General features: G+C 43.8%; 2 protein-coding genes and 1 pseudogene across 14 annotated transcripts; 2 read left to right on the top strand and 1 right to left on the bottom strand.

Annotated features, from left to right (window-relative positions):
- The first annotated feature begins 97380 nt into the window (after positions 1-97380).
- RFLNA (refilin A) lies at positions 97381-146142 on the top strand. Its single transcript, XM_033956303.1, has 4 exons — positions 97381-97567; positions 98428-98790; positions 139048-139157; positions 144923-146142. The coding sequence occupies exons 2-4, from the start codon at positions 98572-98574 to the stop codon at positions 145254-145256; spliced, it is 663 nt and encodes a 220-aa protein (XP_033812194.1). The 5' UTR covers positions 97381-97567; positions 98428-98571; the 3' UTR covers positions 145257-146142.
- Positions 146143-187432: 41290 nt separating this feature from the next.
- Positions 187433-1031616, bottom strand: NCOR2 (nuclear receptor corepressor 2). 13 transcript variants are annotated; one of them, XM_033955736.1, is made up of 47 exons: positions 1031326-1031616; positions 881253-881463; positions 857959-858086; positions 772063-772246; positions 710860-711039; positions 678643-678756; positions 651064-651120; positions 642092-642144; positions 627114-627180; positions 604880-605052; positions 597732-597825; positions 587521-587699; positions 554367-554421; positions 535097-535195; positions 497548-497672; positions 485899-486071; positions 459277-459339; positions 437640-437782; positions 363436-363583; positions 344547-345036; positions 318420-318525; positions 311374-311590; positions 308688-308852; positions 308137-308276; positions 307858-307963; positions 301515-301619; positions 296242-296345; positions 289115-289265; positions 269490-269642; positions 268779-268865; positions 264620-264903; positions 260519-260885; positions 258816-259043; positions 253206-253454; positions 243931-244077; positions 236548-236682; positions 233170-233332; positions 232283-232815; positions 230308-230454; positions 227274-227419; positions 223680-223873; positions 220442-220585; positions 220103-220248; positions 212866-212919; positions 207119-207346; positions 198061-198240; positions 187433-195939 (listed from the first exon to the last, which is right to left on the bottom strand). In XM_033955736.1, the coding sequence occupies exons 2-47, from the start codon at positions 881355-881357 to the stop codon at positions 195764-195766; spliced, it is 7485 nt and encodes a 2494-aa protein (XP_033811627.1). In that variant the 5' UTR covers positions 881358-881463; positions 1031326-1031616; the 3' UTR covers positions 187433-195763. The 13 variants fall into 13 exon arrangements, with proteins under 13 accessions (XP_033811627.1, XP_033811636.1, XP_033811633.1 ...); XM_033955745.1 differs by having other exon boundaries at positions 207260-207346; XM_033955742.1 differs by having other exon boundaries at positions 220199-220248.
- Positions 895816-896357, top strand: LOC117365371 (annotated as a pseudogene).
- Positions 1031617-1153433: the final 121817 nt, after the last annotated feature.

Below are 1153433 nucleotides of genomic sequence, written 5' to 3'. Positions count from 1 at the left end.
ATCTGGTCCTAAGGGCCTGATTCCGTAAATGGCATCCCGTAAAATGGCGTCTGCCACATTGTCAATCAAATCTAGGCAAGTACGAACAGGAGCAGAGAAGATCAGACCTTCAAACTGAGATCTAATACTTTAATGACAACCATGTAGAATGCAACCTGAAACCGGACCCGACACAGATCGTGTTTCGGCTACAAAGCCTGTCTCGGGAGTCCTTAAAAGAATCCACTTAACAGATGGCCAAAGAATAATTAGTTACAAGACAGAGTTTACGTGACGTCTTGGCAACTGAAGCAAAACTGACGTGAGAAGCAGAGATTGTTGCTTCTCTATGTATGTGAATCAAATCTAGGCACCATTTATAGAATCACGCCAACCGGTGCCTAAATGCAGTTTGGCACCGGAAGGCGTAGGTACTGCAGGTGCCTGCAGTGGAAGTGTGGGTTTCATCACCTGCATTGTAGGCACCTAGTGGCACCTAACCCTTTCCACATCTACACTTTGCCCCTAACCAGGCTTATTTAGGCTCTACTAGGCGCCTACTGGCATCTACATGTAGGTGTAGGTAGGTGTCCTGTTGGGTTCTGTTTGGAATTCAAATTAATTTTATTTATAAGTTTTTGAGCTTTTAATTGCCTGACCCAATACTAACGCCAATTAAGCTCATGTTTGTTTGTCCTAAGCTGTCAAGGAGCCCCATATCCCTTGCCAGTTTCACATTCAGGTTGGGTTACTAGACATCAGGGAAAACCCGGACATGCCCTCTTTTTTCGATGAGTGTCCGGGTGCCTGGAAGAATTTCCAGATTTTGGAAGTCCCCGAGCTCGGGGGCCATGTCTGGAGGCCCTCTGAGCAGGCATGGATGCTGGCGCGATGACATCATACGCTTGTGCGAATGCGCGTGACATCATTTCATCGAAGTCCATGCATGCGCAGAGGCCCTCCAGACATCGGGTAAGGAGACAGGAGGTTCATGTGGGGGTTGGGGGTTGAAGGGGGTGGAGCCAGGTGTCCTCATTTTTTAACGAGGAAATTTGGCAACCCTACATTCAGGAGAGACATCAACCACTAGGGGATTAAAAGAGCAATTTCCCCTAATCTCTCCAGTCAAGCCCTACTCAGTTGGAGCACTTTTCTGAAATGAAGATGTCTTGGGTAAATCCTGATGTTGATCCTTTCAGACATATATGCACATTTTTGTTCTGAAATGAGAAACACATGTTTTGGTTTTGGCTCACCTAAACCACACCCATTTTTCAGTTTTAAGCATCTACTGTATATACTGGCTTGTAAAATCAGGATTTAGACCTTTATGCAATATACATGTCTAAATGTCAGTTTACTTAGACAACTAACACATTTTCTTTCTTCAAATATTATGAAGTGAAGCAAATCCACAGATCAGTCAATCTTTATACAGATCTCCACTTTCACACTATTCAAGCCATTATAGTACATTATTCAATTGTCCTTTTCTCTCAGAGATCTCTTTAATTCAAAAAAGGTTTTTTTAGAAAGAGTTTTATACCTATTTTATGTAATCATTTATCCGAAGAAAGACCTCAGTGGCTACACCCATACAAACATATTTCATTCAAGTTCAGGTTATATGCAGCTAGCCTCCTCATCGGTCAACCATATCAATTTTAATTCTGTTTTATATATAATTTTATAACTATTTCAAAATGAGCACTTATCTTGTAGTTAAAGCTGCTCAGTTCTCTGACATGAAATCATGTTTTGCCGTTTCGAGGACCAAATCCCTGCAAAGTATCAGCAGTAGAAAATGTCAGAGAGGATAACTTCAAAATACTAAAATCTCTATCTGTCTTAAATATTATACTCGGTTTATACACAGACTCGCCATTCAATAAGACCCGCCGTCAGCTCTAAAATTTTCCAAAGGTGGCGTCGCCGTCATAATACCTCATTTAAATATTATCATACTATGTGATTAAGACAACCATTCAGAATAGACTACTCTGAAAGCCAAGGGAAAATTTAAATCAAAGTCATCCATTCAAGTTCTGCATTAAGCCCTTTAGGGCTCACAGTATCCAAATCATAGATCCACTTCTGTTACGATAATTCAGTCATCTATCTATGTCACCTCCCTCCCACTCAACTTCTATCATATCAATTTGCGATGTAAAAATGGCCATGGCATGCAAGAATGACCCAGGTAAAGGCGCCCGAAGGCCACTTTTTTTTTTTTTTTTTTACCACAGCTTATTAACGGGATCCCTACATAAATTAGAAGCATTGTGACAGAATAACGCTTAGGTGTAGTGGCTTAATGAGGGTCAGAGGTGCCCAAAGTGGTGGCTGTAGGGATGGAGTTCTGATAAGTTCTGATCCAGGGCATCAGAACACAGGCAAGGTCAGCACACAGGCAGTTCTGAACCAGGCCAGGTCAGCACACTGCTCTAGGCCCTGTGTACGGATCTAGGCCCTGTGTGCGTATCTAGGCCCTGTGTAGAAGTAAGAATTCTTTCTCTTTCCCTCTTGTAAAAACAAGGAAAAAGGTTTGCACCTTGAGACAGAATGCTGAGGCATTCCCCCCTTCCCTTTGGTCACAAGACTCTTGCCACATATTAACCTGACACAGGTTTACCCTTATCCCTTATATGGGCAACAATCATACTTTGCCTACGTGCAGGCCCTGAGCTTAAGGCTAATCAAGAGAAGCATGCATTATAACATTTGGACTGTCACATGCTTATCTTATTTGAGCTATCCTTATTTGGAAAGGACATCAGCTGACAGGCATTGCACAGGCTTGGCATATGTGCAAATACTCAGGCTCTGTCCACGTGTTAATCAGGACCTTGTCTAAGTGCTGAATTGGAGGATGATCATGAGATAAAAGCACGAGGTAAAGGGAGGGTGATCACGATGTATAAGCATGTATCTTTCTTTATATCCACCAATGTAAAAGCATGTACCTTTGTACCCTCCAATCATGAGATGTGTAAACGAGGGAGTTACTATGATGTCATTAACTTAGAAGCATAATATAAAGGGACTCGGAGCTAGCCCCTGGCAGCGCCTCCATCCCGATTCTAAGACTGCGTGTGTGTGTTTTGTTTGTGGTATTCCTACAGGTGGCCCACACACTCCTTCCTTTTCACCTCCTGGCTCCATCCGTGCCACCTTGCCACACTCGCACCCTCTCTTCTCCCCCATCCCTCTTTAAATCTTCGTCAGCACGAGTAGCTTCTCCGGCCTGCTGCTCATACTAAACTAAACCTTAAGTTTGTATACCGCATCATCTCCACAGAAGTAGAGCTCGGCACGGTTTACAGGAATTGATATAGAAAGGAACTCCAAAGAAAAGTAGAAGAACTTGGTACAGAGAAGTTTAGAGAGACTTAGTATACCAGCATTGGCTATCCCTTTGACGTCACTTCCTGGCCCCCGTGACCCGGAAGTGGTTTCGGAGGAAGCCAGGTCGGCAGCAGATCAGAGTAGCTGCTCATACTAGTGAAGACTTAAAGGGATACGGGGGAGGGTGGGGAAGGGAGGACACAAGTGTGCCGGCACACCTACCAAGATAGCATCCTGGACGGTCTGCCATGCCTCCCCTTACTACACCACTGCTTGGGTGCCCTGCTGGTTCCAGTGCTAGCATTCTAGACATTTACACAGGCCAGAGTCATGAAAATGTCAGTGCCTAGATTGTGGAATCACTCTCCACAGCTACGCACAGTGGCAGAGCCAGGGTGAAAGGCACCTGGGGTGAAGGCACCCCTCCCCCGCCCTCATCTCTACCCCCTCCCCCGCTCCTGCCTGCTTTGCATGCCTAGTTGAAGTTGTTGCTCGCGGTGGTTTACAACATGCTCCTCGCAACCCCGTCGTTTCTCCCTCTGACGTCACTTCCTATGCGCAGCACTTTTAAGTGACATCAGAGGGAGAGCCTACAGGGCCACAAAGAGCACATTGTTGACCGCTGTGAACAACAACTTCAACTAGAGGTATGGGGGAAGAGAAAGGGGGGAGGGGTGCACATATGGAAGGGAGGAATGGGAAGAGGTGGGGGAGGCAGAGAGGAGGAGGGATATTAGCTTCCCCACTCACATGGCACCCAGGGCAGACAGCCCCCCTTCACTACTTCACCGGCTGCACAGTTCTTCAATAGGTGCCTATCGAGCAGCAGCACACACTGTTAACGATGTAAAAGAAACAATCGTTCGGGATTTTCCTTTCAGTTTGGGTTTCAAACAATATAAATGACATGGGAAATATTTCACATGAATACACACATCTAGAAATTCACAGTATTTCTAGACATGGCATTTTTTCCCCAAGTCTATCCCTGCACCATTGAGCCAATAAGGCCAAAACCCTGCCCTATTTTCTGTTTCTATTTTTGTTATAACCCCCAAAGAAAAGACGACCGTGCTCTATACTCTAGAGCAGTGTATCCCAAACTGTGTGCCTCCTGAGATTTCAAGTGTGCCGCGGCATACTGAGGAGGAAGAGAGGCGCCTGTCAGCTAACTTCCCTAGGCAATACAGCGCCAGCGCTGCCTGATTCGCCGAAGGCCTGCATGTTTCCCCCTTTTCTAGCGTCCTCCAGCTTTCCCCCCGGCCTTCCAGTCTTACCTTTTAAAGCTAATTACAGCAGCCTGCAGAGGATTGCTGGTAGGAAAAATGATTTTATTTTCAATATAGTGATTGAAATGTGTCGGTTTTGAGAATTTATATCTGATGTGTATATTGTGTATATGAAAAATGAATGGGGAAAAATTGCATTACAATTAGTAAAGAGGATGGGATCTGGGGGAGAGCTTGGGTGGGCTTAGGGAGATCTGTGGTTGGGGTACTCAGTTGATATTTGTTAGACTTAGGGGGTACTTAGCTTGAAGTAGTTGAGAAACACTGCTGTAGGCAATCAGCTGGCGCCAGTGCCTCTCCTTCTCTCCAGCCCTCTTCTCTGCTGGCACCCCCTACTGGCCTCTCAGGGCCCATCTGGAGGGCCTCTGCACATGCGTGGACATCGGCGTGATGATGTTGCGCATATGCGTGATGTCATCACGGCGACGTCTGCGCACTTCTGGGTGCCTCAAGCCGTGGCCACTACCTTTAGTGTGCCGCAGCTCAAGAAAGTTTGAGAGACACTGGGCTAGATGTTTGCTATATAACCAATGCTCGAACTCAAGGCTTCTATTAATAGGACTACAGCTTGCCATGGGCGTTGCCCATTTATTATGGCTCCTCTTCCCGTCAGTAAGGTTTTTATTTTCACATTTGGCAAGCGCAACAAAGAAAAAAAAAAAAATAGGCCTTCTACAGATTATATCTGTGGGTGTTCTCTTTTAAAGCCTTTGGGAATGAGATGGAACAGTCCTGAAACTTCCTATTATGTTAGGAAAACTGCTGCAAGGGGCTGCTTCTGCCGCCGGCCCATTTTTTACACGTGTAACTTAATATTTCTTCTGAGCAGCAGGGCTAAGCTTTAGCAGGTTTCAGCAAGCTTTGAGCCATCTTCATTCCCTCCATACTCTCAAAGTGAATGCTACTTTCAGACCATATGAGGGTCTAATAATGTTTAGGGCTGTAAAACAACCCACAGCTAGGCACAGTAGATGGTTTACAAACACAGTAAAACCTTGGATTGCGATTAACTGGATGTGCGAGTTTTTCAAGACGAACAAAATATTTCATTAAATTTTAACATGTCTTGCAATATGAGCACGTATGCGCGCGGCATGTCATCACAACTGAGCCAAAGACGCTGCAAGGTCTTGCAATACAAGCACATGTTGTACGCTCGCATCACAATTGAGCCGGTGGTTCTTCTCTGACACGGCGAAGCCTTGCAATACAAGTACGTGCTGTACGCATGCGTTGCAACTGAGCCGGTGGTTCTTCTTTCTCTGGCACAGCGAGGCCTTGCAATGCAAGTACGCGCTGTACGCCCTCATCACAACTGAGCCGGTGGGTCTTTTCACTCTGACGTAGCGAGGTCTTGATCTACAAGTACCCGCTGTACACGTGCATCACAATTGAGCCCGTGGTTCTTCTCTCTCTGACGTAGCGAGGTCTTGAACTACAAGTACAAGCTGTACACGCGCGTCTCAACTGAACCTGTGGTGCTTATCTCTCTGATGTAGCGAGGTCTTGAAATACAAGTACGCGCTGTACACGTGCGTCTCAACTGAGCCTGTGGTTCTTCTCTCTCTGACGTAGCGAGGTCTTGAACTACAAGTACGCGCTGTACACGCGCGTCTCAACTGAGCCTGTGGTTCTCTCTCTGACGCGAGGAGGCCTTGCAAGACAAGTGTGCGTTGTACGCACGCACCACAACTGAGCCGGTGGTTCTCTCTCTCATGCGAGAGTGTAGTGACTGTTTTAAACACACTACAGTACAGTATTTTCTATTAAAGTTTTTGGGTTGTGGAATAAATCGTCTGAGTTTTCATTATTTCTTATGGGGAAATTTGCGTTGATATACAAGTGTTTTGGATTACAAGCATGTTTCCAGAATGAATTATGCTCGCAAACCAAGGTTTTACTGTAGTTCATTTCAGCAGGTAGACCTGTTTTATTTAATCAAGGATCGAAGTGGTATACATAAAATAAACAAATTACGAAAGAGGAAAGCAACGCCAAAAATAACATGAAAGAGACTTCATATACCAGAAATCATAATACTAAACTAACATGAAATTAAGAAAAAATACAGCTGACCCAACCACTCGCCTCACTCCGCAGCACCGAACAAAGAGAGAGAAAAGAAGTCTTATGTAGATGAGTATGAAAATTTCCCTTGAGCTGTGCGTGTTTTCACATCTAGAATTTTCCTGGCATTAGCTCATATTTTGTTTTTTTCATGTGCAGAATAAAAATGAAAAGGGAGAGAAGCCAGCAACAAAAGCAAAACAATCAAAGTCATTTTGGATATAAATTATAATCGGTAGCAATTAATATAATTTCATACAGTGGCAGGCATGTCCAAAATAAGAGTCTCTGAAATTCAGACAGGATTGGAATGCCTAGCGTGTAATCACACCAAGTATATAAAAGCTGTTTCATAACGCTATTTATTTTTATGGGCTCTTGTAAAACATGTCAGTGTGGGAGAGGGTCAAAGCACAAACCATACCAGAAAACAAAAAAACCCCACAGAGACCATCCAAATTTGGGAATGGACGTGAAGTTCATTTTGGGTCCCGACACGAGCTGTGTTTTGGTGTAAGGCCACCTGCCTCAGGGGTCTGTTAAACTTGAAAGGCAATACAGGTTGTAATAAATGATAGAAGCCTTGGAAAATCCAAAATATCTTTGTGGAGATTGATTAATGCGTTCTAAAACTGCGCAGGTGCAGACCAGAGCACAATCCCCCCCCCCCCCCCGAATATGAAACAAAATATATATATATTTAGCACGCGCTAAATATTAGCTTGCGCTAAATGCTAACGCGTCCGTTATATTCTATGGACGCGTTAGCATTTAGTGCACGTGCTAAATTGGTTAATGCGCCTTAGTAGTTTCAAGTTTCCAGTTTATTAAAAGATTTTTTAAACCGCTTAATCAGGTTTCTAAGTGGTGTACAATATAAAATTTACATAAAAACATATTAAAACTGGGGATACTGGATAAAATCCAAGTGTCATAATAAAGCACTGATAAGACGTATAGACCTACTTCAAACAATGGGAAAGTGGGGGAAGAACTACAATTGTTAAAGAAAAGTGCAACAAAAAAAGGGAAAATACAATAGGTTAGAGTAAAAAGTAATAATTTTGATTTAATTTTTGTCCTTAAGAGGACAGTTGTTGTCCAAAAGCATCCTGGAACAAGAAAGTGGCTTGCAGATTAATCTGCAGGCTTATAACACTGGATGAGCCAGCGAAGATTGTTTTGGGGGGAAAGAGTTAATTAAATAGTAGTAGGTAGGTAAGAGGATGAGTAGTGGGTTGTTAGGCAGGTTAGGTAAGGGGAGGAGTGGCAGTAAGAAGGTAAAGATAGGTGTAGGTGAAACTGTGCAAGGATTGGCTAGAAAAAGGGGCTTAAAGATTGGTGGAGTTTTCTGAGGAGATTTGGCGGGCAGTGGAGAATTAGGGGTTTGGAGGGAGTGGGGAAGGTTAGGGTTGGAGGAGTAAATTGTCCCACCCTCCCCTTCCCTATTTTGGGGGCTCTCTCTTTGGTGGGTTTTTGTTTTGGGGGTGGGGTGGGTGGGTAGGGTTGGTCGCAGTTTGGTTGTGGAAAAAATTATATGTTGGGGAAACAATTTTGGATCAGTGTGGCTATGCAACAGATTTGGTGACTAAATTTTGTAACTGCTCATGTGCGATACCGCCATGGGTGGCGGCTGGACTCTGCGGCACCGCGTGTCTTGCTGTAAGGGAATTGGGGAATGGGGGAGAATTTTGGAAGAGGAGCTAGTTCGACACCGAGTAGCTCCAGAATTTTGAGTATAAGCTACACTGTTTTTTGAAAATGTTGATAAGTTGATTTGATTAAGATTTGTTCTTAATGAAAATAAAGCTGCGGCCCATTTTTTTGCCACTATATCTAAGTTGGTGTATTTTATTGTGAACAATCTGAGTGTGGTGCGAATTCCAGTGTTATGTTTTTAGTTTTGCTTTAAATTGTTTTATATCGAATTCACTACGCAAATGGTTAGGCAGCGAATTCCAGAGAGTAGGGGCAGAGATGGCAAAATTATTGGAGTGCAACGTATTGATCAATTATAAAGAAGGTATGATGAGAAGATTCTGAGACATTGAACGAAGAGATTTTAAAGTATTATAAGCAATTAAGTTTGTTAATGAACTCTGGTTGATTGTTTAATTTTGTTGTAAATGTTAAAAGTAGGATTTTATAACTGATTCTATGTTCGACTGGTAACCAATGTGAAGAGGTGAAATGTTATCGTATTTCTTTGCGCCACAAATGATCTTAATAGCTGTGTTTTGTACAATCTGAAGCCGTCTAATTTCCTTTTTTGTAATGCCTTTGTACAGGGCATTACAGTAGTCTATACAAGAAATTACTAGGGAGTAGATCAATGTGTTCAAGGAGGCTGGTTCAAGTAACTTTGCAAGGGAACGTATCATCCTGAGTCAATGGAAGCATTTCTGAAAGACCGTGCTAATGTGAAAATGATAAGAAAATTTACTGTCAAAAGTAACTCCTAATAGTTTTAGAGTAGAGACAATTTTGATGGGGAGCGATTCAAGCTTCAGGGGGGCCTGAAGCGTTGTTCCTTCTTTAAAAGGAAAAATCATGAGTTTTGATTTGTTGATGTTAAGAGACAGTTTATTTGAGTCTAACCATGATTTAATTTTTCCTAATTTATGGTTAATGGATGCTACATCTTCTGTATTGTTGAGATCAATGGGATGGATTAATTGCACATTGTCGTCGTAAGCAAACGTGGTAAAGCCAATAGATTGGCCCACCGTCAGAAGGGGCGACATAAAGATATTGAAGAGCAATGGTGACAAAATGGAACCCTGTGGTATTACATGTTTGGTGGAAAAAGGTTCAGACGATGTGCCTTTAAAAATTACCTTAGATGACCTATCAGTAAAGTAGGAAACAAATTAGTCCATGACTTGGTCAGATAAACCGATTTCATGAAGTCGTGTTAATAGCAGGCTGTGATCTATAGTATCGAAGGCAGAGGAGAGATCTAAGGAAATAAACAGTACTGATTGATGATCAAGATGGTATAGTATTTTAGCAGTAAGTCCTAGCAAAGAAAGTTCTGTAGTTGCTGATTATTTTACGAAAGGCTCACTGAATGCTATCTTATTTATCTTCCATCCTTAGTGTAAAACAATTTTTATTGATGACAAACTTAGCAAACAACCAGATCAGAATACAAATCAATACAGATCAGGAAACAACAAATCAATGCAGATCAGAAAACAACACAGGAGAAAATGATCAAACCAGAAGCCATCAAATTTTCACCCAGCCCACCCCCAACCATCCTAAACAAACAGGAACTCGTCCTCGGATAAGGAAAAAGAAGCCATAATTTGGATGTGTTACACTGCAATTCATCCAAATAGCAAGGGGGCATGTTGGAAGTGTGTTCTGGGTAGGTCTAGGGAGGCCCAAAATTAAAATCTCTTATAGTGATAATGGAATGGAAAGAAACGTCCACAGCAAAAAAAAAAAAGGACGTTTTTATCTAGACTTGTTTCAGGCACAACCAGAGTATAAAAAAGGTGCCCTGATTGATCAAGAACATAAGAAGTGCCATCTCCGGATCAGACCCTCGGTCCATCAAGTCCGGCGATTCGCACACGCGGAGGCCCCGCCAGGTGTACACCTGGCGTAATTTTTAGTCACCCATGTCCTTCTATGCCTCTTGTAGGAGATGTGCATCTAGTTTGCTTTTGAAACCTAGCACGGTCGATTCCGCAATAACCTCCTCTGGGAGAGCATTCCAGGTGTCATCCACTCTCTGCGTGAAGCAGAACTTCCTGATATTTGTCCTAAACTGTCCCCCCTTAGCTTCATTCCAGGTCCTCTTGTCCGTGTCGAATTGGACAATGTAAATAATTTTTTCTGCTCTATTTTGTCGATTCCTTTCAGTATTTTGAAGGTCTCGATCATATCCCCTTGCTGTCTCCTTTTCTCAAGGGAGAACAATCCCAGTTTCTTAAGTCGATCCTCGTATTCCAGTTTCTCCATACCTTTTACTAGCTTCGTTGCTTGTCTCTGCACCCTCTTCAGCAGCTGACCACTGGAAGCTGGGGGGGGGGGGGGGTGACTATGGTGTGGGGGGAAGCCGGCGATGTTTGGGGTGGGGGTTCCAGCAGGAGGGACTGGGCATTCCTCCTGCCGGTAGTCTTCATGGGTGGGGGGGGGAGACAGATTTCTGCTAAAGTTATCGTGGCAGGGAGATCCCTTGCCGCGATCAGCTCAGCGGCAACTCTATTCTCTAACCGGCACCTGCAACATGGACGCCGATTAGAGAATTGTTGTATTAGGTGGGCTTAGATGTCTGTCCATGAGGACATTCTCGATTCTATATAGGACACCTGTGTGCGATTCCCAAAAGCCGCGTAGGTGGCTTCTGAGACTGGGCGTCCTATACAGAATCTGGCCCCAAATGTCCAAATATTTCATAAAATATACACTGATTATTTAATTCATAGATATCTTTTTAATCTTCAAACATTTGTTACATTTCTCATGTACTCCATACATTTACAGAAGATGAGGACTATAGTTGTTGGTTGAAGAAACCCTTATTTCATTTACCCACCTTCTGATAAAAATAGAAACTATTGATTTGAGAACCATTTTGATTTATTGTTCTCTAAACTAAATCTATATTGACCACATTATTGGGTACGTTCATACTAAAGCAGGTGCTGGTCAAGGTTTGATTCATAGAAAGACTGAATGATTTAAAAAGCTCCCCTTTTTCTCAGCCACTTTCACAGAGACCCCAACAGGGAGAAACAGAATTATGACTGCTGTCTTTATCGGCCACATCCTAATGTTTCATGTCCACTAAATTGTGATTATAATCTGGAACAAGAACTTGCAATTATTTTTATTTATTTATAAGTTTTCAAATATACAATTCAAGATTAAACTTGTACAGAAAGCGATGTAAAGCGAAGAAAAGAAATGATTAAATCATTTCAAAAAGTAAATATTAACTTAAATCCGCTCAAGTCCACAATAAGATCCATGATGTAATATAAACGGAATAATTGAAGAAAACTAACACAAGAAGCGTGTTGCAAAATTAACTGAAATACAGGCGTCTAATATATTCTATAGCCCTCATTTCTTTTCCTTCTCCAGACGGGATAGAGAGAGAAAGGCCGTCAGGTGGAAAAGCTCAAAGAAAATATTTTTGAGAGCTATACTGAATTATACACTTGCAAGGGTGACGAAGATAAAAAGTCACCCCAAGAGCTATAGCTCCAGGTTTTAATAGAAGAAATTATTTTCTACGTCTTTGTGTATTTTTTGCCAAGTCGGGAAACATTTGTACCTTGAAGCCCAAGAATTTGTTTTCTTTATTCTTGAAGAAAAGTCTCCAAAAGCCAGTTTTTATCCAGTGTAAGGGCTAAAGTCACTACCAACGTTGCAGAAATAGCAGTTTCCTTATCTGATAACTCAAGTAAAGCTGATATATTTATTGGTCCTTGACTTTTTTCCTGTTGCTGGTTCTGGTTTTTATTTGTCAAATAATAAACCTGTGTAAATAGAGGAAATGAATCCTCGGACACTTCCAATATTTTCAACAGATAACATTTTAGCATTTCTCGGAGTTGCTGTTACAATTCTAGGAAAATTAATCAGTCTAAGGTTATTACTCCTTGAGAAATTTTCAAATGTCTCTATTTTCCTTCTTAAATTAACATTATCTTTCATTAGTGTGTCTTGTATTTGTTTAGAAGATTTTAATTCATTTTTAATACCCTGCAGAGTCACCAATATCCTGCTTTATTTGAATAATTTCTTTTTCTTGCTCTTATTTTCCCTTCCATCTGGATATGCTGGGTGTTCACAGTTTACTAAATTGGCAACCAGCTCCCACAAAGCATCCAAAGTAACTTCTTGAGGTTTTACAATAGTAGAACATTGCAAGTCTGTTTGTGTAAAGTTCTGCTCACCAGCCGGTAGCTCTTCTCCTTGTCCACTCTCCTGGGCAGGTCAAAACCCCGATGTTGCAGTATCCTCCTTCATACTCGGGCTCCCTTGGAAAACCTGGGAGCCTGAATCAGCAATCGCCATATCATTCCCGGTAGCCTCCGGGGGAGACTGTCCCGACTTCCAGTGGCTTCGTAACCCCCGGGGAACTGGTGGCTCAAGGTTGTGGGAGAGGTACTCTTACATCGGGACTCAAAGTAGTCTCAAAGCCCCGTAGAGATGCCTCCATTCCATTCCTCTGGAGTGTCTCAAGCGGGGGTATCACCGGTGACACTGGGATGCCCTGCATTCGCCTCAGCAATTCGATATTGCCGAGGGTTGCTGTTCCGGAGTGCCGTGAGGCTCCAGCGGCACTCTTGCTCCTCCTCTTCGGCATATCGAGGTATTATTCCTAAGAAATAGCGCCTAAAAAGGAGCATTGGAGGAAAAACTTCATGGGCGATTGCTCAGTTAGACACATCAGTGGCCATCTTGGATCCCCTGGTCAGGAGTCGAACTTGCAGTTTAGTAATGAAACAATTTCTGACAACTGTTCTCTTGCTTAAAAAAAACAGTAGTTGTGGTGCTTTCGCTTATAAAAATTTGCAGAGTCAGTACAAATGGGTGAGACATACAATCAAATGGTCTCATCTCGTACAATAGGCTGTAAATTTCTGCTGCGGACTGCTGGAAGAAGGGTCGGTAATGTGTAATTCTGGAGTTCGCCCTGGATAAGCTGTCTTAGATTTCCAATGTTTAGATAATTCTGTTCTTGCTTCTGGTGAATGTCCATAAATACCTGTTGGGTATCTGTTCAGAACAAAATAATACAAACATCTTTATGCAATGTTTCCACGTGGAAAAAGAAACAATCCAGCTCACAAAATAATTTCAGTGGCTCTCCATGTGAAGTTATTTTAGCCTTGCAGCTTGCACAGGATGCTTTTTTAGACATTTGCAGGGTATGAGAAAATGCTACTGCTTATATTCACAATGTGGTTCAAAACTCAAATATCTTCTAGATGGAATGACCTTGGGAGAGGACTGCCAAACCTAAGATCCAGAGATAGCAACGAGTACTGGCTGGAAGCGTCTGGGGTTTTATACTTCTCAAGGTAGCTCCATGTGACTTGGGAGACGAGGCCAGTATGTCTTAGAGGATCTCCTGTTCTCAAGGTTGGCTTCCCATTAAGTGCAAAAGACGCTTACCTAGGAACGCATGCTAGGACTTATTTTCGGGGAAACACGGTATCTATGGGGGACATTTGGGTGGAGTTGAATTGAGTGTTATGAACAGTTTCAGGGGCTTCCTTGAGGGTCCCCCTTCACTAAAATCCTGTTTTTTTGACATTTATGTCTGTTTTTATAGCTTTCTGGGTCGTTTTTTTTGGCACCAAAATTGCTGCTGTAGTGGCCATCTTGGACTTCCCGATTTTATTTTAAAAGCCTCAAATCACCTCGTTTGGGTCTAGAATCAGTCAGGATGGACCCCATAGGTGGTTTAACTACAGTATCATGCCAGTTTTGTGGTGGATAGGTGCCTGAGAAGCGACCGTGCGCTGCATGCCTTGGCAAATGAGGGGGGACAGGAGTGGTGGGCTTATCGCCGTGGGACTCTCCAGAGGCTATGAGGCACAAAAAGCTCAAGAAGTGGGACGTAAATCCCTCCTAGAGCTCTGTACTGGAGATTCAGCACCACCAGTGAAGCAAAAGTACATGTATGCCACTATTACAGGAAGGGGGACTCAGATCAGATTTTTGACTCTGATTTTGTGGCCCTCATATATGAGGCCTATGTAAAGTACAAACAGTCCCCAGGCCCAGTGGAGGCAGTGCCGGTTTGCACACAGGAGGCTTCATCCCTACAGAATTTGGCTCCTTTGCAAGAAAAGGGTCAAGGGAACCTGAAGTCCAGTCAGAGAAGGACTGGGACAATTGGGGATCCAAATCTATGCCTCTTCTCTCCAGAAGTGCCTCCTCTGTAGAAGATATAGGTTCTTATAGGGGAGAGGATAGCCAGGAGGCTTTAGACCAGGGAGAGGATCCAAAATTGTGCAGGTTCATGAAGCTGACCAACTTAAATAAGATCATTACACTATCTCTACGGGAACTAGATTTAGAGGTTCCGCAAACTGCCTCGACACAGCACTCACTGCTGAGCAGCTCCAAGACCCAGTTCACATTTTTCCTTGCATTTTAAGATAACTATGAGGCTAACTGAGTACTGGGAAACTCAAATGATTACCTCTCTGCATGGCTGGGGAGGGCATGACAAAGACCTCTGGCCCAGGGACACTGGGAGCCCTCACAGAGAACATGGTCCATCAACAGATTGGAACTGAGAGCCATTCAAATGGTGCTGTCTTCCAGAAGACCCTGAAAGGGAAAACGGTCAGAGTTTTCTTAGACAATGCCACAGCAGTGACTTATATCAACAAGTAAGGTAGCACCAAGAGTGTGCCATTAAAACTGGAAGCCCAACTGGATTCAGGGGAGTGGTCCTTGTCTCAGGTAGCATACGACAGGATTGTTCAGCACTGGGGGTAGCCATCCACAATCACAAGACTGCAAAATACTTCAGTCAAAGGAGCAAGCGGGGAAGCGTCAGTATATACACTCTAGTACAACCTTGGCCCACTGGTGATCTCTTGTATGTGTTTCCACCTTGGCGGAGTCATTTGAAGAATAGTGATGTATTGAGGGTTGGTGACCCTCATGGCTCCAGATTGGCTGCATCGCCCATGGTATGCAAATCTAGTCTAGCTACAAAGTGACCAGAGTCTGAAACTCCCTCTCCATCTAATACTGCTTTCTCAGGGTCCAATCAGCCTAGAGAGTCTGGAATGCTTTGGACTTACTGCATGGCTCTTGAGCGTGTGGCCTTAGTATAAAAAGGGTACTTGGAGGTGGTCATAGTCACATTCCTTCGCTCCCAATAAATAGTGACAGTTGCAACTTATTTGAAAGCCTGGAAAGTATTTCAACACTGGTAAGGGCCCCAATAGCAGTGATTCTCTCATTCCTTCAGGAAGGTCTGGAGAAGGGCTTAGCAGCAGGGCAGGATAAACCAGTAGGCCAAGTAGGCACGTGCCTAGGGCCCGAAAAGGTCAGGGGGGCCCGATGAAGGAGGGCATCAACATTGTTTTTTCCAAACGGTGATGGGCCCCTCCAGCATCGATCAGCAACACCGGCCCCACCATGATCGGCAACGCGGCCCCCCTCCACCCATCGACGGAAAGTAAGACAAGCAAACAACGCAGGTAAGAAAGGCAACGGGAACTGTAATTGTGCAAGCAGTGCTGCTTGCTCAAAGCTTCCCTCTGACGCAGCTTCCTGTTTCCGCCTGGGTGCATGGTGGAGTGGGGCGGGGCAGGGGGGCCCAGTGTACTTGTGTGCCTAGGGGCCCTCAACGAATTAATCCTGCCCTGCTTAGCAGTTAATTCCTTAAAGGTCCAGGTGGCCAGTCTCTCATGTTTTCGAGTTCATTTGGAGAGAGGTCATTTGGCCTCTCACCCAGATATTTCCAGGTTTTTGAAGGGAGCAGTGCAGTGCAGTCCTTCCTAAAACCTTAACCTTTTGTTGAGAGCCCTAAGTAAAGCCCCATACAAGCTCTTACAGGAGGTTATGCTGTGAGATCTCACTGTAAAGAAAGGTTTTTCTAGTGACCATAGTTTCAGTGTGAAGGATATGGAACTCCCTTATCTTGCAGGAAGCCATTCCTGAGAATCACGGACGTGAGTGTTCCTACATACAGTTCCTTCCTTCTGAAGGTTGGCATTCCATGTGAATCAGCAAGTCCGACCGCTAACATTTCAGGCCATAGGCATGAAGAAGCAGGACAAAATACTAGCACGGTTAGATGTCAGAAGGGTTCTCATTCGTTACCTGGAAGTGACAAATGACTTCTGACTTTCAGACCATCTCTTTGTCCTAATGGGTCCAAATCGAAGAGGGAGGTCTCTAAGGCCTCGATTTCCAGATGGATACGGGCGGCTATGTCTTCTACTTACATCAGATGTGGTAAACATTCTTCCATTTCCTTAATAGCACATTCTGCCAGAAGTGGGCATCTTTATGGGCGGAGTGCAAGACGGTACCACCTAAAGAGATTTGTAGGGCAGCTAGTGGTCCACTTTACAGTATATATCTTTACTAAATTATACAGAGTGAATGTGGGAGCCTGATTCTCTTAAAGCAAATATGAGGCTGGCCCAATAGTGTTTGAATTATGTTACATGTGTATGTCTTGGTTCTATCAACATACAGGGATTTTCTCTCCTCAGAGATTCAGTGCAATTACATTTACGCTACGATTAATCCCATCTTCTCAAAAAATCCATTCAAGAGATGAAAATTAATGCTGTCTACAGAGAATGTAGCTTTCAGTTAAGTCAGCATGGTGTGGAATGCCAGGATTTAGACAGCTCTGTATGCACTTATTTCCTTCAGTATAATACGAAAACCAATTCTATTATCAAAGTGCACATTAGTACTTTCCTAAGAGAAAATGAGCATTGTATCTCAGGAGGAAAAACACTGGCCATGGTTGAGTAGACTTCTGATGAAAGATAAGCAGCTAATCTCCTTCTTTGTTTGTAATATAAAATGTAAATAATATAACAATACAAGACCGAAAAAGACTAAAAAGGAGGTTGTTCTCAAAGGAGGTTGTTTTTTTAATGCGTTTATGAGAATTCTGAGGCTTTTTTTCCTCCTGAGATACAATGCTCAGTTTGTCTTGAGCATAATAACATGCAATTTGATAATGGTGTTATTTTTGTATTATATTAAAGCTTATTTCCTCCATGCCTCATCAGTTTTATATTGCAGTTATGTCCTTTCCATTTGTGACTTCCCGGTATTTTATTCCTACCTACAGCATTTGTAGAATAGAGAAGAATAAGCCTCCACCATTCTAGAATTAACATAAGATTCTTAAGGAATGTTACTCAGACCCATCTAGATTTTTTTTTGTCAGCAGACAATGTAGCTGAATTATTCATGAGCCTCCATTGCAGAATCTAATGCAATAGTTTACTTGTAACCTATTCCATGTGTCAGTAACTCTTGATGTGACGACCCTCTTCCTTCCTGCTAATCTAAACCAAATCCTCAGTTTCAGGTTAGGCCCTCCTGTTTAACTAGTTCCAGTATAAACACTCTATGGTGGTATTATTGACCCTGGTGCTAGTCCCTCCTCTTCCAAGGCAATTTTTAAGTCAATAACACAGCTTTTTCTAGCTCTTCTAAAACTGGATGAAGTTTATAATTAATCTAAGCCCGTTTACTTCTCTTTCCATGATTTTGTGGATAAAGTATCATTACTCAACCATAGGCTAACGCCCCCAGTCCCCTGCAATTCTTTGGCCACTGCAGAGGTTGCAGAAGCCAGAACTTGCAGGATACCAGGGCCTTTCTCAAGGGTCCGGTTGTTAAATAATACGCTAGTATTGTGGAATTGGTTCCAAATCGCAAATACCGATGTGGAGAACGAAGCAAGGCTGACCGCTGGTGCACAGAAAACTGGGAACTGTCCCAGAGCATAAACTTTGTGAAATCATGTAGGAAGGGAGTGGGTCTAACTGGGACGTGGTAAGATGAATACTTGAAATTGTCTTTGTTAAACCAGTAATGGATGTTACGTTGAAAGTAGCCTAGACAGATGAAATATTCTTTATAAAGGCTTGTAGCACAAGAAATAGAACTAGAAAATCACCAAGGTTTGCACACAAGGCCCAGGAAGCATTACGCACTAGTTCTGTCTTGCTTAGTTTTTCTTGAATTTCTCCTTTTTTTAGAAGTGACTCAATGGTAAAACCTGAACATAAGAATAGCCACACTGGGTCAGACCAATGGTCCATCAAGCCCAGTATCCTGTTTCCAACAGTGGCCCATCCAGGTCACAAGTACCTTGCAGAAACCCAAATAGTGGCAACATTCCAGAATCCCAAAGAGTAACAAGATTCTGGAATCCTAAAGAGTAGCAACATTCCATATTACCAATCCCAGGGCAAGCAGTGGCTTCCCCTATGTCTCAAGGTCTATGGACCTTTCTTCCAGGAAATTGTCCAAACCTTTCTTAAAACCAGTCTCAAAGTTGAAACTTGATGGAGCAAGATATCTGAGGTCTCTTTTCTCTACTATTTGAAAATTGTGTATCTCTGTTGATATAATTGCTAATGTGCTTAGCCTGTTTCCTGATTATACGCTATGGGGCTTATAATCGAAACTTAAACACGTCTAAAAACCAGCCCAAGTCAGCACTTGGGACGACCTAAAAGACAGGCTGTCCAAGTGCCGATAATCAAACCTATTTTTGGACGTATCCAGGGATTTTTTAAGCCTCTAAATTTCACTGTGCGCCAGAGCTAAAAGGGGCGTATCTGGAGGAGTGGTTAGGGCAGAATGTGGGTGGGATGTGGGCCAATCTAGACTTAGTCATCCTGCAGGGATAATCAAAGGTTTTACGAGACTTAGCCGATGTAAAAACAGGTATAAGTGCCCAAAAGGTATCCAAAGTAACCAGATAACCACTGCAGAGATCCGGACATCTGGTAACCCTACCTGTAAGGTGCCTCACTACTCTGTTGCCACCCAGACATGGCAACAGAGAAGTGAGGCACCTTACAGGTAGGGTTACCAAATGTTCGGATTTCTCCAGACATGTCCTCACAATGCTGGCCCCTCATGTCCAAATGGTCTTGTTCTGGGTGTTTGGGACATGGACGAAACTGTGGTCGAGAATGTGGTACAGTATAATCTTGTTATAACGGACTCACTTATAACGGAATATCATCTATAGCGAACGAGGTCCGCTGGTCCCGGCCATGTGCCTTTACAAACATGCAGAAAAGCACCGCATATAGCAGCCTCGCATATAACAGAATTTTGCATATAATGGACAATTTGGTCCCCAGAGCCGCTTTTAACTGTAGTTTTGTTTGTCTATAACGGACATACAGGCTCCGCCTTCAAGATGCGTGGCGTGCCAGTGATACAGTATCAAAATGCAGCCCAGAAGAAAATGACAGATTATTTTTCTTTCCAGTATGGTACGACATAATGCTTTAGAACAGTGGTTCCCAAACCTGTCCTGGAGGACCCCCAGGCCAGTCGGGTTTTCAAGATAGCCCTAATGAATATGCATGGAGCAGATCTGCATTCCTGGCATCTCCATTATATGCAAATCTCTGTCATGCATATTCATTAGGGCTATCTTGAAAACCCGACTGGCCTGGGGGTCCTCCAGGACAGGTTTGGGAACCACTGCTTTAGAACATCTTTTAGTGTTCTGGTTTTGCAGTCATGTCGTGCCATACCAATGTTTTGCTGAGTTTTGTTCTTGATGTTGCTGATATGCTTGTGCAGTGACTGTTGTTCATCGATTGTACGTTGTTTCAAGTTGACCTAAATAAAGTTTTTTAAAAATTGCAACTCTGGATATAACGGACTGTTTTGCAGGTCCCTTGAAGTCCGTTATAATGAGATTATACTGTATAAAGATAGATGTACTGGCGGTCTGAACAAACAATAGCCTGGATGTCCAGATAGACAATTAAAAAAAAATATATATATATATATATTTTAGACGTATTTTTCAAGAATGGGCATTTTCCCACTGCCAACTTTGGGTGTCTAGCGCTGTATGTCCCAATTAGACTTAGACGTGTGCTTTGATTATGCCCCTCTCTCTATATTTTAGGTTTTGCTAGTAAGATTATATAGTTTATTCCTCTTTATAACTTTAGGTTGAAATAAGGTGTACTATGTTATTTCAGAAAACATGCTTTCTTTGAGAGCTGAGGCACCTTGATTCATTTTCTCACGGGAGCCACAAGTTTTAATTTGCTCCAAGAAATGTAATCTTTAATTGATGGGCTTTCCACTCCCTCACGGTGCATTCTCTGGAAAATCTGCAGAGTGCCCATAAAGGCTGAATAATAAACTCCAGAACGAATCAGACCATTACAGTTCTAAATGAGAAACACCTCTGAGTTTCTTAAGGAAACAAAAGACCATTTGAAACATTAGAGTCAGTCAAAACAAACAACCCAGTGCTTGAATTAACCAAAGGCATTTTTCAGCATTCCATGCGGTATCATCGCCCTACTAGCCCTGTCTCTACACTCTATCCTGTGTCTTGTGTGAGTGCAGTGGCGTAGCAAGAGTAAGTAGCGCCTGGGTCGATGGCGCCCCTTCCCCGTTCCCTGATCCTTCCCAACCCCCCTGCCACGAGCGCGCCCCTTCCCTTCCCCGTACCTTTTAAATTTTCCAGGCGAGAGCAACAGTGCAAACTTGCTGCCCGCGTCATGCCGGCTTTCACCCCTGAAGTGACGTCGGAGAGAGGCGATACCGATGCAGGCAGCAAGTTCGTAATGCTGCTCGCACAGGTAAAAATGAAAGAGGTACGAGGGGAGGGGAGGGAAGGGGCGCACGTACACGGCGGGAGAGGGGAGGAGAGGTGGACGGGTGCCTGTGTCCTTTACAAAGACAGCCTGGAGCGGACTGCCCCCCTCCCCTGCACCCCTCTTACTATGCTAATGTGTGAGTTGATATGTTTCTTTCCCCTCTACATGATGCCATTCTTTGTACTGTGTGAATGAAACGCTTCTTTCCTGTTCTCACAATGGCGCTCCTCTTTTTACAAACATTTAGATTGTAAACTGTTTAGCTCTGGCCTGTACGGTTGCGGAGTAAATCTACATAAATAATAAATGAGAAATCTATGGTCAACCAAGCTAGGGAAAATAATAGATAGTCCTCATATTGTGGACTTTTCATGAAGGAATTGTTGGGGTGCTAGGTCCCATAGGTCTAATTATATAACAACTACAGCAGACCCTCAATATTCGCGGGGCTTAGGGGCAGAGCCGGCCCACGAATATTGAAATATCACGGATAACTTTCAGGGTCGGCTCTGACCCACCCCCGTCTCCCTCCTGCGTCCCGGACCTTCCCCAGACCTTACCTGGTGGTCTTGCGGCGATGCAGGGCAGGATCAATCGAGACTACAACGGGAACTCATGGCAGCCATTTTGATGACAGCTGTACATGGGGCAGGAGCGTAGGACGATCGATCCTGCCCCGTGTCGCTGCTAGACCATCAGGTAAGGTCTGGGGAAGGTCTAGGATGCAGCGTTTTCTTTTTTTTAAAAAGTTGCGAATAATCAAATCCACATGTACTGAAACCGCGGATTCGGAGGGGGTACTGTACTTTGATGGGACCTCTGGGTTAGGTTTATGAGGTAAATCTGAACTAAATTAAAGGAAGTCTAGAGAAGGACACGGGGACAGTTTGTCTCTGACTCCCGCGGTTAACAACGGAAAACCATGCCCGCATCCTTCTTTAAGGAGAGAAGGAAGAATCAGAGTATGAATGGGCACAGCCACTGACCTTCAAGCCTTGCATTGAATAGTGCTGATGTAGAAGGACTGAAGTTGAGATAGACACTAAAGAATGACATAGGATGGTTTCCCGTGGGAATGAGGACGGGATAAAGTCAGTTTCTTCTTCATAGTAACATAGCAAATGATGGCAGGTAAACACTAGCATGGCCCATCCAGTCTGCCCAGAAAGGCGGCCAGTGTTGTATAAGCCACTCCACACAAATAATCTCCTTCTCCCATGCCCGTTTTGCCTTTAGGGTTATCCCTAGTGCAGTCTACTCCTCTCTGCCTCTTTTTAAAAATACTCGATAGTGAGAAATATATTTCACACTTTCAAGTAGAGAGGAAGTTCTCTATAATTTTATTTCATCTTCATGACAGATAGGCAACCTCTGGGGGTAACATTCAGTCCACGGTGGTCGGTGGATTTTAAACCACTTTCAACCGTGGGTTGAACTAAACTGGGATATTCAATGCCAGGCCAGCAGTCACCCAGTCACTAACTAAATCTGCTTACTCAGCCGGATAGCAGACTGTTTATTACCAGTAACCAGTTAAGTTCTGGCTCTGTCTAAGCTCTGTATGTATCATATAATCCACTCTATTGGGAGAGTCTGCAATAAATGCTAATTTAGTGTGTTTATCAATATTTCTAATTCAGGAAAAAGGTCTCGGAGTTTTGGAGCTCTACGCTAAGTCTTATCATCGACTAGCACTGTCAGCGTAGTTGGAATCCATAGTTTTATCAACTGATTGAAAGTCATAAAATAAAAAATACAAAACAAACAAAAAAATAGTAAATATAGAGAATCAGGTTTTTTGGCCAATGATTGAATTATGGAGTAATCATATGGATTCCAACTACGCTGACAGTGCTAGATAAGACTTAGCGTAGAGCTCCAAAACTCTGAGGCCTTTTTCCTGAATTAGAAATATTGATAAACACACTAAATTAGCGTTTATTGCAGACTCTCCCAATAGAGTGGATTATATGATATTGGAGTTATATTGGTTATTTGTACTACTCGGTTAGGTATATCTTGATATATTCTGTTTAAGCTCTGCCCTGGACTACCCCGGCACTGACTGGACAGTTATACTCTTTTGAATATTAACCCTTCTGTGTTTATCCCGTGGCTTCTTGAATTCTGTCACTGTTTTCAACTCTGGAGCAAGGAACAACAAAATCCACCGCAGGAAGGCAGGTACAAAGGAAACAACTGTGGAACCGATGATCTTGATCCAAACTTTATCCAGAAGATTTTGGTATACAAGTTGCAGTTCAAAAATCCACAGTAGATCAGTTGTGGTATAGAGTCGACATGGTTCATGTTTCGGTCATGATTGACCTTCTTCCGGGGTCCTATGTGGGTGTATGAACATAAGTAATATGTTTGAGAAAAGGAAGCAGAGATGGATATAGATCAGTGGTCTCAAACTCAAACCCTTTGCAGTTAATGTCTTATTAAAGAAATGACAATTTTGCATGAGGTAAAACTCTCTATAGTTTATAATCTTTCCTGCATGCTTCTCCTCTGGTCCTCCTTCCCTCCCCCAACCAACATCTCTCTCTCTCTCTCCCTCCATGAGTCCAACTTTTCACTCTCTGCCCTCTCCCCCTTCCCCAGTGTAACATTTCTCCTTCCCTCCTTTCTGTCCTCCCCATCCAGCTCGCCCTCTCCATGAGTCCAACACTTTCTGCCTCCTGCACGCTTTCTCTCTCTGTCCTTGCCTCTTCCGTCAAGTGGCATCCCTCCTTCTCAGCCCAACATGCTCTCTCCCCATGCACCATCTCACTCTCCCCCTCCAGTGTGTAGTACATTTCCTTTTTCCTCCCTTTCTGCAAGGTCCAGCAGCACCTTTTCTCCCTTCCTTTTACCTCCCTCCTGTCCAGCAGTACCCCTTCTCCCTTCCCTCCCTCCATATACCACCAGGCCCCCCTCCCTCGAAGGACTGCATGTTCCCCCCTTCTTTGCAGCATCCTCCAGCTTCCCCCCTGGCCTCCCGGTCTTAGTATCAGCTAATTACTGCAGCCTGCAGAGAGGATTGCCAGTGCTGTAGAGATCCTTGTAGGCTGCCATCGGCCTCTGCAGCACATTCCCTCTGCCGCAGTCCCGCCCCCTCCTCTGACGTCAGGGGCAGAATTGCAGCAAAGGGAACATGCTGTGGAGGATGACGGCAGCCTGCATGGATCAATAGCGATCCCAGCACATGCAGCAGAAAGAGTCACACTTCCTGCCTTCTCTTTCTTTCCCTATTGGTTAGAATCGGCTCCAAAGCAGAGCAGGGACAGGAGCCGCACAATTCCCCCAGTGCCTGAAACTTCTTCTTACACAGCAAGATCGGGGCAGAGAGCAGGGCAATGGAGCAGGAGAGTTGGCAGAGACCTGTGCGACTGGTCCCAAGCAGTCGCTTCTATTCTTGATCGGTCAGCCCAATCAGTGTCCCAAATTTGTGTTGTGAATCGCGTCCCTGCCTACTTTGCATGCGTTTCTCCTCATATACATGCACGGATTCAAAGCAGATCGCTGGAGAGGTTAGTGAATGGGGCCCGAGGGAAATCTGGTCGCAAAGGGGTCACAGACCAATCGGTACACGATTGGTTTGCTTTGTGAATCTAGCCCTTAGTTTCCTGTCTCAGGGCCTAAGGGAGGGTATTCCACAATGTGGGTGCAACTACTGAGTAGATAGTCTTACATGTTGTATTGTAGAACAACTGTTGAACAGAAGGGACCATTAGAAGATGTTGTGAAGAACGGAGTGATCGTAGAGATTCATAAGGGATCAATAGTCTGTCTATGAATGAGAGGGTGTGATTAAATTGAACTTTGAAGGCGAGGAAAAGAATTTTGAATGTGACTCTATGGGTAATAGGTAACCAATGAGCTTTTTTCAAGAGTGGAGTAACATGGTCAAACTTCTTTGCATTAAAGATCATTTTAATTGCAGTGTTTTGGATAAATTACAATCTCCTAATTTCCTTTTGAGTAATACCCTAATAAAGATAATTACAATAGTCTAGAGTGGAAATTACCAATGAATGAATAAGGATGCTAAGTGAACTTGAGTCTAGTAGTGAAGAGAGATCTTGGAGAATCCGGCTCTCAGTTCCCTAGTTTCACAGACATTGCTTTCTCTGGAAACTGGGCGTATGCATAATAAGGAAAAGGAATGCACTCTTATCTAATCTGTCTGAAGTCCCACACATTTTCAGGATAAAAGGATAGAACCAGTCCAAATTCATCTCTCCTTATCTTCTTTCTGTCTCTTCCTGAAGGTGTGAAAGTTCACCTATCCTGTGATTCACTCAGGAGTGCTGGCCACACCTGATTACAAAGACTAATCTCCCTGTTAACGATGTGGGAGAACGTAATGAGCAAGGAAAACCATTATGCCAGGTGCAAAAGTGCCTCTTGTGAAGGTATGTTTACCTTTTATGAAACCGGTCAAGACAGACAACCAAAGGCCAGTCGTTAGGGAGGTTTTCTTGAGGCTCTGAACCAATTTCCTAGCATACAGCAATTGTAAAAGATCAGGCTCATGCCTGGTGACTATTTCTCAAGGCTTAATTTCTGTTGGATTGATGCTCAGAACCCATTATCTCTTCTTCTCTTTAAGAGATCCCATGTGCCTATCCCAGGCTTTCTTGAATTCATACACAGTTTCATGATATGTGCCCTGTGGAATGCTTGCTCTGTCTCCAGAAAACTTACCTTCATCCATGACATTTTTCTCTCTCGAACTCTCCATCTGCTGCACTGAGACCTGGATCTGCCCTGAAGATTCTGTTTCAGGTGCCGCCCTGTGTCATGGAGGTTGTCTTTTCTCAGACACCTCACCCAATTTATATCTGCTGTCTATATCTGCATTCAGTGCAGCTCCCTGCGCTAAAAACCACTATCGCGGTTTAGTAAAAGGGGAGGGGGTATATTTGTCTATTTTTGTATAGCTGTTACTGAGGTGACATTGCATATTTTAAAGTCATCTGCCTTGACCTCTAAACAAACCCCCGAATCCAAATAATTAACATTTTCTCTGTGTACAGTGTGCTTTGTGGGGGTTTGTTTTTTTTTTTTATTTTATTGTTGGTAGATCAGTTTGACTTGGTCATTTTAAAAGTAGCTTGCAAACCAAAAAAAGTGTGGGCACCCCTGATCTAGCCCCTAGACTGTGACCTGCCGTAACTCCTCTTCACTGATCCAGATTCTAGTAAATATTTTCATAACAATGCGAGCTGTCAGAAATGAGTGCTGCAAGTCACCTCAAATATCGTTCATTTATTTTTTGTATTGCTGACCCAAAGTTGCAGAATCCCATGCCCTCAGAACTGTGACAAGTACAATCTGTAGGAGACTTTAAGAAAGCACTGAAGTCTCATTTCTTCCAACAATATTATGGGACCAGCTGAAAAAGTGATGGCTAATTGGGACAGATTTAAGTGCTTTAATGTAAGTTATGAGTAGCTACGCTGTTATATTTAGATATTGATTTTATGGTGTTTGTTTTAGGGTATGTTTTTTAAAACATTATTTGTCTTTATCTATACTGTATATTAATTATGGGAGTGTTATTGTACTCTCCTTAGAATGCTAAGATATGTGGAATATTTATAGCTTAATAAATAAGGGGCTCATAATCAAAACTTTAAAACATTCAAAAACCACGGCCCTTGGATATCCTACTAGCAGGGACATCCAAGTGCCGATAATCAAAACCAACTTTCCGGACGTGCTGCAGGATCTCTAAGCTACTGTACATCCAGAGAACAAAGGGTATATTGGGAGGTGTGTTATGAGCAGGAAGCGGGCAGGCTTCAACCTGGACCTACCCCAGTCATAATCAAAGTTTTCCTAGAGGGAACTTAGACGCCAACAGTTAGACCAGTTTGAGTTGCATCTAAGTTCCACAAAGGTACCCAAACTGACAAGAAGACTACTGGAGGATTTAAGGCATGACCCTCTTCCCTTACTCCCCCAGTGGTCACAACCCCCTCCACCACCCAAAGAGCTAAAAAAAAAAAACCAACCACTCCCAAACTCATAGGCTTCCCATCATCTGATCATGGCAGAGGAATCCACATAAGCTGAGCAAGTTTTGGGGATTCTTGGTGGCTCCCCTACTAGGATCAGCTGAGCCACCGAGCCCTACACCCCTCACCTGACTTCCCCAACATCCCCCTAACATCCCATGCCTCACCATTTTGAGCCAATCAGGGCCTTTGGACCCTCCCACTGCATTCCAAGATGCAGTGGGAGGGTGAAGCCCTGTCTTTTGCAGCACATGGCCCGATAGGCAGGAGGGAGTGAGCTTCCCTCCTGCCATTTGCTCTTCTGAAGGTACAGGGGGAGGTGTTCCAGGGATGGGGGAGGGGGGCCAGGAATGTTGGGGGGAAGTGGGGGGAGCAGAGATGTCAGGTGAGGTACAGGATGTCAAGGAGCTGTCAGGGGAAGAGGTGTAGGGCTCCGCGGCTCAGTTGCTCCTGGCAGGGGGAATCTCCATCAGCTGAGCTACCAGGAATCCCTGAGACCGGCTCAGCTGATGGGGATTCCTTCTGCCACAATCAGACAAGGTAGTTGGTGGGTATGTCTTCAAAAGTTGCTTATGTACGTTTTTCACATGGGCGGTTTTATTTTTTGGAAATGGGCAAAAAAGGTAGACGTCCTAAGGATCAAAACTTATACGTAGCTCATTTTCAAAAATAGGACAGAGGTTTGACAGCTTTGAAAATAGACATTTTTTCCTGCTGGGTTTTCCTACTGGACAAAATGTCCAACCTCAGACTTAGGCACACTTTTGATTATGCCCCTCCACATGTCTTTATTGCATATTCTGGGTTCTTGTTGTTTCTGATATTCCAAGCCTGCACTACTTTATCACTTGATATGAAACCTCAGCGCAATGAACTAGGGATGTGACCTGTTCAGACCTGTTACTTGGCACATCCTTCCTAGGAGCTCACAGCCTTCTCTATAATAATTTGTCAGCTGTTTTTCATTAGCACACTGTTCTAATGAGAACAAGCAGGAACGTGATCATAATTGCTTTACTCTTTATAAGGGAGGATGCCTCTTGGCAAGATGAATCAATTGGACAGTTTGCTTATCAGTAGTAGATTTTATTGATGGAATCCAATAAATATACAATAATATAATACAATAAAATAGTCATTACATTTATATTCACAAAATTAATTTTCAAACATATGTCTATCATTCCTTCAAAATAAATTTCCAAACTACCCATTACATACCTCTATACACTCCCCCCTGTTTCCTACCCCCTTCCCTTTCCTCCTCCTCCCCTATTGTTTTAATTTTAATTATAACATTGTAATGAATGAATTACAATTCAAGTAATTCCACACATATTACTATCATCCCTCCTATTCTCACCCCTACCTCAGAATGAAAGGTGACACCAAATACCAGGTATTAAAATGCAAAGAATGTTTCTAAAGCTTCAATGTAAAGCATTAAGAATCATACTTCTTGCTCTAGAGCAGGGGTGTCAAAGTCCCTCCTCGAGGGCTGCAATCCCGTTGGGTTTTCAGGATTTCCCCAATGAATATGCATGAGATCTACTTGCATGCACTGCTTTCATTGTATTCTAATAGATTTAATGCATATTCATTGGGGAAACCCTGAAAACCCGACTGGAGTCGGCCGTCAAGGAGGGACTTTGGGGACCCCTGCTCTAGAGGATAAATTTTGTAGATTTTAAAATGACAGGAATTTCAAGTGTGGGAATAATCACCAAAAACTAAATGGACAAAAACTAAATGGAAGCCATTAATGACTGGCTCAGAACTGAAGGTAGCTTATTGGCCAGTCGATTAAAGACACTCCTCTGGTTGAAAACCAACAAACAAACATTAGGGAGCTTGTTTACCTTGCTGGAGGCTCTTAGTGGTGGATGAGAGAGTATATGTTTGGCCATTTGGGAAATGGGGACATACTGAGATCACTAATGGTTTTATTGTTACTGGCGCAAAATCGATACCCCCTGGCAGTAGAAAATAGGGTTACCATATGGTTCCAGAAAAAGGAGGACGGATTGAGACATCCGGATTTTACTTCCATTGAAAGCAATGAAAGTTAAAACCCAGATGTCTCAATCCGTCCTCCTTTTTCTGGAGCCAGATGGCAACCCTAGTGGAAAAGCATTGTCAAGCCAAGAAAATTTAGCTTCATTTGAGAATAAAACTACTTGCCCCAAAGGGGGGTTGAGGAGGGAGGTTATAATAATGAGGATGGACATATCTCCTCCCCCCGGTATGTTGACTATTTCTCCGCCAGTATGTTGACGCTATATATCTCCCCGGTATGTTTGATACTATGTATGTTAATTTGTAACCCATTCTTAACTTTTTGGGAGGACGGGATATAAAACCACCTAACTAAATAAATTAATGGAAAGGGAAGTATTTTGTAGACTTCAATCATATCTCCCCTCAGCCGTCTCTTTTCCAAGCTGAAGAGCCCTAACCTCTGTAGTCTTTCCTCATACGAGAGAAGTTCCATCCCCTTTATCATCTTGGCTGCACTTCTCTGAACCTTTCCAAATTCCGCTACATCTTTTGCGAGATAAGGAGACCAGAACTGAACGCAATACTCAAGGTGAGGTCGCGCCATTGAGCGAGAGGCATTATAACATTCGTAGTCTTGTTTACTATCCCTTTTCTAATCATTTCTAGCATCTTGTTTGCTTTCGTGGCCGCCACTGCACATTGGGCGGAAGGTTTCAACGTATTGTCCACGATATCACCCAGGTATTTTTATTGAGCGCTGACCCTCCAAGGGGGACCCTAGCATCCGGTAACTATGATTTGGATTATTCTTCCCAATGTGCATCACTTTGCATTTGTCCACATTAAATTTCATCTGCCATTTGGACACCCAGTCTTCCAGTTTCCTGAGGTCTTCCTGTAGTTTTTCACAGTCCGCATGCGTTTTAACAACTTTGAACAGTTTAGTCTCATCTGCATATTTAGATTACAAATGGTATAACAAACTGAAAATAACATTCAACGTGATATTCATGATGCCAGCACAGCAATAAAAAAATCACCTTAATAGGCATGCATTATAACATTCAAATAACAGATATGATGCTCATAATATAAGTACAATACAATGAAACCTTGTTAACTGGTGGAGGAAGATTGTCAACCTGGAGTATTGCTAATGAACCTAGGACCTTTAAGGATGAAAACTAGGGAGCAGGATGTCCAGTATGAGTGTTGCCTAAGGATTGGGGGCATCCTTTTTAGAAATTTATTTATTTTCTACCCTCTTCTCCCCCAAAGAGCTCAGAACAGATTACAGGTTAACATACTTAACTTCTATTGTAATTATGACAAATCGTAACCTGTTAATTGTAGATTATTTCAATACAAGTTTTTATCCGAACTTGACACATACTAGTGATCTAATACCAATATACATAATATACAGTTTACAGGTTAAATTTGCCATAGTTACAGTGAAAGATTTATCAATACAAGTTTATATCCTAACAACACATACCGAGGATCTAGTACCAATATACATTTCTTTGTAATCCATCAGCCATAGACATGGGAGTTAGGTGAAGAGGCACGTTTTTATTGCTTTCCTAAAGTTGAGGAGACCTTCAAGGGATCTGATCGGTGGGGGCAGTTGATTCCAGTAGCTTAGTATGAAGTGGAAGTAGGAACATTGTTTGGCGATTTGAAGTTGAAGGGCATGACCAGGGGGCGTTTTGAGGCATTTTTCATCCTGGGATTGGAGGGACCTGTTCAACATGTACAGAGGAAGCTTGGTTGTCATGAAGCATGTTGCCATGTCATGCAAGGATTTGGACGCAAGCATCAGGCCTTTGAAGACACAACAGTTTGGCTATAGACAGCCAGTGAGACAGGGTTGGGGGCATGGAGGATTTTTAGAAGTCTGATTGCCGCATTTTGTACACGCTGGAGATGTATGTTCTTCGCTGTGAGACTGTTGAGTCGCGTGTTGCAGTAGTCCATGCAGGAAAGAATAAGGCATAGAATAGTTGTGTGAAATCAGACTCTGAAATTTTTCAGAGTTGTCACAAGTAGTGAAATGAGAAAGATACCGCCTGAGAGATATGGTTGGAAAGTGATAGGTTGGAGTCAAGGAGTATTCCTAGGCTGTGTGCTTGGTCCTTCGCAGTTATGGAAGCTGTGTCCCAGTGTAGTGGGGAACGGGCGTGGTTGCAGTGTTTTTTGCGGATCCAAAGGAGTTCCATTTCGGAGGCGTTTAGTTGTAATTTGTTGATGGATATCCAGGAATTCCTTCAGGAAGTTGTCCAGAAGGATCCTCCTGGGGTCCGAGAATCCTTATGTGTAAAATGCTTCAGAGAACAGAAAATTGAGAATGTCACCCAACTGAACAGCAGGAGAAATACTTTGAAGAGTCTTTGGAAGGTGAGTCTTGAACAGGAAAAGCTCTTGAAGGCAGCAACTCTGCCACTTTAAATTAAAGTGAACACAAATGAGCTTTCAACAACAGCAGCCCGGGGTGGGGGTGGTGGGTGGGGTTATTTCAAAATTCTAGCACAAACATGCCTTTTCCCACTGAAGAACTGTGAGAAGACAGCACACTAAAGCCATTTTCTCATTTGCTGACTAGATTCACACGTACAAATTATTTCCAGTACATTAATTGAAATTAAGCATCTAAGGGTGTGGATTCCAATATGCAATCTCTTCACCACTGCCAAGATTCATATCAGAGCATCTTTTAACAGATGTATCTCTACTACAGTTCATAATATGAAAGAGAAGTCCATTAGCAGTACATTACATTAGAGATTTCTATTCAGCCATTGCCTTGCGGTTCAAGGCGGATTACAAAAGAATTACAAAAAACGTATTACAAGAAGAAATCTGGCAATTTCTAGAGGAGATAAAGAGTGAATGAGTTTGCTTTGGGGAATTGGGAAGGCATTGGGAAGTGGTATTTGGGAGTGGGAAGGAGCTAGTGGTATTAAGTCGTTTGCAGGAATTTCTTGAAAAGTAGGGTCTTTATTTCTGAATGTTTTGTGGATTGGAGATTTGATTGTTGAGTTTTGCTGCTTGTGTGGCTAGGAGGCCATTATATAGTTTTTTTCCGTTTGACTTCTTTGATTGGAGGGTACGTGAATGGAGTGTGGGTTTTCCTATGTCTAGTTGATGTAGTTTGGATAAGGCAATTGTTCAGGTAGGTTGGACTGTCGCCATTTATAGTTTTAAATAGTAGGCAGTAGAATTTGAATAGTATTCTTGCCGGAATTGGAAGCCAGTGTGATGGAAGCAGTTGATGGCAATTAGACTCTTTTTCAGGTACCTAGTTAGAAGGAGATTAAAGTATCTGAAAAAAGATTTGGGGTAAGGCAAATGAGAAAAGCAGATAATTTTGAGTGGCTAGGCAAGATGGGTTGCATAAAAAGTCAATTTTATAAGAAGGTAGAAAGCATTATGGGGCCATATGACACCTTTATTACAGCAGGAACATTGGCTGCCAATATCAACAAGAATCCCCTTCAAAATTGTAACTATAATACACAAGAGACCAGTGGGGTAGTAAGGTGGGGGGGTGGGGGGCAGACTGCCCTGGCCACCGTCTTGGTGAGGGTGATAGCACCTCTCCATCCCCCCACTCCACGCTCGCACCCTCCCTTCCCCACCCTCTATTCCTCTTTAAAATCTTCACCAGCATAAACAACTACTCTAGCCTGTTGATCGCGCTGGCCTGGCTCCCTTTGAAATCACTTCCAGGTCACAGGGCCAGGAAGCGACATCAGAGGGAAAGCCAGCATGAGCAGTAGGCCAGAGAAGAGGCTTGCGCTGGTGAAAATTTAAAGAGGTACAGGGTAGGAAGGTGAATGTGGTGTGGGGGTGCGGAGGGAGCGGGAAGGGGGTTGGCGTGGAAGGCGCGGGGGGGATTGGTGCAGAAGGAGCGGGGGGGGGGCAGAGAGGATGGGGCAGGGGCAGGGCACCACTGCCCTGGGCACCTCCTGCCCTCACTAAGCCACTGCAAGAGACCCCTCTTATTCTCACATTTAATCCCCTATGACATTCATTTTCAAAGCATATGCACATTTGAAAAGAGAGACAGGTCTAAATAAGGGCATCCTTCTTTAAAGACATGAACATTTCTTCCCCTATTGGATGTCAAGATTTAAGGCCCTCACTCATCCTGCCCAAAACCTACACAGAACATTCCCCCTTGCTATTCTGCCTTTGCAAAATCAGGATTTGGAAGTTTCAAGCACATGAACGTCCATTTTGGCCTTTTGAGATGTCCATATGAATCAAAAATTAGCACCAGAGCACACATTTGAAACGGAGCATATAAGTGGGATGAGTATGAGCGGGATATGGGCGTGTCACCCATCAATGTGTGCACCTGAAAGAATACTATCTAATATGCTCACTGATTGATGGATTTACTTGGCATAGGCGGATGTGCCTTCTTTTCGGTGCATTACATTTGTTGAGGAGATTGAAACCTCTGTTAGGGAAGAGTGATTTTCAGAATGTCTTACAGAGTATGATACTTTGTAAAATTGATTATTATATTTGGGAATGGCAAGATGTAAATCACAGCTCAGTACAATTACATGCACTACAAGTAATACAAAATGTAGTAGTGAAAGTGCTGACAGGAGCGAGTCGGTATGATTCTCTGAGTCCAGGACTAAAACAGTTACACTGGTTGCCAGTTGAATGGAGCATGCAGTACAAAGTGTTGGGCAGTGGCATAGTAAGGTTGGGGGGATCACCCAGGACGCCGTCTCAATGGGGGTGCTGGCACGTCTCCGCCCAGCCCTGCCACACCATGCCCCGCTTGTACCATCCCTCCACCCCGTACCTCTGTAGATCTTTGCAAGCATGAGCAACTTCTTCTGCTTGTTGCTCATGCTGGCCTGTTTCCCCTCTGAATAACTTCCGGGTCATGGGCCAGGAAGTGACATCAGAGAGAAACCCAATGCTGGCACGAGCAGCATACTGGAGAAGCTACTTGCGCTGGTGAAGATTTACTGAGGTATGTGGAGGGGAGGGAAAGTGGGAGTGTAGAGTGGGGGGCACAGGAGCAGTGTGGGGAGAGGAGGACACAGGGGGTACCACCATCCATTGCTATGCCACTGGTGTTGGTGATGGCACATTGGGTTTTATATACTTACCCAGAGATATGACTTCTACTCTCAGAAAGAGAATGTCCTCTTCCTCCCTTTTCTCCTCTCAAAGAATAATCACATATCTTACATTGTCAGTTATCAACCTCATGGCTGTCTCAGATCTTAACTTCCTACAAGGCACATATATGGATAACACTTGTTTCCCTTCTATAGACAGTTTAGATCTTAACAGAGCAAACTTTACTTAGCTAGTCTCCATAGAATAATAGCCTTTTATAGTTCTATAGTTTTCTAAGCTTGAACTTTCTGCCATAGATAGTCTCTGGCAGGCAGAGCAGGGTCTGGCTTAGTCTGAATATCCACCCCTTCTTTATTGAATTTCTTTATACCACCTTGGATTAAATAGAGTGGAAGCCGTGTCTGTCCACTTTTTAAAGTAATAAATGGAAATACAACAAACAAAAAAAGAGACCTGATGATTCCTCTTTTTTATTGGATTAATGTAATCTATTTTCTAACTAGCATTCAGGGCAAAAGATGGCATATTGGAATATATAAGTGAACATTTTATTTATTTATTCAATTTTCTATACCGTTCTCCAAACATGAAAGTATTCTAATGACAATCTCATGGGAAAAGGTATGAGGGGTGGGAAAACAGGGAGAGATGGATGGGTGAGCAGAGGGTGACAATCAGTATAATTTTATGGTTTATACAAGCATGATAAGAAGCCTAGATCTTTAAGTCCTGTCTGGTGGGTGTCAAAATATTTCAACATTTTTACTTTAAAGGTCTTACATTCCTGGATCATCTTAAAATGTCCTTTTAGTATTCTCAAGAGAAGAAGTAGAGATGTACCGAAAGACTTCCAGCAGCCAGGTGTGAATAAATCAAAAGTTTATCTCCAAAGCACTCAAAATGAAAAAGGCCCAACACAGGGCCATGTTTTGGCAGTGAGCTGCCTGCTTCAGGGGCGAAGGTGCTCTGTAAAATTGTAAAGGGAAGTGTTGAGGAAACATAACAGTTCCAGTAATGAAAGGCTACAATGGAATACTAGAAAATGCAATTGCTCTGTCAGTTGCAGCTACTAGAGTGAATGGATACAGAAACTCACAGACAGAAACAATAACACCAAAGCTTTATGATCTTAGAAGTGGCCAAGAGGAGATGTGCCAGGAACAGGTTTGAATGTTACTGAAGTTCTCATGACAACCAGTCATAAAAGAGCAATGCTTTGGGCCTGGTATAAGGCTCCAAAACAGTAGCCAGGTTTTCCCCTGGCAAACAGTCTGTGCTGTTTAATAATCTCAAAATCCAAGTCGGAGTCATTACACTGGACTGTGCTACATCCACAAAGCATTTAGGAGTCTTACTTCATAGGTTTTGCGATTCAGAAAGTCCACTAATCATGTGAATCAAGATGTTCCTTCCAGGGCACTGTCTTAATACTGCTATGAAATGTGTTTCTGAAGTCCTTCATTCTGTGAAAGGTGAATGGGGGCCCTCCAGCAGAAGATCCAGGTCAAGCAATTTTCCAAGAACGTACTATGATTTATGACAATTCCTCATTCCATTCCTACAAAATGTTTTCTCCATATTAGAAGAAAATTCTTATGCTGTAGCCATGTGTATTGTGCAAGGCTGGTATGGCATAAGAGAGGTCTTTCTCAATAAAATAAAATGAAAACCAACAAATAAAATAAAAAAAACCCAAATAAAATAAAAACACTTTGGTGGAAACGATCACAAGAGCTGTGATCTTATAAAGAGTACCTTTAGTTCTGATATCAGTTAAAACAAGCAAGTCATTTTCAGCAGTGTCAGCCTATGCATTCATTTATATGCTAATGCCAGCATTTAACGAAAGTCCCATTATGCATTTATATACATTAAAGGAAGCCTCAGCCCCACCACTCCACCGCTGTGTTAATTCTTAAACTGCAGGAAAAATTACGTGGCACCTCATCATTGGCTGCCAGTATGCATTTTTTTACCAACTTTTTTAGTGTTATTTATGTTCTCCGTGGTTTTTATCTTATCCAATAAATAATTTTATTCTTTATTTTTAAAAAATTGGCTTTTGTACTTAGCTTTTATTCCATCAGCCAATGTCTGGGAGTCTAACCCGACATGACATGTTTCGCACTACAACAGTGCTGTATCAAGGGTCTCCCTAGGACAATAAGAGAAGAGGACCGTTAAAGTATTCACAACCGCCCCCCTCCCTAACTCATACAATAAATCTTATCCCAACTCACAGCATACTACTCACTCACCGAGAACGCTCGTGCCATCCGACTCCACAATGTTTACAAGAGAAAGATGGCCGCAGCGTCTAAACTCGGGATTTAAATATCCTTCCCTTCATACTAGAAAAGTTTCCTCCCCCTGCCTCTCATTGGCCCAACCCTATCCAATGAGTGAAGTCCACTCAATTTCAATTATTGGCACATTGTGTGAGTAGACTTAGGTGAAAGAAACATTGAGAATATATGCCATTGATTTTTTAAAGCATTTAACGAAATACATATTTATACAATCTTTCTTTCTTTACAATAGTCATTACTGGCTTCAATGCTATGGGCGGCTTGGCATTTAGTGCGTGCTGTTTGGCAGCACACCTTTTTTTATAAAAGCCCTTGATAGAGAGTAGAGAATGACACGGGGACAAATCTTACCCCGTCCCTGTGGGAACTCAATTTCTCGTCCTGTCGAGTTCTTTTCCTGCCCCTGCCCCATTCATGCAAGCGCCATCCACATCTGCACAAGCCTCAAACACTTTAAAATCATAAGTGTTCAAGGCTTGTGCGGTTAAGGTATCGCTTACAGGAATGGGGCAGGGACAGAGACAGCGACAAAACTCGTGGGAACAGGATGGGGAAATAGAGTTTCTGCGGGGATGGGGAAAAATTTGTCCCTGTGTCATTCTCTAATAGAGAGCTAAAGAAAAAGGAAGAAATTAGAGGGGGGGAAGTAGGAAGAACTATATAATCCATCCTGCTGAGTTTTCAGAAATGTTAGAGCACAGGTCTCAAAGTCCCTCCTCGAGGGCCGCAATCCAGTCGGGTTTTCAGGATTTCCCCAATGAATATGCATGAGATCTATTTGCATGCACTGCTTTCATTGTATGCTAATAGATCTCATGCATATTCATTGGGGAAATCCTGAAAACCCAACTGGATTGTGGCCCTCGAGGAGGGACTTTGACACCCCTGTGTTAGACAGACACAAACGGAACAAAGGTTTCCTTGAAACGATATGGGGAAAAAAATTGGGGGGAGGGGTTTGACCGGGGAAAAGATATTGAACCTCCTGCTTCTGAGGAAGCTCTGCTATGTGAAACGGGGAAGCTCCGTTGAGCGGCAACGTTCAGTACAGCCTGTTTGATGCTGAAGAGAAATACAGAACTACTAGTCCAAAGCTAAGCTGAAAATTTGTTTATTGGAAATGTATTTATTGCTGGACATTTCTATAGTAACTCAAAGTGCAGTCAAACTAAAGGGAGTTTTTTCTGGCTTGTGATAGCTCAGATATTGGTAGCAGGGTAAGAATGTTCTAAAGCCCTGCTTCCTTGAGCACTTGAAGGTTTTTTTTCTCCCTTGACTGCATTTTAGGACGGTCAGCAAAGTATAGTTCTACAGACAGCCAACATTATTGTGGTACTATTAGGTCTGTGTAGACATTTTTGGGTCCTTTTATCAAGCTGCAATAGGGGTGTAACACGTGTAATACCATACATTAAACCGCCTGCCGCACTAGCCGCTAATGCCTGCCTTGAGCAGGCATTAGTTTTTTAGTTGGCCGCAGAGGTTAGCGCATGATGAAATGTCCGATGCTCTAATCCCACTAGCGCAGCTTGATAAAAGGACCCCTTTAGTTTTGGTGTTTATATTTGCACAAGTATGCCATTCACACGTAACCGTTCCACAATTTACATGAAATTTGACCATGCAAGGTTTCCAGAATGACCCTAGTAGGCGGTGGTATTGGATATATGTGTGACCACTGCTGATACATCTTTGAATGAGCTGGAAGAGATGGCTTAAACTAAACAGTTGCAGGTCTTTATTTGTGCAGTGTAAAAATGCATACCAAAAAATCCTCTTGAGACAGAAAATGAGATTAAATACAAGCCATGAAACCCAAAATGAGTATCACAAAAAAAAAAAGGAAAACAAAACATTTAGGGGGGGGGGGAAATTCCATAAATAGTGCCTCTTATAGAATTTCCCCTTAATTCCCACGCCACAATCTTTCAAATTAGGAGTGGAAAAAATTACACTAGGAGCATTAAAAAGGAAAATAAAAACCCAATAAAAAGAAATATGAAGACACCTTAGGTCTTCAGCTCAGCCTACTCAACAACATCGTCACTCTGGATAAAAAACAAAAGACTAATCAAGCGTAGAGGCCTCAGTCAGAGTTTTATCACTATTATGATATTGTGTATTTGGGGGCTTCCTGGAACTCTTTGGGCCTCATTTAGGGGTCCTTTTAGTAAGGCGTGCTATCCATTTTAGAGCGCGCTAAATATTAGTGTGCGTTAAATACTAATGCGTTCTTAGACTATAATGGACGCATTAGCGTTTAGCGCACACTAAAATGACTAGCACATTTTAGTAAAAGGATCCCTTAATTTTAAGGATTCCTGCCTTAAGACTTCTTAGTTTCAGAATGCAAATAATAAACCCTGGTAACTGTCAGCATAGCGATTGCTAGCAATCAGCATTTTCAGTTGGCATAGCTAATGTCAGCAAAGGCCTATGGGAAATTATATCAATCTGACTCTGGGATGTGGATGCAGATAGACCCTGAGTGCTCATGCACAGACAAAAAGCATCCAGGCAGCCCTAATTAAATCATGCTTAAAAGGTAACAAACCAACTTGCAGCTAAGAGGGACGAAGAGGTGCTAAGAAGATGTGTTAATGTCTGATGCTTAGGATGGACAGCTTAGGATATACAATGGGTTCAGGTGCACAGATAACTAAGATTAATCAGAAACTATTGTCAGAGGCATACTAGAAATTACCTTTGACTTCAGCCTATTCTTCTCCTGTCTAGCACAAGTTTACTAAGGATGGGGATGCTTAACTTCTATTGAAGCTCAATAGATTCTATATTTAGAATAAGTTTCCAAACTATAAAAGCCACCTCGCAACATCACACCCCCCCCCCCCCTCATCTTGCTCCTCCTGCTCTCATGCTTCTCTCTGGCCTATCTCTGGAACTTCACACTTCTCTCAGTAATTGTAATGTTTATGAATCTTACTTTTCTGTAAGCCTATTTCTATAATATATTCTTTATGCCATCAATTCTGGCTGTGCTTCTTATTTGAGTCTGCTTCCTGGTGAATCTTCTATGAAGGTATTGAACTCGGGACCTGGCGTTTTGTAAGGGCATCTCACATAATCCCTACAAACCTCACATTGTGGGGCCACTACAAACCTTACAGTAACCAGGGCTGCCATTGATTCTAGAATCCTTAAACTTCCTTCAGTTACTTCTTAAAGGTTTTCTTAGATCAGTGTTCTTCAACCTTTTGACACCTATAGACTGGCAGAAATAAAATAATTATTTTGTGGACTGGCACTGGTCCGCAGACTGGCAGTTGAAGAACACCGGGCTGAGTCGTGGGCCAGACCTCGCCCATCTCCGTCCCAGATCCCACCCCATAATAGTACTAATTGTAACACTATTTTTTCCATTCATTTTTCATATATACACACACAATATAATCTTATTAACAACACATAATGGTTAACCACAAAATTAAACTACACAAAGCAACACTGTATGCTTCTCAACATTCATTCCTACCAGAACACAGATAACCCCTATGCAAATACGGGACCAAAAACTAAAAGTACTAATATATACAAACAAACTCTAAGATTCAAGACTGCATGCAGTACAATCCCAGAGAAAAAGTGCACAATACACTGCACTGAACAGTGCACAAAACAGACAGCAGATGTAAATTCTCAAAATTGACATAATTCAATCATTAAATTCAAAAATTAAATAATTCCCCCATACCTTTGTTGTCTTCCTCCCTCCATGCTGTGCCTTACCTTCTGGCCTGCTCCCGCCTGGCTGTTTTAGGCCGTCCCTGGTGTTATCTTCGGGCTGGCTCCCTCTTCCTCACTGCCACAGTGCATACAGCCGCGGGAGCGGCTCCTCGCGCATCCCGCGCCTGAACTGGAAGCCTTTCTTCTGATGTTGTGACGTCAAGAGAAGGCTTCTGGTTCAGGTGCAAGACACGTGTAGGAGCCGCTGCCCACGGCTTTGAGCACAGTGGCAGTGAGGAAGAGGGAGTCGGCCCGAAGATAATGTCGCATCGATCACACCGCAGACTGGCGGTTGATGAACACTATCTCAGGCCCAATGAAAATGCCGGCCCTGTGGACCTGCAGGAAATTTCTGCGGACCGGCACCGGTCCATGGACCGGCAGTTGAAGAAAACTGCCTTAGAAGACGTATCTTTTTTTAGGAAAATTAATTAAGCACGTCTTATTTCACAGGATGAAGTTTTCCATATTCACAGATTGGGGAGAAAATTGTCAGTAGCGCCCAAATTTGGGTACCAAACAAAAACCACGTTCAGTGCTATTCTATAGAAGGAACACTGAGTTGGACTCCCTTATAGAATAGCGTGTATCTCCAGGATCCACACCCAACTTTTAGGCATGAGCATTTGTACCAACTAAAAGTTGGTGTAAATCCTGACTTGTAAATTAGGCGCACATCCCCCAAATTCCACTAATACTGCTTGCACACATCTCTACTGAACGCTCTAACCCACCCATCGCCCTCTATTGGCCACACCCCCTTTTCAGCTTTGTGCTAAAGAATTTACACATGCATCTTTACAGAATAGCACTTAGCAAGATGTGTGTAGAAATCCAAATTTTTGCCAATAAATGCCAATAATTGCTTCTTAGTACCCAATTATTAGTGCTAATTGATTCAACCAATTAAATTGTGTTCACATTGGGCGTGCAACCAAATTTGTGTGTGCAGTTTTAGAATATAGATGACCCATTATCCTGACTCATTATCCTTATTCAAGGCAGAGTTAGGTTGAACCGTAGACTCTGCCTTGGTTTCTACAACTACAACTCAATTAGTTCTTTAAAATTCTGCTCTTGTACTTTCAAATTCAAACTAAGGCTTTTGACTCTGTACATGAAATGCAGTTACATTTAATTCCCGCCTGGCGTACCATTCAAAGAAAAGATTTGGACTGATAGGTAAATAGAGTGTTTGTGAATAGCATTAAGATGATTAAATATCATTTCAAAGTTGTTCTGGCTTTGTTCTTGTAACTTTTGTCCTCATAATGCCTCTGATAATCATCCTGACACTATGTAAAGGCTTAATATTGCCATTTGTCTGTTTAATTACAGTTTAGATTTGCGGCAGGCTCTGCTATACTAGGAAGCATTACACATCTGGAAGATTATGTCAGCTGCACCTTTCAGTGGTACTAAGCTCTGTGAGCCAGGTGTGACATGCACATCACCGAGGCTATATATTAGAGAATGACATGGGGCTGAGCCAGAAGCCTTCCTTCTGATGTGGGAGGAGCTTCCTCCAACGTCAGACAGAAGGCTTCCGGCTCAGCCGCGGGACACGCATAGGAGCCACTGCCCGTGGCTTTGTGCAGAGAAACCACTGCAGCTGGAAGGAGGAGGGAGCCAGCCAGAAGATAAACACCCACCGGAGGGAGGCACGCACTTGGGGCACAGAATGAAGGGAGAGAGAGAGAGAGAAGGGTGCGTTGGGATGAAGGGAGGGAGCACAAACTTCAGACAAAGGATGGAAGGAAGGAGGGAGGGGACATGAACTTGGGACACAGAATGGAGGGAGGGGAGCTTGAGCATGAGCCATAGAATGGATGGATTGACGGCTAGAAATGTTGAGGTGGGAGAGGGAATAGAAAGGAAGAATTGTGTGTCTGAGTGAAGGGGAAAGAGAGATGGTGCACATGGGGAGATGAAGAAAGAGGAGAATTTGGCATAGGGAGGGAGAGAGAATTATTGGACGTGGTGGTGGGAGAGGAGTGAGATAGAGTTGTATGGGGAAGAAAGAGATGAGAGGGAGTAATGTTGGATGTGGTGGTGGAAAGGGAACAGTGGGGACTAGGGACACTCAATGAAATTGCAGGGAAATACTTTCAAAACCAATAGGAGGAAATATTTTTTCACACAGAGAATAGTTAAGCTCTGGAACGCATTGCCAGAGTTTGTGGTAAAAGCAGATAGTTTAGCTGGTTTTAAGAAAGGTTTGGACAAAATCTTGGGAGGAAAAGTCCATAGTCTGTTATTAAGACATGGGAGAAGCCTCTGCTTGCCCTGGATCGGTAGCATGGAAATTTGCTATACTTTGGGTTTTGGCCAGGTACTAATAATAATAATTAATAATAATAATTTATTTTTTTGTATACCGCCATACCCAGGGAGTTCTAGGCGGTTCACAACAAATAGATGAATTACATACAGTGCGATTGAACAAGGAAGAACATAGCAAGGCAATCGAAAGGTCAAAACTTGTTTACATTGACAATTTAGGTGAGGTGAAGGGCTAATGCAGAGCATATACAGTATGTACTGTAAGAGAATACAATTGGATTTAAGAAGGGGGAACAAAGCATATTAGATGAGAGGGGGGGAGCAACAATCTTGGAAGGGTGGGGAGAAAGTAAAGGAGAAGGTGAGAAGCGTTGAGGAGGGGGAGGGGGGGTTAAGGATTTGATCTGTTGCAAAGAAGGGATTTTGATCTGTTTTCTAATGTGGAGAAGGGGAATGATTAAGGCGGAAGTGGGGAGCATTAAGGACCTAGTGATTGGCTACCTAGTGGATTGGCTACTGTGAGAACGGGCAACTGGGCTTGATGGACCATAGGTCTGACCCAGTAAGGCTATTCTTATGTTCTTAAAGAGGCCTGAAGGAGGTGGAGAAAGTGGGAAGAATACTAGGATCCGAGTTATTTACAAATTAAACTTAAGAACGGTTTAAAAAACAGGACACGTTCTTAAACTCTGGGACTGCCTGAATTAACATTATATGTACACTAAGGGGCTCATAATTGAAAAATGAAAACATTCAAAAACTGTCATAAGTTGGATGTCCTAATCACCAGAATATCCAAGTGCCAATTTTCAAAGCTGTTTATATAGACGTCTAGTGAAGCATTTTCCCTGCTGTGTATCCAGAGTTCCAGGGGCATGTTGGGACGAATGTTATGTGTACGCTTTAGGCATACATAACTTGGATGTCTTGCAGCAAAAATCAAACCTTTTCCAAGATGTCCTGGATGTTTGGAGCTAAACCTGTTTTAAGTTTCAAGTTTATTTAATTTTAATATACCGACCATCGACGTGCACCTGGCCGGTTTACAATGCTAAAAATGAAAGCTTAAAATAAATTATTTTAGGGGAAGGGGAAATGTGAACATTAAATGGACAAATTACAGATACAAACATGAGCTTGAGGGTGAAGAGGGAGGGGAAAGTTAATAATTACATCATTAAAAACAAATTTTAAAAAAGGGGGAGAGGGGGAGAATATAACATCAGGAAAGGGGATCGCTTCTTGAAAGCGGTTCATATTTATTTTGCTAGCTGTTGGAGAGGAAATATTTAAATGCTATGGTGTGTGTCTTGGAATAAAAACGTTTTTAGTATAATCTTGAATTTGTCGAGTGAATTTTCAAGGCAGAGTTGAGGTGGCATGGCGTTCCATAAAGTTGGAGCTACAACGGAAAAGTTAGTTTTTCTAGTGTAGTAGAATTCTTTGATGGAAGGTATGATCAGTAAGTTCTGATCAGCCGATCTAAGGGTCCGGGAAGGGCAAAAAGAGATGATGAGTTTATCAAGAAAAGATGGGAGACGTGAAGTTTGATTTTGAAGACCAGCATTAAAGTTTTATAGGTGATACGGTGGATGATGGGTAGCCAATGGCAGGGCAGGATTAATTCTTTGAGGGCCCCTAGGCACACAAATACACTGGGCCCCTAGCTCTGCCCCGCCCACACCCCACACCCATGCCCCGCCCACATCCCGCTCCCATTTATTTACCTATTTTATTATTTACTTCTTTATTTCCACTCGTATTTATTTTTTTCTTTTATTATAAAATTCAAAACAAACAACGAAGATTACCATACCAGTGCCAGTGTACAGTTTTAGTTCTATGCAAGCCCCAAACATCTCTGAACAAATCCCCCATCCTTCCCTTCCCACCTAATTGCCCAGGATTTTAACTCTGAACCCTTTCCATACGTATATAAAAGTGTCAAATGCATTGTAAAGCAGTAATACTATCCAAAATATAAATCTATATTAATAACCAAGTTTGCAACTCGTCTCAACTGCCTCACTCTGTCATCCAACTTTAACTCGTATGTATGTATAAACAACCAAATCTGTAACTCCTCTGGTACATTCCACTCTATGTATGCTAATTTGTAACAAAACAACAAGGCAAGCGGTCCACCAAAGAATCCAACGTGGAACAAAAGAAGAACATCAGACAATAAGGAGAATCAAATCACTTTACAAATAAACAAATAAAAACAAAGGAAAATAAGATATCATTTTATTGGACTAATACATTTTTTAATTAGGTTTCAGAGGTCAAACCCTATTTCCATAGGTCAATAAAATAGACTGCTGTTACGGTATTCTGTCCTGACCTAAGGAAGGAGAATTTGGCCTCTAAAAGTTAGTCAAAAATGTATTAAAATTAGTCCAATAAAACGATCACTATATTTCCATTTTCTATTTATAAACATTTATCAACCCAGCTGCAACAGTACTTTATCCTATAACAAAAAAAATTAAAAAATAGAATTTTTTTTCTACCTTTGTTGTCTTGATTTTCATATAGGCTCTCTATCAACTGAATTTGGGTATTCCCATTTGCATAAAGTTCTCCATAGTTTATTGTAATCCACACAGTCAATAGCTTTGCTGTAGTCGATGAGGGTTTTGGTGTTCTTTGCTCTTCTACGATATTCATCTAACATTGGACTAGGACTCAAGCACGAGTTGATGGGACCTAACAACCTTTATCTCCCAGTTTCTGCTTTCCTCATGTTGTCATTTTCTTCCTTCCATCCACTGTCTGCCCCTTCCAGAAACTGTCTGCCAACCCCCTTCTATCTTTCCATTTCTCCTCCTGCTCTCCCCCCCCCCCCTTGGTCTGGCATCCATCTTCTTCCCTCTGTTCCCCTCATGGTCTGGCATCTCTCTCCTTCCATTTCCCTCTCTCTTCTCATTTCCTCCACTCAGATCTGATATTTCTGTCTCCTTCCCCTTTCCCCCCCCTGCTCTGGCATCTCTCTCTTCTCTATTTTCTTCTTCTGTCTAAATTAAATTCTCTCTTACTATTCAGTCCTCAGTTTCCTTCTTTTCACTGTGCCTACCCACAGATTGCCACCACTTTCCTTCACCCCTCCAATATCTCACTAACTCTATTCTTCCCCCATCCAGCATATGTCTTTTTCTTTCTCCCCTCCTTCTATCCAGTATGTATTCTCTTTCTCCACTTCCATTCAGCATCTGCTCTCCCCTCTCAACTGACATCCGTCTGCCCTTTTCTCTCTCTCCCTTCTCCCACTTCCATCATCTGCCCAAATGCCCCTTTCTTTCTCTCTCCCACTCCGAGCCTCCACCCCAGGCCCATCTCCCTCCCTTCCCCTCACCTTTGCGCGGGTCACCACTTACATTATAAATTATTCTTTGGAGGGTTTGCGGCCTGTAACCCTCCCCACCATCACCTTCTCTTGTTCCTTCTGACCTCTGCTCTTCCACTTCTCCCCCTCAGCTCCTCCGGGTGCTTGCAGCCCGCACACCTCTCCAGCTTCTTCTTCCCCACTGCGCCCAACACCTGCAGCAAACATCCCCCCCCCAGGGAACTTCCTCTTCACACATCCAGGAGCCACTTTTATCCCATAGACGAAGAACGCTTGTATACTAGCGGGTAGCAAGATCAGCCCCAGCACCTGCAAGTGGTGCTCAGCCCAACGCTTCCCTCTGACGCGAACTGTCCAGGCGGAAACAGGAAGCTGCGTCAGAAGGGAACTTTGGGCTGAGCACCGTTTGCAGGTGCTGGGGCTGATCTTGCTGTCGATGCCGTGGTGGGGCCTGATCTTGCTGTCATCGGAGGGGGGCCTGATCTTGCTGTCATGGCCGTTAAAAAAAAAAAAATTGGATAGGTGATGGTGAATGGGCCCCCCTCACAATTTCGGGCCCTAGGCATGTGCCTCTTAGGCCTCTCTGTTAATCTGGCCCTGGCCAGTGGGCTTCTCGCAAAAGACGAGTAACATGATCATATTTCCCAGCCTTATAGATAAGTTTAATTGCCGTATTTTGAATGAGCTGCAGATGACATAGTTCTTTTTGGGTAGTTCAGTTATAGAAGCATCTAAGTGCCATAAAGGTACCCAAAATGACCAGATGACTACTGGATACGTGAAGGTATGACCCCCCCAACTCTCCCCCAGTGTTCACTGACCCCTCCCAAATAAAAATAAATACATCTGAAAAACTGCATACTTGTCACTAGAACAGCAGCACTTGGTATGGGTAAGTCTAGTAGAGCATCACACAGGTGTCTTAAGTAACCCGGTGGATGGGGTAGTGAACCATAGAGAGGAGGACCTAGGCACATAAGCCACTCTAACCATTACATTTATGGCGGAAAGTGTAAGCCCAACAAAAACTTACAATATTGCTATATAGGTGCTACCTGCAGCCATAAGGACTATTAGGGTGGTGGACAGGTGGATAAAGTAGGTTTGGGGGGAGTTTTGGAGGGCTTACCATAAATTGTAAGGTGGCTATGGTGAGATGTACTTCTGGCACCTTTATGTGTCTATGTGGCTAGTCCATCACAATGATGGCCACTCCCATAGCCATATGTTCTGGATTTGGATGTTTTCACCTTGAACGTTTCTGTGGTTGAAAATGTTGTCTTAAGGGTTGGACGTTTTGTCAGCCTAGATATCCAAGTAGGCGATTTAAAAAAAAAAAAAAAAAAAAATTGGAGGGGGAGGGGGGAGATGTCTACATAAGAATAGCCTTACTGGGTCAGACCAATGGCCCATCAAGCCCGGTAGCCCGTTCTCATGGTGGCCAATCCAGGTCACTAGTACCTTGCCGAAACCTAAGGTAGCAATATTTCATGCTACCAATACAGGGTAGTGGTTTGGATTTTGAATGTAAATGTTTCTGTTCTGATTTTGGACTTTTAGTGGGAAACATCCAAGTCTGACTTAGACATCCTTTTTGAAAATAGCCTCCATGTATTTTAGGTTTGCTGTTTCTTTGTAAACCGCTTTGATGCCTTTTAGGCCACCAGGTGGTATATCAAATGTGAATAAAGATAAAGATACTGAATAGCATATGGGTCTCACACCTGTAAAGATTGCAAATAGTTTGACCATGTTATAGGAGGAGCACTGGTTGGCCATTAATTAAAGAATAACATTTAACATTCTTACCATATTCCATAAAGCCAACAAAGAAGCCAATTTATCACCATAAAGTTAGGAGCATAGATCCATTGACTATCGGGCCCAACATGCACATTTACAAATGAAATATACATATGCATATTCTCTCAATAATCCATAAAGGCCTCTCGGGAATGCATATTTTAAATGAAGTTTCCAACCCAGGGATATATTTTTGTGATTGGACCCATGGATCCCTATTCAAAACTGACTTCTATGATTGAAGGGTGCAATTTAAGTTCCAGTGGGAAAACCTATGGCAAAGAAATGCCAAAAGCTTGCAAGACAGGATACACAGTTCTGAAACAGTGCATCTTTTCAACAAGGGATTTTTAATATTCTGTAAATCCAGGAAGGTAAGAAATTCCAGAGATAAACTTGGACAAGCACACATTGTCTAAAATATCACCACAGGACTTTTTCCAAAGCCCCATGATGCATTCCACATCACTCACTGCATGCCCAAATCTTTTATCTGAATGTCTTGCAGCTATAATCAAACCTTTCTCAGGACATCCTAGACGGAACTTAGACGGAACTAGACCGGTTTGAGAAGCATCTAAGTGCCAAAAGGGTACCCAAACTGACCAGATGACCACTGGAGGGATTAAGTAATGAGCCACACACACTCCCCCAGTGGTCACTGACTCCTTCCCAGCCCCCCAAAATATAAATGAAGCAGTACATACCTGACTCAAGAACAGAAGTACTTGGTATGGGAAAGCCTAGTAGAGCTCCTTCCCAATGTGACTATGTCGGGAAGCTTTTCAAAACCCAGACAAAGTGGCAGGTTTTGAAAAGCCGTCCGGACCCCTGGACATGTCCTCAAAAGGAGGACATGTCTAGGAAAATCCAGAAGTCCAGTAACCATAGTGAGGATGGGCCTACCCAGGGCAGCCAGGCTGTAGGTGCTTTGCTCTAGACCCCTCAGTTATTCTTTCTTCACCTACAAACAATAACTGCATCATTGCTTTAAACCCCCATTCCTTCTAAAATTAGCATCACTATCCCAGGGTTCTCACCATTATCCACAAGTCCTGACAGACCAATTTACATATAAAAAAAATATGCTTATTCTTATGATTTGCCTTAAATGTTACTGACTGCCAAGAAAATAATCTGCCTTGATATGCTGTTTACTCTCTCCCCCCCTTGATGGAATTTTTAATTTTGAGAAAGTAAAATCTGTTTGTTTAACATAATTCTTTTATTGACTGGTTAATAAGTCTTTTAATGAACCTTTCCAGTACAAAGTTGGCATGAGACACTCTGTAGAGGGGCCTGGGGGTACATTTACTAAGAATTAGTCAAGGTGATGTTTTCAGCCTTAAGTGGAATCTTCTTTAAGAGAAGAGGCTCTGGAAAATGTTTGTCTTTTAAGCATGCCATTAAACTCCCCCCCTCCCCCCACCTTCAGAACTCAAAACACTGGAAGAAGAGGGTGTACAGGGCAAATTACAGCAATTGGAATTCAGCTATTATGGATTTTGGAACACTTGAAAATAATACCTAAAGGTATATTGCAACACGTGTCATGAAACTGACTCGTAGAGACTGGCCTAAATGGGTAGAAGATGATTTATGCAGAAAGATGAATGGTTTGATGCCTTAAATGCAGACTTTCAATGATCACAGGAATGTGGACTGTCAGATTCAAAATTAAGTGTTAACAGAAGTGGAGGAAACACTTAGCATCTGGACAAAGTACAGCTCAGCTTTCAGACACCGTTTCAGGGCATTAATCATTACTGGCTCATAGAGTGCCTCGCTTAGGGATGGAGGCTGTAGAGGAGCACCTTTCCCTCTTCTTGCCTTATCAGTGGTAGCAAGCCTCACCACCACCATGCCATTAATGCTACCATCTCCTCTCTCCCCTTTCAGTTTGCCACTAGTACATTTGTCTCCCTTTCTCTTTCTTCCCTTGCTAGTACCTCCATTTACCAGGTCTCTGTAGCCTTCTCTATCCCTCTTCTCTCACTCCCTATACTCCTTCTTCCTCTTGCTTCCTGTGACTTTCTTTGGTACCTATTCTAAGGTTGCCAACTGAATATAGATTTGCCGAACAGGCTTGATCCAGCCCTGGATTTACCCCCAAAGCCTTAGGGAATACAATGGGGAAGTCAGAACTACAAATCCCTGCATGCAATGGGATATATCCAGGACTGGATCAACCCTGTCAGATGAATCTGGATCCAGTTGGCAACTGTACTGTATTCCTCTCTGTTATTGTCTTGTTCCGTCCCCCTGTACCTCTAGATTCTTCTGCCCTGGAACTCTCTCTTTTTTCATTATGCCCTAATCCAATAGGTTCCAGCCCTGTCCTGAAGGACCACCAGCCAGTCGGGTTTTTGGGATAACTCTAATGAATATGCATGAGAGAGATTTACATATTATGGAGGTGACAAGCATGCAAATCTACTCCATGCATATTCATTAGGGCTATCCTAAAAACCTGACTGGCTGGTGGTCCTCCAGGACATGGTTGGGAGCCACTGCCCTAATCTCCTTTCCTGTTCCATTCAGTTCTTCATTTTCTCTTGTTTTTCTTTTTCTCTTTCCCTTCCCTGCGTCCCTTTTGTCCTTCTCTTCCTCTATAAAATAAGAATATGATGTTTATACTAATGCTTTTTGGTCACTACCAGTATTACAACCTCTCAGTCATCCATTATATTGACACTTCGTTATCACAGCTGTTACTACAACCTCTCACATTGAGCATTATTATAATAATTATATATGAGAGGCCACTGAGAAGTTCTCAGTTTGTTTCAATGATATGAAATGAAATGAAAAGTATCAAGAAAAGTATGAAATAACTTGTAAGTTTCATGGCTCCACATCATTCTCTTCTTGGTTGGGTTGAGAACTTTTCAGAGCCCCTCGTTTTGTGATGTCATAATGCCTCATTCCATCAATGCCTAAGAGCCAACCTCATCAGCGATATCACAATGGCTTGGTTTCCGTATACTTGTGCCCATTTAGTAGATGCATTTGCCTCATTGAAACGAAAAGTATCAAAAGAAGTGGGGAATAGCTTGTAAATTTCATGGCTCTACATCATTCTCTTCTTGGTTGGGCGGAGAACTTTTCAGCAACCCCTCATACTTTAAACAAGCTTGCTACTCTGTTTAGAAGCACAACACTCTATGGACATGTATGGAATCTAAAAAATCCATGGAGGGTCCTAGGCCTAGATTCACTAAACTCACCGATCTGGATCGTTGTTGGGTGATTTGTGGCCCAGTTTTGCCAAGCGACCGATTCGCTACAGATTCAGCATGCAAATGATCTGATCGGATGCACGCCCACAAATGATCCCACGGATCGCTGTACAGCAATTAAGACGCATGCGCAGATTATCCTTGTTGATTGTAGATGCCATTTGTGCATACGCTTGCTCTTCGCACAAGCAAGCCCATAATAAAGGGGGAAGGGTGGCTGCAGTTTACTTGCTGGCCCTACGAGTGGACATTTTAAAAGGAATGATTTTTGTGCAGCCAGATTATGGAACAGAACACGCTTTAAACCCCCGGGTTAAAACCACAGGCTAGCACTGTGCTTTTTGCAGAATATAAGGGAGTTCGTAGGCATATGTATAGATATTTTACAGTTTTACAGTTTTATATTTTTTATTTTGATGGTTGGGGTCGTAACCTCGATACTGGGATTTCAGGGTGGCAGAGAGCAGGAGAGTCGGCAAGGAGAGTAAGTGGCTGGTCCTCAGCAGTTGCTTCATTTCGGATTGGCAAACCAAATTGGTGTTTCTTCTTCTGCTTAGTGAATCGATGGCTTCCTACTTATGCATGCCATTTCCCCTCATTTGCATAGGCAGATCGGATTAGGTGGGAGATTGATCGGGCAGAAGGTTAGTGAATCGGATTGAGGTCGGGGAATAATCGCAAACTGATTGGGATACGATCGGTGAGTTTAGTGAATCTTGGCCCAAAACCCTAAAATCAGAGCCATATAAAACTAAACAATTGCAATAAAACTCATGTAATCAAAATCTTTCTCATTAATACTAAATCCTTTAATCAAAAATAACATGAAACCTTATTGATTTTTAAAGTGTTCAGAAATCCCTCACTTTCCCTAAACCATATACATGAATTGTTGGTTTGGCACAAGCTGGAGCATGTTTTGCACTGAATGACTGTAAATGTTTTCAACTAGCCTTTCATTGAAGTCTGCTTTTATGAGGATTTAGTGGATTTTTAATAGTATTTAGGGTTTTATATTAGAACTTTTTTTTTTCACCTGGGTGAATATCAGGCAAGATACTTGAGTATAATTTTATAGCTTGTGGGGAGGTCAATACAGGGACAAGCTTACACTGGGAAGCTATTAGTAAGTAAAATCCACTGTCAGTACTCTTTTGACACACAATAACTCAGTCCAGTCTGAATCTGACTTCACCCATCTACTCTATGCCTTAGTCTTCTCCCGCATCGACTACTGCAACGCGCTATTCAACGGTTTCACAGCAAAGAACATACAACATCTCCAGCATGTACAAAACGCAACAATCGGACTTCTAAAGAACCTCCATCCCCGTGACCCGGTCTCTCAGGCTCTATTGTCAGCTCACTGGCTGCCCGTTACCAAACACTGTATCTTCAAGGGCCTGATTCTAGCATTCAAATCCTTGCACGGCATGGCACAGGGCTACATAACGGCCAAGCTTCTTCTGTACGTGACAAAACAAGTCCCACCGCTCCCAGGATGAAATACACCTCAAAACACTCCCTGGTCATACCCTTGAACTGCAAACCGCCAGGGCAGGATTAACCAATAGGCCCAGTAGGCAAGTGCCTAGGGCCCCAAAATGGTCAGGGGGGCCCGATGAAGGAGGGCATCAACATTATTTTTTCCAAACGGCGATAAGCCTCTCCAGCATCGATCGGCAATGCGGGGCCCCCCCTGATTGGCAATGCGCCCCCCCCCCCATCGACGGAAAATAAGACAAGCAAGCAACGCGGGTAAGAAAGGCAACAGGAACTGTAATTTTGCAAGCGGTGCTGCTTGCTCAAAGCTTCCCTCTGACGCAGCTTCCTGTTTCCTCCTGTGCGCGTGGTGGGGTGGGGCAGGGTAGGGGGCCCAGTGTACTTGTGTGCCTAGGGGCCCTCGACGAATTAATCCTGCCCTGCAAACCGCCAAATGATGTTCCTACTCTCACTTCATACCGACCCACTGGCATCGACTGCCCCCCACAGATAAGATCCCTTGAAGGACTCCTCAACTTTAGGAAAGCAATAAAAACATAACTAACTCCCATGACCAACAGATTACAAAGAAATGTACCGTATATTGATGCAAGATTCTTGGTATGTGTCCTGTTATGACAAAAACTTGCAAAATGTTGTGCTGCGACTGTGACAAATTTAACCTGTAAACTGTATAGGCTCCTTATACTAAGCCGCGTTAGGGCTTTAAAGCGTGGAATACTGCTCGCTAAACTGCCGCCTGCCCTAGACCTTAATGTCAGCATTGAGCTGGCGTTAGATCTAGCCACATAGCTCGGGTTTAGTGTGCGCTAACGCAGCTTTTTAAAAGGAGCCCTATATTACTGATATTGGTGCTAGATCCCTAGTATGTGTTAAGAACATAAGAACATAAGAAGTTGCCTCCACTGGGTCAGACCAGAGGTCCATCCCGCCCAGCGGTCCGCTCCCGCGGTGGCCCACCAGGTCCTTTGACCTGTGAAGTGATCAGACCATTTTTATATCCTACCTCTGCTTCTATCTGTACCCCTCAATCCCTTTATCCTTTAGGAATCTATCCAAACCTTCCTTGAACCCCTGTACTGTGGTCTGGCCTATCACAACCTCTGGAAGAGCGTTCCATGCGTCTACCACCCTCTGGGTAAAAAAGAACTTCCTAGCATTTGTTCTGAACCTGTCCCCTTTCAATTTCTCCGAGTGACCCCTAGTGCTTGTGGTTCCCCACAGTTTGAAGAATCTGTCCTTGTCCACTTTCTCTATGCCCTTCAGGATTTTGAAGGTTTCTATCATGTCCCCTCTAAGTCTCCTCTTCTCCAGGGAGAACAGCCCCAGCATTTTTAACCTGTCAGCGTATGTTGAGTTAGGATAAAAGTGTTGAGTTAGGATAAAAATTTGTACTAGGAAAAAAAAACCCTTGTACTACAACCTGAGAACTTTATATTATGTATGTTAACCTGTAACCCATCCTGAGCTCTTTGGGATAGAAAACTAAATAAATATCTGAACCAAAAGATTTGCTTCAACTTGGATCTGTTCTTTCAGGCAGAGAAAATGCGTGCGTGTTAGTTAAAAAAAAATATTATTTTTCTTATATTTTTTTTTTAAATTTTTGTTTTGTAATTTAAAAACCCTCTTCTTATACACTGATAATTTTCTGTCTTGTGGCTCTCTACGGACCCCTTTTATCAATTTGTGGTAAAGGGTTTTAGCGCGGGCCAGCGAGGTAAATGCTCCGATGCTCATTGAATTCCTATACTGGAATGGTAGTTGGAACATGGAAGCAGAGTTCTGAGTAAAGGGTAAGGGATATAGGGGAGAAAGCCTGTTGGATCTTGAGGCTTGCAAGATCATGCTTTAAGAGGCCAGCTATAATGCCACTTTTCATATGGAGACCAAACTTAATTAGCATAAGACCTGGTTTAAATCACTCTGATGAAGGAACAAGATTGTGAGTGTGTATTCATTGTGCCCCCCCCCCCCCCCACACACACACACACTTCTTTCACTTCATCTGCTATATCCAACGCTCCTCAGAGGCTAAAATAAACAAGGCAAATTTCCCTAGGAATGGCCAAGGACATGTGCAGAATAAATCAACAGAGAAGTTGTCACTTCTCTTCCCTACGTCCAATTTTGCCATAATTCTCAAAGTTAGGAGCACAAATCCTTTGACTATCGGGCCCGCAACAAACCAACAAACACAAGAAAATCTGAAAAGCCAGCAGAGTTGAAAGCAGGTGGGAAAAGTTCTCAGTTTGGGTACAGGGGCAAAACATTTATGCATCCTCAAATGCAACTTCAGCTGCTGGAGGAGAGGGTGGTGCAGTGGTTAGAGTTATAGCCTCAGAACCCTGAGGTTGTAGGTTCAAACCCCACACTGCTCCCTGTGACCCTGGGCAAGTTACTTAATCCTCCACTGCCCCAGATACATTAGACAGATTGTGAGCCCACCAGGACAGATAGGTAAAATGGTTAAAGTACCTGTTTGTAAACCACTTTGAGTGTGATTATAAAACTACAAAAAGGCAGTGTGCAAATTTTTCCTCCCCCCCCCCCCCCATGTGAAAAGTTAGTTATCTGTAAAGGCAGACACTGAAATCTTCTATTAAAAGAACCTGAAAAGACCTCCTCTTAGGGAAGTTTTTTATAAAAATATATCATTCCATCTCTTGTTAAGTGTTTTAAGGCACAGGAGAGATTCTGCCATTGATATCTCTACTAAATATATCTGCTGTGTGAACCTTAGGATATATAAAGCCGGCTCAGTGAGCATTGTTCTTGTAAAATATGGTTTAACTAGACTCATTAAACCAGTGGTTCCCAACCCTGTCCCGAAGGACCACCATGCCAGTTGGGTTTTCAGGATAGCCCCAATGAATATGCATTGAGCAGATTTGCATGTCTGGCACCTTCATTATATGTTGATCTCTCTCATGCATATTCATTAGGGCTATCCTGAAAACCCGACTGGCCTGGTGGTCCTCCAGGACAGGGTTGGGAACTACTGCATTAGACAATGAGTCTGTTATTGAGAAAGACATGGGGGAAGCCACTGCTTGCCCTGGATTGGTAGCATGGAATGTTGCTAATCCTTGGGTTTTGGCCAGGTACTAGGGACCTGGATTGGCCACCATGAGAACGGTCTGACCCAGTAAGGCAGGGCTGCCCAAGTCCAGTCCTCAAGATCTACTGGCAGGCCAGGTTTTCAAGATATCCACAATGAACATGCATGAGAGAGATTTGCATACCAAGAAGGCAGTGCAGGAAAATCTCTCTCATGCATATTCATTGTGGATATCCTGAAATCCTGGCCTGCCAGTAGATCTCGAGGACTGGACTTGGGCAGCCCTGCAGTAAGGCTATTCTTATGTCATATTCTTATATAATAAAGACATCTGGTAAAGAACTTAAGTTGGCACTTGGATGTCCTACTCGCCAAGATGTCCAAGTGCCGATAATCAAAACCGTTTTCCTGGACGTCTAGCAAGACATGGGCATCAGAACAAGGGAGACCACAAGGGTCACGGCCTCCCCAAAGATTGGCAGTCACCAGTCGGTTATGGCTCTACTCCTCCACCCACCTCCTTCTGGCACTGTACTTTTAAATTTTCAGGCAGCCGCCACACAGCATCAATGAGCAGGCCTACCTGGAACCCTTCACTCTACTTCCGGGGGCAGGCCTGCTCATTGATGCTGCGTGGCAGCAGTCCAAAAGTACAGCTTCTGGTGGAGGTGGGTGGGGGAGTCGGGAACTGGTGAGAGGTCATGCCGCAGGATTCTGCTGGGGCCTAGGGCAGAGTCCCCCCCAAACAAAACAGCGTTCCACTGCCTATATAGCAAGACGTTATGTCCATTGTGCATCCAGAGTTCAAAGGGGCATGTTGGGAGGTGAGTTATGTGTGTACTTTGGATGTGCTTAAACTTGGATATCTTGCAGCTATAATCAAACCTTTCAGGGGACGTCCTAGATCAGGGATCTCAAAGTCCCTCCTTGAGGGCCGCAATCCAGTCGGGTTTTCAGGATTTCCATAATGAATATGCATTGAAAGCAGTGCATGCACATAGATCTCATGCATATTCATTGGGGAAATCCTGAAAACCTGACTGGATTGCGGCCCTCAAGGAGGGACTTTGAGACCCTTGTCCTAGATGGAACTTAGATAGGGTTACCAGATGTCCAGATTTCCCTGGTATGGATGCCATCTAGGGGTGGGGCTGGGGGAAGAACGGGGCATGACACAGGTGGAACAGGGTGGAACTGAACGGACCTGAGGGTGTGGCCATGGGTCTGGATTTTCCTTTGAGAAAATCTGGTAACCCTAAACCTAGATGACCAGAGCAAGACCTGTTTTGGAAGTGTCAAATACCACAAAGGTACCCAAACCAACCAGATGGCCATTGGATGCATGAAAGTATGACCCGCACACACTTATCCCCTCCCCCCAAAGATCTGAATAAAATAGTACATGTCTCTAGAACAGCAGCGTCTGGTACAGGGAAGCCCAGTAGAGCAACAAGCTGATGTGGAGTTACTTGGTGGGTGGTGTAGGGAACCCCAGAGAGGGGGAGCCAGGCCTATATCCTAATCTGTCCACATATATGGTGGAATATGTGAGCCCACCAAAATCCACCAAAACCCTACTATATTGCCATATACGTGCCACCTGAAGGAATAAAGGCTATTGGGGTGATAGAGAGGTGGGCATAGTGGGTTAGTGGGAGGTTCGGAGGGCTCACTCTATACCAGAAGGAGGTTATGGTGAGATGAACATCTGGCACTCTTTATGTGACATTCACAACAGTGCCTCTAAGGTGCCCTACTGCTCTTTAGGCATGTCTGTGTGGCTAACCCATTACAGTGCTGTACCCCTCCCATCATTTATCGTTTATTAAACTTGATATACCATGTTAGTTGCAGCACAATTGAAAGTGGTTTACAATAAAATACATCAATAAAATGAAAATAGAACATTCATACAAAAGAAACATAAAATCATTCAAAGTCCAGCACTGGAAAAATGTGCTCTCCATTAGTTTTCACAATTAAGCAAAAGCCCGTTCAAAGAGGTAAGTTTTCAGAAATGCACAAAACCAAGTATATGAAGATTCCACATGTCCAAACGCAAGCCTTGCCTAATGGCTTGAGTTTGGACGTTTTGAAGTTGGATATTTTTCACATTAGACATTCTGGAATAGGTCGCCTCGCAAAGACATCTAACTTGGAGACTATCAAAAACTTTGGACATCTAGCAGTTCATGTTTCTATTGTTTAATTGAAAGGGGTATCTGCTTGCATTACCTTTCACATGTGATGTCATATGCTGTCACAGTACTCATAGCTGTCTGTATTCTTGGAAACAGTTGTATATCGCCTGATAACTGTCATCTTGATGTACCATTTCACTGCTGTTAAAATAACATGTTTTGAACAACATAACCTTGTCATGTTTGCATTGATAATCATTCTTAACATGTCCTTTGTCACATTTCCTTCCTTGTTACATGTATCGGGGAAACAGCTGTTTGTGCATTTTCCAAGGCCCCACACATGATTCTGCTGGCTGCATGGCCATGGTTAGGGTTACTATATGGCTCCAGATAAAGAAGGCCGCATTGAGATATCCGGGTTTTACTTTCATTGCTTTTTAATAAAAGTAAAACATGGATGTCTTAATCTGTCCTCCTCACTTCCATTGCTTTTAATGAAAGTAATACCCAGTTGTCTCAATCCGTCCTCCTTTTTCTGGAGCCAAAGAGTAACCCTAGCCATGGGCCCTAATGGCTACTTCTCTTCCTCTGTGGCTACTGTGCTGTTTCAGTGACCTGCTGTGTAGTCTCAGGTCCAAGTCATAGAAATGACATGAGTGGAGAAGAATGGATATAGGAGTCCTTCTCTCTGTCAAGAATTTTGAAACTCTACATTTTTATTGATAATAGTAATTTTTATTTTACTCTTTTCATTTTGGGGAAATACAAATTAATACAGATGTGCTAGAATACTTAACAAAAAGTAATACATCATTAAAAAAGAATTGCTTTTTAAAGCTAAAATGATATCAAATCAATACAGGTCTGCCCAATTAAAGCAACATGTTTAACAGTGTTCTGCCTGTTCAAAGAAGAATTTCCTTTCTGTCTAACGATCCTCGCCTGCATTATAAGTGTGCGGGTGCGGCTAGTGCACTAGCAGGTGCGGCTAGTGACAGGAGCCGCGGCAGCACCTTTAAACTGAAAAAATAACTCTGGTAAGGGAGCCGGCCAACTGGCAGTTCAATTGGGAGCTTCGGTCTGGTCTTGCCTTGCCGTATTTTTTTTTTAGTTGTAAGACGCGGCGGTGGCTCATCTCATGATCCCCACCTGCGTCGGAAGTCCGACGCAGGCGGGGATCGTGAGAGGAGCCACCGCTGCGTCTTTCAACTAAAAAATACAATATGGCAAGGAGCAGCAGGTAGCAGGCCAGACGAAAAAACGGAACCCTAAGCAGCGCATGCGCACTCCTATCTGCGGGTCACTACAGCTCACGGAAAACGGACGCACGCGATGGGAGTGCGCATGCGCGGCCTAGCGTTTTATCATATTAGATGTTCAAAGCACAGCAGGCAAAAATGATTATTTAACCCTATTTAAACCTAATCTTATCATATTGGTGCATTCGACCCTTTACTGGCAATAAAAGTTTCTAAATGTACTGGAGCCCAAAAAACATAAGACTCTGTGCCCCATGTCACCAGACATTTACAAGGAAATTTTACGAAGCAAGAGATCCTGGATGTCTTTTTGATTATGGCCTGATATTTTGGACTTCCAGCTCTGGATGTTTTGAATCGGGCTTTGATATCCTACTGAAAAATGCCCTACCACATATACAAGTTATGATCATTTTTTTCTCTTATTTTCTGTTTATTTTATTGCTGCCAAGAAGGTCAGTGTTATACCTCCAGCTGTGATTCTTGATGGGGGGGGGGGAGGTAGGAAAGTTGCAAGCCAGCCTCTGCAGTGCCAGAGATGTATAAAATGGGACCTATGGGATCCTGTGCCCCTCCCCCCGCACAGTTTCTTCTCCCGTACATGCTGAATGGAAGCCACTGTTCCATTCTTCTGTGTCCATATGGAGGCTTAGCACAGCTGTTGCTGGTTCTTAGGGAACCATTGCGGTGCATCTGGAATCCTTCTGGTATTTGGTGCCGAATGCACTGTCAGCACCGCTCTGCTTTCAAGCATGTGCACTGTGCAGCAGTAAAATATTTCATTGAATTATAAAGTATCATTTTCCCCCGTGACAAGAAAGAGCCAGTCCATATGTAAGGCCTATAACACTACACTTATATCTTCCTTTTCTAATGGGATCAAAGTTAGTATTGTCCCATAGCTCTGAATGTGCTTGCACGTGGTTCATTATTTATTCTTTTACTTATAGTGATAGATATGCAGCCCTGATCCTGCTCACACAGTAATGGATGCCTAATAAGCACTTTAGGTTGGGTACCTGGACCAGAAATTGCAAAACAGGACAGGTTGGTTGAGCTGGGTGCAGGTTGGGGCTGGAGAAATCTCCAGTAGGCTGAAGGATATCTGCCCTCCCCCCAAGTATCACAAGAAAATCTGCCCCATGAACAATGACAAGCGGGCAAAGCTGGTAAACTTTGGAACTTTCTTTTACTGTAGCAACCCAAACAGATCTAATATTTAAAGTTCAGATATACCAACACAAGGGACTCCGCCAATAAAGCCTCCAATCGCACTGAAAAAAATATACTCCTGGATAACCTCCAACTAATTATAAAAAAAGTTTTAATTGCACTTCGGTTTATCAACGGCACAGTGTACAAAATATATTTAAAAAACAAGAAAAGTAAGGAACGTCATGTAAAGGAACTACCAAAACCAAGGACCTCTAGTTTCACACAGTCTGCACCTATGACTGTAACCCTACCCTCTGATGTAACACATGTCAAAAGGGCCTTCAAAGTGCTTGGAATCCTGCTCGACTCTACACTTTCCTACTAACCCCAAACACCCAATCTCTGGAAATAAAAAAACACTTTCTACAGCTTAAAACAGGGGTGTCCAATGTCGGTCCTCGAGGGCCGCAGTCCAGTCGGGTTTTCAGGATTTCCCCAATGAATATGCATGAGATCTATTTGCATGCACTGCTTTCAATGCATATTCATTGGGGAAATCCTGAAAACCCGACTGGACTGCGGCCCTCGAGGACCGACATTGGACACCCCTGGCTTAAAACAACTGAGGCTGATCAAGATGTATTTCTACAGCATCCACTTTGCAATTTTGGTTCAGATGCTAGTCCTAATTCAACTAGACTATTGTAATTCTCTCTACGCAGGCCCTATCCTTCGCCCTAATGTACAAACTCCAACTGATCTAAAACACTGCTATCAGGCTGATATTTGGCTTAAAACAGACATGGCAAACTCTGGCTCGCGGTGTAATAAAATTTGGCCCGCCAGACAATTACCAATTTGGACTTAAGCTGGCCCGCTGGCAGACTTTTTTTTTACCCAATCAGGTACAAGCGCCGCATCAGTTGTAGGTTCACGCGGCTTCCAGGTCTTACATTACAGCAGCCTGCAGAGGATTGCTGGTCAGCTGTAGTGATCCTAGCAGGCTGCCGTAGCCTCAGCAGCATGTTTCCTCTGCCGCGGTCCTGTACATCAGAGGTGGGACTACAGCAGAGGGAACGTGCTGCGAAGGCCGAATGCAGCCTGCTAGGATCGCTACAGCTGCCCGGTGATCCTCTGCAGGCTGCTTTAATGTGAGACCGGGAATCCGGGATGGAGAGCGGGAAGGAACAGAGGGCCAAATCTCGGGCCAAAAGGAAAGATGCCAGACCTCCGGGGGAGGGAAGGGAAATAGAAGGGAAGAAGAAAGAAGGAGACCCTGGCAAGCGAGTTATCAGAAGACAACCAGAGCCTGGGACCGTAACATGATTTGAATAATGACCAGACAACAAAAGGTAGGCAGAATAATTTTATTTTCTGTTTTGTGATTACAATATGTCAGATTTGAAATGTGTATCCTGCCAGAGCTGGTGTTAGACATCAGGCATGAACTAGGACCTAAAAGAGAGAGGAAAAATCTTTTTTATTTATTTTGTTTACATCACAGAGCCGGCATGGTGTTGGAGAAGTTGTAACCCTATGCTTTACTAAGACAAAGGGGTCCTTTTATTAAGGTGCGCATTTAGCAGAAAAAAAATCGGTTAGCGTACCTTAATAAAAGGATCCCTAAGTATCTTAATTAAAAGTTTCACCCACGACTTAGCCTATGTTTTAGATTTCAGCCCCTTATGTGATTGAGTTAGACACCCCTGGCATGACCATGTCTCTGCCTACTACAGGACACTTCACTGGCTACCTATAAAGGCCCGAATAATGTTTAAACTGTCTTGCATGGTTCACCATGCACGGGACACCAACGTACCAGAGCGCATAATCCACCAGTTCTCCTCCTCTTTCTGTGCCTCAACCAGGATAAACATGGGTGCATCACTGACCTGGAGAGCAAAAGACAAAGCATGATGAAGTAAAGGAAGCGGTGCTCACCTGGCTTCGGGAGCAGCCGAAAAACGTCTCTGTAGGAACGCAAAAGCTAATTGAATGATACAACAAATGCGTCATCTTGCACGGGAACTATGTGGAAAAGTAATATTTTCAATTGCTCATGGTTACTCCTGTTAAAGCCATTACATGTATTTTGCCTTTATTTTTTGATTTCTCCTTGAATAATAAATGAAGGTAAACTGTTGGCACTAAACCATTAACCCCTTCGTCTACAAAACCGCACTGAATGGCCCGCGCTGCTCCTGACGCTTATCGAGTTCCTATGAGGGTCAGGAGCAGCGCGGGCCATTCAGCACAGCTTCCTGCGCTAAAAACTGCTAGCGTGGTTTTATAGAAAAGGGGGTAAATAATGAAGAGTGGGGATCCCTGAGGAACCCCACATATAGCTTTCCAACCATCTGATGTTGCATTCCCCATCTTTACTCTATATGACCTTCATTTCCAAACTGTTTATATTAACCAGAAAGCAAAGTACATCCGAGACATTTCCCTGCTCAACTCCCCTATAATCTGGCTAAGAGAGTAATTGGCAGCATTTTGAGACAGTCTAGAGGTGACTGAGGGCAGCAAACAGGCAAGTGTAAACACAGAGAATCCTGGCTGTCCTTCTGTACCCATGCCAGTCTTCTTCGGATATCTTGTGGAAATTAAAATCGGAGAGTATTCAAGCTGAAAGAGGAAATACATGCAATCAGCGGGGTAGGGATAAAACGCGGACCTCACGGACCTCGTGGATCTAAAACCACATGTCCTTAAAAATCTGAGGTCTGTGCATTGACAAATCCACCTTTTAGCTTATTCCACCGCTTTCCCTGCACACTAAGTTCAGGCCCTCCGGCTCTGCCTGCCCTAATGGCTAAGGAGGCGCACCATGGCTTTTGCTAATTAGCCCAATCATCCCTTCCTCCAGATCTCTCCTTCTGATCTGATTCCGAGAGCCTCCGCAATATGGCACTGGATGGCAAATAGCTGAGTTTGGGGGGGGGGGGGGAGGTAAAACCTCATGGACCTCACAGATCTGAACTGCACATCCTTAAAAATCTGAGGTCCGCGCCACTTTTAATCTCTGGCTCTGACTATGCCATTTTAGTTGCTGACGGATCCTAATGCTTTTCCCTCCCTATGCTGAGACTAAATGTGGCACAGACCTCAGGGCAAAAGTTTTGCCGCTAGTCCCAACATAGGGAGGGAAAAGCATTAGGATCCGTCCGAGCTAAACTGTCATAGAACGGACCTCAGATTTTTAAGGACGTGCGGTTATAGATCCGCGAGGTCCATAGGATCCGTAAGGTCCACGTTTTACCCCTTCCCCAATCAGCGCTGTGTACACCTTTAAGCATTATATAAGTGATAAATAGTAGTAGGAATAGTAGCAATCTGTATGATTCCCTTTTGGCATGAGCTTTGACTGGTTAGGTGCCCAGTTCTTACCTGATCAGAGACATTCCATTCAAATATGGCTAGCCGCTGTCGTTCAATCAATGAAAAATGGAATGCCAGTGAATTGTAAAGAAATTTTTCCAGGTTCTGTAGTTAAAGCACTGTGCAGTGCTCTTCTCCCAAAGAGCAAAATTGATGGAAAGCCACTTTGGACTGAAGTATGTATAATAGTTATATACACTGTAGAATGAGGCAAAAAAAATTCTAAATTAAATTTCACCACAGTTTAAATGAAGCTGCCAAGCATGGAAAGTTGTTACAGTAAGAGGCATGAAAGACTTGTGCAACAGACAAATTGTTTCCATGTTTTCTCCCTCCCCTCTTCCCCTGTCCCCCATCTCCTCTCCCCCTCCCCTCCCCTCCCCCCCCCCTTGTTGTCTGTGCCATTGCCTTTGTTTCATTTTGTGTATACACTTTTGTAGAAATTTGGCAATTTAGAAATGAATGGCAACGGTCAATAAACTTGTCCTCCCCCACAACAAACCCAAAACCTGCTATTACTATTAATTATTTCTAGAGTGCTAATTGATGTACACAGCACTGTACATAGTCACGAAGGAGACAGTCCCTGTTCGAATGAGCCCACAAGCTAATTGATCAAGACAGAAAAACAGGGTGCCAGGGCAGGGGCTGCAGTTAGTGGGGCATGGTTAAACTGCTGGCAAGGGTGATGAACAGAGGGAGAGGGCTAAGTGTTGAAGGCAATCTCGAAAAGGTTGGACTTTCAGTCTATTTTTGAACCAGGGAGGGGTGTGACGCGCGGCCTCAGTTAGTCTATTTCAGGCATACGCAGGGTTACCAGACGTCCGGATTTCCCCATCTGGATTTTGAAAAGCTATGTCGGGTAGGGAGGAAGTCCATGCATGCACCAGGGGGCGGGGCTAGGGCAGGCTTGGGGGCGGAATTAGGGTGGGGGTGGGTGTAACTAGGTGGGCCTATGGCAGGGCTAGGGGGGGGGTCTGGATTTTCTGAATGGAAAATCTGGCAACCCCGGGCATATGGGGTAGCGAGGTGAAGGGAACGAAGTCTGGAAATGGCAATGAGGAGAAGGGTTCAAATAAAAGTAATGTATCTGAGGAAAGAAATTCTCGGGGAGGCATATATGGAGAGACAACTGTCTACCACCCCTATAGCCCTTATGCCTGCAGGCAACACCTACAGTATGTGTCAGTACAGTAGGGTCACACTTTCCACCACAAGTGTAGTGGTTAGGGCTGGGTATGGGCCTGGGTCCCCTTCTCTGCAGTCCACTGCACTACCCACCAGGCTACTCTAGAGACCTGCATGCTGCTCTAATAGACTGGCCATTGCATGTGATGCTGTCATTGACGCAGATAGGTGCTGTTACATTCACATGAGGATTGAGAACCAGTGCGTTAAATGGTGTTGTCTCTTTCCAAAGCTCCTCCTCTTCCCTACACATGCCATCTTCTAAATTAAAGTTTGGATCTGGCTTGCATTCTGGTTGCCCAATTCATATAAACAATGTGGAAATGCCTGTGACTTCATTAATAAGACTGTTTTCTTCTCAGAAAAGATAGTTCATAGTTTATGGATTTATAGCCCGCTTTATACAAAGTGGGTTCCAAAACGTGCATACATAATATTATCACATCACATACAATTAACAAATCTAACAAACAAAACGTTTCAGCGACCAGCGCCTACAAATATATTAAAGCTTCAATTTCCATATTTCATCTTACAAAACAAATATTTTTTTCAGTCATTTCTTAAAATTGCATAAATTTCCCTGCTCCCGGATGTATAGAGGGATCTCATTCCATGCCTGTGGGCCTTCACACGAAAACATACCTGCCCTCGACACCTGCAAACGCAAGTGTTCAACAGGCGGCACAAATTACCACATGCCACAGAACGAAGGTTTGGAAGGGGAACATATGGCAGTAAAGTCAGGTCTTTTTTAGACAGGATGCTTGCATTTCAAGCAAGTAAACAACAGTCCTGATTGGGTAACTATATTAGCGGAGCCATGTTGTCTTACAGCACCTTCCGAAAAGAAATTAAGACAGTATTATTTGATAAATTTATTTCTTAATTCGATGCTTTTATTCTTAATATAATAATTTTACCGCTTTTTTTAAAATTTGTATTGTCTTTTTAATTAATACGCTGTATTCTCATTTTAATATTGTACTTCGCTGATTGTCCAGTTTTTCTCTCTTGTGTAAACCGCCTAGAATTACATTACATTACATTACATTACGGATTTCTATTCCGCCTATACCTTGCAGAATTCTTATGATTGTGGTGGTAACCACCTGTTGCTAAATCTGTACTTTGTTTGTTCACTCAATCTGTAACTTTGTTTATTCACTCAATCTGTAACATTTCTAATCATTGTAAACCGCATAGAACTTCACGGTCCTGCGGTATATAAACTGTTATTATTATTATTATTATTATACAGAAATAAAGTTATGTTATGTAGAATATTGATTAATTGTGCCAAGATTTTTAAGATCCATGATTCTGAGCCTATGCAATCTTTTGCCGTTGGTTCAGAAAAGCAAAAACATTGTAATCCTAGCCTTTGGAAAATACACTTCTCCCTCCGTATTCGCAGTGGATGCGGGTGGACTGTAGTCGCGAATATGGAAAAACCGCAAATAACTTTTTTAATGTTGTTCGTAGTTTTTAGAAAAAGCCTTCTTTTATTATTGAAACCGCAAACAACTTTTCTACTGTTATTCGCAATTTCTGGGCTTGGATTAGGCAAGCATGCTGGGAAGAAGCCTTTCTCTCTATGGATTTAGCACAAGGCATCATGCCAAACGATTGGAAACACTCAATTATTCACCCCATCTTAAAAATTCAAAAAATCAGTGCTGGAGATTGTACAAATTATAGACCCATAGCTAATATTCCATTTTTAGCTAAATTGACTGAGAAGGTTGTATTCAATCAGATATCTGACTTTATTGAAAAAACTAATGTTCTTCATCCTAATCAGACAGGCTTTAGACAATATCATTCTACGGAGCATTCCTTAATTGGTATGACCACTTCCATTCACTACTTTTTGGACCACCATCAGTCAGTTCTTTTAGCTTCCTTAGACCTCTCGGCGGCCTTTGATACAATTGACCATGAATTATTAATAGACAGACTTCAATCAATAGGCATCTCAGATCAAGTGTTAGCCTGGTTCCAATCTTATTTCACAAATCGTACTTCTGTGGTCTCCTTCAATAATTCAACTTCTGACTCCTTCTCTTCTCAGCATGGTGTACCTCAAGGTTCCATATTATCTCCACTTTTATTTAATATATTTCTGGCACCTTTGTTGACTTTATGTCAATCCATCGGCTTCACTACATTCGCTTACGCCAACGACATACAACTTTTACATCCAATCGACCCTAATAACTTTTCTGATATAACTCTAATTAATACTAAACTCGAAAAAGTACACCACTGGTTAAACATGAATCGTCTAGCACTAAATATCACTAAATCAAATATACTGCTCTTTCCTTGGAAAGATAATCCAACATTTATTTCACCAATTTCTATACTTGGACTTCCTTTACAAGTGGTACAAAAAACTAAAATTCTCGGAGTTATTCTGGATAACAAACTTTCCTTCCATGACCACATCAATAGCGTCATTAAATCTTCATTTTTCAGACTTAGACAAATACGATCAATCTCTAAATTATTCAATACTGATTCTTTAAAGATACTCATTCATTCTCTCATTATATCCAAATTAGATTATTGCAATGCCCTGTTTAAAGGTATTGCCCAAAAGGAGATCAAGCGTTTGCAGATCATACAAAATACAGCTATCAGACTTACCACAAAAGCAAAAAAATTTGATCATATTACTCCTCTCCTCAAGGAGGCCCATTGGCTACCTGTGGCCCACAGAATAATCTACAAGCTCTGCTTACTTACATTTAAATCCCTACTATTTAAATCTCCGGCATTCATTTATAAATTACTAATTCCTTATTCTTCTAACAGAACTTTAAGATCAGATAAACAGCGCTTATTAGCAATTCCCTCATTAAAAATAATTAATACACGTCGACAATATATCTTTTCAGTTACAGCGCCCCAAACCTGGAATTCTCTCCCCATCCATTTACGTGAAGAATCTAATTTGGACAAATTCAAAAGTAATCTTAAAACTTTTTTATTTAACGATGCTTTTATTATTTAATTTTATTCAGTTTTTTCTTTTATATCTTTACAAATTTCAGAATCGATTCATTTTATCGCTAGAATAATTTTCAATCTTTTCCCCTCTTATCCCACCCATATGTGTTTTCCCTTATTTGTTTTTTTTTTTTACTCTGCTCAAATATATTGTAATTTCTCCCCCTACTTACCCTAATGTTTCCAATTAGTCCTGCAATTAAATTGTTTTGTCGTGTTTGTTTGTTCTTTGTACGTTTTAAATATTGTAATTTTAAACATGTGTTAATCGCTTTGAAATTGATAAAGCGATCAATCAAATATATATTAAACTTGGAAACTTGGAAACTTGGATTCTGGGAAGCAGCGTTTTTCTCAGTGCACACTGGGAAGCATGGAAGCAGTGAATTTGTGGGAGAAAGCATGGAAGCAGCGATTTTCAGAGTGAATGGTAAGCGATAAACTTTTTTAACGGTACAGTAAAAGGAAAAAAAACTTTAGTGATGATATAATTTGGGGGGAGGGGGGGCTGAGTCAGCATCCAAAAAATCATGAATAAGCGAATCCGCAGATACAGAAACCATGAATACGAAGGGAGAAGTGTACTTGCTTTGCTTGATTCATTAATTTACATTTTAATAGGTTAATCATCTTTTTGCATTTTGTACAGCTAGATTAGTATCATATATCGTTAAACTCATTTTACTACTTTAATAAAACATCTCGATCTCATGGTTAAGACGGTATACAAAAACTATTATTATTATTTAGCCAGATGATCCATCGAAACCTAAGAGAGCCTGTGTTTCAGGATGCACGTGTTCTCCCTTTCCCCCCACTGTCCTGAAGATTTTGGGCTCCTTTTACAAAGCCACGCTAGGGCCTTAACGCGCGGAATAGCGCACGCTAAATTGCTCCGCGCGCTAGCCGCTACCGCCTCCTTTTGAGCAGGCGGTAGATTTTCGGTTAGCACACGCTAAAACCGCTAACGCAGCTTTTTAAAATGACCCCTTTACGTGGATAATGCACCAAACTAAAAATTATTAGGGGAACACACACAAACGCGCATAACAATCCCATAAGCACTATATTATTTCAGAAAGTAGGATAACAGAAGAAAATTACTCTTTTACTAAGGTGTGCTAAGCATTTTAGTGCGCGCTAAATCAATGCATGCGCTAACCGCTAATGCGTCCATAGGATAACATACATGCATTAGCGTTTAACGTGTGTTTAGCGCGCGCTAAAAAGCATAGCACACCTTAGTAAAAAAGGGGGTTAGGATTTTAAAAAAAATTTTAAGGGGTCCTTATACTAAAGTGCGCTAACCAATTTAGCATGCGCTAAATGCTCACACACCTGTTATATTCTATGGGCGCGTTAGGATTTAGCGCGTGCTAATCTTTAGCATGCGCTAAAACAGTTAGCGTGACGTAGTAAAAGGACTCGGAAAATTTTAAAATATTCATCAAGGCTTTTTACTTTGTTCCCAACAGGTACTAAATTTTCTCAAAAGAGGAGTTAAAATGTCCAGAGCAGGGCTGGCTTTAGCACTGGCGGAACCCTGTGCCAGCCAATGGGAACTGTGCTTTTTTATGACCCTTTGAAACCTGTGCCCTAAGTAGTGACACACTTAAAAACTGCCCTGCTAGAGAGTATTTCTCCGTTTGAAGCCAGACACTGCATGAGGTGCTGTCATCGGCCTGCAGAAGCTCAGTAAACATACATTGAGTTCCAGGTGGTTCTTTTATTTTTCGTTTGCTTTGTCTAGCACAGGAAACGAGTTGGCAGGTCTCCATTCAATCAACGTACCTGGATTAATGAATGGAAAGACAGCAGCATGGCATGCCATGTCACTGAGGCTCAGGAGATAATCTCGCTAATCTATTGTGACCACAAAGCTCAGTCGGGCAGGGTGGGCATTGGCTTTACAATCCTTGTGTAAAGTAGGCAGAAGTCGGAGCAGATTATCCTAAAGCAACATAACCCATATTCCAAGAACTCAGTGCAGGTGAACGTCACACAGCCAGATAACAGACAAATTTGATAATCGTTCTGATTTTCTATTGATTGTTTTCAAAACTCCTGATGAAATAAAATCATTTGTCTTTACAAATTTTTTCATGCTAGGAAAAATATTTTCTGTACTCTTAAGTAGAAACACCATTTGGATGTATTTACTCAGTGAAGCTAATCTTTCAGGGTTTTCATTCCAGACTATGCAGATATTTTTTGTTTCTACTGAAGTAAATATTTTTAATTCACAAAACCACAATACTTATATGTATTAATATTCTGACCTGGGCAGATGTCAAGGAAGGTGTAACTACTATTTGTTCTAAAAACTGAAAATGTCAAAGATCAATCACCATTTCAGCAAACATTTACCCTCTTGCAGAAGATGCACTTAAGGAAGTATCATCCTGTGAGGTTGTATTAGGGCAGCTACAGTACCTCTTAGATCAGGGGCAACGTTCAGTCCTTGAGGGCCACAATCCAGTTGCGTTTTCAGGATTTCCCTAATGAATATGCATGAAATCTATTATTTGCACGCAATGAAGGCAGTGCATGCAAATAGATCCCATGCATATTCATTGGGGAAATCCTGAAAACTTGACTGCGATGTGGCCCACCCCAGCTTTAGGGAAAAAAAAAAAGATGCTGCATTTGGAAATGAGTGAAGCTCTATTTCTGGACTAGCTCTCATCCCTTATCTCATATTCCATCTATATGTAGCACCCAATAAGGTAAAGGTAGGGCCGGATTAATGGATAGGCCCAGTAGGCACTTGCCTATGGCCCGAAGTTGTCAGGGGGGGCCCGCTGAAGTAAGAGGACTCAAGTGTTTATTGTTTTTTTTCCCTTTGACAACGCGGGCCCCCTGGGAAAGATCAGCAGCGCTAGTCCCTCCCCCCCCCCCCACGGGAGATTGACAACACCACCCTCCCCCCAGCATCAACAGCAACAAACCGGAATGTGAAGTCGGAGGGAGCAGACCGGCCGATGCAAGAAGTAGCTACAAGGTCCAACCCCTCCGACATCAATCTATTTGGAGTCAAATTAACAATTTACTTGAAAATCCAGTAGCGCTTTCATATGACACGATATTATTTGGTACATCAATGAGGAAAAAGAGTCAAATATCCTCTAAAAACAATAAATTATTACTTATAATGACAGGAGTTGCCATTCAACAAATTATTAAAAACTGGAAAAATTATGCTAGATTAAGTTATCATTGCTGGTGGAATTCATTGTGCCATATTTTTAAAATGGAGAAAATAGCTATTCAACAGGGATGTTATAAAAAATTTATTGAAGTTTGGGAGCCATTAACAAACTATTGTAGAGATTGATTATAGTTAATAATTTATAGCTTCCCCTTTTATTAATTGAAGTATAGGGTAAGGGAGAGGAAGGGTTTAATTTCAAATTATCTGAAACTATACTGTTATATGGGAGGGAGGGAGGGATAAATTATATTATGATTTAACATATGTACGATTAAAAAGTGATATTAAAGTGTATATGATTGTATTATAATTTGCTTGTTGAAAGTTTAAAAATGAATAAAGAATTAAAAAAAAAGAAAAAAACAGAAAGTGGAAACAAAGAAGTAAGTAAATAATGGGGGTGGGGCAGGGGCGGGGCATGGTGGGGTGGGGCGGGGCAGGGGGCCCATTGTACTTGTGTGCCTAGGAGCCCTCGACAAATTAATCCTGCCCTGGGTAAAGGAAAATATTTATCACCAAGGGAGGGCGCTAGCTAGCAGAAAACTAACTAAAAATGCCCCTAGCTCACTAGACCAGGTGGAGACTTGGTAAAAGAAAAGGGTTCTTGTTTGTATTGAATTAGATCAGGGTGTCAAAATCCCTCCTCGAGGGCCGCAATCCAGTGGGGTTTTCAGGATTTCCCCAATGAATATGCATGAGATCTATTTGCATGCACTGCTTTCACTGTATGCTAATAGATCTCATGCATATTTACATAGTAGATGATGGCAGATAAAGACCCGAATGGTCCATCCAGTCTGCCCAACCTGATTCGATTTAAATTTTTTAATTTTTTTTCTTCTTAGCTATTTCTGGGCAAGAATCCAAAGCTTTACCCGGTACTGTGCTTGGGTTCCAACTGCCGAAATCTCTGTTAAGACTTACTCCAGCCCATTTACACCCTCCAAGCCACTGAAGCCCTCCCCAGCCCATCCCCCACCAAACGGCCATACACAGACACAAACCGTGCAAGTCTGCCCAGTACTGGCCTTAGTTCAATATTTAATATTATTTTCTGATTCTAGATCCTCTGTGTTCATCCCACACTTCTTTGAACTCAGTCACAGTTTTACTCTCCACCACCTTTCTTGGGAGCGCATTCCAGGAATCCACCACCCTCTCCACCACCTTTCTTGGGAGCGCATTCCAGGAATCCACCACCCTCTCCATAAAGTAGAATTGCCTAACATTGCCTTTGAATCTACCACCCCTCAACCTCAAATTATGTCCTCTGGTTTTACCAGTTTCCTTTCTCTGGAAAAGATTTTGTTCTACGTTAATACCCTTCAAGTATTTGAACGTCTGAATCATATCTCCCCTGTCTCTCCTTTCCTCTAGGGTATACATATTCAGGGCTTCCAGTCTCTCCTCATACGTCTTTTGGCGCAAGCCTCCTATCATTTTCGTCGCCCTCCTCTGGACCGCCTCAAGTCTTCTTACGTCCTTCACCAGATACGGTCTCCAAAACTGAACACAATACTCCAAGTGGGGCCTTACCAATGACCTGTACAGGGGCATCAACACCTTCTTCCTTCTACTGACTACGCCTCTCTTTATACAGCCCAGCATCCTTCTGGCAGCAGCCACTGCCTTGTCACACTGTTTTTTCACCTTTAGATCTTCGGATACTATCACCCCAAGGTCCCTCTCCCCTTCTGTGCATATCAGCTTCTCTCCTCCCAGCATATATGGTTCCTTCCAATTATTAATACCCAAATGCATTACTCTGCATTTCTTTGCATTTAATTTTGGTTGCCAGGCATTAGACCATTCCTCTAACTTTTGCAGATCCTTTTTCATCTTTTCCACTCCCTCCACGGTGTCTGCTCTGTTACAAATCTTAGTATCATTTGCAAAAAGGCACACTTTTCCTTCTAACCCTTCAGCAATGTCACTCACAAACATATTGAACAGGATTGGCCCCAGCACTGATCCCTGAGTGACTCCACTACTCTCACCTTTCCTTCCTTCGAGCGACTTCCATTAACCACCACCCTCTAGCGTCTGTCCGACAGCCAGTTTCTGACCCAGTTCACCACTTTGGGTCCTAACTTCAGCCCTTCAAGTTTGTTCAACAGCCTCCTATGAGGAACTGTGCCAAAGGCTTTGCTGAAATCCAAGTAAATTTATTGGAGAAATCCTGAAAACCCCACTGGATTGCAGTCCTCGAGGAGGGACTCTGACACCCCTGAATTAGATAGTATCCAAATTTTCTACCCGAAGCGCCAGTTTTCCCGCAGTTTGTGGCTGCTCTGAGTAGAACTCAGAAATCCTAAAAAAAGGCAAATGGCGTCTTTATTAAAAAAAAAAGAATACCAAGGGGCTGGTTCTATAGACGGCACATTTGGGCGCCATTTATTCAATCGCAGCTAGTGGTGCCTAGGTCAAAACAGGTGAGGGTTTTAAAGGCCTACATTTCAGGCGCCTAAGGGCTCCTTTTACAAAGGCGCACTAGCGTTTTTAGCGCACGCACAAGATTAGCACCTGCTATAGCGTGCGCTAGCCCAAAAATTACCGCCTGCTTAAAAGGAGGCGGTAGCGGCTAGCGTGCGTGGCATTTTAGCGTGCGCTAAAACCGCTAACACACCTTTGTAAAAGGAGCCCTAAGTTTTGGGGAGAATCGTGCTTAGTGTCGCCTAAGTCATGCTCCGCCCACAGAAATGCCTACTTAGGCATTAGGCACCGCTAAGTGCCTTGCAATAGGTGCCTATCTTTTATAGAATCGGACAAGTGCCTATCGGCCAATTATTTTTTTAATAGCAATTATTAAGCCTATTAAGGCTATTTTGCCAATTAACTCCCCCTTTTACAAAATTGCGCAAGAGGTTTTAAGCGCTGGCCGGTGCACTGAATGCTCTGTGCTGCTCCAACGCTCATAGGAACTCTATGACCGTCGGCGCAGCGCAGAGCATTCAGCATGCCAGCCGGCGCTAAAAACCTCTTGCGCAGTTCTGTAAAAGTGGAGGGTAATTTAGATGCCTAACAGCCCCCAAATGTTTCTACAGGCATCACTCATGAATTATGTATCAAATCAATAAAGTAGCCAAATAAATACAGACAGGAAATTAAGTTAATGTCTATAAATGATATAAGCAACATCAAATGTCGCACTTTCAGAGGTTTTTCTCATCAGAGTAGTGTGGTGTGTGTCCTGCAGGCCTTACACTCTGCTCTGATGGGTGTATTTCAAAGCACTCCTGCACACATAAGGGAACCTCACCATTTAGAATGACTCTCACTAGTGCTCAGAACCTTGAATAAAGTAAAAGAACCACAAAACTGGGGCGAGCCCCTATATGCGGCCTCCTTAATCTTTCATAGCACTGCTGCAAGTCTTTGAAAGGTGATAATTTGATGTGAGGAAAAAAACGTGATAATCAAATACTGTAAAATCCAATAGTGTTATAAATGTTACTTATCTTCAATGATTTTCAAAAAGCACCACACTTGCCAGTGAGAGAAGATGTAGAACTTAAGTTCTAGGCTGACAAGCATGGTGCTTTATGATTTAGGATCCTCAATTGACCAATGCCGTGATTAAGTTTCAAGTTTCAAGTTTTATTTAAATTTGATAAATCGCTTATTACATACTAAGCGAGTAACAGTAAAATATAAAATAGGCTAAGAATTTAATGTACAGCATTAAAATGGGTTAAAACGGACTGACTAACAGACGGACAGACTTGGATACATAAGGAAAAAAAAGAAAGGGAGCTAATTACAAAATTAATATTTTTCATAATTAAAAAGAAAGAAAGAAGCCAAATAAGGAGGGAACATGAGGAGCAGTGTTAGGGTATGTTAGAAATAGATCATTTAAAGATTAAATGCGTCTCTAAAAAGAAAAGTTTTCAAATTATTTTTAAATCTGTTGAGATCTTTGTCTTCTCTTACATATAGAGGTAGGGCGTTCCAGGTTGCTTACATCGATGAGGGCATTAGGAATTTGCTCTTTCAGTTGTGGAACTGAAGACAAACTGGTGGGTGATTTCTCTTGGTTTCTACAAAGAAAAAAAGGAAAATACTGTAGGGACGCTTGATTCCAAGTCTTTATTGTAATGTTCTTGATTCCAAGTCTTTTATATAATCAATAAACAATATTCTAAGGGTATTGTCCACCTTTGTGTAAAAGGAACAAGGACCCGACACGGCCTGTGTTTCGATCAACAATAAAAATGATTACTAAAAAGAAAAAAATTGATCATGTGACTCCACTCCTAAAGGAAAAGCATTGGCTACCTGTACATCATAGAATTACGTATAAAATAGCATTACTTACATACAAAATTTTAATGAACAAAGCTCCTGCATTTTTAAAAAGGCTCTTAATCCCTTACATTCCAACAAAATCTTTAAGATCTGAAGAAAAATCTCTCCTCTTAGTCCCTTCACTAAGACACATCTATTCAAGGAGGGACACGATTTTTTCTGTCACAGCCCTTCAAACTTGGAATTCGCTCCCAATTAATTTAAGGGAAGAAAAATCGCTTAGTAAGTTCAAAGGTCTCCTGGAAAGCTGGTTTTTTAAGGACGCCTTTAACTGAGTTATTTGAACTCTATATAATCAGGATACTCTTTAGTGGACTAATGGTGCCATAAGTGAAAATTGTAGATCATAAAGATAATCTCCCCTGCCCCAAAAATATAACAGAATGAGAGGGAGAGACAGCTCAAAACAATACAGCGCTAATGAAACCAAAAGTTATAATAAAGAATCCCCCTAACCCACGGGACTCCCACGGTGACCCCCCTCTGGCCCACGGGACTCCCATGGGGACCCCCCTCTAGCCAACGGGACTCCCAAGGGGATGGAAGGCTTTGGAAGCAGGGTTCGTCCATGTAATATAATGGACACGTCAGCCTTAGTAAAAGAGGGGGTTTATAAGTTAATTACCTGAACAGAAAACAAAAAAAGGGTTCCACCAAAGAGATTCCACAAGGAAAACAGCAGCGCAAACACAAAAGAAACTGTGGAATTGATGATCCTGTCAGAAATAATTGCTGCTTTTTATGGGGACGGGCGGGGATGGAGGTAATTCCTTGCGGGGATGGATGGGGACGGAGAGGATCCTGGCGGGGATGGGTGGGGATGGAGAGGATCCTGGCGGGGACGGGCGGGGATGGGTGGGATTTCTGTCCCCGCGCAACTCTCTAGCGTGAGTGCAGGCTTATTGCAAATTTATTCAGGATAATATAACCCAAATTTTATTAAAATTGCCTGACAGAGTTATGCAGAAAGCGCATTTTGTATAGTTTGGGGGGGGGGGGGTTTGAAGCACAGTGTAGATATTTCTTTTTGCAGGAAGAAATATGCTGAACAGAACAGTATTGAGATCGTAAGTGGGCAGAAAACTGACATGTACCTTTTCTGCCTATAACTGGCCAGACCAGCCAAATACTGGCTGATTGGCAACCAGTGGCATAGCGAGGGTGAGAGGTGCCCGGGGCTGGGGTGCCCCTCCCCTGCCCTCATCCATGCACCCCCTACTCCTTCCCCAGTCCCCCCCTGCTGCACACTAGCCCCCCTTCCCTTTCCCCATACCTCTGGTCGTTCACCGCCACAAGCAACAAGAGCTTCAGCGTGATCTTCACGACCCCATCATCTCTCCCGCTGACATAATGAATTATGCGCGGCATCCAGAAGTGATGTTCGCGGGAGAGACGATGCAGTCGCGAGGATCACATTAAAATTGTTGCTCGGGGCGGTGAGCAACTAGAGCTATGGGGGAAGGGAAGGTGTGTGTGCGTGTGACGAGGGGAGGAGGAGGAAAAGGTGGGGGCGGAAAGGAGGAGGGGTGCCAGCACCCCCACCAACTTGGTGCCCAGGGCAGAGCCCTCCCCTCCCACTCACCCCACTTATTACGCCACTGTTGTCAACCTGAGAAGGTAATGGTTGCGGAGACCTCCTTTGGAAGGAAATTGGAACTGCTCTAAAACATCAAACCCAACGATTATCTAGTCCAGTGTCTCAAACTTTATAAAGGCAGTGGCACGGCTTGAAGCACCCAGAAGTGCGTGGACATTGCGGTGATGACATCATGCGTATGCATGACATCATCATGTCAACATCCGTGCATGTGCAGAGGCCCTCCAGATGGGCCCTGAAATGCCAGTAGGGGGTGCCAGCAGGGAAGAGGGCCTGAGAGAAGGCGAGGCACTGGCGCCAGCTGATTGCCTACAGCAGTGTTTCTCAACTACTTCAAGCTAAGTACCCCCTAAGTCTAACAAATATCAACTGAGTACCCCAACCACAGACCTCCCTAGGCCCACCCAAGCTCTGCCCCAGATCCCATCTCCCTAGGCCCACCCAAGCTCTGCCCCAGATCCCATCTCCCTAGGCCCACCCAAGCTCTGCCCCAGATCCCATGCAATTTTTTCCATTCATTTTTCATATACACAGCAGATATAAATTCTCAAAACTGACACATCTCAATCACTATATTGAAAATAAAATAATTTTACCTACCAGCAATCCTCTGCAGGCTGCTGTAATTAGCTTTAAAGTTGAGACCGGGAAGCCAGAGAACGCTAGAGAGAAGGGGGAGACATGCAGGCCTATGGCGACTTGGGCAGCGCTGGCGCTGTACCACATAGGGAAGTCAGCTGGCAGGCACCTCTCTGCCTCCTCGGTGTGGCACGGCACACTTGGAATCTCAGGAGGCACACTAGTGTGCCCTGGCAACACAGTTTGAGATACACTGATCTAGATCTTTGGCTAGCTAATCCACGGTACCATTAAAGTGCATATTTGGAGCTGTCTCAATTAGTATCCCAGAAGAGGAAATATTGTATGGGATAAGCTAGTGCACCACTGCTGAGAGAGGAGTGAAGGAATGAGAGAAAGAAAGCACCTCTGGTAGATAAAGAAGCCCAGAAAGCCCCTCATACTGGAAAAAGAGAAGATACAGAGAATGTCCCCTGAATCAGTGTTAAGGAGTGCCAGAAGCTGTCACAGTACTGAACCCATGACCACATCTGAGTTCAGTCCATCTTTACAAGGTATTTTAGGGTAGGAAGAGAGGAGTGGTCCTCCATCTGAAAGAAAGAGTCCAAGCACATCCTGAGTGACTATATTTGTTTGATTTTTCTCAACCACCCCTTAAGATTATCAATATATCCTTGGTTCAGAGAGCAATATCTGGCCTGGACTGAGTTGTTGGGAAGGGGAAGGTGTAGAAATACTGTATTTTTCACTCCATAAGATGCACCTGACCATAAGATGCACCCTAGATTTAGAGGAGGAAAACAAGAAAAAAAGCATTCTGAACCAAATTCTCCCTGCCAGGCTCTGTACCCAACCCCATACTCCTTGTCAGGCTCTGCACCCTGTCCCCCCTCCCTGCCAGGCTCTGTACCCTGTCTCCCCTCTGGTGGTCTAGTGGTAGGCTGGGACAGGCCACAGGGTGGGCAGGGACAGGGCACAGGGCAGGCAGGCATAGTGGCCTATTGACAGGCAGACAGGCCCCCATAACCCCACGTACTCTAAATCATCCCCCCATCCCCCAGTACCTTTTTTAATCATACCCCCGTACCTTTAAAAATCCCTCCCTCCCTAGATGGCTGTCTTCTCCTATTTCCCAGCCAGTGGTGTGGAGGTCATGAGCAAAGCTTTCTGAGCTCCCGCTTGGGCCCGTGCTGCTTTCTGAATGGCTGCGATCAGTTCTCACAGGACAGCTAGCGAGGGAGGGATCATGCTGGACCATCAAAGCTCACTCCAGCCCATCTAAACCATCCCAGATTCCCAGCCCATCCTCAACTGAATGGCCATATCGGGACACAGACCGTGCAAGTCTACCCAGTACTGGCCTTAGTTCTTCAATATATACCATTATTTTCTGATTAGAGATCCTCTGTGTTCATCCCACGCATTTTTTAACTCTGTCACCGTTTTCCTCTCTGCCACCTCTCTCGGGAGCGCATTACAGGGATCAACTACCCTCTTCATAAAGAAGAATTTCCTAACATTACTCTTCAACCTCAAATTATGCCCTCTGGTTTTACCATTTTCCTTTCTCTGGAAAAGATTTTGTTCTATGTTAATACCTTTCAAGTATTTGAACGTCTGAATCATATCTCTCCTGTCCCTCCTTTCCTAGTCTAGGGTATACATGTTCAGGGGAGTGTGTGGCACAGTGGTTGAAGCTACAGCCTCAGCACCCTGGGGTTGTGGGTTCAAACCCCTGCGCTGCTCCTTGTGATCCTGGGCAAGTCACTTAATCCTCCATAGCCCCAGGTATGTTAGATAGATTGTAAGCCCACCGGGACAGATAAGGAAAATGCTTGAGTACCTGATTGTAAAACCGCTTAGATAACCTTGATAGGTGGTATATAAAATCCTAATAAAACTTGAAACTTAAACTTCAGGGCTTCCAGTCTCTCCTCATACATCTTTTGGTGCAAACTTCCTACGATTTTCATTGCCTTTCTCTGGACCGCTTCAAGTCTTCTTATATCCTTTGCCTGATACGCTCTTCAAAACTGAACACAATACTCCAAGTGAGGCTTCACCAACGAGCAGTACAGGGGCATCAACCCTTTCTTTCTTCTACTGGTTATGCCTCTCTCTATATAGCCTAGCATCTTTCTGGCAACAGCCACTGCCTTGCCACACTGTTTCTCTGCCTTTAGATCTTCGGACTCTATCACCCCAAGGTCCCTCTCCCCTTCCATGCATATCAACCTCTCACCTCCCAAGACATACAGCTCCTTCCGATTTCTAATCCCCAAATGCATTATTTTGCACTTCTTTGCATTGAATTTTAGTTGCCAGATATTAGACCATTCCTCTAACTTTGGCAGATCCTTTTTCATGTTTGTTCATGCTGCTGTTGTCTTGATATTGATGGGATTTTTTTAACAATTGCTTTTCATTTTTGATTTGTCCTCGTATCTAATGTGGAACTGGATACCAGAAGCCTTATTGCAGTTAAATTACACGATAACCAGAACAGAGCTAATGAAACGCGAAGAACAATATGCAATAATGCGCTTTCTATGGGCAGAGGGAGTGAAACCTGTGGAATTTCACGAAGGATATTGACTCAGTATGGACATAGCACCATAAATCAACAAAATGTTTGTGAGTGGGTAAAAAGGTTTAAAGTGGGAAGAACAGGTGTAACTGATGAAGGTCATTCTGGTCACCTATCAACATTGCACACACAAGAGCACATTGACAGAACAGATGCCTTGATTAGAAAAGACTGACGGATAATGGTGTCTCATTGGCTGCAAATTTGGATATCAGCTATGGATCTGCATTTGCATAATGCATGATCACTTGGGATGCAGGAAAGTCTGTTCCCAAACAGCTAACTGATTTAACACAAGCAACAGCGTGTGAAGGTTGTGACTCAGTCCCTAAGATCCGAGTAGTCTGGAGAGAATTGTCACTGGCGACGAGACATGGATGCATTACTGCGACCCGGAGAGCAAAAGACAAAACTTGATGAAGTAAAGGAAGCAGTGCTCACCTGGTTTCGGGTGAAGCCAAAAAACTTCTCTGCAGGAATGCAGAAGCCAGTTGAACGATACAACAAATGCGTCATCTTGCATGGGGACTATGTGGAAAAGTGATATGTTCAATTGCTCACAGTTACTTCTATCAAAGCTGTTAAATGTATTTTGCCTTTGCTTTTTGATTTACCCTCGTAGATTCCCAATCTTGAGGCAGAACGACACCTGCCTATCTCGTAACTCTGCTGTTCTTGCAATTAGATGGATAGATGGACATTAAAGAGAGATGAAGGATCATCAGCTCAGGCATTAAAATTAAGTCTTTCCTCTTCATCAAATATTTAAATCCATGGATTTCACTGAAGTTGATGGTTAACATATTAACGGCAGCATCTGAATAATAATAGCTTTATTCAAGAATGAGCTGCAGTTCATGGCAAAAGGTGAGGGTGACTGATGTCCATTTGAAACAATAACATTTTGACCCTCTGCAGATTTTATGCTGCATTTCAGTGAGAACCTTAAGCTCTTGCAGGAACTAAAAAAAAGTTTTATTTCTAGCAAAGATGAGCCCTGAGAACAATTTTCTTACCTGGTATCTAAGGGCTTCTTTTATGAAGGTGCACTAGCAGTGTTAGCACGCGTGCTAGACACTAATGCCTCCATAGAGCTGGCGTTAGTATTTTCCGTGTAGCGTGGGGTTAGCGCGCGTTAAAAACACTAGCGCACCTTCGTAAAAGGAGCCCTAAATGTTTGTGGATTGTGCAGCTGGAAAGGCTCAAATGAAACACCCCAGCCATTGGTGCAGGTCAGATACAAGTATACATTTTCTTCCAGCAGCAGCTGTGCAAACTCCTACTGCCTGGGTTTAACAAGACTTATGAAAAAAAAAAAAAAATAAGAAAAAAAAAACCACCCCTCACAGACAGTGCCCCTTTTGTGAGATCCTGGCTCCACCAATCCCTCACAACTTCAGAGCAAGTTTCAAAAAGGAACTGACCTAAAATGGGTCTCCCACCACAAACAGATGTATTTCAGCTTGTCTAAGGCAGCATTCACTGCACCATAAAAAGGAAAACATTATACAGTAATTTAGGGTCACCCATCTCTTCACTGTCAGATAGGATTCCAGACATTTTTGCAACTCAGATTGTTAACAAAGCAGCTCACTGGCACACCTTAAGATAAAGGTCTAGAATTAAATAACACATGTTTTGGGAGGACAATTTTGAAAGTCTTTTATCCAGGTAAGAAGAAGTGATTTACCAGGCAAATTAGTATTTTGAAAGCTGCCCTCCTCAAGCCGGCAAAAGCATACACAGGATTCCACAGTGCACATGCTTTTAGGTGAGTTGAGGGGATGCTTCCCCGTGGCTATATTTAGGGCAGACTTGGAAAACAACACACAGAGACTGGCGTTTCAAACTTATGCACACTTCTTTCCAGTAAAAATCTGCCATTGAAAAACAAGGTACAAAGCTGTACCAAGCTGTAATAATAATAATAATTTTATTTTTCTATACCGCCATAATCAAACGACTTTTAGGCGGTTCACATTGAAAGAAGGCTGGACAATCAGCAAATTACAGAATGCATTAAGAGGAAATGCGGGCAAGTGTCAAAAGGAAAGATGCACATACTTTCCCTTTAAAAATTAGGCATAAGGTCCACTGTATAATTTACAAAGTATTTGTAGACTTTGCATCTGAATTGGTTGTATGAAAATTGCTTCCTACGGGTTTGTTCTACCCCCGGCAGCCTTGCACTAGTTTAAAATGTGTTTAAAGTATTCCCTCTCTCCTTGGGACTTTATGCTGCACTCAGTATGTGAGCAAGGCATTATGTGCAATGTAGTTTCTTACTTACTGCAGCCACCCCTGCTTACTGTACAAGCTGTGTCTCTAGGTCTTTCTCCTAATATCCCCTCCCCTTGCCTCTCTTCTAAGCTTGGGGCTTTGTCTCATTAAAGTACATCCTAGTCATTTTTACAACCTTTGCTCAGATGGGTCTGCAAATGTATGACCTCTTTCTGTTAACTGATGCCAAGCTTTGTTCCTGTTGGTCTCCTTCCTTCCCTCACCTGCTTTCTGGGTAAACCCTGAGCTTTTTTTTTTGTCTAAAGACCTCAGTCACAGTTATGCCTCTATCTTGAGCACATGGCTGTATCCACAGGAAAGCAGCATTATTTCATCTTAAGCTGTCCAACTCAGCATTTCAACTCTAAAACTTGGAGCACCTTTCTGCCTAACCTTTTTTCTCATCTCTGCCCATCCTCCATTCTTCAAATCTACATCTTCTCCACCTTCAACATCTAAGAGACTTATCACTTGTGAGTACATCTAGCTCATTTACTCAATAAAATATATTTCAGAAAATTATAAGGAGTTGCCTGTGTGTATGTTGGGTATGCTATGGTTTGACTTTCTGTTGAATATGCCACATGTCTGTGAGAGTGTCCTCAACTGAAGCAGCGCAGGCTATATGGCGACAGAACAGGGTTACCTAAAACCTAAAATAGCTGAGGCCTTAATATTTAAAAATGATTATGCAGTAAGTACCGATCTCAAGTTATTGTTGGTTTTTTTTCATTTTATTTAAAAATGTGTCTCCTTTCTATGCACAGGCCATCATGCACAGAACTTATGAGCGGACTGGAAGCTGAGTTTGGGATATACCAAGTGCTACATTGTTGGTCCAAGTTACACCACATTTTCAGGACATCAAGGGTCCAAGGGAGTCTATCCTGGGCCATGAGCCTGAATTATCATTTTTCTTGAATGACAAACTGAACTTGAAGTGCCCAAATTCAGGAAATTCAGGATATTGTTGTTTCATGATGCTTTTCAGGATGATTGATTGATGTCTTCTATGTAGGATTCAGTCTGTGTTATTATACATCTAGATGGTAAGCTAAACTTTGTGTTATGTATCTACGGTAATTATTTCAAATGTGTTTCCATTTAAAGAATTATAAAATAGGATAGTTATCATTTGGGAGGCGCGAGATGCCGGAGGGGCTAGGAAGTGCAAGATGTTGTTCTTGAATATCTGGGAGCCATATCTGCAAGCCTTGCATCCAAAGGGCCGCAATGCAGTCTTAAGATGAGTGTCCTAATCTGGGCGCTCAGTTAGTCGGGATGGGAGAGTAATGGTGAATACTGGTGGGGCGGGTTGGGAGTATCATTGGGGGGGGGAGTGAAGGGGGGATTAGGGAGGGGAGATGGGGGGTATTGAAAGGTTCTGGCACTTAGTCATGGATAGGATAAGTGGGATTGGTGGGGGGAGGGGGTGGTGTGGCATCCTCAGGGCTCATAAGAGTCCAGGGCCTCGGAGTGCCTTTCCGCCCTCATTAATCTCGCTCGCCCTATGTAGAGTAGGATGGGGAGGGGGGAGTTTGGTTGCTGTTACTCTTATTCTATACATGCTTGTTATATTATTGTATATGATGCATCATTGTATATACTGTGCACCCTTGGGGTGCCCTGGCGTTGTCTTTGCTGTTGTTTGCATCAATAAAAATTGTTTGAACCTAAAATAGGATAGTTATATATGCAATGGTGAAATGTAGCTGCTCTGTATATAGCTTCAACACATAAGTTTCTACTCTGCCTAGGCCAGGTTATATAGATTGGGAAGATTGTAAGCATTTGAAATAATGTAATATATACAAGTTAAAATGTCCTTAAATGGCCGAATATCTTGATTGTAATTTGAAACCCAATCCTTGCTGAGGGTAATTTTTTAAGATCACCTAGGTGGGGAGATCAAGTAGGCACCTGGTACAAGCTTATTTTATAAAGACATATGAATGCTTATGAGGCTCATTTTCAAAACAGAAAAACTTCCAATAAAAATAGCTAATGGACGTTATTTTTGCAAAAAAAAATCCAAATCATTATTTTCAAAACTCATTCTTAAGATGTTTTTCTCAGCACTGATCTAAGGAGGCGCGTTGAAGGCTTGCTTTTGGGTGGAACTAGGGCTGGCTCACTATTTGGACATTTTTCTGGGATAATGAAATTTGTAAAAATTTTCAGGGCCACAAAAGGACATTTTTGGGTGGACCTGTTTCAACAATGACCAAGGCCCGGATTCCGAAAATGGCGCCTGAAAAAATGGCACCGGTCGCTTGTCACTCAGATTACGGTGCTGTTTCCAGAATCGTGGACTGGTATCAAATGTAGTTTCCAGAGACCTAGGCCAGGATTTTACAGGCTTACATTTCCGATGTAGAATCACACTTAGTGGTGCCAAATGTCAACCCCACCCATAACCATGTCTCTTTTGACGTTCAGCGCTGATAAGCCTCTGTGTAGACGTGATTCCAGTTCCGTGTTTTGGAGGCATCTGGTTTTTAATGGCACATTCAATTACTATGCCACTAATAGCCAATTCAACCACTTAACTTAGGCACCGGTAGAGCACCTTCCGGCACCTTCCTAATGGTGCCACTTTTAGAATCTGGGGCCTAAGTGTCAAAAAGATACCCAAACTGACCATATGATCACTGGAGGGATAAAGTCATGACCTCTCCCCCTTAATCCCCAGTGGTTACTCCCTAATAGGTGAAAGTGATAGTAAAGACCAGGCTCTATAAAGCTTCAGAGCAGCAAGCAGGTCTCTGGAGTAGCCTAGTGATCACTGCAGTGGACTGTAGAGAAAGGAACCCAGTCCTATATCCTACTACTACTAATCACTTACATAGTGCTAAAAGGCATACACAGCGCTGTTCATTTTGACACTTATAGACGATCCCAGCTCGGAAGAGCTTACAACCTAACTTGTGACCTTTAGGGTTGGAGATGCAGAACCCAAGGTGATAGGAGTTAGGAGTCAAAATCACTCTCAAAGAGGTGGACTTTTAACTGGGCCTTGTACACTGCCAGAGAAGGAGTCTGCCACAGAGATTCGGGCAGCTTGTACCAACCATACAGTGCAGCAAGGTAGAAGGGACAGAGCCTGAAGTTGGCAGTTGAAGAGAAGGGCACAGATAGGAAGGGCTTACCAGCTGATTGGTACAATAGTGGCAGAAACTGTGAGCACCCCTCCCCCCCAAAACCACAAAATACTTACTGAACTCACATATAGGTGTCACCTGCTGGTATAAAGGCTATTGGTGTGGTATACAGTTGGGTACAGTGCAGTTTTTGCTGTTCCTAGAGGGCTCACCATACAATATGAGCATTTTATGTGAAATTCACTGTATTGCCCCCAGGCTGCTGGGATGTCTGTGTGGTCAGTTTAGTAAGACTGCTGTCCCCCAGACATCCCAATGGCTTGTTTTTTTGTGTTTTTCCCTTGAATCTGAGCTCTAGAATGTTGCTACTTATGATTTTAAAGTGTTTGAGGCTTGTGCAGATGAGGACGCAGCTTGCAGGAATGGGGCAAGGACAAGAAAAGAACTCTCTGGGACGGGATGGGAAAATGAGTTCCCGCAGGGACGTGGAAAAATTTGTCCCCGTGTCATTTTCTATCTTGCAACACCAATAGCATTAAATCGTATCCCTTGGGTCCATTGTGCTATATTCCTGTTGTACCTATATTAAAGTTATGACTTCAGGGCAGGAGACAGACTTAAATGGCAACAAATGGGTTACCTTAAACCAGGGGTAGGGAACTCCGGTCCTCGAGAGACGTATTCTAGTCGGGTTTTCAGGATTTCCCCAATGAATATGCATTGAAAGCAGTGCAAGCACATAGATCTCATGCATATTCATTGAGGAAATCCTGAAAACCCGACCGGAATACGGCTCTCGAGGACCGGAGTTCCCTACCCCTGCCTTAAACCCATATTCTAAAGAGCCTATAATTGGCCAACTTCTTCCATACTTTGCCCTTCCCATTAGCCATAGAAAACAAATCTGGCCCAAATTTGGTTTTGGGGGGGATCACAGAACAAGCTTTCATTTTAAATTCTGATTCAGCTGTAGTCCTGGATTTGCCCTGTCTTAATTTTTTTTTCTTTTTTTTTAAGTTCAATACATCTTTAATTTTAAGTTAACATGTATACAGAACATCAAACAGACATGATGAAATGCAATCTAAGCCAAATATGCCAGATGGTATCGACTAGGGAACTATTCTAGTTATTTAACACAGTGGTTCCCAACCCTGTCCTGGAGGACCACCAGGCCAATCGGGTTTTCAGGCTAGCCCTAATGAATATGCATGGAGCAGATTTGCATGCCTCTCACTTCTATTATACGCAAATCTCTCTCATGTATATTCATTAGGGCTAGCCTGAAAACCCGATTGGCCTGGTGGTCCTCCAGGACAGGGTTGGGAACCACTGATTTAACATATATGAATAGCCATGTTGATATGGTGGGAATGAAAGTTTAACACAATATATCTGTTTATAGAGAATAATAAGGTAAATAGCAATAGATTAACTGGATTCCAAAAACACTTCAGTGGGATTTGCCCTCTCTTATAAAAAATCAGGGCCTTAGGGCAAAAGATGTCTTGAAAATAGCATTATAGGGAGAATGACTTACAGTATGATACAATTTAATATTTGATTTGTAGGGTAACATAAAAAAAAGAATTAGCATTCCCTTTCCCTCAGCATTTCAGGTACGTACACTGGAAATGTTTCACAGAAGCAACAGAACTGGCTTGGAAACCACAGAAACCTGGTTCTTGTACATGAACCTCAACTCACTATGTTTAGCTCCGTATTTATTAAGGTGTGGTAAGAGTTTGCAGGCATCACATGGTAATTGCCAAAAATAACATGTGGTAACTGCAAATATATTAAAAGTTGTGAGTCTTCCTGCTGCCATGGATTTAATCCAGAGAAAACGTAACTCCCCTGCATTAACTGCACAGCAGATAATGCGTGATCCAGTTTAGGTGCGTCTGCTGAGGTGACATTAACTGTAAGGAGCAGTCCCCACCCATTCCCCAAATGTCATTTTCTGCATTTGTTGTTGTTGGGTTTGGGTTTTTTTTTTTAAAATTGCAGATTACCGCCCAATAACAATTAACATACCACATGGACCTCGGAAAAGGAGAAGACCTTACGGTGCCTGGCCCCACCCAAATTTCCGTGCTGGCTGCTCCCTTATCTGCAGAGTGATGGGAGCTTGTCTTTTGTCTGCTGGTGCTTTGCCTACCCTTGGTTGACTGCTGGCATGGTGCGGTGGTTAAAATCAGATGGCAACACCTTCCTGTTTCTCATAAGCCAGATGCTTCAGAATGCCATTTCTCTTGGTTCTTAACTCATGGTCTCTTTAGTTCCTAAACACAGGCTACCTGCTTTTCATTGCTCTTTTTAAAAAATTATTATTATTTTGTTAAGCATTCCAAACAATACAAGTAGAAACAAATAGCCCCTTCCCCATTTCCCCAAAAGTCCAATGTACAACACAACAAAGTAACTTTGGGCTCCTTTTAAGCAGGCGGTAATTTTTCAGCTCGCTTGCGCTAAAAACGCTAACACGCCTTTGTAAAAGGAGCCCTTTGGCTCTTATGGTCTCCTACCAAACTACCCTCCCCACCACCACCAACCCGGCTTTTGCGTTCCAACTCCATCTTCGCCTACCCCTCCCTGCTAGGAAAACCTGAAAAAAACCTATGTGACAAAATTACTATCATATTAAGCAGCTCACTACAGCCGGGAATTACTCCCCATCATAGGGTCGTCCTCGTCATACATACTCGTCAGGTGAGGATTCAAAACATATTTGTTCAACAAATTCCTAGTAGAACACTAAACCCTGTGCCCTCTTCGCGTGTCTCTCATTCTCCTCAAGACGAAGGAAAGCTCTAGGTACGGACTCGTTCCTTCCTTACTGTACTGTGCTGAGATCCAAACGCTGTTTATTTCTCGAGTTCTCCTTATATCACCTCACCTCTGTTGTATTCGACTCAGACCACACTCTGAGGGATTTCAAACAATATCCAATATATTCTCACTAACAAAAAAATCCCTATCTAAATAAATGCGAAACAAAATTCTAAGTGAATAATAGTGCTCAGTCACATTAACACTGGCAACAGTGAGGGAGAAGAACTGTTTTGACATTAGGAATTCTGAACTGTGTACTGTTTAGATTTTGCGTGGTTGACGTTGGAATTCTGAACTGTGTACTGTTTGGATTTTGCGTGGTTGACGTTGGGAATTCTGAACTGTGTACTGTTTAGATTTTGCGTGGTTGACGTTGGAATTCTGAACTGTGTACTGTTTGGATTTTGCGTGGTTGACGTTGGGAATTCTGAACTGTGTACTGTTTAGATTTTGCGTGGTTGACGTTGGAATTCTGAACTGTGTACTGTTTGGATTTTGCGTGGTTGAGTTTGGACACTGATTTTCACTTTGGGGTTGTTTTCGGCAACTGAACCTACTGCTCATGACGTCTGCGCTACCCTTATTTATTTATTTCAATTTCTGTCCTGTTGTTACATGGGTTACAAGTTAAACATTCATAGTATATAGTTAACAGGTTACAATTTACACTAGGGGCTCCTTTTACTAAGCTGCGTTAGGGCATTAACGCGCAGAATAGTGCACACTACAATGCCCCCCCGCGCTAGACGCTAACTCCAGCATTGAGCTGGCATTAGTTCTAGCCGCGTAGCGCAGGGTTAGCGTGCGCTAATCTGCTGCGTGTGCTAAAAACGCTAGCGCACCTTAGTAAAAGGAGCTCTAGATGCGCCATAATTTCAGTACCTGTTTCCAATACAAGTTTTTTTCTAACTAGACACATTTTTAGGGTCTAATACTAATATACAGTTTACTGGTTATAATTTGCTCTGGTTATTCTCTATTAAGACTCTATGTAAAGTAACCAGATTTAATTTTCCATTGATATGTAATTTACTATGTTAAGTATTTTCCTATATAATGTAATTCTCTATGTAATGTAACTTAAAATAATTTCCTATGTATTGTATCTCTGGTTTTATCTATTCTATCTTTATAATCTAATAATTTATTTTTTTTTTTTCTTAAGTACTTTAGCTAGATTGTGAGCCTTCGGGACAGTAAAGGAACTTCCAAGTACTTTTCTTCATTTATTTTATTTTATTGCATCTTTTTTGTATCTTTACTGTAAACCGCTCTGAACCTCACGGTATAGCGGTATATAAGAAATAAATTATTATTATTATTCTACAGTTTTATCCTAATTGACAAACAGACAGTTTATAGGTTGGATTTTCCATAGTTATAATACCAGATTTTACCTTATAAGCTTTCCTTAGGTGACACATGATGCCTGCACTCTTACTGGATTACAGAGAGACGATCATACAAAGATAAGTGCTTTTTCTTTTGTCTTTTGAGCTTTCAACTGATATGTTTAGAGCATTTTGGGAGGTAGGAAGGGAGAGTTATGATGCACTTAATAAAACCACTTTTGATTCACTGTTGTTAAGTGGCATTAATTTTAAAAAATTTTATTGAAGAAATCAGTAAATATACAATATTATAATACAATAAAATAGTCATTACATTAAAATTTGTCATATTAATTTCCATCAAATATCTTTCATTTCTTCAAAATATATTTCCCCAAATACCCATTACATCTCTCAATACCCTCCCCCTAATTCCAACCCCCCTTCCCTTTTCCTATTGACCTCTCCCCCCTATCCTCCCCCAAAATTTAGTTTATAACTTTTTTATTGAAAGAATCATACTAAACCCCCCCAAACCCAATGAAAATTGACAAAAATAAAGAATAATAAAAGTAAAGAACTGTAATTTTAGATAAATAATCATAGCTTCAATGTAAATCATGAAGAATTAAACTTCTTGCTTTAATTGAAAGATTCTGAATATACGGATCCCAAATTTCCATAAACATACGAATTTTCCTAGCCGAACGCCTAACTTCCAAAGTCTCAAATAACAATAGACGATGAAATTGATTCCTCCAATGCCAAAAACTAGGAGCTTCTTTTGATAACCAAAATTGCATAATACATTTATGTCCTATTATACACGCCTTTTGAAATAAGAGACACTTCTTTTTACCAAAAACCCCACAAGACGCAGTTTTTCCAAAAATTACTCCCCTTGATGAATCTACAACAGAACAACCCCATAATGAGCCTAAAAATAACAGGATGGCAGACCAGAATGACCTAATTAAAGGGCCTGATTATTCACTTAGAATTTTGTTTTGCATTTATTTAGAAAGGGATTTTTTTTTAGTGAGAATTTATTTGACTCAGACCTGCCACTCCTACGTTACTTGTCATTGTACCCTCTCCTCTTATGTACAATCTTCTACGTAACCCCTGTTAACCGCATTAAACTTTATGGTGTATTGCGGTATACAAATAAAATTTTGTGTTATCACCCATCCCCCCCATCGCACAACAGTACTCCAATCAATGTGAGCTTCCCTGGTCGAGTACATAATATACAAAAACATATGCAAACTCTCGTCGTTGTCAAGAACATAAGAAGTTGCCTCCGCTGAGTCAGACCAGAGGTCCATCCTGCCCAGCGGTCCGCTCTCGCGGCGGCCCATCAGGCCTAATTGCCTGAACAGTGTCCCTGACTAATTTTGTAACTGCCTCTAATCCTCTAATCCTATCCCTATTACCTACCTCTACTCCTATCTGTACCCCTCAATCCCTTTGTCCTCCAGGTACCTGTCCAGACCCTCTTTGAAGCCCTGTAGCGTGCTCCTGCTTATCACATCCTCCGGTAGCGCGTTCCATGTATCCACTACCCTCTGAGTGAAAAAGAACTTCCTGGCGTTTGTTCTAAACCTTTCCCCTTTCGAACAAACGCCAGGAAGTTCTTTTTCACTCAACTAAGTGTGGGTTGAGCCTCTTGCATTGACCTGGCTCTTGGGTCTCAGTATATGCCACTTCTTTTGCTCCATATGGCTGTTTAAAATTACATCTCGTCCGCCTGCCTTGTTGTTTGGAAGATTATCTTCAGGAGTTTATTTCTCAGTGGTTCATCCGCTTGCAAGTATCAACCTGCATGAGGCTTTGATAAGGATCAGTGGAGCAGGGCTGTGGTTTGTTTAGATTCTCAGTGGAGGGAACATCTAAGTGGGAGCTTAGAGAACTTTAAAAGCTAATATTTCTTCAGGAATGTAATCAATTGGCTAGATCTAGATGAGTCTGTCTGCACAAATTGCTGGTCGAGCCCTGTTAAGATCATCTTGTTTGCCTAGAATGCTCTCTTTCAGGGGCAGCGGGGATTGGGACGTGTATACCACCTTTTTGTCGTTTTATAAGCACACTCAAAGCAGTTTACAGACAAGTACTTCAAGCATGTTCCCTATCTGGACTGATGGTCTCACAATCTTAATCTAATGTACCTGGGGCAGTGGAGGATTATGTGACTTGCTCAGGGTAGCAGCATGGGGTTTGAACCCACAATTTCAGGGTGCTGGGGCTATCGCTCTAACCACGACATCACACTCTCCTGTGAATCTAAGTTGTCAAAACCTTACATTGTATATTTTAGCAGGCGCACATCAAATTTTGTGCGTTATCTGTTATATCCCTTGTTCACACGCACACTACAATATTTTCAGAAGAAGCTTTAATGCACAGGTCCCATACGATTCACTTGGTCATACTGCATTCCTAATAATGTAATGTGTCAGCCTAAAGAAGGGATCTCAAAGTCCCTCCTTGAAGGCTGCAATCCAGTCGGGTTTTCAGGATTTCTCCAATGAATATGCATTGAAAGCAGTGCATGCACATAGATCTCATGCATATTCATTGGGGAAATCCTGAAAACCTGACTGGATTGCGGCCCTCAACGAGGGACTTTGAGACCCCCTGGCCTAAAGCTTCATAGTAGGATAAAGTTGGTCTTAATGCAAACAGTATTTAGTGCTGTCTTGAGGTAAGTGGGCATTGCACACCCTCCATATGCCAATTCACAGTTTGCAAGCTGTACATGTGACACGGCATGCTCTCATTTATGGGAATTGTAACCTTTAAGCCGTCTCTAGAATTCTCAGATAGATGCAGCCCAAGAAGAAAATGAAAGATCCTACTGTAATCAGCTTTAAATCGCTGGACCAGATGATTTGCTAGTTTCAAGGAATAGGGTCAAATATACTTATTAACAGAGGTTGCTGTGTCGGTAGCTATTTTGACATTTGTGAGTCAGCGCTTTGTTTCCCTCTGCCTATAAATCCTGTGTAAGTAAGGGCTTTGCTTAGGCCCAGGGTGGGTGTGAGCCTCCATGCCCTGCAATGTGACCTGCACTCCCGCTCAGTTTCACAGCAAGTTAGTTTAGCACTGCACAAATAAACTGACTCTCCTGCCTGAGAGGTATGTGGAGCATGGCCATTCATTCACCAAGATGCCATTAAGTTAATAAGTTACAGTCACCAAGGCACTGGACTAAAACTAGCATCTCTTGGCACACAAAACAAGTAGGCCCGCAGTCTGCTAGACCAGGGGTGGGCAACTCCGGTCCTCGAGGGCCAGAATCCAGTCGGGTTTTCAGGATTTCCCCGATGAATACGCTAGAAAAAAGAAGATGGTAGCCACTAGCTCTTACTACCGCTGGCCCTGTCTAACCCCCGCTAATCGATTAGCACATGCTAAATGCTAACATGTCCATAGACTAATATGGACGCATTAGTGTTTAGCGTGGACTAAATCGACTAGCACACGCTAATCGGTTAGCGCACCTTAGTAAAAGAGGGCCTTAGTAAAAGGACCCCATAGTGTTGAAGGGTTTTTCTTTTTTTTTTTCCAGAATCTTGATTTTCTTTTTTGGGGCATAAGATTAGAGTTTTCACTGATTTATCTTCTGATACTCAGGCTGCAAGGAAGACATTCCTTCAATTAAGGCAGCAGGTGATTCCCTTAGGGGCTTTTTCCATTTTCATTTATTTAGCTATTTATCTATTTTGTGACATTACCTGGTAGAAGTACAGTGCAGTAATAGGGGGAAACTTATACAGTAGACTCTATTAACCGGAACTCAAGCAACCAGATAAAAAATCTAAGAAATACTGTAATACTTTACATTAAAATGAAAATAAAATCAATTTCTGGCAAAAGTTTAAGTGTAAATTGGGCACGCCACACCTGAGTATGCCCACGCTGTACCTACTACATTCTGGTAGAGTGTCTGGAACAGTTTATGATATGGCATAGTATGGAGTATAGTCTTAGTTAGGCCTATTTTTAATAGTAACTCTCAAGCAACCAGAAACTACATTTATCCGGCATCTATTAATCACCATGGGTGCCGGTTAACTGCACCCATATCTGCTATTGTTTTCAAGGTGTTTCTATGTGCCTGTCCTTCGCTTTCTTGAATTCAGACACAGTCTTTTGTCTCTACCACCTCTACCAAGAGACTGTTCCACACATCTACCATCCTTTCTGTAAAAAATAAGTATTTCCTTGGATTACTCCGGAGCCTATCACCTCTTAACTTCATCCTATGCCCTCTCATTCCAGAGCTTCCTTTCAAATGAGACTCGACTCGTGCACATTTACGCCACATAGGTATTTAAACGTCTCTATCATATCTCCCCTCTCCCGCCTTTCCTCTAAAGTAAGCATATTGAGATCTTTAAGTCTGTCCCCATATGCCTTGTGATGAAGACCAGACACCATTTTAGTAGCCTTCCTCTGGACCGATTCCATCCTTTTTATATCTTTTTGAAGGCATACACAAAATGCACTGTAAGGGCACTTTTAGTCCTCCCAGTCTAGGGTTGTTGTTTTTTTAATTTACCATATGGCTTCAGAAAAAAAGAGGATTGATTGAGACATCTGGGTTTTATTTCCATTGCTTTCAATAAAAGTAAAACCCGAATGTCTCAATCCTTCTTCCTTTTCCTGGAGCTATATGGTAACCCCAACCTAGTCTGCTCTGTAATCTTCCTATACCCACTGTGCTACACACTCCCTTCTTGCTCTCCCTTGCCTTCCCACAACTCCCTCTGTGTCTCCCATAGTTAGGGTTCAGATCTCTTCCTGGTCTTTGGCATGAGGTGCCATCACACTCTTTCTCTGTTCTGCCCAGTGTGACTGAGTTAGCCTGGGAGCAGGGCTGGATTAATCACTAGGCAAAGTAGGCACATGCCTAGGGCCCAAAACTGTGAGGAGGGCCCGCTGAAGGAGGGCGACTCACCTTGCTATTTTTCAACGGCAACGGATCCCCCACCCCCCGCAGTAACGGCAACGGTCCCCCCCATGCAGTAACGGCCCGCCCGCCCGCAGCAACAGCAATGTGACCGGATGTGTTACTGGAAGGTCCTGCGATGACTGCTTCTGCTGGTCCACCCCCCTCCGACGTCACTTACTTGCTCTGTAACACATTTGGCCGCTTTGGTGTTGGTGTTGGTGTTGCTGCGGGTGGGGGGGGGCCCGTTGCCATTGCTAGGGGGGCGTTGATGTTGCTGCGGGGGAAAGGCTTTGCCGTGGGGGAGAGAGAAAGGAGGATGGAAAGGTGCTGGAGGGAGAGAAAGGGAGCAGGGTGGTATGGAAGGGTTGTGAGAAGGATGGTATGGAAGGGTGGTGGAGGAAGAGAAAGGGGGCAGGGTGGTATGGAAGGGTGGTGGAAGGAGAGAAAGGGGATAATAGAATTGGTGTGCAGGGGAAGGGGAGAGATATAAGGGGAAGGATACTGGATGGAATTGGGTTGAAAGGCGAGAAAGGGGGCAGATGCTGATGGAAGTGGGAGGAAGGGAGAGAAGAGAGTGAAATGCCCGACCATGGGGATGTGGGAGAGGGAAGGAGAGGAGAGAGTTTTGTAAAAGGGGGAGAGGTTAGTTTGTGATTACATATTCCATACTAGGCAAAGGTGTTTTCTGTGTTCTATTTGTATGAAAGACATGGTTTTTTTGTTAGCGTTGACCAGCCTTTTTTGGCAAAATGCATCAGGCATGGTTCTTGGGAGCACTTTGAATTAACCTAATTTGAATCTCCTTATTTTTCTGCTAATCTTCTTTTGTTTCATTTTGGATTCTTTGGTGGACTGCTTGCCTTGTTGTTTCATTGCAAGTTAACATACCTGGAGTGGAATGTGCTAGAGGAGTTACAGATTTGGTTGTTTATACATAGTAACATAGTAGATGACAGCAGATAAAGATCCGAATGGTCCATCCAGTCTGCCCAACCTGATTCAATTTAAATTTTTTTACATTTTTCCTTTTTAGATATTTCTGGGCAAGAATCCAAAGCTCTACCTGGTATTGTGCTTAGGTTCCAACTGCCGAAATCTCCGTCAAAATCTACTGCAGCCCATCTACACCCTCCCAGCCATTGAAGCCCTCTCCAGCCCATCCTCCCCCAAACTGCCATATACAGATCATGTAAGTCTGCCCAGTACTGGCCTTAGTTCAATATTTAATATTATTTTCTGATTCTAGATCCTCTGTGTTCATCCCACGCTTCTTTGAACATATGTGTTACAGTTGGTTGATGTAGAGTGAGGCAGTTGAGAGGCGTTGTAAACTTGGTTATTAATATAGACATATTTCAGATAGTATTACTGCTTTAAAAAAATATTTGAACACTTTTATATATGCATAGAAAGGGTTCAGAGTTAAAGTCCTGGGTAAGTAGGTAGGAAGGGGGATTTGTTCAGAGATGTTTGGGGGTTGCATAGAAGAAACACTGCACTGGTATGCTAATCTTTGTTTGTTTTGAATTAAAATAAAATAAAATAAATGCAAGTGGAAATAAAGAAGTAAATAAGAAAACAGATAAATGGGGGCGGGACAGGGGCAGGGCATGGGCAGAGATTGGGGGCGGGGCAGCGTACTTGGGTGCCTAGGGGCCCTCGAAGAATTAATTCTGCCCTGCCTGGGATCGCTCATCTTCATGAACAGCAATAATAAGAAATGTGCCTCATTCTGATTCAGATTTTTACTTTCTCTAGGCCAGGAGTAGGGAACTCCGGTCCTCGAGAGCCATATTCCAGTTGGGTTTTCAGGATTTCCCTAATGAATATGCATGAGATCTATTTGCATGCACTGCTTTCAATGCATTTTCATTGGGGAAAACCTGACTGGAATATGGCTCTCGAGGACCGGAGTTCCCTACCCCTGGGTCTTGTCTTGTTGTCTTTTCTGTTCTGGTGTTTCTAATGGTTATTTGTGGTGGGATGTTCTCACAAGCTGGCACTTTTGGAGCCACTGGTTCGCACACAGTCGAGTTTGTCAGTTCAAAAATCCCATTAGCTCAGTGGTTGCTTGCACTATTTGACTCATAAGAGTCACCAAATACTATCCCAATAATTAAGGCTTTGTTCCGACAGAAGGAGCTGAAGGCTGAAGGCACAAGTCCACAAAGTGTGTTGTGTGGCTGACTATCCTGCTGTCCTCGGAGAACCTATGTTACAGGTAAGTAACTACACTTTTTTTGCAGTCCTAAGAAAGCAAAGGGGGAGGTAAACTGAACAGAGTGGCAGTTATGGCTCTAAAGAGGGCAATCCACACACAGCAGCAGTTACAACCCTATGGAAGAGGAAGGCAGAGGTGACCCGCATAGAGTGGCAATTACAACCCGAAAGGAAGAGGCAGAGGGAGGTAACCTGCACTCGGTGGCCTCTGGAAGGGAGGCTCGTTGGCTGTCCCTGGTTTTAAATAGATCCCAAAGCAGTCTGGGATTTGTAGTCCCTGATTTTTGAAATCAGCTGCAGCAGTTCCCATAATGCAACAGGATGAGGTTGGTAGAAACCCAGGACTGACCTTAAATCTCCCTCCTGGAACTGAATAACCTGGAAGCTGTGGAATGTCAATAACAAGTCGCTTAAACTGAGCAGACTGGATGAACTACACTGGTCTTTTATCTGCCATCTTGTAGGATGTTATTATGCATTTATATAAATTGTGCAAAACCAGGTCATAATGATTTGAGACTATGGGACAATTATTGCAGCGATTTTATTCAAGTTTTGCACCTGAAAACAATGAGATTTTCTCTTCATCGATAAAGCTAGTGAATTTTTTTTTTTTTTTTTTTTAAAGTCCGAATTAAACAGTTGCAAACCTTTAATAAAGGATCTGGCAGTTCTTTTTCGGTTGTAGGCTTTTCCACCAGCTAGCTCTGTCCCTCTTCCCCCCCCACCCCTTTTCACTTTGGTTCCTCTTTGCAGCTGTGAATGAAAACAGGAGCTCTCCCTCCCTCCCTCTCTGCTGGCTGGGGCTGGAGGAGTGCCAGCTCCCACTGGGTTCTGGCTCGGCTCCAGGCGGAGCAGGGGAGGGAAGGAAAGGAGAGCCTTAGCCAGCAGCGGCTTGATTCATAGCGAGGTGCTTGGGCTGAGCGCGCGCAGAGCGGCAGGACCCACTCGCACTAATACTCTCTTCTAGCCTCCGTCCCGGCAAAGCGTAAGTGAAACGTTTCTGGAATTTCATCCCTTTTTCCACTAGATTCCGCCCCAAAAAAGCGGCAATATTTCCTTTTTTTATTTATAGTCTGAATGAAAAATACAGTATATATATATTGGTTTTACCCTGGAATTTTCTGGGTCCTTCCTTAAGGCAGAGGCTTCTCAGATCTCGGCTCAACCTACCCACAAAACAGTTCCTGTTGGGGGATTTTGTAGTTTGCAGAAATGTGTGTTTAGTGCATTCTTTTGTAAAATTACCCTAAACCTCTTTGGTGAACTAGAGAGGTGGCATATGAGCCCAGAAATAGAATGAAAAACTTGGGCTGTTTAGTCCTGGACCAGAAGAGCCAGGATAGATTATTCCTCTCTCCCAGCTTTTTCTCGCACCCATTGCTAGGTGCATTTTGTCGAGCACTGGTTTCCACTCTCCTTTTCTCTCCAGCTCGGATTGAAATTGGTGAATAGTTTTGAAGGAGTTACTAGTTTGCAAGTTTGGGGGGTTTTTTCCCCAAAATTGTGTGCTTCCCTCCCCCCCCACCCCCACTATTGGAGGAGTGTGTGGCGCGGTGGTTGAAGCTACAGCCTTAGCACCCTGGGGTTGTGGGTTCAAACCCGGTGCTGCTCCTTGTGACCCTGTGTAAGTCACTTAATCTTCCAGAGCCCCAGGTATGTTAAATAGATTGTGAGCCCACCGGGACAGATAGGGACTGATTGTAAAACCGCTTAGATAACCTTGATAGGCGGTATATAAAATTCTAATAAACTTGAAACTTTATTCTTCAGATTTTTATTTGATGAGGGGGTTCTATTGAGTGGACTTAGCCATAGATTTAATTTCTTGCATTTTTCTCTCTCCAGGAACAGGGAGGCCTTCGGGAAGACTCATCTCTGGAAATCACTTGGGGGCTGCTGACAGGGCAGGGGGGGCTCTAAAACCTTCTTTTGCCAGGGACCGGAAGCCCCAGGTGGATTTTCTTGAACTGTGTCCTACTGGCGCTAGCAATGGTAGGTCACCTGCACTTACAAGCGATGGAAGACAGCTTGAAAGAGAAGAACCGGGAAGGCTTGTTGGATAGCCCGGACTCCGGACTCCCTCCCAGCCCCAGCCCGCCTTTCTACTCCATTTCTCCAGGTCTCCTGGAGGGCAGAGCTGGAGGCAGCATCACTGTCCTTCATTACTCAGGGCATGGCTATAGGAAAGAAGCAAAAGAGGGGAAAGTGGTAAGAACCTTTGCGTCGTCTTCCTGAAATTGTTTAGAAAATCTGCTAGCCCTTCCTCAAGGAGGGAGAGGTCTTTGGTATGCCCACATGATGAATGTGGTAAATTGGACCATCGAGCAACCTGGGTAAGATGAAATGCACCTACCCAATAAATATGTTTCTGTGTGTATTTGGGGGTTGTAGTGCAGGGTTTCCCAAATCTGTCCTGGGGATCCCACAGTCAAGATTTCAGGGTATCTCCACAATGAAGCTGCACAACAGAAATCTTTGTGCACTGCCCTTCTTGTATGCAAATTGATCTCATGCATATATGTTATAGATATAGTAAAAGCTTGACTGGCTTTGCGGCTCTCCAGACAGGTTTGGGAAGTCCTGATATAGTGGTACCATTTCAATACATTTGTCAGATTCTTGTAAATACAGGGGTTTGGAGAGAGTTTTGTGAGTTCTGGGTTTGGAGCCGTAAACAGGGGCCAACAGGTGTGTATTATGCAGTTTTAGGTCCAAATGGGGAATTAAACATTGGCCAATAAGTGCTGAAACAGAGGCTATTGTAGATTGTGTTTGAATTTCCGAGGGCCAGTAGGATTTGTTCTGTACATAAGAACATAAGAAGCGTCGTCTCCGGATCAGACCTTCGGTCCATCAAGTCCGGCGATTTGCACACGCGGAAGCCCTACCTGGCGTAATTTTTAGTCACCCATATCCTTCTATGCCTCTCTTAAGGAGATGTGCATCTAGTTTGCTTTTCAATCCTAGGACGGTCGATTCCGCAATAACCTCCTCTGGGAGAGCATTCCAGGTGTCAACCACTCTCTGAGTGAAGCAGAACTTCCTGATATTAGTCCTGAACTTGTCCCCCCTTAGCTTCATTCCGTGTCCTCTTGTCCGTGTCAAATTGGACAATGTAAATAGTTTTTTCTGCTCTATTTTGTCTTGGATGGTGATCCTCATCCAGTAAGTAATGATTTGGGGTTCTAGGCACTGACCTTTGAGAAGGAATATTGTGACTTGACTGTTCTGGTGAGTTCTTTTCCTGCCCCCGCCTCAAACATTTTAAAATCATGTGTTCGAGGCTTGTGCGGTGAAGGCAGAGCTTACAGGAATGGGACAGCGACAGCGACAAAACTCACGGGTACAGGATGGGGAAACTGAGTTCCTGCGGGGATAGGGAAAAATTTGTCCCCGTGTCATTCTCCTAAGGTGGACCTTTCACATGTAGAGTCTGATTTATCCAAGGGGTTGTTGCATCCTATATCTGAGAGCAAAATACTGTGTGATTGCCGTTTTAGTCCACTCTAACTTACAGGAATGAGTGAACAAACAAGCTGAAGATCGGACCTTTCTATTGAACAAACATCTGTGAATAGCTTCAGTGATGTGCTTAAAAGAACCTTTAGCTAAGTCAGGTCTTTGCTTTGAAACCTGCTCACCCTCAAGCAGCATCTTCTCTAATTACACTGTGGTTCTTCCAAAATTTGCAGTGCACTGCTGGCAGTCTTCTTGAACAGAGAGAAAGAAGCGAAAACCTGCTTGGTGCACTTAAAATCCCATTGTCATTGTTTACTTTAGTTGGTGGGAAAAACAGGAGATGAACAGGAGGCGGCCATATTGGTCTGTTATCTGCTCTAGGGCTAAGAACATGATTCCCATTGTTGGAGTTGGCCTGTCACAGGTATGCAATATGTGTACTTGGTGGGATTCTGCTGTGAACAGAGAAGGTTGCAACTGTTAGCAGGTTAGTGTGAATAGGAGCCAGCTCTGTGGGTGCTTGAGCACCCCCAGTATTGAGCAAACTCCTTAACTGTGATTTAAGAAGGCATAATTTAGCACCCCCCAATAATTTTGGAAAAGTTGACTGCTATGGTGGTGTGTAATGAACCTAGATCAAACATGGGCAAGTCCGATCCTCGAGGGCCGGAATCCAATTGGGTTTTCAGGATTTCCCCAATGAATATGCATTGAAAGCAGTGCATGCAAATAGATCTCATGCATATTCACTGGGGAAATCCTGAAAACCCGGAATCCAATTGGGTTTTCAGGATTTCCCCAATGAATATGCATTGAAAGCAGTGCATGCAAATAGATCTCGTGCATATTCACTGGGGAAATCCTGAAAACCCGGAATCCAATTGGGTTTTCAGGATTTCCCCAATGAATATGCATTGAAAGCAGTGCATGCAAATAGATCTCGTGCATATTCACTGGGGAAATCCTGAAAACCCGGAATCCAATTGGGTTTTCAGGATTTCCCCAATGAATATGCATTGAAAGCAGTGCATGCAAATAGATCTCGTGCATATTCACTGGGGAAATCCTGAAAACCCAATTGGATTCCGGCCCTCGTGGACCGGAGTTGCCCATGTCTGACCTAGATCCAACATTATGGTATTTTTATGCTTAGTTATTTGTTTAGCACAGTGTATCACAGATTCCAGGTGTGCTGCGAGAGGCATGTTGTGTAGCCGAGTCAGACGGCACCTCTCCTGCTCCTCCGCGCCTCCCCACCAGCATACTCATTTCAGGGTTAACAAGCTCAGGGCCCCGTCTAGAGGGCCTCCTTGCACTCACGGACATCAATGCGACCCTCCACGTTAACATCTGCGGCGACCCTCCAGCTGCGGCCCCGAGTTTAGTGTGCCACGGCTTGAAAAAGTAGGCAAGACACTGGTATAGCAGATGACTGTCCGGTTTCCCCCAATTTAACAGAACGAATCGGCACTGTTTGTTTTGCAATGTTAGCAGCACTCTTGACAGAAACAAGGATTTGGAGCAATGGTGTGCGAGCTCTGGGTTCTGGGTAGCAATCAAATGGGCAATGTATGGGTACTATGCGCTGGCTAGGATGAAAAGCAGAGAGGCAGAGCAATGGAGTAGAGAGTTGCACAGGGACAGAAATCCCACCCATCCCCGCCAGGATCCTCTCCGTCCCCACCCGTCCCCATCAAGGTCCTCTCCGTCCCCACCCATCCTCGCAAGGAATTACTTCCATCCCCGCCCGTCCCCATAAAAAGCAGCAATTACTTCCGACAGGATTATCAATTCCACAGTTTCTTTTGTGTTTGCGCTGCTGTTTTCCTTGTCTCTTTGATGGAACCCTTTTTTTGTTTTCTGTTCAGGTAATTAACTTATAAACCCCCTCTGACGTGTCCATTATATTATATGGATGAACCCTGCTTTCAAAGCCTTCTATCCCCATGGGAGTCCCGTGGGCCAGAGGGGGGTCCCCGTGGGTTAGGGGGGTTAGGGGGGTTAGGGGTGACCAATTGGTCACCATCTCTCGTTCTCTACCATATGAAGATGAAATCAAAGCAAACCTTAAATCACCTTTACACTTTAAATAGGGAATAGAAGGGTGTAATTTACAGAGAGCAGCAGCTGGATGGATCTAATCGAATCGAATCTAAACCTTAAGTTTATATACCGCATCATCTCCATGAGAATGGAGCTCGACACGGTTTACAAGAACTTAAAATAGTGGGTAGAGAAGAAGAAAAAGGATGGGCCGTTCTACCTGCTAAAACCAAAAAAAATCAAAACTCTGTGGAGTGACGAAGTTCCTAATTGGACTTTATTTAAAAGTGTCAAAGTTCCAAAGGTACACTGAAATCATCCACATAAAATAATTTTATACCCAAAAAAACTCTGTGGAGTGACAATGTTCCTAAATGGACTTTGTCGGGCAGGCTGGATGGGCCGTTCTACCTGCTGACATTTACTGTGTTGCCTGCCTGCGCTCAGATTTGGTCTACAGACCTTTGGAGTTCAGGATATTGTCATCCTGGGACGCATCTTGTGCGCTGCATGCTCTTGTCAGTGTAAATTAATGAATATGCAAAAGCTTAGCGAATGTTTTTATTTCAAATATATTTTATTGATCAAACAGAACAGTAAGGTAAATTGTTTGAACACAGTATATATGAAACCCAGACTGCCCCACCCCAGCGAATGGTTTTAATAGGATTTGTGACTTGGATTCACTCTCCTGCCAGAGACCAAGCAATACGTTTCAAAAGAATGTCTTTTTTTTTTTTTTTAACTAAAGTGAGTCAACATGCAATATAATAAATGTTAAATAATTCAAGCCCCATTATTATCGTAGGGACTATTGCTAACTCATTAGGGACTATTTACTAACTCTTCGCTTAGCACAAATCGATGCACATTACTCTGCATTAACACGTGGCCATAGATGAGGTCCGTAGTTTGGAGTGGTTGCATTTATTAAGGTGTCTGCAGGGCTGGGGTTAAGGGGTGCAAACAGGTTAATTGAAAAGATGAGTTTCAAAACCTGTTAAATATGAAAAGCTGTTCTTTGGATAAATGCAAATTTTTATTGTCATGAATTCCAGCCAACCTAAGAGAATTATTTTCCACTGAATATCATTTAGCTTATGAATAAATGCCTTCTAATGCAAATTTTTTACACATCCTATGGCTGCCTGTAAAGGCTGTCTATTTCCATTATGAACTCATTTTTCCCACCAAAATGTACTTAACAGGCTTAAGGACTTACCTCTTCAATTGTCTTAGGCTCCCATGTCAGATGGGGGGTCTCACACTTGCAGCTGAAGGAAATACAGCCTGATGGTGGTCACTGGGGCATCTCCCAAATTTCTGGGATTCGGCATGTGTCTGAACATACAAGTGAAATTAGTGAATGTACAACACTTCTTGTTATGCTTTATTTCATTAACGCAAAACTGTGTTTTGGGTTTTTATTGCTCAGCAGTTTCTTTTTACTGCTTTGGGTACCCATCTCAATCAGAACCAGCCTCTGTTGAGAAATAGTGGCATGAGCTTTCATCCACAAATATCCAGAAGTTCCCTCGTCCCCCCTCCCCCCCCTTAGATATATCCATGCCTTTGTTCATCATAAACTACAGCTCCTTTCAGAAGTGAGATAATGTGGCCACTAGATGTCATCAATGAGCAATGACAGAGATTCGCTGTCCCCTCCCTCTAGGCTATGAAGGTAGCCTCTGCAATAGAAGTTATCCCTATTTTTGTAAAAACACATCTTGAATCTTTTATATTAGCAATGCCTTAGGAAAAAAAAAATAGCTTTCAAGATGAAAACTCAGCATTCTGCAACAGCCACATCTACTTTACATTAAATTTAATAGGACCCAGCGCTGTGGCACAGTGGCAAGCTCTGTGCACTGCCTTGAGCAGGATCTGGGATCAGTTCCCAGCTCAGGTCCTCTTCCAGGCTGATCAAGGCTGAGGATGTTATAAAGGCATCATCCCAAGTCTCTGCTGAGGGGGAGGGGTGTGCAAAGGGAGACTCAACGAGGCAATATGCTCCAATAGAATCCAGTACCATGAAGCCGAAACCACCCCCACCTCCCTAACGTTTAATCTGGTAACATGCAAAATAAGACTGGAACAGTATTGGAAACATAGAAACATAATGGCAGATAAAGACCAAATGGCCCGTCTATTCTGCCCATCCGCAGTAACCATTATCTCTTTCTCTCTCCAAGAGATCCTACATGCCTATCCCAGGCCCTCTTGAATTCAGACACAGTCTCTGTCTCCACCACCTTTCCAGGAGACTGTTCCACGCATTTCACTGAGCAAACTGAAAAAAAAAAGAGATTATTATTGGCAATACTCTTAAGTTTTTAATTTAGGCCCCTTTTCACTAAGCGGAGATAGCGAAGCCCATAGGGATTTAAAGGACTTTGGTGCAGATACCGCGTCAGCCCACGTTAATTGCCTTAGTAAAAGGGGGCCTTAGTTTATTACAATATTCCCTTGACTGTCTGAGGGCAGTTTACAATAAAATGAATTAAAAAAAATAATAAGTCAAATATAAAATAAAATATGAAACACTAGAAGAAAAGAAGAAACAGCTATAATAAATGTCTTGATGAAATCACTTCATTGCTATATTAACTTTATTCAGATGATGTGTTGACTTGTGGAGAAAAGGTTGACACATTATGATGTTAGATAATCTAAAACGTTGAGATTCATGGGCAGTAGAGGGTTTTGCTACGTGAAAATACTCTTGTGTTTGTCTATCAATACTGAAACAAATATTCTGAAAAAGATGAGCTCCTACATTTGTTGTATCTTTCAATTTCCCTTTTTCAGCTGAACTTAGGATACAAAAGAGGGCTTTTTAGAAGGGCTGTATGACGTTTACATTCCACATGTAAATGGTGTTTTAAGAAAGCCACTGTTTATACATTAGGATACACAGCGTGCACAGTTTGGAAGGGGGTATGTTGTGTTTATGGTTTGGGTGGGATGGAAAAGTTTACGTGTTATTTTTGATTTTGGAATGGCAAAACACTCATACCTAAAACACCTTAGATGTCGGCGTTTATACCTTCTAGAAGGCGGCTAACTGCTTGTTTGGACTAGGGGTTTGCATCGGTCATTGAGGGAGCAATTGTGATGATCTCTCTGGTGTTTTTTCCCTCTTGATTCCTTAATTGGCTTTTCCTGGATGTCCAATTTTATACAAAATCAGGCTCATAATAAAAAAAACACACAAACAGACAAAAGCATCCTAAATCAGCACTTGTACATCCTAATCACCAGGACATCCAAGTGCCGATAATCAAAACTGTCTTTCTGTACATCTAGCGAGGTGTTCCAGCCTCTGTACGTTCAGAGCATGAGATGGGCATAGTGGAGGCGTGTTATGGGTGGGCTTTGAGTGGTCTCGAGGGCGGGTTAGACACAGATATCTTGCAAAATGTTTGATTATCGCTGCAAGACATCCTGGACAGAACTTATGCGTTTGGACTTAGACCTCTTTTAAAAGGGTCAAAGTGCCACAGAGGTGCCCAAACAGACCAGATGACCTCTGCACTCATCAAGGTAAGACAACCCCACACTCCCCCCCAGTGCTCACTGACTCCCTCACACCCCCAAAGATCAAAATACAAACGTACATACCTGTCTCCAGAACATCAGCACCTGGTATAGGAAAGCCTAGTAGAGCTACACACAGCCTGGTGGGTGGACTAGTGAACCATAGAAAGGAGTTGCAAATCCCATAAGCCACTCTAACCACTACATTTATGGTGTAAATGTGAGCCCCCCAAAACCCTACTCTACTGCCATATAGGTGCCACCTGCAGCCATAAGGTCTATTGGGTTTGTGGACAGGTGGGCATAGTGAGTTTTGGGTTCATAGTCAGTGGCGCGCAAGACACCAGCACGCTGATAATTCAGCGCAAGACAGAAGCGCGCCACCAAAAAACTTACTTTTTAAGAACTCTGACGGGGGGCGTGGGGGGAAACCCCCCCCACACACACACTTTAATGCATAGAGTTTGCGCTGCTGTTGGGGTGTGTGGGGGGGTGCAACCCCCCACATTATAGAGAAAACGGAACAGTTTCTGATATTTTTTCAGGAAAAGTTCCTTTTGTCTATAATGTGGGGGGTTGCACCCCCAATAGCAGCGTGAACACTGCATTAAAGTGGGGGGGGGGTTCCCCCCCCCACACACCCCGTCGGAACTCTTAAAAAATAAGTTTTTCGGCAGCTTTTGGTGGCGCACTTATATATTGCGTTGGATTGTTGGCGCGCTGGTGTCTCACACGCGATTATCCCGTCACCGAGTTTTGGGGGGCTCACCATAACCTATATGGGAGTTCTGGTGAGATGCCTGCTAAGGTGCCCCACTGCTCTGATGCCATGTCCGAGTGGCCACTCCATTACACGACAGGCCTCTACCACATCCAAATGATCTTGTTCTGCACGTTTGGGACTTGGATGGAATTTTGGTCGAGGATGGGATATAAAGATAGATGTCCTGGCTATCTGGGCTTCCCAATGGCCTGGATGTCCAGATAGAGGAATTAAAAAATAAACAAAACAATTATTTCTAGACGTATGATGGTTTGCCTTTCGAAAATAGGCATTTTCTTACTTCCGACTTTGGACGTCTAGTACCACACGTCCAAATCGGACTTAGACATATGTTTTGAAAATACCCCTCAATGTGTATTTCTGAAAGTACAAATAATTTACAGTGTATCCTTTCTAACCTGGCTGTTCCAGCGGTACCATCTGCAATATACATGTGCGTTTCCTACATCCTTAAACATATTCTGTAAAAGGTCTCTGCCTTTTATATAATTCATGGGAGACTGTGCTTGTCCCAATTGCTACCTGGATGCCCTATGTAAATTCAGGTTTTAGGTTTCAGCTGATAATTCTCCTAAATTTATGCTTCTCAAAGTCATGCTCTTAAATTTAGCCCATTATTCATGATGCCTAGATGTAAGAATCTAATTTGGTTGTCTGGTGCTGCAAATCAATGCTAAGCTCTAAATTTTTTTTTCTTTCAAGCTTAATCCAATTTTATTGCTATTTAGGAGCCTAGTGCAAGTAGAAGCATACATTTAAGCCCTCCCCCCTCCCCTAGCACTAATAAATTATCAAATAAGCCAATTCGGGAGCCTAGCTCTCAAAAGTTGGAAGCCTAAACCCTTTAGGCCAGTGGTCTCAAACTCGCGGCCTGCCAGGTACTATTGTGCGGCCCGCGGTTTGTACTAGTGCTGTCTGTACTAGTGCTGCCTGCTCTTTACGCCATTCTTCGGCTTCCCCCCTAGCCTCAAGTTCAAGTTTATTATTATTTGATGAATCGCCTATACAAACATTCTAAGCGATGAATAATTTTTAAAAAACAACTTTTTAGAGGACAAACAATTTTAAGACATAAGTAAAAAGTTAAAATACTTATAACACATTATAAATTTCTTCATACATGTAGCTTAAAGACAGACATGATATAGAAGGAAAAGGGGGGTAAATTTACAATTCTCTCAGGTAGAAAAACATAAAGAGGAAAGAACACGGGGAAGGGAAAAAAATTTTACGTTCTGCATTTAATTAATAAAAGGTCTCGTAGTTTATTTGATAAAAGCATCGTTACCTTCAGATAATTACCACAACCTGCAGAGAGGATCGCTGGTGCTGTAGCGATTCTTGCAGGCTGCCATTGTCCTCAGCAGCATGTTCCATCTGCTGCGATCCTGCCCCTGACGTCAGAGGAAGGTGCGGGAACGCGGCAGAGGGAACATGCTGCGGAGGCCGATAGCAGCCTGCAAGGAACGCTACAGCACTGTGATCCTCTCTGCAGGCTGCGGTAATTAGCTGAAACTAAGACTGGGAGGCCAGGGGAGAAGCTGGAGGATGCTGCAAAGAAGGGGGGAACATGCAGTCCTTCGGGGGGGTGGGAGGGGGGGGGAGATTTATAAACTATAAAGAGTTTTACCTCATGTAAAATTGTCATTTCTTTAATAAGACTAACTATTTTTTCTGCAGCCCCCAAGTACCTACAAATCCAAAATGTGGCCCCGCAAAGGATTTGAATTTGAGACCACTGCTTTAGGCCCAATATTGAGCCCAAGGTGGTAAGTGACTGGCAAGCCACTTCCAGCCACCAGCTGGGCTAACTAGATGCCAGAGCATGCATGACTCCACACACTGAATATGCAGGTTGACTGCAAACCTGGAAGTTGACAGAGAACTGGCCTAGGGTTACCATTTTTTGGGCCACAAAAATCTGGACACGTGGTCCCGCCCTGTTCTGCCTCAGCCCTACTGAATTCTGCCTTTGGCTCCGCCCCAGCCCTTCCCAGTCCAGCCTCCAGCCCCACCCCCACAAACCTCCTCTATTCTTCCCTGACAAGCTCCGGCTGTGTCTGGAGGGCCTGAAACATGCGTAGATGTGTGTGATGTCATCCGCGCATGCTTAGATGCCCTCCAGATGCGGCTGGAGCTCATCAAGACTTTCCAAAACCCAGACAAACTGCTAGGTTTTGGAAAGTCTGTCTGGGACCCCGGACAGTCCTCCAAAAAGAGGACATGTCTGGGTTTTCCAGGACATCTGGCAACCCTACACTGGCGATATTCAGATTGGTGCTTGGATACCCCAGGGAGGAGGGTTCGTATTGTTTAAGGGGGTAGGCTTGAGGGAGGGAGGGATCTGGCGTGGGCAGACGTGTTGGGCCGCCGACCCGTTTCTGCCGTCATACTCTGTTTTCTATGTTTCTGACTGCTAGGAGGATGAGTCTGCTCAGGAGTGGACTCAAGAAAGGATTATTCGGCTGGGTGGGGCCCGTGGATTCCCGCCAGGCAAAGTATTTATTTTACTATTTCAGTGGGGTCGGGCGGGGCAGGTCAGAATAGAAATGCATGGGCCAAAAACTGAGGTCCAGCTCTGCAATAACTAGTTGGTTTCAACATAGGGAATGGCGTTTTTATATACCGCTTGGATAAGGTCTATTAAGCAACAGTTAGTGTGTGGGGGTGGGGGGGGGGGTTATATCCAGCACCTGCAGCCAATTAAGAGCCACTGAATATGCCAAGATAGCCCTGAATGTGTTGATTTAAAATTTTATAAATCACTTTGAATATCAATCCTTTTACGTATGGGTGTCATAGATTTTAATTACGCAATGTAAAAGAATGTAGAGTAGGATTTTGTATGTTTAAAATGGAAATTGCTCACAAGCTCTCGGGGAATCTTAAGCAAAACTTGCCCATCGTACACATTCACTGATGGCCATTGTCTGGGCATGAAGCAGTGCTGACCACATCTACGAACTGTCTGCGGTGGTTGGAAACGGAGACAGGCTTTGCTACAACTTCGCTTCAATAGCTTCTCTGTTCAGGTCTCCATGGGCTGGGGAAGATGGTCACTAGTCAGAGACGTGAAATTTAATCCTAAGGGTTTAATTAGGGAAAGAAAAACACTGCTAATATTTGCAGTTGGAAAGGGAGGACAATCCCCACTGCAGAAAGATGCTTATGGTTGTGCAAGTTCTGCCTTCAGTCCCCAAACGCAAGATTACTAGTTGATCTGAGATTTGTCTTGAAAGGCCAACCTGAATTCTCCTCAACATTACTCGTTTTATGGCCAACCTCAAATAATCTAGCAGTTGACAGCTTTACCTATTTGTTTATTTACCCCCCTTTTATAAAACTGTTACTGCACCAGCCGTGGCAGTAACAGCTTCGACCTTAACTACCGTGGCCATGGTACGGTTTTGTAAAAGGGGCTATTTGCATACACCTTATCAAGAAGTATCTCACTGGTCCCCTGAGGAAGGCTTGTGCCGAAACGGGGATCCTAGTTGGGACTATAACAGATGAGAGCGTTTCTCTTTGTTGGACCAATAAACGTGTCTCATTTCATTGTTTTTAGACGTCTCACTTGCCTCTTTTTTTTTTTTTTTTTTTTAATGTTTTGCTTAGAATATATTCTATTCAGTTCCATCTAAAAGGCTTAGAGCAGGGCTTCCTAAATCCATTCTAGATGAACACAAGGCCAGTCAGGTTTTCAGAATATCCACAATGAATATACATGAGATAAATGTGATGTATTTCTATCTCGTACATATTCGTGATGATATATCCTGAAGACTCAGCTGACTGGGTGGTCACCAGAGCAAGTCTGTGAAGATCTCACCTCTCCCATATCTGTGGTGCTCTTTTAGCTGAAACTAAGAACAGGGAATTGGTTTCTAAAAAGATTGCATTCGCTGTGACACACTTTTATCTCATTTAAGAACATAAGAATAGCCTTACTGGATCAGACCAATGGTCCATCTAGCTCAGCATCCCGTCTTCACGGAGGCCAATCCAAGTCACAGGTACCTGGCAAAACCCCAAATAGTAGCAGCAGTCCATGCCACCAATCCAGGGCAAGCAGTGGCTTCTCCCATGTCTGTCTCAACAGCAGTTTATGGACTTTTCCTCCAGGAACTTGTCCAAACCCTTTTTAAAAACCAGCTACATTAACTGCTCTTACCACATCTTCTGGCAACACATTCCAGAGCTTAACTATTCTCTGAGTGAAAAAATATTTCCTGCTATTGGTTTTAAAAGTATTACTCTGTAACTTTATTGAGTGTCCCCCTAGTCTTTGTAAATCTTGATGCAGTAAAAAAATTGATCCACTTGTACCCATTCTACACCACTCAGAATTTTGTAGACTTTGATCATATCTCCCCTCAGATGTCTCTCTTTTCCAAGCTAAAGAGCCCTAGCCTCTTTAGTCTTTCCTGAAAAAGCAGTGGATTCGTGACGCTCCCCTGCAGTTCACTTTCCCTTTTTAAAATTGCCAACATTATTTAAACCAGTGGTCTCAAACTCAAACCCTTTGCAGGGCCACATTTTGGATTTGTAGGTACTTGGAGGGCCTCAGAAAAAAATAGTTAATGTCTTATTAAAGAAATGACAATTTTACATGAGGTAAAACTCTTCATAGTTTATAAATCTTTCCCTTTAGCTAAGTCTTAATAATAATATTGTCATTTATAGCTAAAGAGACATATGATGAAGAAACTGTTTTATTTTACTTTTCTGATTATGATAAACATACCGAAGGCCTCAAAATAGTACCTGGCGGACCATACGTGGTCCCCGGGCTGCGAGTTTGAAACCACTGATTTAAACCCAGCAAATACAAAAATAACCCCCCCCCTTTAAAAAAAACAGTGTTTTATTCAACCTCCAAAGGAACACACTTTTTTAAATTATTTTTTTTCTTATTATTGTTCTTCTTCCAACATTATCATTCCTTATAAAACACCTTAAAAATGAAAAAGAATTGGTGTGAACGGAGGAAGCCCTCTGGCTAAATTTGCACCAACAAACTGCCCACCGAATTAGTGGATCCGTTCCAGGGGAGAACGGCGATTTCTTTCATTGGGCCATGTACGAGTAGACGTGTTGAACTCGATGTGCTGATGCTCCATTTTGGGAAAGCTTTGACCAGCACAAGAAGTCAGAGTGCAACATTCTTTTAATAGGAGGAATTTCCTGAGGGCTTGCTTTCACCCGAATCCTGGAAACAGTTTCTTCGTGAAACCCATGGCACTGGGAAGATGTATGAGAGAGAAGGTGGAGTTTTGAATCGCTCTATTGAGCAACAGTGACTATTCTTGAAACTCAGCCAGTAAGTCCTAATGGCCCAAAGCAGTGCTACCTTGATGTGGATGCTGTTTCGATATTTCAGAGAAGTGCATATATTTTTTTTGATTTTGACAAAGTTGATGTGTCTAGGGCAGTGGTTCCCAACCCTGTCCTGGAGGAACACCAGGCCAATCGGGTTTTCAGGCTAGCCCTAATGAATATGCATGAAGCAAATTTGCATGCCTATCACTTCCATCATATGCAAATCTCTCTCATGCATATTCATTAGGGCTAGCCTGAAAACCCGATTGGCCTGGTGTTCCTCCAGGACAGGGTTGGGAATCACTGGTCTAGGGGAACGTGTTTATTTAATATACGGACAGTTTATATTGGAGCACGTTAAATTGACACACTGAGTTAGCCAGATGAAAGAAATCACTGCTGCCACCTGTTATTGATCCTGGACAGCTTGTTGGTGAAGATTTGATCTGAGGGCTTTCTCCATTCACACCAATTTATTTTTAAGATGTATGGCAGCATGGCTGGCGGTCAGACTGGAAGCCTCACAGACACAGTCAGGTTGCAGATGGGATACTGACTTGGATTGGCCCGCGTGAAGATGGGATCCAGGGCTAGATGGACCATTGGTCTGATCCAGTAAGGCTATTCTTAATCTTATCATTATGGAATGGCACCACTTGAATTCTCCAACCAATAGTGCGTCTGTGTCTTCCTCTTGCTGGAATGGAGCGCTACCACAAGGGAATTTTCAAGCTTGCAGAATGATGGGGGAAAATGTGTGCAGAGAAATGGAGACCATGTTGAAAAGTAATGAAAAGTCTGTATATTAAGATGATTTTCTTCAGAGACAAGATGGCGGCGTAGTGAGGACGCTGTGCTAATTTCTCCTGCTGCTGATATTATTCTTACCTGTTTCGGCGGCTTCAATTTTGACTTAATATGCCTGAAAGGAGAGGAAGAATCGCTGCTTCAGCCCGGCAGGGTGAACCTACCTTGATGCGACAGGAGGTTATCACGGGCTCCTTTGCTTCCTCACCAAGGGGCGAACTGGCTCCACCGGAGCGGAGAGAGGCTTTGGTGCTCGGGAGCGAACTCTCGCTTAGTCCCGTGGGATCTCCGCCTCCCCGGCAGCCGCGAGATTGGGAAATGGGAGCTGAGCAGGAACGGAACTTAGCGTTGCCTGTGGAGCTCGTGGGTCTGATGACGCCTCAACCAGATTCGACTGGGACATCAATTACAGAGAAGGCAGTAGAATCAACAGCATGAGAGGAGCAGACTCTGCCGGTCCTGCTGTAATAACTTTGGATGCAATTTGGACAGCATTGGATTCCCTCCATAAACTTTGTGCCGGAACTCTCCCCCTGGTTAAAATTCAAGCTCAGAAAATTGATAAATTGGAAGGGGAAGTCAAAACTCAGGATGAAAAACTGATTTACTTGGACCAGCAGGTCCAAGGTTTACAAACATCTCAACGATCTATAATATAGGATAAATTGCTCTTTTCTAGGAAAGTAGAAAACTTTGAGAATTATACTAAGTTTCTGAATCTTAGGATATTGAACTTTCCTAGAATGTTGATAATCTCACCAAAGGACTCATTCTATAAATTTCTGAAAGAAATATTCAAGTATCCTGAGAATGGACTTCCTGAAATATATTTTTTGCCATTATTGAAAAAACAATCCTCTGCTCAGGGGGCTCTACCCGAGACTTCAGAAGCTATCAATATTACAGATATTTTGGAATCTTCAGAGGTTACTAGTCGGGCGACTCTTCTGGTGACATTTGTCTTTCTTCAAGATAAAGAGGCCCTCCTAAGACTATTTTTTAGAATTAGAGAGGTGTCTTTTTTAGGAAGTAAGATCTCTATGTTTCCAGACGTCTCGAAAACAACTCAGACCAGGAGAAAGAAGTTCCTGGAGCTAAAACAACCTGTGATATCTCTGGGAGCAAAGTTTCAACTTAGATATCCTTGCAAATGTATGATCCTTTTGAATCAGAATTCCTACGTATTTTTTGAACCCTCCCAGTTGCAGTTTTTTCTTGAAGGGAAAGGGATACCAATGCATAGTGCCTCGGTGTGAGGCAATCCTAATTGACTCCAAAGTATAAGGTCCAGTTAATAGTTAATAATCTGAGGAAGTATCACTACAATTGGGTTTTCTTGATTTCTGACTTGTATTCTCTCTAAGATGTGAATTGCCTCTCCCTCTTATGTGGACTGTTATAAGAGTTTTGAGTATGATAATCCTTTATGGTCTAAGGACCGGTGATTTTTTTTTTTCCTTTGTTTAATTTGAGGGTTAACCCTTTCAGGACCAAGGGACATATTTGTCCCATAACTTTAAAATCCTATAAATTTTGATTGGGATAGTCTACAGTTCTAAATTTGATATGTACGGATTCCATATGATACTGCCTTTATGTAAACAAACTGGTTCCGACATTCATTCATTAGCGTCGTTGCCAGATTGACGAGAAGATTCACTTGCCACACTGTCCATAAGCCAGAAGTTTGATTTTTTTTAAAAAAAATAATGATATTTCACAAAAAAAATCAATTTTTTGGCATCTGCAAGCCCTTTTTACCATAAAAATGTCGTCAAAACCACAAAAAGTGGCCTACGATCCTTATGGTCCTGAAAGTGTTAAACTCTTTTACAAAATGTTTCATTTATGTATATAAATCATTAAATAAATAAAAATTTTTAAAAATTTTCTTCTTTTTCCTACATTTAATAATTTCTGATTTGTAAAAAATTGTTGGTCATTAATTTCATATTCTCATATTTCTAATCAAGTACTCAGTTGGCTTTTAACTCCCTTAATGCCTTGTATTTAAAAAAACAAACAAAAACAAACACAAAACCAAGCTGAAACGAACACTTAAAAAATCTGGTTGTGCCTTTTAGCTGGTGTAAAACTTAATGGACAAATTTTTTCACATAAATGTCTATTTCCTTTGTAAATATGGACTACATGTGTAGATTTTTGGCCCACTCAAACCCCTGCCACACCCTCATGAAATCTGTAATGTGGATATTCAGGTGTAAAATTGGCTTTCTGAAATCACATGAATGAAATTCACATGTGTAGTGCCATCATTTGCACCTGGAGACCCTTCTACAATAACCTCTATATGGTCAAAGTTAACTACAGTATTTAAAATTAGGAAGGGATGTGACATATCATGGAGACAGAGCTAAACTTTATAAGCATTGCCTCAACCGGGTCAGACCAGGGGTCTATCGTGCCCTGCAGTCCGCTCCCGCGGTGGTCCCCCAGGAGTCTTAACACGGGGCTGCCTTTAGTTTAAATGATAAATTTTCTGTTTAAAGTTATACTCAGATTTACATTGTTTAAACTTGAATGCATAGCTTTATTGAAAATTCACATGACTTGAAAAAAAGCAAGGATATTTGGCACCCTAGGTGAACCTTCTTGCACTCTTTAATCTGCTTTCAGAGTCCTAAGGCCTTCCCTGTGATTTTCATAATGAAACTCAATGACCAGGATCACTAATCCCTCCAAAAGATCCTGTAAAAACAGCAGTAGTCAGGTTTTTCACAACTGCAACAATCATTCGTTCTTACAAAGTCTCAAGCATATAAGTGGTTGCAGTTGAAGCAGGCCATTCAGAAGGGGTTCCCTGAGTGGCGTAATTTAAATAATCAGTATAGCTTGCCGGGCCTATGCTTCCAGACAGATTTGCTAGGGCATCAGGCAGCCAAGTGGTATAAATTCATATCTGACTATATGAATAAAAACCCCAAAACAAGCTTAAGAGACATTTGGAGCATTGAGATTAAGCAGCATATTTCTGCTACTCAATGGCTACGGATTTGGACTTGGAGGATGAGATGTACAGCGTCTGCATCTATGAGACAAACATGGTTTTATTTGTTACATAGAAGTTTTTTGACCCCCTGTTCATTTACAAAAGTTGGACTGTTCCAAGTCTAATAGATGCTGGCACTGTCATCTTGACGTAGGGACACTGGATCATTTATTATTCTATTGTCCTTTGATACTCAGCGTTTGGAGATCTATTTGGGGGCAAATCAACTTGATATTGGAATCCTCAATTCCATTGACCTATGAGATGGTAATATGTGGGACATTAGATAGGCATAAGAGTAGGCTCTTTATGATTATGAATGGGATAGCCATGCAAATGAAAACTAAAAACTGGAAAAATTGGGGCAGACTCCATTTTACCTTTTGGTGGGAATTTTTATGCGTAAATTATAAATATGAGAGAATTAATTCGGAAACATCGTACCATAATAAGCAGTTTAAATTAACATGGGGTCCATTGACAAATTTTGTTTATTCTGATTAAATTGAATTATACCTTTATTTTCCCTTTTAGATTCCATATCCATGATGGGTGGGAGGGAGGGGGATTATATACTTAACAAATGTCTGGGATTAAAATTTCATGTATAATTTAATGCTTTTCTTTTTGTTCTCAAACTAGTGTGGTTGGGAGGGTGGGGATAATTATTTTGTATGAATATCTGATTGATTCTAGGTGCTATCTCTGATGATAATCTATAATAATAAAATGATAAGCACGCATGCGCACTCTAAAGCCGTGTTCCCTGTTCCGTCGGGATGTGGCCACAAGAGTGCGCATGCGCGCTTACTATGTCACCAGCCGCCGATCACCTCCAGAAGCCGGGACCTCAGCCAGCCACCGATCTCTGTTCCTCCAGCAGGGGGGGGGGGTCTCGGAGGAGAGGGATCGCGGCCGCTCAGCACCCCCACCGAGGAGCCCAGCAACTTTCCGCCCCGGCTCTTAAACTGACCCTGCCGCCCGGGACCCGAGTCCTTTGCCGCCCCCCCTTCCCTTCTCGCGGGCCCGACTACGAACCTGGCGATTCCAGCGTGTGCAGCAGTCTTCACACGCTGCTTCGGGCCCTTCTACTGCCCTGATTTGCTCTGCCACGTCTCTGATGATGTCATCAGGGACTTGCCAGAGTAAATCAGGGCAGTAGAAGGACCTGAAGCAGCGTGTGCAGCAGTCTCCACACGCTGCTTCAGGTCCTTCTACTGCCCTGATTTACTCTGGCAAGTCCCTGATGACATCATCAGAGACGTGGCAGAGCAAATCAGGGCAGTAGAAGGGCCCGAAGCAGCGTGTGAAGACTGCTGCACACGCTGGAATCACCAGGTTTGTAGTCGGGACCGCGGGAAGGGAAAGGGGGGTAGAGGAAACGCTAATGGTGCTGCACAGGGAACTGTTGTGGGGGGAGGGAAATGCTGCTTTGGACAGACAGACAGACAGAGGGAGGAAGGGAGGCAGAAAGAAAAGAAGAAAGACACAGGGGCAGGGAGATACACAGAAAGACAGACAAAGGGGGCCAGGGACAGAGACAGACAGAAAGAAAGACAGCGGAAGTTGCGTCAGGAGGGGTGCGGGATGCGGCAGAGGGAACTTTTCCAATGGGTGCAACTGGGCGGCTGTCAGCAACCTCTGATCGGGCAGAGCAAGGTAAGTGTATCATAGGGATAAGAAGGAGGAGGGGGGAGAAAAAGGAAGGGATGCCTACTGCTGGACAGGGGGAGAAAGAAAGAGGTGCTGATGGACAGGGGGGGTGAAGAAAAAGGAACGGAGGCCTAATGTTGGACAGGGGGAGAAGGAAAGAAGTGCTGCTGGACAGGGGGGAGGTAAAACAAAGGGAGAAGGGCTGCTGCTGCATAAGGAGAGCAGTGGTGGACACAGGGGAGGTAAAAGGAAGGGAGAATGGACAGGGGGAGCAGGCAAGGGGTGGTGATGGACAGCCAAGGAAAAAGAAAGACAGAAAGAAAGAAAGCGGCTAAGGAGAGAGAGGGAAAGAAATAAAGACAGACACACACACATATATTCTAGCACCCGTTAATGTAACGGGCTATAAGACTAGTTGTATATATAATTTGTAAGCACTGTTCTAGATTTGAAAATCAAGTTTCAAGTTTATTAAAAGTTTGTTGTACACGCAATATCAAATACTTAAATGCGCACGACAAAAAAATTGGGAAACAAAATAAAACAATAAAGTTAAAAAATAAAATAAAGTAAACATTTACCATCATTGGCTAAATTAGCCACAGATGTTTGATACAGGACCATGTTCAGGCACTGGCATTAAATATCTGGAACCCTCTATGTCAGTGGTCTCAAACTCAAACCCTTTGCAGGGCCACATTTTGGATTTGTAGGTACTTGGAGAGCCTCAGAAAAAATAGTTAATGTCTTATTAAAGAAATGACAATTTTGCATGAGGTAAAATTCTTTATAGTTTATAAATCTTTCCTTTTGGCTAAGTCTTAATAATAATATTGTAATTTATAGCTAAAGAGAAATATGATCAAGAAACTTTTATTTTACTTTTGTGATTATGATAAACATACTGAGTATCTGGGCATGTGGTCCCCAGGCTGCGAGTTTGAGACCACTGTTCTATGTGGATGACTGACCTCTAGTGGTAGTATCATTAAACTACTGCTACAATATGACCACCTTTTTAAAGTAGCAGTCAATAGGGGTAGGATCAAGTGAGGTTTGCTCCTGCCCCAATGACCCACTCAACCACCAGAGATCTAAAGTTAGGTGTGAGGGGACCTACTTACAATGGTGGGGAGTCAGAATCAACAGGAGGGGAAGGAATTGCTGTTATGCTGTCAGAGCCCTGTAGGGAATCGGAATTGGGGAGGGAGGATTTGTAATGGTGGCAGGGGGGGGGGTCTGGTCATGGATGTGTTGGCTGATTTTCAGTGCCGGCACCCGCATAGCTAAGCGTCCAAGTTAGGACTGCATTTTATGAAGCCCTATTTGGTCACTTAAGTGAGTGCTGGCACTGAATAATGCTAGCACCTACACAGCTCCTGGCTTCTTCCTGCCCTCACTTACTACTACTACTACTACTACTACTACTAAACATTTCTGTAACATTGATAGGCATACACAGCGCTGCACAATGACATATTTAAGAGATGGTTCCTGCTTAGTAGAGCTTACAATCTATATAAATTAACAGACAAGTAGGAGCTTAGGGAGTTTCTCTGGGTGCTTAGGGTGAGGGGTATATGAGTTAAATGCATTCTTGAAGAGGTGGGCTTTTACTCTGGATTTGAATAGTTCCAAGGACGGCGCTTGACGTACTGACTCAGGCAGTTTGTTTCAGGCGTACAGTGCAGCGAGAGAGAAAGGACACAGTCCGGAGTTGGCAATAGAAGAGAAGTGTACAGGTAAGAGAGATTTGCCTGATGAATGGCGCTCCCAGGAGGAATGTAGGGAGAGACGCCACACTCGCACCCTCCCTTCCTGCACCCGTATCTCTTTAAATCTTCGCCAGCACGAGCAGCTTCTCCGGCCTGCTGCTCACGCCAGCATAGGCTTTCCCTCTGATGTTACTTCCTGTCCCTGTGACCTGGAAGTGATTTCAGAGGGAGCCAGGCTGGCGCAAGCAGCAGGCTAGAGTAGTTTGCTCACGCTGGCGAAGATTTAAAGAGGTACATGGGAGCGGGGAAGGGAGGGCGTGAGCATGGATTGGGAGGGCAGAGAGGTGCTGGTCTGGCATGGTCTGTTCCCCCCTTCCCCGCCCCTTCCCCTATTACGCCACTCGACAAAACTATGAGCATCTACTTATAGAACTGTCCTTTAGAGTTGTAATCTCTTCAGCGATAGGAAAATATTTTCTATACCTGAGATAACTTTCCTTGAACTATTACTGAATAAGGTATGAACTAAGTCCAAAATACCTAATATTCCTCCTTTCCAGCTGGTCTTGAGCCTCCATTTCAACAGTGTTCTTGCACATGTTGCCGTGTAGGTTATGCACCAACAAACAGGCTTCCCCTTTGACACATCTGTGTTTCTGAGCTCCTCTAAAACGTACTGAGAAACTCCTGGATGGAAATGGCATGCAAATATGAAAGAGAATAAATTGAGACACGATGGTATGAACATAGCTAGATGCAGTCATTAAGGCGCCTTCTGTAGGATTTAAGCATTCACGTGCTATAGTCCAAATAGAAACAGAACCATTCTTATTCCACCCCCTCTTGTTAGAAAGGATTCTGAGTTTTGCTAAGTTTGCTGGGCTCTGGTACTGCTTAATCTATAGACCGTATGGTAGACGTTTCCCCTGTCCAGGTCTAAACTCCAGTTACAGACGAGGATAACAGGATCCTGTTTGTAGATTATTCAGATTGACCTACTTGCCAATGCAGGAATGTATTGAGAAATGTGTTTTACCCTTGGCAGTTTCATGCCATCCTTGTCTGAAATACACATTCCAGGAAGGGCGGGATCATAATGAATACCCACAAACTGTACCTGCAACAAAGCTGCAGGGCATCTTCTTTGATGGCATTTATCCAGTTGTGTTTCTTACGGTGATGCCAAGTTACCCAGTTTCAGGCTGGAGACTTTTTGGCCTGTCCGGGGTTTTTTTTTAACATCCTAAAGAAATGTGAGATTAGTAGTACCTGATCCTGTTCGTTGAAATTGGTGCTGCAAGTCCCATAATACACTGGGGGAGATCAGAAATCCAAGACTGTCCCAAATCTCCAGCCTGGAACTGGGTAACTTAGCATCACTGTTCTTAGTTTTATATAGCAGGATAGGTTATTATTTATCCAAGAAATTAGAATACAGGGAGACCCAGGTCTGTTTCATTTAAGAGGATAGCATATGTCAGGGGTCTCAAAGTCCCTCCTTGAGGGCTGCAATCCGGTCGGGTTTTCAGAATTTCCCCAATGAATATGCATGAGATCTATTTGCATGCACTGCTTTCAATGCATATTCATTGGGGAAATCCTGAGAACCCGACTGGATTGCGGCCCTCAAGGAGGGACTTTGAGATCCCTGGCATATGGTTACCCGCTTTCCTTTTTTTTTTTTTAATTATTTTTTAATTATATTTTGAAATACAAAGCAAGCAAAATCACTTGTTTAGGTAAAACGAAAGGAAGCAAAATATAAAGAAATACATTTTTTACAAATTAAACATCAATAACTTCTTCTTAGACCCCCAACAACAATTCTACGGGGAAGTGACCCCAAACAAAAGTGACTTATTGCTAAATAGGAAAATCATTTATAACTACTGCTTTCCTTTTTTTTAATAAGAGAACACCTGGCCCTGCCCCACTCCACCTCCTAGTCCCGCCTCCTCACAAACCACGTGTCTTCTTCCTGGAGCTCAAGGCCATGCCTAGATGTACAGACGTTGACACAATGACATCACATGCATGCATCACATTGATGTCACTTCCAGGCCCCGTGCCTAGGAAGTGATGTAAGTGGGATAGCCAACACGACGTGGGCAGCAGGTTTATGATGTTGCTCCTGCCTGGAAAATTAAGAAGGTACGGGGAAGGGAAAAGGGCATGTAGGTGGATGGGTTTGGGGGCAGAGAAGAGGGCAGGGAGGGACACCACCGTCTTTGGTGCAACTCACCCTTGCTATGCCACTGGTGGCACCCATTTGAAACCGCTTATGGCCCTAGAGCAGAGGTTCTTAAGCCAGTCCTGAAGACACATCTAACCAGTCAGATTTTAAAGCTATCTGCAATGAATATGCATGAGATAGATTTGCATGCGCTGCCTCCCCTTAATGAAAATGTATCTCATGCATATTCATTGTGGGCATCCTGAAAACATGTCCGGCTGGATGTGTCCCTAGGAGTGGGTTGAGACCCCCCTGCCCTACAGTAAGCAGGAGCAGGCTTCTTGGGCATTTGGGAGGAAATTCTGTATAAGGCATCTAATACCACTTAGATGCCTATTACAGAATCACGCTTAGTTTAAAACTTAGGAATCTGTAATGTAGGCCAGGGTTTGAAGTCCTACATTATAGGCACCTAAGTCCTATAGAGAATCACGCCTAATGGCACTTAAGTCCTTCGCCACCTCTCAGCACACTTATTTTGCAGTTAGTTTTTTTAAGTTTAAGTTTTTAAGTTTTAAGTTTTATTAGGATTTTATATACCGCCTATCAAGGTTATCTAAACGGTTTTTACAATCAGGTACTCAAGCATCTTCCCTCTCTGTCCCGGTGGGCTCACAATCTATCTAACGTACCTGGAGCTACGGAGGATTAAGTGACTTGCCCAGGGTCACAAGGAGCAGCGCGGGGTTTGAACCCACAACCCCAGGGTGCTGAGGCTGTAGATCCAACCACTGCGCCACACACTCCGCCACGTTAGGCACTGCTAGGCCTCATGCCATAGGCACCATAGGATTGCGCCTAAGTAAATTGTGCCTATCTCCCAATTTACTAATTAACCTCTCCCCCCCCCCCCTTTTTTTTTATGAAACCGCATTAGGCTTTTTTATTGCTGGCCACAGTGGTATAAGCTCTGATGTTCGTAGAATTCCTGTGAGCGTCGGAGCTAATACCACCGCAGTCGGCGATAAAAAAACCTTAACATGGCTTCATAAAAGGGGGCCTAAATTAATCACCTAAATCTGGGTGCCTCTTATAGAATTTCCCCTTTGGTGTGTTCTTTTTTTTTTCGGTAAGTCTTTATTGATTTTTAAACTTTAATAGTGCAATACAAACGGTAAATCATACAAACTGCATAAAAACACACTATTAACTATACAGTTATTATATTAAACAATCATTTTCTCCCCTTCTTATCTTAATTATTAAAACAATAATACATATGTTATGATTTCAATATTATAATGAAATAATTTGACTCCTCAAAATATGTTTCCCTCCCCCACCCCTCCACCCTCCCTGGATGTGCAAGGACTCTAATGGAAAAAGAAAGAAAGAAACATAACCCTAATTATAATGCAATAAAATTAATTAATGGACTCCATACATCATTAAAGGACTTATTGGTCCCCAAATGTTCCGCCATCATCCTTTCATACTTATACGTAGTACACACAGTTACCCACCAAAAAGTAAAATTAATCCTATCATGGTTTTTCCAATTATGAGAAATCAGTTGAACCCCTATTCCTGTCAAAATTATGAAAAGGTGACTTTTATATTTCTCTAAAGTAGGTTTAACATGAAGTAATGTACCACATATTATCGTCTCATATGACAAATGGATAAATGATTCAAGAATGAGATTAATTTGTCCCCAAATTGACTTCCAGAAACCAATATAACAGATGATCCAAAGTCCCTATATTAATATGACAATGTCAGCATCTATCAGATTTAGAATTGTCTATTTTATGTAAACGAACTGCAGTCCAAAAAATCCTATGCAATAAAAATAACCATGTTTGTCTCATAGATGCTGACGCTGTATATTTCAACCTCCCAAGTCCAAATTCGTGGCCAATGAGATACAGAAATATACTGTTTTATCTCGATGCTCCAAATATCTCTAAGACTATTTTTTGGCTTCTTATTTAAAAATTCAGAAATCAATTTGTACCACTGGGCGGCCTGATGCCCTACTAGACCTGTCTGGTAGCAGAGGATCTGCAAGCTGAAATAAGTTTTTAAATTTTTCCACTTCAGGGAACCCACTCTGAACAGCCTGCTTCAACTGCAACCACCTACCTATATTGTTGAGACTTTAAAATGCCAAATGATTGTTGCAGCTGTGAAAAATCAAGCAGTTTTCCATTAGACATAACATCATTTAATGTCCGAATACCTGCCTGCATCCAATTCTTCCAGGCAATCCCAGCACCGCCTATTTGAATCTTGGAGTTTAGCCATAAGGACTGCAAAGTAAATTTCATTATAGGAACATCTGTAAGTTTGTCAATAAATTTAATTGTTTTCCATGTATCCAATAAACATGTGTTGTCCTTAGCATATCTAGGTAATCTGATACTTAGTACATGAGATAGTCACATAGGGGGACATAATTTTCCATTCAAGATATAACCAATCCGACTGATGCTCCATGAGCTCAGGAAGGATCCAATACATCCCTTGACGCATTATATAGGCTTGATGATACCTATAAAAATTTTGAAAATTTCAAAATTTGGCACCCTAGGCAGTTTCCTAAACAGGACTTCACCATGAGGCTTGGCAGTTCACAGCTCTCGTCCAAGCCCTATACCCAAGTACATTAGCAGCGTGTGTTACTCTTAATACGGCCACAGTGTATATCAAGATTAAAATGGCATAACATAACAGGAAGTTGTTATTCCATAAGTAGGGTTACCAGATTTTACTATTGTAAAATCCGGACCCATGGCCCGCCCCCAGGCCCACCCAGTTCTGCTTCACCCCCCTCAACCCGTTCTCGTGCTCGGAGCCGTGTCTGAAGTGCATTTGCATATGCGCAGGTGTGATGTGATGATGTCGCATGCATGCATGTGACATCACCATGTTGCATGCGCAGATGCCCTCCCGAAAGCGGTCCCGAGCTGGAAGCTTTTCAAAACCTGGACAAAGTGTCGGGTTTTGAAAAGCCATCCGGACGCCTGGACATGTCCTCTACAAAGAGGACATGTCCAGGTAAATCTGGTAACCCTTTGTATATCGTACATAGTTTATTTTTATATACCGCCAAACCATCAGTTCATAATATCCAATAATAAACAACTTATGAAATCCATATGCTAATGATATAAACATAGTAATTCAATAAAATGATTGCATTCCATCATATCAAAAACCTACATTCCAGGCCACAACTGCCAAGTACATAGTTTTACTATTGATCATACATGGAACTCAACATACAGTGTTAAAATGGTTCACCGACTTTCTACAGAACAGAGAATACATTGTCAAAAAGGAAGACCTTCTGTGGAATTACGCAGGGCTCCCCACTCTCCCCCATTCTATTTAACTTATTCATGAGTTCACTCGGAAATATCCAACTCGAAGATGAAAGCATAATGTCCTATGCAGATGACATTCTTCTCCTCATTCCAACAACCAGTCAGACACTACCAACAAAATCTCAGTCAACATTGAAATAATCCAAAATTGGGCAACAATCAACAAATTAAAGCTAAATGCCACCAAAACCAAAGTTCTATACTTCCACACTGCCCAGTAGACTGCATTGACAAGCATTACTCTTCAATCGGACAAAACCCTCTCTTAGTTTAGACAAAACCTCTAAAACCCTAGACTGCACACTTTGGAACCACAAATCTCCCATCTCCAGAAGAAGTCCCTCGTCACCATGAGACAATTAAGACTCATCAGACCATACTTTAATCAACATCATTTTGCCCTGATTGTGCAGATGATGATTCTACCACAACTGGATTATTGTAACTCCGCCTACAATGGAATCAATGCTACTCTTATCCATAAAATGCAACTCATTCAAAACACAGCTGTAAGACTAATTTTCAACCTGAAAAAATACGACTTGGTCACAACCTTCATCAAACAACTGCACTGGTTGCTCATCCCATCACGAATAAAATTCAAAACATCATGCATCATTCATCACATACTCCATGGAAATTCAGCAGCTCCTCTAATCCATCTCTTCTCAATGGCATGGTCTGCCTCTCATAGAACCCTGAACAGAATACAACCAAATCTCTCAACCACAAAAAAAATCTCAAGTATAGGTGTATAATTCACTCCATGTTATCCTTCCTGGGAGCGAAAACTTGAAATGACCTGGCAGAAACAATCGGAACAGAGCCTAGCTACACCTTGTTCCGGAAGAAACTGAAAGCCCTTCTCTTTGACACTCTCTGAACTTTAAATGAATCTCTATTTATACCCTTCCTGCTAGTTAGACACTTTCCCTTCCTCCTCCTGTTTCAAGTTTATTTAAAACTAGTTTTTTAGCCTGTTACATTAACGGTTGCTAGAATTACCTCCCCCCCCCCCACCATCCAGCAGCACCCCTTACCTGATCCCCCTGTCTAGTAGTACCCCTTCTCCCTGCCGGGACAGACTTGAAAGAGGAACTCCGCCCCCTTCCAGCAGTCTTGCTGAAGATTTTGATGCAGTCACATGGTGGTCTGTTGGCGGGCCGGGCTGCTGTGTTCCATGCCGAGGAACCTTTCCTGCGGGGACAGCAGGCGCCTCGTCTCTGGCCAGCGAGCTCATCATGCACATCTTCTTCTCCCAGACTGGCTGCGGGCCTCAGCCACCTGTTTGCGCCGGAGCGAGCTCCTCTTCTACCCAGCGCGAGCGCTTCTTCCACTCTGGGAAGCGCATGTTGAGCTGGGGCTCAACATGCGCGTGTTGTCTGCACCTCGATTTCCTCACGCAAAAGGGTGAGCCTGAGGGCTGAGTTCACTGCCGAGAACTACCTAAGCGCGAGGAGGTGGCCGTGGTGACAGGAGGTGACGCGGAGCCCAAGGCGGATGCTGGTAGCCCCTCCTCACGCTGGCTGGATGACCTGCGCGCTTCCCCGGTGAAGTGTAAGGGATCCGGAGCCGGCAAGGCCACACATCTCCTTGGGGTCTGCAAGAGAGAGATGTGTTGTAAGCGCGCATGCGCACTCCTGCTGACCACGGAATTACAGATCAGGGTTCAGGGAACACAGCGGTAAGAGTGCGCATGCGCGCTTAGCATTTTATGATAGTAGATATTTGATATAATCGCAGTATCCAAATCCAATGCGAATTACAAAATTAAAAATAGAAAAAATAAAAAATTTCCATCAAACAGGACATTAAAAACAATTATGACGTAAAAACACTGATGAAGGGGGGGGAATGGATTAAATACAATTCGAAAATAAATAAAAAGGATGGGTAAGGAAACAAAAGGTTGGGGAACGGTACCCACTTAATTTCTACTTAACAGTGTTCCTTGTCCAGATAAATTCCAGGGAATGAGATAATGTGATTATGAAAAGGGTCAGTTAAAGGCGTCCTTAAACAGCCAGCTTTTTAGTAGGCCTTTAAATTTAGTAGGTAATTTTTCTTCTCTTATATTGAGAGGAAGAGAGTTCCAAATTTGGGGAGCTGTAACAGAAAAGATCAAATCCCTCCTTGAACAAATAATTTTTAGTGAGGGAGTTACCAGCAGGGATTTTTCTTCTGATCTAAGAGATCTTACAGGAGTGTATGGAATTAAAAAATCTTTCTAAAAATGCTGGGGATTGGTTTACTAATATCTTATGTGTCAGTAAGGCAATTTTATAAGTGATTCTGTGGTTTACCAGTAACCAGTGATTTTCCTTTAACAATGGGGTTACATCAGTGGTTCCCAAACCTGCCCTGGGGAACCCCCAGCCAGTCAGGTTTTCAAGATATCCCTAATGAATATGCATGAGAGAGATTTGCATACCTGTCACTTCCATTATATGCAAATCTCTCTCATGCATATTCATTAGGGATATCTTGAAAACCTGACTGGCTGGGGGTCCCCCAGGACAGGTTTGGGAACCACTGGGCTACATGATCAAATTTTTTTCTATTCATGATAATTCTTATTTCGGTGTTTCTCCTTCCTCCCTATCCCTACTCCCTATCCCTTTTCCCCTTCCTCCCTATCCCTACTCTGCTCTCTTTCTACCTTCTTCTCTCTGTAAGTTGCCTTGAGCCTGCATATCTATGCGTGACACACAAATTGAAGATTAGGTTAGATTCATGCAATTGTGCAAGTGTTTTAAAATTATACAAGTGCAAATACAGTATTCACACAAGCATTAATAAATGGTAAACAGGGTTTCAGCAGAGTTTATAAATAGATTCTCACATTCCAGAAAAACACAACCACCGGACTGTACTGGTAGGCTGCTATGCAAAGTCTACCTTAATAACGAGAAGAGTCCCCCAGACCTTTGGGATCTTAGGCCGGCCCTGGGCCCAGTAGGCCTAAGTGGGCATCCATCCCTGCCCTTTCACTTCCGGAAACCCAAGTTGCAAGGGATATTGTGCTCTGTTACAGCCTCAGGAAAATATTTATATGGTTTATATTGCTTTACTTCTATTTGTAATTGTATAGTTCTAATGTACCCAGAAAAACTCTTGGGAATATATGTGTAAACACAGGGTAGATACAAATGCTGTACAACACCCCAAAATAATTAGAGATTACCCACTAAAGGGGTTATATAATTTATCAGAACCTTAGGATAGAAAGACTGCAAATGGGGACTAGCCCCTAAATGCAGTGATTGACCAATGGGCCCGCACTTGGGGGCTAGACCCCATTTGCGGTCTATTTTAGTGTATACATATGAAGGGAACTTTTTTAAATAAAGTAAAATTCAGGAGTTTCTCATGGCACACCTGAAATCTCTTCAGGGCACACCTGTGTTCAGTGTCACACAATTTGAGAGACACCGCATTAACCCTACAGCTATTTATGCTTGACGAGGGAGAGCATTAATTGTGCAAAAAAATTCTGTTAGGAGGTTTGCTCACCTGATCAGAGAAGTTCTTCTTCCCGGATGGGCGGATCACATCCCAGGTCTTTACATGCCTAAAAGAGATGAAAGATGAATGCCATCAAACAAGAAGGACTCAGCTAATAAAATTCAAGCTGTATCCCTTAGGTTTCTCTATATCATTTTTTCACCGGTACTGACACCACCACAGACTCAATAAGTTTTCATAGTCCCTGGCTTTATGCGTCAACTCTTAAGAACATAAGCATTGCCTCTGCTGGGTCAGACCAGAGGTCCATCACACCCAGCAGTCTGCTCACGCGGCGGCCCATCAGGTCCAGGCCTGTATAGTAATCCTCTATCTATACCCTTCAATCCCCTTTTCCTTCAGGAAATCATCTAATTCCTTCTTGAAACCCAAGACCGTACTCTGTCCTATCACACCCTCTGGAAGCGCATTCCAGGTGTCCACCCCCCTTTGGGTGAAGAAGAACTTCCTAGCATTGGTTCTGAATCTGTCACCTCTTAATTTTTCCGAATGCCCTCTCGTTCTCGTGAAAGTTTGAAGAATCTGTCCCTCTCCACTTTCTCTATGCCCTTCATGATCTTGTAAGTCTCTATCATGTCCCTCTAAGCCTCCACTTTTACAGGGAAAAGAGCCCTGTTTCTCTAATCTTTCAGCATATGAAAGGTTTTCCATACCTTTTATCAATCTCATTGCTCTTTTCTGTACCCTCTTGAGTATCGCCATATCCTTTTTAAGGTACGGGGACCAATATTACATTACATTACATTAGGGATTTCTATTCCGCCATTACCTTGTGGTTCAAGGCGGCTTACAAAAGATTTATAAACAGGGTTACAATGGGATAACAATAGAATTGCTAGAGTGGTAGAGAGTAGATCTTTTGACATTTCTTTGGTAGTTAAGAACAGGGAGGCTTAACAGAAGATTTATAAACTACAATTGTCCTTGCTATGATAGTAAAGGGTAGATCCTTTGTCTATTATTAGTGTTGTTGAGAGAACGTGAGGTTAGGGCTGTTTCAGGAATTTCTTGAAAAGTATGGTTTTAAGTTCTTTTCTGAATGTCCTGTAGTCTGGGGTAGACACCAGAAGGTTGGAGATCTGGCCGTCCAGTCTTGCTGCTTGAGTGGCCAGGAGGCCGTCGTGTAGTTTTGATCGTTTTACTTCTTTGATCGGGGGGGGGGGGGTGGGAATGAATGGGGAGTGTGTTTTTCTGTGTCTGGTTGTGGATGCTGGGATGAGGCGGTTGTTCAGGTAGGAAGGGCTGTCTCCGTTAAGAGTTTTAAATAACATGCAGTAGAATTTGAATTGTATTCTTTCTTGGATTGGTAGCCAATGTGAGTTGATGTAGGCTTCTGTGATATGGTCATGTTTTCTCAATGAGTAGATGAGTCTTAAAGCTGTATTTTGGATTATTTGTAGTTGTTTGGTCATAAAGGGTGGTAGAGGATGTTGCAATAGTCCAGTAGTCCTAGGATTAGGGATTGTACTATAAGCTGGAATTGTGTTCTTTCAAAGAATTTCCGAATTTGTCTGAGGTTTCTCATGATAGCGAAAGATTTCTGTATTGTGTTGTTTATTTGCGGTTGCATGGTACAGCATCTGTCTATGGTTATTCCTAGTAGTTTTATGGTGGTGTGGATGGGGTAGTTGATTGAGTTGAGTTCTAGGTTGGCTATGGTTTGGATTTTGTCATTTTCAAAGAGAATGAATTTGGTTTTATCTGGATTGAGTTTAAGTTTGTGATCTTTCATCCAGGTCGTAATGGAGTCTAGTATTCGTTGTAGTGTTTTGGTCAGGGAGGACGTTGATTGGTCATATGGTAAGAGAATGGTAATGTCATCCGCGTAACTGTAGGTGGTTATGCCTAGATTGTCTAGATGTGTTCCGAGAGAGGCAGTGTATAGGTTGAAGAGGGTAGGGGATAGTGGGGATCCCTGAGGTACTCCGCAGGGGTTTGACCAAGGTTTTGATTTTTCTTTGTTCAATTTTACACTGTAGGTTCTGGATTTTAGGAAACCTTCGAACCAAGAGTATACTTTGTCTGAGATACCTATTGTATCTAATATTTGCAGAAGGATATTGTGGTCTACTAGATCGAATGCTGCAGTTAGGTCCAGTTGTATGAGAAGTATTTTTTTTCCTGTGCTTAGTTGTTGTCTGATTGTATCCATGAGGGAGCCGAGTAGTGTCTCTGTGCTGTAGTTTGTTCTGAAGCTGGATTGCATAGGGTGGAGTAGGTTATGGTCATCCAGATAGTTGGTGAGGAGTTTGGCTACTAGGCCTTCTGTGAGTTTGACGTATAGTGGTATTGAGGCAATAGGTCTGAAGTTGGATGGTTGATCTGGTGGACCTTTTGGGTCTTTTTGGATTGGGGTGATGATGATTTCACTGAGGACCGAGGGGAAAATGCCGTCTTTGAGCATGGATTGAATCCATTGTAGAAGTAGAGTACGGAATTTTACACTGGAGGTAGTAAGGAGATATGTAGGGCAGTGGTTGAGGTCAGAGGAGGCGTGGCTGTATTTTTTGTAGAGATAGTTGAGTTCGGACCATTGTATATTGGGGAAATGTGACCAAGTTTTGTCTGCTGCAGTTGAATCTTTGTCTGTGGGATGAGTTGTGATTATGTTTAGGAGGGATGGGGTAGCATTGAGGGTGGCTCTGGCGTTTGTGATTTTGTTCTTGAAGTGTTCTGCCAGGAGGGTAGCTGAGGGGGGAGGGGTATTATTAGTGGTTGTGTAGGATTTGGTATCTGTGAGGTCTTTTAAGATTTGAAATAGTTTTTTGGAGTCTTGGGTTTCTGTGCCTATAAGATTTGTGTAATGAGTTTTTCTCTTGTCCTTTAGTAGAAGTTTGTATTGTTTGTTGATTTTTTTCCAAGCGATTTTAGTTTGATCTAGGTTTGTTTTTCTCCATTTTCTTTCTAGTCTTCTACATTGTCTTTTGAGTTGGAGCAGTTCATTGTCGAACCATTGGTCTGATCTCCTGCTGGTTCTGGTTTTGGTTTATAGTGGGGCTAGTTCATCAAGGATGTTGGTTGATAGATTTTTCCAATGAGAGATGAAGTCTGTTGGGTCGCAGTCTTGGATTGTTTCATCTACTTTTGACCAGAAAGTGGTTGGCTCGATATGTTTGCGTGAGGTGTATGTTATTTTTTTGGATTGAGGTGTAGTCTTGGTCTTGGTCCAGTTGAGTTTGAAGTTGTATGTGTAGTGGTCTGACCAGAGGGAGGGGGACCAGGTTCCGTTGGGAGTTAGGATTGCTGGGGTGGATGTTTGGTGGGTCATGAATGCTGCGATGTCCAGTTGATGGCCTTTTTCATGTGTGGTTTGTGGGTTTAGGATTTGGAAGGATAGGGCATTGAGAAAAGATAGACAGTTTTTTGCTGGTGTGGAGGCTGGGTCTTCTAGGTGAAGATTTAAGTCTCCAAGGATGAGGTTATATTCTGCTGTTAGAGAGTTTTGGTAGATGAAGTTTTCGAATTCGGTCTCACTGGACGCAGTACTCCAGATGCGGGCGCACCATCGCCTGATACAATGGCAGGATAACTTCCTTTGTTCTGGTTATAATACCCTTCTTGATAATGCCTAGCATTTTGTTCTCCTTCTTAGAGGCCGCTGCGCACTGTGCCGACAGCTTCATTGTTTGTCTACCAGTACCCCTAAGTCCTTCTCTAGGCTACTTTCACCCATTACCAGCCCTCCCTGTATAGCTGTACATCGGGTTTCTGTTTCCTACATGCAAGACTTTACATTTCTCTACATTAAAGCTCATCTGCCATTTATTTGCCCACTGTCCCAGTTTGTTCAGGTCCTTTTGTAAATCTTCACAGTCCTCTTTAGTCTAACCCCACTAAAAAGTTTTATGTCATCTGCGAATTTTATAACTTCGCACATCATCCCTGTTTCTAGGTCATTAATAAATACATTGAACAGCAGCAGTCCGAGTACCGACCCCTGCAGAACACCAATCGTGACCCTTCTCCAGTCCGAGTAGTGGCCCTTCACTCCTACCCTTTGCTTCTTACCCGCCAACCAATTTTTGATCCATCTATGCACCTCTCCTTCCACCCCATGCTTCTTCAGTTTCCATAGTAGGTGTTCATGGGGTACCTTGTCGAAAGCTTTTTGGAAATCCAAGTATACGATGTCTAGAGGGTCCCCTTTGTCCATTTGTTTGTTAATTCCTTCGAAGAAGTGCAATAAGTTCATTAAGCATGATCTTCCCTTGCAGAAGCCATGTTGGCTTGTTTTCATCAGTTTATTCCTTTCTAGATGCTCATCGATGCTGTCTTTTATCAGTGCTTCCGCCATCTTCCCCGGGACCAAAATCAGACTTACCGGTCTGTAGTTCCCTGGGTCACCGCTCGATCCTTTTTTAAAGATGGGAGTAACATTTGCTATCTTCCAATCCTCCGGGATCACCCCTGTTTTCAGGGATAGATTACAAACCTTCTGTAGTAATTCCGCTATTTCCTTTTTTAGTTCTTTCAGTACCCTAGGGTGGATTTCGTCTGGGTCCGGAGATTTATCAGTGTTTAATCTATCTATCCGCTTGAGTACATCTTCGAGGCTTACCTCCATGGATGTTAATTTTTCTGCTTGATCTCCTTTGAGTTGCGGTCAAATAGTTATGGCTGTAAGCAGTAAGGGATTATTGCCTTGAAGAAACCGTAAAGTTAAAACATGTTGGCCTAATATCCCTGAAACAGACCACCAAGCTAAGTACTTTTCACTATTTATAAGTAAACTAATAAAATGAATAAATTTTAGTAGGTCCGATGAAGAGTTGACGCATAAAGCCAGGGACTATGAAAACTTATTGAGTCCGTGGTGGTGCCACTGAGGACCGGTGAAAAAAACGATATAGAGAAACCTAAGGGATACAGCTTGAATTTTATTAACTGAGTCCCATGGATTTGATTTCTAACAAGTTTCTCAAAAAGTTTTGATTTGAGATTGATTTGCCTGGTATACAATCAAACAAGAAACAGCATCTTTCATGCTTCCCCCCCCCCCCCCAAAGGAGGGAAGAGAAAATGATACTCTAACCGGTTACTGTCACATAAAAGTTATGGATGTGTAACCTTTCACTAGGTATAAAATGTAACTGTATCTTCACAGACTGGGTAGTTGATACTTGGAACACCTTCTGGAACAGGTGCTGGAGATTCAAGCTGTAGCGGAGTTTAAGAAAGTATAGGATAACCTCCTCGTGTATGTGAATTTATGCAGCAAACTACTAGCACTCATGTGAATTAATATACACTTAACTGCAAAAGTGTCAGCCGGGCGCCTAATTTCAGTTCTGTAATGGCACATGTAATTTACCCAGCGAGAAATGCAAGGGGCATGCACAGGGATGGAACGTGAACAGAGATCTCATTTACAGAATACAGTAAATTACAACCGTGCTGCATTTTCATTCCTGCAATTAAACTAGGGGCTCCTTTTACAAAGCCACGCTAGGGCCTTAACACGTGGAATAGCGCACCCTAGATTGCCGCACGCACTAGCTGCTACCGCCTCCTTTTGAGCAGGCGGTGGATTTCCGGCTAGCGCGCGCTAATCCGATGCATGCGATAAAACCGCTAGTGCGGCTTTGTAAAAGGACCCCTAGGTCTATGGCTGATGCCAGCTCTAATCTCAAAATGGCTACCGTGACCTCTAGTGGCAGTCTCCCATAACTGCAGCTAGAAATCACAGCAGCCATATTTGGAGAGGACATGGGCAAGAACGACTACCAACTACCCAGGGATGGATGATATGCCCAGGGAAAGGGGGCTTGTTTTCTGCATGGGGGAGGGAGGGAAGGAGGGGGATAGTTCTGTGCACAGAGAAGGGGGAGAGAGTGGTGGCTCATTCCATGTAGGGAGTGGGCCAAAGCTGAGGGATTTTGACCAAAGCCGAGTGGCACATTTTGGTTGCAGATTAGGGTGACCAGGTGACCCATTCCAGAAGAGAGAATTTTTGGCCAGTCCTGGGTTTCTGCGAACCTCATCCTGGTGCATTATGGAACCTGCAGCACTGATTTCAATGGACAAAATCATGCACTACAAATACAGCACTGCTTTGGAATTAATGTTAAAATCAGGACTGGCCAAAAAGTCTCCCTTCTGGAATGGGTCACCTGGTCACCGTACTGCAGATTCAAATTTGTCTGAAACCAAAGAAACCAGTTTAGGTTACTCTCTTAACTGGGGTGCTTAAAAGGAGACGCCCATTTAAGAATTGCCCCCATATTGTGTGTTCTAGGCACTACTTTTTCTGAGCATCTACAATACTGTTCCACATGCTGGAGTGGCTTATAAATTACTCCTCACCCCCAGATCTCAAGGTGTTCCCAGGAATTTTAGCCCCCTTCACTTCTAGGTTCTTATGTCCTATAATTGTTCTTGGCCCCCAAAGAAGGAATGAAGGTCTGGTGGAGATCTTTTATTTATTACAAAGACATTCATCAGTGGAAGAGAATATTCAGCAGGGTTCTTCCACTATGAACTCTTTCAGCCGGTAAAGAGGCACATGAGCCAGATCTCTTTCCTACACTACCCTCTACAATTCCTTGCGCTCATATTTTGGAACATTATGTGGCAAGCTTTGCACAATTCTAAATGATATATTTCATTACTGGGACAGCTCATTTCCACTTCCTCAGGGCTGTTGCTTTGCTCTGGCTGCAGTTTCCATAGCCTGCAAAGCTGTTTTCAATTTCACAATCGTGGAACGCAGTAGAACATCCCAGAGAAGAAAAAAATGTCAGTTCCTCTGCAAGTGAAAAGAAAGGCAAGAGGACTGTATGCCAGTATCCACATTTGTTCTGCAACTAGAGCGGGCGTGTGAATAATCCTGCATTATGTATTTATTGTGGTATAAGGAGGTGCTGAAAAGGTTCTCATCCCAACCAAGAAGAGAATTACACGAATATGGTTCAATCAATGATCTGAAACAGTGTCAAAACATAGAATGTCATTTCTGCAAATTGGCTCTTAACAAAATAAGGTAACACTCTTTTCAGCTACAGTGGCAAAATAATGTTCAGAATTTAGGAAGTTGGTTGGTTGGGCTGAGAACTTTTCAGCACCCCCACATATGTAATAAAAGTGAGCCAAGTATAGAACAATAAAGCCATTTTGACATCACTGATGAGGCTGGCTCTTATTGGTAGAATGAGGCATTATGACATCACAGTATGAGCTCTGGTTACCAGAGACAAACTCTTCACACTAAGGGGGTCCTGAAAAGTTCTCAGCCTGACCATAATTCAGTCAATGATCTGAAATAAGGTCAAAACATAGAATTCTGTTTCTGCACATTGGCACTTAACGAAATAAGATAACACTCTTTTCAGCTACAGTGGCAAATAACGCTCAGAATTTAGGAAGTTGGTTGGTTGGGCTGAGAACTTTTCAGCACCCCCTCATAATTTTGGGCCTCTGAAGACTGTTTTCTTCTATGGTTACATTAGAGCCAAGCCTCTCACAGTGGGCTTGATTCAGCCTGTACAGTGTTCCTTAAATTTATGAGAGGGCTTTTCACCTAGTGAGAAGCCATTAAAATGTGTCTAGAGGCGATCGTATTTCTCCCAACAGGGACACAACATGCTTGATAGAGCCATAAATTAAACAAAGGTGGAATTTGCTACTAGGACTGGAATGTGCATTCCCAGCTCTCCAGGCCAGAGTTGCAAGAAAAAATGCAGCAGCAGCAACAGCTTGGTTAACTGGTAGCAGCCCATTGTTGCCAGCGGTATCTATTTATTTAAAAATTTATATACTGCATAAATACTATGCGGTTTACAAAATTACATGCATACATATTAAAAATACTAAAACATGTTTCGACAGAACAAACACAGTAAAACAGTAACAGTCGCGTTACTAAAACCTTTTTTTCAAATTCATCCAAGATCGAAAGACAGTAAAAAGACAGTAAAAACATTTACAGGAAGGTAATTTTCTTAAAAAAACAACAACAACGCACCTAGTTGGGGCAATGGTGGGGAATGTGAAGGAAATTCCAACACATTCCCAGTTGATGACCTCTCACGATCTGGTTCAACTTTGCCACATGCTTTCTAGTATGGTGACCTAACTTCAGGCCTTCTCTATCCTGCATCAATAGAAATGCTAACGGTGCTCCAAAAGATAGACAAACGGCTGAAGACAGGAAGACATATGGAGAATAACGAGTGCATCATTTTGTAATGTTCTCTGCCGTCAGGCAAACGACCTGGGATGGTCAAAGGCTTTGAAATCCAGCTTCAAGCCAGTTTTAACCTGCAAAGAATTTCAATGTATTCCCAATGAGGTTGAAACTAGGTTAGAATAGCTGAAGAGCTCGCCACACTTTCTGAGTATATTTTGGGGAGGGAATATGAGGGCGGACTAGCAGTTTCCTCCTGCTTCCATATGGCTCCAGAAAAAGGAGGATGGATTAAAACATCTGGGTTTTACTTCCATTGCTTTCAGTCGTCGGAGGCCTGGAGCAGGAGGGACTGAGCACCCCTCCTGCTTCCAACTTTAAAGATACAGGAAGGGGAGTGGGTCCAGCAGGGGGCATCCTTTGGGTGGCAGGAGGGCGTCAGCAACCCTCCTGCCATTTGTTTTTGGGGATGGAGGAGTAGTAGATATGGCAGGAGGGAGTGGGAACCCTCCTGCCATAATTTTAAGAGCCGCGGTTTAAGGCACGGGCCCGGCCGGGCCGATGGCAGTTTTGTGATGGCAGGATAGAGTTGGAATCACTCCTGCCATAATTTTAAAAGGGGCATCATATTTTTGGGTTCAGGGAGGGAGGAGGAGGGGGGTTTAATTTTTTTTTAATTGGGCTGATATTTTGCATGTGTAAAACACGCAAAATATCTGCCCGATTATAAAAAAATTTAAAAAGCTAGCAGAAGCCCCGACAGCAGTAACAGGAGGCTGCTTTTCCTGTCACTACTGTCAGGACTCTAGCGATCCATTCAGTCGGTTGGGGGCGTGTTCTTAATGCGATCTTCTAAATAGCTCTCTGGGATTTATTTTTGCTTTATTAAGCTCAAAATACATTTAATAAGGCACCACATAAACGGGGCACATCAAAACAGATATATTGCATGCAAAACCTTCTATATTTGTGGACAAACAGCAATGCTATTTGCTAATTAGAGGAAAAGATCCATTAACTGAAGCACAGCACAAACATAGCTTTAGGTTTCTTGCTAAAAAGCTACCCTTTTTTCTGACTAAACAGTGCTCCAATCAGCTCATTCTTGAAAGCAAGGAATGCACATGACAAAAATATATAGATTGCATACATAGTAACATAGTAGATGACGGCAGATAAAGACCCGAATGATCCATCCAGTCTGCCCAACCTGATTCAATTTAAATTTTTAAATTTTTTCTTCTTAGCTATTTCTGGGCAAGAATCCAAAGCTTTACCCTGTACTGTGCTTGGGTTCCAACTGCCGAAATCTCTGTTAAGACTTACTCCAGCCCATCTACACCCTCCCAGCCATTGAAGCCCTCTCCAGCCCATCCTCCACCAAACGGCCATATACAGACACAAACCGTGCAAGTCTGCCCAGTACTGGCCTTAGTTCAATATTTAATCTTATTTTCTGATTCTAGACCCTTTGTGTTCATCCCATGCTTCTTTGAACTCAGTCACAGTTTTACTCTCCACCACCTCTCTCACTAGCGCATTCCAGGCATCCACCACCCTCTTCGTAAAGTAGAATTTCCTAACATTGCTCTTGAATCTACCACTCCTCAACCTCAAATTATGTCCTTTGGTTTTACCATTTTCCTTTCTCTGAAAAAGATTTTGTTCTACGTTAATACCCTTCAAGTATTTGAACATCTGAATCATATCTCCCCTGTCTCTCCTTTTCTCTAGGGTATACATATTCAGGGCTTCCAGTCTCTCCTCATACATCTTCTGGTGCAAGCCTCCTATCATTTTCGTCGCCCTCCTCTGGACCACCTCAAGTCTTCTTACATCCTTCGCCAGATATGGTCTCCAAAATTGAACACAAAACTCCAAGTGGGGCCTTACCAATGACCTGTACAGGGGCATCAACACCTTCTTCCTTCTACTGACTACGCCTCTCTTTATACAGCCCAGCATCCTTCTGGCAGCAGCCACTGCCTTGTCACACTGTTTTTTCGCCTTTAGATCTTCGGACATTATCACCCCAAGGTCCCTCTCCCCGTCCGTGCATATCAGCTTCTCTCCTCCCAGCATATACAGTTCCTTCCTATTATTAATCCCCAAATGCATTACTCTGCATTTCTTTGCATTGAATTTTAGTTGCCAGGCATTAGACCATTCCTCTAACTTTTGCAGATCCTTTTTCATCTTTTCCACTCCCTCTTCGGTGTCTACTCTGTTACAAATCTTGGTATCATCTGCAAAAAGGCACACTTTTCCTTCTATCCCTTCAGCAATGTCACTCACAAACATATTGAACAGGATTGTCCCCAGCACTGATCCCTGAGGGACTCCACTATTCACCTTTCTTTCCTTCGAGCGACTTCCATTAACCACCACCCTCTGGCGTCTGTCCGACAGCCAGTTTCTGACCCAGTTCACCACTTTGGGTCCTAACTTCAGCCCTTCAGGTTTGTTCAACAGCCTCCTATGAGGAACTGTATCAAAGGCTTTGCTGAAATCCAAGTAAATTACATCTAGCATAACTTAATTTGCAAAAGGTTAAAAACAGATACAGACCTTAGCATGGCTTCTACTTCATTGCAAATGGAGGTTTGCAACTGCACAATGGTGACCTCATTGTGAGATCATCAAGGTGCACCTGCAAGGTAGAATGCCACAATTAAAATATATTATGGGGAACTAGTTGTGATTTGAAACCATGACTTCTGGAAGATGAGCACAGGGCTTTTACTTATTAAGCTATAGCAGCTTCCAGGCAGGTGTCTCTGACTACCTTGTGATATAATAGCTTAGGGCAGAAAACTGGTAAGTCTATAAGTTGCCACCTGCCTCTGTCAAAACTACACTATACTGTATTATTCAATTGTTTTTTGTATCCCATGTGCCCCAAACTCAGTATTTAATTGTTTTCCTGTAGATTCCTTACCTTCTTCTCAATTCCTCTGGACCTGAGATAAGACCTAGAATGCACCCAGTGTTTTTTGGTGAAAGCATTGAAGTTAACCCTGAGCCTAAGCAAGAAATTAGGTACGTATGCTATTTATGCTCTTTTCCCCCCGAAAGAGTTCAATATATTTTAACTAGGCCTGTGCAGAGCCACAAACAAAAATGGCTGCTGTGAGCTCCTGTGGTCTCACCAGGCTTTAAAAGTAAGGTGTGGAGAGGTTCGGGAGGCAGAGTGGCTCAGGGTGTAGAAACTTGTGTGAATAACCAAAGTCATGAGTCCTAAACCCGCGAAAATGGAGGGAGGGGGGCCTTTAGTGTGCAATAGAGAATGATGTGGGGGGAAAAAATTTGTCCCTGTCCCTACGAACTCCATCTCAATCCCTGCCATATCCCCATTCCGCGAAGAACTGATGGTTTGGCGGTATATAAAAATAAACTATTATTAAAAATAAACTATTATTCTGGCAAAACCAGAGAGACTCAGCCAGAGGAAGGTTGCCGTGGCTTACCATGGGAAACAGTCGCTGCATCATTCTCTAGTGTGCAACTCAAAAAGGAGCATGGCCATGGGAGGAGCATGGGCAGGTCATGAGTGTTCGCTAAAGAAGCTCACAGTATTACCAAATACCTGTGATCCGCACCTAACTTATGCACCAGGATTTACAACAGGTTTCAGTTGCTGTAAATCTTCGCGTCCAAAATTTGGCTTGGAAATCAACTCTAAGCGTAATTCTATAAATGGCGTGCAACTCGGAACACTGTTTATAGAACAGCGTGGATTTTTTGTGGCACCCAAATTTGAGTGCCATGCACTGAATCTAGTCCTAAATGTAGATCTTTTTTGATAATACTCCTTTTTGATAATTCTCCAGAAGTCTAGAAGGAAATACAGTGGCGTAGCGAGGGTGACCAGCGCCCGGGGTGGTGGCACCCCTCTCCCGCCCCCTCCCCTGTCACGCATGCCCACACCCCTTCCCTGTACCTTTTTAATTTCGCTGCGAAGAACGTTCTGCTTATGGGAGGAAGTGAGGTCAGAGAGGGCTCCGAAGCCAACCCAGGTAGTAAGTTCTTTGCTGCTCACGCCAAAGTTAAAAAGGTATGGGGAAGAGGGGTGGAGAGGAGGAGGGGTGCTGGTACCCCAAGGAAGACCGTATTTGGGACGGACCGCCCCCTTCGCACCCGCCTTACTATGCCACTGAGGAAATATTCTACCTGACCGAGCCTCAGTACTCATACCCGTCTGGCATGGTGATTTCCAACTCAACTTGAGTTACTCAACTCAACTTGAATCACTCAACTCGAGTTACAGATAATGTTCTCTTGCAGACAGAAAAGGCTCATCTTTTGTGAATATTTGAAAGCCTTTCTTTTTCAAACACTTTTTTTAGAATGACTCTTAATATTGTGCTATTACTTTATATCGGTAATCCTTTTTGTGAACTTCCTCGAACCCTAACATTGGTTTGAGGATGATATGATATAACAAGACAAAAGATTAGATTAGATCTGATAACTCTCCTTTCAAAATCCAAGCTCAGGGTGATTTGTGTGTAGGTTCAGAAGATATTTTTCTGCCCCCAGTTTATAATCTAAGGGCTACATTTAGTAATCAGCATTACAATGAACATTATTGATGATCTGGCTCCATTGCTAATAATGGAAATTGCATTAAAGGTGCTTAAGTTCAAAGTGCTGCACTAGTGTACTAAGGGGAGTAGGTAGTGGAGGCAACTTGTCAGGGACACCGGCATCTCTCCCCCCCCCAATGTGTGGGTCTCTTAAAAAGTGCATTCCACCTCCCCCCCCATGCCCCCTGAATCTCTTGCAGTTGTTACTGGCAGCAAGCAGGATCTCATCCCAGTCCTCCCTCTGATGTCACTTCCTGTTCACAAGCCCAGAAAATAATATTAGAAGGCAGGCTTATCTGGCGTGAGTAGGGTGTAGGAGACCCTGCTAACTGCCTGTAACAACTACAAGAGGTACTGGAGGGTTTGAGAGGGGGGGGGGGGATGCCAGGTGCCACCACTCATTGCTATGCCACTGAAGTGCTGTTGCAAGTTTGGATGTGCATAAAACACATGCACTTGTTTAGATTTCAGAAAGATCTTAATCTTGATTTTATAAAACTGAGGAGACATAAATATTTGAAACTGAAAAACGTGCATTTGGAAAATGGTGAGTGGTTTGGGCAGAACTAGAGCAGGCCTAAAAAATAATAATAATCAGTTTATATACCGCAAGGCCGTAAAGTTCTATGCAATTTATAATAGTTAAAAAAAACAATAAAAGGTGTATTCCTTTTTTTTAAAAAATGTATTGATTTTTTAAACTTCAAAAGTACAATACACAAATCTATATCATATAATTAGTTAACAAAAGCACATTCAACTTACAAATATGCATAACCAACCATTTCCCCCCCCCCCCCACAATGATTATTCAATAAAACATAGAAACATAGACTATCCCAATAACCTTACCCTATTCAGATTAAAAATATCCTCCCATCCCAGGTGGACATACTCAAAAGTCAAATTAGGACAGAAATAGCCCCTCCCCCACCCACCCTTTCCTGGATGTGTACAAAAATAAACCAAAACTGAAGGTGTATTCCTCATTTCAGAAGGATGCTATGAAATCCACTGCTTGCACTCATATAGTTAAGTGACCAAAGTTAGGGCAACTTTTTCATGTACCGTATTTTCTCGTCTATATCCCACAGGTACTACACGATTTCACATTTTGAAGGGGCTTGCCTCGGGTTATACATGAGTGCAGGCAATACAAGCTTTTACACGCAGAATGATGATTTTAAACAATAAAAATCCTCCTTAACACATATTTTTGAATGTTTCAAGTTGTTCTATTTCTGCATTTACAACAATTTGACAATATCAAAAATACACTGGAAAGGAAACGAAATGTATTTGTCCTCATGACGCAGGCCAACACATTTCTAAATCTTCAAAGCACTGGAAAGGTGTGGCCTATCCAATTAAACCAAAAGCGTGCTTACCCGTGGGTTTTACATGGACACGTGTTATATACAGGTGCGGGGTATATATGAGAAAACACGGTAGTCCTATTTAGCTATGCGAGCATCGGCATTGAATATTGCCAGCACCCACATAACTCCCAGAATGCACCTCTCCTGCCTTGATTTGAGATGACTATTTAGTGTCAATATTCAGCATCACAACCTGAATATAGAGGGCCAACTCTGCCCAACTAAACTTTTTGTGGCTGTGACCACTGTTCCCTCTTAAGATAAGTGAGGGCTCCTCCACATAGAGCCCTGCCAGTGGGAGGTGCTGTTTCGGTATTTCATTTTCATTAGTGAGGGATAGGCAAGTTCTGCAAGGCTCTAGGGATTCTGCCTGTCTCTAGAAAATACAGTATTGAAACTAGGGTTACCAGATTTTCCAATTGGAAGATCCAGACTCCCTAGACCCGCCCCCAGACCTTCCCAGTTCCCGCTGCCTGGGCATCTATGCATGTACGGATGCCCTCCTGCCTGACGATGATTTGTTGGAAGCTTTTCAAAACCCGGACAAAGTGCTGGATTTTGAAAAGCCGTCTGGACCCCCAGACGTGTCCGGGAAAATCCAGATGTCTGGTAACCCTAATTGAAACAGCAATGCAGTTCAAGTTCAAGTTTCAAGTTTAATGGTTCTTTTGATTAATCGCTTAATCATATTTCTAAGCGATGAACAGTTTAAAATACATTTAGTGGGAAACAATATAATACAAACTTAAATAATAACATTGGGTTTAAGATTAACTCATCATACTCATAACACAAGGAAAAAAAAGGGATGCGAAATACAAATCAATATAGAAAAGCAGAACAAAAAGGGAAAAGTACAAGAGGGAAACAAATAAAAAGCATAATATAATACAGCAAAAATCGCTGGCCTATGGATTATTAAATTAAGTACCAAAGGCGTCTTTAAAAAGAAATGTTTTTAAATTACTTTTGAATTTTCCCAGATCCTGTTCTTTTCGTAAATAAATTGGAAGGGCGTTCCAAGTCTGTGGGGCAGTAACCGAAAAAATAAATTGCCGTCTTATATTAATGATCTTAAGCGAAGGAATAGTTAGTAAATTTTGTTCAGTTGGAGGACTCCAGCTCAGATTAGAGGGACCACTGTCAAATATAATAATGTGACCCTTCCTAGAGATGCAAAATAATGACATGACCTGGGCAGGCTCTCCATAGATGTGATCCCACATGGGGGTTTTGTGACACCATTTAGGGTCCTGATCCAGAGTGTTGCTATAAGTAGGGTTACCAGATTTCCTCTTTTAAAAAAGAGGATATATGGCCCCAGCCTGTTCTGGCCCCAGCCCCGCCCCATTCCTGCCCCATCCCCCCTCCCCCCTACATGAACCTCATGTTTCCTTCCTCGAGCTCCAAGCTGCGTCTGGAGGGCCTCTGCCCATGCATGGCCGTTGATGCGATGATGTCACATGCATGCGTACATGTGCGTGGCATCATCACGTAGATGTCCAGAGCCTTCCAAAACCTGGATAAGCTGCCATGTTTTGGAAATACCTCCGGGCACACAGAGAGTCCTCTAAAAAGAGGACATGTCCGGGTTTTCATGGACATCTGGTAACCATAAAAGGTAAACTATCCAACACCCTTCTAACAAAATAAAACACTCCTTAGATGAGGAAATAAACCAGAGTCTTAATATATCAATCTCTGACACTGCACAAGCTGAAAAGACACATTAAATACCCAGAACGAAGGAAAAGGCCTCAGAATCCCACCCACACCACCTTGGAATGAAATAAAGTGTGGGAAATAAACCGGCCGGTTTAATGGTTTTTGTGGTTTATTTCCTCATCTAAGGAGTGTGTTATTTTGTTAGAAGGGTGTTGGATAGTTTAGTATTTACCAACCTTCCTAAACTTGTGTTTGTTGGTCTAACCCAGGGGTAGGCAATTCAGGTTTTCAGGATATCCACAGTAAATATGCACGAGATAGATTTGCATCTCAAGGAGGCAGTGCATGCAAATCCATCTCATACATATTCATTGTGGATATCCCGAAAACCTGACCTGGCTCTGGCTCTCGAGGACCGGAATTGCCTATCCCTGGTCTAACCCTAAAAGGTAAAACAGACAATAAGTTCTGTTCATGTAACTCTGTTTAATACACACAAAACTCAAGCTACACACATAGCTAAGAATATTGACCCCCCTAATATAGAAAGCTTGTGTACTTGAGGGTAGCACCATGGCTATATAGCAGGGGTCTCAAAGTCCCTCCTTGAGAGCCGCAATCCAGTCGGGTTTTCAGGATTTCCCCAATGAATATGCATGAGATCTATTTGCATGCACTGCTTTCATGGTATGCTAATAGATCTCATGCATATTCATTGGGGAAATCCTGAAAACCCGACTGGATTGCGGCCCTCAAGGAGGGACTTTGAGATCCCTGCTATATAGATTGTCTTCAGTATAAAGGCGTAGGACAGGGGTAGGCAATTCCGGTCCTCGAGAGCCGGAGCCAGGTCGGGTTTTCAGGATATCCACAATGAATATGTATGAGATGGATCTGCATGCACTGCCTCCTTGAGACGCAAATCTATCTCATGCATATTTATTGTGGATATCCTGAAAACCTGACCTGGCTCCGGCTCTTGAGGATTGGAATTGCCTACTATTGGCGTAGGACAAAAGAAAAATGCTAAGAAAGAAAGTGTATCCTTAATAAAGGTCTGTCTGAAAAACACAGTGCTGACTAAACGACCCCTGTCCCTCAGTACTTGTCCTGTTTTATTTTCCCATAGTTGCTAATGTTATGTGTATTATCTTTTATTGTTTTGCTCCTACAGATGCAACTCGGAGATTAAATACTATTCCGAAAAGCGCTACAGAAATCACATCTTCTTTGTACCCTTCCCTACAGTCACCTCCTACAGTGAAACGGTCATCGCCACCCCTAATTGCACATGGCGGAATTACAAGTCCCAGCTGGTTTTCGAACCTCGACAGAAGCCCCTGAGGTTTCAGACCACCACCATTATCTTTCCCAAACGTGCAAAGAACATTTTTAGGACAACCTTGAACTACAACTTGGGATGTTCCAAACGATGGTTTGCGTCGAGTGTGCAGCTGGCGTTGTGCGAGGAAAGCAGCCCATGTGCTATCTACACGGAGAGTCTTTAATTTCTTTCTGGGACCACTGGCATCCACCTGTATTGACATCTGAGTGGGGTGAAGGGAGGAGGGGCTACACCGGAGACAAAGATTTGACTGACAGCCTCCTGGCAAGGTGAAACCTACTTGGACTGAGGAAGCTGCATTTGAGCAAAAAAGCATAGACGTTTTGCCAAGTGCATTCATCTCGCGCTGGTTTCAAGCAAAAATAGTTAAAATATTTTTCTGGATGCCTGATTTTTTTTGTGCAAAAACAAACAAACCAAATTACATATATGAACTGTATCAATATTTTGGTACCTTTTGTAAATTGTTTCAGATACTCAACTTTTTATTCACAGAATATTGTATATTTTTACTGCTTCCTAAGCTTGTAGCTTAGCATGTCACGTTATTACCATAGATGTAAATGGCTCTTTAGCACACACAGTCGGTTGAATGTTGAAACACCAGACTTCTGCACAGTGCTCTGTAGGAGAAATGTTTGGACCCTTCAGTGTACAGAAATATCAGCCAAGCTGAACTGAATACAACAAGCAACAATGCCTGGTTACAAATACAAATGTTTCTTACAAAACAAATGTTCTCTAAGATTTTCTCTAAAAGAGAGGAAAAGATCTGAGATGCTTTTATGCTGGCAACACTTTGTTTCAAAACAACAGTGTTGTCTTTCATTAGTCTGAAAATCTCCCAGTATTTGTAGAAAGAATGCAGCCGCACAAGACAGAAGTCACCAGTGGTGCATGAATTAAATGATGCTGGTGGAGGTAGCAGATCTTTGCAATAGCACACAAAAGAATTCATGCCACCACCCCCTCCTACATAGAATCCAAGCAACCCATCTACATCCCCACCCGCACCCTCCGCTCAGAATCGGAGACACGCCTATGCATTCCCCCCCCCACCCCCCCGGAAGGTCCCTCCTCTCAGAAACCACCCGCAAACGCTCCTACAGCCACTTCATTCCCCAACTCTGGAACCAACTCCCCCCTCAACTCAGACTACAGAACTCACTAATGACATTCCGGAAAATGGTAAAGACCCTCCTCTTCAACTAAAGGTCACCCTCAGTCTACACCCAACCCCCTTAAACCCCACCTCTACCCTTCTTTCTCCATTCTAATCTTCTGCCTAAATTTCTGTACAGTCCACTCTCAGCCTATACTCAAATAACTTGTATCTAAACTAAACTGCTTATATTTAACTTACTGTTCTTAATTTAGTCCCTATATCTAAACTGCTGCACAGTCTCGTATGTCCAAGTATTTAAATCTACTGTATAATCTTGTATGTCCAAATCACTCCATTGTGAATGTTTACTTGTAAACCGTTCTGAGCTACTGGGAGGACGGGATAAAAATCTAAATAAATAAATGAAGCCCATGGGTGAAACAAAGGCCCCATTGGGGGGTATTTTTTTAAAATCAAGATAAATGCTATTTTTGTCATATATATCACTGTTTGTTTTCTAATGAAGATAAGTGTACTTTGTCATAATTATTACTTTTTTGTACACATTTTGGGGGGAAAACACACGCAAGAAAAAAAATTGTTTCAAAATATCAGGAAGGTTTTCTACCAATGAAAGATACATCTTTGACCTGGTTGGAAACAGTGTTGCCAGCATAAAGGCATCTGAGGTCATTTCCTCCCTTTAGCAGGGGTGTCAAAGTCCCTCCTCGAGGTCCGCAATCCAGTCGGGTTTTGAGGATTTCCCCAAAGAATATGCGTGAGATCTATTTGCATGCGCTGCTTTCATTGTATGCTAATAGACTTCATGCATATTCATTGGGGAAATCCTCAAAACCCGACTGGATTGTGGCCCTCGAGGAGGGACTTTGACACCCCTGCTTTAGAGTGAATCTTAGAATATGCTTGTTTTGTAAAATGTTGAACCCCCCCACTGTCACCTCGGTTCTATAAATTTCTGAATTGCATTAATTGCCATCTCTCTGGAGATACTGAGCTTGCAGAGCTTTTTAAAAGAAAATATGTTGATGCTTTCAGTCTGTTCTGTTCATCCATCTGTGACACGACATCACAGGTGGCAGCTGGGCAATCTATAACATGAACCAGGTGAGACAGGCACCATCTGCTGCTCCACTGCCCTTTCAGTCCTCCCCACATGAGCTCAGGCCTCCTTTGCTGCTTCACCATCCTTCTAGGACAAGCAGGATGAGCCAGCCACATATGGGTGATATATAGTGTGACCATATGGCTCCAGAAAAAAGGGGACGGATTGAGACATCCAGGTTTTACTTCCATTGAAAGCAATGGAAGTAAGAGGAACAGATTGAGACATATTGGTTGCTTTCAATGGAAGTAAAACCCGGATGTCTCAATCTCTCCCCTTTTTTCTGGAGCCATATGGTCACACTAGTGATGTACCAACAGCTCCCATTCGCCAGATAAGCTCCCCAATAGTGCAGAGATTTTTTTTCTCTCTCTCTCTGACCATGTGTGGTGCTGAGGCCCCACCAGGCATGCTCGGGCACTACCCATTCCCCCCAATTCCCTCAGTCTTTAGTCTCTGCCCATTCCCAACGGTCAGTTTTTCTACAGCTCTCCACTCCAACCTTCTAACTTACTATCCTGAAGATGCCTGAATCATCGAAGAAGTGTCCTGGATGCAGGAAACGGATGAGTATGCTGGATTCTTATGATTTGTGCATCCGCTGCCTGGGTCCGGCGCACGAGGACAAACCTTGCTTGCATTGTGCCCACTATTTGGCTTTTATCTGCCATTATGTTTCTATGTCCTCGCGAGGACGTAAGCTGAGCAGATGGGCCCTGAGAGACTTCCTCAGGAGAAGTGAAGCCCTAGGAGCATCCAGCACCTGTCAGCCTGACCACGAGTCATCGGCAGTAGCTGCAAAGACAGCGCGGGTAAGGAGCCCCCGGGATGCCCAGAGCCCCTTTAGCAACACCTGGGAACCTGATCCCTTTCCTGCGGCAGTGATCTGCCCTGCTGAGTCAACCCCATCCAAGACCCACTCGGGATCCACCCCAGGAGGGGCACCATCTGCTGCTCCACTGCCCTTTCAAACCTCCCCACATGAGCTCAGGCCTCCTGTGCTGCTTCACCAACCATCCTGGGTAGAGTGACATTTAATGCCATGTTTATACCACAAAACTGTTTCAGTGTGCCAGAGGGAGCCAATATTGTATTACTTGACAATATGGATATGTAGGGGGGAAAAATAATTTTTGTTTGTTTTTTCAGTCATTTTCAGATTTTTTTTTACTGGATTTTCTGACTTTTTAAAATTAATAACAAATGTTTTCATGTGCATTGATTTGGCACACACTAATTTTCCTAAGGCACACCAATAAATGCACATCCTTGAGTGATCCTCCTCTTGCTAGCCAAAATAGATAATGTATTGGAAGGGAAGACCTGAAGTGGGGTTTAACGGTGAAAAGAGGTGAAGGTGTAGTTGGAAGGTACGACCAGCCACTCTCCTCATCTAAATGTTTTCAGGATTTTTTCATTTTATAGGGGAGAAGAGTGTGGGAGCTGTATGAGATAACATGGGGGAATGGGTTTGGAGTGTAGAGGGTATGAGACAGAAAGAACAAGTGAGTGAGAGAGACCTCGTAGGGAATATAAAAGAAGTGCCTAAGAGGTGGGTTGGTGCAGGAGGAAAAAATTGAGAGGAGGGGAGATGATACTGTGAGAGAGAGAGACCTAGGAAGACTATACAGGAGATGCATGTGGGGGGGGGAGGGGATGAGAGAAGTGAGGGTTATGCATGGTATATGAGTGGAGAGGGGGGAATGAAAGGAGTAATAGGGAGGGGGACTAGAGAGAATAGGAGTGCAATATTTATTAATAAATTAACTTCCTGTATGTTGCCACCTATGTAGACTTGTGTTTTCTCGCACTAACAAAAAAAGGCCCTTGTTGGTCACGAGGTTAAGTAGCTCTGCCCTGTGGAAATTTAAACCTTCCCAGCTTCCCATTTCATAGGGTGGAGAGTGAGGTTTCACAGTGGAAGAGCAAAATTACCGTGCTCCGCAGAGTGGGCCTAGGATGAAATGTTCAAGCTGCCACGCGATCAGAGACATAAGGCCAGCACATTTTGCCAAAAAGCAGAACTTTCACCAATGTATTCTCCACTTTCAGCTGACAATGTTGGCTGCTTTGTTTTTTTTCAAATCTGAACCCAAGGTTACAGGCAGCCATACAATAGATTTTCCTGTCTAAGTGGGTTTATCATTTAAGTTCTACAGAAGGCATTAGAGGAGGGATCTCAAAGTCCCTCCTTGAGGGCCGCAATCCAGTCGGGTTTTCAGGATTTCCCCAACGAATATGCATCAGATCTATGCGCATGCACTGCTTTCAATGCATATTCATTGGGGAAATCCTGAAAACCCGACTGGATTGCGGCCCTGAAGGAGGGACTTTGAGATCCCTGCACTAGAGTCAAAAGTAACTAGCAAGGAATGTCAGTGGGATTTGAAGCCTCACTTCCTGGTTCTTAGCCCGCTGCTCTGACCAATAGGCTACTCTAGAAACATTGTGCATTTTTTGGCCACGGGAACCCAAAATGGCCAATTTGTACCCCCAATTTGCCACTGATTAAAGGTAGGGTTACCAGATATTCTGTAACGAAAATCCGGACCTATGGCCCTGCCCCAGGCCCACCCAGTTCCATCCTGCCCCCACCCTATTCTGCCTGAGTCGCACCCCGTTCTGCCCAGTGGTTAGAGCTACAGCCTTGGCCCCCTGAGGTTGTGGGTTCAAATCTCGCACTGCTCGTGACCCTGGGCAAGTCACTTAATCCCTATTGCCCCAGGTACATTAGTTAGAGTGGGAGCACGCCGGGACAATTAGGGAAAAATGCTTGAGGACCCAAATAATTTGTAATCCGCAAAAAATTGTAGGATTATGTGAAATATAAACTATTAAAAAAAATTTTTTTTTTAAACCTGCTCATTTGTCGGGAGGGCATCTGTGCATACGCTGGTGCGACGCGATGACATCACATGCATGCGCGTATGCGCAGATGCCGTCCCGACATCGCTGCTAGCTGGAAGCTTTGCAAAACCTGGACAAAGTGCCGGGTTTTGAAAAGCCGTCCGGACGCCTGGCCGTGTCCTCGAAAAGGAGGACCATGTCTAGGGAAATATGGACGTCTTGCAACCCTAATTAAAGGAAACAGCATCTAAAAACAAACAAACAAATTCTGTCTCCTCTGACAGCTGCAGTGGCACTACAGTAAAAAAAAAAAAAAAAAAATCCTTGATAGGTCTCTTTCCTCCCAGCCTTGTGAAAGGCTTCCAGGGAACCCCAAAATCTCCAGAGGCTAGGAATTAGTCTGTCCCATAAGGGGGTGCTCTTACACTAGAGAGTTGCGCAGGGACAGAAATCCCACCCATCCCTGCCCGTCCCCACTAGGATCCTCTCCGTCCCTGTCAGGATCCTCTCCGTACCCCCCTGTCCCCGTCAGGATCCTCTCCGTCCACACCCATCCCCGTCAGGATCCTCTTCGTCCCCATCAGGATCCTCTCCGTCCCCACCTGTCCCCTTCAGGATCCTCTCCGTCCCCACCCATCCCCGTCAGGATCCTCTCTGTCCCCACCAGTCCCCGTCAGGATCCTCTCCGTCCCCCCCTGTCCCCGTCAGGATCCTCTCTGTCCCCACCCATCCCCGTCAGGATCCTCTCCGTCCCCATCAGGATCCTCTCCGTCCCCACCTGTCCCCTTCAGGATCCTCTCCATCCCCACCCGTCCCCGTCAGGATCCTCTCCGTCCCCACCCATCCCCGTCAGGATCCTCTCTGTCCCCACCAGTCCCCGTCAGGATCCTCTCCGTCCCCCCCTGTCCCCGTCAGGATCCTCTCTGTCCCCACCCATCCCCATCAGGATCCTCTCCGTCCCCACCTGTCCCCTTCAGGATCCTCTCTATCCCCACCCGTCCCCGTCAGGATCCTCTCCGTCCCCACCCATCCCCGTCAGGATCCTCTCTGTCCCCACCAGTCCCCGTCAGGATCCTCTCCGTCCCCACCTGTCCCCGTCAGGATCCTCTCTGTCCCCACCCATCCCCGTCAGGATCCTCTCTGTCCCCACCTGTCCCCTTCAGGATCCTCTCCATCCCCACCCGTCCCCGTCAGGATCCTCTCCGTCCCCACCCATCCCCGTCAGGATCCTCTCTGTCCCCACCCGTACCTGTCAGGATCCTCTCTGTCCCCGTCAGGATCCTCTCCGTCCCCACCTGTCCCCGTCAGGATCCTCTCTGTCCCCACCCATTCCCGTCAGGATCCTCTCTGTCCCCGTCAGGATCCTCTCCGTCCCCACCTGTCCCCTTCAGGATCCTCTCCATCCCCACCCGTCCCCGTCAGGATCCTCTCCGTCCCCACCCATCCCCGTCAGGATCCTCTCTGTCCCCACCAGTCCCCGTCAGGATCCTCTCCGTCCCCACCTATCCCCGTCAGGATCCTCTCTGTCCCCACCCATCCCCGCCCATCCCCATAAAAAGCAGCAATTACTTCTGATGGGATCATCAATTCCACAGTTTCTTTTGTGTTTGCGCTGCTGTTTTCCTTGTGGAATCTCTTTGATGGAACCTTTTTTTGTTTTTTGTTCAGGTAATTAACTTATAAACCCCCTCTTTTACTAAGGCTGACATGTCCATTATATTATATGGACAAATCCTGCTTCCAAAGCCTTCCATCCCCATGGGAGTCCCATTGGCTAGGGGGGGGGGGGGTCCCCGTGGGAGTCCCATGGGCCAGAAGGGGGTCCCCGTGGGAGTCCTGTGGGTTAGGGGGGGATTCCTGTGGGACCCGCGGGATTCCCGCGATCCCTGTTCCTGTGCAGACCTCTATCTTACACCCTCAAAATGCTAATGTTATATCAAATTTTACAAAAATCTTGCATCTTCCTTTCCTCCAGTCGGTAAAAAGCAGCCAGGCAGGTGTATTAGAAGGTCAGAGCTTTTATACAGCACACAAAGTTCATGTTTGCTACAAAGCTGAGCATGCTGCTAGGTGAATCTTAAATGATCCTGGATGGTGATCACGAAATGTTGGTTTACAGGTTTTGAAGAAAATACAGAGAGCCATAGGGCAGTCTCAAAACAATTTATTAAGATCAATAAATGTAAGTATAAAAAGGTGGTTCAAGGTGTATATATGTCAAGACTTTAAATATGGTCATTCAACCAGCCCAAAGTGCAGAACAGGAGAATCAACTCCACGAGTTAAATGCAACCAACGAAACAGTGGAGATGTCCAATCAAAACAGGTGAGCCAGTGTGTTTCACGACTCTCTTTTATTCATTCAATGGCTTGACATGTACATGTTTCGGCCACACCAGCCTGCGTCAGGAATCTTATGCGTTGCAGAAGCAACGCTAAAATAAGTCAACTCAGGGACTTGGACCACTATATTCAGCTAATGCGGTGCTTCTTGTGAGGTGCTCCGAAGGTCTGGGCCTTTAGTCTTTGTATCATGAATTCTCTGCTGCTCTGCTCGAGGTGTTCGGGATCCTTAGAATCTCCTGTCTAGAGAATTCACGATACAAAGATAAAGTCCAGACCTTCGAGGTCACCACTTCTCAAAATATCTCATTGGCTGTCAGTGGTACACCGAATTACTTACAAGAAATGTCTACTCACCCTTACATCGATACTTTATAAATCGGTTCAACGGACGACCACCAGGATGATCTCGGGGCTCAAGGGTCTCTCGTACGAAGAGAGACTGAACAAATTGCAGCTCTACACTCTTGAGGAACGTAGGGAGAGGGGAGACATGATCGAAACATTTAAGTACCTCATGGGACGTGTCGAAGTGGAAGATGATATTTTCTTTCTCAAGGGATCCTCGGCCACAAGAGGTCACCCGCTCAAACTCAGGGACGGAAAATTTCATGGCGACACCAGAAAGTATTTCTTCACAGAGAGAGTGGTTGATCATTGGAACAAGCTTCCAGTGCAGGTGATCGAGGCAGACAGCGTGCCAGACTTTAAGAATAAATGGGATACCCATGTGGGATCCCTACGAGGGTCAAGATAAGGAAATTGGGTCATTAGGGCATAGACAGGGGGTGGGTAAGCAGAGTGGGCAGACTTGATGGGCTGTAGCCCTTTTCTGCCGTCATCTTCTATGTTTCTATATGTTTCTATGTTTATTGACAGTCTTGATACCCTGTGCCCCCACCCGATCAATTAGATCCAATGATCAACATTTGCTTGTCTTCCCCTATCTTAAATGCAGTAACCCACAGAGACAATATATTTTTCAGTTGTCGCTCCACAATTGTGGAACTCCCTTCCAATACACATAAGGGAAGAACGTCTCATCGATAGGTTTAAAAGCAAGTTAAAATGCTTTCTTTTAAAAGATGCTTTTGACTGCTAGATTTTTATAATTAGGTCACGCCTTTTAACTTCCACTTTTGATCTTTTGTTTTTATTATCCCTTCCTATTGTTAAATCTTTTATCCATCTTATTTTCTATCATACATTGTATTTCTTCTCCCTCTTACCTTTTGGCCCTGTGTATGTTAAGTCTTATGTCTATGTTACCTGGATTGTAGCCTTGTATTTGTATTTGTTGATGTACTATTTATAGATTTTTTCATCGCTTTGTATTATGATTAAGCGATTCATCAAATTTTGATTTATTTTAGCACAAGACTCCTGATGCAGGCCGGTGTGGCCGAAACATGTAATGTACATCTCGAATCATTGAGTGAATTAAAGAGAGTTGTGAAATACACTAGCTCACTTGTTTTTTGATTGAACATCTCCACTGTTTGTTTAGTTGCATGCAGCCAGCCCAACATGTTTTGGGGTCACCGCAGCTGCACTAAGGACAATTTCAATTTTTTTTGCAAGTTAGACTCTCACATACAGTACATATCCACTTATCAGTTGTACCGCCTCAAAACAAAAAGTGGTATACTGTATACAGTAAAACCTTGATTGGTAATACAGAGCAATGGGCAAAATCGATTCTATTTATGTTTCAGAAGGGTAATTGCTTTTTAAATAGAATAATATCAGGTTTTAAGAAGACTGTCAAGAAACAAAGTTGAACTTGGTAACTAAGGGGTCCTTTTACTAAGCTGTCTAAAAAGTGGCCTGAGCAATTATTAGTATGTGGTTTCCCCCTGAGCCGAGGCCTCTTATAGTGTGACTGTAAAATGGCCACATGCTAATTTAAGAACATTAGAGTTGCCATAGGGTCCTTAGACTAAGGCGTGCTAACTGATTTAGCACACACAAATCAATTTAGCACACGCTAAACATTAGCATGTGCTAAATGCTAAGGTGCCCATTATATTCTATGGGCGCCTTAGAATTTAGCGCACGCTAAATCGGTTAGCGCGCCTTAGTAAAAGGACCCCTAATTTTTGGGTTAAGATAATTTCTTTCATATTGTAGGGTGAAAAAAAGAAGTGTAAATTGGCAAAATAAGCCACGTATTCTCATATATCATAAGCATCTATGAATAAAAAGGTTTTGAGGTTAGATTTAAACCTATCAGGGAGGATTCGTGACAAAGGCGGGAAGGCACGGCGTCCCATAATGTAGGAGCAGTTCCTGAAGTAATGGAACCATAAGAAGATTTTCACGACTGGAGCGCGATGTTCTTGAGATATCATATGGGACAAGTAATCTGTCAATAAAAGCCAGAGAATGTTCCTGTCTTGATTTAAAAGTAAGAAGCAGAATTTTATATATCAATCAATGACTAATAGGTAGCCAATGAGCATTGATAAGGAGCCGAGTGGAATGGAATAACACCTGGCCAGTAGGCGTGATATAGTTTGTGACCTTCTATTGACTTGGGGTGAATCGGATTCAGTAAGCATGAAGGTATTTGGGATGTTTGTCCTCAGTGTGGGCAACTGTTTTTACAAATAAATAGCCTTTGCAGTAACGTATATCTCTTATAATTACTTCTGAAGTTTGGACATGCGTAGAAACAGAGAAACACGATGACAGATACAGGCCAAATGGCCCATCCAGTCGGCCCATCCGCAGCATCAACTATCTCCTTCTCTCCCTAGGAGATTCCGCGTGCCTGTCCCAAGCTTTCTTGAATTCAGACAGTATTTGTCTCCACCGCCTCTACTGGGAAAATGCTTGAGTACCTGATTGTAAAAACCACTTAGATAACCTTGATAGGCGGTATATAAAATCCTAATTAAAAAAAAAAAAAAATTCCACGCATCTACCACCCTTTATGTAAAAAAGTTTGGAACTATGTATTTAAAATGTCCACAAAGCTGAAATTTTCATTTAATAGCTGCAAAGGTGAATAAACAACTCTTTGCTTGCAATAGTTTCTATAGGATTAATTTAAGGGGCACTGCCATTAATTGGCAGCACAATTTGGGCACCACATAAAGCCATACTCAGTGCTAAGTTTATAAGGACACTCACAGTGGCCTAGCGAGGGTGGGAGATGCCCAGGTGGTGGTGCCCCCTTCCCTCTTCTCTGCCTCCCTGCCACATGCATGCACCCCTTCCCCTGTACCTCTTTAATTTCACCAGCACAAGCAGCATTGCCAACCCACTGCCCGTGCCGGCCTTAGCTCTCCTTCTGAACTTTTCATCAGCCCCTCGTATTGTGATGTCATAATGCCTCATTCCACCAATGCCTAAGAGCCAACCTCATCGGTGATGTCACAATGGCTTGGTTTGCCTATACTTGTGCCCATTTACTAGATGCATTTGCCTCATTGAAACAAAAAGTGTCAAGAGAAGTGTGGAATAACTTGTAAGTTTCATGGCTTCACATCAAGTTTCAAGTTTATTTAAATTTTTTATACCGCCCAATCAACCTTCTAGGCGGTGTACAAAATCATAAAAACATACTTTAGCTAAAATACAAATTTAAGCTGACAAAGCATCGCCAAACAGTAACAATAACTTACGAAGACTTTTAAAAACAAAGACAAGCAGGAACAAAAGATAAAAAGGCAAGAACTACAATAGTCAAAGTAATAGAGAACAATTAGGGAAAAAGCAATAGGAATGTTGAACATCATTCTCTTCTTAGAGGGCTGAGAAGTTTTCATTGCCACCCCCCCCCCCCCCCCTTGAATATTAGGTCAGGTTTTATTTGGCCTAATTTATTCAGCATCTTACTTGGATACCAGCAATGTCTAAGTCAACCTATTCTCCGCCTCTAATGATGCATATTTTTCAGGTAGGCATTGTTAGGCATCAGAGCACACCTTGACGGCGGTTGAAGAGCACTGGTCTAGGCCACCCATGCAGCAAAGAGCAAGATGTGCATGTAAATTCAAATGGGTACAGATTAGCACCCAATTATTCACACTAATTGGCTCATTAGACAATTAGTTGGGCGCACATCTAGATCTGTGCCCAAATTTTGGTACCCAATTTTGATTGCCATATATAGAACCCGAAGTTTAGTGTGCTTTAAGTGTAATGCGCTAGCTGGTTAACACTTCCCTGCCCACTCTCTGCCCATGACATGTCCCCTCCCAAAAATATTTTCTAAAAATTGATAACTTGTAGGTTATCATGCACAAACAAGCAATATACCACAAGATGCTTTCCTGTGATAGTCGGTTTGCATATGATAACATCGTATTATCCTTCAAATATTCTGTCAATGACACTTCACCCTTCAAACTATGGCAAATATGGGAAGTATACTCCTCCTTTTTTTCTTTTTTCTTAATTCTTCATTTTTGTAAAATTTTTCATTTAGGGAAAGATAATCTCAAGTGCCCACGGTTTTTGATTTTAGAACTAGTCTTTTCAACACAACCTCTTCATGAGCTATCATTGGTCTCTTACATAAATGTTTAATTATTTAAAACAATTCCTAATAAATAAATTTTTATTTTTTCATTGATAGTAAGCCCAATCGTTCCACATACTATATGGTATTAATTGTACTTAGCTTTATTCCAAATGTACAGCTAGTTATTTCCATTCCCATCTTTATTAATAATAATAATAATTTTATTCTTATATACCGCCAAAGCCATAGAAGTTCGAGGCGGTTTACAGCAAGAAGCGCTGGACAATCAGCGAAGAGGTTACAACCAAAGACAATAATACAATCTTACATAATGAAGGAATATGAAAGCTATATGGTTTATTAGGGTTACTGGTTGAGTAAGCAGAGCTGAGTAGATTCTTAGTTAACAAATCGATTGAACAAGCTCATTTTTACCAGTTTTCTAAAATTGAAGTAGGATGATGAGAGCATGAAAATGTTACTAAGCCAATCGTTCCATCTGCCTGCCCGGAAGGCAAGAGTTCTGTCCAAGAATCATTTGTAGTGGCAGGCTTTTATTGTCGGATAGGAGGACAGATGTATTCTTTGTGTGGGCCTAAGATAACTTGGCAGATTGAAGTGGGAACCAGGTAAGTGGGGGCTAGGCCAAATATTGATTTGTAACACAGACAGAAGAACTTAAACAGGATTCGCGCCTCTAGGGGCAGCCAATGGAGTTTTTGATAGTAGGGGCTTATGTGTTCCCATTTCTTCAGCCTAAAGATCAGCAGAACTGCTGAGTTTTGAATGACTCTGAGTCTTAGGATATTTTTTTTTGTAGGATCCCAAGTAAATAATGTTGCAATAATCGAGCAGGCTCAGGATGGAAGATTGAACCAGTAAGCGGAAGGATGGAGCATCAAAGTATTTTCTGATGGTTCTGAGTTTCCATAGTACCGAAAAGCATTTTTTAACTAATAAATCTCTGTGAGCATTTAGAGTGAGGTGGCAGTCCAGGGTGACTCCCAGGATTTTAATAGAGTGGTCAATAGGGAAGTCCTGACCATTCAAGGAGATCGATGGGTCTCTGATTTTGTCATTGGGGCTTGCAAGGAAAAATTTAGTTTTGTCGGTGTTGAGCTTCAATTTGAAGTCGGTCATCCATAGTTCGATTTCCTTTAGAATGGATGATAGATGAATCTTAGTTTTGGAGGTCAGAGTAGTAAGGGGAATAACAATGGTGATATCGTCCGCATAGATATAGAATTTAACCTTTAGGTTTTGTAGTAAGTTCCCAAATGAGGCAAGGTAGATGTTGAACAGACTGGGGGAAAGGGGAGAGCCTTGCCGGACTCCGCAAGTTAACCCAACTAAAGGATTTTTTATTGTCACTGTAGACTTGATATGACCGTTTGCTCAAAAACCCCCAAAACCATTTTAATACGTTACCTGAAAGACCAATTGACTCCAGACAGTCAATCAGAATAGCATGGTCAACTAGATCGAAGGCACTACTTAGGTCTAGTTGCAGAATAAGAGCACTGGTACCCTGACTGAATAAGGTGTGGAGGAAGTCCAGTAGTGATGCCATGACAGTTTCGGTGCTGAATCCAGAGCGGAAACCAGACTGATTGTCGTGCAGTATGCTAAATTTGTCCAGATACATTACTAGTTCCTGGTTGACCAGTACTTCCATTAACTTGACGAAAAAGGAAGTGCTCAATGGTCCACTGGTTTTATCAGATGGTGAAACTGCTCAACGGAGCGTCCCCTTTTCACTCTATTAAGAGCTTCCTCAGGAGATGTTCAATAACCACTATTGATTCTACCAACTGGCATTAAACTTCTGTAATGCCTCCTTCATTGAAAAATAGACTATGGGACCTTGATTCTCTTCCCATGCAGGTGTCTAGTTTAGTAGGCCAGTAGGCGTGATATAGTTTGTGACCTTCATTAGACTATGGGCGAATCGGATTCAGTAAGCATGATAACATATGATAACAGCCAGTGTGCCTTATGTGTATTTTGTCTCAAGGTTCTGTTGTACAGTTCAGAAAACTGGTCTATGACTGAGGGCCGGATGCTCTAAAACTGCCATTAAAATCCTGTGGGTTGCTGTGGTGCTGGTAAATTGTCTGATTTGAAAATGGCTGTCGACGTTGAAACAATTTCACATGCAAATGAGATTTGAAGAGGTCCGCTGTAACCCCAACTGATCAGTCATTGGAGAAAGCGACTGGCACATGGGCAGAGTCAGCAGGGGAAGCCCGAACAACTGAGCAGCTTCTCGGGGTAGGAAGAGCACTGTAATTGTTTTTTTTTTTTTTTTAATGGGCACAGATGTGCGTGTGTTACACACGCACATAATCTGTGCCCATTTAAAAAAAAGTTGTGCTGGGTCCTCCCCCGACAATAGCCTCACCCAAACTTTAAAAAAGAACTGAAGGAGGGATGCCTACTACCTCCTGCTTCAGCCACCCGGACCCCCACCCCATGAAGATCGGCAGGAGGTATGCCCACAGCCTCCTGCCTCGGCTACCCAGTACCACTTTCTTTTTGCACTCTATAATTAAAATTGCAGCTGTGGCAGAAGAAAAATATATATAACACAGCCCGTTGTCTTTCAGATTAAAGAAATGTCTGTCTGACACTGGTAAAAATGCAAAAGTCCTATGTTATTGATGTGGTTAACCTTAAAATGAAAAACATCAGTTGAGTTTTTCCCATAAACTAAATAATTACTTTGTTTCCTTTGATGGTACCTATAAAAAGCCTGAAGAATCCCAAAGCTGCACCGTGTTTTGCTCCCATCCCCCGTGCATCCATGTGGAACATTTTTGTGAAGACTTGTTGATTTTTCTCCATGGCAGTTGGGCTTTTGTCTTCCAGTTTATTTTGCTGCTTTAGCAGGACAAGTGGCTGGAATTTGGGGAAAAGACTTGACCACAACTCAGGGATCTGCTCTCTCAGAATTGTCTTGGTCTTCCAAATTTAAGATCAGCAGCCGACTGCAGCTTTTCAGAACATGAACCACTATGGCTAGGGTTACCAGATTTTACGTTAGTAAAATCCGGACCCTCTAGCCGCGACCCCCAGGTCTGCCTAGTTCCACCAATCCCTGTCCTGTTATGCCCCAGTCCCGTACCCAATCTCGCCCTAGCCCCGCCCCCTTATGCCTGCCCTCCTGCCCGACGCAATTTTGAGGAAGCTTTTCAAAACCTGGACAAAATGTCAGGTTTTGAAAAGCAGTCTGGATCCCCAGACATGTCCTCGAAAAGGAGGACATGTCCGGGAATATCCAGACATGTGGTAACCCTAACTATGGCAGGGGTGGGCCACCTCGATCTTTGAGGACAACCCAGTCAGGTTTTCAGGATTTCCACAATGAATATGCATAGCAAACCACACAATTATTATGGGACCCGGTTATTGACAATATAGCCCCAATTGACTCATAGAAACATAGAAACAAGATGGCAGATAAAGGCCAAATGGCCCATCCAGTCTGCCCATCCCTATTATCCACTATCTCCTCCTCTCCCTATTGGCTAAGGCTCTTAACATTTGCATCTCCTCTTCCTATAGGCTAAGGCTCTTTACAGCATTACCTGCATTGTGAGGTCATAGATGGCAGATAAAGGCCAAATGGCCCATCCAGTCTGTCCATCCGCAGTAACCATTATCTCTTTCTTTCTCCGAGACATCCCACATGCCTATCCCAGGTCCTTTTTACTCAATGCCTCTTATATTATGATGAGGCTATTAACACATCATAAACATTTTGAAAAAGCTATCATTTATTATAACAAATTGTCCGTCTATTTAACAAGATCATGAAGGGCATAGAGAGAGTAGAGAGGGACAGATTCTTCGAACTTTCGAAAAATAAGAGAACAAGAGGGCATTCGGAAAAGTTGAAAGGGGACAGATTCAAAACAAATGCTAGGAAGTTCTTCTTTACCCAACGTGTGGTGGACACCTGGAATGCGCTTCCAGAGGACGTTATAGGGCAGAGTACGGTACTGGGGTTCAAGAAAGGATTGGACAAATTTCTACTGGAAATGGGGATAGAGGGGTATAGATAGAAGATTACTGCACAGGTCCTGGACCTGTTGGGCCGCCGCGTGAGCGGACTGCTGGGCACGATGGACCTCGGGTCTGACCCAGCGGAGGCATTTCTTATGTTCTTATGTTCTTATGTACCAACTAATATAAAACCACACAATTTTTCACATTCAATAAAGAACCCCTCCCCACAACACAAAACCCCCACATCAATACTGTCCAATATAAAACCCTGTTGACAAGTATCAGCCACCAATCCAAGTTATCTTCCTTGGTTCAAAATTCCTCCATTGCAAAATATTTGCGGTCTTTCCTCTTCAAATATTACTTTGCATAGTTCTTAATAGTTGATACAGTCCAGCCCGACACAGAACTGTGTTTCGCTATCGAGCGTCTTCAGGAGCTGCGACTGGAATGGGCTCCCCTATGCTTCTAAACATCAAAAATATAATGTTTATGTTTATTAAAAACTTTATATACCACATAACAGCAAAAAAAAAGGATCCAAGCGATTTACAATACATATTTCAAAACAGTTTTGAAAAGAACTCCATTCAAAAATAGAAAAGGAAAGCAAGAAAAAAATAAGTTATTTTTTCAAATAAAATTCTGACAATCAAATATCAATAATAAAAATTAACTAATTAATACAAATTAAAAATATTTTTTATAAATCCATAACTACATAAATACAGATTGCAATTCCAAATTCATTTCTTCAATTTGAAAAAGCCAATTGAAAAAAGTGTACTTTTAGATGTCTTTTAAAATTTATATATGATTCCCCTTTTCTCAAGTCTAAAGGCAAATTATTCGATAACCGTGGAACTACATAAAAAAATGCACAATCTCTAGTTGAGGCAAGATGGGCCTTCGAGATATGGGGAACGGCTACGCTATTATCATTCAAAGATTGTAATATATCCCTCGGTACATAGAATAACACCTAGGCCCTCTTTTACGTAGGTGCGCTAACCGATAAAGCGCGCGCTAATTGATTTAGCGTGCGCTAAACGCTAACACATGCATGTTAGCGCACCTTAGTAAAAGAGGAGGCAAGTTAGAGAGATATGATGATTGTAGCTGAAATAGTAAACAAGCAGAATATATCACCTTATATAAACCTATCTTATATCACATTCTCAGCACAGCTTACCCTTCATAACAAACTTCTTTTATCTACTATTAAGAACTATGCAAAGCGATATTTGAAGAGGAAAGACCGCAAATATTTTGCAATGGAGGAATTTTGAACCAAGGACGGTAACTTGGATTAGCGACTGATGCTCGTCAACAGTATTGATGTGTGGGTTTTGTGTTGTGGGGAGGGGTTCTTTATTGAATGTGAAAAATTGTGTGGTTTTATACTGGTTGGTATATGTTAGAGATAGAAAATTCGTTATAATAAATTATAGCTTTTTTCAAAATATTTATGAGGTGTTAATAGCCTGTTCATAAAATAAGAGGCAATGAATATGCATGAGATCTGTTTGCGTTCAGGCCCGGAATCTCTAAACGGCGCCAGTGTTTTAGGTGCTGGTAGGCGCCTAAGCTTAGTGAAAAACGCCATTTAAACAATGGCCCTCTTTTACAAAGGCGCACTAAGCATTTTAGCGCGGATTTAGCATGCGCTAAATCAATGCGTGCGCTAACCGCTAATGCGTCCATAGGATAACATGCACATGTTAGCATTTAGCGTGCGCTAATGTTTAGCGCGTGCTAAAAAGCTTAGCGCGCCTTTGTAAAAGAGGGGGGGAATGTTTCAAACTGAGTTTCAAGGTACCTAAAAAATTGGCACCGGAATTGTGCCTCTTTGGGCACTTTATGCCGCCCCTCTAGTAATAATAATACAAAGCCCGAGAGCTAGTCTCGACGGGCGACATTAACGCGGAGCTGGGAGGCCCGCAGGGTCGCCCGTCGATTAGGTGAGGGGGGGATTAGTTAGGAAGGGCAGTGAGATAGGCAGTGGGGGAGGTCTTTCCCACCGTGGGATTGACTTCTGATTGGGCAGGTCGTGGCCAGAGGGAAGGGCGGGTAGGAGGATAAAAGGGGAGGGGCTCTCGGTCCTCCGAGGCGGCTTTCCCACCCTCCTGCCCATTAGGTTACGGGATGGGTGATTGAGGCTAGGGTGGCGGTATTCCGAGCTACTGGGTTCATCAAGGGATGAGCGGTGGGCCGGCGGGAAGCCGTGCCTGGTGGGTCGGATGATCCGGGACAATGGGGCATGTGGGGACATGCCACCCCTCGGACCCTTGCTTAGACGGCGGGGTCGGGGGCCTTTTACATCTATGACGCTAGCTTGGGATCAGAGGCACAATGGTGATACCACTGTGTTTGGGTAATTGGATAATGTGTTATTTGATGCTGTTTGTAAGATGTTTATTTAAGATATGTTAATATGTGATTTGAATATGTTTATTTTCAATAAACAGGGCTGTGGCCAGGTTTCACCACACAGGTTTCAGTGTCTCCTTGGGTTTGGTTGGTGATATGAGGGGTGGGGGTGGAAGTACTTGCTTTGGGGAAGTGGGCCGCTCCAGGTTCCCCTATTAAAACAATTTATTTATATACCGTAAAACCGTGAAGTTCTATGCGGTTTACATCATTTAAAATACAATAAAAGTTGGAGAAGATTAGAGAGTTAAAAACTAATGGCTAAAACCCCTAAAAGTCTGACAATTACATAATATAAACATTTTTACAAAATTAACTACCTAGATACTTAAAAAATAGATGTTTTCTAAATTCCCCATACATTTCAGTATGAAGGAGCAGTTGATCTATTCTAAGGGCTTCTTTTACTAAGCTGCGCTAACGGTTTTAGAGCGTGCTTAGCGCGTGCTGCATTGCCGCATGCGCTAGACGCTAGCGCCAGCATTGAGCTGGCGTTAGTTCTTGGCGCATAGCGCGGGGTTAGTGTGCACGGCAATGCAGCGCGTGCTAAAAACACTAGCGCGCCTTAGTAAAAGGAGCCCTAAGTCTTTGCCCCATGCTGCTGCTTGATACGAGAGAAGATGCTGGTGATGTTTTTCTTAAGTTTGCATCCTTTAACAGGTGGAAAAGCAAAAGTCAAATGTGAGCTTCTCTTATGTCTCAAAACCGCGGAAGACAAAGGCGCGCGCCGACAACTGAGCGCAAGATGGAGGCGCGCGCTGAAGAAAATGACAGTTTTTAGGGGCTCCGACAGGGGGTTTTGTTGGGGAGCCCCCCCACTTTACTTAATACAGATCGCGGCGGCGTTGTAACCCCCCTCATTATACTGTAAAGTTAACTTTTTCCCTGTTTTTAGGGAAAAAGTGAAGTTTTCAGTAAAATGTGGAGGGTTACAACCCCCCACAACGTCCCCACAACGTGGCGCGATCTGTATAAAGTAAAGTGGGGGGGGTTCCCCCCCACACACCCCCGTCGGAGCCCCTAAAACCAGTTATTTTCTTCGGTGCGTGCCTCCGCGCTGTGCTCAGCTGTCGGCACGCGCCTCTGTCTTCCGCGGTTTTGACCTGACACCGAGAAAAGTTCATTTGTATATTTAGGAGTCAAACCAAATAGAACCTTAAAACAAAAGCAACCAAATTTAAATTTCACGCGCGCCTCCGCTGGCAACCAGTGCAACACTCGGTAAAAGGGTGTCACATGGTCATATTTCTTTAACCCAAAAATTAACCTGACATCTGTAGGTATGGCTAACGCGGAAAGCGGTGTTAGGTGCCACGTCACAAACAATCCAGCCTAACACAGTCTCCGAATTATACAACTAACAAAAATGCAGTTGCAAAAAAGATGGGTCTTCAAAAGCTTTTTAAAATTCCATCTATTAGCACACAACCGCAAATGGCCAGAAAAGTTTGCTTCTGTAATAGCAATAGTAGGTGCTCCAGTGTCAGCACAGTGAACTTTTGACATCCTAGCCTACAACAGCATAGCACGCTCAGATTGTAATGATCTACTCGGACAATTCACAGTCAAAGATTGTTTAAAACGCACCAAACCAGTCATTATAACACACCACATCTCTACGGAGAATGCTTTCAAGTAGCAGAAAACATATGGAATGAAGTCAAGGTCTTACATTGTGCAGTTAACACACATCATTGCAAGAAATTAACGTGTTAAACTGAAATCTAACATGACATTTTTTTTATTTTAAAAAATTATATTCTGTATCATCAAATATTTCCAGGTGGATTACATTTAAAAAACATTCATAAAATATATAAACGTCACATAAAATAAAACAATTCATCTGTATCTCCTAATAAAATCAAAATCCTCAAAACTTATTAAAATAAAACAATGAAAAAAAAAAAACCAATAAAAATTAAGGCAGCAAAAACCCCCAATTCAGACATTTTGGGCCAGATTCTGAATAGGACACCCAGTTTCAGAAGCCGCCTAAGCGACTTTTGAAAATCGCACACGGGCGTCCTATGGAGAATCGTGTCTGTCCTCACGGCCCACCTAATAACCCGATTCTCTAACTGGCATCCATGTCACAGGCACCGGTTAGAGAATCGGGTTGCCGCTGAGCTTATCGCAGCAAGGGATGTCCCTGCCGCAATACGTTTAGAGGCAACCCGTATCCCCCCCCTCCCGCGAAGACCACCGGCAGGAGGGATGCTCAGCATTTTGCTGGCCTACATTGTAGGCATCTACCGTGGGCCTAGGATGGTGCATAGGGCTGCCTAGGCCCGCCTAAAGCTACTTCTGGGCCAAGGCACACCCATATCTAGACTTAGGCAAGCTTAGGTGGGCCTATGTGCTTCCCTAGGCTCCTGGAGGCACCTACAATGTACGCAGCCAGCCTCAGAAGGTTTTTTAAAAAACAAAAACAAAACAAAAACATGCATACCGATTGACTGGATTGGCAGCAGTTGGCTGCCTACGATCGGGACGCCGTTTATAGAATTTGGCCCTTTGTGTGTACACAGCATTTTACCTGCAGGTCCCACATTAAGGCCCCCTTTTTATCAAGCCGCATTAGGGTTGCTGGCTGCGGCAAAAGCTCAGATGGTCAGCAGCGGCCAGTGATAAAAAACCAACCCTAACACGGCTTAATAAAAGGGGGGCCTAAAACGTTCATTAGCATACAGTACTGAGGTAGCAGTTAACAAAGAACTACCTAACACCTCCTTTTAGGATGCAGTAAGTAGGCCTTTGCTAATGTCACATTAATAACCCCTCCCCCCCCCTTTTACAAAACCGTAGCACAGTTTATAGCGCCGGCCACAGCGGTAACAGCTCCTTTTTTTTTTTTATAAATTCTTTATTCATTTTCAAAATTACATTAAGTGTTAAATATATTCATTCACATTAATAATAAATACATCACTTACAAACAATCCTTGATACATTTCATAAAATCTTTTCCCTTCCCCTTTCCCATCCCCCCACCCTACACCTTAAGTTAATAAATATAAGGGAAACAATTTCAAATTAATCTTTACAATACTTTGTCAATGGTTTCCACACATCCTGAAACTTCTTAAAATATCCCCGTTGTAATGCAATAAACCTTTCCATTTTATAGATATGGCATAAAGAATTCCACCAGAAGTTGTAATTTAATCTCCTCCAATCCTTCCAATTATAAGTAATTTGCTGAATGGCAACACCGGTCATTATAAGTAGTAATTTATTGTTATTCGCAGAAATCTGACTTTTTGCTCTCATTTTCATTCCAAATATCACAGTATCATAGAATTCCTATGAGCGTCGGGGTTGTTACCGCTGCGACCGGCGCTAAAAACCGCGCTACGGTTTTGTAAGTTAACATGGAGCAAGTGCAGCGCATTAAGCACCAAACCCTCTCTACATTTACTCTCCAATTCCACCCCTTCAAAATAAATGGCCCTAATTCTCGATTTACCTGCACTCACCTTAGAAATGCTGCGTAAACTTATAAGGTGTTTGTGCATTAGCTCGTCTTACAGTCCATCACTGCTTCTGTTTGTTCCAAAGACAACCTCCTTCTGGCATGCGTGGGCTTTAATACTAGTTTAATCGTATATGCAGGTAACAGATCAAGGTTTGTTTACAGGTTCTGTTTAACTTCTACCAGGGAAGGGGTAAAACGCGGACCTGACGGACCTAGCGGATCTAAAACCGCACGTCCTTAAAAATCTGAGGTCCGTGCCACTTGTAGTTAGTTTCTGGCTCTGACAGACCTCGATGGCAATTTAGCGCTGACGGATCCGTCTCAGCATAGAGAGGGAAAAGTATTAGGATCCGTCAGCGCTAAAATGTCATTGAGGTCTGTCAGAGCCAGAGACTTGAGCTGGAGCGGCTCTGAAATGAATCCTTTAAACAGGTTTCCTGCAGCCCCAGTAAATTAAAAAATCTGAGGTCCGCGACTCGGACAGACCTCAATGACATTTTTGCGCTGACGGATCCTAATACTTTTCCCTCCCTATGCTGAGACGGATCCGTCAGCGCTAAATTGTCATCGAGGTCTGTCAGAGCCAGAAACTAACTGCAAGTGGCACGGACCTCAGATTTTTAAGGACGTGCGGTTTTAGATCCTCTAGGTCCGTCAGTTCCGTGTTTTACCCCTTCCCCTTCTACCATCTTTCTGCCATTTTCTTGGTTTCTGATTGCATCTCTTGGCACTCGATGAGAGTTCACTGGGAGCTTATATTTTTTGTGATTGAATCACTAGCTTTCCACAGTCAAATAATTTCTAGGCTCGCTTGTTTTGTGATACGTCTGTAAGGTAGCTGCTTCACGTTATTACCCCCGACTCTTCTCTCTCCCTCCTACGTGGAAGAAGTCCCAGACACCGCTGCCTTTTCTTCCCATGAAAGAGACTTACTTGCTCAGCCCGTGGGATTTGCAGGCCAATGACTTTACTCACGCAGCTGCAATGAAACTGCAATACCCCATCTTCTTCAGATGCTAAAAATGTCAGCAGAAAAATTAGTCATTTCTATGTAGTGCTGAAACCTGCCCGTTTCCTATAAAAATACTTTCCCAAGAAATAATAAACAGTGATGTGTTCTTTAAATTGTTCCTAAGGCTTTTTTTTTCCCCCTCGGTCTATAAGAGTTCTGTAAAATAGTTCCATACCTTAAAAAAAAAAAAAAAAACCACCCAAACAAGCCAACAACTTTTGTTCTGTGCAAGTTAAAGCACTAGGATTGCTCTTGAGAGGGGAAGGTGCAGAAAATGTAATGCTTCAGTGCTTCTCCATGAATTTTTGTGGCCAACAGATGGTTCTTTGTGTTCTCTGGTTAGTTTTGCTAGACGTTAACATCTGAAAAACATACTGTAGAAATGTTTTTTATTGACATGGCACACCACGTGTTCAGATTTTGGAGAGGGGGGGCATTGCTTTCCATCATTGCTAAATTCACTTAATGCTTCGGTGAGTCAGACCCATACTTGTCTCAATGGCACCCATTATGTGTTTCTGACATCGCCAACCCCTCCAGAGTTGCACAGCGAACAGTCAGTCTGCAGGCACATTCAAGCACTGTTCTTTCCAGACAGGGGCATGTAAGAGCCCTAGATTCCTACCAATTGTCCTAAATTTAGGAAGGGCACCTGGACACCATCTGGGAGCTGAGGAAACTTGAAGCAAAATATATTGCCGAGGGCCTTTTACATCTCAGTTATGTCCCTGTTCACAAAGGCAAGAAGATAGAGAAAAACTTGAAAGAACAAGACATTTCCAAGGAGTTTAAAGAGATCTCAAGGAAGGGCCATCCAATTTGAAAATCAATCAAAAATAATGTAGTGAATATATAGAGGGGCATAATCAAAAAAAGCGTCTAAGTCCCCTTTTGGCCTAAGTCCCTAAACGTTCAACCCAGAAGCAGGGAAAGTGTCCATAACCAAAACAAATGTCCATGTTTTGATTATGGCCTTCCTCTGACTAACCACCCAATCTCCACTACATCTAAAAGTACCCCCACAGCATGTCTACACTTTTTAGCCATAATGAAACAAAAAAACGCCTAAGCCAAAAACATCCAACAGAAGGGCTTTTAGGCAAAGGAGGAGCCAGTCCTTCGCCTAAAAGCTGGATTCTATAACCGGTGTCTGTCAAAAACAATACTGGTTACAGAATCCCCCCCCCCCACAACGAGCCAGGCAGGAGGGTGTCCAAGCCCTCCTGCCAGGTCAAACAGCGACCCCCCCCCTCCCGACAACATCGGGGCAAAAGGGAGCCCAAGCCCTCTTACCCCGCCGACTCCCCGACTCCATCGGGGCAATCAGGATTGCATTGCTTGTAATCATTACCGTTGCTGATAGGCTGCAATCCTGTCAGTTTTTCGGGATTTCCCCAATGAATATGCATGAGCTCTGTTAGCATACAATGAAAGCAGTGCATGCAAATAGATCTCATGCATATTCATTGGGAAAATCCTGAAAACCCGACTGGATTGTGGCCCTCGAGGAGAGACTATGACACCCCTGTTGTAAAGCATTTATATTTTTCAATTTATCTGTTTAATAGCACATAGCATATAGTACGAGTGCAGTGAGAGAGGAGGATTTTTTGGCCAATAATAGAAGTTGCAGGGGAGCTAGTCTATTTGCAGCTCTTCCCTGCAGCTTCTGAGGCCCTTTTTCCTCCTTAGTATAATCCAGGGCTGCTCAATTCCGGTCCTTGAGATCTACAGGCAGGCCAGGTTTTCAGGATATCCACAATGAATATGCATGAGAGAGATTTGCCTACACTGCCTTCTTGGTATGCAAATTTCTCTCATTCATGTTCATTGTGGATATCCTGAAAACCTGGCCTGCCTGTAGATCTCAAGGACCAGAATTGAGCAGCCCTGGTGTAATCAATGGTGATAATATAGCGCAATAACAATTTTCAGTATTAATAACTGGAGGTTATTTGTGTAGTAGTTTATAGTGTTTTTATTTACTCCAGTTCCTCCATTGTTTGTAAGTTGTGACTCCATTTTATATAAATAAAGCTTTTTCTTGATCTAGGTTGTTGGTTGGTTGGTTGTTTTTTTTAACTCCTACAATTTTAGCAGCCTTAATAGTTCTTCTGAACAGGAATCACTCTGAGTTGTGAGTTCAAGAGGTATCAGCAACCAAGACTGGGGAACATTTCTGAAGGGAAGACTGAAATGGACTGAGAAAGGAAACAAATGATTGGAACAATATCCACCATATATAGCAGCAATGTGAGGGTCAATTTTATAACGAGGCACTTTACTGCAATATCCAAAATAGTGCCTATTTTATAAAGAGGACACATATATATATAAATGAGGGCTGATTGAAAAGTGATAAGACTGCCTCTAGGTTGTTTTTTTTCCAAGAAGTAGATGTGGCAACACTGTGCTGGTTCTTGTGAAGCTCATACAGCGACATTTTGGCCGTAGTCTTCATTGTTGGGTCACAGCACGAGAAAGAATTTTATGCGTTTCACTATAGCAGATGAGAAAGATGGGTCTTTGAGAGTACACCAGAGGTGTGTGGCTGATAAAGACCCGAATGGTCCATCTAGTCTGCCCAACCTGATTCAATCTAAAAATTTTTGGGGTTTTGGGTTTTTTTTTTTTCCTTCTTCTTAGCTATTTCTCGTCAAGAATCCAAACTATGCCCGGTAATGTTCTCAGGTTCCAGCTACTGAAGTCTCCATCAAAGCTCACTCCAGGCAATCTACACCCTACCAGCCATTGAAGCCCTCCCTAGCCCATCTCAACCAAAGGCCATATACAGACACAAACCATACAAGTCTGCCCAGAAACTGGCCTAGTTCAATATTTAATATTATTTTCTGATTCTAAATCTTCTGTGTTCATCCCACGCTTTTTTGAACTCCGTCACCGTTTTCCTCTCCAGCACCTCTCTCGGGAGCGCATTCCAGGCATCCACCACCCTCTCTGTAAAGAAGAATTTCCATACATTGCTCTTGAGTCTACCACCTGTCAACCTCAAATTATGTCCTCTGGTTTTACCATTCTCCTTTCTCTGGAAAAGATTTTGGTCTACGTTAATACCTTTCATGAATCTGAATGTCTGAATCATATCTCCCCTGTCCCTCCTTTCCTCTAGGGTATACATATTCAGGGCTTCCAGTCTCTCCTCATATGTCTTTTGGTGCAAACCTCCTATCATTTTTGTCATCCTCCTCTGGACCACTTCAAGCCTTTTTGTGTCCTTAGCCAGATACGGTCTCCAAAACTGAACACAATACTCCAAGTGGGGTCTCACCAACGAGCTGTACAGGTTACGCCTCTCTTTCTCCACTTGTGTGCTATTTTTAAGAATGCACCAATTTTTGATGATGCCTGCTTGGCCACTGGGCATTCACATGGGTAGAATTTGGGCAATGCATTTGCAGAGCACACATTTTTGCACGTACTGTATATTACTGTATAAAATATTATAATGTACTTGTGTTCTTTAGCAATCTAAGTCCAAACATTTGCACCTCTATGGCTGGTGTAAGCGCCTGCACCCAGTGGTGTAGCAAGGGTGAGAGGCACCCCTCTCCCGCCCTCTTCCCTGCCCCCCTGCCACATGCCCCTTCTTATTCATCATACCTTTTAACTTTTCTGACACGAGCAGCATGCTCGCGTCAATGTTGAATCACCCTGACAACCCAGAAGTGACATCAGAGAGAGCACCGATGCCGATGTGGGCAGCAATGTTGCTCACACCGGAGAAGTAAAAAAGGTTATGGGAAAGGCAAGGGTGCATGTGTGCAGTAGGGGAAGGAGCGGGGGTGGAGAGGAGGAGGGTTGCCGGCACCTCTAGCAAGATAGTGCCCAGGGCAGACTACCCACCCATTTCCCCTTACTACACCACTACCTGCACCTAAAAAAATTGGTTTATTTTTGACCTGTTATGCCTCTATTATCTAAAAGAAAAGTAGGCACTTAATTTTCCTTATAGAATCGTCTCGAACTAAACAATTTCTTGACACCTAATAATGGTGCTTCTTTATGGAATTGCTCTTTGCATTAAAAAAAAAAAAAAATTGACCCCCATAGAGTGCCTCTATTATGGGATCTTCAGTAAAAGCCCTGATTCTCACTTCAAATTGTAGAGTTATCTCCGATGGTGCAATAGAAGCTTGCAGTTCCCTGTTTTTGAAGCTAGAGCTCCCAGGCCTCTCTGTTGAGGTCATTGATGGATCTAAAAGAGTCTTGATGGTTTGAAGCACAGCTGAGAACGAGGAGGAAAAGTCCTAGAACACCAATCTCCCCCAGATCACACAATCATTTTTCTCCGCAAGGAGTGCATTTTGTTAAAACATTTATTTAAGGCATGGTGCTAGAATACTAGAATAACATCGGTGGCCTGTGTCAGCTCTGTGACTTAGCTCCAGTCCTATAGTAAAGAAAAGACTGATTTGAGGGCCCTGTCTCTTGGGGTTGTGGAAATTGGATCTACGGCAGCAGGGATGGCTGAAGCCTGGGAGAAAGGGGAAGATTTATTATGGGAAGGATGTCAGGGCTGTATGATGATGATAGAACATAAGAACATAAGAAGTTGCCTCCGCTGAGGCAGACCAGAGGTCCATCTCGCCCAGTGGTCCGCTCCCGCGGCGGCCCATCAGGCCCATTGCCTGAGCAGTGGTCCCAGACTATCCCTATAACCTACCTCTACTTCTATCTGTACCCCTCAATTCCTTTATCCTCTAGGAACCTATCCAAACCTTCTTTGAAGCCTTGTAACGTGTTCCGGCCTATCACAGCCTCCGGAAGCGCGTTCCATGTATCCACCAGTCCTGGAGAAGACTTCCATTACAGGTCTTGGTCAGCTAGAGATAAATATTTTTTATTTTTTTTTGCTTCCTGAGCAGTCATTCTGGAGAAAAGACAGAATTGTGAGGGAATCTGTTTTGACAGCTCTTGAACTGAACTCCCAACAAAAGAAATGTTGTGAAACACCGTTTTAATTCAAATCAATCCACAGCAGGCAAACCAGAAGAAAAAACATGCTCCATTTAATAAACTGAATTTGCTTTCACCCTTCTTCCTCCACAAAGTTAATTAGCAGGAAGGGATAACGTGAGTTTGTGCACATCGGTACCAGCCCATCACGAGAGATGCATGATAAAGCTGTGGCTAAGGATTAAAGCTGCTCTTTCCTCCATGCATAACAGCCAAGTTCTCCTTTCAGTAGGGCATTGTGCCGACTCAGTTCCACAGCCGTCCTCCTGGCAATCGACCAAGACAGCACAAGAGAACGCAAAGAGAGGGCCTGGAACAACTGTAGCTCCCTATTCACAGAAACAGAAAGCACATTTAGGGGAAAGGGTAAGGGCGCGAGGAGTGCCAACTTCACCATCCCATACACTGCGTTATTTCAGATTTAAGGATTAAGCAGCAAAACACTGTCGCAGTCCCGAAAGGGTTAGTCATTTCTGTTCCTCACTGGAGCAAATAGCTCGCAAAAATAGCGTTTTGACTTGATATAAGGAAATCCCCAAACTGAAACACAGGCTGAATGAAGTCTTTTGATGATCACTTTCTCCTAAAATGATTCTTTCTAGAGAATGACACGGTGACAAAATTCATCACCGTCCCCGTCCCCGCGGATAACCGCGGGAAATAATCCCATCTCATTTTCTAGTGTCTATTTCAACCTCGGTCCTTCTACACCAGCATTCTTCAAAGCAAAGCTTGCGGTTCAGTGGTTGTGGCCATTCATACTCTGATTCTTATGTGAGCCAAGGATAATGAAGCCATTGTGACATCACTGATGTGATTGGCTCTTAGGCACTGGTGGAATGAGGCATTATGACATCACAATAGCTGCTCTGGATACCAGAGACTGTCATTCTGTAGTGTCTGTTTCAACCTCAATCCTTCTGCACCAGCATTCTTCAAAGCAAAGCTTGCTGGTCAGTGGTTGTGCCCAATTATACTCTGATTCTTTCCTCTCTCCTTAAAGAATGACATGAAGATGGTTTCATGCGGTTATCCGCGGGGACGGGAACGGTGATGAATTTTGTCACCGTGTCATTCTCTAATTCTTTCATCCATTCTTTTGTCTGACATGCCAAGGAGAGTCTTCATGAGGGACATGTCATTAACTGTTTGCACGATCTTTTCGTGTGGGCATAGATACTTAGCCAGGTTTAGAGTGATCCCCGCCTACCAGGGCTCTGGTACTGGATCAGCCTTACTTTTCCCAGCTATCAAAGTACTCATTAAGCTTCCAGATGTTGAATGCACTAGTGAATCATGCCATCGTGGTGGTGGTGGGTGTTCTTCAGCCTTTTTGAGAGGAGTGTTTTCAGAAATCTCTCGGCGTACAAGGCTAATGCTGCTGCCTCCACACCCTCAGGTTGTGAGTTTGATTCTAACCGCAGCTCCTTGTGACTCTGGGCAAGTCACTTAACACCCCATTACCCCAGGCACAAACTAAGTACCTGTCTAAAATATTAAAACACAGAAAAAGCAGCATATCGAGTCCCATCCCCATTGGAGGCTTGCGTGCTGTTTGTTTGTTAGTAGCCTCTTAACTACTTGGATTTTTTTGTGACTTTTATGTTTTTATATTTAAGACAGCCAAGGACCCTATAAGACGCCTGAGGAAGGCATTTTTAATTTTGCCGAAACATGGCCCGTGTTGGGCCATTTGTATTTTATATTATTATATGGTTTTTATCTTGTGGGTCACTTTGGGCTCCTTTTACTAAGCTGCGTTAGGGCTTTAATGCGCGGAATTGCGCACGCTACAATGCCGCATGCGCTAGACGCTATGCCAGCATTGAGCTGGCATTAATTCTAGCCGCATAGCGTGGGGTTAGTACGCGCTAATCTGCTGCGTGCGCTAAAAACGCTAGTGCACTTTAGTAAAAGGAGCCTTTTGTGTATTTTTTTAAGTTATTTGGATGCCTATTAAAGTACAAACTAATGCATCTGATCTTTTTGTTGTTTTACTGCTTCATTTCCTTGGTGGAACCTTTTGGTGCTATTTGGATTTTGTCATTTTGGCATATGTCTAGTGCCCAGAGCTGCATGCAGGAACTGGCACTAATACTACTCCTTATATGCACCCTTTATAGCAGGGGTCTCAAAGTCCCTCCTCGAGGGCCGCAATCCAGTCGGGTTTTCAGAATTTCCCCAATGAATATGCATGAGATCTATGTGCATGCACTGCTTTCAATGCATATTCATTGGGGAAATCCTGAAAACCCGACTGGATTGCGGCCCTCAAGTAGGGACTTTGAGAGCCCTGCTTTATAGCATACTACTAATCTATTACGGTGCCCATTTTTTTGTGTGCTTTATGGACTTTTCCCCTAACCGTTTTACTTTAGTAAAAGGGCCTCTAGCTGTCTAAGCTGGCATAGCACCAGTCACTAGTTCTCTGTCCATGGTACTGACTGTGTCACCAAAGAAAAACAAAACAAAAGTGTCAACCTGTGGAGCTCAATCCTTTTATTCATTCAAGACCCGACATGTACGTGTTTCGGCCATATGGCCTACCTCAGAGGTCTTATCCTCAATATGAAGCACTTTATTTACAATTGTGCTCTTATGCTTTGGAAACTTAGACTGATTAGATGATATTTTGATGACAAATCGTTTAGACCATTAGTTCAGTCTTTTGTCCTGAGTACTCTGGACTACTGCAATATTGTGCATCTGCCAGTCAACCAAAAAAAACCTGACTCAACTTCAATTAATACAGAATACAGCAATTCATCTGATTTTTAAATTTAAAAATTCAGACTAGTTTTAAGAAAGGATTGGACAATATCCTGGAGGGAAAGTCTATGGTCTGTTATTGAGAAAGACATGGGGGAAGCCACTGCTTGCCCTGGTTTGGTCGCATGGAATGTTATTTCTCATTGGGTTTTTGTCAGATACATTGTGGGATGCACCAGGGAGGGGCCTAGGGCCTGATTGGCCCAGCTGCCTAAGGCCCCACCCATAGGAGAGGCTTTAGGCACCAGGGCCAACCAGAATTGGCCCAGTTGCCTAACTCCCCCTGCTATGGCACAGGTGGGGGGTTGTGTCCGGCAGGAGGGATTGGGCACCCTCCTGCCGGGGAGGTTTGGGGGATCGCAGCAGGAGAGATTGGGCATCTCTCCTGCTGGGAAAAGTTTGGGGGGATCACGGCAGGAGAGATTAAGCATCTCTCCTACCACAATCATTACCGGTGCGGGGGGGGGGGGGGCGGATTGCCCGGGCCCCTGAGCTGATCGCAACAGCCGCGATCAGCTCAGCGGCCCGATTCAAAACTTATACCTGTTTTGACTTGGTCTAAATCAAAACGTACAAGTTCTGTCAAAGTTTTTTGGTTATGGCCGCCAGATGACTAAGTCTAGATCGGCCCACCTCCCGCCCTATGCACTCCTCCAAAAACACCCCTTTTCACTCTGAGCGTACGGAGGCAGTGAAAAGGCCTAAGCTGGTTTTAGAATATGTCTAAAACCAGTTTTGATTATCGGTACTTGGACGATCTGTCTTTTTGATCGTCCAAGTACCGACTTAGGTCGCTTTTTGGGCAATTTTTTTATGAGCCCCTTAGGCTGCTAACTGAAGTGATAGAAGAACCGCTATAAATTATTGGTCTGGTTATGTGGAGTTGGGTTTTTTTTTAAGATCCATGAAGCTGAACTGAGATCTTTTTTTGCCACATTTATGTGTGTCCATTTTTAGTAGCAGTGTGTTTGGGTTCAGTAGTAAGTTGCAGCATTCGTTTTAATAAGCCTCCCCAAACTGGTGCTAACATAGCCCTTTATTTATATATTTGATATTATAAGTGTGCTACTTCGACAGTGAGAGTGGTAAGATCTGCACCAACCCCATCACAATGCACCCCATTATTGCCTGCACCTGGGGCAGACTGTTCTCTTCGCCCAGCCACTGCTAAAGTGTCCCATTGTAGTGGAGAGCATTTCTTCACAACCATGGGGCAACAGCAAAGTTGTAGAAATAGAAGGAATAATTTTGTAGCTGTCGATTCCTCTTTGCCGGTTTCAGAATGTGTTTTCCCACGGCACTGTGGCTGTCATCAAATATATATATCTATATATCAGCCATTCCCATTTTACTCCCCTTTCAATAAACAAATGGAGACAGAAAATAGAACCTGTGTCAAATGCTGATGTTTCTGCAAGAAAATACAAAATAGTTATTTTCCTGAATGTTCTTCTTTAGGCATGTGCTGCCATCTAAAGGGCCAAATGAGAAACGTTTGAGTGCACCGTGACCTTGAATAGTAACATGCAGTGAGCATTTTAGAAAGGATGTCCTATACCGAATAAGGACCTCCAAGATAATAATAATAATAATTTTATTCTTATATACCGCCAAAGCCATAATAGTTTGAGGCGATTTACAACAAAAAGTGCTGGACAATCAGGGAATAAAACACAATATAAAATCATCAGTACGTACATACACTGTGAAAGTAAAAAAAACAGTAAAACATCAACTTACAAATCGATTAAATCATTTTGTTTTTACTAATTTTCTAAAACTGAAGTAGGATGAGGAATGCATAATGATATTACCCAACCATTCATTCAACTTACCCGCCTGGAAAGCAAGAGTTCTAACTAAGAATCTTTTATATCGACAGGCCTTTAGTGTAGGATAAGTGAACATGTGAATTCCACGAGTAGGCCTGTTCAGTCTAAAATGAGAGTCCAGATACGTAGGGGCCAACCCAAATATTGATTTAAAACAAAGATAAGAGAATTTGAACAGAACTCTTGCTTCCAGGGGCAAACCAGTGCAATTTTTGATAATAGGAACTTATATGTTCACATTTTTTCAAACCAAAGATCAATCTAACAGCCGAGTTTTGAATAACTCGAACTCGTTGAAGAGTTTTCTTAAAAGTTCCCAAGCAAATAATATTACAGTAGTCAAGCATACTTAGAATGGAAGATTGAACCAATAAATGGAATGATACAGCATCAAAATATTTTCTGATAGATCTTAGTTTCCACAATACTGAGAAGCATTTTCCAACCAATGCATCCATATGTTCATCTAAAGTCAGGGATCGATCCAATGTCACTCCCAAAATTTTTATGGAATAGTCAATTGGGAAGACCTGATCATTCAAAGAAATCGATAAATCTTTAATTTTGTCATTCGGGCTTGCCAGAAAGAATTTGGTGTTGTCAGAATTGAGTTTCAATTTAAATGCAGTCATCCACAATTCAATTTGCTTTAAAATAAAAGACAGATGATTCTTTATCTCAGAAGTCAGGTTAGTAAAAGGAATATGTTACTGGTGGTGCTAGCATTGTAAGAACAGGATTTGCTGACCTACAGCCTGTTCTGAAATACATGAGAAATGGTCAACCATGTTCTGTCTATGACCAGCATGCGTGTCCATTTTATCAACTGAAGCATTCAAACTATGAATGGGGCAAAACAAATGAAATGGGCATCATTGCGGCAGCATGGGAATTTCCATGTTACAAAATGGCCCCATAAATGTGGAATAGCCTAACGGTTAGATCAGTGAACTGAGACCCCAGTTTAAATCCCACTGCAGTAGCTCCTTTTGACCCTGGAAAAATCAACCCTCCTTTACCTCAGACACAAACTTAGATTGTAAGCCCTCCAGGGACAGAAAAATACCTACTGTACCTGAATGTACACTGTTTTGATAGCTTGCATATGGAGTAAAGAAATTAATTAAAATAAGTTTTAAATACCATAAAAGTCCCTAGTTCCCAAAGCTGTCACAGAGCCCATTATCCCTTGCCAGTTTTACATTAGTGTGGGGTGGGGGCAACAGCCCCATGAGGTTTAAGGAGGTATCTTTCATTTATCCCTCCAGTGGAGAGCTACTCAATTTGAGCGTACTTCTGTAACCTGGAGGTGCTGGGTACCACAACATTCTCAGTGCAATCAACTTCCTAAATTCTGAGACATTGTAGATGAAGATAGTGTTACGATTTTATTTTGCAAAGTGCCATTTTGCAGAATTGTAATGCTATGTTTTGACATTTTCAGATCATTGATTTAACCATGTCAATTAAAAAAAAGTGTGGAATTGCAAGCCATCATGAAGTTCCTATTCCTGCAGAAGAAAACTCCAAAGGAAATCCATGAATGCATGATGCAAATATTGAGTGGCAAATGCCCATCGTACTCCACAGTGAAATAGTGGTGTATAAACTTTCAGCATGGAGATTTAGGTTCTGAAAATGCAGCAAGGTCTGGGAGGTCTCAAATGGTGTCAACTTCTGAAATTGTTGACCATGTCAATCATCTGATTTTGGCAGATTGGTGAATATCAGCTAAAACAATTGCCGACACTACAGATATCCAGGGAACATATTGGGTGTAGAATGCACAAGCAGCGGGGTATGAAGAAGCTGTCAGCCATGTGGGTGCCAAATATATTTGAATACTGATGAGAAACGATGTTTTGTGGATACTTCCAAATTAATTTGGCAGCATTTTCAGTGAGCTGGTGCCAACTTTTAGTTTCTATTGATGAATCATGGCTGCATGACGATGATTATGAGACAAAACAGTCCATGCAATGGCAACACTCAGGTTCTCCAAGGCCAAGGAAATTCAAGATCCAAGTCAGCAGGAAAGGCATGGCTACGGTGTTTTGGAATTGGGAAGGTATTGTAATCAAGTTTCAAGTTTAATAATTGTTTTGATTAATCGCTTCATCATATTTCTAAGCGATGAACAAAATTAAAATTACAATTAATGGGAGACAATACATTACAAAACAATACATAATGACATTCGGGATTAAAAATTTAACTTAACAAATTTATATACACAAGGAAAGGGGGGAGATGAAATACAAAATCAATATAGAAAAGTAGAACAAAAAGGGAAAAATACAAAATGGGCAACAGATAGAAAATATAATATGATACAGTAAAAATAATCTGACCTACGGAGTATTTAGTTAATTACCAAAAGCATCTTTAAAGAGAAATGTTTTTAAATTACTTTTGAATTTCTCAAGATTCTGCTCTTCCCTTAAATAAATTGAAAGGGCATTCCACGTCTGAGGTGTGGTAACAGAGAAAATGAATTGCTGTCTTGTATTAATAACCTTAAGAGATGGAATAGTTAGTAAGTTCTGTTCGTTGGATCTCAGAGTTCTATTTAGAGAATATGGAATTAATAATATCTTCCAAGGGGACAAACAATTAATGCAGAATTCTACTGTAATTTGCTGTACCAATTAAAGGAGACATTGAAATTAAAAAAAAAGGAAAGGGAAGCTGCAGAAAGTTCTCTTTTTGCAAGACAATGCACCTGGTCACAAGGCTGGCAAAATGATGGATGTTTGGAGGCAGTTGGGGTTTCAGTGCACAGACCATCCACCCTACTCACCAGATCTTGCTCCATCTATTTTCTGTTTCCAAACCTTAAAAAAAGAGTTTGAAAGGTTGACAATTTTTGACTGATTTGGAGGTGATTGCAGCAGCGAAAGTCTGACCAGACATCAGAGTATTTTTGGAAGAGTTACAGAAACTTCAGACATGATGTGCCAAGTGTGTTGAACTTAGGGATGAATGTGTGGAATAACTTGTAAGTTTCATGGCTCCATGCCATTCCCTTCTTGGTTGGGCTAACTTTTCAGCACCCCTTCATAGTTCTCTATACCAACATACACCCCTTCTGAAATCAGAATTGGACATCTGTAATACTATAGGTCCTTGCCATGAAGACATAATGCTATTTTCAATATTCATATCCCAGCTATTTAAAATCAGAATTTGAACATCCATGGATAAAAACTGGTTTTCAGGAAGGCCACAGTAACAGTAAATGATGGCAGATAAAGACCTGTATGGTCCATCCAGACAGACTATTTACTGCAAAGCAACTCATCCACAGGAGAGAGATGGGCGACTCATTGTGGTTTTTGAATCAAAGAACACAAATTTGTTCTAGAAAAAATTTTTACAGATAAGAGGGTAATTCATTCCAAAAATGTCTTGTTTCATGAATTTAAGGGCTTCCGTTTGTTTCTTTGGAACATCACTGGATTATGTCTACATCTCAGTTTTATTTGGCCAGTGTATGTCATTCATGTGCTTATTCCCATGGACAGATGTCTACAAGCCAAATATAAATCACCACAAAATTTGAATTCAAGTTTACAAGCAATATTATAAAAGTCATCTATTTTTGATCCTAACAGTATAGCCATTCAATTAATTACAAATAATTGGAAGAACCATGATAGAATAAATTATACTTTTTGGTTGGTGAATGTCTGCACTTCATATAGATATGAACGAATTAACGCAGAGTGCAGGGGACTTAGTGAGGAATTCAATAACATTTGGAGCCCATTGACTAAATTTGTAAAAACATAATAATGTATTTTCATCATCATATCTTTCTTTTCATTTATTTATCTTTACACATCCAGGGAGGGTGGGGGGTTGGAGGTAGGGGAGTAAATATTGATAGTGATATTTGGGAAACTTTATTCTTCTTTTGTATTATATATTAGGTAATATTCTGATATTATTAGATGCAAGAATCTGAAATTAATGAATGATATTTAATGTTACCTGAACATGAATTAGTGTAATATATGTAATACCTACTGTTCTTCTATTTGTATGACACTGTTTTTGATTAAAATTCAATAAAGAATTTTAAATATATATATATAAAACAAGGTATACGATGCCAGATAAAGGAATCATGAAGCCAACTACTCAACTCAGTTTCATTCTTGCTGCAATGTCACATACTGAAGATGATTTTAGAATTTTCCTTCAATTCTTTAATCATCTTTTATCTACACTATGAACTTAACAAGGTTGAATTCTAATTGTGACTGGCTTAGAAATTAAGAGTGTAACGTTTCTCAGTTTTAGAAATTCATGTTGGCCAGTTCCTTCTTTGCTCATGGTTGAAACTGTGGGGTCCTTTTATTAAGGCGTGCCAACTGATTTAGCGCAAGCTAAATGCTAACACGTCCATAGAATATAATAGGTGCGTTAGCATTTAGAGCGCGCTAATTGATTAGCATGCACTAAATCAGTTAGTGCACATTAAATTGGCTAACGTGCCTTAGCAAAAGAGGGTGTGTGCTCCGGTTGGGCTGGATAACAAAGTGTTAATTCCTACAATAAATGTTCTCAGCCTCAGCCAAAAGGCCTAGACACCCCCCTAGTTGAAAAGCCAGATCTTATGCTTGGATCTTAGCCAAAACATCAAGGGTCATCTCCAGCTGATAGCCTTGACTGTAAGGTTGAGCAATGATATGATCCAATGTTATAGAAAAATAGTAAGACCATCAATTACTATGTTCAAGTTCACCATGGGTGTGCCCCAGAGCTTGGTACTTGGGCCATCTTATTTAATATTTTCATCAATGACCTAGAAGAAGGAACATCCAGTGAGATCATCAAATTTGCAGATGACACAAAGCTATGCCGGACAATCAGATCGCAGAAGGATAGCGAGGAACTCCAGAGTAACATATACATAGTAACATAGTAGATGACGGCAGATAAAGACCCGAATGGTCCATCCAGTCTGCCCAACCTGATTCAATTTAAATTTTTTCTTCTTAGCTATTTCTGGGCAAGAATCCAAAGTACTGTGCTTGGGTTCCTATTGCCGAAATCTCCGTTAAAACCTACTCCAGCCCATCTACACCCTCCCAGCCATTGAAGCCCTCCCCAGCCCATCCTCCACCAAATGGCCATATACAGACACAGAACATGCAAGTCTGCCCAGTACTGGCCTTAGTTCAATATTTAATCCTATTTTCTGATTCTAGATCCTTTGTGTTCATCCCACGTTTCTTTGAACTCAGTCACAGTTTTACTCTCCACCACCTCTCTTGGGAGCTCATTCCAGGCATCCACCACCCTCTCCATAAAGTAGAATTTCCTAACATTGCCTTTGAATCTACCACCCCTCAACCTCAAATTATGTCCTATGGTTTTACCATTTTCCTTTCTCTGGAAAAGATTATGTTCTACGTTAATACCCTTCAAGTATTTGAACGTCTGAATCATATCTTCCCTGACTCTCCTTTCCTCTAGGGTATACATATTCAGGGCTTCCAGTCTCTCCTCATACATCTTCTGGTGCAAGCCTCCTATCATTTTCGTCGCCCTCCTCTGGACCGCTTCAAGTCTTCTTACGTCCTTTGCCAGATACAGTCTCCAAAACTGAACACAGTACTCCAAGTGGGACCTTACCAATGACCTGTACAGGGGGCATCAACACATTCTTCCTTCTACTGGCTACGCCTCTCTTTATACAGCCCAGCATCCTTCTGGCAGCAGCCACTGCCTTGTCACACTGTTTTTTCGCCTTTAGATCTTTGGACACTATCACCCCAAGGTCCTTCTCCCCGTCCGTGCATATCAGCTTCTCTCCTCCTAGCATATAAGGTTCATAAGAACATAAGAAATGCCTCCGCTGGGTCAGACCTGAGGTCCTCGCGCCCAGGAGTCTGCTCACGTGGCGGCCCAACAGGTCCAGGACCTGTGCAGTAAACCTCTATCTATATCCCTCTATCCCCTTTTCCAGCAGGAATTTGTCCAATCCTTTCTTAAACCCCAGTACCGTACTCTGCCCTATAACGTACTCTGGAAGTGCATTCCAGGTGTCCACCACACGTTGTGTAAAGAAAAACTTCCTAGCATTCGTTTTGAATCTGTCTCCTTTCAACTTTTCAGAATGCCCTCTTTTTTTTTATTTTCTGAAAGTTTGAAGAATCGGTCTCTCTCTACTCTCTCCATGCCCTTCATGATCTTGTAAGTCTCTATCATATCCCCTCTAAGTCTTCTCTTCTCCAGGGAAAAGAGTCCCAGTTTTTCCAATCTCTCAGCGTATGAAAGGCTTTCCATCCCCTTAATCAGTCGTGTCGCTCTCCTCTGAACTCTCTCGAATAACACCATATCCTTCTTAAGGTACGGCGACCAATACTAGATGCAGTGCTCAAGATGCGGACGCACCATTGCCCGGTACAGCGGCAGGATAACTTCTTTCGTTCTGGTTGTAATACCCTTCTTGATTATACCTAGCATTCTATTTGCTCTCTTAGCGGCCACTGCGCACTGTGCCATCGGCTTCATTGTCATGTCCACCATTACCCCCAAGTCCCTTTCTTGGGTACTCTCAGTCAATAACATCCCTCCCAGTGTATAATTGTACCTCGGGTTTCTGCTTCCCACATGCAATACTTTACACTTCTCAACATTGAACTTCATCTGCCATCTCTCTGCCCATTCCCCTAGTTCCTTCCAATTATTAATCCCCAATTGTATTACTCTGCATTTCTTTGCATTAAATTTTAGTTGCCAGGCATTAGACCATTCCTCTAACTTTTGTAGATCCTTTTTCATATTTTCCACTCCCTCTTTGGTGTCTACTCTGTTATAAAGCTTGATATCATCTGCAAAAAGGCACAATTTTCCTTCTAACCCTTCAGCAATGTCACTCCCAAACATATTAACAGGATTGGCCTCAGCACTGAATCCTGAGGGACTCCACTCAGTTAGAGAAATGGGCGGAGAAATGGCAGATGAAGTTTAATGTGGAAAAGTACAAAGTAATGCATTTAAGTTAGATTGTGAGCCTTCGGGACAGTAAGGGAATTTTTCAAGTACCTTTCTTATTTCTAATCTTAATGTATATTTTCTGTAAACCGCTTAGAACCTAACGGATGTAGCGGTATATAAGAAATAAATTACATTACATTACATTAAGCAGAAAGAACAAGGAACACAAGTATAGCATGTCAGGTGCAACTCTGAGTAAGAGCGAACAAGAAAAGGACTTGGGTGTACTGATAGATAGGATCCTGAAACCGTTGGCACAATGTGCGGCAGTGGCAAAGAAAGCAAATAGAATGTTAGGCTTGATAAAGAAAGGAATCACGAGTAGATCGGAGAAAATTATAATGCCGCTTTATAGGGCAATGGTCAGACCACACTTGGAATACTGTGTCCAACATTGGTTTCCCAACCTAAAGAAGGATATAAAACTGCTGGAGAGGGTGCAGAGACGAGCAACGAAGCTAATAAAAGGTATGGAGAACTTGGAATACGAGGAACGACTTAAGAGACTGGGATTGTTCTCCCTTGAGAAAAGGAGACTGCGAGGGGATATGATCGAGACTTTCAAAATACTGAAAGAAATCGACAAAATAGAGCAGGAAAAAAATTATTTACGATGTCCAATGTGACACGGACAAGAGGACATGTACTGAAGATAAGGGGGGGGGGGAATAAGTACAGGACAAATATCAGGAAGTTCTGCTTCACGCAACGAGTGGTGGACACATGGAATGCTCTCCCAGAGGAGGTTATTGCGGAATCCACCGTTCTAGGATTTAAAAGCAAACTAGATGCACATCTCCTTACGAGAGGCATAGAGGGATACGGGTGACTAAAATTACACCAGGTGTGCGGATCGCCGGACTTGATGGACCGAAGGTCTGATCCGGAGATGGCAGTTCTTATGTTCTTAATCTTTCATACCCAACATGAGTAGCACTAATTTACTATAATTTCTATAGAATACCTGTTGATCCTACAATGCATACAACTTATATACAGTCATTAGTTTTGTGGAAGTCTGAAAATGTGTTTGCAACACAAGAAATATTCAGGTGTTCAAAACACACAATGGACCAGATTCTGTACATGGCTTCAAGTTGGGTGCTATTAATAGAACAGCACCTTTTAGACATGAGGAATTACACCAACAAAAACCTAGGCCCTCTGTTACAAAGGCGCGCTAAATCAACGCATGCTCTAACCGCTAACGTGTCCATAGGATAACATGCACACCTTAGCGTTTAGCGCATTTTTAGCATGCGCTAATATTTAGAGCACGCTAAAAAGTTTAGCGCACCTTTGTAAAAGAGGGGCCAAGTGTAAAGCTCTGTGTTTAAATACAGATTTGCCACATTCTGCAACACTGCATGCGAATTCTTGGAACGCTCACGTTCCACCCATGACCCTCCCCCCCTTATGGATTAATGCACAAGAATTTATACGCGCATCTTCACACAACAGCATGTGTCATTTGAATTGTTGACAATTAGCACCATTAATTGATTATCAATGCCCAATTATCATGGCTAATTGGCACATTACTCAGTTGTGACTGTGAAGTGGACATGGTCCCAAATTTGCATGCGGAATTGTGTGCCACAAATAGAATCCAGGAGGACGTGGAACACCCTTAATTATACCGTGGATTCTTCTCCTAAATATAAGACACACACACACATATTTTAATGCGGATTTGAAATGCCATCCTTGCTGAATCGCATGAACTGTGGACAAATAAAAAAGGCACATGCATGCATTTTGTCAGCAAATAAGCATTTATTATTATTTAAACAACACAGCAGTGTCTTTACTCTGCTGCCCACAATACTTTGCTTTTGAGCAAGTTGTGTTAAAATAACAGTGAAGAAAACCTTCACCTTCAGTAGAAGATATCCAAACTTTCAGCAAGCTCCATAAATATTTACATCTCATCTATTTTATATACAGCCCGTTCTGTCATACAGCTCAGGTCAAGACAGCTATGCACAATTCAATTGTATAAAAGATAGAGTCTTTTCCTTGTACAGATCAAACAATACATTGTCTTTTTTTGTGTTGTTGTTTGCTAGTTTGTACAAATTACAAAATTGGTTTAACACTAACTTCAATTATTTTTGTTAATATATATATGTGTACATATATATATATATATATAGTTTAATTTACCCTTATGACTGCACATTGAATAAAATTATAGCAGGTAGCCACTAGAAACTGACACACAGCATATGCACACCTTAAGAAAGTCTTTCTTGTACAAGAAGAGAAACAAGGAGGTGAAGGAAAGCATGACCTCCAAAGAGAACTTTTAAACTGAATACTGGTGAACCTGACGCACTATATTTCAGGGCTTTACATACACACGCTTTCTGTGTTTTCTTTATAAAGAGGAAGGTAAAAGCAGTGGGTGCCCAGTCAGAACTAAATAATCCAATCACTTCTTTAGCATTATTTAGGCACATGTGCGACCAGAGGTGCACGTATATTTTGAATACATGCACATGAATACGGATATTAAGATGTAGGCACGAGGAAATGTCACACTTTCTAGAAAAAAATGACATTTCAGAGTATTACATGGAATGTGCATCAGTTTCCTATTCACCAGCAGAGAAAGACATGTAAACCGTGCACATTCAGAAGGTGGCTGAGACAAAAAGATTTAAAAAATTTTTTTTTTTACATATTTTAAAATTTTTATTTCTAATTTATTAATTACCCTGTATCGTTTGCTTGATTATCTTGCATATGCTTTCTGAAGGTTTCATTTCTCAGCGCTCTGCCTGGACTTGTTTGGCAAAGCCCAATATAAATAAATAAACATTGGACAGTGCTAAAAATCTGTATGCTATTTACAGTTCAAGAGACCTCTTCCACATTGTACCACTTCAGCATGATACTGCCAGCTAACAAACATGAGCACACAGGTGCTGTTTATTCAACTCAGATCATGTGCAAAGTACTGTATTCTCCCATTATGAAAAATCTTTTTTTTTTTTTTTACAACAACAAAATACTTTAAAGAGTTTATTTTGCAAAGAATATGGGAAGCTGGAATTAAAACCCAGCAGTGTAAAATCCTCTAGTCCCATTACAAGATGGCGTGAAACCATCTGTTTCTCCCAACACGCACACAAATACACACATAGATCATTGGTTTGTTTTTAAATCAACCAATTTATGCTATACAATTACCTGACACTAAGGATTATAACACTGTAAAATAGATTTATGGACCCTTCCTCGATCCCCTTGCCATGAGTATAAGATGGTTGCAAAGAGCGACAAACTGCACCAAATAATACCATTTGTTTCACCAACTCCTTTTTCAAGGTTATTGCCCTTTGATAACAGATTTTTGCATGTCCATTTGGTATCCAATTGTGCCATTGTGACAATTCTGTAGTGCAATATTGTTAGTAACTGGCTAGTAACCCCACTGGCATACATAAATTATTTTTAACCATTACTCGCTTAAGTAACATGCAAAAAAAAAAAAAAAAAAGACAAGACTGAACTATGAACGCCAGCACTTTTAAAGAATGGGCCAATATGATGTGTTCTACTAGACACATAACAGATGTGCTTCAGTCCATGGAAACAATGATGTGTGTTGTCCTTTAAATGTCTAGGTTGACCACACGCGGGGCGGCGGTGACTCTGAACGCTGGCCAGACCCTTCCCTTGGATCACCCCAGCTGCGGTGGGTGCCTCTACCCGCACCTCATCTCCTCACCCCCCGACCTCTCTCGCTCTCTTTCCTCTCGCCCCGCGGAGCAGGAGTGTGAGTGTGGGGGCAAGGGTGGCGTCCCGTCTCAGCTGGCACCTAGCAGCTGACTTAGGACTGGTGCGGCCCGGGGGAATCTGACTTTTTAATTAGGTTTAGAAAAGTCATGTCTTTGTACAGCTTGAGTTTTAGCTCATAACCACACACCCCAAAGGGGGCCCAAATCTGAGAAAAAAAATATCTATTTTATTTATATGCTGCTTTGGTCTGCAATGCAGTTAATGGTGAGTATATCAAGAATAAATAACTTAACCTAACATGCCTTCAATGAGCCCATACCAGAAGAAATGGTTAATAGAAATTCTGTATGTATTGTATCTATAAAGACAGGTAGAAGGCAGCCACGCAGTACACACATGCTGTTCTCTGCTCTAGAGATGTTTTCCCACTTCTATAAGTTCCGTCCATAAGAAACAAATGCATACTGTCTTGATTTTACTCTACAGACTGCAAAGACTCAAGAAAGGCAGGTCTATTTTAGACAAATGCCAACTGATTCCACCTAGTGGCAGGATCAAGTATAGCCACAAAGAGTTCTTTAAGCTGGGAACTAAGGATAGATCTGGTTCAACGAAAAGTTGAACAAAATCCAGTGAAAATTTTGATTTTGGAAAGCTCCTGTTTATATGTGGAGATCGCCGGGATGTAGAGATTTCAAGGTGGCGTGGCTTGGGCGAGCCAAAAATCCAGACAATATCTACCATAATTAGATTGTAAACAATTTCAAGCAGGGATCATCTCTTGCGTGTTTAATGTACAGCGCTGCGTGCGTCTGGTAGCGCCTTAGAAATAATAAATAGTAGTAGTAGTAATGTTTAGGCCCAGTCTTAAATAGGAAATACACATCTGTGTTAAGAAAAATGCACCTGTTGGTTTCTTCACCAGCTAAGGGTGATTTTTTTTTTTTTTTTAAGTACCCATTTTGTCCAAAGCTTTAAAAATAAAAGAGCAATTAAAAGAGCAATTCTCCTTACGCTCCACTGTTTATTTTTGCCTCCAATTACATCTATATCAATATTTCCATGAATAGCAACTTCATGATTTAATTGGCAGCAACTTAAGACAAATATGTTTGTAAAATGGGATCAAATGTTGACATAGAAAAACAGAAGTTGCAAAATTTCTGCTTCCACACGTACATGCCAATGCTTACACATGGAACACGTCAAAGTAATACTACTCTTTTTTTGTGCACGTGTAAATTTGTAAAATGGCTGCTCCTGCTGTACATACCAGCACATTACATGCACTCCTGCACTTCCTTATATGAACTTTACAAAAGGCTCCGCATTCAGCAAAGCCTTCTGTATAATACCATCAGAACTGAACATGTCTTTTACCTGGTCATCTGAATTCCTATCTCAACATTCTGTATAAAATGAGCCATCAGGTCAGCTGTTTTTTCCCTAAAGTCTATAAGGAGCACCTTCAAGTTTCTAATAATTGTGCGTTAAAGAACATGCAATAAACCCAACACCAACACATTAAACTGCACACAAAACTGAATTTTATATTACCTGCCATTTGTGCAGAACTAGAACAAAGAAATTAAAAACTAAGAAACAAAAGTTGCTGGTAGTGTGATCATGTGACCTCTTTTTGTACACACGTAGCCATGTAGAAACTTCCCCTTTCTGAAGGGTCCTTTTACTAAGCTATGATAAATATGGCCTTAGCGCAGCCTTACACAGGCTATTTCCCAGGCTCTTAAGCCTCTTTTTGTATTTTTTGGAATATTACTGCATGTGCACTAACCGCCACCCATTTTGTAGGCAGTAAGGCCAGATTCTCAAAATGGCACCCAAGCTCTGAAACCCCCCCCCCCCCCCCACTGTTTAAACGACACTTTAAGACACCTAATGCCACTATGGTTGTGGCTAACACCGGAAGTGGCGTTAGGTGGCCCAAAGCGCTTACGGAGGCACAATTCATAATCAAAGGTAGGCGTCAGAAAGGTAGGCCTAGAAAATACTGGCCTATGTTTCCGGCACCTACCTTTGCTGGAGGTATGATTCTGTAAATGGCACCATCACGTAACTGATCTGCAATCGGCAGCCGCCGACATCGCCACCGGTTAGAGAAATTCTGGGTCTAAGGGCTCATGTGCTATCCATGCGCTAACAGTAACATAGCTGTGCTGATTAGCACACCAACGCCACTCTCCACCCCTCTGAAACATTCCCTCAAAAATGTATACGTATAATTTTTTAGCACATGGTTAGCCTATGCACATTTAGCAGATAATGGATGCCTGAGGATGTCCCAAGGTATGCTATTTTAAGCTACACAAGGCACCAAAGCAGCTTAGTAAAAGGGACCCTAAGAGATAAATAGACACATTTGGGAAAGTTATCATCCTGGTGTTTTGCCTATGAAGCAGGAAGCTGCCGTGACTGAACAGCTGTCATTGTTTCATGACCAATTTTAACTGATATGCTACTTGCTACTAACAAAAGGAAAAATTACATGACTGTTGTGTCCTCTACATAAAAATATTCTGAATGACCTTGATGTTTTTTTTTTTATATATGTATTTTTGAATAACAATTACAAAAAAAACAAACAAACCCAAAAATAGCTGAAAACTTTTTCTTCCTAAAAAACTTCCGGTCGAATAAAAAGATTCTATTTAAATAATACATTTTTTTTTGCTATTGATTTTTTAAATACAAATAATACACACAACAGTAAAAATGAGGGTATCCTGTCACCGCCGATTCATTTTTCCGTAAAAATAATCAGCCTTTCCCGCCATGGTTTTTTTTTTTGTGCTGCAGATTTCACAAAACAACCTACTAACGTTAGGCCGTATTGTTATGCAGACTCTTGATAAAATGAAACATCACGGGGCAGTATTACATTAACTCTGGGGTGTCAAATATCGGTCCTCGAGGGCCGCAATCCAGTGGGTTTTCAGGATTTCCCCAATATGCATGAGATCTATTTGCATGCACTGCTTTCATTGTATGCTAACAGATCTCATGCATATTCATTGGTGAAATCCTGAAAACCCAACTGGATTGTGGCCCTCGAGGACCAACATTCACCATAATGAGATATTGAAATATATCCTGTAAAACAGGGGTTGGCAACCACGGTCCTCAAAGGCCAAAATCCAGCCAAAAAGTGGGGACTGAACAGTTTGAAACAATAGGAGTGCAAAACAAGCGTCCAAACACAATCAAATAAAGCAATTCCCTTATGGATTTCACCACTTGTTTGTTAATGATGAATATGAAATAGATTCATAAATCCTTCAAACTTGCAACATAATATGCTCAGAGACCTGGAGACCATACCTGGGGAAAACTCACCATATACAGCCTCTCCATCCAATCATTGCATATTCTCTGCATTAGTTACCATATTCTCTATCTATCTTAAGTGCTAAAGGTATTAGACTTATATTGTCACACTTATTTTGAAAAGAGTAATGCACTTATCTAAACTAAAACTAAACTAAACCTTATGTTTATAGACCAGGTCATCTCCATGGAAAATGGAGCTCGACTAGGTTAACAATCATGAACTATTAATAACAACAATAATGTTAAAGATTAAATAAACCAAGAAGAAAATAAACTGAAAGACACAGAAAAAAACCCCCCAATAAAGAAAGTTAAGAGGAGTGAGATGTTAGATACTTAGAGAATGATGTTTTCAATATTCTACGGAATGTTTGAAAAGTTTTTAAGTATCTTATTAAAGTGGAATTGCATTACAAATCTCTGTAAGTTTGAACATATAGGAATTTGCCAGTTTTCCTTTAGATCTAATTCTCTTAAAAGAAGAGAAAGAGAATTTTAATCTTTGCGTATTTTGCAAGAACACAAATCTTTGGGCATTCCAAGTTAACGGAACTAGAGGTATAATACCGAACAGGAGTTTAAAGACAATACATGCACATTTAAATTGAATCCTGAAACAAACAGGAAGCCAATGAAGTTTTTCAAGCAAAGGGGATGCCTTCTAAATGAGGTAAGTCCATTACTCTTTTCAAAATAAGTGTGACCTTAGGCACTTAGATAAAGAATATGGTAACTAATACAGAGAATGTGCAATGATTGAATGGAGAGGCTGTATATGGTGAGTTTTCCCTGGGTATGGTCTCCAGATCTCTGAGCATATTATGTTGCGAGTTTGAAGGATTGAAAGATTAGGTTACTTATCTCTGCTAATATTCTTTCTTGTAAATGTCCTCTGGAATCTACACACCCGCCCAGACTTGTCTGTCCGATTCGCAGGTCACCTGTCCAGTAACTGGTAAGCTGGATTTCTGACTTTGACCAGCCGCACTAAAAATTCCATTCTTGTTCCCTTATGTAAAGGTTTTAGGGGTTCCCGGGTGGTTGCCCCCTTCTGAACCTCAGGCCGTGTCTCTTTTAACCAAATTTATGCTGTTTTCAATTCAAATAGTTGACATGCAAAGCTTGGCCTATTTGTTTGCATTTGTTGTTCATGAGCAGATCTGATATGGAGTGGGGGGAGTACCCCGCACCCCCTCTCTCTCTTTGCTTTTGTTTCCTGTTTTGTGTTATAGATCTACCTGGCTTGTGCACTGACTGGATATCCAGGGGTAAGTAACAGGAGATGATCACAGAGGGAGGGGCTAGAAATTTGTTTTAAGTTCTAGGCTGGAAGAGGTAAATGACCCTATGGTGTAGATTCCAGAAGTTTTTTGTACAAGAATTATGAATCTATTTATTATTCATCATTAATGAACAAGTGGAGAAATCCATAAGGGAGTTGCTTTATTTGATTGCGTTTCCACAATGAATAAGCATGAGATCGATTTGCATATACTGCTTCCATCGTATGCAAAGTGATCCCATGCATATTTAGCTTGGAAATCTTGAAAACCTTACTGGATTGTGGCCCCCGAGGATCATGGTTGCCCACCTGTGCTGTAAACCAACACATAATTCAGCCTTTTCTTTCCTTCTTCTTCTTTTTTTTTTTTTTTTTTTGCGACTAGGTGATACAATGTGTAAAGTCTCTCACTTACAATTTACAAATTTGGCTATATAAGGGATATTCAACATAAAAATTGAATTCAGTTTCCTAGTTCCACACCAGGTGAAGTGGCATCAGCCAGACAGACCTGCTTCATCTTGCATTTCAAGATTCCATTTCCATTCCCTGAGGGATCAATGGGACAAAGGGCCAATGATTTACATTTTTGGGCTTCTATTTTTCCACCTCTGATATAATTACTGATTGAATTAACATCGGTAAATCAGGCACTGAGAAATGGTCTCTACATGTATCCTTTAAAACTCAGAACTCTTCGAACTCTGTGGTTCATATATTTTAAAAAAAAATATCTTTTGCACAGATATCAGATCTCTCTTGACAATACATTTTTAATATGCCAGGCCATGCTAGGCATCTCTGCTTCTTGCCTACTCAAACGTTTCCTTGGGAATGATGATTGTTGAACTTTACAGCGCTATCCATGGTTTGTTGGACATTTTTAAAAGCATATCTTTTAAACTGTCAAACATCTGAGGGGCTGATTTATTTTCTCTTATGGTGATGAAGGAGGGGGCATATTTGTATTAAAAACAATGATTGGGGCTATTGGACAGGTTTTATTTTTAAACCCATTTCAAGTACTGGATACCAGTCAATGTACAGTAACTGCATGTATCTGTAAACATGCAGACAGTATTCAGCTATATACAACATATGGGGTTGAATCCTAAACTGAAGCATTGTAGGGAAATATCCAAGAATAATGTGCTGTGTAAATTATCTATGCAACCTACAGTACATATATATATAGCATACAATGTAACCTATAAGATAGATTTGCATACCACTGAGGTCGTACCTGTGTAAATCTCTCTCATGCGTACTCTTTAGGGATATCCTAAAAAAATAACCCACACTTGTTTAAGACTACGAGATACGGTCTAATGACTTTCCCACTAACATGGGACCCTCTGATCTCCAGCTAACTTCCTGCCACTCCTGCATCTCTCTCTTGGTCTGACAGTGTCGAGCCCTAAAGCCTACTGAGAGGTTCCAGCTGTGAGAGAGCTGAAGCTTCACCAGGGTGTTAGCTACTCGAGATCCTTCTGCAACTTTGTAGGAATCAGCAATGGACGGGGGAGTGAGTGGCTGACTGTAGTGAGGGAATAAAAAATATTAAGCGGCCCCCTAGTGCAATTTAACGATTACTGCAAAGAGCCAGGACATTAATGGCACTTCTGTTTCACTGTCACATTGAAATGCTGAAATTACCACACTGCTACTGCTGCCGCCGCCGCCACTGTGTAGACATGCAACGTGTTTAGGAGACACAGAGGGTGCTTGTTGTTAATATGCCTTTGAAAGCACTGGAACAATATTCTTGTAATTCAAATATTCTCCAAACAGGAACTCTTTTCTTAGTAGGAATACAGGCTTAAGATTTTCTAACACATAGGAGGCTCTTGCGGAAAACTCTTATTAGAAATCCACTGTACATACTTTAATATACATCAGTACCAGTGATCTTGTAATAATATTATCATGATATCCTGTATTTAGCAATATGAACCTGCAGCTGAACAGTGAAAATCAAACTACCAACAGCTAACAGCATTCTGTGGGAATCTCTGGGTGGCTCCATGAAAACCAGTGTTTTTCAGTGGGCATCCTCACATGTCCATGGATTGCCCCATCTCAACCCTTCCTTCACCTCCCAATTTCTCCCACCAAGTGTCTGCAGCTCTTAATGTCTTCTTAGGACACTGAATACATTTATAACACCAACATGCAATCTTGGTCTGCAAACCTGCAGCTATTTCAGCTGATTCACTGCAATCGTCAACCTTGCATGGGTGGGGGCAGGGGAGGAACTGGGGCATTACTGCCGCAGCACAGCAGGTAAGGCAGCATGTCGGCCGATTCCAGATGACGACAGCAAGTAATTACTCCGCTTAGCAGGCTTTTGTGCAAACTGACAGAACGCTCAAAGTGATATGGTAGACAGAGGGGGAAAACTTGAATTTCAGACAAAAAGTGAACCCTCCGAGAAGGTGCATGTGTCCAAAATGACATAAGGATGTTGCATACAGAGACGTGTATAACTGCTCACACATCCATTATCCCACAGGGATTTCGGCTTTCTTAACACACTGAAGGAGCAGCAGGTGGATATGGCCCCTGAGTAAATAAACTGAAATTCAAAGACCAGTTGTATCAAAGCTCTGAACCCTTCCAAATCAATCTTCTGCCCGAGGCTGTATCCAGTGATCCTGATGCTAGAAATGGGGAATTAGGTTGGGTTTCATTTTAAGGCTTTGCTGCTTTTTTTTTTTTTTTTTTTCCTCAAGTTTCAAGATCCTCTGGACTTCCAGTGAAGAGAATCAAGTTAGGTCTTAATGCTGCTCCTGGCTCAGCTATAGAACCAGTTCGCTGGGTTCCGTGGGCTGAGACACGTGCAGTCGAAGTTACCCTGCTAGCCACACTGCACTGTTTTCCATCTACTTTATTCACTGTCTGAGAGCGTTTCATACTGTGAGCAGAGCAGAGGCTTTGGCTCCTCTTCCCAGCCCCGGTGCTGACTGCTAGAGTTACCTTGTGGAATGGATGCTGGAGACTGGGCCGTAACTAGTCCTGTTGCAAGCCTCATTGTTAATGGATTGCATGGAAAAGGTGTTGAACCTAAAAGGAAAAGTGAAAAGGAAAAGGTCACTAGAAAAACCTGCTTTGGTATTGGTATTCTACAAAGCTGCAGATAATCCAGGCAGAGAGAAATCTTTGCTTTGAGTTCCTGTAGACATCACTTTAGGGCAGTGTCTCGCAAACTTTACAAGCCACGGCACACTAAATTGGTGGCCGCGGCTCTAGGGCACCTGGAAGTGCGTGAACATCGCCATGATGACGTCATGTATCATGTCGAAGTCCGCGCATGCGCAAATGCCCTCCAGACAGGGCGCAAAGAGGAGCAGAGGCGCTGGTGGCAGGGGAGAGTGTGGTGCAGTGGTTACAGCTACAGCCTCAGCACCCTGAGGTTGTGGGTTCAAACCCACACTGCTCCTGGGCAAGTCACTTAATCCCCCCATTGCCTCAGGTACATTAGATAGATTGTGAGCCTGCAGGGACAGGCAGGGAAAAATGCTTGAGTACCTGAATAAATTAATGTAAACCATTCTGAGCTCCCCTGGAAAATTGAATGAATAAATAAATAAATGAAGTGCCTACAGGATGTTCCTCTCGCCATGAGAGGCATGCCCTGTAGGCAGTCAGCTGGCACTGGCACCTCTCCTCCTCCTCCCTGGACTCTCACGGCACATCTGAAATCTCATTTTTAAATCTTTCAGTGATATCAAATTTCTATGCGCAAAGATGGAGGTATAGCCTTTTTTAAAAAAGCTTTGGATGGAAACACAACATAAAAATATCTGTCCTTAATTCATCTTTTGGGCTTAATGAATCCCAGACAGTCATTTTGCAAATTTCATAATAATGTATGATAATAAAAGCTGACACAGCCAACAAGACAAAAAAAAAAAAAAAATAGATGATATCTTTTAATTGGCTTACAATACATTTCTGGCACAATGAAGGTATTTATAATAGGGCATTAATGATCGTGACTAGATTATTCACATATGTACAGATTATTGTATTTTATAATATATAAGCAAGCTTGAAAACTTTGCCCATGCTCTACCCTGGCTGTTCCCAATCCAGTCCTCGGGGCATACCTAATCCCATCATGTTTTCCACAATAAATATTATGAGTTAGATCTGCATGCAACTGAGGCATATTCAGTGTGGATATCCTGAAAACTTGATGGGACTAGGTGTGCCCCAAGCAGTGGCATAGCGAGGGTATGAGGCATTGAGGGCGATGGTGCCCTCCGCCACCCCCACACTCCTTCAGGTTCCCCACGCCACATTCGTGCCCTCCCTTCCCACCCCTGTACCTCTTTAAATCTTCACCAGCACGAGCAGCTTCTCTGGCCTGCAGCTCATGCTGGCATTGGCTTTCTCTCTGACATCACTTCCTGGCCCCATGATTTCACTTCCTGGAAGTGATTTCACAGGGAGCCAGGCCAGCGCGAGCAACAGGCTAGAGTAGTTGCCTGTGCTGGTGAAGATTTTAAAGATGTACCGGGGGGGGGGGGGGAGGGCAGGGAAGGGAGGGAGTGAGTGAGCGTGGTATGGGGGTGCAGAGAGGTGCCAATGCCCGGGGCGGTCCGCCCCCCCTTACTATGCCACTGGCCCCAAGGACTGGGTTGGGAATGGCTGCTCAACCCAAACCTCACCCCTGTACATACCTACTGGGCACCATCATATCATCATGTATACTTTTACACCAGTAATTATAAGAGGTCTTTTTGTGACCACATTATGAGTGAAAATGACTTTATAAAAATTATTCCCAACTTGTTCAGAAATGTATTTAGACCAACAGAAAAAGTATCATATTATTCATTTTTTAAATTGACTTTGTTGCTCTGTATTCACCTGGATTTTGGTTTGCTTTTATTTTCATGCACTGAGAAGTAGACCAACATGTACACCACACTACTTTATACTTAATGTGGAGACATTCTATGGCTCCCAAGGGTGATGTCACCGACATTTGCAGAAGTGACTCGGGGGGAGGACAGAAAGTGATGGAACCATCTCTCTCACGCTTTTGAGTGACTCAGGATATACAAGACCAATGAAGTGATGCAGGCTATGTTACTTAAGACACTGTAAAATTCAAGCTAAGTTACTTTCAGACACTGTAGTAGTCCTGGGGGGGTCCTATCTGAGGCACTGTTTTACCTGTGGAGGAAGGCCTGTCCTCCCAAACACGACTGGTCAAAGGAGTCTTCCTGTTACAGTCTCCCTCAGAATGGACTGAAGAAACAGACGGGGGTCTCTCTCCAGAGGACAGGCCCATTGCTGGAGACTTAGCCTTTCTGCCGTTCGGCTTTGCAGTAAGTTTTGGTTTTCCTCCACCCCCTAAGAACAGAAATCATTTCTACGTATCAAAATGGGTATTGACTGCATAGAATATTCATTGTAGTAGTAAGATGGCAAGCTGTTATTTGTCCATGCATTACGGATCCTTTCCAGTAAGCAAAGAATGAAACATTTTGTTAAAATGAAAACTTCATACACCTGGCTGCAGTTATTTTATTAGGCTCTTGAAGCAAATATGCAAAGAGAAGGGCCAACAAGCTTCAAGCACAGGTCCAACAGGGCTGCTAATGGAATTGCACATTACCAGGGACTGTTGGCCTTATTTTGTTCTTTGATGGGTTGACAATCTTAGGGCTAAATTTACTGAAAGGTGTACCATATTACCACACACTAATATGCATCAATGTACATTATATACCCATATTAGCGCATTAACGCCAGTAACTCATTTCAATAACTTTAACCCTAAGCTTACCACATGCAATATTTGCAAGAGGCTTGCTCTCAGCAAGTCTGCACGCCAGTTTGCATTTCTGGACAAACTGCAACAGTATAGGAGTTTAAAAAAATAAAATAATAAAAAAGACACAACATCTAATAACCATAAGCTCAGGTCAATTATAAAATCCCAATTTCACCTACATTTGAAGAGAAAAGTTGCAGAGGAATATCCTACAGATCTTTAAAAATAAACCCACAGAAAAGAAGCAAAGGATCAAAATTCTAATATTTTAAAGTTATTTGGAACATTTTTTTTAAAAACTTGCTTTCTGTTATCCTTTTGTTCAGCCTCTTTACCTCAAGGCTGAACAATTGCTGCTTTGTGATGAGGCAAGCTGTTGCACACCGGAGCAAAGATGCATTTGCTTATTAATCCGAACACCTCGGTGTCTTGCAGGATGCTGCTATTCCTGGGGCAAAGCACTGGGCTGGGGGAAAGGGGGTAGAGGTTCCAGAGCTAGCAATGGCATCTTGCCATAATCAAAATTAAATTTTGCTTTCACAGTTGTGCAAGGAGAGGAAGATGCTTGTACAATATTTTTTGAGCAAGGAGTACAGGCTAGCCTACAAATCTGGAAAATGATCATCCAAGGGGTAATTCTATAGAGCGTGCCATATGTTAAGTGCCAACTAGGCACCATAATGGCACATATGATAGTTAAGCACAAAATGGAAAGGTGCTAACTGGGCATATAAGTGGTTTTTCAGATTTATTAACTGCCTTTTCATGAAGAAATTCACCCAAAGCAGTTTACAATTCACTGAATAGTAATCAGGCACTCTTAAGTATGTTCCCTATCTATCCTGGCAGGCTCGCAGTCTAAGTGCAGTACAACGGAGGCTTAGGTGACTTGCCCAAGGACACATGGAGCAGGCTGGGATTGAACTCCCAACCTCAGGGTGCTGGGGCAGCAGCTCTAACCACTAGGCCACCTCCTCCACGCGTTCTCATGTGTAACTGCAAAAAGGGCAGGCAATGGGCAGGTCTCACTCTTCTTCTGTGCACTTTATGGAATTCTTGCATTCACACTTGTAAGCTGCTGCACTTAGGTGTGATCATTTTCGGCAGCCCTAGATATGGCATAAGCGGTCATGCCGAAGTAGGCTAGTATTCTATAACAGATTTGGTGCGCAAGTGTGCCATTATAAATTACTAGTCTAGCGTCCAAATTTTTGGCACCTATGTATTAATGCCCTTTATTGAACTGATCCTTTGTGTTTACTAGAGGTAGGCTAATAGTGCAGTGGGCTGAGAACCTAGGGAACTAGAGTTCAATTCCCATTACAGTTCTTTGTGATTCTGGACAAGTCACGTGATAAAAGGGTTTTTTAAAATCTACTTTGTCTACTTGCAAAGGGTGTAAACCACTTGCACAGCAGAAAATTGTTTTCTTCTCCGTGACCCTTCTTCCATGACCTTAGGTCATGTCTGCCTAATTTTCTGGATGCAATCCTCTTTTTGAGGCAATGATGTGGCTGTTTCACATATGATGCTCCATTGCCTCAGGTAACAACCCCCCCCAAAAAAAAAACCCGACAACTTAGATCAGCGGTTCCATAATCTGTCCTGGAGGACCCCCCAGGCCAGTCAGGTTTTCAGGATAGTCCTAATGAATATGCATGAGAGAGATGTGCATATAATGGAGGTGCCAGGCATGCAAATCTGCTCCATGCATATTCATTAGGGCTAACCTGAAAACCCGACCAGCCTGGGGGTCCTCCAGGACAGGTTTTGGGAACCACTGACTTAGATTGTGAACCCACTAGGAATGGAGAAAGTACTTGCATGTAATATGTATCACAGGAAGGTGATATATCAACTCCATGACCCTTTACAATCTAGATATAGAAAGGGGTTCAGAACATTTTGCTTAGTTGTTTACGATTGAGGAATGCCATTTCTACCAGGCAGACATGCACACATTGAAAGAGTTTGGACCGGTTAATAAAACTGTGAACTACCAGCCACCAAGATTTCTAAGGCTAGTGAATTAAGATCCTGCCCTGCCACAGGACTCTGGCAAGTGGCTTTCTTGCCCAATACCTCAGATGTGCTTAGCTGTCATAACAGCCAGGGGAGCAAAGTCTGGGCTCAGACATCAATCCAAGGTCACCCATAAGGCAATACCCAGCACTACCACCAAGTCACATCAAGATGGTTTTTATATTTGTTTTTCTAATGGAAAGGAACCCTCTGCTCTGGGTCAGCTTTTCTGTCTCTGTGATCTATTTACTAGTTGATGTCAATGCAGTTTTGCATGGGCATGTCTTCCATGCAACCTGTTCCTCTGCAAAAATTTTGCATCTCTTGGTTCCGTTTTGCTATCAAAGCAACTCCGGAAGCCAGCTGACTGAAAAGCCAGACAAATGGAAAGACTCCTGGAGGGTGTACCGTATTTTCTCGCATATAACGCGCGCGTTAAACGTGTTTTTACATACTGCGCATACCCTTGCGTTATACGCGTGAGCGCGTTGTACAAAATTTTTTTTACATAGTTCCCCCCCCCCCCCGACGTCCGATTCACCCCCCGCAGGACTGCTCGCACCCCCACCCCGAAGGACCGCTTGCACGCACCCGCATCCCACCCCGAAGGACCACTCGCACGCACTCCCACCCGCATCCCACCCCGAAGGACCACTCGCACGCACTCCCACCCGCACCCCCACCCTGAAGGACCGCTCGCACCCCCATAGCCTCCCGACCCCCCCCCCATCATGTAGAAGCTCCTACCGGTGTCCTGCTGCTTCCTCTTGGCGGTCCCGACACCCGACACGATCGGGGCAAGAGGGAGCTCAAGCCCTCTTGCCCCAGCCAACCGCGGCACCCCCGACACGATCGGGGCAAGAGGGAGCTCAAGCCCTCTTGCCCTCCCGACTCCCCGACACGATCGGGGCAAAAGGGAGCCCAAGCCCTCTTGCCCCGCCGACTCCCCAACTCCCCGACAATATCGGGCCAGGAGGGAGCCCAACCCGACCATGTGCCCAAGGCCCCGCCCCCAGGAGGGACCTAAGGCTCCCGGGCCTATTCTGATTGGCCCAGGCGCCTTAGGCCCCACCAGTAGGCGGAGCTTTGGGACGGATGGGCCAATCCGGCCTCATTCCGTCGTTGGCTGCGTGCCGGACAGGCGGGTTTGGCTCCCGTCTGTCCGGCCAACTGCACAAAGGTACGGGGAAGGGGGGTGGGGGTGTCGTGGGGGTCGGCCATGGGGGTCGCGGGTCGGCTGGGGGGGTGGTCGGAGGCTCTTGGGGGGGGCGGTCGTTGGGGGGAGGGGGGGTTGCGTCGAGGGCAGGAGGGCCTGGGATCCCTCCTGCCCGTAATGTAGTGCGGGATGGGGGTAGGGGGTTGCCGTGGCCAGGAGGGTTTGGGCTCCCTCCTGGCCCGAACAACTAGCAGGGGGGGGGGTCACCAGGGCCAGGAGGGCTTGGGCTCCCTCCTGGCCCGAACAACTAGGGGGGGTCGCCAGGGCCAGGAGGACTTGGGCTCCCTCCTGGCCCGATATTGTCGGGGAGTTGGGGAGTCGGCGGGGCAAGAGGGCTTGGGCTTCCTTTTGCCTCGATCGTGTCGGGGAGTCAGGGGGGCAAGAGGGCTTGAGCTCCCTCTTGCCCTGATCGTGTCGGGGAGTCGGGACCACCAAGAGGAAGCAGCAGGACACCAGTAGGAGCTTCTACATGATGGGGGGGGTCAGGAGGCTGTGGGGGTGCGAGCGGTCCTTCAGGGTGGGGGTGCGGGTGGGAGTGCATGCGAGCGGTCCTTCGGGGTGGGGGTGCGAGCGGTCCTGCGGGGGGGGGAGGTGAATCGGCCGTCAGGGGGGCATCAGGCTTTCAGGGTGGGGACAGGACTTCAAGGGGGAGAGGAGAGTCGGGGCGGGCGAAAGGAGAGTCGGGGTGGCCAGAGGAGAGTCGGGCAGCGACGGGAGAGTCGGGCAGCATGTGCGGTATACGGGTGTGCGCGGTATATAAAAATTTCTGTACATAAATTTGTGTTTTTCGCGCGCTATACCTGTGTGCGCGTTTTACACGGGTGCGCGTTATCTACATGAAAATACGGTACATATCACTGAAATAAAGCAGAACAAAATCCTTTGGAGCGGAAAAACAGCCATGAATAAAAAGGACAGTATTTCCTCTAATTCTCACACTTCACATGCACTATAAACTCTCTGTTCCTTCCCTAGTGAAATACTCATGCTAGACCTCACATGAACACTCCTTTAGAAGCTCTCTGAGGGTAGCAGGTAGTAAAAAAAAAAAAATCCTTAAAAAAAGCTCTTAAAAACACTGCAAAGTCAATTTCCATAAAGCCGGTGGGTGAGAAAATAACTAGATAATTTTACATGGGTTATCGTCATGTGAATTTTCAGCTGTACCTAACTGGGTATGTTTGTGGCAATAAAAGGGTAATTTTATAACCAGCTGCCAAGGTGAGAAGTCCAAGTAAATGCCTATTCTGTAGCTACTTTAAAAAGACAAATAGAAGCCTATGTATTTATAAAAATACCCTCACAAAACCTGCACAATTGTGGCTAAATGTACCCTTGCACATTTACACCTATTATCATCCAAAAGAAATTCAGCGCTAAAAGAAATGGGGCCAAGGACAAATGCCTTCTTCCTCCATCTAAAAGTTTTCACCCCTCCCCTCTCAGATGTTCCCATCAAAATTCAGATTTCCACCAGAATTAAAATCTGTAACCCACAAACATTCCCACCACATTTCAAATTTGTGACCAAACTTTTCTGCCAAAATTCAAATTCATGACCAACAATCCTCTCTGTTCTCAATCAGGTCAGCCATTATATATAAAGACAAACTGCAGACCTCACAGTATACCCTGAAGAAAGCCACAGTATGATGGCTGAAATGTCGGTTCTACCTACCCAGACGTGGCGAGACCCAGAAAACAGCAACAATCATACTTCATGACTCCATCCATGCTTTGAAATATGCCTATATGTACTGCATGTATTTATATGCATGTAACCCCTGCCTTTTAAGCTTGCATGTAAGGGTAGTTTTTAGGGATTGTTTATATAGGACTGTTTTTATTTTCAAGCATATTGATCTGCTTTGTTTTATGTACTAATTGCAATTTAATGCTGCAAATCTTTCAATGCGGCCAAGAGTGGGGGGTGTCCTCACCTCCTTACTGGTGGAATATGTTTCCTAAATACATATATATATAGAAATAATTGTCTTTTTCTTCCTCCCCCACCTTCATCAAGCCGCACTGACCAGCAGCGCAAGTTAAATGCCGAGCCACCCATTCTAATCCTATGGGCGCCTCGGCATTTGGCTCGCACTGCTTGGTAGCAGGTCTTGCTAAAAGGGTTTTAGCTACTTGCACAGAAGAAAACTGCCTTCATCTCTGTGATCCTTCTTCCATGAGCTTAGGTAATATCTGCCCAGTTTTCTGGTTACAATCCTCTTTTTGAGCTGATGATGTGGCTGTTTCATACAGCAATATGCTATGATACTTAGGATGAGTTCTCTTTGTTGCCAACCATTATCAAACCATTAGCTACGTAGGGGATAATTTGATAAGCTGTTTCCTGCATGCGAACCCCGTTTTCTGAAATGGTCATGTATTTTGATTCCAAGAACCAAATACTGAGGGGGAAGTTGTACCATTAACCAGAATACGTAACCTTTCCCAGCATTCTCTCAAGCAAATTTGGGTCTTAAGTTACAAAACTGTGTTCTTTTGGCATTATAGAGGGGGTTTACTTTCAAACAGTCCACAGTGGGATAAAAAAAAAAAAAAGGTCAGTGTGTGGGGATGAAGTATCTACAGACATTTGCACCTGCTTTTTTTTTTTCTGTGGGTACATTTTTATTTTCATGAAAAATAATGAAAGCAAGCTTGAAAATGGAGTCTATATACAGCATGTACTTTTCATCCCCCAAAATAAACATGACCCCTGGGAATGACATCACTCCAAGTGGCTGAAATGTGCACGTGCTGTGGAATATGTCCACTTTCAGGTGCACTGTCAGGACCACCAATTAATATAGATAACACACTTTTTATTCAGGCAAATTACTTTAAAAATTGCTCACTTACGGCTTTCTTTTTACAAAGCTGCGTTAGCGATGCCAGCACAGCAAATGCAACGAAGCTTTACTGAAAACAAATGTTAACCCAAAGTATGCTGACCCAATGTTAACCCAACGTATGCTGAGACTAGTAAAATGACCTTTTGTTGTGCAGGAGTTAAACTATGGAATTCCCTTGTAAGCCAATTACAAAAATGCTGTGAGAAAGGCAGTTTTAGAAAACTGCTTAAGACACCATTATTTGTAGACGCTTTTTTCTAGACAATAATTCTTTCCGTGGTGTTCTCTAAACAATAACATTTTCAGTGGTGCTGGTTCAAGAAGCTTTTATGACTCCTGTATAAGCTTTTCATTTTATTTTATAGATGGTTCTCTGAGGACTATTTGTTTGTTTGTCTGATTATGTTTTTTTTACAATTTTATCTATATAAAATTATATAACTTAAACAACAATGTATTCAGGAACACACTATCACTCGAAGAAATAAAATAAATTGCAGTTCTCAATCACCAGTGGAGAAAAGACCTCTATGTTACGTTGGATCAATATTTATAAATCCTCCGGACATAACATCTTTAGATAATAATCTGAAGGTGTGAACACATCCTCGGTCTGAAAAACTCCACACTCATTCATTCATGTTTGAGTAAAAATCTTATGTTCATCAACTGTTTTTCAAATTAGCTGAAGCATACAAAACTCAAAACAAAGAAATAAATTGAAAAACTTATCTATTGCAAAAAAATCTTCTGAGTGTAGTATGTAAGCAGAAGCTAAAGGTAATAGAGGGTCTGGCAGTTAGTCCATCGATAATGATGTTTATCCAACGGACCCCTTCAATAGTTCAATAATTTCCCGACAGTGCCCCTGTTTCGCTTCAATAAGCTTCGTCAGGGGAATGAGCTAAAGCTCGAGATTAACGCTTAGTTTTAAACGGTATAGAAATTTTATAAATAAATAAATTCCTATAGGCTTCATTGCATTTGCTGTGCTAGAATCAATAGTGCAGTTTTGTAAAAGGAGCCCTTAGAGAAAAGCTGTCAAAGCATCACTAAGACACAAAGGGGCTCGTTTTCAACGCACTTAAGACATACAAAATACCACTGGTTTCTATGGTACTTTGTGTGTCTAAGTGCTTTGAAAATGAGCCCTAAAGTGAACTGATGAAGCTTAACCAGTTCCTGCATCTGAATGTAACTCACCTTGAGCGGATACTGAAAAGGGCATGATATCAAAAATCCCTTCCCTTTCCCTCTGCATAATCAATTGCAGCTAACCAGCTTCAACTCAATATCTGATTACACCTAACCATGGGGTCCTTTGGCTAATGTTTAGCGTGAACTATTGGGATCATTCTACACAGTTTATAAACTCTCCATTGCTTCAGGTGCAAACTCAAGATTGTGAACCCCTCATGGATAGATAACTACCTACTGTACCTGAACACTGCTTTGATTGTTACTGGGCATCCGTTTGGTAATCATTTCATCTTTTACCATCTGACATACAGCATCTGACATACAGCACAGGTAAACTGCATATCTTGTTTTAAGATGACTTGCAGAGAGGATCACAAACTGTGCTAGACATCACCTCCCTCTCTAAATTCTGCTGAACTGGTTGGGTGTGTCAGCTGTACAACCTTCCCCAAGGACACTAATAAGCCCTCCACATGGTGTCAGGTCAAAAGTGCGCCGGGACAAAGGCGCGCCCAGACAATTGAGCGCAGCGCGGAGTTGCGCGCCGCTCAAAATTACTGTTTTTAGGGCTCCGACGAGGGGGGCGTGAACCCCTCCACTTTACTTAATAGACATCGCGTCGCGTTGTGGGGGCGTTTGGGGTGTTGTAACCCCCCCACATTTTACTGAAAACTTCACTTTTTCCCTGTTTTTAGGGAAAAAGTTAAGTTTACAGTAAAATGTGGAGGGTTACAACCCCCCAAACCCCCCATAACGCCGGCGCAATGTCTATTAAGGAAAGTGGGGGGTTCCCCAACAAAACCCCCCGTCGGAGCCCCTAAAAACAGTAATTATGAGCGGCGTGCGCCTCCGCGCTGCGCTCAATTGTCCGGGCGCGCCTTTGTCTTTCGCACCGTTGTCTGTGAACCCCTCCACATTTATAGCACTAATAAGCCCTACACATTTATTGCATATTTTTTTTTTACATTTGTCTTAGGAAGAAAGGAGAAAGAGAGAGAGCACAATGTGAGTGGTTTAAGTGAAAATAAAAATGTCAGCAGCACCTTTCAGGCAATAAAACATACCAGGATTAGCAAAATTAGGTCATGAGCTTGGAAAAGAGAAAAAAAAAAAAAAAATTAATAACATTAAGAAACAGCATAGGCGGGAAGGACTGCAGACCTGGCAAGGAGTGAAGCTCCTCATTCCGTTCTTCAGCAGCATTTATAGAGACAGCAGCAAGCAAACTTGCACTGGCATTCAAAGAGTTATAAGCAGTGGCACTGAGAGGTGAGCGCTCTTCCCATTGTTCATCATATTTACCCATTAGGGCCTTCCTAATAATTGCCTCCAACCCCATGTTGGTACTGGAATTTTCTTGAACCGCCTGGCTTCTACAACTGATTGGCCCTGGGAGACAGGAAGTAGGAAGAGGAACCAATAGGAAGAGAAGAAGGGAGAGAAGGGGAGGGAAGAAACAAACAGTCAGCGCATTCTTGCGAGCAACAAAATGGTGTCATATGTTTTAGCTTCAGGGTGCCATCAGGGCAGGACCGTGCAAAAGAGGGAGCCTATGGAAACAAAACAATTTACTGGGGGTTGGGTGAGGGGAGATTTGAGGTAAGGGAGGGTATTTGCTCAAATACAAATATACTGTAGTGTTCAAGTTCAAAATGTAGGTTACCACCAAACTTAACACACAGTTAATACAACTGAAACAATAAAAATAAGTTTAACAAAGCATAAAAAGTAGAATTAATTAACTGGTTTAGATAACTTGTAGAAAGCTGAATGGGACAGGTTCAGAGTTTTGATATAAAAAGCATACTTGGCATCAGCAGAAAAGTAGAGATCACACTGTTGCCCAAACAGCCTTCATTAAACACCAAATGCACAGTTTTACACAGGATGCACTGTAATACTCCCCCTAGCGAATGGCATCAGATTTACGTGTCTACTAGACACGGCTGCAGGAGCTTCTTTTGGCTAAACTGCCATATATTTGGTTCTTGGCTGAATTTCTACATCAGACCATGAAAATAATTAAATTAGTGGAGGGAGGGGGAGCTGCAGTATACAACCTCTGAGTCTACTATCTGGCCAGACTGTGGCATTCTATGGTTTTAAATGCCACCAAATCAGCCAATCATCTTTCAGAATAAACAAACAAACCAAGAGCTGCATAATTTAACCATATTGGGGAAAACTGTTGGATGAAAACACTGTCTCTCTCTTCCCTTCACCATTATCTTGTTCTTCAACCCTGCTCGGTGTTTCTGATACAGTTTGTTTTTCTTCCTTTTTTCTTTCCTTGTTTAGTTTCAACCTCAAGGGAACTTCACCTCCTCTACTTAAAATACAGCTGTGTTTATTCCCTTTTCTTCACCACTGATCCAAGTGCATTAAAGAGTATCACCCTCCTTCTATCTAGAAAAACGACCAACTGTATAATACCAGTGTATAATGGATTTTCTTCTTTCCTTACAGCTTTTCTTATCTGAGCATTCTCATAACTAATGTCACTAATGTATATGGAGATGTATTCTTGCATACACAAGATTAGAATTAAAAGGGAATTTCGGTACAAGCTTGAACTCCCTATAAGAATTGCTCTTAGTAATGGAATACATTTTTGAAAGAACATGTTTCTACACAGTTTACTCCTGGCAGAATTCTGCACAACTGTGTAGAGCAGAATTCCCTAGTCGTGCAGAATTCTGCACAAACCTTCTGTTCTGCCACTGTTCCTGTCCCCTTCTCCTCTCCTATGCGGGTCTGGCCTCTCTCCCTCTGACCAAACCCCCGTCATGAGATCCAACATATCTACAGCCTTCCAAAGAAGCAGCAGTGGTGGCAGCTGGCCAGCACTGTGAGCAGGCAGCTTGCAGCTGGACCTGCCGGGGCCTTTTCTCTGAATCACTTCCTGTAGATGGTGCTCCTACTGGCCAGCTGCCGCCACTACTGCTGCTCTGGAAGGCCAACAGATATGTCAGATCTCATGAATTGGAGAGGGGGTTAATTGGTCAGAGAGAGGCCAGATCCTGCACGGGGGAGAGGGAATGAAAGCTAGACCACAACATGGGAGGGGCAGGAGGGAGCATGGATACTAGGCCCTTGGGGGAAGGGAAAGAAGAGGAGGGGACATGGTTCCTGGACTGCTAGTGGGGGGGGGGGGAGACACAAATCCTGGACTGAAAGTGGGGGGGGGGGGGGATAGAGGAGGGGGACATAGATGCTGGACAGAAAGTGGGTGGGAGGGGTAGAGGAGGGGGACATGGATGCTGGACAGCATGTGGGGGTGAGAAGGGGACAAGGATGCTAAACCTGCAGGGAGGGGAGGAAAAGGAAGAGGCCATGGATAAAGGACCAGTAAGAAGAGGGGAAATTAAATGAGAAGGAAGAGATGCTTGATGAGAGAGAGAGAAATGCCAGACTATGGGGAGTGGGGAAGAGATTCAGGGTGCAAGCAAGAGAGGTGGTGAGGGGACATGGATGCTGGACCTGCAAGGGGGGTGGGGGGTGTTAGAGAGAGGAAGAGAGAGTGACCAAGACCAGGAATGCGGTGGGAAGGGAGAAAAAGAATCTTAGCCAGTGGAGAGAAGGAGAGAGAGATGCCAGACTATGGGGGCCAAGTAGGGGGATTCAGGATGCAAGCAAGAGAGAGGTGGGATTTAAAGGGACAGAGAATTGCAGTTGGAACGAGAGAGGGAACTGAGGAGGCTGGAACCTGAGAAAGGAAAAGGTAGGAAGGAATTTCAGGCCTCAAGATAGCAGAATTCTATGCAAAACACTACAAATAAACTTTGCAGGATTTTGAAATATTGTGTGTAGAAATTTCAAAAATTTTGTGCAAAATTCCACCAGGAGTAACAATTATCCAGTAAAGGGGTTGATATTCAGCTGGCGGCAGAAATTCAATGCTCGGGGCATGTCAAGGCTTTGTGGAATACTTAACTGGTTATGAGATACTGCATAAAAATTGGATTGACTGTTATTCATTTCCATTTATGCAGATAGCTTGGTTGGTTAAGTGCTGCCAAGTGCTGACTCCACTCCCATTATGCCCCCAAAACATCCAGTTTTGAGTATGATGCTAACTGATCATTTTTAGATGCACCAACTGGTTAATATTGCCAATAATTAGTGGCTACCCAGAATAGGCAATTTAACCAGCTAGGAACCTCATCTGGCCAGTTAAATCATTTTGACTATTGACCACAAGGTTTCTAAAATGCAAAACTAAAAGACTTATGGGGAGGGATGCTATGGACATTTCCTTTTGGCAAATACATAAAGGGTAATACGATACTTGGAATCAACCACCAACTATTAGAACCAACCAACTATTAGAACATCTGTTATTTGGAGGCATGAAACCTCAGAGGTCTACCCCTTGCAGCCATGATGATGCAGGTATTAATGTAGCCACGGAGGGCAAATAAGGACCCCTCGACTCACTCAGTTATCCATGCCAAGTGTCTTACCACAGGCTCCATCTTGGGTCATCTCTCTGTTTTTACCCACTGTCCTCCACAGTATCTCAGATTTCTCTATGGCATGAATTATTTGACTTTTCATCATGGGACAGGTCTACACACCATTGCAAAGATGATTCCAAGTTTATTAAAATTTTGATAAAACGCAAATCAAGATTTCTAAGCGTTTTACAAATTGTATTAAAATAAGGTGGAAACACTGAACATATAAATACCGACTAAACAATACATCACATTTCAAAGGTTCGGTGCTCTCTTTAAAATATTTTGGTAGAAATAAGCAAATTGCTTAGAGCTTGGGGAGGAAAAGGGCACTTTCAGAAACAATAGCCCTGGGAGTAAAAATCCTATCATCATTAAATACAGCTACCGATAATAGGGTTTTGACATTTTCACTGGCTTTCGTTTTCAGAGTAACTATTTGGCCAGGGGTTTTCAACCCAGTCTTCAGAACATACCCACCCAGTCGGGTTTTCAGGATACCCACCATGAAGGTGTGCAAGATGCAGGAACGGCCCAAAGCAATCTGCTGACTGAGGCGAATGATGAGAGGGGCCCCCCCCCCAAATTCTACCTTTAATTGTTCCAAAGGTTGGCGATTCACACATGCTGCCCTACTGAGGCTGGCCCGATGTCTTCTCTCTACTGTGGCCAACCCTCTTTGACATAACTTCCTGTTTCCGTTGGGGTGGGCCACAGTAGAGAGAAGATGTTGGGCTGGACTCAGATGGGCAGTGTGTGTGAATCATCAACCTTTGGAACAATTAAAGGTAAAATTGTGTGTGTGGGGGGGGGGGGTGAGGAAGGAAGAGGGGAACTTCCTGCTGAGGGGGGAGAGAATGTAAGAAGAGATACTGGGGAAGGACTGCAGTCGAGGTAACATGAGCAGGAAGGTTGGCGCGTGGCAGAATGTTGCTCCCAGAAGAGTGCCACCTGAGGCCTCTGCCTCTGTTGGCCTTATTCAAGGGCCGCCCCTGGTGAAATGGATTTGCATACAATGGAGGTAGTGTGGCTTTCTATCTCATGGATATTCTTTGTGGAAATCCTGAAAACCCGACTGAGTGTGTCCCCAGGACTAGGTCGAGGCCCCCCTGCATTTGGCTAACAGAGATCATATATGCATTTTCCTTTTATCTATCCTGGGCTGAGATGGAAGCACATTTGATTTGGCTGAACCATCCCTGGGTCTCACCAGCTTTTGAGATTTCTCAAAGTGAAGGGTAATTCCGAGTAGGTTGTTACAACTTTCCAACTGATAGTAATTCTGTGCTTTTAAAAACACTGCAAAAAATGCTTTACTATTGTTATTTTTGTTTCAATAAAAAGATTTAAACATAAAACACTGCAAATGTCCTCATCTTAGGCCAGTAGTTCTCAATCCAGTCCTCAAAGTCACATCCAGTCAGTCAGATTTTCAGGATATCCACAATGAATATGTACAAGATAGATTTGCATACCAACAAGGAAGTGCATACAAATATTTATTTAAAACTTACACCCTGCACAATCTAATAATCCATGGCGGCTCATAATCATATGCATACCTAACTGGCTAGGTGTACCTTGAGGACTGGATTATCTTAGGTTATAAAGCAATTTTAATAACAGAATAAAACAAGTACTCCTGCAAGTGAAAAAATGTATCCAATGAGACAGATTTCCCTAATAAGGTCACCGCCCAAAAAAGTTGACCCTTTGGATCCACATGAGAGTAGATATTGAAAACAAAAGGAAATGTGGAGTCCGATGTTTACTGATACAGGCCTTATTAAGATTCAAAAGTGTATTCAAACTTAAAACTAGAACAGTTCATCCACAACTTGGTAATTGGAGAGGACCCAACACGGTCTGTGTTTCGACCCAAAAGGTCTTCCTCAGGGTCCCAATTGGTCTCTCCAAACGTTTTGGTGGATATGCCAGCCTATACCCAGCGCAGGTGAAAGTTCTCCTCAGGCATAGGCAGACATATCCACCAAAACATTTGGTGAGACCAACTGGGACCCCTGAGGAAGACCTTTTCGGTCAAAACACGGACCGTGTTGGGTCCTCTCCAATTACCAAGTTGTGGATAAACTGTACTATTTTTAAGTTTGAATACACTTTTGAATCCTAATAAAGCCTGTATCAATCAGAAAACTTCTGACTCCACATTTCCTTTTGTTTTGGATACCTAATAAGGGTTCCTATTGAACAAGGAGCAAAGAGTTGCATGAGAAAAGCCCCATAGGTAAATGCTCTATAATGCCCTAAATTCCAAGCTACATTGTTACAAAAGATAGAAAAGCATTTCATGCTTAAGCTGACGAGGACCAGATTTCATGCATGCCACCCAGATGTCAGGAAAATTAACTGTGTTAAGCTTCGTTAAAGAAATGCAGACCTATTTGAGCAAGACCTACTCAACGTCATAATAGCACTACATGAGCAAGTTACCTGCTCCAGTGGTTGCTGGCATATTGAAAATCTCGGTCCCAGGTTGTCCTATATCTAGAAAAGAGAACACAGGCCAGGAGGTGAGCTTGTGTTTCCGAAATGTCAACTGCAGAGAAACTCCAATTCACACCAGACAGCTGGGAAGTTAATTTTATCAAGCTATGATGTGGCTGCAATACGTGTGCAAACGGCCTCTTATAGAACGCCGACCAGGGTAAAACTATGCGCAATGGACATGATGTTGTGCACTTTGCCAGTACGCATGTACAGGGGCGGTTCAGTTAGAGCATAGGCAAAGTTCCTAAGTATGAGGGTAGAATATAAAATACATTAAATTATGTGCATATTTGCATAATCTAGTTGAGGGCAATTATACCTGCCTTAGATGTGCTTTCAATGTAAACATAATTTTTCTCACTTATGTTAGTATTCTATAAAGATATCACAACAATGAAATTGGGTGTGAAGTGAAAACCAACCACAACAAAAAAACTTCACTCAAATAATTCTTGTTACAAGTCAATTCAATATCAATAAATTTTTTTTTTTTTTTAACAAACATTGACTTTTCAAAGGAAAACGCCTCACAGAGGCTCCTCAGATTGAGTTTTGGGGGTTTGTGTTCACTACAGCCCAGACAGTACGAATAGGTTTTCCAAAACTATCTGTAGGATGTTTAGGGAACCTTATGAAATCACTGGACATAGATGGAGGGTCTTCTGCTGAGCTGCAGAGAAAAATTCAGCAATCAACAAGTTCAAGTTATCTGACTTTTGCGTTAACTTTTCTTAGAACATAACCTCTCATCAGACTTGCACTGTGGCTTTTCTTCTTTTTGAATGTTTGTTTTTTCAGGATAAAATTGTTTTTGAGGCATGGCTGTTCATCAGTAAGATGGATCACTCCGATTATCACACCAAGAGAAGCAGACAGTAGAGTCAGCTCCAGAGGAAAGCTCTCTTTAGCAGAGTAGAAGTACTACAACAAGCACTGGCAATAAATCTGACAGACTTAGCATTCTTCGGAAACAAGCAGGGGATACGCAGCCACACTTGACGGTGAAGTCTCCGACTGATCCTGTGTGTCGGTGCCCTCCCCTAGCTATAGTAAGCTTTAAGCTTACTGGGCATGTGCAGAACGCCCTACTCCATGAGCCCCCTCCTCCTATCAGTTTTGTCTCTAGCAATAGGAGAAGAGATGAGGGGATTGTGGGCGGGCAAGTGTGGCTGCATTTCTCTGCTGTCTACAGAGACCATCTGTTACAGGTGAGCAACTTTGTTTACTTCACATACCCTGGCTTAGAAGCGAGTTTCTTTACTGTTATGGTATGTGCAAAACTGAAGACCTTGGCTCCCCAGAGTCATTTTTATGAAGAAGATACTGGCGATGAAAAGTGATCTAACCAAACTAGTACTACAAATTGTTTCATGTATGCAGTGCTGTATACATTATGGCCCTAATTCTATAAAAAGCACCTACAATTAGGTGCTTAGATCGGCACGCATAGCCGATTGGAATGCCTAGGTGCCATGTAGGTGTCTACACCAAGGAACCTACCAGTGCCTACCCGAAAAGTAGGTGTGGCTAGGGGCAGAATTTGGGTGTAGAATGAATTAGGGTGCCAGTATTTTAAGAAACGCAAGGTCATGCATTTGGGCTGCAAAAACCTGAGGGAACAGTAGTTTATGGGGTGAAGAACTTTTGTGCATGAAAGAGAAGTGGAACTTGTGTGTGATAGTTTGCAAACAGGATAAAAAGGCGATAGCGAAGGCTAGAAGGATGCTAGGGTGCATAGGGAAAGGAATGGCCAGTAGGAAAAAGGAGAACTGATGCCTCTGTATAAGACTCTGGTGAGACCTCATTTAGAATATTGTGTACAATTCTGGAGGCTGCACTTTCAAAAAGATATAAACAGGATGAAGTTGGTCCAGAGGAATGGCTGATGGTCTTTGTCATAAAGCATATGGGGACAGACTTAAAGATCAATACGTATACTTTGGAGGAAAGGTGGGTGAGGGGAGATATGATAGAAACGTTTAAATACCTACATGGCATAAATACGCACGAGGCGAGTCTCTCATCTGAAAGGAAGCTTGGGAATGAGAGGGCATAGGATGAAGTTAAGAGGTGATAGGCTCAGGTGCAATCTAAGGAAATATTTGTTTACAGATAGGGTGGAAGATGTGTTGACTAGTCTCCTGGTAGAGGTGGTGGAGATAACGTAGGACAAGCACATGGGATCTCTTAGGGAGAGGAGGACATGGTGGATGGGCAGACCGGATGGGCCATTTGGCCTTTATCTACCATCATATTTCTCCAATTCCTATGGGCTTCGGCGCATTAACCATGGCAGCATTTTTACCGTGTCTGCATTGTACTTTTATTTTTTAAGTTTTTAAGAATTGGTTTGTTTGTAGCTTTGAAACCCCTGATGCAACCTACATGTGGCTGAAACATGGTCCACACTGGTTATTGTTAAATAAAGGACTTTTTCTTCTATATATTGGACTTGGATCTGCTCCTTTCTGTATGTTTCATTGCAGATCTGCAAAGCCTCACGTGGACATTTACATTACATGTATTCACATTATCCTTCTCTAAGTGTGTGGTTTTGTACCTGGGGCAATGGAATGTTGAGCGATTTGCCTGGGGTCACAAGGAGATGCAGTGGAAATTGAACCCAGTTCCCCAGGATCAAGGCCTTTTGTAATGGCCATTCGGCTACCCCTCCTCATCCTAAACCACTGTGGGCCATGTCATAGTGATCAGCTCTATTAAGCTTCATTTCACACTGGATTGTTGATGACATTAATACTTAACAAATGCCTGCTACCGCAGACTCAATTTTCAGAAGGTTTATGCTCTTTTTAAAAATGCCACAAGAACAAGATTTTCAGTGCCATTATCTGAATAATGCCCCTGAAAATCCTTACTCAAATCCTCCCCACTCTAGACTGGGCTAGAGTGCTCTGCATGCCAAAGAGACAGTGCAGGCAAATCTCTCTCATGCATACGAGGGGCCCCTGAAAAGTCCTCAGCCCAACCAACAAAGTTGAGGAAGTCTCTCCACCGAGGGCTATACACCTGGTTCAGTGATTTACTACTTTTTTTTGTTCTGTATTTTTCCCCGACAGAACAAAAAAATAAGTGGGGGGGGGGAAAAAAAAAAAATCACTGGACTAAGGGCTCCTTTTACTAAGCTGCGCTAGCGGTTTTAGCGCGCGCTAGACTCTAACGCCTCCATTGAGCTGGCGTTTAGTTTTTCCACGCAGCGTGGGGGTTAGCACCCGCTAATCCGCAGCGCGTGCTAAAAAGGCTACCGCAGCTTAGTAAAAAGAGCCCTAAGTGTACAGCCCTCGGCGGAGACTGTCCCAACTTTGTTGGCTGGGCTGAGAACTTTTCAGCGGCCCCTCGTATTCTTTGTGGATATCCTGAAAGCCTGATCTGCCTGGGGCTCTTGAGGAATGGAACCGCCTACCCCTGAGCAAGAGAGGAGCCCGACAACCTCCTCTTCCTGCTTTAGGTCTTTAGCTCAGGCGGAACTGGGGCTGGAGTCCAGTATTGCTATTCCCCTCACTCATGCCTGGGGAATTCTTTTTTCATTTTATATCTCCTTAATACTGTCCGAGCTCAAAAACTGGGGTACAGCAAGAATAAGTCAAACATGTAGCCGGTTTAGAACCATATTATAAGTTTGATGTCACACAAAATTTGTTGTATGAAGTTTTTAAGAATTGTTATTTATGTTTTTATCACCAGAGAAAAATTTCTCGTCTGAATCACACCGCTGTTTTCTTTGGCATTTGAAGTCAAGGCATTCTCATTTTGGGTTCCTTGAAAAAGATCCTCGAAACATGGCCCATGTCAGGACCTACAAACATCTTTTAAGTTAAGTGGATACTATTTGTTTCTCCTATTGCCATTGAAAAATATTATTAGCATTTCAAGAGCACGTTGCCTTTATTAACACTTCTGCACTAACAGCCATACACAGTGATGGGACAGTGGGTTCGGCTATAGGAGCCTCGGCTCTTGGGCGGATCACACAATTTTGAGTGTATGTGAAGATTATATAGCCTTAATTTCTAGCTTTTTCATTCTAGTTCGATATAATTGAGAAGTCTTGTCTGCATAATTCTTTTCTTACTTCAAACATAAGCAATAGGCAACTAGAGCAGTAAAAATACTCATATTATAAAACAAAGTATGGCATATTATGCTACATTACAGTGTCAACACAATAAAATATTTTTACAGAGAGCACAGTGTTTAAGCAAAGATGGAGCAGATAGATAGAAAAGACAGTAACAGAAGTTAAAAATAAGGGGACTAATTTGAAGAAAGTTGTACATTATGCAATGACTAAGATTTCTCCCTTCCCCAAGAGTCATCAGTGTTACTACACCAGCGGTGTAATCATGGGGAGGCCCGCCCAGCCCCAATTTGGGTTCAGCCTTCCCCTCCAAAATTGAGAGACTGCCTGCTACTTATGGCTGCCAGGGTTCCCTAGCCCTACTAATGGATTTGCTCCTCTGTCCACAGTCTGGTATTCATGGTGTTGCAGCCCCCTCCCCCACAAGCACACTCATTTTTTATTTTTTTGCAAACCCAAGCCTGTCTTCCACGTGCCTGCTCAGTTTTGCAAAAACCAAATGTATTTATTGGGGATGGGCAGTGGGGTGGGGTGCAGAGGTGGCCCAGGAAAAGCACTGCAAATTGTCAAGCCACTAATAGAACACTTCTGCAGGTGGGACATGGGGTCCCCTGAAAGCTCAAGTTTCTGTGAGTCAGAGGAGTGGCTGGGGAACAGCGAGGACGGAATTTTGTGCGCCCTCACTTTGGGCTCATGCCTTGCCCCCAAAACCCAAAGTCTGGCTACACAGGTGAACTACCGTATTTTCACGCAAATAACACGCACCCGTATAAAACGCGCACACGTGTATAGCGCGCAGAAATCACGATGATAAGCACAAAAACTTTGGTATAACGCGCTCACGATTATACCGCGCATGCTGCCCGACTCTCCGTTCACCCCCCTGACTTCCGTGCACTGCCCCGCCTCTCCGTGCGCTGTCCCGACTCTCCGTTCACCCCCCCCTGACTTCCGTGCACTGCCCCGCCTCTCCGTGCGCTGTCCCGACTCTCCGTTCACCCCCCCTGACTTCCGTGCACTGCTCCGCCTCTCCGTGCGCTGTCCCGACTCTCCGTTCACCCCCCCTGACTTCCGTGCACTGCCCTGACTTTCCGTGCGCTGTCCCGACTCTCCGTTCACCCCCCTGACTTCCGTGCACTGCCCCGCCTCTCCGTGCGCTGTCCCGACTCTCCGTTCACCCCCCCTGACTTCCATGCACTGCCCTGACTTTCCGTGCGCTGTCCCGACTCTCCCTTCACCCCCCCTGACTTCCGTGCACTGCCCTGACTTTCCGTGCGCTGTCCCGACTCTCCGTTCCCCCCCCTGACTTCCGTGCACTGCCCCGCCTCTCCGTGCGCTGTCCCGACTCTCCGTTCACCCCCCCCCCCGACGTCCGATTCATCTCCCCCCCCCCCCCGGCAGGACCATTCGCACCCCCACCCCGAAGGACCGCCGACTCCCCGACAATATCGGGCCAGGAGGGAGCCCAAACCCTCCTGGCCAGGGCGACCCCCTACCCCCACCCCGCACTACATTACGGGCAGGAGGGATCCCAGGCCCTCCTGCCCTCGACGCAAACCCCCCCTCCCTCCAACGACCGCCCCCCCAGCCGACCCGCGACCCCCCTGGCGACCCCCACGACGCCCCCACCCCCCTTCCCCGTACCTTTGGTAGTTGGGCCAGAAGGGAGCCCAAACCCTCCTGGCCACGGCGACCCCCTAACCCCACCCCGCACTACATTACGGGCAGGAGGGATCCCAGGCCCTCCTGCCCTCGACGCAAACCCCCCTCCCCCCAACGACCGCCCCCCCAAGAACCTCCGACCGCCCCCCCAGCCGACCCGCGACCCCCCTGGCGACCCCCACGACCCCCCCACCCCCCTTCCCCGTACCTTTGGTAGTTGGCCGGACAGACGGGAGCCAAACCCGCCTGTCCGGCAGACAGCCAACGAAGGAATGAGGCCGGATTGGCCCATCCGTCCTAAAGCTCCGCCTACTGGTGGGGCCTAAGGCGCGTGGGCCAATCAGAATAGGCCCTGGAGCCTTAGGTCCCACCTGGGGGCGCGGCCTGAGGCACATGGGCCCAACCCGACCATGTGCCTCAGGCCGCGCCCCCAGGTGGGACCTAAGGCTCCAGGGCCTATTCTGATTGGCCCACGCGCCTTAGGCCCCACCAGTAGGCGGAGCTTTAGGACGGATGGGCCAATCCGGCCTCATTCCTTCGTTGGCTGCCTGCCGGACAGGCGGGTTTGGCTCCCGTCTGTCCGGCCAACTTCCAAAGGTACGGGGAAGGGGGGTGGGGGGGTCGTGGGGGTCGGCCAGGGGGGTCGCGGGTCGGCTGGGGGGGCGGTCGGAGGTTCTTGGGGGGGGACGGTCGTTGGGGGGGAGGGGGGTTTGCGTCGAGGGCAGGAGGGCCTGGGATCCCTCCTGCCCGTAATGTAGTGCGGGGTGGGGTTAGGGGGTCGCCGTGGCCAGGAGGGTTTGGGCTCCCTTCTGGCCCGATATTGTCGGGAAGTCGGCGGTCCTTCGGGGTGGGGGTGCGAGTGGTCCTGCCGGGGGGGGGGGATGTATCGGACGTCGGGGAGTCGGCCGGGCAAGAGGGCTTGGGCTCCCTCTTGCTCCGATCGTGGATGCGGGTGCGGGTGGGAGCGCGTGCGAGTGGTCGTTCGGGGTGGGGGTGCGAGTGGTCCTGCTGGGGGGGTGAATCGGGCGTCGGGCGGGGTGGGAACTATGTTTTAAAACTTTCGTATACCGCGCTCACGCATATAACGCGCGAGGGGTATGCGCGGTAGGTAAAAACGCGTATAACGCGCGCGTTATATGCGTGAAAATACGGTACACAACAATCCCAGTTGGTCTATACAGATCAGAGCAAAATCAAACCCATAAGACCTGAGAGATCATGTCATCCAGAAGTTTCATTTTAACACACAGAGCAGGTTCAAGCTGCCCTTTCCCTGACACTTAACTTTAGAAACACGGGCCCACATTTTCCAGTTTCTTTTGGGTATGTTTTACAGCCACGGAGCACAGCACCCACCTGACCCCCCCCTCCAACCTCCTCATCCAATTAGTGCCGCGGTAGAAGAAACCTGGAAAGTCTTACTGTACTCTGGCTCGTTCCTGTTGGCTGAACTAAGCTTTTTAATGATCTCCTGTTTCTTGGACTTAACCATAGCTGAGTTGCTCTCAGTCAGCTTACTGAAGAAGGCTGGAGGCTGTGTGTTGTTTCCTGGGGATTTGGACTCCATTCTGTAAGCAAAGAACAGCAACAAAAAAAAAAAAAAGGAAAGACACAAAATCCGCAGATCAATAATGCATACAGGGTAAGGTCATCCTTACTGCATGTGAATTGCTGAAGTTGTTTAAAGCAAATGGCTGAAACAGAGAGGAAAAGGGATAAAGCTTTGGTCAGTCCACCTTCACCGGTTCCTGAATTGTTCACCTTAGCTCATTCTGCTCGCCTTCCCTGTGAAGATTGGAATAGGTGGCATTCCTTGTGTACTCAGACTGCCCTGTGCCCTCTGGTGGTGAAACAGGTTCAATGCCATCTTCTGACCCACTTAAAGCTTTGTACTGCTCAGGTGACCTAAGAGAGGGACACAGAAGTCAGGAGCATTATTCCTTTGTTCACTGTAGCACTGTTATCTATATAAAAGCAGAGCACCTTATACATGGACCATCCTGCAAAACTCATTAGAATAATTTGCCTGCTTACTTTGGGGTCAAGGAGGGGTAGGATTGGCCCTGCCACTAGGCAGACTAAGTGTCAATACAAATGGCAGCAGAGAAGGAATACAGCAGTGGGCCTCTGAGCACTTGTTCACATTCGAGGCCAGGTTTGTCCAGCCCTCTATGCTTGGAAATTTGCATTGGATGGGGCAGGACACTGCTGCAGACCAAAAATAAGTACTGTATTAGAACTCACAATAGATGAGGGACACTGTCCCAGATACCTACTTCAAACTTCACCTAAGCAAAAATGTAACATTTCAGAAATTGGGGAGGGGAGCCAACAGGATTTCATCTTTGGAGAAACTCGCTGCATTTCATCCCTTGAAGTTAGTTGCCCCTGAGGTAGCCCTCTTGAGGAACTGAAGGATACCACAAAAAGCAGACAGGCAGACACACACTGTGTTCAAAAGCAGTATGGTTAACCACCTGGAAAGGAAGACTGACTGAATGGCTTTTTTTCTAGCACATGAATCCTCGTTAAAAAGGGAAGCCAAAAAGATCTGGTCAGTGTCTGAGCCTTTACTCGCTGAGAATTCTCAAGCACCATTCTAACTTCATAGGCGACTTCTTAAATTAGACCCCTTATTTTCTTACTCCTGCTACTCTATCTTATCAATCTATATGCTCCATCTTTGCTTACACCTCATAGTGTGTATTAAAACGTAAAAAAAGTTTTACCATATATTGTGTCAACATTGTAATATTAAACACACAATAAGAGTCTTTATGGATATACATTTTGTAGAGAAAATCTTCATACAAAAAAATCTTAAAGACCTCAGCGGTACCTTCTTTATGTATCCAAACTTTTAAACATACAGAGTGGCGGCACCCAAATTGTCATCGGTCTCAGAATAGCTTCTAAGCATTAATTATATTTTTTAATTAGTGAAATACTCATCTTCATCTATGCGGGTGGGGGCAGACACTCCGACATAGAACTATGTTTTGCCCGTAAGGGCTTTATCAAGGAAATCCCCCTTAGAGCAACAGACTCATGCTTCCCGTGTTCATCCGTTTTAGCGGGAAGCATGAGTCTGTTGCTCTAAGGGGGATTTCCTTAATAAAGCCCTCAAGGGCAAAACATAGTTCTATGTCAGAGTGCCTGCCCCCACTAATTTATAAATAATTTTAAATTAAAAAATATAATTAATGCTTAGAAGCTATTTTGAGACCGATGACAATTTAGGTGTCACCACTCTGTATGTTTAAAAGTTTGGATACATACAGAAGGTACCGCTGAGGTCTTTAAGATTCTTTTGTATGAAGATTTTCTCTACAAAATGTATATCCATAAGACTCTGTTGTGTGTTTAATGCTTGAATAGTGGGTCTTTGGACTTATATAAAATATTGACCTGGTTTGAATTTGTTGAACATTGTAATATAGCATACTGTGTCATTCTTTGATTGTAATTTGAATATTTTTACTGCTGTTACTGTCTATTGCTTATTATATATTTATTTATATACCACTTATATTCTAAATGGTTTACATTCAGGCACTTTATCATATTTCCCTTTCTGTCCCGTCGGGTTCAAACTCTATCTAGTGTACCTGGGGCAATGATAGGATTATGTGACTTGCCCAGGGTCACAAGGAGCAGCGAGGGATTTGAACCCACAACCTCAGGGTGCTAAGGCTGTAGCTCTAAACACTGCGCCACACACTCCCATGTTTGACTTATTCCTCAAATTCCTAGGTGAAGTTTGAATTCCTTCAAAAAAGGCTGTAAATAAATCCTAATAAATAAATACGGAAGAAAACAACTGTCCAAAAATGATTTTTCATGCAAAAAAAAAAAAAAAATCTCCCATATTTCTATTGCCAGGGAACAATCCTGGGATTACTGCTGAGCTCCAGAGCAGATCCTGAGGTTTCCACTGGCTGGTAATGGTATCTCAAGCTTTCTTTAAAGTCAGAATTACATAGGACTAGTAAACAACGGCAAAAAATAGTCCATCCATTCTGCCCAGCAAAGCAGTTAGAGTTGTACCTGCACTCCATGTGGGTTACACCTCTCTATGCCTTTCTTTAAGGTTATACTTGCCACTCTGGGCAGGTTACACCTCTCCTGAGTCTTTTTTGAATGTGAAAATCATTTCAAGGTTTGCTTTGATTCCATCCTCTTGCTATACAGGGATCCCTCTGCATTTATTCCAAGCCTTTTTGAATTCTGTCACTATTTTTGTCCCACCATCTCCACTAAAAGGGATGCAGAAAGGGGAGAATTTCTATCAAGTGTCTGTACCTTCAATTAATAAATTTACCACCCCCGCTTTTGTAAACTGCATTAATGTTATAGTGAAGTGCGGTCTACAAATACTCACAAACATAAACAGGTTGTTTTTAAGTTTACCTCCTTGCAGCTTTATTTTATGTCCTCTAATTCTACCGCTTGCCTGTCTTTTAAAATGTTTGTTTAATACCTTTTAGTATTTCAGTGTCTGTTATCATATCTCCACCTGTTTCTCTTTTCCTCCATGACTTACACATATTCAGATCTTCGCGTCTTTTCTCATACATCTTCTGGCACACATTTTTGGTGTTATCATGGTGGCTTCTCTCTATTTGAGTAGCTAATATGCTGGGATTATCTGGCCCTTATAATCTGACATCACCACCATGTGTACCAGGGCATAAATCGCAAACACCCTCTCTGCTAATTGATGTGAATACCTCTTTTTCATGCTGGCAATACTGTAAAGAACAGGTAAACAGAGGATATTTCTTAGTTTATCTTCTGCGAGCATCAAATTATAAATGGGCTGCAGCACAGCAAGCCCTCGTTCACCCTTTAAAACTACTTCATAAACCCCACCTTGCAAGGAGACCCTTTGGACTAGATTTATTAACAGTTCTCCCATTGTGTGTCTGAAGAAAAAATACTTTCTGCTAAACTATGCTCTGAATGTACATTCTCTGGATTGGGTGCTTTCTTTCCTTACCGCTTGCCTCCATCATTCTTTGGGGACACTTTTGCAGCCAATCCAAGCTCTTGCTGTTGGAGGAGACCATCGCTGGCAGTCCTCCGCAGGTCCAGGATGGGACAGGAGGCTCCTGGAAATGAGTAGAGGGGTGCCTGCATCTGAGGATTTATCTGCTGAGGGTGATTCCGTGTGTAGTCTTGGGTAATGACCTCCTGCAAGAAGAACAAATCTTAGAGAACTTCCATGGAATGCAAGGTTCTCTCATTTGCAAGTCAAATAAGCAGAAAGCCAGGCTCATGCAGAAACTAACCTGCTGTAATTTGTGTGTTTGGGAAGCAATTTGTGGGAAATTCTCCAACACAATGAGCCTAAATAGGAGGCACCAAATTATAGAATTGCCTTCTACATGTAGAGCTGGGAGAGAAGGTTAGGGCTATCCAGAGGGGGGCCACAAATTCATTATCAATGTGCATTTGTGAGAGGGTGAGGCTCCTACAGAATAGTTTCAAGTTTATTCAAATTTGATACACCGCTCATCAAATGTCTGAGCAGTTTACATTCTTTGCCATCGTGCCAGCTTTATGGAACTCTTTACCGACAAGTTTACGTTTGGAATCTTCATATGCTCGGTTTCATGTAACAGTGGAAATTAGTAGAGAGCACATTTTGCAGTGATGGACTGTGAATGGTTTCATGTTTTCTGTATGAAAGTAGTGTACTATCCTATTTTAATGGCGTTCTTTTTTTCAATTTTTGTTTTATAGATGTATTTTATTGTAAACCGCCTTGAACTGTGCTGCAACTAAGGCGCTATATCAAGTTTAATAAACTATAAATAGATTTTAAAATTCAAATATAGGGAATTAACCCCCCCACACACACACACAATCAACAAGATTCATAAAGAATATGTATAAAAAGCCATCTTTTCTTGATCATGACGGGAATAGTTATCCAAATGGTCACACATAACTGGAAGAGCCACGACAGAATAAATTACACATTTTGATGGGCAAATGTGTGTACCACATATAAATATGAGAGAATGAATGCGGAATGTATGGGGTTTAGTAGTTCATTTAATAAAGTGTGGAGCCCATTGACTACATTTGTTACCTCGCAATAAGGTTCATGTATCTTTCCTTTTCTTAGATTTCCTCCTTACACATCCAGGGTGGGTGGGTGGGGGGAGGGAAATGTATTTTGAGGATTTAAATTACTTAATTATAATATTGTAATCACATTATATGTCTTATTGTATTAATAATTGGGAGGAGGATGGGAGAAAATGTATTGTGTAGTTAATAGTGCATTTTATGCAGTATTTTATGTTCAATTAATTGTATTGCACTGTCAAAGTTTAAAAATCAATAAAGATTTTTTTTTTTTTTTTTTAAAGGAATGTTTGTGAGAAATACGTGTTAATAGTATAGAATACAAGGGTAAAGCACAAAAATGTAAAGGATATACATTTTTTTTAAAAGTCCTAAACTTGGGTTAAAATAATCCCACCCTTATTTTGCTAGGAGAAAAATGTGTACTGGCAAAATAAGCCACTTTTTCTCATATATCATATGCATCTGTAAATGAAAAAGGTTTTGCAGTTAGATTTAAACCTATCCAAGAAGGATTCGTGAAAAAGGTAAGAAGGCATGGCATTCCATAATGTAGGAGCAGTTACTGAAAAAAAACAAAACAGATTTACGAGTTGTATGGTAAGTAATATGGTGAAGCAAAGGAACAGTAAGAAGATTTTGATGGCTAGAGCGCAATGTTCTTGACAGATTATATGGAAAAAGTAATACTGCAAGTTATGCTTTAGCCCTGCGGCACTGAGGCACCCACAGTTATGCCAGTTTTATGGCTGGTGTAGCTGCAGGTGTCTAGGTGTCAAACATTGCTGGGTTACACTACCATTCTATAATGAAACCTAGATGCTTTGGTTCCATTATAGTCTTTAATCTGGCACGCTTTATACTTTAACTCGAACCAATCCTTGATATTTACTTATAGTAATACTCACAAATTCAAGCCAACACGTTTTTTTTATATAAGAACCTCAGAACACCACTCCAGGCTCCATACAGTCATAGCCTTAAGCTTAACGTGTAGGTTCGTCACTGATTCAGAATGTATTTTCTTTAACTATCCAATTTTATAATTTAATTTTTAAGTGTAAAGTGCAAAGTATATATAATTCTCATTTTCTTAAAGGCTGTAAGTAGTTAAAATTCTACAAAGTACTTAGCTTTTCAATGTGGTCTTAACTATCGGGATATTCATGCCGCCAACATGTTTCGCCGAAGCTTTTTCAAGGCGCTAACCCAGGTTTACTTAACCCGTCAGCTTAAGAGACCACTTTCTTCTCATACAAAGAATTGGTTCCATTATAGAACATATTCTTACTCTGCGGCCTTGGGGTGCTTAAATAGATTTTCAGGGTATTACAAGTATAGCTTACATACTGAAGTCCCAATTTTCTGCACTTGTACTTATACACAGATGTAACTATTCAAAGTGATTTAACATTCCAGAAATGGCTCCTGTTCGATTAAATCACCAGTTTGGAAATAACCACTAATTTTCAGCAGCATTTAACTAGTTAGTGCCACTGAAAATAACCGAAGTGCCGAATTGCAAACCAGCTATATTGGTGGCATTCCTGAGGCAGAGTTGGCTCTTGGCTGGTTAAGTGCCATATTCAGCGCTTAACCAACCACGTTAACTGCATAAAAGTCAGTGCTATCGTTATGCAGTACCCAAACCTGATCCTGGAGGCATCCCAGTCAGTCAGGTTTTCAGGATATCCACAATGAATATTTATGAGAAAGATTTGCATGCACTGCCTCCACAGAATGCAAATCTCTCTCATGCATATTCATTGTGGATATCCTGAAAATCTGACTGGCTGGGGTGCCTCTGGGTTAAGTGCTGAATATTGGACTTAACCAACTATGTGTTAGCCAGCACTGCAAAACCATGTATTCAATGCTGAAGCACAGACATAGCTCAGCACTAAATATCCAGGTTCAAGAAGGTTTAATTAACAGGAGACAGCATCATGTGACAACACTTAAGCCATCTCCCTCATGCTGTCGCTATCTTGATACACTCAAAACACAGTCATTGATTGGTACAGTCTCTTGTCAATTAAACCTCCTTGGTTTCTAATAGACTGTTCTGGGTGAATCAATATGGCGACAAGCTCTGCCTACTGGTTTCACATCAGGTAACGGGCTAAACTTGCTCCCGCCATCACCTGTTAATTAAACCTTCTTGTCCAGATTTAACTGCGGTTGATGGTCAGCAAAATGCTGACCAGTGCCAGCTGAATATCAGGCCCACAATTTCTACAAGTATATTCAGCGGTACATGCTATAAATACAGCGCTGTTGAATAGAAGGATAATTTGAAATGTCTAGATTAGATGTTTTACATTATTCCATAGAAATTTTAACTAAATTTTGAACTGATTGTGTACAAGGTCACTGCTGAAAACAGCCAAAAGTACATAAGGAGCAACAGACTAGAGGATCTAACCATTATACCACATGGTCAGGTTGGCTTAGAAATGTGCCATTAACACTGAAGGATGTGACACAAGATAATTACACTAATGTGCTGAGCCAGGGTCACAACTCGCTGTTGACCTCTGCTGTACTGCGCCGACTGCTGGGTATGGCACGGTGACTGCTGACCTTCGGGAATCTGACGGATAGGGTGCATATGGCCATCCGAGGCTGACAGCTTCAGAGCTACTTAAACAAAAAAAAAATTATTATTATCGTTAGTGCTTCTGTTCTACTTTCAGTTCTGTAGTAAATGTACAGGTGCTTTAGCCGCAAACACTAAATACTAGAAGGAACCCCTCATAGGACAGGCAGGATTCAGGAAACTGCAATAACTTCACTCATGAAACTTCACTCATGAAAATGTGCCTCAGAGACCTAAAATCTTTAAAAGGTATCCCAACACCAAAAGATATTAGTAAAAGCTCTCTCTCTCAAATATCGGCAACAAGAACCATCGGAGGTGACTCTTTTCACATAAGTCAACAAACAGCTTATGGCTTACCAAGTCTCATCATGTGTTTGATAATGTTGTAAAGAACTGAAAACTTTTTAAAGAAAATTTCTTAGCCATTATTTCAATATTCACCTCATGTAATTCAATATTTTCCCATTTTTCAAAGTAAATTTAGACTTATCTGACAATTAGATTGCTCTGGACCATGGCTGCCCAAGTCTGGTCCTCAAGATCTACTGGCAGGCCAGGTTTTCAGGATATCCACAATGAACATGCATGAGAGAGATTTGCATACCAAGAAGGCAGTGTAGGCAAAATCTCCCTTATGCATGTTCATTGTGGATATCCTGAAAACCTGGCCTGCCAGTAGATCTCGAGGACCGGACTTGGGCAGCCCTACTCTGGACCATAGACTGACATGGGCTGGGTTTCGTCAGGGAATTGTCCTAAACAGAAATCATACACTCTCCACAGGCATACATGCTCTCAAAATGTGGCATTACTGAACTGATGACGAGACTTGGCAAGCCATAAGTTGTTGGCTTATGTGAAAAGAGTCACTTCTGATGGTTCTTGTTGCTAATATTTGAGAGAAAATTTTTACTAGTATCTTTTGGTGTTGAGATATCTTTAAAGGTTATTGTATGGTCTCCACCTTCTAAATGTTCTGCCCATATTCAATATTAGTTTGTTCAGAGAACCAAAATTGCATGAACCCCTTGCTGCTCCATGTGATCTTGGGAAAACCACCCAAACTTCCATTACCTCAAGTACTTAAAAGATTATATGCCCACAAGGAAATAGATACTGCACCTGAACGAAATTGAAAAAGTGTGAGATAAAGACAAATAAAAAAATATTACACCCAACAACTCCCATTCTGCCAATTAAGACTGCAGTTTGGTAGTCCTAAGCTGAAGTTGAGTACAAAACAGAGTCAAAGGCCAACCCAAGGGATCAAAAGCTCTCTGCTTAAATCTATGCTTCTTGTTTTCCCTATCTCTCCTGCATTGCTGCCAGTTGCATAGCCAGACAGTCAATTTTGGACGGGCCTGAGCCCAGAGTGGGCGCGTCTCTCTCTTCTTTCCCTCCCTTCTCACCCCCCAGCCTATCTCCTCCCTTCCCATACCCCCAGATCTTGCAGCCTCTTTTTCCCTCCCTTCCCACCCCACCCAGCCTATGCAGCCTCTCTCTTTCCCTCCTTTTCCATACCGCCAGACCTTGCAGCCTCTTTTTCCCTCCCTTCCCATCCCGCCAAGCCTATGCAGCCTCTCTCTTTCCTTCCCTTCCCATACCCCCAGATCTTGCAGCCTCTTTTTCCCTCCCTTCCCACCCTGCCCAGCCTATGCAGCCTCTCTCTTTCCTTCCCTTCCCATACCCCCAGACCTTGCAGCCTCTTTTTCCCTCCATTCCCACCCCGCCCACTGTGCAGCCTCTCTCATTCCCTCCCTTCCCAAACGCGTCAGAGGGAAGGCTTCAGGGTTAGCTCTAGCAGCATAGATAAACCACTGCCAGTAGGCTGTGACTGTTGGGTGAACGGGCCTGAGCCCAAACTGGGCAGGTCAGGCCACCCAGTGGCTACGACCCTAAACTGCTGCACTACTACATGCCCACTATGTTAGCATCACATTAATAGTTAGTTAGAAGATGTCCCCCTCTATTGAACTGAGAGCTAGATGCACTAAATATGGGCGCTAAAACTGTGTGGGTCACTGTTGGGCCATAATTCCGTCCTATCAGTCGCTCTGAGAGCGACTTCGACACATACGCAGAGCTGGTTTGGGGAAGCCTGAACAGCTGAGTGGCAGGGGAAGCCCCAAAGTAGCCTCCTGCCACTCAGCTGTTGGGGCTTTTTTCTTTTTTTTTAATGGCAGCCCTCCCTGATGACCAGAACGGAGGCAGGAGGGATGCCCACTCCCTTCTGCTACCACGAACCCCCCCCCACACCAGCCAAAATTAGCAGGAGGGGTACCCACTCCCTCCAGCTGCCATGAACACCCCAACACTGTGGGGGGGTCGGAGGGCATCTGGCAGCAGGAGTGAGTGGGCATCTTTCCTGATGATTCTTTTTTTAGGAAGTGGAGTGGGAGAGGGGAGGGATCAGTTCAGGGGGAGCCTTGTGGTGGTGGTGGTGTTCACGGTGACAGGACATCCTTCCTGCCTCCATTCTGGTTCCGGGTGGGGGGGGAGGGGGGCATAGCAATTTTTGTTATGGGCCAGATATTATGTGTGTGTTACACATACACACACAACATCTGTACCCATAGAAAAAAAAAGGAAAAAAAAACCAGGCAGGGTTTTCAGGGTCGATCCTTTCGACTTGATTCTGGCATGCAAGGTTGGTGCATCAATCTAATGCCTGGTTTTAATATTAATGACCTCATTTGCATGCCAGAATCAGGTTGGTAGGACCGACCTGGAAAACCCAACAGGTGCCTGTAACTGTGTTACCGACAGGTCTGCCTGTTTTTTTTTTCTATAGGCACAGATGTGTTGTCGGTTTAGCGATGATCATTAGACAATCAGAGGTTTTAGAGCATCTAGCCCTGAGTGGATAAAATATTTTAAAGTTTGCATGAGATAAGCATGCACCAAAATGCAGAAGCTAAATCTGTTTCACCTTGCTGCTTCTGCATCACATCCTGTTCTGCAAACCCTCTCTCATGCTCTAGGATTGTGGATTTAATTCCTTTGTCATGAGAAATGCAAGGTGATTTCACAGGGCTTAATCTCTCCATGCTGTCAGGACTGTATCTGCCAGTAAATCCTAGAACAGAAAGAATAAATGTTTGATTAGCTTAGCTCTGACTCATCATAAAGACAGCCACAAATTAAAATGAATCAGGAATACCAGATGACTGTACAATTCAGTCATCAGAAAATATTAACCAAAAGGTGTCTGTATCTCAGAAAAACTCTGATGTGCTTAACTGGAACTCTGGGTTAACCCTGACAAGACTTAATAATGATCCTGAAAATTGTTTTGAGTATTAAACTTTACCCAATAAAACCTCTGCTGCAATGTACAGGGCAAATCACACTGCTTTTGCCCTATTACATCTCATCTAAAGCAAAGTTTCTGAATCCTCTCCCAGAGGAATACCTGCCTAAAGTTGAAAGGCCTATGATGAAGTCCATGTAATACTTCCTGCTAGTAAGACGCACTTTAGCGGTGGAGTGGTGGGGCTGAGGCTTTCTAGAAGAATTAAAGGTTTACACTTTATTCGGAATTTGGAAAGTTTGGATTGAATTGAATATATAAAAACTATACATCATCTATTGGGAGCTATAAGTAAAAATAAAGATTTAAAGAGACAGTACACTTAGTAGTGCCTATAAAGGGTTCTGTAGATGTTATCACCCAAATGTGAGAATATTATGCTTGCTTGTCCACAGAGAACTATGATTAAGATAAATTATAACATAATGGGTCTTCAATATATGCAAATCTGTTTCATGCAGGTTCATTCTGGTGCACCTGAAAACTTGACTGACTAGGTGCATCTCCAAAAAAGGGTTGCGCAACACCAGTTTAGAAACTTCCATTTTCAAAAGACTTCATTCTCACTTCCGCTCAAAGTCCACACTGCAGGTAAGATGCAGATCCATGAGGGAAATCTGCTAGAGCCAGCGTTAGCAATGCTGAATTGTGCCACTATTTGGGCATTTTTTCTCCATGGACAAGCAGGACACACAGAGTGACATCGTCCAATGGTTTCATGCTCTTCTGAGCATGTGCAAGCCATCCTCAACATCCATTTCCTCTCCAGTCTGTTCTATCTGCCTAGCCATGTGGACAGGTCTTCCTGCTCTCTTACATATTTACTTTTCTTCCCTTCTTTAAAGTAATTCTCTCTCTCTCACCTCCAACATAAGACAATCAACAGGATGAATTACAGGGATCTGGAACACAAGCCACCCAGAATTATTCCCCATCTCCTAGGGAAAGCGGGCACATGACCCTGGTCTTCAATGATCTCACCCTGTGAGTGTACACAGACAGTCAGAATGCTGGTTAAGTTGCTTCACTCTACAAGTACCGGCATTTCTGGTGTCCTACAGCAAATCGCAGATAGAGGCTCAAGTCAACAGAGCCAAAACAGTAAATCTGTACAAGTGAAATCAGGATGTTGTGTACTGATGCAACACAAAACCCATCACTAGGTCCCTATTATATCTAAATAAACTCACATAAAAAAACATAGGTCTAACAAGACTGGCAAAGAATAAATAGGGAAAATAAGAATTTAAAAAAGTAAAGATCTAAAACAAAAAAAGCCCGATTAGACAAAAAACAACAACCCCCAAACAAAAACAAAAACTGACCAACTAACTAAGGAAGTTAACAACATGGGCTAATGTTAAAGTGTGTTATTTTGCTATTAACCCATGTTATTAGTCACTAACTCTCTTTGCATAAAATAACATATCTTAAATGGCAGCTCACCTCGATATCTATGCCCCTAAATGATGGGAGAAAAAAATGAAGGAAACTGAAAAAATAAATTCTCTGAATGTGTGACTTTAAAAATATTTAGTGATATTAAAATATAATGTAGGCCACAAGCTTAGCTACCAGTCCCCAAATTTCTTACCATCACTAGTGGAGGTGGCATTTAGCGAGCTTCTTTCTCGCTTCCCATTATCGCAAGAAATTTGACGTATGATAATCACGTCTATGAAGTTGGCCGCAGTCATGGTGGTCTTACCGAGTGTTCGAAGCTCCTGCTCCTGCATTGAAAAGGATTTACTCTGATTCTTGTCCCTACAGGGCGGTTCACTGGTTGTGGCCACGGCCTGGTCCAGGGGCTGATGCTGCTGGGTTTTCCCCTGTCCGCTGCCATACTGATGAGCAGTGCCTGGTCCCAGAGGTGAGAGCAATCGAGACTCTGCAGCTTTACTGGGTGAAGCGGATTGTTCTCTGCTTGCCCCGCCAAGCAATTTGGAGGGCAAATGGCTACCACCGTCAGTCCTAGGGCGCTCTGCCTTGCCTTCCTGTAACCTTAAATTGTCCTTTGGCAGTACAGTGTGATCAAGCATTGATGGGTAACTGTCCATTACAGCCACAGAACGATGCAAGGATGGTGGAAACCCTGTTGCCCGCACCGGAGATGTCGTTGAAGTAGACCTTGAAAATCAAGAGATTAGAAACACCATTAAAAATCAGAAAGGTTCCAGAGCAAGCAAAATATCTCATCTTAATGCAGCTGAAAGTAAAATACCATGCTACATTGAGGGAATACCATGCTACATTGAGTAAAATACCATGCTACATTGAGTTTCAGATCGCCTACCTCAACACATCACTGGGTTTGAAGATTGCCTTAATAAAGTACATGGGACATACTTTCAAATCTAAATTCAAGCTATCATCCATTTTGATTTTTTGTTTGCCCCAATTCACTTCTCAAAGTTTAAAAATCAAATAATTTGTCCTTCCTACAGCCCAAGGTGGTGAAGAGGACAACGGAATAATAAATACCGCAAGACAGAGGGACTGGTGCTTTCCACACATGTGATGACATTCTTCATGCTGGTGTTGTGCAGCACACTGGGACGCTGTTGGATGTTTTCATGGAGCCGGGGAGAAGGTGATGTATGCTGGTGGTTCTGAGAGTGGGACCGGCTGCTAGTTTGCTCTGTGCCTGAAAATGGACAGTGAAGCATATCAGCACGACTCTAGAAAGACCAGGGTCACACCTGACAGGTTTACTTCCTGTTTATAGCCTGAAAATCCTTTCATCACAAAAGAAAGAAAACACAATAGAACAATCATGATCCATTACCCCAAGCACCTAAAAATTTCATTTCTCGGCAGTTACCAGAACTTTGCTCACAGGACTGAGGCAGCTGATTTTCTTGATTAGTCATGTGGATAATTACACACTTTACAGAACATAAGCCACATTACTATGGGGCAGAAACAAGACACCCAAGAACGTAAACACAGAATACAGCAATGTGAACAAAACACTCAAGAACCAATGCACAACATTAGATAAACAAAACACACAAGAAAGTAAATATTACGAGCAATAATGTACGACAGCACATAAACAGCATAAATAATGAACCCAGTACACATAAAGTGAAAACAGCATGTCATAACATAAACAGTGCAAAAATAACAAAACACGGTGCAAAAGAATGTGAATACCGCATGCAACAACAAACATTTTGGACAAGAAAAATAATTAACACCGCAGTTCACAACTTCATTAGCAGCACAATAACTTGAAAATGCACACATTAACCAGAGGTCACAGAAAACAGTAGACAACACAAACACAGTACATGTAATGTAAATACAACACACAATGCATAATAACTCAAGCTGCACACAGCAAAATAAAACACAAAGTAAGGACAGTGGGACACACAAGAGACAAAAAGCACAATGCAATAAGAAGGTACACAGGGACTGATTTCAGCTCAAAATTGGTGCACTTCAGATGATAGTCAGCTGGCAAATAAAAATAAGCATAAATTTAGCGGGGTAAAACACAGACAGATTTAGGCCAATTATCCCCACCGCAAGTGCCAGCTCTTTGGGTGCTTGAGCATTCCCAGCACTGAGCAAACTCTTTCAATGTGCACGGGGAGGGGTGATCTTGTGTTGAATTTTGAACTCTCAATCATTTTAAAAAGTTGGCTTCTATGACCCCATGCCTCGATGTAACTATTGTCTCGCAACTTAACCATGCCAATGGCGTCCCACAAAATATCTATGCAAAAAAAAAAAAAAGCACTATTCTGAAAGCCACGCTTAAAGTTAGGTGTGGTTTACAGACTAGCACTTATGCCTGAGAAACACAAATAAAGTTAGGCATGGACATTTGCACCAACGAAAAAGTGGTGCAAATGCCTGTGCTTAAATATAGGCCCTCTTTTACAAAGGCGTGCTAAGCGTTTTAGCGTGGATTTAGCACATGCTAAATTAACGCGTCCATAGGATAACATGCAAGCGTTAGCATTTAGTGCATGTTTAGCGCACTTTTTGTAAAAGAGTGGGTTAGGCTCAGATGCTCTTATTCTATAATTATATGCATAACAAAGTAACACTCTCAATCTGCTCAATTCCTTACCCTCTTGACTAAAATTTAAGTGTGGATCCTGCACCTAAATTTACACATATAACTTGTAATAACTGCTTGTTAAAATGCCAATTTATCGGTGCTAATTAGTTTTGTTATTCAATTAAATTGCTCACACAATTTGGGTACATGACCAAAATTGCGCATGCGATTTTTTATTTATTTATTTGGATTCATTAATCACCTTTATGAAGAGATTCACCCAAGGTGGTGTACGGCAAGTACAATTCAACATAAATCTTACAATTTTGTTTAAATAGCATTACTGTTTTAGCGCTTCTTATGGACTTTGCAAGGTGGTGCTCAGTGATGTTAGATTTTCAGAGGGACTTATCTAATCGTCCAACTCCTGAACTTAACAAGTCAGACCTTCTCAAAATTTAGCCAAATACAAAAGCTGAAGCACGTACAGTTCAAAATACTCGCACTGAAAATAAGTAATGCCGGACGCCCCCAATCATTCAAACATAATATAACATTGAAATCATAAGTACATAAAACAGTGGAGTAAAACAGACCTCAATACGATGACCGCCGGGACCCAAGGTACCCTAAGCAATCTGTATCATCACTGGTCTGTGAAAAAACTCCACACACAGAAATACTCTGTCATGCACTCACAAAAACTTTCAGAAAAATAAACGATGAATGGTAGGGCTCCACATCAATAACTGAAGTAGAGATGACCACAGCTAGATGAATTATTATTCAATTTAAGATTTAAAAAAAATGAGTGTGAAACTAACACTTATCTAGTGTGTCCATGATGAGGAACTTTGGCCCAGATTCACTAACCAGCCCGATCGGACCCAATCTGGGCAGGTCTGACGAATTCAGGAAAGAAAAATATGCAGATGGGGGCGATCGGAGGAATGCCCCATCTACCTGCACGGATCGAGACGCACTCTTTTTTTTCCCTTCGCATGGGCTGGCTCTCCTGCTCCCTCCTTCCAGGCAATCTTACCACACAGACTCTCCTGCTCTCTAACCCCTTCCGTGCAGTGCGAGTCCCCGGGGCTGCACTGTGGCATGCAGCCCCGTTATAAACCTGCAGGCTTGCACTGCATGGAAGGCAGCAGTAATGTCCTGCTAATTTGCTAGATGTATGCAGCAAGTCAGGGAGTCAACAGGCACTGCTCTCCCCCCTGCCCAGGGCTTCTGCAGCCCCTGAAACAGGCAGTGAGATCAGGGCAACAGAGAGCAGGGCAGAGGCGGCAATGGAGCAGGAGAGTCGGTAGGAGAGGTGTGCGACTGGTCCCCAGCAGTTGCTTTAGGAGTTGATCGGCCAACCCAGTCGGATCGAGAATTTTGTGTTCTGAATCGCTGCCTTCCCTACTTTTGAATGTCCCTCCCCTCATTTGCATGCGTGGATCGGAGGTTGGTTGGCAGAGAGATAAGTGAATCGGGCTGGAGGGAAATTTGGTTGCTAAGGAGTCGCAAACCGATCGGTACATGAATCTAGCCCTTTCTTCCTTCTCTTTATTTGACACCTCACAGGCACATAATCCTTGTCCCTCAGGGGAGCATGGAAAAAATGTAATAACAAAACTTTCATGCAACTGGAAGAGAAGGAAGAAAGTTCCTCGTCAAGAACAAACTAGATAAGTGTTTGTTTCACGCTCATTTTTTTTGAATGATTGGGGTACCCTGCAATACTTATCTTCAGTGCAAGTATTTTGAACTGTTTTTGCTTTAGCTATACAGCTGTTATCCACTTTGGTGCTGAAGCATGTTCCATAATATCAAAGCATCAATACTTGAGGTACCTGGTCGCCATATTGGAGCATGCTCGATGCTAGTTGCTGCAGTCGATAGCATGGCTTTCTCTCTCTCACGCTCTCTTTCACGCTCCCGGTCAGAAACAGATGTACCCGACTGTTTGGTCACATGTGTGGGGCCTCCTGTTATAAAAAGAGCCCCATACAATCAGATGCTATCTCATTCAGTCCAAGGTTAAGCATGTGCTGCTCTTCTTCAGCTCTTGGAACTTGCAAACAAGATATATATTGTCCTTATGGGGCATATTAGCCCCCCCCCCAACACACACACATGGCAGCAGCATTTTCAACATACGCAGCATACTGAGATGGCAAAGTACTAGAGTTTCTTTAAGGAAGACACCTGCATTATTTGATTTGATTTCATAATAGGGCTAAGTTGAAAGAATTACTTCTCTAATGGATTGCGGTTGCCATGGTTGTCTGCTTCAGCATAATTCTCGAAAGCTAGTCACGAATGTTTTAAGTAGGCCCAATTTAATTATCTATAGCTGTTTACTGACCCTTATTTCTATGTTTCTAATGGAAAAGCTGAGTATAATGTGAATAAAATAACACATCAGAGTAAAGAAGCAGTAGGAAAGGAGAAGGGATTCTGGATTTAGCGCATGCCTTTAAGAACATAAGAAGTTGCCTCCTCTGGGTCAGACCAGAGGTCCATCGCGCCCAACAGCCCGCTCCTGCGGCGGCCCATCAGGTCCTTGACCTGTAAAGTGATTTTTGTCAGTGGTAGCTTATGTTCAGTTACTTTCAAGTACTTAGGTACTTTCTTGTCACCCCAGGGCTGATAAATCTAAGTCTGTACCTAAGATAATGGAGGCCCAATTTAATTATCTATAGCTGTTTACTGACCCTTATTTCTATGTTTCTAATGGAAAAGCTGAGTATAATGTGAATAAAATAACACATCAGAGTAAAGAAGCAGTAGGAAAGGAGAAGGGATTCTGGATTTAGCGCATGCCTTTAAGAACATAAGAAGTTGCCTCCGCTGGGTCAGACCAGAGGTCCATCGCGCCCAACAGCCCGCTCCTGCAGCGGCCCATCAGGTCCTTGACCTGTAAAGTGATTTTTGTCAGTGGTAGCTTATGTTCAGTTACTTTCAAGTACTTAGGTACTTTCTTGTCACCCCAGGGCTGATAAATCTAAGTCTGTACCTAAGATAATGGAGGGTTAAGTGACTTGCTCAAGATTCCAAGGAGCTGCAGTGGGATTTGAGCCTTTACTTCCCTGGTTCTCTAACCATTAGGCAACTTATTTATTTATTTCATAGATCCCTCCCCCCCCCCCAATTCGGACACAAATTAGTTAACATAGTGATTTCCAAGATCCTTAATGGCCATAAAAACACAGGCAAAGTCGTATCGTGGACAAGCAGGCACAGCTCTCCAACGTCATTAGTCTGTTAAGCACCACACAATGTTTGACTCTGCCTTCCATCTAATACACCAACTGTTCCCTCTCCTTCGCTAGCCCTCCATGCCCCCATTACCTGATGTAAGGATTGGATTTAGGTGCCTTTTCTATAATGGCACTAATGCGTGCAATTGCTGCTTCAGAATACTAGCGTAAGTTGGCATCAGTGTGGACTTAGGTATGCCCACTTATGACAGATCTATGGTTGGCATACACATGCTGCACATACAGTACATTACAGTATTCTATAAGAATTTCACAATTACTCTGGCTCTCTGCCAAACTTCTGATTAGAGACTATTGAATGACTGGAAGTTTTCAAGAAGATAAGTATACTGACGTGCTTTTGCTTAGTTGAATATTATGAAATTTAACGTGGACTTTATCTTAAGTGAAATGGACAGTTTGGTGAACTGTATGTGACATTGAACTTCGAGTTATACCTTTTCCGCATATGACCCATTATATCTCTTACCTCTATGGCTTAGAAGAGGGGTCATTTTTATAATGGTGGAGACATTTTGGTATCTCTGCCTTTTTCCGGAGGCTGCTATAGGGGAAAACACCCTCAGGGATTCAAGAAAATGTTAGACAATACCTGCTGAACAAGAACGTGCGCTGGTAGGGCTAGTCTCGGTTAGGGTGCTGGTCTTTGACCAGAGGGCCGCCGCGTGAGCGGACTGCTGGGCATGATGGACCACTGGTCTGACCCAGCAGCAGCAATTCTTATGTTCTTTTTTAGGATAACACTGAGGTCCTTTTCTCCACTTCATGAGGATTATTGCCCTTTATTCATTCTTTGTGCATTTACAAAGGGGGTACTGAAAAATTCTTAGCCCAACCAACTTCCTAAATTCTGAGTGTTATTTTGCCACTGTAGCTGAAAAGAATGATATTTGCAGAATCGCAATGCTATGTTTTGAAATTGTTTCAAATCATTGATTGAACCCATGTCAATGAAAGTGTGGCATTTTCAAGTGTGGAGAACTCCAAGCCATCATCAAGTTCCTATTCCTGCAGAAGAAAACTCCAAAAGCAATCCATGAATGTATGATGCCAACATCGAGTGACAAATGCCCATCATACTCCACAGTGAAGAAGTGGTATGCATACTTTCAGCATGGCGATTGAGACCAAAGAAGCAGCAAGGTCTGGGAGGCCTCAAACGGTATCTACTCCTGAAATCGTTGTCCATGTCCATGAGCTGATTTTGGCAGATTGGCAAATGTCGGCTAAAACGATTGCTGAGACACTACAGATATCCAGGGAATGTGCTGGCTTTGTAATCCTTGAGCATCTGGGTATGCAGAAGCTGTCGGCCAAGTGGGTACCCAAATGTTTGAATGCTGATGAGAAACGCCGATGAGTAGACACTTCCAAGTTGATTTTGCAGCATTTTCAGTGAGCTGGTGCCAACTTTTTGGAATGACTAGTTGCTGTTGATGAAACCACTATGATCCCGAGACAAAACAGTACATGCAAAGGCAGCATTCAGGTTCTCCAAAGTCAAGGAAATTCAAGACCCAAAATTCAGCAGGAAAAGTCATGGCCAGTGTTTGGGGATCAGGGAGGTGTTGTAATGACTGACTATCTTTCAAGGGGCCAAACAGTTTATGTAGAATACTACTATAACTTGCTGTGCTGATTAAAGGAGGCACTAAAAGAAAAAAAGGAGAGGGAAGCTGCAGAAAAAAGAGTTCTCTTTTTGAAAGACAATGCATCTGCTCACAAAGCTGGCAAAATGATGGATGCTTTGATGCAGTTGGGGTTTTAGTGCATAGACCATCCACCCTACTCATCCTACTCCATCTGACTATTTTCTGTTTCCAAACTTTAAAAAGAGTTTGAAAGGATGACAATTTTCGAGTGATTTGGAAGTGATTGCAGCAGCGGAGCAGAATTTCAGTGACTAGACATCAAAGTATTTTTTGGAAGAGTTACCGAAACTTCAGACACGATGTGCCAAGTGTGCTGAACTTAGGGATGAATATGTGGAATAACTTGTGAGTTTCATGGCTCCACATCGTTCCCTTCTTGGCTGGGCTGAGAACCTTTCAGCATCCCCTCGTATGAATGGATCTTTGCGAGTATTCTATAAATTATGTGCAAATTTTGACCCGCCCAAGCCCTGCCCCCTTGCATATATTGTCATGAGCTAGGCCTCTGTTCAAGCCAGCAGAGGGCGCTAGCCGTGATCCTTAAGAGACTGGGCATGTTCCCCTGGAAATGGAGTAATCCTACATGTACACCTGGTCTAGGTGACAGCCTAGAGTCACCAGTTACACTGGCCAAAATATTACCAAACAAAGAAACAGAAAAAGCAACTTTTATTCTGTTCTTTAACTGGACTCAGTTCAGGATGTTACATTCCAGGTAAACAATGGTACAAAGAAAAATATATTTTTCTTTCTGTTGGTTCATGCAATGTATACTTTGGCTTTATTGCCCTGGTCTTTTGAACCAATCAGGTAAGTATAATTCACCAGAGCAGTGTTTCATAGGATCTTGCGTTTCACAGACTTTTCACAAAAACATGTTTCACCTTCAAACAAACAAACAAATCCTTTCCACTTTGAAACTGGAAATCATGGCTACCTGCACTGCATGCGAGAACTGAGCTTTCCCAGGCTCTGGGATAGCTTGACTTGGTAACCAAAATGCAGGAACTTTTTCTAAACTGAAACAATCTCAGTACTTCCATAAACAAATGGTAAGCAAGGTCAGGTTTGTAAAGGAATAAAAACCTTCCAGCAGTATCTAGGAAAAATGTAAACAGTCCTAGTACAGTTTTATAATCCTTAGTTCTTTCCCAAATCAGCTTTATTGGGCGTTTCCCTCCTGGTTGAGGTTTCTGTGTCACATTGGCAGGAAAGGAAAAACCACAGCCAGCAAATAGAGGTAACCCCCCCCCCCCAAGAAAATAATGTCCAACTTGACAACACAGTTCATTTTCCTTTTAAGTGGCTCTCAGTTGTACAGCTTAGCAGTTTATAACATCACACAGTCTATTAGAGGGACAAACCAAAACACAAAAATAACTCTCTTCTTTCTGTCTTTTCAGCAGAGGTTTCTGCCTTTCCAGAACAGCAATCAAAAATAAAGTTCAACAAACAATACAGTTATTCCTTTCCAATTTAAGGACCCACCTCCATGCACTCAGGAAGTATTGTTGGCTCCACTGGCCCCTCTGCTATGTCCATCTCCTCACAGGTTTCTGGACTCTTAATGGCTCGAGGCAGGGACAGTTCTTCCTCTGCCATTTCCACCTCCTTGTCTAGCCACTGCTCAGGTGAATAACTCTGCCCTTCATGTTCCTGCCTTTTTTCCTGATTCAGGACTTGCCCTTTATGTCTGTCAAAGCCACGCCCCCTGCACCTGGGAAGGGGGATGGGGCTTAGCTCTCTGTGTTGCAGAGCACAGCTCTCCTTGTATTGCCTACACTGAGGTTGCTTAAAATGACAGGCTTATTCCTACAGACAGTAAACCTTGCTGGCTTTGTAATGTATTTATATTGTGATGAGCTCCTCTACCTGTTACTAGTAGATCAGTTTCTATCCTGCTCAGATTCACTGTCAAAAGAGTAGTCAGCTGACTCCTGATTTCTACCATTAATTTGGTCCGCTCTTCTGGCCAGGGAATGGATGTTTTTGCTTTTTTTCTCAGGGACAAATTCAGAGCTGGCACTGGGTTTGTCACAATATGTACTGAGCAATTTGCAAGCTCAAATTACAGAAGTGTTGAGCACTGTGCTAGCACTTATGCACATACGTTTATGCTTAACTTTAAGTGCCCTGTTACAGCATGAAGTGGATAATGTCTGTTATAATAGTACCCCCAACTCAAAAACATGTGAGTTTGGGTGAAATATGGGCAGTCACAGTTTTTAGTTCTTAAATATGTGCAGACATTTACACCTGCTCTCTAGTAAGACATAAAGGTTGCACCTTCAATATAGATTTGATTTCTGATGGATTTGTGTTGATATTTTATAAAGTCACACAGGTGTTTATGTGTTTTTATAAAACAGACTTCCCAATCCAAACACCTTCCCCCCCCCCCCGACAATATCATTTTGCTTTCTCTTAATTTAGGATTTTCTTTTCATTTTAGTTTTGCTTAGTTTCTGGAATATTATCATGTGTTATAATAAAAACAACAAAGTGACATTTCATTGTGTTTTTCATTGCTGTGGATTTATAAAATACGTTATAAGTAGAAGCCTTTTTTTCCCTCGCAATTCGGCAACCTGTTATAAAATTAGCCACCAAAATCCCAGGAGTAATGTGGAAGCTAGTATATCTCTGTAGGAGGACAGTGGTCCAAGCCTTTTGTATCTGAGTTCAAATACTGAACATAGACACTGAGAACTGCAGGAATTTCTTGTTTGCTTTGGAAAGCTGTCTTGTGACCCTGGGCAAATCACTTATTCCCTCATCGCCCCAGGTACATTAGACAGATTATGAGCCCTCAGGGACAGACAAGGAAAAATGCTTGAGTACCTAAATAAATTCATGTAAGCCGTTCTGAGCTCCCTGGGGAGAACAGTATAGATTAGAAAATTGAATAAATAAATAATTATTCTCCTATGCCAAATAAGTCACATCAGCTTTGGATCAATGATTTCAGAGCTGTCTGCGCTTATTAGAAGTCAAAAGACAGAGGGAGTGATTGGCTGCCACGTAGAAAATTAACTAGCTTCACAGTAATTTCATTTCAACTGGGGTTCACTTTACCACCTATTAAAAGCCATGAAATTAAAAAAAAAAGACTAATCAAAGCATTCCAACCCCACACCCCTATCTCTTCCTCCTAACCCCTGTTGGTTAGATAAATAAAATAATTTTTCCAAGGGTTAGTCAAATACTGTACTTCTGCTCAAGACTTTTAGTAAATAACAGCCAATAAAGACCAAGATGGTCCATCTAAGGTTGCACCTGCTGCTCCATATGGGCCACCTCTCCCTCCACCAGATTAAAGTTATAAAGATGTTCACAACAGGTTCTGTGCATCAAAACTAAAAATGTGGAGGGGCATAATCAAAAGATACGTCTAAGTCCGTTTTGGGTCTAAATCGCTAGTCGCCCAAAGTCAGCAGTGCCTAAAGTCCATTCTCAAAAAATACGTCCAAAATATATATATTTTTTGAGAATTATCTAATTATACGTCCAGCCGTTTGATCGTACTGTTAAGTCATCTATCTTTATACCCCATCATACTCATCCAAGTCAAAAACACCTAGAACAAGACTTTTTGGATGTGGGAGTGGCCAGCAAAGTGAAGGACTGGACACCCAGACATGGCAACACAGTAGTGGGGCACCTTACAGGGCACTGCTGCGAACTTCACAAAGACGGTGCCACATAAACATCTCACCACAACTCCCTTATAGGTCATGATGAGCCCTTCAAAACACCCTCAAAACCTACTAGACCCACCTGTCTACAACCCCAATAGCCCCGGACTACTTAAGCCACCTCTGTGCTGCTCTACTAGGCTTTCCTATGCCAGGGGCTGATGTTCTGGAGGCAGGTATATACGTTTTTATTCCAATTTTTATGGTGTTGTGGGGTTGGGGTTTGTACTTTGTGTCTGCAGTGGTTATCTGGTTACTTTGGATTCCTTTTGACCACTTAGACCTGTTTTTATATCGACAACGTACAAGTTCTGTCTAGGCAGTCCCGTTAAACTTTTGGATATATTTGCAGTATGACTAAGTGTAGCTCAATCCACATCCCGCCCTCACCACTCCTCCTAAAACGCCCCTTTCAGCTCTGGGCGTACAGCAGCACTGAAGAGGCCTAAGCTGTTTTTAAATACGTCTAAAACCCGTTTCAGTTATCGGCATTTGGACGACTTGTCTTATTAATCATCCAAGTGCTGCTTTAGATGGGATTTTAGGCGTATTTCCGTTTCAATTATGAGCCCCCAATTGTTTAAAAGCAGTCTTCCAAGCTTTACCTGGGGAAAGTGGGGAGTTGCCATGTCTGCTGCTGAATGCCTGTGGGGTGCCAGGGATGTATGTGATCCGGTCCATGGAGGCAGCAGATGCACCAGTCTGAGGAACGAGGACAGGCAAATGGGGCACTTGAGACAGGTCAATTATTCCTGAGGGATGGAAAAATTGAACAGGCTGATAAGACAACCAATAACAGAGAAAGCGTCTAGAGCTCAGTCAGCATAAAGAGATCATTGTAGGCACAGCAGGTTGCCAAGATGAGATGGTACATAGGCATGTGCTCAAGGAGATGAACAGCTGCTATGTTTTGTTAAAGCAAATAGAGATCACTGATACTCTTCCTCCTCTGATCACCAGTTTAGTGCATTGACTTTATTGTAATGTGCAGTCTAACATTTCAAGGAATTGCTACAGAATTGGTTCCAGATGGTCGGTCATTTTTCTTCCTTTGTTTTCCTTTGGATTCTACTTAGGGACTTGATGGCCCTCTGAATTGTCTGTTGACCTGTGTATTTGTTGACTTATGTCACTGCTTTTATGAGTAAGCTAGGTCTATCCTATTTTATAATGAAACTCCTTTTTTCATTTATATTTTTATGGTAAAACATTATTGTAAACTGCCAAGATTAATAAAGCCTTGCAATATAGTACATTTTAAATAAAATACAGTTGTCTACTTAGTATATTTGACACCCGGGGCCGATCATTTTTTAACACTCCCTCCTCTATATAAAAAAATATATTTTTAATAATAATCCACAAGTCACACAACAAGGGTGCATCTAGGAAAAGGCAGCATCTTAAACACTGCAGTGACCATCAGAACATCAATACACTGTAAAAATAAACAAGCCATATTAATACAGATCGAACCTGCACAGTCAATGTAAACAGAAAACAATGCCCTTTTCATACATACAGAACACAGATACATCCTCACCCAGTATGGAATAAGTAATCACAAACTAAAACCAAATATGTCATCAAAAATTAAACTGAACCGCCAAGAAGCCAGACTTTGCATACAATGCACCACCACAGAATGACACATCATCCTAATACTGTGCAAAATATGAAGATAACAGATGTAAACTTAAAAAAAAAACCTGACAAATAACAATCACTACTTTAGAAATTAACAAATAGAAATAAAACAAAAAATGGAGAATAAGAAAATACCATTTTATTAGACTAATCCATTTTTCAATTAGCTTTCAAAGGCCAAAACCTCCTTCTTCAGGTCAGTACAGTATTCTACTGTTACTGTATCCTGTCCTGGCCGCAGGAAGGGGGTTATGGTTTCTGAAAGTTAGTAAAAAAATGTATTAAAATAGGTCCAATAAAAAGATTACCTTATTTCCATTTTCTATTTATAAACGTTTATCAATACAGCCACAATACTACTTTATTCTAAAGCGACAAAAAATATCTTTCTAACTTTTGTCATTTGTTTTAATCATCTTCTCTTCTTTCCATTCAGCATCTGCCCTCTCTCTCTCTGCCCCTTCCATCCAGTCTACCCTCTCTCTCTTTGCCCCTTCTATCCAGTCTGCCCTCGCCATCCACTATTTGCCCTCTCCCTCCCTTCCATATGGCATCTTCCCTCTTCCCTTTCCATAATCTGTCTATCCTGTGCCCTTTCTCTCCTTTGTACATGATTCATTTCAGCTTTACGCCCTCTCCATTTTTCTCTCTCTGTATCCACCCACTCCCCCATGCTCTGGCATCGCTTTCTTCTCCTTTTCATCCTTCTCTCCCTTCACTCCATGCTCTAGCAACTCCTCTCCTTCCTTTCACTCACTCCCTCCTTTCCCCCTGGTCTACATCTTTGTCTTCTTTTCTTCCCTTCCTCCCATGCCCTGGTCTGGCATCTCCTTTCCTGCCTTCCTTCCTCCCTCCCTTCCCCTCGGTCCAGTATCTCTCTTTCCTCTACCTTCCCTAGTCTTTCTTCTCCCTCTCTCTACCTAATTGGGTGCAGTATTTCTCTCTCCCCCCCTCCACCAGTTGGCAGCACAGCATTCACAACTCGCTATTCTTTATTTATTTAATCATTTATTTAGCCCGTGCTCCCAAAGGAGCCTGGAACGGGTTACAAGAGTACATTCACAGTAAAAAAGCAAAACAAACTTTCATGAGAATACAGAGATTGGCAGACACATGGGGTGTAGCTTACAGCATTTACACCTTGCTGGCTCTTGCCTTTCTGCTGGGTCCCATCTACTTCCTGCTTCCACAAAGGAAGGACCCAGCAAAGAAGAAGGCTTGACACCAGCAGAGCAGCAAGTTCTGAATGCTGCCGCCCCTGAGAACACTCCCTTATGGGCTGCACCCGGAGTGTATGCCCCCCTCCCTCCCTTGGTACGTCACGGATAAAATATAATCACACACAGAATAAATATCAGTCTAATGCACAGTAGACCAAGAATGTGCAAGGTAAGAAAAACCTCCCTTGATATTTTTGTTATTTGGAATGGATAAATACTATTCTTTCAATATAATGGTGTTCCTTTCTGAAATTATTTTTAAAATGTAAACCACCTAGACCTCTACTCCAGAGGAAGTAGGAATGAAGTATAGGAATTCTAAATAAACCATAAACCACTTCATTAATTTCTTATTTCTCAATTTCCTTATACCTTTCACCCTTTTTCTTCTTCAACTTTTCAGCTTCCTTGGACATTTCTCTCTTGCTCACCAGATATTATCAATGCTAGGGGTGAAATTATTGTGTCTTTAAAAATTCAGTACATGAAAATCTGATTTAATATGTGTTAACCTATGAAGGAAAAATTATGTTTCTTACCTGATAATTTTCTTTCCTTTAGTCATACCAGACCAGTCCAGAATGAATGGGCTATGTTCACCTAGCAAGGATAGAGACAGAGAAAAAAAAATAGTCCCAAGAACTTCACCCTTTAAGGGCATTGTGTAGCCTGGAATATTCAGTATTTTGAATAGCCAAGCGATGGTGCTCACACAGTAATTATAGCTGATGACTGGAAAAGACTAGAAAAAAACAAAAGGAATTGACCCCAAAATATCCACAAAGAAGAAAATCCAGAGAAAACAAAAAAAACTCTGTGGAGTGATGATGTTCCCAAATGGACTTTATTTGAAAGTATCAAAGTTCCAAAGGTACACTAAAATCATCCACATAAAATAATTCCATCCACATAAAAGTAAATCATCCACATAAGAGCCTTAAAGGACCTAGTCCGCTAGGGATACAGACCCAACACGGTCTGCGTTTCGACAAAAAGTCTTCTTCGGGGGTCCCTGGGGTCCTATAAAGGTGAATACGTGGGAAACAATTGTGTGGTGAACCGGAAGTGAGACACTGCTTGCATTGGTTTTCTCTGGAAAAGACTAGAACCAACATGCCACTGAGACTATACTGTTAAAATTATAGAATGAGGCTCATACTCAACTGACAAACAGGTATTTCACCGAGTCAGGAGATGCGAGGCATCATGTGAAGGAACTGAAAAGCAGAATCTATTATCCATAAGAAGAAAACACTTAAGGAAAACCAGAATGAGGGCTTCTGGACTGGTCTGGCAAGACTAAAGGAAAGAAAATTATCAGGTAAGAAACATAGTTTTCCTTTCCATTTCATCTATGCCAGACCAGTCCAGAATGAATGTGATGTGGCAAATTAGGGAGGGATAAAGAAAAAAAACAAAGAAAGAATGGACTGCAGCAACAGCGAATGGGAATTCTAAAGGTAACTATCTAAGAGTAATTCTTGTCTATGGAAGTCCTAAAGAAGGGTTGCCCAACTTCGGTCCTCGAGTGCCACAATCCAGTCGGAGTTTTCAGGATTTCCCCAATGAATTTGCATGAGATCTATTTGCATGCACTGCTTTTATTGTTTGCAAATAGATCTCATGCATATCCATTGGGGAAATCCTGAAAACCCAACCTGGCAAGGACCGAAGTTGGATACCCCTGTCCTAAAGGTATTGGTGAAGCCATCATCTAGAACAATGATTTTATTTTTATTTATTATAGTATTTATTCACTGCTTAGGCTAAGCAGTTTACATTCAGGTACTCAAGTATTTCTCCCTATCTGTCCCAATGGGTTCACAATCTGACTATTGTACCAGGGGCAATGGAATGTTAAATGACTTGCCAGGGGCCATAAGAAGAAGCGCTGGGCTTGAACATGCAACCTCGTGGTGCTGAGGCTGCAGCCCTAACCACTAGGCTACTCCTCGGCTAATGACTAAAGCAGGAATTAATAACATATGTCATGCATCCAGAAGGCACGAACCAATGGACAAAATGATGAGATATAAGGGAAAGTAGAAACAGGATGATAGGCCCAAAATAACCCACAAAGCTCTAGCTCATTGGTTGAAAACAGAGTGATCTGATTGGACTGTTTTGATCTGGTTTTTATGCAAAATATTGACATTTTTAACATGCCGCAGTTTATGCATTATAAGTCTTAAATCTGAAGTCCTAAATCAATTTAAAATGTGCAGGGTGATAAGAGCATAAAATCTGCACATGTCAATATATAATATGCAGCAATAGGCATCAGAAATATTGCTGTGATCCAGCAAGAAAGCTGGAACAATGTATTACTCGGAGGTGATGCAAAACTTTTGCATGGCTCTGTAGCTTAAAGAACTTTAAATAACTCTCAAATTTAATTTTTTTGTTGGTTTTGCAATTTTATAATTTCAATTATAATGTGCCGCAAAAAAACATTTGCTCGGTTTAGTGTGCCGGAGCTAAAAAAAATGTTTGAGTGACATTGGCCTATAAGGAGTTAAAGAGCTAAACTGGGATTTGAACCTGGCTCCATTGGTTTACAGACCACTTCACTTACTATTAGGCTACTCCTCAGACTTTCTGTCCCCGTACAACATAAAGGATGGTTCCAGCGTGTAACCTTAAAGATGACTGAGCCTATGCAGCTAAGAGAGAGCCATTGTTATGCATATGAGGAAGCTGGAATATTACAGCAAGATTTTATAAGTAAATGCCACAGGAGACAGGCACCAAAGTCAGCCCATGCAGATGGTAACTACACAGGATCTCCGCGATGCGAGCTATAAGCCCACAGGAGAACACTGAAAACTGAAAACATCTAAACCTCTGCTTAGGAGTTCAGCAGAAAGCCCTTAGAATGATGTTAGTAGTAAATCAAATCAGCACAAAACTGGACCAAAGACTCCAGGAGAAGGAACAGCTGCTTTTACACAACACAAATGGGCTTAGCATTAATTTGGAATTAGACAGAAAATGTGCTCAATAAGAGACTTATTTTTTTGAATATTAGAAATAAGCCAGTTCCAAACAAATATAGTAAAATCATGCGCTCACCACAAACTGAGAGGCGACCAACCGCTCAGCCAAAAAGAAAACCACCAACAATCTGAGGTAGCTAATGGGAACAATAAAACCAGCCCTCCTGAAAACAAACACCCAGGAAAAGAAAAGAAAAAATGCCAAGCTAAAAAACCAAAATACTGGAAAGGCAGCAAGAACATAATTCTTTTTGGTTACTGGAAATTAACTCAAAACATGTTTAAATTGCAGGTGCAGAAATTTCATGTCCACAAGCAAATAAGAAAAAACTAGCGACTTATCTCGGTGAAGTAAAACTGGAAGCAGGAAGAGTAAATACATACTTGCTCTTCACACACAGAAGTTCCAATAAACCTTTGCCTCATTTTACACTCCGAAGTCAGCTCAGAAATCAGGAGTGGAGCTGGAGGGGAATGACCCAGCACCACCAGGTGTCACTCAAGTTGGAGGATGAGGAACCCAAAACCTCTGGGTGTCATTCAAGCTTAATGAGCAAGCTCAGACTATAACCTGAGCAAAGATGGCCAGCATAAGCCCTTGCTCAACTGTCACCTGGAATTAACCAGGCCAGGAGCTACCAGCCAAGTACCAAAAGGAGCTGAATGATCCATCCACCATCTACTTGGAAACAGAGAAAAATAATTAATATTTCAGGCTGTATGATACCCTTAAAAGGTGAAGCTCTTAGGACTATTTTTTCTCTGTCTCTATCCACTGGTAACATAAGAACATAAGATTTGCTGCTGCTGGGTCAGACCAGTGGTCCATCGTGCCCAGCAGTCCGCTCATGCGGCGGCCCTTAGGTCAAAGACCAGTGCCCTATTTGAGTCTATCCTTACTTGCGTATGTTCTGTTCCAGTAGGAACTTATTCAACCTTGTCTTGAATCCCTGAAGGGTGCTTTCCCCTATAACAGTCTCTGGAAAAGCATTCCAGATTTCCACCACTCTTTGGGTGAACTTCCTTACATTTGTATGGAATCTTTTCACCTTCTAACTTTAGAGAGTGCCCTCTCGTTCTCTTCACCTTGGAGAGGGTGAACAATCTCTCTTTCTCTACTAAGTCAATTCCCTTCAATATCTTGAATGTTTCGATCATGTCCCCTCTCAGTCTTCTCTTTTCAAGGGAGAAGAGGCCCAGTTTCTCTAGCCTCTCATTGTACAGCAACTCCCCCAGTCCCTTAACTATTTCTGTCGCTCTTTTCTGGACCCTTTCGAGTAGTACTATGTCCTTTTTCATGTACGGCAACCAGTGTTGGACGCAGTATTCCAGGTGGAGGCTTACCATGGCCCGGTATAACGGCATGATAACCTTTTCAAATCTGTTTGTGATCCCATTCTTAATCATTCCTAGCATTCTGTTTGTCCTTTCGCCACCACTGCGCATTGCGCGGACGGTTTCATTGACTTGTCTACAAGTACTCCCAAGTCTCTTTCCTGGGCACTCTCTCCAAGTATAGCAATTAACAAATGTCAATTTATGTGTCTTGAAAAACATGCCATTAAAATGAATGTTAATCCCCACCCCAGAAATCTTTATTGCTGAAGGTCTCAGAAATGTGTGAGGAATGGAACCCATTACATCTTTCTTGGTGGGGGGAGAGTTCAAATAGTAAAAATGATGATTTTGCCTGTAGTTTGCTACCAAGTGGGTATGATACCAGTTTATTTTCAGGGGTCTTTTTAAAATAAATTAAATAGCATTCTTACCAAATTTATTTGGCTGGGTAAAAATGCAAGAATTGCTTTAGTATCTTTACAAAAACCTATTGCGGCGGGTGGGGTAAATTTTCCCAATTTTTATAGGTACCATCAGGCCTATATAATGTGTCAGGGTATGTATTGGATCCTCCCCGAGCTTATGGAACATCTCCCAGATTGGTTACATCTAGAGTGGAAAATTATGCCCCCAATGCGACTTTCTCATGGGTTGAGTATCAAATTGCCTGTATATGCTAAGGACAATATTATTCTATTGGACACATGGAAAACATTGAAATTTATTGATAAATTAACAGATATTCTGATAAAGAATTCTACTTTTCAGTCCTTATGGCTGAACTCCAAGATTCAAGTGGACGGTGCTGGGATCTCCTGGAAGAATGCAGGCAGGTATTTGTACATTAGAAGATGTGATATCTAATGAGAGATTGCTTGATTTTTCACGACTGCAACAAACATTTGGTATCCTGAAGTCTCAGAATTATAGATGGTTGCAGTTGAAGCAGGCCATTCAGAGTGGGTTTCCTGAATGGAAAAATTTTAAAAATTATAGCTTGCAGATCCTTTGATACCGGACAGATTTAGTAGGACATCAGGCCGCCCAGTGGTACAAATTAATTTCTGAATAATTAGCCAAAAAATAGTCTTAGAGACATTTGGAGCATCGAGATAAAACAGTATATTTCTGTATCTCGTTGGCCACGAATTTGGACTTGGAGGATGAGATGTACAGCATCAGCATCTATGAGGCAAACTTGGTTATTTTTATTACATAGGATTTTTTGGACCCCAGTTTGTTTACAAAAACTAGATAGTTCAAAGTTTAATAGATGCTGGCATTGTCATATTGATATAGGGACTTTGGATCATCTGTTGTATCATTGTCCATTGATACTTAATTTCTGGAAGTCAATTTGGGGACAAATCAACCTTATTCTTGAATCATCAATTCTGTTAACTTATGAAGCCATAATTTGTGGTACAATATTGCATATTAAACCTTCTTTAGATAAGACATAAAAGCCTGCTCTTCTTGAGTATGACGGGAATAGCCATCCAGATGATTACAGTTAACTGGAAGAATTATGACAGAATTACGACAGACTTAATTACACATTTTGGTGGGCAAATGTTTGTACCACTTATAAGTATGAGAGAATGAATGCGGAATCTTTGGGGTTTAGTAATACATTTAATAGGGTGTGGAGCCCGTTGACTGCATTTATTGAATCGCAATAAATGTCAAGTATCTTTTCTTTTATTAGATCTCCTTATACATCCAGGGTGGGTGGATGGGTGGATGGGGGGAAGGGAATGTTATTCTGGTTAGCTAAAATTACTTACCTATAATATTGTAAGTACATAATATATCTTCTTGTATTTATTATGGGGAGGAGGGGGGGGAAATGATTGTTTTATGTATTGTGTATTTAATAGTGTGTTTTATGTAGTGTGTATGTTCAATCAAATGTATTGCACTGTCAAACTTTAAAAATCAATATAGAATTACAAACCCTCCCCCCAGAAATAAAAGCTATATGAACCAAAAACAAGCCCAAAAATCTTTGCCATATATATATATATATATATATATAGGGCAAAGATTTGTGGGTTTGTTTTATATATATATATATATATATATATATATATATATATATATATTAATCATCGTATTTAAGCCTGTGATAGTAAGAATCCTAATCATTGTGCAATGATGGCATCTAAAAACTGGACTTAAGATCCATAATTGCAGGTTTCTTAAAGAAGCTCCAAGTCACTGACTCCAGTGAAGACTGGAATGAATTGTTGAGAAGACCTATAAAATACGGGAAAAATCCCTGAGTAGTTTGAATGAAAGCTCGTAATAAGATCCTGGCATTCGCTTCAATTGAGTTGGAGGCCTAAAAAGTACAGAAGGAATCCAATGGCTCAAAAAATATGGTTAAAATCATACATTCTTTTACTGACAAACAATGGGCAACTTTTATCATGTACATAAACTTATAATGCTCATTGTGTGCAGACAAGACTTAAGCTCCATTTCTGTGAGGAGCTGTGAGATTTATACCACTTGGCTGCCATTACTTTTACTGGTCTGATCTCCTGCAGCAGATCAAGAACCAGTCGGTATGAGTGGAAGCTAAGTACAACAGTGTCAAACAATTGCAGAGACCTACATCATCCTACCCAAGAAGCAAAAACATTAATGCCGGACACAGATTGCTAATGCTCATACTTTGAGGACCTGCTGTGTAGTTGAGAGCTAGAGATTGTTCACGAGGCGAAAGTCCACGTAGAATGTCTGCTCTCTGGGCCATGGCTGTGGCAGCGTTGTGGTGCATCTGTTGAGAGGTAATGTAGTCATTGATGATGGTTTGCCTGTTCTCCATGGCAGTAGTGTCTGGGTATCCTCGGATGAGGTATGGGGGGTAGAGATGAGGATATGTGGGGTTCGGAGTAAGATGCCTAGGCAGGTAGTAAGCAGCTGGAAGACAAAAATGGAATGAAAAAAGTCAATGGCTTTGATCTCATTCTACACAAAACTAGAATTATCTAACGTTTGCTTACGCCTGACCTCATTGGTCTACAGACATTAGCATGCTGTTCGATGTCATTGGTATACACTACAATAATTCAAGTCGTTCTCTGTTTCACTTTCATTTCTATTAGGGATACCTATGTAAGACCCTTAACAACTCTTGTCAAGATAAGAAATCCAAGTATGACTGTAATAATGAAAAAGCTAATTTTAAAAAGGATGTACAAATGGAATTGAGATGTTCAGGTCAGGACATCTCAAGTTCCTCTAGTATCTTAAAACAGGATCTACTTTTTGTGCTGGTTATATGTGGCAGCAGGATCCATATTTTTATTTATTTATTTTAGTATTTATATACCACTTATAGCCTAAGTGATTTACATTCAGGTACTCAAGTATTTTTCACTATCTGTCCTGGTGAGCTCACAGGCCCTGATTCTGCAAAGTGTGTCCCAATTTTAGGCAGCTGTAGGCGTCCTACAGCTGTCTAATCAGCCAATCGGGATGCACGTTAAAAAAAAAAAAAAAAAATGCTCCCCAGCCAGACCGCCTATATTGAAGGCACCTCCGGGAGCCTAGGGAGGCCTGCAAGATGTCTACGCTCGCCTAAGGGCCTTAGGTGAACCTAGGCGGCCCTACGCGTCTTCCTAGTAGAGGAAGAGACACTTAAAATGTAGGCCAGCAAAATGCTGGCCTACATTGTAAGTAGACGCGGCCGCTATATTTATCATGGCAAGGGATCTCCCTGCCACAATAAGTATAGCGGCTGCCTGTCCGATCACCGGCAGAAGGGTACCCAACCTCTCCTGCCGGAACGCCCCCCCAAAAAAACTCCCGATCGCCAGCAGGAGGGTACCCAACCTGTGTTCCCGCTAAGCTGCGCTGGCCTGCGCTCGCGCACAAAATATTACATCGCAGCGCACAAGTTTCTCTTCACAGCGCACACACGCGTCGCAAAGGTAAGGGGAGGTAAGGTAAGGGGACGCATTGGGGGGATTGCACTTCCCCACAATTGCCATGCTTCGGTTCCTCTTCTTCCTTCCTTCCTCCCCCCCCCCCCCCGCGGGACCCTGCGGCACCATCAACTCTTACTCCCTCTAATGTCAGCCCTGCAGCTCCAGACTTCCTCGCACCTTCTCCCCTCCCCCTTTGGATCGCTATTATTTTAAATGTTATAGCCGCGGAGCTGTATCCATCAGTGGAGATGTCTAACCTCGGCCTGCCCCGGAACTCTTACTGCAACAGTGACTTCCTGTTCCTGCCTAGACGGGCGGCTGCTGCAGTAAGAGTTCCGGGGCAGGCCGAGGTTAGACATCTCCACTGATGGATACAGCTCCGCGGCTATAACATTTAAAATAATAGCGATCCAAAGGGGGAGGGGAGAAGGTGCGAGGAAGTCTGGAGCTGCAGGGCCGACATTAGAGGGAGTAAGAGTTGATGGTGCCGCAGGGTCCCGCGGGGGGGGGGGGGAGGAAGGAAGGAAGAAGAGGAACCGAAGCATGGCAATTGTGGGGAAGTGCAGAGCTGCAGGGAAGAGTGTTGCGGTACCCAGCTGGAGGGAGAAGGAAGATGAGGGAGGGAATTAAAGGAGATGCCAGGGCTTGGAGCGTAGGAGGAAGGTATGCCAGTCTAAGGGAAAAGGAAGGGGGAGATGTGAGAGCATGGAGGGGGAGCGAAAGATGGAAGAAAAGGAAAGGAGAGAGATGCCAGAGAATCAGGGAAGGGGAGATACCAGACTATGAGGAGAGGTGTGGGAGAGGGAAGGCGAGGAGAGAGATGCCAGACCAATGGGGTGAAAGGAGAGATGGAAGGGGGAGGCATACAGTTTCTGGAAGGGGCATAGAAGGAGAGAAGATGCCATATAGGGGAAGAGAGACGGCAGACAGTGGATGGAAGGAAGAGAGTTACAAGAAGATGAGGAAAGGAGAAACCACAGAAGACAAAGGTAGAAAAAAATTTCTATTTATTTATTGCTTTAGGAGACATGTGTCACTGTTTCTGTGAAGCATTGTATGCAGAGTCCAGCTTCTTGCTGGTTCAATTTAACCTTTGTCTATGTATTTTTATTTTATCCCCCCTTTTACAAAACTGTGAAGCGTTTTTAGCACCAGCCTTGGTGGTAGCTCTGATGCTCAGAATTTTATGAGCATCAGAGCTGTTACCTCCGTAGCTAAAATCCACACTACAGTTTTGTAAAAGAGGGAGGGGTTAGTTTGTGATTACATATTCCTTACTAGGCGAAGGTGTTTTCTGTGTTCTGTGTGTTCGAAAGACATGGTTTTCTGTTAGGATTGACGGTGTAGGATTGATCTGTGCTGGTCTGGCTTGTTTAGTTTTACAATGGGTGTATTGATGTACTGTTCACTGCAATATGTAAGATGCTGCCTTTTCCTAGGTACTCATGTGTGATGTGTGGCTTGTTACTAAAAATCACGTTTTTCGTACAGATGGGGGGGGGGGGTGCCAAAAAATGATGGGCCCCGGGTGTTACATATGCTAGGTACACCACTGCATTATGTAAAGATACCAGAAAGCTGGCGAAGCAAAAACTTTAAGTAAATTGTTATTCTTCTAAGTTTTGAGTATTTAACCCTCCCACAATCTCATGGGCACTCGTTTCAAGTTTCAAGTTTATTGAGATTATGATTTAAACGCAATATCAAATATTTTCAATGTGTATAACAAAAATAAATTTTGGGAAATAAATAAAACCATTTGAACAATAAACATACAAACATATCCATAGATGATTAAAATTACATAAGGAGTACAAGGATAAACTACATTTGTTTAAAAATGCGTCCTCTGCGCCTGCTCATAAATTTGTGGAGTATGTAATTTGTCGCTCATGCATATTTTTTTTTGCACACACCTCATCAATCCTTAGAGGGAACACTGTACCCAACCCCTCCTGCCGGAACGCTGCCCCTCCCCCCAAAACTCTTGATTGCTGGCAGGAGGGTGCCAAACCCCTCCTGCCGGAATACCTCCCCAAACTCCCAATCGCCGGCAGGAGAGTGCCCAACCACTCCTGCCGTAATGCCGCCCCCGCCCCCCTGAAACTCTTGATCGCCGGCAGGAGGGTGCCCAACCCCTCCTGCCAGAAAACCGGACCCCCATGCTAACGACTCCCCCCCGATGACCCCTCTAACCTCCCCCCCAACTAACCTCTAAATTGTTGGCCGGCCGGGTCTTGCTGCTGTCCAGCCGGCAGGCCCGCCTCATCGAAATGAAGCAGGCCCGCCTCTTCCTGGCCCATCCTCACTAAGTCTAAGGCCTGAATGACCCAGGCTCTAGAAGCCTGGATCAATCAGGCCTTAGGCATAGCGGGTCCGCTCATCCCCACTATTCCTAAGGTGTGATTGTCCCAGGCTTGTAGGTGCCTGGGCCAATCAGGCAACAGGCGTTAGGATTATGTTAGAATATGTTATTCAGCATATTGAAGACCTCAAGCTGCAATGTGCCCTTATAAGGGCAGAACCCACAAGCCTTTAGTCTCTACCTCATCATTCTAGCATAATTTCTCCTTCTTTAGTTTAATTAATTATTGTTTGATATATCGCTGTCTGGCAATCAGTCACAGAGATTTACAAATAATGTTAATAATACCAAAAATGTAAAAAAGATGAATAAAAATTCCACTGCTGCTATTGTTCAGTAAAAATAAGAATCAAATGCATCCTGGAAAAAAAAATACAGTTAAAAACAGCCTTTAGTCTCTACCCCATCATTCTAGCATAATTTATTCTTCTCCTTCTTTAGTTTAATTAAAATTATTGCATATGCTGCATTGAGGGTGGGTGGGGATTGAGGATGTGGGGAAGGGGAAGAAATAATGGGTCTAAAAACAGAGGAAAGGGAGAGAGATGGTGAACAATGGGATGGAGGGAGGGAAGGAACAGAAAGGGAGAGAAGTTGGATACAAGGAATGGTGTGGAAGGGGGGCTAGAGATACTGGATAGGAGGGTAGTTAGGAAGAGAAAGGGAAAGATGGTGGACCCTGGGGTGGTGGGGAAGGAGGGAGAGATGCTGGATGAAAGGGTAGTTGAGAAAAGGAGAGATGGTGGATTTGAGGATGGTGGAAGGGAAGGGAAACGGAAGGGGATTTCAGAGATGGAAGATGGATGGTTAGCACGGAGAAAGAAGAAAACAACAAATGGGCAGGAGACCCTGGCAAGTGAGTTATCTGAAGACAACCAGAACCTGGGACCAACATGATTTGAATAATGACCCGACAACAAAAGGAAGAAAAAATAATTTTATTTTCTGTTTTGTGATTACAATATGTCAGATTTGAAATGTGTATCCTGCCAGAGCTGTAACCCTATACTTCTACTAAGACTAAGGGGTCCTTTTATTAAGGTGCACATTTAGCGTGCGCTAAATCGGTTAGAGTACCTTACTACAAGGACCCTAAGTATCAATAAAAAATTCAGTCTATGTTTTAGATTTCGACCCCTTATGTGATTGAGTTTGACACCCCTGGTGTAGATGCTGACTTACACTAGTATTCCATAACATAATCTGGGTGGCCAGATGCCTTATAGAATTAGCATTTAGGGTGTGATTTTGGAAATGGCGACTACCAAGTGTCAATCAGCAGTAGGGTGCTGTGTCCAGAATCACATCTATTTTCTTCTACAGATGACTTAAATGTAGACCAGCATTTTACAGGCCTAGATTTAAGATGTTTGACTCGTACCTAGGCACACCTATAGATACCTAAGGCCATTTCTGGAGTAAACCATGCCTAAGCCGGCCTTAGGCATCTGTAGATGTCTCTGTATGCATGCAAACAATGTCTACATTGTAGGCGTCCTTAGCTCCATCGATCTTTTATAAAACGTGCCTCTAGATTGGTCCATTAGGGTGGTAGGATGCCTACCGCCACCTACAATCAGGACACCGTTTTTAGAATCAGGCCCTCTCTGTGCACTATATCTAGGCACCAAATCTGTGACTCCAATTATAAAATTACTCCCACTGATTTATATAAAGTCCTGCAGGTAATGGAAACCAAAGTGACCATGGATGACAGTGACATTCCTATCAGTTGCTCGGCATGAGATTTTGGGCTCTAACCCCCACCTTTTACTCATAAGAACTCTATGAGTGTCAAGAGCAGTGCAGAGCATTCAGTGGGCCGGCCTGCACTAAAAACTGCTATCGCGGTTTTGTAAAGGAGGGGGGGGGGGGAATAAGCTATTTTTAATATTCCAGGATTGATTCCATTCTACAGATTTTCAGTGTACCTCTTTTTAGTTCCACAGTTTGATCATGCACATGCATGTGAGAGAACAGCTTTACCTGCTTCAAGTGGGATTCCCCTGGGAATTCCAGAGGGATCAAAGGCCAATGGAATGTGTCCACGGTATAAGTCAGCTCCACTCACACCCCGGAGCAAATGTTCATACGGGGACATGGGGTGATGATGGTCTGGCATATTGGTATGAGGAGATTTGGAATTGGTTAGTTCTCTTGGTGTGGGTGTGGACCTCCTCTCCTGAGACATTGGCTTTCCAGCAGTTATGTTTCCTACACAAAGAGCAACAAATTAGCCAAGTAAGCAATTGGAAATCCAATTTGAATAACAGAGGAAATCTGGGCATGAATTAAGAATTTTTCTTACCACAAAAGGAGAATCCCATACTGCTTCCTTTTTTGTACAAGATAAAGGTACTCTACCAAATGATAATACAAGCTTCAACTGGTGCAAAATTCCTGATGTGTTGGGTTTTAACTCAGCTGGGAACAGTGTTTTTACCCTCCTGCATGGCAGTTAGGAGAACACCGCTCCACCCAAACCAGGTGCTGCTTGAGCAGAATATACATCCATGCATAATAAATGAGGAGCAGATGCTAACCCTAAATCAAATCCTACCACCACCTACTTGTAAACATCTACTATAATAAAATGCTAAGCGCGCATGCGCACTCACCGCTGTGTTCCCTGATCTGTAGTTCCGTGGTCGGCAGGAGTGCGCATGCGCGCTTACCACGCATCTCTCTCTCGGAGACCCCAAGGAGATGTGCGAGCTTGCCGGCTCCGGATCCCTTACACTTCACGGACTGCTCAGCACACACAGCACCTGCACCGGGGAAGCACGCAGATCATCCAGCCAGCGTGAAGAGGGGCTACCAGCATCCGCCTTGGGCTCCACGTCGCCTCTTGTCACCGTGGCCGCCAGCTCGCGCTTAGGTAGATCTCGGCGGCAAACTAAACCCGCAGGCTCGCCCTTTCGCGTGAGGAAATTGAGGTGCAGATGACACGCGCATGTTGAGCCCTAGCTGGTGCTTGCGCCGGCGCGAACAGGTGGCTGAGGCCCGCAGCCAGTCTGGGAGAAGAAGATGTGCATGACCAGAGACGAAGCGCCCGCTGTCCCCGCAGGAAAAGTTCCTCGGCCTAGAACACAGTAGCCCGGCCCGCCAACACACCACGTGCCTGCATCAAAATCTTCAGCAAGACTGCTGGAAGGGGATGGAGCTCCTCTTTCGAGTCTGTCCCGGCAGGGAGAAGGGGTACTACTAGACAGGGGGATCAGGTAAGGGGTGCTGCTGGACAGGGGGGGGAGGTAATTCTAGCACCCGTTAATGTAATGGGCTAAAAAACTAGTACTCCATATATTGACTATGGATGGATTTTCAATTCAAAGTAGAGAATGACACGGGGACAAATTTGTCCCCATCCCCGCAGGAACTCAATTTCCCCGTCCCCATGAGTTTTGTCGCTGTTTCTGTCCCTGCCCCATTCCTGCAAGCTCTGCCTTAACCACACAAGCCTTGAACAATTATGATTTTAAAGTGTTTGAGGCTTGTGCAGATGAGGATGAACTTGCAGGAATGGGGCAGGGACAGGAAAAAAAACCTCATGGGAACAGGATGGGAAAATGAGTTTCTGCGGGGATGGGGAAAAATTTGTCCCCGTGTCATTCTCTAATTCAGAGTACCATGCTGTGTATGAGTTATTTACAGTATTAACATACATAGTGAGGTTTAATTCATAGTATTACCTTCGTGTTGACGCTGTGCAATTTCCCTTGTAGATACTGGGGAGCCTCTATGCAAATGGCTGCCAAAAGCTGTTCCATGGGCTGCCTGATGATCCTCATATGACACTGGGCTGTGGTGATGCTTCCCTTGCTCAGGCACAATCATAGACACACCCTTTGTAATTGACCCTCCAGAGTTTGTGCCAGGGCTGGGCCTGCTCTTCAGGCTCTCCTCATAACACGCCCTTTCCAGAGTCCGAGGATCCTGCATGACATCCAGGTGGTGCAGAGAATGAAAGTTCCTTCCAGGACTGCCAATGATGGATCGGACATCATGCTTTTTGGAACTTACTGCTGAAGAATTTGCATCATACTTTAAAGGTGTACCCTGGAGAAGACCCAAACAAGACCCAACCCCCCCCAGAAAAGAACATGTTACACAAATGTGCATCAAACATCAACCTCCAGTCAGCCTTATTTCCTTACTGGAGTGCTTTTAGCTTTCCTGCTCTTCCTTATATTCATATAAAAGGAATAGTCTCCCAGCACAGAATATATACCAGTTAGGTCAAGCAGGTATACTGAATTGCATTGTGGGTAAGTCAGGCAGCCATACTCATTTAAATTATCAATGTGGGCTACCATTACAATGTGTTATTTTACTGTTAACACCAGTTATTAGTGATAGGTCTCACTACATAAAATGGGACCTGTACTAAAACAGCACGAGTTAGTAGTAAAATAACAGGTCTTAAATACATAAAATGACTCCCATGGTGGGTAATTTTATAAAGGCATTTTGCACATACATGTTGGCATACCTGTGTATAATTAGCACACAATAAATGCTTAAGAAGCCCATAGGAGCAAAATGGGTTTCTTAGCATTTAGCGCACACTAATTGTTTGCATGAACTAAATTCATTAGCGCATCTTAGTAAAAGGAGCCCACATTGTAGTGCAAAGTGGTGGTGGTGGTGTACACATGGGTGGAGCCTGCACTTACGCATATAACGTAAAGAATACTATATAAGTTGCACAATAGAGTGCAACGTTTACACACTCACATTTACTCTTCCATGCAAATGTGGACTTCTACTCTATTCTATAACAGAATCCGGGCACAAAGATGCTGTTCTAGAATTCACGCTTAGAACACTGCATTTGAGCAGTCTTTATACAGAATTGCCCCCTAACCCCCAAATTCTATATATGGTGACTTCAAAATTGGTGTCGATCAGAACAGCATTTAGCCTGATTCTATAAAAGGTGCACACACTATATAATCGCGTTTAGTATCCATACATAGCTTAACTTTAAAGTGCATCTATTTAGGCAAAATAAAACCAGGCTTAAATATCTACCTCTAAGTTGTGCGTAAATAGGGTATACATTTCTCCCTCCGGATTTGCGGGGGATAGGGGCAGAGCCAGACCGTGAATGGTGAAATACTGCGAATATCTTCTGGTCCGGCTCTGACCCACCCCCACCCCCGCCTCCCTCCTGCCTTCCCCCCGGCATCCCGGCCTTACCTGTTGGTCTAGCAGGCTTTCGGGGCAGGAGCGATCTTCCTATGCTCCTGCCCCATGTAGATCGCCAATAGGAAATAGCTGCCGTGAGTTCCCGTAGTCTCTCGAGACTACAACGGGAACTCCCCACAGCCATTTCCTATTGGCGATCTACATGGGGCAGGAGTGTAGGAAGATCGCTGCTGCCCCGAAAGCCCGCTAGACCACCAGGTAAGGCCGGGACGCCGGGGGGAAGGCTAAACTATGGGTTTTTTTCTTTTTTTCCCCTCCCCCAAAAATTGCAAATATGTGAAATTGCGATTGCCGAAACCGCGAATGGGGAGGGGTAAGTGTATTCTATAACAATCTGTGCTTCTAAGATATGTCTTTCTCAATAAGTACTGGATTTATACAATATCAATACATAGTTTTCAAAAAGACGCCTCAGCCCCACCTCTCCACCACTGTAATAGTTTTATACTGTGGGAAGTTTACTGTGGCACTTCATCATTGGCTGTCTATTTGATTTACTTTTATATTCATTTAGTTTTTCATTTTATGCTATAGTTGCATATGTTGTCTTCGTGAATAAATAGTTTTTTAATAAATAGTTTTTAAATAATTTTACATTTTATGTTGTTAATATATATATACGTCTGAATAGCTGTTCAATACTTATCTCAGCTGAACCCGGGAGTCAGACCCGACATGTTTCGCACAAAAAGTGCTTTATCAAGGGTCTCCCAAGGCTGCCGCTGTCATCCGACTCCAACTAAATTGTAAGTAAATCAAATAGACAGCCAATGATGAAGTGCCACAGTAAACTTCCCACAGTATAAAACTATTACAGTGGTGGAGAGGTGGGGCTGAGGCGTTTTTTTGAAAACTATGTATTGATATTGTATAAATCCAGTATTTATTGAGAAAGTTTATAGCAACATCTGGATTTGAAGACTAGTGCCATTTATATTGAGCTCTAAGATATGTCTGGCAGGATGAGAAAGATGAAATTCAGTCCATGGCAATCCAAGAGGTACCAAGCTGTCAGGTGTAAAGCTGTAGAATGAGATGCAGAAAATATCCATGACTCTGCGCTAGAAGAGATGAAAAAGTCTGAAGAGGTATTGGTTCCTTGATACTGAGCTGAGGTAGAAGGGAGAACCAAGGATGCCTGGGCCACCGAGGGCCATCAGAATCATGGTGGCTAATTCCTGCTTGAGCTTGACTAGCTTCTCAAAGATGAGAGGGATTGGAGAAAACGCATAAAGAAACTTGTCCAATCCAGAAGAAACACATCAGGTTCCAGGCTTTGGGGAGAATACTGCCTGGAGCAAATTTGAGGCAACTTGTGATTGGGGGGGGGGGGTGCAAACAGGTCTATCTGAAGATTCCCCCAAAGAGAGAATATGTGATGCACAACTGAAACTTTGAGTGTGAAGACTGTCCAGATAAACCCTGCAAGTGTAGGAGGATGAGTGCATGGTCAGAACCTTGTGATGTGGAGGTGTGTGAAACAAAATCCCCCTGGAAAGCAAGGAAGAGCTCATCCACCATTGCAGACATTGTCAAAGTGTAATGTGTTGTGAGAGTGGCTCGCAAGCTTGAGACCACTGACATGCAAGAGTCTACTGAGGAGTCTTGAGATGAAGTCTCGTAAACGGAGTGACATGCACCGTGGAAGCCATGTGACCCAGGAGTACCTCAGATGTCTGGCCAAAATTGATGGAAGAAGATAAATCTGATCGCAAAACTGAATCAAATTTTGTTGTCTTCTGAGGGAGAAACACTCTGAAATAAAAGGTGTGTAGCAGAGCTCTGATAAATTGCAGATTTTAAGAAGGTTGAAGTTGGGAAAAAAAAGATTTCAAATCCCAACTGCTAGAAAAAGAGAATTGTGAACCAAATCGCTGCGAGAACCCATTGCGAGATTGGATCATTGATGAGCCAATTGTCCAGACAGGAAAAACCTGGAGACCCTGCATCTGTAACGCTACTGCCACTACAACCAGGCCCTTGATGAATACTCTGGAAGAGGATGCAAGACCAAAAGGCAGGACTTTAAATTGATAATGGCGCAGCACTATCTGAAATCTAAGTAATTTCTAGAAGGTTTAAAGCACTGGAATATGAGATCTAGGGAGCATAGCCAGTTGTTGCGATCTAAGAGGAAATATAAAGTTATCAGAGGCAACATATGAACATTTTCCCACCAGGAGAAATTTGTTCAGGCCTCTAAGGTCTAAAATTGGCCATAGACCTCCCTTCCCTTTTGGGATGACGAAATGCCGAAAGTAAAATCCCAGTTCCTCTGCAGAGATGAAACTTTTCTTTGAGGAGAAGAAGAGATACTATTTCCAGAAGAAGAAGAGACAACTTGAAAAGAGACTCTTTTGGAGGTCTGGAGACATAGTAATTAAGTGAAGAGAAAGCCATTCTCAGAAAAATGTTTGGCAAATCAGAAAAAGCTGTCAACACTCATCTCATTTCTATACACAAACCTGACTTTTCAAATGGTGTTCACTTGAAACTGAGAAGCATTCACCCCCCAAAGGGTGCACGGCTCCTCATATTTTTCCCCCTTGCAATTGATGAGGCTCCTTTGACCCCTTCTGTACCTGTGTAATTGAGCCTTCTTTCAAGGGCCGTGGTGCTATGGGGGCATCAGGTGCATGTCTCAACTCTCCACTAGGAATCTCGTGAATGGATCTCCCTGCTTCCTTCACAGTAGCTACTAAGGTTTCGTGAGGGGTTTTCATTTTTAAGGGGCCTGTCAGGCTTTCATGAGGCCTAACTTTATAGGTTTCCAGAAGGCCTCGTGGTGGAGTGCTTTCTTGCTTCAGTTGTTTGGCTTCTCTTCTGAGGTAGTCCTCATGAACCTCCACATAGGATCGAGGGATTCCTATAAGATAACCAACAATCATCTTTTCTCAATAATATGTATTAATAATAATGTTTTATTTGTTAGGATTTATTTATTGTCTTTTTGAAGAGATTCACCCAAAGTGGTGTACAGCAAACAACATAAGCAAGACAACTGCAGCAGTAAAAATATTCAAACAACAGTACATAGTATGGCACAGTATGCTATTTACGATGTCAACATTATATATAATAAAACATTTTAACAGACAGCAAACGGTTGTGGAACACATAAACAGATAATCCAGAGAAAGCATTCATATAGATACTTTTCTCCTTAAGGATTATTTAATCCCCAACAACAGATATTTGTGGTTAGAACTACTCCATATAAGCTTGGTAAATTCTCACACAAAGTCTCTAATTTATGTTGGTCCTGTGGGTTGTCAGTGGGAACGTTGCCTCGCATGATATTTCAATGCTCTCACCTCACGGTATACTGATATAAGGTTTGGAACACTATCTCATCCATATTAAAGATCCATGAACTGTTACATCTCAAAATTATTGTCCTTGGTTAGCAGGGCCTCACGCAACCTCTCTCAGAATCAAATGCTCGCCTCTTCAATATATAATTATTTTTGGCTATCAAAAATATACTGCATTCCTGGAAGAACTTATCCAATGTAGAATTTATGATCTGGTGGAACACTGCATGCATCACTACCAAATTCGAAAGGGTAATTGCAGAAAAACATCATTCCACTGGCGCATTTCTTAAAGTCTGGAGCCCTGTTCAAAACTACTGTGTTTTAAACCATTGACAAATAGTAATTCCGACTATATTGCTCAATGCATGTTCTGATCACTTTCTGTTGGTTTAATGTTAGTACGTGATGCTCGTTGAGTGTTCTCCTCCTTGTTCACATGTATTTCTACCGCTGATAATGTGGGTACTGACTCTGCTATGTACTACATTCATATGTATATATTACCATGATTTGCACAGTTAGTTTATTAGCTTGTTAATTTATCTTATAAAATCAATAAAATTTATCTTAAAAAAAAAGTACTACTCAGATTGCTGCGACTCCAGATGCAGGAGATTGCTCCGAAATACAGCAGCGTGTTGAGTCCTTCTGAACTTCCACTGTTTTGAGGAGTTGGTCTGATGGTCTAATGTTTATTATAATAAACTTTGTGTTTGTCAATTCTTGATGCCTAGGTTCTTTATTATTTTTTTTTTATTGGTTCTCCCTACTTCTTTCTCGTTTATAAAATAAGCAGCAAGAATGCTTGTAAATGCTCTGAGGCAGGCATAACATCAGCACATTTTATTTAATCCATTTTATATCCCGTCCTCTCCAGAGAGCTCAGAAGGGGTACAAGGTAAGGTACTTAATATTTAGACAAATTAGTTACATAATACTAATTAGTCAAATGGGTTACAGTGACAATTGTATAGTACAATTTAACTTCCTAAATTAACACTTGCATACCCAGAATTTATAGTTATATCCTAAATGAAGTATATGCAATATACTAATATCCTAAATTAAGTATCTTAAATTAAAAATTAGATAGTTCTAAATCTAATAGATGCTGGCACTGTCATCTTGATGTAGGGACACTGGATCATCTGCTGTTCTATTGTCCTTTGATACTTAACTTTTGGAAGTCACTATGGGGACAGATTAATACCATACTGGAGACATCAATTCCATTGATGTATGAGGTAGTTATATGTGGAATGTTATTGCATATTAAGCCCCCCCATGGACCGCTATAAATGCCGGCGTTTCCGGGATAGCCATGCAAATGATTGCTCGCAATTGGAAGAATTGGGAGCACCTTAGTTTTCCTTTTTGATGAGCAAGCTTATGTTTAACTTAAATATGAGAAAATGAATGCTGACATGCTGGGGCATAATAAGATATTCAAACTAGTTTGGGGTCCATTGACGTCATTTGTAGATTTCCTATACTTGCACTTTATCTTTATTTTCCATTGTTTTTTACCCACACATCTGGGAGGGGTGGGAGCGGGAGGGGGGGTATATCTTTTGTTTTGGTATTATTCCTGAAGGTAATGATGGAAGGGGGAGGGAATTTTTATCTTTTATATAGATATTGATTGATTATAAGTGCTTGGTTGATTATCATTATTTGTATATAAATTGTATTGCACTTTTTGTTGGCATTAAAAACTAAATAAAGTTAAAAAAAAAAAGTATCTTAAATTAAGTGTATGCAATTCCACCCCACCACCAGTCCCAGGAATGCCTACTTATAAGTACCAATATGCATATTATTATTAGCACATGTACTTATAAGCAAGTAAGCTGTGTGCTTTTAGAAAAGCCTCTTTTCAGTGTATATAAAAAAAGGCTTAATCCTTGGAAAAAACTTTTCTTTCTAAGACAATCTCTGTAACTGCATCATGCTTCTATGACAGACTGTGTCTGAATTCAAGAAAGCGTGGGATAGGCACGTGGGATCTCTTAGAGAGAGGAAGAGATAATGGTTACTGCGGATGGGCAGACTGGATGGGCCATTTGGCCTTTATCTGCCATCATGTTTCTATGTTTCTTACTGCTCTGGAAGTCCAAGTACAGAATAGTCACCAGAAAAATCACTGAATGACAGTCACCTTACAAGAGCTGCAATATAAGTTTCTCTTTCGTCTATATGTATCACTTTATCGCACCTATATCTCAGGTATACTGTAGCTTCTCAGAGTGTCCTAAATGTCACTATACTCAGGTATACTGTAGCTTCTCAGAGTGTCCTAAATGTCACTATACTCAGGTATACTGTAGCTTCTCAGAGTGTCCTAAATGTCACTATACTCCTGCTGGCTTGATACATATGTTTTGGTCATGTAAGAGAATACAAATATTCTGGTCATTTATTGTATTTTACTTACAGACTGTACTCAGTAAATGGATCCCTTTGAGAGCAGATCTACTGTTACTTTCTAATGGAAAGTTATTGGGTCTATCTAGGGGGAAAATGCATTGCTGTATAAAGCTTCATTATTAGCAAGAAGATGTATTCTTTTATATTGGAGACAATCTGACAACCCCCCCCCCCAACATACACATTTTCACCTTATGGAGAAATGAAATATTTACATTGTTAAAAATGGAATATTTGGATGTTAAGCGAGGGTCACCTCGTTTGTGGAAATGGTATAAAGAAATTTGGTCACCTATATAGGATGGTTTGTCTCATAAAGCTTGTAGTCTACTATTTAATTCATGATTCTGGAGCTATCATGGAGTGGGAAATGTAGAGAGGGGAGGTGGGTTGTTAATTTCCACAGTTACTTGTTACATTACTTTAACATTCTGTGAAGATTCCACGCAGATAACTTTACATTATCAATTGATTCAAAGATTATTTGTAAAAGCATGTATTCCGTTATGGTGTATATTAATGGAAAATAAATAATATAAAAATAAAAAAAAATAAAAAATCACTGCACGACCATCCATCTCCTCTATATCTCACCCCTCACAAGGTAGTACGAGACATGTTTGGAATTAAATTCAAAAGATTATTATTGTATCGGCACTGTTATTTATTACATCCATTGCCTCAACCAAAGCCACACAGACTACAGCAATGGCATTCTTCACTAGCCAATTGAGTTTTTATGATACCCTTAATGAATTCTGCATGAATTATATTTGCATACACTGCTTTTAATGCATGCAAATATACCTCATACATATGCTTTATAGATATTCTGAAAATCCAACTGGATGGGAAATTCAATAACTATCTTGAGCGGTTATGTGGTTTTCCATATAAAATGTGGAAGCCAACATTTCCACTTTGACAAAAAAACATCAAGAAAATGTCTCTTCTGGATATGATGTGGGACAAGACCACGCAACACAGTCTCCCTTACCTTGCGTGATTGAGCCTCGCATGTGGTGATGCTCCTTTAAATTATGAGGGCTGTGCCTATCTGCAGGAATGGCACGACCCATGAGACCTAAGATGGACAGAAAAATATCAAACTATGTGAAATAAAAGGTGCCGAACCCATATCTCAAGAGCAAAATGAAGAAGCCATGGTGCCAACAACAACAATAAACAAAGCTGAGAAATTTGAAATGATTAAAACAAATTATCCTTCTGTTACATCATCCTCCACTCTTGAAATGGAGTCATTTTTATTGCTAAGAAGTTAGCAAATTTTAATATTTTAGAAAGCTCTTTCTATGAAAGCTCTGCTATGACTTCGAATTTACTGTGCATACCATTAGAAGTATTCCAATCAAAATGTAAAATCATCACAAATCAATCGTATCAAGATCACTTAAAAAAAAAATTGTCCAGGTGACTAAGCAGTTGCTGGGTAAATTCCCAATCTAACTATGAGGGGGCTGCTGAAAGTTCTCAGCCCATCCAAGAAGAGAATGATGTGGAGCCATGAAACTGAAATGAAAAGTGTCAAGAAAAGTGTGGAATAACTTGTACGTTTCATGGCACCGCATCATTCTCTTCTTGCTTGGGCTGAGAATTTTTCAATGGCCCCTCATATACGGGACAGCGTAACAGTAGACAGCCTAAAAATGAATTTCTCTGACAGAAAGATCCAGATTCATTGACGAACCTTCAATGCCAGAAGACGAGAGGTCACGGACCGGTAAACTCCTTGGGATCCTCCCTTCCATCATATCATATGTACGTTTTATACTGCCACCTTCCTGGGAGGTACCAGAGACTCTGTTGTCCTCCTTGCAATTCTGAGTAGCAGTGACACCACCTGAAAGGGAAACAGACACATCAGATCCACAGGAAGGAACGAGTGTTGTGGTTATTTAAAACCAAAGACACTGAACTATTTTGACAGAATTAAATTAAAGGTTTCCTTTGAACTAAATAAATGGGTATGGCAATACCATCTACTAAATCTAGGAGGCACTGACAGTCATGTGAGATTTGGCTGATCCCAATGTAAGCAACGGAACTCCCTATGAATGGTCTCGTTGGCTCAGGGCCAGTGGCGTAGCAAGGGTGAGCGGTGTCCCGGGCGGTGGTGCCCCTCTCCCTCTCTCTTCCCCCACCGCCATGCACCCCTTCTCCATACCTTTCTAACTTTGTCGCAAGCAGCCACCAACTTGCTGCCTGCGTTGGCTTCGGTGCTCTCTCTGACATCACTTCCTAGGCGCGGGTCCCAGAAGGGACATCGGAGAGAGCGCCGAAGCAGACGCAGGCAAGTTGGTGGCTGCTCGCGCCGAAGTTAAAAAGGTACAGGGGACGAAAGGGGCGGGCGTGCACGCGGCAGGGGAAGGGGGGGCAGAGAGGTGCCGGCACTCTGAGCAAGACCGCGCCTGGGGTGGACTGCCCCCTCCCCCCCTTTTTACTACGCCACTGCTCAGGGCCAGCCCATCCATTAAGCAAGAACAGGAAGTTGTGTTTGGGGGCGAGCAAAAAACAGCTGAAATTAAAGCAAAACAATTGGTCCTGGCAGCCAGCCACATAAACTCAAAAGAACCATCAGCACATACTGTAAATTGAAATTTTATAGGATATGTGTGCAATGATCATGATTGTTGAATTTAATTGTTAAACTCTTGGGGAAGTGGGAATGCAGGGTGGGACCTGAACGCTAATTTTTTAATTTTTTAATTTATTTATTTTTGGGGGGGGGGTAGTTGAAAGGATGAGGGCTTGAGGATTTGCACAAGGCACACACCACCTTTGCACTGGCTCTGGGTCAGCCATTCTTATGTTAACAGTAGCATCTATACAGGGCTCTTTAAATTCATCTACAACTATTTTATTTAGTTCAATACTTTTTATTGAATTTTAACAACATAAGAGAACAACATTGACCACATACAATAGCATAGCTTCTGAACATAGGAACTCTATAAAAGCCTTCATGAACCTCTGGCTGCCACTACTGAATTTATAAAAATAAGAGACAAATCAACTGCCTTCAAAGAGCTTATACAGTCAGAATAGTTACTAGCTTCAGGATCCATTGTTACATTATAGAACTGTTATAATATCCTATGTCCCATGTACTATATATCTGACACTCATGACCAACCTGTTCACGTTTTTTGCCTTTTTGAGTTTATCTGCTTATTTTTGTTATAGTTATCAGTTTATGCATCCACAACTATTTCGAATCGAAAGCACTACATTCAGCCCTCCATTGAGCTAGTATTTCTGCATCATTATGATGATGTTTGGGAGGAGGGGGGAATTCTTCTTCCCTAAACTGTTCCTAATGGCAACCCGCCTGGTACTGGCGGCCATTTGGAAACAGTCTGCTGCTCCAGATATGCAATTAGTGCTGACTGAACTGGACGACTGGTACTCTCTGTATAGGCTGACGGCCTTGAAGTATCACAGGATGGGGAGCTTTATTAGGAGACTAGTCTTTAAGCCCGTTACATTAACGGGTGCTAGAATAGATGTGTCTGTCTGTCTGTCTATGTTTCTTTATCTCTCTCTCCTTGGCCGCTGTCTGTATCCTTCTGTCTCCCCCCCCCCCCGAGCAAAGTTGTCTGCCCCCAGGACACACCTCCACCCCAAAGCAGCCCCCTTTCCCTCTCCATAACTGTCTCTCCATGGCCCTCTTCTGTCTCCCCCCCCGAGCAAAGCTGTCTGTCCCCAGCACACCTCTCCCTATCTCTCCATGGCTCCTTCTGTCTCCCCCCAGCACACCCCTCCCCCCCAAAGCAGCCCCCTTTCCCTCTCCCTGTCTCTCCATGGCCCCTTCTGTCTTCCCCCCCCAGAGCAAAGCTGTCTGTCCCCAGCACACCTCCCCCCCAAAGTAGCCCCCTTTCCCTCTCCCTATCTCTCCATGGCCCCTTCTGTCTCCTCCCAGAGCAAAGCTGTACCCAGCACACCTCCCCCCCAAAGCAGCCCCCTTTCCCTCTCCCTATCCATGGCCCCTTCTGTCTCCCCCCAGCATAACCCTCCCCCCAAAGCAGCCCCCTTTCCCTTTTCCTCTCCCCCTGGCTCCCGGTATTGATCCCCTTCTTACCCTCCCCTCCATCACGGCGTCTTCTGGCCTGCTCCTCTTCAAAGCAGCCTGCGATCGTGGTGGCCGGCTTTAGCGAACCTCGCAGGCTGCTCTCCAACTCGTTAGCACGTTCCCTCTGACGCGATCCCGTGCGTCAGAAGGAGCGTGCTACTGAGTTTGGAGAGCGGCCTGCGAGGTTCTTTAAAGCCGGCCACGATCGCAGGCTGCTTTGAAGAGGATCAGCGGCGGCGGCGAGTGAGGTGACACGGCGAGGATGCGGGCAGGCAGCGAGTGAGAGGCAGCGGTGAGTGAGGGCGGGCGTGACGCGCCGAGAACAGGGAGAGAGCACTGTCGCGCGCCTTCAGCCCCCGCATGCGCCGTGAGGTTAGAATGTTGCCACAGAAGCACACCTCACGGCGCCACACCGCACGAATTTTCAAGAGCGCATGCGCGCTCTAGCATTTTATTATATATGATGGCAATGCTATGAAGAGTGGAAGAAAAGTGTACAACAAAGGTGATGTTTGTTCTCTGTGGGATTTTTTTGGGAGGGGAGGGAATGAGTTAATGTTGCTGGTTGCTTTATGTATGATGCTATTGTTTTCTGTTTCTTGAGCTTTGTTCTGTATAATGTGCCTTGGCGAAAAATAAAAGCTATAAGTTAAAACAAAACAATTTAAAATACTACATTCAGAGATAAATCTGAAAACTGAATGGCTTTCCATTGCTTATTTTAAGTTTGGTCTTGAAGAAGCCTCAAAGTAGGGTTACCAGACGTTCAGATTTACCCGGACAGGTCATCTTTTTAGAGGACTGTCCAGGTGTCCCGACAGCTTTTCAAAACCCAGCACTTTGTTTAGGTTTTGAAAAGCATCAATATTGGGGTTGCATCTGAAGGCTAGAATTTTAAAAGGTCTACATTTCCGGAACCTTCCTTTCCAAGAGAGTCACATCTGAAGAGGTGCCAAAGGATGCCTAAGGCCACTTCTGGCGTTAACTATGCCTACAGTGGCTTTAGGTGTCTCTTTATTAGGGATAAAGTTGCCCTTTTTTAAGGCACCTAAGTGTGCCTCCATTTTTTTTAAAACAACCTTTTAATTGGTTTTAGATCGATGGTCAATTACTTTGCTGACTGAACCAAGTAAAACTATTAAGTTAGGCAGCGGTAAGGCACCTACCGCTGCTGTTTATAGAATTTGCTCCTATGTGGCTAGATTCCACTATACCAGCGATGGCGAACCTATGGCACGCGTGCCAACTGTGGCACGCGAAGGCCTTGCAGCTGGCACGCGCAGGGCCGCCATCAGGGCAGTACTACCAGGGGGTGCACAGGAGAGAGAGCTGAACGGGGACGATGGGGGACCCGCGGGGTTAAATATAACTCGAGCCGCGAGGTTCGTCTTCTACTCCGACTGCCCTGCCGCTCACACAGCCGATCGGAAATCTTCCCCGACGTCAGCGCTGACGTTGGAGGGAGGGCTTAAGCAAAGGCCGCCCTCCGACGTCAGCGCTGAAGTCGGGGAAGATTTCCGATCGGCTATGTGTGCGCGGCGGGACAGGCAGGAAATAGAAGACAAGCCTACGCGGCTCGAGCTACATTTTGCTGAGAAAGTTGCTAAGATGGGCTGGGAAACAAACGGGGAACACAAAAGGGGGAGGGAGTGCGTTTTGGACACAAGGCATGAACTTGGGAGAAAGGAAGGGAGGGAAAGAGATGCTGAGGTGGGGGAGGGAATGGGTTTTTGGACACAGAAAGCATGAACTTGGGAGAGAGGAAAGGAGGGAAAGAGATGCTGAGGTGCGGGAGGGAATGGGTTTTTGGACACAGAAAGCATGAACTTGGGAGAGAGGAAAGGAGGAAAAGAGATGCTGAGGTGGGGGAGGGAATGGGTTTTTGCACACAGAAGGCATGGACTTGGGAGAGAGGAAGGGAGGGAAATAGCTGCTGAGGTGGGGGAGGGAATGGGTTTTTGGACACAAGGCATGAACTTGGAGAGAGGAAGGGAGGGAAAGAGATGCTGAGGTGCGGGAGGGAATGGGTTTTTGGACACAAGGCATGGACTTGGGTGAGAGGAAGGGAGGGAAAGAGATGCTGAGGTGGGGGGAGGGATTGTGTTTTTGGACACAGAGGACAAGGACTTGGGAGAGAGGAAGGGAGGGAAAGAGATGGTTGTGTACACGGGGAATAGAAGAAAGGATAATTTTTGGTCATAGGGAGGGAGTGAGGTACAGATAGTGGCATACCAAGGTGGGGGTTGGGGCGGTCTGCCCCGGTTTTACGCCCCAAGGGGGTGCCACAGCTGGCCACCCTCCAGTGTTCTCCCTAGGCTGGCAAACTGCGTCTCTTTAGCCACTTGAGTGCCACCGCCGCCATTGGGAACAGGCCGGTGCCAAGTTCTCCCTGCTTTTCCCTGTGGGGCCGACCAACTCTCGCCACCCGCGCCAATTCTGATGTCGGAGAGGACGTTCTGGGCCAGCCAATCGCTGCCTGGCTGGCCCAGAACGTCCTCTCCGATGTTAGAATTGACGTCGAGTGGCGAGAGTTGGTCGGCCCCGTGGGGAAGAGAAGCAGGGCGAACTCGGCGCCAGCCTGTTCCCGATAGCGGCAGTGGCAGCCTATTCCCCAGTGGCGGTGGCAGCATTTTCCCAATGGTGGTGGCATAGGGGAGGGCAAGGAGAAAGAAAGAAAGGGGGGGGACAGGGAGCCAAAAAAAAAAAAAGAAAGAGGGCTGGGTGAAACAAAGAAAAATGGGGCACGGAGAGAGAGAAAGACAGACATACAGAATGAAAGGGGGTATGGAGAGAGAGAAAAAGAAAGAAGGGGGCAGGATGAAACAAAGAAAAAGTTTGGGGAGGGAATGAGGTCTGGAGGAGAGAAAGCATACAGGAGGCTGAAAAAAGGGAAGAAATATTGGATGCACAGTCAGAAGAATAAAGTGCAACCAGAGACTGATGAAATTACCAAAGGTAGGAAAATGATTTTATTTTCAATTTAGTGATCAAAATGTGTCCGTTTTGAGAATGTATATATGCTGTCTATATTTTGCACTATGGCCCCCTTTTACTAAACCGCAATAGCGTTTTTTAGCGCAGGGAGCCTATGAGCTTCAAGAGCAGCATGGGGCATTCAGCGCAGGTCCCTGCGCTAAAAACCGCTATCGCGGTTTAGTAAAAAGGGAGGGGGAATATTTGTCTATTTTTGTATAGTTGTTACTGAGGTGACATTGCATAAAGTCATCTCTGCCTTGACCTCTTTGAAAACCCGCGGAATATAAATGATAATTAACATTTTCTCTGCGTACAGCGTGCTTTGTGTTTTTAAAATTTTATTGTTGGTAGATCATTTTGACTTGGCCACAAAGGTAAGGGGGAGGGAGGGGAGCTGCTGAAAGAATCTACCTTGACGTGGTTGCAGGCTTACAAATCTTTTGGTCAAAGAGTGCGGCGACAGAGAAAAGTATGTGTGTATTCGGCCCATGAATGAAATCATTAAAACATTATAAATTGCCAATAAATTGAAATGAAAACCAAAGGATTGTGAATCAAATTGATTCTCTGACAATACAAAGATTCCAACCTTTAAAAATGATGTTACATAGTTCAGGCAACTTTATAAAGAGTTTTTAGATACTAAAATCTTGTTATTAAGGTTTAATTGACGTGCTGGCACTTTGAGGAAATTCTTTGGTTTTGTGCGGCAGTTTGGGCACTCGGGCTCAAAAAGGTTAGCCATCACTGCACTATACAATAAGCTCTGATGCCCCTGCCCTTGGGAGCACCTAAATGGAAGTGTCCAGTTATATATATTTATTTATTTATTTTTTAACACACCTAGGGGTCGTTTTAATAATCTGTATTAGAATATGAGCCTAACGTGTTTTAACACAGGACTAAGCCCTTTGATAATGGAGCAGTATATTAGGCACATTTTAATTTTTTTTTCAGGTTGCGTGCTATATTGTTCACACTAGCACCTGCTAACTAAGAAACCACCCGCTAACCACCAATGTTCCCACTTTAACACATGCTGATGTGAACGCGCTAGCTGGTTAATGCTTCCACACCCATTCTGTGCCCATGACATGTCTTCAACAAGAAAATATAGCTTAATGTGTGCGTTAGCAGGTGCTAACAGGCAAGCTACTGCAAAATGCTTTAATGCATTTTGCTGTAAGCCTCTCCCCTCCATGTAGTGTGGCGCAGTGGTTAAAGCTATAGTCTCAGCACCCTGAGGTTGTGGGTTCAAACCCACGCTGCTCCTTCTGACCCTGGGAAAGTCACTTAATCCCCTCATTGCCCCAGATAGATTGTGAGCCTGCAGGGCTTGAGTACCTAAATAAATTCATGTAAACCATTCTGAGCTTCCCTGGGAGAACGGTATAAAAAACTGAATAAATAAAAATAAGAAAAATAATACTTAATGTGGTTTAGGAAAATGGTCCCTTTTTGTACAGTACCTAATTTCCACAGAAAAGTTACCTGGGTAATTTCTATGTGAAAATATGCAGCAGTACATGCACATTAAAAATATCTACAAATTGTGCAACTATGTGAGCTGTATGAAAATTGCTTCCTCTGCCCAGAAGAGGTCAAAGAAAAAGAAAAAAAAACCTAAACATTTTGAAATCAGATAAATATACTAAGAATTTTATTTAAATGCACACTTGGAGTCAGACAAACACACACACTGATACAGACAGAGAGAAATTAAACACAGATCCTGACGCTTTGGCTGGGCAGACTTTCCTTCCTACTACCTAATCAGTAATTCCTCCAAACCACAGGCTGTTTTCCTCAGAAGGGCAACACACGCTGTGGATACAAGAGGAAGTTTATGGAACAGCTGAATGCCCTGTGTTTATGTAACGAGCTCGAGCAGAGAAAGCTGGCAAAGAGATATAAACACAGGGCCCATCCCTGGAACAAGCAGCATGCACAGTGCCAGAACTTCAGGCATCCAGATCCTCCATCACTGGCACACGATGACACACAGACAACTGGGGCAAAAGTTAATCAAATGCCAAGTGCTTCAGGAAGGGAACAACACTTCTCTTCTATGAAAATTTTTAACTAGAGCTATGGAGTGAGGCTCCGACAACAAAGGAGAAATGAAAGGTATTTTTGTCTTCAGTCCAGTCCTGTATCACAAGGTGCTTCTGGATTAAAGAAAAACTTGGAAAAAATGAAGGTGCAAACCTTGAAAGGTGGTGAGAGAGTGAAATCAAAAATTTATTTATGAATAAAGAAGACAAACCAAAGAATTGGGAGGGGTTGGGGGGGGGGGGGGGAAGGAACAGAGATTGGAGAGAGAGAGCAACATAGGATGAGAGAGTAACATTGCAAGATGGTAGATGACAGCAGAAGTCTATGATAGTCCATCTAGTCTGCCCAGTTAGTCCTATCCACACTACTAAGAAAAGAACATGATAGGCAAAGGACTGTATAAGTTGCCGGAGAACCCAAAACAGCAGACCTCCAAAGATGGTGATGAGAAACAAGTCTGATTCTATAGACCAGCGCGACTCAAATTATTATTTTTTAACTCCAGCACACTAAACAGAGCAAATGTTTTTCATGGCACACTAAACGGAACAAATGTTTTTCACGGCACATTATAATTAAAATTATAAAATTACAAAACCAACAAAAAATTAAATTTTAGAGTTATTTATTTAAAGTTCTTTAAGCTGCTGTACGTATGTGTTGTAACAACGATGAAACTAAAGTAGATAAAATAGAATTGCTAATCAATGCGATGAATGTGCTTGTTTTTGAGTGCAAATTAACTCAAAATGTGGCTTGATAGTCAACAAGCAAACACGCATTTCATCATCCACCATCTTCAGTCGTTCTCTTTTTTTCAATTTAATTTCTGTTAGAGCTGAAAATCCATGTTCACAAAGATAAGAAGATCCAAAACAGTTACAAAGCCTTGATTGCTTTGTTGCTCAAGTTAGGATAACTACTGCATAAGAAATAAATCTGAAAGTTTTCAAGGACCAATCACATCAAAGAATGATGCTTGTCTGAGCAGTTGTATCCTTAGGCACACAGAAGCTCATAACATTGACAGATTATTGTGCACACGATGTACATGTCATCTGTTCTAGTGCATACTTATGAAGGGAATTTAAAAAAATAAAGTAAAATTCTGGAATCTCTTATGGCACAACCGGAATCTCATCAGGGCACACCACTTGTGCCATGGCACACAGTTTGAGAGACACTGCTATAGACCAACAAATGGATAAAAAAATAAAACTAATCAAATTTAAAAAATATAAAATATAGAACATGACATTTCATGTTTTGGTGGAAAAAAAAGAAACTGTAAAAATATAAAAACACCAAACTCCACAGAATTTTTTCATGTATAATCAACATAGAAAAGGCCATCTAATTAACACACCAACATACCATAGGGTATCTGACACTCAATTCCAAGATCATCCTATTAACACAGGCAGTGGCGTAATGGGGGGGAGGGGATCTGGTCCCAGGCACCGGCACGCCTCCTCTTCTCCGCCTCCTGCTCCTTCCTATTTCTTGCCCCGCCGTGCACTCACTCTCCCCCCAGTACCTCTAGCTCTTCGCCAGCGCAAGCAGTAACTCCAACCTGCTGCTCGTGCCAGTGTTGGCTCTCCCTCTGATGTCATTTCTGGGTCCCACGCCTAGGAAGCGACATCAGAGGGAGAGATGACGCTGATGCGAGCAGCAAGATGGAGCTGCTGCTTGCGCTGACGAAGAGCTAGAGGTACAGTGGGGGGATGTGAAGGTGCGCGTATGTCGGGGGGGGGGGGGGAAGGGTCCACAACCCCAGGAGCCTCTCACCCTCGCTTCATCACTGAACACAGGCACTCTTTTACTATGAAGCATAAAGAAATGGTCTTAGTGCATAATATGGGACTTTCCTATGCTCTAAGCCAGACATGGGCAACTCCGGTCCTGGAATCCAATCGGGTTTTCAGGATTTCCCCAATGAATATGCATGAGATCTATTTGCATGCACTGCTTTCAATGCATATTCATTGGGGAAATAATGAAAACCCCGATTGGATTCCGTCTCTCAAGGACCGGAGTTGCCCATGTCTGCTCTAAGCCCATTTCTAACACAACCCCAAAATAGAGCTTTTCTCTTTTTGCAGATCCCATGAAAATTGTTAAATTATTATTTGTGGTATGTTTATGGTTTTTTATTTATATCCTCTTTATACAAAGTGGGTTCCAAAAACACATACATAGTAAAAAAAACAAAACAAAAACAACCCACAAACATGCAAGCACAGTCTTGTCTTAACTGCCTTGTCCTACATAAAATACACATCAAAAACAAACCACCGCACCCCTCACATACAGTACCTACTCACATGCCACGAGCACCCATCCCTGTCTCTTTGTACCGTTTATACATTCAAGTTGTAAAACTACATTTTCTTCTCTCTTAGCACCCATATTTCATCTGACAAAATAGATGAAGTTTCAAGAAATGTTTAAACGAAGCAAGATTCCCTTGCTGACGTATGCAACCCGGGAGTTTATTCCACTCTGCTGGGCCTGCATATGACCTCAAGGTTTGCAACCGCATCTCCTTTCTAGATGGTATGTCTTTTTTTTATGCTTTAAGGGTATGTTAGTGTTTAATGCAGTTTAGTAAAAGGGACACAGTCTTCACACCAGTTCTGGATATTTCATTTATACCAGGGGTGTCCAATCTGCGGCCCAAGGGCCGCATGTGGCCCCGTGAAGTATTTTGTGCGGCTCCAGTCGAGGGCGATGCAGTGTTTACCTTTGCTTCCCCCGGGTGTTTACTGTCTTGCTGGCTCCCTCCTCTGTCTTGCTGCAGTGTTTGCGCGGCCCCAGAAATTTTTTTTTTTTTGCCAATGCGGCCCAGGGAAGCCAAAAGGTTAGACACCCCTGATTTATACATTCAGCTCACACCTTTATTCAAGGCAAGTTATATTCAGTACCAGAAGTATTTTCCCTGTCCCTAGTGGGTTCATCAAGGAATTCTTTGGGACTAGAGGCAGCAGAAGCAATTTCTGGTTGCTCTTGCTCAGTGGTCTCAAACTCACGGCCCGGGGGGGCACATGCGGCCCGCCAGGTCCTATTTTGAGGCCCTCGGTATATTTATCATAATCACAAAAGTAAAATAAAACCATTTTGATCATATGTCTTTTTACCTATAAATTACAATATTATTATTAAGACTTAGCCAGGGGGGTCACGTGATGCAGCCTACCTAAGCAGACGTCTGTGTGGAGAGCTCCCGCCTCATCCCCTCTTTAATCAGCAATTATTGCCTGCAATCTGGTTTCCCCGGGGGCTTTTTCGGTGGGTTTTGCTGTGCAAACGGTGTCGCTCACCCCCGAAGTGCTGAGGAGATCGTGGCACACCGGGTATGCCTATAAAACCGGCTCGGGGATCCCGGGACAAAACTCTGACTACCCCCTCCAAGATGGCGGCGGACCAGGCTACTTTTACGATCCCGGCTGGGGACTGGATAACCGACATTACTAAATCGGTGTCGGCTGCTCTGGCGGATCGTTTAAACAAAATTCAATCGGCAGTGGAGGAACTGAATGAAAAGTTTGACTCACATACTCGGCGCCTGAATGCAGTAGAGCAGCGCGTGTCCGATCAGGAAGACACGTGCGCGAGCATGGCGGCACAGGTGGCGGCTCTGAAACACCAGACCCAGGAGATGGCAACCCAACTAGATGACCAGGAGAACCGCAGCAGAAGGAACAACTTGCAGCTCATTGGGATCCCAGAATCGGTCATGGAGGCGGCGCTCTATGATGTTTTCAGCAACTGGCTGCCGACGACTCTGGGCCTTGACAGGGCTGCCTCCCAGTTTGCCTGCGAGCGGGCCCACCGCGTTGGAGCGAGGGTCTCAGGAGCCGGGAGACCGTGTGTGGCTATTGCACGCTACACGAATTGGCGTGAGAAGGACTCGCTGCTCCGTGCGTTCCGGAAGGTGGGGGCCCTGGAGTATGAAGGCTCTAAAGTACTAGCCTTTAATGATTATTCCATCAGGGTGTCTGCTCTGCGTAAGGCCATGTCGCCCTGCTGTACCGACCTGCATAATCGGGGGATCAAATTTGCCCTGGTGTTTCCAGCCCGCCTGCATGTCTGGCATGATGGTCAGAACCACTCACTCTCTACGGTGGAGGAGGCCAGGGCTTTCTTGGAGAAATTGCCTGCTTGAGCTCGTTTTTCGGGCCTGGAACAGTTTGGCCTGTTGGGGCTTTCGGGCTCCTGAGAATTCATCGTGCTGGGAGAAGTGCTGCTAGGACTGAGCTTCCCTTCAGACTTGCCTGCTCGGGACCTTATGGGTCTTATATTCCATCGCTCGAACAGTAGAGCCTTTGGGGGAGGATTTGTTGCTCTTGCCTCCTGCCCTCCGTATAGCTGCACTGACTGAGTCTATTGGCAGAGGGAGGCGGTGTGAGGACTGCTGCCTAGGGCTTTCGCATTTGGATCTGCCTGGTGCCCTATACCACTTGCTGAAGTTTCCAGCCATGACCATAGTTGGACTTTATTTTTGCAATGTTATTCGACAGTACTCCTTTGCTTGTTAACAATGCCTGTTTGACTTTGTTGCACTGTGGTGCTGGGGGGACGTAGACATAGGGGATGGGGGGGGTCTCCGGGTAGGTTGGGGGTCTGTTTCTAGGAATGCATGCTGGGGGACAGGGTGTGCTGGAGGGGGAGGGGGGTGGGAGGCGAGGGGCAGTGCTGGGGGGAGTGAATGGGGTGGATGTGTGGGGGTGGATGTGTGTTTGGTTGGTGTGTGCATGGTTGGGAGGGGAGAGAGTAGGGGATTGCTGGATTCTGTGGGCACTTCATCTGTAGGGGGCCGGGCCTGGCTGGGGGGCCTAGTCTCTTCTTTCACTTTCTTTAGCTATATTGCGGCACTTTCGGTGGCTCTGTATGCTGCACAGCTATGGTTAATTTGACAGTGGTGACTCTTAATGTTGATGGTATCCACTCTCCTATTAAACGAAAGAAAATTCTCACATGGCTTCGGCAGCGTCAGGTGGATATTGCTTTCCTTCAAGAGACCCACCTCATGTGTGCTGAGCATGAGAAGTTGCGCCGGGAATGGGTGGGGGAGGTGAAGTACTCAGCCTACAATGGCCGCCAGAGAGGTGTGGCTATCTTGGTTCATAAAAACTTGCCCTTGCACGTTCATAAAACAATTCAGGATAAACAGGGCAGATATATTGTGGTCGCAGGGGATCTTTGGGGTTTTCAATTTCTTTTTTGCAATTTGTATGCTCCGAATGTTTATGACCATAGCTTGTACTCTGGGCTGCTGGGCATCCTGGCGCAGTTCCCTTCTTACCAACTGATTGTGGGAGGTGATTTTAATGTCACAGCTGATCCGCTGGTTGATTGTTCTCCTGCCAGGCCGAGACCTCGAAATCACGAGCAGCGAGGGGTGAATTTTTTCTGTACTCAATTGGCGGTGGTGGATACTTGGAGAGTTCTCCATCCTTTTGATAGGGAATTTACGTTCTACTCTCATCCCCATTCTATGTATTTTAGACTTGATCATGTTCTGGTATCCCACGGCCTCTTTCACCGAGTGGATAGGGCTTCTATTGAGGATACTGTTCTATCAGACCATTCTGCGGTCCTGGTGACCATAGAGGTCACGGAGCGCAGGGGTGATAAAACTTGGCGATTCCCGGCCTCCCTTTACAGCGATCAGAAGTTTCAAGAATATTTGAGAGACAAGTGGGAGGACTATGACTTGCATAACAATACCTCTGATGTGGATCCGGCAGTATTCTGGGAAGCCTCGAAGGCTGTGTTGAGGGGTCATATCATCCAATTTGTGGCTATACGGCGGAAACAACAGGGGGAGAAACTTCTCGCATTGACGGGGCAATTGGCCGAGCTCCGCAAGCGTCACCGAGTGACGCTAAAGGGACCGGATAGTCAGAAGATTCGTTCCCTACGCTCTCAAATTAACGAGATCCTGGATGCTAGGGCCCGACAGGATATTTTTTATCAAAAATTTCACCTTTATCGATGGGGCGGCAAAGCAGGCAAACTTTTAGCGAATCTGGTTCGGCCTTACCGGAAGAAGCAAATTATCCGGGTGGTTAAGAATTCGAGGGGAGAGACCATCACTCAGGAGTCGCATATCCAAGAGCAGTTCGTTGACTTTTACAGTGCACTTTATGCGAAATGGGACTTCACGATGGAAGAATGAGATAGCTTCTTTCGGGATTTGCCAATACCGAGGTTGTCTGAGGTTCAGTCGGAGCAGTTGAACGCTCCCATTTCCTCGGAGGAAATCCGAATGGGGATTAAAAAGCTAAAACTTACTAAATCGCCTGGTCCCAATGGATTCGGTCCGGAGTATTACAAACTTTTGCCCGACTTGCTTATACAACCATCGCGTGATTATTTTAACTTCCTTTCTACTGCGGCGGCGGGCGTCCCGCATAATCTTGCTCATATCTCCCTGCTCCCGAAGCCGGGAAAGGATCCCATGCAGGTCGGCTTGTATAGGCCGATATCCTTATTAAATCAAGATGTTAAGTTGTTGACGTCTATTATGGCGACTCGGCTTAATGTGTTTCTCCCTCAGCTCATCGAGGCTGATCAGGTGGGATTTGTACCTCAGTGTTATGCATCGATGAATCTCTTGAAAGCGTTGACCGCCATACATGAGCATAGGGGGAGCGGGGGTACATCCGCGATTGTCGGGCTTGATATGGAAAAGGCTTTTGACAGCATTTCTTGGCAGTATCTTTTTTGGGTGTTGCAGGAGTATGGTGTGGGTGGGACTTTCCTTGCCTGGATTCGAGGACTCTATACGGAGCCGCAAGCTCGGCTTATTATTAATGGCAGCCTTTCGCAGTCCTTTCCACTTTGCCGGGGCACTCGCCAGGGTTGTCCCCTCTCTCCCCTACTGTTCGTCCTAGCTATAGAACCGCTTGCTATTAAGATTCGAACCAGCCCTGCCCTACGGGGCATCTGCATAGGTGGGTCGGAGTGCCGTATTACTTTATTTGCGGACGATATTTTACTCTTCTTGGACCAGGCCCCCATTCATCTGCCGGTGGCGTTGCAGCTGGTATCGGCGTTCGGTGTCCTCTCCGGTCTCCGAGTGAACTGCGCGAAATCGGAATTGTTGCCTCTGACGGGGTTAGGGTGGGAACCGTGGCACTCTGGCTTGCAGATACCTCCAGTGACCGCCCCCATGCGGTATTTGGGTATCTATCTGCACCCAGACCCTGGGGTGATGTACCAGAGTAATATCTTGGCGGTACTTGATAAGATTCAGGCTTTGTGTCACGCGTGGCAGGATCTTCCACTGTCCCTTGTGGGGAGAGCAGCGCTCATCAAAATGATCTTACTGCCTAAGATACTGTACCCTATTCAAACGGTGCCCTTTTGGATCTTACAGCACGATATCCGAAGGCTTTGCTCTCTTTTTTCTGTATTTCTCTGGCGCGGTCGGACTGCCCGTATTGCTTATGTTAAATTGACCCTTTTTAAGTCGGAGGGAGGGCTAGGGCTTCCTGACATCCGGGCATACAACGTGGCAGCTTTAATGCGCTTTATTCATGAGGGAGTGACAGGGTCGGCCAGATTTTCTCCACGGGGCTGGCTGGAGAGGTGGAGTGCACCTTACACTTTCTTGAACCTTCTGCATTCCCCGGGGGGATTGCGAGGGGACATGTCTTCTAAACTTCGGTTCTTGCACCCTCTCCGCCAGGCTTGGCAGTGGTGGCGACGAGCACAGTCGAAATCCCCCCGGGCATCGCCTTTCCTGCAACTGCAAGGCAATCCGGAGTTCTTATCGGGAGCGGGGAGATCCCCATTTGTTGATTGGGCAGTGCAGGGGGCTATTACGCTCTCGCATCTGATGGATACAGACACGGGGGTATTTGATTCTTTTGCACAATTTCAGGATAAGTGGGATGTACCCAAAACTCACTTCTTTGCCTATTTACAGGCCCGCCATTACTTTCAGAGTCTTTCCTCACACTATGGAGCGGAGTGATCTTGTGGAAGCCTGGATGTATACCTATTATGCACACCGTCTACTTTGAGCTCACTTGCACTCTGGTATCGGGTGGTGCATTCGTCGGCGTCCCAGGGGCACCTGACTTTGTTGTGCGATGCTTGGAACAAGGATATGGCTTCCCACTACACCCCTGACACTTTCTTGACGCTGTTTCACACTCTTCATGCCTTTGTGAAGTCTGCGGCCTGGCAGGAGACCCAATTTAAAATCCTTCATAGAGCTTATATTATTGCAGCCCGGGGTGCTAGAATGGGTCTTTGGGAGACACCCACGTGTCTTAAATGCAGTGGGGCCCCGGGGACATTCCTTCATTCCTTTTTGGAATGTCCCGAGCTTTCTTTGTGGAATTTTTCCTTTGCGCAGCTTAGGCTGGTTCTCCAGCGAACTATTGAGTGGGATTATAAGACATTATTGCTCGGAGATCAGACTCTGTTAGAGGACCAGGGCTTCACGATTCCTCAGAGGCGCTTTATCTACCTGACGCTGTTGATAGTCAAACGATTGATCTTACAATATTGGACCCACACGGGGGCCATACCCCTGGATTGTTGGATACATCAAATGCATGAGTTAGCCCGCTTTGAGCTTAGTTACTACAAGCACTCTACAAATATTGAGGTACTAGCCTACCTGGCCTTATGGCAGGCTTTTCTATATCTGCCTATAGTTTCCAGCGAGGAGGGTTGGGGGGGGGGGGGGGTCTGGCTGATGGGGGTTTGGTTGTAGAGTATGTCTGTGTGTGCGGATGGTGTGTTTGTACGGGTGAATGATGAGATTCTGGTTTGGGGATTTTCCTGAGGGGTTAATTTGTTTGTTCTATGTGTGAAAACAAAAAATTTTGATGGGGTTGACCTGAGGACCAATTTGTTGCTGCATTGGATTAAGTGCAGTGGTTTTTCTGGAGGTGCTTTACACTATTGCTTAGCCTGTTGTATTTCTGTTGACTTGTGTTTTGCTCTCTCTTCTTTCTGTACTCTTGGTCTCTCTTGTTGACTCCTCAATAAACATATTAAAAAAAAAATAAATAAATAAAAAAAAGACTTAGCCAAAAGGAAAGATTTATAAACTATAAAGAGTTTTACCTCATGCAAAATTGTCATTTCTTTAATAAGAAGAAATTAACTATTCTTTCTATGGCCCTCCAAGTACCTACAAATCCAAAATGTGGCCTGGCAAAGGGTTTGAGTTTGAGACCACTGCTCTTGCTGGTTCAATCATAAGAGAATCCAAAACATGGGGAAAATAAACTTAATGCTGGTGCCAAATGAATATCGTTACAAATAAATACTAATAATGAACAGCACTGTAAATCTCAAATTGTTATATGAGGTGCTTTTAAAGTGCTCAGAGATTCTTGGACAGCGAGACCATGCTGGATTTTCCCCACTGGTGCTTAGCTTGCTTCTCAATCATTGCACTTGCACTCGCAATGCATAAAACCATGTATAATTGTAACTTCTACAAACATAACACTTATATCCTCCAGTTCAAACGCTGAAGCTAAAGCTCAAGGCTTAACTATTTTATACCTCAAGCATACGGTTGAAGCACATATGCAGGGGAATTTGCCTCAGAAGCTACCGGGCAGTCATTGCTCCAGAGCTAGGAAGGAGAGCCCGAATTCCTCATTGGTTACCCACTGTGCCAACTACAACAGTAAGGTGATTAAATATTAATCTAACAAAGTGCAAGCCACACTTATCTGTTGCTTCATGGCAGACAGGCTTGATAATTTAGGATGACAAAATTAGAACTTAATTTAATAGTTGAATATCTTCTTCACTGATTGACGGGGTTCTGACGCAATCATAAGAACTACCATACTGGGTCAGACCAATGACACATCTAGCCCAGTATCCTATTTCCAGTGGCCAATCCAAGTCACAAGCACTTGGCAAAAACCCAGGCAGTACCAACATTCCATCTACCGATCCCAGGACAAGCAGTGGCTTCCCCCAGGTCTATCTCAACAGCAGACTATGAACTTTTCCTCCAGGAACTTGTCCCCCCAATTTTTTTTTTTTTGACCCGTCTACGTTAACCGCTGTTGCCACATTGCAACAAGTTCCAGATAATTATTTTTTGAGTGAAAAAATATTTCCTACTATTGGTTTTAAAAGTATTTCCCTGTAAACCCTAGTCTTTGTAATTTTTGATGGAGTAAAAAACTGATTCACTTGTATGTGTTCTATGCCACTGAGGATCTCATAGACTTCAATCATCAGCTATCACTTCTCCACTGGGATCTCCCGTGGTTGTCTTGCGAGGCTGCTGTGGGAAGTCCTGGCAGTCATTTTGGCTGAGGAATCAGCAAGGGCAAAAATGACTGGGGATCGCTCTTGCCCAGAAGAGGCCACTAGACTACCAGGAGATTTAAAAGGTAGGCCTAGGTCAGGGGTAGGCAATTCCGGTCCTCGAGAGCTGGAGCCAGGTCAGGTTTTCAGGATATCCACAATAAATATGCATGAAATAGATTTGCATCTCAAGGAGGTAGTGCATGCAAATCCATCTCATACATATTCATTGTGGATATCCTGAAAACCTGACCTGGCTCTGGCTCTCGAGGACCGGAATGGCCTACCGCTGGCCTAGGTGGTCTGATGGATAGGGCACTAGTTGACCATCAGGGCATTTAAAAGTAGGCTCAGGAAGAGCCATCAGATGGTGGGAGGCAGGGTGGTGGTTTCAAGGCTGGCTGGTTGGCTGGCTTTGATGTGGTTGAGAGGCCTGAGGGGGAAGCGAGCGCAGGGGAAGAGTATCGGTTTCAGCTAAAAATGCACTAGCAATTTTAGCTGAAACCTGAACTTGGATTTCGGGTTTGTTTTGGTGCCAAACCTGAAATCTGATCAGCTTCCATGTATCTACCATCTTGCCAGCATGTGCACTAATATGTATTTAGCCATGCAAATTTTATAAGAGGAGACCTCTTCTGTATGTATAACGACTTTACAAGCCTAAATGTAGCCCTCTGCAAACACATCTCCTCCCGTCCCCCACACATTCACCTTACACAGTCCTCTTAGGAGGCCTTTTACTAAAGTTTAGCGTGTGCTAACAGACATTAGCTACTGCTTTTGAAAACAAATACCACTCATGCAACGAAACCTGCGACTCCCTTGTACGATCAGACATCATCCAAAGCATGTCCTACGGTGATGTAATGAAACAAGTGCGGCAACTTAAAACGACTACAAAACATATAAAATCAGTGCAATGAAAATATCTCTCCTACAACTCTTTTCTTGTCCTTTGCTTCTACACAGCAGGTTGGACTAACAAGGCAACCTCTCATTTAATAACACTTCAATGCCATTTAATAACACTCATTTAATAACACTTCAATGCCATTTAATAACACTTCAATGTCATGAACATGCACATGGGGGGGGGTAGGGGTGAAAGTTACACATTTCAGTCATGAAATGAATAACCACAAGAGTCATGTTGAGTTGTGTATCCGTGTTTTTCTTACTAGAGATGGACATTCGCTAGTTCACATTTTGTTCATGAATATGTTTCGATGCACATAAAATCAATTTAGTATGCAATAACCTATGAATTAATGCATGTGTAATCAATAGGAACGAGCATGTAAAAAGTTATTAAAATGAATATGTGAATTGACCTGAAGAATTGTTTAAGAAAAAAAGTCAAAAATGAACCAAAAATGTATGGAATGTGCACATTCCTAGTTCTCGCCAGTGGCATATATTATCTTCAGCTGCAAGATCAATTTTCTTTGCAGATAATTGTACTTTCCAAAAATACCATCCTGAAGTTTATTTTTGTTTACCCTTGCTTGCAATTAATAAACTTTAAAAATAGAAGTTACGCTTCTCCGTTTCTCGACTCTTGGTGTTCTAAGGTCACTGGCTACAAGAGACACTCGATCATTCTCTATGAATGCATGCAACCACAAACTGATCCAAAAAGAGGCAGTGAGGACACAAGGTGAGTAATTTTCCATTTCAGTACCATCTGAATACATTGATGGTAATGGATATCTGAAGATACGTTTGAATCTTAGGCAGAAGTGCCCTGAACATAACCCCAAGGAAAACCTTTGAAGAAAGATTTATGACTGTGCTTTCAGCTAGTGCAACCAGCTCCACATTCAAAATCTAAAAGCCACACTAAGACATTTGAGCTCACAAAAACACAACAGAAAAAAAAAAATAAAAAAGCAGCCTAGCTCCAGACTTACCATCATATGACAAGATGTGACCTTTTTTGCCCTCATAAATGACGTGTCCTTTGGGAACGGCCTCATCTCTCCCTCTCTCTGCTCTGCCAGGGCTGTCTTCTCGAATTATCCTGGTGATGGTTCCCTTATACAGCACTTCAGCTGGGGTGCCCTTGGAAAACCACCAGATCTACATGTAATACTTGTCACAAGCAAACAGCAAGATGGTTGGGATGAGGGAGGGGGCAGTCATAAGCAAAAACATTTCATTCCAAAATGGTCCCATTTGCAGATGATTTATCTTCCTGTGTCAAGACTAACAGCTAAAACCTGAAGCTTTAATTATTTACACACATAATTACAAAGTTGGGACATTATTGTGGAAAACTTCCAAATAAGGTGAGAAGCTAGAAATGCAAAAGAGAAGACATAAAAGCATGAGGCCCCTGCTGTGTAGAAATCAGAAATGGAAAAGTCACTTCAGCTCAGCTGGACTTCTATCTTTTATGGATCTGGTGAACTGCCCCTATATTCCTGCACTTTGATTTATTTTGGACTACACGTAGTGCACATGCAAGTATAGTTCATGCATTCTTGTCAGTTATACATGTGTATTTGGCCATACAAACTTACGTGTGCCCCTTTCTGCCTGTAAAACAGGCTTTACATGTGGAAAATGCTGTCTCATCCCTCTGCAAACATTTATCTTACTTCTCCCGACCCTCTGGTCCCTTACAGTCCTCTTAATTTACAATTCTTTATTGCTTTTGGAAACAAATACCACTCTTCTAATTGAACCTGTACCTTGCTTGTACATCCAGGAATCCTCCTTCCACACAGGGTGCAAATATTATTCCCAGCCCACTGTTTCTGCTTATTAGCTGTGGTGAGGTGGGCAGGGTACCAGTGGGCAAGAATCACAGGATATACAATTACAGCTTACTAAGATCCTGGATCAAAGCTGTGGCTTAAAGAAAGCTAGATGGAAAATAACTGTTCTGCTGTAAATTAGGAATACCAGTGAGGAAAGGGCTGGATTTTTAGGGAAGCCTTACATCTCAGGTCCCCCAGCAAAAAAAAAATATTAGAAATTCATATTTGCACCTCAGGGAATCATTTCATACTAGCTGTGCTGCACAGTCTGGAGCAGCTATTTTCAACCGCTGTACCTTGGCACACTGGTGTGTCTCAAATGGTTTGCAAGTGTGCTGTGGGAGTTTAGGGGAGGGTCACTTATTAGTAGGGCCAGTAGAGGCGTTTGAGGGAGGGCTATACCCAAATCTGATTTTAGATAGGTGGCTGCACAGATTCTCATGCTCCCAGGGGCCCCGCATCTTGGCATGTCTAGGGCTTAATTTGTGCCTTTAGTCTTTCTGGCTCTGGAAGTAACGTTACCACCCCAGTGTTCTCCCCACCTTGCTGTCTCACCTCCCCTGCCCTTGCTTCTCTTCCTCCTGCTTCTTCCCCAGCCAGCGATTTGGCATCTCCTCTTGTCCCCCCCTCCCCCCCCCCAGTATCTTTTAAAAGTAATTTTTTCTTCCAAAGGTCTCTGGCAGTGAGCAGTAGTTCACCCAGAGCTCATATCCTTCTGTCCGACACCACTTCCTGTTTCTGCGTAGGTAGGGAGCGTCAGTCAGAAGGCTGTGAACTTGGGGCGAGCAGTGTGTGCTTGCTGACAGAGACTTCTGGAAGAAAACCCAGGGTTTAAAAGGTATTTGGGGAGGTGGATTGCAAGGTAGAAGGAGACGCTGGATTGCTGGCAGGAGGGGAGGGGGAGTCTCTTCTGGATTGCTGGCTGAGGAAAGAACAGGAGGGAGAAATGCCGGCCACTGATTTTGAAGGGGGGAGGGGGAGAAAGCAGAATGCTGAACCACTGATGGAGGGAGAAGGGGGAATGCTGGACCACTGATGGTGTGGGTAGGGGAGAAGGAGGAATGATGGATCATTGAGGGTGAGGAAAAGGAGAAATGCTGGGGTATTGGTGGTGGTGGGGGGGGAGAAGAGAAAAGAACAAATACTGGACCATTGGTGTGAGGGGTGGGGGAAGAAAAAGTACAAATGCTGGACTGATGATATGCCTTGACAATTTTAGTGACTTATCAGTGAGCCACGAGATGAAAAAAGTTAAAATCACTGGTCTAGAGATAGATTATTTTTTATCAGGTGTTGAGTGAGGCAGGCACAGTTACAAAAAACACATATGCACTCATTAAATCAGGTAATCAGTAGGGGTGTGAATGAAACCCCCCACTTCATTTAGTTTTCTAATTACTTCGAATTTTCCACCACGTCCTAGCATGCACGAAAGAAAGACACAAAATGACATTTGATTGTTTTCGTGTCATTTTGGATGTGGAACCCCCCCACCAAACTTAAACTAAAGTCATTGCTGCCCTGTTTTAAAGTGAGAGCCTATGATTAGTAGTCTAGATGCTTTGTTTTCCCCCTTATGGCGATCCTTCTCTTCCTTACTGAAAGGAACATCTTGCTGTGACCTACAAAAGAAATGAGGTCATCCTACTGTACAAAGAAATGGTCCAGACAATACAATGTTCTACCATGTCGAACATTGTGGCGGTAATCCTGTAAAGAGCCATGTACATTCATATGTGCATAAGTGCCAGTAATCTAGTCATTTACATGTGTATGTGACCATACATGCAGGTAAATAATCATCCAGCTGTGTGTTATTCTATAAATATGAACATCTTGCAGGATAACTTCCATAAATGGAGAATTTAGGCTCCAGGATGATGCGCACTGAGGCCCGGATTCTATAAACAGAGCCTGACGTTAATCTAGACACCTAACTTAATTATTTTAAAAGCTTAATTGGCGCAGATGAGTGGAGTAATAATTAGCTCATAAGTGGCAAAAAGTAAAATTAATTGGGTGGTAGGTGCCTACAAGTTTCAGGTAGGTGCCTAGTCCAAGGCGCTTACCAGAAAGTGTGCGCGGTTAAGGGCGGACCATGGGTGTGTTTTACGTGTAGCATCTAAATTTGACTTAATTGCCAGTATTTAGGCCAAGAAAACCCTGGCAAATATAAGGGGCGTCTAAAGTTTTATGCTTAAGTAAAATTTAGGCACCACTAGGCAAGATTCTAAAAATAATACCCAACTCACGATTGATATACGCTGTGCGCCGTGTTCCTCAGCAGCCACGTTTTTAGGCATCATTTATAGAATCAGGGCCCGAGTATGAAATCCATGATGGCAGTTCCATGTGAAACTGCCCTTATAGCACACTAGCATAAGTTTGCAGTTTCACTTATGACCTGTCGAAGGCTAGTGTTAAGTGCTTACACCTAGTTGCTAGACAGGTGCATAACCCCTAGTATTCTATAACCTGCATGTATAATTCATAGCCACTCCCCTGACCCACCCAGACCCCTCCCACTGCCACACCCTCTAGAACAGGGGTCTCAAAGTCCCTCCTTGAGGGCCACAATCCAGTCAGGTTTTCAGGATTTCCCCAATGAATATGCACGAGATCTATGTGCATGCACTGCTTTCAATGCATGTTCATTGGGGAAATCCTGAAAACCCGACTGGACTGCGGCCCTCGAGGAGGGACTTTGAGATCCCCTGCTCTAGAAGTTGCATACGACAGAAACTGCTTCTAAAATAGTGACAAAGGTCAGTCGCAAGTGCAGCTGCCAACTGGTGCCAACTAACACCATTTTAAGATGACAATTGGCTGTAAACTCCAATTAACAACCAATGATTAATTTAAGCTGCATGCACAACTGAACTTATTCTACAAATTGAATGCCCAAGTTTACAGAATTAGCGGATAAATGCACATCTTTTACGTGTGGGCCTTTACACCTGCTCTAAGGCCAGAGTAGTGCTCATGGTTAAAAACATATGTGCATGCAAACCCATCTATGTTAGTATTCTATAAAAGAAAGGAAGCACCTACTTTTTTTTTTAGTAGGCTCCCAACAGGTGCCTAAATATAGGCGATCTTTTATATAATTGCTCTTTTAACATACCATTTTGAAAATTCAGGTTGTAGTTGATAAAAGATTGGGTTCTTACCTTGATAATCTTCTTTCTTGTAAATGTGTCTAGTAATCCTGAACGCTAGGGTTATCAATGTGAACCCACAAGTTGATTGCAGACGGATGTCATTCATCTTTCAACTCCGCCTCCTTCTCAGTAGGCTGGCCCATGCTTTCTCAGTTTGTACCAAAGCAGTCAAGAACCACTAGCATAGGAAGCATAGACAAGAGAGGAGAATCTCCCCGACTATACACTTCTGTTAAGCTCTGAAAAAAATGATAACAAATAACATTAGTAAAACTTATGATAACAAGAGTGTGTAACCAGCACTAACAAATATGGAGCTCGTAGCTATTCCCCCGACCACTATCAGGCAGAAAACAGTGTTTTTTTCTTTTTCTTAGCCGAAAGACAGACAATTCTCCAGTCTCAGACATACACTCTCACTGATTTAAAAAACAGGTGAATATCACCAACAGGGTGGGGCTTCAGGACTATTAGACACATTTACAAGAAAGAAAATTATCGAGGTAAGAACCTAATCTTTCTTTCTAGTGCAATGTGTCTAGTAGTACTGAATGCTAGGGACATATCAAAGGAGTCCCCATAATCAACGTCCTTCCTGGCTGCCATGTCCACCCTATAAAACTTGGTGAATGTATGTTGAGTAGACCATGTAGTTGCCCTACAAATCTCCTCGGGTGACAATGCCTGCGACTCTGCCAATGAGGCCAAACTGCTGATGGAATGCACTTTCAATGGGATAAGAGGCTGTTTACCACAGCCAACGCATGCGGCAGAAATTGCCACAGAAGTCTTGGACACAGGCCTCCCTCATTTAGCTTGACTGGAAAGAACAAACAGATGATCTGAGACCCGAAATTCATTGGTAACTTCAAGGTAACGAAGCACAACTCTCTGGACGTCCAGTAACTTCAATATTTTGTCCTTTTTTTCAAACCTGTGGGATGAAGCACAGGTAATCAGACTTCTTGATTGATGTGGAAGGCTGACACTACCTTTAGTAAAAAAGGTAGGACTGTGCACAAGGAAAGCTACCAGGAACACAGTCTTGACCGTGAGATCTAGGAGGGAAGTCTCCTGCAAAGGCTCATACGGAGCCCCGCTGAGACTCTCTGTAAGACAATGTTAGGATTCCAAGGTGGGAAAGGCATTTGCACTGGTGGGTGTAACTGGAAGGTCCCTTTCAAGAATTGTGCCATATCTGAATGAGAGGCTAGAGAGACTTTCTCTCCTCAAGCTCTGAAACATGATAGCATGATAGGCCTACTACCTGCACTTTCAGTGATCCAACGGACAGACCCTTCTCAAGACCTGCCTGCAAAAATGCCAGGACTACCGAAATTGGAGCTCGTAAGGGTGCTACAATATCCTTGGATGTCTGGATGTGATGGGAAGAAAGTGGTCTGAGCTATAGTGTCGCTCATAACTGAACACTGAGAAAACGAGGCTTGAGGGAATTCTAATTTCAGTTCCCGCAGTGATTCAGTAATAATGCCAGGGAGTAAAGTTGTCTTACACAGGTGACGTACAGTAGGTTCTTTCCCCTGATTCAGAGCAATCACCTCCTGACCGTAGGTCTCATACTGAGAACCAGAATCTGCCAGGGAAAAAGCAGCTCCCTGGGACAATAAAAGCATGAAGACAGACCCCCAATCCTCACAGTTGATCTTTGACTGAATATCCTGGTCTTGTTCTGGGTCTGCCTCTGGATGGGGAGTTCTCTGAGGGAACTATCCCATATGCACAATCACAGATGTCCCTGGATCAAATGCAGGACAACTGAGATTTAAATAAGCAGTCTACATCAGATTCACGAAATCAGGGGGTGAGATACTGCCCAGGCAACCCAAAGAATCTTCTCTTGGACTCCGCGGCGTTAACGTATCTGTGCTTCGCCAATTCACTTTTGGACAGCTCTGGGAGGGACTTCTTCCCCTGAAAACAAGTCTCCTGTGGATCCTCTTGTTTCTACTTCTGTTTGTCTGATGTATGCATTTTTGTTTTTACTGACCAATCCCCAGTAATGATATGTTCTGTTTTTAATCATTTCTTTTTGTGCCATTGTAAGCTGATAATGAATTTTATGTACACTGTTTTGAATTTGAGATTAAGCGGTATAGCAAATTTTGAATAAACCTTGAACCTTGATCCCCAGCCCTCGAAGACTCAGAGGGAGCTGAGCCCACTGCCCCGCAGCACATGGCTGCTTCTCTGTCGACCATCCTGCACACAATTGTCATGATATAAAGATCTGAGGAGTCCATCCCTATTGATTTTAAGCAAAATTGAGGGGTTTTGAGGTCAATAGAGATTTTTAAAATAAAATCAGGAAATCTAAGATGGCCACCACAGCAGTGATCTTGGCACCAAAAACAGCTTGAAGGAGAAAAACTAAAAGTAAAAAAATTGCAAAAAAACAATTTTCTGTAGGTGGGGGACCCTATCCCTGGCCCCAGGAACCATCAAATTAAGACCCCCAATTTTCCACATAGGCTACAATATTACTTACAGTTCTATGTGGTGTCTGCCTGCTTCAGCTCAGAAACTGCAGCTGGAGTACTGGAGTGCCTTAAATCAAATCCACAAGATATATTCTTCGGGCTTCCAGTCGGACCGATGTTGGACTGAGCCTCAAATCCCCTCAAAACCTCATGTCACAATGGGGGAGGAAAAATGAAGCCGACCCTCAATTAAGCCTGGACAAATCAGAATAGGGCCAAACACCCTGCACTCAAGTTCCTGATAAATCAGGGATACAAGCATACTAAAAGGGGACTGGATCCCAAGCTCCAAAAATATTAAGCAGGCTGGCTAGACATGTATCCTCAGGAGTTGATCTTGCTAGCAGCAGATTTCTGCCCAGCAAGTCTGAGTCTATTCCCAGGCAAAGAAGGGGTCTTAGACTAGTGGAAACTTTGGATGTAAGAGAAAAAAAAAAGCAAAACAAAACCCCCCAAAAACCTGCAGAAGGAAAAACTGAGGAAGCATGGACCAGCCTACTGGAAAGGAGGCAGAGTTGAAATATGAGTGACATTATTCTGCAATCAACTTACGGGTTCAGATTGATAACCCTGGTGTCCAGGACTACTAGACACATTGCACTAGAAATGAACTTACATGTGTGATAGATCCTCGGTAGTTAATCTGGGTTTCCGGAGGTGCTCTGCTGCTGGGTATCCCTTTGGTGATACTGCCCCCTGAAGGAGTACCCAGAGATGCACCTGGAAAACACAATAGAATCAGCTGTTTTTTTTTAAGGCCTGGCTGAGCCACACAAGAGAAGTTTGAAGGCCATTATACAGAAAGTCTTTCAAATGTTTGCTGTCTAGTAACAGTAATGATGGCCAATTCACCCAGGTTGCCTTCACTTCTAATTCTCTAGTACTTTTGAGGAGAAGCACATGAATTCCTGCACTTAAAACCAAAACCAGCTCTTTGTATGTCTTCTACCCAATCTCTCAAGGCCCTCTATACCTGTTCTATACTGGTTTAAATTCCATACCCACGAGGCTTCCACCATCTTTTCTGCTAGTGATTTAGTCCGTGAGTTTTGTTATTTTTTTTTTTACTGCACCTCTCTCCATTGGTAAGAGGAGCCAATGATTTTTAAACCTGTGAGTCTTTTATGACTTATTGTGTATGCAGTAACGTGGTTGCTCTGCATTTGTCTGAGGCTCATGTTAGTTAACAAGATGACTGTTCCATTCTTGTGGCAACAAAGGCAAACTTTCTCGTGCCAAGTTTGAGAGCACTTTAAAGCAACTGACAAGTACTGACATGAAAAATATGCCCATGACTTCGGCACAGTAGAGAAGTGCAGTCAGGTAGTGAGTACATGTAACTAACCAGAGTTGTCTCTTTGCCCTCTTGTACTTCTCCCTACATTGATGGGTTTTTTTTTTTTTTTTGTTCGTTTCTTCATGCTTTCTATCAAGAAGCCTGTCTGTTCCTGTGATCGTGCCAGAGCAATGATGCCCATGCAGATCTCGTGATCGGTACATGTTTTCCATATGATCACAGGCTCTAAGACGAACTCAAATGATCTCTACTATGGAAGTGCAGCACGGAATGAAAAATGTCCCCCCAGGTCCTTAAATCCCACCCCCATAAAACTGTTACTCAGTTAACCTCTTTTCACTTCTAAAGTTCAAAATAAACCATTCTGAATTTCTACTAAAAAATTTCAGGATATCCATTAAAGGAAAAGACAAGTAGATCTTGAGGAATGTGCAAAGGGCAGAACCTAAGAGCGGTGTCCAGCCTTGTTCCGCTCCCCCAGAATATTTGTGAGAGCTCCAGATTGGACCCTCGAGCTGATTTGCTTGAAAACAGGACCTGGAGTGGGACTCTTATTTTACTATAAACCAGGAGGCTTATAGTTTTATCCTACCTGGAGCCGCTCTAAGCAATTCAAATCAGCCTCAGCAAAAAAGCATTATTGAATCATTAGGGGGGAAAAAAATGAATAGACTCCATCCCATCAGCAAGACAAAAGGACCCACTTTTGTAGAAGGGAAACCTCCTTTTTCTCCAGCTCTAGCCTCACCTTCCTTCTGTCGAGGTCTCTCCTTGATGTGACTTCTGGTTTTGTGAAACCAGAAGTTACATCAAGGAGGGACTTGGCAAAAGGCAGGCTCCGGAGCAGGCCTCTGAAGGTTCTTCATTGTGGCATGGCGGGCTCCTGAAGGTAAAATAGGCGCAAAGAGAGCTGGGAAGGAGAAGGGGTGCTGGAGAAGAGTTGCTGAGTCTGACCCAGGTGCAAATTTTTTTTTACCACAGAAGCAAGGTTTTCTTTTACCACTCCCATGGGGGTGGTAAATGGCCTTGCTCCTGCTCCTGTGGTAAACTGGCCAAATTTTTTCACATTCCCGCGGATTCCTCACAGTTTACAGCAGAAACCTGTCCCTGTGTCATTCTCTAAATTGCAAACCACTTCGATTGTACCACAGAAACAGGCTGTATATTAAATCCATGATACTCTTTACCATACCATATAAACACATTAAATTCGGTTCACTCTCGCCAATGCACTCTACATCTGTCTTGGTTTTAGTTGATGCACTCCTTTGGTCAGTTATTCTAGGACTTCTACTCCCATGATATTATTAAAGATCCAGGGGTCAAAGTTCAAAGCGATTGAACCAGCCAGAAACAGCTCCTGGCCAATTAAACCACCTGTTCAGGGCTAACTGCTAATTTTCAGCAGCACTTAACCAAGGAGTACCAAACTGAAAACTGGTATTCTGGTGGCAGTCGGCACACGGCAGGTTAAGTGCACAATATTCAACATTCCATGCCTTACTCGAGATATCAGTGACAGATAAAGTACCAAAATCCCAAATCAGAGTTGTGCATTGCTAACATTTATTTGGTTCATTTGGCTGCCTAAAATATTTCTGATGCAAATCATTTGTGCGTGTACATGCATTGATCTGTAGGTCATTGGTTTGCAAGTGTGAAATAAATAAATAAATAAAACCACACACATAAGCTGCAAAAACTTTCAAAAATGAAAACAAACCAGTTTTTGGGGGGTTTGGCGATGCACACCCCTAATCCAAATGGCCACACAAGACTCTCAATAAGCTGAACCAGTATCCGTGGACTTCATTTTCCCAACTTTTATGAAGCCAATTTAAATATTAACTTCCTCATTTTATATAAAAGGTTGCCTAAATACAAGCACCCGTTCTTACATAAATTTATAGAATATTAGAATTTACATCTGTATATATCTACTTACATGAATAAATGCCAGTCGTGTGATCAACTGCTACACTACAATTACACAGCAAAACAGCTTGGCGACAAAAGGTTCAAAGAAGAGCGATCAAGATGATAAAGGGGTTGGGACTTCTCTCGTATCAGGGAAGACTAAAGAGGTTAGGGATCTTCAGCCTGGAAAAGAAATGGCTGAGGGAAGGTATGATTGAAGTCTACAAAATCCTGAGTGGAGTCGAACGGGTACAAGTGGATCGATTTTTTTATGCCATCAAAAATTACACTTGAAGTTACAGGGGACACTTGAAGTTACAGGGAAATACTTTTAAAGCCAATAGGAGGAAATATTTTTTCACTCAGAGAATAGTTAAGCTACAGAACACATTGCCATAGGATGTGACAAGAACAGTTAACGTAGCAGGTTTAAAAAAAAAAAGATTTGGACAAGTTCCTGGAGGAAAATTCTATAGTCTTCATGGTGACCTGGCTTGGCTACTATGAAGATGGGATACTGGGCTAGACAGACCATTGGTCTGACCCAGTTAAGGATATTCTTATGTTCTTATGGCAACTGGAGGGAAGAGACATAGGTGGGGCTGACATTTACATGCTTAGGACCAGATTCAATAAATGGTCAAATTTACTTTTAGCGAAGATGAGTTTGGCCGCGGCATTCTGAATCCGTTGGAGTCTGTGGAGGTTTTTCTTAGTTAGGCTTAAGTAGATAGAGTTGCAATAGTCCAATCTGGAGAGGATGATGGATTGGACAAGGAGGGTAAAATGTTTTTGATGGAAGCAGTTATAGCATAGTTCTTAGTGTGGATTACCACACCTAACTTTGGGCATGAGGACATGCCTGCTGAAGCCTGGCGCACAACTACCGTATTCCCCCCAAAAATAAGACACTGTCATATATTATTTTTGGGCCCCAAAATCGCACCAGGTCTTATTTTCGAGGAAACTGCCCCATCACAAATCTGCAGCACTGCCACGCAGCCGAACCCCCCACCTCCCTTTCCATCTCTCCCTCCCCACGCCGACCGCGAGACTGGCATATCATTACCTGCTTCCAAAAGGCAGCGTCGCGGCAGCAATCTAAACGGGCTGCTTAGGGCCTTCTCACGTCGGGACATTCCACCGCCCGTCGCTGATGACATCATCAGTGATGCGGCAGAGGAACGCCCCGACGTGAGAAGGTCCGAAGCAGCCCGTTTAGATTGCTGCTGCGACGCTGCCTTTTGGAAGTAGGCAAGGTAGGAAGAATGAGAGGACACTCTCTAAAGTTGAAAGGGGATAGATTCCGTACAAACATAAGGAAATTCTTCTTCACCCAGAGAGTGGTAGAAAACTGGAACGCTCTTCCGGAGTCTGTTATAGGGGAAAACACCCTCCAGGGTTTCAAGACAAAGTTGGACAAGTTCATGCTAAACTGGTGAGACTGGACTCATTTGGAGCACTAGTCTTGACCTTGGGGCCACCACATCAGCGGACTGCTGGGCAGAATGGACCATTGGTCTGACCCAGCAGCGGCAATTCTTATGTTTTTATATTCTTAATGATATGCCAGTCTCGCGGTCGGCGTGGAGAGGGAGAGATGGAAGGGTCTGCTGCAGCATTTAGGAAGATCCCGGTACCAGAGGTAGACCTTTATTTTGCTTTCCCCTACCCCAAAAATAAGCGCTTAAACTAGGGCTTATTTTTGGGGTAGGGCTTATATTAAGACCTACCTCGAAAATCATGCTAGAGCTTATTTTTGGGGTAGGTCTAATTTTCAGGGAAACACGGTATTGGTAGTTGGGCTTGTAAATGACCCTATTCTATAACACTGCACCAAAATTTTGGGAATGCTTCTGATCTCGCCATGCCCCCTTTTGAGTTGCACATGAAACAATTTATGTGCACATTAGCGCAAAAACAGATCTGCATGCAAGACCTAATGCCAATTAACATCAATAATTGATTGTTAATAGCTCATTAACTAATTAATTCACATGCAGATCTAGGATTTGTGCCCAAATTTGGGCGACCTTTACAGAATTCCAGGGGGTTGATCTATAGTAGTCTAATAATTACACATATAAATGTCACATTTAAGTGTGAACACTTAACGGCAATTATGTTCCTAAGTACCATTACAGAATAGTCTCACAGCCTGCAAAAAGCAGGTGCTATAACTGTGGCATCCAGTTATAGAATTGCCCCCCAGTATTTATGAAATTCTCCGAGAGCAAGTTTTCAATGAAAAATTACTACCTTTTTTAAAATAAACAATGAAAGCAAGTGGTCACACTATATTGTAATGGCAGGTGATTATGATCAGTTTTTTAAAAATGCTAATGGTTGTGCATGTGTGGGAAGTCCTTCAGTGTACACATGCTCTTCTCAGACCCAGCTGTCACGATCCACAGGCCATTCTGGTTTTAAAGGTCACATATATGCAAATTCATTGTTTATTTGCACACAGTGGGGGCAGTGCATGCAAATATATGTCTTGCTGGGGTCAGACCAAATGGCCCATCTAACCCAGTATCCTGTCTTCACGGTGGTCAATACAGGTCACAAGTACCTGGCAAAAAACGAAATATACAGCCAGTAGGTCCTGAGGGCTGAGTCTGATAATAACTGGAGTAGAAAAGGTAATTGCATTTCTCTTCCTCGTAATGGCTTACCTCTAAACATGCTACTCTCCTGGGAGGTTTGTATCACCAGGCCTTCTGATTGATTGGACTGACTTCTTGGGGAGAGCTGTTCTTCTTTCACTCCAGGGAAAGGCACTGCAAATTATTAATTTTAGAAGACAGCCTTTCTTATTATTTGCACTTGTACTGGAGAATGCCATCTGAATTTTTGCTGGGGTTTTTGATTTTGTCCACATATCTTTCACCGAGGGAGGCAAACTCGCAAAATGCTTTGAGGTTTCCTCTCCGCTGCAGAATTTACAACTTCTGGTTTCTCCCTGTTCACACAGCTCAAGACATCTCACCAGACACAGAAAGGTCTGCGAGTTCAACTCTGCAGGGGGAACTGAGTTGGCATCAGAAGTGTGCGTTGTCTATTTCCTCAGGGCTCATCAAAATATAATACATTGGCCTGTGCTGGGACTAAGGCCCAGATTTTATAAAAGAAGCCTAAAATTAAGCACCTAGTCAATTTAGGTGACTAACAATTATTTAATTAGCTTAATTGTTACTGATAACAAGCTTAATTGGCTCAATAATTGGCTTAAATTAAGATGAATTGCTAGTTAGATGCCTAAATCGATAGGTTAGTGCCTAGCCCAAGGTGACTACCAGAAAGTGGGCATGGTTAAGGGCGGATCTTGGGCATGTTTTCCATGTAGGTGCCTAAACTGGACTTAGGCGCTGGTAGGCGTCAAAATCTTAGGCATCCCCCTATTTATGCCAGGTTTTTCTTAGCCTAAGTACCAATACCTATGTTTAATTTATGTGCCACTAGGCACAATTCTATAAACAGTGCTTAACTGAAGATTGACAGCTGCTATGTGCTGCGTTCCTCAGCGTCTATTTATTTTTTTAGGCATCGTTTATAGAATCGGGGCCTAGATAAGCACTTTATTCAGACTATGTTAACGCTGTGTGTATGTATATCTCCCGCCGTATTCTTAACCCATTCTGAAATGGATAAGAGAATGATTCCATGTCATTTTACGCTATCAAGCCCCATTTTTTACCATGGCATGCATGGCGATGAGCGGCTCAATATTCAAAGGATTTGTGCTCCTAATTTTGAGAATTATGCTCAGAAATTAGCCCTAGTAAATTTTTCAAGGGGCCAAGTGCACAGGTTTTCACGCAAAACTTCGCTAAGGCCCTGATTCTATAAATAGCGCCAAACCCATAGATGCTGTTTATAGAATCATGCCTAGCGGCACCTAACTGGTCTTAGGCACCGAAAAGCATTGAAACCTTAGGCGCACTCCCATTTAAACCAGGGTTTTCTTGGCCCCAATGAATACTCCTAAGTCAAACCATGTGCAAAATCTGCACCAAATCACATCTACTTTCCGGTAGGTGCCTCAGTGTAGACGCCTACTTCAAAGTGGTAGGCACCTACCGAGTTAGACGCCTAACAGATAATTTTTTTAAAATTGTTTTTTTTGTTTTTGTTTCTTTTTAATGGTGCTTTCAATTAACTGCGCCGATTGAGCTAATTAAGAAAATTAAGATAGGCACCTGGATAGAAGGCACGCCAATCTAGGCACCTAACTTCTGGTGCCATTTATAGAATCAGGGCATAAACTTCTAAATTTAGGCGCATTAAAAAATGATAGCAAGAGCATAGGATTTAAGGTGGGGGTGGGGGAGTTAGGAGCTTAGCACTGATTTTCATCTTAAGGCTCATAAATGAAGGCAAACGAATGGCAGCCTTAAATTTACGAGCACAACTTTTAAGCTCCTAAATTAAGATGAATTTTCAGCTGAAAAGTTATGCACCTAGGTTTGGCCAAATGTAGGACACAAAGTTAGAAGCCAAACTTAGGAGCATAAATTTAGGAGATGAGCCTTTTTTGAACATCAGGCCCTCAATCTTTACGGTACTTTTCTTAAGGCTATTTGAACATATCCATACAACCCTTTGCCAACCTGAGAGAGTGATCATAACAAAGGAGGCAGCCAGAGCAGTGAAGTGAATTTTTCAAGGCAAGCTATACCTTCCGGTAGCATCCCGAGGGATCCCAAACAGAGGATGCAAAAACTTTCCCACTGCTGCTAAAGACTAATTATTCTCAGTTGAGCCTAATAGAAAGCACTTTGGGACTGTAAAAACACAAATTGCCTCATCTGAGCATTGAAAAGCCTTTCATCAATGCTCCATTAATGTAATTACCTGCTTTTCTAATTGAACCTGATACTTCTGTATTGCAATGAACACTCAACCAGTCCGTGTAATGCAGCAGACATTGGAGCTTGTCTCCCATAATGGAAGCACTCCCGCTTCCTCCATTTTCTAAGGGGTCTCAGTCAGCTTCAAAGCATATTACAAGTTATGAAATCCTGACACTGGTCAGACAAAGTCCTTTCATACTGTTTATTTTCCATTTGTTTTACAAATACTTTTTCATTGTTTTGCTCAATACCACAAAACTGTTGTCATAGGGAGGGCACTATTCAAAGGGAATTATACATAGGTATATCCTTGGGAGTGAGAAAATTGTTGTTCACTCATAGCTAAATCTAACCAAAGAGATAATATAATTGCAGATTTCAATGTATTTATTTATTTTTCAATTTTCTATACCATTTTCTTGGGGGAGCTCAGAATGGTTTACATGAATTTATTCAGGTGCTCAAGCATTTTTACCTGTTTGTCGTGGCAGGTTCACAATATATCTAATGTACCTGGGGCAATATGGGCGAGGGGGAATTAAGTGACTTTTGTCCAGGGTCACAAGAAGCAGTGTGGGATTGAACCCACAACCTCAGGGTCCTGGAGGAAAAATCCATAGTCTGTTATTAAGAGACATGGGAGAAGCCGCTGCTTGTCCTGGATCAGTAGCATGGAATATTGCTACTCCTTGGGTTTTGGCCAGGTACTAGTGACCTGGATTGGTCACCGTGAGAACGGGCTACTGGGCTTGATGGACATTTGTCTGACCCAGTCAGGCTATTTTTATGACTGTAAACAGAACTTTCCTTCCGTCTAGCCTCCCACTTATTTATCCCAACATCGCGATCTTATCCATCTTGTCTGTATATGTTCTAACTGCACATGTTCCATTTGTATTGCGCCAATACTGAATATCATTTCTGCTATATGAATTACCCATTGTGCTCTTTTAATGCGTCTGGTACTGACCCTGCATCATTTTATTGCTATTACTAAAAATTTAATTTGCCTATTCATACATTTCCTCAGTACATTAAGGTGTTCAGGACATGCATTGGTTTGAAGGTCACATGCTTGCTACCTTTCTGTTTCATGGCCCTTGTCACCGCTGCCATGTTTGTACAGATGTGGAGAGGAAAACGGTGACTGAGTTCAAAGAAGCGTGGGATGAACACAGAGGATCTAGAATTAGAAAATAATATTAAATATTGAACGAAGGCCATTACTGGGCAGACTTGCACGATCTGTGTCTGTATATGGCCGTTTGGTGGAGGGATGGGCTGGGGAGGGCTTCAATGGCTTGGAGGGTGTAGATGGGCTGGAGTAGGTTTTAACGGAGATTTCGGCAGTTGGAACCCAAGCACAGTACCGGGTAGAGCTTTGGATTCTTGCCCAGAAATAGCTAAGAAGAAAAAAATTTAAATTGGATTAGGTTGGGCAGACTGGATGGACCATTCGTGTCTTTATCTGCCGTCATCTACTATGTTACTATGTGTGCTACAGAAGCAAGAGTACTGGTGGTAAGGGCCTGGGCAGCAGGAAGTTGGAGGGGAGAGTCTGGACAGGAGGAGGAGTTACAAGAATGAAGGTTCACCCAGGGTGCTAATTCTTTGCACTGGCCCTGGGATGTAATTGTGCTCTATTCAGAATAGAACGTCAGCTGATTGTTCAGACATACTTTAGGTCAGGGGTGTCCAACCTGTGGCCCGAGGGCCGCATGCGGCTCCGTGAAGTATATTGAGCGACCCCGGTTGAGGGCGATGCAGTGTTTTCCTCTGCTGCCCCCGGGTGTTTACCGTCTTGCCGGCTCCCTCCTCTGTCTTGCTGCAGCGTTTGCGTGGCCCCAGAAAATTTTTTTTCAGCCAATGCGGCCCTGGGAAGCCAAAAAGTTGGACACCCCTGCTTTAGGTTCTTAGACATTCATAGTGAAGTATGTATCTGAACCGTAAGGCAATGGCGGAATAGAAGTCTCTAATGTAATGTAATGTAAAATGTGTGGCAAAATTACTCATGACTAGGTTCGAGGATGATGAGTGTCATTCTGCACATGAGAATCTAGAATCCTATTTCAGATCATATTGTCTGTTTCTGCACTGTCAATTTATCAAACATCTAGATCAGTGTCTCGCAAACTTTACAAGCCACGGCACACTAAACTGGCAGCCACGGCTCGAGGGCACCTGGAAGTACGCGGATGTTGCTGCAATGACATCAAATGCATGCATGATGTCATCACATCGATATCCACACGTGTGCGGGGCCGTGAGCCACCAGTGAGGGGGGTGCTGTAAAAGAACAGGTGCGGAGAGGAGACATGCCAGGGAGGAGGAGAGGAGCTGGTGGTGGCCAACTGCCTACAGGATGTGCCTCTCGCCGCAAGCGGCATGTCCTGTAGGCAGTCAGCCAACGCTGATGCCTCTCCCCCCTCCCCTCCCAGGCATCTCGCGGCACACCTGAAATCTCATGCAGCACACACTTTGCGATACACTGGTCTAGATCAGTGTTCTTCAAATTTTTGACACCTATGGACCAGCGGAAATAAAATAATTATTTTGTGGACCGGCATCGGTCCGCGGACCGGCAGTTGAAGAACACTGGGCTAAGTCAGGGGCCAGACCCCACCCATCTCCACCCAATCTCCGCCCCCATAATAGTACTAATTGTAACACCATTTTTTCCATTCATTTTTCATATATACACACACACACACAATATAATCGTATTAATAGTTAACCACAAAATTAAACTACACAAAGCACACTGTATACTTCTCAATATTCATTCCTACTAGAACACAGATAACCCCATGCAAATACGGGACCAAAAACTAAAAGTACTAATATATACAAACAAACCCTAAGATGCAAGACTTGCAGGCAGTACAACCCCAGAGGAAAAGAAACAAATGCATTTCTTCCTGTACAGACAGCAGATGTAAATCAATCACTAAATTTAAAAATAAAATCATTCTGGTAGGCAAACCTATGTTCCAGTTACAAGTATGAAAGAATGAACGCGGAATGTTTGGGATATAATAACGCATTAAAAATGGTGTGGAGCCCATTGACTGTATTTATTGAGTCACAATAACTGTCATGTACATATCCTTTTATTTGACTTCCTTACACATCCAGGGTGGGTGGGTGGGGGTAGGGGAATGTATTATTGTTTGCTATACTTAATTATCTCTATTATTGAAATTAAATATGTACTTCTTCGTCTATTAATTATGGGGAGGAGGGGGGAGAAAATGATTGTTTTTTGAATTATTTTTGTATTTAAAGTGCATTCTGTGTAGTTTTTATGTTTAAATTCATTGTATGGCACTGTTAACATTTGAAAATCAATAAAGATTTATAAAAAAAAAATAATTCCCCCTACCGTTGTTGTCTCCCTCCCTCCATGCTGTGCCTTGCCTTCTGGCCTGCCCCCTCCCCCCCCCCCCCCCCCCCGGTGTTATCTTCGGGCTGGCTCCCTCTTCCTCAGTGCTGCAGTGCACAAAGCCATGGGCAGTGTCCCACGCCTCATCTGGAAGCCTTACCTCTGAAGTTGTGACGTCAGAGAGAAGGCTTCTGGTTCAGGCGCAGGATGTACGTAGGAGCATCTGCCCACAGCTTTGTGCACTGCAGCACTGAGGAAGAGGGAGCTGGCCTGAGGACAACGCCACCTCGATTGTACCCTGGACTGGCAGCTGAAGAGCACTGTCTGGGGCCTGATGCACGTGTCAGCCCTGTGGACCGGCAAGAAATTTTTGCGGACCGGCGGTTGAAGAACACTGGTCTAGATGACAACAAAGTAGTACTCAGATGCTCCCCTGGACAGAACAAGCACCGTCAGTTGATAATTCAGGGGTGTGTAGCGTAGTGGTTAGAGCTACAGCCTTAGCACCCTGAGGTTGTGGGTTCAAATCCCTCGCTGCTTCTTGTAACCCTGGGCAAGTCACTTACCAATTCCCTCATTGCCCCAGGTAGAGTTTGAGCCCACTGGGACAGATAGGGAAAAATGATAAAGTACCTGAATGTAAACCACTTAGGATATAAGTGGTATATATTATAAATAATAAAATAAATAAATAAACAAACCAGTAAAGATCTGAGTATGGGTACTGTTGTGAGATGCAGGTTCATTATTACTATAACACGTTGCACTAACACTGAAACTCACCCAGTTTTTTGGGGTCCAAATTTAGTGGCAGACCCATCGTGATTGATCCAACCGGAGCTTTTGCATGCTCAGAGGTGTACGGAGTATGAAGCTGTACAGGCAAACCCTACAAGAGTTAAAAAGGAATTGGCAATTATACACCGAGAAGACTAAGGGGGGTCCTACATACAGGTCGAAATAACTTGTCTTTTGTCAATTAAAAATTCAGCTGTATGCTGCCCAGGGTCTCATGTCTTCTTGGCAATGCACCACCATCACCTCCCTCCTGTGCTCAAGTACCTGGGAAATGGAGCCCATGGGTCTCTCCAGGACAGCAGGGTGCTTGGTAGATGAAATAAGAGGGGGAGGGCTGGCTATACTGGATAATTTTGGTGCCCCAGGCCGAGCGCTTTCATGCAAGTTCAGTGGAATTGGATAACCTGCACACAAAGATAGTTGCAAGGGGTCATGATATATTTAAAAAAAAAAGAGTAGCATGATATTAAGAGTTATTTCACTGCATTAGAAGATCACAGGTCCCACATAAATGTGTGCAACAAACAACAGAACATCCTAACACTAACAAATACACGCTGAAGGGAAGAAAATCTCAAACCGGTGGACTCTCTATCACTTCTACTGCTTTACAAACTAATCATTATCACTGTGGACTTCTTAACTGCAGCACAAGGTATAGGACCAGACCCTGGTGACACCAGCATCTCTGTCAAGCAACCTAGACTAGCGATGCACCCGGAAGCCTGGTCACCAGAACAAAACCCGGAAATATCCATCACATCAATGAATGCACAGGAAAACCGGCGAGAGCGCGGATATGCGCAGAAGCTCACCTGGGAGATTATACTGAAAGAGATGGGGATCCGAGAGAACAGAAGTTTTTAGCACATCGTGTGGGGACATGTGGCAGGGTAACACAGAGGGCCACGAAGAGATGGCAAGCTGTTCCCCACTTGGCTTCTGCCCATCGGAGGATAACGTTAAATGCACCAATTTCTCTACAAAAAAAAAAACAACACCCTAGTGTAAGAGTATTGGAGATACATGAAATGTTAAGGTTAATTTTATAAAGGAGGAACCTACAGTAGTATAACCGATGCCTATACTGCAGGTATGGGTATGCACATCAACCCTAGAGTTGCTGTAAATATCCACATCTAGATTTCTAAAAAATGTGCATAGAGGGTGTGGCAAAAAAGGTATCCCCTAAAGTTTTTTTTTTCCCTGCTTTCTCAGCAACTGCTTGGAATTTCAAATTTCAAGCTTTATTTGTTATTAATATCTATGTCTATGTGGAGTTAAATTATCATAAAAAAAAAAAAAATGGCAAAGTTATAGACTTTTTAGCGTTACCAAGCAGTGATTATTGTACTTTCCAAAAATATTTGCATTGTAAAACTACCATTATCTGAAGAAAAAAAAAAAGAGGGGTAGGCTACCAGCTTACTGTTAATGATGTCACAGTGATATACTGTAGACTTTTGTAAATAATAATTTGTATAGACCTCCACCTATACCCTAGGGGAGCTTCCTTGTGAAAATCAGCTTGCAGGCTGTCAAAAACAAAGTACTTGTAGGATTTGTTTACTGTCTTTCCCTATTGTGTTCCTTCTATGATACTAGAAAGCCACATTGAAAAGTAAAATGAATTAATGTTATGTCTTCTTGCTCAAGATCCTGGGCCCGATATTCATGACATTACATAACCATTTATAAATCACTAATATACCTCCAATAGGAGTTCAACTCAATTTCCAAATTAATAAGAGATTGGTCATTTCCAGGAATTTCAATCTTACATTAAAATCAAAATTACATTCTTATTCAGCTGGCAGTGATCACTTTGTTATCCATGAAAATTCAATGCCGAGCCATATATGGGTTTTGGCACTGAATTTCCGGGTATACGGGGCCATCAGAAACATAGCCGGTGATGTGAGATATTCAGCATTTAACCAGCCATGGCAAGTTGGCATAAAGATAGGACTGACTTTTATGTAGTTCTATTTATGCAGTTACCTTGGCTGGTTAAGGCCTGAATATTGGCACTTAACCAGCCAAATATCGGTTCCACCCACTGAATGCTCCCAAAATAGCCGGTTTTGGGTTGGGCACTAATCAGACATTTTCAGTGGCACTATCCAGTTAAGTGTTGCTGAATATGCCTGGTTACACACTGTGGAAGCTGCGTACATTAAACCATATTTTTAAATTTCTGCATTTAGACTTTTGGTCCAGTCGTTACTATTAAGCCTTTTGGACTATTGTAATATTGTTTATTTAGTTACAACCAAGAAAAATATTACCAGATTTTAATTGATCCAGAATACTGCAGTAAGATTGATATACGGCCAGAAGTATGATCACGTGATCCCTTTCTACCGTGAGTTGCACTGGTGTATCCATGACATCCTATTTGTCTTTGGGAAGCAGAGCTGAGCTTGTGATGTCATAATGCCTCATTCCACCAATAAGAGCCAATCTCATCAGTGATGTCACAATGGCTTGACTGTCCTGTACTCCTCTCTGCCTTCCAAGCCAGCCAGCTGGACTAACCGTTCCCCTTAACTGTATCCATGACATCCTGTTTGTCTGTCTTGCCTGTTTAGATTGTAAGCTCTTTCGAGCAGGGACTGTTTTCTTACTCTTTGTGATTCTGTACAGCGCTGCGTGCGTCTGGTAGCGCTATGGAAATAATTAATAGTAATAGTGGATTCTTCATTACATCTCACAAGAATATCAGAACATCACATGCCCTTTTTGTTTTCCCCTCAGTTAAAGGTTGCAAAAGCAAGAAATATCATGACCATCTGATTTCATGCCAAGCAGCTTTTTACAATAAGGATTTTTGCTCACTGCTATTGACAACTTATTCTTACGAACAAAACAACTGAAGTCTTATCTTTTCTCTAAATATCTGGTCGACTAGTTGTTTTCTGATCTCTTCCTTAATTATGTAACTTTTGTAAACCGCATTGAACTCATGGTTATGCGGTATAGAAGCATGATGTTATGTTATGTTAGTCCTGGATAGGTGACTTAAACGGGCAAGAGCCTCTCCTAACCATTTAAATTGTTTTAAATCAGGCCCTTCATTTTTTTAAATTCTGACTCACTGAGCGGTCTGAATGAGAACAACTTGAAACAAAGCAAGAGCATCAACTGTGCACGCTAGAAACACACTCACGCAGTCATTTTGGAGCCTTGTGGAAAATAAGGCACAGCAGAAAGAGGATAGAAAAGTCACTACAGTGGGTTTCACTGTATAATTTTGTTCCAGATCCTGTACCACTTAAAGGCCAGGTGAGGAGTGTCGGCATTAAGGGCAGCATTCTAATCCTCAGACCTCCGCTTGCTCTTCTGAAATGTTTAACAAGACCTGGGCTGCTTTCGTTAATGGAAAACTGTAAACTAGCCGGGCCCACAAGTGTTCGATGCTCCAAGGGGCTGTTAACAGATAGGTTCAAGTTGAGAGCCTGGGAAATAAAAGCCGTATGTTGAGGCTACCCAAGAGCTTACCATCTTTCTCGTCGAAGGCTAGACAATTGCTTTTTCCTTCGGGGCTGCTGCTTGGCTGTGGCTCCTTCTCCTGGGACTGCTTAGTGTGCGTTATGCCTTCCAGAGCTGACTCGTGGGCCTTGGAAATCTGCTGTTCATAAAGAGCCAAGGCATGATGAGGCGCCTGAGGCTTCGTAGCTCCACTCTGCAAGGATCCCTCAATGAATCCCTCCGCTATCTACAGTGTGAAAGAGAAAAACAGGTCATCCCACTTGCTGACCCCTGTAGGCCATACTCAACCTTTAATTTGTGGCATTTAAGCAGCTCCCTTTACTGGTAAGAGGCAAGAACTGCAACTCAGGAAAAAAGGCCGAGAACAGCGCTTCCCGATATTTTTGGGCCTGTGACTCCATGATTGGGGGCCAGAAAGCACAGTTACTTACCGTAACAGGTGTTATCCAGGGACAGCAGGCATATATTCTCACATGTGGGTGACGTCATCTACGGAGCCCCGGCGCGGACAGCTTTTCAAGCAAACTTGATTAAAGTTTCAAGTTTGCACACTGCACCACGCATGTGCGTGCCTTCTCGCCCACTAGAGGGCGCATCCCACCTCGTGGTCCTCAGTTCCATAACTAGCAAGGAAGCCATCCCCGGGGAGGCGGGCGGGTTGTGAGAATATATGCCTGCTGTCCCTGGATAACACCTGTTACGGTAAGTAACTGTGCTTTATCCCAGGACAAGCAGGCATGATATTCTCACATGTGGGTGACCTCCAAGCTAACCAAAAAAGGGCAGGTGGGAGGATGGCAATTTAGGAAAACAGATTTTGCAAAACTGACTGGCCAAACCGGCCGTCACTCCTGGATAAAGTGTCCAGACAGTAATGGGAGGTGAATGTATGAACCGAAGACCAAGTGGCAGCCTTACATATGTCCTCCATCGGGGTGGATCGGAGGAAAGCTATCGAAGCTGCCATCGCTCGGACCTTGTGCCCCGTGACTCGACCCGGGGGAGGAAGGCCAGCCTGAGCGTAGCAAAAGGAAATGCAAGCGGCCAACCAGTTAGACAGAGTGCGCTTGGAAACTGGATGCCCTAATCGATTGGGATCGAAGGACAAAAACAATTGAGGAACCTTCCGATGAGGCCTGGTGCGTTGAAGATAATATGCCAACGCCCTCTTACAGTCAAGTGTGTGAAGCGCCTTCTCGCCAGGATGGGAGTGGGGCTTCGGGAAGAACACAGGAAGGACAATGGACTGATTGAGGTGGAAGTCAGAAACAACTTTAGGTAAAAACTTAGGATGGGTGCGGAGAACCACCTTGTCGTGATGAAAGACAGTGAAAGGAGGGTCCGCAACCAAGGCTTGCAACTCCCCAATTCGCCTGGCGGAGGTGAGGGCAATTAGAAACACCGCCTTCCAAGTCAGAAATTTCAAGAGGGACTTGTTGAGTGGCTCAAACGGAGGTTTCATCAGTTGAGCCAGAACCACATTCAAATTCCACACGACAGACGGAGGCTTAAGAGGGGGACAAACCCTGAGTAACCCTTTCATGAAGCGTGTCACCAGGGGATGGAGTGACAGAGGGCGTCCCTCCAGAGGTTGGTGGAAAGCAGAAATCGCACTGAGATGAACCCGCACCGAAGTGGTTTTCAAGCCGGAGCGCGACAAATGAAACAAATATTCTAAAACCGAGGATACCGGAACTGATACCGGATCCAGGTGAAAAGACGAGCACCAGGTGGAAAACCTGGTCCATTTCTGCGCATAGCAAAGCCTCGTCGAGATCTTGCGGGAGGCTTCCAACACCTCCTTCACCGATTGAGACAGGTCCGGAGGAGTCAGGGAACAAGAAACCAGGCTGTCAGGTGCAATGACTGCAGATTGGGATGTAACATGGATCCTTGACTCTGAGACAGCAGAGAAGGAGAGACAGGCAGGGGGAGAGGCTCCCTGGCACTGAGCTGGAGCAGCAGGGAGAACCAGTGCTGACGCGGCCACCGAGGTGCTATGAGAATCATCGTGGCCGTGGACGATTTTAGGTGTACCAACGTTCGCATGATCAGAGGGAACGGAGGGAATGCATACAGGAACCTCCCTTCCCAGTCGAGTAGGAAGGCATCCGCTTCCAGACGGTCCTGCGAGTACATCCGAGAACAATATAGTGGTAGTTTGTGTGTCTCCGGAGAGGCAAACAGATCCACCTGTGGCGTTCCCCAGCGAGCGAAAACCTCGCGTAGAACTGCTGAGTGTAGAGTCCACTCGTGCGGTTGCAGAAGTCGACTCAGTTTGTCCGCCAGACAATTCCGTTCTCCTTGGATGTAGACCGCCCGGAGGAAGATGTTCCGGGAGGCCGCCCACTCCCAGAGGCGAAGAGCTTCGGAGCAGAGGGGCCATGACCCCGTTCCTCCCTGCTTGTTCACATAATACATTGCCACCTGATTGTCCGTGCGGACGAGGACCACCTGGTCCTGCAATATGTGAACGAAGGCTCGAAGTGCTAGGAAGATGGCCCGCAGCTCTAGCACGTTGATGTGACACTGACGGTCTTCTGCCGACCACAGGCCCTGCGTGCGAAGACCGTCGAGGTGGGCTCCCCACGCGTACTCCGAGGAGTCCGTGGTCGGGACCTTGCGAAAAGGCGGAGTGCGGAATAATAGCCCCATGGACAGATTTGAAGAGACTGTCCACCAACGCAGCGATTTCCGCAAGGGCGGAGTCACCGAAATGAGGCGAGACACAGGGTCGCACTCCTGACGCCACTGGGACGCGAGGGTCCACTGAGGGATCCTCAGATGTAGCCTCGCAAACGGCGTGACATGTACCGTCGAGGCCATATGGCCCAGCAGCATCATCATGCGCTTGGCCGACACCTTCGACTGTTGAGAGACCTGGTGGCTCATCCGTACCAGGGCTTCCAACCGCTGGGTCGGCAGGTAGGAGCGTAGGCGCACCGTGTCCAGCACCGCACCTATGAATTGAAGAGACTGCGACGGCCTCAACTGAGACTTTGGAAAGTTTATCTCGAACCCGAGAGTTTGCAGGAAGGCAATAGACTGTCGGGTCGCTGAGATAACCCCCTCCCTGGTCGGGGCTTTGATGAGCCAATCGTCCAGGTAAGGGAACACGTGAAGTCCACGCGACCTGAGGGCTGCTGCAACCACCACCATGCACTTCGTGAATACTCGTGGGGACGCGGCCAGGCCGAAGGGCAGTACCCTGTACTGGAGGTGGAGGTCCCCCACCTGGAATCGTAAGAATCTTCGACAGGCGGGGTGCACCGGAACATGGGTGTATGCTTCCTTCAGGTCGAGGGAGCACATCCAGTCCCTTTCCTCCAAGAGGGGATACAGAACCGGGAGAGATAGCATTCGAAACTTCTCCCGGGCCAGGAATTTGTTGAGCTTCCTGAGGTCCAGTATGGGGCGCAGGTCCCCGGTCTTTTTTGGGACCAAGAAGTAGCGGGAGTAAAACCCCGTACCCCACTGGTCCTTGGGGACCGGCTCGACCGCCCGAAGCTTCAAGAGGGCTTTGGCTTCGGTTATAAGGGTCGGTAGCTGCGAACGGTTGCAGGGGACTAAACTTGGGGGACTGTCCGGCGGCGAGGACACAAAGTTGAGCGAGTAGCCCTCGGAGACGATCCGGAGCACCCAAGCGTCTGAGGTAATCTCGGTCCATGCCTCCCGGAAGGACCGAAGACGGCCCCCGATAGGAAGGGGTTCTTGTGAAAGTGCGGAGGGGAACCCGCCCCGTCCGCTCAGCCCGTCAAAAGGAAGGCGCTGGCTTAGAAGGGCCCTGCGCCGGGGCTTGGGGTTGTCCCCCTCTGCCTCGCTGAGACGGACGTCTCGGAGGCGGTCTCGAGAAAGCCGGGGTCGACTTCTGAGGGTATCGGCGCGGCGGAGGCCGAAAGGGTTTCTGCGGCGGGGGCCTAGGTTTGGGGCGGACCAGGGATGCTAGAGAGCGCTCCTGTTCCGACAAGCGCTTGGTCGCCGCGTCCAATGACTCGTCGAATAACTCGGACCCCACACAAGGCAAGTCTGCCAGGCGTTCCTGCAGGTTTGGGTCCATGTCGAGGGTGCGAAGCCAGGCCAAGTGGCGCCTGGCCACCGCGAGGGCCGACACCCTCGAAACCAGCTCAAAGGCGTTGTACACTGCATGGAATAGGTACAACCGCAATTGAGACAGGTTGGACATAAACTTGTCGAATCCTGCTCTTTGGGAGTCCGGTAACGAGTTTCGATATTGAGGAAGGTCCTTCACCATGCCACGCAAAAAGGAGGAAAAGGTGAAGGCGTAATTTAGAACCCTGGTGGCCATCAGGGAATTTGAATAGAGGCGACGGCCAAACTTGTCCAGGGTCCGCCCCTCCCTGCCTGGTGGAACCGCCGCAGAAACCCGTGAGGGCTGAGATTTTTTAAGAGCAGACTCCACCAGAAGAGACTGGTGTGAGAGCTGCGCCTTATCGAACCCTTTAGGGGGAATCGTCCTATACTTCGATTCCATTTTTGAAGGCACAGACGTGACTGTAAGAGGGTTTGACAAGTTCTTCAGCCAGGTTTGCAGAAGGACACTGTTGAGAGGTAGTCTAGGGACCTCCCTAGGAAGAGTGGGGAGGTCCTGTTCCTCCAAAATTTCTTTGGAATACCGAGAGCCTACCATCAGGTCAATCCCCAGGGCTTGGGCCATGTCCTGAACGAAGGATGAAAATGAGGACGGCCTAGCCTGGGGGGAGGGGGTTCTCGACCGCCCCACCGAGGAGAGGGGGGAGGCCTCATGGGAATAATGAGGGTCCCTAACCGATCCCGAATCCCAGGATCCCCTCTCGAGGGTCCTCGAGGGGGAAGGGGAAGTTATCCTCCTCGCCGAACCCTTGGGTGAGGACCCCGGGGTTCGTGGGACACTCTCCCGTTTCCTCGGCGAGGCGGCCCGGGAAGACTTCCCATGGGGTGAGCGGAGGAGCCTCGGGTTGTCGAGGCGCAACTCCGACACCTGCAGCGCCTCGCCCCCGAACGACGAGGAACGGTCGCGCCGAGGCGAGCCTCGGGGCCGCTTAGACTTCCTCGATCGACGCCCCGTCCGAGGTCACGTCGAGGGCGAGGCGTGTCTGGAAGACCCGGAGGAAGAGGAGGAAAGACGGCGCACTCTGCGCAACTTTTCCTTGGGCCTTACACTCCGCTCAAGGGGTTCCCCCGAGGTCGAGGTCCGGGGCGGGGCCGAGACCGAGGTGAACGGGGCCACCGTACCCGAGACCGAGGTCGCCGAGGTCGGGGCTCCCGAGGGAGCCCAGGTCGGGGCCTCCGAGACCGAAGGCGTCCCGGCCGAGGTCGAGGCCGCCGGAACCGCAGCACGCTGCAACACTTCCAGGGCTCCCGACAGCTCCGATGAGATCAGAGCTCGGAGGAGATCCTGGAAGGCCGGAATCCCCACGAAGGTGGGGAGTTCCGAGTCCGGGGCACACTCCCTGGAGGGCGACCTCGGTTTCGAGTATTCCCTCGGGGTGTGCGGAGTCGAGGTCCGATGCGGGGCCGGGGTCGACCCACCCGCCTTGGCCTGACTCGAGGATGGCTTCTTTGCTGAAGGGGATGGAACAGAGGACTTACCCGAAGCTTGCTTCACTGACGAGGCCTTTGAGGAAGAGGGCCGAGGCGAGGCCGAGGCCCCCGAGGCCGAGGTCAAGGCCGGGGCCGAAGCCGAGGCCGACGTCGAGGCCTTAAGCGGTGCGTCGACGGCGAACAATTCGGCCATTCTTGCCTTACGGCGACGGAGGGCCCTGTTTTGGAAGGTAGCACAGCGATCACACGAGTCTGTCGGATGTTTGGGCCCAAGGCAGACGATGCACCACCGGTGAGGGTCAGTGATGGAAAGCAACCTCTCGCACCGGTTGCACTTTTTGAATCCCGTAACAGGACGGGACATCCACGAAGAAAAAGAAGAAGGCCGGGAACGTACCGACGTCCCGCGGCCACGGATTCCGGGAGCCCCCGGAGTCCGATGAAAAACGAAAGACTTTTTTTTTTTTTTTTTTGAAGAGAAACGAAAAGAAAGAAACAGCACCGCGAACTAATTCGAAGGAAAACAAACTAAACGCGGCAGCTAGAAGGCAAAAACACTGGAGCTCAGATCCACAGGGCTTTCTTGCTCCGCGGAAAAATTTGAACTGAGGACCACGAGGTGGGATGCGCCCTCTAGTGGGCGAGAAGGCACGCACATGCGTGGTGCAGTGTGCAAACTTGAAACTTCAATCAAGTTTGCTTGAAAAGCTGTCCGCGCCGGGGCTCCGTAGATGACGTCACCCACATGTGAGAATATCATGCCTGCTTGTCCTGGGATAAAAAATTTTGTGCTCCCCAGGAGATGCAGAATAAAATGATGTACCTGTGGAGAGCCCACCTAGGTCATGATCCCAAGAGCAGGTTGTGACCCCATTTAGGGTCCCAACCCACAGTTTGGGAAACTTTGCCCTAGGGCTCCTTTTAAAAAGCCGCGCTAGCGGGGTTAACGCGCGCGACTTTTCATCACGCGCTAGCCCCCGCGCTGGCCAAAAACTACCGCCTGCTCAAGAGGAGGCGATAGCGGCTAGCGCGTCCTTTGTCAAAGGAGCCCCTAGAGTTGCCAATGGAAAAATTATTTATTTATTTTCCATTTTCTATACCGTTCAGAACGGTTTACATGAATTTATTCAGGTACCCAAGCATTTTTCCGTGTATGTCCCAGTGGGCTCACTATCTACCTAATGTACCTGGGCCAATGTGGGGGGATTAAGTAACTTACCCAGGGTCACAAGGAAATCACAATCTCAAGGTGATGAGGCTGTAGCTTCAACCACTGCGCCCCACTCTCCCAGCCCACATACATACATACATACATAACTGACCACAGGCTTCATTTTACGCACGCACCCACCCATTAATGGTGTTTAGGGCACATTAATGCAGTAACAAACTTTGGCCCTCAATCACAGCTCTGTAAGGGATTAAGGTTCTTTTGCCTGGCTTATATTGTTTCTGCTTATTTGAGGTTGGTTTTGCTGCGTTCCTATGATTTTTAAATTCTTTGCGGTACTTACTATGGGAGGGATGGCCGCCGCTCTCTGCTTCAGCTGTTTCAGATCCAGCGGTTTTTGAGGCGAAGAGTTGGCCGTGTTCAGGAGGCTGGGTCTTTGACACACCACTCTGCACAAACACACAAATGGACAATTTCATTTATGAGTCCGACGCAAGCTTCAAGTTTATTAGGTTTTTATATACCGCCTATCAAGTTTACCTAAGCGGTTTTACAATCAGGTACTCAAGCATTTTCCCTATCTGTCCTGGTGGGCTCACAATCTATCTAACGTACCTATGGAGGACTGAGTGACTTGCCCAGGGTCACAAGGAGCAGCCCGGGGTTTAAACCCACAACCCCAGGGTGCTGAGGCTGTAGCTCCAACCACTGTGCTACACACTCCTCCAACGCTACAGTAACGTTCACCAGCGACCTATTTTTAAATGATTCCTGCTACGACCCTGGACAATTCCATGCACTTTCTTAATTGAGCAATGCCTACGACATCCACAATTAATAGCATGAGACATGTTTACAAGTATTTGCACGTACTGTCTCCAAATATATGCAAACATTTTGGGGCCGATTCTACAAAAGGCGCTTTAAGTTAGGCAGCAGTAGGCGTTGTACCGCCGCGTAGCGTAAGCGACCCACACCCAAAAAATCCACTTAACATCCAACTTAAATTTTAAAAAAAATGTAACCACCTATCAGCGCCTCCCAAAGTGGCACCGTAATCGCGGCTATGGAGTCGCCTATGGCCAAATTAGGTGTGGCCAACCCAGTAAATGCCGGTAATTGCCTCTGACCACACGATTCACGTGAAAGGTAGGCGCCGGTGATGTAGGCCTTCAAAACCCTGGCCTACATTTCTGGTGTCTTACCTTTCATGCAAGTCACGTGCGATCAGCGGCGCTTCTGTAGGCGGAAGCCGATAGCGGCGCTGCAGGCAGAATTCAGGCCTTCATGTATATTCATTGTGGATATCCTGAAAACCCGACCGGCTGCGCCGGACCTGAAGACCAGTCTGTGCACAGTTATCCTATATAAAGGGATCCTTTTACTAAGCTATGTTAGGTGCTAACACACCCATAATACAGCAAAAAAAAAAAAAGACATACTGTGAGACACGCTCAGGTGTCCTGTGGTAACTTTGAAATCTGCATGGGCGCTAAAACATTTTTTCCAGTTTTTTTGAAGGGTGTGTCAGGAGCATTCCTGTACTAACTCCATGAAGTTACAGAGGAATACTTTTTCTTTAAACAATTTTTTATCGATGACAACAGAATAACAATAACAAAAACAACAATATCAGCAGGGTACAAGCAAGTCCAAACAGTGAACTGCCTGCTATGCCCGCCATCAAATAGTTTTTATAGAGTAAAACATAACCCTCACCCTACACATAAATCCATAATTATACTAGACATCCACCATCAACAAAGAGTAAACGCTATCTATTACACAAAGAACAAGCCAGTCTACTCTATCTCCTACCACACGCCCCCCCCCCCGCCTTCCCTCCCTAAACCACCAGAATCACAATGCCATACGCCTCTGAAACATCTCTGACCCTTCCCCCACCAGTCCCAACCCCCCACCGATACAACTTCTTCTGGAGTGCCATGGGAGGACGGTCCGCCTCTCTTTGCTCTGCCATCTCAGAGCGGGCTGGCGGAGCTGCAGCATTTGGTTCAAGCCCTAGGGAAACTGAAGCGGAGGAGTCGCTTTTGTGGTACCTGCCCGGGTTGGCCTGGCTCGATTGGGGACGTGGAATTAAAAGCTGACAGAGTGAGGATGACGGGTTTATTTTTATTTTTCGTTTTGCTTTATTTCTGTTGGGCTGGATTAAATTTTGCTATTTTTTCCCCCCTGCTTTTATTTTTAGGATTTTTCTTTGGGGTTCTTTGATACCGAAGTTTTCCCTTCTGTTGTACCTTTTACACACCTATAGTATTGAATTTATTGTATTATGTTTTCCCTCTTCCTTCTCTTTATATAGGTAAATGTAAGTAATTATTTATTTCATAGGTACTATAGTTAGTTTGTGAGCCCGTATGGGGCAGAGAGGGACATTCAAAGTACCTGATTAGATTTTTGGCCATTACTTAAGTCAATTTAATTGTTTTGTAAACTGCCTCAAATTCTTTGGGTGATTTAACGGTATATAAGACACCACATTAAATACAAAAAATTAAAAGATATATACCCATTGGCATAATTCCAAACAAAACGTAACCAGGGTGCAAGAAAAAAGTTAAACCTTACACAGTAGGCCCTTCCACCCATCCAACCCTGAACACGCCTCCTCCCCACTATATCCAGAGCTAAAGTACCCATTGCATGACCAACGGGGCCAAGCTGCATCCCCTGGAGGAAAAACCATAAGAAGGAGGAGTTGGAAAGGAAGGCTAAACCACAACATGGAGAGCACATGTGGAGCCCCTAAAAAAAACAACCCCCCCAAAAAAAAAACCAAAAACAAACTTGACATCAAAGTTTAGGATACAGAAAGTATGGGATCCCCCAATTGATTTAAAATGTGACTCCAGTTTCTCGGATGCAAGGTATGAATATATGGCCCCCAGAAGGACAAAAAACACCTCTTCTATTTAAAAGTCAACTGTAGGTAATGGCATTCCATCAACAGGAGAGCATGGAGTTGCTCCTCCAGTGCCAGAAAGAGGGACCGTCTTTGTCCAAAGTTGGAGAACGCATACTTTTAAAACCAATAGGAGGAAATATTTTTTCACTCATAGAATAGTTAAACTCTGTAATGTGCTGCCAAAGGATGTGGTAAGAGCAGTTAACGTAACTGGTTTAAAAAAAAAAAAAAGGTTTGGACAAGTTCCTGGAGGAAAAGTCCATAAACTGCTGTTGAGACAGACATGGGAGAAGCCACTGCTTGCCCTGGATCGGTGGCATAGAATGCTGCTATTATTTAGATTTTTAGATACAAAAAAAGGGGTTCAATAAAAATCTTGCCCACAATAGATGCTCAGTCAATATCCACTATACTAAATGGTTAACTTCTCTTATACATCAAATTCAGATGTCAGTTATCTGTGATTTTCAAAATTTCAATTCAGTCCAAAAGATTCTTGTCCACAAAATTAGTCAATGTATTTTCAAAAACCACCACAACTTAAGCGGGTGGGCATGTCGTAATGCATATAATACTCAGATCATAGGATCTCTTATAATATATATTATTTCAGATCCCCATCCTGGGATCTCAGCTCTAATCATGTATACTCCACCCTTAATTTAAAAAACCAGCCTGAATCCTTCAATAATTAATCCTTTTGTTGACTCACAATGGCAACACATCGATACAATGAAATGATCACATACTATCAGAAAATATATACAGTGGAACCTTGGTTTACGAGCATACAGTCAAACCTCGGTTTGCGAGTAACCCAGTTTGCGAGTGTTTTGCAAGACGAGCAAAACACTCAGTAAACAGGGTTACTCGCAAACTAAGTGTTGACTCGATTTGCGAGCATCCCTCCCCCCCGATAACTGGCATCGCTCCGCCCCACGCTCGCAAAGGACCCCTCGCTCCAACCGGCACCCCCCCACCCCGCGCGAACTGGCCCTCCCGCCCGAACAACTTAAACTTACTCCCCCCGCCTAACACAGGCACAGATCGTGTGCCTAGAAGATCTTCCGGCTTCTGTTTCTGCCTGCCTGCCTGCCTTGAGCATGCATCTGCGCATGCTGAAGGACTTCTAATTCTCTTTGCGCTAGAAACTGCTATCGCAGTTTCATAGAAGAGGGGGAAAATAATTTTTTTTAAAAAGTGTATTGCAAACTGTGTGCTGTGAGACGCCAGCGCTGGCTGACTGCCTACAGGACTTGTTTCTCACGGTGAGAGGCACATCCTGTAAGCCAGGGGTAGGGAACTCCGGTCCTCGAGAGCCGTATTCCAGTCGGATTTTCAGGATTTCCCCAATGAATATGCATGAGATCTATTTGCATGCACTGCTTTCAATGCATATTCATTGGGGAAATCATGAAAACCAGACTGGAATACGGCTCTCGAGGACCGGAGTTCCCTACCCCTGCTGTAGGCAGTCAGCTGGTGTAGGCATCTCTTGCACACCCCCACACACCCCCCACTGGCATAGTAAGAGCAAGCTCAGGGCCCCATCTGGTCGACGTGATGATGTCACACATGCGGGACATCATCGCGTCGACATCTGTGCCCTCCAGACGTGGGCCTGAGTTTAGCGTGCCGTGGCTTCAAAACGTTTGCAAGAAACTGCACTAAAAGCTACGTGATCAATGCAAAACCAACACAGAGGACAGGAGAGAGGCTTATGGAGCAGCCAACCAGGCTCTTGCATCAAAATGTTTCTTATAAATAGTCATCACAGAAATCCTGAAAGCAAAAATGAACTTGCTCCACGTCTTCTGGCACAACTGTCCTTTGTTCCATTGTTTTTATTTTGGCAGAAGAGTGAAGACCTGGCAGATTTCACTGTTTTCCCAAGTTCACTCCTTTCTAGGTCTCTCACTAATTAACTAAAGCTAATATTTCTTGAACTGGTGACTCGAGTGCATTGCTCCCTCCAGTTTTTTCTTTCTTTATTTAGCTTGAACCTTTTCACTACTGGTCATAGCAAGTTACATTCAGGTACAAAAAGGCGTAATTAACCCTCTATTGATTCCAGGGGCAGAGCTAAGTGAATCTCATATTTTGAAGGATACAGAGCAGGAAGGTTCCTGGAAGTCTCACAAAGTCCAGACTACTTGAGATTGTTCAGCACAGATCAAACCACAAGATTACTGTAGCACGTTTATAATTAGAACATGAGCGGTGGACATCCACACAGATAGAAGCAAGGGTTGGCAAACTGGAGCCCACGAAACCACGGGACATATACACAGAAAACATCATTAACCAGAGTTTTAGCGATTTTAAATAGCGTATTTCACAAATATTTTCAGAACGGACACTCTAGCACAGTGGTTCTTAACCTGGGTTCGACCGAACCCCAGGGGTTCGGTGAGTCAGTCTCGCGGGTTCGGCGGAGGTCAAAACACACCTCCGACTCATATAGCGCTTCGGTCACGTTCAATCATCTATCAGTTATTCAGTGATTTTGATCAAGACTGATCGTGTACTCGGTTTCTTGATCTATCAATCAACAGCAGACGTCACACTGATTTGCAGTAAATTTCATTATTATGTTATTATTATTCGAAATATAGGAGAACTTTTTTGTTTTCAAAATTGATATTATTTTTTCCCTCACTGTATACCTATGTTTTGAATTTGTAAAAATCATATTTTATTTTTCCAATAAAGAAGGGTTCGGTGAAAATGCATATGAAACTGGTGGGGTTCAGTACCTCCAACAAGGTTAAGAACCACTGCTATAGCAGTTTTATTGCCATCATTTTTAGTTAAATTTCTACATATTTATTACAAAAGGTCTGTGAAGCTCTGTGCATTTCTCGCTTCAACATTATGTAATGTTGCCACCCTCCATGGAGAATACTGACATTTGTGCGGTCCTTTCTGTATAAAGATTGCCAGTCTCTGAGTTAGAGGAACAATGATTCTGTAGGGCCATAGAGATTAATAGGTGCTGAGATGCAAGGTATTCATAACTAGCTGATCACCCCCCCCCCCATCTGTAGACCTCTGCCAGGTACTATTTATTTATTCATTCATTCAATTTTCTATACTGTTCTCCCAGGGGAGCTCAGAATGGTTTATATGAATTTATTCAGGTACTAAAGCATTTTTCCTCGTCTGCCCCAGCAGGCTCACAATCTATCTAATGATATCTGGGGCAATTGGGAGATTAAGTGACTTACTTGCCCAGGGTCACAAGGAACAGCGAGAGTTTGAACCTACAACCTCAGGGTGCTGGGGCTGTAGCTTTAACCACAACCCAACAAACGGGTCGTGAGGATGAGATGTGAATAATTCAGCCACGGGTGTAAAGTTCAAAGTTCACTCTATTGACAGTAGCTATTTATGTAGTCCTATTTGAGGGTCTATGACAATTCATAGGGTGCGACAATTCGAAAGAAGGAAGAGTGTGTCGGTTTGAGTCGGGTTCGCTGCATGAGGAGTGAATATGTCAGTTCTGTTCGGGTTCCCGGTGTTGGGGAGCGAGTTTGGTACATTGGGAGTGCAGCATCGGAGGCAATTGGTAGATGACAATTGAAAACGACAATTGGCAGGAAGATCCTACGAATTGTCTTCCTATGAACTGTTGCCTTACAATTGTCTTCCTACAAATTGTTGGGATCCCCCTATTTGGTCAAATAAAGGATGAAAATAAGTACTTATAGTAACATAGTAAATGACGGCAGATAAAGACCTGAATGGTCAATCCAGTCTGCCCAATAGTTACACTCATTATAAATTCATGATTAAATTGAATTGTCATATGTATGTATATATATATATATATATATATATACTAGCTGATGCCCCGGCGTTGCATGGGTATTTAATTATAGCAATAACACTGTAAATGGATTCAAATAAAGACACTTTATAGTGGTGAATGAAATTATTTTTTTACAGCTTAATAAAAAGTACAATATTCAAATTATAATGTGAAATATTTGACAAAATGAATACAATACAACTAACGCAAAACGTGATTATAAACAACAATTTTAGTTTCACCTCCTGGAGCAAGAACATATAAATTCTTGGGTGAACCCACCCTTGAGCAAGCAACATAGAGTTGTGGGCCGCAAAACCCCCAGAACATATCACCCCAGGTAGTGAGGGATCTGCATACCAAATTTCGTTCAAATCGGTCAAGCCGTTTTTGCGTGATCACGGCACATACATACATACACACATACATACCTCCGATTTTATATATATATAGATATATATAGATATAGATATATATATTAATTAGGTCATAGACTGTAGAAGTCTACCCGGGTCTATCTTTAGGTTCCAACTACTGGAGTTGCCATCAAACTCACTCCTGTCTATCCAAACCATCTTATCATTTGCAGGATACAGACCATTCCCATGTTCCAAATTACTGGAGTTCTCATTGAAGCCCTCCCCAGCCCATCCTATGCCATATTGCCATATATGGAGCACAGACCATCCAAGTCTGCCCAGCACCGGCCCTAGCTCTTCAATTTAAACCATTCATTTTCTAATTAGAAATCCACTGAACTCATCTCACACTTTTTTGAATTCCGTCAGCATTTTCATCTCCACCACCTCTCTCAGGAAGGCATTCCGGGTATCAACCCCCCTCTCTCTGGTTAAATGTTGACTGCGTACTGACTCCAACCGCAGACCATCCACACAGTAGTCAATTTCAGTTTTAGGATTTAATGGGGATATTCAGGGACACTATTCCTCGGGGTCCGCTAAGTGCCAATCCATAGTTTGTTATTGAGAAAGATATGGGGGAAGCCACTGCTTGCCTTGAATCGGTAGCATGGAATGTTGCTACTTTTTGGGTTTTGGCCAGGTACTAGGGACCTGGATTGGCCACCGTGAGAACGGACTACTGGGCTTGATGGACCATTGGTCTGACCCAGTAAGGCTATCCTTATGTTCTTATGAGGGTCTCTTACCCAGTAAACTGACTTTGAATATTGACAGCTATGATGATGTACCTCAAAGCCCAGGGCATGCTGGCACAAAGTGAAAGCTTGGAGGTAAGCCAGAGCAGACATATTGGGCACACACTGAATCTTTGTTTATTTCTTCATAGCCCTACCATTCCTTTCAGCCTTCCCCCATCCCACCATCCTCACTTTCAATACATACAAAGAGCGAAGAAAACAAAACAAATCAAACAGCAATTTTTTTAAAAACCCTTACATACACTTCTCCCTCCGAATTCGTTGTGATAGGGGATTAACAGAACTGCAAATACAGAAAAACCGCAAATAACTTTTTCATATGTTATTCGCTGTTTTCTATTAAAAACCATCGTGAATATAGTGAAACCGTGAATAACATGGTGGGAGACCTGGCCTGTTCCTGAAGGAGAGGCAAAACACGGTGAAGAAAGTGCCGGAAATCAGCGATTTTCTCTGTAAACGCTTGGAATCGGCCATTTCTCTATGCAAGCTGATATCATTTGGGGGGAGGAGTCAGCAAGCTAAAAACTGTAAATCAGTGGTCTCAAACACGCGGCCTGAGGGCCACATACGGCCCGCCAGGTACTATTTTGAGGCCCTCGGTATGTCTACCATAATCATAAAAGTAAAATAAAACAGTTTCTTGCTCGTATGTCTCTTTAGCTATAAATTACAATATTATTATTAAGACTTAGCCAAAAGGAAAGATTTATAAACTATAAAGAGTTTTACCTCATGCAAAATTGTTATTTCTTTAATAAGACATTAACTATTTTTTGTGAGGCCCTCCAAGTACCTACAAATCCAAAATATGGCCCTGCAAAGGGTTTGAGTTTGAGACCACTGCCGTAAATAATCGAACTGCGATTGCAGAAATCGTGAATACGGAGGGAGAAGTGTACACACCAGATGATACAGGTACAAGAAAATCCAAATATACAAACACACAGTAAAGCACCGAGGCTCAGAATGCCACCTCGTATTTGTGCCAAAGGTCAGTCATCATGAATTTTGTATTCTCAGAAGAGTAAACAATATGCAATGGGGGAAGGCAGAGGGCCAGTTAATTTTTAACTCCAGCCAAATAAAAATGAATTTGCTGAAAGAGGACAAACGGTGATTGGGCTGCAGCACTAACATAAACCTTCACTTAAAAGCTTGCTAATTGATTTCAGCAAAATTGCCAAAGAGCGAGTTTTATGCGGTTAATAGTTAACGCTAGTTCTTTATTACAGCTTGCGTTCTCACAGCTTTAAGCAAGCAGAATGGGTGGTAGGGTCAACCTCCTCATCCCTACCCCCTCCCAGTCTTTGCAGGGTCATAGAATAAACAAGAACTGTCTTTTCAAGTTCTAATCATTCTTCCCTATGTCGTTTCTTACAACAAATCTTATTATTTTATGGAAGTTGATGGCCCTCTGGAGTTCTTGCCAAGATGGGGGGGCTCTGCATTTACGAGGGACAGTCCCTCATTTGGTTAGAAACTGGCCACACATTTTATGGAAGTTGATGGCCCTCTGGAGTTCTTGCCAAGATGGGGGCTCTGCATTTACGAGGGACAGTCCCTCATTTGGTTAGAAACTGGCCACACATTTTATGGAAGTTGATGGCCCTTTAGAGTTCTTGCCAAGATGGGGGCTCTGCATTTACGAGGGACAGTCCCACATTTGGTTAAAAACTGGCCACACATTTTATGGAAGTTGATGGCCCTCTGGAGTTCTTGCCAAGATGGGGGCTCTGCATTTATGAGGGACAGTCCCACATTTGGTTAAAAACTGGCCACACATTTTATGGAAGTTGATGGCCCTCTGGAGTTCTTGCCAAGATGGGGGCTCTGCATTTATGAGGGACAGTCCCTCATTTGGTTAAAAACTGGCCACACTACGTAATTGGTTTCTAAGTGGCTGAGCAAATTTCCACACACATAAAACCCCCATTTCAGTGCACGTAAGGGTCAAGGGTTTGGTTTTAAATCCCGGCGCATTTTGTTCCATTGACTGTGGGAATTTGTCTCCTCTGCTCCTGTTCTCGTACAGAGCAGAAGGCATATCTTAAATTTTAACAAGGTGGCCGATAAAAAATGCACCTGGGCAGTTGGCAGCCGCTTGCATAACTCTGTCCCTCCTGAACATTCTGTTCAGCGCTGTTGAAATGTGTGTGAGAGAGCTCGTTCCATTTGACTTATGTTCAGCTCCACTGAAAGGGTCACAGAGGGGCACAGTCAGACAAACAACACGTGACAGAACATCACAGCAGTGGCTGCTTTTAGCTTATCCCACAGGCGGGCGGGGGAGTGTGTGAGCAAACCATTATGTCTCGCACATGCTACCATGGTGAGGAACAATTCATGCCTCAGACGCACAGTTTGTGAGATATTACAATCTGTCTTCCCATGCAAGGAATCGGCATGACATACTGTAAGGCCTAAGTTACACTTACAGAACTACAGATCCAACAGACATGCAGTCAACTGAGCTACTCTAAGCAATAAATCGGATGCCGCCATCAAGAGGGAGTTTCCCAGCCTAATACAGTGGTGCCTCACACAACGAACTTAATTCGTTCCAGGAGCAAGTTTGTTATGCGAAAAGTTCGTTATGTGAAACGCGTTTTCCCATAACAATACATGTTAAAAAAAATAATTCGTTCTGCAGCATAAAATATGCTAAGATGACATAAAAAAAGATAAATTTGTCAAAATGGTGAAAATGGTGGTCTTGCTGAGGCCAAACTCTTTGACGAGGTCACACTGTTTTACCCCACATTCACTCCTTCTAATTATTTCCCGTTTCATTTCAACAGAAATCACCTTCCTGCTTTTTTTAGAAGCCATGATATATAAAAAATATTGAGTTTATCTTAAAAGGACGACTGTATACAGTGAGAGAGGGCAGAGTCTCAGCGGCAAAAACTGGGACTTAACTTTTCTTTTTCTTTTTTTTTTTTCTAGCATCGGGGAAGCGGCGAGAGTAGCTCCGCCCCCCCCAACGCATCAGCAGTAGGCGCCGGGCCCCTCCATAAAAGGAGGCGAGCCGACGGTCCGCCACTGCACAGGGAGCCAGGCGAAGGGCTGTGAGAGAGGGCAGTTAAGCGCAGTGCCTGCGCGGAAGGATGCAATACATCGGCAGCTCGGGCGACTTCGTTGTGTGAAACGAAGTTCGTTGTATGAATCAAGACATGAAGTTCGTTGTGTGCAGCGTTCGCTGTGCGAGGCGTTCGTTGTGTGAGGCACCACTGTACATGATTAGACTCCACCGAATGACCCTTAAATATTCTGAGATGCAGACATCACAGTATATCATTCTTTGCCTCTGTAAACTACTGCAGCAAGATCTGATACAACTACCCTACAGTTTACTGGCAACAGAACCAAGGTGAGACGAGAGACTCTCGCATATTCATTAGGTGACATATAAAAAACTTACTCGATATATGTAAACTAGCACATACCTCGGCAGGTACAACAATAAAGAAAGGCATAAATGGAGTAACCAACATGGAGCAACAGGTATAACCCCAGACACCTTGCAGGGCAAAATAAGAACTAGAGAATGACACGGGGACAAATTTATCCCCGTCCCCGCAGGAACTCACAGGGACAGGACGGGAAAATGAGTTCCAGCAGGGACGGAGAAAAATTTGTCCCCATGTCATTCTCTAATAAGAACATAAGAATAACTTTACTGGGTCAGATAATGGTCCATCAAGCCCAGTAGCCCGTTCTCACGGTGGCCAATCCAGGTCCCTAGTACCTGGCCAAAACCCATGCTACCAATCAAGGGCACCAGTGGCTTCCTCCAGGGGGGCCATGCTGGTCTTTACCTGCCGCCATTAACTACGTTACATATAAGTAGCAATTTCAGAAGTGTCTGGTGGCAGCAAGTATAGCTTTGAAGAAAGCACATTTTGGGCTTGGGCCTGTAAAACGTTATTCTACATTTTAAATGAGCAAAAACATCTCAGAAAATATCCCCTCAGCTTTTACAGCTCGTTTGAGTTACAATTAACCATGGACCAATTTCTTGAACTTGGAACATGAGCTTGCGGGGTAGGGGGAAATTATGCCTACATCAGCAACTGAATAAAGGATAAAGGTTGGACTTAATATATACCTCCTTTCTGTATCACTTTGAATTTACAATAAATAGAATTTTGGAGGGTGGCTCCTTAACTGGTTCTTCTGAGCTTCGGCTTTGCAAAATATGCTTCACATTTTTGAACATTCCGTTTTATAAAATTGATTATTTTAATAATGATACTTTTAGTTAATGTCTTTTTGTGTTTGTCTTGTTGAAACGTGTTTAGCATTTCTTAAATATGTATGCATGTAATTTTGTAAACCGCATAGTTTTTATGCGGTATATAAATGTTTAAATAAATAAAAATATTATTTTTTATTAATTTGACATCCCACCTGTACCATCCAAAGGACCTAAGTGGCTTATAATGTGAAAATAAAATAAAAATGAAAAGAATGCCAGTAATATATAAAAGATAGTAAACAACATAGTTATCCCATCCATTCTTCCATTCATCAGCAATAAAATATTGTTGCTGTCTGCAAAGGTAACCCGGTGGCCATTATCAAAAACTTATAACGTCAATGCAAAAAGGTATGTTTTTAATAAAACCTTAAAAACGTGCAAAAGGGTGACCCGTCAAAAGTGCGCTGGACACTGACGCGCCAATTGTGCACAGGGATGAATGCGCGCTGCCTGAAGCCGTTATTACAGTTCCCATTAGTGCTGTGAGGGGGTGTGTGAGGAGGGAACCCCCCCCACTACACTGACAAATACTCGCATTCACATTGAGGGGGGGGGGTGTTGGGGGTAAAAAAATCCCCAATACACCAGAAAGTCCCACTCTTCTCCCAAACACCGGCTCTACCACTCTGATGGGCGATGTAGGGGGGAAATCTGCCCCCCCCCAACACCCTCAACATGAGCACCAATATTTCTCAGTGTACTGGGGGTTCCCCTACAAACCCCCCTCACAGCGCTAATGGGAACGGTAATAATGGCTTCAAGTGGCAGCGCGCATTCATCCCTGCCTAGGTGCAGCTTTGTCGGAGCGCTTTTGTCCTGCGCTCTAACATCGGTGTTCTGTGCAAAAGATTGTTCTTCTCTTATGTTTCCTGAAGATCATGGCAAATACAATGAAGAAAAACAGAAGAACAAAACTCCACACTTCACCAAAGGCATCAGAAACAGTGGAAGTGACAAAGGACCAAACAATAAACAGTGGTGCGCAATAACCTTTAATCAATCTCTCAAAGGGCTCGACATGGACTCTCTTTCGTCTGAAAGGCCTACCGTATTTTCGCGGATATAACGCGCGCGTTATACGCGTTTTTACCTACCGCGCATACCCCTCGCGCGTTATATGCCTGAGCGCGGTATACAAAAGTTTTTAAACATAGTTCCCACCCCGCCCGACGCCCGATTCACCCCCCCAGCAGGACCGCTCGCACCCCCACCCCGAACGACCGCTCGCACGCGCTCCCACCCGCACCCGCATCCACGATCGGAGCAAGAGGGAGCCCAAGCCCTCTTGCCCGGCCGACTCCCCGACGTCCGATACATCCCCCCCGGCAGGACCACTCGCACCCCCACCCCGAAGGACCGCCGACTTCCCGACAATATCGGGCCAGAAGGGAGCCCAAACCCTCCTGGCCACGGCGACCCCCTAACCCCACCCCGCACTACATTACGGGCAGGAGGGATCCCAGGCCCTCCTGCCCTCGACGCAAACCCCCCCCCCCCCCCAACCCCCGCCCCCCCCCCCAAGAACCTCCGACCGCCTCCCCAGCCGACCCGCGACCCCCCTGGCCGACCCCCACGACCCCCCACCCCCCTTCCCCGTACCTTTGGTAGTTGGCCGGACAGACGGGAGCCAAACCCGCCTGTCCGGCAGGCAGCCAACGAAGGAATGAGGCCGGATTGGCCCATCCGTCCTAAAGCTCCGCCTACTGGTGGGGCCTAAGGCGCGTGGGCCAATCAGAATAGGCCCTGGAGCCTTAGGTCCCACCTGGGGGCGCGGGCTGAGACACATGGTCGGGTTGGGCCCATGTGCCTCAGGACGCGCCCCCAGGTGGGACCTAAGGCTCCAGGGCCTATTCTGATTGGCCCACGCGCCTTAGGCCCCACCAGTAGGCGGAGCTTTAAGACGGATGGGCCAATCCGGCCTCATTCCTTCGTTGGCTGCCTGCCGGACAGGCGGGTTTGGCTCCCGTCTGTCCGGCCAACTACCAAAGGTACGGGGAAGGGGGGTGGGGGGGTCGTGGGGGTCGGCCAGGGGGGTCGCGGGTCGGCTGGGGGGGCGGTCGAAGGTTCTTGGGGGGGGCGGTCGTTGGGGGGAGGGGGTTTGCGTCGAGGGCAGGAGGGCCTGGGATCCCTCCTGCCCGTAATGTAGTGCGGGGTGGGGTTAGGGGGTCGCCGTGGCCAGGAGGGTTTGGGCTCCCTTCTGGCCCAACTACACAAAGGTACGGGGAAGGCGGGTGGGGGTGTCGTGGGGGTCGGCCAGGGGGGTCGCGGGTCGGCTGGGGGACGGGCGGAGGTTCTTGGGGGGGGGGCGGTCGTTGGGGGGAGGGGGTTTGCGTCGAGGGCAGGAGGGCCTGGGATCTCTCCTGCCCGTAATGTAGTGCGGGGTGGGGTTAGGGGGTCGCCGTGGCCAGGAGGGTTTGGGCTCCCTCCTGGCCCGATATTGTTGGGGAGTCGGCGGTCCTTCGGGGTGAGGGTGCGAGTGGTCCTGCCGGGGGGGGGGGGATGTATCGGACGTCGGGGGGGGGGCATCAGGCTTTCAGGATGGGGACAGACCTTCAAGGGGGGACAGGACTTCAAGGGGGGACAGTGCACGGAAAGTCAGGGGGGGTGAACGGAGAGTCGGGACAGCACGGAAAGTCAGGGCAGTGCACGGAAGTCAGGGGGGGGGAACGGAGAGTCGGGACAGCGCACGGAAAGTCAGGGCGGGCGAAAGGAGCGTCGGGCATCATGCGCGGTATACCCGTGAGCGCGGTATACAAAAGTTTTTGTACATATCGTGATTTCTGCGCGCTATACCCGTGTGCGCGTTTTACACGGGTGCGCGTTATATCCGCGAAAATACGGTACATCAGGAGTCTGAAATTTATGTAATGTGTAATATTTATGGCAATTAGCCAATCAAATCCTCTCTCTACTCTAACCTTGCTGAACTATATATATATATATATATATATATATATATATATATATATACAGTGGTACCTTGGATTACGAGCATAATCTGTTCCAGGAGCATGCTAAGAAGCTAAGCCAACCCGGGGAGGAGGGTGGGTCGTAAGAATATCTGCCTGCTGTCCCTGGATAACACCTGTTACGGTAAGTAACTGTGCTTTATCCCAGGACAAGCAGGCAGCATATTCTTAACGCATGGGTGACCTCCAAGCTAACAGAGAGGGAGGAGGGATGGTTGGCCATTAGGAAAATAAATTTTGTAACAAAGATTGGCCGAAGTGTCCATCCCATCTGGAGAAGGCATCCAAACAGTAGTGAGTAGTGAACGTGTGAACTGAGGACCAAGTGGCAGCCTTGCAGATTTCCTCGATGGGCGTGGAACGGAGGAAAGCCACAGAAGCAGCCATAGCTCTGACCCTGTGGGCCGTGACAGCACCTTCCAGTGAGAGACCGGCCCGAGCATAACAGAACACAATATAGGCAGCAAGCCAGTTGGAAAGCGTCCGTTTAGAGACAGGACGACCTAGACGGTTAGGATCGAAGGTCAGAAAGAGCTGAGGGGGCGAGCGGTGAGCCCTGGTACGGTCAAGGTAGTATGCAAGGGCACGCTTACAATCCAGCGTGTGCAACGCCTGTTCCCCAGGATGAGAATGGGGTTTAGGGAAAAAGACAGGCAACACAATGGACTGGTTGAGGTGAAAAGCCGAGACCACCTTGGGAAGGAATTTAGGATGGGTACGCAGAACCACCTTGTCATGGTGAAAAACAGTGAACGGTGGATCGGCGACCAGTGCATGCAGCTCACTAACCCTCCTGGCAGAGGTGATGGCAATGAGGAAAAGCACCTTCCATGTGAGAAGTTTGAGCGAAGTTGTGGCAAGAGGCTCAAAAGGGGGTTTCATGAGGGCTGATAAAACCACATTCAGGTCCCAAACGACAGGAGAAGGCTTCAGAGGTGGTTTGACATTGAAGAGGCCTCTCATGAACCGGGAAACCAGTGGATGAGCCGTGAGAGGTTTTCCGAGGATAGGCTCATGAAACGCAGTGATGGCACTGAGGTGGACTCTGATTGAGGTCGACTTGAGGCCAGCGTCGGACAGAGAGAGCAAATAGTCCAGTACAGTTTCCACCGCTAATGAGGTGGGATCGTGATGATGCAGTAGACACCAAGAGGAGAACCTGGTCCACTTCTGATGGTAACATTGGAGGGTAGCCGGTTTCCTGGAGGCATCCAAAATGCGACGGACAGGCTGAGACAGATTCTCTGGAGAGGTCAGCCCGAGAGAAACCAAGCTGTCAGGTGGAGCGAAGACAGATTGGGATGCAGACGTTGCTGCGTAAGTAGAGTAGGAAACACAGGAAGAGGAATGGGCTCCCTGGAGTTGAGCTGAAGCAGGAGGGAGAACCAGTGTTGGCGAGGCCACCGAGGAGCGATGAGAATCATGGTGGCCCTGTCCCTGCGGAGTTTGGATAACGTCCGCAACATCAGAGGTAGTGGAGGAAAGGCATAGAGGAACCGATCCGTCCAGTCGAGCAGGAATGCATCTGGGGTCAGACGATGAGGAGAGAAGAGTCAGGAACAGAACTGGGGTAGCTGATGGTTGTGAGGCGCTGCAAAGAGGTCCACCTGCGGAGTGCCCCAGCGAGCAAAGATGGAGTGGAGTGTTGAAGGGTCCAGAGTCCACTCGTGAGGTTGAAGGATGCGGCTGAGATTGTCGGCCAGGGAGTTCTGTTCGCCCTGGATATAGACATCCTTGAGGAAGAGATTGCGGGCCGTGGCCCAGGTCCAGATGCTGAGAGCCTCCTGACAAAGGAGGCGAGATCCGGTGCCGCCTTGCTTGTTTATGTAGTACATGGCGACTTGATTGTCTGTGCACAGGAGAAGGACCTGAGGGCAGAGAAGGTGCTGGAAGGCCTTGAGAGCATAGAACATGGCTCTGAGTTCCAGGAAATTGATGTGATATTGACGCTCCTGAGGGGTCCAGAGTCCCTGGGTGCGTAGATCTCCCAGGTGAGCTCCCCACGCATAGGGGGAGGCATCCGTGGTTATGATCATGGAGTGAGGGGGTAGATGAAAGAGTAGACCCCTGGAAAGATTTGAGGAGTTCAACCACCATTTAAGAGATTGCTGAAGAGACGATGTCACAGAGATGGGATGAGAAAGAAGATCCGTGGTCTGTGACCATTGGTTGGCAAGAGTCCATTGAGGTGTCCTGAGGTGGAGTCGCGCCAGAGGAAGCACATGGACCGTCGAGGCCATGTGGCCCAGGAGGACCATCATCTGTCGGGCAGGAATGGAGTGATGAAGGAGCACCTGACGACAGAGGTGGAGCAAGGTCCGTTGACGGTCGGAGGGGAGAAACGCCCTCATTAGTGTGGTGTTGAGAACTGCTCCAATGAACTGAAGTCGCTGTGTGGGAAGCAGATGCGACTTGGGGTAATTGATCTCGAACCCCAGGAGATGGAGGAAAGAGATGGTGTGATGAGTGGCTTGTAGCACAAGTGGAGACGTAGGTGCTTTCACCAACCAATCGTCCAAGTAGGGGAACACCTGGAGGTTGTGAGACCTGAGGAAGGCCGCCACCACAATAAGGCACTTGGTGAACACCCTGGGCGATGAAGCGAGGCCAAAAGGTAGCATTTGTACTGATAGTGACGGTGCTGTATCTGAAACCGTAGGTAGCAACGTGAAGTCGGATTGATTGGGATGTGAGTGTAGGCTTCTTTGAGGTCCAGGGAACATAGCCAGTCGTGTTGAGAGAGAAGAGGGTAAAGCGTGGCAAGGGAGAGCATTCTGAACTTCTCCTTGACCAGACACTTGTTGAGGTCCCTGAGATCGAGGATGGGACGAAGGTCTCCTGTCTTCTTGGGAACCAGGAAGTAGCGGGAGTAGAATCCCTGACCCCTTTGGTCCGGAGGCACCTCTTCGATGGCATTGAGAAGAAGGAGGGAGTGGACCTCCCTCAGGAGGAGGGGGGTTTGGGAGGAGTGAGAAGCAGACTCTACGGGAGGATTGTCTGGTGGAAGAGTTTGGAAGTTGAGAGAGTAGCCATGGCGAATGATGTTGAGGACCCATTGGTCTGATGTGATGACCTCCCAACAGCTGAGGAAGATTTGGAGGCGACCTCCGATAGGCTGAGGAAGAGGCAATGATGGTGGGAGACTGGCTATGCCCTGGAGGAAAAAGTCAAAAGGGCTGAGATGGTTTTGACAGAGGGAGAGGCTTGGCAGGTTGGTGAGACTGTGAGCGAGCCTGAGATTGATGCTGTTGACGAGGTCGGCGAGGCTGCTGTTGAGGCGGGTTGAGAGGTCTGGCTGAGAACCTGCGCTGGTATGAAGACTGCTGTCTGTAGGTGCGAGCAGGTGGAGTCTTCTTTTTAGGTTTAATCAGAGTGTCCCACCTGGTCTCATGTGCTGAGAGTTTCTGGGTTGTTGAGTCCAGGGACTCTCCGAAGAGTTCATCACCCAGACAAGGTGCGTTAGCCAGGCGGTCCTGGTGGTTAATGTCCAGGTCAGAGACTCTCAGCCATGCCAAACGTCGCATGGCCACCGCCATGGCAGATGCGCGAGAGGTCAGCTCAAATGAGTCGTAGATGGAGTGAACCATGAATTTCCTGAGTTGGAGGAGGCTGGAAATATGTTGCTGGAAAAGAGGGACCTTACGTTCAGGAAGGTATTTCTGTAAGGAGGAGAGCTGTTGCACCAGATGCTTCATATAGAAGGAGAAGTGGAAGGTGTAGTTGTTGGCTCTATTGGCTAGCATGGCATTTTGGAAAAGGCGCTTACCAAATTTATCCATGGTTTTTCCCTCTCTGCCAGGAGGGGTGGAGGCATATACACTGGAACCCTGAGACTTTTTCAAAGTAGATTCCACCAGGAGGGATTCGTGGGGCAATTGAGGTTTGTCAAACCCTGGGATTGGAATAACCCGGTACAAGCTATCCAATTTGCGAGGGGCCCCGGGAACAGTGAGGGGAGTCTCCCAGTTTTTATAGAAAGTTTCCCGTAAGATGTCGTGGACGGGCAACTTTAGAAATTCCTTGGGAGGTTGCTCAAAGTCTAGGGCATCGAGGAAAGCCTGAGACTTTTTAGAGTCGGACTCTAAGGGGATGGAAAGAGCTGCTGCCATCTCCCTAAGGAATTTAGAAAAAGAGGATTGTTCTGGTTTTAAGGCGGTATCGGTCATGGAGGGTTCTTCGTCGGTTGACGAAGCGTCCTCTTCGGTACCGTGCAGGGAGTCTTCCCACAAGTCTGGGTCTCTAACGTCAGGGTGTGCACGTTTGGACATCGGTGTGGAAGGCTCGGCATGGCGGGTCTTTGAGAGAGATTTGCCTGAGCGCACCGAGGCGATACCGGGAGAGGAAGACCGATGTCGTTCCTGGGACCGGGAAGGGTCGGCAGCAGTACGGGTATGCACTGTAGGTGTTTCAGCCAAGAGCACCGGCATGGAGGTATTAATCGGTACCGAGGGGGTCGACACCGATGGGACAGTGCGAGGCTCGGACCGGTCCTGTACCGGAAGGTGCGGTGCCAGCAACGCCGGCAACAGTTGTTGGAGTTGTTGCTGGAGCTGCTCCTGTAATTGGTTTTGGAGTATGGCCCCGATGCGGTCATCCAGGGGGGGCACCGGTACCGCTTTTTTCTTCTTCGGTACCATAGGTGCCGCTCTACGCTCCGGCGATGAGGAGGCCGATGATGAGGCACTCACCGATATCGGAGCAAAGCGTTTGCGGGGTCGGTGCGGTGCCGGGAGGGCCGGTGTCGCAACCGTGGCAGGAGGGCGCTCAAGGGAAGTGGAAGGCTTCTTAGCCGGCTTACCTGGGCCCAACGACCCCGAAGAAGGGTCAGGTGGTGTCGACGTCGTGGGTGCCGACTTTTGTGGTGCCGTCGACGTCGCAGCAGGTTCCATGGCAGATCCGGTACCGAATAAAAGATTTTGCTGGATCTGCCTGTTTTTTAATGTGCGCTTTTTAAGCGTAGCACAGCGGGTGCAAGAGTCAGCCCGATGCTCTGGACCCAGGCACTGCAGGCACCAATTGTGCGGGTCGGTGAGAGAGATCGGGCATGCACACCGCTGGCACTTCTTAAAGCCCGGTTGAGGGGGCATGAAGGGAAACACGGCCTCCGCAAAATCTAATCCGGAGGCCTGTATGGTGGCAACAGGCCCCGCCGGGGCCGGCCTGAAAAAATAAAGAAAACTGGATGAGTTTTTTTATTTTTATTTTTTTGTAAGTAAAAATAGGGAATCCGAAAGGAAAAATTAGAAGAAAAACTAAAAATTACGCGAGCGGGAAGGCAGAAACTAGCTTTTCAACGGCCGTTGAAAGCACATGTGTCTTCTTTGCTCCGCGGAAACGAAGAAACTGGGGACCACGCTCTCCTCCGTCGGGCGGGAAGGCACTCGCGCATGCGCGGTGCGGCCAACTAGAACTTTCTAGTTAAAAAGGTCCGTACCGGGGCTCCGTCGGTGACGTCACCCATGCGTTAAGAATATGCTGCCTGCTTGTCCTGGGATAAAACAACCCCACCAAAGATCACTCATATACCCGAAAACAACTCACAATATACCAATAGAATATACCACTCTCAAGAATGCATATGTGAACATCAGAGCCATAGGCCCTAAAACAGAACGCATAAAAAACTGGATAGAAGAAGATAACCTAGACTGCCTTTTCCTCAAAGAGACATGGCTTACCTTTGACTCAGACCCCAGAATAACTGAAGTTTGCCCAAAGAGCCACAAATTAGCATTAGTCTGCAGAGAAAATAAAAGAAGAGGAGGAATTGCCATCATAGCCTGAAACACCATAAACCTAAAAATACAAGACAAAACAACCAACCAATACATGGATTTACTAGCCTGCCAACTTTCAAGCACGTCACTTAAAGGAACACTAACATGCATACTATGCTACATAACCCAAAGTAACTGGAACACAGCTAAACCAATATTTGAAGAATTTATATATCGAAACTCTCTAACGACAGCCTCCTTCTAGGAGACCTCAACCTCCACATCGAAAATCAATCCTGCAAAAATGTAGAAACCTTACTATCATATCTCGAGGCCTTAACATATAAAATCTTAGATCCTTAATCCACACATGAAAAAGGACACCAACTCGACATCGCAGCCTCCATATCCCAACAGCCCACACAACCACACAAACATCAAATGGAAAATGGAACCGTTACCTTTGGTCTGATCAGTACACATATTCTTTCGAAATCAATTGGACCAGTAACAAAAGCATTCCAATCACTCAACAAACAACTTACAACTCACGCAAACATATAGATCCCACCACATTCTGGACAAAAACAGATACCATAATCCAAAACTACACATCCAAAGACTTCATCTCACAATGGAACCATCTAAGTACTGCAACCCTGGATGAACTAGCCCCAGAAAAACCCAAATCCAAATTCCTCAGAAAATCAGACAAGTGGTTCGACAATGAACTACTCCAACTCAAAAGACAATGTAGACAACTAGAAAGAAAATGGAGAAAAAGCAGCCAAGAGTTCACAAAAACAGCATGTAAAATAATAATAAATCAAAAATATAAACAAAAACTGAAAGAAAAAAGAAAGACATTCTACTCAAAACAAATAGGAGAAGGACCCCAAGACACAAAAATGCTATTCCAACTACTAAAAGTTCTCACAGACACCACACCCTACATGGCCAACAGCAACTCCCCCCTCCTTCAGCCACCCTCTTAGCCACATACTTCAAAAACAAGATCGCAAACATCAGAGCCACATTCAATGGAATCCCCCACTCACATAGAGACCCCACAGAAAAAGAACCAGTCGCAGCAGATAGAACCTGGTCCCATTTCTCACCCATACAATGATACTGTGACTTTAACAATCTATATAATAAATACAGCCACACAGCCTGCGACGTTAACCATTGTCTCCCATACCTACTGAAAACCTCAAGTACACTATTCCGTTCCCTGCTTCTACAATGGATACAATCTTTACTATTAGAGGGCCATTTCCCACAAGAACTCAGTGAAATCATCATAACTCCGATACTAAAAGACCCCAAAGGAGCAACGGGCCAACCATCGAACTACAGACCCATAGCCTCGATCCCACTGTACGTCAAGCTGAAGGAAGGCCTCGTAGCCAAAACCTTAACCTCATATCTAGATACACACAACTTACTCCACCCCACACAGTCTGGCTTCAGAGCCAACTACAGCACGAAGACCCTACTAGGAACACTAATGGACACTGCCAGACAACACCTCTGTACAGGCAAAAAAAAATCCTGCTCATACAACTAGACCTTTCTGAAGCCTTCGACCTGGTTGATCACGACATTCTCCTACAAACACTAGACTCCATAGGAATCTCAGGAAAGGTACTTTCATGGTTCAAAGGCTTCCTACAATCCAAAACCTACAGGGTTAAAACAAAACAAGAAAAATCAGAACCATGGTTCAACCCCTGCGGAGTTCCCTAGGGATCACCCCTATCACCCACACTATTCAATATATACATAGCTTCCCTCAGCTCCTACCTAGACAAACAGGCCATAACCTCATACAGCTATGCAGATGACATCACTATTCTCCTCCCCTTCGACCACCCAGAACCCACCATGACAAGCACAATACACAGAACACTCGAAACAGTAGCAACATGGATGACAGAGCACAAATTAAAACTTAACCCTGACAAAACAAACTTCATCTTCCTAGAAAACAATAAAACTCCTACCTTAACAAATCTAGTAATAAACTCGATCTCATACGCCATTCAACCCACACTAAAACTTCTGGGAGTACTAATTGACAGAGGCTGTACCATGCAACCACAAATCAACAAAGTAATAAAAGCATCATTCGTGACCATGAGAAATCTAAGACAAATCCGAAAATTCTTCGACAGGAAACAATTCCTACTTTTGGTACAATCTTTTATCCTTGGACTAATAGACTACTGCAACATACTATACCTCCCATGCCCAGCGACCATGATAAAACAATTACAAACAATACAAAATACAGCCCTAAGACTCATCTACTCATTAAAAAAATATGACCACATCACAGAAGCATATCATGAATCACACTGGCTCCCAATACAAGCAAGAGTACACTTCAAATTCTATTGCCTACTATTCAAGGCTATTAATGGAGAAAGCCCAACCTACTGGAATAACTGACTAACTCAATCCTCCTCAAGCAGGCACAGGAGAACCCACTCACTATTTACACACCCGTCATCCAAAAATGTCAAACAAAAAAAACTATATGACAACCTAATAGCTACCACAGCAGCTAAACTGTACAGACAAATCACCATTCTGTTGTCATCGACCACAGACTACAAAACCTTCAAGAAAGAAACTAAAACCCTACTGTTCAAAAAATACATAAAACCTATTTAACACGACCAGTTCCTACCCAAACCCCACCTACCCACTCTATACCCTTAATATACTCTAATATGTTTCTAATTACCCAACAAATTCTAATATGCTTCTAATTACCCACATTTATCACCGTAAGATCTCGACAACTCTTTGGTAATTCTTATGTAACTCTTATGACTTCTCTTATGCTATCGCACTTAAACACAACTGTATATGTAGGCTGCTGCTCGAGCCACACTTCTCATTTAAAAATTCCTCATAGACCTTTATAATAAAAGAATTTCGTAATGGAACTCAAGCGCTCACAGTTATAATGCCGTTAATGTATTTTTGGGCATATAACTTTAATGTGAGCTATCATCGGTCCTTTTATTCTTTTATTATTATTAATTACTTAAAATTTTATTTTGTTTTATTTTAACTATTAACTGTAGCCATTTACTACAAAAATTTCCTTATATCATTATTGTAGTAGTACTTAGCTTGTGAATTGTTAATTAAATGAGAAGTGTGGCTCGAGCAGCAGCCTACATTTACAGTGGTGTTTAAGTGTGAGGCACAAGTTATATTTGAACGAATCTCTTATGCTATGTCACAAATCTTGTAACCTCTTGAAAACCTTTGTTATCCGCCTTGAACTGCAAGGTATTGGCGGAATAGAAATCACTAGTGTAATGTACTTAGAAGAGCCCCATAGCTATGCTCAGCTGTCTGAACGGTTTACTAAGAATGCAGGCTGCCTGGAGGAAAACTTGCTTTTGTGTGTTTCAAGTTTATTTAAAATTTCTTATACCGCCCAATCAAGCCTTCTATGTGGTGTACATAAACGCTAAAACAAAGTACTAAATAAAATATATTTTAAACAAAAACAAATAGGGAGTAATAACAATTTTTAACGACGTTGACATTGACAAACGGGAACAAAAGAGAAGGAAGGGTTAGAACTACAATTGATAGAGAGAAAGAGAACATGCAAGGGAAAGAATAACAAAGGGAGAGGGGACTGAAGGTAAAAACCTTTCTTGGATCTAAGTCACCCTTAAAAGGGCAGTTTATATTACAAAAGCATCGAGAACGAGAAATGTCTTTAACTTCACCTTAAAGTTGGCAAGAGTTTCAAGTTTATTAAAAAAAAATTTAAACCACTTAATCAGGTTTCTAAGCGGTATACAATATAAAAATTACATAAAAACAAATTTAAAAGTTAGGGATACTAAACAATACCAAAATGGATTAGTAAGACGCATAATAAGATGTATGGACTAACTTCAAACAGCAGGGAAGAGAGGTGAGAACTACAATTGTGAAAAAAAGAGCACAATAAAAGGGAAAAAAACAACAGGTTAGGGTAAAAAGCGATAAAGCTTGTTTTTGTCCTTAAAAGGACAGTTATTGTCCAAAACCATCCTGGAACAAGAATGTTTTTAATTTTGATTTAAATTGATTTATTACGGATTCACTGCGCAAATGATTGGGCAGTGAGTTACAAAGAGAAGGGGCAGTGACAGCAAAATTATTGGAATGCAACATGTTGATTGATTTTAATGATGGTATGACAAGAAGGTTCTGTGACATTGAACAAAGCGATTTTGAAGGACTGTAAGGAATTAAAAGTCTATCAATGAACTCTGGTTGATTATTTAAACATGTTGTAAAAGTTAAAAGTAAGATTTTACAACTAATTCCATGTTCAACAGGTAACCAATGCGTGCTGAACAGGAGAGGTGAAACGTGATCGTATTTCTTAGCCCCATAGATAATCTTGATAGCTGTATTCTGCACTATCTGAAGTTGTCTAATTTCCTTGATGTAAGTAATTTGGAATACTGTTCCAGAGAGAGGGGGTGCTAACAAGAGAAAATTGTAGTCCTCATTGTGCTTATATGTTTCAATGAAGGGATGGTAAGAAGGTTGTGGGCTGTAGATCTTAAAGTCCTTGTTTGACTATAGGGGATAAGTAGGTTATTAATGAATTCTGGCTGGTTCTTTTCTCTGGTTTTAAAAGTTAGTAGGAGAATTTTATAGGTGATCCTATGTTCTATTGGTAACCAGTGAGCTTTATGTAAAAGAGGGGTAACATGGTTGTATTTCTTTGCATTAAATATAATTTTTACTGCAGTGTATTGTACTATTTGGAGTCTTCTTATTTCCTATTTTGTTATGCCTTTGAGGAGGGCATTGCAGTAATCTAAACAAGAAATAACAAGGAGTGGATTAAAATGTTCAGGGACGCGGGCTCTAACAATTTTGCTAAAGCTTTTATATGCGCAGTCAATGGAAGCAACGTTGGACCACTGTACTAATATATAAGTAAATTTATAGTCAAATATGACTCCCAATAATTTTAGAGAGGGTACCACTTTGATTAGATTTTTAAGTTTAAGAGGGATTTGAAGAGAAAGTCCATCTTTGAATGGAAAAATCATTAATTTTAACTTTTCATACGGATGTATTTATATTCAAGCATGGTCAAAAATGATAGATATACTAAGGACCAAAACATCTATAGAAGTCATTTTCAAAAAATAAATTAAAAATTAGACATCTTGCTGTTTTGAGAATGGACATTTTCTCTACTGGATTTCTGGACATCTTTCCCAAAACGTCCAAACTCAGACTTAGAGATCCTATCGAAAATGCACCTCCACACGTTCAGTGAGCCTTTTCTAAAATTCCATTAGAGTTTTGCATGCATGGACCTAAATATCTACTTTATGACTTGAGACATCCTATACAAAACTATATCTTTTCTATTTTTAAATTTTTTTTGCCATTTCACTAGTCGTTAAAAATAATTTAGTACACTTTAAAACTGTGTTATGTCATAGGTTAGAATGATTTACCACATATTAAACAAAATAAGCTCTGGTTGTGTTTCGTTTCATTTGAAAACGGCACCCCAGAAGCATATAAATTCCTCAGATACTGCACTATTTTACCTGCTCTTGTCTGTGCCCTCCTCCTCATCTGCTTCATCTGCACTGCAGGTGGCGCTAGAGTCGCTGTCTGCATGCAGCCCTGGATTTTTGCTGGAATGTTTGCCATGCTTCTTTTCCATTTTTATGGTGCTTTCTGCTTTCTCCATGCTGGCCTCTGCTTTTGGTTCGCTCAGCTTTATCTTTTCTTTGCAATTTTCTGCCTCTTCCTGTTTAATTTGGCCTGGGCTGGGCTCCTCAAAGGGCCTGTCTGCTAACTCCGGTTCTTTTTTTATAGCATCCACCACCAATTCCTCTGGTGGCCTTTCGTCACTGGAGGCTTGGTCTGAAGCTTCTGGAGGTGAAATAGCAGCATCCTCAGTCATAGAAGCAAGTTCAGGGCAGCTGCTGCTTCTTGGCCCAGCTATCAATTTTGACTCATCCTGTCCACTCTCTTTGGTTTCTGCTCTTGGAGAAGGAACACTCTCTGTGTCTGAGCTGTTGTTTATAGCACCTGAAAGGAAATTAAATAAATTACTCTTTCAATTCCATAAAAAAGTATGAACACTTATGAATTTACTGTACATTGGATGTTAGCACGGTACAAAATGGAACCTGCTCACAATCACTTTCTCTCTCATATTCAACTAGAGCCACCATTGCCAACTCACCCACTTCAACCCAACCCAGTCCTGATTTTGCTCCACTGCATTCCAGGAAAAGAAATCCCAACTTTTGTTAGGGAAATCAAAATTACAAATCCATTTATGCAAAAGGTATAAGAAAGAACTAGAGCCACGCTTTGTGTTAACATGGGTGAGATGGTAGGGATGTCAACTCACCAGACTGTCCAGGGATTTCCAGGAATAAAAAGAACAACTGCTAGAAATCCCAGAGAAACTCCATGAATGCTCAAAAAAAAAGCCAAAACAAAAAAACAAAAGCAAACTGCTTAATCAGATTCATCCTGCTTCTAACTTTCTCCTTAGTTTCATATATTCTTGGAAATCACCTTCTATTCGGTGTTTGTAATGTCAAATCTGAGGCAAAAGACACTAGGAACAGAGATATCCCACTGCAGCAAGCCAAGACGACAGGAGGTAAACATAAGAGCATGTATTGTTTTTAATTGAATTAATGTATTCTTTAAATTGCATACTATTTTCTGGAGTTTGTTTTTTAAAAAAAAAAGATAAATAGAATTATGCACACACCTCCACACATTCATCATTATGATGTGTGACACAGTAAAACAACAGTAAGACTCACTGATTTACAGTATTTTTCGCTCCATAAGACGCACTTTTTTCTCCAAAAGTGGGTGGAAATATCTGTGCGTCTTATGCTGTGAAGGTACTTTTTAAAAAAATACCCTACCCCGACAAACCGTTTTAAATGCCCGTGTCCCATAAGGCTCTCCCTAGCATCGGTGAGCATCCGAAGCCTCCTCTCACTCTCACCCGTGGTGTCCAGATCCAGCGTCCTACCCTCACGATGAGCGGGCCTTACCTCCAAGCTGCTTCCTGACCCATAGAGAGAAGTTGTCTTCCACTCTGTGACCGCCGCTGACCTAATTACAGCAGCCTGCCCAGTGAACTTAGCAGGCTGCCATTGGCCTCCGAAGCACGTTGCCTCTGCCACGGTCCCGCCCCTGATGTCAGAGGAGGGGGCGGGACCGCAGCAGAAGCAACATGCTTCGGAGGCCAATGGCAGCCTGCTAGGTTTGCTCTGCAGGCTGCCATAATTAGCCTAGTGGTAGTCACAGCGTGGAAAACTACCTCCAGCATCCTATCACCTCCCCTCATCTGCGTCCCGCTCCTTCTGATGCCACTTCCTGTTTCCAGCAGAGTAATTTCAGCTGAGGGGAAAGATGTTTTATGGAAATGCATCGGAGGTGGCGTGAAGTAGGAGAAGGGGAAAAGTACGGGCTCAATCACAGGCGACCTGAGAGATAAATTTGAAGGTGGATTCCAAGGTTGGCAGTAAACAATAAAACAGAAAATACTGCTTCAAACTTACTAGAAAATGGTGAAAAAACAGAAAAATTGGCAGATCAGGTTATGCAAAATCCAAAATTCCTAGCAGCCCTTCAGGAACGGCTTGAAAATGTCTCACAGTGCACTCCTTCAAGTTACATAGAAACTTTACCAAAAGATAAGGCCCCGCTTGTTGTGAGTGCCCCAGCGGGACGCTGGATCTAAACACGGGTGGGGGGGGGGAAGAGAGAGAGAAAAGAACCTTGAGGAGGAGCGGGAAAACAAACTTGAAGACAGACTTGAAGACAGGGCAGATGCTGGACTACAGGGGGGAGAAAAGAGAGGACTCAAAATGATAGCAGAAGGAAGAGAGATAGAGGGAGAAACCTGAAACAAAGGGGAGGCAAAAGAGAAGGGGGCAGATGTTGGGCTTGGGGGTGTATAGAGGGAAGAGAGAGAAAGACTGCAGAGAGGTAGAAAGATTCTGGACCAGGGAGGGAGGGAGGAAAGAAGAAGAAGAGAGAGAGAGAGGCAGAGAAAGACCTGGAAGAAAAGAGAACAAATGCTGGACATGGGGTGGGGGTGGGGGGTTGTAAGCAGAAGAAAGACAGACAGAGAGAGAGAGAGAGAGAGAGAGAGAGAGAGAGAGAGAGAGAGAGAGAGAGGACTGGACCAAACAGGAAAGACAGGAGGCAGATGCCGGACTATGGGAGGTGCAGACAGAAGAGACAGAGGGGATGAGACCCTGAGGAAGAACAGAGAGATGGAAGATCATAACAGAGGAGGGAGAGAGAGGGAGAACTGGAACAAAGGTGGTGGTAGGTACAAAGGAGAACTGACACTGGATCTGGGAAGGGTAAGCAGAGAGAAAAGAGATAGAGACCCAAAGAGGCTGGGGATGGATTGTGAAAGAAATGTTGGATGCACAGTCAGAAGGAAGTCCAACCAGAAACTAATTAAGTCACCAGACAACAAAGGTAGGAAAAATGATTTTATTTTCAATTTAGTGATCAAAATGTATCAGTTTTGAGAATTTATATCTGCTGTGTGTATATGAAAAATGAAAGGAAAAAATACATTACAATTAGTAGGGGAGGGGGGCTGGGTGCAAAGCCTGGTATATGTTAGTGCACAATTTGGTTCAGAATGTGGGTTTTTTTTTGTTTTCCTACTCTAAATCTAGGGTGCATCTTATAGTCAGGTGCGTCTTATGGAGCAAAAAATACAGTATTTTGTATTGTAATGATTTGCATTTAATTATTTCCCTTTCCAAATCCAAGCTCAAGGCGAATTACAATTTCTCAATACTGTTTTATTTATGTAATGAGCTTGAGCTCTGTGTTCAAGAAAAATTACACACACATGCCTATTTTCTACTGGTGTGAACAGTGAGTAAGCTGCACTCTACCACATTAATTACAATAAACTTGGTCCTTAATGGGAAATTTTCAAAGCTTTCCCTGCATGAGGGGAAGTCCATGTGCAGCTCTCAGTCTGAAAGTCCCTATACAGATTTTCCATGGTTGTATTTGCACATATTTGAAAAGTTCATAGTCTAGCCTTGATCCTTGCTAACCCATATGTGTTTCCTTTTGAAAATGCATTTGTAGACTACAGGTAATTAAAGAATTGATCCCCAGGAGAGAGTTTTTAAAACATTTTACATGGCTAAATATTACTTTATCTGTGTAAAACAGGATTTCAAAAATTGTCAAGCCTTACTGTGGGTAAAACGGATGTTCCTAAGAATACAGGGAGGACAGGAGAGTTAACATACGAGTATGAGATCTGAAATTCAATCCTCCTTTTGTACATTCCCCTGTGGGATCAACTCATATAAACAATGGGTGCAAAGTTTGATTTTCAAAGATAAATTCCTTTTGGATTTAAATATTTGCCTTCATAAAGGCATTAGATCATGTGATGAAAATTTACAGGACATGATATAATCAGAGTTAGCAGACCACTTAATTAGATTGTAAGTTCTACTGAGCAGGGACTATTTCCTGAATGTTTAATGTACAGCACTGTGTACGTCTAGCAGATGAAAAGTAGGCGTTGGAAATATAGGCCAGGGTTTTAAAGGCTTACATTTCAAGCACCTACCTTTCATGAGAATCGCGCCTATGGAGGTGCTTTACAACGCCTAATGCAATTTCTGGCGTTAAGCACAGCTACAGTGGCATTAAACGTCATAAGGCGCCACCATACGTGGAATAAAGGTGGCCTTCTTAGAGGCACCCTTAAGCACCTCTCTTTTTTTTTTTTAGTTTTAATTGGTTTTTAATCTGCGCAGCCAATTAGTGCACCAATTAAACCAATGAATTATGTTAGGCAGCGGTAGAGTGATGTTTTTAGAATCGGGTCCCATGTGCTTAGAATTCTGTACAGTGAAAGTTTAGCATTTGAGTCAAAATCTCCCTTTACTACTAACTTTTGAAGGGCCCACTGTAGTCACTCTTTCCCTCTGCCTCAAACTACTAGTGGGGGATATTATAACAGGTGAGTCAGTAATGACATAGTTGTTTGACTTCCAATAATAAAAAGGAATAATCTAATCTAATCTGTAATTTGTGTGTCACACTATACCTACAAAGGTTCAAGGCGACTTACAGAGAGAAATGGAGTTAATATGGATCATTTACAGAATACAGATACTGAAATCTTTAGAAGCCAACGTAGGGGAATACTTCCAGTGAGACCCACACCCACAATAAAAAGCTGAGTTGAGAAGAGAAAATGCTCTACTGCAGGCTTGTCCAAGTTCAGCCCTCAAAGGCTGCAAACAGGCCAAATTTTCAGGATACCCCTAATGAATATGCACCAGAAAGGTTTGCATACCCACTATATCCATCAGATGCAGATCTCTCTTATGCACAGGGTTGCCAGATGTCTGAAAAAACCTGGACATATCCTCTTTTTCAAGTATTGTATGGATTGTTGTTGTTGTTGGGGGAGTCTGTTCGGGTTTAGCTGATTCTCCCAACTCCCCCACCTCCCTCCTCCCTGGGCCTGGTTGCTGTAATTAAATCTTAAGGCAGCTTGCTGCCATCGGTCTGCCCCAGAAGTCATCCCTCTGCAAGTCCCGCCTATGCAGGATCAGGAAATCGCTGCAGAGGTGGCTTCTGGGGCAGACCAGCGGTAGCATGCTTATGTTGTTGCTGCTACTGGCTACCTTACAGTGGCTGCTACTGGCTAAATTACAGTGGCTTGGCCTGGGAAAAAGGTAGATGGGGGAGTAAGGAGCTTGAGAGGTCATGAGGAGAAGCAGCTTCAGAAGAGGGAGGGAAGGGGGCTGGAGAAGCATTATGGAAAGGAGAGAGTGCTGGAGAAAAGAGCATGGAGTAGGATAGTGTTCGATAGGAGTGGGGGAGAGAGAGAAAGAAAGAGAGAAAAAAAGCACCCAGAGGAGAGGGGGGTTAGAAGGAGAAAGAGAGAAGCACCCATGGGAGAGCAGAGTTGGAGAGAGTGAGAGTCAGAGAGAGAACTAAAAGGGTACAGAGGATGGGGAGGGGGGCCAAGGAAACGGGGGGAGTGTGGACAGGGCTGTGGGTGGAGTATAGGCAGGGCCATATGTCCTCATATTTTTTTGTCTTCACAAATATGATAACCCTACTTATGCATATTCATTAAGCATATCCGGAAAACCTGGTCTACTTGCAGCTCTTGAGGAATGAACCAAGACAAGCCTGCCTATGTTATGTTAATCAGGTTTTCTATTCCACCTTTACCTATTCAGTTCAAGGTCGGATTACATTACAAGAGGTTGGGTTGGTTGCCCAGGAAGTTACAATGGACAGTTTGACATGGATATTCAATAAAGTTGCTAGTACAGGTAGGTCAGTACAGTTATTAATACAGTTAGGTCATAGTTACAAGTTCAAGTAGGTCATCTTTGGCTCATTGTTATGCCCCAGGAGTTGCATTAGACAGTTTAGAAATGGGCTTTTATAATTACCATTTCAGTTACTTAAGGGTTGGCTCCCTGTCTTGGTACAGAAATGCTTTTAAAAGTTTTCTGAACCTGAGATAGGGGTCACATCTTTTGTAAATGAAAAGAAACTACTAAAACATTATACCAGAAAACCTCAAACTGGGAGACAAGGTATCCAGCAAAATTACCACCGATTTGGTTTTCCATTGTACATTGTGCTGACATGAGTCTTTAATTCTTCTCAGACAGTTGCTATCTACTGAATATGAACCATTAACCAGCACCTTTTATACAAAGCAAATTAAACATTGGCATCTTGGCTCTGGGACAGTAACCTTTAGTTGTGGGAACACATAGCAAAGGCCTCTCAAGTTCTGGTGAGAGTAATGTGATCATTTATTTTTTTTCCCTCAAAACGGTACATCTACTAATTTTTAGGTAATAACATTGTAGATATCTGTCTTTCTTTCTTTCTCCCTGCCCCTTTTCTTTCTTTCTTTCTTTCTCTCTCTTTCTCTCCCTGCCCCTTTCTTTCTCTCTCCCTGCCCTACCACCCCCACCACCGATGATTTCTTCAAACCACCATTGCCAATTTCTTACTGCTTCCCCAACACAGCAACAGGCTAGGTGTGTGAAGCGGCTTTACAAGCAGCAGACCCACAAACCTTCCCCCCCCCACGACATAAATTCTGACGTTGTAGAGGAAGTTCCGGGCCAGCCAGGCAGCGATTGGCTGGCCCAGAACTTCCTCTCCGATGTCAGAATTGGCATGGGTGGGGGCAGGCTTGTGGGCTTGCTGCTTGTAAAGTCACATCCCATTATCCTCAAGCACAGCGCCTTTTTAAAAATTTGTTACAATGGGCTGCTCTCTTTCTGAAAACGGGACATTTTGGCGTCCCGAAGCTGTGCTTGGGGCCAACAGGATAGGCTACCTAAAAACAGGATGGTCCCATTCAAAATGGGACGTATGGTCATGTTAGGTGAGAATCTAGTCATGCTCTGCTGACTGCTGCATGAAGAACACCAAGAGCAGCAATTTGCAAGGGAAACACTTCAAAGGAACTCTGTATCAAAGGATCTGCAAATCATTCCAAAACTCCTCAAAATCTTATTCCCTGAATATTTTGGAGGATATGCCAAGTCTTCATCCTTGAGATGCTGATCTCATATTTTTCTCACCAAGCAATCAGACATTGACACCACTAGAAGTCTTGTACATAATACTGTCTTTATTTCTGCCATCAGATGTCAACTATAAGGTGATTTAATTTAGTTTTAAAGCAAATACTGGATTTATCAACTGGAAAGGACAAGGCAGTATATAAAGATGCTATTCAAAAAGGATTCAAAAATAATAAATACTCAGAAAAAAAACATACAAAGACATCAAAACAAAATTCCAACACGCACGCACACAACAAACAGCAAATCAAAGATAAAAACTGAATCTACTAAAATTAATCCAACCTCTTCACCCTGACTTAAACCACTGAATGTCAGCACGTTAAATTAATTGATGAAAACACAAATAATTATGGTAAGCGTTTTGCTTGTTTGTGCACACTAGCTACTTTTTCAAAATATTTTTTGGAAGAGATGTGCCATGGTCAGAGAATGGTCATAGAAGCATAAACCAGGTAGTATATCATTATTAGCATATACCAACTTGGCTAATGCAGAGTTATCAAAGGAGCCCTTACATCTTCTAAAACAGGAGGGAATAAGGGCTCCTGCATTAATTTTTTACAGGTACAATGCACTAATGTAGAAACATAGAAACATGACGGCAGATAATGGCCAAATGGCCCATCTAGTCTGCCCATCCGAAGTAATCATATAGAAACATGACGGCAGATAAAGGCCAAATGGCCCATCTAGTGAACATTAACGTGCAACTTGAAATTAAAAAAATGGAAAATATCCTATACGTAAAAGTGCCACGTTAAATCTGGACTTAGTACACCGGAAAATCCTATGTTAGAACTCGCTAAGCCCAGATTTCAGCATACTTCAGTAGGGTGGGCCCCTTTCTTCTTTCAAGTCTAGGGAAAGTACAGGAATTATTAAAAGAATAAGACTACATGTTTCCCCGAAAATAAGCCCTAGCATGATTTTTAGGGTAGGTCCTAATATAAGCCCTACCCCCAAAATAAGCACTAGTTAAGATCCCTCCCTCCAATTCCTTTGTGCACTGGAACACCACCGATCCTCCTACCGTATTATACCTATCCCTCCCTCCCATCCCTTTGTGCATCGAAACACCACCGACTCTCCCACCATGTTATACCTATCCCTCCCTCCCATCCCTTTGTGCATTGTAACCCCACAATAGGGATACGCCAATCAACATCCAGCATGTTAAAATCACCTATTAGTAAAAGTTTTCCTTTTTTTATTTTTAGATATATTCTGAATGTCTACTACTAAACTGTGTCCACTTCTTCCATCTGTGAAGGAGGCTTGTATATCACACCAATGTAAATATATTTACCATTCCCTCTTTCTAAATTGATCCACAGTGCCTCTTCCTTGCCCTGCAGATCCTGCAATTGTGTGGCTTTAATATGATCTTTAACATATAACGCTACTCCCTCCTTTTCTTCCTACCCTGTCTTTCCTGAACAGATTATAGCCTGGTATAACTACCGTATTTTCACGCAGATAACGCGCACCCGTGTAAAACGCGCACACGGGTATAGCGCGCAGAAACCACAATTTTATGTACAAAAACTTTTGTATACCGCGCTCACGGGTATACCGCGCATGCAGCCCGACTGTCCTTTTGCCCGCCCCGACTCTCCTCTGGCCACCCCGACTCTCCTTTCGCCCTCCCCGACTCTCCGTGCGCTGTCCCGACTATCCGTTCACCCTCCCTGACTTTCCGTGCACTGCCCTGCCTCTCCGTGCGCTGGACCCGGAGTTTTCTCAGCAGAATTTCCCAGACCACCTCTTCCTCTCAACACATTGACACGCTAGTGGGTTTATTTTATAGCTTTTTCACTCCCTTCGGTCTGCCTGTCCCCCTTGAAGTCCTGTCCCCCCTTGAAGGTCTGCCTGTCCCCCTTGAAGGTCTGTCCCCATCCTGAAAGCCTGATGCCCCCCCCCCCGACGTCCGATACATCCCCCCCCCCCGGCAGGACCACTCGCACCCCCACCCCGAAGGACCGCCGACTCCCCGACAATATCGGACCAGAAGGGAGCCCAAACCCTCCTGGCCACGGCGACCCCCTACCCCCACCCCGCACTACATTACGGGCAGGAGGGATCCCAGGCCTTCCTGCCCTTGACGCAAACCCCCCTCCCTCCAACGACCGCCCCCCCAGCCGACCCGCGAACCCCCTGGCCGACCCCCACGACACCCCCACCCCCCTTCCCCGTATCTTTGGTAGTTGGCCGGACAGACGGGAGCCAAACCCGCCTGTCCGGCAGGCAGCCAACACGGAATGAGGCCGGATTGGCCCATCCGTCCCAAAGCTCCGCCTACTGGTGGGGCCTAAGGCGCGTGGGCCAATCAGAATAGGCCCTGGAGCCTTTGGTCCCACCTGGGGGCGCGGCCTAAGGCACATGGTCGGGTTGGGCCCATGTGCCTCAGGCCACGCCCCCAGGTGGGACCTAAGGCTCCAGGGCCTATTCTGATTGGCCCACGCGCCTTAGGTCCCACCAGTAGGCAGAGCTTTGGGACGGATGGGCCAATCCAGCCTCATTCCGTCGTTGGCTGCCTGCCGGACAGGCGGGTTTGGCTCCCGTCTGTCCGGCCAACTACCAAAGGTACGGGGAAGGGGGGTGGGGGTGTCGTGGGGGTCGGCCAGGGGGGTCGCGGGTCGGCTGGGGGGGGCGGGCGGAGGTTCTTGGGGGGGGGGCGGTCGTTGGAGGGAGGGGGGTTTGCGTCGAGGGCAGGAGGGCCTGGGATCCCTCCTGCCCGTAATGTAGTGCGGGGTGGGGGTAGGGGGTCGCCGTTGCCAGGAGGGTTTGGGCTCCCTCCTGACCCGATATTGTCAGGGAGTTGGGGAGTCGGCCGGGCAAGAGGGCTTGGGCTCCCTCTTGCTCCGATCGTGAATGCGGGTGCGGGTGGGAGCGTGTGCGAGCGGTCGTTCGGGGTGGGGGTGCGAGCGGTCCTGCTGGGGGGGGTGAATCGGGCGTCGGGCGGGGTGGGAACTATGTAAAAAAAATTTTGTATAACGCGCGAGGGGTATGCGCGGTAGGGAAAAACGCGTATAACGCGCGCGTTATATGCGTGAAAATACGGTACATCCCAGTCATGGTTCTCCATGAACCATGTCTCTGGGATTGCCACTATATCCAACTCATCTTCTTCCATCACAGCTTCTAGATCCAGAATCTTATTTCCCATACTTCGAGCATTAGTATATACTAGTTTCCAGATATTGCCGCCTTTTCCCATCTGTGTAGAGGTATTCAGTGATTTACTTACCTGAGAGCTTATACTCATCTGGGGGCTTTGATCACCCTGCCCCATCACTTCAAGTTTAAAGCCCTCTTCAGTAAGTTAGCCAGCCTGCTGTCGAAGACACTTCTTTGATAAATGTTTATCATCCCTGCTCAGCAGCCCTTGTAAAATCATCCCATGGTCCAGGAAGCCAAAACACTCTCAACAGCAGGGCTGCCCAAGTCCGGTCCTCGAGATCTACAGGCAGGTCAAGTTTTCTGGATATCAACAATTAAATGCATGAGAGACATTTGCATACCAAGAAGGCAGTGCAGGCAAATCTTTCTCATTTATATTCATTGCAGATAGCCAGAAAACCTGACCTGCCAGTAGATCTCGTGGACCGGACTTGGGCAGCCCTGCTCAACAGCATTCATATAGCCACACATTTATTTCCAGGATGCATGCATTTCTGACCTAGCCCCTACCCTCGACAGGGAGGATGGATGAGAATAACATCTGTGTCCCTGACTGCTTCACCTTCTCTCCCAGAGCCACAAAGTCAGTTTTGATACGTTTGCAGGGGTGCCTGGCAGTATCATTAGGTCAACGTGGATGAGCAGCATCGGATAATAGACATCAGGCTTGATGGGTCTTGGCAATCTCTCCATAACATCTTGGATTTTGGTACCAGACAGACAGCATACCTCCTGAGACATCATGTCTGGTCTGGACGCTTCTGTACCCCTCAGAAGGTAATCGCCAACCACCACTACCTGACGTCTCCTAGTGGTCATGGATCCAGCAATTTTGGGGATTTCATGCTTTGGTCCTTCCTCTCACTGGGATGCTCTCATCTCCTCCACTTCCAGGGCAGCATACTGGTTCTTCAGTTCAAAGGCAGGTAGTGTCACAGTACCAATCTTGCAGGGTTCTGTAATCTAAGTCCAGCTGTCTTCCCTCAGCACAGCCTCTTCTTCACTGCTGGAAATCTTTGACGCCTCATGAACCATTTCATCAATGTACCTCTCATTCTCATGGATGCTTCTCAATCTTGACACCTCCTCTCTCAGTTCCTTTATTTCCTTCATGAGGGATTCAAGCTGAAGACAGCTTGCACATGGAAACGCTCCCTCTGCCTGGGTAACATTTTCTGTCTGCACAGAGACAGAAGCTGTAACTTGGTGACATGATGTTTCCCAGCCATACTGTGGTTACAGAAGTACTTACACCTGGAAGAAAAAAGAAAGAACAGAAAAATCCTACCAAAGTAAGTCCCTGTTCCTGGTTGGCTGAAGAGCCAAAAAAAAGCTCCGCCATGGGCTAGGAGGGAAGGAATTAACCTCAAGGGTTACTTGTGGAGTCTGATTTCTAAGAAAATCCTCAGAGTTCAGTCTCAATCTAAGAGGCTGAAACCTGCCAAAGGTCTTTCCTCAAGGAGTGCTTTTCAGTTAGGGTGAGAGGATTCATACTCCCAAAAAGTATAGCACACTTGGCCTGACTTAAGAGTTTTCCAGGCCTCTCTCCTTATTACTCTCCCCAAAGCCTCAAAAAGGTCTTAAAGAGATCCAAAGAAGCCTTTTAGTCAACAGTTCTCTCCTCAAATATATGCATTTCACAGGTTGCTGTGAAAACTATCTTTAATGCTGAGTCTCTACAACCACTCAGAACCAGGCTTACTGAGTGTTAGGCACTAGGCCACTATTATTTCTATAGTGCTACTAGACACACGCAGCGCTTTACTTTGAACACACAAGAGATGGTCCCTGCTCAAAAGAGCTTACAAGTTAATTATGACAGATAAACAGGATGAATCTTTATATGCTGCTCAGGTAGGGAATTACAAAGGGAATGATGAGATGGATAGGGTGGAGGACTAACGAAGGAATGACAAACAGATATGCTTTATAAGTAGGTTGGAGTTAGAACTTAAAAGCAGCATCAAAGTAGTGGACTTTTAGCATGGATTTGAATGCTGCCAGAGACGGATCCCGACGTACCGAGTAAGGCGGTTTGTTCCAAGCATACGCTGAGAAGATACCAAAGACAGCTTCTCAGCTCTGCAGAAAACTTAGACCTGATGGTCCTGCAAGCCGATGTTGGGCAGGAAGGCACCTGCATGCACGCAGTATAGGCACTGTCTAAAGATTTAAAGTATCAGTACACTTGGCCGTGTCCATACCAGATTCCATGGATGACATCACAAACATGTAAGAATATAATGCCTACTTGTCCCTTGAGAAACAGAGTTACAATAATCAAGTTGTGGTAATATGATGGCTTGGACAATAACCCTAAAATTCTGAGGGCTAAAAGTGAGCAAATAGCATGGGGTTGCCTCAGTCTAAAAATATATTCTTTTGAAAAGAGTTCACCTGCGATTCTAATGTTGATTTTTAGTCCAATACTCGGGATTCCCTTTCAAATATTAAAGTTTTGCCTGAATGTAAAACAATATTGTATAACGTTCCTTCCTTAGCATTTCTAAACCAGATCACTCTGGTTTTTTGTCTGTCAAGCTTTAGCAAATATCTGAGCACGCTATTCCACCAGATCAGTACCATGAATACCATCCCTTAATTTAGACAGAGGTCCTTTTACTAAGCTGCAGTAAAAAAAAAAAAAAAAAGGGAACTTAGTACGTCCTGCATTAAGCAGGCTAAGCCCATTTTTACCATGACAGGAAAATAGAGCATCCTCAATTTTTTGATTTGCAGATCGTGCATCAACGTTGTCATTAGCTGAACACTTCAAGAATAAAATTACAACCACCAGAGCTACTCTCATTAGTAACCCAACCCACCTACTCGAAGTCACAATACTCCCCACAGAAAATGAATCTTGTGCTGCAGACAGATCTTGGTCCCAATTCCCTAAGATACATTGGACCGAATTCAACAAACTCTACAATAAGTACAGCCACGCATCATGTGAACTCAACCACTGCCCGCCATATCTCCTGTCATCAGCGAGCACTAAGTTCCGTACCTTACTCCTACACTGGATACAAACCATGCTCACAGATGGCATTTTCCCGAATGACCTCAGCGAAATCATCATCACCCCAATCTTAAAAGACCCAAAAGGACCAACAGACCTCTCATCCAACTACAGACCAATATCCTCAATACCTCTATATATCAAACTAACAGAAGGATTAGTAGCCAAATTCCTCACCAACTACCTCGAGGACCATAACTTACTCCATCCCACGCAATCCGGCTTCAGAACTAACTTCAGCATAGAGACACTACTAGGCTCCCTTATCAACACAGCAAGACAACACCTCAGCATTGGAAAAAAAATGCTGCTCATACAGTTGGACCCGACAGCGGCATTTGACCTGGTAGACCATAACATCCTACTGCAAATCTTGGACTCAATAGGCATCTCAGATAAAGTATACTCATGGTTTGAAGGTTTCTTAAAATGCAGAACATACAAAGTAAAATCAGACAAAAAAAAATCCAAACCTTGGTCCAACCCCTGCGGCGTTCCACAAGAGTCCCCACTGTCCCCTACTCTCTTCAACCTATATACGGCCTCTCTTGGCGTTTACCTGAACAAACAAGGCCTATCCTCTTATAGCTATGCTGATGACATCACCATCCTCATTCCTTTCGACCAACCAATGCTCTTAATGTCGGACACACTACACAACTCTAGCTACAGTTACGACTTGGATGGGAGACCACAAACTGAAACTCAACCCAGACAAAAACTAAATTCATCCTCCTAGAAAATAACAAAATCCCAACCATAACCAACTTAGAAATCAACTCTATCAACTACCCTTTGCAAACCACCCTAAAACTTCTAGGTATGACTATTGACAAAGGCTGTACCATGCAACCACAAATTAACAAAACAATACAGAAATCTTTCGCAGTTATGAGAAACCTTAGACAAGTCCGAAAATTCTTCGAAAAAACACAATTTCAGCTCCTAGTACAATCTCTAATCCTAAGTATCCTAGACTATTGCAACATCCTCTACCTCCCCTGCCCTGCAATAATGATTAAACAACTACAGACAATTCAGAATACAGCTCTGAGACTCGTCTATTCATTGAAAAAACATGATCACATTACTGAGGCATTCATCAATTCTCATTGGCTTCCAATCCAGGAAAGAATACAATTTCAATTCTACTGTATACTATTTAAAACTATAAATGGAGACAGCCCAATCTACCTAAACGACCGCCTCATCCAAACCACCTCTACCAGGCATAGAAAAACACACACCCCATTCACTTACCCCCCAATCAAAGAAGTAAAACGGAAAAAACTATACAACGGACTACTGGCCACTCAGGCAGCGAAGATAGACAACCAAGTCTCCAACCTATTGACAACAACCCCAGACTACAAGATATTCAGAAAGGAAATAAAAACTATACTCCAGAAAGGAAATAAAAACTATACTCTTCAAGAAATCCCTTAATAAATCTTAATACCATGATAAAGCTTAACCCCCCTCTTACCATCCCCTCCCTAACCCGAGATCCTACTTTTCCCTCTCTTGGAAACCTTCTCTGATCTAACGTTGTAACCCTTCTTCCATAACTCTTTTTGTAATCCGCTTTGAACCGAAAGGTAATGGCGGAATAGAAATCTGTAATGTAATGTAATGAGCACGCCGTAACTGCAAATAATTAAAGTGAGAGCACTTACTGCCTCCTGTTTAGGAGGTGCTAAGAAAGAGCTCCAGTGTTAACCAGCTGGCACACACTAATGTGACCGCACTAGTTAGCACTTCCCCTCCCCTACCACGTCCCCCGGAATAATTAGAAATGCAATTAGCATGCACAAACAGGAAAATTACTGCAGGATGCTTTAGCACCTCCTATGGCAAGCTTTTTTGGCACCCAAAGCCCATGTTAGGGCTCAATACACATTTGTAAAAGGGCCTCACAATGTTTATTCCTGCTTTAACGCTCGTTGTGTATTTTGTACATTATTTGGTGTTTCTATTAATATAGTAAACTTAACTAAAACAAAACAAAGATTCTGCTTTGGCTGTACATGTATAAAACTGTCCCCAAACCTTTCTTAAAGTTTAAGATTTCATATACTCCTTAAATCTGTGATAATGGATGCATGCATGCACCCCCGTCTCCCCACAATAGTGGAGACAGAATTTATAGCAAAAGCTGCAGAAGAGTTTTCAAACATTTCTTTGAACTATCCACTATAAGCAAATGGGTCCTCGGTATCCAGTTTAGTTTAAGCAGGATTTAAAGGAACACTTTGAAGATTTCACTTCCATGCCTGCTTGAACTTTGATTTGTATTTACAAATGAATTCCTCTGAGACTTAATACAGTTTATGGGCTGAGCACACCGGCTGAGAAAGCAGCAGATCCACAAATAAGACATGACATCCAGGCCTGGAGGACGAATAGCTAGGTTAATCTGTTCAGCTTCAATTTACTCTGTGTTTCATTCATTAGAGACTTACGTACATGCACAGCACTGATCCTGAAAGAAATTTTTAAGAGCTATTAATTACTGCACCCACTGAAATCATTCCAAGCTGCAAGAGTTACTATATCCACCTTTGCCTATGCCGTTGAGAGGAGAAAAAAATCTAAAAAAACAAACTTCAAAGTGGTGGCCTGATACTGAGCTCTTGTGGTTTTTTTCTTAAACACTGGACATTTAGCACTAGCAGCCGGCAGAGAATGGATAGAGCACTGACCAGCTGCATTAGTCAGATAGTGATAATGTTTAGTCTACTGGCCAGATAAGCCATCAGCAAAACTTAGGACTTTTTGCCACAATGCAGATAAACAGGGCTGGCTCTTCCTATGGACCAGGTGAGGCCCAGGCCCAGGGTGCCAATATCACAATACCTTAAAAACCCAGAGAGATAGACACCCTTTATCATCGGTGTCCTGAGCCAGTGCCTCACCTGGCCCAGCTGGAGGGGGGAGATACCAGACTGCCGGGGGGGGGGGGGGAGGGAGAGAAGAGAGAGATAAACAGACTGCAATAGTGGTGGAGGTGGGGGGTCACAGTCACTTGAGCCAGTCCTATGGATAACTCTAGAGTCCGCCCATGTTCTGCTTACCACCCCACCCCATTGTTATGCAGAATGCTCATAATCCAAGTTTCCAAGTTTATTTAACATTTGATATACTGCACTGGTGATAGTGAGATACCGGTTACTGCTACACTACTTGTACAATTTGCCATTGATTCATACAGGGAATGGATGCTTAAGCTTTTTTTCAAATATAAAGATGTTCCATTTATGTCAAAAGTAGTGAGAATGTATCGAGACGTGTCACGTTCAAATATGTTACTGGCTGTATGGAGGTGGAAGAAGACATCTTTTTCCTTACAGAACCTACGGCAACAAGAGGGCATCCGCTAAAAATCAGGGGTGGGAGATTTCATGGTGACATTAGGAAGTATTTCTTCACCGAAAGGGTGGTTGGTTGATCGTTGGAATGATCTTCCACTTCAGGTAGTAGAGGCCAACAACGTGCTTGATTTTAAGAATAAATGGGATAAACATGTGGGTTCACTTCGAGGAAGTGCTTAGGGGAGTGGGTTTTTCGAGTGGGCAAACTTAATGGGCCGACAGCCCTTTTCTGCCATCATACTCTATGTTTCTATGTTAAAAAAACAGTTTCTTATTTTGAGGCTCATGGTTATGCAGTTGGAGGCAACGTTTGTTTTGAGATACCCCTGCAAATGTGTTATGCACTATCAAGGGAGTAGATATGTATTTTTTGAACCTCAGTAGTTGTCAAAATTTATTTCCGTCAAAGAGCAAACTGTAGATATGACATGAGATATGCTACTTGTATATAGCTCAATGAAGTTAAGTTTAGGGCCCACCTAGCCACATCTTTATTTTCTTTCTTTCGAATAATTACCAGTGAAATATTTCAGTTAAATTTGCAGTTCTAGCCTCCTATATTGTGGACTAATTATACAAGCTAGCATAGTTGTTATTTCTTGGAAAATTGTGATTTGTTTTTTGAGAATGATTGTTAAACTGCCATTGTATTATTTCTTTCTTTTTGATTATGTGTTTGTCAAAAAAGTTAAAATGCATGAATAAATTTAAAAAAAAAAGATATACTGCATTGGCAAAACATCTATGCGGTTTACATATGATAAAAATAAGCGTAAAAATAAAATAAAAGTTAAAATAGAATAAAAAATGGAACTACATAAGTAATTGTAAAGTAAGTAAAGATAAAGTTAAATGCCTAAATATGTGCTCCCAGTTTCAGATTAATCCTCACAAAACCCTGCACTGATCAAAAATTTATTAAATTATCAATCTAACGCATCCATAAACAAAAAGGTTTTTAAAAGAGTTTTAAATTGCTCAACATTGGATTCTAAATCAGATATAATTAGGAAGAGCATGATTTTCAGCGGCACCATCCAGATACTTCCTAATTCTATGAAGTTGCATACACAATTTGATGCTTACCCCCCAAATTCTGTGTATATAGTGCACAGTTAATGCGAGAGCTGTTGTTGCCACTATCTATTCATATTTATATCTATCTACAGGATGAGGCAAAAAAAATAAGTATCCCACTAGAGTGGGTATTTTTTTTTTTTTGCTATTTCTCAGCAACCACTTGGAAATTCAATGTGAAATTTTACAGCTTTATTTGTTGTTACTATCTACGTTTAATGTGACTAGCGGAATGAGGTTATCTTTAAACCGAGATAGGATATATGTTTAATTACCTACGTGGCATAAATGTACATGAGGCAAGTCAATTGAAAAGAAACTCTGGAGTGAGGGCATAGGATAAAGGTGAAAGGGGATAGATTCAGAAGTAAGCTCAGAAAATACTTTTTCCACAGAAAGGGTGGTGTGTGTGTGGAACGGTCTTCCGGTGGAGGTGATGGAGATGAAGTGTTTCTAAATTCAAGAAAGCTTGGGACAAGTACATTGGATCTCTAAGGAACAGGAGCGGATAGTGGATGGCATGGTTAGGCAGACTAGATAGTCCATATGGTCTTTATCCGCCTTCGTTTTTCTGTGTTTCTGTTTCTATGATGAAGTTACAGATTTATATAGCACGACCACCCAGCGATTTTCACATGTTGAAAAGTGCACTATAAAACTACAATTTTTTTTTGGGGGTAGGGGTATCAGCTTACTGTTAATGATGTTATAGTGACGTAGACGTTTGTAAACAATAATTTGTATTTGATATGATAATTTACAGACACGTTTAAATAAATTATTTTGGATTGAAACGGCAATTATGGGCAGTTCGGTCACTGTCTCTCTCACATCTGCACCTGTCCCATTTCCACTGAAAACCCTTCTGAGCTGCAGACTTTGGCTTTCTCAGAGAGCAAGCTTGCCTTTATCATTGCCTGACAGAATTAGGGACATCAGAAAATTCAGCAGTGGAACTATCTAGCAAGAAAGCAGAGCTTTCCCCTTGGTACAAAGGACCTTTATATTTGCCTGCCAAGTCCAACTCAGAGCTCCATCATCACCAAAGCAAAATTTAAAAGCTCAGCTTACCAGCATCATCTAATAACTCTCCTGAATTCCAAATCCATCTGGCTAGTGGAGTTAATGGATACAGGGGTGGCTGTGATCAACTGGCAGTGCCACTTACCCTCTGCCTCTTCTGTCATTTCTTCTTCGTTCCCACTTATCCCTGACACTTCCATCTCCTCGTCTTCTGTGGCAGGGGGAAAAGCAGTTTCTTCATTTTGTACTGCTGACATTTTTTTCTTCTTCCGCTTTGCGTTCCTTTCTTTCTCCTAGGACAGATGATAAGAGGCTGTTAGACAGAATCAAGCATCCCCAAAACATCCAAGCAGGCACCTCAGGCTTTCCAAGGATACAGTACTGCTTTATGGATGCTAACGTCCTACTAAGACACAGTGAAATGCAAGCTATGGTTTTAAAGATTGCGATTGCTGGAAATATAAGAACACATCTTAGGTGTGAAAAATATTCATGTACAGATACTTCCTGAGCAAAAGCTGATAGATGAAGTAGCTTCTTCCTGTTCCAGCACTCCTGCCGCGGTTACAGATTGGCATACAAATGTTTATTAAAAACTTTATATACCGCATATCAGCCTAAAAGGGATCCAAGCAGTTTACAGTGTATAGCAGGCGCACAGCCAGTATTATACACCTGGGAGGGGGGGGGCAAGGGTGGACTGGAACGTCAATGTATTTCCTCTCCCCAACAACCACCACCATCACCATTTCTTACCTTTGCTGGCAGGGATGCCCAATCTCTGCCAGCCAATGAGATTCAGAGCCAGAACTGTCTCAGCAGTGCTCTGCAGGGAAGAATCAGCAGCCTCCCTTTCTGCCACTGATATTACCACTCATTGCACTTGCTTAGTTTGTGTGCGAATTGAATATGCGTGAGGCATGCAGACGTCAGTAGCAGGAAGGGAGGCCATCGACTTCTTCCCTGCAGAAACAATGCTAGGGTAGTTCTGGCTGTGGATCTAATTGGCCAGCAAGGATAATAATAATAATAATAATAACTTTATTTTTGTATACCGCAGTACCAGAATAGTACATCTACAGCGAAATTACAAATAAGTCAATCAATCAATATAACTTAGCAAGTCGGAAGCAGGCAAGAAGGAGATCGAGAGGTTATAAACAAGTCAATCGGCGTGACTTAGAAAGTCAGGTGCAGGTAGGTAGGAGGTGCAGGTAGGGAGAAGGCAGGAAGGTGGGAGGTGCAGGAAGGTGGGAGGTACAAGGCATAGTTAAAAATAGAGTTACAAGGAGGGCGGGAGTCAGAGATATTTGTCAAAGAGATAAGTTCTGATTGACTTCCTGAAAGTTTGGTAGGAGGGAGAATTAGAGATGAGAGTGGATAGACATTTGTTCCATTTGCATGCCTGGAACGCCAGGGATTAGGCATCCTCGCCAGCTTGACCCAAAAATAGCAGGGGGGGGGGGCAGGCCTGGGGCCCAGGTCTCCAAGGCCCCCCCCCCAATGGCTAGTCCAAATAAAATTATTTTTGGCAGAGGCATAAGTCAAATGTCATACAAAATACAAAAGTATAAGGGGAAATTATAGAGCCCTTTTATTAAGCTGCGGCATGAACACAATTACCAAAGCAAAAAATAGCTTACCTTGGGGTGTGCTGAGGCCTCCAGTGGTAATTTTGTGATGCACACGTGCTAGCCATATGTAGGGCAGGTCTGGGGAGTGGGCATGGTCTGTGCTAATCGGTTAGTGCAGCTACACTGCTGCGTGCTGATTAATGCATGCTTAGTACATGAGACCTTACTACCTATATAATAAGTAATGGTAGGGTCACTAGATAATTCTTTGATCAGCTTCTTGTAGCGTAATTGTTATTATGTGATCACCAATTACTATCATTACTGTATTTTCATTCTGTATCTTGTGATCCTGATATTTGTCTTTATTATGGAAAATTTAATAAAACTTTTTTGAACTTAAAAAAAAAAGCGATGGTAGGGACTCACGTACTGATGGCCATGTGTAAATGGGAAAATTAGCAGGTGGCCATTAATAGGGGAAATAGAAAAATTGGCCATTTTACTCTGGTGGTAAAAATGGCTTTAGTGTTCATGAATGACCTGTGCAAGGATGTGCTAAGACCGCTTTTTACTGCAGTTTGTTGAAAGGGCCCCTATACTTCTAATAGCCTTTGTATCAGTAAACAGATTACATACCCAGTTATGTACATGTATACAGAGAAAATTCAACGTGACAAATGAGTCCTAGGTGTTACATATGCAATTTCAAACTATAGCTAGTTTTTTTTGGGGGGGGAATGTGGGAGGTATCAACACGGACTACCATTAAGACATGCTATTTTATTATGAACCCCAGTTAATAACTAGGTCTCTCTGCATAAAATGGGAGCTCCCAGAACTGATACTGTGATGTCATAAATGCCTCATTCCACCAGTGCCTATGAGTCAACCTCATCAGTGATATCAGTGGTGTCACAATGGCTTGCATTGCCCTATACTAGGCTTACTTTATAATATCAATTTCAATTTCTTGAGACATTTCTCTTTTCTTTAATTAAAGGGAGATGTTATGCAATGAGACCCTTTATTACAGTGGTCTCAAACTTGCAGCCCGCCAGGTACTATTTTATCATAATCACAAAAGTAAAATAAAACAGTTTCTTGATCATATGTCTCTTTAGCTATAAATTACAATATTATTATTAAGACTTAGCCAAAAGGAAACATTTATAAACTATAAAGAGTTTTACTTCATACAAAATTGTCATTTCTTTAATAAGACATTAACTATATTTTTTTCTGAGGCCCTCCAAGTACCTACAAATCCAAAATGTGGCCCTGCAAAGGGTTTGAGTTTGAGACCACTGCTTTATTAGTAGTTGGGTTTCATTGCATAAAATGGGACCTGTGCACAAGTTATTGTAAAACAACACATCTTAACATTAACTCATATTGATAATACTCCGGAATGGTAGCCCACTTTGCTATCTATGCTCCTATCCAAAAGAAATCTTCAGCACATGCAAAGTCTGACCTTTTTGACCACAAGGTATAAGTAACTCTAAACTACATCACTAATGTAAGGCAAGTTACATCATGCATTAATATAAACTGGAAAAAAAATGCTCATTGGTGGATTTGATCTGATAACAAAGAGTTGAACCAATGTCCATACATTATAAAATCAACAAATGTAGAGTCCTTATCACTTGTACATTTAGGGCCTGATTCTCCAAAGTGCGTCCCGATTTTAGGCAGCTGTAGGCGTCCTACAGCTGTCTAATCAGCCAATCGGGATGCAAGTTTTTAAAAAAAAAATGCTCCCCAGGCAGGCCACCTATATTGAAGGCGAGGCCCGCAAGACACCTAGGCCCTGATTCTGTATAGGACGCCCAGGAGAGGCGTCCTATTCAGAATCGGCCTACACTAAACCCCGATTCTGTAACCGGCGTCCATGTTACAGACGCTGGTTAGAGAATCGGGTTAGATTAGACATGGCCCGCTACACTTATCGCGGCAAGGGATCTCTCTGCCGCTATAAGTATAGCGGGCCGCGGCCTGACCGATCGCTGGCAGGAGGGTGCCCAATCCCTCCTGCCTGAAGACGCACCCTCCCCCCCCCCCCCCCCGACAATATCGATCGCTGGCAGGAGGGTGCCCAAACCCTCCTGCCCGAAGATGCACCCTCCCCCCCCCGGCGCTAACAACCCCCAAACCTCCATCCCACCAAACTAAGTCTAAGGTCTGATTGGCCAATCAGGCCTTAGATTAAGTGGGGATGGGCGGACCCGCAATGCCTAAGGCCTGATTGGTCCAGGCTTCTAGAGTCTGGGCCAATCAGGCCTTAGGCTTCGGCGGGATGGGCCGGGAAGGGGCGGGCCCGCCTCATTTCAACTAGGCGTGCCTGCCGACTGGACGGGCAAAACCCATCTGGCCGTAAGAACAGGTTAGTTTGGTGGGGTGGAGGTTTTGGGGTTGTTAGCGCCGGGGGGAGGGTGCGTCTTCGGGCAGGAGGGATTGGGCACCCTCCTGCCAGTGATCGATATTGTTGAGGGAGGGGAGGGTGCATATTCGACCAGGAGGGATTGGGCACCCTCCTGCCAGCGATCGATATTGTCAGGGGGGGGGAGGTTGCGTCTTCGGGCAGGATATATTGGGCACCCTCCTGCCAGCGATCGGACAGGCCGCGGCCCGCTATACTTATAGCGGCAGAGAGATCCCTTGCCGCGATAAGTATAGCGGCTGCGTCTACTTACAATGTAGACCAGCATTTTGCTGGCCTACATTTTAAGCTTCTCCTCTACTAGGGAGACGCGTAGGGCCGCCTAGGTTCGCCTAAGGCCTGCCTAAGGCCCTTAGGCATCTTGCGGGTCTCCCTAGGCTCCCGGAGGCGCCTTCAGGCCTGCCTGGGGAGCATTTTTTTTTTTTTTAAACGTGCATCCCGATTGGCTGATTAGACAGCTGTAGGACGCCTACAGCTGCCTAAAATCGGGACGCACTTTGGAGAATCAGGCCCACACAGTCTATATAAAAAAAAGCTCTTTCATTTACAACTAAACAGCAATACACTACAGCTGGCCAGGCACAAACACTAAGCTGATGTATTAGACAGAATCTACTGATATCATGCCACCCATTGAAAAATGACTTTTCTGATCTGAAGAAGGTGGTATTGCCTTCAAAAGCTAAAAAAAAAAATGTATTAAGTTAGTCAAATCCAACAAACTAATAGGGAGATAACTCGTATTATTCTGTGATGAAAATGAATAATCACAATTAAAATCACAGCTCTCAATTGAATTTAAACCTTATTGTGAAGTGCTCAGACCTTATACCCTTTGTGGTCGGGTCAGGGACAGTAAAGTCAATGATGGTCCCTGTGTTAACCTCAGTTCGGTGATAACACTAAATCTAAGGGTATAAGGTCTGAGCACTTCACAATAAGCACTTCACAATTTATTGTAAACCACTTCAAACTTCACGGTATAGCGGTATATAAGAAATAAAATTATTATTATAAGGTTTAAATTCAAATGAGAGCTATGATTTTAATTGTGATTAAGTTAGTCAAATGTCATTTTTTGTCTTTGTTTTATTTCTATTTATTAGAAAATAAATCTAAAATTTAAATAATAATAATAAAGTTTGCCTCCAAAAGATAAGTAGGACATTAGGGGCTCAATTTTCAAAGCTACTTATGTGGGCAAAACATAACTTGACTATGTTAATAAGTCTTCAGGAAACTGCCCTTCCTCAATGCCGCTAAATATAAATTATTTCATTATGTAAGCAATTTTGACCAGAATGTGAGGAGGAAGAGTTCTCAAGGGGGTGCTTAGGTTAGGGAGAAAACCAAAGTGAGTAGATGGCATATTATTTTCATACAAATAAACAGGTGCATAAATGTTGCACTTTCTATCCACCATGAACTTCAAGAGAATGTCCTTGTCTACGTTCCTTTTCAGAACTGGTGCAGTCATTAGCTAAAAAGTACTCTCTGACTTTGTGCCAATGCGGACTGCTTGCAAGCTGCAGCCTACTAGTTTCATCTCTCTCCCCCTCATGGCTATTGATTTTGGAGACCATGGTGGCCAGTTTAAAAGAGAAAATTCTGAAGTTCAGAGAGCGATGCCAGCCTGGACAGCTCTGGCCTCACATTAAATGGGGTTGAAAACATATTTCTTTCCTCTTACTCAGCAGTACAATGCGGATAGTTCAACACATGCTAGCTAACCTGTGAATTAACGCACATACCTGCAAGCATTAAAGAAGTTCTATTGTTCATGAAAATGTTTAATTAAAACCAGTGTCCAAAACAGACTGAAAAAACATCTGCAAATCAGGAAAACGTCCCAAAACAAACCACAGATTTTGAGCATGTGCACACATCCCTACAGGGTATCTGCATGCCAGAAATATCAGATTTCTTCATTCCCATCCCCTACTTACTGCTTCTAAAGCTTTTTTGTTCCACTAGAATTCTGCTTCCAGGACTTAACCACACAAATTCCAATTACACGCTCCAGGAGACAATTAAAAGCCCTAGAGAAATCAGGATCTGGGAGAAGAATCCAGAGAGGAAGACCTGTTTCTCAGAAGTCCTTAATAACACCTTAACTTTTCCTTTTCTTTGATGTTTCTATTGCTTGCTGCTTTGTTTTCACAGCCTAGCTTGTAGGGATTGAGGGGAGCTGAAACTTAAAAAAAAAAAAAAAAAAGAAGCAGTACAATAATTACGTCTTGTTTGAGAGAGGAAAGATGGAGATATTTTTAGCATGGAATAACAGTGATACAGAGGCAAAGAACGCAGGTTACTATGGCAAAGGTCTTCTTCACTTCAGAGAGTCTTTGCTCTCTATTCATGGCTCACACTAACTGCACACAGGCTGTGCACCAAGAGAAGGAAGGGGAGGAACTCACTACACAGACTCAAACCACGTCTGGCATTCTGACTGACCCCTACACCCGCAGCATCCTCTTAAAAACAGTATGAAATAACGTACAAGGGCTTATTCCTAAACCTTTGCATACCTAGAAGTGATATGAGCAATGTCATTAATTCTTTTTTTCCCCCCATGATCCTAATCACCTCTCCCCCTGACACGGTGTCAGGTCAAAAGTGCGCCGGGACAAAGGCGCGCCCAGACAATTGAGCGCAGCGCGCGCCGCCGCACCGCTCTAAATTACTGTTTTTAGCGCTCCGACGGGGGGGCGTGGGTTACTTAATAGAGATCGCGCCGTGTTGTGGGGGCGTTGTAGGGGGTGTGGGGGGTTGTAACCCCCACATTTTACTGAAAACTTCACTTTTTCCCTGTTTTTAGGGAAAAAGTTCAGTTTACAGTAAAATGTGGAGGGTTACAACCCCCCAAACCCCCCATAACGCCGGCGCGATGTCTATTAAGTAAACTGGGGGGGTTCCCCAACAAAACCCCCATCGGAGCCCCTAAAAACTGTAATTTAGAGCGGCGCGCGCTGCGCTCAATTGTCAGCGCGCGCTTTTGTCTTTCGCGCCGTTGTCTATGAACCCTTGACACCCACCCCCAAGGTTCAGCATCCTTATTGAACAGACAAAAACAAAACTTAAATTCACAACCATGCAGTCTTACAAACATGCAAAACTTTCACCACCACCCACGTCAAACCATCTGGCTCTTTTTCATCAGCAGATTAAAAAGGGTTAGTCCCATTTATTTGAGTAATGAGTACTGGAATTGGGAAGAAGGCTGAAACGTGCAGTAACATCATTTCTGATTTCCCAACCTTGTTTAGGGAAATGCGACTGCACTCAGGGCTAGATTCTCAAGAATTTGTGTTAAAAACTGATGGGCCGCTGCTGGAGCCGTTATTGTAGCGATTTAAAAAAAGTGAGTCATTCTCCAAAAAACGGCTCATGCAAATGAGGCTGGCGGAGAGTAGCAATGATTCGCTAAATTTGCATGTGCACATTGCTGGTGATAGCAATGGGCACATGTGCAGAATAGACACAAAACAAAAAAAACCCAAGAAAAACAAATCGAGATGCCAAAGTCAAACAACCCCCAACCTGACACCTGCCCATCCCCCGGCAGCGGGAGAGATGCCCACTACCTCCCGCCGCTAAGCAACACCCCCTGACACATTCCTCTCCAGCAGCAGTAGAGATGCCCATTCTCTCTTGCCACATCACATAATCACACGACACCTCCCCCCGGCAGCGGGAGAGATTCCCACTCCCTTCCGCCGCCACACAACCCCTCCCATGCCTCTGACAACCCTCCGCTCCCTCCCCCTTGCTTTGCGTGCACCTTAATGCCTCATTCTAAGCAGAAGGGAGCTGTCCGGATGGAACCCTCCACTTCACAGACTTCGACTCCGACCCAGCGTTCAATTTTGGCCTTTGTGGCTGCCGCGGTTGGCTCTTATGGATCCGGAGGATTCCCCGAGCATTTGCTGGCGCGAGGAGCTTCCGGCAATTTGGGGCTAGAGGTTTCTCTCTCTCCTCCAGAGACTATCCCCACCACCGTGCCCTGCTCCACTCGCAGCTCAGTTGGGTGACCCAGGTATGGAGGAAACGCCTGGCGATAACACCGTTGGAAGGGGCTGAGCTCTTGAGAGAACAAGGAGAGCAGAGATTCCTGGGAACCAGTCTTGTGGTTAGAAAAGGACAGAAGAAACCTGCAGTGGTTACCCTAGAGAATATCTGGGAAGCTCTTGAGCGGCTGATTACGACAGTAGCCAGATCTTCGCAGGAATTGACTAATCTTGTGAGTACTGTGGACGTTTTGGGGAAATCATTAACTCATACTAAAGAAGAATTTTCCTCAGAAATTAACAAGGTCAATGATGAAGTGTTAAATTTACAAGAATTGACAAATCGTGACCTCAGAATTACATGGTTCTAATTGTACCGAAAGTTGGCTCGCAGTTAGAACCTTGTAATCCCATGCATAGACTAATTTCTGTACATAGAACCATGTAATTTCTTATGAAATGAAGGAATGGTTAAGTTGCAATAAATCCTCGTGAGTGTTGTAACATCTACATGTCAGATAGAACCTGGAAGTCATCGGAGTTAAAAATACTGAAAATTGTCACTTAGAACCCTGTAATTCTAAGGTCGCGAAATGGTTATCTTAAGGAAAAAATTATTCTTAATAGAAAATTTGAGCAATTAGAAAATCATAATAGAAGATTGAACTTAAGATTACTGAATTTTCTGAAGGCATTTGGAGTGACACCCCTCGAAATGTTCAAATCTGATAGAAATATTGAAATACTCCCCTGAACAAATACCACCAATGAATCGTGTATATTATCTACCTACTAAGAGGCAGTTGGATACCTCTATAGCTGAGGGAGCTCCAAATGTGATAGAACCATTAAATATTACTGAATTATTGGAATCCACACTATCCTCTGAAACAGAGAGCGCGACATTATTAGTTTCTTTGGTCTTTGAACAAGACCTAAATGAAATTCAAAGAATGTATTTTCGTAACTCTCAAATTTCATTTTATGGAAAAAAAGTATGGATTTTCCCGGATGTCACAAGGAACACACATGAACGGAGAAAACTTTTTCTGGCAATGTGACCTGAGACTAACTCTTGACTTATCCCTACAAATGCTTAGTTAAATTTCAAGGGTTAAAATATGTTTTCTTTTTGCCAGAAAAACGCAGAGCCTTCCTAGATATGAAGAAAATAACATCAGGGACAGTGTAATTTAATCTAGATAGTCATAATCAAAGTAGGGCCTTTATATTTTACCGTTAAGCCTATTCTTGATTATTTGCTTAATTGAGTTGCTCCTTACACTTTGTGTACTCCTCCTCCCACTTTTGAATAGAGGTCTAAGAAAGAATTAAGTTTTTATTTTTTTTTTTCTTATCCCTATTATAGAATTATACTATTGGATGTGTTCTTTGTGAAATGTTACTTTCTGCTTTTCTTGAACAAGATGTCTCTTGTGAAACTATGGGCTCCTTTTACAAAGCCACGCGCGCGACTTTTCATCATGTGCTAACCCCTGCGCTGGCCAAAAATACCACCTGCTCAAGAGGAGGCGGTAGCGGCTAGCGCGTCCGGCGGTTTAACGCACGCTATTACGCGCGTTAAACCGCTAGCGTGCCTTGTAAAGAGAGCCCTATGTTAAAATTGTAATAAATAAATAATAATAATAATAATTAAATAAAAGAAGTCCATACAATTCAATTCAGCATACCCAGTCTTCCACTGATATCACAGCCCTCTTCAGCATATTGTAGAACCCAAACACCCCCTGTCCGGACTACCGTTGCAGCTGTGGTTTGCTTTGTTCTCTGTGATTTTTTTTCCCCTGAAGATGCTTGCAGCGAAATAGGGTACGCCTGTTGGGAGAATGCTGGAGAGCGTTTGAAAAATGGCTAATGATTGAGCAGTGAACAGCCACAATAATTTTCAGTACGAGCACGTTGGAGGACATCCCACCCCCCCCTGGACTGAAAACAGCAGAGTGTTTGAGTCTTTTCGGCCGCTGGAGAAACTGTTGACTGAAATCGACGGACTAAGTTAAGTGCAGCTTTCGGTACTTCAAAGAATGGAATGTGATGATGAGTGAGCGTTAATGAGACTTTGAGAAAATGTTCATGGAATAGTGCCAGGCTAAGAGAAATAAACTATTTAAGGGTAAGAAAGGAAATTCTTCCTTGCAGAAGTGGGACACTATTAAACAATTTGCTTTAATTTGTCAGATCTGTGTTACTCCATGTACACCAGGGATCTCAAAGTCCCTCCTTGAGGGCCGCAATCCAGTTGGGTTTTCAGGATTTCCCCAATAAATATGTATTGAAAGCAGTGCATGCACATAGATCTCATGCATATTCATTGGGGAAATCCTGAAAACCCGACTGGATTGTGGCCCTCAAGGAGGGACTTTGAGACCCCTGATGATTTGAGATCCCTGACTGCACCGGAGGACACAATGCGGTCGGCGGTTAGTCCTGCCCCCAACAGCCGATTCTTCATCTGGCCTGCTTTCCAGCCCTCTTAAGGGCTCAGCAGACCAGACCTTTTCCTGCCGCAGCACAGTGAAGGGGAAGTGAGATCGAGTCGTCCCCCTTCACTGCACCGGAGGACACAACGCGATCGGCGGTTAGCCCTGCCCCCAACAGCTGGTTCTCCAGGCCTATCACCTCCTATACCAACAACCCACCAAGGACCGACACCAAGTTCAGTGTCTCTAATTCGTTAGGGCCACGTACTATATTCCTTGACTCTCACTTGTGGCCACCCTGATCAGAGCACTATCTTTTAAAGTTCATAGATTTATATATTTGTTATCTGCCCATGACTCTTATCTCATACCTGTTCATAGACTTTATTACCTACCTGTTCTTAGCCTATACCACTTCTGCTTTTAGATTCATATTGCACACCTGCTCATGACTTACACCTGCTCATGACTTACACCTCGTATTGCCTAGACCAGGGGTGTCAAAGTCCCTCCTCGAGGGCCGGAATCCAGTCGGGTTTTCTGGATTTCCCCAATGAATATGCATTGAAAGCAGTGCATGCAAATAGATCTCATGCAGATTCATTGGGGAAATCCTGAAAACCCGACTGGATTCTGGCCCTCGAGGACCGACTTTGACACCTGTGGCCTAGACCTATATTCCGTCTTATAGAACTGTTCATAGTCTTTTATAACATACCTGCTCATATTCCTATTTAGTACAGATCTACTCATAGTCTTTTATATCATACCTGCTCATAGTCTTATTTTGAACATCTGTTCATAGACCTATATTCAGTACCTGCACTCAAGCCCTCAGATCCTTTCCTCCTATCTGCCCATGAGTATTTCGTATTTTCCCACCTCCCCTTAAGCGTCTGTCTCCCCTCCTCCCCTGCTTCTCCAGTCTGCTCTCCCCCCCTCTCCCTGTCAAGCCTCCCTTCACCACCCTACCTGTTTCCCCAACATGTCTAGGCCCACTTACAAGCTCATTGCCTTTCTCCTCCTCTACTTGCTTAGCACAAGAGGCTGGATTACAAAAGCTTTAGCCTTCGAACCTATACCAACCTACATCGCATGGACTACAATCCCAGGACCTGATAAATTCCTCCGATCCCACCGGTTCGTTCATGACGTCACAGAAACAGGTCCTTTCCCCATCCCTGTGATCAACACTACCCGCCACCCACCCAGACCAACACACAATAGAAAACGATCCCTAAAAAATTTACAACGCACGGAACCTTCGCCCCTCCCAGAACATAAACAAATGCAAGGTGATGCATCTAGGAAAGAAAAACAAGAAACATGAGTATAAGATGTTGGGGGTTAAGTTAGCAAAAAGCGAACAGGAAAGGGATTTGGGGGTACTGATTGACAGTACCCTAAAGCCATCGGCACAATGTGCTGCAGCGGCGAAGAAAGCAAATAGGATGTTGGGCATAATTAAGAAGGGGATTACGAGTAGATCGAAGATGTCATATTGCCACTTTATAGAACAATGGTCAGACCGCACTTAGAATACTGTGTCCAACACTGATCTCCATACCTTAAAAAGGATATAACTCTGCTGGAAAAAGTGCAGAGGCGAGCCACGAAACTTATTAAAGGAATGGAACATTTGAGCTACAAAGATTGACTTAGGAAACTGGGACTGTTTACCCTTGAGACGAGAAGACTGAGAGGGGATTTGATTGAGACTTTCAAAATATTAAAAGGATTTGATAAAATAGACCAAGAAGCAGCATTACTGACATTTTCACATGTGACATGGACAAGAGGTCATAGCCTGAAACTGAGTGGCAGCAGGTTCAGGACAAATGTCAGGAAGTTTTCTTTCACACAGCGTGTGGTGGATGCTTGGAATGCACTCCCGGAGGAAGTTGTGGAGGAGACTACTGTACTGGGATTCAAGCGCAAGTTGGATGCATACCTTCTTGCATATCATATTGAGAGATACGGTAAACCCGGGTCTCCATAAAGGAGTACCTAAATGGGCCGCCACGTGTGCGGATCGCCGGACTAGATGGACCTCGGTCTGATCCGGTGAAGGCGTTTCTTATGTTCTTAACAATCCATTCTTCCTGGCGCCTACCTGAACATTCGCTCGGTTAGAAATAAAGCCCAACTCTTCAAAGATTGGCTGGAAGAAACCCATCTAGACATTGTACTTTTAACCGAAACATGGCTCATTTCCGACCAGGATGCCATCATAGCGGATATTCTCCCACCACATTACAAAATCATCTCCCTCTCAAGAAACTCTAAAAGGGGAGGTGGCCTGGCCATCATTCTCCGTGACCACTTTCACTTCCAAATCCTAGATTCCAAATTAACCAACGACCTGGAAATCCTCACCTGCAAAATCTCCAAAACTGACTACATTGATAACCTTATCATCACGCTATTCTGCATTCTCCCTAATAAATGGAATCTAGCAAAAGAAGACTACTTCGAATTCCTTCTCATGAACTCGGCAGCCGGCACCCACAACCTTTTAGCAGGAGACATCAATCTACACCTTGAGCAAGAAGAAAACCCCAATGGACAGATACCAGAAGACTGGAAGATAGCAAACGTCACGCCAATTTTCAAAAAAGGATCGAGAGGGGAACCGGGCAACTACAGACCTGTGAGCCTTACGTCTGTCCCTGGAAAGATGGTTGAAGCACTGATCAAGGATAGCATAGTCCGGCACCTAGATACTGTGACAGGGATCTGGCTAGTCCTAATAAAGCCCAGGGAAAAGCCCAGGGAAAAGCTCAGGGAAAAGCTCAGGGAAGCATTAATAATGTTCCAGGGACTAAGGAGAAGAAATATCCTGAGTATAGGGAAAATCCTGAGCACAAGGTTAAGAGAGAGCCTGCCCCTTTAAAAGCTCACAGAGCTCAGGCTGGAATGGGAAGGACAGGGCTCTTTAAGGAATTAGCTAAAGCTGCTGTGAGGGGGCGTGGTTATGTGCCGAGTCTCCCTTTTTCTGAAGCTCCCTCGTCAGTGAGAGGGGAGGGACAGCTGGGACTGGAAGCTCAGGGGAAGCTGAGAAGGAAACCAGCTACAGCAGCTAACTTTTGGCCAGCCTTCAGAAGTTCTCACCAGGATAGGGAAATGCAAAACCCTGAAACACAATCGGAGGTTTGTGACATGGACTGGTTAGAGAGTAATGCTATGTCTTCTGGGGAAGAACACCCTATGGAATGGGAATAGGTTTAGGAAAGCCTGAATGTCCTTTTTCCTTGGTGAAAGGGTTTTGTTTTTTGTTTCTTCCTTTTTTTTGAGTTTTATGTTTTGTGAAGGATTTTGTATCCTGTTTTCAACCTGGGCTGGAAGCTGCTGAATTTACTGTTGGGTTAGATAAGTGGAACAGTGGCCACACCTGTGGGAGTACAAGTCTCTCTGCTCCTAGGAAAAGGGAACTGCCACTCAAATCTACCAGAAGCCTAATTAGTGCCTAGAACCAGGTAGCCTAACTATTGCCAAGGCAGGTACGGTTCTAGCACTGCTTGTGGAAATAATACCTAACAGGAACTGTATTTTATGTTCTTAATTTGTGAACTTAAATTGGCCAGCACTAAAGGTGCAGTGATAAGAACTGGCACATAAGAGAAAGAAAGCAGAACAAGAGAAAAATGGAATGTTTTGGGTTTTTACTTTGAATGCCAAATTTTTACCTTTGTTTTGTTTGAAACTTTCCTTGTGGATAAATAAAAGTAATATATTTGGACAAAACCCGGCCAGTGTGGTGTGCAGTTTATGGGAGGCACCAGGCCGCTGTGATCCACCACGGTTACGCTCGCGCCAAGACTGGGATTCTGGGAAGTTACTAGGCCTCGCCAGGATCCCGGTCCCACAATACACACGACTTGATGAAACCCAGTCAACATGGGTTCAGGAAAGGGAAATCATGTTTAACGAATTTACTTCAATTTTTTGAGACCGTGAACAAGCAAATTGATAGTGGAATGCCGGTGGACATAATATATTTGGACTTCCAGAAGGCGTTCGACAAAGTTCCACATGAAAGACTTCTCAGGAAACTACAAAGCCATGGTATAGAGCAGGGGTGTCAAAGTCCCTCCTCGAGGGCCGGAATCCAGTCGGGTTTTCAGGATTTCCCCAATGAATATGCATTGAAAGCAGTGCATGCACATAGATCTCATGCAGATTCATTGGGGAAATCCTGAAAACCCGACTGGATTCCGGCCCTCGAGGACCGACTTTGACACCTGTGGTATAGAGGGAGATATACACAGGTGGATAGGCAAATGGCTGGAAAACAGAAAGCAGAGAGTGGGCATAAATGGGAAGTTCTCAGACTGGGAGAAAGTGACTAGTGGTGTGCCCCAGGGCTCAGTTCTTGGGCCGATCCTATTTAATGTTTACATCAATGACCTGGAAGAAGGAGTATCCAGTGAGATCATTAAATTTGCAGACGACACAAAGCTATGCCGGGCAATCAGATCGCAGGAGGATAGCGAGGAACTCCAGAGCGACTTGTATCAGTTAGAGAAATGGGCAGAGCAATGGCAGATGAAGTTCAACGTGGAGAAATGCAAAGTAATGCATTTAGGTAGTAAGAATAAGGAACACGAGTATAGAATGTCAGGCGCAACTCTGGGTAAGAACGAACAAGAAAAGGACCTGGGTGTACTGATAGATAGGACCCTGAAGCCGTCGGCACAATGCGCGGCAGCGGCAAAGAAAGCAAACAGAATGTTGGGCATGATAAAGAAAGGAATCACGAGTAGATCGGAGAAAGTCATAATGCCGCTTTATAGAGCAATGGTCTGACCACACTTGGAATACTGTGTCCAGCATTGGTCTCCCAACCTAAAGAAGGATATAAAACTGCTTGAGAGGGTGCAGAGACGAGCAACGAAGCTAATAAGAGGTATGGAGAACTTGGAATATGAGGAACGACTCAAGAAACTGGGACTGTTCTCCCTTGAGAAGAGGAGGCTGCGAGGGGACATGATCGAGACGTTCAAAATGCTGAAAGGCATCGATAAAATAGAGCAGGAAAATAAATTATTTACATTGTCCAACGCGACATGGACAAGAGAACATGGTTTGAAGCTAAGGGGGGACAAGTCCAGGACAAATGCCAGGAAGTTCTGCTTTACACAGCGAGTGGTAGACGCCTGGAATGCTCTCCCAAAGGAGGTTATTAAGGAATCCACTGTGCTAGGATTCAAAGGCAAATTAGATGCACATCTCCTTACGAGAGGCATAGAGGGATATGGGTGACTAAAACTACATCAGGTGTATACCTGACTGGGCCTCCGCGTGTGCGGATCGCCGGACTCGATGGACCATGGGTCTGATCCGGAGATGGCAGTTCTTATGTTCTTATGTTATGTTCTTATGTTGCAGACCTATTCTCCTTCCTCACATCGCTAGGCTTCACCAAGCCCTTACCACAACACATAATAAAGGTCACCAGCTTGACTTTATCACCTTCCTTTCCAACACCCCCACTACTCCCAACATAAGTCTCACAGAACAAAATTGGTCTAACACCCCTTGGTCCGACCACCTCCTTTGTCATTTCGAGCTATCCTGGCTCAAAAAATAACCAGACAGGAAGCCCACGCCTTACCATACAAAGACGATGACCTGGACAAGAGAAAAAATTAATCCAGCTGATTTCTGGTCACATTACACCCTCATTTCTAACTCCAACCCCGACCCTAATTTCCACCTAGACTGGAAAAACTTCAGCGACCAAGTCCTAAACACCATCGCCCCCCTAAGACTTCGCAAGAAAACCCCTCGGCCCTCAAACAACAAAATGCCATAAAACGCAAAGTAAGGAAACTAGAAAGAACATGGCGTAAATCAGGGACTGACAATGATAGACTTAACCGGCGACTGAAAGTCAACGAATACAAAAGATTGATCAACGAAAAACGCAGTAAATATTACTCCCAACTAATCAACACCCCTTTTCTAAACAGTAAAGCACTTTTTAGAATAGTCAACTCCCTTCTAGACACAGATTCACACAAACGCTCCAGCTCAGAGCTCCCGCCCCCCGCTACAATCCTAGCAGACCATTTTGCCAACAAAATCCAAACCTTAAAATCGTCTCTTATAGCTCCCAGCACTGAGCCATTATTCAATCTTCCAGCAGCAGACACAATAGGTTCAATTGCTGACATGACCTGGAGCTCCTTCGAAAGCCCAGACTGGAACCTTTTTCTCAAACTCTACTCAAAATACGCTAATTCCAACTGCCTATTAGACAATTGCCCACCCACCATCATGAAACTTGGCCACATTCTTGGATCCCCCCGCCTTAAAAACAACAAGGAACCCATCTCCTCCGCCGCCAACTATAGACCCATCGCCAACATACCACTCTTCCAAAAACTCATGGAAGGCCTTATTAACCATGACTTCATGAATTACCTAGAAAAGTTCAACATTCTTCACGATTCCCAATCCGGCTTCCGCACTAACCACAGCACAGAAACTGTCTTAGCTGCTCTAACCAATTACCTCCTCCACCTGTTCTCACTGGGAAAAAGCGCCCTAGTACTCCAATTCGACCTAAGCAGCGCCTTCGATCTGGTCGACCATGACATCCTGCTCCACTGCCTTGACTCCATCGGCATTACCGGCCAAGTACTAAACTGGTTCTCAAGCTTCCTAACTAACCGTACCTATCAGGTCCACAGCAATGGAACTTTCTCCCATCACTGGCATAATACCTGCGGAGTCCCACAAGGCTTCCCCCTATCCCCCTCCCTTTTCAACATTTACTTGGCCCCTCTGGCATGGACACTAGCCGACTTAAACCTAAAATCATTCATATACGCAGATGACATCACCATTATCATTCCCCTAACTTCATTCACACAACAGATGGAACAACTCACCTCTTCTGTCCTCACCAAGTTAGAACTATGGACCTCTCAATTCAAATTCAAATTGAACACCGAAAAAACCAAAATTTTCCTGGCATGTCCTACCCATAAACTAACAAACACTTCCCTGAAATTGAACAGCCTAGACTATCCCATCAACCCCACCATAAAAATCCTTGGAGTCATCCTAGACAGATGCCTGACCTTCGAAGATCATACCAGTGCCCAGGTCAAAAAATGTTTCTGCTCCCTCTGGAAACTTCACACCATTAAACGCCACTTCGTCCACCTCTCCTTCCGTCTACTGGTCCAATCACTAATCTTAAGCATACTGGACTATTGTAACATCATATACCTGAGAGCCTATAAAAACACCATCAAACATTTAAGAATAGTTCAAAATGCTGCCGTCCGCCTCATCTTCGGCCTCAAAAAATATGACCACGTTAGCCCCTATTACACTAAACTCCACTGGCTGCCGGTGGAGGCAAGAATCATCTTTAAATTCGCTTGCATCTGCTTCAAAACCTTAGCAGGCTCTTCACCAATCTACCTATCTGAGCACCTTGAAATTGCAGGCCCCTCTCGTACACGAAACACTTACCTGTTTTCCTTTCCTTCCCTGAAGGGCTGCCTCTACAAGAAATTCCTCGACAGATCCCTAGCATTCCAAGCGGGCAAATGGAACAAATGCCTCACAACCCTCATCTCCAATTCCCCCCCCTATCAAATGTTCAGGAAGTCAATCAAAACCTACCTTTTTGACAAATTCCTCTAACTTCTCCCCCCCTCTTCCCTGCCTCCTCCTCTAACCTCGACTTACCTCCAGACTCATCACCGCCTTATGTAACACTGCTTTAAGAAACACCGCTGTATGTACCTCACAGCAAATGTAACAACTCTGCAAATGTAACCTAGCTGTAAAATAACTTCACCGTAAATGTATCGTAAAAAAAATGTAAACGTAGCATCGCCGAAAATGTAACTTCGCTGTAAATGTACAGTCTCTTCATCTGTTAACTGCATAGAACTTCCATGGTAATGCGGTATACAAGAATAAAGTTATTATTATTATTACTACACTAATTTGGTATCAATTTGGCTGTAAGAAGCATTTTTTTCTATGCCTTTTCTTGTATTACTCTTTTCTTTATAAGTATTCTGATATGTCTATATTAATGTGTATTTCCCCAAAATGTGAAAGCAATATTATATACTTAACAGCAAAAAGAGTAAAATAAAAATGACTATTATTAATAAAACCTTATTGTTTCAAAATTCTTGACAAACCATTTTTCTCCACTCATACAGTTTCACTGACTTGGACCCAAGACTACACAGCAGGTTACTGAAACAGTATAGTGGCCAAAGAGGAAGAACAGTGCACTCCGTAGCCATCAGGGATCATGGCCATTGTGACAGGAACCCTGCGAACCCTGAGCTTGATCCTCAGGAATATGAACCTTGTCCTACCAGCCACTTAGGAAGGAAAGGTTTAGAACCCCTGAGAGAAAGAAAGAACCTAATTAAAAAGTCCCAGTTGTAAAACTGCCACTTTAAAGTCTGCAAAAGCTGAATCCCAGTTTAAGAGTGCAAGTCCCTTTAAATCTTCTTCTGTCCCAGCCAGAGGGAGGGGCTCTGGAGCACAGAACTTTAGGAAGCAGCCTTACTTACCATGGAGTGCCAGCACCTGGCCAAGGAGGAAGGAAACAGCCCAGAAAGGCAAACGTAGAGCTGCTAAGAAAATGAGAAACATGAGCAGGTAGAAGTGCCTGATATTGAAATGCAAGAATTGGATTTAGAAGAGGCTTTTTATGACCCATAAGGGGAAGAAATGGATTGGCAGCCTGCTTCTGAAATGCTGGGTAATGCTGAGGGAAACATGGACTTTTGAACAGTGTCACAATATAGAGGAACTGTGAGTAATATTTTTTTTGTGAAAGGACTGAATCTGATGTGATTTTTTTTTCTTGTTGCTTTATTGTCTGAAAGGATTACTTAAAGCTAATTGATTGCTAATGATAAAGCCCAGAGAGGGAAAACGTGTGCTCCCTGTGAACTTTTTGCCAAACGTTTGGGTTTTTTTCTTCTTCTTTGAAGCTGTGCTCTGTTTGAAAGCTACCAGCATGGACTTTGGAGGGCTGGAAGCTGTATACTTTTGGGGAGGTGGAAAGACCAGCAGGTATTAGCTCCACCACCCTGAGAGGGCTTGTGTTCTTTGACCGGGCACAAAGCCCTGCCTTGCTAAGGTCAGAGCTAGAAAAGAAAGAGAAGTGTTTTTTTTTTGTTGTTGTTGTTTTTTTACTGTTAGTGCTAACAGCTGGGTGTCTCCTGAGAAGGGAAGAGCTGTGTGTTCCATTTGAAACTAAGAAAAGGAACAGCACTAAAATGAACTTACTGATTTAAAATTTTGTATGGTATTCAGAACCAAGAAACCAGAAGAATCCTAAATAGGACCTTTTTTCTTTTGTCTAATCCTGTCTGCCATAACAGGGGGAACTGAACTGAGAAGTTTGAACTCTGCTCAGATTGCTGAGAACTATAGCTTTACTAAATCAAAGTGGAGCCATTTGAATTTCCTTTGCAAAGTGTTTTGCTGTGGGGATTTTTTTTGTTTGATTATGTGTTTGAAAATCCTGACAACCTGACATCCTGACAAAGAGAAATTGTTGGTGTTTTTTTTTGTTTTGTTCCTTAACGCTAATAAACCAGTCTTGTTTTCCTTTCCAAGAGTCCTGGTATGCCTGGGGAGCTACCGGGGAAGGGAAATTGGGAATAAGACCAAGTAGCCATTCTGACTTTGTGATTGTGGGACCAGCACAGGCCTTCACTCGGCCAGCCGCAGGTCCCTGTCACACCATGTAGCCAGCAGAATTATGCATGTGCCTTGGAAAATGTGCAAACAGCTCCGTCCCAGATACATGTAACATGTGACAGAAGGGGGGGGGGTGGAGCTTTGCTGCCAACAGGCATGGATGCATGATCTGTTAACTCTCCCTTCCCTGCACTTTTGAAAGCCTTTAGCAGCTATAATTTTACCTTTTTCAAAATGAATTTTGTGTAAGTTTTAGTAAAACAGTATGGCATCCAAAAAACAGATGAAACTGAAGACTGCTTTTGCCACCGGTGGAGCAAAAAGACCAAAACAGGATCCTCAAACACCTTCAAAGGTGCTGTTGCCATCAGAACAGAGTGAAAATAGTAATCCGGTAATGCTGAAGCTTAAGAAAATACTGGATTCAGTACAAGAAAATACTGAAAAGCTTAATTTAATCCAGGCTGAAGTTCTGAATTTGTCACAAAAATTGACATTGTGCTCGGTTAGAATTGATCAGATGGAGCAGAGAGTTGTAGGATGTGAAGAAAAACTGATTAAGACTACAGCTGACAGGAAAATTATTAAACACCTGGTAAAGGACTTGAAAGAAGCTAATAATTACAGCAGATAGATTAACATCCATCTGCTAGGTCTTCCTGAAGGTGTTGAAGGTAAAAATGCAATACAGTTTTTTGAGGAGTTTTTTCCTAAACTTCTATCACTAAAATTCACCTTCCCTCTGAAGATAGAACGAGCACATCGCATCCCTGCTTACAGATCTAACAGCCAGAAAAGTCCAAGACCACTGATTATTCAGTTTTTAAGATATCAGCAAGCGTGGCAAATTCTATCTTCAGCTAAGCAGTCAAAGTCTCTAAAGTGGCAGGAGAATAGGATCTCAATTGTCCCTGACTTTGCAAAATATACAGCATCTATAAGAAAAGAGTTTTTACTCTTACGGCCTCAGCTCAGGCAGATGCGGGCAAAGTTTGGATTGTTTTATCCTGCTACCATGAGAGTGAATGTGAATAATAAAACAACCAATTTTGAATATCCTAAAGAATTAAAAGAATTTCTTGCTAGACAGGATGAACATATGGCTTGATGGGGAAGTGCTCTGGAGAAATGTTTCTTGAATAAGAAGTTGCAAGAGTTAAAGATAACAGCTGATTTAGATCGACTATGACACCAGTGATAAATTTAAATTAATTTATTGTTAAAAGCATTTGATAGTAAGGATAGTGTGACACACAGATTGAAAGTTGGTAATAGAATCTTATGAATCCTGAGTTTTGACAACTGCCTTAGGTTTAATTTTGTAGATTCTAATATGAACAGTAGTGGTGACGTGTGCTGGCGGCATGTTTTTCCTCCAATTCTGATTGGTGAGCATACACGCTATTTCTGTAATAACAGTACATGGTTCTTATAACTTTCAAGATTCCTTTCCAATTCCACAAGCTGACTGGAAAGGGATGAAGATGAAACTGTTTTAAGAGAGGATTTAATACATATTAATGAGTAAGAACTGTAAATTTCTGAATTTGCTGGTGATTGGCTACCGGAGTTTGCTGACATGTTATGATTACGCCCAGTATCATAACATAAGAACATAAGACTTGCCTCTGTCGGGTCAGACCGGAGGTCCATCGTGCCCGGCAGTCCGCTCACGATTGAGATTTGGGGAGCTCCACCCTTTGACTTCGCCTGACCTCTACACGTAGCATCAAGCTCACTGTGATTTTAATTTGCCTGGACTTGGTTTTTCATGTTCGTTATGCAACCGGTGGCCTTTATGCAGGGAAAACATATTTGAACCATCAGTGTACCGCTCCACTGAAGGTGTGGACTTTGTGGAAATCACAAGGGTGGTGTGGGAACCAAGGTTTCTTTCCTGCTGGAACTGCAAGATAGGCTTCAATGACATTCTTGTGGTGCCTTGACTTTTTTTTTTATTATTATTTTAAGGTTTTTGCTTTTTAATACAAAAAGTATCTTTGCAACATAAGGTTAGCATTCACAGAAATCAGATGCTGGGTTGACACTGAACACGACATTTCCAGGCCTCCTGCCCGAGCACAACCCTCACTTTGTTTCTAAAGAGCGGCTACAAAATAAACCCACAGGACATCTGAACGACCCAAAGAAAACAAGAACTATTTAGAGGTGCCATTGGTCTAAAAATATTTGCTCCTTTTCCCACTTTACAGCAGCTCCTGTCGCTTCAGATCCTCGTATGTTTTTTTTGTTGACAACATACCTTGCTTGACCTTTGAAAGCGGCAGTTGCGCTGAGGCCCCACTGGACAAGGAAACCGTGAGTTGGAAAGGTGACCACGAAGCATTGTTTGTGCCTGTTGTAACCCTCTGCTTTGGCTAATAAAACAGAACTTTATCTAAGAACATCGGTGTTTGCCTCAAATGGATAGGATTTATGTTTTTGTTTGCTTCTGTTCCAACATTTACTACAAATTTAACATGAAAAAAAAGAGACTGCATATTCCAGCTATTTTATACACCTGTGTTTATTTTTTGGAGAGTGGAGGCTTCTATTTTTTAAAATTTATTTATTGCACTGACTCTGAAACCAAAATTTAGATGTTAGTTTTGTAAGACTTTCTAGTATGCAGGTTGCATTTGACGCCATTGGGATCTCAGGCAAGGTCTACAATTGGTTCCAAGGATTCCTCAAATCAAGAACCTACAGGGTAAAGTCCAATAATATCAAATCAGAACCATGGTCCAACCCATGCGGAGTTCCACAAGGATCACCTCTATCACCTACGCTCTTCAACCTCTTTATTTCCTCCCTTGGAGCCACTTTAGATAACTTAAATGTTACATCTTCAGCTACGCAGACGACATCACCATACTCCTCCCCTTCGACCCATCAAAGCCCACTACTACAGCAAAACTGGAAATAACCCTAGATGCAGTGGAAAAATGGATGGTAGACCACAAACTGAAACTAAACTCAGATAAAACAAAATTCCTTCTGCTTGAAAAGGCCAAAACTCCCACCATTACAGAACTGAAAATTAAAAACACCAAATACCCAATACAGCCCGAACTCAAACTCCTAGGAGTAACGAAAGACAGATGCTGCACAATGCAGTCCCAAATCAATAAAACATCCCAGAAAGCTTTTTTAATTATGAGAAATCTACGTAAAATAAGAAAATTCTTCGACCCAGCACAATTCAGGCTAATTGTCCAATCCCTAGTCTTAGGTCTACTGGACTATTGCAATTCCCTCTATCTACCTTGTCCTGCCAACATGATAAAACAACTTCAGACTATACAAAACACTGCCCTCAGACTGATCTACTCCCTGAGAAAATATGATCATATTACAACTGCCTTCCTAGACTCTCACTGGCTACCTATGCAAGCACGAATTCAATTCAAATTCTACTGTCTATTATTCAAAGCATTAAACGGCTCCGCCCCCCTCCCCCTATCTAAACAACCGCCTAAACCAGATCCTCACCTCAAGACAAAGAAGAACTCCAAACCCTTTTGCCTTCCATCCACTCAAGGGCACTCAGCGCAAAAGGATGTTTGATAACCTTCTGGCGACGCAAGCAGCAAAAACTTAACCACTCCATCTCCAACCAGTTGACGGCAACGGGCGACTTCAAAACTTTTCGAAAAGAAATCAAAACCCTGCTTTTCAAAAAATTTATCCAGATATCTTAACCCAACCTTTCCCCCTCCTCCTAGATAAATTCTCCCCCAAAACCTCCACTTAAATAATCTCTTCCTCCCCAAAACACCAATCAAGTATTCAGATCCCTGAAATGTAACGTAATCTTATTTGTACTCTAACTGTAATCTATTTGTTATATCACACAGTAACATACAGTCAATTTAATATCCAATTTGCAAGTTCTTCCGGAATTAATCCAGCTACCTCTCCTCCCTTGTAACCAAAAAACCCCCAAAAAACCAAAACTGTTGTAACTTAACTGGAAATGTCCAGTTAGCTCTTTTGTAATCCGCCTTGAACTGCAAGGTATAGGCGGAATAGAAGTCCCTAATGTAATGTAATATAGCTAATAGTGAATACAGGAAAAGAATGGTGCTCTAGTACAGTGGCTGAAAATCTGGGCTTATTGAAGCCGTGCAGATTTAGTAAAGTGTATTTTCAATCAGCAGGGAACATAAAGTTGAGTGGCCCTCTAGTAGAACTAATAGATTTTAAATACAGTGATTTCATGTGCATAATTAATTAACTGAGAAGATAATTAGTTAGATAAAATATATTAATTAAGGGTAATATCACAAGGGGTATAGATAATTGCTTAACATTGGGGTATTGCAGCTCTATACTCTAGAAGAGCGCAGGGAAAGGGGTGACATGATAGAGACATTTAAGTATGTCACAGGTCGTGTCGAGGTGGAAAATGACATATTCTTTCCCAAGGGACCCTCGGTCACAAGGGGGCACCCGCTCAAACTCAGAGGAGGGAAATTTGGTGGTGACACCAGGAAGTATTTCTTCACAGAAAGGGTGGTGGATCAGTGGAACAAACTTCCGGAGCAGGTGATCAGAGCCACCAGCGTGCTCGACTTTAAGAATAAATGGGACATCCACGTGGGATCCCTGCGAGGGTCAAGTTAAGGAGCTGGGTCATTAGCACTCAGACTTAATGGGGTGGGTCAGTAGAGTGGGCAGACTTGGTGGGCTGTAGCCCTTTTCTGCCGTCATCTTTCTATGTTTCTATGTTTCTATTAGCATGGTATTTCTAATGATTTATAATTATTTAATGGAGTATAGGTATTAACTCCTTGGGCTCCTTTTACAAAGGCGCGCTAGTGGTTTTAGCGTGCGCTTAGCGCGCGCTAAAATGCCACATGCAGTAGCCGCTACTGCTTTTTAAGCAGGCAGTAATTTTTCGGCTAGCACACCTTAGTAAAAGGAGCCCTTTGTGTATGAATTGACCGTACTGAATTCTTAGAGATTTTGTTACATAAAATATTTCTCTGATTGGGGTATTAGTATGGTATTTGTAATGATTTGAGGAGGGTAAATATGTATTTGATATTTTATGAATTAGCCAATTATAATTGCCTTTCTATTTAAAATTTTATTAAGGGGTCACAATGTCTGTATGTATGAATTTAGATAAGTGCTGATTTACATATTATCTCTTATATTTCAATTGATTTTGGTTAAATTTTGGGAGGGTTGGTAGTTCCATTAATATATTTATGATTGGAAAGGGTATATTTTATCTTCATTAAATATTTTTCCACACATAATAGATAAAGGGCTACTTTTACTAAGCTGTAATAGCGGTTTTAGCGTGCACTGAATTGCCGCACGCGCTAGACCTTAATGCCAGCATTGAGCTGGCATTAGTTCTAGCCTTGTAGCGTGGGTTTAGCGTTCGCTAAAATCCTGCGTGTGCTAAAAATGCTATCGCAGCTTAGTAAAAGGAGCCTAAATTGATTGCTGGGGGGTGGGGGGGTGGATCATGGGTCTGCCTATATGCATCTAAGCTGACCATGAGATATTTAAATGGGTGGGAGTGGGGAGGGACGGGGTTTGCAGGGGTTTAGGATGTGTGTGGAAAATCTATTTTTAAATTTTGTCAATAGGAAATTGGTGGCTTATTTTTTAAATTATTTTTCATTCAAATAAAATGGTTTTAAAACGTTATTCTTTGAACGTGAATGAGCTCAATCACCCCATTAAAAGGAAAAAAATTATTACTTTTCTGAAAAATCAAAATGCAGCCCAAAACTAGCCCACCTGCCCACCCTCTTCACTCTACCTACAGGCCCTGCTCTACACCTTGAATTCTCTAGCAAGGTCCTCGGCATCACCATCGACTCCTCCCTTTCCCTCAACAATCACCTGAACTTCTTAGCAAAATCTTGTTACTTCAGCCTCCACATGCTGAGGAAAGTTAGATCCTACTTCCACCAAAAACATTTCACCGTCCTTGTACAATCCATCATCCTATCCAAACTCGATTATTGTAATGCCATCTACTTGTGCCTAACAAAAAAAAGTCTCCACAAACTCCAGCTTATCCAGAATACTGCGGCCAAGCTGATTTTTGCTAAACGCAAATCCGATCACGTCTCCCCACTACTTACCAATCTTCACTGGCTCCCAGTACTTTCCAGAATTCATTTCAAATGTTCCTGCCTAGCCTTCAAGATCATTCATGGCATCCTTCCGCCACTAATCCCTCTATCCTTCCTCGCCCAGACGCCTGCCACCACCAGATCAGCCCACAGACATAAACTATCCTTCCCCTCTCTACACAGCATCCTCCATGCAGGTAAACTGGGAAAAGCCCTCCTCTCCAAAATCACGGGCCTTTGGAACAATCTCTCTGTCCCGCTGCGGAACCTGGGTTCCCTCCAACTATTCCGAAAACAACTGAAATCCTGGCTTTTCCCTAGCATATAACTTTCTCTCCTCCTGTCTACCTCCCCTTTTTTTATATGCTTTGTAAACCCTTCCCCCCCCTCTTCTTTTTTTAAGCTTTGTAAACCGTGTCGAGCTCCACTTCCATGGAGATGATGCGGTATATAAACTTAAGGCTTAGTTTAGTTTAGTTTAGGAGACCCATCTGTCCACAACTGAATCTGCTAAGTTAGAAGGGGGATTGATAAAGCACTGCTTCTTTGATCCTGCAATTGGGAAAAAGATAGGAATAGCAATCCTGGTCAATAAGATTTCTGCCACATTTGATAACTTTCGGGCTGATCCCTTGGGTAGATGGCTCCGCATTAATATGACTTCAGGAAAGATACTCTGATTCTTTTTAATAGTTACACACCTAACACTAATCAGACAGATTTCTTAAAAAGAAACTCCAACAAATAATTCTGTCACTAGCTACATCTTATTTAATAGTACCTGGAGATTTTAATGCTGTCATAGATCCAATAATGGATAAACAACCGTCCAGACAATTAAAATCGTTAGGTATTGATAATCTTATGAGTACATGTGGATTGAAAGATATATGGCAGATTTTTCATTTTAATGCTCGTGAATTTTCTTTTTGCTCCCAAGTTCATAAATCATTTTAAGGAATTGATTATTTTTTTGTTTCAGATAATTTACCGTAATTCAACAGGTCACAAAGGCTAACATAGATCAGATCCATTTGTCGGATCATGCTGGTATTTGGATAGAATATCAATTTGCTGAAGAATATTCCAATATACCTGTTTGCATACTCAAACTTTCTTGAGGAAATTCAAATAAAAATGAATGAATATTTTTAATTTAACACCTCAGAGGAAATATCTTTGGAAAATATTTGGGATGCTTTCAAAGCTAAAATGAGAGGGCAAATAATTTCATATTCGGAAAATGCTAAAATTGGAATTTTCAAATTTGGAACAAACTATTTTGACTTTAGAGTCACAATTGGCCTCGAAATGTGAACAAGTTACTTTGAATGCCCTAATGAAAGCTAAATATAATTATAAAAAGATTTCCTCACAATTGGCTAGGAAAGATTTGTTTTCTCAACAGGCTCTGTATTATGGAAACTCGAATAAAGTGGGAAGATTATTGGCTAATTATCTTAAAGCAAAAAAAAGAAAAGTAAAGATTGCCGCCATTAACCTTTTCCTATCGTAATAGGAAGCCTCTGACAAGGGCGACCCTAGTCACGTGACCTAGAGGTGTGCACCAAGTTTGTCCCATACCCTGGGACGAATGATAATTAAAGCAGATCATTTCTACAATGCCCCAATAGATGGGACAAATGATAGGTAGAAGGTGTACTGTATGTCCCATGCCATGGGACATACGATGGCAACAACATTTTTGAAATATCCCGTCATCCGGGACACACGATAAGAAAAGGTTAAAGATGAGAAATGTAAAATTCATACATATATTGGAGATGTTTTTAAGACAATTTTTGGATTATTATACAGCTTTATATTCTTCTGAGCTTTATTCCAATAAAGAAATTAAAGAAAGAGAATTCTAAAATTTAATTAATGGACCAAAAATTCAAGAGCATATAAAAGGAAGTCTTGAAGCACCTATATCATTTAAGGAACTCCAGGAAGCATTGAAGTCCCTCATAAGAACATAAGAATTGCCACTGCTGAGTCAGACCAGTGGTCCATCATGCCCAGCAGTCTGCTCACGCGGCGGCTCTCTGGTCTAAGACCAGCACCCTGAGACTAGCCCTACCAGCGCACATTCTTGTTCAGCAGAAACTTGTCTAACTTTGTCTTGAATCCTTGGAGGGTGTTTTCCCCTATAACAGCCTCTGGAAGAGCGTTCCAGCTTTCTACCACTCTCTGGGTGAAGAAGAACTTCCTTATGTTTGTATGGAATCTATCCCCTTTCAACTTTAGAGAGTGCCCTCTTGTTCTCCCTACCTTGGAGAGGATGAACAACCTGTCCTTATCTACTAAGTCTATCCCCTTCAGTACCTTGAATGTTTTGATCATGTCCCCTCTCAATCTCCTCTGTTCGAGGGAGAAGAGGCCCAGTTTCTCTAATCTTTCACTCTACGGCAGCTCCTCCAGCCCCTTAACCATCTGTGTCGCTCTTCTCTGGACCCTTTCGAGTAGTACCGTGTCCTTCTTCATGTACGGCGACCAGTGCTGGACTCAGTACTCCAGGTGAGGGCGTACCATAGCCCGGTATAGCGGCATGATAACCTTCTCTGATCTGTTCGTGATCCCCTTCTTTATCATTCCTAGCATTCTGTTTGCCCTTTTTGCTGCCGCTGCACATTGTACGGATGGCTTCATCTACTTGTCGATCAGAACTCCCAAGTCCCTTTCCTGTGAGGTCTCTCCAAGTACCGCCCCGGACATCCTGTATTCGTGCATGAGATTTTTGTTATCGACATGAATCACTTTACACTTATCCACGTTGAACCTCATCTGCCATGTCGATGCCCATTCCTCGAGCTTGATTATGTCACATTGCAGATCTTCGCAATCCCCCTGCATCTTTACTACTCTGAATAACTTCGTATCATCCACAAATTTAATCTCCTTGCTCATCGTACCTATGTCCAGATCATTTATAAAGATGTTAAAGAGCACGGGTCAAAGCACCGAGCCCTCAGAGCTGGATCCACTCCAGGTAGTGATGGTTTCACAGTAGAGTTTTTCAAATCTTTTCAAAATTTACTACTACCTCATCTTTTAAATTTATATCAGTCACAACTGACTAAGGGCTGTATATCAGGTACTATGGCGGAAGCGCTAACTATTGTTTTGCCAAAGCCAAACAGAGATCCCATGTTGGTTTCAAACTACAGGCCTATTTCTTTAATTAATGTAGATGGGAAACTCCTGGCTAAATTATTGGCTCTAAGATTAGCCAAGGTTCTCCCTTATGATTGGTATGCACCAAACGGGTTTTGTTGTTCAAAGATATTCTTCAAATAATACCAGATTGGCATTTCATAAGCTAAATTTACCAAAAACAATGGATGATCTGGCCTTTTCAATATCTTTGCAGAGAAGGCCTTTGATCGTGTGGAATGGACTTTATGTACCAAACAATGGATTGGTTTGGTATAGGATCCGGATTTATTCAAATGATTCAGACTTTGTATAGTTCCCCTTCTGTTTGGATCGTTTTTGTCTGAAGAGAGAAGTTAGGCAAGAATGTCCCTTATCTCCTTTGCTTTTTGATATTGTTTTGGAACCTTTGTTATTGGCCATTCAGCAGGCAAAGGAGATACAGGGAATTCCAATGCAGGTCGAGATTATAAGGTTTCGGCCTATGCAGATGATATTTTGCTTCATTTGAAAAATCCTGAATCTACCATCCCACATTTACTGGAATTGATTGATCGATTTGGCAAATTTTCTGGTTACAAAATAAATTGGAGCAAATCAGAAGTTCTTTCATTAAATGTGCATTGTGCAAAAGGTTTATTTGATCTATTCCCATTCCTATGGAAGGAAGAGGGAATAAAATATTTAGGTGTAATGATTAAAAAAACATTGGAAGACACAATGACAGTAAATGAAAAATCTTTATTGTTGAAGGTTAAAGAAATGTGTGAGCATTGGAATCTATTACATCTTTCTTGGTGGGAGAAAGTCCAAACCATCAAAATGATGATTTTGCCTGTAGTTTGCTACCAAATGAGTATGTTACCAGTTTATTTTCAAAGTTCCTATTATAAAAAATTAAATGGGATTCTTACAAAATTTCTTTGGCTGGGTAAAACTGCTAGAATAGCCTTAGGGCTCCTTTTACGAAGGTGTGCTAAGCGTTTTAGTGCATGTACCAGATTAGCGCGCGCTATAGTGCACGCTAGCTGAAAATCTACCGCCTGCTCAAAGGGAGGCGGTAGCGGCTAGTGCGCACTATTCTGCGCGTTAAGGCCCTAGCGTGGCTTTGTAAAAGGAGCTCTTAGTATCTTTGCAAAAATCACAATCGGCGGGAGGGGTAAATTGTACAAATTTTTATAGATATCATCTAGCCTTCATATTGCGTCAGAGTATGTATTTGATCCCTCCTGAACTCATGGAGAATCTACCGGATTGACTGATATTAGAGAGTCATCTCATGTCCCCATTATGTCTTAACCATATTTTGAGTATCAAGCTGCCTAGAATATATAAGAATAATAGTATTCTTCTTTCCACCTGGAATACATTAAAATTTATTAATAATTTAATACCTACTCCATTACAACAATCCACATGTCAATCCCTATGGTTAAACTCCAAAGTTACAAATCGGCGAGTCTAAAATCCTCTGGAAACATTGGTTGCATACAAACTTTAGATGATGTGATTCAGAATGGGAAATAGGTAAATTTATTACAGCTGCAACAATCATTTGGCATTTCAAAGTCTCAAGAATTTAAGTGGTTGCAGTTGAAACAGGCCATTCAGAAAGGTTCCCTGATTGGTGAAATTTTAAAAAATCAGTATAACTTGCCTGGCCTATGTTTCCAGACAGATTTGCAAGGGCATCAGGCCCCCAAGTACCATAAATATTTGAATAAAAAACCTAAAACCAGCCTAAAAGACATTTGGAACATTGAGATAAAGCAGCATATTTCTGCTACTCAATGCCTACGGATTTGGACTTGGAGGATGAGATGTACAGTAGAGAATGACACGGTGACAAAATTCATCACCGTTCCCGTCCCCACGGATAACCGCGGGAAATAATCCCATGTCATTTTCTAGTGTCTATTTCAACCTCAGTCCTTCTACACCAGCATTCTTCATAGCAAAGCTTGTGGGTCAGTGGTTGTGGCCATTCATACTCTGATTCTTCCCTCTCTCCTTAAAGAATGACATGAAGATGGTTTCCTGCGGTTATCCGCGGGGGCGGTGATGAATTTTGTTACCGTGTCATTCTCTAATGTACAGCGTCAGCATCTATGAGACAAACCTGGTTCTTTTTGTTACATAGAATTTTTTATGGACCCCAGTTCGTTTGCAAAAGTTAGATAGTTCAAAGTCTAATAGATGCTGGCTCTGTCATCTTGATGTAGGGACACTGTAACATTTGCTATTCTATTGTCCCTTGATACTCAACTTTTGGAAGTCTATCTGGGGGAAAATTAATATATTGGGAACATCGATTCAATTGTCCTACGATGTGGTCATCTTTGGGACGTTGTTGAAAGCTAAAAATCCATTAGACAGGTATAAAAGCAGGCTTCTAATAATTATGACAGGGATTGCTATGCAAATGATCACCAGGAATTGGAAAAACTGGGACAGGCTGAACTTTTCCTTTTGGTGGGAAACTTTGTGTCAATGTTATGAATATGAAAAAATGAATTCGAAAATATTGGGACATAATACAATATATAAAGCAAAATGGGGTCCATTAACAGAGCTTATCAAATCTGATTAATTGCCATTAAATTATACTTGATTTTCACACACATCCAGGAAGGGAGGGAGGGGGGGAAAATATATTTTGTATTGTTATTTGATTGAATGTAAGTGCTGTTCAAGGTATTAATTGTAAAAATTTTTGCACTTTGTACTCGAATTGTAAATCAATAAAGAATTAAAATAAAAATCAAAAACATGTGACAGAAGGGACATGTCAAGAAAGTTTATGAATCCAAACATGAGAAGGTCATGTTATGAAAAACAGGACACCAACAGCAGTGAGATGATACATCAAGATGACAATTGTCAGGAGATATACAACTGTTTCCAAAAATATAGATAGCTGTGATTATTATCACATGTCAAAGGTAATGTGAGCAGATACCACTTTCACTTAAGCACTGCAGACATTAACAATTTAAGCTGATTGGTAACAGGGTATGCAAACAGATAGATCTCTGAAAGGCAGCACATGTGCAGCTGAAGTGAGTAGGAGGGAATGGAGCAGTAGCCAGGTCTTCGCAGGAATTGACTAATCTTGTGAGTACTGTGGACGTTTTGGGGAAATCATTGAGTCATACTAAAGACTTTTCCTCAGAAATTAACAAGGTCAATGATAAAGTGTTGAATTTACAAGAATTGACAAAAGGTTATCTTAAGGAAAAATTATTCCTAATAGAAAAATTGAGCAATTAGAAAATCATAATAGAAGATTGAACTTAAGATTACTGAATTTTCAAAAGGGATTTGGAATGACACCCCTCAAAATGTTCAATAAGTTTCTGATAAAAATATTGAAATACTCCCCTGAACAAATACCACCAATGAATCGTGTATATTATCTACCTACTAAGAGGCAATTGGATACCTCTAAAGCTGAGGGAGCTCCAAATGTGATAGAACCATTAAATATTACTGAATTATTGGAATCTACACTATCCTCTGAAACAGAGAGAGCGACATTATTAGTTTCTTTGGTCTTTGAACAAGATCTAAACGCAATTCAAAGAATATATTTTCGTATCTCTCAAATTTCATTTTATGGGAAAAAAAAGTATGGATTTTCCCAGATGTCACAAGGAACACATATGAACGGAAAAAACTTTTTCTGGCAATGCGACCTGAGATTAACTCTTGTAGCCAATTTTCTTTTGACTTATCCCTGCAAATGCTTAGTTAAATTTCAAGGGTTAAAATATGTTTTCTTTTTGCCAGAACAACTCAGAGCCTTCGTAGATATGAAGAAAATAACATCAGGGAAACTGTAATTTAATCTAGATAGTCATAATGAAAGTAGGGCCTTTCTATTTTACCGTAAAGCATATTCTTGATTATTTGCTTAATTGAGTTGCTCCTTACACTTTGGGCTCCTTTTATCAAGGTGAGCTAGTGGGGTTAGCGCGTCGGATATTTAATCATGCGCTAACCCCCTTGGCAAGCCCAAAAACTAACGCCTCATCAATGGAGGCGTTAGCGACTAGCGCGTTAAACCCCTACCATGCCTTGATAAAAGGACCTCTTTGTCTACTCCTCCTCCCGCTTTTGAATAGAGGTCAAAGAAAGAATTAAGTTTTTATTTTTTTAATCCCTAGTATAGAATTATACTATTGGATATGTTCTTTGTGAAATGTTACTTTCTGTTTTTCTTGAACAAGATGTCTCTTGTGAAACTATGGGCTCCTTTTACTAAGCTGCGCTAGCGGTTTTAGCGTGCGCTGCATTGCCGCGCGCACTAGACGCTAATGCCAATATTGAGCTGGCATTAGTTCTTGACGCGTAGCACAGGGTTAACGCACACGGCAATGCAGCGCGTGCTAAAAACACTAGCGCACCTTAGTAAAAGGAGTCCTATGTAAATTTGTAATAAATAAATAATAATAAAAAAAGAAGTCCATACAATTCAATTCAGAATAAACAGTCTTCCACTGATTTCACAGCCGTCTTCAGCATATCGTGGAACCCAAACACCCCCAGTCCGGACTACTGTTGCAGCCGTGGTTTGCTTTGTTCTCTCTGTGCTTTTTTCCCCCCTGAAGAAGGTTGCTGTGAAATAGGGTACGCCCTTTGGGAGAATGCTGGAGAGCGTTTGAAAAATGGCTAATGATTGAGCAGTGAACAGCCAAAATCAATTTCAGTATGAGCACATTGGAGGACATCCTCTCCCCCCCCCCCTCCCGGACTGGAAGCAGAAGAGTGTTTGAGTCTTTTCGGCTACTGGAGAAACTGTTGACTGAAATCGACGGACTAAGTTAAGTGCAGCTTTCGGTACTTCAAAGAATGGAATGTGATGATGAGAGAGCAATTAATGAGACTTTGAGAAAATGTTCATGGAATAGTGCCAGGCTAAGAGAAATAAACTATTTAAGGATAAGAAAGGAAATTCTTCTTTGCAGAAGTGGGACACTTTTAAACAATTTGCTTTAATTTGTCAGATCTGTGTTGCTCCCTGTACACTAATTTGATATTAATTTGCATTACTCTTCTCTTTAGAAGTATTCTAGTATGTCTTTATTAATGTGCATTTCCCCAAAATGTGAAAGCAATATTATTATATACTTAACAACAAAAAGCGTAAAATAAAAATGACTATTATTAATAAAACCTTATAGTTTCAAAATTCTTGACAAACCATTTTTCTCCACTCATATAGTTTCACTGACTTGGACCCAAGACTACAGAACAGGTTACTGAAACGGCATAGTGGCCAAAGAGGAAGAGCAGTGCACTGCGTAGCCATCAGGGATCATAAGAACATAAGAATCGCTGCTGCTGGGTCAGACCAGTGGTCCATCCTGCCCAGCAGTCCGCTCCTGCGGCGGCCCTTAGGTCAAAGACCATTGCACTAACAGACTAGCCTTACCTGCGTACGTTCCGGTTCAGCAGGAACTTGTCTAATTTTGTCTTGAATCCCTGGAGGGTGTTTTCCCCTCTAACAGACTCCGGAAGAGCATTCCAGTTGTCTTCCACTCTCTGGGTGAAAAAGAACTTCCTTACACTTGTAAGGACTCTATTCCCTTTTAACTTTAGAGAGTGCTCTCACATTCTCTTTACCTTGGAGAGGGTGAACAGCCTGTCTCTATCTACTAAGTCTATTCCCTTCATTATCTTGAATGTTTCAATCATGTCCCCTCTCAGTCTCCTCTTTTCAAGGGAGAAGAGGCCTAGTTTCTCTAACCTCTCACTCTACGGCAACTGCTCCAGCCCCTTAACCATTTTAGTTGCTCTTCTCTGGACCCTCTTGAGTAGTACCATGTCCTTCTTCACATACGGCGACCAGTGCTGGATGCAGTATTCCATGTGGGGGCTTACCATTGCCCGGTACAGCAGCATGATAACCTTTTCCGACTTGTTAGTGATCCCCTTCTTAATCATTCCTAGCATTCTGTTCACCCTTTTCGCCGCCACGCATTGCACAGATGGCTTCATTGACTTGTCAACCAGTACTCCCCAGTTTCTTTCCTGGGGGGGTCTCTCCAAGTACTGCACCGGACATCCTGTATTCGTGTATAAGATTTTTGTTACCGACATGCATCACCTTACACTTATCCACATTAAACCTCATTTGCCATGTCACGGCCCATTTCCTGAGCGTGTTTATGTCACGTTGCAGGTCTTTGCAATCCTTCTGCATCTTCATTACTCTGAATAGCTTCGTATCGTCCGCAAATTTAATCATCTCACTCGTCGTACCAGTTTCCAGGTCGTTTATAAATATGTTGAAGAGCACAGGCCCAAGCACTGAACCCTGTGGCACTCCACTCATGACTCTTTTCCAGTATGAGTATTGTCCACTCTCTGTTTCCTATCCACCAACCAGTTTTTAATCCACATGAGTATTTCACCCTTGATTCCATGGCTCACAATTTTTCGAAGTAGTCGTTCATGCGGGACCTTGTCGAACACCTTCTGAAAATCCAGATACACAAAGTCAACTGGCTCGCCCTTGTCTAACTGCTTGTTTACTCCCCATCAGATTGTGTTCATCAAGGTGATCAGTGATGGTCCTTTATCAGCACCTCTACCATCTTTCCCTGTGCCGAGGTCAGAACTATGCATGTGACCTTGGAAAATGTGCAAACAGCTGTGTCCCAGATACATGTAACATGTGACAGAAGGGACATATCAAGAAAGTTTATAAATCCAAACATGAGAAGGTCATGTTGTGAAAAACAGGTTATCAACAGTAGCGAGATGATACATCAAGATGACAATTGTCAGGAGATATACAACTGTTTCCAAAAATATAGACAGCTGTGATTATTATCATATGTCAAAGGTAATGTGAGCAGATACCACTTTCACTTAAGCACTGGAGATATTAACAATTTATGCTGATGGGTAACAGGGTATGCAAACAGATAGATCTCTGAATGGCATCAGATGTGCAGCTGAAGTGAGTGGGAGGGAATGGAGACAAATGGGCTTGAGAAACATGAATGAGACAGTAGGGAACACTATAGACTTTTGATAACTGACCACAGAAACCTCTCAGGCACAGTGCAGGGGAGGCCTCTAGATGTCCATAATTTTGCAAATCACCTACTTGGATATCCTGGCAGCCAGAACGTCTTTCCTTTTTTAGGCATTTTCAACCACACAAAAAACGTCCGCATGCATACTATTTAGACATGGGAGGGGCTAGCATTCTAATAGATTGGCCACACAGACATACTAACAAAGCAGTGGGGCACCTAAGAAAGCACTGCTGTGAACTTCACATAAAGGGTGTCAGATATACATCTCACCAGAACCCCATTTTAAACATAAGAATAGCCTTACTGGGTCAGACCAATGCCATCAAGTCTAGGTCCTATCCAGGTCCCTAGTACCTGGCCAAAACCCAAGGAGTAGCAATGCTCCATGCTACCGATCCAGGGCAAACAGTGACAAGCAGTATGCTGAGTCCTCCCAAACTCCCCCAAAACCTACTGTACCCACCTGTTTACCACCCCAATAGATCTTATGGCTGCTGGTGGCACCTAAAGGCAGTAGAGTAGGATTTTGGAGGGTTTTAATGGCCTTACACTTTACACCATAAATGTATTGATTACAATGGCCTATGGGCCTGAATCCTCCTCTCTATGGTTCACTAGCCCATTCACTAGGCTACTTAACATACCTGTGTGCTGTTCTACTAAGCTTTCCCATACCAGATACTGCTGTTCTACAGACAGCTATGTACTATTTTATTCAGAAATTTGAAGGGTGGGAGGGGGTCAGTGACCATTAGGGGGAGTGTGAAGGGGCCATGCTTACTTACCTCTAGTGGTCATCTGATCAGTTTGGGTACCTCTGTGGTACTTAGGGCTCCTTTTAAGAAGGTCTAGCCAAAAACAACCACGTTCTTTCTATACAGGATGTCTTGAAAAAGGTTCGATTATCGCTGCAAAACATTGAAGCACAGCAAGAAAAATATCCTGCTAGACGTCCAGGAAACTGTTTTTGAAAATCAGCACTTGGACATCCTGTCCAAGTGCCGACTTAGATGTTTTTTTGGACCTTTAGGGTTTTTTTTTATTATTTATTTATTTATTCAATTTTCTATACCATTCTCCCAAGGGAGCTAAGAACGGTTTACATGAATTTATTCAGGTACTCAAGCATTTTCCCTCTCTGTCCCAGTGGGCTCACAAGCTATCTAATGTACCTGGGGCAATGGGGGGGATTAAGTGACTTGCCCAGGGTCACAAGGAGCAGCGTGGGTTTGAACCCACAACCTCAGGGTGCTGAGGCTGTAGCTTTAACCACTGCGCCACACTCTCCCCTGCGCCACGCTATGAGTCCCATTCTACTTAACCATGTTTATGATAGTTTCGTACAATTGCCCTCAACAATCAATGGGTATAAGAAGATGGGAGAAGATGACATCAAGGATGGCATGGTTAAGCAGGAGAAATTTTTGGAAACCTTAAACAGCAATAGGGCCAGCACAAAATGGAGGCATAAAGATTTTGTGTTATCTTAACTTCAAAATGATCTATTTTTTTCTCTTTTCCTAGCCATTCTTCCTTAAGTTTCATTGTTTATGTATAAGAGATTCAACAAGAGGAAAGCACCATAAAATTATATATATAATTAAACAAATAAGCAACAAATATATTGTTTAATTATTTATATACCACTTATATCCTAACTGGTTTACATTCAGGTACTTTATCATATTTCCCTATCTGTCCTGGTGGGCTCAAACTCTATCTAGTATACCTGGGGCAATAAGGGGACTAAGTGACTTGCCCAGGGTCACAAGGAGCAGCAAAGGATTTGAACCCACAACCTCAGAGTGCTGAGGCTGTAGCTCTAACCCCTGCGCCACAAATATGTATGTATGTGTGTGTGCGAGCTGAAATGTATTTTGGTCTAAGTAGAAGTAGCACTGTGAAGTGTGTAAAGCAATAGCAATTAACTATCTGTGCTGTTTTTAATTTAGTCATAATCACCCGCCTTCAAGACCTCTCTGTTTCACCCACTCATCTGGCTCCTTATCGGGCGTCAATTCTCGGTCCCACACACAACCATCTGGCTATTACCCTCTGCCATATCCCCTCATCAGTGGAGCCCAACATGGGAGGAAATTGTCTGAGATATCAATTATCAGACGTAGAAGTAGCATCACCAGAGATCTGACACACTGTCAGACTTTTCAACCTTAAGACTCACTAAGAAATCAGATTTTTCTTTGACTTCATTTGGTTATAAAAAAGTGAAGGCAGTAGGCGAATTATTATTGATTTTTGAGCAAGACAGGAAACATCTTCTTACGATGGCAAGTGTTAAATAAAACACTACAGCATAAGTGTCCAGTTTGCATCTTATCCCTCCAACCATCCAAAATGAAGTTGAGATGCCTTTTAATTCCAAAATTAGAAAATGGCACTTTTCACAGCTTTATAGCTACAAATGCAGTGCCAAAGGTAAGTCACAAACTGAAATCGTTTGCAGTGCAAGTTTGTGCTTTATCTCCAGTCCTACCTGCAAGGTTCTTGGGTCCAATTATGAAGACACCTACCAACTGTATAACACTGCTCTTAGCTTACTGAAGTCTTCCAGTTCAGTGCAGATATTTCTGGAGCATACAAACTATATTATATATAACTGTATCTCCAGAGAAAACGGATAAGTACAGCAGAACAAAAAAATCTGGGAGAATCTTTCAGCCAACAGGACAACCTCACATAAGGATCACGTAAAGTATGGCAAGAACAACGGAAGGATTTATGTGTGTTAAAACACCTGCGTCAGTTATTACAAGAAGTAACACACAATGACAGTATTCGGTCCATGTAAGCTAGCTTGCTTTAAGTGTTACTGTGAAATCTATATTAAAAAGGTAATGAAATACAAAGGGTATGCAAAATACCTCATTATGCAACAAAACTGTATGCAACTACATCCCCCCCTATTGTGGCCTATTATAGTACTTGTGGACTTGCTAATACCGATTTAGTTTCTGTGTGTGAGTTTCATTAGCCGGCGCCGAGCTGGGATGCATGCTGCTTAGTGCGTGCTACGATTAGTGACCAAAATCCCATATAAGCAAACGATCTATATCCCAGGTGAAAAAAACCTCCGTTACTCACCTAAATCCACCTTCTGTTGTGGATACACGGGAGTCTGTAGTACTTTACTCATATTTCGTGAGAGCCACAAAGCACAGTTACTTACCGTAACAGGTGTTATCCAGGGACAGCAGGCAGATATTCTTAACGTATGGGTGACGTCACCGATGGAGCGCCGGTACGGACACTTTTTACTAGAAAGTTCTAGTTGGCCGCATCGCGCATGCGCGAGTGCCTTCCCGCCCGACGGAGGAGTGCGTGGTCCCCAGTTAAGATAAGCCAGCTAAGATGCCAACCCGGGGAGGTGGGTGGGTCGTAAGAATATCTGCCTGCTGTCCCTGGATAACACCTGTTACGGTAAGTAACTGTGCTTTATCCCAGGACAAGCAGGCAGCATATTCTTAATGTATGGGTGACCTCCAAGCTAACAGAGAGGGAGGAGGGATGGTTAGCCATTAGGAAAATAAATTGTGTAACACAGATTGGCCGAAGTGCCCATCCAGTCTGGAGAAGGTATCCAGACAGTAGTGAGTAGTGAATGTGTGAACTGAGGACCAAGTGACAGCCTTGCAGATTTCCTCGATGGGCGTGGAACGGAGGAAAGCCACAGAAGCAGCCATAGCTCTGACCCTGTGGGCCGTGACAGCACCTTCCAGTGAGAGACCGGCCCGAGCATAACAGAATGCAATGCAGGCAGCAAGCCAGTTGGAAAGCGTCCGTTTGGAGACAGGACGACCTAGACGGTTAGGGTCGAAGGACCAAAAGGAGCTGAGGAGACGAGCGGTGAGTCCTGGTTCGGTCAAGGTAGTAAGCAAGGGCACGCTTACAGTCCAGCGTGTGCAATGCCTGTTCCCCAGGATGAGAATGGGGCTTAGGGAAAAAGACAGGCAACACAATGGACTGGTTGAGGTAAAATTCCGAGGAATTTAGGATGGGTACGCAGAACCACCTTGTCATGGTGAAAAACAGTGAAAGGTGGGTCGGCAACCAGTGCATGCAGCTCACTAACCCTCCTGGCAGAGGTGATGGCAATGAGGAAAAGCACCTTCCAGGTTATAAATTTGAGCGAAGTTGTGGCAAGAGGCTCAAAAGGAGGTTTCATGAGGGCTGATAAAACCACATTCAGGTCCCAGACGACTGGAGGTGGCTTCAGAGGTGGGTTGACATTGAAGAGGCCTCTCATGAACCGGGAAACCAGGGGATGAGCTGTGAGAGGTTTTCCGAGGACAGGTTCATGAAACGCAGTGATGGCACTGAGGTGGACTCTGAGTGAGGTCGACTTGAGGCCAGCATCGGAGAGAGAGAGCAAATAGTCCAGTACAGTTTCCACCGCCAATGAGGTGGGATCGTGGTGATGTAGTAGACACCAAGAGGAGAACTGGGTCCACTTCTGATGGTAACATTGGCAGGTGGCCGGTTTCCTGGAGGCATCCAAAATGCGACGGACAGGCTGAGACAGATTCTCTGGAGAGGTCAGCCCGAGAGAAACCAAGCTGTCAGGTGGAGCGAGGACAGATTGGGATGTAGTATAGACTGATGCTGCTGTGTAAGTAGAGTAGGAAACACAGGAAGAGGAATGGGTTCTCTGGAGCTGAGCTGGAGCAGGAGGGAGAACCAGTGTTGACGAGGCCACCGAGGGGCGATGAGAATCATGGTGGCTTTGTCCCTGCGGAGTTTGAATAACGTCCACAACATCAGAGGTAGAGGAGGAAAGGCATAGAGGAACCGATCCGTCCAGTTGAGCAGGAATGCATCCGGGGCCAGACGATAAGGAGAGAAGAGTCTGGAACAGAAAAGGGGCAGCTGATGGTTGTGAGGAGCTACAAAGAGGTCCACCTGAGGTGTGCCCCACCGAGCAAAGATGGAGTGGAGTGTAGGAGGATCCAGAGTCCACTTGTGAGGTTGAAGGATGCGGCTGAGATTGTCGGCCAGGGAGTTCTGTTCGCCCTGGATATAGACAGCCTTGAGGAAGAAACTGCGGGCCGTGGCCCAGGTCCAGTTGCGGATGGCATCCTGACAGAGGAGGGGAGATCCGGTGCCGCCTTGCTTGTTTATGTAGTACATGGCGACTTGGTTGTCTGTGCACATGAGAAGAACCTGAGGGTAGAGAAGGTGCTGGAAGGCCTTGAGGGCATAGAACATGGCCCTGAGTTCCAGGAAATTGATGTGATGTTGACGCTCCTGAGGGGTCCAGAGTCCCTGAGTGCGAAGTTCTCCCAGGTGAGCTCCCCATGCATAGGGGGAGGCATCTGTGGTTATGATCATGGAGTGAGGGGGTAGATGAAAGAGTAGACCCCTGGAAAGATTGGAGAAGTTCAACCACCATTGAAGAGATTGCTGAAGAGACGATGTCACAGAGATGGGATGAGAAAGAGGATCCGTGGTCTGTGACCATTGGTTGGCTAGAATCCATTGAGGTGTCCTGAGGTGGAGTCGCGCCAGAGGAAGCACATGGACCGTCGAGGCCATGTGGCCCAGGAGGACCATCATCTGCCGAGCTGGAATGGAGTGACGAAGGAGCACTTGACGGCAGAGGTGGAGCAGGGTCCATTGGCGGTCGGAGGGGAGAAATGCCCTCATAAGAGTGGTGTCGAGAACGGCTCCAATGAACTGAAGTCGCTGTGTGGGAAGTAGATGCGACTTGGGGTAGTTGATCTCGAACCCCAGGAGATAGAGGAAGGAGATGGTGTGCTGAGTGGCTTGTAGCGCAAGTGGAGACGTAGGTGCTTTTACCAACCAATCGTCCAAGTAGGGGAACACCTGGAGGTTGTGAGACCTGAGAAAGGCCGACACCACAATAAGGCACTTGGTGAACACCCTGGGCGATGATGCGAGGCCAAAGGGTAGCACTTTGTACTGATAGTGGCGGTGCTGTATCTGAAATCGGAGGTAGCGACGTGAATTCAGATGGATTGGAATGTGAGTGTAGGCCTCTTTGAGGTCCAGGGAACATAGCCAGTTGTGTTGAGAGAGAAGAGGACAAAGCGTGGCCAGGGAGAGCATTCTGAACTTTTCCTTGACCAGACACTTGTTGAGGTCCCGGAGATCGAGGATGGGATGAAGGTCTCCTGTCTTCTTGGGAACCAGGAAGTAGCGGGAGTAGAATCCCTGACCCCTTTGGTCTGTGGGAACCTCTTCGATGGCATTGAGAAGAAGGAGGGATTGGACCTCCCTTAGGAGGAGAAGGGACTGGGAGGAGTGAGACGCAGACTCTATTGGAGGATTGTCTGGTGGAAGAGTCTGGAAGTTGAGAGAGTAGCCGTGGCGAATGATGTTGAGGACCCACAGGTCTGATGTGATGACCTCCCAACGGTTGAGGAAGAGTTGGAGACGTCCTCCGATTGGCTGAGGAAGAGGTAATGATGGTGGGAGACTGGCTATGCCCTGGAGAAAGGAGTCAAAAGGGCTGAGATGGTTTGGACGGAGGAAGAGGCTTGGCAGGTTGGTGAGATTGAGAGCGAGCCTGAGTGTGTTGTTGTTGACGAGGTCTGCAAGGCTGCTGTTGGGGCGGGTTGAGAGGCCTGGCCGAGAACCTGCGCTGGTAAGAGGACTGTGGTCTATAAGGACGAGCAGGTGGAGCCTTCTTTTTAGGTTTCACCAGAGTGTCCCATCTGGTCTCATGTGCTGAGAGCTTCTGGGTGGTTGAATCCAGGGACTCCCCAAAAAGTTCGTCCCCAAGACAGGGTGCGTTAGCTAGGCGGTCTTGGTGGTTGATGTCAAGATCAGATACCCTCAACCAGGCCAGACGTCGCATGGCAACAGCTATGGCATATGCTCGGGAGGTCAGCTCAAATGAATCATAAATAGAGCGCACCATGAATTTCCGCAGTTGAAGGAGGCTGGAAATTTGTTGTTGAAAGAGTGGAACTTTGCGTTCAGGGATGTATTTTTGTAGGGCGGATAGTTGTTGTTCGAGATGCTTCATATAAAATGAGAAGTGAAATGTGTAATTATTCGCCCTGTTGGCTAGCATTGCATTTTGATAAAGGCATTTGCCAAACTTATCCATCGTTTTGCCTTCTCTGCCAGGAGGGGTGGAGGCATAAACACTGGAGCCCTGAGTTTTCTTTAATGTAGACTCAACTAGGAGAGACTCATGGGGCAATTGAGGTTTGTCAAAACCCGGAATTGGGATGACCCTGTATAGGCTGTCAAGTTTACGAGGAGCTCCGGGGACAGTGAGTGGATTCTCCCAATTTTTATAAAAAGTTTCCCGCAGTATGTCATGGACGGGTAACTTGAGGAATTCTTTGGGAGGTTGTTCAAAGTCTAAGGCATCCAGAAAGGCCTGGGACTTTTTAGAGTCGGACTCAAAAGGAATAGAAAGAGCCGCCGACATCTCCCTGAGGAATTTGGTGAAAGAGGATTGCTCAGGCTTGGAAGCGGTATTGGTCACTGAGGTAGCGGTATCGGTTCCTCGTCTGTGGACGATGCGTCCTCCTCGGTACCGGGTGGGGATTCTTCCCATAAGTCCGGGTCCCTGATATCAGTGTGCGCACGCCGAGATGTCGGGGTGGAAGGCTCGGTGTGGCGGGTCTTAGAAAGAGACTTGCAAGAGCGCATTGAGACGGTACCGGGAGAGGAAGACCGGTGCTGATCCCGGTCCCGGGAAGAGCAGTGCCGTTCTCGGTCCCGGGGAGACCGGTTCCCTTCCTGGTCCCGAGGAGGATCGGCCTCAGAGCGGGTCTGAACCACAGGATGAGAACGGAGTGGTTCAGCCGAGATGACTGGCATGGACGTGTTGAGTGGCACCGAGGGGGTGGACACCGGTGGGATGGTGCGAGGCTCGGGCCGGTCTGGTACCGAAAGAAGTGGTGCCAAGAGGGTCGGTAACAGGTGCTGGAGTTGTTGCTGCAGCTGTTCCTGCAATTTGTCTTGGAGTATGGCCGCGATGCGGTCATCCAGGGGTGGCACCGGTACCGCTTTTTTCTTTTTCGGTTCCATAGGTGCTGCTCCACGCCCCGGCGATGAGGAGGCCGATGACGAGGCACTCACCGAGATCGGGGCGGAGCGTTTGCGGGGTCGGCGTGAGGCCGGGAGGACCGGCGTCGCCACTGTGGCAGGTGGGCGCTCAAGAGAGGAGGAAGGATCGGGCGTCGTCGAAGTGGTCGGTGCCGTCTTTTGCGGTACCGTCAACGTCGCGGCAGGTTCCATAGCAGATCCGGTACCGAAAAGGATGTTCTGCTGGATCTGCCGATTTTTTAAAGTGCGTTTCTTAAGAGTGGCACAGCGGGTGCAGGTGTCAGCCCGATGCTCTGGACCCAAACAAACACTGTAGGCACCAATTGTGTGGGTCAGTGAGGGAGATCGGGCGTGCACACCGCTGGCACTTCTTAAAGCCCGGTTGAGGGGGCATGAAGGGAAACACGGCCTCAGCAAAATCAAAACCGGAGGCCTGTATGGTGACAACAGGCCCCGCTGGGGCCGGTTTCAAAAATTAGAGAAAATCGAGAGATTTATTTTTTTTTTTTTTTGAATCGAAGAAAAAAAGAGAACCCGAAGTGGGAAAAAGAGAAAAAAACGAGAAAAAAACGCGAGCGGGAAGGCAAAAAGGATGTTTTCAACGGCCGTTGAAACCACATGTGTCTTCTTCGCTCCGCGGAAACGAAGAAACTGGGGACCACGCACTCCTCCGTCGGGCGGGAAGGCACTCGCGCATGCGCGGTGCAGCCAACTAGAACTTTCTAGTAAAAAGTGTCCGTACCGGGGCTCCGTCGGTGACGTCACCCATACGTTAAGAATATGCTGCCTGCTTGTCCTGGGATAATTCTCATTACCCTTCTCCTAAAGTCATTTCGTTGGCTTCCCATCCACTTCCGAATACAATTCAAACTCCTCTTACTGACCTATAAATGCCTTCACTTGGCAGCCCCTCATTATCTTTCTTCACTTATTCCCCCTATGTTCCCTCCCCCAAGTTGGTAGGTCCCTCCTATCTCTGCCTTTCTCCTCCACTGCCAGCTCCTTCTGTCTTGCTACACCGTATGCCTGGAACAAACTGCCCGAAATGTTTAAATCCTAGTTAAAAGCCCACCTCTTCAAGACTGCTTTCAACTCCTAACTCTTCTCACCTTGGGTTCTGCATCTCTGACCCTATAGGTCTGACCAAGTTTATTACATGTCTGTCTGACCAAGTTAGACTGTAAGCTCTTCTGAGCAGGGATCATCTATTAAATGTCAAAATATACAGTGCTGTGTATGCCTGTCAGCACTACAGAAGTAATAAATAGTACTAGTAGTGTTAATCTGCTATTTATCATTGGTTACTGTAAATTGCTTTGATATTGCTTTGAAACGCAATATACCAAATTGTCAAAACAAATAAATAACATGCAAATTATAACACTAAACCATTAACACTATACATTTCAGGATGTTCGAAGCATGTTATGTGATTTTAGTATGTTTTAAAGTGTTTGTTTAATTTGAATTATGAATGTGAATATATAACACGCATATAAAGCAATGTTACTTACCGTAACAGTTGTTATCCAGGGACAGCAGGCAGCTATTCTCACTAGTGGGTGATGTCATCCGACAGAGCCCCGATACGGACATCTTGCAAGCATGTCTTGCTTGAAGAAACTCAGAAGTTTCGAGATGCCCGCACCGCGCATGCGCCAGTGCCTTCCCGCCCGATGTACCGGGCGCGTCTCCTCAGTTCAGGTAGCTAGCCTGAGAAGCCAACCCAGGGGAGGTGGGTGGGACGTGAGAATAGCTGCCTGCTGTCCCTGGATAACAACTGTTACGGTAAGTAACATTGCTTTATCCCAGGACAAGCAGGCAGGTATTCTCACTAGTGGGTGACCTCCAAGCTAACCCCAATGGGATGGTGGGAGAGTTGGCAACTTAAGAGAACAAATTTTGTAACACTGTTTGGCCAAACTGTCCATCCCGTCTGGAGAAAGTATCCAGACAATAATGAGAGGTGAATGTATGAACCGAGGACCAAGTGGCAGCCTTACAAATCTCCTCAATCGGTGTCGATCTGAGGAAGGCTACAGAGGCTGCCATTGCTCTGACCTTATGGGCTGTGACCTTACAGGGAAGGGATAATCCAGCCTGGGCATAGCAGGAAGAGATACAAGCCGCCATCCAGTTGGAGATGGTGCGCTTCGATACCGGTCGTCCCAACTTGTTTGGATCAAAGGAGACGAAAAGTTGAGGAGCAGTTCTGTGTGGCTTTGTGCGATCCAAGTAGAAAGCTAGAGCACGTTTACAGTCCAGAGTGTGCAAAGCAGATTCCCCAGGATGAGAATGAGGCTTTGGAAAGAACACCGGAAGCACGATGGATTGGTTGATGTGAAATTCAGAGACCACTTTAGGTAAGAATTTTGGATGAGTACGGAGAACCACCTTGTCATGATGGAATACGGTGAACGGTGGATCCGCCACTAGGGCCTGAAGCTCACTGACCCGACGAGCTGACGTGAGGGCCACTAGAAAAACCACCTTCCAGGTGAGATACTTGAGTGGAGCCGTGTTGAGAGGTTCAAACGGAGGCTTCATAAGATGAGACAGGACAACATTGAGATCCCAAACCACAGGAGGAGGTTTGAGAGGAGGGTTGACATGAAAAAGTCCTTTCATAAATTTGGAAACCACAGGATGAGCAGACAAAGGTTTCCCTTGTAGAGGCTGATGGAAAGCCGCAATAGCACTCAGGTGGACTCGTATAGAGGTAGACTTGAGGCCAGACTGGGACAGGTGTAGAAGATAATCCAATACAGAAGATAGGGAAGCTCGCTGAGGTTCCGTGGCATTGGAAATACACCAGGAAGAGAATCTAGTCCATTTTTGGAAATAGCATTGTCGAGTAGCAGGCTTCCTGGAAGCCTCCAAGACCTCCCTCACTGCTTGAGAGAACTGGTGAGGAGTTATGTTGAAAGGAACCAAGCTGTCAGGTGGAGGGACTGCAGATTGGGATGAAGTAGTGAACCTTGATGTTGAGTGAGTAGTGAAGGAAACACTGGAAGAAGTACTGGCTCCCTGCTGCTGAGTTGAAGTAGAAGGGAGAACCAAGGTTGTCTGGGCCACCGAGGAGCAATCAGAATCATGGTGGCATGGTCTAATCTCAATTTGACTAGAGTCTTTTGAATGAGAGGAAAAGGAGGAAACGCATATAGGAAACGTTTGCTCCAATCCAGCAGAAAAGCATCTGCCTCTAGGCGATGAGGAGTGTAAATCCTGGAGCAAAATTGAGGCAGCTTGAAGTTGTGGGGGGCTGCAAAGAGGTCTATCTGAGGTGTCCCCCACTGAGCAAAGATCTGATGAAGGGGGTCGGAGTGGAGCGTCCATTCGTGAGGTTGAAGTAGACGACTCAATTTGTCTGCCAAGACGTTGTCCTTCCCCTGAATGTAGACTGCTCTGAGGAAGGTGTTGTGGCGAACCGCCCAATCCCAGACTCGAAGAGCTTCCTGACAAAGAGGGGCCGAGCCCGTGCCCCCTTGTTTGTTGACATAATACATGGCGACCTGATTGTCTGTGCGAATAAGGACCACCATGTCGTGAAGCAGATGTTGAAAAGCTTGGAGAGCATTGAAGATGGCCCTGAGCTCCAGAAGATTGATTTGATGGAGTCGTTCCGCACTGGTCCAGAACCCCTGAGTGCGAAGACCATCCAGATGGGCCCCCCATGCATAGTTCGATGAATCGGTCGTTAGAACTTTCTGATGGGGAGGAGAATGAAACAGCAAACCTCTGGATAGATTCGAAGAGGTCATCCACCAGAGAAGAGACTGCCGTAGAGCAGGAGTGACCACAATGTGACGAGATAACGGGTCGGACACCTGAGTCCACTGAGATGCCAGAGTCCATTGAGGGATCCTGAGATGTAGTCTGGCAAAAGGCGTCACATGAACTGTAGATGCCATGTGGCCTAAAAGGACCATCATGTGTCTCGCTGAGATGGATTGGCGAGAAGACACTGACTGGCAGAGTAGAAGGAGAGCATGTAAGCGTGGAGGAGGAAGGAATGCTCGAAGTTGAATGGTATCCAGGACAGCCCCTATGAAGGGGAGAGACTGGGTGGGCTGAAGATGGGACTTTGGAAAGTTGATCTCGAAGCCCAAGCTCTGCAGAAAACAAATGGTAGTCAAGGTCGCCGAAATGACCTTGGGAGCGGACGGGGCCTTGATGAGCCAGTCGTCGAGGTATGGGAACACCTGGAGACCCATGTTCCGGAGTGCAGCGGCCACCACTACCAGACACTTCGTGAAGACTCTGGGCGACGAAGATAGGCCGAAGGGAAGCACTCGATACTGCAGATGCAGATGTCCCACCCGGAATCTGAGGAACTTGCGGGAGGCCGGATGAATCGGGATGTGAGTGTAGGCCTCCTTGAGATCCAGAGAGCATAACCAATCGTTCTGCTCGATGAGGGGATAAAGAGAGGCAAGGGTCAGCATGCGGAACCGTTCCCTGACCAAAAACTTGTTGAGGACCCGAAGGTCCAAAATGGGACGCAGATCGCCCGTCTTCTTCGGGACCAGGAAGTACCGGGAGTAAAACCCCTGGTTTTGTTGATCCACCGGTACCGGCTCGACGGCCCGAAGCCGGAGCAAAGCCTGAGCTTCCTGGAGAAGAAGAGCGGTCTGTGTGGAGTTGGAAGGATACTCTCTTGGGGGATGGTCCGGGGGGACCCGTTGGAAATGAAGAGAGTATCCCTCTCTTACGATGGAGAGGACCCAGAGGTCCGTGGTGATCGCCTCCCATCGATGACAAAAATGATGGAGGCGACCCCCTATGGGAAAATATGGGGTAGACAGAACGAGATCGGTTATGCTCCCTGGAGGAGAGTCAAAAAGGCTGAGTAGCCTTGGGAGCAGCCGGCATCTGAGGCTTTTGCTGAGTCTTCTGAGGCGGCTGTCGCTTTGCAGGCTGTCTCGCAGGAGGGGCCTGCCTCGGTTGATAACGCCTTTGGTAGATTATAGGCGGTCTAGAAGGACGAGACTGTTGTGGTTTAGGCTTAGGCCTCATGATAGACTGGAAAGATTTTTCGTGGTCTGACAGTTTTTTAGTAACAGTCTCGACAGACTCATCGAACAGATCCGCTCCCGCACAAGGCACATTTGCAAGTCTGTCTTGGAGATTCGGATCCATATCAATGGTGCGAAGCCAAGCCAGTCGACGCATGGCGACCGAGCAGGCCGCAGCACGAGCCGAGAGCTCGAAAGCATCATAGGAGGATTGCATCAATTGGAGGCGCAACTGGGACAGGGTCGCCACCACCTCCTCAAACTCAAACCGAGCCTCAGCATCGATGAAAGGTGTGAACTTGCGGAGTACCGGCAAGAAAAAATCCAAATAGGACGAGAAGAAAAAATTGTAATTGAGCACTCGAGTCGCCATCATTGAATTTTGATAGATACGTCTACCAAACTTATCCATCGTTCTCCCTTCCCTGCCAGGAGGCACGGAAGCGTAGACTTGGGAGGGGTGCGAACGTTTAAGGGAAGACTCGACTAGGAGGGACTGATGAGAGAGTTGAGCTCCCTCAAACCCCTTGTGGTGCACGATGCGGTATCGAGCATCCAACTTGCTAGGTACCGCAGGTATGGAATACGGTGTCTCCAAACACCGCATGAGAGTCTGGTCAAGTAACTTATGCAGGGGAAGCCGAAGTGTCTCCGCCGGAGGATGAGGTAAATGCATGGTGTCCAGATACTCCTTAGAGTACTTCGACCCAGTATCTAAGGTCACATCCAAGTCATCCGCCATCTGTCTGAGAAAGGATGAAAAGGAAAGTTGGTCCGCCAAGGCCGGCCGGCGAGACGGACTAGAAGACGTGGAAGCCTCCGGTTCCAGGGAGAGCTGGGAGCGGCATGGAGAGTATGAGGTAGATGGTTCTTCATACTCCGGTCCCTCTGGCTGGGATAAATCTGAGGATGAGTATCCCATACGCTGCATTTTCTTCTGTGGAGACACCTCTGAATGACGCGAGGAGTGTCTAGAAGAATGTCGAGATCGATGCCCCTCCCGATGCCGGGATGGGGAACGTGATCTTCGATGCATCGATCGATCCCTTGAAGCCTCGAAGGAATGGATTGGACTCGATGCAGTGGAGCGCATGGGAGGCAACGATGCCGACTCACGCAGTGCCACCCAAGTCTGGTATGGAGTGCGAAAGAACTCCTCCTGCGATGCAGTATGCCCAGGACTCCGATTATCAGGGGCCGATGTAGTACCCTGGTGACGTGGAGGTGTAATGGGCTCTAAAGGCGGCATGTCAGAAAGGGAAGCCCGCCTAGTGGGTTCCGCCGCCCTCCGCCGCTCCCCCTCGTCGAGCAGGGAAATCGAACGACGAGGAGGAGGAGGAGGGGGCGGACCGCTCTCCGGGACCGGGACCGTAGTATCGCCCTGAATATTAGCGATAAGCCTCGGTCCCATCGTCCGCATGAGCTCAACAAATTGAGCTTCGAGCAGGGATTTAAGCGATGCCGATATGGAGGGATCCGCACCGAAAGGGGGTCCTCCTGCACGGTCATCGCGTTCCTTCGTGGTCGAGTGCTTCTGCTTGGTAGCTTTGGGCACTTTTATGACCACGGGAGGAACAGTGGAAGGCGGTACCTGAACCGAGGAGACGGGAGCAGGAACCGATGCTGAACTCGATGCAGAAGCCGGTGTGAACGATGCTGGCTTCACGATGCTCGATGCATGAGTCGCAGATGCAGGCTTCAAACAGACCGGTGAAACATCTGTCGAGGTCGAAGCAGATGGCTCCTTAGAAGACTCCATCTTAAACATGGACTCCCAAAGTAAGCAGCGCCGTTTAAAAGAGCGCGCTGTGAGCGTGGAACAAGGCCGGCACGATTTCGGAACGTGTTCTGGACCAAGACACTGAAGACAGCGCCGGTGTGGGTCCGTCAACGAAATCGCACGCTGGCACTTGCTGCACTTTTTAAAACCGGTGATAGGCCGGGACATAGGCCGGAAAAGTGACGTTGCTAGGTCGAAGGAGCTAGGTCGCAGCCACGAGGCCGGCCTGGCCGAACCGCCGGACGAAATAATTGTAACTTTTTTTTTTTTTTTTTTTTAAATAGAAATAAAAGTCAAAGAAAGTAAGTAAAACAATAAAACGCGGGGAAAGAAGGCAAAATACTGAAATTTCAGTCAGCGCAGAATTGAAGAGAACTTCTCAGCTCCGCGGAAAGAAAAGAACTGAGGAGACGCGCCCGGTACATCGGGCGGGAAGGCACTGGCGCATGCGCGGTGCGGGCATCTCGAAACTTCTGAGTTTCTTCAAGCAAGACATGCTTGCAAGATGTCCGTATCGGGGCTCTGTCGGATGACATCACCCACTAGTGAGAATACCTGCCTGCTTGTCCTGGGATAATATGGATATACACCTAGAGATATGCTTAAGAGATATCTAGTGGAAAATTTGGAGATACCTGAAGAATCATTACCACCATTTTCATGGGTTTATTATTTGCCTGATAAAGAACAAAATCAACAACAAAAAGTAAAATCTTCAGATCAAGAACCCTTAAACATTTCACAGATTTTAGAGACATCTGAGAAGGATTTAGCATCACCAGCCACTATGATTATTACTTTAGCTTTGCCAATTGATAAAACATGGTTGTTAAAACTTTACTTTAAAAATAGACAAAAAAGTTTTCTTGGTCACAAAATACAAATGTTTCCAGATTTGGCACGGGAGACGCAAAGGCGCCGCCGTGAATTTCTTCTTTTGAAACCTGGGGTTTTATCTTTGGGGGCAACTTTTTATTTGAGACATCCGTGTAAATGTATTGTGTGTTACCGTACTCTCAAATAAGTGTTTTTTGAACCATCACAATTGACAAATTTCATGGCAATGTCTTGTCCGAATGCAAATAATCTTTGAGCCCTATAATTTGGATATTGATGACCTCATTTCACTGCTATAGATCTCAGTTTCTTATGTATTATTATTATTTTTCTTTATTATTTCGCCAATTTTCTTTAATTCTTGGATCTTAATTTGAGGACTTGAGCATAAATAGTATATTTGTTGATTTAGGATTTACATTTGTATTGTATTTGATATCTACTCTATTCTTGCTTTCTGTACAAGTGTAATACTTGGAATTTAAATTGAAAAATAATAAAAGATTTAAATATAATATGGATATGCAGGATATAAATGTTTAAATAAATAAGTGAGGTACAGTTATGGGAGATTATTTAATAATTTTGCTGTTATTAGCTGAGTTAATGTGCATGCATACATGCATGCATATAAAAACTGCCGTACTGGGTCAGACCAAAGGCTTATTAGGCCCAATACCCTGTTTGCAATATGGCCAATTCACATCACAAGTATCTGGCACAGTCACAAAAATCAGGTATATTTCATGATACCTGCTCCCATAGATAAGCAGTTACTTTCCTCACATTTATCATAATAAAGGCTTATGGACTTCTCTTTCAGGAACTTGCCCAATCTTCTCTTAACTGTTTTTACCGTCGATTGCCTGTTCACATTAGACATTAATATGTCTTAAACCCTCAATTTTGTGTCTTAACGGCCAGTGTTAACACTGGCCCCTTAATGCAATGTTTTTCAACTCGGTCCTGGAGTATCCCCTTGCCAGTCAGGTTTTCAGGATCTCCATATTGAATTTGCATAAACTTGATTTGCATACACTGCCTCTATTATATGTAAATGTCTTTCATGCATATTCATTGTGGATATCTTTAAAACCTGACTGGCAAGGGGGTACTCAAGGACCGAGCTGAGAAACACTGCCTTAATGGTATCAACTTGTCAGACAGTTCAAGATGTAAGGCTTTATTATCCAGGAAAATGACTTTTTTTAGTCTGAGCTGCAAATCTTCCTCAAGCAATTAATCTCAATTTTCTAAAGCAACTCTTGTCACCAGAGATCAGAGAACTTTTAGACGCATTGCCATCAAGGCAACAGCTTTCATGTCAATAATAACACCATACAGTATACTCATGGGTGGTGAGAAGCTAAAGATTAGAGGAGGAAAAACTATAACTTGCCAATTATTAAATATTAGAAACCAGTGTTTAAAAACAGCAGGGGACTGAGTGCAATTACACAACTCATTTCTATATAAAACGACAGGCAGCAACAGCTGCATGTCACCTTCCGCCCCAATTCCAGCACTCATTACTTGAATAAATTCAATTATCATTCGCTGATGAAGAGAGGCCTCCACCACAGCCATTCGCCGATGAAGAGAGGCCTCCACCACAGCCAGAGAGAAGTTCAAAGTTCTTTTGCATCAGGGAGCTCCAGGTCTGAAGTCATTTCCTTTTTAAGTAAAACAAGTCAAAGCCCTGCTGAAGCGGCTTGTGTTGAGAGGCTGGAGGCAATACACAGCCATAGCAGTTCTCAGGAAAAATGTGTTCCACTTATTAAAACAGCTGGCAGTGTTCCTGCCCCTTCTGTGCTTATTTTTCAAAACTAAAGTGAAAAGGAAAAAAACAACAACCCAAAACCCTAAAATTGGGAACAAAGTCAAATAAAGGAAAACACTGAATCTTGCCACAATGTTTGTGCCTTTCCATGCAAGAAGAAAACACTCCCCCTTCTCCTAAAAAAACCCCTTTCTTTCTAGACTAGTCAGCGCATACAAAGCTATCCTAGCTATTGCTAAACTAGTACTGTCAGAATATAATTTCACAGCTATGGATGCTGTTCAATTATTATAATCTGGGAATAGGTGTTCTTATTAGAGGTCTCGAGTCCAATTTACCATATATACATGAATATAAACCGAGGTAATAGGGCAGAGTACGGTACTGGGGTTTAAGAAAGGATTGGACAATTTCCTGCTGGAAAAGGGGATAGAAGGGTATAGATAGAGGATTACTGCACAGGTCCTGGACCTATTGGGCCGCCGCGTGAGCGGACTGCTGGGCACGATGGACCTCAGGTCTGACCCACTGAAGGCATTGCTTATGTTCTTATGTAACCTTCCCCCCCCCCAAGGTTAGAAATTTGGGTAGGTGTCATTTGTCATCCCCACCAGAACACCTGGCCTCAGTCACACACGTAGATAACAGAACCCCCCCCCACAACATAAACCCTTTTCAAATACAAACCCACAAACTAAAAGTACAGTAGTACCTTGGATTACGAGTATAATCCGTTCCAGGAGCATGCTCGTAATCCAAAATGCTCGTTTATCAAAGCGAGTTTCCCCATAGGAAATAATGGAAACTCGCTTTGATGCGTTCCCCCCCTGAGAACCGGCATTGCTCCCCTCGAAGGCCCCCCTGCAATCAGGCCCCCCCCCTGCGATCCGGCACCCTCCCTGCCTCGAACCGGCACCCCCCCAGCCACGATCCGACCCCCCCCGACACGATCCGACTTCCCCCCTGACACAATTGGGCACCCCCCCTGCTGCTTCTTACCTTCATCTGGGCACTCTAGAAGATCGGACTGCTCGTCTGCTGGGCCTTGAGCATCTGAGCATGCTCAAGGCCTGCGAGTTCACGTTCACGTTCAGAACGTGAACTCGCAGGCCTTGAGCATGCTCAGATGCTCAAGGCCCAGCAGACGAGGGCCGATCTTCAAGAGTGCCCAGATGAGGGTAAGAAGCGGCGGGAGGTGCCCAATCGTGTCGGGGGGGGGGGGGGTCGGATCATGGCGGGGGGGTGCCGGTTCGAGGCAGGGGGGGTGCCGGATTGTGTGTGTGGGGGGGGGTGCTCGTAAATCGAGCCATGCTCAGTTTCCGAGGCACCGATTTTGCAAATGTTTTGCTCGTCTTGCAAAACACTCGCAAACTGGTGCACTCGTAAACCGAGGTACCACTGTACTATCGTACGCAAACATAACTCCAATATGCTAGACTCTGCACACAGTACACCACAAGAGAAATAGAATGATATGCATTTCTTCCTGAACAGTCCAAAATATAAAAAACAACAGATGTAAATTTTCAAAGTTGACATATTTCAATCACTAAATAGAAAATAAAAAACATTTTTCTACCTTTTACCCTCTTTTACTAATGCGAACGCGGGTTTTAGCACCTGCAGCGGCGGTAACTGCTCCGACGCTCATAGGAATTCTAGGGGGGGGGGAGAGAAAGCAGTGCCGGTTATAAGAAGGGGGTGGAGGATAGAAGTGCTGGGCATCTGGAGAATAGCATTGTTGGTCATCGGGTGGGGAGGGGAAGAAAAAAAGCATCATCCAAAGGAGGCTCGATTATAAACCGAGATCCCCATTTTTGGCCCAAAAATCTCGGTTTATATATATATATATATATATATATATATATATAATTAAGATGGTATCTTTTCATCAAACAAATTTTAATACATTTCTGACCAGCTGTCAGAGATCAAAACCTTCTTTCTCATGTCAGAACAGCTTACTGTCTTGACCTGGGGGAAGGAGGTGTTGGCCTCTGAGAGCTAACTGAAAAATGTTTTAAGACCTTTCAATAAAAATCATCTTATTTTCCATTTTTTATTTATATTTGTAATTCTTAATTTGTAATGTACAGCTGTGTAATGCCCAGAGTAATATAACAGAAACTTTTTGCTCACATCAACTCAGTCCTTTGCTTGCAAAAAATAAAAATAAAAATAATAATATATATATATATTTTCTTGCTCACATGAACTTGGTCCTTAGAGGGAACATTGCTCTTCACCCAAAGTCAAGGATAACCATCACCACAGCTCAGGGACTGCCGAGAGGTGTGATTTTCAGCATACCCACTGTAAAAATGCTGATGTAGAACTTGTCTATGAACTGAATTTGCTATTTTTTTTTCTTTAATCTGCTTACAAAACAGCTGGGCATGGGCATATGAAGTTCTCCTAGGACAAGCAGGATGAGTCAGCCACACATGGGTGTTGTCCCAACACCTCCCAATTTGCGGATAAGCTCTCCAATGGCTCAGAGAGATTTTTTTTTTTTTTTTTCTCTGAGCACGTGCAGTGCCTGGGCCCCACTGGGCATGCCCAAGCCCTACCCATTTCCCCCTGCTTCCCCCTAATCCCCAGCCTTTAGTTTCCGCCCGTTCCCATCGGTCGGATTTTTCTACAGCTCTCCATTACAACTTTTCTACTCATCAACTTGAAGATGCCTGAATCATCTAAAGAAACAACTGGGATGCAGGAGGAGGATGAACACACTGGATCCTCATGAATTGTGCGCCCACTGATTGGATCCGGCGCTCGAGGTTTCCGTGTGGCTTGCATTGTGCGCACATGTCACCACGTGCACGCAAGCTAAGGAAGAGGGCACTGAGAGACTTCATGAAGAGAAGTGAGGCCCGGGAATCTTCCTCCAGCAGCCATCCTCATCGGAGCGTAGCAGCGGGGGATCCACAGACGAATCCGGTGAGGAGCCTCCAGGACATCCTGGCTCAGTCAACTCCCCCGACTGCAACTTGCCTGGTCGAGAAATCTCTCCCGGAGGTCCTGCATGCTGTCGCTAGCCGCCAGCCCCTGCAGGAAGCCGATAGGAGTCTCACCAGACCGAGAGATCTCTCCAGGAGTTCCTGCATGTTGCTGCTTACAGCCAGGCATGAAGAGAAGTGAGGCCCGAGAATCTTCCTCCAGCAGCCATCCTCATCAGAATGCAGCAGCGGGGGATCCACAAGCTACAGTGGCAAGGAGCCTCCAGGATGCCCTGGCTCAGCTAATCCCCCTGCCTGCACTTGGCCCGGTAGAGAAATATCTCCCGGAGTCCCTGCATGTTGCCGCTTAGAACCAGCCTCTGCAGGGCAGCCGATAGGAGTCTCGCCAGACCGAGAGATCTCTCCAGGAATCCCTGCATGTTGCCACCTACAGCCATCCTCCACAGGGCAGCCAATAGGAGTCTTGCATGCTGCTGCGTAAATCCACAGCCTCTGCAAGCAACAGATAGGGGCTTTCACCCTCCAGACGGCATGCTGCCTCTTGCAGCCAGCCTCTGCAGGGAGCCGATTGGGGTTCAAAGGTAAGTCCTATCCGCTTGTTTTTGGGAAAACCTCTGATAATCTGTTGCAGCCCCGAGGGCTCTGCCCCACCCTCCTCCCAATCTGAATTTAAGGAGAAAAAATCTCCCATGCTTCTTTCCCTTGGAGGGGACCTGCAGACCTCTCCCCCCAGTAGGAGACATGCTGCCCCAGAGTTCAGCTCATAAAGGACATGCTGAAAAAAAAAAAACAACCAACTCGATGTTTCTTTCCCTCTTGCGGTCCTGCAGAGTCTACAATTCACACCTTTCCCACCCTGCCCCCCTCCCCCTCTCATGTTGGGAACGAGGAGTCTGCCTTTCTCAGCAGGGTGCTGATATCTTCAGAGATGCGGCATGTCAGACCATGCCTCTCCAAAGGTGGGGGTTTGAAACTCCTCAGTCTAAAAAGCTGTTTGCTCTTCATAAAACCTAGGCAGAGTGCTTTTCCAGCTAGCATGAGGGACTCTGTACTATTCATTATTTCTATAGCACTGAAAGGCATATGCAGCGCTGTACAGTTTAATATACAATAGGCAGTACAGCAGCAGAAGCCCACTCAAGAGGCATTATCACTCCTCTTTCTCTGCCTCCAGGCACAGTGGGAAACGCAGCCAGGAGCACTGGCACAGATGAAGGGGTGCATCCTGCCCCTTCTCTGCAGGCTCTCCCCCCTTCTCAAGAAGGACAGAGAAGGGGGGTGGGGTACATGGAGCCACCCAACCAGTCAAGTGGAGCAGCACATGAACCTGCGAACCACCAGGGGTGGGACCGGCAGCCACAGTTAATCCTCCTGCTGACCCACTCCTCTCTCAGCGGGCTACACTCCCCACTATGTCCCCCTTTAGAGGGAGCCACGCACAACAACATGGCGCGGTTCAGCGGCATGCCATGCACCCAAGCAACGGAGGAACAAGCTACACACCAGCCTCCAGCCACGCCCCGAGTCACCACCCACAAAAATAAATAAATATTTACTAAAAAAAAAAAAAACCCCCACAAACGAGGACTCACCCCAAGTCCCTCCAGAAACTCACAGCCTTTCTCAAGATCCACGTGGGTGGGCAACAAGTACCCAAGACAGAGTACTACAAGGCCTGAACTACCAGTACCAGTACTTCACGCAGGCAGTGGCGATTCCAGTCCACAAGAACCTCCTGGACTGCAGAGACAAGATTTGGCTGACTCCCTCCTCAGGGCAACCAACATCAAGGAGACTGGGATTGAAGTACCAGATCTTTCCAGCCCAGGGATTCGTCAACCCGCAGCAGCCATACATGGACATTGCGGTAGCTTAAGAGAAACAGGGCAGCACGACCCCCCCCCTCCAACCCCCGTCAGGGAAGGACCTGAAAAACCCTGGTTTCCACGGGGAAAAAGACCTTCGAGGGCGCAATGCTGAGCGCACAAATTGCTGCGCTCCAGTTCCAGATGCGGCTTTATCAGGAGGCCAGTGAGAGGAAATAAATAAATAAAATAAAATAGAGACTCCAGCTCACAACTGAGCCAGTCCACACTGGCAGCAGTCTGTGCCCCAGCGCTCGCAACAGTAACATAACTGCTACGCAAACAAGCACCGCCCGAGGGGCAGGGGCATCCAAGGGCAGCCCTCTCCCCAAGACATAAACAGAACCTTGATCACCCTCCGGCCCAGCATGATCAGATTGTCTGCGAAGGCTTGGCCCAGGATCACCATCGACCAGTGGGCCCTCAGCATCATCAAGCAGGGATTCCGAATTCGTCTCCACTCCCGCCTCCCGCCCCCCCCGAGTGGGCGGGGCACCCTCCATCTGACGACCCAACTTTCCTGCAGCAAGGAGAGGACCTGCTTCGGCAGAATCAATAGAGGCAGTGACGAACAGAGGAGATCACCAAGGGGTTTCTACTCCAGGAACCCCCGCGTCACCATGGACAAGGACAACGCTCGTTCCTGGATCTCTGTAAGCTCAACAGATGCATACACAAGGTCCAGACGCACTCTCTGGGTACAGTCTTGGCCCTGTTACAGCCCGAGTATTGGCTAGTATCCCATGCACCCAGCCCACAGGAGGCATCGTCGCTTCTAAACCCAAGACAGACGCCTCCAGTACAAGGTCCTGCCCCTTGGACTCTCAACGGCTCCAAGAGCGTTCACAAAGTGCGTGGCAGTGGCACATCCTCGCCTTCAAGGGGTGCGCGTCCTATCTTATCTCAACAGCTGGCAGCCCCGTCAACCACCATAACCCTCCTCCAAGAACTGGGGTTCCTCATCAACTACATGAAATCCCTCCTGATACCCACCCAGGGGATATCGTTCATCTGGGCAGTCATCAATATCACGCAGACCAAGGCCGTCCTACGGGACTACCAGATCGACGCCATGACATCCCTGGCCCAGCGCATCCCTGCCAGCAGCTCACCGTCAGCACGCTCCGGTCTTTGTTGTGCAGCACACCAGACTACTCATGTGATCCCTGAAAGGGCACCTCAGACGTCACTGGGACCAGTGTACCCAACCTCTGACTACCCACCTACTGGAGCTCAGGGCCTTAGGGAATGCCCTCGAAACCCTCAAACAGGCAGGGCAGTCCTCACCCAAACAGAAAACCAGGTGGCCTTGCACTATATCAACAAACAGGGAGGGACTGGGTCGACCTCGCTATGCAAGGAAGATTGTCACATGTGGGAGTTCTCCAACTCCATTCAATGCCCCATCCAGGCAACTTACCTCCTGTGGGAGCAGAACGACCTGGCAGAAAGACTCAGCCACCAGCTGGATCCCGATGAGTGGTGTCTCAACCCAGCGGCGATGAAGAAGATCTTCAGCACCTGGGGCACACCGAGCATTGACCTGTTTGCAACCGAACCGAACTCAAAATACTCGACCTTCTGCGCAAAGAGATCAACCCATCGCCGTCTCAGCCCCGACGGTCTGTCTGTGAGTTGGAATACCCTAAGTCCTGCAGAGAATTCTTCAGGACAGAGCAACGGTGATCATGATTGCCCTGTTCGGGCTCCTGCAACCATGGTTCCCGTTCCGGCAGGGGATAGCGGTTCACCCACCTCTCCCCACTCCCGATCAGTGCAGTTCTCATTACACAATGCGGGAACCTTACCCTCCACCACGACCTACGTTCCTTAGCCCTGACCGCATGGATGATGAGAGGATGAACCTACCACAAGACGTGGAGCACACTCTTATGGCAGCCAGAAGACCTTCAACCAGAAAACGCTATGGGTTGAAAGGGAGAAGGTCCTGCTACCAGTGCACAGACACGCAGCGAGACCCCTACAACTGCCCCATACCGGACATCCTGCAGTACATACTGAGCTTATCTCAGGGGGACCTAAAACCCACTTCCATCAAGGTCCACCTAAGTGCAATCACGGCATACCACACTGGCCTAGACAGCAAACCAGTGTCGAGGCATCCAGTAATCACAAAATTTCATGAAGGGACTGTCCAATCTGCACCCACCGGCCAGACCACCACCGCCCAGATGGGACCTCAACTTGGTGCCGCATCATCTCACCTCAACCCCTTCAAACCTTTGGGGGAGGCAGATCCCGTATTCCTGGCTTGGAAAACCCTGACCATCGTGTCTACCGACACACTCCCTCATGAGAACAGGGTGGTACCCAGAACCCACCCCCAATTCTTGCCGAAGGTGGCTTCAGCGTGCCTCCCGGCACTCTACATCTCCCCACAGGGAGGCACACTGCCACCGCAGCAACACCTCCTGGACTGTGTGCGGGCCCTGACTATGCAGCAGATTAGACAAGCCTCAATTGTTCGTCTCCTACGACCAAAACAGACCAGGACTTCCGGCCACCAAACGCAGGCGCTCGCGCTGGATATAAGAGTGCATCCCCTTCACCTATAGAAAAGCGCAGCATCAACCGCAGGTGGGAGCCAACGCCCACCAGCGCAGAACCATAGCCAACACAACGGCACTTCTGCACCACACACCAATAGGGGACATCTGCGATGCAGCCACTTGGTCCTCCATGCACACCTTCACCAAGCACTATTGCCTCGACATAGCATTCCACGCTCCAAATGCATTCGGCCGAGCTGTCTTGGAAGTGGCTCTTCCCTCCCGGGAGGGACAGCAACCACTAGCACAGCCTTGACAAACACTGATCAAGTAGGGGGTTATAAATATCGACAAACACTGTTCAAGTAGGGTGTTATAGATATTGATTAAGTAGGTCTTCCAGCACTCCTTCCTAGACTGAATGTGGAATAGGCAAGTATGAATTCTCACATGCAAGTACGATTTGTCACTGTTGACCAGTTGGTTTCTCACTGTTCATTGATTGTCATTGACCAATTTCACTGTTCTGTGAGTTAAGTAGGACTTCCAGCAATCCTGTCTAGTCTGAATGTGGAATAGGCAAGTATGAATTCTCATATGCAAGTACGAATTGTCACTATTGACCAGTTATGAATTGTCACCGTTGACCAGTTGGTTTTCTCACTGTTCATTGATTGTCATTGACCAGTTTTCGTTGTTCTGTGAGTTAAGTAGGTCTTCCAGCACTCCTGTCTAGACTGAACGTGGAATAGGCAAGTATGAATTCTCACATGCAAGTACGAATGGTCACTGTTGACCAGTTGGTTTCTCACTGTTCATTGATTGTCATTGACCAGTTCATTGTTCTGTGAGTATTATTGCTCAGTTAACACAGCACTTTATCTAAAACCTTGTTTCCATAACTTTACCTGCTTTGCCTGATTACCCTGCCCGGTTCGGCCTCCACAGCCAGGCGAGGGATGCGCAGGGCGCTAGGGCGCAGGTCCAGTTGGTACATCCCTCGGCTAGGGAGTCACCCATATGTGGCTGACTCATCCTGCTTGTCCTAGGAGAAAGTGTAGTTACTTACCTGTAACGTAGGTTCTCCGTGGACAGCAGGATAGTCAGCCACACAACCCACCCGCCTCCCCATACGGCCGACCCGGCCACAGCTAGGAACATCCTGGGGATTAGGGGGAAGCAGGGGGAAATGGGTAGGGCTCGGGCATGCCCAGTGGGGCCCGGGCACTGCACGTGCTCAGAGAAAAAAAAAAAAAAATCTCTCTGAGCTATTGGAGAGCTTATCCGCAAATTGGGAGGTGTTGGGACAACACCCATGTGTGGCTGACTATCCTGCTGTCCACGGAGAACCTACGTTACAGGTAAGTAACTACACTGTTTATGACATTCTACAGAAAGAGGTTCTTGGTCCAATGACCACCTGGATTTATAAAGCTTCACTTTACCTACATATAACATAGACAATTTTATCAACAACTTAAGCATGTAAAGTAGCATCTTATAACATTACCATGCACGCATACATAAAAGCAGGCATTAGGAAAACACAGCACTTAACTTTGGGGATCTTTTATTAAGGTGCGCTAGCCGATTTAGCACCTGCTAAATGCTAACGTGCTCATTATTTAGCAATTAGCACTTGCTAAAGCGCGTCTTAGTAAAAGACCTCCATTATTTCATGAGCATGTGGCACCCCCAGGGATGAGAGTACATGTAGGCAATACATAAGTAAATGCTCATTTTTGTATGTCTGCTATGATTTACTCGTGTATATATATGCATATCTTGCTTTTATGATCAAAGGCCTACATGAACATAAACCAAGTTATCTGTGTCATGAACCCTAATGAAATAATGTCATCCCTGGATTTAGGCCAGGCTCTTCTAAATTGTAAATTGCATTGAACACCGTCTGGAGCATATTAGTGATCCATAAATACTAATGTAATGTAATATATGACTATTTCCCAAATTCTATAAATGGTGCCTACAGTCGGATGCAATTTAATTCCCAGTTATAGAATGGGGTCAGTTATGTGCTAACATAATTAAGTAATTGGCACTAAATTGGCAGTTAATTATACATTGGTTAACAAAAAAAAAAAGTTTTTCTTTGTTACTGAGACCTTAAGAAGTGTACTTAGTTAATTTAATTATGCTGATTTCAGATCTGTAATTGAAATTCAGCTACCGTGTCAGGTTTCTTAGATACACATTATTGATTTTTTAGACACTTTGCCATATCGGCACAATATTGGGAGTATGAACTGTGTCCCAAACTTCTGTTAAGGAGTCTACTCTGAAAACAAACACAAAAACAATAAGGAGACATGTTACAGCATATATTTACGCCTCTCTTAACGCACACAAAAGTGATGTCAGCATGTTCAGAAATGTTTGAGACATTTGCTTTTACACTTGTACTGTACATTTGTCTCTCTTTGCCAGAACCAACAATAGTCTCCCATCACACTGGGATTGAACTTTCCCTGACATCTGCTTTCTATCGCTGGCATCACCAAGATTGGGTGGGAAGAAGTCGATCATTAAAATCTTCTTGAGTTAGCAGGTGAGGTGGTTTTTCATCCACTTCAGATTCGTACAACTCCTCCACAGCAGCAGAGGCACATTCTTCATCTGAACTTTCGGCACACTGTGCTGCAGATGTGGAAGGAGGGCACTCAGAGAAATTGAAAGGGGAAAGGTTTAGAACAAACGCCAGGAAGTTGTTTTTCACCCAGAGGGTGGTGGATACATGGAACGCGCTACCGGAGGATGTGATAAGCAGAAGCACGCTACAGGGCTTCAAAGAGGGTCTGGACAGGTACCTGGAGGACAAAGGGATTGAGGGGTACAGATAGGAGTAGAGGTAAGGTTATAGGGATAGGATTAGAGGTAATTTATAAAATTGAGGGGTATAGATAGGAGTAGAGGTAAGGTTATAGGGATAGGATTAGAGGTAATTTATAAAATTGAGGGGTATAGATAGGAGTAGAGGTAAGGTTATAGGGATAGGATTAGAGGTAAATTATAAAATTTAGTCAGAGACCACTGTTCAGGCAGTGGGACTGATGGGCCGCCGCGGGAGCGGACCGCTGGGCGAGATGGACCTCTGGTCTGCCTCAGCGGAGGCAACTTCTTATGTTCTTATGAGGAACGGGTTTAATTGCAGACGGGCAGTCAGGATACACAATTTTTGATTTATTCCTCTTTGTGAATCCAGCAATTTTTGTCATGCAAAAATAACCGTCTGAGTGATAATTTGTTGGTTCACGCCACACTAAGGGTACGGCAAAAGGCATCTTCTTCCGTTTCCCATTTAGCCACTGTGTTAATCCAGAATAGCAGACAGTTCAGCACACATGAGGTGCCCACGCTTTATCTTGGTCGCCAACTTAACAGCCAAAATAATGCTTGTATGCACTCTGAAGTCTGCTGGACAGATTCTTTCACTGATCTTGCACAGTAAATTGTCCGCAGACATAACAGAAATTATCAGGATGGTTAACACAACCTCATCTGTTCATAATAATTATATCTTAGACAAAAACAAACAAAATATAAAAATTCACAGGTAGAAAAGGAGCACAATCAATTTTTTGTATAAACTTTCAAATTACTGGTATATGTGATTGATGAGCTATCCTAAAATGCAATATTGTGTTACAGAAACAGTAAAATACCGATGTTTCATGGTAGTGTTATTGACGAAAATGATATAAACACAAACTGACGCATAACTTAAAAACAGGATGTAAGAACATAAGAATTGTCGCTGCTGGGTCAGACCAGTGTTCCATCGTGCCCAGCAGTCCGCTCCCATGTCGGCCCTTAGGTCAAAGACCAGTGCCCTAACTGAATCTAGCCTTACCTGCGTACGTTCTGGTTCAGCAGGAACTTGTCTAACTTTGTCTTGAAACCCTGGAGGGTGTTTTCCCCTATAACAGCCTCCGGAAGAGCGTTCCAGTTTTCTACCACTCTCTGGGTAAAGAACTTCCTTACGTTTATACGGAATCTATCTCCTTTTAACTTTAGAGAGTGCCCTCTCGTTCTCTCTACCTTGGAGAGGGTGAACAACCTGTCTCTATCTAATAAGTCTATTCCCTTCATTATCTTGAATGTTTCGATCATGTCCCCTTCTCAGTCTCCTCTTTTCAAGGGAGAAGAGGCCCAGTTTCTCTAATCTCTCACTGTACGGCAACTCCTCCAGCCCCTTAACCATTTTAGTCGCTCGTTTCTGGACCCTTTTGAGTAGTACTGTGTCCTTCATGTACTGCGACCAGTGCTGGACGCAGTATTCCAGGTTGGGGGGGGGGGGGCGTACCATGGCCCGGTACAGCGGCATGATAGGCAAAAACTGTTTTCAGATTTATAGTCAGCGTGTGGTCCTTGTTAAGGTACAGGTGACGGAACTCCAGTAGCAAAATGCTTGTTGACCAGTGTTAGAGATAAGTACCAATTAATTGCTGTTAACAAGCTCTAATGGGCAGTAATTAGAAGTGGTGCATACAACTAACACCCCTGTTCTGTAAACTGAGCACCTAATGTCTCAAGTGCAAATTCAAAGGGAGCATAAATGTATATGAGGGACATGGGCATGTCAGGCATTCTGACTATACTTGCACAAACTTTATAGACTAATTGCATTTGCGTGCCCTACTGCTACATTCTTTATTATTTAAAGCTTCTATACTGCTACTAATGACTATGGGCTAGATTCACCGATCTTCTATCCGTGTCCGTTTGCATGCAGGCCGACAAATTCACTAAAGGCCTGTATGCAAATGGGGGCGATCGTTGGCACGCCTCCCCACCGACTGCACGGATCGCTAGAGAGCGATCCTTGAACATGTGCAGACCATCTTCCTTGCCTGTAGATGGTCTGCGCACGCTCTCGACAGGAAACCTTTTTTTTTTGCAAGCCCGTGGTTTTAACCTGCTTTAAGCCTGTGAGTTAAAACTTCAGGCTTGCACTGTAGGGAAGGGCAGGAAAGTCGGGGCGGCAGGAGAGATTCGGGGCGAGAGCAGGAGATCGGGGTAGGCAGCAAATCGGGGCTAAGAGCAGGAGATCGTGGCAGGCAGGAAATCGGGGCTGAGAGCAGGAGATCAGGCAGGCAGCAGATCAGGGGTGAGAACAGGAGATTGGGGGTGAGAGCAAGAGATCAGGCAGGCAGCAGATCGAAGCTGAGAGCAAGAGATCGGGAGTGAGAGCAGGAGATCAGACAGGCAGCAGATCGGAGCTGAGAGCAGCAGATCGGGGGTGAGAGCAGGAGATCAGGCAGGTAGCAGATCGGAGGTGAGAGCAGCAGATCGGGGGTGAGAGCAGGAGATTGGGGGTGAGAGCAGGAGATCAGGCAGGCAGCAGATCGGAGCTGAGAGCAGCAGATCGGGGGTGAGAGCAGGAGATCAGGCAGACAGCAGATTGGGGCAGGCAGCAGATCGGGGATGAGAGCAGGAGATTAGGCAGACAGGCAGGCAGCAGATCGGGGGTGAGAGCAGGAGATCGGGGTGAGAGCAGGAGATCGGAGCTGAGAGCATGAGATCGGGGGTGAGAGCAGGAGATCAGGCAGGCAGCAGATTGGGGCAGGCAGCAGATCGGAGCTGAGAGCAGGAGATCGGGGGTGAGAGCAGGAGAGTGGGGCTGAAGGCAGGGTAGTCGGAAAGGACCTGAACGACTGGTCCTCAGCAGTCGCTTATTTTGGATCTGTCAGCCCAGTTGGTGCCCCTCTTTTTTTTTTCTTTTTTTTTTGTGAATCGCGTACCTGCCTACTTTGCATGCCGTTTCCCCTCATTTGCAGGCATGGATCGGTACACAGGTTAGTGAATCGGGTCGGAGGGACATCGGGTCGTAAAGGGCTCGCAAACCGATCGGTACATGATCGGTTTGCTTAGTGAATCTAGCCCTTACAAGTCAATTCAGAGCGGTTTACATGAGCAGCTTTGATGGAAACATGAATCATTAATTGCAGTAATGATGGTACAGTACTTGAGCTACAATATATGAACTAAAGTGCAAGAGTAACTATACACTGCAGGAGTTATGATTTTTAAAAAAAAAAAAAAGCCTAGAAATGTTGTTACATACAGAAAAATATTATATATGTACTGAATATATCACCATCAACTACCTTGAATTCTGGAAGAAACTAAAAACATACCTTTTCTTACTATAGCTACTTTACTACCTTTCACCCCTTTATTCTAAACCAATGCCCCTTCAAGGACTTCAGCTAAATCTTATTGAAAACCGCATAGATTCCTTGCAGAAAACTGCGATATATAAGACACTGTATTCTATTGTATTATTCTCCATTTGAAAACGGTAAGGAATACCGAAACTCAAGTTTGCTCAACTATATGAAATCCTGAAACTTGGTGTCAACGGGTTTTTCTTTTTTAAGTGGGTATATACAGTATTAGGATAATTTCAGAAGCAGTCATAGCAACACACACACTCACACCAGATGCACAGCACTTAGAAACAGAAACATGATGGCAGATAAAGGCCAAATGGCCCATCAGCAGGAACCATTATCTCTTCCTCTTTCTAAGACATCCCACACATCTATCCCACGCTTTCTTGAATTCAGACACAGTCTGTCTCCATCACCTCTTCAAGGAAACTGTTCCACGTATCTATCACCCTTTCCTTAGTATTTCCTTAGATTGCTCCTGAGCCTATCACCTCTTAACTTCATCCTATGCCCTCTCATTGCAGAGCTTCCTTTCAAATGAGACTCGATTTGTGTGCATTTACATACCATATAGGTTATTTAACCATCTCTATCATATCTCAGATTTCTTTTTAGATCCGCAATTCATCAAGTCGAGCATGAGTCGATAGCATCTAATAACAACAATCATATCTCCCCTCACCTGCCTTTTCTTCACGTATACATATTGCCTTATAATGAAGATCATGCCTTCCTCTGGACTGACTTCATCCTTTTTATATCTTTTTGAAAGTGCAGTCTCCAGAATTTTACACAGTAATGTAAATAAGGTCTCATTAGAATCTTATACAGGGACATCAATACCTCCATTTTCCTACTGGCCATACCTCTCCCTATGCACCCTAGCATCCTTCTAGCTTTCGTCGTCACCTTTTCAACTGTTGGCCTCCTTAAGATCATCACATACAATCACACCCAAGTCCCGCTCTTCTGTCATGCACATAAGTTCTTCATCCCCTAAACTGTAACATTCCTTGGGTTTTTGCAGCCAAAACGCATGACTTTGCATTTCTTAGCATTAAATTTTAGCTGCCAAATTTCAGACCATTAAAGCTTCACTAGGTCTTTCTTCATGTTATTCATACCATGTGGGGTGTCTACTCTAATGCAGATTTTGGTATCATCCACAAAGAGGCAAATCTTACCCAAAAGCCCTTCAGCAATATCATTTATAAAAATGTTAAAAAGAATAGGCCCAAGAACAGAACCTTGAGGTACACCACTGGTAACATCCCTTTCATCAGAGCGATCTCCATTGAGCACTACCCTCTGTTGCCCCACTCAACCAGTTCCTGACCCAACCCATCACTTTGGGGTCCATCCCCAGGGCACTCAGTTTATTTATTAGATGTCTGTGTAGAACACTGTCAAAGGCTTTGCTAAAATCTAAATACACCACATCTAGCGCACTCACTCTATCCAATTCTCTGGTCACCCAGTCAAAGAAATTGATCAGATTTATCTGACAAGACTTACCTCTAGTGAATCCATATTGCCTCTGGTCCTGTAATCCACCGGATTCCAGAAACTTCGCCATTTTCTGTTTTAAAAGCGTTTCCATTAATTTGCTTACCACAGAAGTCAGACTTATTGGTCTGTAATTCCCTACTTTTTCCTTACTTCCACTTTTGTGTAGATGGATCACATCAGCCTTTCTCCAGTCCTCCGGTACCACTCCGAACTCTAGAGAAGCATCGAAAATACTAGTCAATGGAGCCACCAGAACTTTCCTAAGTTCCTTCAGCACCCTCAGATGTACACCATCTGGTCCCATCGCTATGTCTACCTTTAATATAGCTAGCTCCTCACAAACACAACCCTCTGGAAATCGATCAAAGTCTACCACACTTCCATCCCTATTCGCATTTGTTTTCTGTGGTCCTGCTCCAGGTGCTTCAGCAGTGAACACAGAACAGAAATATTTGTTAAGCAATTCAGCCTTTTCTTTATCAGCTTCTACATATTCCTCTTCTTCACTTTTGAGTCTCACAATTCCACTTCTGCACTTCTTTCTATCACTGATATCTCTAAAAAATGCCTTGCCTTTCTATTTTACCATGTCAGCTATTTTACTTCCATTTGCATCCTTGTTTTCCTGACTACTCAACTAGCCTCTCATAACTTTTCTGGATATTTTTGCCTGTCTTCCTTTTTCTGCGATCTTTTGTAGTTTATGAAAGCTAACCTCTTATCCCTTACCTTCTCAGCTACTACATTTGAGAACCAACGCGGCCTTCTTTTCCTCTTACTTACTTGCCTCACAAAAAGGTTTGTCTCCCTTACAATAATTCCTTTCAGTTTTTCCCACTGCATTTCTGCTCCTTTCAGACATTCCCATCCAGACAACAATTCCTTAACGTAATTCCCCATCTGAACAAAGTTAGGTTTTTTTTAAAGTCTAGAACCTTAACTTGTGAATGAGCCCTCTCTATACCTGTCTTAATATTAAACCATACCATATAATGCCAAATGATCACCCACTGTAGCATCAGAAACCTTCCCCGTTTGTAAACAACCCTAGTCCAGTATGACCCTATCCCATGTGATTTCCATTACCAATTGCTGGAAGAGTTCTGCTTATAGAGAATCCAGGATCTCCCTACTTCTAGAATACCCCACAATAGGGATACCCCAATCAAGTCTGGCATATCAGAATCACCTATTAATACAATTTTCCCTTTTTTAGATATATTTTAAAAGTCTAATTCTTTCATCTGTGAAGGAGGCCTGTATATCACACCAATGTAAATATATTTACCATTCCTTCTTTCCAAACTGATCCACAGTGCCTCTTCCTTGCCCTGCAGATCCTGCAATTGTGTGACTTTAATATATAATGCTACTCCTTGTCCTTTTCTTCCTACCCTGTCTTTCCTGAACAGATTATATCCCGGTATAACTACATCCCAGTCATGGTTCTCCATGAACCACATCTCCGTGATCACTACTATATCCAACTCTTTTTCCATCACAGCTTCTAGATTCAGAATCTTGTTTCCCATACTTCAAGCATTAGTATATACTGTTTTCCAGACATTGCCTCCTTTTCCTATTTGTGTAGAGATATATAGTGATTCACTTTCCTTAGGGCTTATACCCACCCAGGGGCTCTGATCACCCTGCCCCATCACTTCTAGTTTAAAGCCCTCTTCAGTAGATTAGCCAGCCTACTGCCGAAGACACTTCTTCCCTTCTTTGAAAGATGCACACCATCCCTGCTCCAGCAGCCCTTGGAAAATCATCCCATGGTCCAGGATGCCAAAATGCTCTCGAAGACACCATCTACTTAGCCACGCATTCATCTCCAGTTTTCATCTCCAGTATGCGAGCTTCTCTACCCCAACCTTTACCCTCGCACCTTACTGCGTCATCTTCTCTCCTAGAGCCACGATGTCACTTTTAAGCCAAGAAAGGATCACTTGCTCTGTGTGCAGTTCTGATATAAGTAGAAGAGGAGGAAAAAAAAAATCCATCCACCATTGGAACGTGCCCTGATAAACTTGGGTTCCCCTTAAGATGATAATCCTAGACACCCAAATTGACTGACACGATGGTGGTGCCTCCTTTTTTGCAGAGTTGAGTGAGCTGTATTATATAAGTGGCAGGGAAGACGATGGTATTGATCAGAAAAGGATAGGTATAAGGTACTTCTTAAACAAGTAAGAAAACAACTTAATTCACAGGGACACCAAGCAGCTGAGTAATTTAAAAAAGTAACAGAGGCTCCGAGCGGGTTTTACTTTTCTTTAAAATAGCGTTATCATTTTTTTCATAACCGACTCTCTTAACTTGCAAACAGGAACACATTTCATTTACTGGTGCCTACTGTGACAAGTCTGTCAAGAAACAATTTTAAATTAACACATCTTGAACAAAGCAGCCATTGCCAGCTCAAGCAATGGTACTGCTTATATTGTCTGACACCTGCATCATGCCCCTACCTTTTTTTTATTTGATGTAGAACAGTGGTCTCAAACTCACAGCCCGGGGACCACATGCAGCCCGCCAGGTACTATTTTGAGGCCCTCGGTATGTTTATCATAATCACAAAAGTAAAATGAAACAGTTTCTTGATCATATTTCTCTTTAGCTATAAATTACAATATTATTATTAAGATTTAGCCAAAAGGAAAGATTTATAAACTATAAAGAGTTTTACCTCATGCAAAATTGTCATTTCTTTAATAAGACATTAACTATTTTTTTCTGAGGCTCTCCAAGTACCTACAAATCCAAAATGTGGCCCTGCAAAGGGTTTGAGTTTAAGGCACTGGTGTAGAAGGCATGACTGACACTTCCACCCAGTTTCTTGAAGTCTATTATTCTATTGTCCATTTATTTTGGGTTTTTGGAAATCAATTTGGGGCCAAATAAATTGTCTGTTAGAAAATCATGTGGCATTATCATATGATACCGTATTATTTGGCATGTCTATGAGGGCTAAGAGTCAAATATAATAAACTTTTACTTATTTTGACAGGAGTTGCCATACAACAAATAACATGTAATTGGAAAAATTGGAATAGATTGGAGCTACAGTTTTTGGTGGAATTCAGTATGTCATATTTATAAAATGTATAATATTGTTATCACAGCTATAGTCTCTTGTTAATAATATTGCTTTCTTTAATTTATTTTAAATATTATTGTGAAGTGCTCAGACCAAGTAACCCAAAATATAGTGAAGTCACTACAATGAGGTTAACAAGGGGACCATCATCGCCTTCACCTGTCCCCTGCCCTATAGCTGTGATAACAATATTATACAGTTATTTCTGTCACAGATTAAGATTTATCTCCCTATTAAGTAAGATATTTATAAAATGGAAAGATCATTAGTTTTTCAGAAAGGGAATTTTAATAAATTTCAAGATGTGTGGAGGCCGTTGACAAATTATTACAATGAATAGGTATTATTTTCCCTGATTTGTACAAATGAAATAATGGGGTGGGGGAGGGGGGCTTTATTATATGGTATGAGGTATTGAAAGGATAGAAGGGAAAGGGGTAAATTGTATTTAATATGAAGAAATGTAGAATTTCAAGTGATGTATTTAAGTTAAATTGTGGTTACTTTTTGATGCACTTGATGTAAGTTATAAAAATGAATAAAGAATTAAAAAAAAAAAAAAAAAAAAAGTCTCCTATGACTATTGAGTACCCTGGAAGTGATTTGTTTACAACATGGGGGTGGGGGTTGAGAGGAAGGGTTGCTATCACCCCCTTACCGTGCCTATGGCATCATGGGGCCTTGGTGTACTACACAGGCCATTTTCACCATAAGTAATATGTGCTGAGGTAATCATTTTTATTCCTGCTAGCCTTTAAAAGCAGAAGCCCAGTGCATCTCACCCCCATGAGCAAGTACAACTTGCCTGGGTATATTCAAGTTTCAAGTTTATTTGATTATTTGATTAAACGCCTATCCAAAATACTAAGCGTTGTACAATAATAATTAAAACATTAACAAAAGTACACAGAGACGAACAATCTTAACATACTTCGGGGTTTTTTTGTTTTGGGGGTTTTTTGTTATTAATCTACAAGGACACAATAGGAAAAAGGGGGGGGAGAACTACAATATTTATTAAGAAAAGATACGGCAAAGGAAAGAACAATGGGACGGGAAAAATCAAGAGTAACTGGACTTGAAACAAATAGTCAATTGTAGGCATCTTTAAAAAAGAAACATTTTAAACTATTTTTAAATTTCTGTAAATTGTGTTCAGATCGTATATATATATAGGAAGAGAATTCCAAATCGTGGGGGCGGTTACTGAAAAGATTGTATTACGTCGAGTACCTATTATTCTTAAGGATGGGATATTAAGAGTATGCTGTGAGGTGGATCTTAGAGCTCTCGGAGGGTCATATGGAATAAGAAGTCTGTCAATAAATGCTGGGACATGTGTTTGTATTGTTTTGAAGTTAGAAGTGCTATTTTAAATGTTATTCTATATATGACGGGTAACCAGTGAGCCTTTTGTAGAAGAGGAGTGACATGATCATATTTATTTGAACCTGATATAAGTTTGATAGCTGTATTTTGAATCAATTGTAAACGTTTTATATCCTTTAGATTTATTCCTTTTAGTAGAGAATTACAGTAATCCAATTTGGATATCACAAGGGAGTGAATTAATGTAGTAAGGGATTTGGCATCGAGAAGGGGGGGCCAAAGATCTAATCATCCTTAATTTATAAAAACAGTTTTTAACTAGAGCACTAATTTGTGAGCGGAATGTGAGTTTTTGGTCGATTAGCACACCTAAAATTTTTATAGTAGTGGTTGGTTTAAGTGGAATGTTATCAATTGAAATAGGAGCAGATAAATGTAACCCTTCTTTCCATGAAAATAGCATGATGTTAGTTTTAGTATTCCTTGAGCTGTGCCCGGCTTGGCTTAAATAAAGCAACATTTGATTTGAAAAATACTTGTATTTCTTGGTTTATTAGATTCCCCCCCCCCCACACACACATTCTAACCTGTCAGAACCTAGATAAACTGGGAAAAAAATATTTTTGATTTGATTTCTATCCCATCTTCCCGGGAGCTCAGGACAGGTTATAAGCCAACATTCACAGAAGTTACATTGAACAGTATATTTGGCGATACAATACAATACAGTCACAAAAGGGAAGGCTGGGCAGTACAGTCACTGGAGGACATGCATAAGGGATTTCTGGAGGGGCATTACGGAAGATTGAACCAGGCAAAGAAACATCATCATTGTGCGTGCCAAACTCTGTAACTGGGAGGACCGCACAACTTGTTAATTCTGCCGAACCTACGCCGCAGAGCACTTTAGTTGTATTATGCGACATGGACGGAGGGCGCAGGCTGGTCGCTTACCATTTTTAGTTTGTGCTGTTGGAGGATTCCATCCAGATTCTGTCTCTTCTTGTAGTTGAAGTAAAAGTTTTTGCACTGTGATACGGTTTTGGAGCCCACCATCCTGGCAATGGCTGACCAGTTCCGCCCATGTTCAAGCAGACCTTTACCAAATAAATAAATGATGAACATTGTGACTTATGCAGATATGTATATACACTACTACTGTCAGGAGAAACACAAGATTTAAATCTTCATAAAAAATAATAGAAATTTCTCTCTCAACATTTTTTTTGGTTAATAGAAGACGAACAATTTAATGTTTAAAAATGGCTCCCGCAAGAATTCGTGGGAGCCATTCATAAAACCGCTTAGCGTCGAGCAGCAGCGCCAAAGCGCACTCCTACTTGGTACCGCTCAGCGGCTGAAGCAGGAACTCATGGCAGCGACTGACCAGGTTAGCAGTGGGTAAGGAGCGCAGAAAGCTCGCTCCTGCCCGCTACACCTCTGGACCACCAGGGATTCCAGCGACAGAGGAGGTACGAAGGACAGGGCAGGGAGAGGGGACAGGATGGAGAGCCTGACAAGGAGGGGGATGGGTGGAGAGCCTGAGAAAGGAGGGAGGGAAGGGGGCTGGGTGCAGTACCTGGCAGGAGAGGGAGGGGGCGCTGGGTGCAGAGCCTGGCAGGGCGCTTGAATATTAAGCCGCCTGACTTATACTCGAGTCAACCATTATTCCTCCTTTTTGGGAGGAAATGGGGGTCTCGACTTATATTCGGATTGACTTATATTTGAGTATATATGGTAGTAACCTTATATTCTAACATGGCACTGTGACTTAAAGCTCACTATTCCCACCTCTCTCTTCCCCCAGCCACTTGCTGCCATGTGGATGAAGACTTGGGAAGGAGATGTGAAGATAGAAGCCTGCAACATAGGGCTTTCAAGTGGTTGATCAATGCCTTAGTCAGGTCACCTCTTCCTACCTTCATTCTAGTTAGCTTTCATACCCTCTTCTGCTAATTTGTCTTCTAAAGTGGCTGAGCTGCATAGGGCAATCAGGACCTGAGCTGGTAGATGTCACAGTCTCTGCAGCTACATCTTCTCCATCCCCATACTTGAGTTTCCTTTTCAAAGAGGATATCTAAATTACAGTATCAGACCTGCTCCTCCTCAGAGACAGGAAAAAACGTATACGACATCTAAAATATTTTTCCAGGATTTAGGATTGTAGGACTTTACTGCCAAATTATTGCTGAAACACCTTCATATTAAATTTTTTGAGCTGGTTGGAAAATAACTCATAAAATGCCTTTATGAAGCTAGCCTGCATTGTAGCAACCCAGCATGATACGATATAGGAAAGCACAGTCTGTTTCCTTGCCCTGAGTCTCTTCTTGAGAGACCTAGGACTGGTGAATCTGCAGCGGTGGTGATCAGAATAAGGATCACCTAGTCATCACTGTCTGGTTGTATTAGCGTGAGGAAAGCCACTGTTCATGATAGATCACTACAATCTTACAACATCTGAGGAGCAGGATGAAAAAAAAACCACTCCAAAACGAAGAGGAAGAACTGTGGGTGATATTTGATGGTCTTAAAGTCACCACAGGCTAGAATGATGATTTGGGGCATAGGGAGAGGAATGGCAAGCAGGATACAGGAGGCGATAGTGCCTTTGTCTAAGTCCTCATTTGGAATGCAGTGAATAAGTCTTCAAGGAAGATCTAAACCAGTGGAGTTGGTCTAAAAGGCAACTTCTAAATAGATTTATTTCTTCATTCAATTTTCTATACTGTTCTCCCCAAGGAAGTTCAGAAGAACTTTATATGAATTTTTATTTGGGTACTTGAGAATTTTTCCCTGTCAGAAGGTAGGCTCACAATCTGTCTGGTGTAATGGGGGGGGGGGATTAAGTGACTTGCCAGGGTTATAAGGAGCAATGTGGGTTTGAACCCACAACCTCAGGATGCCAAGACTGTAGCTTTAACCATGCACCACACTCTCCCCCTTCAGGATATGAAACCTCATGCCATTAGAGCTAGATACTGAGTTGTCCTCCTTGACATTTAGAGCAGCACTCAAAACGTTTCTATGACAGTTGAAGTAAGGGGTGCAGTCAGGCTTTGTTGAATTCTGTGTTTGATCTCTCTTTTCTCTTTTCCTAATGCAACTGGCATCCCTTTGTTGCCCATTCCTGAATTGCTATGTAAACTGCTTTGCTATTTACTAGTGAAAGGTGGTATATAAATTCCAATAAACCATAGTGATTACGGTAGAGATGTTTAAATAATCTTGGAGGTATAAATGCACAGAAGGTGGGCTTCTTTAAATGGAAAGAAAGTTCTGGAACTCTGGGGTCATAGAATGAGGGTTGGCAAGGAGTAGATTCGGGAGTTTAATTTAACAAAATATTTATACACAGATGGGGTAACAGATATATTGAATAGCCTTACCATGGAGGTGGCAGAAACAAGGTCAGTATCTGAATTCAAGAAAGCATTCTGACATGCACAGAGGATATCTGAGGGAGAGGAAGGAACTGCAGAGCTGAGCAGTTGGTGTGGATAGGTGGTAGGATAGGCCATATGATCTTTTCTGCCATCATGTGCTAAGTTTCTATGTTTAGGCTCTCACATGATGGGACAGAAAGGACCTTGTTTCAAATCTCCAAATAAAGATAGGACATATATGCCAAGGGAAATCCTCTCAACTATAACTGCGTTCTGAGAATGAAATCAGGAGGAGGGGAGAGGAGGAAGAAGGTGGTTTGGTATAAAGCAGTGCATCGCAAACTGTGTGCCGCAGCGAGATTCCGGGTGTGCTGCGAGAGGCACATTGGGAATTCGAGTCAGCCGCCGCCTCTCCCGCTCTCTGCCCCTCCCCACCAGTATCGTAATTTCAGGGTCAACAAGCTCAGGACCCCATCTGGAGGGCCTCCGTGCCTGTGCAGACGTTGATGTGATGATGTCACACAGGCGCGTGATGTCATCGTATCGACACAGTGCGCATGCGCAGAGACCCTCCAGCCGCGGCCCCAAGTTTAGTGCGCTGTGGATTGGAAAAGTTTGCGGAGACACCGATATAAAGAATGACGTTAGCCCTGAAGACCCAACAGACAGAAAGAGATGGCAGTCGGTTTGAGTTGGGGGGGAGGGGTGGAACAAATTAACATAATACAAAAATGTATTTATATATTGCAGTACCTTAGAAGTTCTATGCAGTTTACAAAAGAAAACTAAAACAATAACAAGATACAAAAGCACTAACCCCCTCTTTTACTAAGGTGCGCTAATCGAATTAGCGCACGCTAAACGCGTCCATAGGCTAACATGCACGCTTTAGCGTTTAGCGCATGCTAATCGGTTAGCCCATCTTAGCAAAAGAGGGCCTAAATTTACAAAAAATTTGTGAACCAATGTCAACAATTTCCTAAAATGCTGATAATAGATAGAACTTGTTATCAGACAACTTAACTCTTTTATCCCAGGTAGCTGCCCGAAACGATAAGAGCCATTGAAAATAACTTTTATATAAACAGCCCTTTACAGTTGGAAAAGCAAATAGATCAGGGGTAGGGAACTTCGGTCCCCGAGAGCCGTATTCCAGTCGAGTTTTCAGGATTTCCCCAATGAATGTGCATGAGATCTATGTGCATGCACTGCTTTCAATGCATATTCATTGGGGAAATCCTGAAAACCTGACTGGAATACGGCTCTCGAGGACCGGAGTTCCCTACCCCTGAAATAGATTGTAAATACCCTGTGAATGTCTTGAATAAGCGAAGAAAATGATCCACAAGGTAACTGGGTGCAAGACCATGTGAGATCTTATAACATATACAGCCAAATTTGAAAATTACTCTAGCCTCAACTGGGAGCCAACATAATTTATCATAATAAGAAGAAATGTGATCGGATTTTTTTTAATTTAAATTAAAAATCAATTGGACAGAGTTCTTTGGAATAGTACAAACTACTTATAAAACTTTGAAATCCACTATGAATTTACAAAACTGTCTACAATATTTTGGCTGTATTCTCTGAATCGCATTTCAACGAGTGTATTTGTAATAGCAAATGATGATATGCATCCTGGTTTCTATTAGTCTCAGTTGTTACACCATTACCGTAATAACAGCTGCATTGATGCAAAACATCCAAACAGAGAAAACGATTTGGCATGAAATAAAATTGCTAGGCTTAGACTTCCAATGAATACTATGTAAATATGACCCTATGTGCAATGCCACAGCGGGGAAGGTGGTAATCACCTAAGTCTTTAAGTCAGGCACCATCTCTAGAAGTATTCAAATCTAAGCTAAAAGCCCACTTTTTTTTTTTAATGCTGCTTTCAACTCCCTAACGCTCACTCACCATAAAATTACCTATGTCTTTCCTATCATTCTCTGCAAGAAACTCCCCAACCCCCCTATAGGTCCTGTCTGTTCAAATTAGATTGTATGCTCCTCTGAGAAAGGACCGTCTGTTGCATGCTGAATGTACAGCACTGCATATGCTTTTCAGCGCTATAGAAATGATAAATAGTAGTAGCAGAGGTGGAATACAGGAATCGCACACCACTTGCCTGCTCACCTATCCTCCCTTAGTGCACTGCATGAGAAGCCAAGTTCTCTTAAAAAACAAACAAACCCATAATAAATTTCAACCCCCAACATAAAGTCCTCTCTGTTTTTACAGTTCTCATAAAGCTTTTTTCATTCAAATGTAATTCCCCAAGGAGGCCAATCCAGTTTGTACTGCTGTATATCATAGCGTGAACTTTGTCAGAAATTAAGAAAGAGCAAAATCATTGGGCTGATTTGGCCAGATAGTCTCAGAAAACAAAGCTACCTAGCAGTATGGACCTTGTACCAGAGGATTTTACTAGCAAAAGTCACCCCATTTCTCTGAGGCAGACAAATGCTATTATTTACACTGCAAATGACTACCTAACAGAGTTGGCCACCCTACTCCAGGGTGCCTCTAACAGATATTCCACCAGAAATATTTTCCACTTAAAATTTCCAGCATGCAACACTATAAAGTCTACTAGAATAAATCACCTGAGTTTGTCTGCCAAGCTCTTTCCCTTACTTTGTTTAAAAACAGACTGAAAACCCACCTTTTTGATATAGCCTTTAATCCATAACCCTATACTCCCTATTGCCCACCTAGCCAGCAGATTAACTGTTCCCCTTAACTATCATGACATCCTGTTTTGTCTGTTTAGATTGTAAGCTCTTTCGAGCAGGGACTGTGTGACTCAGTACAGCACTGCTTACATCTGGTAGCGCTATAAAAATAATTAATAGTAGTACTAGGCAAATTACCTTGTCCATCCAATATCAATTAGCAAAATGCTGGAACCAACTACCATTATCTCTCATGTTCAGAAAAAATTTAAAAGCATTTGTGCATCAAGAGTGGGAGCTAACCAGGAAGTAACTGTAATGGTAATTTTAAAAGCCCATTTCTAAACTGTTCAATGCAACTCCTGGGATATAACGATGAGCCAACGATGACTAAGCTCTGTAATTTATTTATTTATTCATTGCATATTTTAACCCATCCTCCCAAAAAGCCCAGAATGGGTTACAAAACTACATCAACCTCCATGACCTTTTAGAGAGGGCATCCTTCAAGCCACAACACTGACCCGGCTAGTCTTTGTAGAGCTGCTGCTTTAATTTACATAATTGCTAATTTAACTATTTTCATTAGTATTCATCATATGACACAACACAGCAATCAGAACCCATCCCTACAGTTCATCACTTTTGATACAATTCACCCTATGTTCAATTGATCACTGCTTATTAAATACAGCCAGTTAGCCCATTAGACAGATCCAACTACAGCTAAAGATACAAACTAAACCGACACAAATTACCTCTAATTTGTGACCTGTGACACCAACCTGGCTATAGTCTTTTTTCCCCCCATTTCATTATTGCTCTTGAATTCTAGCTTATGGATTCCAACCCTGTTACTCCCATTGCCTGTAACTTTGCTTTATTATGTTTCTGTTAGCTTAACCCCTTTTTTGACCAATGATTATTTCTTATCCAATGACTTCTTGAAGTCCATTACCATTTTAGCTTTCACCACTCACTATATGACAGCATTCTACACAACTGTTGTTCCCGAGCCTACTCCCCCTTGGGAGTCTCATATCATGGCCCTGTACTCTAGAACCTAACTGCCATTGAAAATAAATTATTCGTTGCACAGGTCTAGAGTAGTGCAGGCCAATTCAGGAGAAAAAAATTTTGATTCAATTCGATTCGGCCTATTGAATCAATTTTTCGATTCGATTTTCCTGCCCAATTGGGTGTTTTTTTTTAAAAAAACCATCCTGATGGGTTTATTTTATAGTCTCTTTACCCCTTTTATAGCCTCTTCATCCCCTTTGTCCTCTCCTACCCACACTGGTCCTGTGGTGTAAACAAAATAAACAAACAAAAATTACTTTTCCTCTCTCTGTTAAATCCTAGCTCACGTTCGCGGTCTAACACCAGCTCTGGAAGGATACACATTTCAAATCTGACATATTGTAATCACAAAACAGAAAACAAAATTATTTTTCCTACCTTTTGTTGTCTGGTCATTTTTCAAATCATGTTGGTCCCAGGCTCTGGTTGTCTTCTGATCAGGCTCTCCTTCTTTCACCATGCTAACCATCCATATTCCATCTCTGTCCTCCCTTATGTTTCCCTTTCCTCCCCCAGAAGTCTGGCATCTTTCCTTTTTTTCATCTCCAACCCTCCACAGCTGCAACGATGGACCCCCACCATCCACCATCTTTCCTTTTCTCAACTACCCTTTCATCCAGCATCTCTCTTCTGTGTCCCTGTCCCTATTCTCCTCTCCAGTAGTGTCCCCCCTTTTGTCCCTGTTCCTATGCTCCCTTCATGCCCAGCATCTTATCTTTGTTTCATGTCTCTCCCCATATCCAGCTTCTTCTTTCTCTCTTCCTTACCTCCTGTATCCCCTGCCCCAGGTACAGGCTTTCTCCTATCTCTCCTGCCATCCTGCACCCTGCCCACCTACTTTGGAGCAGTATCTGTCCCTCTTGTACCCTTCCCCTTGTGGTCTTGCATTTCTCTCTCCCTCTCTCCATTAGTCCAGCACCTCTCCTCTGCTTTCCTCCCCCTCTTTTTGGTTTGGTTTCTTTCTTCCCTTCACTTCACCCCATGTCTGGCATCTCCCCTCCCCTCTCTTACTTCTCCCGCTGTACAAGCCTGCCTCCCCACCGCAAAGGCACTCTTCTTCATCCCTCTGCACAGGCCTGCCTCCCCGCCGTGAAGGCCTGCTCCCCCCGCTCCAAAGGCCTGCCCCCCCCACCCCGGCCACGAAGGCCTGCTCCCCCCCACAAGCCTGCATGTTCCCCCAACTTCCCCGCTTTTACCTTAAGCTAATACGGCAGCCTGCAGGATCGCTGGTGCTATATCGATCCCTGCAGCTGCCGTCGTCCTAAGCGGCATGTTTTCTCTGCCATGATCCTGCCCCTGATGTTAGTGGAGGGGCGGGACCGTAGAAGAGAGAATGTGCCGCTGAGGACGACGGCAGCTGCAGGGATCGATATAGAAAATGTCTGTTAAAAATAAAATAATGTCTGTTAAAAAAAAGAATAGTATAAGTATATAGATATCTCTCTTGCACATTCCATTATAGATATACTGAAAACCTGGCTGATTTACAGGGATGTGCATTCATTTGAAATGACATTTCCAATCATGTCATGTTGTTAGCAAAAGAAAACAAGCAGAAAAAAAAAGACACAAAATGCAATGTTTATCAAGAGCATTCTTGTAAAAAGTGCACCCTTGAATAAGGAATGTGTGGTCTTTCAGAAGCATGCATGCATTTTCCTGATAGTGCACACTTGTACACACCATTGTGCATGCGTGAATAGTGCATGGACTTTGTGAACATTGCATATTCCTTTGAAAGAGTGTGCATGATTAACGACATTGCTCCCATGACAAAATAATAATTATAATTTATTAGTAATTAAAAAAAAAAAAGATTAAACAGAACTAATGAATATTTTCTGTACATCCCTACTAGTTTGTTATTCTCCAAGACTGCAGACTGATGCCCTTGGTCTGTGGGAGGTAATACTAAAAAAAAATAAAAAATACAAGGTTCTTCATCTGGGCTGCAGAAAAACAAGGAATGGTGCAGTACATGAGTGAAGTTCTTCTGCGCAACAGAGTAGGATCTAGGGTTGTTTAGAATTCAGTGGTATTCAACCCAGTCCTCGGGGGCCAGTCAGGTTTTCAGGATATCCACAATGAATATGGATGACAGAGACTTAAAAACCCGACTGGCCAGGTGGTCCCGGAGGACTGGGTTGAATACCACTGCTTTATATCATATAGTGGCCACCCAGGTAGATATGATAATGGCAAAAAGCCATAAGGATGCACGAGTAGGAACTGCCAGCAGGAAAAAGGAAGTAACAGTGCCCCTGTGTGTGTCTCTGCTGCCCAAAGAGAATGTCACGGGGACAAAATTTTCCCTGTCCCCGCAGGAACCCAATTTTCCCCATCCTGTTAAGTTGTCGCTGTCCCTGTCCCATTCCTGTAAACTCTGCCTTAATCTAATCTAATCTAATCCTTAAGTTTATATACCGCATCATCTCCATGAGAATGGAGCTCGACACGGTTTACAAGAACTTAAAATAGTGGGTAGAGAAGAAGAAAAAGGATTACATGAACTTATGTGTAGAAGGAGGAAGAGAAAGGGGGGAAGGATAGAGCTACAATTTGCTGAAAAGCCAGGTTTTCAGTTGTTTGCGGAATAACTGAAGGGAGCTCAGGTTCCGCAGCGGGGTGGTGAGGTCGTTCCAAAGACCTGTGATTTTGAAGAGAAGGGATTTTCCCAGTTTGCTTGAATAGTGGATGCCGCATGGAGAGGGGAAGGCTAATTTAAGCCTTTGGGCAGTTCTTGAGGAGTCGGGACTGGAGGAGTTGAAAGACAGTGGGATAAGAGGAGGCAGGATTCTGTGAATGATCTTGAAAGCCAGGCAGGAACATTTGAAATGGATTCTGGAGATTATTGGGAGCCAATGAAGTTTGGCAAGGAGTGGGGAGGCATGGTCAGACTTGCGTTTTGAGAAGATTAGTTTGGCTGCAGTATTCTGTATTATCTGGAGTCTTAGAATACTTTTTTTTTTGATAGATTTAAGTAGATGGCGTTGCAGTAATCTAGTTTGGAGAGGATGATGGATTGGACAAGGATGGCAAAGTGTTTTTGGCTGAAGTAGGATCTAGCTTTCCTCAGCATGTGAAGGCTGAAAAAGCATGATTTTGCCAAGGAGTTGAGGTGGTCATTGAGGGAGAGAGAGGAATCGATAGTGATACCAAGGACCTTGCATGAGAACTCGAGCTGTAGTGTATCGCCTGTGGGTAGTGCGAAAAGTGTGGGCAGGTGTTCGAATTTTGGGCCGAGCCAGAGTAGTTTTGTTTTAGATTTGTTTAGTTTCATCTGTACCACACAATCCTTGAACACTTATGATTTTAAAGTATTTTGGAGCTTGCAGGGAGGGGGAAAAATTCTCTAGTGCACAGTACTCCAGATAAAGTCTCACAATGGCGACTGAACTTTCAAAGGAATTTAACTGGAGAGAGGTAGACCAGAGGCCATCTACAAAAATGGTCAGTGGTCTTGGTTATTAAACATATGGTGGATAAGATTTAAAGATCTAAATATGTACACTTTGGAAGAAAGGCAGGCGAGAGGAGATATGAGGAGTGTGCGGTGTAGTGGTTAGAGGTACAGCCTTAGCACCCTGAGGTTGTGATTTCAAACCCTGTGCTGCTCCCTGTGTCCCGGGCAAGTCACTTAATTCTCCACTGCCCTAGGTATTAGATTAGGGTTACCATATGGCTCCAGAAAAAAAAAAAAAAAAAAAAAAAAAGAGGACAAATTGAGACATCTGGGTTTTACTTCTATTGCTTTCAGTGGAAGTAAAATCCGGATGTCTCAATCCACCCTCCTTTTCTGGAGCCATATGGTAACCCTACATTAGATTGTGAGCCAGCTGGGACAGATAATGAAAATGCTTGGAAGTACCTGTATGTAAACCGCTTTGAGTGTGGTTGCAAAACTACAAAAAGGTGGTATACAAGTCCCAATCCCTATATGATAGAATCATATAAATACCTCCAAGATATAAATGAATAAGAGGCAGGCTCCTTTCAATTGAAAGGAGGCTTTGGAATAAGGAATCACAGGATCAAAAGTGTGTGTGTGTGTGGGGGGGAGGAGACTAAGGTGTAATCTAAGGAAACATTTCTTTAAAGGAAGGGCAGTGGATGCGCGTAATAGCCTCCCAGTGGAGGTGGTGGAGACGAGAACTGTATCTGAATTCAAGAAAGCATGCAACAAGCCCAGATGATCACTGAGGAAGGAAGAAAGAATTGTAGATCAGAGCGGTTGATAGGTATGGGCAGTCAGCATATGCGTTACGGTTTTCACTTCCCATCATGTTTCTATATAATTTACAGGTTAATGCACATTAAACCAATTTAGCATGCATTAAATTGTTACCAGGTGCACTAATGAAACATATAATCACCCAGCAGTTTTTTTCCTGTTCTGTGGTCAGCACTTCCTTATCATGTACCCGAGCTCCTTAGTGTTCTTTTTTCCAGAGATTTACAGGGTTAATTCAATTTACTTTAGTGATAAAATGACACAGGAGACTGATATATGCAAAGACATTATTTATGGCAGCTCTGATATTCCCCAGGGGCGGTCTGACCTTGTCGGCAAGCAAGTGCCACGTGCTTGTACCAACCCCCTTTGCTCTTTTAAAGTTTTATTTCAGCGCAGCCAGGAAATAAAAATACTCCCTGTCCTAGCCTGTCCCTGCAGATATCGCAGAACATATGGAGAAGGACAAAGGGGCCTTACAATTATATGCAGTGAACTGCCTTAGTTTCCTCCATATGCAGTTTGTAGAAACACGGGAGCCAACATTTCAGAATTAATGGGGGTGCTAAACCCAAAGGAAATGACCCCTCCTTGGACACAGTCAAGAAGTTTCCTGAATATTGGAGGTGCTCAAGTACACCACAGAACTGGCTACATGTAGAAAGAACCCCCCCCCCCACTACCACCACTACCACTTTTTTTTACAAAACCATGGAAGCAGTTTTTAGTGCCGGCCAGTGCACTGAATACGCTGTGTGCTGCTTCCAACACTCCATTGAGTTCCTATGAGCGTCAGAAGCAGCGCAGAGCTTCCAGCATGCCGTCCGACGATAAAAACCTTTCTGTGGTTTTGTAAAAGGAGGGGGGGGGGAATAAACACACTTTTTTATTGGACTAAGGACTAGATTCACTAAGGGCATGGATCGGATCCGATCTATGTCTTTGGGGGTGGGGCGATTCACAAATTGCCCTCATACAATGAGGGCGATTGGAATCACGCTCCCAACCAAGTGCCCGGATCGCTCTATAGCGATCCCGACGCTTGCGCAGATTATCTGTTGATGGTCTGCGCATGCGCTAGCCCTCTATACCCGGCAGAGCAGGAAACTTCTTCTTTTTTGCTTTTTTTTTTTTTCTTCGCAAGCCTGTGGTTTTAACCCGCTTTAAGCCCGCGGGTTAAAACCATGGGCTTGCACTGTGGGGAAGGGCAGGAGAGTAGGGGCGGCAGGAGAGATTTGGAGCGAGAGCAGGGACAGCGAGTCGGGATGGCAGGAGAGATTCGGGGCGAGAGCAGGAGATGGGGCAGGCAGGAGATCGGGGCTGAGAGCAGAGAAGCAGAGCAGAGAGCAGGGAGGCAGAAGGCAGGGCAGTCGGAAAGGACCTGAGTGACTGGTCCTCAGCAATCGCTTATTTTTGGATCAGTCAGCCCAATCGGTGTCCCTCATTTATTTTTTTTTAGTGATTCACTGCCTGCCTACATTTGAATGCCGTTCCCCCTCATTTGCGTGCGTGGATCAGAGGATGATCGGGACAGAGGTTAGTGAATCGGGTCGCCAAGTGGTCGGAAGTTGATCAGTGGGCTTAGTGAATCAAGCCTTAAAGCTTTTGAAAGCAGAACCTCCTTCAGTCAAAAATGAGCAAAAGACAATTATCAGAATAAATGTGGAACATCAAAGAATTCCAGTTGCAGAGAAAGGTAATGGTGGATGTGAGAAAGGGGGGGGAAGGTGATCAGAAGGCAACTTACTTTTCCTTCTGAGGCTGTTATTGGAATATTATTATTAGGTTTTTTTTTTTTTTATATACCGCCTATCAAGGTTATCTAAGCGGTTTTACAATCAGGTACTCAAGCATTTTCCCTATCTGTCCTGGTGGGCTCACAATCTATCTAACGTACCTGGGGCTATGGAGGATTAAGTGACTTGCCGTGGGTCACAGGGAGCAGCGCGGGGTTTTGAACCCACAACCCCAGGGTGCTGAGGCCGTAGCTCCAACCACTGCGCCACACACTCCTGAATACTTTTGATGTTTTTTGTTATATATTCTCAAATGTCACCTTTTGCTCATATTCTTCTGCACCCAGGAAAAAGATCCTGGCCTTTGAAAGATAGTCAAAAATATATTTTTAGTTCAATAATAATAAAAAAAGTATCATCAAAATTTTTTCTTGTTTTATTTCTAGAGAGGGCTAACATGGCGACCACATTATTCTGACCATATGTAAAACATAGAGCAGTTTCCTAATTTACTGTATTAGCAGACATTTGCAACAGAATGTCTGCACCGGTACTCGAGATGACAGTAGGTAGACGCTGTTTGCTGATAACTGTCAAATGCTGGTGGTAAGCCGCCGTCTGCCTCCTATCTTCTGTCGCTTTAATTTATTTTTTTTAACCCATAGCCAGCAAAATGCACCAAGCTCATGCCAAATGTCCTTACTTCCAGCTAGAAAACACCAACACAGCAGTTCCACAAGCCACATATCTATGCGTTCCTCGAGGACAGTGCCTGAGCCAGCACGCACACGGGTCTGCTCTGGACCCCCGCCAAACACTGGCAAATCTCATCCTGCCCATCTGCTCAGTGCCAGCGGTTCCTACTCCCTTCAATACTCAAGTGACTCCTGGTCCCACAGGAAATGGTTAGCCAGAACACAAATAAGCAGCGACTTCAGACCATTTAAAGCAGTTCAGCACCATACAACACTCCCTGGCTCCACAACTCGTGCAAAAACAAAACAAAAACACAACACAGTACAATGTAATAGCACCAGCCTCAACTATCGTAAAACGACAATTAATCCTAATGGCTCTTAGAAACATCCCATTTCATTATTATTATTATGCATGCAACTCACAGCAGTGCTGAAAATATTTCCTCTTGCTTTCCACTAAACTACACCGATCCGACCTCAGTTGCCCTTTTCATTCCCACGGCAACTCGTTTGAAGTCTACCAGGTACAGAGAGGAACAAATGCCGCTTCCGACTTTTTCCCGGCTCACAGGCAAGCAGCTAAGAACGGATTTCCGGGTAGCCCTCAGGTCCCCCCCCCCCCCCCCCCCCCCCCCCCCCCCCGCCCCGCCGTCACGGACAAACATCCTCTGGTGTTTCCCAGGAAGAAAGCAACTTTGCACGCTACAGTCTGATCCACGGCCCCGATGACGACAGAAGCTCAAGTTTAAAAGCATTGCAAGGTAGCAGATCTCCTGACTCGGGCGGAGACATTGCTAGTCCGGCTTCTGCTATATTTCCGCGTCGCCCCTCCCCCCCCCCCAACCTGCAAGCAGCATCTCCAACCTCCTTGCCCACGAACAGCATCCAAGACCCCCCCCCCCTCCCCTTGAGATCTGGTAAGGGGGGAATGGGGCTCTTTCTGAAATGTCTGCCTACCTCTCCCAGGGCGGCGCGTGGCTCCAGAGGATTTACGTGGATTCCCGGCGAGGCTGCCAAACACGGCGCGTAAAACTCCGAGAGCCGTCCGGAGCGGCTGCGCTCCTGCCGGCCGGGAAGACTGACTGTGTTTCTTGCGCCACATAAACGCGCGCTAGTCTCTCGCCTCGGTGACCCACCTGCTCATCGCGTCTGAATGTGACCTCCAGACGGAGCGTTAATAAGCAGCGTGGCACTGGCCCAGGTTGACAAAGGGCGCGGCCAACTTGGCACTCTTTCCAGCTCTCTCTCTCTCTCCTCATCTGAATGTCAGCAGAGCGAGCGAGCCAAGAAAACAAAAGCTTTGCAATTGCATTTGCTTTGAAGGAGTTATTCAAATGTACCAAAAGGATCTCTCAGTTTTTCCCCTGCAGCCTGCTTAGAAAACTGTAACAAGGTTCACTAAATTGACCTCTGTGGTTTAATGGGTCAAACTTATAAAAACAAAAACGTGGTCAAGCAGCCTTTAACGCTTTCTGTGCAATCCCTCTCCCTCCCCCCCCCGAAAAAGACCATCTTTCTTTCCCAACCCTTTCCCCCCCATGCAGGAGCTGATAGGGGAACCGTTTTTCGTATGGTAGATCCTTGAGTCCCGACACCCGGATGGTCTCGGGACTCAAGGATCTACCATACGAAAAACGGCTTGACAAATTACAGCTATACTCGCTCGAGGAGCGCAGAGAGAGGGGGGACATGATCGAGACGTTCAAGTATCTTACGGGCCGCATCGAGGCGGAGGAAGATATCTTCTTTTTCAAGGGTCCCACGACAACAAGAGGGCATCCGTTGAAAATCAGGGGCGGGAAACTACGAGGTGACACCAGGAAATTCTTTTTCACTGAAAGAGTGGTTGATTGCTGGAACAGTCTTCCACTACAGGTGATTGAGGCCAGCAGCGTGCCTGATTTTAAGGCCAAATGGGATCGGCACATGGGATCTATTCACAGGGCAAAGGTAGGGGAGGGACATTAAGGTGGGCAGACTAGATGGGCCGTGGGCCCTTATCTGCCGTCTATTTCTATGTTTCTATGTTCTATGTTTCTTTAGTAAGAATTCCAGGCTAAAGGAATGGGACTTGATATACTGCCGCGTTTACATAAAAATAGCCTTACTGGGTCAGACCAATGGTCCATCAAGCCCAGTAACCCGTTCTCACAGTAGCCAATCCAGGTCACTAGTACCTGGCCAAAACCCAAGGAGTGGCAAGCAATGGCTTCCCCCCTGTCTTTGTCAATAACAGACTATGGACTTAAACTTGTCCAAACCTTTCTTAAAACCAGCTCCGCCAGGGGCGCCCACACTTTTTGGGCTTACGAGCTACTTTTAAAATGACCAAGTCAAAATGATCTAACAACAATAAAATTTTAAAAACCCACAAAGCACACTGCATGCAGAGAAGATGTTAATTATCATTCATATTTTGGGGTTTTTTCCAAAGAGGTCAAGACAGATGACTCTATGCAATGTCACCTCGGTAACAACCATACAGAAATAGACAAATATACCCCCCTCTCTTTTTACTAAACCGCGATAGCAGTTTTTAATGCAGGGAGCTGCGCTGAATGCCCCACATTGCTCTTAACGCTCATAGGCTCCCTGCGTACTAATAAACAAAATAGAAAAGTGAAAAAATGCTTATCTGAATAGCATCCCGCTCTTTTGTTCAGAGTCAGTTTACTTTAGTCCGCAAGACTCGTACAAAACTGTGCTCTTCGCAGAATTATAACATCAGAGGTTTTTCCAGACCAATGATAGAAGCAAGTAGAGAAGCTGCTATATTGTACAGCTCTCTCTCCTATAGCCAAAGGACAGCGTTTGCATCCTATGGCTTCTGAGACCTTTTCCCTCTGTGCTTGACTGTAGTTGGAATACAAACAAGATTGTTTTTCACTGGAGTTTTAATTTATTATTTGCATTTTGATACTCCAGTCCCTCCATAACATTAGGGTTTTTTGTGATTACAAATCATATACTCTTATATAATAACATTTATGTCTGTCTCAACCAGCTGGAGATGTCCATGGCTTCAATGTAGCCTCAATTTCTGCAGGGTACCCCTAATATTTTATAAAGGCACAGAGACATTTATATGTTTTTATAAAACAGGTACCTTCTTGACCTCTAAAATTAGGGGACCAGTTAAAAAAATAAGAGAAGACATTCCTTGAGCTGGGGATGGAGCAGAGAATAAACTTGCATTAAGTACTTTTGATTTTCCAACGTATGAGCATACGTTAAATTAAAACGTACTTGCTCAAAACAATAGGTGCAGGTTCATCTGGGTCCTTTTCTCAAGTTAAATATCAATGGGAAACCTTTTTCCCTTGGAAAACTGAAATTAAATCTGTGCATAAAAAATATCTGCACACTGGACTAGATTAAAACATATGTAATAACTTTTGAAAGAAAAGTTTTCTTAACTGTATCAACAATAAGTCATATGGTACTAAAGACTAATGAGTTTCACATTCTGGAGATTTTTATTTTTTTACTTTTAAAATACCTTCACTTAGTCTCAGAAGTAGACAAACCGTTTTTATCTTAGGTATAACAGAATCAGCTTCTTTCCATGACCCTTGTACAAAGACTCTGGAACTTTTTAACATTTTAAAGATTAAGTATTTCAAAGATTAGGTATTTCAAAATCCAAACAGAAATCCAATTGCTATTTCTTATGCAACAGGAAAGAGCAAAAGCCAAATGTTTTATCCAGGTGTAATGAAATAGCACCATTATGTATCTCCTTTTCACATCTTCAGTTTGCTAAAAACCTTGCTAACAAGAAAAAGGAACAGTCTAATGGTTAGTGCAATGGAATGTAAACCAAGGAATGTAGGTTCAAATTCCACTGTAACTTTATGTGTAATTAAACTCTGGAGTTTGTTGTCAAAGAATGTGATAAAAGCAGTTAGCCTAGCAGGGTTTTAAAATGTTTGAATAATTTCCTAATAGTAATGGCTTATATAGACTTGGGAAAATTCACTACTTATTTCTAGGAGAAAGCAGCATAAAATCTTGCCAGGTACTTGTGACCTGGATTGGCCATTGTAGAAAACATGATATTGGGCTTGATGGACCTTCAGTCTGTCCCAGTATGGCAATGCTTATGCTCTTATGTATGCAATTTCAGTGCACTGCCAACCTCTGGGGCTGTTTGCTTCTGTGAAAAACAATATAACAGAGAGTTTCTCCAGAAAGATGGAAATAGCTTTGCATATCCTACTGTAGTAATAGAGAGCACAGTGTTTGCTTCCAATTGATCAGCAGAGGTCTGAGAAAGTTAGGTTAACCTCCTGAAATCCAGCTGCCACAGCTGATCTCACATTGTTTCCAAAAAAATAATTTAAATGTAATTTCTCACAGAAAATTAAATCCTTTCTCTGGCCTCAACCTTTTCCAGTAATAAAACAAACAAAAAGTTAACTATATAGAGTTACCAATTGTATCATGAACCAATGATAAAGCATCCCTCAGTGAGACTAAAGAGGAAGGTTCCATACCTTCATCACCACTCCTCATTATTTTACTGCACAAAAGTGGCAAACTATACTCACACTTTTTCTGTTGCTGGCAACTCACGCATTTTGATTCAGGATAGTCACGCCACATTCTAATGAAGATGCTTAAATGGCACCAAATCAACAAGTTTGAGTTCCCAAATCTCATTAAGAATTTAGAAACACAGAAACATTATGGCAAATAAAGGCTAAATGGCCCATCTGCAGTAACCATTATCTCTTCCTCTCTCTTAGAAAGCAGCTGCTGTAACCCGGGATCAAACCAGAGACCTTTAGATCTTCAGTCTAACGCTCTCCCAACTGAGCTATTTCAGCTGTTTGCATTAGAGAATGACACAGTGGATGTTACTCGCGGCTACCCGCCAAAACAATGGAGGGGGAAAGGTGCTCACCCGTGGAGCAGTGAATGGCCTTGTCCCCGCAGTTAAGGGAGGGAACGCGCGTGGTCACTGATCATGCGCGGTCTCCTCCCTCCTTCCTACCTACCCACCCAAATCTATCTCCCTCCCTCCCCCTTATCTTCGCGGTGCGTTTTAAGGTTTCAGTCTTGTTGAAAGCCGCCGGAGCGTACATGCAGTCGCGCGTGTGTGGGCGGAAGCTTCTCCTCTGACGCAACTGCACGAACACTCCGGCGGCTTTTAACAAGACTGAAATCTTAAAACGTGCCGCGAAGGTAAGGGGGAGGGAGGGAGATGCACGGACCATGCGAGGGGTGCCGAAGGGCAGTGAGGTACCGAGAGGGAAGGGTGGATGTTGCGGGGACAGAGCGGTGAAGGGGGACGGGGACAGATTTTTTTTCCCCGTGTCATTCTCTAGTTTGCATCACTACTACATAAACTCTGGTAACACCAATAAGGCAGAAGCAAATGGGACTTGTTCATGCCTCTGAAGATGCCCAGGATTTAGGAGGTAAAGCTGGAAAAGGTCTGAGGGTTAGGCTTTCTGAAGGAAAATTGGGTCGTTAAAAAAAAAAAAGAGTTAGAACTATAAGCACAGGGAGCAGTAGTACTTTCTTTAAAAATTTACCAGCCAAGTGGGAGAATAGGAGTGGTTCATAGTTTTTTGGTACCCTGGGAACATCTCCTAATGAGGGAGTTATAGAGGGGATACTTTGAAGCATTCAAGATTTTTCATGTTGCTATGCATGGCATGGCAATGAGCTGCTCATATTTTGTATCATTTTTACATAAAACAGCTCATTACCATAACCTTGCTGAATCTGATTTATGTATTTAAAACTTATGCACAGAAGTCTAAAATAATAATTTCTTCATATCATTTACATTTTGAAAACTAGCCTTCTGGAAAGGGATGCCATAGGGCACCATGCCCTTATTCACATTTAGGTCAGTGTCTCTCAAACTTTTTTAGCTCCGACATACTAAACAGCACATTATAACTGAAATTATAAAATTGCAAACCAACAAAAAATTAAATTTGAGAGTGAAACGGTGAAACTAAAGTAGATAGACTTGCTAATCAATTCGATGGATGTGCTCGTTTTTGAGGGCAAACTAATTCAAAACACGGCTCGACAGTCGACAAGCAAACACACATTTCTTCATCTTTCATCTGCAATCGTTCTCTTTTTTTTCAATTTAATTTCTATTAGAGCTGAAAATCCAAGTTCGCAAAGATAAGAAGATCCAAACAGTAACAAAGCCTCAATTGCTTTGCTGCTCGTTAGGACAACTACCATATAAAAGAATAAATCTAAAATTGCTTGCCATTAGTTTTCATGAACCAATCACATCAAAGAAGAATGCTGGACAGTTGTATCCTTATGCACAGAGACACTCATTACATTGACAGACTTGCATACATGTCATCTATTCTAGTGTATACTTAAGAAGAAAATTTAAAAAATAAACACAAGTTACTTACCGTAACAGGTGTTATCCAGGGACAGCAGGCAGATATTCTCACATGTGGGTGACGTCATCCACGGAGCCTGGTACGGACAGTGCAAAAAGTGTACTGTCACTTTAACTTCTTAAGAAGCTTCAAGACTGCCCGCACCGTGCATGCATGAGTGCCTTCCTGCCCGACAATGGCTCCATAAGCAAGCTAAGAAACTAACCAGGGGAGGTGGTAATGAGAGTCCAGAATGATGAAAAAAGAGAAGTCGGCCTCTGATGGTTTGTGGAGGTGGCTGAGATGGGGATATTGCTGCTATGCTCTCTAGGAAGCATGTCAAAAAGACTGAGCTGGTTTTTGAGGAGCTGAAGTCTGAGGCTTCTACAATTTCTGCCTCTTCTGTGGTGGGGGTTTGGAAGATGACGAGGTGGTTGGATAACGCCTCTTATATGAAGAGGAAGCAGGTCTCTGGGAAGGTTTAGATGGTTGAGGTTTAGCCTTGGTCCCAATTAAGGTGGTTCATGCCACGTAAGTCTTTGGGTGGCATCCTCAACTTTGTCCCCAAAGAGCTCTTCACTAATACAGGGAATATTTGCAATTGTGGCTTATCAAAACAGGGACAGGATTATATTCTGCACAGAGAGTCAGTCTTTCTTGGAGTATGGTAAGGGTGAGAGGAGTCTCCCAGTTCTTAAACAGAGCATCCTTAAGTAGATTGTGAAGAGGTAATTTGAGAAGCTCTTTAGGAGGTTCATCAAAATCTAACGCCTCAAGAAGTTCTGCTCTGGACTCAATGTCCGACTCTAATTTAACAGGCAGAGCTGTCCCTATCTGCCTGATAAATTTAGTGAAATATAGTCCTTCTGGAAGAGATCTGCATCTTGGCGGTCGAGGAGATGGATCTGATGGGATGCCTATGACTCTGGAGCAAATAATGTGGGTTCAAGATTAGAATCAGTGTTTTGTACAGAAAACTCAGAATCAACATCTCCAACTCCAGGAGATTCTATATAGGAAGGAGAAGAAGGATGTTTCCTGGTCTGAGGAATACGATGAATGTGAAAGTATCCAGAAGAGCTCCTTTGACATCGATACCAGTCAGATGAAGATTGACATAGATCTTCATTTACTTTGAGGAGAATGCGACTTGGTACCATATGATATTCACTTGGATTTAGAAGAGCGAGCATCAGTACCACGGGATCTCAATGTCCGTCGATATTTCAATGGAGAGGTAGATTCAGTACCATGAGGCCTCGATGTTCCATGCTCAGGCTGGGCTGATACCGACGGAGTCAATGCAAGTGCCGATGCCGCATGTAGCTTAAACAGGTCATCGAGCTCCCTCTGAAAAAACTCCTTTAAGTTGGTCCTGGAAGGATTGCACCAGTACAGTTGGCTCAACAGTGCTGCAGGTGTCAAGGGGTGGGTGACCTCAATGAGGAAGCATACCCTGAAGGAGACACAGCCTGCACAGATGGAGATCGATGATGGTGTCGATGCTTAGCATGCATCGAGAGACTCGATGCTGAAGATGCCTGCGACACTGGTTATGAAGAGGACAGCTTCTTAGCAGGTTACCCAATGCAGGAATGGCTTCCGATGTCTAGGGAGGTGTCAATGCCAGTACCATCAGTACCAGTGGCATCAATCTGTCACCAAAGGCCATGGCCGATTCAAACAGTTTCTCTTGCTGGATGCGTTGAGCCTTAAGAGAGTGTTTTTGCAAAGTAGAACAGCGGATACAAGTGTCTACCTGATGCTCCTGCCCCAAACATTGTATGCACCAGCTGTGTGGGTCAGTGATGGAGATAGGCCGCTGGCAATGGGTGCACTTTTTGAACAGGCTAGAAGGCCTCGACATGAGAGGAAAATTCTCAGCGGCAAGGTAAAAAAACTCAATGTTTCCACCGCAAGATGGAAAACTACGAGAGAAAAAATTAGAGAGAAAAAGCCCAAAAGCCCAACTGGAAAAGAACAAGGTTAATAAAAAAAAATTTTTTTTTTAAAGAAAAAGACCAAAGTAAGACGCTGGAAAACGCAAAAAAAAAAAATAAACAAGTCTAAAAATCTATAGACAAAATATAGAATTGACTAGGAAGGCAACTCTATTGGACAGAGTCCAAAATACAACTTCCTCACGAGCCAGTGTAGGGTGGGAATGCATTCGCACGTGAACGGTGCGGGCAGTCTCAAAGGTTCTTAAGAAGTTAAAGTGACAGCCCATACTGGGCTCCAGTGGATGATGTCACCCACATGTGAGAATATGCTGCCTGCTTGTCCAAGGATAAAGTAAAATTCTAGAATCTCTCATGGTACACCCGGAATTTCTTCAGGGCACATCTCTGTGCCATAGCACACAGTTTAAGAAACACTGATGTAGGTGAACAAGCTAAAGCCAGTATTACCTTTCTTCGCAGTTTCCATCTCTTCCTCAGTCCATCGAGAGCTCTCATTCATCTCGAAGGCAACTGAAAAAGAAATGATCACCATAAAACAAAAGCAGCATATTAGAAAACTCTAAGGGGTTAACATACAAAAGTCTGAAGAGCAGCAAAGTTAACTCATTTTAACAGACTAATTTTGGTCAGAAAATAAGCCACAGCTAATTGGCTCAAGAGGAGGCCAAATAGTTGGCTCAAATTAACTGCACAAAATTTGAATGGTTATATTTAAGGAAGCCATTTGCGTGGCTGCACTTAGGGGGAAAAATTTAGGGCTCCTTTTACGAAGGTGCGCTAGGGTTTTTGGCGCATGCACAAAATTACCGCGCGCTATAATGCGTGGTAGCTGAAAATCTACCGCCTCTAGTGGCTAGTGCGCTCTAGAATTTAACGCGCACTATTGCGCATGTTATGGCCTTAGCGCACCTTTGTAAAAGGAGCCCTTAGTCAGGTGAAGGGTAGTTCTATGAAGAGGCACCTATACATAGGCTCCAAAAACACCATTATGTGGAGCCTATTCTATAAAGAAAAGTAGATGCCTACTTTGCTTTACAGACTAGCAAAACAGGTCAAATACACACATATGTATTAGGCAAGAGTACTTTCACAATCTAGGCATAAGCATTTATCCCAGCTCTTTGGCTGGTGTACATATGCTTGCAAATCATGTTACTTCATAATTTATGTACATAATTGTGTGCTCTACTCCATCCAAACTCTTCCCATACATATGCCCACTAGCACAATAAACCCCTGTATTCTATATATGGTGCCCAGATTTGTGTGCCTAAATCTTGTTGCACACCAGAGATTTGCCAGCAAATTAATTGGCTAATGAGCTGTTAATTATCAATAACTGGTTGCTAACAACCAATTACTTGAGTTAATTGTCATTAGAATTTCCATGCACATCTGGTTACCTACTATTCTATAAGGCAGTGGGCCTAACTCCCATAATGCATATATCATAAGGGGGGCATGGACATGGGTGTGTCAAGGGCATTCCAAACAATTGTGCATGTAGTTACAGAATACTGACTCAGCGCACCCAATGGGCACCAGCATTTATACCTGCAGGTATAAGTCTGGCACTTAAAGTTTGGGTGTGGGAATTGGTGCTAAGTGCAAAATTTTCTGGTCCCCATTTTTGAGCATGATTTATAGAATCCAGCCCTATGTGCCAAAGACTAGCGTGTACTTACAGAATTCTGCATATGTGTTCACATATACATTTAAATAACCAGAATGCCAGCATTTACTCATGTATTTACTATTTAAATCTAGGTTGCTCCTCATAGAATTATCTCCTTAGGGAATAATACTATAACATAGGTGTTAACATTTACGTACCAATCACATATGTAAATGTTTAGAATTGACATTTACACACCTAGGTACACACATACAAATGTAAATGTCAAAATTCCACTTAAGTGGCATTGTTATTAAGCTACATTAGGGACATAACCCGTGTTATTTGCCCCTTAATACATGTTAAATGGCTCTAACGCTGTAATAATTAGGTCACCCTGAGTTACATAGTACCAAGATACAACATAGAAAAATGACGGCAGATAAAGGCCGCCCATCCACTATACCCTGCTCTCCCTAAGAGATCCCATGTGCCTGTTCCATGCTTTCTTGAATTCAGACAGTCTTTGTCTCCACCACCTCTACTGGGAGACTGTTCCATGCATCTACCACCATTTCGGTAAAAAAAGTATTTCCTTGGATTACTCCTGAGCCTATCACCTCTTAACCTCATTCTATGCCCTCTCACTCTGGCATTTCCTTTCAATTGAGACTTGCCTACATAGGTATATAAACATTTCTATCATATCTCCCCTCTCCTGCCTTTTCTCCAAAATATACATATTGAGATCTTTAAGTATGCCTTATGACGTGAACCGTCAACCATTTTAGTAGCTTTCCTCTGGATCTTTTTGAAAGTGCAGTCTCCAGAATTGTACATAATACTCTAAACGAGGTCTCACCAGAGTCTTATACAGGGGCATCAATACCTCATTGTTCCTACTGGCTATTCCTCTCCCTATGTACACCAGTATCCTTCTAGCTTTCACCATTGCCTTTTCAACCTGTTTGACCACCGAGTGAGAATATTAATACAGAGATGGTCATGTTCAATTTTTGTGGCCTGTATTTTGTTCTACCCTGCACACAGAACCATGTGACCTACAGACATTTGAGAAATCCATCTGGATGGATTAATTGTGGAAGGTAGAAGGGTTATGGCTCTGAGATAGAGGACAGAGTAATCTCACAAGAATGTTAGCATAAACAGGCACCTAATTTCTTTTTCTGAAGTAACAACTCCTCTTTCCTGTGAATGTATGTTCTGTCTTTACCAAATCTTTCTTTTAATTACTGCTACTCTGTTTTTCTGAGTCTGTTCCTTCACCCATTCTACAGCCACATTAAGGTTTTCAAATCTGGTCCTTACTTTTTGTTTCTCTACAGATAAGATGTTACAATAAGTCCAAATTGATATCCTGGTAGGCCCCTTGTTAGAATTCACGGTTTCTTTCCTAATTATCTAGGCCTCTTGTTTTTTCTTCCGTCTTCAAAGTTAACTTAGTTTTCTTTCTGTGAGAATTCTGGTTTCTGAGCTGATAAGGGATCCCACGTGACAGGGTCAAGAGAAGGGTAATTGAGGCACCTGGGATTTACAGGAGATGTTATGGTAACCGAGGAGTTACTCCTCTGCTCCTAATTTATTACACCTCAAATTAAACATATGTAAATGCAGCACATTACTACAAAAACTTAAAAAACATCATCAAAATCTTTGGATTTAGAACAATTGCTTTTGCTTACTGTCACTTATGGGGAATTTAGGAGACATCTAAAAGCATATCTGTTTTCGAAGTATTTGGGCAGCTAATTCGTAAAAATTTTATTATGCACTATTTTGATCATTTTAGTGTCTCTAATTATTGGCTTTTAACTTTTTCAGTTCTATTCAGCTTCTTTTATTGTTTTTTTAACTATTGTAAACCACATTGAACTTTACGGCCTTGCGTTATATAAACTAATTATTATTATTATTATTATTATAAACACTATACTGTAACTTGCAGTGCGCACAAACTGTGGCATAGCTAGAATAATAACCCTAGCTAGAAACCAAGGTTAATTTACTGCCTGGGAGCATCTGGCTACATTTTAAAGAGGCTGGCACACATCAGCCACAGTGGTGGCTGGAGTGGCCCCAGTGGCATGGTAAGGGGTGGGGTGGAAGCAGTCCACCCAGGGCGTGGTCTTCCTAAGGGCGCAGCACCTCCCCCCTCCTCTCCACCTTCCTGCTCCTCTCCTTGCCGCACGCCCCTTGCCTTCCCACATACCTTTTTAACTTCCCTGGCGTTCTCTCTGACTCACCAAGTGTGCCTGCATATCCCCTGCTTGTCTCCTGAGAAAGCAAAGTTGCTTACCTGTAACAGGTGTTCTCTGTAGACAGCAGGGGAATGCAGCCACACTTGCCTGCCCACCTTCCCTGCATCTCGACTTGTTCTATTGCTGGAGACAAAACTGACAGGATGACCATCCCGTTTTTAGGTACCCTGTCCCATTGTCCCCAAGCACAGCTTAGGGATGCCGAAATTTCCCATTTTCAGAAAAAGAGCAACGAGTCTAGTGCATCCCCCTCTGGTGCTGCAACTGGCATGTGGAGTTGGTGGACAAGTGGCACTGCTCCCTGCAGGCTGTGCCCATTGAGATCTACTGCTACAGCCACAGCCTGGAGGAGCTGCTGCTCGACACCCAAGGTAAGGGGGGCGGGAATGGGGTCTCGCTGCAAATAGGAAAGATGCCCTGAATGCCAGTGGCAGCCCTACTCTGGGCTTAACGTTCTTCAAAGATGCAACAGGAAAGAGATTTGTGGTTTGAAAGAAATGGGGGGCAGGGAGATAGAAAGAAAGAAAGGGGGGGCAGGGAGAGATAAAGAAAGGGAGGGAGAGAGGGAAAGAAAGGGGGGAGAGAGAGAGAAGGGGGGAGAGAGAGAGAGAAAGAAAGGGGTAGAGAGAGATAGAAAGAAGGGGAGAAAGAAATGGGGCATGGAGAGAAAGAGAAAGAAAGGGGGGGCAGGGAGAGAAAGAGAAAGAAAGGGGGGCAGGCAGAGAGCGAGAAAGAAAGAAAGGGGGGCAGGGAGAGAGGGAGAAAGAGAGAGAGAAAGAAAGAAAGAGAACGGATGCACAGTCACAAGGAAGTGCAACCAGAGACTCACCAGACAACAAAAAGGTAGGAAAAATTATTTTATTTTCAATTTAGTGATCAAAATGTGTCAGTTTTAAAAATTTATTTCTGCTGTCTATATTTTGCACTATATTTGTCTATTTTTCTATAGTTGTTACTGAGGTGACATTGCATATTTTAAAGTCATCTATCTTAACCTCTTTGAAACCCCCCCGAATATAAATGATAATTAACATTTTCTCTGCATACAGTGTGCTTTGTGGTTTTTTTAAAAAAAAATTTTTATGGTTACCATTATGAATTAATAAGATATTGTGTGTACATGAAAAATGAATGGAAGAAATTGGGGGCGGGGCTAGGCGGGACTGAAAATTAGTAGATGTCCTGTTTTGAGGAAAAATGGTCACGTTAGGCATCCTGCACATGCTCAGTAAACTAAAAGCTTACTATAAGCTAGGAGAGAGCACTGACACATAGGCTCAGAGGACTTCACTAACAAGTGTAGCTGCATTCCCCTGCTGTCTATGGAGCACACCTGTTACAGGTAACCAACTTTACTATCTATTGAGAAAAGTCAAAGCTGAAAGTCGTAACATGGGATTAGAATTGAACATAAGACGAAGATCATGAACATGGAAAATGATGATTTTGAGCTTGAAGGCGATAGAACAGAAGTTATAATTTACAGGACTGAAGGCTAGCTTGAAAATCTTTGCTGCCTGTGGGCACAGCGGCCTGATGAAGATTCAGAAGAGTAAAAACCTTTTGTACGAACTTAGGATAAGAAAACTCCTCTGTTGGGACTGGCTGCCAAAGAGGTAAAGAAGGCTGGTCAAGGTTTGATATAAGGACATCATCATGATCTGACCAATCTTATCTTTAAGAGAATCTGCCTGCACTGGGGATGAACAGATTGGAGGGGTGCAGGAACCCCAATTCATGCTCTGAGGAATGCCAACAGAGTTTGATAAAACAGGGTTCTCTGATGAAAGTTATTCCACACAAGTAGGGCACTGCTGTGTTTCAAAGAGAGGAATAGAAGGAGCAGGAGAGGAAGGCTGAAATGAAGCAGCACTATCCTGCATAAACCTTTATAAAAGATTGGAAAATAAATGAGAAAATTATTGAATAGACTCAGACTCAGAGGAGGTTCTGGAGCTAAAACAGGCAGAGCAAGAGATTTATGTGGTACCTGGTCGTGGTCGAAAGGAGCTGGAGAGGCAACCCGTTTAATCTTAGCATGGTTTTTTGCCGATTTCGATGTGGTTTTCAAATTTGCAGCCAAATCTTTTAGCATGGAGCTGAGAGAGGACCATAAGGCCTAAACTGAGCCCCTGGGAGCCTTCCCAGAAGCATCCTGTTAAAAGCGGCATCCCAGTATCTTTCTGTGATGGACTTGCCGCTAAGGTTGCCACTGGTGGAGAGGGCGTTATCAACCCTCTGGATAGGCTTCTTTTTGTGTCCTGCCGGTTTTTTCTTCTCTGCCGGTGTCGGCAGTGCTGAGCTTCCCTCCCCTGGCGGTACCGATACAGGGCCCTAGGGGGAGGGAGCAAGCTGCAAAAGTTGGTGGCCTCGACGCCTTTGTCACAGTTCTGGCGCGAAGAGGGAGAGCCACTGTCCATGGTGTCGGCCGCAAAGGAAAAAAATAGGTTTTTATGGTTTTAAAGCCCGCAGTATTTAGGTGGTTTTTAAGATCATGTTTATTTTATGTTGATGGGGGGGGGGGATTTCCTCTCTCTTCGAGAGGCTGTCACTCTCTCTTTTTTTTCCAAATTAAATTAATGGAAAAAAACTAATGCCCTAATGGCTAGAAAGCCTTTTGGCTTTCTTATTTTTTTTCCGAGGAGATAGAGGGGAGAGTTGCAACTGTATAGGAGTGATTGAAGAAAAAACTGAGAGGACAAGGGGAAGGGCTCCAGGTGTAGGGCATGCTGCACATGCTCAGTAAGCTAAAAGCTTACTATAGCTAGGGAAGAGCACCGACACACAGGCTCAGTCAGAGGACTTCAGCAACAAGTTGTGCCTGCATATCCCCTGCTTGTCTCCAGATAAACAGCATGCATCTTCTTTGCTGCTGGTGATAAGCATTGTATCATTTGCATAGCACAGGTTGTTTATATTTCAGCCACCAACTTTGAAACCAACGCTTTTCTTCTTCCAAATTTGCTTTTCTGAAGTTGGCTATTAAAAAACCATTTAAATACTAATTTTATTTATTTTTAACATTTATATACTACTTATAGCTTAAGTGGTACTCATACATTTTCCCTATCTGTCCCAGTGGGGCTTACACTTTTACCTAATGTAACTGGGGCAAAGGGGGATTAAATGACTTGCTTAGGGTCACAAGGAGCAGCATGGGATTTGAACCCACACTCTCAGGGTGCTGAGGCTGTAGCTCTAACCACTGTGGCACACACTCCCCACAAGGGATATGTGGTGTGGATATCAGTAGAGTGCCTATCAAAGCCTACCTGAAAAGTAGGTTAAGGGCGGAGAATAGGCATGGTTAACTTAGGTGTCGCTAGGCATTGTAGTTTGGCGCTGGTAAATTAGGCTAATATACCTGTGCCTCCCACAAGGATGCCTAGGTACCGCTAGGCATGATTCTATAAAAGATGCCTAGTGGTTGATTGACAATGGTGCAGCATGGCATCTAAAAAGTAAGGTACTGCTAGGCACCCTTTATAGAATCAGGTCCATAGTGCTGTTGAATATCCTTACACAGACCACCTCAATGGTATGTGGATAACTGTAATGATGACCACACATCACAGAAATTAGTGCTATTCACGATCCGGATAACGACATGGAATACCTATGTTTTCTGTAACCACATAGGTATCACAAGAACAAATGGGATACCTATATGGGATCCCTATGAGGTCATGCCAAGGGATAGGGTCACCAGGACTTGAATGAGCGGGTCAGTAGAGTGACAGTATAATTACAATTATACTTCAGGGGGTCAGTAGACTTAAGAGGGTGGGTAAATAGTGTGGGCAGACTTGATGGGCTATAGCCCTTTTCTGCTGTCATCTTTCTATGTTTCTATGGCATCTAGCGTTCCAAAGAAATGCTTGACCGCAGTGGCTGAACATTCGACTCGTGAATTTCTGATGCTTTTAAAAGGCATTTGTCATACAATTAGAAATACTAGAGTCAACGTTCCAATAGTAGACGCGAGGTCGGCCTAAAAACAAGCTGTGGCACTTAAGTACAAAAGCATACATGCGTTCAGCACTGCTATGCAGATCCATGTATTTTCAGCGCCACTGCCCTTTTGAGTATTGGACAGTTCAGTCCAACAGTGCTGCTGAGAAGCAAGGACCGGCCTCACCAAGGCTGAGTAATTGCCACCATCATATTTTGATACCTTTGATTGGTACTGGCACTCTAAGTGGAAAGTGCCACAGCATCCTCAAGTTTAGAAGCCCTCTAGAATATTCTAAAGTAGGTCTTCCCAAATCTGTTCTGGGGATCCACCCCACAGCCACTGGGATTTTCACAAGATCCATAATAAATATGCACAAGGTAAAGTGGCATATGCAAAACTATCTCATGCATACTAATTATGGACAACCTGAATATCTGACTGGCAGTGAGATCCTCAGGCAAGGGCTGAGAAGTCCATATCCAATAGAAGATACTCTCAGTAGAAACATAAATTGAACGACAGCTAGGTTGCAGCGACATGTGGAAATCATGTCCTAAGCTCGGAAAACTAGTAAACTTACAATCAAAGAAGAATGGATCTTGAAAGGATTTCCATGGATTATTTAAGCCAGAGGTGGGCAACTGCAGCGCTCAAGGTACACAATTCTAGTCAGTTTCAAGATTTCCATACAATGCTTCCACTCATGCAAGTTCTCATGCAAATTCTTAGTGAAGATCTTGAAAACACAACTGGGTTGTAGCCCTCAAGTGCTGTGGTTGTCCACCCCTGGTCTAAGATCGCACTCCTCCCTCCAGGCAGGGATTTCTCTGACCATATGTCATCTCACAGAAGTGCTTGTCTAATGAAGCCTCAAAATGCCTCAGCTTAGGTGCTCCAGCAGTTTTCTCAGCACTGCGATTTCATGCCCTGTTGGTGGGCTTAGTTTTATGGTTTTTCAATCTTTTCCACATTTGCAAAAGGCTGTTTTCTAAGCATCCTGGTCTCTGAGGAAGGGGTGTTCAACCAAAACATGGCCCATGTTGGGTCCTTTAATAACAAATGTGGACAGCGTTTCTAATTAGGATTTACTGAATTAAAAAAAGGTCCAAGAAAATTGTGTTTCCACAGTTTTGCTTGTTTGGAATTCAGCTTAGGTGCTCTCTTTTTCACTACCCCTAACCCTCCATCCCTTACCATCATCCAAGCACGTTGGAGTACAGTATACTAAAGTTTAACCAGGTTTTTTATTATCTGAATCACCAAAACAGTGCTTTGTGGACTCGATTCTATAAATTGCACTTAAAAATCAGTGCCGATTAATAGCACTTAGTACAAAATTTTAACGATGCAAATAGCTGAATGCCTTTTATAGAACAGCGTTTGGCACCGGGATCCTCGTCCACTTTTAGGTGCAAGAGTTTATACCAAGTAAAACCAGGTGCAAATTTTCACATCTAAATTAAAAGCAGATCTCCCTTATTCTATAAAACCATGCATAAATTCCAGGAATGCCCCTCCCACAACTACACCTCCTTTTTTGAATATGTGTATCCTGGCACCTAAAAATGCACATGTAAATTTTAAACATGGAAAAAAGTGTACCCGGATGATACAGGAGCAAATATATAAGTCCACAAAGGTGTATACAATCTTTATTTGAAATCCAAGTAAAAGATAGGCAGATATGTATAATGGTAAACAATATAAGCAAAATGCTGGGACTAACACGATCCGTGTTTCCGAATATACTAGCCTTTCTTGGGAGTCCATATATCTTGAGAACGCAACAAATGCAAATAATACAAAAATGCTGTAATAGTTTATTTAATATATATAGGAGATACATATGCACTGTATATTATCTGAACTATTACAGCATTTTTGCTTTATTTGTATTTGCTGCGCTCTCAAGACATATGGACTCCTAAGGAAGGTTAGTATAGCCAGAAATATGGATCATATTGGATCCCTGCATGTTGCTTATATAGATTACCATCATACATATCTGCCTATCTTTTACTTGGATTTCGAAGATTGTATGCACCTTTGTGGACTTTTATATTAGCTCCTGCATCATCCATGTACACTGTTTTTTCCCACTTTTTCTGCATTTATTTTGTGGGATTTTTTTCCTCCTTTTTTGTTCTTCCTATTCCCGTGTAAATCTTAATTATTGCCAATTTGTAGAAACAATTATTAGTGCTAATTGGCTCATTATTCAGTTAAATTGTGTGCAGAAATTGGATACATATACAATTTTTAGCACCATACATAGAATTTGGCCGCGTTTGTGTTTCTATAAAATATAGTTTATTTGGGGGAAAACTGCATAAGCAAGCAATCTTTCATTACAGAAAAAATAATTTTCAATTACTCCATATCAATTTAACACGAAAGGTCAATTAACATGTGTCACAAGGGAAAGATGAGTTAAGAACATGAACTGAATAAACCCCTTAAGAGACTTTTAGGGTGACAGGAGGTTCATAATAAAAAGATCACAGCTGTGGGGGCTCAGGAGCTGATGGATACAATACAGGGGGGACTCACAGCTGACTGAGCTGAACAGCAATTTTCATATCTATGCAAGCTGTCAATTCTTCCAGTAGGAAGACACTCCTGTGGGTTATGCAGCCAAGACAGCTTAGCCGGCAGGAAAGCGTCTCAAGAACACCACCTGGAGCTTTCATATCAATTTCTTATAAATGTTAAGTGACAGGACTCTCTGTGGCAAAAGCATAGTGATGCAACTTGTACATCACTGCAGGGATTCTCAATCCAGTCCTCAGGACACTCAGTCGGTCAGGGTTTCACAATGAACATGGGTTGATAATTCACTGCTCTGGTTGGTGTACTAGACACATTACATCATCACCTTTGGAAGATACAGGATGGCATCTTCTGCAAAGGACACCCAAAGGGATGGACCAAGAACTTTCCTGCACACAAATTCTTGGTCCACCCCATTTCTGTGTGTTCTTTGGTTTTGCTACTTAGGGGGTTTCTCCTTTATTTTTGTTGTTGTTGGTGGTGTGTGTGTGTGTGTGTGCACATGCATGTCTTATCTTCCATTACATTAGACAATTTCTCCTATATCTGTACTGCAAACCTAGTCAAAAAGTAATTTTCACCACTATCAATCCAGAGTAGACTCTTCAAAGTCCCCTTAATGTTAAAGGTTTGTCCAGACAGAATTCCTTGTCTGCACATGGTGCATTTTACAACACAACTCCTGGATTGGCACAGTTAGAACATTCCTTTCAGCATGGATTGAATGCCCACCTTAGATGAACACTTTGTCAGGAAGGGTGACAGAGATTTTAAAGAGCATGCAGCCTTCTTTTATCATCCAAAATACCAAAAGAGAGATTACTGTTTACTGCTATAAACAAAATAAACACTAGCCCCTGGAAACACATTCATCGTCTTGGTAAGATCTGCAAAATGCCTCAAAGTCTATTTTATAATCAAGCAATAATGCTGTGATGGGTAATGCAACATAGGGCCAGAGGTAATAATGAGCTTTTCCCATTCTGTGTCTATAGAAAAGTTTCCAATGTATATCCTTCTTAGTGGTACTTTGCCCCAAATTTTATAAACTTGCACACCCAAATTTACATTTAAGTCTGGATTTTCTATAGAGTGCCGATATTGGTTGTTAAAATTCAGCCACCGATCACGTGCCAATCATGTGACAGCACCTATAGAGAATAGCGTCTCTGCGAAAGATAGGTGCCAGAAATGTAAGCCAGAGTTTTCCAGGCCTACGTTTCCAGTGCCTATCCATGCCGTGAAACACACCTAATGCCACTTCTGTCATTAGCCACGCCCATAGTGGTGTTAGGCACCGTAAAGCGCCTACATAGGCACGATTCCAGCGCCTTTTATTTAGGCGCCAGTAGGTGTTTTAAATTTACCATTTTTGCAGTTTTAAATTGTGTTTTTCAATTAACTTAGGCGCACCCAACATTCAGCGCTGTTTATATAATATCCCACTTAGAACACAAATTTGTGCAGCAAGTTGTAGAATATGCAATCGCGTAGGCAAAAATTTCATAATTAGCTGTTAATTGGAGGTAACAGCCAACTACTGACTTAAAATGGTGTTAATTGACACCAATTAGTATTTTGCATGCACAACTGCCCTCAGCCCCTATTCTAGAAATTGCGTGAGCTGATTCCATCACGTGCAACCTCTAGGACGGAGTGGACATGCAATTTATAGAACATAAGGAGATACCTGCCTAACTGCCCACTGTTATGGGTGTGCACTTAAACCAGTCTTTGACATGGCATAAGTACTTATACCTAAAGTTAGGCTTGGAACCGTAGACTTAAGTTAGCATTCAATAATGGCAGTTCTGTGTGGAATTGCTGTTATGGAATTTGTGCTTAGTGTACACGAACCTGGCGCCTACAGTTTGACGCTTACCCTTTTATGCTCTATGGAGGTAATTTTATAACCAGGCACCTTCGTTTAAAGGGTATGCATTAAGACCCTAATCTATAACAGAATCTAGATTCCTAGGTTCCTAGATTCCATTATGGAATGCTAGCATATGCCAGTATCAGCGTGCTTAACATTTAGGTGCCTGCACTTATGTCAGCAATGGCACTTGTGCAAGTGTGCATACCTAAATGTGGCAGGAATGCATATAATTTACAACATTCTGTAAGTTACCTGCTAATTGGGAGCCCTATATCTAGAGGCCGACTGAATCTTGGTTTCAATACTGTAAATGACCTGAAATTTTGATACACCGTCAATAGCGCGCAGGACAATTGCGCCCCGACAATTCTGCTCTGTCAAATGCGCGTACTGACAAGTGTGCGCATGAAGAGAGCGGAATTTTCAGGGGCACAATTGCAAGTTTGGTGTTGGGGGGGGGTTACATCAATCTTCAAATTCAGAGCATGTTGACATTCCCCTGAAGGAGAGTGCAATTGTAGGGGGGGGATGTTCCCCCCTCAGAGCGGAAATGGGAAGGCTTCAGGAGGAGAGCGCGAGTTGTAAGTTTAGTGGGGGGGTTTCCCCCAACAGCCCCCTCAACGATAGCATGAGTGTGTTGGGGGTTTCCCCCAACCCCCCCTCAGAGCGCATATGGGAAGGCATAGGGAGCGGCGCGCATTTCTCCTGTGTGAAAATGTCGGGGCGGAATTGTCAGCGTGTCAATGTCCTGCGTGCATTTGACGGCTCACCAAAATTTTCAGTAGAAACCCAAAACTGTAGCCTCATCTCCTACCACTGTTGTAAGCCAGCCTCCCCCCCACCCCCTGAAAGAAAACATGTTCCCTCCCCCCCGGGTGACCCACTATTCTGCCCTCCTCCCTCGGGGAGGGGGGCAGCTGCTCAGGCCATTCCCAATTCCAAAATGGCAGCTATGACCTCTTGTGGCAATCTCAAGAGGCTGACATGGTATGTCTTGGCTGCCATTTTCTAAGGGCAGTGGATGGGGGCAGGAGCAATTTGGGATGCTCCTGACCAGAAAAACAACTAGATCATCAGGGCCTTTACAAGGTAGGTCTAGAGAGGGCCAATGACGGGATAGGAAGGGCAGAGTGGTGGGTGGCCAGCCTGGGAGGTGGGGGGAACATGCTTTCTTTCAGGAGGATTTGGGGGTGGGGGGCTAGCCTGAAGCAGCAGTAGCAGTGCAACAGTTTCAGTTATGGACAAAACCGGGCCATGGATTTTGGCTGTGGATTTAGTTTTGGCTAGAACCAAAACTGCTGGTTTCATTCAGCCTCTACCTATGTCCCACCCATAATTCTCCGCCGTGTACAACTCTTTGCAAATACCTGATTGTAAATTAAAGTGGATAGATACAAAATAACGCTTAAAGTAACATAGTAGATGACGGCAGATAAAGACCTGTACAGTTCACCCAGTCTGCCCAACAAGATACACCTATACGCATATGCATACTACATATGAAAACTTGATTTGTCTTTGCATGAAAGATCCTAATTACAGCTATGTGGAGAGTAATGAAGATAATGTGAACATGCTAAATAAATACTTCTCTTTGGTGTTCACAGAAAAAAAAAAATCCTGGGGAAGGACCAAGGCCAGCTTCCAAAGATATATCTGGGAATGGAGTGGATATTTATAAACAACTTGAAAATCTGAACGTGGGCAAAGCTTTGGGGCAGGATGGGATACATCCCAGAATACTGACAGCATCCTGATGGGACTTCTTAAGGATTTATTTAATACAGTGTCTCAAACTTTTTTTTCCCCCCGGTACACTAAACGGAGCAAATGTTTTTCGCGGCTCATTATAAATGAAATTATAAAATTGCAAAACCAACAAAAAATAAAATTTGAGTTATTTACAGTTCTTTAAGTTATGCATGGGTAATTGTAACAACAGTGAAACTAAAGCAGATAGAACAGAATTGCTAATCAATGCGATTGATGTGCTTGTTTTTGAGTGCAAATTAAACTCAAAATGCGGCTCGATAGTTGACAAGCAATCATGCATTTCATCATCCACCATCTGCAGTCATTCTCTTTTTTCAGATTTGATTTCTGTCCAAGCTGAAAATCCAAGTTCGCAAAGATAAGAATTTCAAATGGTAACAAAACCTCGATTGTTTTGTTGCTCAAATTAGGATAATTACTGCATAAAAATAACACTAAAATTACTTGCATTAGCTTTCAAGGACCAATCACATCAAAGAATGATGCTTATCTAGGCGGTTGTATCCTTACACACACAGATATTCCTAACGTTGACAGACTCTTACGTGACATACATGTCATCTATTCATTTAAAAAAAATAAAGTAAAATTCTGGAATCTCTTTGGGGCACACCCCTGTGCTGTGGCACATAGTTTGAGAGACACTGAGTTAATGGATCATTAGAGGCGGTAGTGGAAACAAACAGATGTGGTCCCTCTTCACAAAAGCAAGAATAGGAAAGAAGCGGAAAACCCACAAGCCAATAAGCCTCACATCGGTGGTAGGAAAAATAATGGAGTCACTGCTGAAGGTAAAGACGGTTAACATTTAGGCTTATTATTGACATTCACGTGTGTTCAGGTGAATATGTGTGCAGAAATGTTGGCATTCCATACATTTATGCATGTAACATGCACGTTATTTTAAGTGCCTGGTTTATAATTGCCCTTCATGGATGAGCTCAAGGTGCTAGGTCAAGTATCATGCCTTTTCCTCAATGCTATGTCTTTAATACCTTGTCTTCCAGTGAATCAGGTTGCTTGGAATGCAACCAAAAAATCTATTTGCCCTAGCATAATGTTTGTATATAGACATGTTGCACACAATAAGAACCTTTCTTGTCCTCTGATTTTATTATGAGTTCCTGAATACAAGATGAACAACTCATTTCTTCCCACAGCAAAACAAAGTGCCGACCAACCCAAAATTCTAGAAAGATGACCGTCTTATGCATCTGTGTGTTCTCAGGTGAGAATGCTGTTCAATTTCTCCTTTCAACGCATCCACTACAGATGCAAATAATAGCAGAAGATGCTACAGCTCTCATCTAAGAGCTCCGATTGCAATTAAGCTTGATGGACTATTACACAATAAAACATTTCTCATGGCGTTTGCATGCCAGCAGAATGAATGTACGAGGTATCCTTTCATTATTTTTTATTATAATTATTATTGAAACCATGAAATCACTCTCCCCAGGGGATCTGCCAGTAAATGAGCCCTATACCAGTCCATAATATGCTAGTCCAGTCTGGGCATACACCTAGGTCCTGATTCTACAAACGGCACCTAGCATGTAGGCTTCAAAGAGGGTGTCACTCATAATTAGGCGCAGTTTACAGAATTGCGCCTAGCAGCACCTAAAGTGGTCTCAGGCACTGGCAGATGTTGAAACCTAAGGCACACTCTATTTATGCCAGGGTTTTCTTGGCCTAAATGAATATGCCTAGATCAGAACATGCCCATAATTCACTCCTAAACACAAAACACGCCCACGCTTCATAACCACACCAACTTTATGGCACCTTAAAGCGGACACCTACCTTGAAGTGATAAGGACCTACCAAGTTAGGCGCCTACTATCTAATTAATTGCAATTTAATTTTAATTTTCAATTAACAGTACGGATTAAGGCTTTTTAAATAACTGAGTTAAGTACCTTTTACAGAACCCTGTCCTAATATACCTGCGCTTACCACAAGGATGCTTAGTGACTCCTAAGCATGCCTAGGTGCTGCTAGTCACGATTCTATAAAGGACACCCAAACACATTCCATTAAAACTTTTAGCCCTAAATAAACAATAAATACCTATAAAAGCCTCTTACCTCATTGATCGTTGCAGCCTAGCTGTCTCCCCCAGTCAGTGTTGATCCTGGATATTAAGTATTGGGGTAGCTGGCACTGAATATCTGGGCTGGCTAAGGCTAGCGGCCAAAGGTAGACCTGCCTTTTAGGCGAGTCTACCTGGCCATGTGCCTTAGCCAGCCAGCCAATGAAAATTGGTGATGACCGGTGAGCCCGATATTCAGTGAGAGATAGCCGGCTGTCTCCAGCTGAATATCGAGTGGGCGTTTACTTTCACTTCTTACCGAGACTGTGGAATGAAATCCCACCAACCATCAAATCACTGGCAGGATTATTAACCATCTTCTTACTTAATTACCACCCACAAGGTTAACTCCTAACTCTAAACCAACTTTGACTAGATCTTCTATATGCTATCTGGGGAACCCTCCCTGATGACTTATAAAGGATAGTTACAACTGACTTGCTACTGAAATAAGACCCAACTCAAATGTTAGATTTCTCACACTGAGTATAGAAACTGTTCTACTTCTGTAAGAAGTCTGTGCCTCTACTGTTAAAATTGACTTTTCTTTATTTGAAGTCCTCGCTCCATATGTCTTATCACTAACTCATACTGTGCCTATATTGTATGTATGTCTTATCCTTATTTATAGTCCACACTCCAACTATCGTATTGCTAACTTATATTATGTATATAAACTTGTAACCCATTCTGGGCTCATTTGGGAGGACGGGCTAAAAAAAACTGAATGAATAAATAAATATTCAAGCCCGATTTTATTCAAAACGGCAGAATAACAGTACAGGCCTCGATTTACAGATCGCAGCATAAACACGAGACGGATTTATTCAAAGGACTTTACACAACAGGGGTTTAAGTTTTAGGCAGATACATAAAAGTTCAGCTTACATTACTCACTTGGGTGCAGTCCAAAGTCAGCATCTAGAGCAAGTTTCTCAACCCAGTTCTTGGGACAGACCCAGCCAGTCAGGTTTTCAGGATATCTACAATGAATATGCATGAGATAACTTTGCATGCACTACATCCATCGTATGCAGCCTTATCTCATCCATATTCATTGTGGGCATTCTCAAAAACCTGACTGGCTCAGTGTGTCCCGAGGACTGGGTTAAGAATTCTAATCTAGGGGTACTCTCCAAGCATCAGCAAACATGCATGTAATTTGCTCCAGAAATAAGATTTCCAAATCTCCCATCCGTTATGTTGCTTGGTTCAGCAGCCCTCAGATTACTGGGAACAAAGTAGTGTTCCAAGAAATTCACCCCCCCCCTTTTTTTTTCTTTTTTAGAAAGCCACGCTAGTGGCTGCCATGTGGCAGCAGCACTGAAGCCCGTTAATTCCCAATGGGCTTCGGTGGAATTACCACGGGTCAACCACTGTAATTAGCATAGTAAAAGAGGACCTCAATTTGTAAATCTTGAAGACCAAACCTTCGCTGGAGAAGCAGGATTGTAGATCTTAACTTTGGACTCCGTATAAACTCTCTTAGCTTCTGCAATCTTAAACTTACCAGAGCAAGACAGTGGAACCTCCTTTCCTGTGGGCACTTTTTTAAAATTAAAATATGCAAGCTTTTGAAAAGATAAAATTGTGCGCTTTGCAGCAGATCTTTCCTCCTAAATATGTCTCTGATAATGTCTCTGCGTAGAAATGTGTGTAGTTTTCGTGATACATTTTCAAATAGCTCATTTCTCCAAGTTAAAAAGCAAAATACTGGTCCATATTCAACCAGTGTGGTGAGCAGTTTTTAAAAATGCAGGCTGCAGCATTTATTTAAAAATAAACAAACATATTATCAGCACCACTGTATGGATAATCAGCAGCACGGAATATATGCACAGACTTTTGTGGGCTCTGAATAGCAGCAATATTCAACTTCTTGCAGTCCTGTATTAAACCACTTAGTTATACGAGTATAGAGAGCAGCTGAATATTTCTGGCTTTTCCAAAAAGAGTTAGGCGTCACGCCCACGCTTCACCCTCGTTCTGCTCCAGCACCATCTGGATAGTGCTGGTGTGATCTAAGAATTCCAGCAGCATTATTTTTTTTAGTGCCACAGAAAATTAACAGAGATCTAGCCCTTAGTAAATGATCTTCCAAGGAATCTCTGCTGTATCCAAAAATTAAAGGAAGAAGGAAAAAAAAAAAAAATCAACTAATTACTGTTAATCTTGACCTTTGACCAAAGAGAGGTGATAAGGGTGGTTCAGAACTTAACCAAAATATATATGGCCCTAGCAAATGACGTGAGATAAAAGACCAGCATAGTCCACAGTGTGTCCAGTGTTGATTGCCATTCCATATTATAAGCCGACCCCCCCCTCCCCTTTCCTTTGCCTTTTTTGAAATCACTTATATGTGCTTTGAGCAGAAGTGTTCTCTGTTTGGCTTCCATCCCTGTGCTATTTAGATCTCCTTTTTGAATTTCATCACTGTTTGTGTCTACCATCTCCATCGGGAAAACATTCCAAGCATTCAGCACCCTTTCCATGAATAAAATATTTCCTAATGTTTACCACTTTGTTGCTTCATTTCATGTCCTCTAGTTCAACAGTTTCCCCGTCTTGTGGAAAAAGTGTATTTGCTCATTAGTATCTTTCAGATATTTAAGCATCTGTATCATATCTCCACATCCCTCTTCTCTCCTAGAATATATATAATTAGATCACCAAGAGGGGCATAATCGAAAGGGAAGTCCGTTTACGTCCATCTTGCAAGTCGTTCAAGTAAAAAATAGCTTAAGACACATTTTCGAAAAATACGTCCAACTTTTTTGTAGTTTCAAAAATAGTCTAATTATACGTCCTGCCGATCTGATCGTCCAATCCGCTAAATCGTCCATCTTTATGCCACATTTTCATCCAACTTTCTGTCCAAGTCCAAAATGCCTAGAACAAGCTCTGTTGGACATGCGAGGGGTCTGCACAGTGATGGACTGAACACCCAGACATGCCACCTAAATAGTGGGGTTCCTTACAGGGAACTGCTGTGAATTTAACAAAAAGGGTGCCATGTCTTCTTCTCCCTACAGCTCCCTTATAGGTTACGGTGAGCCCCCCAAACCACCTCCAGAATCGCCTTAGTGGCACCAAATACTTAAGTGGGCGTTTCTATGGGTAGAGCATGAGTTAGGCATTGCTAAGCGTGATTCTCCAAAAGCTTAGGTGCCTGAAATGTAGATCTTTAAAATCCTCGCCTACATTTCAGGCACCTAAGTTTTTACATAGGCGCCACTAGCTACTATTCTGTAAATGGCGCCTAAGCGTGATTGACACAGCCAGTGCCTTTATTTTAGGCGTTGGCTGATTTAGGTGACGTTTATAAAAATCAGCCCTTTAGCGTTTACTAATTATAATGTGCTAGTAAAGCTGGATAACACAGAAACGTCCACTCTCCACCTGCGACACATCCCCTCCCAAAAATATTTTTTTTTAATTTAGTATCATGCCAGTTAGTATGTACAAACAGGAAAAATGCCGCAAAACATTTTAATCACAAAATATCAATCATTCACGTCAAAGAATTTGAATCGCAAACTTCAAAGAGTGCCGCTGTTGAAATCAAGTTTTTTTTTCAAAATGAGTTAACGTACCAGCGTCTTCATCGGTCACTAACTCTATATTTTTTTTACTATGTCTTATTCCTTTCACATTCAAAACCTCTTTTAGTCAAAATTTACGTATTTAGAGTATTCATTTATCTCTTAAAGATAATACTCATCTTTAGATTCAACGGCAGGGGTAGATCAAGATAGAGGCTCTTTTGAAATAAATGTTCACTTGCAAAACATTTTAATGCATTTCTGCAGAAGGCCGTTTTCACACTAACTGTGATTTAAGAAATTTTAATTCCCTTTAGTAAACGGGCTGCTATATATTTATAGATGAATATACAGCTTTCCCTCCGGATTCGCGGTTTCACTTATTCGTGATTTTTTTCCCTTCTTTTTTGCAGGCTGCCCGAACCACCTTAGACCTTACCTGGTGGTCTAGCGGTGACGGGGGGCAGGAGCGATCTTCTTATGCTCCTGTCCCGTGCAAAGCCGTCATCTAATGGCTGCAGTGAGTTCCTGTTGTAGTCTCGAGACTACAATGGGAACTCTCTGCAGCCATTTTGATGACGGCTTTGCATGGGGAAGGAGCATAGGAAGATCACTCCTGCCTCATGTCACCGCTAGACCACCAGGGGGCAGCAGCCAAAGAGCCAACCTGAAGACCTCCATGTAGCTAGCACATAGCAAGGAGCGGTGCACAGCTCAGAGCAAGGAGCAGCAGTACTGCCGGTAGGAAGGGGAAGCGGACGCTGTAATTTGCCAGTGGCCAGACAGCCTATCATAGGGAGAGCAGAGGTATGGTTTGGGGGAGGTCCAGGACACAGGAAGAAGGTGGGGGTGGGTCAGAGCCGGCCCAAAAAATTATTCACGATTTTTCCCTATTCGCGGGCCAGCTCTGCATCTAACCCCCGTGAATACGGAGGGAGAAGTGTATTTCCAAATGCTCAACTGCCTAATTCAAAGAAGTATTACTAAGCAATTCAACAGAAACAAACATTCACATATTAAGTTCATATTAAAACAAAATCCAAAAGATTCTACCACCGTCAATCCACAATTAATGCTGCATTTCACATTAATCATAACGTAAACAAAAGAAAAGAGCAAAGAAAAAGTTACCTTTAGTGAAGATGATTTATCACATCCACTTTGGAAAGTATAAAATATGCAATCTTTCTCTCCAAAAAAAAGGGAGCCCAAGGCTGAATCTCCATTGTCTTAACAGTTCTGGGAATTTGGAAACCACGCTCAGCTAAGCACCAAACAATAACTGTTACTTAATGTTCAGTCCATACAAAAAGTAAATTATATGCCAAAAAAACAAACCTACTAATGTGTTTTGGAAATGGCTGTTAGGTTTAAAAACAATTACGTTCTCAGGCCACCAGCCAGTAAACGAGATGAGAAATAACATTCAGCCCTACCATCACAGGGGAACCAGATCCAAACCTTTCCCATGTGCAGCTGAGCTCTGATTCAAAAATATGATCCAGTTAGAACTGAATTCAAAACACAAGTGAAGAAACTCTTCATAATATGACAACCAGCTACGGTGTAAATATACTGGCATAAAGCAAATATCAGGAAGTGAGAAAAAGAGGAGGGTGGCGGAGGTAAACTGCACAGACACCAGCGGCATGGCTGCATCAGACTTGCAAGAAGGCTGGGGTAGCCTGCAAGGAACAGCCATGGTCATAACCTAACTTCAGAAAGCACAAGCAGCCTGTATGTTTCTGACTCACTGGTTTTGGTGGTTGTGTTTCTTACAAAGCTTGGAAATGAGACACGGAAGGGGCCTGGATGCTGGATTAAGGTCGAGACTTATACAATGACAAAAGGGACCATTTTACTAAATGGTGTAAAGGCCCTAATGCACTCTTAGGGCTAAATTCAGCAAATGGTGCTCAGTAATAGCCGTGTGAAAAAAATCGGCACTAAGCACGAGTCTATAAAAAGCGCATACACCCTCTATAGCAGTGATCCCCAACCCTGTCCTTGAGGACTACTAGCCAGTTGGGTTTTTGTGATAGCCCTAATGAATATGCATGAGAGAGATTTGCATATAATGAAGGCGGCAGGCATGTAAATCTGCTCCATGCATATTCGTTAGGGCTATCCGGAAAACTTGAGTGGCTGGTGGTCCCTTCAGGACAGGGATGGGGACAACTGCTCTATAGGATCATGCTTAAGCACCGATCTCATGTCTAACTTGGGGCACTAGACTTACTCCTGCCGACACCTGACATAAATGTGGGCGACCAGGTTAGGCAGGCCTAGGCATGTACTTTTTTGGAATACTCCAGACACACCTATGGCCATGCCCCCTTTTCAGATATGCATTATGGGTCATATTCTATAAACAGCGCCTCCATTAGGCACCTAGTGATGTGTAACTTTGGAGTTGGCGCACAACTCTGTTTTTAAGTGGATTAATTGGTGTGGCGAACGACCACACCAGTTTTCAGCCTGTCAAAAATAAAAAATTTAATTGACAATTAACAGTAGGCACGGTTAGGGGCAGAGAACAGGCATGGTTTACTTAGGCATCGCTAGGCATCAGAGATAGGCGCCAGTAAATTAGGCCTGGTAAAATCTGGCTTGCTTAATATAAAATCGGCACTTGACCTCACGAACACCTAAGTCCATTTAGGTGCTGCTAGGCGTGATTCTATAAAATGGCACTGTGTGACTGACGGAGAACTGCGCCAAGAGCTAAGCACCACTTACAGAATCCAGTCCTATGGGATTTAGGCACCCAGTGTTACAGCATAGCATGTAGCCAGATGCGGGCGCACACAAATCCTAATTGGTGCCATCTAACTGTAATAATTGGTTGTTATCGCCCAATTATTGGTAGTTAAGGGTCATATCATCAGTTAACTTGCACATATGCCAAAATTTAGGCACGTAAAAATAGGGTACCATATATAGAATCCAGGAGATTAGTGTGCAGAAAAATGCTTACTGCAAAACAGTTTAATGCGTTTTGTTATAATCTGGCATTTCCTTTAGGCTAAGAGCAAGATATTTTATTTTTTTAAAAAATAATTTCTCCAGGGAGGGGGCGTGCAAAGGGCATGTAAGCGTTATGATTAGCACATGCTACCTGAATAAAGCAGGAACATTTACCACCTCCTAAACAGGAAGCGGTAAGTGCTCCCGCTTTAATTATTTGCAGCTAACAGCACACAACCTGCAAATTTTTGAAAGACTTAGGGCCTCTTATCAAGCTGACTAGTACAGGCCAGCGCAGTAAATGCAACGAAGCCCATAGCGACTGAATGGGCTTCAATGTATTTGCCATGTGGCACTCAATACTGCGGTTTGACAAAAGAAGCCTTTATTTTACTGACAAGTAAAATAAGGGCTTAGCGCATGAAAATGTTCTGGGTTATATCACCCAAATAACTTAAAAACAACCTTAAAAAAATAATCCACAAAAGCTGCATTTGTTATAAAGTGCTGTTTGGTTTTACACCTAATTATCTTCTGAGTCTGCTCACATTTGCTAATATTAAACACACTAGACGTTCGCATGTATTATTCACTTTTCCATCTGTTAAAGGGTGTAAATTCAAAAGATACCATCATCGCCTTCTATCCTATCAAGCAGCATCTTGGGATTAAATCTTTTAATCGCAATTTCTAGTACCTATCAATTATTTAGGGGACATTCGAAAACTTATCTGTTCACTAGATATTTAGGTAATTAAAATACTTCACAACTGTAATTACTGTACTTTTGTAAACCGCATAGAACTTCACGGCACAGAAGTTAATTTTTATGTTATGTTATACTATCACAAGTGTTATGTGATAGAGTCACAAGTGACCCACAAGATAGAAACCAAATAATGTATAAAATACAAATGACCTAACAAGGGCTGTGCTCAGCAAAATAAAAATGCCTTCCTCAGGGGACTTTGGCTGTTTTAAATATAAAAACATAAGTCACAAAAAATCCAAGTACAGTCAAACCTTGGATAGCGAGTAACGTGGTTTACGAGTGTTTTGCAAGACGAGCAAAACATTTTCTCAAATTTTAACTCAATAATCGAGCGTTGTCTTGCAGTATGAGCACATATACGTGTTCCACGTCAAATACGCACAATATATGCACGTCACATCACTAATCATGGCTGAATGTAATACAGGCACCCGCAGTTCAAGTGCACACAACATTGAACATACGCACATCTCATGCCAAGCGCAACTGAATGTAATAAAAGAATCACGCCCAGTTCACCCACAGTGCAGTGACTTTGAAACGAGTGAGATCTTGCAATACAAGTACGTACAGTACTATATTTTCTATTAAAGTTTTTGAGATGTGGAATGAATCGTCTGAGCTTCCATTATTTCCTATGAGGAAATTCACTTTGATATACGAGTGCTTTGGATTACAAGCATGCTTCTGGAACAAATTATGCTCGCAAACCAAGGTACCACTGTAGTTAAGAGGCTACAAACAAGCAACAGCCTATATTGGAGTCTTGTGAGCTGTGCTTGTGAGTTATCTGGACGCTTATTAAACTACAAACTGGTACATCCGATCTTTCGTTCCATAATTTTTTGTTGTTTTGCTGCTTCATTTCCTTTGTGAAACCTTTTGGTGCTGTTTGGATTTTGCTGTTTTGTCTTCCAGGCCTTGAAAAGCAATGTTTCATATCAAAGAAACTAAGGCCCTCTTTTACTAAGGTACACTAACCAATTAGCACGTGCTAAACGCTAATGCATGTATGTTAATCTTTGGACGCGTTTAGCGTGCGCTAATCGGTTAGCGCACCTTAGTAAAATAGGGGGTAAGGCCCCCTTTTATGAAGTCATGCTAGGCTTTTTTTTATCGCTGGCTGCAGCGGTATGAGTGTCGGAGCTTTAACCGCTACTGCTGGTAATAAAAAAGCCTAACACGGCTTCATAAAAGGGGAGAAGGGGGTGGTAAGTTAAAAAAAAAAAAGGGAAAAATTAAAAAATTACAGAAAATGAAATGTTTAGATCACCATAAGAGGATAAGAAAAGAAATACCATTAAGGAAACTCCAACCCCCTATACCTGGATCTCCATAAACCCATTTTTTAAAAGGCCACAAAGATAATAAGGTCTAGAATGCTATCAGTAGATGTGGTGGACAGTGGCACTGAAGTTTAAATTTCTTTGAGACAGATATAGGATTAAGAGGTTGGAAAAGGACATAGAAAGGAGCTGGTGTGGATTTAAATTTGAAAATTTATATATTCATGTAACACCTAGGAAATTCCCTGGCTGCAAGTTAGAAACCTGGGGATTTTCCCAAGTCACTATATTGATGGAGATGATAGCTGGAGGCTACTGCCAAAGTGGATTTGCCTAGCTCAGCCCTAGGGTATGGTGGGAAGTACAGAAGGGCTGAGCGGGAGAAAGTCCAGATCTTTGGTTACCCAACCTACATAAAGACCCAAGAGTGCCAAAGGATCCCAGACCTTAGGGCATGAAAATCTAGAGAAAAAGGAATCAACTCCTGCTTTGTGGAACATAAGAATTACCGCTGCTGGGTCAGACCAGTGGTCCATCATGCCCAGCAGTCCGCTCACGTGGTGGACCTCTGGTCAAAGACCAGTGCCCTAACTGACACTAGCCCTACCTGCATACATTCTGATTCAGCAGGAACTTGTCAAACTTTGTCTTGAATCCCTGGAAGGTGTTTTCCCCTATGACAGACTCCGGAAGAGCAGTATTAGCATCATATGTCTATTGTGTTTCATTGGTATTATTCTGACATAGTAACACCATTACTAAAGCTCATATACAGTAGCTCATGTATTGTAACACCATTACTGAAGTTCATGTATTGTAGCACCATTGTAGAAGCTCACGTATCATATTCTATAATAGGGTATCATAACACCATTATAGAATCTCATGTAAACTGCTCTGAAATAACTCCCCAGTCTTTAGTAGTGATATAGAAGCTTTCAATAAACATCATCTTCTAGCATATCTATGTTATATGAATGTTCTTCCATGCTACCTGGTATGGTTTCATTAGTATTCTTTTACCCCCTCCCCCCTTTTTTACAAAAGCGTACCATGGTTTTTAGCACTGGCCATTGCGGTAACAGCTCTGATGCTCATAGAATTCCTATGAGCGTCAGAGCTGTTACTACCACGACTGGCACTAAAAATTGCGCTACACATTTGTAAAAGAGGGGGAGGGGTTTAATATTTATCATATTGTTAAATGATTTTTACAATATGATTAAATGTTTATTTTTCTGATTATGGTATCATGTTAATCCTATACTAGGATTTAATTTGCTATTTCCAAATTTGCCACATTTATTATGTTTGGTTATTTTACTATTGCTTGGCTGTAAAAAAATTTAAAGTTTTATGTCAAGCTGTACATCACTTTAAGTGAATCTCTTCACAAAAGTAGCTAATAAACCCCAATAATTAATCATCGGAGCTAATAGCGCCACGGCCAGCAATAAAGCCTAATGCTTCGTAAAAGGGCGCCTTAATTTAATTAGCTTTATTTAATTAATTATTTAATTAGCTTAATTGGTGCAGATAAGCCTAATTGGCTCAACAATTAACTTAAATTAATTAGGATGCCTACCACTTTCAGCTAGTCGCTTAGCCCAAGGTGTTTACCAGAAAATGGGCATGGTTATGGGTGCATTGTGGGTGTGGTATTTTTTTGTTTTGAATTGTGGTGTTTTGCGTGCAGGCATTTATATTGGACTCAGGCACCTGTATTTAGGCTGAGAAAAAAACTGGCCTAAATAGGGCGTGCTTAAGATTTTGACACCTACTGTTTAGACACCCAATTTAGGTGCCACTAGGCGCGATTCTATAAATCATGCCTAACTCATGACTGACATGCGCTATGCATTGCGTTCCTCAGTGCCTATGTTTTAGATGCCGTTTATGGTATCGGGGCTAGAGAATGACACAGGGACAACTTTTTCCCTGTCCCTGCAGGAACTCAATTTCCCTGTAAGTTTTGTTGCTGACCTTGTCCCATTCCTGTAAGCTCTGCCTTAACTGCACAAGCCTTGAACACTTATGATTTTAAAGTGTTTGAGGCTTGTGCAGATCAGGACAGAGCTTAGGCACTGGTGGAATGAGGCATCATGACATCACAATCTGAGCTCTAGAATGTTGCTACTTATGATTTTAAAGTGGACAGAGCATGAAGGAATGGGGCAGGGATAGGAAAAGAACTCGCTTGGACGGGAAATATAGTTCCCATGGGGACATGGAAAAATTTGTCCCCATGTCATTCTCTAACTGGGGCCTTTATGTATACTAGGGCCATCATATAGCCAGCTTTCCTTGCGACCTGCTGCAAAAGCTCCTCATTAGGTTAGAACAGTCTCATAACACATACCCAGATCTGCGTTCTGCTGTGGCCCTGCAGCCTCCTCACTGTTAGCCTCATTTGCCATTGAGCGAGTGATCCGTCCTTTGCGCCTGCCCTGACTATTCGCCGTTTTACGACCCTTGCAGGCCAGAGCTTCTTTTTCATCATTATCCTCTCCAGAAGTATCCTCGTTCTTCTCCCTAAATTAACAGAAATAGAGAGAAAATGACTATATTTTGCACTGCAGATCATTGTTTAAATATATTTTCTCTTCCTGATTTTTGCAGATGTATGCAAATTCATCAGCAAGTTCAGAGATCAGTGGGAAACAGGTTTTAATGCAATATCCAAATTCATCATAACTGCCTGTTAATTTATCTTACTGAAGGGGGATCTGCTGGGGAAGGTCTATAGAGCCCCTGTACAATGAAGCCAGATGTTCTGTTTAAGCCAAGCATTTAATTACAACCATTACAGACATCGTATTAATATAGTTAAAAAAAGTGTTACTAGAGAACACGCCTTATTGTCAATAATGGGAATGGTGATAATCTAATACATATATTTGAAAGAGACAGATATGTGATTTTGTTTAAAGTGTTAACAGAGAGTTTTATTCAATATATGAATCATGCCGTTCCTTCAAAGAAAAGAAGAAAAAAAAATCTCATCAGCCTGCAGTACAAAAGAATGTACAAAAGAATGATGAAGCTTTGAACATCAGTTCAGACTGCTGATTTCAAGCTAACATGATTAAGAGAAATCCAATGTTAAGACAAAGATGAATTCATTTATATATTTATTCATTCATTCAATTTTCTATACCGTTCTGAGCTCCCCAGGTACTCAAGAATTTTCCCTTGTCTGTCCCAATGGGCTCACAATCTATTGAATGTACCTGGGGCAATGGGAAGATTAAGTGACTTGCACGGTGACGGGACTAAATCGCTCTAGACAACGGCGCGCCGACAACTGAGCGCAGACAACTGAGCGCAAGGTTGACGGCGCGCCGAAGAAAAACACTATTTTAAAGGGCTCCAATGGGGTGTGGGGGGGGGAACCCCCCCACTTTACTTAATAGACATTGCGCTGGCGTTGTGGGGGGTTGTAACCCCCCTCATTTAAAACTGAACTTTTTCCCTAAAAACCAGGCAAAAAGTTTGGTTTCAAGTATAATGAGGGGGGTTACAACCCCCCAAACCCCCCACAACGCCAGCGCGATGTCTGTTAAGTAAAATAGTGGGGGTTCCCCACCAACACCCCCCGTCGGAACCCTTTAAAATAGTGCTTTTCTTCGGCGCGCCGTCAACCTTGCGCTCAGTTGTCGGCGCGCTGTTGTCTCGCGCGGTTTTGTCTATGAACCGATTTGCACAGGGTCAGAAGGAGCAACGTGGGTTTGAACCCACAACCTGCAAAGGTCTCAGAGCCCAGCATCAAAGGAGTTTTACAGAGAAGTTGTTAGGTTTGGTTACTGGCAGTGGCGTAGTAAAGGTGGGGAGGGAGGGAAGGGGGTGGTCTTCCCCAGGTGCCATCTTGCTCGGGGCACCGTCACCGCTCCCCTTCCTCCCCCTGCCATGCGCATGCCCCTTCCCCCGTACTTTTTTTTTCTTTCTTTCTTCTTTGGTGCATGCAGCCACCAACTCGCTGCCCGTGTCGGTTTCGGCGCTCTCTCCAACGCCACTTCTGGGACCCACACCTAGGCAGCGACGTCGGAGAGCAACAAAACCGGCAGTAAGTTGGTGGCTGCTCGCGCTGACGTTTAAAAAGGTTCGGGGAAGGGGAGGGACAGCATGGGGAAACACCGATTAATGTGTCATTCGCAGCTCCATTCAAGACAGCTGTGCTACCAGTTAGTGTGCAAAAATGCATGTTACTCCTCTTAAACTCTCATAATACATGGAGCAACTGTCAAAGCAGTTTGCCTGGATGAATATGCAGTACTTTACCTAGTCAGACTGAACTAGCTGAAAATTAAGGGCTCCTTTTATCAAGCCGTGCTAAACCGCCAGACGCGCTAGCCGCTACCGCTTCCTCTTGAGCAGGCGGTAGTCTTTGGCCAGCGCGGGGGTTAACGCGTGATGAAAAGTCACGCGTGTTAACCCCGCTAGCGCGGCTTGATTAAAGGAGCCCTAAATCTTCCTCACGATAGCTAAAATTATAATTCAACTTTCAAAATGTGTGTACCATTAGCCAGATTTACCCCCTTCCCCAACCCCTACCCCTTTTTTTACAAAACCGTGCAAGAGGTTTTTAGCGCCGGTGGCCCGCTGAATGCTCTGCGCTGCTCTGAGATAGGAACTCTATGAGCACTGGAACAGCGCTGAGCATTTAGCGGGGTGGCCAGCGCTAAAAAAACACTCTTGCGTGGTTTTGTAAAAGGAGGGGGTAAAAGAGAAGTTTTTGGGAGAAGGAGTGTCCTTAGGCTAGTGGTCGCCCAACCTTTTTCGTGTAAGATTTTAAGCTTGCTCGTGCTACTAATTTTGTAAACCACCTCGACCTGCTTGTTCAAATTGGGTATTAAACATTTTTTTAAAAAAAGTAATGCTAATATTGATTCTACAATATTTCAAGGACATATTTCAAAAACTCACTTTATTTTGGATTGTCAGCAGTGGCAAATTCCGTAAGTGAGACACCTGAGTTAACGTATTTAAGAGATTATTTGCAGTTGCAGTTTGCAGTCAAGTGGGCAAGGATGAAATTAATGCATTAACAGGAACTGAAAAGCACGTCGGCCAACTGTTTGAGGGCTTCAATGGAGGACTTCAGGGACCGCACATTGGAGGCCACTGGCTTAGATCATGAAATGAAAACAGCACGCATGTAGATTTGGTTTTCCAAAAATTACATGCACTAGCTGCAGAAAAAGCACTTGTAAACGTACCTGGCCAAGGTGTATGCTTATATTTGCAGTTAATTGTCACTACTTGGGCAGGGAGGCAGCACACTTCTAAGATGACAGTCATTACTGTAGACCAATGGCCCCCAAATTAGTCCTCGGTGGCCCCCCCTGTCAGTTGCGTCCCTGGTTTTTTCTCAGTGAATATGCACGGAATAAGTCTGCAAAATTTAGAATACCGTATCTCATGCTTATACACTATGCATAACTGAAAAACTCCCAACTGTCTGTTGTTAGGTGCCACTGACTCATGTTCAAGTCCTAGCAAATTGATGAATTGCAGTTCTAAAATAAAATCAGTTTTGTGCTAGTCCGAAAAGGTACTCCAGCATCATACCCATGGCTGTTTTCAACGTGTCCAGCCATCTGATTGCAGATCACCCTCCAGTTATCTCTCTCTTCTGATGGTAAGACCAAAATAAGACAGTTGTAACTTCATCATTTGAGCTTCAAGCGACATAGCCGATTTGATCTCTTCCAGAATCGATTTGTTGGCTGTTCTGGCGGTCCACGGCACGGCTAAATCCTTCTCCAGCACAAAAGCTCAAATGAGTCAGTCAATCTTCTTTCCCAACTGGCTAGATTTATTTAAAAATTTATACCCCGCCTAAAAATCTAGGCGGTTTCCAAATAACATACATAATCCTTTTAAAATACAATATACATACATATATAAAACAAACATATATAAAACAAACTCTAATAACTGCCTTGCCTTTCAGCCCCGCATTCCTTTATTGTCCCCGAAGACTGTTTTGGCATGGATTAATGGGACAAAGCTAATGTGAATTTAGTCAAGAGAAATCTTGCCTCACTAATCTGCTGTATTTCTTTGAAGGGATAAATAAAATATATGGATAAAGGTGAGCTGGATGATATTCTGGGTTTTCAAAACGCATTTGACAAAGTACCCCATGAACAACTCCTGAGGAAATTAGAAAGTCATGGGAAAAGAGGCAGTATCCTATCGTGGATGAAAAAACTGGTTAAACCCCCCCCAAAAAAAACATAACATAGAGGGTTAAATGGTTAACATTCTCAAAGGAGAAAGGTAAACAGTGGGCTTCCCCAAGAATCTGCGCTGGAACCACTGCTTTGTACCATACTTAAAAATGATTTAGAAATGGGAACGAGTAAGATGATTAAATTTTAATAATTTTGTGACATCAGCAAAGTTGTTAAAAATCACAAAAAGATTGTGAAAAATTGTAAGAGGATCTCACAAAACTGTGAAACTGGGCATCCAAACGGCAGATGATATTTAATGTGAGCAACTGAAAAGTGAAGAATGTAGGAAAGAGAAACCCAAACTATAGCTACATGATGCGAAATTCCACATTAGGAGTCACCACCTAGGAAAAAGATCTAGGTGCCATCACTGAAACCCTCCACTCAGTGTGCAGGAGCAGCAGCTAAGAAAATAAACAGAATGTTAAGAATTATTAAGGAAGGAATGAAGAACAAAACGGAGAATATTATAACGCCTTTGTACAACCACACCCCCAATGCTGTGTGCAATTATGGTCACTGTATCTTAGAAAAGATATAGCAGCATTAGAAAATGTACAAAGGATGACAAAAATGATAAGGGGGGTGGGACTACTTTTCTATAAGGAAAGGCTAAAATGACTAGGGTTCTTCAGCTTGGACAAGGGACGGCTAAGGGCAGATATGATAGAGGCCTATAAAATACTGCATGGAATGGAACGAGTAGACACAAATCGCTTGTTATGCCTTCCAATAATACAAGGGAGTAGGGGGCATACAATGAAGCTAGCGAGTAGTAAATTTAAAACAAATCAAGAGAAAATATTTCTTCACTCAACAATGTAATTAAGCTTTGGAATCTGTTACCAGAGCATGTGGTCAAAGCCATGAGCTTCGCAGGATTTAAAAATGGTTTGCAGAGGAAGCAGACTAGAGGGAATCAGCAACACAAGTAATAGTAGTGAAGCAGGCCACAGAACATAAGAACATAAGAAGTTGCCTCCGCTGGGGCAGACCAGAGGTCCATCCTGCCCAGCTCCCGCGGCCCATCAGAAGAAACAACGAGGTAGAGTCAAAAATCAGAGGAAACAGATTTTATTGAAGCAAGCCAACATGGCCCATGTTTTAGCTCAGGGGTAGGGAACTCCGGTCCTTGAGAGCCAAATTCCAGTCGGGTTTTCAGGATTTCCCCAATGAATATGCATTGAAAGCAGTGCATGCAAATAGATCTCATGCATATTCATCGGGGAAATTCTGAAAATCCGACTGGAATACGGCTCTCGAGGACTGGAGTTCCCTACCCCTATTTTAGCTAATGCCAGCCTCAGGGACCATGAAAACATTAACTTCTGTACAGAATCCCTTTTGTGAATCCCCACAGTCAGAGAGATAAGGTATCCAGAGCTTCCTGTGGTTCAAACAAGCATGGCAGTGAAAAATGGTTTGGATAATTTCCTTAAAAAAAAAAAAAAGGCCATAAGCCGTTATTACAACGAACTTGGAAAATCCACTGCTTATTTCCAGGATAAGAAGCATAAAATCTGTTTTACTTGGGATCTTGAACCAGGATTGGCCACTATTAGAAACAGGCTATTGGACTTGATGGACTTTCTGTCTGTTCAAGTAGGGCAACTCTTATGTTCTTATGCCCCAGAAGACTGGTTTGGGCATCACTGGTAAAGCAGTGGGTTTTAAGTCAGTCCTTAGAACTTTGTCTCGCAAACTTTTTGAATTCACGGCAAACTAAACTCAGGGCCGTGTCTGGAGGGCGTGGATGTCGATTTGATGATATCAAGTGCATGTCTGTGTATGCGTGTAGGCCCTCCAGACGGGGTCTTGAGCTTGCTATTGCTACAGCAGTGTTTGTGTGTATGTGTGTGAGGGGGGTAGGGGGTGCGAGAGGAGGAAAGGTGCCAGACTATTAATTTAAGGTGTTACACAAGGCTGAATCTGTTTAGGTAGATTTCAGAAACCTAAAAGTAAGTACAAACTTTCATAACTTAATGAGAGTCAATTGTCAAAGGTTTTCAGTGTCTAATTTAGGGGAATAGGCATTTAAATTGGCATATTTGAAATGGAATAGGGCAAAGTTGCTAAATTTAGGACTTCATAAAGGTGGCATGGGGGGAGGGGGGGAGAAATGTTCAGCAACTAACACTGATTTTCAGTTCCAAGCACCTAAACCAGGCTCTTTTTGGCACACAAATGACAGAATACTGCCAATTGTGCACCTAACTAAGGACTAGATTCACAAAGCAAACCGATCGTATATCGATCGGTTTGCGACCCCTTTGTGACCAGATTTCCCTCGGGCTCCATTCACTAACCTCTCCAGCGATCCGTGTATGCAAATGAGGAGAAATGCAAAGTAGGCAGGGATGAGATTCGCAACACAAATTTGGGACACCGATTGTGCTGGCCGATCAAGCTTAGAAGCGACTGCTTGGGATCGGTCGCGCAGGTCTCTGCCGACTCTCCTGCTCCACTGCCCTGCTCTCTGCCCCGATCTTGCTGTGTAGAAAGAAGTTTCAGGCACCGGGGGAATCGTGCGGCTCCTGTCCCTGCTCTGCTGTCTGCCCTGAGCTCTGCTTTGGAGCCGATTTCTAACAAATAAAAGGGTGCAGGGAAAGATTAGACCTTAGCTCAAAAGCTCTCTCTATAAGAAACCCTCTGCGCCCAGCACAAATGTTCAGTCTAAACAGAAGGCAGGAAGCGTGACTCTCTCTGCCGTCTTCCCCGCAGTGCGAGCCCGCGGGTTTAAAGTGATAAATATGTTAAAAAGCAGCGGTCCCAGCACAGACATCTGGAGAACCCTACTATTTACCCTTCTTCATTGAGAATATCGACCATTTAAACCTAATCTCTGTTTTCTGTCTTTCAACCAGTTCTTAATCTATAATAGGACATTACCTCCTATCCCATGACTTTCTAATTTCCTCAGAGGTTTTTCATGAGGTACTTTGTCAAATGCCTTTTGAAAATCCAAATCCACAATATCAACCGGCTCACCTTTAGCCACATGTTCATTCACCCCTTCAAAGAAATGGAGTAGATTGGTGAGGCAAGACTTTCCTCGACTAAATCCATATTGGCTTTCTCTCTGTAATCCATGCTCATGTATATGTTCTCTCATTTTGTTCTTTATAATAGTCTCTACTATTTTGCCCGACACCAACATCAGACTCACCGGTCTATAATTTCCCAGATCACCTCTGGAACCCATCTTAATAATCGGCATCATGTTGGTTATCCTCCAGTCTTCTGGGACTATGCTGGATTTTAAAGATAAATTATAAATGACTAAAAATTGCTCTACAAGTTTATTTTTTCAATTCTATCAGCACTCTGGATATATACATAAGAACATAAGAATTGCCGCTGCTGGACCAGATCAGTGATCCATCATGCCCAGCAGTCCGCTCACGCGGCGGCCCTCAGGTCAAAGACCAGTGCCCTGATTCTAGCATTACCTGTGTACGTTCTGGTTCAGCAGGAACTTGTCTAACTTTGTCTTGAATCCCTGGAGGGTGTTTTCCCCTATAACAGCCTCCGGAAGAGCGTTCCAGTTTTCTACCACTCTCTGGGTGAAGAATTTCCTTACGTTTGTACGGAATCTATCCCCTTTTAACGTTAGAGTGCTCTCTCGTTCTCTCTACCTTGGAGAGGGTGAACAGCCTGTCTTTCTCTGTCTATTCCCTTCATTATCTTGAATGTTTCGATCATGTCCCCCCTCAGTCTCCTCTTTTCAAGGGAGAAGAGGCCCAGTTTCTCTAATCTCTCACTGTATGGCAACTTCTCATCTGTATGGCAACCATTTTAGTCGCTCTTCTCTGGACCTTTTCGAGTAGTACCATGTCCTTCTTCATGTACGGCGACCAGTGCTGGATGCAGTATTCCATGTGGGGGCGTACAATGGCCCGGTACAGCGGCATGATAACCTTCTCCGACCTGTTCGTGATCCCCTTCTTAATCATTTCTAGCATTCTGTTTGCCCTTTTCACCGCCGCCACACATTGCGCAGATGGCTTCATTGACTTGTCAACCAGTACTCCCAAGTTTCTTTCCTGGGAGGTCTCTCCAAGTACTGCACAGGACATCCTGTATTCGTGTATAAGATTTTTGTTACCGACATGCATCACCTTACACATCCACTTTAAACTTCATTTGCCATGTCGTGGCCTATTTCTCGAGCGTGTTTATGTTACATTGCAGGTCTTCGCAATCCTTCTGCATCCTCGCTACTCTGAATAACTTTGTATCGTCTGCAAATTTAATCACCTCGCTTGTCATACCAATTTCCTGGTCGTTTATAAATATGTTGAAGAGCATGGGTCCAAGCACCGAACCCTGTGGCACTCTACTCGTGACGCTTTTCCATTCCGAGTATCTGTTTCCTATCCGCCAACCAGTTTTTAATCCATGTGAGTATTTCACCCTCGATTCCATGGCTCGCAATTTTTCGAAGTAATCGTTCATGCGGGACCTTGTCGAGCACCTTCTGAAAATCCAGATAAAGAATGTCAACTGGGTCACCCTTGTCTATCTGCCTATTTACTACCTCGAAGAAGTGCAGCAAGTTCGTTAAGGAAGATCTTCCTTTGCTGAAGCCATGCTGGCTGGTCCTCATCAGACTGTGTCCATCTAGGTGATCAATGATGTGATCCTTTATCAGTGGCTCTACCATCTTTCCCGGTAACAAGGTCAGACTCACCGGTCTGTAGTTTTCAGGTTCTCACCTCGAACCTTTCTTGAAGATCAGTGTAACATAGGCCACTTTCCAGTCTTCCGGAATCCTTCCCGATTTGATCGACAGATTGGCTATTAGTTGGAACAGTTAAGCTATAGCCCCTTTCAGTTCCTTGATTACTCTCAGATGGATGCCTCCGGTCCCGGGGATTTATCGATTTTAAGCCTATCAATCTGTATACCTCTACTAGACTGACCATCAACCCTGTCAGTTTCCTGTCTTCGTTTCCTGCATATAACCTGTCGGCTTCCGGTATATTGTGCATATCCTCTTCGGTAAATACAAATGAAAAAAATGTGTTTAATTTGTTGGCGATGGCTTTGTCCTCCTTTAGCACTCCCATTATTCCATGGTCATCCAACGGCCCCACTGCTTCCTTCGCGGGTTGTTTCCCCTTAATATATCGAAAGAATGGCTTTAAGGTTTTTTTGCCTCCTTGGCTATTTTTTCCTCATAGTCTCTTTTGGTCCTTCTTACTGCCTTATGACACCTTCTTTGATGTTATTTGTGCTTTTTCCAGTTTTCATCCGTTTTTGACCGTTTCCATTCCTGGTGATTTTCTACTGTTCAATTTGTCAAATTGATCCATTACATCTTCCAGTGTTACAAAGATTTCTTTTGAGTTTCCCTGATTCATCAGAACCGAATACCAATTCTGGTACCGGTAACTTCTCCACATCTTCCTCAGTGGAATTTATTTAATCTCTCCGCTATGACCTTCGTCCTCCCTGAGAGCCCCTTTTATCCCTCTGTTATCTAGAAGTCCAACTGATTCTCTTCCTAGCTTCCTGCTTTTAATATACCTAAAAAAGTTTATATTGGGTATTTTTGCTTCCAGTGCAATCTTCTTTTCAGTGTATCTTCTCTTTGCCTTCCTTATCACCACCTTGCATTTGACTTGCCATTCCTTGTGAAGTTTGCAATTATTTTCAGTCGGATTCTTCTTCCACTTTCTGAAGGATTCTCTTTTCGTTCTACTAGCTTCCTTCACCTCACTTGTTAACCACGCCGGCTGCTGCTTGATCTTCCTTCTTCCTGTTTTAATACATGAAATATAACTAGTCTGGGCTTTCAGGATGGCATTTTTGAATAACGTCTACGCCTGAGGTAAATTTCTGATCTCTGCAGCTGCTCCTCTAAGTATCTTTTCTATCATTTTCCTCATGTTATCATACTCTCCTTTTTTAAAGTTAAATGCTGTTTGGATTTCCTGTGTGAACTTATTCTATGGTTTTGAATCTCTCTCCCCTCCTTCCCTTCTATTCCCTAGTCTGGCATCTCTCTCTCCTTCTCTTCACTTTCACTCTCTGTCTTCCTCTTGCCTTTCTTCCTCTGGAGATCTGGTATCTCTTTTTTTCCTCATCCTGGCAGTCTAGCATCTCTCTACTACCCTCCCCTGCAATTCCCCCCTCCCCCCTCCTCCCCCCACCAGCAGTATCCAGTACCTTTCATATCCTTCTTGCTCCCAACAGAGCTGCACTTTCTTATGTAGGGATGTGGCCTTAGCACCCTGAGGTTGCAGGTTCAAGCCCAGCACTACTCCTTGTGAACCTGGGCAAGTCACTTAACACTCTACTACTCCAGGTAAGTTAGTCAGATTGTGAGCCCACTGGGACAGATAGGGAGAAATATTTGAATACCTGAATGTAAATCGCTTAGGTACTATGCGGTATATAAATACTAAAATAAATAAAAAGGATATAAAAGGTACTGGATCCCGCAAGGGATGAGGGAGGGTGGAATTCCAGATGAGCAAGCCACAAGCCCCCCAAAAGGTCTCTGAGGGATGCTATTGGCTCGTGGGCTTTGCAAAGATGATCACTGATCTAGACACACTAATTATGGGGGGGGGGTAAGAGCCTGAAATGGTCTGATTACATTGAGAACGTTTCTTAAAGCCACTTGAAGGCCTCTGTGACTTGGAGGGAAAAAATGGCCAATGCAAAGTCAAAAGGCTCAATGGAAAGTATACTGAAAAACATAAACGTTCCCTAGGGCAAAAAAGATCTCGAAGTGGCCAAAAGGCAAAAAAAATAAAAAATGAAAAAAAATTTAACCATATTCAAGGGAACAACTAAAAAAAATGAGAAAAATTAAGAAAACTACAATAAAATCGAGAAGACCAAAAAAGATTTCTGACATGCCGAGGAGAAAGAAAAGACAGCGCTTCTTGGCTCCAAGGAAAAATAAAAACTGATGGTCCTGTGAACCAATGTCAGGTGGAAAGGAATCAGCCCATGTGTGGCATAGACACTGCCTAAAGATTTAGAGAGTGACAGTGCACTTGGTAGTGTACCAGGTACCATGGTTGACGTCACCCACACGTGAGATTATGCCTGCTTGTCCTTGGAGAATTGGAATTTCCTTCTTCCATATAACCTCTCAACTTGCTGCATTAACAGTTCAGAAGTCCTAGTTCATGGCTTTCGACTGATCGCCACCATTATAGACCCTGAATTTGGTCACTACACAGCAATGACACCTAGTGACCACGACCCCCCCCCCTTTTCCCTCCCTGGGACTTTGAATACTACCTTCCACAGTATTTCAGTCCCAGCTGACTCTGAGAATGGAAGACCTGAGCCAGGAATTGAGCCCAGTCTTTCCACTAAGCCACTAGCAACGTCCGGCTCTCTAACTTTCAATATGATGAATGAGGCTTGGCATGTTCATACCTCTGCTGCTCCTCACATTAATCAGCAACCACAAAAGAGAATGAGCAAGAGACTTCCAGAAAGCGAAAAAGTTAATTTGTTCCAAAAACACGTTCAAGTCATTTTGTGCTATTGTCAAAGACAGGCAGACTCAGCAGCACAAAGGAACTTGTACTGAGGAGTCAACCTGCACTGGGAATGGTGCCAAGCTCTGCCGGGAGTCACCCAACTACTGACCACTTGCTTGCATGAACCTAATCTCCCTTCACAGAGCGAGGGATCACAAGGCACACAAGAGGCCCCGACACCACATTCCCCTTCTCTTCAGGAGGAAGCACGGGGAGGAAAGGACAAGCAAAAAAAAAACAAAACAAAACAACGAAACTTACTTGACTAGGTCATCCTTTTCCAGTTCTAGTTCTTGTTTGTCTTCTTCCCGCTCTGCTTCCTTCTCCTTCTCCTTTTCATCCTTTTCTTCTTGGTTACTACGGGGCATCTGCTGCTGCTGCTGCTGCTGCAAAACCCAAAAGGTGAAAAACATTGTGATGAGAAGAACATAAGGACGTGGAAAGAAACCCATACTCTCTGAATATTAAGACAACAGTGCAAGAAAAACACACACTCACACATATAGGCAAAAATGTTTTTCCATGCCATTTCATATTATTTTTAACCTAAAATGGCATTATTAATGGTGCATATCATTGATTTAGTGGCACACACTCTTAATGAAATTGCCTCAAAACAAGAAATATAACATGGACAATATCTTTGCTGTTTTACAAGTAATTTCAAACTAATGCAAATCTCTACTGCACACTACGCAAGTGTACCTCATAGTTAATTTCCAAATGGAAGCTGCATGGGTGGTTTTCCTTTTGAAAACTGCCCACAGGTAAATTTGTACCTGCTTTATATGTAGGCAAAAATTTCCTGGGAAAAGACAGTATGGATCTGAAAATACCAAAAAGCAGCAGGGCGGGAGGGGGAGGAGGGGTTGTGCTGATGCAGTAGTTGGCTCAAGGCACCAGTCTCTCGTGCCAATCCTGAATAGCGCATTGCCTCCCATTCCATGGCTTAAATTTCCTGAGTAGCCTCTCGTGAGGGACTTCTGACAGATATTGTCAGAAAATCCAGATATGCTACATCAGTGGTCTCAAACTCGCGGCCCGGGGGACACATTCAGTCCGCCAGGTACTATTTTGAGACCCTCGGTATGTTTATCATAATCACAAAAGTAAAATAAAAGTTTCTTGATCATATGTCTTTTGAGCTATAAATTACAATATTATTATTAAGACTTAGCCAAAAGGAAAGATTTATAAACTATAAAGAGTTTTACCTCATGCAAAATTGTCATTTCTTTAATAAGACATTAACTATTTTTTCTGAGGCCCTCCAAGTACCTACAGATCCAAAATGTGGCCCTGCAAAGGGTTTGAGTTGGAGACCACTGCGCTACATCAACCAGAACTTTGTCTGGGATACTAATGGTCAGAAAACATTTGAAGACACTTCTGTAATTCACTAATAATATGTTAAAAAAAAGGACTGGAGTTGGTGTCTGTTTTTCTGCTGCTAAGGTTGTTTTTAGTTATGCTCTTCGATTACTGATTTGTTGTTTTGTGGTTGGTTTTGTGTTTTTTTTATTGCAAACTCGAATTCGCAAAAAAATGGAGGAACTGGAGTTTTAGGAAATACAATCATACAGTCCAAACCCCAGTTAATTAATCCTAAGTATAATACCTTAGGGCTCCTTTTACAAAGGTGCGCTAGCGTTTTTAGCGCACGCACTGGATTAGCGCGCGCTACCCGAAAATCTACCACCTGCTCAAGAAGAGGTGGTAGCGGCTAGTGCGCGTGGCATTTTAGCGCACGCTAATCCGCGTGTTAAGGCCCTAACGCATCTTTGTAAAAGGAGCCCTTAGTGTTTCCCACATAGGATAAATGCTTGATCCATAAGGAGGAAAAAGGCCTCAGAATCCACGAGGCTGTGAAGGAGAGAGCTGTTTACATGCACTAGCTCCCTTGTACATGTCTATCACTGGCCACAAAAAAACCTCCTTTTCTACAAGCCTGTATTGTATCAAGGATCTGCGATAACAGCAAGAGAAAATTGATCCCGGGCAGGACTCCACTAAGATTAAAAAAAAAAAAAAAAAAAGTGTGGAAAAGTGCTTATCAGTGTGTTCATAATTTACACTTAAAATACACGCTTGTAGAAAATAGTTTTTTTTTTGTGGCCAATGATAGAAGTGTGCAGGGGAGCTAGTGAGTGTACACAGCTCTCTCCTTCACAGCCTCGCGGCTTCTGAGGCCTTTTTCCTCCTTATAGATCAAGAGTTTATTCTATGTGGGAAACACTAAGGGGGTCCTTTTATCAAGGCGCGGTAGTGGTTTAACATGCGGACTACCATGCGTTAAACCGCCTGCCGCGCTAGTCGCTAACGCCTCCATTGACGAGGCGTTAGTTTTTTGGCTAGCTGTGAGGGTTAGCGCGTGATGAAATGTCCGACGCGTTAACTCCCTTAGCGCTCACTGATAAAAGGAGCCCTAAGGTATTATACCCAGCATTAATCAACTGGGGTTTGGACTTTATGATTTTTAAAAAAATTTGTGTATGTTTTTATTGTAACCCACGCAGAACTAGTGGATGCAGTGGGTAATACATTTTTAAATAAATAAACAAACAAACCACTCCTCACCTTCATCCACTTAGGGCTGCTTTTACCAAGCTGCAGTAAGGCTTACTGTGGAACACGCTGAGGTGTCAGGTTTGCACAGTGCACGCATACCACATTTAAAAAATTATTTATTTGTGGGGGTAGGGGGCGTGTCTGGCAGTGGAGAGTGGGCGTTTTAATGCTATATACCACCTTGAGTGAATGCCTTAAAAATGCTGGTAAATAAATCCTAATAAATAAACAAATAATCAGCATGCAAGTTCTTTTCAGCTACAAAACAGATGGCAGTAAGGACTCAAGTGCTAATCTTTTTTAATCGACACCCACTAATGGCAACATTAACGCATGGCCATTAATGCTGGATATTGGAAATTTTCCAACTGCAGAAAGAAATGGTCTTAGTGAAAGAGAAAGGCCTGTGCAAGGGCATGGTAAAAAGCCATTTTTCCCATACCTTTGAAAAAAAAGACCCTATGTTTATTTATACCTTTTAAAAACAAATGTAATAAATTGGTAAAGCAAGACCACTCTTTGCTAAAGCCAAGCTAACTCAATTCCATTAAGCCACGTCTGTATGGTCAGTTATTCTGTTTTCAGTTTTCACTCTGGAGCCACTTTTAAAATTGGTATCAGATACTATGCACCTTTAGGGCCTGATTCTGGAAGCGGCACCTGCCACGTGTCAATCAGAATTGCATCTTTCTTTCTTTTTTTTTTTTTAACATAGCCTACAGAAGGGCATAGAGACATCAAAGGCCACTTCCGGCGCAAAGAACTTGCTGGAATGGGATGGGAAAATGAGTTCCTGTGAGGAAGGGAAAAATATGTCCCCGTGTCATTCTCTACTAGCAGGTAACTCAAAGGGAGGGGGGGGGGGTTGGCCACTCATGTGCCAGTGGCCTTCCAAAAGGTTGCACATGTAGAAACATAGAAAGATGACGGCAGAAAAGGGCTATAGCCCATCAAGTCTGCCCACTCTACTGACCCACCCCATTCCTTAACTCGACCCTCGTAGGGATCCCACTAGGACGTCCCATTTATTCTTAAAGTCAAGCACGCTGGTGGCCTTGATCACCTGCACTGGAAGCTTGTTCTAGTGATCTACAACCCTTTCTGTGAAGAAATACTTCCTTACGTCACTATCAAATTTCCCTCCTCTGAGTTTGAGCGGATGCCCCCTTGTGACCGAGGGTCCTTTGAGAAAGAAGATGTCTTCTTCCACCTCGACACGTCCCGTGATGTATTTAAATGTCTCAATCATGTCCCCCCTTTCCCTGCGTTCCTCTAGAGTGTAGAGCTGCAATTTGTTTAGTCTTTCTTCGTACGAGAGACCCTTGAGCCCTGAGATCATCCTAGTGGCCATCCACTGAACCGACTCAACTCTGAGCACGTCTTTACGGTAATGTGGCCTCCAGAATTGCACACAGTATTCCAGATGAGGTCTCACCATGGTTCTGTACAGTGGCATTATATAGTTAGAGGTTTCTTCCTGCCTCAATGTGCCTAATTAAGGTGCCAGCATTTGCAGCAGGTTTCAGCAGGCATAAGCTTGGTGCCCAAAATTAGGTGTGGAAATCAGCGTTAAGTACAACTCTAAATAAAGTACACACACGCCCTTTAAAGTATCGTGTTTAGCACCGGTTTTTTTTTTCCCAGTGCCAATTTTTTAGTGGCATTTATAGAATTCCCCTCAATTCTGCCTTTATAAAATGTCATCTTTGAACTGTTTTATAACAATGTTGTATAATTGGCACTATTTGTCATACTGTGCATTTGTTTTTCGTAACTGCCAGATACTTGAGAACAGCCAGTTACTGCCAGATTAATGAGATCTTGGATTAGCATTTTCTGGGGTATGTTAAAGTTTTTATACTGAGCAGCAATGGATTAGCTGTATGATGATGTAATATTTTATTATTATCACTGATATTTTAAGTAGAGCTTTTGTGGTTTTGTTAGCCATTTAGTAATTCATGTAGTTAATTATTTTACAGTGTGATTCAGTCCCTGATGCAGCCCCAAGAGGGGCAAAATATGGCCATGTTAAGCTAATATTGTTTATATTTTCATCACTGCGATCTGCTGTGTTTTAATAAAATGTCATCCTAACCCCCCTCCCCCCCCAAAAAAAATCTGTAAAACCGAATCATGCTGGTTTGCAGTAAATTTAAAAGCCCTGCTTTCCCTGACCACAATGAATCTAGTTCTCTGTGACCACCCCTGCTTCACCACTGAAATTAGTTATACGGTATTTCAACCTTCTACGCTGGAGTATCAGGAAAACTTGCCAGAGAATTAGAGAAGCTGCCTGGGGCGATTTAAAAAAAAAAAAAGAACGGAGAAAAAGCACAGATTGAATTAGATCTCAATTACTTAAAATAAAAAAATCAACTTTAGAGTGAAAATTTGTCATGCTTCCCCTTTTCTTTCCTTGACTCCATCGTGATTTTGAGCACAAGGGTATGTGACAACAAGAAGAAACTCTAGAAAAGGCACAACGAAAAATCTCACCCATGGCAGCTGTGTGCTCTGTTATCAGGCTGGTTGGAAACATATTAACTAAATTACAGGGCAAATAATTAGTCTTCTAAAAATAAACAGCTGTTACAATTCTTACAAAAGCATTTCCTTTATAAATAGGTACACATTAGAGCTTGTCCTTTCAGTTATTCAGAGCATGTTTTAAACAGACCTAGGTTAATACTGTCAATAATTACTTTAGGGGAGGTGCATGTGTGGGTTTTTAAACAAAGAAAGGTACGAGTACTTTGGCAGTGTTACTAATACAGAAAGGATCACTTTGTCCATGCAGCAGAATTATCTTGGAACACAACCACAGAGATTTGAAAGCACACAGCGCAAAACAGATAGGGGACACACTGACATGCTTTATTCCAAGAGCAGGATGCTCACAATGAATATTCATGAGATAAATTTGCATACACTGCCTTCACTGTATGCACATCCATCTCATGCATATTCATTATGGGATATCTCGAAAACCAGACTGGCATGATGTGTCCCAAGGAATGGGGCCCGGATGCACTAAACTCTCTGATCGTCGCTAAACCAACGACTTTAATTTGCCGACCCCAGTGTACACAATGGTTCACCGTGTGCTTTTCCATGTGTTTGTATATTCTCCGACTCTGCCATGCAAATGACCTGATTAGTATTAAAATGAGGTCATTAATATTAAAACGAACACTCCGACCAATGGCCTAACATCGCTAAGGCATGTACTAAATTTGGTGATGGCTAATAATGACCCCAATTACTGCACAGGTCCTGAACCTGAACTTGTTGGGCCGCTGTGTGAGCAGACTGCTGGACCTCAGGTCTGACCCAGCGGAGGCATTGCTTATGTTCTTATGTAAAAACTGATGAAGTCTGCCATATTTTTTTTTATGGGCACAGATGCACCAGTCCCCCCTCCCCCCCTCCAATGACACCCCAGAACAAAAATAAAGAAAGGCAGGAGGGATGCCTACTCCCTCCTGCTTCAGCTAACTGGACCCTTCACCTTTATAGAGCGGCAGGAAGTATGCGCACTCCCTCCTGCTGTTAGGTGGCCCACCGCGGAACCAACCCCCATGCCACGAACTACCCCCTGCCAGGAACTGCCTCCCCTTCTCCACCCCTGAACCTTGAAAAAATTCAGCAGGAGTGATGCCCACTCCCTCCTGGCACTGGATGCCCCCCACACGGAACTAACCTCTCCATGCCAGGACCCCGCCTCCGCCTTCCCCACTCCCCGTACTTAAAAAAAAATCCAGCAGGAGGGATGCCTGCTCCCTCCTGCCTTAAAACCCCCACCCCTCTGACCTGCCCCTGTACCTTATCTGAAGACAGCAGGAGAGATGTCCAGCCCTCCTGCTCACAGGTTTGCCTCTCCAAAATGGTGGGCCTTCCCCTTCCCAGTGCATCCTGGGTTGCATGGAGAAGGACCTAAGACCCCAATTGGCACAAACATGTCCGAGCCAATCAGTGCCTTAGGCTTCTCCCAGTGTATCCCAGGATGCACCAGGCAGGGGGCCTAAGTCCTTGATTAGCTCAGACGCCCCCTAGGAAGGTCCTTAAGCATCTGGGTTAATCAAGGCCTTAGACCCTCTGCCCGGTGCATCCTGGGATATACTGGGAGGAGCCTAAGGCTCTGATTGGTTCAGACATCTAAGGCCCCTCCCTTGGGAGTGGGAGGTCAATCAAGACCTTAGGCCCTTCCCCGCTCAGCTGTTCAGGCTTCTCTTGTCAGTTCTGCACTTGAGTCACTTTCTGAACGATCGATCAGATGGGATTATGGCGAACCTCTGTGAACCTCATTTGCATACAAACTTGTTGGCACATCAATCAATGTTTTAAAATCAGCCCTCCTCCCCAAAAAAAATCTGCCCACAGTGACTCACACAGTCTTAACAACCATTTGTAGTGCATCCAGGCCTGGATTGAGAACCCCCTGCATTAGAAACATAAAATGGGAACTCTTCAATCAAAGTCTGGACTGAACCACTGGTAGGGTTTTGCCAGACCGTCTGATCTAGCCATAGCTTTATCTCCACCGCATGCCTAGAGCTGGGCTTTTTGGCTAGCCTGAGGAAAATCACAATTACAAGTCTATGCGTGCAATGTAATAAAATCAAAACTAAAAGTGCCTATCCAGGAAAGAAAAATAATCGCGTCACCTGGCAACCATCATAGGGATATTTGGCTATGGCCGTTTGGTCAAGAAGATAGCTTATACTGAACTATATACAGTATTCTTAAGAAAGGCATTTTGGTAATTAAGAATGGGAAAAAAGAATGGGAAAAAAACAAACCCTAGTGATATATTTTTGTTTAGGGAAATTACTGAACTTGCTACTGTTATCAGTGTTCCTTCGTTGTTAAAGAGCAGAGCAATCAAGAACACAGAGCAACTAAATGAAGCATTGTACAACCAGTTCATCTTTTAGAGTGCACTATACACGTTGATACAGGAATACAGTACATGACAACAAATAAAAACAAAAGGGCAAAACCAGTCTGTCCAGTAAGTGTTTAAGGATCTAACTGCCATTACACTCTCATGCTTTCTGTTTAGATTAAAACACACTGGGGAGCAAGTCTATAACTGGGCAACAAAGTTATTTATTTATATACTGTTTCTATCAGGGGTGGGTCAAAGTCCCTCCTCGAGGGCCGCAATCCAGTCGGGTTTTCAAGATTTCCCCAATGAATATGCATGAAATCTATTTGCATGCACTGCTTTCAATGTATATCCATTGCAGAAATCCTGCAAACCCGACTGGATTGCGGCTCTCGAGGAGGGACTTTGACACCCCTGGTTTCTATCTTAAGCAGTTTACACTGAATGGTAATTGGGTGTTCTAGGTAGTTTCATTTTCTGTCTCAGCAGGCTCACAAATCTAACTGCGGTACCCGGGACAATGGAGGGTCAGGTGACTTGCCCAGGGTCACAAGGAGCAGTGCTGGTCTCAAACCCACCATCTGAGTGCAGAGGCAGCAGCTCTAACCACTAGGCCACGCTTCCACTCCTAGATGCAACAGCATCCGAGTGCCAAGATTCCATAACAGAACTTCAGTGCAAATTGGCTTCTATGCACCTACAACTAGGCATACCCACTCACATCATGCCAATAGCAGCCATAAATTGGCGCACCTAATGTAACGTATTCTATAAAAGTTACGAAAGGAATCACTCTATGGTATCACTCTATGGTATGGCCGCACCTCGAATACCGTGTGCAATTCTGGTCACTGTATCTGAAAAAAGATATAGCAGAATTAGAAAAAAGATATAGCGAAGGGCCACGAAAATGATAAAAAGGATGTGACTTCCCTAGGGTGAAAAGCAAAAGTGTCTAGGGCTCTTCAGCTTAGAGAAGAGACCGGGGGAGATATAATAGAGGTGGAGTGGAATGTGTAGATGTGAATCACTTGTTTACTCTTTCTAAAAATACTAGGTTTAGGGGGCATGTGATAAAGCTACCAAATAGATGATTTAAAACAAACCGGCGAAAATATATTTCTTCACTCAGCGTGCAATTAAACTCTGGAATTCGTTGCTGGAGAATGTTTCTTTATGTGTATTTTCTCTCAGCATAAACTTTTGTTAACCGCATTGAACTTAGGGTTATGCGGTCTAGAAATCTGTTGTTATGTTATGGTGAAATCAGTTAGCTTAGCAAGGTTTAAAAAAGGTTTGGGTAATTTCCTAAAAGAAAAGTCCATAAGCCATTATTGAGATGGCTCGGGGAAATCTACTTATTCCTAGGATAAGCAGCATAAAATCTGTTTTAGACCTTGGGATCCTGCCAGGTACTTGTGACCTGGATTGGAAACAGGATACTAGGCTTGATGGACTTTCGGTCTGTCCCAGTATGGCAATTCTTATGTTCTTATGTGAGCCAAGTATAGGGCAATCAATCCATTGTGACATCACTGATGAGGTTGGCTCTTAGGCATTGGTGGAATGAGACATTATGACATCACAATTTCAGATCTGGAATGTTGCTGCTCTTTGGGCTTCTGCCAGGTACTTGGAACCTGGGTTGGCCACTGTTGGAAACAGGGTACTGGTTGATGGACTTTTGGTCTGTCCCTGTATGGCAATTCTTATGTTCTTAACCCTTTCAGGACCATAAGGATCGTAGGCCAATTTTTGTGGTTTTGACGACATTTTTATGGTAAAAAGGGCTTGCAGATGCCAAAAAATTGATTTTTTTTGTGAAATATCATTATTTTTATTTAAAAAAATCACACTTCTGGCTTATGGACAGTGTGGCAAGTGAATCTTCTCGTCAGTCTAGCAACGACGCTAATGAATGAATGTCGGAACCAGTTTGTTTACATAAAGGCAGTATCATATGGAATCCGTACATATCAAATTTAGAACTGTAGACTATCCCAATCAAAATTTATAGGATTTTAAAGTTATGGGACAAATATGTCCATTGGTCCTGAAAGGGTTAAGTGGAAGCTCTGACCATGTTCTGCCCCTGTGTATGCCCCCTCACATTTACACACTGCCCCCAGATTCTATATATGGTGCCTAGACTTGCATGCCAAACCTTGGTTAACAAGCCCATTATCAATTAATTGGTTACTAACCACCCAATTCTTGATATTAATCGGTACCATTAAAATTTGAGCACAGTTCTATAAGTCAAGTGGTCTCCAACCTTTTTCATGTAAAGGGCTGTAGTGTGAATATGAGAAAGTTCTTACGGCCACCTAAAAGATTTCAAGCTTACACATACTACTAAATTTGTAAATTACCTTGACCTGCTTGTTCAGACCGGGTATTAAACGTTAAAAATTATCAGTTTTACAACACTTAATGGATATATTTGAAAAACTCACTTTATTTTGGGTTGTCAACAGTAGCAAATTCCATAAATGAGACACCCAAGAAAAACACTTAAGAGACTGTTTGCAGTTGTATATCCAGTGGACAAAATTGAAATTAATGCATTTACAGGATTTGAAGAGCATTTCATCCAACTGTTTGAAGGTCACAATGGAAGACTTTGGGGGCCGCATGTGGTCCTGGGGCTACACATTGGAGACCACTGCTATAAAGCATGATGTTTAACTCTTATAGTGGGTAACTCATAAAGGAGTGTGGCCAAGAGAGGGGTATAGGCATGCTGGGGGGGGGTGGGGGGGGTGAGTGTGGTACACTGGTTAAAGCCACAGCCTGGGCAAGTCATTTAATCCCCCTATTGCCCCAGGTACATTAGATAGATTGTGAACTCACCGGGACAGACAGGGAAAAATTCTTGAGCATCTGAATAAATTCATGTAAACTGTCCTGAGAGAACGGTATAGCAAATTGAATAAATTAATAATTAATAAATAAAAGGGCATTCAGAAAATTACACACTTTCACAGAATACTGCCTCAGTGGCTGTTATAGGGGAAAACACCCTCCAGGGATTCAAGACAAAGTTGGACAAGTTCCTGGTAAACTGGAATGTACGCAGGTGAGCCTGGACTCATTTAGAGCACTGGGCTTTGACCTGGGGGCCGCCGCGTGAGCGGACTGCTGGGCACGATGGACCACTGGTCTGTTCTTTTAAGTTTCAGCAAGCATAAGTCTGGCACCAAGCGTGAGTCTATATGAATTGCTCATAGAGATGATTTTTTTTTTTCTGGCACCGAATTTTGAGTGTCATTTATAGAATTTCCCCCTAAATGGTGTGCCAAAATTATTGAACAGCACAGTCTGGCCCTGATTCAATAAATAATGCCTAAAATTAGGCACCTAACTTAATTAAAGGCTTAATCTGTGCTGATAATTAACAATTCGCACCTTGTAATTGATGTAAATTGCACTTAATTGGATGGTAGGCGCCTACCACTTTGAGGTAGGTGTCTAATCCAAGGCGACCACTAGAAAGTAAGCATGGTTAGGGGGCAGATCATGGGCGTGTTTTTCATGTAGGCGCCTTAGCACGCTCATTTATGCCAAGACAACCCTGGCATAAATAGGGTACGCCTAAGGTTAGGATGGCTATTGACATCTAAGCCCCCTTTAGGCACCACTAAGCTTGATTCTATAAAGTAAGCATGATTTTATAAAATCTAGGCTAAAGAACTGGGGCCCGAGTAGATACATAACATTTACATCTGTTTACCTACCACCTAAGTGCTAGTATTCTTTAATCTTTAGTCTGCAAATGTTTTATATTTAGGTAATAAGGTCAAGATACTATAAATAGCACTCATGGACACTTACATTGTAGGCATCGCTCAGCATGGTTATCTATCAACCACCAGGTGTTGCTTATAGAATTCCGCCTAGCTGTGCTTAAGGTGATGGTATATTGGAGTTCCTTGCAGCACATATCCACATAGTCTATTTGTGGCACATCACCTGTGCACCTAATAGACTCACATTCCACCATCACAAGAAGATAACCTTTGGCATTTTAATTGTTGTTTTTATTTTGTTTGTGGCCTTTAACTCTTTGTAACCTTCATTTTTCAGATCTTCCAAGCCTCCTTCTCGATCCGCTGCCATGTACTGGAGTTCCTTGCGGCATACGCCAAAGGAGCACACTTAAGGAGCAGGTAATGCTCCCTGGTGCACTCCTTCGTGTGCAATCCAAGTGCGCACATAATTTTAAATTTTCTTACGCATTAAAAAACTGCAATACTTTACATCCTACATTAACTATTTTGCTATTCTTATCCCTCTCCTTTCTTTACCTCGATATGGATTCTTCATCAGTGTGCACTTCTACCAAATCAGTTCATTCTTGAGTCCCCCCATATATTGAAGATCAATTGACCCCATTAACCACACTTTTCCAAAGTCCTTCAAAATACGGTTGATCAACTCAAGATCCTTTAAAAGTAAACGTCACATAGTAAAGGATATGATCCTTCAAAACGCATTAGATCTTCTTTGTATAACTGAGACATGGTTAATGGACGGAGACGAAGCTTATTTCTCTTATGCTTGCCCTCAGGGCTTTGCATATCTCTACAATCATCGCTTTGGGAGGAAAGGAGGCAGACTCGCAGTAATTCATAGGAACTCCTTAGTAATCGATACTGAATGCTCACCAGCAAGATCTCCCATAGAATTCCTTCAATTCAAAGTAAGTTCCAACCCTCGGATCGATTTTCTACTTCATGTCCCCCCTCCAATCAGCTGTGACACCTTTACCCTTCTGCAATCCATCTTATTCGACTTCAATACATCCTCCCTTAACCCAGTGATTTTAGGAGACTTCAATGTTCACTTTGATGAGAAAGGAAATATCGCATCTCAAATCTAAATCTACCTCCAGTAATAGCTAACTCAACTCATTCAGCAGGACATATAGTTTGGACATGATTCTAACTTCCAGTTCTCTGCGTTTCACTTTTCTCCTCCATTGATCCAACCGGTTCTCTGGACGGATCATTTTCTAATCACAATAAATTATCATTCAAAGTCAACTAAGAAATTTAAGGATGTCTGGAAACCATTGACAAAATTCTGTAAGGAGTGACTATTGATTTTAATTTTAGCCCTTTGAGTATACATGTCCAGGAGGGGTGGGGATATACCATTAATTTAACTTGGGAAAGGTTATTGAAGGAATCTATGTATTTGTGTTTTTCTTGATTAGTCATTTGGGTGGGCAGGAGGGGTATAAATGATTGCTCATGTATTTCTGCAAGATGAATGTGCTTCTCTTGAATTATATGTACATCTACTTGTTTATTGAACTGTTGATAGTTGGAAAATCAATAAAGAATTTAAAAAAAAACAACCAAGTCAACCAAGATTTTCATCTTACCAAAATCAGTCTCTCACAGAGATTACAGTAAACTTGACTATCTCTTCTATCTCGTTATTCTTTCAAATGAAAATAGAGGATTTCTCCATCATTCCTCTGGAAGACCAGATTACAGCATGGGAAATAGCCATCCGCACTCTCCTTGACAGTCTAGCTCCGCTAACCACTCGTATCATTCCTCCCAAAAGGATCGAAAATCCTTGGTATACTTCCGAGTTAGCACTTATTAAAAACAACTTAGATCCTTAGAACAGAAATGGCAATTCAAAAAAACTCTTACCAATTTAACAAAATATAAGGAACATACAAACTATTACAAACTTAAAATTAATCAAGCAAAAAAGAAGTACTGTACTATGCGAACCTCCAAGGCAAGAAGTACTATGCGTATCTCCAAGGCAAGAAATTCATCAGTACTCTATTCCATTCTAAAATCAATAACTCCATCTAACCAAAAGCAAGACTCAGTATTAGGTAACCAACTCACAGCTCAGGATCTCGCCGACTACTTCACTGAAAAAATAAATAGCATTAGGGAACACATTCAATCAAAAGTAGAAAATGATCCCACTGCTGAAGAATCTGACTCTAATTTACTGATTTCCAAATGTTCCAGATTCACCCTGCTCACATTAAGTGACATTCAAAGACTTTTTCAAACCAATAATATGAAGGAAGTTAGTTCAGACTTGATTCCCCCTTTTCTCCTAAAGCGTTTCTTCTCTATTTTTGGCCTCTTCCGACAAAAACTAATCTCAAACAGTCTATCATCCGGGTCTCTTCCAAAATCTTGGAAAGAATCATCTGTTCATTTGATTATAGAAAAGAAAGCCCACTTGAAAAATCCAACTATCCCTAGTTGCTAAAATAACAGAAAAGGTCGTTTTCAACCAAATATCGGAATTCATTGAGAAAACTAAAGTTTTGCACTCAAATTAGACTGGGTTTAGACAGAATCACTCAACTGAACATTCCATGTTAGACTTGATAACAACTGTTTTATATTTCTTGGATCATCATAAATCGATTCTTCTCATTTCGCATGATTTATCTGCCGCCTTCGACACTATAGATAATCATTTACTTCACAAAAGACTCTTCTCCATAGGTTTTACCAATCAAGTCTTATAATGATTTCGGTCATATCTCTCCAATCGTTCTTCCAAGGTCATCTTTAATAATTCATCATCCAATACTTATGCTAACACATGATATATACCACAGGATTCAATTATATCTCCCCGCCTATTCAACGTTTTCTTGGCATCGTTAATGACATTCGGTCAATCTATTGGATTTTCTATATATGCTTATGCTGATAACATACAGCTGCTTCATCCATTAGATCCAGAAAACCTCAATGAATAAACAGTATCAACCAGAAAATTGAACAAATCAGTCAATGGCTCAGTGATATGATGTTGGTTTTGAACATCCCCAAGGTCAAAACTATGCTCTTCCCATGGAAAAATGGATTAACCATGACCTCTCCAATTTGTCTCAAAGATGCTCCACTACAAACAGTTACATCCATCAAAATTCTTGGTGTTATCATAGACCACAAACCAACTTATCATGATCAGTTCAGTACCGTTGTTAAAAGTAGTTTTTACAGACTATGCATGATATGATCATTGGCAAATTTCCTGGATCCAACCTCTTTAAATACACTCTCTTTTGATCTCAAAGCTGGACTATTGTAATTCACTTTACAAGGGAATCACGCAAAAAGAATTCAGACGACTCCAAATAATTCAGAATACGGCAATAAGGTTAGGGTGGTGAGTTGTTCTGGTCGGAGGGGGGGGGGGTGGCATTAGCATTGTTCATGGTTCCTTATTTTGCAGGATGATTTTTTGTTCATAGCTAGATTGTATCTATGTGTCTATGAGAGTTTTCATGACTTATGGTTGTATTTGACTTTTGCATTTTCCTTTGTGTTTTCAGTTGTCTTTTTGCTTAAACATCTAATAAACAATTTTTTGGGGAAAAAAATAATACGGCAATAAAAATTATGAAATCTAGGAAATTCAACCACGTTACTCCCCTCCTGAAGAATGCATACTGGCTTCCAATTTCACATTGGATTACATACAAGATAGCTTTATAACCTTCAAAACAGAATTCTTCAAAGCACCTATATGTTTAGATAAGACTTCCATACCCTATGCCTCTTCACGAATGCTAAGATCAAATGAGCAACACCTTTGTTTGTCCATTTGTTGAGAGTTATTAACACTCAGCACCAATTTAAAAAACAAAACAAAACAAAAAACAGTTGCGCAGATTCTGAAGTTAGGCATCGCTATACATCCTTGATTATGGTGCCAAATATAGGCATCATAATCTGGTCATAAAGTTATAGAATAAGGGTGTATGTGCAAGTTGTGCACAGTTCAATTCGGGCATATTCTAAAACAGTACACCTAACTTTTAGGAAGCCTGCAATCCATCCATGCTCCTCCCCTGACCACACTCCTTTTGATATGTGATGTAACTATGGGTGACGAGGAAGGAAGAAGTTTCACTCTGTTCCAGCTTTTGAAGGCTCTCTGAGGAAGCCAACGGCGAAACGCGTTAGAGCCTGCTGGAGTGAGACCGCTTCCTAACCACCCGTGCAAGCTAAGTTTCAGTTTATTTATTGAAAACGTTAAAGTTATTTTTGTTTATACTATATATATTTTCGACACCAGTTAAGCCTACTTCACAAGTTTTTCACAGATTTCTTTCTACCAACGGAGATAACGCAATGATAGAGCATTGAAACAATTAGCGTTTTCACCATCTTTGTTCAAGGTTCTGAGCACCTCTCTGGTTGAAAGTCTCCTTTTGTTATATATAAGAAGCTCTCCTTTGTTTCGTTTATCTGTTCACACTAAAAGTGATGCACAACTTCTAATTAATGCCAATCAGCGTCAATTATTAGGTGTCAATAGCCAATTATCAGCACTGATTGGCCTGTTAAACAATTAAGCTGTACACACAAATCAGCTGTGCACAATGATTTGAGTGCATAACTTAGGAAGCCATTTTTAGAATTTGGGCCAATGAGCACAAAATGTTGTCCCTCTCTGCCTTTTCCCATTTGTCACCTGACAGATGCAGTCTAATGGAAGACTCTTAATGATGCTTGTCCTTTGAGAAGTACATGAAATAAATGTGCCTATGACGCACTATGGGGCTCATTTTCAAAAAAGATAAGATGTCCAAAAGATAGCATTAACTGGCACATCTAAAAGGGCTTTGTTTGGCTGTTTTCAACTTGGGATGGTATTGTGGTCAAAAATGGGGAATAAAGTTAGGTGTTTTGAGGTTGGATGCCCTGGTGGCCAAGACATCCAACTAGACGATTTTCGAAAATGAATTTTTTGGATGTCTAGCATTTTCAAAAATGGACAATTCTGTAAGTCCAATTTTGGACGTTTTGTAGGAAACGTCCAAATTCGGCCTTAAACATCCTATCGAAAATGCCCCCTCTGTATATTTAACGTAACTTGCTGCTTGAGAGTGAAATAAAACGTCTTCCTATTTATTACTTGAATGTGGCATCTTAAAATGCTTTTACCAATCAAAAAAAAAAAATACATTAAAACATAGCTGATGCAAGGGATATCCACATTTACACTAAGAAGGCCTGTCTTGAATTAATATTAAAGTGACAGTTTGAATGAAAGTGAGACAGACAGCTTAAAGTGGAGTTTTTTTTATGACCAAGGATGTGGCTTCTACTTCAAAACTCTTTTTGAAGTTAGGTTGTCTCTAGGATATGCTGTTTACCTTATCCTATGTGGAACAAACAAAAACCAACTGCAGATGTGTACAAGATGCAGGCAGAATTTATTGTGACAAATATAAATTTATAAAAACCTTTTTCCCAAACAAAGGACCCGACACGGTCCGTGTGTCGGACAAACCTTCGTCAGGGGTCCAATATGCAAAAAGGTTTGAAAAATATGCCACAAAAAATATGGAATAAAAAATCATAAACCAAAAGGTCCAATGTGCCGAGAATCGCCAACTCCTGTAAAGCGTCTCACAAAGTATCCTTATCCTATGTGACACCACTAAGGTCTTTTCTCCACCTTTTTAGTGTATATGTGGATATCCCTTACATCAGCTATGTTTTGGATGTATTTTTTTGACTGGTAAGATTTTGACATTCAACTTGTGTGGATTTGTTCTTATCCTAAAATGTTTACCTTCCAAGTCTTCAAATCCTTTGTATATTTGTCCAGATATTGCACAGAATATTTGTGAGACATGGTGCAGAAACATGATGCAGAATATACAATTAATCTGCATTCTGTTAGCTAAAAGGTGATTCCTCCCCCCCCCTTAACCTACATGGTAATATATTGGTTCTGTCTTGCAAAGCAATACTGTACATCCCACTTTGGACACAATCAAAATCAAACATGGCAGGTGGTTCTTCAGTCGCCTCCCTCCCTTCTCCTACTATTTATTATTTCTATAGCACTGAAAGGCATACGTAGCGCTACATTTTAACATACAATAGATAGTCCCTGCTCAAAAGAGCTTACAATCTAAATTTAGACAGGACATTTCAGGGTTGGGGAGATTATGGTAGAGGAAATGATACAGTGGGTGGGAGTTAAGAGTTGAAAACAGATTCAAAAAAAGTGGGCTTTTAGCTTGGATTTGAATACTGCTAGGGAGGGAGCACGACGTATTGATTCAGGCAGTCTGTTCCAGACATATGGTGCCGCAAGAAAGAAGGGACGAATTCTGGAGTTGGCAGTGGAAGAGAAGGGTACAGATAAGAGGGGATTGCCTGATGAACAGAGATCACGGGGAGGAGCTTAGGGGGAGAACACTTCGAACAGAAGTGAATGAATCAGAATAGACCAGTCACAAACTTAGCTGACTCACCTTTTCATTGTGAGAATGACTAAGTAGAAAAGCCCCTTCTTGGCCATTGCGTCCTCTTGGAAAATATGTCTCCTTTTCACACTCAGTAATTATCTCTAAACTTTAGTAGTCTAAGCTGGGGCTTCCATTAGATGAACCAGAGTGCTAAGATTCTGGTGGTGTCAAAAGGCAGGTAGTTGAAACGCTCTCCTACTTTTCACTGTGACTTGGATGGCACTTAATTGTGCCGTTTGTTCTTCCGCAGAGGGTCAATATGATATGAACGACAATATCCCATAATTTCACGGCTAATACCGTGAGGCTGACACACAAACACTCCTCTTCCCACCAGCCATAGGGGTTGAGCATCACGCCCCACTATGCTGCATGAAACAACCAACTCCCTCCTACAGCTACTAATGAAATGTTCAACAAAGAATTAAAAAAAAAAAAAAAGGGGGGGGGGGTTTGGAACATACCATACTTTGCCCAAATCTATTATTTTAAATGTTTCACTTAGCAAGCTGCACTTCAGACTATAGGGAAGAAGAAAAAAGCAGCGAAAAGAGCTAGCCAGTGGTTTGCTGCACTTAGATTTACGCCCTCTTTGACAAAGGCGCGCTAAATCAACACATGCACTAACTGCTAACGTGTCCATAGGATAACAGGCACGTGTTAACGATTAGCACGTGTTTAGCGCGCGAAGCTTAGCGGACCTTTGTAAAAGAGGGGGTTAGTGAGAAAGTAAATGAAATGGATTAAAAAGAAACCTTCAGTTTGTTTTTTTTAAAGTGCTTGTATGGTCTTATCGAGTATTACTAAACGCACATGTTTCAGTTACAAACTGCCTGCATCAGGGCACACTCAAGCTTTTTTTATAAGGAAATATAACACAACCAAGATATCAGTTAGGGCTTAATGCACCTTTATGGGGTCTTTATAATAATAATAATAACTTTATTTTTCTATACCGCCATAGTCAAACTGACTTCTAGGCGGTTCACATAGAAAGAAGGCTGGACAATCAGCGAATTACAAAATGCAAGAAGAAGGAAGTTACATCATGAATTGGAGAAGCATGGGGAAAGAATACATGAGAGAAGAAAGATATTACATAATACAATGGGGTTATAAGGGGAAGAAAAAAAAAAAAAAAAAAGCTGCAGCAGCATGCACCAAAGCCCATTCAATTCCTATGGGCTTTGGTGCATTTACTGGAACGGCAGCATCACCACAGCTTTGCAAAAGGGGCCCCTGATAGCATTAAGGGAATTTGCACGCAGTAAATTCGAAAGCCCTTTTTATACCCATTGGAATTTGCCCCCTCTTTTACTAAGGTGCTTTTTAGCGCACGGTAAATATTAGCATGCACTAAACGCTAATGTGTGCATATCCTATGGACGCGTTGGCGGTTAGCGCATGCGTTGATTTAGTGCACGTTAAAAGGTGCGCTAAATCAACGCATGCGCTGTCAGGCCCTCTTTTAAAAAGGTGCGCTAAATCAACGCATGCACTAACCGCCAACGCGTCCATAGAATAACATGCACGCATTAGCGTTTAGCGCGCGCTATTTACCGCACATTTAAAAGCATAGCGCTTCTTAGTAAAAGAGGGGGATTAGTGTTTAATGTGCATTAAAGATGCGTTGAGCCCTAATCCTGCTTAATTCACTCCTGAGGAAAAAAAAAGTTGTTGACACTGGACTCCTTGAGACCAATATGACTTACTCTAACAACTTCTTAAAACAGGTTTGTCCTTATGATAAAAGATCCAGTGTGCCCCTGGTACAGGCAGTTTGTTGCCGAAACATGTGTTTTTAACAACACACACTAGGACCATGAAGTACTTTTTAACTAAAAGTTGCTTTTAATAAACTTTCTGTTGACTTTTCAGCCACTGGCTGGTTCTTTTCTTCTTCCCTAGATTCCCACTGCATCTCTGGTGTGCCTCTCTTTTTTTTTGTACCTCAAAATATACCAAGTAAATCTTTCTGGTGAATTCCAGCTGGCTTATAAAATCATGAAACATGTAAATTATAATGACTGTATTTCAGTGATGTGACTAGAAGTAAAAAAAACCACCATGAACACCTTCTCTCACATCAGGCAGCATTATGGGGTAAAGATCTAGAACAATTACTCTCGCCCACTACTTATGAGGAATTCAGAAAGCGCCTAAAAACTTATTTGTTCCTAAAGTATCTAGACAACTGACCCATTCATCTCTTTCTCCTTAACGGTTCTCTTGTCCTATTACCACTTTCTTTCCTTAATCTCTTTTAAATTCAATCAACTTGTACCTCTTTTACTCTTTTGTAAACCGCATAGAACTTCACGGTACTGCGGTATATAAACTGTTATTATTATTATTATTAATTTTCTGGCAAGGCTCTAGCTTAACATGGATGAGCATTAGGTAGTATGGATGTTGACACTGCTTCCAATTCTTCCGATAATGGCCTGGGTCACTGCTGCTGCTCCAAATCCATGGCGCACCTATGGATATACGCTGTTTTATTTGCATGGATCAGTTGTTTATTGCCATCCATGATTTACATGAGAACAGTCTGAATACAAGGGCTGTTCTTTAGCTTTCACCCCTTACATTCTATTATTAAGTATCCCGTAACAAGCAACATCTGCTCACTTTTGCCCTCGATCTTTTAAAAGAATTCTGCTCAGCCTTAACAAGAAAGAAAAAAAAAAAAAACCCCAGTGTATATAGTTAAAACAAATAAAACTGATATCCCAAGTGGCAACTAAGTAACCTTTAAATGGAAAAAGAAATCCAAAAATCCCCACTGATTAAACTTGGGTCTGCTGTAATCATGACAAGTTTAGCATAACAGTTGTCTGGGTCTGCTAGAATGTTTTATTAGTTATGAAAGGAAAAAAAAACCCCACCAAAACACCACCCTTCCAAGTTCTGGGCGGCTTTCACTGTTGATAATCTCATAACATTTCTCCCTATCTCAGTCAGATCATCTTGGAAGGGTCCTGAAGAAGATACAAAGCACATGAGCTGCTTGTTCCTACTGTGCCTCTCCACATCTGGAGCAGAGAACTGCCAACAAGGTACAACAAAACACAGTCTCCTCCTCACCAGGCTTCAGTCTGCCCTTCATAACTTTTTTTTAATTTTTCTTCACCACCTGCCCCCCCCCACCCCATTACTTAATTGGCATAGCTTTTATTTTAAATTTAGCTCATACTTTTCCAGTAATAGCCACAAGTCACGTTTTCCTTAACTTGGAAGGCTTACAGTCTAACTTTGTGCCTGAGGTAATAATAGGGGTTAAGTGACCTGTCCAATGTCATAATGAGAAGAAGAAGCAGCAGGATTTCAACTTGGGCGGTAAAAGTTATCAACGTGGGCTACTGTTAAAACGTGTTATCTTACTGTTAACCCCAGTAATTAGTAACTAGGGCTCACTGCATAGAATAGGACATGTGACACGAGTTAGTGATAAAATTACAGATCTTAAGCAGAAGCCCATGTTGATAACTATCAATGGCTAAAATTAGCTTTTTTTTTTTTTCCTCGGCAAAGAAAACAAAAACATACCCCTCCCCCCTCCTCTTCCGGGTGATAATGCCCAGAACAAACTATTCACGGCACCCCAGAGCCATCCTGTGGCAAACCAAGGCAGGAAACAAAACAAGCCTCAGGCACGAGTTTCGCCCGGGGGGGGGGAGGGGGGTGTACTCTCATCAGTGCCGCTCCCGCTGCCCGAGCCTCATCCCCTCCCGCCCGTCGGTCGCCGTCCCTCCCCGGCACCTTACCTTTCAGCGGCGCTTTCGCTCTCCTCCCTCGGCACGCTCCGTCCCCACCATAGCCCGAGGCTTTTGATTTCTGTAGTTCGGGGGCTCGCGCTAGCGCTCCTCGCCGCCGGCTCGAGCGCTGCCCGGAGATTTGCATGGAAAGCAGCAGTGGCGCGCGCGAGCGAGCGGGCGCGCGCTAAACCAGCGAGAGAGATGTTGCAATCGGCCGCCGCCGGACGTGCTCGCTCTCCGGCGGGCCGCATGAATCATGATCTATATAAACCGCGCTCTTCGTCAGCGTGCTGGCTGCCAGCCGTCGTGACTAATCCCCCCGGGGAAGCCGGAGCCGTCACCGCTCTGCTATTTCTGGTCCCGCCGGAGCCGCGAGCTCTCGCCGCTTTCTCAGCCAGTCGTGGACGAAGGGAAAGGGGCCACGAGGAAGGGCGGCTCGGCTAGTTATACATGTTCAAGGGCGCAGGCACGGTTCTGGGAAACTTTTAGGGAATGGAAAAAAAAGAGAGGCGCGCTTTGCTCAGTGAGAGGAAAGTAACTGGCCAGGGCCGAGAGGAAAACCGCGCTCATTGCAATCATGGAAGAATTTACGAAAGGGATGTGCAGTACACACGTTCCCATGCCTACCACCCCCACCTACCATATACGAGAATGAACAGCTTTGCGTATGTTTGGTGTACTTAGTTTTTCTTTAATTTACTGTGCCATGTTTCGTCTTTCCTTCCCCCCCCAACTCTTCACACACGTCTATACGCCTCCAGAAACCACCGAGAAAATGCACAAAACTAGCCTGGGTGATAACTGGGTTTATTGGAATGAATGGAAGGGAATTGATTGCACAGGCTGGTTCTGCTCAAAACCAACGCGATCACAATAGGGGACGACGTAGAGAGAGAGGTAGCCAGAGCTCTGATGTCCAAGGATTGTAAACTCAGTACTTAGTCTTAGCCAGTTCTAGGCTGTGCCTGAGAACGACAGAAACCATCAACTGTATCATTTTAGACAATTGCCAAACCCCACCCCCAGGATTGCAAAATTCAAAGCTAAAGAACTGACTCACCATCTCTCTCTTTCATTTTTTGATATGAGAAATGTGGTTTAAAAAAAAAAAGCTACTAAGGGGGGGGGGGGCTTATTAAGGCCTTACTGTGACTTTAAACAGCCCTAATGCAAGGTGGTGCACCTTTATGCTGGTCTTTCCCATGTGCTAAGCCCATTGTTAGTGCAGCTGTGAAATACCCCTTTTTCTGTTGAATTTCTGGCCATGTGTTGTTGGCACTGGTGTGAGCCATTTTAAAAAAAAATTAAGACAGGATCATTTACGGCCTCCTATTTTGGAGGCGGTAAGAGCTGCCACCTTAAGGGGCCCTTTTACTGAGCTGCAATAGCTTACCGCAGGCTAACAGGGAAAGCTCAGGCGTCCAGCGGTAGTTTTACATGTGCACCTGCTACCCATGTCTTAAAAGATAGTTTTTATTTTTTATCCCTGGGGGGGGGAGGTGAGCCCAGGGGTGGAAAGCATGTGTGTTAAGCACTGAAGCCCAGATTCTCTAACCAATGCTGAATTTTTTTTAGGCGCCCAAGCTCAGTAGGAAGAAAAAAAAAAATGCTGTTTAAACCAGGGCTGTGGAGTCGGTAGATAAATCCTTCGACTCCTCAGTTTCTGGTACCCACGACTCCAGGTACCCAAAATTGTCTCAGACTCCACAGCCCTGGTTTTATCTATATGTTTTGAAATCAGGGCTGCAAAGTGGGTAGATAAATCCTTCGACTCCCACGCCTCAGTTTCTGGTACCCACGACTTTGACTCCACAGCCCTGGTTTAAACAACATTTTAAACTGAGTTTCAAGGTGCCTAAAAGATTGGCACTGGAATCGCGCCTCCCTAGGCATTTTAGGCCACCTAAAGCCTCTGTGGGCGTGGCTAATTCTGGAAGTTGCGTTAGGTGGCCTGAAGTGCCTAGGGAGGCACGATTCACATTGAAAGTAGGCGCTGAAAATGTAGGCCTGGAAAACCCTGGCCTACATTTCTGGCACCTACCTTTGCCGGAGGCGTGATTCTGCACCCGTCGCTGTTGTGTGATTGACATGTGATTGGCGGCCGCTGTTCAGGCAGCTGCGGACAAAAGGCAGAGTCCGGGCCTAATTGTTTAGCGCAGCTATACCGTGTTTCCCTGAAAATAAGCCCTAGCATAATTTGGGGGGGTATGTCTTAATATAAGCCCTACCCCAAAAATAAGCCCTAGTTGAAGCACTGGATTCGCAGGCAGCAGCACTTCCTCCTGCCCCAGCTTACTCTCCCCCGCCGACCCATCTCTCCCAACAGCGACCGTGAGACCAAACAGTAGCATCGCAGCAGCAATCTAAACACGCTGCTTCATGCCTTCATGCATTTCTCTGCTGCATCACTGATGATGTCATCAGCAACACGGCACAGCAATGCCCCAGCGGTAGAAGGCATGAAGCAGCCCATTTAGATTGCTGCCACGATGCTGCCGTTTGGAAGAAGGTAATGGTATGTTGGTCTCGTGGTCGGCGTAGGGAGGGATTGCTGGAAGGGTCGGTGGGGATTTGGCTGTGCGGCGGGTGGGGGAGGGATAGAAAGATGCTGTGGGTTTGTGATTGGGCATTGATTCCCCAAAAATTTATTTTTGGGGAAACACGGTATTACTGCATAACTGATTAGCACATGGTTACTGTGTGAGCCCTTACAACCTAGAAATAGGTGGTGGTAAGGTCTCATGTGCTAATGGGAAAATTAATGCATGGCCATTATAGGTAAAATAGAAAAATCGGCCATTTCCAGGCAGCACTAAAAGTGGCCTTAGCTCATGTTAAAGACTTAAGAGGGGCATAATCAAAAAAAACGTCTAAGTCCCCTTTTGGCCTAAGGCCTTAAATGTTGAAAGTAGAAGCAGGGAAAATGTCCATTATCAAAAAAACGTCCAAAAGGAGGTACAGGGAGAACATATAAGAGGACATGTATACAAAAAAAAATGGACTTCTGCTCACGCCCCCGGATGCCCCCTCCTCTCTTGTACTCTGTGTGGCTACAACTGCTGACACAGCTCTTACTACAGTCCTGTTGCCACCTCACCCCTGCCAGCCTTCTTTAATTAAATTACTTGAACCCTTGCATCTCCTCCCCCATTCCACCGCTCCTCTTCCCCCAACAACTGGAATAGCACTTATGCTCCTCCTTTCCCGTTGCTGTAAAATCAAGTGGCTGCAGCCCAGCAGCAGGTGGTAAGGCACTTAAGCCATTTTGGGAAAGGAGTGACTGACTGTACCCGTTCCCGTTTAATAATTGGAGTTTTGCGGTAGCCTGTTAGCGTGCACTTGAGGAGTTCCAAAGGGAGGGAGAGATAGTTGGGTTCTGAGGGATCAATGGGAGGTGGGGGGGGGGGCACATGGGCCCCTAGCATATTTTTGGTGTCTCATAGGTTTCTAAGGAAATCTTTGAGGCAGGGGTAGCCACCGTGAGAACGGGCTACTGGGCTTGATGGACCATTGGTCTGACCCAGTAAGGCTGTTCTTATGTTCTTCTTAAGTTGAGAACCAGAGGCCACAGAGCCCCCCAGGAAATCTTCAAGGGGGGGGGCGATTTAGAGACATGTGGCTTCTGGGCTCTTAGGAATTTTTATGGGGTCGGGGAGATCAGGAGTGTCCTGGGACTTGAGGTTCCACAAGGGAACCAAGGTCAGGTTGGGGAGGTCTGAGATAGATAGATTTTGATATATAAATATTTCCATTTCTGTCAGTGTCTGAACCAATCCCTGCTCACACTCACACAGGAAGGAAGGTATTTTACTCCTTATTTTGGAAGTTTGTGTTGTTTTTTTTCAGACAGTGCCTATTTGTTAACACCGTGGTAATTCACATGCTTAGTTTACTGTACCGGGAGTAAAAATATATATATTTTAGTGACTATATCAGTGGTTCCCAACCCTGTCCTGGAGGACCACCAGGCCAATCGGGTTTTCAGGAAAGCCCTAATGAATATGCATGGAGCAGATTTGCATGCCTGCCACTTCCATTATATGCAAATCTCTCTCATGCATATTCATTAGGGCTAGCCTGATTGGCCCGGTGGTCCTCCAGGACAGGGTTGGGAACCACTGGACTATATTACAATGCTGTGTGTGAAGCTTAGTACAGTTTTCTGCAATGAGGCCAACGCGTGTCTCTCTCTTCTTTGATTTGCTGCCCCCTTATTTTGAATCCCTTCCTCAGAGCTCTGCTGACTGGCTTTCTTTCCTTCCGGTGGATATTTGATTGGATGAGAGAAAGAGAGCAAACCAATGAGAATGCCAAACAACATGAGTACTGGCAGGGCAGAGGAAAGTCAGTGGGCTAAGGGTAAGCTATTTGCTTCTGCGGTGAGACAGTTAGCTGGTAATACGTTTTGTGATAGCTTACTGTAGAGCTGCTCACATGGCTGCAGAATTTTGGAAGCCTGGGGCAGGGCCAGCTTAGCCATCATGTAAACTAGGTGGTAGCTTCTTCCGAGGGTAGCAGAGAGCAGCTACAATCCAAGCAAAAAAAAAAAAAAGGTTCTGACAACTAAACAACTCAAAGAAGCCCCCTCCCCCCCCCCCCCCCCCCCCCCCCCCGTGAATATTCTCACACTTTTATGCATTTTTACAGGCTATTGAGTGATCGTAACTGTTGAGTTTACCTATCAAAAATTTCAGGGAAGGAAGAGCATGCAGGCCTGAAAGTTAATTGAGGGAGCTGCCTCCTGGTTCTCAACTCAGTTCTTGGGACACAGTTAGCCAGACAAGTTTTCAGAACATCCATACTGAGATAGATTTGCACAGAATGGAAGTAGTGCAGACAAATTTATCTCGTGCATATTCATTGTGGATCTCCTGAAAACCTGACTAGCTAGAAGAGTCCCGACGATTGAACTGAGATCTTCCAAATAAGAATAGCCATACTGAGTCAGACCAGTGGTCCATCTAGCCCAGTATTCTGTTTCCAACAATGGCCAATCAAGAGCACAAGTACATGGCATAAACCCAAATAATAGCAACATTCTGGAATCCCAAAGAGTAGAAACATTCCAGGCTTCTCAATCCCAGGGCAAGCAGTGGCTTCCCCCGTGACTGTCTCAATCGGAGACTATGGATTTTCCCTCCAAGAATTTGTCCACACTTTTTAAAGCCCAGCTACACTAACTACTGTTACCAGTTCTCAGGAAACTAGTTCCAGAGCTTAACTATTCATTGAGTGAAAAAAAAGGTATTTCCTCCTATTTCTTTTAAAAAGTATTTCCATGTAACTTCATTGAGCGTTCCCAAGTCTTTGTACTTTTTGAATGAGTATAAAAATCGATTCACTTGTACCCGTTCTACACCACTCAGGAATCTGTAGACCTCAATCATATCCCCCCCTCAACCGTCTTTTTTCCAAGCTGAGGAGCCCTAACCCCCCTTAGTCTTTTCTCATATGGGAGAAGTTCCAGTCCCTTTATCATTTTAGTTGCTCTGAACCTTTTCTAATTCTGCTATATCTTTTTTTGAGATATGGTGACCAAATCTGAATACAATACTCAAAGGTGAGGTCGCACCAAGGCAGAGGCGTTATACTATTCTTGGTCTTATTTACCATCCCTTTCCTAATAATTCGTGGCCTAGTGTTGAATAGGATTGCATGATCCCTGAGTAAGAGGGTGATAAGTATAAGCAAAAAATATTCTCAATATATATTGTTTAATAAAGCATGGACCCCAAGGCCTCTGGGTGGTATAATTGAGGGCCAGCAAGTAATGAATAGAACAGCACTACAGATCCACAGGGTGCATTATTATTTTATTTTTTTGGACAGCACCATTTTCAGTTAAGATCTCTGAAACGCCAATGCAGAAGCTCATTACAACCTAAAGAGGGGTTTGGCATCTATGCTATGTTAATAAGCTGAATGTGTTGAGAAAACAGAACTCTTATTAATCAAAGCTCAAGTTGCTTTTCTCAGTCTTGACTGGGTTTATGTCCTGGCAAGTGCTAGGAATGAAATGCAAGTTTAAATTCCCACAGCTATTTAAAAATCTGTCATAAGGAAGAAAGAGGTGAGAACCTGTTCAATTCTGTTTCACAAAGCGGACCGTTCTAGCTTTGAAGTCATTTTATTTTAAAAGTTAAATCTTTCAATTAGGCTGCTTAAAATAGCCTGAAGTTCCTCCGCTGTTAGGTTTAATTTGGTAACTGAAAGTCCCTTCCAGTAAGGAAAAAAAATAGAGCAGCTCTTTAAATTGTTTAATAAAGCATGAGAGTGCGTGGTGCAGTGGCTAGAGCTACAGCCTCAACACACTGAGGTTGTGGGTTCAAATCCCATGCTGCTCCTTATGACCCTAGGCATGTCCCAGGTACATTAAATAGAGTATGAGCCCACCAGGACAGAGAGGGGGTAATGGTTAAGTACCTGAATGTAAACCACTTAGGCTATAAGTGGTATATAAATACTAAAAAACAAAATTCATAACAACTTTGCATACATTTCTGAAGAAAAGCTGTTAGAGCTTTTCCTAGAAGGATAAGCTTAGATGTGTTTGTACAAATAATAAAGCACACAGAATTCTCTTGGTAAAGGTACAATGATATATACTGTATCTCAAGAGAGGCCCTAGGGCTTCCCCCCTCCCCCTTGCCATAACTTGCTGCACTGGTCCAGTATGCATAACTGAATCTCTTCATCTGGATTCTACAGGGTGGGCCCAAAGGAGGTATACAGTATGTATTCATTATTCTTTTTCACTATTTTTATTTCACAGGTGTCATGAATAACATTCGTGTGACGTTTTTGCATCAGTTACATCATTTCACTTTTACTTGATTATCTTTCAGTAGTATATTACACCTATTCACTACCTGTACAACAAAAAGAAATAATGAATACATACTGTATAGCTACTAAGGCCCACCCTGTATAGGTTGCCCAAAATTATGCACCCAAATTTGGGCGCAAAGTTCAGGTGTAGTTAACTGGGTGCTGCTAACCAATTATCGAAGATAATTATAGTTAACTAGTGTTTAAGCCCGTTACATTAACGGGTGCTAGAATATTTGGCTGTCTGTCTTTCTTTCTTTATGTCTCTCTCCCTGCTCCTGTTTCTTTCTTCCTTTCTTTCTGTCTTTCTCCCTCCTGCAATTTTTGTCACTAATTTGGGTTTACACATGTATCTGTCTAGTGCTGAATGACCAAAGTATCTCATTCGCAACCCAAAAGGGGTTTAGGCACAGTACAGACTCAACTTGCACGCCAGGATTTATACCAGGTCTCAGCTGGCATAAGTCCTCGCGCCCAAAACTGGATGCAGGAATCGCTCTAATCACTATTTTATAAAGGACGCTTAGCCCAGAACACCCTTTACAAGTGTGTGATGAAAGGTTCTCAGCCCAACCAACCAACTTCCTAAATTCTGAGCATTATTTTGCCACTATAGCTAAAAAGAGTGTTATCTTATTTTGTTAAGTGCCAATTTGCAGAAACAAAATTCTATGTTTTGACATTGTTTCAGATCACTGATTGAACCATATCCATGTCATTCTCTTCTTGGTTGGGATGAGAACTTTTCAGCACCCCATCATAGCAACATTCCAGAGCTGAGATTGTGATGTCTTAATGCCTCATTCCACCAATGCCTAGGAGCCAACCTCATCAGGGATGTCACAGTGGTTTGATTGTCCTATACTTGGCTCACAAGAGAATATAAGAATAGCCATACCGGGTCAGAGGAATGGTTTATCTAGCCCAGTATCCTGTCTCTAACCATGACCAATCCAGGTTGCTTTAAGGGGGGTTATAGTGAGATATGAACCTAGTGTGCCCTACTGCTCTGCTGGCATATCTGTGTGGCCAGTCTATTAAAAATGCTGGCCCCTCCTTTGTCCAAATGGCTTGTTTTGTGCATTTTTTCATTTGTATGTTTTGTTTTTATTTTAAATAGTCAAAAAAGATAGATGCACTAAAGGGCTGATTCTATAAACGAGTGTCTCGATTGTAGGCTGCCGTAAGCATCCTACCACCTTTTGGCAGCCAATCGGGATGTATGCTTTTAGAAAAAAAAACTCCCGAGGCAGGATGTAGGCTGGGCATGAGTGTGAGTTCTCCCAGAAGTGTCCTTGGGTGAGTTTAAGTGGCTATAGGCATCTACCTAGAGCCGCGACAAATGCCTGAAATGTAGGTTAGCAAAATGATGGCCTGCATTTTAAAACTTAAAAGTATACGTGGATGGCTAAGCTGATTGCGATAAGGGAATCCCCCAATCAGCTGAGCCAGCAGGACTCCCCAAAACCGTAGCTTCAGACAGTCCTGTCTGCTCAGCTGATTTTGGGGGAAAATACCCCTGCTGCAATCAGCTGAGCTGGCTGCGGCACAAGTCCCCCTGACACCCACCCCTGAAACTGGCAGGAAGAATGCTCACTCCTGGCACCGATCCCCCCCCTCAAAGCGCCAACACCCCCTTATCATGCATTGGCAGGAGGGATTCCCACTCCCTCTTGCCACCGGCCTTTCCTAACCTCCGACACCCCTCCAAGTGAAGAGTGGCATGAGGGATGTCCACTTCCTCCTACCACCCAACCTCCCAACACCCCTCCAACTGCTGACACCCCCTCAAACTCCCTACCCTCCGTACCTTTTTGAAGTAAGCCTGGCTGAAGGGATGCCTACTTCCTCCAGCCGACAGGGCTGCCTCTTCCAAAATGGTGGCCTTCCCCTTCCCAGTGCATCCTGGGATGCACTGGGAGGGACCTAAGACTCTGATTGGCTCAGATGTCCAAGGCCCCTCTCATAGGTATGCACTGGGGGTGGCCTATGGCTCTGATTGGCCAGATACCTAAGGGGTGTCGGGGGTTCAGGACGGTCAGCAGCAGGAGAGAGAGGGCATCCCTCCTGACACTCTTTGCTTAGGGGGTGTTGGCACTTCGGGGGGGATCGGCAGCAGAACAGAGTGGGCATCCCTCCTGCCGATTTCGGGGGTAGGTGTTGGGGGGACCTCTGCTGCAGCCAGCTTAGCTGATTGCGGCAGGGATATTTTCTCCTTGATCAACTGAGCTGGCAGGACTCTCTGAAGCTGCGGTTTAGGGGAACCCTGCTGGCTCAGGTGATCAGGGATTGCCTTGCTGTGATCAGCTGATGGCAAGAGATCCCTCGGCAAAGATAGGCAATTCTCTAACTGGTGCTAGTGACATGGGTGCTGGTTAGAGAATGGGGGGGGTTAGTCGTCTGTCTATTAGGGCAGACACAATTCTGTTTAGGACACTGGTACACAATTCTCAGCTGCTTCTTAGGCGGCCACCGAGACCTGCGTTCTATACAGAATCAGATCCTAAGGGGGCACACAACTAGAAATGGTCACTTGAAAAAACAAAATAGACATAGTAAACATAATAACATAGTAGATGATGGCAGATAAAGACCTGAATGGTCCATTCAGTCTGCCCAACCTGATTCAATTTAAATTTTTCTCTTCTTAGCTATTTTTGGGCAAGAATCCAAGGCTCTACCTGGGTTCCAGCTTGGGTTCCAGGTGCTTGGGTTCCAGCTGCTGAAGTCTCCATCAAAGCTCACTCCAGCCCATCTACACCCTTTCAACCATTGAAGCCCTCCCCAGACCATCCTCAACCAAAAGGCCACATGAAGACACGTGATACCATGTATGTCTGCCCAGTACTGGCCTTAGTTCTTCAATATTTACTATTATTTTCTGATTCTAGATCCTCTGTGTGTTCATCCCATGCTTCTTTGAACTCCATCACTGTTTTCCTCTCCACCTCTCTCAGGAGCGCATTCCAGGCATCCACTACCCTCTCCGTAAAGTAGAATTTCCTAATATTGCTCTTGAATCTACCACACCTCAACCTCAAATTATGTCCTCTGGTTTTACCATTTTCCTTTCTCTGGAAAAGATTTTGTTCTACGTTAATACTTTTCAAATATTAGACGTTTTGTGGTTTTGAAAATGGTAATTTTCTCTTTCCAGTTTTTGGATGCACATTCCAAAATGTCCAAACTCGGATTTAGATGTCATATCGAAAATGCCCCTCAATGTCCTTTGATACTCAACTTTTGGAAGTCAATATGGGGACAGATTAATACCATGTTGGAATCATCAATTCCATTGACATATGAGGTAGTCATATGTGGAACATTATTGCATATTAAGCCCCCCCATGGATCTCCAGAAGTGCCGGCTGTTCCTAATTATGACTGGGATAGTTATGCAGATGGTAACTCGTAATTGGAAGAACTATGATCGCCTCAATTTTCCTTTTAGGTGGGCAAATTTATGCTCCAGCTATAGGTATGAGAAAATGAATGCTGACATGTTGGGGGCATAACAATTTATTTAAACTGGTTTGGGGCCCGTTGACGTCTTCTATTACTTCATTGTAGTTGACTATTTGTCTTTAATTTTGTTTATTTCCATACACATCTAGGGTGGGTGGGATTACATTACTATTTTACATAGGGAAAGGTTATTGAAAGAATCTATGTATTTGTGTTTTTATTGATTAGTCATTGGGTGGGTGGGTGGAGGGGATAAAATGGTTGCTCATGTATGTCTGTAAGATGAATGTGCACTTGTTGATTTATTATATGTTTATACATTTGTGTATTGCCCCTCAATATCAACTATGTGACACAGACTATGGCCCCCTTTTACCAAGTGCCGTTTGTGACTGCTATGCGGTAACTGCACCGAAGCCCTTGGGGATTTAAAGGGCTTTGGTACGGTTACCGTGCCGACCTGCACTAATCACCTTAGTAAAAGGGAGCCTATGTCAAAATCGCAAATACAGGTTAAACTGTGGCTATCTGATGCTTTATCCCATTTTTGTGTGGCAATGGATAATCTCGCCTCAATGAGGAAGTTCTCTGAAGCTAATTTGAGTTGTAAAAATCATGCTCTGTTTACTCTTCTTTCCGCTTTTGTTGACTCTTGTCTGTAGCTGGCCATGAGTATTTATCTTTATGGTTGTCACAGTCATGGCTCCTACTTACTGCATCTCATCACATTACTGATGTTTTGGTCATCAACATAAACATGACATTCCGGTTTGACTGGCTGCAGCAACTCCCAGCATCGTGCAGCATCCCACCTCTGCTACCACCCGCAAAGAGAACTTACTTCCTGAAGTCCAACCAAGCCTGCTAATGCTAGGAACCAACAAGTGAAGATGAGCCAGGAATCCTGGGAGCTAGAAATGCAATTTTAATTTTATAATCCAATGAGGGTCTCTCTCTTACGTAATTCTAGATCCCTAGTATGTCATGTATAGAGAGATATATAACATCTAAACTCTATTAATAAGCTGAATGTGTTGTGGCGACTTGACTATCCAGTCATTCTGCATCTAGGCTAGCTTGCTGCACACCCTGTAATTTAGACCAATTCTTCATATCTTATTCAGCCTATTCAACCATACATATAATTTACATTTGGTTTAGTCACCCATGTATTTATTCCAATGACTTTGTATTTACCCATCTTGTCCAGTCTATATATCTCAGCTGCACTTTCCTCCTTGTCTATGTATTAAGATGTTTTCCAGTATTGTACAAACTAGCATTAGCATCATATGTCTATTGTGTTTCATTGGTATTATTCTGACATAGTAACACCATTACTAAAGCTCATATACAGTATCTCATGTTTTGTAACACCATTACTGAAGCTCATGTATTGTAGCACCATTGTAGAAACTCACATATCATATTCTATAATAGGGTATCATAACACCATTATAGAATCTCATGTAAACTGCTCTGAATTGACTCCCCAGTCTTTAGTAGTAGTATAGAAGTTTTCAATAAACAATAAATAAACAATACACATCGTATTCTAGCATATCTATGTTATACGAATGTTCTTCCATGCTACCTAGTATGGTTTCATTAGTATTCTTTTACCCCCCCCTATTTACAAAAGCGTAGCATGGTTTTTAGCACCGTCCGTGGCGGTAACAGCTCTGACACTCATAGAATTCCTATGAGCGTCAGAGCTGTTACTACCACGACCGGCACTAAAAATTGCGCTACGCATTTGTAAAAGGGGGGGGAGGGGTTTAATATTTATCAGACTATAGGACGTTCAGAAAAGAAATAAAAACCACACTTTTCAAGAAATTCCTGAAACAGCAATAACAACACGACCTCTAAATGCTCTTAAGATCTACAACTTACCTCTCTAGCTAATCATTGTAATTCTATCTTTTTTAAATTAACCTTTTGTAATCCGCCTTGAACCGCAAGGTAATGGCGGAATAGAAATCCCTAATGTAATGTAATGTAATGTAATCATATTGTTATATGATTTTTACCATATGATTAAATGTTTATTTTTCTGATTATGGTATCATGTTAATCCTATTACTAGGATTTAATTTGTCATTTCCAAATTTGCCACATTTATTATGTTTGGTTATTTTACTATTGCTTGGCTGTTAAAAATTTAAAGTTTTATGTCAAGCTGTACATCACTTAAGTGAATCTCTTCACAAAAGTAGCTAATAAACCACAATAATTACTCAGTCGATCAATAAATAACAACAGATGCTCCAAGGGGTAGAATTTAACCCCCCCCCCCTTTTTTACATAATCATGCGGTTTTTCACGTCGGCCGTAGTTGTAACAGCTCTGACGCTCGTAGGAATTCTATGAGTGTAAGAGCTGTTACCGCCACGGCCGGTGCTAAAAACGGCGCTATGGTTTTGTAAAAGTGGGGGAGTCAATTATGAATACTTTATAACTTGTTTTGTCATGATAATTGATTGGCAAAGAATTTAAATTGAATCAAGGGGATAGGTCAGGGGAGAGGCGATAAATGGGAGGATGTATTTTAGAGGGGGGGTCATTTCTTGCTGTAATTGCCGTGGGTCTCAGAAGAAACAAGGGCATATGGGTTTTATTTATTTTAAAATTTATACATCGACTGTCTGAGTTTGGGAAAGGAAACTGGGATGGTTTGGGGTTTCCTTGTATTTAAAATCAAGCATGATAGATTTATGGTTTTGTATCATGTATATTTGGTATTTCTAATAAAAAATGTTTGAAATAAATTAACAAATATATATCACATACAAAATTCATTAAGCAGTTAGAGGTAAACTCAAGGTCACTAAGGGGTCCTTTTAAGGCGCGCTAACTGATTTAGCGCATGCTAAATGATAAGGCACCCACAGAATATAATGGATGCCTTAGCATTTAACATGCACTAATCTTTAGCGCATGCTAAATCGGTTAGCATGCGTTAATAAAAGGACCCATATATGTTAAGCGCCAAAAAATTGGGTGCTTAGCTAGTATTCTATAACAGCAGAGTTGCATGATAAATCTGTTAGATAATACTAGTTTAAGTCCATAGTTGTGCGCCAAACTTTAGGCGTGACCACTTATACCATGTTTATGGCTGATGTAAATGGAGACACCTAAATATGGCATTTGGGCGCATAAGTGCAACTGTTTTATAAAGTGTGCACAAAAGTAGTCAGAACGCCTCTGACGTGCCCATGTCCCTCCCACGTTAAAACCTCCTTTTGTGTTTACATATGGGAGAGGCTAGGTGCATTGTTTATGGAATAGAACAATTTAAGAGGTCTGGTGGGGGTAGGTGGGTGCGCCTTCGGCAGGAGGGCTTGGGATCCCTCCTGCCGGTTTGTCGAGGGGGGGGGAGTGTACGGGCAGGAGAGATTGGGCATATCTCCTGCCGGGGCGGTTAACAAGGATCAAGGCAGGAGAGATTAAGCATTTCTCCTGCTGTGATCGTCGCGGTGGGGGGCGGGCAGGTTGCCGGTGCTGCTGAGCTGATCGCGGCAGCCGCGATCAGCTCAGCAGCCCCTATTCGGAACTTATACCAGTTCTGACTTGGTCTAAGTCAAAACGAATACGTTCCGTCTAGCAACCTGTCAAACACTTTTGGTTATGGCTGCCAGACGACTAAGGGTGTGTTAGGGCCTTAACGCGCGGAATAGCGCGTGCTAAAATGCCACGTGCGCTAGCTGCTACCGCCTCCTCTTGAGCAGGCGGTAGTTTTTCAGGTAGCGCATGCTAATCCGGTGTGTGCGCTAAAAACGCAGCCCCGAAGTCTAGGTCGGCCCAGCTCCCGCCCTATCCACTCTTCCAAAAACGCCCCTTTTCTCTCTAGGCATTCAGAGGCAGGGTAAAGGCCTAAGCTGGTTTTAGATGCGTCTAAAACCAGCTTTGATTATCAGTACTTGGACGATCTGTCTTTTTGATCGTCCAAGTACCGATTTAGGCCACTTTTTGAACGCTTTTTAAAATTATTGTTATAATGAGCCCCATGGAGTTTATATTATAGAGGCATAAATCTGTTATGCATGCAATGTCAAATTAGCATCACTACTACAACTTATCATGTCTGAAGCGCTAGTAGACATGCACAGCGCTGCACATCAAAAAACAAAAGATACGGTCCCTGCTCAAGAGAGCTTACAATCTAGTCAAGACAGACAAAGTAGACAAGAAGGTGCCTCTATACACAGAGAAGACCTATTTATTTGAAAGATATGTAACAGATGTCAGTTGATTTAGGGATTCTAACCCCCCTCTTTTACAAAGGTGTACTAAGCTTTTTAGTGCGCGCTAAACGCTAACGCGTGCATGTTATCCTATTAGCGCCCGTGTTGATTTAGTGCGCGCTAAATCCACGCTGAAACGCTTAGCGCGCCTTTGTAAAAGAGGGCCTAACTATAGTTAATGTGCTTTTTTTGCATTTCTTTTATGATAAATGCGTTGGTGGGGGTTTTTTTTTCTTTTTGTAATTCCTGGTTCTGACACGTTTTCAGCAGCATTCAGTACCAATTTTGATGCCCCCAAATTTGGATGAAAAGATTTGCACTCAGCTGAAACCAGATGTAATTCCCAGTGCACGATTTGGGTGCACATCCCCAGTATTCTGTAATACTGCATTAAAATTTTCATAACACCAAATCTCCTTAAAATTCCCTTTCTGAATGGCTAATATTCTTTCCATGTTATACATTTTATTTCAGGAGATTTGGGAGCCATTAACAAAATACTGTAATGATTAATTATTCCTCTAAACCTAATTCCACTAGATCCTCCCAAAAACTGAAACTATCATTCCCCTCTGCAAAAGGTATATCCCGCATAGGAAAACTAGGAACATCCCTCCCCTTTAGAACCACAGAACTCTGGAACAACCTCACATCCCCGCTCAGAATTTCAAGCTCCCTCCAATCCTTCCGCAAACACCTGAAAACTTGTCTCTTTTCAAAAATCTAACACCTCCCGCTCTTTGGTACCCTGTCCCTCTTTATCTTCCTAGCTCCTGTCCTATAACCCTTCATTGTAGCTCCTTTTCAACCTAACCCTGTAAACCGTGCCGAGCTCTACGCTTGTGGAGATGGTGCGGTATACAAACCTAAGGTTTAGTTTAGTTTAGTTTAATTAATGTTTTTCCCTATGTCATGCACATCCGGGAGGGGGGAGAATGGGGGTCTGTTAGATTAATAAATTTAGATATATTGGGGTTCATTATAGAAATTTTATGTGATTGCATTGTGATTGTTCAAGAGGGAGGGGGAGACTAATTCTGTAATGGATATTAATGGAATATTAAGTGTGTGTTATTGATGTATAAAATGTGGTATTTATGGTTACACTTACTGTAAGTTTTTAAAATAATAAAAGATTTGGGGAAAATTTTTTTTTCATAACACCCATGATGCCCCGCAAAGTCCCCCACCCCCTCCAGTGCACCTCCCATGGCCAACACCCTCTTTTGTGTTGTGTGCTATGGGATTTGGGTGCAAAGTGTTACAGCACGTAGCAAGAGGTGCATGCCAATTCAAATTGCTGCCAATTGCTGCCCAATTTAGTGGGGTGCGCATCTTGGACTGGAGCCCAAATTTAAGCGCTTAGTTTAGAATCCAGGGGGTACTAAATTTGTAAAACGCTTAGCAATTCTGTTTCTATACACAAAGCTGTGTGCTTAAAGGATTATTATTTTACTCCCTCCCCCCTTTTACAAAACTGCGAAAGAGGTTTTTGGCGCTGGCCGGCGCACTGAATGCTCTGCGCTGCTCCGGTCATAGAGTTCCTATGAGTGTCAGAGCAGCGCAGAGCATTCGGCGCACCAGCCAGCGCTAAAAACCTCTTGCGCAGTTTAGTAAAAGGAGGGTTTAATTAGGTGACACCACGGGTTCCTGTTCTAGCTCTTCAATCAGAGGTGGAACAAATAAAATTATCTTTATATCAAAGGCCAATTTATTTAAAATGTAGCAGATCGTACAGCACAGAAAACACTGTACATGTGGCATTTACATATCCTACCTGATTCTTCCCTCGACGGCGATAACTCCTTCTTAGAAGGCTTTTGTAATTTTCATTCTTCTTTGTCAGATAGTAATAAAGGACACAGTCAGCCACTGTCTGGAAAGAGACCAGCAAATAAAAAATTAGGGGGTGATGTTGAACACCAGCCACATTTCAGTATGCTCAAGCAAGCCAAAGGGCATTTCCATGAGCAAGAACACATCAATAGAATGTAATGTGATATGACATTGAGAAAGCATTGGCATGGTTCCTAGATACTGTAATTTTCACCGAGTTTTGAAAGATGCTCTATGCTTTTGGTGTTTTTTGATTATAGCTGCTAACTTTTGGATGTCTTCCGGAAGATCTCTATTAGAGAATGACATGGTGACAAAATTCATCACCATTTCCGTCCCCGCGGATAACCGCGGGAAACCATCTTCATGTCATTCTTTAAAGAGAGGGGGAAGAATCAGAGTATGAATGGCCACAACCACTGACCCGCAAGCTTTGCTTTGAATAATGCTGGTGCAGAAGGACTGAGGTTGAAACAGACACTACAGAATGACAGTCTCTGGTATCCAGAGCAGATATTGTGATGTCATAATGCCTCATTCCACCAGTGCCTAAATGCCAATCACATCAGTGATGTCACAATGGCTTCATTATCCTTGGCTCACATAAGCACAGCCACTGATCCGCAAGCTTTGCTTTGAAGAATGCTGGTGTAGAAGGTTGAAATAGACACTAGAAAATGACATGGGATTATTTCCCGCGGTTATCCACGGGGACGGGAACGGTGATGAATTTTGTCACCGTGTCATTCTCTAATGTCTATGCCTGTACTTGGACATCATACGGAAAATGCCCCTCACTGTATACTATGGTACACCGTTGAAAGCCCGCAGGGCATTGGCACGTCGACAATCCCACCCCGACATTTGCGCGCAGGACAAATGCGCGTCGCCGCTTCTGCAGGTTTGAGGCCTTTCCGTTTGCGTTCTGAGGGGGGATGTGTGTGTGGGAACTTCCCCACTACACTTAAACTCCTTGCGCTAACGGGGGTGGGAAGGGTTCGGAGGACCCCCTCCCAGTACACTGAAAACTCCCGTTTTCCTTCCTGTTTTCGGTCTTTGGGAGTTTTCAGTGTAGTGGGCGGTTACCCCCCCAGCGGGATGGCAAATAGTTGTTAGTGAAGTGGGGGGGTCCTCCCCACACATACACCCTCAGAGTGCAAAGGGGAAGGCCTGGAAGCGGCGGCGCACATTTGTCCTGTGCGTAAATGTCAGGGCGTGATTGTCAGCGCGCCAATGTCTGGCACACTTTTGACAGGTCACTGTATACTATAGATCAGTGATTCCCAACCCTGTCCTGGAGGAACACCAGGCCAATTGGGTTTTCAGGCTAGCCCTAATGAATATGCATGAAGCAAATTTGCATGCCTATCACTTCCATCATATGCAAATCTCTCTCATGCATATTCATTAGGGCTAGCCTGAAAACCCGATTGGCCTGGTGCTCCTCCAGGACAGGGTTGGGAACCACTGCTATAGATGGTATATTAAATATATAATAAACCATAAACCACACGAAGTAACTTTCTCTGGATGAAGGGAACAGATTATTCAAAGAAGTTTTTTCTTCTTCTCTCCAGTTAAAGACTTTTGCAATATCCCACCCCCAAAATTCTGTACATTGGGCTTGATCAGAGGTAGGGAACTCCGGTCCTCGAGAGCCGTATTCCAGTCGGGTTTTCAGGATTTCCTCAATAAATATGCATGAGATCTATGTGCATGCACTGCTTTCAATGCATATTCATTGGGGCAATCCTGAAAACCCGACTGGAATACGGCTCTCGAGGACTGGAGTTCCCTACCCCTGGGCTAGATTCACTAAGCAAGCTGATTTTCCTACGACCTGATTCACTAACCACTGTGCTGATCCGATTCCGATCCGTGCATGCAATTGAGGGGAAAGGCATCCAAAAGTAGGAAGGACGTGATTCACAAAAAAAAATTAAGGAACACCGACTGGGCTGCCCGATCAAAAAATAAGCGACTGCTGAGGACCAGTCGCTCAGATCCTTTCCGACTGCCCTGCTTTCTGACGCAATGCTTTCTGCCCCGACTCACCTGCCCTTCCCCACAGTGCGAACCCGTGGTTTTAACCCACTTGTTTAAAGCGGGTTAAAACCACGGGCTCACAAAGTAAAAAAAAAACAGTAAAGTAAAAGTAAAAACAAAGTAAAAATAGATCTGCGAGGCGCGAAGAGCGAGCACAAGCGCAGACCATCTACAGTCAAGGAAGATGGTCTGCACATGCTCAAGGATCGTTCAACAGTGATCCATGTGGTTGGTTGGGGGGTGCCCATTGCCCCCATTTGCATGACATCACATTGAGATGCCTGCCAAGGATCGCACACGGATTGGGCATGATCTGGCAGGTAAGTGAATCTAGCCTATTGTGTGCACAAATTGGGGCTCACAGCCGATTTGTGCATGCAACTTAACTGATTAATTGGCAATTTAACACTTCATAATTGATGCTAATTGACACTAATTAAAAGTTAGGTGCACAAATTGGAAAGATATGGGGGAGTTAGCGGTACCAGAAATGGTATTCAATTCTGATGAATCAGAGAAACTTAAACAAATCTTTGCAACACTGGAAAATTAAATGATCAATTTGACAAATTGAGCAGTCGAAAATCACCTAGACCAGATGGTATAGATCAGTGGTTCTCAACCCTGTCCTGGAGGACCAATCGGGTTTTCAGGATAGCCCTAATGAATATGCATGAGAGAGATTTGCATATAATGGAGGTGACAGGCATGCAAATTTATTCCATTCATATTCATTAGGGCTATCCTGAAAACCCGATTGGCCAGGTGGTCCTCCAGGACAGGGTTGGGAACCACTGGTATAGATGGTATACACAGTGGAACCTTGGTTTACGAGCATAATTTCTTCCAGAAGTATGCTCGTAAACCAAATTGCTCGTATATCAAAGCGAGTTTCCCCATAGGAAGGGAAACTCGTTTTGAACCGTTCCACCTCCTCCCTCCTTTCCCCGAGGCTACCAGCGCTGCTTCATTCCCCCCCTTGAGACCACCGATGCTGCTCCATACCCCCCTCCCGCGATCCGGCTTCCCCCCTGTGAACCGGCATCCTGCCCCCCGCTCACGTCGCCCCCTCCCCCGCGATTCTACATCACCCCCGAGCACCGAAACGAAATCCCTTACCCCGATTCGGCACCGGCACTAGCACCAATGCATAGGACATGCCGGTGCCCGAAGATCCTCCCTCTTCTGGGCTGGACGGTGCGTCGGAGATCCTCCCTCTTGCCTGTGCTGGGAATCTCTGAATCTGAGAATCTCTTAGAGAGCGAGACCAGAAGGCCTTGAGCATGCGCAAATGCTCAAGGCCCAGTCCAGCCCAGCACAGGCAAGAGGGAGGATCTCCGACGCACCGTCCAGCCCAGAAGAAGGAGGATCTTCGGGCACCAGCATGTCCTATGCATTGGTGCTGGTGCCCAATCGGGGTAAGGGATTTCATTTTGATGCTCGGAGGAGATGTAGGATTGTGAGGGGGTATAGGGGGGGCAGACAACGCGAGTGGGGGGGGGGATGCCGGATCGCTGGGGGTGGCGCTCGTAAATCAAGTCAAATTTGGTTTCTGAGGTGCCGATTTTGCAAATGTTTTGCTCGTCTTGCAAAACACTCGCAAACCAGTGCACTCGTAAACCGAGGATTGACTGTATATCCTAGAATGCTGATAGAATTGAAACATGAAGTTGCAGAGCTATTGTTAATAATTTGTAATTTTTCATTGAAATCCAGCATAGTACTGGAAAACTGGAGGGTGGCCAATTTGATGCTGATGTTTAAAAAGGGTTCCAGAGGTGATCCAGGAAATTATAGACCAGAGAGTCTGACGTTGGTGCCGGGCAAAATGGTAAGAGACTATTATAAAGAACAAAATGACAGAGTATATACATAATAAGACCAATGATGATTCTGGTGCTGATACGCCATATGTAAAAAAGCCTAATGTTCATACTGGCTGCACCCGCTGAGGTCTGAGAGCAAATTACCCTAAGGCTTTGTGTTATGACTGAGAGTATATACATAAGCATTGATTAATGAGAGAAAGCCAACATGCATTTAGTCAAGGGAAATCTTGCCTCACCAATCTACAGCATTTTTTTGAAGGGGTGAATGCACATGTGAATAAAGGTGAGCCAGCTGATATTGTGTATTTGGATTCTCAAAAGGTGTTTGGCAAAGTACCTCATGAAAGACTTCTGAGGAAATTAGAAAGTCATGGCATAGGAGGTAATGTCCTATTATGGATTAAGAACTGGTTGAAAGCCAGAAAACAGAGAGTAGGTTTAAATGCTCAATATTCTCAATGGAGAAGGGTAAACAATGGGGTTCCACAGGGGTCTGTGCTGGGCCTGCTGCATTTTAATATATTTATCAATGATCTAGAGATTGGAATAACTATTGAGATAATTAACCCCCCCCTCCCCTTTTATGAAGATACTTTAGTGTTTGTTCGAAGTTGTTAAATCGCAAGAGCACTGAGAAAAATTGTAAGAGGACCTTGTGAGAGTGGAAGACTGGGTATCAAAATGGCAGATGATGTTTATTGTTAGCAAGTGCAGTAACATAGTAAGGGCGAGGCAGGCAGACCGCTCCGGGCGCCATGTTAGGAAGGGTGTCACGCTTGCCTGCAGCCCGCCACTCCAGTGCAAAAATCTAAACTTTTTTTTACTGTCATGCCGTGGCCCCGCCCCCACTCCAGGAAAGAGACTCATCTCACTCACTCCGACGCGTACAAAACCGCTGAGGCTGAGCATTATTAGTGGGCTGGAAACAGGGTAGGCATGGTGGCAAGGGATGGTGGAGAGAGAACACGCATGTGCCCAACCAAGTAAAGCAGTGGTCTCAAACTCAAACCCTTTGCAGGGCCACATTTTGGATTTGTAGGTACTTGGAAGGCCTCATAAAAAAAAAGTTAATGTCTTATTAAAGAAATGACAATTTTGCATGAGGTCAAACTCTTTATAGTTTATAAATCTTTCCTTTTGGCTAAGTCTTAATAATAATATTGTAATTTATAGCTAAAGAGACATATGATCAAGAAATGGTTTTATTTTACTTTTATGATTATGATAAACATACAGAGGGCCTCAAAATAGTACCTGGCGGGTCGCATGTGGCCTCCGGGCCGCGAGTTTGAGACCACTGAAGTAAAGAGTCTTTAGTGGACCGGAGGCAGGGTAGGCCGGGAGAGGGAGAGAGAGAGAGAGAGAGTGCACATGTGCAGACTCAGTGGGCGGGACTGGGTAGAACTGGGCGGGTTTAGAGGGCGGGTCTAGGGGTCAGGATTTTCCAAATGGAAAATCTGGTAACTCTATGTATACCTGAGGTGATTCCTTAACTTTTGTATTTGTTTACTGCTCTATACTTTCTGTTACCATCACATTCTCATCTAATGCCTCATACTTTGGATCTCACATTATCTGGATGTACATTGCTTGAGGTTTCATGATCCGGTTGACAATGGATAGTTTGTTGTACCTTTCACTGTTTTTTTAAATCATTATTGTTACCTTGAATAAAGGTATTGAACTTTAAAAAAAAAAAAAAAAAAGTATGCACCAGTTCTAAGTGTGCAAATTCAAAAAGGGAACGTAGTTAGAGGATGAATATGGGCAGATTATAGCATTCCTAAAAGTTACATGCATTATTGCAGAATACGCCCAATCCGCGCACAGGTATTTAGGTCTGGTTTTAGCTGGCCTAAATGGATGTGCTTAAAAGTTATACGATGCACTGGCGATTAGCATGATTATATAGAAGGTATTTGCATCTTGTAGAATTGCTCTAAGCACCGTTCTAATCAGTGCCAATTTTTTATTTTTTTTTTTGGGGGGGGGCACTATATATAAAATTAGGTGCTATGTAACATTCCCCCCATTCTTATGGGCTTTCTTTATCTCCATTCATCACCTTCAGAAGAAGGGGTTCTTTACTCAGTGATGCAGAAATAAGGATTGGCAAACAAATGACTGACCTTAAGAAGGAAGTGGCGTTCTGCAAAGCTAATTACGTACGCTCTGGGTTAGTCCAATAACAAAGGTGAGAGTGTGAGGTGCAGTGGTTAGAGCTAAGGCCTCAGCACCCTGAGGTTGTGGGTTCAAATCCCGCGCTGCTCCCTGTGACCCTGGGCAAGTCACTTAATCCCCCAACTGCCTCAGGTACATTAGATAGAGTGTGAGCCCGCAGGGAAGACAGGGAAAAATGCTTGAATACCTGCATGTAAACCACTTATCTCCTCTTTTACAAAGGTGTGCTATGCTTTTTAGTGCGCGGTAAATATTAGCGCAAACGCTAAAGCATGCATGTTATCTATGGACGCGGTAGCAGTTGGCGCACGCGTTGATTTAGTTCATGCTTAACACGTGCTAACACGCTTAGCGCACCTTTGTAAAATAGGGCCTTAGGCTATAAGTTGTATATAAATAAACTAGCCCGTTTAAGCCCGTTATATTAACGGGTGCTAGAATAGATGTGTGTGTCTGTCTTTCTTTCTCTCTCTCTCCTTGGCTGCTGTCTGTCTTTCTTTCTGTCTCTCTCTTTCCTCGGCTGTCCTCCACCACCCCTTCCCTGCGCCCCCTGTCCAGCAGTAGCCCTTCTCCCTTCCTTTTACCTTCCCCATGTCCAGCAGCACCCCTTCCCTGCTCCCCCTGCCAGCAGTAGCCCTTCTCTCTTCCTTTTACCTCCCCCGTGTCCACCACCACCCCTTGCCTGCTCCCCCTGTCCAGCAGTAGCCCTTCTCCCTTCCTTTTACCTTCCCCATGTCCAGCAGCACCCCTTCCCTGCTCCCCCTGTCCAGCAGTAGCCCTTCTCCCTTCCTTTTACCTTCCCCATGTCCAGCAGCACCCCTTCCCTGCTCCCTGTCCAGCAGTAGCCCTTCTCCCTTCCTTTTACCTCCCCCGTGTCCACCACCATCCCTTCCCTGCTCCCCCTGTCCAGCAGTAGCCCTTCTCCCTTCCTTTTACCTTCCCCATGTCCAGCAGCACCCCTTCCCTGCTCCCCCTGCCAGCAGTAGCCCTTCTCCCTTCCTTTTACCTTCCCCATGTCCAGCAGCACCCCTTCCCTGCTCCCCCCTGTCCAGCAGTAGCCCTTCTCCCTTCCTTTTACCTTCCCCGTGTCCAGCAGCACCCCTTCCCTGCTCTCCCTGTCCAGAGTAGTCCTTCTCCCTTCATTTTACCTTTTACCCGGTTTTCGTGGTGGTCTGCAGTGGTTTTAGGGTCACAGCGTCGTGGAAGAAAGGGAATGTTTAAACTGCTGCAAGCTCCTACTGATGGGGGAAACCTCCTTCTGCCCCACGCGCCGCCCCATACGCCTCAAATTGAATTCGGCATGGAGGAACACATCATGGCAGCAGGGATCATGCCATTTCAACAGCACATGCGTGGGTAAGGGTTTTATTAGATTAGATAAATGAACAACTTACTTGTTGACCCTCACATCTACACCTTCAAGTAAACTATCATGGCAACAAGAATAGTTTACTCACTGAGGATATAATGGAACATTCTGCTAACAGAGGCAATTTTAACTATGACAGTAAATGCATTTGTATACCAAGAGTCAGGACTTTTTCTTCCTTTCTTCTCGGAGAGAGCGGGAGCCAGAAGGCCTTGAGCATGCGCAGATGCTCAAGGCCCAGCCCAGGCAGGAGGCAGGATCTTCGCGCACTGGCACCGGCACATCCTGTGGGTTGGTGCTGCATGCCGGTGTCAGATCGGCATAAGGGCTTGTGTTTGGGCAGGCGGGGGATGCCAGTTCGTGTGGGGGGGGCATTAGCGAGCAAGGGGGGCGATGCCAATTCTCGGGGGAGGAGTGATCGCGGGTGGGGGCGATGCCGGTTCTCGGGGGGGGCTCACAAATCGAGTCAACACTCGGTTTGTGAGGTACGATTTGCTCGAGTGTTTTGCTCATCTTGCATAACACTCGCAAACCACGTTACTTGCAAACCAAGGTTTGACTGTATCATACAATGCTTCTCTCTTCTACACAATGCTTTTCTTCATATGTTTTTGTGAAAGTACCGCTCAAGTACTAGAATTAATGCTCATTTTTTGATCATAAAATTGCATGCCATTAAAGCTAGCTTTCAGATTTAGAAGCCCTATAAATGTGTGGCACATTTTAGCAGTGAGTAAACACTTTAATTTCACATAGCTACAATCTGACAAGCAAACTGTAGTTATGAGTTTCTCATTCATTACCAGAATGCCACATTGCATTGTATATCTCCTTTTTTTATTCTTTTTATAATATTTCTCATATTAAAGCTTTTATTACCATTTTTATTCTTTCTAACCCATTGTTGTTGGAAGAAAAACTATACATAGTCAAGAATGCCTGTTTGCCTGGGAGCAAAATAAAATAAAATTTAACAGAACAGGATTAAAATTGGCATGGGAGAAAAAACAGTGAAAAGACATAGCAAGTTTGAAATTGAGCCACATCAGAGCAGGGATTTCCAGAGAAATTAAGCCCCTAGCCATAAAGAAAGGTCTATTGCATTTCTGTGGCAGATGAAGGCCCAGTTTCTGCAAAACAGAAACATGCAGAGCCCCAGTGTAAACATAGAGAGGCACAAACACTCCCCCTCAGACACACATATACACCCCATAAAAGAAATGTACAAATACATTTCCAGTGTAAAAAGAGCATGAGTCTTGACTAGTGGGCTATTCATCTCTATCCATGAGTTTTTCCAGAAGCTTTTCAGCTCCATCTCCTTGTGTCAGTGGCCAGTCCCCATCTCCTCAGTTTTTCCTTGTGCAAGCTAGTTGAGAAGGTGCCTTTTCTTCTGCTCTGCAATGGAGTTATTATTTTTGGGTTGTTAATTCAAAGCTCAAGACTTCACGATGTGTCCCATGTTTCTGGGACAGCTCTGCCTAGGAGAAGATACAGCCCCTGAATCAGAGGGCTGTAGCTGGGATGGGCAACCCTTTCATAGGGCACCTATCTAGCTGACCTGCACTAACATTTAGGATAGCTCAAGGTGCATTCCCCTGGGAGCTCAGCTCACTCCTGATTTATCAGGCACTTGAGCACAGGCTGAGTGGTTCTGTGTTGGTCAAGAGGGCTGTAGCTATGTCGAGAGTTTCAGGCTCCCAGAGAATGTCTAAAAGGCAGCCCAAAGGGACAAGCTTCTATAGTATTGTATATGCTTATTTGAGGTAGATATCAAAAATGGATGTTTTGAGGGTCTCTGGAGCTTGCTGTAGGTCTCCGATCTCCAGAAACCACTTTTCTGAATTTTTGAAACTTTTATCTAGCTCTCCTTGGCCGTCTTTCAACAACAAAATGTGACTGCAGTGGCCATCGCTTCTCATCCAGATGTGTCCAGGTTTCTAAAGGGAGCATTGCATTTGCATCCTCCCATACAACAACCATTTCTAACATGGAATCTTATGTGCTATGGAGCCTAGGTAGATCCTCGTATGAGTCATTGCAAGAGGCGTCATTGATCATCTGACCATTAAGATTGTTTTCCTGATAGCTATCGCCTTGGAAAGAAGGGTTTTGGAACTTCAGGATCTGTCGTGTAGAGAGACATTCCTTAGATTTAAGGAGGCGATTGTGTCTCTACGCACATTGCCTTTCTTTCTGTCAAAGGTGGTGTTGGCATTTCATGTCAATCAGGAAGTCCAACTTCCTGGATTCCAGGTTGTAGGTATAAAGAAAAAGGACAAAGTTGAGATCCAAGATGGCGTTTGGTACCTGCTGACTATACAGACGCTGTAATAATTACTGCTCATTTCTAGCGTGTTTCCTTGTTTATTGTTTCTACGATGCCGAAGAGAAGGGGTAGGAGTACTGCTGCAGCCTTGCGGTGCCCCGAAAATCCCCCTCTCACTACCATTGAGCAATTTCTCCATCGTCTTCAGAGGAAGCCAACTATGTCAGGGAGTCACCCGCTGGTCCATCGGCGTGGAGTGACTTGGGCTAGAAACTACTCTGAGCCCCAACCTAAGGAATCCACCTCCCCCGCCGCTGCACGCTAGCTCACCACACGAAGGGAGTGAGTCAGAAGTGGCAGCACTCCCCGACTGAGAGGCCGAATCATCTGGAAGCCAGCTTACAGATGCCTCAATGGACTTTTCAAGCCCAGAGACTACACCAGCGGCTATAATATTTTTGGGAGAAGAAAACCAGGATCAGCAGACAGAAAGTGGACAAGGTGAGCCAAGGTTGGACATCCTGACGGCCAAGATGTCCAAACAGGTCATTTAAAAAAAAAACAAAAAACCCAAATAAATAAACTGGACATCTAGCAGTTTTGAAAACGGATGTTTCCCTGCCCGGACTTTTGGATGTCTTGCAGGAAACATCCAAAGTCAGACTGAGACATCCTATCGAAAATGCCCCTCATTTTAGCAAAAGTGGAAACAAGAGCAAACGACAGCCAGCATAGTTAAAAGGTGAAGTGAAAGAGGCTATCAGAGCCAAAAGAATGTCCTTCAAAGAATATAAAAAGGATCAGAATGAAGAAAATAAGAAACATAAGCACTGGCAAGTTATATGCAAAACATTGATAAAGAAGGCTAAAGAGAATATGAAGAGAAACTTGCCACAGAGACAAAAAAACTCAACAGTAACAACTTTTTCAGGTACAACAGAAGCAGAAAGCCTGTGAGGGAATCCGTAGGACCATAAATCATCATGGAACCAAAAGGGTGCTCAGGGAGGACACACCTATAGTAAAGAGACTGAGCTATAGTGAAAAGATGGAATGAATTCTTTGCTTTAACCATTACAGAAGATAATGTTAGAGATCTACCTGTATCAGAAATGTTTTTCAAGGGTCATGATGCAGAGAAACTGAAAGAAGTCTCGGTGAACCTGGAAAATGTATTGAGTCAAATCAACACGGTAGAAAGTGACAAATCACCTGGACAGGATGGTATACACCCCAGGATACTAAAAGAAAAACAACTCATATATGAAATTTCTGATCTTCTGTAACCTGTAGTTAAAATTGTCCACCGTACCTGAAGATTGGAGGCTGGCCAATGTAATGCCCATTTTTTAAAAAAAGGGCTGATTTGGGAAATTACAGACTGGTATGTCTGATGTCAGTACCGGGTAAAAGAGTGAAAACTATTCTAAAGAATAAAATTAAGTACGTGGTTTAATGGGACAGAGTCAGCATGGATTCAGGCAATTGCCTCACCAATTTGATTTTTTTATTTTTTTTAAGGCTTGCATATGCAAGTGAATAAAGGTGAACCAATTGAAGCAGTGTATCTAGATTTTCAGAAAGCTTTTGCCAAAGTTCTCCATGAGAAACTCCTGAGAAAATTAAAAAGTCGTGAGATAGGAGACAATGTTCTGTTATGGATAAGGAATTGGTTACTGGATATAAAACAGAGAGTACGATTAAATGGCCATTTTTACTGGGACAGGTGCTACTTAACATAATTGTAAATGATCTGGAAACTGGAACAAGCGAGGTGATTAAATCTGCAGATGACACAAAACTTTCAAAGTTGTTAAAACAGATGTGGACATAAGAACATAATAATAGCTTTACTGGGTCAAACCAATTGTTCATCTAGCCCAGTTTCCTGTTTCCAACAGTGGCCAATGTAGTCACATTACTTGGCAGAAACCCAAATAGTAGCAACATTCTATGCTACTGACTCAGGACAAGCAGTGGCTTCCCCCATGTCTGTCTCAATAGCAGACTATGAACTTTTCTTCCAGGAATTTGTCCAAACTTTTCTTAAACCTAGCTACGCTGACCACTGTAACCACATCTGCTGGCAATGAGTTCCAGAGCTTAACTATTCTTTGAGTAAAAAAAAAAAAAAAAAAAAAATTCCTCTTATTTGTTTAAAAAGTATTTCCATGTAATTTCATTGAGTGTCCCCTGGTTTTTGAACTTTTTGAAACGGTGAAAAATTCATTCACTCTTATCCGTTTACGTCACTCAGGACTGTGTGAAATTGGAAGATTAAGTATCCAAATGGCAGAAATTTAATGTGGACAAGTGCAAAATGATAACACATTGGGAAAAATAATCCTCGTTCACTTTCAGCAGCCGGACTCACCAGTGCGTCAGCTCAGAAAGAGATTTTTCTTTGCATCAGCTTTGAAAACTTGGATGGCCATATTACTACATTGTTTTCCGCCTCACTCTCTACATGTGATACATTGGACACCTTGGATCCTTGAGGAAGGAGTTCTTCTCCGAAACACGGACCGTGTAGGGTCCACATTCCATGTATATGAGAGCCATTTTTTAAAGCATTACAAATTTATATGTTTTTTAAATAAAGATTCCTGTCCTTGTACATTTTCATCTGCAGTTTCATTTTTATTTTTGGTGTTTGCTTTTTATTGCAGAACTGTTGGATTTTTCTTTGTTTTGCTTTGTGAAAAATAATCCAAATCATAGTTACCTGATGCTAGAGTCTGCATTGGGAGTTGGCACCGAAGGAAAAGATCTAGGTGTCACTGTAGACAATACACTGAAATCTTTTGCCCAGTGTGTGGTGGCAGCCAAAAATGCAAAGTTCAAGTTCATTTTGTATTTGATATACCACCTATCGGCACAGCCATCTGAGTGGTTCACAATCGGTTTACAATCTAATTAGGTACTCTAAATATTTTCCCTGTCTGTCCTGGTGGGCTCACAAACTAACTATGCTACCTAAAGCAATGGAGGACTAAGTGACTTGCCTAGGGTCACAAGGAGTGGCACTGGTCTAAAACCTGCAACCTCAGTGTGCTGAGGCAGCAGCTTTAACCTACCGGCCACTCCACTAGGAAAGGGACGGAAAATAAGACCAAGAATAGTACATTGAGGCTGTATCGCTCCAGGGTGCAAACACACCTTGATTATTGCATTCAGTTCGGGTCGCTGTGTCTCAAAAAAGACACAGCGGAATTAGAAATGGTTCAAAGAAGAGCTTTCAAAGTGATAAAGGGGAATAACTCCTTTCATATGCGGAAAGGCGAAAGAGGTTAGGGATTTGAAAAGAAATGGCTGAGGGGGGATATGAATGAGGTCTACAAAATCCTGACCGGTGTAGAATGGGTAAAAGTGAATTGGTTTTTTACTCTTTCAAAAAAAAGTACAAAGACTAGGGGACACTATAAAGTTACTTGGAAATACGTTTAAAATAAATAGGAGGAAATATTTTTCACTCGACAAATAGTTAAGCTCTGGAACTCATTGTCAGAGGATATGGTAATAGCAGTTAGTGTATCTGGGTTTAAAAAAGGTTTGGCTAAGCTCCAGGAGCAAACGTCCATAGTCTGCTATTGAGACCAACATAGGGGAAGCCATTGTATGTCCTGTGATTGGTAGCATGGAATGTTGCTACTATTTGGATTTCTAGAATAGTCAGACATAGGCTCTCAAACTAACATCTCACCCGTAATATAAAATCATTATACAAAAAAAGGGAAGGGTAATAAGATGATCACGAAAATGTGTGACTATATCTCAGATTTCCATCATAATACAAGGAACACTGTCCATTTCAAAAAAAATAATCCTTTAAAGGTTTATCTTAACATGCTATATTTTGATTTTCCAAGAATTCTCATTAAACATTAAATATACTATGGGGGGTGAGCATGTCATAAATTTGAAGAACTCAAGCTCATAGGACCTCCTATGATCTAGATCACAGTTCTTCAACCACCGGTCCGCAGGAAATTTTTTTCCGGTCCGCGCAGGGCCGGCAAGATTGACTCACTTCAACTTCCTGCCGGTCCGCGCAGGGCCGGCAAGATCAACATCCGGAGAGATCTTGGTGAGCCTCCGACAGTGGCTTTCTCCCCTCTCTGCAGCTCTCCTTTACTTCCCAGCGCAGCGATTAATGAAGGCAACCTCGGGGCTTTTGCTGAGTCGCAGCTGCCTCTGATGATGCAACTTCCTCTTTCCTCAGAGGCGGCGCGACCCAACAAAGGACCCGAGGCTGCCTTCGTGAATCGCTGCGCTGGGAAGTAAGAAGAGCTGCTGGGAGGGGAGAAAACCACTATCAGAGTCTGGGAAGCTGCTGGGCAGGGGAAAAAAGGGACAGCTGCTACTGGAGAGGGAGAAGGAGAGATGCTGCTGGGAGGGGAGGAGGGAAGTGAATCTGGGAAGCTGCTGGGCAAGGGAAAAAAGGGACAGCTGCTACTGGAGAGGGAGAAGGAGAGATGCTTCTGGGAGGGGAGGAGGGAAAGGAATCTGGGAAGCTGCTGGGCAATGAAAAAAAGGACAGCTGCTACTGGAGAGGGAGAAGGAGAGATGCTGCTGGGAGGGGAGGGAAGAGAATTACTGCTGAACAGGAGGAGGAGGGAAGGGAGAATGAAAAAAGGAAGGAAACAGCTGGCAGAGAGATTAGAGGAGGGGAAGGGGAGACACCGGCATGAGAAAGTAGAGAGATTGATGATAGGAAGGGGTCAGCAGAAAAATAAGCAGAGAGGGACAACGATGATAGATCTGGTGTAGGAAAGATAAAAATGAAGAGAGCAGTGAAGCTGGAATGAATCATGTAAAAAGGAGAGAGGGGGCACAAGCTGGATGGAAAGGGGAGAGGGGCATAGAAAGAAGACAGATACCATATGGAAGGGGGAGAGGACAGACAGTGGATGGAAGGGGCAGATGCTGGATTGAAGAGACAGAGAGGGCAAGCGCTGGAAGGAAGAGAGTGAAAAGAAGATTGAAAGCAGAAACCAGAGACGACAAAGGTAGAAAAAAATAATTTTATTTCTATTTTGTGATTAGAATATATCAGATTTTAAATATATATCCTGCTAGAGCTAGTGTTAGACATAACTGGGGACTGCAAAACCCAGGCAGTGCTTCTTTAGCTTCCAGCTGGCTTAGGGCACTCTCTGACCAGGGGGCAGTTGCCCTAGTTGAACTCCCCTAAAACTATTCCTGTCATGTGTGACTGCAGTATTCTGTTAGCATGATATTTCTGTGTAGCATTCTGTAATAATTTGGCTTGTTCAGTTTTCTTGATAGTAGAGGGGATATATGTGAAGGGGAGGGGAGACAGGGGTTTTGTTGATCCTGCTCTGAATTATTTGTATTTATAAAATGACAATTGTACAGAATATTGTTTCTTTTTATACTTTAATAAAATACATTCAATATAAAATCATAACTGAGGCTTGTGTGGATGGGATCAGATGATTTGTGGGGACCGACTCGTGGAGATGGGGCGGAAACGGGGTTTTTAAATTTTAGTCCTAATAGTTTGCCGGTCCACAAAATAATTCTTTTTTTTCTGCCGGTCCACGGGTGTAAAAAGGTTGAAGAACACTGATCTAGATATCATTTCAGGTCCGCAGCCTGTGCTTTATTTTTTAATCATACATGCTCGCTCCTCCCTCCCTTCAAAGTGTGCTACTATCTAAACGGTTCATAGACAACGGTGTGAAAGACAAAGGCGCGCCCAGACAATTGAGCGCAGCGCAGAGGCGCGCGCCGCTCAAAATTTCTGTTTTTAGGGGCTCCGACGGGGGTTTTTTTTGGGGAACCCCCCCACTTTACTTAATAGACATCATGCCGGCGTTATGGGGGGTTTGGGGGGTTGTAACCCTCCACATTTTACTGTAAACTTAACTTTTTCCCTAAAAACAGGGAAAAAGTGAAGTTTTCAGTAAAATGTGGGGGGTTACAACACCCCACACTCCCCACAACGCCCCCACAACGCGGTGCGATGTCTACTAAGTAAAGTGGAGGGGTTCCCCCCCACGCCCCCCATCGGAGCCCTAAAAACATTAATTTTGAGCGGTGCGCACCTCCGCGCTGCGCTCAATTGTCTGGGCGCGCCTTTGTCCCGGCGCGCTTTTGACCTGACACCATCTAGGTTCAAGTCCCGGCACGCTTTTGACCTGACACCATCTAGGTTCAAGTCCCGGCACGCTTTTGACCTGACACCATCTAAACATTAATGTGTGTGTGCATAAATCTTTGTAGTGGTGAAACCTCTTCAGCTTAGTCCTTGGCTGTTATATAAAACATAGGTTTTTTCATGTAAGATGTTACCATGCTAGAAACAAAGAAGGCAACACTTATCTTAATGTGGAATTAACCACAGTCGGCGCTGAGACTGCCAGGTACTTGTGACCTGGACTGGCCACTGTGGGAAACAGGAGACTGGGATAGACGGCCCATTGGTCTGACCCAGTACGGCTATTCTTATGTTCTTACGTTTGCTGTATTTGTTTTGGAGCCTATTGAATGTTCTTCTCACCCTACTTTTCTTCACGGATGATTGATAAAACCACAGCAGGTTAAAGAATTATGACCATTGATGTAGGTCTCTGAGGTCTTTTTTTTCTCCATATTTTCCCTATGTTATATATCTAAGAGTTATGATTTTGTTTATCATATGGTATGGTTACAGTGCTCATTGAAATTAATCACCCTTAGCAGATACTTTTCACCAGTGATACAGCTGCCCTTGCTACCATTCCTTGCAAGAGTGTTTGTAAGTTAATTAACATCAATGTTAAGTGTCCTCAGACTTCAGACTATAAACACTTCAGGGAACCCATGGGGACACTGACCTTGTCATTATTAATTTTCAAAGCCATCTACACTGATTTATAGTAGAACAACCACAGAAAGAATATTAATCAATGCAGGGAGCTGACTGAGTGGTTGCAACAGCTGTTTGGAGTTTCACCTTGCTCAGTGGAGCCTGGGTCAGTTTCATTAAGATAAATCGACTTTTGTCCCATCAGATAACAAGGAATATCAGTCCCAAGGAGCAGCACATGGCACACTATATTAGCTAACACTAACAATCCAACTTCGTGCATAGAATGAGGCTCAGAATTGCTAGATGAGACCTCCCTCTATAGCAGGATCTTAAATATTAAATGGATAGATGAGACCTCCCTCTATAGCAGGATCTTAAATATTAAATGGATAGATGAGACCTCCCTCTATAGCAGGATCTTAAATATTAAATGGCTAGATGAGACCTCCCTCTATAGCAGGATCTTAAATATTAAATGGATAGATGAGACCTCCCTCTATAGCAGGATCTTAAATATTAAATGGATAGATGAGACCTCCCTCTATAGCAGGATATTAAATATTAAATGGAAATCAGTAAGTTATGCAGCTAAAGGTTTCATAAAATTTGGACTCATCTGCTGCAGGGGGAGTCCGGAATGAGCAAGGCCAAGGCTGGGGATGACTTTGGCGCTTGCTGTTTGGGGTTCATAGACAACGGCGCGAAAGACAAAAGCGCGCGCCGACAATTGAGCGCAGCGCGCGCCGCCGCGCCACTCTAAATTACAGTTTTTAGGGGCTCTGACGGAGGGTTTTGTTGGGGAACCCCCCCAGTTTACTTAATAGACATTGCGCCGGTGTTGTGGGGGTGTGGGGGGTTGTAACCCTCCATATTTTACTGTAAACTGAATTTTTTCCCTAAAAACAGGGAAAAAATGAAGTTTTGAGTAAAATGTGGGGGGTTACAACCCCCCACACCCCCCACAACGCCCCCACAACGCGGCGCGATGTCTATTAAGTAAAGTGGGAGGATTCCCCCTACGCCCCCCCGTCGGAGCACTAAAAACAGTAATTTAGAGCGGCGCGGCGGCGTGCGCTCAATTGTCTGGGCGCGCCTTTGTCCCGGCGCGCTTTTGACCTGACACCGCTGTTTGGGCCTGTATGATAGCACGCCATCATCCTGCACAGGGCTCCCTCTCAGCAAACAGAGCCGTTGCCCCTCGCCTCCCTTTACTGTTTAAGCAAGGCTTGGGCAATTCTGGTTCCTGGTGACCACAAACCAGTCAGATTTTCGGGATAATCCTCATGAATGTGCAAGTGCATGCAAATATATCTCAACTGAAAAAATGGCCATTTTGGAACTCTTCCACCACAACCCCCCCCCCCCCCCCCCCAAAGAACTTGATCTGCCACCCTTAGTTTGACTGGTTAGGGACCAATGATCAAAAGCACTTATTCAGGCAGGAGCAGCAACAACCCTATCCTTGTGTACAAACCTTAAATGTTCCTTTTTCTTTTTTTCTTTTCTTTTCTTTTCTTTTATAAATTGTATAAATTGTATTTCTACCCTTTACCTACTTGTTCCAGTTTGTATTAATAGAACATAATGATTTGTCTGTATAATTTTGTCTCATTTGTATTTGTCATCCCTGGTTTTTATTGAATATTACAATTATGTAATACGCATTGAAATATTGGATATTGCGTAAAATCAAAATTTATTAAACTTGAAACCTGATCCGTAAAAGTGCCATTGGAAATCCTTACTCACCACCCTGGCACTATCCAGACTATGCATACCAGTATGGTCCGAGGTGGAGTCGGAACTTATCCAGATTCCGCTGCTATTCGGCACTGATATTTTGCTTTCCTAAGTTCTCTAGATACGTATTCTAATTCAGGCACTCAAGCCATATATGGATACAGTGGTGTAGTAAGGTGGGGGTGAGGGGAGTGGGGTGGAGGTATACACCTCCCTGGAGCCATCTTGGTGGGGGCGCTGGCACCTCTCCACCCCCCCACTCCCTTCCACACCACTCATACTTCTTAAAAAATCTTTGCCAATGTCAGCAACTACTTTAGCCTGTTGCTCATACTGGCCTGGCTCCCTCTGAAATTACTTCCTGGTCCCAGGACCAGGAAGTGACATCAGAGGGAGCGCCAGAGAAGCTGCTCGCACAGGCGAAGATTTAAAGAGGTGTGGGGGTGGGAAGGGAGGGCACGGAGAGGAGGTGGGCACAGAAGGAGCAGAGGAGAGATAGAGAAGAGGGTGCGGGGCAGGGGCCCACTGCCCCGGGCGTCTCCTACCCTCGCTATGCCACTGCCTGGATAAGTTCCAGCAGGCAATTTATACCCAGATATTCACTATCGGCAGCCAGGTATTGGCTGGTGCTTCATATTCAAGTATCCTTTTAAACACCGCAGTCATCATTTTAAAGCAATACTACTGCGGAGTTTAAATGTCGGGGGAGGGGAGAGGGGTGACTGTTTAAATTTCAGGCACATCATTTTTTTACATATTTACATTCTTCTTTTTGTGCTGGCAATAATTAACATTCACAAGTACCCGCCTAACTCAGGTTGGGAGCCATGTGTTGTAAAAGTGGAAGGCGCCAGTCTGATCAAACCCAGCGTGCCAATGTACGCTGAAACCGGCTTCTGCTCTAGCCTCTGGGGGAAAAAAAATAGATGACAATAAAAACAACAGAGGAGATAGACTCACCTTCCTATCCAAAAATGAAGCGATTAAGGCAAAGTTCTTTGGGTGTTGTATGAACCTACAAAGCCAAGAGACAAAAGATATCAAAAGAGGTTTTCTTCCCTTTGTTTTCTGCACCAGAGTCTTGTTAACTCTGTCCTTAAACATGGCAGCGAAAACAAAGGAGAAACTGCAGAAATGATATACTGGATACAGGTGCTTTATTAAAGGCAAAAAATAATGTTATTTTCCCAAAAAAATGGCTCTTGTAGATAAAACACTGGGTCCCAGTGAAATTCTGTGTATAAACTTAGGCACTCAGCCCTAGTACATTTTCAAAGAGGCCAATGTAGGAACATATCTCTCAAAGCTGGAAACATCAGTCCTTTGGATATCAGACCCATTGTTGGGTTTTCCTATTTTGTTTAGAGTAGCTCATTCCTTTATTTCAGGGGTAGGGAACTCCGGTCCTCGAGAGCCTTATTCCAGTCGGGTTTGCAGGATTTCCCCAACGAATCTGCATGAGATCTATTTGCATGCACTGCTTTCAATGCATGTTCATTGAGGAAATCCTGAAAACCCGACTGGAATCCCTACCCCTGCTTTATTTCATCAGAAAATACACCAGGCAATACTTAATTTGCTCTTATCTTCTATGTTATTTTTAATACTGAAAAGTCAGTTGTCAGACATAAATGGTGTTATTCATTCTAATTGTGAACACCTGGGGAAGTGTGCTGAAGAGGTCACATAAGGTTGCATGCTACGGTATTTTGATGATTTACAGCAGTGGTTCCCAAACCTGTCCTGGGGGACCCCCAGCCAGTCAGGTTTTCCAGATATCCCTAATGAATATGCATGAGAGAGATTTGCATATAATGGAAGTGACAGGTATGCAAATCTCTCTCATGCATATTCATTAGGGTTATCTGGAAAACCTGAGTGGCTGGGGGTCCCCCAGGACAGGTTTGGGAACCACTGATTTACAGTGATACTTGCATTGTTCTCTCTAAGCGCAGCGTGAGTCCTCCACCTATAGTCCTGCCTGGTGGTGTACTGCATGCAGAGTCTGGCATCATGGGTTTCATTTGTGTATATTAATACTTTTAGTTTGTGGTGCTGTAATTGCATAGGATTCATCTGTGTTCTGCATTGTGGCCCAGATTCTGCCTTAAAAGTCGGTGGCAATTTCATGTCAATTATGCATCATTGCCGGTTTTTGAATTGCGCCAATGCGAAAGATAGGCACTGGAAATGTAGACCGTGGTTTTCCGGGCCTACATTTCTGGTGCCTATCTTCGTGTGAATTGCACCTACGTAGGCACTGGCAATGCCCTCGCCCCCTACTTCCAGCATTGGCCATGTCTACTTTGGCATTCAGCGGCCTGGAGCGCTTATGTAGATGCGATTCTGGCACCGGTAGGCACCTCAAATCTCAGTTAAAAACACCATTTGGGCAGCATTTTTAACGAAGGTACAGGTGCCTACCAACGCCTAGAAAATCTGCGCCGATTCAAGAATCCGGGCCTGTGTGGCCAAGATCAGGTGTTCTGGTAGAAATGAATATCGAGAAGCATTATTGGCATCATGTCCACCATCAGGAAGATATTTGTCGGCTCTCCTTCAGCCCTTTTGGACCCAAAATGGCCCTCACTTAAAAATTAGTGAAGACCACTGGAGTTGGCTGCTCCTACTCTGCTTCAGGCATACCCCGCCACTCTTTCCTGCAGGCTAGGAAAGGGAGGGACTGGAGCAGGAAACTCTTGCTGCTCTGGAGTCTGTGAAGAAGTGGTGGAACTGTGTTCCAGCCTCCAGGTCCTTCTTTCAGAAATTTAAATAAATAAATAAATTAGGCCCCGTCTGTAGTTATTTCTAAAGAACTGTTAACAGTGGCAACATAAAGGGGGGGAGGGGTCAATGCACCCTGGGCGCCGTCCTGGTGAAGGCGCAGTTACTCATCCCCCTCTACACCCTCTGCTCCTTCCCCGCCACCCCCCACCACCGCGCATGTGTGCCATTTCCCTTCCCCCATACCTCTATAATGTTCCTGGCACGAGCCGCGACCCCCAAACTGCTGTTGCGCCAGCGTCGGCTCTTCCTTCGACATTCATGTCCTGGACCTGCGCCTAGGAAGTCACGTGAGAGGAAGAGCTGCCGCTGCTCACACCAGGAACACTACAGAGGTACGGGGAGAGGGAAGCGGAACTCATGGCAAGAGGGGGGCGGGGAAGGAGCATGTGGAGGTGGGGGGTGGAGAAGAGGGCAGTGGAAGGGTTCCACTGCTCTGGGTGCCTCTCACCCTCGCTATGCCATTGACTGCTAAACTGCACTGCATTGTACATGCATACTTAAAAGAGAATCCCTGCTCAGTGCAATTACAGTCTGGTCGAGACAGATGACACACGGGAGGTTTTAGAAAATGCACCACATATTCCTGTGATTGATTTTATGGCAGATGGTGTAAAGCAGTGGTCTCAAACTTGCAGCCCGCCAGGTACTTTTTATCATAATCACATAAGTAAAATAAAACAGTTTCTTGATCACATGTCTCTTTAGCTATAAATGGCAATATTATTATTAAGACGTAGCCAAAAGGAAAGATTTATAAACTATAAAAAGTTTTACCTCATGCAAAATTGTCATTTCTTTAATAAGACATTAACTATTTTTTTCTGAGGCCCTCCAAGTATCAACAAATCCAAAATGTGGCCCTGCAAAGGGTTTGAGTTTGAGACCACTGGCTAAACTGTAACCATGACAGCCTATTTGCCTTTGGGAAGCAGAGCTGAGATTGTGATGTCATAATGCCTCATTCCACCAATAAGAGCCAGCCTCATCAGTGATGTCACAAGGGCTTGATTGTCCTGTTCTCCCCTCTGCCCTCCAACCCAGCCAGCAGATTAACTGTTCCTCTTAACTCAGTGGTCTCAAACTCACGGCCCGCTAGGTACTATTTTGAGACCCTCGGTATGTTTATCATAATCACTTAAGTAAAATAAAACAGTTTCTTGATCATATGTCTCTTTAGCTATAAATGACAATATTATTACTAAGACTTGACCAAAAGGAAAGATTTATAAACTATAAAGAGTTTTACCTCATGCAAAATTGTCATTTCTTTAATAAGACATTAACTATTTTTTTCTGAGGCCCTCCAAGTACCTACAGATCCAAAATGTGGCCCTGCAAAGGGTTTGAGTTGGAGACCACTGGTGTAAAGCAAGCAACTACTTTACCTTTTTTCCACACTAAACTTAGAAAGTGCAAAGCAATACCGCCACAAACACTGTGAACAGTTTGTTCATTTCGGTCCAGCTATTCTAAGTAGGCAGTTATTAATAGCATTACGGATGCCCTTTCAGTGCTTCTTCAAAAGATTTCAGATGCAACTGCTGCCTAACACTTTATGAGCTGAGCTACTGAAGGACTCCATTTAACGCCTGCTATAAATGGAAAAAAAACCCGGCTGGAATCTACATCCGTATGTTTGTCAGATGAAAAGCCAGCTTCCTCTTTAAAATGACCACCCCAGGGGCCCAATACATCATGCCCGTAAATGGCAAATCACATCATTAACATGATATCAACAGACCACTGCTCTGTTCTTTAAAGGGGAAATAAAGTCTATTTCTCTTTCAAATGTTCTCAGAATTTTGTCACTTCTCCGCCCAACAACTGCTTAAAGACAGATTATTTCCCCATGTAGCAGGAAAAATACATTTTAAAATGCAGCCAAGAGTTTGGTTGCACACATGACCAGTGTGAGGAGATTAGATGTCCTAGGTAAACCTTCAGCTCTGAGAATGACACAGGAAAAAATCTGTCCCAGTCCCCGCAGGATCTCAATATCCCCATCCCATCCCCGTGAGTTCTGTCCCTGTCCCATTCCTGCAAGCTCTACCTTAACCGCACAAGCCTCGAAAGAGCTCGAGGGGATGGGACCGGAATAGAGAGATCCTAAAGAGAGGGGGACAAATTTGACCCCGTGTCATTCTCTAACGAACATGTCCTCTCCCCCCTGAACCCCCTGCAAATATCTTTCAGGGCCCTAAGCCCCCCGCCCCCTTCCATATTTTTATAATTAAACTCAACCATCACGATTATCCCAACATCACCCAGCCTCGAACAATCCTGTAAAAATGCGAGAGGCAACACAACTAACTCCTGCAGTTGGTGGCAAACCCGAATACTCAATGCCAGATTTGTATACAGCCACCGGCACTGAATTCCCGGGTTCGGTTCAGCCCAGCCACCGAAGACTTAGCCAGCCAAGCCGATATTCAACAGCTGGTCGACTAAAGTATAGCCGCTAAAGATAGACCTGCTTTTTAGACAGGTCTATCTGGCTACTAGACTTAGTCAGCAACCTGATGAATATCAGCGATGATTGGCTATTTCATGTGACATAGCCTGTCTCCAGCCAATCCGCTGACCAGGATATTCGGCAAGAGACAGCTGGTTATCTCCCACTGAATATCAGTGTTAGCAGAATTTAGCCATCTAGGAGGCCGTTTCCAGCTGGCTACATACTGCTGAATATCAGGCGGTTTGCCTTCATTCAGTGGCGTAGTAAGGGAGGGGGGTGGAGCGGTCTGCCCCGGGCGCCATGTTGGTGGGGGCGCAGGCACCCCTCCTCCTCTCCGCCCCCCCTGCCTCTTCCCACTCCTCCCCTTCCTCCGTATATCTAGTCATTCACCGCAGCGAGCAACTTCAACGTGATCCTCGCTACTGCGTCGTCTATCCCGCTGATGTACCTTCCAGGTGCCACGCACAGGAAGTGATGTCAGAAGGAGAGCTGACGGGGTCATGAGGCGCACACTGAAGTTCTTGTTGCTCGCGGCAGCGAACAACTAGAGGTATGGGGAAAGGAAGGGGGCACGCGGCAGGGGGGATCGGAGGAGCGGGGGGGGACGGAGACGAGGGCAGGGGAGTAGTGCCACCACCCCGGGTGCCTCTCATCATCGCTACACTACTGCCTTCATTATATGTATTCATGCACAACAATTTCTAAATGCCAATTTCTAAATGCTGGCTATTTATCCAGACCCTCTGGCTTCTCCAGGGGAATAATCACATCTGAAAATTAACCATCCTTCCTGCAGATAAAGGTAACTGCTGATGGTTCTTTGAGTTGTTTATTGTATTGTTTTGCATTGACTGCAGCTGCTCCTCAATACCCCCCTCAAAAAAAAAAACCCACGATAAGGTACATCATCATTTTTAAAAACATCTAAAATCACGCCTAAATCGGCACTTGGATGATCAAAAAGACATGTCGTCCAAGTATCGATAATCGAACAGGGTTTTAGACGTATCTAAAACCAGCTTAGGCCTTTTTCCTGCCTCTGTGCGCCCAGAGCGAAAAGGGGCATTTTTGGATGAGTGGGTAAGGCGGGTGGGCAGGATATGAGCTAACCTACACTTAGTCATCCAGCAGTCATAATCAAAAAGTTTGACAGGTTGCCTGGACAGAACTTATACGTTTTGACTTAGACCAAGTCAAAATAGGTGTAAGTTCTGTATCGGGCCACTGAGCTGATTGTGGCTGCTGTGATCAGCTCAGTGGCCCAGTCCCTCCTGCCCGAAGCCGCCGTGACCCCCCCCCCCAAATGATCGCTGGCAGGAGAGATGCCCAATCTCTCCCTGAACCCTCCCGGAATGTTCCCCAGCAGGAGGGATGCCCAATCCTTCCTGCCGTGATCCCCCAAACCCTCCCGCAATGTTCCCCGGCAGGAGAGATGCCCAATCCCTCCCGCTGTGATTCCTCAAATCTTTTTTTTTTTGAGAATGAACATTTCCCTGCTGTCTACTTTGGGGCCTTAGGCCAAAAGGAGATTAAGACCCTTTTTTTAAATTATTATGTCCCTCTATGTAGGGAATATTATCAAACTTGAAGTTTGTCCCCGTAATCCCCCAAAATACTATGTAGTTAGTTTTGCTTTGATTAATGCCACCAAAATTTTTTGCAGGGGTATATCCTTGATAAGGCTACAGTGAAAGAGAGAGTCTATGTTGGAGGAATGAGTTCCCTTAGCTGTTATTAATTTAAAAGATGAGTATTATTTATTTATACTAAGCTAAAGAATTACAAAAGTTATTTATAAGATTTCAGATTTTTTTTTTCTCCAGTTTGAAAACCAAAAATAAGATTATCTCCCTCCTTTACTAACGCGTAGTGTGGGATTTAGCGCCGACAGCGGCGGTAACTGCTCCGGCGCTCATCACTGCCGGCGCTAAAACCCGCGCTATGCTTTAGTAAAGGAGGGGGGGTATGTGACCAATGATGATAATGATGTGATAAGTCTGCATGGCAAAGATTGATTATTGCAGCAACACCGCCGAGGTCTGAAGTGATTTATTTGGAGTGATGAGTAGGGTGGATTATTGTAATTCACTATACTTAGGAGTTGTGAAAGGGAAGTTGAGGGCTTTGCAAATGCTTATCAACTCCGCTGCAACATTAGTCACAGGGGTTCCTAGGAGTACCCATATAACTTCTGTGTTGAAGAAACTATACTGGTTACCTATGGAACAAAGAGTGCAGTTTAAGATTGTTGCGATTATATATCAGATATTGTATTATGCTTCCCCAAAGATCTTACAAGATACAGATGCAATTAAAATTTTAATTCATTCTTTAGTTATTTCCCACCTTGATTATTGTAACTCTCTTTACAACGGACTCCCCCAAAAAGAAATCCGATGCTTACAATTAATTCAAAACACAGCAATAAAACTCATCTATAAAACTGGCAAATTTGACCATGTTACTCCACTTTTGAAGGAAGCACACTGGCTCCCTATTACACACCGTATCACCTATAAAACCATTCTGCTGACCTTTAAAATAAAACTTTTCCACCAGCCTTTATATCTCGATAAGCTTCTCATCCCACAATGCCCAACACGTATACTGAGGTCAGCAGATCAGAAAGTCTTGTTAATTCCTTCCATAAAAGATTTTTTTTACACTAGCAAAATAAACTTCGCAGTAGTAGCTCCAACTTTGTGGAATGCTCTGCCACAGCAACTCCGATTCGAACAACAACTTGATAAATTTAAGATAAGCCTGAAGACTTTTTTATTCAGCGACGCCTTTTCCTGTGTTTAGGGAGCATCTTTTTTTTTTTTTTCATTCTTCTTTTCATTCCTTCTTTTCTTATTCAGCCAACCGCTTTTATAAAGCAATCCCACCCCATATGTTTTACCCTCTTCCCTCTTTCTCCTTTCTTCTTCTAACATGTAACTATCCCCCTCCTTTTTCCCTCACTTTCAAGTCTGTCCAACCCTCTTCCCTCTTTCTCCTTTTTTCTTCTAACATGTAAACTATCCCCCTCCTTTTTCCATTTTTCCCTCACTTTCAAGTCTGTCCAGTTAATGTCCTTGGTTGCACTTTCATTATTTTTTAATTATTTATCTTTTTTTAAAATTTTTATTGTAAACCGGCCAGATACTTGTTGATGGTCGGTATATTAAAAGTCAATGAACTTGAAACTTGAACTTGAAACTTTGAGATCTATAAACCGAGAAGAGAGGTTAGAGACATAAATGGGATGAAATTAAGTTTGGAGTGTAGAATGTTGATTATGCATGCTAGGATCAGAGAATCAATTATATCTGTGGCTGGCGTAGAACTATGGAATGCCTTGCCTGGTATTCTACGGTTTTGTATGGGGAGGATAAATTTTAAAAAATACTGAAAACTCAATTATTTGCCAATGCCTTCTTCTGCTAAGGTATATTTCAGTTGATAATCGCCCTTTAGAATTTTATGGGACAGCAATGTATGATTTAAAGCTTGCTTGTATTTCTGAATTGATTGAATTTGTGCTCTATCCCTATTTATAACAGGAATGATTAATGATGTTGTAGACATGTCTATGCTATATGTGATAATCGTAGGGAAACAAGATTTTATGTATGTGATATCGAAACTGCATAGCTGTATGCGGTATATAAATTTTTAAATAAATAAATTAACAAATGATTGGTGAATGATTTGTAAACCTTTATTCATTTTCAAAACTTATACAAAGTGCAAACAAATATACGATCAGATATAACATATTACAGCACTTATATTCAAACAGTTATTAAGACAAATTACCCTATACCCCCCCTTCCCTCCCTCCCTATCTGGATGTGTGTAGAAATCATCTAGGAATTAAGGGTTTAATCAAGTCAATCAATCTTTTGTTTAACAAAAGCCTCCAATGGACCCCATATTTCTTTAAACCTTTCATTATTTCCCAATTGTTCTGCATTCATTCTTTCATACCTATAATACAAAGTGTTTCGCACCAAAAAAGACAAAATTTAATCTATCCCAGTTCTTCCAGTTTCTGGTTATCAATTGCATGGCCACCCCCGTCATAATCAGAAGAGGTCTACTTTTATGTGTGTCAATCGGACTCTTAGATTTCAACAATGTCCCAAATAAGACAATGGTATAGAGACACCGATTGGTGAATGATTTGAATACTACACTCTGAATGGCTTATTGAAAAGTGCATATGTAGACAGTGGCATCTTGGTGAGGATGCAGGCACCCATTCTTCTCTCCACACACACCCCCCCACTCCTTCCCCGGCCCCCCACAGCTGCACATGCGTGCCGCTTCCCTTCCCCCATACCTCTGTAATCTTCCTGGCGCAAGCAGCAACCCATATTGCTATGGACCCGCGCCTAGGGAGTGGTGTCAGAGGAAGAGCCGACGCTGGCGCAACAGCGACTTGGGGGTTGCTGCTCACGCCAGGAACGTTACAGAGGTACAGGGGAAGAGGACGGGAGAGGGGCGCCTCTCACCCTCGCTATGCCACTGTGTGCAAATGTTGTTTATTACCAACAACTTAACTGCATCAATTGTCCCCTGCTTTTTCCAGACAATACTTCCATCTGAAGCAACATCCCTCATCCCGCTAAGTTCTACAAACAAAGAAGCTGGAATTACCCACACAGTAGAAAAATGTTGGTAGTGACCAAGATGATAAAGGGTATGGAATGTCTCTCGTATGAGGAAAGACTGAAAAGGTTAGGGCTCTTCAGCTTGGAAAAGAGACGGCTGAGGGGAGATTTGATTGAAGTCTACAAAATCCTGAGTGGAGTAGAACAGGTACAAGTGGATCGATTTTTCACTCTGTCGAAAATGACAAAGACTAGGGGACACTCGATGAAGTTACAGGGAAATACTTTTAAAACCAATAGGAGGAAATATTTTTTTCACTCAGAGAATAGTTAAGCTCTGGAATGTATTGCCAGAGGTTTTGGTAAGAGCGGATAGCCTAACTGGTTTTAAGAAAGGTTTAGACAATTTCCTGGAGGAAAAGCCCATAGTCTGTTATTGAGAATAATAATAATAATAATAACTTTATTTTTCTATACTGCCATAGTCAGACGACTTCTAGGCGGGTCACATCGAAAGAAGGCTGGACATTCAGCGAATTACAAATGTGTTAGGGGAATGTTGCAGAAGAAAGGGGGGGAGGGAATGTAAGCGGGGTTGAGAGGGGAGGGGATGTTAGAGGGGGTTGGGATTGCCAGAGAGATTGTTTCGGGTTTATAGGGGATAAATGCGTAGAGCGAAGGTCAGTCTGTTTAGGTGATAAATTTGTCAAACAGAGTGGTTTTGATTGATTTTCGGAATGCGTTGTAGGTCTGTCTGGTTTTATTTATGTAGTTTCTCAGCCAGGATTGTTGTCTGTTAGCTTGGAACATTAAGGTTCTGTCAAGGAAGGATTTGTATTTGCAGCCAGTGATTTTAGGATAGGCGAAGATGTTTTTGTTTCTGGTTGTTCGTGTGGGGTTGTGTAGAGTGAAGTGTGTTTGCAGGTAGGAAGGTGCTAGGCCCCAGATTTGTTTGAAGCAGATGCATGCAAATTTGAACTGTATTCACACCTCCATTGGTAGTCAGTGCAGTTCTTTGTAGTATGGGCTAATGTGGTCTTTTTTTCTCAGTCCGAAGATTAAGCGAACTGCAGTGTTTTGTACTAATCTCAGTTTCTTTATTGTTTTTTGTGGGATACCCAGGTAAACGATCTTGCAGTAGTCCAGGGTAGATAGGATCAGCGATTGCACCAGTAACCTGAAGGATGTTGTGTCAAAGTATTTTTTAATACTCCTTAGCTTCCATAGTGTATAAAAGCATTTCTTCACTGTTAAGTTTGTGTGGTCAGCCATGGTCAAGTGCGTGTCTAGTGTGATACCCACAATTTTTATGGTTTTGGAAATCGGATATTCGTGGTCATTTATTTTTAATGATGTTCTCGTTATTTTGTCATTGGGGCTTGCCAAGAAGACTTTTGTTTTCTCTGTGTTTAATTTCAGTTTGAAGTTGGTGGTCCATTTTTTGATTTCTATCATTGTGTGTGAGAGGTTGTCTATAATTTCAGTTCAGATGTCATTTAAGGGGATTAGGATGCCATCTCACAAGCACTACTCTAATAAACTCACTAAACTGCATGCTCTGCTATATAACACCAGGCAACTGGACCACAGTGAGACCGGAATTTGAAAACTTCATTTACCAAAACTCCTTAACTGCGGAATACAACCTTATCCTAGGAGACCTAAATCTTCACCTAGAAGACCCAACTTCCACACCAGCAAAAAACTGTCTATCATTCCTCAATGCCCTGTCCTTCCAAATCCTAAACCCACAAACCACACATGAAAAAGGTCATCAACTGGACATTGCAGCATTCATGACGCACCAACCATCCACCCCAGCAATTCAAACCCCCAAAGGAACCTGGTCCCCATCGCTTTGGTCAGACCACTTCACATACAACTTCAAAACCACACCTCAATCTAAAAAAATAACATACACCTCACGCAAATATACCGAACCAACCACCTTCTGGTCAAAAGTAGATGAATCAATCCAAAACCAAGACCCAAAAAACTTCATCTCTCACTGGAAACATATGTCCCCCAACATCCTTGATGAACTAGCCCCACTACAAACCAAAACCAGAACCAGCAGAAGATCAGACCCATGGTTTGACAATGAACTGCTCCAACTCAAAAGACAGTGTAGAAGATTAGAAAGAAAATGGAGAAAAACAAACCTAGACCAAACAAAAATTGCTTGGAAAAACATCATCAAACAATACAAACGACTACTAAAAGACAAGAGGAAAACTCATTACACAAATATTATAGGCACAGAAACCCAAGACCCCAAAAAACTTTTCCAAATCTTAAAAGATCTGACAGACACCAAACCCTACACAACCACAAACAATACCCCACCACCATCTGCTACCCTCCTGGCAGACCACTTCAAGAACAAAATTACCAATGCCAGAGCCACCCTCGATTCTACCCCATCCCACCCAAACATAATCACAATTCACCCCACAGAAAAATATTCAACCGCAGCAGACAGAACTTGGTCTCAATTCGCCAACATACAATGGCCCGAATTCAATAACCTCTACAAAAAATACAGCCACGCCTCCTGTGACTACAACCACTGCCCTTCTTATCTCCTTACTACCTCCAGTGTAAAATTCTGTACACTACTTCTACAATGGATTCAATCCACGATCACAGATGGCATTTTCCCCACTGTACTCAGCGAAATCATCATCACTCCAATCAAAAAAGATTCAAAAGGACCACCAGACCAACCTTCCAACTTCAGACCTATTGCCTCTATACCACTATACGTCAAACTTACAGAAGGCCTAGTAGCCAAACAACTCACTAACTATCTGGATGACCATAACCTACTCCACCCCACGCAATCTGGCTTCAGAACAAATTTCAGCACAGAAACTCTCCTAGGCTCCCTTATGGACACAATCAGACAACACCTCAGTACAGGGAAAAAAATGCTCCTTATACAATTAGACCTGACTGCAGCCTTTGACCTAGTTGATCACAATATCCTTCTGCTAATCTTGGACGCAATAGGCATCTCTGATAAAGTATACTCTTGGTTTGAAGGCTTCCTAAAATCCAGAACCTACAGCGTAAAATCAAACAATGAAAAATCAGAACCTTGGTCAAACCCCTGCGGAGTTCCACAGGGTTCCCCACTATCCCCCACCCTCTTCAACCTATACACTGCTTCTCTCGGAACACACCTGAACAATCTAGGTATAGCCACCTTTAGCTACGCGGACGACATTACCATCCTCATACCTTATGATTAGCCTAAACCCACCATGCCAAACATCCTACAACGAACACTTAATACAGTTATGTTATGGATGAAAGATCACAAACTTAAACTCAACCCAGACAAAACTAAATTCATCCTCTTCGAAAATGACAAAATCCAAACCTCAACCAATTTAGAACTCAACTCAATCAACTATCCCATCCAATCCACCATAAAACTACTAGGAATGACCATAGATAGATGCTGTACCATGCAACCGCAAATAAACAAAACAATCCAGAAATCCTTCACAATCATGAGAAATCTGAGACAAGTACGGAAATTCTTTGAAAGAAATCAATTCCAGCTTATAGTACAATCCCTAATCCTAGGACTGCTAGACTACTGCAACATCCTTTTCCTCCCATGCCCTGCTACTATGATCAAACAACTTCAAACAATCCAAAATACAGCCTTGAGACTCATCTTCTCATTGAGAAAATATGACCACATCACAGAAGCTTATATCAACTCACATTGGCTACCAATCCAAGAAAGAATACAATTCAAATTCTACTACATGCTATTTAAATCCCTAAATGGAGACAGTCCTTCTTACCTGAATAACTGCCTCAACCAAGCAACCACACTCAGGCACAGAAAAGCGCACTCCCCATTCATACCTCCTCCGATCAATGAAGTAAAAAGATCAAAGCTTCATGACGGCCTCCTAGCCACTCAAGCCGCAAAACTGGATACCAGGATCTCTAACCTGCTGATGACCACATCAGACTATAAGACATTCAGAAAAGAAATAAAAACAATACTTTTTAAGAAATTCCTAAATCAGCCCTAACTTCACCTACTATTAACAACGCCAAAATAGACAAAAATCTACCCTCACTACACCAGCAATAACAACTATGCTACTAATGTAACCTCCATTTACACACTTCCTGTAAACTGTATCTATCCTTGCCCGAAATTATCTATTTACCACCCTAATTTATCATCGGTTCCTCCATTGTAACCCAGTTTATAAATCTTTTGTAAGCCGCCTTGAACCGCAAGGTAAGGGTGGAATAGAAATCCCTAATGTAATGTAATGTAATATATCGTCTGCGTATATGTAGTGTTTTAAGTTTAATTTTTGTAGTTGGTGACCTAAGGATGCTATGTAGATGTTGAATAATGTAGGTGATAGAGGAGAGCCTTGGGGTACCCCTGACGGGTTTTTCCATGGGTTGGAGTGATTTCCGTTGCTAGCTATTCGGTAGGCTTGTTAGGAATTCTTGGAACCATTTCTTTACCTTTCCCGAGATTCCCATTGCGTCAAGGCATAGTAGCATAATTTTGTGATCTACTAGGTCAAAAGCACTGCTAAGGTCTAGTTGCAGAATCAGTGCGCTTTTGCCTTTGCTGAAGAGATCATAGAGGTGATTTAGTATGGAGGCTATGACCATTTCTGTGCTATATCCTTTCCTGAAACCTGATTGATGTTCGCTGAGGATGTTAAATTTGTCTAGGTAGTTTATTAGTTGGAGGTTGACCAATTTTTCCTGTAGTTTTGTGAAGAGGGGAATGTTTGCTATGGGTCTGTAGTTGGATGTCAGTGCTGTAGAGGTTTTCTGATCTTTGGGGATAGGTGTAATCAGTATGCGACCCATGTCTTTGTTTAGTGTTCCGTTTGTAAGGGCCGTTGTTAGCCAAGTGAATAGTTCCATTTTGAATTCTGGTGGGGCAATTGTCATGATTTTAGGGGGACATTCGTCTAGTAGGCAGTTTGATTTGTTGTATTTATTGAATAAATTTAGGAACTGATGCCAATTTGGGAATTCGAAGTGGTCCCAGGTCATGTCTGCTCTGGTATTCTGGTCGTGGGGTTCGAGATAATGGAGGATATCGTTTGTGGGTGTGGGTAGAGTTGCTCTTAGGTCTGTGATTTTGTTTTTAAAGAAGTTAGCTAGGGCTTGGGCAGAAGGGGTGCTCTCATTATCCTTTTTCAGGATTTTTGTTGTGTCTGTTAGAGTTTTTACTAGTTTGAACAATTCTTTGCTGTTTATTTTTTCTGTACCTATTTTTTGTGCGTAGTGTTTTGTGCATTTTTCTCTGATCATATTTTTGTATGTTTTCATTTTCTGTTTCCAGGTTGCCTTATCTGTTTCTTTGTTCGTTTTTTTCCAGATTCTCTCCAGTTTTCTTAGTTCCTGTTTATTGGTTAATAATTCTGAGTCAAACCATTCATTTGATCTGTCTTTCTTTTTGTATGTTTGGTAAGGAGCTATTTGGTCTAAGAGTTCTTTACTGAACTTTTTCCATCTTGTAAGGAATTCCTGTATTTCATTGGTTGTAGGGCGAAGCTCACAGTGGGCCCAGAATTCAGTTGGGTTTATAATACCTCGGCTGGTTATTGTTTTCGAGTTTTTGCTTTTGTGTTTCGGCTGGGAATTCTGTTTTTGCCAGTGTAAGTGGAAATTGCCAATATAGTGGTCTGACCAGATGCATTTTTCCCAGGACCCTGTATAATATTGTATTTTGGGGTCTAGGATTTCTTTTTGAGAGAAGGTAACTATGTCAAGTTTGTGGCCTTTTTCAAGAGTTATTTCTGTGTCTGGAATAGGGAAGTCGAGTGACATTAGGAAGTTGGCGATTTTGGTTACTTCTGGCTTTCCCTTTTGTTCTAAGTGAATGTTTATGTCCCCTAGTAGTAGATTGTACGGGCCTTTTAGGGTATTAACGGTTAGGTATTCAAATAATTCTTCTCTGGCACTTGACCACTTTTTGGGAGGGATATAAAATAGAGTTGTTGTCAATGAGTCTTCTAATTGAGCATTAGTGATTTTGCAGGTTAGTATTTCTAGGTTTTCTGAAGTTTTGGAGTCTGTCTTAGTGTAGTTAAAGGGTTCTTTTAGTATAATCGCTAGGCCACCTCCTTTTTTCCAGCTTCTTGATAGTGGGAGTATTTTGTATCCCTGTGGTAGGATTTCTTTCATGATAGCGTCTGTGTCAGAGACCAGCCATGTTTCTGTCAGGAACAGAAAATCCAGTTGTGTTTGTAGTATCCAGTCGTATATTATATGTGCTTTGTTTCTCACGGAACGGGTATTCAGATAGTATCCTTTAATGTTATTGTGGCTGGTTGGGTTTGGAGTTTCAGAGTATGTTAATTTTTTTAGGTTTCTGTTATTGGTCTTGTTTCTGTATGGTTTGCGGGTGGTATTTATCACTGGGATTAGAAGTGGGCCTTGTTCTGGAAGGTTTTTTTGGAGTTGGGGGGAGTTTGTTGATTTGGTTAGTTTGGTTGGTCTGTGCCAAGAGGGGTAAGTGTGAATGGGTTGAGGGGATTTATCTTCATTGCCCCAGCATCTAGAGCATATTAGGTAAAATATTCCTAGGAATAGTTGGTGTTTGTTAAAAATTGCCATGTTGTGTGGGGTGTAGAGGGAAGTAAGTCGTATCGGGTAGTTGAGGGCTTTACATGCGGTAGAAGGTTATTCACGCGGTGATAGGTTATATATGTGATATCAGGCTATATATGCGGGTTGTAGGTGCAGAAGTAGGCTATATGTGTGGCTTCACATGCAGGTTTCACAGGCTGAACAGGATACAACATGCAGGGGGAGGCCACTGCTTGCCCTGGATTGGTAGCATGAAATGTTGCTACTCCTTGGGTTTTGGCCAGGTACTAGGGACTTGAATTACTGGGCTTGTTGGACCACGGTTTGACCCAGTAAGGCTATTTTTATGTTCTTATGTTACAGAAAGTGGGCAATTTTCAACATCTCTGTTTCCATGTGACAAGAATGTATTTTTAAACTATGGAAATGGCTTTCAAAACCATCATCTCTGTATATATCTTTTAACATTCAATATCATCCATGCCAGAAGAATTGCTTTAGCGCTCCCAGGTCTCCTAAGGGCAGAGATCTGCATCGTGACTCCTAATTCACGGAGTCAGCCAAACTGAAGTTAATATTATTAAATCTGGCTTTAACACAAGTATTTCACCACAATCCCTACTGCAGTTGTAGGCATGCAGAGGCGACTCTAAAACTTACTTTTTCTAGCCTCCCTGCCAAAGCAGCCTAGTGTTCCGCTTTTCAAGGTGGAAAACCACAACCTCAGTGAAGTGCCTCGGGGCAGTGCAAGGGAAGCATCAAAGCTAAACAGAAACCTGACCCATCCCCCTAATCTGAGTCACGTGATTACGTTGTTGGCACAATGCCATTCCGTGCATTTTATGTCACTAGCTACAGAAGTCATTTCATTGTTGTTATTCTTTTTCTTTTGCAGGATTAAAACTTTAAGATTTAGCAGGCTGAATAGCTGCCAAGGACTATAAAGTGTTTCCTCTTGGGACATGAAAATAGACTGGGTTCTGTTGCACACATGCAGCTAATATAAAATCTCTGTAAATAGCAATCTTCACACCCTCTCTCCTTCCCTTCCTCCCCACAACAAGCAGATGGAGGCCCCATTCTAAGCCTACAGGAAAAGCCTTTTTTAAAAAAAAAAATCTACAGGTGACTCTATCCTTGCCACTGAAAGGGAAAAAGAACTGCATGATGGAATACCCTGAGAATTCGACTGGGCTTTTGAGAAATCCTTAGAGTGCGGGTACGGACACGGAAGAGGGGACGAGCAATTCATATTTTAATACGATGCGCAGAACCATTTTTTTCAGTCACAGCTCCATCTCTATGGAACGCTGCTCCTGTTCACTTATGAGAAGAAACATCATTGGTACGTCCTAAATCAAAACTAAAGGCATTTTTATTTAAGACCGCCTACAATATACAACCGTCCTTTTGAGAACGACTTGAAAATTCCTTTCCCCATGTTTTTACCTGCTATGTTTCTTTCCTTTTTGGTACTGTAGTTCTTACCCTTCGCCTTTTGTATCTGTGAGTTGGTCTGACTAAATTGTGGTTTAGATTATATTGTTTTGTAAATCAAAACAAAGAAAAACCCAACGGGTCTGCAGTAAGGGCAAACACCAAAAAACAAAGAAAAGACTGCAGAGAGATGTACAAGGTGCAGGAATCTGTATACGATAGCAAAAATTTGTATGTCGAAGACGAGAAGTTCACTTTCCGGGCTGACGCACAATGTGGATACTGAAAGAGTACCCACATTGTACATCAGCCCGGAAGGTGAACTTCTCATCTTCGACATACAAATTTTTGCTATCTTATACAACAACGTGTACTCCGCATGACTCTCCAAATGTGATACATCTGACATCCCGGAACCCTGAGGAAGGAGTGTTTCTCCGAAACACGGACCATAGTGGAACAGTCTTCTGGAGTCTGTCATAGGGGAGAACACCCTCCAGGGATTCAAGACAAAGTTAGACTAATTCCTGCTGAACCGGAACGTACGCAGGTAAGGCTAGTCTCAGTTAGGGCGCTGGTCTTTCACCAGAGGGCCGCCGCGTGAGCGGACTGCTGGGCATGATGGACCACTGGTCTGACCCAGCAGCGGCAATTCTTATGTTCTTATGTTGGGTCCGCACCCCATGCATATGAGTCATTTTTATAGATTACAATTTTTTTTATAGACTTTTAATAAAGATTCCTGCACCTTGTACATCTCTCTGCAGTCTTTTCTTTTTTATTGTTTTTATTCAATTAACAGTGCCAATTAAGCCGATTAAAAAAATTACCCCTTCCCCCCTTTTACGAAGCTGCGTTAAATTTTTTTTTTATCGCCAGCCATGGCCATATTAGCTCTGACGCTCATAGAATTCCTATGAGCGTCGGAGCTAAAACCGCCGCAGCCGGCGATATAAAAGCCTAACATGGTTTTGTATAGGGGGGCCTAAGTTTAGGCACCTAAATTGAAGGTGGCTCCAATTTAGACGCCTAATTCAGGCGCCGTTTATAGAATCAGGGCTTTACGGCAGATCTCGCACCTAACTTTGGGCACAAGTACTGCTGAAACCTGGTTCAGTACCGATACACAACTAATGGCGGTTGGGTGCGTAAATAACCTTTTCTATGGCATGTCACCTAAATTCTGAGAAAGCCCTTGACCCACCCATTCCCCTCCCATGGTCGCACCCCCTTTTGAGTGGCACACTATGAAATTTAGGCGTATCGGGCGCAGGGCGGATCCATGTATAAACCCAAAGGCGTGCTAATTAACGCCAATTATTGATTATCAACAGCTCATATAAAATCCGATGGCAAGCGCTAAAACGAACCTCACAAACTGGAAGGTTCAAGTTTATTTGTAGTTTGATATGCCGACCATCACAAAGTATCTGGTTGGTTTACTGAAGTCACATTGGATTGATGTATCCTGGCAACCTAGAGCATATGTTTGTATTTTATTTTAAAATTTATCTCCCGCCCGATACCTAGGCGAGTTACAAGTACACATAAAATCCATTTAAATCATTTTATCAATATTACAAAACAACGTATTCAATTAAGTATGTTTCTTTGTTCCCTGCCTTGAATAAATATGAATGTGACAGAGATAGTATTAAGGAGGTCTGAATAACAAATCACTAAGGGGGTCTTTTAATAAGGCGTGCTAGCCGATTTACTGCGCGCTAAATGCTAATGCGTCTATAGAATATAATGGGCACATTAGCACTTACCACATGCTAAATTGGCTAGCTCGCCTTAGTAAAAGACCCCATAATTATTTTCTGTATCCTCTCACCTGTCTACATGAAGGATAACTTTATAGCATGTGCCTAGGCTCTGAAGGCACACAGGTGCGGATGTTACGTGCTAGTGCCAGAAAGAATATATGGGGTAATTTTAAAGCCAGACATTAACTGATCTATACTGATTGCGTGCATAAATGATTAGAATGCCAGAACACACATGTGTAAATGCAGAAAATCTACTTAAGTGCTATTCTGTAAATATATGCATGTTTTATATACAGCTGGGCGTACACATGGGCAGAGTGTGGCTCGGATTCACACTTGAGCACATAATCCTAGAATACTATAAGTCAGAGCTTCTCAACCCAGTCCTGTGGAAACCCCCAGCCAGTCAGGGTTTCAGAATATCCATAATGAATATGCATGCACTGCCTCCTTCGAAATAATCAGCACCAATAAGAATAGCCTTACTGGGTCAGACCAATGGTCCATCAAGCCAAGTAGCCCGTTCTCACGGTGACCAATCCAGGTCCCTAGTACCTGGCAAAAGCCCAAGGAGTAGCAACATTCTAGAATCTCAGAGTAGCAACATTCCGGAATCCCAAGTAGTTGCAACATTCCATGCCACCGATTCAGGGGAAGCAGTGGCTTGCCCCATGTCTTTCTCAATAACAGGCTATGGATTTTCCCTCCAGAAATTGTCAAATCTTTTCTTAAAACCAGCTACACTATGCGCTCTTACCACAACCTCTGGCAATGCGTTCCAGAGCTTAACTATTCTCTGAGTGAAAAAATATTTCCTCCGATTGGTTTTAAAAGTATTTCCCTATAAATTCATCGCACGTCCCCTAGTCTTTGTAATTTTTGATGCTCCGGTGTTGCACGGTAAGAACCCATTCTATGGTGGCATCTGGGCATCCAGATTCTGTCCTAGAATACAATGTGTCCTGGCATTGATGTGCCTTTCACTTCGGTGCCCACCAACCGTAGACCTAGCAAAACTCAGCATCTCCAAAAGTGGCCAGGGCACACATAATATACAGTATTTTGCAAGTTACATGTGTAACTGGGAGTCGTCAGACCATCAGAAGTGCTAACCTATTTAAAATTACAAAAATTACCATTAACTGTCATCAGTTCAATAGGGAATTTTTTCAAAAGTAAATGCTACATGCTTGCCAAAATCTTAAGTATCAGTTTCTTTGGCAAAATCTAATCTGTTATTTGTGTGTCGCGCTATACCTATAAAGAATCAAGGCGACTTACAGCGAGAAATGAATAATACATTAAATCAAAACAGAATCTGAGGCGGGCCTTGCAGTGGAACTTTGCAGGGCAGAGCGAGTAAGACAATACATTAGACGTTACATTCTGAAGTTTCTGAATTTTAAGGAGACATTTCAGTGTAGGGATGCGTTAGAAGTCAATTAAGGCCTTGGGATAACTTAAGTCAAAGACCTCTTGACCGAGCGGAGAGGTATATACAGTAGATCTGAAGGAGGTACATTAAAAATAAATTAGGGGAGAGGAAGAAAGCTGCAATTAATTTAAGGATAGGGTGACGACAAAGTCAAGAGAAGGAGGGATCCAAAGCCATTATTAGCTGGTGAAGGTAGCGGCGTGGTAGAAGGAAGAAAGGATCACAGTACTGTAGATGGAAGTTGGACGAATAGTCCTGTCTCCTGCATGTGTGAGCTTGCTGCTCTGCAACTACCGTGTTTCTCTGAAAATAAGACTGTCTTACATTAATTTGGGACCCAAAAAAGGCACTAGGTCTTATTTTCAGTGATGTTTTATTTTTTTCATGTAATGATCATCTCTCCCTTCCTCTCCTCCACCCCAATTCTTCCTATTTCCTTTCTCTCCCCCACATGTGCAGCATCTTTCCTCCCCTCTCACCCATTCCGTTGAATATTATCTCCCTCCCTCCCTCCCATCCCCCTGTGCAGCAGAACCCTTGCAGCTTCTATGCCTCCCTTCTCCCATCCCCCCATGTAGCATCTTTCTATCCCCCACCGCCCACCACCGGTCACCCCCCACTCCACCCCCGCCGACCCATCTCTCCCTCCCATCCGAACCGCGAGACAAGAATAACCTTATAACAGTATCAGCAACAATCTACACAGGCTGCTTCGCGGCTTTCTATCTCCCGGATGTTCCTCTGCCACGTTGCTGATGACATCATCAGTGATGCGGCAGAGGAAGGCCATGAAGCAGCCTGTGTAGATTGCTGCCGACGCTGTTATAAGGTATTCCTGTCTCGCGGTTCGGATGGGAGGGAAAGATGGGTCAGCAGGGATGGGATGGGGGGTGACCGGCGGGTGGGCGGGGGAAGTGCTGCTGCTGATGGCGACTAGGGCTTATTTTCGGGGGTAGGACTTATATTAAGATTTACCCCGAAAATCATGCTAGGGCTGATTTTCAGGGAAACATGGTATATACAGATAAATAACAGCATTAACCCACCCTTTTACTAAGCTGCGATAGAATTCCCATGAGCGTCAGAGCAGCGCTGGAGAATTTAACGCCCCCGCCCATGGTAGAAACCTCTACCACGGCTTAGTAAAAGAGGGCCTAATTTTGATTATCTGGAAGAAATCTTTTAATAGTATGGACTATTTTATGAGAGAAATTGGTACTTACGTTTTTGGCAAGCATATTTACTTGTGAGAAAATTCACTACTGGTTGCAAGGTAAAAGTCAGTGTGTGGCAACTGCGCAGAATTAACACGGGAGGCGTTAGGTGTTCCCATGTTAATGTTGCGCTATCCAGTAGCATAGCATGCAAGTTAGATAAAGTAGGATCACCCACTCTCTGCTCGCGACACGCCCTCCCCAAAAACTTTTTTTTTTAAATTAATAAAGTGCTCATTACTAGTGCACAAGTAGGAAAAGTACTGCAAAACGCTTTCACGCATTTCTGTGGTAGCCCATTCTCACAAGCTTAATGCCTTTTAAAAGGGCCTCTATATAAAATGTTTATTGGTGACCTTTCTAAGACAGGCACAACATGCGTATGTGCCCAAGTGCCCAGTCCACATGAGCCAAGCCATAAAATTATTTAATTGTTCAATTTTATTTTGGTGCATTCAAGTGGACTAACGCAGCAGTCACACTACTTTAACTCCTTAGAGAAACATACAGAAATTTATAATGCTGGGATTCCGAAGGCTACATAATTTGAGCAATCTGAAAATGGATGAAGACAAAGGGATTAAACCTTCTCATAACAAAACCTGTCTGGCTGGATGCAAGTGTCACAGTTGCTCACTAGCCTCCCCACTCAGTTGCTCCAATTTGTAATGATTCATAACAGGACAGCGAGTAATTAAAAACTAAGCTCTAAGCAGAAGGCCAACTTGCATTTCGTTTCTTGTCATTTCAAGAGCCAGAGGATGCATTCAGGAGTTCCTGGATTGCCAAGTCATAACAGAGGTATGCTAGACAGATTAAGGCAAAGGGCTTTGAGGGATTTCACCACTCAACAAAAGAATTATGACACTGGAAAGCAGATATACCATGACTATAACCACATAAGAAACAGTAGCATTCATATTTGTTACAGTTGTTTGTTTTTTTTGCAAACAAAAACACAGATTCTGTAAATTAGCCAGCACGACATTTGGTCTGGCAACAGAACACAAGACCACATGACACTCTTGAGAAAGTTCATGGAAGCTTACCCACCCCGCAGACCGTGTGACACAGCCAGTCTTTTCACTTTCCTGTATTAACCTTTTTTTGTTAACTTCTTCTCATGAACCATGGTATTACCTTCAGTCCTTTTTTTAATGCATCACGCTAGCTAATAAATACCACTACTCTCATTTCTACCCCCTTCATGGCTGCACCATTTCTGTCTTTCTAAATCATTCTGGGCCAAGGTCAATATTAGAAAGATTTATTTGTAAAACCAAATCTTCTTTTCCACCATTGAAAATAAAGTTAGTGCTGTGGTTCAGGATAATTTATCAATATAGCAGCTGAGAAGATTACAGAATTAGATCTTAAATCAAAGAAATTAGAGGAACAAACTAGTGATTTAGTTACACAGATTAGGAATTTGAAAGCCATCAGTTTAAGACAGTTTATTAGTGCACAGGAAACTTGAAGTGATTGAAAAATCAAATTAGGGCGAAAAATGTATGTTTCCTGAATTTTCCTATGACCCATTTATTATATGGGTGTCATCGTAGAAAACACTATGAAATCTTCCGCCCAATGTACGGCGGCAGCCAAAAAAGCAAATAGGATGCTAGGAATTATTTAAAAGAGATGGTTAACAAGACTAAGAATGTTATAATGCTCCTGTATTGCTCCATGGTGCGACCTCATCTGGAGTATTGCGTTCAATTCTGGTCTCCTTATCTAAAGAAAGATATAGTGGCACTAGAAAAGGTTCAAAGAAGAGCGACCAAGATTGTAAAGGGGATGGAACTCTTCTCGTATGAGGAAAGACTAAAATGGTTAGGGCTCTTCAGCTTGGAAAAGAGAAGGCTGAAGGGAGATATGATTGAAGTCTACAAAATCCTGAGTAGAGTAGAACGGGTACAAGTGGATCGATTTTTCACTCTGTCAAAAATTACAAAGACTAGGGGACACTCGATGAAGTTACAGGGAAATACTTTTAAAACCAATAGAAGGAAATTTTTTTTCACCCATAGAATAGTTAAGCTCTGGAACACGTTGCCAGAGGACGTAGTAAGAGCGGATAGTGTAGCTGGTTTTAAGAAAGGTTTGGACAAGTTCCTGGAGGAAAAGTCCATAGTCTGTTATTGATAAATACACGGGGTTAGCCACTGCTTGCCCTGTTTCAGTAGAATGGAATATTGCTACACCTTGGGTTTTGGCCAGGTACTAGTGACCTGGATTGGCCAGTGTGAGAACGGGCTACTGGGCTTGATGGACCATTGGTCTGACCCAGTAAGGCTATTCTTATGTTCTTATCTTCTGAAATATTACTGAGACAGTATTTTTCAGATATCCTGAAACTTCCAAATGCTAGAGAAATTGTGATTTCTAGAATATATTATATTTCCTTAAAGACAAAAATGGTGTGTGTTGAAGGGGCCACTGATGTTTTGAGAGGCCCTGAAACCCCTAATCTCACAGCGTTTTTGGAAGATTTCTAAAAGAGCTACATTCTTGTCGGATTTAGATAAAACTTTGGTAATGAAAGCATATTTCTGTAATAAAGATATTATTTTTTTGTGGCCAAAAAATTCAACTCTTTCCTGACGTGGCTTGTTCTACCCTGCTGAGACGTAAGGCCTTTTGGGCTCTGAAACCTCAGCTAATTTCAAAAGGCGGAACATTTTATTTGAAATTACTCTGTGTTTAGTTACTTTTGAAAGTAAGAGTTATATATTCTTTGAACCTGATCAATTAGAGAGATTTCTTTTGGCAGGGAAATAAGATATAAAGTTGATATGATTTGGCTAAATTTTTCACTATTTTTCTCAGTGGGAGATGGGAGGGTATTATTATAGGTTTAAAGGATTATATTAAAAGTATTCTTTCCTTTCCTGTCTTGATGTGGAATTATTTTGCATTGCTTTTTGAAAATGTAATTTTACCTGATTTGCCTGATCATATGCGTAAAAACATATTGTATTAAAATTAAAATATAAATTTTAAGAAAAACCAATGCTGGGCCAAGTCTGGGCACCAGTATCAAATATTGGTGGCTCATTGGACCCCTATAAGCTAAGGGAGCTTATTGATCCTCACTAATATTCACCTGGGGCCCCAATTGAATATCTGCCAAGAACCACATACTATTCAAGGGAATCTCAACCCTTCCAATCCCTCTCCCCACTGGAACAGTCTCCCTTCTGATCCTTTTCTATCCCCTGGAACAAAACTACCTCCTTTAACCCTCCCCACCAATAAGGATAGACACCTAACAGACACCCTAGTCATGAGAGTCCCCTCCACACCATGCCTACCTAAGGTGCAGAAGCAAACCCCACTTGCTCCTACTCCTAGCAGATGTCTCAAAAAATTGTTGCTGCAAACTCTACCAGTACTATCACAAGTACTTTAGATCAGTGGTTCCCAAACCTGTCCTGGAGGACCACCAGGCCAGTCGGGTTTTCAGGATAGCTCTAATGAATATGCATGAGAGAGATCTGCATATAATGGAGGTACCAGACATGCAAATCTGCTTCATGCATATTCATTAGGGCTATCCTGAAAAACCGACTGGCCTGGTGGTCCTCCAGGACAAGGTTGGGAACCACTGCTTTAGATTGTAAGCTCCTTCAAGAAGGGACTGTCTTCTTCGTGACTCTGCATAGCGCTGGGTACATCTGGTAGCACTAATAGAAATAATTAGTAATAGTAGCAGTAGTAGTAGTAAAACCAGAACCTTGGTGAAAACACTCTTTTATGAAAGGGCATTTAACTCCATCCTTTCTGACTGACCCTAAATTCAGAACTTTAATGGAAATGGTCCTTTATGAAAAGGCGGTCAAGGTTATTGAGCTTTCCTAAGATATTGAAAATGTCACCTAAGGAAACATTTTATAATTTTTTGAAAGAAATGTTTAAATATCCGGATGAAGGACTTCCACCTTTACATAAAATATATTTCCTGTCGGCGTTCTCAAAAAAATCTTCCTCTTCTGACCCTGAGACTCAACCTCAGGCAACAACTTTGAGTCCTATGGACCTTTCAAATATATTAGAAAGTTCTCAAGAGGAAGTTATTACATGTGCTACACTTCTTGTGACATTTGTGTTCCAACAAGATAGGGAAGCACTCATTCGCCTTTTTTTTTTTTTTAGGCAGGGAGAAACTTCCTTCTTGGAAAGGAAAATCTCTATGTTTAAAGAACAAAGCAAACAAGAAGGAAAAAGTTCCTTGGAATGAAAGAAGATGTGAAATCACTGGGGGCTAAATTTCAGTTACGCTATCTCTGTAAATGATCTATTTAGATCAAAATTCCTATGTGTTTTATGAGCCCTCCCAATTACAATTCTTTTAGAAGGAAAGGGGTAGTTCTGCAGGGTACCAGGTGAATCCTATTGATTGGTCCATTAATAATTGAGGATGACTTCCTACTTTTACTTTATAGTTTTGGGAATATGTATCACTCCTTCTGATGTGTGAAATTGTCTCTCCAGTGTGTGGACTATTATTGAGTCTTAAAATTATTTGTCAAACAGATTAATGTTTGGAATGGTTAAATTTGTATTTTTGTTATGTAGAATGACAAGGCTCTTGTGTACTTCAATAACTTTATTGTTGAATTGTTAAAACAAAATGAGCTAAAAAAAAAAATAATAAAATAAATGAATACATAAAAAAAAAAAGAAAAGGTGTTCAATCTTTTCTGCCTTGACTGACCTTCTTTGCCTTCTTGGATTTTTTTTTTTCCAATCAACACCTAGGGAGACTGGGATGAATACATGCATTATAAATTTGTTGATATATGTATTCTAAATTGTCAGTATGTATGAATGTAATTTCTTTCCTGTTTCTTAATGAAGTTCCTTTCTCAAATTTTAAACTAGCGATTGTAAACCGCATTGACCCTTGAGTAGGAAAAAGCGGTAAATTAAGAAAGAATAAACACAAACATCTAGGTAGGCTTAGGGGAGCTTATAGTGACCAGGTGGGGGTTGGGAGGGGGGGTCTATCCTTGTCTCCTTGTTCGAAGGAGTTAGAAGAAGGCTGGAAAAGATTAACTCCTGGTTGGACGTACATATGCTTTCATTGAACATTGAAAAATCCAAAGTAATGATTTTTCCCAACGAGGAAGGACTTTCTTTGCAGACCCCTCTTACATTCAAATCTCAATCTATTAAAACCGTAGCTTCACTTAAATTACTTGGAGTAACTTTTGATAACAAATTTAATTATCATCTTCATATCAGTACAGGGGTCCAACGTTGCTTTTATCGGCTACGTATGATCAGATCATTATCGAAACTATTAGATGCCGCATCCTTCAACATTTTGATTCACTCTCTTGTGATCTCGTGCATTGACTACTGTAATGCCCTTTATAAAAGTATAACCAAAAAAGAAATACGAAGACTTCAGATAATACAAAGCACCGCCGTAAAAATCATATTCAATGCAAAGAAATCCGACCATGTCACCCCCTTGATGCAAGAAATCCACTGGTTGCCAGTGGAAGACAGAATCACTTACAAAATTCTTCTGTTAACATTTAAGACTAGACAAAACAATCAACCTGAATTTATAAATAATCTTCTTACCCCTTATATTCCTTCTAGGTCCCTAAGATCAACACTGTTCTTAGTTCCACCTTTTTTTTTTCTTCCTTTTTTTTTTTTTTTTCTCTTCTAAATTCTTTCTTCTTCTTCCCCTAATCTTTCGATCTCTTCCTACCTTTTTCCTCTCTATTTCACCCTTTTCCTTTTCTTTTCTCTTCTTCATCTGATTGGTTCCAACTTATTTAACCAACCGCTTTAATAAAAGCGATCCTACCCAATATGTTTTTCCCTATCCCCACTATTTCCCTCTCTTCTCCAAAATATGTAACTTCCCCCCCCCCCTTCCCCTCATATCCTCACTTTCATGTTAGTCAAGTTATGTCTTTAATGCTCACCCACTACATTTTATATTTTAAATTTTTTCTTTTTCTTTTTTCCTCTGTATAAATTTTATTGTGAACCGGCCAGATACTTGGTGATGGTCGGTATATTAAAAAGTTAATAAACTTGAAACTTGAAACTATATATACAATGAGGTCTACTATTTTCTCTGTCACTGCCCCCTCTCTGGAATAGTATTCAAATTATTTACACAAAGAATCAAATCTTAATAACTTTAAGACGAAGCTAAAGACATTTCTCTTCCTTGATACCTTTGAGGCCTAACCGTCCTTTTAAGGGCAATCGAGCGAAAATACTATTGAGTTTAACAGCAGCCCTCCCTCTTGTTTTTTCCTTAATTGTTCTCTTTTACTTTGCCTAATGTAGTTCTTGCCTTTTACCTTTCATTCTTGTTTGTCTTTGTTTTTAATAGTTTTTAAAAGTTTTTATAGTTATAGTTTGGTGACGTATTGTCACCTCAAACTTGTATTTTAGTTAAAATTTGTTCTCTGTTTTTACACATTTGTACACCGCTGATTGGGCGGTATAAGAAATTTTGAATAAACTTGAAAGTTATCACTTATATAGCGCTGAAAGGCGTACGCAGTGCTGTACGTTTTGACATTCATGGACAGTCCCTGCCTAGAAGAGCTTACAATCTAACTTGGATGGACAGACATGACATATAGGGTTGGGGATGCAGAACCCACGGTGAGAGGAATTGGGAGTCGAAAGTACTCTCAAAGAGGTGACATAGTAACATAGTAGATGACGGCAGATAAAGACCCGAATGGTCCATTCAGTCTGCCCAACCTGATTCAATTTAAATTTTTATTTTATTTTATTTTTTTAAATTTTTCTTCTTAGCTATTTCTGGGCAAGAATCCAAAGCTTTACCCGGTACTGTGCTTGGGTTCCAACTACCAAAATCTCTGTTAAGACTTACTCCAGCCCATCTACACCCTCCCAGCCATTGAAGCCCTCCCCTGCCCATCCTCCACCAAACGGCCATACACAGACACAGACCGTGCAAGTCTGCCCAGTAACTGGCCTAGTTCAATATTTAATATTATTTTCTGATTCTAAATCTTCTGTGTTCATCCCACGCTTCTTTGAACTCAGTCACAGTTTTACTCTCCACCACCTCTCTCGGGAGCGCATTCCAGGCATCCACTACCCTCTCCGTAAAGTAGAATTTCCTAACATTGCCCCTTTGGGCTTTGAACTGGGCCTCGAACACTGCCAAAGAGTCCGCTGTAGGGATTCAAGTTTCAAGTTTCAAGTTTAATACAGATTTGATTAATCGCTTCATCTAAATTCGAAGCGATGTACATAATGATAAAATTACAATATAAAAACAAAATCATAGAAGGTAATACTAACAAGGTTAATGACAAATTTGACAAAACTGGAAACAAAAGGAAAATATAGGGAAGAAGTTACAATTTAAATAAAGGTTAAATAAACATATAGGGAAGGCACATAAGGGGAGGGTAATGATAATAATTTTAATAAGATAAAATTTAAAAGGAAGATAAAAATTGAAAGTGAGACTTGAAAGAATAACTTTAAGAGATTCTCATGATTGTTAAAAGGTCACTTAGAAGCTAGTTAGTTTATGAAGGCATCATTGAAAAGGAAAGTTTTTAGTTTACTTTTAAATTTATCTAAATTAATTTCTTCCCTTAGATAGCTCGGTAGAGAATTCCAAGTCTGGGGTGCAGTGACTGAAAAAATAAACTGACGATGCATATTTATTATTTTTAGCGATGGAATCGTTAATAGATGCTGTTCGGCAGATCTTAAAGTTCTATTAGCTGTATAGGGGATTAGCAATTTGTGAATGAAAGCTGGAGTTTTATAAAGAAGTGATTTAAAGGTAAGCAAGCTGAGCTTATATATTATTCGATGAGCCACCGGAAGCCAATGTGCTTCCTTAAGGAGAGGTGTTATATGATCGAATTTTTTTGCTTTATAAATAAGTTTAATGGATGTATTTTGTATTATCTGTAAGCGTTTTATTTCCTTTTGAGCTATACCTTTGAACAAGGCATTACAGTAATCTATCTTTGAAATGACAAGTGAATGAATAAGGATGTTTAGAGAATTGGCACTAAGAAACTGTGAGACAGAACGGATTTGTCGAAGTCTGAAGAATGAAGACTTAATGATACTACTAAGGCAGCTTGTTCCAAGCATACGGCGCAACAAGGTAGAAGGGACGGAGTCTGGAGTTGGCAACTGAAGAGAAGGGCACAGATAGGAGGGACTACCAGCTGAGCAGAGCTCACGGGGGGGAAGAGGGGCATAGGGGGAGATAAGTGAAGAGAAATAGTAAGGGGCAGCTGAGTGAGTGAATTTGTAGGTCAGTAAGAGGAGTTTGAATTGTATTCGGAAACGAATGGGAAGCCAACAAAATGACTTTAGGAGAGGGGTAATGTGAGTATAGCGGCTCTCATGGGATATGAATCGTGCAGCCGAATTATGGACGGATTGGAGGGGAGTTCTGGGGGACTAGCCTATAAACCTGCGTGCACCATGTCGCAACTAGTTCACAAAATTACATGTGCAAGTATAGAATCATGCCAATTGTGCATCTAACTTTACTCAGCTGTGTCGGGCACTGACATGAGCCTAATGCAACAAAAAACGGGGCATCATAGGACAGGCACAAGCATCCTCCGCTTTTTGAGGATGCATGTCAAGGGTGGAGGGTGGGCATTCCTGTGCTAACCAATTAGCACAGTCTACACTAGTGTACCACAAACTGGCTAGTACACAGTGACTGCGTGAGCCCTTATCATCTACAAAATAGATGGCAGTAAGGCCCTGATACTATAAAATCTGCCTGAAGTTAGGCACCGATATTGGTGGCTAACTTAATTGAGTAAGAGGCTTAATCGGTGCCTATACTGGCACTCAACACCTCACACTTGGCTTTAGTTGGACCCGATAAATTCACAAATGGGAATCATTCAAATGAGGAATGCTCTCATCTGGCCGACACGGATCGCTAGTGTGCGATCCCGCGCATGCGTCAAGACTCCTCTGAGCCGCAAGTTTTAAAAAATTATATTTTTACTTTTTAAAACTTTTTTGTAGCCCAGTGAACCCGTGGTTTTAACCTGTGGGTTAAAACCACAGGCTCCCAGTACGGGGAAGGGCAGGAGAGATTTGGAGCGGCAGGCAGGAGAAATCCGGGGACAAGCAAGGCAGCAATTCGGAGCAGAACAGGCAGGAGAGATCGGGGAAGAGCATCGGGGCGGTAGGCAGGAGATATTCGGGGCAGCAGAGAGCAGGGCTTCAATGGAGCTGGAGAGCTGGAAAGACGTATGCGATTGGTCCCCAGCAGCTGCTTCTTGGTTTGATCGGCCAGCTCAGTCGGTTTTAAAAATTTCATTGGTGAATCGCATCCCCTGTCTACTTTGCATGTGTTTCGGGCAGGAGGGAAATCTGGTCGCAAAGGGGTCGCAAACCGATCGTGTACCACTGATTATCAGCTTTGACCGCCCATTAAAAAATGGTCAGGTCAAGGTGTAGTATAAGGAGCAGCGTTAGAGAGGAATCCGTGGTTTATGTGGGTGTTAGCAAAATTCAGTGAAAGCACCCGCATAACTAAGCAGGAAAATTTAGGACAGTGCAGTGGCTCCCCTCCCTAAAAAAGACCCATCCTTCCCTCTTCCCAGCTTGCGCCATGTAAAGCCCCCCACCCTCCCCGGAGGCACTGTTATAAAGGTCTTATGCGGGCCCCGGCTGAATAACAGCCAGGACCCGCATAAGCTCTGGCAGGCACTACGAGACAAGTTAGCCCTGGATACCCAGTGCTGGTGCCCACAGATCATCCATTACTGAATAACTGGAGCTAAATTAGCCAAATACGGTCAGTGTTCAAAACATTACTGACCACTGCCAGCTGAACATCAGTGGGCTTATTTACATAATAATAATAACTACATAATTGCATGGATGTGCTTAAAAATAGGTGTGCCAGTGCCAACCTTATGCTACTATCCTATAACAGAACCTTGGTGCCAAGATTCTATTATAGAATTGGCACTAAGCGCAAGGCATTGGGGTGGATAAACTGAGGCGTCAATTTATAGGCTTCCTCCCTCCCCTCCCCCCCAGCACTTAGTGGATTTATTACATTTGATATACCGCTAGTATGCGAATATTAAGTGGTTTAGAATACTACTACATTAGAAATGAAGGTTACAAAAGCTAACACATTGGGGTTAGGAGTTGCATATTTTCAATCCATCGGAGGATAGAAGAAAGGCAAGGGGTCAACAAGAGAGCATGAAAGTGCAAGAGATAAGAAAGAGAGCGGGGGGTAATGAACACATGAGAATCAGAGACATAAAGATCAGTAAGAATTAGAGACATGGCCAAAGGAAGAGATTGCGGTTAATGGTAAGCACTCGCTCGTGGACTATGGAGAGTAATCGCACAGGGTTCCATAGTGTTGATGGAACAGAATTGATTTCAATTGTTTCCAGAAGAAGAAGCAGGGTATTCCCGCAAAGAATCCTTGTAGTATGGAGTTCTAGAGGCTAGGACCCACATATGAGAAGGCTCTCTTTAAAATTTTCTATAGTATAGAACAGTGGTCTCAAACTCAAACCCTTTGCAGGTTTTGGATTTGTAGGTATTTGGAGGGCTGTAGAAAAAATATAGTTAATATCTTATTATTTAATAATAATTTATTATTATTATTATTATTATTATTAGGATTTTATATACCACCTATCAAGGTTATCTAAGCGGTTTTTACAATCAGGTACTCAAGCATTTTCCCTCTCTGTCCCGGTGGGCTCACAATCTATCTAACGTACCTGGGGCTATGGAGGATTAAGTGACTTGCCCAGGGTCACAAGGAGCAGTGCGGGGTTTGAACCCACAACCCCAGGGTGCTGAGGCTGTAGATCCAACCCCTGCACCACACACTCCTCCTAAAGAAATGACAACTTTGCATGAGGTAAAACTTGTTATAGTTTATAAATCTTTCCTTAATTGCTTCTGATAATTTCAGCCCCACACAGCTGAAAGCAGTGCAACATGCAGAAAGTGAAAAAGTATCAACTGCAAGAGTCAAGATTTTGGACCAACTATTTTGAGGCCCTCGGTACTATAAAGAATGATTCTTTATGGAAAACTTGTGCCTTAAGTGTCCGGCGGTTGCATCCACAACCGCCTTCAGCTCTCACCTCCTCCAGCGCCGGACACACGCACAAGCTGCACTGCCTCCAATGGTTACCTTACGTTCTGGAACATTGCCCGCCTCACTGCTGTAGCCTCTCACAAGCGCTTTCCTGCATCTGTACGCGATTGTGAGGCGGAGTGGAGAGGACAATTGCGTACAGATGCAGGAAAGCATTTGCGTGAGGTTACCGCAGGAGGCGGGCAATGTTCCAGAATGCGACCACCAGACACAACCACCGGACGCTTAAGGCACAAGTTTTCCATAAAGAATCATTCTTTATAATACCGAGGCCCTCAAAATAGTACCTGGCGGGCCACATGCGGTCCTTGGGCCGCGAGTTTGAGAGCACGGGTATAGAATAACACCTAGTGCACATTCATGTGTAACTACCAATTACTGGCATCCATGATGCATGTAAGCAGTGTATATGACTAGGCATCAATTTATAGAATGACTTCCCGTACGAGTACAATTTGCATGAGAACAACTCTCCACATTGCACCGTTGTCCAGTGTAACCATGAGATGTTGCTTGGTAATAGCAACAGAAACCACACAACCTCACTCAAGCAACTTGCTCAAAAATGATCATACAAAGTTCTTGCCCTCCTTAAGTCTAACCAGCAGGAAAATGACTGGCTTGTCAACATGCATATGTTCAAGATTCAAGATTAACTCACTTTTCCCGAAAGGTTTCTTTTTCCGGCTCACTCCACGTGTTCATGACTTGCCGGTCCTTATACACCTTCATGGGGTCATCCATCAGGCCATTCATATTGATGAATTTAATGCGCTGTTGCTCTGCGTCGAACAGCATGGGGGGGATAACAGCCAGCTGACGCATCTGCTTCTCCAGATTCTTTTCAGAAAGAGCAAAGAGCACTTTGAGTCATCAGTTGACGCAACATCGGAGGATTAAAGCATGCAAATGTTTCTCAGCAGACGGTGAGAGGAGAATGTGCTGCTGAATCGCAGGATTAAAAGGAAGCCTAAAGACATTTTTTTCTTTTTTTTAGTGTCGGGTAATCATAAATTCATGGTGAAAGGGGCCACTGCCTTTTCGTTCCCAGCAGGGGAGCAATTAATCTTCCACTTGGAAATCAAGGATCATAAAGCACCACGAAAGTGCATGACCCAGGGCTACAGGAAATCAAGTTAAAAGTGAACATTTAAGACTTCCCCTCACAAATCAGCATTAGGGCAAAGACAGAAAAATACCAGCTCGGATATATGTATAGTGTCGCACTGAGGCAGAGTTTTAATATCTTCAACCAACGGGAAGGGGTAAAACGCGGACCTGACGGACCTCGCGGATCTAAACCCGTACGGCCTTAAAATCTGAGGTCCGTGTCGGTCCGTGTCTGTGGCGTTTGTAATTGCTGTTGCTGACAGACCTTGATGAGATTTTTGCACTGACGGATCCGTCTCTGCATAGGGAGGGAAAAGTGTTAGGATCCGTCAGCGCTAAAAATCTCTTCCAGGTCTGTCAGAGCCAGAGTCTAGTGCTGGAGCGGCAGAGCAGAAGCCAAGAGAGCGGGGACATAGGTTTTGGACGTGCGTTATGGAAAAGAAGTCTCCAAACTCCAGCACTAGTCTCTGGCTCTGACAGACCTGGAAGAGATTTTTAGCGCTGACGGATCCTAACACTTTTCCCTCCCTATGCTGAGACGGATCCGTCAGTGCAAAAATCTCATCAAGGTCTGTCAGCAGCAGCAATTACAAACGCCACGGACACGGACCGACACGGACCTCAGATTTTTAAGGCCGTACGGGTTTAGATCCGCGAGGTCCGTCAGGTCCGTGAGGTCCGCATTTTACCCCTTCCCTCAACCAACATACAAGAGGGTGGTTAAAAGTTCTGAGCCCAACCAACCAACTTCTTAAATTTTGAGTGCCAATTTGCAGACACGAAATTCTCTGTTTTGACATCGTTTCAGATCACCGATTGGACCATGTCCGCGTCATTCTCTTCTTGGTTGGGCTAAGAACTTACTAGCAACCCCTGAGATACTGTTTTGCACATAGAGGGGGAAATTCTAGGGTAACCAGACATCTGGATTTCCCTGGACATATCGGCTTTTTTTCTGTTTTGCCATTCGTAGAATCCTCCCTGTTAAGCGCAACAGCTTTGCATTAATAACTGGGCTCATACGGTCGGAGGCATGCCCAGCACTCTGGGAAAGGCAGCCAAGCAGTTAATGCAGAGAAATGACCACTTTCATAGTGCTCTGAATGCTGCCGCTCGACTGCACGCATGAGTTTTGCTTTCAGCGTCTTTCAAGCAAAAGTGTCTTCTGAGGAAGGCATTTCCTATATGCCGAAACAGGGATCCTTGTTGGGACCACCGTTTCAAATAGAGACTATCATTGGTTGAAAAGACACCTCCCTTGCCTTTTCTGTTTGATTACTGATAATGCATCATCTTAACTGCTATGTTAACAGCTGATATGCAGAGCGAACTCTATGTTACATGCAAAGTATACTCTCCCCCATGCCCTTTCCACATCACACCCTCTAATGGGAATTTTAGGCTTAGCTATCTAATGCAGCTATTTAAATGTGCAAGGCACTACAAATCCCCCTCCATATTCACAGGTTCAGAACTCGCAACTTCGGTTATTTGCGGCTTTCGTCTGGGTGACCCACCCCTGCCTCCCGGACCTCTCTGCTTCCTTACTTTTTAAAACCTGGTGGTCTAGCGGTGAAGCAGGGCAGGAGCGCTCTTCCTACGCTCCTGTCCTGTGCAGAACTGGGAACAAAAATGACTGCCGTGAGTTCCCATGGTCTTGCGGGAACTCACGGCAGCCATTTTTGTTCCCGGCTCTGGACGGGGCAGGAACTTAGGACGATCGCTCCTGGCCTGCTTCACCACTAGACCACCAGGTTTTAAAATGTAAGTACAGTGGAGAGGTCCGGGGAGTTTTTCACGGGCTGGCTCTGCCCCTAAACCCTGCAAATATGGAGGGAGAAGTGTACGTATGTATATTAAAGCCTACAGCCTGGTCTCCTTGATTAGGCCTTCTCTTACTATTGGAACCTAAGTAGGGTCAGGCCTGGCTAGTACCTGGATGGGAGACCACCTGGGAATACCAGGTGCTGTAGGCTGAGAGGCCCTAGGTTGGGCAGCAGCAACATAGTGGAGTTACACAGGGCATGGAAAAAGGCAATGGCAAACCACTCCTGTACTCTGCCATGAAACATCACATGATTCCTTCCTCACTGTGCAAGTTGCCATGAGTTGGTAGCCAACTGGTATGATCCATCCATGAGTTGGTAGCCAATGGTATGATCCATTCATTTAACACAGTAATTATCTTCCCAATATTCACCAGTATTTAGCCAGTTGGAAACAGCCACTGGCTGGCTAAATACTCCTAAGCCAGCTAACCACTAATATTAGGCATGAGATAGATAGCCTGCTCTCTTCAACTGAATATCCCGGTCAGTGGATTAGCTGGTGATTGGCTATACTGTGTGACATAGCTGGATGCCACCAATATTCATTGGTTCACTGACTAAGTCTAGCGGCCAGACAGACCCGCCTAAAAAGAAGGTCTATCTTTAGCTGCTAAACCTTAGCTGGCCAGCCGATGAATATTGGCTGGTTAGGTCAGATATGGTTGCACTGAACCTGGAAATTCAATGTCGGTGGATGGATACAGCCCTGCCTTGAATATCTAGGTTCACCGCCGACCGCAGGAGGTAGCTGTGCTACCTCCCATGGTCTGAATGTTAGCTCCCCACATTAGAGAATGACACAGGGACAAATTTTTCCCCGTCCCCGTGAGTTCTTTTCCTGTCCCTGCCCCATTCCTGCAAGCTCTGTCCTCTGTCCATAGGTGTTCGAGGCTTGTGCCGTTAAGACAGAGCTTACAGGAACGGAGGAGCAGAGACAGCGACAGTGGCAAAACTTGCGGGAACAGGACAGAGAAATTGAGTTCCTGCAAGGATGGGGACAAATTTGTCCCCGTGTCATTCTCTACCCCACATGTGTTCACACTTAACGTGCTGCATATACACAAACAATGTCACTTCTGCCTTAGAGAGGACCGAACTTTGCGCAGGAGCGTTTCGGTAGACTATTTTATGAAAGCATATCGGTGCCTGTGTTGACTCGATAAAAAAAGTAGCAACATACGCACTTATGCATCTGCCCCCTGTCATAAGATTTTGCATGATTTAAATGTGCAAGGCACTGTATATAATCCTCTCCAAAAGAACCAGTGTTTCTTGAAAATGGCTCAGCACTTTAAAAAAAAAAAAAAAATGGTTACATTGAAAAGTTTTGCCCGTTTTTTAATTGAATATGCACAAAGACATTTATCAAGTGTGATCTTGTGGTTAGGCATGGCCTGAGTCTGTATCTCTACTCTGCTCTATGAAACCCTGACATAGTTTACTCTCTGTGTGTCACTTTACAATTATTATTACAAAAGAAAAACCAAAGTAGGTCACACAAGAGGTCAGTTTCACCCAGCATCCTGTCTCCGACAGTGGCTGCAGCAAGTGCTTAGAGAAAGTGTATAAGATCTAGGATATATGCTGAGCTTATCCATTAGCCGAGGTACCTTTCCTGGTTCTAATGATTTAAGGATGGAATGAACCCAGAGTAACATCTTTGACAGCTATATGACACAGCTTAATTTAATACATCTGTGAAAAGCTTTCAAGAGCTACCATTCCATCATTAGGCCAGCGCAGAATGAAATAGAAACAAAGCTGTCTGGATATTCAAGTACATCGCTGGCTGAAGAATATCACTGAAGAATACTTCTAATCCGAGGAGCTCTCCGCCCTTGTTCTAACCGCTGGACATGTTGCAGCCATCTCAGGGGTTTTGCATGCCAGTCGGGTACCATGGAACTCTCGGGGTACTTACCCACCCCTTGTAGTTTAAAATGATGGCTGCAACACACCCAGCCATTTGAACGCAGGTCGCAGCTCCGAGGTAATATAGTACGCATAACAAGGACAAAATAAAAATCCAACAAAACTGCGGTAAACATAAGATGAACAAAAGACAAAGAAAGGTACTGCAGAACAATGCACAAGATGCAGGCAAAGTTTATTTAGAACAAGCAGATTGTTGCGTACAAACAGACCACTTTACATAAAGTATGGGACCCAACACGGTCCGTGTTTCGAACCACACGTCTTCTTCAGGGGTACTCCAAAAAAATGGTAATGACATGGGCCACGCAACTAATGCCAGATTGGTGTGTGGAAAAACATGCACCAAGTAAGGTCCATATCGGTGGTCTCAAACTCGTGGCCCTCGTTATGTTCATCATAATCACAAAAGTAAAATAAAACAATTTATTGCTCATACGTTTCTTTAGCTATAAATTACAATATTATTATTAAGACTTAGCCAAAAGGAAAGATTTATAAACTATAAAGAGTTTTACCTCATGCAAAATTGTCATTTCTTTAATAAGATATTAACTATTTTTTCTGAGGCCCTTCAAATACCTACAAATTCAAAATGTGGCCCTGCAAAGGGTTTGAGTTTGAGACCACCAGTCCAAATCCTTTCTCTCCCTCACAGTACACACTTTTGCTGCTTATACAAAGGCCTTCCCTTTGTATAAGCAGCAACTGTAAGGGAGATCTTCCTAGTGATAATGCCTTAACCTGGACAAAAAAAACCCCCACCGTGCCTTTAACTAGTTAGCGTGGAAGTATTCAACTGACCAATTCTCAAAAGGGCTCACCGCTGTCTTTCTGAGCTTCCAGGCAGACTGACCGCCATGCAAATGTATAGAACAAAGCCGTTAATATTTAAAGGAGCACTCCTGTGCGCTGAAAATTTAGCCTTATTAAAAGTAAAAATGTAAATCCAAAATATGTTGAGACCAGTGCAATGACTTTCTGCAGTGCAGGAGTTAAACTGTGGAACTCACTTGTGAGTCAATTACGGAAATGTGGTGAAAAAGGCAAAATTTAGGAAAACTACTTAAAACACAATTGTTTGTAGATGACTGTAATTTCCCGGATCTCCCCTAGAGCCCTTTTTAAAAATCGGCGTAACATTGGCCACCCTCCAATCTTCAAGTTTGAAGTTTATTAAGTATTTGATTAATCGCTTACTCAAATATCTAAGCGATGAACAAATCTTTCAATTTACAGATAATACAGGGGTTATAAAAAACAGATGAACACTGAACAAAACATTTTAAATTAACGACTAACAAAATAAACAGAAAAGGAAAACAAAGGGAAAGGCAGGGTAATGAAATACAATAAGAATGATAGAAAGAAGGACGATAATGGTAAAAAACAATAGGAGGGAAATAAAAGAAGTCGCCTTATGAAAATAAGCGAAAATAGGCTGGGACTCCTAAATATCATAAGCGTCTTTGAAAAAAAAAAGCTCTTAAGTTTACTTTTAAATTTATCTAAGTTCTTTTCTTCTCTGAGATAAATAGGGAGGGAGTTCCAAGTTTGAGGAGCTGTAACAGAGAAGATAGAGTGCCGCCGTGTATTAATAACTTTAAGTGAGGGCGTAACTAATAGAAGTTGGTCAATAGATCAAGCACCAATAAGAAATCCCGCAGAATTCAGCTGTTCGCCTTCCCCTTCCTAAAATTATGTCAGCTCAAAAGATTCCTCGACAAAACCTTTGCCTTCCAGGCGGCTAAGCTGAACCCTTGGCTAGCCCAAATGATGCTCGAGGCCCCAACCTACCTCGACTTCAGAAAACTACTCAAAACGTACCTATTCTGCGAACAGGACCCTTAACCCTCATTCCCCTGCCATAAACTAACTCCCGCCCTCTCCCCCCTCCTTCTACTCTTCCCCTGCCCCCCCTTCCCTCCTTTGGTTCTCTCTCTCTCCCTCTTACCTTCCAATCCAACCTTTGTCGTTGCTTGTAACTCTGATAAATTTCTGCTAAAATGTTCCAACATTTCCTTCCTCGTTGCTTGTAACTCCGACAAAATGTTGTAAATCCGTGTTAAGATCGGATCTTTATTAATTGATGTGAACCGCCTAGAACTCATTGGGTATGGCGGTATACAAGAACATAATAATAATAATAATAAGTACTACAGACGATTTTAGTGACAGGTTACAGACCACTAACTTCAGGTCAGCAATTTTATGTCTGAGTTCAAGGGGTTCTTTCACTAAGACGTGCGCTGAATGCTAACGCATCCATAGAATATAATAGGCGCGTTAGCATGTATTGGCTAGAGCGCTTCAGTAAAAGGACCCCTTAATTTTTTTGTTGGTTTTGCAATTTTATAATTTCAATTATAATGTGCCATGAAAACCATTTGCTCCGCATACTGTGCCACGAAAACCATTTGCTCTATTTAGGGCTCCTTTTACTAAGGTGCGCTAGCGTTTTTAGCTGGCGTTAAGGTCTAGCACATGGGGCAATGTAGCGTGTGCTATTCCGCGCATAAAAGCCCTAACGCGGCTTAGTAAAAGGAGCCCTTGGTGTACCAGAGCTAAAAAAGGTTTGAGAGACACTGTTCTAGATATTGACTCTTCATGACTGCAGACATTTGGGAACTTTTTCATAATTGCTTGCACAAGCCTCTTTTGGCTATTGTCTTCCTATTGTTGATTTTCCTGAGGATTGTTTGTTTATATTGACTTGGTTTTTTTTATTCTGTTTTATAAATTTATGTATGTAACATTATGTAAACCGTTTAGGTTTTAAACGGTATAGAAATTTCTAAAATAAATAAATGTTACTGGGGTACAGCATCAGAAACCAGCTTCATCAGCCCATGCCATCAGGTGACGCGTCAAAATTGCGTGCAGACAAAGCCGGGCCGACAATCGCGCGCAGGACATCAGCGTGCCGGATTTAAACTGAATATTAAACCGCAATTAACTTAGTAGTGTTGGCGCTGCCGTTTGGGGGTATGTGTGTGTGTGTGGGGGAGAACACCCCCACATTAGACGCTCAGACAAATAGTTTGACTCAAACGACAATGCAGACGTCTTGAAAGAGAATGGAGAAAAGACAACCAAGAACACACAAAAACAACCTGGAGAATACTGAACAAGCAATACAAATAAAGGCTAAAAGAAAATCATACTACACCAGTCAAATAGGCACAGAAATCCAAGACACCCAAAAACTTTTCAAACTACTAAAGGAACTCACAGACACCAAACCTTATCTAGCCACCAAAACCGCCCCTCCTCCCACAGCAAACCAACTGTCTGAATTCTTCAGAAACAAAATCTCGACAGCCAGAAACACTTTCACCTGGACCCCAAGCCATCTTGACGAAATCTCCCTACCACCCATAGAAAGAGAGGCCTACGCAGCAGACAGAAACTGGTCAGACTTCCCAAGCTTACAATGGACCGACCTAGAAAGACTCTACAACAAATACAATCATGCAGCCTGCGACCTCAACCGCTGCCCCCCCATATCTGTTAAAAGCAGCCAGCACTAAATTCCACACCCACCTCATGCGGTGGATCAGTTACATGCTAACAGAGGGCCAATTTCCACAAGACCTATCCAAAATCATCATAACCCCTATCCTGAAAGACCCAAAGGGAGCTACAGATCAGCCATCCAATTACAGACCTATAGCCTCCATACCGCTTTACGTCAAGCTAATGGAAGGCCTCGAAGCAAAACTTCTCACCGAATACTTAGAAAACCACAACATTCTCCACCCCTCACAATCAGGCTTCAGAGGCAACTACAGCACAGAAACATTACTAGTTTCCCTCCTAGACTCAGCCAAACAACACCTAAGTAAAGGCAAGAAAATGCTACTCATATAACTCGATCTCACAGCGGCATTTGACTTAGTAGATCACAACATCCTACTACAAACACTGGAGGCAATAGGAATCACAGGCAAAGTCCACAATTGGTTTCAAGGATTCCTCCGCTCAAGAAAATACAGAGTTAGAGCAAAGAAGGAACAGTCAGAATCCTGGAATAACCCCTGCGGAGTCCCCCAAGGTTCCCCACTATCTCCAATACTCTTCAACCTTTACATAGCCACACTTGGCACACACTTAGATGAAATAGGCATAACTTCATACAGCTATGCAGATGAAATCACCATCCTTCTGCCTTTCGACCAAACATAGAAACATAGAAAGATGACGGCAGAAAAGGGCTATAGCCCATCAAGTCTGCCCACTCTACTGACCTACCCCATTAAGCCTGAGTGCTAATGACTTAGTTCCTTAACTCGACCCCAACACAATGAACAAACTACACACTGCACTAAAAACAGTGTCAAAATGGATGAGAGACCACAAATTAAAGCTGAATCAAGACAAAACCAATTTCTTACTTCTAGAAAAAAACAAAACCCCCAACCATAACAAACCTAGAAATAGACTCCATCATATACTCCATGCAACCCAACCTAAAACTGCTGGGAATAATGATAGACAAAGGCTTTACCATGCAACTTCAAATGAGCAAAACGATCCAGAAGGTATTTGCAACCATGTGCAACCTAAGGCAAATCCGAAAATACTTCAACAACGAACAATTCAAACTCTTGGTACAAGCGCTAATCCTAGGACTCATGGACTACTGTAACATCCTATACCTGTCATGTCCAACCAACATGCTAAAACAATTTACAAACAATCCAAAATACAGCTCTTAGACTGATTTACTCGCTGAAAAAATATGACCACATCACCACCGCTTTCCAAGATTTACACTGGATCCAAATACAAGCACACATACAATACAAATTCTACTGCACCCTATTCAAAGCCCTAAATGGAAACGGAGCAAGCTATCTGAGCAACCACCTAATCAGGAAAAACACATCCAGACCAAAGAGAACTCATGCACATTTCACCCACCCCCTAATCAAAGGTATACAAAGCAAAAAAATATGCGATGGACTATTAGCCACCAAAGCAGCGAAACTAGACCGCCACCTCTCCAATCTGCTGACTATGACGCCCAACTACAAAACATTCAAGAAAGAACTTAAAACTTTTCTATTCAAGAAATTTGTCAAATGATCTACCTAAACCTGATCGACCCTCCACAGATCCCAATGCATACTACATCTATTAACCATGTACTCTCCCTGGAAATGCTTGTTGTAAACCGCCTAGAACTAAAAGGTATTGGCGGGATAGAAGATACTAATGTAATGTAATGTAAAAAGCCTGTTTCTTCTATAATGGGGGGGGGTTCCCTCCCCCAACACCCCCCCAACAGCAGCGCCAACACTACTAAGTTAAGTGCGGTGGTTCCCTCCCACACACACACCCCTCAGAGCGCTTTAAAATTCAGTTTAAATCCAGCGTGCTGATGTCCTGTGCGCGATTGTCAGCCCGGCTTTGTCTGCGCACGATTGTCTCGCTCGGTTTAGTCTATGAACCATGCCGTCACCATGCCCAACAATCAATCAGCTTGGGAAATCTCAGCATATCTCAGCGCAGCATTTGCTTTGCAAGATTTTTGCCATGCTCTCCTGAGCTGTGTAACAAGAGAGCTTCCCAGTTAACTAAAGGAAGGTTAACCAGAAGGACACACAAGAAACTGGTGCCCTTCCAATATTCTGTCTTCCTCTTGGCAGTGATGACAGCAAATACTTGACCAGGTGTACGAGATACAAGGAAGTACCCTAGGTCAAATAACATGAGCAGCTCAGTGCCTTGCACCTGGCATAGTGGCAGACGTTTCAGTAGAGAGCAGTTTCCAAATCCTGACAATAAAAATGTAGCGTTTCATAACACCTTTCACCCCTACGTTTAGAAGAACTCGAAAAGGTTTACTGGAAAAACAAGACAGCTTTCACAGCAGTTGTTTACCCAATCCCAGTTTCATTACAGTAGACGGCCAGTCAGAAAAGAAAATGAAAAAAAAAAGAAAAGCAGAACACAAGAACAGGAGAAAAAAAACACAAACTTTCCGGTAGGGTCTCACCTCTTGTTCTGAGAGTCCGTCAATGATCTCCGATACTTCGTGCTCACTGCGCGCTGCTGACATGGTGAGGCTGCCACCTCTCTGTCCCACCCTGCTGGGAAACGGGAAGGAAAGGCTGAAACATGGGCCCTCTCCATTTTTTTGTCTGGCAATGGATCGACGGTCTGACTGGTTTTCACGTGCTCACTCGCAACAGAGCAGCTAACACTGGGCCACATCAAAGAAGAAAGACCTCTGGGCAGAGTTTGGGGCAATTTCAGTCTGCAAATGGTTTTTATTTACTTATCAAACCAACCAAAAATAGTAAGCAGACATGTAGACCATCCACAAATTGTTCCTTTTCTCAGGATTAAGGGACCATTTTGCTGAAAGGCACTTGGCCCCAAATTCTATAAATGCCACCTTAAGTTAGGCGCCTTAACTGACCAACAGGCGTCTAACTTGGAAAACACGATTCTATAAAAAGTAGGCGCCTAGTCCAAAGCACCTACACTAAGAGTGGGCGTGGTTAGGGGTGGATCCTTGGCGTGTTTTCTGAGTTAGGCGCCTCTTTGTGAATAGAGTGCGCCTAAAGTTAGGATGCCTAGTGATGCCTAATGCAAGCTTAGGCGGCACTAAATGTGATTCTATAATGGGTATCTTTTATAGAATCACTCTTAGCGCTGCACTAATTGGCACCTAACTTTTAGACAATTATAGAATCGGGCCCACGGACTTTGAATGTTTCCCACTAGACATCCAAAAGTCGGGGTGGAGAAATGTCCATTTTCAAAACCACTAGACGTCCATCATTTTTTTTTTTTTAATCATCTACTTAACATCTTGGCTGTCATCTTGAATGTCCAACCTTAGGACGTTTAACTTTTTTTAGCCATTTTTGACCACAAAATTTTCCAAGTTCAAAATGTCCAAACCGCAACCAGTTGGATGAAGGAAGGGCTACCAATCCTGGCCATACAGACATGCCAGCAGAGCAGTGGGGCGCCTTAGAGGGCGCTGCTATGAACTTCACATAAAGAGTGTCAAGTACACATTTCACCATAACCAACTTATAATGTGTGGTAAGCCCACCGAAACTCCCCCAAAACCCACTATACCCACCTGTCTGCAACTCCAATAGCCTATATAACTCCAGGTGGCACATATATGGCAGTATAGTAGGGTTTTGGTGGACTCACACTTTCCATCATCAGTGACTTATGAGCCTGGATCCTCCTCTCTATAATTCACTAGCCTACCCACCAGGCTACTTAAGAAACCTATCTGCTGTTCTACTAGGCTTTCCCATATTAGGTGCTGCTGTTTTAGAGACAGGTGTGTAGTGTTTCATTCAGATCTCTGTGGGATGGTAGGGGGTCAGTGACTACTAGGGGAGTGTTGGAGAGTCAGTACTTAATTTCTCCAGTAGTCGTCCGATCAGTTTGGGTTCCTTTTTGGCACTTAGACACTTTAAAAACTGGTCTAGCACCTGATGTCTACATTCCGGACGTCTTGGGAAATGTTCAATTATATCATCGCAAGATGTCTTAAGTGTTAAGCCCACCCAACGCCCGCCCATAATACGCCTCCAACACTCCCCTTGAACTTTGAATGCACAGTGGACAAAAAGCCTAGCAAGACGTCTAGAAAACCTGTTTCGAAAATTAGCACTTGGATGCCCTGGCCATTAGGACATCCAAGTGCCGGTTTATGCTGTCTTTTGGACATATTTCTTTTTCTGAAAATGAGCCCCTTAGGCTTCAATTCAATAAAGGGGGTTAAACTAAGGCATCAAAAATTTGGGGGCTCAGCTTGTATTCTACAATGCATGTTTGGGCACCCAGTTTGTTATAGAATACTAACATAAGTCCACAGTAGCATGTCTAACTTTAGGAGTGATCACTAATAGAAACATGATGACAGATAAAGGCCAAATGGCCCATCTAGTCTGTCCATCTGCAGTAACCATTATCTCTTTCTCTCTCTGAGAGATCCCCCATGCCTATCCCAGGCCCTCTTGAATGCAGACACAGTCTCTGTCTCCACCACCTCTTCTGGGAGACTGTTCCATGCATCTACCACCCTTTCTGTAAAAAAAGTACCATATTTTTCGCTACATATATGCACCTGACCATAAGACGCACCCTAGATTTAGAGGAGGAAAACAAGAAAAAAAACATTCTGAACCAAATTCTCCTTTCCAGGCTCTGCACCCAAACCCACACTCTTTGCCAGGCTCTGCACCCTGTCTCCCCTCTAGTGGTCTAGCGGTTGGCTGGGACAAGGCATGCAGGGACAGGGCACAGGAATAATGGAACAAAACATATCTACTAAGCAACCATATGTGGACTAAAATATAAAAAGTAAAACAACATATATAAAAGTATCAGAGCACAAGACAACAGATAAGTTAAAATACAGAGTAGAGGCCCAGCCGACCAGAAGTGAAAAAATGGGTTGTCCCAGGCAGTAAGTAAATTAACAGAACATGCTGAATCCATCAGAATTCCAGGGAAACACAGAGTATGAACACAGAAGACAAACACATACAGGATCAAAGACCCGGAGCAATAAAGCAAAATACTGCAGCGTGGTGCCCAAAGCTAATGAAGAACTAGGCGAGACCCAGCAATACACAAACCAGAAAACACAACAAAAAAAAACACAAAAGGGGAAAACTAACACAAAGGGTGAGGAGCATATTATGTATTTTATTTTATTTATTCATTCATTTATTTATTTAGCTCGTCCTCCCAAAGGAGCCCAGAACGGGTTACAAGAGTACATTCACACTATAAGCAGGACAAGCTTTGGTGGGAAAAACAAGCTTGGTGTACTCAGAGGTATAAATTTCAGCTTTTACAGTATAGTGATAACATACAGATTTGGAAATATAGACTTAGTGGACATAGGGTGTTTTAAAATTTCAGCATTTTCCATAAAGACATAGCCTATGGTGGATTAAATTACATCATTTTCTGTATGAACATAGCCTAATATAAGGTAAAATAGCTTTGTAGGTTTGTGCGTCATTGAAGTGATGTGCAAAAGGTGATGTGCAATACCTGACACCGAAATGTCGTAGCTCGCACTGGAGGAGTAAAAAAAAGCCAAAAATAAATGGCAGTGTACAACAGAATATAAAAAAAGGACATGGTGAAACAAGGGGAAAAAGACTCACCTTAGAAACTAACGCAGCACGCTCAGAAAAAGGCTCTACAGGAGATAAAAAGATCGCGCAGGAGAGAGTCCGCTTAAGAAAGGAAGTGAAAGTAAAAACGTGATGACACTACTAGTGAAGGGGGAACCACACGCTACGTGTTGGGTGTAACGAGAGGGGGGTAAAGTGTGAAGAGTAACTAAAAATAAGTGAGAACAGTCGCTGCGAAAAAAGGGGCCCTGGAACGCTATCATAAATGAAAGGAAGGTAGAGAAAAAATGGGGAAAGGAGGCAGCTGGTACACTAAAGAAAACCCAAATATGCAGGTGAATATAAAGGCAGGAAAATGATCCCGCAATGCACAATTGAACAGAATGAAGACTGAAAGATAAAAAGAGCAGAACGAATATGTATGTGAATGAAAATCATCAGAGAACAGAAGCTAAGAAACAGAAAAGAACAGTCGCTGACAGCAGCAGTTTGGGAGTCAGCCAGAGGGAAGGGCAGGACCACCGGACTGCCAGAGGAACTAAATAAGGTAACGGGGGGGGAGAGAGAGAGAGGTTGGGTATTCGCTCCATAGGACGCACCCTTATTTCCACCCGCTTTTAGAGGGAAAAAGTGTGTCTTATGAAGTGAAAAATAAGGTATTTTCTTAGATTACTCCGGAGCAATCTAAGGAAATACTTTTTTACAGAAAGGGTGGTAGATCCGTGGTACAGTGTTCTGGAAGAGGTGGTGGAGACAGAGAATGTGTCTGCCTTCAAAAGGGCCTGAGATAGGCACGAGGGATCTCTCAGACAGAGAGAGCGATAATGGTTGATGTAAAAAGTTGTGACTAAATGTGGAGTTGTGCACATAAGTGCAAGTATTCTATAACTCACAAGCTAAGTAGTGGGAATGCCTAAAATCTGCCCATGCCCCTCCCACGGGAGCCCCCTTTTGCGAACATTTGTTTGAACCGGTTTATCTTTTAGAAAACCTTCTAACTGGACTGGGTCTAAAAAGACATACTTATCACTTGCATATGAAATAAGGCATTTACAAGGAAATTTTAAGAAAAAGGTTGCGCCCACAGCCAAGGCCTTAGGCCTTAGTGCTAGGAACTGCTTCCTCTTCATTTGAGTCTGCTTAGAGACATCAGGAAATATGAGAATTCTTTGGCCACAAAACAGAGCCTGTTTTTTTTTAGTAAAATATAGATAAACCGGTTCAAACATTATCTTAGACTTATTTGGTTAACTAAGGAGGATTATTGAAGGAATGTATAAAAATAGGTGCCACATTCTGCCTGTTTAACTGTTTTTCCTTACTAAATTTATGTTGCTTTAAGGAAGGTACTGTCAGCCAGATAATGTGGGCTATATCATTGAATGATTTTATTTTTCTTTTGTAAATGTTTATGATGATATTGGTGGATTTTCCTGAGTTTGTTAAATATATAAATTGTAACGAATAAATAATTTTTAAAAAAGAACATTTGAGCGCTCCGTTATCAACGGGGCGCTCAAATGTTCTTTTTTTTAAATTATTTATTCGTTACAATTTATATATATAACAAACTCAGGAAAATCCACCAATATCATCATAAAATTTACAAAAGAAAAATAAAATCATTCAATGATATAGGATAGTATCCAAGTGCACATACAGACATAACTGCCATTTCATCCCCATTTCGGAACTCAACTACTGTTAGGGGTCCTTTTACCAAGGCGCGGTAGGGGGGTTTAACGCATCGAATACCGTGCGTTAAACCGCCTGCCGCGCTAGTCGCTAACACCTCCATAGACCAGGTGTTAGTTTTTTTGCTTGCCGCAGGGGTTAGCGCGTGATGAAATGTCCGACGCGCTAACCCCGCTAGCTAGCGCGGCTTGATAAAAGGACCCCTTAATCTTCCATTTTTGTGCCTACCATTAGGCATCTAACTTACGTCGCACCATAGCAGAAACAAGCTTTCGCATGACTGTACTAAGGGATTTTGTGGTACTTTATTCTGTAACAATGAAGCCCCAATTCTATAAATGGCACCTAAAAATTAGGTGCTGAGGAACGTGGTTAGGCGCCATTTACAGAATCATGCCTAGTAGCCCAAGACCCCTACCCTACCCTTGCCCCCTAGATCTCCTTTCCTCCTTCCTTCCCGCTCACCTTACTCTTGACCCCTTATATTGTACCAGTTCCCCTGCTTACATCTATTAATTGTATCTATTCTGCTGATTGTTCCCATTCACTGATTGTATTTGCTGATTGTACCCTTTCTCTGATTGTACCCATTCGCTGATTGTCCAGCCCTTCTTTATTGTAAACTGCCTCGAACTTCTACGGCTTTGGCGGTATATAAGAAATAAATTATTATTATTATTAAAATGGACTTAGGTGCCCCTTATTTATGCTAGGGTTTTCTTGTCCTAAATTCTGGCATCAATGTCCATTTTAGGTGCCTACATGGAAACCATGCTCAAGACCCCCACGATCCACCCTTTACCACCACTCACTTTCTGGTAGGCGCCTACCTCCTACCACCTAATTAATTTTAAATTAAGCTAAATATCAAGCCAATTAAGCTTGTTGTTGGCGCTGAATAAGCCTATTAAATAATTAAGTTAGAAGCCTACATCGGCTTATCGTGTCGATCTAGGCATCTAACTTCAGATGCTGTTTATAGAATCTGGGCCTGAATGCCTAAACTGGATCACGTACAACTCAAAAGGGGGCAGAGCCTTGGGAGGGACATGGGCGGGTTAGGGCAGTTCATAAAATATGCCATTCCTGGCACGTTATATAGTTTGGGGGGGGGATGGGGACAATTTTATAAAGTCTTTTTCATATCTGTGTGACCACATAAGAGGCTAATAAAATTCTGACTGGTAGGCACTTAGCCAGTCAACAGAGCAGATGGTGTTTGGAAGTGTACAGAAAGATTCTAAAATACAATAATTTACACACACACACACACTTGAATAATCCACGCACGGACATTTACATATTGCTCTAGAACAGGTGAACATCTTCACACTTGTAATGTGGGTGTGATTTTTGCCACTTTGGGCTAGATTCACTAAGCAAACCGATCGTGTACCGATCGGTTTGCGACCCCTTTGTGACCAGATTGCCCTCCGGCCCGACTCACTAACCTCTCCTGCGATCCGCTTCCAATCAGTGCATGCAAATAAGGGGAAACGCATGCAAAGTAGACAGGGACGCGATTCACCAATGAAATTTTTAAAACCGACTGGGCTGGCCGATCAACCCAAGAAGTGACTGCTGGGGACCAGTAAAATATGTCTTTTCGACTCTCCAGCTGCATTGAAGCCCTGCTCTCTGCACGCTCTGCTCTCTGCTGCCCCAAATCTCTTTTGCCTGTCGCCCCAATGCTCTTCCCCGGATCTCTCTTGCCTGCTCTGCCCCGAATCACCACCCTGCTCTTCCCCTATCTCTCCTGCCTGCTCTGCTCCAAATCACCGCCCTGCCCCGAATCGCCACACTGCTCAACCCCAGATCTCTTCTGCCCTTCCCCACACTGTGAGCCTGTGGTTTTAACCTGCGGGTTTAAAGCAGGTTAAAATCACAGGCTCGCTGGGCTAAAAAGTAAAAAGTTTTTTTAAAAAGTTGCAGCTCGGACGGGAGACGCATGCATTGGGATCCGTGCCGGCAGATGGGGGTGTTCCTCCGATTGCCCCCATCGTTGAAGAATCCATTGGATCTGCCCGTATCACACACAGATTGGTCCTGATCGGGCAGGTTTGTGAATCTAGCCCTTTGAATATCAAACCGATAGAATACAAAGGATGCTTGAAAAGCTCTGCAAGGACCAAATTCTAACAACTGCATACAGAGATTTCAGAGCTCCATCACAGTAAGCAGATGCTAACCTCTGTAATGCAGCCAGCTGTGCCGCCTCCTTAGCTCTGCATACAAAAAACACTCCAAGACTGGACCGTCATTCACCCAACCGCATTCATTACTTCTTCGCCACTTTCAATATCGGAATACATTCAATACCAACCTCTGCATTCGTTCTTGCAGCTCCCTCTGCTTGCGGATCTCTGGGAATTGCTTCTCGTAGTACTCCCGCACTTTGCTCTCCTTGGCACGCCGCCGTGGGTTGTTTTCAATGCGCTCCACCTTCTTTTCCCAGGCTTCCATCAGCTGGTCGTAGCGCTGGCAGAACTTCTGTTCCTGGAAGGGGTAACGAGAGAGAGAGAAGTCAGCAGAGTTCCAGACAAGCTGAATCTACCCCTGAAGGATTGTCTGACGGGAACCAGCCAAGACACCGACAGCATCACTGGGACATATTACAACATCACAAAGCTGCAAAGGAGTCCAAAAATGACATGCATGCTCAGATCAAATCATTTTTGATAGAAGAAATGGTCTTCTGATATTGCAAAATCATCTGACTGTAACATTTAAAAACAGCTGGAGCTGTGTGAAGTAAAAATATCTAGGAACAATGCACCTATTATCTTCCCTCCACACACACGTCCTCCTGTAATCCTATAGTCTGCTCAGAAACAATGCCTATCTTGTCAGGTGCATATTACTGACAAATTATATTAACCCCTTAAATGTAGATGCTAAAGAACCCCCAGCTGGGTGGGATTTAGAATTACGCAGTCCACAAACACTACCATCAACACAAAGTGTCAAATTCTATATAGGGTGCCTACATTAGGCACCAGGGAGAAAATTCTATAAACGTTGTCCTGATTGTAGGCGACCTACTGCTGTCTAACCAGCCAATCAGGACGCACGTTAAAAAAAACAAACAACCAGCCTGAGGCAGGCCACCTACATTGTAGGCAACTGTGGGAGCCTAGGGAGGTGCCAGCCATCAACATAAAGTAGGAGGGGGTTCTGGGTGTGTTGGGGGGGGTCCGAGGGGGGTGGGGGAACTACCTTATGGGGGGGGGAGGTGTCCGGCAGGAGAGACTGGGCATCCCTCCTGCTGGCGATGTGTATGGGGGGTGTTTTCCCAGGTTCCGACAGGAGGACTGGGCATCACTCCTGATGGCGATGTTTAGGGGGGGTCCCGGGTTCCAGCAGGAGGTACTGGGCATCCCTCCTGTCAGTATTCTTTGCGGGGGGGGGGGGGGAACAGGTTGCCGCTAAACTTATTGCAGCAGGGAGATACCTTGCCGTGATAAGCTCAGCAGCAACCCGATTCTCTAATCGGAGTCTGTGACATAGACGCCAGTTAGAGAATCGTGGTGTTAGGCGGGCTTAGGCGTCTGTACGTAAGGGCAGACACGATTCTATATAGAACGCCCGTGTGCGATTCTCAAAGGCCGCTTAGGCGGCTTCTGAGACTGGGCGTCCTATAAGTAATCCAGCCCCAAATGTCCTAATCAAGGATGCCTAGTCAGAATCCTCACGCAACTTTTTATTTAATTGGCTTAATTAGTGTGGTAGTTGACTGCACCAGTTTTCAGCCAATCAAAAAAAAATTAAATTACCAATTAAGAGTTCCACATGGAACTCTTAGGACACCTAATGACACCTAAGCAGAGGCACCTATCAACGTCTACCTGAAAAGTAGGCATGGTTATGGGTAAGGCATGGTTTACTTAGGTGTTGTTAGGCATCTGAGATAGATGCCAGTAAAGTAGGGTAGGTAAAACCTGGCCTAATATACCAGTTCCTATCTCAAGGACGCCTAGTGATGCTTGTCTGCTTAGGGGCCGCAAGGTTTCAGGTTTATTTAAAACCTACCCTATCGATGCCTCCAGCTCCAACGACATTAGTCTCATCAATTCTAAATGAGATCAAATTAGTCAATGGCTTCACTAAAACATGCTGTCACTTAGCTTATCAAAAACCAAGGGCTCCTTTTACGAGGGCGCGTTAGCGGGTTTAACGCGCGTGACTTCTCATCATGCGTGAGCCATAAAACTACCGCCTGCTCAAGAGGAGGCGGTAGCGGCTAGCGCGGCCGGCGGTTTAGCGCGTGCCATTAGCGGGTTAAACCGCTAACGCGCTTTCGTAAAAGGAGCCCCACATGTCTTCTATTTCCATGGAAAGATAACTTACAGCTCACATCTCCCATCACTATAAATGATACTCCAATTACCTCTGTGAATGCTATTAAAATTCTGGGAGTAATAATAGACAGCAAACTGATGTATCGCACACAAATCAGCGCAGTAGTAAAGAATTATTTCATTAGACTTAGGATGATTAGATCTCTTGCGAACATTCTGGACCCCCCAATCCCTCAACATTCTAATTCACTCTCTCATTATATCCAAACTTGACTACTGTAATGCATTATATAAGGGTATGTGCCAAAAAGATGTTCGCCACCTACAACTGATACAAAATACTGCCATAAAAATTATTACAAACAGGAAGAAATTTGACCATGTCACTCCCCTGTTGAAAAGTGCGCACTGGCCTCCAAGCCCACATCAAATTATATACAAAATGGCTGTTCTCTCCTTCAAGTCCCAAAATACTAATGAACCGGCCTTTATCCACAAGCTTCTTATTCCACATGAACCTTCAAGAGTCCTAAGATCTTCCTCTCAACATCTTCTTTATATACCATCCTTGAAAATTATTAGCACGTGTCGGGCTACTTCATTTACAATTACGGTCCCCTACAGTATAGAATTCCCTGCCACCTCATATCAGGGCGGAAAAGAATCTAGACAAATTTAAGGGTAATCTAAAGTGCTACCTCTTCCGAGATGACTGCTGAATAGACTTGGAAACAACCAGGGTTATTTAATAATCTTTATTCCCTAGCTTCCCTATTGTTGCTTACCTTTTATGTCTTCTTTACTTTTAAATTGTAGTTCTCCCCCACTTTCCTATCATTTTATGTTGGTGAAGTATTGTCTAGTCGGTACTTATTTGTTCATTGTTTCCCCCTTTTTAATACAAACTGGAAAACGCTTAGAAGTCTTGATTTGCGTTTTATCAAAATTTTAATAAACTTGAAACTATATCGCTTATAATACAGTACTTCTAAGCGACGTACACTTTAAAATGGGCTACATTATTATAAAATAAGAATACATCTCGAATCGTACAAGGACCAACAAGATACGACAGGGAAAGGGGTTGAACTACAATAGTTATAATAAAGAAAGGAGTCTAGGGAAGCATGTAAACCGTCCTGAGCTTCCCTGGTAGAACGGTATAGAAAATTGAATAAATAAAATAAATAAATAAAGGGTTAACAGGGGGAATCTCTTATGTCTCCTGAGTTGTATACTTCTTTAAAAAGAAGTATCATACATTTGATACTTAAGTGTGAAAAGCATCTTTAAATAAAAAAGACTTTAAGCTGCTCTTGAAACGATCGAGCTTTTGTTCTTCTCTAAGATGAGAGGGTAGACTATTCCATATGTGGAGCTTAACTTGTGAATATTTCGTTTCCTCGAGTATTAATGACTTTTAGGGAGGGAATTGCAAGTAAATTGTGATCTGCAGATCGTAAGGTTCTCAATGGTATATATGCTATTAAAAGTTTATCTAGGAATGCTGGTAAGTTTGATTGTTGTATTTTAAAACAGAGTATGATTCCATAAGCATCGCCTCGTGGTTGACTGAGAACTGCGTGGAGCAGCACCTATAACGTAGGCACTCTTAGGCGTTGCTTATAGAATCCGGCCAAAAAAGCTTCAGTGTTAGGCGCTGATGCATTCGTTGGTATGGAAGGGAGAATCCTCTGCAGAATTTGACACGTTATATAGAGAAACCTTTGGAATTTGCGAAGAGGTTGCTATGCATGAGCCTTCAAGACCATTCAGGACACCTCCAGAAACCTGCATTTCCAAGGGTGTGACTTTTAGAATAGAGAATGACAGGGTGACAAAATTCATAACCGCGGGAAATAATCCCATGTCATTTTCTAGTGTCTATTTCAACCTCGGTCCTTCTACATCAGCATTCTTCAAAGCAAAGCTTGCGGGTCAGTGGTTGTGGCCATTCATACTCTGATTCTTATGTGAGCCAAGGATAATGAAGCCATTGTGACATCACTGATGTGATTGGCTCTTAGGCACTGGTGGAATGAGGCATTATGACATCACAATATCTGCTCTGGATACCAGAGACTGTCATTCTGTAGTGTCTGTTTCAACCTCAGTCCTTCTACACCAGCATTCTTCAAAGCAAAGCTTGCGGGTCAGTGGTTGTGGCCATTCATAATCTGATTCTTCCCTCTCTCCTTAAAGAATGACATGAAGATGGTTTCCTGCGGTTATCCGCGGGGACGGGAACGGTGATGAATTTTGTCACCGTGTCATTCTCTATTTTAGAGGACATGGGGACAGTTTATAAACACTTGTACTGCTGCACGCTAGGTAAGTACTTCCTACCTAGGGGGTCCTTTTATTAAGGAGTGCTAACCGATTTAGCACACGCTAAATGCTAAGGCATCCATTATATTCTATGGGTGCCTTAGTGTTTAGTGCGCGCTAAATCAATTAGCGCGCCTTAATATAAAGACCCCTAGGAGTCCAAACCATCTCTTAAAGCGAAAGAACAAGTGTAGTTTGCATTTAAAATTACCTGAGACAAAAGCGCCTTCATACGCTTGCAGCTCCTTAATGAGTGGGTTCTTTTTTGATGAAAACAATGTGTGTATCTTTGAAATTCAAGTGGGGGGGGTGTGTGGTGTTGCAATCCCCACTTTAACTCCATTTCTGGGACCATTCCTTCTTCTACATATGGGTAAAGGTGCTTGCACTAAAGCAGTGGTTCCCAACCCTGTCCTGGAGGACCACCAGGCCAATCGGGTTTTCAGGATAGCCCTAATGAATATGCATGAGAGAGATCTGCATGTAATGGAGATGCCAGTCATGCAAACCTGCTCCATGCATATTCATTAGGGCTATCCTGAAAACCCAGGACAGGATTGGGAACCACTGCACTAAAGAACCACACATATACTTTTATCCCCATGGAGGGTAGGATAGTTTCAGAAAGCTGATATATACAGGTAGAATACTTTCTACTTATAGAAATCGCTTTGAAAATTATACTGTATAGGTCACTTTCTGTGCTCCTTTCTCATAAGCTTGGGAAGGGAAATATGTTTATTCAGTCTTTTTAGGCAATTGGAAAATTGGGTTTCATGATGATTGGTTGGAGAATTATGGACATTCTCATTCCAACTGATAAGGAGCTCAATGCAAGAAAACAGACCCTAATGGTAAAGGAGATAAACACGAGAACAGCACTGATAATAGGTGTTTGTATCAAGTGATGAATCAGTGGATGGAACGGAACAAAAAGGAAAATTGTTACACATGCAAGACCCCCAAATACTCATTTTGGATACAGCTGTATACCCACACGTTTTTCTTTCTAAAGCCTTCCTAGATAATATGGAGACAAGTGATTTTGGTCTTGCTAAGAATAAAATATATTTTTTATGCAGTTATTTTAACAAGTAAACTAATTTAGAATGTGTTGAAAGTGATTTTGAGTTGCAGCGAATCCATATATCTTTATGAGGATTTTAAAAACAAATATCCATATATTTCACCACCATGGAAAATGCACATATAGAGATACACAGGAAACCTATCTGTATATCTTTACATCTGATATTCATAGGGCTCAGGTGTGCAGACAACTTTATCTGTATTAGAGCTGAATTTCACCGCTATAAAGTCAGGCAAACTTTGACACCTGGGGGGGGGGGGCTGAACTCAGAAATGGAATGGTTTAACATTTAACCAATCACGTTCCCCTTTGTGATTGCCTGGGGAGTGGCTTCTTTAGTTTCTCCCTAGCTGGGCGTGTTCTAGTGTCCCCTATCCTCGCTCAGTAATTTGAGTGACGTGCCTTTCCCTGTTAGTTTAAATTCCTGGTAATGGGTGGATGCGTTCCTCTGTGGGCGCCTGCTTTGTGGTCCTTCCCAGCTCATGCAGCCTTCTATCGGGTAAACAGAAGGAGTTTTAGCATCTAATTCAGTGGTTTCATGTTTTCACATAGACACGCTGAGATTATTTTTAGCATAAAACTGACCGATAGCTTTTTTGTTTTGTTTCATTTTATTCTGTTGTTTCTGTTCTTATTTTAGTTCACCCTCCTGACGAGGAAAACATGAAACCCGGGTCGAGGGATTGAAGTATTGGGAAGCTCTTTTGTTTCAGTGTTCACGGTTTGCGAGTTCGTTACGAGGGTGCAGCACTTTGAAAGACCGCCTTCTGTCGTACAGGTGCAGCTTTGATCACGCTAAGCTAAGTACAAAATATTCTCACTAGGCTGATTGTGTTTGGCAGTCCAGGTCCCAAAAAGTGCTTATGATGGTCCTGTTGTTACCTTAGCTCAAACTCAGTGAGCACAAGGGTATGAATGGTCTGAGCACTTGTATGCACTATAATAAGTTTTATTTTATTTAAGCTGTATAGTTTATTGTTTCTGTGACTTAAAGTACAAGGAAAGCTTTAATATGCCACACAATACAATTAACAGTAATTAAGCTCCTTATCGGGTGGAATATCAGTAAGTCTAGAGAGGAACCCCATAATCATAGCAATAAATAGAAAATCAAGGGACAGTGAGGCAGAGGATAGTAGAGTGGCAAAGATACGCTAGCTGCAAGCAGGGCAGGGTTAACCCATAGGCTAAGTAGGCACGTGCCTAGGGCCCGAAATAGTCAGGGGGGGCCTGATGAAGGAAGGCATCAATATTGTTTTTTCCAAACGGCGATGGGCCCCTCCAGCATCGATCGGCAATGCAGGCCCCCCCCCCCCTCTATCGGCAACACAGCCTCCCCCCATCGACGGAAAGTAAGACAAGCAAGCAACGCGGGTAAGAAAGGCAACGGGAACGGTAATTTTGTAAGCAGGGCTGCTTTCCCAAAGCTTCCCTCTGGCGCAGCTTCCTGTTTCCGCCTGGGCGCATGGTGGGGTGGGGGCGGGGCAGGGGGCCCAGTGTACTTGTGTGCCTAGGGGTCCTCGACGAATTAATCTTGCCCTGGCTGCAAGTGTCCCCTTCGAGAGGCATCTCCATATACGTTGGAGAGCAGATGAGGCTTAAGAGCTGGGCAGGAAGTGAATTCCAACATAACTGGGCAAGGCTTGAAAATACGGATGCTTTCAAGAAAGGTAGAAGAAAACTACAGTAATTAATCTGCCCTGCAGGCACGACCTGCATGTATCATGCAGGGAACCTAATACCTAACACTCTTACACAGGACATATAACTTCTCAAACAGCTAGGAAGCCAACATTTGCAGCTGATGTATATTTAGAAAGGGGATCTTTAAATTTAAAGTGCAAATGACAGCGGAACTGTAAAACTGTATAGCAAGACAACGCAGGGAGTGGAGTGAACTGGCCTAGTGGCAGAGATGCTGCCTCTGCACCCAGACTTTGTGGGATCAAATACCAGGGCTGCTCCTTGTGACCCTGGGCAAGTCACCTACCCTCCATTGCCCCAGGTACAATGTATATGTGTAAACAGCTTTCAGTATGGCTGTATAACTACAAAAACGTGGCATAAACTGCTTTGGCTATACCACAGTGGAGAGAGCCTGAGCAGGGGAGCTCATTGAGCCTGAAAGGAGAGCTAATCTGCATAAAGCTGCGGGCGCTGCTGGGAGCTGTCCACTCACCCTCAGTGGATTGTAGTGCTGAAAAGAACAGCTTCCAGCATAGAAGGCAGGAGCTCATTTGGGAGCTGGGTAACCCCTGGGAGGAGGAATGCTAGCCTCTAGCCTAACTTCTAGTAAGCCCTAAATGCCATGGCTGACTGGTGCTGATAGGTGGCCCAGTGCAGTGGCGTGGTTTGGCCAGGCTGACCAGCCCTGACAGGGGGGACTGGTGTAGTGGAGAACTTGAAGCCTGGTGGTGGGAGGGTCCATGGAGACCTATACACTGGTGGAGAGAGCTTGGAGAGAGATCTTGCCCTGTAGTGAAGCCCATTCGTGGGAGGGTCTGCAGGGACCTATACACTGGCAGGAAAGAGCTAGAAGAGCAGCCAGAGGGCCCAGTAGAGCCTGGAGCCAAAAAAAGTGACTCAGGCTTAACAACTAGCGATAGGACCGGTGAAGAAGAATCCAGGTGGTGGGGACCCAAGAGACCAGGGAGTGAGAGACTGGCAGTAGCCCCACAAGGAAGTCCTCAGTGCATGCATATATAATAAGACAACTGAGGGGCTGGGAGAGCCCTCAGTGTGTGCATGCAGGATAAGACAACTGAGCAATGGAGAAGCTGGAAGAGTCCAAGGCTGAGGGGGTAGGACTGATAGCTGACCAGAGGAGGGACCAGCTGGGACAGTGGCAACCGGAAAAAAAAGTGCCCCTTACCCCACTTTCCCCCTCTATCATGTCAGTTTTATTTTGTCTGTGCTATCCACCTTTCTTTTCTTTTTTTATATACAACCGTTTTTAATTTTATATATATATATATAAGACGGTATATCAAGTAACTAATAAACCTGAAATCAGCGGGGACTGATAAATGGCACCAGAAGCTGCCGAAGACTTGGAGGGTCATAAGAAGGACAGACGGAATCCAGGGAGGACCCGGAGAGGACCAGAAGGAGCTGAGAAGACCTGGTTGAGGATTTTAATGGAATGCACGCTGTGTGTTTAACACTGTGTTTGTGTTTTAACAGAGAACAAAGGTGCCTGGGGGTAGATATGTGACGGGTGCTACCGCTTGACTCGGTCACATGATCACGGCCATATATTCCAGACATAAATAAACCGAGACAGAAACAGGCTCATAAGAAAGATGTGTCGTCTTGTTCTATATAAACCTCGTACAAGGGTTTTAAAGTGCTATACATAGCTCTGGAAAAATAATGTTCCTCCCAAAATCGGAGAACATTTCTATTCATTAAAAGCAACAGAAACAGAACAAGCCCCTCACAGCAGGCTCATAAATCCTTCACCACAGAAGTACAAAAGGGCATTGTTTAAGGTCTTCGCTGACATCCCAAGTGCATATTCCAGATACAACCCAAGTGCTTGGCTAATACAGAAACAAAGTCTTGCTCAAATTCCACCAGGTTCTCAACACCCACCATCCGAAATGAACACCACACCTGTCAACTGGTGCTTCACCACCTGAGAAAAAAAAAGGTTTTTCTTCGTATCACGGCATGTTTATGAATCATCAATAATGATGCTTTACCTAAAAAAACAACTTATTTTTGACAACGATATTTTCAATTTGAAATGTATGCTGATTCTCGTTTCCTTCATGCTATGAGTTAAATTAAAGAACTGGCATTTCTCCAAAGTTAGCCAGTGCTCTAGAAACATTTTCCATATTACAAGGCTGACTACATCAACAGATAGTATCCAGTGGGGCATCCATCATCATAAGCACATCACCCTGCAGGTTAACAAGGCCTAAGAACATAAAAAATAGTCCATCAAGCCCAGTGGCCTGTTCTCACAGTGGACAATCCAGGTCACTAGTACCTGGCCAAATCCCAAAGAGTAGCAACATTCCAGCATCTCAAAGAATAGCAAGATTCCGGAACCCCAATGAGAGCAACATTCCAGAGCTGAGATTGTGATGTCATAATGCCTCATTCCACAGTGCTTCAGAACCAACCTCATCAGTGATGTTACAATGGCTTGATTGTCATATACTTGGCTCATATAAGAACATAAGAATACTGGGTCAGACCAATTGTCCATCAAGCCCAGTAGCCCATTCTTACGGTGGACAATCCAGGTCACTAGTACCTGGCCAAATCCCAAAGAGTAGCAACATTCCAGCATCTCAAAGAATAGTAAGATTCCGGAACCCCAATGAGAGCAACATTCCAGAGCTGAGATTGTGATGTCATAATGCCTCATTCCATAGAGCCTCAGAACCAACCTCTTCAGTGATGTTACAATGGCTTGATTGTCATATACTTGGATAACGTAAGAACATAAGAATAGCCTTACTGGGTCAGACCAATGGTCCATCAAGTCCAGTAGCCCATTCTCACTAGTACCTGGCCAAAACCCAAAGAGTAGCAACATTCCATGCTACCAATCCAGGGCACGCAGAGGTTTAGTAGCAGATTTTGTAGAAACCATCACTGTGATGGAATTTAAATATATGCCAGATAAAAGCAGTGCTAGGGACAGGGAGGTGTTGGGTTAAAAAAAAAATAGAGAGAGAAAGATGGAATTTATATGCTTATTTACCCAAAGTGATAGTAAACTAGATCAGTGGTTCTTACACCTGCCCTGGGGGACCCCCCAGCCAACTGGGTTTTCAAGATATTCCTAATGAATAGGCATAAGGCAAATTTGCATATAATAGAGGTGACAGGCATGCAAACCTGCCTCGTGCCTATTCGTTAGGGATATCTTGAAAACCCAACGGGCTGGGGGTCCCCCAGGGCTGGTTTAAGAACCACTAGACTAGAGAGAAAAAAAAAAACCCACTAGACAGACTGGTTAGGTCATTTGCTACTTTACTGTATTGCTAAGTAAAACTGCTGCAGTGTTGCAGGAATTAGGGGGTGGAATCTAGAGCCCTGCCTTCACTAAAACATAAGAGCCCCCCTTCCCTCCCCATTTTGCAGATTCCATACGGACTGGCTTCCGCAAAAGCACCAGGCAGGACACAACATTGTAACATAGTAAATGACAGCAGATAAAGACCTGAGTGGTTCATCCAGTCTGCCCTATAATTACATGCTTTACAATTTCATGATTACATTATGATTTGCCTCACTTGTAATACAGAAGTGAATTCTTACTTTCATGGCTTTTGGAGTTGTGAGAGTATACAGGGGTTTTGGGGGGCATTGGCCTCTTTCCTGCAGGACCTTCTGCGAGTTCCTGTCCCTCTTTCTGTTTATCACATGTTGTTTGCTCACTTCTCTGGATTTTCTGTTTTTTCTTCTGCTGAAAAACTATTTTTGAGCAAATGTTATATTGTGGGGAAAAAATGTATCTTGAACCATTGGCTGGCCGACGTGCCTCCCTCCATTTGGTATTGGAGAAATAAATTACATGAGTTGGTATGTTGGGAGGCCCGGCTGGCTTGTTCCTCTGCTCGTAAGAGCCGTGATTTTATCTGCACTTGGTCTCCTTACTTGGACTGTTTGCCCCCACGCAGTCGTAGTCAAATTGTGAATAGATTGCAACTGTACTCTGCACCACCTATCTGACCTGGGACATTTTCTGTGGGGGTGGGGGGAGGAGGGGGTTGGGGGGGCTCAGGGGGGGGTTTGGGCTAGTTGGGGGGAGTTTGGGCCTTCTTGTTTCCTTAAGAGGACATCAGAGTCCAGTCCTCTTGGGGGGGAGGGGGGCCTCATTTGATTGTTTTTGGAAAAGTTTCTAATCCTTGTCTGTATTCTAGGCTTGTGAGATGTTATTCCATTTGCCAATAAAAAAAAGTTTTATAATAATAAAAATGTCATTTTTTTCTGTGTCGGTGGCGTAGTAAGGGGGAGGATGGTCCACCCCGGGCGTCATCTTGCTTGGGGTGCTGGCACCCCTCCTCCCCCTACGTCACACATGCCCCCTTCCCCATTCCTTTTTAACTCCTGGCACAAGCAGCCACCAACTAGCTGCCCGCGTCGGTTTCAGCGGTCTCTCCGACATCACTTCCGGGAGCCGCACCTCGTATTATGTATGGTTGAATTTTAATACTGAAAAATTTTACTTAAATTCCTGCAAGTTGGAATTGCTGTAGGAACAGCGCAAGTTGGACGCCCAAATATCCTTCACGGCATTTTCTCCCCCTCCTTTATAAAGCCGTGCTAGCATTTTGAGCACCGGCCGCCGCAGTAACAGCTCCGACGCTCTTAGAATTCCTATGAGCTTCCGAGCTGTTACCACCACGGCCGGCACTAAAAACGCTAGCGTGGTTTTGTGAAAGAGGCGGGGGTCAATGAGATACAGAGGCGCGTGCCGACAATTGAGCGTAGCGTGGAGGTGCGCGTCGCAGAAAATTACAGTTTAATGGCTCCGACGGGGGGGGGGGGGGGCGTGGGCCGTGTTGTGGGGGCATTGTGGGGGGTGTGGGGGGTTGTAACCCCCACATTTTACTGAAAACTTCACTTTTTCCCTGTTTTTAGGGAAAAAGTTAAGTTTACAGTAAAATGTGGAGGGTTATAACCCCCCAAGCCCCCCACAACGCCGGCGCAATCTCTATTAAGTAAACTGGGGGGGCTCCCCAACAAAAACCCCCGTTGGAGCCCCTAAAAACTGTAATTGTCTTCGGCGCGCGCCTCCGTCTTGCGCTCAGTTGTCGGCGCGCGCCTTTGTCTTTCGCGGGGTTGTCTTTGAACCACTTGAACCAGCAGCCCCAGCCACTGCGCCACACTCTCCCCAGAAATTTACATTGCGCCATAAAGTTTCAAGAGAATAAATGACATAAAAACATGACATGGAGAAAGGAAAAAGTATAAGAAGGAACAAAAACAACAAAAAATAGCACTTCAAGTACACTTCAGAGATCAGAAAGAAATTCACCATAAAGCAGCAGAGCAAAGAAGATTTTAAAGACGAAGGTGGCACTGGGGAAAGCAACCAAGACTTGGAAATAGCCAGTTTCACTCTGATTAAAGTCCGTCAATGAAGATAAAAATTAGGAAGTGAATGCAGTTGTGGCTTGAGAACAAAAAATGCGACGCCCCGCTGAACATTTTCCACATCATGTTTTTTGTTAGAGGGAGTGGTTCAGAAGCAGCTTATTAGAAGTGATTTTTCACTAGTCACACTCCAAGTTAGAGAATGACACGGGGACAAATTTTTCCCCATACCTGCGGGAACTCATTTTCCCATCCCGTCCCCATGAGTTCTTTTCCTGCCCTGCCCCACCCCATTGCTGCAAGCTCCGTCCTCTTCTGCACAAGCATCAAACCCTTCCAAATCATAAGTAGCAACATTCTAGAGCTCAGATTGTGATGTCATAATGCCTCATTTCATCAATGCCTAAGCTCCGAACTCATCTGCACAAGCTTCAAACACTTTAAAATCATAAGTAGCAACATTCTAGAGCTCAGATTGTGATGTCATAATGCCTCATTCCACCAATGCCTAAGCTGTGTCCTCATCTGCACAAGCCTCAAACCCTTCCAAATCATAAGTAGCAACATTCTAGAGCTCAGATTGTGATGTCATAATGCCTCATTCCACCAATGCCTAAGCTGTGTCCTCATCTGCACAAGCCTCAAACCCTTCCAAATCATAAGTAGCAACATTCTAGAGCTCAGATTGTGATGTCATAATGCCTCATTCCACCAATGCCTAAGCTCCGTCCTCATCTGCACAAGCCTCAAACACTTTAAAATCATAAGTAGCAACATTCCAGAGCTCAGATTGTGATGTCATAATGCCTCATTCCACCAATGCCTAAGCTCCGTCCTCATCTGCACAAGCCTCAAACACTTTAAAATCATAAGTAGCAACATTCCAGAGCTCAGATTGTGATGTCATAATGCCTCATTCCACCAAGGCCCACTCTCTGTCCTCATCAGCACAAGCCTCAAACCCTTTAAAATCATAAGTGTTCGAGGCTTGTGTGGTTAAGGAATGGGGCAGGGACAGCGACAAAACTCACGGGGATGGGACGGGGAAATTGAGTTCCTGCAGGGACAAATTTGTCCCCGTGTCATTCTCTACTCCAAGTATCCGTCTTCAACACAATCCACCTGACATTCAACACTATTTAGCTGACTATTTAGCTGACGACTCCTGGACAGCTAAATAGGGCTAAGCTGGCTAACTGTTAATATTTAGCGAGAAATATATAGCTATCTCCCACTGAATATAACTAGTCAGCACCAATATTCACTGGCCAACCAGCTAAGTTTAGTGGCCACATAAACCGGTCTAAATAGCAGGTCTATCTTTGGCCACGTTGACTTGGCCGGTCAGCCGATAAATATCAGCTTAGCCAGCTATGTCAACTGCAGCTAAAAACAGACAGGAAACTCAATGCTAGTCACCAGATACAACCCCGGCATTGAATTTCTGAGTTCACTGCCGACATTGGGAGGTGGCAGGGCTGCTTCCCCCGGTCTGAAAATCGACCCCCAAATAAATCCAAGAAAAGGCACGAAAGAAGGTTTTCAGATAGAAATTCTCTACTGCAGTTTTAATTATGTAGGACATTATTAAAACCAGAGGAAATAATATGAAGTTGTGGGGTGGTAGATTTAGGAATAACGTCAGGAAATACTTCTTCACAGAGAGGGTGGTGGATGCCTTGAATGTCCTCTCTGTAGAGACAGTGGAAGCAAAAACAGGGATGGAGTTCAAAAATACAGGGATAGACACCAAGGATCCCTAAATAGAAAGAGGATAGTATCTACACACAACTCAACAGATCAATAACTATAACTTAATTTATGACGCACAGGAGTGGAGCTTAAATGGAAACCCCCAACAGCAGGGAAGTGAAGACGATGCCAGACGGACTTCTACAGCCTGTGCTCTGTATATAACAAGATGAATCGGGAGGGGCTGGAGTTAGCTTTGACGGCGACTCCAGCAGGGGAGCAGTATAGCCGATGCTGGACAGACTTCTACGGTCTTCGTCCCAAATGCAGCAAGAAAGATCAGGAGCAATTATGCATATTTTATACCACATTCAAACAATCTGAGTACAGGTCGTACCTACGAGGGGTGTTCAATAATTTATCTACCTCAGTAGGAAAGAAAAGAGTTTTCAAAAATGTTTGTTCTTCAATATAGTCCCCTGATAGCTCCATATACTTCATCCATTTTTCCTGCAATGGCTTCCCTTTGAAAATAATGAATCTGTTTGACCTTCAGACCAGGAAGTCACAGCTTCATCACTTGAAAACTGCTGTCCATGGAGAGGTTTCTTCAAAACTCGGAACAGGAAATAATCTGAGGGAGCCAGGTTAGGACCGTGGAGGGGCATAATCGAAAGGAACGTCTAAGTCCGTTTTCGTCTAAGTCGCAAGTCGTCCAAAGTAAAAAAAAAACAGTTTAGGACACATTTTCGAAAAAAATGCCCCAATTTTTTTTTTTTTGGTTTAGAAAATTGTCTAAGTATACATCCTACCGATCTGATTGTCCAAGTCGCTAAATCGTCCATCTTTATACCACATTTTCGTCCAACTTTTCGTCCTAGTCAAAAACACTTAGAACAAGCCCTGTTGGACATGGGAGGGGTCTGCAAAGTAATGGACTGGACTGAACACCCAGACATGGCACCTAAATAGTGGGCACTGCTGTGAACTTCACAAAAAGGGTGCCATGTCTTCATCTCACTACAACTCCCTTATAGGTCATGGTGAGCCCCCCAAACCACCTCCAGAATTCCCTAGATCCACTTATCTACTACCCCAACAGCCCTTATGGCTGCAGGAGCCACTTATATGCCAGTAAAAAAGGGTTTTGGGGGGTGTATAGGGAAGTGAACATGTTTCAATATCAATGCAGTGATTACAGGGGCTTATGGGCATGGGTCCTCCTCTCTATGGGTTCCTAATCCACCACCAAGATGACTTAAGACGCCTCTGGGCTGGACGACTAGGCTTTCCTATGCCAGTCTGCCAGGTGATGATGTTCTGGAGGCACAATTTTCAAGTTGTGATTAATATTTTTAGGGGAGGGGTCGGTGATCACTGGGGTAGTGTGTGTGGGGTCTGTATTATGTGTTTGCAGTGCTTATCTGGTCACTTTAGGTGGGTTTTTGTGACTTAGACCATGTTTTAAATGGTCTAAGTTACAACGTCCAAGTTCCGTCGATCCTGTGCTGTATAACTTTCGGTTATACATGCAGTAAACTAAACTAAACTAAACCAAACCTTAGGTTTGTATACCACACCATCTCCACAATCGTAGAGCTCGGCACGGTTTACAGTACAACTAAGGACTCCTTTTACTAAGGTGCGCTAGCGTTTTTAGCGTGCACTGCATTGCCGTGCATGCTAACCCCACGCTACGTGCTAAAAACTAGCACGCGGGGCAATTTAGCGCACGCTAAGTGCATGCTAAAACCGCTAGTGAAGCTTAGTAAAAGGAGCCTTAAGTCTAAGCCATTGCCTCAGGTACCACAGTTAGACTGTGACCCTGCCAGGACAGATAGGGAAAATACTTAAAGAGTACATGATTACTATTCAATGTATTGTAAACCACTTTGGGTGAATCTCTTCATAAAAAGGCGGTTAATAAACCCAAATAAATGCTCATGATCACCCAATCCCCAGATCTTCCAGAACAATCCTTTAAAAATGTATAACTGGACATTCCCTTTCAATAGTAAGCTTCAGAGACTGAGTGGGAATTTCCAACTCCCCCTTTAAGTATAGACTGATGCTTCATTTGAGTTTCTTTGTCTGGGCGATTGTTTTCTTTTGACTGAAGCTGCTCTTTGCCACTTTCCCCAAAGCTGCTACCCTAGGCATCTACCTTGTCTTGCCTGATGGTTAATCCAGCCCTTCCCTTAATAAGTATTCTTCTCTACTAGTGACTATCGTCATACTTTTTGATATATCCTACTTTTGATACGTCCTACTTTTTGATACGTACTACTTATGATACGTCATACTTTTTGATACATCATACTTTTTGATACGTCATACATTGTTTTGATGCGTACTACTTTTTGATATGTCATACTTTTGATACTCAAATCAAAATATAGTGCACCAAATTTCCAAAATTAACCAATAAGGTAAATTAGCCACAAAATAAAGATGTGTAGAAAACTAATCACTAGTTCCTCAGTTTGCCACACAGTGATATCGTATGGTAGCTGTCCTCATAGGAACTTTATAACGTGTATAGTTTTCATTGTTTTTATGATTATTTTTATACTTTTCTTCTTTTTATACTTTGGTGTATTTAAACATTTGTAACTCTGAAATACTAGTGCTAAAGATTTTAGCGTTAAAGGCATAAGTGGTGAAAAGAACATTCACTTAGCTTTTGTCTGACTCTGGGTCTAGCTCAACCCCCACCGACGCGTTTCACAATTTCATCAGGGTCGGGGAAGAAGAACGCAGAGCAGAATCTTTTCCTAGCTGAACGCTAGATCCATGTTTAAAGAGCCGGCTCTTTAAACATGGATCTAGCGTTCAGCTAGGAAAAGATTCTGCTCTGCGTTCTTCTTCCCCGACCCTGATGAAATTGTGAAACGCGTCGGTGGGGGTTGAGCTAGACCCAGAGTCAGACAAAAGCTAAGTGAATGTTCTTTTCACCACTTATGCCTTTAACGCTAAAATCTTTAGCACTAGTATTTCAGAGTTACAAATGTTTAAATACACCAAAGTATAAAAAGAAGAAAAGTATAAAAATAATCATAAAAACAATGAAAACTATACACGTTATAAAGTTCCTATGAGGACAGCTACCATACGATATCACTGTGTGGCAAACTGAGGAACTAGTGATTAGTTTTCTACACATCTTTATTTTGTGGATACTTTTGATACGTCATACTTTTTGATACGTACTACTTTTGATACGTCATACTTTTTGATATGTACTATTTTTTGATACGTACTACTTTTTGATACGTCATACTTTTGATATGTCAAACTTTTTGATACGTCATACTTTTGATACATCATACTTTTTGATACGTCATACTTTTTGATACGTACTACTTTTGATATGTCATACTTTTTGATACGTCAAACTTTTTGATACGTACTACTTTTTGATACATCATACTTTTGATACGTCATACTTTTTGATACGTCATACTTTTTGATACATACTACTTTTGATACGTCATACTTTTGATACGACATACTTTTTGATACATCATACTTTTTGATACGTCAAACTTTTTGATACGTACTACTTTTTGATACGTCAAACTTTTGATACGTCCTACTTTTTGATACATACTACTTTTGATACGTCATACTTTTTGATACGTACTACTTTTTGATACGTCATACTTTTTGATACGTATTACTTTTTGATACGTACTTTTGATACGTCATACTTTTTGATACGTACTACTTTTGCGCACTATAGTGTGACATAATGACCAGCTGTCCCAAGACGATCACCTGCCACACAGCATTAATCAAATCGAATCGAATCTTCATTTTATATACCGAATCTACTCCCTAAGGAGCTCGACTCGGTTTACAGTTCGTTAGAAAAATGAAACATAACAAGTAAAAACTGTGGGATAAAAACAGAAAATTGGTTAGAATAGATGGATGGAAAAAGTTAGAAAAAAAGTATGTTGAATTGCTTAAAATGACTATAAGACAGCTAAAATCAAATTAACTATTGTGAAAACAACCAGGTTTTTAAACTTTTTCGAAATTGAAATAATTGAACTACCAGTCTTAGAGAATCTGGAAGTCCATTCTAAATTCTAAGTCCATTCTAAATTGTGCGTTTCGAGCGCACGCACAAGATTAGCGCGCGCTAGCTGAAAAATTACCGCCTGCTTAAAAGGAGGCGGTAGCGGCTAGCCCACACGCTAAAACCGCTAGCGCACCTTTGTAAAAGGAGCCCTAAGCTTCCCAGTGCATTTAATACCTTTCAGAGAAATTACAGAGGCTTGCTGGAGTGAGAATGATCAATCTAAGGAAATACCACTTTACGGAAAGGGTGATAGATGCGTGGAACAAACTTCTGGTGGAAGTCGTAGAGATGAGGAATGTGTCTGAATTCAAGAAAGCCTGGGACGGGCATGTGAGACGAAATAGCAGATGATATGGATGGGCAGACTGGATGGGCCTCTCATATCTGTCATCATTTTCTATGTTTCTCTGTAGCCAGTTCATAGCTAAGACTACCACAGTGTAGCAACAAAAGGGGTATCAGATCTTTCAAACAATTTAAAAGGCCAGGAGAGACCGTTGGCCATTTAAATCACATGTCCAGGGCTATCTCTCAGCAGTTAACTGGACAGTGCTGCTGGATATCTCCTCTAACCCGCCACTGCGAAATTGGCTAGTTTGTGGATGGTCCAGGAGAGGAATTAGGGCAGAGCAGAAACTAAGCCGGTTAGTGAGGATTTTTTTTTTTATTAAATATTTTCAACATATTACATTCATTTAAACATAATAAGATATGGATTTCAAAGTAATTTATACATCATCCAAAATCAAATAAACCACTTAAGGTGAATATCCATCTAGCCCACAATTGAGGGAAGACAACTCTTATAATTCAGATAACATAAAGAAATCAAAGAATAGGAATAGAAGGGGAAGAAAAAGGAGAAAAATCTTCCCCCCCCTTCCAGACCTATATACCTTCATATGGCGCCACACTTATATAACCCCACTGAGAATTGCTAGTAGACTAGTCTTGTTTCTTTCCCTTAAGAAATAGTTCTAATTGGGATGGGTCCCTGAAAACATAGTCTTTGTCTTGAATATGCAACAAACATTTACAGGGAAATTTAAGGAAAAACGTTGCACCTGTTTCAAGAATTTTAGGTCGCAAAGCCAAAAAGGCTTTTCTCCTACATTGAGTAGCCTTTGCCACATCGGGAAACATTAAGACCTTATTCTCCACATAATTTTGCCTCTCTATTTTGGAAATATAATTTCAAAATTAAAGTTTTATCTAATTCATTTGCACATGTAATTAACATAGTGAGGATTTTTTTGTCTGCTAACCAGATGAGCAACAGCATAAAGACAAGACAGAACAGAACCATGAGGTTGCCACTAGAAGCTACAGCAGCCATTTTCCAGGGGTAGCCACTAGCGGCCGGAGAGTGTGGAGTTTGCTCTAGACCCCATTGCTCCCACCCCCCCCATTAGGACCATTAGGAACTCGATATGCCTGGAGCAGTGGTCTCAAACTCAACCCCTTTGCAGGGCCACATTTTGGATTTGTAGGTACTTGGAGGGCCTCAGAAAAAAATAGTTAATGTCTTATTAAAGAAATGACAATTTTGTATGAAGTAAAACTTTTTATAGTTTATAAATGTTTCCTTTTGGCTAAGTCTTAATAATAATATTGTAATTTATATCTAAAGAGACATATAATCAAGAAACTGTTTTATTTTACTTTTGTGATTATGATAAACATACCGAGAGCCTCAAAAATAGTACCTGGCGGGCCGCATGTGGCTCCTGGGCCGCAAGTTTGAGACCACTGGCCTGGAAGGTGAGGGGACCTATCATCAGTGGGAAGGGAAAAGTGGGAATAGACATGGGGGAGGTTAGGATCTTGTCATGTAGTGGGGGATATTGCCTCGGGAGGGAGGGTGGGAGTGGGATCCAAACATAGGCTATGTGGGATGGAAGGAAGTGGGTATATGTGCTTCCAGGGGATGGGAAGATAATCAGAGGGGGACTTCAGGATGTTTTGGGGGGGTTCGGAATCGGGGATGCAGAGCGCACCTGCATCCCTTATGTGGGTCCTGGGAGAGAATCAAAGGGAATGTTTTCTACTGATGACATGGTCAGCCCCACTGTAAACTGCCACTGAACTAATGCTAGTAGAGGCCTGATGCCATGGGTGAATGTCCATTTTGCCTCGAGGAAGCCCTGACCGTACTGCTTGGTGAATCAAAGCAATGTTAGGAAATTCTATTTTATGGAGAGGGTGGTGGATGCCTGGAATGCGCTCCTGAAGAGAGGTGGTGGAGAGTACAACTGTGACTGAGTTCTAAGAAGCGTGGGATGAACACAGAGGATTTAGAATCAGAAAATAATATTAAATATTGAACTAAGGCCAGTACTGGGCAGACTTGCACAGTCTGTGTCTGTATATGGCCGTTTGGTGGAGGATGGGCTGGGGAGGGCTTCAATGGCTGGGAGGGTGTAGATGGGCTGGAGTAAGTCTTAACAGAGATTTCGGCAGTTGGAACCCAAGCAAAGTACCGGGTAAAGCTTTGGATTCTTGCCCAGAAATAGCTAAGAAGAAAAAAATTTAAAAATTTAAATTGAATCAGGTTTGGCAGACTGGATGGACCATTCGGGTCTTTATCTGCCGTCATCTACTATGTTACTATGTTAATTAAATCGCTGTTCTTTAAAGGGACCTGTACATGCTATCAACCTATATCCATATATCTCCAGTTCAATACTTTCATATATCTTATCTTTTAGATCCTCAGCTGGCTTTCCAAATAAACTTATCTGTTGGTTTCTTTGATATTTTAATGGAGCATCTCTCCCGACATGACCACGTGTCCTATTAACTTCCTCAAGGTCGAGGCTTCCTCCAGCGCTTTTTATATCAATTTCAAAGCGTTTTAGCTATTCATTGTATTCTTTTTCATATTGTCGGTTGGGACCACCTTTCGCTATTTTCTTATCTCTTAACATAGTAACATAGTAGATGACGGCAGATAAAGACCCGAATGGACCATCCAGTCTGCCCAACCTGATTCAATTAAATTTTTTTTTTTTTTTTATTTTTTTTCTTCTTAGCTATTTCTGGGCAAGAATCCAAAGCTTTACCCGGTACTGTGCTTGGGTTCCAACTGCCGAAATCTCTGTTAAGACTTACTCCAGCCCATCTACACCCTCCCAGCCATTGAAGCCCTCCCCTGCCCATCCTCCACCAAACGGCCATATACAGACACAAACCGTGCAAGTCTGCCCAAGTCTTCTTTTTCAAAGGTTTATTTGGAAATTATTGAGAGTAAATATTTATAAAAAATATAATTAAGAAGAAATAAAGTATAAGAAGAACAAATTTAAAAATAAAAGTGAAAAGAACAATCCAATGATGAAAGTGACTCGTACAAACAATGTATGAACATCGTACCCGGATAACCAGCTGAGGACCTAAAAGATAAGAAATATGAAAGTATTGAATTGGGGATATATGGATATAGGTTGATAGGATGCACTGATTGGTGAGCACATTTCAAGTTTCAAGTTTATTAGGAGACTTGATCAATCGCTTAATCAAATATTCTAAGCGATGTACACTTTAAAATTTACAAAAATAAAACAAACAATACAGTACATACAATTACTTAAAAAATGGGTAAGAACTCTTGATATTAACATTGATAAACATGGGGAAAGGAGGGATGAAATACAATTCATAAGGTAAAGAAGAAACATTAAGGGAAAATACAAAGGGAAATCGTTAATACAGGTATAATATAGGAAAACATGATACTGAAGCTGTAAAATTATGTTGTAAAAGCATCTTTAAAAAGGAAGGTTTTAAGTTCAGTTTTAAATTTTCCAAGTTCTTTCTCCTCTCTTAAAAAAATAGGGAGGGCGTTCCATGTTTGCGGTGCAGTACATGAAAAAATAAATTGTCTCCTTGTATTGATAATTTTTAATGAAGGGATAGATAACAGATTTTGTTCGCACTCTATAGTTCAGTCCCTATTTCCAAAACCCTCTGAAGGTGAAGAGCATTAATATCTTTAACTTACCCACTGTTTGCGAGCATGATTTCTCCGCTTAAAGTAGAGAATTAACTTCTTCCGCATTGCCTGGTTTCTAGATAAAGGGGGAAGGAAAGAACAAAGGATGTAAAAAAAGATTAATGCATGTTTGAACTCAGCTCAGCGTACTTAAGCACCCTAAAGACATGAGAAGAAAGAGGAAAAAAAAAAGATTCATGCGGAAGAACAGAGGAAAAGTACATCATTTCCATGGGACTTATTTAATGTATGCAACATTCTGTTACTGATCTGATATCAGAATCATCTTTATCTCGCATAAGGTCCTTTAGCCAGATTATTTTATCCTTTCAGATCAAACACACACACTTTTTTGAACGGCATGTCTCTGGGACCGGAGGGTCTTCTGGGGTAGGGGAAATGCAACAGGAAGTATGTCTCATATTCTTCCTCAGGAGAACACTGAAGAAGGGTTCATAGACAACGGCGCGAAAGACAAAAGCGCGCGCCGACAATTGAGCGCAGCGCGCGCCGCCGCACCGCTGTAAATTACCGTTTTTAGGGGCTCCGATGGGGGGTTTTGTTGGAGAACCCCCCCCCCCAGTTTACTTAATAGACATCGCGCCGGTGTTATGGGGGGTTGTAACCCTCCACATTTTACTGTAAACTGAACTTTTTCCCTAAAAACAGGGAAAAAGTGAAGTTTTCAGTAAAATGTGGGGGGTTACAACCCCCCCCACGCCCCCCCATCGGAGTGCTAAAAACAGTAATTTAGAGCGGTGCGGCGGCGCGCGCTGCGCTCAATTGTCTGGGCGCGCCTTTGTCGCGGCGCGCTTTTGACCTGACACCCTGAAAAAGTGGATCCCATATAATTCAAGCACAAGACCTAGTGCCATCCTACCACTGGTGGACGGTGAAACTGTGTCCTTAGAGTTTAATAGTCCTGCTTCGAGAACCAGAAACAGGCACTGCTCCATTTCATCGGTAAAGCAAAAAATGTCTGCAGAGATCTCCTCTGTTAACTACCAAGGTTAAAAATAAATAAATAAATAGATAGACAGACACCTTCCAAATGTAACTCCCCCTGCATTCCAGGCAGTGGTGTAGCTATAGGTGGGCACAAACCTGCCCATTCTTGGCTCGGATCCACCCAGCAGTGGCAGCGCCTCACTCCCCTCATTCCCTCTTTCCACCTCTCTTCCCCACAGATATTTTAAATGCAGAGTTCTTTAAATCTTCCCCTCCGCCCCCTCCCCCCCATCCAATATCTCTCTCCGCTGTTGGCAGCCTTGTAACTGCCCCTCTGTCCAAGCCCTAGTGTAACTGAGAGGTGTTCTCGCCAGCCACAGCCATTCATTTCCACTTCTTGTCCCGGTTCCACTGGCTTCCCCCTCTGCATGTCTCAGGTAAACCAGGGAAGGGGGTTTGGAGAGAGGGAAAGTTACCAAGCTGCCAACAGAGGGGAGAGATGATGGAAGGGGGACTGAGGAGAAGCTTTAAAGAAACCCTGTACTTTATATATTTGTGTGGGGGGGGGGGGGGAGAGGGGGAAGAAGAGGGAGAAAGGGATTGGGACTTATATACCACCTTTTTGAAGTTTTATAACCACACTCAAAGTGGTTTACATACAGGTACTTCAAGTATTTCCCCTATCTGTCCCAGTGGTCTCACAATCTATCTAACATACCTGGGGCAGTGGAGGATTAAGTGACTTGCTCAGGGTCACGAGGAGCAGCATGGGGTTTGAACCCACAACCTCAGGGTGTTGAGGCTGTAGCTCCAACCACTGTGCCACATTCTAGTTAACTCTGGGCCAACCCAAAATACCAGATCTGGCTACACCAGGCAGTTTTCCCAACTACTAAATGCCGATCATTACGTCAGCATATCCCACCCTTCAGTCCCCACAGCTTTCCACCTCAAAAAGATGGGTTGATCAGCCCCTAGTGATTTGGCCTGGTACAAGCTCCACCTGTGGTAGAAAGACAGACAGAAGTACATTTTTTTGAATGCTAGTGGACCCCTGGGAGAAAAAAAAAATGAAAAGACCATTTCTCCTTGGTGTGTATGTGGAAAGTCCAGTTTTAAAAAAAAAGCCACCCAGAACCATCCCCCCCAAACTTTCCTGCACAAATGTACTCCTTCCCGGATAAACCCCTTTGAATATCAGGCTGATATTTCTTGGTTTATTTTGTGTTGTTTCCCATTGGAAATAACGCACTAACACAGTGAAATATGATTTCAAGTCTGTCATTTCAGCATGTGCTAAAAAAAAGAAAGTACACAAACTTATTTGGATTTAGCTCACACCTTTTTTCAGGAGTAGCTCAAAATGAGTTACATTCAGATACATTTGGTATTTTCCTGTCCCTGGAGGCAAAGAGTAGCTGCAGGGTTTCAACAAGGTCTCTCCGTTTGTCAGTCCTGTGCTCTAACTAGTGAAGCTACTCCTGAAGTGAATATAAAACAGAAGTATTTTACATGCATGCTCCTGTTTGGAATACATGTGGCAGCTGGGCCTCGACGTTGACTGAGGTTTCGTGCCTCGACGTCGACTGAGGCTTCGTGCCTCGACGTCATCTGGGGCTTTGTGCCTCGACGTCGACTGAGGCTTTGTGCCTTGACGTCGACTCCGGCTTTGTGCCTCGACATCGACTCTGGCTTTGTGCCTCGACATCGACTCTGGCTTTGTGCCTCGACGTCGTCTGAGGCTTTGTGCTTCGATTTTCTGCCTCGACATCGACTGGGGCTTGGTGTCTCGATGTTGACAGTTGAGCATGCAAAGAAGAGCTGCGAGGGGTCACTGAAAAGTTCTCAGCCCAAGCAAGAAGAGAATGATGGGGAGCCATGAAAGTTACACGTTATTCCACACTTTTCATTTCAATGAGGCAAATGCATCTAGTAAATGGGCACAAGTATAGGGAAACCAAGCCATTGTGACATCACCGATGAGGTTGGCTCTTAGGCATTGGTGGAATGAGGCATTATGACATCACAATACGAGGGGCTGCTGAAAAGTTCTCAGCCCAACCAAAAAGAGAATGATGTGGAGCCATGAAATGTTCAAGTTATTCCACACTTTTCTTGACACTTTCAATTTCATATCATATCATTGAAACAAAGTGTGGAATAACTTGTACGTTTCATGGCTCTACATCATTCTATTTTTTTCTTGGGTTGAGAACTTTTCAGTGGCCCCTCGTATTAAAAAGCAGATGAACAAGAATAGATTGAGACAATACAAAGGGCAAGACTTTAGTTGTTTTCCCCATTATCTATACGAGTATGGTTAGGCACTTGAAATCCTATTATTTGGAACTGACATTTCTAACAGAGTGAACATTCTTCTTCACTGTGCACGTGTTTTGATCCTGAATCATTATTCGCTTCTCCTTATTTGGCAGTGGCTGTGTTTAGCTTGGCGGCACAAGAAGTTTTTATGATATTGTTTAGTTCCTCCATTTGTTTATATCTTCTTTATTTTAGATTTTGAGTTTTATATTGTAATTCTATATTATGACAATGTATTTAGTTTTATATGTTCCGTGACAATGTAACTTAATTCCCCATTGTGTCTTCCTTTGTGTTGGTTGTCTCTTGTTTTCCTCCTTTTATTATATTTGCTAATGGTTTACACATTGCATTGATTTGCATTATATCAAATAAAGTTTAACTGTAATGTGATCTTGGGCAAGTTATTTAACCCTCCCATTGCCTGGCCCACACATAGCCCTTTTACTAAATTAACATGAGGCTTTCCTGTGTGCTAAGCCCATTTCTAGCAAAGGCGTAAAAGAGGACTTTTTTTTTTTTAAATTTACAGGTTAGAAACATAGAAGATGACGGCAGATAAGGGCCATAGCCCATCAGGTCTGCCCACTCTACTGACCCACCCCCAAGTCTACTATCCTAGAGATCCCACTCCTGGTGACAGACCCCTTGGCTTAACCCTCTAAGGGATCCCACATGGGCATCCCATTTGCTCTTAAATTCTCGCACGCTGTTTGCCTCGATCACCTGCACCGGGAGCTCGTTCCAAGGATCAACCACTCTCTCGGTGAAGAAATATTTCCTGGTGTCGCCGTGAAATTTCCCGCCCCTGAGTTTGAGCGGATGCCCTCTTGTGGCTGAGGGTCCTTTGAGAAAGAGAATTTCTTCTTCCATCTCGATACGGCTGGTAATATACTTAAACGTCTCGATCATGTCTCCTCTTTCCCTACGTTCCTCGAGTGAGTACAGCCGCAAATTTTTCAGCCTTTCCTCGTACGATAGATCCTTGAGCCCCGTGACCATCCTGGTGGCCATCTGTTGCACCGACTCTACTCTCAGTACATCTTTTCGGTAGTGTGGCCTCCAGAATTGCACACAGTATTCCAAATGAGGTCTCACCATGGTTCTGTATAATGTTGCTAATGTTGCAACAATAATAAATAATTAACAATGAAGCATTTACCACCTACCGGGGAAATTCTATAACCAGCACAAAAAATGTAGGTGCCGGTAGCCGCCCTACTGGGGCCTAAGTTAATTGACAAACGCCGTTAGAAACGGTGAAAAAAACCCAACGTTCAAGCGCCTGCTGGCCCCTAAATAAAAGATGCCAAAATCACACCTATGTAGGCGCTTTCTGGTGCCTAATGTCTTTATGGGCATGGCTAATGCCAGAAGTGGCATTAGGCACTGGAAAGCGCCTACTTAGGTATGATAGACAGCATAGATAAGCGCTGGAAATGTAGGCCCGGAAAACCCTGGCTTACATTTCCGGCATCTATCTTGCCCAGAGGCGCGATTCTGTATACAGCACTGGCCGCTTTTTAGCCCCTCCCCTCTCTACCTCTTTCATGGTGACAACAGGAAGTACTTCTTCACCGAAAGGGTGGTTGATCAATGGAACGGCCTTCCACGTCAGGTAGTTGAGGCCAGCAATGTGCTCGACTTCAAGAAACGATGGGATTAACATGTTGGCTCACTTAAGGGAATTGCTTAGAGGGAGTGTTCTTTTAAGGGGAGGGTTCTTTTGAGTGGGCAGACGTGTTGGGCCGACGGCCCTTTTCTGCCGTCATACTCTATGTTTCTATCCCTTTGTATGTTCCTTCATGAGCACCATATATTAAGCCACCTGTGTCCTGTGTGTCTGTCGTAATTTAGATTGTAAGCTCTTCTGAGCAGGGACCGTCTCTTGTGTGTTTAGTGTACAGTGTTGCATGCATCTGGTAGCGCTATAGAAATAATAAATAGTAGTACTAGTAACACATGGAGAAACAAGAGACTATATTGTAATGATGGACTACACCTTTTTCCATGGCAGGGAAAAGAATCGTAGCTGAGAAATTCTTTTTTTTTTTTTTTTTTTTAATCTTTATTAATTTTCCAAAACTAATACAGAGTGCCAAGATTTATACAAACATTAATAATCAAAATAAGCACTTGTATTCAATCAATAACAATGCAGAAGGAAAATATCCCTCCCATCCCTTCCAACACATTTGATCAAAGAGAGAGAGTGAGACTAGAAGGCCTTGAACATGCGCAGATGCTCAAGGCCCAGCAAAAGGAAGACGGCAGATCTACGGGCACCGGCACCGGCATGTCCTGTGCGTTGGTGCTGGTGCCGGTGCCATATGGGGGTAAACCAATGTGTTTGGGTGGGTAGGTGAGTGTGTGGGGAATGCCAAATCGCAGTGTGTGTGTGTGTGTGTGGGGGGGGGGGGTGACGCGAGCGGGGGGGTGCCAGATCGCGGGGGGGGGGGGGGATTTGGAGCAGCGCCGGTGGCCTCGGTGGGGGGGGGGGGTTAAGGTGGAGCAGCGCCGCTGTTCTCAGGGGGTGGGGGTGGGTCGGAACGCATCAAACGAGTTTCCCTTACTTCCTATGGGGAAACTCACTTTGATATACGAGTACATTGTTTTATGAGCATGCTTCTAGAACTAATTATGCTCATAAACCAAGGTTCCACTGTATATAAGACACATAAGAATAGCCTTACTGGGTCAGATCAATGGACCATCAAGCCCAGTAGCTCATTCTCAAGGTGGCCAATCCAGGTCCCTAGTACCTGGCCAAAACCCAAAGAGTAGCAACATTCCAGAATCTCAAAGAGTAACAAGATTCCGGAACCCCAAAGAGTAACAACATTCCATGTGGAATCCCCAAAGAGTAGCAACATTCCATGCTACCGATCCAGGGCAAGCAGTGGCTTCCCCCATATCTTTCTCAATAACAGACTATGGACTTTTCCTCCAGGAACTTGTCCAAACCTTTCTTAAAACCACTCTTACCACATTCTCTGGCAATGTGTTCCAGAGCTTAACTATTCAACAGGAAATGAGACGAAAGTAAAAATTACACCAAAAAAATGAGATTGGCACGAAAAGGTAGCTGGAAAGCAATGACCACAAATGCTCAGTCTAAGCAACAGAAATCAGGATCTGCAAGCTCTGATGTTTAGAGGCAGACTTGGATATTGTTGCTAACACAGAGACATGGTTCAACGATTCCCATGGATGGGACGCAAACAGTGGCAGTGACGCTTATAGCAGGGGATTCGGTGGACGAGCTAAACCAGAGGTGACCAACCTCAGCCCTCGCCAATCATGACCCATGGAAGGCTAGAGAGGAAAAGTGTGTCTTCATTGCTGATCTGAATTTAAAGTACAATGATTCTGGTGAGGAGGGTAGCGGAAGCGATTTCCACCGCACTGGCACCAGAAAGACAAAGGCAGACTACCTTGTGGACTCAAGTCTGGCAACTGTGCCGGATGAACAGTCAACCAGAAATATGAAACGCAGAGCAAAGTAGACACGTTGAGGTACCTGGGACTGTCAAATTGTGTTGGGTGAATCTCTTCAAGAAAAGATGGTTAATAAATCTCAATAAATAAATGATGCAAGATACTGAGGGTGAACTGTGATAAATGCAATTCATTCTGAGGAAAGAGGGATTATTATCTCTCAGGGGTCTATTAATTCCATTCAATAACCTTGGGGATGATATTGCACAGGGGCTTTTATCTTTTTGCCAATGATAATAAGGTCTGCAACAGAGTGCTTTTAAATTAACCGAGCTCTGGAATGCTTTACCGCTTACATTAAGAAGTTTAGGTTCTTTTGCTTTATTCCGGAAAGTTCTGAAAACCTTTTTTGTTTGCTAAACGTTTTGGAAATTAACTATTTCAGTCTACTTTTCCTTGTCAAGTTTACATGTTATGTATTACATTATTGTTAACCGAGTCGAGCTCCTCTTGGTTGATGTCTCGGTCTATAAAACTAAGTTTTAGTTTAGCTTAGTTTAGAGGAGCAGAGAATGAAGTTTGGCTTCTCTTCAACTGCCAACTCCAGATTCTGTCCCTTTTACCTTGCTGCGCTTTATGCTTGAAACAAGATAGAAACATGATGACAGATAAAGGCCAAATGGCCCAACTAGTCTGCCCATCTGCTGTAAACATTATCTCTTTCTCTCTCTGAGAGATCCCATATGCCTATCCCAGGCCCTCTTGAATTCAGACACAGCCTCTGTCTCCACCATAAAAGCCCACCTCTTCAAGAGTGCTTTCGACTACCATGAAAGTATGCATTGTGAACCTCATAGGTAATTTTTAGACACAGTGGGAAAGAAGGAGGAGGAGAAATTCTCAGACAGGCAAATAGGTAAATGGCCTTCTATATACCCCCTCTCCACCCCCTTCTATACTGCTGAAAAGGCAGAGGAAGAATGAAACTGTCTGCAGAGATGAAACAAGAGTCTGTTGCCAGAATTTCAACATAACCAAGAAATCTCAGAAAGCCACTAAAATTCAAATAATCGCTTCCCAGTAAAAACAAACACATTTTATGAGAGAAGGTTTTTTTTTAAAAAGTATTTAAGCATAACTGGACTTTATATGCAGGGCACAAAGACATCTTATAAAAGAATCAGCTGTTCGGTACATCCCAAATAAAGTAATCAGGAGAGCATTGCATAAGGAATGGAAAGAACTGGGTCTTTAGCTCATTTGGCTGCACATTTTCTTCCAAAATAACGACCCCAAGGCTGTTAGAACACGAAGGATTTTTTTTTTTTTAATCTTTATTGATTTTCAAGTAGTAACAGTGCAATACATATGAATCTGAACGTATAACAAATCAAGAAAAGCACTTTAAACTTACAAATATTCGAAAGTAATCTTTTCTCCCCCACCCCCTTTACTTAATCAATAATATAAATGCAAGTATCCTTCCAATAACCCACTCTTATTTAAAGTAGTAATACATTCCCACCCCCCTCAAAACTGTCATGAATGTGTGCCCAACTTATAACACGGAACAAAATGGCAGAATAGGCCCTAATTCCGCACACCATTATCCAATGGCCTAACAGAAGGCTGCAGCTATCATTCCATTCTGTCTCAACAACGGTTAAAACATTTTGGAGCTGCTCATTGAAGGGAACATGGGGCAGAGGAAGCAAAGGAACCTAAATCATTAACTCCGAGATACAGGCAGTCTCCGCAGTGGTGTAGTAATGTGGGGGGAGGGAGGGGCGAGGGGAGTGGTCTGCCCCAGGCGCCATGTTGGTGGGGGTGCCGGCACCCCTCCTCTTCCCACTCCACCCCTCGCCATGCGTACGCCCCCCCTTGACCCGCACCTCTCGTTGTTCACTGCCGCGAGCAACAACTTCAACGTGTTCCTCATGACCGCGTCAGCTCTCTCGCCGACGTCACTTCCGGGTGCCGCGCACAGGAAGCGACGGCAGAGGGAGGGATGCCGGAGCCGCGAGGGGCAACGTTGAAGTTGTTGCTCGCGGCGGTGAACAACGAGAGGTGTGGGGGAAAGGGCAGGGGATGCGCGAAAGGCTGGGGGGAGCAGGGGGCGGAGACGAGGGAGGGATGCCTCGCACCCTCGCTACGCCACTGGCCCCTGGGTTAAGGACGAGTTATGTTTTTAAAGCTGTTCTTAAGTCGGATTCGTATGTAACTCTGAACTTGTAGATTTTAAGATTCTTGCTGCTCACCTCTGCTCCCAGCTGACAGAAAGGGTCAACTGTCCCTACCAGTGTTCCCTCTAAGGTACAGCATGCACAATCACACACTGTTCTTAATGTGGCCATGCGTCATTCCTGAATCTGCTGTGGGAGAAGGGTAGGAGTCTAGGCCACTGGAAATACTGCTCAGTGAAATCGAATGAAGCCGCAATCACGTTCTTAAGTACGAGTCGTACTTAAGTCAGATGTTTGTAACACGGGGACTGCCTGAATGTGTTGCCTCACAAATCATCAAGGCTTCCAGGATCCCAGTTCAAATCCTGCTGCTGCTGCTCCTTGTGACCTTGGACAACACTTAACCCCTCCATTGCCTCAGCTGCAAACTTAGATCATTAGCCCTCCAAGGGCAGGGAAATGCCTAGAGCTCCTAGAACATAAGAATAGCCTTACTGGGTCAGACCAATGCTCCATTAAGCCCAGTAGCCCATTCTCACAGTGGTCAATCCAGGTCACTAGTACCTGGCTAAAACTCAAAGAGTAGCAACATTCCATGCTACTGATCCAGGGCAAGCAGTGGCTTCCCCCATGGCTTTCTCAATAACTGACTAAGGACTTTTCCTCTAGGAAATTGTCCAAACATTTCTTAAAACCAGCTATCCGCTCTTACTATAACCTCTGGTAATGCGTTCCAGAGCTTACCTATTCTCTGTGTGAATAAAATATTTCCTCCTATTGGATTTAAAATTATTTCCCTGTAACTTCATCGAGTGTCCCCCTAGTCTTTGTAATTTTTGACGGAGTGAAAAATCGATCCATTTGTACCCGTTTTACTCCACTCAGGATTTTGTAGACTTCAGTCATGTATCTCCCCTCATCTCCAAACCAAAGAGCCCTAACCTTTTTAGTCTTTCCTCATACAAAGAGGAGTTCCATCCCCTTTATCATCATGGTTGCTCTTCTTTGAACCTTTTCTAGTGCCGTTATATCTTTCTTGAGATAAGGAGACCAGAACTGAACGCAATAATCTAAGTGAGGTCGCACCATGGAGCGATATAGAGGCATTATAACATTCTTAGTCTTATTAACCATCCCTTTTTTAATCATTTCTAGCATCTTGTTTGCTTTTTTGGTTGCCACCACACATTGGGCAGAAGGTTTCATCGTATTGTCTACAATGACACCCAGATCCTTTTTTGGGGCGCTAACCCCCAAGGTGGACCCTTGTGATTTGAGTTATTCTTCCCAATGCACATCACTTTGCATTTGTCCACATTAAATTTCATCTACCACTTGCTCTCCCAGTCTTCCTATTTCTTAATCTCTGCCTGCAATTTTCACAATCTGCATGCATTTTAACAATTTTGAACCGTTTAGTGTCATCTGTAAATTTAATCACCTCACTCTTCATTCCAATTTACAGATCATTTATAAATAAGTTAAATAGCACCTGTCCCAGTACAGATCCCTGATATCTTGAATGTAATTCTCTATCTATAATAATAAAACGCTAAGCGCACATGCGCACTCTCACCGCGTGTTCCCTGCGATCTGATCTGTCGGGATGTGCCGGCAAGAGTGCGCATGCGTGCTTACTACGTATCCGAAGGTGTGCTAGAGACGTGACAGGCGCGTTCGGTGGTGGGACATTTAGAGGCAGCCACAGAGGGGGGAAAATAAAAGCGTACCATAGTCGTCAGAGGGCGTGGGGCAGCGGTCTGGGAGTGACAGAAAAGGAGAAGCGAGAGTTGGTGTCACTCGGAGACGGCCGCCGCAGCCCCTGTCACTGCCTAGGCCTCCCGGCTACTCACACGCACCCTCTGAAGGGTCATCAGGGACGTGCCAGAGTAAATCAGGGCAGTAGAAGGACCTGAAGCAGCGTGTGAAGACTGCTGCACATGCTGCTGGAATCGCCAGGTTCGAAGTCGGGACTGTGGGAAGGGAAAGGGAAGGGGGGGGAGGCGGTAATAGACTAAGGGAGCCGGACAGACTGCAGGAAGGGAAAGGGGGGTAGAGGAAACACTACTGTTGCTGCACAGGGAAGTGGTGTGGGGGAAGGGAAATGGAGGGGGAGGAATGCTGCTTTGGCTGCTGCACAGGGAAGTGGTGGGAGAGAAATGCTGCTGCACAGGAGGCAGGGAGAGAGACAGATAGATAGAAAGACAGACAGACAGACAGACAGCAGGAGGAAGGGAGACAGAAAGAAAAGAAGAAAGACACAGGGGCAGGGAGATACACAGACAGACAGACAAAGGGGGCCAGGGACAGAGACAGACAGAAAGAAAGACAGCAGGAGGGAGAGAGATACAGAAATAAAGACAGAAAGACATATATTCTAGCTCCCGTTAATGTAACGGGCTAAAATACTAGTCTCTAATATTGCTGTATATGCAAGTTTGACGTCCTCTGTTTTCCAGTTCAGTTTTTTTTTTTAACTTCATATCACTATTGCTGATCTGGAGTTCCTTGTTTTACATTTGTTGAGAGTCTCTCTATGTTTTATACATGTGACCCATTTGCAGTGTTCTGCTAGTATGTAGTTTTTGTGCAGAGATCTGTACACTTCTCCCGCCGTATTTGCGGTTTCGATTATTCGCGGTTTTTAGCTTGCTGGCTCCTCCCCCCAAAATAGGTCAGCTTGCATAGAGAAATCGCTGATTCCCAGCACTTTGTTCACCATGTTTTGCCTCTCCTTCAGGAACAGGCCAGGTCTCCCACCATGTTATTCACGGTTTCACCATATTCATGATGGTTTTTAATAGAAAACAGCGAATAACATATGAAAAGGTTATTCGCAGTTTTTCTGTATTCGCGGGTCTGTTAATCCCCTATCACAGCGAATACGGAGGAAGAAGTGTAGCAGTTCCATTTCTTGTGTTCTATCACTAGATGTTATATTGGTGTTTTCAGGCCCAGTGTAATATTTGCATAAGGTTCTTGCTCCTTGAGTTCTGGGGGGACTAGTGTAATTATGGTATGGCAAGATGTTTGTGCATAAAAATGAGGGGAGAGACTGGACAGGGGAGGAGAGATGGTGAGAGATGATGGATACAGGGAAGAAAGAAAAGGGAGGGTTACTGAAAGGCCAAGACGGTCAGAGAAATATTCAGTGGCACGATCCACTTAGGCCCCAGATTCTCTAAATCAGTGGTCTCAAACTCAAACCTTTTGCGGGGCCACATTTTGGATTTGTAGGTACTTGGAGGGCCGCAGAAAAAATAGTTAATGCCTTATTAAAGAAATGACAATTTTGCATGAGGTAAAACTCTTTATAGTTTATAAAACTTTCCTTTAACAGTTAAAAGGAAAGATATATAAACTATAAAGAGTTTTACCTCATGCAAAATTGTCATTTCTTTAATAAGACATTAACTATTTTTTCTGCGGCCCTCCAAGTACTCTATTTTTTTCTGCAGCACTCACATTTAAAGTTCAATATCTTTTCTTTCTCAAAACTGGCACATTTCAATCACTAAATTGAAAATAAAATAATTTTCCTACCTTTGTTTGGTAATTTCATCAGTCTCTGGTTGAACTTTATTCTTCTGACTGTGCATCCAATACTTCTTCCCTTCTTTCAGCCTCCTGTATGCTTCCTCTCCTCCAGACCTCATTCCCTCCCCCAACTTTTTCTTTCTTTCTCTGTCTGTCTTTCTCTGATTCCGTGCCCCATTTTTTGCTTTGTTTCTGGTTCCCTGTCCCCCCTCCTTCTTTCTTCCTTCCTCCATGCCCCATTTTTTGCTTTTTTTTCTGGCTCCCTGTCCCCACCCCACCTTCTTTCTTTCTTCCTTCCTTCCTGCCCTTCCCCATGCCACCGCCACCACGGAATAGGCTGCTGCTGCTGCCACTATCGGGAACAGGCCATCTCCCTGCTTCTCTTCTGCACGGGGCCGACCAACTCTCGCTGCCCGTGTCAATTCTAATGTCGGAAAGGACGTTCCGGGCAGCCAGGCAGCAATTGGCTAGCCATAACGTCCTCTCGACGTCAGAATTGACGTCGGGCCGCCAGAGTTGGTCGGCCCTGCAGGGAAGAGAACAGTGGACCGCCCCCCCCTTGGTACGCCACTGGAGCAGCAGCGTGTCTGGCGGCTCGTTCGTTCAAAGCCGCGGGTGGCGGCTCCTTGCGAGATCCGTGCCTGCGTCTGAAGCCTCTCTGATGTTGTGACATCAGAGAGGCTTCCGATGCAGGAGTGGATAGCGCAAGGAGCCGCCAACCTGCGGCTTTGAGCGAACGAGCCGGCTGCTGCTCCAAAAGGAAGAGAATGATGGCCTCCAGACCGCGGGCCGCAAATAAAACCTGGAGAGCCACATGCGGCCCGCGTGTTTGAGACCGCTGCTCTAAATGGTGCCGGCTGCGGTGGCCACCTAAGAAATGGTCGCCGATCACTTGTCAATCGCGCAACGGCGCATGGCTTCGTGAAAGACAGGCACTGAAAATGTAGGTCAGGGTTTTCAAGGCCTACACTTTTGGCACCTACCTTTCATGTGAATCACGGCTACAGAGGCGCTTTACGACGCCTAATGCTACTTCCGGCGTTAACCACGCCCTACAGTGGCTTTGGGCGTCATAAAATGCCTCTGTAGCTGCGATGCAGGTGTTGATTTTTAGGCACTGGCAGGCACCTTCATTTTTTTCTTAAAAACGATATTAACCATTTTTAAATGGCGTTTTCCACTTAAGTTAGGCGCCGGTAGGAGCACCGTTTATAGAATTTGGGCCTTCGTGCTTCTCAATATCCCTGTTATCAGCACTTGTTCAGATAGAAACTGAATAAAGCCCAAATTCTGTAACCAGTGCCTAATGTTAGATACCTATTTCGGAGGTGCCCAACTAGGCGCCTTTCTAAATTGATTAACAAGCTCAGTTGAGCTTTTTAATCAGCAATAATTGAAACTTAGGCGCCTATCAAGAAAGAGCGATTCTGCAATAAGGCGCCTCTAAAAATTTAGGCGGCCTTCAAAAAAAAAATAGGCGCTATTAACGTTAGGCGCGGGTGTGGCTACGTGTTAGGCGCTTTGTTGCAGAATTGCTGCTCTTAAGCGTGCTTAAGCACTCACATCGGCACCTAACTTTTAGTCGCATCTACAGCTGGCCTATTTCTTGGGCGCCTCCAAAATAGGTGCCGCTCAGCGTGATTCACTGAACAGCACCCAGTTTTACTTGAATCGCGCTGAACCGTGCCTAATTCATCACCTAATTTTTGGCCGCTTCTTACAGAATTTGCCCTTAAGTGCCTTAGAATATCAGCTCCCATATAACTAGTTTGGGGGTCCTTTTATTAAGGCGCGCTAACCGATTTAGCGCGCGCTGGTCGTAGAACGTCTACCGCCGCCTACTGCCTGGAATCAGCCTCTGAGTGTTCCGATATTTATCAAGTCCACACATCCCTGAATTTGTGACAGCTGTGGTGTGGAAAGGCTAGGTGAACACCCCATGCCTTGTTACAAGGGTCTTCGCTGATGCCCATCTTCAGCCCGGTGTCAGGTCAAAAGCGCGCCGGGACAAAGGTGCGCGCAGACAATTGAGCGCAGCGCGGAGGCGTGCGCCACAGAAAATTACTTGTTTTTAGGGCTCCGACGGGGGGACGTGGGGGGGAATCCCCCCGCTTTACTTAATAGAGATCGCGCCGCGTTGTGGGGGCGTTGTAGGGGTTTTGGGGGGTTGCAACCCCCCACGTTTTACTGAAAACTTCACTTTTTCCCTGTTTTTAGGGAAAAAGTTAAGTTTACAGTAAAATGTGGAGGGTTACAACCTCCCCCCCCAAACCCCCCAAAACGCCGGCGCCATCTCTATTAAGTAAACTGGGGGGTGCTCCCCAACAAAACCCCCCCGTCGGAGCCCCTAAAAACTGTAATTTTCTTCGGGGCGCGCCTCCGGCTTGCACTCAGTTGTCGGCACGCGCCTTTGTCTTTCGCGGGGTTGTCTATGAACCCTTCAGCCCAGTTGCTATCAGCATGGAAAGGGCACTGTGCTTTTCCAGGCAATCTTTTCTTGCTTCAGCTCATGCAAAACTTGACATTTAAACATGCTTTTTTTTTTTGCTGTATACTTACATTTTAATGTTTTCATGATACTGCTTGGTATCTGAAGGTTGGTTGTATAATGGCTGGAATAAAAAGCAGAAAAAAGAATGTATAAATGATACAGGCTGACATTTAGAAAGCAAACCCTGTCAGGAGAACGCCGGTAGCAGCGTGGGCTTTCCTTATCTCCTAAAGAACATAATGCAAGTGCACGCTGCCGTAATGCTAGGCTCCAGGCGCAAGCCCGCTGCTCGCTTTTGTTCCCACCCATGCCCTGCTCTTCAGAAGCCCTCCTGGCACTGCCTAATGAGTCACTCGGGTGGAAGAGGTTCAGGTTAGGAACAGCAGCTGAATTCACCTTTCATAAACGCTCGGGGAGGGAGATCTCATTGCTATTCATTTAGCAAAGAAAGGCAGTGGGCAGCAAAGCATGTGCCTGGAAGGACACAATTTGTCATGCAGAACAGAATGAAATAAAGAGATACAGTGCATTACATACCTCGGGTAAAGATGTCCAAAGGGAGAAGGGGGCTCGTACAGGGCTGTGGGATAGTGAACTTCGCAGGCACCTACCTTCATTCCTTTCTTGAATGTTCTAAACCAGGGGTCTAAAACTCCCTCCTTGAGGGCCGCAATCCAGGCGGGTTTTCAGGATTTCCCCAATGAATATGCATGAGATCTATGTGCATGCACTGCTTTCAATGCATATTCATTAGGGAAATCCTGAAAACCCGACTGGATTGCGGCCCTCAAGGAGGGACTTTGAGATCCCTGTTCTAAACTGACCATCTGGGGGCGGGTACTTCCTCTCTTAGATCAGATGGTGGGCTGTGTTGTGGAATGGGATTATGGTACCCTTTTACTGGGTTTTCAAGGACCCCCTTCGGGACCAGGGACCAGGGACCAGGGACCAGGGTCTGACCCCCCCCCCCCCCCAATGTAGATTCCTGTACAATGCTATCCTTCTGGTTAAAATGCTGATTTTGACATGCTGGGTTACAGCAGATACCATTCCGGAGGCCCAGTGGAAGAGTAGACTTCGAGAACTGGCTCACTTTGAAATTAGGGCTTACCATCGGGCCTCTCATTTATCTAAGCAGCATTATGTTACCTTGTGGGAGCGAATGCGTGATCTGAGTGGCCTGAGTGATTTCAGGCATGTTTCCCTTCCGCCTCTCCGACTTTTGGGCTGTTTTTTTTAGCTTTCCTTCCTTGCATGGGTGCCTCGGGGGGGGGGGGAGGTCTGGGTGGGGTGCGTGTGGGACTGTGAGTTGTGGGGGTTGGTGTGTCTGTGTATGGGAGTGTTGGGTGTGCGTGCTGTTTGCTTATTTAAAATTAATGGTTGGGGTCTGGGCATGTTTGTCATGAGGGCCTTGTTTTGCCTGTCGCTCCTGTCCCCTGATGTTCTTCTTGGATCGGATCCTCCTTGAGGAGGTTCCTTGTGAGGGCCTTTTAGGGGGGGGCTCGGGTGTTTTTTCTGTGTTTTTTTTGTCTTTTGCCTTTGTTGTACATGACTTGTGTTTTCACTTGTACTGCATCCTTTGGGGCCCTTTCCACTTCTAATAAACATATGTTTGTTTGTTTTTTTAAAAAAAAGGCTGTACAACTATGGAGCTTAGTAGCTAGCTCCTCAGCACACAAATTTCCCCTACTGTTGAGGTGTTGGATAGGATCAGATCAAAAGAGGAACTTAGATCGCCATGACAAACTCATCTAAGCCCGAGCTTAGATGACGCTGCTGGTTAAATCTAGCTGATTAGAATTTATCTTCAGGTGCACTAGATTAAGAGAGCAATTGGCAAACTGCCCATTGTGGGGCTAATTCTCTAAAGAAGGTGCTAATACATATATAAATGACTCGAATACCAGCATATATGGTAAGTTACGTCCACATCTCTGGCATACAGGCATGAATCTTGTTTAATATTATGACTTTTGTTTTCCCTTCCTTTCGTTTTTTTACCCTGATTGTCTTACTTTTCTTAATGGAATTTGTATTTCACTCTCCTTTCTCCTTGTGTTCTCTGTTTGTTAGGTATGTAATTTAGTCTGTTTGGATGTAAAATTTTGTTAAGTATTGTATTGTCCCCCAAATACTGTAATTTTTAAAAAATGTTCATCGCTTAGAAACATGATTAAGCGATTAATCAAAAATTTTATTAAACTTGAAACTTGAATCTTTACACTAGCTCAATGTGCCTACCCGCTAACGCATGTATATACCCAGGCAAATAGGTGTCATTTAGAGCAGCAGTACCCTACTTTGTTTGCACCAAGGACTAGTTTCATGCAAGATAATTTTTCCACGGAGTAGGGGGGACGGACGGGTGTTTCAAGCACATAATCAATAAAGTACACAATATATAACCTAATTATTACATATATAATGCAAATGTAATTATTAGATTTTTAAATTATGCACTTTATTTCTATTATTTATTTATTTATTTCGATTTCTATCCCGTTCTCCCAGAAGCGCAGAATGGGTTACAAGTAGACATTCACAATCGTTTGAAAACAGACTAGTCATGACAACAAATAGGTTACAGTAGATCAGGGCTGCCCAAGTCCGGTCCTTGAGATCTACTGGCAGGCCAGGTTTTCAGGACATCCACAACGAAAATGCATGAAAGAGATTTTTCTGCACTGCCTTCTTGGTATGCAAATCTCTCTCATGCATGTTCAATGTGGATATCCAGAAAACCTGGCCTGTTAGTAGATCTCGAGGACCGGACTTGAGCAGTCCTGCTGTAGACAATAACAGAGCTTATTCTAGAGACCAGGGTGGTCATAGCGAAGAGTACTAGGAGAAGTATATTGAGGAGGCAATTTTTAATGGCCCGAATGGCGGAACATATGAATACAATCAGAATCAGCAGGATCCCTGAACATGTTTCCTTGCAACTAGGCATCTGGGCCAATCAGAGCCTTAGGCTCTTCCCTTGTGCATTTGGGGAGGGGCCTAAGACTCTGATTGGCCCAGGTGCCTAAGGCCCCTCCCATAGGAAGGGCCTTAAACAACCTGAGACAATCAGAGCCTCAGGCACCTCCCCAGTGCATCCCAGGATACACCGAGGAGGGGAAGGCATGCCAGTTTGAAGAGGTGGACCTGCTGGCCGGAGGGAGTAGACATCCCTCTGGCCAGCCATCTAAGAAAGGTATAGGGTAGAGGGGGAGGGTGTCATCAGAGGCTCAGGGGGAGGGTTGTGTGGTGGTAGAAGAGAGTGGGCATCTCTCCCACTGCCGGAGGGTGTTGAGGGGGGTATGTTGCTTGGTGGCGGGAGAGAATGGGTATCTCTCCCATTGCCGAGGGGGTGTTGGAGGTCCATCGCATGGTGGTGGAAGGGAGTTGGCATCTCTCATACTGGTGAGAGGGCATTGCTTGGTGGTTGGAGGGTGTGGGCATCTCTCCTGCCTATATTCAATTTGGTTTTTATTATTTTAATTGGGGGAGGGATCTGAGCTGTCAAACCTTACTTTCCTGTCTGTGCCTGATCAGAAAGTAAGGGCAACGACAGATCAGACCTTTCAGTAAATTTTGGTTGCAAATGTGGCACAACGAGGTTAGAGAATCACTCTGCAATTATAGAGAATCACTCGAAGTGATCATTTTAATATTAATGACCTCGTTGTACTACATTTGCACGGCAGTATAGGAGACTGCTAGAAAACTCGGAAAAGACCTCGGTAAACCATTTTGAAAATCCGCCACTAAATACTTGCACGCTAAACAAGCTGGAACCGGTTTGGCAAGCAGGTTAAAGGCAGATTTTAGTTTTGAGAATCTGCCCCTTAGTGTTTTAGGCACATAAAGGTCCATGATGTCATCACCTCAATGGCCAAAAAAGCTCACTGCTTGTATGCAGAGCTGAAGATAGTAAGATATCACGATACTTTATGACTATCTACTCCAACTGCTAATGAAGCAGCAAAAACGTTTTTGCACCAGTGCACAATAAGGTCATTTGCACCATTAAATATTATTTGCCGAAAAAAGTTACATTTTCACATCCACATAAATATTGTACAGTGAGCTCACTGATACTACAGTATTTTTCATTAAATGCACCACCAGTTTCCAAAGAATTTAGCACCTCTGGATTTACTGACTAACCTGTGCTAAGGTTCTGCAGTTACAGTGTGGCAACAGCCCAAATTATTATTACGCTGTAACTACAAAACCTCTGCGTTAATTGTTGGAGGTGTTCCCAACATTCCGCCATCACCACACATTATTTAATGGCAAGATAATGAGCCATGCAGTCAGCTCTACAGATGGTGGTAACTGCTCTATGTGCTAGATTCACTAACCTGCCTGATCGTGACCAATCCGTGTCCAATCCGGGCAGGGCCGATCGATTCAGGAACCAAGAACATTCAGAGGCACGCCCCCATTCGCCGACCTGGATCGCTAGGTAGCGATCCCAACGCATGTGCAGACCATTTACTTTGCCTGTAGATGGTCTGCGCATGTGTTTGCTGTCTGGTTTTTTTTGTTGTTGTTGTTTACTTTTTTTTTACTGGCCCCGACTCTCCTGCTCTCTGCCGCCCTTGCCCGCAGTGCAAGCCCGTGGTTTTAACCTGCGGGTTTAAAGTGGGTTAAAACCATGGGCTTGTGCTGCAAGAAAGGGCGGCAGAGAGCAGGAGAGTCGGGGAACCAGAGAGAGTCAGGGCAGGCACAGAGGAGAGTCGGGGAGCCAGAGAGAGTCAGGGCAGGCAGAGAGCAGGAGATCTGGGGAGCCAGAGAGAGTCAGAGCAGGCAGAGAGGAGAGCCGGGGATCCAGAGAGAGTCAGGGCAGGCAGAGAGCAGGAGAGCCGGGATCAAGAGAGAGTCAGGGCAGGCAGAGAGCAGGAGAGCCGGGGAGCCAGAGAGAATCAGGGCAGGCAGAGAGCAGGAGAGCCGGGGAGCCAGAGAGAGTCAGGGCAGGTAGAGAGCAGGAGAGCCGGGGATCCAGAGGGAGTCAGGGCAGGCAGAGAGCAGGAGAGCCGGGGAGGCAGAGAGAGTCAGGGCAGGCAGAGAGCAGGAGAGCCGGGGAGCCAGAGAGAGTCAGGGCAGGCAGAGAGCAGGAGAGCCGGGGAGCCAGAGAGAGTCAGGGCAGGCAGAGAGCAGGAGAGCCAGGGAGCCAGTTGGACCCTCATCAAAGACAGACAGAAAAAAAAAATTAGCACCTTTCTATGCATGAGCAGGGCAGAGATCAGAGAAGCCTGATCGGTGCAGAGAGCAGGGCGGCCAGAGCAGGAGAATTGGGGCAGAGAGTAGTTTTTTACACAAGCGACTGGTCCTCACCAGTTGCTTGTTCTTGATTGGCCAGCCAGTCGGTGTGTCAGGAAAAAAGTGTAGTGAATTGCATCCTTCCTGATTTTGCTTGCCGATTCCCCCTCATTTGCATGCACGGATCAGGATCGTATCGCTACACAGGTTAGTGAATCGAGTCGGAGGGAAATCGGGTTGCAAAGGGCTCGTAAACCAATCGGTACACGATCGGTTTGCTTAGTGAATCTAGCCCTATGTCATCTACCAAGTTAACAGTTAGGGCTACATTCAGTAAATGGAGCTCAAGATTCGGCACGGAAAACAATCGATGTTCAACACTATTCTATAATGGATATTGAAAGATGGTCATCCATTATAGAATAGTACGTCAGGCTTCGTCTCTGGCGGTATTAAAATCCATGCTGAAAGCCCACCTTTTGAAGCTGCATTTAAGTCCCAACCCAACCACCTTGTAAAGCACTCGTAGTTATCGTTAATAGTTAGTTTATTTGATATACCGCTTTTCTTAACAATTGTTGTCAAATCAAGGCGGTTAACAAAGTTAAAAGCAATGGGTTCAAAATAATGTCGAATTAGGTATAACTTGTACTGGAAACCTTGCATCGTAAGGACAACCAAGGCAAATTGCAACCAGGAAACTGTATATTATCATTGGCCCCTAGCATGGATCAAGTTAGGTTTTAAAAAAAACTTGTATCGTAAACTTGTACAGAAATTAACCCATTCTGAGCTCTTTGGGGCCAACGGGCTAGAAAACGAATTAACTAAATAAAAAACAGACAGGGGAAAATACAGACAAACTGGGAAACAAGTAAAACTAGGTGCTTAGAACTTCCCTATCTGTCCAAAAGGCCCACAATCTAACATACTAGAGCAGTGGTTCCCAACCCTGTCCTGGAGGACCACCAGGCCAGTCGGGTTTTTGGGATAGCCCTAATGAATATGCATGAGAGAGATTTGCATACAATAGAGGTGAAAGGCATGCAAATCTGCCCCATGCAAATTCATTAGGGCTATCCCAAAAACCCGACCGGCCTGGTGGTCCTCCAGGACAGGGTTGGGAAACACTGTACTAGAGCAAGGGTGTCAAAGTCCCTCCTTGAGGGCCGCAATCCAGTCGGGTTTTCATGATTTCCCCCCATGACTGGATTGCGGCCCTCGAGGAGGGACTTTGACACCCCTGGACTAGAGGTATAACAAGATAGAAAACAAAATTCATAATCAATAACATAGCAGAAAATTGAACTGAAAAAAAGATCAATAAAGTTACAAAGAAATAAGATAAAGTACAAACTAAAGAAAATAATATCAATCCAGTCCTTAGGATATAGTTATATCGCACTGTTTGTCATTCCCTCTACAATCCTGAGCAATGTGTATAGATTCACCCATTTTACCCCACGTGTCTGTCCTAATTAAATTGTACGTTCTTTTGAGCAGGGACTGTCTCTTGCAAGTTTGAAGTACAGCGCTTTAGGTGTCTGGTAGCTCTATAGAAATAATAATAGTAGTCCTAGCAGTAGTGCTGAGTGTCGATTTTGGCATCCAAACTCAGGTGCCAAAACGCACACCTGCTGAAACTGGGTGTAATTCCTGGAACCCCATTTGGGTGCACATCTCCAGTATTCTATAACACTACGTGTGATTTTAGGAATGCCCCGATCATAGAAACATAGAAACATAGAAATAGACGGCAGATAAGGGCCACGGCCCATCAAGTCTGCCCACTCTAATGACCCTCCCTATTTATCTTTGCGGATAGATCCCACATGTCTATCCCATCTGGCCTTAAAATCTGGCACGCTGCTGGCCTCAATAACCTGGAGTGGAAGACTATTCCAGCGATCAACCACCCTTTCAGTGAAGAAGAACTTCCTAGTGTCCCCGTGCAGTTTCCCGCCCCTGATTTTCCACGGATGCCCCCTTGTTGTCGCAGGACCCTTGAAAAAGAAGATATCTTCCTCCACCTCGATGCGGCCCGTGAGATACTTGAATGTCTCGATCATGTCTCCCCTCTCTCTACGTTCCTCGAGTGAGTAGAGCTGCAACTTCCCTAACCGCTCCTCGTATGGGAGCTCCTTGAGTTCCGAGACCATCCTGGTGGCCATTCTCTGGACCGATTCCAGTCTCAGCACATCCTTGCGGTAATGAGGCCTCCAGAATTGCACACAGTACTCCAGGTGCGGTCTCACCATGGATCTATACAGTGGCATAATGACTTCCGGTTTGCGGCTGACGAAACTCCTGCGTATGCAACCTATGATTTGCCTTGCTTTGGATGAAGCTTGCTCCACTTGGTTTGCAGATTTCATGTCTTCCCTGACAATCACCCCTAAGTCTCTTTCCGCTTCAGTTCTTGTCAGGATCTCGCCATTTAGGGTGTAAACCTTGCATGGATTTCGGCTCCCCAGGTGCATGACTTTGCATTTTTTGGCATTGAAACTGAGTTGCCAGGACCTAGACCAGCGCTCCAGTAGAAGTAGGTCATGCATCATATCGTCTGCCATTGAATTTTTGTCTGTTGTGCTTTTGCTCACTACATTGCTTAGTTTGGCATCATCGGCGAATAATGTTATTCTACCTCGGAGCCCTTCTGTCAAGTCACTTATATAGATGTTGAACAAGATCGGGCCCAGGACGGAGCCCTGTGGCACTCCACTTATCACCTCTGACATTTCGGAGGGGGTGCCATTCACCACCACCCTCTGAAGCCTACCTCCAAGCCAGTTCCCAACCCATTTGGTCAATGTGTCGCCCAATCCTAAAGAACTCATCTTGCACACCTACGGTGTGGTACGCTGTCAAATGCTTTGCTGAAATCCAGGTAGACGATGTCAAGGGACTCACCAGCATCCAGCTTCTTCGTCACCCAGTCAAAGAAGCTGATCAGGTTGGATTGGCAGGATCTCCCTTTAGTAAATCCATGTTGGCGGGGATCCTGTAGATTCTCCTCGTCCATGATCCTGTCCAATTGGCGTTTGATTAGGGTTTCCATTAGTTTGCTCACTATTGATGTGAGGCTCACTGGTCTGTAATTTGCCATCTCCATCCACCAATATACCTCCCATGGCCACACCCCTTTAGAGCTGTGCGTCATGGAATTTAAGTGCACGTTGGGTAACTTGTCATCTCTTTTTGCTGCAGCCTCCAAAGACCCCAAATGGAACCAAATAGTCAGAACATCAACCTCTTACATGCACTTCAGAAAGCTCCTAAAAAGGCTCCTCTTCCCCAAACAGGACGACCCACCTTAAATTTTCCTTGAAAAGACTCCTGACCCACTGACTCTCTATTCCACATCGTTGCTCTAAGACTATGAGCATTCCTACCTATTTATTTATTTATCTCCCTCCTTATAAAACCCTGCTTACCCTCCCTTTACCCAATCTATACAATTTTCAGGTTTTTTTTTTTTTTAATTGCTGTAGTTGGCCAACTCTCCTCAGCCACTTTTCCTGTAAACCATCTCGAACCGAAAAGCTTTCGCGGTATATAAATAAAGATTTATGTTATGTTATGTATGAAAAGACAGTCCAGCCTATTGTACAAGGTGCATGACCAATAATCGTTCTCTCCTTGACAGGGCTTCTGATTATTAACTTGATATTCCAATGAGGCAGAACACTCCCTATTACACTACAGAGGCAAGCTTCACATTCCAAAACCTTTCCAGCTCTGGACATTCTCTCAGCACTCACACCTGAGGTAAATTAAGTTCAAGGCTTACCAGCTCTACTTGGGGTCCCAGGCCTTCCAGTATTCTGTGCGCAGCCTCTGCTTTCTTCTGCAACCCCCCAGAAAAAGAGAAAGGAGAAAATTCTTGTGAATGTATTGCCTCCAAAATACTGTGAATGTATCACTGTTACCCATTCTGAGCTCCTGGGGAGGACGGACCATAAAATGAAATAAATAAATAAATAGAAAAAGCAAGTCTTACTTTAACCACATTTTACATTAAGGGCCAGATTCTGTAAAATGTGCCCACATAGGGCGGTGGCTACAAAAACCAGCGCCGTTCGCATGTCAATCACGTGTATGCGCTGTTTACAGAATCGCAGCTACAGAAAAACGTAGGCACCAGTAATGTAGGCCAGGGTTTCAAAGGCCTACATTACTGGCGCCTAAGCTTGACTGAGAGTCGTGGCTGGCAGTGCCTAAGGTCATCTCCAACCCCAGCCATGCATGTTTTGACCTTAGGTGCCGTGCTCAGATGCGATTCCGGCACTTGCTTTTTTTTTTAACCCAGGAAAAACTAAATTGTTTTGTTTTGTTTTTTTTGCAATTCCCACTAAGCTGTATGAAGATATTCTGATGCTGAACGGAATTAAAAAATGTCATTAGCACCACAAATGGGTTTCGGCCCTCGAGAACCAAGGTTGCCCAGCCCTGTACTAATATGCGCCTATTGGATGTTTTATTAGTATCATACTGACATCGTATCTCCCCCCCCCCCACCACCACCACTCAGCCTATATGGCAGACAGATCCAATTTGATTCATTTGAGAAAGTGAACCAATATTTCCAACTGGCTATATGCCAGATAGACGGTGGCAAAATTCTGAAAACCTGACTCCCCGCTTATTGTTCCAGAGTGACCGGCCAAGGCCTGGGACATCTTTGCAATGGAAAAGCTAATTCATTAATTTTGAGATAAGAAGTTATGCTTTTGGAAGTTTTGGGATCATTTTATATGACATGGCCCAAAACAGCAGATTGACAGAACTGATCTGGCTAGAGCATTCAATTTCTTTTTGATATTAGTACCTTTAACCCCTCCCCCTATATTTTTCCCATAACTACCGTATTTCCCCCAAAATAAGACAGTTTCATATGAATTTTGGGTCTAAAAATGCATTAGGGCTTATTTTCAGGGGATATCTTATTTTTTTCATGTACAGCAATCATCTCTCTCTTCCTCTCCTCCACCACAATTCTTCTCCTTTCCTTTCTCCTGCCCCCCCAAGTGCAGCATCTTTTCTCCCCTCCCTCCCATCCCCCTTTGCAGCAGAATCCCACCAACTCTCCCACCGTGAGACAGAAATACCTCCACTCCGAGGCCTCAAAAAATACTCTGAATGGGCCACTTCGGGGCCTTCCCTCTGCATTGATCTTAAATAGGGCTTATTTTTGGGGTAGGGCTTATATTAGGAGCATCTTTAAAAATCATAATAGGGGATAAGTCTTATTTTGGGGGAAACAGGGTAAAGTGCGGTGTTTAGTACCAGCCATGGTGGTAACAGCAGCTCCAACACTCATTGGAATTCTATGAGCGTCAGTGCTGTTACTGCCGCGACCAGCGCTAAAAACACTAGCAGGGCATTGTAAAAGGGAAGGTTTATTTTGGAAGCATGGTAACATACCTGAATAGCTGAGGTTAGTGGGGAAAAAAATCAGAGGTTCAAGACTTAAATAGTTATGGTGTGGATTGCAGTTTGAATTTTATTTGTTCATATTTCCCCGTGCTCTTGGTGAAGTCCCAATAAAAGAATGAAAAGAAAAAAAAAAAAGAATGGGACCAAAAGAAAACAATTACACCGTGTAAGCATTTGAAACGACATGAAACGAACACAAAGAACATGGAAAATGAAAATTCATTTTTTGAGCTTTTGTGTTTGTATGTGCACGCACATATATATTTGCAAATAATACAAATGAAGAAAAAATATGAATCAACATAAGGAAGGAGAGGGAGCAAAGGAATAGATTTGAGGGTAATAGGATGTTATCTAAAACGGCAGGTAAGAGAAATTAGCTAATTTTTTGGAACTGTGTCAAGTGAACTGGTTATGAAGGCTGCGTAACAACATCATGAAATAAATTTTTAAAAAGTATGAGGAACAAAGGCATTTGGAAGGACAGGAATCTGAGGAGAACAGCGCACCACTGCAAAACATTTTGCTATCATGCTTGCTTTACCCTTGCATTTTACCAAGGTTAAATTATTATTTCGTTAAATTAATATAATCAAACTCAAAGACTGATCTTTTCCTGTATTCATTTTTCCTTTTGGTGTTGATGTCCATAAAAAAAATTACAAATATTTAGGCCTCTTTCCACTTTTTTTTTTTTGTTCATTTTTCTTTTTCTACATTCACACTTTAAATTTCTGTTTAGAACTTGTAGACATGTCTGCCTTCTCTTGCTCATTTTTTCTTTTTAGAACTTGTAGACATGTCTGCCTTCTCTTGCTCATTTTTTCTTTTTAGAACTTGTAGGCATGTCTGCCTTCTCTTGCTCATTTCCCCTCAGTTGTATTCATTTGGGGGTTTTTCCCCCATTTTAAATAAACACTCAAAACTGAAACTTCCGTTCTGTCCACAGTATATTTAATCCATATAATTATACAATTGCATATAGTCAATACCAAGCACAATGACATGTCTGAATTTTTGTCACCTCTGAGCTGTTGTGAAGGCACTGAGGCCACCTAGTGGTCATTTCCCACTTTTTCTGAGTCTCCATCACTCTTCTCTGATGGTGTGATGATTAGATGCCAAAAGTCCTGCCTGTATCTAATATAATAAAAGCCTAAGCACGCATGCGCACTCCCACCTGTGTATTCCATTTTCCGTGCGCTGTAGGGCCCCGCAGGTAGGAGTGCACATGCGCGCTTAGGCGGAGGCTGTCGGCCGCGGCGGCTCTTGGTGGCTGCAGGCCATGGCGGCTCTTGGCGGCTGCAGGCCGCGGCGGCTGTCGATGGCTGTCAGCAGAGGCCAAATGCGAGGTAAGGGGTGCTGCTGGACAGGGGAACAGACGGGGGGGGGGAGAAAAAGGAAGGGAGGCCTGGACGAGTTACTGTGGTATGCCAGAACAACCAGGGTACCAGCAGGGCATGGAAAAGCTACAAAATAATTGGTGTACCAAGGTTCATTCAAGCAAAGCCGTCATGCAAATCGCAAGTGAGTTGCGTGCAAAGAAATAATAAGAAAGCCCTACTCCAATGAGATATGCGGAGAGTTAAAAGAATATGCAATGCAACAAGAATTATAGGGATTAATAGGGGGAACCATGCTACCGGAAGGGTATCATATGAAAGTACAGCTACTCACAATAGTAGCACATGGAGGTACAACCAGTCAGAAAGAAAAAAATAAAAAGCCAAATTGGAGGCCTACTGCTGGACAGGGGGACAGGAAAGAGGTGCTGATGGAGAGGGGAAGAGACGGGGGGGGGGGAAGAAAAAGGAAGGGAGGCCTACTGCTGGACAGGGGGACAGAAAAGGGGTCGTGGTGGACACAGGGAAGGTAAAAGGAAGGGAGAATGGGTGGACAGCCGAGGAAAAATAAAGACAGAAATACAGAAAGCGGCTAAGGAGAGAGAGAGAGAAAGAAATAAACACAGACACACACACATATATTCTAGCACCCGTTAATGTAACGGGCTATAAGACTAGTGTTTTTATAAACAAATGTTCTTTTCGTGGAGAAACAGCACATGAACTAAATTATCAGTTTGAACAAATATACATGTTCACCTTTGTATTTTTTAACCCTCTTCCAATCCTCTCTTTAACCACCCACTTACCCACCCAACTTTCAGGAGAAAACCTATTGTATTATAACATTGATCAATCTATCTTGAGATATGTACTAAATCCACAGTTTCTTGTTAGATTTGAATACCTGCTAAGAATTTCAATTTAAAAAAGAGAGATAATTAACAAAATTCTAACAGAAGAGATTAATAGAATCAATGACTGGCAAGAAACCATAAAATATGACAAGAGAGTTAATTTGTAATTGAATTCTCTGGAGTCCAAGTTAAATCACAATGATACTTACCCATCTGTCACTCAGTAAACATGGCCTCTGAGTGGCTTTCAAAACCATAAGCTAAGCAGGCTTACTATATTCAATTAGCCAGCCACACACATGCTCTAAAATGATTTGAAAATCACAAGCCATAATCTCTGTCATCAGTTATGAACCAGTAGTCACAATTCATGAGTTGTCTAATACATGTTGACATCAGTAAAATAGTGTATCTGTATTTTTTTTTTAAATGTTTGACAAAGCACTTCATGAGACAGTCCTGAGGAAATTAAAACGTCATGAAAGTCATGACATAGGAAACAATGTCCTATTGTCAATTCAGAACTCGTTAAAAATAGAAAACAGAGAGTAGGGATAAATGGTCAATTTACATAATGGAGTGTTCCAAGGATCCCTACTGGACCAGGTGCCTTTTAACATATCTAAACATGTCCTGGAAATGGGAATAATAAGCAGGGTAATCAAATTTTCAGATGACACAAAATTATTCACAGTTGTTGCATCACAAGATGGTTGTGAGAAATTGCAAGAGAATCTTGACAGACTATGAGACGGGGCATCCAAAAGACAAACCCACCAGGTTCTCTACAGATCGGCACCAGCTTGGTTTGGGGCATTGTGGGAGATTTAAAGACCTGACAGGATGTTGAGATCTTAGGGAGCCATGAGATTAACAGTGACTAAGGAAAGAAGCATAAGACATGTACTTTCAAAAACAGGAATGTGTTGCATTGCTGGGGTACATTTGTGGAATAACTTACCTGGACATCTAAGATTGTGTACGAATTGTGCTAACTTTAAGAAGTTACTAGAGATGCACCTGTTTGTTGATGCCTACCTGTAATGAGACTAATTTCTTCTTCAACTGCCTTGATATACTGTCACCATATAAGATGAGATAAAAGAGATTGTTGTTGGGGGTTTTTTTTTTGTATGTTGATATGTTTTATGGAAAATTTTATGAATGTTTGCTGCAGAAAACCACTTAGATATTAAGCAGTCTATAGTGTTCTTCATCTTGCCCTGGCTGGTTCCCCTGAACAATTGGTGTTGGATCTTTCTGGGGCCTATGGGACGTTGGGAGGAGCGCGCCGATTTTTGTGGCGGAAGCTTAGTCTGGTGGCCCGGAAGGGTATTTTGAAATGTTGGACTTCGGTAGTTCCTCCTGGGTTTTGGCCATGGCGGGCGGCTGTTGGGAAGCCAGAGATGCGATCGGGTCGGATGGGAGTTTTTTGTTTTTTTGTTTGTTTCTTTGTGGGGTGGGTTGGGGGGATGGTAGTATTGGTGGATTGGGGAGTAGGGTGGTCTGGGGGGCGGGGCGGGGGGGGGGTTGGTCTGATGGTAGAGCAGGTCCGGGTCCAGTTCTTCCCTTGTGGTGACTGTGGGAGTTTGGGGGTTGGTGTTCGGGGGGTGGATTGGAGCACTTGGTTGATGTTGTCATATGCATCTGCGTTTGTTTTGAAATTTTAATAAAACAGTTTCAATACTAAGCAGTCTATAAATGTTTTAAATAAATAAAATTTAGGGCGTCCTTTACAAAGTCATGGTAATAAGTCCCAGCACAACAAATGCGATGCAGCCTCTTCATATCTCCACTTTAGAAAACAGATCAAAACTCTACTTTTCAACAGACCAAATCCTTAACGCTCCCCACTTCCTCCTTAACGTTTCTTATCCCCACTTTAGAAAACAGATCAAAACTCTTCTTTGCAACAGACCAAATCCTTAACACTCCCCATCTCCTCCTCAATGCTTCCCACCTCTTCCTTAACTTTTTCCACCTCTTCCCCCCTCCCACCCTTCTAAGATTGTTGCTCCCTTCACTCAACTAATATGCTTTGTTCCCTTCTCTTAAATTCAATGTATTCTCTTACCGTATACACTGTATATGCCCTGTATATAGTCCTTCCCTCACCTAAATTGTAAATTGTAAATGTAAACTAGTTTGACTCTATGATTGCTTTGTTATGTTCTTCAATTTCAACCGCTCTGTATGTAATTCATCTATCTGTTGTGAACCGCCTAGAACTCCCTGGGTATGGCGGTATACAAAAATAAATTATTATTATTATTATTTGCTGCGCCAGGACTCGCTACTGCCCTTAGTGTAGACCAGTGTCCCGCAAACTTTTCAGCTGACAGCACACTATACCCGGTGCCCCGGCCGGAAGGCACCCGGAAGTGCGCGGAAGTCGGTGCAATGTCATCACATCGATGTCCGCACATGCACGGAGACCCTGCGGCCGTGACCCTGAAGCTGTCACTGTGGCTGGGGATCCTGGAGGGGGTGAAGCGCGGGAAAAGGAGGAGAGATGCTGGGGAGGAGAAGAGTCATCGGTGCCGGCTGACTGCCTAAAAGATGCACATCCTATAAGCAGTCAGCTGGCACCTCTCCTCCTTATGGCATCCTTGTTGGGACACACTTGGAATCTGCTGCGGCACACAGTTTGCGATACACTGGTGTACACAAGTATAAAGAGATACACAAAGTGGAGAGCAACTTAAACTATAGCTACTCAATGCAGGATTCGACATTAGGAACCACCAAAGAAAAGAACATAAGAATAGCCTTACTGGGTCAGACTAATGGTCCATCTAGCCCAGTAGCCCATCTTCACAGTGGCCAATCCAGGTCACTAGTACCTGGCAAAAAACCAAAGAGTAGCAACATTCCAGAATCTAAAGAGTAGCAACATTCTAGAACCCCAAAGAGTATCAAGATTCCGGAATCTAAAGAGTAGCAACATTCCATACTACCGATCCAGGGCAAGCAGTGGCTTCCCCCAAGACTGTCTCAATAACAGACTATGGACTTTTCCTCCAGGAAATTGTCCAAATCTTTCTTAAAAACCAGGTACGCTATCTGCTCTTACCACAACCTCTGGCAATGCGTTCCAGAGCTTAACTATTCCCTGGAAACGTTGGTTTTAAAAGTATTTCCCGGTAACTTCGAGTGTCCCCTAATCTTTGTAATTTTTGACGGAGGATTTAGGGGTGATCGTGGCAATACATTCAGATCCTCTCTGCTCAGTGTGTGGCAGCGGAGAAAATAGCAAACAGAATGTTTGGAATTAATAAAAGAATAGGAAATAAAAGAACAAATCATAATGCTTCTGTATCGCTCCATGGTGGGACTGTACCTTCAGTATTGTGTGTGATTCTGGACGTCGCATCTCAAAAATATATAGCAGAATTAGGGGTTAGAGAAGGGTGATCAAAATGGTTAAGGGAATGAAATGACTCTCATATGAGGAGAGGATAAAGAGGTTAGGTCTACTCATCTTAGAGAAGAGACAGTTGAGGGGGAGATACGATAGAGATCTATAAAATCATGAGTGGAGTACAATGGATAAATGAAAATCAGTTGTTTACTCTTTCCAAAAGTACAAGGACTAGGAATCATCCAATGAAGTAGCACATTTTGAACAACTCCAGAGACAATATTGTTCACCGAATTTAAGCTCTGGAAATTGTTGCTGGAGGATGTGGTAAAAATTGTTGGTGTGGCTAGAGTTAAAAAGGTTTGCAATCATTTATTAATGGAAACTTGGGAAACCCCACTGCTTGTCTCTAGGGATAAGCAGAAAAACGTCTGTCTACTCTTTGGGATCCTTCTAGGTATTTGCAACCTGGATTGGTTTCTGTTGGAAACAGGATACTGGGCTTCACGGACCTTTGGTCTTTCCAAGAAGTAGACATGGCCATGCTGTGGTGGTTCTTGTGAAGCTCATACATCGATGATTTTGCCATGTTTTTGTTGGGTCATAGTGAGAGGAAGAACTTCGTATGTTTCGTCAAGGCAGATGAGGAAGATGTGTCTGTGAGTGTAAGCCAGAGATGTGTGACTGAATTTTGTGTTAAACTTGGAAAGAGCGATAATGAAACTCTTGAAACGTTACGGCCATGAAAAAAACAACTGTGAGGAAAGAAGTTCTCTTCAGATGATAATGAAAAACGCCACAGCTGCAGTAATAAAAGTTATGTCGCAAAACAGTCCATTGCATTTCTCTGAATCGTTTTTGAAACGCTGCAAAAAAAAAAAAAATGGATTGAATACAAAGGACATTACTTTGAAAAAGAAAAATGTTCAGATCCTGTGGAGTTATCTGATTCTGAATAAAAACCAGGTTCATAGACAACGGCGCGAAAGACAAAAGCGCGCACCGACAATTGAGCGCAGCGCACGCCGCCGCGCCACTCTAAATTACAGTTTTTAGGTGCTCCGACGGGGGGTTTTGTTGGGGAACCCCCCCCAGTTTACTTAATAGACATCGCGCCGGCGTTATGGGGGGTTTGGGGGGTTGTAACCCTCCACATTTTACTGTAAACTGAACTTTTTCCCTAAAAACAGGGAAAAAGTGAAGTTTTCAGTAAAATGTGGGGGGTTACAACCCCCCACACCCCCCACAACGCCCCCACAACGCGGCGCGATGTCTATTAAGTAAAGTGGGGGGGTTCCCCCACACACACCCCCGTCGGAGCACTAAAAACAGTAATTTAGAGCGGTGCGGCGGCACGCGCTGCGCTCAATTGTCGGGGCGCGCCTTTGTCCCGGCGCGCTTTTGACCTGACACCTAAAAACCCAGTTTTATTACTCTTCCACAAGCCCTCCTAACACCGCACTGTCAACGAATGCTTGGTAGAACATTGTTTGTCTGGTACCGTTAGGACAGGGGTCTCAAAGTCCCTCCTTGAGGGCCGCAATCCAGTCGAGTTTTCAGGATTTCCCCAATGAATATGCATGAGATCTATGTGCACGCACTGCTTTCAATGCATATACATTGAGGAAATCCTGAAAACCTGACTGGATTGTGGCCCTCAAGGAGGGACTTTGAGATCCTTGCGTTAGGAAGTGTGAGGAAGTCGCTACACTTATGATGCAAAGAGTTCGATTGCTTAAAAAAGTGTGGGCTCCAATGAATGTTTTTTGTCAATTGTAAATGCACGTATCAGATTGGGTCTCAGCTGGAGGGTCAAGTCCTGGGGGGGAGGGGAGGATTTAGTTTTAGTATTTTGTATTTGGTTAGAATATAATAAAAAAATTGATAAAATAATTATTTAGGTTAGAGAAAGAGAATACTACATGTCCACTGCATTTTCTATCCTACACACTTTAGATCTACAGGAAAAAAGTAGGTGTAAATGTCCATAGGCAGTTTCAACTTGCAGCAATCCCAATCCAGCACCCCAATCCAGCTTCCAAATTTTCTGAACAACCCCTCTCTCACCTACTAACTAGCAATGAAAGACACAACCTCCCCCAACCCCCCCCCCCCTGATTTTCAGTTTCTAGAATCTTGATGAGTGTCCCTATTCTCACGGGTGTCTAAAAAACATTAAAAAAAAGGGAGATTCACAATGCTATTTTGAGAGATGACTTGGAATTACAGGGAAAGTGCATGCCTGGAAATGTTCCAGCTGTCATTCCACAAATACCTACAGGCTGATGAACTGTGCTCTGCAGTCTATTTATAGCACTGTTTAAACAGGAAGTACATAAGCAACACTAAAGGCCAGGTGAAAATGTACACATTGCCATTCAAGTTCAGACGTGTCTGAGATGACCGGCAACTAGCCAATCTTGTGATAACAGTAGAATAACACATGAAAAATAAATGTCTACCAGTCACCTTGGTCAAGGCAATCATAATCCAACATAATTTCCAGAGCAGAAATGCAATGTTATATCTGAGAAAGCACTTTACAGAGGTAAGTTTATTAGGGGTGCCTAGTTAAAACATTTTAAAGTAACTACGTATGTTAAGGCTATTTTATACAGACAAGTAGACACCCATTTGTCTTTATAAATTTTGATTTTTATTTAGGGATAGTTCTTAAAATATATCAGCCCAACAAGTCCCTGAGGTCTGCTGGCACTTGTCAATGAATTATTCTAGCTTTGAGAAAGATTCATTTTGAAGATACTAGGCAAAGGACCTTTTCTATTGTGAGCCCAATCTTATAGAACAACTTACCTGTGCAGATAGGACAATGAATAATAACAACTCATTAAAAAATATATATATATTGAAGACACATTTATCTTGTGAATCATTTTAGAGTTGTTCTTTGGAAAATATTTTTTAGCTTATTGAATAGATGCAAGGGGGTGCTGAAAAGTTCTTAGCCCATTCAACCAACTTCCTAAATTCTGAGTGTTATTTTGCCACTGTAGCTGAAAAGAGTATTTTCTTATTTCATTAAATGCCAATTTGCAGAAATTAAATTCTATGTTTTGACATTGTTTCAGATCATTGATTGAACCATATCCACGTCATTCTCTTCTTAGATGGGCTGAGAACCCCCGGCTTAGAGTTTGAAGAGTTTCGGTCTCTGGTAACCATAGCTGATACTGTGATGTCATAATGCCTCGTTCAACCAGTAAGAGCCATTCTCATCAATGATGTCACAATGGCTTGATTGTCCTATACAGTACTTGGCTCACTTTTATTACGTATGTGGCGGTGCTGAAAAGTTCTCAGCTCAACCAACCAATTTCCTTAATTGTGAGCATTATTTTGCTATTGTAGCTGAAAAGAGTATTATCTTATTTCATTAACTCTCTTATCTTCATCCACAGATAACAAAACCTTCAAGAAAGAAATTAAAACAATACTCTTCAAAAAACACGTTAAACCTATCCAGCACAACAATCTTAACCCAACATCCAACACTCTATAAACCCTTAGTACTCTCTATTTTTCTAGTTACCAAACATTATCTAAAACCCATAATTCTCCCTTAAAATTTTATCTCATTGTTTATTCTATTACTTCAAAGTTGAAATGTAATTCTTGTATTAGTTTGGATGTAATCCGCCTTGAACCGCAAGGTAATGGCGGAATAGAAATCACTAATGTAATGTAACGTAATATAATTAAGTATCAATTTGCAGAAATGACATTCTATGTTTTAACATTGTTTCAGATCATTGAATCATATCCACATTATTCTCTTCTTAGTTGGGCCGAGAACTTTTCACCACCACCTTGTAAGTCAAAGGGCAGAAGATTTGTTAAGAGACTATTACATATGTTGAAAACACAAATGTTTTTGTTTTTATTGTTTGTTTTTAGCTGTACTGGATGTGTATTATGATTATGTATGTGATTTTTGTTATCTGTATAATTAATTATGTGGAATATAAATTAATAACATAATAACATAAGGGGCAGGCAAGGACATTTACTCCAGACCCCATAGGAGAGGTACAGGCGGGTCAGGGCGCTTCTAGAAATTGGACACAATGTTATAGAGCAGGAGTAGACAATTCCGGTCCTCGGGAGCCATAGGCAGGTCAGGTTTCCTGGATATCCACAATAAATAGGCATGAGATAGATTTGCATCTCAAGGAGTAGTTTTCCACAGAGACCGTTTTTTGGTTATCGACTTTCACTTGCACAGGCTGTTTTGGTTTGCGGTTTTATTTGATACCTTATCAACCTGGGACCCCTGATGAAGGCGTGTTAACTGAAACATGGACTGTGTTGGGTCCTTTGGCTTGTTTCAAGGTGGTAATACTAACCACATTCATAGTTTTGTTATAATAAATTTAGCCTGCATCCTTGTACATTTGTCTGCAGTTTTTCTTGGTTTTACCTTTGTTTTTGCTCACTGCAGACCTTGTTGGTTTTTCCTTTGTTGTTTGGGAAACATGTGCACCCACCAAAACTCCCCAAAACCCTATTGAATTGCCATAGAGGTGGCACCTGCAGCCATAAGGGCTATTGGGGTGGTAGGCAGGGTGGGTCTAGTAGGTTTTGGGGGAGTTGTGGTGAGATGTTTATGTGGCACCCTTTTTGTGAAGTTCGTAGCAGTGCCGTGTAAGGTGCCCCACTACTCTGTTGCCATGTCTGGGTGTCCAGTCCATCACTTTGCTGACTCCTCCCACGTCCAAAAGGTCTTGTTCTAGGCGTTTTTGACTTGGACAAATTTTGGGATGAGAATGGGGTATAAAGATAGATGACTGAGCAGTCTGGACAATCAGACGGCTGGACGTACAAGTAGACAATTCTCAAAAAAAATATATTTTGGACGTATTTTTCGAAAATGGACTTTGGACATGTCTGACTTTGAGCGACTAGCAACTTAAGCCCAAAACGGACTTAGACGTATTTTTTTATTATGCCCCTTCCCCCCATGCTAGTATTCTATAAAGGATGCTCTGGGTGATATTCTATAAACAGAAATTAAACTTAGGTGCTTAAAGTTAATTGAGAAACGCTATTTAAAATGTCAAAAAATGGTAAAAATTAAGTGCCTACTGGAGTCTAAATAATATCTGTATTGGCTTACTATGAAATTATATCAATATCTCATCATGTAAAAGGAGGTGAAAAGACCTCAGTAAATGGGACAGATTGCACCGATAAATATTCAGAAGTAATGTATAGCCCAAATTCACTCTAACCTTAGGTCAAAAACCTCCAAAAAATAATAAATGTTTGCACTCAATACAAAAAAAAAACTATTATGAAACAGCACTTATCTTACAAATCTCTGTGGACAGAGTATATTTCCACTGCTGAATACACAAATATACTATAGTGAAAGCTCTCAGCATCAATCATCGTAAAGGAAATTTGCAACTTATTCAAACACATACTTGGATATTTCAGTTCTAAACATATTTCTGCTGGTTGGCAAAGAGCAGATTTGAAGATAAAAACCAGATTCTCTATAGGCTCTATTAAAAATGAATAAAATACTACTTTATATCAGTACTAGTCTTTAAGCCCATTACGGGTGCTAGAATAGATGTGCGTGTCTGTCTTTCTTTCTCTCTCTCTCCTTGGCTACTGTCTGTCTGTCTTTCTTTTTTTCTGTCTCTTTCCTCGGCTGTCCACCACCACCCCTTCCCTGCTCCCCCTGTCCAGCAGCAGCCCTTCTCCCTTTGTTTTACCTCCTCCTGTCCAGCAGCACCCCTTCACTGCTCCCCCTGTCCATCAATATCTGTCCAGCAGCACCCCTTCCCTGCTCCCTCTGTCCAGCAGTAGCCCTTCTACCTTCCTTTTACCTCCCCCTGTCCAGCAGCACCCCTTCACTGCTCCTCCTGTCCAGCAGCAGCCCTTCTCCCTTTGTTTAACCTCCCAACTGTCCAGCATTATCTCTTCCCTGCTCCTCCTGTCCATCAATACCTGTCCAGCAGCACCCCTTCACTGCTCCCCCTGTCCAGCAGCAGGCCTTCTCTCTTCCTTTTACCTCCCCCCCTGTCCAGCAGCACCCCTTCCCTGCTCCCCCTGTCCAGTAGTACCCCTTTCCTTTCCTTGCTCCCCCTGTCCAGCATCCGCTAGCCCGGGAAGCCTCGGGGCTTTTGCTAGGCGGGACTACCTCGCAAAATACCTCGAGGTATTGAGAGATGTAATGGGTAATTTGGAAATATATTTTGAAGAAATGAAAGATATTTGGAAATTAATATGATGAATTTTAATGTAATGACTATTTTATTGTATTATATTATTGTATATTTACTGGATTTCTTCAATAAAAATGTTATAAATTAAAATCGGGTAACCCTACCTGAATATCGGTCCAGTTCAAAAAACTCTCTGGCTGGCTTTCGTGTTATAAAACTGCTTGAAAGAAGTTATTTGGATCCGAAGTGAAGGTTTTTTTAACTCGATGGATATTTAGGGTACTAAGATAAGTGTTCCTATGCCTGAGGGGATTACAGTGACATTTTGTTGAATTGCTGGTGCTTTGCTTAGGGGGGAGGGGGTTCCAATTTGGAATTAGGAAATAGGGTTTTTGTAGAACAATCTTTTTCTCCTACAATAGTATGGAGGGATTTTTACTGTTTTGCTTTTCCCGACTGTTAAAAGCAAGCCAGTGATGTGACCTGGGCTTCTGATTCTAACAATGGTTTATTCTGAAGCCCGTTTCCTGGTTTTGAGGCTTGCTATTTGTTAAGAAGTATTTTCCCGGATCACCCCTTTTTCTAATTTATCATTAGTAAAATTAACAGATGGCCGTTAATGGGAAAAAAAGAAATTTGGCCATTTTACCTGTGCTTTAAAAATAGTCTTAGCGGCTGTACCCTTTCTTTTCAAATATTTCACTTAAAAAAAAAAAAATTTGCGTGTTCTTTTCAAAAGAGGGTACATCATTGACAGCACACCAACCCCCCCACTCCAAATTTCATGTTTTTCCCTGCTTGTTTTCATTTGCCAACAATATGAAATGACCTATGTTATTTCAAGTGAATGAACGTCCCTAGTTTCTGCCCAGAAATTGTAGCTGAAAATCCATTTCCTCTCTCATTTTCCGCTGATAGTTTTAATAATGGTGCAAAAAGCTTTTTGTTCAGACCCACGTAACCACATGACTGGAAAAAAAAAAATCTGCAGCAAAAAAAAAAAATAAAAAAGTCAAACATTGGAATGTTATGTCCTTGCAGGCAAATCAGTAAGAAAAAAAATCCCCAACCATTTACATGGCTTTTGGAAAATGACATGTTTAATCAAGGTGACAAATAGCAAAATTTGTCTCTCTGTCTCCCTGATCCTGTCTACATCCAATTCTTTGTCAAATATAGAACTTTATAGAACATTAACAAAACAATTTGCAAAATACTGGGCTGATGGGGAAGGCCCTATTACACTTTACAAAATAACATGTACAGAGACAGAAAAATTACAATTCAGATTTCATTGTTTTGTCCATGCACAATCCCAACAGACAATATTGCTTTTTAATATTAAGCAGTACTACATGAAGTTTCCTGAAAGCCTCCGTGACGGAGCGCACTCTCAGTCATTAGCGGGCAATGTATCTAACGAGTCATCGACTCTTTGAGCCTTCTGTAGTCTGCAGTCTTAGTAAGTTCTACCCGAACTGCCGGAGGTGAGGGGCCTTTCAATGAGGACGACTCTGTCGAGGACTCCATGCTGAACAGCGACTCCCACAAGACGCAACAGCGCTTGAAAGCACGTGCGGCGAGTGTGGAGCAAGGCCGGCACGATTTCGGAAGATGTTCAGGCCCGAGACACTGAACACAGCGTCGATGAGGGTCCGTTAATGAAATCGCACGCTGGCACTTGGCACACTTATTAAAACCGGTGATAGGCCGGGACATAGGCCGGAAAAGCTCCGCCGCAAGATCGAAGCCGCGGGACTTCGGCCACGTGGCCTGCCCGGTCGAACGGATGGAAGGAATTTTTTTTTAATTTTTTAAAACAAGAAAAACGACGAAAATCAGCGATTAAGAGAAAATTAACCCAAAACCGCGGACTTTAGAAGGCACAAGTGAAAATCCTCACGCAGAAAGTCGAAGACGGACTTTTCGGCTCCGCGGAAAAGTAAGAACTGAGGAGACGCGCCCCGGTCTGGGCGGGAAGGCACTCACGCATGCGCGGTGTGGGCGACTCAAATCTTCGAGTTTCATCAAGCAAAAATACTTGTGAGGCGTCCGCATCAGGCTCCGTTGGATCACGTTACCCATTAGTGAGAATACCTGCCTGCTTGTCCTGGGATAAAACAAATTATAAAAAATAAATAAATAAAAATCATGGTTAAAGGAATGTCCTGGGCTCTCTTCAGACCCTACCCTCCTCCTCTCTCTTTCTCTTCAAGCCTGCACACACACACACACACACACACACACACTCATGTAAAATAGAAATCACACTTCCCTTTCATCCGCTCACTATTTTTCTGTCCCGGAAGAGTAAGCCATAAGCCATCTGTCTGCATGTGACACACAGCTGCGGGACCCCCAGCGTTTGGTCTTTTGTCCTACGTAAACATTTATTTTTCTGCTGCCAGTGCCTGATGCCCTCTTCCTTCCTTCAACTCTGCTTCCTCACAAGGTTAGAGATGAAAGACTCTCGTGCCAACCACAACATAACCAACATGGCACTGCTCCCATCTTTCTGGACCCGCGACGGAGCGCACTCTCAGTCATTAGCGGGCAATGTATCTAACGAGTCATCGACTCTTTGAGCCTTCTGTAGTCTGCAGTCTTAGTAAGTTCAGGTGGTTTGCACTGCTTTTCATAGGGATGTACACTGTGTTTCAAAAAAAATAATAACAACAACTATGCAAAGCTTATTTTCTTAATAACTGTTAAAACTTGACTAATTTCAATAAAATTTGGGATATATTTTTCTTTATTTAACTATTTATATTTTGCATTCTATGTGGATTATAAATTATTCAGGTACTCAAGCATCTTTCCCTATCTGTCCTGGTGGGTTCACACTCGATCTAATGTACCTGGGGCACGGGGGGATCGTGTATGGATCAGTTTGTGGCCCCTTTGGTGACCAGATTTCCCTCCGGCCCAATTCACTAACCTCTCCTGCGATCCGTTTCCAATCCATGCATGCAAATGAGGGGAAACGCGTGCAAAGTAGACAGGGATGTGATTCACCAACAAAATTTTTAAAGCCGACTGGGCTGGCCGATCAACCCAAGAAGCAACTGCTAGGGATCAGTCGAAAACGTCTTTCCGACTCTCCAGCTGCATTGAAGCCCTGCTCTCTGCCCTGCTCTCAGCACGCCCTGCTCTCTGCTGCCCCAAATCTCTCCTGCCTGCCGCCCCAATGCTCTTCCCTGGATCTCTCCTGCCTGCTCTGCCCCGAATCGCCACCCTGCTCTGCCCCGAATCACCACCATGCTCTGCCCCGATCTCTCTTGCTTGTTCTGCCCCATATCACCGCCCTGCTCATCCCCATCTCTCCTGCCTGCTCTGCCCTGAATCGCCGTCCTGCTCGTCCCCGGATTTCTCCTGCCTGCTGCCCTGAATGTCTCCTGCCCTTCCATGCACTGCGAGCCCGTAGTTTTAACCGCGGGTTTAAATCAGGTTAAAACCATGGGCTCGCTGGGCTACAAAAAAGTAAAAAATAAAAAATTTGCGGCTCAGAGGTGTCTTTGGTCAGATGAGGGCGTTCTTCCGATCGCCCTCATTTGAACTTTTCCCATTTGAGAATTCGTTGGGCCTGCTAGGATCGGCCATGGATCGCCCAGGAAAAACGGGTTAGTGAATCTAGCCCTAACCCTAGCCCTAGAATCTAGCCCTAGATTCACTAAGGACACAGATCGGATCCAATCTGTGAGGGATCTGATCTGTATCATGCAAATGAGGACGATCGGAATCACGCCCCCAACCGATCACCAGGATCGCTCTGTAGCGATCCCGACGCATGTGCAGACCATCTGTAGATGGTGTGCGCATGCTTAAAGCAGCAGCGACCTTTTTTTGTTTTTTACTCTTAACTTTTCTAAGTTTTGCAAGCCCAGCGAGCCCATGGTTTTAACCCGCTTTAAACCCGCAGGTTAAAACCACAGGCTAGCACTGCGGGGAAGTCGATCGGGGCACAGTGCTGGAAAGTCGGGGGGAGAAGCAGGAGAGTCGACGCAGACAGAGCTGGAAAGTCGGGGGCTGAGAGCAGGAGATCGTTGAAGAAGGCAGAGAGCAGAGAGCAGGGCAGCAGATGGCAGGGCAGTCAGAAAGGACCTAAGCGACTGGTCCTCAGCAGTCGCTTATTTTTGGATCGGTCAGCCCAGTCGGTGGCCCTCATTTTGTTTAGTGAATCGATGCCTGTCTACATTTGAATGCCGTTCCCCCTCATTTGCATGCACGGATCGGAGGATGATCGGGACAGAGGTTAGTGAATCAGGTCGCAAAGGGGTCGCAAACTGATCGGTGCATGATTGGTTTGCTTAGTGAATCTAGCCCTAAGTGACTTGTCCAGGGTCACAAGGAGCAGTGTGGGATTTGAACCCACAACCTCAGGATATTGGGCTTTAGCTCTAACCCACTGCACCACACACTCCTCGCATATATCATCCTGAATACATTTGCAATAAGCCTACGTTCACGCTGGCCACAGTCCATGAGAACCATAACCTTTCTCCAGATATAGATTTTTAATAGGGATCAGAACCTCCTGACTGAAAACCTTGGTCACTCTTTATGTTTAAAGCAAAATGGCATCTTTGCATATCATAATAAAAATTGCTCGGTGGTAGTTACGTTGTTTAGGTAAGGTGGCCAGCATGACTGCAGGTTTATTGCAAATTTAATTCAGGGTGACATCCCAAATTTGATTGAAATTGGACTAGTTTTATTTATTTATTTATTTGGATTTATTAACCACCTGTTTAAACTAAACTAAACCTTAGGTTTGTATACCGCATCATCTTTACATTCGCAAAGCTTGACACAGTTAACAGGAGTTAGGGTAGAAAGGAACACCAGAGGAGGGAAGGATGAAGAAGAAATTTAGAGGACTAGAATAATCAGAGAGGGAGGAAGAGTTACATTTTTGAGAATAACCAGGTTTTCAGATATTTACGGAAGAGTTGGAGGGAGCTCAGATTCCTAAGAGGGGAGGTAAGATTGTTCCAGAGCTCAGTGTTTCTAAAAGGGAGGGAGGAACCTAGTTTTCCTACAAGGGAGACGCCTTTTAGAGAGGGAAAGGAGAGTTTCAGTTTTTGGGTGGATCTGGTGGAATTGGGGTTAGAGGAATTCCAAGAAAGAGGAATAAAGGGGGGGAGGATGTCGTATATGATCTTGAAGGTAAGGCAGGCACATTTGAAGTGGACTGGAGATTATCAGAAGCCAGTGGAGCTTGGACAAAAGTGGTGAGACATGGTCGAATTTGCTTTTTGCGAAGATAAGCTTAGCAGCGGCATTCTGAATCCGCTGGAGTCTTTGAAGGTTTTTCTTTGTTAGGCTTAGGTAGATAGAGTTGCAATAGTCGAGTCTGGAAAGGATGGTGGATTGGACAAGGATGGCAAAGTGTTTTTGATGGAAACAGGTTCTCACTTTCCTCAGCATGTGAAGGCTGAAGAAACATTTTTTTTTATTAGGGAGTTGAGGTGATCATTGAAGAAAAGTGTAGAGTCAATGATGACTCCCAGAATTTTACTTGAGTATTCAAGATGCAGAGTGGGGCCAGAGGACAGAGGGATGGCAGTGGGCAGTTGGTCCAATTTTGGGCTGAGCCAGAGAAGTTTTGTTTTGGATTCGTTCAGTTTCATCTGCACAGTGTGGGCCCAGGATTGAAGGTTCGATATACATGAGGATATGTTCGCAGAGAGGTTGGTGAGGTTCCGGTCGGACTCAAGGAGGACAAAGATGTCATCTGCATAAGTGTAAAGTGTTTCAAGGGGGGAGAGATGGAGGAGTTTAAGGGAGGGCATATAAATGTTGAAAGGGATAGGGGAAAGAGGTGAGCCTTATGGGACTCCACAGATCGGGTTCCAGGGGGAGGAAGAAGTGCCCTTCATATTGACTGTGTAGGAGTGGGAGCGTAAGAACTTCGAGAACCAGTTAAGGACTGTGGAATTAATGCCTATCTCAGTGAGTTGGTAAAGTAGGATATCATGATGGATGACATCAAAAGCTGCAGAGAGGTCGAATTGAAGAAGGACGGCGAACTTATTGCGAGAATGGAGATGTTGAACTTTTGAGATTAAGGAGGTTTGAAGAGATTCACCCAAGACAATGTACAGCAGGTACAATTCAACATATGTCCTATGTAAACAGCATTACAGTAGTAAAAAGACCAAATATAAACATATCTACCCCTCTTTTATGAAGCCGCGTTAGGGTTTTTTATTGGCGGCCGCAGCAGTAAAAGTTCTGGCGCTCATAGGGCGTGGGCGGCGATCAAAAGCCCTAACGCGGCTTCATAAAAGAGGGGAGGGTATAATGAGTGAGGTAAACTCAAAATCAGCAAAATTGAAACTTACTAATAGGACTACCATGAAACAGTTTCAAAAATTTACTTATAACATCAGTGAAATTCAAAGAAGACAGATAAAATACAATGTCAGCATAATACTTATGAAACAACTAATAAGCACACATCAGAATATTACTCTCTAATACTCTTCTATTTACCAAACATTATCTAAAACCCATAATTCACCCTATTCCTATCTCCTAAAAACTTCTACTTCCCGTTGATAACTATTTTTACCTGACATTTTTATTACCTTAAAAAAATTTTATATCATCGCTTATTCTATTCCTTCAAATTTTGAATGTAATTCTTGTTTTAGTTTGGATGTAATCCGCCTTGAACCGCAAGGTAATGGCGGAATAGAAATCACTAATGTAATGTAATATGTTGCTAATACTTTTCTACAATACAGCTTAATATATAGTCAAGGAGTCAAGTGCAGGTATTAGATGGGGGAGACAAGATGGGTGGTACAGAGTCCGTTGGGACAAACAGACAGGAGGCTGAACTCAAGGCAAGTTGTTTTCATAGTTGAACAAGACAGTAAGCTCTTCTGAGCAGGGATCGTCTATAAATGTCATAATGTACAGTGCTGCGTACGCCTTTCAGCACAATATAAGTGATAGATAGTAGCAGTAGTGATTTAGGCTCCCTTTTACTAAGGCCATTAGCACAGGCACCTTACCGAAGCCCTTTAAATCCCTATGGTCTTTGGCGTGGTTGCCGTGTGGCACTCACTAATGCCAATTAAGAAAGGGGGCTTTAGTAGTAGAGTATTTAGTAAGCTGGTCCTGGTGCAGGATGAGTATATAGACCATCACCCTATGCTTGGGTGAAGAGCCAAGCTTTCATAAAGACCTGCAGACCACTGACCTCCCTGTGATGTTTCAAGGCAGAACACAGAGTGGTTGGTAATTGCCTTCTCCTGTGCAGTGTGTGGCTCCACTTTGTTGCCAAAGCCCAACATAGATCCCTGCAGCCTATAGCACCTGGTATTCCCCAGTGGTCCCCCATCCAGGTTCTAGCCAGGCCTGATCCTGCTTAGCTTCCAATAGCAAAAGAAGGTCTTCCCAAGTCAGACAGGCTGAAACACAGTCTCTAGCCTCTTTTTTTTTTTACATTGGACAAAACTCATTTTTATGTATCTATGCACAATGTTACTTAAAATACTGAAAAGGAAATATCAAATCACTCTAACATCTATTGACAATACAAACCTACCATAATTCTTCCTAGAAGCAGCATCAAAATCCCTCTACTTAGACAATTTAATGTCAATTACTACTTATTCGCCTGTTCAGTAGTTATGACTCAAACCACTGGTAGCAATTTTTCTGCAGCTGTTAGCAGCGAATTCCTTCATATAGTACAAAGATGTTCCTCTGACAGTACATTCCATAGGCATGAAACAATAATGCATGTTCTAAGAACTTGCCTGGCCACAATGAGACCGTCCAAGCCCACAACTTGGGGATTATCCTTAAAATACGCTTACTTATCATTTTATAGCACTACTGGAGAGTGACACGGTGGCTGTTACCCATGGCTAGCCGCAGGTAGCCGCGGGTAACCCGCCGAAATGGTGGGGAAAAAGAAAGTGCTCACCGCGGGTATGGGGACAAGGCCATCCACCGCCCCATGGAGCGGTGAATGGCCTTGCCTCCGCAGTTAAGGGAGGGAACGCGCACGGTCACCGATGACATACAGCCCCTTCCCTCCTTCCTATCTACCGATCGCCGCCGCATCTGTCTCCCTCCCTCCTTCCTACCTACCAATTGCCACCACATCTATCTCCCTCCCTCCCTTCCCTTACCTTTGTGACACGTTTTAATTTAATTTGTTCAAGCAGCCCGAGCCTGAAGTCGTGCACATCTGTGGAAGCTTCTCCTCTGACGCAACTTCCGATTCCGACAGAGGAGAAGCTTTTGCAGATGCACACAAATTCAGGTTTGGGATGCTTGAACAAATTAAATTAAAATGTGCCACAAAGGTAAGGGGAAGGGAGGGAGATGCACGGACCACGCAAGGGGTGCTGAAGGAGGGTGGAGAGAGGGAAGGGAGTAGAAAGGAACAGATGATGAAAGGGGGCGGAGGAGGGGGTGGAAAGGAACAGACGCTGAAGGGAAATGAGGAACAGAGAATGGGGAGAAGATGCTGAATGGAAATGGGGAAGAGAGAGAGGGGAGAAGACGCTGAAGTGAAATGGGGAAGAAAGAGAGGGGAGAAGATGCTAAAGAGAAATGGGGAACAGAAAGTGGGGAGAATATGCTGGAAGGGAAGAAGACAGAGATGCCAGACTATGGGGGAAGCGGACAGAAGAAGATAGATTCCAGATCAGTGGGGGGGGGGGGGGGTAGAGGCACAGTAACAGAGCAAATGGAAGAGGCAGAGAGAAGGCAGACAGTGGATGGAAGGAATTGAATGAGGAGAAGATGAGGAAAGCAAAAACCAGACAACAAAGGTAAAAAAGAAAATTCTTTTTCTTTTTTTTTTGCTTTAGGATAAAGTAGTATATTAGTTGTGTTGATAAAAATTTATAAACAAAGCCCTGCCAACTGAACATCTCTTTCTCTAGTTCAGCAGCCAAAACTTTGATTAATAAAATGACAATTGTACAGAATAGTGTTTCTTTTTATACTTTAAGAAAATAGGTTCAGTATAAAACTATTCAAGGCTTGTGTGGATGGGATCAGATGGTTTGCGGGGATGGGACGGGGACTAAGCTCATGGGGACAGGATGGGGACCAAGCTCACGGGGACAGGACGGGGACGGGGACTGAGCTTGCGGGGATGGGACGGGGATGAGCTCATGGGGACGGAGTGGAGACAGGGACACATTTTTTCCCCTTGTCATTCTCTAGGTGATAAGCATTCGGGTACAAAAGGGCTCTGCTGCGAAGACCTTACAATCTAAACGTATACTTGAGGCAATGGGAGATAGGAGTGGAGAGCAGTGGCATGTGGTCAGGGGATTCATCCCACCCCCTAAAGGCCCTGAGGGCACTGCTTTGAATTTGATTGGTTGAGCGGGCAACAGGCAGAAGCTGCTCAGCCAATCCAATTTAGATCAGTACTGTTAAGGCCTTCATGGGGTTCGGAAAATCCCCAGTCCAAGACCCCTGGGAGGAGAGTAGATCTCAGCATTTATGCCTGTTCTTTCAAATATGTAACTGGGGGAAGATGTCAATACCAGTGTAGTCTCCCCACATTAATATATTAAGATTGCTGTCATTGGGGTTCTGGAATCTTACTATTCTTTGAGATGCTGAAATGTTGCTACTCCTTGGGTTTTGGCCAGGTACTAGTGACCTGGATTGGCCACCGTAAGGATGGGCTACTTACTGGGCTTGATGGACCTTTGGTCTGACCCAGTATGACTATTCTTATGTTAGCCAAGTGTAGGACGTTTAAGCCATTGTAACATCTCTGATGAGGCTGGTTCAGAGGCGCTGTGGAATGAGGCATTATGACATCACCATCTCAGCTCTGGGATGTTGCTCTCATTGGGGTTCCGGAATCTTCCTATTCTTTGAGATGCTGGAATGTTGCTACTCCTTGGGTTTTGGCCAGGTACTAGTGACCTGGATTGGCCATCATGAGAACGGGCTACTGGACTTGATGGACCATTGGTCTGACCCAGTATGGCTATTCTTATGTTCTCTGTTTTGACAGTACACGAGTTCATGAGGCTTTTCATACAATTTCTCCTGAACTTCCATGAATGAACTTTTTTTTCAACACATGCTTATTAATATATGCACATCTTAGACCACCCGCAGACCCATAATCTCATGGTGAGGCACATTTAGTCAGACGGCATTTCCTTTAATTAGAAGTCAGACAGAACAGTCGTGTTTTCAATGGAAAAACAAAACTGAGAGAAGAGCAGTTGGCATAGAATGGTATCAGACAACGTTTTACACGTTTGTCACAACTTCAGTATGGTTTGAAATGCAAGCTGGAAGGCTGCGCCAGCCTCTATGAGCACAGAGTTCATCATAAAAATAAATTGTCATGTCCCTGTTCACTGTGAAATGCCAACTGATTGCAAGAGACAAGCTATTCATAAAGTGTCTATTTGCATGAACCAATGAGAGGTTTCCCCCTCAGTAAGGCAGTGCAGAATCCTACACCTCGACACCTGCTGACTGATTACCAAATATCTCTGCCTGATTCTCCTTCCACGGCTGCATTTTCAAGAGTGGAAAGCAGTCACTCAGGACCAGATTCTAAATCAGCAGGTGCCGGCCGCCTATCAATCATGCTTAGGTGCTGTTTACAGAATCATGCTTTACGGCCAACTTAAGCACCAGTAATGTAGGCCAGGGTTTTACTGGCCTACATTGCAGGCACCTACGTTGTTTTTGGAATCAAGTCTAATGGTGCCTATCTCTGTTCACACCTCCCGGATGCGCCCATTTGGGCGTTTGACGCAGCTAGGCACCATGCAATAGACGCCTGTCATTTATAAAATTGGGTAGGGGCCTATTGGCCAATTAATTTTTTTTTTCCAATTATGAGCTCGTTTAAAGCTCGTTTAGGTAATTAATGTAGGCGCCTAACATAGTGGCCCTCAGTATTTATTTTACATTTACCCCACAGATGTGAAGTCAGTAAAATGCAAATGTGAAGACAGATGCTTATTTGAAGGCCGTTCCCAAACAATAATTTAGAGGCAGAGGTGAGAGGTGCCATCGACTCGTGTTCAATCCTAGTGACTCGAACATCATCAAGTTTTCATGGCAGAAGTAGATTGCTGAGCCTTTCTTCTGTACAGTATAAATTCAATGTTGTTGCCATTGTCGCATCAAATGCGATCCTCTGCCTCCACCATTGCTCATCTGCTGCTGCCCAGATGGGTGGTACGTCATTAGTCTGACATCTCCACTGAAACCTGTCCACTTTGGGAGGCCCTGCTGGTAGTGAAACTACCGACGGCACAGCTTTCAGCTTCTCAGATGTGCGCAAGCCTCAGAAGCACGACAAGCCCATATACCATGACTGGAGGCCCAGCAGAGGAAGAAACATCAAATTAAACAACAGCAGAAAGTCAGCTGTTAAGTGTAGAGATCAGCTCTGTACATAGGTTAGTTGGCTCAAGTACAGCTTTGATACATAATTTGAAATAACAACATGGCAGCAGGAAATGGAGGATTTGAGGCTGGCCCAGTACCGCAGTGGTGCTCTGCTATGCAGTAGACCTGAGCCAGGTCACTGCTCCTATGCCAGCTGAGGCTAGGGAAATTCTGAGGAGATCAGCCATCATACAATTGCAACACCTAGTGGCCAGTCATAAGGTCCACCACATTAGCCAGGTTCCAAGAGGGAAGATAGAGTATGGCTGCCGGCTGAGAACCATTGTGGTGATGGCTAGGATAAGTTGGGTAGTTGTGAATGAAGAGTTAGGAGTTGTACCCTCAACAGAGGTCAATTATGTTAACACAACTTAATAAACAGTTCTATCCCCCCAAGATAGCAATTCGACACTGTAAATTTGAAATTACTGATGTTGAAGCTAGTGAACTTAGGTATTGGTCAAGAAGTGCTAAAATGGTTTTCATCTTACCTACTGGGATGATCCTTTAGCATAAGAAAAGGTCAAACAGTGTCTGATAGAAGGATAGTGAAGAAGGGTGTTCCCCAAGGATCAACGTTATCTACATTGCTATTTAATACCTATATGGCTACATTGGGAAAGATTTTTCAAACATTAGAAGTTGAGTACAGAGTAGAGAATGATACGGGGACAAATTTGTCCCCATTCCTGCAGGAACTTAATTTTCCCATCCCCGTGAGTTTTGTCACTGTTGCTGTCCCTGCCCCATTCCTGTAAGCTCTGCCTTAACCACCTTAAGCCTCGAAAACTTATGATTTTAAAGTGCTTGAAGCTTGTGCAGATGAGGACAGAGCTTGGACATTGGTGGAATGAGGCATTATGACATCACAATCTGAGCTCTAGAATGTTGCTACTTATGATTTTAAAGTGTCTGAGGCTTGTGAAGATGAGAACAGAGCTTGCAGGAATGGGGCAGGAACAGGAAAAGAACTCAGCAGGACAGGATGGGAAAATGAGTTCCCGCGGGGACGGGGAAAAATTTGTTCCCGTGTTATTCTCTGGTACAGACTATATGCAGATGACATTCTATTCTTTTTCCCAATAAAGACACAATATCAAGAAGTCAAGGCAGATTACATGGTGAATACATGGATGTCTAGTCACGAGTTACAACTAAATGTTAATAAAACAGAAATAATGATTGTAGGCCTTGAGGCTCATGAAAAATATCCCGAGAGTTTCAATATGCTGGGGACGCAACTAAAGGTGAATACTAGGAATCTGTTTAGACCCCGTTTTATCAATGAGAAACCAAATTCTGAAGACTGCTCAGGGAGGGTATGTACAACTGCATATTCTGTACAGATTGAAACCTATGTTGACGCCTTACGATTTTAGATCAGTAGTGCAAGCGTTAATACTGTCTAGATTAGATTACTGCAATGCATTTTACCTTGGTCTGACCAAGACGAAATGTAAAGCTTTGCAACTACTGATGAACTCAGCAGCCAGGTAAATTGCTGGAACACCCAGTTTGGCCCATATTATACCTGTTTTTAAAACAGTTACACTGGCTTCTGTTACAGCAGAGGATACAATATAAGTTGTTATCTATAATGCACCAAGTTTTGTACCAGTCAGCTCCAATGTGTTTTCGAAATCTTTGGAAAATATCCCAACCGGGAAGAATGTTGAGGTCTGAGGGAGGGATGAAGCTGATAGCGGACAAGGGAACAGGGAGTACAAAAGCTTCCATGTTTTCAATAGCTGGTGTAAAATTGTGGAATACTCTTTCAAGGAGTCTGCAACTGCACAGATTGTGTGAATTTTAAGAAATTGTTGAAAACTCAGCTATTTGTTGATGCCTTCATGTAATATGGTAGAAGTAGATAGCTAAATGAAATAGCTACATGGTCAAGTGATGTGTGACAGATGGATAGGAAAGTATTATAGGGCTCCTATTACTAAGGTGCGCTAGCGTTTTTAGCGCACTCAGGAAACTACCACGCGCTATACCGCGCGCTACGCTTCTAGAACTAATGCCAGCTCAATGCTGGTGTTAAAGTCTAGCGTGCGTGGCAATGTAGCGCGCGCTATTCCGCGCGTTAAAGCCCTAGCGCACCTTCGTAAAAGGAGCCCATAGTCAATGTCCTCGATTTAACATAGTAACATAGTAGATGACGGCAGATAAAGACCCGAATGGTCCATCCAGTCTGCCCAACCTGATTCAATTTAAATTTATTTTCTTCTTCGCTATTTCTGGGCAAGAATCCAAAGCTCTACCCGGTACTGTGTTTGGGTTCCAACTGCCGAAATCTCCATCAAACCTACTCTAGCCCATCTACACCCTCCCAGCCATCGAAGTCCTCTCCAGCCCATCCTCCCCCAAACGGCCATATACAGACACAGACCGTGCAAGTCTGCCCAGTACTGGCCTTAGTTCAATATTTAACATTATTTTCTGATTCTAGATCCTCTGTGTTCATCCCACGCTTCTTTGAACTCCGTCACCGTTTTCCTCTCTCGGGAGCGCATTCATATGCTGTCTAGTTTTATTTTGTGCATGTTCCTTGTAAACTGCTTAGTTTTAGGCAGTCTATAAATTTTTTTAAAATAAATAAATAATTAATTTTTGGGGGTGGGGGATGGAAGAATCGTCTGGAATCCTTAATAGGCAGAAGCTTCTAGAAAGAGTGTGTGTGTAGGGGGGGAGGGGATGTGAACTTATTCTATGGCTCCTTCAAACTCATTATTAGAGAACAGTAAAAGTCATTCAAAGACTTACCCTATTTTCATCATAAATGATCTGTACCAAGCTGCGATGCTTTGACTCGGTGGGTGGCGGAGAGATTGGTTTCTCGGGTTCTGGCGGCTTGGCTGCTTCCTCTTCCAACTGTTGCTATTGGGGGTTGAAAAGGGAGAAGAAGAAGAAAAAAAAACAACACAGTCATGAGGCAGATAAGAAGCGTTCAGTGCACAGAGGTTCCCTTTCCCAAGTCACTTTTTATTTTTTTTTCTAAACACAGCAGAAGGCCAACTGTAAACAATTTCCTGCGTTAGATAACCAAGCTGCAGACATGAAAAGCGCCTTTGAATATCTTCCCTCAGTACTTCAGAAGAAGCCACCAAAGCAAGTTGTAACCAAATGGCAGTTCAGAGGTTTGCTTTCTAAAACACATTCCAACAAGATCAATAAGCAGCAGGCAAAATCTTTGGAGAATTTGAAAAAGGCACTGTGGAGTATGAATTTTGAAGAACACACAGGTTCCCTCTTAAAATGTGTCTATGTAAAGCACCTGGGTGGTCTCAAGAGTTGGCTTCTGGTCCAACAAAAAGGGATAGCTGGGCACGGTTGAAATGTCTTTATGGCATGAGGAGTTTTTATGTTTATTTAAGATTTGATATACCGCTCCTGCATTTTACTGACCTAAGCGGTTTAACAATGTATCAAACTAAAATGAAATTAGGTAGTTTCAAGTTTATTAAAAATTTGTTATCCCGCCTTTTTAAATTACAAAGCGGCTTTACAATAAATAAAAAACAGAAAGCAGAGTAGTGCAGACACATTAAAAAATAGTAACTTGAGATAAATCTACCCTATCTGTCCCGAAGGCTCACAATCTAGCTAAAGTACCTGATTCAAATAAAAATATGTAATACATTTCTAAGATCAAAAATCAAAGAAATAAAAAGAATGAAAGAAGGTTAAAAAAATTAAACAACTTTAAGAGATAGAAAAGTCTCGGAGGCGGCTTGACAGTAAGTTCAGTCTGCAGAACCAGGTCAGCCGGTCGCCACCAAAGAAGCAGTACCGGGAATCACGCCAATGAAGACCACCATGACACCAGTCACCGGACAGGCAAGGCCAGGCGCCGCCGACAGCAGACTCCTGAAGTGAAGTCCAGGTTCCCTTCGATGCGTCCCACAATGCAGCTGCAGGGGTGCAAGTCCGCCGAGGAGAGGGGGAGAGAGGGCAATCCACAGGAGATCCTCCGACGCTGGCATCAATCCACCGCTGGTGACCACGTCGGGGCCGTGCTGCGTTGCGCTGACGGCTTCCCCCCCCCTTCTGCTGCTGGACAAGAGCCCGGACAGGGAAAGCTGCGTTGAACCAGCTGATAGAATCCTCAGGAAGAGCAACAGTTAGAAGAGAGGAAAGAAAACGCAGTTCCCTCAGAACCTGGCGTGCTTTCTCTCAAGTGACTCGGCCTCAGAGTGGCCCCTCTATGCGGCTGTGGTTGAACCAGCTAAACGGGCAAAAGCTCAATAACTGAACAGTTTGGCATGCGAGCTGACTGACATTTTCAATCTGAGAACATAAGAAATGCCTCTGCTGGGTCAGACCCGAGGTCCATCGTGCCCAGCAGCCCGCTCACTCGGTGGCCCAACAGGTCCAGGACCTGTGCAGTAATCTTCTATCTATACCCCTCTATCCCCTTTTCCAGTAGGAAATTGTCTAATCCTTTCTTAAACCCCAGTACCGTACTCTGCCCTATCACATCCTCTGGAAGCGCATTCCAGGTGTCTGTCCACCACACGTTGGGTAAAGAAGAACTTCCTAGCATTCGTTTTGAATCTGTCCCCTTTCAACTTTTCCGAGTGTCCTCTTGTTCTTTTATTTTTTGAAAGTTTGAAGAATCTGTCCCTCTCTACTCTCTCTGTGCCCTTCATGATCTTATAAGTCTCTATCATATCCCCTCGAAGTGTCCTCTTCTCCAGGGAAAAGAGACCCAGTTTCTCCAATCTCTCAGCGTATGAAAGGTTTTCCATCCCTTTTATCAGAGAAGATGTCTTTTAGATTTAAGAGGTTTTTTTGAATGACTAAGGGCTCCTTTGACTAAGCTTAGCGCGCACTACACGCTAACGCCTCCACGGGGAATTTTCCTGTAGCGCGGGGTTAGCGCGCACTAAAAACGCTAGCACAGCTTAGTAAAAGGAGCCCTAAATCTTTATCCCTCAGTTTTTTTTTTACAAAATCATAGCAAATCAAAACAAAGTCACAGTGGTAACAGCTCCGACACTCGCAGGAATTCTATGAGCGCTGGAGCTGTTGCCGCTGCAGCCGGCGCTATAAACTTCACTACGGTTTTGCAAAAGAGGGTATTTGAATTATTTAATGGGGCCCTTTAACTAAGCCAAGTTAAGTAATAATACGCAGTTAACGTAGGAAGAAAGACACCGCAGATTGTGCAACAATTTGCCTGTCAGCAACGATAATTGTGTGCTATTTATTTTTGGGGGAAGGGGTATATCATTGGGGAAGGGCATGGGCATGGATAGGTTACCTAGGAGATAAGAAGTAGTAAGGGCTCCTGTGTTAATTTTTTACCGATCTTGTGCTCTAATGCGAACATTAGCATGCGAAAAAACTTTGAATTTAAAAAAACTACGATGGATGTTTGAATTAAACTCCATGTCACCTAAACTATGGACTGAATGATGCAAGCAGAGTGACTGCTTTGGGATTTGTGCACTGTTTGTTTAAGAATCAATGGGAGGTCCTCTGGAACACGTGGGTCGATGACGCCGAAGGGGTTTCCTATTTCCGAGTGAGATTTCAACGTGCAGCCATTTTGACGTTATGGCGGCTGTTATTAGATAGTTCAGGAAATCATTTGAATTTGGTAAAAATAATGTCAACTTTGATTTTAAGGTCCTTTAAAAATGTTTGATATTGTTGGAGGCGCTCTTTAATTTGAGGTTTTCTCCTTTTCAGCACTCCCGTCCTTGATAAAGAATTTCGAAACGTGTCGGCAAGGGGAGTTATCAAACTAAGAAAATTGAGACAACTAAGAAATAAAGCTAAGTAACATATGCTCAATATGAAATTAATAAACTAGAAAAAATAGAATTCATTTAATATTAAATATTAATGTCATTGGGACTAATGAGGATTGAGACCGCTGTGAGTTACATTACTTGCACGGAGGTCTGAAGATCCCTAGAGACATAAATAAATTCTTTTTAATTATGCTATGTCAAAACTAGGCTTAGTGCGGAGAAAGTCCCATGTTATGAGATGTACAAAGCCCAGATTCTAATTACTTTAGTAAAAAGGTCCCTATATTTATTTGTCTACGTCCTCATTGCTTTATTATTTGCTGTTATCGTGTGTGATTGTGGTACAGCATCAAATTAGTGGTAAAAAGCAATATTATCCGTTGGGAATGTGCATAGACAAAACAAAGAAATTGAATTGCAATTTTTCTGTCTCTGTAGATGTTACTTGTTTTTATGAAGTACTTCCTGTGTGAAGCCACGGGCGTACATGAGCATTTTATTATAAAATCCACAAGATTCTTGGGACCCCTGATGAAGACATTTTGGACCTCCTTTATCACATTTTGGATTACCTTGCTGAACAACCAATAAAGTCTACATCAGGAATATCTGTTTCCACAGTGTCTTTTGTTTTGGACTGTTGTCTCTCCTTGGTTGACTCTGTTTACTTTGACCCACCATGGCATGGACAAAACAATGAAATTGAATTGCAATTTTTCTGTTTCTGTAGATGTTATTTTGTAAAGTGTAATAGGGCCTTCCCCGTCAGCCCAGCATTTTGCAAATTGTTTTGTTAATACAGTATTCGCAGCATCAGTAAGAAATCCTATGCAATGATATATTGTAGCTTAATGTATGTAAACTGTAACCCTTTGGGGAGGACGGGATATAAATCCAAGACTGTGCAGACTCCTGAGAAATAGAAACATGATGGCAGATAAAGGCCATCCTCAGCATCCACTATCAACTCCTCTCCCTATTGGCTAAGGCTCTTAACATTTGCATCTCCTCTTCCTATAGGTTAAGGCTCTTTACACCTGCATTGTGAGGTCATAGAGCTTTATGGTTATTGAAACATGGAAACATGATGGCAGATAAAAGCCCTCTATCTATACCACTCTATCCCTTTTTCCAGTAGGAAATTATCCAATCCTTTCTTGAACCCCTTAAAGGACCCTAACGCAGTCTTACTGTAGTGATATTCAAGTCACCCTGAGCTACAGTGTAATAAAATGAGAAACATGCAAATGCATGCAAAGCAGCTCATTACTATGTAAATATTAGAACGCAACTTGTGGTGTGCACCAGAAGTCACGTTATGGGCAGAAAATTATTATAAATTAACCCCAGCCAAATTGGGGGCTATTTTACCATGCTAGCCTCCTGGGATGCATTTGACAGTGGCCAACAGAGCCCCCCAACCCTCCCCCCCTTCCAAATCAAGTACCGACTACCCCGATACTGAATATTGGCTAGGACCTACTTAAAAGGCATCCACATTTCCCCCCCCCCACTCCAGACCACGTTTGCCCCCCCCCTCCTCCCCAAACACGACAGATCTTCCCTTCCGTCTTCTCTCACAAGCCTGCTTGGACTTGGGAAGGCTAGGAGGGCGGATCAAACCTAATAAAGGGCAGAAGTAGGGATTGGACATTGTCATGAGGTGGGAGGACGGATCAATCATGGTCGGGGCAAGAGGGGGGATGGGACATGGTCAAGGGGTGGGAGGGAAGATCGATCATGTTCAAGGGGCAAGAGGGGTTTTGGACAATGTCAGACTTGGAGGGGGCCTGCTCAAACGTCAGGGGCAAGCCCAACTTTGGGGTAGCCAGGAGGGAGGAGCAGACATGGTTGGAGGGACAGGAAGCGGAATCAGCTTTGGGCCGCAACTCCACAGTTATGCGGGTATTTGCCCGATATCCAGTGTTGAAATTTTATCAAGGTTATTTATGCCCATGCGACCACTGATGTGCAAAACCGAGCTTAACAAATTACACCTCTAGAGGCGATAACCTCCATGCCCCATCCTGGAAAAACTGAGTCACTGACATCCCCCTCAACTTAAGAGTAGCCCGGGAGCTTGTCTTACGGGCGGATAGTAACACGATGCTGGGAGGCCCTCGTGCTGCCCGCAAGGCAAGCTGGGTGGACCGTTGGAAGAAAAAATTAGAATAGGTACAGGGGAGGGGTTCGCGCCTAAAAGCAAGTTTTGGATAGGTTAGGTTAAAGAAAAGGGGTGGTCTGAGGGGGCACAAGAAATCGGGACCTTGGAGGACTGAGTTGTTGTAGGTTCTCCAGGGCGGTTTTTGTCCCACCCTCTCACCCTTGGCTGGTGGCTCTAGTGGCTTGGATGGCGGGTATCCCGAGCTACTGGTTGCTGGGGCTCATCCGGCGATGAGCGGTGGGCCGGCTGGGAGCCGTGCCTTGGGGTCAGGTGACCCGGGTTAAATGGGGCATGAGGTCATGCCACCCCTCAGACGCTTGCTGTTGGTGGCGGGGTCGGGGGCAAATGGTAATGTTACACGGGGTAGCTCGGGAGGAGCTTGCTGATGTTGATTTTCAAGTTAAGAGTCATTATGTTAATGATGTTATTTATGCAAAGTTAATTTATTGGTTATTCTAATTTAATAAAGAGCTGCGGCTATTATACCATAATAAGTGTGTTGGTTTTATTTAGGGGAGGGTAAGGAGGAAAGGGTTTTTGGGACAGCAGCAGGGACTATCCAGATCCCGCTGTTATAAATAACGCACAAAAACAGACTATTCGTTTTGTACAAGTTTCAAGTTTATTTTTAATTTGTTGAATCGCTTAATTTAAATTGCTAAGCGATTTACAGATAAAAAATAGGTACAACAGAGTAATTATAAACGTATACATAAATTTAATACATTATCATAAAGTCAAACAAACTAACTAACAGACACATGGGGAAAGAAAGGGTAGAACTACAATCGTATATATTAAAGAGAACATAAATGGAAAATACACCAGGTAGGGGAAATCACAGGGGAATAAAAAGATAAAAAAAGTAAAAATTTTTATAAAAATCCTTAATAAAATTCACACATCAAACGCATCTTTAAAAAGGAAACTCTTTAAGCTGCTTTTAAACTGTTTCAGATCGCTTTCTATTCTAAGATACTGGGGGTAAACTGTTCCATAATTGTGGGGCAAATATCAGTGCGACAAGTTCCAATAACTTTTAATGATGGAACCGTTAGAAGTTTTTGATCAGTGGATCTTAATGAGCGTGAAGTACTACATGGGATGAGTAATCTATTAATGAATTGAGGTTCATTTGTAAGTAATGTTTTAAAAACTAATAGTAAGATTTTAAAAGTAATACGATGAGTTATAGGGAGCCAGAAGCTCTCAACAGTGGAATTCTCTGCTGTAAGATACAGTTGTTGGAGGGCTCAAGGCTCACAGAGAATTGCCGTCCCTTGGTTAGAGGCACATTTCATTTATATAGCCTAAATTTGTTTAGATTCAAGTACTTAAGCATTTTCCCTATCTGTCCTGGTGGGTCTCACACTCTACCTAATGTGCCTGGGGCAATGGGAGGATTAAGTGACTTGCCCAGGGTCAGAAGGAGCAGCACGGAATTTGAACCCACAACCTCAGGGGCACTGAGGCTGTAGCTCTAACCACTGTGCCACACACTCCCGGGCACATTTCATGTGTTCTGCACTTTATCTTTTTGACCTTTGCTGCTCGGAGGCTGGCACGGTAATTCGAATTCTTTGCTCCATTATCCCCAGTCTTTTCTGTGCAAAGCCAACTGGGTCAGCGTGGAGTGAAAGGCACCAGTACGCCAACAGCCATTAGGAAATAATCTAAGGTCACTAAACCCCTCCTCATCAGTCCTCTTAAGCCAACAGTAACAAGTGCCACAGCGTTTCGAGCCACACGTCTCCCCACGCAAAAAAGACACTAAAGAACAGCGGAAAAACTTAAGTAACGATAATGATGAGAAGAAAAAGGAAGGAAGGAAACTAGAAACTACCCGTGGTTACAGCTCTAATTAGTTTTAAATCAGTAAATTCAGTGGCGAGTCAGGAAATTAAAGTTCACCAGTAAGCGAAGACTCATTAAAGGTAACTCATTAAAATCTGAACGTAAATCTAATTATGGCTGCAATGCAGTGAAGAGTGACTGTACACCGTACCTTCGTGGTGTAATAATCTGCCCTTAATGGCTGGGCAGCCCAGCAAGTTTTTACTCTCTGCCTTCTTTTTGCTTGTTGAAATGATCCAACCTGCCCTTGGCATGTCTACCTCACGACAGCTTTGAGCAAAATCCAAAATCGGACAAAGAAGAGGAAATGGCTAAAGGACCCAGGTCAAAGTTGTCCCGGAGAGATAAAAGCACCAAGTCAAAGGCCCATCAGCTAGTCCCAGGCTGTGAGCTCTTGGAAAGCCTTTCTGTTGGATGACAGATTGGCTGCATTCAGCTCTCTCATGTGGAGGCTGAACACCCACTACAATCACATCTCGCTTTGTTCTTTTATGTGAAGTGTGATGTGGGGCTACCAGATGTCCGGAAAAACCCAGACAGGTCCTCTTTTTAGAGGACTGTCCGGGTGCCCGTAGGGATTTCCAAAACACAGCAGTTTGTCCGGGTTTTGGAAGTTCCCAAGCTCGGGGCTGCGTCCGGAGGCCCTCTGCGCGGACGTCAGTGTAATGACATCATACACACACACACACGCATGCGCGCGATGTCATCGCATCGATATCTGCGCATGCGCAGACCTTGAGGAAGGAGACAGGAGGTTCATCCGGGGAAGGGCTGGAGGTGTAATGGGGCGGAGCTTGAGGCAGAATAGGGCGGGACTGAGGGCGGAATGGGGCGGGGCCAGGTGTCCTCTTTTTTAATTGATGTGCTTGGCTCTGTGAATTAACTTATTTGATCTCCCTGTGATAGCAGCTCCCTTTCAGAGGTGTGCAGGCCAAACATTTTTGTTTCTACTGGAATCCAGGCCTGAGTCTCGGCCTGCCTCTCTGGCATTGCTACCTTGATGTCTCTCCACCATCTAAAATGAAACATGGCCAAGACTGAACTCCTTATCTTTCCTCCTAAACCCACAACAGACATAAATTCAATGACCGACAACATGATGCACGACCTACTCCTACTGGAGCGCTGGTCTAGGTCCTGGCAACTCAGCTTCAATGCCAAAAAATGCAAAGTCATGCACCTGGCCAGCCAAAATCCATGCAAGACTTACACCCTTAATGGTGAGATCCTAACAAGAACTGAAGCAGAACGAGACTTAGGGATGATCGTCAGTGAGAACATGAAGACTGCCAATCAAGTGGAGCAAGCTTCATCCAAGGGAAGGCAAATCATAGGTTGCATGCGCAGGAGTTTCGTCAGCCGTAAGCCTGAAGTCATTATGCCATTGTATAGATCCATGGTGAGGCCAAACCTGGAATACTGTGTGCAATTCTGGAGGCCGCATTACCGTAAGGATGTGCTGAGACTGGAGTCGGTCCAGAGAATGGCCACCTGGATGGTCTCGGGACTCAAGGATCTCCCGTACGAGGAACGGCTGGATAAGTTGCAGCTGTACTCACTCGAAGAACGCAGAGAGAGGGGTGACATGATCGAGACATTCAAGTATCTCACGGGCCGCTTCGAGGTGGAAGAAGATATCTTCTTTTTTAAGGGTCCCGCAGCAACAAGGATGCATCCGTGGAAAATCAGGGGCGGGAAACTGCATGGGGACACCAGGAAATTCTTTTTCACTGAAAGGGTGGTTGATCGCTGGAATAGTCTTCCACTTCAGGTTATTGAGGCCAGCAGCGTGCCTGATTTTAAGGCCAAATGGGATAGACACGTGGGATCTATTCACAGAGAAAGGTAGGGGAGGGTCATTGGGGTGGGCAGACTAGATGGGCTGTGGCTCTTATCTGCCGTCTATTTCGATGTTTCTATGTTTCTATAGCAGTGAATAACCCTCTCATCCTCCCTGTCTTGGCAGCTCACAAACTCGGGGTCACCTTTGACTCGTCGCTCTCCTTCTCCTCACACATCTAACAAACTGCCAAAATTGAAGTAAGATAGTAGATGAGGGGTTGAGATGTAATTTATGGGTTGAGATGGTATAATATTATTTTTGCTGACGTAGAGGATCTCTAAGTCTTGAAATACGTTTGTAATATTGTGAGCCGCCTTGGATAAAGGCGGATTAAAAATGTTTTAAATAAATAAAACTTGTCATTTCTTTCTCTATAATATTGCTAAAATTTGTCCTTCCTTTCTGAGCAAGCTGCCAAGACCCTCATCCACGCTCTTGTCACCTCTCGTCTGGATTATTGCAATGTGCTTCTTGCAGGTCTTCCACTAAACCGTTTCTCTCCCCTTCAAAATGCTGCTGCATGCCTCGTATTCCACCAGAGTCATTATATGCACATTACTCCTCTCCTCAGGCTGCTTCACTGGCTCCCTGTCCGTCTTCGCATACGATTCAAACTCCTCTTACTGACGGTCAAGTGTACTCACTCTGCAGCTCCTCAGTATCTCTCCTCTCTTATTACTCCCTATACTCCCTCCCCGGGAACTTCGTTCGGCAGACAAGTCCCTCCAGTTGGTGCCCTTCTCCTCTACTGCCAACTCCCACTTTTGTCCCTTCTTTCTTGCTGCACCGCATGCCAGGCTCCAGACTCGTTACGTCAGGCTCCATCTCTAGCAGTACTCAAATCCAGACTGAAGGTCCACTTATTTGAAGTTGTGTTTAAATCCTAACCCTACCAACATATCTATCTATCATCCCCCCCCCCCCAATGGTCCTCTCACACCTCTTCAGCCCCCACCTACTCCCTTCTTGAGCACTTGTTCTGACTCCCCCTTTGTCCTGTGTGTCTGTCAAAATTAGATTGTAAGCTCATCTGAGCAAGGACTGTCTCTTACATGCTGTGTGCGCCTGATAGCACGATAGACATAATAAATTGTTGTTGGTGTTTAGTTTCTGGTGTCATTTATTCAGAGTTTCCAAAATTATTTGGGGTTGTTTTAGCCCATTCTTTCAAAGGAGCTCAGAACGGGCTACTAATCAGCTACTCAAGCATTTTCCCTATCTGTCCGTGCAGGCTCACAATCTAGTGGAGGATTAAGTGACTTGCCTAGGGTCTCGAGGAACAGCATAGGGTTTGAACCCACAACCACAGGGGACTGAGGTTGTAGCTCTAGCCCAGTGTCTCTCAAATTTCTCGAGCAGGGGCACACTAAAGGTAGTGGTCACGGCTTGAGGCACCCAGAAGTGCGCGGACGTCGCCATAACGACATCACACTTATGTGTGACATCATCACGTCGACGTCTGTGCATGTGCAGAGGCCCTCCAGATGGGCCCTGAAATGCCAGTAGGGGGTGCCAGCAGGGAAGAGGGACGGAGAGAAGGAGAGGCACTGGCGCCAGCTGATGGCCTACAGCAGTGTTTCTCAACTACTTCAAGCTAAGTACCCCCTAATATCAACTGAGTACCCCAACCAAAGACCTCCCTAGGTCTACCCAAGCTCTGCCCCAGATCCCATCCCCTTTACTAACTGTAATGCAATTTTTTCCATTCATTTTTCATATACACAAAATATACATAACAGATATAAATTCTCAAAACTGACACATTTCAATCACTATATTGAAAATAAAATCATTTTACCTACCGGCGATCCTCTGCAGCCTGCTATAATTAGCTTTAAAGGTGAGAGGCCAGGGGGGGAAGCCAGAGGACGCTAGAGAGAAGGGGGAAACATGCAGGCCTTCGGCAAATCGGGCAGCACTGGCACTGTACCACATATGGAAGTCAGCTGGCAGGTGCCACACTTGGAATCTCAGGAGGCACAGAGTTTGGGATACACTGCTCTAGCCAATATGCCACACTCTCCTCCTTTGGGGCTTAAAATTGTGAATAGTGGGCACTATGACATAACAGGATGCCATTCTGCTCAGGTACTATTTCCTATTGCTCACCAGCATGACTACTGATAAAATAGTGTGCATTACTGAGCAATAGAGCACCTAACTGATGGCACAAAACAAAAATGAAATTTCAGGTTTATGCCCCATCATTTCAAATGACAGGGTATATTTTACCATTTCCCGTGTTGTGAAATGAGAAAGCAGACCTGAGGGAAATGTAAGACAAGGACAGTGTAGTAAGCCACGGAACAGACAGGTGGAGCCAAATATGGGAGGAAGCAGCTTTTATTGGCTCTGTATAGTAAGGGGGCGGGGGAGGGGGAAGACCGCCCCAGGCACCATCTTGGTGGAGGCGCCGGCACCGCTGCTCTTCTCCACCCCCCCCCTGCGCCTTCCCTCTCCTGCCTTGCCATGCATGCGCCTTCACTTCCCACCCCACCAGACCTCTAGCTGTTCGCTGGCGCGAGCAGCGGCTCCATCCTGCTGCTTGTGCCAGCCTCGATGCTATTTCCGGGTCCCACGACTAGGAAGCGATGTCAGAGGGAGAGCCGACGCCGGAGCGGGCCGCTACGTTGGAGATGCTGCCTGCGCTGGGGACGCTAGATAGGTGCGGGGGAAGGGGTGCCGCCACCCCAGCGCCTCCCACCCTCGCTCCACCGGTGCTAACACAGCCCGTGATTCGGCAAGTACCTGCGGTCAGGGGTGAGAGTGACATTAAGAAAAAGGCAAGCTTCCTGTTCGAGTTCAACAATAACGGTGTTACAAAATTCAGTACACAAAAGACATGGCGGTACTTGAGAGAGTCCAGAGAAGAGCAACTAAGCTAATAAAGGGTATGGGGGACCTCTCATATACTGACAAGACTGAAAAAGCTGGGGCTTTTCTCCCTGGAAAAGCGACGACTCAGGGGAGACATGATAGAAACCTTCAAGATCATGAAGGGCATAGAAAAAGTGAACAGGGACAGATTTTTCAAACTAAGGGGAACCACAAGTACAAGGGGACACTCAGAGAAATTGAAAGGAAATTCTTTTTCACCCAGAGGATGGTGGATACATGGAACGCGCTACCGGAGGATGTGATAAGCAGAAGAACGTTACAGGGCTTCAAAGAAGGTCTGGACAGGTACCTGGAGGACAAAGGGATTGAGGGGTACAGATAGGAGTAGAGGTAAGGGTATAGGGATAGGATTGAGGTAATTTATAAAATTAGTCAGGGACCACTGCTCAGGCAATGGGCCTGATGGGCCGCCGCGGGAGCAGACCGCTGGGCGAGATGGACCTCTGGTCTGCCTCAGCGGAGGCAACTTCTTATGTTCTTATTAATACAAATCTTGCAGAAATACTGTATAATCAGTCTCACTATGGAGACCGTTTTTGTGTAACAGCGGGATCTGGATAGTCCCTGCTGCCACTCATGCACACCCCCACTCTTTCTCCTGACCCAACCAACTAATAAAACAACACACAGTATTATGGAACATAGCCGCAGCTCTTTATTAATCCACAATAGCAAATAAATTAACTTTGCATATATTAACATCATTAACCCATTGAACCTCAATCGAACAACATCAGCAAGCTCCTCCTGAGCTACCCAGTGTAAACATCAATATATTGCCCCCGACCCCCCCCCCCCCACCAACAGCAAGAGCCTGAGGGGTGGCATGACTTCATTCCCCTTTAACCCGGGTCACCTGACCCCAAGGCACGGCTCCCAGCCAACCCACCGCTCATCACGGATGAGCCCCAGCACTCAGTAGCTCGGGAGACCCGCCCTCCCGAGCTACCATATCCACCCACACAAGGGCGGGCGGGTGGGCGGAAAAAACTGCCCTGGAGGACCCTAGAAAAAAACGGAGTTCTCCAAGGTCCCAGTTTTATTAACTCCCCCGCGCTGTCAATCATCCTGCTGGCCCCAATCCTTTACACGCCTTTTGGCACGAACCACTCCCTCCCTATTACCGCCCTCTCTCTCCCCTACAACTGTCCCTCCCCCCCAACTTCCCTCACGGGCGACACAGGGGCCTCCCAGCCCCGTGTTACAATACGCCCGTCGAGACAAGTTCTCAGGCTACTCTTTCAACTCAAATATAAAACATTGTTCCTCTTGAAACAATTTTCAAATGAATGCACATGCCAACTTCCTTTCATTTTAGCCAGCAACTCTATGAACGTTACAACTTGGATCACCTACTGGCAAGGATGATGAGTGACAGGAATCTGGGCACCTCTTCTGAGAAGAAAACTAAATAAAGGGAGGCTTGTAGAGTCAGTCCACAGGCATTCGTTCATTCATTATTCATATATTTATTTCAAATTCTTATTCACCTTTCCTAACATTCACAATAAACATCCAACAGTAATAATTAGGGCTGCAGATTTAACCCTCCCCCCCTTTAATGAAGCTGTGTTAGCGTCTTTTATCGCCAGCCGTGACAGTAGAAGCTCCAACGCTCATAGAATACCTATGAGCATCAGAACTTTACCGCAGCGGTTGGCGATAAAAAAACACTAACTGGGGGGTTAGTGCGTTAATAACGTGATTAACGTGCTAAATCTTTAACATCAATTAATACAGTGAATCATGATTAACACGATTTCCTTGGCTGTGGGGATGCTCCGGTCTCTTTCCCATGCTTCTACCTGCAATCTCTTTGGGCCGCCAGCAGCGTTACTCAGCTGAACACGCTGCTGCCCTTGACAGCCCCAGAAGCTTTTCCTCTGCAGGACAGGAAGTTGAAGCTGAGGGAAAGCTTCCGGTGCCACCGAAGGCAGCATGTTCAGCTGACTGATGCTGCCGGCAGCCCAAAGGAGAAAAGACAGAGAGGTACCCATTCCACGGGGGAGGGAGGAGAAATGTTGTACCCAATTGGGGGGAGGGAGTAAAAGGAAAACCACCAAATAGGGAGGGATGGAGGAAGGAATAAGAAAGACCAAGAAAGGGAAAAAAAGGAAGGGAGAAGAGAGGACAGAGAGATGCCAGACCATGGGGAAGAAGGGAAGCAGAGGAGAGGAGATGCCAAACCACAAGGGGAGGGGAAGAGAGATGGAAGGGAGGGAAACAGAGATGCCAGACCATGGTGTGGGGTTAAGGGGGTGGGGTTGGGATAGAAAGAAGGAAGGAAGGAAGGCAGAGGAGAGAGATGCTGGAGCATAGGAATGGGAAGGAAGAAGGGAGGGAGAGATGGAAGGAAAGGAGACATGCTAGACCATGGCGTGGGACAGTGGCATACCAAGGGCAGATACTGGATGGAAGGAATAGGGAGAGAAAGGGCAGATGCTTGATGGAAGGGAAGGGCAGAGAAGGAAGGCAGATGCTGGATGGAGGGAGAGAGTTGTTACATTGAGGGGGCAAGAAGAGAGAAAAATGCTGGACTCGGGGCAAGAAGGGAGAGAGTTACTACCTTGAGGGGGGAAAGGAGAGAGAGAGATGATGCATGGGGTGGCAAGGAGAGGGAAAGAAGTGCTGGACTCAGGGCAAAGAGGGAGTGAGGCGCTGCATCAAGGGGAGTGTGGGCAAGGAGGGAAAGAGACTTTGCATGGGGGGGGGAGGAAAGAAGTAATGGACTTGAACAGGCATGGAGGGCAAGAAGTGCCGCATCAGGGAAGAAGGGATAAAGGTACTGCACTGGGGCTAAGGAGGGAAAAAGATGAACTCAGAGAGGAGGTGAGGAGGGGTGACAGAGATCCATTGAGGGGATTGGGGGAAACTGGATGCACAGAGGTTGGGAGAGAGATACTGGATATGAGGAAAAAGTGGGAAAAAGAAAAGAGGAGATACACTGGCCTAGAGGCAAGAGAAAGGAGAGACCAAGATAGAGTGGAGAGGGTGAGTACAGAGAAAGGAAATGGGGAACTAGATAGTAGATGAAAGATAGAGAGGAAACTACAGATAAACAAGTAGTTTATGCTTGATTTCAGGAATATTCTGTGGTTTTGTCTGTTGTACTTTCTTTAAAAATATCTACATATTAATCACGATTAATCGCAGTTAATTGCTATCATACAACATGATTAATTGCAATTCAATTTTTAAATCTTCCTGCAGCCCTAGTAATAATGTATAACCTGGATGTGAGATATCCAAACAAGTGACTATGCAAACCACCACTGCAACAAAGCATGTCCAATGGTGCTATGGAAAATGAAAAATAACCTATTCTTGACAGAGTCATGCCGTGAGTTTGTGCTGCCGTAGGTGTAACAACAGATGGACATTAGACACTGCGAGTTTGAGTCCTGGGAACATCCTTTCTTCCAGCTGTCAGTCTGTTGGTGATCTTGCATCACCTACCATTGCTATAAGCAGGAATGGACGAGACCACCTCCCCCTCCAGCCCTCCAAGGAGGATAAATTGGCTCAGTGAACTAAGGTTTCTCCCTGTGTGTTTATGGGAAAGCTGCTTAGCAAACCAGGCCTAAAAACGTAGCCATGAACTTGGCATCTACTGGAAAGAAAGCGGCACTTGAATGAAGCTGGAAGGCTTTGGAACAAAGCAGTCCAAGGCCTCTGAAGCATAGGAAAGAAAGCTTCAGCCTGCCAAGTAACTTCCTTTGTCAAACACCTCCTGCCAGCCAAGCCCATGGAGAGGCTTTATTGCCATTTTTGGAGTTGTGAATGATACACTGCACTCTGTGTACATGCTTGGAGTACGACTGTATTTAATTATCTCTAGGAGGCCTCCCAAGGACTGGGCAGGGAGGGGCGGGAAGTGGAAAAGCATCAGGACTGCTGAATGGGACACAATGACCTCTCTGTTTTACAGTTCTCTTAAAGAGAAATGTCTTTAATGTATTTTTTTTTTTTTAATGTTTCCCTCTGCAATAGGGGAAGGGAGGGAGACGTTTGAGGAAGAGCATAGAAGATGATGTTACTGATGCACAGCTGGACAAAAAAGTTCCCATGAAACGTTTTTCACAGCAATTTTTTTTTTCTCACTTATCCAGATGTGTAAAGCTTCCCCCCCCCCCCCTTTCTTGTGTTCTTACGGATCCCAAGAACTGGGTTGAAAATCTTAGTTTAAGAAATAAATGAATGTTCGTTCTTTCTCGGAAACAAGTTTTGCGCTCATTGGGCAACCACCATCATTTAATCCCGCTATGTCTCCCATTCTGCCTCTCCTATATCTAGCTGTTCCTCCCAAAACATCCTTTCCTCCACAACAAACGCTGTAACCGTGCAAGATATCCTGGCGGCAGGGCTGGCACAGTCACACCATGTTTTCCTATATTGGAGGCATTCCCTACTCTCCAATGCCCCTCTGATGAATGTGGCCGAGAACAGGTATCCTGGAATAATGAAATCGCCCAATCAAAACTGCCAAGCGTTCACATATTTCAGGGGAGGCTGGGAGGGAGGAATGAGTGATGCGTCTTAGCTGTAGCAGTATCTCATCCATCACTAACAAAGTTGCTTTGGAATACTATTGCATAAAACATGGATTTGTTTCAGGGTAAAGTAAGGGGGGAGACAGCACTGGTGCACTGGCATCATTTTTCTTCCCCCCCCTACTCAGCTGAAGCTGAATTATTTTGTGAGGGATGCCGGTAAACTGGGAATGGCATTGTATATTTTCCCTGCAGAAAAGATATCGGTTGCGATTTTTCACCCGGACGACAGCTCCAGCTTTTACAGTGCCTTAATTCATAAATTACAGAGATGCTGCTGTTGAATAAAGAGTGTTTGCTACTTTCTGTTGGGTATGTCTGGGACTTGTGATTGTCTCAACATATTAAGGAGGCCCTGTGTCCTCCCAGCCCCCATTCCGGGCACAGTATTCCACACTGTGCTCAAGAAGATGGTCTGACAAGTGCTGCACACACGAGGCATGACATTCTCTGTACAGAACACCACAAACCCACACAGCACAAAAAGCTTACAGTGAAAGTATATAAAGGATTTTACACTGCATTTAACTAAGGAGCTCACTAGGTGTCACTGTTCCTTAACTCTGCACAATGCATGCACTTAAGTACAGGACACATGCCAGCCAGTACTCAGAGCATGGCGATCACGTGCGGTCAGCAGCGATACCGGAAATTCAATGCTGGTGTTGTATTCGGTAACCAGCAGGTCTATTTTTTGGCCAGCTGAGACATAGACGGCTAGGCCAATATTCAGCGGCTAGCCAACTAAGTCTCAACGGCCAAAAATGCATCACCTGTTGAAGTGGCTCTATCTAGTCACCAAACTCAGCCACTGAGCGACTGAAAACTGGCGGTGACCAGCTGTGTCACACAACTTAGCCAGCGGTCACTGGCCAATCCATTAAGCCAGATATTCAGTGGAAAATAGTCACCTACCTCCTGTTGTATATCGCTGGATAGCCGTACCCAGCTGGTTAAATAGCACTGAATATTGGGTCCATGGTAAAGAAAGAAGGTTTTAAGTCAGTGTTTTTCAACCTTTTTACACCTATGGACCAGCAGAAATAAAAGAATTATTTTGTGGACCGGCATCGGTCCGTGGACTGGCGGTTGAAGAACACTGGGCTAAGACCCTGCCCATCTCTACCCAATTTCCACCCCAGACCCCGCCCCCATAATAGTACTAATTGCACCTTGCACGTCCCGTGCCTCATCTGGAAGCCTTCCCTCTGACGTTGCAACGTCAGAGAGAAGGCTTCCGGTCCAGGCGCAGGATGCCCAGAGGAGCCGCTGCCCGTGGCTTTGTGCACTGAATCAGTTAGGAAGAGGGAGCTGGCTCGAAGATAACGCCGCATCGATTGCACCATGAACCGGCGGTTGAAGAACACTATTTTGGGCCTGATGCCATGCTGGCCCTGTGGACTGGCAGGAAATTTCTGTGGACCGGCACTGGTCCATGGACCGGTGGTTGAAGAACACTGTTTTAAGTATATGCCGACAAAACAAGGCACTGCTACAATAATGAGTACAGTGGTGCCTCGCATAAAGAACGCCTCGCACAGCGAACGCTGCACACAACGAACTTCATGTCATGATTCATACAACGAACTTCGTTTCACACAACGAAGTCGCCCGAGCTTCCACGATCGCTGCCGATGTATTGCATCCTTCCGCGCAGGCACTGCAGGCAGTCGTTAGTCACTGCGCTTAACTTAAGCACGTATCGCGGCAATCGTTCTTCATTATGAATTAAATCACGCACGCACGCACGTATCACGGCAGTCGTCCTTTTAAGATAAACTCAATATTTTTTATATATCATGGCTTCTAAAAAAAGCAGGAAGGTGATTTCTGTTGAAATGAAACGGGAAATAATTAGAAGGAGTGAATGTGGGGTAAAACAGTGTGACCTCGTCAAAGAGTTTGGCCTCAGCAAGACCACCATTTTCACCATTTTGACAAATTTATCTTTTTTTATGTCATCTTAGCATATTTTATGCTGCAGAACGAATAATTTTTTTTAACATGTATTGTTATGGGAAAACGCGTTTCACATAACGAACTTTTCGCATAACAAACTTGCTCCTGGAACGAATTAAGTTCGTTGTGTGAGGCACCACTGTATATAGTATTCTTTGTAGCTACTTTGGCCTAGATGCACTGAAATGTAAGCACAAGAATCAAGTCAACATAGAGCCTTGTTCAGCAACCTCTCTGTCTACTGACACAGAGGGAAGGGAGGGCAGAAACCCACAATCTATCAATTTCATTCATGTCTCCTGATGGGAAAACTGCTTTCATAAACCTCAAACACAGCATCTGCCTCAAATTCTCAGTAAATTATGAAAGCCGACAACTGTTTTTGTCATCCAGGAGCCCATCTAATGCTTCTTAAAACAAAGAAATCCTTAGATCTGACCAAGACACCGTCCTCTGGAAGGCAGTCTTTCTAGTCTGTCTCTCTAGGAGATTGCTCAGGCTGTCATTTATTTTTCATGGTGCTGAGCTTTTCCGACAGGGCCTCACTATTAGAGAAGATGTACATTTCTTCCCCAACCACAAAACTCCCATAATTTAACGCAAAGCCGCGTACTTGAGCAGCATGACAATGATTAAAAGCTTCCAAGGTCCTTTCACATTGGCATTCATTCAGATCCACAACTTGGTGCAATGAATTCTGGCTAAAACGAAAACCCAGATCTCTCGAGAAAGAGGAACAGGGGTTCAGTCGGTACAACCTATCTCCATTCTGGATTTGGGACAAAATACATGCCAGCACCATGCAGGAAAGCATTTTCAAATAAAAGTAATTCTTCTCTTCCTGACAATCAGAAACCTAAGGCTTATATTCAGCACTTCATTTCTCTTTTAAGAAATTCACCCAAGACAGTATAGTAAATGGGAATTGACTTAGGAGTCTCGACACAGCCAGAATGAAACAGGTTATAATGCGGTATTATTACTGCTCTATTTCTTTTTTTTCCTTTTGTACATGAATTTCCCCTTTTCCCGAGGAGTTTACTCATTTTGCCTCTTACCCTCAGATTGTGGACTGTGGTAGATAAATATTGCATTGTTTAATTTCTGGTGCTTAGTTTGAATAACTAAGTAAGTTTATAGTTTTAGGCTCAAACAATTTTTATTGATGCAAACAGCAGGGAATACAATGCCAGGGCACCCTACAGGTGCACAGTAGAAACAATAATGCATCATATACAATAAGATAAGCACGTACAGAATAAAACTACCAACAACCACCCTCCTCCCCTTCCCACTCTACATAGGGCAAGCGAGACTAAGGGGGCGGAATGGCACTCAGAGGCCCTGGATTCTTATGAACCCCGAAGATGCCACACCACCCTTTCCCCACCTAACCCCACTTATCATATCCGGGACTAAATGTAAGTTTATACTTTTGTATTTCTTTTATCATCTATGTATATTGGATGTATTGAAATGATAAATAATAAAATTTTAAAAAATAAATAAATGGGAATTCACAATTTACAATTAAGGAGACAGTAACTGGTTCTACAGGTGTGCTTCCAAGTCACCATGACTGAATGTTTAAAATCATTAATAAATAATAATAACTTTATTCTTTTATAATTTTTTTTTTATTTTTTTATTCTTATATACCGCCATACCCAACGAGTTCTAGGCGGTTTACATCAATTAGGTTAGGATCCGCATTGACATACAGATTTACAATAATATATCAGGTTTAAAACATAATTAGCCGAGTTTGGCAGATGAAGAAGGAGGAGGGTAGAAGAGAGGGGGGAAAGAAGTGATCAAGAAAGAGGAGCTGAGCCGGGCAAAGGTCCGGCGATTACCGGAAGGGGGCGGTTAGGGGTCTTATTTGCTGAATAGGTGGGTTTTGAGTAGTTTTCTAAAGCCGAGGTAGGTGGGGGCCTCCAGTATCATTTGGGCTAGCCATGGGTTCAGCTTGGCTGCTTGGAAGGCGAAAGTTTTGTCTAGGAATCTTTTGAGGTGACACAGCTTTAGCGAAGGGAAGGCGAACAGCTGAATTCTGCGGGATTTCTTGTAGGAGCAGTAGAGGTTAAAGTGGGGATTGATGTATCTTGGTGAATAGCCATTTACCGATTTGTAACAGAAGCATGCGAACTTGAAGAGCACTCTGGATTCGAAAGGCAGCCAGTGGAGTTGGTGGTAGAACGGGGTGATATGTTCCCATTTCTTTAGGCCATAGATGAGGCGAACGGCGGTGTTCTGGATCATTTTTAGTCTCCTGGTAATTTTCTTCGTGGAGTTCAGGTAGATAATATTGCAGTAGTCTAGGATGCTTAGAATGGAGGCTTGCACTAGAAGGCGGAACGAGGTGTCATCGAAGTATTTTTTTATAGTGCGGAGTTTCCAGAGTGCCGAGAAGCATTTCTTGACTATGAGGTCGGTGTGATATTCTAGGGATAAATTTTTGTCAAACGTGACTCCCAAGATTTTTAAGGTATGTTCGAGGGGGAAAGTCATTCCTTTCAGTTGAATTGTAGTGTCCCTGATTTTATCTTTGGGGGTGGCTAGAAAAAATTTTGTTTTATCAGGGTTTAGTTTCAGTCTGAATGATAGCATCCAGAGTTCAATCTGGTTGAAGATGTTTGTGATGTATTCGAGTAATTCTGGTGAAAAACTGGTTAGAGGGATGGCTATTGTGATGTCATCTGCGTAGATGAAAAATTTCAGCTTGAGGGTATGTAGGAGGTTACCTAGGGAGGCCAGGTAGATATTGAACAGAGTGGGGGATAGGGGGGAGCCCTGCGGGACACCGCAGATGTTGTCCCAGCTATATGAGAAAGAGTTATTCTTGAGTACCTTGTAGGATCTATTTTTTAGGAACCCCTGAAACCAGTTGAGGACCTGATCGGAGATGCCAATGTGTGCCAGGCATTCCAGGAGAATGGTGTGGTCGACCAAGTCAAAGGCACTGCTCATATCTAGTTGTATGATTAAGGCACTAGAGCCTTGACTAAAGAGCGTGTGGAGATGGTCAAGAAGGGCGGCTATGATGGTTTCAGTGCTGTGATCCGCGCGGAAGCCAGATTGGTTGTCGCTTAGGATGTTGAATTTCTCTAGGTATGCGGAGAGCTCAGCTTGTACCATCCCTTCTGCTATTTTGGTGAATAAGGGGATGCTTGCAATCGGTCTGTAGTTTGATGGGGAATTTGGTGATTCTTTTGTGTTTTTTATGATAGGGGTAATCATAATGTGGCCTTGCTCTGGCGGGAAGTTTCCTGTGGACAATAGGGAGTTAACCCATCTCATCATGTTTGCTTTGAAGAGGCTCGGGGCGGTTTTCATGATGTTTGGTGGGCATGTGTCCAATTTGCAGGAGTGGGTGTATTTGTTGTAGTAAGTATTAAAGGTTTGCCAGTCTATTGTTGAGAATTGTTTCCAGCTAAGGTCGGTTTTGGATCCTGGGTCTGGGTTAGGTAAACCAGGGTCTGGGAGAATGGGGAACAGTTCGAGGGGATTGGTCCTGGTAGGTAAAGTTGATCTTAATTTTTTAATCTTGGTGTTAAAGAAGTTTGCAAGGGAATTGGCAGTTAGAGTGGATTCTTCATGGATGTTTGTGATGGTTTCGATATTGTATAGGTCATTGACCAATTTAAAGAGGTTACTACTGTTGTTTTTAATGTTACCGATTTTGTGAGAGTAAAAATTTTTTCTTTTTTCATTGGTGAAGTTTTTGTAGTTTTTTAGTTTTATTCTCCAGGCCAGTCTGTGTTCTTGGGTTCCTGATTTATGCCATAGTCTTTCTGCTTTTCTGAGTTCCTTCTTTAGTAGTAGCAGTTCTGAATCGAACCAGCCTTCTTGGTTTGAAGTTCTTATTCTGCGGGTCTTAATGGGGGTGATCTCATTTAGTATGTTGGTACTATCCTTGATCCAGGAGGTCATGAGTTGCTCCGTTTCTTCGGATTGATTGGTGGTTAGTTCGAACCGAGACCAAAAATCCACTGGGTCAATCTTTCCTCTGGTAGTATGGGTTTGGATGATTCTAGTTTTGCTGTTTTTGGGGGGATTATGTTGGCATCCTATTGAGAAGGTGCATAGACAGTGATCCGACCAGAGAGAGTCTGACCAGCTGCCTTGTTTCCAATAGAATATGGGATTGGCTTGTTCCTTGGAGGAGAAAGTTACCAGGTCTAGCTGGTGACCCCTTTGGTGGGTTTTGATAGGGGGTTGTTTGGCATAGCCTAGTTGGATGAGAAGTGACCAAAAGTTCGAGATTTCTGGTTGGTCAGTTTGCTCCAGATGGATGTTAATATCCCCGCATAGTAGGTTATAAGGGCTTGTTAAAGAGTTGGTTAGTAGGGATTATACCGCCATAACCAAAAGTTCTAGGCGGTTTACACTAAAAAGAGCTGGACAATCAGCGAAATACAATAATACAGTAAAAAATACAAATATTTGTAAAATAGAATTTCAATAATAAAACTCACCAAGTAATAAACTTATCGAACAAAGTGGTCTTAATTAATTTCAGAAAACTGCAATAGGATAACATAGCTTGCTGAATACATTTACCTAACCAAGATTGTTGCCTACCAGCTTAAAATGCTAGGGTCCTATCTAAGAAGGTCTTATATCTACACCCATTAATTTTTGGATAAGCAAATAAGTAGAAGTTTCTAGTTTCTCTTGATGGTCTATGCAACACAATATGAGGGAAAAGGTAAGCTGGATAGAGGGAGAAAAAGAATAGTTACTCATCAGGTTCGTTAGCTCTCTTAGCATGGCATCTCAAGTTTAAGAAGCTAGCATTGGGTGCCAGCCATTTGAGTTTGTATAGTGACCAGAGAAACATTATAAACACAAATGTAAGATTATATAGATGCTTTATAAGAATACAAACAAAATACTGATGGTATCTCACATTTCACCGCACACATACTTGACTTGCTAGAACTTGCTCAGTAACGCTTAGAAGAGGAAACACAACGGTTCATATTTAACAACCGCAGTCAGTGGCGTGCTGTCAGGGCCTTGAGGGGATTCACCGAATCCCAAGCCTAAGAACATGCTCTTTTTTTAATTGGCCCCTTCCCTTGTCAGCAACTGAGCAGACAACATGATTGGTACGCAAGATTAATCCCACCTCGGTGGAGTACAGCCAGGGCTTTCAGGGGATACACTGAATCCAAAAATTTTAAGGGGGGGGGGGGGCCTGTCACATGGGCTCAGGATTCAGTAGGCTAGGATTGCCAATTGTCTGGATATTTTCAGGATTCTAAAACATTGGCTCAAAGCCAGAAGGATGGCCAAGTATGTGGATATTTTTCAGAGTTTAGCCCACTACAGCTCTCCATGTATCCCACCTTCCCCACCTTCCACTGTGCTTGCATATTCCCCATGCTCACTCACAAACTATTGCTACTATTATACACACAGCTAGGATCTGCACTTTTCCTTGCTACTCCTGGAACATAAGAACATAAGAATTGCTGCTGCTGGGTCAAACCAGTGGTCCATCGTGCCCAGCAGTCCCGCTCATGCACCAGCCCCCAGGTCAAAGACCAGTGCTCTAAATGAGCCCAGCCTCACCTGTGTACGTTCCAGTTTAGCAGGAACTTGTCCAACTTTGTCTTGAATCCCTGGAGGGTGTTTTCCCCTATAACAGACTCCAGAAGAGCGTTCCAGTTTTCTACCTCTCTCTGGGTGAAGAACTTCCTTACGTTTGTACTGAATCTATCCCTTTTCAACTTTAGAGAGTACCTTCTCATTCTCCCTATCTTGGAGAGGGTGAACAACCTGTCTTTATCTACCAAGTCTATTCCCTTCAGTATTTTGAATGTTTCGATCATGTCCCCTCTCAGTCTCCTCTTTTCAAGGGAGAAGAGGCCCAGTTTCTCCAAACTTTCACTATACGGCAACTCCTCCAGACCCTTAACCATTTTAGTCGCTCTTCTCTGGACCCTTTCGAGTAGTACCGTGTCCTTCTTCATGTATGGTGACCAGTGCTGGACACAGTACTCCAGGTGAGGGCGCACCATGGCCCGGTACAGCGGCATGATAACCTTCTCCGATCTGTTTGTGATCCCCTTCTTAATCATTTCTAGCATTCTATTTGCCCTTTTCGCCGCCGCCACACCAAGTGACTAAGCGGAGCGCAAAAAAGCCTCCCACCCAGCTACCAGCCCCTGCCCTACGTGACTCATCAGCAGGCGTGGGAGCCTGTTGCCGATGACCAACTCCGAACGCCCTACCTCCTGCTATGGAAGATCCCACCCATAGCTCTGACTGGCCAAGCAGTTAAGTATTTGCATGCCCAGCTAACTCAAGTACCGGCATCTCTCGATAATCTAATAACTTGCATGATTCCAGATAATCAGTTTGCATGTCTCTAGTTAGTCTGGACAACTTAAATACTGACATGTCTAGATAACATTATGTACTTGCATGACACCAGCTATCTCTAAGCTATACTAAGTTTTTGAACTAGTGAATTCCAATAATTATTTGTCAATTCCAACCAGTACTTGCAGGGTCAGTCAACTACCAGCTCCACCAATTTTCTTCTAGCCCTGACCCAACGCGTGGCCATCTTTCTCGCCAGCCCAGTGAGGGGTAGGGCAGCAAATCTGTCCCCCCTATCCTCACAGAATACAGCCTGCTCCACTTCCCTTCGATCGGCAGACTACCTAGCTCCATTCTCTTTAATTCTTCCTTTTAATCACAGGGTCAACATGACCGACTTCACAGGAAAGCCTATAGCCCTCCTCCTTCTCTACCTACTTGGCACGAGAAATTGGATCTCAACAGCCTTAGCATTTGAACCTATCCCAACCTACTTCACATGGGACAGAATCACTGGACCTAAAAAAAATCACATCGCCCCCCTCGTATCTTTCATGACTGCATGGAATCAGGTCCCTTCCCAACCTCCGTGGTTAATACCACCCGACACTCCTCTAGACCATCGCACAAAAGAAAACGACTCCTAAAACACTTACAACGTACTGAGCCCTCAACACCTTCAGAACATCACACTATTTCTGGTGCATATCTGAACATTCGCTTGGTTAGGAACAAAGCTCAATTAGTCAAAGACTGGCTAGAAGAAACCCACCTAGACATCCTACTTTCAACCGAAACATGGCTAATTTCCGATCAGGACACTATCATAGGTGATTTACTACCTTTAAACTACAAAATTATTCCTCTATCAAGAAACTCAAAGAGAGGAGGTGGTTTAGCAATAATCCTCCGAGATCATTTTCAGTTTCAAACTCTTGACTCTAAACTAACCAATGACCTGGAAATTCTCACTTGCAAACTATCCAAAGAGGACTGTAAAGATAATTTGATCATTACAGTATTCTACACACCCCCAACAAATGGAACCTAGCAAAAGATCTCTACAAATTCCTCCTTACAAACTCGGTAGCCGGCGCCTACAATCTTCTTGCTGGCGATGTCAATCTACACCTCGAGCAGGAAGAGAATTCCAACGTTGCTGATCTACTTTCCTTCCTCACATCTCTAGGCTTTTCCAAACCACCTCTGCCAAAAATCCACAGGAAAGGTCATCACTTAGATTTGATCACATTTCTTTCCAATGCCCCAACTACCCCCAGTGTAAGTTTTAAAGGTGAAACCTGGGCTAACACCCCCTGGTCAGACCATCTTCTATGTAATTTTAAATTACACTGGCTCCTAAAACAAACCAAAAGGAAACCAAGGATCAGTCACAAAGAGAAAATGATATGGACAAGAGGACAACTAAATCCAGTAGAATTTTGGTCACACTATAGCTTAATATCCATCCCTGACTTAGACCCAAATTTCATCCTAGGATGGAAAAATTTCAGCAATCAGGTTCTAAACGACATTGCACCATTGAAAGTACGTAAGAAAAGACACCATTTATCAGCCAGCTGGTATGATGCCAACCTATCAGCATTAAAATGAGAAGTATGTAAATTAGAAAGAATATGGTGCAAATCAGGAAAAGATAATGACAGATACACTTGGCGACTAAAAGTTAAAGAGTACAAAAAAATGATTAAAGATAAGCGTTAAACATTACTCCCAATCAATTCTCCTTCGCTGAATAGCAAAGAACTCTTCAGAATAGTCAATTCCTTATTTGATATCGATCTACATAAACGTTCCCACACAGATCTCAAACCCTCTGCTGCAAACCTAGCCGACTACTTCGCCACAAAAATTCATAATTTGAAAACGTCTCTTGTAGCTACAAGCACAGACCTATCAATCAATCTATCTGCTCTAGAAAACGAAAGCTTAACTGCTGACATGATCTGGAATAATTTCAAAAACCCAGATTGAAACCAATTCCTCAAGCTCTACTCTAAATATGCAAAATCCAACTGCCTACTAGATAACTGTCCACCGATTATCCCATTCAAAGCTGAACTTTTCAACTGGGTCTCTCTTTGCTTGTCCACTGGCTACTTCCCACTGGAACTCGGCCACATTCTTGTGACTCCTATTATCAAAAACCCCAAAGAACCAGTCTCTTCGGCCGCCAACTACAGACCCATTGTCAACATACCTCTCTTCCTCAAATAATGGAAGGTTTAGTTAATCTTGACCTCATGAAATACCTAGAGAAGTTTAACATTCTATACGACTCCCAGTCAGGATTTCGCACAAACTACAGTATGGCAACTGTCTTAGCATTGTTAACTGATCACCTTTTCCATCTGTTTTCTCTGGGAAAAAGCGCACTGGTACTTCAGTTTGACTTAAGCAGTGCCTTTGACCTTGTCGACCATGACATTCTGATTCTATTGGCATTTCGGGACAGGTACTAACCTGGTTCACAGGCTTCTTAAAAAACCACACCTACCAGGTCCACAGCGATGGAACCTTTTCCCAATCTTGGTTTAACCCCTGCGGAGTTTTACAGGGCTCCCCTCTCTGTCCTTCTCTGTTCAACGTCTACATGGCATCACTGGGACATATGTTGTTCAACTTAAAATTGAAATCATATATATATGCAGATGACATTACAATTATGATCCCCATAACCTCACTGACACAAGAGACTGAACAACTCACCTCATCTGTTCTAAACTAAACTAAACTAAACTAAGCCTTAAGTTTATATACCGCGTCATCTCCACGGAAGTGGAGCTCGACACGGTTTACAAAGCTTAAAAATATAAGAAGAGAGGGGAGAAAGGGTTTACAAAAGCATATAAAAAGAGGTGATGTAGACAGGAGGAGAGATGTTATATGCTAGAGAAAAGCCAGGTTTTCGGTTGTTTTCGGAATAGTTGGAGGGAGCCCAGGTTCCGCAGCGGGACAGTGAGATCGTTCCAAAGGCCCGTGATTTTGGAGAGGAGGGATTTTCCCAGTTTACCTGCGTGGAGGATGCCATGTAGAGAGGGGAAGGATAGTTTATGTCTGTGGGCTGATCTGGTGGTAGCAGGCGTCTGGGCGAGGAAGGATAGAGGGATTAGGTAGAACAATGGACTACACAATTCAAACTAAAATTAAACCTAGAAAAAAACTAAGCTCTTCCTGGCAAATCCCAACCACAAAATAACGAATACCTTTCTGAAATTAAATGGGCTAACTTACCCAATCAATTCCACCATTAAAATCCTTGGAGTCATCCTGTACTGATGCCTGACTTTCGAAGACCATACCAATGCTCAGGTTAAAAAATGCTTTTGCACCTTCTGGAAACTCCGTACCATCAAACACTATATTGACTTCCTCTCCTTTTGATTGCTAGTTCAGTCTCTAATCTTAAGCACATTAGATTATTGGAATATCATATACTTGGGATCCTTCAAGAAAACCATCAAACGTTTGAGAATCATTCAGAATATTGCCGTCCATCTCATTTATGGTCTCAAAAAGTCGGATCACGTAAGCCCGTTCTACAGATAATTTCACTGGTTGCCAATGGAGGCAAGGGTCATCTTCAAGTTTGCCTGCCTTTGATTCAAAACCTTAACAGGTTCATCCCTGATCTACTTGTCGTACCATTTTGTATTTCCAGGCACCACTTGCACACGTAATGCCTATCTGTTTGCCTTCCTCTCCCTGAAGGGCTGTATCTACAAGAGATTCCTTGATAGAACACTGTCATTCCAAGCTGGCAAATGGAATAAATGTCTAACCACCCTCATTTCAAATACACCCTCCTACCAATCCTTCAGGAAATCAATTAAAACCTATCTCTTTGATAAATTTCTCTGACTCCTTCCTACCTTGTTGTATGACTGAAATACTTGTATCTCTGACATATTTCCAGGTATACCTAACCACTCTCGGCTTACTAATGTAATTGAAATATTTTACTAATGTACTTGACAATATTTTCTGTAACATCGCTGTATATGTACAGTCTCTTCCTCTGTAAACCGCTCTGAACTGCTTGTGGTATTGCGGTATACAAAAATTAAGTTATTATTATTATTATTGTACGGACAGCTTCATCGACTTGTCGATCAGAACTCCCAAGTCCCTTTCCTGGGAGGTCTCTCCAAGTACCGCCCCAGACATCCTGTATTCATGCATGAGATTTTTGTTACCTACATGCATCACTTTACACTTATCCACATTGAACTTCATTTGCCATGTGGATGCCCATTTCTTGAGCTTGATTATGTCATGTTGCAGATCTTCGCAATCCATCTGTTTCTTCACTACTCTGAATAACTTTGTAACATCTGCAAATTTAATCACCTCACTCGTTGTACCAATGTCCAGATTGTTTATAAAGATGTTGAAGAACATGGGTCCAAGCACCGAGCCCTGCATCACCTCACTGTCGAGTATTGTCCATTTACCCACCACTCTCTGTTTCCTATGCTCCAGCCAGTTTTTAATCCACGTAAGTATTTCACCCTCAATTCCATGGCTTGTAATATAGTGTTAATTTGACCCTGGTAATCCTACCCTCTTAGCTCCTGGTGCTGATCTGCTGTAGATGTAGTCAGTTCATGTACATTCCACCAGGAGTACTGCTGAATATTTTGGCGGCTGTATCATTCCCTGCACAGGAGCTAGAGAATGACGTAGTGACCCATTACCGCAGCTAACCACGGGTAACCACAAAAAAACCCGCAAGAACAGGTAAAATCTATATCTGCTCACCATCAGTGTGGGAACAAAACTTTTTGCCACTCCGCGGAGTGGTAAACAGTTTTGTTCTGGCGGGGATTCCCACCCACCCACCACAGCTCCCCGATATCCAACCATCCCTCCCATCATGGGTCTGGCGGCTCCAGCCAACCTCCTCTCACTCGTGAGGCTGGCGACTCCAGCCCACCCCCACCTCGCTCGCAGGCTCCAGCCACTGGCACACATCTTGCAGTGTGATCTGATCTCTATACAAGCTTGCTCGCCAGTGCTCGCAGCCTTCCCTCTGCCAGGCTCCTCCTTATGATCCATCTTCCTTTTTTATGCAAAGACAGGAAAATGCGTCATAACGAGGAACCCGGCAGAGGGAAGGCCGCAATCACCGGCATCGAGCAAGCCTGTGTAGAGATCGTCTCACTCTGCAAGGTGTATGCCAGCGGCAGGGAAGGAGGGAAGCCGATTGGAGCCACTGGACCCGAGTGTGAGTGGTGGAGCTGGAGCTGTTAGCCCCAATAAAGCGAGGGAGCAATGTAAGCAGGACCGGCATTAGGGGAGGGTAAACAGGGCAGTTTTGTAATACTTGCTGAATTTACATGTAATTTCTTGGGGTTCCCAGTTTAATTTCAATTTCTATTTGTTCTGTATGTATAAAAGTCTGTCTGTGTTTTGTGTGTAAAGAAGACATTTAAAGTTGTTTTATATGTGGTAGTAATGGGAGGTGGGGATATCAGTGGGAGGGTGCAAAGAGGAGAGGGGATCAGGGGTCGCCTCCTTAATTTCTACCTTGGACCCCAGCATGTCTAAAACCGGTCCTGAATGTAAGGCAAGTAGATGGAGGAATTGGCCCAGGAGGGGGGTTGGTTCTAGATGATAGGGCATAGGGCACCGGAGGGGGGGCTGGATCTGAAGGGAAGGGAGAGAGCTACAGGACCTGTAGGAGGGGGAGCTGGAGGGAAGAGGGAGAGGTGCTGCACCTATGGAAGGGGGGCTGTTGGAGGAAAGAGAAGGGAAAAAGAGATGCCATACTAAGCGAATGAAGGAATAGGAAATGAAATACTGAACAGAGGGGAAATAATAGGCATGGAGAGCAGAATAGGGACAGGAACACAAAGGAAGATGCTACATGGAAATGGTACATGGAGAGAGAAGGACAATGTCAGATATGGGAAGGGGTATACAGACAAAAAGGGAAAGTGCTAGATATGCGAGAGAATAGGAACACAGAAGGGAGATGAGTAATGCAGGGCATAGAGTAGTGATTGTAAATAGAGGGAGATGGACACAGGAGAGATGCTGGACAGGGAAGTATAGGGGACACAGAGAAGAGAAAGATAGGTACACAAAGATGGAAGATGGATGGTGAGCATAGAGAAGAAGAAATATCAAATGAGCAGGAGATCCTAGCGAGTGAATTAAGAGATGACAGAAGGAAACAGAAACCAGAGCATGGGATCACCATGACTTGAAAAATAAAATGACCAGAGGCACGTCCTGTAGACAGTCAGCCAGCGCTGGCACCTCTCCTCTTCCCTAGTGTTCCGCGGCACACCTGAAGTCTCAGGAGGCACACTGGTGTGCCGCGGCACACAGTTTGCGATACACTGCTCTAAAGGATACATTTTGGAAAGATGGTGGCAATACAGAACTTCCATTTCTTCACGTCAACAAAGAAGTCAAAAGAAGAAGTGGCAAATGTTATAGGTGATTCTCAGAAAGAGACCAAGACATGACATCATTTAGCATAAGCAGTGAGCATATTAACCTTGATTTAGGGTACATGTTGAACTAATGTTTAGCACAGCTAATGAATCCCTTGCTATAAATGTCACTGCACACTACTGACCGAAGTCAATGTCTTTTTTTTAAATGCTGGCTGTGGAAGTGAGAAATTTGAGCAATATTAAATATACGTATAAAGTTGTCAATACCATAACTATACTCAAAGCAGCAATATTCATTCTGCTATCAGGATACCTATCCAGATAGATTTAAAACAATCTTTCACCTCATCTAAATTTACCTGGATAGTAGCTTAGATAGCGCACTAAGGGCTCCTTTTACAAAGGTGCGCTAGTGTTTTTAGCGCGCGCACCAGATTAGTGTGCGCTAAAACATTTGCTAGCCAAAAAACTACCGCCTGCTCAAGAGGAAGCGGTAGCGGTTAGCATGCGCGGCATTTTAGCGTTCGCTATTCCACGCGTTAAGGCCCTAACGCACCTTTGTAAAAGGAGCCCTAAATATCACGTCCCAAACTCCACCCCCCACCCAACCCTAGCACTTAGCTGGCTGGCAGTGGTTCTTCATGATGAAAATGATCAAGACCCATGATGGCCATTTTCCATATAGATTGGGATATCCCTTCATGCTCAACAGCTAAGCACATTTAAATGAACAAATATCACAAAACAGGAAGTGTGGACCTGGAGAGAACTCATGTAGGCAAGGGAAGAATTAAGCAAGCCCAGTCTCTTTCCCAAATTTTAAAATAAAGGGAGAGAGAGGTGATAGACATGCACAGGGTTATCAGACGCCTGGATTTCCCCGGATATGTCCAGGGGTCTGGATGACCTTTAAAACCCAGCACTTCGTCCGAGTTTTGAAAAGCTTCCTCCACATCGCATTGGGCAGGAGGGCATCTATGCCCGCGCAGATGCCCTCCTGCCCAATAAGAGCAGGGGGTGGGGCTATGGCATAACAGGGCAGGGATGGGTGGAATTCGGTGGGCCAGGGGGCAGATCTAGGGGGTCTGGATTTTACTAATATAAAATCTGGCAACCCTAGATATTTCATAACGGATGTGTTCCCTTTATGTTCAAAGTGCAGAAGGGAGAAGTGGACCGTCTGAACACGTACCTGCTTCTTTTTCAGTTTTGAGATCTGCTGCTCTACCATGGTAATCTCTCGATCTACTCGGTCCATGTTCTGTATCAGTTCTTCTTTTGAGAATCTGGAAGGCAGCAGATCCGTCACACCATCGGGATGGTTGGGGCTAACAGGGGACACCGGCTCCAGCTTGCCAGTTGGGCCACGCTCCTATTGAAGGGAAAAGGAAACACGTTCATTCAACTCGCATTAATTTCACCTTTCACAAAACACATCTTAATGTCTTCTCATATTTCTGAATTTGGCTCCCTATCTGCTCCATCCGTTCCCACAACATCTTCTCTTTCCGTTTGTTTTTATCTTGCACCTGATTGGTTTAAAACCTTGCTAAAGACAATGAAAGACAGCATGGGCTTTATTTCCAAAACAGCTTCTCCCCATCTGTGTATTAGGAAGCTCTTGTATGTAATTTCCTATCTGTTTTTGATTGGTCCACACTTTGGAACCTCACACCCAGCCCAGTTTCCCATTTGACTTGGTTTGGAAAAATCATGCTAAGAGCTTCTTCTTATTTATATTTTAGAAAATGATTAAAGACACAACTATTTGATAAGTTTGTATCCTAATGCTCTTTTTGACTTTTAAAAAATTATGTATTTCTTATATTTTACAATTTGATGTTTTTGTATTTTGAATTGTATTTTTCGCTGCATGTTCAGCTTTATTTGTTGTGAACCACCTAGAACCATTTCTGGTCTGGCGGTATATAAGAATAAATTATTATTATTATTAAATTTTGGCCACTGCTCCTGATTTGGAAGATAAGTGCTTTCAAACTATCCCAACTATCCTCTATACCTCAACCCTATCTGTAAGGGTATAAGCCCTTGCCACAACATAACTAGTGTATTACAGAGCTTGATTATACCAGACCTCTGGTATAGCTTGTGCAGATCACAGAACATACAGCGCCCTATGTTCTAATAAAGGATCTGATGGCATGATCTCTACTTCAAAGGGTGCCAGGGATCAGGATCAACTCTGTGGAGGTAAAGGATTGTGCATGAAAACCTTTTATAATGAGATGGGAAGTGGGGAAACTGATACTATATCTGTTCCTCATTCCCTCTGTAGCCCCTGCCGTCTCTACCTCTTCATCCCTTTGTATTTCCCTTCCTAAGCAGCACATATTGATTCACCCTTTGTCCTGTGTGTCTGTAATAATTAGATTGTAAGCTCTTTCGATCAGGGACTGTCTCTTGCGTGTTCAATGTACAGTGCTGCATGTATCTCGTAGCACTATAGAAATAATAAATAGTAGACGTACAGCAGTAATATTTCAAAAATGAAATACAGTAAAAGTCTCATTTTACATAAGGGCTCTGTGTGAAAATTGGACCATCCAGGTCAGGACAATCACATTTCCCAAGCACTTTACAAAAGGCTCTGCTGAACATGGAGCCTTTTATAAAATATAATAGGTGTCAGGATGTACAGCAGTTCACATGTATTAACTAGCAGCCATTTTATAAATCTATATATTCATATAATGATTCAAAATGTTGTGTGATCATGGCACCGAGGTACCCCACCCTTCAAACCCAGCATGCACCCAAAAAGAGGGAGAAAAAGCCTCAGACTAATGTAGCAGTATAGAACCAAAAGGTGCAAATCAAAACTGCTTTAAATACTTTCACTGGCAAAAAACTCCCTCACAGAACAGCTCAGGTTTAGAAAAGGGCAAAGTCACTCGGAGGCACGTTCAAGGACTTAGCTGACAAAAGACAACTTGAGCTCCAACGCTGTCACGTCTTCTCCAATCTTCCCAACAAGCGACCTTGTTTCACCAATGTTTGGCTCATCAGCGGAACAAACAATTCAGCCTTGAAAAGTGCAACCACGCTGAGACCAGCACCTCTGGTGAAACAAGGTCGCTTGTTGGGAAGATTGGAGAAGACGTGACAGCGTTGGAGCTCAAGTCGTCTTTTGTCAGCTAAGTCCTTGAACGTGCCTCCGAGTGACTTTGCCCTTTTCTAATCCTGAGCTGTTCTGTGAGGGAGTTCTTTGCCAGTGAAAGTATTTAAAGCAGTTTTGATTTGTACCTTTTGGTTCTATACTGCTACAGCAGTCTGAGGCTTTTTCTCCCTCTTTTTGGGTGCATGCTGGGTTTGAAGAGGGGGGTACCTCAGTGCCACGATCACACAACATTTTGACTCATTATATGAACATATTATATGTTGTGCGTCCTTGTATAATTTGATAAATCTATATATGCAAAATAACAGAAATATTACTCAGGGCTTTGTACGCATAAGTGCTGGTATCTACAAAGGCAGCTGCAGATTTTACAATGTGCGTATGTATTTGTCAATGCTTATATGTGCATCTGCCATATTTTTTAAAAAGCTGCATGTATACAATAAGCCAGTTAAGGAACCAAGTGAAGTAACTATTTTTTTCTGAATTTTGAAGGAGGTGTTAGATACCACAGGATTTAGCACAATTGCCCTCTGTATATCTTAGAGCAGCTGCAACAGTTGGCTTGGAAATACGTTAATGTATACAGGTTTCCCAATTACTCAAGCATCTCCAACTGATTCGGTCCACAGCTATCAATTTTGATGATGTTTCACCTTCCTTGATCTCTGAGCACTAACTTCCAATATCTGCAAGAATTAAATTTGAAATTCTGAACACAGCGGAGGATCAGAAACAGGTCGAGCAGGAACCTCAATTAGTTTTAACAGCAATTTTGGAAGTATCTGATAAAGATTTGGCTAAACCAGCAACTCTTCTATTATCTGTGGCATTATTGCCAGATAAAGAATGGATATTAAAAGTGTTTTTTAAAAATAAATACAAGGAGTTCCTAGGTTTGAAAATTCAAGTTTTCCCGGATGTTAGCAAAGAAACTCAAAATCGTAGACGACAATTTCTTTTATTGAAACCAGGTGTTGCTCAGTTGGGTGGTATTTTCTTCTTGCGTTTTCCATGTAAATTTATGGTAAGGTATCGTGATAATAAATATGTTTTTTTGAACCGGCTCAACTTACAACTTTCTTGACGCTGAAATGCCTGGAAAAGGAAGGAACAGCGGACTAGTTTAATAGAATATAATCTCCTTGTCCAGTCACTAGATACCTTTTTCTTGCATAGAATTTATCTTTTGAATTTCCTTAATATTTCACTCATGAACTCTTGGATCAAAATGAGGACTTGAGATTGTCTTAATAGAGAAGTTGTTGGAAAAAAAATTTCTTTCTTTTTAAATCTTCTATAATCATACAATCTTTCTGTACAAAATGTTTAATTTTGTTAAACTGTAAAATTGACAAATAAAGAAAAAAAAAAAAAAGAAATTCTGAACACAGTATATAAAGGCCTCTCCTCACAGCCCCAGATTATCTTTCCCACTTCCTCATCCACTATGGTCCATCTCATAGTCTTCGTTCTTCCTAACAAACTCTTTAACCTCTTCCACCACCATCTCATCTCCGCCTTAATGTGTCATATGGCTGTGCCCCAACTAGGGAACTCCATTCCATCTGAACTTAGACTTGAACTCTCATTTTCTAAATTTAAGAAGCAATGGTTATTCCGCTGTGTCTATGCCCTTCCCATGATCTGTGGCAATATGCCAGCTTAGGGTTACCAGATTTTTACTAAAAAAAACCCAAAAAAACAAAAGAGAGAGAGAGGATGAATGGCTCCGCCCAGTTCCGACCCCAGTCCCGCCCCATTCTGCTCACAGCCTTGCCCTATTCTACCCCCCCAATCACGACCCCACACAAACCTTGTCTCTTCGGGGCCATGTCTGGAGGGCATCTGCATACGCAAGGATGCAATACGACATCACACACAAGCGTGCATGCATGTGATGTCATCACGTCGCATCCACATATGGCACAGATGCCCTCCAGATGCGGCCCCGAGCTGAATGGTTTTCAAAACTCAGACAAACTGCCAGGTTTTGAAAACCCGTCCGGATGCCTGAATAGTCCTCTAGAAAGTGAACATGGTAACCCTATGCCAGCTCCCTATACAGCTCTTTGTGCCACTCTTACTCACCCCCCCCCCACCCCACACACTCTATCTTCTTTCCTCCTTCACCTTTCCCCACTTCACTTTCTATATTACAAAGACTAGGGGACACTCGATGAAGTTACAGGGAAATACTTTTAAAACCAATAAGAGGAAATTTTTTTTCACTCATAGAATAGTTAAGCTCTGGAATGCGTTGCCAGAGGATGTGGTAAGAGCGGATAGCATAGCTGGTTTTAAGAAAGGTTTGGACAAGTTCCTGGAGGAAAAGTCCATAGTCTGTTATTGAGAAAGCCATGGGGGAAGCCACTGCTTGCCCTGGATCGGTAGCATGGAATGTTGCTACTCCTTGGGTTTTGGCCAGGTACTAGTGACCTGGATTAGCCACCGTGAGAATGGGCTACTGGGGGCTTGATGGACCATTGGTCTGACCCAGTAAGGCTAGTCTTATGTTCTTAATTTAGATTATGAAATTTAAACCATTTGACTGTGCTACAGGTGTTATTGATGTATAAATAAATGCGAGGGGAGCTATACATATAAGGCCCGATATTCAGTCTGCAGCTGATAGCCGTCTAATCAATGCCAGGTCATGCCTGAGGTTCTGGCACTGAATATCCAAGTCAGTGTGGTCACCAGAAGTTAACTTCGCACCAGCCAACATATGTTCAGACAGCCTTCAGTCAGAACAGCCTTTTTGCACAGATGTAACTGGTTAGCTTCACCCAAGCTCCGCCCCCCAGGCTGCTCTGGGATTAACCCAGAAGTACTGAGATGGTAATGGCCAACGTTCATTAGTACTGGTCAGTTAAGTGCCACTGAATACCGATAGCTGACCCACCCAGCAAGGTTTAAGCAGGCAGGAGCATCTCCTGCTAGCTGGACTTAACCTCATCTGTCTTGCTTGGGACTGCTTGGGACTTTGAGTTTTTTGATCCACGTTAATTTTATTCTTTTTATTTCTTTTATTATTCAAATTGTCACATCTGCTATTTAAAAAATTGTTTACTCAGGTACAGATAGGGAAGTTCTAAGTACCTAATTTTATTTTTGTTGTAACCCATTCTGGGCTCCTGGAGAGGACAGGCTATAAAAATGAACAAATAAATCAAGAAATCGTGCTAAGTTTCAACCCCATATTTTGGCCTGCTCAAACCATATCCTCTTGAAAAAATTTCAGCTGTCTACACATGAAAATAGCCGGTGGTATACCTGGCTTGCTGGCTACCCAGGGCAGAGCACCCATCCTCCGGTCGGAGCACCCCTCTCCTCCAGGCAGCAGGGGGGAGTGTGGAGTGGTCATGGGGTCGCGGTCAGCATGTGCATGGCTGTCGGCTCTGACAATCTCCTGCCCTTGAACAGGACATTGATATCAAAGGATCCTGGGACTTGTAGAACCGACAGCTGCATGCATGCAGACCGCAGCCCCGCAACCACTCCAGCCCCCCTAACTCCCTGCAACCGGGGCAGACTGCCCCCCACCCTTGCTACACTAGAGAAAATAGCAGTTTTTTGAACTCGCCATTTACTTTTTTAAGCAATCTACATATGTAAATGCTGCTATTTCCATAAGCAGATGCTTCTTAAATGACTTCCTTTATGGCTGGTTCCAGATTCTTCTATACAATGTCATGGGGGGGAGGGGGGACGTGATGGAGAAGAGGTTAAAACAGGGGTTCTTACCCAGTCCTCAAGACAATCCACAATAAATATGCATGCAATGGATCTGCATGCATTGTCTCTACTGTATGCAAATTTATCTCATGCATATTCAGTGTGGATTTTCTGAAGCGTGATTGGTCAGGAATTAAAGGAAAAAACTCCAATGCAGCACTTGCTCACTCAATAAGACTTCAGAATACTATCTTCCAGTATCACAGTGAACTGTTCAATCAGAACAGAACTCGAGGTTCTAATTACAGAACTGAACATTTCAAAGATGTGGGAGGAGATAATAGATTAAAGAAGGTCCTCTCAATTAACCGCTGAATGGAGCAGATTAATCTAATAGAGTTTCAAGTACTAAAGTTAATTTATTCAGCACTGTGGAAATATGTATGGAAACAGCAAATTAATAATGTGAACAACTTTTGTCACATTCTGTCTTCAGCAAAAACAATGCACCTTACATATGTCCTGAAGATAAATTGAAAACGGGATTTGTCACTTCCAGTTAGATTTTAATCATTATCAACATGATGTGTGGTGTGTATTTGGACTAAAATGTCATACTAACTTATCAACTGCTAAGACCCGTCACTGCAAATAATGAATTGACTAATTCAAGGTGAAGGGAAGGGATGATGTACAGAAAAATAATGGCTTGACTTTTGACCTCAGCAGCAGAGAGAGCAGACAGGCTGCACTGGAGCAGCAATATTGAACTAAAAGCATAAACAAAGTCAATGCAACTTGCTACCTTAATTAGAATAGCCTGCCAACTGGAAACAAAAGTACTATTGTGTCCAGGACCAAGAGAAGCTTTCCCATCCTCCCAGAAGGCCTCTTGTTTCTGAGAATCACCCTTCCTGGAATACAGCCAGATCGCCTTGACTATTGAGTCAACAACAGGTGGGCTATTCATTTGTCGACAGTAGGACGTCACATTCTTGACTCAACTGGTCCTCCACAAAGATTACATCAGATTCCAGATGCCAACACACCTAACTATAAAACGGGCAATGCATTTCTGTAATAAGGTGGTCATTCTTAATCTCTCTGGAATGCACTGGTGCTGTAACAGCACTAATCATGACAAACTGTATTTGAGAGCATCTTGGAATAATCCTAAAGGGAAACCACTGGAGCTTATTTGCATGATGTTACAAAAATGATTTTATCACGCTTCTTAAGAAGCCAAGCCACATTCCGAACAGTACTATGGGCCTGATTCTGTATAGGACACTAGTCTCGGTGGCCGCCTATGAAGTGTCTGAGAATCACATACCGGTGTCTTAGGCAAAATCGCATCTACCCAAAAGGATAGACGCCTTACACACACACCCCACCGATTCTCTAACCGGCACCTATGTCAACCGGCACTGTTTAGAGAATCACGCCTGCCTGATTGCACAGATAGGCGGCTCTCGGCAGACTATGTTTTCTGAGGGATCCCTTGCCATCAGCTGATTGTGGCGCAGGAATCCCCGATCAGCTAAGCCATCAAGACTCCCCAAAACTGAGGTTTCAAGAAGTCCTGCCAGCTCAGCTGATCAGGGAGTTCCATGCCGTGATCAGCTCAGCTGGCTGCATCTACTTTTTCAATTGACATGCAGGGCCAGCATTTTGCAGGCCTACATTTCAGGCGTCTGTTGTGGCTCTAGGGAGACGCATAGGGATGCTTAAACTTGCCCAATGCCACTTCCGGGCGAAACCATGCCCAATCCCTGCCTTGGTTGAACTTAGACCCGCAACAAACACCTACCATGTAGGAGTCCTTCCTGGCCCAAGTTTTTTCTACAAATGTGCATCCCAATTGGCCGCCAGACTGTAGTAGGATGCTTACTGTCACCTACAATCGGGATGCCCATTTGTAGACTCAGCCCCTCTGAGCGTATCTACACCCAATGAAACACAATAGTATCACTGTAGGTTTTCATATTTTCTAACTCGAGCACAGAAAATACAATCGGAATCAGATCTGGATCCTAAATTGCCAACTTTCGGAAAGAAATCAAGAACAGAGCAGATGCTGAATCTCTTGCACCACGGTGGTCCTATTGCTTCAGTTTCAATCATGACCTCATCTCCTCTGGCACGCTGTTTTTAATCAAGCGTTGAATAATAGTTTGCTAGGAGGAAGGCAGCCCTACCAAATCCAAACCAAAAGCCATGCAAAATGTTCAAAAAGCTAAAGTTACACAGCTTTTCCAGCGTTGAAAGGTCAGCATTCCTCTTCAGACCCCTTCCACTGTACCTCAGGTAATACCAGGGATAGAATTGTTAACAACACTAAAGCAAATACCCCTTTCATTCTAAAATTTGGGCAACCGTATCATGAAGGTCACTGGAAAAGCTGAATAACCTGCTGAAATGTTTTGCCGTACAAAGAGAATTCAGTTATTGCATTATCTGTATATTGTCCAGTGGTACTTTATAGTCCAATATTTTTATTGAGCAAACAAGAAGGCAACATTGCAACGCAACAAAGTACAAAACCAGCTCAACAGTTTTCCAAAATGCCCCCAAAGAACCCCCCCACACCCCAACCCCTGGGCCCTCCTTCCAAATACATAGCAGCTAAGGATTAGAAAAGAAAGTTAATGCATCAATCAAAACAAAAGGAAATTGCAAAACAAGAATCAACAGTTAAGTACCCGGCTACGAGCCAGAGGAGTCAAAGTAGTCCAAAAAGGTTCCCAAGTACTCTGAAAAATGCGGCCTTGGCGAGAAGAAAGATCCTTCACATCCCTCCTCTCCCACATCAGGAGAAAAATCATTCGGCATCTCCAAAGGGAATAATCCGGAGCATCAGCCTCAAGCCATTTCAACAAAATGCATTTCAGAGCAATCAGGACAGGCCACTTGAGGAAAGTTGCAACTCCTTTAGAACGAGGAAAGTAATGAGGAACAGTCCCAAATAAGAGCAAAGGTGAGCTGTGAATGGTGATACGCCAAATGTTCTCCACAAAAGCAAAGATAGCAGACCAAAAAAGTTGAACTTTAGGGCAGGTCCAAAACATGTGTCCCAAGCCCGCTTCCGGAGCCTGACAATGAAGGCAGGCAGCGGTAGAATGGAAGTGGGACAAATAAGCCCTTTTAGGAGAGATGTATAAACGAAAAATCAATTTAAAATGTTGTTCCCAAAAGATAGTATATCTACGAAAAGCAGGCAGTCGACGGACAGCCTGAAGGAGTACATCAGAGGGCAATTCAACAGCAAGATCGCAAGACCAAGCATCTCGCAACCGAGCGTGGTCAAACAAAGGGGATTCATCCTTAAAATGGCGATGATGGAACTTGAGGGGGCCAGTGGTACTTTATAAAAAATGTCTGAAACATTCAGGGTCCTGTCTTCAAAAGAAATTTCTATCAATAAAAATTAAGAAGAAATTATGGGCCCTTTTACTGGGGTGTTAAGCCCTTAGCGGTCCTTTAACTAAGTTTCAGTAAATGCTAGTGTGCACTTGCCGCAAGCTTAAAATACATTACCACAGGATGTGCCCGGCCGGCACCTCCACCCACAGTCTCACCAATAGAGGGTGCTGTTTTACTGTCACATTTTTCAATTGTGAGGGACAGGCAAGTTCTGCAGGACTCCAGGGAACATACCTGTCCTTAGCGACTGAAAATATTCCACCCCCTAGTGGTAGCAATGCAGCTGGAGGACACCTGCTCAGCTTAGAGGGAACAGTGCGCGGGCATCTTGTGATATTTCTAAATCTGCACACATGATAACCGTGCACTACAAATATTTAACCTTTTTTTTCTTGGAAGGGGGGGGGGGGTGAGTCTGAGGGCAGAGAGTTGGTGTCCCTGTGCTAATCAGTGAGCTAACTGATTAGAATAGGATTAACGCATGAGCCCTTACCGCCTACAAAACATTTTTTCACGGCTGCACGCTAATGCTGTGATTAGCGCATGGCCACCCGTACTTTAAAAAAAGGAAACTCGGCTATTTTACTGCTGTGGTAAAAATGGCCTTAGCAAGAAGGAAAAAAACAAAAACAAAACTACATAAGGGCACACTAAGGCAACTTTTTCCACGGCTTAGTTAAACAATCCCTTAATACACAGTGAGCATGTGCAAATTGGTTATTTCTCCCGGTGGAGCTTGCTGCAGAACCACCCGTTCTAGGATTTAAGGGCAAGTGAGATGAGCATCTCCTCGCAAGATGCATAGAAGGATACGGGTGGCTAAAGATTCGCCAGGTTACATCTGGCTGGACCTCCGCGTGGGCAGATCGCCGGACTTGATGGACCTAAGGTCTGATCTGGAGATGGCAGTTCTTATGAACAAAAGATGATGAAGAAGATGAAATCATCTTAAGAAGAATAGGACCCTTTCCACAAGACCTCTGAGCCCAGTGGTGTATTCTTGGCAACAAAAATTCCTGGCTTGTGTTTAACTCCCAGTAAACCATGCCTAGCTTGGCCTCCGCGTGCGCGGATCGCCGGACTAGATGGACCTAGGGTCTGATCCGGTGAAGGCGTTTCTTATGTTCTTATGTTGAGTAGCCAGAGCATGGTCTAGGGCAAACCTGCCTTGTGTGGCTAGAGTGTGGATAAGGAAGAATAACCAGTGGAAACCAAAGCAGTTGGAAGTGACTAGAGAAAACTCAAACTGATCTAAGAGTTGGAAGTGACTGGAAAACCTCAAAATTGACCTGGGAGACCTAGACATAACCAGAGAAAATCTATTCATATCTACACATTATCAATTTTAAAAAATTATTCTTGGGAGGGAACATATCATGGGTAGAGAGTGTGTATGAAAGAGTTAACCAGCTAGCACATTATACTAAATGCACACTAACTGGCTAACCCAGAGTTAACGCAGGAGCATTTAGGGACAGATTCTATAAATGGTGCCTAAGTTGGTAGGCACCTACCACATGTCAATCGAAGATAGAAACCATTTGTAGAATCTCGCCTAGTGACGCCTAATTCTACTTAGATGCTGTAGGCAACATGGATTCACTAGAAGTAGATCTTGTCAGACAAATCTGATCAATTTTTTTGACTGGGTAACCAGAGAACTGGATAGAGGGAGTGTGCTAGATGTGGTGTATTTAGATTTTAGCAAAGCCTTTGATAGTGTTCCACACAGGCATCTAATAAATAAACTGAGTGCCCTCGGGATGGGTCCCAAAGTGATGGGCTGGGTCAATAACTGGTTGAGTGAAAGGTGATGGAGGATAGTGATCAATGGAGATCCCTCTGAGAAAAGGGATGTTACCAATGATGCCGTCACCTTTTCAACCTGTTTGGCCACCTTAAGATCATCACACACAATCACACCCAAATCCCGCTCTTCTGTCATGCACCTAAGTTCTTTACCCCCTAAACTGTACCGTTCCCTTGGGGTTTTTGCAGTCCAAATGCATGACCTTGCAATTCTTAGCATTAAATTTTAGCTGCCAAATTTCAGACCATTCTTCAAGCTTCACCAGGTATTTCTTCATGTTATTCACGCCATCCTGGGTGTCTACTCTATTGCAGATTTTGGTATCATCTGCAAAGAGGGAAATCTTACCCAACAGATCTTCAGCAATAGCGTTTATAAAAAGAACAGGCCCAATGGCGGGTCAGGATGTCAACTTCTTTTTTGTTATAGCAAACACTTTCACTAGAAATATGAATAGGATGTCATGAAAAGTCAGTGCTGCTATAGTTCCAATTAAGGGAGTTTCAAATCGCAATTTGAAACTCCCTTAATTGGAACTATAGCAGCACTGACTTTTCATGACATCCTATTCATATTTCTAGTGAAAGTGTTTGCTATAACATTATTGATTTTTCACTTTTCCGGGTTTTTTTGCTATAACTTCTTTTTTGTTGACATCCTGACCCGCCATTGTGCCAAAGAACGGCATAATTTTGATGATTTTGTGTGTTTTGTGCTAGAACACATTCCTGTTACCCCACAGAGGGGCAATGTGAAGAGGCTTTTGTACCAGCATGAAGAGCGCAGGATTTTCTTTTTGGATACTATTTGACCTAATGGCCTTAATCAGCGGGTTGAGTGGGTGGCATTCTTTGGATGAGTGACAGTTTGGAGAATGAATGGCAGTTGTATGGACGAATGGCAGCCGTTTTTTGGCTGTTGCTATGACACTGTAACCCGGAAGTGCTACTGGAAGTTGGATCCTGCACTTCCTTTTTAGCAAGGGGCATTTCTTGTGCCGGTGTGCACGGAAGAGGAGTAGAGTTTTCCAGCTGATACATTCCCTGAGGAACCCTTTGAGAGGCGAAACAAGGCACTTGTTGAAGGATTGGGCATGGATTATGGATTGTACATCTGAATGATGCCGTGGTGTTTTCATCTACAGTCTGGCCAGACATTTTCTACCAGCACAGCACGGCGTTTCAGACCATGGTCCCAAGCTAAGTAAAACTTTTTTTGCTTTTCCTGTGCACAGTGATGGGTATATTACCCTTTTGATAATTACATTTCAGTGGTGGTGAGTTTTTTGCCAGACTAACACCAACTGCACTTGTTTATACATTTCTAACTCTAACTGAGACCATTTGCATCAGCGGTGTAGTAAGAGGGAAGGGCGGGGGGCTGGCACCTCTCTGTCCCTCACGCCATACTCACGCTCCCCTTCCCCCCTTTACATTTTTAAATCTTTACCAGCGCAAACAACTTTTCTGGCCTGCTGCTTGTGCCGGCCTGGCTCCCCTTTGAAATCACTTCCAGGTCACGTGGCCAGGAAGTGACATCATTAAAATTATGTTAAAACTATATTGATATTCAATATTATGTTAATATTATTCACAACTTTATTTAATACTGAATCGTAATTGTATACTTTGCGGTATTTCTTCGTATTTGTTCGGCCTCGATAGACAGTGTCAGTTCACAGCGTTGTAGGTAGCTCTGGCACTGTGACTAATCTTTAAACTGAATCTGAAAGTTCATTACTAGTCATTACAGTTAATTGTTCATAAGAATACTTGCAGTGGTGCAGTGTAATTTGTAATGAAAATATGAAAATTTTCTGTTAGTGTTCGTCGTCATTAATTTACCATAATTTAATTTCACATACTCTGTAATTAGTTTATAAAATTTTCTGCTTTCAATAAAAAACTCATATCTAGAGTTATTTATCTTTTTTTTTTTTTTTTACTATGGCCCGCTGAAAAGTGCTCAAGTACCCAATGTGACCCTCATGGCGAAAAGTTTGGAGACCCCTGTTTTATACTATAAGATATCCAACACAGTATTCTGGGTCTGTTGTCTCCCCAATCCAGGGGGCAGCTCTGATGTAACTTCCAGGGGGGTTGAAACTGCTAGTGGGGGTCCCTCTAAAATGGAGTCAAACTTCTCTCTCCTCCCACAGCTGAACTGCTTCTGGGTCACAGTGCAGGTACTCTCTCAACAAAGCTGAGAGAAACCCGGGCTTCACTGCTTTCCGCTATGCTGTGGGATGGGTGGAAGGAGCAAGATAAGAAGGAACTAGGGAGGCCCCTTAGAGCTGGCAATGTGGTCTGGCGAAGATGTGGTGCATTCCGGGAGGTGAAGAAACTCCCCTGCCTACTCCCTCTCTCTTCCCCATGGCATACGGCCAAAGTAATGGGGGCCGATCTTGCACAGCACAGTGTGTCCAGGGAGCTCCTTCTGATGCGTCAGGACAACAGCAGTTCCACAGACACAGAGATGCTTTCTCTCTTCTGCACTGCTCAGAAACCCTTTTCCGAAGCACTTCATGGTCACGAGAAGGTGTCTTTGGCCAAAGAGAGCCCCAACCTATATCCCTGCAGCCACGGAAACCCTCCCGTTCCAACTACCACAGCTCACACACACTAATCTTTTGAAGAGAAATTATTGTCCCGCACATAAAGCTGAATATTGTTCAATGTACCACTTGTTATTCAACTTTACTTAAAACCATTTTGTGGTCTCCCAACTAGCGCTGCAAACTAAGGCTGTGGTCTTCAGATTTTGCTACCCAGCGAGCAAAGTTTGGGTGAGCCTTACTGAACAATTCTGTCCTCTTAACCTTCACATTATTTTCTCCCTATTTTCTTATAGATCACTTATAGACTAAGTGGTTTACACTCAGGTACTCAAGAAAAGGATCTGGGTATCATTGTAGACAATATGATGAAACCTTCTGCCCAATGTCCAGCAGCCAAAAAAGCAAACAGGATGCTGGGAATTATTAAGAAAGGGATGGTTAACAAGACTAAGAATGTCATAATGCCCCTGTATCGCTCAATGGTGCAACCTCATTTGGAGTATTGCGTTCAATTCTGGTCTCCTTATAGCAAGAAAGATATAGTGGCACTAGAAAAGGTTCAAAGAAAAGCGACCAAGATGGTAAAGGGGATAGAACTCCTCTCGTATGAGGAAAGACTAAAATGGTTAGGGCTCTTCAGCTTGGAAAAGAGACAGCTAAGGGGAGATATGATTGAAGTCTACAAAATCCTGAGTGGAGTAGAACGGGTACAAGTTGATCGATTTTTCACTCCGTCAAAAATTACAAAGACTAGGGGACACTCAATGAAGTTACAGGGAAACACTTTTAAAACCAATAGGAGGAATTTTTTTTTTCCCACTCAGAGAATAGTTAAGCTCTGGAATGCGATGCCAGAGGATGTGATTAAAGCGGATAGGTTTGGACAAGTTCCTGGAGGAAAAGTCCATAGTCTGTTATTGAGAAAGACACGGAGAAGCCACTGCTTGCCCTGTATTGGTAGCATGGAATATTGCTACACTTTGGGTTTTGGCCAGGTACTAGTGATCTGGATTGGCCACCATGAGAACGGGCTACTGGGCTTGATGGACCTTTGGTCTGACCCAGTAAGGCTATTCTTTTGCTCTTATGTACCTTTCCCAGATGGCAAACAGGTACAATCTGATTAATGTACCTGGGACAATGGAGTTTAAGCGACTTGCCCAGGATCACAAGGAGCAGAGCTGGACTTGAACCTGCAACCTCAGGGTGCTCAGGCTGCAGTCCTACCCACTAGGCCATAATTAGAACCTAATGAGCTCTACGTGACTTTGGATTTTTGCACTATCACGTGGCAAAGGCAGAAAGTCGGCAAAATGGAGTCAGCGTAATGGGAGGGGGAGTGCCCAAGAAAGTCAAATGATGATGTCGCTCTTGCAGCACTTGCACTTGCATTCAGGCTAGTAACCAAACTATTTTGCTACATACCCGGCTTTAAGAGAGAACGCACCATAAAAGGTCATATCATATTCGTAACCTTAGAGCATGCAACGCAAACGCATTCTTATTAACCTGCAGGCACAGACTCCATAATCAACAATAGCAGCGCAGAGAGTTGGAATAATCTGCTGCAGGAGAAGAAAAAAAAAAACACCCCAATTACTTCATTACTCAAGTCAATGCCTTTGCAGTAATTACACTGTTTCGTGTGATTTGTTTTTATAAGCTGTTAACAACTAGCTGCGGTTTATCACTGGCCTTATTATTATGTGATCGGTATGATAAGAAGGAGAGGCATGAAAGGTGGGGACAAGAGAGCCTTGCCACCAGCATCCCCAGAATGAACAGCTGCTGTTTCCAAAAAGGGGGAAAACTGACTGGGAAGAGCTGCAATTCATATTCTGCCTCCAGTTTTCCCTTGAGTAGGTAAGAGGAGAGAAACACCCACAAATGACGTTGCCTCTCCAAGAGCCCTGTCATCTTTGTACTCTCGAATGGTGCATCGCAAACTGTGTGCCATGAACGCACTAGAGTGCCCCGGCAGATTCCAGGTGTGCCGCGAGACGCCGGCAAGGAGAGGCGCCGGCTGATTGCTTACAGGATGTGCCTCGCGCGGCAAGTGGCACGTCCTGTAGGCATTCAGCCGGCACCGACGACTCTCCTCCTCGACGTCTTTCCTCCTCTCCCCGCACCTCCCCTCCTCCAGGATCCCCCACTGGGTCGCGGCTGGGTGGGGGGGCCTCCTCCAAACATGCCCGGACTTCGATGTGATGACGTCACACATCTTGCATCCCAGACCATTCGCAATCTATCCAATTTCAGCATAGGCTGTCAAAGGGGATATTCCATAACACTATCTGGTTAAGTATCACTGAATATCACCAGATAGCCCCACCAGGGGCATAGCCAGACACCCAATTTTGGGTGAACCTTGACCCTAGCTGGGTAGGCAGAAGATCCCTTTCCTAGTAAGGGGATCTGGTCCATCTCCCCTTACTGCTTATCGGCTCATCGGCGGCAAGCAGCATAACTGATACACGCTGCTCGCGCCTACCTCTCGGTATTCCTTGTGAAGCATTTCACCTCTGTGGAAACAGGAAGTTGCATCAGAAGGAAGGCTGTGAGGCATCAGTCACGCTGCTCACTGCCGACAAAGATTGGCCCTTTAAAGGTACAGGAGGAGAGGTTTTGGTCATTTGTCCAAGCACTCCATACATCTTGAATATCAGAGTCTAGAGCACTGTTCTTCAACCGCCAGTCCATGGACCGGTGTCGGTCCACAAAAAATCTTGCCGGTCCACAAAGGATTCAGGTACCCGCCACAACGAAAGGTGCCAGAGTCAGCTGACTTGCAACTTCCTTTTAAAGGCTGCCCAGACCTCCCCAGACCTTACCTGGTGGTCTAGCAGTGACGTGGGGCAGCAGCAATCTTCCTATGCTCCTGCCCCGTGCAGAACCGTCATTTAAAATGGTTGCCGTGAGTTCTCATGAACTCATGAGACTACAACAGGAACTCAGGGCAGCCATTTTTGATGACGGCTCTGCATGGGGCAGGAGCGTAGGAAGATCGCTTCTGTCCCGCCTCACCGCTAGACCACCAGGTAAGGTCTGGGGAGGTTCGTGACAGAGGAGGGAGGCGGGGAAGGTTAGAGTTGGCCCAAAAAGTTATTCGTGAATTTTCTATATTCGCGGCCCGGCTCTGCCCCTAACCCTCACAAATTCGGAGGGAGAAGTGTAAAGCGCTGACAAAAAAAAATACACCTCTCCATTGTCAAAGAAGAGGGAGCCTTAAGAGGTTTTGAATTGCCTTTTTTTTATTAATGCTTGAAAAAGAGCAAAAACTCAAACACCCTCACATTGGTAGAGCACTGACATGGGGTAGTGGGAAACAAACTAAAAAAAGTCACCTTGAGCTACTGAGAACTGTTCTAGCCATTAAACGGTAGCTGCATGCATTGTCACAATACAACAAATTCAGGAGAAAGGGCTCACTAGAGGAGAGAGTAACAGACTGCTCAAACAGAGCCACTTCTGGCTGAATTGGCTCTCCAGACCCCTAAAACTGCCCTCAAGGAGGGTGAGGTACCCCAAATAGCAGACCCCAATGCAAAAAAAAAGGGGGGGGGGAGAATGAAGGGAAATAAACTAAACAACAAAATCCCTCCATTAATGATGCCACCTGTGCGCTACTAAGCACTGCTTAACCAGTGAAGGAAAAAGCCTCAGAGCGCTGGAGGTGAACCCACACTCTACCACCCTCACATCATCGGCAGAAAAAAACGTTCGCTACTGTGGTTAGAAAAACAAGAGGTGAAAAACTTCTCACACTAATAAACAAAAAATGCTTTTATGTGGATAACACTGATAATTTAACACAAGACATTCGAGAAATGGCAGGAGAATAAGCCGGGGGGGGGGGTGACAAGGGGTACCTCAGAAGCCAAAAGCAACCTTCCACTCTTAGAAGTTTCCAAGTTTATTTAAAATTTCTTATACCGCTCAGCAGACTTCTGAGCGGTGTACAGTAATAAAATCTATCAACATCATCTGTCCATAAAAATCAATGTTACAACTTAACAACAGGTGACGACAGGGGGAGTTAGGATAAAAGACAAGAAACCAAGACAAACAGGAACGAAAGGCAAAAGGAACATAAGAACATAAGCAATGCCTCCACTGGGTCAGACCCGAGGTCCATTGTGCCCAGCAGTCCACTCACGCGACGGCCCAACAGGTCCAGGACCTGCGCAGTAGCCCCCTATCTATACCCCTCTATCCCTTTTTCCAGCAGGAAATTGTCCAATCCTTTCTTGAACTCCAGTACCATACTCTGTCCTATTACGTCCTCTGGAAGTGCATTCCAGGTGTCCACCACACGCTGGGTAAAGAAAAACTTCCTAGCATTTGTTTTGAATCTGTCCACTTCCAATTTTTCCGAATGCCCTCTTGTTCTTATATGCTTTTAAAGTTTGAAGAATCTATCCCTCTCTACTTTCTCTATGCCCTTCATGATCTTGTAGGTCTCTATCATGTCTCCTCTGAGTCTCCGCTTTTCCAGGGAGAAGAGCCCCAGTCTCTCCAATCTTTCAGTGTATGAAAGATTTTCCATGTCCTTAATCATTCGTGTCGCTCTCCTCTGGACCCTCTCAAGTATTGTCATATCCTTCTTAAGGTACAGTGACCAATACTGAACACAGTACTCCAGGTGCGGGCGCATAATTGCCCGATACAATGGCAGGATGACTTCTTTTGTTCTGGTCGTAATACCCTTCTTAATAATACCCAACATTCTGTTTGCCTTCTTCGCGGCTGCTGCGCATTGTGCCGTTGACTTCATTGTTGTGTCCACCAGTACACCCAAATCTCTTTCAAGGTTACTTCCCTCTAATACTAATCCCCCCATTTGGTAGCTGAACATTGGGTTCTTTCTCCCTATATGCATGACCTTGCATTTCCCTACATTGAAGTTCATCTGCCATTTATTTGCCCACTCCTCCAGTTTGTAGGTCCTCACACTCTTCCGTAGTTCTAACTCTTCTACAGAGTTTAGTGTCATCCGCAAATTTTATAACTTCACATTTCGTCCCTGTTTCCAGGTCATTAATAAATACATTGAACAGCAGTGGTCCGAGTACAGACCCCTGCCGAACTCCGCTCGTGACCTTCCTCCAGCCCGAGTAGTGACCCTTCACTCCAACCCTCTGTCTTCTGCCTGCCAACCAGTGTTTGACCCATCTGTGTACTTCCTCTTCCACCCTGTGGTTCCACAGCTTCCTAAGTAGCCACTCATGGGGTACCTTGTCAAAGGCCTTTTGGAAGTCGAGGTAAATGATGTTTATGGGTTCCCCTTAGTCCAACTGGCTGTTTACCCCCTCAAAATTTTTTGAAGAAAAGAAAGCAAATAAGAGTCGAACAATAGGTGGGGGAATGAACTCTCTAGGGAGAGAAAGAGAAGATGAGCCCTTAAAAGGGCATTTATATTTCAAAAGCATTCTGAAATACAAATGTTTTTAATTTCATCTCAAAATGGAATAAAGATGTTTCTTCACACAGATAATTGGGTGTGGCGTTCTAGAGGGATGGTGCTGTTACGGCGAAATTGTTTGATCTCATAGGGCTCCTTTTACTAAGGTGCGCTAGCGTTTTTAGCGCACGCAGGAAATTACTGCGCGCTACGCTTCTAGAACTAATGCCAGCTCAATGCTGGCGTTAAGGTCTAGCACGCGCTATTCCGCGCGTTAAAGCCCTAGCCCACCTTAGTAAAAGGATCCCATAGTGTTTATGTACACTAAGGATGGGATTGTAAGGAGATTTGGGGTCAAAGAGCGTAGGACTTTGGAGGGACAGTAAGGGATGAGATGGGTATTAATGAATTCTGGTTGGTTATTTAGACGGGTTTTAAATGCAAGTAGAAGGATTTTGTAACTAATTCTATGTTCTACGGGGGGGACAAACATGATCGTATTTTTTTGCATTGTATATGATTTTTACAGCCATATTTTTGCACTATCTGAAGGTGCCTTATTTCTTTTCTTGTTATGCCCTTATAAAGGGCGTTGCAATAATCTATGCATGAGATTACTAAAGAGTGGATGAGTGTGTTCAAGGAAGAAGGTTCCAGTAACTTTTCGAGAGATCTTATCATTCTCAGTTGGTTGAAACAGCGTTGAACTCCATTACGAATGTGAAGATGATAGTTGAATTTGTTATCCAAGGTGACTCCAAGCAGTTTTAGGGAAGTAACAATTTTAATGGGCGAAGATCTGAGTTTGAGAGGTGTCTGAACTGACATTCTCCTACTTTGGTAGGGAAGATCATTACCTTGGACTTTTCGATGTTAAGTGATAGCATGTTGGAATCTAGCCATGTTTTTACTTTTTCTAATTTCTGATTAATGATTGTTACCTCGTGCGACCTGCGAGCAGCAGTGCAGTCCCAGAAGAATTTGACTGAAACTGATTGTAAAGAGCTTAGCTGAGTAGGTAGGAGAGCAGGAAGCATGGCCCCCTGCAACAGAAATGGCAAGGTGAAAGTCATATGGTAAACCAAATAAATAAAGTTGCGGCAAATTGGCTCCGTGGACTGCAACACATCCAACTGCCCTGCTGCTGCACACCTGTGCGCAGAGAAAGAGAGAGAGCACAAAGGCTTAAAGAACCCCTTGACCCAGCCTCAGAGGAGGAATTGTGGCTAGAAATAAAATGGCCGCGGTATTCATCGGAGAACTCGACTACACCTCCTAAGCGCGGGAAACTGAAAGCAGGCCCGCTGCCTCGTCTCTGTCTAGGCAGTCGTGAACACTCCCGACGGTGTCTGTCGCTTCCTACAGCGCAAACACCAGCTAACACCCCCCGCCGCCATTAAAAAAAACTTTCAACTGCGAAACCAACAAAAATTAAGAATTTAAAGACACTGACCCAATAATTTGGCAGAAAGTAAGAGAGGCAAAAAACTGTGCAAGCTAGTCTCAGGAGGCAAAAGGGATCCTTTTCCTGTCAGAGCCCGCAGCAGGAGAAGCCTTGGGACTTACATGTGCCTTTCTCTCTCTTTTTTTTTTTTTTTATACGAGAAAGGAGAAAAATAAGGCACCAAACCCCCTTCAAAATAGGGGGTAGGTGGTGGGTAGGGACCTGGGGGGTCCAGGTATAGCCCCCAAAGCTGCCACCGCTCATCCAGATACCCCTTAGCTCAACTGCTGTTAAGTCGTTTAAAATCGATGATGTCGACATATGATTTTCGGATCGTGGTACAGACGATAGTCTTATCAAAACTGAACTATTGCAATGCCCTTTATTTAGGGATTACAACAGTACAGCGCAAAGCATTACAAATGATTCAAAACGCTGCTGCAAGGTTAATCTGTGGTGTTAGAAAGTTTTAACACATAACACCTTGGCTGAAGAAACTGCACTGGTTACCCGTACGCTTACGTATTATTTTCAAGACATTAATACTGGTGTTCAAAGTCACCTACCGTGGGATTCCTTGGTATTTATTGTAATCTATCGACCGCTTAGAACTCTGCGGTCTGAAGGTGCGATACGATTGTCATTGATGGACTTATCAAAAATACATTATGAAAATATGAGAACTTCTGCTATTTCCATCATAGGAGTAATGCTGTGGAACAAATTAGCAGGACCACAAAGAGCTCTATCTGATATTCTGAAGTTTAAGAAAACGCTCAAAACTACACTTTTTTATAGAAATATTCCAATGAAAGATGTTTTCTGCCTAATTCTGGTTTCAGGTTTAATGTATTGTGAAGAACTGTGAACCAGCTGTTTACAAGGAGTGGTCTGTGATCTTTGATGTTTGTACAAGTCTTGTTTGCTCTATTCTATGTGTCTAGAAAGCAGGTTTTGAAAATAGCAAATTGAGACTCTGGCCACCTTTCTTTTTTTGAAAATGAGCCCTTTAGGCTGAGAAGTGGTATTTATTTAATTATTTTTTATGCCTCATATCCTACAATTCTATGCAGATGACAAATTACCGTATTTTCACGCATATAACGTGCGCGTTATACACGATTTTACAAACCGTGCATAACTGTGCGTTATACGTGTGAGCGCGTTTTACAACTTTTTTTTTTCAATCCGATCGGCATTCCCCCTGCGAACCAGCATCCTCCCCCCGCTCGCGTCACCCCCCTCCCCCGCGATCCTACATCCCCCCCAGCACCGCAAAACATCTCTTACCCGATTGGGCACCGGCACCAGCAACAATGCACAGGACGTGCCAGTGCCAGTGCCCGAAGATCCTCCCTCGTTGGTTTGGGCTGGGCTGGGCTAGGCTGGGCTGGGCGGTGCGGGAGAGATCCTCCTTCTTCCTGCGCCGGGCTGGACTAGGCTTTGAGCATTTGCGCATGCTCAAAGCCTTCTGGTCTCGCTCTCTCCGAGATTATCTCAACCAAACCAACGAGGGAGGATCTTCGGGCACTGGCACATCCTGTGCATTGGTGCTGGTGCCGGTGCCCAATCGGGTAAGAGATGTTTTGCGGTGCTGGGGGGGATGTAGGATCGCGGGGGAGGAGGGGGGTGACGCGAGTGGGGGGGAAGATGCCGGTTCGCAGGGGGGATACCGGATCGGATTGAAAAAAAAAAGTTGTAAAACGCGGGTAAGCGATCGGGGGGGAGGATGCCGGTTCGGAGTAGGCGGGAGGAGGTTTTAGCATGAGCGGTATACGCGTGTGCGCGCTATATTAAATTTTTTTTAACATAAATTTGTGTTCCCCGTGCGCTATACCCGTGTGCGCGTTTTACACGGGTGCGCGGTATATGGGTGAAAATACGGTATTCAGGTACTCAAGCATTTTTCCCTATCTGTCCTGGTGGGCTCACACTTCATCTAATGTACCTGGGGCACCGGGGGATTAAGTGACTTGTTCTATCAAAAAAAATGCAGGAGAGAAGGTTCTATTCGATGCACTTAAAAAATACCTACTCTATTCTATAAGATTTCAAGAGAATAGAGTAGAGATTAAGGCCCAAATTCTGTAACCAGCGCCTAAAGTTAGGTACCTATTTCAGAGGCGCCCACCTAGATAGGTGCCTATCTAAATTGAATAACAAGCTCAATTAAGCTTTTTAATCAGAACTGATTGAAACATAGGCGCCTCTAGAAATGTAGGCGGCCTTCAAAAAAATAGGCACTATGCATGTTAGACGCGGGCGTGGCTACGTGTTATGCGCTCGGCTAGGCGCCTAACTTTTAGTTGTGCCTAGAGCTGGCCTATTTATTGGGTGCCGCTCAGCGTGATTCACTACACAGCACCCAATTGTGCTTGAATCGCGCTGAACGGTGCCTAACTTCTGTGCGCTTCTTATAGAATTTGCCCTTAAGTGACTTGCCCAGGGTCACAAGGAGCAGAGCAGGATTTGAACCCACAACCCCAGAGTGCTGAGAACATAAGAACATAAGAAACGCCTTCACCGAATCAGACCATTGGTCCATCCAGTCCGGTGACCCGCACACGCGGAGGCCAAGCCAGGTGTTCCCCGATGAAGACCTGTTTATCCGTATCCATCAATGTGATTTGCAAGAAGGTGTGCATCCAACTTTCCCTTGAAACCCAGAATGGTGGTTTCTGTCACAACCTCCTCCGGGAGAGCGTTCCAAGTGTCCACCACACGCTGCGTGAAACAGAACTTCCTGATATTTGTCCTGAGCCTGTCGCCTCTCAACTTCAGTCCATGGCCTCTTGTCTGATTCACACTTGACAACTTGAATAACGATGCTTCTCGCTCTATTTTGTCGAATCCTTTTATTATTTTATAAGTCTCTATCATATCCCCTCGCAGTCTTCTCTTCTCAAGGGTGAATAAGCCCAGTTTTCTGAGGCGTTCTTTGTAGCTCAAATTTTCCATACCTTCTACTAGCTTCGTAGCTCGCCTCTGCACCCTCTCCAGCAGGGTCACATCCTTTTTTAGGTAGGGAGACCAGTCCTGGACACAGTACTCCAGGTGTGGTCTGACCATTGCTCTGTAAAGCGGCATTATGACGTCCGCCGATCTACTCGTGATTCCCTTCTTTATCATGCCCAACATCCTGTTTGCCTTCTTTGCCACCAATGCGCCCTGCGCCGACGGCTTCAGGGTCCTGTCAATCAGTACCCCCAGATCCCTTTCTTGTTCGCTCTTGCCCAATGTCACACCTAACATTTTATAGTCATGTTCCTTGTTTTTCCTTCCCAGGTGCATCACTTTGCATTTCTCTATATTAAACTTCATCTGCCACTTATCCGCCCATTTCTCTAGCTGGTTCAAATCTCTTTGGAGTTCTTCAATGTCCATTTGTGACCCAACTGTCCGGCATAGTTTCGTGTCATCTGCAAACTTGATTATATTACTTGTTGTTTTCTCTTCCAGATCATTTACGAAGATGTTGAACAAAATGGGCCCAAGAACCGAGCCCTGGGGCACCCCACTGCACCACACACTCCCAACAAGCATCCCTCAAAACTTCATGGAGATTTATTTCATCATCTTTATTTTCTGATCTGCTTGAGAAATAAACTTTAAAATACAAAATGCCTGCGCTGTTTATTTCTAGCACCATATGTGGCATTTTGACCACTTCCTCTAGTTGACAGGAAAGCAGAAGAGCCACTGTAGACCTAGAATATTCCAAAAGAAGAAGGTCCAGTAAAATTGGAATATACCTTTTCAGGAAAAACAAAAACCAAGGAAAACATAAAAGCCTCTTTCCCCGATCAAGTACAATATAAGTCCTTGCTGAGGATAACATCAACAACCACTTTGTTATCAGCCAGTGAGCAGAACTGTCCCTTAGGAATTTTCATTTTGGCTTGGCAAGTGCAGAAAAATGAATTGATTACTGTGGTCAAATTTTCAGGGCTAAGGACGGCATCCATTTATAGTTCCTGCCAAGAATGCCTCGCGATTAAGAAAAGTCAGATGTTTTAGAGATAGGTAGGAGAAATGCAGCTCTTAGAAGTCTTTTGAGAAACACTAGTCCACTTCAAAGGGTCTTGGATTTGATACCCTGCCTTTCTGTGAAACAGATCGGAGAAGGTTATCATGCTTCTGTACCAGGCCATGGTGCACCCTCACCTGGAGTACTGCGTACAGCACTGGTCGGCGTACATGAAGAAGGACACGGTACTACTCGAAAGGGTCCAGAAAAGAGCGACTAAGATGGTTAAGGGGTTGGAGGAGCTGCCGTACAGCAAAAATTAGAGAAACTGGGCCTCTTCTTCCTCGAACAGAAGAGATTGAGAGGGGACATGATCGAAACATTCAAGGTACTGAAGAGGATAGACTTAGTAGATAAGGACAGGTTGTTCACCCTCTCCAAGGTAAGGAGAATGAGAGGGCACTCTCTAAAGTTGAAAGGGGATAGATTCTGTACAAACGTAAGGAAGTTCTTCTTCAACCAGAGAGTGGTAGACAACTGGAATGCTCTTCTGGAGTCTGTTATAGGGGAAAACACCCTCCAGGGATTCAAGACAAAGTTAGACAAGTTCCTGCTAAACCGGAACATAAGCAGGTAGGGCTAGTCTCAGTTAGGGCTCTGGTCTTTGACCTAAGGGCTGCCGCGTGAGCGGACTGCTGGGCATGATGGACCACTGGTCTGACCCAGCAGCGGCAATTTTTGTTCTTATGTTCTAACCGCTGATCCGTCCCTGGCCATGCCTTTTTTTTTTTTTTTTCTAATTGATGCACTGCAAATTTGTGCACTGAAACTGGTACATACTTTTTATAGTCATGCTGTTATGTGCATATGTTTTAATTAGTTCCAATTAATGTCAATTACAAGGCCTTAACTAGCAATTGTCGGCAGCGTTAGGCCAATTGATCAATTAAGTTGTGCACATACAACGGCTACGTGAATGCAACTTTAGGCAGCATATACAGAATTTGAGGGTAGCATGTATCTCAAAATATGATGTGGCCAAAGGAGCATTGTGGGGGGAGGCATTTCAGAAAGTCATGTGCAGAATTACATAATTTGCATGAAATGTGCCTAAACCTTTAGCATGCATAAGTACAGCATCCAAAATTCTATTCTATTCTATGGTATCAATGGAACTCTGGTTCCATTGATACCATAGAACTGACTCTACACGGCTGTTGTTTCAGCACTTAAAACGTCTTATTCAGGAGTCTAAGGATAAATACATACAAACTACTATTTATTTAACAAACATAAGACATAAAAGGGTGCACTCCTTTCACAGAAAAGCGCTTAGCGCATAATTTTTTCAGCATACAACTTTAGACACCGTGACTTTATGCAGAGAAATATGACTTTGCTCGTAAAAAAAAAAAAAAAAAATTCCTTTAAATAACATAAAATGACCTCCATGCATGGCTGGTGTGAGTCATCACACTTAGAACGTGTTCCTGGCAAGCAACACTGGTAATTCCAGCAGCAAACCACACAGTGAAGGTGACACAGAAAGTCAGAACAAGAGAGCTTTATTGTAATTCTCAATCATCCAGGAAGACTCGACAAAGGCCTGTGTTTCGGCTAAATTGCCTTCATCAGGAGACCCGATGAGGTTTTGATAACACTTTCAATGAGTCAAAACAAACTCCAAGCCTGCTAAGGCAATTCTAAGGCACAGTGTTCCGTCTTGAGCAGTAAACTGTAAGGGTCAGTTTCTATAAATGACACCTAAGCATGCCGCGCAGTTGTCAATCAGCCACAAGGTGCTGCTTATACAGTAGAATCAAGCCTAGCGGCATTTAAGCAGACTTAAAAGGGCCTGGGATAGGCACGTGGGATCTCTTGGAGAGAAAAAGAGATAATGGTTATTGCAGATGGGCAGTCTGGATGGGCCATTTGGCCTTTATCTGCTGTCATTCTCAATGAGAAAATTGAGAATAGTACAGGACACGGCTGTCCGTCTAATATTCGGGCTGAAGAAAAGAGATCATGTTAGTCCCTACTATAGATTGCTGCACTGGTTACCGGTGGAGGCACGAGTAATATTTAAATTCTCTTGTATTTCTTTTAAGTTGATTTGGGGACTGGCCCCTACCTATCTTTTGTCTCATTTTGTGCTATACAACCTCACGAGGAAAACCAGAAATTGTAATTTATTTGCTTATCCAAAGATTACTGGTTGTAGATATAGGTCATTTTTGGATAGGACTTTTATATTTCAAGCAAGTAAACAGCAGTCCTGGTTAGGTAATTAGTGGAGCCAGGTTGACCTACGGCGCTTTTTGGAAAGAAATTAAGACTATACTATTTGATAGATTCATTTCCGTTTAAATATATCACGGGCTGTATCGAGGTGGAAGATGGATATCTTCTTTCTTAAAGGGCCCTCGGCCACAAGAGGGCATCCGCTGAAAATCAAGGGTGGGGAATTTCATGGCGACACCAGGAAGTATTTCTTCACCGAAAGGGTGGTTGATCATTGGAATGAACTTCCACTTCAGGTGATTGAGGCCAGCAGTGTGCCGGATTTGAAAAAGAAATGGGATACACACGTGGGTTCTCTAAATAGGTAAAATCAAGGGGGGGTGGGTCAATAGAGTGGGCAGACTTGTTGGGCTATGGCCCTTTTCTGCCGTCATCTTCTATGTTTCTATGTTTAATTGCAATAATTCTACTCTGATTATCCTTAAGAAATATATTGTACTTTTGCTATTTGTATTTGGTACTTCGCTGATTGCCCAGCTCTCTTCGATGTAAACCGCCGAGAAATCGTTTGATTGTGGCAGTATAGAAGAATAAAGTTATATTATGTAAAGTTATGTTATGTCATGTTTCTAGATGTCACTAGGTGATGTAGAGATAGGTGCTGGTACATTAGGCCAGGTTTTATCTGCCCTAATTTACCGGTGCCTATCATGCACCCATAATGATGCCTAAGTTTACCACGCCTATTCTCTACCCCTAGCCATGTCTACTTTTCAGGTAGGTGTCGTTACACATCCTAAGAGTTCTGTGCAAAACACTTACCCTCCCCTCCCCCCCATTTACAAAACTGTAGCACATTTTTTTAGTGCCATCCATGGCGGTAACAGCTTTGGCACTCGTGAGCATCATGAGCTGTTACTGTCACGGCCGGCCCAAAAAAATCACACTATGGTTTTGTAAAAATCACACTATGGTTAATTAGTAATTTAATCTTTTTTTTTTTTTTTTGGGGGGGGGGGATTGGTTGAAAGCTGGCATGGTAAATCACCATACCAATTACAAAAGAAAAGTTGGACCCGGATTCCGAAGTTAAGCATCACTAGGGGCTCTTTTTACTAAGGTGCCCTAGCGTTTTTAACGCGCGCTGCATTGCCACGTTACCAAGAACTAACGCCAGCTCAATGCTGGCGTTAGCGTCTAGCACGCGGGGCAATGCAACGTGCGCTAAAACCGCTAGCACAGCTTAGTAAAAGGAGCCCTAGGTGTCCTTGATTGCCCTGCCCAGTGGTACCTAATGTGGGCATCCTATACAGAATTTGGCCCTACATCACTGCGTTCAATCTCAAGCGACAAACCGAAGCCATCATAGGTCCAATTTCTTCCAGTATTGAAACATCAAATGTATCCTATAAATACATATAGGCATCTACTTTTCTTTATAAAATAGACTCCAAATAGGGGCACTGTAGATATTTAAATATAAGCGACGCTTTATAGAAACCCCCTCTCTCAATGTGGTTTTGTGGCGTTTACTATTGCTTTCTGTTACACTCCTCTCTGCTTAGGAATTGATTTTGAGAGTTAAAACATTCATTTACATTGACTTTGGATGACCCAGTCCTATGATTATGAGGCGCTCCAAGTCGTCTCTTGAAATTAACAGCTTCTCATCATGCATTGTCAGCATCCCCAGTTCACAAGTGCCCATAAATTTTGCATTTTCCGTCTCTGCACTTTGAATAGAAGCCATTTCATTACAGAATGCTTAAAGACCTCATTTGCAGACCGGGCCCTCAGAAAACAACCCTCTTTGAAGTTATGTCTCAGTCCAAACATGGAGGCCAGGAACTTGGTTCTCTGGCACACGGCAAGTTGAAGACAGATGCCCGACTTTAACTCACTGAGCTCAGGCAAAACAAACCATCCATAGCAAAACTATTTGGGAGACAAAACTGTATGTCCTGAGAAATGGCCCATAAAAATGAAAATCTATCTCAAACTAATCTAGTATTGATTATAAATAGTATTAAATAACTTAAGGACATCGGAGAGTGTTCTTACACCAGAAATGTATAGCAGGGATTTTATTTTATTTTTTAGGGAGTATTTAGGGGCATTGAGTACCAGCACCTTTTTCACTGCTTGATAAAAATGACCCAGGGATCCAAGTATTAATAAAGAGCTCAGGTTCTGCATATTTAGGCCCTGGTCCTATAAAAGACACCTACAGCTAGGCATCTGGATCGACACACCTAGACAATCTAGGTGCCTAGTTTAATTGTTTCCATTGGCACTGATAATTGAAAGCGCCATTAAAAAATAATTAATTTGCTGGTAGGCAAATAGGCCCCCTACCACTTCAATGTAGGGGCAGATTTTGTTTGGGTGCGGATTGAGTCAGGTGCACTAATTTAGGCCAAGAAAACCCTGGCCTAAACGGCAGTGTACTTTTTTTTAAGAAGGGCATAAGATTGAGAAAGGTAAAAAAAAAAAAAAATGTTTAGACATATCAGAAGAGATATTCCAGAATCCATTTCAAATGCTCCTGCCTGGCTTTTAAGATCATTCACGGCATCCTTCCTCCCCCCTAATCCCACTATCCTTTAACTCCTCGAGTCCTGACTCCACCAGACCCGCCCAAAGATATAAACTATCCTTCCCCTCTCTACGCGGTATTCTTACTATCCCGTTGCGGAACCTGGGCTCTCTCCAACTATTCCGCAAGCAACTGAAAACTTGGCTCTTCTCTAACATGTAATTCTATTTTCCCCCCTTACTCTTCCATTCTATATATAAGCTCATGTAAACCTTTTCCTTTCTCTTCTTATGTTTTAAGTTCTTGTAAACGGTGCCGAGCTCCACTTCCGTGGAGAGGATGCGGTAAACTTAAGGTTTAGTTTAGTTAGTTTAGTTTAGATGATTCTAAAGAGAATCCTATAAATGTCTTGTGCAAGAACACTCTCTGATGCCCCCAAATTAAAGGTTATTTATAATCAATACTAGATTAGTTTAAGATAGATTTTCATTTTTATGGCCATTTCTCGGTAGATATACAGTAGTTTGGTTCCCAAATATTTTTGTTATTGTCTACATTAAACTCTTAAATGCAATTCTCGTCACATACTGAGGGTAACTATAAACAAGCTCAAAATGAGAAGTTAGATCAGTATCTCTCAAACTGTGTGTCACGGCACAGTGGTGTGCCCCAAAGAGATTTTGGGTGTGCCATGAGAAAATCTAGAATTTTACTTTAGTTTTAAAAATTCCCTTCATAAGTATACACTAGGATAGATGACATGTATGTGCGTACACAAGAGTCTCTCAATGTTATGAGCGTCTGTGAGCGTAAGGATATAACTGCCCAGAGAAGCATCATTCTTTGACTTGATTGGTCCATGAAAACTAACGGCAAGTAATTTTAGATTTTCTTATCTTTGCAAACTTGGATTTTCAGCTCTGGCAGAAATTAAATTGAAAAAAAAAAAAAAACAACGAACGACTGCAGATGGTGGATGATGAAATGTGTGTTTGCTTGTCGACTATCGAACTGCGTTTTGAGTAGAGAATGACGCGGTGACAAAATTCATCACCGTTCCCGTCCCCGCGGATAACCGCGGGAAACCATCTTCATGTCATTCTTTAAGGAGAGAGGGAAGAATCAGAGTATGAATGGCCACAACCACTGACCCGCAAGCTTTGCTTTGAAGAATGCTGGTGTAGAAGGACTGAGGTTGAAACAGACACTACAGAATGACAGTCTCTGGTATCCAGAGCAGATATTGTGATGTCATAATGCCTCATTCCACTAGTGCCTAACAGCCAATCACATCAGTGATGTCACAATGGCTTCATTATCCTTGGCTCACATAAGAATCAGAGTATGAATGGCCACAACCACTGACCCACAAGCTTTGCTTTGAAGAATGCTGGTGTAGAAGGACTGAGGATGAAATAGACACTAGAAAATGACATGGGATGATTTCCGGCGGTTATCTGCGGGGATGGGAACGGTGATGAATTTTGTCACCGTGTCATTCTCTAGTTTTGAGTTAATTTGCACTCAAAACCAAGCTCATTCATTGGATTAGCAATCCTATTCTTTAGTTTCACCATTGTTACAATTACCTATATATAGCTTAAAGAACTTCAGATAAATAACGCTCACATTTTATTTTTTTGCTAGTTTTGCAATTTTATCATTTCAATTACAACGTGCTGCGAAAAATATTTGCTCCATTTAGTGTGCTGGAGCTAAAAAAAAGTTTGAGAGACACTGAGGGCTCCTTTTACTAAGGTGCACTAGTCTAGCGTTTTTAGCGCATGCAGGAAATTACCGCGCACTACCCTTCTAGAACTAACGCCAGCTCAATGCTGGCGTTAAGGTCTAGCGCGCGCCATTCCGCATGTTAAAGCCCTAATGCGGCTTAGTAAAAGGAGCCCTGAGTTATATGATAAACAGATAAAGGGTAAAAAGGGATGGGACTTTATTTGTGTGGTTACAATCAAAGTGGTTTGTTTATATATTTTAAACAGGTACTTTTTCTACCTGCAGCAATGAAGTGTTAAGTGACTTGCCCAGAATCACAGGGAGATGCTCTGGGAATTGAACTCACAACCACAGGGTGCTGAGGTGGCTGCTCCAGAAAGAGAAAAAAATAAAAGCCCACATCTTAATCATTTTGATCAAGGAACTCATCTGGCTTAGGAGGGGAAAGGCTCAAAGATGTGGGAAGCTGATGGTAATCACATCATTTTACATTACAAATGGTCCTATCTTATCTTTTTTAAATTGAAAGGAAGTTTTTTTGATAATAAGCAAGTGAACATCATAAAAACATAGAGCTCCTTTTACAAAGGTGCGTTAGGGCCTTAACGCGCAGAAGAGCGCGTGCTAAAATGCCACGTGCGATAGCCGCTACCGGCTCCTTTTAAGCAGGCGGTAATTTTTCAGCTAACGCACGCTAAAAACGCTAGCGCATCTTAGCAAAAGGAGCCCATAGGCAACTAAAATTTACATAGCCAACAGAGCATCAGAGCAAGCCAGTTCCCAATCTCGTACAAAATAGACAAAGCAATCCAAAACTTCACATTTCTCCCACCCTCACCCCCCAAACCCATCTGGTCCATCTTATCTAATATCACTTCTGCAAAAGTCAAAAGCATAGCTAGTAATAAGCAAAATGTATCTGGTTCCATTGATACCGTAGAACTGACTCTACACGGCTGGTGTTTCAGCACTTAAAACGCCTTATTCAGGAGTCTAAGGATAAATACAAACTTTTTTTAAAAAAAATCTTTATTTACATTTTATACTTTTGACAAAATTATTAGTCAAAACAAGAAATAATACAATACCAGTCAACATCTTTGAATTACAAAAATGAGATATATAAATAAATACAAACTTAAGACATAAATAAATAACAAACATAAATAAATAACATAAAATAAATAAACATAAATAAATAACAAACATAAATAAATAACAAACATAAGACATAAAAATCAAGTGATAAATTAAAATGAATATAGACCACAACTTAACATACCAATTATGTAAAAAAATTAATATTAAAACCAAACAAATATCCACAAAAAGAAAAAACGATTGCTAAACAATTGTACAAATAAGGACCAAAAAACCCCAGTGAGTGTGAAATGGGGGATTTGGGTCAGAGTAAAGGGAAGAATCATGTTCCGGGGAAGTGGGAATTGGGAGCAGGATAAAGGAGTGAATGTGACATGGGTGGTGGGGGGGGGGGAGGTTGCCATGGGGATGTGTTTGGGAACAAAGTACGGTAAAAGGGTGAGCATTCCATTATGTATAGGTCACAATCTCCCCTACCCTCTCCTTTAGGCTTAGCCATATTTTTAAAATTATTCTTCATTACTCTCCGGATGATTTTTCCCTAAATGTATCTTTATCTTCTTTAAAAGGTTGTAGTTCACCCCTCTTTCCTTTTGTATCGATAATTATTTGTATGTATACATTGTACGTTTATTTGTATAAAATTGTTTTATTTTTGTCTCCCAATTTTAAATTGTCATACGCATTGAAGTACTTGACATTGCGTGTACAACAAACTTTTAATAAACTTGAAACTTGGGTGAAATTGCCATGGAGGGGTTGGTGGCTGAGTAATGGAATGACGGTTTTCAAGACACGAATTAATCGATCTCCATCTTATCTTGATAACTATCTGATACCGTATTTACCATCTCGTACACTTCGTTCTCTTCAGCAGAATCTTCTTATGATTCCTTCTACAAGACACATTACATATGCATCTATTAGAGATCACATTTTTTCAGTTTATAGTCCACAACTTTGGAATGCTCTTCCAAACCATATTCGATTAGAATCCAATCTTGAGCATTTTAAAACTCTTTTAAAAAAACTATTTTGTTTATCGATGCGTTTGATTGACAATTGATCAAATCCTTGATCAATGCAGGGCTTTGTGAGGACTAAGAAGCACCTATTTAACTTTTAACTTTATCTTTATTTACTTTACAACTAATTGTGTAGTTCCATTTCTTATTCTATTTTATTTTTAGATATACTTTTATCATATGTAAACTGCATAGATGTTTCCCTAATGTGGGGGAGGGAGCAGAGAAGAGGGCAGGGGAGAGGCACCATCACCCTGAGTGCCACTTACTCTCGCTACGCCACTGGGGAGGTAGGGGCAGCAAACTGAAGACTTGAAATGGGAGATGGGGAGGGGCGGAAATAGACAGTGATAGCTAGGGAGGGGAGGAGAAAAAATGAGATGCCGGAGTATTGCATGTGGAAGAGGACTTTAGGGGTTGGCAGAATTATGGTCATGTGGGGATTTAGAGGGAAAAAGAACTGCAGTAGGAGTGAGAGAAGGAACTGAGGACGTTGGAGCCTAAGAAAGGAAAAGGCAGGAAGGGATTACGAGCCTCATGACATGAGAATTCTATGCAAAACATACAAATTAACATTGCAGAATTTTTAAAATATTGCGCACAGAATTTTCAAAAATTTTGTGCAGAATTCCACCAGGACTAATTTTGTTACTATGTTTTGGTCTATCTTTAATGTAAGTGTCTTCCTTCATGTGTTCTTTCTGTACACCGCCTAGAGCCGCAAGGCATTGTGCGGTATACAAGTAAAGAATTATGTTATGTTATGTTATGTTACAGATCAATAGTAAACAGTATATAAAACAGCAAACGCAAAGATAGGAAGCTTCACACCCAAGTAGCATTTGATGCATTGTATGTTTTATTTTCTTTAAAATATGGCCCATAACATTTCCCATCACAAGCAAAAAAAAATTTTTTTAATCTTTTCCAACTGCAGAGAGCTTAGGATGTGATATCTGAAGATATTCTTTCATCGCAAACTGGGTGGTCGATTAGTCTGCAAGTTTACAATGAGGTGGTTATCTCCCACAGCCAGGAAGAGTTCCAGGATTAAGAAGAAAGCAGCCAGTCAGAGGTGCAGACGGTGCTGCAAAGAACTCCTGAGCAGGACAACAGGTGGCTGCTGGGAACTGTAGTCACAGAAAGCAGTAGCCTGCGGGAAGTGGCAGTCCCCAGGGAGTCTTACCCTAAAGCCAAAAGAAGGGAACTGAGGCTAATTAAAAGTCTGCTTAGAGAGAGCAATTTCTCTTGGGATAGGAGGTTGCCAGGGAGATCGTGGCTCAACCGGATGGGGCCAGAACAGCGCAGTCATTCCAGCAAGGAATGTCATCTAGCCAATAGTGGAGGTAGCTAATGATTTTTTCAGGAGTCATTCAAGGACCAATTCCCTCTCTCTAGAGCAGGGGTTCTTAAGTCAGTCCTTGGAACATACCTAGCCAGTCAAGTTTTCAGGATATGCACCATGAACATGCATGAAATCAGTTTGCACGCTCCACCATTACCGTACGCAAATCTACCTCATGCATATTCATTATGGATATCCTGCTGGGTGTGTCCTAAGGACTAGATTAAGAATCCCTGAGTTACAGGCTGTTTGAACCTCATTTAGATTTGTCAGGAACCAGGCAACAATTTAGGGAAGGAGGAGCCTATTCCGAAGAAATTGGGCTACGCTTTAATCAGGGCAGAACCAGGCTGCTGGCACAAAACATTTAAAAAGAAGACAGAGCAGCTCTTGAACTAGATCGTGAAGGAAAGCTGACTGCTGCTCAAGAGGAAGGTGGTTTCAAAAGTACTAGCAAAAACTAGAATACCTCAACAGAGAGACTGTAGTAAAGATTGAAGCAATGCAGATGTATCTAAACTTAGGGCTCCTTTTACTAAGCTGCGCTAGAGGTTTTAGCGTGCACTTAGCTTGCGCTAGACGCTAACGCCTCCATTGAGCTGCCCTTAGTTTTTCTGCATAGCGCAGGGGTTAGCGCGCGCTAAAAACGCTACCACAGCTTATTAAAAGGAGCCCTTAATGAAAGAGACAGATTTGAAAATTACCCCCATCTACTGCCAGGCAGACTCTATATACAAAAAACCCAAGTTTCAAGTTTATTCAGATGTGATATACCTCTTTTACTTACCAAAGTGGTTTACAACTTTACAATTTAAAAAAAATTATTATTATTTTTTTTAAAAATTATTTATTTATAAATTTCCACATTACAATTCAAGATTAAACTTGTACAGAAAGCGATCTAAAGCAAAGAAAATTATAAGAGTAAATAAAAAGTAAGTATTTCTTAATCGACTCAAGTCCTCGATAAGATCCAAGATGCAATATATATGGAATAATAAGGAAAAATTTTACATAAGAAGTGTGATATACGATTAACTGTTTACAGGCGTCTGAAACTTCTATAGCCCTCATTTCGGTGTCAGGTCAAAAGCACGCCGGGACAAAGGCGCGTCCAGACAATTGAGCGCAGCGCGTGCCACCGCACCGCTCTAAATTACTGTTTTTAGCGCTCTGACGAGGGGGTGTGGGGGGGGAACCCCCCCACTTTACTTAATAGACATCGCGCCGCGTTGTGGGGGGTTGTAACCCCCCACATTTTACTGAAAACTTCACTTTTTCCCTGTTTTTAGGGAAAAAGTTCAGTTTACAGTAAAATGTGGAGGGTTACAACTCCCCACACCCCCCACAACGCCGGCGCGATGTCTATTAAGTAAACTAGGGGGGTTCCCCAACAAAACCCCCCATCGGAGCCCCTAAAAACTGTAATTTAGAGCGGCACGGCGGCACACGCTGCGCTCAATTGGCGGCGCGCGCTTTTGTCTTTTGCGCCGTTGTCTATGAACCCTCATTTCTCTTCCTTCTCCACAATTAAAAAAAATTAATTAAAAACCTGGGGGAAAGACGAACAAACCAATACTGACAAATAGGACAAAAAAAAGGTCAAAACAAAAGGGAAAAGATAGGATACAGGGGAAAAAAACGACAAGGGAGAGGGAATGTCAGAAACAGAAGGCTTTAGCGTTTTTCTCTCTTTTTTTTTTTTTTAATTTCCACACACACACTTTAAACTGTATGCAAATACAAGAAGTCTTAAAAATCAGATTAGTGAGTTGGAATGTGCGGCACTAAATCAGGACTTTCGACTAATTCTTCAGCCCTTGGTATTAACTTGGAAAGATCACTGTAATTCTTTGTAGCTTGGTCGTTCAGATAATTCCCCAGCTGTGCAACATGCTGACACGTGCATCCTGACGGGTGTTTCAGCCTCTCAGCATATTTCACCATCTCTTCAAGCGTTGCACTGATGTCTGATAGTCTGAAGCAGTGTTTTCCAAGTCAGTCCTGCAGTGCCCCCTTGCCAGTCAGCTCTACAGGGTAATCACAATGGATTTGTCTATGTTGCAGTCATGTCTTTCAGTTATTGAAGTTTAGTTGAGTACGCATCATATGGTGAGAAGACGACAGCTTGGTGGGTGCGTGCTGGAGGTTTTGTACCCTGTTGTTCAGTGGATCTGTTTGGCCAAACTTTTTTTGACTGTGACATCATTTCGGTATTTGAGAGTAGTCATTGATGAGAAGTTGTGATTTATGCGAGGCCGAGACCCCCTATCTTGTAATTTCTTCCCAAGACTCAATTATGTAACCAGCTCCCTAAATTGTAATTTTTCCTGGAAATGTCCATTTATCTTCAGATGTAATCCGCCTTGAACTGAAAGGTACAGGCGGAATAGAAGTCAGTAATGTAATATAATGTAATATAACATGGGGCTGGTAGAGCACTCGTGTTGCCCATCGGCCGGAGTTTGTTGGATTAGTGGGGAGGGGGGGAAGTAATTGGGCAAGGATTGAGCGGTGGCCTGTCAGTATAGGTTTTTTTAAACTGATTGGAGGAAGGCAGGGAAGGGCGAGGGGGCGAGATCATAAAGCCAGGACCCTGGAGGACTTGGCTCCTTCTGAGGTCCTCCATGGCAGCTTTTTCCCACCCGCCCGCCTGTTGTTTGTGGCAGATGTTGGTAGCTCTGGGGGGGGTTGGATCTCCCGAGCTACTGGGTCAGGTGATGAGCTTTGGGACGGCGGGAAGCCGTGACCGGTGGGTCAGGTGACCTGGATAAAAGGGGCATGAGGGACATGCCACCCCTCTGACCCTTGCTGTGGTGGCGGGGTCGAGGGCACTGAAACTAAATATTTTTGGTAGCTCGGGAGGAGCTCTTTTGATATGATGTTAATTGAAGTTAACATATGTTTTATGTTTTATGGATTAACAAACTGAGCTGCGGCTAATTTTTACCATCATAAAGATTGTAGTGTGTTTGTGGTAAAGTTGGTGGGAGGAAGGTTATGATGGAAAGGTGGTGGGTGTGAGTATATAGGCCAGGGGTCCCCCAAAGTCCCTCCTTGAGGGCCGAATCCAGTCGGGTTTTCAGGATTTCCCCAATGAATATGCATTGAAAACAGAGCATGCACATAGATCTCATGCATATTCATGGAGGAAATCCTGAAAACCCGACTGGATTCTATAGCGGACAGCAAGGCCTATCCAGATCCCACTGTTAACTACTTATGTTGATAATTTGGTTTGCAGTGGATATGCGGTGTTAAGGCAATTGCAGGGTTGTGCAAGGGTTGATTGACTGGCAAACTTTTTTTTATGCTTTGGCATTCACTGTTTATGACACGTTTGTGGCACTGTGGTTAGAACTAAAGCCTCAGCACCCTGAGGTTGTGGGTTCAAATCCCAGGCTGCTCCTTGTGACTTTGGGTAAGTTGCTTAATCCCCCCTCCCCCCCATTGCCCCAGGTACATTAGGTAGAGTATGAGCTCACTAGGACAGATAGGGGGAAATGCCACTTAGGTTATAAGCGGTATCTAAAGACTAAAATAAGTAAATCACGCAAATTTGGTTTTGATTGGACACTGCAGATCTGCGTAAACTTCAGACGCTGCAGAATTTAGGGCTCCTTTTACCAGGACCTTAACGCGCGGAATAATGCGCGCTAGCCGCTACCGCCTCCTTTTGAGCAGGCGGTAGATTTCCGGCTAGCACGCGCTAATCCGGTGCGTGCGCCAAAACCGCTGGCGCACCTTCATAAAAGGAGCCCTTAATGATAAAACTGTTGGGTAGAGCGGGTAGAGACGAACAGGTTGTTACCCCCATTGTTTATTTCTTATCACGGGTTACCTGTGTACTCTCGGGGGCAATTTAAGATTCTGTTGTCAATCCATACGGCGATGCACGCAGGTGCTCCCGAGCTTTTACGTAAATTAGGAACACCGCGTGCGTGAGGGTGTGCGCTGCGTTCCAGGACGCGGGTACCACTTGCAATTCCCTCGGTCGGCTCCAGTCACTTAGGGGTCCTTTCACCAAGGCGTGCTAACCGACTTAGTGGGCACTAAGGCCCCGTATTCTGTATAGGACGGCCCAGGAGAGGCGTCCTATACAGAATCGGGCCTACACTAAATCCCGATTCTGTAACCGGCATCCATGTTACAGACGCCGGTTACAGAATCGGGTTAGAGCAGACGTGGCCGCTATACTAATCGCGGCAAGGGATCTCTCTGCCGCTATAAATATAGCAGCCGCGGCCGCCTGTCCGATCGCCGGCAGGAGGGTGCCCAAACCCTCCTGCCGGAAGATGCCCCTCCCTCCCCCCGACACTACCGATCACCGGCAGGAGGGTGCCCAATCCCTCCTGCCATAAGACGCCCCCCTCCCCGCGCTAACAGCCCCCAAACCTCCCCCCCCCACCAAACTAACACTTTGTAGAATCAGGGCCTAAATGCTAACGCGCCCACAGAATATAATGGGTGCGTAAGCATTTAGTGCACCTTAGTAAAAGGACCCCTGAATGACTATGCAAAAGAAATCTTTAAAAAAAAAATAAAATTAGGCACCGCTTTTGTGGAACGCTCTTCCTACACAGTTGCGGCAGGAGCATTCTTTGATTTACTTTAAGCAGCAGCCCACAAGCCTTTCCAGGTTCACTGTTAGAGGCAGACGTGTAGGAGTCTCCCTCACTTATTTTAGAGAACTGGATGTTGTCTCATCAACTTTAATTGAATAAGGACAAAACTAAATTATGTTTATTAAATCATCCCGATATGAATTGCGAAACTAAAGTATTAACCACAAATAAGATGGATTATCCACTGGCTAAAGTAATAAGAATATTAGGAGTCCATTTTGAGCACAACCTTTCACTATTTGTAATTTGTAATAATTCTTTAATAACTGCAATAATTCTATTCTGATTATCCTTTAGAAATATACTGTACTGTTACAATTTGTATTTTGTACTTCACTGATTGTCCAGTCTCTCTTTGATGTAAACCGCTGAGAAGTCATCAGATTGCAGCGGTATAGAAGAATAAAGTTATTATTATTATTATTATCAGGTCAACTTGTTAATAAAAAAGTCTTTTGGCCTTTTCTGGAACCTTAGAAGGATTAGAAAGTAACATAAAAACACAGAAACATAGAAACATGACGGCAGATAAAGGCCAAATGGCCCATCCGCAGTAACCATTATCTCTTTCTCTCTCCGAGAGATCCCATGTGCCTATCCCAGGCCCTCTTGAATTCAGACACAGCCACTGTCTCCACCACCTCTTCCAGGAGACTGTTCCACACTTCTATCACCCTTTCTGTAAAAAAGTATTTCCTTAGATTACTCCAGAGCCTATCACCTCTTAACTTCATCCTATGCCCTCTCATTGCAGAGTTTCCTTTCAAATGAAAGAGACTTGACTCATGCACATTTCTATTACGTAGGTATTCAAACATCGCTATCATATCTCCCCTCTCCCGCCTTTCCTCCAAAGTATACATATTGATATCTTTAAGTCTGTCCCCATACGCCTTTATCACGAAGACCACACACCATTTTAGTAGCCTTCCTCTGGACCGACTCTATCCCTTTTATATCATTTTGAAGGTGCGGCCTCCAGAATTGTACTCAATATTCTACATGAGGTCTCACCAGAGCCTTATACAGGGGCATCAATGCCTCCTTTTTCCTACTGGCCATATCTCTCCCTATGCAACCTAGCATCCTTCTATCTTTCGCCATCATTTTTTCAATCTGTTTGGCCACCTTAAGATTATTACATACAAGTACTTAGATAATTATCAATTCCGCCTAGTAGTACAATCTTTAGTTTTGTCTCAACTGGACGATTGCAATGTCACCTTTTTAGGTTGCCCTAAATTTATAATAAAAAGACTCCAAATGCTACAGAATACAGCCATTAGATGGATCTTCAGATTGAAGAAAAGTGATAAGATTGCACCTTATTTACATGAATTACACTGGCTTCCTATAGAATAATAATAATAATAGTAATTTTATTTTTATTTTTATATACCGCCAAAGCCACGATAGTTCGAGGCGGTTTACAACAAGAGGTGCTGGACAATCAGCGAAGTGGTTACAATACAAAGTCATCGAATATAAGGTACAGGTTGGGAGTAGTGATACACTATAAGATTCTTAGGTTATAATCGATTAAACAAATTCGTTTTTATTGATTTTCTAAAATTGAAGTAGGATGAGGAATGCGTGATAATGTTACCCGGCCAGTCGTTCCATTTACCTGCCCGGGAGGCAAGAGTTCTTTCCAGGAATCTTTTGTAGCGGCAGTCCTTTAAAGATGGATAGGTGAACGTATGAATTCTGCGTGTGGGCCTAATAGAACTGTCCAGATTAAATTGAGAAGCCAGGTACATAGGGGGGCCAGGCCAAAAATGGATTTATAACAAAGGCAAAAAAATTTAAACAAAACTCATGCTTCCAGGGGCAGCCAGTTTTTGATAATAGGGACTAAAATACGGTTTTGAGAAAGTCCTGATTATATGCCATTATATATATGTTATATAATGATTATATATCTTGTTAAATTTTCCAACAATCCATCTTTGAACCTAAGAAACAATGATACGTTTCGGTGTCCAGTCATTAGGAACATTAGATACCATAGAACTTTTAATTCCACATGGGCATATCAAGTGGCAAAACTGTGGAAAGCATTACCAACTAATATTAACCAGCAATCTAATTTTAAATGTTTCAAAAAAGACCTAAAGACATATATCTGTTCCATTAATTTGTTCCTAATACCGTAATTCCTAAATATTGTAACACTGGATTTTAATTTGTATCACCATAATTGCTTATGTAAACCGCTGTGAACTTCATGGAGGTATTGGCGGTAAAGAAATAAAAATTGCATTGTATTTAGCTCTGGCTTATTTTTTCCTCGAGATACGATGTTTGCTGTGAAATTAGGTGGGCTTTGGAATGGGCTTTTCCATCAGTTTTATGGCGTTCTTTTCTTCCATGTGTGCTATGTATTTCAATAGTAAACCGCTTAAGTCCCTATTGTAATGAAGCAGTTCATCAAATTTAATAAATCTGGAATCTGATATGCATGAAAAAGATTTGCATACAGTGGAAGCAATGTATGCAAATCAATCTCATAGCATATCCATTGTGGATATCCTGAAAAACCTACTGGCAAGGGGGCACTCCAGGGCCGACTTGGGAAACACTGGTCTGAAAAATCAAATTTAAATTTTTGTTACCCACCTACGTGTTCACAGATTTTCAAGGGTGAACTATTTTCACTTTAAAATTCCACTCACAACACAGGGCCACGAAAGCATCTGTGCACTTTGCCACAAGGCAGCTTAATGAAAACTGTCCTCGGAATACAGAAAAACCCTGGCCCTGAACTTCTTATCTAAGTAAATGAAGCCACTGACAAGGGATTCCATTCCTGCTCCAAGGGAAAGCAATTTATAGCCATAAGTATGAGCAGATTGTTTATGATATTTCTGGTGAACTAATCAGCTTTAATCTGGCTGTTCCCACACGCTGAATATCTTACCAAATGGTTGACATAACTGAGCTGCTGTCTCACTTTCCCTCAAGATTTGATTCCAAGTTCTGGTTGCTGTAAACCAGCCTATAAACCGCTTCTCTCCTACACATCCTGTCTGAACACTGCCATTGCGCTAGTTCAGAACGCTCTCGCAACCCCACTCCCTAGCCTCCAGAGTACTCAATTAAGAATCATACTTTTGCCAGGTCCCTCTTAGCAAACTGGGATGGCTGCCAAGGTCAACACAAGTTCCAGCCAGTTTCAGTAATCGCCGAGACCCAGCCCACTGGAAACTCTGAGAGGTTAATCCCAGCAATAGAAGAGTGTTCCCATAACAAAGCTGTACTGCCAACCGCAAAGCAGAATTATCACTGGTAATCAACCCACTGGCCTTTGTATCTATAATGACAAGGCCTGCAAGAGCCCTGATCAGCATTCCAGGTTTCTTTCACAAGACAGGGCAAGTCCTCGAAATAATTTTTTTCACTTTTATTCTGCCGGCGGCTCAGAGTGGATGAGCCTTTCACATTGGAAAGGTCAAAGGGTTCAGTTTCTGTAGGAGCTCTATGCATTCCAGTTCCACACTCATATGGTTCAGTGCACTATTCTTGTGACACCCCCCTCCCCCCTGCTTATATAGGAAGAGATGGGCCAGTTTTAGGAAACTTTAGTGCCAGGGCTCTATGAATAACCCTCTTGTCAGGGAAGGCGTCCCTTCTTACTCCTCAGCTTCCCAGGTACACATATCAGTTTCCTTCTGAACTGAAGTAGCAGAGCCCTAGAGGTGAGTTCAATTCAATCGTTAGATCCGAACGTACATTTTGCATATCAAAAATATTTTCAAGGCACATTTGAAAATCCAATATTAAGCCTAAACCGGAAATCAAACTGGGCTCAGTTTGTGAGAAAGTCACTGCGAAAGCAGGCAGTGCCCTGGAAGACTCAGAAAGGGGCCAGTATCTGTCAAAACAGGTGAAGCTTGTGCGCCCACCAGGGACGGAGAAGATTCTCAGGTCCAATATTCAGCACTATTTAGCTGACCGAAAATGTTGGGTTATCAAATTTCATCTATAAAAAAAGAGAGGATATGTGGCCCCGCCCCGTTCCGCCTCCAGCCCTGCTCCCACACAAACTTCGTCTCTTCTTCCCCCCCCCCCCCCCGAACGCAGGGCTGCGTCTGGAGGGCCTCCGAGCAGGCGCAAATGTGACATGACGATGTCACGTCCCATCTGTGCATGCTCGGAGGCTCTCCAGATGCGGCCCTGCATGGAATGAATTCTAGCTTACCTCCCCCCCCCCTTTTTTTTTTTTTTAAATCAAGCTGTGCTAGAGGTTTTTAGTGCGGGCCGGTGAGGTAAGTACTCTGACGCTCATAGAAATTCTAAGAGCGTTGGAGAATTTACCACGCTGGCTTGCGTTAAAAACATCTAGCGCAGCTTGATAAAAGGGGCCCTTAGTGCGCTCAAACCTAACTTTAGGCGCAAGTATTCAGACCTCCCAAAAGCTGGTGTCAACGATGGCACCCAACGGAACCCAAAGTTGGTGCGAATGCCAGCATTCTATAACATCATGCCTAATTTCTGGGAACACCCTTGAGCCACCCATACCCTCTTATGGCCACGCCCCCTTTAGAGTTGCACCCTTTTAAACTTAGGTGTGCATGTTCTAGAATAGGGCATAGGTCAGATGTACATAGCTACTACTACTAATCATTTCTGGGGCTGTGGAGTCGGTAAATAAATGTTCCGATTCCGACTCCTCAGTTTTTTGTACTTCAGACTCCGACTCGAGGTACCCGAAATTTCCTCCGACTCCGACTCCTCGACTCCGACTCCACAGCACTGGTTAATTTTCAGATCGTTAAAATGGAATGTCAAGTTGAGAGAAATGAGCATTTTCGACACCACCTTCTTTTTGCTTTTAATCATTGGTTCTAAGGCCGCAGAAGCTGCTCGCAACATTTGTGCTGTGTATATAGTGGGTGCTATAGCTGAAAGAATCACTCGTGATTGGTATGCCAAGTTCAAAAATGGAGTCGGTAGATAAATGTTCCGACTCCGACTCCTCAGTTTTTTGTACTTCTGACTCCGACTCCGACTCCAGGTACCCGAAATTTCCTCCGACTCCGACTCCTCGACTCCGACTCCACAGCCCTGATCATTTCTGCAGCGCTGCTAGACATATGAAGCGCTCTGTACGGCCCGCTCTGTCGGTTTTCAATGCACCTGCTTTCTGCCTCAGATGAATCTATAGTCCAGAACTGGAGTTTTCTCCTGTCAGTTGGATGTATATGTAATCATGTGTTTGTTGAGGTCCTGAACGCCATACGTGTTTGTGTTAGTGGCACACAGCAAGGTGGTTCGTTGATGCATCTAAGTTATTAATTCATGGTCACTATTGTTCTTTTTCATGAGTTACAGAGCAGAACAGGAATTGTCCAGTTTGTCTGTCTGGACTAGACTGTAAGCTCTTTTGAGCAGGGACTGTCTCCTTTATGTTTTGATGTACAGCGCTACTAGTTTAATGGCTTTAATAATAATTCTTCTGAGTGATGGCAATAAACAACATTAAAAAAATAAAAAAAACAACAGCAAAAGCCACACTTTCGTCTATCTTAATGTTCTTAATTTCACTTGATGCTTCTATCACCTTATAAGCAATTAGTTCTCATATACTCAAAATGTTTCAAAAAATTTTTTAAAAAACTTTTCTTTCAAACTTTCACACATGGCCTCAGCGGCTACATTTGGAACATCATATTTCATGTAATGCTCAAGCCTGGAAGTAGCCAGCCTCCTCATTGGCCTTTAAATGAATCTTCCTCGACGTTTTTAAATATTGAAATATACTTAGAGCCAATAAATAACTTATCTTATGTAAATATACTGAATGGGGCTCCGACGTGAATTCGGCGTTTCGCATTAAAAGCTGTTTCAAGGAATAGCACCACTATCTCCGTGTAGATGTACAGCGCTGCATATGTCTATGTGTACATAACTCCTTATAACTACCTATTAAGTGCTTTGGGTGACCTATACAGAATCTGATGGTTAGCGTGTAAACGCAAGGGGTATATACATGAGCGGGATTCCCAGTTATACCTGTAACTTACAAAATATTGTACGCGATGTGCATCTCTGCCATATTTACACATCCGCAGTTGCACCACGTATAATTGCAGGCATGTAAATCTTAGTCACACCAACAACAGGTTATTCAAGTATTGTATAATGCAATTTATATACCCAGGTGCTGTTACAGAACAGGCATCCACCACATAGCCTCGAGGAGCCTACATGGAGGCACCCAGTTGCAGAACTAAGTTTTCATCTTTGAGCAGTGCATGGTCCAGAATTCGGCAGTTAAGATTTAATGCTAAGAAATGCAATGTCATGCATTTGGGCTGTACAGTTTAGGGGGGGTGAAGAACTTTCATGCATGAAAGAGGAGCGGGACTTGGGTGTGATCGCATGTGATGAACTTAAGCTGGCCAAACAGGTTGAAGAGGCAATGGCGAAAGAAGAATGCTTGGGGGCACTGCATGGCTAGCAGGAAAAAGGAGGTGATAGCATAGGCGTCGAAATGGGGGGAAGGCCTTCCCAAAAATTGGTGGTCGCCAGTTGGTGCCCACTCTCCCGCCCGTTTCCCGACATTGTACTTTAAATATTCGGGGCAACCGCAGAGCAGCATCAATGAGCAGACCTTCCCTGGAACCCTTCATTCTATTTCTGGGGTCAAGCCCGCTCGTTGATGCTGCATGGCGGCTGCCCCGAAGATTTAAAGTACAATGCTGGGAGGAGGTAGGGGGTGGAGTCAGGAGGGGCCAAGCGGAAAGATTCCACTGGGGCTATGGCAGAGCTCCACTGGCTTCCTGTTATCTCCAGGGTCCACTTTAAATGTGCCTGCCTAACCTTCAAGATCCTTCACGGCATCCTTCCTCCTCTTATTCCTCTATCCTGGAATTCCTCAAATCCAATTTCCACCAGATCCACGCAAAAACTAAAATTACCCTTCCCCTCCTTAAAAGGCATCTCCCATGTTGGTAAACTAGGGTCCTCCCTCCCCTTCAGAATCACTCAGCTCTGGAATAATCTTACTTCCCCTCTTCGTAACTTGAGCTCCCTTCAACTATTCCGTAAGCATCTGAAAACTTGGCTCTTCTCCAAAATGTAACCTCTCCCCCTCTCTGGTACTCTAAGCCAAGCTCCACATTGTGGAGATGATGCGGTATATAAACCCAAGATTTAGTTTAGTTTAGTTTAGCTCCTGGGCCCCCGCAAACCAAACAGTGTTCCGCTGCCTATGGATGATAGTACCATTGTAAATGTCTCTAGTGAGGCCCCATTTGGAAAACTGCGCAGTTCTGGAGACCGCACCTTCAAAAAGATATAAATAGGATGGAGTTGGTCCAGAGGGCCGCTAAAAAATTGATTGGTAGTCTGTGTCATAAAGCATATGGAGACTTACTCCCCCCTTTTACAAAGCCGTGAATTCCTATGAGTGTCAGAGCTGTTATGGCCACGGCCGGCGCTAAAAGCCGCACCGTGGTTTTGTAACAGAGGGGGGTTAGAGACCTCAATATGAATACTTTGGAAGAAAGGCGAGAGAGAGGGGATATGATGATGTCTATCACCACTACAGAAATGTTAAATAGCATTTGAAAATTTCCCCTCCCCCCCCCGGGATTTTTTCATGTTTCTTTTGGCTATGAGGTTGAAGAAATGGTGCAACATGCAAACTCAGTTCCAAGTGCATGTCAGTAAATTACTCTACGAATAAATAATTTTCTCACAATTGAGAAAGAGAGTGCTTTTCAATGTTCTAGTAAGGCTCCCATGCCAGCGGCTCAAAGAACCTGCTGTATCCCTGCTCACTTTCTGTTTTCATCCACACAACGGGCGCCTTTTGTGGCAGCTGCCTTTCCTCTGCACTCTGAACATGGCAAACAAAACTCTCATAGATTGACGTGAAGTAAAATCTACACCCCCACACTCGGCAGTTCAGTCAAGTCACTAACAAAAAGCAAGCCTACACAGGAAGACTCCCGACGGTAGCACGTGTAAATGAGATGCATCAGCAGCCAAAGATGTCAGTCCCATGGGTGCTAGGGGTGCTTAGGGCTAGATTTACCAACCTCAATTGCGTGGCCAATCCGTGCAGGCCCGACGAATTCCCAAAACAAAAAAATTTAAATGAGGGCGATCGGAGGAATGCCCCCCCCTGACCGCACAGATCGCTAGTGTGCGATCTCGACGCATGCGCGGACCATCTGTATATGGTCTGCGCATGCGTCTAAGACCTGTCTGAGCCGTAACTTTTTTTTAAAAACTTTTACTAGCCCAGTGAGCCCGTGGTTTTAACCCGCTTTAAACCTGCGGATTAAAACCACAGGCTCGCAGTGCGGGGAAGGGCAGGAGAGATTTGGGGAGGCAGGCAGGAGAGATTCGGGGGAGAGCAGGGCGACGATTCAGGGCGGCAGGCAGGAGAGATTCGGGGCAGTCCAAGGGCAGAGCTTGGGCGGAGGCATCACTTAGCCAGTCAGTGGCAATATTCACTCTGCTAATTAGCTAAGCAAACCCATAAAGTTAGGTCAGAAAAAAAGACTGTCTCACTGTAGCTTTATGTGCTGAGTTAACCAGACATCAGTCTGAGTCAGCAGGTGCACGGTTAACCTCTAGGTCAGGGGTGTCAAAGTCCCTCCTCGAGGGCCTCAATCCAGTCGGGTTTTCAGGATTTCCCCAATGAATACGCATGAGATCTATTTGCATACACTGCTTTCATTGTATGCTAACAGACCTCATGCATATTCATTAGGGAAATCCTGAAAATCCGACTGGATTGCAGCCCTCAAAGAGGAACTTTGACACCCCTGCTCTAGGTCAATGCGCATGCCGAATATTCAATGCTGGGAGCTGCATATGCTCCAGTAGTGACTATCCAGGATTAGTTTGGCCAGCAGCTGGGAGCACCTCACAAGCTGCTTGCTGCTGCAGGCTGAACATTAACCCCTGTTGTTGTTTTTTAATGTACCTGGGTAAAGGGGTGACGGGATAATTGCGCGCCAGACGCCAGCGCTGACAATCCAGCGCCGACAATTCGGCAGAAGACAGAAGCGCGCGGGGGAAAAAATAATTTTTAAAGAGCTCTGACTGGCGGTTTGGGGTGGCAACCCCCACACTTTATTGGTTAGTGTTCGCACTGCCGTTGCAGGGGGGGGTGAAACCCCCCACATTATAGAGAAAACTGAACTTTCCCGAAAAAAATCAGAAAAAGTTCTGTTTTCGCTATAATGGAGGTTTCCAACCCCCGAACCCTCCTCCAACAGCAGCGCGAACATTAACCAATAAAGTGTGTGTGGGGGGGGGGGGGTTGCCACCCCAAACCCCCCGTCGGAGCTCTTTAAAAATTACTTTTTCCCCCGCGCGCTTCTGTCTTGCGCTGAATTGTCGGCGCTGGATTGTCAGCGTGCTGACGTCTTGCGCTCCACTGTCTATGAACCGGGTAAAGGAGGGTTAAGTGACTTGCTCAGGGTCTCCTGGTTCTCAGCCTACTGCACTAAACTCTAGGCCACTCCTCCACTCCATAACTGACAAGCACGCCAGATGCTTGCTACTTCCCAAAGACCAGAAATGCCTGGGCCCTTTGTTTTAATAGATATTTGCTAGTATCATCTTGGTACCTCTAGGGCAGTGTATCGCCAACTGTGTGCCACCCGAGATCCCAGGTGTGCCACGAGACGCCAGGGCTCAGGGTCCCGTCTGGAGGACCGTTGCGCAGGCGCGGACATCAACATAATGACGTCACGCACGCGACTGCCATCATCGTGTCGACACCCATGCACTTCCGGATGCTCTCGAGCCGCGGCCACCATGTTTAGTATCCTGCGGTTTCGCAAAGTTTGTGAGACGTTGCTCTAGGGGGTAATTTCTTTAAAAGATCAACTAAAGTTAGGCACCAAAATGATGTGCGCTAAACGCAAATTCTTTATTAGCAATTAAGGTCCCAATTCTATATATGCTGCCTAAAAATTAGGCGCTAACTAGTACTGCGCCAAGAACAATTCTATAAAAGTTAGGCGCACTATATAGAATCACGCTTAGCGCCACCTAAGCAGCCCTAGCCTAACCTTAGGCTAGGATTTTCTTGGCCTAAATGGGTGCGCCTAAGTCCAGGACAGGCGCCTACATGCAAAATACGCCCATGATCAACCCCATAACCATGCCTACTTTGTGACAGGTAGGTGTGTACCGCAAAGTGGTAGGCATCTACCAAGTCAGACACCTAACATCCAGTTAAGTGTGATTTATGTCAATTACGAAGTGCCAATGGTTATTGGCAACGATTAACTTGGTTAATTAAGTTACATAGAAACATAGAAAATGACAGCAGAAAAAGGCCTAGCCCATCAAGTCTGCCCACTCTAATGACCCACCCCCTCAACTTTACCCCCCTAGAGATCCCACATGCGTATCCCATTTACTTTTAAAATCTTGCACGCTGCTGGCCACAATCACCTGCAGTGGAAGTTCGTTCCAATGATCAACCACCCTTTCGGTGAAGAAATACTCCCTGGTGTCGTCATGAAATTTCCCTCCTCTGATTTTTAGCGGATGCCCTCTTGTGGCCGAGGGCCCTTTAAGAAAGAAGATATCATCTTCCACCTCGATACGGCCTGTGATATATTTAAATGTCTCAATCATGTCTCCTCTCTCTCTACGTTCCTCGAGTGAGTACAGCTGCAATTTATTCAGCCTTTCCTCATACGGGAGATCCCTAAGCCCCGAGACCATCCTGGTGGCCATTCTTTGAACCGACTCGACTCTCAGCACATCTTTCTGGTAACGTGGCCTCCAGAATTGTACGCAATATTCCAGGTGAGGTCTCACCATGGATCTGTACAACGGCATGATGACTTCGGGCTTCCGGCTAACAAAGCTTCTGCGGACACAACCCATCATTTGTCTAGCCTTGGATGAAGCCTTCTCCACCTGATTGGCAGTTTTCATGTCTTCACTGATTATTACTCCTAAAATTAGACACCTATATCAGCTAAGCGTGCCGATGTAGGCGCCTAACTTTAGGTGGACTACATAGAATTTGCCTGTACATACGTAATTGCTGTTATAGAATACAAGTTTTTATAAAAAATGTGGTGCAATTGCTTATACGATTTCTAAGCGATTTACAGATAAAAAAAAACGGGGAAACAAACCAAAAATAAAAAAACGCCTATGACAGTACAATTAAAAAAAAATACAATAATTCCAGTCAATGGCGTTACCAAAAAAGGACAATTAGCCAGAACTAACAAGATGCAGAAGGAATTGGGGTAGAAATACAGTCGATACAGGGTAGAGTACATAAAAGGAGCAAAACAAAAGGAATAGGGGTACAAGGATCTGATTCTTTTAGGAAGCAGAGTGAGAGTCTATAGAACAGAGAGCAGATGGAAGACCTAAGTTACTCACATAACAACATAACATAAAAATTTATTTATAGTTTCATAGTTTATTTAAAATTTGATTACACGCCTATCAAAATTCTAGGCGAGAATACAATACTAATAAAAATAGGGGATACAATCATTTAAAACGAAGACATCTACAGGCTGAAGACAGACCATACTGATTATACGTGGGAAGAGAAGAGGAAGTACAAGAAAGTCAAGAAAGAAAACATAAAAGGAACAAACACAGGGAATGGGAAGACACATATTATGCTGCTGTATTTCTTTTAAAAGAAAGGGTACCCAGTGTTCATAGGCATCTTTGAAGAGAAAGCATTTTAAAGCACCTTTGAATTAGCTTCTGATCTAATATGTAAAGGTAATGAATTCCAAATTGTGGGAGCGGTCACAGAAAATACTGTTGTATGGCAAGTGCTAATTATTTTCAATGAGGGTACAAAAACAAGATGTTGGTTTGAGGATCTTAGTGTTCTAGATGGTTCATGTGGGATAATCAATCCTATATAATAAAAAGCTAGCCGCGCATGCGCACTCCTATTTGTGTGTTCCGTGCGCTGTAGGTCTGTGGCCGCAGGAGTGCGCATGCGCGCCTACCTGTGACAGTACCCGGCACTCTTGGACGCAGGCCTTCCTGCTCTTCAACTCCTCCGAATCCTTTCGTAAACGGCGACCGCCAAAGGAGTCCGCACCACCCATCGTGGCCTCCCTCGAGGTGAGGCCGAGCTGCGTACTGACCTCTCCGACAGGTCGTGCCGGTGCGACAGCCACGTGTAGGTCTGTCTCTGCTGCAGCTTCAGCGCCAAGGTCAGCACCATGGCACGCCAGGCATGTCCCTGCCTCCCCCGCCGCTGGGCTCGGGCTCCTTGGGACCGGCGGTGCGAGCCGCCTAGCTGGTGCTTAGGCCCTGCCTCCCCGCTTCCACCCAACACGGCGCCGCCAGACCCAGACAGCTTCACACGAGGAAATAACATTAGGCCCCGACACTCAAAGACCCGCGAGCAGGGTTGCCATGGAAACCCAGCCGCCATAACAAGGCAGCAAGACCGGTCCTGGAAGAGAAAGAGAAAGCGAGGCAGAAAATGGGTGAGAATAGGAGAGCAAAACAGTGAGAGGGGGCAAAAGGGGAAGGGGAGGAAGAGTGGGAGAAACCCCGGCCAAAACCAAAAATAAAAACAACCACTGCCACAGAGGGGGAAAGGGACGCTTCCATTTGGGGCAGGGAAGGGTGGGGCTTCTCGGTGGATTAATAGGCTCCAGGGACATGGGAGAAAAGGGGGCTGGAAGCTGAAAGGAAAAAGATGGGAGAAGAGGGCTGGGGGGGCCTAAAAAATGAGTTTGGAGCTGGGGCTGAAAATAGGGGACATGTGAAGGAAGGAGGCTTTAACAGGCTTAAACACTAGCAGGGGCTTAGAGGGCAAGAGAGCTGCAGTTGAAGAGACTGAGGAAGGGAATGTTCAGATAAAGAACAGAGACTGAAGAAGGAATAAAATTAAATTTTAAAAAAAAGAGACACCTACTGGGAAACACAGGATCAGGAGCATACAGAGAAAACAGAAGTTTGAAGGAATCAGGAACATATACAAAAAGGAGAGCAGAGAACCCTGCAAGAAGAGAAAAAGAGCAAAGAGACTGGGGATGAGAAAGAGAGCCGAGATGCTTGCAGGGAGAAAAAGCTAGGCAGTAATGTTACAGCTTGAGAGTGCAGAGTGAGGAAGAAAGCAGAGACAGCGCTACACAGGGAAATGGAGGGAGGAAAGAGACAGAAAGAAAAAGACAGACAGACATATATTCTAGCACCCGTTAATGTAACGGGCTTAACAACTAGTTTATCTATAAATGCTGGTTCATTGGTTTTATGTGTTTTAAATGTTATCAAGGCGAGTTTATGTTATTCTATGGGGGATAGGGAGCCAATGTACCTTTATCAACAACGGAGTGATGTGGTAATATTTCTTAGATCCAATAGCGGTATTTTGAATGAGTTGAAGACGCCGAATCTCTTTCTGTAATATACCCTTATACAGAGATTTTTACAGTAGTCAATTTTCGCCATTAAAATGAATCAGGATACTTAAGAACATAAGAATTGCTGCCTCTGGTTAAGACCAATGGTCCATCGTGCCTAGCAGTCCGCTCACGCGGCGGCCTGTAGGTCAAAGACCAGTGCTCTGACTGAGTCTAACCTTACCTGCGTACTTTCTGGTTCAGCAGGAACTTGTCTAACTTTGTCTTGAATCCCTGGAGGGTGTTTTCCCCTATACCAGCCACCAGAAGAGCGTTCCAGATTTCCACCACTCTCTGGGTGAAGAAGAACTTCCTTACGTTCGTACGGAATCTATCCCCTTTTAACTTTAGAGAGTGCCCTCTCGTTCTCCCTACCTTGGAGAGGGTGAACAACCTGTCTTTATCTACTAAGTCTATTCCCTTCATTACCTTGATCATGTCCTCTCTCAGTCTCCTCTTTTCAAGGGAGAAGAGGCCCAGTTTCTCTAATCTCTCACTGTACGGCAACTCCTCCAGCCCCTTAACCATTTTAGTCGCTCTTCTCTGGACCCTTTCAAGTAGTACCGTGCCCTTCTTTAAGTACGACGACCAGTGCTGGATGCAGTATTCCAAGTGGGGGGGGGGGGGGGTACCAAGGCCCGGTACAGCGGCATGATAACTTTCTCTGATAGTGATCTAATCATTCTCAATTTGTGAAAGCAGTTTCTAACAACAGTACCTATTTGCACAGTACCTTAGGAGTTCTATGCAGTTTACAAAAGAAAATTGAAAACAGTGACAATAAAAACAAATGACCTAGAAATTCCAAACATTTCTTAAATAAGTAGGTTCTCACTAATTTCCTGAACTGCTGGTAAGAGACAGAGCTAATTAACAGATTTACAAACCCTTTTTCACAAGAAGCTGCCTGAATAGAAAGGAGATGCTGAAAATAGCTCTTGTATAAACGACCCTTTACAGATGGAAAAGCAAACAAATTACAATTACGTCTTGGTCATTGTGAATTCATGAATAAAACATGGTCCACAAGATAATCAGGTGCTAAACCGTGTAAGACCTAACTTTAGGTGTAAACACTTATGCTAGCTAAAAGGCTGTGAATTAGGTGCCCAACTGATAATATTTTGTAACCCATGCACATACCGTGTTTCCCCCATTATAGGACCTCCTCCTTTAGTAAGACACCCCCCTTTTTTTCCCCACCTGGGAAATATAAGGCCCCCCCCGAAAATAAGGCACTATTTGGCAAGCACCCCCACAGCCTCCCGACCACCCCCATCATGTAGAAGCTCCTACCGGTGTCCTGCTGCTTCCTCTTGGCGGTCCCGACACGATCGGGGCAAGAGGGAGCTCAAGCCCTCTTGCCCCAGCCAACCGCGGCACCCCCGACACGATCGGGGCAAGAGGGAGCCCAAGCCCTCTTGCCCCCCCGACTCCCCAACTCCCCGACAATATCGGGCCAGGAGGGAGCCCAACCCGACCATGTGCCCAAGGCCCCGCCCCCAGGAGGGACCTAAGGCTCCCGGGCCTATTCTGATTGGCCCAGGCGCCTTAGGCCCCACCAGTAGGCGAGCTTTGGGACGGATGGGCCAATCCGGCCTCATTCCGTCGTTGGCTGCCTGCCGGACAGGCGGGTTTGGCTCCCGTCTGTCCGGCCAACTACAGAAAGGTACGGGGAAGGGGGGTGGGGGTGTCGTGGGGGTTGGCCAGGGGGGTCGCGAGTCGGCTGGGGGGGGCGGTCGGAGGTTCTTGGGGGGGGCGGTCGTTGGGGGGAGGGGGGTTTGCGTCGAGGGCAGGAGGGCCTGGGATCCCTCCTGCCCGTAATGTAGTGCGGGGTGGGGGTAGGGGGTCGCCGTGGCCAGGAGGGTTTGGGCTCCCTCCTGGCCCGAACAACTAGCGGGGGGGGGGGGGGGGGGCGCCAGGGCCAGGAGGACTTGGGCTCCCTCCTGGCCCGAACAACTAGCGGGGGGGGGGGGGGTCGCCAGGGCCAGGAGGACTTGGGATCCCTCCTGGCCCGATATTGTCGGGGAGTTGGGGAGTCGGCAGGGCAAGAGGGCTTGAGCTCCCTCTTGCCCTGATCGTGTCGGGGAGTCGGGACCGCCAAGAGGTAGCAGCAGGACACTGGTATAAGCTTGTACATGATGGGGGGGGTCGGGAAGCTGTGGGGGTGCGAGCGGTCCTTCAGGGTGGGGGTGCGGGTGCCGGTGGGAGTGCGTGCGAGCGGTCCTTCGGGGTGGGGGTGCGAGCGGTCCTGCGGGGGGGGGGGTGAGTCGGGGGGGGGGGCATCAGGCTTTCAGGGTGGGGACAGGACGTGTGTGTGTGTGTGTGTGTGTCAGCTCTGCTGGTCCCCTACCCTGGAACAGGAAATTGATATGAGAGAATTTGGGGCCAGTGGAACAATGATGGCACACGTGGACTGCGGACCAACACCTGCTCCATGCACACACCCTGCCTATATCCAGAACAGACTACCCCTCTGCTCCTTCCTTGGTATGCTAGAGCAATTACCTACCAAATTAACAGAGAATGGAAATATGGAGATGTGATGACCTGTACCATATACAGGTAATAAATGTCTTTTTTTCAGCAATAAATGTGTACTGTATTCTTCTTCATGGAAAAATAAGACATCCCCCTGAAAATAAGACCTTGTGCATATTTTGGAGTTTTTAAAAATATAAGACAGTGTCATATATTTGGGGAAACAGGGTAAGTATTGGGCGCACCCTGACCTGCCTATGGGTCTCCCAGTTCTTTGTCCCCTTGAAGTTGTGCTCTATAGATTTTGCGTGTACAATCCATAGGATCCCCACTATGGGCTAGATTCACTAAGCAAACCGATCGTGTATCGGTTTGCGACCCCTTTGCGACCCGATTTTACTCCGGCCGGATTCACTTACCTCTCTGCCGATCCGATTCCGATCCATGCATGCAAATGAGGGGAACGGCATGCAAAGTAGGCAGGGATGCGATTCACAAAACAAATTTTGCGAACCGACTGGGCTGGCCCAGTGACTGCTGGGGACCAGTCGCAAACGTCCTTTCTGACTCTCCAGCTCCATTGTCACCCTGCTCTCTGCTGCCCTGAATCTCTCCTGCCTGCTCTGCCCCAAATCGCCACGCTACTCCACCCCCTGAATCTCTCCTGCTTGCCGCCTCGAATCTCTCCTGCCCTTCCCCACATTGCGAGCCCGTGGTTTTAACCCACAGGTTTAAAGCGGATTAAAACCACAGGCTCGCTGGGCTAGTAAAGCAAAGTAAAATTTAAAAAAAAAAAAATTTACGGCTCAGACGGGTGTCAGACACATGTGCAGACCATCTACAGATGGTCTGCGCATGCATCGGGATTGCACACTAGCGATCTGTGCGGTCGGAGGGAGGGCGTTCCTCCGATCGCCCTCTTTTAAATGTTTTTGTTTGGGGAATTCATCTGGCCTGCAGGGATCGTTGAAGGATCGGCCACGCAAATGAGGTTAGTGAATCTAGCCCTATTTATAGTTAAGCCTGTAACTGCTAATTAGTACAAATTAATATCAATTAGAGCCCATAATTGACTGTTAATGCCAAGTAGCAGATAATTACTGAATTAAATTCCGTACGTAACTGACACTATTCTATGGCTTGCACGCTCGGCTTTGCATGCTAAGCATAAAATTCTGTGTGCAAGTTTATAGAATTAGGTGGCTAATGTAGAGGGCGACCGAATTTCAGTTTCTGTTTTGGCACTGAAATTGACCCAAAATCTGGTTTCGGTCATTCTTCAGTTTCAGCTATAAATGCAAGTGTACCACCAAAGAGCAGGTTCCACCGGGCCAGGCTGGGAACCCTGACCACAACCCCTCAGCCAGTCCACCACCTGAAGGCCCTCCCTAAGCCTACTTTTAAATGCCCTAGTGGTCTAATGGCCTCTTCTGTGCACATGAGTCATTAGTCACTCCTGCCCCCATCAATTCCTCAGTTAAAATGGTTGCTAAGACTTCTTGTAGCAGTCTCATGAAGCTACCACAGGAGGTCTCGGCAGCCATTTTGAGATTGGAGCTGGCATGGGTAGAGGCAATCCCCAATCACTCTTGCAAAGCTGCCATGGGAAGTCTCAGCAGCCATTTTGACCGAGGAACTGGTGAGGGCAGAAGTGACTGGGGACCACTCCCTATCCAGGGTTAGGCCCTCATACCACCATGGTATTTACAGGTAGGCCTAATCAGGGCCTTCTGGTGGTGGTCAGCCCAGGAAAACCCAGTCTCTCTACTGGGGGGAGGGTCGGGAGTGTAAGCCTCAAAAGATCTGCGTGGATAACAACTGCAGTGAAAAAGGCGATAAGTGACAAGAAAGCATCGTTCAAAAAATGGAAAAAGGACCAAACAAAGGACAACCAAAAGGAACACCAAAGGGAGTGTCACCGTGTGGTTAAAAAAGCTAAAAGGGAATATGAGGAGAGACTGGCCGGGGAAGCAACAAACTTCAAATCGTTCTTCAGATATGTGAAGGGGAAGCAACCGGCAAGGGAAGAAGTGGGGCCATTGGATGATGGAGACAAAAAAGGAGTGGTAAAAGAGGAAAAAGAGATAGCAGACAGGTTAAATAAGTTCTTCACGTCAGTCTTCACGAGGGAGGATACATCCAATATTCCGGAACCGGAGGACATCGTAAATGGGGATCAGGATGAAAAGCTGGTCCAACTAGAGGTAAGCCAAGAGGATGTCCTCAGGCAGATAGACAGACTAAAGAGCGACAAATCGCCAGGTCCGGACGGCATTCACCCAAGGGTACTCAAGGAACTAAGGAACGTAATAGCAGAGCCACTTCGCCAAATATGTAACCTATCCTTAAAAACTGGAGAGATCCTGGAGGATTGGAAAATTGCAAATGTCACACCCATCTTCAAGAAGGGTTCAAGGGGGGACCCAGGGAACTACAGGCCGGTGAGCTTGACCTCGGTCCCGGGAAAAATGATGGAAGCAATGATTAAGGACAGTATCTGTGAACACATAGAAAACAATGGACAGCTAAAGTCGAGCCAGCACGGCTTCTGCAAGGGTAGGTCATGCCTCACAAACTTATTGTACTTCTTTGAGGGGGTAAACAGACAGGTGGATAAAGGGGAATCCATTGACATCATTTACCTTGACTTTCAAAAAGCCTTTGACAAGGTACCGCACGAAAGACTGCTTAAAAAGCTGTGGAGACACGGGGTGCAAGGGGAGGTCCACCGATGGATCAAAAACTGGCTGGCAGACAGGAAACAGAGGGTTGGAGTGAAGGGCCATTACTCAGACTGGCATGGGGTCACGAGCGGAGTTCCACAGGGGTCGGTGCTGGGACCGCTCCTGTTCAATATATTTATTAATGACCTGGAGGCGGGAACAAATTGCGAAGTTATTAAATTTGCGGATGACACCAAACTCTACCGCAGGGTTGAAACCATGGAAGACTGCGAAGATCTGCAAAGGGACCTAACGACGCTAGAAGAATGGGCCAAAAAATGGCAAATGAACTTTAATGTAGGGAAATGCAAGGTCATGCATGTAGGGAAAAAGAACCCGATGTTCAGCTACAAAATGGGAGGATCACTGCTAGGGGTAAGTAACCTTGAAAGAGACCTGGGAGTGATGGTGGACAAGTCTTTAAAGGCGTCGGCACAGTGCGCCACAGCCTCAAGAAAAGCAAACAAAATGTTGGGTATCATTAAGAAGGGTATCACGAACAGGACAAAGGAGGTCATCCTGCCACTGTATCGTGCAATGGTGCGACCGCATCTGGAGTACTGTGTCCAATATTGGTCGCCGTACCTCAAAAAGGACATGGCGGTACTTGAGGGAGTCCAGAGAAGAGCAACTAAACTGATAAGAGGTATGGAAAACCTCTCATATACTGACAGACTGAAAAAGCTGGGGCTGTTCTCCCTGGAAAAGCGGAGACTTAGAGGAGACATGATAGAAACCTTCAAGATCCTGAAGGGTATAGAAAAAGTAGACAGGGACAGATTTTTCAGATTACGGGGAACCACAAGTACAAGGGGGCACTCGGAAAAATTAAAAGGAGACAGGTTTAAAACAAATGCCAGAAAGTTCTTTTTCACCCAGAGGGTGGTGGACACATGGAACGCGCTTCCGGAGGCTGTGATAGGCCGGAGCACGTTACAAGGCTTCAAAGAAGGTTTGGATAGGTTCCTAGAGGATAAAGGAATTGAAGGGTACAGATAAGAGTAGCGGTAGGTTATAGGGATAGTCTGGGACCATTGCTCAGGCAATGGGCCTGATGGGCCGCCGCGGGAGCGGACCGCTGGGCGAGATGGACCTCTGGTCTGCCTCAGTGGAGGCAACTTCTTATGTTCTTATGTTCTGCCATGGGGGAATCACTGTTTTTGGTTATGGCTTCAGTTTTGGCTGAAACTGAGCGACAAATTTCTAGGTCAATGGATGAGTATAGCATCTCCTGCAAAATGAGAAGTGACCATGGGAAGCATGAGGCCAAAAATAAATAAATAAAGAGAAAGAAGGCCATGAACAATAAGGGGAGTCAGAGAAGTAAGTGAGTTCATGTTCTAAGCGGGATATAAGACTGTTAAATAAATAATAAATGTTCTGAGACTTGCAACCACAACTCAATAAACTTATTCAAAAGATCAACAGAAATGTTTATAGTACAATGTGACTCAATATCTCTGGATGACATGGATTCCTAAGGGAAAAATAATTCCTACTTACTGAAATAGGCCATAGCACTCCAAGAAAATTTTTGTGTCTCACTAACAATTCGAACATATTGCTCTGAAGGTTATAACAAAGCGGCTTTATTTCAAAGGGTGAAAACAAAGCTGTAAACAGTCCCCTTGCATTGTATCTTCACCGTGTATGTACAGTCTCTCTTACATTGTAAACCGCTCTGAACTGTTTGTGGTATTGCGGTATTCAAAAATAAAGTTATTATTATTATTATTATTATTATTAACAATCTCCATGAGTTTGTGCGGGGCAGCTGGGAGCTCAGTATAAAACTCCAACGCACAGAGTGTGGGATGTCTATGTTTATTTTTAAGTTGATATACTGACCTTTGCAATTAAATGTGGTTTACAGGTTTACAGTCAGATATAGACTATATTTTAAGTGGAACAGAAAAAAAGACAACAACAGATAAAATGTTCAGGGAGGAAGAAAAAAAGTCTAGCAGCGTCTACCTCCCCTATATCAGAGTCCACCATCACCACCTCGAAGAGCCATCAAACACGTGAGCAAAAATGCAGGTCCTCAAGGCAATTGAAAATGAAGGGGTAGCGCTCCAGAAAAGGTGAGCCAAGCGATAAAAGGCTGAAAGGTGAGTGCATTCCCATCATGCTTCAAAAAGTGTAGATGACTGGCTGGTTGACAGCACAAAGATCCGTTTGGAACCTCCCACCACTCCTTCATCCGCAAGCTGTTTTAACCTCGTATCTCCTTCACTCAGGGTGATGAATCTACAGTGTCAGGTCAAAAGCGCGCTGGGACAAAGGCGCGCCCAGACAATTGAGCGCAGCGCGGAGGCGCGCGCCGCTCAAAATTAACGTTTTTAGGGCTCCGACGGGGGTGGGGTGGGGGGGAACTCCCCCCCACTTTACTTAATAGACATTGCGCCGCGTTGTGGGGGCGTTGTGGGGGGTGTGGGGGGTTGTAACCCCCCCACATTTTACTGAAAACTTCACTTTTTCCCCGTTTTTAGGGAAAAAGTTAAGTTTACAGTAAAATGTGGAGGGTTACAACCCCTCCAAACCCCCCACAACGCCAACGCAATGTCTATTAAGTAAAGTGGGGGGGTTCCCCAACAAAAACCCCCGTCGGAGCCCCTAAAAACAGTAATTTTGAGCGGCGCTTGCCTCTGCCCTGCGCTCAATTGTCTGGGCGCGCCTTTGTCTTTCGCGCCATTGTCTATGAACCTGAATCTACAACCGCCATAACAGGCATTGTGCGGCCAGCCGTCAAGGAACCTTCAGAATCTGTTCATGCTGAAGGACTGCCAGCAGGGGTGGACAATCTTTTGACACAGGGGGCTGGATGAATGGCGGCACTATCCTCAGCAGGCTGCAAACATAACATTCCCCTGCTCTGACACGTCCCCGTCCCCGCAGGAACTCAATTTCCCCATCCTGTCCCCATGAGTTTTGTCGCTGTCCCTGCCCCATTCCTGTAAGCTCTGCCTTAACCGCACAAGCCTCAAGCCACTTATGATTTTAAAGAGGAGAGAGCATGCAGGGATGGGGCGGGGACAGGAAAAGAACTCACCGGGTCAAGAAAATGAGTTCCCACAGGGACGGGGAAAAATTTGTCCCCGTGTCATTCTCTACGAAATCAGCACCTTTCAACAATGGGGGTGACATGATCAAAACACTCAGTGTGTGGTAAAAGCTCAAGTGCCACATTTTGCATAAACTGAAGGTGTTTCAAAAGATGATGGATTAGCCTGTTATGTAATGTTTCAAGCCTCTCTATAGTATATAGCATGATTACACTTGGCTCACTCGTTTTATCCTGCAGTCGAGTATCGACACTAATATGCATGCTCCGGATTGGTATCACAGTCACTTTTTATCTTTTCATCTTTCTTTATCATTATTCTTTATTACCTCTTCCTTTTAGGACCCCTGAGGAAGACGTGTTTGCCGAAACACGGACGTGTAGGGTCCGGTTGGATTTTTACCACTGTATTTTTTTTTATCATTGTACTTTTTTCATTGAATTTTCATGTTTTTATATGTCAGTATATAATAAATTATCTCCAGAACATCTGTATCCACAGTTTTTTGTTTTCATCGGAGGATTGTTTTCACTGTGGATCATTGGGCATCCCCATTTTTCTTTGATGTAATGTATCACAACAGCCCAAATGACTTATTACGAGGGCGTGTACAATCAAAGTAAAATGCAGCTTCATCCAAAAATGAATCCAACACAACAGGCCATCAAGACAGAAGAAATTTGATAGTCAAATGTGACCACCAAGCTTCTTCCCTTACCTTGGAAAGATCTTCATTTCCTCCACCCCGCTGACTTTGGTTAAGCAAAGGTGAGTGCCGAATCAAGTGGTCCTGCAACAGTTCTAGCCGTGGTCGTTTCGTGTCCGCAAAGTCCATCTCTGAGTGCTTGTTCAGTTCAGAGAGATAGGAATGTGGGTTGGACCTTGCATGCAATTCATGAGATCTGGACAAGAGAGACAAGAGAAGCAAGGTTATAATGACAAACGGACATTAACTTGGTAAGAAGAGAAAGCCCAATATTCTGAAAGGGCTAAGGTGGTAGTTCTATACGTTTTAGGCACCCCACTGCCATGTGCTTAGTGCCAATTTTATAAAAGCAACTCATTATAGAACATGAGCGTTAGTTGGCATTGGTGTGCCTAAAGTTAGACACCAACAGTTAAGAACGTAAGAATTGCCGTACTGGAAAGACCGAAGGTCCATCAAGCCCAGTATCCAGTTTCCAATAGTAGCTAACCCAGGTCCTAAGTACCCAGCTAGATCCTAAGTAGTAAAACAGATTTTATGCCTCTTATCCTAGGAATAAGCAGTGGATTGCCCCAAGCCATCTCAATAAAGGCTTTTGAACTTCTCTTTTAGGAAATTATTCAAACCTTTCTTTGAACCCCCGCTAAGTTAACTGATTTCACCACATTCTCCGGCAACGAATTCCAGAGTTTAATTACATGTTGCGTGAAGAAATATTTTTCCCGGTTTGTTTTAAATCTACTACTTAGTAGCTTCATCGAATGTCCCCTAGTCCTAGTATTTTTGGAAAGAGAGAACAAGCGATTCACATCTACCCTTGTCCACTCCACTCATTATCTTATAGACCTCTGCCAAGTCAATGGCAGTCATAACTGCTGGCATCTAAGTGTGCCCTGAAGTACAAATAACTTATAGCATTCTATAAGTTACATCAATACTTCAGAGATGTATCCATGACCCATCCACTCTCGCCCATGTTTGCACCCCCTCAAACCTATACGCTAATCAATTCTGGTGTGCATGCTATTGAATAGTGCCTAGCATTTATGCATGGAAATGCCAATTTGTAATGCCAATCACAGATGTACGAGTAAGTGCTGTTTTCTATAAATTATGCACACAATTGGCCCCAATCTTTAGCTGCCAATTTATAGAATTGCCCTTTAAGCTCCCAAATTAGGTATCTACTTTAGTCTCCTATATTTGCTGTCAAACAAAGGAACCTATGTTTTCTATTGAAAGTTCAACTAAATTTAGAGGTTTCATAGTTATGTTCCTAAGTTTAGACCTGCCGTTCATTTGTCTAGCTTTAGAACCCTAATTTAGGTGCTTAGGCCAAAATCCTCCATATGATGCCAAAAAATCAGAGCCAATAAAATTTCACACTCAGGCCCGGCTTCTCAAACTGGCACCGATATCAGTGGGCACCTTAAAAGTGTCTGCTGATCACCTGTCAATCACGCATAGGTGACGATTTCGGAATCACACTGATGCGAAAGAGAGGCACCGGAAATGAAGGCCAGGATTTTCCGGGCCTACACCGCCTAATGCCACTTCCGGCATTTTCCATGTCTACTTTGGCATTCAGTGGCCTAAAGCGCCTACGTAGGCACGATTCTGGTGCCGATTTTCTAGACACTGGTATGCGCCCCGACTCTCTGTTAAAAATGCTGTTTGGACAGTGTTTCTAACAGAGCACCTACTGTCACCTAGAAAATCGGCACTGGTTTGAGAATTCGGGCCTATGTGATATTCTATAAATGGGGCTCAGAGTTGAACACCATCTATAAGATAGCATTTGGTGCTGGGATCTGCACTAGAGAGTTGCGCGGAGACAGAAATCCCACCCATCCCCGCCCGTTCCCGCCAGGATCCTCTCCGTCCCCACCCGTCCCCACCAGGATCCTCTCCGTCCACACCAGTCCCCACCAGGATCTTCTCCGTCCTCACCCGTCCCCGTCAGCATCCTCTCTGACCCCACCCATCCCCGCCAGCATCCATCCATCCCCACCCATCCCCATCAGGATCCTCTCCGTCCCCACCCATCCCCATCAGGATCCTCTCCGTCCCCACCCATCCCCATCAGGATCCTCTCCGTCCCCACCCATCCCCATCAGGATCCTCTCCGTCCCCACCCATCCCCATCAGGATCCTCTCCGTCCCCACCCGTCCCCACCAGGATCCTCTCCGTCCACACCAGTCCCCACCAGGATCTTCTCCGTCCTCACCCGTCCCCGTCAGCATCCTCTCTGACCCCACCCATCCCCGCCAGCATCCATCCATCCCCACCCATCCCCATCAGGATCCTCTCCGTCCCCACCCATCCCCATCAGGATCCTCTCCGTCCCCACCCATCCCCATCAGGATCCTCTCCGTCCCCACCCATCCCCGCAAGGAATTACCTCCATCCCCGCCCATCCCCATAAAAAGCAGCAATTACTTCTGACAGGATCATCAATTCCACAGTTTCTTTTGTGTTTGCGCTGCTGTTTTCCTTGTGGAATCTCTTTGGTGGAACCCTTTTTTTGTTTTCTGTTCAGGTAATTAACTTATAAACCCCCTCTTTTACTAAGGCTGACGTGTCCATTATATTATATGGACGAACCCTGCTTCCAAAGCCTTCCATCCCCGTGGGAGTCCCGTTGGCTAGAGGGGGGTCCCCGTGGGAGTCCCGTGGGTTAGGGGGGATTCCCATGGGATTCCTGCGATCCCCATTCCCATGCTGACCTCTAATCTGCACTCAATTTTAGGCACGAGGATTTACACTTACCCCTTCTCTTATAAATGTGTGCTAAGCATTTTTAGCGCACACTAAACGCTAAAATGTGGACATAGACTAATATACATGCATTAGTGTTTAGCGTGTGGTTAGCGGCCAAACAGACCTTAGATTAAGTGGAGATGGGCGGACCCGCTATGCCTAAGGCCTGATTGGTCCAGGTTTCTAGAGCCTGGGCCAATCAGGCCTTAGGCTTCGGCGGGATGGGCCGGGAAGGGGCGGGCCCGCTTCAGGTTTGGTGGAGTGGAGGTTTGGGGGGGTTAGCGCCGGGGGGGTGCATCTTCGGGCAGGAGGGATTGGGCACCCTCCTGCCAGCTATCGATATTGTCGGAGGGGGGATCGGTAATGTCGGGGGGGGGGGGCGGTCAGTAGTGTCGGTGGGGCGGTCGTTAGTGTCGGGGGGGGAGTGCGTCTTCGGGCACAGGGTTTGGGCCCCCTCCTGGTCAGGGGCCGCGGCCCGCTATACTTATAGCGGCAGAGAGATCCCTTGCCGTGATAAGTATAGCAGCGGTGTCTACTTACAATGTAGGCCAGCATTTTGCTGGCCTACATTTTAAGCTTCTCCTCTACTAGGGAGACGCGTAGGGTCGCCTAGGTTCAGCCTAAGGCCCGCCTAAGGCCCTTAGACGAGCTTAGGCATCTTGCGGGTCTCCCTAGGCTCCCGGAGGTGCCTTCAGGCTTGCCTGGGGAGCATTTTTTTTTTTAAAACGTGCATCCCGATTGGCTGATTAGACAGCTGTAGGACGCCTAAAATCGGGATGCACTTTAGAGAATCAGGGCCTTATTATCTACAAAATGGGTGGCAGTAGGTGCTCATGTGCTAATTAATTTTAGTGGCCATGCGCTAACGGGAACATTAGTGCATGGTCATTATTCAAAGGTTTCATGTTTCTAATTCGGTGGGGGGAAGGGTTTACTATGTTGCAGTAAAAATAGCCTTAGCACTCGGGAAGACCCTCACAGGGAGCACTAAGGCCACTTTTTAACTGCAGCTTATCAGCCTCAGGGGGCTTGGTAATTTGACTTGAACATAAAATCACGAGTACACCATGCTGAAAAATGTTCGAGCCAGGCATCCGGATGGCACCTGCTCACAGAACTTGAGCAGCTCACCAGGTTTCCAGGTAGCCCATTTTCTTTTAGCCTCCAAGTATCCACTGCTTTATATATGCAAGATACAGGGAAAAATATGAAACGAGAAGTCGCGAGCTTGGTTTGCAATAACTAAACCTAGAGCCATGTTTTTACTATTTACTCTAGGGACCAGCGTTTTACCTACAGACTTTACACTCGTGCAAAACATTTGAAAAATCTCCCAAAAGAGGTTATAAAACACCACTTCAGTTGCCACCCTTCCTATTATTTTTTTATCCATAGACCACAACGAATAACCATTATTTCTCAGAAACTGAGCAAATACGTTAGCCAAGGCCATGCTTTTTCCTTGGAAGGACTGGTTAACTCTATGTGCCCCTATCACTCTCAAAGGCTGTCCACTTCCAACAAAATCCTAAGGGTCATCTTCAACCTTAAACTTTCTTACCAAGATCACATTAGAACAGTAGTTAAATCCACCTTTATGTATAACAATTTTTATTGAAAGAATCAAATAATCAGTACAATAGGATAATACAAAAATACATTCAATACTTAAAGAATTACAATAATATTTCATACAAATTTAAATCATTCTTTCAAATTTAATTTCCATATGAATTAATTCAATCTTATCTACACCCCCCTTAATTCCATCCCCTACCCACTATGTTCCCCTAAATGAAATCCCTCACCCTGGATGAAAGTTGACAAAAATAAAGAATTAAAATAAATAACTGGAATGTAATTATTAAACCTTTTACAGACTACATATGATTGGCTCTATGGCGAAATTTTTAGAACCCAAAGCACTGAACATTTTGATTTACTCCCTCGTAATCTCTAAACTCGATTACTGCAATTCATTATTTAAGGGTATTACACAAAAGGAAAGGAAACGTCTTCAAATTATACAAAACATGGCTATAAACTCCTGAATGCAAAAAAAAAAATTAGATCGTGTACTGCCACTCCTGGAAAACGTGCATTGGCTTCCAGTTTCACATAGGATCACGTATAAAATAATAATGCTGACATTTAAAACACGTTTGCTTAGATCCAATGACCAGCATCTATTATCCATTCCTTCATTGAAAGCAATCAATACAAGACACCAAAATATTTTCTCTGGCATCGCACCTCAACTTTGGAATTCTCTACTGATTCTTTCGATCAATTCAGAGGTAAACTGAAATGCTTCCTATTTAAAGATGCTTTCAATTTATAACACCCATTAATTAGGCTCCTTAACTGACAGATATATTATACCACTTCCAATCGTTCTTTGATTTCTCTAATTTTTGCGGCCCCCAACCTCGTGGTTTTTACCGTTTATGTTTTACATTTGTATTTCTCCCCTTCCTTCCCTTTTGGTTCTAGTCTGTCTGTGTTTTGTACATCATACTAACTTAATAGATCTGTATGTCTTAAAGACCTGGCCCCATTTTAATTTGTGTGTATCGCTTAGAAGTTTGATAAGCGATTTAGTCAAATTTTAAATAAAACTTATAACTTTGGAAAATTGACCAGGAAAAAAATATCTGTGCCAGGGCTCTTTCCACCTAAGCATCCGCAACTCCTTTTGAAAATGCACAAGTGTAAGCATTAATGGAAATCCAGTCCCCTGGAACATGTGGAATATATGCACAGAAAGTCTACACTACCTCAATCATTTTACACACAAATAGGGTAGGTAATTTTTAAAAAATAAAGATTTATCAACCCCTTTTATGAAGCTGGGTTAGGCTTTTTTTTTTTTTTTTTTTAATCGCTGGCTGTATCGGTATTAGCACCAATGCTCATATGAATTCTATGAGCGTTGGAGCTAATATGAAGATTTAAGAGTAGACAAAACTGTATTATTCCTTCTAGTAAATTGGTTGTCCACCTATTCTTATATTTTTCCAAATTGTGTTTTATGATTCATCTCACTAACCTCTGAATCGCAACCCAGATTTCTTTTCTTGTATTTCAAAATAGAATTCTGCGAGATAGTAGTCATCTTATCGGCCGTGTGTTGATTTCCTCCCAAAATGAATCAAGCTTTTCGATGACCTAGCTCTATGTTCGGAATCTGAGACCTCCCTCGGATTTGATCTTGATGATACATATTCCAAGGTTTTGCCAGTACCTCAATCAATTATTGAAAGTATGTATTTATCCTTATATATACCTGCTACTTTTTTAGAAAGATATCATTCCCAGGGCATAGTTCAGTCTTGGTACTTCCATTATTTTCCATCCCTTGTTTTAAATTTAGCCTGATTTTAATAGTATTTTCAACTATTTCATCCTCTTCCAAGTTCATTTTAGGTCTTTGGCTATTAATGACATTTCAGAGCAGACAGGGGATAATTGGCAGTACCGACCTTTTATTCCAGCTGATCTTAACTCTTAAATCCTGGAGAAGTCATCACTTGGGTCTCATAAATTGCTTGGGATTAGTAAGTATTAATGCTATAAACATATGATATCTTACTATTTTGTGTTCTTGTTGAGCTGTTCTCCCTCCCAATATTCATCTTTCATGTCTTGTGTGCAATCGCGAATAGCTAATACCACCGTGGTCGGTGATAAAAAAAAAAAAAGGTCTAACGCACTCGAAAAAGAGGACTATATGAATAAATACACTCCAAAATGCAGGCTTGGTGCAAGAAACCAACTAATCAAAAACAAAAAATACTCGCTGCACACAAAATATTTGTGTAATTATGCCATGTTGTAGCTTAAACATAGATACAACTGTGCAATTAATGTACTGGAAGGAAAACCTCAGGTCCCTGTTTGCCGCTTGCTATTACAACTTAGGGCTCCTTTTACTAAGCTGAGGTAGCATTTTTAGTGTGCGCTAACTCCTGCGTTACGTGGAGAAACTAACACCAGCTCAATGGAGGCGCTAGCGTCTAGCGTGCGTGGCAATTTAGCGCAAGCTAAGCCGCGCTAAAATCGCTAGCGCAGCTTAGTAAAAGGAGCCCTTAGCTTGCAAACCAAAATGGGACTAACATCATTGGTTATAGCCTCCCCCTGCCTTTTAATTTACAGCTTTAGCTTCTGATCTCGTCTTTAACTTTTATTAATAATAATAATAATAATTTTATTCTTATATACCGCCAAAGCCATGATAGTTCGAGGCGGTTTACAACAAGAGGTGCTGGACCAGGGGTCTCAAAGTCCCTCCTTGAGGGCCGCAATCCAGTCGGGTTTTCAGGATTTCCCCAATGAATATGCATGAGATCTATGTGCCTGCACTGCTTTCATTGTATTCTAATAGATTTAATGCATATTCATTGGGGAAATCCTGAAAACCTGACTGGATTGCGGCCCTCAAGGAGGGACTTTGAGATCCCTGTGCTGGACAATCAGCGAAGTGGTCACCGTACAAAGTCATCGAATGCAAGCTTACAGAATGGAAGAAGTGAAAAACTATAAAATTCTTAGGTTATAAATCGATTAAACTAATTCGTTTTTACTGATTTTTCTAAAATTGAGGTAGGTTGAGGAATGCGGGATAACGTTACCCAGCCAATCGTTCCATTTACCTGCCTGGAAGGCGAGAGTTGAAATGATTTAATACTTAGCTTTAGCTTTCATGCCGGACTTTTGCCCTTGTTGTAACAATAGTGCATTTATTTAGTCAGCTGTTCATTGCCGACGAAGGCCGCCCACGTTTCGTTTTGCTGCATCAGGGCTCCGGACAGCTCATTTGAACCGGCAGTGGTTTTTCCCTGTAACTGTTTAATGGCCGCTGAGCAGGGAAAACCCACTGCCGGTTCAAATTAGCTTGTTCCGTCCGGAGCCCTGACGCCGCAAAGCGAAACGCGGGCAGCCTTCGTCGGCAACGGACAGCTGACTAATAAAAAAAAAGCACTATTGTTACAACAAGGGCAAAAGTCTGTGCGGTCCGTGGGCAGAGATGCTAGTCACGCAATTCGTTGGCAATTTTCAGTCTACTAGCTGGAGAATTATCCGGATCAAATTAGGCGAGAACAGGGTTGCCCTAACTTTAACTAGACAGCTATTCAGATAATAGGCTGAATATCACCACAGACATTTGCCACACTGGATATTTAGCAGCTGCTGCAGTCTGAATAATGGTCACTGTAGTTGACATTTAAGCAAAATGCCAGCTGCCTTGGATAAATATCGGGCAGAGGGAGTATAATCTCCTGTCCTCTTAAAGGGTACAGCAGTACTAATTTCTAAAGGTCATATAGTAGCTTGGGTAAGAACTTTTCTATGTGATCCAAGAAAACTTATTCGTAGTGGGATCAGTTAGAGAATGACACGGGGAAAAATTTTGTCCACGTCACTGCCCACCACTATCCTCTTCACCGCCCCGTCCCCATCTCTGCCGTCCCCTTCACCGCCCCGTCACCGTCCCCGCTCTCCCTTTCACCGCCCCGTCCCCGTCTTCAGCGTCTTCTCCTCTCCATCCCCCCACCCCCAGCACCCTTCACGTGGTCCAGCAGCTCCCTCCCGCCAGCCAGCCGTGCATTTCTCTCCCTCCCTCCCTCTTACCTTCTCTTGTGGCGAAACTGGCAATTTGTATAAGGCTATGTGCTGTATTACAGCCAAATCCTTGAAGTCGCGTCGGGATACCTGCTAGAAAAGTCTCCTCCGATGCAACCAGAAACGGGAAGTTGCATCAGAGGAGATTTTTCCAGCAGGCAACGTGACGCAACTTCAAGGCTCCGGCTGTAATACAGCTCATAGCCTTATAGAAATCGCCAGTCTCAACAAGAAAAGGTAAGGGAAAAGGAGGGAGGGAGGGAAACGCATGGCCGGCGGGAGAGAGGGAGCTGCCGGATCGAACGCTTGTTCACCGCGCGTGCTAATCATTCACCGCTCCACGGGGCGGTGAATGGCCTTGTCCCCGATCTTTTTTTTTTTGGTCACCGTTTTGGCGGGTTACCCGCGGCTAGCCGTGGGTAACAACCACCGTGTCATTCTCTAGGATCAGTGGAAGATGTAAGGTGACTGCGTCATCCCAATGATTTTCAAATAGTGATACAACTGATATATTACATTCCAATTTAATTACAGTAATGCCCAGTTGTGAGGTTATGGAGAGCAGAGCACCCCGGGCGCCATCTTAGCAAAGGTGTAACAGCAGCATTGCAAAGGACATAAGAAGACTTAAAGCGGTCCAGAGGCCTTGCGTGCAGAAAACAATGACTGATTATTTTAGTAGAATGTTGGTTTAAAAAAAGGTGGTTTTTTTTTTTTTTAACATTAGACCGAACAGTACTGTTTCTACAATTATCGTATTGCATTGCATTCGGTGTGTTTCTGGTTGAATAAAATTTTATTGCATTTGACTACAGCGTACTGTAATTTTTCATGACTAACAAGTGGTACTCCTATTAAGTTCACACTCCGTTAAAGCGCACGTGGCGACCTGGTCCGACGGGCGTGCACTTACGCAGAGTCAGCTGTACATAGCCGTGAAATTTATTACCGTTCAAATTACGGTGTGAGAAAGTGCATTCAACTTCTGAAGTGTAAGAAAGTCATTTGCTTCAGACAACATTTTCTTAATATTTTAGAAGAATATGTTTTATGCATGTTTGTCGGCAGTAGGATGGGATCTTTTGCTTGACAATTTTGCTTTTGGGTGTGAAAGATTCCTTAACATCGGGTGTTAGATGCAGCTCTATTTATTGAGGGGCCAGTATAATTTACAGGCCTGTGGCGGGTCTCCTGAGCTACTGTATGCTGGGGCTCATCCGGCAATGAGCAGTGAGCCGGCTGGGCGCCATGCCTTGGGGTCGGATGGCCCGGTTAAAGGGGCATGCACCACTGCCCCGGGAGCCTCTCACCCTCACTGCATCACTGAATTCACCAAAGCACATTCAATTCTAATCTAATCAGGATTTCTTAATCGCACTTCTCCAGAGTAGGTGGAAGGTAATTTACAAGACAAGAGACCGATGCAACATCATGGGGAAAAGTTACATTACCCAGAACAGGGGTAGACAATTCCGGTCCTCGAGAGCCGGAGCCAGGTCAGGTTTTCAAGGATATCCACAATAAATATGCATGAGATAGATTTGCATCTCAAAGAGACAGTGCATGCAAATCCATCTCATACATATTCATTGTGGATATCCTGAAAACCTGACCTGGCTCCGGCTCTCGAGGACTGGAATTGCCTACCCCTGGCCTAGAAGAAGGTAGAACTATTATAAAAGGGAGAGAGTTACAAAAAACATTGTGGAGGAGGGTTGTTACATTGTTGCGAGGGGAGGCCATGTAACAACACAGGGAAAAGTTACATCTAATGGAAGTGGGGGTGGAAGAACTCTTACAATAGGGAGAAATCTCAGAGAACTGCTGAGAGAGGCTACATTGTTGCAAGAAGGGAGGCAGCCTGGGCTTGGGTTGCATTTATTCGGCTTTGTAAAGGAGACCTTAGCCAGTTAGCTCTGAATATTGGCTTAACAAGCAAAGTTGCCACGGCAAATGTGAAACCAGGCATTCAATATCTGGGCCCAGCGCCAATCACAGGTCTTAGGCGGGCTGCGTCTCGCGTTCTGAAGATCGGCCCCGTGCTACCCAGGTAAAATGGCGCAACTGGAAAACGTCCGTTTTTACGAAGCTTAACGCACATGATTCCTGGAGGTGCTCACTTTTAACCAGGCTTTAAAAAAAGGTTGCCATGTGCATTCTACTTGCAAAAGTATGCCATTCACTTTGATCCTACATTGGAGGCTTGTGTGCTGTGCTGTTCCTTTGAAGCCTTTCAACTACTTGGATTTTTTTTGTGTGACTTTTATGTTTTTATATTTAAGACAGCCAAGGACCCCATAAGACCCCCCCTCCCCCGAGGAAGACATTTTTATTTTTCTGAAACACAGCCCGTGTTGGGGTCATTTGTATTTTATGGTTCACAGTCATTCGCGCGCGGGACAAAGCCGCGCCGACATTTGAGACCAGACAATTGGGCACAAGACTCCAGTGCGCCGCCAGAAAAGTTAATTTTAAAGAGCTCCGATGGGGGTATGTGAGGGGGGAAACCCCCTCCCCCCAGTTTACTTAGTAGTGTTCGCACTGCAGTGGGGGAGGTTTGGGGGATTGGAACCCCCCCATTATAGAGGAAACTTAACGTTTTCCTGATTTTTTAGGGAAAAGTTAAGTTTTCTGTATAATGTGGGGGGCTGCACCACCCACAACCCCCCAACGGCAGCACGAACAGTATTAAGGAAAGTGGGGGGGGGGTTCCCCCCACACACCCCTGTCGGAGCTCTTTAAAATTAGCTTTTACAGCGGTGCGCTGGAGTCTTGCGTGCAATTGTCTGGGCCGAAATGTCAGCGTGGCTTTGTCCGGCGCGCTCTTGTCCCGTCACCGTATTTTACACGTTATTTGGGTTTTATCTTATGGGTCACTTGTGACTGTATACATCCTTTATGGATTGTTTTTAATATTATTGGTTTTATTTGGACGCTTATTAAACCACAAACTGGTACATCCGATCTTCTGTTCCACAATCTTTTAGTTGTTTTGCTACTGGATGGTCTAATGAGCCAGAGAGAAGAGGACCCAGGCCCATAAGACACTCTAACCTAGGGCTACCAGATGTCCCCGGACATGTCCTCCTTTTGAGGATATGTCCGGGGGTCCGGACGGCTTTTCAAAACCAGGCACTTTGTCCAGGTTTTGGAAAAGCTTTCCTTCAGGCAGGCAACGGGATTGGAGGCGGGACTGGGGCGGAACCGGGGCGTGACGGGTGGGGATGGGTGCGACTGGGCGGGCCTCGGGGGTGGGTCTAGGGGGTCCAGATTTTCCGGACGAAAAATATGGTAACCCTACTCTAACCGCTACATTTATAGTGGAAAGTGTGAGGCCACCAAAACCCACCAAAATCCTACTATACTGCCATATAAGTGCCACCTCCCACGTCCAAATGGTCTCGATTTGGATGTTTTCAACTTGGATGTTTCTGTGGCTCACACTTTCCACCATAAATATAGTGGTTAGAGTGTCTTGTCCTCCTCTCTATGGCTAGGGTTACTCACAAACAAATAGACCTGCTCTTAGTTTCCAAAATATGCACACAGAACTCAAAGCAGTTTAAAGTACAGTCAAACCTTGGTTTGCATGCATAATTCGTTCCAGAAGCATGCTTGTAATCCAAAGCACTCGTATATCAAAGCAAATTTCCCCATAGGAAATAATGGAAACTTGGACGATTCGTTCCGCAACCCAAAAACTTTAATAAAAAATACTATACATACTTGTATTGCAAGACCTCACTCATTTAGAACAGTCACTAGGCTTCTTCGTTACTGGACTATACTTTTTGGTGGAACTCTCTGAGCATGTATCATAAATTTGAATCCTATGCATATGAAAAGAAAAATATATCCCAGCTTTCCACAAGGTTGGTGCGAAATAAATCACCCTGGACATTTCTGGATTCCTATGTTCATTCTGCTACATAGACACTCCTGTCTTCTTCATCTTTTTCTTCTTCTTCTTCTCCTTTCTTCTTCTTCTTTACCTCCCCTCTTCTCCTCTTTCTCTTTTCTTTCTTTTTCTTTCCTTATCTTTTATATTTCATAAGCAGTTCCGGTACTTTGGATCCTTTATAATGATTTATAATGATTTAGTTTCTTTAATGTTGATTGTGGTTATCAATATTTGCTATACTGATTGTACTGCATTTGTATTCGAACTGCTTCTTGTAATTTTAATACTTAATAAAAATTATTGAACTAAAAAAAAAAAAAGAACAGTCACTACACTCCCGCAGCGTCAGAGAGAGAAGAATCATCAGCTCAGTTGTGATGATATGACACGTGTATACTATATGTACTCGTATTGAAGACTTTGCTTGTTTAGAACAGTCACTACACTCCTGAGGCGTCAGAAAGAGAAGAACCATCGGCTCAGTTGTGATGATGTGACGCGTGTATGTATGTACTCGTATTGCAAGACTTTGCTTGTTTAGAACAGTCACTACACTCCCGCAGTGTCAGAGAGAGAGATAATGTGACGCGTGTATACTGTATGTACTTGTATTGCAAGACTTTGCTTGTATATCAAGTTAAAATTTAATAAAATGTTTTGCTTGTCTTGCAAAACGCTTGCAAACTAAGTTACTTTCAATCCAAGGTTGTACTGTACTTGTCAATTAAAAAACAAAAATAAAATTCTTAGTTTTTTTTTTTTTTTTGATTTAATTTTAGGTAAATAATCAGTTTTTGGGGGACAACCATTGCAATCAATTCTTAGGTGACCACCGGGATATATCCCACAGAGAATGTGCACCCTAGAACGCACTTTGGTTATCACCCAAAAAACATCATATATATTCACCCGGGTTTATGTTTTTAATTTTAAAAGTGCTGTGTGAATAGGAAACTTAAAACATTTGAAAATCAATGTCACTTATTCCTGTATTAGTATCCAAAAGGTAAATAAATTCTCATCAAAAGTACAAAAATCAAGAAAAACCAATGAACTTATCTGGAGATGATCGCAGCTGTCCATATCTTCAAGGGGGTGCATTGGCTGATTGCTCTACAGCAGGGGTAGGGAACTCCGGTCCTCGAGAGCCGTATTCCAGTCGGGTTTTCAGAATTTCCCCAATGAATGTGCATGAGGTCTATTTGCAGGCACTGCTTTCAATGCATGTTCATTGGGGAAATCCTGAAAACCCGACTGGACTACGGCTCTCAAGTACCGGGGTTCCCTACCCCTGCTCTACAGAGTACCCCGCTTCATGGCCTTCATTAGTAAGGTTACCAGACGACTGGAAAACTGGACATGTCCTCTTTTTAGAGGGCTGTCTGGGTGCTTAGATGGACGATCCAAAACCCGGTAGATTGTCCGAGTTTTGGAACGCCCCGACCTCCCAGCCGTGTCTGGAGAACCTCTGAGCACACGCAGATGACATCACATGCATTCGCGCATGCTCAGAGACCCTCCAGGCACAGCCTGCAGGTCAGGAAACAAAGATGAAGATTTGCGAGGCGAGGCTAGAGGTGGAAGAGGGCATGGCTGGAGGCAGAACGGGGTAGGGCCATGTGCCCAGGTTTCTCCGGGCAAAAATTTGGTAACCCTACTCATTAGCCTACTCACCAGGCTACTTAACCTTTTCCTATCGTGTGACGGGACATTCCAAAAATGTCGTTGCCATCGTGGATAAGCAGTCTGTATGGACTAATAAAGAGCCAAGAACACAAAATATCTGAATTTACAGGCTTATGACTTATTTACATTATGTTTACAATAGCCGTAAATGATAACGGTGAATAATACAAAACTTTGCTAAAATAATTATGATTGGAACCAGCGTAACATAAAATTTATTACGATCGGAAAAGGTAACATGGAAGAAATGTGGTCAACTATGAAAGCCACCATACAGGAAGCAACAAACCGCTATGTTAAATCGGTAAGTAAACGGAGTAGGAACAATAAGCCACAGTGGTTCTCTGCGAAGATCTCGGACCTCATCAAGGAGAAGAAAAAAGCATTCATCTCTTACAAACAATCAGGGAAACAGGACTCCAGGGAAATCTATCTGGCCAAGTCAAAAGCAGTCAAAACAGCAGTTAGGGAGGCCAAATTCCGCATGGAGGAGTCTTTAGCAAGGAACATAAAGAAAGGAGATAAATCCTTTTTCAGGTATATCAGTGACAGGAACAAGAACTCAGGTGGGATAGTACGCCTCAGGAAACCAGAGGGAGACTATGCAGAAACGGACTCGGAAAAAGCCCAACTGTTAAATGAATACTTCTGCTCAGTCTTCACCCGCGAGGCGCCGGGACTTAGTCCTCAGCTGCAGACAAGGGTTGACTCAGCTGATCCGTTTAGTAATTTTGAGTTTACGCCCAGCAGTGTCTACTGCGAGCTGTCAAAGCTCAAGGTTAACAAGGCAATGGGGCCTGACAACCTACACCCCAGGGTGCTCAGGGAGTTGTGTGATGTCTTGGCGGAACCACTATCCGCGCTCTTCAATCTCTCCTGTAGTACAGGTAACGTCCCGTTGGACTGGAAAATGGCTAACATCATTCCACTTCATAAGAAAGGCTCCAAGATGGAGACAGCAAACTACAGACCGGTGAGTCTCACATCAATAGTGAGCAAACTAATGGAAACTCTAATCAAACGCCAATTGGATACGATCATGAACGAGGAGAATCTACGGGATCCCCGTCAACATGGATTTACTAAGGGGAGATCCTGCCAATCCAACCTGATCGGCTTCTTTGACTGGGTGACGAGAAAGCTGGATGTTGGGGAGTCCCTGGACATCGTATACCTGGACTTCAGCAAAGCATTCGATAGCGTACCACACCGCAGGTTGCTGAGCAAGATGAGTTCTATAGGATTGGGCGGCACGTTGACGAAATGGATTGGGAACTGGCTTGAGGGTAGGCTTCAGAGGGTAGTGGTGAATGGCACTCCCTCCGAAACGACGGAGGTGATCAGTGGAGTGCCATAGGGCTCCGTCCTGGGCCCGATCCTGTTCAACATCTACATAAGAGACTTGGCAGAAGGGCTCCGAGGTAAAATAACATTATTCGCTGATGACGCCAAACTAAGCAATGTAGTGGCCAAGAGTACAACAGACAAAAATTCAATGCCCGACAACATGATGCACGACCTACTACTACTGGAGCGCTGGTCTAGGTCCTGGCAACTCAGCTTCAATGCCAAAAAATACAAAGTCATGCACCTGGGTAGCCAAAATCCATGCAAGACTTACACCCTAAATGGCGAGATCCTAACAAGAACTGAGGCAGAACGTGACCTACGGGTGATCGTCAGTGAGGACATGAAGGCTGCCAATCAAGTGGAGCAAGCTTCCTCCAAAGCAAGGCAAATCATAGGTTGCATACGCAGGAGTTTCGTCAGCCGTAAGCCTGAAGTCATTATGCCATTGTATAGATCCATGGTGAGACCACACCTGGAGTACTGTGTGCAATTTTGGAGGCCGCATTACCGAAAAGATGTGCTGAGACTAGAGTCGGTCCAGAGAATGGCCACCTGGATGATCGCGGGTCTCAAGGATCTCCCGTACGAGGAAAGGCTGGATAAGTTACAGCTCTACTCACTCGAGGAACGCAGAGAGAGGGGAGACATGATCGAGACGTTCAAGTATCTCACGGGTCACATCGAAGTGGAAGAAGATATCTTCCTTCTCAAGGGTCCCACGGCAACCAGGGGGCACCCGTAGAAAATCAGGGGAGGGAAACTGCACAGTGACACCAGGAAATTCTTTTTCACTGAAAGAGTGGTTGACCGCTGAAATAATCTTCCACTTCAGGTCACTGAGGCCAGCAGCGTGCCTGATTTTAAGGCCAAATGGGATAGACACATGGGATCTATTCACTGACTTAGGTGGGGAAGGGTCATTGCGGTGGGCAGACTAGATGGGCCGTGGCCCTTATCTGCCGTCAATTTCTATGTTTCTATGTTTCTAATAACCTTTCCCATACCAGGTGTTGCTGTTTGGGGGGATGGGAGGGGGTTAGTGACCACTGGGAGAGAGTGTGTGTGTGGGTGGGTAGGGGGTAATTATTTAATCCCTCCAGTGGTCATCTGGTCAGTTTTGGTACCTTTTTGGCACTTATACGCTTCTAAAACAAGTGTAGCTCGAAATGTCTAAGTTCCATCTAGGATATTCTGCAAAAATTTGATTTATCGCTGCAAAACGCCCAAGTCTAACCTGGACCACAGCCCGCCCAAAATACGTCTCTAACACACCCCTTTCTGAATCTGACATTTTGGAAGGCGAACATCCTGCAAAACATCAAAGTTCTTTTGTTTATCGGCACGTGAACATTTTGCAGAGAAAAAAAACATCTAAGTTCCGATTTTTGGATGTTTTCGTGTTTTGAAAATGCCCCTAATAAATAAAATGACATGTAGGCTTTGCAGTGACACAGGCTACTGCAAATTGTGTCAGAATGTTCCATATGCCATCAAAGTTTACCACACTGCCCTGTGGAGAGAGTTTTAGGTGTGATAAATCAGTGGGGGATCATTTAAACCATACGCTATGGCAGTCTGCCAGTTTCCTAAGCAGCCTACTGTGACTATAAGTCACTGATTGACTTTCAAACTTGGCAGGACAAAGGATCCTCACACCACAGGATCCTAAAATTTGCATTTTGGATAGGGCTCCAGCTAAGGCAGGATTGTGGGTCCTGATAGACAGACATGCAGAGAGGATTAACAAGTGGTTTTAATAACCAAGGGCATGTCAGTGTGTAAAATGCAAACCCTGGTGTACTATAGAAAGGCACTTGCATCAAATCTCTGCTATTTGAATTTCAATGCTGTTAATAAGTATGTTTTGAAACTGTTTCATGGTAGTCCTATTATTTTCAGTTTGCTCATTTTGAGGTTAGCTCATTCATGTCTTGTATTTGGTTTATAGTAACATAGTACACTTCTCCCTCCGGATTCGCGGGGGTAAGGGGCAGAGCCGGACCGCGAATGGCAAAAAACCACGAATATCAGGCTCTGACCCAACCCCGCCTCCCTCCCACCTTCCCGGCCTTACCTGGTGGTCTAGCGGGCTTTCGAGGCAGGAGCGATCTTCCTACGATCCTGCCCCGTGCAGATCGCCCTTAGGAAATGGCTGCTGTGAGTTCCCGTAGTCTCTCGAGACTACGACGGGAACTCCCTACAGCTATTTCCTAATGGCGATCTACATAGGGCAGGAGCGTAGGAAGATCGCTCCTGCCCTGAAAGCCCGCTAGACCACCAGGTAAGGCCGGGATGCCGGGGGGAAGACTTAAAGATGTTTTTTTTTTCTTTTTTCCCCCTCCCCAAAAAATCACGAATATGTGAAATCGCAATTACTGAAACCGCAAATGGGGAGGGGGAAGTGTAACACAGTAGATGACGGCAGATAAAGACCCGAATGGTCCATCTAGTCTGCCCAACCTGATTCAATCTAAAAATTTGTGTGTGTATTTTTTCTTCTCCTCCTCAGCTATTTCTGGGCAAGAATCCAAAGCTCTGCCCGGTACTGTTCTTAAAATTGTTAAATTTTAAGTTGAATTGTATTTGCTGCACGTCACCTGAGTTGTATCTCTTCATAAAGACGGTTAATAAATCCCAATCAATCAATCAATAAAAACATAGTAGCATGGTAAATGATGGCAGATAAAGACCAGCTTGGCCCATCTTAGGGCTAGATTCACTAAGCAAACCGATCGTGTACCGATCGGTTTGCAACCCGATTTCCCTCCGACCCGATTCACTAACCTCTGTCCCGATCATCCTCCAATCCGTGCATGCAAATGAGAGGAACGGCATTCAAATGTAGGCAGGCAGCGATTCACTAAAAAAACTGCAACACCGGCTGGGCTGGCCAATCGACAAACAAGCAACTACTGGGGACCAGTCATTCACATTGTCATTTCCGACTGCACCTCCCACTCTCTGTCCTGACTTTTCTGCTGTCTGCCCCGACTCTCCTGCTCTCCCTGCCCCAATTCTCCTGCTCTCTGCCCCAGCCTTCCCCCGCAGTGCAAGCCTGTGGTTTTAATGTAGATGGTCTGCACATGTGTCGAGGACACGGATCGGATCGGACCCGTGCTCTTAGTGAATCAGGGCCTTAAGTCTGCCCAGACAGATAGCCAGGGTTGAACCTGTGACACTGTGCAGGTTCCCCCTCCCCCATTCTTCCCTTCATCTTTGGAGTTGTAACTGATGCCTGGTGCAGTCTACGAGTAACCCCCTCTTTGTCACTTCTTAATTTTTTAATTTTTTTTTTTTTTAATTCTTTAAAGCAATCTATATTTACTGATTTCTTCAATAAAAATGTTATAAATTAAAGCAATCTCTTTCAAACTTTTTTTTATAGCTCCAGCACACTAAACGGAACAAATGTTTTTTTACGGCACATTATAATTTAAATTATAAAATTGCAAAACCACAAAAAATTAAATTTAAGAGTTATTTATTTAAAGTTCTTTAAAAACTGAGAGGAGACAGATTCATAATGAATGCAAGGAAGTTCTTCTTCACTCAGCGGGTGGTAGACACTTGGAACGCGCTTCCCGGAGAGGTGATAAGACAGAGTACAATTCTGAGATTCAAAAAGGGACTGGATGACTTCCTGGAAGCGAAGGGGATAACAGGGTACAGATAGAGGTTTACCTTACAGGACATTGAGCGAATAGGGTATGGACATTTTAGGTTAGGTAGGGAACACTTTCAGGTCATGGACCTGGAGGGCCGCCGCGGGAGCGGACTGCCGGGCGCGATGGACCCCTGGTCTGACACGGCAGAGGTCATGCTTATGTTCTTATGTAACAACGATGAAATAAAAGTAGATAGAATAGAATTGCTAATCAATGCGATGGAAGGGGATAGATTCCGTACAAACGTAAGGAAGTTCTTCTTCACCCAGAGAGTGGTAGAAAGCTGGAACGCTCTTCTGGAGGCTGTTATAGGGGAAAACACCCACCAGGGATTCAAGACAAAGTTAGACAAGTTCCACTGAACAAGAACGTGCGCTGGTAGAGCTAGTCTCGGTTAGGGTGCTGGACTTTGACCAAAGGGCCACCGCGTGAGCGGACTGCTGGGCATGATGGACCAATGGTCTGACCCAGCAGCGGCAATTCTTCTGTTCTTATGCTTGTTTTTGAGTGCAAATTAACTCAAAACATGGCTCGATGCTAAACAACCAAACGAGCTTTTTATCATCCACCATCTACGTCCTTCTCTTCTTTTCAATTTAATTTCTGTCAGAGCTGAAAATCCAAGTTCGCAAAGATAAGAAAATCTAAACAGTAACAGTAGATCGTTTTGTTGCTCAAATTAGGATAACTACTGCATAAAAAAAATAAAACTGAAATTACTTGACGTTAGTTTTCAAGGACCAATCAAGTCAAAGAATGATGCTTGTCTGGGCAGTTGTAACCTTACGCACACAGACGCTCGTAACATTGGCAAACTCTTGTATATGTGACATACATGTCATCTATTCTAGTGTATACTTATGAAGGGAATTTTTAAAAGTAAAGTAAAATTCCGGAATCTCTTTGTGGCACTGTGACAAAGACAAAGCAAAAAAAAAGAACCAACAAAGCCTGCAGTGGGAAGGGGTAAAACGCGGACCTTGCGGACTTGACGGACCTCGCGGATCTAAACCCGCACGACCTTAAAAATCTGAGGTCCGTGCCGCTTGTAGTTAAGTTTCTGGCTCTGACAGACCTCGGGGACAATTTAGCGCTGACGGATCCGTCTCAGCATAGGGAGGGAAAAGTATTAGGATCCGTCAGCGCTACAATGTCATCGAGGTCTGTCAGAGCCGATTTACTGGGGCTGCAGGAAACCGGTTTAAAGGATTCGTTTTAGAGCCGCTCCAGCACTAGTCTCTGGCTCCGACAGACCTCGGTGACATTTTAGTGCTGACGGATCCTAATACTTTTCCCTCCCTATGCTGAGACGGATCCGTCAGCGCTAAATTGTCACCGAGGTCTGTCAGAGCCAGAAACTTAACTACAAGCGGCACGGACCTCAGATTTTTAAGGACGTGCGGGTTTAGATCCGCGAGGTCCGTCAGGTCCATGAGGTCCGCGTTTTACCCCTTCCCACCTGCAGTGAAGATGCAAAGCAAAAACCAAAACAAAACTGCAGGGAAATGTACAAGGTGCAAGAATTTATTAAAATAACAAAATTCTTAAAAACGTATATGACATATATAAAACAAATACATAAGCTACATTGATGATATCCAAAAAAAACTGGTCCTAATATCCGTATGGACCGGCACACAGTTTGAGAGACACTGCTTTAAAGTGTGGAAATCGTTTAAGTTTTATTGGGTTTGGAAATGTTCTGTTCTTTTTTACTATGCTCATGCTATATAGGGAACCTCTGGGCCAAATTCTCCAAATGGCATCCAAAGTTAGGCAGCAGTAAGCGCCCTACCACTAAGAAACTAATTGGGACACACTTTTTTTTTTTTTATTCAGACGCCGTTTATAAGCACATGTCTCGCGCCTAGGGAAACACAGAGGGATGCCTATGGACGCCAAAGGCTGGAATGGGCGTGGTTTGTGCCGGAATAGGCCTTAGGAGTCACTATGTACCTCCTTAAGTGCGAGAACGATGGCTGAAATGAAGGCCTTTAAATTGCTGACACATTTAAGGCGCCTTTGTTAAAAAAAAAAAGGATGTGATTCTGGATGAATTCCATCATTGTTTTCGATCCCACCACTTCACACGGAGGAGCAGTCCAGGCATTCATTACCCTCTCCACGGAAAAGTATTTTCTGATGTCTTGATGTGCACCTTTATTCCTTGTCTTCTACTTCTTTAGTCTCTCAGTTTTTGGAAAAGGTTATTTTGTTCCTTGCACGTCTTTACAGAATTGTGTATCCTATCACCCCTGTGCCAACTCTCCTCCAGGGTATACATATGAGTCTTTAAGTCTCTTCTCGTACATCATTTGGCACAGATTCCGTATCATTTTGCGGTAGTCATTTTCCTCGGAATGGCATTTTCCTTCCTCGGCAAGCAGTGGCGTAGTAATGGTGAGGGGCGCCAAGGGCAGTGGTGTCCCTCCCCCACCGCACGCCCCCTTCCTTGTACCCCCTTTGATGTCACTTCCTAGGCACGGGTCCTGGAAGTGACATCACACAGAGCGCCAAAAAGGTATGGGGGAAGGCAAGGGGCGTGCGCGAGGAGCGGGGCGCGAGTGAGTGGACAGACAGGGAGCGAGTGAGCAAGCGGGGGGAGGAGGGGTGATACCATGCCCTTAGAAAGACCATGCCCGGGGCAGACCGCACCCCCCTTACTATGACATTGTTGGCAAGATAAGCCATCCAAAACTGAACACAGTACAGTGTTCCTCCGCGAATTCGTGGTTCGCGGACTCACTAATTTGCGGTATTCTCTGACCGCCTGTTCCTGTACTAAAGTCAGGCTACACCAATCAGGAGCTGCATGTCAAAGCAGCTCCTGATTGGTGTAGCCTTACTTTAGTAACAGGAAGAGGCGGTCAGAGCATACCACGAGTGATTTTCTTCACTCACTAGCGCTCCAGCTGCCCTCTCCTGCCTTTTGACAGGCGAAAAAACGTATTTACGGTTTTTCAAAATTCACAGGAGTTCCTGGAATGGAACCCCTGCGAATATTGGGTGAGTACTGTACTCCAAATAAGCTTTTTTTTTTTTTTTTTCCCTTTATTTTTGCAGTCACCTTTTTCAAGAACCACGAGGATAGAAAAAAATAATTTTATTTTTAATTTCATGAAAAAAAAAATGCAGTTGGACCTGGGGTAGTGTGGAGGAAGAGGGAAAGAGCATATCCAGTCAAAAGCGTGCAAGACAATCGCAAGCGGACAAACCCACCCAGACAATCGCACACAGGACGTCAGCACACTGGATTTCAACACTATTTTAAAGTGCTATGAGGGGGTGTGTACTTAGAAATGTTGCTGCTCCTGGCTGTTTCCTCTCTAATGGGGAAGGGGTTCCCCCCCCCCAAACATACCCCAATGGGAATGCCAACATTTCTAACTAAAGTGGGGGCCCACACAGTACACCTCCTCACAGCGCTTTAAAATAGTATTGAAATCCAGCACGCTGACATCCTGCGCATGATTGTCTGGGCGGGTTTGTCCGCGCACGATTGTCTCGCGCAATTTCATCTATAAGCCAGGAAAGAGATACTTGAAGGGTGAACTGTTGAGAAGAGAAAGGGAGAGATGGTGGACCTGGGGGAGGCAGGCAGGGGGAGAGATAAGATGGGATGGAAGGGAAGAAGTGAGAAATGTTAGGCCTGGGGGTGGAAGGGAGAGCGAGATGCAACATCTCTTTTATTTTTCTTCCATCTCGTTCAGTATCAAGGAGGGAGGGAAGAACAACAGAAAACAGATGGAGCAAAATGTTGGACCATGGGGTGAAAGGAAGAGAGATGGACCCATGGGAGGGCAGAAGGGAAGAGAGCTGGGATAAGAAGATGCTAGGGGATGAAGAAAAAGAGACAGGGAGATATAGCCTGATCAGTGGAGGGAAGGAGGGAGATTCTGAAAGTGGTGAGCCATGTGGCTGAGGTCAAAAGGGAGATGAGTGAGAGAACAGTGGTATAAATGTACTAATGGGGAGTAGATAGAAGGAAATAGGAGGCTGGGAAAGGAGTGAGATGGGAAATGGGAGAGCTGAGGACCGAGAGAAGATGGAGAATTGAGAGGTAGCTCAAAATTTAAAAAGAAGAAGGGAGAGAAAGATGGTAAGATTTGAGTGGACAGAAGCAAAAAAGAAAATAAAAAGTTAAGAAAGCTGAAAGGGAAATATCAATATGTTGGAGACAGGCATAAGGAGGGAATGGAACAAAAGAGAAGAGGAGAAAAAAATGGACACTGCCTGTTTCTTTTCTGACCATTCATTTCATTTCATGGTTATTACTAAAACTATATTTTTTACATTGGGGGGGGGGGGTTAAAAAATGATCAGCCCCGGGTGTCACATACCCTAGGTACGCCACTGTATACAGTACTTATTTTCCATATCTAGATATCTGTTGCCCTTTCGGTTTATCTCACTGTTCTTCCACTTCCTGTATATCTTCCCATCCTGCCAGCCAGTTACTTCTTTAATAAAATCTCCATTTGCTGAAATGTGCATGTTTCAAATTCAGGACTCTACATTTGCTGTGACTGGACTCCACTTTAACTCTTATATCAAACCATTTCATGAAGTGATCACTGCTGCCAAGGCGGGCACCCACCCGGTCATTAGACACATTCTTAATTTCTGGGTGTAAATTTAGCACTGACGGTTGGTTCCCTGGTAGGTAAAGTACCCTCACCATTTGTCTAAACAAAGCACCTTGTAGGGCATCCCCTATCTTTCTACTTCTTTCTAGTTTGGCAGATGGGTTACTCCAATCCACATCTGGTAGAATAAAGATCCACATCTGGTATCATCACATCCCCTTTCTTTCCCACCTGTTTCTGTTGGAGGTGTATAGACTATACCAGTGTGGATGAAAGTGACATCTCCTTTTTCCAATACAATCCATAGGACTTCCCTTGGCCCTAGACCTCTTGCTTTTCAGTTGGAATCGGGCAACGCCATTGGAAGGACTTACTAACTTTAAATCTTGAGAAGTAACACTGGAAACAGCCATGGAGTAAGTGAACCGAGAGCATTCAAAGGAAAGTTTCATAGGCTTTGTGCCAAGTGCAACTGCGATCAACTTTTGAAGCACTTAAGAAAACTCCATTTCGGGTTCCCTGAGGAAGAGATTGAAACAGGGCCACGTCAGCCCCCACCTCCCCCCCCACCCCCCAGTGGCTTCTTTATTTCTACTGAACACGGCTGGTGCATAGTCGTATAAGTTTAAAAACAACAGCAAAGTTAAGAGTAAAAATAGGGGAAAAACCCAGCAAAAAAAACAAACGTAACTACGGTATATGCAATGAATGGATGGTAATCTCCGCGATGGGGTATATTCCCTACAGAGTTTCATATCTCTGAGCATATGAGAATATGTGAGGTATAACATCTATGGATGAAATATAGCTACATTCAATACATGAGTCAGATTGTTATCCTTTGTACATTAATATTTTACAAAGCTGCACTAGCAATTCCCACATGGCAAATGCAACAAAGCCCATTCAATTCCTATGGGCTTCAACACATTTGCTGCATAGGAATTGCTAACACAGCTTTGTAAAATGAGACCATAGACAGCTACTTGGGATCTAGCTACTGGAGGTACTTGGGACCTGGCTTGGCCACTGTTGGAAACAATCAAGCCATTGTGACATCACTGCTGAGGCTGGCTCTTAGGCATTGGTGGAATGAGACATTATGACATCACAATCTCAGCTCTGGAATGTTGCTACTCTTTGGGTTTCTGCCAGGTACTTGGGACCTGGGTTGGCCACTGCTGGAAACAGGATGCTTGATTTGATGGACTTTTTGTTTGTCCCAGTACGCCAATTCTTATGTTCTTATGTACCCTTCCTCCTATTTTGCTATCTCTGTCCTCCCGGAAAAGGTTATAACTAGGAACTGTAATATCCTTTTCACGAGACTCATTGAACCATGTCCACCGCTAGGGCTTCCAGATCAGGAATTTTATTGGCTAGATTATGGGCACTTGGGGGGGTCACAGCCTTCCTCCAATTGCGAGATGGTTTGTATTTTGTAAAGTTTTCGTTTGGGTCACATGATTTCATGTCACTTCTTATTTTTCCCCACTGTAAGTTTTTTTTTGCTGAGGGTGACTCTCCACGTGGGCCCAGATTCTCTAAACGGCACCTGTTGTGGGCGGCTGCCTTAATAGCGGCGACCAATCGCTTGTCAATTGCGCGACCGCGCCATTTAGAGAATCATACCTCAGCAAAGACAGGTGCTGGAAATGTAGGCCAGGGTTTTCAAGGCCTATATTTCCAGCGCCCGCCTTTGACATGAACCACGCCTCCAGAGGCTCCTAACGCCACTTCTGGTGTTAGCCACACCTACAGTGGCATTAGGCACCAGTAGGCACCTCTGGAGGTACAATTCCGGTGCTGTTTTTTAGGCACCAGTAGGCACTTTGTAATTGCTGTTAATTTGGCTTTTAAATGGCGTTTCCATCTTAACTTAGGCACTGGGAGGCTCCTATGAGCCATATTGGTTATATTTTTCAGCATAGCCCCTTGTACTTCATTAGAACATAAGAACATAAGAATTGCCGCTGCTGGGTCAGACCAGTGGTCCATCATGCCCAGCAGTCCACTCACCAGTGTCCCAACTGAGACTAGCTTTACCTACGTACGTTCTGGCTTAGCAGGAACTTGTCCAACCTTATTTTGAATCCCTGGAGGGTGTTTTCCCTTATCACAGACTCCGGAAGAGCATTCCAGTTTTCTACCACTCTCTGGGTGAAGAAGAACTTCCTTACGTTTGAACGGAATCGATCCCCTTTTAACTTCAGAGAGTGCCCTCTCGTTCTCTCTACCTTGGAGAGGGTGAACAACCTGTCTCTATCTACTAAGTCTATTTCCTTCATTATCTTGAATGTTTCTATCATGTCCCCTCTCAGTCTCCTCTTTTCAAGGGAGAAGAGGCCCAGTTTCTCTAATCTCTCACAACTCCTCCAGCCCCTTAACCATTTTAGGCGCTCTTCTCTGGACCCTTTTGAGTAGTATCGTGTCCTTCTTCATGTACAGCAACCAGTGCTGGACGCAGTATTCCAGGTGAGGGCGTACCATGGTCCGGTACAGCGGCATGATAACCTTCTCCAATCTGTTCGTGATTCCCTTCTTAATCATTCCCAGCATTATGTTCGCCCTTTTCGCCGCCACCGCATATTGCTCGGATGGATTCATTGACTAGTGACCCAAGTTTATTTCCTGGGGGATCTCTCCAAGTACTGCACCGGACATCCTGTATTCGTGTATAAGATTTTTATGTCACGGCCCATTTCTCGAGCGTGTTTATGTCACGCAATCCTCCTGCGTCTTCACTACTCTGAATAACTTCGTATCGTCTGCAAATTTAATCACCTCACTCGTCGTACCAATTTCCAGGTCGTTTATAAATATGTTGAAAAGCATGGGTCCAAGCACCAAACCCTGCGGCACTCCACTCGTGACGCTTTTCCAATCCGAGTATTGTCCATTTACCCCCCACCCTTTCTGCTTCCTATCCGCCAACTAGTTTTTAATCCACATGAGTATTTCACCCTCAAATCCATGGCTCGCAATTTTTCGAATCAGTCATTTATGCGGGACCTTGTCAAATGCCTTCTGAAAATCCAGATATATAATATCGACCGGCTCGCCCTTGTCTATCTGCCTGTTTACTCCCTCCCAGCCACCTATATATATAAAACTTTCTTTTTCACGTCAGGTTTGGAGCCAAGTGTTTGGAGCCAGTGATGCAGCGAGGGTAGGAGGCACCAGGGGTGGTGAAGCCCCCCCCCACGCCCTCTTCTCTGCCCCCCTGCTCCTACCGCCGCCCCCCCCCCCCCCCACATACACACACCACACTCATGCCTTCCCTTCCCCCCATACCTCTTTTAATCTTTGCCAGCGCAAGCAGCTTCTCTGGCCTGTTGGTTGCGCTGGTGTTCCCTCTGGCATCACTTCCTGTCCCCACAACCCAGAAGTAATTTCAGAGGGGAGCTAAGCTGGCGAAAGCAGCAGGTCAGAGAACATGCTCACTCTGGCGAAGATTTCAAGAGGTACGAGAGGAAGATAACGTGAGCCTAGCATAGGAGGGGGGCAGAGGGGTCCAGCGCACCCACAAAGATGCTGCCTGGGGCAGTCAACCCCCCCCAGCCCCTTATTACACCACTGACTACAGCCTCTAATTTCCTTTACTGAAAAACAGGTAGAACTGCAGAAAATGATACTGTACTGACTCTGGGTTTAAGTCTTCCCCCCAAATTTGGAAGACTCTTTGCACTGCAGAAATGCTATTTATTTTTTCCAGTTAATTGCATGTTTGATACAGTCAATAGACAGTCACATGCTAATCCAAAGATACCATTTTATAGCTCAAACACATAGGTCTTTCTATAATTTTCTTTTAAAATGTACATGTTGAGTTAACAAAAAGCTAAAACATAAAACTGTGCTAAGAGAGATGCTGTTTCTAGTGGTAGATTTAAAACAAACCGAAGAAAATATTTCTTCACTCAGTGTTTGAACTCTGGAATTTGTTGCCAGAGAATGTGGTGAAAGCAGTTAGCTTTGCAGGGTTTTAAAAAGATTTGGATAACTTCCTATAAGAAAAATCCACAAGCCATTATTAAGATGGACTAGGGGAAAATCTACCGCTTATTCCTAGGACAAGCAGCATAAAATCTGTTTTACTCTTTGGGATCTTGCCAGGTACTTGTGACCTGGGTTGGCCACTGTTGGAAATGAGACACTGGGCTTGATGGATCTTCTGTCGGTCCCAGTATGGCAACCCTTATGTTCTTATGTTATGTTCTGAATTACATCAGTTTTATTAGGATTACCAGAATTTTGCTGGGCAAAAAGAGGACATATGGCCCTACCCCATCCCGCCACACAGCCCTGTCTTGTTCTGCCCCCCAACCCCAGCTCCACACAAACCTTGTCTCTTTGGGCCAAATCTGGAGGGCGTATGCGAATCGGTGATGTCAAAAGGCATGTACACATGCGTGTGATGTCACCGTGTTGCTTCCATGCTTGCGTAGATACCCGCCAGACGCGTCCCTGAGGTCAAAACATTTCAAAACCTGGACAAAGGGCTGGTTTTTTTTTTAAATCCATCCGCATGCCTGGACAGTCCTCTAAAAAGAGGGCATGTCTGGGTAAATTCGGACGCCTGGCAACCCTAAGGGCTGCTTTTACTAAGGTGCGCTAGCGTTTTTAGCGAACACAGGAAACTACCGCGCACTACGCTTCTAGAACTAACGCCAGCTCAATGATGGCGTTAAGATCTAAGCGCAGGCAGAAATGTAGCACGCGCTATTCCGCGCATTAAAGCCCTAACGCGGCTTAGTAAAAAGAGCCCTAAGTTTTATAATCTTATTTTCTTCTTTAACGTAACTATTTGATTTGTGTATTGCCCTCATAAAAATAAAAATCTAAGAGATAAAATGAGTCCTAGACCAATGACTGCATTAATGTATTTCTTAATTATCACAACTGCAACTATTTCATCTAAGACATTTTGTAAAATACACCGTCAAATGCTCCAAGCCCTTTTGTGTAATTCTAGCATGTGCATCTTACGTAATTCCAAGGTCTCAAAGCATTTCCAATATTCATTGTCCAACTCTTTTGCCAACACCTCAGGTTTCACAATTGAATTGCAATCGATGGAAAGTTACTTGGGTTTTTGTAATCTACTGAAAACTTTTGTATTAAACTAAACTAAACCTTAGGTTTATATGCCGCACCATCTCCGCAATCGTAGAGCTCGGCACGGTTTACAGAAGTTGTGATGGAAAGGAACTCCAATGGAGGGGTTAAAGGATTAAGTGTAAAGAAGGTTTAGATGGGTGTAAGATGCCGGGAAAGGAGGAAGTGTTACATTTTTGAGAATAGCCAAGTTTTCAGATGTTTACGGAAAAGTTGGAGGGAGCTTGAGTTTCGGAGTGGGGAGGTGAGGTTGAGTATTGTCGCACGAACACTATAACATGGATAGAAAGGAGAGTTAGAATGCCCTGGGTATCAGCTATTTATAGTTAATGAGTGGATTTGATAATTAGGGTTGCAATTACATGATTATTATATTTGGGGTAGGTCCAATGAATGTGATAGTATAATTAGTATAATAATAATTGTTATTGTACAATGAGATGTTATTAAGTTTGTAACTTTTATTTTATTTATTTATTTTATTTTATTTATTTAGATTTTTATCCCGTCCTCCCAGTAGCTCAGAACGGTCTACAAGTGAACATACACAATGGAGAGTAATTTGACATATAAGAAGTACAACAGGTTTAAATGTTTGGACTATAAGAATGTGATGTAATTTAAATAAAAGGAGAATAAGCAAATTAAGAGTAGACTTTACATATAAGTAGTTTAGTTTAAGAACAGTTCTATGAGTTTAGATACAGTTTGTCAGTGTAAGGACTAGGAGAGGACTATATTGAAATTTAGGGAGAAGATAGGCAGGGGAGAGAGGAGAGAGGAGAGAGGGGGTTTAAGGGGGGGAGAAGACAGAGGGAGATCTTTAGTTGAAGAGGAGGGTCTTTATCAATTTGCGGAATGTTAATAATGAGTTCTGTTGTCTGAGTTGAGGGGGGAGTTGGTTCCAGAGGTGTGGAATGAAGTGGCTGTAGGACCGTTTGCGGGCAGTTTCTGTGAGGAGGGACCTTCCGGGGGGGGTGCATAGGCGTAATGAGCTGTTTTTAGAATTGTACAATGCTATAGCACTTCAGTTTTTAGCGGTATATTAAGCATTTTATTATTTATTTTTAGCATTTATATTCTACTTATGGTCTAAGTGGTTTTACATTCAGGTATGTAAGCATTTTCCCCCTATCTGTCCTGGTGTCACAAGCTATCTAATGTACCTGGGGCAAAGGGAGATTAAGTGAGTTGCCCAGGGTCACAAGGAAAGGTGTGGGGGGATGTGAAGGGAATTATTTAAAAAGGAATGGTCAACAAGACTAAAAATATTATACAGTGGAACCTTGGTTTACGAGCATAATTTGTTCCAGAAGCATGCTCGTAAACCAAAATACTCGGATATCAAAGCAAGTTTCCCAATAGGAACTAAGGGAAACTCGCTTGATACGTTCCCAGCCCCCGAGGCCAGCAGCGCTGCTCTACACCCCCCCCCCCCCCCGAGAACCAACATTGCTCCCCCACTCACGAAGGCCCCCCCCCCCGCGTGATACGCCATCCTCCCCCCCCCCTCAGCGATCTTGTAGTTTCAATGTTGGGGATAAGTTACACCCAACACGTTTCACTTACGCTTTTTCAAGGCTTTTACCCTGTTAGTTGAACCACCATCCTCTGTAAGCAGTCTTTAGAAACTGAATGAGCATTGAAGCATTTATCTCGGGTGGCCAGTGCCATAACGCTCTACAGCAGCTTGATAAAAGGTGGCCATAGGGCTGTATGTGTTAGATATTTTTCCTATATACATGGCAGTGGAGAAGTAAAGGTGAGCGGCACCCATCCCCTGCCCTCTTCCCCATCCCCCCTGCTGCACGTGTACCCTCTTTCCATTTCTCCCTACCTTTTTAACTTCTCTGCCGTCAGCAGCATGCCCACATCAGTGTCGGTTCGCCCTTTGACATCACTTCCTAGGCGGGGGGTCCCAGAAGTGATGTCAGGGAGAGTGCTGACGTGGGTAGCAACCTCGCAGCGAGGAAGTAAAAAAAGGTACAGGGGAAGGTAAGGGTTGTGTGCGTGCATGGCAGGGAAAGGAGCGGGGGAGGGCAGAGAGGAGAGGGGTGCCACACCCAGGGCGCTCCGCCCCTCCCCCCCGGCACCGCCTTTACTACGCCACTGATACATGGTAATATATAGAAATATAGATTTAAAATAACTCGATGTATTTTATGATGAGCTTTTGAAGGTGAAACTATTACTGAGATGTTTTTGTTTGTTAATTTCAATTTTTTTTTTAAATTAAATTTATAATAATAACATATAAAGAAAAAACCAAGTATTCAAATATGATTAGGACATGATACACTCTAGCTGTACAACCCAAGCGAAATATATGAAAATATTAACGTAAACAAGGCAATACAATACAACCAGATATCTCATGCCAAGCAAATATAACATTACAGTATACATGTTTTATTGACGTTGCACTTGCAAAGCACGGAAGAGATTCTCAGCGAGCATCACAGCATAATATAGATTAAGCAATCAAAAAAAAATTACTGTGTGTCAACGGTCTAAAGTACAGTAAGTTTGAAAGGGGCTCCATATTTTGAGAAATGAGTTGGTAGCATTATGTTTTCCTGCTCTGGCACTTTCAAATTTGATGGTTATGCAAACTGTGTTCCACCATACCATATATTCCACTTTTGATGGGTCCTTCCAGCAGTGCAAAATGGTTTTAATGGCCAAGAAGAGTAAGATGTTGAGTAAGTGTGCGTTACGTTCAGACAGGGAGTGTTTCAGTCCTTTTAGCCCTAGAATAATAATAAGAGAAGAAATGGTGTTCCAGACTCTGTCCCAGTACAATTTAAGACGACGACACTGGAATATCATACGGGGCAACCTGCTCACTGATTTCTTATAGGACCAGCATAGATTAGAGACGGCACGAGAGAATTTGGCGGTTTTCTGCGGGGTCCGGTGGGATCGACGCAGCAGAAAGTACATCGACTGAAGGACCGAAGCTGATCGAATGGACTTCAGTGCTCTGGTCCACACTTCCTGCCACAGCTCACCCTCAGCAGATATTTCCAAATCGGTATGCCAGGCATTCATTAGCTGTGATATATACTGTAGACGTCTGTCGCAGTGTTGCATACCATTTAGAAGCAACTCCCTTGCTAATTTCTGATCCGAAGAAAAAGGGTTACCTTCAAGAGCTTATCATTTCACTCCTATATATATATATATAGAATGGGGAAAACCCATTAGTACATGTGGGTCTTACTGAGTGAAGCATTATGCAATCCCAGCACATTAGAGCTGCTTCTGCTTTCCTTCCCACCCCCATCACTGGAATGCATTAGCAACATCACTGGTGGCACCCTGATGAGACTCTGCTGTCCAAACAAAGCTCTTGCACAATGCAGCTGGGAGCTGAGGTACAGCCCTAGGAAGGTCTGGGCAGTCACACTCTCTCACTACGTGCTCCACATGTCTGACAGGCGGACAAACAGGTTCCAGGTCACTGACCCAGCACTGACCCAGCAACCCCCCTACCCCGATGATTACTTTCATGAGCAGAATTTGTGGAGCTCGTACAAAGTATACGTAGTGGTTTGTTGTCTGGTTTTTTGCTTTTTTTCAAAACAGTTTATTAAAAGATAAAGTCTAAACAAACAGACTATGGTGAGACAGTCTATGGTCTACGGTCTACGGTTCATAGACAACGGTGCAAAAGACAAAAGCGCGTGCCGACAATTGAGCGCAGCGCGCACCGCCGCGCCGCTCTAAATTACAGTTTTTAGGGGCTCCGACGGGGGGGTTTTGTTGGGGAACCCCCCCAGTTTACTTAATAGACATCGCGCCGGCGTTATGGGGGGTTTGGGGGGTTGTAACCCTCCACCTTTTACTGTAAACTGAACTTTTTCCCTAAAAACAGGGAAAAAGTGAAGTTTTCACTAAAATGTGGGGGGTTACAACCCCCCACAACGCCCCCACAACGCGGCACAATGTCTATTAAGTAAAGTGGGGGGTTGCCCCCCACGCCCCCTCGTCGGAGCGCTAAAAACAGTAATTTAGAGCGGCGCAGCGCGCTTTTGACCTGACACCACAGTCTACAGCAGGGGTGTCCAACCTTTTGGCTTCCCTGGGCCGCACTGGCCAAGATAAATAAACAACAACAACAACAGCAAACCACCCGAACGGGCAGAGACCGGTAGAGTCCGGGTTGGGTTCTTATACCCAGACTCACCCAACAGGAGAAGACTCCCCCCCCCTCCCCCGTACCACCCCCACCCCCCTTCTTTACCCACTGGCTTCCGAAACCGGTTGAAAATCTGGCTTTTAATCAGAGGGTGTAGAGTATCCAAATAAGGCGCCCAAACGGACAAGAAAAGCTTACTACGATGACGAGAAAACCTTACCGACATGTCTGGACTAATTTCAAAAACAAGGCAAATATTTTTAACTTATTTAAGGAGGAAATCATCCCTGGTAATCCATGTTCTTAGGAACATGGTCTCATTGCATAGTGGTAAAATTAGGGTTACCAGACATCTGGGAAAACCTGGACATGTCTTCTTTTTAGAGGACTGTCTGGGTTCCTGGAAGGACTTTCCAAAACCCAGTAGTTTGTCCGGGTTTTGGAAAGCCCCGACCTCCCAGCCGTGTCTAGAGGGCTTCTGAGCATGCGAGAATGACGTTGCATACATCCGCACATGCTCAGAGGCCCTCCAGATGCAGCCTGGAGGTAGGAAAAGAAAGATGAGGCTTGGGGGGGGAGGGGGCCTGCAGGCGGAATGGGGTGGGGCCACGTGTCCAGGTTTCTCGGTGGAAAAATCTGGTAACCCTAAACCCCTTGACCCCTAAATAAAAGTAACATAGGACCTAGGGTAGCTAACTTAGAAGCCCTATATGTGATTTCCACAAAGCCATGGAATAGAGGGGGATATACAAAGATGGATAGGCAAATGGCTGGAGAACAGAAAACAGAGAGTGGGCATAAATGGGAAGAAGAAGCTGGGGCTTTTCTCCCTGGAAAAGCGGAGACTTAGGGGAGACATGATAGAAACCTTCAAGATCATGAAGGGCATAGAAAGAGTAGACAGGGACAGATTTTTAAAATTATGGGGAACCACAAGTACAAGGGGACACTCAGAGAAATTGAAAGGGGGAAGGTTTAGAACAAATGCCAGGAAGTTCTTTTTCACCCAGAGGGTGGTGGATACATGGAACGCGCTGGCGGAGGATGTGATAAGCAGGAGCACGCTACAAGGCTTCAAAGAAGGTTTGGATAGGTACCTGGAGGACAAAGGGATTGAGGGGTATAGATAGGAGTAGAGGTAGGTTATAGGGATAGGATTAGAGGCAGTTACAAAGTTAGTCAGGGGCACTGTTCAGGCAATTAGGCCTGGTGGGCCGCTGGGCGGGATGGACCTCTGGTCTGCCCCAATGGAGGCAACTTCTTATGTTCTTATGGGAGAAAATGACTAGTGGTGTACCCCAGGGCTCGGTACTTGGGCCGATCTTAGTTAATATCTATATCAATGACCTAGAAGAAGGAACATCCAGTGAGATCATCAAGTTCGCAGACGACACAAAGCTATGCCGGGCAATCAGATCGCAAAAGGATAGCGAGGAACTCCAGAGTGATTTGTGTCAGTTAGAGAAATGGGCGGAGAAATGGCAGATGAAGTTTAATGTGGAGAAATGCAAAGTAATGCATTTAGGCAGATAGAATAAGGAACACGAGTATAGAATGTCAGGTGCAACTCCGCAAACAAGAAAAGGACCCGGGTGTACTGATAGATAGGACCCTGAAACTGTCAGCACAATGTGCGGCGGCGGCGAAGAAAGCAAATAGAATGTTGGGCATAATAAAGAAGGGAATCACGAGTAGATCGGAGAGGGTCATAATGCCGCTTTATAGAGCAATGGTCAGACCCCACTTGGAATACTGCGTCCAACATTGGTCTCCCAACCTAAAGAAGGATATAAAACTGCTGGAGAGGGTGCAGAGACGAGCAACAAAACTAGTAAAAGGTATGGAGAAACTGGAATACGAGGATCGACTTAAGAGACTGGGATTGTTCTCCCTTGAGAAAAGGAGACTGCAAGGGGATATGATCAAGACCTTCAAAATACTGAAAGGAATCGACAAAATAGAGCAGAAAAAACTATTTACATTGTCCAATTTGGCACGGACAAGAGGACACGGAATGAAGCTAAGGGGGGACAAGTTCAGGACTAATATCAGGAAGTTCTGCTTCACTCAGAGAGTGGTTGACACCTGGAATGCTCTCCCAGAGGAGGTTATTGCGGAATCGACCGTCCTAGGATTCAAAATCAAACTAAATGCACATCTCCTTACGAGAGGCATAGAAGGATATGGGTGACTAAAAATTACGCCAGGTGTACACCTGACGGATCGCTGGACTTGATGGACCGAAGGTCTGATCTGGAGATAGCGCTTCTTATAAGAACATAAGCAGTGCCTCCGCCGGGTCAGACCATAGGTCCATCCTGCCCGGCAGTCCGCTCCCGCGGCGGCCCAAACAGGTCACGACCTGTCTGCATCACCAGAAGGGGCTCCCTTGCCACCTTGGTTTCTCATTTAAGTCCTATCTTCCCATCGTATTCCTAACCCTCCGGTCTTGCACATGCACGACCTGTTGGGTTTCTATACTTATTACCTGGTTAGCTTTCTATACCTGTGTTACATCCCAGCACCTCTCTCAGTATCCCACGATCCCTTTATCCCTCAGGAATCCGTCCAATCCCTGTTTGAATCCCTGTACCGTACTCTGCCTGATCACTTCCTCCGGTAGCACATTCCATGTGTCCACGACTCTTTGGGTGAAAAAAAACTTCCTTGCATTTGTTTTGAACTTATCTCCCTTCAGTTTCTCCGAATGCCCCCTCGTACTTGTTGTCCCCTTCAGTCTGAAGAATCTGTCCCTATCCACCCTCTCTATGCCCCTCATGATCTTGAAGGTCTCTATCATATCTCCCCTGAGCCTCCTTTTTTCCAGAGAGAAGAGCCCCAGCCTATCCAATCTCTCGGCGTATGGGCAGTGTTCCAGCCCCTTTACCAGTTTCGTTGCTCTCCTTTGGACTCTCTCAAGTACCGCCATGTCCTTCTTGAGGTGCGGCGACCAATACTGAACGCAGTATTCCAGATGTGGACGCACCATCGCTCGATACAATGGCATGATGACTTCCCGCGTCCTGGTTATTATGCCCCTCTTTATGATGCCTAGCATCCTGTTGGCTTTTTTCGAGGCTGCTGCGCACTGTGCAGATGGCTTCAGTGATGCATCCACCAGCACACCCAAGTCTCTCTCAAGTCTGCTGTCTCCCAACAATGCCCCCCCCAATTTGTAGTTGAACAACGGGTTCTTTTTCCCTATATGCATGACCTTGCATTTTTCCACATTAAAGCGCATTTGCCATTTGTTTGCCCAGTCTTCCAGCTTGTCCAGGTCCCTTTGCAGATCCTCACACTCCTCCCTGGACCTAACTCTACCGCACAGTTTGGTATCATCTGCAAATTTTATAACCTCGCACTTTGCCTCCTTTTCCAGGTCATTGATAAATATGTTGAAGAGTAACGGCCCCAGCACCGATCCCTGTGGCACACCGCTCGTGACTCCCCGCCAGTCAGAATATTGGCCCTTCACTCCGACCCTTTGCAGTCTACCCGACAACCAGTGCTTGATCCATCTGTGCACATCCCCTCCCACCCCGTGGTTCCACAGCTTCCTAAGCAGCCTTTCGTGTGGCACCTTGTCGAAAGCCTTTTGAAAATCGAGTTAAATGATGTCTATAGGTTCCCCATTGTCCACCCGACTGCTTATTCCCTCGAAGAAGTACAGAAGGTTCGTTAAGCGTGACCTTCCCTTACAGAATCCATGCTGGCTTGTTCTCAGTAGGCCATTTCTCTCGATGTGCTCGCAAATACTGTCCTTGATCATAGCTTCCACCATCTTCCCTGTAATTGAAGTCAGGCTCAACGGCCTGTAGTTCCCGGGGTCACCCCTCGATCCCTTCTTGAAGATAGGTGTGACATTCGCCAATTTCCAGTCCTCTGGTACCTCTCCAGTTTTCAAGGATAGGTTGCAAACATGCTGGATTGTGCCCGCTATTTCTTGTCTTAGTTCCTTCAGAACCCTTGGGTGGATCCCGTCCGGGCCCGGCGATTTGCCGCATTTTAACCTGTCTATCTGTTTGAGGACATCCTCCTTACTTACCTCTATGTGTTCCAATTTTTCAGCCTGTACCCCGCTCATGAGTTCCTCTGAGTCCGGTATATTAGATGTGTCTTCTCTCGTGAAAACCGATGAGAAGAACGTGTTCAACCTCTCAGCTACCTGTTTATCCTCCTTAATCACTCCCTTCCTATCCCCATCGTCCAACGGCCCCACCTCCTCTCTCGCTGGTCGCTTCCCCTTTACGTAACTGAAGAATGCCTTGAAGTTTTTCGCCTCCCTGGCCAGCCCCTCTTCGTATTTCCCTTTTGCTTTTCTAACCTCTCGGTGGCATTCCTTTTGGCATTTCCTGTGCGCCTGGTGATTTTCCTCCGTTGGGTCCTTTTTCCATCGCCGGAAGGATACTTTTTTGTCATTTATTGCCCTCTTTACTTCTGTTGAGATCCAAACCGGGTCCTTTGACCGCTTGTTCTTGCCGCCTTTTCTGAAACTGGGGACGTACTTTCTTTGTGCTTCCTGCAGGGTGTCCCTGAATAGGGTCCAGGCGCTTCCTACAGTCTCCATCCTATGTTCTTATGTTCTCCCTCCCTCCATGTACTTCTACACCAGGGCCCCCCTTCCCCGAAGGTCTGTCCCACCTGAAGGCCTGCACCTCCCCCTAAAGGCCTGTTCCCCCCTTAAAGGCCTATGTCATCATCCCTGACCTGTCCCCACTTTGAAGGTCTGTCCCCCCCTTAAAGGATTGCCCCCCTCTTAAAAGCCTGTTCCCCCTTAAAGACCTGTTCCCCATTAAAGGCCTATGCTACCATACCATGCCTGTCCCCCCTTAAGGTCTGTCTCCCCCTTGAAGGTCTGCCCCCCCCCTTGAAGGCCTGCCCCCCCCTGAAGCCCTATGCCACCATCCCTGGCCTATCCTCCCTTTGAAGGTCTGTCCCCCCCTTGAAGGCTTGTCCCCCCTTAAAGGCCTGTTTCCCCCCCCCTTTTTAAAGGCCTGTCCCCCCTTGAAGGCCTGCACCTCCCTAAGGCCTGTCCCCCCCAATCCAAAGGACTGTGTACCCCTTCCCCCCCCCCCGGAAAGGCCTCCGTGTTCCCCCTGGCCACCCTGCACCGTTTACCTTCTAGTTGCAGCCTGCACAGAAGATTGCGGTTATAGCGTCTTTGAAAACTGCTTTGAGCTGTTTCCTCTGCTGCGGTCCCACCCCTCCTCTGACATCAGAGGCAGGATCGCGGTGGAAGAAACAGCTAAAAGCAGTTTGCAAAGACGCTATAACTGCGATCTGTGCAGACTGCAACTAGAAGGTAAAGATGAGGGGAGGCCAGGGGGGAAGCCGGACGCCAGGGTGGGAAACCGGACGCTGTGGGGGGAAGCCGGACAACAGCACTTCCCAGCTGACCCTCCCTCCTCGCTCTCTAAAGCAGGTGCGGCAGCGGCCGGCCAGCAAGAGCAGCACTGCTGCTCCTGCTTTAGGGGGCGAGGGGGGAGGGTCCGAATCGGGAAGCCGATTTTTTTTTTATTTTAAATCGATTCGAATTGATTCACCCAAAGTGAATTGGTGAACCGATTCGAATCGTGAATCGGGCAGCACTACTATGCACCCCTTTCCTTCCCCGTACCTCTTTAATCTTCCCAGTACGAGCAGCCTCACCAACTTGCTGCCCACGTCGGTGTCGGCTCTCCCTCTGATGTCAATTCCCTAGGCATGGGACCCAGAAATGATGTCAGAGGGAGAGCGGACGCTGGCGTGAGCAGCAGGTTGGAGCTGCTGCTTGTGCTGGTGAAGAGCTAGAGCTACGGTGGGGGAGGGGGAGGGGGAAGGAAGGCGCACATGTGGCGGGACGAGGAGTGGTTAGGAGCCAGTGGCGGACAGGAGGACGTGTGCTAGCACCCCCTCCGAGATGGCACCCGGGGCGGTCTGCCCTCCCCTTACTACGCCACTAGGTATACGAATACCTGACATCAGAGCTGTTGTGTAACTCATGCTGGGAAATCCCATTTTGCATTCAAGCAAACACACTGCATATGTCTGGCAGTGCTATAGAAATGATAAGTAGTCCCGTGTTTCCCCAAAAATAAGGCAGTGTCTTATATTCATTTGGGGCCCAAAAAAGGCACTAGGTCTTATTTTCGGGGTGTGCACATGATCATCTTTCCCTCGCTCTCCTTCACCCCAAGTCTTCCTTTCTCTCCCCCACATGCGCAGCATCTTTCCTTCCCTCCCTCCCATGCCTCATGCAGCAGAACCCTTGAGCACCCCCTCCCCCGTCCCCACCATACAGCCGAACCCCTGCTGACCCTCCATCCTTCCCTCCCCGCCGACCGTGAGCGAGCCCTACCTTCAACCGAAGCAGCGTCGGGCCGGCAGCACTGTAAACAGGCTGCTTGGCCTTATCTGATGGGGATTTCACTCTTCCACGTTACTAATAACCCTGACAGACAAGGCCAAGCAGCCTGTTTAGAGTGCTGCTGGCCTGACGCTGCTTCGGTTGATAGTAGGGCTCGCTTGAGGTCGGCGGGGAGGGAAGGATGGAGAGTCAGCAGGGGTTCGACTGCGCGGTGGTGGGGGGCTGGGTTGAATCCCGGAACTAAGGCTAATTTTTTGGGTAGGGCTTATATTAAGACCTACCCCGAAAATGATGCTAGGGCTTATTTTTGGGGTACGTCTTATTTTCAGGGAAACACAGTAGTAGTATTACATATTTACAGGTTTTTCAAAAGTGCTTGTTTCAGCTAAGGCTTTACAAAAGGGTAAAGGGAATCACTCTCCTTAACCCCAAGGAGTCTTATAAAATACACATGTACTTTGCAGCTCCATCCCAGTTCTGCCCAAACTACACCTTGGAGAATGCCTATGCGTGGATGATGTACAACCTGTGTGCATAGCCTGTACAATTTTTCAAAAGCCCTTCACACATTGCCAATGCGTTATGAAATTAGCCCCATGTTGGACAATCCCCGCTCCGTATCTGCAGTTTGCATGGCATTCAAAGACCTAATTGAGGCTTACCACAAATTCTATTAAAAATGGCAAAAATTGCATGCACAATTTTGGTTGTGTACCCAAATTACGCATGCAATCTAAATGTACAATAAGCTAATTATCATCATTTAGCTTTTTAGCAAACAATTATTGGTGCTATTAAATCAATTACGAGTTGTGCACATAATCCATGGCTCAATTTTACAAGCGAGTCAAAAAAATGGGGCACAAAAATGGGCAGATCAGGAGCATTGCTTTTAGTTGCACATGTAATTACAAAATATGGACCTCTGCCCCCTAAATTTAGATGTGGACAATTGCACCGCGTTTCCCTTGATACAAATGGCTGCATGCAAATTTAGTCACGGCTCCCAGGCGTATTCGTTGTTCTATAAACCGCACCTAACTTGAAACACAGCTTATAGAACAGTGCTTTTTTCGGCACCAAATTTTTGGGCGCCTTATATAAAATTTATCTTTGCAACCCCCCCTTACTCCCCCTTTTACAAAACCATAGCGCAGTTTTTAGCCCCAGCCGTGGCGGGAGCGTCGGAGCTGTTACCATGGCGGCCAGTGCTAAAAACCGTGTTATGATTTTGTAAAAGTGAGGGGGGTGGGTTAATGGGTTAAACTAGGCTTTAGCTGTGTATTCATGGGAGTAAAGGTTTCCCTTTTTACTGCGTTCTATTTGACTGAAACTGACAAGAAAGGAATGAAAATGGATTCCAGGTAAGATTTAAAGAATAAAATAATATTTACAGAGTGCATTACATCAGAAGTTCATTCAGTTTTTCTTTCAGTGGAATTCATATTAAGCTGTACGTGAAATGTAATGAATTTAACACGAAATCAAAACAATTCCCCAGAGAAGTACCTATGAGAGAGCTGTTATGGCATGCTTTAACTGATTTGACCTTTCCTTTGAGCTGTGTGTCTTTATCATGTGCACCATCATGCCTGTATACTCATGTTGACTGACAAGCTTCCACCCACTGCACAAAACACAGTATATACTGAACCAACTAGTATAAAGCAGAATGCACTCAGTGACCGTGGTCGCTGTTTCTACTTCCTGCTTTTAAGTGCTCAAGTTCCACATGCTACTCTGTCTTAGATCATTTTAAACTGTTGCCGTTTCATTTTTAAAACGAGCAGACCATATGGAAAATCAGGCAATGGCTTTTAGGCATTTAACCAGGGGCTGAGTAAGCGCGGGGTAGAAAAACCACTTCAACTAACAGAATGCAAATGACAGCACTCATAAAGCTGCATTAAAACATGGTAAAAACAAACAAAATGAAACTGCAGAGGAATGTACGGGATGCAGGAATTTATTCATTAAAATCAATAAAATCAACATAAATCGTAAAAACAAGGGAGATACGGTTTCTGAACCTGTGATGCAGTTGCAGTATGATGGACAAATAAGATTACAGAAGTAAATATAGTGAAAACCCGAAGCAGCTGCAGCTCCGGAGGACACCTGTATGGCGAAATGCAAGATTGTGTTGGACTGGCTGAGGAACAGTTGCCATCAAGATCGAATGAGATCATTTTAAGATATCAGGAGTTTAGTCCATGAAACACAAGTTTGGAACATTGTTCATGGAAAAGTCATCTGAAAAAACTGGACTAGGAGGAACTGATCATCCAGGTTTTCAAAGCAGCAAGGGCAAAGCCTGAGCTGTATTTTGAAGAAGGTGTTAATGATTAATGATAGTAGGTGATATATTTATGATATTTATGTTAAAGAGGGGGAGATTGAATAAATGATTATTAATTTGTGAGTATATGTAGCAAGTTCTCTTCTTCTAATTTTATATTATGTATTAAACATATATAAGATAAGTACATAAGCTGCAATATTAATATCCAAAAGCTGGTCCTAATATACGTGTGGACCGGACCCAACACGGTCTGTGTTTCGAACAAAAACTTATTCCTCAGGAGTCCCGAATGTTGGTACGTAGAATATCAGAAAACCATATTGCATAAATAAACAAAATTTTACTACTTCCCCCTGGCCTCCTGGTCTCACTTTAACAGCTAATTACGGCCTGCAGAGGATCGCCGGTGCTACATGCTGCCGGCGGCCTCTGCCGCATGTTTCTTCTGCTGGGGTCCCGCCCCTCCTCCGACGTGACGTCCTATTTTGGTCTGGGATGGACTGCAGCAGAGGGAACGAGCAGCGGAGGCCGACGGCAGCCTGCTAGAATCAGTACAGCACTGGCGATCCTCTGCAGGCCATAATTAGTTTTTAAAGTGAGACCAGGAGGCCAGGGGGAAGCCGGATGACAGTGGAGATAAGGGGAAAACATGCCGGCCTATCGGGGAGCCCCCTAAAGCTGCGAGGCTAAGGCTAACGTGTCACGTGAGGTCCCCAAAATATAAGCGATGAAACACAGTAACTTGGCCTAAGGTTTTGTGAAAGATCTGACGAGATAAACACGATCTAATTTGAGAAGGTAGTCCATTCCTTATCGCAGTTAGTGAGTAAGGAAAAGAGTGTGAAATGTTACTAATGGACTTGATTCCTCTTAATGATGGAAAAGAGAGCTTATATACATATGAGTTGTTCTCGTGCCAGAAGATCTCACGGTGTTTAGAGATAAAGACATCAAAGGAACAAATAGTCCATGTAAAATTTGAAAGACTATACAGGCACATTTAAATTGAACTCTCAATTGAAACGGAAGCCAATGTAATTTCCTCATCAGAGGTGATGTCTGGAGCTTGATCTTTTTCTGCTGTTCCTATATTTTTTCTAATTCTAGCCCACACCTAGGAGTAAAAGGAAGCATCACAGATAAATCAAGCTAGCTCATATGAATGTCACTTTTTATTCTACTTTAGACCAGAAGTCAATTTTCCAGCATTCTCGTAAGAGCATGCTTTAAGCCAGTGGTTTCAAACTCAAACCCTTTGCAGGGCCACATTTTGGATTTGTAGGTATTTGGAGGGCCTCAGAAAAAATAGTTAATGTCTTATTAAAGAAATGACAATTTTGCATGAGGTAAAACTTTTTATAGTTTATAAATCTTTCCTTTTGGCTAAATAATAATATTGTTATTTATAGCTAAAGAGACATATGATCAAGAAACTGTTTTATTTTACTTTTGTGATTATGATAAACATACCGAGGGCCTCAAAATAGTACCTGGCGGGCCGCATGTGGCCCCCGGGCCGCGAGTTTGAGACCACTGCTTTAAGGTTTCTGTGTACTACTTCACAACTCCCGTCACTTTGACCATGTCTTTCCCTTTCTCCATTTTGAGGGCTGGCTGCCAATCAGTGCCCACGTATAAAGCTTGTAGGAAATCTATCAACCTGCAAGATGTTTGAGATCTGAGGTAGGGATGTTGCTCATCAGTTTAAAAGAAAATGGGATCCGTTATGTTAAATCTAGAATATCTATTTTCTCACTTGCCGGTAAGAATCTCTGGAATTCAATTCCAGGTAAAATGAGATTATGCAAAGATTGTGTGTTTTTCAAGAAATTGTAAAAAACACAATTGTTTGTGGACGCCTTTCTCTAACTCTGTGGTTATTATTTGTTTTTGATTTAAAGAATTCTGTATTAAGGGAATTTTGAAGGGAAAATTGACTTATTTCTTTACTGCATTTTATAATTGTTTGTGCTTGAAATTGTGGATGAAAATGTTTTGTACATCGCTTAGATTTAAGCGATTCATAAATTTTTGAGATAGATAGATCTAATCTAATCTAATCTAAACCTTAGGTTTGTATACCGCATCATCTCTACATTCGTAAAATGTCTTTCTCCACACCCAGGAGTGAATAAAAAAAATTATTCCTCAGTTGACTATTTGCTATGCTGTGTGAAGGGCACAGACCCATAATCCAATTGTCCCTCCAAATTCACTCTCCTTTTCAAGCAGCCTTTATTTTATCTTTCACTGGACCATGTTAACCTAATATCATGTGTGTATGGAGGGAGGGAGGGAAAAATAATTTGCCAAACTCACAGGGTATTCCTGGCAAGACCCTGGCAACAGGTTCTGAAAGAGAGAGCTGTAAAGTAATTATTTACCAGGATCTCTAATAAACTAGTAAACTGCCATCAATTTCTGTGTACAATTCTGGAGGCCGCATTATCAAAAAGATGTGCTGAGAGTTGAATCGGTTCAGCGAATGGCCACCAGGATGGTCTCAGGACTCAAGGATCTCCTGTACGAGGAACGACTGGGTGAGTTGCAGCTGTACTCACTCGAGGAACGCAGAGAGAGGGGAGACATGATCGAGACGTTCAAATATGTCACAGGCCGTACCGAGGTGGAAGAGGATCTCTTTTTCCTTAAAGAACCCACGGCAACAAGAGGGCATCCGTTGAAATCAGGGGTGGGAAATTTCATGGCGACACCAGAAAATATTTCTTCACCGAAAGGGTGGTTGATCGCTGGAATAATCTTCCACAACAGGTAATTGAGGCCAGCAGCGTGCCAGATTTTAAGAAAAGATGGGATTGGCATGTGGGATCTCTTCATGGAGGTAATTAGGGGGTGGGCCATTAGTGTGGGCAGACTAGATGGGCCGTGGCCCTTTTCTGCCGTCATGTTCTATGTTTCTAGAGAGTGGTGGAAAACTGGAACGCTCTTCTGGAGGCAGTCGTAGGGGGAAACACCCTTCTGGGATTCAAGACAAAGTTAGACAAGTTCCTGCTAGACCAGAACGTACGCAGGTAAGGCTAGACTCAGTTAGGGCTCAGGTCCTTGACCAGGGGGCCGCCGCAGGAGAGGACTGCAATGGATGGACCATTGGTCTGACCCAGCAGCGGCAATTCTTATGTTCTTATGTAAATTGGATTAGGGCAGAATTAACTGCAGTGGAGCTTGGCTCTGGGACTCTCTTCTGGGACTATTAGATTGGGCTAGTCTAAAGGAAGATTTAAATATTTAACATCCTTCTGTTCCAAATGGACTAGTAGCGTTTCAGAAATTTAAGAGACACAACTGACAAAAAAAAAAACCCAACCAAGAACTAAATAAAGAAGAGAGAAGATGGTACCTCCAGACAGAACAAGTGGGAACTTGCTCAGAGCTAAATCATGAGGGATCTTAAAGGGCAATAAAGCAGGAAATAAAATGTAATGTTGAAAGCAAATGCTTCCAGCTAGGAAACTGCTCTCCAGATGTCAACAGATGTTGCTATCACTCTGCTTTCCCACAGCCCTTCCAGGAAAAAAAAAAAAAGAACATTTCACAACAGCAAAATCTATCGGCTTCACGGGCAGGGAACTGAAGACATCCCACTCAGCCTGAGACTCCTCTGCTGCTGTTTAAATGAGCAGAAATGTCAATTTAGAATTTGCAAATTACTTCACCGCGCAAGCAGCCAGCATGATGACAGATCGAGGTTAAAAGTCACCTAACGTTGCCTTATCCATACACCGTGTCATCTTCCAATGCGTGCTGCAAATCGCAGCATTCTGTATCAAGAAAATGAAGCATCCTGACAAAGAAAAACAATTAAACTGTGCATGTGATTTACTGAACAGGATACTGCAACACCTGGCGTTAACAGAGCAGCTGGTTCGAGCCGTGCTAAATATAATTATTAGGAAGGGAACATATTGCACTTCAAATGATGCCTACATTAATTGAAAACTCAATGGCCGCTATGTGAGAATCAACAGTGCCGAGTTCTGCCTATGTGAAGCACATTATAATCCACCGTTGGGGTGAGCGTAGAGAAACATGATTTTGCAGAACTACGACTTTTGGGTTGGATTCACTAGAAATGTGTTTCTCATTCTCTCAGGCCCATAGGGGCTCCGACTCCTAGCACTGGCTTGGAGAAGCCATTAAGTCAGTGCTTCCTTAACCGAGTCCTGGACGGGCACTTGATTGGTCTTACTTTAAGAAAAAAAACACAATAATGAATGTGCATGAGAGAAATTTGCATGCACTGGGTCCATGAGAGAAAGAGAATAATAGAAAGTGTTAACACAGAATTTGCCCATAAGAACATAAGAAGTTGCCTCCGCTGAGGCAGACCAGAGGTCCATCCTGCCCAGCGGTCCGCTCCCGCGGCGGCCCATCAGGCCTAATTGCCTGAACAGTGTCCCTGACTAATTTTGTAACTGCCTCTAATCCTCTAATCCTATCCCTATTTCCTACCTCTACTCCTATCTGTACCCCTCAATCCCTTTGTCCTCCAGGTACCAGTTTGAACTGCTTACATCTCTTTGTATGTTTGGCTGCTACTGAAATGTTTTAATTCTTCTCAATACAGGAAGGAGCCCCCCTCCCTCTGCAAGCTTGAAATTAGTGCCCCCCCCCCTTCCAGGCTGTTACTGCTGCTTCCGTCAAAAGCGCGTCAGACATTGGCGCGCCAACAATCGCACGCCGACATCTGAACATAGGATGAATGCGCACCGCTCGTTCTGCCGCTTTTATTGCCTTACCTTTAGTGTTCTGAGGGGGGTGTGGGGGGAACCCCCCCCCCCCACTACACTTATAACTGCTCCCGCTCCTGCTGGGGGTGTGTGGAGGGGGGGAACTCACTATACTGAAAACTCTGAACAGCGAGATAACGGAAGTTTTCAGTGTGCTGGGGGAGTTCCCCCTCCCCAAACCCCCACCTCCGCCAATGGGAACGCCACCACTCTATCTATGCTGCCATGTGACGAGGACATGAGTTTTGGAACATCTCACAATTTCCAGTCTTGTGAAATTGGCACAGGAGTTCCTTCCTGCATCGAGTGACTTCAAGCTAAAAAGTCAAAACCTCATTCGCAAACAGAGCTAGCCCAACACAGGTAGTAGACAGATACTCCCAGCTGCTGTTGGCACCCCTCAAACTTTGGTACCCACCTGTTGTGCTCACCGTCATCAATATATTCTCAAAGTTAAATAAGCCAAATTGGTTATCTGGTGTGTACATCCCTTAGGCCAAGTTTCTCAATCCAGTCCTGGGGTATCCCCCTAGCCCAGGGGTGTCCAACCTGCGGCCCCATGAAGTATTTTGTGCGGCCCCAGTCGAGGGCGATGCAGTGTTTTCCTCTGCTGCCCCCGGGTGTTTACCGTCTTGCCGGCTCCCTCCTCTATCTTGCTGCAGCGTTTGCACGGCCCCAGAAAAAAAAAATTTTCGGCCAATGCGGCCCAGGGAAGCCAAAAGGTTGGACACCCCTGCCCTAGCCAATCAGGTTTCCAGCAATATCCACTAGGAAATTCACATGCACTGCCTTCACTGTATGCAAATGCATTCCATATCTCAGGAAGGATATTAAAAGGCTGGAGGCAGTCCAGAGGAAAATGGCCATAGTGGGTTAAAGCAGACAACAAATGAGAGGAGACTGGCAGGCCTAAATATGCATACTCTAGAGCAGGGGTGTCAAAGTCCCTCCTCGAGGGCCGCAATCGACTTGGGTTTTCAGGAGATGCATGAGATCTATTAGCATACAATGAAAGCAGTGCATGCAAATAGATCTCATGCTTATTCACTGGGGAAATCCTGAAAATCCGATTGGATTCCGGCCTTCGAGGAGGGACTTTGACCTCCCCTGCCCTAGAGCAATGTTTCTAAACTCGGTCCTGGAGTACCCCCTTGCCAGTTGGGTTTTCAGGATATCCGTAATGAATATGCATGAAAGAAATTTACACATAATGGAGGTAGTGTATGCAAATGGAGCTTATGCATATTCATTGTGGATATTCTGAAAACCTGACTGGCAAGGGGGTTCCCCAGGACTGAGTTGAGAAGCACTGCCCTAGAGCAGGGTCTCTCAAACTTTTTTTTTTAGTTCCGGCACACTTAAATGGAGCAAATGTTTTTTGCGGTACATTATAATTGAAATTATAAAATTGCAAAACCGTGTCGGGTCTCTTCTTTGGAAAGCAACATTTTATTGTCTGCCATAAAGCTCCTAAACCTTGTCCACCATTTCTGCAGTCTTTCTTTTGGTTTTGCTGTTTGACTTCAACTGGAGACTTGTTGGCGTTTTCTTCGTTTTGCATTTCTAGTTCAATGTACTTTGCTTTAAAAACCAGCGTATCGCAAACCCTGTGCCCCCGGCAGATTTTAGGTGTGCTGCGAGATGCCAGTGAAGAGGACAGGCACTGGCGTGCCTCTTGCGGCGAGAGGCACGTCCTATAGTCAGTCAGCCCACGCCAACGCCTCGCCTCCTCACCGGTGCCTCTGCTCCTTCTCCTTCTGCAGCACCGCCCAACCGGCGGTAATAAGAGGCTCAGGGCTGTGGCTGGAGGACATGATGAGCTCACACATGCATGTGAAATCATCAGGTCGACATCCACGCATTTCTGGGTATCCGCCAGCCGCAGCCCCGAGATTAGTGCGCCACAGCTTAAAAAGTTTGCGACACCCTGCTTTAAACATTCCACATCCCTCTGCTTGTGAGCTTCTTTGAACATTTCACAACCTCACTGCACTCCGGTATTCTAGGCAACTGAAAACTATTAGAACGATTGTCTTTTAAACAATAGATTACTATAATTAAATAAGTCACCATACAGAATTAAACTAAATATCCATGATATATTACAGAAGCAAACACAGTATCTAAGGCACTTCCTATAAGACCTTTATTGTCTGTTAACTGGATGCAGATCTGGTTTTAGACATGCTGGGGCACAGGGCAGAAATTAAAGAGGGGGCCTCTCTTTTACCTGCCCCTCCCCCAATTTCCCCACCCATCATTACTACCACAAATAAAACAACTTTGAATGACTTCTTCACACACAAATCACAGACAGACCTTCACCAAATACAGAGCAATGGATCACAAATTAGAAATAGGTACCAGTATATGAATACCAAAACTGAACTGGAAACCCCAACACGTTAAACTCGACAAGTACCTCATTTTGTACTGAACACAATCAAAGGCATACCCATGAGACAGGGCAGGGCCTCCCACTTTTGAGCTTAGGCCTCCTCAAAATGAACATCTCCCTTGCTGTAGCTGGAGAGAATCCTCAAGCATTACCAGCTGAAGACCACCTACTCCCTGCCTCAGATCCAGCAAGTAAAGAATGACACAAGGACAAATTTGTCCCTGTCCCCATAGGAATTCAATTTCTCCGTCCCGTCCCCATGAGTTTTGTCGCTGTTCCTGTCTCTTCCCCATTCCTGTAAACTTTGCCTTAACCAAACAAGCCTTGAACACTTATGATTTTAAAGGGTTTGAGGCTTGTGTATATGAAGACAGACCTTAGGCATTGGTGGAATGAAGCATTATGACATCACAATCTGAGCTCTAGAATGTACTACTTATGATTTTAAAGGGTTTGAGGCTTGTTCAGATGAGGACAGAGCTTAGGCATTGGTGGAATGAAGCATTATGACATAATCTGAGCTCTAGAATGTTGCTACTTATGATTTTAAAGGGTTTGAGGCTTGTTCAGATGAGGACAGAGCTTAGGCATTGGTGGAATGAAGCATTATGACATCATAATCTGAGCTCTAAAATGTTGCTACTTATGATTTTAAAGGGTTTGAGGCTTGTTCAGATGAGGACAGAGCTTAGGCATTGGTGGAATTAGGCATTATGACATCACAATCTGTGCTCTAGAATGTTGCTACTTATGATTTTAAAGGGTTTGAGGCTTGTTCAGATGAGGACAGAGCTTAGGCATTGGTGGAATGAGGCATTATGACATCATAATCTGAGCTCTAAAATGTTGCTACTTATGATTTTAAAGGGTTTGAGGCTTGTTCAGATGAGGACAGAGCTTAGGCATTGGTGGAATTAGGCATTATGACATCACAATCTGTGCTCTAGAATGTTGCTACTTATGATTTTAAAGGGTTTGAGGCTTGTTCAGATGAGGACAGAGCTTAGGCATTGGTGGAATGAGGCATTATGACATCACAATCTGAGCTCTAGAATGTTGCTACTTATGATTTTAAAGGGTTTGAGGCTTGTTCAGATGAGGACAGAGCTTAGGCATTGGTGGAATTAGGCATTATGACATCACAATCTGTGCTCTAGAATGTTGCTACTTATGATTTTAAAGGGTTTGAGGCTTGTTCAGATGAGGACAGAGCTTAGGCATTGGTGGAATGAGGCATTATGACATCATAATCTGAGCTCTAAAATGTTGCTACTTATGATTTTAAAGGGTTTGAGGCTTGTTCAGATGAGGACAGAGCTTAGGCATTGGTGGAATTAGGCATTATGACATCACAATCTGTGCTCTAGAATGTTGCTACTTATGATTTTAAAGGGTTTGAGGCTTGTTCAGATGAGGACAGAGCTTAGGCATTGGTGGAATGAGGCATTATGACATCACAATCTGAGCTCTAGAATGTTGCTACTTATGATTTTAAAGGGTTTGAGGCTTGTTCAGATGAGGACAGAGCTTAGGCATTGGTGGAATTAGGCATTATGACATCACAATCTGTGCTCTAGAATGTTGCTACTTATGATTTTAAAGGGTTTGAGGCTTGTTCAGATGAGGACAGAGCTTAGGCATTGGTGGAATGAGGCATTATGACATCACAATCTGAGCTCTAGAATGTTGCTACTTATGATTTTAAAGGGTTTGAGGCTTGTGCAGATGAGAACAGAGCTTGTAGGAATGGGGCAGGCATAGGAAAAGAAATCACTGGGACAGGACGGGAAAATGAGTTCCTGCGGGGACGGGGAAAAATTTATCCCCGAGTGTCATTCTCTACCAGCAAGCAGAACTTTCCAAGTTCTGTATCTCGTAGCAGTATTTCAGAGCTGCTGATGCTGCCTACGCCCCCCCTCCTTGACTTTTATGCATGCATGTCAGCAGTGGCAACTTGAGGGTAAGACCACTAGCTGCAAAGCTTGGAGATTTCTGGTTGCCAGACTGGAGAAAAAGCTCTTCAGTTGGCAGGGCTTGGGGATCCCTGCCAGCTCAAGTATTTATATTTTGCATTCAGGCGGGGAGAAAACTTGGTACCCATCCATTCATTTTGGGCTATGCCACTGAATACATTACAAATATGTTTGTGATGTACATACCCCAAAGCTAACATATTCCAGTTAATAAATTCTAAATAAAATACTTTTTTCTATCTTGTTGTCTGGATATTTTGTTTTTCCATCATCTTGGTCCCAGTTTTTCTTTCTGATTTTTGTCTATCTTCTCTTTCCAGTGTCTGCTGTCCATTTTTTCTCCTCTTCTCTCTTGTTCCATTCCCTCACTATGCCTGTCCTCAATATATTGCTTTTTCCCTTTCAGCTTTCCTCCCTTTTTTCTTTCCTGCCTCTTTGCCCACTAAAATCTTGTCCTCTTTCTCACCCTTCTCCTTTTTACATTTTTCAGCTACCAGTCAATTTTCCATCTCCTCTCAGGTCTCTAGGTCTCCCATTTCCCGTCTCACTCCTTTCCCAGCCTCCTATTTCCTTCTATTGATTCATCAAGGCTACATTTAAGAACATAAGAACCTAAGAATAGCCTTACTGGGTCAGACCAATGGTCCATCAAGCCCAGTAGCCCGTTCTCATGATGGCCAATCCAGGTCACTAGTACCTGGCCAAAACCTAAGGAGTAGCAATATTCCATACTACCAATCCAGGGCAAGCAGTGGCTTCCCCCATGGCTATGGACTTTTCCTCCAGGAACTTTCTTAAAACCAGCTACGCTATCCACTCTTACCACAACCTCAGGCAATGTGTTCTCTGTACTCACTGTTCACTTACTCATCTTCTTGTCATCCCCCTTTTGACCTCTTCCACATGGCTCACCACTTCCATTTTGTTGCAGAGGACCACTGACCACAGTAGTGATTCTGAAGCGTTGCGTGTGGCCTCCCTCCATACTTTCCTTCGGCCATAGTCCATCCACAGTGACACAACTTCTTGTTTCTTCCTGGGCAGACTGCAGCCGAAGTACAGCACGGAGGTAGGCCGCAGGCAGCGCTTCAGAATCACTACCACAACTGGAGGTCCCCTGCAACAAAAATGATTTTTTTTTTTTGGTCAGTAAGAAAACTGAAGGTGAGAGCAATGTTGGAATGGGGCGGATGCAAGGGGGAAAACATACTGGACCATGGAGGGCTCCCCAGATCCTTGGGGCCCAGGGCAGTTGCCCTGTTTCCCCTACCCGTAACACCAGCCTCCTGACTGGATGTATTCATCCAATCTTAAACCATTCTGAAAAAAACAGAGCACATACCAGAGTACAGAGAACATTTCTTATGTCAACAACATGTCACCCAAAAGCAGCTTTAATTACAACAATTTTCCTCTCATGAGCATTAATTCAACCTCATGCTGTATGTTAAGACACTATGAATACTTGGATTTATTAACTAAAAGGTAGAAAATCCCAGGAGTCCATTGGCAGGCCTCCATCTTTAGCACAACTATGTTCATTACATTTGTAGAAGAGGTCTGCAAAATTCAATCTTTTTTTTTTCTTTTTAATTTGCCATTTGGATAAGAAATCAACACAGTGGCAAGCTGGCCAGAACATTCTTTAATGTGCATTCCTAGTATGCCTCGTGTAAATAGTTAATCCTGAAATATCTTTCCAGCTTTCTAAGCTCCGCTATCCTACCTACGCAAGTTAACAGGAAGTTTGAAAGCCCTTTCACCATGACCTGCAGCCGTAAGATTGCTTATAGAAACCAGGACTAGATGCCAATATTATTACATTACATTACATTAGTGATTTTTATTCCGCTTGTACCTTGCGGTTCAAAGCGGATTACATAAGAAGAGAGCTGGACATTTCCAGGAGGGTACATGACATTGGAGAATACAGATTGAGGGTATAGACTTAATAACAGAATGAGTGTGTAGACATAATAACATTGGAAGATAAATCAGGTTACATTACATTACATAGCAAATTGTCTGTTTCCATACGTTGGTAGGTAATCGCTTTCGGTAGGATGAATTAGGTTCCAGGTAGTTGTTTGGTTTTTTTTAAAATTTTATTGGTCGATTGAGGGTATGGTGCCAGGGAGTGCGCAGAACCTGGTCGGTGTACGTGGAAGAGGAGAGGGAGATTAGGAAGATTGTAGTGGTATTGAACTGTAGTGTTTTGATTTCTAGGGGAAGAGGAGAGGGAGATTAGGTAGATTGTATATACTTTTTGAATAGTAGCGTTTTGATTTCTTTACGGAATGCTTTGAAGTCTGATGTTGAGGTTAACAATCTGGTGATGGAGGGTTCGAGTTTTGCTGCATGCGTTGCTATGAGGTTATCATAAAGCTTTTTACGATGAGTGCCATTGAGTGGTGGGTATGAGAATGGTGTCAGTGTTCTTCTTGTTCTGGGTAGAAGGTTACGGTTTAGGCAATCGTTTAGATAGGCAGGTGCAGTACCGTTGATTACTTTGAAGATTATACAGTATAGTTTGAATTGAATTCTGGCTCTAATCGGTAGCCAATGTGAGTCTAGATAGGCGTTGGTGATGTGGTCATATTTTCCGAGGGAGTAGATTAGTCTGAGAGCTGTGTTCTGAACGGTCTGTAGTTTTTTGATCATGTTTGTAGGGCATGGTAGATATAGGATATTGCAGTAGTCCACAAGACCTAGTACCAGGGATTGTACAATAAGAACATAAGAACATAAGAACTGCCTTCTCCGGATCAGACCTTCGGTCCATCAAGTCCGGCGATCCGCACACGCGGAGGCCCTGCCAGGTGTACACCTGGCTTAATTTATAGTCCTAATAATTTGTTTAGGGCACAAACGTGAGACTAATAGTAAATATATTGCAAATACGTTTTATCATATACAGTTATAAGCAGGGATTCATCCAGACCAAAAATACAAAGATATAGCTGACAAACTGAAAATCAAAAAGATGAAAAAGATGAAAAGGAGAAAAATAAACCTCAATTGAGGGCGGTTGGGACTACACAAGTACCCAATCATCCACTCATCATCACGGGTCTATAAAAAACTCCAAAACATGTATAAATAATCAATTCTCACGTCTTTCATTCATACAAAATCTTCTTTTTGTTATTTTTCACAGTCTTTTTTTATGTGATTTCAATATAAATGTCAAGCAGTAAAAGGCCCGAATCCCAAACTTAACCACATTACTTGGCGAGGACTACAGCTGAATATCAAAAGTATAAGCAGTGTTTAGAGATATGAAGCATATATCTGGAATCGTGAAAAAATACACTCATCTGAAATCGAGGGTTTTCACCAAGGGCTTCCAACTCAAGATCCCGACAGAAAAGACTTTCTGTTTCGCCCGGCAAGGGCTACTTCAGGGGAAGAATGCCAACTCGAATATCTCTCTGCTTCTAATTATTTTGCTGGAAGTAAAGCCGACTCCTCTCAAGATGGTGCTGGGACTGAAAGACGCGCCCGGCTCGAATAAAACACGAACCGGGCGTATTGACGTCATCAACAGCGTGATGTACGATAGGTTAAACACAAGCACTTCTAACATCCACCAAAAAAAACCAAAGGAAGGAACTTTAAAAAAATAAATTTCAGAGGAACGGCTGCCATTCATAAGCTGTATTTAAGCCATCTGGCTCTAAAGTTTGTAATCGGCTAATCCATTGTTGTTCCTTCTGCCATAGTATTCTTCTAATATCCCCTCTTCTCTGAGTCGGGCGCAGTTTCTCGATAACCCAACATTTTAAGTTCTCAAACCTATGGTCAAATTGGGTACAATGAGCAACTATCGGAGCTGTTAATTTCCGAGTGTTCAGACAGCTTTTATGTTCAGTAATTCTAATGGTTAAGGTCCGTGATGTTTGACCTATATATAAGCGGTCACATGGACATTGAATGGCATATATGATGTTCACAGATTGACATGAGGACGTCTGATGTAAAACAATATTCTTGCCATCACTGGGGTTGATAAAACTAGAAATAGTCAGCATTATATCACAATTTGAGCAATGGCCACAAGGTTTGTGACCCTGGGTGTTGTTTAAATTTTCTCCTGTGAAATCTTCCTTAGATGTATGGCAAAGCCAATCACTTAAATTTTTATTTCTTGATTGTGAAAAAATAAATCTTTTATTTTCAAAACAAGGAAGCGTTTTTAATAGGGGAAGATGTTTTTTGTATTTCTTAATTACTTGTGATGTCATACGAGTTTGTTTAATCACACATGGAATTATAACGTCATCTGAATGAGGTTTTTTGTAGTCTAACAATGTTTCCCTAGGATTATATAACGCACGTTTTTTAGCTCGTTTAACTATATTTTTAGGATAATCTCTTAACAATAGCTTTTGTTCCAATATCTTTGCTTCTTGTGTAAATTTATCATTGGTGTTACAAATACGACGATACCTGAGAAACTGTGCAAAAGGAATGCTGTTTTTAAGATGAATCGGATGCATGCTGTTAAATTTAAGCAATGTATTTCTATCTGTTTTTTTACGATGGACTGAAGTTTCAATGTGCTGATCTTTCATATGGATTTCCACATCTAAAAAACTGATGTTCTCCACACTATATGTCATGGTAAATTTAATGGAATGATGACACTGATTTATTTTATCATTAAATTCTATAAGTTGTTGTCCAGTCCCCAACCAGATGATAAAAATATCATCAATAAATCTCCACCACTTAAAAACGTGGTGAAATTCTGGCATGGTGTAAATCAGAGTTTCTTCAAACCATGACATATACAAATTCGCGATTGTTGGGGCGAATGAAGCACCCATTGCTATTCCAGACAGTTGCTTAAAAAATTCACCATTGAAAATAAAATAATTATTTTTCAATGCTATTTCACAAAGGACCTTCAGAAACTTCGTATGTGTGTTGTCTTGAACAAATTGGGAATTCCACAAAGCTTCCAGTACTACCAGAGCTTCCTCTTGCGGGATACTCGTGTATAATGAACACACATCAAATGTAGCCATAATGCACTCCGTGGGTAATGTTGGTTCTAACTCATTAAGCAATTTCAAAAAATGAGTAGTGTCTTGTAAATATGATTTAATGGTTTTCAAAAAAACTTGTAATTGTTTATCTATATATTTACTTGTTCTTTCCAATAGTGAATCACGAGCTGATACTATTGGTCTACCAGGCGGACACTGGGTATTTTTATGGATTTTTGGTAACAAATAGAATATAGGTACTTTGAAATGTTGAGGAGTGAGAAATTGATATTCTTTTTTTGTAAGAAAACCACTTTTCAGTGCATCTGCACAGATGTTAATGATCTTTTCAAAGATTTCCATCGAAGGATCTTGGTCTAATTTCAGATATACATCATGATTACACAGTTGAGAATTAGCTTCCATGATATATAAATCACAACCCCAAACCACCACTGCTCCCCCCTTGTCGGCCCTTCTGATCACAATAGTTGGATCATTTCTCAATTTTTGAAGGGCTTCATATTCTACTGAAGATAAATTGTGAACCCCTCTTTGAACTTTGGCTGTTTCATTTATGCTATAAAGTTCTTGAATCATGAGGGTTTTGAAAGCCATGATAACAGGGTTCAATGGGCCAGGGGGGTTCCATTTTGATTTAGGCTGTACACAGGATATATCAGATACCGTGCTAGGGTGTTCATGGAAAAAGGAGCATAGGTTTAATCTCCGTAAAAATTTTTCTAAATCAATTTGGGCTTGAAATGCATTATGAGCCACTGTTGGGACGAAAGTCAGTCCCTTAGATAATAATGAAATTTCATCTATAGACAATACTTTCTTAGAAATATTGATAACTAATGATTCCGTCTCTTCTGTATCCGGGCTCGTGACCGTCCCCGATATGACCCTCTGCCTCGAGTGTTTCTTCCTCCTCGTGCATGTCCTAAAGTTTGTCTGGTTTGGCCTTGATCCCCATCCGGCTCCTCTGAAGTAGAAGTACTCTCACTATTTGCGATATCTGAAGATTCACCCGAAGTGGTGAACCTCACTGTTTTTGGTTTATAATTCACACTCATCCATCTATAAACATATCCTGTCTGGTAGTCTTTCTGGTCTCTTTGAAACTTTTTAAGTTTGTTAGTTCTCACTTCCCTACGAAATTTCTCCATTTTGGAGTTGGAATCTATTAACTTATTTTCAAAATCATTATTTTTGCGAGCTTCTGTTATTAATTCATCATATTTTCCTTTGTTCTCCTGTATCTTAGTTTGTAATGTTTTGATTAATAATAACATTAAATCCAACGAGCAGCGGTTAAGAATCTGATTCCAAATTGTTATAAAATCAGTATTATCGGTAAACATTTGTGGAGCTGTCCTCATTCTTAAACCACGTGGAATTATTTCGTTCTTACAATATTCTACTAAACTAGCACTTTGTAATTCCATCTGTATTATTTGTTTCATCATTTTATCAATGTCTAACCATGCCAAATCAGTATCATGTGTTGCTTCATTAGTAGAAAGTGCTGGTGCTTGCAATATTTCAGTCCTCTGACCATCCGAGAAGCCAAAGCCACTATCCCATAGCTGTGCCATCGCTGATTGCCTTAATTGTTGTTATACCACTAATAATTTGTTTAGGGCACAAACGTGAGACTAATAGTAAATATATTGCAAATACGTTTTATCATATACAGTTATAAGCAGGGATTCATCCAGACCAAAAATACAAAGATATAGCTGACAAACTGAAAATCAAAAAGATATAATCCTAGGGAAACATTGTTAGACTACAAAAAACCTCATTCAGATGACGTTATAATTCCATGTGTGATTAAACAAACTCGTATGACATCACAAGTAATTAAGAAATACAAAAAACATCTTCCCCTATTAAAAACGCTTCCTTGTTTTGAAAATAAAAGATTTATTTTTTCACAATCAAGAAATAAAAATTTAAGTGATTGGCTTTGCCATACATCTAAGGAAGATTTCACAGGAGAAAATTTAAACAACACCCAGGGTCACAAACCTTGTGGCCATTGCTCAAATTGTGATATAATGCTGACTATTTCTAGTTTTATCAACCCCAGTGATGGCAAGAATATTGTTTTACATCAGACGTCCTCATGTCAATCTGTGAACATCATATATGCCATTCAATGTCCATGTGACCGCTTATATATAGGTCAAACATCACGGACCTTAACCATTAGAATTACTGAACATAAAAGCTGTCTGAACACTCGGAAATTAACAGCTCCGATAGTTGCTCATTGTACCCAATTTGACCATAGGTTTGAGAACTTAAAATGTTGGGTTATCGAGAAACTGCGCCCGACTCAGAGAAGAGGGGATATTAGAAGAATACTATGGCAGAAGGAACAACAATGGATTAGCCGATTACAAACTTTAGAGCCAGATGGCTTAAATACAGCTTATGAATGGCAGCCGTTCCTCTGAAATTTATTTTTTTAAAGTTCCTTCCTTTGGTTTTTTTTGGTGGATGTTAGAAGTGCTTGTGTTTAACCTATCGTACATCACGCTGTTGATGACGTCAATACGCCCGGTTCGTGTTTTATTCGAGCCGGGCGCGTCTTTCAGTCCCAGCACCATCTTGAGAGGAGTCGGCTTTACTTCCAGCAAAATAATTAGAAGCAGAGAGATATTCGAGTTGGCATTCTTCCCCTGAAGTAGCCCTTGCCGGGCGAAACAGAAAGTCTTTTCTGTCGGGATCTTGAGTTGGAAGCCCTTGGTGAAAACCCTCGATTTCAGATGAGTGTATTTTTTCACGATTCCAGATATATGCTTCATATCTCTAAACACTGCTTATACTTTTGATATTCAGCTGTAGTCCTCGCCAAGTAATGTGGTTAAGTTTGGGATTCGGGCCTTTTACTGCTTGACATTTATATTGAAATCACATAAAAAAAGACTGTGAAAAATAACAAAAAGAAGATTTTGTATGAATGAAAGACGTGAGAATTGATTATTTATACATGTTTTGGAGTTTTTTATAGACCCGTGATGATGAGTGGATGATTGGGTACTTGTGTAGTCCCAACCGCCCTCAATTGAGGTTTATTTTTCTCCTTTTCATCTTTTTCATCTTTTTGATTTTCAGTTTGTCAGCTATATCTTTGTTTAATTTATAGTCCACCATATCCTTATATGCCTCTCTTAAGGAGATATGCATCTAGTTTGCTCTTGAAGCCTAGGACGGTCGATTCCGTCATAATCTCCTCTGGGAGGGCATTCCAGGTGTCAACCACTCTCTGAGTGAAGCAGAACTTCCTGACATTAGTCCTGAACCTGTCCCCCCTTAGCTTCATTACATGTCCTCTAGTCCGTGTCAAATTGGACAATGTAAATAATCTTCTCTGCTCTATTTTGTCGATTCCTTTCAGTATTTTGAAGGTCTCGATCATATCCCCACGCAGTCTCCTTTTCTCAAGGGAGAACAATCCTAGTGTTATAAGTCTGTCCTCGTATTCCAGTTTCTCCATACCCTTCACCAGTTTTGTTGCTCGTCTCTGCACCCTCTCCAGCAGTTTTATATCCTTCTTTAGGTAGGGAGACCAATGTTGGACGCAGTATTCCAAGTGTGGTCTGACCATTGCCCTATAAAGCGGCATTATAACTTTCTCCGATCTACTCGAGATTCCTTTCTTTATCATGCCCAACATTCTATTTGCCTTCTTTGCCGCTGCCGCGCATTGTGCCGACGGCTTCAGGGTCCTATCTATCAGTACACCCAGGTCCTTTTCTTGTTCACTCTTCCCCAGAGTTGCACCTGACATTGTATACTCGTATTCCTTATTTTTATTGCCTAAATGCATTACCTTGCATTTCTCCACATTGAACTTCATCTGCCATTTCTCCGCCCATGTTTCTAACCGACACAAGTCGCTCTGGAGTTTCTCTCTATCATCCTGCGATCTGATCGCCCGGCATAGTTTTGTATCGTCTGCAAACTTGATGATCTCACTGGATGTTCCTTCCTCCAGGTCATTGATATAAATATTAAAAAGGATCGGCCCAAGTACCGAGCCCTGGGGTACACCACTAGTCACTTTCTCCCAGTCGGAGAACTTCCCATTTATGCCCACTCTCTGCTTTCGGTTTTCCAGCCATTTGCCTATCCACCTTTGTATATCCCCCTCTATGCCATGGCTTTGTAGTTTCCTGAGAAGTCTTTCGTGTGGAACTTTGTCGAACGCTTTCTGGAAGTCCAAGTATATTATGTCCACCGGCTTCCCACTATCAATTTGCTCATTCACGGTCTCAAAAAATTGGAGTAAATTCGTCAAACATGATTTCCCTTTCCTGAATCCATGTTGACTGGGTTTCATCAAGTCATGTGCGTCCAAGTGCCGGACTATGCTATCCTTGATCAGTGCTTCAACCATCTTGCCAGGGACAGGCGTAAGACTCACAGGTCTATAGTTGCCCGGTTCCCTTCTCGATCCTTTTTTGAAAATTGGGGTGACGTTCGCTATCCTCCAGTCGTCCGGTATCTGTCCAGTTCTGATTGTCAGGTTTGCAAGTTTTTGCAATAACTCTCCGATTTCAACCTTCAATTCCTTTAAGACTCTCGGATGAATCCCATCCGGTCCAGGGGATTTGTCACTTTTAAGTTTGTCGATCTGATAGTATATCTGGTCTAAGTCCACTTCAACTGTGGTGAGGCTGTCTTCTATTTCTCCTGCAAACACTTTCTCCGCTTCAGGTATTGTTGAGGTGTCCTCCTTCGTAAAGACGGACGCAAAGAAGGAATTTAGTTTGTCTGCGATTTGTTTATCTTCCTTGATGTACCCTTTTCTTCCCTGGTCGTCCAGGGGTCCCACTGCCTCTTTTGCAGGTTTTTTCCCTTTCACGTATCTAAAGAAGGGCTTGAAGTTTTTGGCCTCCTGGGCTATTTTTTCCTCATATTCCTGTTTTGCATCCCTCACTGCCTTGTGACATTTCTTCTGATCATCTTTATGTTTGTTCCAGGCTTCGGTTGTCTTTATGCATTTCCATTTTTTGAAAGAGTCCTTCTTTTCTTTTATGGCTTCCTTCACCTGTATGGTAAGCCATGCCGGTTCTCTTTTGCTCTTTGTTCTCTGATCTTTGGAAATCCTCGGAATGTAGAGATCTTGTGCTTCTGTGATAGTATTTTTATGATCCTGTAGTGTTCTTTGTCAAAGAATTTCCTTATTTTTCTTAAGTTGCGCATTGTGAAGAATGTTTTTTGGGTAGTTTTGTTGATTTGAGTCTGCATAGTGCAGCATCTGTCTATCAGCACTCCCAGGATTTTGAGGGAGGTTTGGATTGGGTATTTGATTGCTTTAATTTCCAGGTCTGTTATGGATGGGTTTTTGTCCGTTTCAAGCATTAAGAATTTGGTTTTGTCCGAATTTAGTTTTAATTTGTGGTTTGTCATCCATTTTTCTACTTCGTCCAGTATTGTTTCCAGGTGTCCTGTTGAGGTGTGGTCTTGGGTTTCGAAGGGGAGGAGAATAGTTATGTCGTCTGTGTAGCTGAATGATGTTACATTTTGGTTGTCTAGAGTGGTACCAAGGGAGGAGATGTAGAGATTGAATAGAATGGGTGAAAGTGGAGATCCCTGCGGGACTCCGCATGGATTTGACCATGGATTAGATTTCGTATCATTTATCTTAACTCTGTACGTTCTTATTTTAAGGAATCCTTGGAACCAGTTGTATTATAATGTACAGTATTATATTATAATGTACAGTAAAGGAAATAATGACCAGAAATCAGTGCATAACTGGATGAGCATGCTGGATCAGCTATTTCTGGCATAACTGGTCTCCTAAAGGAAGCACTGGTTTTAGAAAACTGGTCCATTAATTATTAGCCAAGTAGATTAGGAAATCAGTGTATCCTATTCTGGGAACAGATTTCTCCATTCAGATCTGATAAGTTAGCCTGAATAGACCATTATGTTCTGCTCACTCTGAGCAAAATGAGTGAGCAGAGCATAATGGCACAGAATGTTAATATCCCCTGAAGAAGCGACTTGTGAAACAAATCCCCGTCAGGATTAAGACAAGTGCTTGTGCTCAACTGTCATATATACATTTTTCATTCACACGTTTTGGAAGGGAAATTGGGCAGTGATTTTGCAGATTATATTTTTAAAATCACATTTAAATGGAGTGGATGGAGGATTTTTGCCGATGAATGAAATTCAGTCCCAGTCCAGTGGTTGCTGAATTAATGTTGATCTGCTCTCCGACAGACATCTGAAACTTTTTCCTCCTCCTTTGCAGGGTGAGCTTTGATCTTTGTCTAGGTGATTTGGTTTTGGGATCCTGTTTTGCTTAATTCGTAGATAAAATGCAACATCCGTGAACATAGGGATGCTGTATGTTTTAGACCATAGCTTTGTTAGATCTGTGGACAGTGAGGATTATAAGAAGTCTTAAGAACATAAGAACATAAGAACATAAGCAATGCCTCTGCTGGGTCAGACCTGAGGTCCATCATGCCCAGCAGTCCGCTCACGCGGCGGCCCAACAGGTCCAGGACCTGTGCAGTAATCCTCTATTTATACCCCTCTATCCCCTTTTCCAGCAGGAAATTGTCCAATCCTTTCTTAAACCCCTGTACTGTACTCTGCCCTATTACTCCCTCTGGAAGCGCATTCCAGGTGTCCACCACTCGTTGGGTAAAGAAGAACTTCCTAGCATTCGTTTTAAATCTGTCCCCTTTCAACTTTTCCAAGTGTCCTCTTGTTCTTTTATTTTTCGAAAGTTTGAAGAATCTGTCCTTCTCTACTCTCTCTATGCCCTTCATGATCTTATAAGTCTCTATCATATCCCCTCTAAGTCTCCTCTTCTCCAGGGAAAAGAGACCCAGTTTCTCCAATCTCTCAGCGTATGAGAGGTTTTCCATCCCTTTTATCAAGCGTGTCGCTCTCCTCTGAACCCTCTCGAGTAACGCCATATCCTTCCTAAGGTACGGAGACCAATATTGGACGCAGTATTCCAGATGCGGGCGCACCATCGCCCGATACAATGGCAGGATAACTTCTTTTGTCCTTGTTGTAATACCCTTCTTGATTATGCCTAGCATTCTATTTGCTTTCTTAGCGGCTGTTGCGCACTGTGCCGTCGGCTTCATTGTCATGTCCACCATTACCCCCAAGTCCCTTTCTTGGTTGCTCTCATTCAATAATATCCCTCCCATCGTATAGTTGTACCTCGGGTTTCTGTTTCCAACATGCAATACTTTACATTTCTCAACGTTGAACTTCATCTGCCATCTCGCCGCCCATTCCCCCAATTTGTTCAAGTCCCTTTGCAATTCTTCGCATTCCTCTTTAGTCCCAGCTCCACTAAATAGTTTTGTATCGTCCGCAAATTTTATTATCTCACACTTCGTGCCTGTTTCTAGATCATTTATGAATATATTAAATAGCAGCGGCCCGAGCACTGAGCCCTGCGGAACACCACTCGTGACCCCCATCCAGTCCGAGTAGTGGCCCTTCACCCCTACCCTCTGTTTCCTACCCGCCAACCAGTTTCTGATCCATCTATGTACGTCTCCGTCCACTCCATGGTTCTTCAGTTTCCGGAGTAGACGTTCGTGAGGCACCTTGTCAAAGGCTTTTTGGAAATCAAGGTATATGATGTCTATGGGGTCTCCTCTGTCCATCCGTTTGTTAATTCCTTCGAAGAAGTGCAATAAGTTCGTTAGGCACGATCTCCCCCTGCAGAAACCATGTTGGGTTGTTTTCAAAAGTTCGTTTCTTTCCAGATGTTCATCGATGTGTTCTTTAATCAGTGCTTCCGTCAGTTTCCCCGGAACCGAAGTCAAACTCACTGGTCTGTAGTTTCCCGGGTCACCTCTTGATCCCTTTTTAAAGATGGGCGTGACATTGGCTATCTTCCAATCCTCCGGGATCATGCCTGTTTTCAAGGATAGGTTGCAAATTTGCTGCAGTAGTTCCGCTATCTCCTCCTTTAATTCCTTCAGAACCCTGGGATGGATTCCGTCCGGACCCGGGGATTTGTCAGTTTTAAGTTTTTCTATCTGCCTGTGTACATCATCAAGGCTCACTTCCATGGATGTTAATTTTTCTGCTTGATTTCCATTGAATATTTGTTCAGGTTCCGGTATGTTGGTTGTGTCTTCGTTTGTAAATACAGACGAGAAGAACATGTTGAGTCTTTCTGCGACTTCTTTCTCCTCCTTCACCGCTCCCTTCCTGTCTCCTTCGTCCAGCGGTCCTACCTCCTCCCTAGCTGGCTGTTTCCCTTTAACATATCTGAAGAACGGTTTGAAATTTCGTGCCTCCCTGGCTAGCCTCTCTTCATACTCTCTTTTGGCTTTTCGAACCACACGGTGACATTCTTTTTGATACTTCCTGTGCTCCTTCTGGTTCCCTTCAGTTTTGTCCTTTTTCCATTCCCTGAATGAATTTTTCTTATTGCCTATCGCTTCCTTCACTATTTTAGTCATCCATACTGGGTCTTTTGTTCGACCCTTTTTGCACCCCTTTCTGAATCTGGGGATGTGCAGATTTTGTGCCTCGCTCACTGTGTCTTTGAAAAAAGACCAGGCATGTTCTACTGTTTGCCATTTTTTGGAAGTGTTCCTAAGTTTCTTCCTTACCATTTCCCTCATTGCTTCATAGTTTCCTTTCCTGAAGTTGAAAGATGTCGCTATGGTTCTCTTTCCGTTCGGTATGCCTACTTCAACCTTGAACTTGATCATATTATGATCACTGTTTCCCAACGGTCCCACTACTTCCACTTCCTTTGCAGGTCCCCTTAGTCCATTTAGGATTAAATCCAGAGTGGCATTTCCTCTCGTCGGTTCTCTAACAAGCTGCTCCATGAAGCAATCTTGTATAGCCTCCAGGAATTCTGTCTCCCTAGCGCATCTTGAGCTTCCAAGACTCCAGTCTATCCCAGGATAGTTGAAGTCTCCCATAACAACTGTGTAACCACTTTTGCATTCTCGCTTCATCTCGGCATCCATTTCTTTATCGCTATCTCCGGTTTGCCCGGGTGGACAATAGTATAGGCCCATCTTTATTTCATGCCCTTTCCTACCCGGTATTTTAACCCATAGCGATTCCAGTTTGTTGATCATCTCCGCTGTGTCCATTCTTGTCGATTGTATGCTTTCTTTTACGTATAGGGCTATTCCTCCTCCTTTCTGACCTGACCTATCCCGGCGATAGAGCTTGTACCCCGGCAGTGCTGTATCCCATTTGTTTTCCTCATTCCACCACGTTTCAGAGATTCCAATGATGTCTATGTCCTCTGCATTGGCCATGGCTTCTAGCTCCCCCATTTTGTTTCTTAAACTCCTTGCATTAGTATATATGCAGTTTAGATCCTGGCATTTTGTCGTCTTCATTTCTTTTCCCTGTGCTTCAGTCTTTGGTGTCTTCTCTTTTGCTACAATCTTTCTAACCTCCTCTTCTGGGTTAGTTGACTCCTGTAATTTGTCTCTTGTCTCTTCCCTGCCTTTTTTCCCCTTAGTATCTTCACGGGATACCTTCTTCCGAATCATCGACGCTAGGTCGACTGTCGGCTTTCCCCTTTCTCTTAGTTTAAAGCCTGTTCTATTCCTCTCTTGACGTTGTTTGCTAGAAGTCTTGTTCCCGCCACGCTCAGGTGCAGTCCATCTCTCCTGTAGAGCTTGCTCTTGCCCCAGAACGTTGTCCAGTTCCTCACGAAGTGGAACCCTTCTTCCTCACACCATCTCCTCATCCATGCATTTATTGATTGTAGTTCTTCCTGCCTTTTCACATCTGCCCTCGGTACCGGTAGGATCTCTGAGAATGCTATCTTCTGGGTCCTCATCTTCAGTTTCCTTCCTAGAATCTTGAACTGTTCTATCAGCGTGCCTCTTCTGTAGTCTCTCCTGCTGACATCATTCGTCCTGATGTGGATCATTACTGCGGTCTCTTCCGTCTCCGCTCCTTCCAGGACCTTCCCAATTTTGTCCACGATGTCCTTGGTTCTCGCTCCTGGGAGGCAGGTCACCAGTCGATCCTCTCTTCCTCCTGCTATGTGGCTGTCCACATGCCTCAATATCGAGTCTCCCACCAGGATCGCTGACTTTCCCTTCTTCAATTTTCTTATCGGTCTCAGGTCAATGTCCTCGGTGTGCTTAGCTCTCTCTTCTTCTGGGCATCGACTAGCCAATTCTTCCCCCTCGTGTGGTATTCTTCTGTGGGTGTCTTCTTTGAGGTCATCTGCTTCTTGCTCCCCCTTCCAAGTTGGTGTTGCATCATCTCTCATCTGGAGTTCGTTCTCTTCCACCCTCCTCCTGTATGCTTCCTCAATGAATTCCTCGAGTTCCCTGACTTCCTTCTCGATGTGTTTCTCACTCCTGAAGTCTTCAAATGCCCTGGTAGGGTCCTCCGTGGTGTAAAGTCCTTCTAGCTCCTGTATCTTGTCCTCAAGTCGCTTGACTTCTTTCTTCAAGCTTTTCAGCTCCTGACACCGACTGCATACGTATGACTGTCTCCCCGAGGGGAGGTAGTCATACATATGACAGTCCGCGCAGAACACTGGAAAGCTCATCTTCTGGTTACCTTCTGCTTCCATCGGGGTTACTACTTTAAGAAAACAGATAAGTTTACGTGTTCCTTCGGTGCCTGCTTCCTTCTGCACCTGCTTCTTGCTTTACTGCCTTCTGCCTTTGTATGGACTGCCTACGCTCTACCTTTCCTTACTTTTGTTTGTGTGATTGTTCTTTCTGTGCCTGGTGCCTTTGCACAACCTTGCCTAACTTTTGGTTAAAATACATAGAGGAGATTTTAGCATTGTTTTTTTTAAGAGGAAGATAATGACACTTGAAAGGAGCCACCAGTGGAGATGTGAAGGCTAGTACTTTTAACAGATTTTGGGCACTCTTGGCATGGGTATGGAAGGAAGCAGTGGGAAAAGGAAGGCAACGAAAATAGGAGATTTGTGCCAAAAGACGTATGAGGAGAGACTGGAAGCCATGAATATGTACACTCTAGAGCAGTGGTCTCAAACTCAAACCCTTTGCAGGGCCACATTTTGGATATGTAGGTACTTGGAGGGCCTCAGAAAAAATACTTAATGTCTTATTAAAGAAATGACAATTTTGAATGAGGTAAAACTTTTTATAGTTTATAAATCTTTCCTTTTGGCTGTCTTAATAATATTGTAATTTATAGCTAAAGAGACATATGATCAAGAAACTGTTTTATTTTACTTAAGTGATTATGATAAACATACCGAGGGTCTCAAAATAGTACCTAGCGGGCCGTGAGTTTGAGACCACTGAGTTAAGGGGAACAGTTAATCTGCTGGCTGGGTTGGAGGGCAGAGGGGAGAATAGGGCAATCAAGCCATTGTGACATCACTGATGAGGCTGGCTCTTATTGGTGGAATGAGGCATTATGACATCACAATCTCAGCTCTGCTTCCCAAAGGCAAACAGGCTGTCATGGTTACAGTTTAAAAACAATGATACAGGTTCCACATGCAATTGACTTATGCTTTATACGAGGGAAAGACCTCAGAAGCCTGCACCATACACAGAAAATCAATTCTAGCAATGGTTTGTTCAGCAGGACAGGTTTTCTATCATAGGTCATAAAACCCTCACGGCCACCCGATTGACAAAACTTTTTTTGCTAGTGTATTTAACACCCAACTCTTTCAATCGGTGAAGAATTAACACAAAACTATGCACTTATCTGTTCAGAAATAAGAGCCCGACGGGACCCGTTTCGCCCTATTATTGGCTTCTTCGGGGGACTTTTTGACAGCTGAACAGAAAAGAAGAAAAACAAATGCTGCAATTTCATTCAGAACATTGGCACACAAAAACAATTGTCTCAAAATTTTTAACGAAATAGTACTCACTGCATTCAGTATACACACACTCTCATCAAAAAATGGCGCCGGTGGCGAAACAACGCCACGCATGCGTATTTGAAGATACCCCACAATGACGTCACTCATGCTTTAGAAAAAAGAGTGCCAGCCAATATTTCCGTTCAGACCACTAGGTTTTAATGCACTGAGCTGGAATGTCCATCTGGCTTCTCTTTACAAAAGTCTTGTGTGACGATCACCTCCTCGAACGTTTTTAATTACTTTATCTATGCACATGCATCTTAACTCATGAAAAGCATGGGAAAAATCCAGACAGTGTTCAACTATAGGGGCACTTACTCTCTTCAGCTTCAAGTTGGAACGATGTTCGCACATCCTGGTCCTAAACGAGCGGATTGTCTTCCCAACGTAAACCTTCCCACATGGGCAAATGATGGCATAAACAACGAATTCAGAGTTACAAGTCATAAAGTGCTGTAAATGGTACACCTTGTGGTCAGCAGGGTTCGTGAACGTGGAACCTTGCACAGTTATATCACAAATACTGCATGAGCCACACTTGAAAAACCCTGGTGACAGAGGGGATTTCTCAACGGGCTTCACGCAGTACATGGAAGGACTTAACAGATCTTTTAAATTCTTGTCCCTGGTGTAAGCAATTCTCAAAGGGACGTCTTGAAAGACGGGCAAAGTTTGTAGAATCTTCCAATTTTTCTTGATGATATTCGCAGGGATACATCCTTGTGCAGTAAACCTCATAACACAAGTTTGAACCCCGTCATTACTCTCACTGGATTTGTTGCCCGCAAGCAACCAGTCACGGTTGTAATATTTAGCGCGTTTCTGTGCAACTTTTAACACCTGTTGGGGATATCCACGAGCACCTAACTTGTCACTAAAAATTTTTGCTTGAATCCGATATTTGCTAGCAGTGGAACAATTCCTCTTGATCCGCAGAAATTGGGAAAATGGCAAATTATTCCTTAATGCCACAGGATGACAACAGGTATACTCTAAAATCGTATTCCTATCTGTAGGTTTGACGTGTAAATCTGTAGCGAACGAGTTCTCTAATTGTGTCACAATCACATCCAAATATACAACTGAAGACACGGAGGATTTCATCGTAAATTGAATGCATGATTCACACGAATTGAGCCACATATGAAACTGATGCAATTCTTGTTCTGTGCCTCTCCACAGCATGAATACATCATCTATGTATCGGAACCAGTGGAAAATTTTCCTTAGAAACGGGGAACAATCAATCCACATGCGCTCAAACGCTGCCATGTACAGGTTGGCCACTGAGGGGGCAAAAGTAGCACCCATAGCCACACCGGTTTTTTGTTTGTACAGGGTGCCATCGAATATGAAAAAATTCTCCTTCATGGTGATTCTAGCTAGATTCAACAGAAAGTCCGTGGGTATTGAATGGGGTCTCACTCTCCTCTCAAAAATATCCCTTAGTACAAGTAATGCGTCGTCTTGAGGAATAGAAGTATATAAAGAGACGACGTCTAAGGTCACTAACAAGAACGGAAAGCTGCATGCCTCTACTTGTGCCAGTTTGTTCAAAAAATCTGCGGTATCCTTTATGTATGAGGGTACTTTCACCACCTCATACTTCAAAAATTGATCCAGAAAAATTGACACTGGTTCCAACAAGGAATCCCGAGACGACATAATCGGTCTTCCCGGAGGATGCTGCAAATTCTTGTGGATTTTTGGTAAAGTGTAAAACACCGGGATTGTGGGCCATTGTTTATTTAAAAAACGATGGTCTTTCTGTTTGATGAAACCAGCAACCAGACCTGCATTAGTGAGTTTTGAGATCTCTCTCTGGAGCCTAGTGGTGGGGTTCAAATCCAATTTCTCATAGACATCGTGCTGCCCTAATTGCTGACATATCTCCTGATGATAATATTTTCTGTCAAGGACTACCACCGCACCTCCTTTGTCCGCTTTCTTAATAATGATATCCTTATCTTTCTGGAGAGAGGATATGGCTCTTCGTTGCGCGAAATTAACGTTCCCTTTGACCTTGTGCCGGGCTCCATGCCATTCATGAATATCTCTCAAAACACATTTTTTGAAAGTGCTGATGACAGGATCGACAGGGCCCGGGGGAACCCACTTAGAATGGGGACTCACGATGGTTTGATCATAACTCTCCATTTTATCATGGAAAAATACGCGCAGCTGGATAGTCCTCAAAAATTTCTCCAAATCTACCGAAAATTGAAACAAATCAAAATTTGATGACGGAACAAATGAAAGTCCCTTGGACAGGAGACTGAATTCGTCAGCCGATAGCAGCCGATCGGAAATATTGATTACCACTGGTTGGTTTTCGCTTGCGACCTTGTATTCGGTCGGGTTCTTGGTGCGCCTCTTCGGTTTTTAAATAAACAATGGCCCACAATCCCGGTGTTTTACACTTTACCAAAAATCCACAAGAATTTGCAGCATCCTCCGGGAAGACCGATTATGTCGTCTCGGGATTCCTTGTTGGAACCAGTGTCAATTTTTCTGGATCAATTTTTGAAGTATGAGGTGGTGAAAGTACCCTCATACATAAAGGATACCGCAGATTTTTTGAACAAACTGGCACAAGTAGAGGCATGCAGCTTTCCGTTCTTGTTAGTGACCTTAGACGTCGTCTCTTTATATACTTCTATTCCTCAAGACGACGCATTACTTGTACTAAGGGATATTTTTGAGAGGAGAGTGAGACCCCATTCAATACCCACGGACTTTCTGTTGAATCTAGCTAGAATCACCATGAAGGAGAATTTTTTCATATTCGATGGCACCCTGTACAAACAAAAAACCGGTGTGGCTATGGGTGCTACTTTTGCCCCCTCAGTGGCCAACCTGTACATGGCAGCGTTTGAGCGCATGTGGATTGATTGTTCCCCGTTTCTAAGGAAAATTTTCCACTGGTTCCGATACATAGATGATGTATTCATGCTGTGGAGAGGCACAGAACAAGAATTGCATCAGTTTCATATGTGGCTCAATTCGTGTGAATCATGCATTCAATTTACGATGAAATCCTCCGTGTCTTCAGTTGTATATTTGGATGTGATTGTGACACAATTAGAGAACTCGTTCGCTACAGATTTACACGTCAAACCTACAGATAGGAATACGATTTTAGAGTATACCAGTTGTCATCCTGTGGCATTAAGGAATAATTTGCCATTTTCCCAATTTCTGCGGATCAAGAGGAATTGTTCCACTGCTAGCAAATATCGGATTCAAGCAAAAATTTTTAGTGACAAGTTAGGTGCTCGTGGATATCCCCAACAGGTGTTAAAAGTTGCACAGAAACGCGCTAAATATTACAACCGTGACTGGTTGCTTGCGGGCAACAAATCCAGTGAGAGTAATGACGGGGTTCAAACTTGTGTTATGAGGTTTACTGCACAAGGATGTATCCCTGCGAATATCATCAAGAAAAATTGGAAGATTCTACAAACTTTGCCCGTCTTTCAAGACGTCCCTTTGAGAATTGCTTACACCAGGGACAAGAATTTAAAAGATCTGTTAAGTCCTTCCATGTACTGCGTGAAGCCCGTTGAGAAATCCCCTCTGTCACCAGGGTTTTTCAAGTGTGGCTCATGCAGTATTTGTGATATAACTGTGCAAGGTTTCACGTTCACGAACCCTGCTGACCACAAGGTGTACCATTTACAGCACTTTATGACTTGTAACTCTGAATTCGTTGTTTATGCCATCATTTGCCCATGTGGGAAGGTTTACGTTGGGAAGACAATCCGCTCGTTTAGGACCAGGATGTGCGAACATCGTTCCAACTTGAAGCTGAAGAGAGTAAGTGCCCCTATAGTTGAACACTGTCTGGATTTTTCCCATGCTTTTCATGAGTTAAGATGCATGTGCATAGATAAAGTAATTAAAAACGTTCGAGGAGGTGATCGTCACACAAGACTTTTGCAAAGAGAAGCCAGATGGACATTCCAGCTCAGTGCATTAAAACCTAGTGGTCTGAACGGAAATATTGGCTGGCACTCTTTTTTCTAAAGCATGAGTGACGTCATTGTGGGGTATCTTCAAATACGCATGCGTGGCGTTGTTTCGCCACCGGCGCCATTTTTTGATGAGAGTGTGTGTATACTGAATGCAGTGAGTACTATTTCGTTAAAAATTTTGAGACAATTGTTTTTGTGTGCCAATGTTCTGAATGAAATTGCAGCATTTGTTTTTCTTCTTTTCTGTTCAGCTGTCAAAAAGTCCCCCGAAGAAGCCAATAATAGGGCGAAACGGGTCCCGTCGGGCTCTTATTTCTGAACAGATAAGTGCATATTTTTGTGTTAATTCTTCACCGATTGAAAGAGTTGGGTGTTAAATACACTAGCAAAAAAAGTTTTGTCAATCGGGTGGCCGTGAGGGTTTTATGACCTATGATAGAAAACCTGTCCTGCTGAACAAACCATTGCTAGAATTGATTTTCTGTGTATGGTGCAGGCTTCTGAGGTCTTTCCCTCGTATAAAGCATAAGTCAATTGCATGTGGAACCTGTATCATTGTTTTTGATTTGGAGGAGGTTCTTATCCATTTTTTTGTTTGGAGTGATGGTTACAGTTTAGCCAGTGGTCTCAAACTCAAACCCTTTGCAGGGCCACATTTTGGATTTGTTGATATTTGGAGGGCCTCAGAAAAAAATAGTTAATGTCTTATTAAAGAAATGACAATTTTGCATGAGGTAAAACTTTTTATAGTTTATAAATCTTTCCTTTTGGCTACGTCTTAATAATAATATTGTCATTTATAGCTAGAGAGACATATGATCAAGAAATTGTTTCATTTTACTTTTGTGATGATGATAAACATGCCGAGGGCCTCAAAATAGTACCTGGCGGGCCGCGGGTTTGAGATCACTGCTCTAGAGAAAAGGATGGACAGGGGAGATATGATTCAGACGTTCAAATACTTCAAAGGTATTAATGTAGAACAAAATCTATTCCAGAGAAAAGAAAATGGTAAAACCAGAAGGCATAATTTGAGGTTGAAGGGTGGTAGATTCAAGAGTAATGTTAGGAAATTCTTCTTTACGGAGAGGGTGGTTGATGCGTGGAATGCGCTCCCAAGGGAGGTGGTGGAGAAGAAGAAAACAGAGACAGAGTTCAAACAAGCATGGAATGAACACAGAGAATCTCTAATCAGAAAATAATGGGTATACATTGAAGGAACTAAGGCCAGTACTGGGCAGGCTTACACGGCCTGTGTCCCGTATACGGACATTCAGTTGAGGACGGGCTGGGGAGGGTTTTGATGGCTGGGATGGTTAAGATGGGCTGGAGTGAGCATAAGAACATAAGCATTACCCCTGCCGGGTCAGACCAGGGGGTCCATCGCGCCCAGCAGTCTGCTCCCGCGGCGACCCCCCAGGTCCATGACCTGTAAGTGCTCCTTACCTAAAACGTTTATACCCTATTTATTTAATATCCTGTAAGTAACCCTCTATCTGTACCCTGCAATCCCCTTCTCTTTCAGGAAGTCATCCAGTCCCTTTTTGAACCCCAATATTGTACTCTGTCCTATCACCTCTCCTGGAAGTGCATTCCAGGTGTCCACCACCCTCTGAGTGAAGAACTACCTAGCATTCGTTTTGAATCTGTCTCCTCTCAATTTTTCTGGATGACCTCTTGTTTTTGTTGTCCCCGCTAGTCTGAAGAATCTTTCCCTCTCCACCTTCTCTATGCCTTTCATGATTTTATAAGTCTCTATCATGTCCCCTCTAAGGGCCTGATTCTCCAAAGTGCATCCCGATTTTAGGCAGCCGTAGGCGTCCTACAGCTGTCTAATCAGCCAATCGGGATGCACGTTTTTTAAAAAAATGCTCCCCAGGCAGGCCTGAAGGCGCCTCCGGGAGCCTAGGGAGACCAGCAAGACGCCTAAGCCCCGCCCTACGCGTCTCCCTAGTAGAGGAAGAAACGCTTAAAATGTAGGCCAGCAAAATGCTGGTCTACATTGTAAATAGACGCAGCCGCTATACTTATTGCGGCAAGGGATCTCTCTGCCGCTATAAGTATAGCAGGCCGCGGCCTGTCCAATTGCTGGCAGGAGGGTGCCCAAACCCTCCTGCCAGAAGATGCCCCCCCCCCCCCGACAATATCGATCGCTGGCAGGAGGGTGCCCAATCCCTCCTGCCCGAAGACGCACCCTCCCCCCCCACGGCGCTAACAACCCCCAAACCTCCACCCCACCAAACTAACCTTTTGTTAAGGCTAGACGGTTCTTGCCCGTCCAGCCGGCAGGCCCGCCTCATCGAAATGAGGCAGGCCCGCCCCTTCCCGGCTCATCCCGCCGAAGCTTAAGGCCTGATTGGCCCAGGCTCTAGAACCCTGGACCAATTAGGCCTTAGGCATAGCGGGTCTGCCCATCCCCACTAAGTCTAAGGTCTGATTGGCCAATCAGGCCTTAGATTAAGTGGGGATGGGCGGACCCGCTATGCCTAAGGCCTGATTGGTCCAGGCTTCTAGAGCCTGGGCCAATCAGGCCTTAGGCTTCGGCGGAATGGGCCGGGAAGGGGCGGGCCCGCCTCATTTCGACGAGGCGGGCCTGCCGGCTGGACGGGCAAGAACCGTCTGGCCTTAAGAAAAGGTTAGTTTGGTGGGGTGGAGGTTTGGGGGTTGTTAGCCCCGGGGGGGGAGGGTGCGTCTTCGGGTAGGAGCGATTGGGCACCCTCCTGCCAGCAATCGATATTGTCGGGGTGGGAGGGAGATCGGTAATGTCGGGGGGGGCGGTTGGTAGTGTCGGGGGGGGGGGGGCGGTCGGTAGTGTCGGGGATTGGCATCTTCTGGCAGGAGGGTTTGGGCACCCTCCTGCCAGCGATTGGACAGGCCGCGGCCCGCTATACTTATAGCGGCAGAGAGATCCCTTGCCGCAATAAGTATAGCGGCCGCGTCTACTTACAATGTAGACCAGCATTTTGCTGGCCTACATTTTAAGCGTTTCTTCCTCTACTAGGGAGACGCGTAGGGCCGCCTAGGTTCGCCTAAGGCCTTTAGGCGAGCTTAGGCGTCTTGCGGGTCTCCCTAGGCTCCCGGAGGCGCCTTCAGGCCTGCCTGGGGAGCATTTTTTAAAAAAATGTGCATCCCGATTGGCTGATTAGACAGCTGTAGGACGCCTACAGCTGCCTAAAATCGGGACGCACTTTGGAGAATCAGGCCCTAAGTCTCCGCTTTTCCAGGGTAAAGAGCCCCAGCTTGTCCAACCTTTTGGCATATGAAAGGTTCTCCATGCCCTTTATCATCCTTGTTGCTCTCCTCTGGGCCCTCTCGAGAATCGCCATATCCTTCTTAAGGTACGGCGACCAGTATTGGACGCAGTACTCCAGATGCGGGCGCACCATCGCTCGATACAGCGGCAGGATAACTTCCTTCGTTCTGGTAGTGATACCTTGGATGGAGACTCCAGTAGATGGCACCTAAGCACACTGTTGGGCAGGGCTCTGGGTTTCTGGCCCAGAAATAACTAAGAAAAAGGACCATTTAAACTAAAGTAATTTATGGAGCATGTATGGTTGGGTAGACTGGATGGACCACTCGGGTCTTTATCTGCCGTTATTTACTATGTTATGTTACTATGAAAAGGGTTGAGACATCAGCTGGAAGACAACATGAGGAAGGGGGATCTGGTGTTGGGCTGCAGACCGTTTCTTATCGACCCTACCCTTAATGGAAAAATCTCAACTGGGCAGACCGGACATGTCAGTTTGGTGTTTTCTGTCATCACATATGTTACAACAAGAAAGGATGCTGGGCTCAGTTGACCACTGGTCTTAGTTCCGTTGATATTTCTTATCATTTTATATTTGGTAGGTGCTGAGCCCCAAAATTAAAACGATGCACTGATATTCAAATCTTTTCCTGCACCAAATTTAATTGAAACTGGATGCTCCTCTAAGGGGAAGGGGTAAAACGCGGACCTGACGGACCTCGCGGATCTAAATCCGCACGTCCTTAAAAATCTGAGGTCCGTGCCGCTTGTAGTTAAGTTTCTGGCTCTGACAGACCTCAGTGACAATTTAGCGCTGACGGATCCATCTCAGCATAGGGAGGGAAAAGTATTAGGATCCGTCAGCGCTACAATGTCATCGAGTTCGGTCAGAGCCAATTTACTGGGACTGCAGGAAACCGGTTTAAAGGATTCGTTTTAGAGCCGCTCCAGCACTATTCTCTGGCTCCGACAGTCCTCGGTGACATTTTAGCGCTGACGGATCCTAATACTTTTCCCTCCCTATCCTGAGATGGATCCGTCAGCGCTAAATTGTCACCGAGGTCTGTCAGAGCCAGAAACTTAACTACAAGCGGCACGGACCTCAGATTTTTAAGTACGTGCAGGTTTAGATCCGCGAGGTCCGTCAGGTCCGTAAGTCCGCATTTTACCCCTTCCCTCCTCTAAGTCTTTCTTAATCGTTTCATAATAACATATAACATAGTCTTGGAAAACTATAGCAAATATCCAAATAAACAGGTGAAAGTACAGTAATTCAAGAATTCTGGTGCAAGCGTATTCAGATGAACTTTGAGTGTGAAGATGTATTATGGAATGTAGTCCTAATAGCTAAAGTCCAAAGCACTGTTTATGAGCAAGTCTGTTGACCCACTGGATGGACTGCAAACATATATATTTTTTTACGCATTAATTTTTTCTTGTTCTTATCTGAGCACATCACTGGAAAAGTCAGAGAATAGGAAGTGGGACAATGGAAAAGCAATCACCTCGGGCAGAAGGCATATTTCAATGAATGGAATTTGAGTTTGATCTTAAAGACAACACCCGTCGGAACACAATTTTTTCAGTCATGGCACCACAAATCTGGAATTCATTACCAGCATATTTAAGGGACGAAAAAAATCTAGATAACTTCAAAGGTAAATTAAAAAGCTTTTGGTTTAAAGATGCATTCGTATCTTAGGAAAGCAACTGAGGCTTTTCTTTGTATGTACATCCCTGCCATGTGTTAAAACCTTCTCCACTTTCCTATAACAATTGTAATTCTTCCTTTTTTTCCTCTTGTTTATTGACATCTATGTAATTGTATATTATTTTAAGTTGTCTGTTCTCCTATTAATTTGTAAAATGTACATCGCTTTGAAAATCTGTAAAAGCAATCCAATCAAATTTTAAATAAATTTAAAACAGGAAGAAGTCTATCTGATCACCCTCTGTCGATGCTTCACTGCCTAAAATGTCATGACCCAAAAATGTACTATCATGTTCTACAATACTATACCCTGTTATGTTCTATTATGTATGTAAACTTGTAACCCGTTCCGAGCTCTTCTGTGAGGACGCCAGAGGTTGTGGTAAGGGCAGATAGCGTAGCTGGTTTTAAGAAAGCTATGGACAATTTCCTGGAGGAAGTCTGTTATTGAGAAAGACATGGGGAATCCACTGCTTGCTTTGGATCGGAGCATGGAATGTTGCTACTCCTTGGGTTTTGGCCAGGAACTAGAGGCCTGGATTGGCCACTGTGAGAACAGGCTATTGAGCTTGATGGACATTGATCTGAACCAGTATGGCTATTCTTATGTTCTTATATGAGCCAAGTTTAAAACAATCAAGCCATTGTAACATCACTGATGAGGTTGGTTCTGAGGCTCTGTGGAATGAGGCATTATGACCTCACAATCTTAGCTCTGGAATGTTGCTCTCATCGGGGTTCTGGAATCTTGCTATTCTTTGAGATGCTGGAATGTTGCTACTCTTTGGGTTTTTGCCGGGTACTAGTGACCTGGATTGGCCACCGTGAGAACGGGCTACTGGGCTTGATGGACCATTGGTCTGACCCGGTATGGCTATTCTTATGTTCTTATGCTCACACTCTGGTTATCTCCCTTCTTTGCTCTTACCATCTCTGAGCATTCAGCCTCACTGCTTGACTACCTGCCAACTAGAGCAGCTCCCTGGTGTGAATAGAGAAGGGAGTCGGCAGAACGAATCTAGGAATGAATATCGGAGTAAATAATTCATGACAAAACAAATCTGTGTGTGACAGCAATATTACAGTATAATCATTCTGCAATTCTTTTTGTTCTCCTTTTCACTTCTTTATTAACGTCCTCAGAAGGCCTATTATTTCCTTCAGGTACAACCCTCCCTCCTTTCATTCAAAAGAGACATTCAGAGATGAAACACACCATACAGTTTGATGCAAGCTGAACCGAATACCAAACAGAACAATATTTGCACGCCAGAGACAATGTCTTAAGAGTCCAAGCGAACAAACTCTGTTCATGAGGCAAGACTGAAAGCCAGGCTGAGGTCAATCTACCACATAATCCAAAGGAAGATACGGTAGCATGGAAACAATGCTATACTTTGGGTTTTTGGCAAGATACTAGTGACCTGGATTGGCCACCATGAGAACGGGCTACTGGGCTTGATGAAGTATTGTTCTAACCCAGTAAGGCTATTCTTACGTTCTTACGTTATCCAAGTATATGACAATCAAGCCATTGTAACATCACTGATGAGGCTGGCTCTGAAGCCCTGTGGAATGAGGCATTATGACATCACAATCTCAGCTCTGGAATGTTGCTCTCTTTGGGGTTCCGGAATCTTGCTCTTCTTTGAGATGCTGGAATGTTGCTACTCTTTGGGTTTTTGCCAGGTACTAGTGACCTGGATTGGCTACTGGGCTTGATGGACCATTGGTCTGACCCAATAAGGCTATTCTTATGTTCTTAGATTGGTTGAAAAAAGAAAGACAGAGGCAAAAACGAGGTAGGAGAGACAGAGATCCAAAAAGAAGCATGAAACAGAGGAATAGAGGCTTGGAGACGGGCAAATTATCCAATCTCTCTGAGCTACTAAATGTAGCACGGTTTCAAGAAGAAAGTGAAAGTACGCTAAACTAAACTAAACCAAACCTTAGGCTTATATACCGCATCTTCTCTATAACAGTAGAGCTCGGCACGGTTTACAAGAAATTAGAAAAGAGAACAGATACAATATGGATTTGGAATAGTATGGAGAGGAGCGGAATTTACAACTTTGAAATTAGCCAAGTTTTTAGATGTTTTCAAAATGGTTGGAAGGAGCCCAGATCGCGCAGTTGAACAGGAAAACGCTGGACACTCGTGACAAACTTCTAGGAAGCCAGTTAGGGGACCGGCAAAAGTGTTGTCATTTTCCTGAAGCATAAGGATCAGAGAGCAGGAAGGCATTCAGATGAAACCCAAGAAACGGCTCCCTGAGTAAAGATTCAGAGCTCCAGACCCAGAGGTTCAAAAGGTTTCCGTGCTTCAGAAGGAGTGAGCTCAAGGCCAATGTCAGACGCGGAATGGGGGCTCAATGGACCATTGTCTCAGAACAGCTCTGCTTGTGTTCTTTTGTTTCACGGTCTGTCTCTTCTTGTGAGCTTTATCGCCACTATTCATCACTCTATTTTTCTCTCAAACCACATTCCACAGTGCTAAGACCCTACAGCTGATTAACCGCTCAGCAAGTCAGCTCAATAGCAGTAAGTCTCAATCAACAAACTGACTGGAATGTAATCATGCAAATCAATCACAGGTTCAACTCTGGAAAATTATAAACTTTTTTTTTTTTTTTTTAAATCAGACCTGGTTTGCTAGATCTAACCAAAATACAAAATTTTTTCAGTGATAAGAATTATACTGTTTTATGGGGTGTCAGAAAGACCATTTGAAGACAAACTTCAAAAACTGGTTAAGATCTTCATTCATCCCCTATGGCTTTGTGAATAGTCATTTAGATAATTATTATATGAATAAGATAATAACTTAGCTTTTTTAATATAGAGAAAATACTCAACTTAAAAGAACTACGATGGATGTTCATGTTGAACTCCATGGCCCCGGAGGGGTTAAACGAATCAGCTGACTGGTTAGCTCAAGTTGACCTTAGTTATTGATACCCGGATATGACGTCTGGGGATGTCTCTATTTCAGTGAGTAGATCAACGCGGCGGTCATTTCTTAGAAGCCGCTGAACACTACAGATAGGAGCATTTAATGATTCAGGTATGTCTTGGAGAGATAGTCTGGTTTAGAGAACAATATTCTTAGATTTTTATATTGCATGTTTTTTTGTGTTTTCCCTAGACCCCATGCCTTGACAAAGATAGGCGAAACGCGTCGGCAGGGGAGCGATATATGCTGACCACTAGAGAAAGCAATGCAATACATTTAATAGAAAAAAAGAAGAAAAAAAAGCTAAGTTATTATCTTATTCATATAATAATTATCTAAATGACTATTCACAAAGCCATAGGGGATGAATGAAGATCTTAAGCAGTTTTTGAAGTTTGTCTTCAAATGGTCTTTCTGACACCCCATAAAACAGTATAATTCTTATCACTGAAAAAATTTTGTATTTTGGTTGATCTGTCTTTGGTTCACTTTAAGAATTGTCAGAATTGCTAGATCTAAACCATTTAAGGTCCTGTTATCATGTAAATCCAAACCATCCAAGGCAACCATGTGAATCCTAGAGCAGTGGAAATCTTAAAATATCTGGAAAAAAAAAAATCCATAAAAATTCAAAATGGACAAAAATGGAGATTCCAGTGACAAAAGAGTTGGGGTTTAATAATGCCAAGTCACATGTACTGCAGAGTTATCCAACCTACTGAACAATCTTGCTTGACATGTAGCATAAAAGAATATTTGACAGTCTACTTGTGCTGTGAATGCCGGTTCTGTTCATTCCGGCAAATGCAGTGATGGCCCTACTATAACCACGGTTATTAAATAAAAATTTTAAAGGAAGTTATTATCTGGTTTGATAAGTTTATTGGGGGGGGGGGGTTAATATTAAAAAACACCCATAAACTTATCAAACCAGATAATAACTTCCTTAAAATTTTTTATTTAACAACCTTGGTTATATTACATTCCTGGGCTAGTGTTAAGGGCCTTTTCACTACAGACAAATTAAATGAAATGTAGTAGGTGTGTTGCCAAATTCATTATACGCTGGCAGTGGCATAGCGAGGATGAGAGGCACCAGGGGCAGTGGCGTCCCCGCCCTCTTCTCCGACACCTCCCCCCCCCGCTGCTTTCCCACCCCCCTCCTGCCACACGCGTGCCGCTTCCCTTCCCCCGAACCATTCCTGGCGCGCACAGCAACTCCCAAGCTGCGGTCGCGCGTCGGCTCTTCCTCTGACATCACATTCTAGGCGCAGGTTCAGGAGGTGGCATCTGAGGAGGAGCCGATGCTAGCGCGACAGCAGATTGGGGGGTTGCTGCTCGCGCCAGGAACATTAAAGAAGTACAGGGGAGTGTGGCAGTGAGGGGGTGGGGAGAGGAGGACAGGTTTCTGTGCCCTCACCAAGATGGTACCCGGGGAGGACCACCCCTCCCCCCTTACTATGTCACTGTACGCTGGCATTCCATCTTCTCTGGAGAAACGATTGCAAACCATTCAAAATACTGCTCTTAAACTAATTTGCAGGGCCAAGAAGTATGAGTACCTTACCTCACTATTTATCAAAAGGCATTGGTTACTGATACGTTACCGTATTTTGTTTAAAGTCCTTTGTTTAACTCATAAATCTCAGCCTCAAACACCCCTACTATGGCCCTACGATCACTTTAGGTCATCAACTAGTTCTACCTGAGCCAATCTGCTTTTTACTACCTAACTCCAAAACTGTGGAATGATCTCCCCTCTCTCCCCCCACCATATATTCGTTTAGAATAATGGGGTCCTTTTACTAAGGCGCGCCAGCCGTTTTAGCGCACGCGAACTGCTAACGCGTCCATAGGCTATAACGGACGTGTTAGCATTTAGCGCGCGCTAAAATGGCGAGCGCGCCTTAGTAAAAGGACCCCAATGTTTTCCCAAATCCAAGAAAATTCTTAAAGCCCACTTTTTTTAATCTGGCTTTTGGGGCTGGATAGGGCGGAAGCAGCCAGTCAGTGTAATCGGCAAATCTGCTGGAATGATTTCTATACTTAACACGAATGTTCATTCCAATGATCAACCGAAAGGGTGGTTGATCATTGGAATGAACTTCCACTGCAGGTAATTGAGGCCAGCAGCGTTCCAGGTTTTAAGAAAAAATGGGATAGGCATGTGGGATCTCTTAGGGCAGTGGTTCTTAGCCTGGGTTCGACCGAACCCCAGGGGTTCGGTGAGTCAGTCTCGCGGGTTTGGTGGAGGTCAAAACACACCTCCGACTCATATAGCGCTTCGGTCACGTTCAATCATCTATCAGTTATTCAGTGATTTTGATCAAGACTGATCGTGTACTCGGTTTCTTGATCTATCAATCTGTAACTAATGCCTTATATACATCAATCAATTCCTGATCAAAACTTGTGATTTAACTGATAGATGATTGAACGTGACCGAAGCGCTTATGATTCGTGATGATACGCCCCGCTTGTCCCTAATTGGCTGCAGGTGATCACGCAACATCGCTTGGCCTATCTGTGCTGCAGGGGATTTGATGCGCACAGTAGTCGAATTGTAACTGTTGTGATGGTACGTCGTGTGATACCTATCTTAATATTTTAATCCCTTACTATGTCGACTAAAATACGAAAGTGGTCGGACGAATATGTACAATATGGATTCACATGTATAACGGAACGTGATGGGAATCAGCGTCCTAATTGCATGTTATTGCTAAGAAAGCTCTGGAAATTTTCATACCGTTTTTTATAACATATCTTTGCCAGCGATCCTTTTCGAGGATGCTGGACATAAAAACGAAGAAAAGGAACAGACTTTGTTGCGAAAATGACATGAGAGTGGCACTTGCCAAGGTAAAGCCGTGCATTTCTGAACTGGTCTCTGAGAGGCAACAGCAGAAGTCACACTGATTTGCAGTAAATTTCATTATTATGTTATTATTATTCGAAATATAGGAGAAGTTTTTTGTTTTCAAAATTGATATTATTTTTTTCCTCACTGTATACCTATGTTTTGAATTTGTAAAAATCATATTTTATTTTTCCAATAAAGAAGGATTCGGTGAACACGCATATGAAACTGGTGGGGTTCAGTACCTCCAACAAGGTTAAGAACCAATGTCTTAGGGGAAGAAGTTAAGGGGGTGGGTCTTTAGAGTGGGCAGATTTGATGGGCCGTGGCCCTTTTCTGCCGTCATTTTCTATGTTTCTATGAATGCGGTCATTCTTTTCTGTTTTCAAATGGATTTCTTTTTCCTGTGTTATCGGTTAATGGTTTTTAAAATTGGAACCGCCAAGATCTGCTTGTCGGAACAGGCAGTATAACAAATTCACAATAAATATAAACAAAGAAAGGGCCCCCCCCCCAAATGTGTGTCAAGAGAATTTGCAACAAGATATAAAAACATGCTTAAGGATTTTGTACTGAAGAAATAAATCTGGTTAGTCTTCCTCTTGAAGAAGTGATCGGAGAAACACATACTGTGTTGAGGAAGATTGTAGTAGCATAGTGTAACCATTAATTTTATTCCTCAAAACGGGTCAGGACACCCCTCCCCGAACCCCTCCTCGCCAAAGTACCTTTTTTTAAACCCGGCGGCTGCCTTCTGTCCTGATGTCTTCCGGCAGCGGCAGAGTGGCGCACAAGGCAGGCACGATCTTTTCGCGCGCCTGCCTGGTCCTGTGTCCACTCACTGAATGGCTGCTGGTCAGTTCTCATGGGACTCGCGAGAACTGACGGCAGCCATTCAGTGAACAGCACGGGACCAGGCAGGCACGCCACTCTGCCGCAAGACACCAGGAAAGAAGGCAGCCGCCAGGATTAAAAAAAGGTACCGGGGGGACAGTATTCACTACGGTACTTGTTTCTTCAGTGGGCCCCTGAAAACGGGACATTTCGGGATCCCGAAGCTGTGCTTGGTGACAATGGGACAGGCTACCTATAAATGGGATGGTCCCGTTCAAAACGGGACATATGGTCACAATAAGTATGTTCAGACTGAAGACCATCTAACAGTATTTAGAAGGATTGGATCACAAGGAGAAGTTTTATGAATATTGATTATTGTACTGGAAAAACCAAAAAAACACTGTGGAGAGACAATGTTCCTGAAATGGACTTTATTATTAAAAAATACACCTTATTCTCCAGTCCTTCCTTTCCCTTCGACTCACTCCCAAAGTTGCAGCAGTGTCACAGCGGTGCAAAAGGCAGGCGCGAGCTTTATGCGCGCCTACCTTGTCCAGCACCGCTGCATAAATGCCCCCCCCCCCCTGGCATTGGCGCTTCCCCGAAGGAAAGACGGCTGCCTGGTAGCATGCTGGACAGGTTCGCATTTTCAGAGGTGGGATCAAGTCACAGGAGGGGCAGCGCTACATTGTTGACCAGCCGAACGAACAGGAAGGGAGAGGAGGGCCTATAATGGAATTGTCAGTCAGAATTCCACAACCAATAGTGGTGAAGGTTGTGGTGGGATGGAACAGCTGCATGCCAATGGGCGCGTGTGCTGGAAGCTGTGGTGGGTCATCGCGGATAACTGCTGCTGTTCGGGACAGTGTTGTGTGACTGGACAGCCCAGGGGGAAAGGGGGATACTCGGCGACAGTAAGAGATCACCACCAGCACGGAGGCTTGGAACAGGTAAGGAAATTTGTATGTAAGGGTGAAACAGGAGCATGAAGGTCAGGGAGAGAAAGAGGAGCAAAGGAGGACAGGGAAACAGGAGCAGTTCCCTCAGGGTAGGAAAAGACATTAGAACTAGTGGCATAGCCATGGGTTGGCCCAGGCTCACTCAGCAGCAGCAGCAGAACATCTCTGATCTAGCTGGATGGGATCCCCAGGCTCTGATAGCTAAAAACTCCAAACACCTCTTCCTCCTGCATATTGTTTTAAGTTCAGATCTTCACAAACAGCATGACTGATACACTGTGCCCTGTCCCTGCCTGCCCTGTGCCCTGTCCCTGTCCGCCATGTCCCGCCATGTCACTAGACTACCAGAGGGGGGACAGGCCATGGTACAGAGCCTGGCAGGGAGAATTTGGTTCAGAATGGGTTTTTTTTCTTGTTTTCCTCCTCTAAATCTAGGGTGCGTCTTATGGTCAGGTGCATCTTATGGAGTGAAAAATACGGTGTATAAAAGTCAACATAGCAATCCACATAAAAACCTTAAGGACCTAGTTCGCTGGGAGGATTGGACCCAACACACTCCGTGTTTCAACAAGAGAGTCTTCCTCAGAGGTCCCTGCTAGTAATCATAGGGTGGAAAATACATGGAAAAGCTAAACAATCCAAAAGTACCAATGTGTAGAAGCTCCACATGAACCGAGATGCAAAAACTGGAACATTATTGGACACAATTGGGGAGCACGTTGAGCATTTGCAGTACTGAGAGCCACGGACAGAGTGGACTTTCTGTTCTTGAAGATAAGTAACCCTTTTTATTCCATCTCTGTTTAATTATCTTTTTTTAATAATAACATCATGCTGGTGGTAGATAGGAAGGATGCAATGATGTTTTCATAGAAACATTACGGTAGATAAAGGTCAAATGGCTCATCTAGTCTGGCCATCCGCAGTAAACATTATCTCTTTCTCTCTCCAAGAGATCCCATGTGCCTATCCCAGGCCCTTCTGAATTCAGACACAATCTCTATCTCCACCACCTCTTCTGAGAGACTGTTCCATGCGTCTACCAAAAAAGTATTTCCTCAGATTATTCCGGAGCCTATCACCTCTTAACTTCATCCTATGCCCTCTCATTGCAGAGTTTCCTTTGAAATGAAAGAGACTCAACTCATGCGCATTTACATTATGTAGGTATTTAAACGTCTCTATCATATATCCCCTCGCCTGCCTTTCCTCCAAAGTATACAGATCTTTAAGTCTGTCCCCATGCGCCTTATGACGAAGACCATGCACCATTTTAGTAGCCTTCCTCTGGACCAACTCCATCCTTTTTATATCTTTTTGAAGGTGTGACCTCCAGAATTGTACACAATATTATAAATGAGATCTCACCAAAGTCTTATACAGGGGCATCAATACCTCCTTTTTCCTACTAGCCATACCTCTCCCTATGCAACCTAGCATCCTTCTAGCTTTTGCTGTCACTTTTTCAACCTTTTCAGCCTAAGCTATTGGAGTTCGTGGCTCATATACTTTAAGCTATTTGGCTTTCACTGAACACCACACTTCAAAAATTTTTGGGAGTTTTTATATTATATTTCATAGTATGTATTAGCCTATTAACTCTCTAAGGTGTAGAAAATAGTATTATGGTTTTGAAGATTAAGTTTTTGAGAATTTTACTCCCATAAATTAAAATGGAAGTAGGGTTACCGTATGATTCTAGAAAAAGGAGGGCAGATCGAGGCATCCGGGTTTTACTTCCAATGCTTACTTCTTCCTTTTTCTGGAGCCATATGGCAACCCCACAAAGAAGGCACAATGCTGGTACCATAGTGACTGCATACTACCAAGACTAAGGAAATGTGGACAGGGAAGAAATAAAAGGAAAGTCTCAGAGAGCGCCCCCTGCAGGAGACCAGCCTTACCTTTCACCCCCTGGCTGGAATTCAGAGAGCAGTGAGGGCCGCCTTCGCTGGGGCTGCAGAATAGGTCCATGTGCCAGGTGTGGACTGTAATCCCGGGAATGGTGCTGATACTCCAGGAGACCAACATCCTGTGACAGGAAAAAAAAAGGCAGAGTCATTAGTTTATGTGCTCAATCAGGTTTCCAGGAGATCTACCATGCATATTCATTTAATGCATATTCATTCATGCACCAGGATAAGCCTGGCAGAAATCCAGGACCGGCTAAAAAGGTTCCCCGTGGAATTGGTAACTTGGGAGCTCTGTATTGGGGAGTGTGTGGTGCAGTGGTTAAAGCTACAACCTCAGCACCCTGAGGTTGTGGGTTCAAATCCCTCACTGCTGTATGTGACCCTGGGCAAGTCACTTAATCCACACATTGCCCCAGGCACAGGCCGCTGCGGTAACGGCCGCGGCCCATAGAGATTAAGGGCCTCTTTTACGAAGCCATTTAACGCGGGCCGCTGTGGTAACGGCCCCGAAGCCCATAGAGATTTAGGGCCTCTTTTACAAAGCCGTTTAGCGCGGGCTGCTGCGGTAACGACTCCAAAGCCCTTAGAGATTTAAAGGGCTTCGGGGCTGTTGCCGCATGGCAGTCACTAGCACGGCTTTGTAAAACAAGCCCTAAATAGAATTTGAGCCTACCTGAATGTAAACCACTTAGGATATAAGTGGTATATAAATAAAATAAATAATAAACAAACACCAAAATAGCACGCCCTAATTAACAATTCTAACCTCCTTATCCTAATTCCTTTGGGAACCAAAAGATTCAGTAATTAATAAAAACTTTACAGTTCTTTTGAAAAACCAGTACATCCGCCTCAGTCTGTAACCATAAGGTAAATTATTCCATATGACAAAACGTGCCAATTAATAATAATCATCATTTAGGCCCCCCTTTCACAAAGACGCGCAGCCAAGTACCGCGCAGCAAATGCTCCGAAGCATTCAATTCTTATGGGCGTCGGACCATTTACCGCGCCAGTCTGCGCTGATGGTTTTTGTAAAAGAAGGGGTTATTTATTTACCACAACAACCATATAGTTCAGAGCGGTATATAATATTTTTAAAAAACTGCTAGTTACCGGGAAAATCATTACAGTTATTAATGCACTGCACGTATAACAAATTTTTCAAACAGATAGGCTTTTTTCATCTGTCACCTAAAGACCAGGTAAGACCTAGGAAGTAAAAAAAAAACAAACAGCCCTGCAATTCCTCCCATAACCGCACAGCCCAGAAAGAAAACTGTTTTCCTACATTTATTTATTTATTCAATTTTCTATACCATTCTCCCAGGTGAGCTCAGAATGGTTTTACATGAATTCATTCAGGTGCTCAAGCATTTTTCTGTCTGGCCTGGTGGGCTCACAATCTATTTAATGTACCTGGGGCAATGGGGGGATTAAGTGGCTTGCCCAGGGTCACAAAGAGCAGCGTGGGATTTGAATCCACAACCTCAGAGTGCTGAGGCTTTAGCTTTAAACACGGCACTACTCTAGAAATCAAAATGTAGTAAAAGTGAGCCAAGTAAAGACAATCAAGCCATTGTGACATCACTGATAAGGTTGGCTCTTAGGTATTGGTGGAATGAGGCATTATGATGTCACAATACCAGCTGTGGTTATCAGAAGCTGAAGCTTTTCACACTATTTATTTATTCAATTTTCTATACTGTTCTCTCTTGGGAGCTCAGAATGGTTTTACATGAATTTATTCAGGTACTCAAGCAGTTTTCTCTGTCCTGGTGAGCTCACAAACTATTTAATGTACCTGGGACAATGCGGGGATTAAGTGACTTGCCCAGGGTCACAAGGAGCAGCGTGGGTTTGAACCCACAACCTCAGGCTGTAGCTTTAACCACTGCGCCACACTCTCCCCACACCTCAATCATCCTTGAATTGACACAAAGGGTCATATTCTGTAAACAGTGCCTGCCGTAAGTTAGGCAGCAGTACGCACCCTACATTATATTTTTATAAATAAATATGTATAAACTCTATTCCTACTCTTTATTAATTTAAATCCTTAAAACTTATTAAATTCAAATTTCGAATTACCAAAATAATAATTCGTAGTTTGAATTTAATAAGTTTTAAGGATTTCAATTAATAAAGAGTAGGAATAGAGTTTATACATATTTATTTGTAAAAATATAATGTAATTTTAGGTGTTTTTTTTTTTTAAAGCTAATTAATATGGATTAAATTAATTTATATTGGTAGGGAGGTGGGGTAATAGCTGGTGATGTTATAAGGAGGCAAGAGATCAATTTATTTCTCTCTTGAAGTAATCCCAATTTGGGAAACATACACTCCTAAGTCTGAGGCTTGTCCCCATTAGAATTAAATTAGTTTAATTTGATTAAAAGATTAATAGTTCAATTAATAAATTCAATAGTTTAATTAATAAACTTAATGAAAAGTTGAGATTTTTATAGGGAATTTAAAATCAGGGCCTATTTTTGATTTTTTGCAAATAATTCAAAGAGTCATAACAAATACCAAGAAACTTACTTAACCAATCAATTATAAAATTAACACTAATACTCTTTACTAAAGCGGTGTTGAATTTTCATCGACTTCTCTAAAAAAAAAAAAAAATCAGTAAATCATATAGCCTAATGCTGTCCCCGCTGGATTAGGAATTGTTCCAATTGATTAACATCCCAAAAATTATATTCATGGTCTAGCGCCTAAGGATTTAATACCTACAGTTACCAAAGAACGAACAGGCGCCGCTAGGTGCAGTTCTATAAATGGTGCCTAGCAGTCACTGGTGTAGCATGGGAGGTTGGCACCTAGGGCGGTGGCGCCCATCATCGCCTTACCTAGCGCTCCCCCCCTTCCCCACCGCTCGGGTGCCCCTGCCCCGGAAGGCCTCTTGAAATGTTCACCGGTGCAAACAGCACCTTCCACTCGCTGCTCGCGCCAGCGTCAGTTCCCTTCTGACATCACGTCCTGGGTCCCGCAACCAGGTCGTGATGTCAGAAAGGAGCCGATGCTAGCGTGAGCAGCATGTAGAAGTTGCTGCTTGCGTCGACGAACATTTAATGAGGCGCGTGGGGGAGCGGAGAGAAGGAGAGGTGTCGGCGCTTGTGCCCCCCAGCAAAGACGGCACCTGGGGTGGTCCACCCACGCCCCCTCCCTGAAGTACGCCACTGGAGCGGTTGATTGAGAACTACGTTGAACGGCACCAAGGAGTTAAACGCTATTCTATAAGGCTCAGGAAAGTGACAGTATTCTTTACACTCAAGAGGTGCCGTAAACGAGAGCGCATTGTTATACAACTGCCTCCTATCCAGTGGCGTAGTAAAGGTGAGTGGCGCCCCTCCCCTTTCCCTTCCCCCATACCTTTCTAACATCTCTGGCTTGAGCAGCATGCCCACGTCGGTGTCGGCTCGCCCTCTGACATCACTTCCTAGACGCGGGTCCCGGAAGTGACGTCAGAGAGAATGCAGATGCCTATGCGGGCGGCAACCTCGTACGAGGGAAGGCAAGGGGCGCGCGTCAAGGAGAGGAGCAGAGGAGGCGGAGAGGAAGAGGTGTGCCACGACCTTAGCAAAACGGCACCTGGGGTTTACCGCTCCCCTTCCCCCTTCTACTATGCCACTGCTCCTGACTCTCCAGACTCTCTGCAGCCGTACACTGCCACAATGACCTGCAAATTCAAAACTAACCCATCTAATTTCCTTAACACAGCTTTCTCTGGAAAGTACACAGAGCATGCAAACTTGTGGCTATAAAAATCTTATGTGCTTGCTCGCTAACACCCTTCAGCTTTTAAGATTTTTTTTACATAGATGAGCAAGAAGAGAAAGAAGCCACCAGAAATTGCAGGTCGGGAAGTCCCAGGTCTCAGATCTTATCATCGACGTGATAAAGTAGCAGCTTCCGAAAGCATCAACAGTCATGGGTTAAAAGAAACCACATTAACTGTAAAAAAAAAGGATTAAACAGGACAATATCTCTAGGACGGTATGAAACCTCTGTTCATGCACACAGCACACTGCTTCCCCCTTCAAGGCCCTGGGAAGAAAAGTATAATTCCACGTGGTCTTTGATTTTCAACTTAATGCCACCTTTCACCCCTGCCTCGTGGTATATCGGATCTCTTTCCGAAGAAGGCTTGAGCATAGTTTCATCACTAATTTGGCGAAACTTTGTCACACAGGGGATTTGCTCTGGTTTGACTCTTTATAATGGATCTTTCGTGATCATTTGCATAGAGAAATAAATGCATTTTCCGACCATTCGCACCAGCTGCAGCGCTCAGTAGGTCACAGGTCAGATGTGCAGCTCATAACAAAACCAGAAGCTGTCTGCCATGCCCTGTGCTCATGGACACCCATAATTTGGGGCTGGTGAAAAGAGAATCGTCTTTGTTTATCTTTTTCTTAAACGTAATACATCCACAGCATGACCTGTTTAGCAAAATATTCTTCCAGAGGAGGAGTTGACAGTTTCATGTACCCATCAGATTTCTTTAGAGTTTCATTCTCATATTCTTCCCCTGAATCCGGCTTTCAGACATCATAGTAGTAATATATATAGAGAAAACTGAAATCCTGTCCCTCTTCCCCACCCCCTTACCCCCACACCTCTCAGCCACTGGATGCATGGTGAAAGGCCATTTCTACCTATACCGTGTTTTATGCACAAGAAGAAAACTGGTCTGAAAATTTATAACTATGGTTTTGATGAGACTAGAGCAGACATGGGCAAACTACGGCCCATAGGCCATATCCGGCCCGTTTAGATGTTTAAACCGTCCCGCCAACTGTCCAGCCCTTCTCCACAACTGGTGTGTGGAAGGAGCGTGAGCGTCACAGCTGCCAACCTCCATCCACTTGTGGCACACGCGAGCTGCAGTGCTTTAGGGGAGCTGCTCCCTGCGCTCTTCTCCTGCAATCGGCCCCGCTCAGGGGGCAGGACCACTGTTGTGTAGAAGGAGCACGAGCATCACCACCGACCTCCATTTGGCATGGTTTAGCAGGTGGCGCAGTTGTGCATTGCAAATGGCCGAAAGGAGGCCTCACACATTAACGGACGAAGCGTTTGTGGCAGGTGCAAGCTGCAGCACTTTAGAGGAGCTGCTCCCTGGTTCTTCTCCTGCGCAGTGGGGCCACCATGCAAAGCACCAGCACTGCTAGTCCAGGCAAGTACTGAGAGGGGAGGGGAGGGGAGGGTTGGATTGGGGGCTGGGAAGCTGCTGGACTAAGAAAAATAAAGGGAGAGCTGCTACTGAACCTGGAGGGAGGGAGGACAGATGCTGCTGGGGGGGGAGGAGGGGAAGGGAAGAGAATTACTGTTGGATAGGGGGAGGATGGAAGGGAGAAGGGGTACTTTTGGACAGGGGAGGAGGAAAAAAGGAAGGAAACAGCTGGCAGGGAGAGTAGAGGAGGGGAAGGGGTCAGGGTGGAATGGAGAGACAGGGGAAGGGGGAGAGACAAAGAAATGAGAAAGTAGAGAGAGATTGATGCTGGGAAATAAGATGCAGAGAAATAAGGAGAGAGGGACAAAGATGCTAGAGATAGGAGAGATAAAAATGAGAGCAGTGAAGCTGGAATGAATCATGAAAAAAGGAGAGAGGGGCGCAGGCTGGATGGAAAGGGAAGAGGGGCATAGAAAGCAGGCAGATACCATATGGAAGGGGGAGAGGGCAGACAGTGGATGGAAGAGGCAGATGCTCAGGGATCTCACGTATGAAGAAAGGTTAAAAAAACTGCGGATGTACTCACTGGAGGAGCGAAGAGAGAGGGGGGACATGATTGAGACCTTTAAATATATCACGGGGCGTATAGAGGTGAAAGATGATATCTTCAGTCTTACAGGGCCCACGGTAACCAGAGGACACTCGCTGAAAATCAGGGGAGGGAAATTTCAAGGTGATGCTAGGAAGTACTTCTTCACCGAAAGGGTGGTTGATCATTGGAACGAGCTGCCTCAGCAGGTGATTGAGGCCAACAGCGTGTCAGATTTTAAGAGAAAATGGGATATTCATGTGGGATCTATAGGGGAGTAAGAATCAGGGAGTGGGTCATTGGTATGGGCAGACTCGATGGGCTATGGCCCTTTTCTGCCGTCAATTTCTATGTTTCTATGCTGGATTAAAGAGACAGAGATGGTCAGGCACTGGAAGGAAGAGAGTGAAAAGAAGATGAAAGCAGAAACCAGAGACAACAGTCTGCCTTTTTTTTTTTGGGGGGGGGGGTCTTTCTGCCTTAGCCCTTTCTCTTGCCATCACCATTCTGTGGCACATCAGAACCCGGTCACCCGGCAACCCCCCCCCCCCCAGTCACCAGGCCCTTCTGGCAAATTTAAGAACCCATTGTGGCCCACGAGTCAAAAAGTTTGCCCACCCCTGGACTAGAGTAACTGCTTGACTAAGAAGATATATTTATGTTGAGGCTATATATTTAGGGCTCCTTTTACTAAGGTGCGCGAGCGTTTTTAGCGCACGTGGAAATTACCGCACGCTACGCAGCTAGAACTAAAACCAGCTCAATGCAGCAATGTAGCATGCACTCTTCTGTGTGTTAAAGCCCTAACGCAGCTTAGTAAAAGGAGCCCTTAATGTGCGTTAAAAATTTTAACATACATTAAGGCAGGTCCCCTTACCTCTTCAGCTCCTGCCACCGATGCGGTCCAGTATATCCCCTCTCTCACTCCTATGATCTTTCATAGCCGTCAGTAGTGCTAGCAACTAAAGAAGAGCGCTGCTGCCAGGCTAGCCAGCTCCACGATCTCTGCGTTCTCTCAAGTCTATGCTACACCAGAACAGGAAGTTACATATGGGAAGGGGGAAATACCCGACTATGAGGGGGAAGAAGTGAAGGAGGAAAGAGAGACTCGCCCATCAGGGGGGGAGGGAGGAGGCAGAGACACCCGACCAGGGAGTTAATGTCACCGTAGCCAACAGAGTAGCTGCAGTGGCTGACTCAGAGTGCGAAGACTCTAAAATTGAAGGAACATCCAGGTTGGACATAAGAAGAACCATCATGATCAATATCCTGATCTGTCTCTGAAGATTTAGATGGTAGATAATAAAGTTGTGAGAAAGCTGGTAATTTTTCCTCAGGAACATTCAAAATTTCCTACAGATAACATTTCAACATATCCCTAGGTCTTACTGAGAACATGCGGGGAAAATACAGGAAACGAAGATTATTCCTTCATGCATACAGTAGTTTTCAAAGGCTTCACATCTACCTCGTAAGTTCAATGAATCTTTTTTGTAAGTGTTGTTTGAGTCAGTTTAAAACTTTTACAAATCTTTTTCTAGTTGCTCAACATGACTATTCCATTCAGAGGGATTCTTATCAGCTTTTAGCTCGACTTGGGTAAAGCTTGAAGGCATAATTTCTTACCCAAATCTGCTACCCGTTGCCAAACCAAATCCAGGGTTCCTTCAGCAGGTTTCATCAAAAGAACAAAAAAGACAAACGTGTCTCAGGTCCCTAATATTTTATAGCAGAACTCGGTCGTCCAGATGCCATTATAGAACAAACTCTCCTTGCACAGCACACCCCTTTATAGAAACATAGAATCATGACGGCAGATAAAGGCCAAATGGAACCATCCAGTCTACCCATCCACGATAGCCATTATCTCTTTCTTTCTCTAAGAGATCCCACGTGCCAATCCCACGCTTTCTTGAATTCAGGCACAGTCTCTGTCTCCACCGCCTCTTCCGGGAGACTGTTCCACAAATCTACCACCCTTACTGTAAAAAAAGTATTTCCTTAGATTTCTCCTAAACCTATTACCCCATAACTTCATCCTAAGCCCTTTCATTCCACAGCTTCCTTTCAAATAAAAGAGACTTGACTCATGCACATTTATGCCATGTAGGTATTTAAATGTCTCTATCATATCTCCCCTCTCCTGCCTTTCCTTTAAGTCTGTCCCCCATATGAACATAAGAATTGCCATACTGGGATAGACCAATGGTCCATCAAGCCTAGTATCTGGTTTCCAACAGTGGCCAACCCAGGTCCCAAGCACCTAGCTAGATCCCAAGTAGCAAAACAGATTCTATGCTGCTTATCCTAGGAATAAGCAGTGACTTATGACAAAGACCACACACCATTTTAGTAGCCTTCCTCTGGACCGACTCCATCCTTTTGATATCTTTTTGATGGTGCGGTCTCCAGGATTGTACATAATATTCTAAATGAGCTCTCGCCAGAGTCTTATACAAGGATACTCCCTTTTTCCTACTGGCCATAGCTCTCCCTATGCACCCTAGCATCCTTCTAGCTTTCGCTGTCACCTTTTCAACCCGTTTGACCACCTTAAGATCATGACATGCAATCACACCCAAGTCCCGCTCTTCTGTTGTGCACAAAACTTCTTCACCCCTAAACTGTACCATTCCCTCCGGTTTTTGCAGCCCCAATGCATGACTTTGCATTTCCTAGCATTAAGTTTTAGCCATCCCACCAGTGGCTCATCACATAACGTGGCAATGAAGTCCTTCATGAATTCTTTGATGGAGTGGAGAAGTGACACCCTGAGGTTGCATGTTCAAGGCCAGCACTTCCCCTTGTAACATTGGGCAAGCCACCTACACGCCATTACCCCAGGAATGCTAGTCAGATTGTGAACCTACTGGGATGCATAGGGAGAAATACCTGAGTTCCTGAATGTAAATCACTTTGGCCAAGAATCTCTATAGGGCGCCAATAAAAAGCAGCTGTGGCATGTCAATCACGCCACAGCGCCCTATGGAGAATCGCATCTCCGCAAAAGATAGGTGCCGGAAATGAAGGGCAGGGTTTTCTGGGCCTACATTTCAGGCACCTATCTCTGCCGTGAATTACGACTATGGAGGCTCTTAAGGCTGCCTAACCCCACTTCCAGTGTTAGCCACACCCACAGTGGCATTCGGTGACCAAAAGTGCCTACTTAGACGTGTAACAGTTTGTGTATATTTTTATGTTTTTATGTATGTATTTTGGAAACCGGTGAGATTTTTGGCGGCATAAAAAATTTTTAAATAAGTAAATTAAATAGGCACAATTCTGACATGTAATATTTAGGTGCTGGGGGGCGCTCTAATGGTGCCATTTTTTACGTTTTACTTAACTTAGACGCCAGTAGAATTTCCCCCTTAGGCTATAAGTGATCTATAAATACTAAAATAAATTTGAATGTTTCTTGATAAAGAAGCAAAGTAAAATTTTACTTTATTGGGTTTTGTGATTGATCGTAGATGGGAGAACGAGAATAATTTGATCTTACTTGAATAGATGCAATTTTGACATAGGTACCGTAGGTTTGATGTCTGTTACTGATTTTCCTTTATATCCAAGTGCTCCAGCTCTCCTCAGGATGTGGACTTATTTCTTATTACTATTTGCATGTAATTTTGAAAAATTCTAAATAAAAAAAAAAGGATTAAAAATATCTGTTTCTGTCTGATGTCTGTCTAGTGTCAGATTGATGTTGTAAGTCACACAGAAGAGGCCCCAGTTCCCGCAGCTCACTGGAGCAATTATAAATGAAATACTTTTAAAGGCATCCTTACCTAGGGTACAATAACACTGTTGTTCTCTTTGCTTCACCTGTAAAGATTTGGCAAAGCAGCAGTTCAAGTTCTTGGTGTTTGTGAGCACTGAAAGAACCTTTTTTTTCCCATTCTCCTGATAAGTCCTATGACCCTGAATAACCCTAAAGTGTCAAGCTCATTTAGATACAATAATCACACTGTCTAACAAAGGGGCTGAATTCAATATTACAGAGAGCCTCCAGCAGCAGAAAAGCCCAGAGGGCACATGGAAATGTGGTTTGATTTTTTTAAAAAGCATTCTGTCTGCAATCCCCGTCTACCGTATTGTCTCAATTTAAAGTGCATATCAGATTTCCCTATAAAGCTGCTCAACCTGTATTTACTAACCGGAACTTATGTCTACTTGCAAAACAGGGATGAAGAAAGGAATTTAGGAAGAGGGGGGGTAATTATCAATTGAATTTACCTGGGTAAACAGTGATTTACTGGATTAAACTAGGTTGCCTGAAATCTGTCCCCCTCTGCTCACCTGTAAGCACCTGCAGATTTTTGCAGCTTGCATCCTTTTAGCTGCGTGAAAAGGATTCATGCCCTGACAAAAGGAACGGTTGCTTGGGATTGGGAGGAAGGGGCAACAGCATAGGTAACTTAGCATTTTCAAAATTAGGTATCGTATTTGCCGGCGTATAAGACGACTGGGCGTATAAGACGACCTCCCAACTTTTACAGTTAAAATATAGAGTTTGTTATATACTCGCCATATAAGACTACCCCTTCTTCCGCACACCTTCTGCACAACAAATAAAACTTAAAAGAACATCAGAATTTATTTCAACAATTTTAATTAATTCACTAAAGCTGAATAGAACAATAAACCCATGGGAGCTGCCATGCTATTTGTTTTCTAAACTGTTAACCAAACTGAAACTGTCAATGATAGAAGGAAGATAACACATAGAGGGAGAGAGCAAGTGCCGGGCAAGTCCCTAGCAAGTTTGCTGGCATGACAGTTTCCCTTTAAAAGCCTTCAAAAGCCTCCTGTTCGCCCCCGCAACTTCCTTAAGGGCTAGACTCCACACACGGCCGCATGTGCGAGAGACGTAGTAAAGAGAAAAGGGGTGGGGCCAGAGCGCCGCTGCTTCCTGCTGCGCAGGATGAAGGAGCTGGCACCCTTGTCACACTGATGTCCCGCCATGGCCCCGCTGATGTCCCGACAGGTTTACTAGTACCGTAAGCACCGTAAGGAGGTAAGGAAGGAGATGTTAGGGCATGTAAAGTAAGGGCATGTAAACAGTACCCGGCGTATAAGACGACCCCCGACTTTGGGGAGGATTTTAAGGTACTGAAAAGTCGTCTTATACGCCGGCAAATACGGTACTTTATCCACACACACACACACACACACACACACACACACACACACACCTTCCCCTCTTGACCTCCTGCAAATAAAAGATACAAAGGGCCCAATTCTATATAGGTCGCCTAAAAAATAAGTGCCGACTAGTGCAGCGCTAAGTGCGATTCTGTAAAGCTTAGGCGCACTTGTCTTAACAAAGGAAAAACACTTATCTTTTGTTTTTCCTTTGTTAAGAAGCTGCTCATATATAATATCATCTTGAATTTTGAAAGAAGAAAGAAAGAAAAGAGTAAAGAAACAAATTCAACGATACGAAAAGAAAAAAAAGAATCCATTCAAGGTTTTTGACCTATGATAAGAAAATATGCCCTTATGTGTTGTATTGACACAAAGGCATAATATTAAAATCTTGAGGTCTTTTCCTCGTCACAATGACACTCTTTTTTGAGTGTTCACTGATCTATTTCTCTTTCGATGTAATATTTTAAGCACTGGTTTTCTCCTTTACAAAGCCGCGCTAGCGTTTTTAGCGCCAGCCACCATGGTAACAGCTCCAACGCTCATAGAATTCCTATGAGCGTCTCAGTTCTTACCGCTGTGGCCGGCGCTACAAACGCTAGTGTGGCTTTGTAAAGGTTGGCCTATATACAGAAACATGATGACAGATAATGGCCAAATGGCCCATCCAGCATCCACTATCTCCTCCTCTCCCTATTGGCTAAGGCTCTTAACACTTGCATTGTGAAGTCATAGAGCTTAATGGGTATAGAAACATAGCAACATGATGGTAGATTAAAGCCAAATGGCCCATCCAATCTGTCCATCCGCAGCAACCATTATCTCTTCCTCTCTCTAAGAGATCCCATGTGCCTGTCCCACTCTTTCTTAAATTCTGACACAGGCGTTCTGATGTAGGCACCTAACTTTGGGTAGGATATACAGAATTTGCTGGAAAATGTGCAAGGTATTTGTAGTGTGCCTTCTTTGCACCCACATGGGCTATTCAAAATCACTCCCAAGGAAAACATTTCCTTTTTTGTTTTCTAAGTCTTTCTGAGATCTGCCTAGCTGTTTTGGAGAAGGAATGGACAGACTGGTTGACAGTCCATGCGGAGGTTGACAAATTTAAAGCTAAGCTTATAGGCCCTGATTCTATAAAATCCGCCTAAAGTTAGGCATCGATATCAACACTGATTCTATAAAACTTAGGCGCCCATTACAGAATCATGCTCAGCATCGCCTAAGCCTGCCGGTGTCAGGTCAAAAGCGCGCCGCGACAAAGGCACGCCCAGACAATTGAGCGCAGCGCGGAGGCGCGCACCGCTCTAAATTACGGTTTTTAGGGCTCTGACGGGGGGGCGTGGGGGGAACCCCCCCACTTTACTTAATAGACATCGCGCTGCATTGTGGGGGCGTTGTGGGGGGTGTGGGGGGTTGTAACCCCCCACATTTTACTGAAAACTTCACTTTTTCCCTGTTTTTAGGGAAAAAGTTCAGTTTACAGTAAAATGTGGAGGGTTACAACCCCCCAAACCCCCCATAATGCCGGCGTGATGTCTATTAGGTAAACTGGGGGGGTTCCCCAACAAAAACCCCCGTCGTAGCCCCTAAAAACTGTAATTTTGTGCGGCGCGCGCCTCTTCGCTGCGCTCAATTGTCGGCGCGCGCTTTTGTCTTTCGCGCCGTTGTCTATGAACCAAGCCTGCCAACATCCTAACATTTAGGCGTCCCCAATTTATGCCAGGGTTTTCTTCGCCTGAAGTTAGGCACCGATATCAGAGCCTAACAGCACTTGATTCACAAAGAGGCGCCTAACTAAAAAAAAATACCCCGCATCCATGTTCTGCCCCTAACCATGCTCACTTTTAGTGTAGGTACTTTGGGCTTTTGCGCCTACTTTTTACGGAATCAAGATTTTCGAGTTAGGTGCCTAACTTTCAGTTTAAACCCAATTAAGGTCAATTAAACTTGTTGCTCAATTAAAGTAGGTGCCGATATCAGTGCCTAACTTTAGGTGGACTTTATAGAATCAGGGCCAAAACGCATCTCTTTATCTTGGCATTCAGTATCTTGGGGGTGAAGAAGCTCTGGTAGAATGTTCTCTCCTATGTTCCCTGACTGTCTAGCGTATATAGTTATTTTCTTTCCAATTTTTGATGGTGTTTCTTTCCCTCTTTTTTTTAACTTATATCTCAATTTTGTGAACCACATTGACCACATATTTCCAAAAAAGGGTCTAAGATCTCAGCTCTGGTTCCTAGTCAGCAGATATCCAAGTCAGATATTTTTTTTTTTATTTATATACCACGTATAACCTAAGTGGTGTAAATTCAGATACTCAAGCATTTTTCCCTATCTGTCCTGGCAGGCTCACAATCTATCTAATGTGTCTGGGGCAACAGGGAATTAAGCGACTTGCCTAGGTTCACAAGGAACAGAGTGGGATTTGAACCCACAACCTCAGGATGCTGAGGCTGTGGCTCTGACCGCCGCACCACACACTCCTCAGCATAGCCATATTACTGTGGGAACAGACAGACATCCTCACCTTCAGTGATCTCAGTAAGCACCAAATGGGAGCAGACACCTCCCACAGTAAGATCACCCAGCAAAGGGGTCCAATACATTGGCAAGACAGAAGGTGAGTAGTCTCTGTTTCCATTCAGTGCTTATGAAGATTGCCAGTTACAAGCTGGTAACTGCAGTGCTATTTTAAAGAGAGACTTTGTAACCTGCGGTGCTCTCAGCCCATTCATTTTGCCTTGGACCACAAAAGAGAAAGGGGGGAGACTTGTATACTGCCTTTTTGGGGTTACACATTTCAAGCGGTTTACATATATACAGATACTTATTTTGTACATGGGGCAATGGAGGACTTGCTCAGGGTCACAAAAAGCAACAACCTTGCAATTTTGAGCCAATTAGAGCATTAGGCCCCTCCCTCTGCATCCCAAGATGCACTGGAAGAGGGAAAGCCCATCATTCTGAGCATGAAGCCCTATAGGCAGGAGGGAATGGGCTTCCTTCCTTCCGGTCATCCGAAGGTACAGGAGTTGTTGGGGGATGTGGAGAGATGTCAGGGGATGTGGGGAGATGGGGGATGTAGGGTGGATGTAAGGAGATATCAGGGAAGGGTGTAGAAGATATGATAGAGATATTAAAATACCTATGTGGCATAAATGCGCACGAGTCGAGTCTCTTCCATTTGAAAGGAAGCTCTGCAATGAGCAGAAGTAATCTAAGGAAATACGTAAATCTGACCACGTCTCCCCACTCCTGGCCAATCTTCATTGGCTCCCAGTGATTTCCAGAGTCCAATTCAAATGCTCTTGCCTGGCTTTTAAGATTATTCACGGCATCCTTCCTTCCCTAATCCCACTTTCTTTCAACTCCTCGTGCCCTGACTCCACCAGGACCGCCCATAAATTAAAACTATCCTTCCCCTCCCTACATGGTATTCTCCACGCAGGTAAACTGGGAAAATCACTTCTTTTCAAAATCACAGGTCTCTGGAATGACCTTACTATCCCGCTGCGGAACCTGAGCTCCCTCCATTTATTCCTCAAGCAACTAAAAACCTGGCTCTTCTCTAACATGTAATTTCTTTTCCCTTACTTTTCCACTCGATTTATAAACTTATATAAACCTTTTCCTACCCTTTCTCATTTTTAAGTTCTTGTAAACCGTGCCGAGCTCTTCTTCCGTGGAGATGATGCAGTATATAAACTTAAGGTTTAGTTTAGTTTAGTTTAAATACTTTTTTTACAGAAAGGGTGGTAGATGCGTGGAACAGTCTCCCAGAAGAGGTGATGGAGACAGAGACTGTGTCTGAATTCAAGAAAGCATTGGATTGGCATGTGGGATCTCTTGGAGAGAGGAAGAGATAATAGGGCCAGAGGTGGGGCCAGAGGCAGAACAGGGCGGGGTCATATAGTCAGGGTTTTAGCGGCCCAAAATATGGTTACTCTAGTTTTTGGAGCATCTTTAAATGTGACATAAGTGGGCTCAAATTGGAGGTAGGCTACATGAACATTCCAGAATGTAGGACCAATTTTAAAAAAGCAGAGTTCTTGTAGTATCCAGTTGAGCAGTAGCGAGAGCTGGTAAGAATAATCTAAGTCCACTAGAGACGGTTCATAGACAACCCCGCAAAAAAAAAAGGCGCGCGCCGACAACTGAGCGCAAGAAGGAGGCGCGCGCCGAAGAAAATTACAGTTTTTAGGGGCTCCGACGGGGGTTTTTGTTGGGGAGCCCCCCCAGTTTACTTAATAGAGATCGCGCCGGCATTGTGGGGGGTTTAGGGGGTTGTAACCCTCCACATTTTACTGTAAACTTACCTAAAAACAGGTAAAAAGTGAAGTTTTCAGTAAAATGTGGGGGGGTTACAACCTCCCAAACCCCCCACAACACCCCCACAACGCGGCGCGATCTCTATTAAGTAAAGTGGGAGGGTTCCCCCCCACGCCCCCCCCCCGTCGGAGCCCTAAAAACAGTAATTTTCTGCGGTGCGCGCCTCCGCACTGCGCTCAATTGTCTGCGTGCGCCTTTGTCCCGGCGCGCTTTTGACCTGACACCCTAGAGACTCATAGAAAAAGAATGTTATATATACAGAACAGTATGTGATTCACGGTAGGAAAGATAACCCTCATATAAAGCTTTATGCCCCGGCGACAGAATTTAAAAATGTAGATAGACGACAGTCTCCATATGTATTTATGGGCAACCGCCAGATGACAGCACTATTTATCAGAGCTCCCTTTATCTGCTCATCTGAACGTCCCTGGGAATCGTCAGCTCTTCCGAACCGGGCACTGTGAATCCTGAGGAAACCTCTTTCCCTAAGGGGAAGCATGTTACCAGCCAGCCAGATGCTTTCAAGCTGGTTCAGTACAATGCTAACCTATGCTAGCCAGAGAACTTCATTATAGGAACTGATTCTGTATCATTAAGCACAGGTGATATTTAACTCTACATCAAGGCAGCTCACTGATTGCCTTCCACTGGCATTCAATTATCATTTTACTTGAAAGGTCTTTTCGTAAATTGGGACACGGGGTTATGTCTACAGCACCCTCATTAGAAAAATTCTCTGTAATGCATGCTGAAAGGCCACATTGGCAACATTAAGGCACCTCATAAATATTCTCTACGCAGTGGCTTCCCTATAGGCAGGTTACAGCTTGCAAAACCACTTGCTTCCAAGAACAGGTGTGTTTCAGCCACTGGCATAGTAAAAGGGGTGCAGGGGGGGGAAGCGGTCTGCTCCGGGCGCAATGTTTGTAAAGGGCGCAGGCAGCTGTCCTCCTCAATCCCCCACCCCCACCCGCCTCTTCCCTTCCCTCGTACCTCTTTAATTTTTCCTGCACGAACAGCATTGTGGACTTGCTGCCCACATCGGTATCGCCTCTTTCCGACGTCACATCCGGGCTCCGCGCCTAGGAAATGGCGTCAGGGGGATTGCCAACACGACAAGTTCGTGCTGTTGCTCTCGCCTGGACAATTTAAAAGGTATGGGAAAAGGGTAGGGGGGTCAAGGAGGAGCTGGGGGGGAGCCGGGGAAGAGGGCAGGAGAGGGGCACCACCATCCTGAGCGCCACCTACCTTTGCTAAGTCACTGGTTCCAACTTTCCTACCCAAGTAGTTCACTTCAAAAGTTCCAGAAGACTCTATGAACACCAATATACAATGTTCCAACGCAAATTCGTGTTTTGCGAATCACGGACTCACTCATTCGCGGTCTGCTCCGACCGCCTCTTCCAGTAATAAAGTCGGGCTACACCAATCGGGAGCTACGTGTCAAAGCAGCTCCTGATTGGTGTAGCCCAGGGGTCTCAAAGTCCCTCCTTGAGGGCCGCAATCCAATCGGGTTTTCCGGATTTCCCCAATGAATATGCATGAGATCTATGTGCATGCACTGCTTTCAATGCATGCTCATTGGGGAAATCCTGAAAACCCAACTGGATTGCGGCCCTCAAGGAGGGACTTTGAGATCCCTGGTGTAGCCCGACTTTACTACAGGAAGAGGCGGTCGAAGCAGACCGTGAGTGATTTTCTTCACCCGCCGGCCCTCCAGCTGCCCTCTCCTGCCTCCCCTGTCTTTTCACAGGCGAAAAACCGCATTTGCGGTTTTTCAAAATTTGTGAATTTCAGGGGAATACTGTACTGTGTATGCTAATAGAGTAGGGAAAGGCAGGAGAGGAATTAGGTTCTCAAATACATATATTCAAATATTTGCTATAGCTCTCTTCCTGAAAATATCAGAATAGTTTACAATGCACATTGCAATTAAGTAAAACAAAACTGATGAATAAAAGGGGGAGGGGGAGGAAAGGGGATTGGCACTTGTATACCTCCTTTTTCTAGTTATACAACCACACTTAAAATTCTCTGAACAGCGCTGTAAGTTAGACGGAGGTAGGCACCCGACTGCCACCTAACTTAATTGTTTTAATTAGTGTTAATCAGTGTGGTAATTGACCATGTCATTTAAAACCAATTAAGACATCATTTTAAAAAATGGACAATTGCGTCTATAGAGGTGCCTAACGGCGCCTAAGGTCAAAGCAGATGTAGTTTATGCCGTAAATTACTTTTCGCGCCGCTAGGTTCCTCTGTAGATGCACTTCTCGTCAAACGTAGATGCCGGGAATGTAGGCCTTGAAAACCGCTCTTACCACAACCTCTGGCTAGGAAGCATGCAGCAAACCTCTTCACACGGGGGAGGGAGGAAGTTTGGGATGCGGAGGATCCTCACCAGCAAAGGTACAATTTTTAATGGGGTGGGAGACAAAGGGAGAGAGAGAATGAGAGGAATGGCTCCTCTGGTCCCCCCCCCCCCTTAAAAAATGAGCTGCTGGCTACACTCCTGGCTGTATGCTTGTGCCTGCTGAGGACTCGCACCTGAAAGCTGCAGCTGCAAGTATCAGATTTATTAAGCAAGAACTAAATTTAAAAATAATTTTAAAAGAAGGAAATAAACCATGAAAAGACATTAAAAAGGTGGGCGGTAGAGCACAATGTAGTGAAAGAACCCAGTGTCCTTAAGAAATAACATAACAAAGCTTCTTGATCTGGGGGGGGGTTCATAGACAACGGCGCGAAAGACAAAAGCGCGCGCCGCCGCACCACTCTAAATTACAGTTTTTAGGGGCTCTGACGGGGGGGTTTTGTTGGGGAACCCCCCCAGTTTACTTAATAGACATCGCGCCGGCGTTCTGGGGGTTTGGGGGGTTGTAACCCTCCATATTTTACTGTAAACTGAACTTTTTCCCTAAAAACAGGAAAAAAGTGAAGTTTTCAGTAAAATGTGGGGGGTTACAACCCCCCACACCCCCCACAACGCGGCGCGATGTCTATTAAGTAAAGTGGGGGGGTTCCACGCAGGAACTCAATTTACCCATCCCGTCCCCGTGAGTTTTGTCGCTGTCCCTGTCCCCGCCCCATTCCTGTAAGCTCTGCCTTAACCATACAAACCTCAAATACTTATGATTTTAAAGTGTTTGAGGCTTGTGCAGATGAGGACGGAGCTTGCAGGGACGGGATGGGAAAATGTGTCATTCTCTAGTGCTGATCTTTGAGTATGAGAGGACATAGGAAATGACCTCATTTGCATCCATTTGACCTCATTTAACTACATTTGCATGCCATCTGCACTAATCTTTGGCACACACATTGTCTCCTGCTCTACAACCCTGTGAGCTCTCTGAGAGGTGTAGAACACGAGTACAAGTGGATTGATTTTTTTTTACTGCATCCAGATTTACAAAGACTAGGGAACACTCAATGGTAAGCAGGAAAAAACAAACAAAACCCTTAGCTGCAGACGGTGTCCAGGCTGTCTTCCATGCATCCAAAAAGTGCAAGCCTGCCTAGCCCCGCAGCCACTCTTTCCCGACGGGGAATCCTTCGTTTCACTGAGCTGCGTCAGGGGAATGATTCCAGCCTACTCCACCAGCAACTGTAGAAGTGTGTGGATGTGAGCAGTTGGAGCACTTGGAGAGCTGGTGGAGTAGGCTGGAATCATTCCCCTGACGCAGCTCGGCGAAACGGAGGTTTCCCCGTCGGGAAAGAGTGGCTGCGGGGCCAGGCAGGCTTGCATTTTTTGGATGCATGGAAGACAGCCTGGACACCGTCTGCAGCTAAGGGTTTTGTTTGGTTTTTCCTGCTTATCATTGACTGTGTTTGAGACTCGTATATGCGCTGCTTGCTTTACTCACATTTTTTGAAGTTTTGTAATTTGGCGTGCTAGAGTTTTTTTGAGGTGGTTCCTACAAAGGCTACTATAGTGTTTCTCACTGCTGAGTGAACTGATGCATTTTGGACCTTGCTTAATGGTTGTTTATACGTGGAGTTTTTTGCCATATGAAGATGAACTGAGGCTTTTTCTCCACTTTTTTTACTTTTTTTTCTTGTTTTTTGTGTGTTAAGTGATTCAGTGGGTCTTTGTATGAGTGCAGTGGGTAGACCTAGGTGGATCCCTCCTATGGTTTCCAATAGGGCATAATTTATTAATTTTAGGAGTTTTGTATGTCCTTCCTGAGATTTTTGGGGGCAAGTCACGTAATCCCCATTGCCCCAGGTACATTAGATAGAGTGGGAGCCTACCGGGACAGATAGGGAAAAATATTTGAGTATCTGAACAATTTGTAATCCGCATAGTATTGTAGGATATGCAGAATATAAATTATAAAAATAAATAAATACCTGAGGCAAATGAGGGTAGTGTGACTTGCCCAAGATCATAAGGAACAGCAGTAAGATTTGGACTGGGCTCCCCTGCTTGTCAGTCCGGTTTTTTAACCACTAGTATTGTCCAGGTGGCTAGCTCACTTCTGTAAAATACCTTATCCCTTAGTTGAGGTTGACTGAACAGCTGACTTGTTTTCATAAGCATCTGAAGACATACGAGGCCAATATTCAGTGTTATTTAGCCGGCCGGGAACAGCTCCTGGCTGGCTAAATAGAACATGGCCGGCTATCCCGCAATATGAACGGGAGATAGAGTAGACACCTATCTCATGCTGAATATCCAAGCTTAGCAGATTAGCCAGTAACCGGCTATGCCAATATTCAGCAGCTCACCAGTTAAGTTCGCTAGCCAGATAAAGCTGCCTAGGTGGTCTGTCTTTGGCTGTTGAGACTTACATAGAAACATAGAAACTGACGGCAGAAAAGGGCCACGGACCATCTAGTCTGCCCACACTAATGACCCACCCCTATGTAGAGATCCCACGTACCAATCCCATTTTGTCTTAAAATCTGGTATGCTGCTGGTCTCAATTACCTGTAGTGGAAGATTATTCCAGCGATCAACTACCCTTTCGGTGAAGAAATATTTTCTGGTGTCACCATGAAATTTCCCACCCCTGAGTTTCAACGGATGCCCTCTTGTTGATGTGGGACCTTTGAGAAAGAAGATGTCCTCTTCCACCTCGATACGTCTCGATCATGTCACCCCTCTCTCTGTGTTCCTCGAGTGAGTATAGCTGCAATTTATTCAGCCGTTCCTCAAATGGGAGATCCCTGAGACCTGAGACCCTCCGGGTGGCCATTCGCTGAACAGACTCAACTCTCCTTTTATCATGCCGCGCTAGCAACTTTTCATCACGCGTTAACCTCTGCGCTGGCCAAAAACTACCGCCTGCTCAAGAGGAGGTGGTAGCGGCTAGCGCGGCCGGCAGTTTAGCACGCGCTATTACGCACATTAAACCGCTAGCGCGGCTTGATAAAATGAGCCCTTAGGCCCTCTTTTATTAAGGTGTGCTAAGCGTTTTCGCGCTAAACGCTAACGCGTCCATAGGATAACATGCACGAATTAGCGTTTAGCGCGCGCTAAAAAAGCATAGCGCGCCTTAGTAAAAGAGGGGGGGTGAGTCAAAAAATAGTAATCCCCCTACAGTTTTCTCAGCAACCGCTTTAAATTTCAAGGAGAAATTTTATGTCATCACACATACGTATTACTACTAATAGCATTTAGTTATCTTCAGCTATGTTGGTGTTACTGACATTTTAGTGTTAGTATCTAGCAATTTTATGTGTTAAGAATGCTCAAGGTAAAACACTGAAAGCAAAAAAATACTCCAAAAAAAGAACTGGCAGAGGAGCTTACAAAAGAGACTAACTGAAAGGCAGTATAGTCAACAAGTTCTGAGAGTGGTATTCTGGCTTTAGAGAATAAAATAGGGTAATAATCCTATGCATAAATATATTATAATATTGAAATGGATATCCTCAGTGTGAGGAATTAGCGAGGGGAGGAGAACCTCCAGCACTTAACACACCAAGGCAGAGGCAGCAAGCCCCTACCTGCACACCATCACTGAATATCTCACGTGTGCCCAACCAAAACAGTGAAAAATAGTGCAGTGAAGAATTACAAATTCATATAAGCAGATAATCAAAGCAAAAAATTAATTAAGGCAAAAATACCACTCTGAGAACCCCCCCCAGCCAACTCCAAAAGGAAATAAACTCAGATTTAGCTTGGAATAGAGCAGTGTTCTTCAACCTTTTTATACCTATGGACCGGCAGAAATAAAAGAATTATTTTGTGGACCGGCATCTGTCTGCAGACCGGCGGTTGAAGAACACTGGGCTTAGTCGTGGGCCAGACCCTGCCCATCTCTATCCAATCTCCACCCCAGACCCTGCCTCCATAGTCCTAATTGTAACACTAATTTTTCCATTCACTCTTCATATATACGCACAATATAATCTTATTAACAATGCATCGATCGCACCGCGGACCGGCAGTTGAAAAACACAGTTTTGGGCCTGGTGCACATGCCGGCCCTGTGGACCAGCAGGAAATTTTATGTGGACTGGCAACGGTCCATGGACCGGTGGTTGAAGAACACTGGATTAGAGAGTAGACAAAATCCTCCCAATAAGGTAAGTCCAACAGGAGACTGATTCCAAAAAAATTATTCTTCAGGCAGGGTTCAACCAATCCCGGTTTCAGAGATAAGATATCCCTTCATCAGGAACCCATTAAGACTGGAGAGCAAACAACGTGCAGGAGAGTAATCCAAGCTGGCTGAAAGGAGGGCGGATTATTACCCTGTTTTATTCAAGAACTCATTGATTATACTGCCTTTCAGTTGGTCTCAAGGTAAAACACAGCAAAATGTCATTCAAACAATACAATTAACAACGTGTCAGAAATTCACAGTCACTGTGAACGCTCAAAGGGACCGATTCTATAAACGGTGCCTAGCTTAGGCGCTGCTTGGTGTGCCCTCATCGAGGATGTTTAGCGATACCTAACCTAAATCCCCACCCAAGTTCATTTTTAATTGGCTAATTGGCGTGGTAATCGATCATGCCATTAAAAAATGATTTGAAAAAAATTTTTTTTTAAACAATTAATTAAAGTTATGCGTGGATTTCTGCACAAGACCTAGCGATGCCTGTCGAGGTGCCCTCTGAAGTCTAATGACATCTATCTGAAAAGTAGGCATGGTTAGGGACGGAGAATAGGTATGGTAAACTTAGGCGTCACTAGGTGTGTGAGTTAAGCGCCGGTAAATTAGGCCAGCTGAAAATCACTGGTTAGCGCTGAAACTTTAGATGATGATCCTGGGGGCGTTCCGGGGTTGGGTCTGATATAGGCCTCTATTTTCAGCACTAACCAGCCAAGGTTAACACATGAATAGAACCACATATGCAGTGTTTTATGTTCCATTAATTGTATTGCACTGTCAAAGTTTGAAAATCAATAAAGATTAAAAAAAAAAAAGAGCCACATAAACAGCAATCCTATCTTTATGTGCTAGCCGATGGAAGGTTAGTGCTGAATAATTACTAAGGCTTCGATTCTCTAACTGGCGCCGTTGTTGACAGCCACTGATCGCGTGTCAATCACGCGATGGTGCTAGTTACAGAATCGTGCCTCCTGCAAAGGTAAGCATCGGAAATGTAGGCCAGGGTTTTCCAGGCCTACATTTCTGGCTCTTGCCTTTGATGTGAATCATGCCTCCGTAGGTGCTTTAGGTCGCCTAACTTCATTTCTGGCGTTAGCCATGACTGCAGTGGCATTAGGCAGCTTAAAGAGCTTACGGAGGCGTGATTCTGGCGCCTTGAGACTCCGTTAAAAATGTCATTTAAACAGCGTTTTTTATTGAGCTTGGGCATTTACCAGCACCTAAAAACCTGCGCCATTTAGAGAATCTGGGCATGAGTGGTTATCAGCTAGCCACCTTTTAAAAATCCCAGATATTCAATGCCAGTCACCAGAAATGGCCTGGCACTGGATACCGGGGTCAGTGCTAGCAGCAGGCTCCATAAAAACAATTCCATAAAAACTACAGGGCAGGAAATAGAGCAGTGCTACACAGAGAAGGCTGCAGTAAGGTAGTGGACAGGGCAAGAATGAACACTTACCGTGTGCGATCGCATTATCTGAATCGGGTAAGACATGGCATGCGGTGGGTAACGTGGTTCCGCTGTCCTCCTGCTCTTTGTCACGGGCTGAGTGGATCCAGACATACTGACAAATCAGCCCACAGGACGCTCCCGACTCTGAATTCAGGCCTCGAGCTGGGACTGCTAAAAACCACTCATCGATCAGCTCTTGTCCATGTCAAAAGCGAAGCTGCAAAACACAGAAATTCAGGGAGATTATTTCCGAGCCCACTAGGACACAGCATTAATTGCCTCTCCTGTTCTTCTAAGTCTCCTTTTCGACGCCCCTTGAGAGCTTTCTAAAACCTAACAGCTCATTTTTGCTTTGAGTTAATTAATAGTGTCAGGCACATCACTTCAGTTCTAGCAAACGATGAATAACAGTTTCCTCCAATATCCTGCTTCCAGATACAGAGATGTTTAATCAAGCTAATTAGAGATAACCTTATTGACAATATAAGCTGCTAGAGAAATAAAACATTTGATGAGAAGTGCTCTGCCAACGATAAAGTTCCAGTATCCAAAAATATCAATGGAAAAATATCGGTGTACACTAATGCCACTCACATCAGGTTGGATTTAAACAGATTAGATACCTGGCATCAAATTTTGATAGACACCAGAACATCGCCCCCTGCTGCTGTGTTACAATATGTATCTGCCATTGTGGTACAGCACCACCTCAAAGCAGCTCATTCTCCAGCCAACATGTAACCCTACTGTTCTGCTCATTGCATCAGCTTCCTATCTTCTTCCATACAGAGTTCACAGAAACAGAAAAATATAGACAGTTCATAGACAAAACCGCGGAAGACAAAGGCGCGCGCCGACAACTGAGCGCAAGACGGAGGCGCGCGTCGAAGAAAATGACAGTTTTTAGGGGCTCCGACAGGGGTTTTTGTTGGGGAGCCCCCTCCCACTTTACTTAATACAGATCGCGGCGGCGTTGTGGGTGGTTAGGGGGGTTGTAACCCCCCTCATTATACTGTAAACTTAACGTTTTCCCTGTTTTTAGGGAAAAAGTGAAGTTTTCAGTAAAATGTGGGGAGTTATAACCCCCAAAGCCCCCACAATGCCCCCACAACGCGGCGCGACCTGTATAAAGTAAGGTGGTGGTGGTGGTGGGGGGGTTCCCCCCCCCACACCCCCCGCAGCCCCTAAAAGCAGTTATTTTCTTCGGCGCGCGCCTCCGCGCTGTGCTCAGTTGTCCCCGCGCGCCTTTGTCTTCCGCGGTTTTGACCTGACACCATAAAGACAGAAAAAGGCCCTATGACTTATCCCTTCTTCTTCACCAAGCAAGGAGTGGAGATGTCCAAATCAAGACTGGTGGACTCAATTTATTTCATAAGTCTCTTTTTATTTATTCGAAAACTCAATGACTCAACATGTACATGTTTCGGCCAAGATGGCCTGCTTCAAGAGTCTTAAGAGTCTTAGGGAAAATGTAAATCTGTTTATCCACACATGCTAATAGTTTTTCAAGTCGCTGAAATTGTACCAAGTCATTGAGTTTTCGGAATAAATAAAAAGAGACTTATGAAATAAAATTGAGTCCACCAGTCTTGATTTGGACATCTTCACTCCTTGCTTGGTAACATTGAATTTGTGGAGGTGTTTCTCCTGTTGTATACCTTTCCTTATCCCCTCTTCTCCCTTAGAAATCATATGTACTTGTCCCAAGCTTTCTTGAATTCAGAAACGGCAACAATTACAGCGGTGGAATGAGGGGCTAAAATGCGGACCTGCTGACATGAAATCTGAAACCTCAGCTGTCAATAAATGAAGATTTTTAAAGGACATGCAGTTAAGATCCGTGAGGTCCGCATTTTACCCCTTCCCGAAGGGTTCATAGTCTAAAGCGTGCGAAGACAAAGGCGCGCCGACAACCGAGCGTGGACAACTAAGCGCAGGACTTCATCATGCAGAAGAAAAACCGTATTTTAAAGGGGGTGTTGGTGGGGAACCCCCCCCCACTTTACTTAATAGAGATTGCGCTGGTGTTGGGGGGGTTGGGGAGTTGTAACCCCCCTCATTATACTGGAAACTTAACTTTTCCCCTGTTTTTTAGGGAAAAAGTTAAGTTTTCAGTATAATGTGGGGGGGTTACATCCCACACATCTCCCCAACATGGCAGCGTGAGGCAGCGCAATCCCTATTAAGTAGAGGGGGGGTTCCCCCCCACACCCCCGTCAGAGCCCTTTAAAATACGAGTTTTCTTCGGCGCTATTAAGCCCTATGCTCAGTTGTCCGTGCTCGGTTGTTGGCGCGCCTTTGTCCTCACGCGCTTTTGACCCGTCACCTTCCCGAAGATACATACGAGTACTCACAGCACAATCAGCTTCTAGTTAAGCATCATTCCAGCCTCTGACTTTTGCTGTGCAATGTCAAGGCTTATAATGGATGAACTTTCATTTTCACTTTCAAACAACAAAACCCCCTTCCTACTGAAGATACTGCTACTACTATCTATCATTTCTATAGCGCTGAAAAGCATACGCAACGCTGTACAATCAGCATGCAATATACAATCCCTGCTCAGAAGAGGTTACAATCTAATTGGACAGGAAGGACATATAGGGGTTCTTGCAGAGAGAATGATAGGATGGACATAGGTAATTTTATGGTGAATGGGAGTTAGGATAGTACAGTGGTGCCTCGCATAACGAACGCCTCGCACAGCGAACGCTGCACACAACGAACTTCATGTCTTGATTCATACAACGAACTTCGTTTCACACAACGAACTTCGTTTCACACAACGAACTTCGTTTCACACAACGCGTTTCACACAACGAACTTCGTTTCACACAACGAAGTCGCCCGAGCTGCCGATGTATTGCATCCTTCCGCGCAGGCACTGCGCTTAACTGCCCTCTCTCACTGTATACAGTCGTCCTTTTAAGATAAGCTCAATACTTTTTATATATCATGGCTTCTAAAAAAAGCAGGAAGGTGATTTCTGTTGAAATGAAACGGGAAATAATTAGAAGGAGTGAATGTGGGGTAAAACAGTGTGACCTCGTCAAAGAGTTTGGCCTCAGCAAGACCACCATTTTCACCATTTTGACAAATTTATCTTTTTTTATGTCATCTTAGCATATTTTATGCTGCAGAACGAATTATTTTTTTTAACATGTATTGTTATGGGAAAACGCGTTTCACATAACGAACTTTTCGCATAACAAACTTGCTCCTGGAACGAATTAAGTTCGTTGTGTGAGGCACCACTGTAGTTTTACTTGCATATAATATGTACAAATTCCACTGTACAAACATTATGAAATAAAAGAGAGCAGGCACAATGAAATAACAGCACACAACCAAAACTGTACAATTCATTCTTCAACATCCAAACTTTAAGGACGCATTTTTTTCTTCTAGAAAAACAGATCAGAATTGAAGGGTTCATAGTCTAAAACGCGCGAGGACAAAGGCGCGCCGACAACCGAGCGCAGACAACTGAGCGCAGGACTTCATCGCGCCGAAGAAAAAATCGTATTTTAAAGGGCTCCGACAGGGGGTGTTGGTAGGAACCCCCCCCCCACTTTACTTAATAGAGATCGCGCTGGCGTTGTGCGGGGTTTGGGGGGTTGTAACTTGTAACCCCCTCATTATACTGGAAACTTAACTTTTTCCCTGTTTTTTAGGGAAAAGGTTAAGTTTTCAGTATAATGTGGGGGGTTACACCCCCCACCCCACCCCAACATGGCAGCACGATCCCTATTAAGTAGAGTGGGGGGGTTCCCCCCACACCACCCCCGTCAGAACCCTTTAAAATACGGGTTTTCTTCAGCGCGATTAAGCCCTGCGCTTAGTTGTCTGTGCTCGGTTATCGGCGCGCCTTTGTCCTCGCGCACTTTTGACCCGTCACCGAATTGAAGTATTCAGCATGGCAATTAAGTGCTTACTACATCAGACATTCATCAAATAATCTTTGTTCAGTTACTGACACTTATAGGTCCTTTTACTAAAGCGTGCTAACCGATTTAGCACATACTAAATGCTAAGGTGCGCATTATATGCTATGATGCCAAAACCTATTTATTCACAAGTTTCAAGTTTATTAATATTACATTACATTACGGACTTCTATTCCGCCTATACCTTGCAGTTCAAGGCGGATTACAAAAGAGCTAACTGGACATTTCCAGTGAAGTTACAACAATATGTTTGATTTGATCGCAAAATCCAAATCCTATGCGATTTACATTGGGTTAAAAATTAGGTTAAGCTGAAAATCAAAAAAACAAGACAATTAGTACTGATTGTAATAAAATAATACATTTGAAAAAGGGAGGAGAAAAATAATGGCTTGAATACACTACAAAAACAAATAAAAAGGGACAGATAATGAGACAAGAGGTTGGGGAATGTTACCCACTTAATTTTTTCACTTGGCGGTGTTCTAGTCCAATGTAAAATCTTAAAACTTAAATGAATCAGTTAAATGAATCACTTAAAAAGCCAACTTTTCAAAATATTAAATAGCTTCAATCAGTATTAATACTATTAAAGACAGAAAAAGCCATTACACAATTTAAACTATAAATATATAAATAATAAATAAATATCACAGTTTATTATCAATTTCAATTTCACTTTATCACTCAATAAAATAATTCAAAACAATATCATAATCCAAAACAATACTCCCATTCATTCATATTACAAAACCCTTCTAGTGACCATAAAAACTTCAAGCATGATGTTATAATTGGCCATCTTGAACTCGAAGGATAATATACCATTCTGTCAAAGTTCTTCTTTTAGCTTTCAAAGATGGAATTATCCAATAACAACCATACTGGTGATCACAAATGTTCAGCCGATAAATGTTTCACCACTGTTAGTCAAGCTCGACACTGGTCCGTGTTTCCCTAATAAGCGTCTTCAGGAGCTTCGACTAAAAGGGCTCCACTTTCTTCTACTAAATCATAAACCAAATTACAAACACATCCAATATATCTACTCATACAATATACATCAGTATTAGATGATTATAAATATTCACATATTAAATATCCACATACCAAATCTTCACTTTCAAACTCATATCTGACAGCAATAGAGCTAAGAACTCGTGGTCAGGATCTCATCCAACCGAACTGAAACCAAAATCAGGTATACCTCTTTCTTCAAAACTCCTCCTTATATCCCCAATACACACCAGATTCAAATTACAATAAATTCCAATCTATTTCCTTATTCAACCCTTTTGGTTCAATTGTTCCCCAAGAATGAATGTGTTTGGTACCCCCCAATCATTTTGAAATAATGATGCCTTTAACACTAACCCCCTCTTTTACAAAGGCGCTATATGCATTTTAGCGCAGATTTAGCGCACGTTAAATCAACGTGTGCGCTAACGCGTCCATAGGATAACATGCAAGCGTTAGTGTTTAGCGCGCTAAAAAGCTTATCGCACCTTTGTAAAAGAGGGGGTTAGTGTTATAGGCATCATTATTTCAAAGTGATTGGGGGGGGGGGTACCTCTCCCTGGACACTACAAAGAGGTTTCTTCAATATTGGGTGTGCTCAGCAACCCCTGACACCCACAGAACTGGCTTCTATGCTTAGTGGCATGCTGTATAGTTACAACTGAAGTAGTATATATGTATCCACCCGTAACACTATCACCCACACCCCCCAAACTCTAAATGCAACAGATTTAAGTCACCAGGTTTCACTCAACGTGAAAAGAAACCAGAGAGTCTTAGCAGTCCTCCTCTGTTGCCACCTTTAATTCCAAACCACCTTGTATCGAACAGCATTTGCAAACCTGGTAAGGATCTGAGCGCTTGGAAAAACATCAAAAAAGACGAGATGCTTCAGGCTGGGATCCCCAAGTAAAAGGCTGCCACTGCTAACCTTTCACAGAGCACCAGAAGACACACGTAGGTTTCAACTGAAACTGCGGCTGGCGTGCAAAACCAAGGAAAAGAGGAAGCTTTTCTTTAAACCACAGATCAGTCGCTGCTGATCAACTGTTTGGTTATCTGCTGCAAGCAGGCACGCAGGGCTAATTTAATTAAGACCGGCTTCACTTTCTTTCCATTCCCAATAATAGTTTACGAGAGATTCAGGGCAAAAAAAGCAGTCAGCCGTCTCGACAATCTTGCCAACCATTGACACACTTGCACATACACAAACATACATACTTCTGAACACAATTCTGCAGTGAAAAACATCTGGAAGGCAAATCTCCTGTGGTCACTTCCTGTGGTATAATATATAGCCTCCATTGTGCAAGATCCCACCGTATCATGTGCTATGTACTACGTCTGACCACACCATTTTTTTTTGTCATACAATGCTTTGCCACAGTTTGTCATCCTGTCACCTTTTACTCCCACTCTAGTATACTATACATTGTATCTTTCTTACTACCCCATTTCCCCAAAAATAAGACCTACCCCGAAAATAAGCCCTAGCATGATTTTTAAAGATGCTCCTAATAAAAGCCCTACCCCCCAAAAAAGACCTAGTTAAGATCGAGCCCCGAAGCCACAAACAGCTCCCCCCCCCCCCCCGAATGTCCCTGGCATTCCCTAACTCCATCCCTGACACTAGTGCTGCCCGATTCGCCAAAAAAAACCAGACTCGTCAATTCAGCAACCCCAACCCCTGCTACTTTAGGAGGCCTCAGAGCGGAGGTATGTCAGTCTCACGGTGGGAGGGTCGGTGAGGTTCTGCTGCACAAGAGTGAGAGGGGAGGAATGATGTTTCACATGGTGTGGGAGGGAGAAAGGAAAGAGGAAGAATTGGGGTAGAGGAGAGGAAGGGATAGATGATTGCTATACATGAAAAAAAATAAGACAACCCCGAAAATAAGCCCTAGTGTGTTTTTTGGACCCAAAATATAAGACACTGTCTTATTTTCGGGGAAATACGGTATATCTGCCATACTATGTCTACCATGCTAAAAAAACAAAAAAGAAAACTGCAGAACCGATGTACTTGATGCAAGCGCTTTATTCAATCAATAAAATGCTGTGTAGTAGCGATTGACAGTTCAAATCCACATATGCTTTCGATAGTACAAATCCACATTTGCTTCAAAAAAAGGGGACCCAACATGGTCCGTGTTTCGATTGAAACATCTTGCTCAGGGGGGTCCCAGGATTTTTATTCAAAAAGCCAAAGTGGATGTACGGAAAGTATGCTGAAGAATCAAATGCTTGTGTTAGTGGAAACAAAATTAGGCAGCTAAAGTGGTGAGTTTCGTCTCGTAGCAGAGCTGTAGACAAAATCACATTCACTGCAGACTTGGATTCTTTTTTGCGTTTACCATGCTACAAATTCACATGCTATGTCCTCTATACCAGTGTTTTTCAACTTCTTCAAGCCAAGTACCCCCTAAGTCTAACAAATATCAACTGAGTACCCCCACCCAAGCTCCACCCCAGACCTGCCCAGGCCCCGCCCCAGACACGCCCAAGCTCTGCCTCTGACCCTACCCCATAATAATAGTACTAATTGTAATGCAATTTCTTCCACTCATTTGGAGCTTCTTTGCATTTTCATCCCCGTAGGCCTGGGGCCTCTGCATTTCTTCGTTGGATGGCTGTGGTTGCTATCAAGTGCATCTTGCTTAAGTGGATGGAAGCGGAGGCTCCTGACTATTCCCTTTGGCGTAGTCACATGATTACATTGCTTTCTTGGGAGCGGAGAGGTGTTCAAGACATTTCTTCCTTGCCTGGACGGGCCTTCCCAACGTATTTGGGAGCCCTTTTGGTCTACACTATCTCCGGTGGCTCGTAGCCACCTTTTGAACTGTTAGGGAATTATTCTCTTATCTTACTTTGTTTGGCATCAGTGAGAGGGGGAGGGTGGGGGGATGGGTTGGGTTGGTAGGGTGGGTTTGATGGTTTTGTATACAATTTTGAGCTACCTTGTTGTTTTTGGTTCTGATTTTGATTGTATTTGCTCAATAAAATATATTTAATGACACAATACATAATGGTAACCACAAAATAAAATAAAAAAACACAAAGCATACTGTACACAGAGAAAATCTTAAATATCATTTATATTTGGGGGTTATTTTTCAAAGAGGTCAAGGCAGATGACTTTAAAATATGTAATGTCACCTCAGTAACAATTATAGAAAAATAGACAAATATAGTGCAAAATATAGACAGAAGATATAAATTCTCAAAACTGACACATTTCAATCACTAAACTGAAAATAAAATCATTTTTCCTACCTTTGTTGTCTGGTGATTTCATGAGTCTCTGGTTGCATTTCCTTCTGACTGTGCATCCAATATTTATTTCTTTCTGCCTCCTGCATGCTTCATCTTTTCCTGATCTCATTCCCTTCCCCAACCAACATCTCTCTTTGTCACTCAATGAATCCAACTTTTCTTCCTCTCTGCTTCTCCCCTATTGGCAGCATTTCTCCCTCTCTCATCTCCCGGATCATGTGCAGCATTTTTTTTACCACTACCCACCAGCCCCATGCCCATTTCTCCTTCTATCACCCCTCTCCAGCACCATGCCACATCTCTTCCTCCTTCACTATGTCCAGTATTCCTCCACTTTGCATCCCCTTCAATCTGTCCATCTGTTCCCTCTCCACCACCATATCCAACATTTATCTCTCTCATCCTTCTCTCCCCCATTCATCTCTACCTCTCTCCTCTCTCTATGCCCAATTTCCTCTTTCTTCCTTTCCCCATGTGCACCATCTCTTTCTCTTTCACTCACACACTCATGCCCAACAATTCTCCTTTTTTATTACCTCCCTCTTATGTCCCAAGTTAGTGCCCCCTTCCTCCCTCCCTTCTGTGTCCCCTTCCTTCCTTTTCTGTGTCAAGTTCGTGTCCCCCCTCTCCCTCCCTGCCTTTTTCCCAAAATAATGCCCCTCCCATGTCTAAACGTGCCCCTTTCCCCCTCCTTTCTCCCTTTGTCCCAGAAAGATCATGTCCCCTTACTTGGTCAAGTCACACTCACTCCTTCTGCCTCCAGTGGCACTGGTTGCAGGCAATGGTTTACACGCCAAACATGGCTGACCCACAAGCCTTCGCTATGACGTCAGCTCTGACGTTGGAGAGAAGGTTTCCAGGTCAGCTACATGCAGCGAGTGAACCACTGCCTGCAACAAGTGCTGCTGAAGGCAGAAGGAGCAAGTGCAGCTCGAATAAGGAGGTAACTGGGAAACACACACACACACACACACCGCTGACCCGGAAGCCTTTCTTCTGACATCAGCCCTGACAGAGCTTTTACTGCAGCAGCCAGCGGTAAAAAACCCTAATGCGGCTTGTAACAGGGAGCCTTTTATAATTGATTGCCTATTTTGGGTCGATATTTCAACGACAACATAGGCAGCTATGCATCACTATAAAATAGCTTCATAAAACCTGCAACTATCGTAGTTCAATGCACTGTTGTAAGTTGCTAGGGAGTAAGGTAAATCAAAAAGTAAAGTCAAATACATTTAATGACTTTAACAGAAGTAAATGAGCAATTGAACATATCACTTTTTCACATAGTGCCCATGCAAGACGATGCATTTGTTGTATCGTTCAACTAGCTTCTGCATTCCCGCAGAGAAGAAGCTTTTCGGCTGCTCCCGAAGCTAGGTGAGCACCACTTCCTTTACTTCATCATGCTTTGTCTTTTGCTCCTCGGGTCACAGTGATGCACCTATGTCTCATGGCCTATGTCTCCAGAATGCTCACATCTTCTTTATATCGTCTCAGGAACTGGGTCGCAACCTCCACATGCTGTTGCTTGTGCAGATCAGTAAGCTGTTTGGGAACCCATCGTGTGCAGACATTCCTTTATCCCACGTCATCATGCTTTATGGCAAATGCACATCCATAGCTGATATCCAAAATTGCAGCCAATTGAGACATCGTTATCCATCAGTCTTTTCTAATCAAGGCATCTGTGCTCTTGTGTGCATGATGTTGATGGGCGACCAGACTTCGGTTACACCTGTTCTTCCGCTTTTACCCACTCATAAACCTTTCATTGATTCATGGTGCTACGTCCCTACTGAATCAACACCCGACAGTGAATTTCCACAGGTTTCACTCCCTCTGCCCAAAGAAAGCGCACTACTGCACGTTGTTCTTCGATGGTGCAATCTTGCAATGGAGTGTTCATGTTTCTGACCTCGTGGCTGCCACACGACTAAAGGCTGAACGCTGCACTGTGCATGAACGAACTACCCAACAGGCAATGTACGAGTACATATATTGCATTTCACTAGCTAGGTTCCGGTTATCACGTAATTTAACAATTGCCTTTAATTTTTGATTTACCCTCGTACATACATCAAGTAGGAAAAGAACGTGCATCACTAGAAGCTGAACCCACAAGTGGTTTTATTGAAACAGCTCTGATTCTTCTCAGCAAAGGCAGACATCTCAATCTACATTAGACTACTGTAACATCGTCTATTTGGGCATACCTAAAAAAAAAAAGCAGTGAGGAAATTAAGAATTGTTCAGAACACGGCTGTCCGCTTGATATTTGGATTGAAAAAAGGCGACCATTTTAGTCCCTACTACAGTCTGCTGCACTGGTTACCAATGGAGGCACGAATAATGTTTAAGTTTTCTTGCGTTTGTTTCAAGCTGGTTTGGGGACTAGCTCCCACCTACCTTCTATCTCATCTCATGTTATATAGTCCTACAAGGATAACCAGAAACTGTAATCCATTTGCATACCCAAGCATTACTGGCTGTAAATACAAATCCTTTTTGGATAGGACTCTTATGTACCAAGCAAGTAAACAGCAATTTTGGTTAGGCAACTACATTAATAGAGCTAGACTGACCTACGGCGCCTTTAGGAAAGAAATAAAAACTGCATTGTTTAATAGATTTATCTCCTAAACAGAAGTTTCACTAAATCTAATACTGCTAATATGTCCACCCTTGTGTAAAATGTTGTATTTTAATAATTTGCATATTGTAATTCGCTGATTGTCCAGCACTCTTCGGTAAGAACCGCCTAGAAGTCGTCTGATTATGGCAGTATAGAAGAATAAAGTTATTATTATTATTAAAAACAGACTAGAGGCCAGGAATCTCAAAGTCCCTCCTTGAGGGCCGCAATCCAGTCAGGTTTTCAGAATTTCCCCAATGAATATGCATTGAAAGCAATGCATGCACATAGATCTCATGCATATTCATTGGGGAAATCTTGAAAACGACTGGATTGCGGCCCTCAAGGAGGGACTTTGAGACCCCCTGGACTAGATGGTACGATTCGCTTTAGGGTCAGTCTGTTTCCTGTAGATGCCGGCATGTATTTTCCTTTTATCATTTTTTAATAGAACATCTAAAAAAGGAATTTATTTTTCATTCAAGTTTAAAGGTTCCTTTTACTAAGATGCACTAGCGTTTTTAGTGCACGTATGAAATTATCGCGCACTACACCGCATGGTATGCTTCTAGAATAACGCCAGCTCAAAGCTGGCGTTAAGGTCTAGCGCGCATGGCAATTTAGCGCGCGCTATTCCGCGTGTTAAGGCCCTAACGCACCTTAGTAAAAGAAGACCTAAGTTTCAAATTAACATCCAGGATATTAACCCAATCGTGAAATTCTAGTAATTGTTTTCTACTACCTCTCCAAACCAAAAATTATCGATATACCTTTTCCAGATCAATAGTTGGTCAATATAACAATGTTTCAAGTTGTATTAAAATTTGATATAATCGCTTATCAATAAATTTCTAGGCGAAGTACAGGTATATAAAAAAAAAAAAAAAACAGATTAAAACCACAAGTACATAATAAATAAACATCAAATATGGGATAGCAAACATACTAGAACATGAAAGGAAAATGGGGAAGAAATACAACCATTATAGGACAGAGAGACATGTAAGATTAAAACAGCTAGGTAAGGGTAAAGAGAGAGAGAAGGTCTTAAAAAGGGATAAAAATTGTTAAAAGATAAGTAGGGGTTAAGATGGAAAAGCATCCTTAAATAAGTGACATTTCAGTTTGCCTTTAAATCGGTCAAGTATTTTCTCCTCTCTTAAATGTAAAAGGTAATGCGTTCCAAAGCTGAGGAGCTGTGACAGAAAAAATTTCTAGATGCTTTGGACCAATTATCCTTAAAGATGGAATATATAATAGCTGTTGGTCCATGATTTGATATGAACTTCTTTACAAACTCAGCCATACATAAATTTGCTATAGATGGAGCCATAGTGCAATCCATCACTGTTCCTTTGATTTGTTTATAAAATAAAAATAAAAAACTTATCGAAACAACAATAATTTGCGCTGGCTTTTACAAAGCTGCAGTAGAGGTTTCCTCCATGGGCTGGCAAGATAAATGCGCCAACGCTCTTAGAATTCCTAAAATTATTTTAGAACTTGTCACGCACAAGAGAAAAAACTTGCACGCACCCAGCCAATCCTTAGAGGGAGCATTGATGCATGTGCTAAATTATTAGCAGTTTATTAAAAGGGCCTCAAACAGCCTGACACTGACTTCAGGTCATGACTTCATGTTCTCCCTTCCTGGAAACTTCTTTCTTATAAAACTCTGCAACAAACAAAAAGCTCAGTAAAACTGATCCTGGATGTGAAAAACATTTAAGTTATTTAAAGGGAGTAACTCATAATTTAACTTCCCAAACTGGATTCAAAACTAAACCACTGGAGTTTCATAACCCCCGCCACCCTCCCCCTCCCCCCCCCAAAAAAGCTAAACATTAAAATGGGTTGGCACACTCCCTGCCTACCAATTGTTCCAGAGTTTAAGTTGCACGGTGGAGGTTTTAAATACTCTTCCAGTGTGTGCTCGATGAATAAGTGAGTTTGGCAAGCAGACAGCTCCTTTCTCTCCTTCTAAACTTGGCTGTGAATGTAGGCGTTTTCTGGCTTTCATCAAGATTAGTCAACGTCATTGAGGTCAATTTTTTTTTTTCAGTCTGCATTTTTGTGACTGAACAACTGCTGCCACTGTCAGAAGAGCACCTAGTGATATTGATGCTCTCAACAAAGATGTTCTCCACTAAGATCAATCTACAATCTCTGGGAATAGTAAAGACTCCCCTTGGGTTCATCAAGTCCAATATCTGTTTCTAACAGTGGCCGATCAAAGTCACGAGTACATGGCAGAATTCCAAAAAGTACAAATTATTTTTATTTTGCTTATTGAGAGCTCAAGGCAAGTAACATTTACGATACACTAGGTACTGTATATTCCTGTCCCAAAGGGCTTATAATCGTGAAAGGAAACTCTGTTATGAGCCAACTGTGCACCAATGTTTACATTCGTGTGTGGGACTGGTGCTATTAATTGGTTTATATCAGGGGTCTCAAAGTCCCTCCTTGAGGGCCGCAATCCAGTCGGGTTTTCAGGATTTCCCCAATGAATATGCATGAGATCTATGTGCATGCACTGCTTTCAATGCATATTCATTGAGGAAATCCTGAAAACCCGACTGGATTGCGGCCCTCAAGGAGGGCCTTTGAGATCCCTGGCTTATATGCACATGCTTGGCACTATTATTTGATATACCGCCTATCTCAGAATCTAAATGGTTTACATTAAAATTAACAATTATACATTAAAGGTAATACTGTATATAAAAAAAAGGAGACTGAACAGAGAACAATATAACACTACTAGATACAAAGGATAAAGGAGTGAATAAGGGGGTAAGGGGTAATAGAAAAGAGTACGACTAAGCTTAAAAACAACTCAACTTAAACCTCAAAAGCATCGTTAAACAAAAACGTCTTAAGATTTGATTTACCGGAAGGTAATCTTCCACCTTTTGCTCAAGTTTATTATCTCCCCAGTAAAACTCTGCATCAACAGCAACCTGAGCCCACTGAATGACAACTATTGAATATTATTGAGATTTTGGACAAGTCAGACAAGGAAGTGGTAACACCTGCAACATTAGTAGCTACTTTGGCTCTTTCTATTGATAAATCTTGGTTATTGAGACTATTTAAACAAAAGGAATTTCTTGGTTGTAAAATCCAAATGTTCCCTGATGTTACAAGGGAAACGCAAAAACGTAGACGTGATTTCCTTCTTTTGAAACCGGGGGGATCATCTCATTAGGGGCTACATTTTATTTGTAAGTGCATTGTCTGTTACCATTCAATTAAATATGTATTCTTTGAACCCCAACATCTGACCAATTTTCTGGCGATGTCCCGTCTGGACAAGGAAAAAACTCAAGGTTGAGCTCTAAAGAAAATAGTAAGTTCCTTCCCGATCTAAAGAAACAGCATTACTTCTTTGATTGTTTTCTTTATGTTTTCTCACAATTAATTCTTGGATCCAAAAATGAGGACTTGAGCTAATTTTATCATAATAGTTTATTTTGTAATCTACTTAACATTGTTAAGTGTGGACGTATATGATTGTAATATGGTGTGGTTAAATTTGCTTTCTGTACAAGTTTACTTGATATAATATTGAAATCTATAAAAATACTTAAATTAAAAAAAAAAAGATTTGATTTACATTTAGGGGTTCTTTTAGCTAACCGATTTAGCACGCGCTACAGATTAGCACACACTAAATGCAAAGACATCCGTTATCTGGTTGGCACTGGATACCATTGATCAGATGTGGCTGCCTGTTGTGCGAACTTGGCGCCTGAACGAGAGGCACTATGGTGGTCTGACAGGCCTCAACAAAGCCGAGACAGCAGCCAAGCATGGAGAAGAGCAGGTGAAGATCTGGAGACACTCCTATGACATTCCTCCACCACCCATGGACACTGATCATGCCTTCTACAGCGAAATTAGCCAGGACCGTCGTTATGCAGACCTGACAGAGGACCAGCTGCCAACCTGTGAGAGTCTGAAGGACACTATTGCCAGGGCGCTCCCTTTCTGGAATGAGGAAATTGTCCCACAGATCAAAGAGGGAAAGAGAGTTCTGATTGTAGCTCATGGCAACAGCCTACGAGGGATTGTTAAGCACTTGGAGGGTATGTCAGAAGAAGCGATCATGGAACTCAACCTGCCAACTAACTGGACAAGAACCTCAAGCCCATTAAGCCTATGCAGTTCCTGGGGGATGAGGAGACCGACCGTAAGGCCATGGAGGCTGTGGCTGCTCAAGGCAAAGCGAAGAAGTGATCAGAGTTCATTAGAAAATGAGCTTCAGATAGCAATTCCTCCTCTTCCTCCTCCACATACCCAATCGCTGTATGCTTAGGAAGTCTGAAATATGGCTGTCAGTAAGATTGCAAAAGTACTTAGCAACTCATACTAAAAAATTAAACCCCATTTAAAATAAATACAACAGCATGGATATTGATAGAACAAAATGGACCAGCACCTTTTTTTTTAGTAGATATGTTTACATCTTTCCAGAATGGTTACTTTTGCTGAGTAGTGAGTTGGATTAAACCCTATCTCTAATCCCTCTAGGTTTATGCACAGTTTACAAAGATTTGGCTCCCAGTTGCATTGTTGGTTAAACTTTCTGTGTAGTGGAGAGAAGTGTAATTTGCTGATTGTCCAGCCCTCTTCGATGTGAACCGCCTAGAAGTTATCTGACTATGGCGGCATAGAAGAATAAAGTTGTTATTATTATTATTATTATTATTAATTTATTCCTATGGGCATCTTAGCACTTAGCATGCACTAAATCAGTTAGCACACCTTAATAAAAGAACCCCTTAGAAATGCAGTTTCCTGTCTAAGATTATTGGGAAGGGCATTCCATAAAGTAGGTGCCACAGCTGAAAAAATAGTTTTACGAGTAGTATCATATAACTATCTGGCGGATGGAAGGAATTAAAAGAAGGTTTTGTTGGGTGGATTGAAGTAGTCTTGAAGTAGTATAAGGAAGTAAAAGTCTGTCCATAAATGCCAGTGAATGTTCCAATATTATTTTGAAGGTAAGAAATACCATAACCAAAGGATTACAAAGAAATGTATATTGGTTCTAGATCCTGGTATGTGTCACGTTAGGATAAAAACTTGCATCAAAAAATCTTGCACTGTAACTATGGCAAATTTAACCTGTAAATGGCATATTATGTATACCATATTTCCCCATGTATAGGCCACAGCCTATACATGGGTTTTGCAAACCGGCCTGGTGGGTGCAGCTTGCTTAAATGGGGTGGCCTATACATCATCCCCCTCTCCTTGAAATACCTCCCTCGCCGTTAAATACTTTCTGGACGGCTGCGCCGGCTGCCTTCTTCCAATCACGCTGTGCAGGGCAGGAGCAATGTTTGCGATCTCAAGCGTCGCCCCGTGCCGCTTCCTGAGGAGGATGATGTATAGGACGCCCCATTTTATAGGCCGATTTATGTTTTAAAACCATGGCTAGTAACATAGGGCGGCTTATCTATGAATTTTAAAACGTAAATTGGCGTTTACTGCGGCCTATACAAAGGGGCGGCCTATACATGGGGAAATACGGTATTGGTGTTAGATCCCTAGTATGTGTCAAGTTAGGATAAAAACTTGTATCGTAAAATTTGTATTGAATTTATGTTACATCATAACCTGTTAACTGTAACTGTACATTAAGGTCCAGATTCACTAAGGGCACGGATCCGATCCGTGAGTGATCTAATCAGTGTCTGGGGGGCTGATTCACTTGCATGAGGGCGATCAGAATCACACCTCCAACCGACTGCCTGGATCGCACTATAGCAATCCCCATGCATGCGCAGACCATCTGTAGATGGTCTGCGCATCCGTTGGAGAGCAGCAACCTTTTTATTAAAAAATTTTACTTTTAACTTTTTAGCGAGCCCATGGTTTTAACCCGCTTTAAACCCACGGGTTAAAACCACGGGCTCACACTGCGGGGGAAGGGCGGGACATAATCTGGGCAGCGGTCGGGGCAGAGAGCAGGAGAGTCGGGGGCAGAGAGCTAGAAAGTCGGGGCAGAGAGAGCTGGAGAGTCGGGGCAGAGAGAGCTGGAAAGTCGGGGCAGAGAGAGCTGGAGAGTCGGGGCAGAGAGAGCTGGAGAGTCGGGGCAGAGAGAGCTGGAAAGTCGGGGCAGAGAGAGCTGGAGAGTCGGGGCAGAGAGAGCTGGAAAGTCGGGGCAGAGAGAGCTGGAAAGTCGGGGCAGAGAGAGCTGGAAAGTCGGGGCAGAGAGAGCTGGAGAGTCGGGGCAGAGAGAGCTGGAAAGTCGGGGCAGAGAGAGCTGGAGAGTCGGGGCAGAGAGAGCTGGAGAGTCGGGACAGAGAGAGCTGGAGAGTCGGGGCAGAGAGAGCTAGAAAGTCGGGGCAGAGAGAGCTGGAGAGTCGGGGCAGAGAGAGCTAGAAAGTCGGGGCAGAGAGAGCTGGAGAGTCGGGGCAGAGAGAGCTGGAGAGTCGGGGCAGAGAGCAGGAGATGCAGTCGGAAATGACGTGAATGACTGGTCCCCAGCAGTTGCTTGTTTGTTGATCAGCCAGCCCAGTCGGCGTTGCAGGTTGTTGTTTTTTTTAAGTGAATCGCTGCCTGCCTACATTTGAATGCCTTTCCCCCTTATTTGCATGCGCAGATCGGAGGATGATCGGGACAGAGGTTAGTGAATCAGGTTGGAGGGAAATCGGGTTGGTACACAATCGGTTTGCTTAGTGAATCTAGCCATAAGTATGTTTAACCTGTAACCCGTTCTGAGCTCTTTGGGGAAAGCGGGATAGAAAACGAATTACAGTGCTCCCCCAGTCATTCGCAGTCAGTGATTCGCGGTCCCAGTCATTCACAGTATTTTCCGACTGGACAGGAGAGGGCAGCCAGAGTGCCGGCGAGTGAAGGAAATCACTCACAGTATACTCCGACTGCCTCTTCCATCGCTAAAGTCGGGCTTCACCAATCAGGAGTTGCGTGTCAAAGCCCTACTGAAGGAAAATGTAGCCAGAGAGCTTGTCTCGAATGGCGAAAAATAACACGGGGCTGGGAGCCCTAGGTGCCCATGGGTAGAGTAGTTCACGGGGAGAAAAAGGGGAGGACAGAGTCATGGGGAAGTCGGGTCGCGTCGAATTGGATGCGCGATTGGTGGTTGCTAGGGGGCGTGGCTGCGGAGGATTCTTAAAGTCGGGACCTTGGAGGACTTCTTTTTCTGAGTCCTCCAGGGCGGCTTTTTTGCGGCGGTTGCTGAGCGCTGGTGTTGATTCGCGTCGGCGGTTGCTGGTGAGGTGCTGGGTCTTGCTCGACTGTGCGGGGCGTCATGGAGTCTGGCGGTTTGTTGGAGGTCGGTGCAGAGGGAGACGTCGCTGAAATCTCCATCCTTGCTGGCGACTCGTTTTCTGATGAGCCAGCGCAGCAGGTGGGTCGGGGCACTGGAGAGGAGAGGGTTCGGCCGGTGCGCCGTTCAAAAACTGCCGCGTTGTCGGCTATGGCCATAGCCGGTTTGGAAGGGACTCGGGGGAGCGCGGGCTCAGTAGGGGTTTCAGGGGGTAAGGCTAGATTGCAGGCGGTGTCGTCGTCCAGCCCGTGTGGGGCTGTTTCGGCCGGCCGCAGCTCGTCTGTTTCGCGCGTGGGCGGGGCTTCAGTAACGGCTTTTTTGCCTGAGGCGCCATGTGTCGTCTCTGCGCCGTTGGAATTGAGTGGGAGGGTTTCGGTGTCCAGGGATGCTGCTTCTTCGGCTCATATAGGAGCTGAAGGGGGTTTGGGACCAATTCGGGATGTGGCTGCTGCTAGTGGGATTCGCGGGATGGGTAATTCAGAACCCTGTGGGTCTCCACATGTTTTTAATGTGGGTAGAGGGCTGGATTGTTTCAGCCAAGGGGCTGCTCCTGTAGGGGGAGTGCCTTTGTCTTGGGCTGGGGTTTTTCCTGGGGGTTGGGGTCCGGGTTGGGGTTCTCCTTCCTGGGGTCCTGGGTCTTCCGTTAGCGGAGTTGGGCCCTCAGTTTCTCAATGGGGGGGGAGTTCCGTTGGCCCTATGGCGATGGGTCCTGTGCCCAGTTGCAGTTTTGGTGCCAGCTGGGGAGTCCCTATGGGTGTTGCTGGGAGTATTTTGCCTGGTCCTGCCTCTTTGTTTTCTTGGTCTCCGCAGGTGCCTGCTTTTCTTCCTGGTGGTCGTGATCCTGGCGTATTGGACGTGGGAGCTGCAGGTACATCGGAGCGGCCTGGTGGTTCTGGATCGGAGCGCAGCTCGGCGCTCGGTGGTATGGTAGCTGCTGGCGGTGGCGCTGCGGGACCTTCTCATCTTTCGTCTTCCTTGCCTGGGGTTGCTGTTCGGGGCGTCTCGGCTTCAGGACCTGTTTCGTTGAGTGGGACTGCTGTCAGCGGCATCTCTTCCAGTGGAGTTGGAGACCAAGGATCTTCTACACAGGGTAATGTGGCGCCTGCTCAGGCTGCTCTTGCGGGTAAAGCGCGGGGGAAAAAAGGCAAGCGTAGAAGGCGGCGGGGCGAGTCGTCTTCATCGTCGACGGGGTCTTCTTCGTCGACTTCGTCCACTTCGTCCGCATTGTCTAAAGCGCATGCAGGCGGGGGTGAGATTTCTGCGGGTGGTGATTTTTCGGGTTCTTCGAGTGGTGTACGTGGGGCTCCTGCCTTAGTTGCTTTGTCCGAGCTTTGGGAACGGGTGCCTCGGTCTTTGCGTCGAAAGATACGACGGCGGTCTTGCGTAGATATCTTTCGTTTGTTAGAGGGCAGGGCTCACAGACGGGGTTCTAAAAAATCCAAGAAAGATCGAAAGGAGACGAAACCTTTCCCAGTGGCGCGGTCAATTCTTAATTGGGTGCGGGCCTTTTTGCGGCTGGCAAGCGTTTGGGGGAGAGCAAATCCACAGGACTATGGTTTATTGTTGTCCTATGTTGATTCGGTTTTGGATTCGTATCAGAGGTTTGGCGGTTGGGCCTGGTTAAATTATGACGAGGCTTTTCGAGACAAAATGGAGGAGAACAGGTTTATGTCGTGGGGTACCCAGGATGTGAATCTGTGGCTCACTCACATGGCGTCTAAGTCTTTGACTAATCAGGTTAGTAAGGTTGCTCCCGGCTCCGCTAGCGGAGGGCGGCCTTTTCGAGGGGGAGTCGGTGGAGAGTCCGCTGCTGGGTCGGACGTGTGTTGGAAATTTAATAAGTCCAGCTGCCCTTTCACCGACTGTAAATTTAGACATGCCTGCTCCGTCTGTGGACAGGCGCATGCAGCCCCCAAGTGTCCAAAGAGGAGTGGCGGTGCTCCAGGGGGAACAGGGAAGTGATATTGGGGTGTGGTTACCGACTCCTATTCGTATTGGGGCGATGCGTCCTTGGCTTAGAAAGTTTAAGCCACCAGAGGCGGCTGCCTTTTTAGAAGCGGGTTTTACTTCCGGTTTTGTTATTCCTTTTCAGGGGTCTTTGGTTAGGGGGCGGGTTCAGAATGCCTCCTCGGTTTTTCAGTTGCGGTGCGTTGTTCAAGCCAAGTTATCGGAGGAAATGCGGTTAGGGCGTATTGCCGGTCCTTTTAGGGAGCCTCCTTTTGCTCAGATGATTATTTCGCCTTTGGCGGTGATTCCTAAAAAGGTGCCTGGGCAGTTTCGTCTTATCCATAACTTGTCTCGACCTTTAGGTCATTCAGTTAATGAAGGCATTCCACGAGACTTGTGTTCTGTTCGGTATGCATCCTTTGACTGTGCGTTGCGGTTGATAGTGGAGGCAGGACGAGGAGCCCTTTTGGCTAAAGTTGATATCGAATCGGCCTTTCGGTTGTTGCCGATTCATCCACAGTCGTTTCCATTGTTGGGTTTTCGGTTTGACGGTTTGTACTTTTATGATCGTTGTCTGCCGATGGGTTGTTCCATTTCGTGTGCGTATTTTGAAAAGTTCAGTTCGTTCTTGCATTGGGTATTAGTGCAGCGGGAAGGGATTGCTTCAGTGGTACACTATTTGGATGACTTCTTATTTGTGGGTGCAGGTGGCAGCATGGTTTGTGGGAATTTAAAGCGAGCTTTTGAGGAATTGTCAGCTGAGTTTGGTGTTCCGTTAGCGGGGGACAAATCCGAGGGTCCGGTTACCTCTTTAGTGTTTTTGGGGATAGAGCTAGACACGGAAGCCATGGTTACACGTCTTCCGGAGATGAAAGTTCGACAGTTGGTGGAGCTCATTGAGCGGGTGTTGGTGGCTCCTAAATCGACTTTGCATATTGTTCAGTCTTTGCTGGGCTCACTTAATTTCGCTTGTAGAGTGTTACCTATGGGTCGTGCGTTTTCCCGGAGGCTGGCGGCGGCCACTTCTGGGGTGTGTGACCGTAGACATTTTTTACGACTTTCGGCTGGGGTTCGTGCGGACTTGCGTATGTGGGTATGTTTCTTACATGAATTTAATGGAACGGTGCCTATTCAGGCGCCTTCAGTGTCTAGTTTGGATTTGGAGTTGTACTCTGATGCTGCGGGAGGCGTAGGTTTTGGTCTTTTCTGTCGCGGTGCCTGGTGTGCAGAACGGTGGCCGGCGGAATGGGTAAGCTCGGGTATTACTAAAAATATCACGTTATTGGAGTTGTTTCCTCTCGTGGTGGCTTGTGAGTTGTGGGCAGATGTGTTGTGTAATCGGCGGGTCGTTTTTTGGTGCGATAACTTGGGGGTGGTCGCAGTAGTTAATAAACAAGCGGCGCGTTGTCTGGCGGTAAATTCATTGATGCGAGAGCTCGTATTGCGCTGTTTGCGGTTGAATTTGTATATACGGGCGCGTCATGTTCCAGGTTTGCAGAATGGAATTGCTGATGCCTTGTCTCGTTTCAATTTTTTACAGTTTCGACAGTTGGCTCCGGATGCTCGGGTGGAAGGTTCGCCGATGCCAGCTCATTTATGGAACCTGGTCAGGAAGGAATCTGGGAAATGCTCCGCTTGTCAGTAGCGGATTCTACGTGGTCCCATTATGCTGCGGGTTTTCGTTTGGTGGCAACTTTTTTGGCTGAGCGTGGCTGGTGCCCAGGTGATGTGGCCGAATCCTTGTTAGCGGATTTCGTGTTGTCGTCGTTTCAGGCTCATACATCTAGAGGTGTGGTTCGCAGTCGTTTAGCAGGCTTTTCATTCTTTTGCAGAGCGTTGGGTTGGGCTTGCCCCGTTTCCGGATTTTTGGTACAGCGCTTGCTGCGAGCGATGGGGCGGGTGCGCCCCTGTCCTCGGGACACGCGGTTGCCCATCACGCATGAGTTGCTCCTTCGGTTAATGGATGCGTTGGTGGAGGTGGCTAGTTCGCCTTATGAAATTTGTCTGTTTCAGGCTGCTTTTACCATCGCATTTTTTGGTGCGTTGCGGGTGAGCGAGCTGTTGGTGAGTCCTTTGGCTCGCTTAGGTTCGCGAGGACTGTTGGTTCAGCATGTTCGGCTTCAGGCATCGATGGTACGGCTACTTATAGTGAGCTCCAAGACAGATCAGAGTGCACGGGGGCATTGGGTAGTTTTGCATTCAGTAGCTGCTTGTCGTTCGTGTCCGGTTACTCGGATGCGAGCTTTTTTGGAGCTTCGTCCGGTCGGGAGTTCCGCCTTGTTTGTTCACGCTCAAGGGGCTCTGCTTACGCGGTATCAGTTTCAGGCGGTGTTACGTCTGGCATTGAGTCGCTGTGGAGAGAACCCCACTGCTTACGGGACTCATTCTTTTCGGATTGGAGCGGCTACGAGTGCAAGTATGGCTGGCATGTCTAGGGAGGGCATACAGAGGTTAGGGCGTTGGGCTTCTGATGCTTTTCGAGGGTACATTCGTCGAGAAGGGTCTTCTTGTGTATTGAATTTGGGGCGGGGCGCTTCATAAGGTCTCGGGTGTATGATGGTTGTTTGTGTTCTGGTTGGTTAGTTGTTCTTGTTTTTCTTGCAGGTTCCAGTGATCGTTCTTATTCCTTGTGGATTGTTGGCCACTCCTATATACACTGGGCGGCGGAGAGAGCTGCTATCCGTCCAGGTGGTCGTCATTTGGGACTCAGTCATCGGGGACTGCATGTATCTTGGTGGGGTCAGCGAGGAATGCGCTGGAGTCAATTGCTGACGTTGCTTGAGCGCCTTCGTTCGCGTCCTCGACATCCTGATTTGCTGTTGTTGCACCTTGGGGGGAACGATGTGGATGCCTGTTCTGGAAAGGACTTAGTGAATCTCATCAGGGACGACCTCAGAGTTGTTTTGGGTTGGTTTCCTGGGGTTTTATTGATGTGGTCAGATATAGTGCCCCGCCCCCGTTGTCTGGCGTCTAGGCGTTGGACCCGGGGATTGTCGAAATTGAATAGACAAGTGGGTAAGTGGGTAGTTAGTCAAGGGGGTCTGCAATTGTTGCATGAGTGGATGGATATATCTTGCACCGGTTTGTTTCACACGGACGGGGTTCATTTGTCGGCAGTGGGTTGGGATCTTCTCCTTGATGATTTTTCATCGGGTTGTGAGAGGGTTCTGGCCTTATGTTGACAGCCGCAGCTCCCTTTATTGGGGGGGGGGCCTGTATGTTTACAGTCCTGTGGCGGGTCTCCCGATCTACTGGGTGCTGGGGCTCATCCGGCGATGAGCGGTGGGCCGGCGGGGAGCCGTGCCCGGGGGTCTACTGAATCAGTTAATGGGGCATGAGGTCATGCCACCCCTCAGACTCTTGCTGTTCATGGCGGGGTCGAGGGAAAATGTGTTGATGGGTACACCGGATAGCTCGGGAGGAGCTGCTGATTTGTTATATGGAAGTTAATGCTTGTGAATGTTAATTTATGCAAAATTATTCCTGTTTATTAATAAATTGAGCTGCGGCTATTTATGCCAAACAATGGTGTGGTCTATGAGTTATTTGAGGGAATTGTTGGGTAGGGGTGGCAAGGGGGGGTAGTAGGAGCTATCCAGATCCCGCTGTTAAATGTAGCCAGAGAGCTTGTCTCGAATGGCGAAAAATAACACGGGGCTGGGAGCCCTAGGTGCACATGGGTAGAGTAGTTCACGGGGAGAAAAAGGGGAGGACAGAGTCATGGGGAAGTCGGGTCGCGTCGAATTGGATGCGCGATTGGTGGTTGCTAGGGGGCGTGGCTGCGGAGGATTCTTAAAGTCGGGACCTTGGAGGACTTCTTTTTCTGAGTCCTCCAGGGCGGCTTTTTTCCCGCCCACCCATCCTCTAGTGGTGGTTTTGTAGCTCGGGTTGGCGGGTCTCCCGAGCTACTGGGTGCTGGGGCTCATCCGGCGATGAGCGGTGGGCCGGCGGGGAGCCGTGCCCGGGGGTCTACTGAATCAGTTAATGGGGCATGAGGTCATGCCACCCCTCAGACTCTTGCTGTTCATGGCGGGGTCGAGGGAAAATGTGTTGATGGGTACACCGGATAGCTCGGGAGGAGCTGCTGATTTGTTATATGGAAGTTAATGCTTGTGAATGTTAATTTATGCAAAATTATTCCTGTTTATTAATAAATTGAGCTGCGGCTATTTATGCCAAACAATGGTGTGGTCTATGAGTTATTTGAGGGAATTGTTGGGTAGGGGTGGCAAGGGGGGGTAGTAGGAGCTATCCAGATCCCGCTGTTATTAAAGCTAGAAAAGGACACCGGAAAATTCAAGAAAAGGATACAGTCTATCCTTTTCTCAGACTATTTCAACTGAAACTGTGCACCGACGGAAGGAGGACACAACATAGAGGAAAATAGCAGGCTCCCCCTCCCACTGGGAACACAATAGGACAGGACATGACATGCACATAGATCTTTCTAGAAATGTTTTATTGGCTTAGAACGGGGGTGGGCAACTAGGTCCGAAATCCAGTAGGGTTTTCAGGATTTCCCCAATGAATATGCATGAGATCTATTTGCATACACTGCCTCCCATTGTTTGCAAATGGATCTCATGCATATTCACTGGGGAAATCCTAAAAACCCGACTGGATTCCGACCCTCGTTGCCCACCCCTGGTTTAGAATTTTAATAAACATATCCAACAAATATACAAGATATGGGAATCCAAGAAAACAATATACATAATCTTAAAGTGTCCATAATTCGGGCAACAGCAAAAAAAACATCAAGCCCTCATCAATGGGAGGGAAATGCATCAATAGTACAAAAATAGAAACAAGAAAATAAAAGGATACAATCTATCCTTACATAATAGGCATTACCTATAATAAATTCCTCATAAAGAAATCCACAAGGAACCCCCCCCCCAAAAAAAAAAAAGCAGAAAGAAGTCATTTCCCATGCGATTTAAAGAATTGGTCTAATTGAATTGGAATCGCAAAAAATGTACTCTTTATTTTGAAATGTTATCAAACTTTTCCAGAAATGTTTAAGATATGGTGAATATAGTAGACGGAACGAAAATAAATTAGGATGAGTGGAACTAGAATTATCTAGGCTGAGAGTAAATAGGACGAATATAGTACACATTGCTAGAGCTATTTAGGATGCATGTAAATAGTTAGGATGGTGTAAATATAACATACTTAGAATGGTTAACTGTGATCTTGTGTAAACATAGCATCCTATATAATAAAACCCTAGCCGCGCATGCCCACTCCCACCTGCGTGTTCCATTTTCCCTGTTCCGTGAGATGTAGGTCTTTGGTGGCAGGAGTGCGCATACGCGGGTCCCCAGCCTTACCACACCTAACTACACTCGCCAGCAGGACTGGCCGCCAGCGCTGGACTCCCTGCTCTGCTAAAAGTAAGTTCTTTGCCTTGCTGCCCCCCCCCCTTCCCTTCCCGTGGTCCCGACTTCAAACCTGCCGACTCCAGCAGCGTCGTAGAAGGCCCCGAAGCAGCGTGTGTAGAGTGCTGCAGGCGCTGCTGGAGTCAGCAGATTTGGAGTCGGGACCGCGGAAAGGGAAGGGGGAGGGGGCGTCAGCAAGTGACTACGAGAGCCGACCAGACTTCTAGCACCCGTTAATGTAACGGGCTAAAATACTAGTACATATATAATCGTGAAATAATGCAAATGCAAACATGATACCCTAGCCAAGCAATGAGGAGGTTGACAACAATTACAGTGGAATCCATCTGATCCTGTATTATAAAACCATTACAGATGTCTTTGAAACCCGCTCTGAATTGACTGCCCAGTCATTAGCGGTATAGAAGCTTCCAATAAAGAATTACCACTAACCCCCTAATTCCATAAACTGGGCACCCCAACTTTACGCTTAGTGCCTGATTCTATCTAGTGCCCCAAAATTGGCGCCGACTCTTAAAGGCACATTCCCTACATAGACCAGCACTTAGCGACCATACGCATCATTAACATTTAGGCGCACCCATTTAAGCCGAGGAAGATCAATCCTAAACACCTGCGCCTAAGTTGTGCGTGCATTGGATGTGCAAGCGTTGATTCTCCCTCTGATGTCACTTCCTGGCCTCGTGATATGGATGTGATTTCAGAGGGGAACCAGGCAGGCACGAGCAGCAGGCCACAGATGTTGCTTGCACCGAGAAAGATTTAAAGAGTTATGGGGGGGGAAGAGCATGAGCGTGGCGTGGGAAGTGGAGAGGTGCCAGTGCCCCCATCAAGATGGTGCTTGGGGCTGTCCACTCTCCCCTTACTATGCCACTGTCTAGGGGGTGTGGCCATGAAATGGGCACGAGCAGCTTAGGGGCCTGCCTAGAAGTTATACATGCATCTTATAGAATACTAAGGATTATGGCCTTGATTCTGTAATTGTCGCCCAAATTTGGGCATTAAAAAAAATGAGCGTGATCTATAAATGGTGCTCTGAGATGGGCAATATTAATAAAATATCGCACAGTGTCAGGATCCACACCCAAATTTGGGTGCAAGGATTTACACAAACTGAAACCAACAGGTCTGCAGGAGTCGGGTTTTTGGATAATAAAACCCGATTCAAAAAAGCCAAGCAAATGTTAGTGATTCAATCGCTTGGATATTTTGCATGGGGTTTTACTAATTTCCATGGGTTGGATTGGATTTGATCGGACAACATGCAGTGGGCCATTTAGTGAATCGGGTGGGTAGCAGCGATCGTCACTAAACCTGTGAAAACAGGTTTAGGACGACCATAATAACATAAGAATAGCCTTCCTGGGTCAGACGAATGGTCCATGAAGCCCATTAGCCCGTTCTCACGGTGGCCAATCCAGGTCACTAGTACCTGGCCAAAACCCAAGGTGTAGCAATATTCCATGCTACCGATCCAGGGCAAGCAATGGCTTCCCCCATATCTTTCTCAATAAGAGACTATGGACTTTTCCTCCAGGAACTTGTCCAAACCTTTCTTAAAACCAGCTACGCTATCTGCTCTTACCACATCCTCTGGCAATGCATTCCAGAGCTTAACTATTCTCTGAGTGAATCGGGGCCATAGTCATGCTGAAGCAGGAACAGGAAAGAATAAACATTCAAAAATAAATTTGACTCTCCTAATATGGTCTAATTTAACCCCCCCCCCCTCCCCGTTATGAAACCGTATTAGGCTTTTATATCGCCAGCTGTGGCGGTATTATCTTCGATACTCATATGAGTGTCAGAGCTAATACTGCCGCAGCCAGTGATACAAAAGCCTAACACAGCTTCATAAAAGGGGGCCTTAATGAGACAAAATATTTCAGTTTCTTTGTATGTTTTCCTATATGTATATATATATATATACATATATACTGAATTTGATAAATGAAGCATTCTGTATTTGTTAGTGAATAAATCAGCAGAATTGATGTGTTCATCTCTTCTTTATTCCTTAAATACCACAAATTAAAACTATCCTTCCCCTCGCTGAAAGGCATTTCCCACACAGGAAAGCAAGGGACCTCCCTCCACTTCAAAATCACTGAGCTCTGGAACAACCTTACCTCCCCTCTTCGGCACTTGAGCTCTCTCCAAGTTTTCCGCAAACATCTGAAAACCTGACTTTTCTCAAAAAATGTAAGTCTCCCTCCAATTTAGGAATCAAGGAAACTCTTCTATCTTGGCATCCCAAGTCCTGTAAATATTCTTCACACTTCTACCTCTAACCCTCTGTTGTAGGTCCTTCCTATTTCTCCTACTGTAAGCCGCGTCGAGCTCTACGAACGTGGAAATGATGCGGTATACAAATTTAAGGATTAGATTAGATTAGATTAAATCTGAATTTTAAAAGTACTGCCTGCAGTCCGCATTTTTGGATTTATACTGTACTCATAATATGCGAGTATCTTGTGCAAGACCTACATAGAATTAGGCTTTCATCCAAATCTCCAGACTGTGATCCTCCATCTCTATTACTTGTTTCAAGTACAGAGGTTTATCTTCCCCTTGCCTATTCTAGGAATGTGATATTGTTTGAAAACTGCAGGGAAGCATCAGTGAAATGTCCCGATTCGTTCTGCATTGTTTCCCGTGCAAAACGTAGTAACATTTTATTTCACTACATTTCTCATTTAGCGGGCACTAAGGCTCCGATTCTGCAAAGTGCGTCCCGATTGTAGGCAGCTGTAGGCGTCCTACAGCTGTCTAATCAGCCAATTGGGAGGCACGTTTTCTTAAAAAAAATGCTCCCCAGGCAGGCCGCCCATATTAAAGGCGCCTCCGGTAGCCTAGGGAGGCCCGCAAGCCCGCCTAAGGCTAGGCGGTAGCCTTAGGCAAGCCTAGGCGGCCCTACGCATCTCCCCAGCAGAGCGGGAGACGCTTACAATGTAGGCTAGCAAAATGCTGGCCTACATGATAAGTAGACACGGCCGCTATACTTTATCGCGGCAAGAGATCTCCCTGCCGTGATTAGTATAGCGGCCGCGGCTATGGCCGCCAGTCTCCCCAACCCCCCCCCCCCCCGACGTTCAAGGCAGGAGGGTGCCCAACCCCTCCTGCCGAAAGAACCCGCCCCCCCGCCCCCGAAGATCGTCAGCAGGAGGGTACCCAACCCCTCCTGCTGGAGCCCCCCAATGACCCCCCAAACAAAATGCCCCTATTTTCTGATTTTACTGCATGGCATCAAGTATTGTTGTCCTGGAATATGTAGTCACCTGGTAAATTTCCTCTGCTGATGGAATCATGTACTCCTGAAATATCTCCATGTATTCCTTGGCATTTACCATACTGTTGACAATTTGTAGACATTCCAGCACCACTTGATGTCACGTAACCTCAACCCCATGATCGTCAACAGATGTTTTGCAGACACATTCACACACTCTGGCTTGCAGTTTTCACCTGGAAATCACCTTACATATGTGCAAGCCTGGTCTCCAAAGAGACAGGAATTGCTTTTAGCACTGAAACGTACCTTTTCCCACATCTCCCAAGTTCATTTTGAGTACTTTTTGCTAACTGGACTGTAACTTCCTCTGTGCCTCTATCAACAACAACTTCTTCTTGCTTTAATCCCCCTCGATCCACATTCCAGGCATTTTTTTTTTTATACTAACATAGTAGATGACGGCAGATAAAGACCCGAATGGTCCATCCAGTCTGCCCAACCTGATTCAATTAATTTTTTTTTTTTTTTTTTTTTTTCTTCTTAGCTATTTCTGGGCAAGAATCCAAAGCTTTACCCGGTACTGTGCTTGGATTCCAACTGCTGAAATCTCTGTTAAGACTTACTCCAGCCCATCTACACCCTCCCAGCCATTGAAGCCCTCCCCTGCCCATCCTCCACCAAACGGCCATACACAGACACAGACCGTACAAGTCTGCCCAGTAACTGGCTTTAGTTCAATATTTAATATTATTATCTGAAAGATACCACTACTACTATTTATTATTTATAAAGCGCTACCAGACACATGCAGTACTGTACAACAAACACACAAGAGATGGTGCCTGCTCAAAAGAGCTGGGTAGCTGAGGTGAAGGGAGTTTTCACGCAAAATTATACAACTTCAGCCGTGATTGGCTGAAGTTGGAATTTGACAAACAATTGCTATTCCTTTCAGAATTCTCCAGTAGTTCTACTAGTCATAATACAAAAGTTATTAAAAAAAAAAATTGGGTTGCTCAGTACCAATGAATCAGGGAGCTGCCCAACAGTGAGATGACGTTAGAAAGATACCTTTATCAAAGCTTTGTGTTCTAGTAGGAATGAATGTTGAGAAGCATACAGTGTTGCTTTGTGTAGTTTAATTTTGTGGTTAACTGTTATGTGTTGTTAATACGATTATATTGTGTGTGCGTGTGTATATATGAAAAATGAATGGAAAATATGGTGTTACAATTAGTACTATTATGGGGGTGGGGCCTGGGACGGAGATTGGGTGGAGATGGGCGGGGTCTGGCCCAAGACTTAGCCCAGTGTTCTTCAACTGCTGGTCCGCGGACTGATGCCGGTCCACAAAATAATTATTTTATTTCCGCCGGTCCATAGGTGTCAAAAGGTTGAAGAACACTGCTCTAGATCACAGGTGCATTTATCAAAGCGTTGAATATTATTTCAACAGCAGATAGACATTACAGATATATCACCTAATAAACCAAGGATCCCGAGACTGCCACATGGGTAATATAACTCAACGCGGCTGCAATCCTCATCAATCCAGGTAATAATTTATAATCTATGTATTATATCTATGCGTTTTATAAATATATTTCTGTAAATGACTCAGCTTATATTGCTGTTAACGCTTCTCCCCTCACCGACACATTTCATTTACTTCTTCAGGGTCGGGAAAGATACATGATCAATAGCATAGCTGCTCTGCTTTACACTCTGCCGCTATGCTATTAGTCATGTATCTTCCCCGATCGATGAAGATTGCAGCCGCACTGAGTTATATTACCCATGTGGCAGTCTCAGGATCCTTGGTTTATTAGGTGATATATTCAACACTTTGATAAATGCACCTGTGATCTAGAGCAGTGTTTTTCAACCTTTTTACACCTATGGACCAGCAGAAATAAAAGAATTATTCTGTGGACCAGCGGTTGAAGAACACTGGGCTAAGTCGTGGGCCAGACCCCGCCCATCTCTACCCAATCTCCACCCCAGACCCCGCCCCATAACAGTACTAATTGTTACTCTATTTTTCCCATTCATTTTTCACAGATACACAATATAATCTTATTATCAACACATAATGGTTAACTACACAAAGCACCCTGACAGCAGATGTAAATTCTCAAAACTGACATAATTCAATCACTAAATTCAAAAATAAAATCTTTCCCCTCTACCTTTGTTGTCTCCCTCCCTCCTTACCTTCTGGCCTGCTCCCGCCTGGCCATTTTATGCCACCCCCGGTATTATCTTCAGGCTGGCTCCCTCTTCCTCACTGACGCAGTGCACAAAGCTGCGGGCAGCAGCTCCTTGCGCGTCCCGTGCCTCATCTGGAAGCCTTCCCTCTGACGTTGCAACGTCAGAGAGAAGGCTTCCGTTTCAATCGCAGGATGCCCGTAGGAGCCACTGCTCGTGGCTCTGTGCACTGAATCAGTGAGGAAGAGGGATCCGGCTCGAAGATAACGCCGCATCAATCACACTGTGGACCGGCAGTTGAAGAACACTGTTTTGGGCCTGATCCACGTGCTGGTCCGGTGGACCGGCAGGAAATTTCTGTGGACCGGCACCGGTCCACGGACAGGTTGTTGAAGAATACTGATCTAGAGCAGTGTTCTTCAACCTTTTGACACCTATGGACCGGTGGAAATAAAATAATTATTTTATGGACCGGCACCAGTCCACGGACCAGCAGTTGAAGAACACTGGGCTAAGTCTTGGGCCAGACCCCGCCCATCTCCACCGAATCTCCGTCCCAGGCCCCACCCCCCTAATAGTACTAATTGTAACACCATATTTTCCATTAATTTTTAATATATACACCCACAATATAATCGTATTAACAACACATAATGGTTAACCACAAAATTGAACTACATAAAGCACACTGTATGCTTCTCAACATTCATTCCTACCAGAACACAGATAACCACTATGCAAATACGGGACCAAAAACTAAAAGTACTAATATATACAAGCAAACCCTAAGATGCAAGATTCTGCATGCAGTACAACTCCAGAGAAAAAGAAATAAATGCATTTCTTCCTGAACAGTGCACAATACAGACAGCAGATGTAAATTCTCAAAATTCCAACCCACACTGCTCTTTGTGACCCTGGGCAGTGAGATTATGGCGCAGTGGTTAAAGCTACAGCCTCAGCACCCTGAGGTTGTGGGTTCAAACCTATGCTGCTCCTTGTGATCCTGGACAAGTCACTTAATCCCCCCCATTGACCCAGGTAAGTTAGATAGATTGTGAGCCTGCCAGGACAGAGAGGGAAAACTGCTTGAGTACCTGAATAAATGCATGTAAACCATTCTGAGCTCCCCTGGGAGAACGGTATAGAAAATTGAATAAATAAATAAATAAAATTGACATAATTCAATCACTAAATTCAAAACCAAAATCATTCCCCCCTACCTTTGTTGTCTCCCTCCCTCCATGCTGTGCCTTAACTTCCGGCCTACTCCCACCTGGCCATTTTATGCCACCCCCGGAGTTGTTTTCGGGCCGGCTCCCTCTTCCTCAGTGCTGCAGTGCACAAAGACATGGGCAGCAGCTCCTCGCGCATCCCACGCCTCATTTGGAAGCCTTCTCTCTGACATTGCGACATCAGAGAGAAGGCTTCCGTTTCAGGCGCGGGAAGCGTTTAGGAGCCACTGCCCGTGTCTTCGTGCACTGCAGCACTGAGGAAGAGGGAGCCAGCCCGAAGACATAAGAACATAAGCAGTGCCTCTGCCGGGTCAGACCAGAGGTCCATCCTGCCCAGCAGTCCGCCCCCGCGGCGGCCCAACAGGTCATGACCTGCCTTAATCACCAGAAGGGGCCCCCTTGTCCCCTAGGTTTCTCATCGAAGTCCTATCTTCCCATCAATGTCCTAACCCTCCAGCCTTGCACCTGCACGACCTGGTGAGCTGTCTATACTTATGCAACACCTCAGCACCTCCCTCAGTACCCCACGATCCCCTTTTCCCTCAGGAATCTGTCCAATCCCTGTTTGAATCCCTGTACTGTACTCTGCCGGATCACTTCCTCCGGGAGCGCATTCCATTTGTCCACGACCCTTTGGGTGAAGAAAAACTTCCTTGCATTTGATTTGAACCTATCTCCCTTCAGTTTCTCTGAGTGCCCCCTCGTACCTGTCGTCCCTTTTAGTCTGAAGAACCTGTCCCTGTCCACCCTCTCTATGCCCCTAAGTATTTTGAAGGTCTCTATCATATCCCCCCTGAGCCTCCTCTCAATACTACATCGATCGCAGCATGGACCGGTGGCTGAAGAACACTGTCTCGGGCCCGTTGCACATGCCGGCCCTGCGGACTGGCAGGAAATTTCTGTGGGCCGGCACCAGTTCATGGACTGGCGGTTGAAGAACACTGATCTAGAGGTTAAATGAAGGATTTGTAACTACAGTAAAACCTTGGATTGCAAGTAACTTGGTTTGCAAGTGTTTTGGAAGACAAGCAAAACATTTTATTAAATTTTAACTTGACATAAAAGCAAAGTCTTGCAATACAAGTACACACAGTATACATGTGTCACATCATCACAACTGAGCCGATGGTTCTTCTCTCTCTCTCTGACACTGCAAGAGTGTAGTGACTGTTCTAAACGAGCAAAGTCTTGCAATACGAGTACGTATAGAGGGGCATAATTAAAAAAAACATCTAAGTCCCCTTTTGGCCTAAGGCCTTAAACGTTAAAAGTAGAAGCAGGGAACATGTCCATAATCAAAAAAAAACTGTCCAAATGGAGGTTTGTTTTGATAATGGCCTGCCTCTACATTCAGCTGTTTAAACGCCCAGACCACCACTACGTCTACACTTGTACCCCCACAACATCTACACTTATACCCCATAATGAACCAAAAAAATGCCTAAGCCCCAAACGTCCAACACAAGGGCTTTTAGGCGAAGGAGGAGCCAGTCCTTCGCCTAAAAACTGGACTCTGTAACCGATGTCTGTCAAAAACAACACCGGTTACAGAATCCACCCCCACCCCCCATGACATCGGGGCAAGAGGGAGTCCAAGCCCTCTTGCCCCGCGGCACCCCTGACCTCCACGACGACATCAGGGCAAGAGGGAGTCCAAGCCCTCTTGCCCCGAGGCACCCCGACCTCCCTGACAACATCGGGGCAAGAGGGAGCCCAAGTCCTCTTGCCCTGCGGCACCCCGACTGCCCGACTACATTCGGGGCAAGAGGGAGCCCAAGCCCTCTTGCCCCGCGGCACCCTGACTGCCCGACTACGTTCAGGGCAAGAGGGAGCTCAAGCCCTCTTGCTCCAGCAATTGTCGGCACCCCCCCCCCCCCCATTACGTTTGGGCCAGGAGGGAGCCCAAGCCCTCCTGGCCTCTTGCCCCCTCCCCCTAGAATATCGGGCAGGAGGGAGCCCAACCCCTCCTGCCCAGGCATACCCTCTATCCCCCACCCCCCACTACAGTATGGGCAGGAGGGATCCCAGGCCCTCCTGCCCTCGACACAACCCTCCCCAACGACCGCCCCCCTGAACCCCTGATCGCCCCCCCCCCACCGACCCACAACCCCCCCTTGCCGACCCCACGACTCCCCCACCCCCAATCCCATACCTGGTAAATGTTGGACGTACGGACGGGTGCCAAGCCCGCCCGTCCAGCAGGCCAGCCGGCTCTGGAATGGGGCCGGATTAGCCCAGGCGGCTGAAACCCCGCCCACAGGTGGGGCCTAAGGTGCCTGGGCCAACCAGAATAGGCCCAGGAGCCTTAGGCTTAGCTTTGATTATGGGTATTTGGTCGATCAGGCTTTTTGATTGTCCAAGTAGCCATTTAGGACACTTTTTAGACTTTTTTTTTTTTATTATTATGAACCCCATAGTATTTTGTATTAAAGTTTTTGGGTTGTGGAACGAATCGTCTGAGTTTCCATTATTTCCTATGGGGAAATTCGCTTTGATATGAGTGCTTTGGATTACAAGCACGCTTCTGGAACGAATTATGCTCACAAACCAAGGTTTTACTGTATTGATAATTGGGGTTGGAAACATACAGCACAAAGCAAGAACAGGCTTACAGATATCCTGAACCAATTGTAGAGAAGACAGACTAAATACTAAATATTTTACTTTCGTTCTGTCAATCTATGCAGTTAATTTCCACCACAATCACAACCGTAGAATTATGGATGACCGAATTTAAATTAAAACTCAATACAGAAAACACAAAATTCTTCTATGCTACTTGCAAGAAAAAAGAAATAGAGGCGAGTATAAATTTGAAAGGGAATTTTGTACTCGATTAATCCTACTATAAAAATTCTAAGGGTTATTTTAGATGAAAATCTCACAATGAATTCAAATACAGATGATTTAGTAAGGAAAGGTTTCTATATGTTGTGGAAATTAAGGACTATTAGACCATATGTTGATACAGTCATTAATTCTAAGTATTTTGGATTATTGTAATATAGGGCTCCTTTTACTAAGGTGTGCTAGCGTTTTTAGCGTGCGCTATAGATTATCACGCGCAAACCACGCGCTAAACAAAAAATACTAACGCAAGCTCTATAGAGGCGTTAGCGTTTAGCGCACACGGCTTTGTAGCGCGCGCTTAGCCGCTAGAGCACCTTAGTAAAAGGAGCCCATAGTTTACTTAACAGGTTATCAGAAAAATCTTCATAGACTCTGCCTCATACAAAACACGGCAGCCCGATTACTTTCCAATCTGAAAACATCCAATCATGTCACACCTTATTACCAAAGACTACATTGTTTACCAGTCAAGGCCAGAGTCAGATTTACGTTTGCTATAAAATCTTACATGGTTTAGCACCTGATTATGTTGTGGATCATTTTTTATTCATTAATTCACAACGTCCAAGACGTAATTGTAATATGTTTGCTTTTCCATCGGTAAAGAGTCGTTTATACAAGAGCTATTTTCAGTGACTCCTATCTTTTCAGGCAGCTTCTTGTGCTAAAGAATTTTTAAATCTGTTAGTTATCTCTGGCTCTCACCAGCAGTTCAGGAAATTATTGAAAACCTACTTATTTAAGACATTTTTGTCATTTCTAGGCCATTTGTTTTTATTGTCACTGTTTCAATTTTCTTTTCTAAACCGCAAAGAACTCCTAAGGCCCTGCGGAATATAAATAGATTTTTATGTTATGTTTCACATGTCTATCTTTTCTAGTTAAGGTAAGACTTCCCAAATCTGTCCCGCTGAGCCTCACAGCCAGTTAGATTTTCTGGATGTCTACAATGAATGCATATCAGATAAATCTGCTTCTACCAGGGCCCTGGGGAATGCAAGTTTTTCTCATTACAGATATCCTGCAAATCTGACAGCCTGGGGGGTTCCTAGCAAAAGGTTTGGGAGTACCTGTACATTTTAAAGCTTAGGCATTACCTTCTCTAAGCATTTCCCTCAAAGGTCAACAGGTCAAGTAACTCTTACATACAGACTCTCTCCATCACCTTAACCCAATCCCTTCTCCAAACAGTATTGCTTCTTTAAGAGCTGACAAGATGATGATCGCCAAATAAGCCCCCAAACAACCTCCTTTCATCTTCCTTCTTCCTTTCCTTTCACACCACGCGCATTGTCTGTTCTACCGATAAGCTCTAAAGGAATGTCATCCATTTCGTGCTTTCAGCGTTAGCCTTGTAGTAACTTTTCTTCTGGGAAACGGCCAAATGAAACTCCAGTGATTAACCGCATTTTTCATTTTTAATAACCACTGGGAAGACAGTGGCAGCCCCTTCCACCCAGCAACGAGTCAATTCCATCAAAAAGATGACTCCCCCAATTGCATGTTCAACTCCGGCCGCCACTAAAGCTAACCCATTATCCAAGAATCCATCTGAAAAGAAGGATGCCTAGTGGCACAAGCAAAGTCCTCATGCATTATTTAACATGACTTTGCTGGCAAAACCGGTGTTGGTTTTATATAAAAGTAATGGAAACTGCCCCTCCAGGTGATAAAAAAATTGATAGTAATTCCTGCAACCTCAGACATCTTGATGATTATTTAATTTATTTTTTTAAGCATTTTAAGAAGCTTAAGGAAAACTAAGAGGGTGGGCAGTTTGTACAGAGACAAAAAAAGACAGAAGGAAGAAAGAAAAAAAAAAACCTTTTTTATTTCTATTACAAGGGATCAAGGGAGGTCATAATGCCGCTTTATAGAGCAATGGTCAGACCACACTTGGAATACTGTGTCCAACACTGGTCTCCATACCTGAAGAGGGATATAACTCTGCTAGAGAGGGTGCAGAGGCGAGCGACAAAACTAGTAAAAGGTATGGAGAACTTGAGCTACAAAGAACGCCTTGGAAAACTGGAATTATTCACCCTTGAGAAGAGAAGACTAAGAGGGATCTTATAGAGACTTTTAAATTGCTAAAAGGAATCGACAAAATGGAGCAAGCTCACTCGCCAGCAGAGGGAAAGGATGGTGAGCAAGAAACAGCATTATTCACATTGGCAAATGTGACCCAGACTCGGACCAGAGGTCATGGCCTGAAGCTGAGAGGGGACACGGCCAGGACAAATGTCAGAAAATTCTGCTTCACACAGCGAGTGGTGAACGCCTGGAACTCTCTCCCGGAAGAGATGGTGAAGGAAACCATCATTCTAAGATTTAAGGAAAAATTGGACGCACATCTTCTTGCGGGACACATTGAGGGATACGAGTGACTAATGTATTCGCCAGGGTATGCCTGGCTGAGCCTCTGTGTGTGCGGACCACCGGACTGGATGGACCCCAGGTCTGATCCGGTGCAGGCATTTCTTATGTTCAAGAGAACACTTTGGCTCTCTCAGGGATAATCATTACTCTCCAACACTGATCCTACTTCCCTGAAAGGGACAAAAGTAATTTCAGTGGCTGAATGCTTGTTAGCAAACTGAAAGCTGCAGATTAAAAAATAAAATAAATAGAATTTCTGGGAAAGCCTGCGGGTTTATTTCTTTGCTCCTGTGATGCGCATCGTTAATTAGAGAAAAAAAAAAAACAAGACGAAATTCTCTAAAGAAGCAAGAGCAGCAGATAGATCCCTTAGCTGAATCATAAAAAAAAAAAAAAAAAAAAGCTAAGTGAAGGTGATTATAGTTGAAATTGCCTACGGGCTCAAAATAGCAACCGTTTCAAGAGTCTAAAGATGGAGAGTGCCTGCAAGTAAATCACAGCTCTACAGGAAATCATTGCCAGTGGCCGTTCATAAATACCCAAGAGACACCACATGGGCCAATTGCATTCCAGCGAGCAGCGCCATGCAATTTAATTATGTGACATATTTTTGGGAGTCATTTATTTGAGCTACACTTTGTAATCCGCCACGAGCAGAGTAGATCAAGAGACAAGTTTGAGATGAAATGCCATACACCGAACATAATTAATCTCCAAATTGATGTCATTTGAGGATGACAGCAAACGGCTTTGCCATTTAACAAGTGCTGTTTACCTGGCATAAACTCGATGTTACAAACCACTGCTGGAGTACAGTCAAGAGTTTGGTGGGAAAATCTGGCCGCAGCTTTATTGAGGAAAAGGCAAGTAAATAACAATGAACACCTCCTGAGCTACAAACAAGGTGTAACTTGGTGATTACTTAATTACAGACCCCCTGGCCCTGCTATGTCAGCTAGAGCCTGGGGGTAGGCCTGGACCTCCATGCCCTCTTTTCCGGTCACCTGATCAAAAGAAATTTGCTCACCTGAGCTCACTTCCAAATAGCCGCTCATTACCTGGTGAGCCCAGAATCCTGTAGCTAGGGATTACCGCAACTGCGACAATCCAAAGCCTCAACACCAAGGGGCGGGTAGGAGGGAAGGTCTCCTCCGAGGCACAGGGAAGAACCCCATGCCTTGGAGGCAAAGGTCATTAAATACACCTCAACCCATAATTCCTTGTGTCCCCTCGCTGAATCAATCATATTTAAATCTGCCGGCAGGAAGCAGAATTTCACCTCTCGTTTGCCTGCCTCCCGCTCAACCCATCCTTAACCCCACCTACCCAGGCTTGTGAGAAGGACTCCATGGGCACCAACTCGGGCCATCCAGCCCATTGTTAAGGTCACCCATCAAGACTCACTGTCAGGCTCTTTAATTCAGCACCATTGTCTGGACAGTGGAGCACAACAAAGAAACAGGATGAATATTTCTTCCAATGGATAACACCGGGGGTGGGGGGGGTTCTGGCAGGAGAGATTGGGCATCCCTCCTGCTGGGGGGATGTCTTGGGGTGGTGGTGGCAGGAGGAATTGGGCACTCCTCCTGCTGCGGACATTGGGGGGGGGGTGGGAGCAGCTTCGGGGGTTCTGGCAGGAGGGACTGGGCATCCCTCCTGCCGGAGCACGGGTTCCCTGCCGTGGCAGCTAATCTGATCCCGGCAGGGAGATTCCCTTGCCACGATCGGACCAGCGGCCACATATATCTGAAATGTAGACCAGCATTTTGCTGGCTGGTCTACATTTCAGGCACATATCGCATCCCTAAGGAGACACCTAGAGTGGCCAAAGCTCACCTAAGGCCTCTTCCAAGCGAAACCATGCCCACGCCTAGCCCCTAGGCAAGCTTAGGCGGCCCTATGTGCTTTCCTAAGTTCACGAAAATGCCTACAATGTAGGCGACTCTCCTTTGGGCTTTTTTTTTTTTTTTTTAAATGTGTGTCCCGATTGGCTGGCTAGGCAGCAATAGGACGCCTACAGCCGCCTACAATTGGGACGCCATTTATAGAATTTGCCCCCAAGAGTATGGATACATTAAAGCACATTAACTTGTATTTAACATGTACTGAAGCATTTAATTTGTGTTATTAATTAACAGACCCCTATGAAAATAATGGAGCTTGCATTATATCATACTAACGTGCTAATATGCAATAACGCATGCTAATGCTGTAATGAACGTCAACAAATCTACCCTGTGCTTGTATGTTCCAAGAAGGAGAAAAACTGAAAATGAGAAATATATGACAACTCATTTTACCTTGCTCTATGCCAAAACAGTTATGGAAAAGGTAAAGTTATGCCACCAGCCTGTAGGAGGCTCAAATAAGCCCTAATGCATTTTTTGGACCCCAAATTAATATGACACTGTCTTACTTTTGGGGAAACACAGTAACGGTTGAACAAAAAGCTACAGCCTCAGCACCCTGAGGTTGTGGGTTCAAACCCACGCCGCTCCTTGTGACCCTGGGCAAGTCGCTTAATCCCCCCATTGCCCCAGGTACGTTAGATAGATTGTGAGCCCGCCGGGACAGAAAGGGGCAAAACTGCTTGAGTACCTGAATAAATGCGTGTAAACCGTTCTGAGCTCCCCTGGGAGAACGGTATAGAAAATTGAATAAATAAATAAATAAGATTAAGGGCTCCTTTCACAAAGGTGCATTAGGACCTTAGCGCGCGGAATAGCACGCGCTAAAAAGCCCCGCGCGCTAGCCGCTACCGCCTCCTTTTAAGCAGGCGGGAATTTTTCAGCTAGCGCGCGCTAATCTTGTGCGTGCACTAAAAACACTAGCACACCTTAGTAAAAGGAGCCCTAAGTTTCAGCACTGCCTCCTTTTTTTTTTTTCAACCAAGAAACCTAATCTTGCAGCAGTAAAGAAATACCTAAACAATTGACCCGCGCTCCCTCTCCCCCCTCCCTATTCCACCTGAACTTACAGCACTGGTATAAATATAATCTGCTATCTTCATCTTATCGTAACTTTACGTTGCTATTTATCCTCAACAGGTCCTGTCGGACATTACCTACTAAAATGTACATATTACATTTTCGCTGAGCAAATTGTATTTCTATACTATTGCCTCCTGAGGTCTCTGATCTCTGTATTTCCTCTGAATATCTAACTTATTGTATTTCGCTGAATGTTCAGCACTCTTGATTGTAAACCGCCTAGAAGTCGCAAGATTGTGGCGGTATAGAAGAATAAAGTTATTATTATTATTATTATTATTATTAAAGCGCTAGGACACACTGATATCCTACCAGGCTATATATGCACCAATAACAAGAACTGGGGGAGGGGGGGGGAATAAAGCCGCTATCTTTAAATACAGAAACAAAACGAGCCCGTGCAGTCAATGGCAAGGAGACAGGTCCTTTAAGGTTCTTACGCTATGTCATGAACTTTGCAACCTGACCTTCAAACTCATTCAAAAGTGTCATTTAGGACATGCCATTAAGGCCCTCTTTTACTAAGGTGCGCTAACTGATTTAGCGCACGCTATACACTAATGCGTGCATATTAGTCTATGGACACATTATTGATTAGTGCGCACTAATTTGATTAGCGGGCGCTAGTCAGTTAGCGCACCTTAGTAAAAGATGGAGGGTAAGAAGACTGAGCAACGAATTAGTGGTAAGAAAAGTGAAGATTGTTTTGCAGCAGGAACAAATCCTGCTAAATTACCAAAAAAGAATGCATGGGCTCGTCTCTTTGGCAACTATTTAGATTATTTAGACTTGAAGGACTTTAAATTTTTGGATTTTAGAACAGTCACTACACTCCTGAAGTCAGAGAGAGAGAGAAGAACCACCATCGGCTTAATTGTGATGATTTTATGTGTGTATACTGTATGTACTTGTATTGCAAGACCTTGCTTGTTTATCAAGTCAAAATTTAATAAAATACGTTGCTTGTCTTGCAAAACACGTGCAAATCAATTTCTTGCAATCCAAGGTTTTACTGTATCTGATTTTATGATACTTCCTAGGTTTATTTCTTGATACTTGCCCTATATAGTTTGGAGGGTTTTCTTTGACCAAATATCTGATTTTATGATACTTCCTAAGTTTATTTCTTATATTTTTCCATAAGAGTCCAAATTATTGTGTGAATAAAACCCAAAGAGAGTATTTGCTTGCACCATCTTCTAAAGAGTATGTTAAATATCAAAAGGAACTTGTATTTTTCCATGCTTGCGACCTGATCAGCAAATTGTGGTTTACAAAGAGAACATGAAATTGTGCTGTTACGGGGGAAAAAGGTCAGTTTAACACTTTTATGCATCAGTACTTTTGACAGCTCAAGTCAAAAATTATTGGATACTTGTATTCACTACCTTCATACAGAGTGGGAAAAGTAGCACAATGTAAAAAAATAATTTATCCATCAAGAAAACTAGAGTAGGACAGACACGCAGCCTAAAAGCAAGCTAAATATGACAGAAGAGCCTGAAATATTTTTGAAAACTATGGCCAGCCTCAACATGTAAACATTGGGAACTTATTTAAGTCTCCTCCTGTTCCAGCCAGAAACCAAACCTCTTTCCTCATCTCAGGCATGGCCTAATGGTTCCAAGTATCCATGGAAACGCTGGCAGCTTTCCAGCAGACACTGGATGAGCTGAAACACCGCCTAGGCCTTTTTATAGCTCTGTTCAATAACTCCTAACCATTAGTTATTTCACGGGTAACTACCTAACACTGTTTCTTTTTTTTTTTAATCATTTCCTTCCCATTTTGAAAATAAGGAAGTCTGAATTCTAATTTGAATGCCCAAACGATATGCCGCAAAGTGCTCCCCGACAGAGGCAGAAAATCAGAGAGATCCTTTACTGCTCAATTGACTCAGATTTAAGATTGAAAAATTTCTGTGAGAAAATGTTAGTAACATAATAATATGGCATATGACAGCAGATAAAGACCTGAATAGTCTATCCAGGCTGTTCAACAGTCAGATTTGTTATCAAGGCAATGTTGAACCAACAATCCAGTATATTATTACATTTCCTTGTACTTGATACGTTCCATTATAAGATGTCTTCCTCCACACCCCCGAGATAGGCAAGACCTGTACTCAGACAATATGAGCGTGGTATAAGATATGCATACTTGTTCCTGATCCGTCTTGTCGCAAACGAAGACTGACAGCAAAAGACTATCCAGAATCAGCTACATTGTCGCACAGCTGGAGTCACCATCAAAGCTACTACTATTTATTATTTCTATAGCACTGAAAGGCATATGCAGCGCTGTACATTTTAAAATACAATAGACAGTCCCTGTTCAGAAGAGCTTACAATCTATTTTAGACAGGACAATTCAGGGTTGGGGAGATTATAGTGGGTCTAGGTATCTGACAGCAGTGAGGGGGAGTTAAGGGTTGAAAGCTGTTTAAAAAAAGTGGGCCTAACTACAGCTAATGCCCGCCCGTCCTGATCTATCTTGCCATACACTGGTCACAGTCCATATAAGTCCATCCAGCATCGGCTTCGCTTCCCCACTGCTGGGGCTTAGATTTAGGCACCGCTCCAGCGCATCTTATACAAATGCTGTGGCAGGGAAAATTCTGGGGACTCTGAATTGCCTAAGGAAGAGCCCATGACAGAGAAAGTAGTCCCTGCCACAGTGCAAAACCCTGGATGCAGTAGACCAGTGCTCACACTCAGAGCTTGCATAACTGTCCCAGTTAAGTCAGGGCAAGGGCAAGCACAAGCAGTGATGTGGTAAGGGGGGGGCAGTCCGCCCCGGGCGCCATCTTGGTGGCTCCCACCAATATGGCGCCTGGGGCGGACCACCCCTCCCTTACCACGCCACTGTTTGTGCTTGCCCTTGCCCTGACTTAACTGGAAAAGTGTTGCAAGCTCTCTGCTGCCCCAACTCGTTTCCCGTCTGTCATCGCATGTGCCCCCCTTCCCCTTCCCCCCGTACCGCTCTAACATTCCTGGCGCGAGCAGCAACCCCAACCAGCGTCGGCTCTTCCTGTGATCTCACTTCTTGGACCCACGCCTAGGAAGCGATGCTAGAGGAAGAGCCGACACTGATGCAAGAAGCAGGTTGGGGTTGCTGCTCGTGCCGGGAACGTTTAAAGAAGAATGGGGAAGGGAAGGAGTGTGCACATGGCAGGAGGGGGCAGGGTAGGGCACCACTCTTCCCCTCCCCCCTCCCGTGCCTCTCACGACAAGAAAGAGGGTTTCATAATAATCCTGCCTATTTACCCTTTTAGAAGAAAGCTAGTACTAGTGGGTGGACCAGGGTCAGAGTTCCTAAACCACCAGTGAAAGGTTTAAGAAAGGGCTAGCATAGGAAAAGGAACACATTCTCGAACCCAGCAGGCTGTTTTATACAGAACTCCTAGCCTTAGAGTTCACCAACCAATCAGAGGACCTTGTTCACCTGGGTTAAACAGGAAGAGAGAGAGGGCAGAAGCAGACCTGTGCCTGTCCCAAGGCCTAGCCATCTGAAGGAACTGGGTGAGTTCAGTTATCCCTTTAATCGGGCTAGAAACTATTCAGAAGCAGCAGCTTTGGAGAGTCAAGCATACTTGTGTCCAGAGGTTGAAGATGAGATAGAGCCCTAAAGGCCAAAAAGCTGAGGAAATGATATGGGATTCAAATGCTTGAGAAAGAAAAGTGAATGGTTGACAGTAACGAGCTGCCAAAGCTAAGACTGTGTTTAGATGCAGAAAGCTAAAAATGGCATGCTAATCAGTGAAGCTGCTAGCAGGCTTTGAAGAAGCAAAAACCGTAAGATGGATGAATGATTTAAAGAGACTGTAAAGCTAGAATTCCTGAACTATGCCATGTCAAGTGAACTTGTGCACTGGTGGCATCAGAAAAGGGGAATGAATGGCTAAGTCTAATGAACTAAACCAGAGGTGCCTGTGATAATTGCTAACCCTTTTAAGGGAATTGGGGGGGATTGAATACTATTAATCTAAGGGTGGATAGTCCCTCTCTGCTGGGCATTAGAGTTGCCAAAGCCCGTGATTCAAATCAGGGTTACACAAGGATTACCTGGTGATAAATTGGAAAACCTAAAATAGAAAATAAACTGTTTGTTGTACGGGAAAGGCTTGGGCCTAGCAGAGGTGTGGGCCTGCCCAAGGCCTAGTGTTGAAAAGCAATGTTTTGTTTGAAGAAGCTCCAGTAAAGAAGCCAAACTAAGGTTATAAGCTTATGTTTAGGCTGGAGACTCCTGAAAGAGCAAAATGCTTTATTTTTGTTTTGAGCACCAAGAGACTGATGCCATGATTTAGGCAAAATCCAGAAATAAACCAGTTTGCATGGAAAGTGGGATTTGTGTGAGAACTTTAACCTTTTTATTTTTCACTTCTTCACCCCTCCAACAAACGCTCGGTCTGGCGTATATGTCCGCAAGGGGTGATGTGACCTGATATCAGGTCGCCCATGCTGGCCACAATGTATATACACTTCTCCCTCCGAATCCGCGGTTTCAGTATCCGCAGATTCGGTTATTCGTGATTTTTTTGCAAAAAAAATATTTTCATTTTTTAGCCATCCATACCTCCCCGGAACCTTACCTGGTGGTCTAGCGGTGAAGCGGGGCAGGAGCGATCTTCCTATGCTCGAGACTACAACGGGAACTCACGGCAACCATTCTGATGACGGCTCTGCACGGGGCAGGAGCACAGGAAGGTCGCTCCTGCCCCACTTCACCGCTAGACCATCAGGTAAGGTTCCGGGGATGCAGGAGGGACGTGGGGGTGGGTCAGAGCCAGCCGAGAAGTTATTCGCAATTTTTCACACTTCGCGGTCCGGCTCTGCACCTAACCCCTGCGAATACCGAGGGAGAAGTGTAAATGTAGTTGTTGATCTGTTGAGTTTTGTGTCAATATTATCCTCCTTCTATTTAAGCATCCTTTATATCTATCCCACACATTTTTGAACTCCATCACTTTTTTTTGCCTCCGCTACCTCTACAGGAAGGGGGTTCATAGACAAAATTGCGTGAGACAACGGCGCGCAGACAACTGAGTGCAAAGTTGACGGCGCGCTGAAGAAAAGCAATATTTTAAAGGGTTCCGACGGGGGGTGTTGGTGGGGAACCCCCCCTATTTTACTTAACAGACATAGCGCTGGCGTTGGGGGGGTTTGGGGGGTTGTAACCTCCCTCATTATACTTGAAACCGAACTTTTTGCCTGTTTTTTAGGGAAAAAGTTCAGTTTTAAGTATAATGTGGGGGGTTACAACCCCCCAAACTCCCCACAACACCAGCGCAATGTCTGTTAAGTAAAGTGGGAGGGGTTCCCACACACACACCCCCGTCGGAGCCCTTTAAAATAGTGCTTTTCTTCGGCACGCCGTCAACCTTGCGCTCAGTTGTCGGCGCGCCGTTGTCTCGCGCGATTTAGTCCCGTCACCCAGGAAGGGCATTCCAGGCATCCACCAACACCTCCGTGAAAATGTATTTCCTGACATTACTCTACCAGCCCACAAACCTCAGAGATTACAAAAGCACGAATTAATGAGTGCACAACTGAAAAGTCCAGAAGATGTTTAATGGAGCACCGTCACTGAAGAACAGAAAGATAAAAATTGTACCACCGAAGAGCCAAGGTCCATGAAATCCAGCTTAGCTGTGGGTAATTTTATAAGTCTTGAGTATGAAAAATAGCATTATAGAACAGTAGTCATGGATCCAGATGAACTGAGGGTTTTATTGCTTCTCTCAGTGACATTTCAAAATTGACAAACTGAAACCAGGCAGATATCAGTTCAAATTGAGCTCAATGGGGGGGAGCATCAGTTGAATTTCAGGGAGAAAAATCAATGGGAATTTGCAAAATCCAAAACTGAGTTTGCCAAATTGAATTAATCTGCTCTAGACTTCTGCAAATCCGCCTTAGGACTGTTTTGCCACAAATGTGGCTTTTCTTTCTTTTCTTAAAATGCTCAGGGTGATGGAAGTTATTTGAACAACTACTTTAAACATGCTTAAGGATAGATACAGCATACATTGAAAAATATTTTAAAATTTCAGAAGTCACACCAGGATTCAAAGCAGCAAAAATGATAATTAGGATTTTTTTTTTATGAGAATGGTATGCTTCAAATCAAAACAGACTACAAAGCCAAACAGTTTAAATAGAGAGTGGTGCCTTCATTTTTTAAGCATTCATGTTCCTACATTCCACCAGCTACTTAGGAAACAGCTGCTTATGTTAATTGTATGTGTATTAAAAGGAGTTACCTCCAGCTGTGTTATTCATTAGTCTGAAAAGTTGCTTTCAACTTTCTTAATAATGTTGATACATGGCTGATTTTAATCTCAGCAAACTGTCATATTTAGCCTTCAAATAAACAGTTCACTAAATACTATATTCCACTTAAGAGATTTATCCTAATAAATATGTCCTACTGGTTTCTACAGTCCTCAGTTAAAAATTAAGAGTGAACTTGGCCAAGGATAATGATGGGTTGTCATTCGAAACGAATGTCACTCGCCAACTGTCAGAAAAGGGTACGCACTATGGGGGGGAATTCAGTAAATAGCGCCTAAAATTAAGCACCAGGAAGATCCATGCTAAACTAGTATTTTACAAAAGGCGCTTTGCAGAATGTTAGCTTAGCACAGATCCACGTTTCCAAGTTTATTGAAATGTGATATCCCGCATATGATTATCTAATCCAGTGATTCCCAACCCTGTCCTGGAGGACCACCAGGCCAATCGGGTTTTCAGGCTAGCCCTAATGAATATGCATGAGAGAGATTTGCATATGATGGAAGTGATAGGCATGCAAATTTGCTTCATGCATATTCATTAGGGCTAGCCTGAAAACCCAATTGGCCTGGTGTTCCTCCAGGACAGGGTTGGGAACCACTGATCTAATCTAATCTAATCCTTAGGTTTGTATACCATATCTTCTCCACGTTCGTAGAGCTCGGCACGGTTTACAGGAGATGTAATAGGAAGGACTACAATAGAGGGTTAGAGGTCGAAGAATGAAGAATATTTAGAGGACTAGGGAAGCCAGATATGAAGAGATTTTGAGGGCTTGGGATACCAAAGTTGGAGGGAGGCTTACAATTTTTGAGAAAGCCAGGTTTTCAGATGTTTGTGGAAAACTTGGGGAGAGCTCAAGGTTGTTCCAGAGCTCAGTGATTTTGAAGGGGAGGGAGGTCCCTAGCCTTCCTGAATGGGAAATGCCTTTTAGCGAGGGGAAGGAAAGTTGGTATTCGGGTTTGAAGAATTCCAAGTAAGAGGGATAAAGGGAGGGAGGATATCATGTAGGATCTTGAAAGCTAGACAGGCACATTTAAAGTGGACCCTGGCGATTATTGGAAGCCAGTGAAGTTTGGACAGGAGTGGAGAGACATGGTCAAATTTACTTTTAACGAAGATGAGCTTGGCTGCGGCATTCTGAATCCGCTGAAGTCTATGAAGGTTTTTCTTAGTTTCTTAGTTAGATTATAACCATCTACGTGGCTCACAACCTATATAAAATTATCCTACCAGAGGAGAGTGTTATTTAAAATATCACATGAGAGTGAGAGTCAAGGGAAGAACTACAATTGCAAATGGGAAAGGAAAACACGCCAGGATCAGCTGTATATCTTGCAGAAATTACCTCCTTATTGGTAACTTAATCTGATTTTAATTATATGCATCATTAAATAAAAATGTCTTTAGACCTTGTGCCTATATTTAGGTGCGGCACTCATGTTAGAGAATGACACGGTGACAAAACTCATCACCGTTCCCGACCCAGTGGATAAACGTGGGAAACTATCTCCATGTCATTCTTTAAGGAGAGACGGAAGAATAAGAATGGGCCCAGCCACTGACTCTGACCCCCTGCCCTTGATCCATGAACTACAAAGAATTTCAAGGCTTGAGACGAAGAGGTATGTTTTTATTGCTTTTCTGACGTTGAAGAGACCTTCAAGAGATCTGATCTTTGATGCCAGTCGATTCCAGTGGCTCGGTATGAAGTAGGAGTAGGACCATTGTTTAGCAGTTTGTAGTTAAAGGGCACAACCAGGGGGCGTTTTGAGGCGTATTTCATCCTAGAAGCGGAGGAACCGGTTTGGCACACATGGAGTAAGTTTAGCCATCACATAGTCCGGTGAATCTTTGAAGGAAGTGTCATTGATTTATGAACATAGTAGGCAATGGAGTAGTGAAGGTAGGAGGCAGCCCTCCCCTCCGCCCCACTTGCTCCTTCCACAATAACTCCCCCCACTCATTTCACACCAGCCACACTCACACCCTCCCTTCCCACCCCCTACCGCTTTAAATCTTCACAAGCAAGCAGCTTCCTCAACCTGCTGCTCGCGCTAGAGTTGCTTTTCCCTCTGATGTTACTTCCTGGCCCCGCGACCTGGAAGTGACTTTAGAAGGAGCCAGGCCAGCGCGAGCAGCAGGCTAGAATAGTTGCTTGCGCTGGCAAAGATTTTAAAGAGGTATGAGGGGGCGAGGAAGGGAAGGCGTGGAGAGGTTAAGAAACACTGGCGTACACCATTTCACAATGTGTACTTTTTGTTGGTGTGCATTTTACAAAAGACGATTTACAGATGTATGTGACCCCGTATGTACAGAAATGATTTTATTTGTTTATTAGGATTTATTTACCACCTTTTTGAAGGAATTCACTCAAGGCAGTGTACGGCAAGAATAAGGCAAACACAGACAATTATAGCAATAAAAATTATGCAAATAGCACTACAAGATATGGCTTAGTATGTTATGTTGCAATGTCAGCAAAATTAATAAACAACTATAGTAATCCCAGCTATGATAAAGATATCTGCAATCTAGTTACCATATTTCCCCATATATAGGCCGCAGCCTATACATGGGTTTTACAAACCTGTCTATGGGGTGCGATTTACTTAAATGGGGCGGCCTATCTAAAACTTTAAAATCATCCCACCCACCCCTGGTACCTTTTTAAAATCTCCCTTAAATAGGTTTCTCGCTGGACGGCTGCCAGCTGCCTCCTCGAATCTCCAGTGGTGCAGGGCAGTTGTGATCTTTTCAGCATCCAGCCTGGCCCCACACCACTTGCTGAATGGCTGCCGTCAGTTCTTGCGAGTCCTGCAAGTCTCCCGAGTCCCACGAGAATTGACGGAAGCCATTCAGCAAGCAGTGCAGGGCCAGGCAGGATGCCAAAAAGATCGCAACTGCCCTGCACCGCTGGAGGTTCGAGGAGGCAGCTGTCAGCCATCAATGTACCGGTAAGATAAGCCACAGCTAATACCAAGGGGCGGCTTATCTACTGGTTTTAACATATAGATCGCTGTTTGCTGCGGCCTATACATGAGGGCGACCTATATGTGGGGAAATACGGTAGTCACAAAAAAACGTGGAGAAAGAGACCTCAGAGAATATTGCACCTAATCATTTCATTAAACCGTGAGTCCTGTAGCAGTGCCAAATAAAGTCACTGGTCTCTAAAAAAAAATTCCACAAATAGTAACTGTAATCATACAAAATCTTATCTTTCAGTCATGTACTTATATTCATAACTGTAGCAATGAACAAAAAAAAAAAAATCGCAAACATTTTTAAAAGCTTGTTCCAGTGTAAGGAAAACAGTACTTAGCTTTACATGAAGACTCATTTCACTGCTACCAGTCCAAAAACGCTATTTAGCCAGACCTGAAGCAGCCCTGTTTTAACAAAGTACACTTCTCCCTCCGTATTCGCTGTGATAGGGGATTTACAGAACCGCAAATACAGAAAAACCGCAAATAACTTTTTCATATGGTATTCGCTGTTTTCTATTAAAAATCATCGTGAATATAGTGAAACCGTGAAAAACATGGTGGGAGACCTGGCCTGTTCCTGAAGGAGAAGCAAAACATGGTGAAGGAAGTGCTGGGAATCAACGATTTTCTCTGTAAACGTTTGGAATCAGCAATTTCTCTATGCAAGCTGATGTAATTCGGGAGGGGGAGGGGGGGAAGCCAGCAAGCTAAAAACCATGAATAATCGAAACCACGAATGCTGAAACCGCGAACGGAGGGAGAAGTGTAGCTGTTTCAAGGGCACTGGAAGAGCACTTTCTCCACTGAACCACCCGCCAAAACAAAAAAAAATAGTCCCAAGTTTGACTCACCACCAATCGTTGGTGAGTCAAACTTGGGACTATTTTTTTATGTATTGGCTAGTGGTTCATGAGAATACAAGAAGAGCCTCACTGGGTCAGACCAATGGTCCATCCAGCCTAGTATCCTGTTTCCACAGTGGCCAATTCAGGTCACAAATATCCTGCAGAAAGCCAAACAGTAACAAAACTCCATGCCACCTATCCCAGGGCAAACGGTGGCTTTTTCCATGTCTGTTTCAATAGCAAACTATGGTCTTTTCCTCCAGGAATTTGTCCAAATAGTGGTGTAATAAAGGGAAGAGGGACAGGGAGGCGAGGGGGCAGCCCACCCTGGGTGCCATCTTCCTCAGGGCACCGGCACCCCTCCTCCTCTCTGCCTCCCCCTTCCCTTTTTAACGTCAGTGCAAGCAGCGAACAACTTGCTGCCTGCATCGGCTTCACACTCTTTCTGATGCCACTTCTGGGGTTCACACACAAAAACGCGCGACGACAAAGGCACGTCGACAGCCCAGCGCAGACAACTGAGCGCAAGGCGGAAGTGCGCTGAAGAAAATCTGTATTTTAAGGGGCTCCGACGGGGGGTGTTGGTGGGGAACCCCCCCACTTTACTTAACAGAGATCGCGCCGGTGTTGTAGGGGGTTTGGGGAATTGTAACCCCCCTCATTTACTGGAAACTTAACTTTTTCCCTCTTTTTTAGTGAAGCTTAATGGACTTCAGTCTGTCCCAGTATGACAATTCTTATGTTCTTATGAAATTCAGCACTTAACTGCCTAACCTCCAACTTTTATCAAGTTGTGCTAGAGGTTTTTAGCGCAGGCCGGCGAGGTAAGTGCTCCGACGCTCATAGGAATTCTATGAGCATCGGAGTATTTGCCACTCTGGCTCACACTAAAAACCTCTAGTGCAACTCGATAAAAGGGGCCCTAAGTTAGTTTAGCAGGGTTTAAAAATGGTTTTGGATAATTTCCCAAAAGAAAAATCCATAAGACATTATTAAGATAGACTTGGGAAAATCCACTGCTTATTCCTGTGATAAACAGCATAAAATCTGCTTTACTCTTTTGGGATCTTGCCAGGTACTTGGATCTAAATTGGCCACTGTTGAAAACAGGATATGGGCTTGCTGGACCTTTGGTCTGTCCCAGTATGGCAACACAAATGTTACTACTACTACAACTATTTATCATTTCTATAGCGCTGAAAGGCGTACGCAGCGCTGTACATTTAACATAAAATAGGCCAGGGATCTCAAAGTCCCTCCTTGAGGGCCGCAATCCAGTCGGGTTTTCAGGATTTCCCCAGTGAATATGCATTGAAAGCAGTGCATGCACATAGATCTCATGCATATTCATTGGGGAAATCCTGAAAACCCGACTGGACTGCGGCCCTCAAGGAGGGACTTTGAGACCCCTGCAATAGACTGTGCTTTTCTCGGAAGAGCTAACAATCTAATTAGACAGACAGGACATCTCAGAATTGGGGAGATTATGGTAGAGGAAATGATACAGTGGGTATAGGTATCTGGCAGTGGTGAGTGGGAGTTAAGAGTTGAAAGCGGTTTCAAAAAAGTGGGCTTTTAGCTTGGATTTGAATACTGCTAGGGACAGAGCATGACATATTGATCCAGGCAGCCTGTTCCAGGCATACGGCGCGGCCAGAAACAAGGGATGGAGTCTGGAGTTGACAGTGGAAGAGAAGGGTACAGATAAGAGGGGCTTGCCTGATGAACGAAGTTCACGGGGAGGAGCATAGGGGGAGATAAGTGAAGAGAGATATTGGGGGGGGGGGGCTTCAGAGTGAATGCACTTGTAAGTCAGCAAGAGGAGTTTGAACTGTATTCGGAAATGGATGGGGAGCCAATGAAGTGACTTGATTCTTATTAATCAGACCGCATAAACCCAGTCCGACCTTTGTCCGGTTTCACTTAAGAAGTTTAAGTGCTGAATATCCCGCTTAACCAGAAAAGGGATAACTGGCCAGACACAAACCTGGATAGTCAATCCCAGTGTTTGGCATGAAATATCTCAGTATAACAGAACTGGCAGCAAACCCCCCTCCCCCCCCAAAACAAACACTGCTGCAAGGAAATGGTCGGATGACGACGACGGAATGCTAGAGGGAAGGATCCTTGATAAAAGCACATACGCGAAACATGTCGGATCCGAGCTTCCCTGATCATTAGATTTAAAGATAAGTAAAAGAGAATTATTTTCACGTATTTAAAGTTATTGAAAAAGGTTGAAGATTGTAGATAGATACAAGTACAAGAGAAAGCTTATAGTAAATCAATTTCAACATTCGTTGGACCGGTGACGATTGAACACGTTATGCTAACCGCTATGAAAGATTTTTGAGCATTGTGGTGTTGCTGAGGTTCGGCGGAACTACTTTTCAGCAGTTGTGAAAGAGCTTATAAGTGATTCTGATACTTGGGATTAAGAAATGTATGGACTTTAACTCGTGAACCCATGTTAAATTGAGGGTGAAAGTTTACATCAGAAACAGACTTTGGGCTGAATATTTAGGCCATATTATTTTATCTTCTAGAAACCTGTAAATGCATCACCTCCACTAGACCACCTTCTTATTGCTTTGGGATTTTTCTCTGGCTTTTGTGTTAAAAAGAAGTAAGCCAGTACATTTGGCTGGGCTTATTCCAAAATAGTTTTACGCTCGTTAAGTGCTGATGACTCAATAAAAGTCTCAGAGGAAACAAAACAGGAAACCAAGAAAAGTAGCATGTTTTCAAATCCAAATATCTCGTTTTCAGGAAAATATTTCTTCAGGGCCGGCTTAACCATTATGCAGACTAGGTGGCTGCCTAGGGTGGCAACGTCTTGGGAGAGGGACTGAGAGCCAAACAAACTTTTACACTATGATGTCTTTTTACAGAAACTGGGTCTCTTTTCCCTGGAGAAGAGGAGACTTAGAGGGGATATGATAGAGACTTATAAGATCATAAAGGGCATAGAGAGAGTAGAGAGGGACAGATTCTTCAAACTTTCAAAAAATAAAAGAACAAGAGGGCATTCGGAAAAGTTGAAAGGGGACAGATTCAAAACAAATGCTAGGAAGTTCTTCTTTACCCAACGTGGTTTGGACACCTGGAATGCGCTTCCAGAGGATGTAATAGGGCAGAGTACGGTACTGGGGTTTAAGAAAGGATTGGACAATTTCCTGCTGGAAAAGGGAATAGAAGGGTATAGATAAAGGATTACTACACAGGTCCTGGACCTGTTGGGCCACCGCGTGAGCGGGCTGCTGGGCGCGATGGACCTCAGGTCTGACCCAGCGGAGGCACTGCTTATGTTCTTATGTACAGCATCGTTTTAGCAGTGGCATTGATCATAATTGTTTCACTTAATTATAAAAATCTTGGAAGGGGGTAATGGGAGAGGCCTATGGGCCTAAAACTTAAGTGAGGGGTTAGAAAGTTGAAAGCTTATTTAAGGCACCTAATATGCTTGCACCGGCCCTGCATCTGTTTTATGGCCAGAATTTACTGTCTTTGAAAATGAATCTTTTTTTACTGGTTACTTTATTCCCAGACTCATACTGCACCGGCTGTCTTTGATTTCTGAGAGAGTTAGCTGGAATATTTCCAATCAAAATGGTAAAATACCTCATTTGTTCTCAGAGAAGCACTTCATCTAAGCTCAAGATATCTGAGCGAAGGAAAAGAATGCACCGCAAAGTGCAGAAAGGAATGCTTCTTGCGAAACACAGGTGGAAGGGAGAACAGGGAAGGAAATAAGAGACTGAATGGGACCTCTTTCTCAATGCTTACCATTCTCTGTAAATATACAAAGGAGCCTGCTGGCAGCAGGGCAGGATTAAAGGGTAGGCCAAGTAGGCATGTGCCTCGGGTCCGAAGAGTTCAGAGGGGCCCAGAATGCTGCCTGCTCCAATGATATCCGTGTATTTGTCTCCAGGCCCAGCTCCAGACGTTCAAGTACTGTCTCCTCCTTCCTTCTTCGTTATTCAGTGTAGCCGAACTCGCAGTCTTCAAAAAGCCACAGGCAGAGGCTACTACTTGCTGCCCGAGGCTGACCCGGAAGCTTTTCCTCTGACGCTGGGATTTTGCGTCAAGAAGGAAGGCTTCCAGGTCAGCTGTAAGCAGCCAGTAGGAACCGCTGCTCTCAGCCTTTTGAAGACTGCGAGTTCAGCTGCACTGAATAATGAACAAGGAAGGAGAAGGTGCTACTTGGACTTCTGGAGCTGGGCCAGGAGGTGCACTCTCACAGGAGGGTTGGAGGGGCAGAGGTAGGGACATGGAAGGGTGGGTCCAGGGGGCCCAGTGTACTTCAGTGCCTAGGGCACACCAAAGAATTAATCCTATCCTGGGTGGCAGCATAATGAGGTAGGAAATAATTTGGCTTCTGGCCTTGATTAATGGTGTCAGAACTGGCTCTGATTGAGGTGCTAGCAGTCAGTTGTGGTGTCTTGTAGTAACAGCCTCTAGCCAAGGGAAATTCAAATTCAGTGGTACTTCGGAATCCAAATGCCCCAGAACTCAAACAACTTGGAATCCAAACTTTTTTTTTTTTTTAATTAATTTTTGCCCCGGAATCTGAATGCTGTTTTGGAATCCGAACGTACGGGAACTGCAAGCGTTGCTCAGCCCAAAGCATTCCCTCTGACGCAGCTTCCTGTTTCCGCCTGGGCGGTTCGCGTCAGAGGGAAGCTTTGAGCTGAGTACCGCTTGCAGTTGCTGTTTCCGATCTTGCTGCCTATGCCGGCGGGGACCCAATCTTGCTGTCTCTGCCAATGTGTTTACTGTTAAATTTATTTGAAAATCTGAGCTTGTGGGACCAAGGAATGGATTAATCCAGTTTCTATTATTTTCAATGGGAAAAATTGTCTTGGAACTCGAACGTTTTGGAACTCGAACGGGGCTCTGGAACGGATTAAGTTCGGATTCCGAGGTACCGCTGTATAGTTGAAATCTATACTGAACATCTTGAGATAGGAAAAATGAAATGTTCTACTAAATAACTGGGAGCCATGCCGTGCAAGGCCTTAAAACAAGCCACCAGATTAATATACATTCCTTATATCAGCTTTTCGCCTTCCAAGCAAGCAAAATCAGAGTTATGCCAAACACATGAAGAGCTGCAGAACTTGCCAGAATCCAAGAATGTCTGCTGTTGCAAACCAGGGAATTTTTTTTTATTTTAGATATAATAGTGAATTATATGACTTGGCACTCTGTAGTTCAAACAAACACAAGTAATCAGATTGGATATATTTCTTTCTTTTTGTCCCATGAAATTTTATTGATATTTTATGAACATACAATATGGTAACTATTACAAAAACAAAGAGTCAATGAGATTGGATATATTTCAGTCCACCTTGCTCACCACTACTTGCCAAAGCTATGATATAACATTTCAATACATGGCCAGCAACGCCCAAGTGCAGTGTCGCACATCATTGCTCAGACTCCAATTGGCCTGAGATCATTGCCCAATTGGACTTTGCTGCAGCAACCCAGACATTTTGTATAAAGGAGATCTTACTGAATATACGACTGCTGGACTCCGTGACCTCTTGCATGCCTTACGAGCCACATGCTTCCATAGATACTTAGACTGAAAGAAGACCAGAAGCCACTGAGTCCAAATTTCTCTCAACTGCCAGACTGCTCTCTCTATACATTAATCCCAGAGAAATGGGGGGGGGGGGAGGGGAAATACAAAAAGTAAAGGCTGTGCATCAGTGATAAAGTCTGAACATGTATCTGGTCCCCTACTGCACCCATAGCACTGCAGGTCACTCACAATCAGTGGTAAAACCTTTCAGATCCAGTGCAATTGAATTTTGCATCCTAAGAACATAAGAATAGCCATACTGGGTCAGACCAATGGTCCATCAAGCCCAGTAGTCCGTTCTCATGATAGCTAATCCAGGTCACTAGTATCTGGCCAAAACCCAAGGAGTAGCAATAATCCATGCTACCAATCCAAGGCAAGCAGTGGCTTCCCCCAATGTCTTAATACCAGACTATGGACTTTTCCTCCAGGAATTTGTCCAAACCTTTCTTAAAACCAGCTACGCTATCTGCTTTTACCACAACCTCTGGCAACGCATTCCAGGGCTTAACTATTCTCTGAGTGAAAAAATATTTCTTCCTATTGGTTTAAAAAGTAACTTCATCAAGTGTCCCTTAGTCTTTGTAATTTTTGACGGAGTGAAAAATCGATCCACTTGTACCCGTTCGACTTCACTCAGAATTTTGTAGACTTCAATCATATCTCCCCTCAGCTGTCTCTTTTGCAAGCTGAAGAGCCCAAACCTTTGTAGTCTTTCCTCATACAAGAGGCATTCCATCCCCTTTATCATCTTGGTCGCTCTTTGAATAATGCATAACAAACAATAGTTCCTGCTTATGTATTATCGTGAAAGCAAGAACTACTGGGTAGAGAATGGCAGGGAAAAAATTTATAACCGTCCCTGCTCCATCCCTGCGAGCTCAGTTCCCGTCCCCACCCTGCAAACTGTCAGATCCCATCCATACAAGCCTCGCATAGTTATGATTTATAGTGAACTTATTTTATTAAAATATAAAAAGAGACAACATTCTGTACAATTGTCATTTTATAAACACAAATAATACAGAGCAAGGTTCAACAAAACCCCTGCCTCCCCTCCCTTTCACAAATTATCTCCTCCACTATTATGAAAATTGAACAAACCAAATTACTATGCGGGGGGAATGGTGTCAGGGTCTGCATCCCCCCTGACATGATTTAAGATAAGTGTAAAATGCTTTGATAAAGATGGTGACAAAATACTGAATTAATAATTGAATGGATATTTTGAATTTATGAAAAAACAGTATATTTAATCATTTGGACTGATGAAGATATATGGTGAAAGCTGTTCTCATTGACACTGCTTTGAGAATATCTCCTCTGATAGTCCTGAAGATAGTTAACTAATGCTTTAAAATTTTTCTTGGATATATTGGTGTGCTAAGTTGATTTGATGAGATATATCCCTAAGTTAATTTGAATTTGTGACTATCTGCTTTTTATAGAATTGCGCCATTTTACACACTGAGTTCTGCACCAGCATTTACACCAATTTCAGAGAGCATAAATTCCGGCGCTCAACTTTAGGCGTGAGAATCAGCTCTAAGGGCTCCCCATATCAAGGCGCGCTACGGGGGTTAGCGCATCGGACATTTCATCACGCGCTAACCCCCGCAGCAAGCCAAAAATCTAACACCTCATCAATGGAGGCGTTAGCGACTAGCGTGGCAGGCGGTTGAACGCGTGGTATTCCGCGTGTTAACCGCCTACCGCACCTTGATAAAAGGAGCCCTAAGTGTTATCCTAGAAAGCACACCCATCTTGCAGCATATTTTATAGAATTGTGTTTAGCCCCAATTGTTTTTTCTTTTTTGGGGGGTGCCAATTTTTGAGCGCCACTGACTGAATCTAGCCCTTAACATGTATGTATGAGGGACACATATACGAGCAGCGCAAGGGCAGGTCTCCCAGAACACCTGCAACTTACAGAATACGTGCTAAAATGACACATTTTAAAGTGCCAACAGTTATACTGGCATAACAGTTCGCACCTACATTTAGATGAGCCAATGCTGATTTAGGCCTAAATTCTATACTGGGATCTGGATGCACCGATGCCATTACGGAGTCACGTGATCAGCACTGGTGCACCTTAATTGTGACACAAACAGGAGAGAGACAAAGTGGATGTCTAATCAACCAAATTGGGTCTTTATTGAATTGTACAAACATTAAGAGTCCCACCTTAATTGTGGCAACCGTTTATAGAACCGACCCCTAGGTGTCACTGTTGTGCAAGGGCTGCGATTCCTCATCATCTCGCCCCCCCCCCCCCCCCACCCTCCCAAGACAGCAAATGCTACTTCCACAGCAAGTCGGAAGATCTGTTGACACATTTGGGCTTAGGCCAGACCCGTAGCCTCCTCAAGTGACAATCCTGACCTTATCCTTGCATATAAGAAAAAATTGTGTACAAAGAAGTATTAACAGTTCTTTCCTTGCTGTTGTATTTCTTCTTTTGTTTCTCTCTTCTTTTAACTACATTGGCAAAAATCAGACTTTTGTCAATATACAGTTTGATTCCTTTATAGATATACCACTCATACTCATGCTTGATAATGAGTCTTTCCGCCTGCATGATACAGAAGGGGCAACTTCTTAGAAGGAGAAGGGAAGACCTCTTAGCAGAGCCTATGGTATTTGCATGGTGAGGAAACATGCAGAGTTACATGAAAGGAAATCCTCTCTCTCTCTCTCATTCCCTTTTAATTTGATGGACTCCTGTAGCAGGAATGCTAAGTGTTTCCAGACACACACACACAAAAAAGGTCATTTTACGGCACTCTAGTGGGCCACTATCATGACAACCACATAAGTTACTTCACAAAAGCAAAAGTAGTCATTAGACCCGAAATGTCTATTTATTATGAAAGCAAGAGTGCTTCTGAGGTTTTGATTTTTAAAGTCACTTTTCAATTTTGAGATGAGAGGGAAGCCCCGAGGCAAGCACCAGCACTTACACGCTCCGAAGGACTGTTTCAGCTTATCTCAGGATTCCTCTTCTATAAATAGAAATAATGTGGACTGGGTGTCAGTTGTCTGATCTAGGAACTAGGAAGCTCACAAAGTCGAGTGCTTCTGATGTGGAATTACCTGATACTGTATAAAGAAGGCCTTCAAGGCAAGCCAGTGTCGGGTGATTCGGGAGACAGCCATCCGCAGGAGTCTTAACTCATTGCTGATCAATCTATTTGTGGCTATGGCATGATCGTGGCCAAATAAAACTGTGTGACCCCTGGAGGTGCAGAATAATGATGCACCTATCGGAGATCCTACCCAGACCATGAACCCCAAATGCAAGTCATCCCTATTTGGGGTCCCCATCCACTGTCTGGGAAGCTATGGTCTGATTAATTTATTTCTTTATCTATACCATTCTCCCAGGGGAGCTCAGAATGATTTTACATGAATTTATTCAGGCAAGTCGAGCATTTTTCCCCGTCTGTCCCCGGTGTACATGGGGCGATGGGGGGATTAAGTGACTTGTCCAGGGTCACAAGAAGCAGCGTGGGTTTGAACCCACAACCTCAGGGTGCTGAGGCTGTAACATTTAAGCACCGCGTCACACCTCACATTTGCTGTAGCCACTGCGCACTGCTACTCACCAGACATTCACTGTTATTTTAATTTGTCCTGTTTAGTTTGTTATTCAGTCATTTTACTGTATTTTTGCATTGTTTAATCCATTGCTTACTGTTGGTTCTTTTCTCATAGTTCATTAAGCTCCCTGCCTGATTCGCCACCGCAAATTTTTTAAATAAATGTAAACCGTTTTGATTATACTTAGCTTTCCTTATTCAAAAAAACTCAGACATTAGGCCTTACTTTAACGATCCCCTTTACTCCTTTTCTATTTCGTCTCCCCTTTCATTTTAAGCAATGTATCCTCCCCATCTGCCCACATGTATTCATGTTGTGTCTGTACTGTAATTGTGAATTTGTTCCCTCTAGTTTATATTTTTAAAAACTTTTAAATAATTTGTATAAATTGGAAACCGATTTGTTTATAAAAGCGGTATAGCAAGACCGAAATAAACTTGAAACTTGAAAACCACACACAGAAGAAGCAGTATATCAAGGGAGTATGGGGCAGAGTGGTTATGGGGTCAAATCCCATGCTGCTCCTTGTGACCCTGAGCAAGTCACTTAATCTCCCATTGCCCCAGGTACATTAGAAAGAGTGTGAGCCCACTAGGACGGATAGGGAAATATGCTTGAGTACATGAATGTAAACTAGAGAATGACACGGGGAAAAAAATCTGTCCCCGTTACTGCCCCATCTCCGGACAACCGACCCTTCATTGCCCCGTCCCCGCAGTCCCCTTCACCGTCCTGTCCCGACCCCGCAGCATTCACCCTTCCCTCTCACCACCTCACCGCCCTTCAGTGGCCCGAGAATCTCCCTCCCTCCCCCTTACCTTTGTGGCACGTAAGTAAAGAAACTTATTGATGCCGGCGGAGACTGCCTGCCTGTGCGTGTGTGTGGGCGGAAGCTTCTCCTCTGATGCAACCGGAAGTTGCGTCAGAGGAGAAGCTTCCGCCCACATTCGCGCGACTGCAGGCAGGCTTCTTTACTAAAGCGCTGCAAAGGTAAGTGGGAGGGAGGGAGATAGATTTGGCCGTGCGGTGGATGGCCTTGTCCCCGCGCCTGCAGTGAGCACTTTTCCCCCCACCGTTGCCGTGGGTAACTGCCACTGTGTCATTCTCTAATGTAAACCACATAGGCCCTCTTTTACAAAGGTGCGCTAAGTGTTTTAGCGCGAATTTAGTGCATGCTAAATCAACGCGTGTGCTAACCGCTAACACGTCCACAGGATAACATGCACGCGTAGCATTTAGTGCATGTTTAGCATGCGCTAAAAAGCTTAGCGCACCTTTGTAAAAAAGGGGGTTAGACTATAAGTGATATATAAAATAAAAAATAAATCAAATACATCAAGTCCCATCCCCTTTACCCTTTATTGAGTTTTTAAACCATTTATCACTTGTGCACCAGCATCACTAAAAAAGAACAGAGGCTTTTTATGACTGATGAAAGAAAATTGGAACTGTTGAAAGACAGAGAAAAATACAGTCTGTCCACAAGGGTTTCTAAGGTCTTTTTCCTCCATGATACAATAAATTTTAAACGAGTTTAGAGTATTGATTGGTGTGTCTTACTGTCAAAATAGTAGATCTGGATTATTTTGAGTGTGATAAAAGCAAGGAAGCAGATCTGAAGAAAATCCTATGTTGTAAAAGGATTTTATCCACTACAGTAGAGCCAGATGCTTGACACAGGCCGTGTTTCGCCCTTGGTAGGGCTGCGTCAAGAGGCAAGAAACTAAAAGGTGTAAAACATAGGAACAGATGCACCTTTTTTCCCAGTTTGTCTATCATAATTAGATTGTAAGCTCTCTTGAGCAGGGACTGTCTCTTCCATGTTTTGGTGTACAGCGCTGCGTATGCCTGGCAGCGCTATAGAATTGAGAAGTAGTAGTAATCCATGTGCTTAAACAGTAGCTCTTTCCAGTGGCCTAGCAAGGGTGAGAGGTGCCCGGGAAGGTGGCTCCCCTCCCCTGCCGTGCGGACGCACCCCTTCTCGTTCCCCATACCTTTTTAACTTCTCCAACGCGAGCAGCATGCCTGTGTCGGCTCGCCCTTTGATGTCACTTCCTAGGCGCAGGACCTGGAAGTGATGTCAGCGAGAGCGCCGATGCCAATGCAGGCAGCAAAGGTACGGGGGAAGGCAAGATACAAAAAGATACGGGGGAAGGCAAGGTACAAAACGGTACGGGGGAAGGCAAGGGGTGCATGCGGAAAGGGGACAGAGAAGAGGAAGGGTGCCAGCGCCCATAACAAGACGGCACCCGGGGTGGACCGCCCCCACCCCTTTACTCCGCCACTGCCTCTTTCTCTAGTTCAGTCAATTTATAACTGATATTTTAACCCACTGGCATTTACAGCTGCTTAAAATCACCCTTGACCTCCAACTAACTTGTCTTCTGAGACCTGGGGCTTGGAGAAGTGTTTGATGGTGGGGATTTGCTCACTTTTCTAACATATCGATCTCCACTGCAATAAAGTTTGCCTTTCTGAGAAAGGCTCCCTTCCTTCCCAGTAGAGAATGACACGGGAACAAATTTATCCCCGCAGGAACTCGGTTTTCCCGTTCCGTCCCCGTGAGTTTTGTCGCTGTCCCTATCTCTGTCCCATTCCTATAAGCTCTACCTTAACCACACAAGCCTTGAACACTTATGATTTTAAGTTCCTGTTGTAGTCTTGTGAGACCACAGGAACTCAGCAGCACGGCTCTGCACAGGGCAGGAGTGTAGGAAGACGACTCCTGCCCCACGTCACCGCTAGACCACCAGGTAAGGTCCGGGAGTGGGTCAGAGCCGGCCAAAAGTTATTCGCGATTTTTCCCTTTTCATGGGCCGGCTCTGCCCCCAACCCCCACGAATAGGGAGGGAGAAGTGTAGACCGTTTTGGCACTGTATGAGTATTTTTCAAATGATGCGATACTATGGTGGAGCGCTGGAACGCTCTTCTGGAGTCTGTCGTAGGGGAAAACACCCTCCAGGGTTTCAAGACTAACTTGGACAAGTTCCTGCTAAACTGGGACATACGCAGGTGAGGCTAGACTCATTTAGAGCACTGGTCTTTGACCCGGGGACCGCCGCATGAGCGGACTACCGGGCAGGATGGACCATTGGTCTGACCCAGCAGCGGCAACTCTTATGTTCTTATTCAGGCACCAGGGTATTTTGGGCTATTTAGCACGTTTTAAAACATTAAACTAAATAGTAATGAAATTTTTATCATCATAGATTTGATTGGCCACAGGGTGTTTAACATGATGTTTGTGGGCGATTTCTGCCTGGCACTTAAGCGTGCTATTTGCGGTATAAAACCCTGGTGAACTTGAGATAAATTTATACACAAGTTCTCATGAACTGATCAAACACCCTGCATTTAGCAACTAAATTTCATTGATTTAAACCAGTCTATAAAGCCCTTATAGTGCCTCAAGAATAAGAGAACAGGTCTTTTATTATTATTCACGGGAGAGATGCTGGACCATGGAAGGGTTGGTGGGAGGGGGGGGAATGTAGGAGAGATTGCCACCCCTAAAACTGTGCCTCCCGAGGAAGCTGACTAGTTCACCTGGTGCTAGGGCCTGCCCCACTTAGCATGTACATTTCTAACATTCAGCACATACATGTTCACGCCCCCACAGTTTATAAAAAGTTCACCACCTTATCATTTATTTCAAGGTGGTTATATATTTGACTTGAACAAATATATAAGACTTGAACAAGATTTGAATAAATTCAAAAATAGTTTAAAGTGTTTTCTTTTTAAAGAAGCCTTTAACTAAAAGTTTATTTAGTTTTCGGTTGATTCCTAATCTTATCGTTTTGTATTAAACTCCGATTATATATCCCCTTTTTTTTAGATTTTCAAGTTTGCAAATTCTTTCCTCACATCATCCTTATGTTCTAACCCAATCTGATTAACTCATTTTTTTTTTTTTTTTTATTGTATTTTTTCTTATCCCTCCTTTCCTACTGTTCCATGTGTTTGTTACCCCAGTTCGTTTTTTAATTTTTAAGTAATTATTTTTATTTACGATGTATTTGTGATTTAAGAAATCCAATTTTATTCCTTTGTAAAACGCTTTGTATCCTGAAAAGCGTTTAATTAAATAATTTAATAAACTTGAACTTGAAACTTGAAACTTGATTTTAAAATAGGGTAAAAACAGATAATACAGTTTAACATAACTTTAATAAAATAAACATACACGATTAGACAAAACAATAACATACATGACTGGACAAACGGGTACGAATGGAAAAAAGGGGAGAACTACAATGATTAAAGAAAAGTAAGGTATAAACAAAAGGGTGGGGTTAAAAACAAGTTAAGTCCAATACAAGCGGACTCATAAAAGTTTTTAAAAAATTTTAAAATCTTTAAAAGGACACTCACACTTGAAAGGCATCTTTGAAAAGGAATGTCTTAAGAAAAGATTTAAATTTCTCAAGATTAGTTATCTCTCTTAGTGCATTTGGTGCCGAGTTCCAGAGGGTTGGGGCAACTACTGAAAAGATAGTGTCTCTTCTAGTATTAATATGGTTCAAGATTGGGATTGCTAAAACCACCACTTACACAAACAAATGGAACTCTTCTACATGGCCAAAAAAACCACTTGAGCTAGAAATCTTATACACAAATACAGGATGTCCTGGGCGGTACTTGGAGAGATCCCCCAGGAAAGAGACTTGGGAGTTCTGGGCGACAAGTCGATGAAGCCGTCCGTGCAATGCGCTGCAGCGGCAAAAAGGGCAAGAATGCTGGGAATGATTAAGAAGGGGATCACGAACAGATCGGAGAAGGTTATCATGCTTCTGTACCGGGCCATGATACGCCCCCACCTGGAATATTGCATCCAGCACTGGTTGCCGTACATGAAGAAGGACACAGTACCAATCAAAAGGGTCCAGAGAAGAGCGACTAAAATAGTTAAGGGGCTGGAGGAGTTGCCATACAGTGAGAGATTAGAGAAACTGGGCCTCTTCTCCCTTGAAAAGAGGAGACTGAGAGGGGACATGATAGAAACATTCAAGATACTGAAGGGAATAGACTTAGTAGATAAAGACAGGTTGTTCACCCTCTCCAAGATGGCGAGAACGAGAGGGCACTCCCTAAAGCTGAAAGGGAATAGATTCCGTACAAACGTAAGAAAGTTCTTCTTCACCCAGAGAGTGGTGGAAAACTGGAACGCTCTTCCAGAGGCTGTTATAGGGGAAAACACCCTCCAGGGATTTAAGACAAAGTTGGACGGGTTCCTGTTGAACCGGAACGTATGCAGATAGGGCTGGTCTCAGGGCACTGGTCTTTGACCTGGGGGCCACCGTGGGAGCGAACTGCTGGGCACGATGGACCACTGGTCTGAGCCAGCAGCGGCAAATTCTTATGTTCTTATGCCCAGTACGCTATTTGTTGTTTCTAAAAATAAACCATGCAGAATCACTCTGACCGATAAACTGATTAACTAAAAAGTCAATCAATTACAAAAGTCAAAAAATGTGCAGAAAGAAAACCTCAGCTCCATGCTCAACAGCTATACATACTGAAGGCAAGGCATAGAAAAAGCCATCCCAGGTCAGTAAAAAAATAAAAAAAACTCGACTATATCATTCAGAAATAACTTTAATACATCAGACAGAGTGAAATCTTAACTAATATGTGAACAGAAATATAAATAAGAACATAAGAACATAAGCATCGCCTCTGCCGAGTCAGACCATAGGTCCATCGTGCTCAGCAGTCCGCACTCACGGCGGCCCCCCAGGCCCATGACCTGTAGTGTTCTTTCACTTAAGACATTTTATCCTTTATAATACCTCTCTAGCTATACCCCTCAATCCCCTTTTCCTTTAGGAACATGTCCAACCCCTTTTTGAAACCCAAAATCGTACTCCGCTCTACCACCTCCACCGGAAGCGCATTCCAGGTATCCACCACCCGCTGGCTAAAGAAGAACTTCCTAGCATTTGTTCTGAATCGGTCTCCCTTCAGTTTTCTTGCGTGCCCTCTTGTTTTTGTTTCCCCCGCCAGTCTGAAGAATCTGCCCCTCTCCACCTTCTCTATATACCCTTCATGATCTTGTAAGTTTCTATCATGTCCCCTCTAAGTCTCCGTTTTTCCAGAGAAAATAAATCACCTATGCCAGTTCTTCCTATTAACAGTGATTCTTGCACTTATCTCCAAATAATTCACAGTCCATAGGCGCACGGCTCCTTCAATCCAAAGCCTGACTGGGAATCCCTATTTCATCTGTGCTGTTATCAGAGGATTAACCATGGCCACAGCAGTCTATAAAATGGCCATATTTTTTAAAATTTTTGTAATTCATCAGATTTTTTTGTTGGTCAGTTTCTCAGTCAGAATAGCCATACTGGGTCAGACCAAAGGCCCATCTAGCCTAATATCCTGTTTTCAATAGTTGGCAATCCAGATTACAAGTACTGTACCTGGCAAAACCTCAAATAGTAACAACATCCCGTGCTACTAATCCCAGGGCAAGCAGTCGCTTCCCTCACGTCTGTCTCAATAGCAGACTATGGACTTTTCCTCTAGGAACGTGTCCAAACCTTTTTTAAACCCAGCTATGCTAACCACCGTTACCACATCCTTTAGCAATGAGTTCCAGAACTTAACTATTCATTCAGTGAAAAAATATTTCCTCCTGTTTATGTTAAAGGTATTTCTATGTAACTTCATTGAGTGTCCCCTAAGACTTTGTCATTTCTGAAGGAGTGAAAAATTAATTCACTTTTACCCATTCTACACCACTCAGGATTTTGAAGACCTCAATTATATCCTCTCTCCTACCCCCCACCCCCCCCCCCCAGCCATCTCTTTTCCAAGCTGAAGAGCCCTAACCTCTTTAGCCTTTCCTCATACGAGAGGAGTTCCATCCTCTTAATCATTTGATTGCTCTTCCGATCAAAAAACACAGATTACCGTTCACAAATTGGTTTATAAAATTACAGGCACTCTTGTGTTTGCTGAGCGTTTTTTAAAATATTTGCCTACTTTTCCTGTATCAGGCATCCTCTTTGTTCCTTGGCTTACTTTTATAAAATTATCCTCCCTGGGGGAAACAGGCAAACTGCCTAGACAGGCTGCAGGCCTACAAGCTCATTCCCACAGAAGCAAATTCCAGAACACAAATCACTGCCTGTATTTCGGCCACCAAAGAACCCCACCTACTTTTTAACAAGGATAAAAGTACATGCACTGTTTTAAGCTCAGTAAGGGAGGGCAAACTTCAAACTGCATTTTTACACATACGAACAAAAGCTTAGTTGTGTAAAATCTTGAAAAATTACCCTTTCAATGCTTTATATATGCAAATTAGAAATAGGCAAGTTGCAAGTACAGGCAGTCCCCGGGTCAAGAATGAGTTACGTTTTTAAAGCTGTTCTTAAGTCGGATTTGTATGTAATTCAGAACGTGTACATTTTACGATTCTCGCTGCTTACCTCTGTTTCCAGCTGACAAAAGGGCCAACTGTCCGTGCCAGTGTTCCCTCTAAGGTACAACCACATACTGTTCTTAATGTGGCCCTGCATCATTCCTGATTCTGCTGCAGGAGAAGTGTAGGAGTCTATGCTACTGGAAATACTGCTCAGTGAAATCAAATGAAGCTGTAACCCCGTTCTTAAGTATGAGTCGTACTTAACATTAACAGAACATTCAAGTTTCAAGCTGGTAGACAGCAAACTTGGCTAGGCTACTTCATTGATGTCGCTAGGTTGACCTACAGCGTCTTCCGGAAAGAATTAAAGACCACTTTGTTTAAGAAATTCATGTCCTACCCAGACTCTCTCCCCACGACCAAAGCTACCACACCTCACCCCAAATTCTTTTTTCCTCATTATAGGTACCCTATATTCTCTGTCTGCTATAATGTCCCCTTCACAATTGTACCCAGCTACTCGCTGGTGTCCGAGCATTTTCAATGTAATATGTAAAAAGTTAAGTCTTAAACTGTAACCTATGTATATTTTTCTTCTAACCAATTTGCACCTTGTAATCACTGACCGCTCAGTGATCTCTTATCTATTTATACACTGTAATTCGCTGACTGTACAGCTATTCTTCATTGTGAACCGCCTAGAAGTCACAAGATTATGGTGGTATAGAAAAAATAAAGTTATTATTATTATTATTATTATTATTATTAAGTCGGGCGTCTGTAACTTGAGGACTGCTTGTAGAAAGAACTGATTTGAACATAGGAGAATTCTGGTTTTCAGTTTACTTGTATTTCCAAACCTGAATACAAGGTGTGTTATGATCAGGTACCAGAGGGAAATTCATATTCTAAGGAGTGAAGGAGTAGCCTAGTAGTTAGTGTGTGCCACGGCGAGATTCCGTGCGGCGAGAGGCATGTCCCTTAGGCAGTGAGCCGGTGTCTCTCCTCACCTCTCCTCCTCCAGCACCCCCCTCCCCCTGTAGTAGTTGCAGGCTCAGGGCCTCCGTGAGTGCGTGGACGTTGACATGATGATGCCACACGTGCGTGTGACATCACTGCATTGACATCCGCGCATTTATGGATGCCCTCCAGCCGCGGCCCCGAGTTTAAAGTGTGCCGTAATAGGATAGGAGTTGAGCTAGGTTATAGGAATAGTCAGGGACCACTGCACAGGTGATAGGCCTGAGGGGCCACCGCGGGAGCGGACCGCTGGGCGGGATGGACCTCTGGTCTGACCCAGCGGAGGCAAATTCTTATGTTCTTATGTTTAAAAAGTCTGCGGGACGCTGGGTTAGTGCAGTGGCCTCAGAGCCTGGGAAACAGGGTTTGGATTCCTTAACTCTCCATTGCGTGAAGTACAAAATAAGTACCTATAAACAGCTTTAACCGTTACCACAGAAAGGCAGTATATTCAGTCCCATCCCCTTTCCCAGTACTATTTTTGAACTGGTCAGCTTGATGCAAGAGACTTTTCCATTATTTTAATGGTGCATCTTTTCACAAATTTGGTATTTGTTTTTAATTAATTATCCAACAAGCTGCTAAGACCTGTCGCTTCTATCTCTTCAATATCACCAAAATTCACCCCTTCCTCTCTGAGCACACTACCCGGACGCTTAGATTACTGCAATCTACTCCTAACTGGTATCCCTCAGTGTCGCCTCTCCCCCTTGCAATCTGCAAAACTCTGCTGCGCGACTCATCTTCTACCAACCTCGCTACGCTCATGTCACCCCTCTCCTTAAGTCACTTCACTGGCTCCCTATCTGCCATCACATAAAGTTCAAGATCTTATTGCTGACCTACCAGCGTGTTCATTCTGCTGCCCCTCAATATCTCTCCTCGCTTCTCTCTCCTTATACACCACCCAGAGAACTCTGTTCCTCCGATAAGTCACTCTTAACATTATCCTTCTCTTCCACTGCCAACTCCAGACTTCGTTCCTTTCATCTAGCTGCCCCCTATGCCTGGAATAAATTACCTGAGTTTGTCCGTCAAACCCCTTCCCTTGTTTAAAAGCAGACTGAGAACCCACCTTTTTGATATAGCTTTCAATCCTTAACCCTTCTCCTCTGCCCTCCAACTCAGCCAGCTGATTAACTATTCCCCTTAACTCATGGATCTCAAAGTCCCTCCTCGAGGGCCGCAATCCAGTCGGGTTTTCAGGATTTCCCCAATGAATATGCGTTGAAAGCAGTGCATGCACATAGATCTCATGCATATTCATTGGGGAAACCCTGGAAACCCAACTGGATTGCGGCCCTCAAGGAGGGACTTTGAGACCCCTGCCTTAACTGTATCCATGACATCCTGTTTGTCTTTGGGAAGCAGAGCTGAGATTGTGATGTCATAATGCCTCATTCCACCAATAAGAGCCAACCTCATCAGTGATGTCACAATGGATTGATTGTCCTGTACAACTCTCTGCCCTCCAACCCAGCCAGCTGATTAATCGTTCCCCTTAACTGTATCCATGACATCCTGTTTGTCTGTCTTGCCTGTTTAGATTGTAAGCTCTTTCGAGCAGGGACTGTTTTCTTGCTCTTTGTGACTCTAATCAGTGCTGCGTGCGTCTGGTAGCGCTATAGAAATAATTAATAGCAGTAGTAGTAGTAGTAGTAATTAGAAATGCAATGTAAAGTGTCCATCACAAGGTCTGACATTTTTGCTCTGCTACTTTAAATGCTGAAACACCTAATACAGCTAAAGGATTTGCTACATGAAAAGGACAAGGTAGTGAGACCCTGACAGCGCTCCAGGTTTTTATTTAATGTGTTTATCAGATACAGAATCTTGACTGCAGACCAGCAGAATTTCACCTAGACTGTGAGTCAGCAGGATGTGAACCCTGTATCACTTCCACACCCACCGCATGACTGAAATCTTTACACTCTGCCCCAGAAAGGATAAGAGCCAGTAGACAACAACTCAAACCCACAGTTCACAGAGCAGATGAAGACACACATTTGGGAGAAGTCAAATATTGACCTACCCTTGAATGCAAACCAACAGAAAGTATGGCAGAAACGTAAGCTACAAGATTACAGCCCACGTGGAAGCCAAAAACTGAAAACATAGCCTCCCATTGCTAACAACATTTTCAGGCTCATTTTCAAAACGGAAAAGCATAAAAAAAAAAAAAATCCACAAAGCATCAGAGGGACACTTTCCACACAAATGTCCAAATTGCTATTTTCGAAACTCATTTGTAAGGCCTTTTTCTCCACAGTTCGTCTAAATGTCAAGGGGCATTTAGGGAGCGTGTTTTGGGTGGAACTAGGGCGGGCTTACGATTTGAACACTTCTGCAATAATGAAAAACTGTACAATACAACCTTCTACAGAAAAAAAATAGAACATTTTCGGCTAGAACGCCTTCAATAATGGCTAAATGCCAAAAAGGTGCCCAAACTGACCAAATGGCCACTGGAGGGATAAAGGCATGACCCCACCCCCTAATGCCCAATGGTCACTAATCCCCTTCCCATCCGCCTAAGAGGTGAAAGTGACAGTACATATGAGGCTTTATGACAGCCATTCCTCATATAGCAGAGAGCAAATCCCCGGAATAGCCTAGTGGTCGATGCAGTGGGCTGTAGAGAACGGGACCGAGGCCCATATCCCACTCTAACTAGTACACCTGTGCTGGAAAGTGCAACAGCTCCAAAAACCACAAAACACCTACTGAACCCATACACAGGCTTAAGGTTAGATTACTGTAATTCAATATATTGTGGAATCAATGCAGCATTTTTATATACGTTACTGCAAAATTCAGCAGCTAGGCTTCTATTCAAGGCTACAGTAACATAGTAGATGACAGCAGATAAAGACCCGAATGGTCCATCTAGTCTTCCCACCCTGAAATCCTCCCCAGCCCATCTTCAACCAAACGGCCACATACAGACACAGACCGTGCAAGTCTGCCCAGTACTGGCCTTAGTTCTTCAATATTTACTATTATTTTCTGATTTTAGATCCTCTGTGTTCATTCCATGCTTTTTTGAACTCTTTGTCACTGTTTTCCTCTCCACCACCTCTCTCGGGAGCACATTCCAGGCGCCCACCACACTCTTCGTAAAGTAGAATTTCCTTACATTGCTTTTGAGCAGGGGTCCCCCAAGGGCCGACTCCAGTCGGATTTTCAGGATTTCCCCAATGAATATGCATTGAAAGCAGTGCATGCACATAGATCTCATGCATATTCATTGGGGAAATCCTGCTCTTGAGTCTACCACCTCTCAACCTCAAATTATGGCCTGTGGTTTTACCAATTTCCTTTCTCTGGAAAGCATATGATGATATCACTCCTCTGTTGATATGTTTTTACTGGGTGCCTTTACATCATAGATCTAAATTTTAAATTATTTGTCAGACTTTTAAAGCTCTTCCTTATACAGCTCCATCATACTTGGCTGATGTGGCCATTCCATATACACCCAACACATACATTACGGTCAGTTGACTATCGAAGACAGGTACTTTCTTCACCAAAAATGGTTCATTATGAATCAACTCGTAATTCTGCTTTTTTTGTCTTTTTAATCTCCATCCTTATGGAATGACCTTCCATATAGTCCACCTAAATTTAAGCGCCTATATCAGCACACCTAACTTATATTATTATTTTGGAAATCAATTTGGCCTCAAATAAATAGGATGATGGACAATCCAGTAGCCTTGACTTATGATACTATTTTATTGGTACAACAATGAGAGCAAAAAGTCAAATTTCGTCACATAATAATAAACTTTTATTCATATTAACTGGAGTAGCAATTCAACAAATAACATGTAACTGGAAAAATTATGACAGATTAAGTTATAACTTTTGGTGGAATTCGGTATGCCATATATATAAAATGGAGCGCACAATAGCAACACAGAAAGGTTATTTTGGTAAATTTTTGAAGATTTGGAGACCATTAGCAGATTTTTGTAATGATTAATAACATTTTCCCATAATAAGAGATTTGTTAAGTGGGGATGTGGGTGGGTATTATTTTATTTACCTCACAATATGTATGAATTAATTAATGCATTTTGAAGTATTAGGTTAGATTTTCTGAAATAGGAAGGGAGGGCTTGGGGGGGGCTTTTTTATTTTATTTATATTTGTCATACATATTAAATGATTTACATATTATCTAAAACATTATAAAAATATGAATATAAATATGATATATTGTACTTAAAGTATTCATGAAGGAAAATCAAGTGTGTGTTTAAAAGATTATATGTATTTTTCTGATACACTTGTTATAATATGAAAAAATGAATAAAGAAATTTATAAAGCACACCTAACTTAATTAATGGGCTTAATTGGCTCTAATTGGACTTAATTGAAAGTTTGGCACCTAATTCAAAAAACACAACTTTATAAAAAGTAGGCACCTAGTCCAAAGCACTTAGCTAAAAGTGGGCGTGGTTAGGGGGCAAATTGTGGGTGTGTTTTTGAGTTAGGCAGCCCTTTGTGAATTATGTAGAAAAGCTGCTGCTTACGTGTGTGCAGGCCAGCACATACACGTACAAACCGCCACACGATGCTGTTCTTTTTTTCTTTGCACAAATGCCTCTGATGACTGTCAAATGCATGTGTTTTCTCCATAGTCTTATGGAGTCGATATTCCAAACAATTTATCTGGAGCAAACAAGACAAAACTGCAGATCTGTACAAGACACAGGCAAAATTTATTTGTGACAAAAAATAAAAAATTAAAACCCTTTACCAATCAGGGGACCCGACACGGTCCGTGTTTCGGACAAACCTTCGTCAGGGGTCCATGGATAAAATAGAGGGAAAAAAACAAAAAAGTCACAAAAAAACTGTATAGTGGCAGCAAAGTATGGGCGACGTAAAGATCCGTCACTGTAATAAGCCGTCGAAAAAACAATTCACCTGGCCAAGAACAGGTGCTGACTGGTTAAATCACCTGCGTGGGGCTAACTGCTGATATTCAGCGGCACTTAACCGGATGCTAAATTTCAGCATTAACTGCCAAACAACGGCCCGGGAGCAGAGTCAGCTCTTCCACAATGAAGCACCAGTATTCTGCATTTAATCGCATAAGATGACCACATAAGTAGGACTGCATAAAACACAGTCCTATAAAAGCATAACAATAGCCATACTAGATCAGACCAACAGTCCATCCTGCCCGGTATCTTCTTTCCAAAGTGGCCAATCCAGGTCACAAGTACACGAAACTCAAATAGTAGCGACATTCCAGAATCCCAAAGAGTAACATGATTCCGGAACACCAAAGAGTAGCAACATTCCATGCTACCGATCCCAGGGCAAGCTATGGCTCAACAACAAACAAAGGACTTTTCCTCCAGGAACCTGTCCAAACCCTTTTTTTAAAAAAACAGCTATGTTAACCGCTCTTACCACATCCTCTGGCAATGCGTTCCAAAACTTAACTATTCGTTTTATTTATTTATTAAATTTTCTAAACCGTTCTCCCAAGGGAGCTCAGAACTCTGTGTGAAAAAAATATTTCTTCCTATTGGTATTAAAAATATTCCCCTGTAACTTTATCGAGTGTCCCCTAGTCTTTGTAATTTTTAATGGAATAAAAAATTGATTCATTGGTACCCATTCTACACCACCATCTTCATGCAGTTTATCTTTTGCAGTTAAACGCTGAATATTGCTTTGAAAATCGACATATAACACCAGTGGTGGACAAACTCCACTGGCAAAATATTGGCCCCTATATATATTTTAGAAAAGGCTATCTTGTTTATATTTTGCTGTGCGTTTTTTAAAGGGCTTGCTGAACACCCCCCAAGTTGGTCATCTTTATTCCAACTTAGATATGATAAGGAGAATTGGGCTTCGCATATATTTAAGGATGGGTACAAAATATATCTCAACCACAGGTCCATTCGCCATGAGAACTGCAGTACAATAAGGTCAACAATTGCAGTTTCCCAGTGAAAGAGGAAATTTGAATCACACCAGAGTTTCCAAAAACACATTCCACGAAAGCCAAGGTATCCCTTTCAAGATAGCCTCAATATAAACTCACAAATTTATATAAGTGTGGTCTAAGAGTTTGGTTGAGGGTCTCAGAGTTGAAAGCTTAATCAACGATGCCAAACACAACTTCCAACTACTAAGAAACTCGTACAACACAAAAGTATCAGCTTACACTGCTTTTATGCTGATCTTTCATTTCCAAGCGTTCAAGCGAACAAACATGTCGATCACACCACTTTATCGTGAGACATGGCGCACCATAAGTGGTTTCATACACTTATTATTATGGACATATGTTTAAAAAGCACAAAGAAATATATATATACCAGTGGTCTCAAACTCAAACCCTTTGCAGGGCCACATTTTGGACCTGTAGGTACTTGGAGGGCCATAGAAAAAAATAGTTAATGTCTTATTAAAGAAATGACAATTTTGCATGAGGTAAAACGCTTTATAGTTTATAAATCTTTCCTTTTGGCTAAGTCTTAATAATAATAATATTGTCATTTATAGCTAAAGAGACATATGATCAAGAAACTGTTTTATTTTACTTTTGTGATTATGATAAACATACCGAGGGGCCTCAAAATAGTACCTGGCAGGCCGCATGTGGCCCCTGGGCCGCGAGTTTGAGATCACTGATACATACTAACAATTTGCCTCATTCTAATAATATAACAAGAGAAAAAGCCTTTCTTCCACAAAGCTTTCAAATTTGAGGATCTATGGGACTTTCTCCTATTTTGTGCCTATGGGAAAAAGTTTGGTATAGTTTCTAATGAACATTTTAAAAACAGGCGCCTGTGGTATAATACTCCTCAGGCAAATGATTGCTTGGATAAATAGAAAACTTGAACAGTTAAAAGAAAGGCAAAGCAAGGAAGAATATATCATGCCTCAAGGGCATAAGACTAGAAACCCAGAGAAAAAGCTGAGCTAGACGAAAGCTGAGTATGATTAATGAAGCTTTTGCTCTCAAGTGAACATTCTGTAATTTCATAATTACAGAGAGAATGGAAAGACCTACCTGTAGGCGAGACAGACAATGAAAACGCCCATGGTTCTGCATAACAGTCACTCTGGTGCATTGTACACATCTGCACTTTTGTTTCACCGGATGTAAATCTGGAAAAACATTAATCTTCTCAAATATTAACGGGCTGATCAGCGAGGCATGGCCAGATTTTCTGCCACTGCAGTGACTGCAATGGTAAGTGCCAGCACTGGCATTTACCCGCACATTCTGTATATATACATACAAAGCGCCATATGTTGTGCACGCAAATCTGTGCGCAGAACCAATTTGTGCACACAGCTTAACTGATTAGCAAGACCAATCAGCGCACAACTTAGTAGGCACACTGTATAGTGTTACATGTCACTTCTAGAGTGTAAATCTGAAAAGAGGGCATGGGCAGGGGAGGAGCATAGGCAGATTGCAGGTGTTCCTAAAAGTTATGCGCACTGTTATAGAAACATGATGGCAGATAAAGGCTAAATGGCCCATCTGGTTTGCCCATCCACAATAACCATTATCTTTTTTTCTCTCAGAGACATTCCATGTGCCTAACTTAGGTACAGTAATTTAGGTCTGGTTTTCATTGGCTCTAATGGGTGCGTCTAAAGCAGGGGTGCCCAGATGGTCGATCGCAATCGACCAGTAGATCGCAAAGGCAACGCAAGTCGATCGCGTTGCCTTTACGATTTTGTTCTTCCTGCCTCCCCGAGCCAGGCCAGGCGCGTACAAGCGCCGGACCCACAAACCTTCACCTCTGACATCAGAAAGTTCTGGGCCAGCCAATCGCTGCCTGGCTGGCCTGGAACTTTCTCTCCAACGTCAGAATTGACATTCAAGAAACTGTTTTATTTTACTTTTGTGATTATGATAAAAATACCGATGGCCTCAAAATAGTACCTGGCGGGCCGCATGTGGCCCCCGGGCTGCGAGTTTGAGACCACTGGCATAAAGATATGATGTTTTATGCGGTCCTATTTATGTGGTTAATTTATGTGATTGAGTGCTGAATATTGGTGCTTGGCTGATTAAGTGCTGACTTCACCCCCAAACAGCCCACAAAATAAGTAGCTGGTTTCAGCTTAGGTGCTAAAGGCCAAATTCTGTATACAGTATAGCGCCATAAGTTGTATGCCTGGGTCGCTATGCTCAAATTACTTCTCTCCTCAAGTCACTTCATTGGCTTCTTATCCATTTCCGCATACAGTTCAAATTCCTCTTACTGACTTATAAATGCATTCACACTGCAGCTCCTCAATATTTCTCCTTTCTTATTTCTTCCTAGACTCCTCCATGCGAACTCTGTTCACCGAGCAAGTCTCTCTTATCTGTACCCTTCTCCTCTCCTGCCAACTCCAGACTCCGTCCCTTCTATCTTGCTGCAAAGTATGCCTAGAACAGACTGCCTGAGTCAATACGTCAAGCTCCGTCTCTGGCAGTATTCAAATCTAGATTCAAAGCCCACTTTTCAAAGCTGCTTTTAACTCCTAACTCCCACTAAGTTACAAAGTACCCATGTCTTTGGGTTTTCATTCCCTCTGAGAAATTCCTTAACCCCTATTTGTCCTGTCTGTCTGTGCTATAGAAATGATAAGTAGCAGTAGTGTGTGCAAATTGGTATGCACAGCCGATCTGCATGCACAACTTACTTGTTTAACAAGACCAACTGGCGCAGATAATTGGCAATTAATACGTCATAGCTGACGCTAATGGGCACTAATTAGAAATGCGCACAACTTGGTAAGCGCATTCTCTAAAGTGGTGCATGTCAGTTCTAGTGTGCAAATCTGAAAAGGGGGCATGGCCAGGGGAGGAGCACGGGCAGATCGTGGGCATTCATAAAAGTTAACACGCACGGCCACAGAATATGCCCAATTCGTGCACAACTTGGACATCAGGACGCTGCAAATCGGCAGTGCACACCGATTTGCACACACCACTGCTTCTCATGATTTCCATAGCACTGCCAAATGTACGTGGTGCTGTATATAATATAATAATAGTATTGTGTACTATACGTATACTATACAATACTATGTATTATACACAGGATGATTGATTATGGTATAAATGCGTCTGTATTGAAAGCCAACTCAAAATTGTAACACCTTTACAGAAGCTCATGTATTGTAACACCATTACAGAAGCTCATGTATAGCGCTCTGAATTGACTCCCCAGTCATTAGTAGCGGTATAGAAGCGTTGTTCAATAAACAATAAACATAAATACAGGCATTCCATTCATTTAAGCAGCTATGTGAACGTAAAAAAGGCAATTCTATAAGTGAGCACCTCCTTCTAGGCACCCCAGTGCCACGTAATGAGTTTATTCTATACCAGGTACCCATATTCCATCAAAGCATAATAGAATAACCCAGTATCAGCACCCAGTTACGCCAGCCATAGACCTGCTCTAACCAAGTCTGTCCAAATGCAGCATGGGTGCCAAAAAGTTCCTGTATTCTATGAACTGCAGCCTTAATTCTATAAAAGGCGCCTAATGTAATGGGGCCCAGAGGCATGGTGCGGTCTGGGTTTCCTCATCCAATTCTAATTCCAATTCTAGCAACAACCACAAAAAATAAAGCCGCAAAACCCAGTTCTGGATCCGATCCGGTATTTCTAGTTTTCCAAATCACACACACAAGTGTTAAAGTTCCAAAATAAAGAATACTTTCCACCTAGAGCAGGGGTGTCAAAGTCCCTCCTCGAGGGCCGCAATCCAGTCGGGTTTTCAGGATTTCCTCAATGAATATGCATGAGATCTGTTAGCATACAATGAAAGCAGTGCATGCAAATAGATCTCATGCATATTCATTGGGGAAATCCTGAAAACCCGACTAGATTGCGGCCCTCGAGGAGGGACTTTAAAACCCCTGTCCTAGAAGCTAAAAGAAAAGTGCCATGTTCTTATTTGGAAGTCCCAGAGTTCAGGCAGAGCCCATAGTGTCCCTGGCTCTCTTGCACTTTCCCTCCTCCGCCATAGGAACAGATGCAGCTTAATAGCTTTCCAAAACAAGATGTTAACTCTTTCACAGGCTGGCAAAAGGCTCTCCCTGAATTATCAAAGCCAGCAGAAAAGTTCATAAGTCACTTTATCTCCTGAATCAGTCTTTTCTTAACAATCTTCATCAAAAACAACAACAAAAAAAGAAAACACGAAGCCAGGTTTAACTTCTGCCTTTCCTCCCTACTGGGTTATTCTGAAGCACTACTTCTAGGACACGGCTTGAAAACGGTGCCCTCAGCCCCACCTCCCTCTCACCAGGTACTTTCACTGACTTGAAAACCACCCACCAGGACTGTGCATGTGGGTTTAGCAGCGGAAACCCGACAATTGGTAGGAAGTCAATTCGTAGAACAATTGGTAGGATAAAATTAGGAGGAAGACAGCTGGTAGGATGCGACAATTGGTAGGATGCAGGAAGTCCCTATCAACTGTCATTCAATGAATTGACTTTCTCAGCCTTCTGCTGCCGAGCCCGACAACCCAACATCCCCCATCCCCTCACACCCCTTCACACAACCTCCAACATCCCCCCCACCACACACCTCCTGTACCTTTGCATGAAAAAATCGGCAGGAAGAATGCCCACTTCCTCCTGCCGACAGGGCTGCCTTTTCAGAGATGGCGGCTCTTCTCCCTCCCAGTGCAACTTGGGATGCACTGGGAGGGGCCTTAGGTGCCAGAGCCAATCAGGGCCTTAAGCCCCTCCTAGTGCATCCCAAATTGCACTGGGAAGGGGAAGGGCTGCCATTTTGAAGATCCTTCCTCACCATCCCTCCTGCCAATTTTTTCATGCAAAGGTACAAGGGGTGTAGGGAGACAGTGTGTGTGGAGGGGTGAGGGGGTGTCAGGAGGGTATAGGGGGGTTTGGGGAGATGGGGGTGTCAGAGTGTGTGGGGGGTATCAGGCTCTGCGGGAGGGGGTTGGAAGGAGGGAGGAATCGGGGCTGCAGGTTTGGTTGATCACGGCAGAGGAATCCCTGGCCAGCACCCTCCAATGGTTGGTGGCTCAGGGCTCCGTTTGAGAGCCTGTGCGGACATCGACGTGTTGATGTCACGTATGTGCGTGACATCAGTGTGTCGATGTCCGCGCATTTCCGGATGCCTCGAGCCTTGGCCACTACGTTTAGTGTGCCGCGGCTTGGCAAAGTTTGCGAGACACTGTTCTAAGAGATCCCACGTGCCTATCTCACGCCTTGTTGAATTCAGACACAGTCTCTGTCTCCACCACTTCCTCCTGGAGACTGTTCCATGCATCTACTGCCCTTTCTGTAAAAATGTATTTCCTCATATTACACCTGAGCCTATCACCTCTTAACTTCATCTCATGCCCTCTCATTCTAGAGCTTCCTTTCAAATGAAAGACTTGACTCGTACGAATTTTCACCATGTAGGTATTTAAACGTCTCTATCATATCTCCCCTCTCCCGCCTTTCCTCTAAAGCAGGGGTGTCCAACCTGCGGCCCGAGGGCTGCATGCGGCCCCGGTCGATGCAGTGTTTTCCTCTGCTACCCCCGGGTGTTTACCGTCTTGCTGGTTTCCTCTTCTGTCTTGCTGCAGCGTTTGCGCGGCCTCAGAAACATTTTTTTCAGCCAATGCGGCCCAGGGAAGCCAAAAGGTTGGACACCCCTGCTCTAAAGTATACAGACTGAGATCTTTAAATCTGTCCCCATACGCCTTATAATATTATCCTGTAGAAGAGACATATGTGGCCTTTAGAGATTGTGTACTGAAGTGTCTTTTAATAACTCTTCCGTTGTTCTAATTCAAAAAATCACACAGCTTGGAAAGAATCCAGCTTTCCCCAGAACCAATATGGCCATGAGAATTCTGCATCATCTCGACAGATATCTGTCAGACATGCTGACAAAAAAATGCAACAGAGAGTTAGGTTTGCTCCTCTCTCAGGTATTTTCATAAACTAACCAGACATTAATCAGGGGGTCCTTTCACTAATATTTCGTGTGCACTAAAACGGTTAGCGCACCTTAGTGAAAGGACTCTCAAGTGAATTTAATAACACAAATCAAGCAGAATGTGGCTAATTTACAATTTACCAGCGCTCAAAGAAAGAGACTGAGATTCATACTCAACGTGATATTTATGCCGTTAACTTCAGCATTAACCACATAAATAACGATAATGAGAATATGGGGCCATCCTAACGTCCAGTCAAATGTTCAGCATTCAAAAGGAGGAAGGAAACTCTTCAGAGGGCAGGGTCAAAAGTTATGCAAATAAAGGGCTATTCTGTAAACTTGGCCCTCACACTAACACACACGATCTTTTCTGTCACAGCACCTCAAATCTGGAACTCTCTCCCAGCTAACATAACGGATGAAAAATCACTTGGCAAATTTAAAAACCTATTAAAAAGTTGGCTTTTTAAGGAAGCTTTTAATTAAGCTACATACATTTTAAATTCCTCCTAGAATTTATTTTACTTTAGAAAGACCTATAGTAAAATCGAGCAGGCAATCTTTTACCCTTCCTTTTGTTTCAAATTTCTACCCTGTTATATTTACTTTATAATTGTATTTAATCCATTTTATTTTTTCCTTGTGTTTGGTTGGTATATAGTTATGTAAATCATTGTCTTAGTAAAATGTTATTCGTTTATGTCACCCTAATTTGCAACATTTTTTGTAAATCGCATTGAAGTAAGATTTTGCGGTCAAATCAAAATTTCATTAAACTTGAAACTTGTATGTGCCAAACGTCTGGGTAAGACTATTCTATAAATACCAGGCATAAGCAAGTCAAACAGGGGTCTCATTTACACGCATAATTTAGAGAATACTATAAGCTATGCAGAAGCCTAAGGGCTCTTTTTACGAAGCCGCTTTAGCGGCTTCATTGCACGCAACTTTTTAGCGCGCGCTAACCCCTGCGCTAGCTGAAAAACTACCGCCTGCTCAAGAGGAGGCGGTAGCGGCTAACGCGGCCGGCAAATTATCACGCGCTGTTACGCATGTTAAACCGCTTCGAAAAAGGAGCCATAAATATTTAGGTATATTGTTACCCTAGTATTTTATAAAGGAACCAAAGTTCCTTAGTGCCATTATACGACAGGCTCCTATCGCACAGGCTTAAATAGAAACATGAAGGCAGATTAAAGCCAAATGGCCCATCCAGTCTGCCCATCCACAGTGTCCACTATCTCCTCTCCCTAAGAGATCCCACGCTTTCATGAATTCAGACACAGTCTTTGTCTCCACCACCTCTACCAAGAGACTTTTCCACGCACCTTTATTCCTCAAAAGAATACTCACTCCGTATGCGCCCTCGAGGACATTAAGATCAGAAGATAAACATCTTCTTTCAGTTCCCTCCTTACAAACCATTAATACCCGGTGGGACACTGTCTTTTCGGTGACAGGCCCTCAAGCTTGGAACTCATTGCCGATATATGTAAGAGAGGAACCCAACCTTGACAGATTTAAAGGAAAACTCAAATGTTTTCTATTCAAGGACACATTCGATTTATAAAAGCTACGAGACCATTAATTTTAGATATGACCTAACTTAGTGTTTTTTCCATACTTATTGTAGCTTTTCCCACTATCCTAATGTTTCCTGTCACAAACCGTTTGTCTATTGTTAAGTCTTCTGTCCACCTTAATATATTGTTTTGTCATATACTATTTAATTTTAATTTTGTACATTGCTTTGAAATTTTTGTTAATGCGATAATATCAAAATTTTATTAAACTTGAAACTACCACCCTTTCTTTGAATAAGTATTTCCTTAGATTACTTCGGAGCCTATCACCTCTTAATTTCATCCTGTGCCCTCTCATTCTGGAGTCTCCATTCCAATGAAAGAGACTCACCTCATGCGCATTTATGCCACATAGGTATTTAAATGTCTCTATCATATCTCCCTTCTCCCACTTTTCCTCCAAAGTATATATATTGGGATCTTTAAATCTGTCCCCATATGCCTTATGATGAAGACCACTGACCATTGTAGTAGCCTTTCTCTAGACCAATGGTCTCAAACTCAAACCCTCTGCAGGGCTACATTTTGGATTTGTAGGTACTTGGAGGGCCTCAGAAAAATAGTTAATGTCTTATTAAAGAAATGACAATTTTGCATGAGATAAAACTCTTTATAGTTTATAAATCTTTCCTTTTGGCTAAATCTTAATAATAATATTGTCATTTATAGCTAAAGAGACATATGATCAAGAAACTTTTATTTTACTTTTGTGATTATGATAAACATACCGAGGGCCTCAAAATAGTACCTGGCGGGCCACATATGGTCCCTGGGCCGCGAGTTTGAGACCACTGCTCTAGACCAACTCCATACTGTTAATATCTCTAGAACTGTACACAATATTTTCAATGAGGTCCACTAGAGTCTTATAAAGGGGCATCAACACTTCCTTTTTCATACTGAGCATAGCTCTCCCTATGCATCCTAGCATCCTTCTAGCTTTCACTGTCACCTTTTCCACTTGTTTGACCATCTTAAGATCATCACATACTATCACACCCAAATCCTGCTCCTCTTTGGCGCACAAAAATTCTTCACCCTCTAAACTGTACCATTTTTGCAGCCCAAATGCATGACCTTGCATTTCTTAGCATTACATCTTAGCTGCCAAATTTCAGACCATTCTTCAAGATTCGCTAGGTCCTTCCTCATGTTACCACCATCAGGGGTATCTACTCTATTGCAGATTTTGGTAGGTATGTGCGATGAAGAAATAGAAGATTAGATTAGATTACCTATCACTTACAAAAATGTTAAAAAGAACAGGCCCAGGAACCGAACTTTGAGGCACACCACTGGTAGCATCACCAGATTGAAATTGATCCAGAAAACTGCAGTAAGATTGATCTAAGGCCTGAAGAAGTACGATCACGTGACCCCTTTCTATCATGCGTTGCATTGGCTCCCTGTGGAGGCACGCATCATTTTTAAGTCGGGTTGCATATGTTATAAGGTCACCTTTGGTCAAGCCCCACTTTACTTAACTGACAGATTTTTCATTGCATCCCACAAGAATAATAGAAAATCACATGCCCTTTTTGTTTTCCCCTCTGTCATGACCATCTGATTTCATTTCAAACAGCTTTTCACCATAAGAATTTTTACCCACTGCTATTGACATTTTATTCTTATGAATATTTCAGAAAACAACTTAAGTCTTATCTTTTCTCTAAATATCTGGTTGACTAGTTGTTTTCTGATCTTTTCCTTGTTAATTATGTATCTTTTGTAAACCTCATTGAATTCATGGTTATGCGGTATAGAAGCATGATGTTATGTTATGTTATGTTATATAGCATCTTCATCCTCAGAGCAATCTTTACTACCCTCTGTCGCCTTCCACTCAAGCAGTTCCTGACCCAGTCCGTCACTTTGGGGCCCATACCAAGGGCACTGTCAAAAGCTTTGCTAAAATCTCAATGCACCACATCTAGCGCACTCCCTCTATCCAATTCTCTGCTTGCCCAGTCAAAGAAATTGATCTGGTTTGTCTGACAAGGCCTGCCTCTAGCGTGGTGTATCAGAAACCATGTGCCACGAGACATCAGGGAGGAGAGGCGCCAGGCACATCCTGTAGACCGTCAGCCGGCGCCAGAGCGTCTCAGCCGAGACAGACAAAGGATGCCGCAGATGCAGCCTTAATGCCTAAAGTAGCTGCAGCAAAAGCCTCTGGAGGAAACCATCTACCCGGTGGTCCTGCATATCCATAATCACACTACCTACCCTGGAAAAAGGTGCAGGAAGACATCTGAAAACTCAAAAATCTACCTCTCCTTCTCTCTGCGTGTCTTCCCTTCCAGCACCCCTCCCACTGGCGGCTCAGGGCTCGACGAGGGTCTTTGCGCATATGCGGATGTTGACGTGATGATGTCACACATGTGCACGATGTCAAGTATTTGGAGAACAAATATAATTTTAAATTTCTCCTAAATTCTTCATAGGAATTAGAGGACATTATCACGAGGAGAAGAGGCACTGGTGTGTGTGTGGGGGGGAGGAACGATAGGCACGATTTATTGCAGTTCATCACGGCCATCATGAAGAGGACAATTCATCCCAGCCGTGAAGAAACGTCCCGCGATAAAATGGCCGCAATAAATTGACTCATTCCGCATCCCAGACCCACCTATGTCTGGATGGGCTATTTGGCCTGCACCTGCCTGAGTTTCTGTCCCTCTCATGGCCATACCCACGTGTGTCATGGAGTAGGGTGTAGGGCAGATCCAGTAACTTTTAATTGCTGCCAATTAAGTTCTTGTAAATGCTAATAATTGATTGCTATCACCTAATTGTCATATCCGTGATCGACACCCAAAACTGGATTCCCAATTTTGGGCAAACTATACAGAATCCGGTGGCTAATGCCAATATTCCACATAACCTGAACAACTTAATGCCGATATTCCACATAAGTTTCAAGCTTATTTAAAAATTTATTATATCGCTTAGAGGATTGATATTTCAAAATGGCAAATGTGATGGGCATTCATCCATTGGGTTCTTGTACTGTGCAACATTTGCTGTCATAGTTTTCAAGTGCTGTTTTTTCTGCCTATTCTGTTTTTATGCTTCCTCTGATCCTGGTTGTATGTTCCCTTTGCAATTGTTAATAAAGACAATTAAAAAAAAAAAAGACTTCTAGGCGGTTTTATCTTAGTCATTAAAAACAGTCAAGTTAACAAACATATTTGGGGCGACAATTAATCAAACAGACAGACTTGTACAAAAGGGAAAAAGGGGTCGAACTACAATCTTATAGGAAAGAGACACTAAAGGAAAGAACAAGAGGTAGGGGGAAGGCTAGAAGAAAGAAAGTCAAGTTGTCCTCAGAAGGGCAGTTGTTATTAAACAGCATCTTTAAAAGAGTAGGTACTACTCGAAGGCGTCTTTAAATAAGAAAGTTTTAAATTTGGATTTAAACTGGTTTAAATTTGTTTCCTCTCATATGTGATTGGGTATAGAGTTCCAGAGGGAGCTTATGATTTCATATTCAGCGGTCTTTACTTAAGGCTCCTTTTACTAAGCAGCGATAGTGGTTTTAGCGCGCGCGCCAGACACTAACACCAGCATTGAGCTGGCGTTAGTTCTAGCCGCGTAGCGCGGGTTTAGCATACGCGGCAATTCTGCGTACGCTAAAAACGCTATCGCAGCTTAGTAAAAGGAGCCCTGAGTCTGGCTGAAATATGGCGTAATGACATGTATATGTCATCTCTTTATCTTTATGCAACGATCACCTCACAGAATATTGACCTCCTCTATTTTCAGATCAATTCCAATGTGCCCCAAACTCCTTCCAGATGGCTACCAAGTATACAGTAGAAATATTTTTCAAGGTTCAGCGAGTTGCACTCCAGCTTTATCCGTCTCCACTGCTGAAATGTTAAAGATAACGTGAGATGTTTTTATGTCTGAGCACTTCTAAGAGTACTTAAGAGTGACAACGGTTTCAACTCGCAGCAGACCTGTTACTTCAGATAAAAGTGTCATCATACAAAAGTCAGAAATTAGACAGCTCTAAATCTAATAGATGCTGGCACTGTCATCTTGAAGCTGGGACATTAGATCATTTACTGTTCTATTGTGCACTGATACATGCTTTTTTGGAAATCAATTTGGGGCCAAATAAATAACTTACTGAAAAATCCGGTGGCATCGTATGATACTGTATTATTTGGTACATCAATGAGGGCCAAGAGCCAAATATCTTCTAATAATAACTAACTTTTTTACTCATTATGACAGGGGTTGCCATACAGCTTATTATAAAAAACTGGAAAAATTGGGACAGTCTGAATTATAGCTTTTGGTGGAATACTTTGTCACATTTTTAAAATGGAAAGAGTAATTGGCCTGCAGCAAGGGAATTTTAAAGAAATTTCAGGATGTTTGGGAGGCATTAACTAAATATTGTATAGAATGAATTTCATTTTTTCCCCTTGAATATGCACGTCCAAGGTAGGGGGAGGGGGAGGGGAGGGATACTTTTTTGTTTTCTTATGAGTGCAAATAATGTTGGGAGGGGGTTATTCTATGTTTTCTTATATTTAAAGAAAGTTGTTGAATATGAGGGAGGGGGATACTGGATCTGATTTAAATTTTGATAGATTATTAATAATAATAATAATTTTATTTTTATATACCGCCAAAGCCATAGTAGTTTGAGGCGGTTTACAACAAGAAGAGCTGGACAGTCAGCGAAGGAAAATAACAATGGAGATTTTGGATACAGCAAAGAAAAAAAAAATAACAGTGAGGATTTTGGTTATTAAGTGATGTTAAAGTGTAAAATGATTTTATCTTATGTTGCACTTATTGTAAGTTTTAAAAATTAATAAAAAATATTTTAAAAAACACAAAAAACCCAAAAGTCATTGAAAGAAATTCTATAAACGGTTGCCTGGGGGGGGGGAATTCATCAAAGGTCGTTAACAATTACGGTGCACTAAACACTAAAGATGCCCATTATATTCCTATGGGTGTATTTAATGTTTAGTACACGCTAACCATTAGCATGCACTAACGTGGCAGCACCAGTGATGAATGCCCCCCTAAATTTTGGCATAATATAATTAGTTTATAGAACAGTAGCATTTACATTTATTTAAAACATTTCTACCCCGCCTGATCCAAAGCGACTAACAATAAAACACAAAAATTACCAACATCATATCCTAGAACTTACATAAAACATTTATCTGCAACAACTACATACCAAACACCTAGCAACCAAAACTCAAGAAAAAAGCTTGTACAAACTAGAGAATGACATGGGGACAAATTTGTCCCCGCCCCACAGGAACTCAATTCCCCCATCCCGTCCCCACGAGTTTTGGCCCTGTCCCTGCCCCATTCCTGTAAGCTCTGCCTTAACCGCACAAGCCTCAAACACTTAGGATTTTAAAGCATTTGAGGCTTGTGCAGATGAGGACAGAGGTTAGGCATTGGTGGAATGAGGCATTATGACATCACAATCTGAGCTCTAGAATGTTGCTACTTAGGATTTTAAAGCGTTTGAGGCTTGGGCAGATGAGGACAGAGCTTAGGCATTGGTGGAATGAGGCATTATGACATCACAATCTGAGCTCTAGAATGTTGCTACTTAGGATTTTAAAGGGTTTGAGGCTTGTGCAGACGAAGACAGAGCTTGCAGGAATGGGGCAGGAAAAGAACTCGCCAGGACGAGATGGGAAAATGAGTTCCCATGGGGACAGGAAAAAATTTGTCCCCGTGTCATTCTCTAGTACAAACAAGTAAGTCTCCAATCATTTCTTTTATTGCCTTAACAATATACTGTATCGAGTATAACCTGCCAGGGTATTCCATAAACGAAGCCCAGCAGTGGAGAATGCCCACTGAGCTGTACTCAAATCTGGTACAACCACCTTTCTATCCATTTCAGATCTTAAAGAACATCCTGGTTTGTACCATTGAATCAGTTGCATCAAACACTTTGGGGCCGCCATAGATAAACATATATATACTGAAACTCTAAAATCTACTGGAAGCCAATGTAACTGTTTTGGCATAATATACTCATTACATTAGTGATTTCTATCCACCAATACCTTGCGGTTCAAGGTGGATTACATAAAAGTTTTCAGAGATTACATAAAAATTTTCAGGAATAGCATAAGAGATGTCATAAGAGTTACATAAGAATTACCAAAGAATTATCGTTGTCTTAAGGTGATAAATGTTGGGTAATAAGAATTACCAAAGAGTTGTCGAGATCTTACTGTGGTAAGTGATGGGTAAATAGAGGCATTTTAGCATTAGCTGGGTAATTAGAAGTGGGGTTTAGGTAAGAACTGGTCGTGTTTAGGTGGAACTGGTCGTGTTAGATAGGTTTGATGTATTTTTTAAAGAGTAGGGTTTTAGTATCTTTCTTGAAGGTTTTGTAGTCTGTGGTCGATGACAGCAGAATGGTAATTTGTCTGTCCAGTTTAGCTGCTCTGGTGGCTATTAGGTTGTCATATAGTTTTTTTTTGCTTGACATTTTTGGATGGTGGGTGTATGAAAGTGAGTGGGTTCTTCTGTGCCTGGATGAGGAGGATTGAGTTAGTCGGTTATTCCAGTAGAAACATAGAAACATAGAAATTGACGGCAGAAAAGGGCTATAGCCCATCGAGTCTGCCCATACCAATGACCCACTCCCTGATTCTTACTCTCCTAGAGATCCCACATGAATATCCCATTTTCTCTTGAAATCTAACACCTGCTGGCCTCAATTACCCTCTGAGGCAGCTCGTTCCAATGATCTACCACCCTTTCAGTGAAGAAGTACTTCCTCGCATCACCCTGAAATTTCCCTCCCCTGATTTTCAGCAAGTGTCCTCTGGTTACTGAGGGCCCTGTAAGACTGAAGATATCATCTTTCACCTCTATACGCCCAGTAATATACTTAAAGGTCTCAATCATGTCCCCTCTCTCTCTTCGCTCCTCCAGTGAGTACATCCTCAGTTTTTTTAACCTTTCTTCATACGTGAGTTCCCTGAGCCCCAAAACCATCCTGGTAGCCATTCGCTGAACCGACTCAATTCTCAACACATCTTTTCGGTAGTGTGGTCTCCAGTATTGAACATAATACTCGAGATGAGGTCTCACCATGGATCTGTACAGCGGCATTATGACTTCAGGTTTTCTGCTGACAAAACCCCTACGGATATAGCCCATCATTTGTCTTGCCTTGGACGATGCCTTCTCTACTTGATTGGCAGCCTTCATATCGTCGCTAATGATCACTCCTAAATCACGTTCCACCGTGGTCCTGGACAAGGTTTCACCATTTAGTGTGTAAGTTCTGTGTGGATTTTTTTTGCCTAGGTGCATTACTTTACATTTTTTAGCATTGAAGCCCAGCTGCCAAGTTGATGACCACTGTTCAAGCTGTCTTAGGTCCTGCGTCATAAAGTCAGGCACGTTGCTTTTGCCAACTATGTTGCATAGTTTGGCATCGTCGGCAAACAGTGATACTTTTCCTCTAAGTCCTTGGGTCAAATCTCCTATGAATAAATTGAATAGAATCGGCCCTAAGACGGAGCCCTGAGGTACTCCACTCATCACTGCTGACGTTTTGGAGGGGGTACCGTTTACCATCACCCTTTGAAGCCTACCATCTAGCCAATCCCTTACCCATGTTGTGAATGTATCCCCTAATCCCATCGATTTTAGTTTGTTCAACAGCCTGCGGTGTGGAACGCTATCAAAAGCTTTGCTGAAGTCCAAGTATATCATGTCAAGGGACTCACCGGCATCCAGATGACTGGTCACCCAATCAAAGAAGTCAATCAGATTAGATTGGCAGGACCTTCCCCTGGTGAATCCGTGTTGATGTGGATCACGTAGATTTTCTTCATCTAGAATTTTGTCAAGTTCCTGTTTGATCAGTGTTTCCATGAGTTTGCACACTATGGGCTTGTAAGTTGGGCTTTCTCCGTTAATGGCTTTGAATAGTGGGCAGTAGAATTTGAAGTGTACTCTTGCCTGTATTGGGAGCCAGTGAGAGTCAAGGCATGCTTCTGTGATGTGGTCATATTTTTTCAACGAGTAGATGAGTCTTAGGGCTGTATTTTGTATAGTTTGTAATTGTTTTATCATGGTCACTGTACATGGGAGGTAAAGTATGTTGCAGTAGTCTATTAGTCCAAGGATAAGGGATTGTACTCCTATCACATCATACATGTGCGACTGATGTCAATAATTGGCAGTAACATGCAGAAATGCCAGCCACTATTCTATAAACAGTGCGCTTAACTTGCTTAGCGCACAACTGTCAGAGGAAGTATACATAGGCAGAACATGGGTATGTCACCGAACAAAGTGCGCAACTCATAGCATACTATCAGTTCCGAAAATTGTATATGCTCCTAAGGACATCCAGTTAGGGCAGCCATTAATCTAACTTTGGTTGCACCAATTCGACTTTGTGCTAACATTCTATAAAAGCCTAGGCACAGCCTAAATTCATTTTAGCACTGGCTCCGAGCGCAGATTTGTGGCATTTAAAATGAGGCGCAAATTTACAGAGCAGCCGCCATTCCATTTAAATACCCACTTAAATGATAAACCTGGATTTCTGGTACATGCTGGTTCTAGAAAAGATGTGTAAAGTTATGTGCCTAACATAGGCCCTCTTTTACAAAGCAGAGGTTTTCACCGCGGCCCTGGGCGCTAAATGCTTCAACGCTCATAGAATTCTATGAGCGATGGAGCAGCGTCGGAGCATTTAGCACTCCGGGCCACAGTAGACCTCTACCGCAGTTTAGTAAAAGGGTGTGGGGGGGAAGTAATTATTTTAAAAGCCTTAATTGGTGCTGTTAATTGAACATTACAATTAAAAACCAATACAATTAGCAATTAATTAGCTGGTAGGCGCCTACTCCTTCCAGGTAAGCATCTACTCTGAGGTGCCTACCAGAAAATAAGGGTGGCTAGGTGCAGATTGTAGGCAGATCTTGGGTGGGTTTTGATTTAAGGGCACTCATTTAGGCCCAAAAACCCCTGGCACAGAGGGCACCCACGATTTCAATGCTACCGGTACCTCAGACCACTTTAGACACCATTAGGAGCGAGTCTATAAACAGCATCTAACTTGTGATTGGCACTTGCGTTCTTGGGCGTCCACGTTAGGCGCTGTTTATAGAATTAGGGCCACTGGGCCAGATTCTAAAAACAGCACACAAATTTGGGGCACAGAAAAAAAAAAAAAAAAGAGCTCCGGATTGGGCACCATTTAGAGAATGGCGCATTGCACCGGGATCCGTGCCCGAGAACTTCCACCAACTGAAACCTAGTGTAAATCCCTACACCTAAATTAGGCGTGGATCTCCCGAATTCTATAATATTGCGTGCATCTTTAGTAAACATCCCTGAGCCGCCCATGCTCCTCCCATGGCCACACCCCCCCTGTACAGCTGCATGCTGGGATTTATGCGCACATCGTCGCAGAATAGTGCTTAGCATTATCTGCGCATAAATCGAATTGTTGCTAATGCCAATAACTGATTGTAAGCACCCAGCTATTGGTGTTAATTGGCTTACTACTCAGTTAAATTGCGCCCAAATTTTTTGGAAATCAATTTGGGGAAAAATTAATAATATTTTAAATTCTGAAATTCCTTTAGCTTATGAAATAATAATTTGTGGTACTATTTTGCATATTAAAGATCCCCTAGATAAATATAAAAGACGTCTCTTTTTAATTATGATAAGTACAGCTATACAACTGATTACACGAAACTGGAAAAACTGGGATTGTCTCAACTTTACATTCTGGTGGGCAAGTTTATGTTTAATAATAGGTATGAGAAAATGAATGCTGCTATATTAGGGAATAATGAAAATTTTAAATTAATTTGGGGCCCATTGACATCCTTTGTAGAATCTCTATAGTTATGTTTTGTTATTAGATAATATGCACATCCAGGGAGGGGGGGAGGGATGGGAGGTAAATAAGGTTGGAAAAATTGTTGGAAAAGTTTTGATGGGGGGAGGGAAGGGTATTAATAAGCTTGAATATTTGAAAATTTTAAGTGATTTCTATATTGTAAAATGAATAATTTACTCTGTATTTTACTTATTGTATATGTTTTAAAAATGAATAAAGAATTTAAAAAATTAAATAAAAATAAATTGCACCCAAATTTGTGTAGAAATTTTGAGCACCATAGCTATAATTTCCTGGATTCTACACACATGTAATATGAATTCAGCAGTTTCTACCTTGTCAAAGAAACTAGTTGAAAGCATTTTTTCTGTCTACAGTACACCCTTGCTGAAGTAAATCTTGCTGAAAAGACTCCGTTATTCCTGGTAATCTGTAAAGACTGGGTTCCATCTCTCTGTGACAGACCTTTTCTGACTGACTGAACAGTGACATTCACAAGCTGCTTCCCCTCAGGGAATACTCTGCATTTTCACGGCATTCCTCAAATCAGAGAAGGTACCACAGAGCTCAAAGACATCTGTGGGAGACATACTGCTAGCATAATGTACCAGAATAACAAATTGCCCTTCTGAAGTGACAATTTCAGAAGAGGGAGGAGAGCTGGGAATTGCTATTTTATCTTGAAGACTTAAGAAGTCGTCTCTGCTTGCCTGTGAAAATTTTTCATCCTCTTCGGCCCAGGTGGTAAGCGATAGCCTAGATTTTACAAACATTACGGCATGGGACAGGATTTGGGGGCCACTGCTGTACAGAGTTCACAGTGCGTTATGTGCAACATTTCTTTGTTACGGGGGGGGGGGGGGTAAAGAATATTACAGCAATCATTTCTGACCCCGTTCATAAACAAGAAATATTATTCTCCAAAGAAGCCCTGGAAAGGGTCCTGTGCCTGTTATCTCTCTCTTATACCTGGCAAACACCGGGTGCACAGGATTCAGCAGGTCATCCCTATGTTAAGGTATATTTCAGTTGATAATCGCTTTTTATAATTTTTTTGACAGCAATGTATGATGTAAAGCTTGCTTGTATTTCTGAATGGACTGAATTCGCGTTCTATCCCTGTTCACAACAGGGACTATGATGTTGTTTAGACATGTCTATGTTATAAGTGGTAATCGTAGAGAAACAAGATTTTATGTATGTGTTATGGAAACCGCATAGTTGTATGTGGTACATAACTTTTTTAATAAATAAATAAATCCACACTGGGAAAAGAAAAAAGCATGTTCTCTATTCTGGGACACCTGCCGCAAATACAGATTTCTGAATCTTTTATTAGGAAAGCAATAAAAACATATTTCGTCACCTGGTGACATGTCAAAACCACGGAAGACAACTGCACACTGACAATCCCGTGTCGACATTTGAGTGGACAAATGCGTGCTGCTGCTTCTGCCGCTTTGAGGCCTTCCATTTTGCGCTCTAAGGGGGGAGGGGGAAACCCCCCCCCACTACACTTAGAAGTCCTCATGCTCCGGTTGGGGTGTGTGGGGGAAGGACCCCCCCCCCCACTACACTGAAAACTCCCAAACAGAGAAAAGAACGGCAGTTTTCAGTGTACAGGGGGGTTTCCCCTCCATAAACTCCCCCTAAAGGGAACGTGAGCAGTTCTAAGTGTAGTCGGGGGGGTTCCTCACAGCATAAAACGGAAGGCCTGAAAGCAGCAGAAGTGGCAGCGCGCATTTCTCCTGTGCTCAAATGTCAGTGCGGGATTGTTGGCGTGCCGTTGCCCTCAGCGCTTTTGACGGTGTGCCCTTCATCTAACGCCACGGCCCATGCTCGATGGATTACAAAGAAATGTATATGGATACTAGATCCCAATAATTGTCACATTAGGATAAATACATAATTTGAAATTCTTCCATGGTAACTATGGAAAATTTAACCTGTAAATTGTACATTATGTATATTGATATTAGATCCCTAATGTATGTAAAGTTAGAATAATGTCTTGTATTGAAAAACTTGCACTGTAAGGATAACTATGACAAACTGCAACCTATAAACTGTATATTACATATATTGGTATTAGACCCCTAGTCTGCTATAATAAAACCCATAGCGCGCATGCGCGCTTCAATCTCCGTGTTCCGTGCCTCCGTTTGGCTGTGTTTATTTCCTGCCTTCTGCCCCAATCTCCGATGCCAGCTGACTTCTTGCCTTCTGACTACGCTGTCGCTGCCGGGACGCCACTTCTTCTCACCCCCAGACCAGCAGCGGTAGCAGCCGCGGTTTCATCAAGTAGCCGTGGGGCATTTGCTAGGCCAGCCCACTTTGATAATGCGAGGTGGGCTGGCCTAGCAAAAGCCCCGAGGCTGCCCAGGCTAGCGGATGCTGGACAGGGGGAGCAGGGAAGGGAGAAGGGGTACTACTGGACAGGGGGGAAGTAAAAGGAAGGGAGAAGGGCTACTGCTGGACAGGGGGAGCAGGGACGGGGTGCTGCTGGACAGGGGGGAGGTAAAAGGAAGGGAAAAGGGCTACTGCTGGACAGAGGGAGCAGGAAGCAAAGAAAGAAAGAGAATGAAAGAAAGGTCTCAACGCCCCATTGTGCTAAAAGTTTACAAATGTATTCTAGCACCCGTTAATGTAACGGGCTAAAACACAAGTTAGGATAAAAAAAAACTTGCATCACAAACTATATTGTAATTATGGCAAATCATAACTGCTATCTGTCTTTTATGTATGTTCAACCTGTAACTCATTCTGAGCTCTTTGTGGACAACCGTGATAGAAAACAAATTGAATAAATATATAAATAAATTTTAGACTGCGAGTCCACTAAGGACAGAAAAATGTACCTGTAAACCATGTTGGTTGAATCACAGAAAGGCAGTCTATCAAATATATGACCCCCTTACTCATATTTATAAGAACATGAAAACATAAGCATCACCATACTGGGACAGATCAAAGGTCCATCAAACCCGGTATCCTGTTTCCAACAGTGGCTAATCCAGCTCACAAGTACCTGGCAAGATCCCAAAAGAGTAAACTAGATTTGTTTTCCCGTCTAGTAAGCCTTATACAGAACAGGGAGTGGCCAAGATGGCAGCTAGCTACTGACACTGAAGGGAACGCCCCTGCCTACCGTTGGCCATTTGTGTACTGAACATCTTGCCGCTTCAATTTGCTCCATACCAAGAGGAGAGCTACCGTTAAGGCTGTTCCCTCCACGCCCCAATTGGTGCCTGTGTCGCATCAGAGGATCGACCAATCCGTCGACAAGCATGCCCGGGGAGTTTAACTCTGCAGTAGTGTTGATAGAAAGAACAACTACATCATTGCAGCATGACATCTCTCTTTCCCTCCCCCCCCCCAGCTGCAAACAACCCGCCTGTGACCTGCAGCCCATTCAGTGATCCAAAGGTAAGAGAACTACAGAAGAAGTAGTTGCTACTTTGCCTAATGAGGACAACATGCTGAGAGGAGGCGAGCAGGTTGAGAAGAGCAAAAAGGAAGGATTACATCCCCTTTTGGTAGTAACCTTGGATTTAATATGGAAGACCGTGCAAGATCTCAATGCTACTGTAAAGAAATCTGAAATGGAGGTAACAAATTTGGTGATCCAATTTGAATCTATGAATAAGGTTGTAGAGACTTTAAAAGTTGATTTTATTAATCAAATTGATCAGATTCAGGCAGGAATTAAAACATTGCAAGACTTTACGTCTACCATTACTACTGATAGACCGGCAGTGCACAGATGTACTGAACATCTTAAAAATGATAACAGGAGACTTAAGAATTTTGAACTTTCTTAGATCTCTTTCAAATCCTCCCACCTGGATATTTTCAAGAAGTATCTTGTGGAAATATTAATATTTTCCTCTAAAGAATTACCTCCTATAAATAAGATTTATTACCTTACCAGTAAAATGTAATCAGGGGGAGGCTCGAGATCTTTAGATGTAGATAATCTCTCCGCCATTCTTGAAAGATCAATAACTGAGTCATCACAAAGATCTACACTTCTAGTGCCTTTGGTTTTTGAACAAGACGTTAATTCATTAATGAAACAGTACTTTAGACACTCACAGGAATTATCCTATGCTCGGAAATTGTGGATTTACCCTGATGTCCCGAAAATTGCTCAAGAGAGGATAAAGGCTTTCCTGGCCTTGTGCCAGGGAGTGAAAAATCTTGGTGCAACTCTTCGCTCTTATCCTTGTAAATGTAGAATCAGATATGGACAGGTCAGATACATTTTCTTGGCACCCAGAACAATTACGGGCTTTTTATGGACATGAAGAAGATAGTTTGAAGAATTTTGTTTACAATTATTAATGGTTAGACAGAATTAGCTTGTTATGTCTTTAAATTGAAATGTTTTTCCTTTCTTTATCTCCTTTTGTGTTTGGCAATATCCCCCTTTATTTTGAGGTCTAAGAAACATTGTAAAAATTGATTTGTGTAATGATAATAATAATAATAGCAGCATATACCGCAGGACCGTGAAGTTCTATGCGGTTTACAATGATTAAAAAGAGTGCTACAACTGAGTAGAACTTACATAGTTGGAGGTTAGTGACTAACAGAATAGGAGAGCAGTTGTTGTGGGAGAGATTGTGCAGATCAGCTACCTAGGTAATTCAAGAACAGGTATGTTTTTAGGTGTTTCCTAAATTCACCATAGAACATAAGAATAGCCTTACTGGGTCAGACCAAAGGTCCATCAAGCCCAGGAGCCCATTCTCAAAGTGGCCAATCAAGGTCACTCGTACTTGGCCAAAACCTAAGGAGTACCAACATTCCAGCATCTCAAAGAATAGCAAGATTCCGGAACCCCGATGAGAACAACATTCCAGAGCTGAGATTGTGATGTCATAACACCTCATTCCACAGTGCCTCAGAGCCAACCTCATCAGTGATGTTACAATGGCTTGATTGTCTTATACTTGGCTCATATAAGAACATAAGAATAGCCATACTGGGTCAGACCAATAGTCTATCAAGCCGAATAACCCATTCTCACGGTGGCCAATCCAAGTCACTAGTACCTGGCCAAAACCCAAGGAGTAGCAACATTCCACACTACCGATCCAGGGCAAGCAGTGGCTTTCCCCCCATGTCTTTCTCAATAACAGACTATGGACTTTTCCTCCAGGAACTTGTCCAAACCTTTCTTAAAACCAGCTAATCTATCCGCTCTTACCACAACCTTTGGCAATGCGTTCCAGAGCTTAACTATTCTCTGAGTGAAAAAATAAAAGTATTTCCCTGTAACTTAATCGAGTGTCCCCTAGTCTTTGTAATTTTTGACGGAGTGTTGCTTGTTCAAGAATAATCTTGTAAGAAATTACAAATTTGATAAACACAAAATAAAATTAAAAAGCAAACTAGACTCCATGCTGCTTATCCCAGGAATAAGCAGTAAATTTTCCCAAGTCCATCTTAATAACCGCTTATGGATCCTACCATGAAAACTTATGAACAGTGAAACAAAATCTTCCATATTTGCTGAAGAGTGAAGACACATAGGATAACAGTAAGTCAACATAAATACCTTAAACCTTTTGTACATGCAGAAACATGTTAACGTTATATTTTTAATTACCGTAGATGTTTGTACAGCTTAAATCTCTATGCATTTGATATATTACAAATAGATTTTACACCCAAACATATCATGCAGGTGTTACAAATATAGCGTGACGACAAAGTTGGACGCTAAAATGGTTACTTCATAATTATAATGCAAACACCTACTAATAAATGGCACAGGCACCAACTCCTTCACCTTGTTCAGGGAGGGGTAGTGTGTACAGAGTTTTTGGTTCCCTACATTCCTGCACGCACTTTTCACTCTTCCCAGCAGATTTTGCCGCATATCCCTTCATTTCAAGAGGGATTCCTCAATAATTTTGAGAATGTTTACAATGATTGGTCCAGTACTTTGGAATGGACTTATTTATTTATTCAATTTTCTATACCGTGGTACAAGTGGATCGATTTTTCACTCCATCAAAAATTACAAAGACTAGGGGACACTCGATGAAGTTACAGGGAAATACTTTTAAAACCAATAGGAGGAATTTTTTTTTTTTCACTCAGAGAATAGTTAAGCTCTGGAAGGCATTGCCAAAGGTTGTTGTAAGAGTGGATAGCATAGCTGGTTTTAAGAAAGGTTTGGACAAGTTCCTGGAGGAAAAGTCCATAGTCTGTTATTGAGAAAGACATGGGGGAAGCCACTGCTTGCCCTGGATTGGTAGTGTGGAATGTTGCTACTTTTTGGGTTTTGGCCAGGTACTAAACTAAAACTAAGGTTTGTATACCGCACCATCTCCACAAGCGTAGAGCTCGGCATGGTTTACAGGGTTAGGTTGAAAAGGAGCTACAATGAAGGGTTATAGGACAGGAGCTAGGAAGATAAAGAGGGACAGGGTACCAAAGAGCGGGAGGTGTTAGATTTTTAAAAAGAGCCAAGTTTTCAGGTGTTTGCGGAAGGAATGGAGGGAGCTTGAAATTCTGAGCGGGGATGTGAGGTTGTTCCAGAGTTCTGTGGTTCTAAAGGGGAGGGATGTTCCTAGTTTTCCTACGCGGGATATACCTTTTGCAGAGGGGAATGATAGTTTTAGTTTTTGGGAGGATCTAGTGGAATTAGGGTTAGAGGAGTTCCAGAAGAGTGGGATAACGGGAGGGAGGATGCCATGTAGGATCTTGAAAGCTAAACAGGCACATTTAAAGAGGACTCTGGAGTGAACTGGGAGCCAGTGAAGTTTGGACAGGAGTGGGGAGACGTGGTCGAACTTGCCTTTAGCGAAAATAAGCTTGGCCGCGGCGTTCTGGATTAGCTGAAGTCTATGGAGTTTTTTTTTTAGTTAGGCTTAAATAGATGGAGTTGCAATAATCCAGTCTAGAGAGGATGGTGGATTGAACAAGGACGACAAAGTGAGAATGATGAAAGTACGATCTCACTTTCCTCAGCATATGAAGACTAAAGAAGAATTTTTTTACCAAGAAGTTGAGGTGGTCATTGAAGGAGAGAGCGGAGTCTATGATGATGCCAAGGACTTTGCTTGAAAACTCAAGCTGAAGAGTGGAGCCAGAAGATAATGGGATGGAGGTGGGTAAATGACCTAATATTGGGCCGAGCCAAAGTAGTTTTGTTTTGGACTCGTTCAATTTCATTTGTACAGAATGTGCCCAGGATTGAAGGTTCATTATACATGGGGATATGTTCTCAGCGAGGTTAGTGAGGTTCGAGTCGGTCTCAAGGAGGATGAGGATATCATCAGCATACTAGTGACCTGGATTAGCCACCATGAGAACAGGCTACTGGGCTTGACCCAGTAAGGCTATTCTTATGTTCTCCCAGGGGATCTTAGAACAGTTTACATGAATTCATTCAGGTACTCAAGCATTTTTCCCAGTCTGTACCAGCGGGCTCACAATCTATCTAATGTACCTGGGGCAATGGGGGATCAGAAGACCCGCCCAGAGGTGCTGAGGCTGAAGCTTAAACCACTGTGCCACACTCTTAGACATAGTATGGTGAAAGATAGCCTTGTAAACATTTTCTGACAAAATGGAAAACACAGCCTTGCACCTGGAGCCCACAAACAAGAAGTTTAAAACCCTATTGAAGACTCATTTATTTTATGATCCTCGTTGAGTTCTTTCATGACCTTCAGGCCTCCAGGTGATTCAATGCAGGAATGGGGTGTGCTGGGGACATGGCAGTAATTACTTCATTACATTTTTTACTTTTCTTTAGAGATTTTGTATATTTTTTCTCATTTCCTGGATTTTATTGATTTGTATTGTGCATCGCTTGGATGGTTTGCCCTTGAGCAGTACAGTAAATAAACTTGAAATTTGAGTTTCGCACACCCAGTCATTTTGAAAAGCTGGCTCCTGTTACGTAGGACAATGCAATTGAAGAAAGCATGGGGAAAGCACAAAGATCTTCAGTAGGATGGAATCAAGGGGAATCTGTGGAATTATTCCCACTGAATGCATAGAATTAAAATTAAAAATTAAGACTGAACTCCTTATCTTTCCTCTTAAACCTGCCCTTCCCCTCCCTCCATTCTCTGTTTCGGTGGATAATGCTCTCATCCTCCCCAACTCATCGGTTCGCAACCTTCGGGTCATCTTTCACTCGTTTCTTTCCTTCTCTTCTTTTAGACCGCCAAAACTTGGCACTTCTTTCTATACATCGCTAAAACCCTGAATTTCCTTCTGAACCTGCTGCCAAGACTCTCCTCCACACTCTTGTCATCTCTTGCCTGGATCACTGCATCTCGCTTCTCGCGGATCTTTCGCTTAGCCATCTCTCTCCCCTTCGATCTGTTCAGAATTCTGCTACACGCTTTCTTATTCTGCCAGTATTGTCACGCTCATGTTATCCCTCTCCTCAAGTCGCTTCTCCCTGTCCGCTTCCGCATACAGTTCAAATTCCTTTCACTGGCCTACAAGTGTATTCACTCTGCGACTCCTCAATATCTCTCCTCTTTTATTGCTCCCGATGATCCACTCCAGGAACTCCGTTCGGCAGGCACCTCTCTCTTGTCTGTACCCCTCTCCTCTACTGCCAACTCCCAACTCCGTCCCTTCTGCCTTGCTGCGCCATATGCCTGCAACAACTTGCCTGACTCGGTGCATCAGGCTCTGTCTCTGGCAGTATTCAAATCCAGGTTGAAAGCCTACTTTTTCGAAGTTGCATTTAAGTTCTAACCCTAGCAACTGGTAAAGCACCATATTTGTTTATCAATACCACTTAGTCCTCCACCCTCTCTACCCCTTCATTCCTTTGTATTTCTCTACACGAGCACCTTACACTGATTCATCATTTTCTCCACTGTGTCTGTCATAATTAGATTGTAAGCTCTTTCGAGCAGGGTCCATCTCTTGCATGTTTAATATACAATGCTGCATGCATCTGGTCAGTGGCATAGCGAGGGTAGGATATGCCCTGGGGGGTGCCCTGGGCCCTCCTCTCCGCACCCCACTCCTTCCACACCAACCCTCCCATGCCCTCCCCTCTGCCCCTTCCACACCACACTCGTGCCCTCCCGTCCTACCCCCATACCTCATTAAAACTTCACCAGCGCGAGCAGCTTCTCCGGCCTGCTGCTTGTGCTGACATTCCCCTGACGTCACTTCCTGGCCCAGAGACCTGGAAGTGATTTCAGAGGGAGCCGGGCCTGAGTGAGCAGCAGGCTATGGTAGTTTATTGCGCTGGCAAATATTTTAAAGAGGAAAACGGGGAGGGGGGGGAATGGAGGGTGCAAGCATGACATAGGGGGGCAGAGAGGTGCCAGAGCCCCCACCAAGATGGTGACTGGGGCGGTCTTCCCCCACCCCTTACTACGCACTGCATCTGGTAGCATTATAGAAATAATAAATAGTAGTAGTGTACAGATGTGAGACTGACATTCTCATATGTCTGCCCAAAATACTTCTGCTAACAGACCTGACCAGCAAGGAACTCAGAAGTGTAACTGGGCAAAACATACTGAGAAATGGCACCAAAGCCCATGGCCCTGCCACCCAAGGTTCTACCCATGATACGAGGTCACAGACAGGCAGACAGAAGGACACATCTCCACATAAGACATGAATTCCTAACTAGATGGACCTTGCAGTGTCCTTTATCATGTTCTAAATGAATGCACTGAAACAGCAGACTCTTAATTCACACATAAAATTTTATTGGTTCACATTAGACTAGCGCTTGTCTTCATGAAGTGGATAACAAGTTTATGCAACAAATGCACTCGCTGGTACTGTTTTCTACCACCTTGAATATAAATGGAGACTAGATCCAGCATTTCTACCACCCAGTAATAGAGGCACACCTAAACGTCAGGCGTTTAGGATGTCTGCAATGAATATGCAAGATGCATCTTTGAATACTTTAGAGCAGTGGTTCCCAACCCTGTCCTGGAGGACCTCCAGCCAGTCGGGTTTTTGAGACAGCCCTAATGAATATGCATGGAGCAGATTTGCATGCCTGTCACCTCCATTATATGCAAATCTGTCTCATGCATATTTATTAGGGCTATCCCGAAAACCCAATTGGCTGGTGGTCCTCCAGGACAGGGTTGAGAACCACTGCTTTAGAGCCCTGTTTTATGCAATTCTCCCTAATGCATATTCATGACAGTTATCCAGCAAACTAGACTGGTTAGGTCAGGGGTAGGGAACTCCGGTCCTCGAGAGCCATATTCCAGTCTAGTTTTCAGGATTTCCCCAATGAATATGCATTGAAAGCAGTGCATGCAAATAGATCTCATGCATATTCATTGGGGAAATCCTGAAAACCCGACTGGAATACGGCTCTCGAGGACCGGAGTTCCCTATCCCTGGGTTAGGTGTTCCTCCTGCACCAGGCTGGGAAACGCTGGTTAAGTGGCAGAAAATTCATGGCTTCGGCTGCTTCCACAGAAAGATTTGTATCATTTATTTCTTTCTTTAACATAAACATACATGAAAGCAATAGGAAGGGGGTAGGCAATTCCGGTCCTCGAGAGCCGGAGCCAGGTCAGGTTTTCAGGATATCCACAATGCCTATGTATGAGATGGATTTGCATGCACTGCCTCCTTGAGATGCAAATCTATCTTATGCATATTTATTGTGGAGATCCTGAAAACCTGACCTGGCGTGGGCTCTCGAGGACTGGAATTGCCTACCCCTGCACTATACCAAATAAACTTGAACTTGTGCCTGGATTGGTGACAGTGAACTTGTTCATAACCTTGCCCACTCCAGAACCTTAATCCATTCCTTTACAGCGGTGAATTGCAAACTGTATGATGCGGCACACTAGACTGCAGGTGCGCCGTGAGTCGCCGGCGCCTGCTGACTGTCTAGAGAACGCGCCTCTCGCGGAGAGAGGCATGTCCTGTAGACCAGGGGAGGGAACTCCGGTCCTCGAGAGCCGTATTCCAGTCGGGTTTTCAGGATTTCCCCAATGAATATGCATGAGATCTATTTGCATGCACTGCTTTCAATGCATATTCACTGGGGAAATCCTGAAAACCCGACTGGAATACGGCTCTCGAGGACCGGAGTTCCCTAACCCTGCTGTAGACAGTCAGCCAGCACTGGTGCCTCAGGGCCTTTGCACAGGCATAGACATCAGCATGGTGACATCACGCATGCTGCGTGACATCATCATGCCGACGCACTTCTGGGTGCCCTCCAGCCGCGGCCCGTTGTTTAGTGTGCTTGTTGAACACCTTTTATTGAAAGTTAACCCCCATAAAGACAATCTGCTACTCAAACATCTGTTTGAAGACTAGCAGGCTGTAATTTATGTGTATTTTTGGTCATTTTACTATACTTTTGCTGTTGACAAAATTGTAAGAATTTTTATGTTAAACTGTACCTGCTGTACACTGCTTTGGGTGAATCTCTTCATAAAGGTAGTTAATAAAACCCACATAAATAAATAAATAAATTTCTACCAAACAGCAGCTTCAAAGTCTGTTATTGATCTATCCTAGAGAGCACAGGATGTGGGAAAGAGGGGAAGGATGTCACTTATTAACTTGATAAAGGGCACAGAATCAGGAAACATCTACCAAGCAGAAAAAAAAACATAACACTACACAATAAGAATTTTTTAAAAACCAAGAGCTGGATTGAGAAGGATTTTTTTCACTTATCACTTATCCCTCCAGGGATTCAAGACAAAGTTAGACAAGTTCCTGCTGAACCAGAACGTACGCAGGTAAGGCTAGACTCAGGGCACTGGTCTTTGACCTAAGGGCCGCCGTGTGAGCGGACTGCTGCGCACGATGGACCACTGGTCTGACCCAGCAGCGGCAATTCTTATGTTTTCTTGCATTTCCATCTTGGCTCTGCTTGCTTTTGGTGGACTACCATATATACTCAAATATAAACTGAAATTTTTGGGCCACAAAAAATACCAAAAATGGGGGTTTATATTCAAGTTCTCCCCTGAAGTCCCATTCCTATCACCCTCCTTATCACTAGTGTTCCTTCTCCGCTGCCGCCACTACCTTCTGTCCGTTCCCCGTCCCCCGCGAACCTGGAGACTTCCTCCACATCAGAGCATCCCCCCCCGACATGAAAAGGCAGTGTTCCCCCATCCATCCCTGAACAGATACCACCAACCTCCTTCCGGACCTAGTGGAAGGACCCCAGGCCTACCTAGTTTCCCTGGTGGTCTACCAGTATGGAGCCTCATGAGACTGCCGCTGGAAATCTAAGAAGCCATTTTCATTGCTGAAAGCACGGGCAGAAGCAAGTGGGAATTGCTCCTGCCTCAACATGCCGCTAGACTACTAGAGAAGCAAGGTAGGCCTGGGGTCCTTCCTCTGGGTCCATGAGTGGGGTTGTTGGCGTCTGTTCAGGGAGGGAGGGGTAGCTGCCTTTTCTTATCAGGTAGGAGTGCTGACGGCAGGGAAATATATCCCAGTTCGGGGGCACTGATGGTGGGGAAAGTCTCCCAGTTGGAAGAACTCTGTTGGTGGGGTGAGAGGGCGGCTGGCTGGCTGATAGCAGTGGCGGAGAAGGGACACTACTGGGATGGTGGTAGGTATGCCTGACAGCACACAGGATAGAAGAGGAGGAATGGTGGAATATAAACCCTTGGTTTATATTTGAATTACCATTTTCACCTATAAAGTGAGGCAAAAATGGTATCTCGGTTTATATTTGGATTGGTTTATATTCGAGTGTATATGGTGTATGGCTTGCCCTGGATCAGTAGCATGGAATGTTGTTACTTTTTGGGTTTGGCCAGGTACTAGTGACCTGGATTGGTCACCGTGAGAACGAGCTACTGGGCTTGATGAACCATTGGTCTGACCAGTATGGCTATTCTTATGTTCTTACGTTATCCAAGTATATGACAATCAAGTCATTGTAATATCACTGATGAGGTTGGCTCTGAAGCACTGTGGAATGAGGCATTATGACATCACAGTCTCAACTCTGGAATGTTGCTCTCATTGGGGTTCTGGAATCTTGCTATTCTTTGAGATGCTGGAATGTTGCTACTCTTTGGGATTTGGCCAGGTACAGTACTAGTGACCTGGATTGGTCACCGTGAGAACGGACTACTGGGCTTGATGGACCATTGGTCTAACCCAGTAAGGCTAATCTTATGTTCTTATGTATGTCCTTATATCATTGCTGAATTTCATATCAAAGTTCATTTTTTGTTTGCATATTCTAAACGCAAATAGTTCAAATTTTTAAAAATCTATAAACAGAAAGACACAAGACCCCATATGCTATAAAAAGTGCTAAAAATTGTGTATGTGCAAATTTGGTTGCATTTCCAATTTGTGTGCACAATTTAATCGAAAACCAAGTCAATTAGCGCAAATAATTGGAATCTCAATGAGCAATTATTGGCGATAATTTTCACAAAAATATATACATGTAAATTTAGCCACGGGATCCACGCCTAAATTTTATGCGCGAGTCAAAAAAGGGGGTGCGGAAATGGGTTGGGTCATGGGCCAATTGGAGGATTTCTTGCGATTTACGTGCGTAATTATAAAATAAGGGGATCCGCACCTAAGTTTATGCATGAGATTTTGCGCCAGGTCTTAGTTGGTACAAATGGACACGCCAAAAGTTAGGTATAATTCCCAAGTATAAGCACTATTCTACAAACTATGCCTAACCTTAACCGCTATTTACAGAACAGCGCACAGCACATTTTTTGGGGTGGAAGTGTTTTTTTTAGGCACCATATATAGAATTCAGTCCAAAACCCATTCAGAAATAGCACCAGAAGCCTGTCGGAAAAACAAAGGAGATTCATCTGAAGCTGAATTTGTCCTGATAGACTATTCTGCTCTAAAGAAGAAGTCAAGGATAAGGCTCGCTTGTGGGTTTCAGGCAATTGAACAGCTTAGGATCAGGACTGGGATCACCACAGGGGATTCGACTACCCTGAAAATCTTAAAGGAAATAGGAATTGGAAATCCCCAGAACACAATCTTAAACTAGACTCTCCAAATCACAGGAAGCCAAAGTGAAGCACTATGGTCAAAGCACCATACCCCATCAAAAAACGGGTCGCAGCGTTCTCCGACAACTGGAGTTGTTGGACTGGTTTAGCTAAAAAGTACAGAACAACAACTTAGGGATTATCATTTCTAAGTAGGTCAGACTTAAAAAAATATTCTGTGTGGTTCTAAATTTAGCTGAGGTGTGAGAAAATGCTCTGTAGGCCCCTTGCTCCTTAACAAGATGGATGCCATGTGGAATTTGCCACAGCAGCAATGACAGCTATGGCATGAGAAGAGTGAGGGAGTTTATCCGCTACTCCTTAAATTAAACCTATGGGTAAAATTAAAGGGAAACAGTTGAAGTAGATTAGTGGGGAAAGTAGGGAACTGGCAATGACAGACATCAGCTTAATGAATAGAAATAAAACAAAACAAAAGAAATGAAATGAAATGAAAGGAAAGGAAAATAAGGTGATGCCTTTTTTATTGCGCTAATTAACTGTGGGAGGGGACTTAGGCACCTGAGCCAATCAGAGCCTTAGGCCCTTCCCCAGTGCATCCCAGAATACACTGGGAAGGGGAAGGCCTGCCATTTTGGTGTGGCGGCCTGCTGACCAGAAGGTATATGCATCCCTCCGGCTGGATTTTCTACAGAGGTATGAGGGGTGGGAGGGCTTTGGGGTGCAGGGAGGGGATCCAGAAGCTTTAGGGAGTGTTGTGGGGTCTGGAGGGGGTGTCGCCAGCCGGAGGGGAGATGTTGCTGGTTGGGGGAGGTTTGGAATTCTGGGGGAGTTCCGGCAGGAGGGAGTGGGCATCTCTCCTGCCAAGTGAATTCGCCGGGGGTTCTGGGGTTCTTGCAGGAGAGCGTAGGTATCCCTCCTGCTGGGTGAATTTGCGGGGAGGGAGGGGGGTCAGGGGTTCTAGCTGGAGGGAGTGAACATTCCTCCTGCTGGGTGATTTCACGGGGGGGGTTGGGGTTCCAGTTGGAGGGAGTGAGCATTCCTCCTGTCGGGTGAATTCACAGAGGGGGTTCCGGGGTTCAGGCGGTAGGGAGTAGGCATCCCTCCTGCTGGGTGAATACGCCAGGAGGTTCAGGGGTTCCGGTGGGAGGGCGTGGGCATCCCTCCTGCTGGGTGAATTCACAGGGGGTTTGGGGATTCCAGCGGGAGTTGGCATCACACCTGCTGGGTGATTTCACAAGGGGATTCTGGGATTCCGGTGGGAGGGAATGGGCATCCCTCCTGCTGGGTAATTTCACGGGGGGGGGGTTTCTAGGATTCCGGTGGGAGGGAGTGTGCATCCCTCCTGTCGGGTGAATTTACTGGGGAGGGGTTCAGGCGGGAGGGAGTGGGCATCCCTCATGCATGATGAATTTGCCGGGGGGGGGGTTCCAGCGGGATGGAGTGGGCATCCCTCCTGCTGGGGAAATTTGCAAGGGGGGTTCCTTGCCACAGCCGCTTGGCTGATTGCAACAGGGGGATTCCTTGCCACAATCAGCTGACGGCAGTGCAATTCTCTAACCGGTGCCTATGACATGGACGTCGGTTAGAAAATCAGGGCGGTAAGGCATCTGCTTCTTAGCGGCTGCTGAGGCCAGCGTCCTATACAGAATTTCCTCCTATGTGAATACAGCAAAATTTTCTTTCTCTATTGATTGTCCAATTTTTATGAAATGGTATTCCTGGAAACTTGTGTTTCTGTGAGAATGTGCATAGTTTCAGGAAATTACTGAAGACATAATGTCCAGTGAAATACTGGACATTATTTATGTCCAGGCATTTCACTGAAGTAAGGGTTGATTGAATCTAGGAAGGCTTGTGTATTATTGATGCAACTGATGTTTTTTGAATTTTGTATATGGAGTGATGCTGCAGTGGTATACACACCAAAGCCCATTCAACTCACATGGGCTTCAGTGCATTTACCGCAGCAGAATCACTACCATAGCTTTGGCACAGTGGTTAAAGCTATAGCCTTAGCCCCCTGAAGTTGTGGGTTTAAACCCACACTGCTCCTTGTGACCCTGGGCAAGTCACTTAATCTCCCCATTGCCCCAGGTCCATTAGATAGATTGTGAGCCTGCAGGGACAGACAGGGAAAAATGCTCGAGTGCCTGAATAAACTCATGTAAACTGTTCTGAGGTTCCCCTGGGACAACGGTATAGAAAATTAGATAAATTATTGTAGAGCTCTTAACCCCTTCTGCAGCATTACGAAAACCCCAGGTTGTCCACCCACCTATAGCAATAATAAAATACTTCTTGAAGAATTAATTCCCTTTGAGATTTCCATTAATGAGCACTCAGTTGTATATAATGGCTGAGGCCCACATCTGTTGCCTAGATTCATAAATTACTTTTACAGTTTTGGATTACCCAAAATAATTATTTTGTCAGGGGGAATACGGGAAAGTAGGTGCTGGAAATTTCACAGGAGGAGGCAGGAGTTATTTCTCTTGCAAACAATAAAAATGCTAGCTCACCGCAGGAAAATTATCGTACAGAAAAGGAAGAGTTTCCCTATAAGAACCGTGACTACCAAGACTCAGCCTTGTAGAAAAATATGCTGAAAATAGGCAGAACCCACAGATTCCACACGGCCAAGTCAAACTTATTTCGTGTGTTCTAAATGAGAACTCCGACATGGAAACTGCCCTTTAAGAAATTGAAAAAAGCCACCCCTGGCACTTGAAGAGAGAAGTTTACGGCAAATCCTCTAATCTGTACATTTAGATATATAAATACATTTTTTATACTTTCTGGTTTACTTAACATGCTTCCAACCTGCTGTTCTAGACCTGTGGCTCTCAACATGGTACTCAGGTACCTCCCAGCCAATCAGGTGTCAGAGCCCTTCAATAGAACACACGAGATATTTGCAAGCAGCGCCTCCACTGTATACATATATATTCCACAGATATTCCTCAAGGTCATCCTGAACTCCAGACTGACCAGATGGTTCCCGAGGACCAAAACGAGAATTTCTGTTCGAGTCTATCCCCTAGGAATTCCAGGGATGAAGACTTTCCATTTGAAGGTGTTCAAGAGTTCCCCAGTATCAGAATCAATTTATACGCATATTTATGAGGCCAGCTACTATGCGGGGAGTGTAATGTGAACACAGTCATAGAGAATATCACGGGGCTAGAATTGGTCCCCGTCCCTGCGGATCCCGTGTCTATCTCGACCTCAGTCCTTCTATACCAGCATTCTTCAATGCAAGGCTTGAGGGTCAGAGGCTAGGCTCCTTCATACTCTGATTCTTCCCTCTCTCCTTAAAGAATGACACAGGGATGGTTTCCTGCGGTTAATCCCAGGGATGGAGACCATTAAAGATGGCCTCTAGATTAGCACATATATTAGCATATACCAAGTATTAATTAATCAGCTCTAGTGTGCCATGATTCAGTCATTCTAGCAGCCGTAGCAGAGTCAAAATAGGGTACATGGTTGCTGCGAGACTTAAAATTCCTCCTAAATCTTTTTTCCACCCACTTCCCACACAGAGCTCACTAATTTGTATGTCAATGCTTAAAATGAGTCATGGTTATTCTTTCAGGTAAAGTTGCTGAGTCCTTGTATCCATCGTCAGACTTATAAGTGCACATAAGGTTACCTCAGAGGTGCCCTCTTAAAGTGATAACTTCATGACATTACTCTGGCAAAGCACTGAGGTTTTTCCTTCTACAAGTTCACTTTATGTAGGCTTTTCCCAGCTTCTATACAAAGTAAAGCCATGTAATCCTCTTAGGAATTCCTCAAGTTCTAGCTTGAAGGTTGCCTGAAGTCGTACAAAATCATGATGCTAATCCATTACTAACTTAGGCAAATGCCTCATTTCAAGTGAAAGGGCCAGATTCACTAAAATGGGATAAATCCTCTAGTACGCCCGGCCCTAAATTCTCCAGAATATCACCTGGTTTCCTTCACAGCCTTTCACTCTCTTCTTTCTCAGCGTATTCCATTTTTTTTTTTCTGGAATAAAAAAGGAGCATTTTCACTAATGGTCCTTTCCACCCACTCAGTTCTAAAAGTCTCTTTTCTGAGTCTTCAGCTGCAAATGCAATATCCATGTAATTACATATTACTGATGATGGAAAGGGGGGGGGGGAGAGGTTTAACTACTTTGTTTCTTTTCATTTTTTTTGTAAAATCCCCAGTCTGCTGCATTACCTCCCAGCTAGATGAGATATCCAAAAGTTTTAGAAGTGACAGCGGAAGAGGTTGCCCATACAGCAAATACACGGCTCATAGGCTAACTGAGGTCACTCTATCTACCAGCCGCCGACGTCTTGATAAGCCACAAGTGGTAGAAGAAAGCAGCGGGCTATGAAAGGCATGTAATTACACGCAAGAGTAAATAAAACGTATCCTGACTCAGACCTATGGCTGCATTCTACATGGGAGGATGTTTGCTGGTCATTATTCACAGTCCATTAGCTGTTTGACGCTTATATGGCTAGTGTGCGACTGAAGGGCAGACAATGTCTGTGCAAATTCTACCCAGATATTAAAGTAAGCAACCTTGTGAGAATACTACAGCAATGTTTTCAAGTTCACCTCTGCATACTTATCTCTAAGTATCTGTACATATGCAGCATATCATTTATACTGTAGATATCACTGCTGAGACTCGTAGAGGCTGACCCAAAGGGAAGCAGCGATGCCCCAATGGAAACTAAATAAATCAAAAGGTCCCATGGATTTCCTGCCAGGACTGGGGACAAATTGTGTTTTGCCTATTGTGTGTGGGTGTGCATTTGGCATAGGTGTGTAGGTATGTTTGTGTGCTATGTGGTCTGTGTTCATAGGGTATGTATAATTATCAGGGACGCGTAGGAAGAGCAGGGGCAGATATTTCACACACACTTCCACTGTTCCAAATACTCCCTACACACAGTCTCCCTATTTCTAGAAACTTGCGCTTCCAACTTTATGCTCATCAAGCAATGTTGTGCTTGCAAGTTATAGATGCGCTTGTAACATAATTGTTTAACAAGCTTCTAAATCAGGGGTGGGCAACGAGGGCCGCAATCCCGTCGTGTTTATCAGATGAGTTGAAGGACACTTTTTTGGTGCTCACCTTTCTGATTGAGATCTATTTGCAACATAAAGCAGTGAAAGGTCTAATAGACTTTCAGGGCGACCCACTCTGTCTCAAGCACCAAATCTTCAATACAAAATATAATATGTGAAGGAGGGATCCTCAGTGTGAAGAATAAGCGAAGGGAGAAAAATTCTCCAGCGCTTAACACACACTGGTGAAGATATAATAACCTCCACCTGCACACCATCACTGGACCCCACCGGTGTGCTCAAATTAATCACAAATCAGTGAATGAAATAATTAAGTGATATAAATTAATCACAATATTACAGTGCTAAAGTAAAAACAGAGTAGGACGCTTTGAGAGTCCCCCAGTCGACTCCTAGGTAAAAAAAAACAGCAGACTTAGCTTGATGGCATGGTCCGAAGAGCTGGAATCAATGGCGGGGGCAAGAAAACCACCGCCAGGATCAGGTTCTACCAAGCACGGTTTCAGAGACTTCCTCAGGAACCTGTTATACTGGATGGACAGCAATCATTAGGCCATGAGCGGCCCAAAAACAAGCCAGCCAGAGGGGTCCAGTGATGATGTGCAGGTGAAGGTTATTATATCTTCACCAGTGTGTGTTAAGCGTTGGAGAATTTTCTCCCTTTGCTTATTCTTCACACTGAGGATCCCTCCTTCACATATTATATTTTGTATTGAAGATTTGGTGCTTGAGACAGAGTGGGTCGCCCTGAAAGTCTATTAGACCTTTCACTGCTTTATGTGGCTTCTATTTAGTACCTTTTGCGATATTTTTGGAGTTATAGTGTGAGATCTATTTGCAGGCACTGCCTCCCATTGTAAGCAAATGGATCTCATGCATATTCTTTGGAGAGCTCCTAAAAACCTGACTGGATTGCGGCCCTCGTTACCCACCCCTGTCCTAAATGGTATCAAAAACAATAATTAGCTATTATCGGTGTTAATTGACACTAATTAAGTTACACGCATAACTGTCTTTAAATGGTATCTAGTAAGATGCACAAGCAAAATCCATAGTGTGCAACTGCAAAGGGGCTGGACCTGAGAGGGACACGAGTGGGTCAAGGAGCATGCCTAGCATTTATGCGCGTAAGCATTTACACTAGCCACTGAAAATACCTTTAAAACCAAATGAGAGGAATATTTTTTCCCTCAAAGAATAGCTAAACTCTGGAACTCGTTGCCAGAGGATGTGGTAAAGGCTGTTAGCATGGCTGGGTTTAAAAAATGTTTGGACAAGTTCCTGGAGGAAACGTCTGCTTGCCCTGGGATGGAATGTTGCCACTCTGGGATTCCAGAATCTTGTTACTCTTTGGGATTCTGGAATGTTGCTACTATTTGGGTTTCTGCCAGGTACTTATGGCCTAGATTGGCCACTATGGAAAGAGGATACTGGGCTGGATGGACCATTGGTCTGACCCAGTATGGCTATTCTTAGGTGCTCGTACTTAAAGTTAGACATGTAAATACAGACTTGTGCTATGCCAGTATTCTTCTCTCATGACAAATTTGCACACAATTGTAAATATACAGTAGAATTTGTGCTTAGCACACATCATCCCAGCACCTAACTTTAGACAATCTATATACTACTACTATTAATTATTTCTATAGCGCTACCAGACGCACGCAGCGCTGAACAGTCACAAAGAGCAAGAAAACAGTCCCTGCTCGAAAGAGCTTACAATCTAAACAGGCAAGACAGACAAACAGGATGTCATGGATACAGTTAAGGGGGAACGTTTATAAGCCGGCTGGGTTGGAGGGCAGAGAGTAGTACAGGACAATCAAGCCATTGTGACATAACTGATGAGGTTGGCTCTTATTGGTGGCATGAGGCATTATGACATCACAATCTCAGCTCTGCTTCCTAAAGTCAAACAGGATGTCATGGATACAGTTAAGGGGAATGGTTAATCAGCGGGCTGGGTTGGAGGGCAGAGAAGTAGGGTTAAGGATTGAAGGCTACAGTATATCAAAAAGGTGGGTTTTCAGTCTGCTTTTAAACAAGGGAAGGGAAGGGGCTTGACGGACAAACTCGGGTCCCTATGCGTCTTTCTCCCAGACTCCTGCCCTAGATTCATGAGACACACCCACACACTTACTCTACCACAGACATCCCTCATTTTCCATCCATACCCCCATGCCCCCTCTCTACTTCCTGACTGGAGGTCTAAGGACTCCCCCCTCATCTCCACTACCTTAGGCGACATGGTGTTAAAGCGGTCTCTCTTTATCTCTTTGTTGAGGGCCCATTTAGTCCTAGCTGTGCCACTGAGTCAAACACCTGGAATTACTTCTAAGTATTATTTTCTTCAAGTCTCGCAGAACTGGGGTTAAATTTCTCAACAACCCTTTCAAGTCAAGTTTGCCGATTCAAGGACTCTGACTCAACTGGACACTCTGCTGTCCTGGATCACCTGCTTGGCTTACCACGCCCTGCCTTTAAGCTAATGCCAAACCCCACCAGTGTCAGAGACAATAATTTACTGAAGTCAGAATAAGAGTCAGCATGCTTAAAATCGTCTGCATGCCTTACGATGACATCATATGAACTCCGGTGCCAACAGCCTGATCTATATACTCTATTTAGAATCAACAGGTGAACATGCAACTCCTTGACAGGTGCCTTGCCCAATACTATAATAAGCACAAATGACTAAGGGGTCAGTTGTATAACTGGATACCACCTGTTAGGCACCTGGACGCAACACACTGAATACTAAGGTGCCTCATTCTCTTTAGAACACCGATCTCGTTGGACGCCTAAGAGGCAGCCGCCATGTGTCAATTACGCATCGGCATCCTAAAGAGAATCACGCCTGTGTCGCTGAACAGAGACGCCTTAAATATAGGCCTGCATTTTGCGGGCCTACATTTAAAGTGTCTGTCTCGTACCTATGGAGACACGTAGGGACGCTTAGGCATCCCCGCCTTGCTTAAGCATCCCTACACATCTCTGAAGACACACAATATACGCCTACAATGTTGGCGTCCTTCCCTTTCTTTTAAATGTGCATCTTGAATGGCTGAGAGACGACGATAGGACTCCTACTGCTGCCTACCATCAAGATGTACATTTGCAGAATCAGGCTCTAATTCTATAACGGCATCTGGGCACTAGGATTCCATGATAGAATACAAATGTAAGTCAGCATCTACACGCCTACATTATGAGGCACTTAAGCGTGTAACTTAAGAACATAAGAATAGCCTTACTGGGTCAGACCAATGGTCCATCAAGCCCAGTTGCCCGTCCTCACAGTGGCCAATCCAGGTCACTAGTACCTGGCAAAAATCCAGGTACATTCCATGCTACCGATCCAGGACAAGCAGTGGCTTCCCCCATGTCTTTTTCAATAACAGATTATGGACTTTTCCTCCAGGAAATGGTCCAAACCTTTCTTAAAACTAGCTATGCTATCCGTTCTTACCACAACCTCTGGCAATGCATTTCAGAGCTTAACTATTCTCTGAGTGAAAAAATATTTCCTCCTATTGGTTTTAAAAATATTTCCCTGTAATTCCACTGAGTGTCCCCTAGTTTTTGTAATTTTTAAAGGAGTGAAACAGCAATCCATTTGTACCTGTTCTATTCCACTCAGGACTTCAATCATATCTCCCCTCAGCTGTTTCTTTTCAAAACTGAAGAGCCCCAACCTTTTTAGTCTTTCCGCATATGAGAGGAGTTCCATCCCATTTATCATCTTGGTTGCTCTTCTTTGGACCTTTTCTAGTGTCGCTATATCTTTCTTGAGATAAGGAGACCAGAATTGAATGCAATACTCCACTTGAGGTTGTACCATGGAGTGAGACAGAGGCATTATAACATTCTTAGTCTTGTTAACCATCCCTTTTTTTAATAATTCCTAGAATCTTGTTTGCCTTTTTGGCCGCCACCATACATTGAGCGGAAGGTTTCATCGTACTGTCTACAATGACAGCCAGATCTTTTTCTTGGGCACTAACCCCCAAGGTGGACTCTAGGCATTTGGTAACTGTGATTCGGGTTATTCTTCCCAATGTGCATCACTTTGCATTCGTCCACATTAAATTTCATCTGCCACTTGGATGCCCAGTCTTCCAATTTCCTAAGGTCTGCCTGCAATTTTTCACAATCCACATGCGTTTTAACAACTTTGAGCAGTTTAGTGTCATCAGCAAATTTAATCACCTCACTCGTCGTTCCAATTTCCAGATCATTTATAAGTAAGTTAAATAGTACCGGTCCCAGTACAGGCCTCTGCAGCACCCCACTGTTTACTCTCCTCCATTGAGAAAAATTACCATTTAACCCTACCCTCTGTTTTTTTATCCGATAACCAATTTCTAATCCACAACTGAACTTTGCCACCTATCCCATGACTCTTTAATTTTCTCAGGAGCCTCTTGTGAGGAACTTTGTCAAAAGCTTTCTGAAAATCTAGATACACTACATCAACTGTCTCACCTTTATCCACATGTTTTTTCACACCTTCAAAGAAGTCAAGCAAATTGGGGAGGCATATCTCCCTCATGCTGACTCTGTCTCATTAAATCTGTAAATTCTGCTTATAAATGTTAGTCCCTCCCTTGCCTGACCAAAGCTCCTCCCCTATGCATGCCCCCCCCTTGCATTTAAGCCAATAATTGGCGCATTTAAGACAATAACTGGCGCAAAGACACGTCAATCACACGATAGGCATCGTTAACAGAATTGAACCTATATTGTAGACTTCTGCATTATAAGTGTCTGTAACGTAGGCTAGGGTTTACTTCTAATGTACTGTAGGCATGATTCTGTTAGTGACGCCTAGCAGCACCTAACTTAAAATAAACACCCTCGATCCTCCCCTAACCATGCCTACATGTGTTAGGCGCCTGGGTGTAGGCGCCTACCGACTTAGGTGCCTACTACCCAAATTAATCTTAATTTTTTTTGTTCTTATGAGCTTGTTAAAGCTCATTAATGACGTCATTAACTTTAATTTTGAAATTGTAGACACACACACATATACATAAATGCTAGTATTCTATAAGTACTCAAAAGGCACTTAAATGTAGGTGACTAGTTATATTGTAGAATGACGTAGTAACTGGCTTTTCAAAGATTGGAAAGCACAACGGAAGTCAATAATCATCAAAAAGGCTGTAGATGCTTTTCAGTATGATGGTCATTCATAGGGTTACTAGATTTTCCGAAGTAGAAACCTGGACACATGGCCCCGCCCTGTTCCATCCCAGCCCCACCCTGATCTGCCCCCCAGCCCTGCCTTGCTCCACCTCCAGCCCCACCCCATTACGCCCATGGCACCGCTCTCTCAAAGCTTCGTCTTTCTTCTCTGACCTCCAAGCCATGTCTGGAGGGCCTCTGAGCATGTGTGAATTCATGCGACATCATCTGAGCATACTCAGAGGCCCTCTAGACACGGCTGGAGGTCGGGGCTTTCCAAAACCCAGACAAACAGCTAGGTTTTGGAAAGACCATCTGGGCACCCAGACAATCCTCTAAAAAGAGAGCATGTCCAGGTTTTCCCGGACGTCTGATAACCCTAGCCATTCAGAATAAGAAAAGATCTTTCTGGTGAGTGCCAGATAGGAAGAGAAATGATTCAGGACAAAGAATGAACAAACACATTAAAAAGAAAAGTCAGTGGTAATTTTATTTTTTTAAATAGTACCATAGGACAGTAGAATCCCCTCCAGTTGCCACTGGAAACAGGAAGCAGCAAGTTTAGAAAGGTTCCAGGTCAATGATCTTGCATGACCCGGCAGGAAATTACCGAGCATGGCATGTTGTTGATCCATGCAGTTGAGCAACTGTGTGTTGCAAAAAAGTAGAAGTGAATAAAAAGGATCCACAGAGGGATGATGTTGAGGGAAGGTTTACTTATCTCCCTAAGAGCAAATGAGGACAACAGAAAGAACTTTTAATTTTTAGAAAAGAGACTGCTGAAGTCCAGCTGAACCTAAGCAGTGCCCATTATTTTAAAAGCTACAAAGCCGATTCCAGAGGCATGCATGATCCCATCCTACAAATTACACAGCTTAGGCTGACTCATTTGGACTTGTTTCTAAATCAAGTCACCTGGGATTTTAGAAGGATTGCTTTCTTCTCAGACTGAAAGTAAATCTCAGGCGACAGAGGACAGCAGCACTGTGTGCCTGACACATAGGACATCAGGACATGACTCCTAATTGAAGCAAAGCGGCAGAAATCCCAGCTGAAGCGTGCAAGGCAAAGTGTAGTTCATTGACATTATAATTATACCCAGGGGGAACATTTCAAATAGCAGCTCCCTTGAATAGTGCATTAGGATGTTTGGAAGCCCGTAGGTTTGCACAGAACTGTGTCTTTGCTCAGCCCGTGCTGTGATTAAAGACCAGCAGCCATATCTGGCCACAGAGAGAAGCTAAAACCTCCAACTACAATATACAGTAGTAACACAGTAAATGACTGCAGATAAACCTGAATGGTCCATCCAGTCTGCCCAGTCACACTTCTTGTCCAGCTATGCTTTATCAATCCAAAGAACCTCCAACTTAGTGGCTTTTAACTCTAACACATTCCCCTGAAGCCTCAGAGCCACTGAATCCAATCGGTGATTTGGCATCTGCATTTTCTCCCACCATGCATTCTCAATTGGCAAAAATATTTGGCCACCTCACTGGCCAAATTTTTAAGTAATAGTAAGGAAAGAGAGCATTGGTTTCAAAGTTGGTGGCCAAAATATAAACAACCTACACAATGCAGATGATATGACACTCATCACCAGCAGCAAAGACATGTTGTATCTACTGAGAAAAGTCAAAGCCGAAAGTCATAACATGGGATTAGAACAAGACAAAGATCATTAACATAGAAAATGATGAGCGTAGACACTATAGCTTTCAATCTCTTGGATTCTTTTGTAAACAAAGATGCAAGTAGCAGGGAAGAAATACTCCGCAGAATAGCACTCGGTCGTTCTTCAATGAAGGCTCTCGACAAGGCAAGGAAATAACACTCCAAACGAAGATCAGACTTGTCCACGCACTGATTTTCTCAGTGGTCAATTACAGATGCAAAAGCTGGAACTACAGAAGCAAGACAGAAAGAAGATTGACCAAGGATTTTATGCATGCCGTGGACTGTCAGAAGAACTAACAAATCAATTCTAGAAGAGATCAAACCAGCTATATCACTAGAATCCCAAATGATGAAGTTACAACTTTCTTATTTTGGTCATACTGTCAGAAGAGAAAGATCATTGGAGGGCATCATGTTTGGAAAGATCAAAGGAACCAGGCAAAGAGGACAACCTGCAATCAGATAGCTGGACACGTTGAAAACAACCATGGGGATGACACTGAAGGATCTTATCGCACTAGCACAAAACCAATTTCTTTTTAGATCTGTAATTCATCAAGTCGCTAGGACTCAAGCAGTTGATGGCACCTAAGAAGAAGAGAAAGAACCAGACCTCGTAGGACCCCATATTACAACTGTCCTAGCTCAGATAAAACTCAATCCCACAGTACCTGTTGTACTCAACCCTCCAGGAAAAAGGAAACCACTTCCAAATGCTGCCTCCAATTCCTAGATTGAACACTCACTTTTTTTTTTAAACAAATCATAGTGTACTGTATCAAAATCAGTTGGTGAATCCAAAAAGAAAATGGAGGCAACTCTATAACTTGGTTCTAATACACAGTAACACAGTAAATGATAGCAGATAAAGTCCCATACGGTCCATCCAGTCTGCCCAACAAGGTGGCCAGAGTTGCATCCCCAACTCTGTGCAGGCCCCAGTCACTCATGTTTAAATGCTGATTATCAAGTCTCCACCATGTCAACCACATAGGCAGCCAAACATCTTGGCGATGATATGTGGTTATAACCAAGACTCCTGGATATGCGCTATTCTGTAACTGGGTACCCGAGTGTTCTTGTACATAAATGCAAAAGAGGCATTCTCATGGAAGGAGTATGGGAGGAGCATGAGCGTTCCCAATATTCTTACACATGCTTTATAGAACTATATCATTTATATTGTAGCGTGGCCGTCCCTTAGAGCAAGGCAGGGACCAACACACAACTACTATATAGCCCCGGCGTGTTTCCCCAAGAGGGAGGAAGTCCCTGTTGTGGAGAGCTTACCCCCGTGTGTAATAGTCAGGATGGCACAACTCAGGTAAGTATCAAAAAGAATGAACTCAAATTTATTTAACATCCAGTCAGGGCAAAAACAAAATGCGAGAACCCAAAAGTAACAACAAAATAATGTTGCACTCACCAGCCTGGTCTGGTTAATACCCAAAGTGTCCAGCTTACGTCCCAGGTAAGTCCTACTTCATTGTGGCAGCAATAGAACAAAACTCAATTCAGTCTCCAGTAGTCTTTAATCCAAATAAAAAAACTCATCACTTTGCAATGTTGCAGATTTTCCCTTCTCCCCAGACAAGGGTAAAATTAGCCCTCAAATCCCACCACATAGATGTTGGGCAGATCCTGCCCCAACCTTCAAGGTTTTTCCAACTCTAAAAAGGACATTGCTAGTGCTGCCTCACTGTCTCAGCTTGCACCAGTCATCTTGGCTCAAAAAAAACCCTTTCAAACACCCAGAATAAATTACTAGCAAACTTCCTTCTTCTAGCAAACACAGAAAATTCACTTCTTCAGCAGTGAGTTTTCCCAAAACACAACAGCAGCAAAATAATTGTCCCAGCAGCAAAACAGCCAAACCCCCAAAATCCAGAAAAAGAAAACTTTTCAAAAACAAGCACACAATCCAATTAGCTTACTTCCATTTCCTCAGGAAGCACAAACTCTGGCAGAGCACTCCAGTCCATCTCCTCTGGTTCCTGGTTTATCTGGACTTCTTCTTCTGTCTCTGGGTTCAGCATTTCCCCATCTGCTGGCTCTTGAAGAGGTGGAGGCTCTTTCATCATGAGAGCTTCCCTGGCCTGCCCTCTCCTCTGAGACAGCCAGCTCTTTAAATGCTCAAGAGCTGCTGTGCCACACCCAGCCCTACGCAGGGGGGGGGGGAGGGGGAGGGGGAAGGGCTTTCTGCAGCTAAGGCTGCCTTCTAACCTGTTTGGTCAGCAGTTTCCAAAGATAGAGGATTTAAAGGGACCAAACCATTTTTCCCAGTTCCTGCCTGAACTCAGCCCGAGCTCTCTGGTTCTGCTCCTGCCCTGCAGGGGCATACTGGTCAGCTCCAACCAGTTTAACTGGTTGATTTCTGGGGCTCCTAACTGGCACAAGGCTGGAACGGGAGGCAGGCTTGTGACAATATGTACAACTGCTAAATTTATTAATAATAATAATAATAACTTTATTATTTTATACCGCCAACACTCAAAAAGTTCTAGGCGGTTCACAGAATAAAGAGGACTGGACATTCCAGTGATGATACAAAGTGCACAGAAAAGCAGTACAATATTTCAATAGTGAAAAATACAATAATGAATTTTTTGAACAAATAGGTCTTAACCAATTTTCTAAAGGTGCAATAAGATGCAGATTGTTGAATCAGGTCATCTAATCATACTTGAACTTTACCTGCTTGATAAGCCAAAGATAGATTAAAATATTTTTTTATAACAGCAATTTTTGGGATTAGGAAAAGTAAATAAATCAGTACGCCGAGTAGGCCTAGTTGAATGGTACCATTCAAATAAGAGAGGAGATATAGCACATACATTTACAAAAATCATAGGTATGGCAAAAGCATATGGAGCAGCATTTGTAATTTCAGGACCTTTCTTCTAATACGTCTGAATCTCTAAACAAACTATATATTGTAATTTTCGCTGGTTTGTTGTTTTTTTTTTGAATCTCTAAATAAACTGTATATTGTAATTTCCTCTTTTTTTTCTTAGCAAACAGTATATTTTGTAATTTCGATTTCTTAAAGTCTCTGTACTCTGTACTCCTTCTACATATTGTAAATCGCTGAATGTCCAGCTCTCTTGAATGTAAACCGCCTAGAAGTCGCAAGATTGTGGCGGTATAGAAGAATAAAGTTATTATTATTATTATTATTATACTTAAAGTTAGGTACTAGGCACTTGTTATTCAGTACTAGCTTAGCGCATAAATTTTGGGTGCCTAACTTTTAGTGTCCTTTATAGAACTAACCTCTATGTGCAGTGGCGAAGTGAGGGTAGGAGGCACCTGGGGTAGTGGTGCCCCCGCATTGTCCTCTCAACCCTGCTCCTTCTGTACCAATCGCCCCCACCACCACCACCACTACCTCTTAAAATTTTCACTAGCGCAAGAAGCTTCTCCAACCTACTGCTCATGCAGGCTTTCCTTCTGATGTCATTTCCTAGCCCTGTAACCCGGAAGTGATTTCAGAGGGAGCCAGGCTGCCGCGCGCAGCAGGCTAGAGTAGTTGCTTGTGCTGGCAAAGATTTTTAAATAGGTGCGGGGCAGGGAAGGGAGGGCGCAAGCGTGGCATGAAAAGGGGTGAAGAGGTTTTAGAGCCCCCAAGACATCGCCTGGAGCGGTCTGCACCCCCCACCCACCTTACTACGCCAATGCCTATGTGCAAAGAGGGAAGACTTTCCAAAACAGTGCACAATGCCTCAATATAAGTGCCACACGGGGCACACTGAGAACCAATTCTATAATGACTTAGGGGCAAATTCTATAAGAGGGGCCTAAAGTTAAATGCCTATCTTAATTAGTGAATTTGCTTCAATTACGAGCTTTATCACGCTTTAACAAACTCATACTTGGAAAAAAAAAATTAATTGGGCGATAGGTGTCTTTCTTCTTAGGCATGATTCTACGAAAGATTGATGCCTAACAGTAAAGTAGGGATGGAGAGTGACTTAGGCGCCGCTAGTCGTGATTCTCTAAAGCAGTGGTTCCCAACCCTGTCCTGGAGGACCACCAGGCCAGTCGGGTTTTCAGGTTAGCCCTAATAAATATGCATGAGAGAGATTTGCATATAATGGAAGTGACAGGTATGCAAATCTGTTCCATGCATATTCATTAGGGCTAGCCTGAAAACCCGATTTGCCTGGTGGTCCTCCAGGACAGGGTTGGGAACCACTGTTCTAAAGGACTTAGGCGCCTATAATGTAAGCCTTTAAAACCCTGGTTTAAGTTATAGGCACCTAGGTTTTAAGTTAGGTGCCACTAAGCACGATTCTATAATGGACACCTAATAATGATTGACATGTGATAGGCGCCCATTACAGAATCCAGCCTTACTGCCTATACTCGATTATAAGTCGAGAAATCTGTACTAGAAAAATCATCCAAAAAAGTTATATACACTCCCCTCTCCATATTCATGAGTTTAACCTTTTCCTATCGTAATAAATTTTACGTTACGCTGGTTCCAATTGTAATTATTTTAGCAAAGTTTTGTATTATTCACCATTATCATTTACAGCTATTGTAAACATAATGTAAATAAGTCATAAGTCTGTAAATTCAAATATTTTGTGTTCCCGGCTCTTTATTAGTATGGGACATACGATAGCAACGACATTTTTGGAATGTCCCGTCATCCGGGACACAAGTAAGGAAAAGGTCAAGATTCACAAATTTGGTTATTCACAAGTCTCTAAATCACCCCACCTTCCAGAGTGCTCCGTACCTTACTTTTAAGGCCTGGTGAAGTGGCGCAGTGAAGTGGGCCAGGAGCGATCTTCCTATGCTCCTGCCCAATGCAGAGCCGTGATCAAAAATGGCTGCTGTGAGTTCCCGCATATATTTTTTTTAACCTGGATATAAAGTACTGGTACGTATAAGCTATATTTACCAGAACTTTAGATGCAGAATAAAAAATTTAAAGCCTAATATCCGTAGGAGTCAGATTTAGAATTGGAGGTAGAATCAGGCAGTAGAAAAATAGATAAGTCAGAGTCAAAGGTTTGGAGTACCAATTCCAGAGCCCTGTACTTAATGCATACAGACCTGTCTCAAGCACAGACAAGAAGCTCGCAAGGTTGACAGTGCAAAGCAAGGAGCATTCTTACAGTTGGTTACCAAATTACTGGGTTTCCAGGAATCCTTCTATGAAAACCTGAAAAAAATATTCTTAGCTCATGTGACACAAAGCATGTACAAAATGCCAATCATTCAGAGTCAATGTGATTTTGGTTTTCAGTATAATGCTGCGAAAATCCCTCCTTCTTCCCACAGCTACTGTCCCTTGCAGGATAGCTTCCAGCATAGCCTATATAACTTAATTTTCACTAGCCAGGGGCTAAATAAACTTGGCTGGTTAAAATGTAGTTTACTAATGCACAGCTCTGAGGAGCTATTGAATCAAAGCCCAGAGCCACTGGCGTTCTGTTCAGGAGACTGGGCATATGAAAGCAAGTGGGTAAATCCAGTCATTAAATATTCTACCAAACAGCAGGAACTGATAAAACCTTTCATTCCAGACAGTAAAAAGCTTCCACAACAAAAGCATCCTCTTATATCTGGGGGGGCTGAAAGAAAAAGTATCAATTTCTCCTAAAATGAAAGCAAATCTTTGGGGGGAAAAATCTACTTATTTATCTAAACGAAGAGTGCCCACACTTTTTGGGCTTGCGAGCTACTTTTAAAATGACCAAGTCAAAATGATCTACCAACAATAAAATTTAAAAAAACACAAAGCACACTGTACGCAGAGAAAATGGTAATTATTTATATTCTGGTTTTTTTTTTTTCAAAGAGGTCAAGGCAGATGACTTTATGCAATGTCACCTCAGTAACAACTATACAAAAATAGACAAATACACCCCTCCCTTTTTTCTAAACTGCGATAGCGGTTTTTAGCACAGGAAGCTGCGCTGAATGCCCTATGCTGCTCTCGATGCTCATAGGCTCCCTGCGCTAAAAAAACGCTATTGCGGTTTAGTAAAAGGGGGCAATAGTGCAAAATATAGAAAGCAGATATAAATTCTCAAAATGGACACATTTTGATCACTAAATTGAAAATAAAATAATTTTTCCTACCTTTGTTGTCTAGTGATTTCATGAGTCTCTGGTTGCACTTTCTTCTGACTGTGCATCCAATATTTCTTCCCTTCTTTCAGTCTCCTGTATGCTTCCTCTCCTCCAGACCTCATTCCTTCCCCCAACTTTTTCTTCCTCTCCCCCTGCCCCCTCCCCTTTCTTTCTTTCTCCCTGCCCACTTCTTTCTTTCTGTCTGTCTTTCTCTCTCCATGGCTCCTTTCTTTCTTTCTTTCTTTCTGTCTCTCTCCATACCCCCCTTTCTTTATTTCTGTCCCCCCTTTCTTTCTGTCTCCCTGCCCCCACCTTTCTTTGTGTCTTCCTGCCTGCCCCCTTTCTTTCTTTGTCTTTCTTTCTCCCTGCCCTCCCCCAAGCTACCGCCGCCACAATCGGGGAACAGACCCCCAAGCCACCGCCATCGAGTTTTGCTCTCCCTGCTTCCCGACACCATAAAGAGGACACAGGAGTGCAGGGCCAAGCAGCTTTCCCCACCAGATGTCATTTCTAACATCAGAGAGGAAGTTCCAGGCCAACCAAGCAACAATTGGCTGGCCCGGAACTTCCTCTCCATCAGAACTGACATTGGGTGGGGAAGGCTGCTCGGCCCAGCATTACTACGGCCTCTTTACGGCGTCAGGAAGCAGGGAGAACATGAAGGCAACAGAAGTCTATCACAGAGCCCGGGATGAGCTCCAAAATCGACTCATGTTGCCTTCGCGATCTACTGGTCGATCACGATCGACCTTTTGGGCACCCCTGATCTAAACCATTCTCCCAGGGGAGCTCATAAAGGTTTATGTGAATTTATTCAGGTACTCAAGCATTTTTCCCTGTCTGTCCTGGTGGGTTCACAATCTACCTAATGTACCTGGGGCAATGAGAAGGATTAAGTGACTTGCCCAGAGTCACAAGGAGAAGTGTGGTTTTGAACCCACACCCTCAGGGTACTGAGGCTGTAGCTTTAACCACTGCACCACACTCTCCACTTACTTATCTTACCCACCCCCCCCCCCACCCCCATTTTGCTTTCTAGCCACTTACAAATGCACTAACATTATTTAGCCAACAGAAGAAGAAATGTAAGGTTTCCCTATGCACAACCATAATACTGTCCTCCAAGAGATACACTGTGATAGGATTATAGTCGTCACTGGAATTAAAGGTCCAAGGGACGTGCAATTTTATCATTTCAATTAATAATGTGCCGCAAAAAACATTTGCTCTGTTTAGTGTAGCAGAGCAAAAAAGACTTTTAGAGACTCTGCTCCAAGGACAGTGAAATGCCTACTCTGCCAACTGAAAAAGGTGTGAACCAAATCGTAAATAAAAAGGCATCCGTCAACTAAAGCCTCTAGCTTTCTCCAGAGTCAGTATGTTTTCTCTGTCTCTGCTTTATTTACACACATAGTTTATTTCCACAATTATCTTCTTCCATGTGAGTCAGTCATATGATTCACCCTGCCATGTAATTCTAGGTTTAGGCAAAACCGAAACAAATCCTTCCGCAACTGCAGCCGAAAGACTACAGTCTAGCAAGGTGGTTCACAGTGATTTAAAAAAAAAAAAAAAAAAAAGAAAAGGTTCTGACCAGTGACATAGTAAGGGGGTGGGGGAGGGGCGGTCCGCCCTGGGTGCCATTTTCCTAAGAACAGGGCACCCTTCTTCCTCTCCGCCCCCTCCCCCGCTCTTACGCGCCCCCTTGCCTTCTCATGTACCTTTTTTTTTCTTCCCTAGCAAGAAGCTTCTGCCGGCATCGGTACTCTCTCCAACGTCACTTCCGGGACCCCAAAGGGCCAGCCAACACTGACGTGGGCATGCTGCTCACACTGGAGAAGTTAAAAAGGTACGGGGAAAGGGTAGGGGGGCGTGTGCGCGGCAGGAGGGGTGCGGAAGAGGACGGGGTGGGGCGCCACTCACCCTTACTACGCCACTGGTTCTGACCCTGGCAATATCCCGTCTCTTTAAAGGGATGTGTTTTCATTCAATGTCATTTTGTTTCTTTACATGCTACAGAGATAACCCTCTATTCCTCTAAGCTAGTAAGAGATCTCAGCGCTAAGTAGATGTGTCAGTTGAGAATGGTGAGGAAGGGAAAAAAAAGAAAGGGAAACACAATACTTCCTTCCCAAGATCTCCCCAGGCATTCGGCCCTGTTCCAGAGGAAAGAAATGATTCCCAAATCTACGAGGGTGGCTTGAAAATTCTGGTAAAAAAGCAAGTTAGCACAGTTACTTACCGTAACAGGTGTTATCCAGGGACAGCAGGCAGATATTCTCACATGTGGGTGACGTCATCCACGGAGCCCCGACGCGGACAGCTTTTCAAGCAAACTTGATTGAAGATTTCAAGTTTGCTAGTGCTGCACCACGCATGTGTGTGCCTTCCTGATCCACTAGAGGGCGCATACCCACCTCATGGTCCTCAGTTCAGATAGCTAGCAAAGAAGCCAACCTCGGGGAGGCGGGCGGGTTGTGAGAATATCTGCCTGCTGTCCCTGGATAACACCTGTTACGGTAAGTAACTGTGCTTTATCCCAGGACAAGCAGGCAGCATATTCTCACATGTGGGTGACCTCCAAGCTAACCAAAAAGGGACGGAGGGAAGTTGGCAATCCAAGAAAACAGATTATGCAAAACCGACTGGCCAACCGGCCGTCGCTCCTGGACAGAGTATCCAGGTAGAAGTGGAAGGTGAAAGGATGAACCGAAGACCAAGTGGCAGCCTTGCCAAACTCCCCGACAGGCGTCGACCTGAGGAAAGCTACCGAAGCCGCCATCACTCGGGCTCTATGTCCTGTGACTCGACCCACAGTGCGAGACCAGCCTGAGCATATGAAAAGGAAAAACAAGCAGCGAACCAGTTGGACAAGGTGCGCTTGAAAACCGAGCGTCCCGACCAATGAGGGCGAAGGACAAAAAGAAAAGAGGAACCGTCCAAGGAGACTGACGAGCGTTGAAGACAAAAAGCCAACGCCCTCTTACAGTCAAGTGTGTGAAGCGCCACCTCGCCAGGAGGCGAGTGGGGCTTCTGAAAAAAGACGGAAAGAATAATGGAAAGATTGAAAGGAAAGGGCGGAAACCACCCTGGACAAGAACTGGGGTGGAGCACGCAGGACCACCGTGTTCCGATGAAATACAGGAAAAAACGGGTCCGCAACCAGAGCTTGCAGCTCACTGACTCTGCGAGCAGACATGAGAGCAACCAGGAATACCACCTGCCAGGTGAAGTAATTCAAAAGAGCTTCATCAATGGAATCAAATGGAGGTATCCCAATTGAGCCAGGAATACACAAAGATCCCAAACCACCGGAGGGGCTTTGAGCGGAGGATTTACAATGAAGAGATCCCTCATAAAGCGGGAAACCGTCGGATGGACGGAGAGCAGCGCTCCATTCAGCAGCCGATGAAGGGCAGCAATGCACAGAGGAGGAGTCGAAAAGATGTAGATCTGAGACCAGACCGAGACCAGTGCAACAGATATTCCAGCACTGAAGGCATTCCATGCGGTGCTCAGCACACAACGCAGCAAATCAGGACCATCTATGGAAAAAGCATTGCCGAGTGGAGATCTTTCGAGAGGCCTCGAGAACACCCCCACCGACTGAGAGAAACAGAAGGAGGGAGGCACGTTGCGAGGAACCAAGCTGCAGATTGGAATGCAACCGAAACCGCAACACTGAGACAGCAGAGAACGGGAACATAGGTAGAAGCTGAGTTCCCCGAAACGCTGGAGGAACCATGGCCGCCAGGGCCACAGAGGCGCCATCAAGATCCTGAAGGCGCAGACCGACAATCCGAGTACAGGGAGGGAACGCATAGAACCCGCCCATTCCATCGAGAAGGAAGCATCCACCACGATGCGAACTCGGTAGAACATCCTCGAGCTAGCTCGAGGCAACCAGAGAGTGAGGGTTCAAGTGAACAGAACTACTTGTTGGGTTCCCCACCGAACATTCATATGCCGCAGAGTCTGAGAATGGAGTAACCATTCATGCGGCCGAAAAGGACGACTCAACGTGTCCGCCAGACAAAGCAGCACACCCCGGAATACACCGCCCAAAGAAGAAGCAGTGATGTAATTGACAAAAGGCTTCCCCACGAAGAAACAGGGAACCTGTACCCCTGGCTGGGTCACCGAATACCACGCCAGGAGAAGACGGGACGCACCAGGTCACGGTAGTGCAAATGGCCTGGGGTTCCAGCAGATTGATGTGGCTGCGACAGGCCGCACCCGACCAAGGACCCTGAGGCCGAAGGCCGTCGAGATGCACCCCTACGCCAATGCCAAGTAGTCCATCGGCAGACGGGAAAATGAAAAGGTGGCCCCCCAACGAAACAAGCGTGTCAAGGTGGGCGACACCTGAATATGCTGGGAAGCGGGATCCCGATCCTGCCATCACAAAGATGCTCGGGTCCAGCGGGGAACATGAAGATGAAAACCCGGCGAACCACGGGACATCCACCGTGGAAAACCCCTGCTCCCAAAAGGATCAGCAACAGGTCGGCCGAGGCCGAAAACCGCTGAGACACCAGCCGACGCAAGCGCCGACAGGCCACCTGCCGAGGCAGAGGCAGAAAATAACCGAAGGCGGACCGAGGACAGAAGGCCCACCTTCCGGCATAAACAAACAAGGGCCTCCGCTGAGGCCGAGACAAGGATCCAGGCCTGCCCCTACGGACTCCCGAGACTGGGGCGGGCTGAGATAGACCCACTCCCGTACTAGAACTAGTGCAGGGCACGAAAGGCCAGGACCAAACGCAGATGGGAGGAAGGGAATGCCCGACCGACAGAAGTGAGGCTATACTCCCGGTGCGTAGGCACGGAGACCCCGCTCCCGAAGGGAGTGGAGGAATCCCCAGAAGGAGAGCAGCCCGGAGGCAATGCGAGAATAGACGAAAAGACGGCCCGAAGTCCCCGAAGCCGGCGGCTAACCCCAAACCCGGCGCTGCAGCAGCTATTGCGGCTGCTGCGAAGGAGGTCGAGACAACATAAGAAGGGTCTCCAGAGAAGGAGTCCAAACCACCAAGGCAGACGGGATGAAGCCAAAGGCGTCCCGATAAGCGAAGGACCTGTCGCGAGCTGAGAGGCGGTTAGTGGACCCGCAAGAGAGGTCTCAATAAGCACAGAACTCACGCACGTAAAAGCGGCGAGACGCGCCTGGAGGCTCGGAACCTCAGCCACCCTCGGCGCCAAGCGAGAGGCCGCATGGCGGGAGCAATAGGGCCGGAGCAGGGAGAGAGGCCGAACCCTCTCGAACCGGAGCTGGAGACGCCCAGGTGCAACCCCGGAGTCGACACCGTGGCCCAAAACCAGCCGCTGCCATGGTAACAGCGACGTTGCTGCACTAAGCCACCGTCGACTTCGAAACACAAGGCCCTAGCCCCCCAAAGGGCACAAAGCCCCAAGCGACGTGAAGTCACACGCCCCCGTCGACGGTGCGAAGCCTCGTCAACGACGAGGCACAGAGCTCCAGTCGACGAAGAGGCCCCCAGCCTCAGTCGACGTCGAGGCGCAAGCCTCAGGCGACGTCGAGCACAAGCGTCAAGAGACGCGGATCCAGCCCCAGTCGACATTGAGGCAGACATCAATCGCGGCACCCAGCCGCATTCTACATCGAGGCGCAAGGCCCCAGGCGGCGGGGAGGCACCAAGCCGAAGTCGACGTCAAGGCACGAAGCCCGGTCGACGTCGAGGCACGAAACCTCATTCGACACGGAGGCATGAAGCCTCCGTCGACTTCGAGGCACGAAGCTCCAGTCGACGTCGCGGCACGAAGCTCCAGCCGACGTCGAGGCACATCGAGGGTCAGAAATCAACACCGTACCAAGAAATTGGTAAGAAAGGAGCAGCAGTGCGCTCCATAAGGGCAACCTCGACATGAGTATTCCCATGGATGCATTGAAGGTCTCGTCGAGGGGGGCACGACTGCACTCGATGCCTCCCTCGACGTTGAGGCACGAAGCCTCAGTCGACGTCGAGGCACGAAGCCTCAGTTGACGCCTAGGCACGAAGCCCGGTCGACGCCGAGGCACGAAGCCGCATTCGACGCCGAAGCACGAAGCCTCAGGCGACGTCGAGGCACAAAGCCTCAGTTGACGTCGAGGCACGAAGCCTCAGTCGACGTCGAGGTACGAAGCCGCAGTCGACGTCGAGACACGAAGCCTCAGTCAAGGTCGAGGCACGAAGCCTCAGTGGACGCCGAGGCCCGAAGCCCGGTCGACGCCGAGGCCCGAAGCCTCAGTCGACGTCGAGGCACAAAGCCTCAGACGAGATCAAGGCACGAAGCCCCAGTCGACGTCGAGGCACAAAGCCTCAGTCGACGTCGAGGCACAAAGCCTCAGTTGACGTCGAGGCACGAAGCCTCAGTTGACGTCGAGGCACGAAGCCTCAGTTGACGTCGAGGCACGAAGCCTCAGTCGACGTCGAGGTACGAAGCCGCAGTCGACGTCGAGACACGAAGCCTCAGTCAAGGTCGAGGCACGAAGCCTCAGTGGACGCCGAGGCCCGAAGCCCGGTCGACACCGAGGCCCGAAGCCTCAGTCGACGTCGAGGCACAAAGCCTCAGATGAGATCAAGGCACGAAGCCCCAGTCGACGTCGAGGCACAAAGCCTCAGTCGACGTCGAGGTACAAAGCCTCAGTTGAAGTCGAGGCACGAAGCCTCAGTCGAGGGCGAGGCACGAAGCCTCAGTCGACGTCGAGGTACGAAGCCCCAGTCGAGGTCGAGGTACCAAGCCTCAGTCGAGGTCGAGGCATGAAGCCTCAATCGAGGTCGAGGCACGAAGCCTCAGTCGAGGACGAGGCACGAAGCCTGTCGAGGACGAGGTACCAAGCCTCAGTCGACGTCGAGGCACGAAGCCGCAGTCGAGGGCGAGGCACAAAGCCTCCGTCGAGGTCGAGGCACGAAGCCTCAGTCGACATCGAGGTACAAAGCCCCCGTCGAGGTCGAGGCACAAAGCCTCCGTCGAGGTCGAGGCACTAAGCCTCCGTTGAGGTCGAGGCACTAAGCCTCCGTCGAGGTCGAGGCACGAAGCCTCCGTCGAGGTCGAGGCACGAAGCCCTCGTCGACGTCTAGGCACGAAGCCTCAGTCGACGTCGAGGCAAGAAGCCCTCGTCGACGTCGAGGCACGAAGCTCCCGTCGACGTCGAGGCACATCGAGGTTCCGAAGTCCGCACCGTACCAATGAACTGGTAAGAAAGGTGCAGCAGTGCGCTCCATAAGGGCAACCTCGATCTGAGTATTCCCATGGGAGGAGGCACGCTTTGAAGGTGCCTGGAATGCCTGAGACTCAGCCGATGGCATTACCGAGGTAATGCAGCTAAAAAACAAAAGGAAGAAAGAAGACTTACCAGGGATCGAAGCTACTCAGTCCGATTCCAACGAAGGAACAAGGGTCCCAGCCATCCTGCTCACACGAGGTGAGCCGAGAGAGGCCAGGGAAGCAGAAAATACAGCTACAGCCAAATGAGGCCTAGCCGCATGGCTAAGGCCCAAAAAGGGCCTGCCGGTAGAAACACAAGAAAAAGTCCGTTTAAAAACACATTTGTTTTTTTTTTTTTTTTTTTTTGTAAAAACAAAGAAATACACGATCAAGTAACAACGCACAGCGACTCCCTAACAAAATAAAGAAGCCGCGGTGCTAGAAAGGCACATAGAAGAACGGAGAGAAGAGAGACAGGGCTTTCTGGCTCCGCGGAAAACTAAGAACTGAGGACCATGAGGTGGGTATGCGCCCTCTAGTGGATCAGGAAGGCACACACATGCGTGGTGCAGCACTAGCAAACTTGAAATCTTCAATCAAGTTTGCTTGAAAAGCTGTCCGCGTCGGGGCTCCGTGGATGACGTCACCCACATGTGAGAATATGCTGCCTGCTTGTCCTGGGATAAAAACAACATAGCCTCCATCGAAGGCTATACAATTACCCCCTCTTCTACGAAATCACGCTAGTGTTTATTAGCGCAGAGATCCATGCTGAATGGCTTGTGCTGCTCCTGACGCTCATAGGAACTTGGACATTTTACAGTAAAAATCAAACAGTTTACAAACATCCAGGGCACAATTTGGATGTTTTGGGCTAGACCTGGTTTTTTGGTTTTTTTTTTTTTTAAATGAACAAGGGCCAAAAATTGACCAAATGACCACTGGAGGGATGAAAATTTAGCCCCCATACCCTCGGTGGTCACTGACATCCCCCTTATCCCCCAAATATCTGCATGAAGAACATAACAACGTAAGAATTGCCGCTGCTGGGTCATACCAGTGGTCCATCGTGCTCAGCAATCCGCTCATGCGGCAGCCCTTAGGTCAAAGACCAGTGCCCTAACCGAGCCTAGCTTTACCTGAGTACGTTCTGGTTCAGCAGGAACTCGTCTAACTTTGTCTTGAATCCCTGGAGGATGTTTTCCCCTATAACAGCCTCCGGAAGAGCGTTCCAGTTTTCTACCACTCTCTGGGTGAAGAAGAACTTCCTTACGTTTGTACGGAATCTATCTCCCTTTAACTTTAGAGAATGCCTTCTCGTTCTCCCTACCTTGGAGAGGGTGAACAACCTGCCCTTATCTAAGTCTATCATGTTCCCTCTCAATCTCCTCTATTCGAGAGAGAAGAGGCCCAGTTTCTCTAATATTTCGTTGTACGGCAATTCCTCCAGCTCCTTAACCATCTTAGTCGCTCTTTTCTGGATCCTTTCGAGTAGTACCGTGTCCTTCTTCATGTACGGCGACCAGTGCTGGACGTAGTATTCTAGGTGGGAGCGTACCATGGCCTGGTACAGCGGCATGATAACCTTCTCCGGTCTGTTCGTGATCCCCTTCTTAATCATTCCTAGCATTCTGTTTGCCCCTATGACAGCTGCAGATACTATGGCCAGTCTTAAGCAGGTCTCTGCTCTAGCCTGTTAGGCAGTGCTGTGGACTGAAGAGAAGGGGACTCAGGCCCATATGCCACCCTAACTAGTACACTTAGTACTAGCACTGTTATTTTTCTTTTTATTATACTTGGTTTTGTTATTATTGATTGATCTGTCCAGTTTGAGTAAATCTTTTTTTTTTTTAATTCTTTATTCATTTTCAAACTTACAATAAGTGTGATAAAATGTCCAAACAAATTAACAATATCTATATCACTTAATAATCATCAATGGTAACAGTGATAAATACTTAACTCCCACCCTTCCCCCCCCCTTACCTATCAAATAATCAATACTTATACAATATATAACTATAAAATTCCCCCCCCTTTCCTCACAATTGAACTTGTAAATTTAAGGGAAAAGAAAATTTCATCTAATCAGTACAATACTTTGTTAATGGCTCCCAAACATCTTGAAATTTCTTGAAACTACCCGCTGTATTGCCAGAAATCTCTCCATTTTATATATATGACATAAGGAATTCCACCAAAAATTATAATTTAATCTACTCCAGTTTTTCCAATTATACGTAAATTTGAGTAAATCTTATTAATATTTTATTTATCTATTTATTTTTCCCTACGCTCTGATTCTTTTTCTGCTCTTATTCTCCTCTCTTTCTTTCAATTTAAACTCAAGATTGTCTGCTCTTTTTTCTCTTATTTGTACAAAGTTCTCATTTAATATAATTCAGAATGTAAACCGCTGAGGTCTGTAATATAGTGATGCAGTATAACAAATAATAAACATAACATAACATATACTTGTGGTGAAAAGTGTGAGCCCACTAAAACCCACTGTACTGCCATATAGGTGGAATCTGCAGGCATAAGGACTATCGGGGTGGTAGACAAGTGGGTACAGCAGGTTTGGGAGGGTGTTTTGGAGGGCTTACCATATAATGTTCGGGGGTTATGGTGAGATGTGTACCTGGCTCCCTTAATGTGAAGTTCACAGCAGTGCCCCCACTGTTCTGCTGGCATATCTGTGTGGCCAGTCCATTAAAAACCGGTCCCCCCCCCCCCCCTCCTACATGGAAATGGCTTGTTTTGGACGTTTTTAATTTGGACTTTTTTTCAATAATGGCAAAAATATTAGACATCTAGCTGTGCCACTTAAAAAAAAAAAGAAGTCTCACGGTTTCAAAGATGGACATTTTCTCCACCCGATTTTTGAACGTTTTGCTCAAAACGTCCACAGTTGGACTCAGACATCCTGTCGAATATGCCCCTCCACGTGCTTTGTGCTTTTAAATAAAAATAAACAGGTAAAATATTAAAATGTTAATATATATATATCAGTCATCAAAACCAGAGCAACAGGTTCACAGTTTAGCACACTGCCATCTTGATATGGTACTGAATTCATACAATGGTAGCGGGGAAGCCAAACACTGCCAGCCCTATATCAAGAAAATCCACCACATCCTCTGATGTTACCCAAACAGAGTTTCTTTCAACAGGTATCAAGTAATCATGGGGAAAAAAAGGAGGTCCTGGGCTTGGTTCACAACCACAATAAGAAGAAAATCATTTCTGGCACTGACTTAAGCCTTGGCAATGTGTGGCATTGCCATGCACAGTTCGCAATACAATTGGGGCCTGAAAACTCTGAACCAAATATTTATCTTCTGCTCCTACCTTAAGCAAAGGAGAACCATAGCACTGCAAAGAATGTGCAAAGAAATTGCAAAGAATAAGCTGACCTGCAACCACCATAAAGCTGTAGGAGATCCCTTCATTAGGCAAATTGATGGCAAGGAGGGATAAACATGTTAAAAAAGCAGAATAAAGCATTAAAGGAGCTAGGATCTACAAATTTGCTCTAGAAGTCGTAGCTGACAGCTTATTTTCTCGGAAAACCACATTTGAATTCTAACCAGTGCTTCTGAAAATACAACGCTTCACAGGCTCTTAGGCACTTAGCACTACACATCTTATTTATAGCTTTGGAAGCCTGACTACATGAGATTCCACCTGGAAAAGGACTCAATGGCCCTTTCAGACACAGTAGATTAAATAGCAGAAGGCACTAATATATTGAGTGTCAGAGCTCAAGCTTTCGTTCCCACGGGTGGCTCGGACACTATAACCTCGGCCCGAACACAAAGTACAGCACACAGGAATCAGTAACCGCTCACATGCGAAAAAGGAGCCACTCACTGTTTTTCCCTGTAGTATTTTGGAGTTGACTGAGCCTAAGCATTCAAAGGACAATTCTATAATCCAAGTGCCCATATAACACGCCCTTTGCGGGCATAAATACATAGAATATTAGCACTCTAGCATGCGAATCTATAAAACACCAGCGCTTACATATGTAATATGTGTATGAATGGAACACTGACTGCATCATATATGGCTTAAATCATATATAGCAGTGGTTCCCAAACCTATCCTGGGGGATCCCCAGCCAGTCAGGTTTTCAAGATATCCCTAATGAATATGCATGAGAGAGATTTGCATATAATGGAAGTGACAGGTATGCAAATCTCTCTCATGCATATTCATTAGGGATATCTTGAAAACCTGACTGGCTGGGGGTCCCCCAGGACAGGTTTGGGAACCACTGATATACAGTATATGAAACATAAAAAACAGACTTCTAGAAATCTTCATATGTACAATTTCACAATTATATGTAACTTTAATTACAGTGATTGACCTTCTGAGGTGTAATCCTTAAAGCTAATATGGCATTGGTTCACTAAATTCTCTTTTTTTTTTTTTTTTTTAACTTTATAGATAATATTTTAATCAAAAACCTATCTTTTTTCCTTCCCCTTTAAAGGAACCAACTTTAGGTGCTGGAGACAAACCACGCCACCCCCTTTTACAAAACTGAATTATGAGCATCGGGAGCAGTACAAAGCATTCAGCCTGCACTAAAAACCACTATCACGGTTTTATAAAAGGTGAGTGGAGGGGGGAGGGAATGTATCCTGACATGAAATCATGTTTGGTCAAAAAGGCTGAGTCATGAGTGTCTCCATTCAGCCAATCTGTGTTTTCCTTTCTGCGGCTTGATTATATCTCACCGCAATTAAAGTTACATATAATTGTGAAATTGTATATATGAAGATTTATGGAACTATATATAGAACACCGCCACTTGGGCATGTAAATTTATAAAACAGGAGCACTTATGTACAATTCTGGAGACTGCACCTTCAGAAAGGTATATATACAGTGGCGCAGTAAGGGGAAGCAGGGGGACAGTCTGCCAGACACCGTGAAGGGGAGGAATATGTAGAAGCTAATAAAGAAAAGGCCAAATTTCTTAACAAATATTTCTGTTCTGTGTTCACGGCTGAAGCGCTGGGAGCGGGACCAGAGAAAGCAAACGTGAATAGGGATGGAGGAGTAATAGACCCTGATCGATTTTCAGAGGGTTGTGTTCATGAAGAGCTAGCTAAAATAAAGGTAGAGAAAGCAATGGGGCCAGATGGTGTAAATCCAAGGGTGCTGAAGGAACTTAGGGAAGTTCTGGTAGCTCCGCTGACTGACCTTTTCAATGAGTCTCTAGAGTCAGGAGTGGTACCGGAGGACTAGAGAAGGGCGGATGTGGTTCCTCTCCACAAAAGTGGAAGTAAGGAAGAAGTAGGGAATTACAGGCCGGTAAGTCTGACTTCTGTGGTAAGCAAATTAATGGAAACACTTTTAAAACACAGAATGGTCAAGTTTCTGGAATCCTGTGGACTACAGGACTGAAGGCAACATGGATTCACTAGAGGTAGGTCTTGTCAGACAAATCTGATCAATTTCTTTGACTGGGTGACCAGAGAATTGGATAGAGGATGTGCGCTAGATGTGGTGTATTTAGATTTTAGCAAAGCCTTTGACAGTGTTCCACACAGATGACTAATAAATAAACTGAGTGCCCTCGGGATGGGTCCCAAAGTGTCAGGCTGGGTCAGGAACTGGTTGAGTGGAAGGTGACAGAAGGTAGTGATCAATAGAGATCGCTCTGAGGAAAGGTATGTTACCAGTGGTGTGCCTCAAGGTTCTGTTCTTGGGACTGTACTTTTTAACATTTTTATAAATGATATTGCTGAAGGGTTGTCGGGTAAGATTGCCTCTTTGCGGATAATCTGCAATCCAAAATCTGAAATAGAGTGAATAACATGAATCTGGTGATGCTACTAGTGGTGTGCCTCAGAGTTTGGTTCCTGGGCCTGTTCTTTTTAACATTTTTGTAAGTGATAGGTAATCTAATCTAATCTTCTATTTCTGCATCGCACATATGTACCAAAATCTGCAATAGAGTAGATACCCCTGATGATGTGAATAACATGAGGAAGGACCTAGCAAATCTTGAAGAATGGTCTGAAATTTGGCAGCTAAAATTTAATGCTAAGAAATGCAAGGTCATGCATTTGGGCTGCAAAAACCAGAAGGAACGGTACAGTTTAGGGGATGAAGAACTTATGTGCACGACAGAAGAGCGGGACTTGGGTGTGATTGTATGTGATGATCTTAAGGTGGCCAAACAGGTTGAAAAGGTGACGGTGAAAGTTAGATGGATGCTAGGTTGCACAGAGAGAGGTATGGCCAGTAGAAAAAAGGAGGTATTGATGCCCCTGTATAAGACTCTGGTGAGACCTCATTTAGAATATTGTGTACAATTCTGGAAGCCGCACCTTCAAAAAGATATGAAAAGAATGGAGTTGGTCCAGAGGAAGACTACTAAAATGGTGTGTAGTTTTATGATAAGGCGTATGGGGACAGACTTAAAGATCTCAATCTGTATACTTTGGAAGAAAGGTGGGAGAGGGGAGATATAATAGAGACATTTAAATACCTGCGTAATATAAATGTGCATGAGTCAAGTCTCTGCAATGAGAGGGCATAGGATGGAATTAAAAGGTGATAGGCTCTGGAGTAATCTGAGGAAATACTTTTCTTACAGAAAGGGTGGTAGATGTATGGAACAGTCTCCCAGAAGAGGTGGTGGAGACAGACTGTGTCTGAATGCAAAAGGGCCTGGGATAGACACGTGGGATCTCTCAGAGAGAGAAAGAGATAATGGTTACTGCGGATGGGCAGACTGGATGGGCCATTTGGCCTTTATCTGCCGTCATGCTTCTATGTTTCTTCTCCACCTCCCCCTCCCCCACCCCTGGCTCCTTCCCGAGCCTCCTGCCGCGCCTGTGCGCCCCTTCCCTCGTACCTCTTTAATTTTCCTGGGGCAAGCAGTATCACAAACTTGCTGACCACGTCGGATCTCTCTGACATCACTTTCGGGTCCCACACCTAGGAAGTGACATCAAAGGGAGACCCTACATGGCGTGGGCAGCAAGTTCGCAATGATGCTCATGCTGGGACAATTGAAGAGGTATGGGGGAAGGGAAGGGGGCGCAGCAGGGGAGGAGTGGGGGCCAGAGAAGAAGGCGGGGGAGTGGTGCCACCGCTCCCTCGCTACACCACTGTATAAACATGATGGAGGCAATCCAGAGGGTGGCTACTAAAATGGTCAGTGGCCTCCTCCTCCCTGCCCTATCATACCTCTGCCGATCCCTGGTGGAGGTGCACCGGGCAGAAGCAAGCTCTCCGAACTCCTGCCCCGCTACTAACCGGCTGCACGGATCCAGTTTGTTTATCTGAGCGGCACGAGCAGCAGCGCGATTTGGCGCTGCTTCTTGGCGCTGAGCGGCTTCCTTACTGGCTCCTGCGCTACTGCTCGTGCCGCTCAGATGTATCTGCGCAGCCAGTTAGCAGCAGGACAGGAGTTCGGAAAGCTTGCAACTACCTGCTGCACCTCCTCCAGGGATCGGTAGAGGTATGAATTTAGGGAAGGGAGGGGGGGACAGAGGACAGAGCCTGGGAGGGAGAGTGCAGAGTCTGACAGGGGAAGGAAGGAAGGGTGCTGGGTGCAGAGCCTGACAGGGCAGGACACTTGAATATTAAGCCGCCCGACTTATATTCAAGTCAACCATTTTTCCTCCTTTTGGGGGGAAGGGGGTCTCAACTTATATTTGGATCGACTTATATTCGAGTATATATGGTATGTCCAAATTATCCACAGATAAATTCTGATGGTTTGGATTTTGAGCCTTATCTGCCATATGATTACTTCTAAAACACTTCTTGCTTTCAAAGTCCAATCGAAACATATTCCCTCATTCATAGACAGATTGCCGATCCCCTATGATTCGCATCAGGCACTACGCTCTTCCTCACAATATCTGCTTGCAGTTCCTTCGGTTCGTCAATTGTTTTATGATACAACACGTTAAACAATCTTTTCAGTAACCGCACCCAAATTGTGGAATGCCCTACCACTGACCCTGAGACAAGAAAAGAGCCTCAGCAACTTTAAATCTAATCTCAAAACATTTATTTTCAGAGATGCTTTTGAAATCCATACCTAGTTCTCCTTATTCAAAATTCTCTGACATTAGGTCTAGCATTAAAGATTCCCTCTACTCCTTTTGGATTTCGCCTCCCCTTTCTTTTATTTTAAGCAATGTATCGTCCCCATCCGCCCTTATGTATCTTGTTACGTCTGTATTGTTATTGTGAATTTCTTCCCGTCTTTAATACTTTGTATTAAATGTAAACCGCTTTGCTCGTAAAAGCGGTAAATAAAGACCGAAACAAACTTGATATGATAGAGACATTAAATATCTCCAAAACATAAACGCACAGGAGGCGAGTCTTTCAACTGAAAGGAAGCTCTGGAATGAGGGGCCTAGGATGAAGGTGAAAAGGGATCGGACTTGGGAGTAAGCGGAGGAAATACTTCTTCACGGAAAGGGTGGTGATGAGCTCCTGGAATGGCCTCCTGGTAGAAGCAGTGGAACCGAAATTTGCGTCCGATTTCAGGAAAGCTCGGGACAAGTACAGAGGGTGTCTAGAGGAGAAGAAGGGCTGCATAAAGGCGATCATGTGTCTTGGTATTTGCAAAAGTTGAGACGGTCACCAGAACTTTTTCAAATCCAGTATCAACTGCTCTTGTTGACATACTCAGCTTTACACCAGATGCCACCTGAATACAGTCGACTCCACCTAAGTGCACGTCGGTTAAACGCACGCTTCGGTTATCCGCCCCCTACCACCACGGTCCTGGGGTTTTTTTTTACATTAAAATCAATGGAAGTAAACTCCGGATATTTGCACTTCGGATAAGCACGCAAGCCGCTTATGCGCAGTGATGTCATAGATCCAACCTCTATTCTTTCACGTTACGTTCACTCCGGTTAAATGCAATCACGTGCTGACTGGGAACGGCTAGGCTTCACACAGCAGCTTAAGCGCTGGGACAGCTGGAAAAGTGAGCGTCGGGATAGCTGGGAAAGTGAGTGCTCCGCTTCCACTCAAGCTGCAGGGCATAGCTTTCCTGTAGTTTAGGCTCCAGCGGCCCACGCGCCATATTTAAACTGAGCCAGCTTAACTACAGCCTCCCCCTACCCCACCCCCACTCCTATTAAGTGCACACTCCGTTTAAACGCACGTGGAGACCTGGTCCGAAGGGCATGCAATTAAGCGGAGTCGACTGTATATGCTAAATGCTATTTATTTTTATGTCTCCTTGTAAACCCTACATTTGGGGCTCCTTTTACAAAGGTGCGCTAGCGATTTTAGCGCACGCACCGGATTAGCGCACGCTATTCCGCGCGTTAAGGCCCTAACGCACCTTTGTAAAAGGAGCCCTTGGTGAATGCTTGTCAACTTCTTCCTTCTAATAAGCAAATACGCTTGGACCACACAAGGAAGTGGATCTTGTCAGTTATTGGCTTAACTGAATCGAATAACTTCTGCTGGACATCAGGAAATTGGACAATGTGAGATTCTTTAAAGCTCGACTGCGTTTACATTTATCCATTTGACCAATCATGAAGCTTTCCTTATTTTCTAACTGCATTGCTGGATTGCTTATGGCTGTATACATTTATTTGTTGTTTGTTTTTATTATTACATAGGTTTTGTTGTTATCTGCCTTGGACAAAGGCGAGCTATAAATTTTAATAAATAAAATACATACAAATGGGCAGACTGGATAAGCTATGTGATCGTTCAGTACTGTATTTATGATATGTATATGCTAGGGGGCTCATAATCGAAACAGAAAAATGTCTAAAAACCGGCCTAAATCGGCACTTGGACGATCAATGAGACAAGTTGTCCAAGTGCCGATAATCGAACCAGGTTTTAGAGGTATTTAAAAATGACCTAGGCCTTCACAGTGCTGCTGAACAACCAGAGCTAAAAGGGGCGTGTCAGGAGGAGTGTCAAGGGTGGGATTTGGGCGGGCCGTGGGCCGTCCTAGACTTAATCGTACTGCATGTATAACCGAAAGTTTTACAACACTGCCTAGACCAGAGGTTTCAAAGTCCCTCCTTGAGGGCCGGAATCCAGTCGGGTTTTCAGAATTTCCCCAATGAATATGCATGAGATCTATTTGCATGCACTGCTTTCAATGCATATTCATTGGGGAAATCCTGAAAACCCGACTGGATTGCGGCCCTCAAGGAGGGACTTTGAGATCCCTGGCCTAGACGGAACCTGGACGTTGTGACTTAGGCCATCTGAAACCAGGTCTAAGTCCACAGAAGGTATCCAAAGTGACCAGATAAGCACTGCAGACACAAAGTACAGATCCCCACACACTGCCTCAGTGATCACTGACCCCCACTCCCATAAAAATCGTAATAACAACTTTACATATCTGCTTCTAGAACATCAGCACCTGGCAGCCTGGCATAGGAAAGCCTAGGAAAGCTGCACAGAGGTGGCTTAAGTGGTCTTGGGGGTGGGTTAGTGAACCATGGAGAGGAGGACCCAGGCCCATAAACCACTCTAATCATTGCATTCATGGTGAAAAATGTGCACCCCCCAAAAAAACCCCTAACCCTTTTGTAAAGCCATATAAGTGGCTCCTGCAGCCATAAGGGCTATTGGGGTGGTAGATAGGTGGGTCTAGTAGATTCTGGGGGTGTTTTGGGGGGGCTCACCATGACCTATAAGGGAGTTGTAGTGAGATGTTTATGTGGGACCCTTTTTGTGAAGTTCACAGCAGTGCCCTATAAGGTACCCCACTACTCTGGTGCCATGTCTGGGGGTCCAGTCCATCAATTTTCTGGCCCCTCCCAAGGTCTTTTTCTAGGCGTTTGTAACTTGGACGAATTTTTGGACGAAAATGGGGTATAAAGATGGACCACTTAGCGGTCTGGACGATCAGACAGCTGGATGTACAGTTGGATGATTTTTGAAAAAAAAAAAATGTTGGACGTATTTTTCGAAAATGGACCTTTTTCCATGTCTGACTTTGGGTGACTTGCAACTTAGGCCCAAAACGGACTTAGACGTTTCTTTTGATTATGCCCCTCCACGTATTTATATGATTTGCTGACTGCTCGGCTTCTCTTGATGTGAACCGCCTAGAACTCATTGGTATGGTGATATACAAAAATACAGTTTTTGATGATTATTATTATATGCCAGCACAGAACTGGTGTAAAAGCTCGCACCAAAAGAACCTAGGTAACAAACAATGCATTTCATGAGTTTTTTGAAAAGGAAAAAAAGGACCTCAGATATCTATACCAAGAAGTTGCATACAAGATATTAAAATTAAAATTAGATAAAGAAGAAAATAAAATAAATAATAAAGGTTTTTAAGTTTCAAGTTTATTAAATTTTTGCTAAAACGCTAATCATAAATTCTATGGGGCTCATAATCGAAAGAGAAAAACGTCCAAAAACCGGCCTAAGTCGGCACTTGGACAAACATTTCTCAAATACGTCCAAGTGCCGATACTAAAAACGGGTTTGGACATTTTTCTAAATGACATAGGCCTTCATAGTGCCACTGAACTACCAAAGCTAAACGGGACGTTTTGGGAGAAGTGTCAAGGACGGGAGTTGGACGGGATGTGGGCCAGCTTAGACTTAGTCGTACAGCATGTATAACCGAAAGTTATACAGCCCAGAATTGACAGAACTTGGACATTGTGACTTAGACCATTTAAAATATGGTCTAAGTCACAAAAAACCACCTAAAGTCACCAGATAAGCACTACAAACACATAATACAGACCCCCACACACTACCCCACTGATCACCGACCCCCCCCCACCCCTATAAAAATATTAATCACACCTTTAAAATTCAGCCTCCAGACCATCATCACCTGGCCACCTGGCATAGGAAAGCTTAGTCGTCCAACACAGAGACAGCTTAAGTCGTCTTGGGGGTGGGTTAGAGACTCATGGAGAGGAAGACTCATGCCCATAAGCCCCTGTAATCACTGCATTGATACTTAAATATGTGCACTCCCCTATACACCCCCAAAACCCTTTTTTACTGACATATAAGTGGCTCCTGTAGCCATAAGGGCTATTAGGGTGGTAGATAAGTGGGTCTAGGGGATTCTAGAGGTGGTTTGGGGGGCTCACCATGACCTATAAGGGAGCTGTAGTGAGGAGAAGACATGGCACCCTTTTTGTGAAGTTCACAGCAGTGCCCTGTAAGGTACCCCACTATTTAGGTGGCATGTCTGGGTGTTCAGTCCATCACTTTGCAGACCCTTCCCACGTCCAACAGGGCTTGTTCTAAGCATTTTGGACTTGGACAAAAAGTTGGACGAAAATGTGGTATAAAGATGGACAATTTAGCGACTTGGACGATCAGATCGGCAGGACGTATAGTTAGACGATTTTTGAAACAAAAAAAATTTGGGATGTATTTTTCGAAAATGTGTCCTAGGCTGTTATTTATTTTGGACGACTTGTGACTTAGACGAAATCAGACTTAGACGTCCCTTTCGATTATGCCCCTCCACACGTTTTACAAAAAAAAAAAGGGGGAAACATTGAACAGATAAGTATCGACTAGACAATACTTCACAAACATAAAAACGAAAGGAAAGTGGGGAGAACTACAATTTTAAAGTAAAGAAGACATAGAGGGTATGGAGGCTAGAGAGATCAGATTATTAAACAACCCAGGCGGTCGCTAAACCTATTCAACAATCGTATGCATCTTGGAAGAGGAAGCATTTTAGATTTCCCTTAAATTTATCTAAATTTTGTTCAGCCCAATATGAGGCGGTAAGAAGTTCCATACTGTGGGGGCCGTAATAGCAAATGAAGAGGCCCAACACGTACTAATGATTTTCAAGGGCGGTATATGAAGGAGATGTTGAGAGGAGGATCTTAGGACACTTGAAGAATCATGTGGAAAAAGTAGCTCGTGAATGAAGGCAGGTTCTTTAGTATTTTGGGACTTGAAGAAGAGAATAGCTATTTTATATATGATTCGGTGTAGGATTGGCAGCCAGTGCGCGCTTTTTAGCAAGGGGGTGACATGATCAAATTTCTTCATGTTTTTAAGGATCCATGATAGATAACATCATCCAAGTATTACCAGTTGACACCTGTTGGGTCATTGCTTTGGATATCTTAGATCCTTTTTTCCTTTTCAAAAAATACAAACTCATGGCATGCATTGTTTGTTAGCTAGGGACTTTTGTTAGGAACTTATGGTAATTACTAGCTTACTTTTTCATTTTTTGCAATATTGCTTGAGTAAAAGCTCGCACCCAAATGCCAGCGATACACACATAGGTCCGGATTCTGTACAGCGTGACCCAGGTTGCACAGCACAGATTTGCACATGCAACTTAATTTAACAAGATAATCCGTACCAATAATTGGCAATTTAACACCTAATAACTGATGCTAATTAGCACTAATTCAAGGTTATGTGTACAACTTTGTAAGCACATTCTATAAAGTGGTGCGTGTAAATTCTAGTATGCGTATCTCAAAAGGGGAGCAGCATAGGTAGATCGTGGGCATTCCTAAAAGTTAGGCGCACTTTTATAAAAATACGCCCAATCCACGCAAAATTTAGGCGCCGGTATTTAGGCCTGGTTTTCATTGGCCTAAATGAGTGGGCCTAAATGTTAGTCACAAATATAAACGCTAAGCGTGATTCTAGATATGGCACATGCCTTTTATAGAATAACGCTAAGCACCGTTCTGATCAGTGCCAATTTTTTAGGCGCCAGACTCCACTCAAGTATAAACTGACTTGCAAAATATGTGCTATATAAGATATGGGTGTACTTACAAAATAGCAATTAGATGGCAACGTTAAGCATTTATGCACTTATGGTACATATGCATATACATGCCATTATTCTAATAACTCATATGCATAGTTTATTTTAGTATTTATACACTGCTTATGTATAAATACTCAAGTATTTCTCCTTATCTGTTCTGGTAGGCTCACAATCGGACTAATGTTCCTGGGACAATGGAATGTTAAGTGATTTGCCCAGGGTCACTAGGACAGTGCTGGGCTTGAACCTGCAACCTCAGGGTGCAGAGGCTGCAGCCCTAACCAGTAGGTCACTCCCCCACTCCCCACTAGGCTACTCCTCCTCCTCATTCCAGGGTTCAGCTGAAATTCCTCTTCCCTGATGATGTCAGAAGGGCCGAGGAGGCAAATTCTGGAAATGCAGCTCAGCAGACAAATTTCATAGCCGATCCCCGACAAATTACAAAAAAGCATTTTATCCTCGACACAAATGACCATTTGTCCATCAGCTTAAGTAAAATTCTGATTATTTTACACAATTACAGCGATAAATGCTACGAGAGTAGCTTTCTTTTGTCACTCACAGCAAACATGTGGCACAAAAATTAACAAAATATACCAAACCAAGTCCCGAGGATGCATTTCAAAATCGGACAGCTGAGATGAGTAGTTCGGCTGCTGGGAGCAATCCAGGATTAGAGCAGTAAAGAGCCCGTGTGCTTCTTCCATACCACAAAAGGGTAAAGTACCTGTCAGACTCGTACACATCACTCAAGCCTCAAGTCACCCAACCCCAGCTTGGGGAAAGATAAATGAAAGCAAAACAGATAAGCACCTTCCGCTCCGCTGCACAACCGAGTTCCACAACTTTTTTACTTTTCTACTTTAAATAGCATTTAAGATACTAATCCATTTCCCACTGTTGTCAAAACATACCCTCGCTTTTTAACGGATCCTTTCTTATGCACATCTTACAACTGATGCCTTTGAGCCCTCAGCAACTAAGGAAAGAGATTAACAAAGTTCTACCAGCCTATTTGCGTGCAGGGTGGCTAAGCATGCCACCCTTTGGAGACAGCAGCTCTCATTTTGGTTTATAAAACAATTCTCTCCCTCTTCACCCCAGTGTTCAGCCAGCAGTGCTCAAAGGTTTGGGTTTCTTTTTGTGAATATAAGAACATTAAATAAGAATATAAGAGTTGCCATACTAGGGAAGACCTCAAGTCCATCAAGCCCAGTATCCTGTTTCCAACAGTGGCCGACCCAGGTCCCAAGTACCTGGCAAAAACCCAAATAGTAGCAACATTCCAGAGCAGAGATTGTGATGTCATAATGCCTAATTCCACCAATGCCTAAGAGCCAACCTCATTAGTGTCACAATGGCTTGATTGTCTTTGGCTCAGATAAGAACATACGAATTGCCCTACTGGGATAGACCAAAGGTCCATCAAGCCCAGTATCCTATTTCCAACAGTGGCCATCCCAGGTCCAAGTAACTGGCAAGGTCCCAAAGAGTAAAACAAATTTTATGCTGCTTGTCCTAGAAATAAGCACTGTATTTTCCCAAGTCCATCTTAAAAATGGCTTATGCACTTTTCTTTCAGGGCAAAAATAACTGGCAATATCCAGATAGCAGCTGACACTGAATAATTAAATAACACGGTATTCGACAGCAGCAAATGCAGTCACTATTCAGTCAGCTTGTCCGGATACATTTAGGACAGCACTTTTACATGAAGTTATCCACAGCGTTCTCTAGGTAGCTGAAGGGAAAATTGACGCTACCTTGGTAACTTTAGTCTCTGCTTCAACTCCACCCCCAGACCACTCCGGCACTATCCAGATAGTGGCGCTAAATTTCTTTATAGACTTCCACGGTAGACTTCTAGATAGTGCCACAAGCCCTGAGTCTATAAACAGCGTCTAACTCCTAGGCGCCATCTGACGCAGTTGTCAATCAACTTCTATATCAATTATAGAATCGCGCCTAAACATTCTTAGATGTCAATAGGCATTGAGGGCTAGATTCTCAAAACTTTGCGGTAAAAAATGATGGGCCTCTGTCGCAGCTGTTACTGTAGAGATTTCAAAAAGGGGAGTCATTCTAAAAAATAAAAAACAACACGCATACAAATGAGGTTGACAGAGAGTAGCGAAGGTTCACTAAATTTACATGAGATGAGTCGCTGGTGATAGTGATCAGCACATGCGCACAAAACACCACGAAAGAGGCGTAAATGTGTGCCATATGCACACGTATCACATGCGTGCCTTACTTGAGTCGTTGGGTGCTCGTGTCGCAAATACAAAGACTTGTTTAAAATTTTCAGTTAAAATATTTGAAATGAAAAACTGCTATAATTCAAGTGAATCTTGTAATTTGTTTTTAATGTCAAATTTTATTATGAACCACAACCAGAAACACATAAGACACGGCTATAATACACGCGCTCAAGAAGTGTGTTTTTGTTCAACCCCCACCACCTCCAAAAAGGCTATAATTTATGTGACTCATGTAATTTTTATTTTGTCTCATTTGCCACAGTCAAAACACATGCCAGAGATGCGCTTTTCACAATGTTGGCACGGTACCGGCACCCCCCGGACCAATCGCTGATTTTTGTTCGCCCAAAGCTGACTGCGCATGGAGAATCACTCAGCGATGTTGAGGAATCCACCAGAGTTCTCGTTTAAATACTGATGAGCCCATTTGCATGGCAGAATCAGAGACTGCTAGGAAGCTCAGAAAAGACCACGGTAAGACGTGATAATCCGCCGTTAAAGGCAACCTTAAGTTCTGAGAATCTAGCCCTCAGTCCTTAGGCACACTGCCATTTAGGCCATGGTTTTCTTGGCCTAAATAAGTGTGTCTAAGGCCCTTTTTTACGGTTCACAGTCATAAGCGCACTTGACAAATGGGCGCTGACAAATTGGAGCGGACAATTGAGCGCAAGACATCAGTGCGCCGCACAAAAACCTTATTTTAAAGGGCTCCGACGGGGTGGGTGTGGGGGGGGAACCCCCCAGTTTACTAAATACTGTTGGCGCTGCCGTTGGGGGTAGTGTTGGGGGTTTGTAACCCCCCCATTATAGAGGAAACTTAACTTTTTCTCTATTATATGTTGGCAGCACGAACAGTATTTAGTAAAGTGGGGGGGGGGTTCCCCCACACACACCCCCGTCGGAGCCCTTTAAAATAAGGTTTTTGTGCGGCGCGCTGATGTCTTGCGCCCAATTGGCCGCTTCAATTTGTCGGCGCCTGTTTGTCCAGCGCGCTTTTGTCCCGTCACCCTTTTTTACTAAGGTGCGCTAACTGATTAGCACACACTAAATGTTAATGTGTGCATGTTAGTCTAAGGACGTGTTAGCGTTTAACGCATGCTAATCTGATTAGCGCGCGCTAATCGGTTAGCGCACCTTAGCAAAAGAGGGGGTAAGTCAATCCCCACCCAAACTCCACTCTGAATTCACCCCTAACCACACCTACTTACCGTGTAGGTGCCAATGGGTACCTCGACGTAGACGCCTACCCCAAAGTGGTAGGCACCTACCGGCAAATTAATATTTTAAAATAATTTTTTATTAGCTTTTAATAGCACTTTCAATTATCACTGATTAAGCCAATTAAAAAAATTACTCCCCCCCATTTTACAAAACCGCGCAAGAGGTTTTTAGCGCCAGCCAGAACGCTGAATGCTCTGCCCCAATGGTCATAGAGTTCCTATGACCGTCGGAGCAGCGTATTCAGCACACCAGCCGGCGCTAAAAACCTCTTGCGCAGTTTTGTAAAGGGGGGTTAGTTAGGTAGTGTTTATAGAATCAGGACCATAGAGTGTAAAGATATTCAGCAGTACCATCCAGATAATTAATATCTTTCTCAGCTAAATTTATCTGGGTAGCAGGTGCTACTTCCGGATAAATGCTTTTGAATATCAACCCACTTTTTTTTTTTCATTTTGTCCTAGAAAAAAATATATATATTAAACGCAATGTGTTTCTAGGGCATTTTTCCTAGAATGATGTCCTTCATTCCAATCAAGTCTTTAAAAACGTCCTCTCAGATAACACGTGCCCACCTTTTTTGCATGTCTGTATCCAAGGGCATGTAAGACAGCATGTTTTCTTGAGTGTGGCTTTGTGTACTGTCAGATTGTATATGGCTATTTCCATGATATGGAATGAGAAACATCCAACATGTAATTCTGTGTTCCAAGTTCCAAAATTTATTTGTTACTTATATGCTGCCTATCAATGGAGATTCCACGTGTGCGATACAAAAATGTGTGGCTTGCAAGACTTCCTGCAGGAGATTCCATGTGATTCTGCATGCATGGCATGCAAGCTTGTGTGTGTAATTCCATCTCCAGAATCCGTGACATGCAATATTTTGTGTCTGTGAATATGCGCATGTAACACAGAACGCATTAAATAAAGCATGCACAATGAACACGATTCAATGTCTGTGATACCACACTTTGGCACATCTGTGCGACATCTGAGACTCTTGTGTATATGCCACACGGAATGCATGTCATATGAGCCTATGAGAAAATTCTATGCGTGCAATGCAGAATCTGTGGCATATGCGATTCCATGTCTATGTGATATTGAATAGTGATTGTAGACCTCTGTGCATGAGATTCCTTGTGCACATATGGAACCTACACCATTCAACGTGCATGCAATGCAGAACGCATAGTATGTGAGATCTCTCGAGTGAGCAATATGGACCGTGTAGGGTGTGAAATTCCACATGCAACTGATACATAATATGCAGCGTGCAAGAGTCCATGCATGTGATATAGCATGAGAGCTATGTGAGATTTCATGTGTGCGGGGTGTAAGATCACATGAGCGAAATGCCTAATCAGTAGCATGCATGTATTTCTCCCCTGCCCACACATTCAGCACAGTGCCACCTTCTCAGTAGGCCCGTGTGGAGGCAGGAGAGCGGTGGCTCTGCCATGGCTGGCGGATACTGCTGTGGACGAGTTCCAACTCATGTCAGTGCCAAGTCTCTCGTCATGCAGGGCTGCCCCCTGCTAGAACTGTAACAGTCCCCTGGAGCCCCCCCCCCCCTCTCTTCCCTTCAATCACACATTACACCGGACCTTGACACACAAAGTCAAAGAAAAAAAAAATGGCAAAATGATTTGAAATTGAGGACACGGAGGGCCTGACTGCTAGCAAAGCAGGACTTTCTGGTTCATAGCAAGAGTTGGGCAGACAGCAGAGCAGCTGATCCTGGAAATCACACCCAGGGATCTAGTTTTTGAAGACTTCAGTCTAGACAGGATGAGCCCCGATCGCTTTTATTTTCCGTCCCCTGGTGGGTCCGCTGAAGCGGCTTAACATCTCTCTTAATTCCCCCCCCCCCCTCAAAAAAAAAAAAAAAAAAAATTACAACCATGCATCCCCTTCCTTACCCAATACAACAGATCCTTCCAGACCAAGACAGAAATGCAAACCCAGCAGCAGCCCCTCCAATACAGAAGACACGACAGCATTGATCGACAAACAGTCGGGGGAGGGGGGGGGGGAAGGGGCCACCTTACCTCTAAAAAAGAAGCTCTCTTCCCATCGGGGCTGATTTTTCATCTGAAGCCAACATTGGCGAACCCGGAAAGTGCAGAGAGAGGACAGCAAAGCAAGTGCAGAAAAGCCAAACGATATCTCCAAACGGTCCCCCCCCCCCCCTCCCGGCAGCGGTGCCCGACTGATGGCTGGTCCCGAACGGTGCAACGGTGCTGCCTAGTCTGTAATCCGGAGACAGGAGTCGGGTTCCACCCCTGGGGGTTTTTTTTCTCAGTTCTCCTTTCCAAAGATGTCTGTCTCTCCTCTCTGAGCCTCTCTGCAAATGAACAAGTTGGTGCTCATGCTTCGCTTTTCCCCCTCTCTCCCTCCCCCACCCCCCCCCCTCCCCGTCTTTGCTTTGCTCCTCTGTGATTCTGAAAGAGATTGATGGCACGGATCCAGCTCCCAGCAAGACTTACACCAAACAAATCCGCTTTCACAGCGCTGGCCGGGCTTCTTAAAGGGACCGCCGCCGCCCAGCCAGCAGAGTTTGCGAGCCCTGAGAGCTGCGCGTGGCATTTGGGGGTGGTGGGGGGAAGGAACTCCACCGCACCCTCCCCCCCCCCAAAAAAAAAAAAAAAAAAACTCTCACTGCAGTTGCTACTACTACAATCTACTGGATGGAAAGTACACAGGCTCCTGTTTTACCTACGTTTGAAAAGAGGATAGGAGCCTATTTGTCTTTTATAACAAATTAGGGGCAAACTGGCAGAGAAGGGCATTTTTGATAGAACGTCTAAGTCAGGGGTTTCAAAGTCCCTCCTTGAGGGCCGCAATCCAGTCGGGTTTTCAGGATTTCCCCAATGAATATGCATGAGATCTATGTGCATGCACTGCTTTCAATGCATATTCACTGGGGAAATCCTGAAAACCCGACTGGATTGCGGCCCTCAAGGAGGGACTTTGAGATCCCTGGTCTAAGTCTATATTTGGATGTTTCCCGCTAAACCGGTGTATCGCAAACTGGGCGCCGCAGCAAAATGCCAGCGTGGAGGAGAGGCACCGGCTGAATGCCTACAGGACGTGCCTCTCACTGCGAGAGGCACGTTCTGTAGGCAGTCAGCCGACACCGGCACCTCTTCCCCTCACCAGCACCTCTCCTCTTGCAGCCCCCCCCCCCTCCCACACACACTGACAGCTCAGGACCCCATCTGGAGGGCCTTGATGCATGCGCAGATGTTGACGTGATGTTGAACCGCAAGGTATTGGTGGAATAGAAATCACTAATGTAATGTAATGTAATTGCGTCAATGTCCGCGCATTTCTGGATGCCCTCCAGCCATGGCGCACTGTTTCCAGAAGTTTGCGAGACACTGCGCTAAACGTTCAAATTCGGGAGTGGCGAAATGCCCATTTTTGAACAGGACATCTCGGCCACCAAAACATCTAGAGTGCCAGGACGTCTAAAGTTATTAGCTATTTTTGGCCACAAAACTGCGAAAGTTAGAAACATCCAAATCAGCACCATTTAGACATGGAAGGGGTCAGCGTTGTAATGGACTGGTCGGTGACAGGTCAATTACGCGCACTTGTCTTGCGCTCATTTGTCCCGCTCGTGCACATTACAGAAAATAATTTGCGCTCAATTGTCTTGCGCTAGCTTGTCTTCGCGCTCAGTTGTCCTCGCGCTCAATTGACTAGCGCTCACTTGTCTTACGCTCAGTTGTCCGCGCGCAATGGTCTATGAACCGGACTGGTCACATAGACATGCTAACAGAACAGTGGGGCACCTTAGAGGCACTACTGTGAACATCACATAAAGTGTGCCAGATGTACATCTCACCATAAACCCCATATCATTTATACTGAGCCCTCCAAATCTCCCCCCATAACCTACTATACCCACCTGTCTACCACCCCAATAGCCCTTATGACTACAGATGGTAGCTATATGGCAGTATACTAGGGTTTTGAAGGGCTCATAATTAACACCATAGATGTTGTGGTTAGAGTGCCTTATGGGCCTGGGTCCTCCTCTCTATGGTAGATGTTGTGGTTAGAGTGCCTTATGGGCCTGGGTCCTCCTCTCTATGGTTTACTAGCCCATCCACTAGACACCTGTGTGATGCTCTACCAGGATTTCTCATACCAGGTGCTATTGTTCTACAGACAGGTATGTACTGTTTTATTTAAAAATTTAAGGAGTAGGAGGGGGTCAGTGACCACTGGAGGAGTGTGTGGGGGGGATCACTAATCCCTCCAGTGATCATCTGGATAGTTTGGGTCCCTTTTTGGCACTTAGACACTTTTAAAACAGGTCTAGGCAAAAACATCAAAGTTCCATCTAGGACGTCTTGCAAAAGGTGGGTGGGTCGGATCAGGAGGAAGGTTAGTGAATCGGGTCAGGGTCGCAAACTGATCGGGATACGATCGGTGGGCTTAGTGAATCTAGCCCTTATTCATACAAAATAATCTGTTGAAGTGTATTTTAGAAAAAGATTCTCATTTTCATGAATTTTTTTGTAAAAGACATTAAGTGTATTTTTACTTTTGCAGTCATCCAACCAGCACTAAAGAAAAGTCAGCGGTAAAGGACTTGGATTTGATTTTTTTTTTTTAAATATATAATATTGGAATTTAACCCCCTCTTTTACTGAGATGTGCTGTGCTTTTTAGTGCGCGGTAAATGTTATCCTATGGACGCGTTAGCGCGCGTGTTGATTTAGCGCACGCTAAAAGCGTGTTAAAACGCTTAGCGCACCTTAGTAAAAGAGGGCCTAAGTGCTGTTATAGATGGGCATTGTAGCTTTCAGTGATTCCACAGTACTGGCACCCAGGAGTCTGCAAACCAATTTTTTAAATGGAAACAACAATGCTTCCCTTTGAAAACCCGGTGGGCTGGCAGAACGTCTTTACCCTGTGCATTATACAGGTGTAAGGATGCAGGGTGGCGCAGCAAGAAGGGGTTGCAAGGGTTTTAAAATTAATACCCCCTCCCCCCCTTTTACAAAACCATAGCACGGTTTTTAGCGCCAGCCGTAGCGGTAACAGCTCCAGCGCTCATAGGAATTCTGCCATTGTGGCAGGCGCTAAAAAATGCGCTACGGTTGTGTAAAAGGGGGGGAGGGTGTTATCCCAGCTCTTAGAGTTTGGAATCCACCCTGCCCCTGTCCCATGGCCATTCTGTAGTAATTTCAATTTCAGATTACTGTAATTCACTCTATCAGGACATCACTCAAAAGGAGATCAGGAGGTTACAGGTCAACACTGCTATAAAAATAATTTTTAACACTATAAAATTCGACCATGTAACACCACTCCTCAGAAAAGCTCACTGGCTACCCATTTGACATAGGATTACTTTCAAAATACTACAGTCTGTTGGTCTCATGTCTGGACTGTAGGGAGCATGAGGTAACACCTCCCAGCCGTATTCGTGTAGTTTTTCAATGATGACATTCCCTATGTGCTTGCGTGCGAGCGTTGTCGTGAAGAATGAGTGGCCCAGCCAAGAGCAACTGAGGTCGGGTTTTGTGCATTTTTCTGTGCATTTTTTGCAAAAAAAAATCACAATAATACACTGCTGTGACACTTCTTCCACATGGAACGTTGTGATGATGATGCCTTCATGGTAATAAGCAAAAATCATCATTTGTTTGACTTTTGATTGAGCTCATCAAACAATTTTTGGTCGTGGGGAAGATGGAACTCTCCACTCTTCATTGAAAAACTACACGAATACAGGTGGGAGGTGTTACCTCATGCTCCCTACAGTCCAGACATGAGTCCACCAGACTTCGATCTTTTTCCAAAGTTGAAACAACCTATGCGTGGACATCGTTTTGCATTTCTGGAAGAGCTTTCTTCCGCCAGTATCCGAGCCATTCGACAACTGAACAAAACAGTGTCTTGGAATGAATAATGAAGCTTCCACTCGGTTATTGCAAAGCAGGGAGACTATATTGAAGGATTGTAAATAAATACTTGAAAAAATAAAATAAAACATGTAAATTTAAAAAAAAATAGTGTGCATTATTTATGAAATGATCCTCGTAAATTACTTTTGTGCTGTGACCATCATTTGATTCACAAAAAGAATAAAATGATTTTTCCAGTTTACCTATCCATGCTGTGATTGCTTCATTTCCAGGGAGCTAAATATTTATCTGACTGTCCTATTAACGTACTAAACCATTAACAATGAATAATTATCATGCCTCTTAACTGAGTTTTTGGGATATTTTTTCATCTGACAGATTGCTGTTGAGGTTGAAAACAAATTTTGGGGAAGTGTGCAGGCTGTGACGTCTTCGACCACCTTTGCTTTTCTGAAATAGCGACATTTCATTTTATGTGAAGTTATCACTTCTGTAATCCCAGATTAGTCTACTATGAAAGATGCAAAGTGGAATCACTAGCGCCAGCTCTGAAAGCCTTTAAAATAGAGGGAGGGCTGTCGTCCTGCCATCATTCTGACCCCACTGGGGACCCAAAACTCTTTTAACAAATTGTGAATATTAAACCACCCTCTGAAAAATAAAAAATCTCATTCATTAGATGTGGATTGATTATTGAAAAATGACAAAGAAGCAGAGGAAAAGGTTACCAGGATTAATTAGATCTCCTGAGATTTACATTTCTTTCCCTCAGATTTTGTTTTAACTCAGAAAGCATGATGCTAAAACTACTTTATTCAATGCGAGCTTCCACATTTTCACAGCCAACTAAGACTGAACTCACTGGAGTTGAGATAAATTTTAGTTTTTGGAAATTGAGAAGTTTCTGGTGTCCAGATATGGAAGTGTTCATTTTAATTGTTTCTATATGTATTTAGAAAAGAAAAAGACACCTTTGTGAAAATCACTTGTTTCCGCCTTCTCTCTTGTAAGTCTTATGCATTAACGTACAGGATAATATACAGTCAAAACAGATTACAATTTCCTATACTTACAATACAATGTGTTCATCCTAACTCAACACATACAGAGAATCTCAATCAAATAGGCAATAGGCAAGGTATTAGGTGAAGAGGTAAGTTTTTATTGTTTTCCTGAAGTTCAGAAGTCCTTCGAGGGATCTGATCTGTGGGGACAGTAGTTTGGTAAGAAATGGGAGTAGGATTGTCGTCTGGCATTCTGTAGTTGAAGGGCACCATGTTATGCAAAGATTTGTATGCTAGCATCAAACCCTTAAAGACACAGCATTTGGTTATGGGTAGCCAGTGGGCTGATGATAGAGCCTGAGAGACAGGGTCATGAGTATGAAGGTTCTTTAGAAGTCTGATTGCTGTGTTATGTACACGTTGGAGATGATGTCTATTCTTTGCTGTGAGACCATCGAATAGCGCATTGCAGTAGTCCATGCAGGAGATGGCGAAGGTGTAGAGAAGTTGGGCGAAGTCAGATTCCGAGAAATAGTTCCTTATTTTCCGGAGTTGTCATAGGTAGTAGAATGAAGAAGAGACCACCTGAGAGACATGGTTGGAAAGCGATAGATTGAGGTCAAGGAGTATCCCTAAGCTGCGCGCATGGTCCTTTGCATTATGGTCGTTGATTCCCAGAGTAGAGAGGGGCTGGGGCGGGTGCACTGCTCCCTTTGTGGATCCAAAGGAGTTCCATTTTGGAGGCATTCGGTTGCAATTTGTTAATGGACATCCGGTTTTTGATCTCCGAGAAGCAGACACAGTCTTTGTCTTCACCACCACCTCTACCAGGAAACTATCCCACGCATCTACTACCCTTAAGATAGGATAAATTTGCATGCACTGCCTCCATTGTATAGAAATTTCTCTCATGCATATTCATTGTGGGTATCTGACTGGCTGAGTGTGTCCTAAAGACTGGGTTGAGATTCCTTGGTCTATAGCAACCACAGAATACCTTCATGGAAATAATTTTTGTGTGAACTGCAGGTTTTTCACTGTGCTCAGACTGGATCTTATTGTGAAATTTCAGAGAGAGAGAGAAATGGACTATGTGTTAGACTAGTCCATGATGATTCGGTGGTGGTTGTCTTACCTAAGAAATGATGGTTTGTAGATTTGGCACCTAACCATGGGCCGATGCCCAAAGTTACTGTGAGTGTAAACATATGCTTAATGCTGGGTTTGCTTGCATATGATTGTGCTCTGAATGCTCAGGGGATTCAAGTGCAGGTGTTAATGTGCCTGGTACAGATGGCTGCAAATTGTATTGAAATGTATTGAAACAGCTGTTAATGAGGTCAGTAAGTAATTATTCCTTCACAGTGCTCAGATGGAAGCGCTGCAATGCACAGAAGGAAATGATGGCCTCTAATGCTGAAAAGATTTTGCCAGGTCAGGAGCAGCATTGAAGAGAAGATATGAGGAGATTTCTTGACAGTTTTTCCACACTGAACTGCCAGTTTGTCTTCTTTCACAAGTGGAAGGAGACTCCTGCAGGTTTTAAAGGCAGACAAGAAGGAACAAATATGTCCGAGTGAAACTGAAAGTAAAAGCACCTGCACCTGTTCGTCTCAGTGGTGTAGCCAGACTCAATATTTTGGATGGACCCTTCAACCACTCTCCCATGGAGATATGAAAAAAATACAGGTTTCTTCACCTACCCCCACATCAAGCATCTCTCCTCCTCTCAACTCCACTGCCTCCTGGCATCTGCCCTCCTGTTTCCAAACCCGTCCCTCCCTGGTGTTCCTACCTAACAGATGTCTCCAATGCCAGCAGTGATTAATTTTTGCTGCTGGTGCCGGCCTCCCCAGACTTCCTTCTGCTGAATCCCGCCGGTCAGAAAACAGGAAGTGACATAAGCAAGGTCAGGACACAGCAGAGGTTAAGCTTGGGGGTAGCACTGGTAGTAATACTGAATCACTGCAGGAACACCAGGGAGAGACAGGGTTCGGAGATAGAACATAAGAACATAAGAAGTTGCCCCCGCTGAGTCAGACCAGAGGTCCATCTTGCTCAGCGGTCCGCTCCCGCGGCGGCCCATCAGGCCTAGTGCCTGAACAGTGGTCCCTGATTAATTTTGTAACTTACCTCTAATCCCATCCCTATAATCTACCTTTACTCTTATCTGTACCCTTCAATCCCTTTGTCTTCCAAGTACCTATCCAAAGCTTCTTTGAACCCCTGTAGCGTGCTCCTATTTATCACATCCTCTGGTAGCGCGTTCCATGTATCCACCACCCTCTGTGTGAAAAAGAACTTCCTGGCGTTTGTTCTAAACCTCTCCCCTTTCAATTTCTCTGAGTGCCCCCTTGTACTTATTGATCCCCTTAATTTGAAAAATCTGTCCCTGTCTATTTTTCTATGCCTTCATGATCTTGAAGGTTTCTATCATGTCTCCTCTAAGTCTCTGCTTTTCCAGGGAGGGCAGATGCTGGGAGGGGGCAGTGTGGTGCTATACAGGCCCAACCAGGCTTACCTGTAGCTACGCCACTCATATTTTGGTGCTGGAGAATAAGCACCAATATGTGCTAACACTTCCATTTTTGTCTGGGCATGTGCACAAGAACTGCGCTTACTGCAAAACCTTTGTGCACATGTGTCAGGTGCATTCCTCCTGCCCCCTGCCCACACCTCCCCCATTAGCTGCAATTTCACCGGGCATAAAATCTAAATATCATTTGCTTCAAGCATCTCAGCGTTATTTTTTTTTTTGCCTACCTGCGCACGGCTTTTGAACATCAGTCCCTGGAAAACTAAAGGGCTCCTCAAGGTCCTTTCATGCATCTTTACTCTGCCTAAAAGGATTTACTTCTTTCTAATTAAGCGGGAAGGAACTGATAAGTTGGTGGGGGCTCTTTCAGCCTCATTTTTCTTTCTTGAAGTGTGTCGTGATTTTCCACTGATTTCCCAAGAGGAAATCTGCATTACAATATTTGCAGAGAAGAGCATGTGTCCTGGAATCATAACGACGTGGTTACTATCACTAGATAAATAACAAAGCCCACACAGGGCATTGCTCATGAGAAAAACAATATACAAATGAAAGATCTGTGACCTTTGTAAATTGATTTCACTGTGGGCTTCACTTGTTTTTACATAGTATCATTCCCAGTACTACAGAGATGAAATGTTCCCCTAGATATGATGAGGATGACACCGTGTTTCATCCTTTCTGAAAGATACTAACGGGTTTGTACTCAAAAGTACTTAACTTATCTATATAACTGTCACTGCTATACGGAAACGCGCCCTGTCTGCCAATTTGTAGCAGATAACGCTTAAAATTTTTATAGGACAATCCTGGAGAGTACAAGGACGGAGTGTGAGCGTTCAGCCCTTCGGCGATATTCAGCCAATATCCTTTTAATTCTAGTCCATAAACTTGCATTTGAAGTTGTATGCAGAAATTATAAATTACTGCCAGTTATGCTTAGAACTTAATTCTATAATTAGCTGCTAATTGGCATTAAAGACCAATTATTGGCTATAATTGGCGTTAATTGGTGCTCATTGGCACTCATTAGCAGTTGGTTTTCTGCAGATTGTTGCACGGAATCTATAATGTGCAACTGCAAAGGGGCGTGGACCTGGGAGGGATATGGGTGGGACGGGCCTACATTTAGGTTCAAACTTTGTACAAGAGCTCATTGCTAAATGTGTAATTATGAACAGCACCTTTACAAACAATGGGCAGCGTGGCTCATGTGAGGCTTCTGAAGATTATACCCTGCATGAAGACGGCAGCTGTGCTGCTTGTAAGGTGCAGCTGTGCTGTTCATAATTACACATTGAGTATTGAGCTGCCAGCAAGACTTCTTTGGCCTGATCAACTTAATACATTTAGGCTCAAGCATTTACACCAGCTGTTGAGCTGCATAGGTGCTCGTGTCTAAGGTTGGACACATAACCGTAGATTTACACTAGTATTCAATAATGGTAACTGTATAGAATTCACATCATCCCAGTGACTAACTTTAGGCGATCTACCCTTTAATGAGGTAATTCTACAAAAGAGTTACCCCACATGTAGGGGCCAAATATACACATAAATCATTTGGATACCGGCATATTTATTTATTGGAATTTATTACCCGCCTTTATGAAGAGGTTCACCCAAGGTCACGTCCAGCAAGAACAAATTTAACATAAAACTTACAATTTTGTTAACAGAAATACAATGAATGAGGTAAAACTCAAAAATCAGCAAACTGAAACTTAATACTAGGACTGCCATTAAATAGTTTAAAAAGTAGTTATTAACAGCACTGAAATTCAAATGAGAGATATAATACAATGTCAGCATAATACATATGAAACACCTAATAAGCACACATCAGAATAGTCAAATAACATAGGGCAGTGTTCCCTCTAAGCGGGCGGGTGTTGTGAGCAAACTTTTTTCACTGTGAGCTAAAAATATCGGGCGCCAGCAAGTTATGAGCCAAATAAATATGTTGTCAAAGTTGCTGATACATGAGGACGAGGTATTCAAAGGAATTTTAGGCCTACACGCTAAATTAAATAACGTTAAATAATATTTTTAAGAACACAGAAATTGTAGGGATGAAATGATATCTTAATAAATGTTTTACAACAAATGTAGTTATGTCTGTTACATCCATATGTGTAAACTGTAAATTAAAAACAGTCCAGAAGACAATACGTTTGATGCTTTCAATTTCTAGACCAGTGTTTTTCAACCTTTTTTGGGCAAAGGCACACTTGTTTCATGAAAAAAATCACGAGGCACACCACCATTAGAAAATGTTAAAAAATGTAACTCTCTGCCTATATTGACTATATATAAAGTAATTCTCTTGAATAGGAATCAAATAAACACAAAGAAAGTATTTTATAATTACTTTATTATGAAATAAAAATTATAAAAATTATAAAATACTTTATTCAGTGCGAAACCTGGGCCTGTTTGGCTGAACACAAAGCTGATATTCTGGCTGGAATGGAAGAAAGACACACACGTAGCTCTTCGTCAACAGCTCTCAGTCTCTCTCTGTATTTGGTTTTTATAGCATACAAAAATAGACAAATATACCCTCCATCCTTTTTATTAAACCACAATAGCAGTTTTTAGCGCAGGGAGCTGCGCTGAATGCCCAGCACTGCTCTTGACGCTCATAGGCTCCCTGCGCTAAAAACCACTATTGCGGTTTAGTAAAAGGGGACCATATTGTAAAATATAGACAGCAGATATAAATTCAGAACTGTGCATAGTAAGTGAAGGGAAGTTTTCATCTCTGGGAATTTACCCAGTTAACTATTAAGTTATTTGGGCAAATTCCTTTGAAAACTGTGGTAATACTGCCTCCACTTTGCTAAATTTAAAATAAAATCATTTTTCCTACCTTGTCTGGTGATTTCTGGTTGCACTTTCTTCTTCTGACTGTGCATCCAATCTTTCTTCCCTTCTATCAGCCTGTATGCTTTCTCTCCTCCACACCTCATTCCCTCCCCCAACTTTTTCTTCCTCTCTCCCTGACCTTTCTTTCTTTTTTTCTGTTTCTCTTCTTTCCTTCTGTTTCCCTGCCTGCCCCCTTTCTTTCTTTCTCCCAGCCTCCTGTCCAGCAGTAACTCTCTTCCCTTCCTCCCCTCCCAGCAGCATCTCTCCGTCTCCCTCTCCAGTAGCAGCTGTCCCTTTTTTTTTCCTTGCCCAGCAGCTTCCCAGATTCCTTTCCCTCCTCCCCTCCCAGAAGCATCTCTCCTTCTTCTCCCTCTCCAGTAGCAGCTGTCCTTTTTTTTCCTGGCCCAGCAGCTTCCCAGATTCCTTTCCCTCCTCCCCTCCCAGATGCATCTCTCCTTCTCCTTCTCCCTCTCCAGTAGCAGCTGTCCCTTTTTTTTCCTGGCCCAGCAGCTTCCCAGATTCCTTTCCCTCCTCCCCTCCCAGAAGCATCTCTCCTTCTCCCTTTCCAGTAGCAGCTGTCCCTTTTTTCCCCTGCCCAGCAGCTTCCCAGACTGATAGTGGTTTTCTCCCCTCCCAGCAGCTCTTCTTACTTCCCAGCGCAGCGATTCACGAAGGCAGCCTCGGGTCCTTTGTTGTGTCGCGCCGCCTCTGAGGAAAGGGGAAGTTGCATCATCAGAGGCAGCCGCGACTCAGCAAAAGCCCCGAGGCTGCCTTCGTGAATCGCTGCGCTGGGAAGTAAAGGAGAGCTGCAGAGAGGGGAGAAAGCCACTGTCGGAGGCTCCCCAAGATCTCTCCGGCCCAGCGCACGCTTCCGATGCTGATCTTGCAGAAGTTCAAATGAGTCAATCTTGCCGGTCCTGCGCTGTGACGAGAAACTTGTGCGCTGCGACCTAATATTTTGTGCGCCAGCGCACGCCAGCGCAGCTTAGCGGGAACAATGCGTTATATTTTGTATGTAAGTGTGTACCTCACCCTGGATAAGGGCGGGGGATAAATAAAGAACAAAAAAAAACACTAGTACTTTTCAACAATACAGCTTATTATATAGCCAAGGGGTCAAGTGCAGATATTAGATGGGAACAAGATGAGTAGTACAGAGTCCATTGGGATAAACAGATGGGAGGCCAAACTCAAGGCAAGTTAAACAAGATATAAGGAACTGATTTAGTTAAAGTGTGTGTAGCAAGCTAGTCCTGGTGCAGAATGAGTATGCAGGGTGCCCGCAAAAGCACTCCTTGATTTTAAATGATTACAGAACCAAAATTTATTGGAATATTCTTTCACCTTTGAGGCTACAGTTTCATCAACTCACAGTTTCATGTCGTATCTGTTGAATATGTACACTCGATGGGCGCCCCACCTGTTACTCGGCAAACATCGATGCGATAATCGAGCTCTGGCCAGACTCTCCGAAGCATATCCGGCGTGATCGCGTTTATAGCTTCAGTGTTGCGTTCCTGCAGATCATCCATAGTTGTGGGGAGTGGAGGTACGTACACTCTTGTCTTTCACGTACCCCCAAAGGAAAAAGTCGCACAGTAATAGCCGGTGATCTCGGGGGCCACCTGGTCATTTTGTCACGCTGCATTGTCTGAAGGTTGGAACTTCGACACCAATTGCAGCTTATAAGAGCGAAAGTGCAAACAATTGTGTAAGATCTTGCTAACCGTGCTTTTTGGGACTTGAATTTGCTGTCATCTTGTTTATAAACATTCCAATAAGTTTTGATTTTGTAACCATTTAAAATCAAGGAGTGTTTTTTGTGGGCACCATATGTATTAAAGACTTGGGTGAAGAGCCAGGCCTTTGCCTACTTCATGAAGTAGAGATAGTCTGGACTCCAGATTCTGGAGCAAATATATTTGTACACGTTTGTATATGCCAAATATGCGCCTACGCACAATTCTATATTAATTTCAGAGAGGCAGAAAAGTCCAATAATAAAATGGGAAACTGAGCTCAGCAAAGTGCTGGGTTTGTTAGTGCCTAGAGACTTCCAGAGCTCTCAAACCTGATTACTACATTGTAATTAATCAGCATAACAGAATCCAACACAAGTTAGAACCTGTTGTTGCTGCCTCAAAATTAAAATCACTTTTCGACTTGTTGTGATATGACATGAATTCCTCTAGAGACCGCAAATCCTGCGGTAGCCAACTTTAATTATATCTATGAATCCAGATCTCCATTCTTTCCGAACGTTGCTTCTGTTACCATAAGTCTCTAGGAATGTGGAGAATTGATGTCCAAGATGAAGACTTTATTGAAACAAATTTATAATGTCTAGGACCTGATACACTGGAAACATTTGGACCCAACACAGTTTGTATTTTGACACTATTGTCTTCCTCAGGGGTCCCTGTAGGTCAGTGGTCTCAAACTCCACATTTTGGATTTGAAGGTACATGGAGGGCCTCCAAAAAATAGTTAATGTCTTAAAGAAATGACAATTTTGCATGAGGTAAAACACTATATAGTTTATAAATCTTTCCTTTTGGCTAAGTCTTTTTTTTTTTTTTTTTAGTTCAGAAATTTTATTGAGTTTTATAATATAAGAACAGCATCAACATTAGAAGTGCTCCTATGTCATTTATAGCTAAAGAGACATATGATCAAGAAACGGTTTTATTTTACTTTTGTGATTATGATAAACATACCGAGGGCCTCAAAATAGGACCTGGCGGGCCGCGAGTTTGAGACCACTGCTGTAGGTCCTATGAGCAGGCTTATGGATTATATACTAAAAGCAAACATAAGAACATAGCATAAGCAGTGCCTCTCATCAACGCTGAGGTCTTTTGTTTGCTTTTAGTATATAATCCACAAGCCTGCTCATAGGACCTACAGGGACCCCTGAGGAAGACAATAGTGTCAAAACACAGACCGTGTTGGGTCCAAATGTTTCCAGTGTATCAGGTCCTAGACATTTTTATGTGGATTATTAATTTGTTCCAATAAAGTCTTCATCTTGGACATCAACTCTCCACAAGTCTTTTGCTTTGGTTGGTTTTCATTTTATGGAGTAATTAGGGTCAGCTCTCTTGTTAAGTCTCTAGGAATAAAATCTACACCACTCTAGGGCCCGATGCTCAAAGCCAACCAGATATTCAGTGTTTCATTTTGACAGTTTTAGCCAGTTTAGCTTGCACATGCTTTTATCGTCCAAGGAAACAGCGACCAAAGGTTCTATGCAATGCAAACGAGCTCCTTAGTATTAAACTGTGATGTAAATGCCATTAGCGATTCCCTCCAATGCTCAAAATAGCATACAAAACCCCCTGCCCAAAACCTACTGACAGCTTCAAGCAGGCGTTAGGGTGAGTTTGTGCAGAGCAAAATGAGTCTCTAGGAGTGGAAGGAGGGATGGGGGGCTGCTGCTTTCCAGACGTGTAACAATAAGAAAGCAACCCTCCCATCCCCCCCCAAACATTTAAACCCGCTGCTTCTCCTGTTCTAAAAATGGCTGCAGTGTTAGCATCTGTGTTTGGATGCTGCTACTGGCTCTGTTTGACCCCAGAAACAGGAAATTGCATCAGAGTTTGATGTAACTTCCTGTGTCAGGCAGAACCTGCAGCAGCATGCTAAAGCTGATGCCACAGCCATTTTTTCAGATCCAAAGAAGCAGTGGGTCAACACAGTAGCAGGAGACCAGGTAATCGCGTTAATCACAATTACGGCAAATTTTTTTTAAAAAAATGTTAAATATTTAGCATGTTAATCACGTTATTAATGTGCTACATCAGGAGCCCTAATATGGAGAGATCTGTGAGTGGAGGCAAGTAATGGCAGGTTAACACTAATTTTGGGAGATGGGTGATTACTGGAGAAACTAAGTTGCATGTTAGACTCAAATTAAAGGGGTTTCCAGCCTTGAAGGGGCAATTACTAGAGAGAATATGGTATATATATATGATGCAAAGTTTAATACTAAAAGTGCAATGGCTGATAGTATACTTCCACAGGATCATTCTGGAAGGGATATGTTGGGATGTTCATGAGTGCTGAGTGTAGCTGTCAAAACCTCGGGAAAGTTAATTAGGGGGAGCACAGTTGAAGATTCCCCCAGTGTGCTTAATACCCTTTCATCAGCTCTAGGTATTGTTACTCACCATGCCTATTCTGTAGTTAAATTTCAATTTAACTAGCTTGAAGTGCCAGCTCTTTGTGCCTGCCATTTCTACAGGCAATATGGGGGAAAAGGAGGGTAGGGGGGGCGAAGAGCTTTTACTTTAGAAAATGTCAGCTACATGCACTCTTTTCTCACAACTTAAACACACCCTTGGGAACACCTCTGCTTAATCTGGATAAAAGCATGAACACCATGCAACTTATACATACTGTTAGCATGAGAGAAGACAGACATTTTCAGCCAGAAAAATGACTTTGAAACTTGCTGCCTACAAAGTACCAAAAGCAATGCAGTCTGAGATTCATTCAAAAGATATGGCCAATGGCCAATTAACTGTGTGGCTCTTGGTGGGTGGAATTCCCCCTTCAGTCATTCCCCTTCCTTCCTTCTCGCCCCTCCCACACTGACTAGTTAAATTTTGCACAGGCACAAAATTTAACAGGAGAAAAATGAAATGGCATTGGGAGAATTCGCAGTACTTGGTTTCACCTTATCTGCTCAACGCCGATATTCAGTTTTGGCTGGAGAAAGCCAGGCAAATGGTGGGGATCTGTAGTGCTGAGAAATTTTGAAAAATCAGAAAAAGTTCCATTTTCTCTATAATGGAGGGTTCCAAACCCCACCCCCCAACAGCAGTGCGAACACTATGCAGTAAAGTGGAGGAGTTCCCCACTCACATCCCAGTTTGGAGCTCTTTAAAACTAAGTTTTCCCATGGCGTGCTTCTTTCTTGTGCCGAATTGTCAGCGCTCGATTGTCGGCGCGCTGGTGTCTCGCACGCGACTGACTATGAACCGTAATATCTACATGTCTGAGAGACATGTAGATATTACTATGGGAAAATTCTATAAATGGCGCAGAAAATTAGGTGCTCATGGCCACATTCTATAAACAGTACCCTATTTAGGCTCCACTAGGTGCCCTAATCATGACTGCCTGGCAATGCCAAAATTCGAAGATCCGCGTCAAAGTTAATTTTTTTAATTGGCTTAATCAGTGTGGTAATTGAACATGCTGGTTTTCAGCTAATAAAAAAAATTAAGCAATTTAAGAGTTCAGCGCCAAACTCTTAGGGGTCCTTTTATCAAGCCGCACTAGCGGGGTTAGCACGTCGGACATTTTATCACGCGCTAACCCCCACAGCCGACTAAAAAAACTAACGCCTGCTCAATGCAGGTATTAGAGGCTAGCGCGGCAGGCAGTTTAACATGCGGTATTACGCGCGTTAAACCCCTACCGTAGCTTGATAAAAGGACCCCTTAGGATGCCTACCGACGCCTAAGTAGAGGTGCCCTCTAATGCTTAGGAACATAAGAACATAAGAAGTTGCCTCCACCGGGATCAGACCAGAGGTCCATCGCACCCAGCGGTCCGCACCCGCGGCGGCCCATCAGGTCCATGACCTGTCAAGTGTTCCCTGCCCTAAAAAAACCTATCCTTACTTCTATCTGTATCCCTCAATCCCCTTTTCCTTCAAGAATTTATCCAAACCTTCTTTGAATCCCTGTAGTGTCTTCTGCCCCACCACTACCTCCGGGAGTGCGTTCCATGTGTCCACCACTCTCTGGGTGAAGAAGAACTTCCTGGCATTGGTTCTAAACCTATCCCCTTTCAGTTTCTCCGAGTGCCCCCTTGTACTTGTTGTTCCCCACAGTCTGAAGAATCTGTCCCTGTCTACCTTATCTATGCCTTTCAGGATCTTGAAAGTTTGTATCATGTCTCCTCTAAGTCTCCTCTTTTCCAGGGAGAACAGCCCCAGCTGTTCTAGCCTGTCGGCATATGAAAGGTTTTCCATACCTCTTACCATTTTCGTCGCTCTTCTCTGGACCCCCTCAAGCAATGCTATGTCCTTCTTGAGGTACGGCGACCAATACTGGACACAGTACTCCAAATGCGGGCGCACCATTGCACGGTACAGTGGCATGATGACTTCCTTTGTCCTGGTCGTGATACCCTTCTTGATGATACCCAGCATTCTGTTTGCTTTCTTTGAGGCTGTCGCGCATTGTGCTGATGCTTTCATTGTTGTATCCACCAGCACACCCAGGTCTCTTTCAAGGGTACTCACATCTAGCAATGTTCCCCCCATTGTATAGCTGAACATCGGGTTCTTTTTCCCAACATGCATGACCTTGCATTTCTCTATATTAAAACGCATCTGCCACTTTTTGGCCCACTCTTCCAGCTTCGTTAGGTCCCTTTGCAGGTTTTCACAGTCTTCCGTGGTTCTAACCCTGCTGCAGAGTTTGGTGTCATCTACAAATTTGATAACCTCACATTTCGTCCCTGTCTCCAGATCATCTATAAATATATTGAACAGGAGCGGTCCCAACACCGACCCCTGCGGAACTCCGCTCGTGACCCGTTGCCAGTCTGAGTATTGGCCCTTCACTCCAACCCTCTGTTTTCTGCCCGCCAACCAGTGTTTAATCCATCGGTATACATCCCCCTCCACTCCGTGGTTCCTCAGCTTCCTAAGCAGCCGTTCGTGGGGTACCTTGTCGAAAGCTTTTTGGAAGTCGAGGTAAATTATGTCTATGGGTTCCCCTTTGTCTATCTGGCTGTTTATTCCCTCAAAGAAATGTAGTAAGTTTGTGAGGCAAGACCTTCCCTTGCAGAAGCCATGTTGGCTCTCCCTCAGCTGCCCATTTTTTTCCATGTGCTCGCAGATGCTGTCCTTAATAAGTGCTTCCATCATCTTACCCGGAACCGAAGTCAAGCTCACCGGCCTGTAGTTTCCCGGGTCTCCTCTTGATCCTTTCTTAAAGATAGGCGTGACATTTGCTATTTTCCAGTCCTCCGGGATCTCCCCAGTTTTCAATGATAGATTACATATTTACTGGAGTGTTTCCGCTATTTCCTTTCTCAGTTCTTTTAGTACCCTTGGGTGGATTCCATCCGGGCCCGGTGATTTGTCGCTTTTTAATCTATCTATCTGTCGTAGGACGTCCTCATGGCTTACTTCTATTTGCTCCAGCTTTTCATCTAGATCCCCACTTATAATCTCCTCAGGTTCTGGTACATTGGATGTGTCCTCGCTCGTGAAGACCGACGAGAAAAACTTGTTTAACCTGTCTGCTACCTCTTTTTCCTCTCTTACCACTCCCTTTCTGGTTCCATCATCCAATGGTCCCACTTCCTCCCTTGCCGGTTGCCTCCCCTTCACGTACCTAAAGAACGGTTTGAAGTTTCTCGCCTCCCCAGCCAGCTTCTCTTCGTATTCTCTTTTTGCTTCCCTAACCACTCGGTGGCACTCTTTCTGGTGTTTTTTGTGTTCCTTCCGGTTTTCCTCAGTTTGGTCCTTTTTCCATTTTCTGAATGATGATCTCTTGTCGCTTATCGCCTTCTTCACTTCCTTTGTTATCCACACCTTGTTTTTTGTTTGGTTCTGTTTGCGCCCTTTCCTAAACCTGGGGATGTACATGTTTTGTGCTTTTTGCACCGTGTTCTTGAGTAGGGACCAGGCTTTCTCTACGGTCTCCATCTTCCGTGAGCTGTTTCTGAGTTTATGTCTCACCATTTTCCTCATAGCTTCGTAGTTCCCTTTTCTGAAGTTGAGTGCCATCGCTGTGGTTCTCTTCACTTTTGATGTTCCCATTTCTAGTTTGTACTGGATCATGTTGTGATCACTGTTTCCTAGTGGCCCTACTACTACCACCTCCTTTGCGGGGCCCCCTAGACCGTTGAGGATTAGGTCAAGAGTGGTATCTCCTCGTGTCGGTTCCTGGACCAGCTGCTCCAAGAAGCAGTCCCTCACAGCCTCCAGGAACTTTGTTTCCCTCGCGCTGCTGGAGTGTCCAATGCTCCAGTCTATCCCAGGGTGGTTGAAGTCTCCCATAACCGTCACCCTTCCGCTTTTGCATTCCTGCCTCAATTCTGCTTCTAGGTCATTGTCACTTGTTTCTGGCTGTCCAGGTGGGCGATAATAAAGTCCCAATTTTGTGTCGGTTCCCTTTCTTCCTGGTAACTTAACCCATAGCGATTCCAAACCTTCTGCCCTTGTTGCCGTATCCATCCTGGTCGAGTGAATGGAGTCCTTTATGTATAGCGCTATTCCTCCTCCCTTCTTACATGTCCTGTCTTTCCTATAGAGTTTATAACCTGGTAGTACTACGTCCCATTTGTTGTCCTCAGACCACCATGTTTCTGTGATTCCAATTATGTCTAGGTCCTCTTTGTTGGCCATGACTTCCAGCTCTCCCATTTTGGTCCGTAGACTCCTTGCATTGGCGTACAAGCAATTTAAGTTTTGGTTTTTTACTTTCCCTGTTGTTCTTCCTTGTGGGTTGATTCTCTTGTCGTCCCCTTCTTGGGGTGCCAGCCCCTGAGTCCCATTTTGTTCGTCCCCTTCCCATGGTGTGATTTCTTTGTCCTCAGCTGTCTTCCTCATTTCTGCATGTCCTTTTATGCAGGGCTGAAAATACACATTCTATTCTAATAATTCTAATCCTCTATAATAAAATCCTAAGCGCGCATACGCACTTAGGACAGCGTGTTCCCTGACAGCATGATGTGTCCCTCTGTGCCGAATTCTATTTTTGAACACGGAGGCAGGGAACACTCCGGCAACTCCCACCTCCCACCCTCACTCAGTGCCAGACAAACCGCTGCTGCCGCTGATCCCATAGCATCAGAACGGGGGGGGGGGGGGGGGACGGCACAGGGGCCATGGCCTCCCCAAAAATTGCCCCTCCTGTACGTGAGCCAGTGGGGGGGAAACACCCCCACTTCTTCCAAGGCTGGGAGCTTGCTGCCCCTGCTGGCATCTACTTCTCCCCCACCTCCCTCTTGCCTGCTCACCCGCCCACCACATTTAACTTCTTAGAAAAGTACTGCACCGTGCTGCCGCTGGTCTCGCCGTCTTCTCTCCACTGTGGCCCGCCCTCTCTGACAACTTCCTGTTTCCGCTAGGGCTGGCCGCAGTGGATAGAAGATGCCAAGGCCAGAAACAGCGTGGTGCAGCGCTTTTCTATGAAGTTAAACATGGCGGGCGGATGAGCAGGCGGGAGGAAGGAGGAGGGGGAGGAGTAGATGCCGGCAGGGGTGCATTACAGAGAGTTGACCAACAAGCATGCTGGCAGAAAGCTAGGTATAGAAGGGAGGAGCATATGGGATTGGGGGAAGGGAGAGATATGGACAGAGGAAGTAAGAGAGGAAGAGATGGACATGAGGGAAGCAGGGGGGAGGGAGAAATGGATGTGGAGAAGACAAGATGGGGAGAGGGAGAGAGATTCAGGGAGGGGACAGAAGAGGGAGGGAGAGATATGGACAGAGGAAGTAAGAGAGGGAGAAATGGACATGAGGTTTGTGCCGTGGAACAGAAGGGGTGCTGCTGGACAGGGGGGCAGGGAAGAGGTGCTGCTAGACAGGGGGGAAGTAAAAGTAAGGGAGAAGGTCTACTGCTGGACAGGGGGAGCAGGCAAGGGGTGGTGATGGACAACCGAGGAAAGAGACAGAAAGAAAGAAATACAGACAGACAGAAAGCGTCCAAGGAGAGAGAGAGAGAAAGAAAGACAGACACACACACCAATTTTAGCACCCATTAATGTAACGTACTTAAAGACTAGTAATTTATATTTTTACTTTTTCTTCGAGACGCTTTACTGCTGTTGGCGATCTTCGGCGTACTTGACATACAGGCATTTTGTTGTTATCCTCCATTTTTTGTGGCATATTTTAGCCCTCCCTTTTTTTACCATGGACCCCTGACGAAGGTTTGTCCGAAACACGGACCGTGTCGGGTCCCTTGATTGGTAAAAGGGTTTTATATATATTTTAAATCTTGTCACAATAAATTTTGCCTGCATCTTGTACACAGTCTGCAGTTTTGTTTGGTTTGTTCCTAGTAATTTATATTCCACATATCCTACAATTCTATGTGGATTACAAATTATTCAGGTACTCAAGCATTATTCCCTAACTGTCCTGATGGGCTCCCACTCTATCTAATGTACCTGGGGCAATGGGGATTAAGTGACTTGCCCAAGGTCACAAGGAGCAGTGCAAGATTTGAACCCATAACCTCAGGGTACCAAGCTGTAGCTCTAATCACTGCACCACACATTCCCACAAGGGGGTAAAATTTGGGTTACCAGATTTTCCTAAAGGAAAATTTGTACCTATGGCCACGCCCCTTGCCCACCCACCCAGTTCAACCCCTGGCCCACCCACCCAGTTCAGCCCGTGTCTCACCCTGTCCCGCCCCCATCCCCATCTCCCTGTAACCTGTTCGTGCATTGGGATGGTATGCACGGATGTGACACGATGATTTTGTGCATGTGCATGTGAAGTCACTGTGTTGCATCTGCGTGCTCGCAGATGCTGTCCCAACATCGGAAGCTTTTCAAAACCCAGACAAAGTGCTAGGTTTTGGAAAAGCTGTCTGAACCCCTGGACATGTCTGGGGAAATCCAGGCGTCTAGTAACCCTATGTAAAATGCCCACCAGGTTTGAAATAAAGCATTTACAAGTTCAGTATGCATTAAGGGGTTCATAATAATAAAAAAAAAAATCAAAAAAGTGTCCTAAATGGCTACTTGAACGATCAAAAAGCCTGATCGTCCAAGTACCCATAACCAAAGCTGGTTTTTAGACGTATCTAAAAACAGCTTAGGCCTTTCCCCTGCCTCTAGACGCACAGAGAGAAAAGAGGTGTGTTTAGAGGAGGGGAAAGGGCGGGCAGTGGGCGGGCGGTGGGCCGACCTACACCTAGGCGTACAACAGGTATAACCAAAACATTTACAGGTTGCCTAGTCGGCACATAGACCTTTGTGACTTAGACGAAATCAAACCAGGTCTAAGTGCCGAAAAAGGGGCCGCTGAGCTGATGGCCGCTGGCGCCATCAGTTCAGCGGCCCGGCAACCCATCCATTGCAAGCTTCGCGGCAGGAGAGATGCCTCATCTCCCCTACCGTGATGCCATCACTTCTCTACCCGAACTGTCGCGACCCGCGGCAGGAGAGATGCCCTATCTCTCCTGCCGCGGGTCACGGCAGCTCGGGTAGAGGAGTGATGGCATCGCGGTAGGGGAGATGAGGCATCTCTCCTGCCGCGATGCATCACCCCCCACAAACATACAACATCGGGGCAAGAGGGAGCCCAAGCCCTCTTGCCCCGGCGATCGTTCCCCCCCCCCCCCCCCCACCTTGTTTAGTAGAGGCAGGCCATAATCAAAACAAGGACGTCTGTTTTGGTTATGGACACTTTCCCTGCTTCTGCTTTGAACATTTAAGGACTTAGGCCTAAAGGGGACTTAGATGTTTTTTTTTATTATGCCCCTCTAAGGGTTTGGAAGAGCTAATACAGCCACAATTCAATTTATAAATCTTTTATGCATTGTGCTAATAGATCATATTTAAGAAAAACTCTGCACACTCCAAAATATATTTCCTTGTCGAACCTCTGTGTGCTTTACCATCACATGCCAACCTGACAAATGATCCTGCATGTGACAGGAACACTTTGCAAGCAAGTGCAAAGAGTCGTGTGTGCCACACATTTCATTTTCTTGCCAGCTGTACTCTTAACACTAAAGCTGAGATATTGTGCTAGCCAAGTTTTATCACTAACATACGGGTTATGTGCTGACCAGACGCTTTTTCAGGATCCCTTGGGGAAGTGACGACCTCGTTTGAGAGCTTACTCAGCGAAAGCACTGTTACCATTAAATAAATTAAAGTAGCTGTCAGATAAGAGCTGACCGGAGAGAACCTTTTTCTGAGTCTCCTAGCACTAGTGGGTATTCATTCAAGGTAACTCTAGTCAAAGAATAAAACATCTCCCTGTCTGACAAGAAGTCTGCAAGCATGAAAAACATAAAACTTGGAGCATGTCAACTTAAGAAAGAGAAGGAACAGCGATTGGAGGGGGGGGGGGGGGGGGGCGCACAGACTCTCATTACTCCAGATGACTCAGGGCTATCACCAGCGATGGGCACATGCAAATTTACCGAATCTTTGCTATTCTCGATCTCATTTGCAGGAGTGTTTTTTTGGAGAATGACTCATTTAAAAAAAAAAAAAAAAAAATCACTACTGTAACGGCTGTGACAGCAGCCCGTCGGTTTTTAACGCAAATTGTTAAGACTCTAGACCTCAGTTCTTTCTTTTGATGGCAAATAAAAATCAAAAGAGCCCATTCAGCCTATCCAGTTGAGATTCATCCACTTTGGACAGATAAGCAGTCCCATATGTAATCTAACCACTAACTTCCCTATACCCTATGAGGGACATAATTTTTTTTTTATTAAAAAAAAGTCTAAAAAACCTTCCTAAATCGGCACTTGGATGATCAAAAAGACAGGTCAACCAAGTATCGATAATCGAACAGGGTTTTAGATGTATCTAAAACCAGCTTAGGCCTTTTCCCTGCCTCTGTGAGCCCAGAGTGAAAAGGGGCGTTTTGGGAGGAGTGGGTAGGGCGGGAGGTGGGCGGGTTGTGGGCCGACCTAGACTTAGTCGTCCGGCAGCCATAATCGAAAAGTTTGACAAGTTGCCTATACTGAACTTTACTTTTTGACTTAGACCAAGTCAAAACAGGTATAAGTTCTGGATCGGGCCACTGATCGTGGCTGCAGCGATCAGTTCAGCAGCCCAGGCAATCTGTCCCCCCCATCCCCATAACCTCCTGCTGACACCCCCCATCCCCCGAAAGTTCACCTCCACCAGGACCCCCATAACCCCACTAGGACCCCCCTAACCCCACCTGGACCCCTATAACCTGGTTCAGTTGGCCGGACGGATGGTTCCTGCCTGTGTCCGGCCAGCAGGCCCACCTTTGCTGGAATGGTGGGCCTGCCCCTTCCCGGTGCATCTTGGGATGCACCAAGGAGGGGCCTAAGGGTCTGATTGGCTCATGCGCTTAAGGCCTCTCCTAACATTCTGGTTGGCCCAGGTGCCTAAGGCCCCTCCTACAGGAGGGACCATAAGCGCCTGGGCCACTTTTTTTTTGGGGGGGGGGTTCGCGGGGTGTCAGCAGGAGGGACTGGGCATCTCTCCTGCCAGTGAACTTTAAGGGGGGTTCACGGGGTGTTGGCAGGAGAGATTAGGCATCTCTCCTGCCAGCGAAGATTGCAGGGAGGAAGATCAAAGGTGTCGGCAGGAGAAATTGGGCATCTCTCCTGCCACGATCGTTGCTGGGGGGGGGGGGGTCATGGCAAGTGCCGGGCAGGAGGGACTGGGCATCATTGCAGGGGGGGGACCATACCACGATTCTCTAACTCTCCAAGGTTGTGTTTTGCACAGAAAATTGTATTGACTCCTGATGCAGACTGACTAGCCAAAAGCCAGCTGTGTCGAGTCTCTTATTGGCCACTTTATTATATGATCATAAATAAAGTTTGTGTATTTGATTTGGTTGTATCCTGGCTTTCTGTCTGTTTGACTTCTTGTTCTCCCTTGTTATAAAATAGGCAGACAGAAACATTGATTGCATTTTATCATTGTCTTATAGTTTCCTTGAGCCTCTGATGCAGCCCTAGCATGGGCTTTTTTTATGTTGTGTGTCCTTCACAAGAATAAAAGGTCTTTTGAATATTTCCCTTTGGCTTACCTGCTCTTGTTGTCACTGTTCCTAATGAATATACACGAGAGAGATTTACATGCCCTCTGATTTCACTGATTGTAAATCTCTTTCATGGTGGAAGCCAGGCTATAGCCTTAACACTGTAGACTGGATGAGCCAGTTGGTCTGTTTTAGTTATCTATTAAAATGATGGGACAGATGCTGAATTGAAGATTTGGAGCAACACAGCCATGCAAAACACTGAGATACGCAACGCCCCCATGGCATTGAAACTGAATGCCATCTTCCCTGTCCCTGCCTACATGGCACGGGAAAGAATTTTGAAGGACTGATCCCTTTGACAACTGGAGCTGAGAATGGGACACAAATTGGTTCATGGTGTAATGTACGTATTCGACCTGAGTTGTGAAAATATTCTCAGGAATGAAATCCGTTCCAGACACTGATCCTCAATTATCTCCTGCAGGAAAGCAAGCTGAGGAAGGGCACAGAGGATTTCAGCTCATTTGCATTAGATATCATTCACAAAGGATTTCTGCAAGGCTTGACTTTCCTTTCTAAAACCTACTCCTTTATTTCAAGAGGAAGAACATTCTCTTTTAACAGATAGCAATATTGTGAGCAGAAGGTTCTTACAGCAGGAATCACAGATGTGACATATGTCTTCTGCAATCACTGCGTGATATATTACCACATATCTTGCCACTGGCCAGAAATAAGAGATATTGAAGAGGAGGAGGAGGAGATATAGAGCGATATCCTGTAGACAGATACTGTATATTTAGACCTTGAGCAGATGATTTATGAAAGAAGAATATTAGCTAAAATTTACATTATTCAGGAAAAGATATGGAAATAATTATAACCTGGTATATATTTTAGAGCTGAACAATTATGCATTAATAATGTGATTAATCTATTGTCCAACAACATTAAAAAAAAAAAATTAATGCAATTAATATGGGGAGACTTATCATCAAAGTCCTTCCCGTGTTGCAGCCTTTCTTCCTCCCTTTCACTTCCAGTGCGCCACACCAGAAATAAAATCAGCTGCATGCCTCTGAAGACGTTGGATGGATGTCGGACCCATCCTCATACTGCCAGTCCCCTGCAGATTTGCTGCTGCTGCTGCCTCTGACCACCCTCCACTTAAGAGTTGCTAATGCGCTGCCCCCCCTGGAAAGTGCTAGTGTCACTGCCCCCCCCCCCCCCAAGAGTGCTGCTGGTGCCATTGACCTCCCTCCCCTGGAGAGCTGCTGGTGCACTGCTCCTCACCCCTTCACTTCAGAGATGTTGGTGTCGCTGATCCCCTCCTCCCCAGAGCTGTTGGTACCTCTGACAGCTTCCCCCCTTCCCCCTTCACAAGAGCTGCTGGTGCTGCTGACTCCCTACCCCAGAGCTGCTGGTGCTGCTGACCTCCACCTCCCCTGAGCTGCTGCTGGTGCTTCAGACCCATCCCCTCCCCATCCATCTCAGAGCTGCTGTTGCCTCTGATTCTCCATCCCTGTGAGAGCTGCTGGTGTTGCTAACATTCCCCCTCCCCCCCAAGAGTTGCTTATGTCTCTGGGACTCCCTTGAAAGTAGGTATTGCTGCTGCTAAGAGTTGGGAAACCCACAACCACAGGCAGCAGCTGCACTGTTTACTCTCTCTCACTGAATCGGTGCATATTGGTCTGCTTCGTCTTTCTATATATGCCTATAGCTTCTCTAATGGTGTGTCACGGCATACTAGTGCACCACAAGAGGTTAATAGGTGCATTGTGAATTGTTGTGAGTAAGTATTTTAGAGGTGAGGGTTCGGGTGTGGGTGGTTCAGTGGTTAGAACTACAGCCTTGGCACCCTGAGGTTGTGGGTTCAAACCCACACTGTTCCTTGTGACCCTGAGCAAGTCACTTAAACCCATTGCCCCAGGTACATTAGTTAGAGTGGGAGCCCACGGGGGCAGTTAGGGAAAAAATGCTTGAGTACCTGAATAAGTAATCCGCATAGGATTGTAGGATATGCGGAATATTAAATTATAAAAGAATAAATAGAGGTGTGGTGAAGTTTGGGAATGCGTGAGTGAAAGAGCTGGGGAGCGAGGACGAGAGAAGCAGAGAGGCAAGACGAGCGAGGCGAGGGTGCAAAGGTGAGGGGAGGGAGTGCGTGAAAGACAAAAGGCGGAACCGGCACATGTCTGAGCATCGCCAGTTGGCCAGAGAGGGGTCTGCACAACACACGTCGGTCGTGCCTGGGAGCAGAGATCCGGGCCTGCGTTCCACAGTGTCTCTGGGTCGGGGTGCCTCGCTGGGATGGTCACTCTCGGGTGTGCCCTTTGCCCGTTTCCTGACTTTGCATTTCTTAGTCCTTTCCCTGATGGGACACATCTATAGGGCTGTTGGTTTTTTTTCCATTCTCTAAGGGCTCCTTTTACTAAGTAGCGTTTGTAGCGCGCGCTAAAACCACTAGCACAGCTTAGTAAAAGGAGCCTTAAGTATTTCATTGTGAATGACTGAACTCAGCTTTTAAGAACATAAGAATTGCCACTGCTGGGTCACACCAGTGGTCCATCATGCCCAGCAGTCCACTCACGCGGCGGCCCTTTTGGTCCAAGACCAGCGCCCTGAAACTAGCCCTACCAGCGTACGTCCTTGTTCAGTAGGAACTTGTCTAACTTTGTCTTGAATCCCTGGAGGGTGTTTTCCCCTATAACAGCCTCCGGAAGAGCGTTCCAGCTTTCTATCACTCTCTGGGTGAAGAAGAACTTCCTTACGTTTGTACGGAATCTATCCCCTTTCAACTTTAGAGAGTGCCTTCTTGTTCTCCCTACCTTGGAAAGGGTGAAAAACCTGTCCTTATCTACTAAGTCTATCCCCTTCAGTACCTTGAATGTTTCGATCATTTCCCCTCTCAATCTCCTCTGTTCGAGGGAGAAGAGGCCCAGTTTCTCTAATCTTTCGCTGTACGGCAGCTCCTCCAACCCCTTAACCATCTTAGTCGCTCTTCTCTGGACCCTTTCGAATAGTACCGTGTCCTTCTTCATGTACGGCGACCAGTACTGGACGCAGTACTCCAGGTGAGGGAGTACCATGGCCCGGTACAGCAGCTTGATAACCTTCTCTGATCTGTTCGTGATCCCCTTCTTTATCATTCCTAGCACATTGTGTGGATGGCTTCATCGACTTGTCGATCAGAACTCCCAAGTCCCTTTCCTGGGAGGTCTCTCCAAGTACCGACCCGGACATCCTGTATTCGTGCATGAGATTTTTGTTACCGATATGCATCACTTTACACTTATCAACACTGAACCTCATCTGCCATGCCGATGCCCATTCCTCGAACTTGATTATGTCACGTTGCAGATCTTCGCAATCCCCCAGCGTCTTTACTACTCTGAATAGCTTCATATCGTCCGCAAATTTAATCACCTCGCTCATCGTGCCTACGTCCAGATTGTTTATAAAGATGTTAAAGAGCATGGGTCCAACCACCGAACCCTGCGGCACCCCACTGGTTGGACTGGTTCCAGTCCGAGTATTGTCCATTTACCCCCACTCTCTGTTTCCTATGCTCCAGCCAGTTTTTAATCCATGTGAGTATTTCACCCTCAATTCCATGGCTTGCAATTTTCCAAAGTAGTCATTCATGCGGAACCTTGTCGAACCTCTTCTGAAAATCCAGATATACAGTGTCGACCGGATCTCCCTTGTCTATCTGTCTGTTTACTCCCTCAAAGAAGTGCATCAAGTTCGTCAAACACGATCTGCCTTTGCTAAAAGCGTGCTGACTGGTCCTCATCAGCCCGTGTCCATCAAGGTGATCAATGATGCTGTCCTTTATCAGTGACTCTATCATCTTTCCCGGTACTGAGGTTCTTTTATTATTTTTTTATGATGTCTAGTCAGTGGCGTACCTAGCATGTGTGACACCCGGGGCCCATCATTTTTTGGCAACCCCCCCCATCTGTACGAAAAACATGATTTTTAGTAACAAGCCACACGTCACACATGAGTTCCTAGGAAAAGGCAGCATCTTACATACTGCAGTGAGCAGTACAACATCAATACACCCATTGTAAAACTAAACAAGCCAGACTAGCACAGATCAATCCTACACCGTCAATCCTAACAGAAAACCATGTCTTTCGAATACACAGAACACAGAAAACGCCTTCGCCTAGTATGGAATGTCATCACAAATTGACTCCTCCCCCTTTTACAAAACTGTACTGTGGATTTTAGCCACGGAGGTAATAGCTCTGACGCTCATAGAATTCTGAGCATCAGAGCTGCTAGCACCACGGCTGGTGCTAAAAAACGCTCCACAGTTTTGTAAAAAGGGGATAAAATAGAAATACATAGACAAAGGTTAAATTGAACCAGCAAGAAGCTGGACTCTGCATACAATGCAACACCACAGAAACAGTAACACATGTCTCCTAAAGCAGTAAATAAATAAAAAAATTTTGTTCTACCTTTGTCTTTTCTGGTTTCTGTTTTCCTCATCTTCTTGTTACTCTCTTCCTTCCATCCACTGTCTTCCATCTCTCTGCCCCTATATGGCATCTTCTCTCCTTCTATGCCCCTTCCAGAAACTGTATGCCTTCCCCTTCCATCTCTCCTTTCACCCCCATTGGTCTTGTATCTGTCTCCTCTCCTTCCCCCCTGCTCTGGAATCTCTCTCTCCGCTCCCTTCCTCCTGTTCTTCCTTCTCAATTTATTTTCTGCCTCTATCTAAATTCTATTTTACTATTCAGTCCTCAATTTCCCTCTTTCATTGTGCCTACCTATAGCTTGCCACCTCTTTCCCGAACCCCTTCCAGTAACTAACTCTATCCTCTTCCCTCAATCCTGCATGTACCCTTTTTTTCTTTCTCCTCCCCACTTCCTTCAGGGCGGATTACAAAAAAATTACAATAAAGGTATTACATGAAGAAGATATCTGGTAATTTCTTGAGGAGATACGGAATAGATGAGGTTGCTTTGGGGAATCGGGAAGGTATTAGGGAGTGGTATGTGATCTTATCTTATAATAATGTACACTGTTTTAAAATGTACATTGCGTTGAAGTATTATTAGCGATACAATCAAATTTTAAATACACCTGAACTCCAGTAGATAGAACCTAAGCACACTACCGGGCAGAACTCTGGGTTTCTGGCCCAAAAATGTCTAAGAGAAAACCAAAAAAACTCTGTGGAGTGACGATGTTCCTAAATGGACTTTATTTGAAAGTGTCAAAGTTCCAAATGTACACTGAAATCATCCACATAAAATAATTTCATCCACATAAAAATAAATCATCCACATAAAAGCATTAAAGGACCTAGTCCGCTAGGGATACAGGACTCAACACGGTCCGCGTTTCGACAAAAAGTCTTCTTCAGGGGTCCCTGGGGGTCCTATAATGGGGAATACGTGGGAAACAATTGTGTGGTGAGCCGGAAGTGAGACACTGCTTTCATTTGCAATAGAAAGGGCAGTGTCTCACTTCCGGCTCACCACACAATTATTTCCCACGTACTCACCTTCATAGGACCCCCAGGGACCCCTGAAGAAGACTTTTTGTCGAAATGCGGACCGTGTTGGGTCCTGTATCCCTAGCGGACTAGATCCTTTAAAGCTTTTATGTGGATGATTTTTTTTATGTGGATGATTTCAGTATACCTTTGGAACTTTGGCACTTTCAAATAAAGTCCATTTAGGAACATCGTCACTCCACAGAGTTTTTTTGGTTTTCTCTGGATTTTCTTCTTTATGGATATTTTGGGGTCAATCCATTTTGTTTTTTCCAAAAATATCTAAGAAAAAGGGCCATTTAAATTAAATTATTCATTTATAGAGCATGTACGGTTGGGCGGGCTGGATGGACCATTCATGCCTTTATCTGCCACCATTTTACTATGTATGTCACTATATTAGGTGAACTGTAGGGACCTCTCTCTCTTCTTGCAGTACGATTTCAGCTGGGGAGAGGGAAAGTGAGGGAACAGTGCAGCTGCTGTCTGTGGATAAAAGGGGGCTGTGCAGGGCACGGTAATCTTGTGTCATGGGGATAGGGGGGTGCAGTAGTGTAGCCAGGGTGAGAGGCGCCCAGGGTGGTGGTGCCCCTCCCCCACCCTCATCTCCACCCTCTCGCTCTTTCCCCGATCCCCGTGTGCGCCCCTCCCTTCCCCGTACCTTTAGTCGTTCACCGCCGCGAACAACAAGACCTTCAACGTGCTCCTTACGACCCCGTCGTCTCTCCAGCTGACGCCACTTCCAGAAGTGACATCAGCGGGACAGACGATGTGGTCGCGGGGAGCACGTTGAAGATGTTGCTCGCGGCAGTGAACTAGAGGTACGGGGGAAGGGAAGGGTGCGTGCGTGTGGCGAAGGGAGGAGTGGGAAGAGGCGGGGGTGGAGAGGAGGAGGGGGCTTGCTTGCTTTCTGTGATGAACAGAATGTCATTACGATATTGTTCTTAGTATATTTGTAAGTGTAAATTGTGCCTAAAACCCCCCCCACAAAATCTACATTCAGTATAATTATTATTTGCAGGTGGGTTCCTATGGCAACTTTACTTTCCCTGCACATGGCATTATAACCTAAATCTGTGCACAAATGGGGTCATTTTATAAAACATTTTTCCACATGTAAAGCATGGTTTTGCACACAAAATCTGTCTTGTATAAAATTTCACAGGCTGTATATAAATGTAAACAGTAGATATGCAAAACGATTGCACGAGCTTTTTCAAAGGTTTATTATAGGGTTTCAATGGAAGTAAAACCCAGATGTCTTGATCCATCCTCCTTTTTCTGGAGCTATATGGTAACTCTAGAACTTGGAAAAATAACAAAGCGATGTACATTAAAAATCAAATCTGGAAAGGTGAAAAGAAAGGAACCCCATTTCGATGTAAAAGAGTAGAAGAGAACTATTCCGTCTTTAAAAATAATAGGGACCAGGAGATCCACTATCTTTTCGGTCATAACACCCCAGCTCTGGAACAATTTACCACTATTTTTACGTAATGAACCTTCTTCAGAAAAATTTAAGCGCTCCCTTAAAAGCTTTTAGACAAGGACGCTTTTAATGCATAGATAACATTACCTACAAGTACTAAATCCTAGTTTTTAATGAGTGTTATGTGTAGGTCGCCAAAATACTTTTATTTTACTTTATATCCTGGATTTGAGATCCTACCATATATGTTTTATATGACCCCTCCATATGTGTTTTTTCCTTAAATGTTTCTTTTTCTTAAAAATTGTAGTTCACCCCCTTTGCCTTTTGTACCAGTTTGTAATAGAATGCCAAAATTTGTCTATATTATCTTGTTTTGTCTTCCCCAATTTGTTAATTGTTATTTTAAAAACAATTGTTATACGCATTGAAATATATGATATGGCGTAGATAACAAATCCCAATAAACTTGAAACTTGAAATAGTGGGGAAAAAAAGAGATTATGTACTAGAGCAGTGTCTCTCAAACTGTGTGCCAGGGCACAGTGGTATGCCCTGAAGAGATTCTGGGTGTGCCACGAGAGATTCCAGAATTCTCCTTTATTTTAAAAATTCCCTTTATAAGTATACACTAGAATAGAAGTCATGTACGCAAGATTCTGTTAATGCGTAAGGATACAACCCCTCAGACAAGCATCATTCTTTGAAGTGATTGCTCCTTGATAACTAATGGCAAGTAATTTTAGTTTTTATGCAATAGTTATCCTAATGAGCAACAAAGCAATCAAGGCTTTGTTACCGTTTGGATCTTCTTATCTTTGCGAACTTGGATTTTCAGCTGACAGAAATTAAATCGGAAAAAAAAAAGAGAATGACTGCAGATGGTGGATGATGAAATGGTGGTTAGAGCCACATTCCTAGTTAATTTGCACTCAGAAACAAGCATATCCATCGCATTGATCAGTAATTCTATTCTATCTACTTTAGTTTCACCATTGTTACAATTACCCATACATAGCCCCATCCCTGCAAGCTCCGTCCTCATCTGCACAAGCCTCAAACACTTTAAAACCATAAGTAGCAACATTCTAGAGCTCAGATTGTGATGTTGTAATGCCTCATTCCACCAATGCCCAAGCTCTGTCCTCATCTGCACAAGCCTCAAACCCTTTAAAACCATAAGTAGCAACATTCTAGAGCTCAGATTGTGATGTCATTTTGCCTCATTCCACCAATGCCCAAGCTCTGTCCCTCATCTGCACAAGCCTCAAACCCTTTAAAACCATAAGTAGCAACATTCTAGAGCTCAGATTGTGATGCCATTTTGCCTCATTCCACCAATGCCTAAGCTCTGTCCTCATCTGTACAAGCCTCAAACACTTTAAAACCATAAGTGTTCGAGGCTTGTGCGGTTAAGGCAGAGATTACAGGAATGGGGCAGGGACAGGGATGGGACAGGAAAATTGAGCTCCTGTTGGGGGAAAGGCTTGTGGGCCAGCCACTTGCAGCGTGTGAGTCGCTGCATGCATCCTGACCCGTCCCAGTGCAGAGTTGCTGCTGGATGCTACTGATGGAGTGTGTTGGCTCCGGTGAGGTGACAGGGTTGGCTTTGGGGGGTGGGGGGGTGGTGCAGCGGGCGGGCAGAGAGGGAGGCAGGCAGGAATTCCCGGTGGGAGGCAGGGAGGGATCCCCGGTAGCGGCCAGGCCGTGTTCCCCAACAGCTGGCCTGCGTAGCCCCAAGGGTACATGTACCCCTTAGAGGGAACACAGGTAGGGATAGTTGGCCCTTTTGTCAGCTGGGAGCAGAGGTAAGCAGCAAGAATCTTAAAATGCACAAGTTCTGAGTTACATACAAATCTGATTTAAGAACAGCTTTAGAAACGTACTTTTTTTTTTAATCCGGGGACTGCCTGTACCTGAATAAATTCATGTAAACTGTTCCAAGCTCCCCTGGGAGAACAGTATAGAAAATTGAATAAATAAATAAAATTACCAGTGTAAACACATTCAGAGCTTTCATATATGAAATTTAGAGCGCTTCTTGATGCATACTTATTCCAGCAATCCTTTTCGGGTGACTTTTAATGTCAGTTTCAATACTTGTATTGCACAATGTTTATTAGTTTTGTTCGTTAGAACTGTATTTTCCCCCCCCCCCCCCCCCCCTCTGCTTACTTCTATCCTTTCCTGGATTCTGAGTTATTGTAAACCACCATAATGGCCAAACGAATGGTGGGATATAAGCCTGTACTAAACATTAAACTGGTGTGCCAGTCGCTAAGTTTGATTATTGCACTGTTCAATAACACGCATTATGTTAGTTAAACCCGCTATTCTCAGTGGGATCTATTTACTAATTAAGTATCTACGTTGCATTAATGCATGCAAAAATATTGATGTGTGTTTGTAAATGAGGCCCTAGGTTTGTTAACCTAGGGCAGTGTTCTTCAACTGTCGGTCCATGGAATGGGGCCGCTCTGCAGAAATTTTCTGCCAGTCCACAGGACCAGCACGTCCATCGGGCAGAAGACTGTTCTGCAGCCATCGATCCACGGTGCGATCAATGCGGCGTATTCGGGCCAGCTCCCTGAGTGCTGCTGTGCACAAAGACATGGGAAAAGGCTCCTACACACCTCCTGCGCCTGAACCGGAAGCCTTCTCTCTGATGTTGCAACGTCAGAGGGAAGGCTTCCAGATGAGGCATGGGACGCGCGCAAGGAGTCGCTGCCCACAGTTTTGTGCAATGCAGCACTCATGGAGCCAACCTGAAGACGCCGTGTTGATTGCACCATTGACCGGCCTGAAGATAACATCGGGGGGTAGGCCAGAAGGCATGGCACAGCATGGAGGGAGAGAGACAACAGCGGTACGGGGAATGCTTTTATTTTTTTTATTTAGTGATTGATTTACATCTGCTGTCTGTTCAGGAAGAAATGCATTTGTTTCTTTTCCTCTGGGGGTTGTTCTGCTTGCAGAGTCTTGAATCTTAGGGTTTTGTTTGTAACTATTAGTACTTTTAGTTTTTGGTCCTGCATTTGCATGGGGTTATCTGTTTTCTGGTAGGAATGAATGATGAGAAGCATACAGTGTGCTTTGTGTATTTTAATTTTGTGGTTAACCATTATGCGTTATTAATAAGATTATATTGTGTGTGTATATATGAAAAATGAATGGAAAAAATGGTGTTACAATTAGAACTATTATGGGGGTGGGGTCTGGGGTGGAGATTGGGTGGAGATGGGCATGACTTAGCCCAGTGTTTTTCAACTGCCAGTCCGCGGACCGGTGCCGGTCCACAAAATAATTATTTTATTTCCGCCGGTCCGTAGGTGTCAAAAGGTTGAAGAACACTGACCTAGGGGGTCTTTTACTAAGGCGCATCAGCCGATGTAGCGTGTGCTAAATGCTAGCACGTCCATAGAATATAACGGGCGCGTTAGCATTTAGCGCGTTAAATCGGCTAGCGCCTCTTAACAAAAGATCCCCCTAGAGCTGTAACCTCCAGTGATGACGTTTTAATGAAGGCAAGTTGGTTCTGACTCTTCTCTCCCAGAAGTTATTTGCTGTTATCTGTACTTTTAAAGTGTTCTGGCTCCACAGGGATCCCAAGGCTTAGATCAGGGGTATCCAACCTGCGGCCCAAGGGCCGCATGCGGCCCCCGTGAAGTATTATGTGCGGCCCCAGTCGAGGACGATGCAGTGTTGTCCTCTGCTGCCCCCAGGTGTTTACCGTCTTGCTGGCTCCCTCCTTTGTCTTGCTGCAGCGTTTGCGCGGCCCCAGAAACATTTTTTTCGGCCAATGCGGCCCAGGGAAGCCAAAAGATTGGACACCCCTGGCTTAGATGATCCAGAAAGACGCAGTTTAACATTTCACTTATTCAGTGCCCGAGGCGACCTGCACACAAACTAGTAGAAACCAGAAACGTTACATAAGATTGTATTACATTATGGAACTTATATTCCACAGCGGTGGCGAAGTAAGAGGGGGATGGACCGCCCTGGGTGCCCTCTTGGTGGGGGGTGCCAGCACCACTCCGCCCCCTCCCCCTCTAAAGCTTCGCCAGCACAAGCAACTTCTCTGGCCTGCTGCTCACACCGGCCTGGCTCCCTTCTGAAATCACTTCCTGGTTACGGGGCCCAGAAGTGACATCATTTTCTCAGTGGCCAATTATAGAGGCGAAAGCTGGACACTATGGAAACAAGACAGAAAGAAGATTGACTAATTTGATCTTTGGTGCTGGAGAAGGATTTTATATGTGCCTTGGACCACCAGAAGAACTAATACAGTGGTACCTCGGTTTACGAGTGCACCAGTTTGCGAGTGTTTTGCAAGACGAGCAAAACATTCGCAAACTTGGTGCCTCGTAAACCGAGCTTGCCTCGCTGTACGAGCGCCCCCCCCCCGGCGATCCGGCAGCCCCCCAGCGATCCGGCATCCCCCCGCTCGCATTGCCCCCCCTCCACCGCGATCCTACTTCCCACCCCCCCCACCCCCCGAGCAGTCAATGACACCCTTTACCCGACTTGGCACCAGTGCCGGTGCCCGAAGATCCTCCCTCTTCTGGCGCGGCCTGGGCTGAGCGGTGCATCGGAGATCCTCCTTCTTCTGGGCTGGGCTGGGCTGGACTGGCTTTGAGCATTTGCGCATGCTCAAAGCCTTCTGGTCTCGCTCTCAATCTCGGAGAGAGCGAGACCAGAAGGCTTTGAGCAGGCGCAAATGCTCAAAGCCAGTCCAGCCCAGCCCAGCCCAGAAGAAGGAGGATCTCCAACGCACCACCCAGCCGCGCCAGAAGAGGGAGGATCTTCGGGCACCAGCACTGGTGCCAAGTCGGGTAAAGGGTGTCATTGACTGCTCGGGAGGGGTAAAATAGGATCGCAAGGAGGGCAACGCGAGCGGGGGGGGGGGAAGCTGGATCGTGTGGAGGGGTTTGGAACAGCGTCAGATTCCTCAAGGAGGGGGGAGAATAGAGCAGCGCCGGTAGCCTCTTGGGGGGGGGGGGAGGAGGTGGAACCAATCAAAGCAGTTTCCCTTACTTCCTATGGGGAAACTTGCTTTAATATACGAGCAATTTGGTTTATGAGCATGCTTCTGGAACGAATTATGCTCATAAACCAAGGTTCCACTGGTAAATGGATTCTGGAAGAGATCAAACCAGCTATGTCACTCGAAGCCCAAATGATGAAGTTACGACTGTCTTATTTTGGCAACACTGTCAGAAGAGAAAGATCATTGAAGAAGGACTTCATCTTTGGAAAGATCTAAGGAACCATGCAAAGAGGGCAGCCTGCAGTCAGATAGCTGGACACGTTGACAACAACCATGGGGATGACGCTGGAGGAATTTACCGGATTAGCACAAAACCAATTTTTTTTTAGATCTGTAATTCATCTAGTCGCTAGGACTCGAACAGGAGTCAATGACATCTAACTAACTATTTGTAAAGGCATGAAAAAACTCCCTTTTTTCCCCACTTGCATTGTGAACCAAAACCACAAATAATTTGTACTCAGCCACAAGATGGTCCATGTTTTCACGAAAGTCGTATTTCTTTGCACTAACATGCACACCTACAAATGCCTTCTCCCCCCTGGTTTTCTTTGTTCCTATGGCAGAGGACATTCTCCAATGAGTTAAGCAGGCAGCCCAAGTTTGAACTCATTGAGACCAGGGATAAAGGGGAAAAGCGCATGCCTGTATCCTCTCTCCTAGAAAACAAACATTCCCACAATACTATTTGTGAAATAAAAGAGTAGAATAAAGCCACATGTCATTAGCTACATCTATAATTTTCAATTATGAAACAAAACATCAGAAGTCGTACAATAGTTAAAATATGCTTTTGTCTATCTTTCTCCTTCCTCTTTCCAGTCACAGCCTTTTCTTATATGCTCTCCATGGTGACATCATCTTGATGAAGTTATAGGGAAATACTTTTAAAACCAATAGGAGCAAAAATTTTTTCCCTCAGAGAATAGTTAAGCTCTGGAGGATGTGGTAAGAGCGGATAGCATAGCTGGTTTTAAGAAAGATTTGGACAAGTTCCTGGAGGAAAAGTCGGATCTTTTCCAGACAAGCCCCGCCAAAAAGTTAACCCCCGCCACCCAAAAAAAATTATAAAAAAGAGGCACGATCTGTAGAAAGTAAAGTGGGGGAACCCACACACCCCCGTCGGAGCCCTTAAAAAAATGGTCGACAGTTTATCCTATTTTTTATAATGTTAAGTTTCATATCCTCTTTTTTATAATCTTTTTTGGGTGCTCCGACGGAGGGGCGTGGGGGGGAACCCCCCCCCCCACTTTACTTTATACACATCGCGCCGCGTTGTGGGGCCGTTGTGCTGAGAACTTCACTGGTTAAGGTTGCGTGCGCTGGCAAAAGGTGGCGGGGCTTAACTTTCGGCGCGTCCACTTTTTTCATTAGTGGCGGGGCTTATCTGGAAAAGATCCTAAAAGTCCATAGTCTCTTATTGAGTAAGACATGGGGGAAGCCACTGCTTGCCCTGGATCGGTAGCATGGAATGTTGCTACTCTTTGGGGTTCCAGAATCGTGCCATTCTTTGAGATTCTGTATGGAATATTGCTACACCTTGGGTTGTGGCCAGGTACTAGTGACCTGGATTGGCCACCATGAGAATGGGCTACTGGGCTTGATGGGCACTGGCCTTTCAAGCTGGAAAAATGAATTCTTGGATGTGCCCCTTGATTGCTCACTCACCATCTTATTATGTATTTAGAAAGTCAATGAAAACTTACCTGTTTGATAAATTTGTACGATAATTTTTTTGTTGTATTTTCTGATTTTGTATCTCCACTGAAATGTAACAGTTCTCTTGTTGTGAATCACCTAGAACTATTGGTTGGACGGTATACGAAAAAAAAATAAATTATTATTATCATTATTGGTCTGACCCAGTAAGGGTATTCTTATGTTCTTATCCGATGTGCCCTCCCAAATCTCAGAGGAAAGCCTTTGTGGCCTCCCTCTGAGCATGTGCTAGCCCCCCTTTATATGCCCAGGATGATCCCCTGATGCCTCAGTTTACACTATCCACTGCCCAGAGTACAGCCGGCAAAGGGAAGTGATACAGACCTGACTTGAAACACAGGTGATGCAGGCGGACTGATTCGCCGAAACACAGTGCTGTGTCGGGTCTACTTTTTCTGTGTGTTTATTTTGGACTGGAATAAAGATTTACTGATTTCACCCAGTTGGCTCTGGTGGAAAACCTTTTCTCCTGTCCCACTTCTCTCTGCTTGTACTTCGTTTGTGGGCTGTTTCTTCTGTTGGACTATCTTGTGTTATCTGAAAAAGCCCAAACCATTCAATTATTTTTGGGATAACTTTTCGGTGTTGGCCTATAGAAGCTTTGCCAGGAATTATCAGCACACATGTCGCCAAAAGATTCCTGCTAATAAACTCACACTTTGACAACTTCTACTAAGGTGTGCTAACATATTTAGTTCACACTAAATTCTAAGAAGCCCAAAAGTATAAAATGTTCATTTTGGCATTTAGCACACACTAATTATTAATGTGTGCTAAATCTGTTAGCGTGCCTTAATAAAAAGACTCCTTAAAGAGCTAGGGGCAAAACCCCATCTTTGCAATGTTAAATAGCATATGGAACGTATAGATAGGACTGCGGTCGACATGTAGGTCTGCAGAAACGATTTTATGGAAAAATGACAGTAGCTCTGGTTCCCTCATCAATATTTTAGCATCCAGAAATAGAATAGAAAATGTAGCTGCACAGTACCGGATGCTGCGCTATTCATAATTAATTAGGCTGGGGGGGGGGGAACAGAACATAATTACAAGCTTCTAGTGAGAACATTCATTATCATGCTAATATGGAAAACTGCACAGTCGCAGGGCTTGCTCTATTTATTCCACATTGGTGTTCTGACTTGGTACGGTTAGCCCAGCAGACTGGCCTTTTAAAGACACTGTACAGGTGACAAATAGGATGGGGTGGGGGTGGGGTTATGGAAGAGGAAAAGGTGGGGAGAGCCTGGAACGTTTGGGTGGGAGATTACATTACATTACATTACATTAGGGACTTCTATTCCGCCTATACCTTGCAGTTCAAGGCGGATTACAAAAGAGCTAACTGGACATTTCCAGTGAAGTTACAACAGTTTTGGGTTTTGGTTTGTTTTTTTTGGTTACAAGGGAGGAGAGGTACCTGGATTAATTCTGGAAGAACTTGCAAATTGGATATTAAATTGACTGTACGTTAATGTGTGATATAACAAATAAACTGCACGGGGACACCAGGAAATTCTTTTTCACTGAAAGGGTGGTTGATCGCTGGAATAGTCTTCCACTTCAGGTTATTGAGGCCAGCAGCGTGCCTGATTTTAAGGCCAAATGGGACAGACACGTGGGATCTATTCACAGAGACAGGTAGGGGAGGGTCATTGGGGTGGGCAGACTAGATGGGCCATGGCCCTTATCTGCCGTCTATTTCTATGTTTCTATGTTTCTACAGAGAAATGAACCAGGCTTCATCTCAGGGTAATAGTGCTCAACTCAGCTGAGTGGATGAGGTCTTGCTAGGGCAGGATTAATTCTTCGAGGGCCCCTAGGCACACAAGTACACTGGGCCCTGGTCCTGCCCCACCCCTGCCTCGCCCATGTCCCGCCCCATTTATCTGTTTTCTTCTTTACTTCTTTATTTCCACTTGTATTTCTTTATTTTTTTAATTCAAAACAAACAAAGATTAGCATACCAGTGCACAGTTTTTCTTCTATGCAACCCCCAAACATCTCTGAACAAATCCCACTTCCTTCTCTTCCCACCTACTCACCCAGGACTTTAACTCTGAACCCTTTCCATACATATATAAAAGTGTTCAAATATTTGTAAAGCAGTAATACAAACTAAAATATAAGTCTATATTAATAACCAAGTTTTCAACGCCTCTCAACTGCCTCACTCTACATCAACCAACTGAGGGGAGTGTGTGGCGCAGTGGTTAAAGCTACAGCCTCAGCACCCTGAGGTTGGGGATTCAAACCCACGCTGCTCCTTGTGACCCTGGGCAAGTCACTTAATCCCCCCATTGCCCCAGGTACATTAGATAGATTGTGAGCCTGCCGGGACAAATAGAGAAAAATGCTTGAGTACCTGAATAAATTAATGTAAACCGTTCTGATCTCTCTTGGGAGAACGGTATAGAAAATTGAATAAATAAATAAATAACCCATATGTATGTATAAACAACCAAATCTGTAACTCCTCTAGTATGTTCCACTCCATGTATGTTAATTTGCAACGAAACAACAAGGCAAGCAGTCCACCAAAGAATCCAACGTGAAACAAAAGAAGATTGGCAGAAAATAAGGAGATTCAAATCAGGTTAATCCAAGGTGCTCCCAAGAACCATGCCTGATGCATTTCACCAAACAAGGCTAGTCAACGCTAACGAAAAACCATGTCTTTCATACAAACAGAACACAGAAAACACCTTTGCCTAATATGGAATAAGTAATCACAAACTAACCTCTCCCCCCTTTTTACAAAACTGTTCTATGGTTTTTAGCCACAGCCAGCGCTAAAAAAAATGTTCTACAGTTTTGTAAAAGGGGGGATAAAATAGAAATATGTAGACAAAGGTTAAATAAAACCACCAAGATGCTGGACTCTGCATACAATGCAACACAACAGAAACAGCAATGCATGTCCCCTAAAGCAAAAAAATAAATAAATAGAAAAATTTTTTCTACCTTTGTCTTGTCTGGTTTCAGCTCTACTCATCTTCTTGTCACTCTCTTCCTTTCATCTTCTGTCCTTCTGTGCCACTTCCAGAAACTGTATGCCTCCCCCTTCCATCTTTCCCTTCACTCCCATTGGTCTGGAATCCATCTTTTTCCATTCCCTCCTCCAATGGACTGGCATCTCTCTCCTCTCCTCTTCTTCCCTTCTCTTCCCTCTTCCCTTCTCTCCCACACCCAACACCCCATGATCTAGAATTTCACTCTCTCCTCTCCCTTCCCCCCACTTCCATCAGCATCAGCCCCCTTTCTTTCCCTCCAACCCAATTCCCCCTTATGTTTTCCCTCTTTCCCTGCACATCAATTCCATCAGCATCTGCCCCCTTTCTTTCCCTCCAACCCAATTCCATCCAGTATCCTTCCCCCTTTCCCTGCACCCCAATTCCATCAGCATCTGCCCTCTTTCTTTCCCTTCAACCCAATTCCATCCAGTATCCTTCCCCTTATATCTCTCCCCTTCCCCTGCACACCAATTCCATCAGCATCTCTCCTTGCACCACCCTTCCATACCACCCTGCCCCCTTTCTCTCCCTCCACCACCTTTCTAGGTCAGAGGGGGCCCACTGAAGAACGTTTCAAGTTTTATTTTGATTTGATAAATCGCTTATTCACATTTACTAAGCGAGTTACAATAGAATAAAAATAAACATACATTTAGACATACTATTTAAAATTTAAAAATAGAGGGTTGGACCGACAAACTTACAAACTGACTGATACACAAGTAATGGAGGAATAAAGTTACAAATCAGTGCTTTGAAGTAGAAAAAAGAACCATAAATGGGAAAGATCGGCAGTGCTGGGCCCTCCCTGGAAAGATCAGCAGTGCTGCCACACACCCTCCCCCCCGGAGATCGACAACACTGCCCTCCCCTGGCATCGCCATCAATCAACCTGAATAAGTGATGTCGGAGGGGGTGGACCGGCAGATGCAAAGAGTTGCTGCAAGGTCCCGCGATGACTGCGTCTGCCGGTCCAACCCCTCCAACGTCACTTACCTCTTCCCTGAGCAGACCCGGCAGACGCAGTCATCACGGGACCTTGCAGCAACTCTTTGCATCTGTCGGTCCACCCCTTCCGACGTCACTTATTCAGGTTGGTTGATGGCGATGCCGGTGAAGGGCGGTGTTGTCGATCTCCTGGGGGGGCCCAGCGCTGCCAATCTTTCCCGGGGGGCCCAGCACTGCCAAAACGTGTCCTCTGTTTCATCGGGCCCCCTTGTAAACTTCGGGCTCTAGGCACGTGCCTACTTGGCCTATTGGTTAATCCTGCCCTGGGTCTTGCTGCAGGTCTTACCTCGAAGCCACAGGAATTACTTTTCACTTCATCTGAGTTGATCGCTCAAGTTTTCTGCATTTGAGGTCTGGTTTTCTGCGCATCATCTTCCAGCCTCATTGCCGGGATGGAGATCTTTTTGGATACCCACTGTATCATTTCCTCTACCATAATTTCCCAAACCCCAAAATGTCCTGTCTAAATTAGATTGTAAGCTCTTCTGAGCAGGGACTGTATATTGAATGTTAAAATGTACAGCGCTGCATACGCCTTTCAGTGCTTTAGAAATAATAAATAGTAGTAGTAGTAGTGGATTAAAGGTATTTTAGCAATCATGTTGAGCCCTCTCCTGCTCCCCTCGCCTCCCAGATTTTGGATGCCATTTAAAATAACTAGTAGACAAAAAGAAAATGTTGGCGGAATGATCCGAATAAAGGGACCTTTTTGTCTAAAGTTTAGTGTATGCGTTAATGGAATTAGTGCGCGCTAACCCCCAGATTCTCTAACCAGCACCCACATCGGTGGCTGCCAATCGTGTGTCAATCACATGACAGTGCCAGTTAGAGAATCGCGCCGCCAGCCTACATTTCAGACAGCTATCTTTGCTAGGGGATCCTAAAACTAGACCACAGCTTGCGATCAGCTTCAGAGAGTCCTGCCAGCTCAGCTGACTGGTGCTTCCCCTGCCGCGATCAGCTGATGGCAAGCTGCGCTCTAGTAGGCCAGGGGTTTCCAGGCCTATATTTCAGCCGCCTATCTTTGCATGAATTGTGTGCACTTAGGGGCTTTAGTCCGCCTAACGCCACTCCTCCTCGCCTTCAAAACTTGTATTGCAAACCCCCCTCCCCCCTGCTTATATTGATAAAATTCTCATCCCCCTATCAGCCCACAAGAATGCTGAGATCTAACACTCAGAATCTACTGGTAATCCCGTCCATTCAGGAAAACAATCTTCTCTGTTATGGCTCCTTCATTATGGAATGCGCTGTCCCTAGATCTTAGGTTAGAACCTTCGCAAACTAATTCAAAGGTGCACTATGCTTTTTAGCGAGCGGTAAATATTATCGAGCGCTAAACATGCGCTAAGTGCTAACGCGTGCATGTTATCCTATGGACGCATTAGCAGTTAGTGCACGCGTTGATTCAGCACACGCTAAATCCGCGCTAAAACGCTCAGCGCGCCTTTGTAAAAGAGGCCCTAAATTTAAATATAAATTAAAAACTAAAGACACTTTTAACACATGAGCCCGGCGATTTTGACAATGGATGACACCCAATTATAACTAATTCCCTACCAACTGTGTTTTCCTTTCCCCTCTCTATTTTATTTTATCTCAATGTCATGATGTATCCCGTTCACCCCTATCCTCTTGTCCTCATATCAGTCCATCTTACCCCCTCTTTTACTAAGGTAAGCTAACTGATTAGCATGCGCTAAATACTAATGCGTCCATAGAATAACATGCACGCGTTAGCATCTAGCGCCCGCTAAATCAATTAGTGCACCTTAGTAAAAGAGGGTCTGTGAGATCCTTGTATGTTTTAATAGAAGTTTTTTTTTTATTAAATGGCTTTAAAATTGATTTTATTGCAAACCGTTTAGATAACCCTGATAGACAGTATATCAAGTGCACAATAAACTTGAAACTTACTTTGGGCCAGCATTGACTATCCCGATTTTTCAATGCCAGCTAGCGTATGGCCGGATAAGGCGATATTCAGACTTTTGACTGGTCATGGTTTAGCAGGCAAAGATAGGCCTGCATTGTATGTGGCCTCATTTGCCTACTAAGTCTAGCTGCTTAAGTTCTGAATATTGTGACTTAAGTGGTCACGTCCCAAAAAGGCTCCCCAACATCACCGGCTTTTTTTTATCGCTGCTAAAGTGGGCATTATCAGTGGTTAAATGCCACGGAAAATGACTGGTTAGTTTTGAGCCATGAGTTAATCGGTGAGCGGCTGCTCCCAGCGCTGTTCCTTCTAAGCTGAGTGGGAGTCTTTCAACTACATTGCCTGCCACTGGGAGCAGTGACGTAGTAAGTGGGGGCGGTCTGCCCCAGGCACTGTGTTGAAGGGGGCACCAACCCCCCATCCTCCTATCTGCCCTCCCCGCTCCTTCCCGACCTCCCCTGCCGCTTTCCTCGTACCTCTTTAATTTTGCTCAGCGTGAGCAGTACGCCACTGAATGGAAGTTGGTGATCCAATATTGTGTTTTTACCGTGTTTCCCCGAAAATAAGACTCTTATATTAATTTTGGGACCAAAAAAGCCACTAGGTCTTATTTTTGGGAAAACAATGCCCAATCACAAACCTACAGCATCTTTCTATTCCCCTTCCCCCCTCCCCCCCCCTGCGCAGCCAAACCCCTGCTGACTCTTCTATCTCTCCTTCCCCACACCGACCGCAAGTGTTTTTCAAAAATATTGTTTACAGTATTACTTCATTTTACAGTAGATATGTAGTGTATATTTTATAAAGGTCACATAGACACTTAGGGCTCCTTTATCTAAGGGGCCCTATCGTTTTTAGCGCACGCACAAAATTACCACGCACTAAACCACATGGTACGCTTCTAGAATAACGCCAGCTCAATGCTGGCATTAAGGTTTAGTGCGCATGGCAATTTAGAACGCGCTATTCCGCGCGTTAAGGCCCTAACGCACCTTAGCAAAAGGAGCCCTTAGGCTCTCTTTTACAAAGGCGCGCTAAGCGTTTTAGAGCGGATTTAGCATGCGCTAAATCAACGCATATGCTAACCACTAATGCATCCATAGGATAACATGCACGCGTGAGCGTTTAGTGCTTGTTTAGCGCGTGCTAGAAAAGCTTAGCGCACCTTTGTAAAAGAGGGGGATTAGAGGGGAATAATCAAGACATATGTTTAAGTGGGAATATTTCCCAATCTTTCTAAGGTTACCAAGAAAAGACGGCAGGAATTCTGGATGTGTAAACCAAAGAATTCCAGGCCTGGGAGCAAAATTTTTAATTGAAATTTTCCTGCAATTGTCTACTTATGTAATACTCTTCTGTTCTTTCAACCTAAACAACTTAGAAATTTTCTGACTGAATATGAGGCTTTTAGGTCTCTTACTTTATCTTCTCAAACTCGATGCTGTATATGCTGGCTGTAGGAATCTATACTTCTCCCTTGTCATTCGTGGGGGATACGGTCAGAGTCGGACCGCGAATGGTGAAAAATCACGATTATCCGGCTCTGACCCACCCCCACCTCCCTGCCGCCTTCCCGGCCTTACCTGGTGGTCTAGAGGGCTTTCGGGGCAGGAGCGATCTTCCTACACTCCTGCCCCGTGCAGATCGCCATGAGGAAATGGCTATAGGGAGTTCCCGACAGAGTCTCGAGAGACTACGGGAACTCCCAGCAGCCATTTCCTCATGGCGATCTGCACGGGGTAGGAGCATAGGAAGATCGCTCCTGCCCCGAAAGCCCTCTTGACCACCAGGTAAGGCCGGGAAGGCGGCAGGGAAGGAAAAAATATGTTTTTTTTAAAAGTTTAGACTGTTTTTTTAAATTTTCCCCCTCCCCAGAAAAAAATCGCGATTATCTGAAACCGCAAATGGAGAAACCGCGAATGGGGAGGGGGAAGTGTACTTGGTTCCGTTTCGATTATAGGAATTCTATGAGCACCAGAGCTAATACCACTGCGGCTGGCGATTATGGAGACAGTGATTCCATTATCTTATGAAACAGTAATCTGTGGGACACTATTATCCCCTAAGCACCAATAGATAGACATAAAGATTGTTAGGAATCATGATTAGGGATAGCCATCCAAATGATCACAACAAATTGGAAGAACTTTGATCGCTTGAATTTTAATTTTTGGTGGCATTCACTATGTCTTTGTTATAGGTTGGAAAAAAATGATTACTGACCCAAGGGGAAATTTTTAAGTTATTTCAATTAATATGGAGTCCGTTGACTAATTTTATTAATAATAATTGACTGATTATAACTTAAACATCCAAGAGGTGGGTGGGAGGGATGGGGGTTTCTTTGACTTTTACAGATGCTAACATGGAGAAGGTTGTTGATGGAATCTATATTTAGTCATTTGGGTGGGAGGACGGGAGAGGTAAAAGTGATTGCTCATGGTTTTTTGAAAGTGTTTTTATCTGGATTTATTATATGTACATCTAATTGTTAATGCACTGTTGATAGTTTGGAAAGTCAATAAAGATTTTTTTTTAAAAAAAGCCTAACGCGGCTTCATAAAAGGAGGGTTGGTCATTATGATTTTTGTTATATTTCTTGTTCTTTTTCTAATTTTCTTTAGTGATGTGATTGTTAAGATCTTATAAATTGAAAAGTTGCACTGAGACACTGTGGGGTCCTTTTTACTAAGGTGCACTAGCATACTTTAGTAAAAAGACCCCTGTATGATTCTTTCAAGGACTAGAGAGATTCTTCCTACCATTCACTGATGTCAGCTCCAAATGAGCTCATTTGAAATTTCATGTTTCAGAGCAGGGAATGAGTTCGCCAGGTGGACCCTTTAAACTCTTTGAACTGCTGCACTCACATAAGTAGAGCAACCTTTTCTTAAAATATATTAATGCTCTCTAGCAGAATAATTCCCAAACTCATCCTGAGAGATTTCAGGTCATCTGCAATGACACAGATTTGCATGCCTTGCCGCCACTGCATGCAAATTTCTCTCATGCATATTGATTGCGGATATTGTGAAAATCCGACTGGCTGGGAGCCCCACAAGACAAGGTTAGCATAATATAGTATGCAATGGTGAACTCTGGAGTGCCACTCTGTCCTTGTAGCTCATTCATGAGAGGAGAGAGAGGGTTACAAGACCAACTTGAAGCTCCACTGCACTTGTGAGTCTTGTATGAAGCAAAATTAATATGAAGAAAAAAAACTCACTGAAAAATCCGATGGATGCACTTTTTCTGATTTCGAATGAATGTCCTAAGAATTTATGTGTGAAATAATCAATACTTCCTTATTTCTTTGATCCCTACGCATTTAGCAGAACACTATGCTCCCCATCCCCACTTCAAATACTGAGCTTGGGATGGTCAGTAGATTTTTAAATATCAATTAGCATGGGCAAAAAAGAAGTCGGCACCCAAGCAAAAGATTTGGGTATCATTGTAGATGCTGTGGCCAAATTCTATAAAATGGCGCTGTCTTTAATTGGTTTAATTGCCTTTAATCCATGCATGTCATTTACAAGCAAATAAAATCTCATAAAAAAAAAAAGACAGCGCCTCCACAAATCACACCAAAATCGTGACTATGGAGGCTCCTACTGGCTCCTACCAGGGTAAAATAGGCATGGTTATCACTTAGGCGTTGGTAAATGCCTCCATAGTCGTGATTGTTGTTACAGATAAGAGTCAGAAATGTAGGCCTTGAAAACCCTCTGCCTACATTTCTGGCTCCTACCTGTGACGTAGCTGCAGTTCTATGAACAGCGCCATCACATGAATGACACGTGATCAGCGCTGCTTATATAGTGGGCAGCTGCCAATTGCAGCACCATTTATAGAATCCAGGCTTATGGGGCTCATTTTCAAAAAATGCAGACGTCCAAAAACACGGAATAAACTGGCACTTGGACGTCCTAATCGCCAGGTTATTCAAAACCAACTGTCTGGACATTTTGCAATTCATCCCAGTCGCTGTGCATCCAAAATTCAAGGTGGCGTGTTGGAGGTGTGCTATGGGTGGGCTTAGACTGGACGCCTTGTGGCGATAATTGAGCCTTTCCCAGGATGGAACTTAAACGTCCAGAGCAAGACCTGTTTTAGATTCATCTAAGTGTCACAAAGGGGCCCAAATTGACCAAATGACCACTGGAGGGATTAAGTAAAGACTCCTTCACAGTCTCCCAGTAGTCACTAACCCTCTCCCATCCCCCCAAAATCTGAATGAAACAGTACATTCTTGTCTCTAAAACAGTAGCATCTGGTATGGGAAAGCATCACACAGGTGTCTTAAATAGCCTGATGGGTGGGCTAGTGAGCCATAGAGAGAAGGACCTGGGCTCATAAGCCTCTCGAACCACGCATTTATGATGGAAAGTGTGAGCCCACTAAAATCTTACTATACTTCTTATAGGTGCCACTGCAGCCATAAGGACTATTGGGGTGGTAGATAGGTGGGTACAGTAGGTTTTGGGGGAGTTTTGGAGGTCTCAGCATACATCATAAGGGGGTTATAGTGAGATGAACTTCTGGCACCTTTTATGTGAAGTTCTCAGCAATGCCCTCTAAGATGCCCCACTGCTTTGCTGGCATGTCTGTGTGGCCAGTGTAGCATAAATGGTGGCCCCTCCTAATTCTGAATGGCTTGGATTTGGACGTTTTTAACTTGGGACTTTTTTTGTGGTTGAAAATGGCCATGCTTAGCTATTATCTGTGTGAATGTTAGTATTCTATAATCTTTAGGTGCTAAGGTTATAGAATTTTGAGAACTGTGCCCTTTCATCCTGATGGGTTCCCCTCATGAGTAAGCACTCTGAACTAGATTCAGTGAATGGCACCCTAAAAGCAGCTTCAAAAAATCTCACGGAGTGCTATTCTGTAAATGGTACTCCAAGTTGGACGCTGTTTATTGAAAATTACATTATCCAGTATTTCTATCCCACTCATACCGGTTTCGTACCAAACGTTTAGGAAGTCAATCAAAACTTATCTCTTTGACAAATTTCTTTGACCCCACTTCAATCTTGATGTACTTCCAAAATACTTCTAGATAAACTTGACTATGCCAATGTAATTTCAAAAGTTCTATGTAACATTGATGTCTCTATACAGTCTCTTCCCCTGTAAACCGCTTTGATCTGTTTGTGATATGGTGGTATATAAAAATAAAGTTATTATTATTATTACAGTTCAAAGCGGTTTACAAAATAAGAAACTGGATACAATTATTCCAGGAATTAAGTCATAGGTTAAAAACCGAACCTGGGATAAAATTTAGTCAATTAGATAAAGTGTTTTTTAAAAGGCATGAAAGGGCATTTTCAAAACATACATCTAAGTCCGATTTTGACGAATGGCGCTGGACATCCAATCTCAGTTAAAAAATGCCCATTTTCGAACGGCAAACGCTATACATCTAGAAATTTTTAAAATCCTCTATCTGGATGTCCAGGTCATTGGGATGCCCAGACCATCAATGTCTATCTTTATACCACATTTTCGAACAAAATTTCATCCAAGTCCCAAACAGCCAGACCAAGACCATTTGGACGTAGCAGAGGCCCGTCCTGTAATGGACTGGCCACCTAGACATGGCAACAGAGCAGTGGGGCACCTTAGAGGACAGTGCTGTGAACTTCACAAAAAGGGTGCCAGATAAACATCTCATCAGAACTCCCTTATAGGTTATGGTGAGCCCCCAAAACCCACTAAACCCACCTGTCTACAACCCCAATACCTCTTAATACTGCAGGTGGCACCTATATGGCAGTAGAGTAGGGTTTTGGGAGGTTTTGGTGGGTGTACATTTTCCATCATAAATGTGGTTAGAGTGGCTTATGGGCCTGGGTCCTCCTCTCTATGGTTCACTAGCCCACCCACTAGGCCAAGGGTAGGCAATTCCGATCCTCAAGAGCCAGAGCCAGGTCAGGTTTTCAGGATCTCCACAATAAATATGCATGAGATGGATTTGCATCTCAAGGAGGCAGTGCATGCAAATCCATCTCATCCATATTCATTGTGGAGATCCTGAAAACCTGACCTGGCTCCGGCTCTCGAGGACCGGAATTGCCTACCCCTAAACTAGGCTATTTAAGACACTTGTGTGCAGCTCTACTAGGATGCCCCATACCAGATGCTGCTGTTTTAGAGACAGGTATGCACCTTTTTGTTCTCATTTTTGTGTGATGGAAGGGGGTCAGTGAGCACTGGGAGAGTGTGGGGGTGTCTTACCTTGACGTGTGCAGTGTCATCTGGTCAGTTTGGGCACCTTTGTGGCACTTAAATCCTTCTAAAACAGGTCTAGTTCCAAACGTATAAGTTCCGTCCAGGATGTCTAACCCACGGTTCATAGACAAAATCGCGAGAGACAACGGCGCGCCGACAACTGAGCGCAGACAACTGAGCGCAAGGTTGACGGCGCGCCGAAGAAAAGCACTATTTTAAAGGGTTCCGACGGGGGGTGTTGGTGGGGAACCCCCCTATTTTACTTAAAAGACATGGCGCTGGCGTTGTGGGGGGTTTGGGGGGTTGTAACCCCCCTCATTATACTTGAAACCGAACGTTTTGCCTGTTTTTTAGGGAAAAAGTTCAGTTTTAAGTATAATGTGGGGGGATACAACCCCCCCAAGCCCCCCACAACGCCAGCGCAATGTCTGTTAAGTAAAGTGGGGGGGGGTCCCCCACCCCACACCCCCCATCAGAGCCCTTTAAAATAGTGCTTTTCTTCGGCGCGCCGTCAACCTTGCGCTCAGTTGTCGGCGCGCCGTTGTCTCGCGCGATTTAGTCCCGTCACCCTAACCCACCCTTGACACTGTCCAAAGCATACCCGTAACATGCATCCACCATGTTCACCTCGTGCTCTGAACGTACAGAGGCTGGAATATCTTGCTAGATGTACAAAAAGACGATTTCAATTATCGGCACCTGGACTTCCTGGCAATTAGGACATCCAAGTGCTGATTTAGGATGCTTTTTTGGACATTTATGTTTTTCGGTTATGGGCCCCATAATCATAATAGCAGAGCAGAAAATATTATACTGATAATGTGCAATTGTAATTTATTCCAAAGTTTAGGAGCCCAATATGAAAAAGTAGCTGAAAAGAAATCTCTATAACTTTATACCTTTACTTGATGGAAATATTAATTTTAGTCTATCTCAAGTTCCATGATAAGAATTTAGGGCTCCTTTTACGAAGGTACGCTAGCATTTTTAACGCAAGTACCGGATTAGCGTGCGCTAGCCAAAAAAACTACCACCTGCTCAAGAGGAGGTGGTAGCGGCTAGTGTGCACGGCATTTTAGCGTGCGCTATTCTGCGCGTTAAGGCCCTAACACACCTTCATAAAAGGAGCCCTAAGTGTTATATCCACTCCTGTCATAAACAATGGAGCATGACCGTGTATTATTTTAAAAGCAAGACAGAATATCTTGAACTAGATTATTGTTTCTTTTGGCAACCAATGATGCTTAATGTAGCATGGTATAACCCTATCAAACTTGCCAAGGGAACAAATCATCGAAAAGCCATATTTTGTATAGTTTATAGCTTCCTTAGCAAGTTAGCACAGCCCAAATACACCATGTTGCAATAGTCCAGTTTAGATAGCATTAAAGCCTGAACAATAATTTGGCATTTTTCCAGCTGAAAATATTTTCTAACTTACATAATTTATGTATAATCCAGAAACAATTTTTTCACAAGGTTTTTCACCTGAGGAATCATAGTAAGATTCATGATCAATTGAAATACCCTAGATTTTCAACGAGGTCTGTAATTTATAATTCAGATCATTTGTCATAAAGAATGTATCACTTATATCATCTTTTTCTTAACCATTATTTAAATTGAACTTCGTTTTTTCATTATTTCTGACTAGATCAGGGGTATCAAAGTCCCTCGTCGAGGACCACAATCCAGTCGGGTTTTCAGATTTTCCCCAATGAATATGCATGAGATCTATTTTGCATGCACTGCTTTCATTGTATGCTAATAGATCTCATGCATATTCATTGGGGAAATCCTGAAAACCCGACTGGATTGCGGCCCTCGAGAAGGGACTTTGACACCCCTGATCTAGTCAGAAATAATGAAAAAAACGAAGTTCAATTTTTGATTTGATCTCAACTACATTTGAGAAAGTGGGGATCAATATAGTAGTATTATCTATGTATATGAAAGTTAAGAAACCTGATTTCTCCAACAAAAAGCCAAAAGAATACATAAAAACATTAAAAAGAATAGAGGAAAGAATAGAATTCTTTCAGATTTAACACATCAGATATCAAAAGATTATGGAGTATGGAGTATATCTCTAAGGGAGTAAAGACAGGGGGGTGGGTCATTAGAGTGGGCAGACTTGATGGGCTATAGCCCTTTTCTGCTGTCATATTCTATGTTTCTATGTTTCTATACTTGGAAGACCAAGGGCATGCACTCAGAGACCTTTTCATTATTGACAAGAAAGGAATTCTTCAGCAAATTACAATGAACGACCTTCCTGTGGGCTGCTCAGTAGGCAAAACTCTCCGTCTAGTCAAGCATGGAGAAGTTTGCCTTGTAGGTTGGAAACCTGGCAGTGAAACAATAATGCCAGATCCAGCTGGAAAACTGAAATATTTTGGCAAACAAAACTGAAAATACACAGATCTTGAACGTCATCACTTGGATTAATTACCAATACATTTCATCAATTTTGACATATATATATATATATATATATATATAAAAGAATAGGGGATCGTGGTGATCTTTGAGGAGCATGCTAACGTATGAAAAGATGGTACATGGGACCAAAAAAGAATCATCCAAAGGAAAAGTGCAATCCCATAGGCTGAAGCAAGAGTTAATACAGGGTGGTTGAGGATCTCAGAAACCGGCTTGGACATAAGTAAATAGATCTCAACATCAAGACTTACAAGTTCCAAGTTTCAATCGTTGATCCTCAAAACCTCCCCCTCCTTTGAAACTTAAACTGTCCTTTTAAGGGCGACTTAGATTTAAGAAAGATTTCTACTTACAATTCCCCATCCTTTTGTTCTCCTTAAGTGTCCTCTTTCTTTTTATCAATTGTAGTTCCAACCCCTTCTTCCCTTTCATTCCCGTTCGTCTTTGTTCTTAAAATTGTCTTTTCCCTCGATTTGTTTTTATTATATTGCATTTTAATTGGCATATTGTTATGACATTTTTGTACACTGCCTAGAAGGCTCGAGTGGGTGGTATAATAAATTTTGAAGAAACTTGAAACAATTCTTTTTTATTTCTTTCTTTAAAATGCTTCCAACAGTGGATCCTTCTTCTAGTATTCAACATAAATCATGATCCACCCAGCAGAGAAATGGAATAACTTATCTTAAATAGATGCATATGCTCCAAAGTCCGATGGGACCTGTTTCACCCTTTATATAGGCTTTCTCAAGGGTTCAATAAATGGCGCTGCATCTAGTTTTTGCTGTGTCATTCACGTTAATGGCTGGGCACTCCTGCCCCGATCTCCGCTCCGAATCTCCTGTCCCGATCTCTGCTCCGAATCTCCTGCCCCGATCTCTGCTCCGAATCTCCTGCTCTGATCTCTGCTCCAATCTCCTGCCCCGATCTCTGCTCTGAATCTCCTGCTCTGATCTCTGCTCCGAATCTCCTGCCCCAATCTCCCAGCCCTGCTCTCTGCCCCAACTCTCCTGCCACGATTTTCCAGCCCTGCTGTCTGTCCCGAGCTCTGCCCTAACTCTCCTGCCCTGACTCAAGCTCGTGGTATTAACCCACTTTAATTCCATGGGTTAAAACCACGGGCTCGCGAGTAAAAAAGTAAAAAACAAACAAACACGGACATCAAATGCAAGCACAGACCATCTATAGGCAAAATAGATGGTCTGCGCATGCGTCTGGATCGCTGGAGAGCGATCCGTGAGGTCGGTGGGGGTATTCCTCCGATCACCCCCATTTGACTACAGGCCCATTGGGAATCAGTTGGCCTGTGTCAGATCGGACATGGAGCGGACTGACTCGGCCAGGTTAGTGAATCTAGGCCTAAGTGATATATAAATACTAAAAATAAATAAATAAAATAAAATAAAATAGGTGTCTACCAAGGTAGGTGCTGGAATCACACCTATAGCATGGCAGCTAGTGGTACGTAAGGTCATAGTAGATTATGGTTAGGGGTTGAGATGACCTGAGTGGAGTAGAACGGGTACAAGTGGATCAATTTTTCATTCCTTCAAAAAGGACAAAGACTAGGGGACACTCGATGAAGTAACAGGGAAATACTTTTAAAACCAATAGGATGAATTTTTTTTTCACTCAGATAATAGTTAAGCTCTGGAATGCATTGCCAGAGGATGTTGTAAGAGCGGATAGCGTGGATGGTTTTAAGAAAGGTTTGGACAAGTTCCTGGAGGAAAAGTCCATAGTCTGTTATTGAGAAAGACATGGGGGAAGCCACTGCTTGCCCTGGATTGGTAGCACAGAATGTTGCTACTCTTCGGGTTTTAGCCAGGTACTAATGACCTGGATTGGCCAACATGAGAACGGGCTACTGGGCTTGATGGACAATTGGTCTGACCCAGTATTCTTATGTTCTTACATGAGCCAAGTATATGACAATCAAGCAATTGTAACATCACTGATGAGGTTGGTTCTGAAGCACTGTGGAATGAGGCATTATGACATCACAATCTCAGCTCTGGAATGTTGCTCTCATTGGGGTTCCGGAATCTTACTATTCTTTGAGATGCTGGAATGTTGCTACTCTTTGGGTTTTGGCCAGGTACTAGTGACCTGGATTGTCCACCGTGAGAATGGGCTACCGGGCTTGATGGACTATTGGTCTGACCCAGTAAGGCTATTCTTATGTTCTTAAGTGTCACTAGATGCTATAAACGATTCTCTGAAAACATAGGCCCTGGAAATGTAGGCCTTTAAAACTCTGGCCTACATTACCAGAGTCTAAGGCCCTGTTGTACTAAGGTGCGCTAACCGATTAGCACGCGCTAATCGATTAAGCACACGCTAAACGCTAACACGTGCATGTTAGTGTTAGCGTTTAGCGCATGCTAATTCGATCAGTGTGCACTAATCGGTTAGTGCACCTTAGTAAAACAGGGGGTAAGTTTTTCTTAAACACCAGTAGCCGTGATTCTGTTAATGGCACCTGCAATTGACATGCATCCGGCACTGTTTTTCTAGACACCGGCTGATATAGGTGATGTTTAGAGAATCTGGGCCATTGTGTTCAATGCAGTTTAATAATAGTTTCATTCATTCAGTTTTCTGTACCGTTCTCCCAAGGGAGCTCGGACCGGTTTACATAAATTTATTCCCTCAAGCGTTTTATGATCAACCGCAAAAAGCGCGCTAGATAAATCAAATTGCATAATCAGTACGTTCTGACCTCTGCTTACCAATGATCGAGCTTCAGAAAGTATAAAGTACATAGCACGACTTCAACGCTTAGAGCGGATTTCCACACCAAACTATAGGTACGAGGATTTACACCAACTGAAACTCCAGATAGGGAAACTCGATAGGGAAAATATTTGACTACCTGATTGTAAACCACTTAGTTTCAAGTTTTATTATTTTTAATATACCGACCATCAACAAATATCTAGCCGGTTTTCAACGCTATGATAAAATGAAGAATTAAAATAATGCTTATAACATTCCCCTCTTCTATTAAACTGCACTAGCACTTTGTAGTGCAGAGAGCCACGCTGAATGGCCCACGCTGCTCCCGACGCTCATAGGAGCTCTATGAGCGTCGGGAGCAGCGTGGGCCATTCAGCGCGGCTTACCGTGCTAAAAACTGCTATTGCAGTTTCATAGAAGAGGGGGTTTGCTATGAGGTATATAAGAACAGTGGTCCATCATGCCCAGCAGTCCGCTCACGCGGCGGCCCTCTGGTCAAATACTTAAATACTTAATAAATACAATAAATAAATATTTAATAAATACAATAACGCATAAATAAATCCTGGTGCCTAATATAGGTGAACACCCCTGACCTGTGCATGCCACTCCCATGGCCACACCCCCTTTTGAGTTGCACACTACAAGATTTGCGTGCAGATATTTATGACATAGCCCGTAGCAAGATGCATGCACAAATCAATTAACACCAATAATTAATTGTTAGCATCCAATTGGCTCACTAGCCAATTTTTTTTTCATGCACATTTTATGATACCGTGCAATCTGCATGCTGTTTATAGAATCCGTGAGGATGCCCATTTCCACGCTGCGTGTGATCTGGGCTTTTGTGTGCAGGCAACACGATTCGTTGATTGCCAATCAGTCTGAAATAATGAGAATGCGTCCTTACCGCAGAGTCCCGTGGACTACGACGCCAGAATTGTTTGTTTCTTTGAATCTGATTGTAATTTCACAGACTGACTGCTGGTTCCCAGAACTGTTTGGAGTGGAAAAAAAAAGCACATATGCAATAAAAGCCAGCTGGAGCTAAGAATGCAAAGAGGTATAAGGATGCGTTCCAAATATCGAGGGAACATTAGTTTTTGCTATCAAGAACAATCTGAAGAAAGAAAACAGATGAATAACTGTAAACCACTTTTATGAAGCATATATTTTTTCCTGTATAGCTGATTTACATTTAGAAAAATATTTAGATACACCAGCAGGATTCGTTTATGCAGTACTGAGGGAGGTATAAAAGCTGTGTCTGTTTGAGATTTTCCCTTTTCCTTGCTGCCTGTTCTTGGTGGAAATAGTGAAATGAAAGACTGAAACACGGCTCTTTACTGATTCTAACATCTGCTGAGAGAAAGAAGGCTTTTGGATTAGCACAAGATAAGGCTTTGTTAAATAGCTAATTGACCTTTTACTGTGAGGAAATGTCTCAGCAATCTTCTGGGCTAGAGAAGGTTTTCTGTTCAGTCCTGAAATACATAGAAACATAGAAGATGACGGCAGAAAAGGGCTACAGCCCATCAAGTCTGCCCACTCTGCTTACCCACCCCCTGTCTATGCCCTAATGACCCAATTTCCTTATCTTGACCCTCGTAGGGATCCCACATGGGTATCCCATTTATTCTTAAAGTCTGGCACGCTGTCTGCCTCGATCACCTGCACTGGAAGCTTGTTCCAATGATCAACCACTCTCTCTGTGAGGAAATACTTTCTGGTGTCGCCATGAAATTTTCCGCCCCTGAGTTTGAGTGGGTGCCCTACTAGTCAGCCTTGTGTTCAGAATAGCCACAATGAATATGCCTGAGACAGATCTGCATATAATGAAGGCAATCTGGAGTCCATTGTGTCAACATTTGTCATGTATAGAATGTGATACACACCTGGAAAGGTCCTCTTCAGGGCTGCCAAAGGGGGAAGGAGGGCAGGGAGGACAAGATTCCCCCGGGCCCGGCCTCCAAGTGGGACCCGGTGCTGGCAATAGAAAAGTTATTTTTTTCAGGCTTCTGGTGGCAGGCATAGGCAGAAGGCTGAACTGGTCTTCTGCTCCTGTGCTGGGATATTGCGTTAACATGTTAACTCAGCGGAAAGGGAACGGGATTGGGACTTGTAGTTATGGAACCACACTCGAGCGGTTTACATTCAGACACTTCAAGCATTTTCCCTATCTGCCCCAGTGGACTCATAATCTATCTATTGAATCTGGAGCAGTGGAGGATTAAGTGACTTGCCCAGGGTCACAAGGAGCAGCGTGGGGTTTGAACCCAGAACCTCAGGTTCTAGACTTTAAAAAAAAACACAAACTTTTTTCAGATGAGGGATTACGTAAAGGAATAAGTAGGAAAGCAGTGGGCAAAACTGAAATGAGCTATTGTATGGGCAACAAACCATTTTGTAAGGAAAGTAAGAGGAAGAGAAGGCCGCTTTCATTCTCAAAAGTAGTAGCCGAGAAAGGAAAAAGAGGCTAACATTCATAAACCACAAAAGATTGCAGAAAGAGGAAGACAGGCAAAAATATCTGGAAAAGTTAAGAGAGGCTGGCCAAATAGTCAGGAAAGCAAAGATGCAAATGAAAGAAAAAAAATAGTCGACACCATAAAACAAGGGGTCCAAACCTTTTTTAGATATATTAGTGACAGGAGGAAGTACAAAAATGGCATTATGAAACTCAAATACAAAGGGTAGAAATATGTAAAAGATGATAAAGATAATGCTGAATTGCTTGACAGTTATTTCTGTTCTGTGTTCACAGCTAAAACGTTAGGAACAGGACTGCAGAGGACAAACACAAATAGGGATGGAGGTGTGGTAGAAAATGAACAGTTTTCAGAGGATTATGTTCATGAGGAGATAGTTAAACTAAAGGTGGACAAAGCGATGGGGCCAGATGGTGTACATCGGAGAGTACTGAGGGAAGTTCTGGCAGCTCCGCTGGCTGACCTTTTCACTGCTTTTCTAGAGTTGGGAGTGGGACTGGAGGACTGGAAAAGGGCGGATGTGGTCCCTCTCCACAAAAGTGGAAGTAAGGAAGAGGTAGGGAACTATAGGCCCATAAGTCTGACTTCTGTGGTAAGTAAATGAATGGAAACGCTTTTAAAAGAGATACATAGTAACATAGTAGATGACAGCAGATAAAGACCCAAATGGTCCATCCAGTCTGCCCAACCTGATTTAATTTAATTTTTTTTTCTTCTTCTTCTTAGCTATTTCTGGGCAAGAATCCAAAGCTCTGCCTACTACTGTGCTTAGGTTCCAAATACTGAAGTCTCCGTCAAAGCTCACTCCAATCCATCTACACCATCCCAGCCATTGAAGTGCTCCCCAGCCCATCCTCAACCAAACGGCCATATACAGATACAGACTGTGCATGTCTGCCCAGTACTGGCCTTCGTTCTTCAATATTTACTATTATTTTCTGATTCTAGATACTCTGTGTTCATCCCACGCTTTTATGAACTCTGTCACCGTTTTCCTCTCTACCGCCTCTCTCGGGAGCACATTCGAGGCATCTACCACCCTCTCCATAAAGAAGAATTTCCTTACATTGCCCTTGAGTCTACCGCCCGTCAACCTCAAATTATGTCTTCTGGTTTTACCATTTTCCTTTTTCTGGAAAAGATTTTGTTCTATGTTAATACCTTTCAAGTACTTGAATGTCTGAATCATATCTCCCCTGTCCCTCCTTTCCTCTAGGGTATATATATTCATGGCTTCTAGCCTCTTCTCATACGTCTTTTGGTGTAAACCTCCTATCATTTTCGTCACCCCGCCTCTGGACCGCTTCAAGTCATCATATGCCCTTCGCCAGATACGGTCTCCAAAACTGAACACAATACTCCAAGTGAGGCCTCACCATCGACCTGTACAGGGGCATCAACACCTTCTTTCTTCTACTGGTCACGCCTCTCTTTATACAGCCCAGGACATTGGATCTCTGAGGGAGAGGAGTGGAGAGTAGATTTCATGGTTGGGCAGACTATAGGGGCCATATGATCTTTATCTGCCTTCATTTGTCTATGCAAATGTGTACCAATGTAATTTCCTTCTTTTTTAAATTTATAAATGTATTTATTTGTTACAACAAATATAAAATAGGAATACATATTTCCTTCTATTCAGGCCTTTGCATAGCTGTAGCTGCCCTTAGTGCGAACTATCACCTCTCCTATTCTATCTTCTTGGAGGCCACGAAAGAAGTATGTGGGTCCCATGTGTCTTCAGGAAAAAGAACAGGAATGAAATCCTTACAGATAGTACTTTGGAAGAATGAATTAACCCTCCTACGCCTTCTCAGACTTGATGATAAAGTCCTGACATTATGGCTCAGCCTTAAAAGTCCTCTGCATACGTCTCTACATTGGGACAGAATTGATTTTAATATATTGTTTGCTGGCTTTGCTCTGGGTTACAGCCTCTGTGCAAGACCCCTTTTCTGTATCTTGTACGCACAAAATTGCGCCCTGAAGCCATGCTAGCCTTGCGCAAAACCTGGTGCACTTTTACTGCATCGCTCCCACCTCCTGGCAGGTTTCCTGCTGTTCTTCCCAGGTGAAATCTGCCTCCTTTCTCTCTGATATGCAGAAAATGAAGAATGCTGCCCACTTTCTTTGGTCAAGTCATAGAAATAGAGCCTTCAACCTTAGGAAAGAGGAAGCCTTAAAGGGGCTCATTTTCAAAGCATTTAGACTCACAAAGTGCCATAGGTTTCTATAATACCACGTTTGTCTAAGTGCTTTGAAAATGAATCTCTTAATATATCGGTGACCTGAATGAAATTACTGAACAACAAAAACTAGTCTAGGGGAGTTATATTTATATGCACAGAAAAGAGTCTGGTTTAGGGTTGGAAGTGCACTGTTTAAATTAATTGGATAGCCCCTGGAAGCTATCTATTGTGTTTTCTACTGTAGATTTTTACTTTATTGGGAGAATCTACCAGAGTTTTGTTTCTTTCAAGACAATAGGCATGGATGTGTGTTTAATACCAGGGTACAAATATCAAAATTATACTGACAAGGGTGATAAAACATCAGCAAGATGAGGCTCTTATTGTCTCTACGGAAAGTCATACGAAACATTTGATTAGGTCAGACAAGTGGGAAATGAATTGAATATCTAAACTAACTAAACTAAAGCTTAAGCTTATATACCGCATCCTCTCTATAAAGATAGAGCTCGGCACGGTTTACGTGTACTTTAAAGTAATGAAAAACGTAATAAGAATTAGTGATTATAAAGAGAGCAGCGAAATTTACATTCTTGAGAATAGCCAAGTTTTCAGATGTTTTCAGAATAATTGGAAGGTGCCCAGATTCTGCAGCTGGGTAAGAAGGTTATTCCAAAGCTCGGTGATTGTGAAGAAGAGATTTCCCTAATTTTCCAGCATAGATAATGCCTTTTAATGAGGGGAAAGATAGTTTAAGTTTTTGGATGGATCTAGTAGCATCAGGTCTCGCAGAATTCCAAGATACTGGAATTAGAGGAGGAAGAGTGCCATGCAAGATCTTGAATATTAGGCAGGCACATTTAAAGTGAACCCTAGAAATTACTGGAAGCCAGTGAAGTTTTGACAGAAGCAGGGAGACATGATCAAATTTTCTTTTTGCGACGATCAACCTAGCCGCAGTATTCTGGATCTGCTGAAGTCTTTGAAGACTTTTCTTGGTTAGATGGAGTTACAATAGTCCAGCCTAGAAAGAATGATTGATTGTAGAAGGACAGCGAAATATTAAAATTGAAACAAACTATGGGAACTTATTCAATAAAGCAGGACAGTTGCAATAGACTTTCACAAAGACTGGAGTAATCTGCACGAAAGACCATGGTTTTGACGCTAACATCATTGAGATCATGATAGCTAGATATTTTGGATAACAGCCTCACTAGTTCCGGTGGCAGTATGGATTGTAACAAAAATGAGAGATGAGACTAGGACATGTCCACAGGGCTGATGTGCTAATTTTTAACTGTGGGAGGAGGCCTCTATTGATACACTTCTTATAAACACCCCCACTCCCCTTCCCAAGATCAAAGGTCTTGATGCCTTCATCAGACCCTCACCCCTGATATTCAAATAAGGGGCCCTTGGTTTCCTAATGTTCTTTCCCTTCCTCCCAACTCAGAGGTAAAAGGTCTGTAGTGTTCTGATGTCCTCCATATCCCTTTTTACTTAAGCATCCTCATATGACACCAAAATCAAGAGTGTCTATACCACAATCCACAAAATTCCCTCCCCCCAAGATCAAGAGGCTTCATTGCCCTAATGCCTCTCACCATTCCAAGCCCTCCCCTTAGCAGGTGCCATCGTTCACTCCTTATGCTGCTCCCAAAAGAGGGAGAGAGCAGGACACTGTCCTACCGTTGCCAACTCCCAAAATGGAACCAGATGACCTCTTACGTTGCTTTGTAAAGAGGTCTGGGACACTGCAAACCTTGATTTTGTTGTTGGTCGTGGTGATGAGGGGGAAGGGGGAGGGACAGGGATTGGAAGATGGAGGGAACAATTGGATACAGGGGCCTTAACATTTTGGGGATGAGAGGAGATTGAGTCGCAAAGGCCTTTAGTTTGGTTTTGCTCTGGGAGGATTGGCACACTGCAATCATAGACTTTGATATTATGGTGGTGGTTGGGAGAGGTCTAGAGTAGGAGTACCAGATGTCCAGATTTCCCCGTAAATGCCTCCTTTTGAGGACATGTCCAAGGGTCCAGATGGCTTTTCAAAACCAGGCACTTTGTCCATATTTTGAAAAGCCTCCTCAAATCGCATTGGGCAGGGAGGAAGTCCGCGCATGCGTGGATGTCACACGATGACATCATGTGCAACATCATTGCGTGACATCCATGCAAGTGCAGACTTCCTCCCTGCCTGACGCAATTTGTGGATAAGAGTGGGCAGTGGGGAGTGGCGCACAAGAGCTGGCAGCAGGGGGCGGGGCTAGGGCAGGACTGGAGGTTGGATTAGGGCAGGGTTAGGGGGGCCTGGAGGTGGGTCTAGAGGGTCCAGATTTTCCGATTGGAAAATTTGGCAACCCTAGTCTAGAGCAGTGTTTCCCAACCCTGTCCTGGAGGACCACCAGCCAGTTGGGTTTTTGGGATAACCCTAATGAATATGCGTGAGAGAGATTTGCATATAATGGAGGTAACAGGCATGCAAATCTGCTCAATGCATATTCATTAGGGCAATCCTGAAAACGTGAATGGATGGTAGTCCTCCAGGACAGGGTTGGGAACCACTGGTTTAGAGGATGAAGAGAATGATTGAAATATGGATGCCCATGACTGATGAGGGATGGGCAAGATCAGGGCACTGCAGCTCTTAGCTTTGTTATTAGATGGGGAGTAGTCAGGAGAGCAGAGAACAACTGAGACATGAAAGCCTTTACCTTTGGGTGTTGGAGATCAAAGTACTGCAGCCCTTCAGAGTCAGCGAAGAGCAAGTAGAGTGCAGAGATTCTTGATTTTGTGATAGGGAGATAGGAGGATGAAGGACAACCATCATGACATGTAGGCCCCTTTTATTTCATGTTGGAGTAAGAATGAAATATCCCAGGGTCATTATTCATCTAGTCCAGTCAGCATTGTTTTTAAATGCCAACCAGGGAGGCTGAATAAAACACAGGTATTCTGTGCAAGTATTGAGAATGCAGCCAGTACTGAATATTCATTCAAACTGGCGAGTGCCAGCACTATCCAGACAATGAAGCTAGTCAAACTGCTATTCAGATAGCTAATGGGCTAAAGTCAGACCAGCAATTGTTCTGTTATAACTCTATGGATAGTTATTTGGATAGCAGTCTAATATCGCCATTACTCAGATAACTGACAGGTCCACCTCAGCAACATCCAATAATCATCTACAAAGGATATTCAATGTCAAACGAAAAAAACTTTATGACAACCTAATAGCCTCCAAAGCAGCTAAGCTGAACAGACAATTCACCAATCTGTTATCTTCAACCACAGACTACAAAACCTTCAAGAAAGATATTAAAACCATACTCTTCAAAAAACACATAAAACCTATCCAGCACAACCAATCCCAACCCAACATCCAACACTCTCTATACCCTTAGTTCTCTCTAATAGTCTTCTATTTACCAAACATTATCTAAAACCCCATAATTCACCCTATTCTTATCTCCTAAAGACTTACCTTAAATTTTATCTCATCATTTATTCTATTTCTTCAAATTTGGAATGTAATTCTTATTTTAGTTTGGATATAATCTGCCTTGAACCGCAAGGTAATGGCGGAATAGAAATCACTAATGTAATGTAATGTAATATTCCTTGTATTCTATCTAAAGTGAAAAAAATACCATGTGAGGCCAGAGAAAATGTGGATCCAGTCGTATCATATCATATGATACTGTATTATTTGGTACATCAATGAGAGCTAAGAGCCAAATATCTTCTAATAATAATAAACTTTTGCTCATTATGACAGGGGTTGCCATACAGCATATTACAAAAAACTGGAAAAACTGGGATCGGCTGAGCTATAATTTTTGGTGGAATTTGTTGTGACACATCTTTAAAATGGAGTGAGTAATAGCTATTCAGCAGGGGCATTTTATGAAATTTAAGGATGTTTGGGAGCCATTAACAAAATATTGTACAGAATGAATATTGTTTTTCCCTTTGTTCATACACGTCCTGGGTGGGGAGGGGGGGAGGGGATATTTTATGTTTTCTTATGTTTAAGTACAATTGTTGGGTATAAGGAGGGGATATTTGATGTGAATCAGATTCGGATGGGATATTAAGTGATGTTAAAGTGTATAATGATTTTATCTTATATTGCACTTATTGAAAGTTTTAAAAATGAATAAAGAATTTTTAAAAAAATAAAGTGAAAATTTTTTTTTTGTGGAGGGGAGGGGATCAGAGGAAGATAAATGACCCAGATACAACTTCAGCAAGTTTTAGTTTTTTTATTTGTTTTATAAATTCCAGTATTCTGATCCCTCAATTATTTCACGGCACTGGAGTAATTTTAGCAGCACGTATTTACCTTGGCAAGAAAACACATAGGTCTCTATTTGTTGGCGAGTCAAAGGTGTGCCAAAAATTTGTCACAAGAAAACACAGCTCTGGGATCAACGAGAACCTCCCTAAGGAGAAATAATTTCTGTAGCCAGAAAAACAGAGTTTCAGTCTGATTGCCCCTAGATATCTGGTTACTCACCTGCCACTTAATCTGCTTTCCCAGGAGAAATTAAGTGTTCCAGAAGTTCTCTTCTCCAGTATCTTGGAAGACATGAATAAATTCAACCGTTTTTTGGGTCAGGAATCGCCAGCAATAGTTAATGACTGTGACAGCATTTACACAATAATAACTTGTAATCAAATGTGTTATGTTCCACTTCCACCACACACAATTAGAGGCAGGAAAGTGTTCAGAAAATTTTCTCCACATCCTGAAAGAACTGGATGTTCCTGCTTCACCCTAACTTGTATGTGACTGTGCTGTAAGTACTGTATATGATAGGGCCCAAAGCGGGATTGATTGGCACCTGGGAATGTAGATGCCAAAACAGTCCTGAAAAAGCTGGCAAAAACCATCCGGATTGGGAAACTCTTTTTGAGCTCAGAATAGCATTTGGCGTTACCTAATCACTCAGCGCACCCACAGCTGAACATTTCAACATAGTCTTCAGAAAGGCTGTATGAAGGTCAGCTTACATGTTAGAACAAATTGTTTATCTGAATTCTTTTGGAGTGTCATGGCTATCCTTAATCTGAAATCCAGAGACTGTTCTGAACAGCTTAGCAATGAACATAGATGTAGCTTTTGTGTAAATATGCAGTCTATCAGCTGGGCAGCTCTTGCATTCGGCGATCCAGGTTCAGTTTCAGAATCAAACGAGGAAGCACAGGTGAATGGGGAGGTGTGATACTACTTTGCTTCATAAGAACATAAGACTAGCCAATCCAAATCACAGATACCTTGCTGAAACCCATATAGCAGCTCATTCCAGAATCCCAAAGAGTAACAAGATTCCGGAATACCAAAGAGTTGCAACATTCCATGCTATCAATCCCAGGCCAAGCAATGGCTTCCCCTATGTCTATCTGAACAGCAGACTATGGACATTTCCTCCAGGAACTAGTCCAAACCTTTTTTAAACCCAGATACTTTAACCAATGACCACAAAGCGATCTGGTTTTCAGAATGTTCCTGAGGAATATGCATGAAATGTATTTGCATACAATTCAGGAGGTGCATATGAATATATTTTCCTGTTTGTTCTTTAGGGACATCAGATTTGTTGGGAGCTCAAGGACTTGAATTGGACACAGACATTCCAGATTCCTTCAAAGTATGTTACCTTGTCTGTTGTATCTGTTCACATCTCAGGGGCTGTTGGTACTATTATTTCCTCACTTAGAACATGGCAACAGGTATATATTATACAATATAGTCAACCCTAGAAAGGCTTAGCCCAGGCAACTGAACCTGACTAAGGCCCTCTTTTACAAAGGCGTGCTAAGCGTTTTAATGCAGATGTGTGCTAACCGCTAATGTGTCCATAGGATAACATGCACGCGTTAGCGTTTTGCACATGTTTAGCATGTGCTAATATTTACTGCACGCTAAAAAGCTTAGTGCACCTTTGTAGAAGAGGGGGCAAGTCTTACCCAAACCAAGCTATTCCATGGAATCATCTTTTCTGGGAGGGGCAGAGGAAGTCAACTGTTACAGCATATTCAAAAGACACATGAATGTAAAAACTAGAATATCGTCAACCAAACGTTGGCAACAATGAGATTCATGGTGGTGGGTAAACAGTGCAATTAGTATAAAATCTTACAATCTTATTGTTACTATTCAGTCTTGACTTCCATTGAGGTTCAGCTTCACTTTTGGTGATTAGTTCGGTAGAAGTTTGATCTGTACCTCTTAATACCCAGTTCATCCAGGATACTGGCCCTTCAGCTCTCGCTCAGAAGGATTTGGGAGTTTGTCCTCCAGTACCCGGGCAGGGCTACCAATCTCAGAAAGATTGCAGTCAAAATCCCAGGACTGGCCTTTGATAAATCAGAACTAGCTGACAGTGCAGAGGTGGAGTTGCCACAGTGGTCCTAGATCATAGTGAATAACTTTAATAATAGTGGTCTTTCCAGACTTTGATACCTACCATTCATCTAGAGTCAGATTTCCCCTTAAACAGAATCAATACCAGCCTGGAAACTCCTTCTGACTGGAGAATGCAATGCGTTTTTAAGATGAGAAAGAAGCACCTGAATGAAGAAGGAGGAAGTGCTTATTGATCATAGCACAAACTTCCCTTCCCCTAACTGACGAAGCAGACCCCATTATCCCCACTCCTGCTATGTCAGAGGGATCCATGAGAGGTACATTGGGAACCATTTCATTGTACCAATGCAAGAATCATCCAGATGATGTTCTGAATAACTTTATGAAACCTGTGTGACAAAGCAAGATGAGGGAGGTTTTCCGAGCCCATTGATAAACCCTATCTAAGAACTCATAGGTTTTCTCTTAGAGGTTGAAGAAACAATATAGTGGAAAGGCCTACCTCTTGATGCTGGATACCTTGAAGCTTGTGCATGCTTTGAAGTTTTGTGCATTTGCTTCCATTGTACATGGAATGTTGGATAATCATATTCAAAGTCAGCATGTGGTTTATTTACTTTTTTATTACGCAAGTCAAGGCAATATACAAAAATTAAGCAAAAGGAAAACAGAAAGAACTCCATTTAAAAGCTAGGAAAGACAATCAGGCAGGCAAAAGAGGAGGGCCCACACCTGTGCACATTCTCTTAAGCTGCTTCCCAGAACCTTCCCCTTCGTCCTGGTTCCAGTAGACTTGTCTGCTCGCTTATCTCTTCCCCTATTGTCTGCTCCTTCTCCTTCCCTGATTTACTATCCCGTTCTGCCCATGCTAGGTATTCCCAGATACTGCTCCTCACCTGCATCCCCTCATCTTTAGCTCTGTTCTAAAATCCCTTAGCTGCTGCCCACCTGTACCTGACCAAACTATTTGGTCATGGTTGGCTCCTTTCTAATCACTGAAATATTGACATAGCATAACATTAGCAGCAGTGTCTCTCACTCCCATATAACAGGCTGAAAAGCACATTGATTTTTGGCCTGGATCTTATTGGGCATTAAAGGCCAGGGCAAAAGATGGGACATGCTTTCCTGACGAACAAGCCCTGAAAGGAGGCTTCAGCTCTGATTAGTGGGATCACTGATAACAATAAATCAAAGAACAGTAGAACCCCTGGTCACGAACGCTTCCGTACACAAACAAATTGGCTCCTGACCAAAAAATTCACCAAAATTTTGCACCTGTGCACGATCACACAATCGGGTGCCGAACAAACACAGCCCTGGCCATTTTCCCCTTCTGCCTCGTGCAAGGCAATGCTTTCCCATTTTCTGTTGTTTGAGTATATGTACGTCCTTCACGTCAGAAGTCGACTCATGCAAGGTTAGTTTTCTTGGTTGTCCACAGTAAGTTTTTGTATAATTAAGGATTTTTCAAACTTTGATTTTTTTTTTTTTCCGTGCTTAAAACTCATTTTAACAAAAATGTTTACAGCGAACGGTTCGTAGGGGTCTAGTACGGACTCGTGCAATGTTAGTTTTCTCTGTTGTTCAAGGTTTTCTCAGTGTTATTCAAGGTTTTTACATTTAGTTTACTATTACACTATGCATTCTATGGTATAATTAACTATTTTTCTGCTTAAAAATCTTTAAAAAACAATATTTACATAGAATTAGTAGGGTCTAGAATGGACTAATCGTATTTACACACAATCCAATAGGGAAATTAGGTTGGGGTCACGACCAAATCGGGTCGCAACCAGAGTTTTGGAATGAATTATGGTTGTGACCAGAGGTACCACTGTACAGGAACTTCCAAGCAAACCAAGACAGTGTCAGAATTCGGAGCAATTCAAACATCAAAACATAGGGTGAAAATGCAAGTGGGACAGAAGGGAGCTTATCATTGTTGAAATAAACTAAACAAAACTCTCTGGAAACCTGCACAGACTGCCAACTAGGGAAAAAATTGTTTTTAATGTCCTTTCTGAAAACCGTATCTTTCAGGTTTCAGCAAGGAACGAAGAGTAACATATGTGAAAGGTATTTCATGAGACATGTCTTTCCAATGAAATGTGCATTATTCAGTATTTGAATGAGACAAGCACAGAAAAATGTAACAGCTGCGGCTTTAGGCCACGATCCAGCTTTTCTGCTGGAATCACAGTTTTATTCTTTGCTTGTGAACGCTGATATTCCTTTACTACACAATGTTATAATAATGAAAGGAATGCAAGCAAAATAATAATAAAAAAATCAGCTCCAGCAGTTTTTCTGCTCAATGCTTATTTTTATTTTTTTTACTCAAATGTGACAGATTTGGTGGTACTTACATTTTTTTTTCTGTGCACAGACAAGATAGCTAATTGCACAAGCTGTCTATTCAAGGGAAGCTTCCCCTCTCCCAAATAAGTCACATGTGCTTTGATCACATATGGACACCACAAGTGGCCTGGCCCCTCACAAGAAAAAAAGCGATTATGCACACCCTCAGGACGCGCCCTCCTCCTTGACAATGCCCCAAAAATATCCTATTCGCACTACCTACCGCACCTCTGGATCATTAGAAGGTCTGCTGAACTTCAGGAAGCCAATAAAAACTCACCTCCTCCCTGACACTCTATGAGAGTGTGCCGGTCCACATTTCCCGGACCTCCTCACAAAAGGCCTTGATCCTTAGAAGGTCTGCTGAACTTGATCATTAGAAGGTCTGCTGAACTTCAGGAAGCCAATAAAAACTCACCTCCTCCCCTGACACTCTATGAGAGTGTGCCAGTCCACATTCCCCGGACCTCCTCACAAAAGGCCTTGATCCTTAGAAGTCTGCTGAACTTGATCATTAGAAGGTCTGCTGAACTTGATCATTAGAAGGTCTGCTGAACTTCAGGAAGCCAATAAAAACTCACCTCCTCCCCTGACACTCTATGAGAGTGTGCCGGTCCACATTTCCCGGACCTCCTCACAAAAGGCCTTGATCCTTAGAAGGTCTGCTGAACTTGATCATTAGAAGGTCTGCTGAACTTCAGGAAGCCAATAAAAACTCACCTCCTCCCCTGACACTCTATGAGAGTGTGCCAGTCCACATTCCCCGGACCTCCTCACAAAAGGCCTTGATCCTTAGAAGTCTGCTGAACTTGATCATTAGAAGGTCTGCTGAACTTCAGGAAGCCAATAAAAACTCACCTCCTCCCCTGACACTCTATGAGAGTGTGCCGGTCCACATTTCCCGGACCTCCTCACAAAAGGCCTTGATCCTTAGAAGGTCTGCTGAACTTGATCATTAGAAGGTCTGCTGAACTTCAGGAAGCCAATAAAAACTCACCTCCTCCCCTGACACTCTATGAGAGTGTGCCAGTCCACATTCCCCGGACCTCCTCACAAAAGGCCTTGATCCTTAGAAGGTCTGCTGAACTTGATCATTAGAAGGTCTGCTGAACTTCAGGAAGCCAATAAAAACTCACCTCCTCCCCTGACACTCTATGAGAGTGTGCCAGTCCACATTCCCCGGACCTCCTCACAAAAGGCCTTGATCCTTAGAAGTCTGCTGAACTTGATCATTAGAAGGTCTGCTGAACTTCAGGAAGCCAATAAAAACTCACCTCCTCCCCTGACACTCTATGAGAGTGTGCCAGTCCACATTCCCCGGACCTCCTCACAAAAGGCCTTGATCCTTAGAAGTCTGCTGAACTTGATCATTAGAAGGTCTGCTGAACTTGATCATTAGAAGGTCTGCTGAACTTCAGGAAGCCAATAAAAACTCACCTCCTCCCCTGACACTCTATGAGAGTGTGCCGGTCCACATTTCCCGGACCTCCTCACAAAAGGCCTTGATCCTTAGAAGGTCTGCTGAACTTGATCATTAGAAGGTCTGCTGAACTTCAGGAAGCCAATAAAAACTCACCTCCTCCCCTGACACTCTATGAGAGTGTGCCAGTCCACATTCCCCGGACCTCCTCACAAAAGGCCTTGATCCTTAGAAGTCTGCTGAACTTGATCATTAGAAGGTCTGCTGAACTTCAGGAAGCCAATAAAAACTCACCTCCTCCCCTGACACTCTATGAGAGTGTGCCAGTCCACATTCCCCGGACCTCCTCACAAAAGGCCCTGATCCTCCACGGTCTTGTGCTTCATCGTATGACTGACCATGCTGTATTTTCTCATAAAATGTTCTTCCACGCTCTGCCATACTGTAAGCCATATTTACCAAACTATGTTTGCCATACGATGTCTGCCAAGGTATGATCTCTCCGTTTGCCACTCAATGTGTGCGGTTCCATGTCTTCCATGCTTCGTTTCGTCATGCACACTTGCCTTACCATTTTTGCCAAGTCATGTCATATTATATTAGCCATGTTCGCATCAGAGGGAACGTGCTATCGAGGTGGAGAGCGGCCTGCGAGATTCACTACAGCCGGCCGGCGAACCTCAGCAGGCTGCTTTAAAGAGAAGCAGCAGCGGCGGCAGCGGTTCGTGAGTAAGGGCAGGAGGGGGGAGTCGCCGGCGTGTTCCCTGCCTCTGTGTTCGAAAATGGAATTCGGCATGGAGGGACACATCATGCTGTCAGGGAACACGCTGTCCTAAGTGCGCATGCGCGCTTAGGGTTTTATTATAGAGGATGGGAAAAATTGTCTTGGAACTCGAACAATTTGGAACTCGAACGGGGTTCTGGAACAGATTAAGTTTGGATTCCAAGGTATCACTGTAATTGTAGAACATGGCTAACATATTAAACTAAAACCTCATCCTTAATGATCATTCTTATGTTCTTATGTTATTCATTTAAAGTAGAAGAATCAGTCTGGAATTTCTGAAATAAGTAGGTTTTCAACACTTTCCGAAAGGTTGATTAGTAAGGAAGAATTCTAACTTCTGAAGGAAGTTCATTCCACATTTTAGCAAACAAGAAGATTGACGTAAATAACATCTGCCCCCCAGTCATCAGTTTCTTTCCATACTGGATTACTCCATCTGAAAATTATCCCCTCCCCCCACTGGTTCTGTTGTGGAAGAAAGAACTAAACTTCAGGAGGGGACTGTGGGGTGTTAATTTTTCAGGTGATCTGATGCTGAAGTAGTTGCAAACAGGCCAAACATCCCAGGCCAAACTTGAATTAGGAAAATGTCAGCCTAGTTTAGAGTTTTGCATAGTTTTTGGCTGCTCCTCAGATCTGCTTGGGGTGGGGTTAGGAATCCATCGGTGTTTTAGCATTGTATCGAGGGCTATTAGAAAGGCATCTGAAAATCTGATTCAGATTTGCTGACTAGATAAAAATCTGTTTTGAATTTTTCAAATTCCAAAACAGGAATCTGTTGACATGGGTTCATAGACAACGGCGCGAAAGACAAAAGCGCGCGCCGACAATTGAGCGCAGCGCATGCCGCCGCACCGCTCTAAATTACAGTTTTTAGGGGCTCCGACGGGGGTTTTTGTTGGGGAACCCCCCCCAGTTTACTTAATAGACATCGCGCCGGCGTTATGGAGGGTTTGGCGGGTTGTAACCCTCCACATTTTACTGTAAACTGAACTTTTTCCCTAAAAACAGGGAAAAAGTGAAGTTTTCAGTAAAATGTGGGGGGTTACAACCCCCCACACCCCCCACAACGCCCCCACAACGCGGCGCGATGTCTATTAAGTAAAGTGGGGGGGTTCCCCCCACGCCCCCCCGTCAGAGCACTAAAAACAGTAATTTAGAGCGGCGTGGCGGCGCACGCTGCGCTCAATTGTCTGGACGCGCCTTTGTCCCGGTGCGCTTTTGACCTGACACCGTTGACATGAGTTATGTAACAACTGATACAGCTGATGTAGTGGTATTAATTGCAAAAGTTAATTACCCCCTTTTACTAAACCACGATAGCGGTTTAAAGTGCAGGGAGCCAATTTGAATGCTGTGCACTGCTCCCAGTGTTAAAAACCGCTATCACGGTTTAGTAAAAAGTGTGTGTGGGGGAGGAGGGGGGTACCATACAACAAATTGGAAAAACTGGGATAGGTTGAGCTATAATTTTTGGTGGAATTCGGTGTGTGACATCTTTAAAATGGAACGAGTAATTGCCATACAGCGGGGGCATTTTATAAAGTTTAAGGATGTTTGGGAGCCATTAACAAAATATTGTACAGAATGAATATTGGTTTTTTTCCCGCTTTATTTATACATGTCCCGGGTGGGGGGGGGGGGGAGGAGGGAGATGTTATGTTTCTTGTCTGAAATTCAATTCATGGTACAAGGGGGGGATATTTGATGTATATTGGTTTTTGATGGAATATTAATTGTTGTTAAAGTGTAAAGTGATTATATCTTAAGTTGCACTTATTGAAAGTTGTAAAAATGAATAAATATTAAAAAAAAAAAAGTTGGCAGGGAGGTAATGACGAATGACAAATTCCGAAACAGATTCAGAAGAATTTTGTTTCAGAAGTTTATTCAACCAACTCTTCATATTTTTTTTTTCAGGTTTGTTGAATCATTTCCCTCCTTTGTAATGATGAGGCACCAACACCTCGAGTGAGACCTTTGCAAATACTCTGCAGGTCTCATTACCTAGGTATTAATTTCTTACTGTAAAATTCAAGTGCTTTTTATTCTAGAATCTACTTTAAAACAAAAAACAGGCTGCCGACATGGTAAGTGCTTCATCTCATCTAGTTACTCTGATGTAAAGAGAGGGTCTTTGCCCTTTGATAGCTTTTCAGCACAATGTAACATTCTCATACTCTTTAACCTTCGGGAGGTTAGTAATGCTGTCAGTCTGCTTCTGGGCTTTAGTCAGGCCACTTTCAGCAAATGTCCTTTGGATACTGATACAGATGAGCACGTCTCCCATCCACACCTGGAATGCTCTCCCAGAGGAAGTAATTGCAGAATCCATCGTTCTAGGATTTAAGGGTAAATTAGATGCACATCTCCCTTGAGAAGCATACAGTGATATGGGGACTAAAACTATGCCAGGATACACCTGGCGGGGCCTCCGCGTATGCGGATCACCGGACTTGATGGACCCAGGGTCTGATCCGGAGATGGCAATTCTTATGTTCTTATATTCTATCTGTAGCAGGAAAAATGCCAAAAACCTCACTGTCCCTGTCAGGGTCAATTACGTTGCAGTGACCGTACACATGGCTTGTTAAAGTAGGGCTCATTGACTGAGCCGATGTCATCCCTGCTACTACTATTAATTATTTCTATAGCGCGACCAGACGTACGGAACACTGTACAGAGTCACAAAGAGTAAGAAAACAGTCCCTGCTTGAAAGAACTTACAATCTAAAAAGGCAAGACAGACAAACAAGATGTCATGGATACAGTTAAGGGGAATGGTTAATCAGCAGGCTGGGTTGGAGGGCAGAGGGGAGTACAATACAGTAAAGCAATTGTGACATCACTGATGAGGTTGGCTCTTATTGGTGGAATGAGGCATTATGACATCACAATCTCTGCTCTACTTCCCAAAGACAAACAGGATGCCATGGATATAGTTAACGGGAATGGTTAATCAGCAGGCTTGGCTGGAGGGCAGAGGAGAAGGGTTAAGGACTGAAAGCTATAGCAAAAATGTAATCAAGTTTAGTTTTCTGATCAAGTTTATTAGGATTTTATATACCGCCTATCAAGGTTATCTAAGCGGTTTTACAATCAGGTACTCAAGCATTTTCCCTATCTGTCCCGGTGGGCTTACAATCTATTTAACATACCTGGGGCTCTGGACTTGCCCAGGGTCACAAGGAGCAGCGCAGGGTTTGAACCCACAACCACAGGGTGCTAAGGCTGTAGCTTCAACCACCACGCCACACACTCCTCCATGCAATGTAAGTGTTTCTTTTCCCTGGGATGTCAGGTCAGGAAGCTTTTCTTTGGCATACTGGAGAGTAGAGTGTAAATGGAAACAGTTTATTACTTGTGAGAGTATTTTTTCTTTGATTTTATATGATTTCTTCCCCCCCCCCCCCCCTTTTTGCAAGCATGGGGAATTCCTAACAGCACTTTTGCACATATTCCAGCGTCTCCATGGATAACCAGAATGGCACATTCTCTGCATGACAGCCTGAAAGCAATACTTACATTTTGTGCATACACGTGTGTGGGTTTGTATCTGTGTAAATGCAGCAAGTGTATATATGTGTGTCTGTTTGTATCTGCATGTTTATGTGTGTGTACACATTTGCATCTGAGTTTGGCTGTGTGTGTGTGTTTATATCTCTGTATGTGTGTAATTGTAAGCAATTGTATATATGTGTATCTCTATGTATGTATCTGTCTGTGTCTTTGTATCTTGTGTTTATGTGCGTGTGCACTTTTGTATCTAATTCTGTGTGTGTATCTTTGATTCTGTGTGTTTCTGATTATGCGTGTGTGTACGTGAATGTATCTCTGTGTGTGTATTTTTGTGTTTCTGTGTGTGTGATTGTATCCATGTATGTGTTTGCATCTGTGTGTGTGTGATCATGTGCATGTGTGTGTGTGTATGTTTGGATCTGTGTTGAATATCTGTGTGTGTGTTTATATCTCTCTCTCTCTCTCTGTGTACATATTTTGTGTGTATCTGCGACTTTCAGATGCACAGTCCTCGGTGCCCTTCAATGGGATGCTTTTCAGACTCTCTGTGGGTGGGTGTAATATCTAGTCAGCTGTTGCAGTTCTTTGAGCATTTAGAATTAGATATTCATTATCTAAATTACAGCATGAAGCAGAAAGCATTGGAGAGGCTTGACAGTGTCCCAGTTAAGGAAAAGGAGAAAAAGAGAATTGAAGGCACATAAGGTGTCTGGATTAGAACTGAATTGGAAGGAACGAGGACAACAGCAGAAGGTCTCAAACTCTAAGACGGTGTTCTTCAACTGCCGGTCCATGGACCGGTGCCGATCCGCAGAAATTTCCTGCCCGTCCACAGAGCCAGCACATGCATCGGGCCCAAGACAATTTCTTCAGCCGCTGGTCCACGGTGCGATCGATGCAGTGTTGTCTTCGGGCCGGCTCCCTCTTCTTCAGTGTTGCAGTGCACAAAGCCGTGGGCAGAGGCTCCTGCATGCGTCCTGCGCCTGAATCGGAAGCCTTCTCTCTGACATCGCAAATTCAGAGGGAAGGTTTCCAGATGAGGCGTGCGATGCATGAGGAGCCGCTGCCCACGGCTTTGTGCACTGCAGCACTAAGGAAGAGGGAGCCGGCCCGAAGATAACACCGGGGGGCAGCATAAAATGGCCAGGCAAGAGCAGGCCAGAAGGTAAGGCACAACATGGAGGGAGGGAGACAACAACGGTAGGGGGAATGATTTTATTTTTGAATTTAGTGATTGATTTACATCTGCTGTCTGTTCAGGAAGAAATGCATTTGTTTCTTTTCTTCCCACATGTAATACTTTACATTTCTCAATGTTGAACTTCATCTGCCATTTCGCCGCCCATTAGAAGAATGGGCGGCGAAATGGCAGATGAAGTTCAACATTGAGAAATGTAAAGTATTACATGTGGGGAGCAGAAACTCGGGGTACAACTATAAAATGGGAGGGATGTTATTGAATAAGAGTACCCAGGAAAGGGACTTGGGGGTAATGGTGGACATGACAATGAAGCCGTCGGCACAGTGTGCAGCGGCCGCTAAGAGAGCGAATAGAATGCTTGGTATAATCAAAAAGGGTATTACAGCCAGAACGAAAGAAGTTATCCTGCCGTTGTATCGGGCGATGGTGCGCCCGCATTTGGAGTACTGCGTCTAATATTGGTCGCCGTATCTTAAGAAGGATATGGCATTAGTCGAGAGAGTTCAAAGGAGAGCAACACGTCTGATAATAGGTATGGAAAACCTGTCATATTCTGAGAGATTGGAGAAGCTGGGTCTCTTTTCCCTGGAGAAGAGGAGACTTAGAGGGGATATGATAGAGACTTATAAGATCATGAAGGGGATAGAGAGAGTAGAGAGGGACAGATTCTTCAAACTTTCGAAAAATAAGAGAACAAGAGGGCATTCGGAAAAGTTGAAAGGGGACAGATTCAAAACAAATGCTAGGAAGTTCTTCTTTACCCAACGTGTGGTGGACACCTGGAATGCGCTTCCAGAGGACGTTATAAGGCAGAGTACGGTACTGGGGTTCAAGAAAGGATTGGACAAATTCCTACTGGAAATGGGAATAGAGGGGTACAGATAGAAGATTACTGCACAGGTCCTGGACCTGTTGGGCCGCCGCGTGAGCGGACTGCTGGGCACGATGGACCTCGGGTCTGACCCAGCAGAGACATTTCTTATGTTCTTATGTTCTGGGGTTGTACTGCGTGCAGAGTCTTGCATCTTAGGGTTTGTTTATGTATATTAATACTTTTAGTTTTTGGTCCCGTATTTGCATGGGATTTTCTGTGTTCTGGTAGGAATGAATGTTGAGAAGCATACAGTGTGCTTTGTGTAGTTTAATTTTGTGGTTAACCATTATGTGTTGTTAATACGATTATATTGTGTGTGTGTGTGTGTATATGAAAAATGAATGGAAAAAATGGTGTTACAATTAGTACTATTATGGAGGCGGGGTCTGGGGCAGAGATTGGCTGGAGATGGGCGGGGTCTGGCCCACAACTTAGCCCAGTGTTCTTCAACTGCCGGTCCGTGGACCGATGCCGGTCCACAAAATAATTATTTTATTTCCGCCAGTCCATGGGTCAAAAGGTTGATGAACACTGCTCTAAGAGATGTGTCCTGAGCTCATTTGTGGCTTCCATCTGTGTACTGGGTGCCTGCATTTACACACCCTAGTGCGTGTGAATGTATAACACTTAATTGTGTAAATGTACACTTAATACTAGCACTTAATTGAGTAAATGTTCACTAAGCCCTGATATGCCAGCAGGGCACCTATGTGCTGTTTGCAATGGTATGTGTAACATACACAGTACATAAGGGGAGAGTGTGGCACAGTGGTTAAAGCTACAGCCTCAGCACCCTGAGGTTGTGGGTTCAAATCCATGCTGATTCTGGGCAAGTCACTTAATCCTCCCATTGCCCCAGGTACATTAGATAGATTGTGAGCCTGCCAGTACAGAGAGGGAAGCATACTTGAGTACCTAAATAAATTCATATAAACCATTCTGAGCTCCCTTGGGAGAACAGTATAGAAAAGTGGGCAGGGCTTCCACTTAGACATATATAGGAGGCAGTTCTGTAACAGTGTGTTTAACATTTACATAAGTGTTATTTATTTATTTATTGGGATTTATTAACTGCTGTTATAAAGAGAGATTCAGTGAAGGCAGTGTACAGCAAGTTTTAAAATCAGGTACTCTTAAGTATTTTCCATGGCTGTCCAGGTGGGCTTACAATTTAACTATGGTACCTGGGCAATGGAGGGTTAAGTGACTTGCCCAGGATCAAAAGGAACATAAGAACATAAAAATTGCCGCTGCTGGGTCAGACCAGTGGTCCATCGTGCCCAGCAGTCCACTCACGCAGCGACCCTTTGGTCAAAGCCCAGCGCCCTAACTGAGACTAGCCCGACCTGCTTACGTTCCGGTTCAGCAGGAACTTGTCTGACTTTGTCTTGAATCCCTGGAGGGTGTTTTCCCCTATGACAGCCTCTGGAAGAGCGTTTCAGTTTTTGACCTCTCTCTGGGTGAAGAAGAACTTCCGTACGTTCGTACGGAATCTATCCCCTTTCAATTTTAGAGAGTGCCCTCTCGTTCTCCCTACCTTGGAGAGGGTGAACAACCTGTCCTTATCTACTAAGTCTATTCCCTTCAGTACCTTGAATCCTTTGATCATGTCCCCTCTCAATCTCCTCTGTTCGAGGGAGAAAAGGCCCTGGGATCAAACCTACAACCTCAGGGGTAAGCCTCTTTAAAAAGAAAAGTCTTCAATTCTGATTTAAAATGTACCAGAGATGATTGAAGGCATAAGGGAGCAGGTAGGGAATTCCATAGTTGAGGTCCACTTAGTGAAAAAGTTGCTTGCCTGATGGGTTCATGTACTGTTTTGCAATATGTGGGAATTTTAAGTAAACTTTGATTGGTGGACCTAAGGGATTATATGACGTATGAGCCACATGGGGGAGGCTGGTTTGGGGCTGGCTAGCTGCCACTACGTGTGTCTACCATTAGACATGCCCACCTCTAGACGTGCCCTGTACCCTGTCCTGGCCTACCACTAGACCACCAGAGGGGGGACAGAGTACAGGGCACACCATTTGGTTCAAAATTTTTTTCTTGGTTTTTCCTCCTCTACAGGTAGGTGTGTCTTATGGTGAGGTGCGTCTTATGGAGTGAAAAATATGGTATACTATGAAAAACAAAACGCATACATGAAGTATTTAGCATAACATTTATATGCTACAATGTATATAAGAATGATCTAGTCAACAGCATTTTCACATACATTCTGATTGCAACAATATATGCCAATAATGAACATAAGAACATAAGAAATGCCTGCACCGCATCAGACCTGGGGTCCATCCAGTCCGGTGATCCGCACACGCGGAGGCTCAGCCAGGCGTACCCTGACGCATACATTAGTCACTTGTATCCCTCAATGTGTCCTGCAAGAAGATGTGCGTCCAATTTTCCCTTAAATCCTAGAATGATAGTTTCTTCCACCATCTCTTTCGGGAGAGAGTTCCAGGTGTTCACTACTCGCTGTGTGAAGCAGAACTTTCTGACATTTGTCCTGGCCATGTCCCCTCTCAGCTTCAGGCCATGACCTCTGGTCCGAGTCTGGGTCACTTTCGCCAATGTGAATAAAGCTATTTCTTGCTCTCCATCCTTTCCCCCTGCTGGTGAGTGAGCTTGTACCTACAATGTACACAAGAAAAATCTAATCACAAACATGAAGAGTGACCAATTGTGCACATATATTCTGAAAATGCTTGAGTACCTGATTGTAAAACCGCTTAGATAACCTTGATAGGCGGTATATAAAATCCTAATAAAACTTGAAACTTGAAAACTTGACTGAAAACACTTGGTTCCCTTATCTATTTGCATTCTGAATTCTTTAGTCAGCAGTTAAGCAAGCAGGACCTTCACATATTCTTGACATCAAATAGCTCCAATTTGTTAAACTTTGCAGTTGGTGTTCTTGGAGCTGACAGGTTGGATGTGTGTAGTTACATCTGTCCAAACAGAATTTACCGTTTTGTACCTGAGGTCTTGACGGTTCTGTTTTCCATTTTGATGCTGTGAGAGCTTCCTGAACAGAGAGGAAGTGATTTTTACATTACATTAGGGATTTCTATTCCGCCTGTGCCTTGCGGTTCTAGGCGGATTACAATATAGAAGATATCTGGGCATTTCCAGTAGAATTACATTACAGGATAAGAGTAAGTTACAGGAACCGTAAAGAATTATGATACTTCAATTTCACGGAAGATAATACATATCACAGAAGATAATACATATCACAGAAGATAATATATATCACCGTAGATAATACATATCACGGAAGATAATACATATCACAGAAGATAATACATATCAACTGAAACAAGTTAAGTCAGGTGGGGTGTAAAAGAGTTACAGTAATTCTAGATCACAGACAAAGAGATACTATAGGTGGGTGTTTCCAAAGGCGTTGATTGGGAACTCATTGGATGGTGGTTAGAGTGATGGGAGATATTTTTTGAACAGTAGTGTTTTTATTTCTTTACGGAACTCTTTTATGTCTGTTGTTTTGGTCAGTAGTTTTGAGATGTCAGAGTCAATTTTAGCTGCCTGTGTCCCCAGAAGGTTGTCGTAAAGTTTCTTACGACGAGTACCGTTGAGAGGTGGGTAGGTGAAAAGGTTCTGTGTTCTCCTTCTTCTGGGTGAGAGGTAGTAGTGAAAATGGTTGTTTAGGTAGCTGGGTGCCGTGCCGTGGGTTACTTTGAAAAGGAGACAGTAGAGTTTGAATTGTGTTCGTGCTTTTATTGGTAGCCAGTGAGATTCTAAGTATGCATTGGTAATGTGGTCGTGTTTGTTGAGTGAGTATATGAGTCTGAGGGCTGTGTTCTGGATGGTCTGTAGTTTTTTTATTGTGTTGGTAGGGCAAGGTAAGTAGAGGCTGTTGCAGTAGTCTACGATACTTAGCACAAGGGATTGGACAATGATCCTGAATTGGTCTTTATTAAAGAATTTTCTGATTTTTCTTAGATTTTGCATTGTGAGGAATGCTTTTTGGGTGATTTTATGGATTTGTGTTTGCATTGTGCAGCATCTGTCTAAATGTATACCTAGGATTTTGAGGGAGCTCTGTATTGGGTACTTGATTGAGTTTACTTCCAGTTCTGTTAGGGATGGTTTTTTGTCCTTCTCTAGTAGTAGGAGTTTAGTTTTGTCTGGGTTCAGCTTCAGCTTATGATTTATCATCCATTTTTCTACTGTTTCCAATGTGGTTTTCAGGCATCCTGTGGAGATTGGGTTATGGATGTCGAATGGAAGGATGATGGTTATGTCGTCCGCATAGCTGAAAGAAGTAATGTTTAGGGCGTCCAGGGTGGTGCCTAGGGAAGCTATGAATAGGTTGAAAAGTGTGGGAGAGAGGGGAGAACCTTGTGGCACTCCGCATGGGTTGGACCATGGTTCAGATAGAGTGTCTTTTGACTTGACTCTATATGTTTTTGTTTTAAGGAAGCCTTGGAACCAGTTGTGAACTTTACCTGAGATTCCTATTGCGTCTAGTGTCTGGAGAAGTATGGAGTGGTCCACTAGATCGAAAGCAGCTGAGAGATCAAATTGGATGATTAGCAGTCTGTTTCCTTGGCTGAGGTGTCTTCGAGCTATGTCTAGTAAAGATACCAGAAGAGTTTCTGTACTGTGGTTGGTTCTGAATCCGGATTGGGATGGATGTAGGATGTTGTGGGCTTCTAGGTACATGGAAAGTTGTTGTGCTACTAGCCCTTCTATTATTTTGACGTATGTTGGGATAGAAGCGATTGGTCTGTAATTTGATGGGTTATTTATTAGGCCTTTGGGGTCTTTCAGTATAGGCATAATTATGATTTCACCAAGGTCTAGTGGGAACTGGCCTTCCCTGAGTGTGGTTTACAGCCACAGCGTGTAACTAGCTTTGAAATTGGTGGAAGCTGTTGCTATAAGGTATGGTGGGCAGTTGTTCAGATCACATGAGGATTTGCAATATTTTTTGTAGAGCCTGTCCAGTTCAGACCACTGGGTTGTAGGAAAGTTGGTCCAGGACCTGTCTGCTGATATGGCTTCATCTGTTGTAGGTTTTATTAGAATCTCGTCTATGTTGTTTTGTGAGTTATTGAATGTTGTTCTGATTGTGATGATTTTATTTTTGAAGTGATCTGCTAATTGAGAGGCTGTAGGTGTTAGGTTTCCCTGGGTGGCTAGACATTGTTTGGTGTCGGTAAGATTTCTTACTAGGTTGAAAAGTTTTTTTGTGTCTGGTTTGTCGGTGCCTATGAGGTTGGAGTAATAGTCTTTTCGTTTTTCCTTCAGTTTGATTTTGTATAGCTTGATTTGGGTTTTCCATTCTGTTTTGGTATTATCTTGTTTCTGTTTTTTCCATGCCCTTTCTAGTTGTCTGCATTTCCTTTTTTGTTGTAGGAGTTCAGTGTCAAACCATTTGTCTGATTGTCTACATATTTTATTTTTTGCTTTTAGTGGTGCTAGTTTGTTCAAGGTCGATTCGCTGAGAGATCGCCAGGTGTTTATGAATTCTCTAGGGTTGCTGGAATCTATTGCTGGGTCCACTGTGCTCCAGAATGTGTTGGGGTCGATTTTCTGTCTGATCATAAAGCTTGTTTTGGGAGGAGTGGGTTTATTTTTGTTATGCTCCCAGTTGATGGTGAAGTTGTATTTGTAGTGGTCTGACCATAGGGTGGGTTGCCAGGCACCGTTGGTGATTTGGATAGTTTGTGTGTTGAGATTTGGTTGTCCTGGTTATTTTTATTACTCATCTACAGTAAGATACAGTGGCTTGTATGGACAGTAAGGGGCTTTCCAGTGGCCAAAAAAAGGAATCAGCAACAGAAGACTTCCCTTAATTTCCCTGTTCTAACCACCAGACCCCAGTCCTTTCAGTGACTTAGATTACCCTTTACATATGTTATTATAATTTATTTGGATTTATTAACTGCCTTTTCATGAAGAGATTCACCCAAAGTGGTTTACAATAAAGAGCTCCCCTGGTCATTTGCAGTTGGCGATCCCGGTCCCGGTCATTCACGGTATTTTCTGACCGCGAATGACCGTGCAGGAGAGGGCAGCCAGAGAGGCAGGAGAGGGTAGCCGGAGCGCCGGTGAGTGAAGGAAATCACTCACTGCATGCTCCGACCGCCTCTTCCTGTACTAAAGTTGGGCCTCACCAATCAGGAGCTGCGTGTCAAAGATTTCCTTCACTTGCCAGCGTCCCAGCTGCCCTCTCCTGCCATCTCCTTTGCGGTCGGAAAATACTGCGAATGACCGGGATTGCAAACCGCAGACCGCGAACTCGCAGGGGAGCACTGTACAAATAGGGAAAATACTTAAGAGTACATGATTGCTATTCAATGTATTGTAAACCGCTTTGGGGAAATCTCTTCATGAAAAAGGCGGTTAATATATTCAGCCTCGTTATTGGTGGAAGATCTTAAGAACCTGTTTCTCTGTCAACAACAACCTCTTTCTGAGCACTTGGTTACAAAGGAAACAACACCATAGCACAGGGTTTGCTTATGTTTATTAATACACTTTCTATACCACTTACAAGTACATTTGGATTAAGATCTAAGCATAAAAGAGAACCAAACAGAGCACCATACATAGACAGGAAAACAGTGAAAGCCAGTGCAAATTACAGCGCTATGTAAACAGATTGTAAGCAACGAGCTGGGTTAACCCTGGATATTAATCCTCCAACTCTACTGATTTCTCAAAATTGTGCGTATAATTTTAAGCGCATGCAATTTAATTGAACAAGCCAATTAGGGCCAAATTCTCCAAATGTATTCCCGAAGTTAGGCTGCTGTAGGCATCCTACTGCTGATTGGGATACACGTGTTTTTAATTAATTTTTTAAATGCAGGTGCCATTCTTAGGAACCTGTCTCGCGCCTGCGGTGGCATATAGGTACACCTATGGATGCCTAAGGCTGGCATGGGTGTGGTTTGTGTCAGAAGCGGAGGAGAGTATGGCTAGAGCTACAGCCTTGGTACCCTGAGGTTGTGGGTTCAAACCCTGCACTGCTCCTTGTGACCCTGCACAAGTCACTTAATCCTCCATTGTCCCAGATACATTAGATAGACTGTGAGGCCACTGGGACAGAGAGGGAAAATAACATAGTAACATAGTAGATGACGGCAGATAAAGACCCGAATGGTCCATCCAGTCTGCCCAACCTGATTCAATTTAAATTTTTATTTTTTTTTTTCTTAGCTATTTCTGGATGAGAATCTAAAGCTTTACCCGGTACTGTGCTTGGGTTCCAACTGCCGAAATCTCTGCTAAGACTTACTCCAGCCCATCTACACCCTCCCAGCCATTGAAGCCCTCCCCTGCCCATCCTCCTCCAAACGGCCATACATAGACGCTTGAGTACCTGATTTGTAACCCGTTCTGAGCTCCTTGGGGAGGACAAGCTAAAACAATTGAATAAATAAATAGGCATCCCTATATGCCTCCATAGGCGACAAACCGGCACCTTAAATGCAGACCTTAAAATACTGGCCTACATTTAAGGCACCTATGTTATAAAAAAAAAAAAAAAAAAAAAAAAAAGACATGATTCTGGATGCGGAGCATGCCAGTGATTGACTCGCCGGCAGGTGTCCATTTTGCAGAAACATATTGCGGCAGGCACCGCTTCCAGAAACAGGCCCTTAATGCCCATGGTTGGGTGCTAGCAATCAATTATAGTCCTTAATTGGCAACAATTAGAATTTATGCACGCATTTTTCGAGTCTGCGTTCTATAAATATGCACACATACATTTTCCATGCAGATCTGAAAAGGGGGTGTGGTGATGGGAGGGGCCTAGGGTGGATCATGGGCGTTACTAGAATTTGCACACAGTGCTACAGAATATGGTAGATTCGTGCCTGATTTAGGCATGAGGATTTTGGAGAGGATTTACACCACATTTCAGTTGACATAAATCATCACCCCCCAGAATTGAGCATGGATCCTAGCGCTAAACATGAGTCTATAAACAGCATCAATTCAGAGCCTCCGGCATTGAATATATGGCTTAGTGCAGCAGCCCAAGAAGTTAACTGGGCACTGGATGATATCGAGACCAGTGCCCAGTTAACTCCACACATAAAATTAAGACAGCTGATCCATTCGCTTAACCAGTTAGCAGACTGAATATTGCCACTAGCCAGTTAAGTGCTGGCTCCTCCCAAGCTCCTCCCCCAGACTGCCCCTAATCTAGCTGGTTAGCGGTGATCAGAGGGGATATTCAGAAGCACTAACTAGTTAACTACCACTGAATATCTAGGCATAGCCTGCTCAGTGAGGTTTAGCCAGACAGGAACCTCTCCTACCAGGATAAACCCCTTTTGACCATTGAAACTGCATTTATCCATAGTCCTTTTGGATGCAAATATTTCATTGGTTGAGAGCAATGTACAATTGGCACTTTACATTCTTTGCCACTGCATGCTCTGTTGTCCCATTCAAGCCTGAAGCAGCATTTGGTTAAGTGTCGTTGAATATCCCCTCACAGTGCACCCAACCCAATCCCTCTCCTGCCTGTTGAACCCTTTTGAATATTGAGCCCTCATTATCTCTGTAGGTGTATAATGTGGCCTTTCTGAAGAAACGGCATAACTCTGAAGAGAGCTGTTAACAGCAGTTTTGAAATATTGTCAGTCTTTAGCAGATGAGACAACGACAATCAGCAACCGGTCAGTGGTATTACTGAGCTGAGGAATTCAGATTTATCCAAGCACAAAGATATTTAATAATATATTATTAAGTAAAATCCTAGATAGCTGATCTAACATTCTTTGTTATCTGCTTAGAATATCTCAAAGGATGCCATGGTCACTCATATGGGAAAAACATTCAGCATAAAGGGGTCCTTCACATGTTCATCTTCTAATGTGGCATACATCATTCAGTGCAAAGAAGGATGCTACATGGTGACGGGACTAAATCGCATGAGACAACGGCGCGCCAACAACTGAGCGCCGGCAACTGAGCGCAAGGTTGACGGCGCGCCAAAGAAAAGCACTATTTTAAAGGGCTCCTACGGGGGGTGTGGGGGGGAACCCCCCCACTTTACTTAACAGACATTGCGCTGGCGTTGTGGGAGGTTTGAGGGGTTGTAACCCCCCACATTATACTTAAAACTGAACTTTTTCCCTAAAAAACAGGCAAAAAGTTTGGTTTCAAGTATAATGAGGGGGGTTACAACCCCCAAACCCCCCACAACACCAGCGCGATGTCTGTTAAGTAAAATAGGGGGGTTCCCCACCAACACCCCCCGTTGGAACCCTTTAAAATAGTGCTTTTCTTTGGCGCGCCGTCAACCTTGCGCTCAGTTGTCTGCGCTCAGTTGTTGGCGCGCCGTTGTCTCGCGCAATTTTGTCTATAAACCATGTTACATTGGTGAAACAGGTCAGATGCTACAGACCAGAAATCAACTTATATAGATATATTAAAAATTGCAATACCAACCAGGATGTCACCTCTGTCGAAGAACACTTTGGAAAAAAACTGACCACTGCACCAATGATTTTATGGTATGAATTCTAAAAGGGAACTTTGGGCTAGATTCACTATGCAAACCGATCATGTATCAATCCGTTTGTGACCCCTTTGCGACCCGATTTCCCTCCAACCCGATTCACTAACCTCCCCTGCAATCCGCTTCCGATCCGTGCATGCAAATGAGGGGAAACGGCATGCAAAGTAGGCAGGGACGCGATTCACCAAACAAATCTGGGACACCGACTGGGCTGGCTGATCAAGAGAAGAAGCGACTGCTGGAGACCAGTCGCACACGTCTCTGCCGACTCTCCTGCTCCATTGCCGCCTTGCACTCTGCCCCGATCTTCAAGCCATGCTCCCTGCCCGATCATTTCCTGTTCTTTGCTCCGAGTCTGGATCTCTCCCACCTCCCCTGCAGTGCGAGCCCACGGGTTTTAAAGCGGGGCTGCATGCCGCAATGCAGCCCCGCTTTATCGTTAAATGTATTTTATTGAGCACCAAGAAACAACAACAATCAGAATCAAGAACAAAGAACAACAAGGTAGCTCAAATTTGTATACAAAAACCATCAAACCCACCCTACCAACCCAACCCATCCCCCCTCCCTCCCCCTCTCACTGATGCCAAACAAAGTGAGGTAAATAAGAGGATAATACCAAGACCCTAGCAGTTCAGAAGACGGCTACGAGCCGCCGGAGATAGTGTAGACCAAAAGGGCTCCCAAATTCGTTGGAAGGCCCTTCCAGGCAAGGAGGAAATGTCCTGAACACCTCTCCGTTCCCAAGAAAGCAACGTAATCATGTGACTACGCCAAAGGGAATAGTCAGGAGCCTCCGCCTCCATCCACTTAAGCAAGATGCACTTGATAGCAATCACAGCCATCCAACGAAGGAATGCAGAGGCCCCAGGCCGACGGGGATGAAAATGCAAAGAGGCTCCAAATAACACCAGGGCTGATCTCTGAACTGTAATGTTCCAGGACTATCACTGCAGGGATGGCGGCAGAGATCCAGAGCTCAGGGCAGAGAGCAGGGCATGACTGGCTGACAGGAGAAAGCAGGATCTGCCACAATCTTTCCCAAACAATTTAATGAGAGCACCGATCAGCAGAAAGACAACAAGCCAGTGTTGGCGTATGGGAAGAGGCTGCTGCCGCCGGGGATAGCCCTTCCCTGGGAGAGCAGGAGAGTCAGGGCCCAACCACCCCCCCCCCCCAACAACAACAAAAAAAATGGATACAAAACGCATGCACAGACCATCTGCAGGGAAAGCAGATGGTCTGTGCATGCGTCTGGATCGCACTCTAGCGATCCATGTGGTCGGAGGAGGGTGTTCAATCATTTGAATTTTTGGTTGTTGTGAATTGGTTGGGCCTGCTGGAATTGCCCACGGAAGTCAGGTTAGCGAATCTAGCCCTTTAAGACAATCTGAGAACGTAAAACCTTTGAAATCAAAATGATCAAATATTTTGACGCCTACCAGACAGGATTTAACAAAGATCTGGGTCTCCTTTCCCACTACAAAGACGTTTAAAACTGCTTTGCTATCACTCTGTCTCCTGTTAACCTACCCATCCCTCCCTCTTCCTGTGAAACTATCCCTGAAATGCTTTCATGTTTTCCTTATATATATATACTGATATTTGTCAACATTTGCTTATTTCTGATCTAAAGAAGAAGGGTTACCTTCAAAACTCATTATAAAATGCATTGAATTAGTCCAATGAAAAAAGGTATTACCCTTTTCCCTTTGTTTTTCATTTTATTTCTATATACTGCTTAGAACTAAAATTGGTTATAGCAGAATATAAGACCTTTGACTGTATCTCTTATGAAAAGGGTTACCAGAGGTCCAGATTTACCCGGATTTATCCTCTTTTTAGAGGACATAGCCGGACGGCTTTTCAAACCTGGCACTTTGTCCAAGGTTTTGAAAAGCTTCCAGCGTCTGGAGGGCATTGCGCAAGCGCACATGCAACGCGGTAACTTCACACACATGCATGCGTGAGTGACATCATCGTTCCACACCTGTGCAAGCGCAGAAGCCCTCCCGATGCAGCCCCGGGTGCGAGAAAAGGTTGAGGGGGCGGGGCGTGACTTGGGCAGAATGGGGCAGGGTTGGGTGGAACAGAGCGGAGCCTGGGGCGGATTTTACAATCAAATCTGGTAACCTTACTTATGAACATCACTAAGAACTGAGTTTAGATTTACAGTGATACATGAAAGGCAAGACACTGATATAGATCCTATGACAAGAGACAGTAAGCCAGAATTTCTAGTTTTCATATTCACATACATCATTTGTGCTCCGTGTGTTTTACCATAATAATGTCATTATGCCTCCAGTCTGACAATTGTATCCCGTCAATTCAGCTTTATAAATAATAGTATAATCGGAACATAGCTTAGTTGCTATTTTTAGGATGCTTTTGTTCTATGGTAATTATAGCTCAACAAAAGCTCTTCATTTCTTTTCTCTTTTTTAAATTTCTTTGCTCTGCTACTGCGAAAACCACTGTTGTTTGGAAAAGAGATGTGTCATATTTGTGTGTGATTGGGAAGGTGCCTTTTTTTTTTTTTCTTTCCTGTGCTCATGATATTATTCTTGTCGAAAGATCATGGGCCTTATACTGAGCAACCACAGCCCCGGACAAAGTAAAGCCTATTATTTCCGCATTCAGAGGTGCGCCCTTTCGGTACACCAATATGTTCTTAGGTTGCTTCGATTTGAGGCTCTAACCGGAGAGTGATAGACTAAAGGTAGACTTGGAGATTCTTGCCTCATGAAAAATACTTAAAAAATGAAAAACAGATTTAATAAAAAGAATTCATTTTTTGGGACAATACTGTTACTAACGGGTCCTTTTACTAAGAGGGGAATTCCTCAAGAGGTGCTAACTGATTTTGTGTGCACTGAATGCTAAAGATGCCCTGGTCCCTCTCCTAGACTCTAATTCTCTCAATATCCTAATTCAAGCTCTCATTATATCAAAAATTGATTATTGCAATTCATTATATAAAGAGTTGTGTCAAAAAGATATCAGGCGTCTCCAACTCATTCAAAATACGGCCATTAAAATCATCACGAACTCAAAAAGATTTGATCATGTCACTCCTTTGCTAAAGAATGCACACCGGTTACCCATTCCGCATCAGATTGCATATAAAATTGCTCTTCTAACTTTCAAAACTCAAAAGACTAATGCCCCTGCATTCATAGATGGACTTCTAATACCATACGATTCCCCCCTCCCCCCCCACGAACCTTAAGATACGCTTCTCAACATACACTTCTCCCTCCGTATCCACGGGAGTTAGGGGCAGAGCCGGCCCGCGAATATTAAAAAAACGCAAATAATATTCAGGCCAGTTCAGCCCCTAACCCCCGCTCCCCTCGGCTATTTTAAGCCCTGTAAGCCCCCCCCCCCCCCCTTTAAGCCTTACCTGGTGGTCTAGCGGGTTTTCGGGGCAGGAGCGATCTTCCCACGCTCCTGCCCCGTGCAGATTGTTCAAAGGAAATGGCTGCCTTGAGCTCCCGTAGTCTTTCGAGCCATTTCCTGTGAGCGATCTGCACAGGGCAGGAGAGTGGGAAGATTGCTCCTGCCCCGAAAATCCACTAGACCACCAGGTAAGGCTTAAGGGGGGGGGGATTACAGGGCTTAAAATAACCAGAAAAATTAAAATGGGTTTTTGGGTTTATAACCATGAATAACCAGATCCGCGGATGCTGAAACCGTGGATTCGGAGGGGGAAGTGTAATCTCAATGTCCCTTCATTAAAAATAATTGGCACCCGTTGTGCTTCTGTCTTTTTGGTCACCGCTCCTTCAATTTGTATAAATTCAAGAGTGGTTTAAAATGCTTTCTTTTCAAAGATGCCTACGATTGATTTATCCTATCTTTTTATTTTTTTACTCCCACCGTAACTAATCCTTTTCATATCCCTTTGTTTTTTATCCTTTTAACGTTTTCTTTCTTTACAAATTGTAGTTCTCCCTCTTCTCCTCTCGCCTTTACTCCCTTTCCCAAATCAAGTTTATCTGTCATGTAAGGATTATGTTTATTATCTGTTGTTTGTTCCCCTATCTATATTTAAACTATTTTTATTGTACAACGCTTCGAATGTTATGATAAGCGTTCAATCAAATTTTAATAAACTATGAAACTATGAAATCGGTTAGTGCCCCTTGATGAATTTCCCCCCTTACCTGCATTATTTATTTATTTATGTATTTATTTGTTTTCTATCCTGTCCTCCCCAAAGAGATCAGGACGGGTTACAGGTGAACATACATAATATAAAGTTAACAGGTTACAATTTGCCATAGTTACAGTTCAAGTTCTTTTTGGTACAAGTGTTTTATCCTAACTTGACACATACCAGGGATCTAATACCAATATCCATAATATGCAGTTTACAGATTAAATTTGTCATAGTTGCAGTGCAAGATTTTACAATACGAGTTTTCATCCAAACACGACACAACACTTCTCCCTCAATATTTGTGGGGGTTAGGGGCAGAACCAGCCCACGAATATTGAAAATTCACGAATAATATTTGGGCCAGCTCTGACCCACCCCCCGCCTTCCCCCGGCATCCCGGACCTTACCTGGTGGTCTAGCGGATCACTCATACAAAATGGCAGATGGCAGATCACTCATACAAAATGGCTGCGGGGAGTTCCCGTCGTAGGCTCAAGAGACTATGGGAAGTCACAGCAGCCAATTTGTATGAGTGATCTGCACGGGGCAGGAGCGTAGAAAGATTGCTCTTGCCCTGAAAGCCCGCTAGACCACCAGGTAAGGTCCGGGGAGGTCCGGGATGCAGTGTTTCTTTTCTTTCCCCCCTCAAAAAAAAAAATTGTGACTAATCGAATCCGTGGATACTGGAACCGCGGATTCAGAGGGAGAAGTATAGATGCTAACAGACACATAATGCAGCAAAAATGGCCTAACAAAGGATGTGCTAAAGCATCTTGCATTACCCCCTCCTATACAAAGCTGCACTAGCGTTTTTAGCACCGGCCACAGTAGTAACAACTTTGACACTCGTAGAATTCCTATGAGCATCTGATCTGTTACTGACCGCGGCAGGCGCTGAAAACGCTAGCGTGGCTTTGTAAAGGAGGGGGTTCATTTCTGCATGCACGTGCAGAAATTATTTTCTTTTATTCTGGCCTGCGGTGTAATAAAATGTGGCCCACCAGAAAATTCCAAATTGGCCCGCCGGCAGACATTTTTTTTAAAATACCCGCATCAGCTGTATGTTCACGCAGCTTCCCGGTCTCACATTAAAGCAGCCTGCAGAGGATCACTGGCCGGCTGTAGGGATCCTAGCAGGCTGCTGTAGCCTCAGCAGCACGTTCCCACTGCCGCGGTCCCGTACATCAGAGGAGGGGTGGGACTATGGCAAAGGGAATAGGCTGCGGTGGCAACAGGGCTCCGATTTCGACACAGCTCCTTTTCACATTGGTGGAGCTGTGCTGCACCTGATGGCTGTGTCTGGAGATGGTTGTGCGTCCCTCCACGGCAGAGACTGTGTGGTTGATTGGTGGCAGCGGGGTCTGCCTGAGTATCATGTGGTGGGTTGATGCTGACATCAGGGGATCTTCGTGGCCTGCCTTCTTCCTGGATGGTTGTTTTTGGCTGTTGGGCCCCCTCTTTGGCCTCTGGCCTTCTCCTGCCTCAGTATCTGCGGGTTGTAGATTCTCTCTCTTGTCTCAGACCGCTGGGGGGAAGTGCCTGTCTTCAGCTGCGTGGAGGGAGGGAGGGAAGGAACAGAAGGCCAGATCTCAGGCCAAAAGGAAAGATGTCAGACCTCTGGGGGAGGGAAGGGAAACGAAAGGGAAGGGAAGAAGAAAGAAGGAGACCCTGGCAAGCGAGTAATCAGAAGACAACCAGAGCCTGGGACAGAACATGATTTGAATAATGGCCAGATAACAAAAGGTAGAAAAAAATAATTTTATTTTCTATTTTGTGATTACAATATGTCAGATTTGAAATGTGTATCAGGGTTGGAGAGGTTGTAATCCTATACTTCTACTAAGACTAAGGGGTTCTTTTATTAAGGTGCGCATTTAGCGCACGCTAAATCGGTTAGTGTATCTTAATAAAAGGACCCCTAAGTATCTAAATTTAAAATTCAGTTCGCGACTTAGCCTATGTTTTAGATTTCGGCTCCTTATGTGATTGAGTTTGACAATGACACCCCTGCTGACAATATATGTCACCTAAAAACTCGGCACTAACTAGTGCAGTGTTAAACAAGATTCTATAAAAATTAGGCGCCAATTATAGAATTACGCTTAGTGCCATCTAAGCGTGCTTAAGTGGTGCCACATGTTCTAACATTTAAGCATACCCTAGTTATGCCAGGGTTTTCTTTGCCTAAATTCCTGCACCTAAGTAAGGATTCCAATGGCTCCTAACTCAAAAACATGCTTCGCCTCTAACCATGCCCACTTTTAACTAGGCGCCTAACTCTTGAAGAATCATGTCTACCAAATTAGGTGCCTAATTTTCAATTAACTCCACTTAGGGGGGGGGAAATTTGTCAAGGGGAGCTAACTGATTTATCATGCTCTAAATCAGCTAGTGCCCCTTGACGAATTCCTCTCATAGTGCCAATTAAGAGGTATTGAATGCTGATTAATTGTACTACTCAATTAAGTTAGGTGCCTACGTCGGCTAGGCATGCCAATATTGGCGTCCCATGTTAGGCGCACTTTAGAGAATTGAGGAGCATCTGCCTACAGAATAGGTGCTGGTATGTGCACCTGGGGTAATTGTGAAAAATGGTCGTGTGATAATGACAACATTAGCATAAGTCTATTAATGAAATACACATTATAAACAAACCCACAGAAAGCAGAATAAATGTGTGAATATTCTAATCAACAACACTACTTAGAATAAAGCAAAACTGGTAGTTACCATTGTACAAATACAGCTACAAGCGATGAAAGTGAGAAGGAAAAAGCCTCGGAACCCCACTGCCTCCCAAATGACGGTGGGCAGTTCAAGGGGTAATCACTGGCATAACCCCCTCCTCCCCCCAGCGTTTCGCTATAGCAGCTGTCTCAAAGTGTGAAAGATCCATCCTAAAATGTGATTATGTTGAATGAATAGTTTTGCCAACCATTTTCTCAAGGAATTCCTAACATTATTGTAGTCGATACAACGATTCAATAATTTGGAAAATGTTAAGATTACGCAATACTGGAAGAAAATGGAAGAATCCCCAGAGATCAAATCAACTGGATTTCACATGGTAAACAAGAGAGAGAAAAAGAAGGTACAAATGAGAATGATGAAATAATATCTATATGATAGGGAAGAGATAAAAATAGAGAAACTAGATAAATGCGCAGACAATAAAATCAGAATGAGCCTACAATTTGTACTGTAGAGTAGAAGTGATGATCTCCATGTGTGCTAAGTGTAGGATTAATTTGTAATGTGGGTCTCTTGTCTCTAAAATACTCCATGCAATCTCCCTCAGTCTACCTCCCCCCCAAGTCCATGTGATATAATTCTCAGTCTCCCTGACTCTTCCCCCCACCCACAATCTGTTTTATTTGTAAAGCTTAACAAGTCAAGCTTCCTTTGTAGAGTCCTAAAGGTTTCTTCCAAGTCTACAATGTCTGTGCTCTATTGAGTATCCCTACATTGATTTACTGTCAAAACTTTGCTTAGACTCTGCTTAGAATCATTAAACTACAAACCGTATACTAATTATGATGCCCTTGAGCAACAATGTTAATCTAGAAGACATAAAATTGTAATGACTTTCCTGACATAATTAGAACCAAGAAGATAAACAGTCCAACAGCAATGCAAATATGGCACATTTTCACTTTGGCTGAAGTTACACGGTTGCACGAACTTTTACACACTGCTCGCACCTCATGGTCATGTTAGAAAAGAATTTGAAATGATGGCACTTATGAATCGAGCAAATGGTACAGGATCATCTGAATGGACATCTTGTCGTAATTCCTTCCAAAAGGAATGGGGTTGGGCACCAGGACCCAACTAATTTTTGTTTTCCCCATGTGGCATTAGCAACTAGGAAGTTTTGGGAGACTGTGGTGGAGCTGGTTATGTTTAGTTCCTCAGTCTAAAAAGGTGTTCTGTTGCTCTATCCCTTGTGCTAGAGAAGTGCCAGAAGGTGTAACCCCTAACCCCAAAGAAATATGAAGTAAAACAATGAAAATAGAAATATATTTGGCAGATAAAGGCCAAAGGGAGCATCCAGTGTGCACATCCCCAGCATCCACTATCTCCTCCTTTCCCTAAGAGATTCTATGTGCTTGTCCCATGCATTCTTGAATTCAGCCACATTCTGTTTCCAGTCCAACACTTCTACTGGGAAACTATTCCACGCACGCATCTACCACCCTTTCTGTTAAAAAGTATTGTATTTCTATATATATCTATGTATATCTATAAAATGGAAAGATTTATGGTATTGCAAAGGGGATATTTCAAGAAATTTCAGGATGTGTGGAAACCATTAATAAAATATTGTACGGATTAGTTGAAAATATTTCCCTTAAATTTATCAGTTCAATTGGGTAGGGTGGGGATAATTTATTAACATGTATTTATATGATAATAGAATATGTGGTAGGGTGGGGTGGGAGGAGGGAAGGTTTAGAATTTATGTATTGTACAAATGATAGACTGAAAGTGATGTATTTATGGTTAATGTGATTGAATATGTATATACACTTAATGTAATTTTGAAAATGAATAAGGAATTAAAAAAAAAAAAAAAAGGTATGGTATTTCTATAGATTACTCCTGAACCTTTTAACCTCATTCTATGCCTTCTCTCTTGAGTTTCATTTCATATAAAAGACACTCACCTCATGTGTATTTATGATTCATAGGTATTTAAACGTCTCTATCATATCTCCCCTCTCCCGCCTTTGCTCCAAAGTATACATATTGATACGCCTTAGGACGCAGACCAGTGGTTCTTAAAACCAGTCCTGGGGGACCCCCAGCCAGTCGGGTTTTCAAGATATCCCTAATGAATATGCATAAGAGAAATTTTCATGCCTAATACCTACTTTGTAGACAAATCTCGCGTTTCTAGAATTCTGGTTAAATTAAGCTGTAACATGTCAGATTGCATGTCAGATTGAATTGTAACTTTGATTGTGCTGTACACAGCTCAATAAAAATTGTTTGAACAGAAACATAGAAACATGACAACAGATAAAGGCTAAATGGCCCATCCAGTTTGCCAATCCACTATCTCCTCCTCTTAGAGATTCCACATGCTTGTCCCACACTATCTTAAATTCAGATACAGTCTCTGTCTCTACCACCTCTACCGGAAGACTATTCCATGCATCTACCACTCTTTCTGTAAAAAAGTATTTCCTTAGATTACTCCTGAGCCTATCACCTCAACTTCATCCTATGCCCGCTCCTTCTGGAGTTTTCCTGCCTTTGGAAAAAAAAATTCACGTCCTGTACATTAACGCCATGGAGATATTTAAATGTCTCTATCATATCCCCTCTCCCGTCTTTCTTCCAGAGTATACATATTAATAATAATAATAACAGTTTATATACCGCAGGACCGTGAAGTTCTATGCGGTTTACAATGAATTAGAAAGATTCTATGAATTACAATGAATTAGAAAGATTCAATGCGGTTTACAATGAATTAGAAGATTCTACAAATTGAATGGAACATTCATAGCTAGAGATTAGTGGTTGACAGTTTACGGGATCGGATTTGGGGGGTGAGATTGTGATGGGGTCGATTGTGCAGATTCGTTACCTAGGTACTTCAAGAACAGGTATGTTTTTAGATGTTTCATAAATTCACCATAGTTATTTGCGTGTATAATTAGTTTTTCCAGGTCTTTGCCCCATGTGGCTGCTTGATACGATAGAAGTTGTTGATGGTGTCTCTTAAATTTACATCCTCTAGCCGATGGGGAAACAAACTTCAGGTGTGTTCTTCTCTTATGTCTGTTGGTTGAGAAGGAGAAGAGGTCAGTTATATATTTAGGGGCTAGACCAGATAGTACTTTGAAGCAGAGACACCCCAGCTTGAACTTTGCACGTGCCTCCATTGGCAGCCAGTGCAGGAGTCGGTAGGAAGGGGTTAAGGACTCTAAGGGCTCCTTTTACGAAGCCGCGTTAGCGGTTTTGGTGCACGCAGCTTTTTAGCGCACGCTAAACATGCGCCACGCAGCTAGAACTAATGCCAGCTGAATGCTGGCGTTAGAGTCTAGCGCGGCTGGCAGTTTAGCACGCGCTATTACGCGTATTAAACCGCTAACGCAGCTTCATAAAAGGAGCCCTAAGTCTGTCCCCATACAATTTATGACAAAGACCACTAACCAATTGTGTTGCAGTCCTCTGCATCCTATTTATATCTTTTTGAAGGCGCAGTCTCCAAAACTGCACACAGTATTCCAAATAGAGCCTCATAAGAGACATATGCAACAGCATTATCACCTCCCTTTTCCTACTGGCTATTCTTCTCCTTATGCACCCAAACATCTTCTGGCTTTGACTGTCATCTTTTCTACCTATTATTCCACCCTGAGATCATCAGACAGAATCATCCCCAAGTCCCACCCTACTTCTATACACAGAAGTACTTTGCCTCCTATACTATACCATTCTCCTGCACATTTGCAGCCCAAGTGCATGACCTTGAATATTTTTAGCATGAAATCTTAGGGCTCCTTTTACTAAGGTGCGCTGGCGGTTTTAGCCCACGCTTAGCACGCGCTACAATGCCACGCGCCCTAGACGCCAACGCCTCCATAGAGCTTGCGTTAGTATTTTTCATTTAGCATGGGGTTTGCACACACTAATCTTCAGCGCATGCCAGAAATGCTAGCGCACCTTAGTAAAAGGAGCCCTTAGTTGCCAATTACCAGACCATTCTTCAAGCTTTGCCAGATACCACTTCATATTATCCACACCCTCCAGGGTGTCTATCCTATTACAGAGCTTGGTATTATAGCACGATGTGATTAATTTTATAGGGTATCTGAATCTAAGAAAATTATAGCTAAGAATGATATAAATTATTAAGTGCTATTGTACAAGCTTAGGGACTCATTTTGAAAACAGAAAAGCACCCAAAAGACAGCATAAAATGGCAGATGGGATGTTTTTCTCTGCAGTTCATCTAAATTGCAAGGGGGCATGTTCAAGGTGTCTTTTGGGCAGCCTTATGATTTGGACATTTTTCTGCAAGAAATGGAGTTATGTCCAGGCCAAAATATAGGACATTTTTGTCTAGACCTGTTTCATTACAGACTGGGGGCCTGATTCTATATGTAGTGCCAAAAAATTGGGGCTGACTAGAATGTGGCTTAGCACGATTTTACAAAAGGTATGCGCACATTATGAACTCATGGTTAGTGCCAGCGTGTGTCAAAATTTTAGGCACACTCATTTAGGCGATGGAAAACCAGGGCATATTCGGTATTGGTGCATTTCACTTGTAGCAACGCCCATGACCCGCCCATGCTCCTCCCCCTTGGCCACGCCTCCTTTCAGATGCATGCACTAGAACTGATGTGCATTGTTTTATAGAGTGCATCTACCAAGTTGTGCATGTGACTTCTAATTAGTGCCAATTACTGTCGATTATGAGATGTTAATTGCCGATTATTGGCGCCGACTGTTTTTGTTAAGTTGTGTGCACAACTAATGGTGTTATATGCAGAATTTGGAGGTAAGCACTAAAAAGATGTCCAAACTGACCAGATGACCATTGGAGGGATGAAGGCATGATTCCCTCTTAATACTCCAGTGGTCACTGATCCCCCCCCCCCCCCTCCAAAGGACTAGAGAAGCAAGCAGGTCCCTAGAGTAGCCTAGTGTTTGGTGTACTGAACTGTAGAGGAAGGGACTCAGGCCCACATCTGAAGTGTCAGCCCTCCAAAAAACACAAAATACTTACTGTACCTACATAAAGGTGACACCTGCTTAAGTGGTACAAATTGATTTCCGGATTTTTAAATAAGAAGCCAAAAAATAATCTTAGAGACATTTGGAGTTTTGAGATAAAACAGTATATTTCTGTATCTCGTTGGCCACAAATTTGGACTTGGAGGTTGAAATGTACAATGTCAGCATCTATGAGACAAACATGGTTATTTTTATTGCATAGGATTTTCTGGACCCCAGTTCGGTTAAATAGAATAGATAATTCTAAATCTAATAGATGCTGGCATTGTCATATTGATATAGGGACTTTGGATCATCCAATATATTTTTGTCCATTGATATTTAGTTTTTGGAAATCAATTTGGGGACAAATTAATCTTATTCTTGAAGCATCTATCCCCTTGACATATGAGGCGATAATATGTGGAACGATTCTCCATGTTAAACCCACTTTAGACAAAAATAAAAGTTGCCTTTTAATGATTTTGACAGGAATAGGGGTTCAAATGATTACATATTATTGGAAAAATCATGATAGGATTAATTTCAATTTTTGGTGGGCAACTGTGAGTACAATGTATAAATATGAAAAAATAATGGCAGAGCATTTAGGTACTAGCAAGTCCTTTAACGAGGTATGGAGTCCATTGACAAATTTTATTACGTTATAATTAAAATTATGATTCTTTTTTTTTCTTTCTGTTAGATTCCTTTACACATCCAGGGAGGGTGGGAGGGTGGGGGGTGGAATATTTATTTGGAAGAGTAAAATTAATTCTTTTTTATTACATTGATAGTATAATATATAATTTTATTGTTTATAATTAGGATAAGAAGGGGATAAAAATTGTTTAATGTAATAATTGTTGATGATTACAATGTATTTTCATAGTTTTTTTCTGATTCTTCAATTGTATACATTATAAAGTTTGAAATGTCAATAAAGATTTACAAAAGAAAAAAAAGGGCTATTGTGTTGGTGTACAGTTGGATATAGTACATTTTTTTGCTATTCCTAGAGGGTTCACCATATAAAATAAGGGGGTAATTGTGAGATGTGCACATGGGACCTTTTATATATAATTTACAGCAGTGCCCCCCTAGGCTGCTACACTCAGTGGCATAGTAAGGGAGAAGGGGGAGGGGGTAGACCACCCCAGGCACCATTTTGGTGGGGGTGCTGACACCTCTCCGCCCTCCCACGCCTTGTTCGCTCACACCCTCCCTTTCCTGCCCCCCTCCCTCTCCCCCCCCCCCCCCCCCCCGTTACCTCTTTAAAATCTTCACCAGCTTGAGCAACTACTCTAGTCTGTTGCATGCGCCGGCCTGGCTCCCTCTGAAATCACTTCCGAGTTGCGGGGCCAGGAAGTGTAGGTTTGAACCTACAACTGCAGGGTGCTGTAGCTGTAGCCTTAACCTTTCCTGTGCCACACACTTTCTACTTAGGTGGCCTGGTGCTCAGATGCTGTTTTAGGATCCGCATTCAGGCCCCGATGCTCAAAGCTCTGGCAGCACGGTATAAAATACCGGGTTGGGAGTGATTTTCCTTTAGCGGGTGATACTCAACACAAATAACATGCAAATTATATACATGCCATTTGTGCAGAGTAGCCCGGTAAAAGGGAGAAGGAACTGTGCCTGGCGCCTGCTCAAAAGAGCTAAGTGGTAGGCACAGCTCCTCTGAGCATGCCCAGGCTCCCCTGTCCCTTGCCTGCCTGCCACGGTGAAAAGTCCCAAACCTCTTCTGGTTTCTTCCTTCATGATTGCCAGAAGTCCTGCCACTCTCTCCCTACCAATGATCAGCTGAGCTGGCAGGGGGAGGGCGGAGCCACAATCAGCTGAACCAGCAGCGGGGAGAGCAGAGCCGCAAAACGCTGGATATAGGTGCAGCTGGTGAGTGTGTGTTGTGCGCATGTGTGTCCTGCGCCTAGAAGTGGGACATACACTCACACAACTCATGCACAGCTACTGACAGCTCCAGTCCTGCCAGTAAATTTGTCTCGCTAAAAGTTGGGCATTACAAGGAGTGCTCATTTAAATACCAATGAGCTCCTTGTAGTGCATTTGCGTAGAGTTCTTGGTGGTTGCTACAGCAATTGGTCAAAGCCCCCGTGAACCCATATGCGCATCGGAGGCTGAGCTGCTTTGCACGTAAAACTGGCTACAACCAGTCTTACGTGCAGGGCAGGCTTTTGTGCATTGGGGCCTTAGTGTCCTACATTTTAGCTCTCAAATTTAAGAACATAAGAATAGCCTAACGGTCAGACTAATGGTTCATCTTTCCCAGTAGCCCATCCTCACGGTGGCCAATCCAGGTCACTAGTACTTGGCAAAACCCCAAAAAGTAGCAATATTCCATTTGCTGACCATTCCATCATTGAAAGTGATTGGCACTAGAAGAACTACAACCTTTTCTATTTTGGGACCTCAGATCTGGAATAAACTTCCAACCTCTTTACACGCCGAAACCTCTTTAGGGAAATTTAAAAGTAATTTAAAAAGCTATCTTTATAAAGATGCATATGAATCTTAGATTAGATAATTTTTTCTCTTTTTATGATCCTCCTACTAACTCTTAGATTAAGCTTTCTTTTAAATATATATTTTAGACCAAGTTTCACAAAAAATCAATGTTTTGTGTTTTTTTTACCCTCCCTAATGTTCTTCCCTAAATGTTTTTTCTTTTGTTTTTAAATTTTAAACAAATGTAGTTTATCCTTGTATTCCTTATGTATTTTTAAACATCTATGGATATGTTTGTATGTTTATTGTTCAAATGGTTTTATTTATTTCCCCAAATTTATTTTTTGTTATATGCATTGAAAATATATGATATTGCGTTTAAATCAAAATCTCAATAAACTTGAAACTTGAGAAGCATTAGGGCCCGTCAGAGCTAAAGTGTCACCGAGGTCTGTCAGAGCCATAACCTATGCTGAGACTAAAAGTGGCACAGACCTCAGATTTTTTTAAGGACGTGCGGGTTTAGATCCACGAGGTCCACGTTTTACCCCATCCCCCATTTGAGGGACTTTCTAGAATTTCCCCCCTTTTTACCTGAGCTTCTAATACAATTGCTGTGCCTATTCTGGTTTCTTTGGCTGTGCTCTATTCTGAGAGGGGTTGACTATTAGTTAATAGCTCTATTGAATGAATATCAGGCATCAGGCTGTGTGCTGCCCCCACCAGCCACTAGCAACAGCTCAACAATTCCCAGCATTTCCACAGGGAAGGGCAACTTGTCTTCGTGAAAGGATCATTAGCTGTTGACTCGGTGGTTCCACTAAACATTTCATTTTGCAAAGGATGACGAGCATCGTGAACCTTTTCCCTGCTGCTGCGTGGTGCTTTCTGCTGTTCTAGTAAGCTGTAAAAATACGGCTCAGACCAACACCTCTCTGATCTCGGAGATTACTGTTATTTAGTTAATGGAACAGAGGAAAGCGGCTGACATCAGAAGCAGCCTACATGGGCTCTGCGGTATGATTCACTTTCATGTAGGACTGACTGCAGAGAGGGTTCATAATCAGTTTTTAAGGTAAAAATACCAATCAACAATTTCCTGTGACTGTTGGCAGCTGAAAAGGCAGCTTGGGTGTGCAACTTGAGCATTTGAGCTACCGACAGAGTATTCCAGTGGCTGCAAAACTGAAGCAACTGCTTATTAAGTGTGAGTGAGTGTTCATTATGGAATAATCCACGACACAGGACGCGCTAAAGCAGCAACAATGCACAAGAGGGGGTGTGCATTCCATTAAAGAAAAACATACACGAAAGGGGCACGATAAACAAGCCTATACAGTGCTGCATATGTCTAATAATACTATAGAAATGATTAGTAGTAGTAGTACATGACAGTATGGGCCTGATTCTATATATAAAACATAGTAACATAGTAGATGACGGCAGATAAAGACCTGAACGGTCCATCCAGTCTGCCCAACCTTACCCACTCTTTAAATTACTGATTTAATTTAAATTTTCCTTCTCCTTAGCTATTGCTGGGCCAGAACCCAAAGCTCTGCCTGGCAGTGGCATACCTAGCAAACGTGACACCCGGGGCCCATCATTTTTTGACACTCCCCCATCTGTATGAAAAACATGATTTTTAGTAACAATCCACATGTCACACATAGGAAAAGGCAGCATCTTACATACTGCAGTGAGCAGTACATCAATAAACCCATTGTAAAATTAAACAAGCCAGACTAGTACAGATCAATCCTACACCGTCAATCCTAACAGAAAACCATGTCTTTTTGAACACACAGAACACAGAAAAACACCTTCGCCTAGTATGTAATCACAAACTAACCCCTCTCCCTTTTACAAAACTGTAGTGTGATTTTTAGCCAACGCTAAAAAACGCTCTACAGTTTTGTAAATGGGGAGACAGAATAAAAATGCGTAGACAAAGGTTAAACTGAAGCACCAAGAAGCTGGACTCTGCATACAATGCAACATCACAGAAACAGCGATGCATCTCACCTAAAGCAAAAAATAAATAAATAAATATAATTTTTTTTTTCTACCTTGTCTTCTCTGGTTTTTGCTTTCCTCATCTTTTTGTCACTCTCTTCCTTTCATCCAATGTCTACCCTCTCTCTGCCCCTTCTATATGACATCTTCTCTCTTTCTATTCCCTTTCTAGAAACTTTATGCATCCTCCTTCCATTTCTCCCTTCACCCCTATTAGTCTGGCATCCATCTTCCTCTCTTCCCTCCTCCAATGGTCTGGCATCTCTCCTCTCCTCTTCTTCCCTTCCCTCTCCCACACCCACATGGTCTGGCATTTCACTCTCTCCTCTCCCTTCCCCCCACTTCCATCAGCATCTGCCCCCTTTCTCTCCCTCCAACCCAATTCCATGCAGTATCCTTCCCCCTTATGTCTCTTTCCCTGCAATTCCATCAGCATCTGTCCCTTTCTCTCCCTCCACCATGCTTCCATACCACCCTGACCCGCTTTCTCACCCTTCACCATGATTCCATACCACCCTGACCCCCCCTTTGTCACCTTCCATACCCTTCCATACCACCCTGACCCCCTTTCTCACCCTCCACACCCTTCCATGCCACCCTGACCTCCTTTCACCACCCTACTATGCTCCTTTCTTTCTCCATCCCAAAGGTTCTGCAATGACTGCTTCTGCTCTGGATGAATGAGGTAAGTGATGTCGGAGGGGGCTGGGCTGGCAGGCACAGTTAGTTGCAGCAAGATCCAGCGATGACTGCGGCTGCCAGTCTACCCCCCCCCCCCCCCTGACGACACTTACCTCTTCCGGAACAGAGGCGATAGATAGCGCAGTCATCGCGGGACCTTCGTTCACTTCAGCACGGCTGCAGACTCTGCTCTAAGTACGGCAGCCGCGCTGAGGTGCCATTTGAATCAGCGCGGGAGGTTCTGGATCTAGCCGGCTGTGCACCCCCTTGGAGCGTGCACCCGGGGCAGACTGCCCCTCTTTCCCCCCCCTTTAGTACACCACTGCTGCCCAGTACTGTGCTTAGGTTCCATCTACTAAAGACTCCGTCAAACCTCATTCCAGCCCATCTAAACCATTCCAGCTGTCGAAACCCTCCCAAGCCCATCCTTAACCAAATGACCATATGTGGACATAGACCATGCAAGTCTACCCAGTACTGGCCTTAATTTTTTTCTGATTCGAGATCCTCTGTGTTCATCCCATATATGATGCATACAAAATCATCGTCAACTAGAATGGTGCTTAGCATGATTCTCAAGGTTCATGTACCTTTTATGGAATTGCGCTTAGTGCCTGTGTGCGTTTCATCCCTGGAGGGTGTTTTCCCCTATAACAGCCTCCGGAAGAGCGTTCCAGTTTTCCACCACTCTCTGGGTAAAGAAGAACTTTCTTACGTTTGTAAAAGGGGCTAGAGTCTGTACAAACATAAGGAAGTTCTTCACCCAGAGAGTGGTGGAAAATTGGAACGCTCTTCCAGAGGCTGTTATAGGGGAAAACACCCTCCAGGGATTTAAGACAAAGTTGGAAGGGTTCCTGTTGAACTAGAACATATGCAGGTAGGGCTGGTCTCAGGGCACTGGTCTTTGACCTGGGGGCCACCGCGGGAGCGGACTGCTGGGCACGATGGACTACTGGTCTGACCCAGCAGTGCAAATTCTTATGTTCTTATGTTCTTACTAGTCTTTAAGCCTGTTACATTAATGGGTACTAGAATAGATGTGTCTGTCTATCTCCTTAGCCGCTGTCTGTCTGTCTTTCAGATCGTGTCCGTCAAGGTGATCAATGATGGGGTCCTTTATCAAGTGAATTGAAGAGAAAAGGGGTGATTTATAAAAAAAAGAGACTCCTAAAGCCTCCCAGTGGACTACTGATAGGGAGAGGAGCTTTAGCTTGGCCCACCTCAATTCTTAGGGGATATTTTGAGGAGTCAAGAGGGACCACACCCTGAACTGAAAGGGGGGGATTGCTTAATGGACTCCCTGCAGAAAGGAGCATAGTTTGAGTTCTTGGAAACAAGAGCACCAGGGTGACTCTCAAGGGGCAGAATGTGGGCCTAGTGCCTAACTCTCAGTAAGCCCAAAACCTTCTCTGAGCTCCAGTGAACGGACACTCGGCCTATACCCCGGTAGGTGGTGAACAGACACTTAGCCTATACTTTGGTGGGCAGTGGAAGGACACTCGACCTACACTTTTGGGTAGGCAGGGCCAGGGGCATGACAACCTGCTTGATTTTAATGTTATATTGAGCTAAATTTTAATCAAGCGAGCTTCTTTACCCATATTAATGCAGTAAAACCTTGGTTTGCGAGCATAATTCGTTCCAGAAGCATGCTTGTAATCCAAAGCACTCATATATCAAAGCAAATTTCCCCATAGGAAATAATGGAAACTCAGATGATTCGTTCCACAACCCAAAAACTTTAATACAAAATACTATACGTACTTGTATTGCAAGACCTCACTCATTTAGAACAGTTATTACACTCCTGCAGCGTCAGAGAGAGAAGAACCATCGGCTCAGTTGTGATGATGTGACGCGTGTATACTGTATGTATTCATATTACATTACATTACATTAGGGATTTCTATTCCGCCATTACCTTGCAGTTCAAGGCGGATTACAAAAGAATTATCCAAGATGTATTACAACAAGAACTTACAAAAAAAAAATTGGTCATTTTCAAAAAGAGTGAGAAATGGGTAAGGTTATTTGTTTGTTGTAGTTGGCTTTAGTGAGAGGTGGAGTTTGAGACTTGCGGTATTATTTCTTTTTTCAGAGTTTTCTTGAAGAGTATGGTCTTTATTTCTTTCCTAAAAGTCTTGTAGTCAAGGGATGCCGTCAGTAGATTGGCGATTTGGTTGTCTAGTTTGGCTGCTTGAGTGGCCAGGAGGCCATCATATAATTTTTTCCATTTGATCTCCTTAATTGGGGGGTAGGAGAATGGGGTGTGAGTTTTCCTATGTCTGGTTGCGGTGTTGTGGATGAGGCGGTTATTCAGGTAGTTTGGACTGTCTCCGTATAAAGTCTTAAATAGTAGGCAGTAGAATTTAAATTGTATTCTTGCTGAGATCGGAAGCCAGTGTGATTGGAGATTTGCTTCTGTGATGTGATCATGTTTCTTTAATGAGTAGATGAGTCTTAGTGCTGTGTTTTGGATAGTTTGTAGTTGTTTTGTTATGGTTGTAGGGCATGGGAGGTAGAGGATATTACAGTAGTCAAGTAGGCCTAGTATTAAGGACTGAACTATGAGCTGGAATTGAGTTTTCTCGAAGAATTTCCGAACTTGTCTTAAGTTTCTCATGACTAAGAATGACTTTTGTATTGTTTTATTGATTTGCGGTTGCATGGTGCAGCATCTGTCGATAGTTATTCCTAGCAGTTTTAGGGTGGTTTGTATGGGGTAGTTGATTGCGTTGATTTCAATGTTGGTTATGGTTGGTAATTTGTTGTTTTCTAGGAGGATGAATTTCGTTTTATCTGGGTTCAATTTCAGTTTGTGATCTTTCATCCAGGTTGCTATTGATTTTAGTGTTTGGTATATTGTGTTCGTCATGGAGAGCTCAGGTTGATCGAGGGGTATGAGAATGGTAATGTCATTGGCATAGCTGTAGGAGGTTATGCCTTGTTTGTCCAGGTGAGAGCTGAGGGAGGCTGTATAGAGATTGAAGAGAGTCAGGGATAGAGGGGATCCTTGGGGAACTCCGCAGGGGTTTGACCAAGGTTCAGATTTTTGTTTGTCTGATTTTACTCTATAGGTTCTTGATTTAAGGAATCCTTCAAACCATGTGTATACTTTATCTGTGATACCTATTGTATCCAGGATTTGTAGTAGAATGTTAGGGTCCACCAAGTCGAATGCAGTGGTAAGGTCTAGTTGTATGAGCATCATTTTTTTTCCTGTGCTGAGATGTTGTCTGGCTGTGTCCAAGAGAGATCCTAGTACTGTTTCTGTGCTGAAGTTGTTTCTGAAGCCGGATTGTGTGGGATGGAGTATGTTATGGTTTTCTAGGTAATTGGAGAGGAATTTGGCGACTAGTCCTTCTATTATTTTGACTTAGAGTGGAATAGAGGCAATGGGTCTGTAGTTGGCTGTTTGGTCTATCGGTCCTTTGGGGTCTTTGAGGATCGGGGTGATGATGATTTCGCTGAGGTTGGTAGGGTAGTGGCCGTTTATTAGCGAGATTTGTATCCAGTTTAGAAGAAGAGTGCGGAATTTTGTGCTGGATGTTTTTAGGAGATATGGTGGACAGTTGTTGAGGTCACAGGATGCATGGCTGTATTTTTTGTAGTATTTTTGAATTCGGGCCATTGTATGTTGGGGAATTGAGACCATATTCTATCTGCTGCAGTAGAATCTCTATCTATGGGGAAAATTGTGAATTCGTTAGGATGGGTAGAGGTGTCATTGAGGGTAGCTCTTGCATTGGTAATTTTATTTTGGAAGTGTTCTGCTAATAGAGTGGCTGAGGGGGGGTAGTATTGTTAGTGGTCAGGTAGGGTTTGGTGTCGGTTAGGGTTTTTAGAATTTGGAATAGTTTTTTGGTGTCTTGGGTTTCAGTGCCTATTAGGTTGGTGTAGTGTGCTTTTCTCTTATCCTTTAATTGTGATTTGTATTGTTTGTTGACTTTTTTCCAGGCGGATTTTGTATGATCCGAGTTTGATTTTCTCCATTTTCTCTCTAGTTGTCTACATTGTCTTTTGAGTTGTAGCAGTTCGGAGTCGAACCATTTATCTGATCTCCTGCTGGGTCTGGATTTGGTTTGCAGTGGGGCTAAATCATCAAGGGTGTTGGAGCAAAGTCTTTCCCAATGTAAGATGAAGTCTTCAGGGTTGTTTTCTAGAATAGTTTCATCTATTTTAGACCAGAATATGGAGGGTTCGATGTGTTTGCGTGAGGTGCATGTTACTTTATTGAGTTTTGGTATAGTTTTTTTGTTGTTTTTGGTCCAGTTGATGTTGAAAGTGTAGGTGTAGTGGTCTGACCAGATGGATCTGGACCATGTTCCGTTAGATGTATGAATTTCTGTTAAGGATGGTTGGTCGGTCATGAAGGCTGCAATATCAAGTTGGTGGCCTTTTTCATGAGTTGTTTGTGGATTTAGCATTTGTAAGGATAAGGCTTTGAGAAATGAGAGAAAGTTGTCTACTTGTTTGGATGATTGATCATCTAGGTGTAGATTTAGGTCTCCTAGGAGTAGGTTGTAGGTTGCTATTAGTGAGTTTTGGTATATGAAGTCTTCCACTTTGGTTCTTGCTAAAGACCAGTTTTCCGGCGCTATGTAGCAGAGCATGAAGTTTAGTGTGTCTTTTAGTGTGGTGCTTGAGAGTTGGCAAGCTAAAAGGTCCATGTACGGGTTAGATGTTTTCTCAATTATATTAAGGGTTAGATCTTGTTTATTAAGATTGCTAGTGCCTCCGCCTCTTTTTTTTTCTCTGCAGACCACTGTAATTTTGTATCCTTGTGGGCAGACTTCAGTTATTCTGGGGTCTGAGTCGGAGGTTAGCCAGGTTTCTGTGAGGAAAAGACAGCCCAGGTTTTCTTGTGTTATCCAGGTTTTTATAAGCTCTGTTTTTGAACCTAGTGCTCTGATATTTAAGTAGGCGCATTTGAGTGTGGATATCTCTGTGTGATAGTTGTGGTTGTGTTTGGATATATAAGTGATTTGGTGTGCCGGTGTGGTTTAGTCTTAGTGTGTGTTGGTCTTCTTCCCCATGCTGTGGTAATGGAGTGTAGATTGTAGTTAGATTGTAGGTTTGAGTTTCTGTCACTTGATATTCTCCTATTTTGGAAGAGAGATTTATTTATATCTGTAGCGGGTGTAGGGAGGAGGTTATTTGCTGCTGTCTTCCCGCTGGTTAAAAGAAGGATTAACAGTATGAAGTGCTGGGCTCGTGAGGTTAGCTTCATTTTGGGTTGTTGGATTTTTTTATTTTTTTTTGTTTGGTGGTTGGTGGTTGGTGAAAAGTGGTAGAAGGGTCTTTGGTGGTTTGGCTGCTGTTTTCGGTTGGTTTTACGTTTGGTAGTGTTGTGGGGGTGGATCGCTTCTTGGTCGCTTCACAAAGGTGCTATGAGCGTCTTAGACAGCGTGCTGTTAGGCGCTGAATCTTTTATTGGTTCAGCGTAGTCCTGTCGGGTGGGGAGGAGGGACGTAGTGCGCTCCCACGCCGGCAAGCCTCCCTGCCTGCTCCTGGGTCCAGCGATGTCAGCCAAAGTGAGATTCAAATAAAGCAAAAAGAAAAAGAGACAAACTAAAAATGGGTGCTGGGAGACTCCCTGAGCCTTCCAACTGGCTCAGTGTAGTTCTGTCAGGTGAGGGGGGGGGGGCGGAGTGTGCTCCCATGCCGGCAAGCCTCCCTGCCTGCTCCTGGGTCCAGCGATGTGACCACAGTGAGTTTCAAACAAGAAACAAGAAGTAAACAGAAACTAACAGAAACACGGGTGTTGAGAGACTTCCTGAGCCTTCCAACTGGCTCAGTGTAGTCTCGTCGGGTGGAGGAAGGGGCGGAGTGCGCTCCCACGCCGGCAAGCCTCCCTGCCTGCTCCTGGGTCCAGCGATGTGGCCAAAGTGAGTTTCAAACGAAAAACAAGAAGTAAACAGAAACTAACAGAGACACGGGTGCTGAGAGACTTCCTGAGCCTTCCAACTGGGTAGTTGAAACAAACAAGCAAGTTTTAAGAGAATTTTATTGGTTCCTGCCTCTGTTATTGTGATTATCCCAGTTATTTGCTAAGCAAAAGACTTTTCAGAGACAAGTTGGCTTGGAACATCAGTAGCTTGAGTTATTGAATGTGTGAGGAGTGTGGTGTGGGTGGAAGGCTGGCCAATGGCCTCCCAGTATTTGATGGTTCCAACTAACTAAAGAGCCCTTTTGCTAAAGCTTAGCGGACACTAAAGAACAATAGCGTCTGTTAAGTGCCTCGTGACCCATAGGTATAAAATAAAATGTGTTCTTAAATATTACGTGAGCGGTCCCCCATAAAGTACCAAGGCATACCGCAGGCCAGGCCTTACGTAAATATCTTTTTATCAAAATCTTGAATTTTATGCCTTTTGTGGAAACCGCTTTCATATCTTCAGTGAAAACAAATTGAAAAGATGAAGCCATTTGCTTGACAGCGCCTAATTTTAAGGAACGCCCCCCCCAACCCACCCCCAACCATGCCCCTTTTTCAAATTCGCACACTTCAAATGGCACATACTTTTTATAGCATTGGCACTTTCCGAGTTGAGTGTGTAACTTTTAATTACTGCCAATTAGCCTCAATTATGAGCTATTAATTGCCAATTTAATCAATTAAGTTATGCATGCACATCGGCTATGCGTCATATACTGTGGCACCAAATACCTGTGGCGCAGTGGTTCAAACTACAGCCTCAGCACCCTGGGGTTGTGGGTTCAAATCTAATAAATATCTCAAACACAACCCCACACAGAACAAACGAACCTGCTCAGCAACGCTACAAGGCTTAAACATACATACACCCAACCATCCACAGCAGGAGAAACACTCAATCAACAGAAAACAAAAAAAAGAAGTGGAGAAAAAGCCTCAGTTCAGCTTCATTTGGCAAAAAACTCCACTTCACATACACTCCTGCACAAACAAACCGGTGGGGTGAAGAAAGCACTGTAATAGCTTGCCAAGTCAATGTTCAAAAGCACCAGGGGTACATAACCCCACACGTGAAAAAAATGTGGCTACAGGGCCCAAAGGCACAGTGATCCGAAATCATAGCATTAGGCCAAAAAAAACCCACTTAGCTGCTAAAGTCCATCAGATATGTCTCAATCCAGCGTAGTAACACAGCCGCTAGATTTGCACCTTTTTTGTGATTCATGATGTGGTGGGGTGTACTAGAGGAGCACTGAAGGATCCGTGGGACTGGCAGATGAAAACCATGTGGATACCCCTGACGCAGCAATGAACGGGCGAAACGGGGAGATTCCCGCGTTGGGGTACTCTAGCTGCTGTGTTACTACGCTGGATTGAGACATATCTGAATGGACTTTAGCAGCTAAGTGGGTTTTTTTTTTGGCCTAATGCTATGATTTCGGATCACTGTGCCTTTGGCCCTGTTGCCACAATTTTTTTTCACGTGTGGGGTTATGTACCCCTGGTGCTTTTGAACATTGACTTTGCAAGCTATTACAGTGCTTTCTTCACCCTACCGGTTTGTTTGTGTAGGAGTGTATGTGAAGTGGAGTTTTTTGCCAAATGAAGCTGAACTGAGGCTTTTTCTCCACTTCTTTTTTTGTTTTCTGTTTGATTGAGTGTTTCTCCTGCTGTGGATGGTTGGGTGTATGTATGTTTAAGCCTTGTAGCGTTGCTGAGCAGGTTCGTTTGTTCTGTGTGGGGTTGTGTTTGAGATATTTATTAGATTTAAATCGCCCTTCCTTCCTTAGTTTACATAATGTTGTGGGTTCAAACCCACACTGATCCTTGTGTCCCTGGGCAAGTCACTTAATCCCCCTATTGCCCCAGGTACATTAGATAGATTGTGAGCCACTGGGACAGACAGGGAAAAATGCTTGAGTACTTGAATAAATTCATGTAGCCATTCTGAGCTCCCCATGGAGAACAGTATAGAAAATTGAATAAATACAGAATTTGGGGGTATTTACGTTTCCCAAGTTAGTACTCAATTCACTCACATTCATTATACAAAATGTTCTAATGTTAGTAGATGGGGAATAGTGAGAGACATCTGAGTTTTGCCAAATGTTAAATAAGAAGATATTCAAAAGCTTTTTGGAATATAAGTGTCAGTGGTCCCCAACCTTTTTGACACCAAGGATCGTTTTTATAGAAGCAAACTTTTCCAGGGACCGATAGGGGGGGGGAGGATTTGGGGTGGGTTCGTAGGGCAGTTTTATACACAAAATACTTACATTAACAAAATAAAAAAGCCTTTTCCTCTCTCTTTTTGGTCCTAGTTCATGCCTACTGTCTAACACCAGCTCTGGAAGGATACACATTTCAAATCTGACATATTGTAATCACAAAATAGAAAATAAAATTATTTTTTCTACCTTTTGTTGTTTGGTCATTTTGGTTTTCCATCATCTTGGTCTCAGTTTCTCTTTCTGCTTTTTGTCTATCTTCTACAAATTCTCTTTAGAGTGTATGCTGTCCATTTTTTCTCCTCTTCTCTATTGTTCCATTCCTTCCTTATGCCTGTATCCAGCGTATTAATTTTTCTCTTTCAGCTTTCTTAACTTTTTCTTTTCTTTTCTTTTTTGCCTCTGTCCATTCAAATCTTGCCCTCTTTCTCACCCTTCTTCTTTTTAAATTTTCAGCTACCTCTCAATTCTCCATCTTTTCTCAGTCCCTAGCTCTCCCATTTTCCATCTCACTCCTGTCCCAGCCTCTTATTTCCTTCTATCTACTCCCCATTACCCCAGTCCTACCACTGTACTCACTGTTCTCTCCCTAGTCATCTCCCATTTACCCTCATCCACATGGCTCACCACTTTCAGAACCCCCTCCCTCTCTCCACTGGTCAGGCTATATCTCCATTCCCTTTCTCTCATCCCCCCATGCAGAAGAACCCCGATGACCCTGCCAATCCATCCCCCTGTGCACCTTTCCATCTCTCCCTCCCATCCCACACATGCAGCAGAACCCCGATGACCCTCCAACCGTGAGGCCCTGACATACAGATGTTCGGAAAAACGCAGCAACGGCAGCCCTGAACAGGCTGCTTCGCTGCCTTCCGTGCCAGGGCCTTCACTCTACCGCCACGTCACTAATGATGTCATCAGTAATGCAGCAGCAGAGGGAAGGCCCTAGGGAAGGCAGCGGAGCAGCCTGTTCAGTGTTACTACCGCTGCGCTTTTCTGAATGGAGGTGGGCTGAGAAGGAGGGATGGATACTCTCGTGGCCCGACTTTCAGGTGGCCTCGGCTGGGAAGGAGGGATGGATACTCTTGTGTCAGATGGCTGCGGCCCGCTAGTGGGACGCAGACCAGGGGTTGGGGATCCCTGCTGTATATGGTAAGATGGATCAGGAAGGTCTGAAGTTAGCCTTGACAGCAACTCTAGCAGTGGGACAGTGCGGGGTGGTGTAGCCGATGCTGGACAGACTACTACGGTCTCCGTAGTATATGCAGCAAGAAGGATCAGGCGAAATTCTGTGTATTTTATACCACGTTCAAATCATCTGAGTACAGGTCTTACCTATTAGCAGGGGTCTATTCTATAAAGGAAAGTAGGTCATTATAGAATACTAGTATAATCAGATATTAATGGGTCTAATATTTAGGCACTCATTCTTATGCTAGCACCATAGTGCAGCAGGTACCCATGTAGCTTGCCGTATTCTGTAAGTTATGCATGTAAGTGGAAGCCCCACCCATATTCCGCCCAAGCTCCACCCCTGTGGCCACATCCTTGCAAATACATGCTATGTAAATTAAGGTATTTGTAGAATAGAGCTCAGGCGCTCTACTCGCACTTGTATACAGTGGCGTAGCGAGGGTGAATGGTGCATGGGGTGATGGTGCCCCCTCCCCGCCCCCTCCGCTGCACACACGTGCCCATTCCCCGTACCTTTTTAACTTCAGCACAAGCAGCCACCAACTTACTGCCCGCATTGGCGTCGGTGCTCTCTCTGACTTCACTTCCTAGCGGCGGGTCGCAGAAGTGACGTCAGAGAGAGCGCTGAAGCCGACATGGGCAGCAGGTTGGTGACTACTCGTGCCGAAGTTAAAAAGGTACGGGAGAAGGGAAGGGGTGCGCGCAAGGCAGGGGGAGGAGTGGGAAGGGGGGGGCGTAGAGGAGGAGGGGTGCCGGTGCTCCGAGAAAGATGGTGCCCGGGGCGGACCACCCCCCTCGCCCCCCTTATTACGCCACTGAGCCTTACACCCATAAATCTTGCATTCTACATATTTACATATGGAATACACACATAAATGTGAGAGCCTGAGTTATAGATTAGCCCCAATTATTTGTCATAGTCTGATATAAGATAGAGTGTTCCCCCACAAATTCATGGTTCGTGAATTTGCTCATTCGCGGTCTGCTCCGACTGCCTCTTCCTGTTGTAAAGGGCTACACCAATCAGGAGCTGTGTGTCAAAGCAACTCCTGATTGGTGTGGCCCGACTTTACTATAAGAAGAGGCGATCGGAGCAGACCGCAAGTGATTTTCTTCACCCGCCGGCACTCCAGCAACCCTCTCCTGCCTCCCCTGCCTTTTGACAGGTAAAAAACCGCATTCCCAGTTTTTCAAAATTCACGGGGGTTCCTCAAACGGAACCTCCGCAAATTTTGGGGAAGTACTGGGAAACAAGCCATGAGTACTTTCATGATGAAAACTCCTTTTGCTGTACATTTTCCCAAATTATCGTAACTGTGTTTACGAGTATGTATGGATAATGTATGATCTGCCTAGGTTTAGGCAGAATAGGAATTAATAAGCCATAAGTCTGAACAACAATCCGCAGGGTGAATTCAGTAATCAGCATATGCCAGAACATAGATTCTCTAGCAGGGATCTCAAAGTCCCTCCTTGAGGGCCGCAATCCAGTCGGGTTTTCAGGATTTCCCCAATGAATATGCATTGAAAGCAGTGCATGCACATAGATCGCATGCAGATTCATTGGGGAAATCCTGAAAACCCGACTGGATTGCGGCCCTCAAGGAGGGACTTGGAGACCCCTGCAAGTCTAGGGGTTGCATGTCGTATGCAAAAAAAAAAATATTGGGGTGCACCTTCCATAAATAATTAATACACTAGGGTGAAAATTCCATATGTAATATTACATTACAGGGTGCACATTCCATAAATAACAACACCCAGGCTGAACATTCCATTAACATTGACATTAGCATTCCATAAACAACTGCAGACAGGGGTGAGCGTTTTAGAAACAACAAACGGGAAGGTGAGCATTCTTTAAGTGGTAACACGTACCACTATCACTTATGTTACTCTTCCCTCTCTCCAAACCTCTTTGTTTGCAGCTGCAGAGTTAGGAGTAAGGAATGTGCCTGATGCCAATCAGTTTGAGAAAATGTCCTTTCCTTGGATCATTTTGTATTCAAGCAACAATGTACTATAATTATCAGCCATTCAATCTTTATTCATTGTCCCTTAGCTCCTTGATTTGGATTTATTGATTTGATTCTCTGCTTAATACAATAGAGCGGTAAAGTGCTTTTCAATAAAAATAGAACGCATAAAACAATACAGTCACAAAATCAAATGTAAGCATAATATATCACAATCATAATTTAAACTTTCATCAATTCTTAATAAGCCATAAAAATCAGATTTTAAAATATTTATTTTTAAAATTTATAAACCGCTTAAATCTAGGTGGTGTACATATCAAACATACATACAGTTTCCCCTCCGAATCCACAGTTTCAGTACCCGCGGTTTCGGTTATTCATGATTTTTTTTTAGAAATGCTGCATCCCGGACCTTCCCCAGACCTTACCTGGTGGTCTAGCGGTGACACGGGGCAGGATCGATCGTCCTACGCTCCTGCCCTGTGCAGAGCCATCATCAAAATGGCTGCCATGAGTTATCATTGTAGTCGCGAGACTACAATGAGAACTCACGGCAGCCATTTTGATGATGGCTCTGCACGGGGCAGGAGCGTAGGACGATCGATCCTGCCCCGTGTCACCGCTAAACCCAACAGGAAAGGTCTGGGGAAGGTCCGGGACATGGGGATGGGTCAGAGCCAGCCCTGAAAGTTATCTGTGATATTTCAATATTCGCGGGCCAACTCTGCCCCTAACCCCCGCAAATAACAAGTAGTTACAGAAATACAGGAGTATTTATAATTGGTGATAACATTTCAGTAAAATACTATCACAAATTTAAATCATTCCTCCTCAACCTTTCTCTCCGCTTAAGATTGGAAACCACCCACTAGGTGTTAAAAAAAAAAAAGCATCTACGAATAATTGTGTTTTTAAAGGTTTCTTAAAAATCATATGATCTCTACATACTCTCAAAGCTCCAGGAATGGAGCTATAAGTCAAATTTCAAGAAACCGTAACTATCTGTATTTCCAAATAACTAGGGTTACCAGATTTTCCTTCAGAAAAATCCAGACCCATAGCCACGCCCCCAGGACCGCCTAGTTTTGCCTCTTTCCCGCCCTGTTCCACCTCCAGCCCTGCCCCCAAGATGGCATCTGCGCATGCGTGGACACAATGCAATGACATCACGCATATGTGTGCGTGATTGTGACATCACCGCATTGCATCCGCAAATGGGCGGATGCCCCTTCCCAACGCGATTATGTCATTAAGCTTAAGAACATAAGAATAGCCTTACTGGGTCAGACGAATGGTCCATCAAGCCCAGTAGCCCGTTCTCATGGTGGCCAATCCAGGTCACTAGTACCTGGCCAAAACCCAAGGAGTAGCAGCAACATTCCATGATACCAATCCAGGGCAAACGGTGGCTTCCCCCATGTCTTTCTCAATAACAGACTATGGACTTTTCCTCCAGGAACTTGTCCAAACCTTTCTTAAAACCAGCTATGCTATCCTTAGTGCCGGGACCCCGGGACATGTCCTCAAACGGACATCTGGTAACCCTACAAATAACCATATCTTTAGTGCTTTACGAAATGCAGGAAGCTAGCAATGTCATGAAGGCCATGAAATCCAAAATAAAGAGCCAGCTTAACCAAAGCTCTGGTTCAGGTAATGGTTAGCCTGACAGAAGGTAAAGAAAGAAGCTGCTTCAGACTTTTTTTTTGAGAAGCGCGCAAAGCATGTGAAAGTACGTGTATCAGTGGATTTGCATTAGGTAGGAAGGAAGGCGATTCGCCTCCTGCTTTAGGTGGCATTGCAAAGTTAACAGTTTGGAGGTTGTTATGCTTTTAATTTCTCCTGATATGTATGCTGGGTTCCACAGGGGGTGACCCTGTTGCCAAGGGAAACTGCGCAGAGTCCATTCACTTGTATAATGATGCCGAATTCAACCCAGGTGGTAAAACATATTATTACTCCTCAGGGTTATGATTAATCTCTTCCACACAAAGGAAAGCAGCTGTTTCAATAAATCACTGAAGAGTTAACTTGTTGATGGTCCTTGTCTATCATTTCACTCTGTGGTCGATATTCAGCCAACGCTCATTGCCTAAAGCTAATTGGTCAACTTTGTATGGGTAAATCCATCCAGATATCTAATATAGAACTATGTCAGATATCCAGATAACCTTAGGACTGTTATTTGTCCAAGGGAAAACAGTGACACCTCCAGTGCTGTCTCTTTTTGGTGCGAGTAAACTTTGCGTGAAGAAATGTAGCACTCAATGAAAGAGAGAAAGGTGGGAAATTGAGAAAATTAGCTGCACAATGCCAAATGCTTTCAAGCTCACCCTCTTCCCTCAGCCTATGAGTATCTAACTCATAGACTGAGGGAAATGCTCAAATTCTTTTTTCTTTTTTTTTAAGTTCAGGAAATTTTTATTGGTATTCATAAACAAAACAGAAGAAGTGTACATCATTCTTGATTTTTCTTGACTTCTAATTTAATGTAGAATCATCGTTTTCAATTATAATTTACGGTATATTTTATGCTTATTGTTTTCTTTGTACATTATATTTTATGTATCAACAGATGCATTATTGTACCACTTGCACATGAGACTGAGACTGGTAATGCTACTTTTCTATCCTAGATGACGTTCTAACATCTAAATTATTTTTAACCTATTGCAACATTGACTTGAATGAACTTTTCTTATCAAAATGGTTATTTTTATTTACTGGGCAGCAATCTAATCTAATCTAATCCTTAGGTTTGTATACCGCATCTTCTCCACGTTCGTAGAGCTCGGCACGGTTTACAGGAGATGAAATAGGAAGGAACTACAATAAAGGGTTAGAGGTTGAAGTATGAAGAATATTTAGAGGACTTGGGATGCCAGATATGAAGAGTTTTTTGAGGACTTGGGATACCAAAGTTGGAGAGAGGCTTACATTTTTGAGAAAAGCCAGGTTTTCAGATGTTTGCGGAAAACTTGGAGAGATCTCAAGTTCCGAAGAGGGGAGGTAAGGTTGTTCCAGAGCTCAGTGATTTTGAAGGGGAGGGAGGTCCCTAGCTTTCCTGTATGGGAAATGCCTTTTAGCGAGGGGAAGGATAGTTTTAATTTGTGGGAGGGTCTGGTGGTATTAGGGTTTGAAGAATTCCAAGAAAGAGGGATAAAGGGAGGGAGGATACCGTGTAGGATTTTGAAAGCTAGACAGGTGCATTTAAAGTGGACCCTGGCGATTATCGGAAGCCAGTGAAGCTTGGACAGGAGCGGAGAGACATGGTCAAATTTACTTTTAGCGAAGATGAACTTGGCTGCGGCATTCTGAATCCGCTGAAGTCTATGAAGGTTTTTCTTAGTTAGGCTTAAGTAGATAGAGTTGCAATAGTCTAATCTGGAAAGGATGATAGATTGGACAAGGAGGGTAAAATGTTTTTGATGGAAACAGGATCTTACTTTCCTCAGCATATGAAGGCTGAAAAACATTTTTTTACCAAGCAAAAGAAGAGGCACAGGAGATGTCAAAGCCAACCTTCAGTTACGTATATTTTATTGGTGGTTTATCAAAAACAAGTCCTTGACATACAATATAAATGTGGTCCTGACTAGGACGCAAGTTTCGGCAACTGTGTCGCCTTCCTCAGAGGACAACAAGGAACTCGTGATACTCTGCAAATGTTGTGTGGTGGCACTTCGACGTCTCTGCTCAAGAAAGAAGCACCAAAATTTTATTTACTGTAACTGATACTTCAGTTCACTATATCCCAACCCTGTCCATTCCAATCCAATCAGGATTCCAGGATGTCATGAGACTGATTTGCATCCCGATGTCAGGCTTACCAGACGTCTGGATTTCTCCAGACATGTCCAGGTTTTGAAAAGCTTCCAGCTAGCAGCAACGTCGGGACGGCATCTGTGCAGTGACATCACACGTACGCGCACATGCGTGCAACATCATCCCATCACACCAGCGCAAGCACAGATGCCCTCCCGACATGCGACCATGTTGAGGGGGGGGGGGGGCGGAATGGGGCGGAAAAGAGCAGGCCTGAGGCTGGGGCCATGGTTCCGGATTGCCGTTCCCGAAAATTGGGTAATCCTACCCAGAGTCTGCAGATCGATCTCATGCATATTCAATTTGGATTTTCTGCAAACTAGACTCATTTGGTGTGCCTCCAGGACAGGGCTAGGAAACCTTGTTTTAAGCAAACATATTGCAAAATGGAATAGATTATAGCTCTTGAAGTTATTTCCTGATCTGCTTCAATAGAGAGTCAAGAAAAAAGAGTTTTACAATGTCAAAATTGCTCCGGGGGGTAGCTACAGGCAGGCCTGGCCCACCCAATGTTCAGACCCAACCAGTCTCTCCCACCACTAATGTCTGTACAGCCGCAGTGAAACAGCCTCAGTCACGTGCAAGACAGACTCCATTGTGGACAGTGGAATGCAGTGGCAACACAGATTTTACTTGCCTGCATCTTTTTTTTTGAGAGCAAGGCAGCTAGCAGCGTCAATCGTCGGGCTGGAGCCGGGGCCGGAGTCATAGAAACATAAAGAAACATAGAATATGACGGCAGAAAAGGGACATCGGCCCAACAAGTCTGCCCACTCTAAGAACCCTCCCCCCTAAGCACTTCCTCGAAGTGAACCCAGTTCCTCTTTGTTCCCCAGGATTGAGCACAGCACTCTGGTGGCTAGCTTCTGTTTCCCCCAGGCAGGCCAGATCGGGTCACAGGCCACCGTCACAGAGAAGCTTAAGAAAAAAAAATAAAATGCTGATGGGCTTTGGTGGAGATGAGTTCTGGAATGCAAAGATTTAATAAATAGTTTTATATATAATAGAAACATAGAAAGAAGATGGCAGATAAAAGACAAATGGCCCATCCAGTCTGCCCATCCTCAGTCACCATTATCTCTTAAGAACATAAGAATAGCCTTACTGGGTCAGACCAATGATCCATCAAGCCCAGTAGCCTGTTCTCACAGTGGCCAATCCAGGTCACTATCACCTGGCCAAAACCCAAGAAATAGCAATATTACATGCTACCGATCCAGGGCAAGCAGTGGCTTCCCCCATGTCTTTCTCAATAACAAGACTATGGACTTTTCCTCCAGGAACTTGTTCAAACCTTTCTTAAAACCAGCTACGCTGTCCGCTCTTACCACAACCTCTGGCAATGCGTTCCAGAGCTTAACTATTCTCTGAGAGATCCCACTTGCCTGTCCCAAGCTCTCTTGAATTCAGACACAGGGCTACTTTTACAGAGGTATACTAGCGTTTTTAGCGCACGCAGCAGATTAGCGCGTGGTGCCTCAAGAGGAGGCAGTAGCGGCTAGCCCTAACGCACCTTTGTAAAAGGAGCCCACAGTCTCTATCTCCACCCCATCTTCCGGGAGACTGTTCCATGCATCTACCACCCTTTCTGTAAAAAAGTATTTCCTTAGATTACTCCTGAACCTATCACCTCTTAACTTCATCCTATGCCTAGTCAGGAAAGGAAAGCCAAGATACAAAAGAAAGAAAACATAGCTGATATAGTAAAATGGGGAGACAAGACATTTTTTAGATATGTCAGTGATAAGGAAGAAGCGCAAAAGAGGCATTGTGAGTCTCAAAAATGAAGGGGAGGAATATGTAAAAGCTGATAAAGAAAAGGCTGAATTGCTTAAAAAAATATTTCCGTTCTGTGTTCACGGCTGATATGGGAGCAGGACCGCAGAAGACAAACATGAATTGGGATGGTGGAGTGGTAGACCCTGATTGATTTTCAGAGGGTTGTGTTCATGAGGAGCTAGCTAAATTAAAGGTAGACAAAGTGTTGGGGCCGGATGGTGTACATCTGAGGGTGCTGAAGGAATTTAGGGAAGTTCTGGTGGCTTCGCTGACTGACCTTTTCAATGCTTCTTTAGAGTCAGGAGTGGTACCAGAGGACTGGAAAAGGGCCCAAAAGTGGAAGTAAGGAAGAAGTAGGGAATTACAGGCCGGTAAGTCTGACTTCTGTGGCAAGCAAATTAATGGAAACGCTTTTAAAACACAGAATGGTGAAGTTTCTGGAATCCAGTGAATTAGAGGACCAGAGGCAACATGGATTCACTAGAGGTAGATCTTGTCAGACAAATCTGATCAATTTCTTTGACTGGGTGACCAGAGAATTGGATAGAGGGAGTGTGCTAGATATGGTGTATTTAGATTTTAGCCAAGCCTTTGACAGTGTTCCACACAGACGTCTAATAAATAAACTGAGTGCCCTCGGGATGGGCCCCAAAGTGACAGGCTGGGTCAAGGACTGGTTGAGTGGAAGACGACAGAGGGTAGTGGTTAATGGAGATTGCTCTGAGGAATGGTGTGCCTCAAGCTTTTGTTCTTGGGTCTCTTCTTTTAACATTTTTATAAGCGATATTGCTGAAGAGCTATCAGGTAAGATTTGACTCTTTGCGGATGATACCAAAATCTGCAATAGAGTAGACACCCTGGATGGTGTGAATAACAGAGGAGGTGATAGGACAGAGGACAATATTGGATTTCAAAAAGGGGTTGGATGACTTCCTGAAGGAGAAGGGGATTGAAGGGTACAGATAGAGGGTAACTATACAGGATAGTAAATGAATAGGAAATAAATGATTTGGGTGAACGATCACATGCAGGTCATGGACCTGAGGGGCCGCTGCGGGAGTGGACTTCTGGGCACGATGGACCCCTGGTCTGACCTGGCAGAGGCAATGCTTATGTTCTTATGTTCTTAGACCTAGCGAAGCTTGAAGAATGATCTGAAATTCATGCATATTCATTGTAAAAATCTTGAAAACATGGGTTATGGCCCTACAAGATCTTGGTTGCTCACCCCTGTAATAAAGGATAGCCAGCTGCCCAAAACCAGAAATTCAATGCCAGTGCCCAAATGTGGAACGTTATTACATGTTAAATTCCCTAAGGATTGATATAAATGCCGTCTTTTCTTTATCATGACCGAGATAGCCATGCATATGGTAACCCAAAATTGGAAGAATTACGATCGTCTACATTTCCCTTTCTGGTGAGCAAATCTTTGCTCCAGCTATAGATATGAAAGGATGAATGCCGATAGTTTGGGGTACGGTAATGTATTTAAATTGGTTTGAGGCCTGTTGACATCTTATATTACCTTACTATAGTAGGTCTTTGATTGTGAGTCAGTTTTTGTTTATTTTGTACACATCCAGGGAAAGGTGGGAAGGGGGGAGGGGGTATTTCTGTCCTAATTTGATCTTTGAATATTTACACTTGGGGTGAGTGGGAAGATGGGAGGATATTAATATGAATAGGTTATTGGGAACTCTATGCTTCTGTATTTTATTAAATAAACATTGGGTGGGTAGATGGGAGAAAATGGTTGATTATGTATATTTGTAAGTTGAATGTGCTTTTATTGACTTATTGTACGTGATATATTTGTGCATTGCACTATTGAAATTTGGAAAATCAATAAAGAATTTTTTTTAAAACATAATGGGAGGGGCTGAGTAGTTACCCCATTGTTTTTAAAATGATTGTTATGAAAAGTACTTTTCAAATTGTTGGACACTGCTAAGGATAGTGACAATGCTTTTGGATTGCTGGGGTGTGGTATAACTATAATACAACATAGAATATAGAGCACAGATAGGAGAAAGGCTTGGCTCCATTTCTCCATCCTAAGTGCTCTCTTATCCTCAGAAAGCACCGAGGCCAACAGCATAACCAGAAAGCACCAATTCTGGAACTATGTTAAGCATGAGCAGCCAATCGGACTATAGCATTTCATTTTATCACACAGTCTGAGGCGGTAGCAAGAGCATAAGAGTTGCCCTACTTGGGACAGTCCAAAGGCCCATCATGCCCACTATCCTGTTTCCAATAGTGGCCATCCCAAATCACAAGTACTTGGGAAGATCCTAAGGAGTAAAACAGATTTTATGCTGCTTATCCTAGATTAGATTAGATATC

This window comes from Geotrypetes seraphini, chromosome 8 (genome assembly GCF_902459505.1).
Source record: "Geotrypetes seraphini chromosome 8, aGeoSer1.1, whole genome shotgun sequence".
Classification (NCBI taxonomy): Eukaryota; Metazoa; Chordata; class Amphibia; order Gymnophiona; family Dermophiidae; genus Geotrypetes; species Geotrypetes seraphini.
The sequence above is the reverse complement of the archived record's forward strand: the minus strand, read 5'-3'. Positions and strand labels throughout refer to the sequence as shown.

Excerpts from the sequence above, each read along its gene's own strand:
- RFLNA (XM_033956303.1), top strand. The coding sequence starts at position 98,572 with ATGGTAGGTCACCTGCACTTACAAGCGATGGAAGACAGCTTGAAAGAG. Across the intron at positions 98,791-139,047 it reads AAGCAAAAGAGGGGAAAGTG|ATTCCTTACCTTCTTCTCAA; the intron begins GTAAGAACCTTT and ends GTTTTCCTGTAG. Across the intron at positions 139,158-144,922 it reads GAGCCTAAGCAAGAAATTAG|ATGCAACTCGGAGATTAAAT; the intron begins GTACGTATGCTA and ends TTGCTCCTACAG.
- NCOR2 (XM_033955736.1), bottom strand. The coding sequence starts at position 881,357 with ATGTCTGGATCCACTCAGCCCGTGACAAAGAGCAGGAGGACAGCGGAA. Across the intron at positions 651,121-678,642 it reads TCATTTATGATGAAAATAGG|AAGAAAGCAGAGGCTGCGCA; the intron begins GTAAGTCTTTGA and ends GGGGGGTTGCAG. Across the intron at positions 268,866-269,489 it reads CTCGTCTTCTGGCATTGAAG|GTCTCATGGGTCGTGCCATT; the intron begins GTTCGTCAATGA and ends TGTCCATCTTAG.